This window comes from Ictidomys tridecemlineatus, chromosome 2 (genome assembly GCF_052094955.1).
Source record: "Ictidomys tridecemlineatus isolate mIctTri1 chromosome 2, mIctTri1.hap1, whole genome shotgun sequence".
In the NCBI taxonomy this organism is placed as follows: Eukaryota; Metazoa; Chordata; class Mammalia; order Rodentia; family Sciuridae; genus Ictidomys; species Ictidomys tridecemlineatus.
This window is the reverse complement of record NC_135478.1, coordinates 155,029,911-156,034,571: the sequence shown is the minus strand read 5'-3', so window position 1 is coordinate 156,034,571 and position 1,004,661 is coordinate 155,029,911. Positions and strand designations below refer to the sequence as shown.

Genomic DNA, 1,004,661 nt, shown 5'->3' with positions numbered 1-1,004,661 from the left:
TTATTGACTGAGGACCTGTTTTGAAATAACCCAGAACCACATTACCATCAAGTTGATTTTTTATATTTTCACTTCTCTGTATATATTATTTAAACTCTGATGAAACCTAGGCCCTTGTATTGCTTGTCATCTCCATGATTATTGCTCAGATAATGACTGCAGTTAAAACCAAGTCCAGGGCTTCTGTCAGCTTTGCACTTTGGTCTAGTGGCCTTGAATCTTCAGTGTCTTATCTACAAGGAAGTCACTCAGCTCCATGACCCTTCCACCATGCAATACTGTCTTTCTTCTTTTCCTTGTTTATTCCTTGATGCTAAAATAGCTAGATCCATGTTATGTAACCCTTAGCTTAATTACCAAATTATTTTTCATTCTGTTGTAAGAGACATTCTAAAGTTTACCTGTGTCAGTTCTCTCTTTGTAGAAACTTGATACATTATGTTTCTCAGCCCACCTTTTTGTTAGGTGGAAATGTCTTGTCAAGTTCCCCAGATGCAGCCCTTAAATTAAGAAGTATATGTAAATGATGTATTAAGAAAGTAGTCTCAAGGAAAATTAGAAAAGAAGTACATGTCAGCTTCCTGTTACCATTAAAAATATTTGAGATGTCCAGGCACCGTAGCACACAATTATAATCTCGAAGGCTTTTGAAGCTGAAGCAGGAGGATTGCAAGTTCAAAGCTAGCCTCAGCAACTTAGTGAGGCCCTGAATAACTTAGCAAGACCCTGTCTCAAAATAAAAAATATAAACAAGGGGCCGGTGTTGTGAGTCATTGGTTAAACACTGCTGGGTTTAGTCCCCAGTACTGAGAGAGAGAGAGAGAGAGAGAGAGAGAGAGAGAGAGAGAGAGAGATTGATTCTACTTCCAAAGGGGAAAGGTTTATTTTGGCTCACAGTTTTGGAGGTTTCATGATTTGTTGGCCTCATGGCTTTTAGGTCTGGAGTGAGACAATATATCATGACAAGAGTGTGGCAGAAGAGATCTAGTCATCTTATGGCCAGAAATGAGAGAGAGAAAAAAGAAGACAAACCCCTTCAAAGGAACATCCTCAATGACATAACACTTCCCATTAGGATGCACTTATTAAAGTTTCTACCACCTCCTAATAGCACCAAGCTGTGGGCCAAGACTTTAATTGACCTTTGGGGGATGTTCCAGATCCAAACTATAACAGAAAGTGATAGGAGCAAGAAAAGAGAATGAAATAAAGCTAAGAAAGAACATAATTTCAAGCCAAAATCCTACAGAGGCTAGGCGTTGGTGTGATTCTACAGAATTATGAAGGGTAAGCAACTTCTCAGAGTTTTCCTAACCTCAGACAAAGGAGATGAACTAATAATTATTTACAAAACAGTCATTACTAAAAGCCACTTAGGGGTAAGTCCCAGGCACTAAGGCTCTGTGCAAAGGTACTCCAGTAGCCAAAGGCAGGTCACTGAAGAGTCACAGGTGCTGGACATCAAATGTGAATCACAGGCCTTGTTTGTGTTAGGTGTCATGAATAATTATGGTCAATAATATATGGATGGAAACTACTAACATAGGAAATTTCATTTTCAGGATATACTCCTTTTGCATTTTTTCCCTAGTACCTTGGTACTCTAGATGTGTACTTACTTCAAAGAATGCATCACCACAAGATGGTGAAGTCTTGTGAGCCTGCATGGTTGATTTATTGGAGTAGAGCTTTCTTCTGACCTGTGTTGGACATATGTATGAAGTGAGAGGCAAACTTAGGCTGTCTTTGTTATTATGACACCTCTTCTCCTGACTAGTACAGATATAGATAGATAGATACAGATGTAGTTATACATTTATGCACTCTTCATGCAAAAGCATTTGTTGAATAAATATCATGTGCTATGCTTAGAGAATATAAAGACAGAGAAGAAAGCTTTCTGTTCCTCAGAGAACCCATTGTCCATCACAATGGAGTCCAGTTAGTCCTATGACAGACATACATTGTGGGATACAGAATGCTATGTGAACACTGAAGAGGATAGCAACTCTAAAGAGACAAGGCCAGGATTCTCAGAAGCTCTTAGAGGAGGATACATAGGAGTTAAATTATAAAACATGAGTAGAAATTAGCTTAAAAAAATAAGAGGGCTGGGGAAGGAAGGTCGGCTCAGGCAGTTGGAACATGATATGCAAAGTCATATTCATGAAGCACAGGATGCACTGATGACTCACTAATGTGTAACAATATACAAATTAGCATTTTGATATTTTGTTTTTCATTGCTTGGCCTATCATACAGGAAGTCAATTCAAATATGAACTAGTTCATGACGTAAGGTAAGTTATTATTTTGCTTTTCTATGTCCTGTTTACCTACTCTGAAAGATGAAAGTGCTGACTTGCTGCATAGAAAGGTTGTTCAGTTAATAAAGTTTCTCTGAAAATCTCAAGCCTTTCTCAAACATGAAGACCTAATACAACTTTCTTGGGAGATGTGCTGATGAAAGACAAAATGTTTTTAAATCTTTAGATAGAAATAAATCTAAAGAAAAACCTAATCATTGATTTCCTTTCACTAATATTTAAGGACTCTGTGGTGTGTGTGTGTGTGTGTGTGTGTGTGTGTGTGTGTGAGAGAGAGAGAGAGAGAGAGAGAGAGAGAGAGAGAGAGAGAGAGAGCAAGCGCATGCAGGTATTGAATCCAGAGGGGCTCAACCACGGAACCTCAGAAGGCAGCCAAAAGACAGTACTGGGTTTAAAGAGACAAATATTTGGGAATGGAAAGGAAAAGAAATTTTAAAAGATTTAACTTTGGGTTTGAATCATAACAGTGTCTAAAGGATAAAGAGGAACTTGAGAGGTCAATAACTGTCAGGGGACAGACAGATGTAAATAGTGAGAACATGATATTAAGAGAATAATTCTGTAAAATGGGCCCACTGTGCTGACCCCCACATGTCTTCTTTTCCATGAAGCAATTTACCTACAGTTCTCCCTTACTTACATGGACAGGCTATGTCACATTCCTCAGCAAACTAACTATTAACTTCAGGAAAAATGCAGACCTGAAAATAATGTTGATAAGAGGAACCCAAGTTACCCTGAAGAGGGAGAGTTTTGCATGACTCTTCGTAGATCAGATCTCAAAATTCGGGGAGATAAGAATAATTCCTTCTAACCATAAAATCTGTAAGAATTTGTGGTTAAGAAGCCAATTAGAACCAGTCAGCATGGGCCAGAGTGACCCAGAGTTGTCAGGCAGTGTATACTTGAAAGTCTGATGTCATCTTATTGTCAGTCAAAAGTCAAGAGGTGGACTCTGGAAACTTCTCTGGGATTCCCAATAAAACTGGAGTGCAAGGGAGGCACATTATCCCTCTCCTTTCTGAGAGAACCCATTCTCTCCCTTGAAAGTGTCCCCTTTCCCTTTTCCTTTAATAAACTCATTCCTCTTGCTCTGAGCGACATGTCTGAAATCTTCATGACTTGATTTAAAGAATCAAGGCTTGAAAGGAGTCTTCATGCTGCCTCAGTTTCCCAAAAGGCTCCAGTTCTGTAACATAACCACACATAGTCACAGAGGTGGTAGGGCCTGGATTCAAATCCCAGCCTTTCTGATCCAAATCCTTGCTGGCATTTTTCAGTTATTTGGCAGAACTGCCTGGATCCATGGGACTTTGATACTGCAGCAGCATAATGGGAGCTCAAGTCCTTCTCAACACATCATAAGTTTAGATTTCCTCATGCCTTGAAATTCATGGCTAGCATGGAAGTATTGAATGGATCAAATACTCAAATTACAGGCTGAATTTGCCATCTTTCTTGACATAGGCCAGAAGCATTGCTGTGCAGCAGGTTTCTTCAGTCATCAACTATGACCTTCCCACCAACAGGGAAAACTACATCCACAGAATTGGTTGAGGTGGGAGTTTGGGCTGTAAGGGTGTGGCTATTAACCTTGTGACAAAGAAGGCAAGAGGACTCTTGGAGACATGGAGACCTTCTACATCACCTCTATTGAAGAGATGCCCCTCAATGTTGCTGACCTCATCTGAAAGGGACTGTCTTGCTACCTAGCTCCAGCCAGGGTTCAATCCTGGGGGCTAAGGAACAGCTGGAAGGAGGAGGGAAGGGAGCCAAGGGATGGACATCTTGTCATTTTCTTTCCCTCTTTGAATAAATGTCACTTTTTGAGGCAAAAAAAAAAATTAAGAAAAGTACTGAAGCGGTATAGCCTAGTCACTGAGTCTGTGGACTCTCAAGCCTAACTTTGGGTTTCAAATTCTAGTCAATCACTCATTGACTGTGTTCCTTTGGACAAGTTACTTAAATTCTTTGTGCATAGGTTCCCTAATCTGTAGAATGGAAATAATAATGATATTTCTCTCAAGGGACATTTTTGAAAGATGAAGTAATACATTTTGCAAAGCATGTAGAGTAATGCCTTTCATACAGGTAGTGTTCAAATTGTTAGGAAGAACTTGACATAGGCAACATCATTTTGAAACATATCTTCCAGTTTAGAACAAGAGTCACCTCACTGAGTCCAGAGGAAACCTAGCTTATCTCCATTCTGGTTGATGAAAGAAGCAGTGGAAGGCAGTTGCTTCATAGGGGAAGATATAAGAGATGCAAAGACACTTGAGACCTAGAGGAGATGGAGGGAAACTATAAGAACTGGCTTAAGCACGGGTTTGCCCTCAGGGGACCTGGAGGGGTATGTTGAAAGAGAATTTTGTGAAAGAAAATGAGGATAAGATTGTTCTGGGAAAGTGTGTGGGGATAATAAGAATGCGGAAGTATTGTTGTAGGAGAAAGAAGTAGGTCATTTTGCAAGGCAGAAAAAAGTCAACAACCTATTTTCCATGTACCAAGAGTTTTAATGATAAACCAGGTACATGGTCAGCATTGAAAAAGGACAGTCAAATAACACACACAACACAGAATTTTGTAGGTGAAGCGTGTTAGAAATAGCTTACTTCCCGGGCTCAGTGTTTTACACCTGTAATCCCAGTGACTCAGGAGACTAAGGCAACAGGATTCCAAGGTTAGCTGCAGCCACTTAGCAAGACTCTCAGCAACTTAGATTCTATCTCAAAATAAAAAGGACTGTGGTTAGCTCAGTGGTAAAGCACCCCTGGGTTCAATTTCCAGGACCAAAAAGAGAAGAGAGAAGAGTAAAAGAGAGTAGGAGGGGCAGGGGGAGGGGGAGAAGGAAGGGGAGGGAGGAGGAGGAGGAGGAAGGGAGGAGGAACTCACTTCAAAATTCCCAGCTCATATACACTCTCAGCTTGACCCAGAAAAGCCAGACTCTACCTTAAAACACACACACACACACACACACACACACACACACACACACACACACACACACACAGAGCTATACCTTGGTTCATGCTACACACAAGTGGTAAGATGTACAATTCCTTTTCATACTTGTGGCTAGGTACAAATTTGGGGTGCCATAGCCATAAAATGGATTTAGAGAAGGATATGGTTTTAGAGTAATCCAGTTAAGGAAATGAAATACCAGCTTTCCAGATCTAAATGACTTATTTAAATCTGAATAGTTCGTGCAGATTTTGATAGTGATCCTAAAATGCAAAGAAGCCTCTGACCCTCAGGATGGATATAAGCAAAGCAGGAAGAGTTGGGCTGAATATATTTTGTTCCAGGAATTTATAACATAAGACATTCCAATTCGACCATTTGTTTGGGGATCATTTTCATACTTTAATATATTAAATATTTTCCCAAAGACTGTTTTTATAAACACAGTAAAAATGACATCGTAATTCTCCTAGTCTTGTGTTTTCCTTATTTATAAAAGTACCTTTTTTCTTTTAGAACTTCCAAATCCAGAGAGACATGAACACCATATAGATGAAGGACTAAATGGAATCTATAGTAAAAAGGCTTCTATATACATATTAAATATGAGACATTAAGAATCTTGGACTGATAGGCACATTTTTATATCATATATTGAACTGAATTCAATTCTCAACTCTAGGTGGCAGTTTACTCCATCACTTACTTATGTTCTTTTAACAAGCAGTAGATTCATTCACAGTTTTTTCATGAATGCATAATTTTGTGTAAAAATTAGTCCTTGGCTTTCAGTATCTGTTAAAAATAGATTTGATTTTTGGAATAAAATCTTAGCTTGAGATGCAGGTTTTCCATGTATCTTGTCATTCTTGGTTTCATTAAGTTGATAGGATAAAGCAAAAAAGAATAGATAAAGATGAACGTTTAAACCAATTTTTTTTGAAGAATATAATCCTCTTAAATCATGGCAATGATTCTATGTCAAGGCTGTTTCTTTCAAGCAGAATAGAATTTAGTATGAATAATTTTTCCATGAATATACTAGTTTTCAGAAATATCAAGTATATCCAGGACCCTGGATTTTCTGAGATTGTTTAAAGGCATTCATTTAATTGAAAAAAAAATATCCCATAAAAAGGAAAATATTTGTGTTTCTTTGCATCTCAAGGATGGAAATAACCAAAGCTAGAATTTCAGTAGATGATCAAGTCCCAAAATACTGAGGCTGCCTAATTAAAAGTATAGCTTCCCTTTTACTGCTTACCTTTAAACATGTCCAGCTGAGGTATATCATTTTTTTGTAAGGGATCCCACAATTGGATACACAGAACTTCCCAGCAATTACAGCATAAAATTGCTAAACTTCAGGTCTTTTTTCATTTCTAGCAGAAGAAAAATGTAAAAAGCTTTTAAACTTTATTCTAAAGTTAGATTTTCCTTTAAATAAAGATAATTAATGGGCTGGGGATATAGCTCCATTGCTACAGTGCTTGCCTAGCATTCACAAGGCCCTGAGTTCAATCCCTAGCACCACCACCACCACCACCACCACCAACAACAACAAAAAGATAATAATAGTACCTACTTCCCTGTAGTATTATATGAACTAAGACAATACTTGTACACAGTGACCAGTGATAGGAATTCTGCATGTTAGTCATTCTTTGTGTGTATATGTGGGTGGGTGGATATTAGGGATTGAATTCATGGTCTCTACCACTGAGTTACATGCCCAGCTATTTTTTATTTTTTATTTGGGGACAGTGCCTCACTAACTTGCTGAGGCTGACCTCAAACTTGTGATACTTCTGCCTCATCCTCCTGAGTTGCTGTGATTACAGGTATGTGCCCCTATGACCAGAACTATTAGTTATTCTAATTCTTAACTTTTATTAATAAATGGTATCAAATCTGAATCTGAAAGAGACTGGTCAGTATGACAAAGTCATGAGGAGCTTTGATTTATGGAGTTGCATGCCTTTGGCTCTCAAAGGGTCTGTCCCTGTCTCATACTCCCTTATATGCAAAAGGAACATAAGAAAATAGGAAAGAGCCACACGGTGATCAGTGTACGGGGTAAGGATATTAGTCACTGGACTGTGAAAATTAACTATTTCCAAAATGTGTCTAATTGTTTATACAAACGAATACAAAATTATATTTGGCAAACCTGGAATGATTCCTGCATTTCTTCTTGATATAAATGTGTATATAATGTGTATGTATGTGTATATATATAAATATGCATATGTAAAACATATATGCATATATATTTATAGTATGTGTAGTTAGAGAAAGAGGTATACATTTTAATATCATCACCATCTGCACTGTCATTTTATTGAATGATATTCTTCATGATTTATGTAGAAATCAAAGGTACTAACCCTAATAATAAAATATAATCTCTTATTTTATTCAAGTCCATTCCTAAATTACTAACATATGTCTAAATAGAAACATCCTCTATCTTATAATGAAATGCAGTACTTCCTAACTTGCATGCCTAGTAGGGAATAGGTAATAGGTGTGCTGCCATATTAATCCTTGCAGATTTAGGCCTTCAGCGCTTAACTGCCTCATCCATTTAATCTGGAGTGACATGCAAATATTATTCCATTAAGTGTACTCTCATGTGGAAAAGGTTGGAAAGAACTATCCTATAATTACCAAGTATTCTTATTATCTAGGGCCAAATATGTTCTGTAATTAAAGTACATCTCAATAATCTTTCCAAAGAGTATTGATTATATAAAAAAAGCTTTTGGTTACTCCAACTGTCTATTGAGAAAAGCTGAAACTTCTTATGTCACTATTCAAGTCCATACACTAATCTGGCTCCCAGCTTCCTGCTATGGTTGGATGGATGTCTCCCAGAGGTCATGTTTTATAGGCTTGGTCTCCAGAATAGTACTATTGGGAGATGGTAGAACCTTTAGGAGGTAGGGTCTAGTGGGAGATCCTTAGGTCATTGTGGGTATGAGCTTGAAGGAGACTAGGGGACCCTGGTCACTTCATCTTGCTTTTTTGCTTCCTGGCCATGAGGTGAGTAGTTCCTGCCACCTGTTCCTCACTGTTGCCATGTGAGGTGACATGTCTACCAGAGGCCCAAGGTGATGAGTCCATCCAATCTTGAAATTGTGAACCAAAATAACCTTTTCTCTTTGTAAGTTAATCATCTCAAGAATTTATTTATAGAAAGCTGACCAATACACTGTTCTTCCAGGTGTATGTCCCACAAGTATCTTTCCACATCCCACATAGGACTTTTCTCAACTCATTTCCACATGTCCAAATCCTTTGTGGTTCAACTGTAACTGTCTCTATACAGACTTTTTGGTTCTTTTAATCAGAACTAATACCTTCCTTTTCTAAGTTTCTAAGTAACTTCAACATTGCATTGTCTCTCTGTATGGCCATTGTCACATTCAATAAGCAATTTATATCATAGTGTTAGCTAGGTGTAAACTCAGCTATGTGTAACTGAAAATTACTAAATTATTCAAAATAACAATAGGTCAAACGAAAATTTTTTTTCACTTTCATATAAATGAGGTCCAGAAGACAGGTAAGAGTGTTTTCGTGCTCCGTGGATTACCAACCTAGGTTCTTCTACCTTGTTGCTTTGCCTTCCATAGTATGTGGCTCCAACTTCATGTCTAAGGTGGTTGTTCAGAATAGAGACATTTTGTCTTCAATCTAAACAGCATAGAAGAAGGGAGGGAAAAAAATCTTTGTACAGTAAGGACCCATTGTGAAATTTTATACACTACTTCCACTTATATTGGATTGGCCAGAATTGAATCACATATCCATATCTAGCAAACAAGGCAGCTAAAGAATGTAGCCTTTATTTCACATGATCATACATCTATTTTAAAAAAAGTAGGGCGTCTATAACCAGGGATAAAAAGAGCATGATATTTTGATAACTATCTCTGTTCTGTTTATCTATGAGAATTATAAATGTTTTGAATGACAGATTTATATTTGATTTATCTTTTTAATAATCCTGGATTCAGGAAAAGAGCCTTAGATGAATTAATATTGAATGAATAAATACATGAATAAGAATAAGCCATGAGAGAATATTAGTCCTCTGTCCTGTTATTGATCCTATCACTTCAAGTGACTTTGAATATATATGACGTTGATTTCATTTTGTTATGCCCATTTGACCACAGGTCCTTGAGAACCAAAGTGAAATTTAAATATAAGGATGTGAAATGAAAAAAGAATACTCTAAATATGTTGAGTAATGATAATCTGGAAATCATTCTGTATTAGACTTGTGTCAGCATCAAATTTAAATGTCATTATTGGCAAGCTTTATTGTTATTGCTCCACTCTCACTACCTTATATGGCACAGATTTGAAATTTATTAATCTGATCCTTCTGATTATTAGAAGTATTGAGATTGTCAATTATAAATTTTAAAAAGAAGAAATATGAATCATTTTTTTTCTTGTTTCCTTCTTTCTGGAGCCAGTAATGGTTTCTATCACTTTGCCATTGATAGTTACTTGGATTTGAAAGCCTTCTAAATATCTAAATATGCTGGCATTAGAGGAATTAAGGCATAATCCTTTAAAGTTCCCACATGTATGATAATTTATAACTTGATTTCTCTAGCTCTATCTCAGTTTCTGATTTGGACAGGAGACTATTGAATTTTATTTTCTAGTTCTTCTGATATGTGATATTGTTAGGCTTCTAGAACTTCTGTTATGGTTTACATGAAGATTTAAAACATTTCCTTAAAAACACACAGACACACTATTGGGAAGAGAAGGCCTTAATCTGGGCAAAAATAAAAGGAGAGGGGAGTAGGGATAAAAAAATAAGTTGTTGGGCTGGGGATGTGGCTCAAGCGGTAACGTGCTTGCCTGGCATACACGGGGCACTGGGTTCGATCCTCAGCACCACATAAAAATAAAATAAAGATGTTGTATCCACTGAAAACTGAAAAATAAATATTTAAAAAATTCTCTCTCTCTCTCTCTCTCTCTCTCTCTCTCTCTCTCTCTCTCTCTCTCTCTCTCGCTCTCTCCTATCTCTCTCTCTTTAAAAGAAATTTTAAAAATAAGTTGTGTATCTGTTACCTGCTCTCAATAATGGCTATAATCTCCTAACTTTCTTGGCTTCCTTCTATGTGCCTGTAACCACAGTACAGATTCTATCATTAAAACTTAGATTTCATTAGATTTTGATGAAGTTCAAATGCTAACTCTTCTGAACACTGATAGGAACACTGTAAAGTTTAATCCATCCATTCATTCAACAAATGTCTATTGAGGAGCAATAATATGACTAACATCAATGCCTAAAATGCATATGTACAAAGATGAATCCCCTCTCAGGTTGACTCTCAGGAAAATGACAACCTAACCACATAAAATGATTATTATACAAGAGCTATTGATTAACATGGGATTCTGATATGAGTTTCAGGGAAACTCAAAATAGAAATGGCTTAAAAAAGATACTTCTCTTTCATCATAAGAAGTTTAGAAGTGGTAAGCCATATAGTAACAGGGTTACTCTGCTATGACTAGTTGTAGCTGACTTTCACTTCAAAGCCTCCTGTATGGTCCCCTGTTGTTCTGGTGTTCCAGCCATCAGGATCAGTCAGGAAAAAAGGGGAAGAAGAAGGAAGAGGAGAACTAGAAGGAGGAGAAAGAGAAGGAGTAGCAAAAAAAGAGTATGTCTTTTATATTAGTTCCCTAGGACTGCTGTAACTGTGCCACAAACTTGGTGACTTAAAACAATAGAAATGTATTCTTTCACAGTTTTGTATGTCAGGAATCTGAATCAAGGTATAGATAATCAGTCAATGTGTGGACTGATCTATGCTCCCTCCAAAAGCTCTACTGTAGAATCTGTCAACCTTCTGTCAGCACCAGGGAATTCTTGGCTTGGGGACATATATCTCCAATCTCTGCTTTGTCTTCACACAGCCATCTCCCCTGTATGTCTTTCTGTCTCAGACATCCCTCTGCCCCTTTTATCTCATGAAGATATTTATCATTGAATTTAGAATAGTTCTCCCTAAATCTAGGATGATCCAATCTCAAGATCCTTTATTTAATTATATCTGAAACGATCCTATTCAGTTTCTAGATGGATACACCTTTCAGGGAGACAATATTCAACCCACTATACTCCTTCGCTTTAGTAATGCTTCCTCAAAGTTGTACTCCTCACTTCCACTTTTATCTCATTGGATAGAATGTATTTAATATAAATACCTAACTGCATGTGCAGCTGAGAAAATAGAATTCATTCACATTCAGTCAAAACCCAGGAATTCCACTAATGGAAAACCCTGAATTTGATCATTATTCATTGTATACATATATTGGAATTATCACACTGCATTCTATAAAGACATATAAATATTATTCTCAATAAAAAATAATAGTTAAAAATTACAAGTAAAAGTGATATTGTTTTACTAAAAAATACTTAGAAATGTCACAGATGATTATAATGTGCTGCCCATTTGAGCCAAAGCCCAATTCTAATGTTATATTTGCATGCTTTATAAAAATTAAAAATGTAATAATTTCATTTGAAGAAGAAATTGTAAAAGCTCTGCTGGAAATTCAGTACGCAACCAAATCATAATTATCACATTTTCCTAAGGAATCCTTAAGGTTTACTAAAGTTAGTTTATAAGAACCTCTTTAGTATTGCTTCCCTATGCCTCAACTCTAGTTCTTAAGAATCTCTGAGAATCTCTGATTTGTTTTTTATCATCAAGAAAGAAATCAGTTTATATATGAGAAGAAAAATAAGTTAAGCTCACAGCATAACATGTGGGAGCAATAAGATATTTCTTTCTAAAAGGAGTCAATTGACAATATGCTTTGTCTAATATCTGATGGTCTCATTGCTTTACAGTTGAGAAAAGTAATAAATATAGTCTTTGGGTTTTAACAAATTTCACTGCATGAAGAGATGTTTCTGGGACTTAGAAAACAGAAAGTCTAATATTCTGGGTAGTCCATCTTTATAAAATTGAGAAGACTAAAACCCCTAAATATATCAGTGAGGATCTAAGTTTCTACAAGAAGCTATTCTAGGAAAGACAGTGGAATGATTCTAACATAACTTTCCTATGTACATATATGAATACGTCATGGTGAATCTCCACATCATGTACAATCACAAGACCGAGCTCCTAATTAGAATAAAATGTACTCCTTGTTAGTATAAATATGTCAAAATATACTCTACTGTCATGTATAACTAAAAAGAACAAATAAAATTAAATTTTAAAAAGAAGCTATTCTAAATTGTTGACTGAAAACATCCCCTTTGTAATCTTAGAGAGTTCCCTTATTGTCAAATTTTCAGTCAAATTTAGGTCATTTCAGAAAGATCAAGTGAGGGTTGTTTTGCTTTGTGAACAAGTAATATGTTTAGGATAGGATATCAATTACAAATTATCTTAGTCAATCTGATTTTGTCTTCATATAGTTCCCTTTACTTGGCTAGAGTTTCTTTTCAACATTTTTCTCAGGATTTATTTTTAATCCAAAAACAGAATGACTTACCTTAAAGAAGAACCTTGCATTTCCTCATTCTGCATAAATAAAACTGGTTTTAATGATCAACAATCTCACATGAGGAAGTGATAGGAGAAATAAAAACTTCTTTCTCAAGGTACAAGAAACAGAATTTTAGAAAAGAAATTCTTGGCTCACAAAAAGTTACCAATACAGCTTAGATTCCTATATTCCTTTTATTGCCTTGATTCTGAACTGCCAATCAGGGCTAATTCTGGGATATGAAGGGAAATTGAACACTTTCCTTCTTGCCCAAAGTATCCAACTCAATGTTGTTAGCCATAAAACAGACAACAACTCCAAGCTATAAAACTATTACAACTTAACCATATTATGTGCTTAGTTTTGTCCAGATTTATTGCTTTATAGCAATTCCAGGTTCTGTCTATAGTTAAGTTTTGTCAGAATTTTTTTTTAATTATTATTTAGTGGTCAGTGTTCTACCTGGGAAATTCTTAATTTTTAAAAGCCTATTTAACACTCAGTATCACTAAACTCTAATACTGTGGTATTAGTCAGGCTATGGGAACTATGGGGAAAAAAAAGAAGAAATCTAGTTTTCCTTGGAAACAGGCAAATTTTGAATTTGTATGTGTGTGTGTGTGTGTGTGTGTGTGTGTGTGTGTGTGTGTGTGTGTAACAGAGAGACAGAGACAGAGACAGAGACACAGTCAGAGTGTTTCACTATGCTGGCTAGGCAAGCCTAGAATTCCTGGGCTCAGATGATCCTCCTGCTTCAGCCTCTCAAGTAGTTGGGACTATAGATGCATATCACTGCATCCAACTTAAATAATCTTTAGTGTCTTCTTAGTATCTGTTAGTATATTGATGCCCCTTTTAGTATCTTTTCTGTCTCCATTGTCATCTCCTAGTCCACTCAGACTTACAGTGTCCCAATCTTCCTCTTGCCCTAGTGCCCTCTGAGACTCCTTTGAGCCCATCCTGCTCTCTGGGCTACTCTCTGTACCCCATTGTCCTACCTTTCTTCCCCCAGTCCAGACTTGGACATCTATGAGAAAGGCAACCTGATTGCCTCCCCACAGCTTTCCCTTAGGTATTATAATGAAAGCAATCGTATCAAATTAGTTTGAATTCTGTATCAGTCACAGGTTTCCTTTTAAGATGCTGCCATTATTGTTGTTGTTGTTGTTACTGAGGATTGAAGCCAGAGGTGCTTAACCATGAAGTCACATTCCCATCTGGTTTTTATATTTTATTTTGAGACCAGGGTCTTGTTGTTTAGGGCCTGGATAATCTATGAAGTCTGGGATTGCAAGTGTATGCCACTGCACCAGCAAGATGCTAACATTATTAAAATCAAATGCTTTTTTACCTTATAACTTACAAGAAGAATTTCATTTATGACAACAAAATGAAATAAAATACATATTTCCTACTATAAAATAAATGGCTTTTATTGTTCCTATTAACCCAGATGTTCTCTAACTTTATGACTAAATAAGAGTTATATAAGGGAAAGCCATTTGGGGCTAAAGTCTGTCCAGTTTTGTGATTCAGCTTCTGTAGTCTTTCTCTTCCTCTACCTTAACTACCCCAGGCTCCACCCAACTGTAGTCCTTAGTACCAATCTGGATTTTAGGCTGGAAACATGTAAGAAATTAAACCAGCACTATCCAATAGAAATAATTACAAGTCATATATGTAATTTTAAATTTTCTAGTAGCCATATTTTAAAAAGTAAAAAAAGAAAATTCATTTAATGATATATTTTGTTTAACCCAATATATCTAAAATATTCGACATGTAATCAATATAGAAATTATTAATGAATATTTCACATCATTATTTTCACTGCTGGTCTTTGAAATTCTGTACATATCTTAAATCCACTGCATTTCTCAATTCAGAGTAGCTATGTTTTTTGTGTTTAATGGCCACACATGGCTAGTGGGTACCCTATTGGGTACGTGCATGACTCTATCTTGGCTGCATATTAGAATTATCTGGGAAGCATTTCAAAGCCGCAATTCTCCAGTCAAACCCCAGACTCATTAAATTGAACCTACTAGGGTAGAACCTGGCCTCAGAATTTTTTAAAAATCCAGGTGATTGCAATGGGCAGCTAAGTCTGAGAACACTCTAGGCTAGTTTCTCAGTGTTTCTCAACTTTTGCTTAGAATGCTTGGACTGGGGTGGGGCACATGCTGGGGTGATAAACTCAGGTGAAGACTGAGTTTAATCACAGTTTTTGTTACAAAGCACAATGCTCAGGCTCCACCCACAGAGATTCTGATCTGGTATAGATTCTGATTGGTATAGATTATGTACTAGATAAAGATATTTGTTCAAACTTCCACAAGTAATACAACATACTAACCCAGCGGAGAAACAAAGGCAGATATTTGAACTCAGTACTTCATCAACTCTGTTCTCCATGATCTTCCTCCTCAGCTGGTAACTGACTTGTATTTTGGATCTAAACCACCACTTCCCAAACTATACATTCAGCTTTATGCCTGGATCCTTCCTTTTGTGTCTCTACGTAGGAACCCACTTAAAACCCAGGTAGTATTCCATTTCCATAGATCCACAGTTCTCTACGTTGCTAGTTGCTTTCTTAGGCACAAGAATTCTCTCTCAAGATGCCACCCAATGAAAGGGGCATCCTGTGGACATACTTTACCATTAGTAGTCTGCCTGCCAAGATGATATTACTCTTCCCTGTATCCCATATCATTATGCTTGGTTGCTCTGTGGATCTTTTCCTCAGACCACAATAGGTAGTACAGTCAAACTTCACTGACTACCACCTACTTCCTATTGCTACCTACTCCAGGTACCACAGACTTCCTCAGTCTTCACCTGGGTTTATCACCCCAGCATGTGCCCCACCCCAGTATTACACCCAAGTTATATATTCTCCCACTGTGCCCCACTATGATGCAGCAAAACAGACCATATGGAACCCCATGAGAAGGAATGTTTTTACGATAGCCATGCATTTTATTGTCATTTATTGCTTAAACTTTTCCAGGTGATTGTAACATAGGAAGTAGGTGGAGTTACTCCCTTTCTGGAAGCCTACACTGGAGTAAATTTCTTTATACTATTGGCAAACCTTACAGAGTCTTCCCTTAGTTCTACTTTTGTGCCAAAATATACTTAGGATTCTATGCTCTTTCTCTTATGAGCTGCATCTCAGGTACTACAATTACTATCTACACTTTTATCCAAGCCAGGAACATCTGGGGAGTCCTTGATGTTCCTTACCTCCAGTTGGCCACCATTTTCTTTCCTTATTATATGTACTTTCTCCATGTTCTCTCTCTCTCTCTCTCTCTCTCTCTCTCTCTCTCTCTCTCTCTCTCTCTCTCACACACACACACACACACACACACACACACACTGCACTAATCTCCCAGCATTTGTCTTTCAAATATATTGATACATCACATATTTGCTTCAAACTTTTTCTCCCTATCTGCCAAAAGCAAGTACAAATTCATATACACATATCAACACATAAGTAACAATATAATTAATAATATATACTATTGCTGATAGTGTTAAGAACTTCCCATATATCATTCTGCCTTCGATCTTTGTTTTCAGTCTCATCGTATTACTCTTTTGCTGTATAACTTCTGTCTAGTCACCCTGAACATGCACTGTGCATTCATGCTGCTATTCCTTCTGTCTGGAGTACTCTTGGTCTCATTTCTGCCTGTGAAACATCAATGTGTCTTCAGAGTTCAAATGGAGTAGCCATTCTAAAAGTCTGCATCTGACATTATTCTTCTGTGGGTCCTTTGGATTTTGTGCTGACTTATATTACATTCTTACTGTATTATTAATTATTTCTATCTACCGAGTTAGAATATAAGCAGAAATTTTTTATTTATCCCTGGAACATGCTAGATGCTCAATAAATTTTGGATGCAGTTAGTGTATAAAATGATTGCAGCTGCATTTATATGGAATGGTGGGATCCTGTTATTTTCACCCACATGGGAAATAACTGTTGATATGAATTTTGAGAGCACCGAATGGGACAATTTATGAAATTTTTTTAGTACCAGGTTTCATTTCCAATGCTTTTCTTTTCTTTATATCTGTAGTATCTTTCCCCAATCAGCCAGTGCTATTTATTATATCAGAGAAGAAGATAGAAAAGAACCTGCAATAAAGAATTAATACTCATTTCTGAAAATCTATGATAAAGACTAATAACATGCCAAAGCACTTTGATTTGCAAGAACTGAGCAGTTAAAAGAAGAAAAATATTTTAGATCCCCAAAAATTGAAGCTTGGAGAACTGAGAAAAGTTTACACTGGAGTTTTTAAAACATTTTTGACAGTAACCCACAGAAATAAATATGTTGTACATCTTGAATCAGTGTAACACACACACACACACACACACACACACACACACAGAGATGAACCTCCATGAGTAAAACAGAAATTTTACAGAACAATACTTACCTTTATTTACTATATGATAAAAGAAATATTTTCTATTCTGTTTGATTCTATTTAATTTCAACAAAAATAAATTGATTGAAAAACTACTAATGTGTTACAACTTATGGTTTGAAAATCTCTGGTTTATATTTCAAATGATCAAAGGGGAAGAATTTACCATTAGATGTCAGAGTACTTTTCTCTTGTCACTAAGAAAAGAGATATAATTTCAGATAGCTGTTAAGTAGAAGAGAAGAACATGACTAAGATTTAGATCCTCTATTAGCTAGGAAACCCAAATAAGGTCCCAAAGAAGAACATGGTCCCATTAGAGAAGCTTTGCAAGAACCTTGGTGCTAATAGGACAGCTAAAAGTGAGTCTGGGATGCAGGGCCTGAAGGCATACTGACAGAGACCCACACTCTAGTTTGGGATGGGAAAACCCGGAGAGCTGCCCTTGAGTTCATATGGGGTATATAGGAGAATTGGGAAGGCTGGGGTTGAAAAAGGTCTGAACTAGAATGAGATAATCTCCAAATGCATGAGATCATGCACCATAACAGGCATCGGGGATATCAGCAGCAAATATCAACTCCTGATGCCCCAAAGCCAAGCAAAATGACACTGCAAATGCCAAGTTATGATACCTGAAGATCAGATGGGACAAGAGATATCTAACTGGAGCAAAAATTTTGGACTAGCTATTCCCTATCCTTACCCTCAATCCATACATACACCAGTGTGATAAATTCCTAGGAAACTTGGCTCACTTAGGAGAGAGAAGGGAAGGCCAACGATGAGAAGAAAGAGGAGAAGGAAAATCTTGTTTATTTTATACTGCCTACCTGAAAGATCTAACTTTAAGATAAGTTTAATATATTGGAATGTCAAGAGCATATAATTTCTATAGTCATTTCTGTGCATGTGAGTAATGCCTGCAAATTTTAAACTTACTAAATACAACTGCCAAAATGTCTTGCCATCCCATACCTGTCATCAGCAGAGGTTTTCTGATTGATACACAGAGAATGGAAATTTGGGCATTCTTTCTATCTACCTTAACCTACTAAGTCCCAAGTTTTCAATTCTGCAAATATTTCAATGAAATTGACATGAGTGCACTAAAATAGGTTGGAAATCATAATCTAGAACTTATATGTCCTTTATTATCATTAAGAACGAAAATAGATTGTCCTATAAGCTGGGAACTGGGACAATATAGTATCTTTTACATATTTAAGCTGTCCTATAAATAGGACATTGGTCAAACATGATATATGGGATGCTGGGACAAAAGGGGTTATTAAGAAAGGCCAGTCAGAGGGAGCAGATAGTGCCAGGCACTGATAGTGATCTCCTGAGGTAACTAGGTACACCACAGCAGACAGGCCAAAGCAAGGGTGTACAGGAAGACCCAGTTCAGCTCTGAGGCAAGAACTTCAGTGTCTCATACTTAAGTTGATTTATTCCTTCATTCATCCTTGTGAAGCCTTTGAACTTAAGCTAATACTTATCCTTACCTTTTCTGAAACCATAGTGGAGACTTTACCAGGAAGATGTGCTGTCTCCCAACAAGAGCAAGGACTGCAGAGAAGAAACTGCACTGCTTCCTGCCACCACTTGCTAAAGGAAGAAGCTTATTCTCATGACATCCAGAATCTGTGTTGCTGTTGGAGAGGGCCAGGGCTATAGTCAGAGAGCCAATTCCTGTCTTCTTCTGTGAGGGGTTGGGCTGCAAAGTGCAGCTTTTCAATTCAGTGTGTGAATTCTGGGCCCCCCATTCAAACTATCTGAAAAGCCCTGGTGTGAATGGTTGGTAGTTGGCCTGTGAGGTTCCCTAGTGTGTGACAACAATCCCTGGCAGCAGACAACAGCCATGTCTACTCTATGAACAGGCATGCAGAAAGCACTCAACCTTAACCTACAACACATCAGTAATAGAACACAGCGTCTTCAATTTGTACAGACTAGTTTGGGTGTTCCATTAAGGTTATGACATCTGAGAACAACAACAATAACAACAAAAGACTAGCAGGCTGGGTCAGAGGGGGATGTGAAATGAAGGGTTGGACCAGCACCTTGGGGGATAGCAATGACTAGAGCAGGATTTTCTGCAGGAAAGGACACTGCAGAAACCCTTATGGTATGGGGACCGTACAATGGAGAGAGTCAAGGATCTGATGCTGACTGGCCAAGGAAGAAGACCCCAAGCCATCCAAGGAGCCAGCTGAATAGGAGATGGGTGGCATCTCAGAGCAGGTCAATCAAGAGGATCTGGGAAGTTGACCTCGTGGTGTGTTTTACTGAAAGCATTTTGAACTCTCCCCCAACCTACCTGCTTCCAAAGGCACAGAGCCTCTAAATGGACAGGGTCCTCATAAAACTCTCACCAGTCACTACTCTTTACTGTCACAAACCACTTTCTTCAACTCTTAGATGGCTTTTTCTAGCTTCCTCTCTGCTTCCCTTCCACTTCTAGGATACTTTCTTTCTCCTAATGCCTTCACTTTAATCTAAATGCTCACTACCCTTGCTTCTTTACAATGTGCCTAACTTACAACAAATGACATATCTCTCAATAGCACCCTTAAAGCTTTTTTAACTCTTACCTGCAAATTCTCAACCTTGTATCAATTTCACCATTTCTTTCTTTCTTTCTTTTTTTAATAGCCAGACTGCAAGACACAGCTGTAAACTATTTCCTAACTGTATATAATGAAGCCACTCCAAATACAAACTACTTAATCTCAAGATGGTCCTTGATATAGTTAAAGTCCTTTTAAAAATGCCTTGTGTTGATATACATTTTCCCCAAAGCTCTAATATTCTGCCAGTCCTCTCATTGGTATTAGCAGAAACAACAGCTAATGTGTATCGAACACTCTTCATGATAGGTGTTTTATAAGGATTATCTCATTTAATCTTCACAACAACTTTATAACAAGTACTATTACAACCCCATTTTATAGGCAAAGACACTTAGAGATGTGGTTCTTTGCTCCAGGGCACAGATGGAGGGAACTCTGAAGCAAACTGATTCCTTTCTGAAGTGTATTTTAATCACTAAGTGGCTTTGCATACCCCAACAGGTTACTCTAAACTTTCATTGTTCTCTCCTAAAGCTTCCTAGGACTCCTGCCCTCCAGTCATTCCCAGGTATCCTGAACTCACTCTCTTTTTTTCCTACTGGTACTGGAGGTCAAACCCAGGGGCATTTACCACTGAGCTTCATTCCCAGCCCTTTTTATTTTTTCTTTTGAGATAGGGTCTCACTAAGTTGCTTAGGGCCTCACTAAGTTGCTAAGGCTGGCCTTAAACTCACTTTTCTCAGCCTCCAGGGTTGTTGGGATTACTAGCATGGGGCCACTATTCAGGAGGAGAAGCTAGCAGGCAGGAGAAACTATCTATCTCTTTCCCTACTTCTACCACTACGTTTCCTTATATATTTGAGAATTATCAAGTTCAGATTCTTTTTTCTTCTTCTAGGACTTTATCATTTATTACTTCCTATATTTCTAACTTCTCCCTATTGTCTCTTTCTTCACAGGCTATGAAAGTAGCTAGAACTTTCTAGTCTAAATCATTAATTAATCATTAACTTGGTCACAGTTTGTAGCTATTTCCATTTTTTCAGTTTCAGAGCCAAGTTTCCTGGAAAAAGCAGTTTTCATCTCTGGTCTCAATCCTTGAGATTATGAGACCATGAGGACAGAGACCACATCTATTTTGTTCACTGATCTACCCATCCACCCTAGGCACAGTGCCTATCCTAACAAACGTTTATTAAAGTTCTATCAAATTAATGAAAAGATTCACAGATGCAGGGAAGAAATAAATAAGATTTTCATTGCCAATAAGCTCTTGAAAAATTTTTAAGTCTTATGAACCAAAATTAAAATTTTCCTTCTTCATGGCTACTTCCATAATAGCTTTCTCTCTTACCACATATTTGCAGTGAGTAACAAAGTAAAACTACTACATCAAATAAGCATAGTTTATCTAATATTATAATAAAATATTTGTATTTGTCTTTCACTATCCTTTTAAGTATTTCCTAAGAATATTTTTCATCTTATCTCTGAATAAGAGATCCAGAATATCTCGGGCAAGATCCATGATTTTATGGCCACCTTTAGTGATTAGCTCTATCACAGTTCTGGGCTCCCTTGGACTGATCTGAAACATTCATTCAACAAAAGTGACTCTTTAGATTAGATTACTGCCACTGTGACAAAATACCTGAGATAAATTAATTTAAAGAAGGAAAGTGTTGCTGTGGCTCATGGTTTCAGAGGTTTAGTCTGTGATTTGTTGGCTTCATTGCTTTTGTTCCTATAAGAGGCAGGTGGTGGGAAGCATGTGGTAGAGCTAAGTTACTCACCTCATGGTGTCAGGGAAGCAAAAATAGAGAGGGGAGGATGGACCAAGGTCCCAATGTCCCCTTCAAAGACACACCCCTCTCCCCTGATGACCTAACTTCCCACCTATTAAAGGTTCCACTCTCTCCCATAGCATCACAGGCTGGCAATCAAGACTTCAACACATAGCCTTTGGAGGACACACAAGATCCAAACTACAGTGGGAGATTTTTAGATCAATTCTGTTTATGTGACACACACACATATAAATATATGCATATATATGATAATTAATATTAAGTGAATGTGAGTATAAATTTTGCATATATAGACACATATATTATAATTTGTAACATACATTATCCACATTGTAATATTATGGTTTCCTTATTTGCCTGGTTGCCTTAATCTGAACTTTCTTTTTCTCTCTCTCAGCCCAAACTTTTTGGATTCATGTCTTTTAATGTGAATTTTTCCAGAAGGCAGTTTTTTGTTGACTCCCTTTGCTCTATGCATTTATCAACCAGTTCCAATCTGTGGACCCAGATCATCTTTGAAGGGAAAGGTGTAATTTCTACTCACTTGGGAGTGCTTTAAGGGAAGGTCTCATATCCTCTCATTTCCCCAAAGGGATTATCCTCCTACCATCTTAATGTTGCTCCCAGCTACATGTGTTCTTTAGGACCCAGCAGAATATAGAGCGCTAAATTGTCAAGGCACATATTTTTGGTTTAAAGCATTAGACATAAGAAATATTAGGCTGAACTCAGATAATCAACCCTCAAGTTTTACACCCCATTGTCTCTGCGTGGGAATGCCACAAATTCAATATCAAAATTTGCAATAGTCAAAATCTGAGAGTTTCAATATTATAATTTTAGGCAGTTCTTCCCACCCCTTTCCATAACACCCACTGATAGGCTTTCTTGTTACTCCTTGAGCATGCACGCCTCCAACTATTTGACCCTTCTGTCACTCACTTTTTGGCATGAGTAGCTCGGCCTCTGTTTGTGCCTAAGTTCATTATGTGGCAGCTGTTTTCATTACCATCTCATTATTTCACTGAGGGGGAGATGTTTCCATGGTGATGCTGAACTGCATAAGCCGAGATTTTACTACAGTAAGCTTTTATCTACTCACTATACCAGTTAGAATTGAGCTAGAACCTTTCTAATAGGAAAAGAGTTTGTAAATCTCTCTTTGGTTTCCACTATTTTTATTTTATTTTTTATTTTTTTAAAGAGAGAGTAAAAGAGGGAGAGAGAAAGAGAATTTTTAATATTTACTTTTTTTTTTTTTTTTTTTAGTTATCGGCGGACACAACATTGTTGTTTGTATGTGGTGCTGAGGATCGAACCCAGGCCACACGCATGCCAGACGAGCACGCTACCACTTGAGCCACATCCCCAGCCCATGGTTTCCACTATCTGTGCTTTTTTCCCATGAAGGTATGTTGTAATTATGAGTTCTCAACAGATAGGAGTTGCAAAAGAAAACAGTTATTTCTTTTTACTGTAATTAAACTGCCCTTTCAATATATCCATGGAAATGTCCAGAATAGCATTACATAGCACAATTGACCCACACTATTAATTTTTTTCTTCAATTGTACTACCAGGAAAAGAGACTCTGGAGTCTCAGAAAAAAAAATGGATGGGAAATAGTCCAGTTACTAACACAATTATTGCTTAAGCTTTGATTTCTTCCAAAGTTGTCACGGCCTGGGGACACAAAGGTCACAACAGCATTAAATTATTATATAATACTTTTTGCACTTATGAATGAGTGATACTGAATTTTCATTAATTGCTTTCTGCTTAACCCTAAATTTGCAGGATGATTTCATTAATAAATTTATTTTGCAGTAAGCCTTCAATTTAATTTAAACTATCCTGATATTAAATCTTTCAACAGCAGCAAATTCTCTTTTCACCATTTGCTTTTGGAATTTTAGCCAAATCAAACCACATTTGTTTAACACTTAAGTTATTAAGCACTTAAATTTTAATTTGATGATACTGCTAACTGAGGTACAAAGGTAATTTAGAAGTTTAAAATAAATAGCATTGACAATGAGAGAGTTATTAAGGGCACCATTAAACAAATGGGTGAACAAGATAAATACCTTCATCATGATTAAGCCAATTTTGGCATCAAATTAGTTTAACATAAAATAATCTATGATATAAACCAATGGACTTCAATGATTCAAAGAATACTGTTTGCACATTTACAACTGATATCTTACTATTATTGCTATAAATATTTTCCCACCAGGGCAATTTTTCAACAAATTTCAACCATCAGGATTTTATGTAACAGAATACCTTTTGAGAAACCATTATATGTCAGACATGGTGGTAGGATTTTTCTTGTAACTCCTTGTTTACTCCTTGAGCAGCAAAATGTGAATATTGATATTTCCATTTAAAATCTTATGAAGCCAATATTTAAGGTTTTATTAACTTGTCAAATATCAAACATTAAGTCAGCATTAGTATTAGAACTAGGATTTGCAAGTCTATTATTTCTAATGTATCACTGGAAGGTCACAGTCACTGGTAGCCACTGATAATCTTTAAATAAACTAGAAAAGTTTGGCAGGGAGTGTTTTCTGAACAATTACAAAGTGATACCATGCTGGAAAAGCACAGATAGCAAAATCTAGCATAAAATTCAGCTTTTATAAAGAATTTTACATGTTAATAATCAATATTCAGTAATATCTTGAGCAAATTAATCACATATTAAAATGGAAAATGGGTTTTTAGTAGATGAGGAAAGGTTTAGTGGGAAGTTCAAGTTCTAGTATAGCTTTTCTTCTCTATGAGCCCTCATTTAAAATTAAAGTGCATTAGGATTGTTCACTACTGTTTAGTCTAAGCTCCTTTTATTTCAACCATAGTCCCACTTCTAAAGGAGATATGTCTATCTCTACACAAAATGTATCTCAACTGTTCTGTTTCATGAGTATTTAGATTTGGCCCATAATATGTCAGAATTTATACATTTGAAATAAGTGTAGATTGAAGACCTGATTTATGGGCTTGTCTTAATATACCCTTTGGCATTCAAATTTCCATTTCATTGACCCACTGAGCTAGATTAAGTAAAATGCTGTCTTTGTTTACTAGGTTGTTCTTATTTACATTCCCCACAAAACTTTGTTTTCTAATTAAATTAAGGGAAAATTGTGGATCAATGGGTAAGATGAAGAAAGTGTATTGGCATAAGATTATCAGGAAATCCTCTGGCCAGGATATTTCCAAAATACGCAAGATGAAACTAACACAACCAAAGTGTTCAGTCAAGTGTTTATGGAATTGAGTCCTTTGAAAATGGTAATTATAGACAAAGCAGAGCTCCATTTGACTGCTAGCCAAGTATCACCTGGTACTATTTTTGCACAGTCTATTATCATCGAGAAATGTCTTCACAGAGAGTGAAACTATAATGACCTTTCAGTCCTCTAAATGTGGATAAGAGCTCAATGTCAAAATACATTGCTATGCCTCACCACATAGCTAGAAAGAAAATTAATCAAAATTTTATGTGTGCAGATGGAAATGCTTAAGCCAGTTTTACAAACCAATTACTGTTCAGCTCCAAAAACCTGTAACTTGTTTGAGATTTAATACACACCAAACAGCCTCAGAACTCCTTGAAGAATAATAATTCAAACTTAATGTAGAATGGAAGTTGCCTACTATTTCTGTGTTCTTTAGTTTCTGTTATTTTTCAGTTCAGGTAAGTTATAATTCAGAGCCTCGCAGGAGATGCCTCTATAAAATACATTTTTTGCTGATTGGCCTTTTCACAAAGACTTATGCAGCACATTTTGAGTGATGTAGTGCCGTTGCTACTAGGGGGCCTCTTTCTGCACTCCTTGTTCAGGAAAAAATGCCCTGAGAATCCTGGAGAAAGCTGAATATCAATATCAACCTTACATCAATAAGTAAGATTTTATTTTAGCCTTCTTTGTGGCTAAAGCATCAGAATTACAACCACTACATCAAATTTTTCAGCATTTTTGCTGATTTTGTTTAGTAAATCTATAGATATATAAACTTTTAAAAAATTCTTTATTGGTGTATTTTAAATATTTTTTCTATAGTGTAAATAATATGTACTCAGGGAATAAAAGTTAGGAAAAATAAACTAAAGTAAGAATAAAAATCATTCATAATTCCACCACCCACAGATAACCATTAATATTTTAGATCTTAATATTTATACTGTAATTTTATTAATACATTTTAAATAATTGATATAATATGATAATATTAATGACAGTCTTAGAACTTAAAATCTTCTAGATTTTAAAATTACAATGTAACTTATTATAACTGTCATTTAATAAGCAATATAATTTTGAATGTTTTTCATGTCTTTAATAAGTAATGACTATGAAAATACTAAATACTACATATAAAGTGTTTTATTTTATGGATCTTTAATTTTTGTTTTATTACTCCCTAAAAATGGTTTGAAAAAATTTAGATACCCCATTGCTAATTTTAAGTCAACATTTAAATTTTTTATCACAGGTTTAATAGTTACAAAGTATACCATTTCCACAGTATTAAAATATTAACATTTTAAATTAAAACTGTTACAGTGCTCTTGAATATGGCTAAGGGAATCTAATATTATAGTGATTTGGTGCTCAAAACAAACATTTTAAAAATACATCAATAGGTGCTTTTTGTCAGAAAATATGTATTGTTCCTTCTCCTCCTTCTCCTCATATTTCCATTATAACTACTCCGCTGAACTTTTTAATTCTAATTTACTGTTTTTTATGCTTAGAAGTATTTATTTTTTAAAGACTTTATTGACTACACCTTTATATATACTCTTTGAAACAAAAAATATGCACATAATCTGAAGTTTCATTTAGGTGGTAGTCATAAAGCTTTACATGTTTAAAAATCATATTTTGGATTCAGTTATGATGGCATTTAATATTAAAAAAGGATCAAAGGATTCTAAATATGTGCTTTTTTTCTTTTTAAGTACTGGGAACTGAACCCAGGAGTGTTCTACCTGTAAGCAATAACTCCAACACTTTTAATTTTCATTTCTAGACAGGGGCTCACTAAATTGCTCAGGCTGGATTTACACTTGCAATTCTCTTTCCTTAACCTCCCAAATAGTAGGGATTACAGATGTGCGCCACTGTGCCTGGTTTGTGCTTTACATAAGCTATTGTTAAACAGTAAGATTTATCATTCACAAACCTGGGCACAGTGGTGCACGCCTGTAATCTCAGTGGCTAGGGAAGCTGAGGCAGGAGGATGGAGAGTTCAAAGCCAGCCTCAGCAAAAGAAAGGTGCTAAGCATTTCAGTGAGACCCTGTCTCTAAATAAAATACAAAATAGGGCTGAGGATGTGACTTAATGGGCAAGTGTCTCTGGGTTCAATCTCCAGTATTCACTCCCCCAAAAATGTATTGTTCACAGTAAAATTTCATCAGCAGTGCATCTCTTAATATGATGGGTACAGTTTTTTTAGTAGAATGTGTACTAATGAATAAATATGCCCTATTTCTAAAATGAGATAAATTTTACTGGAAATAACTAAAAGATCACTAATAAGTATACAGCTTACATGAAATTTTTTCATGATTGTTTCTAAGTATGTTATTTACAAAAGAAACAACAACACATCTGTTTTAGTCCAAAATGAATAATAATGTGGTAGGAATGAAAAAATAGAGAAGTATTTAATATGTGATGGTGAGCAGAAGAACTATCCAAAGAAAAATGTGAATTTAAAATATCAATAATATTTTAGAAAATATAGCTGGATGTGGTGTCACATGCCTATCCCAGCAGCTCAGGAGGCTGAGGCAGAAGGCTCTCAGGTTCAAAGCCAACCTCAGCAACTTAATGAAGCCCTAAGCAACTTAAGAGGCGAGACTCTGTCTCTAAATAAAATATAAATAGTGCTGGGAATGTGGTTCAGTGGTTAAGTACCCCTGGGTTCAATCCCTGGTACCAAAAAAAAAAAAACAAGCAAATATTAATGAAAATATTTTTCATTGTTGAGTTTGAGAATAAGAAAAACAACCCACTCACTTACCTCCATCATTGGTCTTTCCATTCAAATTTGATACATTCATAGGAAATATAAACAGAATTTCCAACTACCTCACTTCTCCTGGAAGCCATGGGGAAAAAAAAATAACCAATACCTAAAGAAACTTCTCAGACACCAACATTTTGAATTGCCCTTGGTTTGACATCCCATAGTCTTTATGCAATCTGGGAAAATGCAACCTTTGTTAGTTTCAGGATGGGTAAGAGGTATGCCTGTATCTGGTAAAATGGACATGGGTGTTAGGGAAAAGGGAGGTAGAAAAGGAAAAACAAACATTATACTGTAACCTTAGTTATTCAGCTGCATTGGTTTTCAGAAAAAAAGTCACTTAAAAAATGAAGGTCTGACCTAAAAAGAGCATACTACAGGGACACTGCTACATTGATGTTCATAGCAGCACAATTCACAATAGCAAGACTGTGGAAGCAACCTAGATGCCCTTCAATAGACGAATGGATTAAAAAAAAGTGGCATTTATACACAATGGAGTATTACTCTGCATTAAAAAATGACAAAATCATGGAATTTGCAGAGAAATGGATGGCATTAGAGCAGATTATGCTAAGTGAAGCTAGCCAATCCCTAAAAAACAAATGCCAAATGTCTTCTTTGATATAAGGAGAGCAACTAAGAACAGAGTAGGGAGGAAGAGCATGAGAAGAAGATTAACATTAAACAGGGACTAGAGGTGGGAGGGAAAGGGAGAGAGAAGGGAAATTGCATGGAAATGGAAGGAGACTCTCAGGGTTATACAAAATTAAATACAAGAGGAAGTGAGGGGAAAGGGAAAAAAAACAAGGGGGAGAAATGAATTACAGTAGATGGGGTAGAGAGAGAAGATGGTAGGGAAGGGGAGGGGAGAGGGGATAGTAGAGGATAGGAAAGGCAGCAGAATACAACAGACACTAGTATAGCAATATGTAAAACAGTGGATGTGTAACCGATGTGATTCTGCAATCTGTATACGGGGTAAAAATGGGAGTTCATAACCCACTTGAATCAAATGTGTGAAATATGATATGTCAAGAACTATGTAATGTTTTGAACAACCAACAATAAAAATTAAAAAAATAAAGGTCTGAGAATTGATTGTCAATATTTGTGTTCACTATAGAGCACCTCAAGTATCCCCAAAGATACTGAATCTTGGATTGGACATCATTGGTGTGCTGGGTCTCCAACAATAGAATATTAACCTAAATACATTAACTTAACCATATTTGTTTTTAAGATAGCTGGCTAATCTAACAGTCCTAGATCTGCTTATATATTTATTTATGTTTTAAAAATTCCAGTGGTAACAGTGTATGGCTGGTAGAGGTAGCTCAATCCCCCTGGGTATATGTGGAAAGCTGAAAGACACAGGGAGAGGGAAAAAATAAACAAACAAAAAAAACAACACTTTCTGTTCACATACAGACGTAGTAGTAACAGAGTCCCAAGGATTGGAATTCAAGTGTTCTCTTATGGACCACAAATTTCCTTCTATTTTTTTTTTAAGTTCAGCTTTAACATAGTTCCAAGTGTCCAGTACAGAGAACCAGTGAAGGAGCTTCTTTACAAACAAGCCTCTTGTTAGGAAATTAAATTTTACAGAACCTGAGTTCGAGTGTCATCATCTTCTATTCATTCTTTGTGGCTTTTATCTATGTATTTTCTTGGTTTCTGCCTTTATCATTTGCTCTCTTGGTAGTTATAATCTTTGGCTTCTGATCTCCTAGAAAGTGGCCTAAAATTCTTTACCATGTATATAATTATCTTGACAGTTCTCTGAGTTCCATGGGGCTACGTGGAGACTGGGTTCATGTAGGTCTTATGAATTCAAGTAAGCACTGGAGAACGTCAGCAAGTGTTGAGGAGTTTAATGCCACGTTTCAGATACTCTTGTACTTTTCCTCATTATGCCTGTCTTTCCAAAGTTTCTCTCCCATACCCTGCATCTTCACCTATCACTCTCTTTGGACTACTTCATAGCTTCTTGTTTACTAATGTTTTCTTCTTCATTACTTTCATTTTCTCCTGGCCCCTTCTCTGTCTTGTGACTTCTATTTATATATCCTTTTAGTTTTGGCTTCACTGCCCTTTTCCCTCAATATTCATAGTTGAAATTTTATTGGAACAAGATTCTGACTGATGCCCATGATTTTGATGCTTACCTATTCTGAGCCTCTGATCAGCTCATAATTTGACCATCTATAGGTCTGAAGCTCACTGTTGGTTCAGGCAGATTTGGTGAAGGCAAAGCTGTCACCATAGCCTTGAGGTTGTCCCTTTAGTAAGGGTTACAAATAGAACACAATTTTTGTAGAATGCTGTCATATCCTCAAAAATAACATTTTGCATTTGAATTTTAAAACAATAAGGCATTATGTTGTGAATATCCTTTCATGATGATAAATATTTTTCTATATCACTTTCATGTAATAGTTTCCAAATAACATAACATATTGAACTTGGTTAGCTTGAAAAATAATGCCCATACCCCATTCCCAGAAATTATTATTTAACTGATGTGAAATATGACCTGGGCTTTGGAATTTTCAAAAGATCCTCAGGGTGATTCTAAATTACAAATGTTTGGAAACACAATATTAATGGTTACAGTGTCATGGAATGAATGCACAATAACTTATTTAATAAATGAATATATTTCAAGCTGTTTGTTAAATTTTTACTGCTTTAAACACTAGAAAGAACTTCTTTTTAGCAAAAAATTTTAACATAATTATGGTTACTTACTTCGGACTAATTCCTACTTCTGTAATTATTGGATAAGAAAGTATGAATATATCCCAACTTCCCTCAAAAAGAATCCACCAATTTACATTTTATAATTTAAGAATATTTTTCCTATTCCCACCTAACATTATTTGATTGTTATCATTTTTATCTTCGATAAGCAAACAATGCTATGTTTTATTTTAATTTTATTTCTTGCATTACTTGGAAGGTAAAATTCTACCCATTCCTCAGTTTATTTTGCCCTTATATTTCTTCTTTGAATTATTTACACCTGGCTTTGTTGGTGTTGCTTTCTCTCCAATGTAATGATGTTCTGTTTGATTTATTTTTCCACCCATACTAAAATGATAGATCCTTTATCATATAGGTTGTACATATATTTGAGATGGCTGTTTGCCTTTCATTATTGCTTTTCCATGCATATTTTTTATGAAGTCAAATAATTCAGTCTTTTTTTATTGTTTTCATTTTTTGGTGACAGTTTCTCCACTTAAACAAATAAACAAACTTCCATTATTTATTTTCTAGCCCTCAAAAAATAACCCTTATCAAGACTAAAATTGTCTATTATTTTTAATGGAAAAAAGGTTAGTAAATTGAGTGTTGTAGTCTGATCTTTATCACAATTAAATGAGACCATAAGCAATATAACTGGAGTGTGTTGTTGAACTATTAGTTGCACGTAAGTCTTACCAGAAATATAAGATTAAAAAATACAAAACACCTGCAAAAGTTAAACCTAGCCTAACACGTTTTTCCTTTTTTGTAGTACTCCTTCAGTTGGAATTTTCTTAAATGTCCTGAAGTTTAGAGAAATGCTCATGGCAGAATAAAGCCAAATGATGTCCATTTGCTCATTTTATTTCATTATCAAATTCACAAGTATGAAAAGTTTTAAAAAGAGTTGGTTCCTCATACTGATCCTCTGACATTTGTATTTGTAATGTAATCTGTAGATATAGCTCTCAAGTTCTGTGGAAAGTTAGCATTAAATTACTAGCTAATGTTACTCTGGAAGAATTGTGTTCATTACAGCATGTATTTGAACCAACTCAAATATCCTTATAGTTGTCCTTCAGTTTATGATGCTGAACGTATGGCACTCTAGCACTATAAGAAAATAGCAAAGATGAGATTGCCTTGTTGTCTCATTTAGACAGTTAATTTTATCTTTGTTTTCGTAAGTCACATTTCATTGTGTTTCTCGATCGTGCAAAACTAATTGGCTCTTATCACAGTTACATTACCTTCAAAGGCAGATAGAATTAATGCAAAGTAAAAGATCACTACAATCAGAGATATCTGGTTAAAAGGGAGACAGGCTTGCATAACGTGGCTGCACAATCCACAGCAGACTCTGGCAGAATAATAAATCATGACTTTCTCCAGGTTATCATCTTGTGCTCTAGTTCATTATTTTGTATCATTTGTTTTAACCTTGGATTGTCCCTACTACATCTGCTCTGCTGTGATTAATTCTGCTGATGGAAATAAACTGTCGAAGGGCAATGCTGTACTGCATGACTAATTCGCCTACCGAATTATGTTCATAAATTAACATTTTGTTTTTATTCATTTAAATAAATCAAAGTTGTCCAAAATTATTTTGTGTAGATCACTTTAATATCAATTTATAGTTATAACCTTTCAGCTGGGTTAGTTTACTTTCTTGTTGGTTAACTAATTCTTAAATGGCTTCTACCTTAACTTTTCTACATCTCATAGCCAGGTATTGTCTGTGTTTATCCAAGTGGAAGAAAGACTTTTTTCAGTTAAGTTGTTAACTTTTAAGTTAAGCTTTGTACCAGACTCTCTGCTTTGACTCCTCCTTTTCCCCAGACTTGGCCTAAGCTCCTCATCCTCTATTGCAATTGATTATATGGAAATGGCTATTATTACAAAAGCTGAATCATCTCATGAGTTTCAGGGCCTCTACCAAAGGGAAGACTTTTTTAGGCAGGGACCAAGCTACATGTTTTTGTTTGTTTGTTTGTTTGTTTTATAATAGTAGTAGTACAGGGAATTGAACCCAGAACTTGCACTTTCTAGGAAAGCATTCTATCATCCCTAACCCCTTTTATACTATTTTGAGACAGAGTCTCCAGTTTCTCAGGGTGGCTTTGAGTTTGTGATCCTCCTGCTTCAGCCTCCTGAGTAGCTGGGATTATAGATGTGCACCACCACCCCTTGCAAAGCCTTTCAATGTTTTTAATGCTTTCATCTTTAATAGTAGTTAGGACCAAGTAGGTTCTCAGTAAATTTTAAAAATCCATTCAATAAGTCTACATGAAAGAATAATATTAATTATAAAACTGACATTATTTCAAGATCAGAAAAGAAGTGATGATGAGAAATGTTTCTACATATCCTGCAACACTGGGTTACTTGATTCCAAAGACTATTTGAAGAATAGCTCAGTCTTTCTGAGACTTTTCAAATAAGTGGCTCACTGTTTGCCCATTCACAAGTCTAAATTATATGAGAGAAGTTACAAGACCTCAAGTTAATTTCAGAAAGTTTTCCAAGTGTCTGTCCTTAACTTTAAGTAGAAGTGTACTGGAGCCAACTCCAAGTGAGTCCCAGTTCTCAGGTGTGCACAGCTTTCCCAAGTCTGTGTTCAATGAGGGCATGTTGGTAACTTGGATTGGCAATGGGAGTATTTAATTCCATGGAAATCTGCAAACTCTACAGATCAGGAATTTTGATTTCCAGAGAGATGGTTGTTAAACATTTACCAACACTTCATTTATATGCAAGGAACAGGATGCTAGGCATAGCTCTCTTCCATAACCTTCCTGATCTAAATCTTAGCTGGTTTTTAGAACAATCTTTACATTTATATTCTCTCACTTTCTACCACTTTTTATTGGAATCACCCGTCATCTTTTCTTAGTCCTCTGCCCTATTTGAAATAAGCATTCTAGAAATTAATGTTTGAAATAAATATCCTAGGAAAACTCTCCAAGCGAAACAATGAGGAGGCAGTTCCTCCCAGGCCTTTAACTTAGCTGGTCACTTACCACTGCAGACAGGTTTCCACAATAACACCTGTTTCTGCTTTACAAAGGCCATAGTTACCTTATGTTTTCCCTGATACAGCGTCTTACCTGAGTAATGCACGCATAATTGAATCATCATATCATATACAACTGAAGCACTCTTCAGTTATGTGACCAATGTGTTTTCAATGGAAATAAAAACATTTTTTAAAACCAGTTGTACTTGTTTTTTTTTTCCAGTCTGTTTCATGCTTCCTATCACTGTACTAAGCATTGTAAGAGATAAAAGTGGTCATTTCTTTAGAAATTAAAAAAATAATTAAATACTAAACTGTTAAAAACATGACCAATGTATCAAAGAAATGAAGGAATCAAGAAAGACTTTACGTTGGAATTTCTACTGGAGCTTTGTCTTGCAGAGGTTCACAGCCAGAAAACAAGGTTCAGGGCTTGGCAGGTAGAAAAAGATGCAAGATGCAGTTAGGGAAGTAGACATACTTTATTCAGAGGTGGCCACAGCCTACAGCCTCTGACTTCAGTTTCAGTCCCCAGCCAGTTTAATTTTAGTCCTTATTTTGCCCCATTTTGTTCCGATTAGCCCCTGAGTCTTTTCCATAGGCCCTTTTTATGTGTAGGCCAAACAAAGAAGGCACACTGACAACGGGTTACATAGGGGGTACATGCCCACAAGTTAATGTTTATGACCTTGAGTATATATGCTGAATCAGAGTGTTTCTGACCTTGACTGACCATAACATAGCTGATTCTCAGCTCTGGCTCCACACTAAAAACATAATGTAACCTACCAAAAGTCTGAGTGAGGGAGCCTAACTGTAGACATTTTAGGCCTGGGCCAACAATCTTGTCTTTGAACAATGGCCAGGCCTGAGACATGCAGAGAGGAGGAAGGAAGACAGTTTATGTGGAACCAACAGCATGAACTTGACCTGTGAACAAGTCATATCAGACTCTTGGGAATTACTAAGCAATTTGACTGGATAGAACCTGTGAGGTTCTTAGAAGCCATGCAGAAGAACTTAATAAAGTTTAAACAGAATAATAAAATTAAAAGAGTGTCATTGAAGATTAATCTTTCAGCATTACGTAGGAAAAATTGTGCAGAAGAATAGGTAGAAATAATGGGTCAGCCTTGTTGGAAATCTTAAGGGAATTTTAGCAGGGACATGTCAGGACCAAAACTGATTGGAAAGCTGCTTATTGTGGCAGAGATCAGGGTATAGGAAGTGGAAATGTGACCTGGTGAGGTTAGATGAGAACTTCAAAAGCAGAGTATCCAAAAGGTATAACAAACTTGTGTACGATACTGGCAAGTGCTAACATTAAAAAAAATGTATTTGATAATCAGAACAAAAATATATGAAATATAGATGATGGTGCAAAAAAGCTGACAATGGTGTGACAATGTGGCAGATGTGAGAGAAACCATTTCAGGATTCTTCTCAGGAAAAATTACCAACACCAGGACTAACAAGCTTCTAGACTTGACATCACCTGGGTGCTCAGAGCAGGGACCAGAGCACAGAATAGAATAGAATACAGAGGAAAGACAGAATCAAAGGAACAACCTGGTCTAATGGCTAAGGCAAGAGGTGGGTCAGAGTGTGCCATGCCCAGGAATGTCTAGAGACCCAAGGTTTGATTCTTATAATGCAGACCTTGGGCTGAGCCATTTGGTGGTATAGGAGAAACAGGAGCACACAGGGACTCAACCTCTGTGAATAGCTGTTGCATTGCTGTGATTAATTCTAAACCTATACCAGATTAAAGATTCAAAACTTTTGTTAGGATTGGTTAAGAAACTTGCAGATCCTTGTGAGTGTAGCTGAAGGAGAGTTAAGAGACATAAAATAGGAGTTGGCCTTTGCAAATGAGGCCATTATACAGGTAATACCAGTCTGCAACTTAACTTTTTGATATTTTGTCCTACTGGCATATTTTGAATAAGTGTACATGGCCATGGGGCAAAAGATAGATAAGATAATCTGTTAGGAAAACTTGAGATGTATTTACATTCAACTTTAGAAAAATTTTGAATTATTATCAGGTTTAGGAATTGGATTGTTTTTATTCACTTAGGCTTCTAATTATTTGAGTTATTTAAAATTTTTAGGGACATATACATTTATTTGTATTTTTAAAATTGTTAGCTTAAATTTCCTAGCTTAATGATATTATAAACTCAGTATTCCTTCAATAATTAAAATCTGAACATACCTCACAGTCATTACTTTTTACTTTTTACTGAAGAAACAACAAGCTTACTTTTAGACATTCTTTCTTAACTCCAGGACATACATATTTGTTAGAAGCCCCAATTTCAGCTTATTTTCTAACCATTTGCAGTAGAGTTCAGCACATTATACTAATGATGTTGAGATCCCACCTAACATGAAGGGACTATGATTCTAAAGTTTACTTAAAATCTAGGGCATACACCCATTACCACAAAAAGATTAACTAAGGATTTTGCTTGTCTCAATACATTAATTATTAAATTTTGAATATATAACCATTTAGACCATTTTTGTGCTATGGTACAAATTCCATTACCAAATAGAGAAACAGGAAATTTCATAAGCCAGTCCTTTACTAGAGGGAGAGTTATGTTTGTAAAGGGGAGAAAGAAACCAAGGCCTTAGTTTAATGTACATGTCATGTGGCCAAACCTGTTCTAGCTGTTTCACACATTCACATTAAATGTTCATATTATAGTAATTGTGTGAAGAATTTTGTTTCTATAATGGAGATAAAGAATCAGAGGTTCAAAGGCATGTATTAACTGGTTAGTACTATAACTGGCAAGTAGCAGGATTAAAATGAAGGTCAATATAATTATAGAGTTCATTGTTTTTGTTTCCATTGCCTCATCATAAGTATATTTGTATACATAAACTTAAAAAAAATTTTAGCTGTAAGTGGACACAATAACTTTATTTTATTTATTTGTTTTAATGTGCTGCTGAGGATTGAACCCAGTGTCTCACATGTGCTAGGCATGCACTCTACCCCTGAGCTACAACCCCAACCCCATACATATGCTTTTAAAAAAGAAATTGTTGAAATTAATTTTTTCTGGATATTGCAGTTATGAAATCTCATCAATATATATTGGTGAATCAATAAAGTACAGTTAACCCTATAGATCAACCACAGACCTAAATACATTTTACTGGGTAATAATTCAATATATGCCCAAATACAAATTGACTGAAAATTCCCCCTGATCTAGTGATAACCCTGCAAGAGAAATGGCATTTTAGTTTCATGTCCTAGGAAATGATGGTTACTGGGACTCCTGCAAGGAGAAAGAATGTGTGGTCCTGGATAGAGTCAGCAGGAAAGAGTCCTGAGATTCATTAGAGATGAAGACCATAGTTATGAAGGGCAAGTGGTTACTCACATGCCCTGTACTGGCCAGAGCTACCAAAAACATCAGTAAAGTAGTAAGTGATTTGGGGAACTATGCTCAAAATTGTCTTTTGCATTCAAAATTCTATTAATCTTGATTTTGAGGCTTAGAGTTTTCCTACACTTGCCTGATCATAAGAATTATTAAAGGTAATTTCCCAAGTCTCTCATCTAGAGATTCAGGAGGTCAATGAAGGGAGGCCAGATGTTTATAATCTTACAAATTTGAGAATATGAGAGTTGTTATTGCATTCAGAAAACCTCATTGAAGGACAAGTAGTAACTTATTGAGTAAAAATTTAAGACATAATCTTCCTAATAGAGACTTGAGCATTTACTGGTAAGGGACAAGCAAAAGATAAACAATCAATATGATGATGACTGGTGATAAGAGCATGTGGTAGTTTACCTACCTTTTCTGACTCGGTCCATCTTTTTTTGTTGTTTGTTTTGGTACTGGGGATTGAACCCATGGGCACTAATCACTGAGAGACATCTCCAGTCCTTTTTAAAAATATTTTATTTAGAGACAGGTCTTGCTGAGTTGTTCCGGGCTTCACTAAGTTGCTGAGGCTGACTTTGAATTTGCAATCCTCCTGCCTCAGCCCCCTGAGTAGCTGGGATTACAGGCATGCTCCACCATGCCCTATAACTCTGACCATCTTGTTGATTTAATTACATTTGACTTTTTTGCTTGCTTACTCTGACCACAATGGTTTTCTTTCAGTTGCTTTAACATGTGTATGATATAGCTCAAAGCCTTCACTGTTGCTATTCTTCCTGCATCTCATGCCATTTCTAAAGACCATGGGCTAGTTTCCTTATTTCTCCCTTAAGTGGTAGGGCAATTAAGTAGAAAAGCCAAATAGTAAACAAGGAGAAAGAAGAAATGCACAATTTTCAGACTGTGACATCGACTCTACTCACTGATAAGCCCACAACCAGAAATTATTTAATATTGTGAAAGGGAGGTTCCTTTCCCTTGCACCAAGGGATGGGCTATACCAGTCATTACATGGCATTTCCAATGAAGTCAGGGTTAAAAATTAGTGGGTTTCTTAGAAAAAAAGACACAGAATGACAAGCATAAAAACAAGAGAACAAAGTCACTATTTGCATAATAATTAATCGGCATAAAATGTATTATTTAAAAACCATTCAATCACTGCCTTATCTTTTCTAATTCTTGCAGGGTACTCATAAGTATAATCATCTGACTGCATCTCTGAAATAACATTAGGATTTAGGAAGCATCTTAATAAACACTAACTGAAGCCACTCTGAAGAAAACATCATTAATCATGTCATCTGATAAGAGATACCATCAGTGTTACATTTAGAAATTTATACTCATGCCAAATTCCCGTAAACAACCCTTGTGTGCCTGAGGGATTAGGAAAATGAAGGCTTCTTTGTTTGTGATACATTTTAAAACACTATCTTATTTAGGCCTAATTTCTCAAAATGGAACCCACCCAGATACATTTGGTCTCCCAATTGCAGACTCTTTCCAGTACAGTTCACTTTGCACATTGCTGCTGAAATCTCTCCAAAAAGCACTACTTTAATCACATCAGTGATCTGCTGAAAAACTACTGAGAAAGCTAGAAGGCTCCCCATTGCTTTTTTTTTTCTCCCCAGTAAATGAAACATCCTCAGGTTAGTTAGTTTGGTATTTAAGACATTTAGTTATTTCTAGGTTTATCCTTCATTAGGTAAAATTTATGCCAACTTTTAAAAAGCAATCAAAGCATAACTGATTGTTTGGAACTCTATTTAGTCTTTTTAGTCTCTATTCCTGCCTTTTGTTGAGATGGTTGATTGGCCCCAGGAGTCACACATCTAATTTCTTGAGCAATAGGTTATCCAGTCACACCTTTAGGCTTCTATGTAGAGCATGCTTTCCCAACAATGAATTTCCTAATTTTAGCATCCGTGGGATCTAGGTAGGCTGAGAACCTCTCAAATTATCAAGTGCTAGCTCCTCTTTACTGTTCCTTGGATGATTTCTTACTTCTCTCTCCAATTTTACTATAAGCAGCAAGAAGGATCCAAGCTATATCCCCAACATTAAGCTTAGAAATATCTTCACCTAAATATCGGGGTTCATCATTTGAGAGTTCTGCTTTCCAACACAACACAATTCAACCATGAATTTTGTCACTTTGTAACAGTGGCTTTCTTTCAATTTAGAATAACATGTTTCTCATTTCCTTTTGAGACCTCATAAGAACCTCATATTTGTGTTCAGGATGAAATTTGTATTCTCTAAGATGACAGAGGTATTCTCTATCATCCTCTTTCTTTTAAGTCCCTTTCACAATCTCCCTTAACAGCTATATTTCTACCAAGAGTCTCTTCAAAGCAATCTAGGCCTTTTCTATTATGTACTTCAAAATTCTTCCAGCCTGTACTCATTGCTCAATTTCAAATCCACTTCTGCACTTTTTAGTATTCATTAGGGCAGCAGCCTACCTCCTAGTCCCCAAATCTGCATTAGTTTTCTAGGTCTGCAGCAACAAATTACCACAATCGAGATGGTTTAAACAACATTTCTGGAGGCTAATTCCTTCTGGAGGTTTTGAGGCAGAATTTGCTACACACCTCTTTACTTACTTCTGTTGGCTCCTGGCAATCCTGTTTGCATATCTTGACTTGTAGACACATCACTTCAATCTCTGCCTTATCTGTGACTCTTGTCTTTTTAACCTTTGTTATATTTAAGGCCCACCATAAATCCAGCATGATCTCATCTCAAAAGCCTAAACTTAATTACATCTATAAAGATATTTATCCCAATGAGGTCATGTTCACAGGTTCTGTGAGATATTTCTTGGATATAACTTTTGGTTGACCACTATTCAACCCAATCAAATCTGCCATCTAGGCTCCCCTATTCATGTCTGCCCACATGTAGAACACATTCATCCTATTCCAGCATTTCCAAAAATCTTAGTCTACTCTAAACTCTAAGTCCAAACTCTCATCTAACTATCATCAACTCAAAAGTCCTGTATCTCATCATCTAAATCAGGCATGGGTTTGACTAGTACATAAAAGATATTCTCCATTTTGGACCTGTGAATATAGAACACAAGTTATCATCTTCCAAAATACAATGGAGGGACTAAGCTACATATCCTTGTACTTGCCTATGATAGAAAGTGTATATCCTTATGCATTCACATTCAAAAAGGAAGAAAGTGAAAGGAATAATGCTCTTTTGGATCTTAATATTCTTCCAAAGGCTCATTAGTTGAAGACTTTTTCCATAGCTGATGAGGCTATGGGAGGTGGTACAACCTTTAGGAGGTGGGGCCTATTGGAAGAAAGTTAGGTCTCTGGTGGACATGTCTATGAAGAGGTTATAAGAACCCTGGCTGTTGGCCCCTCTCTCTTTTTGCTTCCTGGTCACCATGAGGTGTGCAGTTTTCTCCACCACATGCACCCTACTATGTCTTGCCAGTGGCCCAAAGATAACAAGGTCAAGTGACCCTGGACTGAAATCTCTAAAACCATGATCCAAAATAAATATTTCTTCCTTATCAGTTGATTTTGTCATAGCAATGGAAAGCTAATATAAATGAAGAGGTTGCTGGTCTCAACTTTGAAATTTAGTAGGAAAAAATTAGGTTTCAAGATCTGAGAATAATCCTCTGTGGCTTAATGATTTCTATAGAAGGAATGCTCATATCTCCCCAAATTTCATGTATTGAAATCCTATATGTAGGATTTTTCATGTATTTCATGATTTTCATGTATTGAAAACTAATATGATGGTATTAGGAGGTAAAGCCTTTGGTAGGTGATTAGGAGCCCTCATTAATAGGACTAGTGCCCTCAAAAAAGAGATCCTGAGACCTCCCTCACCCTTCTGGCATGTGAACCTGTCCTCACATGTTATCTATGAATTGGAAATAATAAATCCCTCTCCAGATATGAAATCCACAGCAACTGGATCTCGGACTTGTCCTCCAGAATTGTAATAAAAGTTTCTGTTATTTAAAAGCTAGTCAATTAAAGTACTTTGTTATAGCAATCTGAATGGACTAGGATAATCCCCCACTTGCTCAGACTACAGCTCCAGCCTCCAGTTTTGCAGCTATGTCTCCATCAGTCTCTGTAGCCATGGAGGCAACTCAGTTTCTGGGCCACCTTTAGTGGCCTTGCTGGCCTCTGTACCAGTTCTATCTTTGGTGTCATTCTTCTTTTCTCTTAAAGGATAGCATGTATTTGCAGTTGTGTAGGTTTATAAGCCCATTTCTGCCTGTAGAATTCCAGAAGTCATGTTTAATTTTTCTGAGTTCTGAATTTTTTTATCCTCCTTAAGGCAGACTTCTCCAGTATAAAAGTGTAAAGGTTATTTCTCACTTTCTTACAGGGCTTGAAACTCTGTTTTATTGTAACCATTCCTTCTGAAATTTTCTTTTGTACATTGCTTAAAGACAAAAATTGGTTTCCCAATCAAAAGCCAGTTATTCAGTACCAGTGACCAGGGCTTCATTTACTTGTGATATACCAGTTTTGTCACATATGTACACATTTAATACCATTTTTACAACATTCTATGCCTCTGTCTCTATGTATATATACACACACACACGTACATACACACACACACACACTGGCAGTACCTTACAAAACTCTTCTAGCCTCTAAGTATCATTACACATTTTCTTATTTATATGAAGCCTGTCCAACATTATTATTTCACTAAATAGTCATTGCTAAAGAATTCCCTGCTACTCGTACCTGGGTACTGAATGTATTCATGTGTTATTTACTCAGTAATCACTACTCTTTCAATTATTTTGTGTTCTGGAGAAAACTTTGTACCAAATGACTGATTTAGTGTGTGAAAATAATAATGTTGGACAGGCTTCATATAAATAAGAAAATAGTGTTATAATGGATCTTAGAGGCTTTGAAGAGGTTTTTGTAAAGGTACATGCCAGTGTGTGTGTGTGTGTGTGTGTGTGTGTGTGTGTGTGTGAAATCAAGAAAGCAGAACATTGAGATTCATCAAGAAGCTAGTTATTGACAAGTGACAACTGACATTACAAAGTCCATCATAAATAACACCATGATCTGGATAGACTAATGGTTATGTGAAGATGGGGGGGAAAAACATGGCAAAAGCTCATTCCCCACTTCAAGAATCTGAATAGACTGTAGAAATGATTGCCAAGGCAGGATATCAGGAAAATATGTCCACAGGGACTCTGTGATAGTCATTCTCCTGCTAAGTTGATTTAGTTATGCACATTTTTCCAGTAATACTGTCAGTCCCTCCATTAGATAGGGTACATATACACTACATTCCTGTAAGTATACACAGGTCTATTTCAGGAATCAAAACTGTACTATTATGTTCTGATCTATCCACATTTCAATACTGTAGCTTTATGTTTTAATATATTGTAATGAAAATATTTTCAGGAAGGTTGCAACTATTTTTGCTCACATATTTTCCAAGATGAAAAGCTTTTCAAATTCTCTTTTAAAAAATCCTGTTAGGATTTCAGTTAGGTTTATACTGACTAGATGATTTGAGGAAACTGTCAGGATTGCGATATTATTATTCCTATCCAGGTTCCAACTGTATTTACTCAGGTCTGTCCTACATCTTTTAGTAAATGTTTTATCATGTAAGTCCTACAACTTTATGGTTGATATCTAGTCATAAATTTTATTGCTTAAGGCTGTGGAAACATTTTTTCAATTATGTTTTGCTGGTATTTAGAAAAGATGATGATTTTATTTATCTTACATATAGTCACTGTACTGATTTCTTTTATGAATTTGTCAGGTTTTGATGCTTGGACTTTTTGTTGACAGTCATGGCATCTGCAAATAATATAAAATTTGCCTCTTTCCTTTTTCTACTAATACATCAAACTCTTGCTTTTTATTTTTTTTAAATTTGCTTTGTGCCCATAGGCTTAGAAATTTAATTTTAATAAAAATATTTTCAATGTTTCATCATTAGGTATGTCTCTATAGGTATCTTCAGGTATCTATAGGTATCTAGTAGATTTTTTATCAGGATAAGTACACTTATTTTATTCCTGTCTTATTAAGAGTTTTGTTTTTCTCAATATTTTCAAGATAGTTATAGAAAATCTACTATACATAGTACAAATAAATTCCTTTTAAAAAATTTATCATGACTTTTGTGACCTTCCAATATTTTCAATATATATACTTCTTGCTTGAAATGTGAATTAATTTCTATATATTAAATTGTCATTTAAATCCTAGAATACCTTTTTATTATGAGTTTTATCAAAAATTTTAATCTATGATTGATTATATTCTGTTTTTTCTCTTTATATTTTGAAAGTTATTACATACATAAAGATTGATGATAGTTGTATCTTATTGATGTGTTTAATCAGCAACACATTCTATTTTTTCTTTGATAGTATCATTCCTTGTTTCTCTTAACACTTGTTATATTTTTCTGTATTCATTTACATCTAAATTTTTGTTTTAGATATGTCTTTTATAAACACCATATTCTGATGTACTTTTGCTAACCAATCTATCTTCTAAGACATTAACCTATTTAGTTGTAATAGCATATATTTGGTACTTTTTATTTGTGATGTTTTCTTTCTCATTTGTTTCTACATTCATCTGGATTTCAGATTTCCTTATGCCGCTTTTTCCTTCTCCTTCTCTTCTCCTTCTGTTTAGGAGTTTGGAAGTTATTCATCCCATTCTTCCCTTGACTTTTGCCCTTGAATTTTAGAAAATATAAATTCAGGTTTTTCTACAATGGCGGTAATTGGTTCCAATAACTTCCCTCCCAACTAGGTAAGATCCTTAGCATACCTAGCATACTAACCCTAACACCTTTCTAGATATCTAGAATTTTATTTACATTATTTGAAAATTTTTATTTTACATTGAAGCTCAATTTTTATGTGAATTTTATCTTATTGGCTCATACTCTTCATGAAAAAATTTTTTTTTCTCTAAGTTTCATTTCTTTGCTTACCACAGTGTCTTTAATTTCATTAATTCCTATTGGTCATATACATGTTTTGTTTCTAATAACTTTAAATAGTATTTTAAAAAAGCATTCATTAAAAATGCCTAAATATTGCCTTCAAATTTGAATGACAGTTTGGACACAGAATTTAGGTTAAAATATTCACTTAGAACTATAAAGAAATCATTGCATTTTGCTTATTTGCTCAAGAGTTCAAATGAGAATTTTATAGCAATTTGGATATATTTTTTAAAAGCTATTTTTTTTTTGTTTCACCCTTTAGAAACTCTTGGAGATTTTCTCTATTGTTTAGAGGTCAGAAATTTCACATAGTACATCCAGCTCTCCACCATATACAGATATTTTACTGTTTTCCCTTACCAGAGTCAATAGCATCATTTAAAAATATCTCAGGTTAAGAAGCCAACCAAATTACAAAGAGGGAAGAGAAAAATTAAATGTTTTAAATTAATCAAAAGGCAATACAATGTCACATAAAATCTACTACTTGGTGGTATTAGGCAAAAGAATATTTGAGTAATGTGAATGTTAAGAGATTATACAGCAGGGAGTGTATGATCCAGAAGAATATGGTATACCAACCATTGGGCCCAACTAGGAAAAGGTTAAGATGGTTGGACATAAAGTTAAATTGTAAGGAACAGGTGTAACTAGAATCCAAGATAGTCTGCAAATAGATGGTAATTAGTTTCCTCATAATGAAACCCATTATTTTGTATAATGAATATGTGCTAATAATTATAAGTATTTCTAAATTTAAAAAAAAGATGCATTTTCTACAACTGCTGCCTTCTCTTATGATACCAATGGCTGGTTAAGAATGAAAACTGTTTGCTTTTGCCTTTCAGCGAGTTCAGCAACCAGGAGAACTAGTTTGAGATTTGCCTAAGGCTCTTGCTATAATTTAGCGCAGACCTTGGAGAACCTGTGACACACTGGAGTGTGTGTGAGTGTGTGTGTGTGTGTGTGTGTGTGTGTTGGGATGAGAATGGATTGATTGGCTTGTTAATTGTTCTGAAACACCTTTATAGAGCACACTGAAAGGCTGCCTAACATCTCGCACCACCTGGGCTATATAGTTAAAGCTGTAGGGTTCACAAAATTGTGAAAAAAGCCAGAATGAGAGAAGTCAGTCAGGAAATTTCACCAGTTCTCAATATTATCTCTCCCTAAATTAAGATAAACCCTGGTATAATCGATATAGAAATGTAGACAATCACACTGGAGAGAACTAGGTCTTCTGCTGAACTTTTTATCAGATAGTAAAGCAAAACAATGGGCAGGATTTATTTTTATTATATTTAAAAATAGACTAACTTGTAAGCCATTCTGTTACAAAGGAACGTGGCTGAATAGGTAGGAAACAGATTCCCCATTGTGAGTTCTCCTGATGGCTTCTGCAAGAATCATGGAGATGTCGATCACTTGTATTTTGGAGCAATGCTTCATCTTATCCTCCTGAGGTATGGTGTTGGTGACCACTACGGCTTCAAAGCATGCACCGTTGATGCGAACAATGGCTGGGCCAGAGAAGATTCCGTGAGTCAGGATGGCATAAACTCGGGTGGCTCCGGCGGAGAGAAGTTTGTCGGCTGCATGGCAGATTGTACCACAGGTATCAGCCATGTCATCCACAAGGATAGCCACACGATCCTTCACATCTCCCACAAGCACCATGCGGTCCACCTCATTGGCCTTCTTCCGTTCTTTGTGAATCAAGGCAAAGTCCACGTTCAAATGGTCCGCGATGGAAGTCACTCTCTTGGCGCCGCCGGCGTCCGGTGAAACTATGGTGCAGTCCTTCCACTCGGAAATGTTCTCCCGGATCCATTTCAGGACCGCTGGTTCTGCATACAGATTGTCTACTGGGATATCAAAAAACCCCTGAATCTGAGAAGCATGGAGGTCCATGGTGATGATATGATCGGCGCCCGCTATCGACAGCATATTGGCGACAAGCTTAGCGGAGATGGGAGCCCGGCTCTTGTCCTTCTTATCCTGCCTGGCGTAAGGGAAGCACGGGATGACCGCAGTAACTCGATCGGCCGAAGCAATCTTGCAGGCGTTAATCATGATCAAAAGCTCCATTAGACTGTCGTTGATTTCACCACAACCGCTCTGAACGATGTACACGTCCTCTCCACGGACGCTCTCGCCGATTTCCACGCAGGTCTCCTGATTACTGAATTTCTTCGTCACCACCTTGCCCAGCTCCAGGCCCAGGCGGTCGGCGATTTTCTGGGATAAGTCCTGGTGGGAGCTGCCGCTGAAGATTTTGATATTTGGCATCTTGGCCAACTACCCTAAGGATTCCTTGTCCACAGGTCTCCGCTGGGTCGGAAATTGAAACGGAAGTTGGATCAGAGACTCTAACGGTTTCCGGTTTCCGGTGGTTACTCAGCGGTTGCGGTCTGTTGTGCGCATGGGGCTAAATGGACCTCAGGTCTTTTATTAAAGAATTCTTGACTGGCATGTGCCTCACCCTTTTATTTATTTTTTATTTATTTTTTATTTTATTTTTTTGTTAATTTTTTTTTATTGTTGGTCGTTCAAAACATTACATAGTTCTTAATACATCATATTTCACAGTTTGATTCAAGCGGGTTATGAACTCCCAACTTTACCCCGAATACAGATTGCTGTATCACATCAGTTACCCTTCCATTGATTGACATATTGCCTTTCTAGTGTCTGATGTATTCTGCTGTCTGTCCTATTCTCTACTATCCCCCCTCCCCTCCCCTCCTCTCCCTTTAAACTACAGGGTCAAGTCTGCTTAGTGCATGGAATTTACACTACTCTCATTATTAATGCTCTTATTATAATGTTTTCTTTGGCTGATTAAACAAATTTGAAACAAACAAACAAAAAAACATAAAGCTTCTACAATGCCCAAATAAATCACAAGTTTAAAAGGAACGTTTACAGAGAGAAGAAAGTATATGCACAGTTATTTTTGCACCATGTTCCTCCAATACAGTGAAAAAATTTTAAAAGTTGGAAAATGCTATAAATAGGCAATTCAGGGTAAAATATAAGTGGCCAATAAATGTGAAAAACACAACTAATCAAGAAAATGCTAATTATTTACACACAACAAGCAGACCAAAATTATAATACAGATAATGGTTTCCAATAGAATGTGTAAATGTGTGTGTTTTGCAAGGGTAATTTTGTATGAAAACTTTGGCTCATGTCTGCTTCTAGGGATCTGTCTATTTCAGAGAACTATTCACAAGCACCCTCAAAATATATCAATGATAATTATTGATGTATTAATTCATTCAATAAATAGTCTATATCTTCTTTATGTCAGGTGCTATACTATTTCTAGTGCATAAGATGGTGACAAAGATTAACCACCCTAGAACTGTTTACAAAAGCAAAATCTGTAAACCAACAAGTATTTATCAATAAGTGAATTATCATGAAATTTTTTTTGGTCATTTACTTATTTACAAAGCATTTCTTCATAAATGATTGTGATACATTATTCTAGACTTGGGTATATAGAGTATTTGAAAATACTCTGTTTTGTAGACCTTATTTAATACAGTTATTGGTCAGTAAATGCACCCATTGAGGGAATTGATTTATGTGTAATCATATGGAAATGTCTTCAGGGTGTTTTTTACAGGTATAAAGCCAGTCACAGAATGTATGAATAAGTTTATATTTATGTATTTAAGATTATGCAATATTCAAATAATCAAATAAGTATGAATGTGCCTTTGGAGAGGGGAGTTGAGAATGAAGGACTGTTGTATTTTGATGCCATTCATTAATATGGTATTGAACTTTTATTATTTTTATAATAGAAAGACAAAATTTATTTAGTAACTAAGTGCTTATTAGAAAATTTTAAATTTACAGCTTCCACAGTGTATTGCTGGTTGAAATAGTGGGACAGGAAGTAGAAAGGACCATAGATACTAAGAATTTTAACAATGAAATGGCTTTTATATAAAAATAATGGAGGCATCAATTGCAGATCATACATTCAAATCATGTTAATGGTTGCCAGACATTTAGATTCTGGAATGTTTTTATTTAGCCCAAAATCAAATTGTCATCATTCACATTTTAAAATTAGCAAATTATTGTTGAATGTATCTTTTCACCCAACTTCTGAGTTTCCCCACAGGGTTCAATTCATTGACAGGATAAGCTCAGGGATGGAGTAATGCTGGGGCAGGTAACAGAGATGAACAAGATGCAGCAATACCTGTGAAACACATTAGTTGACTATAAATAAGGTGCTTTGATATTTTGAATGAGCTATTGTTATAAAGCCATACAAACAGCTAAAAAAATGCTACTTATTAAAAATGCAACTTCAAAATGATTTGCCAGGGTTGGGGCTGTAGCTCAGCAGTAGAGCACTTGCCTAGCATGTGTGAGGCACTGGGTTCAATCCTTAGCACCACATAAAGATAAATAGAAAAAAATAAATAAGTAAAGGTATCTGTCCATCTACAATTATAAAAAATATTTTGTTTTTTAAATGACTTTTCAATGATCCAATCACATCTCTCATCACATGAAAATGCTTTTTTTTCTCCTTAATTCAGATTCTTCATGGTTGACAATGCACACAGGCTACTTTCTGTCTGCCACCCTTCATTTACATTCTTTCCTATCACAAAAATTAAAAGAACCACCTATACCATACAATTCATTCTAAGTCAGAATATATACAATGATTTATAAAGAAAATTCTGTGGCTTAATTTAGAATCACTAAAAAATACTTGTAGCTTCAATTAAATTGATTTTTCTCTTAGTGTTCTCAGTGTGTCACACGTTTTCTGTTTTTAATGAAAAACAAAACAGATTTTTAAATAGATTTAATATTACCCAAATAGGACTGAATGCTAATGTAAACATTTAAAAACCATAGTTGGTTGCATTTTTTCTTGAGGTGTTAAATAGGAGACATTTTTGTCTTACTGCTATTTTTGCTCCAAGCTCTGGCTGTTGCTATACCTCATAGTTCCAGGGATTTGTCTAGAATCATAAAATGTAAAAGATGGAAATGGCCTTAGCGACCACCCACTCATATTAATATTCGAATTCACAGAAAGGGAACTGAGACCCAGGGAAATGAAGCAACTGGCCTGTGATCTATTGGATAATTAGAGGCAGAGTATCTATTACAATATGGAATTCTTGAATTTCCAAATATGGTCTTTTTTTGCTTTTTCACTTTAGGCCTTTTTGAAAATTTATTTTTGAAGTTTATCAAATTGAAGAAAAATTTTAAAAGTGGTGCAGAAATATTTGCATAAAATATTTTCTCTTTTTTTGAGTAACCATAACAAAGAATAAACATGAAACCATAAACAACATTTTTTTTTTTGCTTAAAAACAGCAGCAACAACAAAACACAATCTACAGAAAGAAAGAAATCATTAGTAGTGTCTTGGAATATCTTTGTTATTTTGACATTTTTATTACCTGGAAAAACTGCCAGGGGATTTGGCTTCTGTTTACTTTGTTCTCTGGAGATTGAGAGAGACATCTGTCTTATCATTGACTGTCTCTGACAAAAGTTACAGGTAGGAATAATGCCTATAGAACAACATATTGAATTTGGGGCCTTGTTTCTTAATAAATTGCTCTGGAAATGAAAATTGTGATAGAGAGAAAATGCCTTATCTTCCTCCTTCCCAAGGCAAACACATTTAAATGCCATGTCTACAGATCTGTGAGAATTGTTGCATTTTGAAGGTCTTTTGAGTCAATACCCAGAATATCTATATTACTTTAGTAATAGTTTCTTGCTTTTCTGATTATTCTTTTACCCTTTACAATTCCAACATACATAATTCAAAGAGAGCCCTAATGCTTGATGGGCTAAAGAGAAAAAAAAATCAGTTAGTTCTTTCAGAAAGAAGAGAAAAATGGTTGTATTTTAAGTGAACTAAATGCTTTCGCTAAACATACTTGCAGTTGACAAAATGCTAGATGTTTAGGTGGCAATTATAGTTCTTTGATAAACTGTCAAATCTTGTCACAACACATGTTACAAACAAGGACGGATTTAGATGTCCTTTATGGCAGCTTTGTGTAGGTTGGGAATGTTTGGCAGTTAATTTCACACAAGGAACTTATTTTTCTTTCCAGCAGTTATCTGCATGTTTATTAGGAAGGGTTTCTTTGTGCCTTTAATCTTATTCATTTGACTCTTAGTTCCAGATCATTATTGTAACATTACCTTACCTCATTTATTTTGTTCATAATAATCATCTGCAATACTTTGAGAAAACAGTTTCCCACAGAGCTTCACATTGGTATAAATCCTTTAAAGTTTGTTTTGTGATTGTTTACAATTGAAGCTGACTACTCTGCATGTTTACTGGGCTTTTCCTTGGAAATCTGTCCTTTTATATAATAGATGTGTGGATAGCAACTAGGTAAACAAAGCTGAGTGAAACAAATAGGAGAAAAGGTTGTGATTCAGAAATATGACTTTAATTTTGAGTGTTATGTTAGACTCCAGAGGGTATTTTTGAAATGTACTTTGGGGAACTTAAAGAAAAATTGTGATGAGTTTTAAAATCCTAACATAAAATAATCATCTTGGAGCAACAATGAAATTACATGAACTGAATGCTACCTCATTATAATAATAGACAAAGCCATATAAAGAGATTTCATAACAAGTTGCAAATAATATTTACAGGAAATATTTGAAGGCATTTTAAAGTGCTTGTTGGTAAGTGATAGGTTCCTTCTCATGCAGACTATCAATTTCATTAAATTAGTGGAAGGTTGTTAATTAGGTCCTGACAGGATACAAGTTCTGTTTGAATTGTTCTTAATGTTTTTTAACAACTTGTTCCCCCTTCAATGGTGACCCTTTATTTAATCCTGATAAATGAGAGACCAGTTATCATTTATGTAAGCACAACTGAATGCCATGTGTCTCGGAATCGTTTTGCAGTTCTCAAACTTCAGGGCCATCAAGATCACTGGAGAATTTTTTCGAACACAGATTCTTGAGTTTCATCCCCAGAGTTTCTGATTAGTAGACCTGAGGTGGAAGCCTAGAGTTGGTGTTCCTAATAAGATCCCAGGTGATAGTGGTGTTGCTGTTCTATTAACCAAACTTTTGAAAATCTATTTTATCTCTCAAGTTAATTGTCTAGATACTTTCCACAATATACTCTTATTGTGTTTTTTATTATATATAATATCTTTAGTATGATTCTGTTTATTATTACTAGTATTAGATTTTTGTAATTGTTCTTTTTTAAAAAATAAATTTCAGCAGAAGTCTATTAATTTTTCCAATCTTTCAAAAAAAAAAAAAGAAAACTCAATGTTTGAAGTGGTTGATTGATATAGTTCACTGGCTGCTTGAACTTTGTTGAATTCAAGATTGTTTCTATTATTCACTTTCGTCCCCTCTTTGAGTTATTTTCCTATTCCTTTTCTAACTATTTGAGATGTATGCTCAGCTTGTTACTTATTACTCTGGAAGGCGATACATTTTTCTTCTACGTATGTAGTTTAAGTATCAAATCTAGGACTTCATACATGCCAGGAAAGCACTCCACCACTAATATATACTCAACCCAATTGAAGTTTTTTACATGCAGTATTTTTGTAGTATTTCTGTTATTGTTCAGATAAAACCGTTTCCCAATTTTGATAGTGATTTCTTCTTTGTTGTAGGAGTTATTTATTTAGAAGTTTATTTCTTAATTTACAAATATATGGGGAACTTCTAGTTATGTTGTTAATGTTTTTGTTTTAGTTCATAGCTTGTTCACACTATTATCAAAAAACAAGTTCTATGTGATTTCAGTCAGTCCTTTGAAGTTTGCTGGTGTGTCTCTGTGTCTTCTATTCTGTTCCACTGGTCTTCACGTCTGTTTTTGTGCCAATAGTGTGCCATTTCTGTTATTAAAGCTATGTAGTATAATTTAAGTTCTGGTATTTTGATGCCTCCTGCATCACTTTTCTCACTAAGGATTGCTTTGGCTATTATGGGCCTTTTATTTTTTCAAATGAATTTCATAATTGCTTTTTCTATTTCTATGAAGAATGTCATTGAAATTTTAATTGGAATTGCATTGAATCTGCATAGGGCTTTTGGTACTATGGCCATATTGACAATATTAATTCTGCCTCTCCAGGAACATGGATGATCTTTTCATTTTCTGAGGTCTTCATCAATTTCTTGCTTTAGTGTTCTCTAGTTTTAATTGTAGAGGTCTTTCACCTTTTCTGCTAGATTAATTCCCAAGTATTTTAATTTTTTTGAGGCTATTGTACATGGGATAGTTTTCCTGATTTCTCTTTCAACTGATTCATCATTGGTGTATAGGAATGCAACTGGTTTATGGGTATTGATTTTATAAGTAAAAATCAATATGTCACAAAATGAAACTGAACTCTTATCCCTCACCCTGCACAAAACTCAACTCAAAGTGGATCAAGGACCTAGGCATTAGATCAGAGACCCTGTGGTAACTAGAATAAAGAGTAGGCCCACCCTCCATCATATCAGCTTAAGATATGACTTAGAATATGACTTCCTCGTATAAGACTCCTAAAGCACAAGATGTAAAATCAAGAATTAATAAATGAGATATTATCAAACCAAAAAGCTTCTTTATAGCAAAGGAAACAATCAAGAATATGAACAGAGAGCCTACAGAATGGGTGAAAATCTTTACCACCAGCTCAACAGATAGATCATTAATCTCCAGGATATGTAAAAACTCAACAAAAACTTAACATCAAAATAATAAAAACAAAAACAAAACCCAACCAAATAACCCAATCAATAAATGGGCAAAGAAACTGAACAAGCACTTCACAGAAGAAATACAAATGGTCAAAAATTACATGAAAATATGTTCAACTTCTCTAGCGATCAGAGAAATACAAATTTAAACTACATTGAGATTCCATCTCACTCCAGTCAGAATGGTAATTATCAAGAATACAAGTAACAATAAATGTTGGCAAGAATGTGGGGGAAAAGGTACACTCATACACTACTGGTGGAACTGCACACTGGTGTAACCACTCTGAAAGCAGTATGGAGATTCCTCAGAAAACTTGAATGGAACCACCATTTGAGCCAGTTTTCCTACTCCTCAGTGTATATCCAAAGGATTTAAAATCAGCACACTACAGTGAAACAGCCACATAAATAATTATAGCAGCTCAATTCACAATAGCCAACTGTGGAACAAACCTAGGTGCCCTTCAGTAGATGAACAGATAAAAAACTGTGGTATATATACACAATGGAATATTATTTAGCCTTAAAGAAGAACAAAATTTTAAAGAGTGAAATGGAACTGGAGAACATCATGCTAAAGTGAAATAAGCCAAACCCCCCAAAACCAAAGGGCAAATATTCTCTCTGACATGTGGATGCTAAACCACGACAAGGGAATGTGAGGAGGAGAGGAACAGAGGTCCATCGGATTAGACAAAGGGGAATGAAGGAAAGTGGAAGAGGGGAATAGGAAAGACAGTAGAATTAATCAGACATAACTTTCATATCCTTGTATACGAATACATAACCAGAGTAACTCTACAGCATGTAGAACCACAAAAATAGGATCCTAATAAGAATAAGTTATACTCCATGTATATATAATATGCCAAAATACATTCTTCTATCATGTATATCGAAAAAGAACAAATAATAAAAATAAATAAATAAATAAAAAGAAATTTGCTGAAATTGTTTTTTATGGTCCTCAGTAGTTACACTTCATAAATATTCCTTGTGTATTGAAAAATATATATAGTCTTTACTGTTTAACTGCAATATTCACAAACATATATCATATATGGAATCTGGTTTGCTTGTGATATCACCTGCATCTTCTATAGCTTTTCTGATTTTGTTTGCTCTGTTATTTCTCATTGTCACGTCTTGAGCCACAGTTTATTCAGGGGTACCAAACTGGTGAATGAGGGGATAAAGAAAAGAGAAAAAGACACAAAAGTAGAGAAAATGCTGGGGCTTGATGGTTCAGCCTCCCTCTGGTAGAGGAAGACTGACCAGGAGAAAGTCCGGTATGTTTATTATATAGGTTTAAACATCAGAAGGATTTATTATGAGAAAGCCTCTTCAAGATAAACAGAGCTGAAGCTGAGGGTAAAAGCAGTCCAATTAGCACTTATTAGCTTGTGCCCATAACTCTACCTCAGGGCTGGCACAGAATCCCTCTTTGAACAAGGTATCACTGTATCCATTAGGTGATCTTCGTTGGCACCTTTGTATTGAAATTCCCAAGGGATGTGTCACCTCTGTCTTTAGGTAATTCAAAGATCCATATTTCATTCGCTGCTCCTGACATCTCCTATATAGGCTTCCTCCCTCCTTCCTTCCTTCCTTCCTTTCCTTCCTTCCTTCCTTCCTTCCCTTCCCTCCCTCCCTCCCTCCCTCCCTCCCTCCCTCCCTCCCTCCCTCCCTCCCTCCTTTCTTTCTTTTCTTTCTTTCTTTCTTTCTTTCTTTCTTTCTTTCTTTCTTTCTTTCTTTCTTTCTTTCTTTCTTTCTTTCTTCTTTCCTTCTTTCTCTCTCACTCCTCCCTCTCCTTCCTTCTCTCTCTCTCTCTCTCTCTCTCTCTCTCTCTCTCTCTCTCTCTCTCTCTCTCTCTCTCTCTCTCATCTCTTTATATTTTGAGGCTTAATTGTTACCTAAAATTTTAGGTTGTTATAACTTTTGATGAATTGAGATGTTATTTTAAAGTCACACATTTTTCTAGTTATGTTTTTTTGTCTTAAACTCTATTTTCTTGGTAATAATAAAGTTTTATTAGTTACCTTTTAGAATATTTGTTTTCCTGTCTCTTAGTTTTAACCCTACTATATTAGATGTTTTGTGTGTTATGTATTACTTATAAATCAGATAGAGTTAGATTTTTTTTGGTGAAATCTTGGTTGATGAGTACCCTTAGCTTCCCCTCAGGAAATGCAGACTTTCATATTATTTAACTTTGTTTTTCTCTTCCAAACGAAGGGTAGCAGCCAAAGATGATCATTTTGGCTCCTTCCTTACTTACTTCTTTTCCTCTTTTATTTCCACAACCACATAATTATTTTTGTTTTACACAATCAATGTTATATGATACATATATAATACACACATATGTATGTATATATACCTACCTATGTTTCTCTTTGCTCTTTTTTATTCTTCTATATTAAAATTTCCATTTGGGATAACTTTCCTTATGTTTAAATTATACCCTATACGTTTTTGAGGCACTAATGGTGGAAAACTCTTGTGTCCTTTGGCCTGATAATATCTCAGTTTCACCCTCATTCTTGAAGGATATTTTTGCTACATATACTATTCTAGTTTGTTAGTCATATTCTTTCAGACCAATGAAGACATCCTTTCCCCTCTTTTTGGATATCATTATTGCTGTTAGAATGCAGATTTCTTTCAAGTTGCTTCTTTGAAAAAATTACATTTCAGTCTAGCTGCTTTTCAAGATTTTTCTTTCTTCTTCTCTTTCTTTTTTAAAATGTAGATTCAATATTTGTCTAGATGTGAAATTTTTTTTCATGTAATGCTTGAAATTCATTTTTGTTTCTTGAATTTGTGGATTGGTGTTTTTCATCAGTATGGGAAAGTTCTTATGATTTATCTCTTCAAATATTGCCTTTGTTCAGTTCTTTTTCTTCCTGCAGAAACTGATGAAACATAATATACCTCTCCTTCATTTTCCATGAACCTCTCATTTATATTCTCCCCCTTCTCTTTCTAAATCTTTCTGGGCTGTATTCTGCATCCCTTTTACTTATTCTCTTTTCACCTGACTCTGTTGGTATAAATCTAGCCTGCGGGTTTTAAATTTTAGTTACTATAGTTTTCATCTGAAGGCATTTTGTTGAGTACTTCTTCAGTTGTACTGGGGTTCATTATTCTCTGCAGACATCTTCAATCTTGTTCTTATTTGAAATTATTTTAAGAACATAATGTAATAGCTGTTCATAAGATGTGTTCAATTGTCAGTCTGTATTTTCTATCTATTTTTCTTGCTCAAGATTTTTGTTTTCATTTTGTGCTTGTTTTTCTTTAACCCTATGCTGCCATACGAATAGAATTTATTTGTGGAAATTCTTTGAAGTTTAGAATGAAATTTTCTTCTTCTACCGAGAATTTGCTTCCAACTCCTTCTTAGAGTTACTACTAGTTTGGGACCACCTTAAACCAACACAGTGCTCAAGTTCCCCCAGATTGTCCTGGTGATATATCACCAGACGGCAGAACTATGTAAGTCAGGCCTAAGATCACAATTTCACAGATATCCCTGCCATCATTTTCATCGGCTGTATGTTGTGCTAACCAAGTCACCTGTCTCTGTGTGCATTGTGGAGGCATGTTTCCTTCTGGTTCATCATTCCTCTGAAGACAGAATGCATCTTAGGTCCCAATTTAATGAATAGAAGTTCTCCTTTGGGCTGCTTACCTTGGGCAGGCTCTGGGCATTAATTTCTATCTCTCTTGACCAATGAAGTTTTACAAAATGAAGCCTGAGCTTCATTACTCAGTATTTCATTACTACTCCAGCTAGTTGTAGTTCTTTTATCAAGACTTTAGGATGAGCCTATGTTGACATAGCCTCCCTGAACTGTGGGGGCAGTAGGCAGCAACTGTCATTGGCAGATAATACCTGGACCCGGAGGAGAAGCAATCTCTGAAGATTAGAGGTAGCAAAGGCTGTACCATGGTGGCTAATAAAATGGAGCGCATGAGTCTGTGGAATCTTGTATTAAGCAAAAGAAACCAGTAGTCTAAGAAAACACCAGAAATAGATCATTGTGGGACACTTGGAGATAGGGTTAGTTTTGGGAATTAGCTAGTGTAAGCATGTGCCATGAAATTTAGAAAAATATTTATAGTTCTGATTTGATTTTCTCTGTCCGATGGGACCTTGGAAATTAGGGTTACACTTGGATTTATGAAGAACTCTGGGTCAGTAATAACAGACGTTAAATGCGTATAATTCTATATACTACCTTCTACTAATTCATCTTTTAAAATGTTAACTTGTGATTGTTGTTGACTTTAGCAGTTTACTTCACCGACAGTCACTTTTTGTGTAAATACATTCTGCTTCATATCCTTATATGTTAATTTACTTCTTATCAATTCAATTCATGAGCTCTCGTTTCAAATAAGCTACAATGAAAAGCAAGAAACAGCTTATTAGTGTCAATCTGTTTTATTTCTTTTGTAGACATAAGAAAAACAGACTTTGCCAGTGGTTAAGTGAATTCATAACCATCAGTTAATATTTTATTTCTTGGAAATTGCATATTTTTAAAGCAATACTTCATTTTTGCTAATTTTAGGGGCTTCTTCTGTGTGTTTGGGGCCTAGAAAATGGTGATTAATGGTGATTAAGTTTAATCTTTCTGCAGAGCAGCAGTTTGGAGTTGAGGATATACATAAAGACTCTGGTGCTACAACAGCCTGAGCTTGAATCCTGGTTCGTAGTTTGATATCCGAGTGACTTCAGGCAAATTTCTTAACACATCTTTGCCAAAATGTTCTTATCTGTAAAGTGGATGACAGTAATATTAATAATCTGTTGGGGATGTTAGGGTGAAATAAGTAAAACAAATGTAAACCATTGGAACTTTCGGTATTACCTATATGTAGCAGGTACTTTATATGTATTAGTTATGTTTGTACCCAGGAAACAGATGTTAAAAATTTTGAAAAGTGACAGCAGAGTCCTGGTCCAAAGTCCAGACCCACTCCAGGTTCACCTTGGTTTTTCGTTTGTCTTTCTTCTGGAGGGGCCAGTAACAGTGCAGTGAATCAGACACATTATCACTGTGTCCATTCCCCTCCCTGATGCTGAAGATAGGCCTGTTCCCAAGAGCACATGGTTCACTCTGCCACTGTTCATCCAAGGATCTCTCTGTCTTTATCCAAGGATCTCTTCGGTCAGATGAGTGTGAGGAAGGCACTGTTCAATCACTATCCCAAGGACAATGTGAGGATGGAAAATTTGGACTCATCAATAGGGTGAGTGCTGTGCAAAACTGCAAGTGGGACAGTGTGACCAGAAAAATAGCAATGCAATGATCACGGACGGTGTGCTGTGAGAGCAGGAGGGGACTTTTTCTGTGATGTCCAGGGAGGGTTTTCAGGTGAGTGTAGAGCTGAGGTCTAAACGTGAGCAGGATTTTATTTCCTTACTCCATGGCCTGAGGTGTGTGTCCGTTTACTTACCATCTTAATGCATCCTTGTCATAGCAGATCTTCTTCACATGGGGCCATGTGGAAAATCACTGGTTAACCAAAAGGCAATGGTTTCTCCCCTTTCCTATGTTTATCTGACAAGGATTAAGTGTAGTTTAGACTATTGATCATAACATCTTTTTGAATATTTTGATGTTTAATTTTTGTAGCTATCTGTTATTTTTCTTCTCAGTATATTTTATAGTAGTAAATGGTGACTGGCAAACATGATCTTCCTATCTTGACATTCTGTAATAGTAGATTATTTTTCACAGCAAAATGAAAGCATTTTGAACCAGCAACTATATGCCACACTTTTGAATATCTCTGGGGAAGGAAGTTCCATGGACCCTTTTAATGATTTTCTCTTTCAAAAATATAAATCTTTTGGGAAATTCTCTTATATCTTACTTCAGTTTTTCTGGTGAAGTTTAATCTCCTTCCCAACTGTCCTTTCCTCAGTGAAGATGGAGAGCCACAGATATGGTACTCCTTGGATACTTGAGAATCATCATTGAAAAATTTCTTTGCTGAATGATCTCATTTTGTCAAGGCCTTAATTTTGGTCCTAGTTTACAATCTTTTGGTCTACTTACTGTTCTCCACGTCTCTCTTGAATGTCTGAAGCTAAACGATTGTTCTTCTGTGGCTGTGGCTGGGGAGTATCATGCTGGATCTGTTACCCCACACCCTCAGCACATTACTTACACACCCCAATGTCACACTTGCATCTTTAAGAACAGTGAAAGCATTTCAACAGAGCTGATACATTATCTCCTAACATTTATTCATTTGTGTCACAGGTAAACACCAAGGCCCTTGGAAAGTAACCCTCCCTTTACACACCCACAGGGAGAAAGGGGGTGGGAGCTGAGAGAGAAAAAGAGAGAGAGAGAGAGAGAGAGAGAGAGAGAGAGACAGAGACAGAAAGAGAGAGAGAGAGAGAGAGAGAGAGAGAGAGAGAGAGAGAGAGATCTTTATTGTGAATTATTTCTAATTAAAGTTCTCAACAGTAGTTAAAGAATAGCAATACATATAAGAGTTATTTGGGATTAATTGCCATTTATTACATATTGAAAGAAACATGGAGCAAAAAGGATGAAAAGAATGGATTTTTAATGATTAATTGAATAATCTTTCTTTTTTAAAAACAATCAATGCATCTGGAATAAATAAATAGCTCTTAAATGGAATTGTTAGATTTCACCATCGATATGCTTTTAATCTATCCACTTTCAAATGGGCTGCATGCACAGTGTTTGTGTTTAAATTCTCCATCTGTCATTAGCACAGTTAAATAAAATTGGGATAATTACGTTATAAAACTGGCACCAAAATTGAAGGTAATTCAATGAAATTTAAGAATCCCTTGATTGCTGTATTAGCCTACAAGGTTCTTTCTTGAATTTATGATTCATTCCAAAGTGCACACGGCACAGAGTTTCTTATTTTAACTCTGTGTTTACATGGCAGGTGTATGTTGATTTCACTGAACAACAGAATTGTACTTCTTTCACTTGTGTCTTTGTGTTTTTAAAGAGCTTCTACCACTCTTTAAAAACATTGCTTGGAGGATTTTCATTAATCCTTCTTTCCATATTTACCCTCTTGTTTTGTGGATGAAAACTTTGTTTACTTTTCTTTGGGATGTTTCGATTATGACCATCATTTTAATATGTTCATAATTTATTTATGAATCAAAACAAAATAAGACCCCCAATTAGTGATATTTAACATTTGAAAGGTTCCATTTATTTTAATAGACTCAGATTATTATTTGTTCCTATAACTAAGTTACAAATCACTGAGAGATAACTTGCACAAGCCCTATATGAGATTTCATGAATATTTAGTGCTTTGTTTCTATTTCTAAGTCTGTGAAGTTTCATAAATCAGCACTGTTTCTCCTTGGTGCTACATAGCTGTGATTTTTGTATTATCTCTTCTGAATTATAAGGACTGAGTTTCACACAGTTTTTATATGAAAATAATTTATGGTACATAAAAGACAAACTATCTTTGTTCAAGGCCAAGGTTATTATTTAAGTAGAACAGGAGAAAGAAAATAAATATAAAGCTTTCCTTTAACCCCAATTACTGCATGTTGTTTATAACCTAGTAAACATACCTTAAAAACCTGTTTCCAGTTTTGTGATCTAGGGCCCAAAATGTTATCATGTGTTTTTTATCTGAAATTTCTATTGGCAATGTATTTTTACATTTCATAATGGTAAGCAGGGTCTCTAAGCTATTTTATTGGGATGGTACCTGTTCTAAACCAGTAATCCCAATGTGGCCAGTAATTGATATTTCTGATTTATAGACCTAACCCCAGGAATTTTTGTTGTTGTTCAGTAGCATTAAACCAATGATTCTCTTGACTGCATATTAGAATCACTTGGGATCCTTAAAAAGATGCCTCAGCCCAATCCTAGAGATTCTGGTATTGTTAGTTCTGGGTTGCCCTAATCCTAACCCAAAGAGCTTCCCCAGGTAATGTCTAGCCATGTTTGAGAACCACTGATGTGAACAGTAAATTTCTTGATTAGAAGTATAATAGAGTTTCTTAGTGAATATTGTGATTTACAGTTTGAAAATTTCATTACCATCCTCAAATATTTATCTTTTTAATTTATAGAATTATACGGATAACCTCTGAGAGCAGCAGTGATTGACACCTATAAGCAAGTTCTAGCATAGAGAGATGTCTGAGCCTGTTTAGCTCAGCAGGAGAAACACAGGGCTTCTTTGAGAATCACTGTGAGAAGCACTTCCTTGCTTTGCTCAAGAAAACCAGGAGGTCTATTTTAGCTTGAGTTGGCTTCTCAATTGCTGGTAATACTAGCTAACATATATGGAGTTACTCAATATGTGCCACTTTAGACCAACAAATGTTCAACATCCTTAGCAATCAGGGAAATGCAAATCAAAACTACAGTGAGATTTCATCTCACTCCAGTTGGAATGGCAATTATCAAGAATACAAATATTAAATGCTGGCAAGGATGTGGGGGGAAATGTACACTCATACATTGTTTGTGGGACTGCAAATCGGTACAACCTCTCTGAAAGAGCAGTATAGAGATTTCCCTAAAAACTAGGAATGGAACCAACATATGACCCAGCTATCCCATTCCTTGTTATTTATCCAGAAGAACTAAAACCAGCATACTTTAGTGATACAATCACATCAGTGTTTATAGCAACCACAACTCACAGTAGCCAAGTTATGGAACCAGCCCAGATGCCTGTTGATAGATGAATGGATTAAGACAATGTTGTATGTATACACAATGGAGTGCTACTCGGTCATAAAGAAGAATGAAATTATGGCATTTTCCAGTAAATGGATGGAACTGGAAAATATCATGCAAGGTGAGCTAAGCCAGACTCAGAAACTATCAAGGGTCAAATGTTTCTCTTATATGCAGAAGCTAGAGCAAAGTAAGGGGCGGGAAGGGGATAGTGGCTGAATATCATAAAGATAGAAGGAAGATCAGAGGAGTAGAAGAAGGAGATTGAGGGGGATGGAGGAGGGATGGGAAAGGGGAGGAAATGCAGAATGAATTTGACAAAATTATGCTATGTGATGTATAAATACACCATAGTGAATTCCACCTCTATGTATATCTATAAGCACCAATTAAGATAAACAAATAAATGAGTGAAAGAAAGACCTGTAGAGTATCAGAAGAGGAATTGAGGGAAAGCAGGGAAGAAAAGGGAATGTATTGGGAATGGAAATGGAGTTAATTAAATTCCATGCATGTATGATTATGTAAAAATGAACTCAACTATTATGTATAACTATAATGCACTAAAAAAGAAAAAAATTGCCATTTTACATAAAAGGTAATGGGATGCACAGAAAAGTTAAGTAATTTTCCAGAGTTACACAGCTGGTCTGCAGAAAAGCTTGGATTTGAACCAGTCTAATTTCAGGGCTCTCATGACTGCTTATGCTGCCACTCTGACTAGCTAGAGTGCAAAATGGTTTAATAAATAGAAACAATAAATATCAATGAGATATGGAGGCAGGTTGAAATGACAATCAATGCAGACATATATAACTTACTTGATTTCTTCCAGTTTCCCTGATCCTATTTGTAAAACAGGAGTAACCACAGTTGCTTCCCAGGGTTATCATGAGGCTTTTAAATATATAATTGTTTTGGTTCCTGGATTATAGAAGTCCTCAAGAAATAACTTCTAATTTTGAAGTCAGCATTGCTTCTGAACCTAAGTCCATGAAAGTCTTCATCTTGAGGTCATTGCCATCCTTGTGGTGGGCTGGATACATGGCCACTTCAGGCTAGGTGAATGAGTGAGTTAAGATTTATTCTAATCCCGAAATTCTCCACCTTTCGTAAATGTATCACTCAGATATATTGTCTTTTATTGGCAAAATTCCTTGGTTCCCATCCTATGGTTAATCATTAAATTTGTTTCATAAATCTTTTCGTTGATTTACAAAAGAAAAGCAAAACTTCATTCGTATGAAAACACCACTTTAGATACTGAAGTTTTTATGAGGGAGTTTTATAGTGGTAGTTCACTTAAAATTTCCCCATACCATAGTGCCACATAAAATTACTGACATGAGTCAGAATACTTGGATTCTAATCTCTATGCCTTCCTTCTTTAAGGACTAGGTAATTTCATGCATGTCACTCACCCTCTTAGTCTTCAGTTATCTTACATGTAAAATTTAGAAACTATATTATGTGATAGCAACGGTTTCTTCTCACTCTAATATTGTGTGATTCTCAATATTACAAAATAGCAACAAGGATATATTTATATATGTAAACTGTACATATACTGGGAACTGCAATTCTCACCCACCAGTTCATCTTTTTAGTTCCAACAATTTCTTCCTTATTCTGGGCTCATCTGTCAAAATGAAGAAGTAGGAATATATGATTTCTAACTTTTTATGATTCTATTAATCTTTCTTCTGTTAAAAAGCCATTTGCCAAAAATGCAATGGCCTCTATGCCCAGCAATTTTTCATGTATTAGTTCATTTTATATTACTATGATGAAATACTTGAGGCTGAGTACTTTATAAAGAAGAAAGGATTATTTATCTCACAGTTTTAGAGGCCAAGAGGCCAAAAGTCCAAACAACATGGTACTGGTTCTAGCATGGGCACCTCTGACTGCATTGTATTCTGGTACATGGCACCATGGCAGGAGTATATCCAGAAAGGAGGGGTCATGTAGTGAGATGGGAAACCAGATAAAGGAAAAGTGTTGAGATTGGTCTTTCTATAATTATCTTCTTGTAAGAACTAATTCAGGGTCCCAGGAGAACTATCCTAATCTTTTGCAAAGGAATATGCTCTCCATGACCTAATGACCTTGGTCTTATTTCTTAAAGGTCCCACACCACCTTCCAACCATACTAAGGACCAAGTTTCCAAAATCTATAAACCTTTGGGGGACAAAGCACATCTACACCATGGCACCTCATCTGCTCTCTACCCTTGGAAATTTGTTTTATCTTTGATCACCTAGATTTTTATTACCAGAATGTTATGTCTCTCAAATATTGATTTCTGAATATGTATTTGATATATGAAATATACATTTTAATAAAATATTTTTAAAGCCTCTGACACCAAGTATCATTCATTTGTATTAGAATAAAATACTATAGCATGTTCTATTTAGCACAAATTCATTTATAAGTTTACACATAAAATATCTACCTTAGTTATCCCCTGTCCTTTAGAGAACATTTTTGGAGTTCAAGGCTAATTAGGCTAATGTTTTGTTGAAAATATGTAAACATATGGCAGCATAAGTGAAAGAAAAGGTAAATTTAGGCAAAGAAAGATGGTTAAGTACAAGGTATGGTTTATCATTCCGACTATCATTTCCAATAAGCCCAGAAATGACATGGCTGTTATTTGGTAGGTACCTCTGCTCAACCACAAAAGAAATCTTCAGATGGGCTGTGTAGGGAAAAAAAATCTACATCTTGGAACAGTATTATCAGAGGGAGAAAAGTAAGTGACTTTATGTAGTGATTCTCTGACTGGTCAAAATTTACTGTCCAGGGGTGAAGCAAGTAAGTTTCAGAAAGTGGAATTATCTCAGAAAGGGCACGGAAAAGTTCTCAGAGAATCAGTTACTATGATGCTTAAGGTGAATCATGAATCCTAGGACCCTGGATACAGAGGAGGCCCAGAGATATCAGACAGTACTTACCAGTGTCCTGCATCAAATATGACACAGTGCTCCATGGAGTGCCACAAATACTCAAGATTTCCAGATGTTGCACCTTTCCAAAATTCTGGGCATTATGGTCCATCAATTAGCATCTTCAGGATGTCAAGTTTATCAATAGATGCTACTGCTCCACTCCCAATAAACTCTGGAACAGTGCTTCTCAAACATTCAGGGGAATCATCTGGGGGAATCTTATTAAAATGCAAATTTGATTTAATTATACAAGGACATTCAAAGTGTGGTCTATGATCATCTGAATCAGCATCATTTGAGAGCTTATTAGAAATGCAGAAGTTTGGTCCTTTCCCTGAACTACTGAAATAGAATCTGTTTATAGAAGATTCCCAGATGATTTGCACACACTTAAGTTTTGATAAACAGTGCTTAGTCTAGTAGAGTACTTCTCAAATTAACTGTCGTGATGAGACAATTCTTCTAAATTTTCTAATCTTTCATAGACCAATGTTTTTGCAAAACACAATAAAAGTAAATTATGAGGAAGAATATTTTAAAACTCATGTAACAATAAAAATTCAAGGATTACTTTATGCAGTAGACATAAAATTATTTTTCTTAAAGTGCTCTACAATTCTTTCTGAATTTGTGTTCTCAGTGTCTACTTGACATAAACTGACAGCAAAGAGTTCATAGAACTGTACTGGTCTGTGAAAAAGACTTTGAGTAGCATTGATCTTGAAAAGCAAGTTGATCTTTGTATCTCTTAAGCTTGGAGCACTTCAGCAAAAGTATATTATAACATCTACAGTGAAGCAATGTTATAGTGAAAACATTCACCACTTCAACTGCAGAAAATATTTTCCTTATGAGAATAAAATGTAAACTGTAATTTTTGAGCTTGATTCCTATTACCTCCCTCTCTTTTCATCTTTCCCTCCTCTTGGAGCATTTCTTGGGTCTGGCCAGCTTCACATAGACCCTATATTCTGGATCCTTCAGGTTCTTTCCAAGTGTTAGGGGGAATGAGTTGTTTATCTTTCCCCGGGCAACAGCTGCTAGGGGGGCAGAGTGCTATAGGTGTGGAGAGCAGACACACACGGACCATTTCTGTCTGGTGGTATGACTGGTCATACAGCATGAGAGATTTACTGGTGATTTTAGTAGTACAATCATTGTCTGAGTGGAAAACAGTACAAAAAGTTGATGAAAGACATACATGTAAAACAATTGCCTTATAAAAGTACATGATGCTTCAAGTTTTTTTTAAAACATGTATTTATTCTAACAAATAATTCAAAAATTACTATTCTTAAAGTAGAATTTTTACTGGAAGTATCAAATATCAAATTAGGTATGTTATATATATATATATATATATATATATATATATATATATATAAAATTTTCTTTATGTATCAACCTATATGTAGATAGCTATATATAAATGTGAATGTTATAGGTATGTGCATATGTGTGTATGTATATGTATACATAGTATATATAATATAGATATATAAAAATATATAAATATAAATATAATTATATAAATAAATATAAATATAAATGTATCACCAACTAGCTGGACTGACAACCTGTGCTGGGTTCACAAGAGCTGGCTACATCAATAACTAAGAAAATGGCAAAGAAAGCACGCAATACATAGAAATACCTTTTGCAGGAATCAGGGACGGCTCTGAGACCTCTGGGGTCTACTGGAAAGAGAGCGTGCACCTGGATTCTCTTTATTTTTACAGGGGAACACACAAAAGGAGGTTTGATGGAATGTTCTTTCCAAATAAGGCAAGGGGTAAGGTTTCAGGGGGTTGAGTCTAGCTTCATGATGTGTTGTGGTCAGTATCTTGTCATCTTGGCAAGTCACACCCATCTCAGGTGGGAAAACAGGCTGAGTGAGAGGAAAGGGCACACATTCATCACACAGTCCAAAAGAGCACACAACGACAGACCAGTCCTCCCATACACCTAAATGTGCATGGCTCACTCACACTCAGCCCATGGATGGCTCGTGACATATATGTATTTCAGAGATAGATACGTGTGTATGCTAGGCAAGTAGATTTTCCACTCCTCTTTGAAAGATTGATTTCACAATCAGTTTAAGCCTATATTTTTAAAACTGGAAACTCTACTCATCTGGCAGAGAAAAGGATCAAAACTACTAAGAAAAAAATACAGAGCTCTTATAGAGCATCCAGATTTTACTCTTACACTTTATTCCTCATGGACTTTTCCATACACTTTTTTTTAAAAAAGTCTTATTTATATACCATGGGATTTTCTGCATTATTTAACAACCAAGTTAACTATTATAGCAAAATCTACTTTATGAGATCAAGATACAGACTTTCTTTATAAGGACCCATGAGAGACACCTCTCTCCTAAAAATGTATTAGGAAGACTTTGTGTCCACTGAGCTGTTCATTTGTTTTTAAACTTTTTCTTAGAACTGTCACTTATTAGATGTAAGATGTGAGTAATTTAGTTCACTTTTAGGGGTGCCACTTCCTCATTTTAAAGGTGGAGATAAAGATTTTAAGCCCTTTACTGAGCTATTCTGTTGATTAAGTGAGGTAATATAACTTAAGTGCTTAGAACAGGGCTTGGAAGATAGTACTTAATGATTATGAGTGTTTCTTCTTATATGGAATTGGTGATTCTTGTAATTATTCATGTTTTCCTTCTTTTTTCTCCTAGGAGCATCAGAATCACACTGGCTTCTTTTAGCAGCTGATCACTATGTTTCCCCCTCTTATTTCTAATTGTTCATCAGTTTATTCTTTATCCTAATATTTCACAGGTGTATCGCAGGCTGCTTCAAATTATTTTATGGAATAAAGTGATATATCCATCATCTATCAGTCTCTTAAAAATTGGATTGAGTCCACCTGTGGCCACATCTCAAGGAGGTTTTGAAACTCCGATTGGCTTAAATATGGTTTCCTGAGCCAACCACTTGAAAGACAGGGTTACTTTATTTCATGTGATTGAGGTCCATCCTTAATGATAATGGAGAATCAATCTAAACATCAATTACAGTAGAGTATCCTAAATAGAAAAGCATTTTACTCATCTTTGCATTGCCAATGCTTAGTATAGTTTCTGGCTTATAGCAATGCTCAACAAATGAGGGATGAGTCAGCAGACAATTTTGCCTGGGTGCCACATTTCCATTTGGCAACTTGATCTAAACAAAGGAAACTCAGTTATATCTAGACTTCTCCCAAATCAAACTTTCACTTTCTGGAAAAAAGACCTTCTCATCAAGCCAGATTCCAGAAAACTTTTTATGGTTTCTTCCCTGCCTAATTCACTTTGGGTCATCCCCCCACCCCTGTCATGCTTGCTTTGTCCTCTAACATTGTTAAATCACTGGAACGTCTCTAAAAACCTCCTGCTTTACTCCTCGTATTCATCTTTGAACATGCTGATCCCTCTATCTAGTGAAGCACTTAATCCTCTGAATCTGGACCTATATCTTCGCCTCTCTGTGGGCAGATTTCTTTGCTACTGACTCCATTAGGCAGACATGTATGACCCTAACATTCTCAGTAATCCCCTCTCCGTTGTGTGTGTGTGTGTGTGTGTGTGTGTGTGTGTGTGTGTTCCTTCTTGAACTCGATGCCCAGGCAAAGTGAGATGGAGAAAGAGCCCAGGTTTTGTAATCAGACAAAACTGGGTTAGGTCCTTGCTTGGCCACTTTTTAGCTGTGTAACTCAGCCCTGTTACTTAACTTCACTGACAGTTGGGTGACTTGTTTTGAAATGAGGACACTAAAGTCTACCACAGGGGGTTGTTGTGAAGTTCAAGTTGGGTAACCTGTAAAAGTCAAGCACATAATTGGTACTCAGTAAATAAATAATAGAGTGGGCATTAACTAAAACGTATTTAGCGTTACGGGGCAGGGGTCTTGCAATGTGAAGATGGTGTAACAGTTTTTTTAATGATAGATTAAAAATCAATATGAGTTCCTATTTAAGGGACTAGATTTTTTAGAAGTAAACATAGTTTAGGGTTATAAATATAACATTAACTTCCTTCTAGATAGCACAAAGTAATAATTTTGATGAATAAGCAACAAGCTATTTGCTTCCTTTCTTCACATTTCCTTGAGTATCTCTCATAGAATCAAATTTAAGAATGATTATTAGCATGATATTAGAGCAATGGTGCTCTAAATCCTCACCATAAGCACTGGTTTCCAGATGAGACTATTCTTGAAAGACTTAATTTAAGCTTTTCCACTTAGCATTTAATGTGACTTATTTTGTACAATGACAAAGCTGCAGGTGTTAACAAAATCTAAGAGTTTAAAAATGTGCCTGTGGTATATTTAAAGTGACCAAAATAACTTTTTTTTAAAGATTCAAAAATAAACTGTTGACATAAATCACAGAAATACCACTGCTTAAGAAATAAGATTTGTAACATTTCATCATTTTCACTCAGAAATAAATGTTCTCTCTAACCTAGCCCCAATTTACCTTCAAGACCCCTCCAATGCTCAACCTCCTCTCAGAACCTCTACATTCAAGTTTTACCACAGGATTTCTCTCCTTTGCCTTGAATTTCTCCTGCCTCTGGCATGCTTTCCGTTGGAGACATGCCTTTTTTACATCTGTGTAGTCCAACTAAATCTGAAGCTCAGGTCTCGGGAGGGGGTGATACTTAGAACCCATTCCATTAGTGGTGGGTGACTCAAAGAGAGGCCTAAGTGGGGCAGATATGGAGAAACCAGACTCATCCAGTCCGTGGGATGGACTCGGAGCCTCATGGAAAAGGCAGTGAATACAGACAGAGCTGTGGGAGTAACTGGCTGGTCTCTCCAAAACTGATAGTAAAAACTGCTCCCCAACTGCCTTCACAGTGTGTCTGATGGAGAAGGAGCACATCCTTAGTGGAGCTGGGACCAAGATTCCCAGAATTGGCTCAGAGATAGAGGCTGAAGGTCAGAAGGGAATTTTGAATGAAACAAGAGGCACTCTTCTCTCCCCAACTCCTTTCTTCCTCAAGACTTGTGGAGGAGCCTTTGGAATAGGTCTCTGAAGTGGGAAGTTAAAGGGACACACAACCAAGGCCACCAAATGGGTGGTAGGTAATTCATTGGTTTGGTCAGAAATGTTGAAAAGATGAATATTGGAGCCTGTATTTTCAGTTACAAAGCTGAATGAGAAGAATGGTACTCCTAAAAAAAAAAAAAAAAAAATCATTGGTATCTCCATCTCTCTGACTCTTCATACTTTCAAACTCCTAAGGCTAAAGAAATTTCTAGAACCTAGACTCTTTCTTAGGAAAACAAGGTAAATGCATTTAAAGTGCTTAGTAATTCCTGAGAAGAAATTATTTTTCTATAGGGTGCCCCAAATGGAAGAAAGCAAATGTGATATTTTACAATATGGGAAATGAGAAGTACCTCACCAACTGAAAAACATCATTAGTATGGATTTAGAGTCTACTCTCCTCAGATTAATTTATGTTCTTGGAAATGATAACATGATTAAATTCAACAAGTCCATTTTGTCTTAATGTGTCTGTGGTCAAGAAAATATAATCAGAAAACTTCACGACCTGGCGATTGTAGTAACTGTTCTTTTACATAGAATAGCTTATTTCCCCAGAAGGTGATATGAATGGTTGAATATTAACCTTAAAATGCTGAGTCATCAACAAGAAGATAAGAGTCTAAAATTCCAACATTTAGTATGTTAGTGTCCTTCGCCTATAGCTTGGTACCTTCTAACTCCCTGCAAGATGAGGCCTGTGATAAATATTATGTCCACTATTGAATGCAAAATAATTTCCTGGGCATAGCTGGGTGGTGAGGTGTTAATATTCAACACTGTTACACATTAATGATGATTACATGAAATAATTTCCCCATCTTAATAAAATATTGTCCAACTTAAATCCTACATATATTTACCCTCCTTATCCTCCCTAGTCCAAGTTTATTAAACTCTTACACCATAGTAGCACCACCTTTTCAGCCTCTGAATTTGAAGTACTGTCATTTATATTTTATATTTATCAATGTGCAATAACACATTATGCAATGGTTAATCTTTCCTCTAAGACTTAAGTCACTGATTTTTTCATGTTTTACTAGGTTAACCACACAGAGCCCCAGAAGCTAGAAATTTGGGTGCTCCAGATTATGCCAAAGTTTTAAAGATTCTTTTCAAAAGTGAATAAATGAACACTTGGCAGAAAGTGCCTGTCACAAACACCATATGACACACTGAATCACATGGTTGTGTAGTATGTATATCTGAACGTATTCTATTGGGATTTTTTCAATGATGAACATTAGTTTTAAGTATTTTTACAATGTACTCCATACTCTGTTTGTCTATTTCATATTTGCAATATGGAAAATGTGAAAATGCGAAAGTGAGTAGAAAATAGTTATCCAAAACCCCACTACTCATTTTGGCATGTTTTCTATTTTTTGTTTGTCTGTTTTACAAACTTAAGACTTTACATGATAATTTTATATCTTATTCTTGTGCTTAATTTCATAACATAAGGATTTCCACTAGTTCTTTAAAACACCTAACAAGCATATTTTTAAAACCAACATGAATATTCCTTTGTTTGCTCTTCTTATGAGATGAATAAATCGTGCTAGTGTAGAAATTCCAAATAGTGTGTAAGTGTACATAGCAATTATAATCCACCACACAGAAATAACTGCTGTGAAATTTAGTACATATCTTTCCAAATGTTTGCCTATGCATTTAAACACAAACTTTTATGCATATATACAGATAAAACATATATATATATATATATATATATATATATATATATATATAAACATGCAATACTGGGATCACACTTTTTATGTAGTTTGGCAACCTACATTTTTCATTTAATACATTTGGATATCTTACTCCTTATCATGTACATCCCTATTTCTTACTTACCCTTTAAAAACCTGCATAGTTCTATATTATATAAAAAGAAGAATCTTAAAAGTTAACATAAAGTTGCATTGAATGAACATGTATTTTCCTCATGGCCCACTCCCACTCCCCCATTGATGGAGATTTTGTTTCTTAATTTTCAAGACTAAGACTAATGCTAAACTAAAAATAAGGGAGTGATGAACATCTCTGCCCATAAATAGTTGTCTACATATATAATTATTTCCTTGGGATAGAGTCCTGTTGCTAGAATTATTGATGTAAAACATCAGAAAGCTTAAGCCTCTTGACACATATTATAAATTTTCTGTGATTTTATTTTAAAAATGTATTTGCTATTCCTTATTTCATGTAAAATTCTTGTATCTAATCCTCCCTGTCACTTTTTAATATACTATATCCTAAAAGCCTTTTAAAATTTAAATTTCAGTTCTATCATTAGCTTTGAAGACATTTGACATGTTTTAATAAAATGTAGTTTGATGTTAAAGACAACTGGGTAGATAGGTGGTATTTGGGTGAAATCTGCTTTTATATCAAGTCAATGGTGCTTTCTAGCTTTATCTTTTGTCCTTTGTCAGAGCCTCCAGGAAAGTTTATGACACTGCATGTAGGGTGGTGCATCCAGGAGTATGAAATTAGTCTCCAGGAACTGCATTTACTGCTTTCATTCAGCAACAATATATGATGTTAGATGAAGCTTTACTTAGAAACTTGCTCGGATCTGAAGTCACCTGCAATCTTCAGTGACATGTGCATTCAGAGTTAAAATTTCATGAGTCTTTGCTCAGGGAATTACTTTTCACCTCAGTTCAATGTTAATTTACTTCACTTGTAAGCAAACAGAATGTAGCAATACTATTTCTATCCTAAGAACATATGCATGTTGTTCCATTAGTAGTAATATTTTCATCAGAACATTGTTGAACAGTAGCAAGTGATAACATTTGTAGGCAGTAATCAGAGACTTGACAGCTTTCCTCACCACTAACATTCTTCCTTCTAGGAGGTGAGAGATGTAAACCGAATGGAACACTTCAGAAAATTATTATTAGCTGATGCTAACTCAAGTACCAAGTTGAAGCTGAATTACTGGTTTAAAAAGAGACAAGTGATCTTCTGACATTGTCATTTCCTAGTGGCTAAATTTTATAGGCAATAGTCATAATAAAGAGAATGAAATGGAGTTATGCAAAATTTCTTATCTTTCACAGAGGGGAAAAAAAAGAGTTATCGTGTGTGAGTTTCTTCTACTTCTTGGCATGTATCTAAATTTACCAGCGGCCATTCCATTTTTTGTCTTTCTTCATCAGTTGTGAAGGAAGAAGTACCTGTCTACCTATCTAACTATACCCTTCCTTCTTCTCTAGAAACTCAGTTCATCAGTCAGACCTTCAACTTCGGCTCTTGACAGTGAGCTATGGAAAGCTTTTGAAAGATGCAGTTTCTGCACTTCTTTCTATTTCTTTAACATTAACTTTTGCTTTGCTGTCCAACCAAAAGTCTTTCTCAACCCGGGTTGCATGAGAGAATTCAGCCCTACAGAAAAGGATTTGAGTGACTATTTTCTTCAAATTTCCCATGGATGGTAGAGCAAGAATATCTTTCATGAGGCAAAAGATGGAGGCTAATTCACAACGTCTGGTTAATGTTTTAAGGCATCGAGCCCCAAACCTTCACTTTCTAATGGAACATTAGTTGAGAATGACCACCCCACTATTTCTCCCCCACAGAGACAACCAGCTTTTTCCTTTTTTACTGATTCTTTTGGGATTGACCTCTATGTCACTAAAAACATGCTTGATTTTTCAGTTTTGGTATTTTATATTAGTTTTCCACAGTGGAAGAGGAGACCCTGGCAGGCAGAATTTTTAAGGCCTTCCAAAGGTATGCATGCATAATCCTTTGAATTTACAAATATTACCTTACTGAGAAAAAAGGCTTCACATACGTGATTAAGTTAAGACTCTTTAGATGAAGAGATTATTTCCCATTATTGGGATGGGCCCTAAGCCCCATCCTAAGTGTCCTGACCAGAAAGATGCAGAGGAAAATTACACACACAAAAGGAGAGATGCTGTGGCCACAGAAATGCAGACTGTAGTGATGGGGCCATGACTCAAGGGGTGTCCCCACAGCTCCCGGAGGCTGAAGAGTCAAGTCACAGGTTCTGCCCTTCAGTCTCTGGAAGGAATGGCAACACCTCAACTTCAGTCCAAACGAGGTCAGACTTCTGCTTCCACAACTGTGAGAGAATCATTTTCTATTGTTTCAAACCACCAAGCTGGTGGCAATTTGTTCAGCAGCTCTAGCTGCTAACAACCAACTCTGCTAATTCTCCATCCTCCCTGTGCCACCACCACAAGTAACTAATTGCACCATCATCTTTTTCATGGTTACTCTTTCTCATATCTCTCTGAAGATATTGAGGTTGTGTTTATGAAGTATCTTCTCCCTGCATATTTTCTCTAGTGCTTTTCATATCCCTATTTAATATCCCCCCCTTTTAATGTTAGAAAGGGTTTATGTGACAGTATGGAGATACCATAGAAAATGTGAAATGGAACCACCATTTGACCCAGCTATCCCACTCCTTGGTTTATACCCAAAGGATTTAAAAGCTCAAGTCACAATAGCTAAACTATGGAACTAACCTCGATGGCCTTCAACAGATAAATGGATAAAGAAAATATGGTATATATACACAATGGAATATTACTCAACTATCTGTCTTCTTTAATTTGATTATGTATTTCCAGTTTTTCCTAGTTTGAAATATGATTAAAAATGCAGTTAGAACATGACATTTGCAAATAAATGGATGGAGTTGGAGAGTATCATGCTAAGTGAAATAAGCCAAACCCAAAACCAAAGGCTGAATGTTTTCTCTGATAAGTGGATGCTGATCCATAATGGGGCGTGGTAGGGAAGTATGAAGGAATTTTAGATTGGGCAGAGGGGAGTGAGAGTAGGGGAGGGTAGGGGAGGGAGTGTGTGGGTGGTAAGGATGATGTAATGAGACAGGCATTATTACCCTGTATGCATATATGATTACACAACCAGTGTGACTCTGCACCATGTACTGCCAGAGAAATGAGAAGTTGTGCTCCATTTGTGTACAATGTGTCAAAATGCATTCTACTGTAATGTGTAACTAATTAGAACAAATTTAAAATTTTTTTAAAAAGAAAAGGTTTATCTCAGGTGTCTAACAATCCTAGGTTCTCTGCTCATATTTAACAGTTGGAATATGGGAAAGCAGTTGGACTCCAAGGAGATTTGTTGACTACAAGCCTCATTGTTGTGAAATTGAAATGGAAGATCCTTTATATATTTAAGTCTTTATTCTTAGGTTGGTGAAATACCTTTGGGAAAACTTTTGCAACCTCCTTTTCAAGAGTGAAGAGCTCAGACAGAAAGTGGGAGAAGAAAAGTAAAATCTCAGCCTCCAATCTATACACGTGTACTTGATTCTCCTTTTTTCAATTGTTGGGCATCCCCAATTGTGCCCATTTGTGTTTGTTTATATCTCTAAAAGGTGAGGTTTTAGGAGAGCATAGAAAGAGTGAGTGTGTTTAATCTGCCATCTTTACACACAGGTCCCTTCATCCCCCCATATCACTAAAGTTGCTTTCATCGAGGTCATCAAAAACATGCTTGTTGAATTCAGTGGACACCAGTAGCCTATATTCTCTTGGTCCTTTGAGCAATGTTTAATAGAAGAATCCTCTGCAAGGTGCCCTGTATTCTTTCCTTGACTTCAGGGAAATAGTTGACTTAACACAATATCTGGATGTCATCTTTCTCTCTTCTTTCCCCTGTCACACCTAAAATATCCAATCAAGTCCTGACACTTACATCATACAAAAATGTCATTGATCACTATCTATCTTCTTTAATTTGCTTATGTATTTTTCCAGTTTTCCTAGTTTCAAATATGATTAAAAATGCAGTTAGAACAGAATGCAATACAAACTTGATTGTGTCACTTCTGTGTTTGAAACATTTCAGGATTATCTGTTGCACTTGAGTTAATGCTAAATTCCTTAGCACATGATAAAATGCTTTTTCTTATCTGGCCTCTATTTTTGTCTGTGGCTTAATTTATTGGTTTGCAAATTATATTCTAGCTATATTGAGCTAACTGGTAGCAATATGAATATCCCAAATTTTCTTTGATCATGGTGCTAGTTTTCATTATGTGGAATCCTCTTCTCGCTTCCTTTATTTGCCCTAACCAACCTCATTAGCCAAGTACTCACTTTCAGCATTCTTTTACTTATAAAGCCTTCCCTGGACTATCTAAACCACTTTAGGTATCCTCCCACATGCTCCAGTGGCACCCTGTGCTTACTGGTTTTTGTTCAATGCTCCTAGACCAACCTGCTCTACTTTTTCTTGAGACATCAATCACATTTGTTTCATTTATATGTTACCAAGTTTCTTGTAAGTTCTATGAGGGCAGGACTGGCACATCTATACAATTCATATCATTAATGCCAAGTACAGTGTTTGACACATAGGAGGTGTGTTAATTGTTTGGCTTGTTGCCTTGCATCCAGTACTTCTTTCCTGCAGTTCATTATTTAGCTTATCTGTTTAGTTACATGCTAGGGAAGCCGACCTTTGCAGATACCTGGGGTCCCTTAACTTGTGACCTCTGATTGGGTTTTGCCAGTGGGCATGCAAGAAAATATAAAGATTAGGTCATTTATTCTCTATCTCTGACATTTTCTGCCTCACCAAAGGTAGTTATCTTCTGTTGGCTCTTCTGTTCTACTCTTCTCCATCCTCGTCTATGATTTGCAAGGATGGTCTATATATAGTACATCTATATGGGATATAGATATATCCCATATAGATGTAGTATATAGAGACCACCTTGAACTCTTTCTCTCAGTTGTGTTCAGCCAATAGTAATTTCATCAGGAGTCAGAGGACAGTAATATTGGTATGTTTATTGTTTGGGCTCATCACTCCCTGAAACATTACCTGGGTTTGCTTATATTCCTTAATCAAAGGATACAGCTCCTCTCAAGGTGACTCTTTCTTTAGGACTCTTCTTCTGGATTCTGTCCACTGCCTCCTTACCTTGGTTCTTTGGGTCTCAAGGTGGTAAGAGTGCCTCTTAAAAGTTATGTGGAACTGCAATGTTCTATCTTTGTAAATCATGTAAATTTCCTCTTTGTGGTATACATCTCTGTTGGTTTTATATATCCACCACCACAAACATGAGGGAGAACTCTTTCATCACCCCCACAAATTCTCTTAGGCAGTAACTCTACCACTCTTAATCACTGACAATCACTGTTCTGCTTTTAGTACTGAGAGTTTTACATTTTTCTAGAAATCATATAAACAGGAGCATATAGTATGTAGCCTATTTCACTTAGCAAAATGCCTCTGAGATTCATTTATGTTGCATGAATCAATAGTTCCTTCTGTTTTATTGCTGGATAGCATTCCATTGCATGAAAGGAGCAGAGCATATTTATAAATTCGTTAATTTAAGGACACGTGAGTCATGTCCAGTTTTGGGTGATTATGAATAAAGCTGGTATAAACATTTTATACAGATCTTTGTGTGAGCAAAAGTATTCATTTCTCTTCAGTGAATACGTACGCTTTGTTAAGCATAGTTTTGTAGTGTTCTCTCATTTGATATAATCTTTTGTGTCTTATGTGGGAGATGATTGCAGCCTAAACAAGTGTGTGTCTGATAATTGTCTACAAATTGACCAAGTTGAGGATGATATTGGTATACCTAGGGAATTAAAGATCAAAGATATTGGTTCATACACCAAGAATGGAGGATGAGATAGATCAAAAATACCAAGTCAATGGCCAAGCAGAAGCAAGAGAATAGTGAAAAGGAGGGATAGTGAGGTTTAGGGCAGGCAAGATTAGATTCTTAGGTATTCCAACTACTGTCTTCTACCTGCAGCTTTAGAAACAGGTCCCCAGCCAATGAAGCACACGAACAGCCCCAATGTAAAGATCAATAACCCCAGGATTAGTTACTTCCCCAACCTTGAACTCTTCACCCTTAACCTATTCCCCTTGGCCTTGTTGTTTAGGTGTTCCTTCTAACATCAGCTGCTCTGATCTTCTAGTATGTGTCTATCTCTCTGTATAAGTTTTCTGTACAGCAACTGATTTTTCTCTTTCTTCTGTTACCACTGAACTGAGTCCTTAGACAGCTTCTTCTGTGCTCAAACTGTCCCCCATGAACTTTGGTGACATTGCCAGCTTGGTTGAAGGGTAAGTATGTGACTGGGTAGTTATCTACTTGGTGGATAAGTTATCCACTCAGTAGTAGTTATACACCCAGTAGATAACTACTAGTAGTAGCTATTGAGTAAATTACACATACATATCACAGTTACAATGATAATGGTGGTAATAGCTAACACTTCTTGAGCATATATTTTCTTCCAGGCAATAAATCAAGTGCATTACAGGCAATAATCATTTAATCTTCACAACAAATTATTAAGCATGTATACCTCTTATGCTTGCATTTTATATTTGAGGAAACAAGCACAGAAGGGTTGTGACATGCCTATTGAGCTAGTAGGGGATGGAATCAGAATTTGAATCCAGGGTATCTGCCTCTAGAGCACTTAAACGTCTATACTAATGTTGCTCCTCAAAAATGATAACTGGAAGTGTTTGGAGTAAAACTTCTGACTCCAGGTACTCTGCTTTTCTTGGATAATGATCCTTAACTATACACCATGTCCAAATGTATATATTAACTGCAGATAAAAATATGCAAATTTCATGGGTCCTCATAGTAAGAAAATGTACCGGACTAGCAATAAGTAGACAAATTGTCTTTATTTTGAAAGATGAATTAAAGATGGTCGGACCAGTTTAAAGAGGGCTTTGATTATTCAGCTGAGTAGTCAATTCAAATTCAACTTTAGTGGAGTGTGAATTAAAGAGGCATTTTTGCCTTTACAATTTTCCTCATTCCAACTGTGAAAATTAAGGAGAGTAAGGAAAGCACTGTATAAATCTTTTTAAATGCAATGCAGTATCCGGTGTGAGCAGTGGACACTCTCTTAAGTATCGCTGATTGATGGGGGATGAAAGGACAGATGTGCCCCAGGAGTGTGTTTACCAACACAGATGGTCCCTTTTGGGAGATGAAATCACAGGAAATGGAAGCCCTTTCACAAAAGGAGAAAAAGAAAAACAGAAATTTGGGTTTGTAACATCATATTTTTTGATTGTTTTAGAATTTCCATTTTTAGATGAATTTCTCACTTGTGTGGATTTATGAAAGGCAAATTATGACTTCCAGTATTTTTTTCTCAAACTACCCACTTAGTTTTCCATTTTACCTTCCCAAATGATTCCATTCTGTTAGAAATGTTATATGCAACTCTTTGTTTACACAAGGAATGAACTGAAAGAGAAGGATGGGAATTTGGGGGTTTTGCATCATAAGCATCTCTTATAATGTCTCCTGCATATACTCACAGTAAATTATATCCTGCCTTCACAGAAAACCCAAGTAACTTGGATTTTAAAAATACTAGAAGGTAAAAGAACCAAATTAATCTCTCCTATTTGCAGAGGGTGGACTAGTCGACATGTTGAAATCCTCAAAATAAAGATCAACATGAAGGGATCAATATTCTCAAATACATAGAGTAAGGTTAATTCACTGAATTCATTCAATGAATCAGATTTATACTATGCCTACTGTATCCCAAGCACTGTTCTAATAACTTAGGAATATAACACTGAGTGGGATAAAAATCTCTAGCCTTGTGGAATTTGCATCTAGTGGGTTGAAGAAAGGTATATAATCCAATAAATAAGTAAAAAGTATGGTACATCAGATGAAGAGATGGAGACATGTGTCAGAGAAATAAGCAGGGAAAGGGATAAGAAGTGAAAGCATCCTGGGGACAAGGTGGAGCTGGTTTCCAATTGTAAATAATGGAGTATTTATAATTAGTATTAGAGGGGATATCTTGTGTACATATTTGGGAGAATGTTCCTGCAGTGGAAACAGTGAGTACAATGGATCAGGGCAGGGGTGTGCCTAGTATGTTCAAGGGATTGTCAGGAGACTAGTGGAAAATAAGAGAGAGCTATAAGATCAGATCAGAAAAGGCAACGAGGAGAAGGTCATTCAGCAATCTTGTAGGACTTTGCCAAGACTTTGCTATTATTCCTGTAGGCTTCTGTCTTGAAAATAAACTGTAGTGGGAATGGGTAGAAGGAGGGAGACCAGTTAAGAGGTTACTACAATAATCCAGTTGGGAAGTAATGATGGCTAAGGAATGAATGATGAAGGTGGTGAGATGTGGTTAGATTCTGACTATGTTGTGAAGATGAAGTTAACAGGACTTGCTGATTACTTGGATGTAGTTTGTGAGAGAAAGAGAGATTCAACATGCATCTAGACTTTAGGCTTGACCAGTTGGAAGTTTGGAGTTATTAACTGACATGGATAGAAACTGTTAAGTGGTGCTGAATTGCAAAGGGGAAATTGGATGCCTGGTTTTGGATGTCGCTGGATTTTTGGGGTAGCAGACCCAGAACCAGGAAAATCTAGGCTGGGAGATATCTTTGGAAGTTGTCCACATGTAGGTGGTATTTAAAGTGATGAGATTAGGTGCACTCTCCAAACCAAATTCTCATCACAGTAGTGCTGTTTTTCTCATGGTACAAATAGGTTGATTCTAGGAGCTTTGACATATTTGAAGTTTGATGATAACATTAAACACAGGTATTTTCTCTACTTTTAGCTTCCAGTTTGACTATCCTTTTCACCGTTTGTTGCCAAATGGGGCAGGTCAGCAGATGGTAGTCCAGGGCTTCCAACCTCAAGCCCACTGGAAGACTGTACTCACACTTGAATATTCTTCAAAGCAAAAAAAAAAAAAAAAAAAAAAAAAAGCAGAGTTGAAAACATCCAACTCTGTGATGTTATGGTAAATAATGAACAATTTACTGCAGATTTTGTGCTTTGACAGATAAGAGAATTGACCTTACACCCAGGTAAATATAATAAAAATCTTTTTACTGATTCTTGCCTCTCAAAGTTACCCTTCCCTCCACCTACTATACTACTTCTCCAAAGCCCTATTACTACTGGAACAATTCATTTCTGCTTTCAGGCTTGTTTACTGACATGGTTTGAATATGGTTTGTTCCCACCAAACCATATGTTCTCATGTTGAAGCTTGGTCCCCTGTGAAGCAGTTGTGATAAGTGGGCCCCGGTGGGAGGTGTTTTTGTTATGGGGTAGAGCTCTCATGAATGGATTGATGCCTTTCTCCAATGAGTGAATTCTTGCTTTCCTGGGAGTGGATTAAATGCCTCAGAGCAGGTTGTGATAAAGCAAGTCCACCCCTTGTGTTTTTGTTTCTTTTGCACTTGACCTCTGTCTTTTCATTTTCCACTATGAGTGGAAGCAGCATGAGACCCGCATCAGAGGCCAAGCAGAATCTGGCACCATGCTTTCCGTCTTCCCAGCCTCCAGAACCAGGGACCCAAGTCTCTATTCATTATGGATCAGCTAGTCTCAGGTATTCTGTCAGAGCCACAGAAAATAGAGCAAAACACTTACTGTCTATCTTCCATGAAACAGACCTTTCCCTACTTTAAACCAAATTCACTTTTCTCCTAAAGTCTTAATAACCCTCTACTACAATTTGTCTTTTAAGTGACCAGCCACCTATAGCAAAGCAATTATCCAACGATTTACCCAACAAACAGATATCTTTAAGGGTATGTGTATACGTGTGTGTGTGTGTGTGTGTGTGTGTGTGTGTGTGTGTGTGAGAGAGAGAGAGAGAGAGAGAGAGAGAGAGAGAGAGAGACAAAGAGAAAGAAAAAAGGAAGAGAGACTGGGTGTTGAAGAAGGGACTTTCCAAATCAACACACGTTTATTCTCAAGTTGGTATAAGGACTACAACGTTGGCTGAAAATGTATTATTTTTATTTGGTCATAATTTGCATAAAGAGCAATATAAAATGCCAAGAAAAATTTGATCCTATCTTCACAATCTTTATACTCATCTTTACCATATGATTACTTATTCATGTTAATATAATTATTTTCAAACTCTCTTTCCCTGCCATATAAATCTGCATCATTGGATAATTGGATATAACCAGTGTATTTTTTTTAAACATCTTTCTATATACCAGTCTTCTTCACTCTTGTGGATACTATACAGTTCCATCCAAATCCTTTGTTCAGAACTGAGGGACTCTTACCCTTGGCTGATGGGGACAGTTGTACTCTGCTGAGGACAACCTCTTTAGCCAAATCCACACCCACTTCTCTGGGCAGCCTGCATCCAAGTGTTGCAACAAAGGATAAAAATGGATCAGGCTGCTCACTCCAACTCAGGACAACTGCAAAGGGCCATCCCAGCCTCAGAGCTCCCATGGGGTCAGCTGAGGCACTGCTATGGCTGCGTTGTAGCCCAGTGGCTGACTCTGTTTAATCCTGCTGTCTTCCTTTTCCCCTGCAGGTGTTGATCCTCAGAGCTTTGCTTGATGGAGCTTCCTGAACACCAGTGTTCCTCTCAGAGTACTTGCTGGGGAAACCAACTGTAATGCACATTGGCTCCCTTTTCTATGATATTCTAGAATTTGAGATTGAAAAAACTTTTCTCACACTGATTCTTGAGATACCCAGCTCTCAGAGCTTTCCCCTGCTTATACATTCCTCTCTGTCACTCACTTTCTTGCTCAACATGTCCTGGAACCAGGGGATTCTGCTTTCTCCTAGCAGAAGCCTCTCTAGAGCATTCTGTGTGGTACAGGCACCATTCTCCACAGTTCTGTCTTTAGTCCCCATAATATCACCATTCCAGGCTACAAGTATCTATCAGAATTATTGAAGCATTGCCGACAACTGAAGCAATTATAACTAAGAATGACTGACTCAATAGCGCAAAGAAGAATAGCACAAAATGTTAAACCTCTGACTTTAGGGACCCTCATGAACAGATCCTAGGTATTTATTACATTATTTTCAAATCTCCTCTCACCCCAGAAGCATCTACTTTTCCAAACTCCCGCAGTGTACCTGTTCCTTCTCTTACCGGGAAATCCTAACCTCAACCTACAAGATTTCTAGGATAATCCCCCTCATTCTATCCCAGGGGTTGTTAATACAATTCCTAAAATCTGGGCATCAGCTGGACAGTGCCTTGGGGCTCTAGTGCTTCAAGTCAGTCCCATGTGCTCTTGTTATCAACGTAATATGCTAGTATGTCACCTCAGTTTCCCCAGTTATTCAGTGATTCACTATTAAAACATCTCATGTGAGCAAATGAGAATTCTCAGAGCCAGTATTATTTATTCAACTCTGTACTGTCTGATACCATATCTACACTGTGACTATTGAGAATTTGAAATGTGCACAACTGTTCAGGGTGGCCCTGCATTATTTCAACTCTTACCTCTTCCCAACTCCACTTTTACTGGTACTTGTTATTTCCAGTTCTTGAACTGTGTGTTGACTTATTTCAGGATTTACCTTCATCTTGTCTTCTAAGTCAGTTTTATGTATCCACCTAGTTTTCCAAACTCTAAAAACTTTATAATGACGTTATCTTCTTTTTTCCTTATTCATTTTGTTTTTATGGATTTATGCTTTAAAACAAGAAAATTCATTGCCATTTTAATAGGGTTTTAGGACATGCTTGTATATACATGTTCAATCCATTATATTTAACTCAAATTTCCAAATAAAGTCTTCTCCAAACACCTGAACTGAACTTTTTCTTTATAGACTAGAAGTTTTTAAAAATTGTAGAAAAGTCATAATTATGAAACATAGAAATTAATCTCCAAAAGTACTCTGGTATGGCATTAATATTTTGGCTACTACTGAGGTTAAATCAGGTTGAAATAGGAGTAAAGAGGATTTCCGATAATTCCATATGAAATATATTAAAATAGCATTTTTCAATACAAGGATTTTTTAATATAGCCTACCAGTTATCCTATAATTCTTTAGTTCTTTTTGGGTAAATTGCTGCTTCATATTTTAAAAACTTCTAAGTGAGAGAAACAAACAGAAAAGAGTATTTTCCCGAATAAGCTTTTTCTTAACATTAATTTATGTATTCCGTGTCCTATTTTTTACCTCAGTTTTTGTCAGGCTATAAAGTCACATTTTTAAAAAATCATGAATGCATTTCAAGTTTAAAGATGATAAAATATTCCTTTCTTACTAGTAAGCCAAGAGTTAGGGAAAGTAGCACTTCATTCTTGAGTATTAAATGGATAAGTCGGAACCGTGCACAGGGCAGTAGAGAGAAGAAGACACATTTAAGAAATATATTACAAATCTAAAGTGCTTTTTTTTAGAGTACTGAAGTATGCAACCATTATGAGATAATATCTTGCAAAATACAGTTGCTGGATTATATTTTCCTAGCATATTCAAGAGGATATTCAAGATATTTCCAAAAAAAAAACCCACAAATATCTTTTTGAAGAGTACGAAGACATTGTTGATGCTACTGGGGATTTACAATTCCCTGGATTCATTTAGAGAAAGTTTTTTTTTTTAAGTATGAAAATAAATGGACTCATAAGGGGTACAGTGTCTACATTGCCTTTAAGTTTTTGAAAAATATACCAACACTGGAGGAAAAATAAAACATTCAATCCCAAACTGACATAATTAATTTAAACTTTTCCTTACTGCATTTAAGGGACTAATCCCTATTTACGGAGTTATCTATATTTTGCTGATTATTTTTGCAGTCATTAAAGACTACTTTTATTATTTTGTACTTTAAAAAACTCAGACTACCTTTTTTCAGTTGTTTGCTAGTTTTGAAATGAACCACCAGGCTAATGAGACAACTGGGTGAAAAATGTACTACATATTTTTTTTTCTTATATTTATATATAATGGTTAGCTTCAAATTCAAAATTTATGGTTCTTCCAGTTCTCTTAATATTTCATTATGGTCTTAGATGATCTATTCCAAATTTTTGTGGTTGGGAGTTATTGAACATCTTCTCTTGAAGACTGATAAGAATATCATTTCTTCAATTGTTGGCCCCTAAGAACACATTATTGTGCTTTTCTGATGGTGCTACTTCAAAAACAGATTGCTTTTTGATCTGTAAGTTACATACTTTATCTAGAGGCTCTCCTTCCAGGTAACTTGCTACTTGTCATGCTAATACTATTATTATTGGTGTTAGATGTGACCATGGAAGACATATCTTAAATACACAAAGTTCATTTTAGTTGAAATACACACACACACACACACACACACACACACACACACACACATACACACACACCCATACACATACAGAAGCAGTGATCCTTCTCTCACCCGTGAGACTATAGAAACTAGAGTTTGGAGAAATATAAACATGACCTAGATATCTTGAATTAACCTCAGTGGAAAAATCCATTATTCTTGAGAAAACTAGGAAATCTCGGTTCTGGTATGCTCCCTGATGTACCTTAAAGCAGTTACCCAGTTTTATTCTGATAATGGTGATGGAGCCATGTGGCAGCTGCAATCTGAGCATTTTGTGGTTGACTGATTCAAAGTTTTATTTTTATTACAGGTGATGTTAGCCTCTATTACAGTCTGTTGTAGTCAACTTTTTCACTACTGTGACCAAAAGACCTGACAGGAACAATGTAGAGGAGGAAAACATTTATTTGATGCTCACAGTTTTAGGTGTCTCAGTCCATGGAAGTCCACCTTCATTGCTCTGGGTGAGGGAGAACATCATGGTGGAAGAGCATGATGGATGAAAGCAGTCAGGACATAACTGTCAGAAATCAGAGAAAGATAGTATCTCAGTAAAGGACAAAATATAAAGGCATACCCCCATTGACCCACTTCCTCCAGCCATTCCTTACCTGCTTACATTTACCACCTAGTTAATCCCTAGCAGTGGATTAAGGCTCTCATAACCCCAAAATTTTGTGTCTAAACTTTTCTTGCATAATCTTACCCAGGAGCTTTTGGAGGACACCTTATACCTAAAACATAATAATGTCCAAATAGGAAAAAAGATGGTAAAATCAAGGGGGTAAAGAGATTTGAGTTACTACTTACAGTGGCATGATCAGGATTAAAGGATTCAACAAGTAATACACAGGAATATGGGAGCAGGTACTTCTGGAATTCTTAAAGCAATCGTAGCAAGTCCTTAATATCTCTAGGTGAAAAGAGTTGAGGAGTGAGAGCACATTAGCAGAACCCTTTGAGAGCTGAAGCTGTGAGAACTTCTAGATGAGCAGGACCAGAGTCACTGCCATGCTTTTGTCCAGCAGGCAAAGCTCTGAGTGATGCTTCTAAAATATATGATGTGACCTCTCTCTCTGCCTCTCCCTCTGGTCACACCAACCAGCAGCACAAAAGCGAGGAAACCCAGGTGAGGCAGAGGCCAACCCACTGGGCACAGAGCCAGGCTGAGAAGAGAACACACCTGGAGAGGGTGGAGGAACTTTCTTTTTAAGCTGAAAATGTGACCTGATTACTATGAAACTGAAATTACATTGAAATTAAATTGAAAATGTGACCTGGTTACTGGTTATCAATTACACAAATGATGAAGGACTGAGAATTAATGAAAAGTTATGGTTAGAGTCCAAAATGAAATGACACATTTAATAATGTGTTCATTCACTACTGTGTTCATTGCTTAATTCATTCTGTCACCTATTTGTCCATTCAAGGTAAGTGGTTTACCATAAAATGCGATTTATATTTGAAGTCTACCTTAAGATTTAATATTTAAGACTAAAAATTTTAGTTTCCCCTTATTAGTGTATGAGAGGTCTAGGATGAGGAAACAATGATGTGATAAATATACAACATTTTTTTTTCTAATAAATTGATGCGGAATTAAGTTCTAGCTGCACATGCAGACATACCTGAAAACTATTTTATGTTGAAGGGCTTGAGAAAGAAGAAACTGAACCTGTTGGAGCAAGATGGGTGGGGGCACAGGGAGAGATAGGACAGGACTGAGTTAGGTTAGTAAAGAAAGAATATAATCAATTTACATATTTATCCACATTTAATCCCTAGAAACAATTCTACAGCAACAACGGCAGGCTTATCCTTATGCACACTAATGAGAATTTATTTGCACTGGAATATAATCAATATCAAATTCATTGTTCTTCTGATGGATGGGATATCATGAAAGAACTGATGTGATGAGAATGAGAGGAAGTTAAAATTGCAAATTTAGATAATAAATTTATCAATTAACCCATATGCCTTTATGCAGTCATAGAAATTTGCATTTCTATGCATTCTTGCCTACTCCTGTTTATTTCTGGAGTAATACAGGTAGGACAAAGGATGCAACTGCCTAGGCACAAATATAAAAGCTGCTCTACAGAGATGGACAGACCCAAAATTAATCCAGGTCCATAGACCCTCTCTGCCTCATGGTTGATAATGATGCATTTGTCCTAGGTTGTTATTTGTATTGATAGAGACAATGCAGGTAGAGAAAATGCATTTATTAAATGAACATTAGCTGATGTAATGATGATGATGACCACCAATGGCCATGTTAGAATGATTCTTTCTGATTATTGTCATTGCTAAAAGCAATATCTACTAAATTTCAGATTGATAAAATGCCATAATTTGAGAATAAGTAACAGCAATGTATTATAAACAAAAACTGGATAAACAAAGATTCAAGATAAAAAGTCACTATTGATACTTTTAAGCAAATAAAAAATTGGAGTAAGTTTACTTTTGACCACAAATCTCTCCTAACCAAGGAGATGTATTTCACTAGCCTGAAAAGCCAAGAATCCACATCTTTCTTAATTTCCTTGGTCCTCTTGGTCTTGATCTTTGGTTTCTTTTAATAAGTGTAATCTGTCTCATTATCCTTATTGGTCTTCTTGGATGCAGTTCCTAAGAACATCTTTTTTTATGCTATTATGGATGTGGCAAGGGATATATAGGTTGCAAGTAATCAGGTTTACTGAGTAAATAACTTAGTGCTATGAGATTCCTTTGTTTTTCTCTCATTTCTCTATATTACATTTTTTGTCTTCCACATTCATAACCATAGAATAGGACTTTGTGCTAAATCAGCACATTGGTTAGGAGCTGGGCTCTGCAGTCAGAATTAGGCTTCTTTATCTGATTATTAGCTGTGGGATTTTGACTTGGTATTAATTTCCTATTTAGTATTGATAGTTATTAGTATCTAAGTTGTAGGGTTGTTGTAAAAAATCAGTGGAATGAGCTGTATACTAGCAACTAGACTTTTGCTTGGTTTGTAGAAAATCCTTAATAAGTATTATTTTAATATTACTGATACTACTTAAGTCCCCTCCTTGTAGGTTTATACTCACCACCTCATTGAAGTGAGGTGTGGTCAAGGAACTTGCTTCAACTAATGGAATATGAGGTGACCTGATGCGTGCAACTTTCAAGTAGAAGCTTTTATACCCAGAGCACTTTTCCACCACAGCTTTGTTCCCTGTGCACAGGAAAGCACCTTCAACATAACGGTGCTCTGTATGTCTGGTCCAATAGGGACATCATGGTGGAGACTGGTAACTGACCCAGCAAGGACCAGTTTCTTGAGGATGAAATTAACCTTTCAAATTGTGGGGAGGGATGTTTGCAATTGTGTATAACTTCAAGAAAATATCTTCTTTATGCCATCAGAATTTGTTGTTGGACTGTTACTTATTCATTGTCTTTCTCTCCGCAAATATTGAATTTTGTTTACTTTTTTTTTTCAGTACTGGAGATTGAATCCAGAGCCTTTCACATGCTAGGCATTTGCTGTACCACTGAATCACATCCCTTGTCTCAATCATGTTTAATTTTTAAAGAAAGAAACACATGGCCAGTAAAAGAATTGACTCTTGAGTGGTGCCACCCTTAAGACAAGTCCATGTTACCCTCTGTTATGCTCCACCATTGTCCTCCACACCAATACTCTATTCAGAGTAAAATGGTGATTTATATGAATTTAACTAGCATTTCTTGGTGTTTCCTCTTTTACCAATTTCTACCAATGATGCAACTTAATAGATGTTTTTATTGCTAGTCTTTAGCTTAGAAGAAATAATACTTATATTTTTAAACATAAATCCACATGAATTAGTAAAAAAACAGACATAAATATTCATCTAGATTTTAAAATATTTTCTTGGATTAGATAAAGATTTGAGGTACATAGGTCATCTTAATATGAAATATGTATAAAATAGATATGAAACTATTCTCTTAATGAAACTCACCCTGAAAGTATATATGCTTATGCAAAGGTTTTGTTTTGATTGTTTCATATAATTCAAAAACTTGATTGATGGCCTGCTAGCAAACACAATATAACAGCACCTCCCATGACTAATTTTAGTTCAGAATACTTTATAAGTGAGCAATGAATTGTGATTAAACTTTATCATATCCACACATTTTTTTGCATAGGAAAGGAATTATTAAAAACAGAGGCACCATGTTCATCTAGTTTCCATTCAGAATTTAGCAAGGAATCCTTAATGGGTCACATTACAACCTCAGACCTTTTCCTTCAATGGGGAATTCCTGAACAGACGATGAGCAGTACAATATCCATTGTTGCAGACCTAGAAACTGACAAAATTAATTGAGAATACTTACCTAATCCTCAGGAGAAAGTATTATCAGCATCCATGAGAAAAATTATTTTCAAAATGAAATGACTTCTAAGGAAAAAACTCCTAGTGAAAACTGAAACCTTTATAGAGAGGATGATTAATGTGCCCAGATATTTTCCTGTATAACAACCAAGACAAGAACCACATTTCAAAAATGCTACAATTGGCTTAGAGACTTTGACCTTGCTGGGGTAGTTTCTAGGGTCAGGAGGGTCTGTTTGCCTGCTGCTCAATGAATTTTCCTTCCTCAGGGTTAATGATGCACATGCTGACTCAGTATTAGGAAACCCAAATTTCAGGGCTATCTTCAGTAGTCCTACTACTAGAAGGTTATTTGTACAGACTCTCCCAGTCTAATATATATGTATATGTAATATAAGTATTTTTAACTTCAGCAATTTTTATTTGTGCATACTAATTATAAAGAATAGTGGATTTCTTTGTGACATATTTGTACATGTATCTAACATGATTTGATCAGTTTTACTCCCCAATACCCCCACATGCTCCCCCTTCCCTTCTATCTACACTAATGGTCTCCTTTTTTATTCATAATGTTCTTTTAAAATTTCTCCCTCCCTCTCTCCTTCCCTCTTTCTTTCTTTTCCTCCCTCTCCCCTCCCTCCCTTCTTTCCTTCTTTCTTTCTTTCTTTCCCCCCTTCTATCTTCCACATAAGAAAAACATTTGTCTTTCTCAGTCTGGCTAGTTTTAGTTGATATGCCAATCTCTAGTTCCATCCATTTTCCTGTAAAATGACACAATTTCAGTCTTCTTTATGGCTGAAAACGTCCATTGTATAAATGTATCATGTTTTCTTTACCTATTCTTCTGTTGATGGACATCTAGGCTGATTTCATAACTGAGTGAATTGTGCCGCAATAAAAATAGGTATGTCTGTATCTCTAAAGTATGCTGACTTTAATGTTTTTGGATAGATACTGAGGAGTGGTATAGCTGGGTCATATAGTAGATTTATTTTTAGTTTTTTAAGGAAACTCCATAATGATTTCCATAGTTGCTGTACTAATTTATATTCCCACACAGTTCTTTCCCCCAAATCCTTGTCATCATTTATTGTTATTTCGATTTTTTGCTGATTACCACTATAACTGAAGTGAGATGGAATTTCAGTGTAGATTTTTAAAATTTTTTTTATTAGTTGCTCAAAACATTACAATGATCTTGACATATCATACATTTGATTCAAATGGGGTATGTAATCTTATTTTTCCACGTGTACAGATTGCAGGATCACATTGGTTATACAGATCTGCATTTCCCTGAAGACTAAAGATGATGAAGATTTTTCATATAATTGTTGGCCATTAATACTTCTTCATTTAAAAAGTGTCTGTTCAGTTCATTTGCCCATTTATTGAATAGATTATTTGTTTTGTTTCTTTTTGGTGTTGAGTTTTTTTGAGTTCTTTATATATTATGGATATCGATCTTCTCTTGGAAGAATAGCTGGCAAAGAGTTGTTTTTCCCCCCATTTCATAGGCTATCTCTTCATGCTGACAATCCTGTGCTATAATTTGATGTTATTACATTTAACCATTCTAGCTATATATATTTTCAATATGCAGGAGGTTGTTGCCTGTTCCTATATGTTGAAGTGTTTAAGTATTCTTTCTCTCTCTCCTTCCTTCCTTCCTTCCTTTCTTCTTTTTTTCTGCATGTGCATGCAAGTGTGTTTAGGGGGTATGGTATGAGGGTTGAACCAGGGGTGCTTTACCAGTGAGCTACATTCCCCAGCCCTTTTTAGTTTTTATTTTGAGATAAGGTCTTTCCAAGATGCTGAGACTGGCCTTGTACTTGCACTCCACCCGTCTTAGCCATCACAGTCTCTAAGGTTAAAGGTGTGTGCCAGCATGCCTGATTCCCTTATGTTTTTGTCTACCACTTGCAGATCCATCTCAAATTGACTTTTTTATGGTCTGAGAGATGAAAATATGGTATCATTTTTCTACATATGACTATCTGTATGTATAAGTTTTTCCAGCACTGTTAAAAAGAGACTGTCTTCAATACATGCCCTCGACTCCTTTGTCAAATATTAGATGAATGCACCTATGTGGATTTGTTTCTGCATCTTCTATTCTTTCCCATTACTCTCTGTGTCTTTTTCTATGCCAGTGATTATACTGCTTTTCTTATTCTGACTCTATAGTATGATTTGAAGTCAGATTTTCCAATATCCCCAGCATTGCTCTTTTTTGCTTAGGATTACTTTCACTCTTTTGAGTTTTTTTCATTCTTCCATATGAATTTTAGAATTGATTTTTCTAGTTCAGTGAAGAATGCTATTGGTATTTTAAATGGGATTTCATTTAATATTTCAATTTCTTTTGGTAAAATGACACTTTTAATGATATTAATTGTGCTTATCTATGAACATTGGAGATGTTTCTATCATCTTAAGTTTCTTTTTAAGCATTCTCTAATTTTCCCTGTAGAGGTCTTTTACTTCTTTGGTTAGGTTTATTCCTAAGTAATTTCTTTTAAAATCTATTTTGAATGAAATATTTTCCTGATGGAAAATATGGGTTCATAATTATTGTATAGAAAAGCTATTGATATAGGTATATTGCTTTATTATCCTACTACTTTGCTCACTTTGATTATCAAATCTAAAAGTCTTCTTGTAGAGTCTTTAGGATCTTCTAAATATAAAATCATATCATTTGCAAACAGGGATAGTTTGAAGTTTTACTTTTCCATTTGTACTCACTTTCCTCCCTTCTCTTTCTTAACTGCTCTGGCTAAAATTTCAAGTACTTACTATATTGAATAGGAGTGGTGGGAGTGGACATCCTTGTATTATTCCTGATTTTAGAATAAATTATTTCAACTTTTCCAATTTGGTAAGATTTGGGGTTTGAGTTTGTCATATATAGCCTTAGTTATATTAAGGTAAGTTCCTTCTAGTCCTAGTTTCTTCAGCATTTTTATCATAAAGGAGTGTTTATTTTTATCAAAGACCTTCTCTGCATCTGTGATTTTTGTCCTTAATTCTATTTATGGGGTGTATTACATTAATTGATTTGCATATGTGAACCATCCTTGCATTCCTGTAATGGAACCATCTTGATTATGATGTTTAATTTTCAGACATGTTGTTAAATTCAGTTTGCAAATATTTTATTAAGGGTTTTTATATCTGTGTTCATCAAAGATACTGGTCTGTAATATTTTTTCTTTGATATGTTTCTATCCAGTTTTGGTTTCAGAGTGACACTGGCTTTATTGAAAAAGTTTGAAAGTGCCCCTTCCCTTTTGATTTTATGGAATAATCTGAGAAGCATTGGTATTAGTTCTTCTATAAAGGTCTGGTAAAATTCAGCCCTGAACCCATCCAGTCCTGGGCTTTTCTTTGTTTGGAAACTTTTTATTATGTCTTCAATCTTATTACTTGTTATTGAATTGTTCATTTTTCTATGTTCTCTTGATTAAATTTTAGTGGTCCTATGTGTCTATAAATTCATCTATTTCCTTGAGATTTACTAATTTATTGGAATATAAGGTTTTAGAATATTCCCTAATGATCCTCTGGATTTCAGTGATGTCTCTTGTAATATCCCCATTTTCATGTCTAAATTTATTAATTTGGATCTTCTCTCTCTCTCTCTCTTTGGTTAGTTTGATCAAAATTTTATTAATCTTATTTATCTTTTCAAAGTACTAACTCTTAGTGTCATTGATCCTTTATATTTCTCTTTTATTTTCTCTTTCATTCATTTCAAGTCTCATTTTTATTATTTCTTTACTTCTACTGTTTTTTGATGTTATTTTTTAGTTGTAGTTGAAAACAATACGTTTATTTATTTATTTATTTATTTATTTATTTTTATGGTGCCGAGGATTGAACCCAGGGCCTCAACGTGCTAGGCAAGCACTCTACCACTGAGCTACAACCCTAGCCCCTCTTCTGCTGTTTTTGAGATAAGTTTGTTCCTGTTTTCTAAGAGGTTAAGATGCATAATTAGGTATTTATTTGAGTTCTCTCTGATTTTTTTCATGTAGACATTTATAGCTATAAACCACCCTCCTGGAACTGCCTCCACTATATTCCACACCTTTGGCAAGTTGTGTTTCTATTTTTGTTTGATTTAAAGAAATTTTTTAATTTCCCCCGATTTCTTCAATGACTCACTCATTAGTTAAAGTGTATTGTTTAATATCTATGTGTTTATTTAGTTTCTATAGTTTTTCTTGCACTTAATTTCTAATTTCATCTCATTATGATATAAGATGCAAGAAAATATTTTAATTTTTTGTATTTGCTGAGACTTTTTAATGGCATAATTATATATTATATATATTTTGGAGAAAGTTACATGAGCAGCTGAAAAGAAAGTGTATTCATCTGTAGGATGAAATATTCTAGATATCTGTTAGGTCTACTTCATCTGTAGTATATCTTAATTCTGTACTGTGATATTTTTGTCTGAATGACCTATCTATTAGTATATTAAGGTCACCAACTATTATTGTATTGGGATCCATCTGTCCCATTATGTTGAATAATATTTCTTTTATGAAACTGGGGTACCAACATTCAGGACATCAATATTTGCAATCATATGTTTTTGTTGGATTGTTCCCTTTATCCATATATCTTTACCTTCTTTGTCTCTTCTGACTAATTTTTGCTTGAAGCCTGCTTTATTAGCTATGAGAATATCTCTTCTTGCTTGTTTTTGGATTTAATTTGCATGGAATACTCCTTTCCATCTTTTAACTTTCAGTCTATGAATGGTTTGGCAGTGAGTTGTGTTTCTTGCAGAAAGCATAGAGTTGGGTGTTGTTTTTAAATCCAATTTGCCAATCTACATTTTTTAATTGAAGAATTAAGTCCATTTACATTTTTTTGTAGAGATGTATGTATTAATTCCTGTAACTTTTATTTCTAATGTTTGATTCATTCCTAATTTTGATTTGCTTATCACCGTTCTAATGAAATATATTCTTTCCCATGATTTCTTAGTTATTTTTGTCTTCTTATGTGTGTAAGATTTCTATAAGTATCTTCTGCAATGCTGGCCTAGCAGTCATGAATTCTTTCAGCTTATGCTTTTCTTGAGATATTTTTATTCCTTTTAAAATTCTGAAGGATAACTTTGCTGGATATAGTAATATAGGTCAGAGGTTACTTTCTTTCAGGGCTTGAAAACATATTTCCATGGCTTCCTGGCCTTTAGAATTTTTGCAGAGAAATCTGTAAACCTCATGGGTTTACCTTTTCAAGTGCTTTTGCACATCACTTATAGCTTTTAAAATCTTTTCCAAATTCTGAACTTTTGGCATTTTATCTACTATACATTGTGGAAAACTTCTTTTGTGGTCATGTCTAATTGGAGTTCTTAATAGTTAAAGTACCTGCATGTCCATTTTTTAAAAAAAATTAGTTATAGTTGGACACAATACCTTTATTTTACTTATTTATTGTTATGTAGTGTGTTAGAGTCTGTAAACAAGTCTGGATGGCGTCTGGCAAAATGCCAGAGGGAGTGGTTTGTGAAGTAACTCCACTGAGCCATTAAGTGTGGAGATTACTTATTGGTTGACTGATGTATCTAGTTTATGTTAATTAGATAAGCTGTGTGGAATGTATATATACCACTCCTGTCCTAAAATAAACGGCTTCCATTCCTGCTGTATCAAGGTACACAAGTTGTTCGTCACTCCCCGGTTATTTTGCTGTGGCCGGACTGTGGCAGATGGTGGCCTGTATGGGGAGCCCCGGGACACTCGGGGGTAAGTGACGAAAAAAAAGCTGCCCATCCATAGATAGGACGGGAGCAAATCTGCTCGTCCCTAGGCAGATAGGGCGAGAGGAAAAATGGCCATTTTGAGAAAATGGAAAAGTTTTGATACAGTATGTTTATGTCTTGTTTTGTCTAAGTGTATTGTACTGTCTTTGTGATGAAAATATGGAAGGGGTGAGAGGTAAATTGATAAGGGAAAGAGGCACCCCAGTGGAACCAAGAATAGTTAGGACATGTGTTGATAAAAGCCCAGGAACTCCAGTCAGAAAGAAAAAGAAAGTTTAAAAGAAGAAGGATTATCAGGAAAAAAGTTGCAGCAAAATAACCGGGGTGGTGACGAGCAACTTGTGTAGATTGATACAGCAAGAATGGAAGCCGTTTATGGAGTGTATGGCAGAGCATGTTGCTCTGCCATACACTCCAGGCATAATGTGCTGCTTCATTAGTGGCCCAAAGCAAAGGGGTCCATCATGGATTGGAACCTTCAAATCTATGATCCAAAATAAACCTTTTCTCTTTTTAAGTTGGCTGCCTCAGGTATTTTATAATAGTGACAGAAAGTTGACTAATACAGCTTAATTAAACATATAAAATTATTTATATATACATACATATATATATTGCATACAAAGTGATATTTTGAAACATGTATACATTTTAAGTGGCTAAATAGAGCTAATTAACATATTCATTACCTTGCATGCTTATCGATTTTTCTTTTGTGGTAAGATTTATAGTCACCTTATTGTACAATAGATCTCTTGTGTATATCTTTTGCAACTAATAGAAATTTCACATCCTGTGACAATATATCTCCACAACACCAACATCCCAACCTACCCTGCCCCATCCATGGTAACCACTATTCTACTGTCTGCTTCTATGAATTCAACTTTTTAAGATTTCATCTATAAGTGACATCATGCTATATTTATCTTGCAGTGCTTAGATTATTTACTTAACATAATCTCCTTCAGGTTCATCTATATGATTGAAAATGACAGGACATCCTTTTTCAAGGCTGAATAATATGCCATTGTGTATACATGTCAGATATTTTTTATTCATTCAGCATTGATGAGAACTTTGTTTGATTTTATATTTTAGCTATTGTGAATAATTGAGCAGTAAACAAGGAATTGGAGTTATCTCTTCAAAATCCAATTTCATTAATTTTGGATATATACCCAGTAGTGGCATTGTTGGATCATATAGTAATTCTATTTATTAGTATTTTTCAGACACCATAATGCTGTTTTTCAAAATGGATTACTAGTTTGCATTCCCACCAAGTGTACCAGCTTTACTCTGTAATTCGGTTATCTTTTGTGTTTTTGATGACAGTCATTTTAACAGGTGCAAGGTGATATCTCATTGTGGTATTTAATTCAGTTAAGGCAGTAAGGGGCCAGCGTCCTAAAACCCTTTGAAAACATAACCTCAGTGACCTAATGATTAGATTTTGAGCACTTCTCATGTATCTGATGGCCATTTGTCTTGTTTAAGAAATGTCTGTTAGGTCCTTTTCCCATTTAAATATGTTATTTATTTTCTTGCTCTTAAGTTGTTTGAGTTCCTTATGTATTTTGGATATCAACATTTTATCAATTTTTGACTTGCAAATACATTTTCCAAATCCATGGGCTGTCTCTTTACTCTATTGGTTATCTTCTTGGCTATTAAGGGACCTTTTAGTTTTATGTAATCCTGATGTCTACTTTTTCTTTGGTTACCTATGGTTTTCAGTTCTTGTCCACAAAAACCATTTTTTAGACTAATATGATGGAGTTTTTCCCCTGTTGTCTAGTAGTTCTATAGTTTCAAGTCTTATATTGAGTACTTGAAGTTGATTTTCTGTATGGTATGAGTTAAAAGCCAAATTTCATTCTTCTGCATGTAGATATCCAGTTTTCCCAACATCATTAATTATTGGAAAAACTGTTCTTAGCATTTTGTCAAATATCAATGAACTATCAATATTTGGATTTATTGCTAGATTTCCTTTCCTGTTCCATTGGTCATAGTGTCTATTTTTATGCCAGAATCATGCTATTTTGATTGTAATAGCCTTATATTTTGAAGTCAGAGAGTGTTATGACTTTGTTCTTTTTGCTTAAGTTTGCCTTTGCTATTTTAGGGTTTTTTTTGTGGTTTCATATGAATTTTAGAATTTTTATCTATTTATGTGAAAATGGCATTGTATTTGATAAGGGTCGAAGTTAATCTGTAGATTACTTTGGGTGGTATAATCATTTTAATGATATTAATTCTTCTAACAAATGAACATAGACTGTGTTTCCACTAAATTGTGTTTTTCAATTTCTCACATCAATATTTTATAGTTTTTTCGGTGTATAGGTATTTCACAATCTTCAGTTAAATTTTTTCTTATACATTCTAAAAATTTTTTATAACTGTTATAACTGAGATTGTTTTCTTAATTCTTTTTCAGAAAATTTATTGCTAATGTATAGATGCTACTGATTTTTGTACATTGATTGTATCTTCAAATTTTACAGATTTATTTATTAGTTCTAAGAGGTTTTTTTTTTTTGGTAGAGTCTTTAGAGTGTTCTACATATATGACCATGTTGTCTGCAAATAGGAGTTTCAATTCTTTCTCAATTACATGCATTTTATTTCCTTCTCTTGCTTAATTGCTCAGCCAGGACTTCTAATACTATGTTGAACAGAAGTGGTGAGAGTGGGTATCCTTATCTTGTTCCTGATTTTAGAGGAAAAAATTTCAACTTTTCTTCATTGAGTGTATTAGCTATGGGTTTGTCACATAGCCTTTATTATGTTGAGATAAATTCTGTCTATACACGAATTTTTAATACTTTTTATCATGAAAGGATATTAAATTTCATTGAATACTTTTCCTACATCTCTTCAGATTGATTGTAGGGTTTTTTTGTTCTTCATTTTATTTAGGTGTTGTCCATATTTATAAATTTGTGTATGTTGAACCTATATGTGTGGGTTAAACCCCAGTAATTAATCCCATTTGATTATGGCAAATAATCCTTTTAATGTGCTATTGAATTTGATTTGCTAGTATAAAATGTTGAGAATTTTTGCATCTATGTTTATTTGGAATATAGGTTTATAATTTTCTTTTCTTGTAGTCTGGCTTTGGTGACAGTGTAATGTTAGCTTTATGAAATGAGTCAACAATTTATTTTGGAAGCATTTGAGAAGAATTAAGATTGGTTCTTTTTAAAAATATGCTATAATTGAACAGTAAAGTCATCAGACGTGGTATATCTCTTTGATCAGAAAATTTTACTACTGATACGTTCTCCTAAATCATTAGTGGTCAATTCAGATTACCTAGTTCTTCATGACACATACAACAGTCCTGGTGTGTTGTATGTGTATAGAAATTTATTCATTTCTTCTAGGTTCTACAATTTATCAGCATATGATTTTTTAAGTTATTGTGGTATCATTTAAATGTTTCATTTGATTTATGATTTTTATTTATTTGGGTTTTCCTCTTTCTTAACCATTATAGTCAAAGGTTTGTTGCCTGTGTTTTCCTTTTCAAGAAACCAAGTCTTAATTTTCTCAATCTTTTATATTGTTATTCTTTTCTCTTTTTCCTTCCTCCATTCTTTCTTCCTTTTTTTTTTTTTTTTTGTCCTGCGAGTTGAACTCAGAGGCACCTCACCACTGAACTGCATCCTTATTTTTAAAAATCTCTATGTCATTCACTTCTGCTCTGATCATTACTATTTCCGTTCTTACAATAATTTTGGGTTAATTTGTTCTTCTTTTCTAGTCCCTTTAGTTGTAGCTGGTATTATTTGATTGAAATCTTTCTTCTCTTTTGATGTAAGTGAATCCTATAAACTTTTCCCTCAGAAGTGTTTATGCTGTGTCCCATTGGTTTTGGCCTATTATATGCCCATTTTTTTCTTAACTTTATTTTTAACTTCTTCTTTGAACTACTGTTTTTTCAGATATATGTTGTTTAATTTCTATAAGTTTTTAAATTTAAGATTCCCCCAGTTATTGGTTTCTAGTGTGATTAGAAAGACACTTGATATGATCTTTTTTTAATATATATATATATATATATATATTTTTTTTTTTTTTTTCAGTTTTCGGCCGACACAACATCTTTGTTTGTATGTGGTGCTAAGGATCAAACCTGGGCTGCACACATGCCAGGCGAGTGCGCTACCAATTGAGCCACATCCCCAGCCCCTTGATATGATCTTTTTTTTTTTAATTTTTTTTTTTTTGAGAGAGAGAGAGAGAGAGAGAGAGAGAAGAGAGAATTTTATTTTTAATATTTATTTTTTAGTTCTCGGCGGACACAACATCTTTGTTGGTATGTGGTGCTGAGAATGGAACCCGGGCCGCACGCATGCCAGGCGAGCGCGCTACCGCTTGAGCCACATCCCCAGCCCATTGATATGATCTTAAGGTTAAAATTTTAAGACTTTTTTTGTGTCCTAACACATGATCTATAGTAGAAAATATTCCAAATGGACTTGAAAAAACGAGTCCTCTGATGCTATTGGATAAAATGTTCTGTATTTATCTGTTAGACACATTTGGTCTAAAGGGTGGTTTAACTCTGATGCTTCCTTACTCATTTTCCTTCAGGATGATCTCTTCATTGCTAAAACTGAACTACACTACTATTATTGTATTACAATCTATCTCTTCCTTCAAAGATATATTTCATTTTTTTTTCTAAGACAGAGTTTTTCTACGTTGCTAAGATTTTTCCCAAACTCCTGGGTCTAAGCGATTCTCCTGCCTCAGCCTTCTAAGTAGCTGGGACTATAGGTATGTGCCACCTTGCCTAGCTGTCTCCTTTCAGATCTAGAAAATATACTTTATATATTTAGATACTATGATATGTAGTGCATTTATTTACAACTGTCATATCCTCTTGATGAATCAACCCCTTTATCATTCTGTAATGACCTTTGTTATCTACTTTATCTTATATAGGAATAACCATTCCTGGTATCTTTTAGAATATATTTTTTTCCATCCTTTCACTTTCATTTTATTAAATGAAGTGAGTCTTCCCTAGGCAGCAGATGGTTGGTCCTGTTCATTCACTTATACTAGGTCTTCTGTTTAATTCAATCCATTTACATTTGAGGTTCTTATCACCATGTATGAAATTACTATTGTCATTTTCTTATTGTGTTTTTAGATCTCTTATTCCCTTATACCTCTCTTGAAGTCTTTTTTGATTTGATGGCTTTCTTTAATTGGTAGGCTCTTATCTCTTGTTTAAATTTTTTGACCTACTTTTTTTTCTTTGTGTTTATCATGTATGTAGCTTACCTAAAATGTTTCATTCTTATAATAGGCTATTTTAAGTTGATCATGACTTAACTTTGTTCACATAGAAAAACTCAACACTTTTACTTCACCCTACCCATTTCATATTTTGATATCACAATTTACATCTTTTTTTATAATGTGTATACCTGAAAATATTACTGTAGTTATTATTATTTTTTAACAATTTTATCTTGTAACCTTCATATTAAAGATATGTGAGTTATACACCATTATTATAGTACTAGATGATTCTGAATTTGTGTGCTTACTTTCACCACTGAATCTTATACTTTCTTTTTTTTTTTCCTGATACTAGTTACAATCCTTCACTTTGAGCTTGAGGAAATCTGTTTAGCATTTTGTGTGTGTATGTGTGTGTGTGTGTGTGTGTGTGTGAGAGAGAGAGAGAGAGAGAGAGAGAGAGAGAGAGAGACAGGTGTGGTAGTGACAAAATCCCTCATCTTTTATTTGTCTAAAGAAGTGTTTGCCTCTCCTTCATTTTCAAAGGTCAGTTTTTCTAGGTAAAACTCTTCCTTGGAAGTTTTTAATCCTCTGGCACTTTGAATATAGCATCCCATTCTCTGTTGGCCTATAATATTTCTGCTGAGAAATTCACTATTAGCCATACTGAACTTCCTTATATGTGATATGCAACTTTTCTCTTGCTGCTTTCAGGATATTCCCCTTGTAGTTCATATGTTTTTTAAAAAAATATTTGTTTTTATGTGTTTGCTGGGGATCAAATCCAGGGCCTTGTGCATGCTAGGCACATGCTCTACCACTAAGCTATACCACTGCCCTCCACTCCTCTATGTTTTTCATTTTTGGCAGTTCAGGTATAGTATGTCTTGTTTGAATTGAGTCTGATGGAAAATTTTGATATTCCTGAGCTTTGATATTTATTTTTTTTTAACTTTTTTTTATTGGTTGTTCAAAACCTTACACAGTTCTTAATACATCATATTTCACAGTTTGATTCAAGCGGGTTATGAACTCCCAACTTTACCCCGTATACAGATTGCTGTATCACATCAGTTACCCTTCCATTGATTGACATATTGCCTTTCTAGTGTCTGATGTATTCTGCTGTCTGTCCTATTCTCTACTATCCCCCCTCCCCTCCCCTCCCCTCCCCTCCCATTTTCTCTCTCGACCCCTTCTACTGTAAATCATTTCTTCCATTCATATTATCTTGTCTTACCCCTCCTTTCCTCTTATATATCATTTTGTATAACCTTGAGGATCGCCTTCCATTTCCATGCGATTTCCCTTCTCACTCCCTTTCCCTCCCACCTCTCATCCCTGTTTAATGTAAATCTTCTTCTCAAGCTCTTAGTCCCTACCCTGTCCTTGTTTACTCCCCTTATATCAAAGGGGTCATTTGGTATTTGTTTTTTAAAGATTGACTAGCTTCACTTAGCATAATCTGCTCTAATGCCATCCATTTCCCTCCAAATTCTATGATTTTGTCATTTTTTAATGCAGAGTAATACTCCATTGTGTATAAATGCCACATTTTTTTTATCCATTCATCTATTGAAGGGCATCTAGGCTGATTCCATAATCTTGCTATAGTGAATTGTGCTGCTATGAACATCGATGTAGCAGTGTCCCTGTAGCATGTTCTTATTAGGTCTTTAGGGAATAAACCGAGAAGGGGAATAGCTGGGTCAAATGGTGGTTCCATTCCCAGCTTTCCAAGAAATCTCCATACTGCTTTCCAAATTGGCTGCACCAATTTGCAGTCCCACCAGCAATGAACAAGAGTGCCCTTTTCCCCGCATCCTCTCCAGCACTTATTGTTGTTTGACTTCCTAATGGCTGCCAATCTTACTGGAGTGAGATGGTATCTTAGGGTAGTTTTGATTTGCATTTCTCTGACTGCTAGCGACGGTGAGCATTTTTTCATGTACTTATTGATTGATTGTATGTCCTCCTCTGAGAAGTGTCTGTTCAGGTCCTTGGCCCATTTATTGATTGGGTTATTTGTTATCTTATTGTCTAATTTTTTGAGTTCTTTGTATATTCTGGTTATTAGGGTTCTATCTGAAGTGTGTGGATTAAAGATTTGTTCCCAGGATGTAGGCTCCCTGTTTATCTCTCTTATTGTTTCTTTTGCTGAGAAAAAACTTTTTAGTTTGAGTAAGTCCCATTTGTTGATTCTAGTTGTTAACTCTTGCGCTATGGGTGTCCTATTGAGGAATTTGGGGCCCGATCCCACAGTATGTAGATCATAACCAACTTTTTCTTCTATCAGATGCCATGTCTCTGATTTAATATCAAGCTCCTTGATCCATTTTGAGTTAACTTTTGTGCATGGCGAGAGATAGGGATTCAGATTCATTTTGATGCAAATGGATTTCCAGTTTTCCCAGCACCATTTGTTGAAGATGCTATCCTTCCTCCATTGCATGCTTTTAGCCCCTTTATCAAATATAAGATAGTTGTAGTTTTGTGGATTGGTTACTGTGTCCTCTATTCTGTACCATTGGTCCACCCGCCTGTTTTGGTACCAGTACCATGCTGTTTTTGTTACTATTGCTCTGTAGTATAGTTTGAAGTCTGGTATCGCTATACTGCCTGATTCACACTTCCTGCTTAGCATTGTTTTTGCTATTCTGGGTCTTTTATTATTCCATATGAATTTCATGATTCTTTTATCTATTTCTACAAGAAATGCCGTTGGGATTTTGATTGGCATTGCATTGAACTTATAGAGAACTTTTGGTAATATCGCCATTTTGATGATGTTAGTTCTGCCTATCCATGAGCAGGGTATATTTTTCTATCTTCTAAGGTCTTCTTCTATATCTTTCTTTAGGGTTCTGTAATTTTCATTATATAAATCTTTCACCTCTTTTGTTAGGTTGATTCCCAAGTATTTTATTTTTGGGGGGGATATTGTGAATGGAGTAGTTGTCCTCATTTCTGTTTCAGAGGATTTGTCGCTGATATACAGGAATGCCTTTGATTTATGCGTGTTGATCTTATATCCTGCCACTTTGCTGAATTCATTTATTAGCTCTAATAGCTTCTTTGTAGACCCTTTTGGGTCTGCTAGGTATAGGATCATATCATCTGCAAATAGTGATAATTTAAGTTCTTCTTTTCCTATTTTTATGCCTTTAATTTCTTTCGACTGTCTAATTGCTCTGGCCAGTGTTTCGAGGACTGTGTTGAACAGAAGTGGTGAGAGAGGGCATCCCTGTCTTGTACCAGATCTTAGAGGGAATGCCTTCAATTTTTCTCCATTCAGAATGATATTTATATCTTTTTCTGAATATGGAAAGTTTTCTGCTTTTATTTCCCTAAGTAATATTTCTGGTCCTTTGTCTTCTCCTCTCCTTGAAATCCTATAAATGAAATATTTGGATGCTTTCCCATAAATCTCATACGCTTCTTTATTTCTTTTCATTATTTTATCTTGTACAACTATAGAGTTCCCATTTTTTCTGTATTTTTGGTTTTTGTGGTTTTAGTTACTCTGGTCAACTATGGTCCAAAAACATTAAATGGAAAATTCCAGAAATAAACAATTCATAAATTTTAAGTTACACATTTTTCTAAGTAGCAATGATGACATCTCACACTATTCCAAATTGTCCTTCCATGCTGCTTATGCTACCCACCCAACAGTCACTTGTAACCATTTCAGCTATCAGATCAATTGTCATGTGCTTGTGTTCAAATAATCCTTACATAGTAGACTAACATTATATCACAATGCCTGCATCATTTGCCTCACTTAATGTCATCACAAAGATACAGTGTTATGCCACATACATTGGCTTAGAAGAATGAGTATAGTACAATAAGATAGTTTGAGAGAAACTACATTCATATAGTTTTTATTACAGAATATTGTTATAATTGTTCCATTTATTATTAGCTATTGTTAATTTATTTTACTTAATTTATAAACTTTATCATATGTATGCATGTATGTGTTTTAAAAAAACATGCCATGGGGCTGGGGATGTGACTCAAATGGTAGCATGCTTGCCTGGCATGCGCAGGGCGCTGGTTTCAATCCTCAGCACCACATAAAAATAAAATAAAGATGTTGTGTCCACCGAAAACTAAAAAATAAACATTAAAAAATTCTCTTTCTCTCTCTCTAAAAAAAACCATGCCATATATAGGGTTTGTTACTATCTGTGGTTTGGGGCATCCACTGGGGGTCATGGAAGGTAAGCCAGTGGCAAAGGAGGAGATACTGTATATATTTGCAAACTAACATATCTTCCAGTTCACACATTTTTTTCTTATGTTTGATCAATTTGCTATTGATGCTCTCTATTGCATTTTGTCATCACTTTGTATTTTTTTTTAACACTAGAACTTACTTGATTTTATAATTTCAATTTCTTGGATAAATTTCTCATTTAGTTCACTTATTATTTTCCTGATTTCGTTGAATTGTTTCTCTGTATTTTCTTGAAGTTTGATTAAAAACAATAATTTTGAATTTTGGTCAGGCAGTTCATATATCTCTGTTTCAGGTAGGTTACTGATGCTTTATTTTGTTCCTTTCAGTATATTGTGTTTTTTGATTTTTCTGCATCCTTGAGCACATGCATTTATGTCTGTAAATTTAAGAAAAGTAGACTTTTTAAAATTGTTGATACAACTTTATTTTATGTATTTGTTTTTATATGCGAGGTGCTGAGGATCGAACCCAGTGCCTCACACAGCCAGGCAAGTGTGCTACTGCTGAACCACACCCCCAGCCACGAAAAGAGTAGACTTTACAGACTGTTTTTATCTTGGAAAGTGATTCACCAGCCTCTCTAGAAATTCTGGGAAGGTCAGGTGGCATGGTTGCAAACACTTTTACTACTGGGTTCTTCAAGGAAGCTGTACTTATATCTGGATTTGCTGGAATTGGACACTGAATCACTGGGGTAGACCTGGTGATTGGTCTATGGCAGTGGGCTTGAAGCTTCCGTCCACTAAGGTGAGCCTATAATATGCATCCATGGGATACAGCCTGAAGTCTGAGTTTACTGGGGCTGACCTGGTACTGAGGTAGGCATTGAGCACACATCTACAGATGCTGCACAGTTGCTAGAATGAGTTTGACACCTGGTTTCATTGGGGTAGGTAGGTGTCTGAGTCTGTGGGGACTAACCAGTTACTGGAGTGGCCCTGAAGTATGACTCTATGGAACATGCCTGGGTCCTGAATTCATGAGTACTTGCATGGAGCCTGCGTCTTTAGAGGTTGTCCTAGATAGAGTCTTGGTCCATGTGAGCTGGCCTGGTGCCAGGGTGTAGTGGACCTTAGGTATACTGGAGCCTGGGGTCATAGGGAATGGTGTAAACCTTAAGGTCAGCCTGGTGTTGGGACAGGAGCATAGCCTGAATTCATGGGGGCCTGTCTGGAGCAAAACCCACAGGTTGTGGCTTTGTGTCTGAAGCCACAGTGGCCTGTCTGGAATATAAGAGTTTTGGGACTGACCTTGAGTCTGGGTTCATGGGAGTAGTCCTGGAGACTGGGTCTGTGGGGACAAGCCCAATGCTAGGGATTAGCGGGACAGGCCTGACACTACCTCTGCTGGAGTATATTCAGGCTCTGGGTCTACTGGAGTATGAGGCCACATTAAGTAGCCTGAGGACAGTGCTGCAAGAACTGCCCTGGCAAAAAGGAGGCCTGGGACCTGTACCCCAGGATCCTAGCCTTTTGACTGAGGTCATGAGGGCTGACCTTGTGCTGAGATGGGCCTTAAGACTGGCACTGTTTGAACTGAGCACGTTCTGAGCTGATGTGGAACCTATAATGGACCTAGATTCTGTTTCTGCAGTGGTCAGCCTGGAGGCTGGATCTGTGGGTATTGGTATGATGACCAGAGCTATGGGGGTTGGCCTACTAATAGGGCAAGTCTAAAGCTGGAGGCTATGGGGACCAGCCCAGTGCTGGGAGCAACTTGGAGTTTGGAGATATTGGGGCTTTTCTAGAGTCTGTGAGGTGGCTAGGCCAGTCTGGATCTGGAGTCTGGGACCATGGTCGCCTGCCCAGCACTGGGAGGTACATGGGAAGACTGGCGTTGAGGTCTGAAGCAAACTCTGGTGCTCACTTCCTTTTCCTTACCTCAAGTGAAGGGTATTGGTCTCCATGTTGCCTAGGGTAAGGAGAGAGGGTAATGCTGGTAATTTGAAACTGTTTTTCCCACTCTTTTCAATGTGTCTTCTATTTCTGTATTACACATAGGTGCTATAACCTCTCACTTGTCTTCCTTAGCTCTAGTGAAGGGATATTTGCGCAAATGTAGTTGATGTTTCTGCAGGGGGATCAGACCTGAAACATCCCATTGTGCCATCTTGCTTATATCAGAACCCTGTCAGCTTTCTTGGAGAAAAAAATTCTGTTAATCCTATTTTTGCATTCCACATGAATTAAAAACCAACTATGTTGAAGGCATTGTGTTGATCTCTAGAGTTAAAAAGTGAATGTCTGTAAAAATTACAAACTAATTATGTAGATACTCTACTCTAGAAGAAGGGCCCTAACTCCCCACTTATTGTGAGTGATGTGACTGCCTTTCAAAGAGTAAAGAATATAAAGGGGAGTAAAATAGTACATTTATAATAGAGAAACACTACTTCAGCCAGGTGATTCAGGTCAATATCTCAATTTATATGTCACATTCCTAGTACAGTCTCTTGAAATAATGTGATCTAAATGGTATTTTATTTTCTTTGTTCTCCAAACCTACTTCAGTCTCATTATGAGAAAAACATTAGATATATTCCAGTACAGGGATATCCAATACTATAGCTAACAAGTATTCTTCAAAACTTTCATGGTCATTAAAAATAAAGAAAATCTGAGAAACTGTCATGACCAAGAGTAGACTAAGGAAATATGATCAGTAAATACAACTTGGTATTGCAGATGAGATCCTGAAACAGAAAAAGGACATTATTTAAAAACTAAGGCAAGCTGGGCATGGTGGCATACACCTGTAATCTCAGTGACGTGGGAGGCTGAGGCAGGAAGATTACAAGTTCAAAGCCAGCCTTAGCAAGGTCCTAAGCTACTTAGTCTCTGTCTCAAAATAAAATATAAAAAGGGTTGGGGATGTTGCTCAGTGGTCAAGCACCCCTTGTACCAAAAACAAAAACAAAACAAAAACCTAGGAATAACAATAAAAAACCATAACTATGGCAATATGATAAACTATGGGCCTCAGTTAATAATGAAATATCAGCTAATTGTAAGAATTATAATGCACTAATTATAATGCACTAATAAAAGATGTTAATAATAGGGAAATAGCGTACATGTAAGAGGGTATATTGAAATTTTCTATTAAGATTTGAGTACCCCTTCTGCAAAATTCATGGGCCCAAAGTGTAGTTGATTTTGGACTTTTTTCAGATTTTGAAATATTTGCACATTTGATGAGATTTCTTGGGAAAAGGACTCAAATCTAAACATGAAATTTGTTTCATATGAACCTTATACACATAGCCTGAAGATAATTTCTTACAATATTTTTAATGTGTCTTATATTGATAGCAACCTGTCACATGAGGTCAGACGTGGAATTTTCCATTTCTGGAGTAATGTTGGAGCTCAAAAGGTTTCCCATTCTTTTCAATGTATCTTAATAATAGGAGCATTTCCGATTTCAGATTACTAGATTAGGGATGCTTAACCAGTAGTATCTTTGAAATTTTTCTGTAAATCTAAAACTTTTCTCAAAAATAAATTTATTTTAAAACACTACAAAATGTGAATGAATTATCCCTACATTCCTAGAGCTCAGTTGAAGAGAGAATAAAACCATAAAAATATAACAGTGTCATAAATGTTATAATGAAGGTTTGAATAGAGATCATGAGAGTCCCATCAAGACTTTCAGAAGAAACTATAAATATTTTCTACTAAACTCTGTCTTAAAGTATATGAATCTTGGAGCTGGGGCTATGGCTCAGCGGTAGAGCACTTGTCTGCATGTGTGAGGCACTGGGTTCGATTCTCAGCACCAGATATAAATAAATAAAATAAAGATCATGGGCAACTTAAAAAAAAAAAGTATATGAATCTCCCAGAGCAGCCAGCAAGCACCTTGCTTACAGTCAGCATTCAAATGTCTATGAAAATGATGAAGCTGACAGCTCCCTATTATGAAATAACCATGATGTGAAAAACAAAAAATTTTGAGATGTGAAGTTAACTGCTTCTTGTACAATCTTCCTAAAAGACTAAAAAAAGAAAATTTCTGTTCATATTCTGCCATACACACCTTTATTACACAAAGGCCTGTTTTAGTTCATCAGTGAAGTCGCAGGAATTTGTGCTTTTAAGTGCTTCAATTATACTTTGGTGAAAGTTTTTTTGAATGAACTGTTTCCCTTAAGAGTCAATGGCATGCAAACTGCATCATTAAAAGGAAAATTAAAAAGGCTGGACATTTGATCATTTCATAAAGGACTCAATTTTAAAAGGTGAAAGGTCACTGGATATTTATAACTGACTTCTATGCAAATGAGAAACATCTCTAAAATATTTTAGTCAACACCATCAATTTCACCACTGAGAGCCCATTATTAGGATTCATCACCCTATTGAACCGAATTCCAATGTAGACAGAAAGTTGAGCTAGCTGAAGTTCTAGCACCTAAGGCTTAGGAGTTGACCTTTTTAATTTAAAACCACTTGCCCTCTCTTGGCGTATGAATTTCTGATTAGGAAAAAGTGAGGATACCTTTAGCAATCACATGCTTTCAACTTACTATAAATGCTGAACAATTTTAAATTAAATTATGGGTAACATATGACTTTTTTTCTCGAAGTTATACTGGAGTTATGTCATTGGTAGTCTGGTTTAAATCTGAACCTTGCCACTGCGAGACCTTGGGCAAATCATGTTGCTCCTCTGGGTAGCAGTTCCCTCATCTGAAAATGAGGGCACTGGGTTAGGTCTCTCTTGTTCTTTCCTTCAGTATAATCTGTCAACTAGCTGTGCTTTAGCTGACAGAGAAAAAACATAAATGTACATGTAGAGACACTACCTTTAATTAATTTGAGGGTCAGCTCATACATACCATAAATATTATCCTCTCTGAGTGAGCAACTGTTAGCATTAGACAAGTATGTTTAGGATTGCACTATTTTAAAAAGCAATTTCAGTGTTATATGCTTTATAAAGAAATCTGTAAGTATTAGTAATAATAGTGTTTACTTTAAGTTATATTAGTAGTAAAACATCCCCAAGGTAAAGATACTAACTACTGAGGGGGATCCTTAGTCAGTTCTCCAACCCACCACTGCCTGCCTTCCGTGAGGGTTGATTTCAGAGCATTGGTGCTCTCTGTCCAGCCTTGAAATGCAGCAAACCTAAAATCCTATTTCGAACAGCAGTCACCATATTCCCTCACGTCTCCCATTTGGTCCTTAAAAAAAAAAAAAAAAAAAAAAAAAAAAAGCCAGACGTGAGAGATTTTCTTAAATCTTCTTGAATGAATGATTCTTTAGGTTCTAAAACACATATGTGGGGACCCCCCAGGTACCGCCCTACCATGCTCCCTAGGCCTCTCAAAAAGAAGTGGCGCGCACCTGAGCGGCCAAGCTCCCCGCACCTGGCGGGCATCCAGAGAAGCTAAGGCCGGGCTCCTCCCCCGCACTGTCCTAGCTGCCGGCGGTGAGCAGCCCAGGGGCCAGTCGCTGGACCATCACCTGGCGCCTCTCGTGGGCATGCTTCGCTCTGGAAATCCCAAGTCGTGTTAGGCTCCCGGTCCTTCCCGGGAATCGTTGGTCCAGCCCGGAGCTGTCCTCCTCTCCACCCCACTCGGCCCTTGCTGCCCCCGCGCGTCCTTCTTCAATCCTAGTCCGCGCATCCAGGGTCCCCTCACCCCCTCATCTCCTCCCGACCCCGCAGGTCTCCAGCGCCAGGGCCCGCGCTCTCGCCGCGGTCCAGCCTCCCTTCTCCGCCGGGCCCCGCCCAGCCTCGCCGTTCAGGGGCTCCCGGTCGGGCCTCTCTGTCTCCCTCCCACCTCCGTCCCCTTCTCCCCTCCCCAAGACGTGCTATTTTTAGCAAATCCTCCGCGCGCCGCCACCCGCTCAGCTCGCAGCTCGCAGCCGCCCGCTGCCGCCCTCCCGAGCTCCCCCCGCGCGGCGGCGGCGGCGGCGGCGGCGGCGCGTCCCGCACATCGCGCAGCGCGCACCAAGCCGGCCCCGCCGCGCCCGCCGCCCTCGCCGCGGTCTCCTCCTCTGGCGCCCGCCGCGGCCGGTAAGTCCCTGCTGGAGGAGCTGCGGTGGTCCCCGAGTCAACTTTCAATCCCCCTTTTGCTTCCTGCCTCGCCATTCTCTTCTCCTCCTGGAAAGATGGCTGTTTGGAGAAGGGGGAGAAGTTAGGGGGTCGCCAGCGCGGGGCGAAGGAGGGCGCGACAGCCTCGGCAGGAGCGGGCGGAGGTGAGTGGCTCCACAGCCCAGTTCCCGGCTGCTGCTCCGGGAAAGCCCTGGGAATTGGGGGCCACGGGTCCTCCGGATGCGCCGCTGTATTCCCTGCCGGGGTTCCCCAGGTTAACAGCATTTCAGTACGGACTCCGCCGATATCACTTGCCTTGCGTCTCGCAGGCAGAGGTTGGTGGGTTTAAGGTACCTTTGTCAGAAGTTGGGTGCTAGATGATCCTTTGATGAACAGCGTGACATTTGGCTAGTGAAACGGAGGCGCAGGGTCGGTGGCATGATTCTCCCCCGCCCCCAAACACACACCCAGTTCGTGTGGAATCGGAGCTATGAATGAAAAGTTTGTACTGCCAACATGTTGCTTGAGGGGCGCAGTACTTAGTGGGGTACCTATGATGTTTCGTGGGGGACTTCGGTTCCAAGTCTGTACATCCCAACGCTGGGTTTTAAGAAAAGTTCACGGGTCTGAGGGATGGGAGATTAAGCTGGTCCTAGGCTCGTGGGAGGAGAGTGATGAATCTTGAAAGCTTATTAAGGTAAACTGATTGATTAAACGCCACCGGGATATCGCCGTGGGGAATGAGGGAGCAGAGGACAGGGGGCGTTCCCAGATCGCCCAGCAGGCAGCGTTTGTTTGGTTTTGAGGCCATCGCCCACTTGTCCGCAGTGAGAAGTGCTGGTGTCAGAGGCCTGTGTCTCTGTGTGTGATACAGTGGGACCAAGCTGCCCTCCGGATCCCAGGCTCGGTTATCAGGAGAGGTGGCTTGCTGCGGGGAGCTGAGGATGCGGTTCAGGTGATGTGGACTTGGAAAATTCTCTGGTGAGTCTCATATGCTGTAATTTCAGGAAGATCTGTTATGTTTGTTTTTTCCCTGCCAGGAAGATGTGTACTCTTCAAAAAGGAACTTCGAGAGTAACTATAGCATTTTGAAATCTGCGGAAAGTAGGATATATAATGTTATACATACATCCCATTACACATGAATATTGTGTGTGTGTGTGTGTGTGTGTGTGTGTGTGTAAAACATGGAAGTGAGATAAGAAGGGCTTACAAAGTTTAACTTTTTTTTTTTAACCAGAAAGTGAAGAATTCCTCCCTCCCCCCAAAAGGGTATAACGATGTTATAAAACTAAATATTCTTGGTATATAGAGATGTCTCAGAAAGATTCAGGAATAAAAGTATTCAGAGCACAATCATGTTTTTGAATCTTGCAGGCATTATTGAAATCCAGAAAAAGGGAATGAGTATGTAAAAATTTATATTGAAGAAGAAAACAACTTAAAATCTTTGGAATGAAAACCTTTTGACATTTGAAAAGGTCTGGATGTTATTTTCTGATGTCCCAGAAATCTTTTTAATCCTGTAATGAGTAACAGCACAGAATAAGTTGCAGTTAATAAACGAGGACAATGTAAAAATCATATTTGGAAAAGATCTTTTTTAAAACTACTCTTTGGTTCTTTTGATATTTATTATGGAAATTATTGCAACTGAAAATTTGTTGCTATATATTTGCCTTTTACCACAGACAATTAGTATTCCTTATCCCTTTAAAATACTCTTCCCATTTGGACCAATTTAATTCCTCAAACATCAAATTATTGATGTGCCTTCTGGAAACCATTCATATGTGAAATGCTTAATAAGAATATTATATTTGTAAAATAACAAATAGTTGTAAAACTTGTTTTAAATTTATTCCCATCTATTTTGTTTGGGGCAAATTTCAAAATGAGCATTATTTCATGAGAATGTATCATTTTCTGTGTGGGGGGAAAAAGCTAATGTTTTCATATATGTTTCAGCTACAAAGCAGGTGCATGTACAGTGGGAATCCTGAGTCTGACCTTTGACAGGCTGCCAGCTAGAGGGAGAGAGATGCTTTCCCAGCTTTGCTCCTGAATTGATAGTCTTCACTACAGAATGGACACGGTTAGATGCACAGAAGGTTGTGCAGAAGGAAGTTAAGAGTTTTAAATTAAGTAGCAGTTTATAGATAGAAGACAGATTTTTTTTTTTTACCTCATTCTTCCTTTTTCTTTCCCTTTGTAGATCAGTGTGCTGGACTGGCCTTTATTGAAAAGTCAGACCAGCATTCTGGCTAGAGACTGTTTGGCATAACAAACTGCCATCTTCTGTAAAAATAATGGTAGCCCTTCTGAAAGTAGAAGTTAATTTTACATATGTTATAGTTTTTATGAGTGTTCTGTGACCAAACTGTGCCCATTATTATAGTATAAAGAGCAGTTTTATAGAGTTGTCACTGTATATTTAATGATATTTATATTTGAGCCATGGACCAACCACTATTTGAGGTTTCAAAGATTTTTAAATCTTAAGGCCGACTACTTAGATGCAAATATTCAATAGTATAAATGATAGCCATAATTTAGATTTTTATTAATGCCCTTATCTTAGTTTTTTTAGGTTTATGCAGCATTTATTTCTTTTTATTAGAATAACTTTTTTGAATTTGTTTAAATATTACAATGTGTTATGTTATAATTTACACCCGCTCAGTGGGGGAAGGTGTAGGTTATTCTTAAATAGAGATATGGAGAAATAGCTAACAAGGAGAGTCATTCGAGAAGCATATGGACATCATAAAATCCTTCTGTATGTAGCATCTGTACCTTCTCATTAGTGAAATATTGTAGTTATGGACATTTTTTGTTATTGCATCCAAATGTGGCTTTTTATTTTTACTTCAATTGATTTTTTTTGTTTGTTTTAAAATGTAGTTTACATTAATGTTTCGGTTAGTGGGGGCTTTATTGCTTGAAGCCCTTTCCTTTCAATAAAGACACCATATTTAATTTTTATTGCACACGTCACAGAAACATACAACTCTTTTAAGCTTGTTTTTATAACTTTTACATTTTTTTTTTATAATTTCTCAAAACATTTGAGAGACCAGTAGGATGACATATTATTCTCATTTTAGGAAGAAGACAGCAGGTACACTGATAGATTCCAAATTATACACAAGTGAAGAAGTGTAAAACCGAGGATAACATGTGTATTTGTTTCCTAACCACAAAAACAAGTTGCTCCCGTGGCTCTCTTATGATGATTTCGTAAATTTTCATTGTATTTGTAACATGCTCATCTCTATAGATGTGCAACTTGCATTCCATATCAGTTAACATAATCATAAGGGAAGGGTCCTTGCTTTTGCCTGCTGATGGAGGAAACCTGTTGGAAGTGCTAAGACATGTTCCTCTGAGGAGGTTTCATTCTTGCAGTCAGTCCTTAGCCCGCACACTGCCCTGCTCCCTTTGGCCTCACCTGATATGCCCCTTTATTCATCAGTGCAACCTTTGGTGTTTGTCAGCACACTTGTCAAACTTAAGATTATCAGCATCACCAATGAGAGAGATCAGAACCTGATTTTTAAGACGAAAGAGTATTGACAGAGGAATGTCCACTCCAGAGTCAACCTGTATTGGTCAGGGATCACATCGTAAGAGTCAGGAAACTCTTTTATTAGCTCTGATTCTTTGGCTAAACTTACAGTCATCAAAGTGAAAAAAAGGTTTATGGAATATTCTAGTCATTTTTGTCTATATGCTAGTGTCTTTATAAACAGACTTAAGGAAAATGAAAATGGACAGTATACCTTGTTCTTCCTTTTCTTCAGCCCACCAAATCCCTTTGCTTTCAATTTTCAAACAGAATTTTTCAGGATAATTGCCCACATGATTTGTAACAGCTAAGGTGATAGACTTTTGGTATTGTATTGTTAGAGTCAGAAGTGGAGCGTATTATCCAGGATGCAGAAGAAAGCATTGCAATTTCACAGAAAATGGTAATATGTAATCTTATGTAAGCTCACACATATTTGTTGAAAACATTTTTAGTTTTTTGAATAAGCAGACAGTACCAGGCGCTTTTTACTCTATTAAGATAATATATTTTTTACCGTCTCTTTCTCTAAGTGTATACTTTATAGGAGCTCATCTAAATCATTTTCAGTGTGAATTACAGAAAAATATGGACTATTCAGGCGTGGTTTACTGTTTACTATAATAAATTCAGTTTAGAGCTTCAAAGAGAGGAAAGCTATTTTTTTTCTACAACAGGGAAAGTGTGGTGTGATGCTGATAAGACACAGGAGAGTTGTGGCTACTGGTTATGGTACTTTCTTCCCATGATGGGAGGGAGATGGGTATGGATTGGTGCTGCTCAAGTGAAATAGCAATGAGTGGAATTTGAAAGAAGGATAAGATTTGGATAAACTGTGTGTCACTAGAGGTATTTAGTAGCAATTCATGAAAACTAACATGAGTGAATTTAAGCACCAAATACAATTTTTTAGGGGATATTGATTGTTTTCATTTTGTATTGCTGTGTAACACATCACAACAAATTTAGAAACTTAACACATATCTATTATCTCAGTTTGATTGCTGAGGAGTTCACACATGACTCAACTAGGTCTTCTGCTGAGGAGTCTCATCATGATTCAACTAGTTCTCTGCTTAGGAGTGTCATAGGGTATTGGTCAGGGCTGCAGTCTTATCAGAGACTCAACTGGTGAACATCTGCTTCCAGGCTCCATGGTATTGTTAACAGTACTTATCTCCTTGGGTCAGAGGACTGAGATTTCCATTTTCTTTCTGGCTATCAGAGAAAGGCTACTTTTCAGCTATTGGAAATTGCCTATTGTTCTTTGCCAACTAATCTTCTTACAGGCACCTTGCAATATGACAGCTTACTTTTTCAAAGTATCTTTTGTTCCACTCAGATAAGACAGTCTTGTACAATGCAATATAACATGATAATGGGAATAAATTCACCTTTGCTATATTCTGTTGGTCAGAAGCAAGTCATATGTTCTATCTGATCTTAAGGGGAAGGGACTGTACAAGGGCATCGCTCATTGGAGATCACCTTGAGATGTGTCTACCATATTGAATGGCTCATAGAATTTCTGGAACAGTGAACAGACTTGGCTAAGAATCCACTCAATCAGAAACAAGGCTCAAAATTGCTCTCTGATCCTGTGAGGTACTGTTGCTTCTGCTGCCAGCACACCATAATTATTATACATATATAAAATATTTACATAATATAAAATATTGTATATATTTATATTTATTATCAGTTCTCAGGACCAAAAAGAATGACAAGTACCCATTGCTGAGGAAAAGAAGAAGAGTAAATGTGAACAAATGATTACTTAATGAAATGTTTGGGGTTTTGAGCAGTATAGACATGACAACCATCTAAAGGTGGGATTGGATTGAAAGTGGCTTGAGTTGTACCAGTCCTTGGAAAGAAAGCTCTTCTGGGATTTAGGAGAATGATAGTAGTGAAGCCCGATTTGGAGTGGTGGTGAGCCTTTTAAAAGATGAGTCACTGGCACATAAGCTAGTCTAGGAATTGACTCAGTTTGTCTCCAATGTATTTACATATAAAAGATTTTAAGGGATCAATTCTACCAATCCTTGTAGGGAACCAGCTAGCTCTGTGATTTGGAGTCCCATAGTATGGTCTTCTCTTGTAGGGAGAGAACAGATTCAGGATAACTGCAGATTTGCTATACTATGTTTGTGGCCCAAAGTCTATGGGATGCTATGGAGGAGCATGGGGGACTATTGAACAGAGCTTGTTTTCTAAGCACTTTGCAGGGATGATCTTATCCAATCTGTATCTCAACTCAGGCAGCTTGGTTCATATTTCCCTAGTTCTGCTTCTTTTCTTCCTACCCCCCAGGTAAATGGAGACTTTGAATGCCTTGCCAAGGATCATTCCTTCAGAGTGACATAAGAATTTGAATATAGTTCTGATTCCACAGCCCACAGCCTTGTAGTACACATCCTATACTCACATGCAGTAAGTGAGGTTTCCAAGGGGAAAGCCTGTTAATTCACACATTGAAGTGGATGTCGGCTACAGTTGCTCTTGGGGTCCATCATTCACCTTGAGAGAACTGAATACTGGAAGATAAGGGTTAGAGAGAGGAGTGCGAGTGTGCTGTATCATGCCTTCTTTGATTTTCTCAGCAGGAAGCACAGATCATAGGTCTCTTTTAGATCTAAAAGTAAGAATGGGGACTGGAGGTTGTGCATTTTTATTTCAACTTATCATTTTGGTTAAAATCAAAAGCTCTGTTCCTCCTTTCTCTTCTATATGTAGATTTCCACTATTAAGATAAATCAGGAAGCATTATGAATTCTCATTGCCTCTTTGACTATAGGGTTCCTTCTATAGCTTTTCCAAATGTCACTGTTTTGATCTACTTGAAACGTCTATTGAGAAATTCTTCCTTTGTTCTTCTATTACTTGGTCCCCCTTTCTACTCTGTGGTGCCTCTGAATTCTATTCATAGATATTCTACTTTTTTCTTCTATTTTATGTACTTAAATCTCTTCTTTAAATGGATCTCATTCCATTGATCAGAATCATCCACCCAGATCCCCTTGCTGTTCTGCTGTAAAATACAAGCTCAGTGTGGGACCCATGAAGGCTCACCTATTTTTCTGTTAATTTTATTGAGTTGTACTCAGCATTTCAACACAGTATGCAGAAGCCTTTAATATTAGTTCAAATGTAAACATTTTAAACTGAACACTCCAAGGAAGCACTCAGATTCGATTGTTCATACCTCGGACCACTCCATGGTGGCCAGATAGATGGAGTTTCATGATTATCCCATCTGGATCCAAGTGTCCACCCTTCTAGAAAATTACCACGCACAGAAACCTATTCCTGAGCACACAGAAACTCAGGAAGTCTAGAAATAAAACTTAATTCCTTCATATAAGTTTTAGATTTCCTAAACTAACTTATGCCAGATTTGACTCTTTAAGTGATCAAACTCCTTAGTGTACACCAGTTCTTTCATAGTCTGGACCTAGCCTCTCTTTATTACTTTTACATTTTTAACTTTTGCTATTCTCTGTCTTGCACCCCATAAATCTCTAAGGATCTCAGTTCTAAACTTGGAGCTAGCAAGTGGCTTAGATTTTTAGATAAATGGGAAGAACAGCCTGCCTGAGAAAATAAATCAACATGTAAATAAAAGAGAGCAAGAGAAAGAATGAGAATAAACAAATAGTTATTTAGTTCCTGCATCCTTGCATTCTCCAGGCCAGTTCTACCAGTAATTTTTCTAGGATTATATTTTTCAAGCAATAAACTCTACATAAACTGGGTTTCTGCCCTTTAATTGAAAGAATACTAAAAAGCACAGGTATCTTTCAGCCCTTCATTCTCAGTGCTTTTTATGAACCTACTGAGTCCAGAACTCTCAGTGGTCATCTTGTAGCCAGGTCAGACTTTGATCCCTCTGGGGTTTTATTTGGGTGTGTACCTATTAGGAAGCTATGCTTTCTCTGCTCTGCTTTTCCTCTGGGCCCAGCATATGACCCATCTCTTTTGCGTGACCCATCTCTTTTGCGATGCTTCTCTGGTTACTGCAGCTCACCGTGTTCTAGCCCTTTTCTGAATTCCTGCAGTATTTAGGATGAGGGCTGTGGTTCTCACAGGCTTAGAAATCGAATTCTAGTATTAATTAAGAAAATCCACTATTTAAAAAAGCTACTGGATGAGTAAAGTCTTTAAAGGAATTTGCACTTTATTACCAAGCCCAGCATTTTTCTACTTCTGAAATATATTAGTTGATATACAGAATGATTTACAAGTGAATTTGTGATCTCTTTGCACTTACTCTGTTCCGCTAGAGAACCATGGTCCTTCATGCCTAGATGGAAAGGAGGGCAGAGAAGGTTTGGTTTGCTAGTAGGTACCCTGTCCACAGGAAGAATGGGCTGATTTTGGCTAAGACTCCCCGTCTGTACAGTGTGAACTTATTTTTATTGACTCCTTTACTTAAGTTTGTAGGATCATAAAATGTAAGTCCTTTTGTTTATAGATTTTATAAATTATTTAAACCCAAACCAGCAAATAGTTATTGAATGTGAACAAAAGAACTGATGAAATTAAAAGAAGCAGGATTGAATAATGTGACAAATGATGTTGTATGTTGAAATTCCATTGCCAGAATTGACTTTGAGAGCATAAAGATGTAACCTCAGATTTTGTTCTTTATCTATGTCTTATATCAATATAAATGTGGAAAATATCCTTTTAACAGATTAAAAACAAACAAACAAACAAACGATATTTACTTGAAGGCTTTGTTTTCTTGTTCATACTTGATCATAATTCTACTGGAAAATAATCCTCAAATGTCAGTTTTAATGAGATTATCAACTGAGAGCTGTATAGCATTTTTTTTTGTTCTCTTGAAAATGTGATTAGCATTGTGGAGTTATTGAATTCTAAATCAAATGCGTAAGCCATATTCAGAGATTGCTGGAATGAAGAACAGATTGTGTAGAAAATACACAGAGATGATGATGATTTTAACCAGTATAGTGCAGGAAGCCTATACTTTTGGATGCTATATTACCGTGTGTTCTGTAATGACTAATTCATCCTCACCTTTTCTGTAGCCAGTTTATTTACCAAACTCTGTATTATTTGGCCTTTATCTAATACACACACAATTGAAAACCCAGCAGCAAACAATGAAATGAAACTTTGGTTAATAGTAGTTTTAAAACTACTGTTATTTACAAATTAATTAGAATAAATTTATATTATCTTTTTAGATTATAATTCCAATGGAAATGCAGAATGAAAAACAAATTACTCATCAAACTTGTATCTCAGTTTGAAGCACAGAGTTTCAAGTCTTAATTTGTCCATCAAAACATTTTACATCAGAGTCTACATTGTATGTCATTCACTAGACTGGACATTCTTCAGGGTCAGAGAGAACATACCCACTGCTTTTATTTTTTTATTCCACACTGTAAAGTGCATGTCCTACTATTGGTGACCAACAAGTGTTTTCTGATTGACCAATTACTTATGTTTTTATTTCCTATTACCCTGTGAGCTCCTTGAGGGCAGGGATTATTTTATTTTAATTTGTAGTCTCTGAATGCCTAATACAGTAACTAACACAAGAAATGCTCAGGAAATGTTCTGAATAAAGGCATGCCTGATTTATTGGCTTTCTGTGTGTCTGTGTGTGGGAGTGTGTGTTCTTTTAGATCTCATCTGTCATACACGAGGCACTTGTAACACTTGTGGAGATCAGTGCTGTCCAGTAGAACTTTTGCAATAATGGAAAATATTCTGTGTCTGTGCTTTACAATAGGCACATGTAACTTCTGAGTACTGGAAATTTAGTCAGTGGGGCCAAGGGCCTGAGTTTAATTTTAATTATTAAATAATCTTGTGAGGCAAGTGTGCAGTATAAATTCAAATGATAATGCCTTGATTCTCATACTTATTTATGCACATAGCCAATACTAATACATTTTTTTTTTGGTGGTGAAAGAATGTTGTTGTTGGCTTTTGTTGTTATTGGATGGATTAAGTTATATTTCTTTAAAAACAGAGCAATATATTTCATTAGGTTGCTTTTATTCTTTTCCGAAATGACAAATGATACTGTGTCATTTCTTCATTCACCCCACATCTGATTTGTTTTTTTTTTTTTTTTTGAGAGAGAGAGAGAGAGAGAATTTTTTAATATTTATTTTTCAGTTTTCGGTGGACATAACATCTTTATTTTTATTTTTATGTGGTGCTGAGGATCGAACCCAGCACCCTGCGCATGCCAGACGAGCGAGTTATTGCTTGATCCACATCCCCAGCCCTCTGCTTTGTCTTTTTCATCATTTCCTTATCAGGCTAGAGGTCTGACCTCACCACTTTACCAAAATAAGTTTTACATATGCATTTTTTATGACCCCAATTCCCTTGCATTTGTTTTAAGCCTTTTCCCTGCTAATAAGCCCCTTAAACTTGGATTATTTATGTTGTTTTCATTAATAATACCATCATTATCATGACTGTGTTTTTGCTATGCTAGCCCATGTCTGAAATTATGTTCTAATGTCTGCTGGTATTTTGAGCACATTTAAAATTTATCATTTTATTTAAAATGCCTTTGATTATTCCTTGTCTCCTGTTGATTTCTATGCTTATCTTGCCCTTTTGCCTTTTCGGGTACAGGAGAAGAATGAATAGCATCAAAAGCATTTAAGCATATTAAAACTAAATCCTTACATAAGATGTAATCCCATTATAACAAGTTTCACAACTGTTGACAAAATGCATGAAATCAGTACTGCCCATTTAGAAAGGCAAGTATTACTTTTTGCCAGTGACCAAGATCTTTGAATGCAACTGGTGGGTCTGCTAAAGCAACACTTACATTAAAATCTGCCATATGTATATAATGACCCTTGATTGAGCATATTCACATATATCGTATCATTTAATTCTTATAAGAACACTGAATCTAGTAATATGCAATGGTTAAAGAAGCTAACTCTGTAATAAATTCAAATAAATTCTGCCGAGAGGCAGCAACACTTAAGAAATTTCCACTAATTTTCTATTTATTACTAGAGATTTAACAGTTGTCTTATATGGTAGAGTTTGAATGCATAGAATTCTACATGGAGACAGACCTCTTCTGTTTTGGTCTAGCTTAGTAGTTCCCAAACTCCACTGTGCATCAGTATTTCCATTCAGGGTGTGGCACACTAAACGATGTAAACTTTACTTTGTGGACATGTTAGCCCTTTTGCAAAGCAATTTTGTCTGGACCATATTTTCATCTTGGAGCCCATCTTTCCCTCTCTACCTAAAAGATACATCTGCGCTGTATTTCCATTTTCATTTCGGCACATGACTATTCACAGAGGGAACTTGGAGATGCGCTATTGAATAGGTTTCACCGAATCAGAGAAAAACTGAGTAGCTATATATAGAATTTTGTACTTGAGAATCTCCAATTGTGTTTTGATTTTATTTCTTTTACTGACTTATTTTTTTAAATATCTGATTTTCAATTTTTTAAAAAATATTTTTAGTTGTAGATGGACACAATACCTTTATTTATTTATCTTTTTATGTGGTTCTGGGATCAAACCCAGTACCTCTCCCATGCTATGAGAGTACTCTACCACTGAGCCACAACTCCAGCCTATCTTTTAACGACTTTTTAATGTTGAAAAGCTAGTCTTGCTTTGTTATCTTCTGTCCCTAACCCTCCTGGTAAACATTCTCCTAAAAAGCCCTATTGGTTGTAAACTGGGCCTTATTTTCAATTTTAGCAGATTGGGGAATTAAGGAAGGGAACTTACTTTTTTTTTTTTAAAAAAAATGTTTTCTATACACTGTAGTTATACATAATAGTGGGGTTCATTTTGACATATTCATAAATGAATATAACATAGTTTGCTCCAGGGAATATTCTTTTGTTACTTGTGCTATAAATATATTTAAAATCTCCTACTTATCTATTTGACCTAATTTCTTACAGTTACCTATACTAAAATAAATATTTGAGTTTTGGATTACAGTGAAACAATAGTTGTTTGCTCTTATTTATAAAGTTCAGGAAAGGCCCTAGCCTTGCTTGGTTACTAACAACACCACCCTTTTGAAGTTACTTACTACCTTTTTTCTATGAAAACGAATGTGATAAATTCAACTGAATTTATAGTTTCAAAAGTATAATGCTAACCTATCCAAGCCAAACTGGAAAGTGTAGGTCAAATGGAATGGGATTTTGGAATAATGTCTGTGTTTACATTTCTTCAGTATAGCAGATCTAAAATATTCTGTGTGACTTTATAATTTTCAAGTAACTGTTGAAAACATTAAATTTTATGCCCTATCCCTTATCCTGTTTCTTCTACATGTTTTAAAACCCACAAGATAACAGTAAATAATTTCTTAAGGAGATTTCCATAGTAAAATAATCTTTTTTTTTTTTTCGGGGGTGGGGTGGGGTGGGGGCTACCAGGGATTGAACTCGGATGCACTCAGTCACTGAGCCATATCCCCAGCCCTGTTTTGTATGTTATTAGAAACAGGGTCTCACTGAGTTACTTAGTGCCTTGCAGTTGCTGAGGCTAGCTTTGAACTGATGATCCTCCTGTCTCGGCCTCATTGCCACTGGGATTACAGGTATGCACCACTGTGCCTAGCAAAATAATCTTTTGTGTTTATTCTTGGAGTTTTAATTTTCTGAGCTCTTCATTCGTTGTGTAGATCCAGATTTCCATCTGGCATCACCTTTCTTCTTCCTGAAGCACTTCCTTCATCATTTCCTGTAGCACCAATCTGTTGCTGATGAATCCTTCAGCTTGTATATGTCTGGAAACATCTATTTTTTTTAAGATTTTTTTGTTTGATATAAAATTCTAGACTCTTTTTTTCTTTTAATACTTTAAAGATGTTGCCCTACTGTTTTCTCATTTTCATTAGTTTTTATTAGAAGTCTGTTGTCACCCTTATCTTGTTCTTCTTTATATCTAACATATCCCTTGGAATTTTTTTTTTAAATTTGCTTAGAACAATTTGATTTGCTATGTCTTGGTAGAACTTTCTTCATGTTTCTTTTGCTTTGGGTTCATAAATGCTTCTTGGAACTGTGGGTTTCTGGGTAATAGTAAATTTGAACAAAGGTTTTTTAGTTATCCTCCATTTTTTTTTTTTTAGGTTTCCCTCCTCTTTGTCTTCTCCCTTAGGAACTCAGGTTAAATATATATTAAGCTCACTGATGCTCTGTTTAGCTCTTAATCCTTTTCCTCTATGTGATTTATTTTGGATAATTCCTATTCCTGGGTTTTCTGGATCATTGCCAGTAATCACATGTACTTTGTTGTTCCTCAACATTGTATGTTCATCTCTTGAAGTTTGATTTGGTTGTTTTAAAACTACTCAGTGTCTGAATTAACATTTTTAAACATGTGGGCTAGATTTATAATAACTATTTTAATGACCTTATTTGCAAATTCTAATATCTTTTCCAGTTCTTGATCAATTTTGTTTGGTTGATTGTTCTCCTTGTAGAGGTTATTTTGCCTTCTTCTTTGCAAGCTTACTAATTATTGAAGCCAGACATTATGATTTCAACTCACTTTGATGTAATTTATTATGATATTTATTATAGGTTGCTGGATATTTTTCATAAATTTAGATAAATTTGCTTGGGAATTTTTTTATGGGATGAAGTTAATGACTTGAAAACAATTTGATCCTTTCAGGTCTTACTTTCAAGATTAGTTTCTGAGCACTGTACTCAGCACTCCATGAAGCATAAGGTTTCCTTTTGTGGTTGACAGGAATAGGCACAATTCTCAGCCTTGAGTGAGTGCTAGGTATACTGTCTTTTAGTCCTTTCAGATGGTTCTTTCCCTGACCTTGACTATGTCTTCACATGAACGTGCCAATCAGTACTATGCTCAATATCTAAAGAGAATAATTGCAAATTTCCAGAGATCTCTGTGTTTAGCTCTCCTTCCTCCAGGACTCTGTCTTGACCCCCTTGTTTCCCAAATCCTTCTCCTTGATTGAAGAGTGTGGGCCAGGATCTGGAAACTAGGGCAGTCAGAGGGTTCATACAATGTTTCCCATTTCTTAGAGTTCACCTCATGTGATTCTTATTTTTCATGGATTATTCCCTGATATCCAGTGTCTTCAAAACTGTTGTTTTACATATTTTGTTCCATTTTCTAATACAGGCAGGCAACTCCAGTTCTCACCTTGTTTTGGTTGGGAATATGTGTCCATCAATGGGTGTGTTTTCTTGTCTATGTAAAATCTTACTGGTCAAGATCCCTTTTAAAAGATGATTTAAGTATCTATGACTCAACTTGATGTAATTTATTATGATATTCTACTTCTTTCTTTTTAATAGTTCCCAAATTTTCTTTAAAGAATGTTTTATACTAAGAAAACATATTTCTTAAAAATCCAAATGTCACTGTCAACTTATGTCCTAATATCATGCTTGATGATTTTTGTCATTGCTCTAGCCATTCAAAACCATTCATAAGGCAAGCCAGTCCTAGAAGAAGGAAGTTAAATTTGTTGAACATAATAATTTGCATACTTTTAAGTAGATAAAAGATGCTACTATAGGAAAATACCATGTTTTAAAGAAAAGATAGAAGCCAAGTAGCTTTGAAATAATATACTCTTGAATTTAGTAAATGTGAATGAACATAAAACAGCCCATAAATTACTATATTTTAAATTGGATCACTTTTTATGGATTGTTTCTCTTTATATTTATTTAAGAGGCTTGATAGTTCATGGGTAGGCTTTTAGAATGTTCATATATCAAGCAGTAGTGAATTATTTTCACTTTGTGCTGGTGAATTATTTTATTTTTAATCCTCTCATATTTGAATGATAAAATATAGTACTGTGAACTAATATGAGAATAAAGTGTCAAAATTCAGGAGCACATCTTGCTATAGTGAATACATCTTGTTACTTCAAGAGTTTTCTGGCAGTAAGGGCACAATTGACTGTGAGAATTTAAAAGAATTCTTGAGGTGGTATAGTTCCATATGCTGTGGGAATATGTCAATGATTTTTAAATTTTATAATTCAAGTTTTTAATGTAGTCTTTTGAAAGCTAGTTGTTAAGCATGGCAAGAAGATGAGAGTTGCTTTAGAATTCTTGGGAAAATAATTTAGTAAGAAGAAATTAAAATTAACTTTAACTTTCTTCAGTGCTGAAATAAATATCAGCACCATGAAGCCAAAATTGTGACGATGTTACATGTTTCCAATATTTAAGCATAAAGGTTAGGCCAGATTTATATTCACTTGCAAAACTGAACCAAAATGTAAATAATTTATAGAATTTTAGGAACTGAATCTTAAAAAATTGAATATCATTCCGGGGTGGAGACTGCTAGTTGTCTCCCAGAATATCTTTTCTTTATTTATCTATTTTTTTTTTTTTTTTTTTTTTAGTACAGGAGATTGAACCCAGGGGCCACTTAACCATTGAGCCACATTCCCAGCCATTTAAAAAAATAATTTATTTAGAGACAGGTTCTCTCTAAGCTGTTTAGGACCTTACTAAGTTGCTGTGGCTGGCTTTGAACCTGCAATCCCCCTGCCTCAGCCTTCTGACACACTAGGAATACAGGTATGCACTACTGCACCCGGCTCCTCATTGTCTTTAGATTAAAGACTCTGGGGACAGACCCCCATTAAAAAAAAAAAAAGAGGACATTTCTTAGCCTCCCTGGCAGCTAGGAATCATAGCATGTTGGCAGAGTTTGGCCCACAGGATGTAAACTGAAGTGATTTTTGCAGCTTCCAGAGAGATTGATAAAGGGCAGAGGTATATTGTCTCCTCTCCCCTCTCATATGTGGGAATGTGGATGTGATCTTAGGCGTGCTCTAAGGATGGCAGAGCAACAAGGCTTTAAAAATAAAAAAAGATCTCGGTCAAGGATGAATGACCTCTTGAAGTAGAGTTGCCATAATAGCTTGGAGTCTTTCTAAGCCATCGTTATTTTGGGTCTCTGTCAGAGACAGCCCAAGTTACAAACATTTTTCATTTGTTTATGAAACATGTTCATAGTAACTTTTTAGAACTGTAAGCTTGAAAGGACCAAGAATGTTGTGCATCACATAGATCTAAAGTTTTTCACAGGTCATCTTTTTTTAAAAGGAGATTAGTCTGATACCTACCTATCAATTGAGAAGGCCAACAGTATTAAGCCTAGTTGATTTCTCTCTGAGAGATTTAAATGTAGATTTGAGGCACATAATCCTTTATTTGGGGGAAAAAACAAGGTTTAGAAAGAGAAGAAACTAAATTATTCAGCTTTCTATTTATCTCATATCAAATATTATTTTCCATTTTCTTGCTTCTGTATTTCTTTTTTTTCTTTCCTTCTTTCTTTCTCTCGTTCCTCCCTTCCTCTCTCCCTCTCTTCCTTCCTTTCTTTCTGTCTTTCTGGAATTGAACCTAGGGGCACTTAACCACGGAGCTACATCCCAAACCCATCTTAATTTTTTTTTTTTTTTTGAGACAGGGTTTCACTAAATTGCTTGGGGCTTTGCTAAGTTGCTAAGGCTGGCCCAGAAAGAACTTGGGGTCCTCCTGCTTCAGCCTCCCGGGCCACTGGGATTACAGGCATGCACCACCATGCCTGGCAGTCTTCCCTACTTCTTGGTTGTCAAATCTCAAAGTCCATTTTTCAGTTTGCAGAGTGAAAAGACTCCCTGAGCCATCTTACTACTTTTCCTTCAGAACTGTCATCCCTGAACCTCTGGGATAGCACGGAGGCCATGATTTTCTCCTCTGCTTCTGCTCTCTCCTTAGTGTCTTCTTGGTGGGAACAAATTCAGTCCTTCAGAGTAGGCATATTCTGATTCTTGGCTCACTTTACCCTGTGTGAGAGAGATCACAAACTGGCATCTTGTAGGCATGTTTTGACCATACTGCACATAATTTAAAGGAATATTAAATTAATCGGTAATATTTAAAAACAGAATATTCTGCATAAGCAAATCCAGATTTTATGTTAAATAAAAATCTCCTTTTCTTGAACAAGGAGAAACTGACCACACTCGGCCTACAGTCCTTGTACATTGGGTGGCTGGTGTTGTTACAACTGCCTCCTTTAGATGAGGCTTATTCCTGCTGCTCCATCGTCACCAGTCCCTTTTGCTTACATCTTGTGTGTTTTATTTATTTTCATTATTTGCCTGATACTTTAGGCAGCTTAAGTTTATCATACTCTTCTTAGGCAATTTAAGTTTATTGTTAATCTTGCCAAAAGCTATTTCCTTTTCCTTCCCTTTTCTTTTCGAATCCAATTCCTTCTTCCTATTCCTACTATTAATATCTTCATTAAACAGTTTCCTTATCTTGGCTTTTTTTGGCAGAATTCTTTTGTGCTTCTTTTCTCATCCAAATCCTATAGTCAACTTCTACATTACTTCTGCAGTGACCTTTGTACAATTAAAATTTTCATATCTTCCAATCCAGCCTCAAGACTTGGAGTAGCTCATCTGCCTTCCAGATAACTCACACTTTTCAACATTGTGTGGGTGTACAATGGCACGTTGCTTTGAAAACAGTTCTAGAGGTGCCTCAAAAAGTTAAGGGTAGAGTTACCATATTGCTCAACAATTCTATTCCTAGGTGTATATATTAGGAAACAAATTTCATAATAAAAATGTATGAGTGTTCATAGCCATCTTTAAGAGCCCAAAGTGGAAACAACCTAAATATCTACCAGATGATGAATAGATTTAAAAAAATGTGGTATCTCTAATAATAGAAGATTCCTGGGCCATTAAAAAGGAATGTATTGCTGATTTGTGCTACAAACGAAGAATTTTGGAAACATTATGCTAAGTGCAAGAAGTCAGGCTTTTAAGACCACATAATGTGTGATTCCATGTATATGAAATATCCAGAGATAAAAATAGAGCCATGGTTTCTAGGAGCTGAGGAGAGGGAAAATGGGGTGTGAGTGCCAGTGGAAATGGGTTTCTTTTGGGGTGATGAAAAGGCTCTGGAATTGAATAGAGCTAATGGTTGCACAACTCTGGGAATATAATAATAACCACTGGATTACATAGGAATTATACCTAAAAAATATTAGGGAATAAAACAAAGTGAAACAAAATCTACTTAGCACTCAAGATACTTCATGATCTGACTTTTGCTGGTCTCAGCATTGTCACATTCCTGCCTGCCCGCCCCTCCCCCCCCAAGGCCATGCACCTATCTCCTGATTGTCCCAAGAGTCCCATGCTGTTGCTCAGTGTTGCTTGTTTATACATTTCTCACTGAGAAATCCTACTTGCCCATTTCTGAATTCCCCTCCTCTCACCCATTTCTGAATTCTAGATTTTCCTTCAAGTGTAAGTTCATAGTCCACCTTCCTTGAAATCCCTTTCATATATGTTAGTGCTGCAGTATTTAAGATAAAAATTAGTTCTAGATTCCCCAGAGCCAAGTGGAAGCACCCTACAAAATGAAGAGATTAATGTTGATGACGTTATCCAAATTTTGTAATGAGAAAAACAAGAAAGAAGCTCTCTTAATTTTAGTGTGCATATCAGTATTGTGTTTTATAGATTTTTATGTTACTGAATTATTTTAGGTACTGGAGATTGAACCCAGGCCCTCTACCACTGAGCTACATCTCCAGTCCCCATTTAGTTTGTTTTTTCATCGTGAGACAAGATCTCACTGAATTGCTGAGGCTGTCTTAGAACTTGTGATTCTCCTGCTTCAGCCTCTTAAGTTGCAGCGGTTACAGGTGTGCATCACCATACCTGGCTTTTTAAAAAATTTTAATTTTAAATTAAAACAGCACCTGTTAATTTTATTTTTTTATTTATTTATTTTTATTTTTTATTTTTTTTTAATATTTATTTTTTAGTTCTTGGTGGACACAACATTTTTGTTGGTATGTGGTGCTGAGGATTGAACCCGGGCCGCATGCATGCCAGGCGAGCGCGCTACCGCTTGAGCCACATCCCCAGCCCACCTGTTAATTTTAAATAAGCTATGGTTGGCTGGTGTAGGAAACCAGCATATTTTAGAACTCACATTGTGTCAGTCTTAATGTAGTTTTGCTGCCTCTACCTCCCTTTCCCCTGTCCTACGTTGGTTAGGGTATTTGTGTCCCCTCAAACATGCTGGGCATCTTTGTCATCTTAAATGATAATCATCTGTCTGTCTTGGCTCTTTATCTAGACTGGGAACTTCTGAGAGAAGTTTTTCTGCCTGGCTGCCTTCCTTCTTTCCTTTCTTCCTCTTTTATTTCCAACTAAATCCCAATAATTATCCATTGAAAATGGTTGGTAAAATTTTAATACATTAATGGACCTCCTCCGTGATATCAAGTGTAGGTATTTGGGAGAGACTACTTATATTTGCCATATTTACAATTAGAGACCAAAGGACTCTTTAAGGGATGCTGTGTGATTAGATGACACACAGATGATCTCTCTCTTTCACACACACACATACACACCATTTAAAAAGCTATCTCAAAGAGAATAGAAGAAAAAAATGTGAGATTTTTCACTTTTGTCAATCTATGCACCTGAGAAAGGTGTTAGATTTAAGACTTAAAGTAGGTATTAAAGTTGTACTTTCCCTGACCAATTTTTAGTGTCGTTTAAATAGTCTTTTCCATGTCATAAAATTCATAAATTAAAAATTCTTATACTAAGTCATTGTACATGGCTGATTGATGTTTTCTCTTTGAAAAAAAAATGTGATTATACTTATTTTCAAAGGATTGCTTTCTTTTTTACCTGTGATTTTTAAAAATAGAAATTCTGTTCTCATCCATAGTATCTCATTTGAGGTCCAGGAATCAGACCTCGTGACAAAGGTCTGAGGCCAGGTCGTTTATTTAGAAGGCACAGTAATCGTGAGTAGGAGTGGGGAAGGCAGTCAGGTAGGCAAGGTCTTGTATTAAAGCCAGCTACCATTTTGAGCACGTGAAGCTGAGTTCCTTTGGGGGGAACTATAGAAACTAGGCCTTAGAACCGCCTCCCTGAGAAGCAAGGGAACTGGGCTACTTTACCATGGCACCAATTGCTCTTTGGTTGAGGGCTTCTTCCAGGGGGTGTTAATTCCCAGAGCTTCTACCCCGTGGTCCCAGAGAAGACCCTCAGTCAAAGACAGGAAAATGCTGGCAGTTGGAAGTCTGTGGGCAGACACTCAAGTAGTAATGGCCAGGGGGCATGGGTGGCATCAGCAGCACCTGTTATATATGGAGGTGGAGCATTAATCATGAGAGAAGAGCTGAGCGTGAAAAAGGCCAGAATTTAGGTGAGCCTTATTTAAGCATTTCCTCAGTGCGTAGATAAGTACCTGCTGTGTGTAAGTGCTGTGCTCGGTGATGGGATAGCCCTATTCGTAAGTAGAAGAGGCACTTAGCTTTTTTAACATTTTGGTTCTTCATTTGTAAAAAAAAAAACTTCTTTCAAAGTTGAGAATAAAATGAGATATATTCCTGAAAATACTTCACATGTTTAACTAAGTATTTGAAACCTATTAAGATATTTACCCCGAGAAAGCAGCAGAAACATAGTTAGACCCTGAAGTCTTACCGTAAATGTGTTAGCTACTCCTCCCTTAGGCTGTGTGAATCTGGCCTCTCTGTGCAGTGTGTATGAGATAGTAAATTTATAAGTTCCATGACAGCAATGAGGTACCCTGGGAATGGTTATTTTTAGCCAGTTGGTGTGAAGGCATCCCAGGGAAAGTAGATAAAATGAACCTTGAAGTAATGAGTAGGAACTATCGATGTGGGAATAGGGAGTTTATGAAGGAACAGTGTGTTCCAGGGGAACTTGAGGAGAGTCCTGGAGGCAGCGCGGGAGGGAACCTACTCAGTGGTTAGGTTAAGCATTTGAGCACATGGGTTGGCCAGGACCAGGTGATATTATGTCTATTGCTAACTAGTTGTGTAGTCTATGACTTGTTATTTAACCTTTCTTAATCTCTTTTCCCCTTAACTATAAATTGAAGATAATAGTTCTATCTACACTATAAAATTGTTGTAAGGATAAATAAAGTCTGTCATTGTCTTACGCTGTTTTTGTGTTGCTATAACAAAATACCAGAGACTGCATGATTTATAAAGGAAAGGAATTTACTTGGCTCATGATCTTATGGCTGGGAAGTCCAAACAGCATGGCACTAGCATCTGACGAAGGGCCCCTGGCTGCATCACAATATGATGAATGATATTACATGATGCAAACACATGCAGGAGGACATGTGGAAAGAGAGGAGCAAGTGACCAGGTAGGGATCAGGCTCCCTCTTTTGTAACAACCCACTCTTGTGGGAACTCACCCACTCCTGCGTTAATCCCTTCCCAAGGGCAGTGCCCCATCACTTAATCACCTTCCTCTAGGCCCTCCTCTGAAAGATCCACCATCACTTAATATTATGTCTTTGGAGACCACCCTTCCAGTCTGTGAATCTTTTGGGGACAGACCATATCTAACTGTAGCAGGTGTTAAAGGTAGGGAGAAGAGGGTATTCTCAGTAACCCTATCTGTAGCTTTTGGTGTCAGAGCAGGGTTCACTGACAAGTCATAGTGCTTGGAGCAGTGTGCAGCCCCAAGGGAAACAGTTTCCCAAGGTTTATAGGACATTAAACCCACAGCATCCACAACACAGGAGGATTTTGACGTCAAAAAACTTTGAAGAACCCTGTGTACAATAGATGGACTTCATGGAGAGTCATATTAAGAAATTAACAGCTCTGAGAAGTCTGGGAGTAAATAAATTCTTTTTTTACGTTAATACTCTGTGTTAAATTTCTTTAATTGCTTGTTTCTCTCACCCCCTTAAGATAAACTATTCACATTGGACACTCTTTGGGAAATGCTATTTTGAGAGTTTCATGTGGTGGATCAAGCAAATTATTTATAATTGTATGTCAACATTAATATTGTCTATTGAAGTAATAATTTTAAAGAATTATGAATGTCTTTAAAAAGTAATGACCTTTGCTCAAAATATTGTTTGACATTCTCCCTTTAGGCGTGCTTTGAGCCAGCTTATTAGCCCACCCATATCAATCATTACATGATCTTTTATATATTTCTTTCCCTGTTTCCTACCCACAATTGTGTTACTTACTCTATGATCCCTCTTAGGCCTCAGTTCTGTTCAGAATGATGTTTTTTTGGCCTCACTTGAGATAATTTAAAGAACATTCCTCCAGACAATTCAGAAAGTTGACTTCCAAAAATACTTGGAGTAATGCCACTATCATTAAAATAAGTGTATAACTTTCAAGGTGAATGGTTTTAAAAGGAACAGCAATGACTTGGACGTGTCCTTTCTCTGCAGAAAAGTTTATTATTTCTATAGTCACACTGGGAGCTGTGAGTTCCTACTATGTGCTTATACCTGTGGTAGATGCTGTCTATCTTTGGCAGAAGTTCATAGTCTAGTAGAGAATAAATAAGCGTTCAAAAGTAACCACTAGTGAATAGGAAAAATAGTGATAAAGCATCAGAGTGATATGAAAGTGAGGAGCAGAGGGATGCCTCAGGATGTTAAGAAATGCTCTAGAGGAACCACCATTTGACCCAGGTATTCCTCTTCTTGGACTATACCCAAAGGACCTAAAAACAGCATATTACAGGGACACAGCCACATCAATGTTTATAGCAGCACAATTCACAGTAGCTAGACCGTGGAACCAACCTAGATGCCCTTCAATGGATGAATGGATAAAAAAAAAAAATGTGGCATATATACACAATGGAATATTACTCAGCACTAAAAAATAATAAGATCATGGCATTTGCAGGGAAATGGATGGCATTAGAGCAGATTATGCTAAGTGAAGTTAGCCAATCCCAAAAAAACAAATTCCAATGTCTTCTCTGATATAAGGGGGGTGACTCAAAATGGGAAAGAGAGGAAGAGCATGGGAAGAAGATTACCTCTACATAGGGAAGAGGGGTGGGAAGGAAAGGGAGGGAGAAAGGGAATTTCATGGATGGTGGAAGGAGAGTCTCATTGTGTTATACAAAATACATGTATGAAGATGTGAGAAAAAAAAGAATAGCGTTACCCTAGATTAGGTAGAGAGAAGTGATGGGAGGGGAGGGAGGGGTTGGGGAGATAGGAAGGATAGTAGAATGAAACAGACATTATTATTACTATGTATGTATATATATGTGACTGCATGACCAATGTGATTCTGCAACCTGTACTCTCAGAAAAATGAGAAATTATATTCCATTTGATTCAAATGTATGATATGTCAAGGTCATTGTACTGTCATGTGTAACTAAGTAAAACAAATAAAAATAAATAAAAAATAAAAGGTGGAAAAAAATAAGAAATGCTCCAGAGTGTCAAGGATATTTAACATTAGCCTTAATTACTATTCGAACAAGAGAGAAAGGATATTTCAGGCATTATAAGCAAGTTTCTTATAATTATAGGTCAACATTCCAGGCAGATGTGCAGAGGGCCAGAACTCTGATAGATAGTAGGGAACCATAGCCGTCTGAGTTTGAGTCGACAGTTCATTCCTCATGGGAGAGTGGAAGGTGATCAAGACAGAGCTAGACGGAGTTCTCATCACAGGGGCTTTTTAAGTATAAAGGTAGAAACTTTAGAGTTCATCTACTAGGTAGGGGAGCAACCTTGATAGATTATTAAGCAGAGAGGGCCACAGTCATGATTTGTAAGTTTGTCTTGGTAGCACTCTACATTTGAGTTGGAGTAGGAGGAGAAAGGAGTCAAAGGTCTCAGGAGGCTATTGTAGGGTCCTGCCAAAAGTGACCCCTAACTAACTTAGTGTGAGATAGGAGACAGGAAATGGATATGAAAGATATTTAGGAGGTGGGGGGGTGGGCAGTCATGAGTGACTGGATGTGAGCAGTACAGGGAAAGGGGGATCAGGGATTCTCTCACAGGGAGCCTGGGTTGGATGTTGGTGTCATTCAGCATAATTAGAATTCAAGAGAAGAACACATTTCAGGGGACATTGACTGAGTCATGTTCCATACATGTTGTGCTTGAAATGCTTATTTGTTATTCATCTGTAGCTTCATTTGATTCCTAGAGTAACTACTTTGTGCTGGATAATATGCTGGAGACTCTGAGGAGACAGCAGGAAAAGAGTTGGAATGTTCCATATGCCCGTGAAACTTATATCCTAGTGGGAGAGACAGACATAAATAATTACCCAGCTAATTACTTAATTAGTAAGTAAATAAGAAGGGGAGCTAACTCATAATGAAGTGTGCAGTCCCTTCTGCAGCTTAGCAGAATAGTCTGGTCTGTTAAGTCATTGGTGAGTAGTGTCCACTGAAGCCATTAGTGAGATTGCTCAGACTGAGTTGCAAAATGACCAGGAAAAGGGTGTTGAACTTAGCATAACAGGAACATTAAGGGAGAGTGGTTGATGACCAAATGAAGCTGAAAAAGAATGGTAGAGTAATTCAGAGGCATATAGGAAGGGGTGGGAATATTACATAGAAGTCAAATAAAGTAAGTATGAAAGGTTCCATGGCTTTGGAATTGCACGTCTGTGTTGGCTCTAGCAAGAGCAGACTCAGTAGAGCAGTAGAGCTAAAAGTGGTAAATCACTCTAGTGATGTGTGGGATCTGGCTTATGTTGGTTCTGAGAGCCAGATTGGTTAAACTTTCAGGAATTGTGTAAGCTGGTTATTAAATATAGCTAATTAAAATTAAATTATGCATTCTTGCTATTAAATAATTATTTCAAAATAAGTAAAATAAACTTTAAGAACTCAAATCTCCCTAATTATTTTTTGGTCTTTTCTTATTTTCTATGCTCTTAGGTTATTTATATCTGTTAGTCAAGGTTCTGTTGCTGTGTCAAAATACCTCAGAAAAACAATTTAGGGAAGGAAAGATTTATTTTGCTCATGGTTTCAGAGGCTTAGTCCATAGTTGCTTGGCTCTTTTGTTGTGGGCCTGTGGCAAGTCAGAACATCATGGCCGGGAGGGTATGGCTAAGAAAAAAATCTTATTTCATGGTGACTGGGAAAGAGAGAGGGGGGCGGGGAAGGGACCAGGGACCAAAAACATGTCCCCAAGGACACACTCTGTTCAACTAGGTCCCACCTCCTACAGTTTCCACCAACTTCCAGTAGTCCATTCATCTGTCAATGGGGTTAATCCACTGATGAGGTTAGAGCTCTCATGAGCCAATCACCTTTCCAAAGCCCCACCTTTGAATGTTGCCACACTGGGGACCAAGGTTCAATGCATTAGTCAGTCTTTAAAGGACATTTCAAATGCTAACCTACACCATTTTATCTGAATGATGAATGTACTATACAATGCGGTGCTACTATACATTCCAAGTCTGTGCATGTTGAGTTCATATTGGTTATCTTGAAATTATTCTTAGTGGGAATATTTACACAATAGAAATTGGTAAATAAATGCTACAAATCAGAGATTTTGTTTTACTCATTATATAGACTTGAAAAAATGAATGAGAAGTTGTTAAGAAGGTGGAGTACACTTAAAATCTTTGGGATATATAGCAATTACATTGTGAATGGATAAAATATCCAGGAAATATTCTTCTAGTTTCTGTATAGTCTTATCCAGTTCAATAAAGAAGTTTTTTCTATTATTGATGAGTAAGAAAATTTTCAACAAACACAGCAGTTGTTTCGATTTGATTTTACTTAGTGCAAAGAAAATATCAACCAACATTCATATTTGAACATACCTGACTGGTATCAGTGAAAGCACTTTGTAAGAAACAGTTGCCTATATGGAATTTACATTAAAGGATATTGTTTATTTTACTATTATTTATAAATTGTGTGCTATATATTCTTTCAGTGTAACTTATAATGAATTACACCTTATATAACATACATATGTATATGAATAACATATATGCACATGTACACACATACACACACACTTTTTTTTCTGTGAAATTCAGTTGCTAAACATTAGCACACAATAACTGTGTATATGGGATATGAGGAAGCTGTTTCCATCTATTTTTTTGAAAAGTATGGGAGAGCAGGAAAATTGCTTAAGTACTTTCCAGTCAGAAGATATTTGCAGGTTTAGGGCCACTTTTCATGTTTGTGTTTTTTTTTTTTATATAGATTAATAGCCCTAAAGTAAGGAGTGAGTAGAGACGGAGAAATTCATTGTACTGTGGAAAGCAGAAAATAAGTGTTAGAAGAAGGTAACAAAGAAATAGTAGGAACTAAGATGTAGACTATTGTGGGAAAATTGACCTTGGACTTAGGGAAGACTCCTGTTCCTCTAAGGATGAAGAGTGATAAATCTAAGGTATGATAAATTCAAATGCATGTACATTTAAGTCACTAACATCAGTTAATTGTAATTTAAGAAATGCACAGGATGAGGTCAAGAAAAGTAATGCAGAAAGATATCAGTTCACTTATGAATAAATTATAGAATAAGGTGAATACTGTGATTGACCAGGGCAAATTGTCATGCTGATTTAATTTCTGAAATATTATGTTGTATTTTTAGCCTGTTTTTCTAGGCTGAAATATTTAAATAAAAATGAGAGACAATTTAAAGGCACCTCATGCATTTAAATGCCAAGTATTATTTCTTTTACTTAGTTCACAAACGTAATGCTACATTTCCATGGACACGGATTGAGTTTCTGTGAGATGATTAGAAATGGGGTATAATTTGAGGTTGACTAAACTGCATTCATTGCATGCATGGATAGTTTGAACACAAGGTAAAATGTTATCCAGACTGCTGAAGAAAACAAGTCTTATTTTGGAACATGACTTTCTTCAACATTATAATTTATGACTTTTTCACTTGAATTCTTGCTTTTAACACACTCTTTTATGTATGTATATATATATCTATATATGTGTGTATATATATAGATGTATATACATATACATATACTCACATATATACACACTCACATACACACACATTTCAATCAAAGAAAAGAAATGCATAAATTTTTGTTTAAACTTAGTTCTATTAGTTTTCACTATTAAAATGTAGTTCTTATTTTTTCTCAGTTGAAATGTAATAAGATATCATAGAACTATTTTATATTTTCATAGTGAAAACTTTAACATTTCAAATCTTTTCAGATCTGTTTTTTCAAGTATATGCTAAACAATTATCCCAAATATTTGGAGACATTGATATTGATGATGCCAAATATGGGTGTTGATACCAAATATACATATGAGGTCTTCTCTTAGGGTGCCATTGTAGCTCTTGTGTATTAGTGTAACACTGTGATTACCCCACCCTCTGCCCTTGTCCTTGTAGTCTGACAGCACCTTAAACATCTGGAGGGGGATCTCAAGACATTGGAAGAATAATCCTCCTTTCTGGATATATGTTTTTAGAATTAGAACTCTATTTTGGCCCTGTTCAGGCAGCTAGTCCTTGTGTTTGTTGATTGATTCTTGATTACAAGAAAACATTGCTGATTATGTTCAAGGTAGAAAAAGAGGAAAGGTTCAGGAAAGCATCATCCACATGTGTGTCCTATAATCACAAAAGCAAATTTCCAAAATTCTGAAATGACTTTTTTTTTTCCGCAGAGTACTGCTTACTCATTGGCTACCTTAGCCACAAGTGATTTTGGAAAAGTGAATATTAATAGCTTGCTCCTGCGTGGTGGGAGACAGAATAGGAGAAGTTGGTAGAGTTGGTAGAGAAATTAGCAGTTTGCCAAGTGGGATGACCTCAAGTCCTTTGTAGCTCCATCCTTTGCATTTCCGTTGCCAAGTTAAGGCCATCTTCCTCCGAAAGAAGACTTTTCAGTCTTCTTATCTGCAGGCCTAGAAGGAATGTTGGTGACTTTTATCTAGACTTTATTTTTAATTGCTGAATAAAGATCTGACATAGCTCCCTCTGGAGGAGAGGATTCATTCTTTCAAGTCCATCCTGATAGAACAGTCCAGGAAGTAAGATGCAACCAAGGACTTGAAAAGGAACCGGTATTAACTACCTCTCAGTACCAAGTGTGACTGCTGGGAAGGCACCTATAAAAAAAGATCAGCAAAGAGAAAAGTAAACTGAGAAAGTGCCTCATAATACTTCTTATATATGAATGATTTAAAGAATTGAGCTACATGCAGTAGTGGGTTGTTTTCTGGTTTGTGTGGGACCAAACATCAAGACTTCTTATTTGAAATACATTAATATCTTTTTTTTCAGCTAATAAATATTAGAAAAGAGTGAAATTTAAGGCAATTGTCTATTCATGCACTACCAACAAGCATTACGAAAAAAACTAAAGTGAATAGTTTCTTAAATCCATGTGTGGATCAATCTTGCACTGTTCACATTTGCAGAAATGTATTACTTCTGACCTTCTAGGCAAAGAATAATTCTTTGTTTTAGATTTATTAAGTAAATTTTAAGTGACAAAAATTGTCAGTACAAATAAATGACAAACCAGTTATTAAGTTATTTGCACAATTAAATTCTACTGTGCATATGTACCTTTATCCCTGAGATTTTAGTGAATTCCAGTATTGTACTGAGTGACTCATAAACATCATATTATTTTGTATCCTTGAGGAAGTCACTGTTGCTTTGCCATTGGAGGCATTTGATGCTCAGAGAGATTCAATTACTTGTCCAAGGTTTCAACAGTGGTAATTCATAGCACTTGCCATTTGATACTGGGTAGTTTTCCATACCTGCCAGGTGTGAATATGTGCTCTTAATAACAATTAGGCATTCTGCCAAAGATTTTATGGTTATTTAATCTATTATTCATTAAAATCTGACATTGGTACTATACAATCACCCCAGTTTTACAGCTGAGAATAGTGTTAGGGATTCAGTGGTTGTCTCTATTTCTTCACCTTCCAAGGCTAATGGCAGGCTTGAAACCCAGGCAATCTGATACCCATCTGGAAGCTAACCACTTCACTACCCTACCTGTAGATAGTTAGCTACCAGTTTGAATTCTGTCTATGTAGTTTTCTATAAAAATGTAATGTTTATTTTTAAAGAGAGAATTTTATTCACATTATGAAATTCCGGTAAAACCTTCCTTCTTTGTTTCTGAATAGTTTCATGCTGTGAGACAATTTTCTTCTCCTAGATCAAATTTGGTAGTGATTTTTCTGGTGAATGTTAATGAAAATTTGATATAGATTGCTTTGTCTCTTATACATCTGACCAGTTCATTTTTTAGGTGAATGAATTTTTCTTTTCTCAAAATTCATGAAATTTATAGTAGAAAATTTTCATCAGTAGAAAGAATTCACCAGTAATGAATGATTATGCCTGATTAGAATAGTTATGCTTATGTTACTTGCTGATGTAATGTCAATGAAAAACTCTATTCTTTACCTATCACTTTGCTTAAAGGATATTAATCAAAAGTACTGTGTACCCCTTACAATTGGAATGAAAACGTGATTTCTTTTTAGTCTCAAAAAATAATCTACCTTATTATAGAAACATTCATATGAAATTAGAGTTCATTCTAGATCAATAATATTTTGATTTTAGTTCAAATGTATTAAATAAAATAATAATATTTTGTTACATGAAAAAAAATCAACTGTAATATTTCAGACACATTTCATTGCCTGGCTCCCTTTCACTAAATTCAGTGCTATATTTTATACTGATTGACTCACAGGAGAAAGATCTGTGACTTCTGTCTTACTGTATCACCTTGGAGAAAATTGGCTTAAATGTATGAAAGGATATTTCAGGCATTGACTCAGACTAAATAAATGTGCTAAATTTGATGCAGTGAGTAGGAAATTTTTCTCACCACATGGAACCACTAATGAGCTTGGGAAGTAAACATGGAAAGTAGGCATAGTTGCCTTTTTGTTACAATAATTCTGAATTGGCCAGTTACCATGAAGAACATTTCAATGACTTTGCATTTGTAGTGTGCAACTGACCAAAACCCCCAACTGAATCACAATAAAATAAACTATTTTCAGGTGAGGGGGTGTGGTAGGTTGATTACACCCCCCCCCCAAATGATATGTCTCAAGTTTTAACCCCAGGTAACATGAATGTGACCTTATTTGAAAAAAGGACCTTTGTAGACTAATCAAGGTGAGATGAGGTCATATTGGAGTCGAGTAGGATGTTATTCCCATGCCTGGTATCCTTATAAGATGAGAAGTGATGGAGGCACACAAGGAAGAATCCATGTGACCACAGAGGTGGAGATCAGAGTTGCAGGCCCAGGAATGCTAAGTAATGCCAGTCACTACCAGGAGCTAGGAAGAGGCAAAGAAGGATTCAACCCAGAGACTCAGAGGGAACATAGCCCTGTTGTCACCTTCATTTTAGACTTCTAACTTCTAGAACTGTAAGAAAACAAACACCTGTTTTCAGCCACCCAGTCTGTGGCACTTTATTCTGGAAGTCCTAAGAAACTCAAGGCAGAGATGAGGATGAAATGATGGTAAGAGTCACATCAGCTGCATGGGTTTGCTTCTATAGTTTCACATCTTTCTTCCCCTCCCCATGTTATTATCAGAAACAGAAAACCAGGTTCTGCTTCTTCCTCCATTGCTAACCATGGCAACATCACTTCATCTCTCTGGGTCTCATTTGCCACATCTGTGAAGTGAGGCTCTCCAACACTTCAGAATAATAATAATAATAGTCTACATTTATGGGACTTCACCCTGTGCTCGGTCTAGGGCTCAGGACTTATCATGCATTGTTTCATTATTCTTCACAAGAATCCTATGAGGTCTGTATTATTATCATTCCTACCTCATAAGTGAACCAAATGCATGTTTTGGGGTTTGTTTGTTTTTGCTTTATCCCTTCAGAGACTTGAATATGGGAGTCAGAACAGGCATATTGTTAGCCTTCATGTTCCCTAGATGGGAAGGGTAACAACAGGTACCTAATTTGACTTGATCAGGGTTACACTGGGGTGGAGGCCACTGGAAAGAGATGTTACATCCACATGGTATATTCACTTTGGCCATATCACTGTTTCTTCATGTATAAAACAGTGAGTCCATATGTTCCATTTTGAAAATTCTCTCTCTTCATTATATTTTCCCCTTATTTAATTATGAAAACATATTTATATAGTTTCCTTGTTTTCTGTCTTGCTCAACAATTCACAACTGGAGCTACTTGCACTAGGATATAAGAAGAGAATTTAATGATATAGCTATTATTGACATTCACTGTGTGGTAGGTGCAGCATTATGTACAGCAAACCAATAGGGATGAAATTATTATTCAATATAGTACAGACTGAGGTTTAAGAAAATAATGTGGTCAAAATTACTAGTCTTCAAATCCTTGTCTATTTTTTCCTGGAGGGCCTATTTTTGTACATTCTCGACAGGAAAAGCCATTATTATAGTGATGTGGACCAACTCATCAGATTAATGATCAACTTGGAAGCTAGGAATCTAGGCTCTAAGAGACCAGTGGCCAAGATAGACATGATGGAAAATCAGGAAACACCGAACATTAATGTGCTGAATGGCGGTAGTGTAGGCTTGAGGATGGAGCATAGGATGACCACCGGTGTGCCAGCATGGAGATATCAAAGTTGAACTTGGCCTCTTACAGAATATTGTATCTAAAGCTCTTCTAGAATTAGACTGATTTACCCTTGGTTACCATAAAACTAGAGACAATAAAATATCAATGTTTTTTTTAACATTTTGGTTGCTTATATTCTCTTACTCAAGAAGATGGTAAACCTCTTCACACCCATCCTTAATCTACCTTTGTAACAGTGGTAGGTTACAGTTCTATAAAGATGTTTTATCTGAATTCAAAGTGCATTATAAATCCATTCCGTGCTGTTTCCTCGGGATGTATAGTCATTATGTCGCATGCCTCTAATACTAAATGTTCTTAGAAAATAAAGCAAGCAATAGTGTTTGAGTAGGTCTTAGAGACAAAATTGATCTGGGAAAGCAATGCACTTTAGTTAAGTGAAGTCTGAAAGACTGTCTGTTCTATCTCAGCCGAAGATGTTTGCCACAGAAAATGTTTGTTATGGCACAGTAGAGAGTCTGAAGCTACTGGTTTCTTGCTTCCCAAACTTGCCTTGGTTAAATTTGTCTTCTGTCTTCTAGATGCTAGAGAACTGTCAGTATTCTGAAAAACTGGGCAGTATAGTGATGGAAACAGGAAGAGAGTATGAGGAGCTCAGCCAGTTTACCAGAGGGATTTAATGGGAAAACACACTTGGACAGTGAATAGACACTGGAAAGTCTGACTGTCTAATTTGGATTTTCCCAATATACCTGTCATGATGAAGAGAAATATTTGTTGAACTGGAGTATGTGTGTCAGTATTTTGGTCACAGCTCTGCTACAAGTTAACATTATGACTGGGAAGTGGTGCTTTGTGGCCATAACTTTCTCCATGTGTCCAAACTGTGGGTTTTTACATTCTCTTTAACCTCTCCCAAATTCTTTTTCTATCTATAAGATTGTAGGTGTCATATTGAGAATGCATATCATAAAGTATTCATCAGTCTTTGGGATGTTTGCCACGACCTTGTCATGCTTGCCATCTTTATCAAAAGAATGTTTCTAGGGATAATATTTAGGAAGTTTGAAATGTGAATTTTATCACATTTTTTTTAAATTGAAAAATCAATGTCTAGTGGATAGAAAAAATGTTCACAATAAGGATAATTATAATGGTGACTACTACCTATTAAACATTTACTATTGGCCAGATAGTTCACTAGATATAACACAAGGGAAGATTTTGCCTCATTGGGACATTTTGCAACGTTTGAGATATTGTGGGTTATCACAGTAGGAGGGAGAGTACTACTGGCATCTAGTGGGTAGAGGCCACAGATGCTGCTAAACATCCTACAATGCATGGGAAAACCTCTTGCAACAAAGAATTATGTGGTCTGAAATGCCAGTAGTACTGAGGTTGAGAAGCCCTGCTTTACAGTCTCTCACTTATTTAATATATATGATGATCATAGATGTTATGCTCATCGTATCGCTGAGGTTCAAAAAGAGTAAGTGCATTTTTTCAGCTTTAGCAGTTCATTAGAGACAGAGCCAGTTTTCCATCCCAGGCTCCAAAGCCCATCCCTCTTAAATTGAGGGATGGTCCCCAACCACAAAGCTTTTCCACTAGGCTACCTTGGGAAGTCTCCTCTACCTTTTTTTTTTTTCATCTTTAAGATGAGAGGATTTTCTATCCTTTATCAGAAGTTCACAGTGGTGTATTTGGGTGGGGGTAGTTAGTGGGGAGGAAATAGGGGATTTGGAGATTTTCAAAAAGTTTGAGGTATTATGCTTAAATGTAATATTTTTGGCAAAAATCTGTAGTCATAAGCAGTGTGGGTGAAATACAAAGTGTATATTTAGACTTTAGTGTTGCTCATACATATGCATTGTTTTTAGATTAAGAATGAGAGCTTTTAGTTTTTGCTTCTCTTTGTATCTTTCAAAAGCAATTTGATTTGCTCTTCTCTTGGGCATGATGGTGATTTGTAGAGCTTGCTGGTTGTTGAGAAATTGAAGACTCTTTGTGGGTACTTAAGGATGAGAGTTTACTTCCATGCTGGCAGTAAAGTAGATTTTGGGTATTTTGAACTTAAAGCATAATAGGAGATACAGAGATGTGAGAAAGGCCAAATTGTCCTGTGGGGAGAAAAGTGTGGAGAGCCACACAAGGATACTGTGTTTTATTTACATCTCTGGTCACTGATAAATCTCACTTTTGGAATAAAGCCTAACACAGTAGGAGGGAGAGTACTACTGGCATCTAGTGGGTAGAGGCCACAGAGATTACTGGAGTGTTAAGGGATGGGAAACATTAATTTACATTATTTTATTTGAAAACTTATATTTTATGAATGGAAAGAGTGCTTTAGGGAAATTGACAAGACTCCCTCCTCTAAATTTTAAATTTTTGCTGAAACTGAGTTTTGAATAGTGTATTTTGGGACTCGCACACTGAAAAATAGAGACAGCTGCCCTGAGCAGGGCGTACTTGCCCCTGGAATCTTCTGTGTGCAGAGTCGGGTTTTCTCAGGTGGAAAATCGTGGTGGCTGCTTCAGTTTCTTTGTGCAGTGATTGGAACCTAAAGCAAAGGTACCTTTGATTTTCCTGGTGTTCCCTCTGTCTGTTGGTAGATCTAACAAAGGGAGAAGGGGCAGGACCTGTAGCTAATACAGCAAGAGTAAGGCAAGCACCACAAGAAAATGCACTGATATTATTTATAGAGGAATTCAAAACAGCTTTTAATCAACATCCAGAAATTGAATAATTTAAGGGAGCAATACACAGAGATGTGCTCAGTGTGGCAGTCAAGTTAACCAAAAGAATGATTTCTAGCTTTTCAAAGTTGATTTCAAAGCATTAAGAACACTGGGGTCTAACTAACCCCTTGCTGTCTTATACTAAAGCTGTTGCCATTATTTTTACAGACATTTACTAATCTTTGCAATTTGTATTTAAAGGAGAAAAAGTTATTGTACTATTGAGAGTAGTTTTAGGTATTCTGAAACTTATCAGTTCCCATAAAAAAGATGAGTTCTTGAGAAAAAATGAGATTTCTATATCAGATAAACCCTGATTTGAATTGCAATTGTTAATTTGTGTTTCTTTTTCACCCTTTTATGAAATGAAGCTATTCCTGTGTTTCTTCAACATGCCAATTCCCCAGAAGCCAACTTCAAGATCCATGGCTTCAGTAGAATTTAAATACAAGTTACAATAATTATAGTATTGAAAAGCCCTCATAGCATTCAATCATGGTGCTTTATTTAAGGTGGGGAGAGATGATAACTCATTTTCACAGCATTTGAAAGATTATGCCAGAATTGACTTTGTTTAGAGATCTTATGCACATTTACCAGTAGAATAAACTCTGGCTGTCAGTTAGTGTGTAGGTTGGTGAGAATTTTGATATATTGTATGAGGGCAGTATTTTGGGGCGGGGGGAAGAGGATAGAAAGTAATAGAACCAACACTGAGTATTTGCTAGTTTTCAGGCATAGCATTGGGGGAATGCTATGGTGTGTAAATATTGCAATGTCTCTGGGCCTCTACATGTTATTATTTTTATTTTGCAGTTAAGAAAAGAGAGACAAAAATCAAGAAATTGACCTTAGCTTAGTGTGGTGGTATAGGCCTGTAGTCCTGCCTACTTGGGAGGCTAAGGTGGGAGGTCCCTTGAGTTCATAAGTTTGAGACCAGCTTGGGCAGCATAGTGATCAGGTGCAAGAGATCACAACCCACTTTTATCCAGAGCCATTTTATCCAAAATGGCAAAGCAACATTTATCAATTAATGGCCAGGAATCTAAATGTGATTTTTTTTGTAGCTAATAACTCCATTTCATCTCTGTGCATTTTAATTATAAATAAATATGCAACCCCCCAATTTAAAATAGGTTGTATTCAAAAGTTCATGGGGAACAGAGTTGTTTGGAGTTTGAAACATTTTTCCATAGTAACAATGTTAGGTTTCCAGGCCAACCCACAAAAGCCTATTTAAACCATATTGTATAATTTCTGCTCTAAAATCATCATGGGGCCCACACAACATATATAATAATATTTCTATTGGAAAAATGCACTTAGAGTTTAGCTTGGTAAAGACTAGAACTTTCCTGTGGCTAGAACTGGACATTTTAGAATCCTCCTCCTATTTGGCAAAGAGAATTCATGCTTTTTCCCTAAGATGCTACCTATGGTCCCCATGACCTGGGCAGAGACTGTAGGATGATGGAGGCTAAGTCAGGGACTGGGCATCTTCCAAGGGTAGATTTATTACTCAACATGCTTTTGGCAACAAGCAAGAGACTACTTAACTTGAATAGGAGAGTTTATTCTCTCATCCAAAACATGTACAACGGGCTGCTCAGCACTGGATCATTTAACAGTTCAACAAAGTCGGTTCTAGGTTAGGTTAAGTTCTTTGAAATCTTCACAGTCTCATGGTTATAAGATGTCCACTATAGCCACAGGCACAGTCTCCATAACAACCTTCAAAAGGTGTTAGAAGAAGGAGTAGTTTCTTTTTCTTATTAAATAGGAAAGTGCTTCTCAAAATGTTCCCTGCTGCAGATTTCCCTTTTTATACCATTGGCCAGAACTCTGAGTCACAGGCCTGCCCCAAACCCATCATGGCCACTGAGATTCAGATTGTTGGAGGTGGCTGAATCCAAGTTTTAGACGAGTCATCGGTATCTTATGGGGTAGGCAGATGGCTTCCTTCTCTGAGCATGTTGCAGAGCTAATTTAGAGAACTTTTGACAAAAAAGAAGGTGGGCTGTCCGGTGAAGGTTATCTAAGTCTTTCACACTGTCACTGAGGAGTGGAGTGATGGCCTGGGGCAAGGGCAAGCTTATAAAATCTGAGTTTTTGTTTTAGCTTTCCAACCAGCAGTGTGACCTTGAAAAAAAATCGAGTGATTTAGACTTCAGTTTCTATAAAATAAGGAGGTGGGATAGATTTTATGGAGCACCTACTTTGTTATAGGCAATACTATAATTTAGGCACAGAGTTACAACAGTGAATCTTCAGCAGCCCTTTCCCACTCTCTTATTTCTGTGTAATTCCCCGGGAGAAAAGTGGTCCCGGTAAAGCTGTGGTCCTGGAGATTGGGTAGGGATGGTGTGCACAGGTAAGACCTCCTGGTAGTGTAACTCTGTAGGAGTTTTTTGGTCTTGGCCTACTCATATCACTTTCTTTCTTTGGAGAATCCAAGAGATTGATCTGGTCCATATGTCCTGCTCCTAGGTGTTGTTTCTGACAAGGTTTTTAATCTCTCTGAGATTGTCCATTCTACAACAACATACAGACTCACTGCATTTTTCTCATTCTTCTGCTTCCGAAAGGAACAGATAACCTGACTGAGGTTTTCTTTTTCTTTGTCTTTTCTTTCTTTTTTTTTTTTAATATTGTTATCAGCCAAGGAAATAGATGGTGGTAGTGTTTGGAAGCTTTTTCACTTTCTCTGAATGTTTTCCTTTGATCAGTAGAAGAAGATAAAATAATAGTGATTTCTTGAGTCCAGAATACTGAAGTAAGATCTACTGATATTTTTAAGAAATTGAGAGATTTGATGAGGTAGGAGAAAGGTGTGTTGGAGAGATCAGTGGCTGAGAGCAACTGCAGAACCACCTGGGAAGGGTTGCAGTATGTGTCTGTGGAGGAGGATCAAGGACTGGAAAAGGGAAGGGCCTATGAAGGCAGATATCACAGATTTGTGGGGGCTGTGAGGGAAGGGTGGTGGATGGGGTGGGGATGGATGGCAAAGAAATCCTCTGTTGGGAAGATAGGGGAGAGAACCTGAGTTTCTAAGATTTTCTGGAATGTCAATTTTTCAAGAAAGGGTATGTATATAGGTCAAATGCAGCAACTAGATGAGAAATATGGTTTGTTTCTTAAGCAATGATGGAATAAATTCCAAAGTACCATAGTAATTTTAATTTCTGTGGTTTGGAAACCTTTTGAGACATACACACAGGATAAGTTTGTGTCATTTATTTACCTGTCCATCTCCGGAGTCAGCCAGAGGGTATGAGATAGTAAATATTTTGGGCTTTCTGGGCCGTGTGATCTGTATTACAAGCATTCTGGTCTTGTAGCAGAAAAGCATCCATGATAATAGCTCAGCCAGTGGGCATGGCTGTGTTCCAGTAACCCTCATCTATGGACAGCTTCCTTGTGTTTCCTTCAGGTCCATATGATTTTCATGTGTCATGAAGTGTCTTTCTTTTTTTTTCCCCAAGCATTTAAAAATGTGAAAACCACTCTCATGGGCTGTGTCAAAACAGTCCCGTGGGCTATAGTTGGTTGACTCTGGGGTCTGTCAGTGATCATGTTTTCTTGTCTGTCTACCTAACTATGTCTTCTTTCTCTTTTTCATCTATGAGCAAGAGTCTGATTCTGCAAAATGTTATACAAGGAATTCTTTCTTATTCAGAACGTCAACTGCTCTAACTACTTATAGAGGGGGTAGAGTGACTGACTTATTAGACTTTTAGTATTGATTCACTTCTGATTTCAGTGGTTGAACTTGTACGAGCTTTAAATATTATCATTATTTTTCAAAACACTATGTTTAGCATTCTTGTAACCAATTTAGAGTAATTCCCTTGCAAAAGATCCTTAAGGAAGTACATTACATGTAGTAATAAATTACCTGGGATCTTGTTAAGACTTGAAAACCACTGGTGTATGATAGCGTTGGGTCAGTTTTTGCATCCTGAATAGGGTACTTGTTTTTTCTGAATCTGACAGGCAAGACTTGGATAGCTGTATATTACTGTTTATGAGCCTTATCCTTTACTGCAAATCAAGTGTTTATTCCACTCTTGAACTTAATTAGCAGCTAAGAGCTTTGTGCTTTGTATTTTAAGGAAGCATGTGATTTGTTCATTAGTTCAAAAGCAGATTAATTATTATATCTTTAGTCACCATCTGTAAACACATCTATATTGGTGAGTTCTCTCCTGCTGAGTTACCTTGAAATGCCCTGTGGTGTTTTATTAGCTTTCAATTCTGTGTTTATTACAGTTGGCTGGAGATTTTTCAATTTAGTTTATTGGCCACAGAAAGTCCAATCTTTCCGTGGAAATTACCAATTTCTGAGGGTGAGGGGTTTATTAGTGATGACTATCAATTTGCTTTTAACACTCTCTCTAAATCAACTTGTGTTTTCTCTTTGGGTGAAAGATAGTAGTGGATTGATTATAAAGTGAAGTTTTAAGCAGCCTATCTATTGCCTGGGTTCAAGGAGAAACCATTGGGATTAAAATGAGTAATCTGCATAAAAAAGTGGCTTTCTAGTCCAGGTTCACCCCAGACAAAATTACATAAGGTTACATAAGGGCAAGAGAGTTAGTAGGTATTGATGCATAGACATTTAAGTATTACCTACTTTTAATCCTGCACCAACACTTCCAGGTTCCAGGTGGCTTTCAGAGGATTTAAAGAATTTGCACAAGGTCAGTGGTGGAGTTGGTAAATGAATCAAAGTTGCATGGTGTGACTCATGAGTTTGTTCTCCTTGCCACCAGTGTTTAGTTTGCCAGATAAATTACAGGAAAATCAGTTAAATTTGAATTTTATATTATCAACAAATTGAACTCAGAGGCTGTCAACCGCTGAGCCTCATCCCCATCCCTAATTTGTATATTATTTAGAGACAGGGTCTCACTGAGTTGCTTAGTGCCTCACTGTGGCTGAGGCTGGCTTTGAACTTGCAATCCTCCTGCTTCAGCCTCCTGAGCCACTGGGATTACAGGCATGTGTCACTGTGCCCAACTTCTTAGTATTTAAGTATGTTCCAAATATTAATAGATCATACCTACACTCCAAAATTATCAAAAATAAAAACAAAGTTATCTTCCTTCCTGCCAAAGCCAATGTCTCGGCTTGGCACCAGAATCACGAGGCACTCACAGCTTTGTAGGTTCAAACAGCAATTCTTTATTCCCGCTCTCACACCACCTCCACACAGGTCCAGGGGCAAACACGTTCTGCCGTCTCCCGCACCAACAACCTACTCCACGAGGCTCTCTCCAAATCCCATTTTAATCTCACGAGAACTCAACGGGAACAAGCAGCAGGAACACCCTAATCCCAGCAATAATCTTCAACCGCCAACTTCCCTAAAACCCATTATCTTAAACTGGCAACGCCTTCAACTCAAGGAGCCGGTTACTTCCTCAAACCTGATCAGCTCTAAACCCAAATCCGCCTTGGTCCTTGAGCAAGGTCACCTTATTAAAGCATGCATGCAATGTTCCATCAAATGTCCTCTAAGCAGCATGGGGTACGCTTGGCAAGGAAATTTCGATGCGTCATTCCTACTTGGTAATGGCCCTCAGCACCTTCCTTCTTTCTTTATTTCTTGTTCTTTAATGAAATTTAAATTTAACTGGCTATTCTGTATTATTATTGTCACTTGCTGAATCTGGCAGCCCTAGTAGTGTGCTTGCCTCCTCTCTCCTCTGCCTGCTCAGGGCTTTTGGCTTTGGTTTATTAACCTCATTTGCTGCTTCTTTAGTTTGAAGTTTACCTGCTCAGGACCATTAACTGAGGACCTTATTTTCTCTGATTCTCAAAGTGTCCAGTGACTAATCTGATAAAGTGATGAGGATTAGCTTGTTTATCAGTGCTAATGGCTTCATGCATTATTTCTTCCAGGTTACATATTCATTTAGCCTGAGCTGCTGCAGTTAATGCTTTAATGCAGAGTACAGAAGCCATAATTTCAGATCCCCTGCAAAGAAAGTGAAGAGTTTTGAAACCAATCTTTCAGTTATTCTGATAGTGTGTTTGTTCTCATAGAACCGTAATTCATGACTTTCACTATATTTTTAATCTCACCTAAGTTTTGATTATTTTAATTGTTATTATTATTGCCTTGATTCTTGTGTGCTTCACAAATTATGAAGATAATTTTGGTGCACTTTTAAAAACAAGTTGTTATGAAGTGGTTTTTTTTTTTTTTTTGTATTGGGAATCGAACCCAGGGATGCTTAACCTCCGAGCCACATCCCTTTTTATTTTTTAATTTTGAGTCAGGGTCTTGCTAAGTTGCTTAGGGACTTGCTAAGTTGCTGAAAGTGGCCTTGAACTTTCTATCCTCCTGCCTCAGCCTCCAGAGTTGCTGGGGTTATGGATGTGTGCCGGCACACCTGGCTACATAGTACTTCTTAAAAATCTTGTTGAAATAATTCTTAATTTTTTTCACTTTTAGTAAGAAGTATAGTATTATCACAAATAAAAAAAAAGTGTCTTGAGCAATCAGAATTCAGTGGGTGAAGTCAGAGTTCTCAGTGTGTACCTAGCCATATATCAAGGTGGTGGCAGCCTAGAAGCCTCTCAGTGAAAGGAATTCAAATCAGCACAGTACATATTCTACCAAGACTATAGGAAACTTGTATCTTTACCAAAAATTCTCAGAGACTGGGCTGGAAAACCACTAGGTGTACGAGGAGGTTAGTTTTATTATCTAGTTACTATAAGGCATTTAATGGGGTTCCAGACTCTTTTTTGGACCACTAAGCAGAAATAGTGTGCTGTTAGCTATAATATGGATCAACTCATTTCTTCTTTCTGGACCTTGACTTCTCATTTGTGAAATAAAGTGGGGGTGGGACTGGGAGGTCTCTGAGGTCTTTATTACTTTGTTTCTGGCTCCAGCAGGTTTGAAAAGCCCCACCTATGGGAAGCTGTTTCAGAACTACTTTTCAGGAGCTTAGCATAGCTGAGTAATTACAACAACTATCTTAACTGTATGCAGATCCCTTGTGATAAGAACAGGGGATCTGGGAAGGCTGCCCTTAGGGTCTCTGCTGGCCATGGTGCACTTAGAGTTGACTACAGTAGTAGTCACAGGGTTGAATGGCATGTTTTACCTGAGTGATGGATGTTAGGTAGAAGATCTACCTAATGGGTCTTTAATTGTGCCAGGTCTCTTTATTCCTTATCATTAATGCATCTGAATATTGATTCTCTTCCCCTGCCTTGTCCCCCCCCACGCCCTTCTCTTATCCCCTTTTTTCCCTCCCCTTTCCCTCATTCCCATCTTTCCTTTTCTTCCCTCTTTGCCATTTTTTTTTTAAAAAAATTGTGTTTTAGCTGTAGTTGGGCACAACACCTTTATTTTATTTATTTATTTTTATGTGGTGCTGAGGATCGAACCCAGGGCCTTGCACATGCTAGGCAAGTGCTCTACCACTGAGCTACAACCCCCTTGCCCATTTTAATAGGATAAAATAAAGTCTTTCAGGAAATCTAAAAATGACATAGTTGTATTTCTTTATCTGAATTTCCAGAGCTTATTAACAGTAAAGAAGACTCAAACCTTGATCCTTTCAAATACATTGAAGGGACTGATGTTGTAATGGGAGAAAGAAGACTCAAATTTGAATCCCATGCCCTCTTCTTAGTTACTATTGTATATTGCAGAAGTCATAACTATATTTCTTTATATTTAAAATGTATTTTGAATACTCCTTATTGCACTCTCAGGGTTTTGTTATCACATATTTTACTGGAAAGTATTTTTTAAACTGGTATATACTGTATGATACATCGAAAGTTTATCGAAAAGTATTTTTACGTGATATATACTATACACACGACTTCACATACCTAGATAGACTTGTTTTCTTTCTTCTGTCTGTAATTCCAGAGTTCTTATAAATATGCCTGACTCTCATGCTAGACATTAATTTCATTGAGGAAATGATTTCATTTTATTCATTTTTTAACCCCAATTAATAGCTTTATTAATGAATAGGCAGCTAATTTGTATTGTATCAATGTATCTGAAGGAATGGACATGTAAATTTAGCTTTTATTTGACCTATGATTCTGTCCAGTTTTAATATTAAAACATAAGGAATACAAGATATTTTATTTTATTATAGTATTGGATTAAATGCCTTACTTTTTGTTTATTCATTTTTTGCATATTCAGTTGTTCGTAACTTGTGAAGTGTTTCAGGACATTGTTTGTGGTGTCCACTCATTCATTCTTAATGCACTCATTTATCCAACAAATACTTTCTCTATAAATTTTCCCCGAATTGTGGTAGGCACAAAACAGACATAGTTCCTGCTATCAAGAAGGGGAGGGGGGATAGTAGAGGATAGGAAAGGCATCAGAATACAACAGACACTAGTATGGCAATATGTAAATCAATGGAAGTGTAACTGATGTGATTCTGCAATCTGTATATGGGGTAAAAATGGGAGTTCATAACCCACTTGAATCAAAGTGTGAAATATGATATATCAAGAACTATGTAATGTTTTGCACAACCAACAATAAAAAAATAAATAAATTTTAAAAAAAAGCATGCAGTCAGAGCAGGAGAAGGGAATAAAAAGAGTAAACATACACAAATATGTAATTAAAGGTAAGTGTTATGAAGGAAAACATCAGGGTTCAAATGAGAAGGAATAAGTCACCTACTCTGGATTGTATATATTTTAACTCTTGAGGAAGTAGCATTTAAGCTAAGAGAGCTCTACTCTAGAGGGTAGGTAGTATTCAGCTAAGTAAAATCAAACCAAATCAAAACAAAATAAAACAACCAATGTCAAGTGGAGTAAATGTGTTACATGGTTTCTGTCAAGTTTCCCAAGTAGGAAAGAGCCATGTAGTCTCCGAGAATTGAAAGATGTGAGTGAGGGTTAGTGGCATGAGGGGAGGAGATGCTATTCCTAGTGCCCCATTCCTCACTTTTTAAATTTCCTTACTAAATTTCTCCCTTGCATTTGCTTCTCTTGGTGTTCTATTTTCCAACATATGCTTCTTTTTTTTTTTTTGGTAGCAGCTTTATTGAGATATCATTTACATACCATATAGTTCACCCATTTAAAGCATACAATTCAATGGTCTTTAGTACATTCACAGAGTTGTGCAAGCATCACCACAATCAATTTTAGAACGTTTTCATCACCTGGATCCCTCCATTCCCCCAAACCCCAGGCAACACCTAGTCTATATTTTCCCTTTATGGAGTTAACTATTCTGGCCATTTAAATACATGGAACCATATAGTAAGTTCATTTGCTTCTCACTCTTTGCTCCCAATTATGGGCTTGTTTTTGCCTTTAGTGTGCCAACTTGTTCCAGTGCTGATATTTTTCTCTTTTTTTTCCTCCATATCATCCTCACACCCAAATTTAGAACAGTTTCCATATTGCTAAATGCAGTAGTAAAACTCATACTGAGAAAAGTTGTCTTTCTTGTTACTCTTTCTTGTTTAGTGTTTAGAAATCTTCACAGAATACTCTTTGATATTCTTTTGTTGATGACTGAAATCTGATCTCTCTTACTTAAAAGAGTTAGGAATCTTGAATGAGACTCTGAACTGTAATGGACACTTAGCACACATCTTTCATGCCTCTCCAAACAAGAAGAAAAGTTGGAAGAGAATTATGGTTTGCATCTCCTATGTCCTCAAAGTCCATTTGTTGAAGAATTGATTGCCAGCTTTTGGCACTACGGGGAGGTGATGCCACTTGGAGGTGAGGGTTCCTAGTGTAAGTAAGGTCATTAGAGAAGTGCTCTTGAAGGATTTGTTGGTACCCTGGCTCCTTCCCCTTTCTCTATTTGTTTCCAATCTGCCTTAAGGTGAACAGGCCTCCTTCTCTGCCATGTATTGCCTGCCATGATCTTCTGTCTTGCCACAAGCCAAAAGCAAAGGGGCTAGGCGATGATGGACTAAAACCTCTGAAACCATGAACCAGAATGAACCTTGCCTCCTTTAAGTTGATTTATCTCAAGTGTTTTGTCATAGTGATGGAGAGCTAACACAGTGTGCATTTTGAAGTTTTAGGTGCTGTGCATAAAGAATATATACTAACCCAAATGTATTTCCATGATTTTAAAGATGGAATCACTGCTTTAAAAGTGAAACAATGAAAAGTTTGTGCTCAATACTTATTATTAGGAACTTAATAAGTACTGATTGATTGAGAGCTATTAGCACTACTTGATTGCTTGTTAGATATCAAGATTCTGCTGAAAAATCAGAATGGGTATAGTTTAGTAGCTAGTTTAATAGCACCAATCAGAATTTCTTGATTTCTGGGAAATTAGAAGATTGCTTCTTTCCTATGTATGAATAAAATTGAGGTATTAATCTTTATTTTAATAAAATTATATTGATACATTATAATTATGCATAATATATAATATTGGGGTTTATTAAGTCATATTTATCCATGCATATAATGTAATTTGATCAATCTCATTCTCAGTAACTTCCTTTACTCTCCCCACCTCCCTCCCCTGATTCACTTGCTCCACCTTTCTGATCTCTCTTCTGTTATTATTATTTCAATTAGTGACTTCATTTAATTTTTTTGGTGGGTATACTGGGGATTGAACTCAGGGGCACTCAACTACTGAGCCACATCCCAAGTCCTATTTTCTATTTTATTTAAAGACAAGGTCTCACTGAATTGCTTAGCACTTCACCGTTACTTAAAAGAGTTAGAAATCTTGAATGAGACAGGCGGGCTGTGAACTCTTGGTTCTCCTGCCTCAGCCTCCTGAGCTGCTGGGATTATGGGCATGTGTCACCGTGCCCAACTGATTTTTGACTAGACCATTTGTCTAGTGGAGTGGGGATAGACTGTATACTATTGAATCGCCTTCTGCAGTGAATGCAGAGGAGTCAGTGTTTTTCCCGGGCCAACGTGTTACTGCCCCTCTCCCCTCACCAAAGAAAGAAAGAAACTCCTACATACAAGCAAGGGAGGAGAGTAAGAGAAAACCTTGATACTATAAGGCAGTGAGGGGCTTAATCCTAGAAAGGACTTTAGACTGGTGTTAGTCAGCTTTGCATCACTATGACCAAAATACCTGACAAGAATTTGGGGCTCAGGTTTCAGAGGTTTCAGTCCCTGGTGGGTCAACTCCATTGCTCTGGACCCAAGATGAGCCAGAACATCATTACAGAAGGACTTGGTGAGGAAAGCATCCAAGCTCATGGCAACCAGGAAACAGAGAAGGAGTGAATGCAGGGATCCAGGGATAGGATATAATCCCCAAGAGCATGCCACCAGTGGCCTACTTCTTCTAGTCATATCCTCCGTGCCTAAGGTACCATCAGTCATCCATTCAAATGGTTAATCCACCAAGTGAGTTAATCTAATGATTTGGTTATAGCTCTTACCATCTCATCATTTCATCTCTGAATATTCCTGCATTGCCATTTGAGCTTTGCAGGAGACCCCTTATATCTAAGACCCGTTCCTAAAAGAAAGCAGATGAGGCAGGCTATCATGCTTGCTTATCTTTGTTCTTTGCAAAACTCTGAACATTAAAAAAATCAAAAAATTATGGTTGCAATGATGGATGATTGGAGACACAATTTAAAGATATCCCCTGCCCCAATTTGTTTTAGAGAAAAAAAAGGTTGACGTCAAGTATTTAAGAGCTATTTTAGCTAATGGTAGCAGATAGATTATGGAGAATCACTTGCTTGTTCTTTGGCCCAGGTGGTAATTACAGACTTAGAGAAATAAGAGTTGAATGTGTTCCATTCTCTAACACCTTCACACGCCTCTTTCGAAAATTCTTTATTGCGTGTTCATTTGTTTCCCTCCCTTTGCTCCCAAGTCACAGCAATTAAGGGCTTTTTCTTGCCTTTGGTGTGCCAATGTGTCCCAGTGACGTTATTTCTTTTTTCTTCAGACAATTAGTGGCTTCCAAAATCCACAACAGTCAAATTGCTAACTACTGAAATAAAAGAGAGAACTACATTCAAGGTGTTTAGAAACTCTCATAAAATTTGTAGTAATATGAGGAATAATAGGTAAAATATTTTGTCATATCTGAATATATTCCAAAGTAGTGATTGAGGTTTTTAGCCTACTCTTTTTGGGGAATCAAAAAAAATTAGTATTTCTTTTTGAATTAAGTGGAAGAAATGAATCATTTTAAAAAAAAAAGACAACATGTTTCTTTCAAGTAACATTATTCAGAAAATAGCATAGATACATTAAATGACCTTGGATGAGTTCTCTGGACCTGTGTGAGCTTAATTTTACTATCTATAAAATAAAGAGTTTGGCCTAAATTGGTCTCTAGCAAGGCGTGGGGTAGGGGGAGGAGGGGGAATGGGGGGGCAGGGTCAGACAAGGTTGACAGAGAGGAACAGCCTTTTCAGATAGAGTTGTTTACATCAGTATTCAAGTGTGCCCTGCTCCTCCTCCCTTGAGTAAGGTGACTTCGTTTTTGGTTTGATTTGATTTTTGTGTAGCACTCCAAGGTTAATAGTTTTTAAAGTAACTCTCAGAATTAAATCAGCTGTCTACGAATTTTGGGTCCTGGCCTAACTGTGGGTCCTCTGGCCTCTCATGTGATGAAACTGCTCACCATGGCAACCCTTGATGCCCGTGGTCTTGTTAAGGAAAGCAAATCTTTGTTCATCCTTCTCCTCCCCACCCGAGCCGACCATTCTTAGCTTCTGTCACAAATCGCATTAGAAATGAATAACAGAAACGCAGAACTATGAATTCTGGTTCAAAACAGAATACATTCCATCAAAATTGCCTATCACATGTCAATAGAAAACAGAATTAATCACAGAAAATAGTTATAGTTTTTGGACATATTATAACCTTGTAATATATTTAGAGCAATTCATTCCTCTTATCACCCTCGTAAGGAGGGGAAAAAAAAAATCTCCTGAGCTTTTAGTTAAGCAGTGGTGATATTCTAAATGACATGAGGAGACTTGTCAAATATCCATGACTTAAACTGGAAACAGCATGACTTCTTGTCATTTTAGAGACACTTAGGAGCTAAGTCTGGTAGCTTTGGCATCAGCTTATTTTTAGCAGCGTGATATCTGTTTTTTTTTTTCTGGTTATTATCCCTGGGCTCAATTTCACAATTAAGGGTTACATGTGTTATTCAGCAGATATGAGCATTGTTACTTAGCCAACTATACGTGAACACTTTTTAAAATGACTTCATGGGCTTGGTTTATGTTGGTTGTTTTGCATTTAAAATGGCACTTGAGACAGATAACCAAAGTATAAAATGAAAAATGATTTTTATAGAAAAAAAAGGGAAAGCAACATGTTTCTGTAAATGCTTTCATGTCACTTACTCTGAGAAAAACCATTTGACTATTGGAAGTTGCTATGGGCAGCCTACAACATTTCTGTGACATTATATTTTGCTTTCTTGTTTGCTTGCCTGAAATTGTTCTTTAAAAGATTGCTATATCTACATATTTATATGTCTGTATACACCTGTGTACATCACTATTTGTCAACCCCTGCATTTGTCTATGTGTTTTTCTTTAATGTCTGAATGCCACTTCTTAGGCAGGGCCAATACAGTGAAACTTACTTTGGATTATAATATTCACCTTCCTGGAATTGGTCCATTAAAACCATTGTGGAAGTTTCCTGGAAATTTGCTGATTCCTTGGCATCATAATGTTCTCTGTGTGTGTGTGCTGTGGGACTGCTTTAAAGTTCAAGTATCTTTAGTAAAAGGCTTGGTATTTCAGGGACTAAATTCTCTGTGGCTGAATAATACCAACTAGACCTGCTTTATTTCTAATTCTGCTGGGTAGCATATTATTTTTCATTAATGTCATGGTATATATTAATTAAAAAGTGTTACTAAAGGATTGGTAAGGAAAGAAATGAGTCTTTGGGTGATCATATAAACTCCTTTATAACACTGATGGATCAAGACCAGTGGAGCTAGTGGTTAATTTCCACCATTAGCTGTACTTATACCTGCCATAAAAAATTTCATGGATTGAATATAGCTTAGAGATTCTCATGCATGACCCTATTTGAAATTGCATATGAATCTTTAAAGGTGGAAATTAGTTACAGGGAGTACTTAAAAGGAAAAAGAAGATCAATTGTCATTTATCAACATAGTGAACATTATTGCTCATTCTTAATTAAGCTCTATGTGTGATTCTGAATCAGATTTATGCTTCTGGTTGTCACCCTCCTCTCCATGCCCAACTCTGCTCTCACCCCAATATTTTTTAACTGAAAGTAAAAATATTCTTCTCTCTTTATTTGCTACATTAGAAATTTCAGAGGGAATTTTGTTCATCCTGGGAGAAGAGAATCAGGCCAGTTTTGAGAACCTAAAAATAAAGCTATGCAAAATTGTTTTCAGAGTGGAATTCATTGGCATTTGTTTTTATGCATGACAACCCCTTAGAATATAGTATTGAATCAAACTATGATTCTGACTTTAACAATTTTTGTGTAGTCAATTTAAGAATATTGACTATAAATTTTCTTACTTTTAAACAGATTTAATTTCAATCCCTGTTGCATAATAGTGATAGTAACAATGATAATGATAGCAATAATATTTATTGAGTTCATAATATATGCCAGAGTGTGTGCTAAATTACTTATTATATATGTTTTCTCTTTAAATTCTCCTAACTGCCTTTTTAAGTGGACAGAATTTGCCTCATTTAAAATGTAACAAGGTGGAAAATGTCTCATCGGTTTGACAAAAATAAGAAAGAAAATACTCTTTACAAGAAAATTGTATTTATTTATTTTTTCTTTTCTCTTTTCTTTTTTTGCTTGTGTTGGGGACTAAACCCAGGTCCTCACTGTGCTGGGGCAAGGGCTCTACCATTGATCTACACCCTCAGCTACCAGATATACACTTTTTTTTTTTTAAACTGGGACTCAAACCCAGAAGTGCTCTACTACTGAGCTACATTACATAGTTGGCCCTTTTAAATCATTTTTATTTTTAGACAGGGTCTCACTTGGTAGCTCGGGCTGGTTTGGGTGTTGGGATCCTCTATGTTTCTAAGTTGCTGAGATTACAGGCTTGTATCACTGTGTGCCCTGTTCTTTGCAAAAGTTTCTTTCTTTCTTTTTCTTTTTAATAAATGTTTATGGTTTAAGCCACCTGGTATATGGCATTCTGTTGAACAGCCTGGATTGACCAACACAGTCTACTCTTTGTTAAAAATTTTGAGTTGTAGATGGGCATAATACCTTTATTTTATTTATTTATGTGGTGCTGAGGCTTGAACCCAGTGCCCCACACATGTGAGGCAAGTGCTGTACCACTGAGCCACAACCCCAGCCCAAAAGTTTTAATAGTGGTTTTGAGGAGACTGTGAACTCCTGATTCACTGCAAGCCTTCCTGTCTCTGTCTCCTTTTAAGGGACATGAGCACAGAAATTTGGGCTTTTGGCACAAGTAGATGCAGTACTAAAGAGAGCTCCAGAAGCAGAGAATGTGGCAGGCTACAATCTTCCAGGAACTGATAGAAAAAGAGATAATAATATTGCTTTGAACTTGCAGCAGTCACTGAATTAAGGGATCCAGTCTATTTTGTTATGAATCTTGATTGGCAGGGAAATGCTCAGGGACATCTTTCATATTATGGATTAAGAAATTGAGGGAGAAAAAAAAAGAAATTGAGGATAAGTGCTTGCTTAAAATTACTTGGCAAAGAGTCTGGTATGAAAATCCAGGCCTCTCTTAATATGTGCCTGATTTTCTTTGTTATACTTTGTTGACTCTCTAAAATAATGATTATTAGCATGAGACAGTAGAGTTCCAACAAATAAATGTTTTGATAATTTTCATGTTTACTAGCAGTTCTAATAATCTCCCATTTATAAACTTGGTAATCATTTGTCTTAAAAATTTTTAAATGCTGTATTTTAGAGAATGCAAAGTATGTTTACAAATACTAAATATTTAATTTTAAGGACTAGCATCATCATATTATTACTACCTGGAATTTTTAGAATATTTAATTTTTTATTTTATCATGTCACCAAGCTATTTTTTTTCTTTTTGAGATAAGGCCTTCCTAAGTTGCTTAGGTCCTTGCTAAATTCTAAATTGCTGAGGCTGGCTTTGAACTTGCAGTTAGCTTGCCTCAGCCTTCAGAGCTGTGGGGATTATAGGCATGCTCCACCACACCCAGCTTTCACCAAGCTATTAATGGAACATATGATGATTTACTTATAATTGATACATATTATGTTTTGTGATTACTCTTTTTCTGAGTATCAGAAAGAAGTAAATTGGCAGGTTTTATGAACTATTTTGCTCATAATTCTCATCTTTGAAACCCATGAATGTCACCTTTTATGACCAAAAAGGATTTTGCAGATATGATTAAAGTTAGGAGTTGAAATGGGGAGATTATTTTGGTTATTCTGTACTCTCCAGGTGGGGCCTAAATGCAATCACACATATCTTTATAAAGGAGGCACAAGTATATTTGACACATACAGGATTGGAGGAAAAGGCAAGGTGACCACCAAGGCAAAGATTGGAGTGATTACAGCTGCCAGAAGCTGGAAGCTTTGAGGAATAGATTCTCCCCTAGAGCTTCCACAGAGAGTGTGGCCTGCGAACACTGAAATATCAGCCCAGTGAAACAGATACACAGGACTTCCAGCCTCCAAGACTGAAAGCATTAAAATAAATGCAAAAGCTCTAAATTCTGTTGTTTTAATGCTTTGAATTTGTGGTAATTTGTTACAGTAACTATGGAAACTTTATAACGCCACACCTTCTTAGAGAAGTCTAAGATCTCTCCCAAGGTCAGTTCATGAAAAAAATCAAAGGCTGCATGTATGGCTGTTTCCCCCAAAGCCAGGACACTCATTGCCTAGACAAAATTTACACAGTGTTAAATGAACTGTCTAAATACCCAGGAGTGCTTTCACCTGGGAAAAAAAAGGTCTTTGATGGAAAACCAGAGGCAGCAGATCAGTCCCCTGCATAGGGACTCTTGGCAACATGGACATGGCCTCTATACCCTGGGCGAAGACAGAATTTGAATAAAGAAGAGATTAAAAGAGTATGGATTTCATTGTATTCTTTTAATAATTGAAATAACAATATATGGGCTATTTTTTAGAGTTGTCTTTTTGAGCCCAACAAAATCATAAAATTAATAAAATATACCCTCCTAAAAAATTTCTGCTATTTGTGCACTAGATTCAGATATTATCCCATCTCTTACTCCTTATTCTAATCTATGTAAACAAAATTAGGAAATTGCAATAACATTTTGTAGGTAGGAGAAATTGTTGGTAATTATGTTTAGATGATTGATTATTCAAGACATTCCTTTTATTTAGCTGTGCAAATAAACAGAACTTTTTATAAGTTATTGCTTGGTATATGAAACTTTGAAAAATAAAATTAATCTTTCTCTTTCCTGAACCAAGGACTTTAACCTACATGCTTATACCATTGAGTGTGTGTATGTGTGTGTGAGTACACATACACACACACATGCACATTTCTTGTTTTTTCCTTAAAATTCTTTAACAACAAAATCTCAGCGTAGAAACAAATATAGTCTGTTGACACTGTATTTAATTTGAAGGCCCCTTATACTTTGAATGGGAAACCAAAAATTTTAATTTGAGTGACTACAATAAAGTTTTATTTCCTGTCCCTTCATGAAGCTAAAGTTCTCATTGAGCAGCATTTTTCTTTAGAATAAGTCAGCCACTATGAAAACAAGCCTCTTCAGCTGGTAAGAAGTTGTGTGCCCTGATTAGCAAGGAAGCCAAACGAGGCTTCAAGCATTTTAAAATTGAACTGAGGGCCCTGCTGGAGCACAGCTTCTGTTGTTCAGTAATGAGGATTTTGCAGAGTCCTTTCAAAAGTCAACTGTATTGTTCCCTTGCTAGTTTCTGTACATCCGAGTGAGGTGATTATGGCTTCTTAAAAAGCACTTGCAGGACGGTAGAAAAGTTATTTATTTGAAAAAAGATTTTTTTTAACTGTCAGGTGATAAATTTAAAAATCTTGAACATTTTGAGAGCACCTTAGCAAAGGGTTTAAAATTATCTGGAAATCCTGCCTTTGATCCAAGGTGCACGGAGTCTAAAAACTCATCAGTGCCTATAGGCAGGGCTCTGCTTCCTAAGCTGCTGTCTGAGCAGGAAATCTTGCATAGTAAATACTTTAAAACTTTGGTATTCAGTAAGGGATATATTAAGTCTGGAGGAGTCCAAACATCTCTGAATAAATAGGGCAAATTTTCATGATGCCAAGGCACTTGTATGGACACTAAGACAGCCTCATTCATCATATAAAACCTTAAACTGCTGGAGCATTTGGAGCTCATTGGTATGCCTGATGCAATATCTACAGCACTCTCAAGAGTAGTTTAGGCTGGGGGGAGGGATTGGGTCTCATTTTTTACCATTCCCCATTTCCATATATCCCTTCTTAGTTTTTTGTACTATTTCATTATTGCCAACTATAGTTTTCATCCTGCTCTAAGATAGAATTCACTGGAACATTTATTTCATAAGCTTTCAACACTGGGTAAGCAGTGTTTAGAATAAAGGGAACAAATACTTGATGGGATCTAGAGCACACTATTAGTTCCCTGAATCGTAATTTCCCTCCACCAATCCTTGGTTCTTATTTTATTGAACTGACCCCTGTTCTTATTGTCTCAGGACATTTAAAAAAAAATAACAAAACCTCTAAATCCTAATTCAGCAAAAAAGTCCTCAATCTGAAGAATTCCAGCCTCACATTGCTCTGGGTACGTGAGTTATTCTTAGGCGTCTTAGAGAAGTTGTAGTAAGGCTACAAGGAGCCTGTGGCTCTAAGCATCTCTCCTCCTTTCTCCACTCTCTGTACACACACTTAAGAAGATACAGAAGGGATTAGATGTGTTTTAATTTGGTCCAAAAGAGTAGCTTAACTTAGCCCAGTAAAATACTATCCTTAAAATACAAGGTTCTTCAAAATTATTAGGGGGAGAGCAGTGCCCTGGGAAATTCCTCACTTACTCTTCCATACTCCCACCTGCATTCTTATTGCCTTCCTTTTATTGAATAGGTATTTGAAGATGAGATGTCCTGGTGTCTTCACTCCCGTACTTACTATACAGTTATTACTGGGATAAGGTCAGCCTCACTACATAGAACTCTGTCGTTAATTCTGCTTTGAGCAGAAGGGACAACTAGTCATTCGATTTGCCCTTTCTAGAATGAGTTCATCTCAGGCCAGTCTGATGGCCTCTCAGCTCACTCTTGCTCAGGCCCTTCATCATTGGTGACTCATGGGGCTGCAGACTTTTACTTTCACTGAGTGAAACTCATTCATCTGCCTCTAGAGGGTTTGACAGCTCAAGAGTATTCTGCTTCGTGTTCACATCTTCTGACTGTACCTCTCCTTGCTCTTGAGTGTGTAGAGTAAACCCACAGGAGCAGATATTGCACCAAGCTGGGAGTCTTCTTCCTTTACAGCTATTATAACAGCAGCATTTACAGAATCCCTCGGCTTAAAGGTAGATTAAGTTCCACCAGGGTCCTTCAGTTCCACTCTTTGCGTCACACAGGTTTTAGATCTTCTTAGATCTAAAATACCTGATGACCTGAAATACCTAATCCTACCCCCTACCACTTTTTGGCTCAAATGTAAGTGACATGAGGGTATGCACTTAGGCCTGTTGTTGAATGATTAAATTTCTGTAGCGGTATTTTTTCATTTTGTAGCAAAGATTAGTAACAATTCTTTCTAAAACCTGAAAAAAATTTTTTCAAAGAAATTAGGAAATGCTCATATTCTAGTTGTGAGTCCTTCCCATATAACTGGTTGTGTAAGACATTTCTGAGAAAGTTCTGTGTGTATAATGCTGTGGCCAGTCTGTTTATGAAGATGGCAGGTTTCACAAGAAGTTCTGATTATTGGCAAAGATGAGGACAGAATCTGTTTAAATTACCATGTCAAGATTTTTTTTTTGGTATTGAAAATTGAACCCACAGGTGCTTAGCTACTGAGCAACAATCCCCAACCCTTTTTATAAATAAAACAATATTTTTATTTAGAGAGAGGGACCCACTGAATTGCTTAGGGCCTCACTAAATTGCTGAGGCTGGCTTTGAACTCATGATCCTCTTGCCTCAGCCTTCTGAGCTGCTGGGATTACAGGTATGTGCCACTGCACCTAGCCCATGCCAAGATTTTTAAGTGTGCAAGTAAAATAAATTGATGCTATAATTAAATAGAAATTAAATGCAACTTAACTTATAGGAAGCGACTGCCCCTTTTATTTTACCGCTTAATTTAGTGCGGAGGATGATGTACATATCCTCACAGTAGGCTTTATATAAAAATTCTTTGGTACGTAGAAGCTAATCTAATTAGAAGAATTAAAAGCCCAAGTTGACATGATAACTTATTCTTATGTGCAGATTTTAGGTCGATTTTGTTAGAATAGTCATGAAGTTATGTGGACTATTTATCATATGCCAGGCATTAATCTGTGGCTTCTGTGAATTAGACATCATCTTTGCTTTCATGGAATTTGTAGTCTGGTGGTAGGAGACACACTCAACAAGAAGCAGTGAAAAACAAGATACTTTCATATAGAGATAAATAATTTCAAGTAGTAAATATGGGTGATGTGATAGTATTGGGTACACCCATATGTCATTTAAATTGACTTAATTGATAAGGTCAAAGTATTACCTAGGCAGAATGCCAGTCATACAGTAAGTTAGCTTAAATTTGTATTGACAGCTGTACATATTTGTGGGCTAAAAATATTAGGCTTAAAGCCTTATGTCAATGAGCAAAGGATATTTCTTTTTTTAATTTTAATTTTTTTTCTATAAAAATTGATATGTATTTCTTTGCAAAGGCATGAAATATAAATGAAATTTAAAATCATATACAATTTTAATGAAATTTAAATGAAGTTTAAAATCCCATACAATTTTTTATGGGAGATTTTTTTAAAAAAATTTTTTTATATTTTTTTCATTGGTTGTTCAAAACATTACAAAGCTCATGATATATCATCTTTCATACATTTGACTCAATTGGGTTATGAACTCCCATTTTTACCCCAAATACAAATTGCAGAATCACATCGGTTACACACTCACATTTTTACATAATGGCATATTAGTGACTGTTGTATTCTGATACCTTTCCTATCCCCTACTATCCCCCCTCCCCTCCCCTCCCATCATCCCTCTCTACCTCATCTGCTGTTGCTCAGTTCTCTCCCTTGTTTCCCCCCGCCTTTCCCCTCACAACCTCTTCTATGTAATTTTGTGTATCATTGAAGGTCTCCTACAATTTCCATATGCTTTCCCTTCTCTCTCCCTTTCTCTCTCCGCACTCGTCTTTGTTTAATGTTAATCTTTTCCTCATGCTCTTCCTCCCTGTTCTGTTCTTAGTTGCTCTCTTTATATCAAAGAAGACATTTGGCATTTGTTTTTTAAGGATTGGCTAGCTTCGCTTAGCATAATCTGTTCTAATGCCATCCATTTCCCTGCAAATTCTATGATTTTGTCATTTTTTAGTGCTGCGTAGTACTCCATTGTGTATAGATGCCACATTTTTTTTTTATCCATTCATCTATTGAAGGGCATCTAGGTTGGTTCCACAGTCTAGCTATTGTGAATTGTGCTGCTATGATCACTGATGTGGCAGTATCCCTATAGAACACTCTTTTAAGATCCTCAGGGAATAGTCTGAGGAGGGCGATAGCTGGGTCAAATGGTGGGTCCATTCCCAGCTTTCCCAGGTATCTCCATACTGCTTTAACAATTGGCCTTACCAATTTGCAGTCCCACCAGCAGTGTACAAGTGTACCCTTTTCCCCATATTCTCGACAACACTTATTGTTGTTTGACTTCAAAATGGCTGCCAATCTTACTGGAGTGAGATGGTATTTTAGGGTGGTTTTGATTTGCATTTCTCTGACTGCTAGAGATGGTGAGCATTTTTTCATGTACTTGTTTGATTGATTGTATGTCCTCCTCTGTGAAGTGTCTGTTCAGGTCCTTGGCCCATTTGTTGGTTGGGTTATTTGTTATCTTATTGTTTAATTTTTTGAGTTCTTTGTATATTCTGGATATTAGGGCTCTATCTGAAGTGTGAGGAGTAAAAATTTGTTCCCAGGATGTAGGCTCTCTATTTACCTCTCTTATTGTCTCTCTTGCTGAGAAAAAACTTTTTAGTTTAAGTAAGTCCCATTTATTTATTCTTGTTATTAACTCTTGGGCTATGGGCGTCCTATTAAGGAATTTGGAGCCCAACCCCACAGTATGTAGATCGAAGCCAACCTTTTCTTCTATCAGACACAGTGTCTCTGATTTGATATCTAGCTCCTTGATCCATTTTGAGTTAACTTTTGTGCATGACAAGAGAAAGGGATTCAGTTTCATTTTGTGGCATATGGATTTCCAATTTTCCTTCAACACCATTTGTTGAAGATGCAATCCTTCCTCCATTGCATGCTTTTAGCCCCTTTATCAAATATAAGAAAGTTGTAATTTTGTGGATTGGTTTCTGTGTCCTCTATTCTGTACCATTGGTCCACCTGCCTGTTTTGGTACCAGTACCATGCTGTTTTTGTTACTATTGCTTTGTAGTACAGTTTGAAATCTGGTATCACTATACCTTCTGATTCACTCTTCCTGCTTAGCATTGTTTTTGCTATTCTGGGTCTTTTGTTTTTCCATATGAATTTCATGATTGCTTTATCTATTTCTACAAGAAATGCCGTTGGGATTTTAATTGGCATCGCATAAAACCTGTAGAGAACTTTGGGTAATATCGCCATTTTGATGATGTTAGTTCTGCCTATCCATGAACAGAGTACATTTTTCCATCTTCTAAGATCTTTTTCTATCTCTCTCTTTAGGGTTCTGTAGTTTTCATTGTATAAATCTTTCACCTCTTTTGTTAGGTTGATTCCCAAGTATTTTATTTTCTTTGAGGATATTGTGAATGGAGTGGTTTTCCTCATTTCCATTTCAGAAGTTTTGTTGCTGATATACAGGAATGCCTTTGATTTATGTGTGTTGATTTTATATCCTGCCACTTTGCTGAATTCATTTATTAGCTCTAATAGTTTCTTTGTAGACCCTTTTGGGTCTGTTAAATATATTATCATGTCATCTGCAAATAGCGATAATTTAAGTTCTTCTTTTCCTATTTTTATGCCTTTAATTTCTTTTGTCTGTCTAATTGCTCTGGCTAGTATTTCAAGAACTAAATTGAATAGAAGTGGTGATAGAGGGCATCCCTGCCTTGTTCCAGATTTTAGAGGGAATGCCTTCAGTTTTTCTCCATTTAGGATGATGCTAGCCTGAGGTTTAACATATATAGCTTTTACAATTTGAGGTAAGTTCCTGTTATCCCTTGTTTTTCTAGTGTTTTGAACATAAAGGGATGCTGTACTTTGTCAAATGCTTTTTCTGCATCTATCGAGATGATCATATGGTTCTTGTCTTTAAGTCTATTGATGTGGTGAATAGTATTTATTGATTTCTGTATATTGAACCATCCTTGCATCCCAGGGATGAATCCTATTTGATCATGGTGCACAATTTTTTGATATGCTTTTGTATTCAATTCGCCAGGATTTTATTGAGAATTTTTGCATCCAAGTTCATTAGAGATATTGGTCTGTAGTTTTCTTTCTTTGAAGTATCTTTGTCTGGTTTTGGGATCAGAGTGATGTTGGCCTCATAGAATGAATTTGGAAGAGCTCCTTCTTTTTCTATTTCTTGAAATAGCTTGAAAAGTATTGGTATTAATTCTTCTTTGAAGGTTTTGTAGAACTCCGCTGTATACCCATCCAGTCCAGGGCTTTTTTTTTTTTTTTGTTTCATTCCATTATGGTCAGATATGGTGCATGGTATTATCTCCATGTCTTTATATTTACTAAGAGTTTCCCTATGGCATAATATATGGTCTGTCTTTGAGTAGGATCCATGTGCTGCTGAGAAGAACGTGTATCCACTTGATGATGGTTGATATATTCTATATATGTCGGTTAAGTCTAGGTTATTGATTGTGCTATTGAGTTCTATAGTTTCTTTATTCAGCTTTTGTCTAGAGGATCTGTCTAATGGTGAGAGTGGTGTGTTGAAGTCACCCGTAATTATTTTGTTGTAGTCTATTTGACTCTTGAACTTGAGGAGAGTTTGTTTTATGAACATTGCAGATCCATTGTTTGGTGCATACAAATTGATAATTGTTATGTCTTGTTGGTGGATGGTTCCTTTTAACAGTATATAGTGTCCTTCTTCATCCCTTTTTATTAACTTAGGTTTGAAGTTGATTTTATTTGATATGAGTATGGCCACTCCTGCTTGCTTCTGAGGGCCATGTGAGTGATATGATTTTTTCCAACCTTTTACCTTCAGCCTGTGTATGTCTTTTCCTATCATATGAGTCTCCTGAAGGCAGCATGTTGTTGGATTTGTTTTTTTGATCCAGGTTACTAGCCTATGTCTCTTGATTGGTGAGTTTAGGCCATTAACATGTAAGGTTACAATTGAAATATGATTTGTACTTCCAGTCATGTTTATTTATTTATTTATTTTAGTTTGGCTAGTTTTTCCTCTTTGGTTATTTTCCTCCCCCTTTACTGAGATACCTCCTGCTGTTAGTTTTGGGCACTATTTTTCAATTCCTCTTCTTGTAGTATTTTCCTCAAAATGCTTTGCAGTGCTGGTTTTCTGGCTGTGAATTCTTTTAGCTTTTGTTTATCGTGAAAGATTTTAATTTCATTGTCAAATCTGAAGCTTAATTTTGCTGGATACAGTATTCTTGGTTGGAATCCATTATTTTTCAGCCTTTGAAATACATTGTTCCAGTATCTTCTCGCTTTCAAAGTCTGTGATGAAAAATCAGTCGTTAACCCAATTAGTTTATCCCTGAATGTAATTTGCCTCCTTTCTCTTGTAGCTTTTAATATTCTCTCCTTGTTCTGTATGTTGGCTATCTTCATAATTATATGTCTTGGAGTTGGTCCATTACAGTTTTGAATGTTTGGGGTCCTGTAGGCTTCCAGGATTTGGCAATCCATTCCATCTTTCATCTCTGGGAAGTTTTCTAGAATTATTTCATTTAATAGGTTGTCCATTCCTTTGGTTTGATTCTCTATGCCTTCTTCTATCCCGATGACTCTCAAATTTGTTTTTTTATGACATCCCATATCTCTTGAATAGATTGCTCATGGGATTTAAGCATCTTTTCTGTGTTGACTATATTCTTTTCAAGTTGATAAACTTTTTCTTCATTATCTGATGTTCCGACTTCTACTTGATCTAGTCTATTTGTGATATTCTTGTTTGAGTTTTTAATTTGGTTTATACTTTCCTGCATTTCTAGGATTACTGTTTGATTTTTTTTTTTAAGATCTCTATCTCCTGGTAAAGCTCGTTCTTTGCCATTTGAATTTGTTTGTTTAATTCATTTTCAAAATATACTTTTATTGCTTGGACTTGCTGTCTCATGTCTTCTCTAATATTCCTTTCCATCTGAGTTAGGTATGCCTCGAGTTCTTTCCCTATCCCTGTTTCTGATGCTTCTAGGTCCTTCTGTAGATTTAAGTTGTCCTGCATTGTTTGTACTCCTTTTTCCCCTTGTTTTTTCGTGATGTTTATGCTACTTTCCAGCTCTATTTGATTGCTGTGTTTCTGCTCTCTTCTATAAATTTGTTTTGGTTTTTTATATCTCTGTTGTCTCTCCTTTGTGTTGGTAGACTATGCCTGCTAAAGTGGATTCCACTGGGAAGGAATTCCAACAGCCGAGCTTCAATGACATCACCTCTCTGCTATGGAGAGCCCCAGGTTCCTTGCCGGGGTGTCCGAATGGGGGGGTGGGACTGGACTGTCTCTGGTTGGTTTCAGCTCCTGGACACCGGCGGCCGGGCGGTCTCCAGCCGCCCAGTCGTAGTGGCAGTGGGCCGGCTGTCGCTGGTGGGCGGGCGATCTCTAGCCGCCCAGTCGTGCAGTCGGTTGCTGGTGGGGGGCGGACTCCAGCCGCCACGTCGCGCGGGCAGTGGGTGGAGTTTCGCCGGTGGGCATGCATTCTCCAGCCGCCCAGTTGCGAGGGCCTGGCCTCTAGTCCCCTGGTTTCTCCTGCTAGACCAGATTTCCCCTGAGTGATGCCTCTCGGCAGTTCAAACTGTACTCTGGGTCTGCCGTTTGTTGGGCGTGGAGGGTGGCTATTGAGAACCCCCCCCCCCGCACTCTATTGTTTTGATTTTTTCCACTTGCCCCTCCCTCTGTGATGGCAATACAGGTTTCGTTTTCCCCGCTGATGGGAGGAGGAGTTGAGGGTCGGGTGTCTCTAGTTTTCCCCACGTCTTTATGCAGCATGAAATCCCAAACTCAGCCCGGGGCTCCGTGAGTGCTCAGGTGGCAGGATTCCACAGAATCTGCAGCAAGGTTTCTCCCTGCTTGCTGGATGCTTCTCGGCGGCTCCCTGCCGTCTGTAGCCATGGGGCAGGCCACGAGGATCAGTCAGCCGGGATCTCTGGTCGCACAGTTAGCTCGTGTATGCGACTCAATTACCGGACCTTGGTGCTGGAAATCTTTCCTCTAGGTTTCGGTGCATCCCCATTTTGCTGTAAGTTCCTAACAAGATAGTTTTTTGTCATTCTAACTCGTAATTCTCACGCGCAGTGGCGCGGTACACGGGGTGTGATGCACTCTATTCGCGGCCATCTTGGGAATTCCAGCAAAGGATATTTAATTAAACTTTGAAGGAAACTTGGTATTATTCAGATATTTGAATTACTATATGACATAATGAAGAGTTTCTAGATCACCCCAGAAGACTGGTTGAATTTAATCAATAAATAGAAGTTTCAGAGAGAGATATTTTAACTTAATACAGAGAGCATTTGTTGAATGTTTATAGTTTACCCATCAATAGAATGGATGTGGTGAATCTTTGATAGGGAATGTGTTCAGGTACAAGTAATTTGTCAGAGGTGTGCTACATAAATGCAGAGTGTCAGCTGAAGTGTTAAGCTTTGAATACAGGTTAACCTCTGGCTGGGTGTTCCTAACATTACTATGTTCTAGGTGACAGTTCTTAGTCCAGTTGTACCTTGATAGCATTTATACATTAATTGCAATAGTATTCTTATCTTTCATTTTAGGCATTAGTGTGGCAAGCCTTCATGTTTAATATTCAGAGTTGCTGGTTGAAGCATCAAATTATTTGAACTCAGGATTGGCTCAGTCAGGAAAACAACAAAGGAACATGTTTTTATTCATAGCTGCTATTATTGCCTTTTACATTGTGGTTGGCATTTTGGCAGCACAGGTATTAAATTGTTTACCACCCAGAACTAAATATAATTAACTTAGTTTTCTCAGGCTTTAAAGAAAGGGACCTTGGCTTGTAAAGCAATTAAGCTTTATTTGAATAACAATGGGTTGCAATAAAATGCTTTTGAATTTATCCAAGTAATATATTTAACGTATATGTTATTCTTAGGTTCTTCTTGTGTTTATTTTTTCCTTCTAGCAAAAATAATTGAGTTTCACTATTTGAAGTTATTAAGGCTTCCTAGAGAAAGAGTTACGGTTTTCTAGTTCAAGAGAAAAGAAGTCAAAGTGGAAAACCCTTTCATTTTTAATATTTTCCTAAGAACAGCACAATCATTTCCTGATCCTTACATAATGCACTAGGGGCTTTAGACAGACATTATCATTTAAAAAAGAGAAAATGGGGAATTTTGAGATTTTTTTAAAGGTAGAAGTAATAAGGAAAAAAAACTAAGCCATAAAAATAAATTTAAATTTTTCCCTCAGTGTTTTTGTGTCTCTTAGTAGGTTTATTAATCCTTATTGATGGATGATTGACAAGGATATGTAGCATATTATTTTGCCTAATTAATAGCTTATTGAAACACTATTGTTTCTACATGAGCCATGTTACTTTTGTATCTGAAAGGTGGCAGTATATTTACTGTGGTCCAATTTATAAATATCCACTTGCAAATAAACCCCTTCATACATGGGTGTGCCTCTTAGAAGACATGCAGAAAAAGTTCTCCTGATGTGTATTTCTTGACTCTTCAGACTTAGGATGAAATTACTTAAAATAAAAGGAAAAATAAAAATCTGCTTGTTTCAGTGTACATTTGTAAGGTTACAGAAATTGGACTAAATATTGATATTTGCTTTTTGGTATTTTTGTCTTTTAATTGGCAAGTTAGTAGGGATACTTCCTTGGGTGAGATCATTTTCTGTGAACTTGGGAAGAATCAGTTTGCTTGTTTGCCAGTGGACACATTGGAAAAATACATCACTTGAGTGTGTTGTTTATTTTTTATTATGAAATATTTCAGTAATTTATAAAATATGAATAATAAAGAGTCATCTATTAATCATGTACTCTTGTCAAATCTTTACGTTTTGTTTTGTTTACCTCAGGACTGTTCTTTCTTTCTTTCCTGGAAATAAAGCGTTTATAATGCATTTGAGGCATTCTATGTACAATTCATTCATTCTCAGAGTTAGCTGCTCTCCTGAGTATGGTATTTATAATTCTCATTCACTTATTTATTATTTCAACTATAAAATACTTACCAATAAATATGTCATTTTGTATGATTTTACACAGTATATTATACAGATCTTTTAGTTTATTTTTCATTGATTTACCATAGTAAATCAATGAAAAATAATCTCTCTCTCTCTCTCTCTCTCTATATATATATATATATATATATAAAACTAAGCCCTGGTTATTATTACTATGTGTGTTCTTTTTATGTGAACACATTCTCCATACATCCCTTCCCTTTTCTTGGACATTTGCACTGATTCCAGAGTTTCTGTTCTAAAGAACCTCACTATGAACACTGTTTTTGTTTTCCCATGAATACACATGAGAAAATTTCCTCAGGAGTAGAATTTCTGGGTTGCTTATTAATTTTCTATGGCTGCTAAATCAACTTTCTACAATTGTGCTCACTTCAAACAATACAAATGTTTTCTTTTGTAGTTCTGTGGAGTAGAAACCTGGCATGGCTTTCACTGGGCTAATGTCATGGTGTTGGCAGGGCTGTTTCTTCTTGAACCTCTGTGAGAGAACTAATTTCCTTGCCTTTTCTAGCTTCTAGAGAGTGCCAACATGCCTTGGATTATGGCCTCCTCCTGCTTAATACCAACAACACTGTGTCTCTCCAACTATTATCCCATGCTCACATCTCCACCTGATTCTCTTTTCCTGCGTCCCCCTTCCACTTTTAAGAATTCTTGTGCATGGCCAACCCAAATAATCCAGGATAATATCACAATGTTAAAGTCATTTTTATCACCAACCTTAATTTCATCTGCAAACTTTGCCATTTAAGGAAACATATTTACAAATTCTGGGGATTAGGTCATGAACATCTTGAGGGACCATTATTCTTCCTACCACAGGACATAGATTATTATATACCATCTGCTTGACTAGATAGTCTTAAATTGCTATTCTAAGTGGTGCGTGCACATAATACTCTCTGAAAGTGTATTAGAATTTCAGTTGTTCCTCATTCTTGCCAACACGAGGATTATAAAACTTTAAAATGTTATCCAGTCAGATGGGTGTGATTCGATATCTCATTGAGCAGCTTTTCATATAATTATTGGCTGCAGAAGTTTTCGTTTTTGTTCATTACAATTCCTTTCCTTTTCCTATTTTTAAATTGTTTTTGCTTGCATATTTTGTTTGTTTAGTTTTCTTACTCATTTAGATGTGTTCTTTAAATAATTCCATTACTAATTCTTTGTTGGTTATTTGGATTGCAATACTTTACCCCCAGTTTGATTTAACTTTGCACTTTTAAGGTTTCTTTTCTTGTACAAAGATTTTAGTTTCAAAATTGACAAATTCTGTCACTTCCTGCTTGAAGTCATAAGATAGTCCCTCTTTATTCTTTAAATGTTTGCATAATGGAGTAGATGATACAATTTAATAATTTTCTTTGTATCTAGATACATATATGTCTCCGTCTTGGAAAATATAGTAGTAACATTAAAATCTGAACTGAGAATTGTATCATTTAAAATTTGATGGGTTTATAAAATGTTGTTGCTGAGAAGAACTTGACAGATCATATGATATGAAACTAATGTCCAGAAAGACAGGGAGCAACAATTCTGGAAGTACTTGTATTGATACAGTGAATTGCATGCCATTGTATTCTATTATCCTCATTGCCTTAGGAGCCTGCTTTACCTTAAAGAAAAGTTTTATACTACTAGCAGATCAATTAACTTTTGGATTGAGTAAAATAATGGATGTTGATTTACATTTATAAAAATAAAACATGTTAGAAATTTTCACAAGAAGATAATCAGTTTGTTCCTAAATATCCAAAATAAACAAATAAGTGAATGAAAAGGTAGTTTCAGAAGCAAGTAGTAGTTGATTACTGTGATCAAAACTGTTTTTCATTCTTCAGTGATGAGAATGGAATTATAGAAACAAAAACTAACTATCAGTTTTGTTGAGAATCACCTATTGTCCCTAAAGTGCATATTTCCTTTTGATAGGCTTCTGTTATAAACATACCTCTACTGTGGGCCAGGTCCTGAGAGGGAAACTTTAGTGAAGAGCCACAATTTTTCCATCTGCATCATGAACTGTACCACACATTGCCCCTGCTCCAACTCAATAAATAGGTTCTATTTTCCCAATATAACTCTATTATCAGACCCTTTAAGCTCAGGGATAAAGTGCATTTTTTTAATGCCCAAAATAAGTGTCTCAAGATTTTTTCCTTTTTTTTTTTTTTTTTTTTTTCCTTAAGGAAGTATTGCAAAGGAACTTAAGAGTGAGTGACAGTTGACAAAGATGTGGTTGCCCGGCAACTGGCAATTTAAATAACTAGGAGCTGATATGATTTACCAACCTGATAAACAGCAAGGACTTTAATATACTCTGAAGGACTGCTACAGATGTTGCATTGAGCTATTTATATGTGTTGATCTGTCTAGATCTATTTTAATATATGCGTATATATATGCAGATATTTTTTCTGCAGAAGTGAAATATGAAAGCAAAGACTATATCTCTTCCCCTATGTGACATTAATAGAAGTTGCCTGCAATAATAAAAATTGTTTTAGCTTTCTTGTTTGTATACAGATTCTCAGTTTGAAAGGAAGCTTTTTCACACAGAGGGAATAAATGTCCTGAAGATTCAGTGCTGATTTTGTTTGGAGTTCTAATACTGTATTTATAATCAGCAATTATTGCTACCTTATTTTTGCAGGTTTCGTAATTTGAAACTTTTCTCCATTTGTTGCTCTTGATTCTTCACAGAAATAATGAGGTTTAACAGGATTATTTCTGAGTGTGTTAGCTTAATTGACTAGCCTATTTTAATAATGGGATCACCAAGAGGCTTGATGCCCTCATGGGCCAGTTAACTTCCTGGAGTCAGTAAATCTCTTTTTGCACTCTCCTTGACCCTCAGTGGAAATCGTTCACAATCTTCCAAGAGTGACAGAAAAGCTGAGACTCATGCTATACTAAAGTAGAATAGCAATCCAAAGAGCGCCCCCTCCTGGCAGGAGGTCAGCACTATCATTTTGTACATAAATCACCTATAGTGTATTTGAGAAACAGTGTGTATAAAATTATTCCATCTTGTTGGGAATGGAATGTGTTACATTAAACAACAACCAGCAATATGCTGTTACTAGCACAGAAAATGAGATAATTTTGAGGGTAATTTCAGTATTGAAAATATTTTATGATATGGGGAATACAAAAAGATAATTTTAATAAAAATGATTGAGAGATACAGATAAATAATTTTAAAATTGTTTTTTGAAATATAGGACTTAGGGAACTTTGGGGCAACGGGCACATTTTGCCAACCATGCATTTTTGAACATAAATTTGTGTCTTAAATCTGTATGCTAGCTTTTCCATGGTACAGTCTCTTTCTTACACTAATCACAATGAAAATCCCCTTCTCAAAATCTCTATAGCACTTATGCTTTCCTATACCTTTTAGGAAATTATAGCTATCAGGGCTGAAGTATTTCACAATTCCAGGGGCAATTAGCAACACAGAGGCCCTGTCATGATATCTCACCTATTGAGCACTATGTAAGTATTTAAAATATATTGTTTCTCGTCCTTAATGACCCTGCAAGTATCTATTAGCTCCAGCAACTTACTGATGATGAAAGTGAAGGTCAGAGTGGTAAAGTCATTTGACTGTGAGCATATAGCTTGGAAATCAGAGAGGTAGAATTTGCCTTAAGGTCAGACTCCAAAGACAGTACATTTTTTACTCTGTTACTCTATGTTTTGTTATGTTGTTTCTTAATTGTTCTTATGTGTATATTGTTTCTCCAGTGGTTTTCATGCTTAAACTCAGTTTAAATCACTGTAGAAACCTGTTTAAAATGCTGTTTCTAGACCTTGATCCCCCAAATTCTGATTCAGGATGATTTCTGATTGTGCATTTTTAGACTGGTTCTGGTATCGTATTCTGAGAAGTCTGTGGTGTGAACTCTGTGAGGCAGGACCTTACCCTTTAGTTCTGTACTGAACATTCATGGCATGTACCCAGTAAATACACATTAAATTCCAACCCAGCTTAAACTGTTGCACCTGTGCTAAATACAGCCCACAAAGTTTCTTAGCATAAACTGGGATGTCTCTTAACTTGAATCTAAATAAAAAGTTTGTGCAGAATAGAAAAGTCAATACTAACTGGTAGGGTGAAGTTCAAGTAACAAGTTTTTAATAGAATAATTCATCTATTAGATGTTAGTATATTCTGGAAATTTAGATATATCCTAAGGTAGCACAAGGAAGCTCTGTAGAAGGAGGAAAAGCATAGGATAGAAAATAACTAGAGAGAGATGGAAATAATTGTGATAAATTTTAGATATAAAATAGAGTTGTTTGGGATGGGGTGAGGACATAAAGATGGTTCAGCTCATTAGTAAAGGTGGGTTTTTTGGAGGGAGGTCATGAAGGAATGGCTTATTTAATTGGGAGAAATCCTGGAGAAGCCTAAAGAAAAAGTGGGTTTCAGATGAGAGAGTAAGTATTAAACAGAATCAGTGATAGTGTGGATATCGGTTGGGGCAGAGGCTCAGGACTCATTCTGGTTTTCTTCTTCTTTTCTTCTTCTTCTTCTTTTTATTTATTTATTTATTTTTGGTACTGGGGATTGAACCCAGGAGCACTCAACCACTGATCCATATCCTCAGTCCCTTTTTTTGTGGTTTCCTTCTTTATTGTGTGTGAATTCTGCTGTTATCATCTCTTTATCTAAGGGCCATAGATGTTCATGCCTGGAGGTGTGTCTTAGGTGGCTTAAAATTGGATGGACCACTAGCAATATATAAAACGGCAAATATAAAGTGATCAGTGAAATACTGCCCATTATAGCAAGAGGGGCCATAGGGTCTATTGCAATTCCCATGTTGATCTGCTGAGACATCAGAAAAGTTCTTTTTAGAAGGACCTGTATTATACTAGGGGAATAGACCCCATATTTCTTTTCAAATTTCTACTAAATGATAGTTGTGACTAACTTGCTGAGTTAAAAAAAATTGTAATGTTTTCCTTGCAATCAACACCCAAGTGATTTTTAAAAAATGCAGATAACATCAGTAAAAGATTAAAGTAAGCATAGCATATTCACAAGCAAAGGTAGCACAGTGTATTTCCTTAGAGTACACATTTGCCTTCTAACAGAAAGACAGGAAAAAAGCTTTAGTAATTAGATCCCTTTTGTAACCCTCGTGGAGTGAGAAAGATTAATAGCTGTGCTGCAGGACTCTGTTCCAGTCAGAAGCACTGTGTGTCACATTTTTCTCTTGGGATAGAATTTGGCCTGAAGTGAAACACAATTCTATAATAATAATGATAATAATAGCCAGCATTTTTGAGTACTTTCTCCCTACCGGTTACTTCACATTATTTCCTCCAAGCCACACAATGACCTGGTAAGTTAAATAATTCATGTTTAAGCAACTGAGACTCAAAGAGGTTAATTGACTTCCAGACCACCCAGCTAGTGAGACATTTTATAGGGACACTTTGCTGCAGGTAGGTATTGTCAGATCTTCAACAGATAGGCTCCAGCATTAAAGAAATCTCAGAACTTTTTTTTTTATATAATGTACACAATATTGGAACTTGAAAAAGAGAGCCATGCCACTCTAAATTACAATGATGAATAAAGGTCTTTTGTGTTTGGCTCGAGCATGGTAACCTGTGCCTCCATGCCAGTGAGGTAGTAGGTAGACCAGGGAAGCCAGGTTCTTTTAAGCAAGCTTGATGGGGCAGTTTTCTGAAGGGAAGGTTATAGTGTGTGAGTCACAAAGCCCTCCTGCTGCACAGGTATCAGAGGTTGTCTGTTACAAGTTCCTTCACTTCCACTATTACTTCCTTTCCTCAATTCTATTTTGGACTTCTGTCATGTGTATTTACAGTTAGACAAAGGTTTTTTTTTTTTTTTTTTTTTTTTAAACAACCCCTTTGTAAGAACTGAAAAGGGGCCTTGTATATCCTGCAGTTTCTGGGCATTATGAGTCTCCTTTTAAACTCAAATTGGTGATAATGGTAACTGTGAATCTCTATTGTTCAAGGAAGTAAGTTGCAGATAGGGGCCTTCAAAGACAATTCAATAAAATCAATGGAGTAAAGCTTTTTGATGGAATGATCTTCCTTATATAGAGGCTGTTTGGGATATAAATTGGGGACTGGGCACCCCAGTGCTGAGCCTGGTGTTTTAAATGCCATGATTTACTACAAAAAGATCTTTTGATTAGTGCAGGTAGTAAGTTGGCAGGATTTTTTTTTCTTATGAAATGAAATATCCAGCAGACCATTCCTGATTATGTTATGTATTTTTAGATGTTACCATTGAGTTATATTTATAGTATAGACTACTGAATCCTAACTTAAATATGCAAAATGTATGCATAACTAACCTCCCAAGCTGCATTCTCTGCTCTATATTACACCCTACAATGTAGCCTGTGCTTAAATGGCTCTTCTAAAGTCTTAGAAAGGAGCTTAGTATTTGCTTTTAAAATATAAGCACAGCAAGAATATGTAAAATGCGGGACCCTCTCTGGTCATTCACCTTCTGCATTTAGCTGTGCTCCACGGGTGAAGTTAACAAAACTTTGGTAGTGCAGGTGGGAACTGAAATCAACAGTCTTGCCTAGGTCAGAATGAGTTGAAATGAACTGACACACCAGTCTTTGCCAGTGTGTTTGTGGCTTAGTACACCAGGTTTGGGTTGTGGCTTTAGGGAAGGTTAAATCATAGATCACAACATTGGCGTGGCTCTTGCCTGTGTCCATCAGTTTTCCCATTATCAGAGCTTCCAGGCTCCCCAGCATCCTGTTCCTTAGACAAAATAAATATAGTCAGGAACATTCTGAGGATCATGAGAACAATCCTGCTTCTGCCCCTGAAGTTAAAGGGAACAAATCTTTGTATTCCACTTTCTGTGTCTTGATAAATGTGGTTCGATTATTTTGATGCAAACTTGAGCTTGTGTAACTTGTCTAATAAGAATGTGGATTTCCTTGTAGAGAGAAAAGCAAAAATTAATAAGAAACTGAGAAGCCGAATGCTTCCAGTGATCAGAAAAATCACTTCACCTGAGCAGATTGGGAGATCACCCTGTTTTGGACAACATCATTCATGGTAATTTTTTGGCAGGTGCCTGACGTTAACACCCATCCATGAAGGTACCCACTCCATCTGGAACTGTTCTTCCTGACCTGAACTCTAGAATATTTTTCTTTCTTTATCTGATCAAATCAAAGGACTGTGTTCTAATTCTGCATAATTCTATAATAACAAATTGGATACATGAGTTTGCCCCCAAATCAGGAAACTACAGGTTTGTTGGCTTAGCTCTATCCCTTTGTTTACTCATTCATCAAGAATTCACTGTGCACCTGCCATGCACCAGGCTCTGTGCTAGGTGTGGGGGTTTCAGACATGAATATAGTGCAGTCTCTGAGCTGAAGAACACAGGGTTATTGTGGATGAGAATACTTATATAGGAGATGTTATTATTGTCTAACATAAAGGGTGTTATTATATAGATATGGTGAAATACAGTAGGAATCTAGATGAAGAATCTGTCCTTTTACTTGGAGTACCTGGTTAAGAATTCTCATTTGAACATGTCTTATAGAATTCAAGGTAGGTGGTAGTATCCTTTGCTGATGGAGGTACAAAAGCCTACAGATGTGAATGTGAATGATATTATTCAGGAATAATCAGACTAATAGCTGATGTGCTGCAGTATAGCCATACTAGTGCTCATACAAGTGTTTATTCTGATTAGCCACTGCATGTGCTTCGGTAGTAGTTAATAGTATTGCACATCATGCTAGGAGCAATGACAGATTGCTTAGAACTGTAAGAGTTATATGTGAGGAAAAGAAGCAAAGAGGAAGTGGGAGGATACTGATTATGAAGGAATTTGAATGCAGTTGAGGAGTTTTTATGTCACAAGATTTTATTTACTTGCAAATTCATTCATTCATACATTGTCTGGAAACAGTGATGCCAGATTAGAAGTCTCGATTAAGAAGTCTAATCAAGAAAAATTACTTGAACCAAGCAATATTAGTTGAAGTGGAAAGTGGTGGGGGGCTCAGATATGAAAGAGATGCTCTGGCTTTAGTCACTTTCTTTGGGAAAAGAACAAAACAGAGACATGAAATAGAATCTCAGGTTTCCGTCGAGGGTGACAGAGTGTCTTATGTTTACTCAATTAGGGTTGTTGCATTGAATAGGCCTTAAAAGCAATTTTCTAGTGCTTCTATTTCGGGTTCTGAGGTATAAGAGAGAGTCTGGGGCTGAGGGCCTGATGCTTAATGCATTAGCACAGCGGACTTATCTCACCAATCAACTATCTGCACAGTGTGTGTGATAAATTGAGTTAGCTTATGAAACTCACTTGTATAGAGGAATCACAGCTAATGACTCCATCTGTGAAGAGAGAGACTTGCTGCTGAATGAATGACTAGACTGAATTGTATATTATGACTTGCCCTAAGTCTGGGAAAGCTATATTAGTGATGCACAAATGAGGTTTTTGATAGCTGCTAGACTACAAAAGCATTCTGCTTTATTGGTAGCACTGTCCAAAATAATAGCAGTTGTTCAAAAGGGTGGTGGTGGTGGTGGTGGAAGGAAAAGATATAATATGAAACTCAGAATATAGTTAAAACCCCAAGGATTATTTGGGTTTAGGGATCATGAAGTCCAAGTCAAATTTGAAAGCTTCTCCTGGGACATGACTTGTAGATTTTTATCCCAACTTTTTGAGTCATTTATTTTCTTTTGTGAGAAAGTTCAGTCTGCTAAATGATTAGATAGTTTCATTAGTAAGGGAGACCCGTATATCCGTGAACCACTACTGGAATTGCCATGACTAGGTAGACAGGGTGTTGATATTCACACAGCTTTCCTAGAATGGCCTATAATTCCTTGGGTATCACAAAGAGAGCACTGGCAAAAAGTCATTCCTTTCATTTCCCAAATGCAGGTCCATGAACAAACCTTTTAAACTCCTCATCTATGGAATGGGAGTAATAACAACTTATTTGATATATTCCAAAGGGTTATTGTGACGATCAGAAGAGATACCCATGTGCAAATATCCTTTGTGACTTGTTAAGCTCTGCTGACATGCAGTGTTGTTACTGTTGAGCAGGTAAGAAATGGCCAAAAGACCTATCTATGGAAAGATTGCCACAATGATGTCAGTGAGTGTAATGTCGGCTGGAGTAATGCTGTCTGTTAGTGCATTCTTCCTGGTTGCATGGGTAAGTTGAGACACACTGCGAGAGGTCACCCCCTTGGATTGTTCTGTGCAATGTCCCAGGATGTTATAGCAGTAACTTACTTTCAGAGTCGATCACCTTGTCGGGAGAGATCACCCCCTTTTGTGGGTCCAAATGGTAGTCAGAGCCAAAATAACCATTCCTGGACCTCGAGAGATAAGGTTTCATAGCAGCAGTTTTGTTTTCTTTTCACTTCTCTGTTATTTTTCTTCAGTATGTAACTATATATTTTCGTAACACGGGCAACTCATATTCGAATTAATTGGAACTATTAATTGAAAACAGATATGTTTATAATGTATGCTTTGATAATTCATATTCAAAAATAATCTGCATTTTTTGTTATTGATTTTTGGATTATCTACCTGCTTGAAGGCCTTCTGCTATTACTCATTTATTATAAGAATGGCAAATGTACCAGGGGAAAACTTTTTCATTCTAAACAGTCCATAATTTTTGCAGCCCATTTGGATTAAGAAGTGTGGGAAAATTTGACAATAAGTTGCCCATTGTCACTGATACCTTTTTTATTCTAAGCAGTTAAAAGTCATCTTAATAAATGTAAGATTCTTGTGAATTAGGCTGCTAGTGTGTTGATTCTGTGGCCGGCAGGAGAGGGAAGCATTTGTAACTTGTGACACCTCCACACATCACTGTACGTGTGCGTACTGCAGATTCATCCTCTGGAACATTTAGGGAGAACTCTTTAGATGACCATATTTCCAGTTGTGCAGTGGTAGTAGTGATAACTTTGGTTCATTGTACTTGATTAGGGCTGGAAATACAATAAACAGAAACTAATACATATCAACATAGAGATGTCTATTAATTTTCTTTGTGAAGATGTTCAAATAATGACTTTCATAATGTTAGAAGAATGTGTCACAATCAAACAGTTATTTGAAAGCTCAAATGGCAAAGGGAGTTGTCTAGATTTCAGAAAGAGTGAAATTTTGAAGCCAGATTCCTTTTTCCATCTCAGATTCACTTTACAACTTCAGTTTGGAGCTATGAAATCAAAACACAGTAGTTGCATATCTAGCCACAAACCAGTATGTCACAGGCAGGTGTTATGTATGTTGTTTGTGGAGATAAGTGGCAGAAGTTACCAGAAGTTAAATTCTGGGAAATTGTTTGTTAAATCGAGCTGTATTTGTAAATATACAAGTTACTAATTGTATAAAGTGACATTATAGAATAAAAACTTTTTTTTTTTTTTACATAAACAGAATATGCTTTTGATGAAATGTACTTTTCAGGGCTGCTTTACTTCTCTATTTACATTCTCTAGAGGTTTCCTATTCCTTGTTATTTGTTGTTCTTAATTTAAAATCAGATTGTGAGAGTGAGAATCAAGAATGTATCTAGAAAAAAATGTATCTAGAGCATTTGTGGAGTATTTCAGAGTACAATCTGAAAGAATAAAAATGACAAAATTTTAAGGCCACATTTGTTAATTTTAGATAAAGTCAAATTCCAATAAATCTAATCTTTATATTTAATTATTAAGCAGAGAACAAACTGATTTTATCACCTGTCAGGTGGTGGGTGGGGCTGAGACATATTATGTTAGGGTGTTTCATGTAAAAATAGTGTCAAATATAGTGATACATGTAAAAAACCTTGTAACATAAGGAACTTAGCAAATATGTTATAATGTCATAATGTTAATGTCCTGATAAAAAAATTTAAAGAAAAGATTTTGTGCTCTTAATTTTTCATCTTTATGGAGAGGATGCTGCTTTCTTATTGATATTTCTTATTGAACTAAATTAAGATTCTTTAAACTCTAATGAAAAAATAAGCACATCAATATTTTTTAAGGGAATTTATAGAATGTACATTTTTATTGTTACTAAATCTCAATACCTATAACAAGCACTAAAGTTTGGATGAGAAGAAGCCTGTTAAAGCTGATGATTCTACTGAGTTGTTTCAATAACTAAATAGAACATTTCTATTTAGAGATAATTTAAAATATTATAGATATTCTTGGTGCTATATAGTTCCTCAAAGAAAATATGTATTTATATCTGGCTTTATACTTTTGGGCAAAAATAGTAATAACACTTTCAAAATACTGATGGGAAAACGAGTCACAATAAATATGTTGGATTCTCAAGATAAAGAGATGTACAATTCTCAGAGTTACAGCATCTGTCTATAAAAATAGTGCAATTGGGATATACTATTTTAGTAAGAAACTCATGGAGTGTAACTTTAAAAGCTCTTCTTTTTTTACAGTCTGACATTCCAGTAAACTGTTGGGGAAATGTTCTCCGTATTGCTTTTCCTCTGCTGAAGTGTCTATAAGTGGGAGTACATTCAAATTAAAAGCAGAAAGTCCCTTAAATTCCTTTCAAGAAGTCCATCCTGTTGGTGCCACTCCTAGAAGGACTACCACTGTTACTACTTTTAGCTGGAACAAGATTGCAAAAGACTTCAAGAAGTGGAAATTATAATGGGAGTTTTCTGCCACTCTTACAGTGTATGAACTGTTTGTTCCTTTTTTTAGGCCATTAAAAATTTCTTTTACTAACAGGTCCTACGTCTAGAAGTGAATATTTGGCAATGAGTTTAAAATTCTGTGTAGTGAGAGATTTATATCCAAATAGCCAAAAATAATTTTAATCTCTAAGGTTCTGATAATGGCTAGGAAACAGTAAAGTCATTTTAGTTATATGAAGTGCTTTTCCACAGATTTCTTCTTCACCCATTATTTTATTTCAGTGCTCACAATATTCCTGTGCTCTAAGCAGGAATGGGACATTTTCTCTTTGATAGCTAGAGACTGAGGAGGCTGAGATGATTGCTATAGAGATCCATCTAGTCAACTGTGGCTGAGTTGGGGTTCAAGGCCAAATCAGTTTCTTTTTTTGGTGTGATTGACATAATTTGTATCTTAACACTTTGTCTTTTTCTTACATCCTAGGTTTCTCCTCTGGCTCTTGGACTGCCTCTACCAGAGAAGGAAAGCCTGTGAATCTGCATCCTAGCCTATCAGCCCTTCTGTATCCCATGATGAGCTCACCAGTGCAGCCCGGTCAGTCTTTTTGCTTTTTCAACTGGTACAGGCTTCATGTGAGAGATATTGCTTTGTGTTGCTTCAAACCAAGCAATTTAAGTCATGAAGGAACATTTTCTTTCTGATGAAGATTAGTTCATAATAAATCTTGAACTTTGCATTGTATAGTTAATCCTCTATTAACCCAGTTTGCTTTCTGGGCAACTTTTTTTCACTTGTATTGTTCTCTGAGAACTGGGTTTTATTCTTTTGCTTCTAATGTAACATTCAGATTGAATCTCATGAAGTTATGAATATTAAATATGATACTGGAATCTAATTTGTACCCATAGTCTCTTTGACCTATTATGTGTCAGTTTGTTTTTAAAGTATGCTGTGGGGTTTGGAAGTCAGCTTGTGGGTTGACTCCACCTCTATCTCTTTGACACACAGGAAGGATATTTTTCCTCTCCACCCTTCTTTGCTGCCGCTCCTGTTTCCTATATACATATTTAATTATAATCTCAACACCTGCTTCCTCAGAGTCAAGAGTGATATGTGAGGCTCACGTAGTGCTGTGATCAGTAGAGCCAACACCCATTCCTCCAGGAGCAGGGTAACTGTGTTGGCTTTTCATAGCTGTGACCAAAATACCCAACAAGAACAACTTAGAGAAGGAAAAGTTTATTTTGGCTCATGGTTTCAGAGGTTTAGTTTATGTGGGCCAACTCCATTGTTTTGGATCTAAGGTGAGGTAGAACATCATGGCAGAAGGGAACAGTAGAGGAAAGCTGTTCAGTTCATGGCAGCCAGGAAGCAGAGATAGAAAGGGGAAGGGACACAGGCATGCCCCAGTGAGCCACCTCCTCCAGCCATGCCCCACCTGCCTACAATTTAATAACCTAACCTAGTTAGGTTATTAAAACTTGGATGGACTGATTTAGGTCACAGCTCTCATAATCCAATCATTTTACTTTGGAAAATTTGTTTCCTTTTTTTTTAGTCTTCAGAAATTTATTTTCTTTAAAACTTATTTGTTCTTTTTAGTTATACATGACAGTAGAATGTATTTTGACATATCATACATACATGGAGTATAACTTCCTGTGGTTGTGGTTGCACATGATCTGGAGTTACACTACTTGTGTATTCATATATGAACACCGCAATGTTATGTCCAATTCATTCTACTGTTTTTCTCATTTCCATCCCCCCACCCTTCCCTCCACTTCCCCTGTCCAATCTGGTGAACCTCCACTCCTCCCCCTACTTCCCCATCCCTACTTGTTGCGAGTCAGCATCCACAAATCAGAGACAACATTTGGCCTTTGGTTTTTGGGGATTGGCTTATTTCATTTAGTATGATAGTCTCCAGTTACATCCATTTACAAGCAAATGCCATAATTTCATTCTTCTTTATGTGTAACATTCCATTGTGTATAGATGCCACATTTTTTTTTTTATCTATTCATCTGTTGAAAGGCATCTAGGTGGGTTCCATAGCTTAGCTATTGTGAATGGAGCTGCTATAAACATAGATGAGGTCGTATCACTATAGTATGCAGATTTTGAGTCCTTTGGGAATATAGTGAGGAGTGAGAAACTGGGTCAAATGGTGGTTTCGTTTCAAGTTTTCTGAGGAATCTCAATATTGTTTTCCAGAGTGGTTGCACCAATTTGTAGTTTCATACCTAGGAATATTTCTGTATTAACTTGGGAGTTTTGGGGGAACACCTCATATCCAAACTAAAATGTGACTTTTTGAACAAATGCAACCCAAGTTTTGAGAATGATGGAGTAGGGTCAAACACCACAGTCACAGACAAATTGTTAAAAGAGTTTTTTGCTTGGTTCATTATAGGAGGATTCTTCAGCATGTTGTCCTTCACTTATCCAACTCTCTAGGTCAAAGCTTATATAACATTGTATTCAGGGCTCAAAAACGGAAACCTCTGGCCAAAATTTTCACTCTCTGGAGAGCTGCACCTAGATTAGCTATTTTGGAATTCCACTGACTCATCAGCTTTTCTTCACATTTCCAACAGACCTCCAACTTGTATGTTGAATTTGGAACTGGAAGTTATAGGGAAGTATAACTGTGCTTGTTGATTCTAAAGGATATAGTGAATATATCCCAGAGTCATTAGTCACACCATGATTTATAATTGGCATTATGTCATCTGGTTAAGAAGATGAAGAGTTACCAAGGCTTCTTGTATTTGAGTCCTTATATAGCCCTGTGGTTCTCAAACTTTAGCATGTATTAGCATCACTTGGAGAGCTTGTGAAGATAAGCCCCGCATCAGTGGTTTTTGAGTTAATAGTTCTGGATGGGGACAAAAATCATGATTTTTACAAATTCCCCAAGGTGATGATGCTCTTGCTGCCCAGAGACCACACTCTGGGGATCATGGGTCTAACCTTCCCTACTTCCTTCCTCCCTCCCTCTCTGTCCCTTGCAGAGCTTTGTTGAAGTGTGTCGTGTGAACTGTGTTGCTTGCTATAATTATAGTTGTATTACTATTTTTTCTATTGAGATGAACTTAAAATAATGTCTGAGGGGCTGGGGCTGTGGCCAGCAGTAATGCATTTGCCTGGCATGTGTGAGGTACTGGGTTCGATTCTCAGCACCACATATAAATAAATAAAATAAAGTTCTATCAACAACTAAAAAATATTTAAAAAATAATGTCTGAAATATATATACATACATATATGTATATATAGAGAACACTCAAATATATGTGTATTTATTTTTATGTAAATTTATTGTTTCAAAATTTCATAAACTAGGCATTTCATTTAGACCACCATGGCCAAATATTATTTTCTTGGGGTATTATTTGGCAATTGGAGTTGGCATACCCTGCCCCCAGAAAACTGATTTAAAGTATGCAAATTAAATTTGAGGCTGCTATTTTAAAGAGAATGTTTTTGCCAGCCATAGTTAATTGCTCAGTTAGGAGAAGGGAAAATGTGGAAGATAAATGATACAACAATTGAATGAAGATCATTAGATTTTAGGGTCACTGACATTTCTTTGACTCTTTTTCTTATATATTATCCTGCTTGGTTCAGAACAATATTGTTTAGAAGTTTCAGTCAATTCCAAGAAGGTTTCATGAATGAAGTGTGAAATTGAGAAATGTCATAGCAAATGGCCAGATGAGTGGAAATCTTCTATTTATTGCAGGTAATAAACTGTGATCGGGGCCTGAAATACACTTTGTGTGTATTAAGGAAAATATTCTTCACTCATCCATAAAAATATTTTGCTGTTATCAGCCTGTATCTTGTAGAGTCATATATATTCCACTAGTGAAATATAACTTGATTGTTTGACTTTAAAAAGTGTTTTTCTTACGTATCTCCTTTTTTTCAAAAAACTATCTAAAAAGATAATGAAATTGGTCTTATGCAATCACTATCCATTTATTTTGCTGTTGTTTCCCAAATGGCTCCCAGGAGTTATCATGCACCAGAAAGAAAAATAGACTCACTCCAGTAGTTCCAGAAATTCTTTAATAGCTAGTAATTCATCCTGTTTATGTTTTCTTCGAAAACTGGCTCTGGGATAGTGTGAATTCTTATATTCTATATGTATTGACACTATTCTCAGAAATGTTTTCTCTGTCCATATTCAAATACAATTGATATTAAGTACATGCTGTTACTGTCTTGATCACATTTTCAGTCAAATAATAAGTGCTGATTTTTGTATATAGAATTTATTGGTTTTTGTTTTAATCTCGCTGCTTCAATAATGTTCTAAGTTAGTGTTGGGTATTCTTTTTGGCATTGAAAAGCCTGAATGGAGGGAAGACTGGATATGATTGACAGCTAACTGTTGCAGTTGAGCTGTTCATTCATTCAGAACTTACCAAATGTCTGTTTTATGCCAGGCAGTGTATTACCCAAGAGGAACACAAAGAATACTAATATTTGGTCAACCTTATGGACAAAACCATTTAAAAGGAGATACAGAAATGTTAATATTTTGGTCCATTTAGTGTCATGAATTATTTTAATCAATCTAGGCCTAAGACCTCATTTACTTGATATGGATAGTAACTCTAGTAATTTACTTTTATCAGAATTTCCAGATCTCAGAAGGGAAGATTTTGGGGCTCCTTTAATTTAGTTTTTCCCAAATATGTCAGATAATAAAAATCACCTGGGACTGATTCCCAGCCTCTTTCCCTAAAAAGTCTTGTGCTATAGTCCTGGAGGGAAGGGGGAGTTAGGTACTAGGTAATTATTTAATCCATTTTAGTGCTCTTCCCTACCCTTGGCAAAGTGCACATAAACTTAATCTGACTAGTAGCACTAGAGTTTCTCATTTTGAGACTCTATGAAAACAAAACATACGTCATTAAATCCTGTTTCCTATTCGAGATAGAAGTTTCTGTCCTGTGAGTTAAGACTTCATAATTACGTTATTTTTTTTTCTTATGATAAATAAATACAATACCTAAAATGCTGTTGAAACCTAGAGGAAGCAATAATTTGTGGGGAAAATCCAGGGGGTTTACAGGTATTCTCTGCTATGTAAGCCATTCTGGTTTGATGGGGAGATAGACAAAAAAGATGTTTAGAGTGCATTATTTTTTCTTCAAAAGAAGTTTAAACCTCTTTTAACCTAAGGCAGCTTTTTAGTATGATTCCATGATTTTAGAAAGCATGATTGGAGCCTGAACCCTTTTAAAAGTAAGTAATTAGACTGCATTGACCTTAAAATTATTTCAGTATGATCTTAATTTTAATGAGTCTAATTTCCATGTTGTAATTTGGTTAAAAATGCATCCAGAGGAATTTTCCAAGTCTAACTCTCAATGTGCATGATGCCCTTTAGAGCTGTGCAGTGCTTTGGCCTTGTAGCATTTTAGGTAAGTTTGGAAGGTAGAGTGGTTGTAGCTGTGTTGCAAGATTCTTTTGTATTCGTTTTTTAAAGCTTACTGTATAAAACTTTTCTTTCTCTTCACAGTTGTGGGATCACTTATAAGAATGATTGTACTCATATGAATTGAGAGAATCAGGCTGTTTATAAAAGCCTTAAGTTTGTAGCAAGATCTGTTCATTTTTTCATTGGCAAATGGTGGGCAAAAAATTAGTTAAGGGATTTCCCTTCATGCCTCTGTTTTGCTAAACAGCTGAATTCTCTTATATAAATGTAGAATAGGTTTAACTAATGATCAAAAAGTTCTTTGAAATATAAATTGTCATGGAAATGCTAAGTAGTATAAACAATTTGAGGCCAAACATTAATAAAAGCTCCACTGCAAGCATTTTTAAAGAGAACTAATAAAAGCTTCACGGTTCAATTAATACAGCACAACATCGGGTTTTCTGGAAGCATATGGGACCCAGAAGGCCTGCCCCTGTTTTTAAAATTTACGAACTCTTTAATGATTCACCACTTTTACTCCAGTGCATTACCCACTGTGGTGCCATTTAGTCATTAAGTAGGAAACTAAAACCAGGACAAAGCTACAAACAAATATCATAACGTTCAATTGGGTATTTTTTTCTTCAGTTTGCTCACAACATTTTACCATAAAAAAATGGGTGTTAAATGAAACAGAGTCATAGAACAAATCATGTAGGTTATGGTTTCCCTATGGATGAATATGATCACTTGGTTTTGTAGTGAAATACAAGTCAAATCGCAACACAAGAAGCTTTATAGAACTAAATCATGTCAGGCTTCTGGCCAGTTATCTCTTTCAGATAGTACTGAAGAAAAATATTCCAGAATAATAAATTAGGCCTGTGAAGTTTATTATGACTGAATTTGAACACGGGGTATAGTAATAATGGGAATCACTGTGAAATAAATTTATTAACTATTGCTTTGGATTTTCTTTTCTACTTTTAACTTCACAGTTATTTGGTTTTTTTTTGCTATTTCTAAGACTGAACTTCTCTGTTTGATATTTACGTTCAAAATATTAACCATAGAACTAATTTTATTCATTCTTGTATTCATTCTTCAATTCCTAAGGGGCAAACCTTTTCCCAAAATGTTCAGTATATATTTTGCACATTTTATGTATTCTCAGATTTGCTTTTCACAATTAAATTAATTTTTGTGGGTAATTCAATTTGTAGATTTCTCATTGTTTCCATTATTATAACACTACAAACAAACCCCATAATATAGTTCAAACAGAAAGCAAGGTCCTTTCTCTCAAATAAAGGGTTATCCTGAGTGATGGGCTGTTCTTTTTCTCTGGCTTTCCAGGACCTCGTGTAGCTTCCAGCTTGTGGCTCTTATTTCTTCAATTCATGAATTCCAAAGTGAATGTGCATCTGTTTTCATCGAACTGTTGGAAGGGAAATGGAAGAAATGGGTTGTCTGTGGGAAGTTTCCATAGGGATATCACTTCCCTTCACATTTTGTGGGGTAGAATTTTGTCACATGGCCACACCTGAAAACAAAGGAGGCTGGGAAATGTAGTCCAGCAGTAGTCCAGGAAGAGGTGGAAATGGATTTGGTGAAGAACTGGCCAGTCTCTAGCAGTACATGTGTCTTGAATATTTTATACCATATTTGTATATGGTGTGGCTTATTATTGAATATTTTACATTATATTCTTTTTTTTCAGTTTCAGGATTGACATTTTATTGGCAGTTTAAAAAATTTTGTATTGTGTATGTGTGTGTGAGATACTATATTCTTGATTAAACTAATTATTTAAAAGTTAACTAAAGGTTTCTTTGAAGAGAACAGGTCAAATCAGTTTGCTACATTTTCGAAAAGTTGCCTAAGTAAGTTTTCTTTATGAATAATGCTAACTATTTAATGGCTAAAATAGCCATTAAAAAACTTGAGTTCTTATTCCAGACACTGTGAATAAAATATCTAATATAGATTATTATGTGTTCTTAATTCACATAAAAGTCATATTGGCTTATTTGAAATTACAATGGCATATAGGCTAAAGAAATATTTTAAATTTTATATTCCCAGCCACATATTTGCTGCTTATTGCATATTAGGGTCATGTTTTTAAATAATTTTATAGTTTTAAATATTATGATAAAAATCTAGTCCAAACATACAATGGTTGATAAATGCCTGGTTTTCACTGATATTTTCATAAACATAATCATAAAACAATACTAGGATATGTGTTTTCAAAAGTTTAAAATAAGCAAGATTTTGGTATCTCTGCAAAAGACACATGGACAGCCTTTTGTTTATAGCATTATGTGGGACAAGTATAGAATTTTTTTCTTTTGTAGGGTTTAAGGTTAGTTCTTGAATTCCAAATCTCTCTCTCTCTCTCTCTCTCTCTCTCTCTCTCTCTCTCTCTCTCTCTGTGTGTGTGTGTGTGTGTGTGTGTTGTGATTTATTAGCTTAGAACAATGTTAAATTAGTGGTAAGATAGTAAGTTCTAAGTAAGCACATAGATCTCTTTTATGAGCAAAATACTTGTGTTCTTTTTAATTTCTTGCATTTCTTCCACTTGTCTTTCCTCCCTCCTTTGTTCTCTTGGTTCTTTGTCTTTGATATTTAGATTTGCAACATTCTGAGTTTCCAGAACTGAGGCATTTTTGTGGTTTTGATTTTTACCATGCCTGTCCTTGCAAATTGTGATTAATTCGTTTTATATCAATTGCTTATGTGTTGATTTGTGTTGATTTGGAGATACTGTGGTATCCAAAATGTAAAGGCTCATGACTAAACTGTTAGTGGGTTTTCTTTTAAAATCTTATATCAATTTATAGGAAATGAGGAAACTCTGAGCCTATGAAATTATTTGAAATCTTTTCTCATGACAAGTTTCTGGCATTTAGTAATATAAGGCTCTTTCCTCTTAAGATAGATGGCTGCTCTTCAGATATAATTGGGTAATTAACCTTTTCTCCTAAGTCTGAGAGTCCGGTTAGAGGTAATCATAATGGTACCTATGTGGGCACTCACCATTGTCTTTTGCTCTTTGAAGAATGTGTTCTTCAGAAATCAAGGTCAAATGTTGAAATGACAAATTATTAAGAAAAATTAGCCATGAATTTTTGATTCTGGAGAAATGTAAGGTGGCAACACCTGCAGGTCTACTGTTGATGGAAAGGCTACTTCACCTCACCTGTGTTTATCTGATCTTAAGATTTACAGTACTTTCTAGAGATTCATGATTGCTGTTGTTACAGGAAAAGCTGGAACTTTATCCTGAATACTTCTTTTAAATTTCTATATGATATGAAAAAATTATTTCAAATTATTATGGTTACCTGTTTGGTTTGTCACTGGGAGTCTAGGTATTTGCCTAAAGTGTTCATGGACGTGGATATTTTGGGTCATGTTATATCCATCCAGGGTGTATAGCCTGTTGAAATAAATGATAAATCTGGTGATTTTGAGATCTTCAAAAATCCTACTCCTCTCATTATATGTTACATTGAAATACAATTAGAGTTATTTTCAAAACTATTTTAAGAGAATGAAAGTTTCTAAATATGAAGATTCTTTTGAGTAATTTTTTGTTATGTTTGAATGTATCAATATCTTTGTGCTTAATGCCTATATTATCATGCTTTATTTTTAAATGAAAGGAGGATTGAATGTATCATTTTGGTTTTACAATCACAGTGAAAAAATAAATTGAAAAGAAGACTTTTAAAGGGTCATGGTATGTTGGTGAAAAGACCTAGAAATTAGTATAAAAATTTGGAAGGCCAATTGTAGAAAGAGGAAAAATATATAAAGTATACTTTATATACAGAGTTACGAAAAATTGTGCTGTATATGTGTAATAAGGATTGTAATGCATTCCACTGTTGTTGTATATTTAAAAAATAAATAAATAAGGTAAAAAGAGGAAAAATAATGCATACCAAGACTTATGTTAGATAACGTGTACTATTGAATCTCTAAATTTCAATAATGTATGTCAAAGTGGAGTTCATTTCCCCTTCTGTTGGGAGAACTGATAATCTGCTTACCCATCTGCCTTCTTACCTTTCTTAGTTTTCTTTATTTTTCTTTTATGTCGCCTAACTCTACATAGGACTTGAGTTTCATCTCCTAAATTTTAAAAAATGAAATATATGAGGACAAAGGGAGAAAAGAAAGGGATATTGGCTGAGTACTCTTAGTACTTAGTACTTAGTTACCAGAAAAGGACTGGCTCTGTCTCTGGGTTTTATGGTATTTTTGAATTCTGTTTTTGACTATGAGATGAATCCTCCTTTTGCCTAAGTCTGATCCTGTCACTTTCCTTTCTTTTTATTTATTTATTTATTTTCATTACAATTCTTAATACACCATTATACAATACTTTATCATATCTCTGATTATATATAAGGTATGTTAACACCAAATTCACATCTTCATACATGTATTTTGTATAAGGATGAAGTCTCCTTTTTCCTTTCTAACGAAATGTCAGTGACTGTTACTTCTAAGGCACATGAGGATTCTGTGCCCTCTTGAGTTTGTCTTCCTTTTTCTCCTCAGTGGATCCTGTTCTGTTCAGCACACCGAGCTCTGTGCCATCCCTAGGTCCAGATTTTCTACCTGCAGATCTCTACCTGCACCTTCCTCACTTGTGGAAGTGTTCCTACAAGACCCTGCCCTGACTCCATTCTTCTGTGAGGTGTTCCTGGGTGACCCCGACATTTATTACTTCTATCAGTTCATCTCTCAGTGTTGGGGTTTGTCTTCCTCAGATACCCTGAGATTTCAGAGGACAAAGCATGTCTTCTTAAGCTCCCTTTTTTTTTGGGGAAATATAAAGGACTCACTTGACCATTTTATTTATGGTTTCTCGCTTAGGTGAGTAACAAATTGCCTAGCACATTAAAGGAGCCAAATAAATGAAGAATGAAAAGACACCCTGGGAAGGGGCTGATGATAGTGATGATGGTGCTTGGAGAAGGAAGTTGAAGATACCTGAGCAAAACCAAGTTACTTCCTCTCTGTTGTGAATCATGGCCCTTCCTCTGATTTTCTATTATTTACTCATTTGTTGACTCTCTGTTCTTTATTCACATCTTCTGAGTGACAAATCTCATTGTTTTGTCTCCATTTAGTACTACCCATTGAAATGTTTTCCCCCTTTGTGAGGTTTCTTGTCTATGCCTTGAACGTTACAATAGAGTGGTCATTGATTGCAAAACCTGTGGGCTTCTATTGAGTTTCTTCAGTGTGGAAAATTTGCCAAGTTGGGAGCTGTTTTATCTAACACAGTAATAGAAGCAGACCCTTCTATTTTTATAAACCTGGACTTTTCCCTGTTCCAATTCTTCTAAGCCATTACCCTCTCACAACAGATATACACCATAGCTAAGAATAGGGGAAAAAGTAAAAGGATTTTGAGTAGTGGGTAAGCAGGAAGTTATTTTATGTTAGTTTAGAATCCATAGGTCTGGCATTCTTTAAACTTTTAAAAATTAATGCAACTTTTTGCTTACTGTGTTAATGGTAACTTTTTTATATGTTAGATTTCTGAGGACCTTTAGTAAAAATATGTAAAAAAGGGAAGATGGCTTAAAATTGATAACTTTCTAATGTCTCTATATTTTTAATTCCTCTTAATTCAAATGACTAATTTATAAACACTTTAATGTAATAATTGAAGTCTTCATAAAGATCAAGTTAGGATCTTACACTTTCTTGTGCATTTCCTTTGAAAAATATATATTTTGGGCTTTATTTATTGCTTGACAATGTTGTAGTATGGCATTTGATGTGATCCCTTATATTGGATTAAATCTAGTTAGATGAGGTTATTTTTGCATCTGCCCAAGAAATTCATGTTTCTAAGGTTAATGGGAAGAACAGATGAGGAAGAGACAAGCAATCTGTGTCGTTCACCCAGAGCTCTGGGGAGCCTCTTTGGGTAGACTTTGTTTGTCACACACTAACAAATCTGTCTTACCCTGAATGATGCAATGGTCCAGCCTCCTGTGGGGTAACATCCTTTGACAATAACGCCACAACCCATTAGTTGATCACAAACTCCCTGAATCTGTAGGGACTTGTCCCAATCTAAATGAGTGACTAATTCTTAAACTACAAGGGGAAGCCAAGGTCCTTAGGGAGTAGCGACATGTTAAGGCTGGATTGTTTATTTTGCTTGTTATAACTGCAGGATCATTAAGGAAATGCTTACATCCTGTGGGGTCATATGTTCTTAACCAATATATAGGGTAAAGAGGTTTTGATCATTTTTTGCTTCTGATGCTGTCAACTTCCTGACCATTCTCTACTCTCTACCCCATGGAAAAAAAATTCATACTCATTGGGTCTAAAGAATCCCATATCTCTTTGCTTGGGATATTTTTGTTACTTTATCTATTTATCTATTAAGCAAAGTTAGACAAATTAGTATAAACGCAAGGACTTAAGCACAGGCTCTGTAAACACCTATCTTTCATGTGCCATTCACTAACTCTCCCTTTGTCCTAGTTTCCTCATTTGGAAAATATGTCATGAATTTGCTATAGTGGTATGTAAAGGTATAATTGTAAGAAAGAGCCACACATCAAGCATTGATTTAGTATGATCACATATGATCACATATTTAGTATGATCACATATGAAGTTACATATGTGTAACATATGTAACTTCATATGTGATCATATCGATACAGTGAATGTCACTGGAGAATCTGGTGTCTGTAAATGTTTCTCCACTGATAAGACTGATGCCTAAAGCCATCACTTCCCAGTCTAATCAGATGTTCAGTTTTGATTCCTTCTCAAGGAGAAATGGCAAATAAATCTATTTGCTCACTTTTGAGCAAATAGAATTATGCCATGCTTCTTTTTTATTATATGTCAGCTTTCTACTTTAGCCCACCCCTAATAGTAAATGACTTAGTTGCCTTGCTTCACCTTTTTGGTGTGTTAGTATAGTTTTGACATACCAGCATTTCTTATGAGTTCCATCCCCTGCCCCACACACTTATCCTGTGGACATTTGCTGATATACATTGATGCCTATAGAGTAATAAAATATTTTCTCTGAGCATCTTTGTACTACACACTTCATTTGTCATTTTTTGTCAAATGATTTTTTGATATATCAGATATGTCACTGATACAATTGGGATTTATCATTTTACTATTTTTCATAGTTTTGATCTTGTAAGGTTATATATCTTGTACCCAGATTTAGATTCAAGAGTTATAGGTCTCTGTGGGCTCCATAATATGTGGTAGGCAACATAGCAAGATGGAAAGAGTAAGAGTACCAGAGGATCCAAGGAGTCCCTATTAAAAACTTGCTCTGCCATAATTGATTTTGGGGCTCTGGACAAGTTATTTTACCTCTCTGGGTATCATTTTTCTGTCTTGTATTAGTTTCCTGTAATGATTTACCACAAATTTGATGGTTTAAAACAATACAGATTTATTCTCTCACAGATTGGGAGCTAGCAGTTCAAAACCAGTTTCACTGGGTTGAAATCAAGGCGTTAGCAGGGTCATGTCCCCTTCAGAGGCTCTGGGGAGAGCACACCCCTTTTCTCTTGTGGCTTCTGGTGGCTGCTGGCATTCCTGTTTATGGCTGTGCTGCTTTGGTCTTTGCCTCTCTGGCCACATTGCCTTTTGCTCATGTCTTTATGTCAAATGTCCCTTCTGCCTTCCTCTTATAAGGATAGGTGTGATTGTATCTTGGGCCCAGCTGGATAATTCAGGATAATCTTTCCATATCAATATCTTTAATTATATCTATGAAGTATTTTTTTCCTATATGAAGCAATCAATATTCACAGCTTCTAGGACTAAGATGTGGTCATTTTCAGCTACCAAATGCCTAAAATAATTTCTGAAGTCATGCTAGCTTATAATTTCTGTTCACATATTTTCTAGTCATTCATGTACTCATCAAACTTTGATTTCATCTGCTCTTTGTGCCAGATACTATGCTAGGTATTGGGAATAATCTACTGTCCATGCCTTTAATAAATTTACTATGTTATCAGTAAGATTACCATACAGAATAATAACGTAGACAACCTAATCCATACTGTTGCATTAGTTCTCGGTAAGTCTCCTTTTATATGGTTCTATAGAAAAAACTATCATTATGCCTCAGTGCTCATAAATAATTTCTGTGTCTGTAGGAGTGATGTGTGGCCTGTAGACCAGAGAGTATTTTACAAAGGGAGGGGAAGAAAGCACATATCAATATAAACTGAACTCAAAGTATTGAATACAAATGTAAATTCTACACCTCACTTCCCCAGGGAGTTTTGAATTGTATACAATTCTTATTAATGATGGCTGCATATTTGCATCAATATCAGAGCTTTAAAAACTCATATATCAGACCCCCAATCCCACCTGTATGTGGTTCTGGGTGGGGATACATATTATAAAGCTCATCAGGAGATTCTTAACATGCTGGTAGCATCAAGCATGGAGAACCACTGATCTAGTAGAACAGGAAAACAAATACAAAGGTACTGATAAATATTCGAGGTGGAATGCCATACGTTCCATTAAGATATATAGAAATAAAGTAATTTGGATACTTGAAGTAGAATGAGATCATACCTGGCTCAAGGAAAATTTGCAGAAGGAAATGTTTGAAATGTCCTTGACGGACATGTAAGATTTGCACAGGCATCATTTAGGAGAGGGCAATTGGAAGAAAATTCAGAGGTTCTGAGTTGGGGAAGGAGGTGGGTCATGGCTGGCAGTATGGTTCTAGGGCCAGAATCTAGGCACCAATTTTCCTTTTACTGTGACTTTCTGGCATATAGCCCTGTGGAGTTTTAGAGTTCTAAATTTAAACTTGACTTTCTTGGTCATTAGGAAGGTATATTTTTAAAGGTAGGAGGGTAGAACATATTTTATTTAACGGCTGATAGTTTGCTTTATACTTTTTAAAAATTTAGAAAGAAGATAGCTGGGCTTCCATTTGTATTCTTGGTTCCATAAGCATTGGGAACAGGCTACAGTGAGAGAAACAGAAATGGAGAGGAAGGTTTAATTTAAAGTGTTTCAAAAGCAGACTAGCCGGGATACAACAACTGATTAGAAGCTGGAAAGACAGTGGGAAGTAACAAAGGTGAATAAGAAGTTCAGAAATGATGGTAGAATCAGCATGGAGGAGTGATATTGACAGAAAAGATAGTGTTCACTTAATTCTATTCACAAGCCAGGAGCTTTTCCACTGCATTTTCTTTAGGTCATTGAACTCAATACATAACCCTCAGGTAGATACTATTCTTGTCCTCATTTTACAGATGGGGAAATCGAGACCTTGAGAGTCGAATTATCTTGCTCTGTCAGAGTCTCACAGTAAATTGAGTGGAACATTCAGCACTTAGATCCAGGTGCCTAATTCTAGAGTTTGTACCGTTAGCCACAGTGTGCTAGTTGTCTGGGGGCTAGACTAAGAAGAAAATAGAAGGAAAGAAGTTGTACCCAAAGATAGGAGTTTAAGAACCATCTGAAGACAGACTGCAGATGAAAATGTGGGTAGCATCAAATCAGCAAGCATCCCCTTATCAATTAATAGCTGCAAGAAAGAGAAGCAGGATAAAGACCAAGCCTAACTAAAATGTGCTGGAGGGTCATCCCTCTTTATGGCTGCCAGTCAATGAACGTATGAGGCATTGAAAAAAAGATTCTTAAATATTTAAATGAGCACACAAACTGATCTCTCAATCCTGAATTTTTCTGCCTGTGCTTACGATTCTACCTACTTAATAATTACAATGACTTGAAGGAGACAGATGTCAACAATTTTCTCAACCTCTGTTCTTGTTTTTGTGAACCTTATTAGTTTAAAATCCTTGGGGCTTTTCTTGGATTCTTTTTTTCTACCTTATTTCATCTTTCCCCAGCAGAAGAGGTTGCTCATGGGGAGGTTATGCTCGTATAAGAAAACTGGCAGAATAGTCCTCTATTTTTGTCACTTGAAACAGTCTGTGAACTGAAATATTATTGACAAATAACATAAATTGTGAGGTATCCTGGCTGTCAAGTGGCTTTCTTCACCACGTCCTCTGAGAGTGCCTTGAAACTTATTTTATTTTACCATTCTCATAATGAGTATGCATAAAGAGGCACTATTCAATAACCCAGGGAAATAAAAATATTGCCTTCAAAATATAAAAATTATATTCTTTGTTGTTATCTGTCATTATAACCAGATAAGTTTTGTGTGCTTGTCTTGTTCTCTTAACCCTCATTGTTCCACAGTCACAATCTAGCATATTCATTTGCAATTTTTCAGGGTAGTGAATAAAAAAGGACTTCAGAGTAGCTATATGATTGTGTAAATATTTTAATGTTATAATGCTGTGCTTCTTGTGGTGCTTTTCTCAGAATTAACTTTTTTTCTCATTGAGATTTGTAATTTTAGCTATTACAAAAGTAATATCATGCCTAAATTCTTAAAAAAATACTGCAGTGCCTACTTTCCTCTGCATCTTGCCTGTTCTATTTTCATTAGTACTCCAATCGAGTTTCTGTGTACAGTGTGGTCTTCCTACATATTTCATCCTATCTGACTTTATTAGGAATATTAATGAATGGGAATCTAATGAAAGTGTTTGATTAGAATCCAGGGAAATCAAAGTCCTGTGCTAGAAAGGTCAAAACTGGCTTTCACAGCCAATGATTTTATGACTAGAGTAAAACAACTTTATTTATAGATAGCAATCAACAAGGCAAAAGATATCATTTGTTATTGGAAAGATTTTGGAGAAGCTAGTGATTTTCAATTTGGAATATGTATTCAAATCACCTGGAGAACTGGAAAAAAAAAGAAAGTAAAATCTGAACCAGATCCATCAATCATCTCAATGAGGCCAATGTAGTTTGAGCTATATGAAGTATAGGCATGGGCATCCCTTGAATCTCCAAGGTGATCATAGAGTACACCCAATGCTGAGAACCCCTGTTAAAGGAAGCATGACAAAAGCACAGAGGAGCAGCACAAAGTAAATAAATAAGAATTGTTCCCATTTAGGAAATGACATATTCTTTCTAAAAGAGGAAATATTGTTTAATTAGTTATGGAAAGTCACTTCTATTTTGAAAGGAAGCAAATTAATCTTACTTAGATATTAATTGTTATAATGATATGTGAGAGAACAAATTTACATTTTTTAAAAAGCCTTTTTTTTGAGTTTATAAACTCACTTATTTTATTTTCAGGATTATTGCATCTCCACTGTGGCCATAGATTTTCAGCTCTAAATTATTCCATTTTGTGAATTGGAGCTGTACATTAATTTACAAATGAATAATTGAAAATCAGTATAATGAATGTGGCACTTGAAGTCAATGAAAAATTCAATGATTATCTTGGGCATTTTTTTTTCTCCATAAGGAAAGCACAGTTACCCTAACAAATGATATTTTGCAGCATACCTTGGCCATTGTGGGCTAGGGTTGCTTTCTCTGTGAAATTGGGACATTACACATTGCTGAACAGTAGTTACCAAATGTTGAGTGTTCATTGTATTTCAGGTTTCAAGTGTATGTACTAAGTGCCTTATATGGGATATCTCATTTAATCATAGTAAAAACTCTAAAATTCTCTTTTAAAGATGAGAAACCAAGTCTCATAGACTTGTCTTAGGTTAGCATTTCTACTTAAGGATTGGGCCACAATGTGAATCTCAGCAGTCCAATACCAGGGCCACTGGTAGCAACCTAAAAGTGATCCATTATGAAGGCAATTCTTTCTTTTTGACTAAAACTAGAAATTAAAGCTTGTTCCTTTTTAGAGGGAAGCTCTCCAAAATGGTAGTCTCAGTACTTCCCAATTGAATACAGATTTGTTGTTGTTGTTGAAGCTAATGAGAAACAGGTGAACTGCTGGCAGTAGTCAGCTCCCGGCGCTGACTTGGTGAAGGACAACTGCTCTCTGGTACTGGTTGGGTTTTGAGGAAAGAGCATTACTCTCAAAACTTTCTGAACCCCTCAAGATTGACCTTCTGCTCACTTCAGTGTCTTAGGGAAAATCTGGGCTGGGAGCAAGATGGAAAAGAGTTCATCTAGATGAAAATGAATTGGTTTAGTGGGAGGCGGTAGTGGAAAGCCCAGCAAACTTGTGGTCAAAAAGACCTTAATTATATTCTTGGCTCTGCCATTTATATCCTAAAAGTCACTCAACTTTTCTGAATCTCCATTTTCTCATGTTTATAATGGAAATACCTGAAGGGGCCAAAGATCTGTACAAGACAATATAGTGTAAATACTATCAGTGTAAGAATTTCTGGAAATTGCTAATAAAGAAGATTTTCTAGGTGATGGACTTTATCTCTTTAACATGCAGAACAAAAAAACACAACTAAATTTTACTCCTGAATTCTACTTAAATTAGAAAGTTTCCCTGCAAACACTTACTGACTTTTACTTCAATGTTTAAAACTCCTAGGCATTTAAGCAGTCTCCAAGAGCATCAATTACTTACTACCTAATGGTCAAATCCCATCATCTTAGTTTTAGATAGAAAGTAATATAATATGTAATATAATATTATATCAGTAAAATAATAATTCATTCATTCAACAGTGGCATGTTGAGTCACTGGAAATAAAAATCAGTGAAAAAAGGCAGCTCAGTGGTAGAGCTCTTGCCTGGCACACTTGAGGTTCTGGGTTTGATCACCAGCACTCACACATTCACATGCACACACACACACACACACACACACACACACACAATCAGTGAAAGTAAGAAACAAAATGATCTCTTAAGCACACAATATGTGTCAAGTGTGACTTATAATCTTCTTTGATCTTTACAATGATCCTGTGCTACATATTTTGCTAGCATTACTCAGGATTGAGGATACCAAGGTTCTGAGAGTTAAGAGACATATCCAGCCTCTCCTGGCAAAGTTTTGGTAGATCTGGGATTAAGTCCCAATTGCCTCTTTTAGCAAATGTTTTTCTTTTAACCATTCATTAACTAATACTTCACTTAATCTAATCTTCCTTGATGTTCTTTCTGTGAGCATCACAGATATTTTCTTAGCCATCTGTGCTTGAAACAATAGCACCATTTGAAACTCATATTTTCTTCCCCTTGGTATTGTTTGGTTGAGGCTTGATCAACTTTTTCTTCCAGTTTTGTTGCTAGCCTTTAGTACTCATGACGTCTTGTTCCTACCATTGTAGTAACACCCTGTTCAGTTTTTCTACTTTTACAGTCTCCTCCATTCAGCTTGACAAATCTTACTAAAACATAAATCTAATTATGTCCACTTCCCCAAGTCTGCATGACTTTCCAGGATCTATCATAATTGTCAATACTCACTATTATTGTTTATATATAAAGTGTCCCCCAAAATTTCATGTAGGAGACAATGCAAGAAAATTTAGAGGTGAAATGATTGGGTTAGGAGAGCCTTAACCTAATCAGTGCATTAATCCCCTGATAGAGATTAATTGGGTGGTAACTGTAGGCAGGTGAGATATGGTTGGAGGAGGTGGGTCCTTGGCAAGTGGAGTCTTTCCCTCTTTGCTCCCTAGTGCCAAGCTCTCAGCTGCATTCTTCCATCACATTCTTCCATCATGATGTTCTGCCTCATTTTAGGCTCTGAGGAATGGAGTTGGCCAGTATGGACTGAGAACTCTGTAACTGTGAGCCCCCAAATAAACTTTTCCTCCTCTAATTGTTCTTACCAGGTCTTCTGTTCACAGCAGTAAACAAGCTGACTAAAACACTCACCATGCATTTCTAGTGTCCAGGGAATAGGGCAAACCACATTTGAATTTTCTTCCTCAATATGCTGCTTCCTGTACACAAATTCAAACCTTTCCAGGCTTGTCTGATAAGAATTCTAGGGGGCTTTTTGTAGCCACATTCCTAGGCCTCTCTTGAACCTACTGAGCCAGAATCACCAGAGCTTTGTAGAGCCTGGCAGTCTTCTGAAAGGCTCATGGTGCAGGTGCAGAGCCAGGACCATCCTGGTTCTTTAGCTCCTACTGTGTGTTGAGAAACTATTAGCCAATGCCACCTGAGGTGATGACAATCATACCTGAGCCCTCTTGTCTGCTCTTTTTCACACATCACTGGGGTACAAATCAAGTGCCTAAACCTCCCAGGAGACATTAATTCAAGTGAATCTTCCAAAGAGATGGTTTTCTCATACTTGTGTGAGCATGAGGTATTTTTGTTGAGCACATAGCAAGACACTTGAAGGAGTTAAACCTGTCAACAAATATTTATGAAAGTATATACATGTGTAGAGTTATATATAATTAAATATGCCTATGTGTGTACATAATTTTGGGCATATGTATAAATGTGTATGAATCTATGTGTGAATGGATGGTTTGCCTTCCCTGAAACTTACATAAACTGGTTTATAAAAGGATCAGCAAAATTGCAAGATAAAATACATTAATGACCATATACAACAAGAGGAAAACACTAGCCAGATAGTAAGATGGAATGGTAAAACTTTTCTACATTGTCATTAAAATGTACATTGAAATATATATCACTGCTTTTCTCTTTTTTTTAATACAGCACAATTTGCACTATTAACAAGTAAAATTAGTTTTTAAAGTCACTCATACTACCATACAACATGTTCATAGATGTTTTTCTTAAGAGTTTCTATTTTCCCAAAATTCCTTTTAAGTATATTTTTTTCTTAACTGAAAGTTTAAAAAATTCTAATTAAAAATGGTAGCATATAATTGTTTTGTTTCTAAAATGTTATTTGGCTTTTATACTAATTATGCTTAAAAGTTATGTATAGATAGATGTTTAACTGGAAAGTGAGAAAATAATTTTTTAGAGCTCCAAAGAAAAATGGAGTTTTAAAGTACATTCTGAATGTGGCCAAGTGGCATGTTAATTCATTCTTTCTTTTTTTCTATTTCCACCCATCCATCCGTCCATCCACAGTGTATTTATTAAATGCCTCCTGTGTATATTGCAACAGATATACACTCTTAAAAGTTTACTTTAGCCTTGATATTCCCTCAGTAATACTGACTCCTTCAAAGCTGAAGAAAGATAAATGAGATCTGCCTCATCACTCTAGATTGATTTGCTTCAATAAAATACTTGTTATTTTCACATATATTTAATATTTTAAATATTGAATCAAGTAACTCAATATTGTGAAACTTTTTTTTTTTCCTGACTACTGGAGTCCTCCTATGTCTGACCAGTGGTTCCAAGGTCTCACTGGGTAGAATGTTCTTTTTCCAAATATGATCATTGGTCTAGGATATGTGCTTTTATATAGTTCCCTGATCTGCTGCATTGTGTCAGCAGCATGCAGGCCTCAGTAGCCTCTTACACAAAGAGGATTTGTGTGTGCTGCGTGCACCACACATGCCGAAGGGGAGATAGTGAGACAGGCTGTGGTTGAACCTGTTATAGCTCTCCTATTCTGGTGGAAAGAGGATGGGCTTTGAAGCTAACTAGACTCAGACTACTTCAATCCAGTCTTTTCCTCTTATCAGATTTTGGGAAAATTATCATTTTTTACATTTAAAAAATGTGGAGAATATTATCTATCTCTTGGATTTCATCCACTGTCAAAGTTTACTTATGTGACTGCCTGACCAATATGGTTCTATAACATGTATACTCAGAAAAATGAGAAATTATATCCCATCTATGTATGACATATCAAAGTACATAAATGCATTCTACTGTCATGTATAACTAATTAGAACAAACAGAAAAAGAAGTGGGAGAAGGGGATAAAATAAATCATTAAAAGCAAATAAATAAAATTCAGAAATCATTAAAAAAAAGTTTACTTCTCTTGTTCTCTTGCACTACCAATAAATAGTTCTCCAGTGCAATTAAGTAGTAACCTTTTTAGAATTATAGGTATCCAACTAATTGTGCTTCTTTCTTTACTTGTTGAGTTCTTGTATTAAACTTGTCAATAATACCTTAGCACAAGGACTATAATTTTGCATCTTTGTTTAGGTTCTGTAGTCTTTAGTGTATCTGCTGGCTTCAATAAATAACTGTTGAACTAAAGATACAGAATAATTAGTCTTTATGATCTTATTAGTACAGTCTCCTTTTATCACTGTCCCCACTACCCATACACAGAAACTGGTGGCAACTAGGGACGGGAGTACAGCTCAGTGGTAGATTGTTTGCCTACCATGCCATACACAAGGCCTTGGACTCAATTCCAATACCACCCAAACGAAACAGCCCTTTGGCAACTTAAACAAATTGATTAAAATAAAAACCTCTAGTTTGATCAGAAGGCTTGTAGGCAAAATGGCATGAGATAGTTTTTACCATGAGGTTGGGTATGAAATAGAGCAGGACTTAAATTCTGGCTCTGTTATTTATTAGCCATGTAGGTCGAGAAAAATTACTTAACTTGGCCAAGTTTAATTCATTCCTCAAGTAATCTTTGAAGACCTCATAAGCATTAGATGAAATCATGTAATAAAACAAAAATGTGAAGGTCTTCTGAAGTGTTTTGTTACCCTGCACTATCATTTAAAGATGTTTACATTGCTTCTGAGTTCCTGAAAAAATGATTTTGGACTAACCCATAGAACTCCCTTTGAATATCATTCTTTGTTTCAAACGTTATTTCCTTGTGGCAGGAAGCGATAAAAACACATGGCACAGACAGCTAGTGACTGAAGAGGAAGTTAATGGTGTTTGCTTTTCCTCCAGAATTAGTAGTTCAAAAATTAAAAATAAAAATGTGTCTTGCCAAGTTTGTCAGATACACAGAATGCTTTGATTACAGGATTACAATGGTCCTAACTTCTTGATATTTGTATTTCTTCAATATTTATGCATTCAAACTTTTTAACATTTAAAACTTTCAGGCTCTAAATTTTATTTTATAAACTACAAAGATTAAAATATCCAAATGCCATAAAATACACGTAGGACTTATTTCTTCTTTACCCTCTAAGGCTTAGAAACCAAGAGAAGTTTTAGAGTAAAATATTTTGAAATATTGACAAGCACAACATTCACCATGAGGATTCCATGTCAAGGTTGCATTGCCTTTGAGGAGACGAAGGTTTAACTGGTTTTAAATCTGTGATGAGAAGAGGTAAACAAGGCCTTTCCCCAGATACATAATTGAAAAAATACACCTGAGTTGTGATTGGAAAGTATTGCTTGACTCCCAAAACAGCTCATTTTGTACCAGAGATTTCCTGCAAATCTGAGGAGATGAGGCGGACGGTGCTTCCGTGGAAGGTGGCAGATTAAGCAAATCTGCAACAGTGACCATAGATGCTATTTTAGAAAGTTAGAATATTTTTTATTTCAGGGAACAAATTCTTGGAAGGGAGAATAAACTTGTTTAAAATGTCTTTCACTTAATTAAAATTCAGATTTATGTCATTTGTTGCTGCTGTATAATATCATTCTGACTTTTGCTTGGCTAATGCCTGATGGTTTATAAAGATTCAAGTGCACTTTGCTATGGGTAAATGGAGTTCTTTGGGTAAATGTTTAACTTTTTATTGCAAAATCCCTTGTGCACACTTCCATTGTCAAGTTTAGCAGTAGCACACACCCTGGGAAAAATCACTTTTAAAGCCTTTGAAAAGAAAGCATTATGGGTATTTACTGTGAAGAGGAAGGGAAGGCAAATATGTAGGGTTGTGTCATTTTACTGAGGAATCAGCTTTGGAAAGGTCATTGAGGAAGTAGTATTTGGGAGTGGTGGATATTTTTAGATTGCTTTTAAGTAAAATTATGTTTTTTTTTAATGAACTGGAAAGAAATCATCTGGTTTTCCAAACTGCATGTCATGTACTATTAATGGGTTATGAAATCAATTTAGTAGGTTCCAATTAAACAACAGAACGGAATAGACTACAATACAGTATACCAAAGTGCACTGACATTTAAAGATTAAGTATTAATTTATGAAGCTGATGTTTGAATTTTATATAGATAAGTATGTCTCTATGTGTGGTGTGTAAACTGTTTTTATTATGAAACATATTTACTGGTGTGAATTGTAGTTAAAAAAGCTGGAAGCCACTGACTGGGTCCATTTCCTAATTTACAAGTGAGGAAACTGAAGAAGGCTGGCAATTTAGTGTTTCTCTTTGAGGTGGCTTATCTGGCATCAGGCTCTCTCTTTTTAGAATCTCTTTGATCAGCTATTAATATTCTACAGTATTCCCCCTCCCTGCACCATGCTTTAGCATTCTTGCATTTTTGTGACCAAGAACTAGATGAAAGATGCTGATTATGGGGGGAGATAAATTATCACCAAGTCTCTGAACACCATGTTGGGCAGGTGTTTGATAACTGTACTGCCATTGGAAAGCAACACCATATTTATAGCTCTTTCTATAGAAGAGGTCAGTTATTTTACAGAGGTAAAAACAAATGGAAATTTGGGACAATATAATCAGCAAATTTCATCAATAGATACAGATAATCTTTACCAGCTTCTACCGTTTGTTTCAGTTCACTTCAACAAATATTTATTGAACTTCTACTTTGTGCCAGGTGTTTTACCAGCTACTTACTTCCTCCTTTTTTGAGGACTGAATTATTCCTATAACTACATTGATCCCTCTATTTGTTTGCAGTATTTGCCAGGAGATTTATTGAAGAATGAGGTGTTTTGTTCATCAAAGATAAAAGAAATGTAGCTCCATGATTCATAACACAGTATAACTCTTTGGAACTCTTTTGTGCTTTGTCCAATGTGTTAGGTTTTTATCTCTAACAAAATAGGCTTAGAAGAGGAAAGGTTTATTTTGCCTCCTAGTTTCAGTCCGTGGTCAGCTGGCTCCATTGCTTTTAGGCCTGTGGGCAAGGCAGAAACATGGCGGAAGGGCATGGTGGAGGAAAGCTGCTTACCTCGGGGAAGCTAGGAAGCAGAAGGAGAAAGGGGCTGGGGACATAGCCTTCTATGGATGCCTCTAATAACCTACTTTTCCCAACTAGGCTCATCTTCTAAAGTTTCTAGTACTCCTAATAATGTCATCAAATTATGAATCCATCAATGAATTAATCCACTGTTGAGATCGGAGCCTTCACAATCAAGATCACTTCCATAGAGCTCCACCTCTGAACGTTTCTGCACTGGGGTCCAAGCCTTCAATGAGTGAACCTTTGTGCAGCATTCCGAATCCAAACCCTAACATCTGGAAATGTTCTTGGTATCTTGCACTTGACCTTTTATTCATTATGAAGTCCTGCAAAGATCACCCGTAGAATTCACCCGTAGAATTCATTCTTTGCTTTCATAACATATTGATTTTTATTGAACTTTTCCCCTGTAGCTGTTTGCTCAGTGTCAGTTCTGTACTGTGAACTGATGATTTTTTTTTTTTTTTCCCCTAACAACCTCAAAATCAAGGCAGCAGGACTGGGAGAGCCACTGTCTGGATGCCATGTGGAGCTTTGTCATTTGCACATTGATAGCACTTTTTTTTTTGTTTGTTTTTGTTTTTGTGTGTGGCAGTTCCTGAAGGTGGCAGTCTGTTTTCTGACTCTTCTTTTAGTTTTTAAAGTGTTCAATGCAAAGGATATCATTCTACTTTTTGCTTGCTTATTAGCTGAGAGTTAGCGCATGACTCACTGTCTGAGGCAGTAATAGAAGCAGAAAACAGTCCCCAGATGGCACCAAGAGCCTCTTCTTGATAGCTGTCAGTGCAAAGAGGGATGCCTATTAGGTCCAAGTCCAAGGAGGGAGATGTATAAAGAGTTTGCTGTGTCAGTGGGTTTAGAGAAGCTGCTTTTGAAAAAAATTTGTCAATCATTTTTATCTTTACTACTTGGAAAGATTAAATGTAATATTTTGTAGACAGTTTTACTTGTATTCTTGATTACGAGTGATTTTGAACTTTTTTTCCCGTATCTTTATGGTATTTTCTCCCTCCAATTTTGAATTTGTGTTCTCTGCTCATTTTTCTTTTCTGCTGTCCTATTTTGACTTATAAGACTTTTGTAAATTGTGGTTGATTTTACCATTGTAACCTTGAGTGTATACTTTAGTGTTGTTGAGTACATTCACATTATTGTGTAACCATGGCCACTCTCCATCTCCAAGAGTTTTCCATTATCCCAACCTGAAATAAACAGATGTCACAAAATGGGCAGCAAAGCCTTAACTGTGTATGTGTGTGTAGATCTCAGGGCCTCTTCAATCTCTATCCAGGGGAATGCTAATTCTCCTCCATTTATAACAATTATAGAAGTACTTCTTGAATGATATAATTCCTTAATCAGTTATCTGGCTCTAAAACTGACGAAATTATAGATACTTCACTTAAAAAGAAGTTTTCATACATTAAATTAACAGTTGAACAGCTGTTCTCTTATAACCATCTTAACTGAACAAGGTTCTGTTTTGTGGACTCTTTATAGTTCCTCCACTTTTTATTTAAGCTACTGGTGTTTGATGTTTTTCTTGCTTGCCACTGTGGTATTTCCAGCTGTGCATGGAAATTAATTTTCTATTTGAATAGACAATTCCAGGAAACTATCTATTAAGGTTATAGGAGGCAAAGAGAATGTTGCTTTTCCTTTTTTTTTTTGTGATGTTCCTGGCATTATGAGGGGGTGGGAAGGTTGACTTAAGAGTTCACGATTGGCAGTTTATTTTGTTTTTAAATTATATTACTTAAATAAAATAAACTTTGCCACAGTTCATAAAAGTGAACAATAATAGAAAATATGTGGCACTGAGGACTTATCCCCCATGCAGCAAAACAATTCCAAATGGACCTTCTGTAGGCTCTGAAAACAGTTTGGACAACATAACTCTGTGTATCTGACTGATTTTGTGGGAGTTCAAAATCCGAGTTTCAGAGAGTCTTATCTAAAACCCTAAGGGGAAGTTGTGTATTGGAATTGAGACTTTATCAGATTTTAAAAAGGTACTATGATTTTTGAAATATACTAGGTTTTGAAAAAGATCCTTTACCCTGTATTTCCTGTCACCTTCAGTGGGATCTGAAATGACTCCCCATAATAAAAAAGGTTCATATTTCTGCAGTGAAATTCAAAGATATTAATACTAAATGAGATAAATTGAAATAATAAATAACTTTATATTTGCTTAGGCCAGTTTTGTTGCCTAATGAGTTTAGATTTGTCACCAAATGAGTTCTAAAAGTCCTTTGTTCTTTATGATCATGGGCAAAGAGGGATAAGCAAAATCTCACCTCTGTGTTAGGGACTTCCAGCTTCCTTGGTTAGAAGCAGCTTAGCTGCATACTCTAGCCATGCCTCTCACATTGTGGATTTGGCAGTCTCAGTGTTACAGACAGTTTTGCCTCTGGGGTTCTATACCTGCTACTCCATGATTCCTCTGCTGAATTTAATCTCTTGTTTTTCAGTCGTTTTGTAACTTTTTTTATACTCAACAATTTTGCTATTATATGTAAATGTTTCATCATACCTTAAACACACATATTATCTATTCTCTTTTCTCTATTTTTTTGCACTGGTTATTTCAATACTTGAAATATCTTTTACTTCCTTTTTCCTATTAAGTTTATCCCTTGACTCCTTATTCTACTAGTAAAATGTAGATTTTTCTTTGTTACATTCTTTATATTTTCTTAGAGCTTTGAATCTACCTATATTATAGCATGCGGTGCATTGCTCCATAATTGTTTGCATATTTATCCATTATAACATAAATTCCTTGAGGATCATACCTGCACGGTGCTGGCACATCACAGATTCAGAGATTTTTAGCCCAACATAAATAAAAGGTGTATATTTGGAGGCTGTGGGATAACTCGGAGAGCAGGGAAAGAGGGATACACAATAGAAATAAATAAGTTAGGAACAAGGCAGACTAGTGTAGGGTAACAGTTTTGTTTAGTTCATACAGTTGTATGAATTAAAAAATTAAAAGACCTGAATGATTTGAATTATTAAGAAAATTTCATAAAGGATTTAAATCTCGAGATAAACGTTGGCAGGTGTTTAAAACTGGGGTAGAAAAAAGAGCATATAGTGTTGTTCAGAGAAGGGGTGTGCTTTGAGTGTGCGTTGATAGGTGCAGATGTGTGAAGAAGATATTTAAACCAATGGCCTGTTATAATGGAAGTTGTGAATTAAGAGAGTGAGAGAAGAGAAAGGTCAGTTCACAAATTGGGGCTGGATTATGTAGAATAATATATAAGAAAACGAATTAGAGTTTTTCAGAGTAAGGCCATTGTGGGTTCAAGAACAATGGAGGAATTATACGGTAAGAACAACATTTCTGAAAATAAATGTGCCATGGATTATGTGGTAATGCCTGAACCAGTGATGTAGACAGTGTGAGGACAGGGCTGGTTCACATCCATTTCCTGAAAACAAGTAGGAGATTATAAGAACTTTAGAAGTTATAAATTCTAAAGAAGGAGATTCAGTGAAATGATTCTAAAGAAGAATTAATAACTTCTAAAGTTATTATTGAGAAGATGGTGATGAGCAGGGCAAAAAGGTGGCCAACTTTTAAAAAGTAAAACCATAATGGTTAATTTGTAGTGTCAACTTGACTGGGCCACAAGTTGCCCAGATATTTGGTTAAATATTACTTTGGGTGTTTCTGTGAGGGTGTTTTTGGAAAAGATTCCATTTAAATTACAATTAGACTGAGTAAAGCAAATTGCCTTCCATAACATGGGTGACCTTATCTAATTAGTTGAAAATCTGAAGAGGATGAAAGACTGACCTCTTTCTTCACTGTCTTGTTAAGAGAGAATTCTTCTGTCTGTTGACTTTTGAAGTGGGATATTGATTCTCATTCTATAGATGCCTGTTGGCCGTCAGACTCCACCATATGAGTCAGTTCCTTAGAATCTTCCCAACCTGTCAGAATCAATACGTATCTCCTATTGGTTGTGATTCTATGGAGACTGAAAACACATAGGATGGGGGGTCTGATAGATAATGGGAGTCACAGGAGGTGAGGAAGGAATTAAATATTTTTAAAAATTTGAGACTGAGAGTTTTAGAGGAAAATAACTGTAATAACAGGAATGGGGAAGCTGAAAAATGGCAGTTAATTTTAAGGGAGATTGTGTTTGGTTTTGATTTTTTGGACTTGGAAATGTTATTGAAGATTCAGTGAAATGATTTGAAACTACCATAGTGAGATAGGTAGCTTGTTTGGGGGAGATTGGGTGTGGTGTCTTGGAATCTCTAAAAGTAGGTGAACAGAAGTCACAGGACAGAGCAAAGTCCCCAGTGGAGTGAGAGAGACAAGCATGAGGCATAGATTTGTGCGAAGATTTCTAGATGAGAATTATGGGGCCAGAGAAGAAAGGTGAGCTGCTGGTATAGGAAGGGATTTGATGGCAGAGGTCTTGCTTGACTTTGGTTTGTCAGCCTCCTCCATCTCAGCTTCAGATGTTGTACTTCAAGTGTTCAAGATCCCTAAACGTTATTCGTCTCTTTATTTTTCACTAGAAAAACATTTTAAATGAAAACTGGAGCAGGGATTAGGATTTCTTTGCTTCATGCTTTACATTTAAGTAGGTTTGTAGATTGAGATTTGATATTTTAATTCCTAAGACTTTGGTTTTCCCTTCCAAAAAAGGAGGTTAGATTAAAAATATTTACTATTCCCTATAGCTCAAAAATTCTGGAGAAAAATTTCTGTATGCCAGGAATAGTTCAAAGCCTCAAAAATGTCCTCAAGTATATTCAGAAAATAAAATTTTATAGCGAATCATTTCTTCACCTCTATTTTTGAAGTTTTTATTATTTAAGTATCAATCAGTCAAAGTATTTCAGTCAATGAAATTGAAGTCTCACATAATCTTATCAAGTTGCAACTTTGGGCTAAAATTTTTGTCCTCAAATATTATATTTGTGGTTTAAAAATAATTCTTTACAGAGGGCCAAACCCTGCTTTATATAATGTTTAATTAATATGACTGTGAAAAAGAAAAATAAATACAAGCAGAATTTCTCTTTAAATTTCTAAGCTATAAGGAAATTTTGAGTCTTGTGAAAATTTTTTTTCTATTACAACTTTCAACTCTTAAAATGTTTTCAGAGAATCAGTGTGTGATAAATACTAAAGGAGGAATCTCTGGTTCAAATAATCCTGTGTGTTTAACATACTCTATCCAAAATTCTGTTGCACCTCCTGTTCTGTTTGTAGATCTGTGTTAACATCATGCTGTCCCACAATATCCATTTTAAATTTATGTAAAGATACTTTCTCTTCTGAATGGCACATTCTTCAAGGCTATATTCATTATTGTTTTGGGTATTTGATGAATGCATGATGTTTAAGTTATATTCTATTCCATATTCTTTAAGAATATTTTTCCTAATTGTACAATTTGAAATTTGATGAATTTCCAAAAACAATTTGGAAAAGAAAGACCTCCTTTTTTTTTTACATATACAACATTCACGTATGTTGACATAAAGTATTCAACACAAAAAACTATTGAGCAGTTGAAGAATATATGCCATAAATTTTATTTCAAATGAATTAAACTACTAACATTCAAAATTAACATTTTTGTATCAGACAGAACTCTTTGGGCCCCTAGGATATGCACTGTGAGTTATATATTGGTTTCCATAACAATTTTTCTTCCTTCTTGGTAAGCAAGGGCACTTTCAATGTCTGTTCTTGCTCAGTGACCATCTATAATATAGGACTTCCACCGGGAAATAATCTGCCTTGTACCACCAAGGTGCTGCTGTTGCTTTTAGTTATTTAATATCTCTTTTATTTGCTTTTCTGCTTCTTAATTGAGGATAGTTAACAACTAAGAATTCTCTCAGGAAATAGTGTCACAAAAGTAATCAGATATGGGCTTTTATGATAACAATTAGTCTATCTTCAAAGCAATATCTAGAAATATTTACTTCCAATAGAGATACTCTAAAATTGTTTATTTTTATTTTCCACATTTTCCGAATTTCTGGATTTCTTGTGAAATACCATAATTTATTCTTGGATTTATTTTATCTGTATTTTTGAATACAAGACATTTAGCATTCACTTTGGCCAACTGCCCTCTTAATCTGTTGGTATTATATATAGTTGTATAGATAATAAGGATCTGTTAGACATAAGGATCTGCTTTTACTGTTTTATTTGTAATAAGACATATAAGAAAGTAAGATAATAATAATGGGATCTACATACTCAGAAACATAAAAAATTGGTAAAACTTTTGTGATAACTTTACTCCATTTATAAGTCACTCTAATGACTGCTTTGCTTCTCAGTAATTTTCCATTTGTAACATTTTATACCTGGTTACACAAATGTAATGCAATTGAACAAGAAAACAATTATCTGTCTGGTGGAAATAATGTACTTATCTCATTGAAACAATTGACTTGTTTAAAAATACACAGAAGTTTTAGTTCTGCTCAGAGTGCGGTTGCCTGTAATTTGTAACAAATTTCCAGGAAGAATTAAAATGCTCTGATGTAATCGGATCAGCAATTGAATCCACTAGTTGTGAGTGATAAATTTGGGGGCTTAATTCCCCTCTCATATAAACTTCCATGTGGAGCCGTTTTGGATTTGAGAAGGTTTTTTTCAATAATATATGAAATATATTGGCTGGATGTCTGGAAAACTTCACTCAAAGGTTTTGTCTTCCAGAGAAAGCTTTGCATTGACTTGTGGGTTCTGTCAGTGGAACATTTCAGCACTTTTTGGACAGTTTCAAATGTTTCTTGGAATTTTGTGTGATGTTTGGCCCAGACTATCTATAGGATCACATTGTATTCCAGATAAGCCCTAAAAGCCATAATTTTTTCTATGACAATGTGGGACTTTGTTGGGTTTTGTTAAGAGGGCTAACACCATTGGGCAGTCAAAGGACATAACTGCTTAAAAAATAATACAGAAAGGCACAATTCCTTTAGCCCAGTATTGTTTTTCTTGTATCTGACCTTTTTCACAGAAGTCAATGTCTGTTTCAATTCCTTATTATATTTGTTTGTATATATACCCAAGCTAGTTAATTTTAGTTATAACATCATAGAATCTTGATGGTGCCCTAGGAAAGGTCTGAGACAGCTCCCTTGTTTTACACACAAGCAGAACCAGGCCCACCCAGTTCCTTAGTTTTCCCAGGAAGCCATGGCACTGCTGGCTGCATGTCTTTGGAGGCCTCTCTGGCTTGCTTAAAGATCTGCCCTCCATTCCCCATCTCAAATTTATATCTCTATGAAATTTTCCTTAATGCATTGTCACTCCCTATATATACTTCACATTAATTTGGGAAACCAGCAGAAACATTTGTTTCATATCTTGTTGGGATTTCCGAGTGCTATCTACTATTCCATTCTCTTGGGTTCTGAGTCACTAAGAGATCAATATAGGAAAAAGAAGGGCATCCCTGGTAACAGCTCTGTCACGTCATGTTGGGTTGTAAGACGCAGTAGACCAAAGGCTGAAGCTGACTTTCTGTGCCTCCCCCAACTTCCTGTTGAATTTTCACCCCTTCCTAGAGAAGTGTGGAACTGTGGGTGTAGGGTCCAAACCCCTGTAGGGCCGCTCTAAGGGAGGACAGAGAAACCAGCACCTCAGAGAGAGCCAGGAGCCAAGGGCCTCTCCCAGAGCCTTTTATCCACTCTGGGCAAATAAAGCAGGCCTGGTTCTATAAATAGGAAGCAGTCTCTTTCAGTAGCTCACTGTTTGGCAATGATCTTCATCTTTTCTTTCTTCTTGGTTTATCATTTCTGTTTCCACTAGCATTTCCACTAGCATTCTGAAACCAGTGTCATTTACATTTCTTCTCCCTGCATCATGAGTTATTTTCCTATTATCCTCTTCAATAGAGTTGAAAAAAGCAAAGGCAGTGAAAGCAGCCTAGGCAACTGCTTATTTACAATTGAGGAAAATAAATGAGAATGAGGGAGCTGGTTGATGAGAGATGGCATTTTGAAAATGTGCTCAGAATACTTCACAGGAATGGAACACGAAGAAGAAGCCATTCTTCTTCCGATATTTTTAAGAGGAGAAAACTGGAGAAGACTTTTACTTCTTTTTTTACAGTCTTTGTTTGAGCTCTAGACTGCTGTCAGGGCTCACTATTATATATCAATAGATATATTTCCAGCTATGTATAGGCAGATTCCAACAAGCTGACTTTGCTTTCATTTCCCTGTGGACTTAAAATCAAGTAAAATGTGAGATGACAGATGTCTTGGATTTTTAGTTGACCTATGTATGTAGATTTCTACCAAGTTTCATTTGTTTTTCTTCCAGTTATTTTTTAATATATTTTTTCTTTACCTTCTTTATTAGCTTTCTTGAAAATATTTGCCTACAGCAACCCAAAGACTCTTTAACAGTTTCCTTCATACTAGGGAATTTTCTCTACTTAGGATTTCCTGTCTTGTGGAGCACGTTGCACCTGTGTGCAGACACTTCTACTTATTTTGGAGGTAAATTAAAAGTGATTTAAAATTCTAATGTTCTAGATACACTTCTCCTTTCCTGCTGTTCTACTAGGCTTTGCTTCCTCTCGGTAGGCTGAAGTCTGTTTAGATACAGAGAGCTAATTACAGACTAATAGAATTAAGGTTTAAGATGTTCCAATACCATTCTTGGAATTGAAATCATTTTTCAGATGATTTGTTTTCAAAGAAGTGATGTAACGGACATTTCTGGAATCACCACTATGCTTTTGTTTAGTTGGCATGTCAAGTATCTGTTGCAGTGGAAACTGAGAAATGACAGACAGAAAATAGCACAAAAGTAGCCCCAGCACATGACATGTGATGCCCAAGCTGCACTTAGTGCTGGTGGAGACCATGGGCTCTGGAGCCATGTGCCTTGTGTTGAAACTCAGAGAAAAAAAAATTGTGTTTGCTTATCTGCACAATGGACATACTCATTAAAATATCTACCCCCAAAGGAAGATCATGTGAGGGATGAATGGATTAATCCATGTAAAGCACTTTAGAGCAGTGTCTGGAACATTGTATGCTTTATAAATGTTAGCTGTTAGTCCTCATAGTTCTAATTGGATATGTGGATCCAGGTTTCCTCTCTGTATTTTCAAGCGTTTTTCTGAGAAACAGTATTATTTAGGAAAACTGGACTATAAAGATCTTTTCTGAGGTGTTCTGGCCTGCATTTTTGTTTACTTAGTTTTTATTTGCTTTTTTTGTTTTGTTTTCAGTTTGCAGTGCTAGGGATCAAACCTGGAGTAGGCTGGTGTAGCTCATGTATCCACACCTCCCTGACTTCAGGCTTATTTTTAAATGTGAGGATGCATCAAAAGACTTTTGAGTCTCATCTTTGTATAATTTAATATTAGTAAATAACTTGGGCTTCCTGGTAATCTGTGTGAAATAATTTGGGGATTTCAGGCAAAATTATATATATTATTTTCGTTTTGGGCATTCATTTTGGCACTAACTTAATTTTGTTCAGTATCATAGTTGCTCAGATTAGAAGGGAAATATTGAGAGAATAGTCTTCAAGTTGCTGACTGATCTAAAAAGGCATAAAATGGTTGTGTATTTTGGAGAAATGTAGCATAATCTAATACCCAGAAGCAAAATATCCCAAGGTGAAAATTCCATAATATTGTATGTGTTGGTAGAAGAGGAGTATTGAAGGAAAAATTTTAAGGGAACCTAAAAGTTTTACTTTAGTTTGTATAATAATTAACTTGGCTACATAAATACCAGGAAAATAATTAGAATAAACAGATTATGTTGAATGCTTAAAGAAATATGTTTGACAACTTTTAATTTTCTTTCCGCCCACACACCACTTCCTAGTTTGTTTCTGGCACAACAGATGTGCCTCAACACAGTGACTGATCCAGTAGAGTTTTGTGAACACCTGTGATGTGACATAACAATTTTTTTTTTTAAATTTTGGTTACATTTAATGAAAGTCACAGAAAGTAAGAGAAAGAGCACTATAATTTCAGATAATGTTATGCAGATATAAATGGTAGCCAGCTTTGACTACAAAACTACCTATCAATGTTCTTTTTTAAAGGTAATATTAAAGCTTGTGTCTGAATGGTGAATGTAAACACATAAAAGCTGATTGTAACTTTCTTTATGTTTCCCAGTTAGACACCAATGAGCTACTATTGGGCAGAAGAATGAAGAGGTATAATTGGTAGAGAAAAGTGAAAAAAAAAAGCAGTGATAGAGAATTTTTTAATACTCTTTTTATAATATTCCAACTTCTTTGAATAGATCAATTAATTTATTTGGTAGTTTTTTCCCCTTTATGATTCCATGAATCAAACTTGGGCCTCATGTATGGGAAACAAGCACTCTGCCATTGAGCTACATAGTCAGCCTTGATTTGCTGGTTTTAGCTTAAAACTAACTTTAATTCTTGATTTCCATGGAGAAAATACATTTTATTTTTGCTTTGTCCAATATAGATTTACTACATTAATTTTTTATTTTAGTTTTAGTCATTTATTTTTCTATTTAAATGTCAGAGCAAGAACCACAGCCCAGAAATGTAATTTTTCTGGAAAAGAATTAGTTTTATTTTTAGCTTTGGCCTTACTATGATACTTTCATATATCCCTAATTTTGACATCTACTACTAATTTAACAACAGCTAACAAATTTTTTCTAAATTTTAAATTATAGAACAAATAATGTTATAATTAAGAACTATGTCAATATACCAACTTGTGTAATTTGTTCCCCCCTTTTTTTTTCAGGGCATGTTATTTTTCAATTTATATTGTCCTTACACATATTAGACACTTTAATGACTTTGTAATATTGTATCCTTTCTCGAGTGATTGTTTGATAATCCTTAATTATTTAATTATTGCTATGAGGATATAGGTGTTTATTTTTAATGTTTTGCTGTTATAAATTACATCAATACAAATGTTTATTTAAATTCTCTCTCTTTGGGATTATTTACTTAGTTTATAGTTTCTTGCCTCAGATAGCAATAATATATGGATTTAACATTCTCAATTTTTCAATAAAATATAGTTAGTTGGACATATTCAGAAGTTTTTGTATTTATCCAATAAATGTAAAATGATACCTAGGTGTTGTTTTAATTTGCCTTGCTTTAATAAATAACATTTATTAAATGTAATTTTATTCTTTTATCCATGCTTAATAATTTAGTTTTCTCTTGTGTAATTCCATGTTATTGAGTCATTTTTCTTCTGAATTTTATGTTTTTCTGTCAGATTGTTTATCTTCTCTATGTAACACAGAAATCAACTTTTTATCTCTTTTAATAAAAATTTATGTAGTATGTCATTTTTCTTATTAAAGATTAGACTCTTTTATAACATATCTCTTTTTTTTAATTGACTCAAGGCTTAAAAAGTTGTCATCCTGTTAAAAACCCTCAATTTATGCTAATTTTTAATGAGCTTTTATATATGCAACTAAATTTCATATAGTTTGTATGTATGCACACATACATACATACATACATATATGGATATAGAAAGTGATAGATTAGTATTATAATGATAATACTGTAAATTTTGACTCATTTTCCCCAAATTATCAACCATTTATATTATTTATTAAATAGCTTTACTTCTACCTCTCAATTATTTTCTATTTCCTTTATATCACATTATTGCATGCTTAAATATAATTAAATGTTTTAGTGCACTCCATTATTATTCACTGATCTATTTCAAATTACATATCAAAACTTACTTAAATTATTAATTCCTTATAGTTTGTTTTAATAATTTTTTTTTCTTTTTCAAATATGAGTTTCTGCATGACAGAAAAAGTATACATATAGAAATTTTTTTGTCAAAAGGGGAGAATTTTTTTTTTTAGAGAGAAAGAGAATTTTTTTTTTTTTTTTTTTTTTTTTAGTTTTCGGTGAATAGAACATCTTTATTTTATTTTTATGTGGTTCTGAGGATCGAACCCAGCACCCCACGCATGCCAGGCGAGCACGCTACCGCTTGAGCCACAATCCAGCTCTACATATAGAAATTAAAATAATCCAGTTCCCCCCTTCTGGTAATAAAAGTCTTACTGGAAAAATGGGTATGCAAAAATGTAATTATGCTATAACATGGTAAAAAAATCAAGGAGAGGTAAACAAATAATTGTGATTGAACAGAAAAAATGAATTTATTTTCATCTGTTTATTTTTCTCTAACATTTTTTCTAGTTCTGACAAAAATTCTATTGTAAGGTTAATGGCTATTTTATTATGTCTACAAAATAACTGGAAAACATTTGATTTCTTTTTATTGTGTGATCTTCTTACACAGAATTAGGATCTGTCACTTTTTTGTTTCTCAATTAGGTTCTGTAGTTTTCTTTAATGTGAAACACTTGAGAGAAATTTCAAGTTAAACATGTCCAGGGCATGAATATTATTCACGATAGTATGCAAATAATAATTATGTATTTGATTAATTATTTTTAGAAAGTCTTTATTTTCGGTCAAACATTCAGAGAAATTTGGAAGACATACTCCTTTATTTATTTATTAATTCAGTGTGAGAGCTCACTGTTCATTGGTAACACTTTTGGGACCTGATAAGATGTAACATACACATGATGATAAATGTAGAAGTGTCTTTGAGGTTTTCTTGAATGATAATTTTTTAGCAGTTCAAATTTTGAATAGTTAACTTTTGAAATCAGTGATAGCCCAATGAGAAATTCTTATACCAAGGAAATCATAGTCTTATGACCACTTGGTTGGAATTATAGAACTATATATGTTTCATAGTCATGGAAACCTGTGACTCATTATTTTTGGCATGTGATATATTTTCTATCATTGCAGCTGCTAATTGCCAACGAGGAGGGACAAAAGGTGTTAAGAGTTTTGGAAAATAAAACTTAAATACACATCAAATATTAATGATTTTTGGAATTCTGTTTGTATTAGTTATATAAATCCTGCTTTTTAAGATGCAGAAGTTTATTCCATCGTTTTAATTTTCTAAAGTGTGCTTTATTTTAAAAATACTTTTTATTTGCAAATTAGGTCAGGAATAAGCGAGATCTTAGTGACGTAAATAAACAAATCCCTGTGGAAGATTGTCTTTGGACTTTCTCTTTTGTGTAATTCTTTTTATACACAAGAACACGTCTGTTGGCCAGAATCCCATTATAAAAAAGAAAGGGTAGGAGTGTATGTGTGTGGGGGGGTGAGTGTTCCCAAAGAGACTCCTTGAATTTCAGCCTTTCAATTACTTGATTATTCTTGTGGTTACAGGGGATAAAAGAATAATGAGGAGTTTGTTTCCTATGTGAATCATAAAAGATAATATGGGTATACATAGGGCCATTGACTTGAATAAATGGATAGCCTTTTAAAAATTCTTTGGAGGGGTGCATAATGTTTTTTTGGAACACATGGAAATTGTTTTAGTGATCCAAGTTCCATGTTTTCAATGGAAGTTCAAGTGCAGGAAGGGGAGTGGCAGCAATTTGATAATAAATCTGGCTTAAGTGTTTGTCTTATTTAATTTATGCACTGCCTCATTCACAAAATGATTGAGCATTCCCCATAAGAACATATTCAACCTAATGATGAGCAAATATATTTATAAGAAGTATAGTAACAAGGAAAAATACAAGTAAGAAATCCTAACTGAAAAAAAAGAAAATAAATATTTTAAGACCAGAGTAGTTGTTTTGTTTTGATTCATCATTTATTGTGACCCTGAGTTTTCTAGCAGCTATGGCATAGATAGATGGAAACAGATGCCATGTCTCTTTGCTGTATACACACAGGGGCTCACATGCGCACACTCATACATTTATTATAAATATTAAAATGGCTTGTTTTACTTATTATTAGATCTTTATATTTATGTTATTTTGAAAGAGCAAATTGCATTGATGTTCATTAGGGGCAGCACAGCAATGTGAATCTAATTTCGAAAAGATATTTCTCATACGGACCTTTACAGATCATGTACCAGGTGATGTGCTTACAAGTACTGTTAAGTGATTCCCTTTAAACAAGCTGGCTTAGTTGTGGGTGATTTCAGAATAACCTCTTCAGTTCCAAATTCAAGAGTGTAAGGATAGGAAATGTTGGGGAGGAAGGAGAAGATATGATGTAGAAAAATTAGCAAGTCCTTTATTTGAGAGACAAGTTCAAGTGCTTCTTGTTAGTTACTCAGATCAACACCTTTTACATTTTTCATCTCAACATCGACCTCTCTTTCTTACCCTAATGTCACCTGCAGTAAACAATAGAAAAAAATAACTCCCCTAATCTGAAGTCAGTTTTAGGTTATTTCCTTTAATTTATAAATGAAGTCTACGTGGGTATAGAGTGTAGGAAGACAATTTAAAGAAAAATTTGATATTTTTATCAAAGAGAAAGGAAAGCAAGCTGAATAATAAAAGTGCAGTTAGCATGAGAAACATGAAAAACAATTAGAAAATGTACAGGTGTATAAATAATTAGATAATTTTTAAATTATGTGGCTTGTAGGTCATAAGAGAAAAAAGTCTTAGCATAATACTGAGTCAGAAATGGCCCCTGCCTTGCTCAGGCATGCGTTTTCTTTTCATTATATGTAACTTAATTCTTTTTTTAAAAAAATATTTTTTGTAGTTGTCAATGTACCTTTATTTTATTTATATGTGGGGCTGAGAATCAAACCCAGTGCCTCACACCTGCTAGGCAAGTGCTCTACCACTGAGCCACAACTCCAACCCTTAATTGTTTCCTGATGAAGTCTGAATCCATTGAGTCCATGTAAGTTCCCATTATTTCAAATTTAGCAGATGTTTTTGTTTTTAAATCTTATTTTGTCTATTAGGTCATTCCTATATTTCTTTAGTCCTTTTGGTCTGTGGGCGTAGATATTTTAATGGAAAAAGCTAATGACTTTTCTGATTTTGTGACCTTTTACTTTATGCTTCAACAAAACTTTTAATCACCTGCTTACGTAACTGGCACTCTGCTAAGAGCTTTTACACATCTTATCACATATCATTTCCCATAATAAACTCATGAGGTAAGTCCTTTATGGCCCCCATTGAATATGAGGGAATGCTGAGCCTCAGGGAGAAAGTAGCTGGGGGTCACATTGCTTGATGGTGCTGAATTTTGACTCAAGTCCAAGTCGTTTGTCCTTGAAGCCAGTTCTTTTATGGTCCTGTCTCTTGCAAAGAGCTTCTGACTTTTACTTAAGATACACTCTACTCTTTGTTTATTAATTAATCTTGTGTGAAATGTAATCTATTAAATCTAAGAATGCTATTGTTATCTGGGCCAAATTGCAGAATTGAAGTACTGAAATGCAGATCTGAATGTTGTTGACTGTACAATACCTTTGAGAAGAGCCAGATCAAGTTTCCCTGGGTTGCAATCAGGGTGATTAGAGCCTAATAAGAAAGGAAAAACAAATCTTTAAGAGAAAAAGAGTGTGTAATATTTTTGACATTGACCTTATAGCTCTTTTTGACTACTATGGACAAAACTACAGACAGATATAATGAGGAAGGTGAGGCAATTCTTTAAAATTTAGTTGTGGTCATCAGACATTTACTGAGCACCGACTAAAATTGAGATATTCTGCTACATTCTGTGATACAATCTTAAGACATAGTTCTGACGCTCAAGATAATTATACTCTCATGGAGAAACTTTTAATCTAATGAGATGCTCAGTTTTCAAAATTTCAAATTCAGTAAATTGCCTACTATAATTATTGTCTTTGGACATTTAAAACTTTTCTAATGAAAAAATACAAGTTCTAGTTAAGAGGGTTTCCTGTTTTAGACAATGCTTATACCATAAGTTTAAAACTTTTTCAAATATAACCCACATGTTACCTTTAGAACTAAAGGATGTAGAGAAGAGTTCATTATAACGTAATTGAGTCACTCACCAGGTCTATTTTAAAACCAGTCACTTCCTTTTCTTTCTTTGTACCCTGTGACACATAGACTTCTAGAATCAGGAAAGTATTGTTTTTGTAGAACAAAACTAAGTTAATATGGTTAGTATTTTTCAGCTCAAGGTAGTAAATTACATTGAAATTCTCTCCCTACTCCTTCTAAATTCAGGCATGAAATAGCTTCTCATGTTGTAAAATGACAATTTTTATTTACTTATAATGAAATAATCCCTTTTATTTATAGCTAAGTTCATCATTTTAACATTTAATTCTCCATAACAGTCCGAAGGAGAGAACTTGGCAACCCTTCATTATTATCTGTTTTTATCATCAGAAGGCATTTATTTGCATGGGGAGTGTGGCAGTGACGTCAGGGATAAGAATGAGCTACTCCCTGACATTTTGATACAGGGCGGCCTTTCCTTTGGAGTCTTGATGGTAAATATGAGCATAATTACCTAAAATGAATTCAAGTAGTTTACCAGTCAAGATGTGCAGAGTTCCCTGGAAACTTGAAAGCACGTAATTATAGCTGCGGAAGGAGAATGTCTAATAATAAAAAGAGAAAATGGCAGTCTTGAATTAGTGATTCGGGAATCCCGTCAGTGACCGTCTATGCAACAGCATCTCATCTGATTTTAAGCAGCTTTACAAAGTTCTTGCTGGATGGTGCTTTTGCATCTTTGTAATTGTGGGAAGATTCACTCATCAGAGAAGCCCACTAACTCATCATTTCAACATGACACAGAAGAAGACTGTCAGGCCTTGATGCTGTATCTTGAATATAAATACAGCCTTTGTGGGTGAGTTTTGGTATTTTCTGTCTTGTGCAAGATAGTGCTGTATATTGAGAAAAGTTCAATGTCAAGGACATCCAAAGTGATTTTGTTTCATTTTATTTTTTGTTCTAGCATGTGAAATTATTAGCTTCTATGGAACTGTTGATATCCTCATGATTTACTTCTGAATTGGTCACAGTATTCCATGGATGCTATTTGACTTCGTTCTAATGGAAAGGCATTTCCTGTGTCTACTTCATTGATGACAAACAGGAAAGAAAATAATGGAAAGAATTGGAGAACTGGGTATTCTATTTTATTGCTGATTTTTTTTTGCAGTACTGAAGATTAATTCAAGCGTGCTTTATCCCCAAGCTACACCGTGAGCCCTTTTTATTTTCTTTGAGACAGGGTCTTGCTAAGTTGCCCAGGCTAGCTGTGAACTTGTGATTCTCTTTCTTCCACCTCTCCAGTCACTGGGATTCCAGGTGTATGTTACCACACCTGGCCAGAGAACTGGGTATTCAAAATCTGTGCCCCAATAAGATGATTATGGTCATGCTCTCAGCAAGCACTTCTGAATACTGGTCATTGTGCTAAGGCCTGGAGATGCAAAAATATCTTGTAAAGACTGTGTCTATAAGGATGGAGATCACAGTCTAACTGGAAAGATAGGAATAACATTTATGCCAAGAACAGATTAATTAATATAAAAGATGGCTATTGGGATTATTTATATTATGTTGAATTCAGATTGTTGGGAGAATTAATAATTTGTCTAATTTTTAACTTTCTTGTACTCAGATTTCCTTGCTGTAAATTCTGATGATTGTGGGGGAGTGAAAATAGCCTACAGGAGAGGAGTGGGCATTTAGCTGAGAAAGAAGAGGGAAGAGGAAACAGGCAAGACTGTGAAGAATTATGGCTCGAAGAGGGAGAGTGGCAGATTGAGGAACAAAAGTCCACTGCAGTGTAGTGAGCAGAAGGGAAAATGGCAGAGATAAGGGAAAAGGTCCAAAGATTCTTTTGGAAGAGAATTATTTAGTTACACGAAGATTGAGCTGTTCACTGAGCTTAGTGATTCATTTGACTGTGTGTTTTGGGCAGAGGCCTACAAACACTAGAATGCCATGTCTTTGTAGTAATCTCAGTGTTTTCTGCATGTTTCCTTCCAGGCAGCATACCAATTTGTCTTTATGCAATGTGATGATTGGGATTATGATAGGATGATGAGTCATACCACAATGGAGAGTTAAATTAGGAGAAAAAAGTTTATTATTCATCATCTTTATTATTATAAAATTTAGTTCTGGAATATTCTGAAATGCTTCTTTTATCAAAATTTATGATTATCTTTGGTAGTATGGTTGCATTTTCTTATGATTATTGACCCTGCCATTGGTAATACAGCATAATCTTCAGGCCCTGGGCCTGATAATTGTTCCTACATCCTAGGAGAGGTAAGATACTGCATCGGGTCGCTTGTTATATCTTTCCTTGACTATTTTATAAGGCAGAGGAAACATCTTCTCTACGTTCCTTCCTTGGAACCCTGAAATAGAGAGGAGGAAGGTTCTAAAAATTAGGCTTCAGACTATTGAATTCAACTTGCAATCCCTCCTGTACAGCTGGAGTCCAAACCAGAGTGTCACATAAACCTTTTCCTAATTGATGGTGGTTGTTCATTTATTAATGTAGACGCCCTGTGCCTTGGATGTGTGAGCCCTAAAAATATACTTCCAGGGATAAAAATAGATCTCTGGGAGTTCTGAGATGCTGCTTAATCAGAACCAGCTGCAAGCTGTCTAGAAAATGCAAGTTATATGAGCCAGATGGCTTTTGCCCTTTTTGCTTTAGACAGCATGTAATTTGGATAACTACAGCTACAGTAATACATTTTGCCAGTCACACTGTTTGATAAACATATTTGTTGAGAACAGCCACTTCCAATTAGAGACACAGTAAAATGTTAATTTATTTTAATAATTTTTCCCTCTTGAGTAGGACAAAAATACTTTTACCAGGTTACAGAAATATCTGTTCATGGGACAAAATACTATTAGAGAGTTATTGTATGCTGGTGGTTAATTTTTAGAATTGGCATTTAAATAAGGATGAGGACTATTCTTGACCTACCCCTTCATTTTTCTCCTTTAAAAAAATGTCCTCTTCAGGACAGGATTTTTCATACTTATGTTTGCTTTACATGTAGAAACATGGTTTGTATAATTTTTAACTTTCTTGTACACTGATTTCATTGCTGTAAATTCTGATGATTGTTATTATATTATTGTTTGTCCACACACCTTTATTAATGGGGTGGTTATGGTCATTTTACTTTTTTGGCCCTCCTCTTAGAGAATGAATATTCTCTATTAGCCCATTGCAGCTGTGACTGATTTTCATTGCTGAGGACTGAAAACATGGACACTGACATTGACTGAATTCTAATTTCTTCTAATTATTACTTTACTCAGATAAAGCATGAAAGCTAACACTGTTTAAACCTTTTACACCCTAAGACCTATACTCAGATTCAGGCTGATTTTGAAATGTGAAACTAGCAATTCTGCCATTTCCACTGGTAGTACTACTTCTGGATAAAGCATTTTAAGCTCTGGTCCCCAATCACACGCATTGAAGTATTCTGTACTTTATGTCTTGAGACGTCTACCAGCCAGCATGCTGCAGACTGCTAAGTACCTCTGAAGGATCTCTCATGTCATAATTTTTTCATAGTTCCAAGGCTTCCAACATTGTAAGTTTAATAATCTCCCAGCAGTTTTTTTTTTCTTACTCAGTTTAAAGAGGAAAGGGTATTTCATGTACAGGATTAGTGATGTTGGAACATAAACACTGTTATAATAATAGCTACAGGTTTATTTACTCTTAACTGTGGTTCCAGGAACTATGATAATCACTTTATATATTCTTGCATCAATTCTCATAACAACATAACAGTATTACAAGGCATGTATTTTTATCCTGTTTTTCTGAGGATGCCGTGGCTTTGGAGTGTAATTATTCAACCTAACACAGAAAGTGTCAGAGCCAGAATTTGAAGCCATTGTTGTATTAATGGTCTGTCTGATTCATAATCTTTTAACTCCATCCATGAAGCTATGAAAACTGGCATTTGGCTTATCCAGAGCTGTATTTTCAGAAGCAAGTGTGTGCCTCTGTCCATCTTCATATGCTTAACAGAATTCACAGCGTTGCTTCTTAGAATTTAAGTTCATATTTATATATGAAAGGATCCGATTTCTCTTATTCAGCCTTCTTAGATATATTATAACTGATGTGCCTTAGAAATGATTCATATCACTGGGGAAAAAATCTTATTTTGGTGCCAATAGGTAGTTGAGAATTACCCCGTTGGGTAAATCTTGGAAAAATTGGTAGGCACTTGGGTGATATGAAACAGTACAGGAGACTAGCATGCACAAAATTTACCAAAGTTATGTTTAGCACTTTATGTAACATACAGGTAATAAGATAAAGAAATTCATTGATGAATGCGTGCACACTGTGTTAGTGTCAACAGGGAATAAGACGAAGCATTTTTTATGAAGACCTCTTAGTTATGATTCTGTTCATCAAAAGCAAACTGGAGGTCATGGAAAAAATGTTGTTCCTGACAAGTTTGGTAGAGAATACTATTGGTATTATTTTCATATGGAGTCATAATATACTATTTCTTGAAAGATAATGTAAAATAATAGAAAATTTTATACCTATGTATTATGATTTAACAGTGAACTTAATGCTATCTTTAAATGAAGAGTCAATATTATTTGCTGTTTCTGGAAATGAAAGAGAAATGCAGATAAAATATTCTTTCTAATAAATGGATCATTCTATTGAACTCTATTATACTCTACAGTATTAAATTCACATTTCACAAAATTATACTCAATTAGATACAGATTTTAATATGCAATCTGATACTTGCTTGAGCTGATTGGAAAAAGAATATTATCATTGGATGAGAGAAATTATAGAAGGCCTAGAGATAGCCTGTCTTTTCTTTATGTGGAGAGATTTATGTTACAATGAGCCAAAAGGGCTTATGCAGTCAGTAAATACATCAATTTTCTGCTAATGTGTGAAGTCCTGTAGTTGGTGCTCTTGGTAAGGAAAATGATACATTAAAATTGATCTCTGTTCATGTGTATTCAAATATAAGCAAACTGTTCCTTTCCTTCCCTATGAAGATTTTAGTGGCTTAATAATTTATTATGATCAAGTGATATAATAAGGAAGTGTTAAGCATCTAAGAGGTGGCTGTGTCCTTGTTCTGAAGGATTTTTAACACTTGTCACCAAAAAAGGACTTTGTTCATGGGTGGCTTAAAATGTGGTCCCAGAAAAGTGTGGCGTTTGGGAAGATAGTGATTCCAAGGAAACATGGAATAGGTGAAGGGAAATTTTATTCTTTATTCCATGGAAGGTTTTCTTGCCTTAGTATTCCTGAAGAGAAGAAAAGTATTGGGCTGAAAATATTTGTTATATACCCTTGGGCTCTACTGGCATATTCCAAGCTGTTATTGTCAATCATATAAATACATATTTAGACACTTTCTGAAACACTTCCCATTCCTTGAAAAGAGAGAAGTCACTCATCTGGGTGTGCCACATTAATATGTACGATGGCTTTCTAGAACTGTCTGATTTATCCACTGTGGCCTCTCTTGTCCTGTACTTCTTCAGAAGACTGCCACCTATTTCTTTTATTCACTAAATACCATAATTTTATTTCAAGTTCGTAGCATTATCAGATGTATCTGGAGAGGGAGAGGAAGAGAGAACAGATTGATGGTTGTTTAGTTGATTAATTGTGATTGGGTCTCTGTTAGGAAAGTTTTCCCACTGTTTTTGTTGACATATTGGAAAGTTAACCAAAATCTCATTATTTTTTTCATAGATTTCACATAAACACTAGTTTTTTTTCAAGATAAGCAACAATATTATATACACATATAATCTGTATTCCATTGTTTATGAATTTGAGTTCTTTTCCTACTGTATTGGTAAGAATGTCCCAATTTCTGGTGGCAACCACTATGGAAAGCAGTATGGAGATTCCTCAGAACACTTAGAATGGAACCACCCTTTGATCCAGCTATCCTACTCCTTGGTTTATACCCAAAAGGACTTAAAATCAGCGTACTACAGAGACACAGCTGCATCAGTATTTATAGCAGCTGAAGCACAGTAGGTAAACTATGGAACCAACCTAGATGCCTTTCATCAGATGAATGGATAAGGAAAATGTGGTATATATATATACAATGGACTATTACTTAGTCTTAAAGAAGAATGGAATTTGGTATAGGCAGATAAATTAATGAAGCTGGAGAATATCATGCCAAGTGAAATAAGCCAAACTCCCCAAACCAAAGACCAAATACTTTCTTTGATAAGCAGTTGCTGATCCATAATGGAGATGGATAAGGAAGAATGAAGGAACTTTGGATTGGGCAGAGGGGAATGAAGGGAGGGGAGGAGGTGTGGGGGTGGAAGGACATGGAATGAGATAGACATTATTACCATATATACATGTATGATTACAATACCAGAGTGACTCTGCACCATGTAATGCCAGAGGAATGAGCAGTTTATGCTCCGTTTGTGTACAATGTGTCAAAATGCATTCTACTGTGATGTATAACTGGTTAGAGCAAATTTTTAAGAAAGGGAAAAATAATGTCCCAAAATTTCATCCTAATATTAGTGATGGATATCTGTACATATGACTTTATTGGAAATGACTCTACTAAATGTTTATAAGATATGGATTCAAAGTTGAAGATAGGGAGTCTTTATTATATTCTTGAACTGTCCTGGTTTACCAGCCTATGGATATGGATCAATATGACTGTTTTTTAGGGGGAAAGGAGAGATCTGTTTGAGTTGATTTGGGTCTGTTATTTACAAAACTTCATTAGTAGATTGACTAATATTAAATATTGCTGATATTCCTAAAACAAACTCAATTGGACATATATTATTATTATTTTACTATTGTGCTAAGTTTGGTATGTTTTTAATCCAGCAGTTTTGCCTCTCTATTCATAACAGATACCAACCTGAATTTTTCTGTTTTATGAGCTGTTTTTAGGTTTAATGCAAAAGTTACTAGAATCCTCACTTATGATTGTATATGTTGCACATTACCACTTTAATATTATAATTTGTATAGTTATTATGATAATTTTGCAAAGGAGGGCAATAACATATTTTGAGGAAGGGACTTAAATATCAGCTAAAGAATGTTCTAACCTTCTAAGATGCATAATTAAATACTCCATATTTTTATATTCCTTAATTATTTAAAGAATCCACATGTAAAACAGTTATTTAACAGTAACTTTACTTAAATTTCTTCTAGAACTGTTGGTCTGTTTAGGTACCTATTCTACTCATCTGGGATGATTTTATAGTTCTTTTGAATTTTTAAAAATCTTTAGCAACTATGTTAGTTTTCTGTTTCTATAACAAAATGTGAGGCAGGTAAACTTTCAAAGAAAAGAAATCCATTTAGCTCACAGTCCTAAAGGTTCAAAGGTATGGTGTCAACATCAGCTTGGCTTTGGTAAAGACCTTATAGCAGATGGAAACACAGTGGCAGAAGTACATGTGAGAGGAAAAGGTCACCTGGTAAGATGAGAGAAGAGAGACTGGTAACAGCCTCCCACTAACCTCGCATCTTAAAAGTTTCACCACCTCTTAACATGTCCACACTGGGGACCATGCTTCCAACACATTGGGGGACACATTTAAACCATATCTACAGCAGTGACAAACGGTATATGAATACTACTTTTAATTCTTTTAGTCTATTCTGCATTAATTATTTATCCTGCCTTTGTTACTCATTTAATTTTTTTTTAAGGGGGAGGGTTGTTTTCTTGAGCATTGAGGTTTGCCTTTTGTTTCTTATTTGTTCCTTGTCCTAATTTCTTTTACTTTCTCTACTAGAATATGTTTTACTATTTTTTTGGATCAATAGTTTTCTTTATTAATTAGTATTTATTAGTCTTTAGTATTTATTTCCTTTTGTTTTCCTTAGATATAGCTTCTTTTTTTCAAATAAAACCAAACCAAACCAAAACCCAACTATTTGTGCTGAACAACTAGCTAGCTTATTTTTTTTAATTTTTTATTTTTTATGGGGCTGAGGGTGGAGCTCAGGACCTTGTGAATGCTAGGCAAGCACTTTACCACTGAGCTACATATACCCTCAGTTCTTAGCTAAATTATTTTTATTCTTTATTTACAAAGGAACTTTCTAAATACTTTTTGAGTTTATTAATTTCCTGCAGTCAGAGGATTAAATTTATACCTGACGTAGGACCTCTTTGCAAATGGGTTTTTACCTGTACCCTACCTGTCCAAGAATTTTTTGAAAACATTTAGCTTGAAGAATTGACATGCTGAGGTTAATCTTAAAAATTTATATTAGGATTATGCTGTCAAACAATATCTGATGTTTTAAAATGGTATTTCTTTAATTCTAAAAGCAGTAATGCATGGATATGGACTAGTTATATAATGATTACTCTAAAATTTAACAAGTTAAGATGACAATTATTTTCCACCACAGTTTCTGAGAATCGGGAATCTGAGAGTGGCTTAGCTGGGATGTTTTGGCTCCAGAACTCTCATAAAGTAGTGGTCAAGCTGTGGGACAGAGCTGTGCTCATCTGAAGTCTTCAATGGGTTTGCAGACCCATCTGCAAAGATGGTTCACTCACACGGCTATTGGCTGGAGGCCTCAGTTCCTCACTGGCTTTTTGTAGAAGGTCTCAGTTGCTCTCCACAGATGCTTACTTCCTCCAGAGCGAGTGATCCAAAAGAGTGGGGTCGAAGTTACAACGTCTTTTATGCACGACCATCAGAAGTGATCCCATGCCTTTTGCCTTATTCCTTTGACTTTCTTTCTCTCCTTGATACAGTGTGGAGATGATGGCAAAAAAGAGTGAATGCCAAAGGTGGGAATGATTGGCCTATCCTGTAAGGTAGTCACTACACATACAGAAGGATATAAAAATTACTCTTAGGTCTGCCATCCAATCATAATGGGTCTTGCCAGTTCTTTTTCCTCCTTCTGTAACAACAGAGCACAAATATTTTTTCATGTTATGAAGTAGCATTTTTGAAATATGATGTTTCTGTATTTGTTTAGTGTGCAATGGAATGTGTGGGCATGCCAGTCTATTCACATTATTTTTAATTACCTTGATTTGAGTATTTGACTATTATAAATCATTTATCATATTTGCTTGCCCATAATCTTTGAGTGCTCTCACTATTTACCTAAAATAAATTCCTAGAAACGTTATTCCTATGTTAAGGCATATAAACCTTTGAAGGCTTTATAGACATACTGCCAAAATATTCTCCAGAAAATGTGTACCAAATTGATGCTTTCATTGGCTTAACAAAAGAGTACTTGACTTCTTAAGTGCTTACCCAAACTAGGTCCACTATTTTTTTTTTAAAGTCCCTGATAGGGAACATACTATCTCATTGTAATTTCAATTATTCTTTTGATTATTAATAAATTAGGGGAATTATCTTGAAAGTTGTTTTCCTTAATCTAAATAGTATCCCTTTACTTGATGTTTAAAGGTATAAATTTGTCCTACTTACTTTCAAAGGTATATGTAGTTTTCTTAAGAAAGCTCTGTTTTCTTTGAAAATTTTGTTCTTCTATTAAGGGTACACAATGAAACTGTTCTGTAGTGAACTCGGAATATTGAAAACTAATTGAATAACTTGAGCACTTTTGAAATACCATGCCAATTAGTTTGATGGTTACTAAACAGAGTTTCCATAGCTTACATTTTATTGAGGGAACATTTGCTAGGATAATAGGTTAAAGTGTGAGAGGATGCTTTTTTCACTTTTGTTGCCAGCCATCTGCCAAAATTTGGTGAGTGTTGAGGAACATTTGTCAAGGCTAAAAGCATAATTGAGAGTTGTCTGGTATGAAAAAATAATAAAGGCACTCTCAATGTTCCCATGTGATAGAATGACTTACTACTGGAAAAGTTTTCCTATTCATCGTTTTCATCGTTTTAGTGTGGTACCAAAAAAATGAACTTGCAGAACAGTTTTCTAGTTCTCAAAAATTTCACTTGATTGTTTTGTGTTGTTCTCATAATCAATTTTAAAGTCAAAATGTCATTATGAAGTCATTATGAAGCTACAGCACTGAGCATGGGTAGGATATAAGATGCACACCTCCAAGTGGTTGGGCAGGAGCAGAATATAGCAAAAAAGACCTTGGAATCTGAACATCTTTATTTGACAGCCAGCCAGCTCTGTTAACTTTCTTTGTGACCTGGGCCCTTTTTGTGTTAGTTTTCTCACCTGTAGGAAAATAATTAAAAATGCCTACTTTGCCAGTTGGTTTTCAAATTAAAGTATATAATGTGCACATAACACCCGGCACACACAAATGTGCCATGATATGTGTATGAAGCAACGTAAATACTGTGGAAATGTTTACTATTCTTAACTTAAGTGGTCGGAAAGTTGTATCTTCATAAGGTTTTAGCAAAATGAAAATTTAGTGATTTGTAGATGGACTTTAGTTTGTGCTATAGGTCTCTCCAAGAGTATATGTGGTAGGGGAGAGGACAGCAAATAACTGTGCAACAGTGAGGTATTTTGCTGTTATTGTATTTATACAAAAAAATTGCTAAATGATTCAAGATAAAGTAACACTAGTTTTAACTCTCTTCTGTTCAGAAATGCAGGCCATGCCAGGCAAAGTAAGCTGTGAACTAATCCTATGAGCATGAAAATGAAACTGATCAATGTGATTCATTCTGTGACACTGTGACTAAGAGGGAGGAATGAGCTGAGCTAGGGTTGATATGAAAACCTGTGCAGATGTCTACTTGCTGCTTTGTCCTGAGCCAAATTGACTTAACTTGCCATCAAGGATCTGTGTTTGGTGTTCAGTGTGGATGGGGAAGGTATGATTATACCACAGGGGACCTTGATTATCAAGAAAAAGATTATGCACATGGTAGACCATCACTTGAAGCTTCTGGAGCAGGAGAGAATTTATGATTCAAGTGTTTGAGAGAATTTAATGTAGAAGATGTGATGTAGGGCCTCTGTCATAATTCAAATACAAGGGTGCACCCTGAAAGAAGGAAAAGAGCAGGACAGAGGCTGCCAGACTCCTAACACTTAGAACCATCACTTTTAAATTCTCTGCTCTTCCAAGTGCTTCTAGTGATCTGGTTTTTTTCTTTTGTGAATATATTGCAAAAATAAGTAATTAAAATGGAGATGATGGTTGTTTGCCTTTGGTTGACTTCACTTTTTCTTTTAACACTTTATTTTTCAAGTAGACCAAGAAAATGCATACTTTGAAAATCATATGAATATAATTATATAACTATAATTTTCGTTTTAATTCACAATTTTCTTCCTCTCTTGGTGTGGTCACTGTGAATGATCCTGGCTGCAGACAAACCTGAGAGAAAGTAGCATTTATGGAGTCCCTTTGCTGTTTTATGAATATCAGTACAGGACCCCTTTATTATCTATAACATCCTTATAAAGTAGCTGATGTTATTCCTATTTTATAGGTAAATATTCTGAGATTATGTAAAATTAGATTCTGGTGAGTGTTGTGCAGAATGCTCTGCTTGTAGCAGGAGAAATTAAGGACTCAACCAAGAACAGTAATGTTGATTTTTTTCCCCCTTGTTTCCAAAATAGAGAAGTGAGTCTGTCTTGGAGGATACAACTTGATCCTTTCTCAGAGATATAATAGCTAGTCATAGAGCTGTTCCTCTGCTTCCTGAGGAAGTGAGATTCTTCATGAAGTGGAGTGGTGGTCTTCCATGTCTAAAGATAATTAGAGTATGCTCTAGTCAAACTGCTAAAAACTATGGCAAATAACTTCAAGAGAAATCTAATATTCTACATTGATAAAGCAAATATCTTGTTTTGTTGTTCCTGAATGAATGTTCATGAATGATCATGAATGTTCTACATAATGGTAGTTTTTGAGAAAGATGAATTAATATGTCATTAATAAGAGGTGGCTTTTTCTCCTTTTAAAAATTATGATGAAAGATATAGGATTTTGGGGGTATGGGGAGCTGCTTGGTTTCTAGTATGAAAAGAGTTTGAAAGTTGAATTAAATTGGACCCTTTCCTGTTATTAAGATATCTTTAAACACTCTGCCTGATCTGGCTTATAATTCTTGGTTTCAAGTACTAATGGAGATGTTACTTGCAAGTTAAAGCCTGAACTGAAAAACATGCTTGTGAATTCCTTTATAAGTGGCTCTTTTAATTGTAGTTCTTTTAAAAAGGAAGTTAACACTTAAGTATCTATTAATTCTTGACAAGGACCTTATTAGACTGAAGCAAAAAAAGTGTTTTAAAAAGGCAGGTAGCTGTTAGTATTATATGAGAATCTGAAACTAGGAAAGTAATTATTATGAGTTTCTTAATCTTTTACTTTTTTTTCAAAAGGGAAATGTCTCTGTATTTTCTTATTAGAAAAGCAATTGTTAAATGTTAAAACATATTCAAACAATGCTGAACATTGTATATTAAAAAGTGAAAGTTTCCCATAATTTTACCCCACCTAGATGACTACTGATAACAGTTTAATATGCTGGTATATTCTTACAGGATTTTTTTTTTTTTGCAAACACTGTATTGCTATCTACATATGTTTTAAATGGAGAATTGCTTAAAATGCATGGACTATTCCTTAACTTCTCTTTTCTTATTGAAAAGTGTTGTTGATCTATTTCCCTTCAGTAGTATCAGATCTACCTGTTAGATGTTGGTTGTTTTGCCATTTTAAAAACAGTGTGAACAAATATAATTTTTGTATGTTTTTGCATGCTTTTCTCTTTCCTTAGGCTAAATTCATACAAATAGATCTGGTAAGGAAAGGTAATGCCTATTTCAAATTTCCATATACCTTTTAAAAATGCAACATAAAATATTTTACCAATTTATTTTTTATTTTTATTTTAATTTTTTTGGTACCAGGGTTGAAAGCAGGGTTCCTGAGCAACATCTCTAGTCCTTTTTTTCTTTTTCATTTTCTATTTTTTGAGACAAGGTCTTTCTAAGTTGCTTAGGACCTTGCTAGTTGCTGAGGCTGGCTTTGGGCCTGCAATCCTCCTGCCTCAGGCTCCCAAGCTGCTGGGATTACAGACATGAGCCATTGCACCCGGCCCAATTCATTTTTCTCTCAGTGTTGTATGAAAATTTTTTTTGCCTTACTCTTTTAGAACAGTGTGAATAATAGTTTTTACTAGACAGGAAAGAAGAAAATGTATTTCTTTGATTATTAGTGAGTTTGGAAATAGTGTCATATGTTTGTGAGTTCTTACTTTTTCCTTAGGAACAGCTTGTTCATGACATTTGGCATATTTTTTCTTACAGTGCTTGTTTTTCATATTAATTTTAAAAACTTTTAATATATCCTTTGATATATACGTTGTAAATATTTACCTACTTTTTTCTTTTACCTTTTATGATGTACAAATATTTGTCGTACAAATGGCTGAAGTTTATATATTCACATAACTCATTTGTTTTGCTTATGGCTTCTGCTGTTATTTACATGATGAGTAAAAACCCCAGTTAACGTTTCTTGAGACCTAGGCATTTTATGTGCATGATCTTGTTGAAGTTTGATACAACAGCCCTGTGAATAGAATACTGTTAACTTCGCTTTCATAGATGGTGGGTAAGTAATTGACCCAAGATTGCACAGTTTTAACTGACAGTGCCATCTTTCAAATATAGGCTGTTAGATAGCTCTCTCTCTCTCTAACCCCAAGATTATTAATACCTAAAACAAAGACCTCCTGTATTACTTGTACATTTCATGTTTAAAAAAATATTTGTATACTTAATTGCCATGGGATCCATCTATTTATTTTCATTTTCACCTTATACTAAATTTATATATACACATGTCTCTATAAGTTCATTATAGTCTCTCTTTATTATAATAATTGTGTTATTTCTTTCCCAGTGTCACATTGTTTAAATTATTCTGGCTTTAGGATAATTTTCTTCTTCTTCTTTTTTTAATCTAAGGGAAAATCTCCCTGGTTACTTTTCTCTTTAAAATTCTTCCTGACTATTCTCATATACATGTTTCTTCCAGAATCAATATGTTAAATTCAATGTGCAAATTCTCCCTTCAAAACACTTTGTAATTATACTAATTATAACAGCACAAGTAGCATCACTGCAATATTGATCTTTCTATACAGGAAAATGGTACATCTTTCTATTAACAGTTTAAGTAAAGTTGTGCCATTGATTTTATTCAGGTTTTGAACAATTTGTTTTAAGTATATTCTTGAGTTAAATTTCCATCATGCTGATTTTTTGCTCAAATTTATGACTGCATGCTATTTTGATAGTGGATATATGTTAGCTGTCATTGATATTTATGAAGTCCAAGTTCCATGTCATGAATACTATGCTAGTTCATATCCTCTTTTTGTATACTCAGTGTCAGAAAGGGAGGAATGGCTTTAACGTCCTGATGGCCAAAGGCTTCTTAACCAGCTGTTTGTATATGATCGTTCAGTTTTTTTTTTTAATTTTAATTATATGATTTCTAATTACTGGTTCATTTGAATTCTGGATATCCATTCAAAATGGTAATTTGAAGCCATAGTGGTTGTTAGAGGACCAGAATCCTTTGAAAGTGCCTTGGAGGGCCATGGTGATGTCACACACGTCACAACAGTGGAGGCCCTGCTGTTCCTTCCATATTGCCATGTTCTTGAATGAACAGGAAAGAGCAGACCTTCCTTAACAAAACATGACCAATGACTGGAGAATTAGAAGTGAGTAGAGAGTGTAATAGAAATTGAATTTCTAAAAGAAATACAAGGCTGGAAATCAATTGCCATGATGAAAAAAGGCCACGGGAAGCCCGAAGAAGGAGGCAGGATAATAATGAAGAGATAAATAGGAAAAGATAAAGGACATTTAAACAAACAAACAAACAAAAAATCAATAGAGAAATTTGGAAGATAATCAGAGCTGAAGGAGCAAACAGTATGAAAAAAATGTAACAATGTAAGATGATGGAAATTTAGTAAAACTGACTGATACAGATATAGTTGGCTTAAAAAAAAATCTCCCTGATCTTTTCCTTTAAACTACTCAGTGTCTAAATAAAGAAGTTGCTGATTTTTCTGTAGCAGGCTATTTCAGTAGTGCATTTTGAAGGTTTCTTCATGGAACATGATATTTTACTACCTGACTGAAAGTGAATAAACAGAACTGGAGAATTTCTGCTTTGCACATTTCTGAAGCTTTATTATATCCTTATATAGGTAAAGAGAGAAGTATACACCGACTATGCCAAAATGACCACATGCTTCACACTTGCACTACCTCTTTTTATGAAGCTAAATTTGGACTTTTCAAAACCTCCTGTTTAAAAATACATCCCAAAGACTTCTGCTTATTGCACATTTTGTTCCTGTCCTGTACAACTTAGATCTTCATTTACAATTCTTTTTTTGAATATTTTTCCTTTCTTAGGAATATAAAAGGAAGTTATTGACATATAATCCTTCACTATGTTATATGTGAAAGTTAATATAAGAATTTGAAGTATATATGTTTATGTAAATAAGATTTGCATATAGACAAATCTTATGAAAAAAAAATTCCCTGACAGATTTTTTTATTATATGATTTATATTTTCCTGTCAAGTTCCCATTTTATTCGTTCTGTCAAAATGAAAACTTGCATTCTGATTTTATTTTATTTTAGGTATTAGAGATGGAACCCAGGGGCAGTTAACCACTGAGCTACACCCCTACCCCTTTTCATTTGTTGAGACCGGATCTCCCTAAGTTGCTTAGGGCCTTGCTAAATTGCAGAGGCTGGCTTTGAACTTGTGATCTGATCCTTTAGCCTTAGCTTCCCAAGCCACTAGGATTACAGGTGTGCAACACTGAACCCAGCCTGATTTTAAATAAGAAGTCATATTTAGGAAAGCATCAGTCCTTTAAAAATAACACTTAAATACAAAATAGTAATGTTATAATATTTATTGACACATATATCTAGAATATTAACATGTTTTCTGTTAAGCTTCACAGAATTTTTAAAATTAAAGATGAAAGTACCAGAAATTCTCAAAATACAACAATTAATCTTTCTTTTCTAACTCATTCATTATGTAATTCACTAACCCAATATTCCAATTTTCAAAATGCTAACTTACCTCCTTCTAGCATGTTTAACTATATTTAACTGTAACATGTCTACATGTCCTGAACAGTATAAATTTTGAGTATGTAAAGTATAGCCTGAAATATTTGTGAAATTGTTCTTTGAACTATTTTCTAAATGTGTGATTTTCCTGCGGTGAAATAGTGGATCAACGTAATCTACAAATTAGTGAATTCTAAATGTGTTAAATCATTTGTTTCCAATTTGGAATTTGCTTAAATAATTTATAGTGTCACTAATAGGGATTTTTAAAAATGTCAAATTGATGTCAAGAATCTAATATTTATTAAAATAGAAGGTGTTGAATGGGGTAGTCTATTAAGTAACAGCAATTCATGTTAAAAGTAGTGACAAAATAGTGGATAAAATGGAAGTATGGGATCTAATTACTTATTTAATAAGCAACAGTTTGAAGTTCCTACTATTAGTGAGGCACCTGCTGCATTATGAGGACTACGATAGTCAAGATAGTCAATCAGACTTATATATGTTTTTCTGCCTTTCAGAGCTTACAGACAATCACCAAAGATGGTACATAATTATAATCCAAGAGATTTGATGGTTTCCAATAAAAATTACTTGTTATGTCTGCCTGATTTCTAAAACCTGAGAAATAAGAAAAAAATAGTATGGTGAATGGGAAACAAAAATATCACCTTTAGACAGATTCGGCTGATATTGGGGCATCTGTCCTATATTAGGGAACAAGTGGGCTTTCTTTCTTTCTTTTTTCTTTTTTTAATGTGGTGTTGAGGATCAAACCCAGGGCCTGGAACATGCTAGGCGAGTCCTCTACCTCTGAGCCACAACCCCAGCCCAAGTGGGCTTTCTAATACAATTGGCCATTCATATCCATGGGCTCCACATTTGTGAATTCAAACCACACTGGACCAGAAACTAAATTAGGCCTGTGGTGGCTGAATCTCTACTAATCATGTACAGACTTCATTTTTCTTGTCATTAGTTCCTAAACAATACAATATGACAACAATTTACATAGCACATATATTGTATGGGGTATTATAAGTCATGATTTAAAGTATATAGGAGGATATGTGAGGGCTCTATGCAAATACCACACCATTTTATATAAAGCACTTAAGCATTTGTGGATTTTGGTATTTGTGGGGTATCTTGGAATCCATCCGTGGAATCCACCACAGATTCAGGGATGACTATCCTAAACCCCAGGATTAGAGAGATTTATCTATCTAGTTCTGGGAATGGTAGACAACTGTGGGCTTCCCTACAGGAAGAAGGCCTGTGTGACATACAGCATTCAGAGGTAATGCACAAACGTAAGCTGCCTCCTAGGAAGAAGATAAGAATGAGATTGTGCATCTCCCTTTAAAAAACTCATCAGGTCAGTCTCTGTTCCTTTGTGGAAGAATAAAATGTTCATACAAGTAGTGATCCTTCCACATGCAAGAAACTTTAGGAAGAGGGAAGGAGTAACCCCAGCCTTCCCCTTAACAACAATGATGGGTGGTACAATTTAGGGCTTATGAGAAAGAACATGGAATACTATGGAAATACAATCTGATCTAAAGTTTCAGTGGAAGTGATGTTGAAGGTAAAGTAGGTGGTAAGACTGGGGAAGGGGATTTCAGACAAGAAGAGAGACATTCTGACACGTGTATGGAATTCCATGCAATTCAGCACAACTGGTTATAGCTTAGACTATGAGATAGAAGAGAGAGTGATATAGTAGGGTATGTGGGCAGTGACTGAATCTTGAGTGGATTATGAGTCAAATTCAGGTAAATGAAGGGTGATCAGAAACATTAGAAGACTAATAACAGAATCAGGTTAACTATATAAAGATCATCTTAACTATAGCTTAGAGGAAAGCCAAGCCAGAGAGCAGAAGGCCTGTTTGGGGTATGCAAGGGAAGAATGGGAGGGCCATATGGGAGATGATGCTTTTGTAAATCTTGCTTGAAGGGCAAGGCATTCAAGTAAAGGTGTTTAGAAGGCTAGTTTGGTGCATACACATAAAAGTTTAATGAATGCCTATAAGTATTTGAAATACTGATCTGTGAATTTATACTAAACTGAAGTAGTTAGAAATTTTACTTATTTTCCAATAGAGATTTTATAGTACTTCTGAGTTTTTTCTCATAAATCCAATTATTTAAATAAAATTATTTAACTAAAAACTTTTTGGAAGAACATTAAAACTCAGCTTACTGCCACTGTTTACTAGAAGATGCTGTTGATTTCTTGTAAGCATTCTGGTTTGTGGGACAACAAAGGAAAATTTATGTCCATTTTGGGAGAAGACACATTTTCATTGAAACTGAACTTGCTAAAATTTCATAATCACGTCCAAAAGTACACTGTGCAGCCAAGTTTTCTTAGCTGATACTAATATACAGTGATTTAAAGGCTACACAATTTCAAAATATAATCATTTGTTATCAACATTCATCAGTACAAAGAAAGAACCTGGAACCATTTCTGATAAAACTTCCAAATTTACATGAGAAAGTCTTTTGCAAAAGTAAACCCCTGCTACTCAGCTGAAGGTCCTGCAGTATCAACCGCCAATGTACTTGCTGTGTGCTGTCATTTTCCCTTTATTAGAACTATTATCATATTATTATTTTAATGCCTTTTGTGTAATGTTATAATAACTTCTAAAGGATTTCTCCTAATATTTTGATAACTTTTGTTTGTACTCCCCGTTTGAAATAGTGTGACCTGTTAGTACTTACAAGGTGAATTATATGCTTTGAATATCTCTTTTTCTAAGCTGTCGTGCTAATACATTTTTATTTATTTTTCTCTTAAGCCTCATGGCAATCTTCTTTAGTCTATATGTGCTCAAAAGATGTATTTGCATTTCTATTCAGAAGAAATCTAAATAAATTTTGCTGGAAATGGCATCATGTGAATTAAGTTTCTTTAGCTTGAAACTCCTAACCACTGTGCTTTATCTGGTGGAAATGTTAATATTTGGTGATAAAATAATTGCAAACACCACTAAACAGACCTTTCTTCACAGGCACTTCATAGAATAAAATTGTAGATGGCCTACAACTGCAACAATTCACTATCCGTGTTCTGGTTTTGTCATTTTTATTATTGCCAGGTTATTTTTTTAAATTATTTTAGAAGTAGACAACTTCATTGTCAAAGATAGCAGATGAACTTACAGAAAATGAAGCTTAAAACTCAGTTTTTGTGGTGGGTGCATACTCCTTTGATTCAAATAATCTGAAACATGTTATCCTCTAACACGTAATTTCACCTGTACAACAATTCTGATGTTTGTTTTCTGTCACTGTTCTAAAGGAAATCTGTGACATTAGAGGATAATCTTTCTAGAGAAAAATAGGCAAATTACATTTCCTTCCTCCCAGGGAGGTTGTGTAGAAAGTTCGTGCAGCCTGTGAGGCTGGCCTAGAAGTGAGAAGTTCTAGTTCTAGAAACGGATGGGCTTATTCCTTCTTAGCACACTTTTTCTTTTTTCTTTCTTTTTTTTTTTTTTTTTTTTTGACCCTTTCTGTATGCTGGGATCAATGCCGGAACAAATGTGCTCACCTGCTCTTGTCTTTATGTGTCAGTTGGAAGAAGACTGGAATTGGCACATGACTCTGAGCTCAGGCAGAGAGCTGAGCTTGAGAAAATTAGGCTGAATCAGATAAAGTTTGTAGCCTTCGAAGCTGGTCCAATTATCTTTGTAAGTCCCAAAGGTAGAAATTGGACCTTTTAGCAGAATACAGCTGTGCCAGCCTGTCATTCTAAAATGGACTATGTGTGGAGAGGCCAAACATTTGTATAGGGACTGGAGAAGGAAAGAATTCAGGTTTTGTTGGGTATGAATTATATACAGTGTTTGTGTGTGTGTGTGGGGGTGTTAAGAAAAGGAGCACAAAATTACAAAAAAAAAAAAAAATCATGAAAAGTTCTTGGAAGGGGGCTGATTCAAGTAAAAGGGACCTGTGCTTAAGTTTCAGAACTTACAGTAAATCCAGCTCTAGCCTCCTATGTAAACTTGAATCTGTGAAGTTTTAAATGTAAGTTTATGATAAAACTGAATATATTAAAATAAGGGTGAATGCCATATTCCTGAGGAGAACTTCTCTGCTTCCTTCCTTTGTAATTCCCCATGCCTCATACATGGCGTGGTAAGACCCAGCTTCTCTGCCAGTTGCCATTGGATTCTAAACTGCACATCAGCTGGGATGTCCTGCCCAGTGCTGTATCTCTCATGCCTTGCCCTGTGCTTGGAAAATTGTAGTTGCTAGAAGTTGAATAGGGGGAAGCTGGGGTCATGACACCATCTAGCACATTCCAACAGCAGCCGAGGTGCTGTACTTGATGTACTAATAGAAGTCTCCAGTGCTATTATGTGCAGAGACAGTTTCATCAATCATATGGACAACAGCTGCCAGGTTTTATTTGGTGAGTAAGTTATGGAAAAGATGCCTTCCAACTGTGCACAATAATTGGTAATGAACAGGCTGGAAGTCCATCCTTCTGGTAGGAAAGAGTAATTATAACAGGTCTGAAGGCAGAGAATCTCAGAATGCCCTCTGAGGATATTTTGCTCATCTGTCAATACATTTGAAGATTTATTTCCTTAGATAATAAGATTCAGGGGGAAAAAATCAGAGATCAAATTGCTCAATTTGATCAAGCTAGACTGAGTAACTGATTTTAAACCAGAAGTCTGTTTACGGATTTTATAACTGAGACATCTAACCATATCTAAAAACCATCACAATAAATGTTATTTCTTGAATTTAAACAGAAAAATGATGTTTTCTCTTTCCTCAAAATAATTCTCTTATTGCTTAAGTTTAGTGTTTATAAGATTTCAGGCTATTGAGTGTGTTTATATAACTGGTGGTGGATTATTTTTAATTCTTAGGACAACATAGGATAAATACTGCAAATATTATACTTTGTATTGTCAAAAGAGAAACATCTTAGAACAAGAAATGTATGGGCTTATCTAAGACCTATCTGTAGGAAAGATTTCAAGACCTGCTACATAATCTGTGATATCCAGTGTGAAATGAAAATGAAAATCTTTGGTTAAAAATTATTAATTTCAAGATAGTCATAGCAATAATTTAACCAAACATGGAGCTTTTATAAGTTTGGGGGACTGTGCAGTTGAACAGGGCATGTACCCAGCTGGTCCTCAATGATACCTTTGCATGGTTATAGAAGCCCTTAATACTGTGTTACTTGGAAAATGGTGAAGAAAGACTCACCTGGGAAATTCTTCTTTGATCTCAGCACCAGAAGAAGGTTGATCTTCCTAAATGATCCACTACATTCACTTAATTGAGCAACACTAATAACCAGATTTTAGCTTGTAATCCCAGCTACTCAGGAGGCTGAGGCAGGAGAATTGAAAGTACAAGGTCAGCCCCTAAGCAATTTAGTGAGACCATATGTGTGTGTGTGTGTGTGTGTGTGTGTGTGTGTATGGAGAGAGAGAGAGAGAGAGAGAGAGAGAGAGAGAGAGAGAGAGAGAGAGAGAGAGAGAGATAGGGTACCGGGCTACAGATGTAGCTCAATGACAGAGCACCTATGGGTTCAATCCCCAGTACAGAAGCATGTGCTGAAATGAGATCCTCTTCTTCAGTTTGTATTTTCTGATTTTTCTCTTTGTTATTTGACTTTGATTTTATGTGCAATGTTAATGGATTTTGCTCATTGTATGCCACCCAAATACTTTTGAAAGAAGGTAAAGAACATAAATAAAACTCTCAAAAATAGTTTTAAAAGTTGACTTAAAAAGTCTATCCTCATCAACATTATTTACCAGATGCAGTAATAGTACTATTACTGAAATTAATGCATTCCAACAACATAATTTGTTAGAGACTTCCTAACTACAGATAGAAATAATCTAGAAAGCAGAAGGATGCATTTTAGATAAGCGACAGCACGCAACAGATTTTCAATAGGAAGAAAAATGTCTTAATCTTAAAAGCTTAAGAAATTAAAGTTAAAGGAGATGGAAGTTGGGGCTTGGTTTATACTTGGAAAAGGAGAATCTTTGCGGAGCAAGCATAGAGGGGGAGAAATCCGGGGGAAGACAGTCCTTTGCCAGGCTCATCTCAGAAAATATGACATCTGCTTTTCTGTTCCTTAAAATGTCCAGCAGCCTTAGCCAGCACTCCAGAAGAAGAAAGAGTCAGTGTGGCTCATGGAGACTCGAGTTTTATGCCTTCCTCTCCAAGTCATCTCAAGAGAGTCAAATTGGATTGTCTTCAACAGGGCTGCCGGGTTCAGCTGTGCCAGGGTTTTCACAGATTCATTGGGTGACAGTTGAGTGACATCTGAGTTCCTCCTCACTTTATGAAGACCAAGCTGCATCTCCTCTCCAGGGGCATGTTATCCCACTCTCCCAGGAAGGGGAACCATGTAAAATAGTGTTTGGACCCTCAAGAGCCAGCTAAGTAAGCTTAGTAGACAGCCTGGATATTCAGGAAATCTTTAAAGTGAGAAAATGCCTTTCTTTATTAGGAATAAAAAAATATTTTCAATTAGTGAGCTCAAAAAATGAAAATATTTTAATCTTCAGAATGGATTAAGTACTGATTGAAGTAGAATAAGAATAGTCATCCTCTACTTTCTGACAGGATTATGGGAGGTGGGAATCAGAGCCTCAGTATGGGAGTTCTCCTTTTGCACACATGCACACACGTGAGATAGAACACAGACACACAGACAAGATTGAACCCAGAGGTGCTTTCCAGTTTTTTTTTTTTTTTTGAGACAAGTTCTTGCTAAGTTGCTCAGACTGGCCTCCACCTTGCAAACCTCCTGCCTCAGCCTCTTGAGTTACTGGGATTACCAGCATGTGCTTATATGGGAGTTGAGGGCTTGGGAACAGGAGAAATAAATAAATACAGAAGGAAACAGATACAGTGTTTTCCCCCTACACTCATTTTGGTTTAGGTACCTTCTTCTCAGGGGATTTGCTCATTTAACTATTGTTTGTGTTAATTAAAGTACTATTTGATTTGAGTGTAATATTCTCCTAAGTTTTTCTAATCTTCTGTTATAAAATAAATCATAGTCATTCCCTTGTTAAAACTAATGGAAACATGTGAAATCACACATAAACACATGGGAAGATAAATACTGATAAATTAGATAATATTTTTGTAAAAGCAAAGTGAGAAAAGTTAATTTCCATTGAAGGTAAAATAATGAGCACATTTGTGATCGGTGCCTCTTGTACAAATTATGAGAAATGATATTTAAGCACATATAAAATGAAACTTAGCCTGTACTTTCACATTTGAAACACTAGTTATCTAGGAAGATCACACTTAAATGGCTGTCCTAGCTAGGGGAGTTTTCCTCCTTGATGCTTGCTGGTGGACTTGACTCTCTTCTCCCTATGCATGTTGAGTGCCCATTTTGTGCCAAGTGTGTTGCCAGAGGATCCAAAACCAAAATCTCCCAAGTTGCTATGTAATTGGTATGTGGTATAATTATACCTGTCTTCATAGTTTGCTTCTCCCCTTTTTACTGTAGTCCCCAACACTTCCTAAGAAGTACCTTTTAACCATTATCCCAGGCTTGCACATCTTATCAAAATTATAGGCTTCCCTTTATCACTATCTGCTCTGTAAAATCTTCATGCATTTCCCTAGTTGGAGCTAATCACTTCCTCCCTAGTGTTTCCTAGAGCACTTCAAATTTTATGTTTCTATCATAGTTATTTCTGTTCGTGTCTTTATTCCCCACTAGACTTCAAGGTCCCTGGAGATGTGGATTCTAATTAATCATTGTTATCGCTCTTCCTTATGATATTAGTGAGATGCTTTTCTCATAGTTGGTGCTCAAAAAAGTTAATTATAATAAGTGAGTTTGGATTAAATTAGTGGTTTATTTGCTAACATTTCAGGGACATAGATTATTGCCTTACTTGGTATCGAGCCAGTTTGGGTGATTGTTAATATTCTTTGTTATATTTAATGCACAATGGAAAACTTAATGCCTGCTGTCCAATTCCTGAAAAAAAATCCTCTGTAGTTCTTCCCAGTCTGCTGTGCATGCAAACATTATTTCTATGAAGCCAGGAGCATAGACTCATAATAAACCATTTTATATTCTAGGCTCTTCTGTCAGATATGTAGGAGACTCAATTAAACTAAAAGAAAAAGCAATTTTTTTTTCTGTAAGTACAAAACTTTTGAAAAAGATTGCTGTCCCCAAACAGCTTTTTAATTCTGAGAGAAGCGTGTCTGGAGGTTTCTTATCAAGCTTCCGAAAGTTCGTGCTTTCAAACATCTCTAATGGCTCTGTCACAAATGCTGCCCACAGACATCAGGGCATCACCCAGAGCGAACGTTTTCTCCCATGAAACAGCAGCATCTAATAATTTGTGATGAACTTCTAATTATTTTAATGGGATTATTCTGCTTCTTGGCATATCAAGCAATTTGTTTTACACCTTTACTCATTATTTTTCATTTTTGAAGACTTAAATAGAAGAGACATGACAGAATAGAAGCCCTGTTTCATCTCTTGGACCATTAATTATGCCACGGCGGTTTCAGTACTGATGAGACCCCAAGAGAAATGAATCCTGTCGGGTCGGACTTGGTTTAACGGATTTCATTCTTTATACTTCAAACAAGTTTTCCTAGAAAATCATTAATCACTAAACTATGGATTAAATAGTGACAATAATGGAAATATAACCAACAACAAATTGTTCATGGTTGGCTTCCCCAAGGGTTTGACAGCTAATTTATAAAACAAGTTATTTTTATACAGCAGGACTTTTGTGACTAAAGCAAAATTGCCTCAGCAAAATGCTCAGCCTTATTCTGTAGACTGTGGGAATGATTCATATATGGACCTTCATCTTTCACTCTAAACCCCCTTTTCTTACCTTCTTTTTTTTTTTTTTTGGTGAGATTTCAATTTGTATTCCCGCTCTGGCTCATTGTCAGCCTGTGCCCTTGAAACAATTACTAAGTTTGTGGATGTAAAAGCCTACGAAATCAATTTTATCTTTGTCAACTCAGGGTCTGCATTGCAAAGCTCTCAAATCATATTGTAGGAAACTTGGCCAATAGGTAACACAAATCTTTTTTTGGATTTGATTTTTATTGTATAAGTGTTATATATCAATTACATTCATAGTTCATAACACAACATTGACATATAGTAGATAAGAATTTCTTTCTTAATCTGGAAGCTTTTACTTTTGCTGGCTCTTTGTTTTGTCTGAGTGGGTGTTCTGTGTCACATTTTATTGTTGTCAGGAAATTCAAAGCAAGAGCTTTATCCCTTCCAGACACCTGTTATGTCCACAGAACAGTGTATAGGTATTAGGGAGTGCTACTAATAAAGCCTAGGCTGGGGAAAATAGGACCAAAACCAAGAAGACAACTTATATTTCCTTAAATGTTTTCTTTACTCACTCTTTTATTTATTCATTCATGCCTTTAACATCTTTATTAATTAAAAAAAAAAGCAGCTAACATTTAGCTGTTCGGTCACTGATCGTTACATGTATCCACACAATAGTAAGTCGTTTTGCAGATTAGGAAAACTGAGCCACAAGATTTGAGTAATTTGTCTAAGACCAACTCAATACTAAGTGGGAGAGCCAGGTGAGATAGGCAGTCTTTCTGGCTCCACAGGCTGCCAGACCTGTGGAGCATGTCTTACTGGTTTTGACCTAACCATCTGTTGACTTCTTGTCAAGTGGTAGGTCTTCAGAGAGGGACAGGACATTGTAGGAGAACTAAGTCCCTGCCTTTTAGAAATTGGGGCCATTTGAGAAACCACAGAAGCCAGGTTGAATACCAGGGTCTCTAACTTCAGGTGTACTGCAGGGAACAGATGGAGATGGGGAGAAGGAAGGTTGTGACGAGGTAGAGTTTGAAGTCATAGTGTGAAGTCTGTGTTTCATTCACAGCTGAACATGTCATTAGGATCACCTATTTGAGATTCCTCCAGAGCTGGTGGAAACTGCCCCTCTGGATTCTCTATGGGAAATTTCCTTCAGATTCTTAAGAGTAGGACCTGAAACTCACATATTATACAAGTGTCCCAGATGATTCTTACCCAACTTTAGGTAGAAAACCACTGGCATAGGTAAAGGAACATGTGGTAAAACACCATATTTATTTACATTTTTATGTTTGGCTTAAATGATAACATTTTTTGTGTAATATAGCTGAGAAAAGACAAAAAAAATTATCACTTTATCAAAAACTAACACTGGAAATATACTTCTAAGAGGGCCAGTAGGTGCTAAAAGCAGTAGAATGTTGTTAAATGTTTCAACAAGCAGCTCTGTGGGAAAAAAAAGCAGCAGCAGCAGCAGCAGCTTTGATTGGTAGCACTTGTGTTGATTTCCAGAAAGCAACTTAAGGTTGGGAACATGTAGTTGAAAAGTACATTATTGGTTCCAGTTCCCCACTACCTGATTATGAGTTTCAACAATGAGTTACTGACAACATTGGAAGTCTTAGGGAACAATTAAAAGAAATAAAAAAACATATATGTGTGTGTGTATATATATATCCAAGTTTATTAAACCTTCAGCAACTTAAACTGATGGGAAGATCTACTACCTTTGAGTCTTGAAGATATTGTGTGGAATGTCATGCCAGCAAAGGTAATCTCAGTCTTCTTTTTTTCCACATTTTTTTATTGGTGCATTATAGTTGTATATAATGATGGGATTTGTTGTTACATATTTGTGCATGCACGCAACATAATAGTCTAATTTGGCCAATATCATTCCTCAGTATTTCTACTTTCCTTCCCCTCCTCCAAAATCCTCTGGTCCCTTTCTTCTACTCTGGTGATCTCACTTTTATTTTCATAAGATCACACCCCTTTTCCTTTTTTTTCTCTAGCTGCCACATATGAAAGAAAACATATAACCCTTAACTTTTTGAGTTTGACTTATTTTGCTTAACATAATGTTCTCAAGTTGTACCTATTTTCCTGCAAATGACATAGTTTTCATTTTTGTTTATGGCTAAATGAAATTCCATTATATATATTCATTCCACATTTTCTTTATCCATTCATTCATTGGTAGATACCTAGGCTGGTTCTGTAGTTGTGCTATATTATAAATTGTGCTGTAAACATGGGTATGCATATATCACTGTAGTATGATGACTTTAATTCTTTAGGATAAATACTGAGGAGTAGAATAGCTGGTCATATTGTGGTTCCATGCCTACTCTTTTGAGAGTAGGCAAAAGCATACTGATTTTATAGTAGTTGTACTGATTTACAATCCCACCTACAGTGTAAAAGTGTTCCTTTTTTCTCCACATCCTCACCAGCATTTATTATTGTTTATATTCTTGATGACTGCCATTCCATCTTATTTTATAGTGAAGAAAGCTGAGAGCTACTGCATTTAAAGAATTACCTAAGGTAACATGACAATTTAAGAGATAACATAATGCCTGACTTGCCTCTAGACTATTTATTGGTCAAGTCATTTTTCTTCATTCTGCACTGGAGCTTTAGTATTTAACAAGCTACAGGATGCAACCAAGAGGAACCGTGTGTGCAATGCTAAATGGCTGACACTGTGGAGGTGGCAAAATGATACAGTAATTCTGATATATTAGAATTACTTTACTGATATATTAGAATTATATTTACTGTATGTGTGTAGATTATATGATCTATCCCCAAGTTAAGACATAGAAGACATTCATTCTGCCTTCACTGGGAGTTGTTTTCTTGCCACATGGAGAAATGACAAGCTTGAAGGAGACAATTCAGAGGTTGAAAGAAGACTAATGAGGAGCTGAGGTCATTTAGGAGATACCTACACATAGGCTAGTGGCCCTCAATGGATAGTCCCCAAAATGGGCAGCATCAGTATCACATAGGAACTTGTTAGAAAAGCAAATTCTTGGGCCCACATCCAGACCTGCTGTAGAAGAACCTGTGGGGCTGGCCTCAGTGATCTGAAATTAATAAGCCCTCCTGGTGATTCTGACGCTTGCAGAAGTTTGAGAAGAACCCTAGATTTTCCTGAGGCCTCAAACCCAGAAGGCCTAATAAATTATATGGGATCTTAAAGAAGAGAAGACCTGGGTGTCTCATTCCAAGCTGACAGATTTTAAATCAGAAATAACTTGAGTAATCACTAATTTGATTGCAGAGACTTGAAGAGACTCTATTAAGTTACATGCTATTAGGTGGCATTGGGGGTTTAAGGTATAGATTAAGTTCAGTTGAAGGAAATTAAGATAGTCACCTTTCTTATATACATGGCTTTATGGCTTATAAAATAGGGTTTTCTTTGTACACTTTGGATGTCCTTAGAATTCGTACTGTGCCAAACAAATGAAGTGAACAGTAGATTTTGGTACATCATATACAGTTAAGTGGTAGTTCATACTCTTGACTGAATTAAGACTCATTATGTACAGCTGTGGGGCTGGGGAGGCAAAACTTTTGAAATAGCAAGCTATTTCAAAATATGGTCCATGTGAATTTTTCTTGGTCTTTGGCACCATGGATTCTGGCTCGCTACTTCATGGCTTTGACTTCGCAGACCTGATTATGCATCTGCAGCTTGGCATAGCACACTGGTAGTCTTAACTAGTGTGACCAACTCATTCTAGTTTCTTGAGACTGTTCCTGTTTTTCAATTGCAAATCCCAAGTCCCTCAAATATAAGTCACTCTCTTCTTAGCTCTCTTTACTTAAGACCCCCACTGGGTACTTACTTTGCTTCTTCCACTTTGTGAGCTGGTGGCACGTTCCTGGCAGGCTGGCAAGCCTAGCTTGCCCTGTTCCTGGGAACTCCAGAGCAACTGGAGAGTTGCTGTGAAATAGTCACTTTTACTTCTTGTACATATAAGTCATATTTGTAGAAAGTATGATTAGAAGTTATTTTTAGCCTGTGTTAAGTATTTCTTACTGATTTAAAAATATCTAGTCACATATTACTGACACAGTCAGATTACTAACAGCAATTTATTAAAGCTTGGAAACATCTTGCTGTGGAAAGACTTCAATTCAGGGAAATCACTCAGGGTAGAATTTAAAAGCTTAGCATGGCACTGGAGTATTGATTATTTGGTAGAAATGAATGATACCTGAAAATGGGATTTTTAGAAAATTCATCTTGCCTGTATGTGGAGTAGAATAGAGGGATTCTGAGGTGTGGAGGCTTAAGAGGAAACACATGTCAATCAAGGATTAAGATGATAAAGGCACATCAGGATGTTAATTGTCAGAGGAAAAAGAAATAATCATTTTAAGATATTTTGAAGAAAGAATGGATAAAGTAATAACCTGGGTAATTAGGAGAATGATAGCACTGGTAACAAGTAGGCAAGTCTAAATCTAGACAATTGAAATGAACTCAGTTTTAGGTAAATGTCAGGAGCTGAGATACTTCAAGCAATTTGAGATTTGGGTGAAGGCCCAGGAGAGAGGTATGGGCTTCATTTACCCATTTGTATTCTCTTATTAAAGGTGATGGTTGAAACCTTGGAGGTGGCTTACAACCCAGCCCCTTAATTAATGTTTTATTTATTTTTTATTAGTTGCTCATGACAATACAGTGATCTTGACATATCATACATTTGAATCAAATGGGGTATAATTTCTCATTTTTCCAAGATGCAGAATCACATTGGTTATACAGTCACATTTATACATACAGCAATACTAGTGTCTATTTTATTCTGCTGCCCTCCCTATCCCCCATCCCCTCCCCTCCCCTCCCCTCCTATCACCTCTCTCTACCCAATCTAATGTGACACATTTATTTTTTTCCCCTCACATCATCATACATGTATTTTGTATAATGATGAGTTTTAATAATAAAAAACCCAAATTCTCAAAAGCTAGTTTGTTATTCCATTTCTATCAATTCATTTTCTGTTGCTATAATGATATACCTGAGGCTGGGTACTTATAAAGAAAAGAGGCTTGCATAGCTCAATTTTGGAGACTGAAAGTCCAAGATTATGTGGCCTCATCTGTTGTTTCTGCTGAGGATGCCCTTGGCTGGGTCACATTGAGGAAAAGAAAGGGAGTCAAGTGGCCTTGCTTTGCAACTGGCTGATTGGAGAGAGATAACTTACTCCAAGAGACCAGTATTAATCCCTTCTAAGGGCAATGTCTCCATGACCTAGTTACCTTACAGTAGGCCTAGTTTCCTAAAGGTTCTACTTCCTCGACACCACCATACCGGGGACCAAGCTCCTTTGGTGGACAAACTATATTATAACCATAGCAACAATGATATGGAAATTAGTGTTATAAGATACCAATCCCTTAATTTCTACAGTATTTATTATTTGCAAAGCACTTTATCATTTATTTATTATTTCACTTATCTCTGACGGAAACCCTTTGAGGTAGGTGGTTTAATCCCTAATTCATAGATGAGCAAACTGAGGCTCAGAGTGATGGCACTGGTTGCAAAGACTTATGGTAAAATAAACCACAACCAAGTCAGGTTCTTCCACAGCTGCAGGCATGCCGCACTCCACAACTTCACACCAGTGTAGTGAGTTGTTGTTCCAGTATTTCCCCAGCACAGTGCTGACTTCAGAAGCTCATGGTGATCCGCCTTCATTAATCACACAAAGATAGACCCTCTTTTTATAGGTGTTTTAGATGGGTAAATATACCTGACAATGCTCTAAGACTTGGGTACCTGAATTTTCAGATTCAGTCATCTTCACTGAGAACCCAAGAATAAAAATCAGGCTGATTGAGGGCAGAAGAAGGCTGAGCCAATTAAAGAAAAACCCTGGGAAGCCAGGATTAAGTAGCACAAAGATGCAGATGAGTGAGCTGATGAAATTGCACCCTTTGCTGAAAAGCAGCACACTTGAAGTAGAGCCATAGAATGTTCCACTAACTTTTAGCAGTGGGAGTTACATAATCTAATAATTAATTGTCTGTAGCTTCCAGGCCTATTAGGAAGGTGGGGAACAGACTCCAGAGGCAAATCACTGGCTTCTGTGGAACATTGCCCTAGGCACTCAGCCTCAAATTGATAATGCTTACAAGTTGTTTTTCCCGTAATTTTTAAACCCTAGATACAATCCTTCTCCGGCTAATGGATATTTTAAGTGTATTTTAAAGATTTTTTTGCTGGAGTTCCACTTATGGTTGGAAATTGCCTAGTTGATCACAATACTTCCAAGTATTAGATTTGATACTTTTTTTTTTCTTTTTCCTTTTTCCTCCCTGAAAGATAATAATGTTCAAAAATACAAGGTGACTGAAAATTTCTTGTACTCTGGAAAACAAAACAAAACAAAACAAGAAACCTGGGAGCATGTGCAAACAGAAGCATGCATTCTTTTGAAACAGTTAAGCTGCCATTAGAAATAGAAGGAAACCCATTTTATCTGGGTTACAATGATGAACAGGCTTTACTCTCACAAAAGGAGGAATCTGAACAACTGGCAGCTTCTCGGTCTCACATCCCGACTTGAAAAGGAAGAGCCTTGCCACCACATAGTGGGCGCAGAGGCTGCAAGTGGGTGAAGGCCCTCAGTCATCGGGGCCATAGGTTTCCTTCTGATGTACATAAAAGCTGACCAAGGACTTTGTGAAAACTTTGAGCTGCCTTCCTGACCACCTTGGTTTTTGTCCTTCACCCATAGATCAGCGTCATTGACAATCCTGTTCTTTTCAAGTGGTAAAAAGAAGTTAAAAATAAAGTTCTATTTTTGATGTACCTTTGATTTTCTTCAAAAACATTTCAGATGATAGGAAAGAGAAATACAGTGATAAATTTCAGCAAAGACCTGGCAGAGTCTTCCTATAGTTTAATCAAACATGGGCTCAGCTTCAAATATATTAAGTTGCCACAGGAGAGGAGGAATGCCTTTTGGAAACAGTTAGCACTTCCCGGAATCTTAACCTCCTTTTATCACAATACACAGTAGAAGTTCCAAGGCAAATAAAGACAAATAACACTTAGGGGAATATTGCATGAATGTAGGGTTAAGAAGCAACATGTAAAAAGGAATGATCCTGCACAGGTTGCCTATTCCTATAATATATGCTCTTTTCTTTTCTTTTTTTTTGGTCCTTTTCTTTTTTTCTTGGATAATTTGGACTTTATCCAAGATGACAAATTCCAATGTTTCTAAAGTCCATGTGGTCAGTCTGATCTCCTTAAAGGTCAGAAGGGATCCCTTAGCTTGCAACTTGTTGAAGATAATAGAACCTACTAAAGATCTAAATGCAAGTACTTTGGAACAAATTCTTTAAAACATGCCTGTTTCCTAGATTTGTAACTGGAGATACAGTGATTTCTAACTGGAGATACTCGTCCCAAAGCAGGAGACCCTAGCATAAACATGGGTAACTTCAAAGTACAAATACTTTGTGCTCCAGCTATATGGTTGATCAGCTGTGTATTTTTAGCTATCAAGTTTGTTAATTACCACTTTGCAAAACCAAACCCATACTGAACATTTCAGATAGTACATCTCCTGTCCAATGAAAACGCAAACTACTAATGTTCTCCTTGTGGTTCCTGGGCAGCCTGCTATTGCCACAGGTGGGTTTATATTCTTCCCTGGTGTTAACAGAGAAAAGGTATTTTCTCCTTGCGTTACTCAGAGCTCTTTTCTCTATGTTCTTTCTGTTCCTTTTGGTCCTCCGCTGTTCAGGGGTCGTTTGCTTCTGTTTCTGTGAACTAAACCTTGGCCTCACGGCATTGCAGCCATTTGTTTCTCTTTGTGTTTTCAGCTGTTTGTTGTTTTCATTGTATGTAGATCTGTGTCAAAAAGAGACAGAAGAAAAATTACTTTCTACCTTATGAATGAATTAAAAGGGCAGTTAATATCATTCAGTTAAAAGCCCAAGTCGATAACATTTTAGTATAGTTTATCTAAATGTTTTCTGGTCACTTGGTTCAACAATGGCTGCATACCAAGTTTCCGAGTTCCCTGATACTGATTTACCTGATGTCTATTCATTGGTTGAAATATATCAACATGCTTTAACTAAAAGCATGGTTAGTGACTTGCTTCTTGGGCCAAAGAATGCATTTGCTTTTAAACATAGGCTGTAAGCCCGTGCTGTACTGTGGAAGATAAGGCAGAGAATGGTCTGTCTAGAGATTGGGCTGCTTCTGTTGTATTACTAGAGCAACTCACTTCTGGGATTTTTAGGGAACCTTTTGGAATGGCAAAGATTTGAGTTTTAGATTGTGGCCTTTGAACGGCTGACTTCCAGATGTAGGGATAATCCATCTTCATCAGGCCCTTCTGGATTTTTGTTTTTCTCCAGTCCCTGGTAAAGGAGTCATAGAGTATCTATTGGTTCTTCCTTAATATACAGTTATCTCCCAAATTCTAAGTGACTTAGAATTTCTGTATCCCCCTATCAGCTTTGGCTCTTTGAGTAGTTTTCTGAACATATAGCTCAGCTTCTGATATAGGTAGACATTTGCTACTCCATGATGAAGAATTTAAGTTGTATGATAGACAGGTAATATTTTTTTTTATCATCAATTCTTCTATTATTTTTGCATGAGAAGAACTTTTTGAGGTGTTATAAGCCCTTAATTACTGGAAGGAGCAGAAGTCCAAATGATTTGCTCTGAGAAAAGTGCCTGGGTAGGAAAGCTAGGAATATCAAATTGAATTTCATTTCTTTAGATGATTTTATCTGATCATGTATCATCATTCAGAATCTATCTATATTTTCTCAGTCAATATTTTTCAGATAGTCTTCATTTTCTTCTTTAGAAAGGAATTTATATGTATGTCATTGTCTATTCTTAAGGATTAGGGTCAGTATTATTTTCTCTTTGTGATACCAGAATAAAATTCTACTTAATTTATTTGGTAATCATAGCCTTTCATGTTTTTATTTTTCTGCTTTGTACTTTTTTTTTAATTAAATTCCCTACTTTAGATGCTTCCCTGACATTTTCCTTGGTGTAATCACAAATAAATTCTGTTGGTTTCTATTAGTTCCCTACTCTCTATAATTCAGTTACTATGAATCTCTTGGCTTATCATGTGCATTTAGAATGGAAGAATCTCATTAGAAAAATATTTTTATTTGCATCATGTTTATTGACAGAGAAACAAAGACCTTCATGCTCTATTGTTAAATGCATAAAATAGCACCAAAGAATAGATACTGGGAGATTAACTTTCTTGAAAAACAAATACTTTGTTACAGCTATTTGCATATTAAAAGATGTTGATTCTTAGTCACCAAAGTATTAACTGATTACTGATATTGTTTAAAATATTGGTAATTATAGCTTTCATTTTTTCCCACTATTTCCTTTTTCATTCACTCATTTATTCTTTTTTTGTATATTTTTATTTTCTAATTTCCTGTCTTATTGGTGTTAAAAAGAAATATTAAGTGGAAAAATAGATATACATGAAAAAAGAAAAGTCTCACAAATGTAAAGAAATAATTGTGAACTGTTACATGATTTTATTTCACTGACAGTGTTATGAACTTCTTTCTCTTCTTTTATTAGACTGAAGTCTAATGCTACTTCCATTGAGCCTTGGAAGGCATAGAACATGTCTTCCCATTAGTGTTAAATGCCCCATGTTTTGTCAACGTGATCAAGAAAGGACTTCACTTTGGATATCTCCTACAACTTACTTGGGCATGAAGAAGGCCCATTTCAACAATGATGACCCCTGACCTCTGGATAAAAATGGTAGAAGGGCACTGCCCCTTTTAAACTCTGCTCAGGGTAGGGACAATCTGTTTCTGAGCAGAAACAGAACTCAACGCCTGGGAAAGTCATGTTGAATTCATATTATCTTAAATAATATGGCAAATTACAGAAAGATAAGATTGGAGAAGAAAGCATGGCTCTAGGCTAAGATGCATCCCTCTTTGCCACCATACATTTGTTTTATTTTCTGGAATGAAAGATGGAGGTATTTCAAATTCCTGTATAACAACAGTATCAATAAGATGCAGCTTAGTTAAAAAATATATTTTATTTTTCCATTTGTGATTACACTAAGCCTCTGTGAAAATGGTACACACCAACTTCACAGCAGGAGAGGATGGATATAGCAAGATTAGAGAGGCAAGATGTTCAGGATTAGAAGGATCTGTATGGCTGAGAGTGAGGTAATGATAATGATTATGTGATAATAGTACTGTTGTGCTGTTTTATGAGGCAGTAATCCAGCTCCCAAAGCAGATAAACTATGGGGGTGAAGGCTGAGTTTATCCCATGGAGGGGAATAGATTGTTGCTGAATAGCCCAGCATGACAGTAAGTCTTTTTATTTTTTGAGGCAGGAGCTTAAAGTAAGTTTTTAAAATAAAATGAGTAACTTCCTGAATATGAGCAAAGGAACAGCTGAGCAAGGGTAATAGAAAAGCAAACCATGCAGGAGGATGAGGGGTTGCTGGTGGATTTTTTTTTTTTTTTTTTTTTGTAGTACAATAGAAACTGTAGTTCTCCTAATAGCAGAAAAAATTTCAGGACCCCAAACAAAAGCAAAAACCCTACTCCTAGGCAATTTTGCCACTGAAACGTAGTGATATTTTTTTTTTCTGGAAAAGTATTAAACTACTACAAAATGCAAACACATTTCCATTCATCTCATTTTAAATCATTCTTCATTCATTTCTTGAAAAGTTGCTTGGTGGAAGGGACTGCATTAGTTATAACAGGAGTTGAAGACAAATAACACATTATTTTTTTATTTCTATGAGCTTACAGATCCATATAGCTTAATAAGATGCTTAAAGAGCTAAATCTTTGTCTTTTATAAACAAGATTGACTAGAAAGCATATACCACTGGATCTTAGGGATTCATCTTTCCTCCTCCAGTGTACACACACACACACACCACACCATACATACGTAATCCTCTCAAGGCTTTCTCAGTTCTAGTGGAGGTGGTTTCTCAGTATGTACTGGTTTATACTGGTGGCTTCTCCTGGGTGTGTGGGGCTAATTCAATTGGGATTGCTTCACTGGCAGCAAGTCTCATTCTGGGACAGCTGGGAACATTTCGCTTCATCTCCTAAAGAATTAGTGCTTAGTACGAATTCTTTCTCTCTCACAGTCTGCCAGCAGGCATCCCTGTGTGGTATTGTCACCTCAGAGGCTGCACTAGCAAATGGGCTCTTATGTCTTACACCCTGTAGAATTGCAAACCATGACTTTTCTGTTTCTGGAAAGTATTAGGACACCCCTCTCCAAGGCATGATGTCACTTCTTCCTCTGCTTCTTCATTCTCAAACAAGAAAATAGTTCAGTACCTCATGCGCTTGGACCTTGCAATGCAAAAAGGCCCATTAAGTTTTGTCTTTGGGGGACAAAACTTAGCTTGAACTTCTTTTCAGCCTAATCACTCAAGAGACTAACTTTATGGACATTGAGTTTATCCCAAGATTACCTTCCGGGGAACAGGAGGATGAAAGAAAAAAAAAATTTATTCATCCTTTGTGAAGCTCAATTCAAGAAAAGCAAGTCTAACTTAAATTCTCAGAAAGTTACTCTGCCATAACAAATCTCCATAAGGTATTTGGTAATCATTCAGATCCTAACACCTAGCAAATTACTTGGCTCATAGTAGGTCAAATATATACACTTTTAAATAAATAGTGAATGTATCAGGCTCTTAAAAAGATACCAGAAGGTAGTTTCCATCATTGCCTATGTCTGGGAGTACCTAAGAAAATTTATTCACAGAGGTTTATAATGTGCTTATATACATCAGACACCTACCTGTTCACTTGGAATTTATTACTGAACACAACCGACAAAAGCACTGCCCTCATTTTAGCAAAGGAGACAATAAACAATAACCACATTAAATAAATAAGTTATCAGTATTATAGAAGACAAGTGACATAGAAAAAAAAAATAAAAGGATTGATCAGGGTAGAAAGATTCAGGGTAAGGAGGAGGTTTTATTATTAAATAGAGTGGCCAAGATTGACTTCACTGAGAACATATTGAATGAAGACTTAGAGATGGAAGAAAGTAGTCAATGGATTTTTGGGGCAAGAGTATTCTGGGGGCAGAGGAAACAACTATAATAAAGTTTGTAAATGTGTTTGGTACAGTTTTTAATGGATAAAATTGACTTAAAATTCCCCATTTTAACCATTTTGAACTGTACAGGTTATTGGTATTAGTGCATTCACCCTGCGTAACAAACACTGCTATCTAGTTTCAGAATATTTTCAACATTCCTAAAGGAATACCCACTGAGTCACTCACCCTCAACGTCTCCCCTACCCCTACCACCTGGCAACCTCCAGTCTCCTCTCTTCTATGGAAGTGTTGTCATTTTGAGGTAGACTAAGAGGTAAGTGTGGGCTGAAGCATAGCAAGTGAAAGGGAGTTAATAGTGGAGAAAGCCAGTGCATTAATGGAGAACTGAGTTGATAATAACCCATGTAAAACCTGTTGTAAGGGGTATGGGTTTTACTCTGAACAAAATGAAGAACATTCTGGAATTTTAAAGTTATAGATTAAATGTTCTATAGAAGAGTAGATTTTGTGTGTGTGTGTGTGTGTGTGTGTTGTGTGTGTGTGTGGGGGGGGGGGAAGAGGTCTATGGTGGGGTAGGGGAGAAGAGAGTAAGAAAGATTGACTAGGAGGTTATCAGTATAATCCAGGTAAGAGAGATGATGTCTCAGAACATGGTAATAGTAGTGAAATTACTTAGAAGGGGTAGAATGCTGGAAATATTTTGAAGCTAGACCCAACAGGACTTGCTAATGGATTCCATTTCAGGTGATATAGAAAGAAGCCAAGGATTGCTCAATGATTCTGACTTGAGCAACTGGAAGGATTAAGTTGTCATCAACTAAAATGGGAAAGCTATCACTAAAACAGTTTTGAGGAGGAATATCAGGAATACAGTTTGGGGCAGGTTGAGTCTGAGATGTGTTTACCCAAATGAAGATGTCAGTTAAGTAGTTGGATGCATGTGTCTGGAGTTCTGAAAGAGATCTGGATTAGAATTTGGGAGTCATTAGCATAGAAATGGACTTTAAAGCCATGCGTGTAGAGAAGGTCACCAAGGGACTGCAGCTGACCAGGTAAAGAGACCAAGTCCTGAAGACTGACCATAGAGCCTCCTTCAATGTTGAGGAGCACAGAAGAAATAAAAAATGGAGGGATTGCGGTAGGACAATGTGTGTGTGTGTGTGTGTGTGTGTGTGTGTGTGTCTGCAGTGTTTTTTGAAGTCGAGTGAAGAAAGAAAGCCAGGAGGACAGAGTGGTTAACTGAATGAAATTCTACTCTTTTATTTGTTTTTGTTTTTATTTTGGTACCAGGGGTTGAACTCAGGGTCACTAAACCAGTGAGCCACATCCCCAGCCCTTTTCTTCCTTCTTTGTTTTTTCCCCATTTCTTTATTTTTGAGACAGGTCCTTGCTAAGTTACTTAGGGTCTTGCTAGGTTACTGAGGTTGGCCTAAACCTTGCGATCTTCCTGCCTCAGCCTTCCCAGCTGCTGGGATTATAGGAGTGCTCCACCATGCCCAGCTATTCTGATCTTTTGACTAATGATTGTGGGGAAAAATTAAACTGAAGTGAAAGTCAGATTGGAATAGGTTTAAGGAATAAGTAGAAAAAGAGGAATAAGGGACAGTGAGTACACATGAGTGTTTCAAAAATTTTCTTGCAAAAGGGCTGAAAGAAATGGCAGCCATACCCCTTTCTTCAGCTTCTTACCTTCACTAGGAATCTCACTTTTTAAAAAATTTTTATAACAGATAATTATATTGTTAATTCTTGCAAGTGATATTTTTCTTTGCAAAATGTTACATTTTCTTTCCGCACATTCTCAGGACAATCTTGCCATTTCAAAAGAAAGATGAACCCATGGGCAAGACAGTGAAGGAAACATCGAAGTGAACATTCTCTTTCAGACTCACTAATAAGAAGCCCAGTGTTTTACAAAATAAAGAAAACCTTTAAAAACTGTAAAGATTTTGTTCATATACTTCTTATAGGTTATTTTATAACTGTGTCTACAAAAGCTAAGGAAATTTGGAAAAATTTAAATTTTGGAAAATTTTGAAGTCATGTGGAGAATATCTGAATAACTTTTCCTTCTAGTTCTTTGGAGAAAACAGAAAATTATATGCAATGCTTATTTTAAGGCTTTTACAATGTTTAATTTATTTAGGAACATAAAAAATGTATTATGTATAACTTAGCTAATAAAGTTGTATCTGGGATAATTAAATTTTAAAAATATGGTAGATTAACAAAGCCATTGCAGATTTACTAATTGAGTTAGCTATTTGATGTTTTTAATTTTTTTTTAAATCACAAGTGGGATTCTAAAGTGGCTGAGGTGAAATGAATTTAACATTTCTCATGCATTCAGTACTTGAGAAGAAGGCAAACAACAACCATCAACACTAGTATTAGAAATAAACTATTTAACTATTTGTGCACTCTTATGACATTAAAAAGTTTGAGAGACACATTTTATTAAAAAATAACTCCATAATAAAAGAGAGAACCCGTGCATTCACTGGACATGGTATTTTTGACATGAAATTTGGTGCAGTCCTTTGCAGGTTTTGAGCCATTACCTTCTGCAGTATTTTCTGGCACACTGTCATGCCTAGTTCCTTCTAGCACGCTGCTCTATAATTATTGTTTAATCTCAGTGTTTCAAAATGAAGGTCACCCCCCACCATGCGCTGCATGAGGCAGAAGAGGCTGAAATACAAGATGCAGACTTTTCTGAGGGTTGGCTCTCCAGTATTCTCCTCACCAGGCTGTGGGAAGGGAGCATTTCATGCAGCATTTGTTGAGTACCTGCTATGTGTTGAGCATTGTATCAGATGGTGCGAGGCAAAGATGAGAGCTAGACTCATTCACCCACCAATTATTTATTTTATCAACATTTATGTAAAAATCTTTTAGATTATTTAAACAAATATCTAAAGGTAGTCATTATTCTGCAGCAGCCAGAAAGGAAGGTAAAGTTTGCCATTCATTGCTTTGTAATTTAATCCATTTATAATATACCTGCTATAACTTTATTTCTAGCCAAGTCTTAAATTTAGACTACTTTCAGCTAGAAAATCTTGGGGATATAGTTGAGGAAAGAGTTCTTGTTATAAAAAAGTCCCAAAGCTTATAAGAAAATTCTTATTTTTTATATTTATTATTCTTTACATTTTCCAACTTCAGGATACTTTTAAAACAGGAAAATACTAATTTTTTGTTTTTTAGAATGAAAGATAGAATATTCCCATGGTCTAATGTATCTATTTTTTTAGTGGGTAGTGTTATAGGTGTAAAGTTATCTCTTAAGTTTCCTTCAAGTGAGCAAATGTGTCAGTGCTTCCTGCTGTCTATAGACACCTACGTCCCCCAAGTTAACTTTTCCTTATCAATGAATGATCTTTCTGTTTCTCTCAGGGGCAGGAATCCATTAAGTAATTAGGTACCTAAGGTCTTTAACATTTTTTACTAATATCTGCTAAATTGCCTTTCCCCCCTCCTCCTCCTTATACTTCCCCTGTAATTAGAAAACTAAGATGAGAAGTTGGTAAATCTTTTTAAAATAAAGATTTGATTAATTATGAATATGACTGCTAATTTTAGGCAAGATTCTGTCTTAGCAACTGGAGGAATCCAATGAAAATGAATATATTTTTCTACCTCTGAAGTAAATGATAATCCAGTGGGAATCAAAGAGGGAACCCTGCATCGTTCAGGTGGAATTGCATTTAAAAGCTCTGATAGTAAGATAAAATAAAAAGGGGGAGCAAAGGTGGATTCTTGCATTAACCAGGAAAATCATGCCATAGTGAGATGTGTTACTTTTGTAAAGATTGTGAAATGCTTTTCACTGAAATACTACATTATTCAAGGTGGGAAGGGCCTGCGTGAGATAAATCAGAGGGTACAGAAGGAAAAAAACAGGATTGAGTTTAGAAGTAACATCTCAAAGGAAGTGATTATTTTGCACTCCTCTGCCCCTGTAGAAACTAATGTCTTAGTAAAAGAGAATGTATTTCCTAGGCCATCAAATTCTTCCTTCAAGGGTCCTTCCCTTACAGAAGGAATCCTATGAAAAGGAGAGAATGGTCCCCACTGAGTATCCTCCAGGCTTTTATGTCCCTGGACTTTGAGTCACCACTGTTGATTGTTAATGTGCCTATTGTTCTATCATCCCATTTTTTCTCATAGCAAAGGGCTTTCTGTGAGTATCCCTTGATACTCTATCACCAAAACAAGGGCAAATATAGGAGATCATCTTGCATCCTTAACATTTAGCTGAGGGCCTAATGCACAGTCTGGGCTCAATAAATATTTGTTAACAATTGGGTTACTATGCACATATCCAAGTCTTTACTGAATTAAACTGTAGGGTGAGCTTTGGGGCAGGTGAAGAGCAGGGAGTTCCCATGAGTAAATAGTTGTGGTATTATAAAAAAAAATCAAAACAACATCACCAGTTGACCCTTTAGCCTTTTTAGGCAGGACCTTAACTCTAAGTAAAATGGACGGCTTTTCATGTTGTATCAAGTCAGTGCTGTCACCTCCATTCAAGAAAGGCTCATTGAAGTATGTTCCTTAAGTATCTGAGTGATAACAGGTCAGTGAAGTTTGTATATGTATACATGTGTGGCTTCCAATTCCTCAAACTTCTGTGAAGTTAGCATTGCAAAGTGACTTTGTGATGGTTGGACATGAGTTAAAGGAAAGGAATCAGGTGCACAATACATGTTGATGTTCCTCCAGTGTACACTTTCCAAAAAGGAAGGGTTACCTCACTGTATTTCCCTCTATTTCCACTTCTATCACTGTCCTACAAATAACTACAAATAGTTTTTACATGGAAGTAAGCTAGTCTTGAGAGAACTCAGCACATACTAGCACAGAGCAATATACAGTAAGGAACAGATGAAATCATCTTCTCTTGGGACATTAACATTTCAGCAGAGAGGCCAGGACACAAAAAAATGTTGAAATAGCTGAGGCACTGACAAGAGAAATATGGAACTACAGCCAGTGACAGTGATCCTCAAATCCTGAGAGGTGGCTGAAATCGTGTGGTCACTGCTTCCCGGAATGGTATGGATCATCTTATGCTAACTTTCCAAAAAAATATTTGATGTCATCAAATTCATCATTCAAATATGAACATTATGCATATAGACTTAGGCTTTTAATATTTTTACCACTACAAAAAGAGCTTAATAATATGTCCTATATACTGAACTTATTCTATCCCATATGTAAGTTATATATCCTGTATATAATAAGGTACGTGAAACATGGGAACTACTTTAGAAAAATCAAAATTAAGAATATTGTTGCCATGTTTTGAAGGAAAGAATTTGGAGCTGTGCATAAGCAACTAAACACTTTTAATGTAGTCCTATATTTGTCTCAATTCTATATAACACCAAAGCACAGAAGCAGTATTGGTTTGAAAGTAGGTAATATCTGGGGAACCTGTACCTGAATTTACAGTTTTTTTTTATAAAATATTTATTAAAAGAGAAATTAAATTCATTCATGTTTCTATTACAGAGGAGAATATACTTAATGAGACCAGATCTTGATTGGTTAATACAGTAAAGGATTGTTTCTCATCTTCTAATTATCCTATTTGAGTTAGAGTTGGTGGTAATGGGGAAGGTGTTGGGATCTTTGGTTCTATCCAGACATCTAGAAATTCTGGCTTATTTCACTGACAGTGGCTTCACTCTCAAGGAAGGCCTTTGAGTCCCCAGTGGGTACCCTGCATCCAGCCAAGAAACAGTGAAGGAGAAAATGTGGAGGATGGTATTGGAAGGTGTGTTTTAAGTTCATACCTGGTGGTTCTAGCTGTCATTTCTGACCACCTTTCTTTTGGCCCTAATTTGATCACATGGTACCACTTAATGTAAGGTAGCCTGGGAAATGCTTTTGATCTGGAGGAAAAAGGAAGCAGGGTTTGAAAATACAGAACACTATATTTGCAATAGTATTTAAACATTGCACATTAATTTGAAAAATTTGGGACTTTCAATATATTTCAGAAGTTTCTATTTTAACACAATTCCCATGGGTCAAATGAAAAGGGAATGACCCAAAACATGATATGTCAACTTGCTTCTCTCTTTAGGGGTGACAAACAGTATTTGATGTCATACAATTTGTCATTGAAATATGAACATTATACACATAGACTTTTAATATTTTTACAACTACGAAGAGTAGCTTAATAATATGTCCTGTATAACGATAAGAAGGAAGACATCAAATTAATCGACAAATTTGGGATTGCCTGTATTTAAGGAAATAACTGACCAAAGACAGTTCAAATGGAAGTGAAAGATGATTAACTCAGTGCCTCAAATCTTAAACTGTAAAGAGACCGGTGGTTATCGCCATTAATCAGCTGTGTATCATTAAGCCATTCACTTATCTTCTCTGAGACTTGACTGCTTCCTATGAAAAGTGGAGGTAATATTGATATTTGTTTTCATCCTTGCTGTGAAGCAAACAAAATCATGTATGTGGGAGGGTTAAAAATATTAATTGCTCAAAACATTTTATTTCAGGCTAGTTGCATTAAAGAGAAAATTATTTCCAAGACTACTTCTGTCACTCACCTATGACTCATGAATTTTCAGTTGGCATAGAGTAGCATAGAAACTCTTTCAAATATTGTAAAATCAAGGTTTATCTGAGGTAACCTTTGCTTGTCTTTGCAAGTATGTGGCTGAGTAATAGTTCAAAAATAGCAAGTTATTTTGAGGAAGAACATATGTTCTTTAACAAATAAAATAAGTACTCTGATGAGAAATTTTATAGCATTTTTAATCACACATTTAAAATAATTTGAATCCTGCAATTTAAATCACTCGTACTTTCATAGGAATTTAGTGCTTTATTAAGTACAATAGTACTATTATGTGGAGTTGCATGTTATGAGTAGCTCTTACCAATCTCTGTGAAGGAAAACCATGCTGTGAGTAATCAAGACTGAAAACACAACTAAGCATTTTATATATTCATTGTGTGTCTTGCAAAATTATGAATAGACATTCTATACATACACATGAATGGTAGGTGTGATTAAAAGTGACTTTTTTTTGGTAAGTCAAACAGCTCTCTGCTTTATGATGAATTTTGTTAGTGCCTTTCTACCAGGAGTTCATGATATGTTCATTCAACAAATATTTGAAGACCGAGCTGTTATAGGAAGTAGGGGATCTAGTAGGTGTTTTCAGGATATTAACAAAAAGTAGGTGTAACTTCCTTCAGGGAGAATTTATCAGCTATTAGATCTCTGATATGTAAGATAAATAAAATATAGTCAAACCAGTTTTTTTCCTCTCAGATTGAAGAACAGGGAAAGACGGCGTCATGTAGGAGGAGCATCTTTCTTGATTCTTGGAGGATGGGTTGAATTTAGTAGTGTGACAGTCATGAATAGTACTTAAGATAGCAAGCATGGCATGGACAAGAAAAGGTGATGACAGAGAAGCCATTAGCTGTGCCTAGAGAATTAGATGTATAAAAGAATAAAGGGAAAGTTAAGTTTGAAAACAGGTTGTGATCAAACCCTGGATAACCTTAAATCCAGACAACTCTATGATCAGTTTTGATGAGACACTGATGAGTTTGCAGAAGGAAATGACATCACTCACTAAGAGAGCTTTGAAAGCACATTTTAAAAGTCATAATTTCTGAAATGACTTCATGATCACTGTCGACTCTTCAGAAACCTTGCCATCTTAGCATATCCAGAACTTTATCTTCTTCAGTAACTCGAGTAGCTAATTTTGTTTGCCCCAGATTTTTAAGTCATTTCTTAGATCCATGGTGAATGTCCGAAATTATCATGCAGTGCCACCTGTTGTAGGAATCCTATATAAAGACAGTAATGCTGTTATTTAATAAGGAGAAAGAATTACTGACTGGCCACATGGAAAGTGGGGGTGTTAGGTGAAGTGAGGGAAAAATATAAAACGTGATGTTATTATTATAACACTGTGTAACATTTGGAAGATATCAAATAAATAGAAATTAGTTTGGAGGGATTTAGAGTTGTGATTGGATTTCAGAGGAGCTGGGGGAAGAAGGCAAAGGGCCCACAGTAAGTAATGAGACTGATGGTGGATCCTCAGGAAGCTTCTGGTAGATCACACAGCCAGTGAGGAGCTGGTCCCGTCATTCTGCTGGTGTTTCTTGAATTATTTTAAGAAGCCCATTGACATCGTAATTAGTCAGCTGTTTTGTAATTTTTTTATGAAACAGTGGCCACATGATTAAAAACTGATGAATTTACTTTTGCTTCTTACAAGTTGAACAAATCCATCCATTTTCCTCTTTTTCCAATTTTATTGCTCTCTTATTTGAACAATATTTTAAGTATTTTTGAAATATATAAAGGTAACAATACAAAAGCCAAAATGCAGGGGAAAAAGAGCCAGTAATAAGGACAAGTAAGGGAAGAAAACGTTGGGTGAATTAAAGATTCATGAAATCCAGATGCTAAAGTGATATAATTTTGTATAAATAAATGACTCGTATATCTGTATCTGAGTTTTCCAGAAGCCACAGAAGAGAGGTAAAGATGACAGGTTTATGAGATTGACAGTGTCTGTGATCTAAAACAAGGCAGCTGCTCAGGAGAAGTACAACTATTCCTAATAGCAGATCTTGGAAACATCTTTTCTGTGGGCCTTCTGAGAAGTTCCATAGGATGTAATGCATAATGAATGTTTTCAAAAACATCCTTATGGTAAATCAGGCAAACTTGTCTTATAACTTCTTAAAGCACATTTTTATAATGCTTTTGGCTAATTACATAATGCTTAAGAAGCACCCAGGGATAAACAAGGACCAAAAAATGTATGCCAAGCACCAACTGTAAGGGAGGGAATTAGAACTGGGCCAGTCAACAGCTGGGCAGAGGCTTCAGCATCACCTGGGGGCTTGTTACGAATGCAGATTCTCAAACTCCTTCTCAGAGCTACTGAGTCATAATCTTTAGGGCATGAGAAGCACATATTTGAAGTATCTAAGATGACATAAAGGACATTTAGATAGTCATTAATATTATGCCTCTTAACTGAGGTTTAGATAAACATTAGGTTGCAATGAATTTGGAGGTTGTCCCCATGGCAAAGTATGTGAAAGAAATATACATTCTTTTACTGGTTAAGGGTAGATCTGATGCTTTTTCTCTTATTAAAACCTGGGAAACATTAGGCATTTAGTTACTGCCTGATATGTGCAAAGCCCTGTGTAAATTATTTTAGAAATGTAAAGATGAGTAAGACATGGTTACTATTTGTAACAAGTAATCTATCAGGGGAGACTCAGTTGCAAAAAAGTTGGCACAATGAAATAAGAAACACAAGGTACAAGCAAAATCCTGTGATGATCGTTTATTTCTATTGTATAGTATTTTTTTTTAATAGATGAGGAGATTGGCTCAGAGAAACAGTTGCCTCAACTATTAGGTTTTGAAGTTAGGAATTGAATTTAAGGTCTTTGTGTTTCTAGATATGGTATACACTTTAAAAATATAACTTCTTAAGAAAACAAAAACAAAAAGGTGGGTACGGTGGGGCATCCCTGTAATCTCAGCCACTCTGGAGGCTGAGACCAAAGTATCGTAGGTTCAAGGCCAGCCTCAGCAACTTAGCAAGGCCCTCAGCAAGGTAGTAAGACTGTGTTTCAAAATAAAAAATAAAAAGGGCTGGAGATGTAGCTTGGTGGTAAAGCATTCCCGAGTTTAATTCCCACTACCAAAAATTGATTAATTAATTAATTAAAAGCGGAAGAAAAAGAAGAAAGTCATTACAAAGGTGAGAAAAATCATCTTATAAATCAGTAGGCTTCTGCATCCAACTTCAGTATTCCAGAAAGTGTAATAATTTTGAATTACATCTCCTGTTTTTAGTTGCTATAAACTTAGATGAATCCTGCAGTTTTTCTCAGGAGGCAATTAAGTAGGGATCAAAATTTTGCCAAAATAAAGAGAGTCATGATTAATTTTTTTCCTTTGAACAAAAACAAGATTTTATTGTTATATGAAGAAAACTCGTTTTTACCCTTGAGGGCTGGTGTGAGATTTAGTGAATTAAATATTTAGCACATAGTTGGTCCTCAATTAATGCTGGTTGGGTAAAAGAATTTAATATTTACCCTTGATCACTTTGGCATCCAAAGTGGATAATGAAAGAGCAGAGTCAAAAGAATATATTGAGAATAAATAAATCTTGTCTCCTTTAGAAACATTTTATGCTATATTAATCCTTGTTTCCAGATTGGAGCTCCCCATCACTAAGGGGAGCTTAGTGATGCTTCAGTTATACTTGGCCACACTTAACCCCCATGCCATACTCATGTATGTAATTGTCTTATATTCCTGTGGCAATGGAAGCCTTCTGAAGACATATTCATATTTTTCATTCCTGCATCAAATTGATTAGGGGTGTGTATGTAGGAGGTGCTCAGTAAGTATGATAATGAAGAATGAATGATGATCAGTAATTATAAGTCAAATAATTATAAGTCAAATCTAGTCTAGAATGATGTGCCTTTAATCAGTTTCCAATGGTTGCCTTTCAAACCTGATTGAAGTCTTGCTAATTGAAGGTGTTCTTTGACAGTGCTTCTGAGTGTTTAGAGTACTACTATAGGGAAGGCTGGCATTTACTGTGTGCTTGTTCTGTGCCAGTTTTCAGTGTTTCATTAGTCAGCACAAGTCTTAGGGACTCTTATTGTTTCTACTTTGGAGATAAAGAAACAGGTTTATAAGGAATTCATAATCTATGCAAACGTGTGGAGATAGTAAGTGGTTGAGCTAGGATTTAGATTTGCTTTTAAAGTGCTGCTTACTGCTCAAGGATGAGAGTAAATGAAAGTAAAAGAGTAACCCGGAGGTAATAATTGACCAGGCCATTTATTCCCAAAGAGTATGAATACACAAAATGACCTGATTTGGAAAATTATACCACTCTCATCCCAGAAGTTGGATTTGGTGGGATGGTCAGACTCAGACTTGCAAAGTCATAAGAAGTTAGATCATAGCTGTGTGCAGAGAAGGGAAGACCTGAACCAGCCTTAGCATAGGGAGTTGATGACTCTACAATGTAAGTGAATATGTTGTACAACTTTATACTTATTTCTAACTCAAGAAAATGTATTTTGATAGGACCCCTGCTCAGCTTCTCAGATGCCAGCACTGCAACCTTTTCCCCAATTTGTTCAGGAATCTGTGGTTAAGGAAGGGACCCCAAAGCACACATCCCAGTCCAGGGCACTGAGTCTGTGTATTGTAAGGTAATCATGGGAGTCCAGAAACCGTGAGGCTATCATTCCATGGGAATAATGGGAAGAAGTCTCGTCTTTATTCACACTCCAAAATAAGGTTTACTTTCTGCATCTAAGATGCATTGGAGAGCACCAACCCCAAAGGGTTATGGCTTCTGAAGAAAACAAGTGTGGACTGGGATACCAAGTGTTTATGAGGCACATGCTTTCCATAAATACGAAGAAAAACATTCTCTTATCTTTTTCTGTTCAGGTTTCAAAGTTTTGTAGAGTTTCTGGTTGTTTCATTCTTGTTGTTGAAATAATAGAATGAGATTTTAAGTGTGCATGGTGACTATTTGTCCTAAAATTTGAATAACAACTAAATGTAAATTCTCTTTCAATTCATTTTAACACAATGATTTACTGTCTATTAATACAGTCTACCCCCCAAAAATTATAGCTTTAGCCAAGCAGATTTGTCCTAGCAAAATATCAACACATCTTTGATGTGTTTCTCTTACTAAGGCATTATTTTTAAACCAACAGGGACCATTTAAATAAGAATAATAATAAATAATGTCAATGACTTTCTTTTTCTTTTAAAAAGTAAAACCAACACAAAGTAATTAGCTGCAAAGGACTATGTAATACCAACTCAAAGTTTGCATATTTAAATATAGGGGTATCTGGGAGTAAGAAAGTACAAAAGTTAAGTTTTTTTTTTCTTTCAGTATTGGTATTGAACCCAGGGACATTTTACCACTAACCTACATCCCCAACCCTTTTTAATTTAAAATTTTGAGACAAGGTCTCACTCAGTTGCTTAAGGCATCAATAAATTGCTGAAACTCACCTCAGACTTGAGATCCTCTTGCCTCAGCCTTCCCAGTTACTGGAATAACTGTGCCATTTCAATCACATAGAAATTCAGTTCTTATAGAAACAAACATTAACTCCACTGCATTTTTCTTGTTGTACATTAAAATATATATTTAATAGCCTAACTAAATACATATTAAGTTTAATATAATTTGATTTTTTTATTAGGTTAATGACCTTAATTTTGCCTTTCTTGGCTCTTTTGTCCTTAAATTTTTAATTTTATGGATTTCCTATTTATGATACTCTATTTTTTCAAAGAGTTAAAAATACAGTAGTATTATTATGGACCTTTTACCAGAACTATGGATCATTTGATAGGTCAATTTATTTAAAAATTAAGCCAGTTGCCAAGTTTAATAAAATATTTTAAAAAGATTTATTGTATCCAATGGTGATGACAAGTCAGCTAATTTTAAGTAAGATCTCATTTATTAACTAAAAGCTTCTACAGCAAAGTACCAACACATTAATTTTCATCAGTATGACATGAGATTCAATAACTCACTTTAAAAGCAGATTCTCATATTTTAGGCAATTTAGTTGGACAGAACTTTTAAAATATGTGAACTTATTTTGACATACAAAGTTTCAAGCATTTAATTTATACTTGTTAAAGCCCATCTTACCTAGCTATATTTGAGAGAAAAAAATGGAAAGATGTCTGATTGATCTCAGAAATGTCCTAGTATCAAGTCTCTGATGATGTTTAGTGAAAGGCTTGGATGTGTTTGGTATAATGCTGTGCTCTTTCTCATCTTTGTAGATAGCACCCACAGAAAGAGCCACAGGAAATATATAATTATCATTTCACAGCAAGACCTTGAACAAGCCTATGGTTGTTCAAAGCCATTGGTTGGGTAAGGCCTCTCTAAATGAACTGTGTGTGTTGAGATTGTGTGAAAACCACATTGGGATCAGTGCGGGAGAAATCCTGATGTTGGAAGATTTTCATACAACTGCTTGGGATTTTAATTTGAATAAAGAAGCACTTTGACAGTTTTTACAGTATCTTTAATAAATAGTTTTATTTGAAATAGGTAAGCATGTCATATTTTGACTTTTAATGCTTGGATTAAATGTTATATTTTAAGTCATTTATAAATTTTGCAGAGAGAAATTTGTTCAGATGAGCATCAAATCATAATTCATTTGGAGCCAGAGAGATACTAGATAATAAACAATTCAAAAGAAATAATAACATATTGGTACTAGTACATTATTATATTTATATATCTTTATATACATATTATATGACATAATATAAGTTTGTGCCATTTAATTAGAATTCATTTTGATGAAATTTCAGTGTGTTGCTTCATAATAAAATATAATTTTTGTAATGGACCCATCTTAGAGGGGGATGTGTAGATCTGTGTACCTGCCTAGTAAATATCTGAGAGGGTCCTAATCTTTCACCTCTGGATGTCCTTGATGGACTAAAGTGATGGCTAAAGCAGAGTTGTAAATTGCCTGCCTATATGTCGAATCCATACCCCAACATCAGTAGATTCCCTTGGCAAAGGCTGGGAAACATACTGGTTCAGGCACTTAAGGAAATTTTTTTCTAATTATTAGTTAATCATGACTCTAACTTGGTAGTAACCAGTGACTACACAAGGCAAAGAAATAGACTTTTGAGAATTATATCAGAAAAGTCACCAAAGAGCAACAGCAATAATAACAAAAAGAAGAACAATGAATAGCTAAAACAACAAACCCTGGTAATGTTTTGTTTCTATAGTTATATCTTTGTATTATTATTTCACATTGTATAGTTTTCAACAAGAAAGCAAAGTTAAAAACAAAACAGGAAAGAATGGCTCAGATATGGGGGGAAAAGCAGCCAATAAAAACCATCCTTGAGTAAGCTCAGACATTGGATTTACTAGAAAAATAAATTGAGATATTATAAATATATTAAAAATATAAGTTTTTGCTTGAAATCTCTAATTTTGTCATTGAATAAATACTCTTGGTAGTTTTCTTTACAGTGACAAGTATAGTTGGTTTACTTTTGCCAAATATTCTGGTTTGAATAGCATTTAGTTTAATATTTTAAATAAAAATTATTTTCTGTTTTTGAAAAGGCAACTAGTTTGGCTCACAGTTCAAACAGTTAAATAAGTACTTTTCTTTAAGACAGCCACCATACATCCATATGTAGTAGACAAGTTTTACGTGTATATTCCATGTAATCACACAGAATATTTAAAAAATACATACCCAAGAGTTGGGTTTCAACAAAATTAATTTATTCTGCTTCATCAAGGTCATTCACAAATGAAATATATATTAAAAGATTTTTCCCTAATGGCAATGGTATGGTCTTAGAGGAATGCCATTATTATTAATATAGTTTAGTGCCACTGCTTTGTTTCTTGCTGAGGCATCAGCCACTTTATACACCTTTGCTTCTACATCATCAGTGCCAATACCAATATGGTTAAAATAATATTTTAATGTTATTATATAAAAAGAATATCAAACCTCAAGGGTCCATGTGTCACACTTTTTGAGAACTGGAGCTTTAGAGACAAAAGCCATAACCTATATAGGTATTAAGAATTTTCTAACTGAAAATAAAAGTATCAAAATTATATATCTAAATTTCAATTTGAGCTCTGTGCTTTGAACTATGAACAGAAAACAGTCAGCTCTGAGAATATCAGTCTACAGCACATATATTCCCTAGCACATTTTGCTTGATCAGGTTCATATTTAGAAGACCTGACTTTACAATGCTAATGCAGTTTAGAAAGATTAAACAAATATTTTGATTTATTTTAGTTGACAAATATTGAACACACTCATCATGTACAACGTGTTGTTTTGAGATATGTATACATTGCAGAGTAAGATGAAGTAATTAACATATGCATGACCTAACATCCTTATTTTTTGTTGTGAGAAAACAAAGTGTACTCTGTTGGCAGTTTTCAAGAATACAGTGCATTATTATTAACTGTAGGCACTGTATTTTACAATAGATCTTTTGAACTTATTCTTCCTATCTAATTGAGATTTTTGTATCCTTTGACCAACCTCTCCTCAATTCCTCTTTTGGTATCCACCATTTTTAATCTCTATTTTTATGAGTTCAACTTTTTTAGATTTCAGATAAAAATGAGATCTGTAGTGTTTCTATTTCTGTGCCTGCCTTGTTACACTTACCATAGTGATCTCCAGGTACATCTACATTGTAGCAAATGATAGGATGTCCTCCATGATGAGGCTGAATAGCATTGTATTGTGTGTATATACCACAGTTCCTTTACCAATGCAAATTATCCATTGATGGACACTTACATTGATTCCATATTTTGGATACTCTTGACTATGCTGCAGCAAACATGGAAGTTTAGATATTTCTCCAACATATTGATTTAATTTCCTTTTGATATATAGTTTGTAGTGGAATTGCTGGATTTAAACTAGAAATATTTTGTGCTAGACAAATTTTAGATGGATACACATACTATTAAAATATCAATAAACCTGAGGAGCTATTCTCATATAGTATATTTCTTATTTTACTCTTTCTTTGCTCAGAACTTGATAGAATGCTAAGCAATCATGAATGAACACTATTGATCTTAATTGATGGTGCTGCTCAGTTATTGGAGTCATTTAAAATGTGCATTTCTTGATCAATTAATATTTTATAAAAAATAAGTTATTTAACAGAGCTAATTCTCTTATAATATTCAAAATCCTTCATAAAATCAATTATATTCCATATTTCAATTACTTTCAAAAATTTGTTACCTATGTCCATGTTTCATTGATACACATACAATAGGTATATACATTGTTTGAGCTGGTAGTTTGTTTGATGACTGTGTCTTATCTGTCATGTACCCATAGTATTTGGCACACAGAATTTGCGGGACAAAGTATTGTTGAATAGCTTCGATTTTATATCTTATTTTACTTATATTTATGTTTGTGAATTGTGTTTCCAGCTGAGCTGAAGAATGTTTGGATATGAGAGAAGGTGCCAGAAACAAAGTTGAAAAAATATTGTTGTTGAAAATTCTTTCTTAGGGTTAAACTCCTCAATTTTCAAATGTAGTTGATTTTAATTAAAGTTTAAAGAGAAAAAGAAACCATTGGAAAGATATGGGAACTAAATAACTTGCTTCTTGTGAACAGGGAGTTTGTGGTTTGAGTTAATGGTATTCATTACACTGATTAAAAGCAGTGATGCATTTGCCCTGTTTATTTTCCAAACCAGTGTTTTCAGTAATGGGGGGTCGTTTGTACTCGATGCTTCATGTGATGAGGTATTTACTGATGGGCTACTTTGACTTCTCTATGTAAATTGATAACCACTTGGAAGGAACTGATCAAACAAAAGAGCAAATTCTTTTCTAGAGCTGGACCATTTATTCCAAATTCAGACAGTAAGAAAACAATTGAATAGCTTTTATTGCCACCAGCTGTGCTATGGTTATTTGAACAAATGGAAGACTCAAGTAATTGTACAATCTCATTATATACAGCATTACACAAAATCAGGATTCTTTTGCCTAATAAATATTGCATTTATAGTTAAGGAATGTATTATTGTTTAAGTTTCTATGACTATGGTGAGTGTTCAGCCCTTTGAGAGTTTTTATGCAATTCTATCGAAATTGATTTTTCTAGAATTTCAGACAATATGCTCTTGTAGAGTTTGAAGCAAACTCATGATTATTTCTCTTGTAGTCAGATATATACAGTGCATACACATGGAATACATATATGTTTGTGTGTGTGTGTGTGTGTGTGTGTGTGTGTGTGTGTGTGCATGTATCAAACTGTCTAAACTGAAAGATTGTATTTCCCCATCAAGGAATTCCAGAGATTTATATCACTTGGCTACTCTTGGGCTTTGGAAAAAAATGAGAACTGGTGTTTAAATGTTTTAAGAAGTCATTTTCCAAGCAATTGAGCAGGTAGTTAAAAATACCTTGTTTTCATTTCCTTGCCTGAGAAAGTCCTAACATCTAAAGGTTTAAAAGAAGAGTAGAAGAAATGACACTGTATACCCCAGAAAGAAAATCCCCACACTTGTGTCTATAGAGTTCATTAGTCAGTGTGTGGCCTCCTCATGTTTGAAGTATGAGTATGGGAACTGGGATTGCCTCTTGGTTGGACAATTCTGTGGACCTAACTGTTGGTGTACCTGTTGATTCTTGTGACTCTTTAAATGTTATCATTAAAAAGTGTGAGAAGATCTTGACTTTGTAGAAGGGGAAAGTCCACACAGAGCAATTCAATCAGGTTTTCTCAACCTTAGCATTAATAATATTTTGGTCTGTATAATTTTTTACAGGGTCTTTCATGTGCATGTAGGATATTCAGCAACCTCCCTGGCCTTCATCCACTAGAGGCCAGTAACACCTTCATTGCACAGAGTGACAGTCAGAAGCATCTTTATGCATTGCCAGATGTTCCCTGTAGGAGAGAGGGCAAAATCATCCCTATTGTGAACCACTGTGATAGACAGTGAAATCCTAGCAAGTGATGTTGGTTCTCATTTGTCTATCTTCATTGCTTATTGAAGTGCCTTGCATAGAGTCTGATCTCAATAAATGTTCTCAGTAAATGAAAAAAATAATGAGACTTATTTTATTTTTATTTTTCTCACTTTATTTGCCATTGATTTCTCACATTATTGATAGAACAGAAATGGAATAAAAAATTCAATGTTGGGGGCTGGGGCTGTGGCTTAGCGGTAGCACACTTGTGGGGCATGTGTGAGGCACTGGGTTCAAGTCTCAGCACTGCATATAAATAAAATAAAAGTCTATCAACAACTAAAAAATTATTAAAAAATAAACTCAGTATTGCATTGTTCAATTAAAAAAAGCCAAATCTCAGAAAAGGATCTTAATGCTAAATAATATAGAAATGGCCACGTTAATATGGTGCATTTCCTCTGTGGAACATTACATATTAAAAATGTATTATCTATTAAATCTTTAATATTGTTTTGTAAAATGTGCCTGTAAAGTTGTGTAATGATCTATCTTTGAGGACACTTTTATGTATGTACCTGTATATGTACATGCACATACATTATTTTTTGATAAAAAAAATGAGTAGGTAGGAAATACCAAAGTTATTGTTGCTTTTAGCAATAGATTAGATTTTATGTGTTCCTTCTGAATACTTTTTGAGAAGATGCTGTCCTTTTCTTTGGTCATTTGAAAAGCTTGATAAAATTAATAGAAAACCAGGTTAGTGAATTTTATATCATTATTTGAAATGGCATTTTGTTAATTTTTAATGAAAAGTCTAAAATATGTTACCAAAAATTTTCTGTAATTATATTATTTGCTTCTGTTGTAACATTGTTAATTGACATGAACAAATGAAGCATTAAAATTGGATTAGCATACCAAGCATATCTGCAAGGAATACTCTGTATTCACTAGCTACTATATGGAAATTCCTTAAAATGTATGGGAAATAATTTCTACAGTTTATATATATTTCAAGGTGGTCATGGGAAATTGTTAACATCTTTTGTCATCATTCTTTATCATTATCTCATTGTAGTTTTTCTTAAAGAAAATGTAATTGAGCAGTGGAACAGATATTTCAAGTATAGAGTGATTTTTAAAGGATGACATATTTTCAATAATTGGAGAGATTCATTTGTAGCTACAGATCTGCTTGCTTATTCTGTGTATTACATTGTATGTTGAAATTAAATTGCACAGGAGGTATTTGTGAATTACATCCAATTCTCTTGCCTAAACTTAGGCTCATAGAAAATTTCTTAGAGAGATCCACTATAGCTTAGAACAATAGGAGCTCACAGTTTGACTCCATGCCTTAATGTTGGACTTGGCGGTCCATGTATTAATATGTATTCAGGTTGCCATATGTTTAAATAAGACAAAGAGAAAACATTTGGTATTAGTTTTCCCCTTGCTGTATAGACTAACTTTGGATCTTAAAAATGCTGTAATTTTGTATTTCATGCATTCCAGGTCTTTGTCTCAACCTGAAGCTTACTGTCTCTCTTTTTTCACCCTAATTCTTAAATTTCCATTGTTTGAACAATACTTCCTTAACCTGGGCATTCCGTGATGCTTTCTTCTCTGGGGTATCAAGGAACTCTCCTAATATTGTGCTTTGCTTGTCACAGCATTGCAGTACAGGTTGGAGAGCCCTGCTTTAATTTCAGTCTTGTCCAGGTATCTGGAAGCTTCTGTGAGGTCAGTCACTGGGCACGTTGCATTCACTACAGTATCTCCAGTTCCTAACACATGGATAGCATTTAATAAATGTTTACTGAATGAGCACATGCCTGAAGGATGGGAAGGATTACAGTTCCAACCAGTTTTGGAAGAAAACATAAGAAGCATAGAAACAATTCTTAAATAATGGAGTAGTACAATATTTATTGAACAATAACATGAGATCAAAGATTTAGTTTTTCTTTTATCACCAATGTACTGACTTGGTAATGTGGAATTATGGATATGTGCATTTTAATGGCATAATAAATTATTATAGGATAGCAATATTCCAAATGTTTATTATTTTGTAAAATGTATACTAATTATTCCAACAATTGTAGTATTCACATCTGCATCAAACATTTTCCAGTTAAAAGAAACATTAGTTTTTTATCTTAACAGATTGGGATGACTACATTTTTCATCTGCAAAGTGGCCAACCATTCAGTCTCAACATATTTTAACCTTGTAAATATAATAAACTTTTTTGACAGAGGAATATTTATATATATATATATATAAATGTTGTCATATATATCTATGACATGGTATATATGTACATAAATATATACATATATAATGCATATATATTCTTGCAATAAAACCCTTTCTAGAGTTGATGGAATTATAGGTAATTTTTTCTATAATTATATATGTATATTTCTATATTATGAGTCTGATTTTTAAAAAATATGTTTTTAAAAGTTTCTTTTGTGGGCTTAGTTTCTTATTTTCACTGTTGCTTGAAAGACTGCCTTCTGCAAAATTTTCTTCCACTTCTTTAGAAAGTTTCTTTAGAAAGTTTCTTTCGAAATGAGTCTCTAAAATTGTGGGTAATCTTGTCTGCATTTTTCTCATATATATTAATCTTAGCTCAATTCAAATTAAAACAAAATAATAGCCAATAGTATGTTTATACTTCACCATCATTATGGGATTTTATTTTTCATTTAAATGTCACAACATTTTGTAGAGAAGGGGATTAGCCATTTTGTCATTCATTTATTCATAATCAATATGCATATAAGGAGCACTAAATGTAAAATGTATGAAATGAGTATACAAAGATAAAGATGTATTTCCATAGTTAGAATACACCATTGAAGAAATTACTAACAGTAGCCCCAAATCAAAAGAATCCTAGAAATAAATCTCATAAAAGGCACAAAATATTTTGATGAACAAAAATGAGCTTTAATGAAAGTCATTTGAGAAGATTTAAATAAATGGATACAGGTACCATGTTCATGGATTGGAGTAGTTGATACCATATGAGTTTTAGTTTTCTTCAAATTGCATTGGATTCAGTAAAATTCTAATTAATACTGTGATAGAATATTTTTATGAGGTTTGACAGACTAATTTATGTAGGAAAGTAAAGGTTGAAGGAAAGAAAAGACAGGTTTTTTTAATAAAAATATAAAGTGGGAAGAGTGGAATCATAAAGTGCCTAAACTTTCTTTTAGAGCCATAGTGTTGTTTTGTAGCAAAACAGAACAGACTGCAGGCCCACAAAGGATAAATTTATATGTGGAAACCAGACATAAGACAGAAGCAACATTGTTGATCAGTGGGAAAGGAATGAGTTATTTAATAAAATGGAGCCAGGGCAAAAGTTTTAAATTGTACTATTTATAAAAACACAAAACAATTTAGATGAATTAAGTGTTTAAATTGGAAATGCAATTGAGAGAATATCTTCATGACAGTGATGCAGAAGATTTTTCTAAATGAAATGTTAAAAAGTTCTGGTCTCAAAGGAGGGGATTAATTATTATGAATAAAAATGATTAGCACATTTAGAATATCCAAAAGAAATATAACTAACCCAATGGAAAACAGAACATATAATAATGGTCAGTTTTGATTAAATGAAATTCATATGGCTATAAACAACTACAATATTGATCAGGGAAATGCAAATTAACACTACAATGTTATACAATTTCACACATCCATTATATGAACAAAAGCATAAATTCAACAATACCAAGTGCTGGTGAAGTTATGGGGCACCAGGACATTTCACAACACTGAGAGGTGTAAATTGAGACAGCAGGGAGAGGAATTTTATACATGTACAAAGGCAAGGTGTTTTGTCTTCTCAGGGCCCAGCAACTTCACTGGGACATAAACATGTTGAAGAATGTTTATTCAGTATGGTTCACGGTATTGAAAAAGTTGGAACCAAACTAAAAATTCACTAATAGGAGAGTGGATGAATAATTTGAGATATTTTCATGCTATGTAATATTATGCATCTTTGATAATGAATAAACTAGGGATGCACATATTTTCATGAATAAATCTCAAAATATGTTTATAAAAATAGGTTGCAGAAAATTATGTATACTTTATCATTTATGTAAAGCTGTAAATGTGCACAATGCTGCTATAGATAAAGTTATAAACATATGAAATAAAATATAAAGATGGGCTTAAGAATGAAAATCCTAAGTTCTAGAGCTGATTATTTGGGAGGAAATGTGTAAACAATCTTCAAGAGTACTGTAATGTATTTCTTAAGGGGGTGGCTTTCAATGTCATTTGTATAACAACCCCAAATTTGTGTGTCTAGCACAGAAAGCTTACCTGAATGTCAGGTATGAAGACCCCGATGTTCTGACAACCTTGAATGACCATTGAACTCCAGATGTTCCACTAAAGTGACTCAACACACAGTCTTCCTAATCCTAGTTGATGAGCAATTCTTTAAATTGTTCAGGTCAGAAACTTTGAAATAATCATGTAATATCATCTTTCCCTGATACCCCAACTCCAGTCAGAAATTCCATACCTGTACCCTTAAAACACTCAGTTTTCTACTACCCTGTTCATATATATATATATATATATATATATATATACACTGAAATCTTTTGTTTAGATTTCAAAATAGTCTCCTATTTCATTTCTCAGCTTTCCCTCAACCCTATCACCTGTTCTCAAGGCAACTGCTCAAATGGCCCTATTAACTATAAGTCATATCATTCTTGTGCTCGAAGCCCACCAATATTTCCCTCTCTCTCCCCCAGAAAAATCCAAAGCCTTGCAGTGGTCCCTAAGGTATTGTATGGTGTGGTCCCTATCGTCTCTCTCACCCTCTCCTGGTAACTCTTCCCTTCATTGGAGTTGCTCAAGTTTCACTAGCCTACCTCATGTTCATGTTCTGCCCCAAGTGCCTCTGGCAGATACTTGTACTTGAGCTTTCTTTCCCCTTCAGCAGTCTGCCCAACCAGTTCCCTGTGTGTGTGTGTGTGTGTGTGTGTGTGTGTGTGTGTGTTTGTAAGCCCTTTCTCTTCCTCAAGTGTTTTCTCAAAGGTCAGTTTTTCACTGAACCCTACTATGGCCGCACTATTTAAGACTGCATGCAGTTCTCCCATTCCATGTTGTATGTGGCACCCACCTGTCATTTGCCTTGGCTTTGTGTACACTTTGTCTGCCTTCCATGCTAGAATGTAAGTCCTGAAAGAGTCAGGATCTTTGTGTCTCATTTGGGAGTGTTATCCCAGTCACCTTGAATAGTACAGGTGTGGTAAATGCTCGAAAATTATATACTGAAAAATAAATGGATGAATATACAGTTGTTCATTATGTTATTCTTTCTATAATGTAACATTTAATTTTTTCTTGGAGTTGTAGATGGACAGCATGACTTTATTTTTTTTACTTATTTTTGTATGTGGTGCTGAGAATCGAACCCAGTGCTTCACACGTGCCAGGCAAGCACTCTGCCAATGAGCCACGGCTGTAGCCCTATAATGTAACATTTTAAAGAAAGGAATTCAGTTGAGAAATAAATCACAGTCCACAGGTTGACACTAGAAATAATAAATTATATAGTTATACAAACATATAAGTTTTCATATATTTTGGGGATATCTGGGATTGAATTCAAGTGGGGGACATTTGACCACTGAACCACATCCTCAGTCCTGTTTTTTTTTTTTTTCTTGTTAGTTGTAGATGGACAGCATGCCTTTATTTTATTTGTTTCCTTTTTATGTGGTGCTAAGAATCAAACCCAGTGCCTCATGCTAGCTAGGCAAGTGCTCTGCCACTGAGCTACAGCCCCAGCCCCCAGCTCATATATTTTTATGTTAAAGTTTGACTCCATTTTTTACCTTTAGGAAGCTAGACATGGAAATAATGGTAAGGCAGGTGTGCATATTTAATGGATAACTCACACAAGGAAGGATGGGCAAGGAAGAACTCATCAAAGTGCAGGTGTGGACATTGACCCCCTGTTCCTTTACATTACCTTTTAAACTCTTGTATGGGACTTTTGCAAACCTCAAAATCCTCTCACTTTCTATTGAAATTCTTTTAAATTTCTCAGCTAATGCATTCACCTTGTGTCAGCTTCTTGATATTATTATTTTTTTCCATTTTTTTTATTGATTGTTCAAAACATTACAGAGCTCATGATATATCATCTTTCATACATTTGACTCAATTGGGTTTTGAACTCCCCAAATACATAATGCAGACTCACTTCTGTTACATACTCACATTTTTACATAATGGCATATTAGTGACTAACACATCTTTCTATAATTGTTATTTAAGTGTGGCACTTGAGTTTTCTGGAATGTTGTGAGCTGTGATGGATCATTGTACATGCATTTCAAGTAGGGACATCTGTCTCTGGAGCATATTATGTCTCTTGATATGCCATTTCTCAGCTTGACAGAACACCTCTAGAGGGCATAGGTTTTAATAAGAGAGTATGTGATTTTTTTTCTCTTCCATAGAAAGTGAGCAGCATTATATTTTATAATGAAATAACAAATAGTTGGAATGACAGCTTATCCAATTTGCTTTTCTTCATGAGCCAAATATAAAAACAGAAAAAAAATGCTTATTCATTTTAGGCCTTCTAATATTTACTTCAAAAACATTTTAGGTGGAGAAATATTTACTAAATTTTGCATGTATTCATAGTTGACGGTGACCAAAGTAGCTTCATGTATTTTTGTCCTAATTTTTTCTTTTTATATCCTTATTTTTATACCCTAATTTTCTTTTCCATGCTATTATCTAAGCAATTTTTCCTCCAATTTCAAAACATGCTGTTTTTATGCTAACTGTACATTTATTTTGATATTATTGTTGCCAGTCATCCAGTAATCATAGCTTAATTCTTAAATAATAATAATAATAATAAAAGAATAGCTTGGTTTGGACTCTACCCTGGAGAAGGTCACAGTTTGGTGTCAGAAGCAAACAAAATGCCTTCATAATGATATGAGGTGTGCACTCAGTAGGGGGTGCCAGCATGTGGCATGGGGGAAACAGTGACACCTCTCCTTGGATGGTGGACACCAGCAAGTGGGTAAGTTATCAGTGAAGATAACTGATCCAAGTCTAAAGGAAATGCCAGTTTGAGTGCAGGAATGGGGGAGGGGGGAAAGAACAAGTAGGGAGCAGCAAGTGCAGGTAAGTAAGAGTGAAAGGTTGGGTCTGTTGAAAGAGAAATTATTGCACCTGTGGCAGGTATGAGGGGAGCTGATGGAGGAGGCTGGAGAAGTAGAACTTCCTTGAGAGAGTTCATACTCCTTTTTTCTGTTGTGATTCTTTCTCCCTGGCCCTTATTTTTGTTTTGCACCTGACTGCCGTGCAGTAGTTAGCAGGAATCCTTTCCATGTCTGTATTATTCTGCTTTCTTCTGTGCATGGCATTTGTACCTTTACTTCATCAGCCCCCTCCTACAAACAGGCAGGAATGCCATTTTGAACTTTTGTAGAAACCTCCGGTCCTCTGAACTCTTTTCATTATTACTTAACCAGCTGTTTCCCATTTCTGGGTATTTTGGTAAATTTTCAGAGCATTTCAGAATTATATATCACTCCTGCTTTCAGTTGCAGGAAATTGGCCTCTCATTTTAGAATCCCGTGATCTGTGAAATGGGCATTTGGTTACTTAACAACATTTTAGGAGATGAGCTTCAGGTCTAGAATCTTTGCCTAAACACTTCAAAGGTAAGTTTTATTTTTTTTCACATTTAGCAGTGACTAAAAAAATAAATAAATAGAGAGAAACAACCTTTGAATGAGCTGCTTTATTAAAATAATGGAGCAACTTGGTAGAGGAAGAACTCCCTGGGAAGAGGTTAAATAATATAAATAGCTCTGCTGAGAGTGCAACAAAGTTCTTTATTGTGCTGTTGCCACAGCAGCACCAATAATTCAAAACAAGGAAATGGAGTCTCATGTTTAATATAATACAGACTTTTCCCTAGAACTTCTGTGGTCTAGCATTTTTCAGGGATCGGCATGTTTATCTACATATGTCTAAATTTAGACATGCCTTTTATGTAACATGGTAAAAGAGAAGCACTTAAAATTCTATAAGATGCAGTTATTTCTTCAACATTTTTTTTTGTTCTAAATTGACTTTAAAACATCAGGAATTTTCCATGCTGAAATAAATGCCCCAGGACATTGTGAATATGTGCATATGAAGAGACATAATCTTTTATGCATTTCACATTTGATTTAGAAAGGTCACTTTGAAAGGTATGAAGAGATGTTTAGTAATTCAAGAAAGAAAAATGTGTTTTTTTTTCCCCTATTGAACATGTAACCCCATAACAAAAGCTGTCTCTTCTGTGAAACTAGGATCTCTATTCTGAAAGTCAGAATCTGAAAACTCAAAAACATGATGTATAAGTTTAGGTGGCTTTAAAGTCAACTTCAGTCACTTCAGAGATAAATTTGAATGATATTGAAAGCCAATCTCAGGTATGCATAAAAATTCAATTCATTATTCAACAAAGCACAACTACACTCCCCCCCCCCAAAAAAAATCAAAATACAATAAATGCTTATTTACAAATAAATGTTTCAATGTAGCAAATTACTTTTTATTAAATACATTTGATACAACACAGTATTCATTTAGGCTTAGATTTTTTTTGCCCCTTTGTTAGTTTACTTCATCTCATAGCCAGCCTAATTTTTACACCACTAGTTTTATTAGGGTAAAACTTAGCGTAAATGCGTTGGCAATTCTGATGTTTATAAAGTAAGAGTAAATGAAATGATTAGGGAAATTTTCATATTCTGATCTGTTCCCCAGTTACTTCATGATAAAGATGATGTATAGTACTGGTCAAAATATTTACCCAGTGGATATGTGGGTTTACATTTGCCTATTTAATAGGGATAATTATTTCCTGGAAGTTAGTTTTGCAAAGCTTTAATTATGTACTCTGTATAAACTGGTTAAATATTATTTTTTTCGTGAAAATTTTATTAAGGAATTGTAGCTCAATTGTTCACTTATTCCCTCTGTCTGGTATTGAAAGGGGAATTCTGAGTGTTGAAAGGGGAATTCTTAGAGATTTAAGAAAATAACTGTGAATTAGCCTTAAAAATGATTGAAAAGTTAAAAAGCAAATAAAAGGAAGTGAAAATGAATTTACCTATTCAGCAAATATTTGTTAGGGACCTATTTCTGTCAGTTATGTTTCTTGGCTCTGGGAATAAAGTATTCAAGAAGACAAGATAAGCTCATGGAATGTATGTATAATACATATTTAAAGTAGGAATTTGGATAATAAAACAAGTGACATCTTCTAATATTATTATAACTTCTTTTTCTACTTGATCATTTGTTCAGGCACTATTTACTGAAGAACAAATAAAAAATTTTATTATGCACCCTTATCACTCTTCCTTCACCAGTTATCTTCTAATTTCTCCAAAGGAGTAATTTTTTGTGTGTGTGTGCCAGGGATTGAACCGTGTGTGTGTGTGTGTGTGTGTGTGTGTGTGTGTGTGTGTGTGTGTAGGGGGCTTAACCACTGAGGAACATTCCCAGCCCTTTTAAAAATATTTATTTAGAGACAGGGTCTCACTGAGTTGCTTAGTGCCTCAAAGTTGCTGAGGCTGGCTTTGAACTCTTGATCCTCTTGCCTTGGCTTCAGGAGCCACTGGAATTACAGTTGTGTGCCACCATGCCTGGCTAAAAGGATACATTTTGAAAAATTAAATGGACCACACATAGCGTTAGGAAATAGTTAGGGTTATCCATCCAGACCAATGTTTTACTCAGCTATTCCAATCTGTACCTTCCTGACACTGTGGTTTGTGAAGGTGTATCCGAGGAAGACCAAGTGTGAGGATAATAAGCTTTCTGAATGATGGCCATATTTTATTTGGTATTACTGAGCATCAAAACAGTTATTTGACTCCTATTCATAGATTTTCTCAAGGGGAGGAAAATATTGCATGAGATTTGTAGCCAGTCTTCCTGGTCAGACCTACTGTGCTTCATAGATACTGCTTTTATAGGTCCTCTTTTTAAGAGAGAGAAGTGGACAAAGAATTATATGACTTGTACTCTTCAAATAATCAAAATTAAGGACCTGGTGAAGAATTTCAGGAAACCACTTCCTTTATTGATTCTCTTTTCAAATAATATGTATTTCAGAGTATAATAGCCTAAAATTTGACTCCAAAGCTTCAGTGTAGATGAGGAATTCTTCTGGCTGAAATTTATAGCAAATGCTCAATTACCTTAGCTTCTATTGAACCATATTCTAAACACCTTCCTTTGTAACCATCACCTTGTGCAGAAGTCTATATTTTTAGCCTTTAAGCAGAGCTCAAGCACTGTATTTAGACATCTGACTTGAAGACTAAAATTTGCTCAGTGAGCAGAACAAATGTTCAGAAAATAACATTTCAAGGTTAGAGTTAGTGTCCTGAATAAAATCCCTTTTCTTCTTGTTCTCCCTATTGAATATAGCATAAATAGTGTATCCTGACTGGCTTTCAAGATTAAAAATCAGAGAATAACAGTGAACTTGGAGAGGGAAGAGGGAGTAATTAAAATGTGAAGGGGCTTCTGTTGAACAATTGTTTGCTTGAAACTAAGTACATGTTTTATTCCTGATTCAATAGGATTATGGATCTTAAAAGGATTTTTAGAAACTGTATAGTAAAGCTTTTAGAAAAAAAGGCCAAAATGAACTCATAGCTACTAAAATATATTGGAACACATACACAGACACACACACACAATCATCCTATGTCCTTCTTAGTATAAAGAGAACACTATTTAAATACTGTTTGTTACTAGTTTTAATGGTTGTATTTCTCAATGTTTGACCATTTACAATATACTAGCAACTGTGCAAAAGCTTTTTTATATAATTAAACTTTATTTAATGTTCACAGTAAGTCTATGGAATAAGTATTATAAGCTTCATTTTATAAGTGAGAAAATAGAAGCCAGAAAATTTAATAACATTTCTGAAACTATATAGTTAGTAAGTGGTGGTCTACTATAGATATTTCTCTGAAAAATCCCCAAATGGTGCCCAAGACACCTTGGTGTTGTGAAATTAAAATAATTTTTTCACCCCTTTCTCTCAGCAAAATGAGGAGGTAGAAAGTACATCACTGTGGAAGTTTGAATTCAAAAGTCCTGCCCCATGTCACTAGCTGTACAAACGGAGCAATTTATACCACCTTAATTTATTTAAGTGCTACTGTGATATTTTTATGTGTGAATAGAAAAAAAGTCTGGGAGGTGCCAAATTTTTAACAGTGACTTTTTTTGCAGTATAGGATTATGAGGCAGTTTTTACTTTTGTTCTTATATAGTTTTTTGTATTATTTGATTTTATAATCATATTATTTGTATAATAATTAAGACTTTCCCTTTGAAGTCAAAAGCAATAATTATGTATTATTATTTACAAGTAGTTTGTAAGAAGCCAGTTTAGACACATCCATACATACACATATATAACTTTAATTTTTCATTAAATGCTGGCATATGGTGGCTGCATGAAACTCTGGGACTAGTTTAGTTTTATATGCTCAGACCTGATGTCCTGACTTGTGGTTCAGAAAGCTTAGGCATTGGCTAAGTTACCTACTTATTGTGTACCTTTTTCCAGTTCTGTATTAGCTCCTATTTTCTTTTCTACCATAGTAACTAAAGGAAAGAAAAGACTATTTTATTCTAATTATTAACCTCCTTTACTTGATGAACCTCTAGGATTTTGTTGTTTAGGTTGTCTGTATTAAGACTACTGCACATGAGCTATCTGGATTTCAAAATAAGCATCTTTGCATAGTATTAGACATTGGCTGTGTAATCAGTTCTATTCCTCTATTTGTCAAATATGAGGCCTTGGTCAATGTACCTAATCTTTGGGCAAAGAAGTGTTTTAGTCAGCTTTTTTGTTGCTGTAAACCAAAGACCTGGCAAGACCAATGTAGATGAGGCAAAGTTTATTTTGGCTCACAGTTTCAAAGGTTAAGTCCTTGGTTGGCTGACTTCTTTGCTCTGGGCTGGAGGTGAGGCAGAATATCATGGCACAAGGGCAAGGAGGAGGGAAGCCACTTAGAACATGGCACCCAGGCAGCAAAGAGAGCTCTGCTCATGAGGGACTGAATATAAACCCCACAGTCGCATCCCTGGTGACCTACTTCTTTCAGCCACATCATACCAACTACAGTTACTGCCCAGTTAATCCATACCACTGAATTAATCCACCTTAATTTTAAGGCTCTGATAACCTGATCATCTCACCCTTGAATATTCTTGCATTGTCTCACACATGAGCTTTTGGAGGCACCTCATATTGAAACTATAACAAGTAGTCTTTTCATCTATCAAATAGGTGTATGAAAACTTAACCCTGTTTAAGAATTGTTCTGATATTTAAGCAAGTTAAAGTTTGTCAAGTTTGGGGTATTATGGGGAATGACCATAAATTTCTTTCTCCTTCATTTCATTTAAATCCAATATTCACTTACACTGGTTACTGTTATCTTAAGTAAAGTTTTTCTTATTTACTTACAGTAAATGGGATGTGACTTTTAGTACTCTGTTTTTAAAAGTTATTTAAAAAAATGTGGAAGTATCTAAAAAGATGACCAGTTGACAATAGATTTCACATTAACATGAAGTTGATTTCACTCTACATCTTCTGGGTTCCCAGGCAGGCATCTTTTTATCAAGGAGAAAAATAGTAGTCCACAAGTAAAAATAAAAATAAAATCTCTAAAGCCAAAGGACACACCCTTAACATTCTGGGCTTTAAAAAATCTGTTTTGTATTAAATGTGTGGGAAAATATTATGTGTGAAATACAAGGGTGTGGATGACATGTATGTTTGTATTTCAAGATTTGTATCATTATACATACATATTTTTGTATCTGTTCCTTTACTTACCATTGTATTATGGACATATTTAGTGCCACTGAGTATTTTCCATGTCATCGTGTGTAGAAGTTTATTATAATCCATCATATGATTATATCATAATTTTTATTATTCCTCTTATTAGGCATATAGACTATTGGTAATTGTTCAATGACATTTTGAATTAACATTGTGATGGACTTTCACTTACATAAATTATCATTCACATCTTTGATTTCTTTCTTTAGAAATGATTTCTAGAAATAGAATCACTCTTAAAGAGTGTGAACTGCTTCAGAAATTCTTGATAAACTGACAGTTTTCCCCCCCAGAAAAGGTGTACCAATTTACACTCCTATCAACAGTGCTTTTCACATCATGTGCTTGCCATCAGCATCTTCAGCATCAGTTGATGGGTAAAAATGTAAATAATTTGCATTTATTTGATTACCAGTGAAGTTGTATATTTTGTGTTTACTGGGGAATACATACTCATACACATACACATACACACATGTAGGCATTGAAATGTTCTTTCTTTTCAGCAAGTAATTAAAGACATTGTATTCCATTCACAGTGTTTTTAAAATTTGAATGTATGTCAACAAGCAAACTCTTGGCTAAAAATAATCACCTTTGCAGTAAGTTCAGTCAAATGCATAAAGCATTTTAAAGAGTCTAATTTTGGGATGCTTTCTTAAGAAAAATGCACTACATGATGCTAATGCTTATGAGATTTTCATATCTCCTTTTATGCAGGGCAATTGGTAATTTTGTTGTTTACCCTGAGTTCCCCAACAGTGTTGAACTAGCAACTCTCAAACCTGCCAACATCTGCTTTTGTAATCAAAATTGAAAGATACAACCAAAAGGAAAGGTTTAATTTACAAACTGCATAATCTTCTGATTCTGCAGAATTGAAATGAATAAACTTAAAAACATATTTAAGACTCAAGCTGTAGTCAGCATATAACTTAAGACAGGAAAAAGGGGTGAATTTCCTTTCAAAATAAGCACCATGCATAGCTGTACTCCATGAGAGAAAAAGAAAAGGCAGTATCTGCAAAACTTACATAATCATTTCTACACCAATCACCATGGTTCAAAAACTCTCTCTGTATGATCTGGTGGTACATATTTACAAATTGCAAAAAAAAAATCAATCATAATTATAGAATTTGAGGTATATGTAGCTGTGTATATTAAATAGCCTTATTATATGTGATTTTTAAAGATGTAAGCTTATGTTTCAAGATGTCAGATTTGGTACCTAGGATGCTCATCTTTGAGACATTTCTAATCAAATATTTATAATTTGGTGGAAAATAAGTTTTCATAGGAATAAAATGTGGTCCAGGATTCAGCAGAATGAAGGATAAGATTGGCAAATAAGGAAGTTTTATAAAGTTTTTTCAAAGTGTTAGAGGACCTTAATAAAATAATTTTATTGAGTTAAACATGACTCAGCTTCTAATATTAATTTTGTAAATAGGAAAAACGTAGTTAAATTACCAAAGCACCTTCATTTTAAAGGTTAATTTTATTATTATTGAGCTCATGGGGAAATTTATTTTTTACCCTTTTAAAAATGTTAGCTCTTTTTAAACCAATGTACAATTATTAGCTGCTTTCTATGATATGCATTCAGATCTGCCTGTCTGTGCTCTGGCTACCTAATATAGGAGACAAAAGAATTCTTTATGTATTTGTAACATAAGGTAATGAATCTTATTATTTGGGCAACTCTTTCTTCTGATTTGGAGACAGTTTAACTCTTACATCTAGTCTTTAACTAGTGCTTGAGATGAGTGTGACTAAATATTTGAGAGGAATTTCATTTGTTCATTTTAACTGTGGCCCTATCGGAATGTCTTCAGAGCATATCATAGCTAACTTCTCTTCATTTTTAAATTAAAATATACTTTCTGTCATTTATTTATTAATGTAAAACCTTATGTTAATTTCATAAAAATTGGAATATACTAAAAAGTACAAAGAAAAATGAAAAAATGATATATTAGAGCTTACCTATAAATACATGGATTGTAACTTTGCAATGCATCTTATTTAATTTATGTGTAATTGTTTTTTAGAAATGAGATCAAAAAGCCTAGTTATCTGTTTGTTACACTGAATATAACATTTTGACATTGCATATTTTATAACTGTCAATAAACATATTTTTGATTGAATTGCCAATATCTAGGTCAGAGATCATTTCAGCCTGAAGATAAATTATGTAGTCTGAAGAGTGTTTGTAATCTTTTAAATTAGATTTCACGTAAAAATCCAGAGGTCCATGTTCTCTTGAAAGATGGGAAGTTTAGCAATGCTGAGCCTCATATTCCTGGTTGGCTGCAGTTGTGGGAGCTGCCTGCTTTAGCAGGGGCATGTGTCCTAAATTTATTGCAGTCCTTCCCTAATCTGTGCTCTTGATGTTCCTGCCCAACTCTCAAAGCCAGAAGAATTTGCAAAGGCAGGGATTTGTCTAGTGTGGTGGTTTTTAACTAGCCTTTCTGGTTCTTTGGAAATTTTTGGAAATTCTTCATGCCACCGTCCTTAGAGGGTGCTACTGGCATTTAGTGGGCTGGGGTCAGGGATATAGGGGTCCTGTAACATGAGGAGCAGTTCTGTACCTGGAAGAAGTTTTCATGTTTCCTGAATTTTCAAATATCTTTTGGGACACTCATATAGGTGAAACACCTGTTTATAATTATTTGAGTCTAGAAACAAAATCTATTGCACTTACCAAAACTTTTATTTCAAAGTTAGCATGCATTGAATTTCTTGAACCACAACTACTGTAGAATTTCAGTTAAGATTGTTCTTTGTTCATTATTTGAAGGTTTGCTATGAATTGTCCACTACTTAGACAACCATACCACTGACACCAATGTGGGCTGTGGTGCTTGAGTGACACACAACTGGGTTCTGTCTGTGCATTTCCAGCTCCCTTGCTCAGTAGAAGAGAAGGAAGGTTGAGAACTCCTTTAAAGTCTTCTATGAATAAGGAATAATCCTCAGGTCCTATAAGAGACTACTAACTATGCTTCATGTTTTCTTTACCTTTATAGTTTGTAATTTGCCTTGGCATGTTATCTGGATTTCAGTTAATCTTATTTTCCTTTTATTTTATCGTGTGCTTGCAAGTCTACTTTATTATATTTATTCTAATACTAGATTTTATCCTAATGTCCACTCAACTATTAACCTTCCAGTCTTTTCCTTTCTATTCCTTCTTCCAAGGACCATCTTCTTATTTATTTCTCATGAGTTCCAATTTACTCATTGGTAGTAGGGAGAGCACCAGAGGACTTCTTAAATGGGTATATACCCCTGCCTGGAAGTACTTTGTTGACTTTCAAAAACATACTTTATAGCAGTTGGTTGTATAGTCTGTGAATTTCCTTTTTAAAGGGTCTGTGGAAGAGGGCAGACAAAACACTTGTTTCAAAAGTGGGGCTTAGTGCTTGAGAAGCTTGATACTCTACGTGAGTATCCAAGACAGTATAAGTGCTAAGAAGCTTTCAGTCTTCTGGGAAGACATCACATAGAATAACCCCTGACTGGATTGGGAGGATGCTAAAGGGCACTTAGGATTTCTGATGGGGCCAGCAGACCTGTGTGATTCTGGGAGGAAGACTTCCAGGAGATGCTGAAGAGGTGCGTAAGCCCAATGGCATGTGGGGGTGGGGTGGAGATCTGAGAGGGGGCTTGTGATCACAGTTCTTTTCTTCAAACCTTTTTCATTTTTCCTTCCCTTCTTTCTTCTTTAGAGCTTTATCTTTTCCTCTTCCTTCCCTGAAGGTGCAAAGCCGCCCATAAAAGCGAGAAGAACTAAAGCCATAGGTTATGATTGTACCGTGTTGGTTTGGGGACTTTGTTTTCACCCTGAACACAGACAAATATAAAGACCTTGGGGGTTGGAATGATGCCCTTGTTCCCCTTTGGTGGGATCTCAGAAGGAAGCATTGCTTATATTTCACTTTGTTATACCACATTTCCTTAGGTCTGATTAGAAAACATTTATTTATAGAGGTAGAAAATAAATGCAATAATTCTGCTCAAAGTTATTCTTGTTTCATTAGGTGAGTAACACTGTGTTGGGAAATACTAAGAAGGGAGGGCGACAGTCGAGGACTGCTGGTTTCCTTAGCCAGTCCCAGCTTACTAAATTTAACTCTTTTTTTGTGAAACCATCACCACATGTGAATATAATATAAACTGTCAGAAATTCTCTGAAGGGACATTTTCTCAGCCAATCAAAAGCAAGGGTTAATGAGCCTTCGGGATGATTTGGTTTTCATACATTCTTTTTTTTTTCTAATTCCATAATCCTTAGATATGGTGGGAAATATACTTCAAAGTGAGTACTCCAGATTTAATTCAAATGCCACCCATTTAAGTAGCTCAGAAAACTGCCTGATCTAGGGTTCTGGGGTGACAGTGTTTTATATATGTTGCAATCTTTCAGAGTTGGATCAAAACATCAAAAGCTTTTTATTTCATTAAAATATGTCTCGGGCTCTGTATTTCTTCTCTTGTTGCAGGCTTTACATCTAGGACACAGTTCACAGCTTCTTCTTCAGGGAATGTTTAATTTTCCCTCACCCAAAGGCTTGTATTTGCTACTTTGTCCTGTATTTTAATTACCAAGCTCCAGAGGAAGAGAGTGGTCTGAGCCAGGGCCCCGAGTTGTGGAAGTTTCTATATCCAGTAAACTGGCTCCATTCCAGGGCAGAATAATTTATCAACAAATGAAACACCAGACACTTCCTACACGTCCTCTGATTGCATTAAAAAAAAAAAAATCACTCCCTTTCCCACCCAAATTGAGTTTGCTTAGAGTAGAGCCAACAGGCGTTCTCTCTCTTCCTCCTCCTCATTTTGTTTCATGGCTGGTTTCTGTAGTCTATTAGACTTCTTATTAATAGTAAGATGTTCATTCATTAACTCTCTCATGCCTACAAGCCAGATACAGTTGCTCTCTCTGCCCCTCGTTATGCTGTCTTCATAAAGTCATGCCGTAGCAAGGAAATGAGCTGGAAAACTGATTTTGCTTCTGTAGCATCAGGTACTATTTAACCAGTGGGAGGGACTGATAAAATTAGCAAGTTGACTAACCACTTCCCTTCCTTGTGGCTCTTTAATATTATAACGGATACAGAAAAGTTCAGAAGGACTGGGCTAGTTTTCGAAACCACAGCACACTTTGGTAAAGAGGGAATGCACAACAGAACGGGTGAGTTTCTTTCTTTTAAGTTTTTAAGAGAACTATGAAAAGGAAATTGGGGTGGATGGTTTTAAGTTTGACTTTGCAAATAGTATTTAGTAATTTGTGGGCTGTGGAAAGATAGACCTGCTAGGAGAAGGGAGACAAAAGCTTTTCCAACCACCACCACCACCACCAGCAGCAGCAGCAGCAGCAGCAGCAGCAGCAGCAGCAGCAGCAACAACAACAAAAATTAGAGTAAGCAAAGAATTCAACTCTGTTAATATCTTTACTATTCCTGATAGGAAAGATGAAGATATTTTGAGAATATTTTTACTAGAATTAGTAAATTCTGTTTTTGATCAATGAGTTCCTATACTCATAATTCTTGAAATTTAGTGTTGTCAACAGAGGCACTGTCTATGGAACTTCAATGTCCCTGGATCCTGACCAGCTAAAAGTCTTCAGTTTTCTTCTTCTTTATGGTTGAAATTTTTATTACTTTTAAATTTTTGATAAAACAGAATTTCAAGCAAATGAAAATAGAATGAGTAGCTCCCCATGCACCCCTCGCACAGCTCCCACAGTTAGGAGCTCAGGCCCACACTGTTCTTCCACACCTCTGTGCTGTGTACCCCCTTCACTCTTATTGAATTGCAATATTTTGAAATGTGCCCATAGTGAACAGTAAATGAAAGCAGCCTAAAATCCCCTAAAGGATCACACCAGCTTGGTAATTTAAGTTTTAGAGAAATATTATTACAGAAAATTGAATTATGAATCACAGAAAGCAAGACTAAGTTTCTAAGGGTTGGTTTTTCCAGTGAGAGCAGGAGTAGATGATAGGATTTAAGATCATGAAATCTGAAGCCAGACTGATTGAGGTCACATTCTCAGTCTGTTGTGATACAATGTCCTTGAGGAAGTTTCTTAACCTTTTTATGCCTTGTTTTTCTCACTTGAAATTGAAGATAATAATGCTGACCTCCTGAGGTGAAGTGCAGGTAAAGACTTATAAAAATACCTAGGAACAGATGCTTTTGGCCTCCCAATCAAGTTGGTGTTAGTGTTGAGATCTGTGCAAATAGCCAAACATTGTGCCTGAGAACACTTGGTTGTCTCCTCACCATTGCTTTTCTCCTAACTATTGGATAATGGAAAGCTGGAAAAAGTCTCCATAGAGAGTGATTTTTGTCCTGGACCTGGGAAAACTCACCACTCTTGCCCTTAACCCCAGCTCTGAATTAATTCTGAAAATGAACAGTGTCACAGCTTGCCTTGTCCACCTTCTCCCTTTGAGAGGAGTAGAGGAAGTAGACACTTGGCTCAACTCAGAACAAGGAACAGCATATCTGCAGGAAGAGCTCAGTCATGGGCCTCTATAATCCTGTGAGGAGGTGTGTTGTGGCTGGTGTGGGTGGTTTTGATGGGAAGCTGCACCCCATCCCAGCACTTATCCTTTTCTCTCGGAAGTGGAGATCTCCAGGCTGCCTGGGCTTTCTTATAGGGCTGCAAGCTGCTCAGATAACATTTTTTTTCATTAGTAATGAGAATGGGGGAAATTCTGAGGCTGGCCATAAATGCAAAGGTGAGGGTCTTCTCTAGTTCATTCCATCTCTGCATCATAAATCAAATGGTACTGGCTTCCACATGCCTGTTAGTGCACTGTGTGGTGTTCTTGTTTAATCATCCCGATTTCCTTGTGTGATACTTATTGTTAATATCTTCAATTTCTAGATAGGGAAATCAAGGCACAGAGAGTTTGAGCAATGTGCCTTTAGTTACCTAGCTAATAAGAGAGAGCCAGGGTTTTCTTCCAAGTCTGTCTGACTTAACAGCTTCTTAGAGTGTTTGTCTAAAAGAAATAGGTTTATTTAAATGAGTACAATCAAAATGCATCCATGATTCTTCTCTCAGTCTTTCAGAAGGTGAAAGTTACTCCTATTCCTTAAGCAAATTGTATGGGAAAGCTTTTGTCTGGCAACAGTTTTCCCACAGTGAATTTTCATAATGCCTAATTACAAGCTAGAAATTTGTCATAAATCTTGACAAATACAGAGAGTGGTGGGGGTGGAGTTACCACTGTAATGAAGTAAATATTGAGCTGAGGGGGGGGGGGAAGAAATGCTCTTTCAGTAAATTAACCATGCCTCAGTGGTAGATTTTGTTTTTCAGGCCATTTGTCTTTCTTGAGTTTTTGTAGAGGATGGGTGAAATTCATCTAAGTCAATTTTCAAGAACACATAGTGCTGTTGTAAAACAAATGATAAACACTGATGCACTGCAGAAATAAAAATTGGCTGAATCTTCCGGGAGGTGCTGAAGAGAACTGGGACATGCACAGTCAGACATTTTAGAAACCTGGAATTGACTTTCGGTGCTTTTTCTTTTCTATTACTGATATAACTGCAAAAATAGAACTGAACGTGTGAATGAAGGAAGAGGTTAATTTCACAACTTTGGAGAATTGTTTCCCCCTCCAACAGAGCAAGGGTGTTTTTAATATGCTTTCCTTTACTAAAGGGAACACTGTCTGGAATCTGGATCTGAAAATGTAAAACAGATATAAAATGATTGACCTGTCTTTTATCAGGCAATCTGATATGATCTACAGTCTTTCATTTTTACCTTGTTTTCCCTTCATTGTCTACAGTACTTATGTCATTTTGATAGACTCAGCCAAGCTTTCTGTACCTATAAAAACACTGAACAAGATTTGAAAATATATTTTATTTTTTGCAGAGGAGGAAAGGGATAAAGGGAGTTGGAGCTGCTGGTAGAAGAGGGAATGAAGTGGGAAGAGTCATTGTTCTTGGCTCTTTAGACATTAGACAAGGCAGAGGCTTTTTAATACTGGCAACTATAAACTGTTTTTCTTTTTTCCCCTCTTTCTCTCTCTAATGTTCATCTCATAAGACTGTATCATTCATAGCTCATAAAGTAAGGGTCAGGGTTGGAAATTTCTGATCTGTCTGTGGTTAGAGACAGGTTCAGAAGTGCTATTTAGCTTGCTACTGCCCACTTCTCTGTGCAGCAGTGTAGTTTTTGATGGGCTTTGTCATCTACTGGGTTACTGAATATCAGTATCCTCACATTTTCAAGTCCTCCTTTTCTAACTTGATCTTTAATATTTTTAAATTTTTTTTGGTCACTGTGGCTTGGATATTCAATGTTTTAGTAAAGCATTTTAAAAAATTTAAAATGCAATGGTCTCTTTGAGGAAGAGTACCTGCCAGTATGGTTGAAACATGTAAAAAGGGGAAACATGTAAAAAGGCTTACCTGAAGGTATTGGGCAGAGTCCAGATTGTTCAGGGCCTAGTAGGTCATGCTAGAGAGCTGAAAATGGTTTAAGTGCAATAAAAAGTGATTTCAAGGTTTTTGAAGGAAGTTGCAAGATCTGAATAACATTTTAAAATTAGTTGCAGATGGGAGATAGATTCAAGAGGTACAAGAATAGAAACATGGAAACAGGTCAGAAAACTATTGCCTAGTCTAGAAATGATGGTAATCTCACCTGCAGAGTGGCCTTAGGGATAAAGACAGTGGACAGAGTGAGAAATTCTGCATAATTACTAGGACTTTATAAAGAAGTGTATGAGAAAGTGAGAGTGCAGAAAGTGTCAGTTATGATCTTGTAGTGTGAACAGCAGGGTCTCAGGAGATGGTACCTATGAAGACTGGCACAGTGAAAGGAGAGCAGGCTTGGACACCTCAGATGAAATGCTTTTGAAACTTTTGAGGAAATATATCAACTTGGCAGCTGATGGCACGGAACTGGTATGTGAAGCCATGGATGTGATTGTGTAGGGAGATGTATGACGTGAAGAAAACTCACCAAGGGGAATTCCATACTCAACCATGGGGAATTCCAAAATTTAGAAGCTGGGTAGAGGTAAAGGATTTAGTATAGGAGGTAGATAAGTGAGAAAAGAGGAAACCAGAAATGTTGTGATTTTTAGGATGGCATAAGATGGTAGCATAACCAGGAGGAAGGATTGATTACCTATATTGAATGCTGAAGAGCTAAGAAATTATTAAAAAACACCAGAGAATTTGAATTGGTCATATGGAGTTCATAGATATAAAATAAGTAGGCAAAATGCTATTTCTTTAGAATTGTATCACATGTTGACATCTTGACCAATAAGTTTTACTACTGACTAAATGAAGGCAAGAAGACGAGGACAAGCCATGTTATTTTCACAAGTGACAATATATTTATAACTTATTTCTATTTTCATGAAACTGTATTGTGTTCAGGAAAACAATAATATACTATTTGTGCTGGTTTAAATTTATTTCCCTTCCTGTGTAAAATTCTTGATCCATTCAGATTCTTCATATGTGAGTTTCCAGTGTCAAGGACAGCAGGTGCAATTGTTCTCAACTGGAGGTAGCTTTGTCCCTAGGACACATTTGGCAATGTCTGTGGATATTTATGATAGTCACAACTGAGGTATAAGTATGCCACTGAGTAGGGAAAGACCTGGGATGCTGCTATACATCTTACAATGTACAGGACAACTTCACACAACAATCACTCGGCCCAAAATGTCCACAGTGCCAAGACTGAGAAATTCTGACACATCTGCTCAGTGCTCAACATAGGGCCCTGTTGTGGTAGATTGTCAGCATAACTCTTCTGTTAAAATCTCTAGAATGGATTTTCTGTAGAATGGATTGCCAAGAGGAAATGGGGACAAATAAACTCAATGCCTTCATGGGCTGTGGCACCAAAAGAAAAGAGTGGACTTCCTATAACTGAGACTGAAGGAGCCTACGATGAAGATGATGCTGGTTTAAGCACCATGGTAGAATGGAGGGTTTATTGACAGAAAATACACATCTACTCAATGCTTAACATCAGGCCTCATCAGTGGTAGATCATCACTAGAGCTTTTCTGTCGAAGGATGGGGATCTCCTACTTTATTTTTCATGGTCTACCTATAGGTTCGATCTTTGGTTTTGGTTTTCAGGTGGAGTTTGTTTGTTTAATATAATGAAATAAGAAATAAAAGTAACTTGCATTTGTATGAACTTCTGTGAATTAAGCTCTTTTGAAGCTTATGTCCAAGTCTTATAAAAATTCCAAAACATATATTTATTGTCACATTAAATATATGTTTGTTTTGAAGGTCAGCAGAAGAAGCATATGAATACAAATAACATGATAGAGAATTTTAAAATAAAAATAAGCAAAAGGCAATAGGAAATACTCATAATGTGTTTTTAATCCATTACCTGTGGATATTGCCTAAATATTCTTTTTTCCTTCTTATTTCTTCCTTTAACGTGGCTTCAAGTTTTTTTACCCCTGCAGAACTAATTTTCAACAGAATCCATCTATATGTTTATAAATAGAAGACAGTGTTCCATCCAATGTTAGACTTGTTTTATCAGAACTGAAACCTTTGTGTGTAGTTGGTTCCTAAGCTAAAGTATCTATTAGGGAAGTCTCAATATTAAAAAATAATTTTAAAATTTATTAGATTGGTTTTCTTAAAACCTGTATTGACCTCCCTCTTCTTTAAAAAAATAAAAAATTTTACTTTATTATAAAATTATATTTTTACTGTTAAGTGTGCATGTCTGTATAACTGTAGTAAACTCCTTGATGCTTACAAACAAGGTAGGGTATTAAATTTAACTATTATCAGTAAAGTCTCCTGTGAATTTCCTCCCTTATTAGGGTTTTTATTGTTTCTTTCATTTGCATTAAAATCCTACTACATATATATGTATTCCCCAAACAAGGTTTGAAATTAGAGTTTTTAAAATACCTGTGCCTGTAGAATGGATTGCAAAGAGGAAATGGGGACAAAAATCCTTAATGCCTCTTTAAGAATGCAGGTAGGTACATGCTGTGAGATCAGGCATCAAGGATGGGGGCAGTGGCACCTAAAGAAGGGAGTAGACTTCCCCTGTGACTCTCTGCAACTAAGGATAAAGGAGGAGCCTAAGATGAAGACAACACTGCTTTAAGAGCAGGATTTATTGACAGAATCTCAGAAGGGAGCAGGGGACAAGGTGCACACATTGGTTTGGTAAGCTGTGCTTTCTTGAAGGGAGACTGACACCACGTTCTCTATCTAACTTGGGCTTGCTTCGGCAGTAGGACATCTCAAATTGGCCCTCTCTGAGCAATTCAAGATGTGGATATAGTGATTTTTTGAGAGAGCAGAACTGGAAATGAAGAGATTGGAAAGACTTTTTTTTGAGAGAAAAGTTGAAGCCACATGAAAAGAAGAAAGGAGAAGGAAGAAAGAATATTTAGGCACTATCCATAGGTCATGGAAGGATTAAAACACATCATGAGTGTTTCCTATTGCCTTTGGCTTCTTTTTGTTTTAAAATTCTCCATCACATTATTTGCATTCATATGCTTCTTCTGCTGATCTTTAAAACATACATCATAGGTTAGGTTTTTGTGACAATAAATATATGTTTTAGATTTTTTATAAGACTTGGACATAAGCTTCAAAAGAGCTTAATTAGCAGAAGAACCCCAGCTGGCTTCAGTGCTTGGTAAAAACATGTCATGAGCAGACACCATTTCTAGAGCTATCGTTCTTTCTATTACTTTCTATGATCCCAAATTTTCTCATATTTAAAATAAGGAGTTAGTCTAGATAAGTGTAAGAGCATTCAAAGAACTTTTCCTTTTGTGCATTTCTTCCTCCAACCTTCATGAATCTCCTTCCTGCCTGTTAGCCGAGGATGGTTTTCACTCTGTTCTTTCTTCTCTCAAGCCCATTTAAAAGTTATGGGGCACATTCTCTTTCTTCCTAGTTCTGCTGGTTACTGATGAGAGTGTGTCAATTCCGTGCTATAAGCAGGAACTCAGAGTGCACTGTTATTGGCATGCTATATTCATTTCCAGATGGTGTCTGTACTGGTGCTGCATTGCTTAGACCTGAGGCAGTGCCTGGACATGGACCGTGCAGGTACCAGGGCAGATATATGCTAGCAGGTAATATTATTATTACTTTCATAAATTCTATTTAATCCAATTTATCAAAAATTCATAAACATAAATGAGAAATGTAAGACTGAAATTTTTACATTTGTTAATCAGATAATTTTCTCAAAACAAATTTTTATTTTCAAAGCAATTAATTTTCTTTAATTTGTACTTGAATTGATTATGTCCTTCAGTCAATGTTCATGTGATTTTGTTGCTGCCTAAACACTCTTGGGCATATACTATGACTGCTAGTTGTTTTAAATATCCCATATGAAAAGTTATAAAAACAAATACTAAACCTGTAATTATAGATTTGCCTATAAGAAAACTGAAATTTTATTAAAAACATTATATAAGAATTTTACAATAACACAAACAAATGAAAACTCAGTAAGTGAAAAGCATTTTATAATTTACAGTTAAGAGTGTGGCTCAAAATAATGAGTTAGATTTCAGACTCCTTTTTGGTGCCCAACTTTTCTAGGGTTTCCCAATGAATAAAGATATTTGTATAATTAAAATTCAGTTAATTACTGAAACTGAATTAAGATGACAGTGAATGAGCAGCCTCAGGTGTGTGGCTCTGCATTTTAAAGTGGTGCATTTAATGTTTATGCAAGAGTAAGATTTTTAAAAAGTGATTAGCACCTTGACTGTACAGCTCCTAATTTTTTTTTTTTTTTTTTTTGGTAACACTGCATAAGATTTGAAGCCCTCTTTGCTTCAAAATTTGACCTATTTAGAAAAGTTCTGATAGTTTCTACGTAATATATTCTCTCAGTTTTGTAAGTGCCTTTGGGTAATATATTGAAGAGGCAAGCAGTCTCATCAAGCAACATAATGGACCTTATCACATTTCAAGATACATTTTTTTCCCCTACTGCTGCTGCTTCAAGTTTTGTTCTGTGTTTAATGATACCACACTCTACTGACAAGGGGAGTTTTCCAGAATTTAATTCTCTTTGCATACAGTGCGGTTTTTAGTCTGGCTGCCATTTTCAGATCTTTTCCTTGAAATGCGGTGACATAATTTGATTTTTTACAATAAGGAAAAAAAAGAGTTTTGTTCATCCTGAAAGGATAGAGAAAGAAAGTCTGTGACTTGATAGAATGAGAAAAATGGATTGGTACCAGCTCAAGAAGGCAGAAGACAACTCCTGCTTGGATGAAAAGTATAATTGGTCTCTTAGTAAAGGAAAATCCTGGGGATACATTATTCCAGTGTTCAGCCAGGGAGAGCCCAGCTGCTAGAGGAAAAGGGTCCAATAAACCCCCACCATAGTGAACACTTTTTCCTTCTTGGTAACTGTGAATGGCATATTTTAGTAGCAGATGTTAAATTTTGATGACTTGTCAAGAGACACCTGACAGGTAAGATACTCTTTACTATCTCTACTCTTTGCAACCCTTGAAATCTCAAGAGACACTAAGTAACTTTACCAGGAACTCAGATATCTCCACCCTAAAATTCAGGTCTTCTTCGTGGTAGAGCTACCTCTTTCGAGATATGCTGACTTTTCTGAGCAATGTTTAGGGTAAGATCTGATCTTAATTGGTTTCACACACTGTGGAAGGCTTCCTTTAGTAAACATCAGTTCTCTTGCTTTAACAATACCTTAATGAAGAAACAATGAACTGAAGGACATTTTAAAAGTAGGTTGTGTAAGACACTTAAAAAATGTTGAATAACACATTCAATATTCTCTGTAAAATACTACATGAACTAAGCAGATTATAAAGCAATATGTTAATATAGAGGAGTTATTTTATCAAAATTAATTAACTCACACTATAAGAAAATTTTTATTTATTTTTTGCAAGGCTGGGGAATCTACCCAAGGTCTTGTGCATGGCAGGCACAAGCTTTACTACTGATCTATACTGCCACCCTTAGCAATTAACTTAGTTTTTCACCTTTGACATATCTTCCTAAGTAAATATAAGTAAATGTAAATATAAACAAATGTCTTTATTTATTTTTTGGGTACTGGGGATTGAATCCAGGGTTGCTTATCTACTGAGCCACATCCCCAGCCTCTTTTTTACATTTTATTTAGAGACAGGGTCTTGCTGAGTTGCTTAGGGCCTCACTAATTGCTGAGGCTGTTTCTCAACTCGAAGTTCTACTGCCTCAGTCTCAGAGAGCCACTGGGATTACAGGTGTGTGCCACCACACCCAACTAAACAAATATCTTACTAAATATAAAGTTATTGAGCTCTGTGCAATGCAAAGTATTTCACATAAACAGTTTATGTTAAAACTAGACAGATCTTTGTCTTGGTTTAGAAAAGAAATATTCTGTATATATTTAAGGAAGACAAAGTGATTTTATATATGTAATTGATAAAAAAAACTTCATTTTTTAAAATAATGATTATGAAACAGCATTTGAAAATCCTGAAATCATCAATTATAGTTAATAGCTTATACCCATTCTTATATCATGGATTATAGTTATGGCTTATACCATTCTTTAAGACCCATGCTGAGAAAGTTACTGTCAAATTAAGGAGAGTTAAATTAACATTTCTCTTTAAAACTGAAGTTGAGAAATATCAATATTTTAATTCTGTAAGTGAAAATACTTTTTTTCCTGCAATGTAGTTTTCTAAATAAAATATTCATTGCATAGGTAATATGACCATATCCTACACATTTTGTGTGAAATTACTAAAAAGAATATTCCCTCAAGTTGATTCATTCAATTGGAACTTTCCTGCTTTTCAATATAAGCATCAGAATTACATTTTAAACATCATAAGCTGTTGTTTAAGTGATTTGAAGATAACAATGTATATTTTTTTATATAAAGCGAATTAATTTAAATATTATAGCCAGAGTTGCATTTTATGATGAAACATGAAGTATTCTTGGTTTTTAAGCTTATGTTGAAAGTAATTATAGCAGAAAGCAATCTAGACATAGTACATATATGTCTATTCTTGCATAAAGTGATTTAATCCTCAGTTTTATTCCAGAGACTTATTTAGGTTTCATTTAGTATCCCACTGGGATAGTAAATAGCTTAATACTTTCTTTTATATTACTATATAGGTATTTAAATGCAGAAATGGAGACAACACATTGACTCCTACTGTATTTGAATGTATGAATTTACATATATAAAAACATACAACAAGTTTGTTTATAGAACAAAATAATATCTTATCTGTTTTTGTGACTTACTCACTTACTCTGTAGAGACTGTGAAATCAGAATAAGTCTGTCCTCAAACGAGAAGTGCCACCTTCTTCTCCCTTTTCCCCACCAGACACTAATGGTGTGAATGAATGACACAATGGAAAGTTCTTGTTAATTAGGTGTTCCTGATGATAAAGACTTAACACGTCTTAGTTTTCCTATTCCCTCTCAACCATCACCAAATTCAATATGTAAGAAAATGGATCTCATAAAAATCTTTGAGCTTAGTCATTTTTTTGTACATATGCATTTGACAAAGTAATTAATTCATTTAAATGTTCAGAGACTATTGCTGTTGAAATCATATGTGCAGTTTTCTAAAATATAAAATATTAGGTGTTAAGAGCAGAGGTCTCATCATCAGTCTGATTTTCATGAATGGAAATTTAAGAGTTTAAATTTAAGAGCCAAAATGGTACAGCAATTAAGTAGAAAATGTACAGGATTAATAATACTCCCAGTCTGCTTGTTGGCCTGCACTCTTGGGTTAGGGCTACTGATTTTATGCATGTAATTGCCACTTGTGATTTGTGCCCATATGCGTAGTTCTCTAATCATGCATGGTTCCAATGGGGACTGACTTGGCATATGTAGTTTTTATGTATAGTTTTAGCTAGAAAATGTGAAAGAATTCAGATGATGATATTGGTTGTATGATATATTGCTTTTTGATTAAGGCATTGTTAATGTGCAAGGTATGGTTGGATCTGGGGCTTGAAGTATCATAGAAAAGACATCGATTTCAGAGTCAGGAGGACCTAAGTTTTCACATAATCATTAACTATTTGAGTGACATTTGCAAACTGACTTTACTTTCCAGAGTTGGTTTTCTCATATAATATCTACTTTGTTAGGTGAAGTAAAATTATTTTTTTGTGTGTGGTATTGGGAATTGAATCCAGGGCCTGAAGCATGCAAGGCAAGTGCTGTGTCACTGAGCTACACTCCCAGCACATGGAAAACTTAAGTCTGAACCTAGCCTTTTAGAAGACAAAGAAGAATTGATTTTGCCTTTATGAGTCCCAGTTTCTTCACCTATAATGTCTACTCTGTAAGGTGATATCAAAGGTAAAATTAAATTATTATGTAAAGCTAGAAACTAACTTTTTAGAAGGCATAGGCAGTGTTTGGTGTCTAGTACAGTATTTGAGGTTTAACAACTGCCAGTTATTATTTGCATGAATAAATTAATGCACTTGGAATGCTGGAAGGTAGTCAGCAAATATTCATTTTATGCTCTTCTTTTTTAGAGTTCTACATCTGGTTAAGTTACTAGTTAACAATAGTTAAAACTTCAGTTAAGTAACTTTTTCTTCTTGGTTTCATTTTCCTACATATATAATATTGTGCAGTTTTATCAGTTGTTCTTTCATAAATGATTTTTTTTTCTAAAAGCATAGATTTTCACTGGATGCAGTAGCATAAAGTTGCCATTAGAAGACTGATAGTTTTTCACAGAAAGGCTAGAACACTGGTTAATGCAACTATTGAGTGTGTACTAACTAACTTGATTTCCATTGTAATATGGCAATATAACCTAGAATAAGGAGCTAAGTTTTTAGAGATGGCAAAAGGGTAGCAATAGAATGAGACCTTAAACTTTTTACATTGAGAAACATAGGTGTTGACATCCATGACATGTTCGATGTCTACCAACATTCACTCCTCATTGCTCCATGGAAACAGAGTTGTCTCTGAGCACATGGTCCACCAGCTAGGCACTACCACCTCCAGATAGGCGTGACTCGGTTCTTAAGAAATAGAATGTGAGCCAATGTGCCTCTATTGGGCTTTGAGATGTCAGTGGCTGTCTGTGTTCCTTCTCTCTCCTACTTGCTGGAACCTCAGATGGTTTGGATCCACTTTTAACCATGTGTTAACAATGATGATCTAGAAACTGTCAGGGAAGCAAGGTGAAAAGAACCTTGGTGGCTGAAGGCCCCACCAACTTGAAACGTTGTACAAGAAAGAAATAAACATCTCTGTTTAAACTACTGTATATTTATCATCTGACTTCATTGTTTTAACTGCTTAATCTAGATCCTGACTGATACCGAATCCCATGGAATTTGGTTGATCCAGGTTCTTCCCATCATTAACAATTAGGGGATCAGATTTGAATCTCCATGCCTAGGTGCCCTCATGTTATGTGGTACTATTATGGGATTGTGTAAGAGCTTTAACAGTTTGCATTTACGATACCAGGTACAGTGCTAATATACTCTGTCAATTAATGTTCTTGATCAAGTTCTAAGTTAGAAATTATCATCTGAATTTTATGGGTGGGAATACAGAGAAATAATGTTTGTGTATTACTTCCCAAAAGGTCCAGAGCTAGTCATTACAGAGGCAGGTTTTAAGTTAGACATCTCATTACAGAGGCAGGTTTTAAGTTTAGACTACTTGATCCCCGAACTCACAATCTTAAGCAATATTAGCAGCTCTTAACACAATGCCTAGAAATATTAATTTATATTAATTTATTCCATAGGTGCTAATAGTGTTGTTCTTTATCAAACCTTAAATGGGCATCTGATGTGGGTAAGATATTGCGGGCTATGTTGTGAGGAGCTTGAGGTAGGGGACCCAGGAGCATAAATAAGGCATTGCCGTGCAAACACTGCATAAAAGCTGAACAGAAGTAGCTTCTGTGTGACTATGAAGGAAATATTAGAAATCCATGAATCCTAGAAATTAGATTGTCTACCATGAGAGCATAGAATATGACACATTCCATACCGTCTGTATCAAATCAAGATTTCAAGGTGCATACTTCAGTTTCAATGAGGATAGGATGGGGAAGCTATTTTTATGTATCTAAGAATAAGTCTTGTGTTTCTCTAAGATAATTCTCAAGTGGGATGGAAGGACAGGGACCCTGAATGGAAGAGGCATCAGCATCAAGCATGTCCTAGACATTCGTATGTGCCTCACCCCTTCTTGCTTACTTGCCCACTAGAGAATCCTTCTTAACAGGGTAGTTGGTGGAGTTCTCATTTTATTGAACAGAGTCAAGTGTCAGCTGGGATTTCTAAGTGATATTTTCTGATGGGCTGTGAAGTTGGCTTCTGCTCACATTCTCATCCCTCCAGGCAGGAGACCTTTGGCAGCCAGCTTCATCTGGAGTCCCCTTTCTCTCCTGGTTATTCTCTTCTCCTGGATTCTTTTCCCTTTGAATCCCCCTTTTTATAATTCTAATGTTGTCTGTGCATTTGTTTTTACTTGTATATTGTCCATGCTCTTCCATCTTCACCCTTGACTGTTAATGCCACAGTAGCAAAAATCTCCATCCAACCCCACCCAATGTGTACAGATCTTCTTGGCTAGTGCCTCACACGTAGCAGGTGCTCAATAGATAGCTGTTGAATAAGAAAATGGATGGATGGTTTCAGAGTTGAGTAAGAGAAAATTAAAATGTTTTAGTTTCTTGTACCTTCTCAACTAATCCTGAGAAATAACAAAAATAAAAACACGTTTTGGATAAATTGGCTTTTACCAAAGCCAGAAAACCGTATTCCAATTTGCTAGTCTTTTCACCTTTTCTCTTTCTCCCAATTCATATACATCCAAAGAAATGTATCCAAACACCAAACTAAATAAACTACAACTCCCCTTTTATCGGCAGGTTTCTCTTCCTAGTCAACTGAGAGCTGTAGTAATTGATAACCATTTAAACCACTCAAAGATCTGTCCTGCCATCATGGTGGGTACAAAGAAACAAACTTTCTGATCTCTAGGTAGGGGCCTGGTAATATTGAGATATTAAAAATACTTTAAGCTTTCAAAAGGCAGAAGAAAAAAAATATTTCTGAGACCTACAAATATAAATATTTAAATATTTATATATTTCACATATTTATATTGTTATGCATATTATGACAATTTAGATTGCCATATATCATGAAAATATTACAAATATAAAACACAAGCTCTTTAACTTAGGTATAATTTTAAGCACTTTAGTTTTATGTTTAGATGCCCAACTACACATTTTATCAGTGTCATTAATATTAATTATTAAAGACCTATTCATCCAATGAATTGCCTTCTAGCAATCTTTCTGAACTAGATTAATTAGAGTGTGAAGTTTAGAAAATCAAGAATATTTTTAAATATTAAAGAGGAAAAAAGAGTCATGATTTTAACCTTGTTTCTGTCATAGTTGTGTGGTTTGCTTAATCAGGAGCAAGCAGAGAACTTTTCCCATGAGATAAGTTAAACTTGAACTCAGATCTGTTATTATTTAAGCTTTGGAGAGTTTATAGCTTAATCATTACTTGTTCTACATATACCATACTCCCTCCTAAAGTGATATTTAACCTGAATTTATCATGTGCTACTGGATTTTAAGTATCTTAAAGATAATAGAAAATATTCACATCTTTTCTAGATTATTGGTAGAGAAAAACAAATGTTAGATATGACTGCCCTGGAGAAAATGTTCTGCTAATCCTTTTCATATGCCAGACATAACAAACAGAATTATAGAATGTATAAAGACAAGATTTTAGTTACAAATATTGTAGGTATGAAGGTTGCTAGCCATTATTTCCCTTCTTATTTATGCTGTCTTAAACTAAAATTCTGGAGATTACCATGAGTTTTCATGGATTAATACAGAGGCAAGAAATAAGATCCATTGAATACCTTTGTAATGTCCTATCTTCAGGTCCCCTGTCTAAGGCAGGCAGCACCTGTGTGTATAGACAGAAACTGAGGTCCAGAAACTCCAGGAAACTGTCCAAGTCCCATGCCTGATGAGAAGAGAATGAGTGTCAACTCCAAATCCCAGGCTCTTGCATGTACTTGTCCAGATTCCGACATCAAATCTATACCACTCACATTTCATTGCATAATTATAAGTTTACTGAGACTTTGACCAGAATTATTGTAAAGCCGGGCTTGCTTTATGGCTTTGGGAAGAACTGAAATATGTCATGTCAAGGACAATGAAATGTTAAGCCTTTTATGTGGTATTTAGTTTCCTTTGCCCCATGCACACTTATCCTTGACTTAACACCCATTTCCTTTAAGGTCTCTGTAATGAGACCTTGCACATTTTCCAAAAAATACACTTTGTCAGTGACGGTTTATTCACCTTACTTACATAGTTCGAGGAACTGCTTGTTTAAATTTAGATACTGTCTCTGATGAAATGTTTTGACAAAGTAATACCAGCTTGATACTATTTAAAATATTTTGACAGATGGGAAAATTGTTTCAGTCTGAGTTGAGCAATACTTTATTGCAGTATTTTGCGACTTAGGGGAAAAAAATGGTAAAGGTAGCCTCACTGTTCCCCAAAATAGCATCCTGCCATCCTCCCTGAGAAGAGAAAGGCCTCCATTCACTCATAGATTACAATATGTGTGCCGCGTATGTTAAGAAATTCTTGCAGTTTAAACAAGAGGGAACATTTGGGGACTATTTCCAAACAGGGAACATTTATTGTTCTGTAAGCAAACAGAACCTAAAGAACTTTTAGAAACATTTGCTGTGATGGCATTTTATCAGAGCCTTTTCATGCCCTTGGTGAGATTGCCTTGAGTTAATGAAACGAAATCATCAGAATTTAAAACTTGCTTGGTTGAAAAGAAAAAAAAAAATACCCTCAAATGTAATGACTTCAAAGTCTAGATATTTTAGGATGTTATTGTAATAAATTTATCTTTCAAATTAGTTACAAAGGAATAAAATGTAGATTGTTCTTGTTTGTGATGTCAAACACATACGAGGAGAGATGATAGGGCAGAGGACCAGCGGGAGCAGCATCACCTGGGAACCTGTAGAAAGGCGCATTCTTGGCCTTCTGAATCAGACCCAGGTGGAATCCAGCTCTGTGGGCTTTAACCAGTGTTCCTGATCTTTCTGATGCACCATATTGTTGGCTAAGTACCCAGAGAGAGTAGAGATTTTCAGAGTATCCCATTGACTTCCTTCAATTTCTGCCATGTGGAGGGAGGAGGGTTTCCGAGGGGAATGATCAGAAATGGTTTCCAGGTTCCTCCACACCTGTTTCAACTCTGAGAGCCTCTTTTTACATAGGATTAAGTTTTATATTGGGCTCTGAAAGGATCTGAAAACAACTGTGATGGATCTTTCTTTCGAGGAGGACACAGGATGGCCCAGAAACTCTTCATGGATTGACAGCATCTCTTACTGTGTTTCCATTGTTCTAGGCATGTATGTGACCTGAAAGTGAGTTTGGTGGGTGAAGTCACAGTGGATCTGTTTGTCGGTGACAGCCTGCTGCTCAGGACTCTTAAGGAACCTATCTATGCTCAGATCAGGAAGTCGGCTTGACTTTCTTAGTTACAATGGAGGCATGGCCATAACCATTGTGCACATGGATTTGTGTTTAAGTCTTGATCTTCTCACTGTGCACAATTCAATATGTAGAAATGGGAATATCCCTACCATGTGTGTGTCCAGTAATAAATTGTATTGCCCATGACCAATTCAGGCCTCTACTTCCACATGTTACTGCAGGTTGGATCTAGATCTCATACAGGGCTGTTACTTCCTGAATGTGGAATCAAAGAAAAGGAAAGCTGGTATTTTCTTCAGGTTTGTATGAGCTTGTATAACTCCCCTTTGTGTGCACAGCCTCATTCACACACACAGAGTCCATCATTTACCACGTTGCTGAGGGCTCCTAAATTCAGTCTCTCTCTTGATAAACCACATCATATAAATTACTCTATCATTTCTTTCCAAATTATGTTTTTAAGAAAGTTTCCAAGTAAATTGAGGACAATTATTTCTATAGATATTTTTATATTATTAATTAAACTTTAAGAAGATTTGTATTATTTTAATATAACTTATTACTTATGTTAATAATATATTTTGTTTACCCCTCAGTTCTGGAGAGAGATGATAAAGGTGATGACAATCAGTGTTATTACAACAAGAATTATGCAGTTAATACTGAGAAGACTTACTGAAAGTAAGGAAGGCAATGTTTTAAGTACAAAGTATTTTTTTGTTGAATTAATATATTTTATCCTCACAGTTAAAATATAACAGGCTTTTAATCTTTTGTACATGACCCTTAGTGAAAAATTGAGACAGTATACATATGCTTTCTCCATATACATATTATTTATACATTTATATGCATTTATATATTTATACATATATACATTATATAATGTATGAATGGGAAAAATTGCAGATTAACTTTCATCATGGTTAAGAGCTCATATTTTCTTTTCTATTCCTTTCCATTCCATTATATTTCAGCCCATTTTAAAAAAATACCAGTTGAGACTCAACAAATTGATTTCATCACTCACCCTAAAGTATCGCAACATATAGACTGAATAATTGTGCCACCAGATAGCTAATATTATTATCTGTATTTTGCAGATAAGGAAATAGGTACAGAGAGGGTAGGTAAATTGCTGTCTTTAAACCCTGGATTCAGGCAGTCTGTTTCAAAATCTTCCCTGCTAAAGTTATATTCTGTTTTTAAGATTGTAATACTAACAAGAAAGATACATTAAGTTGGGATTTGTTTTCTCCTAAATATGGGGGCAATATAGTGGCTACCTCAGAATTTTTGAGTAGAGGAATTTAGAGATGAAGGATGGGGATATGTTGGAGCCTGGCTTTGGAGCTGCCTTTCCATCACAAGCATCTCTCCCCTCCACCCCCTCTTTATCCTCCCTCCAGAGTGTTTGGGGAAGTTTTTGTAAAGAGGCAGATGGAGATTAAGATGGAGGGGAAATGGCTTTTGCCACTAAAACACCTCTTGGACCACCATGGGAAGTTGACTTTAATCCCAGTAGTTAGAGAAGACGCTCCTCCAAACCTTTGTTATATGTAGAGCCTCTGTGTGAGTTTTCTGCACCCATACATTTTAAGCATGCTTTAGCTCATTTCAGAAAGAAAGTATTCACTGTTTTCAGGGAGAGAAAGAAATGATGTGATAGGCCTTGTTGCTCGGATTCCTCCCTGGACGTACCATTAGATCTGAAGGACTTTTAACACAGCTTGATATTTTGAAACACAAGGATTATTCTTTTCCTGGCATGATTAGATATGTCTTTAAAATATGCCTCTTCAGTGTACAGATACAAAATTCAAAAATAGGAGGGCCAAGAAGTGAAAAGTCTCTCTTTCTCCCTTTTTTTCTGTTTTTTTTTTCCTCTCCTTTCCTCAGAAATAATCACTATTTCTTCTCTCTTGTGCAGCCTTCCAGAATGTTGTGCTATGTGTGTCTGTGTGGGTATGTGCAGTAAATATAAACATGGTATAGCTTAAGTTACTTGCTTTTTTTCCTCTTGATGTACTACTCAGAGTTTGTTCTGTATACATAAGTACTTTTTGCCTTCATCTTTTTCACAGCTATATAATGTTTCATTGTGTGAATTTTCTGAAATTAACAGAACAGACCTTCTTTGGCAGACATTGTAGATAATTTCTAATCTTTTGCAAGCCTGAATGTTTTAAATGTAAATTTCCTGTAGGGTTATGAGTCCTCTGTGTGGTCTCTGATTCTTAGCTGAAGCTTTGCCACACTGAGTCTTCAGCAAGAACTGATAGAAATCAGATTTTTGAATTAGGTCAGATGTGTGTCAGGAAGCTGCTTGATCTCAATTTTCTCGGATGGCTATTTTTAGCTTCTGAACTGTAATCATAATAAAAAATCTTCGTATCTTGTCCTAGACAATCTTCTCTTAGAAGATTAAAGTGATCCCCTTTACAAGTTCAAGAAATGCAATTTTCTAACAATTTAATGGGTTGATTAGGGACTTTGAGTGTTTATTTCTAGATGGAGAAAAAAACCTGCACTCTAAAAGTTTTATCTGCTTTATTCTAAAAACTCCGAAAAAATTATTTTTCCCCTATAATTCATGAGATTTGGATTATTAACTATAAGGCACATGTTTCCTTAAATGCATAGATAGCTATTTCTTTGTCCTATTCTTTGAAAAAGGTGTGGGGACTGTTAATTTAGTTAAAAAAAAATTTCCTGACCACGTGAGTTTTCTGTAAGCCATGCATTTCAAGCGTGTTTTAGCTTATTTCAGAAAGAAAGTATTCAATATTAGTGAGTGATAATTATATGGAAAACAGACCAGCAAGGCAATCAAGTGGAAAGTTGGTAGAAATGTGTGGCTAAGTGATGTGGACCATTCTGTGTTTTCTGACTCAATTATATTCACACTGCCTTAGAGATAACAACATTGGTGCTATGTAGCAAATAATCTGAAGAAAATAATGCTGCAAATTCTTTGAGAAGTAGTTTTAGAATTTAATATTTTCCTGTCAGGAGATTTATGACCTGACACTGAGCATTATTAAGGCTCAGATCCAAATACTTAGTTCATTTCCTCTTGCTCAGCATTTAGCAAAAATGTGAAGCACACTAGCCAGATACCAGTTCGTCAAGCTCAGGCTTCAAGATTTGATATCCTTGTCACCACGAGTGAACTTTGGAATGTTTGGATTTTAATATATGCAAATGGTTTCATAATGTATGATGTGTTAGGTGAAAAATTATTACACATGCCAACAATTCAATTTAAAATGTGACTCTTGAATATTTTATAAACCACTGGAATAATAACAAACCCTTAATGAAAATGAGAATGATTTTGCTTTGTTTGCTAAATCATGTAGCCTGCATTTTATTTAACACATTGCCTCAATTTATCCTTTTGTCCGAGAGATTTCATGTTAGAATAGAAAATAAACAGCAAATCAAGTTGGACTGCAATCGCATTCACTTGGGAAATTTTACTTAGAGCCATTTGATACATTTTTTTTGGAGGAGTTTCAGGGACCCACATTGGTTAATTTGAATCTGCAACTTGATTACACATGAAATTAAAGTTAATCTAAGTGGACAGAATCAATACTTTTCTGAATTTAATTAGATGGCCAGCATCCAAACAAGAGATTATTCTTTTTTACTATCTTCCTGTCCTCTTTCCTTGCAGGGTGAAATCATTCCTTTGCCAAAATATGTTGGACAGTTCCCTGGTGACAGGTTCTATAGAAACTCATACCTGTGCTGTTAGCAAGGGGAGCCCAAGGGGAGGGAAATGGGGGTGTGGAGTCCATTGTCTTCTGGAGATGGCAATGAGACCGCCGCCCTATCTCCACATCGCAGCCCTGCTGTGGGGACAGTATCCCATTTGCAGTAGATCAGCAGCGACTCTCTCAACCAAAATGATAAACCAGGATGGTATTTCTTTTAGCTGGGGAATTCCAGGACAGAAAGGCAGGCAAAGTGGGGTGATAAATTATGAAGTAGACTAGACTTGCATTTTGAGGATCTTGCTATTTATAGTTATGTTTGATATGGAATGCCTGGAAATATGGCAATAAACCGAAGCTAAGGTTTTATTTCAGGTAATAACTTTCTTTTTATCTCTGTTGCAGCGTTACTGGACAACCTAAAGGGGTTTGGGAAGGACTGCATGGTATAACCTTCATTGCCCTTTGTGTTCAGTGCTATAAACATGTTTTTAGTAATTGTGGGGGTAGGTTGTCAGTAGAGTTTTAAGGCAATTTGACTCTAGCTTCGTGAGACAGTTGAATTGCTGCGGTTGATACAGAAATGGCTTGATGGGTAGATACATTGCAGTCATAAAGTAAGTTTAGTAAGGTTTAAGCCACATGGATATATTTCCAATTTTGTGATTGTTTTTTTTTTGAATGAATGAATGAAGTCTGAAATTTATGTTTTCTAATTCAGATTTTTATTTTTTGTATTGTACCATGACAGATAAATATGTGCCAAGCGTCTAGTGTGAAGCAGCAGCAGTGGGGGATAAAAGCAAATATCAGAAAGGTCCTGTCCTCATGATTCTCAGCAATCTGCTTGAAAAAAAATAATAAAAAAAACCTGGCAAAAGTACATGGAATGATTAAGTAACAATAGCCACATAGAGATTGTGATCTTATTTTAGGTGTCATGGAGAGTATCAAAACAGAAGGCATTTGTGTAAACCTCATATTCAAGGAAATGGATTTTTTTTTTAAGGCTGATGAAATCTGAAAAAAACATCATTTGTCCCTTGTTTCATATGCTGTCTTTTAAAATTAATATTTATTGAACACTTACTAAGTGTTAGGCACTATTCTGTGTGTTCTGCATGTCTGAATTCCTTTGATATTTGACTTCATGTGAGATAGGTCCTGCTATGATCATCCCCTTGGAATAGATAAAGGACATGAGGCAAGCATGGTTCATTAGTTGCTCAAGGTCACAGAGCATGTAACTGCAAAGGAAGCCCAGGTGGGAAAATAGGCAGCAGTGTTTTGGAGTGAGTCAACCCTTTTGTGTGTGTGTGTATGTGTGTGTACTGGGTATTGAATCCAGAAGCTCTCCACCACTGAGCTAAATTCCCAGCCACTTTTATTTTAAGACAGATCTTGTTAAGTTGCAGAGGCTAACCTTGTACTTATGATCCTTCTTCCTCAGCCTCCCGAATAGCTGGGATCACAGGCCTGGGCCAGGATACCCAGCTAGAGTCAACACTCTTGACCTCTGTTCCTCGAACTTTTCCTCATTTTGCTTATTGTTAGTTAACAATATTCTACTTGAACCCTAAGGAGATGTCCAACTTGCCCTGTGATCAGAGACTTGGAATTTATTTCTCTAAAAAAAGTGACGATAAGTTATTTTGGTTCAAGAATTCACAGCCCTACATAATGTAAATGACGAAATTAATCCCCTTTGAGGAGGTGGGTAGAGTTAGGAAAACACCTTAACTTTTGAAAGTTGAGAACTGCATATTTATGTAAATGTGCATTTCCTCTGTCTCAGTCCAAACTGACTTTCTTCCTGGGCAGATAGATCTTTATTTATCATGACATCTGTCCCAGATCACGAGAGCATCTATCACAGCCTTGAGTATTTGCACTGAAAAGGGAACTACTTTCCAGAGATGATCCTTCACCTAAAGCTTTGCTTCATTTATAACAGAGGATCCCAAACTTCAGTGTGCATCTGAATCAGCTGGAGGACTTGTAAAATAACATGGATTGCTGGTCTTACCTGCAGAATTTTAGTTGGATAGATTTGGGGAGGGGCCTGAGAGTTGAGTTTTCTAACAAGTCCTCAGTGAAGCTGATGTTACTGTCTGGGATCCATACTTTAAGAACCATAAATTTACTCTAAAAATGCAAATTGAAAAAGACTAGGTGCCATTTGCCCCCTTTTTTTCCTTTGCATTTGGGCCAGCACCTCATTCTTAAAATGCCTATGCTTTTATTTAGAAGACCACACAATTATTGAATAGCTTTCTTGGACCCTGGGAAAATTTACACAAATCTCCAAATATAATAATCACTGGGAAATTGCAGTTTAGAAATGCACATGACTTTCTCAAGGCTATTATGTACACAGTAAGAGGTTTCCCTAAAAATTCAAACCCAGGATTTGTTTGAATTCCATTAGAAGGCATGCTCTTAACTACCACATTTTAAAATCTGTAGTGATGAGCTGAATTTCACTTAGGTCTAAAGTTTTAGTGTGGAGTCCTTTATTTATAATACTGCTTTTATTTATACTTTTAAGCATCCTAAAACCAGCAGGAAATAAAAAGTGCATGACCACAGATTTTTAAAAGAAAATATATAAATGTAAATTGCTCTTTAGAATGTGACATTTTTTTTTTAATTTGTAGTTATCCTCTTCACATTTTGGGAGTTAAAGTATCAATGTTAAGATTTTTTTGTGTGTGGATTGTGTTCTCTCTTTGCTTTTCAATTGTTTGCACCTATATGTATCTATGACAAGAATTTCAAGCAATGATTGTTATACTTTGAGGGGATGTACATTTCTTTGAAAGTTGGTTAAAAACTATGAAGTTTTTCATAAGAAAGTGCACTAACTTTGCACAGTGCCCAACACCTGTCTGTGGACACTGGATGAAAACGCTGTGGATTCAAACAGCAGAGAGAAACAAACTGGACTTCTGTATCTGAAAGACCTACGTTTGGGCTGGGGATGTGGCTCAAGCAGTATCGCACTCTCCTGGCATGTGTGCGGCCCGGGTTCGATCCTCAGCAACACATACAAACAAAGATGTTGTGTCCACCGAAAACTAAAAACATTAAAATTCTCTCTCTTTCTCTAAAAAAAAAAAAAAAAAAAAAAAAAGCACAGTGAAAGACCTATGTTTGTGTCTGTTCCTTTCTGTTAATGTGAACTTTGGGGAAGTTATTACCAAGTCTTGTTTCTTCATCTATAAAATGGTAGTGATGAAAGTGATAATATCTAACCATATCTAATATGAGAATTAGATTTAAAAAATTCAATGAGAATTCAATTTAAAAAACGTATATAAAATATCTGCTCCATTAGTGGAACACCAGTGTTTCTCAAACTTTAAAGTGCCTGTGAGTCATATGGGGATCTTGTTAAAACTCAGACTCTTGATTCAGGAGTGAGACCTGAGATTTTGTATTACTAACAAGTTCCCAGGTGCTGCTGCTCCTTCTAGTCCAAGGACGGGACCATATTTGAACATCAAGGTAGTACACGATAGACATAGAGGAAGTGTTTCTATAAACAAGAGCTCTTAAATGTTACATTAACAGAGCATCTCTGTGGCTAATTTAGCACTCGTTTGGGATCATCTGCTAAAATATGCTAATACAATATTTAAGAAATGAGAAACATGGTCTCTAGAATGTTTTCATTGGGAAGTGGTGCATTGTACTCTGGTTTTGTGCTGCATAATGTCCCCCCCCCCAATACATTGGGAGTCCTCGTTGAATAAAACTCCATTAAAAAACTATCCACATGAAAAAGTCTCCTCTCGGTGTGTCACAGTGAATGAGAAATGTAATTGAATAACTTGGTGTCATATGTTCAGTTCTTGCAGCGGGATTTTCTTGGCTAAAGTGATAATACGCCATGGCTTCCTGATTGTTCTAAAAAGTAAATTGATGAGGGCTGGGGTTGCGGCTCAGTGGTAGAGCACTTGCCTAGCCTGTGCGAGGTCCTGGGTTCCATCCTCAGCACCACATGAAAATAAATAAATAAATAGATAGATAGATAAATAAATGAATAAATAGTATTGTGTTCAACTACAACTAAAAAAAATAAGTGTTTTTTTTAAACAAAAAGTAAATTGATGATGCTGAGAGCATTGCTCTTTATATATTTTGAATAAAGAATTGCTAAAATTAAGTATGTTGTATTTCTGTCTGGTAAAGATTGTTCTCAGAGTAGACTTTGGAAGAAAAACTATATAGAGATAGCCAGTCACTTCTAATGTTGACAGAAAGGGTAGTGGTAAGACATACATGGTTTTCCTACCATGGTTTGAGTAACTGGTTCCAGTTTGTCACTGGGGGCACACTGTTCTAGTGCTGATCCATTTTCTCTGATAACTATCAAATCAACTGGAGCAGATAGGCAAAGAGCCTCCGGGCACATGTGGAGCTGTGGTTCAGACGGATAGAACTTTCTCCTTAGGAATAGAATCCGTGGTGTAAGGCCCCACTCTGTGTCTCGTGTCTTTCTGTTAGATGTTTTTTTGTGTGTTCCCCAGAGTTTCCCATAAATGTTATTGCTCCATCTTGCACAAATGGCCTAGTATAAAATGATGGGTTCTTCTTAAAAATCTGCTTGTAAGAGTGGAAATGGGAGTCAAGGCTGCCCTGCTTGAACTCTGAAAATGTGATGATGATGGTCTTCGGGAGGAGCTCTGGCTAATCATATCCTTTCGGATGGCATGTATTTGCCTTTAAAACAGCATTAAAAGAGAGAGAAAGGAATCATGCCAGACCTGCTTCACCCCAGAGTGCTGGCCTCCCCGGGAGAGTCTAGAATTGATGGTTTTCTACTTGAAGCTGCAGGGGATGCCAACATCCCTTGGGTCGGAGCCTTTCCTTAAATAAGGGAGATTTACAAAAAGACTGTAGCCCAGGACAAAGGATTCATCAAAAGATTACAGTTTGAGTCCTTTAATCCAATAGAAAAATGCTAAATAAACATCCAACTTTTTGAAAAGATGAAGTCTTTTCCCTCAAGCCCACTTGCTTGATCAGCCACACCTCATACTTGCCGTTTTCAATAACAAATGGAATGCAGATGATATTTATTGCAGCAGGTTTTCTATTCAGAAGGCATAACCCATGAATAACTTTGGTGACTCCCAGAGTCACCTGTGGAGATGGTGAAAATATTTAGAATTCTCAATTCCCACCACATTCATGCAAAAAGAAACTATGTTGGAGTGGGGTTGAAGCACCTGGATTTTTAAACTGTTCTATTGTTGATTTGAATTAATTCATCATGGATTAGCAGGTTGCCAGTAAAGAGCACTAACTACTGATAATGATAGATTCTTTTTTTTTTTTCTTGAGAGACGAAGGCAGTGAATTATTACAAGGCTTGGGATCAGGCTTCATATGTTGGTTGTGTTACTTAAATACTTTTATTAAATCTCTCTTTTCCTCTGTTTCTTATTTGATAGGCGGGGAAAATTCACTTTCTATCTCAGAATGGTGAAGACAGTTATGCCCAGTATTGAGTTGACTAGTACATTATAGGTTCTGCTACTTAAAATCTGGCCCTTGGATTATAGTAGCAATATCACCAAGAAGCTGCTAGAAGTGCATCATATCAGGCCCACCCCAGATCTCCTCCATCAGAATCTGTTACCGATTGCTAGTGTAGTAGTGTTTGCCATGTTTGGGGGTGTTTTTCAGTTATAAACTGATAATCTTAAAAACACTTGATCGTTGAAACAAAAACATTTTGTTTGTGTTTTCTTTTTGTTCTTTGTTACTAATGAGTAGTTTCTGGTAAAAATGAGTTTGTGCTTCAGTAAAACTTCCAGAATTGCATCTCAGATCTTAAGTAGCTTTTAGTTATTTTCTTTTTCTTTTTGTGCTTATGCATTTAAATGTAAACTACAAAGCCAAAAAAGCAGTTTAAGAGTAGACATAATGTATCCACAGATAAAAACTCATCTAGCAACCAATAAAATGGAAACTTGTGAATGTTTTCAGCAAATTCCCAGCCAGATTAAAAAAAATAAGATCAAATAAAATATTTGGAAACTATGCTATTTGTTGATGCCTATAAGTTTAAAAATAAACCAAACAAATCTGCTTATTCTTGCAAAGCCTAAAATTTATGAGTTCCCTTCATTATTGGAGTGAAAAATCACCATTGTAAATGCTGTCTATGCTAAATTTAATTTCTTTATTTGAGTTTTAAAATTCATCTATATGTGTGTGTATATGTGTGTGTGTGTGTGTGTGTGTGTGTGTGTGTGTGTGTGTGTAAAATTCAACTCTGGCCAAAGTATAGAAAAAGCTAAATTTGAAATCACCTCTATTCTGTTCCTTGAAGAAGTTTCTAGCCATACAATTTTGAAAAGAAGGTAAAGATGTATTTGTCATCAAGAGGCAAGTCTGAATATTATTGACATGATTGTTGAAGGCTTTTAGAAGATTTTTATGCAGTTATTGAAACTAAATGCATTGCCATTCATGGTAGACAATCTCAACATTCACCCAATATTTTGATTTCCCCTCCTTGGAGTACAAACTGAGTGAGAAAAGCAATTTTCGTTTTTTCATGTAGAGTCTATTTTAGTTAATGTAGCAGGTTTTTCGTCAGTGTTGACCAATTTTCAGTTTCAAATTTTAACCTAAACTACTCAAGATAGTGGGAACAAAAGATTTTCTCTCAGTCTTTAGCCCGTTATTTCAGCACCTGCTGCTCACCCCATAGGCAGCCTGGCTTTTAACAGGCTCATCAGCAAATCAGTGGGAGGAAAGTCTTAAGAACATTCAAACACATTCAGGTGTCCAGTGATGATCAAGGATGCTTAAAGTAACAGCCAATTATTTTTATCTGTTTATGAGATTAATTGTGTTGGTCAGATAACTGGACTATACTCTTTGTCTTCCCCCTTCCATGGGATCCATGGTTGATCTTATTAAATCCACTAGAAGCACCTCCGTGGACTTCAAAATCTCTCTGTAACTTTCAGCGAATGGGGGAGCTTTACTGTGAATGGTATGAGCTCCTATTTTTCAGAACAGTAATAATACTGAGTATCAAATCCTTTATACTGGCTTCCCTATCCAATCCTGAAAATGTGGAGCTACAGGACCAGTGACTCTTTTAAGTATCCCTTATTGTCAATCACACTTACTAATCACTAGCAGAGGACTCTTGAATTTGGCAAACTTGGGATTTATTCTAAAAAGTGCCACTAACTTATGGCAACTGTCATTCTTCCTGCTGACTCATTTTTATTCCTTCATTGATCTCTGGGACATGAGGAGGAAGGGAGTTAGTTCTATTTTGGTAGATAAAATTTTGTCCCTTCGTGAAATTGTGAGTGTGCAGATTAAGCCTGACATTTGACATGACTTCCTTACACTTCGTTTTTCTCTTTGGACATCCTCCTGACCACATATTGGCACAAGGGTGTTGTGGAAGGGCTCCAGTCTTGGGGGACCCTGATGGCTGGTTCCTGCTAAACCATGGCTAGCTGTGTGAACTCAAGTCATGCTCTAACTTCTTTGGGAAAACTTTCCTGTTGCCCAATTCCAAGCATATTTATTTAAATTGTGGTTGGGAGGAAGAGAAAGGAGAGATAATTAAGGAGATAACTAGCATTGCTATAAAAATATTTATCTTAGGTTGAGCCATATACAGTTCCCATTTTTATAAGATAGGCAATCTCACATGATTTGACCTACTAATTTTCTCTTGCCACATTTCAAGGCCTAAGGACTCTGATATAAATAAGGCAAGTTCTATAGATGTCTCCAAGATTTTCCCACTCAAGTCAAATCTGGCTTGAGTCCAAATAGTGAAATGGAAATTGTTCCTAGTGTTTGCAACTACACTTTTTTTTTCCTGTCTTTTCCCTTTCATACTCTTCTCTTTCCTCCCTGGTTCACTCCAGACCTTCAAGATCTTCATGTGCTTCCCATCCTACCCTCTCATGATCAGTCCACTTACCTCTCTTTTCTGCCTCCTGATTCACTGCCTTTTTAATGATTACCAGAATCTTTGCACTATGCAAGAGAGAGGAAAAGAAGACACATGAAGATGAGCTAGACAACGATGATTAGCTCAAGGACAGGCCATTCTAAATGAGTGATATGCCTTTATATTGCTAAACATATTCCATTTGAACCGCAGGATCATTTTGTAAGCTTTTGAAAACAATTCGTATGATTATGGAATTACAGGAATAAGATTAAATGGGAAATGGTTTGATTGAGTTCAGAAATGGCACATACTGGTGAGCTGTGGAGGGTTATTCCTTCACGTATTGTGCCTTTTTTGAAGACTCAGGTTCCTGTCTGACTTGGGCAGTGAGTGCATGAATAATTGCCTTATTAACTTTTCTTTCCTGAACAAGCCAAGTTCCAATCAAATTTTATAGTGAGCCACAGATGAGATGCACCCTGGTGCACAATAGAACCATATAAATGTTCGTATCCATTTCTTTTAAATTGCAGAGTGGTAACTTTTTTATTGCTTTGAATATTTCATTTAGAATTTATATAAAAAAGTAGGGCAGAAATTGAAATATTTCTGTTTTCCATTATGTATTAGCCTCATTTTCAAAGGTATTTAACTTTTCAAGCTACTTAAATTTATTTTACTCTTCTTTGAGGTAGGAATTCCTTTGAGATTTCTAGTGGAAGAAATGTATAGCTCTCAGATCACTCAGCTTCCCAAGGGCCTTTCTCTTTTATTTGAACCATCTTCTGACAATAACAAGTAGAACAATATCACTCAAAGGTAAAGCTGATATTAAAATCATTCCTCCTTCTCTGTGGATTTAGCTGCATTAAACACTGTTCATCTGTAAAGTGTGGCACAACCTGAAAATTGCATTTTTGGTCTAGGACTTTAGGATTTAAATGTGAGCAACACAATTTGGATTACTCAGTTTATTTCTTTTTCATAATCACAGACTTTGGGCATAAGAGAAAAGTGATTTTCGATATGAAGGAAGAGGTATTGAATGTAATTTCCATGATCATAAACTACCACAGAGTGACTAATTTTTGTGGATTACTAAATCAGATACCACAGAGTCCAATTTCCCTTTAGGATTCCAGTTAGATACATGATTGTTTTGTCTGTGAAAATAATTTTCAGGGTTTACTTAATGGGAACATATTATTTTTGATACACTATAACTCACATTTCCTACTTAGCAAGAGATTTTGTTTTCATATTGAAAAAGTTGAGTCTGAATAGTTCAATTTTATAGAAAGTGGTAGAGTTAGCTTTTTGTTTATTCTCTCCTTAATTGAAAGTTGGCATGGCTTATGCTGATTGGTGATGGGCAACAAAGGTGTTGTAGTGCAGGAGAGGAAAGCAGGCAAATCTGGCTCATAGTAAGTAGGGATTTGATAAAAAAAAAAATCAAGGGCAACATATTGGGTAGGTGAAAGAGAGAGGAAAATGGCAGCTAGTTTCAGGATGAAGGTACAACAATAGCACCCCCCGCCCCTGAGATAAAAAGATCCAGGAAACACAGGGAAAATTTGAGAAAGGATCTTTGAGGGTAAGGGGGGACTGTGGGAAAAGCTGGGAAATTGACTTGGAGAAGAGAGGTTTAGGAGGAACAGAGTAGGACGGGACTAGAACCCCACTCCTAAAGTGCAGGCTCCATTTTGAATGACATTGACCTTGGAGAACAGTGTCAACCATTGACATGTTTCTTACTCCCTCTGAAGGCTTCCTGATCTTAGCCCATAGAAAGCTTGCTCTTATAGTTGCTCAAGCTGAAAACCTCAGTTATCCTTAATCCACCTCTATCTCCCAGCCCCATATCTGATTGTCTTTAATTCTTATTGGATCTTTTGTGGAAAATGTACCTAGGCCCATGACCATTTCTCTTTTACTCCCCTGGCATGATTCTGGCCCAGGCTACTGTTATCTCTTAGCCATTTTATTACAGTGGCCTCTGACTCTTGGCTTGACATTGTTCCCCTATAGACAATTCTGAACTCATCAGCTAGAGGGATCTTGTGAGAATGAAAATTCAAGTCCTTAACTGCATTCTGTGAGGCTCAACATGAGGGATTTTTACCAGGAAGCACCTTGGAATCCTCTGGGGGAGTTTTACAAACCAGTTCATACCTAGGCTCTAACCCATAACAGATTTGAAGGGAATGGTGTCTGGGCATTGTATCTTTTAGAAGCTCCCATGTTTAGGCACTGGATATCAACAATAGATAACATGATGTTCCAAGTCTCAAGCTTCTGACCCCTGGCAAAGAAGATCAGAGGATCCTCCACCCAGACAACTGTGACATTCTGCAAGTGTTAACACTAGCTGGATGGAAGAATTACTGGGGAAACTGAAGGGGAACTAGGTGCTAGCAGATTCTGTGTCTGGTGAGGGCCTGTTTATTGGCACATAGATGACTGTCCTTCTCACTGTGTGCTCACATAAGGGAAGGGGTGAAGGAGCTCTGTGGGGTCTATTTTATAGGGACACAAATCCCATTTATGAGGACTTTGCCCTCATGACTGACTCACAATTCAAAGGCCTAGCCTTCGAAATCCACCACGTGAGGATGAGATTCCACCATAGGAAACTTGGAGGGAGTACAGAAACATTCATCTATAGGAAATTATACAAAGTGGGGGAAGTGAAAAAAAAAAGTAAGAAAGAAAAAAATGTGGCATCCTTCTGGGCCTCAATGGATGAGGAAGTTTTCCCCTAAGAGAGAAGGAAAGTGCATCCAAGATGACTCCTTTACCATGTTGATGAGATACCAAGAGGAAACATGATATGCTTATGAGCAGAGCCTTTGAAATCAGGCAAACCTGGGTTAAATGACTTCACCTATTAGAGTCCTAATGTTCCTATCTGTGAAATGGAGATAATAATAGTATCTTCTTTATAAGGATGGAAATTTTTCACTGTATTTGACACAGTGTAGGTTTTCAGTAGTATTGACTTTCTACAGAAGCTAACTAGGCATTTCTCACAATGGAAATTGAAATATCTTTTAAGTGGTTTATGACTTCAGTCGGGTGCTCTGTTCCCTTGCTACTCACAGAGTGGTTCTCAGACCAGCAATGTCAGTGTAACTTTTCAGTAAGTCAGAATTGCCATGTTTGGGGCCCCTTCTCAGAACTATCAAACAGAATTTTACTTTCTAACAAGATCCCTTGGTGATTTAAGTACACATTAAATTTGAAGAGTATTGGTGTTAAGCATGTGAAAGATGAATAAGAAAATAGATCCTGCCTCTGTGCAGCTTTTAGAGGTCTCTGAAACAACTTTAGTATTTACAGAAATAATTATAATGCAGGGTATAATGTGATAAATGACATGAGACATCCTCACCAAATTCGAAAATAAAACAGATTGTTTTAAGCTCAAACTGAAAATAGTATGAAGTTCTTTTTCTGAAGATCAAGTTGAAAGTTCTTAAAGTTACAATGAATTTTTTTTCTTTTCTGCATCCTCAAATGCTATAAACCATAGAGCATATTATATATGTGTAGAACTTGATTTGTTCATGTATATTGTGAACAAATGACCCACAAATACAAGTTGAATCCATTGTCTGAAAGAAAAGGAACAAGAAGTACCAGAAGGTAATAAAAATTATGCGATAATTTTAAGTCTATGGGATAAACTAGGCTATGGAGAGAGAGGTCAAGAGGACAAACATGTTAGTGAAAATATTGCAATTGCTTCAATTTTTGAAGCTCAGAACTTTGGGAAGGAAAATTCCATTTTTAAAATACAAAAGTAATGAACAAAACAAAAAAATCTTAATTTTCTTTGTTAACATTATGAACAAAACACTGATGTATTAATTACTCTGCTTTTAATAGTAATAATTTCATCTTTTCAAGCTGACCATTGCAAATTACTAGAACAGCCTTAAATAAAGCAATTTAGAGAAAGAAGATTATAAAGTTGCATATAATCACTGTGAGGTACTGATTACTTTTGAAATTCATTTTGCTTTTTAAAATTAGCATATAAACTTTTCAAGTATAGTATAATTTCTCTTTATTTTTTTTTGTTAAAAAAACCACATAGCCTAGTGAAATATAAGCAAAAACAATAATTTAAGATAAGTGGTGTTTTTTGTCATTGGCTACATTAACAATGGTTAATGAAAGTGAATAAATTCTGCTGGAGTTTTGTTCTTGATAACATAAGTATAAATAGTGAACCGCCTTTTCAATGGCAAATTGAACCAAATTATTCATAGTTAGTTATATTTTGTGTATAGTATTAGGTAATGTAAATATATATTATTGTCTTACTTCAAGTTGCATTTTTGCTGGCAGGAATTTTAGTTTTTACTTTCAGAACTTAATTCAACTGAAAGTTCCTATTTTTTCAAATACTGTTTATTTTAATAAAATTACTTAAAAGAATCTATCTTCAAAATTATAACATTCTTAGGAGTTTTACAAATTGTTTGGGACAGGGGAACTTGGGTAAAAGATATTGAGAAGCATTTATATTATTTTCTTGGCTATCTAATTAAATTGATGTTTCATTTTTCTCTTTAGGAATTATCAGTTCTGAATTCCTCCTCTTCTCTTACACATTTCTGATTTTGTCCCAAAACAACAATGCACACTGGCATGTTCTCAGTGCCTAGAATGAAGAGTAAGAGGAGTATGTTGATAATGTAGCATTTCATCTATAACCAAGATGGATGTAATCATTGGATTCGCCATCACTTAAATTTTTTTAACACTTATTTTATTTATTTATTTTTACATGGTGCTGAGGAATGAACCCAGTGTCTGACACATGGTAAGCAGGCAGCCTATCACTGAGCCAAACCCCCAGCTCTCACTTTTAAATTATTCAGAGTTTTAACAACTCTAAGAAGGGCAGGTTAAGAGTTGTGTAACTCTGTGGGCTGTTTTCTTTGGATGCAAGTCCATCTTTGCAAACTACTTCTTTGTGGGTATATTCCCTTTTGTATAAGATAAACATTTTGAAGAAATCTGATGTTTTCATAGTTAGAATCCATAGAAGAGCTTCTGTTAGGTAGTGTTTTGAATGATCGACTGTTCCATGGATTGATTATTCAGATAAGCAAGAATCTTCACCCCAAATATATTATTTTCCATCATCTCTTCATTTTCCTAGGATTTTGGATATCTCATGGTATTTATAAAAGCAATTAAGACTTGAAGGATTTTTTTATCGTTCCTGTCTGCTAATAATTCATTAAAATCCATATAGCTATGTGACAAGATATCCATAAATGAATTCTTACCCTGATTTTTTATTTCTGTTTATTCATTCTTTTTTTTTGTATGTGTGGTTCTAGAGATTGATACATTCTAGGAAAGATCTTGATTACTAAGCTACCCACCCTAGCTCTAACATTTATATTTATATGAAATGACTTGACATTTGATTTATTGGTTATTAGACTTATTTAAGTAAGGAAACATTTTTTTCATTTTTAATTAGTATATGGAATGCTTATATGATTACAAATACTTTTTTCAGGAAATATACTTATTTCTTATAATAGGCTGAGTTATTTACTATAAATTAAATTTAATCTGGCAATTAAGATGTTGTTATTCTTAATTTACAAATCAGAATCCAGATACTATTGGGCAGAAAAGATAACATCAGAAGATAGCTAATTTGTAGTAAAAACTACATTTTCCAGCAAGCATTAATTTGAGCCATATGTAATTGCGGGTATTTGACCATTTCTGACCTACAGATATGGCAGTTGCATATGATTCAAACTAATAGTCAAAGACAAAATTTGGAATGTTACACCAATTAAAACAATTACAAACAAAACACAGAATGGGTGACACCTCATCTTGGGGTGCAAATTTTTATGCTTAAAAAAACAAGAAAAACATTTTGGAGGAACTTGCTTTTATATCATCACATAAATGTGAAAAAGCTAATTAAAACTATTATTAACCAGAAAATTGAAGACCAAGTTGAAGAGCCTACCAACTCAAGTTGGATAAACAGCAAAAAATAAAAATAAAATATGCGAATCTTTTGAAATACTTTTCTGTTTCCTAACATCACATCAAACTTCCTGATTTTAATTAGTGGAGAATCAGTTATTGGTTATTTTAATCTTCTTTTGGTACTTGTTTCCTTTTTTATTGTTGTAGGATTAGATGAAATAATAACATTAATTTGCTCCTTTGTAAAAAGGGAGGTTGTGTTAGAAGTATTCTAAGGTGCCTTTCAGCAATTGACTGCCAACAAATAGGAAAAATATAACATGGTTTGAAGAATATTTATTTAAGCAGTAATTATGACTGGAAAACATCAGAGTGGAAATGAGGTATAGTTTAGAAACCTCTGCTTTAGCTCCACTCCTTTTTTTATTGAGTTCATTAAAATAAAATGAAATTGTAAAAACTTAAACCATGACTATTTTTCTCTTTGAATTTTAGTTCCTGTTGAAATTGGAGAGAAAACCACACAGCAACTAAAGCACGCTAATAGGAGAAGTGGCTACCCTCCAGGGGTTTCACAAGGTGGCATTGCTTTTACTGATTCATTAATTAAAAAGTGCTTGTTAGGTGCTGGGGCTAGACTCACATTTTCCAGACTCACAGTGGAACTTAGCAGTGGCCATTCTGACACTTCCTGGGTTAGCATATTGGGACAGCACTGTCATACAGGGCAAGGTTTGCATTAACCAAACTCCCAAGGTATGAACATAGGAACTGAAATGCAAATGTGTTGGTTTATACAAATTGGTTTATACAAATTATTTAATTAAAATCATCTAGGATACACACCAACGCAGTGTTTATTTACTGGAATTTTCTCTATAGGGAATCAGAGTGTAGTTAGAAGGTCACTTCATGAGGCTGAGCTTGAGCGAGAATTGTATGATTCCATGTATGACATGTTCGATGATACTGTTCTCTGACAGTCTGGTGCCTCCATTTCTACAAAAGTGATGCACCTGCCTGAGGGACCAGCTTGCTCAAGACTGGACCAGAATATGTGTCCTGTTGACAGTGCTTGGATATAGATTATAGCTTTTGTTCCCTTTTCTTCTTCACAATGTACTCTCCTTGCTGGCCAGTATTTTATATAAGCTTACTAACCCAACTTTTTAGCTAAGTGCCTATCCCCAAAAAGTGCTCGAGGTATATGTAATCAATTTATATCACCATCTAGTTAGCCTCAACATTCTTATAATTTTTGCATTGGAAATATTATATATGTTACTTCTAAGATACTTTGGGTATATTGTATGCTTAAGATTCTGTGGGTGTGCATGCATGTTTTCTTGTGTGGGAGGAAAATAGGAAGGCATGATACCTACCTTTTGCCTTTCTGCTTTAGGAAAATAAAAAAAATCTGATTATATTATTTTGCAGAAGTTTTGTATGTTTCTCAAGTCTTTTGTGCTTGCCAAATAAAGATGGAAAGTGTGAAGATTATTTCCAGAGATAAACTTCAACCATCAATGAAACTCAGAGAATCCCTAATTCTTGTCTGTTTAGTGAAGATCTGTGTGTTGTTGGTGGGAATGCATGCAGCAAGAGAGGGACCCTTGAAGGTCGTTCTCAGATGCTTTCATGTTGGTCAAGAATCTGAAACCTGTTGGTTCTAGTCTAATCTTCATTAACTGGATAATCTTTTTCTCCTGATACTGCTATTCCACTATTAAAATTAATGCATATACAAGATGTATTGTCTCTGACTAGAAGAGATAATTTTAATATTTTGCCACAATACCTCAAGGCATTGGTCTGCAATGTAGACTAATGGGTTGAAAAAGATATTAACTTCAGAAAAATTGAAGAGAGTTAATCACTCAGAATACTTCTATAACCACTGACTTCTGAATTTTACATTTCTACCTCAAGGAAGTGGGGGGGAACCCAAGAACTATTTCCCCTCCACTGCCTCCCCTTTTTTTTTCTAAAAATAATTCACTTCTGGTTTTGTTACCCTATAACACATGCCAAAATTCAACCCAGAGTGAATTTTTGTAGCTAACTTAGAGCCCCAAAATAGAAACTGCTGACAGTTCCTTAAATACAGTAACACTGGCAGGTGCCTTGGTAATAAATTCATAAGCTTAGAATCCACAAAACAATAAAGTTATGCAAATTGGAGCATGTAGGAAGAGTAATCTGAAACAAATGGCAGAGAAGCAAGTTTTGTACTGTGGCATCCTGGTTTTGCTAACATAAGGCAAACAACCCTGAGGAGAATCAGGGAAATTAAAGGCCAAGAGGGGTTTCACAGACATGATCCAGGAGGGCAGTCTGAGCGGACCAGCTACACACTGATTTCTTTGTTTCTACAACCATAAATAGATATGAGAAATTGTAGGTTTTGCATTTCAGGTATACACCTCAGAAGGTAAAGTGAGAATTAAAAGACCTAACATGATTGAAGTTATCAGATTTGCTCTGTTTTAATTGTTCCTTTAGCAACATTCCCATCAGTCATATTCAGATTAGTTGTTTAATTTTAGTCAAACAATCAAGCATGTCAGACATTTTTGAATTCCATTTATTTAAAATATCCATTCTTAATTATCCCTTGGCTTTGATTATTAATCTCTGCTATTATTGGCATACCAGAATATTGTCTTTTTTTTTAATGCTCAGGGTTTTTTTTTGTAAATATATTTTCAATTAAAACTTCAGATACCTCTAATCATCTCAGACAAAAATGGAGCTGATAAATATAGCACTATCATTTATTAGGTGTGTGATGAAGTGTAATTTTGATCCTTGTATTATTGCTTGAAGAATGTAGCAGAAATGTTTAATGTTTTTGCTTTTTGTTTTTTATCAACTTTAACTCCCTAATAAGTACAAAATATACACACAAATATTAGAATGATGATATTTAAAAAAAAATTCTCATTAACCATCTTATTTGAAGTGCAGAGTAGTGGACTGCTACAAGATATTTTTTAGGGCTAGAGATCATAACTACCCTTTTAAATGGTATAACCCATTACCCAGCATTGTTGTCTGGCATTTACTCTATTCTCAATAGATACTACCTGAAATAAAACCAAAATAAAACAAACAAAAAACAGCCTTCATCTGAAAACTCTAGTCCACAAAAAGCAAGCTCAGGGGGATGGGAGTCATCACCCATGCAGAGCTACTCAGGTCTGGGAGATCTAGGGAAGCATGTAGTATGAGATGCTCAGGTCACAGGGTCAGGACTGAAACACTGATACTAGACTTATGTCAGCTCAACATGCTTCCCATCAGCATATTTAATCCAAACATTAAAACTTTTTTAAAATTAGTGCAGTTTATTTCTTTGAAGTTATAATTAAAAATTTTTTTCTAGGAGTGAGAAATTTATACAGATACTTAATATTTTTCCTGGTTATTTTCAAACTCAGAACCAAAATATTCTGGTGGAAATAAGATTGACCAGTAAATATTATGAAGTGACCAGGATAGCCATAGTGTCTCTGACAGACTTCTTTCTCACACCTTTAAGACAACTTTTCATTTCTCAAAGTGTCTGCTTAAATCTCTCATTCTCTCTGATTTTTCTAAACAAACAAATGACAGATGAAAACTTCATCATTTAAACTTGGCTCTTGCTTCTCTTCTTACATGGTTTTTCTAATACAGTTAATGAAAAAGTCATTAAAATTAGTGAGTATATTAAATATTTGGACCAATAAAAGGAGAGGGCCCTTTAAAAAGGAACTATAGCACCAGGATCCAAAAAATTATTGTGCCCCCTGACCACTCTATACTAGATGTGAGATTATAGGCCCATCATTGAACCTTTGTGGATGTCAATTAATATATTGATAAGACACATGCAAGAATTAAAGATAGGGGTTATTTTAAATGATTGAAAAATCCACATCTCAATTTGGTTGTTATTCTTTTACATACTCAACTGTGTGTGTGTGTGTGTGTGTGTGTGTGTGTGTGTGTGTATTTTACTGGAGACCAAATGGAGGGCCTTGTACATCCTAGACAAGTGCTCTACAACTGAGCTTTATCCTAGCCCTTTTAAAAATTGTATTCTCAGACAGGGACTCACTAATTTGCCCAAGATCACCTTCAACCTGTGATCCCTGCCTGAGCCTGTCAAGTAGTTGGAATTACAGGTGTAAACCACCATGCTCATTCGTTTTCACATTGAGTAGACTATGAGAAAGTAATTTTGTTAAAGGCAGATAAATCTATATATCTTATAAGATTAGGAAAGTGGAGACCTGACTTAATTTTGGATGTGAGAGACCCTTTGACAAACACCCAATTGTGAGGACATAATCTTACTCCAGGATCCCTTCTCAAAGTATTGGAAGTATAAATTTATTTTATGCTCAAATTTATGGTCATGCCATATTTGGTTAATGATATTATCAGGCATTACTTTATATGCCTAGATACTTTGTATAGCATATGGTAGATCACAATATATAACTAGAAATTAATAACAAAGAATGATAACACAAACAAATACTTGGAAGAAATAAACCATTAAAACCTACAGGATCTGAGGAAATTGAAACTGTAATTGTGTTTTGTTTTTTTTTTTAAAGAATAATATCACTATTCAGGAAAAACTCAAAATATCTCATGAGATTCAGCCAAAGCTCTACTTATTTCAAATATATAGCATTAAATGTTGTTAATACAAGACTATTCCCCACACAAAATAGGAACATTTAAAAATTATATAAAACTTAAACATATTGTAATATTGAGGAATGAGATGTGATAAACAATAAAATTTAAAGAAACAATAAAAAGTAGCGTTCATATATGCAAAACTGTTTCTTAAAAGTAATTATTAGAAATTTATGGATATAGCCTCCAGAAAAATTATGAAGCATAATTATTTAAAAAATGGGTAACAAAGTTGAAATGAACTTCTAAATTTAATAAAAATCAAAAATTATGTGCTGATATACCATGAAACTTAATGGCAGGAAAAATATCAATGCCTACCTACTCTTAGTTTCAGAGTATAAAGTGGAAAAAAAAGATAAATCATCATTTAAAAATTATTCCTCAAAATATTTTTACCAGTAAACTTTTCAATTTTTAAGAGGTTAATTCTTGTTTTTATGAATAGGAATTCATAAAAAAGCATTCCAATTAATGGTTAACTTAATGTAATTAATTTGAAAGTCAAAAACCTGATTCTAAAATCTGACAAAGTTTCACATTGCCAAAAATATATCCGTAATCCAATCCATTTTTAAATATATAGACAAAAAGTCTAAGTGTGAAATAGCAAATGAAATTTAGCAATATCTTAATGAAATAATTCACTTAAACCAGTGATGGCTGAGTTATGAATTCATTAACAGTTAATCAGAGAAATAGATCAAAATCTCTCTAGAGATGGAATAAAATATGAAAAAAGCTTACTATTTATTCCCGGGAAAAATATTAATAAACCAGAAAGAATATAACTCATCACTATATAGGATAATGTATTTCAAAGAGTAATTTAGTATGATATGCCCAAGGCATGCTTGCTGTATGTCTTATAATCCATGATAAACTAATGATATCAAATCCAAAACATCAAATAATAAACATATTTATCTTCATTACTTTCAGAAATGCCATTAAAGTAGCAATAAAGATTGAAAGTATGAATACACAGGACAAGGGGAATAGGAGAGAAGGAAATTGCAGAGAAGGAATATCAACACATTTTTGGAAGATGTAGAGGTGTTAGTACCATGGAGGAAATTCACATTCAATGTCTAGAAAGAGTGTGATATTGAGAAGCAAGATATTTTGTTCCCTGAACTCTAAAGACTCCAAGATTAATGAGTGGGTTGAGTTAAGGGCTGAATGTAATGGTTGATTGGAAATAGGTTTAAATATCAGTTAGATTACTAATCATACTTCTCTCCTACCCTCACCACCTTATATGCTAGGGGAATACCCTAGCACAGTCTCCTTCTTATCCATCAGGGTTTGAGAAGCTGACCATTTGAACAAATCAATGCATAGGATTTTGAGAATATGGGACACCAGGTATGTTAGTCAGCTTTGTGTGGCTGTCACCAGAAGACCTGATAAGAACAGCTTAGAGGAGGAAAAGTATGTTCCAAGATCTCAGTCCACAGATGACAGACTCCATTGCTCTGCGCCCAAGATGAGTCAGCACATCAGCCGGAAGGGCATGTAGGAGGGAAGCTGCTCCCTTCATGGAAGCCAAGAAGCTAGAAAATGGGTAGAGGACCCACAGAGAAGATGCAGCCTTCTAGGAGATACCCCCAGTGGCCCACCTCCTCCAGCCATGCCCCACTTGCCTATAGTTACCACCCAGTCATTTAAACTAGGATGGCCTGATTAGGTTACAGGTTTCATAATCCAGTCCCTTTACTTCTGAATATTCCTGCATTAACATATGAGATTTGGGGGGACACCTCATGTCCAAATCATATGCCAGTGATATGGGAAACTGGGAGTAAGGAATGTGGTTGGTAAGAAGGAGATTAAGTGAAAGTCTACATTCTGGATGTGAGAATTGCCAGTCTGTACCCTCCATGCTGACCATCTTTCAGGAGAATGCCCAATTCTAATGAACTAAATAAAACCTTGAAAATGGGAAGAAAACAAAGAGGAACCTAAAAGAAATGCAATTAATGAAGGGAATGAAAAAAAAAAAAGCAAAAGCATCAGAGAAATAATAAATACATTATGTCAATTAAATAAGGGGACAGTGTTTTTGTTCTCCTGTGGGTCCTTTTTTTCTGGATTGTACTCAGATATAGCAATCTTCTCACATCTTTCTTTGACTCTGTTGTTCTCTCCATTTCTTTGTCTTGAACAGTCTCTATGCCGCCAACAAACCTAGGTTCCAGTCTTGTGGCTTCCTGAAAAAATAAGCCTGTAACTGGAAGATCCCACGTCCTAGCTTCTCTTAGATTGCACATTGCCATGTTCCAAGTTCGACCAGGCCCATTCTAGTCTTAATATAGGTAGATTTGCTGTGAACTCATTCAACCCTGGGAAGACTCAAGACCTGTTTTTCATTGTGTTAGCTTCCAGGATTCTACTGAAGCTTTTTTTATTTGCTTTTTCTACTAACTATTGAGTAACTATTGAATGAGAATGACATTTGTATTTCCAAATATGTAGGAAGATCAACACAAGAGAAAGTAGACTCATTTTCAGGAAAGGAAAATGATAAGATATTGTTTATCTTTCTAAGAATGCTTAGAATGTTTTACTTAAAGCAGGAAGTAAAGAAGAAATGAGCGAGACTATAAACCATGCTCCACATGGGTTGATTCCAAATCACCACTTCTTTCTATCATCACACATGGTGAATGAGGAAGGGATCATGGCCGGTACAATGGTGGGGAAGAGACTAATCCATATGTAAGGGGCAAACAGAAGTAAGATATGAATTAATATCATTCAAAAACATTTCAGCTACACAAAATTTTGTATTTTTCAACTTCTTCATGTGTTTATGTTACTTTTCCTGTTGCTATACTGATAATATAAATTATATAATGATAAAAGTATTTAGTTCTTAACAATTTAAAATTTTTTAAGAAAATTAAGAGTTTACCTTCTCTAGTTATAATTCCTAGAATGAACTCAACTCTTTGCTAGATACAGGGCTTTGAACAAGTATTATAATCTCTAGTGCTTCAGTTTACCTATCTGTAAAATGGAAAGAATAATAACATATATAGTATATTTTCTGTCAGGTCAGATAACTATTCTTATTATTGTTATTGGCATTTGGTTTAGCATCATTTTAACTTGTACATAAATATTGTCTAGCTTTGTTTTTCCACTTTTATATTTTAATCTCTTTTTCCCCCTCACATTTTTACATTCAAACACTGATTTAGATGCATTCTACATAGTCAAGTTTTTAACTACAGATAAGCAAACAGGACCCTCTGGATTCTGTAAGCAGAGTCTCTTTTTATTGTAAATAACACTGTCTTCACTTTAACATAGGTACTTTTCACTCTGAATGTATATAAAAAGTCCTTTCTATATTTTAAAGAATAAAACTGATAGAAACTTGGTTGCATTTTTAACCATTTAGGAGAGATTTGATGATTATTGCTCATGTAGTCTTGTGTTAAATATTTCTAAAAAGTTATGCTCCAATTTGAAGATATTATACTCATTTCATATTTTACAGATGACAAAGTATTGCCACTATTTATTCCTTATCTATTGTCTTTTGAGGAAGCCACTAAACATAAGTTCTTATGGAGGCATTTCTTTTAACAGTAGTGGTGTCATATCACTTACAGTAATTATTTTAAAACTGACATTCTGACAGTGTGTTGAAAAAAGAAATGGTGGCTATGTGAAATTTACTTACTTAAATTTTAACTGAAATTCATTTTGTCAGAATATCTTATAATCACCAAATTAAAACACTATATAATCAAAATAAAATGACCTCTGCTTGTGCCTTGAAACTCATCTCCTAGTGCTTTTGTTAGTTTTTCTCCAGTGACATTATTTTATTATAATGACTATTTTGGAAATAATGACAGAGTAAATTATTTTCCAAAAATTTGCAGTTGTTCAGAGAAATCCTTGAACAATATACTGTATGAATTATTTTCACATTAATTTAGTGACTTTTAAAAGAGGAACAGCAAATCAACCAACTTTCAAATTCCCCCCGTCTCATACTTCTGTATTTTATTTATAGCAGAGGAAAACCTTCCTTCGTTTCTTCCTGTCAGCTGTGCAGAGGCAGTTCCACTAAACTTGGGTGAAGAGATCTCCAGAATATATTTTGAGTTCTTTGAATTAGTCTCTGTTAAGTACTTTGAGTAAGATAATTATTTCTCTAGCTAAATTGACTGCGTGGTTTCATGATGTAGATCTAAAAAGTGACTTATGTATTTTTTTTAGCATTTCTATATAACACTTTGAAAAGCTCCTTCATTAAGGAGAATTTATTGTTATGGAGTAACTTTGTAGAAGTATGAAGAACATGTTTTATATTTTGGAATCGAATGTTATAATAAAATGAGTTCTTGGTTCCTTGATCTAATTTTCTTCACAAGGTCACTTGCTCATTCTTTGACTGGTTTGATCCTCTTATAACAGAGTAAGATTGTTCAACTATGTATAATCAACTTCATTACTGACAGTTTAGAAGTATGTTAGAAAGCTTTCATATTGAAAGTATTTGAAGGGGCCTATGAGGAAATAATTGAGCGTGTGCCACTACATTCAAGAAAGATAATGCATGTATATGAAACTCTCTTTCTTAAATAGCTGTGAATGATGGGTAACTCACTTAACCTCTCTGGACCTCAATTTCCTCAACTATAAAATAAAGATAATGCTACCATTTCTGGTGAACCCACAGAGTTTGAAAAATGAGATAATGAGAAAATTGATATAAAAATGCTTTGAAAAGTATAAAGTACTATATAAAAATTAGCTGTTATTATTTTTCACTCTTGTTTTGCAATCTAGAACTTCAACAGAATTAAGTGCCTTTATTCTGGTAATAAGAAGGGAAATAAATAAGTATTGTATTTAAGATAATTTATATCTAAGAAAGAGAGAATATGCATAGGCCTACAATGACAAGATGATAAAGTTACATAATCTGTTGAATGTATGGAAACAATACACTGTGTTGGAAAAGTTGAAGTCTAGTATAAAGCCATTATTATTCAAAGAAGATCTAACCAGATGAAGAAAAAGATATTGTAATGATGATAACCATTTTTCTTAATGATTTTGTAGATCTAAGAATTAGGCTCAGGTGCATAGTAGGTACTTAATAAATATATTACTTTCTTACTGAATGAATAGCACTTATTATAAGAAATATCCAAAATTTGTACCCATTTCTATATAGTTCATAAAAAGTTTAGTATTTTTTTTCTGCTTCTGTTGAGATTTCATGTCACTTACTCTGTTAATGTGGTGTCTTTTATTAATGGATTTTGTGTGATAACCCACTCTTGCATTTGATAAAGATATATGAAAATAAGATAATTTTTATATTGTTCTGGATTCTACTTGAATAATGTTGCTTTTTTTTAAATCTTGCTCTCTTTTTCTTAAAGTGGAAACCAATGTAACTGACTTCAGACCTTTCTTATTTTCAAATATAGCTATTTAGTGCTATAAAATTTCCTCTAGCTGGTACATTAGTTGCAATACACAGATTTTTTTATATGCTGTGTTGTCATTATTTTTAAATACTTTCAAATAATAAAAAGGAAAATTGTGTCAATGATAGATGTGAATTTGGTTGGCTATGATAATCACTTAATCATTGATATACATGTGTATCAAAATTTCATATTGTATACCTTAAATTTACACAACAAAAATACTTTCAGATTTTCCTTTTGAGTTGTTCTTTGATCCACAGATTACTTAGAAGTATTTTATTTATTTTCTAAGTATTTGAAGATTTTTACATTTATCTTTTTTATATGTGATTTCAATTTATTCTGTTGGTGTCAATAAACATGACTTCTGTGACTTGAATTCTTTTATATTTATTTAAACTGGTTTTATAGTGTTTAATCTAGTGTATAAAACCACATTTGTAGGTAAATATTGCATACGCATTTGAAAAGGATGTGTATTCTAGTAGGAGTTTTATATAAATGTTAATGAAGTCAAGTTTATTGATTGTGCTATTCAACTCTTGTCTATCCTTAATGATTTTTTATTCACATTTTCTACTAACTATTGAGTAAAGAATGTTGAAATCTACTGTATAATCATGGATTTGTGTTTTTCTTTTTTTAATTTTTTTTTATGGATTTGTGTTTTTCTTCTTGCAGTTCTATCAGTTTTTTGTCGAGGCTCATTTATAAAAGTTCATAAACGTGGGCTGGGGATGTGGCTCAAGCAGTAGCGCGCTCGCCTGGCATGCGTGCAGCCTGGGTTGGATCCTCAGCACCACATACAAACAAAGATGTTGTGTCTGCCGATAACTAAATAAATTAAAAAAAAAAGTTCATAAACGTTTAGAATTGCTATATCCTCTTGGTAAAATGACTGCATTACAATTTTGAAATGGCTGTCATTAGTGATATTCTTTGCTTTGGAATCTATTTCGTGTCAAACTTTCTTTTTATTGTTAGTATGGTATACCTTTCCCAGTTCTTTCACTTAACTTGACTTTTTTCGGGGGGTACTGAGGGTTGAATTCAGGGGCACTCAACCACTGGGCCACATCCCCATCCCTATTTTATATTTTAAAGACAGAGTCCCACTGAGTTGCTTAGTGCCTCAGTTTTTGCTAAGGCTAGCTTTGAACTTGTTTTTTTCTCTTCTTTGTTTCTTTCTTTTCTTTTTTTTTTTTTTTTTTGGTGTTAAGTGTACAATCAGAGAAATGAAAAGTTGTGTTGCAATTGTGTACAAGGAATCAAAATGCATTCTGCTGTCATATATACCCAATTAAAATAAATAAATAAATCTTTAAAAATCAGTATATAGTTGAGTACATTTTTAAAATTCAATCTAGCAATCTCTCCGCCATTTTAAATGGACTATTTAGGCCATTTGCATTTAGACATTGATAAGATTAGGTTTAAATCTGGTTTTGGTATTTATTTCCTACTTGTCTAAACTGTCCTTTCCCTTTTCCTTTTGTAACTTATTTTTTGATTCATGTTTTAGAAATTTTTATTTGTTTTAATTAGTTATACATGACAGTGGAATACATTTATGTACTTTGATATATCGTGCATAGATGGCATATAATTTCTCATTTTTCTGAGTGTATATGTTGCAGAGTCATACTAATCATACAGTCACATATATACATACAGTAATAATGTCTGTTTCATTCTACTATCTTTCCTATCTCCACATCCCCTCCCCTTCCCTCCCATCACTTCCCTCTACCTAATCTAAGGTAACACTTCCCTAGTGCCCCCCACCTTATTGTGAATTAGCATCCACATATTAGAGAAAACATTTGACCTTTGGTTTTGTGGAATTAGCTTATTTCACTTAGCATGATATTCTCCAACTCCAACCATTTACTAGCAACTGCCATGATTTTGCTCTTCTTTAAAGCTGAGTAATATTCTATTGAGTGTATATTCCACATTTTCTTTATCCATTCATCTATTGAGGGACACCTAGGTTGGTTCCATAGTCTAGCTATTGTGAATTGAACTACTATAAACATTGATGGGTCTGCTTCACTATAGTATGTTGATTTTAAGTCTTTAGGCATAAATCAAGGAGTGGGATAGCTGGGTCAAATAGTGGTTCCATTCCCAATTTTCTGAGGAATCTCCATACTGCTTTCTAGTGGTTGCACCAGTTTGCAGTCCCACCACCAATGTATGAGTATACCTTTTTCACCACAACCTTGCCAACACTTATTGTTGCCTGTATTCTTGATGATTGCCATTCTGACAGGAATGAGATGAAATCTTGGAGTACTTTTGATTTGCATTTCTCTAAATGGTAGAGATATTGAACATTTTTTTATATATTTGTTGAACAATTGTATTTCTTCTTCTGTGAAGTGTCTGTTCAGTCCCTTAGCCCCATTTATTAATTGGGTTATTTCCTTTTTTGTGTTAAGTTTTTTGAGTTCTTTATGTATCCTACAGGTTAACGCTTTATCGGAGGTGCATGGGGTAAAGATTTTCTCCCAATCTTTTGGCTTTCTCTTCATGTTATTAATTGTTTCCTTAGCTGAGAAGAAGCTTTTTCATTTGAGCCCATCAATTTATTGATTCTTGATTTTACTTCTTGTGCTTTAGAAGTCTTGTTAAGAAAGTCAGATCCTAGGCCCGTGTGGTGAAGATTTGGGCCCATTTTTTCTATTAGGCACAGGGTCTCTGTTCTAGTGCATAAGTCTTTGATCCACTTTGAGTTGATTTTCGTGTGGGGTGAGAGACAGTGGTTGAATTTCATTTTGCTACATATGGATTTCAAGTTTTGCTAGCACCATTTGTTGAATAGGCTATCTTTTCTCCATTGAATATTTTTGGCACCTTTGTCTAGTTTAAGATAACCATACTTATGTGGGTTTATTTCTGTGTCTTCTATTCTGTACCACTGGTCTATAAGTCTATTTTGGTGCCGATACCATGCTGTTTTTGTTACTATAGCTCTGTAGTATAGTTTCAGGTCTAGTATTGTGATGCCTCCTGCTTCACTTACCAAGGATTGCTTTAGCTATTCTGGGTCTCTTATTTTTCCAAATAAATTTCATGATTGCCTTTTCTATTTCTATGAAGAATGTTATTGGGATTTTAATAGGAATTCTATTTAACTGGTATAACACTTTTGCTAGTATGACCATTTTGACAATATTAATTCTGCCTATCCAGGAGCATGGAAGATTTCCATCTTCTGAGGTTTTCTTCAATTTCTTTCTTTAGTGTTCTGTAGTTTTCATTCATTCTAGAGGTTTTTCACCTCTTTTGTTAGATTGATTCCCAGGTTTTTTTTTTTTTGTTAAGGCTATTGTGAATGGAGTAGTTTTCCTAATTTCTCTTTCAGTGTGTTCATCGCTGATGTATAGGAATGTGTTTGATCTGTGGGTGTTGATTTTATATCCTGCTACTTTGCTGAATTCATTTATTAGTTCTAGAAGTTTTCTGGTGGAATAATTTGGATCTTCTAGATATAGAATTATGTCACCAGCAAATAGTGATAGTTTGAGTTCTTCTTTACCTATTAGTATCCCTTTAATTTCTTTCTTTTGTCTAATTGCTCTGGCTAGAGTTTCAAGGATGATATTGAATAGAAGTGGTGAAAGAGGACATCCTTATCTTGTTCCAGTTTTTAGCGGGAATATGATTCATTTTTTTAAAAGAAGTTATTTCATATTATCTCTTTTTGTTGGCTTATTACTTACAGCTCTTTGGGATATTTTAGCTGTTATTTTAGAATTCATATCATTCATCTTTAATTTATCATATTCAGTCTATAAATGATATTATGATACTTCATGTGTAGTACTAGAATTTTATGGAAACTATACTTCCATTTTACCCTCCTAATGTACCATTATTGTCATAGATTTTATTATTATTTTAATTATAAGCCCTAGATTATAATTAATGTGTTAATGTTTTTTGTTTAAATGTTTAATTATCTTTAAAGAAATTTAAATAACATAAAACTTGTGTTTTCCCACATAGTTACCTTCTCTGGTGGTGTTTTTTCATTCCTTTGTATAAATCCATTTCTTCCGTCTGGTATCATTTTCCCTCTGCCTGTAAGACTTTTTTTTTTTCAGAATTTCTTGTAGTACATACCTTCTGGTGATGAGTGATTTCGGGCTCTTTCCATTTTTGAAGGATGTTTTGGCTGTATGTGGAATCCAAGTTGACATTTCTCTTTTGGTACTTAAAAGATGTTCCACTACTGTCTTCTTGGTCTCAGTGTTTCTGACAGGAATATGCTGCCATTCTTATCCTCGTCCCTCTACACTTAAAAAAGTGTGTGTGTGTTTCCTCCGATAGCTGTGAATATATTCTCTTCCTTTATGATTCTTTTGGAGCAATCTGATTATAACCAGGTTTGCTGTATTTTTGTTTTTTTGTGCTTGGTGTTTGTTGACATTGTTGGATCTGTCTTTATTGTTTCCATCAAATTTGGAAAAGTTTTTGTACATTATTTCTCCAAATATTTCTCACCTTTTGGGAGCTTTACATAGGTGTTTTTAAAACCACTTGAAATGGTCTCAGACATTGACACTCCTCCTTTCTTATTTAAAAATGGAAAATTCTCTTATCCATTTCATTTTGGCAGTTTCTGCTGCTATGTCATCAAGTTCTAATCTTTTTTACCCCCTTCAATGTCTAATCACCTGGTAGCTTCATCCAAAGTTGTTTTTCATGTGACATATGATAGTTTCCATTTCTAGAATTTTCATTTGGTTCATTCTAATACCAGCACTCACTACTTAACATTGAACACACAGGACATAGTTACATAACCACTTTAGTGTGTTTTATTTTTTCAGTTAATTCTAGCATCTCTCAGTTTTGTGCCTTGTTTGATCGATTTTTCCCCCCTTACTTGGGGCCATATTTTCCTGCTTCTTGCATGCTTGGTAATGTTTATTATAGGCCAAGTAATAAAAAATTTACCTGCTTAGGTGTAAACTTTTTGTATTCCTAAAAATATTCTTCAGCTTTATTCAGGGACACAGTGATTTAACATTTTTTATCCTTTGTGTTCCTTTTAGGCATGCTTAGTACAGTGCTATCTAGACTTTATTATTTCTGTGAGGGGAGTCTCTTTAGTTTTTCGGTATCCACTGTGCCATGATTCATGAGGTTTTCTCTCTACTTGGTGTGAATAGGTGTTATTTGTATTCCTTAGTGACTGTCAGGCACTATTGCTGCCAGTCCTTTATGGTGACTTTTCCCTGGGTTAGTTTCCTTACACGAATGTACTGATGAGAGATTGAGGATATAGTTATATTTAACCTGATTTAAACGTTTTTCAGTATGTACATGTATGAAAGTATCACATTACTCAAGGGGCTTTATGTATAGCTCTAGAATTTGTCTCTTGGTGCTGTTCTCTTCTTTCTGGTTCTGACCTGTGAACACTTTGGTGTTCAGACTTGGGACTCTGCCCCTTCAACTCTGGGTGTCTTCTGAGTTCCCCCTGGGTTTCTGCTCACGGTACCTTAACTGGAAAATCTTTCAAGGAATTAAGCTGGAACAATCTTTGGGTTCATCTTGTATATTTTACAACTCTCAGGAATCACCATTCATTATTGTCTGAGGTCTAGTGTTTTAAAGCTTATTTCAGATAAGTTGTTCATTTTATGATTGCTTCAGATGGGAGAGTAAGTCTGGTCCATTACATATACCATCGTGACAACAAGTAGAAGTTTCTTACTCAAAATAATACTTATATGATGAGAATAATGTTTTAATGCTTATTTTTCTCTATTTTATCAAAAAGGCTAAGTATTTTACCTCTGTAATTCAAGTCTCTCATCTATAAATTATAGTTGTGTCTTCTTTTAGGATTGTTGAGAGATTTAAACGAAACAGCACTCTAAAGCACTGAACAGATACTTATCAGCTCCCTGAATAGTTTATATTTTATTGTTATCATTTTTAAGTTAAAAATCACTTGCAACACTCTTTTACTTATAATGCCTGTCCACTTTTATTAAATTAAATTTCTATTTCTGTTAAAAAAGCTAAATGTTTATGTTTTATTCAAGCTAAAGTTTAAGTGAATCTACTGAATGAGAGAGAAGAATCATATATCTTGAAAGACATACAGATGGTAACTGTTAATATAGGAAGTTGGGTAAAGGTTTTGGGGACAAATTTTGTTAAGGAAACTTAACACATAGCACTCAAAATATTCTTCTTTTTGTGCTTTTTTTTTTTTTCTCTTGGTACTGGGAGTTGAACCCAAAGGCATTCAACCACTGAGCTACATTCCTAGACCTTTTTGTATTTTATTTAGAGACAGGGTCTCACTGAGTTGCCTAAGGCCTTGCTAAGTTGCTGAGGCTGGCTTTGAACTTGTGATCCTCTGCCTTAGCCTCCCAAGCTCAAAATGTTCTTTTGACAATGATAGTCTCTATCCTAAAAAATTTCCGGTACCAATTCACTGAGTCCTGTATTCATGATTTGTATTCCCTTGCATAAAATCACCTGGAAAGGAAGATTCTCTTTTACTTTCATCTTTCTCAGTAAATCTATTCTGTTTAACCAAACAAACTCAGCAGCATAGGATTTTAACTTGTCTCTATGGTATCTTAGTCATCAGTTTTTTAATGCATGGGTCACTGAAATTACCCATTGGGAATCATTTCAGTATTCCCTAAAGTGAAAGAAGGAGCTACTTAATAGTAAATACTTCATGTCTTATGAACTTTTGGCAAGGGAGGTAATTAGTAACTTGCTATTTAAAACTTCCAAAGCAGTTTGTGGTATATAAATTATTTACATGCAGTTACAATACATTAAACATAATTTAATGGAAAAAAATGGGCACATTTCAAATCATCATAGAATTCATGTTATCTACAGAAAAATTGCCTAGGTGTCTGGCACGTTCTGTGCTGTGTCATGTTGCAGAATATGGCAATGCAGAAAGGAACTATTCCTCACATCACAATTAAAACTAGAATCCAAATTCACCTTTAAAAGCATATGAGGTCTGTAAGGTACTAAGTTATAGTAGTAAGAAATTCTGGTATATCACATAGTAGGATGATTGTATATAATGATAATTCATTATATATTTAAAAATACAGGAATTTGGGTGTTTTTTTTCATAAGGAAATGACAAATGTTTGAGGATATAGTTATATTTAACCTGATTTAAACATTTTTCAGTATATACATGTATGAAAGTATCACATGGTACTCCATGAATATGTTCAATTTTATGTTTTTATGTATCAGTATTTTTATTTAAAAAGTAAGTTCAGTTCAAATAAAATAGACTACAATAATAATGTCAAATTTATTATTTTTAAAAGACAGCAAAATATAAAACAGGAATAAATTTCTAACTTGATTCTCACTAGAGGGCTTTGCCTTCTTAACCCCTCCAGGTTGTCCCCCACATTCAGTGAAAGAAGAACCATTTCAGTATAAATTTTTTCTACATTAATCTAAATTTCCTTTAGAAAACATTATTTTCTCAGCAAATTCCCCCTTTATGTATGTATTTATTTCTTCCAAAAAGAATCATAGTAAAAATATAAGAAGGTATTTATTTTAAGGTGCTCACTAAAGTAAAAAAAAAAAATCCAGTATATTCTAGGAATGCTTTGAAGGAACCTTAATTTTTTCAGTTAACCATTTGTACTGGGTCATGATCAAGTCTTTTGTACCTTCTCTAGAATTTCTTCTGCAATGAGCAGTTCAATAGGAATATCCTTCCATAAGGTCTTAATTAGTATTGGGGAGAGGGGCAGAGGGATTGGTATATTTGAAAGAAAATATTTAGTATCTTAGCAGGGTTCTCATTATCTAAAATATGCAAAATCAGAGCATTTCAGATTATAAGTGAAAATTGTAAATGCCTTTTTTAAACTTTGCAAATGTTATGGTTGTGTCTTGAACCAAGTAGGTGCAATTGTCTAACAGGTTATGATAGTGGTAGGATCATTTATTGACACTATTTGGTAGAAACTAGTTAAGAACTTTTCAGGTATTATTTCATTGCACCAAGCTTCTGAGACATTGTTATCTCCATCCAAAAGGTAAGGAAACTGAGGTAGAGTGGTTAAGGATATGGTCCAAGACACAAAAACCAAATTCTAATAAAGTTGTCTAATTCAAAGACAGATCATGATAGTGTCTTTATCAGGGTACTTGTGTTTATATGTGGTCTCCAGAAATAGTTTAGGTGGTATTAGTACTAAAATAGGAAGACAAACTAATCTCCCATTCTGTTGGTTTTAAAAGCATTTTTATTTGCATCCAAAATTACTATTGTAAAATTTTCAGAGAAGATAGAATCCACATATTTTAAGCCTTTGTTTTGGCAGAAAAAAATAGGATTTAAGAATTTGAAATTTGCTCAAAGTGCAAATATGCTGTGGCATTTTGGCGTTGTTCCAAGGGCACAGATTTAACTTGGAATTTTGGTGACTGTTGCTGGAAATGTACTGTTTATCAAATTCAGTGTTAACTGCACAGTTGAAGATTTTCTAGCAAAACTCTCTTTTTAACTCTTAAGAAATTCTTCACCAACTTCTAAGGGTTGAAAAGTAAAATTCATAAGAAGATATGCCTTTGATGAACAAATCTATTAAAGGGTCAGTGAGGTTGATTCCTAGAGTTGGCATAATTGGGAGTTGGCTGGTCTGGCCAACTAAACCCTCTACTAAACCCTCATGGCCTTGCATCTTAATGGAATAAGAGTGAGTGAAGTGTATAGCCCTTCACTCACTTAGTGAGTAAAATAATCAGACTGAAAACACCTGTTCAGTGGTGGTAGTTGCTTCTGAGAGATTTATAGGTGGTACATTAATCATATGCATTAGTAATTCTATGTATGGAGAGGGAGTATTTTCAAAGACTAAAATTTTCCATTCTTCTAGAGGTAATGCTGTGACCCTATGTAGGAATGTATTAAACACTAGGAAAAGGGAGTGTATTTTAACCTAGGTTGATTATTTTTTTCCTAGCCTACTGTTCATTGCTTTCAGAAAGTTTACCCTCTCCTTTGCCTCTACATTGCTAAATCATTCAGCTCATGTTGGATGTCATTTTCTCTCACGTACTAGAACAAATGTCTGATGAAAAAGTCATTGACAATAAGAATCACAGTTCTTCTAGCCATTCATGTAGCAGAACTCAAAAATGTGTTAATCTAATACACTCTTGTTTAATGATAGTTCCTGGTTTTCTTTTAGTAGGGTGATTCATTCTCTTTGCTAGTTAACAGAAGATGAAAAAAGACATCTTTTCAGGTAGTAGAGGACTGATGAAGAAATGCCCTATAAGCTAATTGTGTTCCATAGAATATATGTAGAAAGAGATGAATTTGTTTTTCATGGGATGGAGGAGGTATAATTCCAGTGCATATTATATCCTTGGGACAAGACCCTAAAGAATATGATTACTATCCCTTATTTGATTGAGTGGCGGATTCTCCTTATTTCTGTGTTGGTGCTGTCTGCACCTCCATTCAGCATTTTCCTTCCCTTTTAACCTATATTTTCAGGGTTTTACTCCCCCTGCTGGCTCTTGGCGTGCATTAGAGTTGAATATTTTCCAGGCCTCTGAATTGTGTTTCTCTTAAAGAACTCTCCTGTAGTAATTAATATTTGTGTTCCAAACACAGCGGCGGCTTTCTGAGTTTGAAGGTATGCATTTTATATTTTCATGAGCTCATTTCTTCTCGAAATTTCCCTAGAGAGGCTAGAGCAGACCAATGCTAATTTAGAACATACAGAAAAGACATTTTGAATTTTTGAATGCTGCATATAATTGGTTTAATTACAAATCATTTGCTAAAAGAAAGTTATATTCTGGTCCATAATGAAGAAAGTTTCTTTCTTCCTCTTAAGATAGCAGTAATTGTGCTATAAAAAGAGAAAACAAAATGTGTGCATTTTAAAAGAATTCATAAAACCTTTGAAATGGATAACTTAATGTTGCAAATATATCGAAATGGATGATTTCAAGCATCTTTAACTTGATATTGCTTTGGAACAATGATCACCCATTTCCATTACATCTTTATGTTTATTTCTTTTTTAATATTATTTTTTTATTTGTAGTTGGACACAATACTTTTATTTTATTTATTTATTTTTATGTGGTGCTGAGGATTGAACCCAGGGCCTCACACATGCTAGGCGAGCACTCTACTGCTGAGCCACAACCCCAGCCCTTTATGGCAATTTCTTTATGAGAGAATTTGGGTCACTTAAACCCCCAAATTGTCATGTGCCTTTGTAGTTTTGCATTTATTGGACATAGTTTTCTTTTTAAAAACTTTGGGTTGAATTAAAATATGAAAGTGAATGTTTCCTGAGAACCAATTGCTTTAATCTGAAGAAAAGAACTGCAGTTTTTGTTGTCACTAAAATAAAATTTAAAAAAGTCCTCTGACTTGGAAATAGTATTTTCAGAAAATATGCACTCAAAATGTTCCTCTCATCTGAAAACCTTTGTAATGTTATTGCTTGTTTGTAATACTGGGTGGAACTGAGGACGCTGTTTTTCTACATTTCCAACAGACAGTGTCATGTTTTGTCAGCGATTCTCATCAGTTAATATTCACTGACATTTCACAGCAAGGAAAAGTAGAAGTTTCTCATTGTTTTCTTGGGAGCCAGAAGATAAAAAGTTTATAGTCATTTTTCTTGGTCTTAAAAGAGAAGAATAGCTTGTCTGTCACCTTGATATGTTTTCCTAGTCTTTACTCATTTATGGACTACTATACTTTGGATGAGTATCCTTCAAAAGTCCATATGTTAAATATTTGGTCACCAGTGACACTGTTGGGAGGGTGTGGAGACCTGTAAGCTGTGGGGCTTATGGGAGGCCATTAGGTTACCAGTTCACCAGAGGTATACCGTTGAAGGAGAGAGGTGGACCCAAGTCTCTCTGTTTCTCTGTTTCCTGGTTTGGATATGCATGGATTACTCTAACATGTATTTCCCGCCATTGCCATCCAATACCCTCGCCAAAGACTTAAAACAATGGGACTGCCCAATCTTGAACAGGATGTCCAGAACTGTAAGTTTTCTCTGTATAAGTTAATTGCCTCAGATCTTTTGTCACACTAATGCAAAGCACACAAATCATGGACAATCATAGGAGCGTGTGGTGGCACAAAGATAATAGGATGCTATTGGACAGATCCATTTTTTTTAACATCATATCATAGAATGGGAGTTTTTAAAAATTGCTCTTATTCTCTGCACTATACTGAGTGCATATTTTAGAGAATTTCTCTTTAGAACATAAAACTTTATGAAAAATATAATAATTCACCATATTAATGTAACAGCATCCAATCCAATCCTAGTTAGCAGCAGTGTGAAGTTTTCATACCACCCAACAACTGCCAGAATATACAGCATGTGTATTTTTAAAGCATATTAAGAAGTTTCCAAATGAAGACTGTTTTCCCACTCCTACCAGAAAGTAAAGGAAAATGAGCATTTCATCAGCAACACTCTTAGTGCTTTTACCAAAAAATAAAATATGAAGTGAAATTTCATGATACTGTGAAAATTTGGTTGTGAGCCTCTGGGGGTGGTCAGGAAGGGTATTTTTTATAACTAGTTCATGAAGGAACTTCCAATCTTAGACCATTTTTCCTTAGATATCTGCTTGGATTCCTAGTAGTGGAAAATCAAAAGTACAACCAATAGCTCCCATGTAAATTGTGTTTACTCCCATTCAGATGAAATAACCACAGGGATCTTAAGGCAAAGTAAAAACACTGCAATTGCAATATATATATATATATATATATATATATATATATTAAATCTGTGTATCTCTCTTTGCACATAAGTTCAATAAGTATGCAGTTTTAAAGTAGGTAGAGGGTTTAAAGGACCAGGTATTCTTACTTTCTTTTTTTAAAAGAGAATGAAGTAGCAACTACAAGTTGAAAAGGGTGTTATACTGTAACTATCCAGTGTTTCTCAGAATCATCTTATCGTATGAATCTCTTGAATTCCCTGTTAAAAATATCAATTTCTAGGCTGCTCCAAGAAAGATTCTAGGTCTTGCAGTGGGACACAAAGAAGTACAAACACCTCAGGTACTTTTTATGATTAGAATTTAGGAAGCAGCCACTGATTTAATGAACTGTAGAAGCAGTATCAGCCATTAAGAGGTGAGATTCAGAGTAAAGATTCATATGTTCATTTAGGAAGCACTTATGTATTAACATTTACAGAGCACTTACTTTGGGCCAGATATGGCCACACTTACCAGGTGTGTGACCTTAGCCACGTCTTTTACATTCTCTGAATCTGTTTCTCTTTCAAAAATGAATTTACTGTCATACTAATAGGTTTGGGGAGTATTCAATTAGATATGTACTAAGAAATATAGAAGTTCTATCAAGCTGTATGTCTATTTTAATTCATGGAGTATAGTGGAGGAGTCATAATTTAATTATCCTAATTAGGCATTTGTATTGTATACCAAGTTCTCTTATGAAATTAAACGTTTGTTAGGCTGGGGTTATAGCTCAGCGGTAGAGTGCTTGCTTAGCACATGTAAGGCCCTGGGTTTGATCTTCAGCACCACGTATAAATAAAATAAAATAAAATAAAGTTTAAAAATGTTTGTTATTCTGATATATGGTTCTTATTGGCATCTTTTTGGAGATTTATTTAGAGCTCAAGAGTCACTTAATATCTTTCAGGATTCAAAAGCTAAATATTAACTTTTTCCCCTTCTCTTCAGCCCTTTGAAAAGTTGTGGTTTTTTTCTGCCTGAAGTCACATTTTGCAACATCATACAATGCTATTAAAGCAACAGCTACTCTTCATAAGCGCTTACTGTAATCGAGGCTCTCAGGCACTATTTGTATTATTTAGTCTTCTCAATAATACTACATTGCAGGAATGATGGCCATTGAAAGGAAGGTTGAGAAATTCATTAGTTGGGACAGGGTCTTATAGATACGATAGAGTATAATAGAAATTATTTTAACCCATGTCTTGGTTCAAGTTCCAAGTTTTGACCATTTTTTCATATAAATTCTTCCTATAACTTAAGTACAGTCATATTTCCCCAAGATTAGGAAATGCATTTCTCGCATTGGCTTTCCAATGACTTCCTCTCTCAGGGAAAAATCTAGACCTTACTGTGACCCACAAAGCACTGCATGATATGCCTTACCTAGTCAAGAACGTTTCCACTTTCTGTTGCCTCAGCCCAGAACTGTTTTCTCCTACATAAGGGACCAGTTTTTTCATCTTAACAGTGACATCTTACCAGGCAACCTCATGTGCAGGAGTGTCAGCACGGGCACACAAAGTACTGCCTCTCCTCCTTGCTGGACTTCTTTACCTGTAGCACTAATTAAAAAATTATATGGTATTCTTATATGGTATTCTTAATTTATTTTTAATTTCTCCCTAGCTTAAATGTAAGTTCTTAAAACAGCAACTTTATATTTACTCTTGTATTTGTATGTTGAATCTTGAATTAGGGACATACTCACTATTCATTGTATTAGTAATTTTGTGCTTTTCATAATATTAAGTATTTTTATTTAATTTCTTGATAAGTACCCTAACATTGTCTGTATTAGCTATATTTTTCATAACAAAGTTCTTGAACCAAAAATGTGTTGTTGGGTTTCACTTTTTGTACCAATAGAAATTATCCCTATGCAAAAGATAAAATATATCTTTCTAGGTAGAATATTTAGGGTTTCATGGATGTATAAAATGCCAGAATACATTCTACTATCATGTATATCTAAAAGAACAAATAACATTAAAAATTTTTTTTAATTATATGCCATGTTTTAATATCATTCTTATAGATTTGCCTTGTACATATTTTAAAAAAAAGCATTATTTAATATTTTAAAAAAGAATATTTAGGGTTTCTATGGAAGAGTGTTTTTAAAAGATCCCTTATTTAAGCAACTAAGTAGCTATTTTGTATTAATAGCCAGTGTCCCTTGCTTAGTCTTTCCCTTGGAAGCCACAGCGTGGGACTCCATGTGAGGGTTAGGTACTACCTCAGTCTTAAACAATATTCTCATTGGGTATGCTTCCTGGCCACTAGCTCTGATCTTTATGATATTAGTATTACATAAATGTGGTAATGTTAATTCAATAGGTTTCCAGAGGGCCTTCTTTTCTTTTCCTTTCTAATATCTTTTACAGTACATTTTTCCTTTATAGAAAATTGAATGTGTGAATGTCAGAATTATTTTACATATGTTTAATTCAATGTCTTAAGGGTAATTATCCACCTTGTCTTTTTTCTTAAAAAAAATTCAAGTTCTGCCAACTTTATTTTACTGAATTTTATGTAATGTTAATGCTAAGTTTTGAAAAGCAATGTTTTTGGGGAAGCGGCCATTTTAAGTATTTAGATTCTATGCAAAAGATAAATTCAGAAGCTCACTGTACACCAGGTTTACTGACATTTGTGCAAAGCAACATGTAGCAACTGTTTGTGGCAATGTCCATCTGATTTCCCTTTATCACCAGCTGGTAGATCATGTATCTTTGTCAAGGCTAGCATTTTAATATCCTCTTTTAGCCATCTTTCTTTCTTAACTTCCTTCCTTCTCATCCTTCCTTTCCTCATTTTAAGCTACTTTAAAACTTAATAGTATGTTAGTGATGTTTAAAATGCAAATCACTTTGGAAATGAGGAGGTAGACATTTATACGTGTGTTCTGTTTGGGAGTTTCTAAGTCTGTTTCTCTGGGATGGTTAGTACATTCTGTAGCAATAAGGGGAAAATCCAAGTTTCACAAAGTAAAGGTCAAGAGACATGGAACAACTATTTTATTATTTGCTTTCAAAACAGAGGGGATATGATTTATGTCAGATATAAGCTTATGTCATAGCTATGCAGGTGCTGCCGTGAAGCTGTGACCCCCGTCTAATCCCCATAACGACACTGAGCATTGACCACATTAGCTTTGTAGTTACCGACAGCTTTCCCAGGGGCCTTCTAGTTTCTGAACCCAGCCGCCAGCTAACTGGCTGGCCTGGGCTTGGTGCAAGAATATTGTTTTCTGAGTGCAACCTGAAATACATTTTGTAATCCCTTTTTTTAGTTAATTGACCAGTCTGTTTGAGTTTGAATCTCAACCCTGTCACATCCCAGCTGTACAATTTGAGTTAACCTCTGTGTTTCATCTGTAGAAGGGGTGGATAAAAATAACACATATACCATAGATGTTATGATAATGAAATGTGTTCATATTTGCAAAACCCTACGTAAATATTTGTTAAAGTTTAACTTTACCATGTAAATTCTTTTCAGTTTTGTGTTTTCCTTCATTCATATAGGCGCACAGGTTATCACAATTTTATCAAGAAGTTATTAGCTTTGTCTTAAGTCTCAAAAATTTTGAACTGATATAGTAAATAAATAGAAAGCGAGAATCCAAAAAACACCTCCTATTTAGAGTAATATGTAGGATGGGACAGAGGATTTTACACAGCCGTGGAAAACAAAAGCTCCAGAAGAAAAAAGTTCAAAATAAATTTGTACTTTTTCTCACAATAGCTGTGGGCAGCCTTCAAGTTTCAGTGAGGTGATGACAACATAATTAAGCAGTAAAATATTCAATTTCTTATCTGTTCCTTCGTGTGCCTGTAAGTCATCTCCGAGGATCCTCAGCTTTGTTAAGGCGTCCTTAGGCTATCGGTTTAGTCTGATTTCTCTGAAAAATGCACATAAGTAAGTACACCCTCCAACCAAAATAATTAATATTTAACAACGAGCAAATGCAGTAGCAAATATTACTTATGAGTAGGACAAAAAAGAGTGAGGTAAGACAGAAGAGCTGAAACAGTTGAATACTCTAGAGGGAAACAGTAGGTCACCACTGATTTGTAGGTGTATATTTTAAAACGTATTTGAGGTGGAAGGAATAAATTGCAATGAGGATTCTGTAACATACAGCTGCTTAGTTCCCATTTCATTAATTGAGGGAACGTATTTGCCAAGAAGTCCCCTCTGGAGGGCAGTGCAGTCCTACTTTTGTTGTAGGAGAGTCTGGTTGGTACCTTTAAAGTTTCAGGAAATTTCACTTCAAAGATTCCTACTTTCTAAGATGTGAATCACTCCCTCTTTTAAATACTCAAAAGGGACACAAAAGTGAAAGTCAAGTCTCTTTTTGTTAAGATGGTTGGCATGCTAGACTGGGGGGAAATGGCCCGAAACAGGACTTTGAAATACCATATGGAGAGTGATTCAGCATTGCTGTCCCAGGGTTGGTGAAGCTGGGTGGTGCAGATTAGGAACTCCTGATCTTTGTGTCTTTTCCCCTTTGTTTTAGATACTTGTGCACTTCAACTTTATGATCCCTGTTTTTGTCTCTTTACTCAAAAATACAAATCTGTACCTTTTAAGAAACTCTGCTGTCAGTCTTACTATATAGGGTCTTACAGGTCAGCCCTGAAGCCAGCGAATGCCTCCCTATACCTTAACAAATCAGCAAAATATTTTGAGAAATGCTCTGCTTTTATGAACAAATACCCTGATAGTTATTGGATTTGTCATAGCATCTAAGGTTTCTTTCATAACCATACTGACCTTCACGTGCTATTATATTACAAAACCAACTCTTTATGTAATCAAACCAAAGGAAGAATGCTTCATTAGCTATACATGACCCTACATGACGATAGAGGCATACAAAAGTTATTTTCTTCAGCAGTATCTAAGTATTGTACAAAGAAATTTCTTTATACAAGAATAAGACCTGGGATATTTGATGTCTCAGGAGTAAAGTAATGTTGGGATTTTTTTTTTTTCCTTTTTCTTTTTCTGTTTGACTCTGAAGGCTGAGAGCTTTTAGCAGGGGGATACCATGTAAAAGGCAGCTTCAGATCTTATAACTCCAAGCGTCACAAAAATGTGTAAGCTATGAAAGACTTTTCTTGTGAGCAAAACAACTGTGCTTTTCAGCTCTAAATCATGACATAGTCTTGTTATACCACAAAGAATTAAAGAATGTTAAGTAAATGGCTTTCTTCCCTCCCTCTGTGCCTCTGAGGATAGTTATTAATGCCGATTCTTGCTGCTGAGTGATCCTAAAGCTACTGTCGCAACCTTTTTATTCCCCGAGTGCAAATGAATCCTTTATGAGGTAATTGAAGGAAATTGATGACATTATTTGCTGTACCTTGGGTATCAACAGCATATAAATGAAAAACACAGCAGAAGGACTGGGCCGTATCACCATGTGACCAACACATTTGGATCAGAAAGATCTCAAGTTTTCTGCCTGAGCAAGCTTGTGCCTTTGTTTCATAGAAAGTAGCAGGTACACAGCTTTTTAAAATTATGAACTCCTAGTGTTAGATTACTACCACCCCACGTACATGTAAGGGATGTGGATTTTAGCAGCACAAAGAGCCTGGACTTATCCTTTTTGTTCTTCTTTGTTTATTTTAGTGTTGTCTTCACAATCTAAATAGTACTTGTTTTGCGTTCTTTTATTTGAATGTTAGTGTCTGCACATTCTAAGCCAAGGATGGCTTTGCCTTTGTGTTCAGTCTCACCATTTGGGACAGAGCAAATTCTAGCATGTGTGTTTTAGGAGGAGAAAATAAACACTAAAAAGAAATTTTAAAAATTTTTACCATGGAGTGTAGATGAACGATTTAAGTAGAGATGCTATTTTAAGTTGGCCCTACTCAATGAGCTATACTAAAAGAACATTTATTTACCTAGTAGAAAAAGTCATTTTAAATATGTTCTCTAGTTACTTTCCTTCTCATTTATTACATTTGCCACTTCATTGTGACCTTAGTGTGACCTTGAGGTTTATGGGCTAAAGGTAACCATTATGCAATAATGAAAATATGTAGACCCAGCTTTACCACCTAGAAAAAAAATGGTTTCTTATATTTTGTTTAAATTAACACACTTTGGTGTTTATAAAACTGCTCCATGGTGCTTGAAAGAGGAGAGAAGCATTAATCGCAATTAATGTGCGGATTTGGCTTTTAGAGACTGTGTTTAGTGGAGGTGAGTCAGCAGGCCTGGCTGTATTAATTATAGTGGTTTAACTCTCCACTGGTTTTGATTCACAAAGATATACACTGTTCCTAAATTAATAATGCTTTAAAGCCTAAATTGCTTAGAAAATAATGAGGCCTAATCAAAACTATGAATACCCATCTTTGCTTTCTTGTCTCGTTTGATTTGTTTGATTTGACCTATCTAGACGCAAATATATTCCACTTCCACCTTGCTGTGATCCCATAATCTGACCTCAGTGAGATGAGCAGTTCCTCATTTGGATGGTGAGGGAAATACTCTTCAGAAGGACCCAAAGCAGGCAATGCAGAGCTTTAGAGAGTCAGCACATTTGTGACACAAAAGCTCTGATGTGACTTATTTCTTTGAGACCAGCTTTTGAATTCTGCCTGGTTTGGTCCTTACCCTTATAAGTGAACTGGACCACAGACATCCTTGACGATCCACAAAGCGTGTGATACAAATAATTGTAAATTGATGATTAAAAATCTCCAGTCTGCTTATTTTCAGCTGTTTTTCTATGATCAATCACAAACCCATTCTTTATTTTCAAGTAGAAATGATGATAATTATCCATGGTAAAATAACTTTCAGATCCTATTGATTGCAGTCAGTCACTGTGGGCTACGTTCCAAGCATACTTTTCACCACTTGCACATGAAATAAAAACTTTTATTATCTCCATTCTTTCATGAGGAAACTGAGGTACAGAAAAACTAGGTTCCTTTCTCCAGTAACAGTAAGTTTCAGAGCCAGTTTCCCATTCCAAAAGACTTGAGTCCCTGCTCTAACCTCCTGAGAATCTCTGTTCTGGAGGGGATCTTTGTTTTTAGCAAAGGGTGTATGTCACATCATCTCGACTAAAATGTTTTGACAAATTTAAAATGGAATTTTTTTAAAAGCTCCTTAGTAAAGAAGTAAATATAACTTAGATTTTTTTTGAACATGCAGTTAAAATGGGTTTCTCATCAGCAATGAAGGCAAATTGTTAAAATCCTGAATCATTTATAAACCTTGGGACATGAAACCTTATTTTGAAATGGACCGTTGATCTGTACACTAAAAATATAGACATGGCTAATTTTCATGGACACATTAGATACAGACCTAACATCAACCTCAAATCCTTAAAAGGTTAAGTATATACTGTATGAGATGTTGCGAATTAGCCATTTACATGTTCTTTCCCCAAAAGTTTGGGTCAGTAAGTAGCTTAACTTCCATTTTACGACATTGATTAAAGCTGGGTATTTTAAAGGAGAAAGCAGCATTACAAAATGCAGGAGTTGTCTTAAATGTTGTGTTATAGAGTGTTTAATTCTATACTTCTGTTTTTTAAAAGTGAAATAACGCTCATATATGAAAGTAGGTATTTTTCAGGGGTTAGTATGGGAATGGATATTAGCTATAAATTGGCTGGATTATGGTGATAGCTGCACAATCTTGTTTAAAAGTACTTTAATAGGCATTGAATTTGTATCATTAAAATGACTAAATTTATAGTACATAAGCATACCTAAATAGAGTTGTTTAAAAATGCACATAAAAACTAGAAAAGAAAAAATAATGACACGGAATTGTTTTTCAGACAATCGTTATTGGAGTAAAATTAATTTTCCCCCTGTGAGATTTATTTACTTTAAAAATCTAAAGCCTTTCGATTTCCAGCATCACATAAAAATAAATAAATAAAGATATTGGGTTCAACCACAACTAAAAAATAAATATTAAAAAAAAATCTAAAGCCTGACACCAAATGTGATATTTAGGCCAGCCAAACAGTGAGGATCAGCAGGTCCTGCTTTCTTTTTCCTTTTTGATGTTATCCGGTTGAGTCGATATTCCTTGTAGCCTCTAGAGGGCAGCACATATGTTTTTATTTGAGAGACATGTCATCCCAGAAATTTTACCTTTTCAGAACAAAGTGTAGTAACTCACAAACATCAGGAAAGCCAGAATGCGTCAGATTAACTGTCCCATTCCAGGGGTTTGTCCTGAGGACCTGCACATCTGAGGACCTTCCTTTAGGAACTCCTAAAAATGAATCAAAGAATAAAACCTGCATTTGCATAGGAAAGGGCTGTCGCTCAGGAGATTGTGACAAGAATCCCTGAATCTCTTTAAGTTTATAAGATTACATTGGAAGAACTGGGCTATGCCAAAGACAAATATAATTCCAGAGTTCTTAAGGTATTCATAATTAGGAACACAGGACTTAAAAATTTGTAAGATTTTAAGGGGAGTTAACTCAGGGACACTCAACCACTGGGCCACATCCCCATCTCTATTTTGTATTTTATTTAGAGACGGGTCCTACTGAGTTGCTTAAAACCTTGCAGTTGCTGAGGCTGGCTTTAACTGGCCATTCTCCTGCCATCCTCCTGTCTCAGTCTCCTGAGCTGCTGGCTTTTAACAGTTTTTAAGACTTAAACATCTTGGTTTTGTTTTTGGTTATTCTTTAATTATTATTATTTTACAGTAGAAACCAATAAATAGTGGTTGAAGAGGAAAACTAATTAGTATTAAATGATCATTTTATGAAATAACTGGTCTTCTCTCATCCCCATAATCAGTGGCGTTTTCTCTATTCTTACTTAATTTTAAAAAATCTTTAAAATTATATAATTTTGAGATCTTATAGATGATATAGAATTTATAGGAGTTGATTTCAATGTAGACATCTGAAACAGATTTGGACTCTCCCTATATCTTTGCTTTGGTTCTGAAATTCTTTCTATATGTCCATATATATATATGAGATAATGTATATATCTTTGAATAAATGTTTATCTCTCAAATGCATATATATATATATATATGACAAAGTATCATAAGTTTAAAAATGCAAATAGTAAGAAATAATGAGAAATGTGTAAACACACAATCCAGTGATTAAAAAAAATTGAATTTAGGTGAACTTAATGGTTATTTTTTTTCTCCCTTTATTTTCCTCCTTCCCATCTCTCCCTTCCCCCTTCTTTCTTTTTCTCACTAAACTATGACTGCAGGCTAATTGTGTGCTGGACATGGTTTCTTTCCACTGATACAACAGTGAGAGCACAGCACAGTTTATGTCTTTGTGAAATTATAATCAGTGCAGGAGGTAGAAAAATCAACATATAAACAAAAAGTAATATGTAATTATGGATTGAAATCAGTTAAAAGAAGAAAAAGGACAGGACATGGAACTCCTAGCTGACTTGAGGCTGGAGAATCAGGAAAATTCTTGGGGGCGGGGGGTGTGCTACTTTTGGTAACCCCACCACAAAAAGAATTGGGCAAGGAGTTCTTTAGAAAGTGGAACACAGTAGGAGAGTTCCTGAGGCAGAGAAGACCTGGAGTTGTGAGAACAGAACAGATGTCAAGGTCTCTCACTGTGAATGAGGACCAATTCATCCTTGTGAAGAGCTTGGATCTGTTTCTAGGTGTCATAATGGCTTTAATGGGCAAAAGAAAAACAGTGACATCCTCTGATTGAGCTTTTGAAAAGATAATTCTGGTTGCTCTGTGGAGAATGGATTGAAGAGGGGCTGAAGTAAATGTGGAAGAAATTAGGTGGCAGTCCTAATCTCAACAAATATGTTTGCAACTGAATTTCACCTGCACTTGACGAATAGGAAATAATGTATTGAGTCCACTGAGTAGGCAGTAGAAGAAAAAGCTCCATTTTTTTTTCTTTAAATGTATACATAGTTTTTAGCTTGTTAAGTGTGGCTACACTGAGGTAGTGGTTAATGATTGTAGGATACTTAAAAGTACTTTCGAAAGCCTTAATATTTTGTGTTTCTTGTTTTATGTAAACTGACATTGGTTGTAAAACACTGAGATAATCTATATATCTTTGAATAAATGTTTATCTCTCGAATGCATATATATATATATTTACATTCATGAATTCCAAAATATTTCAGTAACACATTAAAATAACATGGACTTAACACATTTGTGAAAACTGCTAAATTGTCTTTATATCCTAGATTACTAGCTTTCTGACCCTGAGCAAATTATTTAACCTTTCTGTGCTTCAGTTTTCTTTCATATAAATGTGAATAATAAATGCACCCATTTCTTATAGATCTTAGGATGATTAAGAGTTATATGCAAAGCACTGGCATGTATATGCAAAGCACTGGCATGTAGAATATTAGCTGGCATGTATGAAGCACTATACTGGTGTTGATTATATTTCCAGTAACATCAATTAATCACTGGAGGCTATTGAGCTGACCTCAACACAGAATGTGTCTTCATCAGGTCATGCAAGGTACTTCTTAAGGCTTACTATTTCAGACACAGACATTTTCCATCAACCAGAAATTATGAGAAATGAAAATAGCATTATTCTCTTAGCTACCAGTGTTGTAAAAGTGAACTTTGGGCACTCATGTAGGGGTTTTGACCCTGCTGAAAGGACTTGTGTATTTTGCTTACCCTATATAGTCATCTTAGAACACTTTGGAATATTTATCAGAATATACATCTTTGTATTAATCCACTTTTGAAAAATTGAAGATCTGTGAACATAGATTTGCTTTACACATGGCAACCATTGACTGCTACTAAGTGGTGAGTATTCCTTGAGCCCCATCTCAGAGTTAGGTGACTCTTCAGCCCCCTAAATTCATGTGTTACCTAATTGGCTCTTGGAGGCATTTGAGTTTAGCTCTGAAATAGCTGTGGTTTGGATATATGCTAAATAAGAGGTGTAGAAGCAAAGATCCAGGAGGTACTCAAGTCTCTGTGCTCAGGAAGCTGGCTGAAGGCGTGGTATAGTAAGTTATACTGTCGGGTATACCCTCTGGAGTTCATTTAGTAGTTAAGAATATGGGTTAGGTTATCAACCAACCTGCGTTGGGCTTCTGGGTTTACATTTACCAGCTATCTCTTGGATACTGGTATTATCGCTAATCCTCCTGAAACTGGAAAACTGAGATAAAATAACCATGTTGTAATAATGTCATGAAAATTAAATGAAATAACGTATGTAAAGGTAGCCATCACATAATCTGGGATTTCTTAAATACTGACTAAGTGATTTGCCCAAGGACAATATCAAATATATTTCAGGGTTGATATTTGAGCCCACAAGAGTTTGCGCCCAAACCTGCCCTGTTAATTTTGGCATTGTTAATGGCTGCAAAGAGAGAAAGAAGGAAGGATATTTGCTGTTATCCTAAACTACCATTCTACTTCTCTTCTTCCTTTCACTTGCATTTCCTCAACTTTCATTTCATGCCTTGAACTTGCAATTCATTTTTTTTTCCTAAAACTTAAGGAAATTTCCAAAATCGCACTAAAGTCGACTCAACAGTGCAATGGCCCTCCATGTAGCCATACTTCCCAGAACTTGCTTTCTGTCTCCAGTGGATCTCCTCCTTCCCACACCTGAAAATACTTCCCTAAACTCATTTTTCTCTCCTGTTGAGGCACCTGCTGACAGCACTTCCTCCTCCTGTCTTGTCCCCCTCTCGGTCCACAGTCCTCTCTCGACTCTTTACTTCTTGGTCATCTGCTCTTCCTTTTCTAGATTGTTTTAAGAAAATCCTTATAAATTTTTGGATTTGACTATGGTTCCAGTTTAGGGACTAGTCTTCAGTCCTAACCTCCTGACCTATCTATAGTCCTACATTTTTAATTTCTTTTCAACATTTCTGGAAAACAAAAAACAAAAACAAAAACACCCAAAAAACCAAAAAGCAAAAGAAAACCAAAAACTCATCATCTCTCTCACCAAGAAGACTTGCTGTACACCATCATTTTACTCATTTACACAAGTGGCCTCTGGAAGTTCTTCCTCTGTCCTTTCATATTCCAGCATTCAATCCCCACCACCACTGGTGATATTTTTTAGCATCTTTGTCTTACTTTATTTTCTGCGTTCTAGACATGTATCAACCTCACAACTTGTTATCCTTGCTTTAATCTTCCTTCCTACACTTCCTAAAACATCTCTTTCATGAAAAATTTCCAGAGGCTCCTCATTTGCTGTGAAAAGAAGGAAAACTGAAGAGTCACCATTTCCCCCACCGTCCTTCTCTATCCAATGCCTGTTCTTTCACTATCACTTTAACCTAATACACTCTTTATATCTTCTAAAGGCTACTTCAGTTTCATCTCCTTTTTGAAGATTTCCATTTCTACCTTCAAAGAATAATTTCTATTTTCTTTAGGCCCTATAGTACTTTTGATGGCATTCATTTCAAAGTTATTACTGTTTATTGCTGACAGTTTTTATTCATTTGTCTTGTATACTAGTAGATGTTTACTTTTCATGGGCTGCAACAATTTCTTCATGCTTATTTACTCTCACAATACATCATTTCTTTGTCCAGTTTTTGGGGAGCAAGTACTAAGGATTGAACCCAGGGTGCTCTATCACTGAGCTACATCCCTAGTCTTTTTATTTTTATTATTTTTTTTATTTTGAAGCAGGGTCTCAGTAAATTGCTAAGGGTCTCCCTAATTGCTCAGGCTGTCCTTGAACTTGCAATCCTCCTTCCTCAGTCTCCCCAGTCGCTGGGATTCCAGGCATGCTTCACCATGCCTGGCTGTCCATTATTCTTGACGAACAGTTTGACCCTCACACTGGAAATGTGGCAGAAGAATTATCCTCCTCTGGTATCATTTTGTAACATGCCACAGTTACAGGCGAATTTTCAGTTCATTAGGCTTATTCCAAAATAGCCTGTTTCCTAGAGTAGAATGGTGTTTCTCATCTTCCGAGAATTATAAGGAAGTGTTTTAGTTAGCAAATTTTGGTCCTACCTGCCCAGCTGTATTTTTGTTTTGTTTTTTTTTTTGTCTCCGTACATTCTAGCCTTGAACAATAGTGTATTTTATAAAATATACTAAAGTTTCTAAAAGATGGAGAGGTTTATTCCTTTCTCTGGTACAGCCTAGCAAGGAGAGAAATGGTATCTCAAGCAATGCACACGTAAGTGACAGTGGATGCCACCTGCTCCCTCACCCACTTCCTCTCTCCTGAGGTTACCCACGCCAGAGCTTTCTGTCTCTTTAACATCTCCAGCATTGAATGCTTGCTTCTCCTTTGGGTAGCATTTCTGCCCCCGACCCAGGAAGAACTTAAACTTTAAAATTAAATTTTTAATTTAAACATTCTCATTTCATATATTTGGTAAACAGTGACATTTAGTTATATTATACCAGGGAAACCAAACGAAACATTCATTTCTCTTATTTTAGAAACACTGACTGACTCAATAGGTATAAAATTTTACTGAGGATTAGATTTCTGTTGACTGTATGTTTAATACTACTTCTGTTTAAGGAAAAGACTTTAGCTTTAATTCATACAGCAATACTGTTGCAAATGTGTAATTTTCCAAATTGTCCATAGTCCACAAAACACTTTAATGTACTGTTTCCTTTATTGCAGGGGGAGAGAGAGAAACATTTTGGCGGAAAGCCAATTTATTACTGATGCACTCAGGAGACCTACCGTCAGTACATGATATGCTATTTTCCTCTTAGTCCTCTGTATTTCTTCCCTTCTCTCCTTGCCAGCTCCCCACCCTTCTGGAATTTCTTGGTTCAAGGACAAGTGCTGACTCAGCGTGGGCCACCATCTCAGGGCTGACTTAGAGCTTTCTCTGCTCCTAAGGAGGTGCCTTGGGGGAGCAAGTGGAGCACCAGCGAATTCTGCATTTCTCCTGGGAGTCGTAGCTCTCCTCACTGATTATGAATTGTTTCTGGGAGAACAGAATGAGCTGTTAGGCTGCAAATGATCTAACATTTCATACTCGACCATGTGGACTCTCAGCATTTATCATGTTTCAGTCCTCATTTCCAAATTTCACTATATGACTGCAGACACCGAAGGATTCTATTGTCACGGGATAGAAATCTGTGATGCTTATGTGTTGCAAACCTAGTTTATTATACCTCTGTGATGGAGGGGAATGATATATGTACATTATGTATGTAGAAGAACCTTAACTTTTTATAAAAATATCAATCTCGATAACTTAGAAACACAAGTTTCCTGGGAACTTGGATGACCCAGTCATCAAAATCATGATAACAATTTTAAACACTGGGGAATGTGGAGATTTAAGATTCATAAAGGTATGAAAAACAATAAATTAAATAGGCATAGGTTATACAGACATAAATAGTTTGGCATTATTATGAGTGCAAATGTTAAGCATACAAGTAGTGATTTCAAAAGGTGAGCAAAGGTCTTTTTTCTTATAACCTTTATTCACATTATAACCCTTATTCACATTACACATCAACTAATCATGCTGGAGATTTTTTTTTTCTATTTCTTTCCTTCCTCCCTGCCCCTCCTTTTGAGGTGCTGGGGATGGAACCCAGGAACTCCCTCATGCTAGGCAAGCCCTCTAACACTGAGTAACACCCACAGCTCTGCTTAAATTTCATATCCTGGCTTTTATACTGTCTACTTCTTAGCAAGAATTATTTATGAATTGTATTTGAAGGTAGAGCAATCCTGAATAGTAAAAGTTCTGGCTCATTTTTTAAAGGTCAGAAAATATGCTTTGTTATATTTAGTTTGTATCTCCCTTCTAGTAAGCATTTATGCCTGACAATTACCAAAATATAAATTGAATTTATGAGGAAAAAAAATATTTCAGATTGATTCAAGTACCTAGAGGTGCCAGTTTTAGACATGTGTTGATAAAATGTATTAAAGTGGTAAACTCACTAATAAGCAATTTTGCATTTTGGATTGATTAAAGAATGTTTATGACAAGAAAAGCACATTACGAAAGTAATTACAACCATTAATTATAATTAATTCTATTTATCTCTTTTAAGGAAGGATAGGATTTAATTAGGTGGTTTTTCTTAGAATCTTTAATCCATGGCTCTTATTTTAGCCACAGTGGATTTTCATATAATTTCCTTCTTTACTTTATTCTTCATGTCAAATGAGGTACATATCTTTTGTAACTTCTTAGTCTCTGATCTCAGATACTTCTAAAGATGATTGTGAGGATTAATGGGCAATCTTTTTTTTAAATAATTTTGTGTTCTCAAAGAAATTTATTAATTATTGATCCTAGAAGAAGAACTGGCACATTTTAGCACATTTTGTAGAATTCCATCTAAATTAGAAAAGAAGAAGGAGAAGGAGAAGGAGAAGGAAGAAAGAAAGGAGAAAAATAAAGAAATTTTTTGAAGAGTTTCTCATTGTATGTTTTCTTAAGACAGAAGTCATCATTTGTTGTGCTATGTTTTGGGGTTTGCATTTGGTACTGTGCTGTGTAGATAAATCAGTAGGGTCTGAGTTAAGCTTGATTTTGAAGTTCTGTTATTGATTCACTAAGTGCCACTAAGTCACTGCATCTGCTTCCTATTTACAAAATGGAAACGTTTTCTGCTTCTAATTTGCCCCTCAGAAGTGCAGTGTTATGAGGGTTAATTAAAGAAGACCAATGGACTGAGCATTGAGGAAGGAATAAATATAGGCAAAGGTAACATTACCAGGTGTCTGCTGTGTGGCTGATCTCAGTTCTGAGAATATGACTTTTTTTTTTTTTTTTGCATTTGTATTCAAAGGGCAGCACACTGGATCAATCCATTGAGAGATTTCCTTGGTGTTCCAGTTCAGATAGGAAATATCCCCAAAGGTCATGTGTGAGACAATGCAAAAAGTGTCAGAGGTGAAATGATTAAATAGTGATAGCTTTAACCTAATCGGTGGACCTATGGATTAACTGGGTGGTAACTGCAGTCAGGTAGGATGTGGCTGGAGGAGACAGGTAACTGGGCTTGTGTCTTTGGATTTATAATTTGTTCTTGGTGAGCGAAGCTCTCTTCTTGGCTTCCTGGTTGCCATGTCCTGAGCTGTTTTCTTCCACTACTTCCTTCCGTCATGATGTTCTGCCTCACTCTGGGCCCAGAGCTATGGAGTGGGCTAACCTTGGACTGAACCTCTGAAACGATAAGCCAAAATAAGCATTTCTTCCTCTATGTACTTCTCGTTAGGTCTTTTGGTCACAGAGATGAAAAAGTTGGCTAAAACACCTGGCAAAATGCCTCATCACGTCTCAGTCCAGCTTTTCCTAAACTTTTCAACTTTTACTCAGCCTCAGAAATTTTATTCTGAATGGTTGGACTTTATCAGATTATTTTGCAATAGCAATCCACTCGTTCTTCTACCTCGTCTATCTCATTTCCTGCAATGGTTCATAAGCCCTCTTTCTGGAGCCTTTCCCCCATTTTTACCACACCTTCTGTCCACTTACCTTAGAGCGCAAGGTGGGCATAGCTGACTTACTCATGATTTCTGGAATAAAACTATTGTGAAGCAGGATTGCCAAGGTTGAAATCTTAGTCTTTCTAGTTAAATTCCTTGGGGCTGAATTTCTATTCTAAACTAGTTGTGCATTGTTTTTTAATGGTACTGAAACTTCTCATGGGTTTTTGTAAGGACTAAGATAATAGAAGCTCTATGGCACAGTGACCGGCACATGAATGCTAAAATAATACTATTGTTTGTGTTCATATCAGAAATTTTAAAAGGTTAGGCATAAAGGGGAAGAAAATAAATCAATAAGGGGGCACAAAATGGACAATAAAAATGTTGAAAGAATCAGGTTTTTTTTTTTCCTTCACTTTTTGGAAGTAAAAAGAAGAGATGGTGATTCAAACAATGGAGAGTTGTATTTAGCAATGTTACTCAGAGGGTCGTCCATGGATCAGCAGTGTGGGCATCACCTGGAAGCTTTCTAGAAATTGAGCACCTCAGTAAGCCCCAAGGCAGTTAATCTGCATTTTAACAACATCCCCAAGGATTCACATTAAAATATGATAAGTCCTGGTCTATATCTTCAGCTGCAGCAGAGAAGACAAATGAGATTATGATTAAACTTGCCTTTGAATTTGCCTACTAGCCCTTAAGAGGAAAACAGGAAGGAAAGAATAGGTGACAAAGAGAGGAAATAGGTATTGCTAATTCTTTAAAGAAACTAACAAAAATAAGCAGGTCTGGAATGATATTAGATGATTCTTTTAAAATGCAATGGGACTGAGATGAAATTTATTTATCTTCATGAACTAGAAAAAATAGAATATGCTATACCATGGCAGTAAAGTGTCACACAGTGGTGAGAGATTATAAAATAATGTGTAAGTGAAATCATAGAGATGGGACAGAGAGTTAAAAGAGGAAAAAAAAAAGCATTGGAAAAAAATTGTGTTGAGAAGGATTCTGAGGCCCACATAGTATCAGCAGGCAAAAAGCTATGCTTGTGAGCAGTTCCTGACATTGGTGATCAAGTGGTGTGTGCCTTACCCATTCATCGTCTCTGGGATGAAGGATCACCTGGCATTGTGTGAAGTTAGTCAACAGAAATACAGAAGTAACTATCCCATGGATTTGTGCTGAATCCCTGCAAGATTATTTGATCTTTCTCCAGGAATGCTTAATCTAGGAAGAGGAAATGCAATCAAACGAATGAATAGCAATGAAATGCCCTACTCTGAGGTCTGATTTTCATACAGAAGCAAATAAACCTAACCTTTTCCTAGGACAAAATACTCCACTTCCTAATCTTTAGCATGTGAATGATAATAGTCACTTCCAAATAGAGTTACAGATGAAATGAATATAACATACTGGCTTATATATTAGTTGTTCCCCCACTTTTGTACTGTTTTCAATTTTTTTCTGTCAATTTTTCCTGTTAAAAAAAAGTGGGTTTTTTTTTGTTTTGTTTTGTTGTTGTTTTGTTTTCAGCACTCAAAGCAACCAGGAAACAGAGTAGGGTTGAAAAACAGAATGGCAGATTAGTATTCCCACTCTCCTTTCCCACTACTGTAATTTAGTTCTTTAATTCTTCCTTGAATCTCGTTAATTTTTGTTGCTTTGCATGTTATGTAGAAATGAGGTGGACAAAAACTGATCATAGGGTGATGTTGCTTTGCAGAATTAATTGTAAGCAAAGCATATTCAGAAACTGACAAATCCTCAACCAAGTGGCTCAGGAGGCAGTGGTTCCATTACAGTCAGTTATTAGCTGGCAGAGTCCTGCACGTTCAAAATGAAAATAATGGGATAACATAGTCTAGGACCTTGGGAATTGAGGTTTTTGAATCACACAGCAAATGTTCTAGGATGTAAGACTTAGAGTTTACACCATAAGAAGATTTCTGTGCCCCCCCCCCAAAAAAAACCCACAAAAAACCACATAGACTTGTGCCTACTTTTCCACGTGTCTGGCCTTTCAGCTACTTTTGGCCAGAAACCTTCTTGGCTGATTTGGGAGCCTTGTAAACATGGCATGATAAGGTGCTTTTTTCACTGAATATTTTGTTTCTAAATTCATTCACAGGGCATTATGTATGGCTGGAATTGATTCACCTTTTACTGCACTTTAGCATTCCATTAATTGAATCAGTCACATTTGCTTATCTAGTTTTTTCCTCAACAGGTGTTTACATTGTGTTTTAGATTTTTGCTATTAGGCCAACAATACTCTTTTGAATATGCTTCTGTGTATTTCTGGTACAGATGGAGTTTTCCCTTGAGGCATATTGGAAGTGGAATTACTGAGTCATAGGGTAGATACATATTTAGTTTAATAATTCCAAATTATTTTTTAAATGGGAAAGCCAATTTATACCCCCCATTAGCATTGTGTGAGAGTTCCTGTTGCTCCATCTTTACCAACTCTTAAATATTCAGATTTTTTGGGGGGAAGGATACTGGGGATTAAATTCAGCGGTACTTGACTACTGAGCCATGTTGTTAGCCCTATTTTATATTTTTATATTTAGAGACAGGGTCTCTCACTGGGTTGCTTAGTACCTTGCTTTTGCTGAGACTGACTTTGAACTCACGATCCTCCTGCCTCAGCTTCCAGAGCTGCTGGGAATAGAGGCCTACGCCATACCGCAACCAGCTCAGATTTCTTAATTTTTGTCATCCAGACAATGTTTATGTGATCTTAATTTTCACTTCCCTAGTTATACTCATGAGCTTGAGTATATTTTTATGTTTTTATTCCCCCAGAATAATGTTTCTTTTTATGAGAAATACCTCTTTTGTCTATTTTTCTTTGGGATTGCTTCTATCTCTTGTTGACTTCATAGAAGTTGTTAAAATATTCTAATACTAATCCTGTGTAAATTTTCCCAGATCATAGATCCTTTTTTTTTTTTTTAACTTTCTTTTACTGTCCTTTGATAATGGGAGTTTTAAAGTTTGATGGATTTAAATTTATTGTTATTTTTGTTTAACAGTTAACACTCTTTTATGTATTGTTTAAAAAGTTCTTTCCTATGAAACACCATAAAGATATCCCCCTGCATTTCTTTCTAAAATTCAAGCTACCAATTACATTTTACCTGTTAATTCACCTGGAATTTTTTTGTGTGAAGCACGAGGTAGGGATCCAGTTTGATTTTTGTTTTCCATTGGGTTAACCAAGGATCCCTGACTACCCAGTGATCTGCAGTGTCACTAATGCCACAGATCAAATGGTCAAACACAGGGTTCTATTTCTGGACTGCAGTTCCATCGATGAGAGCTTTGCCTTTCCTATATACTCAGTGTTTGTAAAACAAAACATGTTCTTTTGTTAAACTGTGCTTTATTTCCTAAGAGGAAAAAAAAAAGAGTTTAAATTAATTTTATGGGAAGAGGTCACCAGTTCAATTCCATTCCTTTCCTATGCCGTCTGTGCTGGTTGAAACACTCACCTCTCCACTATCTGGATTTCATAAGGATCCACTGGGTTATGCTGGAGACGTAGAATAAACATGTCCAGCTTTCACATACACACTCAGTGCAGCAAAACTGGGTACAGAAATTCTTCCACAACCACTGGCCAAGTTAAGAAGGAAAATGCCATCCACAGCAGCCGTGGGCAGGAGTAAGGGGTATAATGGCCACAGCCTTGTCCTTAAATACATTGCTGACAAAAATACCGGTAAGGACCGGTATTTAGACACAGTGATTATAAATTATTTTTTATTCCATCTGCTAATGTTTAAAAATCTACTAAGTCCATTTTTTCAGCACTTGAAACTCTACCACCTGGCTAAGTGCTTTCACACTATTTAAATACCATGCAATGAGGGCTTTTCTTAATTTTCTTCCCTTTGTTCTACTTCAGTATCATTTCTGTGTTTAAAATGAAAGGTACTCCTAAACTTTTTGTACCTGTAACCATAAAGAAATTGAAGAATCATGTTATAGTTCTGTTTTTCTAAATTCGAAATGAAATTAAATCCCGAGTTGTTGCTGATGAATAATTTTGAGTCTGTTCTGTCTCAGTGTCACAGTACAAGAGTAAAATGCTGCTTGTGTAAACAAGTTTTTATGCTTTGAAATTTTTTAAAGTGTAAAAGCCTCTAGTGAATTCAAAGAAAAAAGTAATTAACAACCTATGTCTTTGTTTTTTATAATAGTACTTAAATATTGTCATAATATGCTTCTGTGTTTCTGAAAATGAACCTTTCGGTTCACTTTTAGATCTAGTCAATTTTTTTCATCTCTCTTCCTTTCTCTTTCTGTTTTTCATACTTTTTTTTTCTCACTTAAATGTTTGTAAATTTGTGTCCTTATGTAGAAATCTTGAGAAAACTTTATCTTGAGCTTTTGGTCTTTATTGACTTACTGACTCTCTCAGTGGCATTTCTCATTATGTGTCAAATAAGTTTTCCCCAATTTCTACTCTGTGGATTTTGCAGAAAAGGAGGCTGTACCTGAAGCCAAGGGACTCAAGACAGCTAGCATTGTTATTCTAAACATCATTTCAGAATGATGCAGAACAACTTCTGAAAAGTGTTTCATGGTCCATCAAGGAGAGACTGTGGAAGTATGCCATTCAGTGCGCCTGTTTCTGTCACCGCCCCCAAGTGGGATTGTTTGCATCAGTGTAACTGCTGCTCAGGAGGGAAAAAAGGGTTTATAGGGAATCTCTAAATCACTCTCAGGTAGGAAGGGATTATAAGGTCAACTTTTCCACCACCTGCCAATGCAATAATTTTTTTTTGGTAGGTTCAAAGAATATTCAAGAAGAGGTGTTTTGATTTTTTTTTAAAGGATTTTTAAGACTTGCTTTTTTTTCAGTCTCTCTCTCTCTTTTTTTTTCCATAGCTACAAACATAATTGGTCAATGGAAATAATGATAATCCAAGGGGGTGGGGAGGCTGAATTTTAACAGATTGGTGGTGCACAAGTTATTAAGAAAGTAAATTTATTCCTGCAAATCATTGTGCATGTGTTCCTATAGGTTCTTCCATCCCCCAAGTGGGTTACCTTCTTCCTGTACTCACTAGCAAGCCCGTCAGTGTGGTTCTAGTTAGAATCCCATAAATCTGTGATATAATTAATTGCATATCCTTTCAGGCTAGCAGTGAAAGGAGTAACATTGGCCAGGATTTTGATGTTTCGCCATATTCTAAAATCAACATGATGGTATACGACACTGCTGAAAACATTAATTTAGGGGGTGGCTGGAAATTGCTGAAAACACTGAACTCCAGCTAGTGAACCCAAACATTCTCCTTTTTTTCTACTCCTAGATCAGAGAAGTCTGTGTAGTTAAAACTTCATTCCTAATCTCTTTCTCTATTTCAACTATATATGCATAAAGATATATATATGTATATATATATGTATATATACATATATATATACATGCTGAACACTGCTTCTTATAATGTAAGTCTGCAAATTGTAGGTGTGAGGCACTTGGATCATTGTGCTCTCTATGAGGGGCATATTCTACAACAAGGTTATTTTATTAGACTTTTATCTAGCCCTTGCTGGCAATATACTGGATTTAGTTTGATGCATTTTTGCATAAGAGTTCTCTTTGGTCCACAATGGTTGGTGTAATGAACTATTTGTCCTCTTTTGATGACATCCAGTTGCTTAAAACCTATAATGAGATGTCAGGTGAATCGCACTGATTGGCACTGATGTATGGACTTGTTGAAAGATTGCAGAGTTTCCTGAAGGAGCATAGAGGAAAAATAGCTGTTTAGAGGTTTGGGTCTCTTAAGCATTGAAATTATAATCACATAAACAGAACCACTTCTGCAGGTCTGAGGTGTCATCGTGAATTTTCTGGCTAATCCATCCATTCATCTCAATGGTCCAGAACTTGCGCTTCATGTCACTCTTTGCCTTTGTTCTGTACTTTGATCTTTCAAAATGTCTGTCAGAAGAAAAGTGTTTATATTGAATTATGTGTGGACAAGGGTAGAGTGCATACTTCAGAAGCTTGGCATGAAATTTGCTAAACAAACGTTGCCAGTTGTTCTGCAGCAATAATCAAGGTATGGATTTCAGTTTAACAATATGTACATGTACATTTTTCCCCTGCAAAAATAACTTTAATGTGGATATTTAAGTACAGGAGATTCTGTTTTTGTTTCTTTTCTGTATCAGGCATCTATCAACCGATTGTTTGCTTTTAAAAATTAATGTTCATAGGAAGTTAAATAACTTTTTAAAATAAATTTTCCTCCTAAAATTCTAATTTAGTGAGTTAACTAAATAAGTGCTTGTGATGAAGAATCTTTTTGTGTATATATTTATCTCATTGATTCTAGTATTGTTATGATAGTAAGTCTATTTTGGTATCTATAAATTATGTCTATTATAATACATGTATTGGAACATATTAGGAATTGTGCAACAAAACCCCAAACAAACAATGGTAACTAATTTCCCTGAAAGCACTATAGCTGACACAATAGAGGGAAAAAATGGCTCTGTTATTAATTGCTTGCAATCTGTCACGGCTACTCATATTCTCATGTCTCATATCTTTTTAAATAATTATGAAATCAATTAGGGATTTGTGTCTGTAAAGTATCTGAAATGATTTAAGAACAATAAATCAGTTTCTCTAATGTGATATTATGGGTGTGTGTGTGTGTGTGTGTAAGTGTGTGTGTGTGTGTGTATGTACACCCTATATATATTGTGTATGTGTGTGTATATATATATATATAAATGTTCTAAACTAGTTTACTTGTAATGGGCAAGAACAGAATTCTTTGACATTGGTCATTTTCTTCCTTTAATGTGGAGACTGAAGTAATAGTGCTCTCTATTGCTGTTCCCCGAGAATCTTGTGGAAAAGGCAGATCTTAAGCCAACTTTGGGACTTTTCCAATTGAAATTGAATTGTAACCTGCAGTGACAGTGGTGATCTTCTTTAATCTGTTGTTTTCTCACTATAAATGAGGTATTCTTGGACTCTGAATGAGCCTCACCAGTCCTATAAGGCAACATACACTCAACCAATTGTGATTCTGTATTTGATGAGGCCCAGGCATGAGTATTTCTTAATGTTTCCCAGATGATTGATTCCAAGGTGCAGGCGAGGTGAAAGCTACTGAGCTAAGGAGATTGAGCACAGTGATTGGGAGCTGTGAGAATTCCATACTTTCCAGGCAGAATGAATTACATGGATACCAATGAACCATCCCAAGCAGGAGCTTGCCCTGCTATTCTTCAGAGGGCTTCTCAGTCCTGAGAACCAAGATAGGCAGAGCAATGATTGAACCACAGCAGAGAGCTGGTAAGGCAAGAGCAGACTGTTTTCCAGGTGTGGGTTTCCTATTGTCTCAAGATCATTTCAGCTGCTAAATAAAAGTTTTAAGAGGTTTTGATTTGCTTAATATGGGTACCTCTTCCCATTCCTAGGGCCAGTATCGAATGGTTGCAAATGTTTTGATGGAAGTTTAAAAAGACATTGCTGGTATAATTATTTTCTGAAAAATTTAAAACACCAACCTGGGCCCAAAGTAGTTCTAGTTCCTTTGGAGGTCTATGATCTACCAAAGCCAGAGAAAAAGCTTTTCTGACCAGCTGGGAAGCTTCTGGCAGACTTCCCTGTGTCAGTGGTGTGGGTGGTCATAATGGTGATGTTATGATAGTAGCTAGCTGTTGGAGGTTATAAGGAGAACAAGACATTTAGAACAAGCAATCAATAGAGAAACCATATAACTGATTTCTCTGTCCTTAGTAGTGTATTTGAACAAACTATAAATTGCATATTTGCAAAGGCATTTGTCTTGAGACAGATTCAAAACTTGAATGAGTTGGAGTAAATAGACTTGATTTTTTTTTTATTTGCAGTTGTAGTGCTCTCTAGCTGAGCACCAATGAGCATGTTACTTTTTGTATGAAAAAGTATGTTTGCTCATGTATTAAATTCCAAGTTATGATTTATGTGAAGTCCTATAATTTCAAAAACTTTTTTAGTGAGGACCTATGGTATATGTTATATAAAAGGGATATCTTAAGTATGTTTCTCTGTGCCTCAGTTCACTCATTCATCTGTAAAATGGACAATAGTTACAGTGTCACTCTTCTAGGGTAATTATTATAGAAAAATATGTGTATTTAGAAGATCTTAACAATGATAGTAAGAGCTATGCTGTTTATCTTTGTGTCCATGTACCTCAAAGATCCTGATGAGCTTTGTTTTGTTTGAATATTGAAGACATTTTTCTACTTTAATAGTATTTCATAGTAGATTAGAGATTCCATTGCAGGAAATGAGGTGTAAATGCCACATTTGCAGTGCTGCTTCCCTTGATACCAGGTGAAATCCAAGGAGCCTTGAAAGGAACACACCAAAACCTGAACTCTTGAGGGAACCTTTCTTTGCTAATCACTGACATTTTTCAGTTTACCTTGAAATTTCATTTGTTTTGGAAAAATAAAAAAGAGGATAATCTGTGTGTGTGTGTGTGTGTGTGTGTGTGTGTGTGTGTGTGTGTATGTTTGTTTCTGGCATTTAAGATATTCTAAATTTTAAGGAGAAATAGTGAACTTATACTTGTGACTCAATTTCTTTTCTGTTGATCTCATATATATTTAGAAATGTGAAAAGAACTCTATAATTAGATAGTTAACCTGACTACTTCCAAAGTAAAGTGGGAGGCATTAATTTATTCATGTTATTCATGTTGTAAGGTAATTTGGAATATAGCAAATGTACAAATAATCATTAATTCTAGAATGGATTGGACATAACTTTCCTATGTTCATATATGAATGCACCACTAGTGAAACTCCACATCATGTACAACCATAAGAATGGGATTTTAATTAGAATAAGTTATTGTCCATGTGTGTGTAATATGTCAAAATACACTCTCCTGTCATGTATACCAAAAACAACAGATTAAAAAATTCATAACACAAAGCTAAAAAAATTAATTATTAAAATCAAAGAATGGAATTAAAATGTAACTAATTCCCTCTTAGATGTATTTCTTTTACTTTGAATGAACATTCTTTGTTATTTATTAAACCATACATATGTATGTTTTAATCATATCAATATGCTATATATGATCATATATAAACACAGATATTTTATGGTTTATTGGTAGTATGGGTATGTGTAAGTGTGTGAGTGTGGGTGCATGTGCATTCATATGTTTCTCCTCTACTCAGTCTGTAGCATGTCTAGTAGAAGCAGAAGTATTCCAGAAAAAGAAGATAAGCATCCAGTTCAGACAGACTTACATGTTTTTGACTATTATTTTACCCTATTTATTAGCTGGGTAGCCTTGAACAAGATCACTTAACCTCTTAAGAGATGTATTTTCCTAATCTGCAAAAGTAACATGATAAAACCTACTTCATAAGGTTGTTTGGGAGAATAATGAGATAATTTATGTAAGGTACTTGGCATAAAACAAGCACTTAATAAGTTATCCTTTGCCTTTCCCCTTGGATGGACCACCACTATTGTCTCAGATAATATTCTGCCCTTGAGCCCTGGCTGAGGAGTAAGTGGGTCTTACAATTTAGCCATCTCTCTTAATCAGCTCAAGCCCTGATGTGGAACTATTTTCACACTAGCCTGAGCTACAACTTAGAGCCCCGAGGTGAGAATCTGAAGTCCTGGCCTGAATTGTCGCTGCCCTACAGCTATGTGGCCCTATCATATCCATTTCCTCAGCTATAGAGCAGGCATCAATATCTGTCCTCTAATGCTAATCCTCATGGCATTTTTTGAAGATGAAATGAAATAATGTTTATGGAAATAATAATTATACAACTAATATGGTATGCCAGTTGTTATGTAATAGTTTTCAAAATTTTTTGTTTTTTAGATATTTATAACAGTAAGGTGTATTTTGACACATACTTACATGGAGTGTAACCCATTACAATTTAAATCCCATTGGTTGGCTGAACATGATGTGGAGTTACATTGGTCATATATTCATATATGAGCATAGGAAAGTATGTTTGATTCATTCTAGTGTTTTTTCTATACCCATCTTCCTCCCTTCCCTTCATTCCCCTTTGTCTAATCCAGTGAACTGCCATACTTCCCCTTCCCTATCCTCCTTTGTTATGGATTAGCATCCGCATATCAGAGAGGACATTAGGCCTTTGGTTTTGGGGACTGGCTTATTTCACTTAGCATGATATTCTCCAGTTCCATCCATTTACCAGCAAGTGTCATAATTTTGTTCTTTTTTATGGCTGAGTAATATTCCATTGTGTATATATATCACATTTTCTTCATCCATTTATCTGTTGAGGGGAACCTAGGTTGGTTCCCAGAATAGCTAAATCAATCCTTAATGAGAAAAGTAATGCAGGAAGCATCACAATACTAGAACTCAGATTACATACACTACAGAGCTACAGTAACAAAAATGGCATGGTATTGGCACAAAAATAGGATTGAAGAACAATGGACAGAATAGAAGACACAGAGACAAACCATCATATAGTTATCTCATACTAGACAAAGGCGCCATAAACAAATATTGGAGAAAAGATAGCCTCTTCAACAGATGTTGCTGGAAAACTGGAAATCCATATGTAGTAGATTGAAATTGAACTCCTATATCTCACCCTGCACAAAACTCAATTCAAAGTGGATCAAGGACCCTGGCATTAGATTAGAGACCCTGTACCTACTAGAAGAAAAAGTAGGCCTAACTCTCCATCATGTAGGCTCAAGAATGGGCTTCCTAAATAAAACTCCTAACGCACAAGAAATAAAGTCAAAAATCAGTAAATGGGATGGCATCAAACTAAAATGCTTCTTCATAGCAAAGGAAACAATCAAGATCATAAACAGAGAGCCTACAGAATGGGAGAAAATCTTTACCACCTGCTCTTTGGATAGAGCATTAATATCTCCAGGACACACAAAGAACTCCAAAAATTCAACCTCCATAAAACAAGTAATAGTTTTTTTGTGAAACAGAGTAGGCAAGAAGATGAATGACTTTAGGACATTTGCTGGTAAATGGATGGATTTGGAGTCTATCCTGCTAAGTGAAATGAGCCAATCCCCCCAAACCAAAGTTTGCATTGTCTCTCTGATATGTGGATGCTACCACATAACAAGAGGTGGTGGAGAATAGAAGTTCATTGGATTAAACAAAGGGGAATGAAGGGAAGGGAGGTGAGGTGAGAAAGACATTAGAATGAATCTGGCATAACTTTCCTTTGTACCTATATGAATACATCACAGCGAATCTCCACATTGTGTATTTCCACAACACTGGGATCCTAATTAGAATAAGTCATACTCTTTATTTGTAGAATATATATCAAAATAGATTCTATTGTCATGAATAGCTAAAAAGAATAAATTAATAAAACAGAATAGGCAACATGAAAACAATGTTTTGATTATTGATATTGAGTGTTATAGTTCAGTTAGGTGGGTGTTTTCCAAGAAGGGGCCGAGAGAGCTCTCTAACTCTCCTGGACCAGAGTTGTGGTATTGGAAGAGCAAGGGAGGATTGGGAATGAGCCTAAGGAAAAGGTGGCCTAATAAGTAAGACCCTGGGGAGTAGGTGTGGGAGGGGTGGCAGGCCTCTGTGTGCGTGTGATTAGAACATGCTATCCATGTTGCCTGGGCCAGCAAACAGCAGGAAACAGAGAGGCAGATACTGTGCTTGCTTACAAACTTTATCAAAATAAGTTCAGTGTAGAAGTAGAAATAGTCTTTCTTCCTAAATAAGATATGAAATGTATACATTTATAATAGTTCTGTATCCAAGATATAAATAATATTTAAAAATTACTAATTTTTCCCCAATGCCATAATTTTGATTCCATAGAATGAATGTATACTTTTTCATGATTCATAAGTAGAAAGCTTTGATTCAAATCTTTGGTATATTGGGATTGCTGGCACACTGAATCGATGCACATTTCATTTTCTGTCTAATTATTGAATTGATTAGTATATATTTCTATTGCTTTAGGAGGCTGGCATTCATGAACTAATTCTTGCACCATATTGTTGCTGGCTTCCTTCTATTAACTGTAACACTACTATGATGCTCCCTTTCCTTTTCTTGAATTAAGAAAAAGCATGCAGAGATGACTGGGTGAACATCAAATTAATTATAACCTGTGGGTCAACCCTTTGTTCATCTCTAATCTCTTACTTCTACTTTTAGAGTTACTTTATTTCATCAATAATCATAGGCTTTTCCCCTTAAAAACATTGATGTCCTAGTCAGATTAGGCTGCTATAAAAATAAAATACCATTAACTGGATGGCTTATAAACAAGAGAAATTTATTTCCCACAGTTCTGGAGGCTGGAAACCCAAGATCCAGGTGCCAGCATGGTTAAATTTTGGCAAGGGCCTGCTTCCTTGTTCATAGATGGCAGCCTTTCATAGATGCCTCCTAATGCCTTCACACTGGGGGCTAGGATTTCAACATCGGGATTTGGAGGCACACACACTTTAGTCTGTAGCAACTAAAAATTGGTTTTCTTTAAAAATAAGCTCAACTTTTACTCACAAAATGCTGCAGGTATTTTACCACTTAATAGTATTTATTAAGCCTATAGATTACTCATTTATTCTGGAAGATCTGTTTATTTTCTTTCCCATTAAGAATGGACAGTGTACTCATTTTTCACATTTACAACACTTGATTTGAGGAAGCGTAGGTATAACAAAGATTTTTTTTGTAAGTCTTAAAGTCATCTTAACAGGGTGAATGTGGTGAATGTTTTTAGTATAATTTGAAATTTAAATATCAGTCTCTAGAGCTCAGGCATACTCTGTTCTTTCTGTAAATTAGACAGACTATGTGTATGTCTTTGTGGTGTGTGTGTGTGTGTGTGTGTGTGTGTGTGTGTGTGTGTGTGTGTGTAGAGAGGGACAGAGGATGAGCAGCTATCCTGATTTATCTCTTGTGTTTTGTACTCCAGAGATAATAATGGTGTAATGATAGTTCACTGAGATGCAATTACATTTCAGCATTTAAAATTAACAGTTACTCATATAAAGAGAATAATTTTGTTTTTTATATTTTTCCTTTAAGATTTTAAGTAGATCCTGGTCCTTTAAATAGGCAAGGGAACATGGAAGTGGTTCAATTTTACACCTTGAGAAATACTTAACTTGCATTCCAGAAAACCTGAGGAGGTCTCAGATTCCTCAGAAGGTGGATCAAAACTAGTGAATCTGGAGACTTGAAAATAGATGATGCTTTAAATGGTTAGTCAGCAAAATGAAGTGCTTCTAGGGTTTTGAAGCAGCAAAAAAGAAAGCCCTAATAGACAAAGAAGCTCAATCAGCTACCACTCTATCAAGGGAACACCATGCTGACAGTACCCAGGGACTAACAAATGTGACTGAATGATTTCATGCAGATTTAGGAAAATGTAAGAGATTAAAGTAACTGGCAGGTGACAAATCAGAGGGGTTTCATCTGTAAAAATGTCAACACACATAAAAATTTTCTTTCAGTGTAAGCAAATGCCACAGCTCAATCTCTGAAAGAGTAAATTACTTAGTGCATATTGTATACATATTTATGTATTTGTGTATTTATATTATATTTAATAAACCATGTATTTATTTTGTTTGTGTATATTTAAAAAAATAAATTTACTTTGTTTCACTTAATTGCTGATCATATTACACTATCTTTAATAATGTCAAAATAAAAATATCTGAGAATAGGTTAGTTTCACATAGGAAATAATTAGTCAAAAAAGTCAAATTTATGTTTTTGGATAGGATAAAAGGACATTACACACACACACACACACACACACATCCCTACCATAGATATGTATTTATTTATTCATGTGTGTTTATATGCATATAAATATGTTTATGTGTATGCATAGTGTCTATTTTGGCATAAACATGAATTTTATGAAAACATAGCCCATACCAAAACAAAACAAAATGCCTTCCCTTCAATATGTCTGAGAAATTGAAGCAATAAAGCAGACAGCAAAGGAAGCTTGTTTTTATTAAATGATATCTGTGTTGTTTTTAGTAGAACTAAATGTGAAAAGCCTTCTCTTAACTCAATTTTATCTAAAGCTCTAATTGGTTACTTGATTTATGGGCTCATCAATTTTTTTTAAATACCTACTGAAATAAAACCAAAAGTTATTTTTTAAAATATTTCTATCTGGACTTCATTATTTTTATAACACATAGGGATCTGTTTTTTTTTCTTTTTGTCAAGGAGCAGCTTTTGAAATGTATGACTTATAAATTATAAATGGCTTCTCTCTTTAGTAATACTGCTAGTAATGCTTTGCAAGTCCACCACTCAAAAATTTGATGGTATGAATAATAGAAAATGTTCTTAAGAAAGTAATAGAGAGCTACATTGTTTTTAGTATATCATTAGTTTATATGGTTTATATTGTCAGTTTAGATAAGTATAAATTAAAACTGTGGAAGCAGTATCTCCTGTTGCGGTCACTGTTTGGTTTCTATTTTTGTTAGTTAAAGCAAACAATTACATTTGCCTGGTGTAGCAAATAGGTCTCATAGTCATGTATACAGGGAAACAACTTTTTTTGTCTTCCAATGAAAAACGTGTTTATTTTTTGAGCATCTTCTTAGGGAAATCAATACTAATCACCCACAGACCTTTGAATGCATTTCACTATTTTGCTTTTGAATAGCCTCCTGTCCTGTATCAGAAATCTGAGGTAAAGAATCAGGGAGTCTACCAGTTATGTTTTATTGACTCACACACACAAAACCTAGCTTCACACGCAGAACTTTAAGTTCAAGGAGAGTAACCTTGAGTCCATTTCTGTCTTGCTTTCAGACATACTTCAAGGGGACTAATTTTTTTCCTCAATTGCTGTCTTCCTTCATGAGACAGTTATTTTTCTGGGGTTTATAGCACTTCGTGGCAAATAATGATAAGTTCTCTGTTTTTTTGATTTTCACATATGGTTTTGAAAGTAGATGTAAGAGATCTGAAGAATTCCTGATGGATCAATCTGAATTTCCTGGAACACCCCTGGATTTGGGTCTTGCAGCTGACTCTTATCCAAGAAAACCACCAGTGGGAGCAAAATCCTTCTTTCTTCTCCCTCCTGGTGTAAATGAATGAAGTAACTCATTTTAGTCTTGCTATAGTCTGCTAGTCCCTAAGTAAAATGAGACATTTACTTACATGAATAAGTACAAATGTGTCACATTTCTTCTTTGAAAGCTAGAGTCTCTCAGATTAAGTTTTTTTTTTAAATGACCCAGCAAGGTTAAAATCCAATAATGGGTTAAAATATATTCTAACTCGTATATAGTCAAAAGGGAATATGGGATATAACAACTCATGGTATGTAAGACAAAAAGCATTAAGTAAGGAAGAGATGAATATATTTTAAATAATTTACAGAAATACCTACAGTTAAAACTCAGTTGGGGTACTTCATTTGCCAAAACCAACACAAAAAAAATAACATTAAATGGAATAACATTTATTAAATTGTATCTTTGTTGTTAGGTGATTTAAATTAGCAAAATGGAGACCAAGACATTATTTGCTTTAGATTTGCCATAATTTTGTGCAGGGTATAATATTAAACAAAAGACAACAGGCTGTACAGAGATGGAGGACGCATTGATTTCTGGGTGCAGGGTGGCCTGGGCTGGCTTTTCCTTTGCCTTTAATGCAGTTGTCCTTGACTCTTCTGACCCAGGTGCGGTCCAGGTACTGACCTCACAAAGGAGAAGGGGCAGCAGCATACTTGGTATATTGGAATCTGTCCATATGTAGGCGTTTACCACCATTCTGGGAAACTCTGTATGATCTGTATGCTCTCAGAGGGCTTTTTCTTTTCATTCTTTAAACAAGCTCATCATTTGTAAAACTGCGTCATGATCTGGAAGGAAAGAGCAATTAGTGTTGGGGCTTCCAAAGTGTCTTTACTTCTAATACTCTGGAGTTCTGGAAAGCTGTCTCTTCATATTTATGAAGCAAAACTTCTGCAAACGAAGACTAATTGTATTAGGTATACAGTTATTCTAAGCCTTTGACAAATGGTTTGGGAAAAAATGTTGAGGATATCATTAATATGGTTAAATAAATATCTCAAACTAGAAAGAGAACAGTTTACATTATCTGACCACAAAGCAATACAGTATAAATTAATAACAAAGCTTTTAAATAAGGAAATTACTGGAGACATAAAAGGAAAACCACTTTTCTAAATTTTTGGATCAAAAGGAAATCAAAACTGTAATTACTGACAATTAAGAAAATAGTGCCAGTGATAGGAAAAATATTATAATGTGTGACATATGACAAAATTACAATTAATAGGCAGATTTCAGACCTATTCTTCTTTTGTTAAAAAAGAGAGAAAAGAAACTATGTACTCAATACTCAAATTTAAATAATACTTCTGAAACAATATGAAGAAATTAATTTTTAAAATTAAATACTAATGAGAGACAAATTTAATAGAGTAGACAAATGAGTTGAAGAGTATGTCTTAGGAAAATGTATGTCAGGACTTGGCAGTACACATTACCTTAGAAAATATTTTAATATTTTACATACTTTTTTGTTGCTTGTTTCATATTTTTTTTGCCTCAGGTATGTGGACTCTTGGTTAGTTCATGAAAAGAGTTAATGCCAGTGGATATCTAAGTGGATACTTGTGTGTAACATTTTTCTGGATAGTGTCAATTGTAGCATCTTAAGGTATTTTGGACTACCACCTTCAAAGGTCAAACATCTCCACTCATAATAGCAACAAATAACATAACGTGTATTTGGAACAAACTTTACAAAAACGTGTTAAGCATATAACAAAAACATACATGAGTGTGTATGTATATGTATGAATACAAATACACACATTTTTTGAATTGAGAGAATATGTGACTTAATCGAACTACTTATGTTTCTATTTAGAAGGACTCATTATTGTAAAGATGGCATTTCTTTTAATATTTTAAAAGTAAATTTATGATTATAAAGTAATCCTACCAAAATTCTTGAAGAGACTTATAAAGTGAATATGATACTCATCAGGAGTAATAAACATTAGGAAATGGCCATGAATAATTTGATTAAGAAGAAAAATAAAAGAGTACTCTACCTGCAAGATTTTACATATATATCACAAAGCCACAGTAGACTTGAGCTAGAAAATGTAAAAACCAACTAGAGCAGGGATGGGACATTTGTGGCATCTTGTTGCTATGGCAAATATTCACTGGTGAAGGATGTTGGCACACTTTCCTACCGGGCCTGCACAGGACCGTGGAATGCTCCATATAGGCAGTATTTGGCTATCGAAGTTGGCAAAACGTCTTGGCATCCATTCTGGTATATGATAAAAGTGGCATTTAAATTAGTAAAGAAAGGAAGGATTATTTCAGAAATGATTCTGGAAATGCTGGCAAACTCTCTGGAAAAGAAAAAGAGTCCTTTACTTCACATTATATACAAAAATAAATTGCAGATGGATCAAAGGAAAAAAGAAAGAAAGCAGGAAAGAGCTTGAAGATAAGATAGATATTTAACTAACATCAAAGTAAAGAATGTCTTTTAGCATGAATGCAAAGGATGCAAAATGGTAAATGAAAAAACTACAACATTTTAAGTTTTTTTTTTTAATCTTAAAATGTACTAGTCACAAAAAATACTTGGTTTATTTTATATCATTTTGGAAAAATTTCAAAATATACATATACCAAAAAGATATAAAAATACATTTAGCCATTCATTAAAGATTGGGAGATTATGGGTCATATTTTTCTTGTATTGTTTTTGCAATAAACATTTTATTATAAAAAGGAGTATGTATCAGGATTTTGAAGGGAAACATAGGCATTGAATATATTTTTAGTATCTAGTATTTTTACATGCATTATTTTTAATTTCCTCAACAATCTCTGAAAATATGTAATAGCATTCTGTTTTTAAATGTCAGGAAAAATAAATAAATTTTTAAAAAAATGTCAGGAAGTTAAGGTTCAGTGAGATTCAGTTAGGAAGCAACAGAATTGGGATTGGAAGCTCATGGTTGTACAATCCCATCCGTCATTAGCCAGCATCAGCTTGGGTCTCTGTGCTATTAGATATCAAATTAGAGACAAAGAAGGGAAAATAAGGTGAAGTTTAAACCCTGTCCTGATCTTTCATCAGCAGAAGGGGGTTATTTTATCCTACTTTCTATGCCTGTCCCCAGATCATTCCATGTCCCTCCCATTCAGTCCTTCAAGGAAGTGATAAAATCTATATATTTCTCCTATAAATGATAGGCTTTTGGAGACACAACAACATTGGATAAAAAGAAAGCTCTCTCTGTCCCTGTTCACCTTTTGCAGATGTGATTCTGTGCTGGGAGATAATTCTTCTATCTTTCTTTTTCTCACTGACTTGTAAAGCTTGCATTCAAATTCTTATGGTGGCCAAGACTGCTGATGTTATTTCCTTATCATAGGGATTCTGGAGTTCCTAATTTTATGTGTTATAGGAGCCTTGCTGCAAAAAGAGGCAAAGTGGTGGAATCAAATATATGCATTATGGCTCCAGGTAAGAAATAAGCACTTCTCAAGTGCAGAAGTATTTTGAGACTGTTAATTATACCAGACCGGTGTATGTTCAATATATCTTTCTTCTCTCAGCCTGTATGCTGCTCAAGTCCCATCATTTCCCTTTTGGATAATAGCACCATAAGAAATGAATAAATTTGTGTTAGGATGCTGGTGACTGCAGCCAGTATTCAGTTTGGGTCTGGGATATACTAAAATAAGTTTGTGTGTAGTTTGGAAAGGTATTTTGCTATTGATATGGTATTGTTCTCTGGCCTGTGTTTGGGGTCTTCCCTGCTTCTGTTCACAGAAGAGTGTTACTTGAAACATCTCACTAAATATAACAAATTTCAAAATGACTAAAACAAGGGCCATAGTTATATTTAGGACTTTGTTCCTCTGGAGCTGTTTGCTGACAGTTTTCTTTTAAGTTGGCTTTAAAAAATACCTCTAAACAGCATGATAGTGAGCACTTTGTTGCACAAACAAACCCAATTCACTGAAGCCTCTGATCCTTTATTTTTAGGGACAGGAGGCGGTATGTAACATTGCAGCCATTATAGGCATTTGTTAAGAGCTGGAGGAAAACTTCTCTAGCACAGGGCCTGCTGGGCAGCCAGTAGTGCAGACAATGTTACTCTCCTTGGCTTTTTTTTCTCCTTCTAAATCTTTAGTAGTTTCCTCATTGCTTATCAAAAACAGTCACACTCCATATAGCCCAAGCCACTTTTATTATTTAACATATCCTTTGTTTCAGTAAAATTATGGCATTTAATATTCAGATGATGATGCTTATTCATTTTCTGTTTCCTTTGATCATCGTGTTTTCAGTTTCCTGGTCTTTCTGTCTTACATGTCTCTCTCTCTCTCTCTGCCTGAATGGCCCAGCATAGCTTATCCAGGAAGCCTGTACACATTTCCAAATCTGAACATCATAGCTTAATCACTTCTATCTCTGATACCATGTACCTTGTGCAATCTATTTTGGAAGTTTTCTTGCTGGTGCAGCTAAGCCTATGGCAGCCCCATAATATGCATGCAGGGTATCTATGTTATATATGCAATTTCCCCCCAGGATAATTCTTCACGCCTCACATTACTTGGTTTCTAATTCCTATTGACTCCAGTTTTACAGCTTAAAATGGGGTTTTATTTTCATTGAATTTGCATTGAAAACCTCATTTTGTATGTATGAATTCATTCATTTATTTATTTATTTTGCGATGACCTCTCCGGGATAAGATTTTTTGCCTTTATATAAGTCACTTCGTACCTTTTGCTCTTATAAAGACCTGAGACTAAACCCTAACTTGATACTCACTCTCACCTTGAACTTGCCTATCTGCCAGAGGAGGAGAATTAGTCTCTTAAGCATTTATCACATTTAACATTGCTTTATACAAGGTGGTTCCAGAGTCCCTTTGGTGCAGCCTAGTAGGATGGTAATAAAAATGACCTATTATGATAAAGTCACAACTAGAAAGGAGAGTGTTCAGTTTCTTCAGCTTCCAGCAAATCTATTCTCACTCCTGTGCATTCCCAGAGTGAAGATTCTTCACTGCCACCTTTAGTGTCTTTAGCTTTGACTGAGATCCATTCATGGAAGTTTGACTTAGTGTCTTGGGATACACTTCATGGCCAAATGCATGTTCTGCTTTCAGCCTCCTCACCATTTTCTTTCCCTTCCCAAGTCCAGCAGCTCATAAGTCCTTTCAAGTCTGTGCTGCACTCCTCTTGTGCCTGGTCTCTCATGGACATTGTTGGTCTTAGGTCTGTCTAATTCTGCTGCTAGGTAAGGAGTGGTAAGCTGAGTTTTTGAGGATAAAAGAAGACTGAAAGGAAAATAGTATCTCCAGCTCCAAAGAGTGACTGTCTCTATCTTTGCCTTAGACAGCTCCTTTTTAAAATAACTTTAACCTTTTCTCTGTTTCAGCATGGGCTGAATCAAAGGGGGAATCCTGCTTTGTCAATTTTTTTTTTTTTTGGTTCACAAGGATTCTGGTTCTATTTATGATTTTATGGGTGCCCCATCGGGAGTTTTGTGTATAGAAGGTGCTCAGTGAAATGTTGGTTTTATAATCCTGCCCATTTTTCTTAATTCCTGCATCTCATTTTCTTCTCCTATTATAGAATCTGAGTACAATTAAAGCTTTCTCCGAATCGCCTGTGTTTTATTTCTCAGTCAGAAGCTTGCAAAGAATATTTTAAACAGTTGTCGTGTGGGCTTTTCCTGAAATGCCATGTCACTCCAAAAGTGATACTCTGCTATTTTGACTACTCATAGAAAATGAGGAAGGAGGTAGGCTGAACAGAGAGAAATTCCAACTGAAATAGTACTCTTGCCAAGCCAGTGGTAGAGGAACGTTGCTAATCTTTAGAATTTTAGAAATAATTAAGGCATGGCGAACTTTTAAAATCTTTCTTTTCAGTGGCAAAAATAAATGATTAAACAATAATAATTGTTGGCATAAAGAGAAACTATTGAATAAAACATATTCTAGTAATTCTAATGATATGATGTGGTTATATGATTTATTGAGATCTACGAGTATGGAAGTGCAATAATAAGTTATATCATCTCATTATTTTAAAACTATAACTGTTTTTTGTATGTCATAATAGGTTATAGGGGACAAAATAATCCATGAGAGGAACAAAGCTTTCCACTGACATTAGATTTAAGTAACCCAATGTTTTTCTTATTTTAAAGGGTTTCTAAAATTTGAGTTTTCAATTATAGTAGCAATATTTTAAATTATACATGGGATACATGTGTATTCATCTTGTCTAAGAGAAAAGAATCTATTTGACTTAACCATGTGGGCTTTTTTTTTTCAAAAAACAATACTTTGCTGTATTTGTGTCTGTGGCTAAGATAATCAAATGAGGTAAAATTGTCCCAGGAACAGTATTTTGTCCCCAATTTATTCCATAATTGCCCCTACAACATTTTTTTTTAATGTTCTCTGTAGACCCTGTCATGATCTTCTAAGAAATTCTCCCTTCACCATGATCTTTCCTGAGTACATCTGAAGTGGGTAGTGATGTAGGTAACCAATGTTAGACACCTTCCTAGTGGTGAAGGTTTGAACCCCAATGTTATTTTGTTTAACCTATAAGGATACAACGGGAATGAAGGAAGAAGTGGGTTTTGTTTCTTTGTTTGCTTTGTTTTTTGAGGACCTGCTTCAAATGCCTATTGGGACTGTGATCGGATCATTTGTCCCTTTTATTGGAGACTGTAGTTTCTGTAGTGATTCAGTTCCCTCAGAAACTTAGTAGGTTATGACATATTACTTCCAGTTAGTTTGACAGTCAGTAAAAACATCCCCAATTTTTCAAAACATAGTTAGTTCCTAACTCTGCTTTACTTCTTCCCTTTCTTCTTGTGGATTCTTTCTTATTTTCCTGTGGCCACTCTGAGTTCATCTGAAAGAATGGATTGGGGGAAGTGGTAGAGGTGGCACCATCTACACTATAGTATTTTTTTGGTCACAGACCTCACTTGGGAATTTTTAATGGACTTTTACTGTTCAGAGCCTTTTTTTAAAACATTTTTTTTAAATTTTTTTATTCTATTCTGTTTGAAGCCTTTTAGTGTTGTGTTTAGTTTTGCTGTTTGAGAATGAGACACAGTCTGATTTTTTAGTTCTATGAAGTCCCACATTTTTGTGATATTTCTGTCTACAAACTAGTTCAATTTTATCCAGATTAATCTTTTATTTTTTTCTTGTCACACCAAAAAAAGTAGTAAGGAACAAGGAATGCACAAGAACATCATGGCCTTTCGATATCTCTTCCTCCAGAACTGCAGTTTCTTAGATAGTTGGATTGCCTTTTGAATAATTGCAGGCCTCAGATATATTAAATGGCTGTTCTCTGGCATGGGCTGCCAGCTTTTCAGCTTGCTACATCTGTCTCCTTGCTACCATATTATGACACAGAACCAATATTAAAGTTTTGGGCCTTTGTTGCAATCTCATTCTATCTCAAATTGTCAATTCTGTTTCTCTGTTAAGCTAGACAAGGTATGGCAATTTAGCACAAAATAATGAGTGAATTAAAACAGTGACATGTTATTCCTCGTTTGTATGAGTCCTGAGGTTACAGGCCTTTAGGTCAGCACAACCACTCTTCTTCTCTGACATTCATGGGCCTATCTTGAAGTAGTCTCAGAATCTTCAGCACATGGTTTCCAGTGCTGTCCAGAACATCAGCATCCCAGGGACTGGAAGGGAGACGGCATCTGGAGATATGCTAGTCATTATTCTGCAAACCCTGGATCAAGAATGGTGGCTGGGGTGTGGCTCAGCAGTAGAGCACTTGACTCCCACGTGTGAGGCACTGGGTTCAATCCTCAGCACCACGTAAAAGTAAATAAACAAAATAAAGATACTGGGACCATATATAACTAAAAAAATTAAAAAAAAAAAAAAGAATGGCATATGTTACTTTGCTCAGTTCCACTGGGTGGAGTGAGGTCAGTTCACCTAACTATAGAGGAAAAGGGCCTGTGTATGACAGAGGAGAAATGCTTTTAGTGACTAACTACCAGTGGCATTCACCATAGGTTGATGGGAAGGAATTTCTCCCCATCAAAGATTTGCATAAGAAAAAAGAAAATGAGCACCATAAAGACAATTGGACTTAATGACTAGATAAGAAGGCACCAAAAGATGAAAATGAAACTGTTACCTAATTATTAATACTATGTGATAATATGAAAGATACAACTATTTTGAAGGCTTTTTTGTTGTTGTTTGTTTTGTATAGCAAAGGAAAAGAGGGGGTTAATCAGAGTTTCCTTTATACTTTAAAGAGTCATATACTTTAAAGAGTGTGTGACTTTCTGAGGATGGATTTTTTTTAAAATTTATTTTGGCATTTTGTGAACATGAGTAACGTGTTCTCTATACACATCAATTAGTGTAGTTGTTTTGCAAAAAATAAGGTATTTTTAGATCTCAGTTGTGCTTGCCCCTAAATGATAGACCACACACAGTTGCACACACGCATGCATATGAGTTCAAAAAAGAGGCAGTCAGGGATGAGATGAGGGATGAAAACTGAAAATTTATGCAAAGGTTTGCCAGTGATTTTCCTGGGATTTTTTGGGAAGAAATTGAAGTTAGCTGCATTTATAAGTAACGTTCATATGATGACTAGATTTAATTTTATAGAAACTATGTGGTTATTGTCCCCTAGGATAAGTTTGTAGAGCTGGAGAGGGGGTATAATGCCCAATCTTAGGTTTTTTTCAGAATTATAGCTAAAATACCAGTAGGGCAGCAAGTTCTGTCTCTCAAAACTACCGGCTCCTAGCAGTAGACAAGGCTTTCTTTTGATTTTGGATGGTTGATTCTATTCTTGCTTCTGACCCCATCCCAGATCAGGCTGCTTTGCATGTCACTCCTGAATTTCTGCAGTGGTTTTGTAAAGGTTGCTAATATCTCACCACTTCAGTACATTATATGCCATACTTTTTCCTGCTCATGAAAATCTTAAATTGTTATGCATTGTCCATAGGATACATTTTGAGATCCCTCACTATCTGTGCCAGGCAGCACCTGACTCAGAAGCCAGAGATCTTTAGTTCTGGCTCTGAGTCTACCTCTAACTAGCTGTATTATCATCGAGAAATCACTTAGGGGACTGTTAAGTGTCAACAGCTGTTCTGTGAAGCAATAGTTATTTCTTGGTCAAAGAAGATTAGAAAACCTTGTGCTCTATGTCCTTATCTTAGTAATATAAAATTGGTGATATATTTTAGTTTCTGAGAAGTCCTGCTGCAAAGTGGACCTGTTTACCTGGATTTAACCTTCCTACCATTCTCTAGTTGACCCTGAGATCCTTTTACTTATATAGAACATCAACACTCCAACCAGTGTTCCCCAGAAGCTGCAACTCGAAATAGTGAACTACTTTTGATGACACTAGGGATCTCCTCAAAATATTCTACTTCTTCCTCATCCTCATTTAATAAAAATGGCAGCTCTGGAGTAAAACACTTGGATATAATGACAAGAACTGTAACTTGCTACATGGGCAGGCTTGGGCACATTACTTAGCCTTTTTGTTCCCTAGTTTCTTCTGTAAAATGAGGGTGAGAGAAGTTTTCCCTCATGGGTTTATTTTTAAGAAAACATGAATGACATGCATGTTTACTGCTCAGAGGAGGGCCTGGCATGATGTAAGTCTTTAGTAAAATTTGTTTTTATCATTATTCAAAATAAAAGGTACCTGGAAGAGAGTAGATTAATAAAGATAATTAAGTAGATTAATAAAGATTAATAATTTACCCAAAATTCTGCCAAGATTTATAAAAAAAAAATTAAGTGTGGAAATACACATAAATTTTACTTTCCTATTTTTTCCACTTATATCTTTTTCCTAACATGAAATGAGATTATCATCCTCATCACTTATATCTTTTTTGAATGAAGTGAGCAAAACACAGGGAGAAGAGAGGTTTGTAGAGTTATAAAGATTTGTATTTATATCCCAGAACCACAATATAAATTTTGTCACTTGAGCAAGTTACTTAGTTGACCTGAACTGTAGATTTCCTATCAACTAGCACTATTATGACCAGCCAGTTTTCTCGTAACTATTCAGTTAGTTATTCTCATTATCTCTCTCCCTCTCAAACACACCACACATACACACACGCACATATATATATATATATATATATATATATATATGTGCGTGTGTGTTGTGTATGTGTACCACCCATACAGAATACATACACGTGTATGTATGTATGTATTCTGTATGAATGGTACTAATCTCAGTTACTGGCAGGCATAAATATTTGGTAAAGGGAAACTATTGCTGTTATTGTAATTGTAATATTATTCGCTTAAATCCCATTCCAACAGTGTCACGTTCTCCAACACCTGCAGTCTAAGTAACATAAAATTTCCCAGAACTGTAAGATTTTCCCCTCTGTGTATTAGGCATCCACATCATTTTATTGTTGACATATTTTACATATTGACTTTTTTTGCAACAAAATCTTTCAAGTCATGATTTTTGTTTTTTAGAGGATATGGTATTTCACTTTCCATTAGAGAAGTGTTCAGTTGGATATTATTTAGCTTAGAAACAGCCAGAGGAGGGATGAGGAAAGCAATTGAACAATATTTCTGTTGTCCCTGTTTATTTGCTGGACTTGACACTCAGAGTTCACTAAAATGCTCAAAAAGATGATAAGTGCTGAACTTTTTGGATATGATTGACAAAAAGTAACTGAAAAGATTAATAAATACCCTAAATTCTGCCAAGGTTTGTAAAAAAAAAATTCAGTGTGGAGGTAAATTTTATTGGAAATGGAAATGAAAACAACACTGATTTAATAGAGATGTTAAAATAAAAAGAAATATAAAACTATGTACTGATAACTTTTAAAAATTAGATAAAATGGAATTTTTTAAAAGGAAAACATTGTCACAAGATGAAATAGAAAACCTAAGAGTCATTAAACATTATACAATTTAATCAAGCCTAAGGGGCAGAGTGAACTAGTCAAATTTATAAGAATGATTCTGGACAAGAAATAAAACATAAAATTAATTAAAATTAGAATTAGACAAAAAAAAGAGAGAGAGAGAGAGTTTTGCAGAAGAGATCGTTTTGGCCCAGTAGGACCAGAGAGGTTATCATAAGATGCATAAGCTGTGCTTGGTAAAGGAGAAGAGAGAACAAAAGAGATTCGAAGCAAATATAGCAAATATTAACCAGTTTCAAACCAGGCATGCTTCTCATATTATTTTTGTTACTTTTCTAGTTATTTGAAATATTTCTAAATTTTGAATTAAGGTTTTAATCGAGGGTGAATTGAGATAAGGCGGGAGAAGTATTTAGGACTGGGAGGAATACTTCATGTGGAGTCCATTCTTGTTTAGAGCACAGGAGAGGGTGAGCTAAACTAAAGCCACAGAATTTTGGACTATTTTGTGAGTCCCCTATTTCCCATTCCTTCCCTGACAGAGATACTTTAATACCCCAGATGCTAAAAGGTCAGGAAGTTTATGTTGCTCTCGCTCTTTCTCTCTCTTCCTTTCTCTCTCTCTCCTCTCTTTCTTGTGAAATCATTTTAGCCTTCCTTTCCTTGGTTGTAGGAAATTGTTTCAGTGAAAGTTTCCTAAAGGCTGCTAAAAAGCAATGCGTGAAACAGTGGTCCTTGTGGCAAGTGAAATGCGTGTGGGGTCGCTTTAAGAGTTCAATGTGAGTTATTTTTATTTCCGTTCATAGGCATGTCTCCATGAAGTTCAAATTATCCCTTGGACAGTAGAAAGCAGTCTGTTAATTTAAAGCTAGACTTTTTTTTGGTTCCATAAAGCCAAATTTAGGATGGATTTCAAAAGCTAAATAAACAAAAGTCTACCTCCCCATTAAAAATGAGTGTGTCAGGTTTCTGTGTACTTAAGTCTTTAAATAATCTCCACTTAGCATTTCTAAAAGGACCTTAAATATTTAGGAAGAGGCTGGCCTCTACAGTGATACCTTGTTTATTAAAGGGACCATCAGAGGTGGGGAACCTCTTAATCTCCTCACTAAAATCTTGTAGGTATCTTGTTGATTTTAACAAATTAAAATGGAGACTGAGGAAGCTGGGCTTATTGGTGGTGGTATGGGGCTGAAATATCAAGAGGGGGCAAAGGCCATAGTTCAGTATCATTTTTGTATATAATCCCATAAAATATTATTTTAAAAATTAGTTCATTGTTATAAACAAATTTATTCTTTATAGCAGTAACCTGTATTTTGACTTTTAATCAGAGTTCCCTGTAGAATTCTTGAGTACACATATTTGGATCCTGCTTTGGAAATTTCAATGTGGTAGTTCAAGTAGTGTGTATGCTCTGGATGGACATGTGTGTGCATGTGTGTGGAAGTTCCACAGTTATTCTAAAGCAGATCCCAAGATCAAGGGCTATTATAATATGCCAAATTTCCTCTTTGTAGAACTTTATCATTTAAGAACTACACTCTGCAGATTGCCTGCCTGCCAAGATGTAGCAAGGCTAGTGCTTATAAGGTTGCAAGGCCAAGCTTTATTAGAGCTGTTTTATGTGTGAATGTTTCATTTCTTGTATCAAAGGACACTTTACAAATCAATCAACAACACAGATACCTATGCATTTATTAATTAATAGATAGTTTTAAAATTTTCATTTAAGATAATTTAACAAAGTAAAACAGAACTTCTACTGAGTAAAACAATAAACTTATGACATTTAGCATTGATCTGGTTATGATAGTTGATATGATTTACAGGAAAAAAATTTGGCCAAAATGATAATATAGCAATTTTACAATGTAGATTTAATTTGATCATTGTGCTACATTTGGCATTCTGCTGAAGAAAGTATTTTTAACTGTTATGGTATGTGGACACAGTTATGATGAAATGGACAGACCTTGAAAGTTCAAGTAAGTTCAGGCCTTGAATCTTGGTTTCCCACTAGCTATGTGATCTGGAAAGCAATTTGAAATAGGGCTTATCAATCTCATGAGATTATTTTGAGGTGAAAAGGAGATACTGTGTGAAAATGCTACATAAAAATAAAGCAGTCTCATTACTTGTTGGGATTGGGTTTTGCACTTTCTGTTGGAAATGTGCATATGGGCATGTCATGTTGTAATTTTGCATTTGTAGATTGCAGAAGAAATGAATTATGTCAGATATCTTTCATGTTTATATTTTCAGCAATGTAACACTTCAAGTAATATCTATGTACTCTTTTGTACATAGGAAGGATGGCATTCTTTGTTAGGGTGTTCTCAGGTATGATTATTCTCTCAAAATTGGATTTCTTTGATATTACTTAGGATTATAAAAGATATAGTCCATGTGCTAGAAACTTGACATTGTCAACACATATTAGAATGTTTTTATATTTATTTTTTAGTTATAGGTGGACACAATACCTTTATTTTATTTTTATGTGGTGCTGAGGATCGAACACAGTGCCTCACGCATGCTCACTACCAAGTACTCTACCTCAGATCCACAACCCCAACCAACCCTTAGAATTTTTTATTTAACACTTTAAACCTCAACCACTGCTCTCCTGAAGCCAATACCTCATTTCCAAGAAAAAGCCTAAAACTTTATTTTTATAAACAAATTTATACTTTATAGCAATAACCTGCATTTTGATGTTTAATCAGAGTTCCCTGTAGAATTCTTGAGTGCACGTATTTGGACCCTGCTTTGGAATTCCGATGTGGTAGTCAAGTAGTGTGTGTGCACGCTCTTTGGACATGTGTACTTCAATCTAGAGCTGTATAATTTCATATTGAAATTTCTATATGAAAAAACTTGGGAGGTGCACTTTTTCAAAAACTACATATTAGTCAGTAACTGATTCTACTTTAGACTTGTTTCTCACAATGATAAATTATTATATTTTGAAATATTAATTTTATTAAGAAGAATGGACAAGGCATTCTTTATGTACAATTATTAGTTGAGTTTTCTAAGTAGCACCCAAATTGCTTGTCATTTCTGTCTCCACTCCCTATTTGCCCTTCCTCCTCTTTCCTTTTTTCCCTTCCCCCATTTTTCCTTCCACTCTTCCTTCCCTTCCTGCTACATGTGTTTAGTGAGGGGTACTATGTCCCAGGCACAGGCACTGGGAGTAATATGAAGAAGTAACACGGAGTCATTCCTGCTCATAGAGAATTTATATTCCAGGGGCAGATGCACATTAAGTAGAGTTTTTAAAAATTATGCACACACACACACACACACACACACACACACACACTCATTACAGAAATGATAAGGACTATGGAGATATTTACAGGGAGCAGTTATAAAGGGAACAGACGGTGATGTGAATGGACTCACTTTGTTTCACAAAGAATGTGAAGTTAGGTCATCAGTATCCTCAACAGCTTGGAAACAGAGGAGCTGACATTCACCCCTCCTCCCACCTTGGCTTCCCCATATATTCTCCTCTCTAATTTTATTTAACCTTTGAGGCTGCTCTTGTATTTTTATTTGAACCCCATTTTAACCCTGTAAATTGTTTTAAAGGATAGAGGTCAAGGTGCTAATTTTTACCCTTGACTGCCACTCTTAAGAGGTGGTGCCCCGGAGTTTCACACTCCTTTATGGAGACCAACCTTAAAATTCCCGGTGTCTGATTACTGGTGATAATCATGTTCAGTCAATATATTAAAGACTGCAAACTCTTTTACTTGAGATAAGTACTTCAGTTAGTATGTTCATACAAGCTCTTCTGATTCATTTTTTGGGCTGAAGGGTGTCATCTTGTAAAACAAATTTCTTTGTTATTTATTTTTTACTTATGAAATATCTCTTCCCTCCCAGTTCCACTCCTAAATAAAGCCTAAGTCAAAAAAAAAAAAATCAATCCTGTGTTGGAAAAGATCATTTTTGTTTCCTAGTTTTAGGCACACCAAGAAGGGGGAGGAGAAAATACAGTTAAAATGTGTAAAAGTAAATGATTAAGAAAAATATGTTTATGAATAAAATAGAAGACATGCAGGTTTTAAGTGGATAAAGACGCAAGGAAGAGAATGGGGGTAAGTGGTCATTGTATGTTCATGTCCAGATCTTTTTTATCAAAGAAAGGAAAACGATAGAGCCACATTAGCACTAAGCTAATGAAGCTGTTTATTGTTAGATATGGTGTTATCAACTTAGAATGGAGTAAAAGGCAAGCAATGCTTGTTACAGAAAGAAAAACGTCATGGAATCTGAAAATAGCAGTTTGAAGTCAATAATGCTCTTGCATCATGTAGGCTCAGCCTAGCGATTACTCCCTAGGTGAATTCTTTGGGCAATTTATTTACTGTTTTTGCAAAATGTAAACATCACCACCACCTCTTGAGAAAATATCTAGGTTCCTCTCCTCCCAGTGGATGTTAATGAGTGTCTTTGAGAATGCAAAATTCTAAGACAGCATTCAGAAATGAATCCTCTTTTAAAAATTCTTGTGATACATGGACAGATTAAAATACAAGGGGTCTTTAAACATCCTGCCATATGGATATGCATTATCTATGACATCCTCCCCTGGTTATCTGATAACAAAAGCCAGTTGTAGTGAGATTCACATCAGAGTTCAAAGACAAAAATTCCATATTCCCAATTATTATCCATTTATAATTGTAGGACTAAAACAGTCAAGAAGGCCAGAGAGGGAATTATCCTGTGGCCTTTAATAATGTCACACAGTAGCAATACCCCAAACCAGGTATTGTCTATATATTTCATCCTAGGAAAGGGGAATTGGAAGGGACATTGGTAATCATAAATCCAAGCCTATCATCTTACATTTGAGGAATCTGAAACCTGCTGAGGTAAAGTGATTTTTTCCCAAGGATAAAATACTCAATCTTAAATTCCAAAGTAAATTCGTATTCCAGGGTGGCATAATTTATTTCTCAACCTAATCTTAGAAGGTATCCCTGGTAGCTTCAAATTATGAATGTTTTTGACAGCTGCTTCAAAGTACTGTCCTTCTTCAACATACAATGTTTCAAAATAAACAAAAAACTATTCAAGACAGTTCTCAAAAGAAAAAAAAATCACAGATTAGCACCATTTCATAATGAACCCTATCGGTTTTGTGATTTTTTTTTTCACATTTTAGATGATGTCTTCTTATTTCCAGGAAGAAAAGAAAGTATTTTCATTGTGAATATTGGTGAATCAAGGTTTTGTTGTTGGAAAACTTTTATTTAGATCTCAGAAAATATAGTACTGCTTTAGAGTTCGTTTGCTTTTGCTTTTCCTTTTGTTATATCTTTTTAGACATTAATGCATTTGCCAGGTTTTTGCTCCAGACATTGGTGGACTTTGTAGATCTTTAAATTGGACAAGTGGAAAGATACAGGGGTATAAGTGTGAGCCTGGACTTAGTCAGTGTTTGAGCCACGTTAGCACACTGGATTCTTTAAGATGTATTCGGTCATAATTTTATCATTTAAATGTGACTGAACTGTGTTTAGCCAATTCTGATACATTTTTTAAAAGAATGTGCTGCTGAGCTAAGACTCTATATGCCATATTTCAGCCCCAAGCAGATTTTTATGACAAAGTCATAAACCCCTGGAAACAGGTTTATAATGGAAAATGCAACTTGACCTTAACTAAAGGAGCCCAATGCACCTTACAAAAAGGCTCATTTTTGAAACAAACGAAATCTCTTTCTCCCAGGGGTGGTGTCATAGGAGAAAGGTGTATAATAATAGTTGTATTTACCATAAATACCTGACATATTTTATGATGATTTGATTGTATTAAAAAATTTCACCTTATAGATTTTAATAAAGCTACCTATGTGCAAAGTTATTGCAGTTGGATTTCTTTTCTTTCGCCCACTGGTCTCAGTGGAAAGAAGCAAGCAACTCTTATAAAAGGCTTTAGTTTTTAGTACCTGGTTAATAAAAAATAATTTCCTCTTCTTTGGACTTGTTCATGAAGCTGAAAAATGACTCCACAGGTCAGTGGTGTGTGGCAAAGCTAATTTCTATAAGCTTTTTATCAGGTGGTACTGAGTAAAACAATATGGGGAAACTGAAAAACCCACACTACTATACCAAATTTACCAGGGTGAGAGTTATCCCCGGTGTCACAAAAAGGAAAAAAAAAAGTGACTTTTTTTTCTTCTTCTAGATTTTTAGTACAGCAACGAAAAAAAAAATCTGTGATAAAAAAGGAACAAAAGGAAAAACTAAAGCATATGGAAATTTTCAGCTACCTTTAGCTTTTAAAAATTGATGTAAATGGCCCTTATTATTTAAAACACAGTACAATTCAAGTTTTGTTTGTTGTTTTGTTGACAAGGGAACTCACAGTAATAAGGGTGAGTGAGGTGATCCATATCATAGCAACCTGGAAAGTGATTGTCATTCAAATAGGTATGCTCCTCTGCAAGGTACCTTTTCCCCAAGCATCACATTTTCTCAGAGGAGCTTTAGGAGGACACTCTAATCAAGAAGAATGAGGCATCTTCCCTGGAGGTTCAGTAGAATGTTTGCTCTGTGTCTTGCAGAGCAGAGTAGAGGATCATCACTCCTCTCCAGCATATTCACAGGCCAGCTTCCAAGAAAGAAGCTGGGAGCTGGGCTGCATGAAGAGCTGGAGCTCCTGTGTAGCTGGCAGCCCTCTCCCGGTAAGCTCAAAATCACATTTCTTTCTCTAGCTCTTTAGGCTTGGGAATTGCAAGGACATGTTGAAGCAATCTATGCGTAGGAGGTCAAAGGCTTCCCTTCTTATAATCCTTGAGCCCAAAAGAACCAAACCCCAGGAACTTGGAGAGTTGATGAGTCCTTCATTATTTTTATTTTAATGGCTAGCTTGGAGAGTTGGAGATAACATTAGGTGGAAGAAGGAACATACTGCTTGGGGTCACGTCTCAGAGGAAGGTGAAAAGAGCAAAATAGCTATAATGACTTTGGAAAAAGTGGCCAAAGAATTTGTTTCCCTTTTTTTTTTTTATTCACTTGGCAAAACAATAAGTCATGTGTTGTATAGATGTGAAAGAGAGAAGTTTAGATTGTCAGGTTACAATATATAAAATCTCCCACATAGCTGCTGTTCAGCAGTTGTGTACTTGGTTAAGATAGTGATGGTCAGGAAGAAGGGCATATTCTACTCCTGACGTGGGAGACAGGTGTTAAGGATGATGTGGACTCAGACAAGTGGTTGTTAAAGGAGCAGGGTGTGAGAGCATTCCCTCCCATCAGATGACTTCTTAATTTCACAAAAGTTGAAAGAATGGTCATTTACTGAGAGGGGGTTGAAGAGGTATGAATGAGAATTTGAAAAGAATGGATATGGAGGAAGCAGGGTTTATAGTATAAGAGAGGATAGTGACAAGTGACACAGAAAATTAAAAGCCCAGCTTCAATTTATTTGAATCAGTAGAGAAGGATGAAGATGAATTAGATGGGTGAGGTGAAGGAACAGCAAGTGTGATGAAAGCAATTAACCAAAGACCTCTGGAAAAGGAAGGGTGGCCTTCAGTGACAATCCACTTCCAGAACTGGTGATCTTGTCATACAGGTCTCCCTTTTGCAATTTGCAAAACTAATTTTATCTTAGGTTCTCTTTTTCTATCATAGGAGGGTGTGAGTGTTTAGGTTGGGCCATCAGCTAACGTAGAGGGATATGAGTGTTAAGGATGAGTTACCAGATACCAAATAAGCACAGTACAAATTGAACATCTCTAGACATCTGAAACCTAAAATGTTCCCAAATCCCAAACTTCAACATGATGCCTCAAGTGGAAAATTTCACAACTGACCTCATGTAACAAGTTGCAGTTAGAATGCAGATACACTAAAAATCATACATGAAATTACCTTCAGGCTTACATGTAAGGAATATATGAAACACGAATATATTGTATGTTTACACTTGGGTCCCATGTATATATTCCAGAATCTGAAAAAATACTGAAATCAAAATACTCCAGTGATAATTATTTTGAATGAGGGATACTCAGCCCGTGGTATAATTTGTGTAAGATTTGCTCGGATGCCTTAAATGTTGTATGAAAACGGTAGGAAACTCTTCAATCTAAACTTAATCATTTTAGGCTATTTATGACTCTTCTGGAGTCTTAGCGTCTTCTTGCCTTTTGTCCAGCTTTTAATACTTTTTAGTCCTTTTAGTTTGGGCATGTCAAAGATTTGCTCTATAAAAACTACCAGAAGTTGGTATTTTTATGAAGTGTTATACATTTATATTGTGACACAGTTTTGAAATTATAGGCTGATAGGAAATAAAATCACTTGATAATCTCCTCCTGTGCTCTGAGAAAACCATTTATACTAGAGGCAAGGACAGTTCTCTTATCTTTATATTCTCTCCTTTCTAATCTGTACATGTCTACTGAGCATCTCATCTTCCCTCAGCTGCTTGACAGGATTTTATAACTGTTTATCTCAGTTGGAGATGGAGTAGAGGAGAAGAGGAGGGAGCAGCTTTGCTGAGGTTTCAGAGCTTTGTTCTGGTGCAAAACACCCAGCCCTTCTGGACCTTCTGTAAACTGGGGACTTTCATATCTTCTAATTTAGAGTTATTTATTATTTACTTTTGATGCTGGATATTGACCCCACCATGCCTACCACACCCTCTGCCCCTCAGCCCCTCAGCTGTATTTAAAGCCGTAAGACCTGATTATACGGGGGTGGTAGTGAGAGGGGTGGAGAATAACCCTAATAGTAAAGTGGCATTTAGTGATTTTAGTGATTAGTGATTTTGTCTCTTGTCAAAACTGTACACAAGCCTGATGCAGTGGCACTTGCCTGTAATCCCTGCAGCTGGGAGGTTGAGGCAGGGGGATCACGAGTTCAAAGCCAGCCTCAGCAAAAGCAAGATGCTAAGCAACTCAGTGAGACCCTGTCTCTAAATAAAATACAAAATAGGGCTGGGAATGGGGCTCAATGGTCAAGTGCCCTGAGTTTAATTCCTGGCACCAAAATACCAAGCCAAAACAAAAACAAAGACAAAAAATAAAAACAACAAAGACACAAAAACAACTGAAACCCTGAAGTGGATTTTGCCTTACTTGCATCTGATATGGTTTAAACTCCTTAAATCCATGAGCCTTCAAAGTGCTCCATCATACTCTATTCCTATCCTCCTTTTCTTTTTGCTCCATGTTATCCTGCTATATATACACCTCTCTTGCCCAGTTACTATGCATAGTTCACAAGCTGTTTTTATGGCCTCTGGCAGTTTCTCTGGGTTTCTATTTTCTTTTATCAAAATTTTACCCACTCAAAAAGACCCAATTCAGTTAGAACTTTTGTTCATGTTTTCAATCCTCTGTTTCCTCTTTCCTCTTTCATTGGCTTTTATTTGTTCTGTCCTTTGTGGCACTTGTCATATTCACTTCTTGATTTATGGCTGTTTATATACTTGTTTCGTCTCTCTCTCTCTCACCAATCTACTTGGCAAATGCCTTAAGTACCTTTTTGAGAAAGAATTATTTATTAAGCACCAATCTTGCATTAAGCAACGTGGCTGGTTTGGGAGTGGATACCAAAGAAAAATAAGACTTGCTTCCCCATTCTTCAGTTCTCAAGGATCTTTCAATCTAAGCAGAGGTAAAACAAGGAAGCAAATTATATCAAAATAATATAATCAGTGTAGCCATCCAGGGATCTCAAATTATTCTGGAAACAGAGAAGTCACGTGGCCCAGGATGAAGAGTTCAGAGAGGGTTTCTTAGAGGAAAAACTCTTGAAGTAAAATCTAAAAAGTTGAATAGGAGTTCATGGGTTCATGGAGGGTTTTGAATACCAGCCCAGGGTGGGGAGAGTTCTAGGCTGAGGAGAGAACATAAGCAAAGTCAGGAAGGCATGGCACAGCTCGGTGAGTAAAGGAACCACAACCTTCTCAATAGGAACGAAGTATAGATGGTAAGATTGGATGAGGTAGGAGATGAACCTTGAGTAGAAAACAGTTCATAAAGAGTTCTCAAATGCCAAGCCAAGGGGCTTGGCTTTTATCCAGGATATATTGGAGCGCCCTCAGAAGGTTTCAGATGTGTGAGAGGCATATGATTGTTGGTTTACAGAATGCAGTCTGGTGACAATATGGGTCATTACTCTGGAAGGAGGGGGCTGGTTAATATTTGGGATTGCTTGTGCTTAGAGTGAATCTTGTATTCAACACAGTTGAATGAAAGGTTGCTTTCATGCTCTTCTTTGATGAGGCATTGCTTTCAAGAACAAGCTCAATCAAAAGCAATGTACATTATTGTTAACCTTCAGAGAGAAAATTTGGGGTAACATAGCAAGTCTAAAAAAAAAATCCACAGGAAATCTGATGTTCTAAACAGAGTGATTATATAAAATGCTGGCTGTGGCTGAGGCAGATGCAATCAGAGAATTGCATAGTTGTGAGTCAGAGTTGGGTTGGTCCTTAAAGTCCTCTGCTTGATAGTAAATCAGTGGCTTGGGGAAATATGTTTACGTTTCACTTCTTACTATATATCTGATTACATGTTTTGAGAACTGGATAGAAAATATCTTTATTTACAAATTTGGAGCATGAATTATATTGACTATATGTACATACAGGCATAGATTTCCTGTTCAGTGTATAAATATAGTGAGATATATATTTACATGATAAGATACTGCTAATTTGCCATTTTATTTCAGTCAGAAACATATCCAAGATGTAATGAAATTCAATGACTCTAATGGTAAAATTATCATTACTATGGAATACTATATTATATTTTATGATTTGATCAATAAAAATTTGTTGGTGAAAAGAGGAACAGACTTAGCTGGATTTTTTTTTGTTTTGTTATTGTTGTTGTTTTGCTCTTTCTTCCCATGTGCTCCCATATATTTTTTTTCTGTCATACAACTTAAACACCCTGTTGCACTCATTATTTTGCTTTCTTTTAGATTGAATACTTAGATGTGTGTACTTTAGAGGCTTCAAGCTGTTCTCACATGCCAATTCTGACCCTGTTATAGATTGGTATAGTTCTAGTTTGTAGGTATTCATTCCTTTACAATATTTAATTACTGTCACTGATTTCCCCTTCTTGATTATTTTTTCAGTGTCTCTCCTCGGATTTTTCCCCCCATAGCCCTCCCTCTACTTATCTTCCTTTCCCCAGGTGGAAATATAGCAGGGTCAGTGTAGAAGCATGCACAAGCCACAGAGCAGCAGGAATAGCCTTGGTCCCTTCTCAAATGGAACAACTCTTGCTCATCATATTGAAAATACAATACCCAGCTTATGTTGGCATCTTTCTGGAAAGATACAGAGGGCTGGAGCATGAAAAGGAAAGAAAAATAACTTTGGAAAGTACAGAACAGTTTTGCCAGTGAGAGAAAAGAAAAGAAGAAGAAGCTGGAGAAAGAAGTAGTAGACATTATTAATAATGTTACCATATTCGAATATTCATCCTTGAATGAAAAAAATTCTTTTGTAGTTGTAGATGAACAGAATGCCTTTATTTTATTTATTTATTTTTATGTGGTGCTGAGGATCAAACCCAGGGCCTCACATGTGCTCAGCAAGTGCTCTGCCACTGAGCTACAACCTCAGCCTCAATTTTTTTTCTTTTAAAATACAATTTTGATAATAATTTCCACTTACCTTCAATTTTAGTGCTTGAACAAAAGCACTGCTTTAGCACTTTAACTTGTAGCATTCAAAAGATGAAAAACCAGAAAAATGAAACAACCAGTCTGAAACTCAAGACTGCTCAGTTTTCTGGGGATGCCTTCCCTACCCTTGGTTTCTTGTTGAGTCAACTGTGGTTACCTAGCAGGTTTTTTCTTTTCTCTGACCAAGTTTCTGGGTAACAGGCCTCCCCTCACCTCCAGGCTTTGTGAGTACTGTCTACCTGAAGTTGTCACACAATAGACAACTTTTGGACCATTGCTGGTTATAAATGTATGTTTTAAATATAAAAGCAGTACAATTATGATACTTAGCATAAATAGCATAGGTTTTTAGTCACCAAGATTTTTAGCATACAGAAAACATTCTACAAAAATACTGATAACCTAGAATCTAATTTTAGTCTACATATCATTTAATTGTTTCAAAATTATAGGAATTTTTCATAATTATGCCTATACTGTACACAAAATATTGTCCTACTTTTTCATCTGAACATTTTTAAACTGTGTTCGCACTTTTGCTAAAACACTTTTGCATTCAACTTTTTTGGTTCCTAATTTTGATGTAGCAGCTAATCATACTGCATATAACATTTTTCTTATATCTTAAGTATTAGGTTCTTTGTTTTGGTTTCTTTCTTTCTCTTCCTGGTTATTAAAAATAATATTACCTATAGCAATGGGTTGGTATAAATAAAATGTATTACTTAAAATGATTCATCTGAGACAGGTTCTCAGAAATAATCACATATATCTTCTTTGAGGAAATAAACTGTCTGGTTACATGCATTGAAATTAGTCATAGGACTATAGAAACTATGTATCTATGAGTAGTTAAAAGTATACGAGGAAATATAGGACCATCTTGGGTAAGTGGTCTTTCATACAAAGATCTGCTGCTCTCATTTTGTATAGTTTTCCCTGAGTCCAAAGTCTTTTTTTTCCCTTTTATTCTAGATTTCAATTCTTTCTCAGCCTATTCAAGATTAATCAACTCCCTTAATCTTTAGATTTTATAGACCTACTTATTGAGTGCTTTGCTCTGTTTCTAGAAAAAGCCTGAGTTCTGTTTGATCATCTTTTCTTCATAACCAAGAATCATTTCTTTTCTGCCCAAAGAAAGTGTTCCTTTGAACATCTGTGTTCTAGCTATCAGTTGTTCACCAGGGACAAAAATGTTGCACATTAAAATCTTGTCTATCCATCATATTCTGAGGCTTCATACTAGAAACAAATCTCACCGTGGGACCACATCTGTTTAGGCAAGGAATCCAAAAATGTCTGAATGATCAACAGGAATAGAAGATTCAGAGTCAGTGCCCAGCCATCTGTGATTGGTCAGTTCATAAGCAAGATCTCTGACAGAAAACAGCCCCACTGCACACACAGTCTTCAGCCCAGTATGTCTAGGCACTTAATCAGTTGCATTGTTTGGATTCTTGAACCTTTGCAGAGCATTTATGAGTTAAATGTTAGAGGACCGGGATGCATCAATTCCATAGAACAATAGTAAACCTTCAAAACTGTTTTTCAGATATCAGTAGGCATTGTGCTCTAGAGACCATTAAGGAAAGGGATGCTGCTCTTCCCAGTTTTTAAAGAAAATCTGATTGTGTTTCCTTCTGTTAGAATATATAAATTCCACTGAAAATTTCTTTGAGTTGAGATCCTTTAAGATTGGATCGTAAATGATTTTTCAGATAGAAATGATAAAGTCATAAGAGGTGTTGTCAATTCTAACAGAGTGGATTTTGAGATTTGGCCATTTTTGTGGGTGGATGGCAACTCAAACTTCCGTAGTGTTTGTGTCATGGCATTTTTGGAAAAATTACATGAGATGATGTACATGGAGTACTTAGAATTATACTTAGCAAAAAGTTAGCTCACAATGAATATAGTTACTATTCATTTTACAAATGTGAGAAAGCAGTGAAGAACCAGCCTTGGGTTTCCTGAGTACATTTTCAGATACATGAAAGCAAGGTTTTTTTTTTTTTTTTTTTTTTTTAATTATTCTATCTATAGGGTAAAGTTCCTGAGTTGTAGAGGCACTCAGTGAAATGGGAATGAACGAATGAATGACTTCCTTACTTGTATCTGTCTGTTTGCCTTTGAGTATGTATATATGCATATATTCTCTCAACTACAGCAAAATCGGACACCATAATAATACTTCTGCTAACTTTTCAGCATAAATCTTTTAATTTCCCTCTTAGGAGGCTAGTTCACATAAACAAAGCTCTAGAAAATAAAATAGCTCTGCCTGGTACTGTAAGTTCAGAAAAATAGCCAATTTCTTAATATGGTAGTAATTCCTAGTATGACTAGCTGGGCTGGGACTGAGACCAAGGACCTTGACACTAATGGGCCGTTTGTGAAACTTACACAGCCTGCAGTCATCCTTTCGGAATGTCCTTAGAAGCCATTGCCATTGTAACAGAAAAGAATTGGGAGCCTTTTTCTTTCTTGGAGGTTTCTTTAGATTTCTGTATTTTGTGAGTTCTGCCTTTGTGAGCAGGGTTTGTGGTTTGGATACTTACCTAAGAGCAAATTGTCCTAATAAACATGTAATATTCTCTAAGGCAGCCTCTTGCTGAAATGAATGAAATGGCATATATCCATATCACAGCACTTAAAAAGGCACAAATGAATTTGACATAAGAGCAACCTATTCAAATAAAATTCTTCAAGCAGCAAGTTTTTAGAGATAATCAAATCCATTTTTAAACTTCCACAATTTCACTAACTTCATGTACTCCCTACAGACATGATTATCTTATATAAAAAAATAAAATAAAAAGAGCTGGAGATATAGGGATGTAGTTCTTTGGTAAGCTGTTTGTGTGCCTTTCCCTTTTGGTGATGTTGGTAAAGAAACAGTCCTGGAATATAGCTGCCTTGCAAAAAATTCAAGGAAATGTTTTCTAGGTTTTGCTGACTTGTCTTGGAAGCAAACGAATTATGGTGCAGGGCTGGAGCTTTACCTACTTGTTAATTGGCAGGTTAAACTTTTATGAGTTTCTGGTACCCTGGCGATACATGACTATTAAAATTTGCAGGTGGTTCAAGGGGAGAGAGATGTAAGTTCCTGTGCTAGTAATATATCATAAAAGTGTATATTTCATGTGCCTGTTGTGAAAATGGAGACTTTAATACTCTTACACAATATAAGCTGATTAAGGAATCTTTATGGATCTCATTAACTATGGGTCTTTTTTTCATAGAAATGTGAAAAGTGTAATGCTTATAGACAGAAGCATAGAAGAACATAATTAGCCTAGAGGTACCTCTTTGAAACTGAGTTTAGTTGTACCCTCTGCATTCACCTTCCTACTCTTGGAAATTGCCCTCTGCATAAGACGTTGCTTCTACCATACGAAATGGTATAAATCTGACATTTTAATTTTCCCTTCAGAAGACAGTGTTTGCTTAATTATACTTAAATGTTAGCACATTTCCTCTTTTGAGCATGCCTTTTCATCAGGAAATGTAAAGACACAGACTGTGGCTAGTGATGTGATACCACATAATTAACAAAATTTTGGAAAAAGTGATATGATTGTAGTTCTTTAGAAGCTATGTTTTTCCTATGTTTTACATGTGGTTTTAAGAGGGAAACCACCCTCAAATATTGGCTAAATTAACCATTTCCCCTCAAATCTTAGAAGTAACACTGTAATTGGGACTATCGCTGGTTTTAACTGAGTGAAATCATGAAATGAATTAGTTTGAATTAAGAAACAGGTAGAAAAATCATAATAGAAAGTATTTATTTTAAGTTCTAATTCAATCTTTTTTAATCCACTTTTTGGGAGGAATTTTTTTTTTCCTAGTTCTAAATCAAATCTAAAATTGTTCTTTTGGAATGCTAGGTTATGTTGTAGTTTCTTCACTGTCTTGGTAAAAATGTAATGTTTTTGTTTGAAGGAACTGAATCCATTTGTACTTTCTGCTAAGAAAGAAAAAATCTCTCTTCAAATTTATTCTTTAAAGAAATGATTATTTTCTAACTTGGTTTGCCTGTGGTCAGGATGAGGAAGCATCAAGGAAGGTGGGACTCATGGGGCAGTAACAAACAGACTGAAGACAAGATAGGAGTATGATGGAGAGGTTGAGGACCCAGACTGCAGGAAGGCTTTGGTCAGAATTAGCATGAAGAAAGAAGTGGTGCTGAGCTGGGGAGGCAGAGCTGATGCAGGAGGATTACAGGTTCAATGTCAGCCTTGGCAACTTAGTCAGACCCTTTCCTCTTACATAAAAATAAAATAAAGATATAAAAAAATAAAATAAAAAGAGCTGGAGATTTAGGAATATAAATGCCTCTGGGTTCAATCCCCAGTACCACAAAGAGAAAGAAAGAAAGAGAGAATGCTAGATAGACAACATCATTAGGGATTTTAGTTTTGACATCAATCATAAGAACTTTGCAAAATTCTGCCTGCCAAGAAGCCACAGAACTTTATTTTGACAAAGAATGTTTTCTGAGCATGGCAATTATATATAAATATACATTGGTGTATTACACACACTATACATACATGTTATATACATAATACACTAAGATACTATATTTTTGTAAGGACTCACAAGTCAATTTAATGGTGTTTTAAAAATGGCATTTTTAGTTGGGTGTGATACTATACACCTGTATTTCCAGCAGCTTGGGAGGATAAGGCAGAAGTATAATCATAATTTCAAAGCCAGCCTCAGCAACTTAGTGAATCTCTGTCTTAAAATAGAAAATAAAAAGGGCTGTGAATGTGGCTCACTGGTTAAGTGCCCCTGTTGTATCAAACAATCAGTCTATATTTCTTAAAAAGTCATTTTAATTGTGTGACAGATCATACAATAAGTTTAAATATTTGTTCCCTTTACTTTACTTTCTTCTTTAGAAATATATTGTTTCAGACCTGGACATGGTGGTGCACACTTATAATCTCAGGACTTGGGAGGTTGAGGCAGGACAATTACAAATTCAAGGCTAACATGGGCAACTTGGAGAGATTATGTCTCAAATTAAAAATCAAAATGGCTAACTCAGTGGTGGAGCACCCCGGAGTTTAATCCCCAGTACTTAAATAAATAAAGAAAAAAAGGCGGGTGGTGGTGGTGGTGGTGGTGGATATATTGCTTCAGGAAAGAAAAATGATAGATTCTTTTGACCTGATAAAATATATAAAGTTGTGAAAAGAGGCATTTATTAAGGTATCTGTCTTAACTTTTTTTTTTAATTTCAAAAGTATTCCAAATGATTTTCTTACCAAATTGTCTTAGAAAAAAATGTGGTAAATATAAGGTTGACAAAGATTCCCTGTTTTGTTGAGCTTGTAAGGTACAAACTTGATTTTATAGGAAAGATGTAAAGAGAAAAGGAGTGCAGAGAATTATAATCTAGTCAAGGAAATATTTGGAAATCATTTCTTGCAAAGTGAAAAGCTGCTAAGCTGCTTAGCACAGTAGCTGAGGCATGTCTGCCATATTTGGGGGGTGCTCAACAGCTAATAAGCCAGGACCACCAGCTGAATTATTTGGTCAATGCGTGGCATACTGATGGGGACCTCACCTTACAGAAAGATTCAAGTCAGTTTACAGGATTTACTAGGGACCTGTTTTCTATATATGTCTTTCACTAGATGCCTGCCTAGGAGAAAAAAATTACTTAAAAATAGGCAGTGGGGTTATGTCTCATATAATTCTTTATTTCCTAGACCAAATGAACAACAAACAAACAAACCAAAGAGTTTACTGAGAAAACATTAATAAACATAAAAGTCTAAAATATAGATATTAACAGTCAGAGGAGGAGGCAGAGGCAAGGGTTTCAGAAAAGGAGGGCTTCCCTGTTGCGGTAGAGAGTAGTCCTGATTGCTTGCAACTGTGTTGTCTGGCTTTGTGCATGTGCCTAGTGATGATCACTTGCTTTCATCAGTTAGTCTTCTAGGCCTCCTCTGATGGAGACATGACTACCCCCTGATAGAAGAGGACCCTGAAAATGGGTGGAATAAATTGTTGGCCATTAGATTCCTGCAAGACTCACATTCACATCTGACTTGCTCCAAAGCCTGCTCTCTTCATCACATTGACAGAAAACAAAGCAAGTGTTCCCGAAACTTGAAAGTGTATGTCACATTCAACAGGACACATATCTCCAGTTTTCATAATTTAACTGCAAAATGAAAATTGACAAAGTAGAAGAAAAGACATTTTCCACAAATGGAAACTTTTCATCTAGTAAAAACTCGAAAAAGAAATTACCCATTTCATTACACTATTGCTTTAACTTTTTCAAGTTCTCAGTAGATGAAGAGTATTGATTAAAAATACTTTCATGGGCTGGGGTTGTGGCTCAGTGGTAGAGAGCTTGTCTAGCATGTGGTAGGCAGTGGATTTGATTCTCAGCACCACATATAAATAAAATGAAGATGCATTGACAACTAAATATATATATATATATGCATATACATACATATACATGCATATATGTATATATGCATATACATACATATATATGTATGTATATTATATATATAATTCTTTCATAATGTAAAGTTTCATAAGAAAGAGTGTTCATATGAGAACTTTAAGAAACTAGTACAATATGAAACAACTTAAACCACATCAATAACAAATGTTACACACCTCAAGGTTTTAAAATATGTTAATTTTCAGAATAATTAAAACATAATTTAGCTTTAGAAACAAATTGTAAAACTTCCTAGTCAGGAATGTATATTGACTAAAGTTCCTCTTAAAGGCATTCTTTAGCTTTAACCAACTAAATAAGGAAGGTTTCATTATAATTTGAGAGAAATGAAATATAATAGTATTTAATTTATTATAAATACTTCAGTTGTGAATTGCATTTGATACAAGGATATCACAAAAGGAAGGTGAGACAAGAGGAAGTGGAGAACTGTCAAACTCTGAAGAAATTGTGTGATAAATACAGTATACTACCAATTCTATAGTTTCATTTAAAAAACTGTAAGAAAAAAAGAGCAGAATTTTTGGTTCCAGATAAATGAGTCCATCTCTGAATTCCTAAGGATTCACCAAGTTAAAAATCTGTGTTCTTCTTGATAATTCAAAAGTTCTAATGCTAATAGCTTTCCTCCATATAGGGCTAATAGGAAGTATACTTGAATTTTTCAGTCTTTATAACTCCATTAATAGCTTGAAAATATTGTCTTTTCCATTTATGAGATGTGTCTTTGTTTATAAAGCATATGTAGCCATATTCTTTACAAAATGTGCTTGCTGGGCAAAATCTTTGAAATAAACATGCACTTAGAGGAAGAAATAGTGAAGAGTCTGGGTAATCACTAGCCTGAATACTTACACAATTAGGTGAGTAAAATGGCACCTCATACATCAGTGCTGAACTAAGGTTGATTTTTATGCTGCATAAACTGAAGGTATTTATCATTTGTGTTATTAGTTAATAGTGATTAACTCTGTGGTAGGTGCTATTCATGTGTGTGTCAAGCTAAACGTACTTTAATATTTGATACTTCTTTAATATCATCTAAGCTTATTATAAAAAGAAATCTAAGTGAAAGTCTCATAAACTCACTTCAGACCAAGACCACACATGAGAACCTTCAGCTTAAAAGGAAATTGGAAGGCCAGAGGGAAGAAATTACAAGGAAATGAATGATGTTTTAAAACTGAGGTACTATAACTAGAGTGCAGCTACTAAGATATTAAAATACTTAGACATTTAAAAGACACGGTTAATTGACATTTACTCTACAAATGCATTTACATGAAAATTTGAAAAGTATTTGATCAAAGCAGAGCTTTCGGATTTCTTTGGTTACCAAACCATTTTACTTCAAGTATTTAGCAATGTAGTGAAGAATTTGACCCTTATATTACATAATGTCCATTAAAGGACAAAAGTAAGAAAGAAGCACATTTATGTTTTTAATAGGAGATATGTCTTCTTCCTTCCTTGCTTCTAGTTTTTTTTTTTTTTTTTTTGCCATGGCCAAGAGAAAACTAAATTTCATGTTCAGCGGAGGGAAACAAGTTATTTCAGTTTAATTACAAGGACATACCTTTCACTCTATATTTTATTCATATTTTAAATTATTAAGTAGTGTGTCTTTAATTATATATGTTACATAAAATTCCTTTTAGCTATTTATGACAAATAAATTACAGGTAAAGGAATGACCCTGAGATACATAGGTTTTTGCATTTGCTATTTTCATTAGTTGTCTGTTCTTTAGTGAATAAGCACATTATGTAGGCAGACTATTAGGATATCAACAGTCACTCCTACATAAAGAAGAACATTGTAAGAAACTTGGAAGAGATTGAGAAAAAAATATAACTTCAATCAAGAGGAAAGGCTATGTGTTATTTTTGGAGACTATCCTGGCTGAGTTCATATTTATTGGAGAAGCAGAGGGTCGTTGAATTGGATAGTTTCTTTTATCTCAACTTATTTCTCTCCCCATCCTTAATGTAGAGAATACCTTCATGCAAAATGCCTTAAATTTTGTCCTAATTCTGTATTTTCCCTAGAATCACCTTGCATCTTTATTCTGTGATCTGCTTCTTCCTTTCCTCCTTACCTTGCTGGTCCTCATCCTTCTTCCCTGTGGTTCCCCTATTTTTTCCCTCCTTTTACATATAAGAAAAGTGATACTCAGAGGCTTGAAGCAGCTTGACAGAGTTTACACAGCTGCTAATTGGTCAAAAACTTAATCTCCTGACTCTTGCTACATTGCTCTTCCCGAGTTTCTAAAGGAGTTCTTTCTTAGAACATGATACTGCCAGACTGAGGTATAGTTTTCATTTGCTTGAAGTGTATATGTTTTCTGTTTAAACTACAATGTCCATGGGTCAATATTTAGGGAATTCATATCTAATTGTGTCAGTTTAAAAAAAATATTTTAAAATATTGAAATATTTCCACATTGGTCAATGAGTAACCACTGCCTATGCACTGTTCCCCTTTTATTTCAGCAGCCCCCAAGAATCTCGGGCCCCACACACCCAGTTAGCAGTGCCCTTACAACTCTGCTTGGTAACAAATGAGGCACCTAGCTCCCAACAGTTGGATGAAGGATTAGTAAAGTACTTCAGGTTTTCATACTGAGCTACACTCTACCATATTTGTCTTTAGGGATTTATTTCATTTTCATAATAGTGATGAGAGAGAGAATTTACTTGATTCCAGGCTTTGCTCATCTTCTCTTTCTAAACATTGTGTGTGTGTGTGTGTGTGACTGTGTGTGTCTGTGACTGTGTGTGTGTGTGTGTGTGTGTGTGTGTGTGTTGAGAAATGTCTGGAAACAAGAAAGAAAGTTATTATGTAGTATCAAACTTTTCTAGGACCTAAGTTCACTTTAAGTTTTGCAAACATATCCCTTATAAAGATCATATAAAGTTTCAATTCTGGAGTAACTCAAAGAATCTACATATGTTTTATGGATTTCAAATGTGGAAAATTATTGTTATATCTTTAATAAGTTCTTGACTTTTTTGTTTAGTTTGTTAATATGGAGAATCACATTGATTGCTTTTCAAATTTTCAAACCACTTAAGAATTCTGGGGATAAACCCCACTTAGACATGATGTATTAGCTTTTTACTTACTTTTGCATTTGATTTGCTTAATTTTTATTTAGACTGTTCATATCCATGTTACGAGAGATATTACTCTGTAGTTTTCTTGTTGCATCCTAGATAGGATGTAGTATCAGAATAATGCCATATAAGATAATATTATGTATTCTTTGTTTTTCTAGAAGAGCTATGTGGAACTGATATTTGGTTTTTAAAATGTTTGATAGAATAATCAAGTGAAGCATTCTAGTTTTCTTTTGTGGGAAGATTTTAAAACAAATATTCAATGTCTATTATAGATACAGGGATATTCGGGTTATTTATTTTTTTCTCCAGTGAAATTGATAGTGTTTTTCAAGGAACTTGTTCATTTCCTTTAGGTTCTTCAAGTAATTTGAAAAGGCTGATCATATTGTGTTTATTATCCTTGTAATAGTTACATAATCTGTAATGATGCTACTTGTGTGGGTTTTTAATTTTAAATAACTTTCCAACACTTTAAATAAGTTTATTCTCTATCTTTTTGCCCATATTGTTTCTTATGGTATATTTGCTGTCACTCTTAGTTGTTATTCTGTATATTATTTGTATATTTTACTCCAAATTTAAGTATTTTCTATTTATTATATGTTTTGAACAGTTTGATTATGATATATTTTGATATAGTTTTATGTTTTCTGTGCTTGAGTTCCACTTCCCAGTGAACCTTGGACTTGTGGATTTATATATATCATGGAATTAATTTCCTTTAAATATTTTTCTTCTCTCCTCCCATTATCCCACAGTTCATTAATACTGTTTCCCTCTGTATTATCTTTTGAGTAATTTCTTTCTCTCTTCAAGTTTACTAGTATTTCTTTGGCATTGCCTTCTCTGTTATTTTAGCCCGTCCTATGCATGTTTCATCTTACACAATGTAGTTTTCACTTCTAGAGCCCAATTTCTATTGTTTTTGTATCTTTGATATTTCTACTTACGTTTTGAACAAATGATTACATTTTTAATGACTGTCTTAATGTTCTTGCCTGCTCATTTTAGCATCTGTTTCAGTGCTAGTTCATTTTAGGCTGACTGCTTTTTCTCCTCACTTTGGTCATATTTTTTGAATGCCAGATAATTTTTTTAATTGAAAATTAGTCATTGTGAATTTTAACTTATTGGTTGCTAAATACTTATGTACTACTGTAAGTCCTGCTGTTTTCTCAGTGCAATTAAGTTATTGGTGAAAGTATTTGTCTTCTTGGGTGTTGCTTTTAATATTTGTTATTATTAGGACTAGAGAAATATTTAACTTTAGACTACTTACTTCCCAGTACTGAGACAACACCCTTCTGGATACCCTAATGAATGCACTTACTTTTATAAACTTTTGTAGTCAGGCTGGTAGGAACAGGTGTTCTTCTGGTGACTGCTCATCACTGTTACTACCAGGTCTGTTGGGTATTTCTTTCCTGGCCTTCGTTCCCTTACTTGTACATGTTAATTTCTCTGCTGCCAAATGGTTAATGGAAACCCCCTGCAGGTTTTCAAAGTCTGCCCTCTGCCCTCTTCTCTCTGGTAGTCTGTGAAGAACTCTCTGTTTCATTCTCCTTGGCATTCCTAGCTCTCTCTTCTCCAGTGTGGGAGTCCATCAGGCTCCTCCTGGGCTCCACCTCCCTATGCTACCCCAGAAGTGCAACAACTTTGCTCTCCATTTCTCAGGATTATTAGCCTTTATTTTCCTCAAGTCCGGAATCTTGAAAACCATTATTTTGGCCTTGCTTTGTTTGTTTCAGAGTTCCAGTTGTTTCAGTCAGAAAGGCAAACTCAGTTCTTGTTACTTCAAATATGTCGAAAGCTGGAGTTCCTTGATATTTGGTACAGAGTGGAAGTGGGAAGACTTTGAGACTGCATCCTGAAGTGCTGTCCTCAGAGAGTAAAATTCAGAATAGACGGTAGTACTTTCACTATTGAATACATCTTAATACTTTTCTTTTCAGAAAATAAAAACTTACTCATTTTTAAAAATAGGAAAAGCATACAAACAACAACAGCAACAAAAACTGTGGACACACATGCATTTAAGTTTTTCTTTAATGAGTTAGTAAAAATATGAAATATTCATAGGCAATGCAATAGATTATAATTAGGTGGTTCCTAAAGTTGTGTCTCTGTATGAGTAATTATCTTTAAGGAATGTACACAAAATGAATTCATACCGTTTGTAAGACTTTCTTTATTTTATGCCTTTGTCCTTCATACATTATGATGATTATGATGGAGTTTCATGCTTTATTAAATTTATTATGATGGTTGAAGGATGGTAAGGTTTCGATTTTGTTTTAAAAATCATTACCTGATAAGCCTGTGGCTCAGTGGTAGAACATTTGCCTAGCACCTGAGAGGCACTGGGTTCTATCCTCAGTACCACATAAAAACAAATAAGCAAAATAAAGGTATTGTGTCCATCTACAACTAAACAGTTTCTTTTTAAAAAGTCATTACCTGACAAAAGTACAGGAGGATGGTTCATGTTGTATTGATTTCCTCTAAATATTTTTGTTTTAGTGTTCTGTGCTTCAGTAGTTTGGAGACAATTGGCTAATCACAGGTACTTTTAGCCTTACATATGTTTTTTTTTTTTAAATATGGAATGCTTCATGAATTTACATGTCATCCTTGCATAGAGTCCATGCTAATCTTCTCTATATCATTCTAATTTTAGAATATGTGCTGCTGAACTGAGCACATCCTTACTTACTTTTTATTCAGAGATTGATTAACAATAGATTTTATTTAGGAAAACAAAAATGTTTCTCTTTCTTAGTATCTTTATTTAGGGGATAGTGTATTCTGACCTATACAACTCATACATCATGGACAATGGACACATCTGAATGGCCAGTTTCTTCCTTTTCTCCATAATAGATATGCAACTGAACCCTTGCTCCAATACTTCAAAGCAGTATTAGGAGGTGGATTTTTTAAAAAAATTCGATAAGTTCCTAATATTGTTTCTGTATGACAAGAAAACAGGAATTAACTTGGTCCTTGCCCTCTTTATACGGCCAAGGAGAAAATTGCCTTATGATGATAATGAATGGGTTAATAATTAATGTACAAAGAATTATATCTTTTATTTTTTACAACAGTGTTCAAGGTGCCCATTATTATTCTTATTTTTTAAATGAAGAAATTGAGTCTTAAAGAGTTCAATAACTGGGGCTGGGGATGTGGCTCAAGCGGTAGCACCCTCGCCTGGCATGCGTGCGGCCCGGGTTCGATCCTCAACACCACATACAAACAAAGATGTTGTGTCCACCGAAAACTAAAAAATAAATATTAAAAATTCTCCCTCTCTCTCTTGCTCTCTCTTTAAAAAAAATATTTAAAAAAAGAGTTCAATAACTGCTCAAGGTGTCACAGTGAAGGTGAAGCTCTAGATGAGACCCCAGGGTGTCATAAACCACTCATAAACCACTGAGATTAGATAAATTCGCTGCCTCCAAGTGAGAGGATGAGATTTTAATTTTTTTTTCTAATAGTGGCACTGTTCCTCTGCAGACACACTCAGAATCTCCAAAGCAGAGAAACGACTCTATTCTGTGCACTATTTATCGCTCCTGTTATTATTCAGAGCTTTTATTTAAAAAGGAGAATGATAAATTACACTCTTGTTGAAATAGGCCTTTTAGACCTTTGAAGAGTTGGAAACCAAAGGAAACAGACATTCCACAAGAAATGTGACCTATTTTTTTAAAATAAATCTTTTCTTTCACTAAATCTCCTAAAAATATTACCATTTTTATAAAACTGTTCTGGTTTCTTTGTGCAAATAGCTGCAAGGATATGTCAGTGGGTAGGTTCATTAAAAATTACAAGCATACACCATGACTGTGAAAAGTTCTCACAGCCTATTTCCTGCACATTGGGAAGGGCGCAGCTTTCCAGCGATGGCTGCCCATGAATCTTGGAGGCCAGCACCTGCAGATTACAGCCTCGGGCACAGACACTGTGAGAACAGTCCCATTTTGTAAAACCAAAAAGCTCTGCTGTTCTACAGAAATGTTTGAGACTGAGGAATGGACCTAGATGAGATAAACAAAACTCATAAACCACTGAGATTAGATAAATTGCTGGAGTTGTTTGGAAGGCTGGGCAGGAACAAACATTCTCTTCCTAAATGTAGTTTTCCTGCACTTGGGACAAGCACACTATCTGATTACCCAGGATGATTTATTTATCTTTCTAGACTGTTGACATGAAGTCTGAATTTCAAGCCCAAGAATAGGTGTACTTCCTGCTGTTATTTTCTTTGCAGAAATCGCTGACTTCTCTTGTTACCTTTTGTGATTGGTGGTGCCAACAATATCAAAGTTTAGTGTGCTCACCTCATCTGTAACAGTAAAACTTAGTAAGTCACACTGGGTTTGAAGTGTAGGTTCTGGTGTAATACTCTAACAATAAATAAGGTACCTGTTCTCTTTATAGTTTCTGTTACAGCCTTGTATTGGTGACATTTCAGTGTCTGTTTGATAAAGATTGTTCATACCAATAGCTCATAAAATTCATGCTGCAGGGTAAGTAAGTTCTGCTGAAAGCATTCATTTATTTATTTGCTTTTTTCACTGATTCTACAAATTGATATTATAACCAATCTCTTCCAGACAGTCATGTGGATCCGGGGTGATCATGGGGACTCAGGTGAAAAGAAAAAAAAAGAAGATTCTTGCTCTTTTAGAGCTTGTGTTTTAATTGGGGGGCTTTTGTGTAAAAGGTGAATAAAATGGACAAGAACATACCAGGTAGTGATACAGCTCAGAAGAAAGTAAAACAGGGAAACAATGAAGTGTGCCGGAAGCTGGCTGTACATGGTCTGGTCAAGAGTGGCCCCACCAGTGAGTTGACATAGAAGCTCATTGCCACATGAGAAGCAGGCCTCCAGGGGAAGATCTTATGCATGGATATTCAGACAGAGGTAACAGCTAGTGCAAAGACATAGCTATGATGAAGACCTGGAGTTGCTTACATCCTCTGCTCTGGACTTGCCCCTTGATTTGCTTGCACTTTTACTATTCAGACCCTCCCTTACCCTTCACATCCTTAATGAGAATTACACTGTTCAGCAACTATGCAAATATTGTCTTTAGCTAACGGATTCTGTAATGTCTTCAAGAAATTTCATATTTAGAATAATTTTACAAAATGATTTCATTTAAAAGTAGTTACTGAACAAACAGGTAAATTGCAAAACAATTTCCTAAATATCTTTCATCTCAAAACTTACTTTTTAAAAAAAATGTGCAAATATATTGTCTCTAAAAAACAAAAGAGGGAGGGAGGGTGGAAGAAAGGAAGGAAGGAAAGAAGGAAGGAAGGAAGGAAGGAAGGAAGGAAGGAAGGAAAGAAAGAAGGAAGGAAGGAAGGAAGGAAGGAAGGAAGACATGCAATTCTTTTTATGTCTGGAAAGATAGAGAACTGTTTCCCAAATGTGGTTACTTTGAAGCTGGGAGACAGATTCCCATGTTCATAAGGGGAAACTTCCAGGACATAATTTCCTAAATTATTTCTTTCACTGCCCTCTTGGTAGCTCAGTGTCACGGATGAGTGAGTTTACCTCACAAGTAAGCATTTAGCTCCCCAAGAACAGACTCTTAACCTTAGCTCGCCACGTGATTCGACTCAGGGTGAATGCACAAGATTAATGAGGACCTTGAGTGAAAACAGTCTCTTGTAAGGACAGCACTAAATCTTGAAAGGCTGCTTGTTATTGTTCATGGTGGTTGAACCCCAGACCAACCCCAACAAGGATTGGTGGTGGTGACTCTTGATCTGGGTGTATCTTTAATCCCCTTATCCTATTTCTCTGTTATTGACATTATGTCATTCTCTGTTGGAATCTATTTTTAGGAGATACTGCAGATCCTTGCATTTTCTCACTATATCTAAAGGTGAATCTTATCGTTTTTATACCACTTATTTTCTCAGATGATCGGAACAGGACACATGTTACATCTGGCAGTTAATGCCTTAGTTCTAGTTTATTCTTTCTCCAAGTACTCTAAAGACTTTCTTTTGTAGCATTGATCTTCTAGTGGACAATAAAATGGTGAGGAAAAATGCTATCAACACCTCCCATTCTTCTCAATTTCCCACTGTCTCGTGGCTTTTTTTCCATACCTGTACCATTTTAGTAAGGAAAACACAGAGCAGTAATCATTAGGCAGAAAGGACTTGAAAGGAGAATCATTGGCAACTCATAATCAGCCAAGCAATAGCAACCAGAGATTTTATATTGTCAGGCGAGACAGGCTGGGTAGAGAATGCAGAGGCAAATTATAAATAGAGTATAAACATATACACAGGAGGAAAATCTGAATCTACTGCACGGCTCACTTTCCTTCAGTAGGCTGCTAGCGGTGGTCTCAGAAGAGCACTCTGATAGGCGAGCAGGAGGCACTGGTTTTATAAAACAGAATCTTCAAAGGACGAGGAAGGCAGGCCTGTGGGGAAAGAAAGCAGAAGTCTGGCAATAGGTCATGGGAAAGGAAGGAATCACTGTGGGGTTTGGGCTTGAAGAGAGAAAAAAGTAGCAGCAGGCCACAGCCAAACCTGTCATTAGCTTGCGCGCGCTTGCACATACACACACACACACACACACACACACACACACACACACACACACACACACACATCACTGATCTTAGAATTGGTTGGACTGAATATTATTTTTTCCCCGTCTAGACTCATTTTCTATCTTATGTTAATAATTTTGCTGCTTCTCTACACTTAAGTCTTAAAACTTTAAAAAATCTTATAGTCCTGCATATGCCCCCAAAGTATGATGCAAAAAGAGTTCTATGGAGCAAATATCTACAAATACATCAGTTTTCTATCAAAAGTCACTTTATGGCAGACTGCTATTGGGTAATTGAGATGCACTTTACTAAACATATAACTGGTTTAAACTAGCAGATTTTATTAATACTTGTTTTTGTTTTTACAATCCAATTACCTGGAACAGTGCCGTTTATTCAGAACAGGTTTTTTTTTTTTTTTGGCTTTAATTTCAAAAAATACATTGATGATTTTGATGGATGTTTAAAACTTAACTGCTTTCAAAAAAATATTTCAAAAAATGATTCTTGATTTTTTTCACTTTTTGTGTGTATTGGTGGTGCTTTATTTGTACCACAGAAGTATTCATTTATACATTTACAAAATGAGTAATCCTTGTTCATTTCTTCTTTGACAGTAATATGAGAGTATAGCTTTTAGGTACTAGATAACCCATCAAGAGAGGTTTTCATTCAGAAAATGTTAGAGGGTTCTAGCAATGAAAAGAGCTAATTTACCACTTTCATTTCCTAAGAGTGGGTATGGAGTGACTTAAATTATTTGCTCATGGTTTTGCATTTTGGAGAGCACTTGGCAGAATGGTTTGTGTCTGCTCTTAGCTGAGAATGAAGATTGTAAGTCCAAGGTGGCTTTTAGTTCCTCAGGGCCATTCTCCACATGGCCTTCTGTCATTCATAATCACAAGCTTCATACAAGGAGAATTACTCTTGAGGTAGTGAAAGCAGAAGGCTAGATCTGTTTAAAAAGTTTCACTTGGAGTGAACAGTACAACTTACACGACATTGTGTGGTGCAAAACAAGTCACATGGTCAGCCCAGATTCAGAGGGAAGGAGAAGGGTCTCCAAATTTTGTTGGGAGGAATTGTGTTCATTTACATGGAGGGAAGGAATTGTTGGGTGCTATATTTGGAGACCAGAGCACTCCTCTTACAAATATAACATTGAATATAATAAAAAAGCTCAGTTTCTTAATTGTAAAGATCCTTTTTAGATGTATAGCCTATAAATATTGTGCATAATTTTGAATTCATTCTTTCTCAATATGAGCTCATGTTTCCTTGATTTGGAGTTGTGATACTCCATGTTTTTTATTGTTATTCTTCTTATTATTTTTCATTCTGGGAATTGAATCCAGGGGCACTGAGATACATCCCCAGCCCTTTTAAAGTTTTTTTTTTTTTTTTTTTTTTTTTTTTTTAAGACAAGATCTCACTAAATTGCTGAGGCTGACCATGAACTTGTGATCCTCCTGTCTCAGCCTCCCCAGTTGCTGGAATTACAGACATGTGTCACCATACCAGCTCCATGTTATTGATTTTTGATTTTTGATCTAATAATAAAGAACTTCCCTTGTTCTACAAGTCAGACAGTTTTTACATGTTCACCTTTAATTGATTCACACTCAACTGATTTATTTTGAAAGTATTCTCTATACCATGCTTTGTTGAAAAGAATCTGAAGACAGATGGGTTTGAGTTCGAATACAAATCTATCCTCTTATTGAATGTGGACATTTGGGTAAGTTACTGAAATTATTCAGGCTTCATTCTCCTCATTTATATAATGAGAATAATTATATTTTATTCATCAGATAAGTATGAAGTTGAGTAAAATTCTTATATATATCACATAATATAATTTCTGGTGTATTTTATTGGAACGTAGTTGGTTTTTCTTCCCCTACATTCCTTCAACATAATAATTAAGTTTCTTATGTAAAATTGTTTTAAAATAGTTCAGGGAGATATAGCCTTCTTCAATTTTGGATTTAATTATTGTAATGAGATCTTATATTAGCAAGAGCAATAATAATATTATTTTCTTATCTAAATACTTGGAGAACAAAATCAAAGTTTGATATAAATTCTAGAGGTTTTATGTTTTATGTTCACTGGTGCCTAGTGTTCGCATGAAGTTTTCACTTTTCAGAATTCTTTTTTTTTTCCTACTTCTTTATAATGACAGCATTTCTTATAAGCTAAGAAATTTTTCCTTTATGGATATGACATTACTGTGTGACTTTTATAATATGATCATCAAAAAATCTCATGAGATATTTCCCCCTCCATTAGCATTTAATTTTAAATGAAACAATAGCAATATAATTATATTTCATGATTATCTTGTTTAGACTGTTCTATTATTATGTATTTAATTTACCCTGTTAGAACGTGTATTTTTAGCAAAGATATTTGTGGTTTACCTAAGAGACGTTTATGGAAATACTTGATTTTTGAATTCAATCTCCAGGTATAGTAGACCACTTCTTTTCTCATTATGAAATAGCCTTCATAATGTTGAACCCTGGCTTTTACCAAAATCAATTGGACAGAAACTTGTAGATAGCTTACATGTTTATATCCAAGTAAGTTAAGTTAAAAGTTTTTGAAAAAATGCCAAATTATTACTAGCAATTTTGTTGCAGATAATTTTGTTCAAACAGATATAAAAATAGTTGGAAAATGCTAGTTTGCATCTGAGATGTATTATAGTGACTCTATTTTGAAAGTCAGATAAGAGCTAAGATTAACCAGCAAGTACTCATGTTACCATGAAATAGAAAAATGCAGCACCAAGGGTGGCATGACATGTTCCCCCATTCATAACTGAGTAGGCAGGTGACACGTGTTAGGGAGAGAGCTACTTTCTGATTTTCCTCTGATGAGGCTTGTCAACTAATTTGAATTTTGGGCTTTCAAAATATTACAGTGTATGAAGTCACTGGCATATTTTAGCATTTAACAGAGTCTTAGACGTAGCTCCAGAGGAGGATCTTCCTTCTCCAGTTAACACTAAATTATCAGTGCTTTGGCAGGAAGCAGAGAGTGCCATGTGGGTTGTGTTTCTGGGGAGTTAACATTGAAAAACTCATTGTACATTACATTTTTAGAATATATTGAGGGGAAATTTCTCCCTGTTAGCTCCACCAAGGTTTAGGCTCTTTTTCAAATTAATTTTGAGTCCCTTTAACACCATCTTTGGGAATCTGTGCAGGTAGATGAGATCATCATGTCTTTTAAGAGATCTGTCTTATATTTCAGTTATTATAGCCCTTGTGATAAATTCAAGCCCAACTTAACTTCTATCAAGCCTGCATATATTCTCAACATTGGGAGAATACAACAGAAGAAAGATTTGTTTTCATTTGGACATGACTGAGTAGTTGCTGACACTCAATGGGGAATCGACTCCATCCATATATTAGCACAACAGTATGTGGATACACAACTGCAGAAAAGCAGACTAATAATGATTTGCATCTGATTTTTGGTTCAGTGTGTCTTCGGAATAAATCAGGCATAATTATAAGGCACATACTACAACAAATAAGGTGGAGTAATTCCAGGGAATGGATGGATTTACAACATATATCAAGAGCTTTAGAAGAAAAATCTCAGTGGTTTATATTTATTATCTTTTGTTCATGGGAACTTCTGAAGGCGAATTTTGTATGAAAGTAATTTTTCATTTTTTTCTCCCTTTAAGAACCAATTTGCCAAGTGAGTTTCCATAAATTGGCAGTATTTCCACAAAAACTAATACATTTTTTTAATCTTAGTAAGAAATACTTAATGTAGTAAAGTACAATGACAAGGGCAGCTAATATTAAGTAGCAGATTTTATCCAGGAGTATCTATATGATTTGCGATTGAATTGGCTCATATTATTTGCAAATATTAATGATGTTGGGTATCCATATTAAACCATAATTTTTCTGAAATATTAATACGCTGAGAGGAAATGTGAAATTTTCAATCAGCATCTTCAAAGAGAATGACTACCTCAGGCATATAATTGTCAACAGTTTAGTCAGACTCACATACACAATCTCAAAATCACTTTTATTTACCACTCTCATCCTTATTTCAAGTCTAGTTGTGTACTTTATGAATCCACAAATGATTGCCTTTATTGAAAGGTTTGTGTTATTCAAGATGACTTGTAAAGTTTACTCAGTCTTCCCTAGCAAGGGAAACAGGAAATTCCAGAGAACACTAGACTCAGCAAACCTATAAAATCTGAGAAAGCAGACCATTATTTCTGGAGACATTTCACATAACACTTTGAGAAGCAATGACTAATTAGTTTTTGGTCTTAACAATAGCACTTTCAGCGGCTGTTTTTCTCCCCTTTTATAGCTTTCATATTAGGAAAAGAAGGAAAGTACCTCCGAATGATGAAATATTGGCAAAGCATGCACTTGCTTCTCGGTAGGAGCTCAACTCTTTGATCCTTGGATAAATTACCTTCATTGCCTGGCTGGTATTAACTGGCTGGAGAGTAACAACCAATTGTTGGCAGTACAACAACATCCTAATATGCTTTGCCTCTAATGACTGAATGATTATTTCAAATTGAAGGTTCTGTTTTTCCTATTCCAGAATTCATGTAAAATGAGCCCTTAAAGAAGTCTGGCTGCTTATTCATACCTGTATCCTCGTCTTATTCGTGGAGCACCTTGCCTCGCCACCCACTCCTCAACTGGCAGCCAGTTGTTAGTCATTAGCAGAAGAAGATCTATTCTGAGTCCTCTAAATGCAAACATTTGTACATTATGGCTCCTTGCTTGCTTATCTTATTTATTTACTTACCAACTTATTTACTCATTTATCTGTTTTAGAATCTCACCTTTTATCTATATCGAGTCAAGAAGCTTTCCTTGACTCCTCTTACTTCTACCTTCCCACAATGAATCTGTCCTCAAGTCCTGTCTGCTCCTGTCTATTATTCCGCTGATCCTGGTCTCCAATGTGTAATAAATTTAGTTGATCTCTTTGTTTTTCTTTAAATTCCCCCCTCTGATCCAACCAAGACTGGCTACATTTCCTTCCTTCTTTTTTCTTTTTCTTTCTTCCAATATTTTGTTTTATTTTGGTAAAAACACTTCACACGAAGCCTACCCTTATAACAGATATTTTTAAGTGTCCAATATAGTATTATTATTCTGGGTTCAAGGTTGTACAGAAAATCTCTAGAAATTATTCTTCTTGCATAACTGTGGAATCGTAGAGATTTGTCTTTCTGTGACTGAGATATTTCACTCAGCATACTGTTTTTGTGTTTCATCCATGTTGTTGCATGTGGTAGGATTTTCTCATTTTTAAAAGCAGAATAATACTCCATTGCATGTAGGTACCTTTTTTTTTTTTTTTTTTTTGTAATCCATTCACTGTTGATGGACACTTAGATTCTCAATTCTTTTAGATAAATACCCAGAAGTGGGATTGCTGGACCATATGGTGTTTTTATTTTCAATGTTTTGAGGAAATTCTAGATTCCTTTCCATAGCAGTTGCTTCACTTTGTGTTTCTACCAACAGAGTACAACAAACTGAAAAACTTCTCCTCAGCAAAGGAAACTATCAACAGAGTAAGAAGGCAACTTACAGAATGGAAGACAATATTTGCATGCTATATATCTGATAAGGGGTTTATTACTAGAATATATAAGGTACTCTTACACCTCAATAGTAATAAAATGAATAACCCAATTAAAAAATGGGCTAAAGACTAGCATAGACATTTCTCTAAAGAAGACATGCAAGTGAACGAAAGGTATATGAAAAAGTGTCCACCGTCATCAATCACCAGGAAATTACAATGAGATAGTACTTTACAACTGTTAGAATAGCTATTTTTAAAAAGACACACATGGGGAGAATGTGGAGAAATTGGAGCCCTGGTATATTCCAAAGCCAGCAGGCTGCCTGAGATTTTAGAAGTCATATCTTGGTGTTTCCTCTGCACAGAACCTTCTAGTAGTCTCTCATCTTCCTCAGAGTAAAAGCGAAATGCTTTTCATGGCTCACAAGAAACTGTGGCGCCCCTCACTGCAATTCCTGTCTGCCACCCAGTCCTTTGGACTGGACTTGGGCATGCTGAGTGCAACTGGGTACTGCCTTAAGCACTCAGAGCTCTCACACTTTGGCAGTTCAGCTCCAGATCCCTGTGTGGCTCTTTATCTTCCATCTTCAGATTTGTGCTCAACTGTCACTTTCTCAGAAAGGTTGTCCTGGACTACCCAGTATAAACAGCATTTATGCCCCCCCTCCACATTACTTTTCTCTGCATCCTGTTTCCTCCAAAGCACTGTTACGAACCGACAAGGTGTTTGATGAGTTGCTTATAGTGTGTCTCCCCTCATTAGGACACAGACTTCATGGAGGCAGAGACTTTATTTTGGAACTGCCATAGCCCTCGTGCAAGAACAATAATGCCTACCACGAAATAGGGATTTAATAAATACTTTGTATTTCTTGAATGAAAAAAAATGAATAAAAAATTAATCTTTTTTTTTTTTTCTTGCTCTTTCCTTTGTCTTGTGTTTCCCACCACCACTTTCTGTCATTCAGTTTTATATCTTGAGAATTTGTTTTTTTTCCTTTGGCATCAATTATAGAAGTGTTACCCATCCAACCAGTTTTGTAGTAAAGTTACTTCCAAGTGGATGCTGGACTTATTTAATGTCCTCAATTCCAGATGGCCTGCAAAAGTCTGGCTCTGTGTGTGAGAGTGTGTGTGTGCGCGTGTGCAAACATACGTGCACGTGTGTGTTTTAAACTTGTCTTTACCCTGCCTGTAATGTTTGCAATAAAAACAAGAAGGAATATAAATTTCATATAATGTTTTTGATACAACTTCCTCATGTTGTTGCAAGTCATTCAAGAATGAACACATAGCATAAAGTTTAAATTTGGAGAGGCAGAAATTCATAATTTCTTTGACCCGAATCATGGAATTCCTTTGCAATTTAGATACACTTCCAATTAAATCAGATAGCTGGCATAGAATTGAAACTGTTCTCAATGGACTGGATTCTTCTGTATTCTTTTTCCCAATATTTAATTGAAATGCTAAAATAATTCATTTGTTATATTCCACTAACATTTCCTGAGGGACTACAATGTAAAGTAATATTAATTTTTATACACACTTAAGTTTAGGAACTCCAATAGGTATTTCATACATTAATTAATTTAAAAATTGATAATTTACGACAGTTTTATAAAGGTAGAGAATATCATCCTTATTTCACATCAGCAATCTGAGGGTTCTGAGAGATACTGAAGTACACAAAGCCAGGAATAACATAGCTTGGAAACTGACCCAGTCTGAATTAAGAACTTGAACTTGTTTCCTAGACTAGAGTTTCTCCAACTGTGAACTGCGACCTATAGTAATGAAACAATTATAAATTATGATTATTTCCACATACATATTTTTGAAACAAAAGTTTCTTTGTATAATACCAACATCATATATACCCGTATTATAGATGCATTCTAATATTTTCTACTCAATTCCAGCCTAGCCTATCCCAGCCCATCCCATCCAGTCTCACCACCTGCCAGATTGGCTTTCTGATGTACCCACTGTTTTAGAAACTGCTTCTAGTGGCTCTTTTGGGAGGTTGAGGAGGATCACAAGTTCAAGGCCAGCCTCAGCAAGTTAGCAAGGCCCTAAACAACTCAGCAAGACCCTGTATCAAAATTAAAAAAAAAAAAAAGGACTGAGGATGTGGTTCACTGGTTAGGCAGTCCTGGGTTCAATCCCTGGTACATTAAAAAAAAAAAAAATCCAAGACAAGGAAAGAAACTGCTCCTATATATTTGAAGTACTGTGAACAAAATTAGATGATCTGGAACTTACAGATGGACAGGGAAAAAATAATGCTTAGATACAGTAATCATCAAAGATGATATATTAAATGTAGATAACTTTTTTATTTCCATGAGGGCACAAAAGTGGATGATATTCTTTAGATCCCTTCTCATGGTATTTTCAAGTGTCCCAGCCTGACAAATTCATGAGAATTGGGGAAACAACTCCCTTAATATGGTAAAAACATGCATTTGCCATTTTTCAATTTCTTTCTTTCCTATCTGTGATAGTGATTTTGATACCTAACCAAAAGGTGTTATGCTTTAATTTTGGGGGGATTTTTAAAGTGAGCATTATATCCCTAATCACCCTGTGAATGCTAAAGGAAAAACACAAGAGAGAGAGAGCTGCAGATGGGCTTTGAAAAACAGAGGGCTAAAGACATGCACTACAATGTTGCTGATGTACATATCATTGTCACATTATCATAATACCATTACACCTGCATGTTGCCTTAAAAATAAACAGTAAATAAGTGTTTACTGTGTTGATGAACCAGTGCATTATATACTGATGTCAATATCTTGCGATACCTGCAATTGTGATTAGGACTGTGAATTACATATCAATATCTTGCTGCTGTATTATCTGTTGTGAGAAAAATCAAGTTATTCTACAAAATTTATTGAAAACTTGGTATGTGTGGAAAGAACTGTGTGCAGAATACCATCTCCATTGCCTGCACCACAAACACAGGATTCATCTCCTGCACATTCCTCCTCACATTCTCCATGGACAAGTACTTTTTGAAGAGTCCTGAAAAAAAACAAGTGTTCATGCCTTTAGCACTATTTGTCTAAATAATCTAATCATGCCTTTCAAAATCTCTACCAATTTTCCTTTCTCTAGTGGAGAATTAAACGTTCATCTATCTACCTATCAAAAAATGCTTACTTCCATTCTGTAGGCTGTCTTTTTATGCTCTTGATTGTTTCCTTGGCTGGGAAAAAGCTTTTTTTTAAATGCCATCCCATTTATTGATTTTTAATTTTACTTCTTATGCTTTAGGAGTCTTGTTAAGGAAGTCCGTAACTGAGCTAATAGGTTGGAGTGGTGGGCCTGCATTTTCTTCTAGCAGGTACAGGGCTTCTGTTCTGATTCCTAAGTCTTTGATCCACTTTGAGTTGAGTTTTGTGCAGAGTGAGAGATAGGGTATAAATTTCATTCTGCCACATACGGATTTCCAGTTTTCCTAGCACCATTTGTTAAAAAGGCTGTCTTTTCTCCAATGTATGTTTTTGGCACCTTTGTCTAGTATAAGATAACTGTATTTATGTGGGTTTGTCTCTGTGTCTTCTATTTCATTCAGTTAGTATTCCTGCCTGTTTTGGTGTCAGTACCATGCTGTTTTTGTTACGATAGTTCTGTAGTATAATTTGAGGACTGTTATTGTGATGCCTTCTGCTTTGCTTTTCTCACTAAGGATTTCTTTGGGTATTCTGGATCTCTTATTTTTCTAAGTGAATTACATGACTGCTTTTCTATTCCTTTGAAGAATGTCATTGGAATTTTGATGTGAATTGCATTAAATCTATAGAGTACTTTTGGTAGTATGGTCATTTTGACAATATTAATTCTGCCCATCCAAAAACATGGGGGATCTTTCCAGATTCTAAGGTCTTCTTTGATTTCTTTCTTTTGTGTTCTATAGTTTTCATTCTAGAAATCCATCACATCTTTTTTAGATTGACTTTTTTTTTGAGGCTATTGTGAATGGGAGAGTTTTCCTAATTTCTTTTTCAGCAGATTCATCATTAGAGTATAGGAATGCAGTTGATTTATGGGTATTGATTTTGTATCTTGCTACTTTGCTGAATTCATTTATTAGTTCTAGAAGTCTAATTTAAAATGAGTTACTATACATAAATAGCAGAAAGATCAGTAGAGCAGAGGAAAGGGAACAGGGATGGGGATGCGAGGAGGAAAAAGGGAAGTATTGGGGACTGAATTAGAACAAATTATATTCCATGATTTTATAATCATGTCAAAATTAATTCTGTTGTCATATATAACTAAAAAGAACCAATAAAAAATAAAAATTAAAAATAATGCTTACTGAGCAACTACCAGGACTCTAGCTCTGTGTTGGACAGTTTTTTTAGTTCATTAAGTTTGGTAAATTCTCTGGGAGGCATCTCCTTCTAGCTCTGTATAGACACTGTCAGCCTCCTCATCCATTCCTTGGTTGTAGCAGAGTGCTGTGGCAATGTCTGTTTTTCCTTTACTTCTCTGTTTTATTCTGATAGACTTTGAACTCTCTTTTTGTGTGTGTATGGTGCTGGGGATTGAACTCAGGGCCTTTTGCATGTGAGGCAAGCACTCTACCAACTGAGCTATATCTCTAGTCCAACTTTGAACTCTTTTGATGACATATATTTTAACTTATTTATCTGGATTTTCAGAGGCTAATATGAGGGCTTTGCATACAGCAGACACACAACAAATACTGAATTAATCAATGGAGAAAAATTCAGTAAAATTTGATATCAATTTCTCATTACAAGCCTGGTGATTCAGGCTATCCCTAGTCCCTCAGATTCTGGACCTTTTTGAAGCATTCCTATGCACTCATATCCACATGTTCACCTGGAATCAGTAATAATGCTACTGTCGACCTCCTGAATGCTAACTGAATATTTGAATGTTCAGTTTGCATGCTTGAAACATTGATAAAGGACTCTTGGCAGGAGCAAAGTCTATTGTTATATAGATTACAACAACCAGAGTCAAATAAATATTATTTGTACTATACTAATAGCAATATTTGTACGATACTTACACTGATGGTTCCTATGAGTTTTCTTTGGAGCTATTGAAGTGATGTATGAGATAAAGTAGTAGCATAAAATTTATTACTGCTGCAGTCTTAAAAGGTTGTTCAATCAGAATTTGATTAAAAATAGGAGATTTCTAGTTTAAATAAGATTATGTAAAAATTATTGCTCAGTCCTCCACTCAAAGATTTATATGGTAATCTGAAAGGAACAAAAATGTGTAACTTTCAGTTGAAAGTTTGTTTAATTCTATTAGGAACTCTTGTGCGTGATAAGAAATGTGGGAAAGATTCCTTGATTTCATTCATTTTTCATTTAAAAAATTTACATGTGGTTGTTTGTTTTCACACTAGTCTCTGATAGACTTATATTTATGAACCCATCTGTCTGGATTTTTGAACTGATTTTAAATTATGGAAATATTATGAGGGGCTATTTGGTGCTTCACATTTATGACAAGCATTTAATTTAACTCCTTTGCAAAGGAAAAGGATGTAAAACATTTAGTATCTGCTATGAATGGTTGTACCTGGTAATTGTAATTCAGTAGATTGTTTTAATGAAAAATTAACATTGTTAAATGGGGCTTTATTTAGTACACAATTTGTAGTTAAATCATTCATGTCTTAGTAGTAGCTAAAATGAAACGTACATGGTGGTTTAGCATTGTTTATTTTTTGAAGGAAAATGTAGATGGATAAAGGTAGATAAAATGTGGTGGAAATAATTGGCTTGCTGGTCCTGAAATTCAAGCCCTGTTACATATCATTTACTGATGGAAAAATCTAACTGTACTGATATAACTAACATATATTATTAACTTATTCCCTTTAGGATAAAGCTAATTGTGAAGTGAGGAATTTTGAGGGCTCTCTTCCAATGGGACTGGAGGTTTTATATACTAGTTAAAACTCTGTAAATCTCCTCATAGTACATAGTATCAAGTTTTCTGAGCTGATTTTAATTAAAGTTGATTTTAGGCTCAATTTCACTTCATTTGAAGCTAAAATGGTCTGTAGAAAGTAATCTTTTATGTAGAAGGGTAAAAGGAGAAATTTTAAAGAGTGTATATGTATCTGTGTGTGGTATGTATATGTGTTTATATACATATAATATATTCAAGAACAGCAAGGAAAGTTTGCCAAAAATATCATATGACCTCTTTGTTTACTGTAAATTTTTTGAGCTGTATCCAGAGGAACTTTAGCCTACTGAAGTCAGACTTTTGAATCACCAGTGTATATGTGTGTGACCATGGACAGCTCATTGAGAACCTCTTGAGTCTCTATGTGCTATCTTTAATATGTTTTTAAAAATTTGCCGTCATCAAAATATGCACTTCAGAAGCCATAAAAAAGATTGCAAATTTGACATGTTGTACATATATATGATGCTGAATAAATATATAAATATGTATTTTAAATATATTATGATTATTTGAAGGGTTCCTGCAAATCACGAAAGTACTACAAACATGGATGAAGGCTAAGCAAATATAATTCATAGAAGAAATTCAGATGGCTAATAAACATGGCGTATGTTTATGTGAATAAGTGATCAAATAAAATGATACATTTTTATTTACCCTGAGGATCTTTCTAAAAGATTGGTATGACCCAGTGTCAGTGATGGTGTGGGAACCTGGGCAATATGATTTGCTATTAGAAACCCTTAAGGGCTAATTTTTCATTTTAAAAGTTTAAATTTTATGCTTTGTCAGGTGTTTGACATTTTAGAATCAACATATAATAAATAACTATACATTTGTATGAATTCATGCATGTAGACTTTCTATTTTTAATCATAAAATAATTATAGAAGGGTTACACTGTGATGTGTCTATAGTTAGAATGAAATATGTATAACTGGACATGAAGGATGTCCAGGACATATTGTTAAGTGAAAGGACTAGTTGTATGCTATGTAATATATGTGCTATATATTATAATATATGCTATATGACATGTTATATAATATATCAATGTGCCTGTGTGTGGTGTGTGAGTGTGTGTGTGTGTGTGTGTGTGTGTGTGTAGATACTCAGTAAAAGGTCTGCAATAATACATAACAAATTCTTAGCAGTTGTCAATCCTGTGGAAGGAAATGTTCCCTTTTCATTCTATACACAAGTGAATTGTTTCAATTTTATGAGGCTAAAATTTTAATATTTAATAATTTTAAGTTATTTCTGCTTGCATCATCCTAATAATAGTAGACACTTAGTGAATCAGTGAAGTGAAAATTACTTTCAAATGCATTGCACAGTACAAAATAAAGTGCGTGCATGTCGTGTCCTGGTACAGCTTTGTCCTTAGTATCTGTACTTGTGTTGCCGTGCATCATATGTAACTTTGGATGAGTTTGAATAGCTTCCACTTAACAGGCAGTTAATTTGATGTGCATAATTCATTGTTTATTGAATCTAGTGGTTTTGAATGATGCTAAATATTTTTCCTCTGGTAATTTCAGAGATTCAAAATGGGAAGACTGCCATATTTGGGAGTTTTCAAATCAATATCAATGTCTTTCATATTCATATTCTCTCTCAAGCTCTCTTTCTGTGATTCTGTGCAGTCTGTTTTCCCCACTTTGCCTCTTTGTTCATCTCTTCTCTCATTCTCATAAAATCTAAGAATACTTTGAATGAATACTGTAAGTGAATTGTCATTTGACTTTCTAGAGGTAATATGAGGCTTTGTAATGCTTAAAATTCGTTAAATCAAGGCAACAAATTAAATCTGTCTGACTGTCAGTCTTATTATAGTCTGTCAAGATCTTTAGCCATCTCATTTCAACTTCTTCAGGTTCCCCATCATCTCTGCACAGATGATGCTCACAAGCACTGCTGCCTCTTCCCCTCATGTCTCTATAGAATCCTGGAAGCTCCAGAGATCTTAGCCTTCATTACTACTGTTTTCTCACTGACAGAAAGACCAATTAGCAGTTGGAGAAATCAGTTTAGTGGATTAAAATGAATATTTTCAACAGGATTGAAAATGTCAGAATGCACAAAATGTAGCTAGCTAAGTTTCATCTCATAAAACTCCTCCTAGTATGTACTATCATATGTATATCTATGGGATATGTACACACACATACACAATGTAAATGTTAATTCTTATTGTGAGTTGCAGTCAAGAAGTTCAAAAGCCCTTATCTTCTGAACTGGCTTCACTTAATGATACTTTGGAGTAAGCGTTAGTTTATATTGAAGTTCCATTTAAAAAATATATTTTCTGAAGTTTATCATTGCACTGACACTTGAGATGTTATCAAGGAAGTTACTCATTCCATCGCATCATTATAGAGACTCCTGGGAGAAATTTCTGCATGGTATTAATATAAGAATAATTGTACCTATCTTGTTTTATTTTTATCATTGGAACACTGTGAAATAGGTTCCCATCTATGTTTACTTCTTTATATTGCAGTTAAATAGAGTAAAACTATTCATCCTTAAATGAACACACACACACACACATTCATAAAAGGATCTCATTTAGTCTTATTTTTGGCTTCATCATATCCCTATTCTTATTTCTTCTTCTTATATCTGGCATTATTTTATGGACCTATTCTTGCTTTCTCTCTTTGTATTTCATTACCCTTACAGATACATTAAATCTTTTTTTTTACAACAAATACTTTCTTTTCTTCTCAAATAAAGTAAAAGAAGCATACAGATTCTAATGATTCTAAAAAATGGCATAGCTACTATGTTTGTCAGAATAAACAAATACAACAAAATGTAAAGCTCTGGGATTCTCCTTCTCATTAAAGCCTTTATATTTGTCAATTTTCTATTTAAATGCTAACTTTTCTTCCAAGCTAGAAGTCAAATTGCTTGACTTCCACGTTTTCATGTTAATGTTCTGAAAGCCAATCCACAATAAGAGTCAATGACTGGGGTGCAGTGGCACATACCTGTAATCCCAGAGACTGGAGAGCTGAGGCAGGAGGATCCAGAGTTCAAAGCCAGCTTTAGCAAAAGCAAGGCACTAAGCAACTCGGTGAGACCCTGTCTCTAAATAAAATACAAAATAGGACTGGGGATGTGGCTCAGTGGGCGAGTGACCCTGAGTTCAATCCCTGGTACCCGCCCTACCCAAAAGAGTTAATGAGATCTACCACATTAATTAAGTGCATTAGGGGAAGAGATCTGGCTTCTAGTTTCAACTTTACCACTCTGCTCTTAGAGACTTTGGCAAGTTGACAGCAACTTCATAAGGTCTTTCAGTGTTATGTAGACATCTGGCCTTTATTTTGTAACTATATTCCATTACTTTACCCATATCATTTCTCAACTCTTATTGTAACCTTTTACTTGATCATTTGTCTTTCCCTCTATTTTTGGATTATCTTTTCTTTTAATGAATTTTTAACATTTTAGTACTGTGTGGCAACTCAAACTGTTACATTTTTAAATAAATATATTTATAAGTACATCTATGTATATAAAAGTCACATGTTTGTATATTTAAAATATATAGTTTTTCAATATAGAAATGGTATAACACTTGCTTGGAAATAATGTATTATGATTTATCTCAGCTTTTATTTTCATTCATGCATAACAAAGATTACATATTATGATACATTATGATGACCTCTTTCAATATTCACCTGTTTAGGGGTGAAACTCAGATGACTTTTATTTTGGAAACAAGAAAACAAATTATAAAAGATTCCCGTTGTTTTCCCCTCCATCTTCTACCCAGAGAAGAATTTATACAGTTAGAAGGGCTATCTAAGCACAGAGGGAAATTAATTTTCACACAGATTTTCAAATCCCAATGTAAGGACTCTTTCAAAGTCTGAGCAACCTAAAGAGAAGAACAGCAATCACAACATTAATGACTAACATTATACACAAGATGCCTCTCCTATCAACACTGTTTTCTACTGCTATGTTAGTTGTGGATGGGAAGATTTGAAACTTTTTCTCTGTTCTACTCATTACTCTTACAATACACACCACTCCTGTAGATTTAAGATTCACCAAAATTATTGGAAATTAGTAATTTTCAACAATCTATATGATCAAATACTATTATTCCCAAATTGATGTTCTCACTTTTCTGAAAAGTTGAGATCTGCACTCCATGTGGTCTTGGTGCATCTTATTCACTCTCCCCCCACCTTTGCTTACTATATCCATGCATTGATTTCATCAGCATTAAAGGGGCCCACCATTGTTTGAACTCCTGGGATTCCAATGGAAACATTATCTGAAATACTACAGTTGTTCTCAGAGTAATCTGAACTGAACCATGTCTGCAATAGGTTTTGTACTTTAGAGTGAAAGAGTTTACACCATCCTACTACTTTGCAATATCTATTTATAATTCTTTATGTTGCAGTGTCATGGAAAAGCAGCATTTTTCCCCCTTCTCTCTGGGGTTTTCAGTGGTTTGATAGTCAAGACAGTGCCTGGCTAATTAGCTTCTAGTTTGTCTACATCTCCAGAGGCCCATTCAGCCCCACCTCAGCCATAAATTAGGGAAAGTGACTTAGATTCAGACCTTAGATTCACAAGGGGCTGTATTTGGGAATTCAGCTATAGTAGATGGCCAAGGTACCCACACTGACAGCTGATTGGTTCCTAATATCTGAATTATTTTCCTGAGCTAATGCTAATCAGTGGCAGTCTCTGATTTACTAAGGTATCACAGACAGAAACAGCTTTTATTGCAGTCCCTGTCCTGATACAAACCCTCTTCCACAGAAGTGAGACAGAATCTCAGTGTGCACAGATGATCCAGGGATGGCAAGGTCCTACATTTGCCTCAAGTGGCTTATGGGTTCCTTTCTGAAGAAAATTCCATTCCATGCTTTTGTTTGTGCATTCTACAGTGATAAGTTAAGATATATTTTAGTACTAATTTTGAGCACTGTGATAAAATGATCAGTGAAAATTATTTAGTGATTTAATGTAAGTGTATTTTCTGTGACAGAAAATTAAACCAAAAAAGACCAATTGGCAGATAGATTCACCTCTCTCACAAATACCTGGTTGGAAAATGGTTAGTTTGAAGGAACAAACACATATATCTCATAGAAGGAAACAAAGTTAAATAAACAGAAAGTAAGTACAATTAGACAATTGAGCATGGATAATCTTTTAAGACTTGGATATTCACGTGTTAGCTATGGTCCATTCTTAAAAAAAAAAAAAAAGGTCTTACTCTTGTAATAACAGCCTTGGAAACGAATATTAGTTAAGTTTCCAATGCAGTATATATATATTTTAATATATATATATATGTATATAAAAATATATAATGTAAAATATATACTGGCTTAAAGACAAGTGTTTTATTAACTAGAAAGCCCAGCATGTCATTTACAAAATAGAATTCATGAGGTTAAATATGTTTTGAATGACACTAGAATTCAGCTTGAATTTGTACACACATATACAGAAACATACTCCCTGTGCATATAGTATCTACCTACCTACCTATATGGAGAAGAAAAGCTTCATTCTGGCCACTAATAATAAAGATAGTAATTACTATTAAGAGCAATATTGAAGTAAATCTCTGAATAGACATCTTCATACATATTTTTTGCATATATTAGCTTATCTTATAAATAAAAGGGGAAAGCTAGATTACTATACTTTATCCTCCAAACACTATATGTTCAATATTCATCTTAGTATTTGAATTGTTATTTCCAAATGCATTCATTTTTTTAAGTGTATGGGATGAGATGATGGTATCCTCGTGATTGATGAAGGTATCTGGTTATTTGACTTTGCGAGGATTCCTTTTTTTTTCTCTTGCAAATTCATAGTTTTTTATACTGTTCCATGACCAAAGGAGGCATTAATCACAAATAAAATAGTAAACCATAATGTTTTAATAAATGTTTGGAATGAGAACTTAAATTGAGTGACTGATAACACTGTTACATTGTCATTTTTCTCTAAGTAGGGTTTTGCTAACCCTCTTATTTCTCATTAATATAAAGTACTATTCATAATTTTTGTCATAAAATGACCTCTATCATTTCATTTTGTATGGAGTAAGAATATAAAACATTTTCTTCCTCATTTATTTCATTTAATGACTAAATTTCCCTAGAATATACAACTGATCAGGGCTGGATGTCTTAGCTACGTTTGAGTTTCTTAAATTATGCAAGGCCTTAATCATTCTATGACCTGAGAAGGCTCTGTCCTCTTACCAATGTATGTATTATAGAAAGGCAGGAGGTTATATTCACCATATCAATGATGCAAGAATTCACAGCTGCAGAAAAATGAATTATGCATTTTTAAGACAATAATCTTATCATGGCAACAGACTGCATTCTTAATCAACTGTAATCAGCTTTCACTAATCATGAAGGTAAAATTAGTTCTATTAGATCAAGTCACAACTTTAATAATATAAATCCAATTACATTGAGTTATTCTAACTTTTTGATGAATACTTAGCTTTTCACTATAGACTATTCTTGAATGAGTTGTATAATTTGTTTATATATTTACATTATTTTCTATATGACAGTACTAATCAACTTTATGTGTTGAGAAGTTGGTAACTTTCTGTTCACTAAATAATTTTCCTAAGTTCTCATAGTACAAATAATTAATGGTGAAATATGGCAGGACTGAGTGGACCCTATAATTGTGTTTCAGATTGCATCTGTCATTATTGAGAGAAAGAAGTAGCTAGGATAATATGAGTCAATGTTCATAGAACTTTCTGAGCCATTTTTAATGAAAATTTAAATCAAACATTGTTCGTCAGTGTCTGTAATTGTTCTCCTGTATGTTATAACCAGGCCTGTCTGTTCCTGAATGCCCAGAAGCAGAGCTGTTTACAGATAGCAATGAAAACATTGTTTTGAAACTAGCTTGCTGGAATCAAATACCTCTTTTTACGCATGGCTAAGTTGGATAGTTGACAGCCATATTTGGAATTATCCTGAAGTTGGTTTGACCTTTTCATTAGGTGCTAGAAATGAAAGCAGAGAATAAAAAGAAGACTTTAATTTAACCTTTTTAACAAAAAAAACTGCTTATAAGTCAAACACTTCTTGATATATGCATGAGCTGCTGACGCCATAGAGGCTCATTTGCTTCTTAAAGAACAAAATTTAAGTCCAAGGGAAGAGAACCTTTCTCTGGAACAAGAAAGCTCTATTTAAAAAGTGTAGGTCTCTATTTAAAGAGAGCAGGGCTGGCAAAGGCCTCTGTCATCTGGCCAACCAAGAGGATAATGTGCGGAGACATTTAAATTCAGTGGGACAAACACTACCCTTTGTTGGCTCCCACACTCTCAGACACACACAGAGAGCTCCCACTAAAGTTAGAGAACTGTGTCTAATTTGGAATTCAGAAGATGGCCAAAAATAAATAGTTTATTGTGATATTCGGATTATATTCACAGTTTTCTAGGTTTATGTGGATGACATCACTGCTTTCAACTGAGCCATTCATCAACACTGGTCACTATTCTTTCATATGCTTTGTGGTGGGTGGGCTTAAAAAAGAAAAAAGAGAAGGACTGAATTTAGAATAGATTTGACAAATCTTAAAAGAAGGAGAAGGCTTACGGATATGTTTTTGACTCATATCTTATCCTTTATTCTAAACATGCTCCCTGTGTGTGTTAATTATGTAAATATTTCAGGTATTTTAATGACAAAAATAGCATGTTAGTTGAAGATATCTTATCAAAAATTTTTAAAAAACTAAAGCTTCCTTTCTCCCTCTGTTTCTGTTTCCTTGGGGAAAGACTGTTAATATGGTTCTTTCAGGTTTTTTATTTTTTCCTCTAATTTTAGATAATACAAAGGTGTTTCTCTCTCTCTCCCCCCCCTACATACATATATACACACACACATATATATGTGTGTATGTATACACATACATATACATATTGTTATGTATACACATATTCAGAATATGTATATGTGTGTATGATAATATGTATATATGTGTGTGCTGGTACAAGATGCTTTTTAAGAAAAACAGTGACATATCAAGGATGGCCTTCTATATTAAATGCTATAAATGCTCTCAATATATTTTAACAGCTGCACATTATTCAGTGTAGGCACAATATGATCAAACTTTTTCCTAACTATTGGGTATTTAGTTAGTCTGTTCTTTTTTTCCCTCTACTTCAAAAAACCAAAACAAAACAAAACAACAAAAGAAAAAACCCCAAAACAAAAACCAGTGAATATCTGTGTGCATTTTTATCGATGAATACTTATGACCATGTGAGCTTTCATTTTTAAAAACAGTTGTGGAAATTTGAGTAAATGTCATCAAATTGCCATGTTGACAGATTCTTTCTTTCATTCCTAAGAAATAATATAGGATTACTGATGTATTTAAAATAATGGAAATGTTTATTGACTCTCATATGTCTATGACATCAATGACCTTTTAAAAAATACAAATTTAGATGTCAGTGTATGAAAATAAAAATAAGGGTTTCGAATGATTTATGATGCAATACATTGAATCTAAAATAAACTGTGTGAAGAAAAATACCTCATAGTGTTTATTTTAATGATTACTGTATTTTTGTGAAATATTTCTACACCGCTTGTGAAAATGATGGTCTCCAATATTAACTGTGTTTTACTGTTTCTTTTCCAGAGATAAAAATAAATACTGATAATTTTATGCTACTTATAAAGCAGAAGAGATTAAGATTTGCCTAACTTAACCATTATTGTGGAACTACTTGGTCTAGTAGTCCATGAGAAAATGGAAATGTTGCCTTGTCTATCACCATTTTTTTCATGTGTAGCCTAGAATTTGAAATGCATAAAAGTAAACTCAAGAGTGATGACTTTTGTTGTTCAAATTGAAATTATAAAAACTGAGATTTTCATGTCTCTCAAAAATATGTGCATTTGTAGCTCTTATACCCTATGCTTTCTTATCCAGACTGGATATTGTGGCAGTAACTTTATAAATAAACATCATGTACACCTAAAATCATCACCATATACTTTATAAAATCAAAATTTTGATTGTTTGAAACTCCATTGGCTCCTATTGTGTGTGTATTCCTATTAGGATATATATTTGGAACAACACAGGTAATGTGTGTGAAGGGAATAGATAAATTGTAGATTGATATGAATCCCTGTGCACATGTCAGAAAGAACTGTAGGAGGATCTGTAGGTATTTATCTTGTGGAGAAGAGACAACCATAACTATTATAAAGTATATCAAGAACTCTCATATTGTAAACAATATGAAACTAAGACCATTGAGTAGATATTAACAGGGAAACAGTTCAACTGTGGTTTAATCCTTATGTATATTTTCTGTACTAACACTGCTTATTTATTGTACAAAATGAAAAGTATTGAAACAAAACAATAACACCTTTGACTCCACTACCAAGAAGTACACTAGTTTGTTATATGTTCTTAATCGTATTTAAATTAATTGAATATTCATTAGAGTTCTGGGACTAATTAGGGTCACAGAAGGAAGAATGGGTTATTATAACTATTTCATGGGAATTTGAATGTAACAATTTTTTTCCACTCAAATATTTCACCTGTTTAATACTACTATTCATGGTCTGTCTCTTGTTGATTTCTTGATACAACTTGAAAGGGAGTCTTCAAAAATATGTTGCAAACATAATGCAAAGAGATTTGCAAAGTCAAGTTACATTTTTTTTTGGAAGATTTGGAATTTTATTAATTTTGCTGAAAACATCAGTTGACAAAACATTAGAGAGCAAAACTGAAATTCTGGTAGAATTTGACCTATTGATACTTCAATAAGGCAGACCCTACAAGATTTGTTGTCTGCTAGATTGCCTAAAGGAAATTGAGGTTTGGGTTGCAAAGAGAATAATTTGCATGTCAAAAAAGTAAGAAAAACTCTTGGAAAAATTGATAAGTTCTAGAATATTTCAGCAGAGCTGAAGACTGTATTAGGAATTATTACTTGTTTTGCTGGTAAAATTAAATCCAAAAAAATTTATATTAAATCTGAACATACATATGCCCTAAGACCTAGCATAGGCCTTTAGATACATTCTCTATAGAAATTACAAATATATGAATAAAAATGTATTTACCAATGCTTATAGAAGTCTATTCATAATAGTAAAAGTGTGGAAACAACTTCAAATTTAAAAGGATAAACTTTTAAAATTCATATAGGGGAATATCATATAGTAATGAAAATGAGCGAAATTTTCCGTTACATGAAATAACCATCAATGAACTTCACAAATACAATGTTGAAAGGAAAAAAACAGACACAAGAGTGCCTTGAGTATGATTTAATTTTTAGAGTTAAAAATTAGGCAAAACTAATCAATAATTTTAGAAGTCTGGCTAGTTCTGGGAGTTTGTGTCTAAGAGGGAATGAGGAGCTCTTCTGTGGTTCTCAGAACCTTCTCAGAAATATCAAAATTCTGCTGGTATTTTGGCTCTGTTTGTGTTATCACTAAGATCTACTACTGTGGTTTTCTTATTTTTCTGAATGTATGCAACATTCAAATAAAAGTTCATATTAAAAAAGTTTCCCTGCCCTATCTCCCCGCCCAACACACACAAAAACAAAACAATTCATTCTGTATTCATTCTAAGAAGGAGCTCAGAGTTATAAAAATAACCTAAATCTGATCTGGGGATGTTGCAAATGGTAGAGTGCTTGCTTAGCATGTGCAGGGCCCTAGGTTCAGTCCATAGATTGAAAACCAATGAACAAAACAAAACACCTTAAATTTTATTAAGTACATATTTACATTTCTTTATTTGTATGTTTTATATATTTTTATATATTTATTTTTGAGAAAATATTTCCCCTTCTGGCCATGCCCCCATGGTTTAATATGAGATTTAAGTACACTAATGGTCTCAATATCTCAGATAATGAAAAATCTCCAGTTTATACCTCCAGTATATATCTGCCTTTTTAATTTAGGAAATTGAGAACTATCATACATTTTGTTTCACTTATCATTCTGTTGATGCCATTTTCCATGACATTCAATATTTTCAATTAAAAATATTTCATTGACTGAAAGTACTAACATATATTTGCAATCTCCCTATTTTGGAGAATATAAGTTATTTCCAATTGAGGAATTACTTTCTAATAAAGACATTAACAAATAAAACAGATTTCTCAAAAAAATTCCTGTTTTTTTTTTCTTTCTAAACATTCAAGCTGAGGCTGAGGGGCCACTTATTAGAAGAGTAAAGGGAATTAGACCAAGATAGTGCTTGGAAAATACTAGGCTCTTCAATATGTTTGTGAATAAATTAGGTTTTGGAAGTCCATATAATTCTGATTGCCTAAAATATGTAAGCAACTAGAGTCAATAAGAGTATCAGGGAATATTTGCTAAGGCTGAAGCACCTGATTCTGATTTTTACATCCACAGCTGTGATAACTGATTCAACTCCAGTGCTTCAATATTTACTCATCAATTTTGCCATTATTTTAAAAATAGAAGATTGGCAGAATTAATGCTAATGGGAGCCTTTGCTTAAGCAAATGAAAGGTTAGATGTCTCCAGTAATAGCTTTATTTTAGCGGCAGAAGAATTTCTAACAGAGCTTATATACTTCATTTTTATTTATCATCACCCCTTCCCAAGGCTGGCTAAAGTCACTTGCATAACAGAAAGTTGATTTGGGGAAGGACTGTATGGCCCTGAGGACAGAGACCTGGGATCAGAGTGACCTGGGTACTGGGAGAATTGTGGATTTGGGAACAGCCTGGTAGTTTTACCAGAATCTGCCCCAGTTCAGCCATCCTTATGGTAGATGCTTATCCCTGGATGTTAAGAATTGCCTAGGATCCAAAAGAGAGACTGGGCAAAAGTATATGTCTCAGGTAACTTTGCTGTGGAATCCAGCATCTGAACCTCACTCAGTGGTGTGAGTGGTTGTGGATCAATTCATCAAATTAGAGTCCAGAGGCCAGCTACCCAGGGAGGGCAGTGTATCAGCTAGTGACCTTAGTCCTGGGCTGAGTGTGATAGATGCACAGATATTAAGTAGAGTAAAAAAAAAATTTGCCAGAGCAGGAATAGGCCCAAATTAGCAAAGGAATGAGGGCGAATATAAAATAGAAGTAACTGTAGGAACACTAGGCGGCATAGGCCTTTAAGAACATATATGACATCCTTAGAAACAACCAGAGTATCAGAAATGAATCTTTGATTTTGAGGCCCATGCTGTACAGTTGTGGCTAAAAAGTTGGACCATGAGCTGATTTGTCCAGAGAAATTTTCGAGAAACCACAGGAGGAAGGTCTGTTGCTTACACAGGTAGAGACAAAGAGCAGGTGAGTTGTTAGAAGACATAGTTGCATCAATAGGTAAGACACAAGTGGGCACCCTACCAGGAAGTGTTGTTGTTGCTTCCCAATGCAAGTTTGTTATGCTTTCACTTTTCTCCTGTTATTCTGATGCTTTTCACAAAATAAGTTAGAAAGTACTCAATGAATGAATTTAGATCTTCTGATCAGAATTTTTCTTAGGAACTTCTTTAATCATGTGGTTAGGGCGAAACCTGCTTTTTGTCTGTCTGTGGTCTCAAAAGACTGGAATTTACAGTGTATCTTTTTACATACCCAAGGTAGTTATCTGCTTCTTATGAATTTCTCAGATTGGATTATTTCTAATAATATTAAATCACATCTAGATGTAATGGTGATTCACAAGGTCAGCATGGGAACAAAAAGGAAATTTGTGTCAATTCTACATTTGTGAGTAAGATCTAATTGAAATAATACATTTGCCTGAATAATATAGATGAAAACTAAACTCCCATTCAGACTTGCCTGTAAACAAAAGTGGAGGGACTCATAAGTCTTGAGTAAATGGGGGAAATTGTCCCTTTCTGGTTTAGTTGCAGAAATATTTATTTAGCAACTACCAAGATATTCTGGGAATTATATTATGCGCTGAGAGTCTCATAAATTAATATGAAAACAGACATATTATTCAGAAAGCATAATTGACTACATTAATAATTATAGATTGCTAAAATTTCTAAAGTGTTAATTATGAAATCAAAAGTTGGTTTAGTTAGAGCAAAAAAGATCTAGGGTTTGTATGATATAGTTATTAATCTTATAAAAATATTAGAGATTTACACAGAAATTTTTAAATTTTTAAGCTCAAAAATGTTTTATTTAACAATTTGATGAATTGTAGTTCTTAGGAGATGTAATTAACCTTCTAATTTTAGGTAGGTCACTCCACTTTTAGATTAAAGCTTAGGAAAATTTTATAATAGAAGTATTTTATATTTTAATAACACTTTACAGTTTGCAAAGAGATGTTTTGAGATAATTTACTTGTTAATATAAATAGGTCAAGTACTTCTTCCATTTTCTACATAAAGTATCCATAGTTGAGTTAATCAAGTTTACAAAGCTGGTGGAGTTGGAAGTCAAACTCAAGTATTGTTTTTTTCCCCTAAATTCTTTCCTTATATTACATTAAGTCCAACATATGTTGAAAGGTTTAAAATCTAAATCATTATAAAGCAAAATAAAATTTAATTCATTTATTTAATTGCTCGCTAAATTAAGAATCTGTAGGTAACAGGAAATTTGTTTTATTAGTTTTCTAATTAATAAAACTGTCTTCTATGTTATTAGACAGCTGTTATTTTCAGCAATTATCCTAAGAAAAGTGGCATATGATAATTAACTAATTAAACAAGTTTTATTTAACAATTCTGTTTTCTCATTACTAGGTTAAATATAATCATTTTTCTATAACTGTGTAAAGTAGAATATCATAAGTTAATCTTCATTGCAGAGCTTGGTTCTTGCTAAGAACAAATGTTCAAAACAAAAGGTTTCTTTTACCTAAAAATGGAGGAGGATAGCATCAGAATTTCCTTTTTCTCAGCTGGTTAGTTAGTTGTCCCTGAGCATGAAGATCATACATAATTCACAGCTGTCTGTTGTCTGAATTTTTCCTTTCCTTTTTTTTTTTAACTGAATGTTTATTTGCTTCAAAGTCCAACATTTGGATTAAAAAAATAGAATCAGGGATATGTATGTTAAGCATTAAAAAAAGGGTAAGTCTTTTTTTGTTTCTTCTAAGAAAATTAATATTCAGTAGCTTAGGTATACTTATGTAAATAAAAGATAAAATAAGTTTGTTTTCCTTGACATTCAAGATGATATTTAAAATGGGTTTTTAAAACTGTTAAGTCTAACTCAAAAGAGTCCTGTAAAACTTGAACTGGAAATACTTATGATTGTAATATCATTGGCCCCTTTTACCATTTTGAGTGAAATTTTGAACAGATCATAGATTTAATTACACAATCAAAAATTCCTGTGTGATTAAAGGATTTAAATGAAATGGGAAAAATTATGTATTGGTATTTATCTCTTCCAAACACAGAGGGAAAAATTCTTACAATGAGAATCTGTTAGACAAGTCTATGTTTATGTAATCATCAGAATTTTAAAAAAATATTAGAAATAATTGTTTTTATTTTACCACTTTCCCAAAGATCTAAGTACAAAATCTGTTGTACACCCAGAAGAGAGTGCAAGAAGAATAAGCTGAGTTGGGGATGTAGCCAACCATCTAATTACACAAATAGATTCACAGCACAGTTGGGTCACAAATTATGTTTCTAAACTTAGGAGACGAATCTCCACCATAAATTATTGAAAAGCACTCTGTGGTGCTCCTCTCTCCATTTCTCACAAATTAGATTACTGAGAGCTATCAAGCAGCTTTAGAAAGTGTTTTCCTGGCTGTTTTAAAATTTTCCTTTATCATCAATTAGTGTCAACCTTGAAAACATCATTTATAACAAGAAAACATTGAAACCAAAGGATAAAGAAGTAAGGAAAATATTTCTAAAAGAAACAAAAGAATTTTTTAACCTGCTAGTAGGTAAATTTAATTAAGTTATGGAATATTTGTAAGTTTCTACATCCCAAATTTCCACGGGATAGAAATGTAATTGCACATTAAATAAATAAGTCCCCCATTTCTTTTCCCTGTTGTTGATTAAATAATCATAGAAGTAGAACAAATTTTATGAAGATAATTTCCTTCCACTATGCATTGATCCACTTGCATTATTGAGCCACATTTAGTCTTAAGTTTACTTATATTCACTACTTTCATTCATAAAATTCATGAGCCTGATATCCAGTGGATATAAAATAGGAAATAAAGTTATGAATGACACTACAATAAATTTAAGATGTAGTTGTTCTACTTAGGTTTTGATTTTTTCTATCCTTCTTTCTTCCTGGGCTTATCAGATGGGTCAACAATCCCTTTGTCAGCTTAAGAAAGGGAATGATTAACAAACTTTTGTTGGCAAACAATATTTCAAATCTGTTTTTCCAATACTAAATTGAATATGAAGCAGTGTGTGATTTAAATGAAGGTTCATGAGGTCAAACCAAGTTCAGGAATAACAAAATGATTTTGTTCATCATCCTTTGCTCTCTCCTGCATTGGCTTCAAACTCCAGTTTTGTTATAGGAAGTGAGTAGTGCAGCCCAAGTGCTTACATTTTTTTGAGATCTTAACCTAGTAGGAAATACAAGATTACTTTTCCCAGGATTCCCTCCAGATAAGTTCATTGAATCTCAGAGGTTATGACTGGTTCACATGTCCATTCCTCAGCTTAATCCTTTCTTAAGAAACAAGAAGAAAATATGTTGTTTTCAGATCCCAGAAGATATGCATGTGGTTCTGTTTACATTTTTCCTATAGCATTTTGAGTTTACTACTTGGTGTCCATCTCATTAATTTGTATTGCCTTACTTTCTTAATTTAGAATAAAATAAATACTTGTTAGTAACTGAAAGGGAAAATTCTTTGCAGGGGTTTATTAACTAAGGAATAAAATTTATGAGACACTAGGAATGTATTTGCTTTTGAAATTTTAATTTAATGTTAACTAATTACAAAATATTATTTTACAAAGAATAATTATATCATTCTTAGACTTTTCATTAAGGGTTTCTTTCTGATTAGTTATTGCCTGTCTCTGTGTGGATGACCCTTCATATATACAGATTGGTTGGTTTCTGCGTATGAACCTTAATAGTCTTATAATTATATGTTATAAAAATCTGCTCTAATTAATTTTCCTTTATGTCAACTGAATTTGGCATCCTTGTTGAGGCATTAATGAGTTTCAAAAATAGTAAATTTATAGAGAGTTCCATTTTCTGGATTAGTCAAAAGTAGTGTTAAACTGGCTTCTCTGTGTTTGATATCAGAGTTTTTCGGGTGATAACCATTTTAAAATGGATTTTTCTTACCATTAGATAGGTCTTATTTCTTACAATTGATAGATCTCTGCCATTGGAAGATATACTGCCTGTATTGCTTAACGGACAGACACCTGCATATGCAAATGCACATACGAATACTATGGAATATGGAACCCATATTCTTCCTATTTCTCACTTTGAAGTTGTTTATGGGTTTGCATGCTTCAAGTGGGCTTGATTTTTGTAAAATTGTTGAGCTGAATCATATTTGTTTTGTTGTGACATGTACTGCCTTGCCATCAAATAGTAAGTGCCATTGTGCTGACAATTCCTTGGCATTTTGCCCCAGAGGAGTATTGTGTCATCAAAAGAAGCATTCACCCTGTCAGTATCCACATGCTGATAATTATAATGTGGACATTTGACCACAATTTGCGGGAGGAAACCATCAAAAAGAATATATTAAAATAAGAACCTTAACTAGGCCGAGTTATCTCTTAATAAGAGAAGAGCTCTTTTTAGGCTTGGTAACTTACATGAGCATATGTGAAATACGGCTAATATTTCTGAAAGAAAATGGTTACTAGGAAACTGTGAAAAGCACCCTAATTATCTGACCTCCAAGCTATCTCAATAAATATAGAATTCAGATCACTTTGTGTTACAACCAGTACTAACCAATCCACTAATATTCTTCATATCCTAGTGGTTTATTTCCAAGGGAATTAAGATGTACTGTCCTTTAAAAGATTGGATACCACCTCAAAAAAAAAATGGATTTACTTCAGAGTTCATAGCCCATGGGTTTTAACTACTGCATATTTAGTGTTTTAACTACTGCATATTTAGTTTCATATTGCAGTCTTCTATATCGTAGGTAAAGTCCACAAAAGAATATCTCTATATGAAAATATCTTTTGTTGTTGTTGTGTGTCTGGCTGTGACCTTAAATTCATAAATGTTAAGTTCTTGAACTCTACCCAGAAGAGTTCAGAAGAGGGAACTACAGGTGGTGGCTTTAGTTTGCTGCTCGTGCTCCTACGGAGGGCCCTTCTTTCCTAAACCTGACTGTCCTACCCCACCAGTCCTCACGTGGACCCTCACACTGTGTGTGCAGCTCTGTGTCCACTATAGTTTCTTCCTTGGTAAATCCAGACCTCACCCAGCTTCTTGGATTTCTTAGAGGTAAGCTGAACATGAGTGGGTGACTTCCTTTCCCATGCTATGGGTCAAAACTGTGGTCAGTGTCAACTTTGGCCAAGACATGTTTGACCCAATTCCACTATGGGCAACTGACCAAGAGGTTGTTGTTGGTAGCAGGCATGAGTTGGACAAGCAGGTTTACCAGCTGGGCAAAACTTGCAGGTTGATTGTGTATATCTTTGGGTTTTTCACCTTTTCTATTTTATTTATTGATTGATTTTTTTTTTTTTTGCCTCTTACCTCAGCTCCATAGATCACTTTCTCTTAGCTGCCTGTACCTGAAGTCTTTACTTCCTATTAAGTTTTAATAGCTAAGTCATAGGTGAAAATGCTAAGAATCAATTCTTCTCCTTCCAGACAAGTTTGATTTTTAAAAAGATACTGTAGAGAAGCAAGTGTTGGATAGGAAAAAGCATAAAATTATATTAAAATTGTAGAAGTGGAATGAAAGAAATTTTCTATGAGAACGATGAGTAAATAAATGAAATACCATATTAATAATATTCAAGCTCGTGTTCAAAAGGCTAATTTTTCATTTTTTTCCCCTCTGAGTGGTCTGTTTTGTGGCGAGGCAATTTTTTTTTTAAACAGGTAAGACAAGCTTCATTTCACTGACTATAATTGACTAATGGCAACCGTAGAAAATAGCCCTTAGCCTCCAATTTTTGCTCCCTTGACAGTGACTCAGCCTGCCTAGGGTGATGATTTAATTTTCATGGTATTCAAATTACAAATTAACATTTGTGAGTGTAGTTGGGGAGATGGTGCTAAAGCCTAGAGTTCTCTAAGGATGGGGTGCCCCCCTGGGCTACATCATCTAACTTCCTTATTAAAGGGAAAGGAAATTGGCTTTTGGTTTTCTTACAGCATACCTTCTAGTTCTCATGTTTAAGAAAAGGGTTCATCTACCTACAGAATCTGAAAACCTCATAGCTTTTCTTATTTTAGAATATTTCAGATCTTCAGTTTGTATACTGCTATGGATGAAGTTAAAATGATTGAGAAAGGCAACGGTATATTTGTTCTTAGTTATTGCAGTTTTATATGAGCACAATGTATACCTAGCCCATCCCCATATTGATGATAAATATAGGATTACAAGTACTTGTGTTTAACCTTTATGGAATTATAAGGAGAAAACAAAGCGTTTTTGACAGCAACTAAGCTTGATATCAGGGCACGTTAAATAGTTGTTTATTCAACTACATAAAATTTTGTGGAATGGTGGTATAGAACAGCTGTATTTGGTGGCCAAAAGTCACACAGTTTCTATATTTTATGAATTTCAAATTCATTATTTGGTAGCAAGAGTGAACTCAGATAGAAAATATTTGGAGGGAAAGAATACTGTGTTTTCCTGTAAGGTAGATGGAACAGGAAAAACTATAAAAACAAATGTTCTGCTGTGACTAACATTTGCAACTCAACCTGTTTAATAGACTCTGGAAAATAAACAGTGGTTCCTAAGGAAGATTAGAAGAGCCAGAAAGAGAAAATTAAATTAGTAGCAGTCTTTCTGTGGCGAAGCCTATTAAATGGAGAAAGGAATAACAGCATCATATCTAGCAAAAAGTCTATTGTGTGTGTGTGTGTTTGTGTGTGTATGTGTGTGTGTGTATACCATGTGTATAATACGTATACACACATATTTCTATCAGACATACATGGATTTAACAGTCAAAAAAAATTTTGGAACCCTAAATATTTGGTTAAGTGCTGGAAACTGATACCAGATTGATATTTAGAATGTAAAGTTAGTTCTTTTTGACAGATTGATCCTATGATAAAATTATAAAAGTCATGAAATTTAAAAATAAAAATCTGTTATGCAATGTTGAAGCAGATTTGGAAATTTTAGATTAGGTTTAAGCTAAAGTGATAAAAATGGGAATTTTAATGAAAGTATTTCTTACAAAATTAAAGGTTTCTAAAATATTTTGTTTTCAACTTTAAAAAAGATTAATCTCAAAAGATTTTATTTAAATCCAATATTTCTCAAAAAATGTCTACAAAATTGTAACCTGGTGGCATAGCATCTGCACCTGCTTTTATTAGTGGAAATATTATGTTATTTTCCTTCTGATAATAGGACTCCTGTTTTTTAATCATGAAATAACACTATATTGGCAGTGTGCAAAGTACCTGCTTTCTAAAAATCACCTTAAATTTTCCTGACAAATTTAAACTGAAATAATCACTTTGTTATGAGTTAATCTGCCTACTTGTAGATCCAGGGAGCATTTGAATAGAATAGAAATCTCCAATTTTAAGACCAGTTTCACAGCTTTCCTAATAGGTTTAGTTCCTGTAAAGTTTTACAAGAAATAGATTTTCTTCTTTATGTTCACCATTACATATGATTTATTGCTGCTTGTATGTATATGCTTAAGTGACATTCTTTCATGATAATTTTATCCTTTTATTTGATTTTATCCCATTATTTGATTAATGATAGGATTCTAAAATTGTGTTTCAACTAATAATGATGTTAGTCACTTTTATATGATTCGACGAGGATAGTGATTCTAACTTATGTGTAAGGGTGCTTATTCTGTGCCAAGCATTCTGTTGAACATTACATAGATTATCTCAGTGACATCTTCCAGGTGTTAAATTAGGATGAGAAAATTGAGACCCAAGAAGTTCAGTACCATGCTCATGCTCAATAAATTTGTAAATGGTTGTGTTTGACTAAGTACATCTTCTTATGGTTTAGTATTGTCTGTATCCATTAATTAATTGTAAACCCAACTTTGAAGCTGCTGGTCTTGACATTTAAAACAGAATGGGCTGGAAATTAAAAGTCTGTTATATAAAAATGTTTCTGTTAACCTTTCAAGTAATGATGTTATAATAATTCCATTTCAATAGTTAGCTCCCAGTACTTAATCTCTGATAAATGAATTATTGTTTGTTATAGTCTCTCATCTTCTTTCTTGCCTCTAGGCTTCCTGTTCTCATCCAGAGCTTTATATAACTACGTATATTATTACTCAAATAACAGACTCACATTATTTTTCTGTTATTAAAAAGTACTGTTTAAGGCCAGGCCTTTTTTCTTTTTTAATGTGATAAAACCCACACAGTGAAAATAATGAAAGACTGCCTCCCAGATGAAGAAACAGAATTCAACCAGCACTTCATAGCAACGAGGTCCCTTCCAATCTCTGGTACAACTTCTTTCCCCCAGGTAACCTCCATCTTGATTTCTATTAATTTCATTTCATTTTCTCTGTTTTTATAGTACACATAATTATCATTATAATGAACATATTCTTCTGTGACTGGCCTTTTGATGAAAACTTAAGTTTGTGGCATTTACCCACAGTGATGTTTGTGACTATAGTTTGCTGCTTTTCACAGCTGTGTAGTATCTGCTCCCTAACTATATCACAATTTTGACCAATTATGAATATGTTGTTGTTCATGCCTTTTTCCCTTTCCATTCTGTAACCTATGGATACGATGAAATTTAATATTCAGTATCAAACAGTTGTCCCGAGTAGTTGTGTTACTTTACAGTGTTACTAGCACTCTGTTGAATGTACTAGTTGCCCTACTTCCTTGTCAATATTCAGTGTCCCTACCCTTTGTCTTTTGAACCAGGCCAGTGGCTAATAGTTTTGGTTTTGTTATGGTTTGAGTTTGTGGTGTCTCTCAAAGGCTCACATTCTTGAAGGCTTGGTCCCCAATGCAGCAATGTCCAGAAATAAGGTTTATAGGAAGTGATGAAATCAACAGTGGATTGATCCATTTGATGGATTCATAATTTGAACAGACTAATGGGAGGAGGTGGGAAACTATAAGGCAGGTAGGGAATGTTAGAAGAAATAGGTCAATGGGGGCTTGCCCTTGGGAGCTCTGTCTTGTACCCAACCCTCCCTACCTGTCTTTTCCTTGCTTTCTGGCTGCCATCAGCTGAGCAGCTTTCCTCTGCCATGGCCTTCTGTCATGATGTTTCTGCCTTGGAGCTGGCAGACCATGGAACTGTGATTGAGGTACTGTGTTCATGCTGTCAGCTGAGGACCACGCCAAACTTCCTGAGGCCACCTACTTTCCTATCTCATGACCCTCCTCCTCCATCTTGAAATCTAGCAGCAGTGAGTAGAGTTCCTGTTATACCTCAAATTGTGTCTTTTTCATCATTGTGTCTCTCTGACCAACTCTTATGCACTAATGCACTAATGTTCGTCCTTCCTTCCTTCCTTCCTTCCTTCCTTCCTTCCTTCCTTCCTTCCTTCCTTCCTTCCTTCCTTCCTTCCTTCCTTTCCTGAGGATTCAATGCAAGGTCACTTAACCACTGAGCCACATCCTCAGCCCTTTTAAAAACTATTTTTATTTTGAGACAGGTTCTCACTAAGTTGCTTAGGGCCTCACTGTGTTGCTGACGCTGGCTTCAAACTTGTCAATCCTGAGCTTCTGGGATTAGAGGCATGGGCCACCACGCCTGGTTCCTTTTCTATTTTTGAGAACACATATGACTATCTGGGTCCACTGAGATATCCAGGATTATCTCCCTATTTTAAAGTTAGGTGATTGCAAACTTTATTCCACCTGCATCTTTAATGCCTCTTTTCCATGTATCATATTCATAGGAGTAAAACCAAGGCCAGCAATCATGGAGACCAAAATTTTGTCTGTCACAGTTTGTGTTCAGTCCACCATTGTGTACCAAGTGCTCCCATTTCCTTTTTCGGAGATTTTCTATTGTTTCAGAGTAACTTCATTTTTATAAATTTCCTTTGTTTTTCCTATTTATGGTCTCTCTCTTTTTCCTTTACTCTCATGACCAGATTATTTATTTCTCTGTCTTTCCTGGGTACTTTTATTATTTCAGGTGGCTTCAATGACCATCTGTATACCAGTGATCTTCAAATCTCTTTTGAATGCCAGACCAAAGGTAAAACTACCTACTTGACACTTCTACTTGGATATGTGACAGTCAAACAATTTTAATGAATACAAAATAATTTACTGTCTTTCAGTCCAACTTAACTATTCCAGACCTACAGTTCCTCCACTTATTTCTTTGTCAGTAATGACCCTACAATCCCAATAAGATAAGCAGATCAGAAACTTAGTGATCATTTGTTGTATCTCCCTCTCCTTTCTACCCCACCTCCATTGGTCATTGATATTTTTCTTTTTTATAACTCTCTCTGGGATATTTCTGCTAAGTCTAACTAACATGTGAGGCCTTCATTATACTCCAGGCCTCTGATGTTTTCTCTGTCTGGAACAACTGTCTTTGTTGCTCTTCTTGTTGTTTGCTGGGTATATTATGTTTATCCCTTAGAGCTCAGATAAATACCACTTTCTCAGGAAAACTCTATGAATCCCAGAGCTTTCATAGCATCTTACCCTTGTGACTCATAATAATGGTAAGTGATTGATAAATTATATAACTTTATAAAGTAAACCCTGTACTGTAGGACATCTTAGATTTACAGAAAAAATTGTCCAAATACATCTAAGTCCCTGTATATCCCTCACTAATTTTGTCTTCTGTATTATTCACATCTCACATTACTATACTGCATCCATTAAAATCAAGGAACCCACAATGGTACATTAATATTAGCTACATGCCATAGTTTCTTTGGATTTCATGAGACTTTTTGTACTTTCCTCTCCTAGTGGTCCATCTAGGCATCTAGGATAATTGTTTTATATTTCAGCATTATGTCTCCCTAGCTTCCACTGGTCCATAACATTTTCTTGGACCTTCCTTATTTTTGATAACCTTGACTATTTTGAGAAGTAGTGGATGAATATTTTATAGAATCCCACCAATTTGGTTTTGTCTGATATTTTTCTCATGGTTAGATTCAGGTTATGGGTTTTTAGGGGAAGACTATAGAGGTGAAGTGCCTTTTTATCACAGGAACATATCCCTATGACTCATACCAGATGATTACCTGGCTGAGGTACTGTTGGCTAGACTTCTCCAGTGTAGAGTTATTTTTTTTATTCTTCTGTCCATACCCCAATCTTTGGGAGCAAGTCACTAAGTGCAGCTCATAAACAAGGGGTTGGAAAGAACTCCTCCTACTTGAGAAGAAAATATCTACATAAATAATTTAGAATTTTTCTGCATGAGAAAAATTGAATTCTTGCATTGATTTATTTAACCACTTATTTATATCCAGTGCTATTCTATCAATATGGGTATGTGAACATTTATTTTATTCTTTGTGTTATAATTCAATACTATTTGATTTTGTTGCTGAAATTTTTATAGCTTTAACCCTTGGGTGGTATAATATTTTAAATTGTACTTTCTTGGTTAGAATATAAGCTCAAGAAAAATAGATGTCATCTTTATTTTAAAATTTTTGTGAAAGGCCTGGCTTCTAGTAGAAATCAGTATTTATTTCATGCTCAAATCAGTGCATGCATGAATGAATTAATAGGACCTATAAAGATAAGAAAATAGCATTCTGTTTATTTAGTGTTGAATAATTCCTGAGTTGTCTTTGATTTCTAGTCACTTAGTTATTTTTCATGTTTTTGAATCTCCAAACGACTATACAGGTATAAACTAAATGACACAAAAAATAAATTTAAAAGAAAAATAAATTTTCTGTAATGTTAGACTTGTGTTTACAAGGATGATATCATTGTTACCTTAGGCCTGTCTCATTCCAGATGTTTATTTATGCTTTTTTGTCATCCTGCTATTCCTTTATGTCTTATAATCACCTACTCTATAATGATTCTGACTCATGCACTATTCATTGCCTTTGTGATTCCCCATAGTTAACTGTTGGGTTTTTTAAACTTCTAGTTTTACTTAGTTGTCCAATGTGATTAAGTCAAAACCTATGAAGAGGATCTGAGAAGATTTTTGTTTTGGGAACTACATGTGTATATTTCAATTGTGTGTGTGTGTGTGTGTGTGTGTGTGTGTGTGTGAGAGAGAGAGAGAGAGAGAGAGAGAGAGAGAGAGAGAGAGAGAGAGAGAGAGAGATATGAGGGCAAGTGGGTATGAGGGCAAGTGGGTGCACTTGGTAATTTATTTATGATATTCTATCACTTTCTCTTTGGGGAAGAGCAGCACATTTTTTTGTTTAAATTCGGGAACTTCTCTCTGTTATTCATCATCAAATACAGATATCGTAAATCAAAGAGCAGCATTAAATGTCGTATTTATATATGCTATTTCTGGGAAACACCAGACCTAGAGTTATTTTGGGAAACTGTGGGTTGACCTTGCAAAACTCACATACAGAAGAAGAAGAAGAAAAAAAAGAGCACATTTTAAATGGTGACACATCTAACAGGGAACTTAAAAGAGCAAGTGAAAGTGTGTAGGTGTTCAATAGTAACAACCTAATGGTACCACATTGTATTTCATGAATGGAAGCAATTCACAAAATCCGCATATATAGGACTTCATGCAAGAACATACCTAATAGCTTTCTCTATCATTCATTCTATGAACATTTAGAGTCCCTACTAAGTAGCAAGCAGTATTTGGGGAGCTATGATAAAAAAAAAAATGAATGAATTACAATCCCTTCCTGCATCTAGATCAGTTTAGTGGTGGGAATTTGAGACTTACAGTTAAGCCACTTATTCACAATAGAACTAATGAACTGTAGGTAAGGTCAACTTTGAGAGTAAAATCATGTCACTCACAATGACTTTTTGCATTTGATAACCAATTACGTATAACAAGGACTATAAGGAAATACATCAGAGACTAAATGGAGGTGATCTCTGTGTTCCATGGCTTCTAAAACAAGGATATATTTGTTTGATTTTAAGAAATAAAAAACAAACCAAAGCAGAAAAGCCACTTATCTTAAGCTACTAAAATTTATAAGGATAATCTCAATGTACTTCATATTTACTTTCATGTGTTCAGATATATGCAGGGATTTGTATTATAAGTAAATAGAATCTGAAAGCAAAAACCGACTCAAAATCAGTTCTCCCAGCTAATGGCAGCTAAGGCTATGGAATTTTCTTTTTTCAGTATTAAAATAAAATTATTGTTTTAAAATCATTAAAATGCAGTGTTCAAAAGAAACTTTCACTACAGACATTAGGCGGCCTACTTGGGAATCAATTAAGGCAGAAGTGGCAAACTTTTTTCATTAAAAAGGAAGAATAAATATTTTTGGTTTTGAGGGCCTTATGATCTTTGTCACAATGAATCAACTCTGCTTTAGCAGAAAACAATGATATGCAAATGAATGGGTGTGACTATATTCCGACAATACTTAGAAAATCAGACAGAAGTTTAAATTTTCTGTAGTTTGCCCAACCTCAGACTTATGGCATTCATAAAAATGCAAAGAATAAGTCCTTATACCAACCTGAATTGGATATTTAACTAATTGTCTATATTATTATTCTTACTTACCTTTAGGTTTGAGAACGTCTATATCATTTACTTACCCTGATAACTGAGGTAGGAATTTATCTCTACAATATCCCTAAGGCATTTCCATTTAGCTTGAAGAATTACTCTGAAGTGTGTGGAGGAAACACTTATCAGATGGAACTCTTATTTCAAATAATTGACAGAGAAAATATGATAGGAAAATTTTCTGCTGGGTTTAAGTCCAAATATGAAAATATAAGAAAGCAAGAACCTTTTCTTCTGTGTTTAGTGCTATATTTCTATTACCTGAAACCCTGCCTGGCACTGTATAGCTATGATGAGAAATGATTTGTGTAAAGAACAAATGAACTTTTGTACATTACTTCCCTTGCAGCATACTGTGAAGTCTTAAATCCAAATGGTTTGGTTGTCTCCCTGATTGATATCCAGCAACCAAGCCCTAGGCACAGCTTTCCTGGTTTTTACATCTTATCTTTTAATTTTTATTCAATGTTTCACCTCTTTTGAGTAATTTTGGGGTTATGAATCGTTCCAATGAGGGTGTCATTCCAATATTTATGGCTCCAAAGCAACATTTATAAACGTTGATTATTATATTAGCTAAGGATGTTTTGGCTGTATTCAACAGAAATTGGTATGGCCATCCTAAGAGTGTCTGTTAGAACAATGGGTTAGCAATGATGGTAGAATGTAGTGGACATCATTATCCAAAGTACATGTATGAAGACACAAAAGGGTGTGAGTATACTTTATATATACAACTAGAGATATGAAAAATTGTGCTGTAAATGTGCAATATGAATTGTAATGCATTCCGGTGTCATTTATTTTAAAAAATCAATAAAAGAATAATAATTTTAAAAAAGAACAATGGGTTACGTGAGACCTCTGTGTCCCTGGCTTTGGACATTCTTCTTGTCTGCCACCCTGCATAATGCAACTCTTTACCTTTTGGTACCTGCAGGCCTTTGCACGCATCTTGTTCTGTGCTAGTTTTTAATTCCTGCAATGAAAACCGGGATTAACCCAGATGAAGCCAAGTGCTTTAATTACTTGGCTAGTAGTTCTGTGGTCCCATAATGTTACCATCCTTATGGAGAAAAAAAGTCAAGACTATAACCAGAAAAATGTGGAAGAAACATATGCTAGGAAGATTCAAATAGTTTAGGTATGTTGATTTTATGCCCCCCTCCTTTAAACTTGTAAATGGCTATTTATACTCTGGTTTTCCAAAGCTGTTCCCAGCTTTTAAATTCTACTATTAATAGAAACCAGTCTAGGCAATCCATGCCAGTACCTTCCTCTCTGTCTCCTTCTCCACTGTGAATGGTCCTCTTCTGTAATTGTTGTAGACTTCCTCTAAACATGATGATTTGATTTGGTGTTCTGCTTAGCTGCCTTTAGCTGGGAGATTTGATTTTGAGTATGGTTTTTGCTATCAGATTGTATTTACTTGTAATACATATTCATGCCTATGTCTAAGAAAAGATCATTACTGACAAGTTTTCAATTCAATCTCATGGTGTACAACACATTGGTAATATTCAGACCATTGCCTCTATGAACTCACTGCTGGTACTGTCCTTGATTAGTTATAACCCAGACATGTGCTGCCCTAGTGTGGTCCTGCTCCATAGGATAAGGTCCCTTAGAGAGAATGAAGTTATTTCCAAATTAAAGGTCCCATTACCCACATAACTCCTTTACACTCTCTCATTCTTTATTATAGTCTGCAGGACCTAGCAGCTTCTGAACGCTACCCCTTCTGAGAGCATCTTGTATACCTCTTTCCATTGCTTTATGTGATGCAGAAAATTGCAGATGTTGCAGATGTTCCTTTGTCTGGAATGGGCCTTCCTTGGGTATTTATAAGGCTGACTCATGTGTTTTAGATCTTAGCTCAAGTGCTACCAATTTAGCTAGAGATACCTTCTCTGCCATCATTTCCATACATGCCTCTTAAATTGCTCTACATCCCATGACCTTGCTTTATTTCAGTGTTTCAGTGATCACTATCTACAATCTCACTTCTTGATGTACTCATTCATCATTTGCTTCTTCTACTAGAATTCAAGCCTAGGGAGAAAAGGGATCTTGCTTTATACCAGGTATGGGAACAGTACTCGGTATACTAGGTGCTCTGCTGTAGAAGTGAATGGACTAAAACCTATTGGCAATTTCCAAATCATCTATGATAGACAACATTCTATATGTCCAGCAGTCTAAATTAGCTCACCTATCTGAATGATATCAAAACCAGGAAAAACAGAGATCAGCAATCAGTACCTTTCAGACTCTGGGAAGCTGTGATTATTGGATTTGCTGAATCTCTGTTCCCAGAAACAAATGCAGATACAGGGATCTTCAGCAAGACTTAACACCCATTCAAAGAAAGGTGTTGGGGATTTGCAGCAACTTTTATACCCATGCTCTTGTGTTGCCCTTCTGAGTATCTGTGCCAACATGTTTGTAGAGCTCAGCAAAAAAATTTGCCAGGCTGGGAGAAATAACATGTGGTAGGTATGATGGAACCTTAACACAAGAAATTAACTCTAACATTAAACTCAGGGGACTTATTTTTAGTTTTTCCTTTGAGAAGACCCAGCATTTCTATTTTCTGCTGAAGCAACAGTACTATGTATACACTAGCGTCACAAATCTCTAAGAAACAATATTTCTTTTCCATTTATATGTGCACCCATAGCCCAGATGCATATTTTCATGTACACATAGTGTACTGTGTCTCTAAGAAGTGTTGGCATAAACCAAACCATTACCATAAGGCATTAAAACAACCTCTGAGTATATAAGGAGGGATTGTTTTTGGAAAATTTTAAGTTAAATGAAAGAAACAAAAGGTACTTTTTTTCTCCTATAACTCTTTTTGGAACATGCCTAATTATTCATGCTATAGATATGCAATTGGTTCACTTCTCACTGGCTACAGCTTTGTTATAATGTTTTCCTCAGAGGTTCATGCTGGTGTATCAGCCTTTCAGTTTTAATGGTCTTAAAGTACTTCAAAAATCAGGACTTCTGGGGCTGGGGTTGTGGCTCAGCGGTAGAACGCTTGCCTCACATGTATGAAACACTGGGTTCAAGCCTCAGCATCACATAAAAATAAATAAACAAAACAATGTTAAAACGTTTTTTTTTTTTTTAAAAAAAAAAAAGGTATTTAAAAAAAAGCCAGGACCTCTTATCTCTTTAGGTAGAATCTAAGAAGAATCTTACATTATATTAGCTGTATAATAAATAATCCTGTAAGGAGGCTCCTGTATGAGTTTAAAGGGTTCCATATGAATCACTTAAAATGTAAAAATAAAATAAGTAGTTATTAGTTTGCTCTGTTCTTGAACATCTCCCCTTCTTACATTTGTGATTGGAGACCATCTAAGAAGTTATGGAGGAAGGAGACAGCGCCATGATGTTTCTCTTAGAAATGTTCTCTGTGTCTTTCTGCCCAAGCTGATATCTGTTGAGCCTCAGTTATGGCTCACATCTTTTTCTGTGTATGCACACATTTTTTTTTGCATTTTATGGAAGTGCCATTAAATTAAATTTAGAACTAGAAATGTTATATGGCAGAATGTTAAAAATGGGTAAATCTAGGTAAAGGATTTGTGGAGTTTTTCACAGTATTCTCTCACGTCTTCTCTAAATTTTAAATTATCTAAGAAATGTTTAATGAACTATGAGCAACATTCAGGGGAGTTGGACTTGTGATTTGCCATTGTAGACATGCTCTGTAGCTAACCCCACCACATCAGTTTTCCCCTAAATGACTCTGGGCATAGTAACCTCCATGGTAGGCTTTGCCAAGCTGACCAAATCAGAGACATTGGAAAATGAAATTTGAAGAAACAAATTTTGTGTCTAAGTTTTATAATGCACCAAAACTGTCCTAAGGAAGCAGCATTTTATAACAACTGATGTTAAAATATTCTTTTATTCGTATTTTATTGTCTTTGAGCTATAGTGCCCCTCGCCTTTTGAGGAGTAAGACAGATTCTTTACCAAATTTTAATAAACCTTTACATTCTAAGATAATTTGAAAGCATGCTTGAGATATATGATGATTATTTTATGTGTTTATTTTGAGCTGAAACTCATATTCTCTGTTTTCAGGATATTAGAGAACTACTTCTTAATAAATACAGCAGTAGAAACCTGAAAGTCAGGGCTGAGATTGTGGCTCAGCGGTAGAGTGCTTGCTTAGCCCGGGCAAGACCCGGGTTCGATCCTCAGCACCACATAAAAATACAGGCATTGTGTTGTGTCCATCTACACACACACACACACACACACACACACATATATATATATATTAAAAAAAACCCTGAAAGTCAGAGACACAAAAATACCAAGATGTAAAACCATCCATAACTCCAATGTGGACTACATAGAGGAAGAAAAGTGAGAAGAAAGGAAGAAGTGAGGGATTAAGGGGAGGAAAAAAAGACAAGAGCAGAAGAGAATGGAGGGAGACAGGGACAGAGGAGGGGAAGAGGTAGATATAAAGACACATTGTGTGGATGTTGCTGTCTTCACTGACTAGGAAGTATATAAGTAATTGAAAGACAATATAAACCTGTTAATAGAATTTCAAGCTAACGTTTATTGTGTGGCATGAATTGACTCTGTGGGTTTTGTGGATACTCAGGCTGTAAGCCCGGCCTGGTAGAGTGTCATAGTCAGATGTAGCGCTTTACCCAACAAAGCTTGGAAGGATCTTGAGGTGGTTAATAGCCGGTGCTGATCTTCTCATCCGAGGAGGCTGCTTCCTGAGAAACAAATCTCTGAAAATGGAATATGAGCCATTTAATCTTCTGGCCATTTCCTTGAATCCACACAAATTCCCATGTTACCAAATATTCTGTTTCTTGAACCAATGTGGAATTATTCTGTCTGTAAGAATGAGTGAATTAAATTCTCCAAGTCATATTTTTATGGAGATAGGAGTTAATTTTACAGAGGGTGCCATTCTTCTTAGAAGCATGCATCTATATACACGTGTTTTAGTTGCAATCCCTCTGTCTCTAAAGATCTGCTGCTCTCATTATCAGAAATTTATTTATGGTAGAAAGAGATTCATTCTGTAGCCTCAAAGAAGGCATAGGTGGCAATTGGACAATAAGTCAGTGCTTTAACTGTCAGCATGAAAATTCTTTTTTTTTCTAAATTTACTAACACTCTAGCCAGTCACCAATTCTCCCCAGTCCATGCAGCTGCATAATTATACATCAGATCTCCAAAATGAATTAGTTTATTTTTAAAACAGCTAATTGCCTTAGTGGAGTCATGTTTTACCAGAAGCACAAAAGGGCTTTGTTCATTGCAGGGAAATTTTCTTCTGGAATGACTGTGTTAGGCTTTAGCTTCTGCGAATGTCAGTCATAAACAGCAAAATATTAGCAAAATCTGTTAAGAACACTAGTATTCCAGAGAATTCAGATGTGACTTCAGTATTATTTGCTCTCCACATAACTGTGTAAGATCTTAAAATCAAAATGGCATACCTAGTTATGATCTGTGGTACAACTGATAAGTAATAAGACTCCTTTTATGTGTGTTTTCTATCACTCAGTGTGGATTACTTCTCTTGGGGCCATCTAAATATTTATAAGGCACAAGTCCTATTTCATGTTTGATTTCCTTTGCCAATGATATACCAATTCTTTGGACTCAAGACTTCTATTACATTCTTAAACTGGAGTTTTTGGAATTTTGTTTTCAGATGCTATTTTCTGTTGCTCAAATTCAATAACACAGACTAGATAATTTACAAACAACAGTAGTTTATTTGACTCAACAGTTCTGGAGGCTGGGAAGTCCAAGGCCATGGAGCTGGTATCTGGTGAGGGCCCATATGCTCCCTCATTACATGGAAAAAAGGAGAGTAAGTAGAGAAAATCAGGTTGGACTCATCCTTTAATCAGGAACCCCTCCTGTGATAACTACCCAATCCCTCCATAAGAGCCTCAATCCATCATGAGGGTTCTGTCCTCTTGACGTAATCACCTCTCAAAGTTTCTAACTCGTAACAGCTCCTTAAGTTTAGTGACAAATTTCAATGTGAGTTTTGGAGATGACACAAAACAGCACGATTGTACTTAAATAGAAGTAGCAGGTGTGATATTTATATATCACTCTGCGGGGAGTGGGGGTAAAGGTCTCAGAAAACACTGATTAAAGGATGATTGTAATAAGTCCCTACAGGGTGGCATTACCTCAACAAATTCACCTTGGTGATGCTCACAAAGACTAACACAATCAAACCTGATATAAAATGAATACTCATAAAGAAAAGTATCCAAGAGACGATATCCTCATGAACTCTGAACAGCAAGTTCTGGAAAAACAAATTATAATTAGAAGGATCATGGCAGAATTTCGACTCAAATCCATTTTTGTTAGTTATGTGACTTGAATGTTTAGTAGCATGGGGTTAAGATGGCTGGATGAATTGGCCTCTAAGGGACCCAGATGTTGGCCTGCTCACCATAGAGAGCCTCAGATCTGACCCTGACAGAATGTGAAATAAATTTCTGTATTTTGTTGCATTTTTCAAAGGTAACTTTAATTGCTTAAACTTTAAGACTTAAGGCATTGGTAGGTATTTTAGACTATTGTAGAGAGTGAGAGAAAAGGGAGATGATTATCACATAATGATACCCGTCTTTTAAATTTTTCATTAGATATCTTGGTTCTTCCCCTCTAATATTCCACCGTAGCAGCCAGTAAACTTATTTCCATTTCTCTGCTTTAATTTTTTTATTCTTTCTCTACACAGCCACTCAAAAAAATATTTTTTGAACAATTAAGTTCTGACTCCAGTTTTTTATTCCCACCCAGAAAAGCAAAGCCTAAAATTAGCTAAACTTTTTAGTTGTTTGCATTTGTTTTCTTTTCCTTTTTTGATACTGGGGATTGAACCCAGGGACACTTAACCACAGAGTCACATTCCCAGCCCTTTTTATGTCTTGAGACAGGATCTCACTAAGATGCTTAGAGCCTCACTAAATTGCTGAGGCTGGCCTTAAACTTGCAATCCTCCTGCCCCAGCCTTTCAAGTTACAGGACAGAGTTCTGTTTGTTAAGTTTACTTGCTGGAGACCTCACCTTCCATGTTAAATAGGTTTTCAAAATATTCACCTAATAGTTCTAGGAAAACATTCTACTCTTAAGAAAAATAACACTTCCTATTTGTAATTATGGGACACTCTCTCCCCAGAGAACTTGGGTGGGCATTGACAATGTGCACTTTTGTGTGTTGTTGGCTCCTAAGCTAACTAAAACTCCTTTGGATGGATATTTAATTCAATAGATACTTAGTTACATTACAGTTAACTCTGACTAGTCTGAAATCTCTTATATGTCTTCTGATTCAAGTTAGATCCCTAATAACTTGAATATAAGGAAGATACTAATAACCTCTGAAAGCTAACTTGGACCCCATGTATTGACAGTTTAATAATTGACAATAAATAGCTAAAACCCATCCAAGGGAAGCCTAGTATCCAGTGTGTGAAAATTCCTTAATCAAATCTGACAGAGAAGTTAATTATTTTTATATGTATATGTATATATATATATATATATATATATATGTCTATATATGTACATGTGTTTATTTAAGAAACCAGAAAACTGTTTACAAAATATATTTGAGATGGATATAATCAAGATGAGATATTTAGAAAATTGAGGCCAAATTGTGTCTATATGGAGAAAATGCTTCTTTAATAGTAAAATATATTTTTATAATTTAAGAGCTTTGAGATAGTCTTAGAATTCATTTCTCATCATATTTCCTACCTTTTAAGAGTTTTTGAAACTTAGGACTGATGAGGAGCTTATTATTTGGCAATGACACAGTGATATTACTAGAACTTAATTTATATTCTGTTGATTCTTATTCTGTTGATTGCAAATTACATTTATCACATATATTCACAAAAAATGGAGAGAACTTTAGAACAACCATAAATTGTCTTTGATCTAATACTAAAATTTAATAGGCTATAACTACCTTCTGATCTTTCTGCCAGTGGTGTATTTATTAAGGTATCTTAACAATAGTTCCAGAAGTTTCCATTTTAGGTTAAAATGCATTTGCCCATCATGACTGTGTCTGCATTTTACAATTCTTGCTTTTGACACTAGAAAACAAAGATCAGTCAATACTTTAATTGCCTGAGGGCTATAAACAGACATGAAGCCTTTCTTAAAGCAGTAATCATCTTTAGAAAAGAAATTGTGCTTTTAAGTGCAATTTATGCATTTACTAATTTTGTACTGCACTATCAAGATGATGGGCTGCTCATTAGCTCTTTCCTTTTATGTTACATTACTTAATTTTAAAATCAACTTTTATTTCAAGTGCTATAGTGATTTCTCATTGTTGATAGCAGAATTACAATAAGAATATCTTCAAAAGAATACATTTAGTTTAAATTAAGCAAAAAAGAAAAGAGGAAGGTAAACTTAGCCAAGATTCAATTTAGGATTCTACCCAGAATACTTAGTTGTTTTAGAAAATACAAAATGTTGCCACTTCAAATGGAAATTTCTTGAGTAATCCTAGCGTTTGTTAAATGAAATGTCTATAACAAAATAAACTTTTGTTATCAATGTATAAAAGTCCTATTACTCAACATTATTACTGATATTTGACTTGCCATTATTAGATTCAATTTTTGCCTGTCCACTAGATTTTAAATGGTATCTCATTGTGGTTTTACTGTTTTGTCTCTTGACTATAGTATGCCTGAACATTTTCACGAATAGATTGCACATTAGAATTTCTTTTTCAGAGAATTCCCTGTTTGTATATTTTGGATTGAGTCTTTTCTAACTTATTTGTAAACGTTGCAGACATATATTCTGGACACTAATTATTCATTGATTAGATGCACTGTAAACTTTTTAAAAATCTGTCATAAATTCTTTTTCTTTCTAAAGGTGACTTTGCATAAAACTACATTCTTAAATCATGTTTCTCAATTTTTCCTTTATGATTTGTATTGTTCTCACTGAAATCTATCCCTAATATGAAGACTTCAATATGTTCTTCTATATTTTTTTCTTCCAAAGCTTGTGAAATGTGACCTTTGTAAACAGATATTTAATATACTTGGATTTTGTGAGTGAGTGTGAGTGTGTGTGTGTGTGTGTGTGTGTGTGTGTGTGTGTGTGTAGTTTTAATACATGGATCTAATGGTTTAACAGAGAAAATCACTTCTCTTAACGCCAGTTAACAAAAATCTACACTTATTACAATCACTAGTACTGACATCTCTAAAGATTCCACCTGTATTTGGGCCTAATATTTTGTTGATTTTATTCTGTTATCTTAGCTATTTGTTTATATTTGAATGAATAACATTATTGTAACAATAAATACCTTCTGAAATCTGATGTAGTGTATACTCTCATTAGGACCTCTTTCAAATTTTTGTGACTTTTCTTGGAGCTGTGATATTCCATGTAAATTTTGTAATTAGTTTATAGGTGATGATATTAATATTATTGACTTATTTTCTGTCCATAATCTAGTATTTTCTTCCATCTAATACTTATCAGATGGAGGCACTTTTTTACTACCACTCAGGCTATCTTTATTAATATTAGTTTAACATTATGTAACATGTTAATAGTTTATTATATCATATAATATTTAGGTGCAAAAGTCAGCCTATAACTGGGTGCAGTGGCACACGCCTGTAATCCCAGTGGCTCAGGAGGCTGAGGCAGGAGTATCGTGAGTTTAAAGCCAGCCTCAGAAAAACCGAGGCACTAAGCAACTCAGTGAGACCCTGTCTCTAAATAAAATATAAAGTAGGGCTGGGGATGTGGCTCTGTGATTAAGTGCCCCTGAGTTCAATCCCTGGTACCCTCTTCTCCAAAAAAGTCAGCCCATGTGTGCCAACATTCAATTATTCTAGGTTTTATGATTTAGAAAGGTCTGAAATCTGCTAATTTTAGCTTTTCTTGCTCTTCCTTTATTTTACAAGTTCATTTCTGACTTTTTTTTCTTCCTGGAAGATTGCCTGTTTCTAACAGCACCCTTTCCTCCTTTCTATTTCTTCCCCCTAAACTGTTGCCAGCTAACTTTTTAAAATTTTTTTTTCTAAAATAAAAATAAATAGATTTTGAGTATATGTTTAAGACATACTAATTAATTAGTTACTATAGATGTCCTCAACTTATGACAGTTTGACTTGTGATTTTTTTGACTTTCTGATGGTGTGAAAATGATATGCATTCAGCAGAAGACATTCTTAGGTTTGTGTTAGACATGTTATGTCATCACAGCGACTCTGGCATTAGTTATGTATGGTACTAGCCATGAGTAGATAGAACTGAGGAAAATTTGCCCCAGGTCGGGATGTTGGAAAGCCCTGTAGTCAGAGCTGTACACACACATTTATTTCTCTCCCAGCACCATCCTGCCTCTAGTACCAAGAAAGATCTTAAATTGACGTTTAATCAGAGGTGATATGTGTATTCGGTAGCTCTTGGATAGAATATTCGGTAGATGTCTCTTAAGTCCATTTGATCTATATTGTAATTTGACTCTTATGTTTCTTTATTGATTTCTGTTTAGTTGACCTAACCATCGGTGAGAATGGGGTGTTAAAGTCACCCACCAGTGTTGTATTGGGAGCTATCTCTCCCTTTATTTCTAATAGTATTTGTCCTATAAAATCAAATGCTTCAACAATATATATATATATGTATACATATACATATATATATATATGTATACATATACATATATATATATATATATAATTCGTATATCTTCTGAATGAATTGTTCCCTTCATCAGTATGTAGTGACATTTTTCTCTTCTGATTTGGTTTATATTTGTCAGATTAAAAAGGTTACAGCTGCTTTGCTGTAAGATTCCATTTTCTCATAATATCATATTCCATCATTGCATTTTCAGACTGTGTGTGCCTTTTCAGGTGTGGTGAGTTTCCTGCATGTACCATATTATTGGATCTTGCTTTCTTTTTTAATCCAGTCAGGCAGTCTGTGTCTTCTATTTGGAGAAATAAGACCATTTATATTCAGGATTATTACATAAAGGTATGTAGTTGTTTCCATCATTTTATTTAGGTTATTTTGAACAGTCTGTGTTCATTTCTCCCTGTCTTACTCATCTTGGAGATTTGATGGTTTACTATATTCATGAGTGTCTACTCTTCTAGTGAAATTTACTCTTTCCCATGCTCTTATGGTTGGGTTAATCTTTTGAACTCTTCTAGGTACTGGGTTCTCTTAAGTATTTTTTTTGTAATTCTAGTCTAGTGGTAAAGAATTCCCTTAGTTTATACTTATTGTGGAAGGTCTGTATTACTTCTTCAATTCTGAAGGATAATCTTTCCAGGTATAGTAATCTTGGTTGGCAGTTTTTTTTTTCTTCAGGACTTGAAATACATCATCTGATGTCCTCCAGGCATTTAGAGTTTTCTTAGAAATCTGTTATTCTGTTGAGTTTGACTTTAAATGTGACTTGGTGCTTCTCTGTTACAGTTTTTAATATTCTTTCTTTGTCCTGTATTATGGCAATGTAACTATAATATGTCCTGAGGAGGTTATTTTATGTTCGCATCTATTTAGGATTCTGAATGCCTCCTATATGTGGATATCCATGCCATCCCCAGGAGTTGGGAAATCTTCTACAATTATTACACTGGGTAGGTTTTCTATGCCTTCAGCATGTAGCTCTCCTCCTTCCAGTATTTTGATTATACGGCTGTTTGATCTTTAAATGTTGTCCTAGAGATCCTGTATGTTCTCTTCATTCTAATTTTTTTCTTTCTTTATTGCTGTCTGAATGTGGTACTTTGAAAGAGTTTTCCTCAAGCTCAAATATTCTTTCTTCTGCTTGATCTGGTCTATTGTTTAGGCTTTCAGCAGAATTTTTCATCTGACTTATTGAGCTTTTCATTTAAAAGATTTCTATTTGGTTCTTTTTCAAAATCTCTATCTCTTTATTGAAGTACTCATTCACTTCCTCCATTGTCTGCCTTTGTATTCTCTTTGATTTCAGTGAGCTTTAGAAAAATCATTCTTTTGAATTTTTTGCCTAGACTGTCATCTACTCCCATATTTATGAAATTCCTTACTAGAGAATTAGGAGTTTTTGGAGGTGTCATATTGCCTTGTTTTTTTCCCCATATTTCTTGTGTTTCTATGTTAAAATTTGCACATCTATTAGGATGAATCTCTTCCACTTTTATGTGAATACCTTCTAAGTAAGTAGCCTTTTCTTGATGGTGTCCTTAGGTATCAATCTGTTTAGTGTTGAATTTTAATGCCAACTTGACTTCATAGTGTAGTTTCCTTTTGGTTTATTTGGCTGTGATTAGTGGATTTTGATACAAGATGTACTTTGTCAGAGCCTGAGGGACCCACTATATCTATAGGTCTCACAAGAGTGGGAAATCCACAGTGTATGGTGACGCACACCTGTAATCCCACCAGCTGGGTAGGCTGAGGCAGGAGGATCGAGAGATTAAAAGCCAGCCTCAGCAATTTAGCAAGGTCCTAAGCAACTTACCAAGACCTGGCCTCTAAATAAAATATAAAAATGGTCTGGGGATGTGGTTCAGTGGTACAGTGGAGTCAATTCCTTGTGCTAAATAAGAAAAGCAGGGAGAAGGATGAGGGAGGGAGGGCAGGAAGAAGGAAAGAAAGATGGAAACCCTCTGATAATTCAGGCAGGTGTAGTGTAGACAGTAGCAAATGTGAGGTGCATCCCATGTGGTTACTCCTGCAATGGGAATGGAAGCCATTAATGGATATTGGGGTTTCCTTGGGCTCTGATGATATTAGCTGTGTTACTTGAAAGCAGTTTTTCTAGTGACCTTTTCAATCATGGTGATGGGATTGGAGCTTTTATTCTCTGTTTAGACATAGGTGCAGCTCCATTTATTGCACAAGAAGAGGGAGGGGCTGGTGTCAAACCTTCCATTGTGGTGCTCACCTCTGTTCTTTTCAGCAATGTGTCATCTGATAGGGTGTGGGTGTGATCAATGTGAGGTCACTTGTAGGTGCAGTGCATGCAACAATTCTGTCATTTCTTTCTGCTGTTGCTAAAGAGACAAACAATAACCTTTGTTTATTTATTTTTATGTGGTGCTGAGGATCAAACTCAGTGCCTCACATGTGTGAGGCAAGCGCTCTGCCACTGAGCCACAATCCAGCCCCTATTCTTCATTCTTTAATTTGAAGTTTCTACCAAGGTTCAAGGGACTAGGCTGTAGCTGGAGCAACGTATAGATCCTTCAAACCAGGCTAGAGCTGTAACCTATTGTCAGATCAACTCATCCAAATTTCCCCAGCACTGGGAAGGAGGAGGAAAAAATAATATAGACTAAAATGCTAAAAATTAATAAAAATAAATTAATAAACTTTTTTTTATACCTTTTTTTTAAGATAGAGTGAGGGGGGGGAGAGAGAGAGAGAGAGAGAGAGAGAGAGAGAGAGAGAGAGAGAGAGAGAGAGAGAATTTTTTTTTAATATTTATTTGGCAGACACAACATCTTTGTATGTGGTGCTAGGGATCGAACCCGGGCCGCACGCATGCCAGGTGAGCGTGCTACCGCTTGAGCCACATCCCCAGCCCCATTAATAAACTTTTAAAAAGAAAAAAAAACCCCAAGATTTCAGGAGAAAAGTTAAAAAAGGGAAAAAGAAGAAAAAACTTTCAAGGAATAAAAGAGAAAAATGAAAGGGAAATCAGGAATAAAATGAAAAGGGGAAAAAGAAAAGTCAAGTATTAAAAGGAAGAAATAGGAAAGAGAAACAAACACAAAACAGCAACAATAAAAGTGTATTAATAAAAAATAAAAATTTCATCCCCTCCAAGGTGCTTCAGTGAGTGGGTAAGGGTGGTAGATGTTTGTAATCTCTGTGAATTGAAGCTTCTCTCCTTGTCTATGGCCCTTGGACAGAGTAGGGGTTGGGGGTTATTTATCCCTCTTCTTCCTTTTTGGTTTTTGTCAGGTGACTACCAGAGTGATTGCTAGCTAGAGTCAGTATTCACCTCTCAATTGCTTTCCATGCTGGCAAGAGCTGGGGCTCCCCAGATGAAGATTCTCTCTGGAGTTATTGGAAAGCCCTGAAGATTCTCTTCAGAGTTTAATGTGATGAAGACTATTACCTTTGTAGGGCAGGGATAACATTGGCTATGTGGCAGGACCTCACTGGCTTCCAAAAGTGGGGAGAGACTATGGAGTCCCAAAGATCTATGCAGTGGGGGGATCAAGCAGGTTCCTAGTGCTCCCGTGCACAGGATTCTGGTATTTCCAACCCTGACTCCCAGTGAAGTCACCCATAACTACTCATTCTTCCGGACTTCAAAGACTAGCCTACAGAAAAGCCAGTTCCAAAGGGAAGTGTTTTCATTTCCCCAAGCCCCACAGTCTGTTGTAATGCCCCATAGAACTCTGAAAGTTGTGTTAGTCTCTTCCCTGGGCTGGTTTGACTCTCAAGGCTGCTGCCTGAGCCAGCCAGTGCAGGTATATTGCCATGGGGTCCAAGAGACAGGAAAGTGCAGGGGCCTTTGAATCCCACAGAAGTAAGCTTAGACAATAAGGTCCTTCTGAAAATGGCTCCTACTTAGAGCACTGTGAGAAAATATTGGAAAGTGCTGATAACTTCTTCAGACCCAGTTAACTATGCAAATCCAAGGTCTTTTACCTGTTAAGACTGTTATTTCTAGAGAGTGCTGAATCCTGTGCCAGTGGCATTTACTGGTTTTCTCTTTCACTTCTACTCCTACAGGGGAGTGGGGCACCCCCCATGCTCCCTAGTGTATACCCATGTGATTGGTGCTGGGGCACCCTTTTTACCTCTATTCCACAGTCAGTCTCTTGCTTCCTCTAAGTCTTTGTCCATTGTTGACCTCCAGTGTTCTCCCCTGGTTGCCCCCACTCAATCAGCAGCTATACTCCATTTGTTTTGCTTCTATCTCAGGGAGAAGTAGACAAGTGCTGGGTGCCTCTAATTCATCACCTTGAATATCCTTAAAGGGAGTTTACAGTGATCAGTCTGATTTACTGGGACATATATTCATCTTTAAAAAATCAAATAAAAATGATAAGTAAGTAGGGAATAGTAAAGTATAAGGTGTTGTTGGTTCATAAGTGAATTTTTGCTAGACATGAGAAACCCATAAGAGTAAAAATACAATAATAACCTTCAGTAAGAAATGAAAAGGACCAATGGGCACCAATGGGTTGCTATATTCCAGCAGTAGCAGTTAGAAATATGTATGAGAAATTAAAACTCACAGTACTCAATGAGTCTCTCATGCACATTCCCAGCCTGGCCAAGCTGTTGGCCCATGGCAGGAGATACTTCTGATGTCCATGTGAGGTGCAGCCTCCTGCCACAGAGCTCCACTGCCCTCAGCATTGTCTCACCCCCCCGCCCAGTGTTCCTCCTTATCTGTGTTATTTACTGTTTTGTGCATTTATCCTTCCACCGTGGGACCTCTAGCCAAGCTGAGCTGTTGGACTTTTTGGGGTGTGCAGTGGGCTGGGGAAATCCAACTCATTCCCTGGTTAATAATTATGAATATTTACAATAATATTATTATAGGCTAATTATGATAATGACGAATATAGTAGTATGGTTACAACACAGCAGATTTCGAACAGTTTTCCAATAGCCCTATCATCTATCATCCCATAAAGTTGTTCCTCAGAATACATGTGTACCAGAATATGAGTTTTAGCCGGAACATGATTGTTGTGTCATAGCTACATGCATGAATGGCTATTGTTCTCCAGTTTTCTTCATAGAGTTCAAAAACCATAAATAATGGACTTGACTTACTTAGATATTACTTTTGGGTTTATGAAATAGGTATACTTAACCAACATGCTGCTACTGTAAATGCTGGATACTTTGGGACAGTTTTACTCTTTATTGAGTATCAGAGTCTTTGTCTCCAGTAGCCAAATAGTGTTGCCACAGCATACATCAAAATACCTAGAAATTTCCTTTTAATTCAGCTGTTTGAAACAAAGAAAATAAAACAGTTTAATGTCAATTTAATAAACTGCTTATTTTCCTGCATAGTTAGAGAAAACACAATCATATATGCAAATGATAAATTCTGATATGAATCTTCAGTTCTTACCTCCCTGGAGTTAAATCCATCTAGATTTGTTTTGCATAGTATGCTATAGTTGCTCTTCTGAGTTAGCCACATCATTGACCTTTAACTGTTACCCCATCACATCAAGAGCCTTGTTATTATTTGAAGAAAAATTATTCTGTATTCTGTAATTGCCTGTGGATCACTTTAAGTGCCAAGTCTTTGTCACTTGCCTTTCTAAGAGGGCTTGTTTTCCTTCTAATATTTCAGCAAATGCCTGTTGTAAGTTGTGTATTCCTGAGGCATGAGATGAGCATTCACCCAGGATCCTCTGTACCTCTGACTGCGCTGCATTTTCTCTGCAAAGTTGATTCTGTTCTTTCTGGCAAGGTAGAGGGGCTCTGAGCCAAAACCAAGGACAGGATCATGGTTCCCCACCATGCACTGTCACACTGTCAAAGGGTCTCCTTGGCTGCTTCACCATAGGGATTTTTTTGTAATGATTTCCCTCATCTGTGAATACTGTTTGTATTTTTGTCTTGGTATCAACTACTTTCCAGCAATAATGTTTATAATATTATTATACTAAAAAAATCTTGGAAATGAATATGACACAAGGCTAAAAAATCATATTGAAGAATTAAGAACATGAATCCTGAAGGAAACACAATCAAACAATGCCCTTATTCATGTATTTATTTTTTTATTTTTTTCTGGAGTCACATGGCATACTTTTAAGAGTACAGTTTTAGGAATCCAAGGACATTATTTTTCTTCATAGGCCATAGATTAAAGTAGTATGGAAGGAGTAGTGACATTTAGATACACCTGAAATTCCTGTCTAGTCACATAAAGACCTCTCTGATCATTCTAACTCTGCTTGAATACTGAATTTACTTCTACCCATGAGCCTTTAGAAGAACCACCATTTGTCAGAGCTGATAATACTTGTTGTTTAAATACTGTAATTGCCTGTAGGTTGCATTAAGTGGTAAGTCTTAAAGTATGTTGCTTTATAACAGGAACATCATTAGAAATGTGCCATAAGGTGATTTTGTCATTATCCAAACATCACAGTGTGTTTGCACGAACCTAGATGGTAGAGCGTTCTATACACTTAGGCTGTATGGTATAGCCTGTTGCTTCTAGGCTATGAACTTGCACAGCTTGTTACTGTACTGAATACCATAGGCAATGATCACATGATGACATATGTGTATCTAAACAGAAAACTGCAATAAAAAATACATAGTAAAAGATAAAAAAAATGGTGTACGTGTATAGGACTCTGATCATGAATGGAGCTTGTGGGACAGGACAGGAAGCTGTCCTGGGTGAGGCAAGTAGGTAGTGAATGTTAAGGCCCAGAGCATGAAGGACAACACTATAGACTTCATTTATGAACAGTGAACATTTAGGACTCACTAAATTCACAAAAACCTGTACTTCACTATCAAGTATTATGTACTGTACGTGATTGCGAGTGCTATAAGAATTACTACAATCATGTGAGTAATGTGTTGTACTGTGATATCACTAAAGTGATAGGAATTTTTCCTCCATTATTATGTTATGGGACCACCATCAAAAATATGGGCTGGCCGGGTGCGGTGTAATCTCAGCAGCTCGGGAGGCTGAGACAGGAGGATCACAAATTCAAAGACAGCCTCAGCAAAAACGAGGCACTAAGCAACTCTTTGAGACCCTGTCTCTAAATAAAATACAGAATAAGGGTGGGAAGTGGCTCAGGGATCAAGTGCCACTGAGTTCAGTCCTTAGTACCCTGCCCCCCACAAAAAAAAATATATATGGTCTGTTATTGACTGATATGTCCCTATATGACATGTGACAGTATCATGTAACTTTTTTTGGGGGGGGAGGGTGGCTACAATGGATTGAACTTAGGGGTGTTTAACCACTAAGCCACAGCCCTGGCCCTTAAATTTTTTAAAATTTTATTTATTTTTTAGTTATGGCTGGACCTTTATTTTTTAACTTATTTTTATGTGGTGCAAAGGAAGGAACCCCAGTGCCTCACCTATGCTAGGGGCATGCTTTATCACTGTGCTACAACCCAGCCCATCCCCTGCCCTTTTTAAGTTTTATTTTGAGACAGGGTCTCACTATGTTGCTTAGGGCTTGCTAAGTTTCTGAGGCTGGCCTTGAACTTGCAATCCTCCTGCCTTAGTCTCCTGAGTTACTGGGATTATAGATACATGCTATCATGCCCAACTGTATGAGGAAACTCTTAAAATTAAAAAAAAAAGCAAATGCTAATGTGTTGCTTCACAGGCAATTTTTTTTTTTTGAAGTAATGGTCACAAGTGTTACTTTTGCCTCTGCTGCAGTTTTCCCAGTAAGAAAATTAGCCAGACACTGAATTATGCATTTGATATATACTACAAAGAAAGATGAAAGAAGGAGAAAATTTTATGGAAACTAATGGGTAAGAAATATATTCTTAGCTTTAGGGCAAGAAGAAATTTGACTTCTGATTTCTATGTGAGAAAAGTAAAGCATCAAACAGTCGTATTTGAATGAACGTCTCAAAGAATAGGCAATGATTGTTAAAATGAAGATGATACTTAAAATAAATGGAAAGGATATTTGAGAGAAAGCATTGATAGATAGTCTGGATACAGTAGTTTTGAAGAACCAAAAGAAAAATGAGGGCAAGTTTAGGAAAAATAAATAAAGAAAAAAATCAACACATAAAGGCAAAGTGGAGATAATTTTGACCAACAATCTGTTTGATAATGGATTTGTAAAATGTGTCAGCCAACATTATTGTTCTCATGATCACAGGAAAATCCTAGAAAAGAATGTGCATGCAATGAAGAGTGTCTTCATCATTCTATTGTGGTTTGTTATTCAGTTCACCCCATGTGAAGAAGCCTAACTCTGGAATATTTAAAATTCCCTCTGGATACATGTAGCAATTTCTGGGAGACTTTTTTTCCCTTGGACATATGCAGTCATTAAAATTTATACAAATCAAGTTAATTCAGTCTTTAAGTTTCAATTTTTCTAAAATCGATGCTACATAGATAATTTATGAGAATTCAAAGTTACCAGATTTTATTATCAGAGAAGCAGATATCATAACTTTGTATACGTTGTTTTAATGACACAGATTCAGAATTTTGAGCATCACTTTAATCTTGCTCTTTCCTATCAAAGGATTTGAATCATATATATTTGAATGTCTGAAAGCCAATAGATTCTATTTAATGATTCTCAGTTTCTCAAGGTGTTTTAAAGAATAATTTATGATCCATTTGCAAATAATCTTTAAAATATGGTTATTGTTGTTACACTTTAAATAAATTACAGTAATAGGTTCCTTATAATAGATCTTGAAGGTGATTCTGGGTTCTTTTTTCTCACCTCCTATATGAATTTAAGCTTTCATCTTTTTCAGGCAACGTTACATGTACAGCTGCCCCTATTTAGAGTGAATGTATATTTTAAGTGAAGTTCAATCACACAGGTTGTTGAATGTCATTTTCTACCAATGTTTCCCCTTTTTATAAAAGGGATACCATTAACTCATTTTTTAAATTCCTCATCTTTTAGCCCTCAGAGTATTAATTGTCTCTAGATGTTAGCTTTCCTTGGTAGGACTGGCTTTTGTGAAATCAATATGTAATTTTTCAAATAGTTAAAAAAGTAGTAAATTTTAGTCCAATTAAGGTTTGAAATTTAAAATAACTGAAATTGGCCTCCATCAGGTTCCTTCTGCTTATAGTCATGGATATTAAGAATTCCCTCCAGATATGACCAAAATAAGAAGACAACAGTCCCCAATTCATTACAGGACCAGGAACTTCAGGTGAAATAACTAATGTTAGTATATTGATTTTTAAATAGACCATCCCTGCCATCTGTAAAGAAAACAGATTCTTGTTTTCTTAGTTGGGGAATGGACTGGAAACTGAGGATATTCTAACGTTAGGAGTAAAGGCCAAACATAGATGTCATTCAGTGTTGACTGTGAAGGTTCTGGTTCTTGTGAGTGTTGTTATCCTGTTCTGTTCCTCATGTTACATTGCTGGATTTGGCCTCACAAAGAGAACATAGCAAATAACCTAGCATATACCATCATTTTCTTATTTATCATTTTGCAGTTAGGAATCTGTGAGTTGTTGAACGCTCATGGCTTATTTAGCAGCAGGAAAGTAATATTAATGTGATGAGAATTTCCATCCTAATCTTTCTTATCTAATTTCTATTTTACCTTGAATAGAGGAATCTATTGATTTTCACATAATGTTAAATGATGTTTGTAGATGATCTTGATAAACAGGAATTATCTTAGTTCAGAACTCAGAAACCTAAGTAGGTCCTCAATTATTCAGTTCTTAATTTACATACAAATACTAGGTTACAATAATAATAATAATAATAATAATAATAATAATAATAACAACAACAACTACTGTATATTGAGTACTATTATATTCTTATCATAAAGCTAGAAACTTTAAAATTACTGTTTTTAAATATTAAAGGTATACTGTAAGGCAGATGTTAAAACCCCATTTATAAGATGAGAGGGTTGTGACTCAGAAAGGTTAAGCATTTTATCCAATGTGTCGTTCAAAACTGCCTAATAAATGGCAGACACAGAAATTAGATACTTTTTTTTCCTGAATCCAGAGACACTTCTCCATACAACATGACACATTATTTGGAAGGTTTTGTGATTGTCTTTCATGTAAAAGATGCATTAATTCTCAGGAATCATATCTAAATTAGTATCTGAAGCCAAAGTGTCCATATTTTCCAAGAATATCTCTCTTTGATCTAGAAAATTTAAGAACTAAGTGCTATATTTCAAAAGGCTTAGGCCAAGTACTGTATCTGAAAAGCTGAAAAGAGACTCTTCAAGTCAATGGGAATATAAGGTGGAACTCCTTTTAACTGGAGCTTCGATAATGTTAGAAGAGCCATATCCATGTGTCCTGTGGAGGAACTGTAATAGGAGCCAGCATGCCCATTAGACAGAGCCACAGAGAATCCTAAGAGCATAGGAACAATAGTCAGGATTTCAAAAAATCCTTTTCAGTAAAAAAAATATATATATATATATATATATTTCAGTGTAGAAATGGAGATATTTTAAATAAGTTCTCTGGAATATTGAATTTCTAATTGTTGTATTAAATTCTAGAGAAAGTAAAGCATTATAAAGAATCTGTATTCCCTGTGTTTTATATTGATGACATAAAACTTATCATGCTTATGAAATAGTCCTGAAAAGTATTGTGTATAATACAATCATCATTCTGTGACCAGGTGATGGTGACGGCTATGGAAGGTCAGCTCTTCTAAGGAGGAAACCAAGTCCAGAGATGAGATTAGAAGAAGAGTGGTAGATGGAATGGGGAGAGATGGTGCATAAGATGATAGAAATTATGTGCCTGAACTTTGGTTTTGAAAATAACTATGCATGGAGGTGTACTGATATTGACTGCATCATGTGTATGTATGTAGATTTGTGTGTATCCGTTCAATCAACACAAGTTTGGTACTTATTGTTTTCTAGGCAGTGTGGAATAAGCACATAAATAAAAGACCTTTTCCTGTTCGTGACTCGCTGAGGTCTTTTGTGGGGAATAGACCTGTAAACAAATTATTTAAATATTCTGTGATTTATGTCACGACTGGAAAGCAGAGTTAGGTTTTCTCATTCACTGTTACTGAGGTTAGGGAATGCTTTCCGAAAGAGATAACCTTTTGGACAGAGATTTGAAGAATGAATAGATTTTATTCCTATTAGCTCCCAAGCAAGAGCTGCTGTCTCCATTCTGTGAACTTACCAAGTGCAAAGAGATTTTTATATTAGATGAAGGAGGAAGAAATCCTGGAATATGCTGCCTATAAGAGAGAGCCATGCCTAAAATGAAGATATGGAAAGGATGAAAAAAAGAAGGGATAGGAAGGTTTCTACCAGGCAAAATGAACAAAAAGAAAATGTGTTGTACTAATTTTATAGGCAAAAAGAATTTGAATAGGCAAAAAGGGCATTATATACTAATAAAATGAAAAAGAGTTGACTAGATAGAAAAGGAGGGATAAAAACTCTGGATTGCAAGAATAGCAGATGTTAAAGCTTAGAATAATGAAGAATTTGTGTTGAGGGGTCACCAGTGCATCATATCTATTGTGTAACTTTTGAAAAGGAGAAAGGTTGAGCTGCTAAGTCAGACTGTGGTCAGAACTTGAATGGCCTTGGAGCCCTTCCCCTCTGCTCTTGAAATGACAGTCGTGAAATAGGACCAATTCTGTACCCATGACTCCATATCACTGTGGGATATGGACAATTGCAAATGTGTATAATTTAGTTATATGCCTCTGCTATATATATATTTTTAATTTCTCACAAAAGCAAATAAACTGTGTTTTAGGTACATTCTATTTCTTAGATTTGGTATTTGTCACCTGACTAGATTGGATTATGAAGTCAGAATTGAATAGCAACATTAAAAAATATGCTAATTTCAGAGGCAAGCATTCCAGAATTCTTCCAGTTTAACTTGGTGACAGGTCATGGCATGGTCTGGTGAATATCACACTGTCCTTTATAGAAACAAATACATGAAAAGATTTGGGTTGGTTTTATGATATCTGCTATATTTATATCAGCTCATACAAAAGTAGTCTTATCACAGGTCTAAAAGGTAGTATTTATCCATATTCTACACATGACTGAATTAATTTTTGGTGTTCAGAATCCCATTTACTTCTAAATGTTAAAAGACTTATTTTGTAGAATAACATGAACTTACACATTTGATTCTTATCAAGTGGTAGAGATCACGATGCTAATAGTATTTAACTGGACTTGCAGAATTTTTATTTTCATAGCACTGCAGCCAAAAATAGGGTACTGTGTTGAAGTTGAAATTTCCTTTAAGAGCTTCTGATCCCATAGAGAGCTTGTGCATACAAGCCTTAGTCAACATAGATAGATTAGTCAAGGTTGATTCGTATTTCAAAGTACATATTCACTAAAGAAAGGTGATGTCTCATTATCAGTATGAACCATTACATGCCATTTAAGCAAAAGCAAGGATTTCTAGTTCCTGCGTACTGATACCTACATTTAGGAATATATACCACATTCATTAATGTAAAATGATGTTAACTTGCTTAGTTTTCTTATGTGAAATGTTAGTTTCACAGTCACAGAAATATTGTATGTACAAAATGTTGAAAATCGTGTTAAAAGTTTCTCAAGTGAATTTTGAAAGAGGGGGAAATTGGATTTGAAGTTCAGAATATTGAGAGGAAATAATAAACTCAAAGGAATTCACCAGTTGAAAGCAGAGCATGTGGACACTAGCCAGTGCAACTGACAACTAGACTTTTCTAGAAGCTCCGCCATTGTTGCCCATTACTAGATACAATATTGTAAAGTGGGGGTATGAACGCATTTTTATATTAGTTTCTTAGTGTCAATGTCTTAAATATCTCATGAGAAAGCTATTTTAATTCTTGGTTCACTCAAGTTGTACAAGATGACAATCATAGTTCAGGAGACCATGCAAGATCATTTATCTTATAATCTTTCCACTGGATATTCTATGTGCAGGGTCAATGATAAGGCAAGAGAAAGGCAATAAATTAAAGAGTAATTAAACATTACATGATTTCATCAAAGGATTGTTTTTCAGATATGAAATTTTTAATTATTATTGAATTGGTGTTTTAATAAGAAACTATGATAAAATGCATAGTAACAAGGAAATATTAGCTGTCAAATAGCACATTAGGGACTTACTCCAGATCAGTAGATACTTAATAGCATCCCCTGGAGAAGAAATCATTTGTCATTACAGAAGTATTTATTTTGTGACATACTATGTGCCAGATACAACAGGAAGCAAAGAGACTAGCTTTTCAAGTTGATGAATGAAGCTTTTATGGCTATGAATAAGGAACTCAATATTTAATCAATTGCATAACTTATTTTTTAAAAATTATACAGTCCCTTAGAAAAAGAGATGAGTAACAGCTTCTCAAATATTTTAATCACTGCAGTTAAAGGTTCAAAGAAGGGCATTTTCATTGTTACTAGTTATAGTATTAATAGCTACCATTTATTGAATGCCTGTTTGTTTGCCAGGTATGATATCATTCTTTGTAATCCTCCTAACAACGCTACAAGGTTTATTATTTTGAATCCATGGTTATAAATTCAAATTTAAGGAAGATTGAAATAAAATCTGTTACAGCGTTTCTTATCCCACTGTATGGTCATTATCCTCTAAATCTGAAAATCTTCAGTATTTCTTCTAAATCTGACGATTCCATGAAATTAGAGGCGTGACATCCCTCTATGCATCTATATCTTCAGAGCTCACTCTGTAGTTATGAAATAAATGTTCAATATAGATTAACTGACTTTCATACAAAAAAAAAAACAGCTTCCCTTGGTTCTCTCAAAGGACCATTAAGTTTTACTTGTCCCTCTAATTACAGGACCATGCATTACTATATTGATTTCTCCCCCTGCATTGGTTGCTTTGAGCTGTTAAGTTGCCCAAGGGCTGATGGATTGGCAAACACTCAGAAAAATAGAATCTAGAACAGAGTGGCTCAGCTGGGAAGAGCAGTGGACACATGCCATCATCTGAGTGTAAAATGCTGGTCTCATTTTGCAATAGGCAAAGATCACTTTCTGGTGTTGCTCAGTCTCTTTATATTTTGAATGTTATTGGCATTGTTTTTAGTCTCTTACCTAGTTTAATTATTTTCATTTTTAAAAATCGTTCTCTAATAATACTTGCTAATTTGAAATTGCACCATAAAAGATATTTTATCCATCTATATTTTTAGTCATCTAATTATTGCTTTGGAAAAGATGATCTAATCTTGTAGTTCTCAAACATTATTTGTGCATCAGAATCACTTGGAGGGCTTGTTAAAATACAGATTCCTTCCAGAGATTCTGATTTAGTAGTTCTGGGGTAGAGCCCAATAAATTTCATTTATAACAAGTTCCCAGGTGACCCTGATCCCGTGTAATCTCCTAAAAATAGAATAAGTCATGGATCAACATTTGAAGGAAAGAAAGAAAAAATTTCATTTCAAGCAAAGCAAGGCCTGTGACTCTAAAATTTTTGTTATTGTTGATTTGTTTTGTTTCCACGTAAAACAGGCTCCCTGAAATTTCATTGCAGATATATTTTCTCAAACTACCTGCTGATGGGACCAGACATTCTTTTCTCAGCTGAAAGCCATTTGATGACCAATTGGGGTTCTTCAGTGGGGAATAATTACTTATGAATGCAGTATCTTCTATTTAGTAAGAATGGGTGCTGTTCCTTTAAGAAAGAGAAAATTCAGATAAATAAGCTAATTACCAAGCAAAAGTTACTTTATCATTCCCTTTCCATCCTGTTTCTTGGGAGTCTGAGAGAATTAACCCTGTTGATTGTAAACAAATGTGTATAACTTTATTGCTGTTAACAGTCGTTGGAGAAATGTGAGGACCAGCAAAGAGAGAGTGTTGGTGAATGAGTGAATGGAGGATACTAGTTATTGATGAGTAATTTGTAGTTTTCTTGTAAAGCACATTCAGTATTTCAAGGAGACAAATTTTAAAACTTTATATAGAGTCCATAATCACAGGATTTGGCACTGCATGAAAAGTCTGTTTTCTTGCACACAAACAGAATATATATTGTGTGGTAATATAAATCACATTACACTATTTGCCTTGCTTCTTTATAGTGGGGTCTTCAGGTATTACTAAGCCTGATCTGAGAAACAGATATGAAGATATTTCTGTAATAAGAATTTTAATACATTTTGAGGGTTTTTTTGGCCTACATACTTGCATAAAAAGAATTGTAATTATCATAATTTTTAAGTAATATTTCATATTAGGATTTGATTCCCATTCCTACTTTCTAGTAAATAGAGAATGTAGATTTTTGTTTTTGCTTATTGGCCTTTTTTAACCTGTATAAATATAAAGTATGATATTTAGATCAATTTCAAAATGCTTATTAAACTGAATTAGAATTTATTATATTGAAATTTTTTTTAAAGCCACCTGTTTTAGTTAGCTTTCTCACTGCTGTTATCAAAAGACCGGGATAGAACAATTGGAGGAGGAAAAGTTTATTTGAGGGCCCACAGTTTCAGAACTCTCAATCCATAGATGGCTAGCTGCATTCCTTAGGGCCCAAGGCAAGGGAGAACATCATGGTGGAGGAGTGGGGTGGAGGAAAATAGCTCAGGACATAGAATCAGTAAGAAAAGAGAAAGGTAAGGGGGTAGAGCAGTGTCAAGGATGACAGGACAGCTCCGCTCTCCAGGGACAAAATATTCACCCCAAAGGCACAACCCCAATGACCCACCTCCTCCAGTAACACTCTATCTGCCTACAGTTACCACACAGTTAACTCCTGTCCACAAATTAATGCACTGATTACGTTAAAGCTCTCATAACCCAATTATTTCATCTTTAAACTTTCTTGCATTGTCTCACACATGAGCTTTTGGAGGACACTTCATATATAAACCATAATACTACCCTCCTATTTTAGCTTGACATTTATATCAGCTTATTAGGATTCATACAAAAGAAAATGTATGTCTTTTTCCCGAAATCAGTAAAATTGGTTTAATAATCAAATCAATCACATATCTTTACCGATATTGTGATGGTATAAGAAAAAAAATTAACCTTCTTAATATTTAAGCTTTGGATAATAGAACTGTGGCAATCAGCATCATGGGTGGTTGTTTTGAAGATGTTTATATTTCTTCCCAGAGACAAGTGGATCTATTTCACAATGTGTCCAATATCTTTTCACACTGAGTAATTTTTCATTATCAAGAGTTAAATGAAAGACAAGACTGCTAATGAAAAAAAATGCTGAAGGCATGTAGGGATGAAATGTTAATTTTTTAACTTGTTAGTTTTTAACTTGAAGAATACACATTGGAATGCCCTTTCCCAGAATTTCTGAGAAATTGGAGATGCTCTTCTGGAACTTTCTTCAATTTTCTTTTTCTTTCTTTTTTTTTAATGACTATAAAAACTTGGAGATACTTTTTTATCAATTGCAGTTTTATGGTGCAATTGAACAAAATGGCAAAGACATATAGGTATATATCATGATTTTGTTATCCTGTATATATTTATCATGATTTTTGTATATTCTGTTAAATACTTTGACACATTTAAACAGTGATTCTATTTTTCATCCATAGATCCTATTAAATTTTATTCTGAATATCTCAGGTAATTATTTGCATCATTTTAGTAAGGGGAAAGATGGCTGACTGGAGAGCATGAATGCTAGACCTGCATGGTTAATTACCTGGGTTACCTTCAGCAAGCCTCTTTAGGCCTGACTCCATTAGAGAGAAAGATTGAAAGGGAGGGAAGAAGGAAGAAAGGAAGGAAGAAAGGAAGGAAGGAAGGAAGGTAGGAAGGAAGGATAGTAACTAGCAAAGGAGATGGATAAAAGCTTGATTGTGGTGATTTTTTTCAGTGTATGCTTGTCTCAAATCATCTGATTGTATATTTCAAATATATACAATCTTAATTTATCAAATATACCTTAATAAAAATGTTTATTTATTTATTTATAATTTTTAAAAAATATTTTTTAGTTGTAGATGGATATAATGCCTTTATTTTTTTTATTTTTACATGATGCCAGGGATTGAACCCAGTGCCTCATGCATGCTAGGCAAGCACCATACCACTGAGCCATAACTCCAGCCCCTAAAAATGTTTTTTTAAGTAAAATGAAAAAACAGAATTTTGCACTCCCAAATGTAAACCGATATAAGTGGAGCTTCCCTGGTTGAGGGGAGAGCCTCATCTGGGCAAAATGAGGCAGCTTCCAGGTACCTTTACATCCTGCAGTGGTTTCCTGAGGCAGAATTTGAAGATTATTGTGGCCAACCTCCCCACCCCAACCCCAGGTTTAGAATGCTATATGTGATCACTATATAAATACATCATCACAAGGAAAATTATCAGATCCACATTATTTCTATCCCTTGAATTTCATACACACACTTCTTAATGGAAAGCTTATTTGTAATATCAGATGGAATCAAATACTTTTTCCACTGATAGGAACATAAGATTTTGTTGTTTAGCTTAAGTCAAATGCTATTTGAAATAACTATTTTTTAAAAAATCTTATAACTCACTTGTCTAAATGTGCTTTTTCAAGAAGTGGTATACTGAACAGAAGTTATCTATGAAAGAAGAGGAATTCAGCAGTGGGTTCGCTATTAAATAATTTAACTTTTTTTTTTTTTTTTTTTTTTTTAGCCAAAACTCTGTGAACACTTCTTTGCTTTTCCATGTCCCATACCTTAGGGTTGACCAAGTTTTTCTTCTGTCAGATTGCTCTGAGGACCTTGCAGCAATCTGCTTTTCCTCTTTCTTTCTCTGTTGCTACTAATGCCTTAGGAATTGTATTTTTCTTGCTGATTTAGTTTAGAAAAGCTTCCATGAAGAGTGAAGAGCTTCTATGACCAGTGGATTATACTTTTGTGTTTGCCCTTGGGAGCAGTTAGATGCTGGCATTCCATTTTGGGATGCAGAATTTATTTCTCACAGACACTGATATAAATGTACACCAGAGACTGTAGAACTTTTATTCTACCTATTGTAGTGCATTTACTTTACAGGTGAATGTCACAATGTGTGCTGGTCTGGAAATCTATCAACTATCATAAATGCTATTCCAAAGAAAAGTGGCATCCATATTTCAGACAACCAATGTATAGATAAACCCAGAATATTCATATTTAAGTACTAAATATACTTACTTATTTATCGACAGGTGCACAAACATGGTAGTTCTGCATCCATAGGAAAGTATCAAAATTTTCCTTTTCCTTTTTCAAGTCAATTGGATTTAGCTTAAGAGAGCGAAAGACGGAGAAATTTCAGATCTTAGCCATCCATGCTTTTATGTTTTTGTTTTTTAGATAGAGTAGGAACTGGATGCAATAAAATTGACAGGTGGTACTAAGACCACATTAGGATTCGTGAAATGGACAATTGCCTTACATAAATAGCAAGTAAAAAAATCAAACCAGTCCTTCATAAAAATTTTATTCTGGAGTGTGCTTGTTTTCCGAAACTACCTCTACTAAATCTCCTGTCAGTGCTGAAACTAGAAGGCAGAAAAGCTTCTAGTGCTACAGCCAACTGCAGTGTAGCCAGAGAAACAGGCAACAAAAATAGAACACCAGGATTGCTGTGCGTGGGTGAGGCAGAAACCACATTATGAGCAAAAGCTTCCAGTATTATTTTAGAACCAATACAGAGCTCTGCACTTCTCTCTCTCTTTCTCTCTCTCTCTCTCTCTTCCAAAAACACATACTACAAAAATAAAATGAAATTAAATGTATGTGCATTTGCCCTCTTTGAATTATGATTCTTAATTTTTTTTTTCCTTGCCTTCCTTTGGACTCAAATCGCCAGTATGAAAACAGTGTGTAAAACGAGCTTGGAGGCAGGAAAGAGTTAATTGCTTTTAAGGCCCTGCAACAGAGAATTATGGTTTGAAAGATAGAGGCTGGACAGCTGGGTTTGCTGGGGTATTTTTAAATGCATTAATGCAGGCTCCAATCACTCGGCCATGCTTGACCTATTTTTGGCTCAGGCCGACCATTGTTCTATTTCTGTGCCTGTGGGCCATGCTGTTGTTGATTCATATGCAAATGGATTATCACTAGCTTTAGCCAACTTGAGCTGAGAGAGACTGAGAAAGGGAAGAGAGACACACACAAACAGATACAAGGGCACCGGCTGGAGCCACTTGCAGGACTGAAGGTTCTTGCAACGAAACCCCTAGCAGCCTGAAGAACTATAAGCCAGGTTTAATTGGTTTCTTTTTCTCGTGGGTAGAGTTAATATTTTGCTACTTATTCTGACAAAGAAATAACCCCGAAGCACATTCCTATTTCCCACCTGCTTCTAGTTTCCTGGATAACCTAAAACTCCAGAGAGCTATAGCATCCACTCTATCCTTTCTGCTTTGCACACAGGTTGGTAGCGGGGGAAAGTGTCCAGGTCTTTTTAAAAGTGTATGTCCGTCTGAGCAGAAATGAAATCATTGTCGAAGTTGATCCTCTGCCGCTTCTCCTCAGGGAGGAGGGAGGACCAGCCAGGGTAGCTCCTGGGGCCAGTGCACTGAGCAGTGATGAATCTTTCATGTAGCTGAAGTAAGAGTGATTGGAATATGCTGCAGACAATTTACGAGAGTGACTCTTGTTTTTCCTCAGATGGGGTGGCTGGACGGGAGCAGCTCTTGGCTCAGCAGAGAATGCACAGTATGATCAGCTCAGGTAAGATCCTCTTTCATAACTGAGACCTTTTATGTTTGAAAGAGGGCTGGCTTGGGAAATGCAGCTAAGAAAAGCACCTCTCTTCAGAAATGACTGCTTTTTCGGTTTGATGTTGATGTTTTCTTGGTGCCGCTGTAGGGTTTAACTTAGATCCCTTCCATTACTGTTTCTGTGCATATTCCGGAGTCTGTTTAAGGAGGCTGCTTCTGAATGAAATTGCAAAGTATTGCTTTGGAAGAAAGATGAGAGTGAGATAAGTAAAATGTAGTGGAAGGTGTTTTGCCTTACTATGCAACTAGAAAAAGGAGATTCGAACTGATTCTAAGCATATGCTAATAGGACTTGAAAATCAGGTAAGTTCATATTGGGGCTTCAGTTTAAATTGCAGACTCGGCCAGCCTGACAATTTTGTATTTACAGTGTGCATACAGAGCACATCTATTTATAGACCTACCTTCTGAAATGTGTTTGTCACAGAGTTTTAAAGGTAGTTTTTTTTTCCCCCCTCAATGTGGCTTTTTCTCCTCAGCCCAAAATGAAACTGTTTAGGATGAAATAAAATTATTATTAGTAGATGCTTATTTTAATTGTTGTCAAAAACATTTGGGAAGTCTAGCATCGTCAGGCAGATGCAGTGGCATACACACATATAAATGTGTTAGAAGCAGGTGCAACATTTTAAAGGATAACAGGAACAGATTCCAGTTTCTTGTTTCTCTCTGTGTGTGCTTGTGCTCTCAAAGATGTGCTGATGGGAGATGAATCTTGTCAGCTTTATCAGTTTATATTTTTCAAAAGAGCATATTCTCCAGGAAATGTTATTTACTTGTAATTATTGCTTTTTGCATTTATTTCTTATTACTAATTCAGCTTTTAGGACTCTTTGTTTCTGTTTTCTTCTGAATGCTTCTACCTAAATTGGCTTAAAGTTCTTCCTCAGATCCCCTAAGTTCCCACGTTGATTTAATTGTAATTACAGATCACTGTCTAGCTTTCCATGATAAGAACGTAACATAAAGCAGCCTGTACATTGTGGGGCTAGGCGTAAAAACAATCAATATTCCACAGGTTGGTAGGGCAACTGCTTTGGCGCTGACACACCTTCTCATCTATTCGCATCCTGTTTGAAGCAAATTTTCTTTAAAACTCTGGTAGTCATATTGATTTTTAAGATCCTTCTGTTGGTCCAGTCTTTTCATGAAATCAGAATAAAGCATCAATTTTATACAGTTTTGGTGTTTATACACTTAAGTGACAGGAACTATACTAACAAGTTGTGTCTGCTTAACCAAAGTAAACCTACCAGAATTACATTAATTTATTATCAGAGTGAAAACTGATGTCAGCTTCTGGACAGGTCAGCAAGTGTATCTCAGATGGGAGTTGTCACTTAAATATTAAAATATATATTAATATATTAATATCTACTTTAATTATATTTTTTAAATATCGAGGGACTCATTGAAATTAACTCTTTTTGCTGTTTTTTCAGTACTATGCTATATCCTTCTAGTCTTTGCCTCTGAGTACAAGTTTGATATTTCTTTCATATGGCAGAAACACAGCCCTGCCTTCTACACAGGTTGGCCACAGGTGTTACGAGCTTTGCCAGTTCTCCATGTCTTTGATCATCACATACACCTGTACTTCCATTTCAGCTGAAATTGTCATTTCCCTGACTCTTAGTGATTTGTACGCAAAGCGTTGAGATTTTTAACAGGGAAGTGCTTGAGATTGTCCATGCTGTTACCTTTTATACCAGAAGCAACACTGAAGTACTAGCTATTTTTTTATATATATTATATTTTTAGTTGTTGATGGACCTTTATTTTATTCATTTATTTATATGAGGTGCTGAGAATTGAACCCAGTGCCTCACACATATGAGGCAAGTGCTCTACCACTGAGCCGCAATCCCTAGCTATTAAATGGAAAACGATGTAGGTTAATATCAACTCTCTAACCTGTTTGTAAATAAGGAAACTCTGTGTTCTACTTACTTTTGAAATTTGAAACATAACTTCATCCTCCTGATGATGATGTATGGTATTTGATTTTATTTCATATTGTATGTCCTTGAATGTAATTTACTGAATCTATATTGTGGATTTTCTGGGAGGCACTGGTTCTCAGAGTGCCCAAAAGTGTTCTACAAAATGTGATGCCTAGAATCTATCCCTAAAGTATCAGTTTTCATTAGTGAGAGCCACAGTATGGACTTTGGGGTTTTTAAGTCTCCCCAGCTCTTGCAACCTTCAGCAAACTGGCCTGGGGTAGAGAATGGGTGATGATGATGGTGAACCAGCATCAGTAGGGTCTGCCCTTTGAATTCATTGATGAATTAGGAGCTTGCTTGTCTTAATTTACCCACTGATCTTGTTCAGCTTCCTCTTGGACCAATGGCCTGGTTGTGATTTGTAGGCTAAGAAGTGGATGGAGTCTTTGAATCTGAAAGAGAGAAAAGATACTTGGGTGCAGTTCAGAGTTTTGGAGAGAGCCCTGTCCTAGGAGCTTATTCGCACATGAACTCCATTACTAGCCAGTTGTATAATGGGTTTGTTCATCTTCAAAATGAAGAATAATTGTGTCCACCTCCTGATCTCTTAGCATTCTTATTAAGGTTCAGATTTATCAGCATGTATTTAAAATGTGGTACAATTATTAGTATTTTTACTGATTGAAACTAGGATCCTCACTCTTCCGTGCCATGTTCTACCAGATGAGTTAGATTATAGGTCACATGGGGAAATTAATTTTTATTCCCGTAACCAGGTTTCTTTAGCTATCATATAAATCTATTATTTCTTTGGCTATCTTGGTCTGATAAGACTAGTCCTTTTCTTATGTAAATTGTGTCTATACTTTTGGATGGCTTGTGTGTGTGTGTGTGTGTGTATGTCTCATGTAATAATAAAAGACAAAGAAGTTGAAGGGGATGTAATCAAACAATGAAATCCCTATGGAAGTTTTCTTGAGATTAATTACTTAAAGATTTTAGTTTTCTTGTATAATTGTCATTAGCAGTTACTTCAGAGTTCCCACTTAATATTTTAATTCTGTTGGCTATTATGCATTCTCTCTCTCTCTCTCTTACACACACGCATCACACACTCACACACACACACACACGTGTGTGTGTGTGTGTGATGCTAGATATCTTGGGTAAGGTTCAGATGTTGTATAGAGAGTTCTATAACATAGTCTGTGAATACCTTTCTGTTAAAAATTTTTATAATAGTGAATCTTGGAATTCACTATGATTGACACATTTTTTTCCAAGTACATCTCCCCTTTTGTGGCCAGCGTGGGCCAATGTAAGTGATAACTGTGGCAGAAACTGAAGCATATACAAATATTGATTCAGGTCTCTCAGCAGGCGCTGGCAAAAGCAGGGGTATTTTCCTGTTCCCAGGCATGCTGCCTAACATGTTGGACTGCAGAGCTGTCCACACGGTACTGGAACAGTTATTATAAAGGAATTTCCTAGAGTTTGTACAGAACTAATGTCAGTTATAATAAGGGACAATTCAATTTTTTACCATGTATTCTCATTTTAATGTATGAAACTAAAACATTTAACTCTAAATCCTAAAATTTTTATTAAAACGTGCCTTTACTTTTCCTTAATCCTTTTGTTCCTTGGTGTGTGGTATTGAGAAGAAGGGAACATATTGGATTCAATCATTTATGTCTACTTGAAAAGCACACTCTAATTATGAAAATATAAGTCTAAGAAATGCCACTGTCATGTCGAGAATCACGTCTAATATTCCCTATAATTACTGTTTTGCTGTTCTCTAAGACAGATTCTTCACTTATAAATCTGTTACCAATTGGGATAATTGATAGATATCAATCAAAAACTAATTATAAACAGGCCCATTGAGAATGGGGGCAAGAATGAGTGTTTCATATTTCTGAGGATGACAGAGGTGAAGACTTTTATGTTCATTAAGTAAGAAAATTCAATAAAACCCTGCAGGATTGATTCCAAAAGAATCCCACATTCGGATATTAAATACTAAAAACATACTATAGGTAACTTCGATTTTAGAGTTGAAAAATTTGAAAATACACCATGTAATTTCTCAGCATCAATAGATACTTAAGTGACCCCCCCAAATACCTGCTCTACCTGCTCCAATATTCAATAATAAGAGGAAATAAATCTATATAACCCAGTAGAACATACATCATGGTACAAATAGCCAAGGGAAAAAAATGGAAGCAGGAGTTTTTGATCAGAACATAGAGACTTGTCTCCTGGGCCTTCTTCAGATTTTACTGGCAAGTTGACAACTTCCTGAGAATTATAACATTTCCAAATCTGGAGAGAAGCAAACAGGGTGGATACCCTCAGCATGTTTGGTTGTTCTCGTTTTCTGTTTTGACGGAGGAATATGAGAAATGATTTGGGAGAGAAACTGGTGAAATGGAGGAAGGTGAACAAACGTGCTCTCTTTGGAGAAGGGGAGGCTTGAAAACAACTTTTTAACTGAGGAGATGAGCCTTAGCACCTTGAGATGCCCCTTCCTCCACTAATCTTAGAGATCCCAATAAGAAGAAAACTCATTGAACCTCAGGTTGTCTAATAATCGCTTTCCAGAGCTACACCCTTTAGCAAGAACATAAATTCCACAAAGCAAGATCTCGAAGGTGAGAATTATAAAACAATAAAATGAGATGAAAAGGGAGATTTAGATCTAAATAAATGACTTGAGAATATAAAAAAACATGATAATTATAGAACGAAAATTGTTCTTAGAAATAGCAGAAAACTGAATAAACTTTAATGGAAAATCTTGAATGACAAGGAGGAAAAGCTTGAAACCTTCAGGAAACAAGGAAAATGAGGTAATACAATTAGAGAAAAGTCAATACATTTGAAAGACAAAGGTCAAATGTCAGAAAGATTATTCTCGTCCCAGAAGTTGATATCCTAAAACAATGAAACAGAAGGAATCTTTATAAAAAGGGAAAAAATGATTTCATTAAAAAAGAAAAGGGAAATGAGCGTATTAAAAGAGCTCCCCATATTTTAGAGAAATTTGATGTAAGTGTTCAGTACTGGTTCATATTCTGATTGGCTAATGACAAATCATTCTTCAGGTGTTCAGGCAGGGAAAGCAGAGCCTGCGGACAGGGAGGTTGGGAGGAAGTGCCTTCCTAAGAGTTAGGAAGACTTGTCAACCTTATCACTCCATGATGGAGGACAGTGAAGAAAATTTCTGAAGTTCTAAAAGAAAGACAATCCAGTGTTACCCTCAGCTAAGATGTTATTAAAATGCAAAGAAAATAGGTGGACAAAGTAGGACTCCTTAAATCTAAAAGAGAGTATTTGACAATAAAACCCACCCAATGAAGAGAGTAGCCTAAAACATAAGGTAAATTCAGAAGAAGAGAAAACTTTGTGAAAGTCATAGGGGTGATGATGATGAATTCATTTAAACAATATGTGACTGTGGTTATAGGAAAGAAAGTAAATGTTATAAAGTAGGGCAATGTTGACATATTAATAAAACAAACCAATGTAAGGTGTTGGGGAGAGGTGAGATGGAAAGATGTGAGAGGTGCTGATATCTTTTTCCTGAGCAGGAACAGATTCTCTGTTGCTTAAAATAGAAACACACTTAAAAAAAAAAAAGATTCCAAACATTGATTAAAAAAATTTTTTTTTTTAGTTTATTTAACCTTAGATATTTTTGGAAATAGTATCTCTTTATGATGAGGAAGCATGTTTATAGTTCCTTCAAATACAGTTTTAAATCTGCTAAATTTAAATTCAGTTTTTTAAAAAAAATAATATCAATAAGATCTTGATGAAGTTATTATTTTTATCTATCTATTCACGTCCCCAACAAATTCATGTACAGATAGAAAGAAATCAGGAGAGATTTCTTTGTTTGTGCTTTGGTGAAGGGGAGGGAAATTTGTTTTTATGAGATTTTTTTCCTGCCTTTTTTGAACTTTTTATAATAAATAGGCATACATCTTCTAAAAAATGGCCCTTTCATCTTCACACACAAAGCTATTACACCAGAATACTAACAATGATTAATTGTAGAACTAGGTATATTAGGTGTTTTCCACTGCAAGTAAAAGAAAACTTTGGTCAAAATGACAAATAAGGACTTTTATCATTTAATAAAGCTGGGTGGTCAGGCACTACCAGGAACACAGTGATGTCAGGGACATTCAACTCCCTCATATAGTGCCACTATACTAGTTCTAGCATTGGGTTCTGTGATCATAAGATCCGTTCTCCAATGGTTACAACCCCTCCGTAGCAGGTCCAGGCCTCCTGGTAATCATTACAGGACAACTTCCAGAGACAAACAAGGGAAACTTTGCTTCTTTGAGGTGTCCTTTTAAGAAAAGAATCTTAATGGAACGGAACGTCCTAAGCAAATTATGCTTCATAACTCATTGGCCCAAATAACATCCATCTCCACTGACCCATTTTCAACAAGTTTTGAGAAGAATAGTTGCTCTGGATGATGTGGGAATGGTGGCTATATGAACCTATTGGGAAGAAGAAAGAAGGATCAAGAATAGAAGTTAGCTAGGTACCAGCAGTGTTTTCCACTGTGTGAACATTGGTGATCAAACTTGTTTCTGAAAACCTAAATAAGTAAAGCAAATGGGCTCTGATTTTAATTAAATCGTGGATGCTAATTCATTTTCATGACATTTTACTAGTACTGAGTAGATTGTGTTTCTTAGAACTATTTTGTTAGATAGGATCTCCTAATAAAAGACAGCAGTACATAATTGTGGAAGAAAAACTGGGTTTTCTAGGTAAAAGTAATCATCTTTTAGAAAGGAAGAAAGTCAAAATTGCTGTCTGATACGTTACAAGTATTTATTGTGAACTTAAATGCAGTATTCTTTTAAGGTTGGCTCTTAGGGATAAAGAAAATTTTTAGAGAAATTTGATAATATATGTATTGTTTTCAATACATGAAAGAAAAAGGATCTTTAAAATATCCAGGATGCAATGTCTTTGCCAGTAGGTTGTCATAATTACATTTTAAGAATAATGAACAATTTTTACATCATGGAATGATAACTACATTTTAACTCTTTTTTGTCTGAATTGGACTACATTGAAAACAACTTAACTAAAATGAAAGTTTATGAAATGATTTTTAAAAAGTTTAAAAATGAAATTCAAAGATACACTGGAATGTACTTCCAGTCAGTGTGGCCGTGCTGTGGGTTATCCTGTTCTGACAAGGAAGTTGAAGTGCCAGTGGTTAGCTTGGGATGCTGTTAGGTGCCTTTGCTGTTAGCAGTTCTCTTCTTGCTCCTTCTCCTCCCTTTCCCTCCTCACTTCCCTTCCCTTCTTCTCCCTTCCCTTCCCTTACCCTTCCTTCTTTCTTCCTTTGTTCCTTTGTGGTACTAGGGATTGAGCCTGGGACACTTTTCCACTGAACTAAATCCCTAGCCCTTTTCATTTTAAAATTTGAGAGAGGGTCTCACTAAGTTGCTAAGATTAACATCACACTTATAATCCTTTTTGCTTCAGCCTTCCAAGTAGTTGGGTTTACAGACATGCACAACTGTGTCTGGTTAGTTTTCCTGTTTGCTAACCCCAGAAGACTGGCAATAGGAAGGCAGAAGAACTAGAAAATACCTTGTATTTCTAGTTCAGTTCTTTTTCAATTAAGTCAATTACACAAAACAAACTTAACTTAAACAACATTTTTTTTTTACAACACTAAATGATCTATCCTCTTAAGTGTTAGGAGCACATTATGTTTAGGGTTACTCTAAGCTGATATGGTTCATGAATACAAAACAAAGCTATTCTTATAAGAAGTTATTTTTATAAGAATATGTTATAAAGTTATTTTTATAAGAATATCTTTTCCATTCATTATCATAATGTTAACTTTTCCACAGTGAAGTAAGCGATGGGTCTTTTATACATAGTGTTTTTTAAATACCCAATAATTAAATACAATGGAAACCACTTTTAAGGAAGAAAGAAATTTACCAGACCACAGAATGTAACTAGTCATTTACTTATGATTGAGCTTTTGCATGCTGATAAGGTTGGAAATACCCACAACTTTACTTTTCTGCTTCTCCTCATATTCTACCACTTGTGTCATAAATTTTTAAATTCATAGTTTTTGTTCATTGTTGACCCACTTGCAGTGATGTGAATGCTATCTGCCATTTGTTTTAGGTAAATTTTGATGAGTGTCTAAGGCACGACATTTCCAAACTGGCTTCAAATATGATAATGTCATGAAGTTGTTTCAAAAATGTGAAACTTGAAGTTAAAATCAAAATTGAAATAAACCAAATTAAGACAAAAAGCCAACCCACAAACAGCAAGAATATTTCACTGAATTCTTCAAGTGACATTGTAGTTTGAGAGTTCTTGCTTTAGTAAAAATATTTACCGCAAAAGTTTTCAGGGAATTCCATGCAGGGTGAACTAGAAAAAGCTCTTGATGAGTTGAACATCATTATAATTTATTTTTAATCATCCTTTAAAAATCTGAATGCAATTAAATTTCAGGTATGTATTTTGAATCCAAAGGTAACACTACCAGATGCCCTTTTCATGTTTTTCTCTGCTATACTCCCATCTGATTTTCTAGTTGTTTAGTGAAAATGTAGGAAGTGAGGGATCAAACTGTTTTTTTTTCTTTTTTCTTTTTTTGTCAGTCTTCTTATTATTGATATAATAGCTAATGGTTCAAGATTTTCTCTGTTCCATGCATTGCCTTATCACTGATTTATGCTTTAATTGCTGCAGTGTTCATATTTTACAGCTGAGGAAACAGGTTCAGAAAGGTAAGGCACTTGATGATTTTTATGGTCTAGAGATGAGGTGTACCCCAAAAGCACGTATGAGAGAGTGTAAGAAAGTTTAGAGGTAAAAGGATCCAGTTATGAGAGCCTTAATCTAATCAGTGAATCAATACCCTGGTAGGGATTAACTGGTAACTGTAGGCAGGTAGGGTATGGCTAGAGGAGGTGGGTCATTGGGGGTCTGCCTTGGGAATATATTTTGTCTGTGGTGACGGCCATGTCCTGAGTCAGTTTCCTCTATCATGTTATTCTGCTATGATGTTCTGCCTCAACTCAGTCCCCAAAGAAAGGAGTTGACCATCTGTGGACTAAAACTTCTGAAACTGTGAGCTCCCAAATAAATGTTTTCTCCTATAATTGTTCTTGTCAGGTCTTTTGATGACAGCAGCAAAAATGCTGACTGAAACACTGATGATTACCATGGGTAGGAAATGGCAGGCTCTGGTTTCAACTCCTGTCATTTTTTCTCAAAGAGAATAACATTCAGCGTAGGATAATTTTATTCATATCTGTTGAGTACTAAAAATGTGGAATCAGCTATATTTATAAACAAACATCTATGCAGACTTCTTAATCCTGAGAGAATCAAGGTACAAGTAGGAAACCATATTGAAAGTATAGTTGGAAGAGTCTCACTTCACATTCTCAGTGCTTGACAAACAGATTCCAGATTGCGGTGAGCTCAGGGAAACTCCAAAGTTCTATGAGAGTGATCTCTGTCCTGGGGCAGATGCTCTGGACAGAAGCAGTGTTCCTAATGCATATGGCATCTGTTTGCCAAGGTTTTACAATACACAGATCAAAGGTTAGTCCAGCTTTTAAACAGCACATTATTACTAATGTTTTAGTAGGAGAGCATTTTTTTGAAATATTAATATTATGGATTTATTTCTTTTTGCCAAAATGTTTGAATTATGCCCACCTTGGTCTTTATCTAGAAACATGGGATTAATAAAGTCTGTGTACCCATTCAAATCCTGATTTCAATGTGCAATGTGAAATTCTTGAGCTGAAATAAAGGTTTAATCTAGCTAATTCAATTCAATTTATGTTTAATTTGTCTAATTCAGGTCCAGTTGGAACTTTCTTGGTGAAAATTGAGTGGTAATATTTATATACACTCATGATGTTATATTTTACTTTTTCTTGAGTTAAATTTTACTTTTTTGTATGGAAAGTGCATATTCTGTGGGTCACAAGCATGAAGTTTACTAATTAGATAGGGATGAAGTTTAGGAAAGAGCCAATTCTTTGGTTTCCATCAACCAATTTTTATACACTTATTTCCTATAAGAAGAATATTGAGCCATTTCTATAAATCAATATGTTATAAAGCATTATTGATTATAATATTAATGACCAACATAATTTATTGCCATCCTGGACAAAAGAGGCTTTTAGATCATTATATGCATTAGAACCTGCAGGTGCCCACATGTCTGTGCCTCTCTTTAGCAGGCTGACTCCTTTGGGTCAGTTATTCTTAGCCTCTGTATTTCTATCTTATGGCATTGCAGGTCTAAGATTAGCTTGTTAGGCGTTATCATGCCATCTGAGTTACCTCCTAATATAACTCTACACTGGAATGATTATTTATAGAAAGAGCATTCTGTCATTTTTGGGTTATTTCTAGTAGTTTAAATAAAGAAGAATAACATTCAAGTGAAACCACAGATTCCTTCCTGCTGCCAAAACAACATGATAACTGTCTGCTCAAGGGGCAATAATGTTGTTTAATGAATGCTTAGGGCGATTGCAGAATTCTTTTCATCCTGGCCACCTTGAGAGAAAGGGGAGGTCTTGGGTAGCAATGCTTGTGGAAAGGCAAAGAGGAGGCCTGGATGCTATGCCACAAAGCACACGAGACTCTGCTTGATGATGACAACAAGAGACACACAGGGTTATTTTTAGAAACAGACTTTGCTAAGCTTTCTGTTTGGTGTTAATATCACTCATAAACAGGGCTCCTTGGGGATATTGACCCTTCCACTCACTGTGGCATTTCATGAGGGCAGGAGCACACACACGAATTATTCCATTATTTTTAAAAATTGTTAAATCTTAAAGAAATCTAACTTATATTCAATTTCTCTAATAGATTTAGAGGATTTCTTTAAATCCATAAAGAGATTGTTCTTGAAAAACAATTGTTACATTATTAAACACAATAATATACATGTTGACGATAAGATATAGGAAAATAGGTGTATATGTATTTGTATTATTTAATTATGTTATAATTATATCCATATTATTTGTTATGATTAATTATGTTAAAATGCATCTAGTAATATATAATAGTTGTAAAAGATATTATAATTAAGGTATATTAGTTTAATATGATCATTTAAATAATGATGCTATATTCAGCATATGAAAAATGTTAGGAATGAGCCTCTATTCTAGTATAACAAACTCTTGCTGAACTATTTCTTTTCAAATACAATAAAATGTGCAGTTTTATATATAAAAAATTTGTCTTGGGCTGGGGATGTGGCTCAAGTGGTAGCACGCTCGCCTGGCATGCATGCGGCCCGGGTTTGATCCTCAGCACCGCATACAAAAAAGATGTTGTGTCCGCCGAAAACTAAAAAAAATATATATTAAAATTCTCTCTCTCTCTCTCTCTCTCTCTCTCTCTCTCTCTCTCTCTCTCTCTCTCTCTCTCCCCCTCTCTCCTGCTCTCCTTCTCCCTCTCTCTCCCTCTCCCTCTCCCTCTCTCTCTTAAAAAAAATATTTGTCTTAGTTTACTTCATGTGTGCTTTATTCTGATCTTAGTAATTGGTTCTTTGCTCTCGAAGTAGAATTTTGATTTTAATATGTCAATATTTTCATTCTATATAGCTTGATTGTTAAGTCAAAGCTAGATAAAAATGTTAAAATGGTATGTTAATACATTTCATGAGTTATAATGGTTTAGAATGGATAACTAATAAGGTTCTTTAGGAATACTCATCATTTTATCATTTCTTGTAAATAGAACAATAACATTTACTAAAATGCCATATTGTCTTCTTAAAAGATAATTTTTTTTGTACCAATAAAAGGAATCCACTGACCATTAGGCATTTTCAAAATGAAAGACAAAAACAGGAACTATACAGCAATTAAAGTGTATAGTAAAAGAAACCAAGATGTAAATAGGTGCAGATAATGGACATAGACGTAGTTGAAGGAACAGCATAAAGTGTGCGTTTGACCATTTTTGTAATTTCAGGTTGAGATTTCAGAGGTGATGAAATTGTTTGGAGTTTTGGGAGCTGAGGTGAAATAATCATTCATCTGTTCATTTTTTCACTCCAGAATATTTGAAAACCAACCACATTCCAGGTTTTATTTTAGACACAGAGAACATGACTGTGAAACCAGACAAAGAAACACCTGATTGATTGTTCAATTGAATGATGGATGGATAAGTCTACTGTAAATCGTAATAAGTGCTAAGGTAAAATAGGGCAGTAGGATAGAAAGTGATTGATGGTAGCAGGGGCACTGTTAACTAGTGTAGTTAAGTGAAGCCTTTGGGGAAGGCTAAACCATGAAGGACATCTTTCCAAAAAAAGTAAACTTTCCCTCAGCATGCCATTTGGTCTAAGTCCCATAGAGTGAAAGCAGTGTTAGAGCAGAAAGTATTCTGGAGTTATTTTAATCTCTAGTTACCTCTGCCTTATGGAAGGAATGGGGAAGCTTTAGCAGTAGTTCAGTAATGAAGCCAGAGAAATTCTGTTATCCAAGGTTTTCTGTTTTCCAGAGAGAGAGAAAGAGAGAGAGAGAGAGAGACAGACAGACAGACAGTAGAGTCCAGTGGATTAGTGTTATTGACTGTAAGTGAAAGCCCTTTCTGAATCCTTTAGCTTTCCTTACTTCTAAATGTTCATCTTTGTCCTTCATTCCAGCTCTGACCTCAGCTGTGCTAAAACTTCTTCCCCAAGCAATGTGAGCTTGCTAGTAGCTCAGCAAAACCAACAGTTTCTTTTCCCTGGGGTCCACCAAAGAAGGGGAGGAGTAGATAGATTGCCATTAGCTGAAGTTGGAAGTCAGAACATCTTGTCGTAAGTGCAATATTACACACTTTTTAGAGATAAGAAATATGGTATTCATTTCACATGTACCTAACTTGGGCCAGGTATTTGATTCATATAAATAATGGGTCAAGTCGCACCTTTGTTAGTTGAGTGGAGAACTGTAACTTCCAAACAAATGTTTAGAATACATAGTCTTCATTGTGTTGGCAAGTGGCTAGATTTGTGACAAATTATTACAATAGTTGAGAAGGAAGTATTTCATGGAGGTGACACATCTATTTTTAAAAAAGAAGAAACAGCAGTGTATGCTAAGAGCTATTTCCCCTACATGTTGTGCTTTCTCATGGATGGTGAACTATGATGGATATGCACAATAGGTTGGACAAACAGTTTTGAGGGACTGACACATTATCTCACATGCTCAGTGCCTCATGGGGTTTTCCCTTGGCATTCCAATTGGTCTAAGTCAAATAAAATGAAAGCATAGCTAGGACAGAGCAGGAAGTATTCTGAAGCTATTTTAATCTCCGCATACTTCTGCCTTGGAAGGGATGGAGAGGCCTGTATCAGCTCTTAGGAGAGGTAACTAAGGGAAGCTATCAGCTATGATTTACCCTTAAGAAGGCCAGGAGTGAGCCAAAGTCCTGGCTAACATGCTCTGTGGATTTGTAGTGTAGCTTGATGAAGAGTTAACAGCAATTACACTTTCTCCCCCACCCCCAAAGGGTCTCATTCAGTTAGTACTCTTCACTTCTTGACAGCTGTATTTTTAATCGAGGTTTGTTGTTTATCTATTGTTGTTATTATTGATACAACACTTGGGTACATACCCACACATAACAATATCCGGGAGTTTCCTTTCTCTGAGGTACCTTTCTGCAGTGTTCTAACTATTCACCAGGGGACATCCTAACTCTCACAAGTCTTGATCCAGGTTCCCCAATGCCCAACAGTCATTGATTCCTTCTTACCCAGTCATGTTTATTTTCCTCTTCCCCTTCTCCTTTTCTTTCTCCATTCCAATGAGCCTTTACTACTCTCTTAGAACATTTCCATTTTCTGTTTTACATTGTGGTTATTTATGTACATGTGTCCCCATCCCCCTAATTAGTTATATTATAAGCTCTGAGAGGAAAAGGATCATGTTTTACTTCTATTTTTATTTCCTACAGTGCCTCACACATAATTGATCCCTGAGACTATTTTTAGCTGGATGAATGAGTGATTAAAGAGTACAGTGTTATTGTGCAAAATGTGTTTCGTCTTTTGTGTGTGTGTGTGTGTGTGTGGTGCTGGGGATTGAACCCAGGGCCTTGTGCATGCGAGGCAAGCATTCTATCAAATGAGCTATAGTATGTTTCTATTAATTTTACATATTTTTAAAGAAAGGATTCTTATGTAGGAAATAACTCCTCAGTGTCTTTGTAAACTTGAAAAATATAGGTATTTTAGGGTGTTAGAGCCCTTCACTCAAAAATTAAAACCATTCAATATAGAATTTAAGCCAAGAATGACCTTCAGTGCTTTAACTATATATATTTAAATGTTTCAGTTATTCTGAACAAATGGAATTTTGAAATATTCTTATTTAATTTTATTTTTCAATGAGTAATGCCAACAGAAATTTCATGAGATATGTTTCCGCATTCAAAATGTGAAGTGTGAAATAGCTAATTTAAGACTGCCTGAATATAAATGCATACTTTTTATCCAAGGAGAAGAATAAATTTAGTTGTGAAAATGATTACAGGTGTACTTTTACATTATTTAAATACAACTTCATATTTAATACTATTTTTCCCCTCTGTGATACTTTATGCAGATAATTTTCTTAGATAAAGAACAAAAAATGGATGAATTTTTCTTTTAACAATAGTATCAATTTGAAATAATTCTCCTCAGTTTGCTATTTAGAGCCCATCTACATTTATTCAGGCATTATTTAATTGGCCATGTTCTTTGACAAGGAGGCAGGAAAATAAGATTTTTTGATAAACAATTTAATAAGCAAATTTTGAATGCCAAGGGTATCTGTAATTTTTAAAATTATCTAAAGTAAAATGTCAGAATAGGGAAATCACATAGTGAGATATTAAGCAAAGACAGATGGAAGGGGTGAATCAATCTCTGTGCACAGCAATTCAAAGAGAAGAATGAAATAAATATATTTATGTCTGAGTAAGAGAGGAATGGTGAAGGGAATAAGAAGTAGTATCCATAGAAAAAGACGAAATGTTTTTCTGGGTAGTCTTGTTGCTCTGTTTTAGCCTTAAATCTGAGCACAAGTTAGGTTAAAGGCATTAAGACTCAGGAAATTGAGTTAATTCATGATAGAAGTGTAGGCCAAGAAAGGAGATGTATAATTAAACCAAAGTTACGAGATAGGTGTTGAACCCAGAAGATGAGTATATCTTTGTAACTCAGCATATGTTGCCAATTGTGTTTTCTCATCATTATTGGTTCAAACTAAGTTTCTGACTGGTGTAATAATAAGATTGAGACAGAACAAATCAAGATTGGTCTGACCTTGGATTTAGAATTTTCCCATTCCTATATTAAACATTAGCAAAAAATAAGAATTAATTCAAGCAGCTCTTCAGGGACTTTTTATGTTTAGAGCTATAAACTCAGTTCATTGGGATTGCTCTTTTTTTCTGGAAAGATACTAAAACATTAGAAAAAATTATCTGTGTATCAGCTTAACCTAATATGTTGCAAGAAGGAAAAGAAACCTCAAATAACTGGTGATAAATAAAACATAATAAAAACCATGCTCTTGTCTCATTCTATTCCTTATTCCAATAGTAAATGAAAATTTTTCCATATTGTTGACCTGTAAAGATCAGTGATCCTGTTTCTTAACATTTTTTCTACCACACAGTCTCAAATATGAATATGGATATAACATTAGAAACCCTTATAGGAGTTCATTTTTAGATGGCTAGAAAATATATGAAGTTGCTTTGTAGACATGGGAGACATCTTTCTATCTGATTATCCATTGTACAGTCAACTTCCTCAGACACCAAAAGACATTATCTTTATGCTTCACTAGTCAGGACTGTGAGATCCATTTTCCCCATATCCCTGCCAACACTAGATATTATCAGACTGTAGACATTTGCCAAACTCAGAGATGAAAAATGATACAGTATTACTACTTTTTTTTTATATGAGTTTCCCTGACTAGTGATGGACTTGAACAGTTTTAATATGTTATTAAAGTAGAGGTAATTCCAGGAATGTAAGAATGGTTAAGGGGAAAAAGTCTACTAGTGAATGTCATCCTGTTAAGAGATTCAATGAAAAAAAAATAGGATTATCTCACTGGATTAAGAAAAATATTCAAGCAAAATTTAGTACCCTTCCAGGATAGAAACTTTTATTAAATTAAAAATAGAAGAAGAAAGTTAAAACATATTTTCTATAATGTCAGGAACTTTGTCTTTGGAGGGCTTTTTCACTGTTCCAAGACATGAACATTCCATAAGATTGAAGAGAATTCAAGGGTGAAGAAAGTAATTGAACTGATGAGGAGCTCAACCAGATTGCTAGTTCAGGGTCAGTGCTGCACAACATAAAAAATGGCAAGATAAAAAATGAGAAGAGTTGCTGTATCAGAAACAACGAAACACAAAATGTAATAAAAACAATAGCAAATATAGTAGCAATGGACACTTTTACTAATAAAGTTATTGAAGGTCATTCAAGAAACCATAATCAGACTTGAGAGATCATGTATTCATGAATAAGAAGACTATATCTTTAAAAAGCTATTTTTTCAGAATTTATCTATAAATTTCTGTCTTTAAAATAGCTTTCCTTAAAAAATATATGTGTGATATATAATAATAGTCAATTATAATAAATAACAGTATATAGCAAAATGTAAATCTCTCATCCATGCCAACTCTACCAGCCATTCAATTCTCTCCCTCAAAATATCAGTGTATCAGTTTCTTCTGGACTTTACATATGTTTTGGAAGCCAGTGCAATTTCAGATGAAATCCTAACAAGGATCTATTAGGAAGTGTGACGTACTGATTGTAAAACTCAAAAGTACCAGCTAGTGTGCACAAATGGCAATATTTAGAGCAACAAAAGGGGAGAATAATGCTAGATTTCAAGTCACATCAAGGTGTGTTAATAATGGTTGTTGGGCCAAAGCAGAAATAGAATACATTTATTTTTAATAAATGTGTGATGATTCATTCAAAGAAGATGGATAGATAACTCCATCTTAAAGCTTCACCAAAAGGTAATTGCTGAATAGGATCTGTAAAGATGAATGTGGAAGTGAGTGTTAGCAGAGGCTTTAGGGACTGGAAGAGGCCATCCATGTAAAAGTGGAAGAGAGCCATTCCTGACAGAGGTGATGGTCAGTGCAGAGGCCCTATGACCTAAAATATTTGACTGTTCTTAGAATGAAGACCAGCGGGGCTGTTGCATTTTTAACAAAAAGAGGATTTGGGGGAGTCGAGGGGTTTAGACCACAATTGGCCATCGTCTATGTGATGGCAGAAAATGTAGTTGTCTTCTCTTGGCACCTGTAAGCCATAATACAGTTCATGGATTATTTTTGGTATTTCTGATGTATTTTAAAATGTTAGTAATTTGGCTTGTTAATGACCTATAACAGATCAGGTTGCAAGACCATGTCTTGTGCAGTGAAAGTAGTTTTGGTTAAAGGGGCAAATAATCCCAGTGATAATGGATGTGCTTGATACTATCAATTTATAATAATACAAATTTTAGGTTTAAACTTTCATTGAGCCCTAGTTTATTTGATCTTTATTGTTTATACTGAAGCTTATGCTGTATATGACTTTGGCTTTGAACATATTACCTTTTCACAAACATGTTATGATCTGACTTGTTTACAAAGAACTGTTTAGTCATTTCTATGACTTGTCTACCTTAGTTTGATACTTTACAGCAATCAAAATCAATCTCTCTCTATATGTAAGTAGTTGTGTGTTAATAATAGGCAAATATTTTAAGGAATGTGTCATTAGGCAATTTCAGTGCTGCATAAATGTACTTACATAAATCTGGATGATATAGTCTACTGTATACCTGTGGTATGTAGTGTAGTCTGTTGTTCCTAGGCTAAAGCTCATATAGCATTTTGATGTATTGACTACTGTAGGCAATGGTATGACAGCTGTTAGAATTTGTGTATTTAAACAGATCTAAATATGAAAGGGTACAATGAAAATACTAGGTGAACAGAATTTTTCAGGTTCATCACAGTCACATATGTGGTCTACCATTATGCAAAATATGACTGTTTGTATGGCTATGTGTGTATATGCATGGACATACATAATGCATGCATTATAATTGAATAATTTTTCTATCTCTGTAGAAAGAATCATGTCAGTCTCCTTATGGAAATAGGAGGAAATAGGAGTATGTATTAAATTCTTATACTTTGAAACTAGATATTTGATTCTCATTTTAGTAATAAAGGTTATCATTTGATTATCAGAAACTTAAGATTTTGTTCAGCTTATAAATTGAGCAGAAATTTCAGTTTAAGTAGCACTATAACAGCAGTGATTATAAAAAAGCAAACACTTCAGTCAAATACTGTAATGAATGTTACTGTTGAATATAATGAATTGTTACAGGTCAGCTACTTAATAGATCAGGAATTATTTTCACTTATCTTTTTTGTCTCCCAATTTATTTTAATTGGGACAATTTTCTGTGTAACAACAGTATTTTGGAATAAGTATGACAGTTCTTGGGAGTTTTTTTATTCATAACTTTTTCTGAATTCCAGTTTATATGTTTAAAATTTTGAAAAGAGAGAGAGATTATATTGGTTATTGGTTCTAAAGTCATATTATATTGGGTTTTACACCTACTATGGGTGATATTTAGATGATGCCAAAGCTACATGTTGCAATCAAGATAACAAGAGTATTTTTCTTCTTTTTCATTCCAATCTTTTGAAATGTAATGCATGGAAATTTTTCTTTCATATGTTAAGTGTATCTCATTGCTGAATATAGTGTGCCTCACTGAAGTATTCACTTCTTTGCCAAAAACACATCAGTCATTCACAAATATTCCGTATTCTGAGAATGAAATTTTATTTTAGCTACTTGGATAGTTGGTGAAAGCCAGTTTGCAAAGATTTATAACTCCTAGACATATTATGTGCAATCTAGGGCTAACTATTAGACTCTAGCACATGAGAGAGAGTTCTAGATAGATTTGACTCCGTAAACCATGGTGTCCTACACTAATTTTGCAACCAGTTAACAGAATGATGTTAATCAGTCTTCTGTTTTGTCAATGAGATAATTTTGGAGAACAAAGTGGGTTCCATCTCTGAACAAATTTATTAACATTTAAGGAAAAACATATAAAAGTAAAATTCTTGAATTACTTAAAACATGGAAATTGAAATAAGCAAATCTAAACCTGTAAGAATGCCTGACACTTAATAATTGCTGAATAAATGTTTTTAGAGTGAGTAAATGAATGAGTGACTTGAATATTATCCATTTACAGCAGCAGATATTTCAATTGCATGTAATTTTGTACTTATTTATACATAAATAATAGATTTTAAAATCCAATTTTTAATTGAAAAATGTGAAGGAAGAATTTCTTGTTCTTCACTGTTTTTCATTAAGTGCTCATAATTTATGAATATTAACTATGTCATATTTCAACTATGGAGATCCTTCAGTGACATTTAAGTTTTGGGGGCTGTTTCCTTCAGACAAAAATGGCTTTGCAGATGTGATTTTAAACTCTACTTCCTAGTTGCAGGCCTGTTTCCAGTGAACACATTTTATCATTCTAGTTTATTGTGTGCAGTGTAGTTAAGGAATGAAATAAGAGATGGACGGACTTATAACTTTGGCTTCTAAAGCAGGAGTTACAAGACCTTTAAGAAGGATTTTTTGGGGGGTAAACTTTATTTGGTTAAGTTAATATCCATGCAAAATGTAGTTTGGATGATAAGTTGTCAAATGCTTAGGTCCTTAGTAGATTCTGGATATCTCGGATTATTAGTGACCTCCAGAGGAAAAAAAATGACCTTTGAGTCCTACTCCAGGTCCTGTTCACCACGAAACACTAACAGGAGATGTCCAGGTCAGCATCCTTCCTATCTTTTCAGAAGAGAGCCCTAGAGAATGTTCTAATGTGTGTCACATTCAAATTCTGAGAAGATAGTCCACCAAGCATCTGATCTGCCAAAATCAAACATCTGGCATTGTCATAAAAAAATTACATAAAATGATTATTTTAAAAGACCAACTTCTGATTTTAGTCTTCTTTAAGGGAAAGAACAAAATAAAAACCAATTCTTCCAGAATTCTCTATATTTCTGATTTCCCTCTAAATAAACACAGATTATTTATTCCAAAGCTTAGTTTTTTGGCTCAAAATTGGTGACCTCACAACAGAAAAGCTTACTTCCCAGTGTTTAAATACAAACACAATCCATAACATTCTGATGTGGAGGGCAGCTGATGTAGAGGGCAGCAGTCCAGCACATTATGATGTGGAGGACACTGGTCTTTTAATAGGGTCCAGCTTCACAACTCAACTCCCTCATGGCCCTGCCTCTGTTTGACTCTGTTTTTACAAATGGTAAAAGTTCATAGAATGCATCATGAAAATGAGTTCAGAAGATGCTTTCTTTGCTCCTCTCCACTTGTAGCTCACATAAACAGTTATCCTTGCACACAAACTTGATATGTTGCTTGGGAATGAAAGGACTGAAGGGTAAGCTTGTGAGAGGCAGGACTGGCTTGGAGTTGCTTCTTTCTCTCTCACATGCTCAGAGTGTAGCACAGCTGCTATTTTTCCATACACTTACTCTAAAGAGTGAGTTGTGGTGTGTTTCACATCCTATACCAGCTTTGTTGTTCTCTTACTTTCAGCCAGCCTCTTTTCTCAATGATCTGTAATGTGCCCACCTTTGGGACAAGACCTTGAAGGGAGAAGCATAAAAATTAAGCCAGGTTCCCTTAGCTAAGGAAGAGGACTTCTTGCCTTTATTTTTTTCTTTCTCTCCATTTTTACCCCTCAGCTTCTGCCAGGATTGTGACACCAGGGTGGAAAGTGGACTTTTAAAGGAGAGTTGACAAGAAACAGGGTATTAAGAAAAGCAGCTTCTCTAATGCCCTGAGGAACTCTTGACTAGTAAAGTAGTAATTGGAATGACACCTGTTCTGGCTGAAGTACAGTTTTATGTTTTAAAAAAAATACAAAAACTCCCTTTCCTTTTCTTTTTCTAGTTCTCACACTCACATGCTCATACATTGTTATATAGCAGTCAATTATACATTTTTCATTGTCTTCCTATTTGAAATAACTTGTTATAATAAGACATTTCCACCATAGACAAATACATATTTTGCATGTTTTACCTGAGCATTTAAAGAGAATTATTTAGTTTGATTTTTACATAGTCTAGTCTATTAATGAATTTATGAGTTAGGATTACACTGACTTAGATCTTTCCTAGAATGAGTTGTAATAACCTATCTAGAGAAAAGTATAAAAGAATGACAGTTGATTTGGCATTCTAGGTCAGAAATTAAATGTCAAATTAAGCCTCTATTTTCCACTATGTTAATGGCAAGAAAAAGTTAACATTTATTGAATGCTCACGAGGTTAATATCTGTAGGACACAAATATGGACTACAAATCATTAAGAAATTCTAATAACTCAGTTGGAGCAATGGTCAAAGATGGGGAATGAAGACATTCATAGAGGAAGAACCATAAATGGCCAATGAATGTATGAGTAAGTGATCGATCTTGGTGTGATCAAAATCTCAATGAGGTACCATTTTTGTATCCATTATATTAGTAAAAATAAAATGATGTAAAACTAAGTGTTGATTGGGGTTTGGAGAAAAGGCCACTTTCACACATTAATGGAAGAACATGCTGATGATATTTTAGAGGAGCATAAATTGTCAGTACTAAAAAATTAAATATCTACATACCTTGCAATCCAGTAATTTCACTTAATTGTTATACAGACGTACTTGCATGAATGCATAAGAATTTGTGTACTGGGATATTTATTTATAGTATGATTTTATAGTAACAAAAAGTTGAAGGCAGTTTACACACTGGTCAATTCAGAAACAAATGGCCATATTTCATCTACTCAAATGCTATATAATTATTAAAAGTAAAAGTAATGTCTGGAAATATTAGCATAAAAGAACAGGCGCAATATACTGTTGAGTGAAAAACATGTAGAACTAGATAGATTAGACAGACAAATGCATAGATAACATGGTAGACTCAGCAAATAGAGCCATAATATTGTTTTTTAATTGTTGTAATAGCAATAGAAAAGTTATACACACACACACACATATATAATTTTTTGTAAATATGTTACTTTAATTTTTAGAAAAGTTATATTTTAACCAAATGAAAAAAATCACAGAGCAATTTGTTAAAGACATGATACATGAATTTAAAACGAGGTATTTTTATGGCAATATATTAGCTTAAACATATTAATAAGTTTACTTCGTGAAAAAAATTACATATATTTCTGTGTGTGTAGCATATAAGCCTTTTTGATATACTAGTGTCAAAATACTAGTGATGCTATGTTTTTCTCTTCATTCTAAAAAGCACCTTCTGCAGATATGGCTCACAGTTACAGAAGTGGTGGATTACCTGTTACTTTAAGAAATGGCATTCACTATTAATATTACTTTGCAACATGGAAAAAAATTTTCAGCATAATTAGAGGCAACCAGTCTGTTTGAATGGCTGGTTAATTAAGTTATAAAATTCTGAGGGAGCATGATGAACTAAGCAGACATATGTAGTTAGAGCTTTCTGTTCTGCTTTTTTACGAAGTGGTTCTGGCACCTGGGTTTTCTCAACTGTCCTTCTGTTGAATATGGTTTTCAAGTAGAAGTTAGGAAGAGTAATGTTCTATGGACAAACGAGCTCTTCATTTGTAGAGTAATGATATGTCAACACACATTTTCCAAAATAACAGTCCTACTACCCTCAATGTCCTGGAAGGAGTTACCGGATATCCAGAGTGAAGTTCAGCTAGCCTAGAGCTGGGTCTGACATTAGGCAAAAGGGTTTATAAAAGAAGAGAGCCCAAAAGCTGGAGCCCTGCTCTGCTGTGTCGACATGTCTAGAGCTCAGAATAAAATTGAGTTTCCTGCTTTAGCCATAGCTGGGTCTTAAAATAACCTGAAGAAATTATAGTTCTGATTACATAGAAAGTGAAGGACTTAGAACATTCTCCTAATAAAGCCATGAGAATGACACAAAGCTTAGTCATCGGCAGTCCTTCTCTAACAGGGATTTTAGAGAGAAAAATAGAGCTTTGAAATTGGATAATTTGATTTGAAATCTTGCCTAATTATTTTAAGAATGCAGAAAACCTTTCTTTTTGGCCAAAAAAATAATGATCTGGAATCCAATTATGAAAGAACAGGCTTTTAAAATGTTTGCTATCTCCAGTAATGGGGGAAAAAATCATGTCTTTAAAATTACATTCTGCTGGAAATCTCATTCTTGGATGTCTTGCTTTTGCATTTTGAATGGACAAGTTTAATGTAATTTCCTTTGGAAACATGGCATTGGAAAAGTTAGATGAAATGTTTAATTCTTTGTTGGATCCTATCTGCCAGAGTACAGATTTTAAGGACAAAAACACTTCTTGTTTCATTTTAATTCCCCAAGGGAGATATCTGACCTAACCAGATGCCTTGAGATTTGTCACAACATAGATCATTTACACGGAATCGGTGCCCAGTCACCCATCTATTTGATTAGCACATCATGAATAAAATAAGCAAAGTGGATAAAGCCTCTAATAATCCCAATTAAAAATTATTACTCTCTATTACTTTTCACTGTTAATATGCTATCCCAAATGGCATTTATCACTGAACACTCTAACTATGTTTATTTGTATGCTATTTCTTTCTCAAGATACTTTATATTCACATAATATTTGCAGTCCTGTAAATAACATGACTGACCAGAAATAATTGTCCAGGATCTCCAGCTTTTAGAAAAGGGATAGGAAAGCAAGTCATAGCCATTCACTTAACAAAATCTTTTGATTAATATTCTGAGATAGCTCCAGTTATTTTTCGTGTAAAGCTAACTGGACCTTTACAGAACTTTTCCATTTTACATGAGTGTAAGATTTAACTAAGCCTCAGCACAGTGCCTTGAAACAGGAGATTGAATGAACATTTGTTGAAAGGAAAATCAGTTATTGAAATATTGTGTCTTCTGTTATCATTCTTGAGAAATGGTGGTGAGACAACTTAGTAGAAGTGACTAACAACTACATATACAGAAGACAGGATGTAAGTCTCCAAGGTAATCAAGACCATCAGGAGGATGTTAAGCCAAAATTAACACCGTGAGAAATGTGTTATGCATATATTACAGCCCACGTGTGGAAATCTGTTCATTTATAGAGAGATTGCCTCTCTGTGAATGGCTAGGTTGGCTCTGCCAAGTACAAAAAAACCCACTTGGGGCCATTCAGAAGTACAAGCCACACACTCTGAAGGATTTTAAAATCAAAAGATACCTGATTAGGAAATACATCTTTAGTATAGGGATGGAAGTTTTAACAGAGTAAAGGATAAGGATGTGGAGGACTGCAGGAAAAAGCTACAAGTTGAGAAACTCAGAACAATAGTCTTCTAACAAGGTACTAGGAGCTCACACCCAGGTGGCTGGCCTCCTTTGCTTCTCTTCATCCTGAGGATTGATCATCAATTCCTGGTCCTATTTCTTCCCAGGGCATGGTATCTTACTTATCAGAGGCATCATAAAGTTCATTTACTAATACTGAAGGAGAACCAAGTTAGAAAACATCAACCAACAAACGAGAAAACCATGCATTTCATTTCTCGCTTTATCTAATTTTATTTAGACCCTCTGAGGCAATTAAAATAGGGCTATAGGGCTATCTTCAGGAGGAATAATAACATTCAGTGAGCATGTACTAAATGCTGTGAACTTTTGACACGTGGCATTTTATCGTGTCTCCCAAGAGATCATGTTGTAGGTGGTAACACTTAAGTGAGGAAACTGAGCTCAAACAGGCTGAATCACTTTATTAAGAAGCCTTCATGGATGGGCACCATGTTTAGACCAAAGTGAGCAATGTATTAACTTGCTTCCAAAAGTGCAATCTCTAGATTGGAGGAAAAAGGCAAAGTAGACTTAATTCAACAAGAGGCAAAACCAGCGTAGGCAAGATTGGGAAGGTCTGGCAGGCTTTTCAAAGGAGATAAGGAAGGGAATTTCAGGGTGCTTTAGGGTAGTGGGAGGACACAGTCTATGATCTTGCTATGAGATGAAGCTGTTAACCAGGCAGGAGACAGATGACTAAGCATCTCTAATTCCATGAAAAGATGGTAACTGTGAACCTCTGAAAAATCAGGACAAGGATTTCTGCATTATCAGAAAAACTTCTTGGAATTGTAACTTTGGCAGCACTGGAAAGGATGGAAGCCTCCTTAAAAGAGGTTATGCAATTATCACATTTCATTAACTGTTAACTGTAAGTGCCCAGGCAGAAATAGTGAGAGGATAATGAGGGAACTAGAAGGACCAGAAATGGAAAAATCAGTCATTAATTCAAAAGGTAGAAGAATAGATACAGATTAACTCTGAGGTTTCCAGCATGAATGACTAGTTAGATGAGATACCAGTCTTCATTCATTCAACAAGTGTTTTTGAATGTCTCTTATATGCTGGACATTGTCAAGGTATCTAAATAGATGAGGGAATAAAACTTACAACCTTATGTACTTTTCCTTGTGGACCTTGAAATGTATAGTATTTGCCTTTCTGTCTGTCTGTCTGTCTGTCTCAGTGTTAGGAACATACAATAATGAGTATAAAGAACTAAATTATGTAGTTGGGTAGTAATAAGTGCTATTCTATCACATGTGGAAAAATAGGGCAGAGAAAGGTAGATCACAAGTGGGAGAGAGAGTTGCTTCATTACATAGACTGATCATAGTGGGTGTTTTTGTGAAGGTAGAATTTTTAACAGACTTGAAGGACAATCAGTGAGATGAAGAATTGCAGCAAAAGTAACACAGGGGAGATTACTCATTTAGTGCTTTCAAGAGTCAATCTTCTTATTCTTCCTCTTGCTTATCTTGCAACTCTTCTGGACTTACAGAGGTGGGGGTTGGGCTTGGAGGGAATATAGACCAATTTTCACAAAATGAGGGGTAGAGGAAGAACGAAAATTTTAAAAAAGTAAGTAATGAAAGCATATAGGGGAAGGTTCAAGTGTGAGGGAGGAGAAGATTAAGAGGGAGAGGATGTGTATTTTCTCTTACTCTTTCTTCTAGAGATTGAGAGAGACAAAAAGATTGAGAAAGTGAGTCAGAGTGAGTGGACATAACTACAGCATTGCCCAGTAGATTATTACCACCCCAACCCTTGGGCTGAAGTATAAATGGAGAATTTTTGTATGAGATTTTGGGTAAAAGGGGAGTGTGCTAAAACATAATGATTTAAGTTTATATGTAATAAATACATGTATACATATGGAAAAGAATGTATACAGAAGAAAAGTGGCTTCTTAATGTAATGTAATGATTTTAAGACACAACTCAGTATACATAATGCTATAATTTAAAAAAAAGATATGACTCAAGAAGTTTTAGGCAACTCTGAAATCATTTTAAGAAATAATGCATTTAATTTTTAGTATGTCATTCATTACTAACTAGAAAAATCCTAATAAATCAGTTGAAATCAGTAAAGCCTCATAGATTTGCACATGATAGTGTGCTTCCTCAGCCATTCTTACAGGAGGAAAAAAAATGTTAATTATTCAGTAAATTTAATTTCAGAGCAAATGTGTTGACAGCTGAGAAAACACATAATGACTTGGACAGAGACCAGATGTAACACCAGAACAAATAATATTAATGATTTTTTTAAAAAATTATAACTTATGATAAAAAATCTTATTGGGATAAATATTTAAAGTGACTAAAAATACAAAAGGTTTGTTTCTTTGGTCTCTTTCCCATTTGAAATTCCTTCCTTCCTTCCTTCCTTCTTTCCTTCCTTCCTTCCTTCTTTTTTTATCTCTTTTTTTTTCTTTCATGGTACTGGAGGATTGAAACGAGGGTGCTTTACCACTTAGCTATGCTCCCACCTTTTACAAAATTTTTGAGACAGAGTCTCCCTAGGTTGCTGCAGTTGGCCTTGGACTTGCAAGATTCCTGGTTCAGCCTCTGGAATCATTGGTATCACAGGTGTGCACCATCATTCCTATCCCCATTTGACATTCTTAATCACTTTGCTGATCATAAAAGATAATTCTTTAAAATTACTGAGTTTGATTATTTCAAAAATCAGTTGAATTTTCCCCCTGGAACTATACTCTTCTAATTCATGTGCAATCCTTACTAAAGTAATTATATAGATATTTGATATTCATTCTATACAATTTTGCCCAAGACATATTTTTATAAAATGACTTACTCTTCTTTATTTCTTTAAGCTACTGTTTTTATATACTCCTACCTTCTAGTTTTTCATGTATAATATAAAAAATATCATTTAAAATGTTACTGAAACAGAATATATTAATGACCTGCTAAAAAATAGGACCACTCTTTTAGTCTAGATCTTTCTCTGTAAACTAAGTCTGGTCTCAAAGAGCAGAGCAGGATACCCACTACCTGTTGTCTGAATTGCAGATCCTTTGGCCTTGGTTCTTTCTCACTTTGAGAAATTACTACTCCTGTTTTTATTTTTTAAAATTTCTGTATCTCTTTTACTTTCTGCATATGACTTCTGACTAATCTGAACTTGAACCTTTGCTGCTGCTGCTGGTCCTACTTCTATATGCAGTCCATACTTTCTCCTCCTAAGAGATAGTGCACCATTTTGCCTCTTTGCTTGTCACTCATCTGTACCACATGAAACTTGTTGAGATATTGTTTGGTGGGCACATAAAGAATGACTTTCCTCAAGAAGTCTGCAATCTGCATGGGAAATTTTTACAAAGCAGTTTTAAAGTAATTGGACCAGATTGCAAAATAGATTATCACATGATCTTCTTGATATATAATGTTTTGTTTGGATAATACAGCATTATTTTTAAGTGGTTACTATGTAAGTAGCTCTTGTTTCCAGAATCACTTTTTGATGTGTAAATCCTCCCACTCACCATCCCTGACACCATAAAGGAGCATACTGTACACACAGCAATGTCAACTATTAGAACTTAATGGCTACTACAATAAAGGCTTTAAAATATTAAAGTGATGCCAAGTGATGAGCAGTGGAAATTTTCATGCCGATTTTGAACTAATACTATCTTTATTACTGCTCTGAGTCCACATCTGAAGCTGCACACTTTGGTAGTTGTCATATAATAGATGTGAAAGGTGGGAGAATCCAATTCTTGTCAATGTGTCAGCAAACATACTATCAGAGTTAATCTCATAAAGGTGTCAAAGGAAATTAAAGTTGCCTTTGGCTCCACATTAGAAGAATTGACTGGAATTTCAAACTACCTCAGTAGCCGACTATATACAGCAGCAGGAAGCCTTCAATTAACTGTACCACTTCTATTTGTAGTACAAAGGATCTATAGCTTAGGATAGCCCCCATAAAAGGAAAAAATTCAACTAGATCTTCACAGAATCCTGAAGTACAACCTGAGAAAAAAGGATACACAGGGTCAGTCAGGAACATGGAGAATAGTAACTAATTCAAAGGCAAAGGGGTCTTAGGTCGAACTTTTAAAAATGTTCTGTCTAGTCAATATGAAATTCAGTGAAAAGTGTCTTTGAAAGAAAGGTAAGCCAGAATGTAGAAGTAATATTCTAAATTCTAAAGACTTTTAACAATAAAAGTCAGCAATATGAAGTGATTTAGTAAAGAAAAAGATGCACTTTTAGAAGAATAAGAGGTAGAAAAAGGTTCTTGAAGCTAACTAAAAATTCACATGGATTTAATAGTGAACAATCATTTCCATATGATCCTTAGTCTGGCCCTGTTTCTTGGACTATAATTGAGGGGAAAAAAATAAAATATTGCAAGGACATTAAGAGAAAGTATCCAGGAGTGGTAGTGATTCCAATAATATACCTTTATACTGTGAAACTATACCTTACCCTAACTTTTGGGAAAAACTTGTTGGAAGAGTAAAACTTACAAGCCTTTTGCATAACTTTAGTTAAAGCCAAGTGATCAAAATTTTGCTGTCTTTGTTCTTTCCAATTGCTTCCCTCTGTCGTATGAAGCATGTCTAATTAAGTAAATTAATTTTGAAAATTTTTCTTAAGCATTGAGAAAATTTTGGGGAAATCTCTGGGTCATACCACAAAATTAAAGTCAATGAAAGAAATATTGTGGCTCAATGAGGAAGTTGTTAGATTTGCAATAATTCTGAAAAAAGCCCCTGTTTTGATTTTCTCTAAATTAACTATCATAATTCAAAAGACATTCTAAGAATTATAATTAGGCTAATAAGTCTGATATTTTGCCCAGAATTTAGCATTTTTGGTAATTAGGTTTTACAGAAAATGTTTGATCAAATTACAATTAAAATCTTTGGGCACCAACCTGTGAATTTCCGGTATTAATATACTTATGTGGGATTTACATGATGAAATTTTTTTAGCCTATTATTTTCTTAAGTTATAAACTTACTGGAATGTTTGTACTATATCTGTGTCTATGTACATTCTAATAATAAATAATTTTGAATTAAAATTTATTCTTAAGACAACTACATGGAAACTTTCTACTCAGAATATAGTTTCAACTGAGTGATTTCTTCCTCCTCCTTCTCCTAGTCTATATCTATCTAAATATTTATATCTATCTATCTATCTATCTATCTATCTATCTATCTATCTATTTTAGTGGCACTGGATACTGAACTCAGGGCTGCTTTACCACTGAGCTACATCCCTAACCATTTTTATTTATTTTTTTCAAATTTTGATGTGGAATTTTGCCAAGTTGACCAGTCTGGCCTCAAACTTGCGATTCTCCTGCCTCAGCTTCCTGAGTAACTGGAATTAAAAAAAAGCATTTGCCACCTTGCCTGGCCATGAGGTATTTTTCAAAAAGTGTTTAAGTCAAAATTAATTTACTTATTTTGAGAAGGTAGAAGTTAGAGCTGGTAACTGGAAATAAATAGTACTAATATAGTATAATGGAAACAAAAATTATTAAAGTAAACCAATACATTTGTAAGCTCAGTGAAGGACATGGAATAAAGTTTTTGTAGGTCTTCAGATCAATTGGATTTTTGGATCCTTTATTTAAAATTCTGAATATAACCTTTAAGATTAAAGTTCATTTTCCTTTGCCTCTTGTTTTTCACAAATTTTTAATGGAGTAATTAATTAACAAGCTCATATATTAGGAGCATTCCTTTTAGTAAAAAATTTAATCTAGGAACTCATTTCTGAAAGTTTTACAGTTTTACCAATTTACAAATCTTCTGGCATTAATAATAACTTTTATGAGAGTAAAAGATATAAGAAAATAGAAATCAATATGAGTGGGACTATTATGGAAACATGGTAGTTTGTTGTTTTACAGTATGTGAAATATTATTAAAGGGTAGTACTCCTCCATCTCTACTGTTCTTCCTTTCAATTTCAACAGTTTCCTGCCCCATCTAGTGAATGTATATTTGAAATCGTATCCGTTTACAAAGGAACCACAAAAGTTAAATACCTGAGGTAAAGCTATCGTTTTAGTCATTGGAGTTCTTCTGGGGTATTAGTGTTACATTCTTGTAGGGTGTCTTTGTCCTTCCATCATGGGACTCTCTGGATTCTACAACATTTGTCTAAGTATAAAACCCTTTCCTTATATGACTCAATATAAGAGGGCCTCAAGAACTAAACAAAATAACAATGAGTAGAAAATCCCTGTAGCCAAGAAGAAAATTAAGAATAGGAGACAGGAAATAGCCAGAGAGGATAAAAATACCTTTCAAGAGTATGATGAAAACATTTGGCCTTTGGTTTTGGGGTTCAGCTTATTTCACTTAGCAGGATATTCTTCAGTTCCATCTATTTACATGCAAATGCCATAATTTTATTCTTCTTCCATTGGGTATATATACAACAATTTCATTATCCATTCATCTGTTGAAGGGCATCTAGGTTGGTTTTATAGTTGGCTATTGTGAATCGAACTGCTGTAACACTCATGTGGCTGCATCAGTGTAGTATGCTTGTGTTAAGTCCTTTGGGTATGAACCAAGGAGTGGGATACCTGAATCAAATGATGGTTCCATTTCAAGTTTTCTGAGGAATCTCCATACTGCTTTCCATAGTGATTGTACCAATTTGCAGTTCCACCAGCAATGTATGAGTGTACCTTTTCCCCTACATCCTCACTAGCACTTATTATTGCTTGTATTTTTGATGATTGCTATGCTGACTGGAGTGAGATGAAATCTTAGAGTAATTCTTATTTGCTCTTCTCTAATTGCTAGAGTTAATAAACATTTTTTCATATATTTGTGGATTGATCATATATCTTCTTCTGTGAAATATCTTTTTAGTTCCTTAGCCCGCTTATTGATTAGGTTATTGTGTGTGTGTGTGTGTGTGTGTGTGTGTGTGTGTGTGTGTGTGTGTGTCTAGCTTTTTGAGTTCTTTATGTATCCAGTGAGGTGGAGGGATAGGGAAGAATGAAGGAACTTTGGATTGTGTAAAGGGGAATGAGGGGTGGGATGGGGCTGTGGGGATGGGAAGGACAATAGAATGAGACAGACATTATTACCCAATATACATGTATGATTACACTACTGATGTGATTCTGCACCATGTACAGCCAATGAGAAGTTGTGCTTCATTTGTGTCCAACGTGTCAAAATGCATTCTATTGTCATGTGTAACTAATTCGAACAAATTAAAGAAAGGTAAACAGACCAACAACATTTTTGCCAGTAGCATAGGGATGCACATTTGTCTTATGAAGCCCAGTAGTTGCAGCCTAAAATTCTTAGCCTGTGCGCAAATTTAGTACAATTCTGAAAGCCTATTTGCCTGGTTTGTTCAGAGCACTGGGACACATCTTGTATCTGTGGCACAGCATGGTGCATCAGATTATGAAACCAAGGAGAGCAGTGCAGAATTTTGACACAGAAGATTAAATCTTAATAAGTCCATACTTTGCAACACTATTGTAAATTTTCTTAAGTGTAGTATTTTGCCTATAATGCACAAATCAGTAGCAGCTAATGTGCTAATTTTTTTCAGATGGGAATGTTTGCTAAACTGCCACAAAGAAATGATGTATCTTGGCTTAGATTATTCAATTTTAATGTATATTCATGAGTATTATGTGCATCCTAATCTTGCACCAAAGACAGCTTAGTAATAAATAATTTTTAAGTAAAAACAAAACAAAAAGAGTATGATAAAATGCCTTCGAGTACCCTTCCCAGGAAAGATAGCTCTCATTTCTTTCTCCTTTCTTCCTTTATTTTCATTCCCCATCCCCCTAAGGTCTTCACTTTTCATAGGAGGATGATAGGAAATCAGCCCATGAAAAACGGGATGAGGTATAGTCCAGACCCGAATGAGTATAAAGATATTATTTTACTCATCCAAGAAAATTTTCCATCAAACACTTGGTTTGGTAGAATTGGTGGTTAATGGGTAAATAAATACCCTTAAGATTTTCAAAGTACAGGCAAGCTAGGTTGAGGAAGTCAGCAGGGGGTTTGTTCCATCAAGAAATTTGAGAAATGTCCTATGAGGACTTTAATGTGGTGGAAAAGAAAACTGACAACTATTTGCATTTTGTGTATTTCTGCTTATACCCATTATGTGGATTATTTCATATATAGGCTTTTTTTCTCATTTATTTAGGGTTAAAATATATGCACATATTGTTAAGGAAAAAGGCTTGAACTAGCCTTTTTACCATTTTTTAAAAATCCTCATTGCTTTCCACTGATCTGGTGAGGTTCATAATTTGTCATGACATCTATTCTTTGAATATGAATCATAAAAAACAACTTTTTTACATTTGTTATATTAGATATCTACAACATTATTTTGATTTCTACTCAAATTATTTTTTAAAATATATCTTTATTACTCTAAGAATGGCATTATTATAAAATGATGTTTATTCTACCTGAAAACAACATTGTTTATACCCTATGGAAGTTGCTTTCAGAATTAGGGTGGACTTGCTGATGTTGTCAGCCAATGTCATAACTCCTTCAGAATATATCCAGTGTTTGATATTAATGGATAGAACATGATGCACTTGCTGAAGCTACTTCTAGTTCTGTGGGGCTCCAGCAGAATATTTATTCTGTCTTTCCATTTAGTGGGATGACAGGATGATTTTTAGCTAATAAGAAATCTTCTGGAAAAAATAAAAGGAAACTTGTTGAAGTCTATAAAAAGGCATGAAGTTTCTTGTTTTACATTAGCTAACCTTTTATTTTATTCAAAATTCAAAAATGGGTTATTGTTCATGCATCATGAATTCACAATCAGGCTCTCCCCAACTTCTTCAAGGGTTTCCCCTAATGTCAAATCTTCTGATGTTATATTTCATCTTTGTAAAAGTATTACATGCTTAATTTGAAATATAAAATATTCATTTATATACATGTATGTGTATATAAAGATTTATATGTAACATTTGTGAAAGTAGTGAGGATTAAATTTGGATTCATGATTTTAAAAAAATCCATCAGTATAGAAAGGCTTATACTGAAAAGAAATTGTCCTCTCACTTCAACTTGCTCCTCAGTCTTGCTTCCTGTACTTGCAAATTTTAACATTTATTTTGTACTTACATTCTAGTGATATCCTCTATATCTTTAAATACTAATTTTGATTTACTCACTTTAAAAATTATCTACAGACTTGTTGCATAGTAATAAGAAAAACTTTTCCTCCCACTTCATAATTATAGTTACAGTACTATTCATAGGTCTTCCATTTATCATTATCATTTAAAAAAAAATTTATTAGTGTTCAGTAAACCCAGGAATAATAAGGGTCTTTACTGGTGTTCAGATTGTTGACGTATGTGTAGATTTGAGTGATTTGGAATTTAAGTAAGTAGAAAAACTATAAATATCATATAAATGTGCTTTATTAAGACTGTGGTTATACTTAAATTACTATTTTCGTTAAGAAAATAAGAATTTAAACCATGACGTAAGCTGTAGGAACTTGTTGGATGATTTATCTTAATTTCTTTAAACTTTTTTTCTGATGTGCTAATATGTAGAAGCCAAATAAGAAATGGACTCTTTAAAACAACTTTAAATTTAAAAAAAAATTCTAAAAACTTAGGAGGTCACCTTTTGGTCTGATTGAAAAAACAAAACACCCAAGTTAATGTAAGATCTGCATACTGCTTTTTGACAGCCTTTAGTAGACAAAGTGATGAATTTCTTATGAACAAGAAAATAGGACGAAAAAAAAGAAAATCCTCTTTTCCCTTCATACTAGTCTTCCTGATTCATGAACTATACGAATGCAATTCTGCCTTTACGTGCTTATGTAAGTACAACAGGATTCCTTTAACCTCCCAGAACCACACTTCTGTTATCTGAGATATACTGAGATATACTGAACTCAATTTCAGTACAAACAAGTAAATGTTTAAAAGTTATTGTGTGATGAAAAATTAACTCTTATGTTTTATCAAAATGTTGGCGAATCTGAAAAACAAACAAGAAAATAGATTATATTTTATTTATAGCTTTTAAAATATTTAATGAATTAAAACACTTTCATATCAAAGCATTGCATTTCAGCTGTCCAGGGACACTGTTCTCTATAGTGAAAACACAAGCTATCCTAAATAGTTATTTCCAAAGCTAGATTAAAATATTTGATTGTTTCACAGTACAGGAATGAGAAGAGAAGTGGTCTAATTATTTATTTAAAATATACCAGTTCTGGAAATTAATTTTTAATTTCTCATTAAGTGGTACAGTTTTTATAGGAAATCATAAACATCCTTTTTATTTTTTTGCATCTCAATATTGACTATAGTTAGAGCTACTCAAGGCATTTGGCGTGATTTGAAATTCAAGTTCTATTACAAATTAATAAGTAAAATTATCAAAAATGTTGTGTGTTCTATAGTCTTTCTTTTCAATAGAAGTAAGGCATGCATTTAATTTAAAAAGTAAAAAATTCTTTTGATGATAATAGCAGTTCTTTGCTTATCCCTAGTCCTCCTTTTCATTCCATGGAGGCAATTACATTCAACATTGCTTGCTTTCTTCTATTTTTCAACCTTATTATTTTTAAATAATACTTAGAAAATTCTTAGTTTAGAAATTTTAATCATTATGCATTGTTTTCTTGCCCTGGGCATTGAAAAAATTCCTCCCTATACCCATATGTGCAAAAATGCCTATTTGTGTATATGCACACACAGACACATAAATATGTACACTCTCCCCTGGGTGTATCAAACCCATGGTTAGTGTTTATGACAATCAAATGCTGATCACTGCTGGGCCAAGCCATGTGCTGGGATCATGCCATTTTCCTCGTTCAAGTCAGCCTATTCCTTGGAGTTTATTGCTGATTCACCCCTCTTCTGACTGTCTGGTTTTCTGTGCTTAAATCTCTCTGCCACATGCTTATAGAAAATATTTCCCATGCCTGTAACACTTCTGGTCTGTTTTCAGTGGCATTGCCCTTTTGTCTCTGCAGAAGCTGTTCTGGGCTGTTCTTGCAGCCTGGATCTTTTTCTTTGCTCTTCTCTTGTGTGATCTTCCCTTTCTCAGAACTTTATGGCTTCTCTTTTGTTTATATCCTTGTGTTTATCTTCTGAAGGACATTGTACAATAGCTTGTACTTAGTGAGCTCTGGCATGTCTGAAAATGTCATTTTTAGGTCCTTATCATTAAAAGGCTTGTGTGATTGGGCATAGAACATTAGGTGAACATCATTGTGGATTCTAATCCCAGCTCAATTCTCTTTCCTTTGAAAGTTTCTAGGCTGTTCTCTTTATCTCAGTTGTTTTAAAATGATAGTCTCAGCCTTGTACATTTTTCTGAGAGCTTTGTGGTCCCCTTTAATTCAGAGGCTCATCTTCTTCAAGACTTGGGTATTTACTTGCAGTATTTTTCTTCTTCGTGTTCTTTGCTCTCATTTTTTTTTCTGGAATTCCTCATAATTGAACATGAGATCTGCTGATTTGATTCTGCTTTTTTTTTTATATCTTTCAGGTAGATTTACCTCATTTTATCACCAAGGACATTTAATGATTTAGTGAACATTTAACTTAAGTTACTGTTTTTAATTTCAAGGAGCTTGAAAGTTTCTTTTTTAATTTTGCCTTTATTGAAGTGCACTGTTCTTATTTTAATGTAGTAGGGAACATCCTCTATTAATTAGAATCAGATTTTTATTTTTCTACCTGCACTTCAGACTTTTTCTCTGCTCTGTCCCTTTCCACATTTATTTTGATCTCCTGTGCATGTAGGAGACTTCTATTTCAGTGTTTACAGATTGGAAGCTCATTATTATATAGGAGTAGTAGACTTGAGGACTTCCAGTCTTGAGTACTTAGCAGTCATTTGAGTGTGTGTGTTATGTGGGAAGAGGTTGTGGATGTTTAGAAGGAATTTTTACCTACTATCTTTAGTTCTCTTCTTGGGAGTTATTGGATGTCTCCAGAGAAGAATCTTTCTAGATTCTTCTGCTGAAGAATCCAGGATTCTTCTGCTGAAACTCAGGGAGTTCTATGCAGACTGGCAATTAATTTGTCACTTTGCAGCCCTATGTGTGCACCAAGCTTTCTGCTAGGACTGGACCCACTTCACCAATGTTTTAGTGGAAAAGAGAACAGCATATAGGTGATTGTGAGATTTTGTTTTTTCCATTGCTGGGGATTAAAGGGAACAGCATATAGGAAAGATGAAAAGGGAAAATGTCCTTGACCATGGGGCAAAGGACATGATGGTTTATTACTCTGTAATCAGATCTTTAGATTTTGAACCTCCCTAGCTTGAGTCTGCTGGTTGCTCACTCACTGCAGAAACATCAAGTTGTGCTGTCTTTTTTTCAGTGAGGCTGTTATCACTATTCAATGCATGGTCTTCTTTAGAGATTCAGTGAATTCTCTTGCTTATTCTCTCATTTCTTTTTTTCATTGTAGGTTTTTCATTCTTTACTGCCATGTTATGGCCTTACATGTAAAGTTTACATATAAAGTTTGAAATCACACAAAGTTAGTATTATCAATGTTATTGTTGGTGTTCTTTTTGTTATTATTTGAAACAAAAGATATTTTAAGATAATAATACAAGAGCTTTTCTAAGAAATTTCCTAAAATAGAATTATGAAGAAACCCATTATTATCATGGGCCTGACATGTTTATATCTATAATTTTAATGAGGGGATGTGATAAGCCTAAAATTTTAGATAGACATTTGTGGTCTCTGTCAATGATGTATTTATATCCACATATGTTCATTTCTTACTAATAATAGCTCATAAATACACAGTTCTCAGCTCTCCACCCTATTTTATTAGTGACAAATGCCAGAACAAAGAATGTATCCAAAAGAGGTAGGAAAATCATGTTTTATTGATAAATATTTACAAATATTTTTTCTGAGGTTATCCTGTAAGGGAATTAAGCAAAGAAACCGTCAACTTTCTGTTTCATAACTAGGTTCAACATCTTTTGAAGTCTACATTCTGAATGTATAGAAGTTAGCAAACAAAACAGAAGAAGATTAAAAGAGAAGACTATCAGCCAGCAAGAAATAGTCAACTATAAACAATAAGCAAAGAAATCCAGATTTCCTAGTGGGAACGTGTGGTGGAATATGTAGGTGCCCCACCTAAACCTCCCAGGGTTCCATCGTTTTTATGCTTCCTGGCCAGCCACTTGGTATCATAGGTCTCTCTTTTCCTGAAGGCTTTCTCTAGTAGTTCAAGCCTGCACCTCACAGCCCTAGCCCTGGTGTATGACAGATTGGAGGAGTCAGAGAATTGCTACCAGGAAGTAGCCTGCAAACAGTAACTGACAGGAGTTTATGATCACTCAACTTCATTGCCCCTTGGTTAAGTCTGAAGTATGTGTTGGGTGCTGGTGAGCAGAGATCTCCGGTGGGATGAAGCTCTGGTTGTCCATCTTGGTAAAACACTTGCTTCTTGGCGGCCTTCTTTTACTCTCTCATTTCCCAACTGTAATACTGATGTTTTCTAGAATCATCTCCTAAGTAAACCACATGGACTTTAGAACCCAAATTAAGAAAGGACTTTTTTTTTAATTGTTTGGAAAACAATTATATATTCCTCATTAAGATATTATTATATGTGCAAAAAGTAAAATATCTAATTCTTTGGATGACCCACAGTCAATGAAATATTCAGTTATATTCAATGCATTCCTTTTCAGAACATAAGGATTATGGGTATATTTAAGAAAGACTTCCACTTAAAATAGCTAATATATTGCAATTACAATGTTTGACCTTTACTTATATGGAAATTTAAACCCTCTTGAATAATTCATCTGATTAAAATGCTGGATATCCAAGATGCTGTTGTGCTAATGAAAACACATGTGTGGATGTTAAAGTATGTTAAGGCAATAAAAGATCACTGAACTTAATAGTGTTCAACAAAAATCCTCCCTAAGCCTCTGTAAATTTATGGGTGTATGCTTGTGAAAGTATTAATGAAGTTAGCCATAGTTACCACCCTCATGGAATATGGAGTCTTTAAAAACTAAAAAAAAAAAAAAAAAACTTACACATTTGTGAAATAAATCCTTGCACAAAATGTTCTGTACATATTTATGTGTGTTTTTCTCATTTTCTTCTCAAAATGAGCTTAACTAGAATGTCCTTATTGCTAACATATTTTACATTCCCCTATTCTCCTGGTATCATGGGAAACATGGGACAAACTTACTTTCCCTCTATCTCAGCAATTTACGAGGCCTAATTTCATAGCAAATATTTTAAGCATAACCTGAATAAAATTTTGTCTTCATGCTTCTCTTTTGTGGTTTCACATCTTCTAACTGAAAGGGGGTGAAAGAGACTCTAAGGACTAAATTTTGAGATAGGCATAGATAGGCAGACTTGAATTTCTTTGCCAGGAGAATGGAAGAAATTTATTTGTTACTGGGTTGTCCTGAGAAGAATGGAGTTAAGTGAAGAAGGGGAAAGGTTTGGAAAGTCATAAGAGGGAGGAACTAGTTGGCTTAGTAGACTTTTTCTTATTTGTGTTTTACACTGTTTGAGCTGCATTCCTGTTCCCCAGTTTTATAAATACAAATACCCACACAAAGGCCACAATGGGTAGATTTATTTTTTATGGGCTCAAAACTTACTATCTTTCTTTTTTTTTAAAATTCATGTTAATAACAGGATCAATAATATGGCATGGAAAAGATGAAAAATACAGAGCAGAAAAAAAAAAACAATGTTGTGGAGTTGAGAAGTTAAAGCGTATAGTAGCCATCAGTTTTATAAATACAAATACCCACACAAAGGCCACAATGGGTAGATTTATTTTTTATGGGCTCAAAACTTACTATCTTTCTTTTTTTTTTAAAATTCATGTTAATAACAGGATCAATAATATGGCATGGAAAAGATGAAAAATACGGAGCAGAAAAAAAAAAAACAATGTTGTGGAGTTGAGAAGTTAAAGCGTATAGTAGCCATCAGGCCCTGGGAATTCTTTTAGGTGTGGGAAAAGATTTGCAGATGGAGACACTATCAGTGCAACCCAGTTTGACCTTAGCATTATGTGGGGAGAAAGTTAAGGGTCAGGGCATGCAGCTAATATCTGAGTATTCAGTGTTCATAGACATTGCAATGCTTGAAAATGGCCAGGCCCTGAACTTGAGCACCTCAGTTTCGGCTGTAGAGCACAAAAGTGGACCAGCATCTTTCCTGAGGCCTCAATAGAAGGGCCACATCTGCCATTCCTCCATCGCCCTTCAGCAGAGCTGTTCTTTGTGCCTGATACAACCTCTCTTCTGTGCTTCACAAGTTATCATGAACTTACTTTCCAGTAGGCTACTCATTCCCCATTAGTGATTGTATGGAGAGAAGGAAGTACTGTGGTTACAATACTTTTGTTTTTCTCTAAGCTGTCTATATACTATGTTCTGTAAACTTTTCTAGCATTCAACTTCTGAATTTCTTTTCTAGCCATGCATTCACTTTTATCCTCCCATGGGATCTCACTTTCCCTTTAGTCCTCCTCTTCCCAGACATGGTACTATTAATCTGTGTCATCTGGTACCCTCAGTAATGACAGATCCTGTCTATCACTTTGCTAATTATCACATAGCTCATCAACATCCTTGTGAAATAAACACTCTAGTTCAAGTATGTTGGTATGTTCAGGAGGAAAGGTAAAATATGTGACTTGCATACTTATAAACAGTGACAGGAATTTATTGCTTCACTTCTGTTGACATTTATTTTGACGTAGATGAAAGGGCAGTCTAGTGAGAAGAGAATGTGTTGGGTACTCAGATATTTGTGAGCTTCAATTTTACATCTGCCTCTTTCTAACTAAAAACTATTTAACTCCCAAGAGTCTCAATTCCCTTGTAAGATCAGTATGATACAACATCTCTCCTGTGTGCACTGACAAGAAAATGGAAAACACCTTTCACATGATGACTTTTACTTGGTAGGGATATGGACAAAATATTCTTGCAGTAGTTAGTCATAGTAGCACTTTTGAATTGGTATTCCAGTAAATTGGGTATAGACAAGGCGGGGGGTGGGGAGGAGAAGTTTGTAATATTAAAGTGGAGCAACCTGGCAGAATCTCTTCAACCAAATGATCAAGATGGGCATCACCAGTGCCAAGAGCTCTGGATCTATTGCACTTGTGAGGATGTGATGAGGCAAGAAGGGTACTTCCCCTCCCCAAAATTCATATTCTCAGTGCAGTCATGGAAAAATCTCAGACTGCTCGAATTCAGAAGTGTTCTACAGAATAGTTAGCAGTAATCTTTAAATGTCTAAAGGGCATGAAAAACAAGGAAACACTGAAAACTGTCACAGATCAGAAGAGATAGAAGGGGACATGGCAAGTGGATACAACCAGGGACCCTGGATTGAATCTTGGAATATTGAAAGGGAAACTTGCAAAAGCTGGTGAAATCCAAATAAAATCTATAAATTAGTAAGGAATATTGTATTGATATCAACATCTTAGTTTTGACAAATGTCTCATGATTGTGTAAGATGTTAACCATAGGGGAAACTAGTTGAAAGGCATATAGGTACTGGAAATACTTTGTTGGAAGTTTCCTGAAATAGGAAATTAATCCAAAACAAAAAGTTGAAAAATTCACAGTGGCATAGAACATAGCAGTTGATGCCAGGGTTGGAGAGTTGTTATGGTTTAGATGGGAGGTATCCCCCAAAAGCTCATGTGTGAGATAATTCAAGGAAGTTTAAAGGTGAAATGATTGGGTTAGGACAGCCTTAACCCAGTCAGTGAATTAATCCCCTGTTAGGGATTAACTAAGTGATAACTGAAGACAGGGAGTGCATAGCTGGAGAAGGTGGGTCATTGGGGCATGCCTTTGGGACATATATTTTGTTCATGGTGAGTGGAGCATGCTGTGCCGATTGTCATGTCCTGAGTCGTTTCCTTCTATCACACCCTTCTGCCATGACGTGCTGCTACACCTCAGGCCCAGAGTAATGGAGGCAGAGGTCTAAGAACTGAGACCTCTGAAATCCCCAGCCCCAAATAGACTTTTCCTCCTTTAAGTGTTGTTGCCAGGTCTTTTGATCGTAGTGGTGAAAGAACTGACTAAAACAGGTGAAGGGGGCCATTAGAGAACTTTTGGGGATGGGACTGTTCAGCATCTCGATTGTAACTATGGTTTTGTGAATCTATACATGTATTAAAATGTATAGACCTATATACCAAAAATGTCAGTTTTTTAGCATGTCAGTTTTAAAAGTAAGGCAACAAGAGGAAAAAAGTGAATGGGTACAGTAAGGTAACTTAAATAAATGAGACATAAGCAAAAAAATCACAGGTAGAATAAAATTGGAACCTTCTGTTTTTACATATAGTATTGTCATCAAATCAATAACACCTTATTAAATATGTTTATTCTTTTATTAATTAATATTTATTGGATCCCATTGATGTGTCAAGCACTGTGCTGAGACTTAGAAGTAGAGGAGAGCCTGATGTGTCCTAGATGCTGAGAAGAACACCTGTTCCACTGCAGGACAGCAGACACCATAAAATGTACCTATGAAAAGTCAGGGCACAGGGAGTTAAGCAGCAGTGAAACATTTACATAGTATTTCAAGATAATGTCAGTGCTGTATTAAATGCAGTGAATTATGATGCTGAAACTTCCGAGGAGGCAAAAGACATCCTTGGGTAAATGATGAGTTTCCATAAAGGAGACACAAAAAAATTGGAAAGAGCTTCCTTGTTTGAGATGTTAGACTATTACATTTAGGAAATGAGCATTGGTATTTAACTATGACAGTGTTTTTGTTTCAAAGGTAAATTAAAATATTCAATATTAGTGAACGTGTAGAATAGGTAAAGCACTATTTTAAAGATATACAAACCTACAATATTCTCATAAGAACTGTAGAATGTAGACACTATCATATCCCCCATTTTACAAATAAAGAAAACTGAGTCACCAAGCATAAAAAGGGCCTGAGACCACACAACTAGTAAGTGGGAGCGTGAGGATTTGAATCCAGATTTCTGATTCCAGAGCACACACTTTTACCCACTAACCACATGTCATCAATGGTGATGGTTGATAAAGTGTCCTAACTAGAAATAACATAAAATGTTTCAAATGTCCAAGAAACCCTTATTTTTTTCTGAAAAAAAAAATCCTTTAAAATACAACTGGTTACAGCATTTTCTATTTTCTGGAAGCAAGTAGCCTTGCTGTGCCCTCCAGTTGGCACTCTGCCCCTTGCTAATGTGCATGGACGGGTGCCTTTGACTGTGTCGCCTGCCAGCAGAACGTGACCTTGGCAGGCTGGTGTGTCAGCCGGGATTCCACAATGGCAGAAGTACCACTTAAATTCCTGATGAATATCTTTGAACCAGCAAGGATGTCCTGCCACATTGAGGCATGTGGCAATAATGCTTTCACAAGGTGGCTCATAAACTGATTCTAAGTGGAGCTTACTCATTTCTCAGTGTGCTTATAATGCTATTGTAATTCTAATATATTTTCTCCTAAATTTTGTGTTTTTCTATTGTTGGAATTGCCTAGCTTGTCTAAAATATTATGTTCTGTATTACTCAGCAATGACACCGATAGCTTGCAAATATTTTGATACAAACAGAATAATTAATTATATGGGATTTTCTTTTAAAATATTTTTGTTGGAACAAAAAGAGGAATTCATAATTCTATATACAATCCCTGAAAAACAAGATCCTCTAAAACTGAATTAATATGTATCTAAATGTTCACATATTGTAGTCTGATTAATTCTAAAAAGCGTAATAATAAATTTGATACCAAGTCTCTAGTGAGTGGTTTTATTTATTTATTTATTTTTAATTTTTATGGTTGGTTGTTCAAAACATTACATAGTTCTTAACATATCATATTTCACACTTTGATTCAAGTGGGTTATGAACTCCCATTTTTACCCCGTATATAGGTTGCAGCATTCCATCGATTACACATCCACTATTTTACATATTGCTATACTAGTGTCTGTTGGGGGATAGTAGAAGATAGTGAGTGGTTTTAGAGAACAGAATATGTTCACAGTGACTCTGTATTGTTTATACCACATCTTTCTCTCTGACCTAGACAGATTTTCTGAGTTCCAATATAAAGATAGTGTATGTCCATTTAAATCAGGAGTTTCCAGCCCCAATCCTATTAACATTTTGGGACTGGCCAATTCATCATGGTGGGTACCGTTTTCTGCCTCGTAGGATGTTCAGCAGCATCCCTAGCCCCTCCCCAGCTGGTTCTAGTAGCACCAGCTCCCATTCATGTTGTAATGATAAAAAGTATCTCAAAAGTAGCTAAACACTCCAGGCAACAAAACCATCTCCAGTTGAGGACCACTGACTTACATGTTCTATAGACTTATGAAAAACAACACCTACAAAATTAAACTAATTTCCCCCTCAAACCTTCTCATTCCAGAGAAGCTAACAGCTGTCTGAGACAGACTTTACCTCCCTCTGATGATAGATGAAAAACTTCTCTTTACCTCAGTTTCCTCATGTGTAAGATAAACTTATTAATAAAGCCTCCTTTGTATGAATGTTGTGATGATTAAATGAACCAAAATACATAAAACACTTTATGTAATTTACATTCTTGAGTTAACAAATTTTTGTAATAATAAACATAATACTTTTAAATGTTAGCAATAGTCATACAATATAAATATATTGTATAAATAATATCATTGCATACTTGAGTTAATAAATTTTTGTAATAATAAACTAATACTTTCAAATGTTAGCAATAGTCATGCAATACAGGAAAATTAGTTTTTCTTTCCAAAGGATTCGTTTTAAAAGGGAAATTGACAAGTTACATGTAATACATGAAACAAAGTTCAGTATCACTAATAAATGAAATATCAAAACAATGATACATGACTTAAGTATTAAATTTAAAAATATTTTTAAAATATATTTTTAAAAATAGTGATAAGAGTATGGTAAAGGCAGTAATATGTTACTGAAGGAAGACTACTATATGGCTATGTTCTTTGTAGGCCATGTTTTATAGAAGATCTTTAAGCAGTATATCTCAATAAATCTAGCTCTAAAACTCTATCATAAGGAATAATTTGCTTAAAAATTAATAAAGAAATATGTTGATTACCCTGATATTTATATTTAAAATGACAATTATAATTAGAAGCAATCTAATATATCATTTATACAAGAATGATAAAATAGCTCATGGTATATGTATATAATGCACCATGTACCTATCATATTTTCAAATACTATTTAATAAATTTGGGGAAATGCTCTTGCCATGTTCAAAATACCCCTGTCCACTTTTGAGAGTGTGCAAGTGTGTATACCCACAGAAACATACCTCTTTTAAATTTTTTTTTGGCAGATCCTGCCTATTTATCTAACTATTTATTGTCTCTGGGTGTTTTAGTCAGTTTTTGCCCCACTGTGACCAACAGAAGAGAACAGTTTTAGAGGAGGAAAAGTTTATTTGGTGCTCATTGTTTCAGAGATCTCAGTTCATAAATGGCCGACTCCTTTATATGGGAGGCAGAATATCATGGTGGAAAGGTGTGGTAGAGGAAAGCAGCTGGGAGCATGGGACCAGGAAAAAAAAAGCACCTCCGCTCAAAGAGGACAAAATATAGTACTCCAAAGGCACGCACACCTAGGGACCTACTTCCTCCAGCCATAGCTTACCTGCCTACAATTACCACCCACTTAATTGCTCTCAGTGGATTAAAACACTGATTAGGTTAAGGCTGTCATAACCCAATCATTTCACCTTTAAACTTCCTTGCATTGTCTCACATCTGAGCTTTTGGGAGACACCTCATATCTAAACCATAACACTAGGTTCCTTTCCAAGTTCTCCAATCCCCACACCTTAAGATATTCTGATATACCATAAGTAGAAGGACATGAATCTTTATTTGAGAAGCACTAGCAAGATCTTCCAACAGGTGAGTTGTAAATCTGTGTGATGTGAATACCAAATGGCCAAGTACTGCTGCCCAGTTCCCCAACTCTGCAGACTTCTTTAGAGATTCCTCAATAAGTCTTACTGCTTTGCCCCTTTGAACTTTGACCCACTAACCTGTTTTCTTCACTTCAAGTTGTTCTTTCATTCTGTTCTTAACCAAGATAAAACAATTCCTGCTCCAGGACACTTTCCCCTGCCATATGTTCATATGCCCTGCTCCTCTGTACTTTTATGGCACTACATGCAGACCTCTTCACTCATTCATATATTCTGATTACCATTTATCTTATCAAACAAATATGAATTGAGGTATAACTGTGCCAGATGCCATAGTAAGTGTTGAATATGCTTACTGAACAAAAAGTCTAAATTTTTTGCTTTCATGGGGCCTCTACACTTGTGGTGAGAGGAGATCTTGAAAAAGTAAATTTATCTTAAGAAGGGATTTTGTTTAACATCATGAAGAAGCAAGTGAGTTGACAATACTAATATTAGATATGACATATTAATATTAGATATGACAATAGTAATATCTATGAGAAAAGCATTGTAGTATAGGGAACAGAATATGTAAAAGTCCTGGGCTCACTTAAGGTATTCTAGGAATAAAACACAGGCTCAGGTGACTGAGGCCAAGAAAAGACAAGAGAACAGCAAGAAACGACTTTGGAAGGACATGCAGATGTCAGGTCATATGGAGTTCTGAAGACCATTGTAAATATCTTGGATCTCACTCTATGTATGGTTTTAAACATGTGAATAACATAATCTTATTTTAAATAAGCATCCTTCTGTCTGTTGTGGGAAGAAGATTTTAGGGACAAATGTCAGAGCACGTTGATGAATCAGAGCTGTCAGAGTGGTTTAGCTAAGGTATGATGGTATCTTGGATTTAGGTGACAACACTGGAGGTGAGAAGCTATCAGATTTGAAGATATTTTGAGGTAGAACAGACAAGATTTGTTATTTGGTATAGGATTGGGAGAAAGAGAAGCATCAAGGATAGCTCTTGAGATGTGGGGCTTAAGTAGAATAGATATTGGTGGTATTTAAGATGTGGCAAATAATAGGTGGCGGGTATAGTTAGGAATGAAAATACCTTACTGACTGTGTTGGTTGTGAGATGCCCACTAGATATCATTGTGAAGATATTTGGAGGATAGTTTTTAGGAGAAGGGTTGGAATATAATTATAAAATTGAACATTATCAGCATTTAGATATTACTTAAATTTATAGCGCTTATATGCTCACCAGGGCTATCACTAGTCTGTGATCTGAATTCTGGGCCACTGCATCATGTAGAGATTAATAAATAAATAAATACTGAGGAAAACATGCGTAGAGGTGGTTAATGAGATGAGGGAACACGCGGATCATAGAAGCCAATAAAAGTGTTTCAAGAGAGGGGCATTAATCACCTGGGTCAAATGCATTAAAAATTTACTACTACCTTTGCCTTGCAGAGGTCATTACCAGATGGCTATCTCTGTAATGGCGATGATGTTGTTCCTTGGCAAATTTCAATTTACTTGTCTATTTCTTCCATTAAACCTGTGAACCTCAAATGCAAGCAGTTATGTACTTTAGGCAATGTCCGGAGAAATTTTGGTGGTTAAACTGGGAAATGGGAGTTGGTACTATTGGTATGTAGGGGACAGAGGCAGAAAATGATGCAAAACATCCTGCAGTGTATAGGACAGCAACAAAGGTCTGTTGTGGCTCCAAAAGGTCACAATGTCAGAGTTAAGAAATCTGGCACTAAACCTGCAATTTTAAAACTCTGTGCTTAGTCACCCCAGGGTGGACCCACAGGAGGCTGTGGTATATTCCAAAGCTTCAATAGACATACAGAAACATTTATCCAACACCATGTGAATGACTAGCTCAAGGTAGTTCACAGTTTCATCGTTAGCTCTCTTCATGTCTTTTAATATCATATCTCTGCACAACTGGGATTTTGGAAATTGCTGTGATAAAAATCAAGTGTCTTGTGAAAAACACCATGGAATAGGAAGCAAAGGTGACAATTCCCAATCTGATTCTAAAGTTTGAGAAATTGGGTAGTGCCCGGAGGTGCTAAGCTGGTAGTGTGTAAATAGTTAAGTTGTTTGTTTTTAACTTGATCCATTGATAGGAATTTCTTTTGGCCTAAGGGCTGTAGTAAAAAAATTACCAAGATGCTTAAGGTACCATGAAGGAGAAATTTTGGAAACACTGTGCTATACTTTAAGTTCCCTAGGATTAGATATTGTGTATCAATACTTCATATTCACAGCAACCAGCACAGCACCACATCCAGATGTGAGATGTAAGAAGCCAAACAAAAACCCACTTGGAGATGGAAGAAAATTGAACAAATATAATAAATGAAATGATGGGTATGGAATAAATGTATGAAGTGGGCACATGTGCACTGTTATATCAAGGTGATGAAGTGGTAAATAGTGAAATTCTATCCATGGATTCACTATACACTATGACATCCCTGAACATTTATGTATAGTGAAATCAGAGCAGGGAGAAACAAAGTTTGACTTTTTTTATTTTACAGAGAGAGAGAGAGAGAAGAGAGAGAGAGAATTTTTTAATATTTATTTTTTTAGTTTTCAGCGGACACAACATCTTTGTATGTGGTGCTGAGGATCGAACCCAGGCTGCATGCATGCCAGGCGAGCGTGCTACCGCTTGAGCCACATCCCCAGTCCTGGCTTTCTTATTCTTTGGCCTATGAATCGCTGGAGTAAAATTTCCTGAGTGTAGTACTTGCAAGTTTACTTCTTTCAGTTAGATTGCTTAAAAAAAAAATCAATTCAAGTTCTTTTCTCACTTCTGTTTTCACATTGACAAATCTCTGGTCTTATTCTGAGGGATTATGAGAGGGCACAGTTTGCCTAGGTCTCATTTTTTGGCTTCTTTTTTCCCTGTCACTTTGACCAAGTTCTCCATGCCCTTGCCCAGTTTTTACACAGACATTTAAAAGAGTTGTTCTCCTCAGAGTCTGTCATTCTATTTTATATTAAGTAAAAGAGAATCCTTTCAATATAAGAATATGATTCAGTGTATAAACTTAGAGAAGCATTCCTGGTAGAGTGGCAAAAATCACATTGTAGAAAGAGATGAATAGCTCTCCTGCATCCGCCGTCACCCTGAGACACCTGGAACAAGGTGTTCAGCCTGTTTGCCTCTTTCTTTTGTCACCTATAAACTTTGAATAAAAACTCTTAAAGTTGTCATGAGGATCAGACTAGTTAGCTGATGGTGTCTTTCACATTATGGGACACCAGATTAGGGGGGTGGTCAATAAACTGTAATTTCGCTTCCCATTCATTCCAACCTGACTCATCCTGGCACTGTCGTCCGTTTTCTAAGTCTCCTGTTTGACTTTTAGCACCTACAATGAAGCTTATATACCATTATCATTTAAAAATAGATAGGTTTTGTTGATATTTTAGCCTGTATAGTATTTCCCTTCCTAAAGTGAAGGACAATAATACATCAAAAGATATAAACATATCTTTAGAAATTTCCCCAGCAGGGACAGAGTTGGGGAATACTGAGTCACCCAGAGGTCCATTTCAGTCTTTCCCAACAGGGAGTGTTCACAATGCAGCTTCTGCTCATTGTGTATTCTCTGTCCTTGCTCAAGTGTTACAGTCCATCCTTAAGGATTCAAGGTCATAGACCTTATAAATAATCATACCTCAAGATTGTATGTAAAGCTAAATTTCTATAGTTGTTTGAACGTCTACTCTTTTTCATTAGAGCTGCCCAGATGCATTCTGCTGTGAAATCTGGCTGTCTTTCTCAGATCAGTTTATTATACATTAGCCCTGGTCACAATTGTACTGGTCATTCTCTGAACATCTACTTTGCAAGGGGCTGATGCTGGCAAATGTCATCTTCCAGGCCCTTTTACCAACTGTTTCTTTCTTAGGTTCAGCCTGTGGGAAGCATTAGGTGGAGATTTAATGACAGATGGGGAAACTCTGGTTCTGGCCCAGCCACACTCTGTGCTCCTAAGACTCTAGGATCCCCCTCCCACCATGGTCACCACATCTGCAAGGTTCCATTTTCCCCCAAATGACTGCATTTTCTCCATGGTCCAAGATCCATTCTTCTGGCCGTGGCCTTGTAACTCTCACCAATGTGGCACCCTGGGTGGCCTTATAAGGTTTTTGATCCCTCCTGCTAGATCTAGCTTCTAGGCTTTAATGTTGGGTCCTTTATTCCTCTGATCCTAGATGTGGGAGAACTTGTAAAAATCTCTGGTTACTTCATCTTCCTCTGTTTTCTTCCAGGAGCTCTCCAACCAATTCTGCTGTATTAATTTTGTTCTATTGAACTAGCTTGTATAAGCTGTATTTCTCTGATTGGACACAAAACAAGATAATGATGATGGTATGATATTTCTGCAACTGCTGATCATCACAGTGTGATATACCAAAAGATGTAATATTCAAAGGAAAATCAGGAGAATCAGAGGGGTATAAACCCCACTCATAAACATGAGATTAACTTACTAAACAGCTAGGTTTTCATTTTGTGAAAAAATAATTATTGTGAATAAAAATAAAGTCCTTATCAAAATGTATTTGTGCCAGGTGCATTGGTGCACACCTGTAATGCCAGAGGCTTGGGAGGCTGAGGCAGGAGGATCACAAGTTCAAAGCCAACTTCAGTAGCTCTAAGCAACTGAGTAAGAACCTGTCTTAAAATAAAATATTTAAAGCTGGGGATGTAGCTCAGTGGTAAAGTGCCTCTGGGTTTAATCCCCAATAACACTCTTTCTAGCCTCCACAAAAATCAAAGGGATTTGTGAGGTATATATCAAATACAGTAAGAAAATAAGTTTGATTTTCAGTACAATATAAACTGTTCTTGAAACCTGAGTGTACATTAAAAGGAAACCCATTCATCTATGTTCTATCAAGTGTCAAAAAGAGTAAGTTTGAAACAGACTTTTGTTCCATTGATAGAAAAATCTGAAAAAGGGGTGTGAACTGTGTGTGTGTGTGAAGAGGAGTGGTAATAGATTTATAATAATATGTACCATCGATTTACAGAAATATACAAATGAATGTAGAATATATATTTATAAATATTGAATTTTTAATTTAATTTTTTTCTGAAGAAGCAGAGAAAGGTCAGAGATAATATGAGTGAACACTGGCAAACTAAGAAAGAAACAACCAAAAAGAATTTTTATCAGTCATTGAAGTGTAGTTACATTTTTTTGTATAATAGGCTCTTGGGTTTACTGCTTTAGTAAATGTCTTTGATATGAATCTGTAGGTGTAACCTTGAATATACAAAAAGCAAAACTCTTACATTTCTGACAGAAAGCTCCTACTAGAAGGTTTAAATAACTCAAAAGTCAACAGTAAAATAACCAAACAGGGCAATTAGAAAATGGACAAAAACATTAAGAGATGTATAACTGAGAAGAGCCTACAAATATCAAATGAGCATGTGAAAAGATGTTAAACATCACTAACATTAGATAAACGATGTTTAGACCTCTCTGAATTGTTAATATACACCTATTAGTATATTTTAGTTAATATACAACTAAAATTTTTTTTAAAAGTGTCAATACCAAATCCTGACTAGGATTCAGAGAAATTAAATTGCTCCTACATTGCGGGTGGAAATGTAAAATGAAATTGACATTCTGAAAAATAGTTTTGCTGTGTTTTAAAACAAAATGTAAAAATATACTTACCACATGAAACAGTGGTTGCTTTTTTGGGAATTTGTCCTACAGAAATGAAAACTCACATACACATATAGACACATCACCTATACACAGTTGTTCATTTTATCTTTATTGCATATGTAAGCATGTACAGTAGGTGTACTACTGTACATAATACAGTAGTACATAAGCTGGGGTACACCTATACCGTGGAATACTGCACACAGCAATGTAAATGAACAAAGTGTTGATATGGGCAACAGCTTGGATGATTTCAAGGACATTGTGGAATTTAATATGGCTTTTGGGAGAATGGAAGGGTTAAAAATGGACTCCAAGGTTCTGGACCTGAGCACCCTGAAGGATATAGTTACTTACCAGTGGCCAGTATGGAAATGGAGCAAGTTTGAGGGGGAATTCAGGAGTACTTTAGACTTATCTTTTAGATATAAAAGTGTTATCTTCTTTGCCTTATCTTTTAAGCATACAAGTAGACATTGCTTATAGGAAGTAAATATGTGGATTTGGAATTCAGGAGAGAGGTCTAGACTGGGAATTGGTGGCTGACACTCAGTGATATTTATTATGAGATTACATGAGATCACCAAGGCAGTGACTATAGACAGAGAAGAGGACCAAGGACTAGACCCAGGGAAACCCCAGAGTTAAAAGGTCATGAAGAAGAGAAAGAATCATAAAACATGAGCAAGAGGCAGCAGCTACCAGTGTCGGATGAATCCTGAGTGTCCTGTCCTCTAAGCCAAGTGAAGAATAATATCACAGAGGATCCAGTTCCTAAAATATATCTATTACCATCAGTGTAAGTGAGTGTGATGTGATTTAACATTTTGCTATACACCTAGGTTTATTTTTATCCTATTTTTATACTGGGAAACAAGGTAATTTTTTTGTTTGGAATTTTGCCTGCTAAGAACAAGTCATCTTGTTTTGGTTGTTTAGGTTTCAAAGAATCGTTTTTGTTTTAAATAGTTTAAGAACTAGAATTTGTGGTAATAATGTTTTTGTGGTGATTTTGTTTCTATTTGGTCCACTATTTACAGAAGATGAAAATGTGATATATTAATAAGATGTCCATTATACTTATTCTATGAGGCTACATTTAAATGTATTTTTTAAGAGAGAGAGAGAGAGAGAGAGAGAGAGAGAGAGAGAGAATTTTTAATATTTATTTTTTAGTTTTTGGTGGACACAACATCTTTGTTTGTATGTGGTGCTGAGGATCGAACCTGGGCCGCACACATGCCAGGCGAGCACGCCACCACTTGAGCCACATCCCCAGCCCTTAAATGTATTTTCTGTGTAATTATTTCAAGAAAAATAAACTCCTTTAATGGGATCAGTTTGGTTATGATTAGTATCCTTTGTAACTAACACTTTTTTGGCTTCCTGTTCTTGTGCATCTGTGCATTTGAAAAGATGATGGACATTTGACTTGAAATTATTAAATAATCCTTTATAATAACTTTGATTTAATATATGCAGAAATTTATATCAAGAATTGACTAATATATGGAAGTTTATTCTCTTCTTATTGAGTATTTCCATATTTTTTTCAAGCACATCAAGTAGTTAGTTATATACCAAGTACATATAAATGAAATTATAGAATTATTAAGAATGCACTTTTATGATCTTAGTAAAGTGACTAGATTTTGATATTAATTTGCTTGTATTTCATGTGCTTTATATTGTCTCCTGCTTGTATCTGAATTCTTGGCTTCTGAGTTGCCACCTACTGAATAGGCTTTACAGTATCCACAGATTAATGCAACAAAGTTAAGAAAATGAAAAGCAAACTGAGAAAAAAAGATATACTACAAACCTGATGAACCACATTGCTGAGGAGAACAGAGCTGAATAAACACAAGCTTCCCTTTTTGCAGTAACTGTTCCAAACCAAGCAAGAGCTGCTGCTTTCTTTCAGGGAAGGGAAAATAGTGACCGGGTTTTCTTTTATTTTTCTAGTGAGCAATTTAGCTGCTACCTCCATTTGGCATATTCTCTCACTTCTTTTATTGGAATGTGGTTATAAATATAGATATGGCCTTCTTTACCACAATGCATATTTCTTTACCGCAATGTATATTCAGAGCCATATTTACTAATGCAGATATTTAAGTTTTCTCTGAGATGTTGTTTAGAAAGAAATGGTGCAGGGAAAAATGCAGCACCAACATGGGGTACACCCTGTTCCAGGCATATAAGTGTGTGTCTGGTCTGTGGAGTTATCACCAAGGAGAGAAGACTGCTCTCCCAGATGGCATTACCTTAATAGAAACTGCTAATATGCACATGCTTGAAAACCATGTTCTAATCCAAGTTGTCCTGGCAGCGTGTTATTTTTAAGAATAGTTGAATTAACTCTTGAACCTTTCCTTTAAATATTTCTGATTTTTGAACTGGACCTTTTGAAAGAGAATAGCTCTCCCAAGTAGGTTGTCTTTGGAGTATGGTGTGTGTGCACCTTTGTGCGTGTTTGTGCTGTGTGTAAACCGTTGTGTGTTTTGGCATGACCTGAGTCAGCAGGAAGGCTCCAGGGTTCGGGCTGCTTTCATCCTCTGTTACACCCTTACAACCTTCCTGTTTTACGATAATTCTGAAATCTGATGCTTCTGCTCCTTTTAACTCAGAACTGTGTTTATTTGCCTGTGGCCTATTTTATTGTAAAATAAAAATCTTAAGAATCCTATGTTTTGGGGGTGTTTTTTTCCCTCAAGAACAGTATGGTTGTCTTAAAGACTAAATGACTGTGCTTTTAATAGTGTGTAAAGATTCAGTAAAAAATAAATCCTGGCAATTTTGTTTTAAGAAGAAACTTTTAAAGGCAATACATGCTGCGGACTTCAAAAGTCCAATCAAACAATTAAGAACAAACTGTACTGTGTGAACTTATGGTTTTCTTCTGGACTTGCCATAGTGAGCTAAGTCTTAAGCCTCAGAATTCCAACTGTCCATTGGTTAGGAATTTGGATCACAATTATTTAAAAATAAGTTTTCACAGATCTTGAATGTCTCCAGGGATGTTCCCCCCTGTGCCAGATGATGGGATTGAGGCTGATTTGCTTTCCCTCTGCCAGGGTAAACATTTGATAGATGGTTGTCATTTATTTTACCTAATAGCCTCATTGTTTCTTAGTAAGACTACTCATTGGTGATGCATGGTAGGTAGTGGAGTAATTCATAACAGTTGGTGATATACTTGGATATACTTACTTATTTTTGAAATTTTTCTAATTTTTGTATTAATCTATCATGCAATATTTACTCTGTTTATTATATATCCAGCACCTATGTGTTTTAGGTGCAGTAAAGGTAACAGATGTGTAAAATGTCATCTTTGTCCTCAAGGATGTTGCAATGTGTCTAGTGTTCCTTAAGAATGGAGAGTGGGACATTTTAAGTAGACAGTTCTTTTCTTATGTGGGAATATTTGACACATTGCAGTAAGCTTCCCTGGTCCCTGCCTAGTAAATGTAGCACTATCAGTTATTCTGGTAGCAAGTTACATCTAAAAAAGTGTTAGCTATACTCCATCTCCTAAGAAGACCTGGGAGATGTAGATGATATGCTACATGGATAGGAAGTGATTATAGTACTGTGTTGTTGAAACTCTGTTGAAGGAATTATATGTGCCATAAAAGCTGAGAAAATACAAAATACAATAACAATAACTATATAAAACAATGGCAGGTTATTGCTCCCATGCATGCCACATTGTATTCTGAATCACTCTCCTCACAGCTCATTCTGATCTTTTTGCTAGACTGTCCTGTCTTCAATCATCTTTCTTGGATAACTCCTATTTAATCATCAAGAGAAACTACATTGTTAGAATTTCCAAGAAGACTTCAAGAACTTTCTCTCTTCTGATTGAATTGGATGACTCCAACTTTGCTCTTATAAATCCTTGGATATGTAACATTGTGTTCCAGCATTCTACTGACATCATGTACTACAGATATATTATAGCTGCTCAATAGAGTAGACACTTATTGCAGGCAGGAACTGTACCATACCTCTGTTCTAACTAGTAAATTCTATGTGTGTAGTACATGTTCAGTTCACTGACCTGTACTTAACTGGTAAATGATGGAGGCATCTATATTGTGTAGTTCATTATTCTTGACATCATATTAAAACTGTTCAAAAGTTTCCTGTAATATTTAACATTACTCATCCTAAAAGCATTTTCATGCTCTACTGTTGGAAATGTAATTTGGTACAATGCCTTGGGAAAGTCATTTGGCAGTAGGTATCAAGAGATTTACAAGTTCATGGCATTTGATTCATTAATTCCATTTCTGGGAACCTCTCCTAAGGAAACAATTCTAATTATAGGAAAAAACCATATACACAAAAGTCTCCATTTCAGCACTGTTACTAATAGCAAAAAGTTGGAAAGTCTTCAACAACTCTGGGTAGTAAAAACAGACTTTGCTAATTATTGATAAACCATTCTAATGAATAATTTTGGGATAATTATGGGGAATTATGTGAGAATATGATCTGGCTTTTAGATGAGATGAAATTATCCTGAAGTTAAAAGGTAGAGATTATTGGCCCAGAAAAATAATACAAAATACAAAATAATTTGAACGTACAAAATAATATGGATGTGTAACCTTATTTTAGTATTATGCAAAGATGGATACACAGATATGTATAGGTTAAAAAAATCCAACATGACATATAAGGTATTAACAATGGTGACCTCTGGATATTGGAAATTGAGATTTATAATTTCTGATTTTTATTGTGTATTTCTTAATTTTCTATAAGATTCACTACACAAGGCATCATAGTAAAGGATTAAAAAAACAAATTATTGAAAACAATTTTAGTGTCCATTAGTAATGTGGTTAAATTAATTATTATGGGTATACATGCTAAATTATTTTATTACACTTAAAGACAGCACATATGAGAAATTTTGATAATGTGGTACAATGTCACTATTGCAATATTCAGTGAAAAACACAAGATGAGAAACTTTTTACATAGGTTAGTCTCATTATTATATACTTCCAAAGCAGATCTCAGTGATTGTTTAGTCTAAGGGTGAAATCCTGGGCTTTTATCCTTTTCTTTGGTGGTTGTTGTATGTTTTTTGTAATGAATGTATAATAACTTTTTAGACGAAGAAAATACATATAATCAAAAATCCTATTAAAAGAGCTTAGATATATGTTTCAAAAGTTCTAGGTTATTGTACAGGTGGTTCCAAAAGGTTATTGCTGCAAATCATGGCTATGTTTAAGTAAAAGTAACACTTGGTACTAGAATATAATGAGAGGATTATGTAATGTATTCTATAAGGATAAAGTAAGAATCTGCAAACTTCTTAGAGATGAAAATGGCAACAAAATTTTGTATAAATTCAGCATAAAAGTCCTGGGGCTGTGATTTGGCTTGGATTTGTTCTTTAGAAGTTAAAATGGTGTAATGGTATTGAGAGGTGTCAGACCTTTAAAAAGTGGGCCCCAGTGGGAAGTAGTAGATCATGGGAGCACTACTCTCAGAAGGGATTAGAACTCTTCTCCTCTTTCCAGGAGTGTAGGTTGTTATAAGGTGATTCCATCCTACCTGGTCCTCCTCCTCTGCCAGCATTGCTTGCCACCATCATGCACTCTCCCACCATGAAATGCCACCTGCCATCTTGTGGCATGATATCACCTCCTTGTCATATCTGGACTTCTAAGCTTGGACTTTTGGTTTCCTGAACTGTGAGCCAAAATAAATCTCTTTTCTTTGCAAATTACCAAGGTTTGGATATTTTGTTATAGCAATACGAAATAGATTGAGACAGGTGTATTCCTTAATATTACTTTTCACAAAATTATTTGTTCAATCTTTCATTCAACAATTATCCATTGAGATGTGCTCGGATGCTAGGGATCCAGGAATAAGAAATACAGAAGGAGTCGATAGCTAAAAATGACTCCCCTCTTACCTTTTGGGCAAAAGTTGGAAGAAAGTTAAATTCCATTGTGCCAGCAATATCTTATCTGATCAAAAGTCTAAAGCATCTTTATTTTATAAGTAAGATTTACTGGAATTTCCAGATGTTCTTTCAGATCTTTAATTAGGTTCCCTGATTTCTGTCTCATTTCAGTGTTGAAGTCAGCAGCCAAATACCACATATGGAAAACGATTCCTCTGGAAGTAAATTGAATATGTAAAAATTTACTGTCACTTATCTTAATATTTAATTCAATAAAACTTCTGTTTCTCAGTGTTTTACCACACATTTTCATGTGTCTGCTAAATTTTTGGGAATGCTACATAATTCCACAGAAAACTAAATGGATTCTACATCATTTAAAATTGCTTTAAGGGTAATGTGATAAAATGTTCTTTGGAGTAATTAAATATATCAAGTACTGTTTGATTTCTTATTTGTTTAACCAATCTTTTAATTTGCTTTCTATATGGCAATTTCAGAAAGCTATTAATATCGCTGTTTATTTAGAGGGCTTCTGCACAGATTTCCATGGGAAAATTTACCTGATGATAGACTCAAGAAGAATTTTTAAGGATCTTATTAGCAACAGAAAAGATTCTTTACACAAATTACCAGCTACTTCAGATGATTATGATTATTTTCAAAGCTAGAACAAGTTATTTTGGAATCCTTTTAGTTCAACATTCTAGATCTATTCTCCATGTGATATTGACTTAAAATTTAAAAAGCAGATGTAGGTCAAAGGAGATTCTGCAAACACTTTCGGTGTTTCATCCTGGGGCTTTGATAACTTGAAAGCAAAGAAGAGTTCTTCTTTATATCTAATCTGTAACTTCCTGATATATGTTAAAGTCATCTCCTCCTAGATTTTCTTCATTACAAATGCAAATAAAAATAGAACTCTTATGCTATCTGATGGTATCTGTTTTGTCCAGGGAGATAGAAGCATAACATTTCACAAAAGACAGATGTCATGAAGAATTCTCAGAAACTTAATAGAAGTTTGTTCTAGGAGTTGTAGTGGGAGGTAGTGAGTGAGAAAGTGGGCTTTCGATCTTCCATTTATTTCTTATACTGCTGGAATGTTTTACTGTGAACATACTAGTACTTTAATGGTTTAAAACAAAGAGATAAATTTTTATTTATTTACATACTAATTGTAGGTTTACCTTAAGCTTTTGGTATTTTAGGGGCCCAATAAATAGTTAATTGACTCTCAGCATTTACTTACAATTATTTTTTTATTTTTATAAGGGAGCTTACCAGCTGCTGATCTTAAAAGAATGTAGCATTTAAAGTTTTTAACAATATACAAGACTTAGAATAAACTAGCGCAAGCACTTTTAACATTTTAAAAAGCTATTTAAAGAATGGCCTTATATTTGTTATATTTGGTCCCCAAATACAGAAAGTATTTTTTTTCACTAAAAAAAAAAAAAGGTCCCTAGAGAACGCCCTTTAACCTGTCATCTTTTCTAACCAATCATTATTAATAGTTATTCTTCTCATGTTTTACATATTTTAAGAATCCCCAGAAAACATATTAATTTTCTTCTACTGCTAAAAATAAATAAGTGTAACAAAATTTTTCTAAATATAGTGTATTTCCATTTATTGTCATTTCTTTCACAGGCCATGGTAAGTGACTAACTATGGAGAAATAAGTAGTGGAGGAGGACAAGAATGTTGTTCCAGGGCCTTTGTGATGCCACTGTCATCTAAAAACCATGTAGTGGGTTTGTTTCAAGATTGCATTTGAGGACCACCCTATTCAAGCCACATGCCACTCTGTGCAGATGTGGACAGTGTGCTTGTGTTTCGCCTGACACACTAATGCTTAGTTCTTAGGTGCCAACATGGTAAATAGACTTAGTCCCTCTTTGGGCTAATTTGTTTCTCACAACTTTTGTAACTTATATTAAATATATGGGTGCCAAGAGAAAGCCAGCTTTCTACTCTCTCCTCTGCCCACTCAAACCAGGACTGAAGGAGTACTAAATTGTGGGCTCCCTGTCTTCTCTGGTCACATTCAGATAATTAAAAGTCTTCAAGACTCCTTAGCTTGAAGTGACTTCAGTTTAGTAATTCTCAATGTAACAGTCAAGTTTCATTCAAGATAAAACTTCCTCCATTCCCTTGGCTCAGACCAGCTGCATGGACAGCCCTGAAATAAAGAAAGGCAGAGCCCACATAGCTGTTTCCCCCAGCTTTTGGCCCTGCACTCCAGCTTGATGGAGGTGGTGAAATTGGGAAGCATGAAGAAAAAGCAGGAGGCAGGAAATATGTTGCTGCTGGGGAGCTGACATCCCTGTTTGAACAAATGGTTAAAGCTGGTGCTTTGTCTGGTGGGTGTTTGTCAGGGTCCATTCACCTACAGTTCCTTGGACTAAGTGAAATGCTCCCTGACTGGCCAATTACTTCCTCATCCTCAGCATTCATCTTTTTGATTCCTCAGGCTCCTGTGGGATACCAGTCCACAACCCCAAAACTTCAGGAAACCTATCGATTTAAGTGTACTCTTTTTCAGTCCTTCTCATTAATCTGAAGGTAGGGTCAAGTATACCTTCCATTATCACTAAGGAGGGTGAGGAAGAGGGCATGGAACATTGACAACTCTCTCAAGAAATTTTCCATCTCTTTTCTCCAAGGCTTTGGCCAGTTTTACCACAGCCCTTTTATACTTTTTGAGTTTTGCAGAGGTCAGGGTACCCAGACTGGTTTTCAGTTATTCCTTTTCCTTTGTGCATTGGTGGTCTGGAAGGTGGAAGCAGTTGATACCTACTTTCTTGGGGCTTCAGCCAAAATGGAAACAACTATTTTAATAATAGGTTGGAAATATAACTTTTCCAAACATAAAGTAAATTATTAGATACTTTTTACACTCAAATATTTCTTTGTAAAGTCTTTTTATACAAGTGTGTGTGTGTGTGTGTGTGTGTGTGTGTGTGTTAGAAGCAGTAGTGCTGACTCTACTACATAAAATATAAATTTAGGTATCAAAGCTAAGTTAAGCTGACACACATCTCAAAGTCATGTTTTATTTATTTAGATTTAGGTACCAAAGATAAGCTAAGCTGATACACATCTCAAAGTCATCCTTTATTTATTTAGATTGATTATTCATTCATTTGAATAGATAATAAATAACATATTATGAAATCTAAAATATACGAAAGAATATATGATGACAAGTACATCTTTCTTCTGCTCTGGTATCTCAGTCACTATTCCTAATATTTTATTAACTATTCTTAAGGTTATTTTCTATATATTTCTGGAAACCTCAAGATCCACGTGAATAATTGATAATAAATAGTTTTCTAATTGGGCTCAAACTGACCTGATTCAGTGTTACATATATGTTATCTGTTATCTGTTAGAGTTATTAGGCATGGAACATAACTAATCTTGGTAAACCTTAGTACTTCATCTGTAAAATAGAAATCATAATAATAAACACCATAGAGTTGTGAAAACTGAGAAAAATAGATTTCAAAGGATTGGTACAGTTTCTGTTACTCAGTAAATGTCAGTTTTTTGAAGTCCCACACTTTGTTGCATAACATGAGCCTGTTTTTTCCCCCACCTTCAACATTAGCTGCTCTAATACCAACATCCTATGTTGCCTCCCTACATAGACCCAGGTCCAAAACCTTGCTGTGCTGTGGGGTGCACATGGTGCCCTGTACATATATGTCTCTGACATAGCACTTCCTAATTGTAATGTCGTTAACATTTATTTTTGTCTGCAACTTAATATGTTCTTCTATGTTTTGTCACTCAATTCAATGATTGGCACATGGTAAACAGTAGTTAATTTTTGAATCAAAGAATTTGCAAATTAAGCTTCTTCACTGAAGGCCTGTTTTGTTTTGACAGAAGGGAAATAAACAGAGGTGAAATATTTTGATGCTGTGGGACTTGTGGGGACTATGGGACCAGTTCACCTAGAGTCAAGAAGGAACATTAGCTGAGTGGAGAGAGGGGTTTCTAAGGAGAAGGCAATAGGTGAATGTGGAAGGCCACAGAAATCAAGTTACACATTTAGATGTTTTACATAGACCATATGTTGAAGTCACCCTTGCTCCAGGTATTAGAAAGTGGCCACTTGGAAGCTCTTAAGGGAGACCATCTATGTTACTACACACTATATCAGTTAGTTGCAGAAAGCCCAAAGTGTCAGGAGATTTTTAATAAAGGGATCAAGAAAATGAGCCATTTTTCTCTTTCCCTTCAAAGATCTATTGCTTAGATTAAAAGCATAGAGTTTGTATTTGTGGTAGTATTTTAAGTCTGTGCCTTTTTTAAAAAAAAAATTTTAATTGTTGATGAAACTGTCTTTTATTTATTTATTTATATGTGGTACTGAGAATCAAACTCAGTGCCTCACATATGCTAGGCAAGCGCTCTATCACTGAGCTACAACCCCAGCCCAGTCTGTATCTTATCATATGCTTCTCCATAAAGTTTTTGACAGCTAGAATGAAATACTAGTAAGTTACTGACAACTGTCACTATGCATACTTTGAATTTTCTAAAGGAAATAGTATGTAACGGTCCCAACTGAGTATCTCTTGTATTTTTGAAATGAAGAAATATATTGTTCTACATACTATCCTGTTATTCTCAGGTCTCAGTATAAACAACTTAGATTTTATTAACTGCTTTACTGAAAAAAAATCCATTTAAAGTATACAATTCAGTATTGTTTAGTATATTCACTAAATAATAGTGATGGTTGTGCAACCATCACTACAATCTAATATTGAATACCTTTGTCCCTCCAAAAGAAACTCCATATCCATTAGTAATAAATTCCTATTTTTCCTTTCCTTCCTCTCAGCTATAACAATCACTAATTTACTTTTTTGTCACTGTAAATTTGCCAATTTTGGATATTCAATCTAAATGGAGTCATACAATATATTTATTTTGTGATTGGATTCAGTCACTCAGCACAGTGTTTTCAAGTTTCAACTATATTGTAACCTGTTTCAGGACTCAATTTATATGTACTACTGCTGAGTATTATTCCATTGTATGCATATAATACATTTTATTTGCCCATTCACCAGTTGGTAGATATTTGAGTTCTACTTTTTGGTTATTGTGAATAACAATGCTATGAATATTCATGCACAAGCTTTTCTGTAGAAGATATCTTTTAATTTTTCTTGTGTATACCTAGGAATGAAATTGCTGGGTCATTAGTGTTTGCCAACTCTTATCACCCCTGGGCGCTGGAGCCAATATACTTGGGAACTTTTACTTTATTTTTCCATATTTTTCCATATTTTTTTGATGATTTATAATTGAACATAATGGTAGAATTTGTTACATATTCTTACATACTCACAATATTACAGTATATTTTGGCCAATGTCATTCCCCAGCATTTTCCATTTTCCTTGCTTTCTCTATTGATCTGCCTTTGATTTTCTGGCATTTATATTTTTTATTATGGCTATTCTAGTGGTATATCATTGTAGTTTTCATTTGCATCATCCTGAAGACTAGTGATGTTGAGAACCTTTTCAAGTTCTTATTAGTCATTTGTAATATCTTTGTGGAGAAATATCTTTTCAAGTTCCTTTTCTATTTGTTAAGTTGGGTTATTTGTGTTTTGTTGTTGAGTTGTAAAAACTTACACACTCTAGATGTTAGGTATATATCTATGATTTGTAATTATATTATTCCATTATGTAGACTGATGGTATCATATTCAACAAAATATTTTAATTTTGATGTAGTCCAGTTTAGCTGCTTTTCTTTGATCAATTGTGCTTTGGGGGGCTGGGGATGTGGCTCAAGCGGCAGCGCGCTCGTCTGGCATGCGTGCAGCCTGGGTTCGATCCTCAGCACCACATACCAACAAAGATGTTGTGTCCGCCAAATACTAAAAAATAAATATTAAAAATTCTCTCTCTCTCTCTCTCCTCTCTCACTCTTCCTCTCTCACTCTCTCTTTAAAAAAAAATGTGCTTTGGTTTTGTTACTGAAGAAACCTTTGCCTAATCCAAGGTCATAAAGTTTCACTCCTGTGTTTTGTTTTGTTTTTTCTATCAGTTTTAACATTTTGGTCTGTGGTCCATTTTGAGTGCATATGATTCTCTAGTTGTTCCAGCATCATTTAGTATAATAACTTTCCTTTCTGCATTAAATTGTTAATACTCTTGTCTAAAATCAATTGACCTTGAATGGGAAAGGTTTGTTTCTGGACTCTATTCCATTGACCTATCCATCTGTTCTTATGCTACTTGTCTTCATTATTATAACTTTGTAGTAGTGTATTTGAAAATCAGGAATTTTAAATCTGCCATATTATTCTTCTTTTGGCTATTCTGAATTTTGTTGTATTTGTTAAGTGCTAGGGATAGAACACTGGGTTTCCTATATTCTGGGCAAAAGTCTTACCACTAGGCATGAGTTCCACCACTGGGCTACACCCCTTTCCTAATTTCCATTTGAATTGTAACATTGGCTTGTCAATTTCTGGGGAAAAATGATAAAATTATGATGGGGATTGCAATGAATTTGTAGATCAAATTGGAGACAATTGCTATCTTTATATTAAATATCCCATCTGTGAACATGGGATGTATTTCCAGTTACTTAGATCAACTTTAATTTCTGTTCACAGTATTTTACAATTTAAATGCAGAAGTGTTTCATTTCTTTCATTAAATTTTTTCTTAGGAATTTGATGTGGATCATGTTTTATTGACCTTTTATTTAGTTTTATTGTGTAAACTGATCAAAAGTTTCTGAGAATTTCTAAATATAATATAATTTTTTACAGTTAGAAAACTGTAAAAGAAAATAGTTTCTTGTCACTTCTGTTCCTGCATATTGCTCTCAAATAATTTTGCCTCTTTAAGGAAAAAAAAAATGTTCTTTTGGTTTCTGATTTTAATGTGATAAAAGTTCAGTATGCCATGGCAGTGCTACCATAATATAGATATATTAGTGAATTTTAAAAGTTTATCCTCTTTTTTCATCCAGTTGGACTTCAAACTTTGCTGAATATACATTGGAAATGTTTCTCAAATTCATCCTTTTCTTATATTTTGTTAGGTAGGCCTACTCATTCAATGGCTATCTTTTATTGGTGAGGTATCTTTTTTGTTGTTGTTGTTGCTGTTAGCTAATTTTCATTATTTCCCTGTCCTTTAGCCTCTTCTTAGAAGCCTTTCTTTTGACTCATTTTCTTTTAATAGACAATTAATTTTCCCTATTTCTGTGATCCTACAATGTACTTATGATGCCAGAACAATATCTTTCAATGGCATAGGTCACCATCTCTATATATCTATTTTTTTAAAAAATATGTTTTAGTTGTAGATGGACAGAATAACTTTATTTTTATCTATTTATTTTTATATGGTGCTGAGGATAGAACACAGTGACTCACATGTGCTAGGTGAGTGCTCTATCAATGAGCTACAACTCCAGCCCAATTTGTTTGAATCACTAGTGTATCATTTAGCTTATTCTATGTTTTTTATGTTTTCCCTCCAAGTTTCTACTCCCTGATTAAATTTCAAATTTATTGACAGTAATGACTACTGAATTCTCCTTACCTTTGTATTTTTAGCACCTATATTTTCGAACTAAGAAAACAGTAAAGTTGCAATCCTACAATTGAAAAAGAAAGTTCATATTTATAAATTAATGTTCTTCTTTTATGTCTGTCAAATTAGGGATATTGCTAATTGCTAACTTGGTGAGACCTTTATTGATAAATAAATGAGCAATTACAGTTTTTTCAAGGTAGAAGTCCTACTTTTTTTTTTAACTTGATTGTTCCTATTAAGCATCCAAAAAATTTTTTAAAAAATTTTTTAAAAAATCTTTTCTGGCATTATTTTATAATTTGGTTTTATCTGTTTGTTCTATTTGCATGCTGAAGGGGAGCTAGTATATAGTAATCTGAGCTAAGTGGAAAACAAGTGTTCAATTCCAATGAGCAAAAGAAGAAGATTACAGTTTTTAAAAACAATTTTTCCATTCTGAAGAATTGTTACAAACACTACAGTATTTATATTCTTTTAAATTATTTAATGTCATATGCTTATAATAGTCATTGGGTCTCTATTTCTAGATTTTTGGTTAAGATGCTACATCTATACTAATAATTTATCAAAATAGTATTCAAAATATTCATGATTTTAACTTTATACCTTTTCTTTATTCTATGTCTTAGCAATACCCTTCTTCAAACATTATTTTAAGTTCTTCTTTGAGCTTCCACTTTTATTCTACTTTCTCCTATCATTTTAGACTGTAAATCCATGAATCCATGATCATAAGGACCATGTCTTAGCTTCCTTTGTATCTCAAATGCCTAGGCTAGCATTGAATAAATATATTTTTAAAAGTGTCCCATGGTTTGTTTACCATATAATTTAAAATAGAATAAATATTTCTCAAAGGGAGGAGAATTTCTGAGAGTAATTTTTTTTTTTAGCATCTTAATATCCAAACTCTGCTTGCTTACAGGATGACTTAATCAGCACCATATCAGAGACAGCTTGCTGTGTTTACCATTGTTAGTTGGGCCAGCATATGTCCAAAACAGTTGGAACGAGGAAAACAGCATTGACTTGCAGCCAAAGTAGAGGGGGAGGGAGAAAGAGTTCTTTAGCTATTGAACAGGACTAAATGCTTTGGACAATGTAGGATACTTCTGTAGAAAGGGGGATCATTTAAGTCACAAAAGGAAAAAATAGATGCATTTTGCAAAATCTAAATACACTGAAATAATAAAAGCAAATTGGTGGTATTGTTTTAGCTTTTTTAAAAATATAAGCCTTTGGAAGTACTATAATCTTTTGTTGTTGTTGTTTTTGTCAACCAAACAAGGGAATTCTAAGATATTTATAATGTAGATTTTCTTTTTTTCATTTTTAGCCTTGTGACTTAAGTGGGTTTTGTTGTTTATGATTCCTGGAAATTTTCTGTTTCTTTATTAAGCAGTGTGGGAGTCCTTGAATATCCATTCCATTTCATAGGATCAGAATAATATCTCTGGTTTTCCCCCCAAACTGGGAATTATATTGCTGTATAGTAAAACTTTTTAAATGAGAAATATGTCTATTCTAATTTTCTTAAGTAATGAATTACAAAAATAGATATTTTATGCATTATACCCTCTTGAGAATCAACTCTTAGAGAAAATAAATATTTTTATTGAAACAGAAAAGGAAATGGAATGGAAGGCTTGAAGAGAAGTTTCCAAATACCACAATCAGGAATAAACAGTTGTGACTATAATTCAGCTTTCTTTCTTAAGCAAAGCCTGACCTAGGGTAATTTTTAGTTAGATAAAGTTTTCCAACATTCAGTTCTCTGTCATTTCTTATTTTATGAGGGTACATCCTTTTCTCTTTGTTCAGAACTTGTTCTCCTGGTTATTGCTTTACCCACAGAGGTCACTGAAGACCAAGAGTAATTATCTCTCTCTTAAGACATACTTTCTGATAGAGATTAAAAAATAAAATAATGCAAACATGTTATGTATAATTTTGGGGTGAGGAGGGAATAGTCTTGCCACAAGAGAGGGCATAAGCTACATCAGTTTTTTGTTTTGCTGTAAACAGGAGGAACCAAAGACTGATAGAAGTGGAGTGATCAGGATAAGAACTGTGGAGTTCTTTCTGCCATATTCCACTTCTGTCCATTGACAAGATATAGGACATTAGCCAGCAATTGAGAGAAGATCAATAGATAGGTTGGTTTATTCATTGCTTTATTTTATATAACATCTGTATCCTGTGCTTGAAAGAATCACATTAGGAAAGACTTGGTATTAACAGTGATGTTAGTGAAAAGTTTGGTGAAAGCATTTAAGCATAGCATATAAGGTGGAAGCTAGGCTCATATCCAAAGTCCTGGAGGTGAGCATGCACAGAAGCGAAGGCTGTTGGGTACTAGGCATCAAGCCATCAGATGTTGAGTCTTGGTTATCAGGTCAAGTGTGTCAGGTCTGGCTTTCCTTTTTTTTTTTTTTTTTTTTTGCTGAAGATGAGTTTTTCTTAGGAAGTGACTTAGACATTTATGCAAATGGACATCTGCTGTGCCAGCCCCACCTGCTCTCCAGACATGCCCAGAAATTTCTGAACCTTGGCTATGACTGTATAATGCACCATGCCAAATTTACCTTGGTAGGAATAAACCCAACTGGACTGACTCCCTAAGTGTAATGGAGACATGCCTAAAGTGCCAGGTTGAATTTCCTTACTGAACTCAGGAACCACACGAAATTCAGCCTTCATGCTTCTCCTTCTACCCTGCAAGGTGAGGAAACCTGAACCACCCCCATAAAAACCAATTTCTCTTAAGATAGAGAAAAATCACATCTACTCTTGTTTTCTCTCTTTTGATTGTGGCAATATTTTTTTTTATTTTCAAGGATTACAAAATATAAACCACTAATTCAAAGCATTTTTTTTTAAAAAATGAGACTTAAAATTGTGTATAACAAAGGAATTTTAAACTGCTGATTGTTCTACTGGTCTCTTCTAAATTATATTATTAATTCTGTGGAAAATAAATAGAAGCTATTGGATTCAGAGTGACTTTGCTAAGCTCTATGATTAGGAATGTATTTCCTATGAATTTGGAACATTTTTTGGAACTATTTTTTTCCATAAGTTTTTTTTTTTTTAATAGTGCTTAATTACCAGGACAATTTTGAGGTACCAGATCTTTTTAGCGGTTTGGCTACAAATCTATCAATAGGATATAATTGCCAATCTTGTAGTATTATTATTGCAGCTTTGAGGTACATAGGATGGTATTTTAAAACCCCAAGGTTTAAAAGTATTTTGTTTAAAGAAAGATCAATGTACACATTATTAACAAAAATTTAAATGCCAAATAAACACAATAATTTTTAATTTCCAAACATTCCTTTGCAAAACTCATTCAAATACTGATTTCTAGAAGATACACTGACCTTTCAAAGATAAATTTATGAAAGTATGTAGCAACTGCTACACAGATTAGAGCCACCTTTCATTTTATTTTATTAAAAGAAATTTTAATTGAACCAGTATTTGTTCTATACTTAAATTTTTGTAAGGAATATTATCTCTGCCTCCTAGAAAAAGAAATCAGGAAGAGGACCCACCTAAGTCTTTTAGTATGGCATATTATACAGTGTTTTCCATTTATCACTATTCTGAGTATTTATCATGTTTTTAAATAAGCCAAATAGAAAAGTACCACTTAAAAAGCAATGTTGTATGAGTGACATTGGCAAAGTCACTCTAACTTGTCTGTTGCTTATTATCCTCACGTAAAATAGAAATAAGGCTGCTGCATTCAATGAGAGAAACCATACAAAAATCATAGCAAATGCTTAGCATATAATCATTTTAAAATGCCAACATTCTTCTTTAGATTCTTGTTTTCTAGTTAACTGTTTAATATGAAGTGCAAACAGTAAAGTCTAGGGTACATTAACCTAATGAAAATTCTTGGAGCTTGTTATACATAGTATTTTCCTTGTCAGCACATTCTATTCCCTAATCATGCCCTATTTTAGATGAAATGAACTGTGATAATTTTTAACCTTCTACATTGGCCAAATGTGAGAGGGGTATCTTGGGTTAAGGTTTTACTTCTGTTGTGTGAGAATAAAAATTGACCAAAGATTCTCTACAGCAATTGGTCAGTAAGCTTTCTCTGCCAGGGGCTTGTGGGAAATATTTTAGACTCTGTAGACAACTAACTGTGTGGCACTCCATTCTGACTTTGTAGTGTAAAAGCAGCTGTAGATAATGCATGAATGAATAAGAGTAGTTATGTTCTCTTTAATGTATAAACACTGAAAATTGAATTTTGTATAATTTTATATTTTTTTCAGAATTTTTTCCAACCATTTAAAAAAATGTAAAAATCATTCTTAGAACAGAGGCTATAAAGTAACAGAGAGACTGGCTTCGTCCCATGAGCAGTAGCTTGCTGATCCCTGCTCTCAGAGTTCAGTTTAATTTTAATATGATTTAGAATTTCCTATGCTTTTGCTTATAGAGAGGTTATACTTTAAATTGTATACAGATATCTCAAGACTGACTGAAATATAGAGATGCATTCTGCAATGCTGACAGTTCCACCATTCAGTTTAGTTCTAGGAACAGATACTATGAGTTCCACCAAAAATAGAAATTTTAATGACAGTCTAATTAAATAGAAGCCACATGAAAAATTATTACATTTTCTTATGTCAAGTTATGGATGTCTTTAATTAATGCACAGATATATATTTATGTATTTGAAACTTGGCTTTTCTGACAGCTTCAGGACTTTTTTTTAAGGTAGACTCTCTGTTTATCTATCAAGTTATCTTTTCATGGCTAGTAATTCTTTCTCAAAATGCAAAGGATTCATGAACCAAAAAAACCCTGGAGTAAGAAAGAAACTGTACTACTACGGTCTATCCTGTCAAATCTTTTCTCACACTGTCAAAAAACAGCTGCCTTTTATTTTATTATTTTTTTTGTACTACATTCTTCAATTACAAAAGTAGTCTAAAAATTTATGAACAATACACTGAGACCTCATTAACACTGTTTACAGTTAATTATGATTCAGTATCTCTACCTCTGAAAAAAATCCAATGGGATTTAGTTAATCAAGTACCAAAGATGACTTCATTATTAGGCAGTCTTCATCTGAGTCTGTAGATCCACAGATTGGAGAGTAAGGCCATGGTGAATTTAACGGGGGTGGGGAGGAATAAAAGGAAATTGTCTAGACACAACAGAATTTTATGTAACTAAAAGAAAGGGTGAAATCCTAAATTTGGAATTAAATACAGAACTGTTTCTTAAAAAGAGCCTTGAAACACATGTGTTAAGAAAACTGCTTTAGGCTCACCTGAAAATATACAAATGTGTCAAAATATGCAGAAATGTATTAAGTTATACATCTCTCTATGGAATATATTGGCAATTACAAGTAAGTGCTTTTCTTTACCTCTAAAAATAAAAAATATGTAATATTATTTTAACAAAAACATTTTGGTCTCATTTATACCAAGGCATAGTCTGAAGTGCATAAATAAAATAGACTGCCTATTTTGTATTACTGAAGAAGAATTAGAATGGAGTGGTTGAGATCTTGGATTCTGGGTCTGGGTAATGTGTGTTCTATTTCTGTTGCTCTACCTTATATCTGTGACCTTGCCAAGGTCCTCTGTGGCTCCTTATCTGTAAATGAGAAGCATACTAGTGTATACTCAACAGGTTACCCAATAGTACCTCCTCAAAATGCTATAAAAAAGAACAAATGAATTAACTCTGTTCTGAACAGTGTTTGATACATTACAAGTATATTAGTGTTGGCTTCATAATTTAAATAATAAAAACAGAACAATCAACATTTTGTTGATAAACTTTGTTCTAACCCATGTTTGGAAAGACTCATGTGGAACCATTATAGGAAAGTCACATTTTATTAGAATGCTTGAGTCCTGAAAACTCACATATTTTAAAATTCACATATTTGAAGTGCTTGCTGACAAACGATAGTAGGTACTTCTATTTACAAGCAAAAGTGGTGCCACCATGTGGCAATAACATAAATATAGCTGCCAGTCCATTTGGTTTGGTGAGTTTTGAAATTATGCAATATTAGAAATTTTTTTGTTTTAATCCTTACTTTTTTTCTAAATTGCATGTACATTTATTATTTTCAATTCAAAATTTTCAGATATCTACAATTCTAATTCTTCTAAAATAAGAGTACATTGTTCTATGAAAGAGCAGTATGTGATTTTTCCCCTGTAAAAAATATATATTTTATTTTTTGACAGATTTATTTATTTATTATGTGGTGCTGAGGATCAAACCCAGTGCCTCACACATACCAGGCAAGTGCTCTACCACTGAGCCACAACCCCAGCCCGGAATAGTGATTTTCAAACTGAGTTCAGGGGAACTTGAATTCCCAGAGGGAAGGCACAGGGAAGGCCGTGAGTGGATGGGACACTGGTTCCTTCTCCTGTTCTCCAAAACAGTTGCATTCATGCTTTATATGTTGGTACTACTCACAAGATTTTTTTGAAGATAGTATCCAGCTATTTAAAGAAATACTTTTGCTTTTTGAAAGCCAATGCTATCCTATATTCGAAAGCTTCAGTAGGTCTCAATGACTTTTTAATTTGTTTCTGTAATAAAGATTTCCTAAACATTAGGAAGCCACAGAGTTTGGGAGTAAAAATAGAATGGTTTAATCAAAGTCCTATTCCCATTCGGAAGGATTGAAAGAGTAAAGGGGAGAAAAGGAAAAGACATTCTGGATCAAAGAGGAAAAGAAGGGAATTCTCATGCACAGCATTTCTACTCTTTTTCTTCTATTTCTCCTCCACATTTAATGAATATTGGTATCTTAAATATATTAAGCATTAAAGCTTTCAAAAATATTAATAATTTTGTACTGGTTCAAGTAATAGTTTCTTGTTAACAGCACACAAGCACCAATAAAACTCTTTTTTTCCCTCCTTTTGTCAAAATTGCACATGGTTACATGCTTCTACAAATATGGGTTTCTGATATAAGAGTACAAATACACTCTGAAAAAAACTTTGCTGAATAAGTGCTATTAGAGTATGTGCTGTGATCATGTATTCAACCAATATTTATTAAAATTATATTATATGCCACATAACATACTAGGTTCAGGAGTTACAAGGAAATCCTCTGCTTCTGATATGTTTTCATAGGAGGAAGTTTTGTTAACCATTTGCAAATAGTACTTGTCAACAATCTGTTTGAAAATATATGTTGTAGAAAAAATAGGGAAGAGGACAGTTTGTGTATCTTCATTGTAGTTCTTTAGTAATGAATTTACTCTAGATCTTGGATGAAGAGTTATACATGAATGAACAAATGAGTCTTATAGATTAATACCAGCATTTTCTGTTTTAAAATGTTAAAATTTCTCATCTATTCAAGATATCTTTTTCAGGTACCTTAATATCAGATTACATTTTTATCTCAAATTACAAAATAATATGGATTAGGTTCTTAGCTCCTTTTACTCTAAAAGTTACATAAATTGGCTTGATTTTGTTGCCATAGTGCAAGGAGCTCAATGAAGCCTTCACCCAGTTCTCAAATAGTAAAGAACTAGCAAACATTGCAATACTTCAGAACTAAGTATGTATTACAAATTAGTTGGCAATTCATGTTTGTGTTATGGTTTGTTATGACTGCTTAATTCAAAAGCATATTTGCTGAGAGGGAGTTTGAATTAAGTAAATCAAAATAATATAGGCTTTGATTAAAAAGTTAGTTTGCTTTAACTTAAGTTGATATTTCAAGGCCTACTGATATTTTAGTCATTTGTGGTTATTTTGTTTCCTGTTCATACTCCTGGGAAATAAGGGAATAGTAAATCAAAGCCCAGATTGCTTTTTGCATTTATTTTCTTTTCATTTATAACATGTATTAGTACACTTTAAGTAACTGAAGACATTTATGATTTGAACAAAATCACTTTGAGGGAGAATTGTGTTTCTGTACTAACCAATTTAAATTCTTATAAAAATTATCCTTTTAATGTTTGATAATTTAGCAATTTTTCTTTTTCCATGATGATGCTATCATAAATATTAATAGCAGAAAACCAACTTGGGAATATCTGCATTACTAAAGTGAAATTTGTGCAGCATTATTATCAAACAAGGCTGTATTACTTTTTTCCTATTTCCCATTTTTGTTACATAGATTCAAGTTTATAATTTAATTTTCTAGAAAAATATATATGCCTTCCAAGACTACACATTTCTAACAAAGAACTTTCAGTAAAAAATTATTTAGCATGTTTCAAAAAATCACTGGTAGTTATTTTAAGTAAAATGTCAAAGAATTTTGGTTAAATAAATTTGAGAGACTTTACCTTTTATATGCATTTATTTAATTCACCTTTCAAAGTGGAGATTTGAAAAATAAAATTCTCACTTTACATTTTTGCCAATTTTGATTTAATTTTCTAATAAGATTACATGGGTATTCATTCATGACTGAGGCATTATCATTTATATAATTCAGAAGATGGCCTATACCTGGCAACCCTACTGAGGCAATCAGCATGAATGGGTAGGCATTATTTTCCTCTGTGTGGAATTGGCATTTAGATCAGAGATGGAATAGTTACCATAAAAGAAGAAAACAAAGCCCTGGAGTGAAAGAGATTCCCATAGAGAGGCCTAGAGAGAAAGTAAAGAGGGCCCAAAGGGCTTCCAGAGGACAGTACCAGCCTGATTGTCCCTACTGCATCAGTTTCTACATGGCTTATGGGTCGATCTCCAGCATCAGAGTGTAAGTTTCTTGAAGGCAGAGGTGATGTTTCCTTGTCTTGACTAAAAAAACTGTTTTGGCATGTCATAGGGCTTTACAAATGTTTGCTGGATCAGGGACTGAGTGTCGACCTCATGATGCAATAAAAACAATGACTTCAGTGTTATTTTAGATACAGCCCTAACAGTCTCCTGTATTTTCTTTACATAGCGTAATATTGAAGAACTGATGCTGCAGTGGAGCTATTAAGGCAAAGAATCATACAAACAAAATGCAAAAGGGCATCCATAAGCTCTGTCCTCAGTCAGCTTATTCTATGATAAAACCAACAGAATCTAAAGGATAAAAATATAAATAAAATTTCAGAATTGTATTTGTTTAAACCAAATCAGTGTTAGAAGGCAAGGGGTAGGTTGTGGTAGCAGACAAGGGAAATATCAAGGTGTGGTTTAAAGCAATTTTCAAGGACTCAAGAAAAGACATAGGCTATTCAACTTAGCAAAGCCTATGAATTCTGCCTGAAAACCTCTCTCCTGTTTATCTCCCTTTCTGTTTCCCTACTTCCACTGTTTTAATTCATTAATCTGGCAGAGAAAGGAGAAAGGGTGAGAAGAGACTCTTTTCCTCTAGCCTCTCTCATTCCATGTGTTCCACTCCCACTGCATAAGCCATTTTTTCACACTTGCTTCTCTTTAAAAACAGCTGATGTCAATTAGTGCTGACAAAACTAGGTAGGTCAGATTGTGGAAGGGAATAAACTCGAGGCCACTGCAGGTTGAATGCCTTGTCTTTACAGTGATGCTGATGCTGGTGGCTCTGGCATTGGCCACACTGCCTGCTTTGTGAAATAACTGTCTCCTGCCTCTTTCTGACCTTTTAAGCCACCTGTGCTTAATGGGGTCCAGTCACCAAGCCATGTGCAGTTGCCCATTTCTTTTTCTTCGTGCATACTGCTGTGTGCCCTGAGTTTCATTCTTCTCTTTTGAATGGCATAGGAGGAGTCAGGCAAGCATAATTTTCCTGTGAAGTTTTTTCTCACACCACCTGGAATAAGCAGTGACTTTTATTTTTAAAAAAACGTCCTATAATGAACAAGATAGTATATTATTTGTGCCTCTGATTATAGTGTGCCTCTCATGACTTTCTTCTACCCACAGAACTGAATCAGCCTATCCCATTCTGCCCATTACAATATTTATGTACTTTATTGTGACCTTTGACAAGAAGGGAGTACCTCAAACTCTTCATTTTTATTTCTATTATATTTAAGAGAGTAATAGCATACAGTTAAAAAAAAAAAAGCGTTAAATGAATAAGGGAGGATGTCATGGGCACCGAACAGTGCTACAGGGCCTGAAGGAATACTGTGTGTTAGAGACCAAGGTTTAGCTTCTGAAAGTGGTAGAGAGGGGTAAACTAGAGAGGTGGTGACGAATTTGTTGATCAAGCAGTGTTTTAGGAAACCCAAACTAAAACACATAGCACAGATTAGGAGAAAGAAATTGAAAAACAGACTTGTTTATAAATAAAAGCTTTGCAGGCACAAGCCATTCCACCCTGCTTGCAGACATAAGGCAACTAGAGTCCCTAAGGTTCCTTTGCCAGAGCTCTCTGCACAGGGGAGGAGTAGCTTCTGGGGAAGGGGTATTTTGTGATGCTAACCTAGAAGAGGAAGATGGTGACATCCAGTGTGAGTGAAGTGACAGGGGTTTTTCTGGGTGGTAGCTCACAGGCCTCCTTTCAGGTGAGTGACATTGAATGAGTATCTTAGCCTGAAATTGACTATGACCTTTTCACAACTGGCAGCCTGCTAGAAAGTAGTAGTATTGAGTACCAGTGATAGGCTTCCTTTGGTGGATTCTGAGCCCTCTGTCATCAAGAAAGAGCCTGTTTTTCTTTTTTTTTTTTTTTTGCTCTGGATAAAAGTTCATAGGTCCCGAACTTGCTCTCGGAGGTAGCTCAGTCTCTTTATCGTATCTCAGGATGGCCAAATTAATGATCTGAAGGAAATATAAACTAGTGTGAATCCTTTGGGGACATTTATCAGGTGGTTAACATAATGGCTAGAATGTTAGAATCCTAGTTTCTCAGGAACATGGAAACTACACCACACAGCACTATTGAAGCTTCTTCCAGGTGAAGTTGACATTTCACACATGAAGTGGTATGGTTAGGAAATAGAAATAAAATGTGCTACTGATGGATCTTCTTCCACCCAGGCCTCAAGGACTTCAATATCTGTTCAAGAAGGCTCATACTGAAAACTGTACTTGAGTTAGCTGATGAATGACCAGTACAATTGCACATGTGTCTTTAAGCCAAATAACCTCCTAATTGATATTGGGTGTCTCTATAATAAATTAGTCCTTACTAATTTGGGATTGGCCAAAAAGTACAGAAGCAAGAGGAAAAGTCTCCACACCATAGAGAGAAGATTATCTCTCTGATAAACTAGTATCATTACACATCTCATTATCTTAGATCTGAGTTTCTAAGATTACACAGTATCACAGGATTCATGCTGATGTGTTAGAATAGGACTAGCCCACCATGGCCAAGTTTAAAATCATCAACAAAATAGAAATATGAAAAAGTTAATGATAGAATTCAGCTATTCCTACTGAGGTTTTAGGTAAGGAATTTCCTGTAGAATTTGGCAGGTACATCACCATACTGAGAGGAAGCCCTGACTGCATGTATTCTGAGGCAGCTATTCTACAATCTTTTCCAGACCCCAAACTAGTGATATTAACTCTATGTGAACAACGTTAAAGCAGAACACACGACAACAGGTTGCCTCTCCCAGTGAACAAAGCCATCGGGCCCCAATTTTCCCAGCTTTCTATGCATGAAAGGAAGAAGAGAGAAAGCAGAATACATGATCAGAGCAGCCTCTCTTTCTCCCCAGATCTAGAAGTTTTAGTGCCTGTGTCCATTTGTCAGTGGTTGTGGACAACCATTTTTTGGTGTAAAGAACATAAGTGTGAATTAGCTCAGCAGGGATACTGTATCCTGAGTTGCTGCCTCTGCAATTATGAATATTAACTGAGATGGTTTCTCAATTCCAGGGCTGTTAAAAAGTTAATTCAGAGTGCTAAGGGTAATCAAGTAGCCATGAGATTGTTGAACATGGTTCCATTTTTTTTTTTTTTTGTGGCAGTTCTGAGTGGAAAAATTAACTAATTGATGCACAAATTGGTGGTGTGACTGAGACAATTTTTTGTGTGAAAACCTGTATTTTGAACACCGCTGCTTTGATGGCACCACGATCTGCCTTCAGCCTTAGTGTGGTTGTACATGGACAAAAGAGTGTATTCTTAAAATGGTCCCATCCCTGGGACCTAAAACATTCTCAAAATGGGGGCTCCTTGTTTTCAAAGCAGCCGATGAAATAGCAACCCAAGTCTTGTTTTTGAACATGTGAAAATTCTCTCTGCTTACCTTTGTTAAGAATAAGAGCATCTAAAGTGAAGCCTACTGTATTATTCTTAGCACTCCGAATTAACTTTATAACAGCTCTGGAATTGAAAAAATAACTCATATTTCTCACAGTAATTTAAACAACATATATGTATGTTGCTTAAATAAACATAATTATTCTAAACATCTGTATGATCTCAGATTTTCTTTTGTTTTTCAAGTGGGAACTTTTTCATTTATAGGTTCATGAAAAACTGTTTCTAGATAATTACATCAGTAGGTAAATATTCCACAGATAAAGGAGTCATAGCCAAAGAAGTAAGCTGTGAAGAAAGAATGAACAGGATTTTATAAAATGGTAATTCAGACTAGAGAATATACATGTGGAAATGTTCTGACTGGGCATTTGGTATATAAGAAGTAGAATAATATAAAATCACATATGTTTGCATATATTTGTAATCTCAAACAGGGGGTGTCCATGTAAAGCTCCGTCATGGTTCTTTCTCAAATGTGTCATGAGGTACTGAGATCTGTTTAAAAGAATCTGAGTCATTTATAGCCAATATTAGTATTACTATTTTTTCCCTATCACCTTCCTTCTAAAGTATGTATCCTTGACCACCTGTTCTGAGTAATTTCTGAGGAATTTTAATATTTCCAAACAAGGTACATTGTGAACAGAGACAATTCCATTTACTCACTGTCAAAACTGGTGGTTAATTTTTCCTTGTAATTGATTATTCCTATTTATGATAACAGAGCAGCTCTAGACAATGCCCACTTTTTCACATTCTCTGATAAGAAATGGACTACAACTTGTTGAAATTCAGCTTTAGCGTTGTTACTATTATTGCTCCTGGGGAGGCTCACTAGCCTGTCACAAAAGATGTAAGAAAAATATAACGTCCCTTTTGGAATCTGATGAGCCTTTGTCACCCACAATGCAATTAATGCTAAAAATAGAAAGAATGACTATGATATGATTATGATTAGGCAGAGATGAGCTATTGTCCAAGTAACAGGAACTAATCCAGCAGGCCAAAGATGACCTACCCAGAACCATCAGTTTGCTGATTGCCATTTCTCTCTGGGTTTGATGAAATATTCATGCCTTTGCTCTCCTCTCTGCAGGCACTATTGATTTCTTGTATAAACGTTGCTATATTTAGTCTAGACAAATGGAATGTGGATTGCTGCTGAATAAATTGGATGAAAGACTGGGATCTTGCCTGCCGCTTTCTCTCAGTCTTGGGCAATTATTTATAATCAAGAGCAGTTTTTGTAAGTTGAGGGTGATTTTTCACAATTTAGTGATTAGTCTCTGAACAAAGGCAAGCAGTTAGACACAATCATTTGTGTTGGGATAGCAGGTTAAGAAGTCAAATTACCCTTTGAGGTTTACAATAACTGTTTCAGAGAGTTGTGGGATTTTTTTTTCTTATCTTTTTTTTTTTTGCCGAAAAATAAATTTAAGGGGTTGATCTTTGTACTTTATGGATAATAGGAATGCCAGTAAGGAGAGACTACAGGGTCTTTTGGATTTTTACATTTTGTCTTTATTGAGTTAAAATCTGACCTTTGTTTACTGGGATTTTCATGTAAAAACTGAAGGCCATAGTTTGGCTTTTTTAATGTAAAATCAAATATATAATTAACAGTCATTGCTTTGGGTTGAAATTAAGCCAGCTTTTTAAGTTAATGCTCAAAATCTCATGTTACCATAGAACTGACTGAAAGTTCGACATTGGGCATTACAACTAAGAGATCTCATAGGCCATCATCCTCATTTGCTTTCAGACTTGTCACAATTAATTTCTTTCCTTTCATAAATATCATGTTTTAGAAGACATTGTCTATCAAACTAGGGTTTATTAATGAATCATTTTCTCATTTTTATTAAAGTGTCACAAAAAGTACCATCAGTGAAAACCTCTGATCAGTACATGCGATTCTGAAAAATAGCCAATATTAACACCCAAGATTGGTACTCATTTACATGCACATGCACATACAATTCAAACGACATGCAAGGACATTTACAGCTTTAGTATTTGAAACCATAACATCTACAGACAGGATTTCTGTTAGGCTTTCTTAACTCATTGAAAATAGCTCTTAAATCCATATGGAATATTAACTTTGCAGTTCCCAGTGCGGAATCTGAAAATCAAATTTAGATACTTATAAGAATACTCAGAATATTAGTTGCAATTTTGAAAAATAGAGAAAAGAAGAAAAAGGAGAAGAATCACTCATATTTCCATTCAAATTACAACCATACCCTATTCCCTGTATCACCAGTCTTTGCTATTAGAATTCACAGACCAATATGATTAAGAACCTAAATAAAATATATAATTAGTGAGGGCTGGAATTTTTGTCTTTTAAAAACTACTGAACCCCATCATATAGAATAAAATCCAGGGACTTTAAGGGGATAAGTAATACATATTTAGTATATTGGCTAATTTAATTTTATTTACTTGTAGTATAAATGTATGTTCATTATTCTTTTTTTACTTCATGATATAACAGCATTTTTAATGTTCTTATAAACATTATATTTTTAGTGATTGTGTCTATATATATATATATATTTAACCAAATGGATATAACATATTTTACTTTTACATTTTCTTGTAGTTGGGGATTTCAATATTTGATAAAAATAATATTGCAGTAAACAATAGGTCATTGAACTTGTCTTTTTTTCTCGGTTAGTATTATTTCTGTAAGATATATTTCAAGAGGTGGGAAATCTGAATCAAATGGCAGAAATATTTGATAACTCTTGACACATATCATCAAATTGATTTTGCAGAACTTTTATATCAATTGGCAGCACCATTTGCAATAAATGATTTGGTCACAGGCTTGCACTGTACAATGGTGTGTTATATGCACACAGATGTATACATATACATGAATCGTATATGATAATTGAATATTTATGCAATATTTTTATTTATAATTCTAATTTCTTTACTAGTGAAGGTAATTTTTCACTTGCTACACTGTGTGCTTTTCTTTTTCTAGAAGTGTTAGTATATTCATTTTCTAATATTTAATAGAAATAATACCATTTTTTCCTATTTTTTCTTATATTGATTTATTATAATATGTAAGATATTGCCATTTTAATATAATTTTAAAAAGCAAAACCAAAATTTTTATTGAGAAATGTCCTATAAGCTATAAGTTTTATGAATGAGTGATCTAACTTGATCCTTTTAACAACCTGATTGTTACTATTATTGTAGATATCTCATTTTAAGGTACTGATACCTAGAGAAGTCAATAACATCTTCAGGGTTGCACATGGAAAAATGAGAATAGATATTTAGAGTTTAGAGCAGAAATTGAAAACTAGCAGCCTTCATATTAGAGTTGGATTATAGAAGGATTTTGTTAAGCTCCCAGAATGCTTACTTTTTTGAAAAAAACTTTCAATTAAAAATTTGGTTATCTTAATGTGTATATTGGGTTTGAATATTTTCCCTGTGAATAATTGGTTGGATCCGAATAGTAGTTCACTTCTTTCAAAAGAGACATAACATCCAGTTTCCATTCCAAAATCCCTACTGTCTTTAATTTGTCTCATTTAATTATAAATCTCTCCTGATTCCTGTGGGATAGAATCATACTCAAAATATTTCATGACCAATCAGAATGGACACTAGGCATAAACAGCTAATGCCTCTGGACATCACCCAGTGAGTGAGCGTTCTTGCTTTACTGTTAGGAAGCAACATTCTTATCTATTAGAAGTTGTACTGAGCACTTTACATGCATTATCTCATTTGATTTTCGTCAATTTAAATATTATCTTTTATAGTTATCCTTAGATCAGCAGATCTTTCTTCCTTTGGTGGGTGGTTTAATTAATTATAACTTTCAGTTTCCTTATACTTCTGCTTTGTTTATTTCAGAAATGAGGTTATGGAGATACAGATGATTACTGCTTAAAGACTGGCACTTAGAAACCTGACCACTTTCACTCTGTGGTGTTTGGCTTTGGCCACCCATTTGCATCATTTTTATGGTTAATTGACATTTCCCACATTTGTCTTTTTTTTTTTTTTTCCCGAAGAGGACAACCTTCCCCGATAGAGGAGGACTGGTCTTCGGTCAAGGGTATACGAGTAGCTGCGCTCCCCTGCTAGAACCTCCAAACAAGCTCTCCCACATTTGTCTTATAGATCTGTATTCTTTTTTTTTTTTTTTTTTTGCTAGGCCCGATATCCCTGTAAATATATTACAAGTTTTACTTTTTTATGGTCGAATGTCTTTCTGACTCTAATTTTAGAAAAGTTCATAAATGCCCATATTGATTTGTTGTAGAATTTCTTTCTTGATATATGACATCTTTCTCTTAATGTTGTCTTATTTTTTGGTCCCAAGTTGACTTAATATTTTTTAAGTGGTCTAGTTGAGAAATTTTATGAACGACTTTGATACCAGTGAACTCATCTTGTTGAACAACAAGAGAAGTACAGAAGATTCAGGGCAGAGTACAAAATACTGAATGAAAGTTAGCACATGGTCCATTTATAAAAACTGACATACAAAAGCCTTTCTATTGTGATTATAAAGAAATGACTAGAATCATTGACCTAAGACTTGTTATACGGGATATAGTATAGTATCTTATTTTTTGCTTGTTTCCAAATTATTGTATTAATCCCCCCTTCCCTTTTTTTCCCCTCGTTTTCTAGTGGATGTGAAGTCAGAGGTTCCAGTGGGTCTGGAGCCCATTTCGCCTTTAGACTTAAGGACAGACCTCAGGATGATGATGCCTGTGGTGGACCCTGTTGTCCGTGAAAAGCAACTGCAGCAGGAGTTACTTCTTATCCAGCAGCAGCAACAAATCCAGAAGCAACTCCTGATAGCAGAGTTTCAGAAACAGCATGAGAACTTGACCCGGCAACATCAGGCCCAGCTTCAGGAACACATCAAGGTAGCAAATGTTTCTTTTGTCTCTGATCTTAGTCCGGGCATCTGCACCATGACATACATGGGCATGAGAAGTACCCATGGGAGAAAGGAGGGGGAAGTTTCCCTGTGATTAAGACATGGATATATGGCTTGAAGGTAATTTGTGTTGTATTAGTAAAAACCTTGGGTAAGTACCTGCTGAAAACCTGCTTTGCTTAATAGAGAGATTTCTACCACTCTTATCCTTTGGCTTAAGAGGATCACTCCTAAGGAGTAGTAATTTCCCAACTTGCCCCTCTCATTTAGATTCTCTCCAATATGTTCATTTGTCCCATCTTACCATCAAGAACCATGAACCTGGAAAGACCCATTTTATATTTATATAGAATCTGCATAAACAGTTTACCAGAAAGGATAAATTAGTCACCTTATATGAACCGAGAGGACTTTTTTTTTTAGTACTGGGGCTTGAAATGAGAGCTTTTCATGTGACATGCTAGGCAGTCTCTCTGCCACCATGCCATTATATCCAAGCCCCTCAAGGGTGTTTTATATGGACAAACTGGTGAAAATATTTTAATGTTTATGTAGGATTGTAGATAAAAACTTATTGAATTTTGAGGAGAGTTGACATTTTATGATTTGGGTTGTTTAGATTATCCCAAAAGAAATATATCCATATCCTATCCCAGAATTATTTTCACAATGGCCTATTATCAGATTATTATTGCTATAATATAACCATGTATTCATTTTTTTTGTATCTTCAGATAGAAATACTTTATTCATATTTTTCAACTATTTGACAAAGACTTTTAAAAGCAAGGATCTTTAAATTTGATGAAGTAAATATTTGACTTGAACTTACTATGACAATAATATAAAATAGCATATATTTATGATAAAATTTTATTTTTATATCTAAGTCCTTCAAAGATGACTTCAACATATATTAATTTATTAATATAATGAATTCTGTGTTATATTTTGTCAGTCTGTATTCTAGGAACTTAATCTTTTGCTTGCATATCAGGTACCACCGATGTGAGGTTGGTATAGGTAACTAATCTTTGCAAATATAATTTTACCAAGTTAATATTCCAGTGGCTGGGAAGATCGAATACTATCTCCTTCCCTGTGTTTCCTTAGGGTATACCTTCCTTAGCCTGGAGGTCTATATTATCTATCTTCATTTTAAGAAAGACTCAAATATCTGATACAAAATATAACTTTTTCTTTTACTAATGAACATTCCCAAAAGAACTCTTTCATATTATTGATATAGAAGATACTTTAAAAGTAAGAGTAAGAATTTACTTTTGGGTCCCTTATGGAATCTGTAGTTCAGGGCTGCATTTTAAAATATGAGTAAACTTTATTCTGTTTATGAACTTATTTTTGAATGAATGCCAAAGTATTGTTTTGATTTGACTTTGAAATAATAATGGGAACATTGACGCCTTGATCTCTTTCCTTAGTCCTCCCAGATGTGTTAGGTTAGAAGTGATGCATGAGGAAGATTTGTACTCTCCACCTAGTTGGTGAAGGAACTGTGTAGTTCATTTACTTCTCTATGAGTCATGTTTCCCTGAATACAGGGTAATGCCAATAAGTCATTAGCATATTAGTTGCTTGTCTTTAAGTTTCTACTTTTCATTTTTATTTGGTGCCTTTTGTAGTCAGAAGATTAGTATAATTTTTTGAAAATAGCTTATTATTTAACTTTACTCAAAAACTAATAGTAGAAAGTAGATAATTGATTCTGTGGCATAAACAAAATGATACAGTATAGGTTTATTGACATCTGGAAAATGTTGGAAAAGAGCTCTTAAGAGAATAAGGATTATGAGAAAGCCAAAAGGAAAATTTGGCTTTTAAAGTGATTTCCAAATTAATGCATTATTTTTCTCAGAAGCTAAAGACATATTTAAAATTTCCTTTTAAGATTAGGAAGTTATTTACTTTTTAACTTTTTATTTCATTTTGTTTCTTTTTATGGGTAAGGCTAAAAGTTAATAGTTTTAATTCTCATTAAGATTTTACTTACACGAGGAAGGTACAGTCCATGAGCTTTAAATATGCACCTTTTTAACTCTCTTGCTTCTTTAATAATCAACATCTGTTGAGTTTGGTTTCTCTTATCCCATTTTTCCACCTAGTAAGCTGAGGTAGAGGTAAATCATGTAATTTTCCAAAGCTACACAGCCAGAAATTAGTTGTTCCAAGAACTATAGTCTTGCCTTGTCTACCCCCACAGCTCCTAAATCACCCTGCCTTGCTCAGGGGTCAGAACATCTGGAAATAGATGGGTGAAGTCTTTATTTCTTTCTATTTTTTAAACCTCTTTCATGCAATCTTTGTAGTGAATAGTAGCTATGGTAATGAGACTGTGTGCTTTTCTAGACTCCTAAGAAAGATTGAAGTTTAGATGCACTGAGGCTTTGGATGAAGCACTGAATCAATGTGACCAATCCTAATATCTATGTAGAAGTAACATTGAAACAGTGTAATCAGAGTGAATTTTTTAAAGCCACAATGAAACATTTTAATATGAAGAGTAACCAGAACTGCTTCTAACCTTGTTCTTTGCTAGTGACAAGGGTATGATGGTTGACCTGCACACTTGCTTTCCTGTTATTCCTGAGTGACCCTGATGCCATTTCATAGAGGTTTTTTGTTTTTGTTCTATAACTTTTCAGTATAAAATTCAGAGGTTTAGGTACTAATCTAATATAAAAATATACTTTCATTAGTGTCAAAAGTTACAAAAAGTAATAATGAAAACTAATATGGTTCAAACCAAAAAACTAAATTTGTATGCATTATGAATATGAAATATGAGGAAGACTGTTCTCTATCTCACTTATGAGGAACTGAGGCTCTGAGTAGTTTAGTAACTTGTCAGGTCTCATACTAGTAATGTTGGAGGCTAAGTAGAATTCAGAGAGTCTAGTAATTCCTCAGTGGGCACATTTACTATTCTTCGTAGATATAAATTTCTCAGCCTGAAAGGAAGCTGATATCTTGAGATAACTATTAGGAATATTTCATATTCATGTTATTCATTATTTAGAAGTGAATTCATGGAACTCAGAAAGCCAAACAATAGTGCATTAGACTATAGTTTCATGGAAGTGATTTCATCTTAACCAGTGTCTCTCATCTAAACGTTTTTAAGTGCTATATGAAAGTCTAGAGACTTCTGCTATTTTGGAAGATGAACCTATTATGGACACGCAGATTGCCTTAGTCTATTGAGAATATTTTCTGTAAGGTTTTGACATTTTCAACCTTCATTCTATTTCAGGTATATTTCCCCCAATTGACTCATATCTCACCATTTTATTCAGCTTGATTATTTTCACATCATTTCTTAGGTTAAGAACTGAAGATTTAGGTTACTTATTAATAATGTGAGAGACTTTGTGAAATAGACTTCTAGGCAGTCCCTGCACTTGCCTGTTTGTATATTTCGTATGTACAAAGGGAGTTTGTCAGGGAACTAAATATTTAATCAACATAAACTAAAATATATGAGTGGATTTGGTAATTATCTTTGATAAGGAGACACAGGGAATGGAGTTAGCTAAAAACCGTATCTGTCAGTGATAATAAGACCATCTTGACATTTAGTTGCTTGCCTTCAGATTTTGATGCTTTTCAAAAAGAGTGGGTAAAACTATGAACTAATGACACACAAGTTCCAAAAGCTCATAACATTTCACTTTTGACCAGTCAACGTTGACTACCAAGCTTAAAGAAATTGCACACTCTCATGTCTTTCTCTTCTCGCAAGTTGCAACAGGAACTTCTAGCCATAAAACAGCAACAAGAACTCCTAGAAAAGGAGCAGAAACTGGAGCAGCAGAGGCAAGAACAGGAAGTAGAGAGGCATCGCAGAGAACAGCAGCTTCCTCCTCTCAGAGGCAAAGATAGAGGACGAGAAAGTAAGAGGCACCAGGGTAAAAGACGGACTCTCTTCCCTCACCTTGAACTGATCATCATTTGTAAAGAAGCCTGATAAACAGTGGAATTAAAATTATCAAAACTTCCAGTGTTTAATTAAGATAATAAATTATAGACTCAAGTATAAAGCTTGACATTCATATATCAGCTCTCTATTCAGTCTGCTGGGTATCATAGAAGTAAACGTAACAGTGGAAAGATGATATTTTTGTTCTTTGGGACCTTAAACATAATGTCATACTAAAGCAGTCTTGTATAAACCATTCTGTTTAATAACAAAGTTGCTTCCACATAGCCTCATTATTTCTTTCCTCCTGGCCAAGTAATTAAGCATTGCTCCGCAAGCCACATCTAGCCTCCATTTAATTTCTGAATACTCAGACTTTGGAAAGATTTAAGGCAGCATATTTGAAAACGTTCCGTCCACAAGAGGGAGACAAATCCAAATAATTCCCCATATTAGGTCAGTTCAAACTCAGGTCGTAGCGAGGTTTAAATTTGATGACTTGAACTGAATTGTCAGCAATATTTATTTGTTTAATGCTCAAAGGGGTTTTTAAAAATGTTAAGTTTTTCAAACTATAAACCCAGAAAAGATCATTTTAATGTATTTAAGGGATCTGATATGGTCCCCCAAGAATCTTGATTTTTAAAACACAGTGTTTTGTTCCTCAGCAGTGTTTTTTAAACTTAAAAAGACATTAATATTAATTCCAGGAATCCCCTTTCTGCAAAAGCAATTAAAGAACTCATTGAAGGTCTTTTGGAAATTGGCACTTTAACTAATAAGTTGCAAAGTATCGCCGTGCCATTTTCTAAAGCCTATTTAGATCCTGGTTTCTTATTTTAATAGGAAAACTTTATATCCTATGACCAATGATGTTACTTCTTAATCATTGTTAAATATTCTAGACGCATGAGAGGACAAGATTCACAATCAACATCTGTTTCTCTCTCTCTCTCTCTCTCTCTCTCTCTCTCTCTCTCTCTCTCTCTCTCTCTCTCTCTCTCTCTCGTGTGTGTGTGTGTGTGTGTGTGTGTGTGTGTGTTTCAGGGGCAGTGGCAAGTACAGAAGTAAAGCAGAAGCTTCAAGAATTCCTGTTGAGTAAATCAGCAACGAAAGACACTCCAACTAATGGAAAAAATCATTCCGTGAGCCGCCATCCCAAGCTCTGGTACACGTATGTTCAGTGTTTGGCTATTTTCATTCTCAGGGGTAAAGAGCACAGGTTCTGTATTTAGCTGAGCAGGGAGCAAATCCTGGGCCTGCCATTTCTCAGCTGTGTGGCTCTGGGCAAGTTCCTTGAATTCTCTAAGGATCAGTTTCCTTCTCCATAAAAAGAGGATAATAATAGTACCTGCCTTCTAGGGTTGCTGGGAAGGTCCTATGAAATAAGGTGATAAAGTTACTCATAACCAAGAGCAGTGCTTAACAAATATTAGCGTTTGTCATCTTGAGGACAAAAAAAATATATTTTTTTCTTTGTTGAACAAATAACTGACAAATGCAGTTTGACAAATGGGACCTAGAAATGAATTTGTATTTTTAATCTTTCTGTTCTAAAGTGGTACATCCGATATCTACATGTCTAAAGATTTGTCAGATTGTGATTTTTATTTTATTTTGCTTAGCTTGATATGAAATGGAAGTGATGGCTATATTTAGAAGTCCAGATGATTTTTGACTCAATAAAAAAAATAATAAGGAAGGAAGAGAAAGAAGGAAAAGGAAAGGAAGAGAAGGGAGGTAGTTAAATAAATAAATCTTAAGTCTTCAGTAAGTGAGTATTTTACCCCTGCCCACTACACCTCATTTCTTTCCAGTGTATGGCTTCTGACACATACACGGACAACATGGTGCCCTGTGGTATTTGAGTTTTTATGGAATTGTATTTTCCCAAGTCCAGTAAAGAGATATTATGTAATATATAATTCTTTTTCTATAAAATATGAAGGATGTGGTAATCAGAGCAAAGATTGAAAGGCAAATCGCATTTGGATTAATTAATAGACAATGGTTTCACTTCTCTCATAAATGTGTTTACTGAATGACCATAGGATTTTAAATGAACATATTTTTTAATTGCTCACATCATCAAGGATAGGAAGTAAATACTCAATTACTCTATTATATGGAAATTGCAAGCATCCTAGGAGATGTTTTATACAATTATTATAAGTCTATTTTATAGGTATCTACCCTTTTTTGCATCCTGAATAAAAAGTAACAGGCAGATTCCAGAATGTTTTACGCATTTTAATGGTTTTTATAATCACATGCATGTCAGTTAACTTGAGAAACTGACTACTGAAGTTTTCAGATATTTAATCAACATCCCAAAGCATTTTAAAAGAAATACAATTGTTAGCCAAAATTGCATTCATAATTTATAACTAATTTATATGTCCCTTAAAATTAAAGCCTGTTTTAAGAAAAGATAATGCTATTTTTTACTTAGAAACAACCTCATGCAAATAATTCTTAACTGCAAATTCTTTGGCTGTTCTCTTGAATATATTAAATGTGGCTCTCACATGTTATTTAGCAATTCTGTCTTATTTAATTGAACTTCAGTAGGGTCCACCTCCAGATAACCACAAGTCATTAATCTGTGAATATGAATTTAATACCATTTTTCCAGTTATAGGTAGATGAAATATCCTTAAAACAACCAATTCTTAAGAATATTCAAATAAATAGTACTGATAGAACAACCATTGTGATAATGGTGCTATGCCCTGTTCATTGTTTTCATTGTATATAACAATTATAAAGGTAAATAGCAGCGAGGTGGTTTGTTTCAGTCCTATGAAGCACTCTCCAGTAGCACAATTGCATATTTTTCAGTGTAGTCACCCAGGAAAGAAAAATATTTTTAAAATTTAGTTTCATATTGAGGAAGAATGTGGTCTCCATGCCACACCTCTGGAACTCAAGAGACCTGAGACTCTTGACAGTGTATTGTCTTGTCACTAAAGAAGTCATGTTCAAGTACTTGAATGTGCTATCTATTTTTAAAGAACTCCTTGTATACGTCTATACCTTGGTTGTTCTACATTTATAAATAAAAAGGGATCCAGACAATGATGTTTTTTTCCCACTAGTATGACACTTAAGAAAACATGCACAGTAATCTCAAATTATCAAAACCTCTGGCATTTGGTAAATTCTTCTTTTTAGTGAGGTGAACTTTTCTATGTGACTGTATGACCAAACACACAGTGGACATTCTTAGGCATCCTGGGTTACTCTATAACATAGTGCTATAGTGAACGTGGTTACATGAAGCTGTGGTTTGTATACACTAGGAAAAAGGAACATAAACACAGCTGAGGCGCGTGTACAGCATGTGCAACTGATTATTGCTGACCAACATGCAGTAAAAACTCCAGCGTCAATGGTGAACCTTCTTTGTCTTTTGCAGGGCTGCCCACCACACATCATTGGATCAAAGCTCTCCGCCCCTAAGTGGAACATCTCCATCCTACAAATACACATTACCAGGAGCACAAGATACCAAGGACGATTTTCCCCTTCGAAAAACTGGTAAGTTGACTTAACACAAACCCACTTGCTCTTCCATAACTTACCGGTTGTTTTATTTGGTCACTTATAGAGGAAAATCAAAGGGTTTGAATTATAGGTATTAAATACCTCCCTTCTCCTGCACCCAGTACACACAAACATGCTAACATGGTTGGGTGCACATGCAAACACAAACAGTCCCCCACACAGAATCACATACTTCCCTACCTATTCACTATCTCATCAGGGCAACTTTTTTTAAATTTAAAAGACAATCATTTTTGATTGTTAGCCAAATATTTTTGTATTTACAATGAAGACTAGAGTAATAGAAAATAGAAATTTGATCCCTCAGAAAATTTAACTATTTTCCATTAGTGAAGCCCTTTAATTGCCTCCACTATTTTTCTCCTGAGCCTCAATGATTTTCTACAAAAATGGGTATAAACATTTTATTTTGCCTGAAAAAGTATGTTTTTAACTTTAACTGCTTATATGGTGAAAACAGGTAAGGCCAAGGATACCTTCCTGAGTAAGTGACTTGCCTAATGTCTCACAGATTGAAGAATTGAGAACAAGAATTTGGACCTAGTTATCTCCATATAGTTATACTAAAATTTATATAGGGGGTCTGGCATAATAAAGCTTGTATTTAGAATTTAGTAAAATTCTATGTAGCTCTAAGGGCTATGTTTGTTTTCCCATCTTCTTCTCCTTTGTGAGCTTTCTGAGATGTGTATACTTAATGTGTCATGTGCTCTTATCACTATAAAAAGTATATTTAAACATTATTTAGATATACACTATAAAAGTATATTTAAACATTATTTAGATATACAGAAAAATAGCATTTGTATACATTCTGTTCTAAATCTTATGATGTTTGCCAAATACAGTTTTTAGATAGGGCAGTTGTCATTTTAAAAAATTTATATCCATAATTTATCTGAAAAGTTTTCATAAAGGATAGTTTAGTCTGTTGTATTTTATTCAGGACTACTTTAAAAAGTATAGATTTCTGTATATAAAATCTATAGAGTAATAATGATTTCAAATATTTATATTCATTCTCCAAGAAGTTTTGAGTAATTAAAGAGGATGTGGATTGTAAAAACATATATTGAAGCAATTTTCTGTCATATAATTTAGCTATAGCATAATGAAGATCTAAAAAATAAATCAATCATGAATAAAATGTATTACCCACAATGTAGCTCATATTATTCCAGATACTGGGAAAGAATGGTTACATGTCATACATGTCACAAAGCAATCTGTGCCTTTTTTTTTTTTTGTAGCCTAAAGGATTTAGTGTTTCTGAGTTGAGAGGTGTAGTAAAATACTTTTATGGAAGCCTACACAGACTCATGAATGACTGCGTTTTACATATTGTATCAGTATTTCTCACTATTATCAACAAATCATATTGCCTTTCTCATAAATAAACTTCTCTGGGATAAAAGGAAAAAAGTGAAGAGTAGCCTCTATATATTTCAAAAACATGGAATATAGTTTATGAAAATTGATTCCTAAAGGACATGTGACTTAGAATGTGGGGACTTTGATCTACAACCTTTACATTTAGTTGCACGAGTATCTTGTGGAGGAGCTAGGGACAAAGATTTTGTGAATATTGCCCCAGGTCTCAGGGAGTCACTGGCATTCAAGAGCCCAGAGAATCACTAAAAGGAAAGAAAATACTGAGTCCCCTTATGGCAGGTTACTGATGAGTGATATAGTTACATTCACAGAGAAAGACTTCTGTCCTGCTGAGCACACAGCCTTTGAATATATTCTTACCACTGGGAGATTGAAAACTGACTGCAGAGCTGACACTGTCTTTGAAAAGAAGTGGCATTTGGGACCAGTAAGCATCCAGAAAGAAAATCTGATCTTTTTCAAAACTTAGGGATAAGTACTAAAAACACATACTTTGTCTCTGTTTCCATGAGAACAGGTTATAGTTTTTCCTCTCTGAAGAATGAATAGCAAGCTGTTAATTTATTCTCATTGAAATTCTCAGTTCACAGCAAAATTCAAGAGAAATTCTCATCAGGATATATGTTACACACTCTTATTGAAATCTTTGCAAATGTGCAAGACCTTTTCTGTGCCTGTTTATTTGATATATAGTAATAGTGAAAATCCTTGGCTCTTTTGAATAATATATTTTCTGTATTTGTCCGGTATTTCAAGTTTCTTCCTGTTATATTGAAAATCTGATATTTATGAAGTGTGAGGCTGTTGATCTGTAAAACTAAACATTTTCAAGCATTGTAGCAATAAAGTTCTTGAACGCCGTTAATACTTTAATATCTCTATAGGGGTTTCAAAATATTCCTAATTCAATTCCCATTGTCTTATTTAAGAAAAGCATGAAATAATTAAATACAGATGTTTTCCTCACGCTATCTATCTAAAATACTTAGAGATACCCTTCATTAATTACAAATGGGCAGAACTCTTCCAAGTCTTAGAAATTTAATACATTTGGGTTATTGCCAATTCTGTTGTGAGAAAATTTAGATATGTATTTGTGCTCAATAGAAGAGCATTGGAATATTGTCAAACAGTACTTTTACTAAATCATTTGTAGTATTTCAGGGATTCATAAGTCATTATTAAAAGGTAAACTATTAAATTTTACCATGATGAGGCAGGTGGTAATTGGGGAAACTGTTGAAGGTAATAACATTTGTGAGATGCTGTCTTATATTACATTGCATCTATGGGGCTGAAGATGTAGTTCAGTGATAGAGTACTTGCCTAGTATGTGTGAGGCTCTGGGTTCCATCACCGGTACGACAAAAAATAAAAAATAAATAAGTCAACTCCATAGGAGTATCATAGATCACGTAGCAAAATACCAGAACAGTTATTATATAATCATTCTTTGCTGTTGGAACTAGATTACCACTTCTGTTTTCTACTTGGATTTCATTGAATTCAGTCTTAGAATACACCCAACAACCTCTTTTAAGTCTATCTTTTGATCAGCATATAATACTAAATACATTTAATTTCTTTTAAATCAACATCAGTACTGATTTACCTATGCATATTAATAAGATTTAAGAGAGGAAAACTGGAACCAGAGAAAGAAAATTTCTAATGACCTTAAATTGATTAAGGTGGCCCCAGGGGTGTCCCTTAAGCTGTGAGCACAATTTGGAACCTCTCTTGACCTTTTAGTCCCTCCACCCCCAGTGACAACTCAGGAACAGTCAACTATAGAAGTCTCATTTGCCTGCAGAAATCTGACCTTTGTCTTGTAAAGTGGACCTTTACTTCCTTCCCCTTAGGAGAACCATAGTTGCCCTTAGAATCCCATTTTAGAAACATCAGAATAGTACTAATAGTTGGCTCTAATCATACTGATTCTTAGTTTAGTTTACTTTTAAATGTGGGAATTAAGTGTCTTTTATTCCTTTACAACAGTGAACATCAAAGCTTTATATAATTGATTTTGAAGTAGAGAATAACATAACTATTTTAATTTTTATATTTTTTGCCCACACTTAAAGTAGCAACTTCCTTCTAGAATTACACTCTGTGATTCCTTTTGTTCATAATACAAGGATGTGTTGATAGGGAAATTTGGAATATTTTACTGAACTTTAGACTTTGGCTGAAAATAGTACTATTGTTACAGTAGGTGACTTTTTCCTTCTTATATAACACACTGATGGACAGATAATAAACTTCAAAGTAGGGAATGGAAGCTTCTGGATCCAGGCACTTTTTAAATAGTGCCTGTTTCTCACAGAGATACTGAATATGTGGTGACTTTGAGCTGACCTTCAAAACCATTTAATGTGGATTCTGTTCCAATGAGTGTGTGCATATGTTTCATAAAATATTATGGTAAAAATTTCTGGAGGTTTTATGCTCCATTATACTATTGAGGGCTTACCCAGTGAACTTTGCCTTTCTTTGAATGTTACAGTCTTTCCATTTAATACTTCTGAACAAAGCAAGCTGGCTGGGTAGATTAACCTCTTAAAGTGCACAAGTCATATAAAGCTTGGCTTGGACTAATAAGACTGTTCCAGCCCTACTGAAATATTCATTTTAATAGTCAGCAACACTAGAATAAGACTCTAAGATGGAAGGGGTCCAAACATAAGTTAAGGTTTTGGAAGGCCAATGGCATTTTCCACACTGAGTAAATTGGAAAGGAGGCAGAGATGAGATATATAGCTTTATAAATCTCCCCTTGGTATAGAGTCAGCAGTTATGTTGTGGTACCTTGGTGACCTATTCAAGTTATTATAATCCAAAGTGAACACAAGGAAATTTTTTAAAAGCCTTATGATCTCTCTTTTTCTCTTCCTTTCTCCCTCCCCCCCTTCCTCCTCTCTTTCTCCTCTCTTTGCCTTTCTCATAGTATACAAACACATGGTCAAGTGACACACGTACATGCACACAGTTCTTCCAAGATTGCAGTAACTTAGCACTTAGGCTTACAAAAATACTTGCTCAGAATCTTATCTCAGATTGACAAATACTGGAGCATTTTCATGTGTTTTAGTATTAGCCACATTGTTGCAATGAATCTAGCTTAACAGTACTGAAATATCCTCCTCATGTAACTTTTATACCGGTTTTCCCAGAACTGAGAAGAAGTGTGGCACCATAACAAAGACTTTGAATCCACATGTGCCAGTTTGAAATTCGGGTCCTCAAGCCTGGATGATGTAGCATCTCTGGACTTTGCTTCCCTGGTCATAAATTAGGGAGAATGGTTGCACTTGATTGATACAGTTAACTTGAGGACTCAGCTGCATGTATTCAGGTAGAGCACTGAGCACCATGCCTAGGATTTAGGAACTGCTTATTCTTTATTTTATTTTATTATTATTATTTTTAGATATACATGACAGCAGAGTGTATTTCAACAAATTATACATTAAAGGAGTCTTTTATCCTAATTAGGATCCCATTCTTGTGGTTGTACATGATGTGGAGTTTCATTTATGGTGTATTCATTTATGAACATAGGAAAGTTATATCTGATTCATTCTACCCTCTTTCCTATTCCCATCTCCCTTCCCTTCCCTTCATTCTCCTTTGTCTCATCCACTGAACTTCTATTCTTCTCTCCCCCACTCCTAGAGTGCTTAGTCTTGATTTTAGGTTGTAGTTACTAAGGGATTTCAGTTTCATTTATTTTCATTATGTCAAAACTAAATCCCTTTTTGTTGTGGAAGGTCATTTTAAGATCTTCTGTTTCTTCACCTTTTATGATAAAACAAGAAACCTGAGGACAAAGTGATAAACATTTTCTTTTTTAAGCTATGTGCAACTTGCAAGGCTAATGTCAAAATAGGAATAAAGGTTTTTGATTTTGCATATTCCTTGGCATTTCAGATCCTAGTGTGGTGTCCAAAAGTAGCAGCAGCTTGTTGCATTTCTTTACCATATGAGGAGCTCTAATTGATGCTCTGTGCTTACAAGGGCCAAACTGAATTTTAATTTCTTCTTCACTTCTTTTTGAAACTAATTGACTTTTTACAACAGTTTTAGATTTATAGAAAGATAGAGCAGATAGTACAAAGTTCCTTTGTTTGACCACCCCCTTCTATTCTCAATATATTGGAGGTATGAACCACTATTAACAGATTATTATTAATGCAGTCCACAGTTTACATTAAGGTTTACTCTGTTGTAAAGTTCAGTGGTTAATAATGCAAAATATCACCTTATGGTTTGGATGTTAGGTATCCCTTCTGAAGCTCAGGTGTGAAACATGTAAGAAAGTTTAGAGGTGAAATGATTGGGTTATGAGAGCCTTAACATTATCAATGCATTAATACCCTGATAGGGATTAAGTAGGTAGTAACTGTAGGCAGGCAGGGTGTGGCTGGGGAGATGGATCATTGGGGGCATGCTTTTGGAGTTTATGTTTTCTCTGTGGTGAAAGGAGCAATCTCTTTCTCTCTGCTTTCTGACTGCCATGTTCTGAGCTGCTTCCCTCCACCATACTCTTTTGCCATGACGGTCTACCTCACTGAGGGCCTAGAGCTATGGAGCCAGCTGTGCATGGACTGAGACCTCTGAAACTGAGTGCCAAATACTCTTTCCTCCTTTAAAATTGTTCTCATCAAGTCTTTTGGTCATAGCATTAAAAAATCTGACTGAAACACCACCATTAGAGTATAATGCAAAATAGTTTCACCATCTTAAAAATTCCCTATGCTTTGTGCATTACCTGTTTATCCCTCCCCACACCCAACCCCTGGTAACTAGTAATCTTTTAATTGTCTCTATCATTTTGCAGAATATTATGTAGTCAGAATCATATCATAAAGTTAGAATCATACCATACGTGGACTTTTCAGACTGACTATTTTTTACTTAGCAATATGCATTTAAGATTCTTCCTTGTATTTTTCTGGCTTGAAGCTTATTTATCTCTGAATAATATTCCATGTGTGGCTGAAACACAATTCATTTACACGGTTGCCTATTGAAGGACATTTTGGTTGCTTCCAAATTGTGGTAACTCTGAATAAAGCTTATATAAATATGCAGCATTTTTTGTGAACATGTTTTTAACTCAATTGGGTAAATATGTAGGAGCATGTTAGCTGGATCTTATGGTAAGACTATGTTTAGTTTTTTGTATAAAACTACTAGTCAGATTCAGCATTTTACAAATTTCTCTAATCTGTGATTGTCTTAACTCAGTTATTGGTGCCTTTCACAGCAAAAAAGATTCTAATTTTAACAAAGTTAAATGTATCAGCATTATCATGTGTAGATTATGCTTTTAACTTTACATTCAAGAACTTACTGTCAAACCCATGGTCACCTAGATTTTCTCTTATGCTGTCTTATTAAGCTATGTGCAACTTGCACATAATAAAAATTTTGCAGTTTTGTACTTTACATTTAGATCCATGTTGAGTTAATTTTAGTGAAATACATAAGGTCTTTGTTTAGATCAATTACTTTGCATATGAAGACCTAACATCACCTGCAATTATTGTCAAAAGGGCTTCCATTTATTTTCCAGTGAATTGCTTAGCTACTTTGTCAAAGGATATTTGGCTGCATTTGTGTGGGATTATTTCTGGACTCTATTTTGTTCTATTGGTTGTTTGTCCTTTTTTTGCCAATAACACACTGTCTTGATCACTGAAGCTTTAGGGTAGTTTTTTTTTTTTAATATTTTGTCTTTTAGTTGTAGTTGGACTTGGACACAATACCTTTATTTTATTTTTATGTGGTGTTGAGAGTTGAACCCAGCACTCCGCACGTGCCAGGTGAGCGCTTTACCACTGAGCCACAACCCCAGCCCCTAGGGTAGTTCTTTTTATTTTTATTTATTTATATTTTTGGTACTGAGGATTGAACTCAGGGCCACTTGACCACTGAGCCACATCCCCAGCTCTATTTTGTATTTTTATTTAGAGACAGGGTCTCACTGAATTGCTTAACACTTTGCTTTTGCTGAGGCTGGCTTTGAAATCTCAATCCTCCTGTCCCAGCCTCCAGAGCTGCTGGAATTATAGGCATTTGCTACTGAGCCCAGCTAAGGTAGTTTTTATAGTCAGTTACTATTGTCTTGGGGCTCTTCTTTGCTAGTGAGTTGGCTCATCTGTATTTTGCCTTTCCATATTAGAATCTTTTTGTTTATAGCTACCAAATAACTTACTGGGATTTTTACTGGGGTTACATTGAATTTATATGTCAAGTAGGGAAGATTTTCATCTGAACTTATTGAGTTCTATCCCATGAATGCAAATAATCTTTTTTATTTAGAATTCCTTGGGTTTCTTCAAAGTTTTATTTTTTTCTTCATTTTAATTCTATATATTTATTAGATTTGTTCTTAACTATTTTGTTTTGGGGTATTATTATTATTAATGTTATTGTGTTTTAATTTCAAATTTATTGCTGGTATATAGGAAGGCAATTAACTTTTTAATATTAACTTTATATTTTGCTAGGAGTATAGTTCTGTGTGTTAGCTTATGTGAGACTCTAGATTTCAACCCCTGGCACGAAAAACAAAAACATTGTATCATGCAAACTGGTCATAAATAGTTCATTGGTTTTAGCAGTGTTGTTGCTGTTGGTGTGTTGAGATGTTTCTACACTAATGATCATGTGATTTGTGAACAAACATGGTTTTATTTCTTTATTTTCACTCTGTATACATTCTGTTTATTTTTCATGTTTCATTGCATTAACTTGGACATTCAGAATAATGTCAAATACAAGAGGTAAGAAGGAGATAGCCCTGCCTTGTTACCAGTCTTAGCCAGCAGCATCTTTTTTTTTTTTTTCACCAAATAAGTTTGAGGTTAGCTGTAGATTTTGTATGCATGTTCTTTATCAAAATGGGGAGTTTTCTTCATTTCTAGTTTCCCAGAGTATCATGAATTGGATTTTCTTAAGTAGTTTTTTTAATATCAATATGACCTTGTGGGCTGGGGAAGTAGCTCAGTTGGTAGATTGCTTGCTTGCCTTGCATGCACAAGGCCCTGGGTTCAGTCTCCAGCATTACACCCTGCCCCACCTCCCACACACAAATATAACCATATGATTTTTTTTCAATTGGTTGATGCAATAGATTACATGAACCCATTTGCAGACATTGAACCAGCCTCATATGCCTGGAATAAATTGCATTTGCTTTTGTTCCATAATATTTTTTGCATATTGTTATATTTGAGTTGATAATACTTTATTGAAGTTTTTATCTATATTCATGAGAAATATGCAGATAGAAAGATATCTATTCCTATAATGTCTATCTGATTTTGGTAGTATAATAATGCCAACCTCATAGAATGAGCTAAAATATTCCCCCCAAAATTGTTCTGGGATAGTTTTGTTTACTATCTTTCTTGAAAGTTATTAGTTATTGATTCAGTTTATTTCATTAGATATAAACCTACTCATATTATTTACCTCTACTGAGTATGTTTTAGTAGTTTACATTTTCAAAAGAATGATTAATTTTATCTGATTTTAAAGAACAAAAGGTTATTCATAATATTGCTTTATTACCCACTTAACCTCCATGTTCTCTATTACATCAGTTAATAATGTGAAACATAAAATATTTTGCCTTCATACATTTCTTTTTAAATATAGATCAAAGTTTTTGACCTATATCCATTTCTTTCTTCTTGAAAAACTTAACATTTTTGCAAGGCAAGTCTACCCTCAGTTTTCCTTTGTTTGAAAAAGTCTTTTTTTTAATTTGATGTTTGAAAGATAATTTTACAGAATACAGATTTCTAGATGTGTTTTTTTCTTACAATGGTTTCAACACTTGACTGCACTCTCTTTTTAATTGCTTGATTTCTGACACAAAATCTGATGTAATTCTTATTTCTGCACCTCTTATTTTGTAATTCTTATTTTGCTACTAGATAAAAGATCCTTACTCCTCTTTGGCTTCTTTGGTTTTTCTGTAGTTTGAAAACAATATGCCTACATGTTCAGTTTATTATATTTATCCTGCTTCATGTTCTCTGAGACTCCTGTATTGGTATCTGTCATTAATTTTGGATAATTCCCAGCTACTGTTGCCAAATTAATCTCCTTTCTTCTCTTCCTTTCTTGATATTCTGATATTCCCATTATTTGTTAGTTATACTTTTTGTAATTGTACTGAGATTTGGGGTCATTATGTTTTATGTAAACATTTTTTAAGCCTTTTAGTTTGGGAAGTTTCTATTGACACGTCTCAGGTCATTGATTCTTTTCTCAGTAATTTCCAGTCCATGATGATATTCTTCATATTGGTTACTGTGCTTTTCATTTCTAGTATCCCATTTTATTCTTTCTTAGAGTGTCCATCTCCATTTCTCTGTTTCATTACACATCTGTTGTGGTATACCATCAAATTTTTACTTTGGAGCCTTTAACATATTACTCATAGTAACTTTAAGTTATTTATCCAGTAATTCCAAAGTCTGTGTCATATCTGAGTTGAGGCTGTGTTTGTTTTGGCTGTTCAAACTGTGTTTCCCTTGACTTTTAGCATGCTTTGTAATTTTGTTGAAAGCTGGAATGATATATTAGAATTTAGAAAGTGCATAATTATGCTTTTGGTGTGAGGTTTTATGTTAATCTGGCTGGAACTGTGTTCTATTTAATATTTGTTGTAGCTGCAGATGTCAGAGGCTTCAATTTTCTTACTTCTTTTTTCTTTCCCCTTTTGTCTTGGAGTTTCCTAACAATTTTTTTCTTAAATAGAGTCTGTATCCTTCAACTCTCTCAATTCTAATCCACCATTCTTATACTGATAATGTTGTGGTAAGGTGCTGTCCAGAAGTGTTCTGTAAACTTGTGTTCACATCTCATATTTTAATGGGCCTAATTTCATGTCCTGTGATTCCCAGAAAGATTTCTTACCATTTTTTTTTTCCCTGCCTTGCAGTGATAAAGGAAGGCTACAGAAGGCTGAGATTGGCTAGTTGCCAATCCCAGGTCAGAGAGTTTCTGTAAAATATTTTCCCTTGGAAAGAAGGCTATTGTTATGTTTCTTTCTTTCTTTTATTCCTTTTTCGTTTTGCATACTGGAGATTGAAACCAGTGTTCCTACATGTTAGGTGGTTGCTAGACTACTGACCCATATCTCTATCCCAAAGCTTTTGTTATAAAAAATGCTCTGTATATGTATCAAAATTTTTACTTTTACCATGGGCATATTTCAGAATACCTTCTTTTCTTGCTGCTATTGCCCCTGTATCCTACCCTTATTTTAAAAATTGGGTTTTTTCCTCTAATCTTCACTCAGAGAACCTAGTTGGGTCCCTGGGGTGGGGGGGAACGATGAAACTGTAGGATCTCCCTGAGATGGACCCTTAAATTTTTAACTCACACACTGCTCTACTGTCAGCTTCCAAAAGTTTGTACCCCCAACGACTCATCAAATGTGCTGTTTAAGTATTCCTATTAGTTACTAACTCCAGTGCCTTCTGCTCCCAGGATGATGAGACAGGCTGTGAATTTACATATTGTGCATTATCTCTAGATTTTTATGGTATCATTTCATCCTGAAGCCTTCATTCTCTGATAGTTATAAGAAAATGATTTTCATTTTACTTTGTTCACCTTTGTATTTGTTGTTAGGATGAGATTAAGACTTTCAAGATCTTTACATGTTGGGCATGAAAGCAGAAATTTGCCATTGAATTTAAAATCTATAGTAAATTAAAAATAAATTTTCAAACACTCAATTTTCAATTTTTTGAAGTGATAAATTAATATTTACACAGTATTATTCTCACAAATAAATGATTATAGATTTTTTTAAAAAGATTTATATCAGTGATTGACTCTTGGTCATGATTAACAAGACCATAGGCTAAAAATTGAGGGAGAGAACAGACTAAGATGATTTTGTCATGTTTTGGAAGGAATGTTAAACTTTATGCTAAAGTTTTTTGTTTAATTACGTGATTTTTAAAAATTCTAAATTTTCTTTTATGTGTCACTTCTTAATAGAAGTCAACAGTCCATTGAGTTTTGTTACTTTGACAGTAAGTTTGATAAAATATTTTGTTGGAACAGAATAATATTATAGAATATATAAGGACTTTTTATCTTTATATGTCTGGATTTTTCTCATAATACCTACCCCACAAATTTTAGAAGGTAATAAAATCAAAACAATATTTGATCCTCCAAATATTAGAAATTTCATCTCCTTTTAAAAATAAGGTCTAATTTTTTACCAGATAATTTACTTTTCGAATGATGGTGTTTGATAGATTTAATAATTTCAGTTTTAAAAATTAATTTAAAATATATTTTATCAGTTTTAAGATGCTTATTTCTTTAAAATGTGTCTAAAATCTGAATGGATCTAGTGGATGATGTTTATAAGTGAACTAGTAATATTTTTTAAAAGTGGTACTATAGGTAATCATACATTTTATAACTGATTAAATACTATAAAATTTCCTGAAGATTTAAGTGGTTTAGGATAGAATATTTTCTTTTGATAAAGAAAACAAATATATATTATATACTTTTTCATTTTACAATCAAACATAACAGAAATTAATGTTTCTAAGAATTTTTTTTTTTATTCAAAATTTATGGTTAATGGGCTGGGGTTGTGGCTCGGTAGTAGAGTACTTGCCTCGAATGTGTAGGGCACTGGGTTTGATCCTCAGCACCACATAAATAAATAAAATGAAGGTATCGCATCCATCTATAATTAAATTTTTTAAAAAAATTTATGGTTAGATTAGAATCGATGAACAAAATTATTTGATCTTTACAGTTCAATAAGTGAGATGTTGATTGTATATGCGATTATCGTGATAAGTAATTACAGTCTAGTTTAAGTATCAATTGTGAAAAGAATCTCATAATTTAGCATTAGATAGACATGGCTGAGAATTCTAGCTTGGCTTAGAGCTATAAGTTATAATACTAACTTGAGTTTAATTTAGTTTTCAAATATCAAGTGTGGAAAATGATTACCTTGTAGGGCAATAAACTTACTACTTGAAAGTGTCTTGCCAAGTGCCTGACATGCAGCAGTTTCAGTATATATGTTGCCAGTATGAGTTGCTGAGAAAAATGGTGCAGCATTAGTGATAAAAATCATTAACATTAGCCATATAGTGCAATGTAAAATAATTGACAGGAAAGAGGAGACTTGGGTTCTGTTCTTAACCCTGGCATCTAACCTGACCATATCACTTCATGATTGTAGATCTCAGATTTCTTATTTAAATGAAAATCACCAAATGGTACCTAAGATTATGTATAAGAAGAAAATATATCATTTGTCTTCATGACCAGTGTATAAGAAAATATTGATGATTTGAGGAATATTTAAGTAAGAAATAAAAAATTGTACATATGTGTGATTATATCTCAAATTCATCATAATAGTTAACTGTAGCAAAGTCCAATGACACGTTTTTCTTTCCCCATAAAATGCTCAATTAGAAACAGGCAGGACATTTTAGATAAGACTGGAATGATAAATTGGCAAAAAATAATAATTAAGACTTTTAAAAGCATTTAGCCATCTGTTATACAATCATGAAGATGATTGAAAAATGACTCCTCATTTGAAATATTCACAACTGTAGAACTTGAAACACTGGGGAAATATTCCTGCAAATATACGCACTTACGTGTCCCTAGACATAGCTAATGAGAAAAATTAAAGCGTGACACAAATAAATAATAAAGTTTGTGAGATTATATTCTCCTTAAATTTTTATTCACCCAGTTCCTTTGAAATTAAAATGTCCTTTGTGACAAAGATACCTGAGGGTGAGGAGGTGGACTGCTATCTGCTGGTTCAAGAACCTTAGTATTTAAACCAGTACATAATAACAGTTTATCAAGGCATGCAAAATTTTTCATCAAAGGCCTTATCTTTCTTTATGTCCACCAACTTCCTCTTTTATAGATTATTTGCTTTATAGCCTCTTCTCTTTATTTTTATTCAGCTATTTATACTGATTCCTTTTTTATCCTACCTTTCCACATGCAAAATAAATTCAAGTGTTGTTTTTCATAAATCCTTTATTCTGACTCTCCTCTTAATGTTAGTCAGCTTTCTCTCACTCTGACTAAAATTCCCAATGAGAACAACTTAGAATATGGAAAATTGATGTGGGTCTCATAGTTCTCAGTTTTAGAGGTCTCAGATATGGTCGGCTGACTTCATTGCTGCAGGTCCAAGATGAGTCAGAACTTCAAGGTAGAAGGGCATGGTGAAAGAAAATTGTTGAGCTTGTAGCAAGTAGGAAGCAGAGAGAGAGGAAATCAAGGATCCAGCGACAAAATATGATCTCCAAGGCCATGCCTTCAGTGAGCTACTTCTCCAGCTGTGGTCCACCTGCCAACATTTACCACTCGTCATTCATCCAAATTATTAATCCATCAAATTAATGAATCCAATGATGAGGTTATAGTTCTTATAATCATTTTACCTCTGACATTCCTGTGTTATTTTAGCCCATCAGCTTTTCAAGAGATGTTTAATAACCAAACCATAATACCCCTTATTTTCATTCTCATGTCATTATAACTATTCCTATCAAACACTAGCAATTATATGTCAATTGTTAGGTATCAAATTTCATGTTGTTTTTATCCTTTTTTTTTATTCATCAATAGGTGGTAAAAAGTGTCCTTGAAGAGGGTATTTGTTACCTCTTCATTCCTTATTTGATAAAACACACTTTGCAATGGGCCTTAGTACCGAGTAAGAAAGAAATCAGTAGATAACAAAAGAATTTTGACATTAAGGAGCTCACAGTCTTCACAATGAAGCATATGGAGTCAGTTTCTAATAGGTTGATCGGACATTAATGTATTAGCATTTGAACCACCTTCCTTCTTGGGAAAGTACTTCAGATGTACAGATCATCAGCATTCTTGAGTAAAAGCAAAGATCCATCTGAAGAATTTAGAAAAGAAGACATTTAGGTACTGATTTTTTTTTCCTGTTCTAAACTTTCAGTGTCTTTATTCTGCAACTTCTATTTTAATATTTTTGGGTATTTTGCTTAAGAAAATTCTCAAAGAGATTTCATTGACTGGTGTAATTATACATATGCTTTTCCTTGAAAATACCATAGACTAGTTCTTCCTAGTAGAATTTTCTGTGGTGATGGTGAAGTTCTCTATTGGTTCTGCCCAATTTAGTAACCATTAGCTACATGTTGCCATTAGACACTGAGCAACTGAATTGTGGCTAGTACGATTTAGAAGTTTAATTTTTGTTGACTACTTTGAGTTAATTTAAATCTAAATTTAAATAGCCACACATGGCTAGTGACTGTCAAATAGGACAACACAGATATAGACCAAGGCAGGAACCCCTGTAGCAGAGATCACTGAGAAGAGTTTACTCATCAGTCATAGAAAACTCTTCCCTTTGGATTTGGGCATGACCTTCCTTAGAAGCATTCTAAATCACATTACGCCAAGAAGAAATCATGTCTGAGAAGAATTCTATTTTTCAGGCTCTTTTATTTTTAAGGAGCAAGAACCAAATACAAACCAGTTTCCTTTGAAAGGTGGAGGGTATTGGGAGGTTTTCATTGAACTAAATTCTTCTAAGTGCCTAGATGCTTAGATAATGCGAGTTCATTGTGTTCAAATGTTCATATTAGAAATATGAGTTCTGGTCTGGGTTCTGCTAGTCTTTGTACACAATGATGAATGCATTCTTCAAATTAAGGAGAACATAATGCAGAACAGCCCAGACTTACTCTTCACAGCTTTACAAGAACACCAAAAACAAGTATTCTTTTCTCCACTTCTCGGGACTCTTTCACTTGGAGGCCTTGGGGGTGGAGGGGAAGAAAGAATCTGCTTTACCTGTCCGTTCTGGAAGTTTGGATAGAGTTGATTATGACTCTCATTGTAGAATGAGTGAAACTCTGACCAGCATTCATCCTTCCAAAGGGCAGTTCTGACTCTGGTAACTCTCTTACTGAAAAGTTTGTGTGATTTTTCACACATGCTTTGGTTTTTTCCTCAGTGAACTCTTCAGATCCAAATTGCCTGCTTATTCTTCAAACACCATTTTAAGTACTACAACTTACAGGAAACATTCCCCAATTCTCTACCTTCCTTGACTGAAGCTGTGATGTTGGAATCTTTTACAATTGAGTTCCCTTAATTTGCCCTTGCCTCCTCTGTAATAATGACATTTACTCAGTTTTAGTTTTGTAGCCTCCATGATAGGAATCAAACTATTTTCATGTGAATATATCTTTGTCTTTCAAAAAATGTTTTTGGCTATGGCCAATTGATGCACAACATAAATATACACATATATCCGAAAACAAAACAAAGCAAAATTTATAATACTTTTTTTTTCCTGTAAAGTCTTTTCAATTTATTTTATTTAAAATGTTGATAAGAACACAATAAATTTCTGTCAAATCCACTCTTCTGTGAAATATTACAGAAAGTGATAATGTAAGGTTATAAAACAAATACTATATTTGCCATAGAAATGCACTGAGACATTTGTTATTATAGACCATGTTTTAGGAATGGTGAATATAATGTTAAGAGGAACATAATAACTAATTAGATGTTGATAGTGGTTTACCTGCTCAGATACTGCATCTTTCCACCTGTAAAACACTGATAAAAATGCAGCAAACTACTTTCATGTGATATTCAGTGGGGAGTAAATAGATAATCACTGAGTTTTGAGATCACAACTAGCGGGGATAATGCATACATTTTAAATATATTTGTTAAGTAATATTTTTGAAGAGCATTAACAACCAGCTATGTTTACATATTATAAACAGATAACATTGGACACTATGTGCCAGTCGTTGTTCTGAGTGTTCTACCTGCATATGTTATGCCATACAGTAATCTCCAAAATATATTTCATTAATTTTTGTAGTTTTATAGATAAGAGAACAATCACAGAGAGGTTTAATAATTTTGCTCAGTTTTCATTTTATTTACCAAAGCAGCATGTACAGTGCCATGTCTGAAGACAGGAATTTTATTTCAGAATCTGGTCCCTTAACCTTTATGCTTTGTTCAGAAATAACCCATATCTAGTATCATTGAAAAAGGCAATTTTACTAAAATCAGAGTACTGCATTGCATCCATCCCAGTAAAAGTAGAAATTTATAACAATTAGGTTGTACTATTTGCAAGTTAACTTCAGTCCAATAATGAATAATGTTCAAAATGTTTTAGAAATAGCATGCTAGTTTGGGCTATTCATTTCATTGTAAGGCCAATTGTGACAAACATTTTTCCATTGAAAGGAAATTATTCAAAAACCACAAATTGATATGTTCTTTCTGCATCTAAATATTTAACTTTTTTCCAAATAAACTATTCCAAAAGTACAATATCATCATTGAAAGTTGGGATTTCCAAATGTTTGTCACAAATAAGTATAAGAACTAATTTGTTGATCAGTGACAGAATTCTGAGAACTGGAAATGTGAAATTAGTGCCAAAATATGTCAGTTTGCAGTTTCTATACACAAATAAATTATTTTCCAAATCTGGTACATTTGTATAGGGGAATAGAAGACTGTGGCAACTCATTATGTTATTCACTTACAGTTGTAAGAAAAACATGAAGAATATTTCTCCAGCTTTTATTAATGTTGGTATAGACAGATCCATTATGTTTTCCATTATTATTGCATAGGCATACATGTCAAGTAACTTCCCTTTGGATTCATTATTAGAATAATATTTATCTCTCTCCAAGAATTAGTGTGCTTATATATTGCAAATATAATGATTTTATGAGCTGTACAGAAAAGAAAGAGGAGAGGGATGGAGGAGGAGAGAGGGGAGAGAGAGAGAGGAGAGAGAGAGAGAGGGACGGAAGGAGAGAGGGGGGAGAGAAAAGGTGGAGTGGGGAGAGAGAAAAAGAGAGAGAGAGGAGCTTGTGGTGGTGGAGAGATGGGGAGGTGAAGAGGACATAAGGTATAAGCACAGCAATGTTAGAGTCTTGAAAAGATTTCCAGAGAAATTCAGGGTAGGAAAAGAAGACGAGATGTAGAATTCAGTGGTGAACTCTGCAACAGGAGGCAGGAAGAGAAATAAAGTGTTGGATATTTCAAGGACAGCATTAGTAACATTATAATACCTTTCACTTGCTTAAAAATAAGTACAGAAGCTGTACTGGGAAAATCGCAGAGATGCAAGACATAAGGCCACAGGAAAATACAGAGGCAGGAATGGAGATGCTGCTACATAAGGGAACCTCATGACTCTTGGCCTCACCTCTTAAGGTCCAGATTCTAAAAGGAGAATGTAAAAGGCAAAAATCAGGAAGTTTATGTTTACAGTCGCTCTTTGAGTTTTTAAAAATTGTCAAATGTTAAAAGGTGAAACTTTAGACTGACTAGAAAAGTATTTTTGAACCGTATTGGTAGAAATTATATTCAAGGGCATAGTCTAAGAAATTGTATATTTTTAACTTAGAAGTAGAAGGAAAATAAAGGTAAGAACTGAATAGCAGCTCAGGGATTTAGGTGGTGATCAATGAGACTTCTTCCTCTGACATTGAGTATATTTTGCCTTTGGGCTGCTTCAAAGAATGAAGATTGGAAGGGGCTGAAAATATTATGATCGGTCATTTATTTTTGTCATTCTTCCCAGAGTTTCATTACTAATCTTCTAATTCAAGCTATTGCAAAGAAAGAAATAGTTTTCACAGTGGCCCCATTCAGTCTTGCTAAATGAGACAGGAGAAAAAGGAAATGGGAACAAACTTTTATTCGGCACTTACTCTGGGCCAGAAGTTGTGGTCACTCTGAGCGCACAGAGCTGATTAAGAGACAGTCTTTGATTTCAAGTTACTCAGAGTCTGTTTCCAATAGACTTTGTGCAATTATCCCCTTAATACAGTGTCTTCTGGGTTTACCAATTAACAGGCTCCTTTAATATTGCTTCCAAACCCTCAAAATCCAGCCCTCTCCTGAAAAGTGAATTTTAAAAAATAAAAAAAAATTATTTAGATGGACCACCCTGTGATGTTGCTATAATTGTTCTCTTTTTTCTTTAGTTATCAGACTCTGAGCCTATTTTTATCATCACCTATAATATGATTGGGTTCCAAATAATGATTATTCAGCATCTATTCCAAAATAATTCTGTGCTAGGTTATGATGTTTTAGAAATCTATATTATCCAATGCAGTTCTTTTGTCTCTTCTAAGTCAATATTTTCAAAGGACACCAGGGATTCCCAAATCATTTTCAGTGGAATTTTTCTCAGGCTTTTCCTTCTTTCCTCTTTTCTCCCTTCTTCCCTCCCTCCCTCCTTCTCTTTCTACATTCCTTCCCTCCGTGGCTTTTAACCAGTTGATCACCCCATGCTCCTTGGAGTTTTAGTTTTGTATGCTGTGCTTCCATTCATCTGTTTTTCCCCCTCTGTTTTCTACTAAGGCATGCATCACATCTGTAGGCCATGAAACATGGGATCTTCAAGTTTAATCATGCCTTCTTCTGTTGTTTTCATTTTTCTGTTTTAATTATCATCACTATCTAATGATGTTAGTTCTTATCCATTCTGATAGGTCAATATTTCTAATGTTAAGGCCTAACTCAGGTTTCTCACCTGTTATATGAACCCTGATCAGGACAATGTTCATCTTTTTCCCTTAAGTTATTTTTGTGAGGTCTAAATCCACATCTCTACCTGTCAGCCCTTTTGTAGAATGCACAGAGTGTTTCTAAGATGTCCTAAATAGACATAGAAGTCGACACCCATCTTCCACCTCAGGAATTTCTTTTCTTCCTTATTTCCCCATTCTGCTAATGCCAATCTTGCAGCCTCCACCTTAAGACTCAAGTCTGACCCTCTCACCTTCTTTCTCTCTCCTCTTGTCCAGTCTATCATCAGGCCAACATATTTCTCCACTTGCTTTTTTTCCCTTAAGAAGGAATCGTCTTGATTTTTTTTTCCCCTTCCATAACGCCTAGTATAAATACACAGAGCAAGTACTCAGGAAATATTTCTTGAAAGGAGTGTCCCATTTTCCTTCTCTTGTTGGATGCTTAGTACTCCTTAAGAAATGGTGAATCATAATTAAAGCCAACAAAATAAGAATCAGAATAACATTCTCATTTTTTTCCACCACTTGCTCAAGTACATTTAAACCACCTGAAATAGAATAAACTGGTTAGAAAAACAAAGTTGTTCTTTGAGCCCCTACAGAACATAAATTCAGTGAAAATCTGTTCAAACCACAACTCTAATTAAAGGTTTTAGCTGCCAAATAATATGTTCTGGTTAAAGCCAACTTAGCATTATGGAGTGTTTCATGAATAACAGCACAAGCTTTATACTTTGCTGTTGATTTTCTCATGGGAAACTCATGTGAAGGAGAGTGATACCTCCCTGTTGACTTTAACTTTTAGAAAGGCAAAGCATGCTGAAATTGTACATAATTCTCTTCTAAAGAAAAGGAAATAGCATTTCAATGGTTTTCCTCAGTGTCTTATTGAGTTATGGTGGGGCACAATTATGTCTGTTAAATTGATTTACCAGATGGAAGGTTACATTTTATATTTAGCTGATTAAGTTGTAGGAGCCTGGGATTGTATCTCATGCCATAAAGATCTTATATAAAAGCAAAAATATTTTAATTAACTACAATTTGAAACTAATTAGAGGTTTAAATTGGTTCTCCTCCTCTTTTATTTACATTGAACTAAAAAGGGAAATTGTTCTGAAAAATAGTCTTTATCATAGAGTTTTTGGCTTAATAATTTAATACCTCAATTGGAATCTAAAGAAAAAGAAAAGGAAAATGTTCCCACTCAAGACTTGGAAATTGTTTGCTTATCATGGTTATTTAATTAGGTACAAAGTACTCTCAGTTTTTTAAGGTTACAATAAATAACTCTTAAGCTTTCACACAAAGATTTAAGAGGAAAAATTATCCTTTTTGCCTTTCTTTTTAAACTGTTAATTTTTTGCAAATAAGTATATTAAAGTCTTTAACTTTGTAGAAACTTAAGTGTGATAAAGCAATAAAATTAATTTTAAATTATTATCCCAACACTTTTGGTTATAGGCATATATTATTAATAGTTCTCTTTGATATCCTTCTTTATCACCTTAAAAATAAGATACAAAACAGCACAATAAACCAAATTTATTTAAAACCAGTATTTCAGAATCTTCAGACTTCCAAAACAGTGCCAATTTGGGAATTCATTAGTTGTCTCTATTGGTTCCCTTTGGGTGCTTTAATAAATTACCACAAACATGGTGAAAGCAATGCATATTCATTACCTTCCATTTTAGAAGTTTGAAGTCCAAAATGGGTCTCACTGTGCTAATGTCAGGGTGTCAGCTATGCTGTACACCTCTCTGGAGTCTCAGGGGCAAATCCATTTTCCCACCTTTCCCAGCTTCTGGGAACTGCTGCATTCTCTGGCTGTGGATGCTTTCCATTTTCAGTGCCAATAATAATCAGTCTAGGTTTTCTCAAGCAGTATCACTGCTTCTCTCTTTTATATTTTAAAAGGACCCTTGTGATTGCCATTGGGCCCACTTGTTTAATCTCCTTATCTTTAAGCCAATATCTTTTAGCAATCTTAGATCCATCTTCAATTCCCCTTGGAGCAGGTAAAGTGACATATAATCAGCCCTCTGTATCCTCAGGTTCCACATCTGCAGATTCAACTAACTGGGGATCAAAAATATTTTTTAAAAATGCCTGTACTGAATGAACATTACTCTTTTTTCTTTGTCATTATTCCCTAAACAGTATACAAGTATTTACATAGCATTTACATTATTTATTACAATACATATTATTTATTATATTGCATAACATTTGTATCATTATTTACAAAGCATTTACATTATTCCCTAAACAGTATATGGTATAATAAGTATTTATATAGCATTTGCATTGTATCTGTTATAAGTACTCTAGAGATGATTTAAAGTCTATGGAAGGATATGCACAGGTTACATTCCAATGTAATGCCATTTTATATGAGGGACTTGAGCATCCAAGACTTCAGTGTCCATGATGTAAAGGGGGGGGGGTATCCTGGAACCAGTCAGTTCACAAGTTATGAGGAGTAGAACATAGACATCTTTGGATTGGAATATTATTCTTCCTAATCCAACTGCTTAGAGATTTTATTATGAAATTTTCTATAGTATACTTGGTCATACTACCAGTTGACCATTTTATTTGAAATACTTTTGAAGTTTCTTCATCTCCCAAATCATCTAGAGAATGTAGACTACATAGAAGGTGTTTAACAAAAAGTCTCTGGAAAAGGGTTCTGTGGGACTTGAATAAATCCAGAGATGAAATTTTGCCTTTTATATAGTTTTAAAGAGATAATAGTGTTTCCTTATAAATACACACTAAAAGGAAAAGTCATGATTTATGGTGGAATAAAGCTGCAGATTCCATTGAGGCAAAACTGAATTACCGAGAATATTCCAAAACCACAAAGCTTATAAAGTCAAAATTTACAAAGGAAAATAAATAATAATAACCTCCTTAAGGACTTAGAAGGGTTTTGAAAGGGGAAAAGAGCAAGAGATGAGGTGGTATCTGGGCAGAGGACAGATACCTGTTGGTAGAATGGTAGTGCTCGTCCTTTGTTGTGGGCACTGCTATGGAGGACACCTAATGTCAGAGGGCTTTCCAAGAGCCAAGCAGACTAGTGATTGCACCTGAAGACTTAAAATTAAGAGACGGAGCATTCTAAGTAGCAAAATGGATTGTTAAAAATATGTGTATATGACAAGATTGACCAGAAAGTCACCTGAACTAAGCAGAATGATGTGATTCCCTTCATGGTGACCTAATCCAGAAACATGGGAGCTACACCAAGCTCCTAGTTCTCCTTTATCTTATCAGATAAAGTTTGTTCTGAAACCTCCTCTTTTTTTAAAAAAAAAAAAAAAATCAGGCCTACTGTTTTAATTCATTCCCATTTATTTCAATCCCTTCATTTCAATCCCCAGTTACTGACCTTTCTTTGGTTTCATATACATTTGTCCATTAAGCCCTTTATCTTTTAAAATTTAATTCTAGTCTTCCTATCCTCTTATTTAAAAAACATTTGCTTTTACATTCTCTTCTGTAACATACAAGACAAGTTCTCCCATTGCAAGCACAACCTCTTCCGTCTCCCTAGCCTTCTCTCTTGCCTCCACCACCTTATAGAGGTCTTAGAGCTACTGAACTGGAAGTTCATGGACAAATGTTTCTGTTTTGCACTCACACAAGTTATTTAACACCTGGTTTTCCAAATGCTCCTTGAATTTAGAAAAAAAAGTAAATGTTTTTTTTCTTTGGGTCATCTCTAAATGCTCAGCTGACACATGCTCCCCCTCTGTTAAGCTTTACTTGATCCCTTCGTCACCAATATTCATTGTGTTCTTTATGACAAGTATATATGCCCAAATATACCTGGACACACTTCTGTGCATGAATTTCTATATTAAAAGTAAAATTCTCTACTCAGTTGAGCAAACCTTGAGGAAAAAATAGCTTATTTGGTATTGTATCCCTAGCATCTTCAAAGAGCTCATAATAGGCACTTAATAACTTTCTCATGTAGTTATAAATATATGGACTACAATAGGAGTTTACATCCACAAATAGGATTATTTTTAACATTTTATTTAAAATAGTATGTATGTTATGTGGGAAAATTTTTAAAAAACTTTGTATTTGAAAAATTAAAGCAGAAAAGAATTAGCATATGAAGGCGTTTTAAGCTGTGTGGGATATGGATTCCCTTGACTCCAAAGCATGGTATTCGTGATGCTTGCCAGAAAAATGAAATTCCTTCTGCATTCCACATCTGATCTATAAGACCTCTTGCCATAACATTCAGCATCACAAAATTCTTAGGCATTTAAAAAAAAGAAGTTCAGCTACTTCTCAATATTTTAAATCCAGACTTTTAATGTAAGTTTCCTTTCATGTTTGGATACATTTATAAACATGCATTTATTCCTTTAAAATAATTTTATTGACAGCTATCATGAACCTATGTAGTTGTTAGGTACTGAGAGCAGACAAAAAAAAATCTATTACAGTGTTCACTGTTCTGAGCACTCTCTGCAATATAGTAGTTTCAGTGATTCAGTGAGTACTTGAACCACATTGTAGTGTCTTGAGGTTCAGGAAATGATGGTGGCAAGTACTTAAAAGATAAAGCTTGACTTGAATTAAAATTCAAATGCAGGAAATAGAATGTAAGATCTGTGTCTATTTGAATGTGAAAGATTTAAGCATGTAATATATATTGAGAGAAAGAGACAAAAAGAGAGGGGATTTAAAGACATATATTAAGTGTATATATTTTTATTTGATATTCCTTTTCCCAGCACCATGTCTAGTCTTCATTTCTCAAAATTGTGGGCATCCTCCCTAGGGTGTGGGAGATGGTTGTTCCCTTTGCTTAGCACTGTACTCCCCTCCCACTCTTATCTGTCAGCATCTCACTCAGCCCTGGGGCATCATCCTTTAAAGCAAATGAAGTTCTTCTTTATAGCCACAACATTCTGCTTATACTTATCACAGGGCATTGATCATAGCCAGGCTGATGTTCACTCTTGCTAGTCATTAGCAGTAAAGCTGTCCACCTTATCTCTGAGGCAGATGCCTGAGCATTTCACACACCTTTTTCCCCATCCTTCAACTCCTCTTTTCTTGAAATAACTAGTGGGTTTATGCCGTATAATAGGCATTGCTTTGATGCTTAAAAAGAACAATGGAATATAACTAAATATGCTTCCATTCTTCATGAAATTTGAAGCCTTGGTTCTCATAATTATTTCATAGCTGTTTATTGAATTTAATTAAACAATAAAATCAGGTCAACAGAAGGTTTTAGTTTTAACTATAAAAATAACTAAATATTTTACAACTTATAATTTGTTTCTGTCCAGAATCATATTGCTTGATTAAACTATATTTACCTGTTAAAAATGGTAGATTGTATGCAAAATGTCCAAAAATTTTGAATAAAACCATAATTCACTCCTTGTCCCAGTTTTTTTTTTTTTTTTAAAGGGCAGTGTTGACTAGCACTTTTTGCATTCATTCAGTCACTCACTAAATGTGTTTTACCAAGAGCCACCTAAGCCAGCTGATCACTAAGAAACTGCTTGGCAGATAATACCACTGTTAGGTTGAGGCATCTGAGTGTTCTGTCATGGGCTTTGAGCTCCAGGGGCCCCTGTTCTGGCATCCTGGGTGGTGCAGGGAAATGCCATCCCAGAGCTGTTAGTCCTCTTGGGGTCATGCTTCCTTACCCAGGTCCCCACTCTAGCTCTAGCTTCTCATGCTATTCTGAGCTGTTTTCGGTAACTTAGGAATATTCTTTCCCATGTATGCCTGTTAGTATATTTTTTTTCTAGTCATTAGGAGGATGTCATTGGTCAGTATTGTTGTTCTGATACGTGAAAGTAACCCAGGAAATTAAATTCATCTTCACGCTGATGGAAGGAAATACGAATAGCCATAGAGATTCACAATGATATGTATCGCTGTGCTGTCTTTCAAAGTAAAACACTACAGACCAACTACATACTCACCATTATCATACACTTAAATAAAATATATTTGTATGTAAATGTTCATAAATATGTGAACTATATCCATGTATTTTTTTAAATATATAATTGTGTGAAAGAGACACATAACCACACATACAATTTGGTTCTCATTTTCAATTTCTTTTACAATAAAACACAAAGGAAATGTTCTGGAAAGGTGTCCTCAGTTGTCCTAGTCTTAAGTATCTCAATCATGTATGGCATAGATAATCAGAAGAAAATAATAAATGTGATTACAAAATGAACACTTTTTAGAAGATTTCACTGTAAATTGTGTAATATAAGTAATGTTTACCAAAATCATTTTTATAAAAGGATAACTTTTTTTTTACCAAATAAACTTTTGTATGTTTGCAGTAAGAGAATGGAAAGATGTTTGCAGTAGTATTTTTCAATTGAAGGATTCTTCAGGAAATTACATTCATATATTTCTATAAATATGACTAGTTATTAGAAGCCAAAATTTCCCCAAAGTGATTTTAAAAGACTTTTATATATGAATTTCATATTGTTAAATGGTTATAATTAAAAATAGATTAGAAATTTTGCTCCTTAATATTAAAGTGTATAAAATCTTGACTCACAACATTAAAGATTCATATTACCCAAGCCAAAAAAGGCATAAGTTGTGATACATTTATTGCATTATTATTACCAAACTCTACTTTTGAAAATACATAGCTTTTGTCTAATTATGGAACTCATAATTAGCATAGCCTATCTCTTTTGATGAACTAGATTAAAGGTTCCTACTCTGTCCCCAAAGTTTCTTTCATAATTGTAATGTGTATTCAGTTGAACAGTTCACATGGAACATGGATTTCTGCATGGCTAGCTTAGATGAGGGGAGAGACAGGGGCAGGTCCTATTCCAGGAGGCCCAATCATCATCAGGGACAGAGAGTAAGCAAGTGATAGATTTCACGTTTGGTTCCAAGTTTCAGAATGTTTGAAATGCCAACTTTTAAGGCAGCCCTTTGAGTGGGAGATAGCAGGAGAAACTCTTGAGAAAAACAGCCCATGTGGATGAGGTAACAGCTGTCCAGTATACTCAGAAAGAGTAGACATTGCCACTAAAGGAATCAGAGGCTGACAGTGGAGGCTGAACCTCCATTTAGAGGCTTTTAGAGCTAAATGTTCATGGCAGGTGGAATTGTTGAATATTGTTAACATTCTTTAGTGTAAAGAAACATTAGTGCTTAATCTTGATGAATAATTACCTTTCTTAGTATTAGGAAATAGTATGTTTTAAATAGTATTAACATAAATAATAATATTTTATCACAGTGAGAAGTAGTTCTATTTTCCTTTTGATCATTTCCAATGGGAACAGAGATTTTCCACATACTATGATATGTATTATTGACATTTTTGTCTAAATTATTGATGTAAAGAATAGTCATAACCTAGGATTAAAAATGAACAGAAATAATATCCATATAGTACATTAATGTGTTGCAGTATATTTAAGAAAACAAATTAATAGAGTAGAATTTATAAATAAGTCAATTCAAAAAGTAAGGAAAATATGAAAAGTCAATTATTAATAAAAAGGCTTTTAAATACACTAAGTAAAAGTTCAGAAAAGCATTACTGCTATTTCATTGTTTTTATAGATCACATTCACTAGGCTCAGGAGTCTTCCAGTCAGAGCCATCTATCCCTCTAGTTATTTTTTATCTTGTTAATTGTGTTTTAACCTAGGTTTCTTAGCCTTATACGTGGACTGTATGAAGCATGCATTTATTCAACATCAATGTGACAGCCAGTTGGCTAAACTTGTTCTACCTCTTTAATCCTTCACTAAGATGTTTGATAAGGAATGTCATTCCTTTTTTATAGATGATGAAATGATCCACAGATTGATCAGCTTATCTGGCATATGGTTAGTCCATGAAAGAATTACCATTGAAATCAAGACTGTGGTCTCATTATGTCAGAGGCCTGCATACTTCTACAAAAGGTTGTTTGTGTGTTTGTATGTGTGTTTACATGAACAGATCATGACACTGCACTCTCATGTACACTATCACACATACACATCCTAGTGAAAAGACAAGTCTAGGACACCATTTTCTGTGCCTTGGAATCCTGGTTTTGTAACCTGTGTGTCTATTACCTAACTTCACTATCTATTTCCTAATTTTTGTTCTCATACCCTAAGTTTGTTCTGAACTATACAGATCAGTATGAGAACAAAGATTTGAAATACCTTTAGTTCGCGCAACATTCTTTCCATGTTTTGTTGACTTTAGTTCAATGTTTTTTTCCTTCAAGTGAGAAGATAAAAAAGTTTTAGGTTTTCTTATTTATTTTAGTGTTGTTTTCACTAGATCAATTTTTTACAAACCCAGGGTCTCATGCATAATAATTTTTTTGCAAGTATCATATTAGCAGAAAAATGCATTTAATTGAATATGCAAGTAAAAAGTGTTCTCTCTGTTTCTATGATTAATTGAGATATAGATGGTTATGGGTGTGGGGTAAAAATAGAAAGATAATTAGTGCAAGTAGCCATAAAATGCATTCACATATAAGCAGAACTTCTCCCCATCTAGTGATCTCTTTCTGGGCTCTGAGGATTAGCATCCCATTAGTAAGTTTCTAGCATAGAAGTCTTCAGCCTCTGGGGAGAGCAGAGCATTAAAAATGGAACTAACTCTAATTGCAAACTGAGTCAGCACACTGGGTCATTAATTCTAGGGCTTAGGTACATATCATGCTGAGCTTTGGTGTATGGGCTTCTGAAACTGTTAGTAGTAAGTTTATAGAGCATTGCAAGGACTATATGATGGCTAGTTATCATCCTATTCTTCACTTTCCCCCCTGAGATAGCTCTGGTGACTCAAAACCAGTATTGAAATCTAGGCAGAATCTTTTCCTTAAACCATTGGATAAGGGCCCCTTCTTTACAGAAATTATGTATTATATATTTTGCAAAAACAGGTTAATGTTGCACTTACATATAAGTAGTTCCTAGTTTTTAGAAAGTTATGACTTCAGTTTATGAAGATGAATAAAATCAGAATGTCTCAAATATTATGGTGACTAGATTGACTTTCTTTAGAAATATTAATAGTATTCACATGATTGCACTTACATGTGGAGTCTGAAATATCTGAACCCATAGAAGTAAACAGCAGCGTAGTGGTTTTCAGAGAATGAGGGTTACACAAAGTCTCAGCCAGGTCGGAGGAATATGTGTTGGTGTTATATTACACAGAGGGTAATTGTAGCTAACAATATCATATTATAATCCACAAGAGTTAGCAGAAAGGATTTTGAATGTTCTCCTCAAAAAGAAATCATGACTTTTTTAGATGAGGGATTATTTAAGTATCCCGAGTTGATCAATTCACAGTGTATAAAGGTAGCAAAACATCACACTCTGCTCCATAAAGATGCACACTTATTATTCGTTAATAAAAGTTTTAAAATAGAAATAACAGAAAAATTAAAAAACATGTTCAAATTCCTTTCTGAGAGTAAAATTTATGGAAATATTTAATATTTTCAAGGTATATATAGCATTCTCCAATTTCTAATCATCTTTGCTTACCCTTTTTGGGGATACTTTTTGAGGATCTCTGACAGTTGTTATTATCTCCTTTAATCATCCCAGAGTAACAGACTTATTAATAACTGCCATTCACTGATTGCTCACCCCAGGGTTTCTTAGACTTGGCACTACTGACATTTGGATCCAGATAATTCTTTGTTGCAGAGGCAATCCTGTACATTTTAAGCCATTTGGCAGCTCCCCAATACTCATGACCAAAATCATCTCCAAACATTGCCAGATATCCTTTGGGGGCAAGCTCTTCCCTAGTTGAGACCCAGTGACTTACCCTTTCAGGACATTTTGATTCTACCATGATTTCTACCTCCATTTTACTGTATTAATCAGGGCCCTGGCAGAAACAGGCCTCTGTGGCATGGGTCATAGACTTTTATGAAGGACTGCTTACAATGAAGTGAGCAGAGTTAAAGGAACTGTGGAGGGATGTGGAAGAACTAGAAAATAGCTGCAGAAGGAAGCCACTCCTATTCCCAGGACTAAAGGAATAAGAGGAGTAAATTGTTCTTGAGTGCCAGAGAATTGAAGCCATGAATCAGGGGCCTCCAGAGGGAGGTGCAGTTGGAAGGGTGCAAAGCTATGGCCAATGATGAACACCATACCTGAGAGAGTACAGGATACACTCTTCCCTCCCTGATCTTTGATCATTTTGCAACCAGCCTATCCTGCCAGTAGATTGAGTCCAGAAGAAATCTAACCACTCCAGCAAAGGAGTAGAATGGTGTACTTCTAGGAACCAGTTGCCATGCATGCTGAGAAGGAAGAAAAATGGAATCTGTTGGGCAGATGAAGAAAATCCAGATACAGCAATCCCCATTATAACATGAGAAATGGGGATTTAAAGATGTCGAGTAATCCATTCAAAGCTAGATAGCTAATGTGTGGAGTCAGTGTTTACTTGCACACCTCTTTAACTCCAGGACTGCATTACGTGGGTATCAGATGTTCAATGAGTCTATGAATTTTTCAAGGTCAGTGTTTTTTTTTTATTAGCTGGTTGATGCAAGACTAGAATGCAGTCCTTATTCCTATTCTGGAGTTTGCTTCCTGAAGAGCTAATATGTTCAGCTCTTCCTCAAATAGATATGGGAGTAAAATCTATCTACCAAAACTTGAAAATCATTTCTTTTTGAAGGATCTGTGAAATTCTAGGCTTCTTGTTGAATGTTTAAGTGATATTTGCTGTTTTTCCAAGCTGTTATCAGTTTTGTGTCTTGACTGCGGACACCGAGTCCCAGCTGGTGCAGTGTGTTAGGAAAAGGAAGACAAGACTGAGAATCAGGAGATTTGGCATTCAGTCCTGGCTCAGCCATTCCTAGCTGGGTAACCATCACCAGTACTGCGAATAAAATAAATCCCATACGCTTTTTCTTTCCTTTCGCATTCAGCTAGATCTTAGTTCTTCTCAGGTTCTGACTGGGTGACTATATCTTGGTGAAAGTGGGGAGAGTATTAGTTTTTATTTCACAAATGAATCATCAGGCTCAGGAAGTACTGGAGTCTCACTGAGAATCCCCTAGCTGGGAAGGGATGAGGTGCAGACTCAACCCCACATCTGCTCCCTGAAGATGCACTGTCTTTGCTATTCCACCCACTGCAACTGACTCTCTCTGGACAGCGAGTTTGTAGCATTTAATCTATTAGGTTTCATCATAAATTTCTGTCTATATCTAAGTCTAAGAGTCTGTGATTTGGGTCCCAGGGTTACAGGCAGAGCTGCAGAGAGGATGTCAATGTAGTTAGGACCGAGAGACTCCTAGTACCTCATTTTTCTTCTAAGAAAAATTTTCTGCAGCTTTTTTAGAGTTAAGATTGATATTTTAAATGAATTTTAAAATAATTGTGTACATGGAAACAAAACTAAGTAAATTAATACAGTCCTATTTTCTTACTTTACGCCTGGGTAAGTTAGTAGTTGAGATTCAGTCTTATGCCCATTGGTAAAATGGGCGTTTAGCCCCAGAAGTTATGAAAGGAACTATGACACATTTCAGTTCCGTATCACACTGATCTACTTGTTCTCAGCCTCTGATCTCTTCCCCACTTCTTTATTTGCTACTTTTACAATATTTTTTAGGACTCCACTTTTTTTTATCTTTTCAATATTTTCAGGCATAAAATCAGGTACCCAACACATACATACTAAAAACAAAAACAAAACATAAAAAAACTTGCTGTCCTTTTTTGTATTTGATCTTAGTCTTTACTTCAAGTTCTTATTTCACTTAGCCAGTTCCAAGAAAGCAAATAGAAGAATTTTCAGTACAAGTATAAAACTGCAGATAATGGAAAAAAGAAAAACAGAGAAAAATAATTATAAATGTTTGAAGCCTGAAAGTGAAAGAAGGGGAAAGATTGTAAGGTCCCCTTTTGATATCATTTGTCTGGCAAAAGTACAAATTCCTTAAAAAAAAAAAAAAAAGTTCTTTCACTAATTAAGAAGTCCAGCTCAGATAGTGGTGCTTTGGAAAATTATCTTACAATTTTTATACTGTTCATTCTTAAGGAAAGGTAGAGGAGCATTATCTTCAATATTTAGAAAAGACCAGTCTCCTTGGGTACAGATCTCTTTTACCCCTGTTACCTTGGGCAAGTTACTTATCCTCTGTAGTTTGGTTGGGGTTTTTGGTTTATTTTACCAGTATTATCATATTATAAACAATATCTATGCCATGTGGATGTTCTTAGGGTCAAACAAGTTAAGATTGATAATAACAGTACTGGAACATAGAAAGCATGATATTAATATTAGTTGTCATGAGAAATACCCTTTCTGTCACCACCATCATCATTAAAAATACCCTTTCTATCATTATCATCAACTTCTATTACAGAGACCCAATCCAATGTTTCCATTCTTCTAAAATTTGATTTTAAAAACCTAATAAATGAAAACTGTAGCTTCACTATTTAGAATCACGCAACCAAAGAAATAGTAGCATAAGTATGAATAATATTTGTATGTATTTTGGGTAACCTCATTTCAGACTTTCACTTCTGATACTTGGTCAGTCTCCCTTTCTAGATGATGGTATAATGCGTACATAGAAAGTTTTATTCACAGTCACTCTGGCTGGTGTGGCGTTATTTCACTGAGTATATTTTCCCAGGGTTTTAGGTTAGAAACTACTGACAAAGAAATATTCCAGGAGTCAGAATTAGACATAAATTATATGCTACAGAGGTGTCTTCTTATTACCAGAAGTCAGGTCAAAGTCTCAAAAATCACATTAAGTTACTGCTTTTGTGGTTATTGAGTTTCACCCTTGAGAGAATTAAGAGGCCTGACAATGAAGTATAATAAATCTTACTCTGACCCAAACATGATTAGTGATTAAACTTCCCATGAACGATCCCAATCCTACTAGATAAACTGAGTAGAAAACTGATATTTTCCTCTCTTTGCACATTAATGTTTAGATAAGTAGAAAAACATTTCACGTGTTTTATAAAAATTGATCACTATATGTGTCTGTTTAATTATTTTAGAATCAATGCCTTATGTACATGCTTGGGTTTTTAAATTTGAGAATGAGAAGGGAGCAAGGAAAGGGTTACACTTTTTCTTTAAACACAGGAGCAAATGGCTCTTTATTTTTTAATTTTTATCTATTTTCTTTGTCTCAATCCCCAGCCTCTGAGCCCAACTTGAAGGTGCGGTCCAGGTTAAAACAGAAAGTGGCAGAGAGGAGAAGCAGCCCCTTACTCAGGCGGAAGGATGGAAATGTTGTCACTTCATTCAAGAAGCGAATGTTTGAGGTGACAGGTAATTGAGGATTGGTCAGTCATACACTAACAAATGCTGGTAGCAGGAATTTTTAAAAACTAGTTTAGAATAAATATGCATGGTGCATATTAAAAGTTAATGTGAGGAGCAATATTTCTGGAAAGGAAATTTTATTGAAAACTCACAAATAGTTCAGTAAACCTTGCTATGCATTCGCCAACTGTGTTAAACAGGAAATGAATGAAAAAACAGAGCTATGTGTCAATCAAGGCATGCCCAGGGAATACCAAAGCCACCTTATTCTTCTCAGAAACAGGCAGTCCATTTTGGGAATGCCAACCAGGAGACTATAACTTTTAATGAAATCTGATCAGAAATAAGCAGAGGGAGGTCCAAGAAGAACACTTCCCCCATGCTCAGACACTAATGTACAAAATGCATCTGGGAAAATTAAACTATGTGGAACAGCAAGACCTTGACTTTTCAACAAATTTACAGAACTCATAAATGACTTTATGTGTTTACTAGTGAATTGGGACTTATGGCAGGAGGGGGATATATTGCTTTTTATGAAGGGGAAGAAACTGTCATTTTCACTAGTCTCAAATGGAAGAGTTCATATTTTTTTAGCTGCCTGGTTAGTAGTGGGGTGAACAGGTTAGGAAATTCAACCTGATGTCTTACAAACCCCCTTATTCCCAGTTGGACCTGGTATGAAATGAGAGAAGACCTAAGGATTCGAGAACCAAAAAGGCTAGCCAAAGTATTACTGACTACTGTTTATCAATTACTTTCTTAGAGCCATGCATTATACCTGGTCTTTTCCTCTGGTTGCCTCAAGAAAGAAGTGGTGATCTGCAACCATTTTTCTCCACCCTCAAAGTAAATTGTGCTTTTGCCAGTATAGTCAGTCAGTAGTAGTTCTCCAAGACCAGTTTTTTTGTTTGTTTTGTTTTTCAATACTGAGAATTAAACCCAGGGCCTCATGCACCCTAGCCAAGTGCTCTACCACTGAGCTACATTCCCAGTCCCTTTCATTTTATTTTGAGACATGGTCTCCCTATGTTGCCCAGACTGGCCTGGAATTTGTGATCCTCTTGCCTCAGCCTCTTGAGTAGCAAGAATTACTGGTATGTGTCACTATAACTACCTGGAATATTATCCTTAGTTTGTTTTGAAAACAAACTTATTTTCTTTCTCTCTTTTGGCCATGTCAGTGTCTAGTATAGGGAGGTAATGGAAAGAATGTGGAAGTGGAGATGGAAAAGTATATTTAGGTACAGAATACAAATGCAACTTAACAGTATGATAGGCTGTTTGAGAAAAAAATAATTATCTCCTATTAATTCTGATAGGTTGGCATTCTGATGGGCAGAAGAGTATTGGTGATCACAGTGGGAAAAATTTTCCTTGAGGGATTAAGAATATTAAATAAATAAATAAACATTATGAACAATAAATAAAACTTTTATGAAAAGTTTGTTTGTTTATCATTATCAGTGTAATCACTAATTAGTACTAATTTAATCCTAAGTTTGAAATCACAGGTTTTTTTCAAGAAATATTATAATGTGTTAAGTAAAAAAGAATCTGAAGACATTTTTCATAATAGAGGTCCTTTGTGGGATTGGGAGGTTGGGGAATGAATCTTTTTTAATGAATGTAAAAGAACAATAAACATCTCAATTGCCTGATGTAAATGAAGATAGGTGGTTTTTCTAATTGGAGAGTGTAGATTTCCACTAACAGAAAAACCCAAAAAGAGAAAAGTGTGCATGTTGCTATCTTTTTCTACATTATAATCTTAATATCTATCCTCATATTTATACCCATATTCTTTTCTATTTTCCTATTAGTCTCTTCTTGGTTACAACTTTTGTCCACATTTTTCCCTCTTTAAAATTTATCTTTAAGCCTGTCTGAATCATGGCTAGTTCTCATTTATAAGGACTCTGACTTGGTCATTTTTTTTTTCATTTGAGTTTCATTATATTTAAAATATGATGGGTTTTCTTAATTTTGTGAGGCAGTAACTCCTCTTTTCATACATTATTTCAGGAAATCATGTGTATTTGAAGAGGAATTAGTGCATTTGCGAGCACACATCTCTGGCCTGTGAGCCAGCACTTGTGATGCTTTGCTAGATATTTTTAAGTGGTATGCTGCACTTACTCTAAATGCCTTTGGCAGCTCTGAACTATCAAGACACAGCTGTCTTCACCTGTCCTCTTTCCCATTTCTCTGCCAGTTTTCATCACATTTGGATGAGCTGTATTTGGATCTTAATAGTAAATACTTTCAGTCATCTATCAGAAGCCACCATGGTGCAATGGCAGTTAAATTGCCATTGCTGTCATTCTGTTTCCTCTGTGTCTTCACTCTCTTCCGCATTTCATGGGTTTAAGTGTATACTCTTCTTAAACCCATGCCGCCTTTCAAATCACTACAGTTGATGTGTGGAAACCACTTGCTATTTTCCTTTTTCAGATTCAAGTGCCTTCTGTTCCTCTGATTCCCCAAAGCTATGTTTTTAAAAAAATTTCAGCATGGACACCTGTGCCTGCAGGGCCTTTTCTACCCTTCTTCTCTTCTCCCTTGCCCCATTTCATGAACTGCACTTTTTCAATATCATACCTTCTCTAAGATTTTTCTCAGTGTTACTGGGAAAGTAAATGCTGTCTCTTCCCAGTTCCTGTCCAGTGTGATGCTGTATACTCCTGTTACAGCAGTTGCTGCCTTAACTTTTAATGCTTAGTACAGTGATTTCTACATAAAGAAATACTTTTGTTTGAATATCAAATAAAATAATATAATAACAGAATTTCAAATAGAAATAGAATTTCAAATTTCACAATAGAATTTCAAATCAGTAAGTCAGAAAGTTTTAAGGAAATAGTTTTTTAAGAAAGTGGGGAAAAAATTGAAAATATGGAAACATAAATGAGATGATAATCAGACTTTCATGGGAAACCATACTTATAACTGGAAAGATAAGGGAAGTTGAGAATTTTTGATTTAATTTTCACTTGCTTTGTTAAAAGAAGAGCCATCAAGATAAACGACATTGATGAAAAAGACCAAATTAATCAAAATGTAAGCAAAAAAATATGAACAGAAAGGCAGTGAGCACGATGTGTTCAAGCATTTTATAATACTAATAACTTGTTCAAATGCTACAATATGTAACTGGCAGGATCAGAATTCTGTCACCAATGGCAGTGCAAATCTGAGTAGAGAAATATTTATAATAGAAGGTTGAAAGTAATTGGTTGATTTGAGGGAAAGCAAGAAAATACTGTCTGGACCTTGGGAGCGCCTGTTTTCTGGGCCACAGATGGTACATGACAAACTTTTAAGTTTACAAGTGGGATTGGCCTGCAATGAAGTGAGTGGGAGAAAGGAGGATAAAAAGACATGAAATGGGAGAAGGTTAATTATGGAGAGTATGTGATTCCATGTGACTGTGTAGAATGGGCAATGGTAGGAGATGATAGTGGGCTCCCCTTTGGAGCAGATGGACCTGGTGAAAGTGGTCTCAGTAAGATCCTTCTGGCAAGAGTTTGAAAGAATGTTTTGGGAGACTTCTGTAGTGACTCAGGAATAATTTTGCCACAATTCAAGAGAGAATAATGAATACTTCCTGTAAAATGATTATAGTGAGACATAGAGGAGAGATAATATAAAGGACAAACCCTACTAACTCTTTAGGGTAAAGAAGAGAGTGAGGTTGACGTCAAGGGGAATAATAAAATACAGAGACAAGCAGGAAACATTGAATATTAGGATGCATTGTCATGGGAGATTGAAAGTATCCAGCATTCCATAGGAATTCAGGCTGAAATTTATGAAGCATTCAAGGCAAGAAATAAAATTTTCATGAGAACGTTCAGCCTAAAAGTGACATTTAAAGTCACCATATTGAGTCACTTTGATAAAGGAAAGAGAAAAGGGATAAGGCCACAAACTTAGGTGAATGTCCATTTGGGGGAATAGGAGGAGGAGGAGGAAATGTGAGATGGAATAATGAACATGACAGTGGAAACTGTTACTATATAAATGATTAGGAGGATGAGGACAGATTTGTCAAAAGCCTTTATATTTGGTGGCATTTGTGAGAGAGCGGTTAATAACAAGACACATTGCTAGGACTTAAAAGGTAGGCACAGTAGGAGAAACAGTTTACCTACAAAATGCATAAGAAGACTGTAGGAGAGAGAAAAGATGCTAGTGGGAACCAGATCAGACGCCCTCAATCTCTGAAAAGTATGAGGCTAGTTGTTTTGTGCAGAGTTGGGTTTACACAATGTAAGGATGAGGCAAATGAAAATTGTTGAACTAAACAAATTTTAAGATGATGAGGAATTAATTAGAGCTCACTTAGTAATTTTCCAAGGCCTGATAAGATGATTTCTCCGGCTGGATTTCTAGGAATTGGAAATTTCTATTTATTAATTAAATGTTTAGTAAATATATTAGTTTCTTCATAAATTGAGATGTATATGAATTTTATGTCTAAAAAAGAAATAGATTAGTTAAATAAATAGTCTATGTTGTTGTTATCTAAGTTTTGTTCAAAGGAATCGCTTCTTTTGTTGGTATAAAAGTTTAACATATTAAATTTAGGCAATGTTTCATCTTCTGGACAATAAGTTGTACAAAGTGAAGAATTATGTTGTATAAGGTCATTGATGCAGCGTTGAGATTTTACATACTACTGTATTTTCTTTATTCAACTCCGACTTGCATGCGCTATATGATAAGGTACAGTATTAGCATATACAATGATGAGTAGTTTATAGCTTAGCATTTAAGCAGGTTTTTTTTTCAAACATAGCATGAACTGCACTGAGTTCCATATGTTGATGACTTGCTTTTCTGATGTGTGCAAGTTCATCATCTCTATCACTGTTTATTTTTTTAAGATAACACAAAAGCAAGTAAGAGAAGATTTCTTTCTTTCTTTTCCTCATTATGATTATTTCTGTATCTTTTTACTTCTCTAGAAATTGTTGAATACTATGTTGTAGTTTTTGCAGTGAATACAGAAGGAAGAGGGAGTAATAGAAATTTTAGAAACATTCCATAAACTTCCCTAGTTCTTTTGTTTAGTGAAACAGTACTTGTCATTCACTTAGGAGTAAAATAAAATCATGCCTAGTGCTGTATGTCACAGTATCTAAAGTTCATCTTGGTATGTTGTTCATAAATATTTTACAATGTTTTTCAGAATCCTCAGTCAGTAGCAGTTCTCCAGGGTCTGGTCCCAGTTCACCCAACAATGGGCCAACTGGAAGTGTTACTGAAAATGAGACTTCGGTTTTGCCCCCTACTCCTCATGCAGAGGTAAGACCCTTTTTCTTTGGTTCTTTTACAAACTGGTTCCCTGATTAGCTTCTTCATACAAAGTGATTTTTTGTAATTTCATATGTTTTAAACCTATAAGAAAAATAAGAGTTGTTTATAAGAGAAATAACAGTTGTTTATTAACTGATATAAATAAATATCATTTATGTTTTATATGGGATGGAGTGAACTTCATCTTATTTATGGAGGAGACACTTTGGGATGTTTGGATAACAAGCAGGGTTTGGGAAGTGCTGAAATACAATCCTCAAATTAAACATTCTTAGTGATCCTGAGTATGTACACAAAAGTGTACATTTTGCTATTTCTGTTTGATTATTGGTTGTTCTGATGGGATTAAACCCATCAGTAAGTAAAAAGAAGTTCACACAATCCTCTCAGAAGTACAACTAGCAACTAGGTGAGTTTTTAAAAGAGTAGTGAACAATAATTGAAGTACTTATTGTAGTCAAGGGGCACTGAGCTCTACTGAGCCAACACTTATTAAGTACTTATTACATGCCAGTCATTTTACCTGGTGATGGACATATAGAGATAAATCAGTACTCTATGCTTAATGATGACATGTTAAAAGAAATTACTTTAAAGTTACATTATTTATTTATCGTAATTAATGATACAAGACAAGAGGAAAGTAAATGTGAGCTGACAAGAATTTTTGTATTTAAGTATTAAAGCCAGGAGTCTGAAAGTAGCCTTTCTCATGGAACTCACTGTTTTGAGGTCACCGTCCATTAACTGAAAGTCTTAATTTTTCTGTCATTATAATGCCTCCTTCACTGTGCATTCCTCTGGGCAAGGAAAGGTGGTGTGATCACTCCCTATACATAACACTGTGACATATTTCTTGTGTCATATAGAGTCATCGTACTTTGGGTCTGATAGCAACTGTTGAAATCTCACATTCTTAGATTGCACCTATTGCTTTCTTGCCATGTGATTATCCAGCCTCAACCAGAACATGTCTGCCTTTAAAGGAACTTACTCCACTGTCTCCTGACACACGCCAGTTGATTTTAAACAGTTATCTTGACCATCAGAAATATCTTTCAGACATTATGCCAAGAATCAGTTGTTCTGTAACTTCACATATATCACACATGCATAAATACACACATATGGCTTTGTAATAAACTATTGTACATTATGAAATTATTAGGCTAAAATATAAGTTCAGGCAGAAACCCAGATGTTGTCCCTGATACGAAGAGGATGGAAGCCAGTGAAATTGCGTTTACTTTAAGGACATTTGTGTGCTTGAGTTTGAGCTTTGGTTTCCTGAGCCTCACAAAGTCAAGAGATAGAAAGCAAAACCTAGTGTTGCCAAGGAGGATAATTTAAGAGGTGATCCCTGTCCCCGTCCTCCTCCAAGCCTGGACCCAGAAGGCCCTTATCTCTGCTACATTGGTGAGTGGCTCACCCCACAGCAGGCTTGGCTCAGGGCAGAGGAGGAGGCACATACTGAGGGGTTGTAACCACAAGTTTGTCCATGCATGGTATTATGTCCCCCAAATCACACAACCTCTAGTTGTTATTTGGTTTACAGTGGCCACATATTTCTAGTTTCCCAGGTGCTTATGAAAGGCAAATGTGAATCCCCCTAGAGGTACAGTCCTTCATTCCAGATCTCAAAAATTTCCCTCAATTTTTCAAGGGCCTTAAGTAGGAAAGGGAGGTGTTCTTTCTTGTGGTGATCTTTCAGTTACTTGAAGAATAATATTCAGACATTTGCATTATCTCTAGTTCCTTCATCTATTTCTTGTTTCTTGTCATCTTGTCACCCCTCTTTGTATCTTTTCAAAAACATACTAGGTGGAATAAATATTCCACAAATTTTGTGACCCAGAGACATAAGTGAGATTATTGAACTATTGGGTTGCTTCATGTGTTTTATTATCAATATTAGGTGGTTTTCTGCAATCCTTTAATTAATTCCTAAGAAAATAAAAAAAATCAATTACAAATAGTTTTTTAAAAGTATGGATGCAATTTTAATAATATGATTCTCAGTAACTACATAAATACCAAAGGATATAAGTTCTCATGGGTCCCTGTATGGATTTTATGCCCTTGGAAACTGAAAGAGACTCACTCCCACTATATTCAGTAGCATATATTATTCTTATATATAATTCTTGTCAATCTAGTAAGTTTCAGAAGACCACTTAGACTATGATTATATTTTATTAGGATTTAATTCATTAGCAATATAATATTATTTGGGAATATGTAGTAAAAAGTTTATTTTAAAGTGGCAAGAGGGTGATGAGCACAAAATTTAGTGTGATGATTACCTTTCAGAAGGAGGAGAGGAGAGATACAGTTTAATAGTCACTAAAGAAGTTGATATATATATTTCATCATCATAAATGCATATATATGAGAATATAGTACTTAACAGGACATAAAGAATAGCCAAGAGATACACAGTGATAAGATTGGAAATAGATTTTTATCTTTGCTTCAAACTTTTTATGATCTATTAAATTAAATCTCCAAGAGTGTATGAACTTCATACACACACACATATATACACCCACACACAACACACACACATATACAAATAAAAGAGAATATAAATTCATGGAGTTTGCCTATATGGTTTGGTTCTGTTTTATATTCCTAAACTCTTTGTTCTCCCAAATTATCTGTTTAGATGCCTTAGCTTTTCAGTTAATTGTTCAATATATTCTGTCACTGCAAACTTTTCCTTCTCCCCCACCATTAAAAAAAAAAAAAGAAAAACAAAACAAAACAGAAGGAAATGTGATTTAATGGAGTTTAAAAGGGTAGAGGTATTTCTTCAGGTCATTGACAGGACATTCACCTCCAAAGCTGGAAAGACTAGTTCAAAAGCAAGCAGTGACTTACCTCATAATGAATTAATTGTGTGCCTGAACTATGATCCAAAAGGCCAGGTGGGCAGACCTTTATGCACTGATGGGTAGCCTCTCTGTGGCCCAGAACAAAAAATGCAACCCTGATGGCTAACATGTGGTTTTCTGCTGCATTGCATTTTCAGAGATCTGTAGTGTAATTCATTCTGGATAGACGAGGAGGCAGCAGAATTCAGACCCAGACTGTCAGCAAATTAATATCCTAGCTTTGTAACACTAAATGTTTCCACCTAAACCAGAGAAAGAAAAATATTTTTAGCTATACTTGATTAACCATTATTTAGAATTGCTTATGATTTTTACAGATGTCTTTTAAGATTAATAGAAGAATGATTTCATAGCAACAGAAAATTTGGGGGGTACAAATTATTTGCATCATTTTATGCTCATGAATTTAGTTGCATACTTCATCATTTACAGATAGCAAATTTCTTCTGCTATCTTTGCTAAAGCAACAAAGGCAAGTTTTATTTTATGGCAGTATTATAGTGTGCATTTGAATGAATTGCCTAGTCCATGACCTGTAAATAGAAAAGCATGCCAACCCATTCATTCAGAGCCCTTGTAAATGAGTGGGATTCTACCCCCTTTTGCTGAGTCGGAAATAGAAATGTAAGGTTATATCTAATATTCTTGAGCCCCAGTTGAAAACAAATTTTTCCATCTTAGAATTCAGAGGTCCTGCCTAATTTAGATAAAAAGATAGAGCAGACAGCAGGGAAATTCAGAGGCTGGGTATGAACCTGACTGCAAAACCAACCACTCATGATGAGTGATCAAGTCACCAACTTTCCACTGACTCTCAGATTCCTGATCTAGTAAAAGGTAGTAATGCCTGCACCAACAACTTGGTTGAAAGGCATCTGTGTTCAGAAGGCAGGTGGTAAATTGTAAAGTTAGGAATAAGTTCATTTTTGTTGTTATTATCAGTGCTGACTCCCGGTAGGGAAAACTCATTAGCTTGTTTGTCTTCAAGCCAGCAGCCCTCATGTGAAAGTGAGTCTCCATCTGCTCTGACCGCTTCTGTTCCATTTCTACTATTTCTTACATATGTCAGTCCCAGAACTAAGACTGCTGGAGCTACTTGTTTCACTCATTTGTAAACTTGGTTGGGAAGCTTAAACTTCAGGGGTTTCTATTTCTAACTGCAGTCAGAGATGTCTTTACCTATCTAGTTACTTTATTGTTATTATTGTGGGCCTGCGGGTTCAAATGTGTTTCCATGGATATCAGCTTCATTACTTTAGATTTGGTAGATTTATTTGATAGCTATTTTAACAGTACTCAAGCTGCTGATTTATTTGTAGTTGAACATTAGTGGCTATCTTTGCTCTGCTATTTTTTTAATTTTTTTTCCCAGAAGATGAGTAGATGCAAATGATTTTGTAAAAGGATTCTAATAATAAGGTTAAATGTTCTAAAATCATATGAAATGTCACTTGTTTTGCCCCAATCTCACATGACTCATCTGCCTATTGTTTCATAATAGCTGTTGTGACATTTGCTGTAAATGTTATGCTCTCATCTGAGTGGGTGTAGAGCTATGGTTTTTAGATGGCAGCAAATAAAACACTCCCCCCTTGGAAAAGAGGTTGCTATGACAAAATAATCATTTACTAGGAATAAGATGAGCCAATATTGTAAAGCAAGATTTTTAACAAAACATAAATGCAAAGCTTAAAACAACTTTGAACTGCAAAGCAAATCCTATAAATGATTTTTTTCTTTTTTTTTTAATCTCACATACATTCTATAATAGTAATACATTCTTCAGAATCCAGTAAACATGAAGACTTGGAGATTTTTACTACCTGAATAATTTTCCTTTTATTATAGGAAACTCTTAATTTTCTATCAGTTATCTAAAAGAAGAGTTGAAATAAATACATTCTTGAAAAATAATAGTAAATGCATGGACAAACATTAGATGATTAAGGGAATTTTCATCTAAGCATGGCTTTCTTCTTTTTAGTTGGGCATGATTCAGGAATTTGACACTTTTCAAAGTTAAAGTTGATTGACACTTACGAGCATGTCTTACCTTGTGCCATTCTGATAGACACAGCAGGTACCTGATAGAGCTATTCAGTGCTTCAGTCTTAGGCTGAAGAATCTGACATCCAGGGAAGGTAGGTGACTGACTAGACAGACTCACAGCCAGTGAGTGGTAGAGTTTAAGTATAAGGCAATAAACCAACTTTTTACTAGTCCAAACTTCTCCCCAAACTCTGGTTTTTTCCCCCCAATTTTCATGAGTATTGTAGATAAGTTTGGACAAACAAGAAACAGAAAATTCTACATTGACTTTCCCTATCTCTTTAAAAATATGTAATTATATAATTATGTAGTTTTCCATGAAGAGTCATTGGCTGACTTCTTTTCCCCTTAAGAATAAGAAAGTTGCTCATTTACCTTCCTCACCAAAACTCTTTCCCTCCCCCATTCCTTCCTTCTTTTTTCCCCCATTTCCATTTTCCTTGTGTATTCTCCTGCATTTCCATTTACATGAATCCTTACATGCTATGTATTTTTTTGCTTTATACCCATGTGTTTTACTAGATTAAATGGCACAGTGTTATCTATCTCATATCCTTTCTTTATCATTAACCATGTGTTTGTAAACTCGGTTGTATGTGTATGGATGCTTTCAATCACTAAAGAAATCTAGTGGGTGCTGCTCCATTTCATCCATTTCATTCCTCAGGTAACTATGCCAGCAGCCTCCAATGCCCACCCATCACCAAAAAACAAAGCTTCAATATATACCCACGGACATCCGATAGCTTAAAGAGAGAATTTCCTGTAGTTATGATTCCCAGAAGACGAATCACTGGGTCATAGTGCATAGTATAATTGTTTTGGTTTATAATGTAGAATTGTTCACCAGAAATACTGGACTCTTCTACAGTCCCACTAGCACTGTATAAGGGATTTAGCTTTTCTATGTCCCCATGTTTGATATTGCTCATTTTTCTAATTTTTGTCAGATGCTGAGTCTTTCAATTGAAACTGATAGCTTCTTAATTCCAATTACTAAATAAATAGCTTTATTGGGCTTTTTTCAGTCATTTGTCTACATGTATTTTATTCATCCAAACTGAAATATTATCTTTAAGATATTTTCTCAGCCAGGCACAGTGTGCATGCCTATAATCCCAGTGGCTAGGGAAGCTGAAGCAGAGGATCACAAGTTCAAAGCCACCCTCAGCAAAAATGGAGGGGCTAAGCAACTCAGTGAGAGCCTGTATCTAAATAAAATACAAAATAGGGCTGGGGCTAAGGCTCAGTGGCTGAGTGCCCTGAGCTCAATCCCTGGTATCCCCCCAGACAAAGAGAGAGAGAGAGAGATTCTTCCAATTGATATGATAGTGAGAAAAGAGACTGAGTAAAATTTTGAAGGATCTTATTAAAATGTGAGTAGACCCTTTCCCCCAACTCGAACACCAGGCACAGTTCATATCCATCTCAACATCCTGCTCCATCTGGTAAAGGCTAATTATCTACTAAAACCTGGTTTTAGATTGACACCCTTCTCTGTGCCATCAAAATTTTTAACATACTGTGTGGAGCTATAGTGGTTATCATGAGTCTTGTGAGTTATTCCTCTGCTTTGCTGTCAACCTGACTAGCATGTGAGTCTGTGAGGCCTAGGTCCTCTCTATATGCCTAGTACCCAGCACCATCAATGTAATACAAAGGAGTTACTCATTAACTACTTCATGGGGCTTATGTGATAGCCAATCACACATTTAATATTTCTATTTTATTTAACTACAATAAAAGTTTCTAGTTCTGAAAACTGTTCACATTGAAACCATCTTTTCCACATTCTAAGCTGTGAAATGTTGGCATCTTAGCAGAATAGCACTAATTAAGGGTTGAATCAGTTTCAGAATTGGTTCCTGGAAAAATCTTGACTTTGCCTGAAAATCCTTGTTAGCTTACTTCCATGCTAAGGTCGGGTGGCCTTTTCATCTTGAAGGAATCCTGGTCAGGATCCTTCATTGTCTCAGTGGAATGGTTTCCCCATAATTTGTGTGCATTCAGGTAGCAGTGTAGAATACCATTCTAGGTTTTATTAAGACTTGTTAAACTGGAACAGATAGATGACTCCCACAAGAAAACTTAGCTGAGGATAGCTGTATTTAAAGAATCCAATTTGAGGAAAATGGTTGTTCAGTTCTATTAAGTATAATTCTGGACACTGAAAGTCTATATAAACTCTTTGCCTGTTTCCTTATCTATTATCAAAGGAGAGAGGCTAAGCAATGTCCAAGTCCCTGAAGTCTGTAGGATACAATGTCATGCCTGTTAGTCTCTTTGGGAAAAGACTCTACCCACAGACCTGGGAACACAGGACTTTCTTTGCATCCTCATGAATTTTCTACATGACTTGAAGATCCTCACATCTGAAAAGCCATAGAGCTTTTATCTTAAGTTCAAGTGGCTACCAGTTGTACTCCATACACCCCTTCATAAGTCATAGGACCTACATTTGTTTTCTCTCCTTTTCTTAAGCAACCATTATTATTAATGTTTTCAGAGTAGTTTGCACTTTCTGCAGCAGCATCTAAGTTTCATTGCCCATCCCATTGGGAAGCACCATTACCTCGCTCATTTTCTTCAGTGTCGTCATCTACAACAGGAGCATCATGGTAACTCGAGAGTATATATGAAGAATAGGTTAACCTCCAAAATATCCCATGGCAGAGGGTTTAGCACATGGTGGGCGCTGAAAATCAGTGCACCATCACAGGACATGGAACCATTCAATTTGAATCTGAAACTGCAGGAGACTGCAATCCTAGTAGGAATGTCCCAAATCCTTTTACTTTAGTCAAAGCAGTGTGGACATGCAGCATACTCTGCCATCAATATATCTGAGAAGAAATCTCTTTTTCATTTCAGTATGTCTGCTTTTTGTGATGAAAGACATCTCAGAATATCACAAGAATTCTCTCTAGGAAACAAAGATCAGCTCTTTGAGAAAGCTGTGGGAAGGACACTGGGAGGCAAGAAGAAAAAAACAACAGTGTCCTTCCCACAGTCTATTTTAAATCTCAGTGCTGTGAACTTTTTAACAATCTTGAATGAAAATTATATATGAAAGTGCTTATTTTTTCATATTTGTTTTCTGTGGCTACAGATCAGTGAATGGATTATCCTTTTATTTTAAATTACTATTTACTGCCAGTAAGCTAGTTAAAATATTTTTACTTCCTTGAACATTCTTTTGGTTCTTATTTAGGTGTAAGTTTATAGTAAAATTTATTTTAAAATTTCTATTTGTATAAGCAAAATCATACCTGGCCCTTTTGTTTAGAGCAAATTCGGAAGAATTGTTGATAGTCACTAAAATAAAATTGTTATCTCACACAATATAATGTAAAAATACTTTCCAATAATCTTCATCCTTTGGCATTTTAGACATTTATAATTTTGTGATATAATAATATCAGTATAATGTTAATAAATTCAGAATACCTCTTGCTTTTCAAGCACAAATATCTGACATGTTCTTTTGAGAAGAAACAAAATCTGAGTTAGCTGGGAGTTCCAAGTTGCAATGAGAAAACTCCTTTAGCCTTCTGCTCTTATTATGTTAAGGCTAGGACTCATCTCCAAACAGACATATGATTGAGACAATGTTTTGGAATAACATCCTGTGTTTTGGTGGTGCATCACTCTTCAGTGACATTCTGAGCTTGCATTGTATTAGCACGTGATATTTTTCCCCAGTTAATTGATATCCCAGGTTTGTCCAGAGGAAAATCTACAGCTCCCCCAAACATGCTTGACAAGTTATTATATTTACTTTAGTCAAAGCCCGTGTGTGCAGTATCCCTCTTGGAGGTGGTCTATTATTGGAGTCCCATATGCTTTTTGTTTGGGAAGAAAGCAGTCACTGTGTCATACCGTTACATGGAGTATTCTTTTTCAGGGATGTTGTTCCCTTGGGGACCATATCAGGCCAGAGTTCCTTAGTCTAATAAGACCTTTGTAACTCTTATTGTATAAAAGTTCTGGGAGGGAAGCAAGAGTTAAACAGAAAATGTAATTCAAGCAGCCATATTAGGCCACATGTGGGAAAACATGACTAGTATTGGATTAAAAAAGGTATTTGTTGTAAAAAAGCACTGTGATGCCAAAACTGTGTAATGAAAGCTACTGTGGCATGGGGAACACCTAACAATTTCACATTTACTTCTGTTTCTGACTGTGAATAATCTAAAGAAAATCACCACTCAGAATTGTCTATTTGTAGATTTTTATATCAAAAAGATGTGATTATTATAGAAGCCCTATGTGATGGTGTGGACTTTCTTGTGTGTTTCTGATAGTGTAATGACATTTAATTCTGATGAAGATAATGACTGTGATGGTGTTGTATATGTATATTTTCACTCACTAATACAAAACAATTGCATATGTAAACTCATCGAAATTACCTAATTTGATTGCTGTACTTTACCAAGAGACGGCAAACATGTTTATTATATTCCATAAAACCAGAATTTTTTAAATGAATTTTTCAAAATTAATATATTAATATTATAATATTAATTACAAATTAATATTATAATATTCAATAATATCAGTATAATATTAATAATCTCAAGATACTTCTTGCTTTTCAAGCACAAATATCTGACATGTTCTTTTAAGAAGAAATAAAACCTAAGAGTTTGTTTGTTAACCCCTTTCTTATGATTTTCTATCTGGGATGAAGAAATTCTTTACTTAATTTTTCCATTGTAACCCTCGGATACAGAAATCAAAAAATAAGAACGTAAATATTTTTCTGCATTATGATAATATAAAACCTCTTATGAAGTGTGTCTATTTTGCTATAAAATTCATGATATTGTGATATTGTGAGACTTTCCTTTACTTATTTTTTTTTAACAGCAGCTGGTTTCACAGCAACGCATTCTAATTCATGACGATTCCATGAACCTGCTAAGTCTTTATACCTCTCCTTCTTTGCCCAATATCACCCTGGGACTTCCAGCAGGGCCATCCCAGCTCAACGTAAGTCATTACACAGTCTTGCCTAAAACAGCCCAAGTCCTATGTTCATATGGGAACTCCCTTTCATTTCTTGTATATTTAGACATGAGAAAACTTTTTAGGGTGAACCTATCCTGTGCTATTTTTTGTTTGCTACACTGTTCAAAGGTGCTCAGTTAGTTTGAAATCAGAGAATTATATTTGTTTGCATAATCATATAATAAAACAGCTAACATTTGTATAATGGCTTAGAGCTTTTTTAAGAAAGCATCTCTCCAGATATATGATTTTATAGCTCCAGATGACCATCCCATGAAACAGGATAGTCCACATTTTTTATAGAAGAGGTAGCTAAGACAAGGAGAGTCTAAAAGTTTGAGATCACAGATCCACTGAGTGCCAGGCCTGGAACAACACTGGCCAGAGCTGAGAGCTACAGCTTCCAAACACAGCAGCATATGTTTATGGAATTTATTTTGTGAATGACTTTATTTTGGGAATTTAAGTTACTGACGCTGTGGTCCTGAAAAATACATATCTGGAAAAACTTTCTAAGAATAACATTAAACTATTCCCAGGAGATCCAAAGGGAATTAGTTAGTTTAAAAGTTCTGACAACTGAAATAGAATCTTTTAGAGGTAATTGTCCTACTAGCAGAAGATAGCAATAATTATTTTATGTGCATTCCCTAAAATAATATAAATTTAGTTTTTCTCAAAGATTTGTAGGCTTTACCCAGAATAATTCATCTCTGAAAGGTTAGTAAATTAAATTGTACATACACAGATGTCCTGTGATATATTAGCTTTAAAGAAAAATTTGTTTCAACCCTTGTCACCAATTTTGCCAGTCTTTAGCAGCAAGTCCAGCATGTCAGATTCACATGTATCATCAATGCATATTATAAAATCAGTCTGAGACATTTAATTTTGTCTGGAATTTTGTTATATCTGGATTTTTAACAGAATATGTTATCTCCCATGATACTAGGATCTTATACCAATTTAGAAAAAGCAAATTTTGGCTGTTGTTTTATTTCTATGGATGAAAGAACAAGGCTTGAAAATCCTGAATTCAGCTATACCCTTGAAATTCCATGTGCAGCATTTGTAAATAATTGGGTCTAGTGAAAAGAAAAATGGAATTAGAAGGAAGTAAATGTTCATGGATAATATTTTCAAATCCTTGCATATTAAAATTTATTTTTCTTCTATTCCTACTTTTCCCATCTCTTCTAATGATAAGTAAACACTAACCCCCAAATTTCTTGTGTCTGACACATGCAGAGGTATTTTGCCGCCATTGCTGTTTGAATGTTCTAAGCTGCTCCTCCTTGATAATTCACACATGTACCACTTTTAATGTGGTCAGGGGAGATTTTTTTCCCAAAGGACCAAGTACTAAAGCCAGACCATTTAATGTTTCAATGGTAATGCAATTTGGTACCATTGAATGAATAAACCAATGTGGTTTGGATTAAAGTTTCATGTTTTTTTCTTGCATTTTGGTGTGGATGAGGTGATCACAATTAATTTCTCAAGCTTAACATTGCTCTGGCAAAGGGATCTCTCTAATATTCAATTTCCCCACTGAATTGTGGGAAATTTTAAGGAAAGGAAGCCAGGACCAGGCATCACTTCTAGATTAAACATTGCATTGACTAGCTCTGTGACTCAGACAAACCATTTACCTCTTTGTCCTTTAATTTCTCCCTCACTGAAAATTGCTTTGCTTCCCTGGTGCACAGCAATTTTGAAAGATGAAACATGAGTTTTGAAAAGAAACATGCCACATAATTTTGAGGTATTAGACTTCTGCTTTTGTAATACCAAAATGACCACCATTCATTAAATTCTTTGAATAGGATAATTCATTATTGCTATTGATGATATGATTATTATTGCTTTATTACCGTGTTATCATACATTTCAAATTCTTAATGGCATTTTTATTTGATATCTGATTTCACTTGTAGTTTGCTTTATTATACAAGAGTATATGGAGTGTCATTTTTAATATTTATAGATTTGGGATCTGTTATGAATTAATAGAAAATACATGTTTAAATCAAATTCCTGCATATTTTGTACCTCCTTTCATTGAGTTATTTTAAGAATTTCATTTTAAAAATTGAATATTGGAAACTTACAGTTCTGTGAAATTATTAGAGGACATGCAGAGAAAGAGTCAATTGGTATTTTTGCTTGAAACTGCTTTCTCTTTGGACTGCTTTCTTTTTTCCCTATGATATAGTCTTTAACTAGTTGAATAAATTTTATATTTTCAGCATAGCTCTTAATTAAGCAGCAGATTTTAAAATCTTTCAGAAGTAAACTGTGTACTTATTAAGTGTGAAATTAGTACTATTTTGTTTGTTTCTTGACAGAAACATTATATCTGCATATGGGTTACATAAAATTATATATATTCATGATTTACATGATGGGCTTTTTTGGGGAGGGAGTACCAGGGATTGAACTCAAGGGCACTCAAACCACTGAGCCTTATCCCCATCCCTATTTTGTATTTTATTTAGAGAGAGGGTCTCACTGAGTTGCTTAGTGCCTCACTGTTGCTGGGGCTGGCTTTGAACTCCCAATCCTCTTGACTCAGCCTCCCTGGGATCACAAGCATATGCCACTGTGCCTGGCTTACATGGTGTTTTCATGTGTATGTATAATCAAATTTGCTTAATCAAGCTACTTAAGATATATATTACCTTACTTTTTTGTGTTAAAAACACTTATCATCCACACTGCACAATTTTCAAGTATATTTTTATTTATATAACCATAATTACCACGGTGTACAGTAGACCTCTTGAACCTGTTTTTTTCCCATCTAAAAAATTCTGTAACTTGCTTTGTTATTAATATTTTAAAAAACTTTTGAAGATTCTGTACAGATGCCCAGTTACTCAATACTTTACAGTGCTTCAAACCTATTTTTATTTGTTATTTGTTAATTTGGTTAGTTTAAAGTCATACTGTTACCCATGTCCCTGACTCAGCCATTGGATATGGTCTTCATTTTTATAGCATAAGAAACTCATCTACTGATGGAGAGACCTGGTGACCCACATGGATGAAAGAGGATTAATATCTTTGTTATTTCTTCACACAGGCTTCGAATTCGCTCAAAGAAAAGCAGAAGTGTGAGACACAGACGCTCAGGCAAGGTGTTCCTCTGCCTGGGCAGTATGGGGGCAGCGTCCCGGCATCTTCAAGCCATCCTCACGTGGCTTTAGAGGGGAAGCCCAACAGCAGCCACCAGGCTCTCCTGCAGCATTTATTATTGAAAGAACAAATGCGGCAACAAAAGCTTCTTGTGACTGGTAATTTAATAATGGCACCATTCACAGGTCATGTCAGGACTTTTATTTTATCGGTGATCCAGTATAATGTCTCAAGGCCCTAATAAAGATTTACTGTGCCATACAAGGATCTCCCTGGCACCTGGTACCACGGGAAAGGCTATGATCCTTTATTTATTCCTCTAGATCTGTCAGGTGGGGGTGGGGAGAGAACTCCCCTCATTTAATCTTGATACATACCAGGCTAGCCTACTTGAGTCACCTGGTCAGACACATTCCTGTTCCACCACCTGGCCTAGCCTTCTTCAGAGGCTTGCCTGGCACATGGCTTCTTACCTTTTCCTAAAATTATGGGTGAATACATCTATATATAGGCATACATAAACGCACATACACTCACTCACACATATAAATAATTGTTTTTCAGGTGGAGTTCCCTTACATCCTCAGTCTCCCTTGGCAACGAAAGAGAGAATTTCACCTGGTATTAGAGGTACCCACAAACTACCCCGTCACAGACCCCTGAATCGAACCCAGTCGGCACCTTTGCCTCAGAGCACATTGGCTCAGCTGGTCATTCAGCAGCAACACCAGCAATTCCTGGAGAAGCAGAAACAATACCAGCAGCAGATCCACATGAACAAAGTAAGCCTGCAAATCAAGTCAGAATATTGTAACCAATATTGTAATATTGGTTTGGAAATTGGGGTTCTATTACTGATACGGGTATCTAAGAGGAGAATTTTGGAATCAGTTACAGGAGAAAGGAAACTACTGTCTTAGCCCAGTTATATGGGCTCACAAATGTCGTCACAATACCAGTGTTGTCACCATTGTTACATTCTTGGGAGATAGGTAGAAAAATCAAGATAATAGATTAGCAAGATATTTTATGATTGAATGCGTGTTGTAATATACAAGCACATCCAGGCACATGTGCATGAAGCCCTTGTTTTTGCAAAAAGGACTTGAAGCACAGTTGCATACATGGATTGACAAGTCAAAAAGTTTGCACAGGTGATGGCAGATAGGCAAGATTGGCCACTAAGGTATTGCTTAGCAAGTTGTATGCATGTAGTTTATGTTTATATTTTAGTATGTCCCACTTCATTCCAAATAGCATTTGAATCAGTTTCTCAGAAACTTATAATAATTTCTTTCTGGTGGCCCTACTGTGGCTGAAATGGACAGTGGATGTCTATGTCCTTCCAAATGCTTGGGAGCTCTCCTGCTGAAGCAACTACAAAAAACAAACAAACAACAACAACAACAAAAAACAGTGATTACAGTATGATACCTGCCAGAGCAGTAAAGCATGTTCTACAAATTTGTATGCAAAATGATCTTTCCCTCTCTTCTGTGCCATGTCATCTACAAGTATGTTTTAGAGGGATTATGTTGAAAAGTGAGACCCTGTTTACTGGTAGACAATAACTACAACCTGGCTTAGCAAATGCATTGTTGTATTGTGATATAAAAAACAAGCAAAGTAAAACAAAGTAAACCTTCATGGGAAAAGGTCTCATTATCTTTCTAATGACAATAGGAAAAGAGATTGTGCTGACTCTATTGATAATATTGCTGATGTTTTCTCTTCTTTTGGGCCTCCATCTTACCAAGGGAGCCATGGTGTGGGAACATGGGCTACAGAGTGTAGAACTGAAAATAACATTCTTCCAGCCAAGCACTTTGCTGCTTTCAAAGATGGTGTGTGCAACATGTGGGATTAGAGTGTTGGGAGTGGGGATGGCTAGCAAGGCCAACTATCTTTCCACCTTCTTTCACTGTGCTTTGCAGACTCTGTGTCATCAGTTGAATGCTTTTTAAAATTGTGACTGTCTAAATTTGTCAAATAATTTTGTATAAAATCAATCTCCTCCAGAGAGAGCCAGCTTCTTTTCCTGCTTAATGGCATAATGCCCATCAACTTGAATACATGTTTGCTCTATTATGGTAGTTAGGTTTGTTATTTGTTTTGTGGTTTCTCAGCACAATGCAAAATTACTAGGTATTGCTGAAAATTGTTGAGTGTCTACTGCAAGAAACTTATGTGGGAGGGAATGTTAGGAATTCTGCTTTTTGCCTTAAAATCCTTTGACCTGGGATTAGGTTTATTTATAAAAATTAGTATTGAAGTGTATGTGTATGTGTATGTGTGTTTGAGTGATTCTCTTTCCTTCAAATATGTGGATATATATATTCTGCTATAGATAAATTAGGTAAATTGATCCATTTGAAATCATAGTCTACATTGAATACTTTTAAGAATATACATATATATTGTGTGTGTGTATATATATATATATATATATATATATATATATATATATATTTTAACCTAGAATTACAACAGTTTCAGACTCAGATGGAATGCTCAGATGGTATCTTTCTTTCTTGGTGTCATACTTGAGATTTTGACAGGCGGATGCTAACCCCAGTCACAGGATAAAACTAAGATGAAAAGCAGGCATTTGCATTGTAGCAATGACAAAAGAAAGCCTTATCAGAAAACTTTTCCCATGTGGAGCTGATTCCTTGGAATCTGTTAAGAATTCTTCCTAAAATTAGAAACAAACCTATACTTTAAGGTACTTATTTGTACAGTGGTTTGATTATTAAATCTTGTCTTAATTAGGCAAAATGAAGACCAGAAAACTTCAAAGTACAAAGCTGATCTTTATATGTTAACCCCTCTCAGCTTGGGTGTTTAGATTACTCACACAGGTCTCCAGTTGGCTTTCCTCCAAGTATGTATTCCATATGTTTAATCAAGTGGCATGTGCACATCAGGTACTCTCCAGATTTTGAAAATATTTTACCTGCCCTCGATTGTCTAAGAAAACAAAGAAGAATCTATTAAAGAAAATATTGGACCTGTGTCCTATTTTTAAATATTATCAATAGAACTTTCAAAAAGGGAATTTCGACTCTTCATCTTCCTCCCTGGGATGATGAAGACATTTACTCCACACTGGGTCAGGACTATAACGTAAATGCCAAAAGCTAAGTTTCCATACAGAAATATATTCATGGGTACTCTAACCATTTAGAATACTGATTAGTAAGCAATTACCACAGAATCTTATACACATCATTTCCTCCATTATCATGCTTGAATCTTTATTAAATCCATTAGAACTGGAGTTTAGATAGTTGGCATCATGAAAGTATGGCCATCATTCATGAGATCCTTACCATAGCAAGAAATATAGGCACACATGAACCTGTAGGTATGCACATGACATATTCAAAATGTCTTTTCCTTTTATTCTTTTAACTTCTCTTTGGTTCTTATTTTGAGTACTTAGGTAAGCAAGAAATGAAGTTTGAACAAAGAAAAAAAATAAGTAGATTTTTATGTAAGCCAACATCAGATGAATACAGTTGGCCTTTCTGTGTGAAATTTGTAGTGATGTGATTGAGTTGCTAATCAACTTCAGAAGAATTAGAAGCAAACCTAGTTTTAGGAGCATCATTGATAAAATGATGAACATTAAATTTTGAAGAATCTATCATATGTATCTATATAACGAAAATGTTAGTAATTCTAACAGATGGTTTAGCTGCCTGTGGTCTTATACTTTCATGATAATTACATGGGATATTTGTGTATTTAAAGATTATTTGACTCATAATTATGGTCTAAGAGTTCAAAAATTTAGCAGAAATATCCCTACAGTTGGTTTATATGGTATTTTTAAAGTTATATTTGCCAGTAAACAATGCAGGATGTTAGAAAGGAGAGTGCTGACTGCAGAGGAAATCATGTCAGAATGATTTATCTCTGTTCATGAGTGTGAATACCTCATTTTCACTCAAAGTGTTTTGAAAAGTTTAATCAGGAAGAAAATTGTGGCTTAAAACATTTCTTCTTTTGTTTTTTTTTTGAGACATTTTTAAAAATTTACAAATGCATTAAACAATTTCTGTTGCCAATATGTGGTATGTTTATACTGTGATGACTTACATTTTGGTAAGCTTTTTCAAAAAATGAAGTTTCTTTATACTAGTACCAAAAGAAGACTGTTGCTTTTTTTGCCAGAATATTTTGTCTTTCCTGTTGGAAGAAAAAGCATTTATAAAATAGAATTTTCACCCCAAAATACAAAAGAGCAAACAAACAACAAAAAATAGGATATTAGTAATTTTCTCCTGAGCCCACTTGAAGTTTCAGTATTACCAATTTAACTTTCTGGTAAAATAATAAATACTATGATTGATTAAAACAAAACACACCAAAGTTACTTGGACATATTCATGATTTTAAAAGAGTTTTCTAATCACTGCTTGCAAAACAAAAGGACCATCTCTAGCTACATCAATATCTGGGTATTATGTGCAACTTTTCCAAACTCTTCAGACATTTTTGTAGACTGTATTGTAAATTCATTTCTGGCAAACACTACCCACCCCCACCCCCATTTATGACAACATTATTCTTTTAATTTTATTTCTTTATCATGGTATTAATAGAATAGCATTAATTTGTATCTCTTGTATCTAGAATTTTCTAATATTTGTTTTTCATATTCCATCAGATCACATCTATGTGAGCAGAAATTTTAAGTCTTTGTTTCGTACTTATTTGACTGAAATACTCATTTGTGTATGCAGTCACTCAGCAAAATCTTATTGAATTCTGACTTTGTGCAGACACTGTTTCAGGCACTAAGTAAACAACATTCTGGGCCCTCGAGGAGAGAGCAGAGTGCAGGGTGGCCCACTCAAGTAAACAGCATGGCTTGCTTCGTATTGAGATAGACATTGTGAGGAAGAAATTGACTTCTTTTACAAAATAACATTAGAAATTTATTTAATTACCTTTCTGGATTATATTGTCCGTATTATATTTTTTTTCTTCTTTCCATTTTTACTTTCTTTTTCCTCCTTTATTTCTAGCTCTGTGATAAATTTCTTACGCATTCCTATGACTGGATATCAGCCAACACTTTTTTAAAAACACGCATAAATCATGAGATGATATCTTATATATGTCAAGGTTCAGTCTAGATATAAGTATTTATTATATATTTATTACTATGATACTTAGGCATTTTGACATGAGTACTATTTTATCATAATAAAAATATATCTAAGACAAGACCGGTAAATGGGAGGCCAAGCAGATGTCCTGGGTTGCCTCTATTAAAACAGGTAGATGTTGTTTTCTGACAAGCCAAGGCAGAATATGATTATGCTCAATACTGGATCTGAGTAAATGGGGGAGCTTTCATTACTTTTGTTGTTTTGGGAGAGATTTTAACCCTTTATTCAAGTAGTATATGTTTTATTCCTTTCTTTTAGAATAATTTTAAAGCATCAATGGTAGATTTTCTCCATAACCCCTCATGATTCAAACCCATTCCCCATCTACCACCATTTATCCATGACAGCCCAGGAGAATACATTCTTTCATGCCTGAGGTCACATATAAGCATAGCTTGCTTGTGTATGTTTCCTTGTTAAAATCTCCCCAAAGTCCATTGTAATATAGAATTATTTTGGGCATTATTGGAAAAAGTACATATATTGCCAAGGAAACAAATTCTATCGGTGTATAAAGCCCCAAACATTTACATTTTTTTCAGTAATACGTTATATTCTAAAACAAGAAGTATATATTTTATATTATTAGCTTTATTCTAATAAATATGATTTTATCCAGGGCTTACCTATGCATGGATTAAAATTTTAAACATAATTATATAAAGAACATGTACCAATCTTTGTTTTCTTGCTACCCTCTTTCTCTTAGTGTCCTTGTGAATTTCATTAGCACCTTCTCCATAGATACCTTAAGACAACGAGTTGAACTTAAATAACACCATATCCCTTTCTATGCAGGATGTAGCTGACTTCTCTATAACAGCATCTGTATCTGTAGTATCCTCAACCTCAACCTTAGCAATTCACTTTTTTTTTTTTAATTTCCGGAATGTGAATTTTACAGGGCTTAAACTAAGCAAACTAATCTGGTTGATAAAACTACCAGTTCACAGAGATGGAATCCCAACATAGATTGTATGGCACAAAAGTCTGTGTTCTTAACCGCCTGTTCCTGTAATTTCAGTCTTGTTTTTGTCACCAAGCAGGAGATAAGCTTTTCCTAATTTTAATTCTGTTCAAAGTACAGATCTCATGATTAAAAACAAGGCAAGAAAACATGTATAAAAAAGGAAAGACCATCTTATCACGATCATTGTGAATTCTTTGAATTTGCCAGGATGAAGAAATCACTTTTCTCTACCCTGTTTCCCAGCTTCCCATGCTTTGCCCTCCATCCAGTTACTCACTTGGCGGTTTGCACTTGGGCTTGGCGGTAGGACATTCAGATATCCTGATCCACTGCAGGGCTTTCCAAATGGTGCAGTGTGCATGCAGTGCAGAGCCACAGGGCCAGCTACAACCAGCTACAACCACATCACATTTTGTTCCTTTCTTGTATGTTGCCACATAATCTTATTTTTTTTTTTTTGATTGGACAAACATCTACTCACAAGAGTGAGTGCTCAGCAAGCCTGAAGCTGAAGTTTACTGATTTCATCAGGTTCAACTGAAATGCAAATGTTGGCATCTCATCTATGGGTGGTTGGAGCATGCTTTGTTTTAAGTCTTGAAAAATGGATGAGTAGAAATTTGAACAGGGCTTTCATTTAGGAAAGTAGGCATTACTGTTGTCAGGATTAATTTCTCTCCATTCATTTGACAGCTTGTTTCCATGCAGAGTCTTTAATCACCAATTTAGGATTACGTTTTGCCCATTAGATGGATAGCATGTTCAGAAACTTCAGCAAGCATTGAAAGGCAGTTTTAGTTTTATAACAGTAAAAAGCCTCCTAGATTATTTATCTATCTGTGAAGGTTTATAAAAGAATCTTTGACTTTACCCTCACATACATAGATGCTATTTTGACCTGATTAGCCCAATGTAAATAGATCCTCATAGGTATGTGTATGCTTTAAAAAAAAAAATCCACTTATGCTATGGTCCCAGCTTACATCACCACAGAGAATTTATATAGAATCATTTTGCTATATAATTACAAGCTGATGGTTTATAATATACAGAAAATGACTTGTTGTTTTATATTGGATGTGATGAAATCCCCTGTTTGGAAAAGAAACTAAAGGACCATTTCAGTGGATTAATGTGTAGCATTCATAAACATTCCCAGTGCTGCTCTTACAACTTGAAGACCAAGGGGAGGGACCTTGACCTTTCCTTTTCACTCTTCACTGTTAATCTAGTCAGAGACGCTTTCATTGAATGAGAAAAACAATAGTTGGACAGGACTATGAGGTAAGAAAATAGGGGAAAGAAAAAATATCTGGGGAATAAAACCATATGAATACTTTGACTAATGTTGATTCCAAGGAGTTCAAAGGAAGAGGGAAGCTAAATAATTTGATTGTTTCCCAACCTTGACAAATAGTTTTATTTGACAGAATGAAATAATTAAGTCTCACTGAGGAATTTTTAATATAGCTAAGTGATCTGTGGACATGAAAACCACCAGTGTGTAGCACTGTCTTTGTTAAGGCTTTTGGTAGTTTGTAAGTTCCTGATTTTAGTTCTTCTTCCTGCGTCTTTCAGCTCTTTCTCTAAATACTTAGGAAATCTGAAGGATTATAATGACCTTAATGTCATCTGGTCTAGAGTATTCCCATTTCTTCAGGAAGAATTACATCCAGAGCTGTGATCCCAGACCCTAAGCTTACAGTTATTGTCTTCTTTTAACTTAATTCTGTCAACCAGCAATAAAAACTTCCTTCAACAAAATAATATCCTAGCATAGAGAAATGGATGATGTTCCATGAAGATCTATTTGTTAACAACCATTATGCTGCATACTGTAAATGAAAATGACGAAGGCAGATTCTTTCTCTGTCTCTCAGACCTGCAAACAGGTAGTTATTATCAAAGATGGCTGTGTCTAAAACATAGCTAGTGTGAACTGCAAAATCTGGATTGCTTGGTAATCTTTTCCAAAAGAAGTTGCTGAGATCTGGAACAACTACTTATTACTTTTGCAACTTGCATCAAGGTATTCAACGTTTGTCCAATAATTCTCAAATCAGCAAAGTGAGAATTACAGGAGAGGATTATGTGAAGGTACTTTATGAACTTGGTAAGCACTAACAAAATCACAGTATTCATGTTCTTCTGTAGCTTTGTGGTTCTGTTTTTCTTATTCTGTCAATTAAAAAAATGTTGTCTGGAAGTGCTAGAAAATTTTCAAGACACACATTTCCCACTTGCCTCAGTATTGCATCAGGTTGCTTTGTTGTAAACTAAATCACTGAAGCTTGTTCCAACTCTCTCTTGTGTTTCTGTATTCACCATGAAACAGAGCTCATTTTCTTTTTGGAACAGTAATATATTTAGTGATTGGATTTTTTTATCAAGTATAATTTCCACACAGTAAACTTTATTCTTCTGGATGTACAGTTCAGTGAGTTTTGACAAAAGTATATCATCATACAATCATCTCACTCAAGATATGGAACAGTTGCTTCAACTTCTAAAATGTCCTTGTGCTGCTCCTTTGTAGTCGATTTCCACCCTACCCCCAACTCCTGGCAAAGTGGTTGAATTTCTGACATAAAACAAATCACAAGTATGGAGGAAGTTGTATTTTAAGAGCACACAGATATCATCCCTAACTGATCTAAATCATAGAATGTTCAAGCAAGAAGTGACCTTAGGGATTATTTTCAGAGTTTATAAGCTGCAGTCTATGGACTGGGCCCATCCACGGGTCTTTTGTCTTTGACCTTTCTGGTGGCTTAAAAAGCTTTCAAATGATTGGTTAATTCTTAAAAATAGAAAGAGTTCAAATTTTTAAAAAATGGATTTCTGTCATTCTCTGAGAAACTGAGTGGTCCAGCCACACTGAGCCCCTGTTTCCCTGTGTAATTATCATCTAGAGCTTTAAATTACTCTGCAGTTTACCAAAGCCAAGAATGGGTCCTCAGGGAGAAAGGCTGAGGTCTTCCAGTTGAGTGACCCAAGGACCACTGGCTTTGACCACATCTGTTTGAGTGTTCTGTCACTCAGAAAACACCAAGCAAAGAAAATGAAAATACCTTTTCTCACCAAGCCTTTAATTTTTACCCTCAAGGAGCACAGGAGGAAAACTTTTAAGAAAAACAAGGTACTCTCAACCGAAGATCGGAAAGATTTCAAGGGGGAAAAAAAATCCCATTATGTAAGACGTACAAAAAGGAAGTCAGCTTATTTGTGTTCTAAAGAATACCGCCTAAGAACTCTGGCTACACTCTCTTGCTGAAGAGTGTATGTTCTGAAAGTCGAGCCTTCCTGTTTGCACTTTGCCTACCTAAGTTCAATCTTTCATAGCAGCCATGGTGATTATTTAAAATGCAGATCAGAGTATGTCATGGTATTGCTTAATGCTCCCCAGTTGTGGCTTACTGAATGTGGGATAGAATCTGAAAACACTAATGTGGGCTTCTAAGCTGTCATGACCCGGCTCCTGCCCCTTCTTCTCACTGCCCTCATCTCCTCTTCCCTCCTTTACTTAGCTCCAGCCACAGTTCCGTGTGGAGTGCTCAGCCTCCAAGTCTTCTCAGGATTTGAGCTTGTTATTGGGGGTCTGTCTGTCTTAGCGCTAACCTCCTCTCTTTAGAGGGGCCTTCATTGCCCATCTAAACTAAAACGGACATGCATACTTATCCCTCCCCTGCATCGTTTGTGACACATTGGACTCCTCTGTTGCTTTCCCTTTCTGTGTCTCTCAGTGCTGGGATCTTGGTTCATTAACCGTTCTCTCCTCAGGACCTTGCATGTAGTAAGAGTTCAATAAAAGTAATTGTTGACATAATGAAAGAGTGGGTGGACACCTTTCTCAAACTAACTGAGAGAAGAGAGATTTGAATTTCCTTTCAGGAAGAAAACAGTTAAATTATTGAAATATCAGGAAGTTTTGGGAAATATTTTCATTATAGGCATTGTTTTGGACAAATATTTAGAGTTAAAAAGATGTTTATTAAAATTCACTTGGTCCTTAGATTAATTTTATACCTCTTCAGTATTGGTAAGAAAAAGGATGTTTGCCAGTTAAGACTTTTAATTATGTAAATAATGAACCAATATTTAGAAAATCTTTCCTCTCTTGTTATTTAATTTTGGTTCCCCTGATTATTTTCCTAAAATGCACAGAAGTTTTAAATGACATGTTTTGGCTTGAGGCGGGAGTCCTCTAAGTAGACCTCTCAATTTGAAAGCTCTCCAAGTTCTGCCTGTTGTTTTTGAGAACAGTTGGTACATACCTAATCTATTTGTGAATTTGAGACAGAATTTTATCATTATTTTTAAATCTAGTTTCCTTGGAGCTTAAGAAAAAGGTTTTATTTTCCCAAAGAAGAATATTACATTTATTTCACAAAAAAAAAAGAAAAGAAAAATGATGAACTTGTGCAGTTGCCATTGCCTGAATCAAAATCTTGTCTTAAAACCTGAGGCCAAATAAGGAAGGGGTGAGTTGTGTTAAAGGTCATTTTGCGTCATTTAATAATCACATTCTAACATGTGTGCTTAGTGATTTCTTGACAATGTCAGAAAATTAGATGTCTGTCCTAAGCAGATTTTCTCTTTACCTATTCCTATACTTACTTGGTATTTCATATCTGAAGCTATTTGTGGGGACTATGAAGGATTTCTGTGGAAAAAAAATAAATCCTAGAATTTAAGGATATTGTATTTAAAGGCACTTACGCTTATATTGACTTGTAGACTTGTGTTAAACCATGTAAGTTTCATAGAGATGAGCTTAAAGTTCTAATAAGCAAAGATTAATGACATGGCCTTTAAACATTATTTAATGAATTTTGCATCATTTGCTGATAAAATCTGATGCCTACTGGGAAGGTAAAATACTGAAGTTGTGATTTGCTCTAACCCTATCAGGCATTGATAAAATCTGAAGAGTTTAGTTGTAATACTTGAAGGTGTTAGACGTTTGGTCATTTGCCATGCTATCTGGCATACAGAATATCTGTGTCAATGTGTATTAGTATATGGGTGTTCCCAACCCGGGATGGTTGTGGATTGCCTGCAGTATTCTTAGTGTCCAGCACAATGGCTGTACAGTTGCATGGAGAATACAGAGACACTGACAGATGAGTAAGAGCACAGATAAAAGGAAAAGAAGAAGCTGTGCAGCCACTGTCTTCATCTCAGCTGGGGTCTCCCCCATAGTAACTCACCTGGTGTCAGAGGAGTGGCTCACAGTGTTTTACAGATGGGGCCTCAGCAGAGATTCACGCAGGCTTGTACATTTTATCTGTCACACAGATGTTTCGTCTTCTGTTTTCTAGCCAGCAAGGCAAGAGCTCAACTTTGCTGGAGGATCACCTCCAGATGTTCAACCAAAGACAGACCCTGGTACCCCACTGAGAGTAAGCAGACATTTTGCTGCATCTGGGGCCACTCAGCAGCAGTACAAATTAGAAAAGGGTTAGCCATACCATCCTTGTAATGGTGATATTTGTAGTTCAAAAACACATAGAACACAACATTGTCTAAATGCTTACAAATAGCACCAAGTAACTTTTCATTTTAAAAATCTGAAATAAGTCAAACCTGGCAGGCAATATTTTTCTGTGACTTTTGTTTGTGGATTTTCCTTGCTGATGTTAATTGCTAATTTTTCCATTCTGGCAAATTTGAGTGTTTAAATGAAAACAGCTTTAGTTAAATACCTCAAGTAAAATCAGAAGTGCAGGTTAACTCTCTCTGTGCATTTATACATTTGTATAACACTGTCCCTAGGATGTCCCATTTATCTTTCTCTCTCTCTCTCTCTCTCTCTCTCTCTCTCTCTCTCTCTCTCTCTCTCTCTCTCTCTCTCTCTCTCGTGGCTCTATACAATAAGAAACTTTATTCCAGAAAAGACGAAAAAGTGGTTGTTACTAGTCATGTAGACATTGGCATTGCTTCATAACCTAGGAGAAAATTGTGAAAGCATTGTTGCTCAGCATTAAGTGTTCATATATTTATGAAGCTCCATCTAGGTGTTATGTGATTGATTATTAGGTACTAGGATAGAATATATTGAGAAACATCAAGCTCATGACTTCATGAAGTTTAAATTCTACTGAGGGACATGAACACCTACAACTGTAAACAAAAATAGTTACATGATGCTAGACAGTTAGAAGGGCTATAAGGAAATATCATTGAGACAACAATAGAGGTAAAATCTGATAAGAAGGAACTTGTTAGGCATGTAAATGAGGAAGCGAAGAGAGGACAGCCTCTCCTCTGACCCTGTGGGAGAATCATGTTGGCATGTTCATGTTCTTAGGACAGGCAAAAATACTGTAACTAGAGTTCAAGAATGAGACTGGAGGAGATATTATGAGAAGTCAGGTGGGGCCAGGTCCTAGAAAGTCTGTGCACCATGTTATGAGATTTGTATTTTATTATAAGCCTAAGGAGAAGCCATTGGAGGACTGCCATAGAGAACTGATATCACCTAAACTATATTTTGAAAAGAATTACTAGAGCTACAGTAAGAGAAGGAACCACTGAAGTCCAAGAGGGCAAGACGCAAGCCCCAATAGTTGATTATTTGGGAAGTTCTTAGAGAAAACAATGATACTTAAGACTGCAGTGGTGGCAGAGGAAGTGGAAAACTGTGTCCAGATACAGGCTGCATTTGGAAGACTGGATTGCTGAGGACTTGATAATAGAAGGAGTAGAAAAGATGGGAGAAAAACAAGCATAACACCTAGATTATTGACTCCTGCAGTTGGGTGATGCTGTTTACTCAGATGAGAAAGATTGGATGATCAGTACATTTGGGTGGAATGAGACTAAAGATCATTTTTGAACTATTTAAAGTTTATGTCGATACTTTTTAGATATTTTAGATCTAAGCATTTAGTAAGCAACTAAATATGCAAGGTTAGAGCTCAGGGGAGAGATTAAAATTGTTTATATTAATTCAGTTGTCATCATAATATAGTTTTCAGAAGAGAATACAAAGAAGAGAATAGAATGTTCTAGGTTTCTGCTATTTTTTTTAACAATCAAATTCATATTTTGCAATCTCGGAGATGAGTTGGCTTCTTTGGGGCATTAGATTCCTTTTTTATAAAATTAAGGGTCTTAAGAATGTTATTAGACATTTTCAACCCCAGAATTTTATATCTATATGATTTCTACTCATAAATTGCTTTTTTATGTCAAAAAAATTCTTTTATAAACTGTTAAGGAATTCTACTTGTGGAAAAAAAGAACATTTTGCCATTTGGTTTTTTAATACCAAGTGATCCCAATGTTATTCATTCTGGCTTCCCCCCCCCCCCTTTCTGTTTCTCTTAGTACATCAGGAGTGTAGATGAAGTCAGAGGAATTACTGGAACAAATGCCATTGTTTCCATATTGTGTACTAAAAATTATTATATATGGTGTCATAGATGTCTCTGTGTTTGTGAGGTTGTGAACACTGATGAGATTTGATTGATGAACTGATAGAGGTGATTTCTGGGTACTTCACTGGCCTCAGACATACATTAATATGTCAGATTTCAGAAAGGATTCTGTTAAACTGGACCTTGAACACTTAAGATTTTATCTGTATTAGAGTCTTCTTTGACTTGGTGTCGATGGAAAATTATATTCTAGCATATTAATGCTCAGATTGTCTGACCTTTGGCTGCACCAAGTGACATCAGTCTTGTTTTTCAAGATGCTCTGATTTTTGTCTTGTTCCTCTACCTAAATTGGTTCACCTTCACTGACGCCTCTTAACATCTCATTTACGTGGCTGATGGATTTTGCATCTGTGCCATCCTGAATGACCTCAATGAGAGAGATTTTGGTCAAATGATGTGGATAAAAACCTAGCTGACATAGATTCTAAAGAGAATGAAAAAAAAAAGAGAGAAATGACAATGAAAAGATAACTGAAGGGGTTTCGTGGTGGAGGGAGAGATACAGCAGCGGAGAGAGGGTCAAGGGAAGTTTCTTCCTTAAGATGGACCATATTACTAAATCATGTATAAATGAGAAAATATCCCAGTAGGAAGGGCCACTTAGGACAGAGGGCAGAGTGCTTCACTGCAGGAGTAGATGGGATCCAGGGCATAAGATGAGATAGGAGTGACATTTTGTTCACTGTAACAGCAGGAAAGTTGGAAGGAACCACTTGGTAACTGCAGTGATAGAAGGATGCTGAGTTTCTCTTCTGCTGCTTCTATATTCTCAGTGAAATAAGTACAAAGGGATCAGCAGGGAGTGAGGAAAAGGCAGGGATGTCCAGATTTGAGAAGAAAGAAGGCAGTACGAAGCAATCGTTGGAAAAGTAAGAGTGAATTAACTAGAGAAAGGGAGGAGGATTTGCAGGCAGCATGGAGGGCCATCAGAGGCGCAGGGTTATGAATTTAAAGAGAAACACTCAGCATGATTTTAATTAGTTTGTTTATTTCCTGGCTCATTCAGCTGCTTGAGTTTGGCAGAGATTTAGTGTGAACCAAGGTTAGGAGTCTTCTTTGTCCAGTAAAATTCATATTAAGGAGGGTTAAGCAGGATCTAGTCCAGCAAGAAAGGAAGTTAGCAAGTGAGGGGAGCAGTGGGCAGTGAGATTTGGCTCGGAGGACCCACTGGAGGTGAGGAATGGTTGGAGTCCGTAGTATTCAGAGAGTGATCCAAAACAAAAGAATGGTGCTTGAAATAGAGATCTAGGAGACTGCTGTGCAGTCACTGCTGAAGACGTGGAAGGTAAGATCATGGTATTTTGAGCTGAATTAGAACAGAAGACCCCAACTTTGGAGATTAGGAGATCAAGTGACTGAGAGGCCATGTTGGCACCAGGAAAAAAATAAATAAAAAGAAAAACAGCAAAAGAAAAGTCTTTTTGCTTAATGAGAGGTGACCATAACCTCCTCTGGATTATTGAATACTCCCCATAATATCAACAAACATCCAGAATCTGGCTGAGGTTCAGAGCCACCCTCTAGTAAGGAGGGTCTTCTGACATGACATTACATAGCGCTGCGGCCCGTGCTTTCTGGCCTTTCATGTCGTTGGAATCATTTCCACCACCCTCTTGGGGGTGTCTGCTTGCTTCTTGTGTGTTGTTGTTCTACCAGCTCTAAGGAGCCACCTCCCATTAACCTTTCCAGCTAAGCTGTGGTAGCAAGAGGGAGCATTTCTACAGCTCAGTGAGCATCCATCCAGGTGAATTGTCAGCATTCTTACTGCAAATACTTTCTCTGAAAGGCTCTTTAGCTTCCTTCAACTTTTTTCAGATAAATCCCTTCTTCCCACAAGAACCTCTAACCTTCTCTCTGTAGGAAGTAAGGGCTGGGGCCTGACTGACTTCCTTTCCGTCTTCAAAGCAGTATTCTTTCTTATCCCTCTTTCAGCACAAATTAGGACTTTTCCTTTAAAATCTGACTTGCTTTTTATGATCTTATAGGTTCTCTTTCTAAAAGCAAATTCATGGGACCCTACAGTTGTGTAGTCAGAATTCAAGACTATTACATTTCTCTTTTCTTCAGCTTCACAGAGGTACGCAAACTATTACGAATTTAAGACAGAGATTGCTGGTTAATGTTTAGCATTGGATCACAAGTACAGAATATAGTTGCTTCAAATTACTTTAAGACATTCATAACAAGATAACAGGAATATTCTCCTTGTGCTGACTGCCCAGGAAAAATAGCAATTAGATTGTCGGCACCAAGGACATTAATATTGAAACTGGCTTTCTTCAGTTTGATATGGGTCTTAATTATCACGTGCTCTATTAGCTTGATCCTGTCTGACTTAGGTCTCCAGATACTTAGTTCTCATATATGGTTTATTCTAAATTATACTTTATTTCTAGAGATTCTCTACCCAAACAGCATAAACTCCAGCATCATCTTTCCAGCATTTTCTTCCAGTCTTCAAATCCCACCAGCCTTTCCTCAGGAAAACTCCCTTTTCCCCATTCCCACTCCTATATCAAGGAGGATAGGCCCTCATAGCATCCATGTTCCTTTCTTTAAAGCATTTGTCCTACATAAAAATAAAATCTTCCTTCTTAAAAAATAGTAAGTTTATTTATCTGTTTCATGACTTTCTCACACACTGAAATCCAGGCCTTGAGGGCAGCACCGTGGTTTTTTTTCGTGCTGAGCATGCTGTCTTAAAGACGGAGATAATTATTGAACAAATGAATGAAAACTCCCAAGACATCTACCTATAGTCAAAATGAGGGGATCTGCTGGTGTGTTCAGAAATATTTGAGATTGTGTGGACCAGAGGATGTCTATAAGCCTAAAGAGCTTGCCCTTCAAAGTTTGAGTAATTATGTATTCAAACTTTAAAACATGTTTAGTTTTAAAACCTAATTATGTCTGAGTGGGAGGTTAACTTAAATTTTATGTAGAAAAATCTGTATTCATGGTTTTTTAGTGGTGGTATTCTAAGTGTGCTGCTAGTTATAATAATTGGCATCTTGCTTGCATAGGCATTGACTTAGCAAAAAAAAAAAAAATTCTTACCACCCTTGAAAACTCAGTTTGAGGTCTACAGATGACCAGTTAATAGGACTATTATGAAATAAAACAAAAGGCCCATGTAAGATGAAATCATCTTTAAACTATTTCGCCATTTATTGAGTCTTTGTTATGATATTTTGTTATTGTTTAAATTAGGAATATCATCAGTTGTCTTTCTTAATCACCAAGCAGCTAACCTAAATGTTTTTGAAGATTACATGTAATTTAATCTATAAAATAACCAAAATGTCTAAATAATAATTTTTAGATTGAAAGTTAATTCCTTGTTTCTTTCCCATTACTCAGTTTCATTTGGATTTATAAAAACATTTGAGTGTATCAAATTTTTTAAAAGTCCTGTGCCTTTTTAAAGTTCAGAATTTCAAAATAATTGTCTCTGTGTTTTGTAAGTATATCTGTGAAGGTGCTTTATCACTTGACTATGATTTGACTGTGTAGGTATTGAAAAATTAGATAGACATGAAAGGCTACTTGCATTTGTATTGGGGGCTTCTATAAAGGTTAAAATTTGTTGAAAAATTAGACCTGGGAAGTTTTTTATTACTTCCTTTCCTCTTTTGAGAAAAGTATTATTTCCAAGCTTATTTGTATTAAATGGCCTACATCAAACCTGTCCTTGTGAAAGTTTCATGGTTTCCAAGGACACAGTTTATTTACCTTTTCCCCCACCTTTTCCACCATTTTCTAAGTGCATTAGGGAGTAATCTTTTTTTTTTTTTTTTAAAGGCCAATACAGATGGCAGGACTGCTCCAGATTTTGTGTTACTGAGGAAGCTGTTGCGTACAAATTTATTTTGAAACTATGAGCAATGATTAAAAATCAGAGGGTGTTGCAGTAGAATTATTAGAGGTCAAAGTATGATTTGCTGTTACCATCAAGAACTATTGACTTTTGAACCCCTGAACACTCTCTTCTAGCTGCTTTCGAAATCTATTGAACAACTGAAGCAACCAGGCAGTCACCTGGAGGAAGCTGAGGAAGAGCTTCAGGGGGACCAGGCCATGCAGGAAGACAGAGCGCCCTCTAGTGACAACAGCAGTAGGAGCGACAGCAGTGCTTGTGTGGATGACACACTGGGACAAGTTGGGGCTGTGAAGGTCAAGGAAGAGCCAGTGGACAGTGATGAAGATGCTCAGATCCAGGAAATGGAATCTGGGGAGCAGGCTGCTTTTATGCAACAGGTAATAGGCAAAGATTTAGCTCCAGGATTTGTAATTAAAGTTATTATCTGAACATGAAATTCATTGCAGGTTTTGGTAAATGGATATCATTTCCTATTAGTTTATAACTCTGAAGGATCTGATTTTAGTGTTTGAGGATTCTAATACAGGTGAATGTATATATCTATGTAGAGATCTGTCTATGTTGATCTCTAAGTAGATATTCAAGGTTTAATTGAAACTCCACTGGTAAGAAAATACCTGTTACACTAAAATTATGCTACAGAATATCCAAGTAATTAATAGGCTTTAAATTCATTCCAAAGCCTGCTGCACCATTTACTTCTAAGGAAAATGAACTCACTGTTATTTTTAGTTTATCTGTTGAGATCAGTGACTGCTGGATGTACTCATCCAGTCTGATCAGTGAAACATCCTATTAGTTTTTGGTCTTTTTGAACATATAGAATCCGATTTTCACATCACTGTACATAATGTATCATACTACTGTCTTGAGCACTGTTAAAGGTAGTCTGCCCCTCCTTCCTCTCTCTTTTTTGTTAAGTAGAAATATTCTGGTTACCATACCAGTAGTCCTAGGCTATTGTGTAGACTGCAATTGAAAATATTAGAAATGCAGGCGGTTTTAAATATGTAAATGCAAATTGGAGTACTTTAAATATAACATTATGTCTCACCTAGCACTGCACATTTTACTTTTATCTTGTGTAATTTGATGACATTGTGCATTTAAAAAAAGATCAAATGAAGCAGATGCAAATGTTGGTGAGAAGTAATGTGCAACATTATGGTCCAATCAGATACTTATCGTATCTACAACTGCAGAAAATACAGTGATTGTCACCTGATAGCAAGTCAAAACCAGTTTTTTAAAAAGGTGTATTGTATTTTATAATCATTATGACTAGATGCTCTTAGATATAATTCCATAATGACATGGCACATGCCATATCATTTTGGCAAATGAAAAATTATGAAAGTTGGGTTTAACAAAATAATTTACTTGTATATAATGCACCTTCAGAAGGACTATGTCCTTTGATGCTATAAAATACAAACAACTTTGAAGGCAAAGAAGACCATGTTTATTTAAGTCAGTTCTTTGTCAGGTTCCTGCTGTTCTCCTACAGAAAAGTGATTCTGTGAGGCTGAACAGGAAATGCCTTGTGGAAACAGGAAGTCCAAGTGATTCATGTACTGAGGAATGTAGGAAAAAAAAGTCTGAGGATAGTGTTTTACTCTTTCTGTTTTTAAAGGGCACTCTATGAATTGATTTATTGTCTAAGAAAATAACACCACAAGTAGGGAAATTGTTACGGAAGCTTTTCACTGGAACATTTCCTTCATATTCCCTTTTGATATGTTTACCTTGTTTTATAGGTTTACTTTTGTTAAGCTAGTTAAAGGTTCATTGTATTAAGATCCCTTTAATATGGATAATCCAAATTGACCTAGAATCTTTGTGAGGTTTTTTTCTATTAAAATATTTATATTTCTAAATTCAAGGTATTTTAAGGTATAGTATCCTGTTTCAAAGGAGATATAGCAGTTTTGCCAAATGTAGACATTGTTCAACTGTGTTACTGGCACGTGTTGTTTACATTTTGCTGTGACATTTAAAAATATTTCTTTAAAAATGTTACTGCTAAAGATACATTATCCTTTTTTAAAAAGGCTCCATTCAAATTAAATTAACATAACTAGAAGTTAGAAAGTTTAAAACTTTTCCATATAATGAAAGTCCTTCTGATAATTTGACAAATAGCTATAATAGGCAACACTCCCTATCACCAACATATTGGCTAGTATATTCCTTCATATTAAAATGACTTTTTTGTCAGTTGTTTTGCATTAAAAATATGGCATGCCTAAGATAAAATTGTATATTTTTTCCATCTCATAAATATTCATTTTCTTCAAAGTCTTTTTTCAACCTCATAAAAAAAGGGATAGTGCATCTTTTAAAATACATTTTATTTGGGGAGGAACATGTGGCTGAGCAGACTTTTGTATAATATTACTTCAAAGATATGTAATCACAAACAAAAAAACTATTTTTTATAATGTCATTTGAGAGAGCTTCATCAGTACAGTTGGTGGACGTTAATTGTTTGAATTTGATAGTCTTTGAATTTAATCAAGAAACTACCTGGAACCAGTGAAAAGGAAAGCTGGACTTAAATAATCTTAGAACTAATTGGTAAATGTCTCTTTTAAAATATACTGTATTTATTATAATTTACACCCTTGAAGGTGATCTCTTGTTTTGTGTTGTAAATATATTGTTTGTATGTTTCCCTTCTTGCCTTCTGTTATAAGTCTCTTCCTTTCTCAAATAAAGTTTTTTTAAAAGATCCCCTTTCATACATTTGGCTTTGTGTAAACTTTATATATTTAATTGAATTTGAAACTTGTATGCCAGGTCTCATATGCCAAAATATATTGCCATTTTTTTTTGTTGAATTAAGAAAATAAAGATATTTTGAGAAGTTACTTCTAATACCATTAAAAAATAATCATTCAACAATAACGACTCTAAACTATTTACACCAGCCATTATCAAATAGTAAACATATGTAAAATTTGTTGCATTCTCCTTTTTCCAGTGTGAATTTTCCCATGATATGCTATCATCTTTGGTACTTAAATTAAAATGTCAACTCATAAATATAAAACTTCAAATAAATAGATGTCAGTTCCTAACTTTGCTCAACTTAAAAATTATTTTTAAAAAGCTTATTATAATCCCTTGATGATAACAAGCATTCAGTAAATATTAAAAAGAATAATTTTCCAACTATTATAATAATTACGCTTATCACAATGAGATCTTGAACTACACATATATAATGACAGGGAATAAATTCAAAGAGAAAATAGTAATTAAATGAGCTCCCCTTGTGTGGTAACAATTGCTGTAATACTAGTGTGAAGAACAAAGAGCCTAATCAGGTAAAGGGAACTGTACCATACTCGTCCCACGGGCCAGGCGGTATCTACTTACTCCTCTTCTAAGGTGTTGCCAGCAAAACTCGAGTCAATGCTTCATAATGTGTTACTGTGTATTTGGTTCAATAGGTTAAAAGTAATTTTTTATGTTCTTTGATCCACTTAATCTAATCTTCAGTAGTGTCATATTCTAAGTTACAACAGTATTGCATTAGAGTGTTAAGAAATATGGAGCTATAATTATTGAATATTACATAATGCATTATCATTCTATGAGACCATAACTTGGATAACTCGGTAAGAATTCTGGAAATACCATTAATGCTAGTTATAATTTTCTGAAATTTGGCTTTGGACTATTATTCAAAAGATTAATTCAGAAGAGATCCTAAAATAAGAGAGGAATCCATGAAATAATGGTTTTATAATGTATATCTGATTTCTGAAATATTATATAAAGTAACCATTTTAATAAAAAGCATCAATATTTTTTTCTCCATAAAAAATATTCCTTGCCAAGGCTTGGTATAAAAAAAAATCATTAGAGTTTTTCTTCTGCAGTAAGCCTCCTCCCTGGTGAAGGTGATTGCTGAAGGGTAGAGTACTACTTTTCATAGATTGCCTTTAAGAAGTTTTTATTTGTTTCATACTTTTCCTTCCAAAGGATGTTATAAAAGAGTTTTTAAATCTATAACAGATTTTTTTTAAATCTGGCATTTCTTGGTGATTTTTTTTCAATAATTGGAACATGAGATTATAAGTAACTGTAGAAGGTATAAATGGTGGGTGTACATTTGAGGATTTACAGTGATAAATAGTTGAGGGCTTTAATTGTAACCAGTTGTAGTGAGAAGCTTTGAGATGCAAGAGAAAGCTTTTGGAACTCTCTCTCCCTTTATTATTGATAATTTTTCCATCTAATATAGGAGAGTGATCAAAGAATTTAGACAAAGGGAAAATGGGTTTGTGATTTTCCACCAAGCTCAGAATATATTGGGACTTAAAAAGGTTTCTACTCATTCGGTTTCATATCTTTTTGTAATAACTTCTTTGAGGCTTATGAACTATTTAGACAATGTTTCATATTTGGATCATCTTGATTTGCCAAAAGATTTTTACTTTCAATGATTGTAGCCCTACAGTGCAACCAGGCATCCTTGCAAGCACTTTGTATCTATCAATCTTCTCAATCTACTCACATCTATCAACTTGTTCAGGCCTCACTTATTAAGTAAATAACACTATCATTCCATCCTAGAGCTAAGAGCACTGGGCACTAAGTAGTAAAAGTCAAGGTCACCAGTTAGTGGCAGTCTAATTTTAATGTGGCACCAGAGTCCTTGCTCTCAAGCTTTAGCACTGCTCAAAAACTTGTGCAGCAGTTCTCTTGACATGTCCCATATGCTTGCTTCTGACCAGTATATTCAATTGATCCTACTTCTCCGTCCACTCCATCCACCATCCGCCTCCCCATTAGCATTTACCAAACTGTTTTGAATCACTTACCTCTCTCTCTTCTTTTAATTACTGCTACAAATTACAAGATTAGGATTCTTTTATTTTCCCTAACAGCTGAGGGTTCTAATTCCTGCAATGATGTGGTCAGTCGTTTTTAATCATGAAAACATGGGGGGTTTTCTTTTGTTTTGTCCCTTACCCCCAGTTCCAGTACTGAGTTGGATTAAAACAGAGTGACCGTACCTGGGGAGAAAGGACTTCAACCAGCCAAGTTGACCTTCACCACTGCTCACCTAATTCCCCAGCCAAGGCACAGAATCCAGTTTTTAAGTAGGACCCTGTCTGTTAAAACATTTTTAACCTGTCAGGCATGCACTTGATAATCATTTTGACCTACATGTTCTGTATAAAACGTTGAGGATGGAAAAACAGAATCATCCATTGAGTTGTAGACCTCTGAGGCTTTTTTTTTCTAATTAGAATGTGCAGGAGAGTCCTTTTGAGAGAAACAGATTCTGATCACACTCCCACAGGTTCTGATCCTATAGTCCCGACATGGAGCTCAGGAACATACATTTTTCAAGCCATTTGGGAGAATGGTTCAGAAATGACTTTGGAGATGGCTAACGACCTTAACCTGTGGCCTGATTCTTAATGGCTTTTACCTGAGATTCTCAATTCTTTGGTTCATAGTTTCAGAATATACTTCTCATATTTCTTGTATGATTATCCTTGTTTTCTTATTTATTTTGACTCAACTGTGGTTTATCATCACTACATTCACTGCTATTCCTTCCATTGGTAGTATTTGTTCTTTCTTCTAATTTAAATAATTTCTAAGCTTATTTCTAGAGCTGTAGTTGACCAAGATTTGGCTAATTATTTTTCTTCAAAGTTTCTGTGCTATTTGTTGTGCTTTTAAAAATTGGGATAAAAATTTAAAATATAAAGTTCACTATTTTAAGCCTTTTAACGTGTACAATTCATTAGTTTCTAGCACATTTGCAATGTTCTGCAGCTAATGCTACTAATTCCAGAACATTTTCATTATCTCTGCTTCTTAAGCAGTCACTCCCTGTTCCTGTATGCTCCCGACCCCTGGAACCATTCACCCACTTCATATCTGTATGGATATGCCTATTGAGGACATATTGTATGCATTAAATCATGCATTATGTGGTCTTTTGTCTCTGGAAGGTTCATCTGTGTGGTAGTAGGTACCAGTCCATTTCTTCTTGTAGCTGTATACTATGCCCTTGTATGGATACACTGCATTTTGTTTATGAGTTCATCTGTTGACAGATGCTGGATTAGTTTTAGTTTTTGTCTCTCATGGGTTATGTTGTTATGAACATTCATATACAAATTTTTGTGTTTATGCATGTTTTTTATTTCTTGGCAGAATATATCTAGGAATAAAATTGCTGGATCATAAAATAATACTAACTTTCTGAGGAGCCACCAAACTGTTTTTCCCATAGTTCAATTATTTTCACTTCCCACTAGTAATACGTGAGGGTTCCAATTTCTCCATATCTTTTCTACACATCATTTTCCTGCTTTTTTGATGGTACCATACTAATGGGAGTGAAGTGCTGCCATTTTTGCTCTGGTTTCCATGTCAAAAAGAAGTAATGATTGTGATCATCTTTTCACTTGCTTATTGCCAGATGCATGATGGAGAAATGTCTACTCAGAGTCTTTACCTACTTTTAAAACTGGCTTATTAAGTTGTAAGAGTGTATTAAAATACATTTTGCTTATTATTCCCCTATCAGACATATGAGTCCCTTGATGAGCGGACATTTTAAGTTTTACTAAATCCTTTTTGTCTCTTTTTCCTTCGGTGCATGTGCTTTTGGTATTGTAATTAAGAAACCATTGCTTAATCTAAAATTGCAAAGATTGATCCCTGTTCTTCCTTCTCAGCGTTCTGTGGTACTCACTTTTAAGCCTTTGACCCCTTTTGAGTTACATACACTATTTTTTATAAAATTTTCTTCCATGCATTTGAGTTATTCTTAAAGAGATACTATCTTAATGACTGGCTCCATTTTTTTCATGCATCGTCTGTTTTCCTTATTTCTCTTTGACTTTGGTCCTGTGTTTCTGCCCTTCCTGCTGCTAATTCTTGTTGCTTTCTAGCATTTGATACATTTTATTCCCCCTTTTCTTCCCAAAGAACCATTTAAATGCCACAGTCTTGATGTTGATTATGTTTGATACAAACTGAGTGAAAAATTAAGTTTATTTTCCTTTAAGGGATGCTTTATTCCTTGTACTTTTAAAAAACTAAATTGGTTATTTCTCTTCATAGATATGGTTTTTAAATCCTACCCTTCACTCGTTTTCACTTATGTCTTCTTTGTACTTAAATTTCACATTGCATTTAAAGTTCATGTTGTTTGTGTCTTTCCTTTGATTTTTATGCCTCTGTTGATAGAAAATCTGGAAAGACCCTCAGATTTACTGGGTTAAAAGTGGTAGCTGCTTATAGCTATAGAGCACTGAAAATGTGGTTGGTGAGAATTGAAATCTGCCTCAAGTACAAAATGCACACCAGATTTCAGAGATATAGTATAAAATTTTATTAATATCTTACTAAGCATGGTGTTGATTACATATTGAAATAACAATATTTTAAATATCCTATTATTAAAATTAACCTTGTTTTTTTTAAATGCAACTACTAGGAAATTTTAGATTATATATGTGAATTAAATTTCTGGCTTACATTGTATATTTTTATTTCTGCTTTAGATCATCTCAGATCTCATCACATCATATTGGAAACCAGTGGGCTATAAAACCTGAACCAATAAATATTTGTTCTTGCCAGTATCTTTTCATTGCTCTTAGTCTGACACAGAGGCACAAAATCTAAGTATTAGAAGAAATATGTGACATCTTACTGGTTTAAGGGTTCAAAGATTTTTTTCTCCTCTTAAAAAATAATGATTAAATATAAGTTTTATCATTAATATTAGTTAGAAGGAAAATTCATTGACTGCACTTACCCTCATCTTAAAGTTAGTAAATTCATCTCTAAAGTGTGCTGTTTTTTTTTTTCTGCTCCTTTATTTTGTCAGTGAAAACATCTAGACGCAGGTATGGATTAGTATGAAGCTATCTTTGTTAATCTTCTCTCCTTTATTTCATATGTGTAGTTAGTCTTTCTGTTTCTAATTTCAAACTCACTCTCACTTTCCCTCTGGCTCTGCTTCTTCTGGGGAACTACCTTCATTAATACTAAAATAAATTTGTGGTCTTATCATTGTAATAGCCTCCTTGGAAACACTGGGATGTTTCTACAAATTTGATTAATATACTGTGACTTACCAGGGCCGTATTCCCATTGTCTGTGGCATGACCTACCTGGTGATTTCATCCTAATTGTTTTCTTTGAGTGGTATCAAGAAGTGATGTTCTAATAATATATTGCATATTAGAATATAATATATTGCATTGTATTGTAATCCAATGTTACACTTGCTCCATCCAATATATTCTAATTACTTAGGCACCTTAGTGTGTTTCCCACTTGGAATCAGGTCCACAGGACTTTCGTCGGCTTTTGAGCCTATTGAGGAAGCCTTAGACTTCCTTTGTCCAAACCCTGTTCTGCTTTCTCCCTGTGGCGTCCCTGATTTCTCTTACCCGCCTGAACTCTCCAGTCCAGTTTGGAATCAGTTCGATATAAATCACCATTTAATTCTTCTGTAACCATAATCTTTGTATCCTTGTCTTTTGTCTTTTGAGTTTAGGGAAATATATTGTGTTTCTCTTCATTCCTACCACCATCCACAGGTTCCTTGAATGAATGATGTTTGTTTTTCTTTTCCCTTATTCAGATGAAAATGGAAAACAGCCATTTTCTTTCTTGTTCTTCTACATGCTCACTTTTGTTTTCTGTGTGAATGTATAGGATTATTTTTAACTTGATGGACTAGTTCTTGTGCCGAGTCCTCATTAGGAATATTTTCTTTAAGCCAGCTCTAGTAAAAATAGCTGCTATTCAGTTTTCACTTTTGGCCACCGGTAAGGGATGGAAATTGTTTTCTTGATGAATTTCTTATTTGATATTACAAATATATTCACATATGAATCACTGTTGCTCCTGTTATATTATCTGGCATATATTTTTAGATTACAATACAGAATGATTCATATACATTCATATTTCTCAAAAAGCAAATCAACCTACCTCATCCTTATACACATTTAAATAAAGAAAATTATTACTGAAAGAAAATTACTATGAAAATCGATGTGTTGTCTTGACAATGTATGCATCAGACCCCGAACAATGGTATTTTTCATTGTCTTTGAGATCCTTGCATGGACTGCCTCACAGAAGTAACCACTTAGTAATTGTGACACTGAATCTATGGTCAGACTGCAGGAGCTTCATCTGCAACACCATCACCTACTGGCAATTCCATGTGGAGCAAATTGCTTAATTCTACCAAGTCTCAGTTTACTAACTTGTTAAATGTGATTGGCAGTTATGTTTTTTATAAATTTATTCCCACCCTAGTATCAATCAATCGGAAAACAAAACCCAGAAAATTGGCATTGCTTATAGCTTTCAAGGTATTCTCTTGTTTGTCATATTTGTATTGGACCTGCCTTTCTTTAGAATCAGCATGAAATAAACAATATTCCATGGCCACGTCTTTGCTTTCTAACAGATACTCTAAGAATCTTGTTTGTCTTCTACTGTCTTCACTTTGGAGGATGCTAACAGGACTTAGAAGGAGATATCCTGAAATGATTTTTTGAACCTAAGTAATTTGCTTCCTGATTTTAAATAGCGAGGAGCCTTCTATTACCTTTATTTAACAGATAAAGAATTAGATAACAATTTTTCTACAGTCTTAAATGTGTTGGTCATGTAAATGATGTGAGTAAACCCCTATTTTCTTTATATTTTGTGAACTTTCTTATTCAGTTTTCTGGTACATATTTTAAGTGGCTTGATTTTTTAAAAAATATCTTAAATTGTATGATAAACTCATATACAATTTGATTTATATACTCGTTACTTTCTTGACCCACATACAAAGATCCGCATCTCCATGTGTTTTTACCTTTATGCACACATAGTGGGTATTTGTACCTCAGTATGATATTCTACCTCAGTAGGATATTTCTGGATATAAAAAGTCCAAAAAGAGGCTCTCCCAGGAATTCAAAACACTCCAAGCTCTAGTATCCTGGATTGTGTTCCATGATAAGTTGAATTAATCTTTTAAAATGAGATTTATACTTTGGTCACTTAAACTTCCTAAATCTCATTGCATTTTTAATCTACTTTTCAAAAGTATTACTTACAGAATTCATTCATTGTATATGTTTAGTTCAATGAATTTTGACAAATGTATATACATATCCCAATCTAGATATATATTTACATCACTCCAAAGAATTCATTTCTTCCTTGTTAATCAAGCATCCCAACTACCATTCTTCAATCAGCCCCAAGCAACTATTGATCTGTTTTATGTCACTGTTCATTGGTTTTGATTTTTTTCTAGAATTTCATATCATTAAATAGTGTAAAAATGTATTTTCAGTCTGGATTTTTTTTCAGCCAAAAAAATGCACCTGAGATTCATCATAGTGTGTTGGTAATATGGTTGTCTGTATTGCTAAATATTGTTCTCTACTATGTCTATATCATAGATGTTTATAATTCATCTACTGGTGGAAATCCAGTTATTTCTAGACATGGACAGTTATCAATGAAGCTGCTATGAATATTTTTTTATTTCTTTGGGGCAGTTACCTATGAATGAAATTGTTGAGTTGTATGATAAGTATATTTTAAATTTCATAAGAAAGTGCCCAATCATTTTAGAAATACGGTTTATTATTTTACATTTATATCAACAATGTATGAGATTTTCTATCACTCTACATCTTTATCAGCACTTGTTATTGTCAGACTTTTTGTTTTAATTTTATGCATTCTGTGAATGTTAGTGGAATTTTGCTGTGGTTTTAGTTTGTGTTTCCGAGATGTCTAATAATGTTGAGTATATTTTTGTGTGTGTGGTGGTCATTTGTATACTTTCGTTAATAAGCTGGTAATTCAGTTTATATTGCTTTTGTTTGGCTATAGGAGTAACACACATTTTGAATTAAATTCTTTGACATCCACACACACAAAAATACATGTGTACATAGTGTCATATATTTTGAAGAGCAGAATAGTTTAAATCTTGTGGGTTTAATTCTATCAATTATTTTTTCTATGGCTAGTTCTTTAGAGCCCTAAAAAAAGAAAATTTTGCTTCTGTTTTCTTTTAGTTTAATTTTTTACATTTAAGTCAAACATCTACTTTGAGTTAATTTTGTATATGGTATGGATAAATTGAAGCTCATTATCTTACATGGATCTCTAAATTTTTCAGTACCATTTTTTTTAAAGATTATCTTTATTCCTTTTAATTATTCTGGTGCCTTTGTTAGAATTTTTTTGATAAATTTGTGAGCAAATTTCCAAACTATTTTATTCCATTGATCTCTATGTTTAACTTTACACTAATACCACAGAATCTTATGGTATTATGTGGTTACTGTTTGCTATATAGTAAGTCTTAAAATCAGATAGTATATTTTTTCTATGCTTGTTTTTAAGATTTTCTTGGTTTTCAGCAGTTTGTTTCTGATATGCCTAAATGCAGATTTCTTTGTGTGGAACCCTGCTTTGTTTTACTGAGATTCTATTATCTGTGAATTTTCACTTTTTTAAATTTTAGAAAATGTCAGGCATTATTTCTTCTAATATTTTTTATCCTGTTATTTCTTTTTATCTTTGGGGACTACATGTACATGTGGGGTAGATTTCTTGATATTGTTCCTAGTTCTCTAATTGTATACATTTTCCCTTGTTCTTTATTTCTATTTCAGTTTCTATATCTTCTATTGCTATACACATCTTTTCTTCCTAATAGATAAATTTTATTCATCACGTACAGTAAATTTTCATTTAAGTGATTGCATTTTTCAGATCTAGACGTTTCCTTCAATTCTTTTATGCATTTTACATTTATTTATTCTTTATATTCACATTTTTCTTCAACTCCCTTGAGCATATTCATATTTGTTTTAAAGTCCATTTTTGTTAATTCTGTCATTTCTTAATTTTTTAAATATGTTTCATCTTTTCTTGCTGCTTTTTAATGTCTAGGAAGCTTTCATCAAATGCTAGACACTGTAAATTTGTTTTCTTTTCTTAAAGAATATTCACCTCTTGAGACTTTCTAGGTTTTTAGCACCAGGTTTTTGGTAGCCTTTACTCTCATTGTAGCTTCTCTCTTGCTCACTACTTTGTGAGTTCTCAGGGCCACTACCAAATTTCCTGAATGTTGTCAGGAATGGATGTCCCCAGGGAAGAATCAATGCTACCCTAGTGCCCTAGAGAAACAGTGAAGATGAAAAGAAGGACAAGATTTAATAAAGGTATAAAGACAAAAATGCAGCTGTTTGGGAGGAAAAGCACTGCTTTGACTCAGTTTTAGGTCTTTCTTTACCTAAGAAACTGGTTGGTCTCTTACTGGCACCTACCAAGATAATTCTTTATGGCTTGGCGGTTTTCTCTGAGGCAGTGGATATTTTTGATTTTGATCATCTTTATATTCAAATGCTAATTTCAAACATAGATATGGGGTAACGAGCATGAATAGTTGCTCATAAGTACACAGTCGCAAAATGAACGGGCATTATTAACTCATGTGTTTCGAATTAACTTTATCCTACAATTATACAGAATAAAACAAGTGAAAGTAATAATGCCACCTACTTTCAAAAACCCTCTCAAATCGCACTTTAACAGGTTAGACTGACTGGCTTTTTTTTTTTAAGCAACATTGAATCCCTGTGATTTAGGTTTGTCTTTGTAGTCAAAGATCATACTGCTTTTTTTGGATCACGGTGCATGAATTTAATCAACTTTTTCATATAGTAAGAAAATAGTAAATCTAATGAAAAATGTTAAGATCAGTGTTAAAATGCATAGATAATGAATACTTAGGACCCCTGAATACTGAGTACCATAAATGCCACTTTTATGTTAAAAAGGGAGTGCCATTTATAATTTGTATATTACATTACATGTTTAATGGTTGTATGTGCAGTTCTATTAAGATATAATTTCCATAGCCTTTAGTTGAGCTATATGAAATGTTAAAATGTTCAATCCAGTAGTTTTAGTTTGATAACAGAGTTGTGACCACCACAGTCAATTTCTGAACACTGTCATCACATAAAAAAGAAACTCCATAGCGATTAGTATTCACTCACCTTTTCTCTCCCTCATCACAAACCTGTCCTCTCTCCCCAACTCTCCTGACTCTGGCAATAATTTGTCTACTTTCTGTACATCTCTACTTATTCTGGACACGTTTTAAAAATATATCTCTCCTGTTTTTCTGTAATTATACATTCTTTGACCATATTGCCCCACCTTCCCCTCACCTTCTAACTACCCAAACCTCTAGTAATTAGCAATCTGTTTTTTACTTATATGAAATCAGCTTTTTAAGATTCCATATTTGAAAGCTATAGTGATCAAAACATCATGGCTCTGGCATAAAAAGACATATAGGCGAAGGGAACAGAGGAGAGAACCCACAAATACACTCACACAACAAACAGCCAACTGATTTTTTTAAAAAGAACACACATTGTAGAAAGGTTTTCGAATAGTCCTGGGAAAACCAGATAGCCACATGCAAAAGAATGAAATAAGACATATCTCTCTCATCATATACCCCATATACAAAAATCAGCTCAAGTGGTTTACTTAAATATAATTTTTAAAACTGAAATTTCTAGAAGGAAACATGGAGGAAACACTTTAAGACATGGTTTGGGTGACAATTTTTTGAATGTGACTTTAAAAGCAGAAGCAACAAAAACGAAAATAGACAAATAAGATTTCAAGGATCAGGCTGTCACCATACGTATGCCTGAGTTCCACACAAAGTCTCACTAGGTTGCTGAGGCTGGCTTTGAACTTGCAATCCCAATACCTCAGCCTCCCAAATTGCTGGGATTACAGGCATATGCCACTGTGCCCAGATTATTAATACATTTTCTAAAATGAGTTCTATTAAGCCAAATTAATACCCTGATTAGTTTCCTAACATGTCCAGTAAATTCATTTCAGATACTTTTTATATTTTTGTTAATATCATATTCAAACTTTTAATTCTTCTTTTTATAAATACACAGGAATAATTGAATATATCAAACTGTATCCATTAAATAAATTTTAATTTATCCAAAAAAACCCCAAAAAACCCAAAGATTTCAAGGATCTAGAAAGTTTCTGAACAGCAAAGTAAATATTCTACCAAGAGAAGAGATAGTCTTCAGAAAATATTTTCTAATTATATTTTTCAACTATACATTTTTATTGTTAATATTTTTAATGTGTGTGTACATAATGGGCTTCCTAAAAAAGAAGTAAAGAACCAGTGAAGATTAGTCCCAGAGACTAATACACAGTTTTAACAAAGATTGAGTATATATTTAGTAAGGGGTGAATATTCAAAATTTTAAGAAATTCAAGCAACTCAAATGTAAGAAAACAACTGGATTTTAAAAATTGGCCTAGCTATGTCTCAAGCAAGATACATGAATGGCCAACAGGTATATTAAATGATCAAAATGACTTATTATCAGGGGAATGCAAACCAAAATCACAACATCACCTCACACATTTGAAAATGGCTCTTATCTAAAAGGCAGAGATAAGTATCAGAGAAAGGGAATCTTTACTTTGGGTGGAATTGTAAGTCAGTACAGCAAATGTGGAAACAGTATGGAGGTTCTTCAAAATATAACTACTGTAATGATCCATCATTCCCACTAATGGGCATATATCTAGAAGAAATGGCATCAGTATATAGGTAATATCTCTCCTCCCAAGTTTATTGTGATACTGTTCTCAATATCTCAAATAGGGAATCAGCGTTAGTGTCTACTATCAGATGAATGTATAAAGAAAATGCAGTACATAAGCACAATGGAGTACTATTCAGTCATAAAGAAGAATGAAACCCTACCATTTGTAACAACAGAGATGATCCTGGAGAACATTAAATGAAGTGAAATAAGCCCGGCACAAAAAGACAGATATGCCATAATCTCACTCATATGGAATATGAAAAAATATTAGTCTTACATATTTAATGTTTACATTTAAACAGATTAGTTACGCTGTGATTCCACATTTTCTGTGTCAGTCAGTTAAAACTACTCTACGGACTTCTAATTCAGGATCCTTATTCAATAAGTTCCTGGCCTTTATTTTTCTACAACAATACCTAGTCCTGGCCCTCTTCAGGATGACAATTGCCGTTTCATAGTACTTGCTTTTTGTATTAGAAATAAATGGCAATGAAAATCATGATTGATTAAAATGAGTGGTATCTACCAAGCCATGGAAATCCTAGAACTATGAATGCATGAATGTGTTTAAAATGGAGTTTTGAATAAAATGCTACAGCTGTAATGACAAACTCAAAAATTTATTCTGTTGGGTGAAAAACTGTGGAGCACCTAGGAGGAGAGTTTCTCAAATGTTCCAAAAACTTCTATGCCTTTTTTTTTCTTTTCCCCAATTTGTGTCTTAATCTTCAGTTGGGTAATGGGGAAGGCATATGCAAAAAATGGTGGAAAACGTGCAATAAAATTCATTTTAACATTAACAGAAGTATTAAGATTTATATTATATTTTGTATAGAACTGTGTCTTAAAGGATCAGAATATTGGCTTAAGTTAAAGTGTTGGTGAGACTTTGCTGGGGGGGTGGGATTCTTTTTCATCCTCTGCAGTTACTATAGACTTTTAGATGACTCTGAAATTAATTAGGAAGTTCTTAGATGTTTAGCATTAAAGTCAAGGCCCAGGGAGGTTATGTGGATATGTGACTTTTGATTCTTGGCTGGTGTGTTGATACTGTATATTTTTTAATGGTTCCACTTTTCCTCTACTAGTATAAAAGATTTAATGTTACAGTTTGTGTGTGGCCAGGCAGTGGCATATGGAAAAGCTGTTTCCTGCTATTTAATTTAATTAGTCCAATCACGTGCCAGCCTTCGGGCATGTCACTCTGGACCTCTGAGGTTCTTTGTCTGTCAAAGAGATGGACAATATCTTAGCTTTGTTTGGTTGCTGGGGATGCTTCCAGATAAAACCACTGAAATTCTCACTGTTTGTTTAACCAAATCTTTGCATTTTTACCATTTGGCTTTGATTTTGTTTTGTACAAAAAAAATTGACATTTTGGCCTTAGGGTAGTGAAAAAGAAATACTGAGGATATGAAGAAGAGCTATTGCTCTCTGAGGTTTAATAAAGGGTTGAGAACATCAATCATTTTCTAATCAGAAATTTTGAATTGGCTTGTTACTGCTTTGTTAGTAGAAACGAACGGCAATTACATTGTATCCTTTTAGCCCTAGCTTGGTTGACAAACTGTTATTTTAATTCAAGCCTCTTTTGGGGGGTTCATGTATATGTATGTGATTTTCTTCATCTTTTCAAATATCTAAATTTTGAAGTCAATTCATAAAATATTTTGTTTGATTTCTTTGTCGCGGGATAAGAAGATTCAACTTTGTTTTCATAAAAAATAACGGTGATTAACTCAGTCATCTCCAGAATTGTTCCCAGTATTTTACCCTTTCTTTTTAGGTTGAAAGTATTTAAATGTTTCCCTCTTATAATCAATATATTCAAATTTATAAAGTTATCTTGAATTATATTTGTTAATATATTCCTAAAATTTTTAGAACTTCAAAATCTGTGAAGAACATATGAAAAGAAATAGAAATTTAAAGATATATACTGAAACTTAGGAACTTAATTTGCAGTGAGGACAGTTGCCTAAATTTTTTGGCAAAATTAATAGCAACTTCCAGGAGTCATGGTGGCTTGTCCAAGGTGATGAACTTATTGGAGCATGTAAATTGCAAAAATAAGTGTCTTAATAAAAAATACACAAGGCTAGAACTTCAGGAAGGACTGCACTAAGTTAAATGACATCACACTGCACATCTAGTCGGCATGTGCCACCACCCCAGTGCCCACATGCTGCTCTTGCCCTCTGACATCTCTTGGCCTTTGGAGCAACCCACAGGTCCCAGGCTGAAAAAATGGCAATTCCCATCAAAGGAAGCATCCTTTGTCTAAAGTTAATAGAATCATTGTTTTCTTTTTTAAAAAAACCGAAGAAACTATACTTTTTTTTGTTTTGGTGAATTTTTGCAGATTTCACTTTGATAGTGAGAAGTAAAGTTCTTACCTCTGATTAATTTTCAATTTAGAGACAAAAAATTTAAATAGTAAAAGAAATGACATTAAGACCTAAAAATGTAAAATATACTGTTTTTTAAAAGTAATTTATATTCATAATACAGACATTTACAACAATCTTATGATATAGTTGCCACAAGTGAATAAACCTTGTTAAGAGACCCATGACCTGCATAGATTTTGCATTTTATTTAAGGACAAGTAAACAATCAACAATGAAATGAATATTGTGCTTTTGATCTTCTAGTGCTTTTCAGTATCAGTTCTCTTGTGTAATTGTACTTAAATCTGCAATCTTCATATCTATTTTCAGACCTAATATTATATTCTACAGTTCTGTATACATGATTAACTTTTCATTTTTTTTCCTTTTACATGTATGTTTAGAGTGTCATTTTTTTTTCTGAGAGCACACACACTTACATACACACATACCACTACCACCACCACACATGGATTTTAAAGTGAAGTAGTATCCATTTAAGAAAATTCATTTTGTTGGTAACTCTTAAAGAATTAATATGTTTTAAATATTAAGAAATACCCATATACTATGGGTATATGGTATATACCCATATTATAAAAATATATATACTTATGGCAGAAATAAGTCATTTTTCATAAAAGTCTGATTTTAGAAGTAATATTTTGTTGAAAGTATTATAAATTATAATATCACTGAAGTTTGAAATGCAATTGATCATTTGGTGACAATTCAGGAATAGAGATCTCCTTAAGATTTCCTTCTTTCTTTCTTTCTTTCTTTCTTTCTTTCTTTCTTTCTTTCTTTCTTTCTTTCTTTCTTTCTTTCTTTCTTTCTTCTTCTTTTTTTTTGTTCTGTTTAGTTATACATGACAGTAGAATCCATTTTGAAGTGATTATATAAGAATGGAATATATCTTATTGTAATTAGGACCTGATTCTTGTGGATGTACAGGATGGTGAGATTCATATATGATGGTGTATTCATATATGCACATAGGAAAAATATGTCGGATTCATTCCACTGTCTTTCCTTTTCCTATCCTTCTCCCTGTCCTTCATTCCCCTTGTCTAAACTTTTATTAGTTAACAAAAAGGAAGATTCTGAATCAGGATATTAAAATGGTACCTTTCTTTCTGTTAGAAAATATAATCTTTCTGAAATACTAGTTTTATACCAAAAAAATAAATAAATGATGTTGCAGTAATTGTGCAATTTCAAGTAAATATTTAGAAATGGCAAACTGTGTCAGAGTCCTCGTAATTATAATAATAAATTAAGGTAGTTTGCAGCAAACATTGATCCAAATTTTCTTTACACATCATCCTAAAATTTTATTAAACATACATTTATGAATGTATGACCATGCGTATACATTGGCCAATGGCCCTCAATCTATTTTTTGATTGTAGTTTAACCTAATAAACAGTGATTGCTCATACCAATTCAATAAATGTGCACCGAACAACTTTGCTGTACTAGGAACAGCTAGATATATAATATATAGATAGATATAGATACAGATATATACTGAAACATAGGAACTTAATTTGCAATGAGAAATTAGGTAGCTCTAGGGCCTTCAAACTTATAGTCTCTCAAAGAAATGTACAGATAAATAAGGTCGAAAATACTGTGACCTTTGTACTGCCATGGTAAAAAATATATGAAGCACAAATCTGTATGAGACCAATGCTTCTAAGAGGCTAAATTGTGATCAGAAAACACAGACAGAGTCTCTGTTCTGTCCAGTAACATTGCCTCTGGTGAGTAGAACCCAGAGGTCAATGAAGGACTTACCATTTTGTTGCTGAATGCTGAGAGTAGAAAAGATCCTTGGACTCCTGCAGTAGTACACAGCTTCTGCTGGCCACTAAGAGACTTTGAGAAATGACTTTCACTGATAATTATAATAGTTTTTGTATGTTTATGATCGTAGAAAAATGCCTGTTTTTTAGAAGACTGATATGACTTCTGTAAGTTTTTTTTTAATAAAAATAGGATACTATAAGCAGAAACCAAATCTTTAATTATTTTATTTCAACTATGCTTGTAAATAAGCTGGAATCATCAAACTTTGAGATATCCAAGGTTTTTTTAATGTAATTTATGTTAATATACTTCCATTCACAGAAACTTTTACATTTTCAAGTGTATTTATACCAGCACAACATAATATCTAAGCCATGAGCATCAGAAGACATTTTTTTTGTCCATCTTATTGGCAATTAAACTCTTTATCAAAACTGTCATGTTACTGAAAGAGTTTTGATTTATACCCTAAATGATACCTTTTAGATGACTTAAAGATATCTTTTGTGCCATTATTTCAAGCAAGGCATCTATTTTTTAAATTATACATTTCCTAATTTTTAAACATAAGATCCAGGTCCTTAAAAATTAAGATATGAATTTATTATCCTTCAGTGGTTTGGAAACCTTGTTTCGTTTTGTCAAAGACAATTATCTTCTAAAGTAACCTCACACATACCACACTCACATAAATACACATACACAATGTGTATGCACATATGTCTAAGTACGTATGTATACCCATGAGGGATCTTTTCCCTTTGCACACATTTTCTGATGGTATCATGAAAATTTTCCCCCATCAAAGTTGTTTCCTAAAGTCAATCTTCTGGCTGTTTAATCATCTCTTTTGATTTTAAACATTTGAAATCTGAATGAAAATAGTTTCTTCTGCAACATGCTTGTCTCTATTCAGTTTAATGTGGTTTTCTTTTTCCATGTTTCTCTTCCTCTTTAGGGTCCTACCACTTTTTGTTGTTGTTGAATCAAATATGACTGAATTGCTCTTTGAAGTTAATTTATGGAGCAGAAACTGTCCTCCACCCTCGCTGTGGCTTACCACAACTCTAGAAAGGTTAACTGGAGTACATGGAAATAAATAGATACTGGCAAACAGCAGTTCTCCAGCTACAAAATCTACTGGTATATTGCTTGAACTTGCTAGAAAGCTCATAAAATTAAGTGTCATTATGTACTACGCTGTACTTTCAATCACATATTACCGTATACCTCATCTACTTACCTGAGGGAAGCAGCCTCCCTGGCCAGGCTGGGCCCTGACCTGGAGAAGTAAGGATCAGAAGAGCCAGGCTTTCTTTGTTCTTGGTCACTTATAGGATTTCTACAGGTGATGTATCTCAATTTCCTCATGATTTTAATTGAAAATTAGTCCTCTCCCACCATGGCATGGAAGGATGGTATTGATCCACAGCTCTATTGACAGCTCCCAGGCAGGCAGACCAACGTGGAATGACCATCTTAGTTTTAAAATTTCTCTCTTTTTTTCTTTTATATTCATATGATTTCCTTCAAATTTCCAACTGGTTAAAATTAAAAAGCCCTGTTGAATGTTTAAAAAAAAAGGTCAAGTGAATGCTAATTTACTATTTTTGAACTTGAATTGGCAAATAAAGAGAGGGAGAAATGGGAGAAACACATTCTATGCTGACAGAGTTTTTGATGTTTCTCAGGGGTGAAAATAACACAGCTAAATTAGTCAAAATATCTGCAAAAATAGTCAGCTTGTACCAGTATTTAAAGTTTTACAGAAAGCACTATTAAAAATAGTATAGAATGACAAAATTTTTTAATGGCAGGCATTTCAATAATGACAAGAATAGCAACAATAAAAGGTAGTATATATTGAAGACAAATTAATTGCCAAATGCTGTATGTGGTTTAATCATTATCCCTTATTTACAAGTGAAGAAATAGAAGCTTTGCCGTGAGTGGTGAAGCCGTTGCATAAATTCATCTATCAGAAAAATGATGGAAGCCAGATTTCATGCCCAGTACAAACCCAGAGAGGTTAAGAGACCACACTGAAGTCTCACAGCCAATTTATGACAAAATTGTTATGGAGACTCAGCTCTGATTCATGGACTACTGAATATAAATTCCAGGTGTGGAAAAATAGTCTGCAAAATGTCTTTTATGGAATTCCCAACTCTTCAATTGCTTACTAGTTGTGTTTGATGTAGAATTTACGTTGGGTATTAAAATTTTTATTTAAATATATATGTCCATTCCCTTTGTTTCTTAGTATATATATTTTAAAAATCACAAATTTAAGCACATAACTTGACATAAACTCCCCACAGTTGACTTAAGCCTCCTTAGCCTGCCCAGAGTATTCTGCAGTTTTAACTCTGTCAACATTTTACAAAAACTTTTGTAATCTCACATCTGCAATGTGCAGAACATTGTCTTAAATGTTGGGCAAGATCTTATCTGGCTTAAGCATCTCGTAATCTAGTAAGTAGAGGACAAGGCATTTAATAGTTATTAAATAAACAATGAATTGTACTCCAGGATAGGCCCAGATATGTTAGTACTTTGAGACTTTATATTTTTATAATTATTAAAGGTTGAATTTTCCAAATACCTTGTAGTATAGTATATACACAAATAGTTAATATATGCATTATATTTGCTTTTTGATTCTTCGAAAAATTTTAATGTGACTTTGTTAAAGTGATTTCTGTGTATGTACGTTTCCTAGCTTATACATTTTGCAACACAACAATAAACTATTCAGTATGCAAGCTAGTATACAGTACAACTGATTTAAGTAGATGCCACTTAAATAAACTTTTTACCCAATTCACTGGTCATGCTGGTTTCCCTTTATGTATATTTACTTGCAAAACCACAAAATAGTGTAAGGTTCTTGCAACAGCAGATATTCAATAATACATACAATACTATTATAAATTATAATCAATACTATCATAGAACACCCATTGACTGGAAAATAGTCTATCTTAAGGAACACCTTTACTATCCAAAATTATTTTAGTGCATTTTTATTCTTTCATTTTCCAGGCATTTTAGTAAATATAATACATATATTATTTCTGCACTATAGTCAATATTCAGGTAAGTTTGATACTAGGGGATAACTCTTTTTTGTTATATAGAGAACAGATCCAAGGAGGTGACCTCAAAGACCTGAAGGTTAATTAATGGCCTAGGATGAATACTCCAAATGAATAGGAACACAGGAAGGAGGGTGAAGCTGTGCATCTCTCCAGGGTTTAACCACTAGTTAGATGGATGGATTGTATTTTATTTGCTCACAGGGAGATGTTTTCCTTCATTGTCTGCTGAGGTGTGTTCTTTTGTAATAAATATTGCTTTAGTCTTTACCCAATAAATGATCCACACTGTCTAGTAAAGCCTTAGCTAGATACCCTCCCCCTTTTTTTGCTTTTTACTTTTCCATTATGTAATGTGTGAAGAAGTGAAATGACTATCAAATTTCCCTGCATAAGCTCACTGAAAACTTGGAGACCCACAAACAACCTGAATAACTTCAAAATTGAAGAACAATGGCAATACTTAATGAGTTCTTATAGATGTGTGTGTGTGTGTGAATGTGTATGCTATTTAGAATATTTTTCTAGTCATCATTTTGAAATTACTCCATTATACTTCTCTTAGTTTGTCATCATCAAAAGGAATTTAAAAATAGGATTTCAAAGCAGCACAATAAAGGATCATATGGTTGCAAAATGGGGAGGGAAAGTGCTGTTGTATAAAGACAGAAGTCTGTTTAGTCTCGTCTCAGTTTGACCAGTGATACTGAGATGCTTCTGTAAACTTCTACACAATGAATGTCCCACTTCTAGTGCATTTCTACACGAAATCAATGAATAATGTGCAAATATTTTTAAAAAATGATGTGCTAACTCCAATTCCAGTCATATTTTTAAATCAAGTGTTTTGGAAATATTCTCACCTATGCCCACATATTGCTGTAAAAACTGATTCATAAAATATTTATTGTTTGTTATCTTTAGTTTTTTTCTTATTTTGATACATAATTCTGGGTTTGCTTACAGTTGGCACATCTATATTCCTGTTTACTTCTTTCTAAACCTGCATCTTCCAATATTCAATTATCTAACATATATATCCTTTTGAATAGTGAGTAATTGGCTAGAGAACTACATCCTACTGCTTCTACTGAAAAACTAGCAGAAGCACACATTCAAGGGAAATGTCTTTTAGTTTATCTTTAAATTGGAGCAGGGCAGAGGTCACTAGCTGCAAGGAAGTCAAAATGACAAGAACTCAAACGGTTGCAAAGAAAGGTTAAGACAAGTAAATATCTTTCCATGAGACACTTGGACCATTGTTAACTACCTGGCACAAATGATTTTCCAGCGAAATAAATTCAAACATCACTGATTTAGAAGAAGTAAGGGAAAAATAGTTTAACTGAAGGGAAATTTCAATTATAATCTACCTTAAAAGTGAATTAATTTTATTGCTTCTAAACCTGCACTCTCTCACATAAATTAATAATTAGGAACAACTAAATTAAAAGACATATATTGAAAAATAACTTGTAAACACTATTGAAACCTAAACATTGTTTGCTAGAAGCCAGGCAAACCTTGAAGAAGAACTCCATAATTTGGATTTTTGGAAATTTATCCTTCTAAAATGTATAGATCCCAAATGAATACATCTTTAATCTCCTATTATGCAACAAATAATGAATTTAAGTCATGAGAGGTAGAGGTTTCAGGTACTATGGACTTCCTTACAAATTTCAAAATTCAGAAATGTCATTGGGTTTTCTAGTAATATATGGCTGGGAAGCAGTGTCATAAGGGTAAATGGCAATTACTACAGAGGATCTAAGTGACCCAAGAGGAATGATTCAAATGGTAAAAAGGATGAAAACATAATTATAACCAATGGGACTCCTCAGGAATGTGTTAGAAATGTACTGAAATTTATCTTGACCACTGCCTGAGAGTCCTGGAGATTTTCACACTAAGGGCAAAGCTTTTGTCAGTTTATGGCTTTATGGCAATGCTGTTTCTAGTCAGCTTTGTGCAACCATCTTAGCAACAGGACTAGTGCTTAGCATGACGGATTTATGGTTCATGTTGTGCTTACGGCCATTAAGATCATGAGCAGCCTTGTTTTCTTTTGATTTAAACAGGATATTGTTGGTTTGGTTGGTGGTATTTTTTTCCCCCCTGTGGCTATCCGTTGGCTCAAACTAAGCATTTTTGATGTCCTTGTCAAGTGCAACTCTCCAGGGAGAAAGAGTAATCCAAATTTCCCGAATGACGTTAAGAAAAGGAACCATGTGCTTACATATAGCAAATCAGGGAAGACACTGATTCATGGTGAATGTATAAGACGTTCTTCCATGGGTGATTTTATACCTTGAATCAAAATTTAATGACATCAAATGGTGATGTTTCAGCAAACCCAGGGTGAGGATCCTTGAAAATGCGTGGAGATAGCCATAGCAGAATGAGACTCCATGTTTGATGAGTTGATTCAATTCCAGACTGGATGTGGCTGTCATTTTCTCAACTCTTTCTGCAAAATCCTCCTTATCAGTAATTCAGGAGCCTACTTTTCATGCTTCATATTCCTGGATACTAGATGTGAGCTGAAGTGTATTAAAATGCCTTGGAGTAGACATCATGAAGAGAAGTTACTGGCAGGATGCGTGGGCAGCAATTTGCATTTATGAAAACCAATATTTGTAAGTCATATCCCACAATTGTTCATAGATTTTATGACAGGAGGATTAGACATTTTATTTTTGTTTTGGCCAAAATTGGTGTCTTTAAACTTTGACTTTGCTTTGCAGATTGATGCTGAAAAGGCGATCATAATGTTTTAGTGAATACATCTCTGGTGGGACAATTTCCATCACACATATCTGATGTGTTGTATCCCTGACCTAGAGTTGTTTTTGCTTTCTTGCTGGGGTTCTAAAAATGAGAAGGATCCCCCTTTCTTTTTTCACCAAGATTGGATTGCTAAAGTATCAGTATTTTTTAAAAGTGGCTCATAAATATTGTGTATTGATTTCCTCATAGAGAAAATTATAATTGTTTAAGGAGAAACTACTCTCTAAAATGGAAAGATAACATAAAGTAATTTTTCAAACAAGACAGAGTGCCTATAACTAGCATGCTTCAGACTTGTGCTTTTTTTTTCTATTATAAGATATGTAAGTTTTGATAATAGAATTGTTTAATGTCTTTAGGGACTTTCCCTTCCCTCACTCAGACCAAGGCATATTTCTCTATGATTTTATATCATGCAATTTTAATTTTCCACTGAGGAATTATGAGGAAGAACAAAACATCCCAATATTCTCAAGTATTTGCTTAATGCGTATTTATTTATGAATGACTCCTATGAAATTCTCATATCCCAGAAAGAATTCTGGGAAAATGCTAACTTCATTTAGTTTGCAATATTTACACATGCATTAAAGTATTTTTTTAAAAATCTTAGTTAATGATGGAGAAGAAGTGTTCAAAACAGTACATTCAGGACATGGCAAACCATTAAATGTGTATACTCAAACTTACTTTTTGCATGAGAGTGTTGCTTAACTTTTGCTTCTTGATATTAAAAAAAAAGTTCTTTGCGATTTAAGTGTTTAACATGTCCCAATAAATGCTAACAGGTCATTCAGAAGTTTGTATGTTTCACCAACATTTTTCTAATGATTTGTGGATCAGTCTTGCTCTTTTCCATCTTATATTCATTTTAGTGCCAGTGAGTAGAGAGACTTTAATGAAAAGTGTAAAACTGAATTTTATGTTGCTTTTTTTCATGGGTTATTAATGTCTTGTTACTGTGAGATAGAAAGGATTGCATCATGGTTTGGGACTTTGTAGTATTTTGCTTGTCAGTAAAAAAAGGAAGAAAATATAGAACACCAATAACATGATTGTTGATCTCCAACTGCTCTTTAATATACATTCCTTTGGGTTATTTCCAGATTTATCTTTGGTTAACAGTGGAACATTTATGTATTCTCCTAATGTGTGTGTTATACATAAGAGTCCTTTAGGGTGGATAGTGTTCTGAATGAAATTAGCATCATATGTGAACTTTTTTCACACAAAATAGAATTCAAGTTTTCATAGTCTGCCGTGGTCAAAGATCAAACCATCAGGATTGCCTGTGTGTGATATTCCATCTTGATCCTGAGTAGGTAACATGCCCTAGACATATCAGAGGCATCACTAAAGAGTCTCACCAAAAGAGAATGGTTCTTGCAAAGGGGAAAGGAGGTTGGCCCTGTGGTGAGCACTTCTTGTGTTTGAGTCCTGGCTTGGCCACTTCACTTGTCCTGAGACCTCTTGAGTTCTGAGGCTGAAGTTCCACATCAATGAGATGGGGTTAATAATCCCTGCCTTTGGGGGTTTGGGAGAAATGGTGAGTGAGCTTCAGAAAGAAGAGCATATTTCATGTCTATCACAGAGCAAGTGATCAATCTGGTAACTGCTGACTGGAAAATAATGAAATATCACTTTCCCTAAAAGCTCTGGAAAGAGAGAGTCAGGGTGATTTTAAGAGAGAATTTTCAAAAACTGTGTATTTGAAACATCATTCCAGAGAGATATTCTGTAGTTTGCTGAGTTCTGGAAAAGTTGCATTCTATATAAACCTTGTGGAGACATCAATGTTTCTTAGCAAATATTGGCTCTGAGAAATCCTGTAACAAAGCAACTTATGTACATAGTTTAACTTGAATTTTATTTAAAAATTGCTATGACTTTTTTAAAAAAATTATTGTCCTGTGGAACAAACTTTTTAAAACACTGTCCTAGAACATTCATAATAAGTTCTTAACTCCTCACTTCTTAGTCTTTACATGACAAAACAGAAGGGAAGCATAAACTATAACAAATTGTCTCTCCTAACTATTTTGTGGCACCTGGGAAAGATGATTTGGGTGTGAGTCCATTTATCTTGGACTAAATTTTGTTCTCCTTGACAATCTCTCTTTAAAGATACTTTGTAAGTCATAAAGAATGAATGGAGATCTGGTTAGTATATCCTACTTTGTCAGCCTGGTGTGGCTGAGTTTGGTTGTTTGCTGATCTTGTATATAAATAAGGCTTTAAAGCATATGGAGCTGACAATCTGGTGTCTTCTGCCATCGATTATAAAAACGCGTATCTTAAAAATGAAAATGCGTTGTTTGGGTACTGGTAAATAATGATTTTACTTGTTGTTGTTCTGCCATTGTTGGGGAAAAAATCTTGTAGTCAGATGTTTGCAGTAAAAGACAATAATCACATTGAGTAGCTGGTGACAAATGCATTGCCATGTGATGTTAAGTATGCTATAGGGTCTGGTATATTAAGCATTTTTTGATGTTTAATAATGTCGTTATGATAAATTCATTTATTTTTAAATACTACAGTAGTTAAGAATGCTAACTAGATCAACTCAGATATCATTAAAGCCCTCATACAAAGCAATAAAGTAAGATAATGTTACATCTAACATAGTTATCGCAAATATAGGTAAACAGCCAAACAGAAATGTTTTCCCCTATTTTTCTATATATTGAATTACTTTTATAATAGTTATTAGAATTCTGAGCTACATTTGTTAAAACTAAAGATATTCTTTGATTGTTATATATAGAAGATGTTCTCGAATTGAGAAAAAATGGATAAATTTAAAATTTTGAATTAATAGACATAATATTCTTTTTAAAAATACCTTTATTTATTTATTTTTTTATGTAAAGCTAGGATCAAACCCAGGCCTCACACATGCTAGGCAAGCACTCTACCACTGAGCCACAGATCATATTTTAACAAGGTCTATATATTTTTATAGGATGTATGTAGTATATCTGTTTCCACTAAATATTCAATATATAGGAGGAAAGTGATAATTTACTTTCAAAAAGATAAATGAAAAATCCTGCCCACAATAGGGAGTGAGAATAGATGTTTCTACTCCAACAGCAGCAAAATTGATCCATTGTCCAGTAGGGGCTGCTCACAGAGCAGGAAGGCTGGTTGTAGCCACATGTTCCAGGACTTCAATGAGTGTGGGGTTTCAAGGCCACTCAAGTGTCTTTGGTTGAAACTCTTCAAGTACTCCAGAAGTGACCTAGCCTCTGATATCTACTCTAATAAACTAATATGTGTACAATTTAAGAAGCACTGAATGAGTCATTTGTATCTTGTCATCTGCCTTCATGGGACTTTTTTTTTTTTAACCCCATTGCATATGTAGCTCTGCATTAGTGAAGGCGAATCTCAGAACTGCTTTTCCAAACAGAATCAAAGTGTAGTTAAATTGTTTTTAAACACAGATTTAGAGAATGAAATTGAGGGTAGTAAACTAGTAGCCAACTAAAGCAAAACAGGCTGGAATGTTGGTGACCAATTGCACAGAGAGGATCCAAGCAAAACATCTTGAATTGCTAGTACTGTAATAAATTATAGATCTCACATTTTTATTTTGCAAGTGAAAACAGCACTAAGTCAAGCTTGTGAAATAAGGACCAAATGATGACATTTTTTAATTTGCCTACACCTATGATGACCAGTAGACCTACTGCAACACTCGAGAAATTGGATAACAGGCTGAATGTAAATGGGAGAAAACTCTGAGGTAGACAAAGGGTTAATTGTCACAGAGGATCTAATGAACGTGATGAATCCTCTTGCTTTCTTTTTCTTTCTCTCCTCACAAGAAGACCTGTACTACATTCAGCTAACACCCATGGGGCTATCTAATTTTCTTCAGGGTTAATTTTCTCTCTTAAACATAATAAGATAAATGACTGAATAGGGCTAGTGTCCCAGGAGTGTTCAGAGGGCAAGAAATGGTCAGGAACTGGTTTATCTCTAAACTTCATTAGCCTATTAGATAACTGATGCAGGGCACCCCAATTACCTAAAAGAATGAGCAACTTCTAAAGGATGAGAGTCAGTGCTAGCATCATGGAACTTGGCCTCCTGTTTCAGAAAGGAGATTCACAAATCCTCTTCATGGAGCAGGACTCTCCTGGGTTAGAGGATGGGCTGATTTATTTCTCCATGGTGTCCTGGAGTCTATCTGCCAGGGTTGACTCCCTTGATCTTGACATCAGTCACTTTGGAGTCAAGATAATGAAAACTGCATTAAAGAGGCCCTTTTAGGTTATGCAAATGGAACTTTATCTTCAAAGGGTCAACATCCTTAAGAGAGTTTCTTTGCTATTTAGAATTATTAATGAAAGAACATGTGTTTGATACTTCCTTCCTTCTACTTCTTGTTCCAATTTACATAGACATACAAGTGACTTTTCAAAAAAGTTTTATTCCGACCCTAACTTTTCTTAATGCTTTATCTAAGGAAGTCAAATTATATTTAGTCTGGAGTTTGCTGCAAGGAATTTGCTTGAACATAAATGATGCTTAACATTTTAAGCATTACTCTAAATTAATGAAGTTCTAAATACTTTAGGACTTCTTGAGACTATATGTCTGGAACCAAGCTCACTGGAGGAAACAGTCTTGCAATCAAGCAGGTTTCCTTTAGAGTAATAGGACAAAAAAGATGACACCATTAGCAATTTTGTTTGTAGATAGACCACTGGCTACCAAACTAGACAAAAAATCATGTCTTTATGTATATTCTTTGGATAAGGAACCTCTAATAATGCACACAGGGAAAGTTTTGGAATCATCTGGGCCTCTTGTGTTTCTCTTTTTGGCTATGCTATTTGACTAATAATATCAACATAAATTTGTGACAAAAAAATGAACATTATATTTGCATGGTATGGTTCGTGTCTGCTGTATGTTTTAGTAGACTGACTTGAAACAGTAAAAGAAATAAGTTGATACCATATTGTTGACACTTTCAACCAGCAACCTGACTGGGACTTAGAAGTCATGAAAGAATGAACAGACACTTACTTGATAATCTCTGATGTTTTCAGAATGTTGCCAGGGTTATAGATGGGGATTTGTTTTGACTTTGGTGTCAGGTTTGTGTCTTTGGTGTTCTAAATTTAGACTGAATAGGTGGATTATGACTGTCCAACAGGAATTTATCCTCACCTGAACCTTAAGAACAACCATCAAAAAAATTTAATTTAAATTAAATTAAATTTAAATTAAACATAATAACTTTATTTGTTTTTTTCTCTCACATTTTAATTTTTTCTTTTGCTAACATTTTGAGTATAATGAACCTAGATGTTAAATATTTTCTATAATATTTTGCATATGAGTGCTTTGTAGAATATGCTTAAATCCTTACCTTATTTGTTGCAAAGTAAAAATTTTAATATCTTTATTGTAGCACTATACTGCATTCAGGAAACATGGTTAAAATGTGGTAGGATGCTTTTGCTCTGAATGGCATTTTCGGCTTAGTCTTTTCCTTAGTATTTTCAATCAGGTAGTTACTACCAACTAAATATATTAATTTGGTATTCTAAAATGGTGACTTCTTTAAGCCAAGCAGACTTTTACTTCCAAATAATCACTGAAATAGATTAGCTGTGAAATCATAATTAAATTTTCTGTTTGGGGGGCAGTGAATTGAAATCAGGGATGCTTTTTCACTGAGCTGTATTACCAGACGTTTTATTTTTTTATTTTGAGTCACAGTCTCACTTTTGCCTCAAACTTGTGATCCTCCTGCTTCAGCATCCTGAGATTACAGATGTGTACCACCATGTCTGGCTTATAACTAAATCATCTTAAATGGCATCATAGACTATTACACTATATCATAGTTGCATGTTACATAAATCTATTGCAACTATATACTTACATGTATTGGTTATATAGTTATAAAGTTACATATGTTTTGATTATTATGATAGAACATATTATACATTACATAGTAATAGTTATGTAATCTCTATACTGATTAAGCTGAGGTCATTCTTATGACTTTATGGCTATACAGTTTGCAGGTGATAGTCATATAGTGAACAATCATTTTACCTGGGCAGTAACCAACTAGAATAGAACAGAGAGCTGCAAAGCAATCATTATATCCTCAGCAATCTTGAGTGGGTAAGAAAGATGATTACAGAGATATCTGTTAGGTTATCATTCTTTCCATAAACAAGGAAAAACAGCTTTACGAAGAGAAATGAATAAAAATAACAAGGAAACTACCTTTGCTAGAGAAGACACAAATAATAGATCCTGGAGTTGGCTAAATGTAAAAGATACCTGAGGAATGCTCTTAAAGCCCTAAACACTTCACTCAGAAGGCTCTCCTTCTAAAAATGGCCGTACAGTTTCCCTTTAGCAACCAGTAAATTCTACAATAACTTCCCTAGGATTCTGCCCAGGCCATGTTCATCAGGGCTAGACTGAGCCTAAGGGAGATGGCTTGGGGTCTTTACATGTTTTTGAAAAGGGCTATGTGTTTTCCTATTATTATTTTTTTCAATATATATTTTTTAATTGTAGGTAGACATAGTACCTTTATTTTATTTTTAATGTGGTGCTGAGTATAGAACCCAGTGCCTCATGTGTGCAAGGCAAGTACTCTACCACTGAGCACCAGCCCCAGCCCCAGCCCTAGCCCTCTCTTTTAATTTTTTTGATCCTAAGAAATACATATCTGGGCATCTTGCTGAGAAAACTCAGCAAAAAAGATAAATATAAAAATCACCCATGATCCCATCACCCAGAGGCAAGCACTGTTAGAATTTTGTTTTCTTCTAGTTGTGTTTCCCTTCCCTTCCTGAAAATTGCCTTGCTGCTTTGCAAAGATAATTAATATGTCTTTCTTTGGGGAACTTCCGACACTTTGAAGTAGAAGTATTATACCACTTCATTACCTTTCAATCATAAAATCACCTGTAATGACGTTTTTCAATGATTAATCTTTTAGACACTGATATTGCTAATGTGTTGGAATGACTTCTCTTTGTCCCTTGAGTCACCAAGGTTTGCTCAGCCTTCATAGGATCTGTAAGGAGATTTCCTTCATCGATGTTAGCATGAGCCAAGGGTTCAGAGTTCTAGCATTCCTTTCTCTGGTTCAAAATAGAAGTAAACAGACTTTTTGTTATGCTCCTTCCTGCCAAGATTTTCATTTTAAGTTTGCATATCACATGGCTAGTGTGGTCAACATTTAAAGCCTTGATTTTTTAAAGAAAATTTAGATGGTAGTTGTGGAAATGTGTAATGAACCTTTTTTAAGTACCTCATGAACCAATGATATATCATGAGTACTATTAAAATTAGAGCCTCTAGAATAGATGCATGAACAAAAATTACGTGATTATTAGGCATGGGAAACAAAAGGGAAACTTTTCTCACAAATGCAGATGATAACTCTGGGAATATTTCACTAAATACATTAAAATAGTTTTTGATCGGAATTTAATAAAAGCTCAATGAGTTGATTATGTAAGCCCTATGCTACTTCTCTCCCCCTCCACTGGATGCCTAAATAAACTTTAGTTTTTGAGTTGAAAGAACCATTCTAAAATTCCTCATTCTTAATGCTCTAAAACGCCTGGGTTCAAGAAAATTAAATTACTCCATTTTTATCTGTTTGAGATCAGCTCTGTTTCCTCCTTTGCTTTGTGTTTACTTTCCTGCAGTAGCTGACATCAAAATGTTTTCTGGAATGTTAGCCCTAAATAAGTTATGCTTAACTCAATATCTAATACAAATAGCCCTGGGGAGCTTCAGCAACACAATCATAAAAGCTATAGTTTCTTTTAATAGCTTGCCACACTTTGCTGATATAGTATTTCTCTAATCACCAATCTTTATGTGCCTTCCTGACCTTGGAGCTCTCAGACCAAATGGCTTTGTGGTATCAAAGGACTATGTCATTGGAAGAGTGAATGGCTTTCATTTTTCCCCTTGAGACTTCCGGTTCCTGGCATCTGTAAAGAATTACTCTGAGTGGTGTTTTGCTGCCTTGCGGCCACTGCCCTGTCCAATGGAAGTGACTTTTCCCAGAAAGGTCACAGTGGTCAGTAATAGGTGGATATTTCATTCAAGGAGGAGGCAACTGTGATTTCTCTATTTTATTTTTTCTGTTACAACATTAATTACACTTGTATCACATTCGCTGTTAAAATTCCAAGTCACATTTTGTTTGCAAAATATTTCAGCAAACAAGGGTACACTGTCAAGTACTAAGACTGAAAGGTCAGCAGTGAGCTTCATAAAGTCATCCTATTTGCTGGGGAGAAGTAAACTTCCTATTTACACCTTATGGAGGAGATTACTTTTTGGCAGTGTGTACGAATTCATCTGCATAATCTATTACTCCACAGCACCTCAAAAACACATACAAAATCATGTCACAGCACTAACTGGAGTCTCAAATCTACAGTGTCTATGACTATGAGCTACCTGGGAAACCATTAAGACATGGACTTCTGATTCACACCTTATTTTAAAACTGCATCTCTCAATGTATTTATATTTTAAGTTTTCTGCATAGACAATAGGGGATTATGTGACTATATTTCCAGTTTATTGGCTTGGCATGGAAGTTTGAATAATAGGTAATGTATCTAAATATTGCGATGATTCAGTGGATTCTTTTAAATAATAACTAATGTCTGTTTTTTAGAATCTTGAAAGAGAGAGAGTGAGAGCGAGAGAGAAAGGGGGAGAGGTCAGGGGTGTATGTATGTATGGGAATAAGATAGATAGAATACTGGCAAGACCTGTGAGGTAATTCCCTATGCTTCCAATGAGAGATTCTTCATGCAAGTAAGAAGTACATACTTATGGAAAAAAATGAGGAACATGATTACAAGGTTTAGCAGTACTTTTCATGTCATGCAGTTTCATCTATCTACTTATTTGCTCAAAATTGGAATGTGCTTTTACTATTGTAGTGAAAACCCACTTATGCTTGGAAAGTCTCATTGCCTATAATTTGATCCAAATTTCTTGATTTTTTTCCTGATTCTTGGAATAGTACTGTATATATTAAGCTGCTCCCCAATGATTATATTTATACTAATTTATTTTGAAATTAAAATATTAGTAATACTGAGGATTAATACTAGAAAATAAAACTCTCAGAATTTGTTAAAATCTTCTATTTTGATACATTATTTTAGTGTTTATTCTTATATTTATAAAATCATTGAATGCTTACACAAGTAAATTCATATTATATGTACAATCTTATAATTTTTCTATTTACATTTCAGCATTGTTCCAATTTACTGAGTATTCTTCAACATCTTATTTTTGTGGGATATTTGGAATATTTTAAAGGAATATATTTTTAAGAAAATAAGATGTTATAGATTATGAAATAACAGACAAGCTTGTTCTCCCACTGAAAGGTTCAGGATTATGTTTTTAAGTGTCTTCTTTTTGGAGAAGTAACTTTTCTCAAAGTTTTGAAGTCCTGGAGCAATTAGAGGATTTGGGTGTTTCCTTATACAATGTGTGTGTGTGTGTGTGTGTGTGTGTGTGTGTGGCAGGGGGTAGCAGAGAGAAAGTTCTTTAGAAGTCTTTGAATTCATCTTATGAATAAGCTGTCTTGCCTTCACTCGACACCCCTGACATCCCTCACTGTCTTTTACTTGAAGACTGGTGACACTCAGATTGCCATCTGAGAGTTTGGTTTCCTGAAAATAACTGAAGAAACTATTTGTTCATCATGATGAGATCAAAAGTGAGGGCTGTCTATCTCTGCGCCTTAGGACAGTTTTCAATCATTGTATGCTTTAGCTGGATTTGTAGTTATACTTTTGGAGGAACAGTATTTAGTTGGCTAATTTTTGTTCTGTAACACACCAGCCTATCACATGCTATTTCTCCTGTGTTTGCTGATCAGCTGATGGCTCTGATCTTATATAGCTCTGGATGCCACTCCTTTTCCCACTGCATGTCTGGCAAAGTTGACCTGGCTGGTAGTTCTGGGCCTCTGTCCACCTAGTTCTTGATCCCCAGATGTCTAATCCCGGTAGGCTCACATGGCATGCCACTAGGGTTCCCAGTCAACAAAGGAGTTTGCCTCAGCTGGCAAGCATTTTTCTAGTATTTGCTGCTGTCACTCCTGTGCTTGTCTCATTGATGGAAGCATATCCAATAACCAAGCTCAGAATCACCACAAAAGGGGACTACTCAAGTATATAGGAAGGAATGATCCACAGGAGGCCCTTCCTGCTACCTTCTCCCTAATTTTTGAAATCAATTTGATGAATCAGATAAAGGGCCAAATTAAAAATATATATATATATAAGGATGGTTAAATTATGTTTCTGAAAAACTCATGTTAGGGTCAATAAGCCTGAATATATTGAAACTTGTTTATGAAATGTACTTTTCCATAGTGGTTCACCCCTCTTTCAATCAGAACAAAGAAAAAATAAAACAAATAAGAAAACAATGCTCAGAGATAGACTTTCTCCCAGTATGGGTGTATCACTCTAATCATCTGAGATATTTAGGAGAATAACGAATGCATGTGTTTTACACAACTAAGATATGGCAAGCCAAAAAAGCATTTTTAAATTATTTATCACAGAAATTTATCTTGCTATGCCATCTGTTCAAAATTAAAAAAAAAAAAACAGAAATTCATAGGTTAGTACTATGAGCTTTTTTCTCCCTCCTGCAGTACTGGAGACTGAACTCAAGGGCTCATTGGTACATGCTAGGCAAGTGCTCTACCACTGAACTATATCCCAGCCTTGGTACTATGAAACTCAATTGGTTAATGTTGACATGGATTTTCAGATGAAGGCAGTTTCTTAAGGATGAGTTATTTTTATGAGCATCTCCTAGACATGTAACACTAAACATCCTACATGCTTTCCCTAAAAGTAAATGCAAAGTGATTTGAAGATTGTGTTTTAAAATCAGGACCAATTACCAATAATCTCATCATGGGAAGACAAAGCTCTGAGTAATTTGTGGATACAGGCATGTGTTAATCTCACAGCTATTCATGTATGAAATAGATTGGGAACACCCAATACATGTCCAAAGAGGTCCTCAATTCTGATGTATTAATGGTGTCCTATACATAAGATTTCCCATAAATCAATCTAGAGAGACTTTAGAAGAAGGATCGTGCACATTGTAGACAGACATGGCTTAAAATTGGTAGTCATTGTGTAACCTTGAACACAATCCTCCAATTTTCTGTATCTCTGTAAGAATGATGTGGAATTATGGTAGCAATACCAAAGGCATAGTCTCAGGGAGTGTTGGTTGCTTTCCATCCCATTTTATTTTTTTCTTACTGTTTAACTACCTCAACCCCAAAAAGGGGTTGCGACCTTTCTGATAAGTTACATGTCAGGCACTGTTTGCGAGCAAGAAGGGAGACAGCACTTTTGTTTGAATGTTGCTGGTCCACATAGAGCTGGTCCACATATTACTTTAAGAAAGATCTCTGTGGCTATAGTGAAAACGTGAAGGACAAAAGTCAAGACCTTGAGAGAGTTTACAGATACATGGCTGCTTGCAGCACCTCCAGAAAATGACATTGAGGAAGAAGGGATTCTTCTACTGTCTAGTCTGCAGGATTCTGGGGATGCCACCTGTGAGGCTTTTCATCTCTAGGCCTTAAGTTTGAGTTTTCTGCTAAATTAGATGGCTTAATTTGTCAGTGGATCAGAATAAAAAATGCATTAGGACAACAGTAATGCTGTCCTGAGAGAATCCAGGGACAAGGTAATTAGGACTAAAGAGGTGAGATGGACAAGAGGGTGTGTCTGGGTAACTTCACAGGGTGAAGTCCTTGTATGGGAGGTGGCAGCTGGGAAATCTGCTTAGTAACAAACCTGTCACGAATCAAGGACAACTTCACAGAACAATTAGAATTAACATTTCACTCTGACATTTATCAAAAATCTCGGCCCACATTTTCCTCTTTCCAACCAGACTGTGGTTTTGTCTTAACATTTAGTAAGCTTTTGTCCATCTTCAAACATCCCCCTGTCAGGCATGCAATTCCTGCTACAAGAGTAAGGGAGTTACATCTTTTGTCTCTTCCCATCCCATAGGAATCCTAGAGTTTTCCACTTGAATGACAATGCATATTTTGAAATCCACACATACTGCCTGAATCCAAAATTTATTCCACTTGTAGGACAAATACTATAAGGACTCAAGAAAATATTGTGGTAAATAACATCTGTTTCAATGACCTCGTCTTCAAAATCTCTTACATTTTATTCTTTTCTAAAACTCCACAAATCTAATCAAAGAAAAAAAATACTATATTTTATATTATATGTGAGTGTAGTAGTTGTTCTAATACTATATTTTATAGTATATATACTATAAAAATATATTTTTCCTTAAAAAAATAAACAATTCTGATTTTCTGATGTTTTTCTGTAGAAAACAATAATTTAAATGTGTTTCATTTTTTTTAACAGGCTCAGAGGAAATAAAAATATACAAAGTATTAGGGTATTTTTTTAGGCTATAATATAGTTATATTTTGACTTCCTATTTCCATCAAATTGTTAGGGTATTTACATATCAGAAAGCACAAGTTCCACCAAATTATTCATTTTTGTAATTAAATATAATACATCAAAAGTAGCAGTAGCAGCAAAAGCTTATTGCTGGATTTTTTGATTGTGCAATTTAATAACTTATTTTTAAGAAGACAAAATATGTTTGAGCAAATGTGGTTTGAATTACTCATTTTACTTAGACATAGTGAAATAATGAGTGAAACATTATTGAATATTTACAAAGGATACTGAATTGGAAGAGTTGGAGACAAAACAGTGGAGAGAGATCAGCAAAAAGGTCTGAAAACAAAAGGGAAGAATATGCTGACAGGCTCCCCTCTCCTTCCAGTGCCCTGGGCCGCCACATTCCTGTTGCTTGCAGAAGAACAATGCCAGTGGGATCTGGGGTTGCTCCTCATTTTATTCCTTTGCTCCACAACACAGGCACACATTCAATCCATTACTAATTTTAGGCACTTCCTTTTGTGAGTTCCCACAACCAAATCCTAGGCCAAACTCTGACCTTGTCCTGACTTAACAAATGTGGCATTTCTGCAACTCCTGGGCTGGAGGAGGAGGGTGGCTTGGAGAAAAAAATGTCAAAAACAGCTCTTCAAAACAGACCATCCCTGCTTCCACCCTGCAAGTGTCCCCTATTAGGGCCCAGGGGTGTCTTGGCTGTCATGAAGGCCCAATGATGTGTAGGCATTCTGCCTGGCCTGCCTGAAAACATGACCTTGGAAAGGTTTTATTTGGCTTACACAAATTAAGAAAGATTCTTAACATCTTTACAAGCTCATATACCACTCCTACTTTTGCTTCCATGCATCTTCCTCTGTGACTTGCTAACTTTGGAGAATAGGAAACTTTGTTTAGAAATACTAGAAATACTGTGGGCTCTTCCTTACCTGTTGTGACTTCAAGTCTCAACATTGTTCATGTACTATGGAAAGCCCTTACTGCATTCCATTTTTCCTCTAAGAGTTTAAGTGTTTATAATTACTTAATTAAATTTGTGTGTATGGAGTCTCCTCAAATGACTGACACATTCTCATTGGTAGCCATGTGGACATACTTAAATAGACTCTCATCTGCTTTCACCTTGATATTCTTTTCCTTTTAGTGTTTCAGAAATGGGACAAATATAGGATTTGAAGCAAGGATAAAGTCAAAAAATTGAAATTTTAACATATTAGTGATTTTAATGCCTGATGAAAAACTAATGTGACTTTAGACATCTGAAGAGCATGAGAGGTATTACCTTACATATAATAATTAATTTTTTTAAGTATAAAAAGACAGTTTTTTTTAAAAAAAAAGAGGTGACATAGACTAGTTGTCACCAGCAGTTAAATATTAAATTAAAATATAATAATAATAAGAAGAAAGATAAGTAACATAGCAATTGATGCTGGTTAAAATAGGATTTCAACATTTTATAGAAAATGGAATATTTTGTTTTATTAGTGTAAAAAAATTGTGTAGTTCAGCTCTGTCCAACATAAATATAATGTGAGACAAATATGTGATTTTAAATTCTTTAGTAATCACATTAAATAATAAAAAGAGATAAGTAAAATTATTTTTACAACATATATTTACTTCATTAAATATGTTTTATCCAAGATTTTTAATATATTACCATGGTTCATGATAAAATAATCTGGTGAGATCTGGTGTTTAAAGACATTAAATGGAGATTGACTGAACTGTAAGACTGCTGGATCCTTTAACATACTAGTTTGTATTCTGGATCTGTAAGCATAGGTTAGAGCAGAGTTTCCCAAACTCAGCTCTGTTGGAATTCCAAAATGTCAGCCCATTAATACTTTGTTGTGGGGGCTTTCCTGTGTAATAGTATTTTAGCAGCATTTCCACCCTCTACATCATAGATGTCAGTAGCACACCTTCTCTATCCCCCTACCAGTCTGTATAAAAAATGCCTCTAAATATTGTCCTGTGTCCCATGTGGTACCAAATTCTGCCCACACTCCACCCCACTGAGATAAAGTATACAGCCTGATTCCACACATGGGCTCACTTCTAAGTGGGTTCCCATCTTCTATCCAATGATTGATTGAACACTTCTATCTATGCCTATGAGCTGAATTGAATTAATTCAGATGTCCTAGACCTCTAGACATTAGGATATATTTCACTGGAGCAAACCAAGAACATATATGGGTTACTAAATTAATGCTATATTTGAAAGGAATATTCTCCTTGATGTCTGGGTAGACTTGTGTCCTTGAAGACTCAGAGACTGAGGCATATATTTGAAACCTTTCCCTAGTATTTCCCATAAGTCTGGAAATTACCCTATTCTTACCTTTATACCAATCATATCTTTTGTTCACATGTGGTAAAATGTCTTTTCTGAAAATTTTCCTTTTTTGTTGCCTCTCTGAGCAGCAAGGAAATTTCCAAATTGCCATAAACTTTAACATTTCATTTGTGTAATTAAGTTTCCATGTGCATGCTGATTGCTTGTTTGATTCAGTTTACCCCTAAAACATTGAACCTCCCTGAACTTAAGGACTTCATTGATTTTTTAAATTTTATTTATTTATTTTAATTAGGTATATATGACAGCAGAATGCATTTTGAATCATTGTACACAATTGCAGCACAACTTTACATTTCTATGCTTGTATACAATTTAGTGTTACACCATATGTGCAGTCATACATGTACCTAGGGTGATGATGTCCATTTCATTCCACCATCTTTCCTGCCCCCATGTGATTTTTAATACCTACCATGAGTCAAAGAAATTTATTAGTAATATAATATTTGCTTAATTGACAATAAAAATTGAATCCCTTTATAAAAATAAACCTGTTCCCACAATTTTTCTCTCAATTTTGCCTTATATTTGTCCCATCTCTTTATTAGATATAATTTATATGCAAGACACCAATCTGGATACTGGGGAAGAAGTGATGAATACACAAGTCCCAGCCTTGCAAAACTCACAGTGTAATACAGTATTTCTCAACTGGGAAGATTTTGTCTCCAGGGAACATGTAATAATGTTTAGAGACATTTTTTATTATAATTTTTGGGGTAGATTTCTACTGGTATCTAGTGGGTAACAGTAAAGGAAGCTACTAAACATCCTATATAACACAGGACAGAGCCACACTAAAAATAATTATGTAGCCTAGAATCTCAATAGTGTAGAGAAGCCTGGAAAGAGAAGGGCAAGTCCACCAACTTACTGGGAAGTTAGGTCTGTCATGATAGAGTCACATGAAGAATGCCATAATGGCTTGCAAATGGAAAAACAATTCAGAGTACAAAACTGAGAGGCAGAGACAGATCCTCAAGGGAGCTAACGTGGGCTGGGTATGCATCTTAGGTGCCAGCAGCGCGGAGTGTTAGGCATTGGTTCCTCCCAGGGGACATATGAAAATGGAGCCAAGAGCCTTTAGAAGTCAATGGTCAAATGTAAGCCCAGAAAGAAAAGCCTGCAGAGGAGATAAGAAGGACTTAGAAGGGCAGAAAGCAGGGAATTGGCATGAAGATGGCTTCAAGGAAAGAACCAGTAACCATGTCAAATTCCTCAGAGAAGCTGAGTAAGTAAATTCAACTTCTCTTTAATATTGGAAAGAGGTCATGAGTAACTGAAATGAGAGAAATCTCAAGTGATGGAGGTCTTAGAAGTGATAGAAGGTAGATTGTCCGAGGCAGAGAAGTGGATGGGAGGTGAGGAAAAATATGGATTTGTTTTCAGAAAGTGTGTTTATGATTATTTATAGAAGATAGGAATGGAAGATAGTCTAACTGTTTAATAAAGAAGGCATTTAAATTGTTACAGAGGGAAATCATTAACAACTCAGAGATGTTTTTGAAGGAAACTGAAGGCTATAGAAAAAAAAGGTGGCAGTATGGGAAAAGATGAGGATACAAACTGTTGTGCAGGATGATACCAGTATTTACTATAGGCAGGAAAAAGAAAACAGAAAAAATCCTAAATATTAAATATTCATAGTTGGCATCCCTATATGATAGATACCATTTGCAATTATCCTTTTCTTTTTTGAAAATTAATATCCAAATAATGTCCAAAAATAAGCATGTGTTACTCTTGAAACCAGAAGAAAAAAAGAAAAAAGAAAAAAAAAAAGCTTGTCTGATAAAGAACAGGGGAAGTTTTGGCAGTAACTTGAAGGGAACACAGGGAGGGAAAAGGAATGACTGTGTGTGTGTGTGTGTGTGTGTGTGTGTGTACGCACAAGCCTGCATGCACTTGTATGTCTGTATTTGAGTTGGAAGCAATAAGAACATTTTTGTGTGTTGAGGGAGGGATCCCTCGCACCTCAAGAGGCTGAAGATACAGGAGCTTGGGTGATTGATGGAGCACCTCCCTGAGGGAGCCGGAGGGATGGAATCCAGATCACAGGTGGTGGGATTAGCCTTGGCCAAGAAGAGAGACATCGCTTCAACTGAAAAATGAGGAAAAGACGTCAGGATGGATGTGGGTGCTGATAAGAGTGTAGAGGAGGGGGCAGGAAGTTGAGGGAGTTGCTGTTCGGTTGGCCTCTATTTCCTTTGTGCAGTAGAAGGTGAGGTCATTTGCTGAGTGGGGTCAAGGGTTTACTGAGAATGATTGGGATTCAGGAGGGCTGCTAAGGAGGAGGGAGGAAAGGGACTTGGGACACACAGATTTCCCAGCTGCCTTAAGGAGGCCAGCTGAGGCTAAAGATGGAATTTTTAATGAAAGGTATCTATTTGTGTAGTCCCATGGCTTTCTTCAGTGCAGGCTGCAACTGTAGTTTTAAAATAGACAAAGCAAATAGTAAGACTGGCTTAAAAAAAAAAAAAAAAAAAAAAAAAAAAAAAAAAAAAAAAGGATGCAGATTGTGCAGAAACAACAAGACTAATCATATGGGCCCTCTATGTAAGACCCTGAAAAACATTATTGTTTTGAGTGCCTGAAGTGAGAAGCAATGGAGTTTATGCTAGAAGGAAACAGAAATAAAGCCCAAGGAGGATTGAAAGGAATGGAAATCACATGAGGTCTACAATTTCAAGTAATGAGAGGCACGGAGTGAGAAAACTTTAATGATGAGAGGTTTGGGTGTGAATGGATATTAGAAGGTAATATTCTAGGATGAGTAGTTTGGAGGTGTAGAGCAGTTGGTGTCTCCTCAGACTTTCTCAGTTAATGAAGCCCCTGGACAGTGAAAGCACAGCTTCCAGTCTTATGTGGTTTGAAGAAACTTCTGCAAAAGCAAACCAAAACAACTGCGGAGGTTAAATTTCCTCTCTTTCCTTTCTTTTCACACTCCCTCACTCACACGCATGTATGCAAATGTACACCTTCTGAATATACACTTGGCCCTCTACATCCATGACTTTCACATCGGTGGATGTGTCATGGCCCAATCAAAAAATATTCAGGAAAAAGTTATATTGGTACTAAGTATGTATACACTTATTTTCTTATGGTTGAGTAAAACAATACAGTGTAGCAACTGTGTATAAAACATTTGCATTGTATTAGGAATTCTAAGTAATGTAGAGATGATTTTAAATATACAGGAGAATGTATGAGGGTATAAGCAAATACTGCTCCTTTTCATATGAGAGACTTTTTCCATCATTGGATGTTGGATCTACAGGGGTTTCTGGAACCAATCTCCCTTGGATACCAAGGGAAAACTGGATGTGATTTGAAATATTATTCTGAGAATAACATGACTATTAAAACAGACTCCCCACAAGTATAAAGAATAGTGGACTTTGTTTTGCTTCAGATGTTTAATTGCTCTATATCTTAACAAGTCACATTCACCTCAGTAAACTTGATTTTCTCATTGGTAAATGGGAAATTTGGGCCCTCTATGTAAGACCCTGAAAAACATTGAATGAGATTAAAAATTTAAGAATATATCTCAGAGTTTTTGAAAGATCAAATATTAAAATTTAGTTAATCTATTCAATAAATGTTGATTGAACAATACAATATGTCTGTGTCTGTTATTGGGGAATATTATTGTGAAAAAAGCAGACATATTTTTCTCCCTCATAGGTTTTAGAATTGAATGATGGAACTTAAGGGATCATAGTCCAAGTAGCTGGGTACATTTTTTATCTGTAATTCTATTTCTCACTCTACCCCCAGACTTCAGAATTTCCCAGGTGTGTCCCAACTAGACAGAATACTATCTCTTCAGATATGTTGGGGAAGAAAGACTTTGAATATTTGTGATCACAATTTGTTAATGATTCTTCTTCTATTGCTATTATATCTGTTTAATTATTTGATATCTTGAATTCAAGTTTGTAATTTTACTTAAAAATAATTATTTGTATTCCTTATACACACATGCACACATACACATATATGCATATAAATACACAAGCCTATATACATAATATATACACATGCACATAACCTGGCAGTTAATTATGCATAATCAAAGTCCAAAGGAGATTAAATATTCCAAATATTAGCTCATCAAAATTCAGCATATTGGACATAATGTCTATGTTAATACATCTGTTCATCTAACAGATGGCTGGCATTCATATCTCAGAGTTGAAAGTACATCAAATGCTCTTTGATAAGCTAAGCAAAGTGAAATTTTCTGTGCTATGCCCTTAGTAAAGAAAGTACTTGAATTTATATAACAGTGAAGAGCGTGTAAAATAGAGAAAAAAAATCAATGTGGGACATTTAATTGCTTAATCTTTGGATTATAAAGCTTAGCCAATTGTACATATGTGCATATTTATACAGGTAAATAAATATAAATTTTAAACTAGCAATCATAAATGAGATAATATATTTCAAATTTGCAGATGGTACAAATAACTTTCTAAAATTAAAATTTGCTTCTTATACTTTAAATATTCTCTGCAGGTGGGGTAGTAATTGTTAGCATGTCTGAGTGCCTAGAACTTGCCTCACACTGTTTCTTTTGTCATTTCATTTAATTTTGACAAAAATTTCTATATAATAGATACTGTTATTCAAAATTCACAAATTCAAACATATGGGACAACTGAGGCTTCAAGAATTTAAGTAACTTTTCTATCATTGCTGTTCATTGCCCTCAGTTAGAGAGAACATCTTTCTAAAAATTCAACAAGTCATGTTCATTCTGTCTTCTAACCATTCCATGGACCCATCTTTCTCTTTTCAATCCACAACAACAACTCTGAACTGACTTTAGTCAACTGGATTATGTAGTGTCTCCTGCCTGTTTCTAGGAATCTGACTTCTGGGTTTATTTGTAAGTCTAGTGGTTCGTTGGTGATTTCAAAGAAGTACATATCACTATGAATTTCCAACCTCTTGGTATCAGAACAGTCCCTTACAGCATAACTCTGAAGGAGCCTGGTCAGTGCCCCTCAGGTACTTCTGAGTGTTCCTTACAGTCTTGCAAGTGTTCTAGAGTGAATCTGCACTTCCTTGAGAGCCACCAACACATGATGTGATCTGCTACACCCGCTGCTGCTGCCCACACTAGAGCTGCTGCCTCCACTATGTTCAGAATTTACCATCTTCAGAGTGCCAACTTGATTTGTCTTCCCTTGAGTCCCTGAATGATATTTTCTATTAGAAATGAAAAGACATTCACACTCTGTTGCATTTTGCCACCCAAGGCTGTAAGAATAGTGCTTGAGCTCTAAATCTCATATAAAAACAGATCTTTCACCTTTTACCTGCAGGAATAATATTTATTCCCTATCTTTTCCTATCTCTTCTCTTACACTTATTTCTCATCAGAATTCCTCTCTTTTCCTTCAGGAAAAACAATCAAATAAGCAAACACAAGTGCAACTCATATCAACTAGTGCAAGGGTACAAATGTTCATAGAGGGCACACAAACAGGATGAAGGACATGTGACTCATGCACTCACTCAATAGTCATGGTTCATCAATTTCAAATCTCAATTCAACTAAATGGAGGCACCCTAAATACCCCTTAATTGCTAATATAATAGTGTTCTTTCATTCCTTCAAACATGTCAGTGACTTCTCATTGTCTTTAGGTTGAAGACAATTCAGGTTCTAAATATGGTTGGCAAGGTTTTTTATTCACCAGACATTTTGAATTTTTTTCCTCCTATGTCTATTGCAACAATCTCTTCCACAAACCTTATTTCAAACCTCATGTTCTAGAGAAAAAATATGCTCTAGCATGCAGAGAATTATTGTAAAACAAATAGTTTCCCACTGAGCTGTTGTGGAATGCCATATTAACTGTCCTGCACATTTATAATTATGTTTATTTTTGTTAATTTAGAAATAGTCACTATTTATTAAATGCATGGTTTAAAGTCTCCCAAAGATAACCAATAAAAAAATTTCTTACCATCCAAGAATGCTCATGACAACTGTTTTAATTTAAGTGGTGTAAAAATAACTGAAGAACCAACTAGAGGGGAAAAATAATATGGTACATACTATAGGTATTGTAGATTCATGGATAGGTTATAAACCAAATAAAATTGAGTTTGGTGATAATTAAATATAACTGCTTTTAGTAGCTTTTTCGTATTTAGTATACATTTCAGGTCTTATATTTTAAATATAACTTTAACAGCATTTTGTTGTACTTTATAAATCATAATATATGCATAACAATATTTTGTGTTCTTTAGGGAAATGAACTGACTTTTATTTCATGATATTTATTCTTCCCTATTTCATATTTCTCTTGATAGAACATTTGTACTATCTTCAAAATAAACAGTGCAAACTTTGCACATTCTGGATGTATGATTTTTATCCACATAGCTTTGATATCACTCTACTAAAATTATAAATATAATTTTTTATTTTTTATTTGCTCTTTTTAGTTATACTTGACAATAGAATCTATTTTGATATATTTATACAAACATGGAATTTATCTTATTCTAATTAATATCCCAGTCTTGTGGATATATATGATGTTGAGATTCACTGTGGTGTATTCATACATGTACATAAGAAAGTTATATCAGATTTATATTTATATTTCCTATTCCTATTCCCACTCCCTTCCCTTTATTCAAATCAATTGACTTTTAAATTGAAAAGTTTATTCATGTAAGTGAGAAAAGTATTTTAGAGATATACTTTGTTTTCTATTGATTCTATTTAGAACTGTGTCTGACATACTAAAATAATACCAGACAAGATAAGTTGTTAAGCATTATCTAACATTTTATAATTTCCATTTATTCTCCATTCCATTTAATGAGCATAACTAAAATTAAGTAGGTGAATTTAACCTAACTTGACTCTGAAGTGATACAAGGTGTATGGCAAGACTAGAGAGTACCAAGTGCCCATTCAGTGGGAAGTAACTGCTATAAACAATTGTAAGATGTAAGTGGAATAAAAGGATAAATGTGAGCAATTGATAGATGTGAACAATTCATGTAAACTAGTGAGACCATTTAGCTCAATCTGGTTGCTGTGGGACATGATTTATTTAAACTGTGCTGTTAGGATAATAGTTTGATGGTAAGTATTATAGGTTAGTTGATAGAAAAATTATTGACCCATGAGACTAAATATAGGGACCATTTCTGAAATCAATCATTAGAATATACATGAAGAATAGAAACACAGACCAAGAAGTACGTGAAGATATATCTATTAATTAGTTTGATTTAATCATACCATAATGTATGTATTTATCAACACATCATATCATATATCATCAATGTCCAACTTACTTGTCAAAACTAATTTTTAAAAAATATAAAGACAATATAATAGACTTAGGGAGTTTTGTTTTGTCATCCTGATAACTATGCAGGACATTAATACAAGAAATTTTATCAATATAATAATCTTAGTATAGCATAATAAAATGTATATAAAAAACTAAGTATGTATCTAGGTTCTGGAGATGTTCCTAAATAACTTTGGCAACTCAGAGACACTGTGTTAGCTGCTAACTGACCTGGGCAACACTATGAAACAACACCTAGAACTGACACATCAATCTTGGAGACCAAGGAGAAGGTACAAAATTGGACAAACCATGGCCTATTATAATTCATTGTGCTATTATAGTCAATCTGAGTTTGGATTTTAAAAAAAGCTTTGATATATAAAATGAATGAGCTAATAAATTAATTCCACTAAAGTCAAATAATTACATAATTGTTTTCAAATCCAAACACTTTATTTTTGATCATTATTTTTAAGTTTGAGGAAATAACTTAAAAGCTTACTTTCAAATATTAAATGAATATTTAAGTTGTATGTTACATTCATCTTAGCAAATTCACTGATAATGATATTTTATTAACAATGAATTTTCTTGTCTTATACAGAGGAATACATACTACTACTCAGTAAGTTTAAATAGTAATCCTTGTTAGGTTAATCCTTTTAGGATTATTAAGGTTAATCCTTATTAGGTTTTTCAGAGAACCCACTTATTCCTAAAGATACTGTCTGATACAAATTGTCACTTCATTTTACATTCTTTGAGTGCCTAAGTATATTTTCTCTAGTTTATACATTAGTAAGATGGTAGGGCTGGGTATAAACTCAGGAGGTTTTTGTTGTTGGTGTTTTGTTTTGTTTTCTGAATCCCATGCTTTTAAAAAATAACTTCAAATTATTTAAGAAAGCACATTAGGATTAAGTTACCTACTCTCTATAAAATATGGGTTATTTTTCTGCTGGTCTGATCATTTCAAAATATAAATCTGTTCTTATCAACTCTGTTTACTACCTAATTGCTGGGCCCAAACTCCTGAACTAAAACTGTTCATTGATTTGCCATAGCTCCTAGGATTAAGATTCGGTTTGTTTGTTTGTTTGTTTGTTTTAATAATTTTTTAGTTGTAGTTGGACACAGTGCCTTTATTTTATTTATTTTTATATGGTGTTGAGGATTGAAAACCCAGCGCCCCACACATGCTAGGTGAGTGCTCTACTGCTGAGGCACAGCCCCAGGCCCAAGAGTCAGCCTTTTAAAGACGATACAAATACTGCATCTTCTCATTCTGTGACTTCTTCAGGCTTAGCTGGAGTCACAGCCACCTCTCAGTATGATGGCCTTGCTGAGCTGCATGTGTCCACAGTAAGTGTCCTACCTCCAGAGTGGCTTTGCACATGCTGTTCGCTCTACACGGACATTCTTCCCTTCTCTTGGCCAACCCAAATCCTTCTTATCATCCTTTACTTTTTGGCTCAAATACACTTCCTCAGAGTTTTTCTTGAGTGCTCTTAAATTAGAACAGTTTGTCTCCCATTCCTAGTTCTTCCCTTAGTTACTCCTTCATATTTGTTCATGTGGAAATTTGATGAATATTTGCCTTCCTCAGGAGATTTTAAACTCCCTGAAGAGGAATGACTATATCTGTTTTGTTCATTTTTGTATCTTCTAGTTTCTAACACAAAGCGTTGATATATAAAATGAATGAACTAATAAATTAATTTCACTAAAGTCAAATAATTACATAACTGTTTTCAAATCCAAATACTTTATTTGTGATTATTATTTTTAAGTTTGAGGAAATAACTTAAGAAAAGCTGCCTTTCAAATAAATGTTAAATGAACATTTGTATGTTACATTCATCTTAGCAAATGTACCATAGCATTATTTTTAAATATCCAATTTTCAACTTAATAACAATAAGCATTTATTCTAGGATATTCTAGATTATATTTATTTATTTTGCATGCTATGAGTTGAGCTGTGTCATTCTGAGATGAAAATAAATGTTCATCTATTTTGGTATTTGACCAAAAATTTAAGAGATTGTTTGTGGTCAAATACCAAAATACTTGCAGATTAAAGATTAAACAATATCCACCCCACTTTTCATTAGCCTAATATTTTAGCAAGGTACTATCAGAAATTAGCTTTCAGTTCAGTAACAAAAGAAATTTGGAATATCTATATCTTACATTTGATTATCTCAAAGTTCAAGAGAAAGAATAAAATAAGAATAAATTCATATTTTTAATTTTGACATGTTTGGTAATTTGAACACAAGCAATTGGATTTAGAGGCTGGTGGTGAAATACAGGAGGTTCTCTTATGTTAAGGTTAGTAAAATGCTCTCTCAGGCTGAAAGGGTATAAAAGCTTCATGCCTGAAACTGCAAGAGTTCTTATTTTACTTACATGACCCAACTAATGATATGTCTGAACCCATGGGTTTATGAAGAAAAATCTGTCATGGTTAAAACTGTTATGTTTAGAAAGCAACACAAAAGTTGTAATTAGTGGGCATTTATTATGTCTAATAATTTGTTCTTAGAGCTGTGCTTCATAATATTATTTTTAAAAACTAAAGACCCCTTTGATGAAAGCTATGGACTTAAGAAAAATTTATAATTCAGATTCTTATACAATTTTGGGTATAATTTCAGGAGTTTTATATTCACCAAAATTCTTCTGCAGATCTTAGACTTGGGTCATCTATTCAAGACAAATCTATCCAATTCATGTGTCTTAAATAGCAATGATATATTGCTTGTCAACTCTCTAATTCTGAATTATTTTATATCTGGATTCTAATTATCTAACAGGAGGAATAAAGAAAATGCTCAAGAGATTCATCATATTCAAACGAACCATCTTTTTCCTCCTTTATCTTCAGGCTATTATTTCTAGACCAGAGCCCTATTGTTCATCCTGTTCTGTCCATTGGCTACGGACCAGACAGAAGATATTAGTCTAGGCCATTGTAAAATTTCATCTTCCTCTGGGCTGTTACCTAATTAAAATAATTTCAAACTGCTCTCTTGAACATTTTTTTTCTACAGGCAATTGTAAAATTGTAGGAGCTGAAAAGCAATTGAAGGGACAAAAATATAACTTTTTTAAAAAACTTTTCTATTGTGAAAGAAATTGCTCATTGTAGACTAGTTATTTAATTTCAAATATTGAATGTGGTTTCTTTTGTATTCAGTAACAGAGTACAGTTTCCATTGATTTATAGGGGTCATTTTCTAAAAGTGCTCCAAAGTGGGTGGATCTTAAACATTTCTAAAGCAACTATCCTTGCACAGATGTAAGAACATAGTGCAACAAAATTGTTAATGTATTTTCCCATTTAATTGGAAATAAAGATATAAGGAACCCTTATATCTGGGAATATTTACAAGTGTACTGGAAGCTATCTATAAACTTTGTGCAAAAAAGTAGTAACTTTTATTAACATTCTGCTCATTTTAAGAACAATGTTGTTAAGTAGGTTCATCTTCACAGCTGCAGAGTTAGCAAAAAAACCCTAAGCCTCCAGTCAGAATCATGGTTTAACTGAATACTGCAACATTGATTACTTGTTAACACTGGCTGCTCTTGAATACTTTTCCCTTGGATTTTGCTTTTGAGGCTATGGCTAAAAAGCTCCACAGTGTTCAGTGTATCACAGTTCTGCTTTGTGAATTTTGACATTGTTGATGGATTCCTCATAATTTGAATATGAGGCTAAAACCTGATATGCAAAATTTTACTTCCCTTAAGCACTTTACTTTGTGTGCATGTTTGTGTATTTTCTTTGCTGGCATGAAAAATGTGCTGGATAAAGACTCACGTGTGGAATAAGAACCTGAGAAGAAGGAAGGGACTTGCTCTCACTAGACGTGATCAGTGAGTGTATAGGGGGCAGTATTTCATCTACCTTCTTCCTGACTTCTGCTGCAAGCAATCAGTACTTGGCCCTGGAAGGAAGGTTGGAAGAAAGCAGTGAGTGCATTCTGTTGCTGGTCAGCCCAAACCTGCTGATTCAGCTCCTCTTGTACTGTGTACCACTCATGCATACCTAAATCCAGAAATGCTACATTGCTATGGGGAGGAGGAATAATAAATACCTTCACAGTTGTCAAACATGTCCTCTACCTTCCAAAATTTTTACTTAACAAAAAGGTCCACTTCACCTTCCAACTTATATGCATTGGTCTATAATTTTTTTTATCACAAACAAAAACAGTTCAGCATATATACATATATACACACATTTATAATTTCACAGGTACATAAATGTAAAAATATGTTATAAATTACATAATAGTACTACATCAGTAATAAATTTTACTTTGAATTAACAGGACTTGTTATTTCTCTTGGAAGGTCTTTATTTCCCCTTCTTTATGAAGGAAGGGCTTGATAAAAGTACAGTATTCTTGGTTAGCCATTCCTTTCTTTCAGAACTTCAAGCACATCATTTCATGACCATCTTTCCTACAGGGAGGAATCACAGCATCACCTCTGTGGTCTTCACATCCAATTTTGTCAGCAGTGTGAGGTCAGACAAGATATTGAATGATCAGTGTTAGGGGCACTTGTATATTTGTTGTCAGCAAGAATTGTGGTGCTCCTCTCTGTTGTTACTGTGGACATGCATGTCCAGTTACTGCACCTGGGACAGGGCAGTAACTGGGCTTTTTTCCTCCCTGATTCAGCTGTAGGGTTGAATCCAGTGATGGATCAGGAGTGGATTTCAATCAGAATCAGGCAAAATTCTACCCACCTAAAGTGTTTGAAGTAGAGAGGCAAGAACAGAACACAGCAGGCACTGAGTAAAGTCTCTCTCTGGACCTTGTTAGTCTGGACATTGCTCAAGACAGTGTACCTGTGGGCAGGAAGCAGTGGAACCACAGACCTCTCCCCTGCTTTGTTAGTAAAAGATGCCACCAGTGGAGTTGGGAGGAAGAGTGGTACAAACAGAATGGGTGGCTGCCTTCAGTCCTGGCACCAACATGAAATCACACATGCCTGGCCACCCTCCAGGTCTCAGAGGGCAGCGCCCGTTTCTTGGGTTTGTTAAGGTGGCACCATTCCTTCCCCTCTGTGTGGAAACACGCATCCCCCATGAAGCAGGGTTCTCAGCAGATTTGGTCAGAGTCACTCTACTGACCTACACTGTGTTTGTGAGTAAACTACCCATTGAGTCAGTGCAGAGGAATGTCTCTGGGGTCCCAGAGATGAGAACATGAAGCTGTTTACAATTCCTAGTGCAGCAAAAAAATAAAAATAAAAAAATCAGACAGTAAATCCCTTCTCAAGATGACTCCTGGCTGTAGCACTCTGGGCATACACTAAGAGGTGATGTGAACTTCTTTGCCAAAGCCAGGCTATTAGGCAGAATTCAGATTACTTATCTAGTTTACTATAATCCTGTGAGTCTTGCGAAAGTTTCCAGTAGCTAGGATTGCCCATAACTGCATTGATAGAGTTTTCTGGGACTCTCCTTCAAGTCTAACCTTGGAGATAGAAGGCTCCGCCTCCTTGACTATGCATTCAGGGTGGCAGGTGCCAGGTTATTTTGTTTCTCTTGCTATTATCCCAGATCTCTGGATCTTACAAGGTTTCCATTTTTCTCCTGTTGATTTCTAGTGTTCTCCCATGATCACTCACCTCAATATGCAGCTATACACCTGTTGCTTTGGTTCTTTGTGGAGGAGCAGGTGAGTGCTGTATGCATCTATTCAGCCATCTTGCCATTGCCCCTTAAACACATATTAAACATTTAAAGTTTGTTAAAAATATATTCATATATGAAGAAAAAATACTGCGGTAATGAAGACTCTTAAATGAAGACTCCGAAATAAAACATTATAAATATAATTGAGATTTCCTGTGTATCTCTCTCCTGTTGCAAGTCCCTTCTATTCCTTCTCTTCTTAATTTGCTGGGTGAGGTTCCCTTGCATTTTAAGATATTTTCATTATTTTTATTCATGTTTATTTATTACATTTACACATGCATTTCCTTAATATAAAGTATTAATTTTTTGTTTGTCTTTTTGTGGTGTCGGCAATTGAGCCCAGGGCTTTGTGCATGTGAGGCAAGCACTCTACCAACTGAGCTATATCCCCAGCCCCAATATATGGTTTTAATTTGTATGATTTAAAACTTCAATAATTGTCCTATGTATTAATGTGGTTTTTTTTTTTTTTGCTTTTTTTCACTCACCATTTTTTCCTGTAGTTTGCTGTCTATCCTTATTTTTGTTAAATATTAGTGAATTATTCTTTATATTGGTTCAAGTAGGTTGCTCTTTCTTATAAGCACTCTATAAATTTCTCTTGATCTATTTTCTTTCAATAATGCTTGGTATTGCCAGACTTGATCTACTGATTAGTATGATAAGTATAAAATGGTATTTCATGACAGTATTAATTTGCATTTTCTGATTATCAGTAAATTGTTTCTATTAACATATTTGTTGGCTTATTGAAATATTTCATTATTTAAAATATTCACAATATTTGTCCATCTTTCTGCTCCTGTTTCTCTTTCCTAAAAATATATATCTCATACACATACATACACACACACACACACACACACATATAAAATCTCCTAAATGTTTTCAAGAAAATTCTGGAACTTTCTTCCCTTGTAAAGTTGAAAAAAAAGTCCATTGAAGATATTAATTCTCTTAAGTTTGTTAACCATTGCATTGTTGCAGTGGTGAATTTTGTAATAACTCATGTGCTTGAAATAATGTGCTTAAGGCTGAAAATTCAATATATTTCAATCTAGTGAACTGTGTTATTCAAATCTTTTATAAATAGTTTCATGATAAATTTTTCACAAAACTCCTCTGTAATGTGGATTTCTCAGCTTTTCCCAGTAGTTCTGCCCATTAGTATTTTACATTTTGAGTTCAAGTTATTAGGCACAGATAAATTTAGAAGTTTTCTGTTGTTAATTGAATATATGTATTATTTACAAAGAAACCCTTCAATTATCCCTAAAATTTTTCCTTAATGTCTATCTTGTCTCTTTTTAATGTGACTATATGGGAATTTTACTTCTTTATCATATTAGTGTTTGCCTGGTATTTCTTCATAGAACTTTTCAATTTAATATTTCTCAGTCAAATCAATTTGGCTGACACCATCATTTAGCTGGTAAATTGCATTCAAATCAACTGTGTTTACTGATATATGGGGATTTGTTTCTAGCATCTCACTTTTGTGATTTATTTTTGTACAGCTTTTTCAATGCTTCAGGGTTTTTTTTTTTTCTCCATTTATTTTTAGGTTTGTTTCTTGGTTTTGCTTCTTTAAATTTTTTGTCTACTTTAGAATTAGACACATTATTTCTATTTATTTAATAGCTACTCTTAAATTATTAACAGGGATGTTTAGCTTTAGGAGGTTTGAAATTAGCCAAGATTTCTACACTCCTCCTGAATAATACAAAGACTTTAAATATGCAAATGCCCCTGGCATCTGACAAGATAACCTCTAGGGATAATCAAGATTCTAAATTTTTTGTAAAAGCAATAATTCTGAAATTAAAAACACTGTGAACCAAAACAAAAATTCAATTTACTCAACACCAAAAAACAAACAGTGTCACATTATTTAAAGACCACTTTATTTAAGGAAAAGTTGACCTTTATATCCCAGTAAAGTAAAATGACACTCTGGCAAAATAACCAGTCAAAATCAGGCCCTATTTTTGGCTGGGGCTATGGCTCAGCGGTAGAGGGCTAGCCTAGCACGTTCAAGGTCCTGGGTTCAATCCTTAGTACCACACAAAAATAAACAAATAAAATAAAGATATTGTGTCCAACTACAACTAAAAAATCAATATTAAAAAAAATCAGACCCTAAGTTATATCACCTGAAAAAAAAAAGACTAACACTTACAAAAGAAATAGATTCAACGTGTGTATTTAAATGTTTTTAATCAAAAGTTCTGTGTGGTGGACGTGCTTCCTCTTCACATGAAGGACATGACACATTTCTAATTGTGCGCCGTAAGTGAAATGTGAATTTGAGTATACATTCGATTTTTAATAACAGTAGGTTCTCATGTATTTGACATTTAATTTTCTGACAATGCAAGAAAAAACTTGTACTTTCATACTTAAAAGTACCCAAAATTACCTAGATAAAATTCTCTTCTATTAGGTAGAGGGAAAAAAAAAAAAAGTTTAGTGAAACTTCCAGTTCAGCTAGAACAGAAAAATGTAATCTCAAGTTTTCATCCTCAAGAAGGATACCTTTTTATTGATGAGGAAGGAGACAATTGAATTTAAAGTGGCCAAGCATTTTCTGATAAAGTAGTGACTCATGTGCACTGTATTAATGTGTGGCTTCCTGGATTGTTCTAACTCTCCCTGCACATTAAAAGTCATACATCATTTGTAAAAATACATGACTCTAGTCAACTAATTTTGAAAACTAACAACCTTTTCTTTCTTAAATATTCCTATTTTGGAAGCAGGTTTGAACATTTTGACCCTGTCTGCTTGTATGTATAATGATTATGAATCTGTCCTAATGAAGTGTTTGAAAGGTTGGACCATTTAGTTTAAATAACATTTACCATTTTTCTTAATTAATGTTTTAACATATATGATAGGCAGAAAACTTGGAAACCACATGAAAGTACAAAGAAAAATAATCGTCAAATCACCGGAACTTTTCCTTCATTATCTCTTGGCACCAGTGCTAATTTCAGGGTATTGTCCTTTGACAATTGTTTTGTCTGGACTCTATTTCTCATATTTTTTCTCAGCCATTCCTTAACTCTTCATTGTTATGACTGCTTTTAATATGCTTGTTTGATTAATCTTATAATAAAATTTTAAGGATGACTATCTTTGTTTTATTAATTTATTCATTCAACATTCAAATATTTATTAACATCTACTATGTGTAAAGTATTGCATGGGAATATATAACAAACAAAGCTCATTTCCTCATGGAACTTACTAATTAGGGAAAAGCCTAAGCAATTTAATGAGGCATTAAGTAATTCAGTGAGAGCCCCACTAAATTGCTTAGGCTGGCTTTGAAGTTGTAATCCTCTTGCATCAGCCTTCTGAGCTGCTGGGATTACAGGGATGTGCCATTGCACCTGGTTTAAAATTTGGTTATGCTGCCCGAGTGGTGGTGCATTTCTGTAATCCCAACGACTTGGGAGGCTGAGGCAAGACAATTGCAAGTGCATAGCCAGCCCGAGCAATTTAGCAAGGCACTTAGCAACTCAGCAAGACCCTGTCTCTAAAGAAAATATAGAAAAGGGCTGAGGATGTGGCTCAATGGTAAGCAACCCTGGGTTCAATCCCTGGTACCAAAAATAAAGTAATAAATAAATAAATAAATATATAAATAAATAAATTTTGGTGATATTATTTTTAAAACATGGCTTTTAACTTACAAGTATCTGTTCCATAGTCTTAATGCACAAATAATTATTTAGAAAGCATGAGAAAAGATAAAATATAGCAGAGCAAGTCAACAGATGAGTTATGTCTAGTTCCTGCTTCTAAAAGCTTTCAATATTACATAAAGAAAGATGACTTCACACACGTGAGCACCTACCCACACATGAGTAAAATGTCTATAGAGCTTCTTCCCACTCTGTCTCTGGCTCATTCTAATTAATCCTTCACATTTCAAATTGAATATATTTTCTTAGATGAAAGTTACTTAACCCTCTTTATCAGCTTTTTTAAAAACAGTTATTAAAGCATCCTGAATTTTTCCTATATAGCATTCATTATATTTATAACTATAAATATTTAGTATCTCTCTCCTCACTAGACAATAAGCATAAAAAGCTCAACATACTAGCAAAGTGTCTGGCACAAACTATGAGCTTAAGAAATAATGATTACATGAAACATCTCAAATCTATAAAAGACTATGGCAGGGAAAAGCAAAGAGAAAAAAGGAAGTGTGATGGGAATGTAATGGAAAGAGAAAGAAGGCTTAGATGGGTGCTCAAAAAAGGCTCTATTTGAAGTATGAAGTGAACCTTAGTGAATATGTATCAGAGATGAATATGGAGCTTTCTTGGCACCTGCATAGGGGTGTTACTGAAAGGACGGGCTGGTAGAGGCAGGAATGATTAAGATCGATAGACCCTTAGACATAACAAACCAGGACTGTGGTACCTTTAGGGGCCCAGGAAACATTGTCATTTATTAAGCTGAAGGAAAGAATGAATGTAATACTAATCAATATATAATAACGAACCAATGTGGGTATAAAAATTATAGTATTGTTTTTTGGGGCAGAAAAGGACTCAGTAAGGTAAAAGGATGCAGGGCCATTGAACATGATAAGGCAGTATTTTTGCTAGAAACCTAGAAATATGAAAGATGACCTGAGGCTGAAAATGTAGGTTGGCCTCAGGTTAAGTAGAGCTGAAAAGACAGGTGGAGAAGGTTCTTTAAACTTCAACTGGCCTTCAGAGTGTCTTTGTGCCAACTTTTGGTTTTCAACAGGGCTTTAGGAAGAGAATGCTTACAGGAAGAAATAAGGCTGGTTAAGTAAAGTGCTCAATTCGAAGTCTTTTGTGTTGGTTTAGATGAGAGTTAAAGAGATTACAGGAAGGTGAATGAGAATATTTGAATATTCCATATTTGAATATTTACCTGTGCAGTTTAGATCATATGCAGAAAAGCTTCCTTTTCCTGATTAGAAAGCCCTGAAGTGATATGTATATATTTATTCTTTGTAATGAAAACTTCTATATTCTCAGGGCTTTGAACATAGAGATATACAAGAAAACAAAAAAAGTTCAGCTCTTGGGAATGCATTAAATTTTCTTCTAAACCTCGTTGACTGAGCTATTCTGATCAACAAAGCAAATGACCAAAGCATGAGCATATGACAGTGAGTGCCTTCCAATTGATTGATGGTTTGAATATCCTGCTCAGCAAAACTGAAGCAACCACATACATGTTGATTATAATCCATTTTAAAGTTAACTTTCAATGATTCATATTTTTTTCTGAATTGAGAAATCTCTGTCTATATTCTGTAACTATTTTAAAAGTTATATTTTTTCATCATCAAACATGCATTGATGTATAGCATTAATTCATGTCATGTACAGAAAAAGCTATAATGACATAAAACCACATACTATGCATGAAACACAGTTGTGTTATATGTAGATTTGTGAGCTTCCTCCCTTAGTGAGTGATTTTATGTACCTAAGATTTGTCAATCCTTGTGTGGGAAATACAGGAAGAGTATGACATGTTGGGTGCAGTGGAGTATCTAACCTAAAGGGAAAGAAAAGTGAAGTTTGCATCAAGTCCTGAAATGCTAGTCTGGCAGGTCAAAGCAAAGCAACATACACATTTTTCAAATTATAGGGATTAGACTTGCATTTTTTTAAATTTTGTTAAACTTTTGGAACTTTACCATCCTTATTGATGGCAAGCGATAATCAGGTTTTGTTTGTAGCACTGCTCAGCCATTTTCCATATTCTTTAGGAAAAATATTTTAAAAACAGCATGAAACTTATGAATTCCTGTTGGTAAGAGATTAAATAATTACTGCATAGTTTTGATGGTTAAATTAGCTGCCAACTGTGTTTCACACAGTGTTTCTTTGAAGACAAAGAAATAGACTAAGTGAATTTTCTGGAAGCTCCTAAACTCTGGTCCTTTGATCAACTTTAGAAGTATGAAAAACAATACACCTAATATATCTAATACTCTCTCAAAGAAACAAATTACAGTGTTGAGATTATACCCTGTAAACCATGAAAAACTCATTGTTCTACACCATTATATGAAAATTGAAAGATGTCAAAACAAAACCATCTAATTGGTCATTTTTAGAGGCGCCCATCAATTTCATTAACAATATTACTGAAATAAATTCAGGATAGAATTTTCATAATTGAGACTTATGTGGAAAGCAGTTGAATGATTCTCCCACTTTTGTATTGCAACCCTTCTGGGGCTGTATTCAAAACGTTGGTATCAAGGTAGGAAACGGAGTAAGTCAACGTTTCTCTTGGGGTTAAAGGTCTGTTCCTTTCAATCAGTTGAAGCTGACAGGCGTCCTGCCATCACCTTCTCCAGAGCCAGGCAGACAGGCCCTGGCCTCCAGTGTGAAAACATCTGTTGAATGGATTTATTGACTGGATCTTGTTTTTTCTCTCCCTTTCTCTCTATTTTTTTCCCTTTTCCCTTCACACCGTTTATTATGTCTCTGACCTGATGAACTTAATTTGTTGACATGTCGCTCTCAGTGTCTCCCTGGATGCTGGTCTCACGTTTCTGTCTACTGTGTTCTTTGCTCCGCAGCAGCCCTTCCCGGAGCCCCCGCACACACGTGCGCTCTCGGCGCGCCAGGCTCAGCTGGCTGTGGTTGGCATGGATGGATTAGAGAAACATCGCCTCCTCTCCAGGACTCATTCTTCCCCTGCTGCCTCCATTTTACCACACCCTGCAACGGACCGCCCCCTCCAGCCTGGCTCTGCAACTGGTAGGAATCCCCAAAGACTCTCCCTAATAGGCAAGCCAAATGCACCCTTCTTGTAGGATTAGCCGATTTAAATGCTCAGAATAACTCCAACAGCAGAACGCTCCATTTTAACCCAATGCAACCCAAATTTTATGAGGTTACAGTGGCCACAAGACAAACAACACATCTGATAAATCTTGGGCTTAGTATTAATAGCCTCATAAATTGCTATCATTCAAGGGCCTGGAAAATACATCAACAGGTGCATGGGTCCCTTTTGGAAACAAAAATCCCTACAACATTCTTTAGGAGTTTCTTCAGTATCTTTCCTTCTAGGATTTGGCCACTGGGAAATTTATGATAGTTGGCTTCCTCATTGGACTCTAAAGAGTGTCCTTTCCTCAGTTTGTCTTCTGGTTGTTTTGTTTTGATATTTTTGTCTGACTTCCCACTCAAGTGACTCATGGGAGTCTATAGTACCAAGACAATCGGTGCCTGATATGTTAGTATCACTTCCATTTATTATGGTACCTCTGGGTGGGCTTTTTGACCACAATCTCTTCCTTTGTTCCCAGTCCATTTCCTGAGAGGATTCCCAAACATAGCATGACATATAGCCAATACCTGATGGCCCACAGAGAACTGTCATTGTCTGGAGAGAGACTGTTTTTAAGAAACCCCAAAAGAACATGGGGTCCTGTAGCTGCAGTAGTGAAAATGAAGAATACGTGTATTATAGCTAGGTTACCGTGATCCTATATGGATTTTATATTCTATTTTATTATGGATAATAATAGTCAATTTTAGAGGTACTTTTAAAAATTCTAATTAAAGATTATGCATGGTGTTTATTAGAGGTTCTGAAAACTAAGGAAAGGGCACTGTGTTCATTTTCTCTGCTAAATTAATCTCTTCTACTCAATTATTCCTTATAAAGATGAGGTTTGGCCATGGTTTACAAGAGAGGTTCTGAAAGATGATTGCTCCTTTATACCAAATGGTATCCATCAGAACAATAAATTAATGTTAATAACGTGATGAGGTTTATCTTACACATCAGCAGATAATCTAAAGTCTTCTTTCTTTCAAATACCAGGATACTCTACATAATCCATATAAATAAATTCTTTCCTTATAGCATTGTCTTTTTAGCCAGAGTCTAATATGAAATAGAATCACAATGCTGAAATGGTTTTAAATCAACACATGTGAAGGTCATTGCAATAATCTAATCAAATTATTATCATTATAAATAATCTAATTAAACAATTAATTTAAAAATATATTTAAAAATTGATATTTAGTCAGTGGCACACATGATGGATAGTTAAATATACTTGAATATTTTTCAGGGTGAGTCAAGGCTAATTCCATCTGATTCTTCAGGTTTTTCATGTTTCACTTTATATGTTACTTCCTTCAGGAAGCTTTATAACAGACTGTATTTTTCCATCAAAAGTTATAATTATTTATCTATTTGGGAGATTAAGTTACAATGGATAGTCTATGAGAAAGAACTATTTTTCACTTCTCTCTAACATTAGAACTTGGTTACATTAGAACTTAGATACATACTAACACATGAAAGGTGCTAATATATATATACATATATATATATTTGTGTGTGTATGTGTATATATATATATGTGTGTGTGTGTGGATATATATACATTTATTGTATAATAAACAAAAGAATCAGCAAAGAAATAAATAATTGAATGAAATGAGAGTAAGTAGATGTGAATTGTATGATATTATACATAAAAATTGTTAAAATATTAAGTGATATTTTGTGTAATATTTACATTTTTGTTAATTATAAAAATTGATACATGTTCATAGAAGGCAAATTGGTAAATCTAGAATAATGTACAAGAGAATCATTCATTATTTTATTACTTTTAAGTAAAAAAATTTAAATGTTTGTTCATATTATCAGTGGTTTTACCTCTTCCTTATGCTTCTCTTTAAAAAAAGATATTTGCATATTTTTATACATATCTGTATGCATGTGTGTATGTGTAAATTTGTATTGTCTTATATATATATTCATTTGTATGCATGTGTTTGTTGTGTTTGTAAGTATGCATATGTTTAAGATTTTTCAAAGTAATTTCTATTACTACCTATATTAGAATAGAGAGGTTAATTTCTTTTTGTAGGTAATTTATTTTCTTAAATTGCTGTCCTCTAATATCTGTTTGAAATTTCTCAGATTAATTCCAAAATTTGCTCATCTCATTCTCTCTAAAGATGATAAAAATAGCTATCTTGTTTATTTAGGACATTAACTCAACTCGATGACATGTATCATATCAAAACATATTCACATACATAGTGTATTTATAAATATATCATTATGCATTCATCTTCCTTCTGTGCTATATATACATATTTGGGGACATGTCTTTATACCTGAAAATGTCATCCTTTTGTCTTCACACATGTCTGAATATAGACTTACTGGACACATATTTTTGCTTGAAAAGTTTGGAAATGTCCTATGCTCAAGGGTGCTGGCACTGAAGGGAGGAGTCTGAGGCCAATCTGATAGGTGTTTCTTTGTGGGCAGCCTGATTTTTCTTTTCTGGAATTGGTGTATTTTCTTTATCCTGTTAACTTAAAAATTACCTTTCTGATGAGTGTTCACTTACAGATGCACATGACTCTCTTACTTATGGGAAGCTTCTTTAGTTATTCCCATTGTTCAGTAAGTCTGATTTTCTCCTAGAGGGCAATCACAGCTTTCTCTTCAGCTATTTTCTCCTCTGATTTCCCATTTTCATCTCACTGGGTCCATCTCTTAGAAATTTTTCTTCATGTTCCAAGGGCTTTTTAAGTTTGTGTTCAAGAGCATCAGTCTGATTCTCTGAAATGTATAAATTACTGTCTTTGAATCCTGTATAGATTTTAATTTTTTCTTCAAAATTTCTATTTATCATATTTCTCTTTCTTTTTACTCTTTCCATTGTCTTTTTAATTGAGTTAGATCTCTCCCTTTAGCTTTTGGTTCCTAGTTGATTGAGCCAATGTCTTTTGACATTTGAAGATGCCAAAACATTTCCTTTAAAATCTTATATTGGTTCCTCCCATAGCTCATGTTTACTGAGCTATGAATGACATTTTCCTTTACAGTTTCTGTAACATATTATCATAGGTCCTTTTTTTTCCTGATCACTTATTCTTGAATGTAGAAAAATCTTTCCAGATATTTTGCCTCCAGCAAATGTGTAGTGAATTGTGTTTGGCTTCACTTTTTGCCAACTTACATGCTGGCTGAGGCTCCTTCCTGGCTCTCTAGCTGAGTGGCAACCCTCAATCCAGTTCATAGACTCTTAAGGACCTTTCCTACAGTGTTGATTGGAAGGCCTATAGCAGAACTTTCTTCTAGCCATTCCCTTTTCTCCTGATACTCTAATAATGTGAGTTACATGAGAAAACATAAAACAAACAAAATTGTCTTAGGAAATTTCTTACCTAGTAAAAGACACAAGTTACCAATATTTTAAATAACCATTTTTTGATATTACATTATTTGCTTGCTTGACACACCAAGTTAATGAAATTATTTATTAAATATAATTAAAAATTGTACAGTTTGATGCTTTTATTTATGTATTCCAAATCAAAGGTCTTATAGCAAATATTAAATGTAGTAGAATGTAGAGAGTGCGGTAGAAATAGAAAAAATAAGGCAAGCTTTATGGATAGATGGGAACTATATATAAGAAAAGTAAAGTGGCTACTGTGAGTATTTGAAGATTGTTAGAAATAATCTTTGTTTCAAAATGCATTCATTCCTTGATATTTGTGGAGGATTGTTTTCAGGAACCTCCAAGAATACCAAAATTCCTAGATGCTCAAGACACTTATATGAAATGGCCTAGTTTTTGCATATAACCTTTACACATTCTCCTGTATACTTTCAATCATCTCTGGATTATTTTTGACACTTGGTACAATGTGGTACAATGTAATTGCTATGTAAATTGTTATTTTACTGGGTTTTTTTTTAGAAAAAATACTATAAGAAAAAAAGTTTGTACATGTCTAGTACAGATGTAATTTTTTCCAATAATATTTTTTAATCGCTGGGTGGATGTGAAATTCATAGATAGAGAACACTGACTGTAGTTCCTTTTGTCTATTCTATTAATGGCCTCACCTTCCATCATTTGCAAGTCATTTTGTCATTTAAATATTTTTGTTTTTAAGAATGCTCCTCTTACTCATCCCACATTTTTTCCTTCCTTAGCATACGGAAGTTTTACAAATACATGTCATATGTTTGTCCGTGTCTCACTTTCACTACTAGATTGTAAGTTTAATGGTAATAAATTGAAATTGCCGATACCTTGAACATAGTGAACCATTGTAACCATATGTGTTACAATGCCATGTCATATAACTTTGTTTTGTGCTAGTCCTCCCTCTTCTCCCTTAGCTCCAGTAGTGTGTAGTAAATGTCTTTAGAAGGTGTGAAACTTTAGGCAGTTTCCAGAAATGCAAATTAGCTGAATGTTAGTAGCTAGGAACCAGAAGAAGGCATCTAAAGATGCTAGACCCCTCCTTATAAACCAGCTCTACTCAACCAGATGTCACTAGACTGAACATAAACCCTATTATAGACATGAATAGATTCCACGAGCTAAAAAATGACTTACCTACATGTAATGATTTATGAAGGGAAAGACACTGTATTCAATGTTTCAAATACGTTATCTCATTTAATAAAATAACCTAGAGAAAGCCCAAAGTCCAAGCTTATCTAAAAATATTCAAAATTTTGAGGAGGGTTTGTTTTGTTTTGTTTGTTTGTTTGTTTGGTATGAAACTTACTATTAGGTTTAAAATACAGGTAAAGATTTTTAAGACTTGTTATGGTTTGGATGTGAGGTGTCCCACCAAGCTCACATGTAAGACAATGTGAGAGGGTTCAGAGGGGAAATGATTAGGTTGTGAGAGCCTTAACTTAATCAGTGAATCGATCCCTGATGGAGTTAACTGAGTGGTAACTGGAGGCAGGAGAAATGTGGCTGGAAGAGGGGGATCATTGGGGGTATGGCTTAGGGTATATATTTGTATTTGGAAAGTGGAGTTTCTCTCTCTCTCTCTGCTGCCTAATCATCAGGTGAGCTGCTTCTTTTCACCACACTCTTCCTTCATCATGTTTGGCCTCACTTTGAGGCCCAAGGAATAGAGTCAGCTGCCTAAAACCTCTGAAACTGTGAGCTCACAAATAAACTTTTCCTCCTCTTCAGTTGTTCTGGTCCGATCTTTTAGTTGCAGCAGGGGAAAACGCTGACTAAAAAAAAAAAGACTCCTTCATATACTTTTCCAATGATTAATTTTTAACTTTTGTCCTATTAATCAAGAGAAAGAGTGATCCATTGGCTTATGTTGCCAGTGACAACCAGTGGGGCAGAAAGAGTCAAAGAAAAATAGAATTCCATATGAATCCTGAAGAAAAGAGTAGGCTTATTTTTCACCCTATAAGTCCCTGGTTTTGAGAGGGAATAAAAAAAAAGAGGAAAGGAGTAGAGATGAAGGATGAGGTTAAAGTCTCACCTTCCAGTCTACCTGTTAACACCTCATTGATACATCATTAAGATGAGGTAGTGAAGGTTGGGGAATCCAGGTTTTATTTATTTCCCCTTAAATTCGAATGTCTTTCCAAAAGCTCCTGGACTTTCTATTATAATCTCCAGATCCCTGGCAATAATTTCTAACTACCACAACTTGTTTTGTAATTTTCTTTTTCTTGGCAGTGAGGTAAGAGGAAAATGATGTTAAAAGTGGAAAAATTATGATGGAAGTGATCTTGGATATGTTAAGAGATGAAGTAGAAATAGTTAAGCAACATAGTGATCAAAATTCCTACTCTTGAAGAATATATTTTCAAAACAAAACAATACTCTACTTTTGGTTTATGTATTATTAGGATATCATTTATTTTTTTGTAGTACAAAACTGTAGTTGAAAATACGTTAAACAGCTCCTGTTCTGAAATAACAACTCATAAATGCTTGAGAAATTTGAATTGTGAAGACATGTCTCATGAATTTTGTGTTCTGAATGTCATTCTTCTACCTGCTTTCTTTTCTGCCTATCTTAAAGTATTCCATTTGACCTTATTGAAAAATATTTTTTTTTATGTTGGGTTATATACAAAGGAAAAATGGACTTTGTGAAAAATACTTTGTAGACATACAGAGCTGAGTAAAAAAGATCCCTGTAGTAGAGGCACTTGCTGGTTGGAAGATAAGGCATGTAAAATAAAAAAGTAGAATATTAAAGAAATAAGCCTGCGTGAACTTCAGGATGCCAAGGAGACCCACTGATTAGATTTACCAAGGAAGGCTGAATCATGGAAATACTTGGCCTAGTTCTTGAATCCATCCACTTATTTGTCTTTCATGCATTCATTACAATGTACTTTTGAGGGCCTACTGTGACAGACACTGGAAGTTCAAAGATAAACAGTACTATAGCCTGTCCTTTCCTATATCTTAACATTTAGTGAAGAAAATGTACAGTTAACAAAATTACATGCAGCAATTACATAAATGTGAGCAATGCTCCGAAGGAGATGGAGCATGCTATGAGACCAGATAGAGGAGGAGGAGATCCCACTTAGAGTTCTCAGGGAATGCTTTTTTGAGGACATGGCGTTAAAATTTTACACCATGAAGGATGAAGAGGAAGTTAGCCAGTTGGGAGCTATAGTTATGAAGATCAGGAAGGAAGAATTTCTGGCCCCGATGGAATAGTATGTACAAAGGCTGATGGGACTTTGACCTTTTTAAAGAGAGGAAGGGAGCCCTTTGTAGGAGAAACTGAGATCAAAGGAGGGAGGGGTAATGTGATGAAGCTGGAGAGATGGAGAGGAGCCTATGGATGCTGACCTTGAGGAATTTCTGTCTCAGTGAAGTCATTGAAATATTTAAGCAAAAAATTGCTACTGTCTTGTGGTGAATGGCATAGAGTGAAAGTCAGGTAGCCAGTTATGAGGCTGTCTCAGGAGTTCAAATCAGTGATAATAGTTGCATGGATTGTGTATGGTTTTGGCAGTGGAGATAAGAAGTCAGTGATTCAAGATCTGTCTGGAAGGGAAAACAGACACTCCTTTGGTTCATAGAAGAGGGAATGTCAAGAGGACACAAAGGTTTCTGGCATACTCACTGATGGATCTTAGTGTCCTTTGTTAAAATAAGGAACACTGTGTGTGGTTTAAGATCAGGAATTCAAAATTGAAGACATTCTTACTTTATGAAATCCATGAGACATCCAAATGGAAGCTTTGGGTGGGCAATTGAATAGGTAAGTTTATAGTATATTACTCAGAAGAGAGGTCAGGGCTAAGGATGAAAACATACAAGTCAGGAGCAGGCATAAAGATGGGTTCTGAAGCCATTGACTCTTAAGAATGGAAATTATTTGAACCAGCAAAATGATATTTTTTCTTATACATAATTTTTACCACATGGTTTCAAAATGCATATGTTATATTTTTCTGTAGGATTTTGGTATACTCAGGGGCAAATACTTTTCCCCTCTGAGAAACATTCCTTTAACACAGTAATGTAAGTAAGTCAAATTTTGGTACTTATCTGTTCCTGAATAGATATATTTTTTTTTTGGCTCTTTAATTTCTTATCATGGATACTTCAGTCCCTGTACCCCATAATGTAGTTTGATGGTCAAATATTAGAACAGATTTGTTAAATAATCTTATGTTAGTCAATTTTATAAGTAACATGTTCTCCCCTCCCTCAAGGGAAGTGGTTATGGGTGGAAATCCTAAAATGAACCAGAGTTGTAATTATCATCTAATCTGTTCCTTTAAAAAGTCCTTTTTATATACTCTTGATAATTGATTTCACCACATTTTTCAAACATGAAATATACTACCTTCTCATAGATTTTATTCATTAAGTAACTGAACTCTGTACTAAAGGAATTACAACAATCATTTATTTTTTAAAAGAACTACTTCAAATGTCTCACAATATATGGGACTTATATATCTCATAGATTTACAATAGTCATATATTTTATAAAATGCTACAAATTTTGAGGAAAACATAAGTAAAGAAGAAACTGAGTACCCATCTTTGATGACATTTCTAAACAAAATGGAAAAGAGTTAGAAAATTGTTCAGTTTATTACAAAGATGTACCCTGATCCAAAGGAAAAGTGGAATTTACTCATTAAATAAATTCAGGATGTAGAAACCAGCTCATTTTGTGGCTTGAATGATAAAATGAAAACTTCTACAAAATTGAATTATCTGCCCCCAGTTAACAATGATTTTACATACTGGTAAAACTTTGGCATTCTTTTTTTTAATCTGAAGTTTCCTAAAATGTCACCATCTTTATCACTTTACAGATTTACTAAACTAAGGTCTGAGTACTAGTTAATCTACTGATGGAGATATTTGCAGACATATGCAGATACACAGATTAAATCCTCCTATGGGGTCTTAAGGATATAGATGTTCTTTCTTTGTAAATTTCATTTTAAAAAGAATAACTTTTTGGAGTGATCACGTATCGTCCCGTGTGTATCCACTACCTGTTCCATTACATGTTTGTTTTCTTTGTCTTGAAGGAATTGCCTATGACTCTCTGATGCTGAAACACCAATGCGTTTGTGGCAGTTCCACCACCCACCCTGAGCATGCTGGACGAATACAGAGCATCTGGTCACGGCTGCAAGAAACTGGGCTGCTAAATAAATGTGAGGTAATCCTGAATTGGCCACACTTTTTTACTTACTTAAATAAATCATGTAAAGAGGCCAGCATTCATTTGGGTAGTAGTAAAAAAATGTTAACCATGTAGAGCAAACATTGTGATTGATGATCAGTCATAAACAAATAGCATAGAACTCACCATCTGACTCTGGGCTGGGCACACAGTAGGTAATCAAGGTTGATGGATTAAGCAGCTGCCTGATATGTGTATTCTGTTGCAGCATACATACACATGATAGCATTCTTGTTTGTAAATGGACATCATTTATTGAGTTAGTCTTCTGAGAAACTGCTTGCAGAGTGTTAAATGTTAAGTAATTGGATTTTTTGTTAGAAACTGCCTTTGAACTCAAATATATGCCAATTTTGCCTCATGGAAATGAATAAAATTCAAAGAATAACAAACAGTTTTAGCACCAAGAAAAGATACTCCTTTTTAATGAAGTAGCTAATATGTTTGTAATTTTATGGTGGGGCTATTAATATTTTTATTTTACCAATTTTTTAGACTCATTTTTGTAAATTTCTGATGAGAGTTTCATTTTCATTTAGAAAAAAATTATTTCTTTAGGCTTTTAAAGATTAAACAAAAGTGAAAGCAATTCATAATGGCTCCCATTGTCAAATTTGCAAAATATGTAATAAGCATGAACTATTTGATTAATTGATAAAAATTTCCATTGTTCCCTAAAATTCAGTAACTTTTTGCATATGAACAATTCTTTAAAAAATACATTCCATGTATTTTCTCACTTTATTTTAGCATTGATTGATTTTTAAAAAATTTATTGAATATGTATTATATTATAGATGTGTTTCAGCCACTGAAATTGCAAATTTCACAAGACAGATAATATTCCTGATCTCACAGACTTCCATTTTATATTTCTATTTGGTTCTGTTGACCTATCAATGAAAGAAATTCAACATAGTTTTTACTTGCCTAGGGGAAAAAATAAATGGATAATATTTTGATTATAATTATGGCATGAGAAAACTGATATGAGACCAAATGAAATTCATTATACTTCAATAAAATTAAAATTGATTTTTGTGAGTACTTTTCAGATTATATGCAAACTACTTGTGACTGTTTGCATAGTCTATCAATTTTAAGGTCAGACATTTAAAAGTGCGATTATATAATTGTTCCTATAGTTGATATTAACCCATAGACCATCTTTGAAAATTTTCTGTAGTGTATTATTTTGGGCAACTGAAAATGCAGTCAACATAATTCCTTTGCAAATGTAACTTAAAAAGAACCTGGAAAATGTTTTGGTTGAAATATAAATGCCAAAGAAGAGAAAATGATCCTAAAGGTCAAGTTCATTTGCCTATACTTGCTAATGTGAATCACATCTGTCTGGTCCTCCCCTGCAAACTAGTGAAAATATTGACTTTTGAAGATGCAAAGCATTTATGCAATTTGCTCATTACTAAGGGAAATTTTCCTTATAGACTTTGTCTTTTAAAGATGATATAGGAGAATAATATAATTCATTTTACAAGGATATTAATTATCTTTGCATCAAATTATTGATAATGTCCTATAGGTCAGTCAGGAGTTAAGATTGTGAATAAATACAACAGAACACTGGTCTCACAAATTTTATTATATGTTTATAATGGAAATGTCAAACATTTTTTGTATTTAAAGCTCTGTGTCTGATTAAATGTATCCTTTACCTAAAAATCCCAAAGTGAAAGAAAATGAGCTACATTTATTTCTCTGGTTCTTTCCTGAGTAAAGTCCTATTCATCCTGTGCCAGTGGCATCCATATTATATGGCAGAAAGCTTTCATGCTCTTTGGATAATTTTAGAGTTAACTTTAAGAATTTCATATTTTTGAGAGTGCAGCTTGGAGGCCAAACCATTCTCTTTTCCACAAACCCCATATGGAATACACAAAATGGGCAGCCAAGGAGACTTGTTTGTCTGATCTTAATGGAGAAATTACAGACTGATCTTAACACACAAAACTCATTTATTCTTGTGACCTTTCTTGTCTCACCTTTGAGACTGCTATGGATGTTTTCCTGCTTGGCAAAATTTTTTTCTGCTTTTGCCAGCTGAGACATTGCCACTTGCATTTTTCCACATTCAATTCTTTGTTATATATGGCAGCATTTGGCCTTTTCCCAACCTCTCCAAATTGGCAGTGGCTCTAGTGGAATTTTGAAAAGCTATAACCTAAAGTACTGTTTATGAATGGAGCAGAGTGCAGAATTATGTGGAATGTAGTATAGTTCACACTGATCTGAAAATCTAAAAATGTTTGTTATCATCCCTTTCTAGTCAGCCATTTTCATGAATTCCTCCTACATCACTTTACTTTATTCCTATATTATTTCAAACCATGCAATTCTATTATATCTCACTGGCTTATGTGTTATCAACCACAAGGTGAAATGTCGGAAGGACTAGAGTTGTTAAGAATGGGTTAGGTAAGCCCCAACCCAGTCAGAAAACACTTCCTGGTAACAATCACAAAATTAAAAATAATTCACTTGGGAACCCAGATGAGCGGAGTAGCTCTTAAAGAAGACCATGAACAAATGTCTTATCAAAAACTTTACAAGCATGCAAACAGAAACCATTTTCAGACATAGTTTGATGGCAGCTTCCCAAGTGTTTAGTTTCTTAAGTGAAGAAATTGTTTCCCACATTTTATGTTACCAAATTCCTGTGCAATTGCAGGAATTGTTGCACATATGAATTTATTTGCTCTTTGACTTTATGATATGGTAACCAAAGTAAAAAATAAACAAATAAAAACATGTAATGGAATTTCTAAAAGCCCTAACAATTCACTTTAAGACACCTAGGTCTTTAATGTCCCTCTGTCTGTGAATGATTTTAGGAGGATTCAAAATGGAACATTAGAAATAATTAACTAAATAGATATTCTCCTTTTCTGGAGACTTTTAGTTCCATGTAAGATAAAACATAGAACCAAAAGGGAAAAAAGTTTTCCATGACTTGATTTCTTTTTCTTCCTGTTTTTACCAGAAGAGAAGAGAAGAAAATGAAAAGGAACACAGATTATTTCAAAGCAGTTTAGTCCACTCAGAAAGAGTAGAATCTACACCATCATTCAGGACTGCCCAGCCCAGGCCTTTACTAAACACATTTGGAATAATTGATACACATTTTTATGGTTTTCTCTTAAAATATGTTATTTAATAAATCAATTCTACGTACAAATTTATTAATATGTTATTAAATCCTCTTCTAAGAATGTTAAACTTTTTATCTCATGCTGAATTATTTGGAGAATTTTAATATTTTGAAAAAAAACTGAGAAAGTTACTAACAAGTATTTTAGCAATTTATCACACTTCATAAGAATCAGAATTGTTGAAGAATCAGGGGGAAAACCCACCGTCAAAGGCAAGTGATCTTATGGAGTGAGTCTTCTCTGTGTGGGACTTAAGCTAGTTGAAAGGGGGAAAAGGCTCCCCTGAAAGCCTTCCTGGTTAGTGTTTCTGAACCTCCCAAAGGAAACCAAGCCAATGACAGTATCTGCTCCCTGCAGTTAATGTATTTACTCCAAGAGAGGAAGTGGGGTTGCAGCTCTGGTGAGAGTCCTATGTAGCAAGCACCCCCAAAGACACAAATAAAGATGGAATGGAGACCATTCCTTCTAAACTGCCTGGGAGGAGCTATGAGGATGTTGAACGCTAGTTCACTTGCCCGGTTTTGTCTAACTAGTATGAACAAGAGAAGGTGCAATCTTGCTGGCTGGTTCTCCAGGGATTAGAGTACCAAGACTAGGGTATCGCTCTCCTAAGTGGTCTGGACAATGTTCTCTCTTGATGGTGGGAAATAAGAACTTAACTCAATAGTTTCATAATAGAGAGAACTTATTAGATTCCACAAAAAGGATATAATCAAATAGGAATGCATCCAAGCTGGATCAGCACATTGTTTCCCGATATCCAGATAGTTATCTGCCGTTTTTGGACATGATTTGCCCTTCACATCTATGTGACCACCCATGGTTAGAAATCAACTTGTACTTTCAGAGAAGAAAATCTCAAATAGTATCTATTAGAATCCTCTCTGGGGATGTTGAGACACAGATGGCTGAGCTCTAGCCCTAGAGCTTCTGATTCAGTAGGTCTGAATGGAGGTCTAAGTATTTGTTTCTCCAACATGGTTGGTGGATCCTGATATTGCTGATGTAGTTACTACACCTTGACAACAGCAGAATATTTGTTCAATGATATTAATATGAATTTGAGGTTTCCTGGCACCTCTGTAAGGAGCAAGAGATATAATATAGTGGAAGAAAGATATATTCACTGTCTTCAAGGAGGTTAACATTTTAATGAACTCACCTGACTTTGGTCAAATGATCACACAAAGAAATATATAATTACAAATTTGCAAAGGGTTTGAGTCAATAAGTTTATGTTGCTGTGATTCTGAAGATTCTTATTGATCGGGCTTAGAAAAGAAATAAAAACAGAAAGACCGTGGTCAGCTGCCTTCTTTGTCTTGAAAGCTTCAGAGGGGTTCTGTGAACAAGAGAGAGGAGGGGATGTTTTAGATCAGTGTGAAGGAGAAAGTGTCTCTTATGTCAAATAACTTGCCTTGCCGTGCTTCTGTCATTATGTGGTTTCCTTCATTTACTAGGGTTACTATTGCCTATTTCTCTGGGAAAAAGATAAGAAGTCCCAATTCTGCTGACACATAGAGAAAAGTCAACTTTCCTCATCCAATGGCGTGGTCAATTGTCCACTAATGAAATGACAATAAAATGATAGAAAAGAGGGCAAATTGAAAACATTAAAAAGGGCTCCTTCATTTCAAAAGGCTAGACTGACCCCCAAATCAAACTTTTGTATTCTATCAACTCATTTAGCAATGTGGTAAATTAATCAAAATGGATTCCTTCCAAGGTAATTATTCAACAATAGATTTAACTTTAGCCTGACCATTAATTATCTGTGTACTTTAGTCAAATCATTTAACCTTGTTGAGCTTCGATTTTCTCATGCTATAGATGGGCATGTTATGCAGAACATCCTCTAGGATTTCTTCCAGATATAATATTGTATGAAATTAGAATGGCTAAGGAGCTCACTTTAGACATAACACTCTCTCTTCTTAACAGCAGACTAAATTTTTAACATGTTTTGGTAAACACTTTGCTCTTAGTTTGTAAGCTATAGTGTAAATTGGCTTTGCTGACTAGTGCTGATTAGGAGCCAGAGAAAACTTTAGTCCTTATTATATTAGATTACAGTGGTTACATGGGTTAACTTCTTTTGGCATGACGTGGCACTGTTTTAAAAAAGTTGAGCGGTTAGTAGTCCTTCATGCCAATACCATTTAATTTTTTCCCCTATTGAATCATTCATACTTAGTTTAGAGATTCTGTTAGGAACACAAAGCAAAACCAGCAGCTTTCTGGTCACCATGAGAAATGGATCTGGGGCAGGGGGCAGGGGGTAATTTGGTATCCTGTTGAGAAAACAAGCTCTTCGATTAGGTAGCTGGGTTTCTAAAGTGCCTGTGCTCCTGGAGAAAGGAATGTGCTCCTATGAGCTAAAAAAAAAAAAAAAAAAAAAAAATAGAGATTGACCCATCATCTGTTAGAAATGCACTTGCAGTTGTTTTTCCAGAAGTGCTCATGTCTCCCAGCCCCACCAAGCCACCCACAGACATTTGCTTGCTCTCACATTTGTTTTGAGAATAATAACATTTTATAATGCTTTTGTTGGATTACACATTATGTGGAATTTGCATTGCCTCTTTGTGACTAATATTGAATAACTTTGTTTCGCTTAATTCATAAGTAAAAGCCATAAGCAACATACTGTGCTGAAATGTTTAACTCTTTTATTCAAGTGCCAACACAAAGTAATTACAAAACAATTCTGGGACATGAAACCAAGCTACTGTTGCCCCTTCTGGGATTTCTCAGCAGTTCCAATGAGCAAAGTGGAGAGAAACTTTAGTATAAAATCTTAAGAAGTCCAGCAGCTCGAGGATAAGGTCTTCAGCACACTTGCCAGCACACACAAGTGACTTAAAATACCCTTTTTAAATCCAAATAAGGAGATGTGTTACTTTTGGAATGTACAGGTTTTCTGACATCAAGATTGTGAAGCTCTGCATACTAGAAGTTAATGGAAATTCAATTAAACATTTGTTTTATAGAGTAGTCTAACTAGATGGCAGCACATAACAGCTTACTGTTCTGTTTAGTTTGTAAAAAAAAAAATTTAAATATGTTTGTGTCTTAGAATCTAACCACAAAGCAGTAAGAAAGTCAAACAGGGAGTCCTGTGAATTGTCTCTAAAGGTTAGGGCAGTTGTGGGGTGGGGAGGTGGAAATAGTGCAAAAGATCTAGATATGATGAGTAAACCAGGGAGCATTATGTCATTTTCTGAGAGATATTTATATATCACAGTAAGGTGGGCCCAGGCAGATACATACATCAAAAGCCAATGCACAGTTTATAATCAAAATTGAGACAACATGGAAGTTTTAAAAATTCTGCTTGTAGAATATAATCAATAAAAGGAACAATGAGAGATTTTCTTTCTGAATCCATTTGGAAAATAATACAGGGATTTTTAGATAGCAGCTTAAGGCTTATTAATAAAAATGAATGTTAGATATTTTTAAGTCATTTGAACATTGCAGTATTCAAGTATAAATATTTATTAAGAAATTTTGTTGCATACATGAGTGATATTTGAAAAAGCAATGCTTCAGACTAAATCATTAAAATATTTGTAATTAAAAATTACAAGGTATAAGATTTGGTTTTATTAAAAATTATGAAAATGGAGCAATGAAACTAAGGCATAATTTCTTTTTGTTGGATGAACATAATGATTTGAAATAGATGAAAATAAATTTAAAAAACATATATAACACATATGCTCATGACCATCCCAGAACTTTATTTTTGAATAAGATTTGCTGGCTTTCAAGTGCTTTAGAAATTGCTATGTGCTCTGAAATATTTGAAAATAAATAGTAATGACTGAATCAATAAAATTAAGACAAGTAAAGATACTTGCTAATTTTGGAGACAAGAATTTTTTTTTTTTTACTCCTTGATGTTAAAAACAAAAAATATTTCAAAGTCCCAAATATTGGTCCATAGTGACAGTATCTTGAATTAATTTATGAGTAGGAAACACAGTCTGCTCCTTCCAACATGTGGTTCTTGACCCAGGATTCTACCCATTAGAATCCACTCAGTGGCTTTAAGTATCCAGTGCCCAGGCTGTGTCCACACAAAGTGAATCTAAAGCTCCAATCGTACCTCTTAAACATCTGCAGCTGGTTTCAAGAACCTCTGCAACACAAACTCAACTTCTTGCATAAACTTAACAGTTAGAGACAAATAGGCAGATGGATCAAATATTTGGAGATGAGAGAGTTCAAGCATTTACTTGAAACACACAGGTAGCTTTAAGTCAGAAGTACAGGCTAGGAGTGTAGTTCACTGTGAGAGCACTTGCCTAGTGTGTGCAAGGCCCTGGGTTCAATGCCCAGCATCAGGAAACAAAACATACAAACAAAGCCAGACATTCTGTACCCTAAAGAATTTAGAAATTGGGGAAAGTGTTTATTATTTTGAGGTTGTCAAATAGTAGTATAAGCTTTGAAAAATCCTCTCATTTTTCAACAGTGATTAAACTTTTAAGAAATGGGCTTCAAGGAAGAGTTGGACTGCTTTTGAAAATCTTCATGGGCCTACTTTCTGGCCTCCACCACAGTAATAGATCACTGTAATTGTATTTGCTTGCCTCAGGCAAATTCATCAATCAAAGTGAAGCATATTTTCTTGAATTTTTATCGCGTATAAAGTTATTTTGCCACATAGAATCTTATCAGTTAGGGCTAAAATGAAGCTTTGAAAAAACTTAGGCAAGCTTCCTTATGCTTATAGATGAAGAAACCAAGGCCTGTAGAGATGTTTCACAGCTGGCTGTAGGCACAGGGAAAACATTCAAGAAGCAGGATAAGAATTCTGGCTCTCAGCTTGCAGTCTAGTTTTCTTCCATGTGCCCTACAGAAGGGAGAAGTCTGGTAGGCTGCCTGCCTGTTCTATTACTGCCTGCTCCCTTTTACTCCACTTTATGAGAAAAAATTCTAAAAACAGGTTACTATATGATGAGGGCTATGAGGAAAGATTGTACAGCTCTGTGTTGGGGGGTGGCTATTAGAAAAAAAAAACAACAACTTATAAAATATTCAAAGAAACAATTGATTGTTATCATTTGAAAATTCCAGGAGATATGCTTGGACATGAACAATGCGACCACATTTTTGTGTTTGTTTTAAGAGTAAAAAAATATATCAAGAATAATTAATGGGCCACGAATTGACTCCTTAAGTATTAAATATGGTATTCAAAAACTGAATCTAACTTTGACATAACTCATTTATGTTTTTTTAATTGAATATTGGCAGCACTGTAGATTTTTGGAGGAAAAAATAAAAATATTCCTTTACTTAGAGACATTGGACGAAATACTTTCGGAAAATGAGGTATTTCAGTAGACATTCTTGCCTAATATGTCACTACTTTGAAAATGATTAAAGAAAATGGAGTCTCCTCCAGTGGAGGCAGGTACTTTGACTTGTCAAATTTAAGTTGGACATTTTCTCTTAGTTTGGAACTGCCACAAAATGAGCCCTTTCATGTCCTCAATAATACCCAACCAATGCAATCCATCTGTTCTGCTAAATTATTTCTAGTTCCCTAACCAAAGGCACTGCTTTTTCATGCATTTTATCATGATTTTATGCCCTTTATTATATTTTACAAAAGGTTCTGATTCCTCCAGGGCCAATGAGAACTGATTAGGACACTGGCCTCACTCCAGGCTTTGAACACAAGCAGGGAAGGAATAGAACTGTTTCCTTTTTTCTCTGCTCCTTGGCAGAAAAAAATATGAATCTATACCGTGTGTGTGCTCTGTGTGTGGGTGGGTGTGGGTAGGCTGCATTTTATCCTGTCACAGTATGACTTTGTAGATCATGTTCAGAACATTCCTTCTATAATCAGTTTGCATTAACAGGCTTTATTTCAGAAAGACTATTTCTTCAGGAAAGAACCAGAGTGCATTGTGAGACTCAATGATATGCTAATTTTAAATGACTTCTTTAGTCAAACTTCCAACCTGAATAGAGGCTGTCTGGGGGTCTGCATTGAATATGATCATTTTCCTAAGCACAGAGTAGGCTGAGTCCTGGCTACTTTTCTACTCTCAGGAAAGACCCGGATTGAGTGTAAGTCGCAGAATAATAATGTCAGAATGAAAGCAGTCCTAAATCACAGCATTTCTTTAAGCTGAAAGAATTGCTGGAAGCTTCTGTTCCTAGGCCTATTAAAGTATTCAAGACCTATCTTTGGATTTCATGTGAGAACTCTCCAGATAACTCCATCCCTTATATGCATCGAGTGTTCCAATATGCTCAAAAGCCTTTTTAGTCAGAGCATCATAGATGACTTCACATAGACATCCTGCAGACTGATTTTTCTCTGAGAACGGAAACCAGCATCTCCCTAAATTAAGATTATCAGAGCACTTTATCCTATTTTGTTAGTCATATGCTATTGACCTTTGACTCTAGAGAGCATCTTAAGAGAGAAATGGAGGGATACAGGGTACACAGGAAGTAGAACATTCGGGAAGAGACAAAATGAGAATATCTATATTAAGCCTGAGCAAATGAAATTCTAAATTAAAAAATGGGACTGTTGGAGATCTTGATAGGAGAAGAGAGCTGAATGTGACAAATTTAAGGCATCTGATAAAAGGGAGGCAAAATGGAACTACTCCAGGAGATCCTGTGTGTTAAGAACTAAAGCAAGTGGTTGCTATTTCAGGATTCTTGGCTTAGTCATCCAAGTTCCCATAGTAGTGTTTCTGCAAGATACAAATCTAGAATGTGCTTTCTCCAAATCCTTTCTATAGGTAAAGATTGTTTTCAGACTGAATTGGTTTTCCTTGCTTTGGGGGGGAAACAGGCACTGTGTTTATGGGGCTTGTTCCCTAGCAGCTAGAGAAGCAGAAGGTGATTGTCAAGAATGATTCCATCCTTATTTTGATTGCAGTAATTTCTAAGAACTATTTATTATAATAACACAATCTGCCAGTGTAACGTACTTTCAGAGAGTTAAAGGAAATGGAAGGAGAAGGTGGAAAAAGAATCAAAGGGATAATGTATGAGCAGTTTTACATTTTAATAGTGAGGTAAGGACTAGAGTATAAATCAGAAGCAAAACTCTTGAATAAGTAAATGCTAGGTAACTTGTCCAGATGCTGTGTCCATACTGCCAGTTGATTGCTACTACACTGGGAGATGAAAGATTCGGCAGGCATCCTCATGATTTGCTAGCACTTGAGCTATCGTCATCTATGGTGAATCTTATTAACAGATTATTGTTCAAATGTGTGCTTGAACATTTAGTTGGAATGCTACTGGGATTGTAGGAGAATAAGAAATGAACTTGGGACAGGCATTGAGTGTACAGTGTATAATATATATGACTAGTATATGAAACATAATAATAGTGATATTTAATGTTAGAGCCAAAAAATTCAACTGGGAACTGAAAAAAAAATCTTAATAGAAAAGGAGAGAGGGAAAAAAATTGATGAAGTTTTATGATATTCCAGTAGTCAAACATGGCTCCAATTCTTAAGTTTTAGAATTGACATTATTTAGGACTTTTGATGTCTCACAGTATCAGCTTTTATGATATCTGTGGCTATGGATTTCATAGACCCATAGAAGTGAAATCTTGGAAGCTCTGTTATTTCATGGTATTCATTATTATGCCAGACTAGGACTGATTGTCACAGTCTGTTTTTCAGCACTCTGTTCATTCCAATTTTAGATGACTCAAACCGTGGAGTTACTACCATTTATCTTGGGGGATTTTCCGTCTGCTGAAATCTTGAAGTTAAAATGTTTCCCTTTAATATTGATTCTCGCTTTTCTCTTGCTCATTTTATCTCTTTACCTGTCATTCTACTTCTTTGGTTTTTGCTTGTCTTCCATAAACCTTTGCATATTTCATGTTTACCAGCAAATTACCCTGTTCAATACAATTGTTTATTGATCAGAACAAGGCGGACCTGAATGCCATCATTGAATTTGCCTTCGGTCTTCAGTATTGGGATTCTTTTCTTAACTACCTGGAAATGACTTCTCAAAAGCATATTTCATTTTTCTAGAAATGTAAATTGGGTAACACAATGCTGAATGATAGTGAATGGTAGTGTCGGGAACAGGGAACTTCAGTGTAATGGCAAAGAAAATTCCACAGGTATTTGTTGGTTTGGCACATAAAGGCAATCTTGAGATTCTGCTTTAAATCATGCTCCTCTGTTACCCCTGTTGTTCCCACCATTCCTCCCTCACTGTGACCTGATCATTTATTTTCAGTGACAAACAAACTCTGTCTCCTGTCCAATACACCCAGCCTGACCCCTAGTAACCCACACATAAACACTGAAGAGTCTGCCAGCAGCCCCATCACCTTATACAAGGGAGACTGATCACGGAGTTGTCCTGGTCTCAAGAGAGGTGTGGTTGTCACCGGATGTTTCCAAGTCAACTGGTGGTTCCACAGTCAGGAACATGGGAGGTCAGCACTTCCTGAACAGACTCTCTTTGAATTTCTCTTGAGTTCTGTACTGAAGTATTACCTGACCTGTCTTGTGACGGTGTGTGTTTTAAGAAAAACTTCATATTGTTTATGTAGTTTTAGGAAGCATAGGCATTTCCGAAAGTGAAGGTTAATTAATTTCATACACCAGCATGATGTTTATCAGGCTCACAGATGTGGTAAGAAATGAGACCACGAAGATCACTTTGTATGTTGGCTAATAAGGTTTAACTTAAGGTACAATTGTATTTGTGTCAAAGGACCTTTCTTTGTTAGATGGGGCAAAAAGTCTCTGCCTAGCCTGAGTGTAAAGAATTGATTCTAGAATGTCTCAAATTATCTCTGGTTAAACAGCAGTTTTTGTTTCTGTTTAATTTCCAATCTGTCATATACTAAAACTTTAATAAAACACACTAAAAGTGAAATGGTGCAAAAGTGAAATAAAAATTGAAGTCATATGAGATTTTATTAAATTCAAAAGAAATAAATTTGCCATACAAGTTTCTAAATATTTACTCTGAATTTCTGTACTGATCTCATCATGGGCCATTGACAGGCAGATCCTCAACTGTTGCGGGTCCCATGGGACAAGCTTTGAGTAACATTGTAACAGCATTACACAGAGTAATGCTGTGGTAAGGTGCACTCACATGAAGTAATGAGCATAAAATACATTACACTATCATGGTATTTACCCATGTCCTTTAAGAAAAATTCATCTCAACAACAACTTCAGGTAAGTATAAAATAAGATGGTAATAAATTTGTTTTTCAGATAAACATTAGCCCTTGGCTGTTTTTAAGCTCATATTTTTTACAAAAGAGACAACCATTAATTTCTTTGTTATAGATTTATTTTTTATGCCAAAGAAGAATAAGCTTTATATCAATTTCCTACATGGGCATAAGCAATCTATCGCATCTCAACCTTGCATATGCTCATTTTTCAAGTAGTATTAGAGTATTTTACCAAGAAGATCAGTCTCACATTCCTGCCTGATGAAACTCAGCCCATTATTAATCATCTTAAATGTGACTTGGGGGTCTCATTTTCTTCTAAATGTTGTCAGAGGGGTACTGTAGGTTTCTGCTATTTTCTTTCAGCGGATTCAAGGTCGAAAAGCCAGCTTGGAGGAAATACAGCTTGTTCATTCTGAACATCACTCACTGTTGTATGGCACCGGCCCCCTGGATGGACAGAAGCTGGACCCCAGGATACTCCTAGGTCTGTATGGGCTCCATTTGACTGAGAACAGCACATTCCAGAACTATCATTAGTCAGTACAAGTGTCAGTCCAAAATACTTGGCAAGCAGTGTGACAAAAAGTCAGTTTTTCCAACAGCACTGCTCTGTGGAACGAGTCGTGTACAAGAGAATTCAAAGTAGATTAAGAAAATCCTGCACTACAAAAGACAATGTGTGTTCTATAATGTTGACTTTAAAATTAACCTTTCTTTGGATAGCAGATGTGTAGTGTAGTTTTGCATATAGGGATATATACATTGCCAAATTTGTTTACTTGGGTTTTTGAGCTAAAAGACAAAAAGATCTTTTCACCCTTTTGTGCAAATTCATCTTTACCTTTCCCATTTGTTTTGTGTCTTTCAGGCTTTTTTCCCATGACTTTAACACACAAAATGATATCAGAGAAAGGTCCTATTACTGTGCCTAAGATACCACATTTTATAGTAAGATGGAATTTAAAATAGCAGCGTAAGCTTTTTAGTGCACACCTTCCCTGTGGGTATTAAATAACACAGTAAATGACAAATAGAAAACGAATAAACATAATTTTTGTCAATGTACGATTTTTCAAAATTTCATTATCAGATTTTAAAATAAAATTGAGGTTGCAGAGTTTTATGTAATCTTTATATGAATGCTATAAACAACAGATTTTTGGAAAAATACTGACAAAACATTATTTTAGTAAAAATAATTATATTTTATTAATTATCTTTATAATTGAATAACAACAATACATAATGTGGCTAATATTTTAAGTATTTTAATTAAAATCCACTTTAGAACCTTTTCTTGTCCCTTTCAAACAAACTTGTTGAGTCAGTTCCAAATTATTGAACTCTTTCAATAACTTTTTTCAATAATAATTTTAAATAATTTATGTTAATTGGCCCTAAATGATTGGGAACTAATATATGACAAGTAATAGGTAAGTATTTTGGAAAGCATTTATAAGGGGAAATTAACAATTACCCTTTAAACACATGCAAACTGCTTTTAAAGATGAACAGCAAGCATCCCTAAAGATGTGTGGTGAGATACATGGGGAGTGTCTGCACATGTGTGTGTGTGTGTGTGTGTGTGTGTGTGTGTGTGTGTGAGGATAGGCAACAGAAATACCTGGAAGAGAAATGGACACAAAGGGGTATACACAGACCACTCAGTGTTGTTTAGAGATAATGTTGCCAAACTTTGATGAAAAACAATTTATATGGTAATATTAAAGTTATGCTTTAATACAAATACAAATAAATTGATGTAAACATCTATGCTCCAAACATTTTTCCCTTGGTTCCTTCAAAGGAACCAGTTCTCTACATGTAGATATGTTACTTAAAGTATTTCTTTTTGTTCCGGCTGCTGTATGATAAATGTTCTTATTTTAACATGAATTAATAATCCTACCCAACTAAGCACAAAGATGCAGTGAGTTTCATGGTTTTATTTGGTCAAAATACTCAAGCATTTAAAATAGGAAAGTGTCTATGTGATTACTTTTTAATTTAGTTAAGAGAAAATAGAAAACGTTTTTCTTTCTTTCTTTTCATTTCTTTCTTTCTTTCTTTCCTTTTTTTTTTAACTATTGTCCCAAAGTATCCACCAACTCAGTCATAAGACTAGGTACTCCTGGACTTTACTGGACTTGAATATGATTGGTCAAATTGTTAATATCAAAATGCCAAAATTTAAGAAGGAAGACATATTTGTTAAAAGAAATGAAGTTTACACTTTGACAACATCAAACTTTTATTTATAAAATACGACAGTACCACTGCTTTTAGAAAAGGAATTTGTCAATTTTGAACAAATCTAACTTTTTCAAAATATTCAAACTTTCAATACTTTAAATTTGGTTGATTCAAAAATGAATTCCAACTTGGAACTTGGACAATGATTCTTTTCATTGTATGTATGTGATGCAAGTTTTGATGATTCAGTCTTTAAAATTTTAGGACAGATTAATTAGCCTTTTATCTCATTGGGTTTGAATATTTAATGGGAAATAGCATTCATACAATTGGAGATTGGGGCTAATATTCTGTATACCTGTGGAGTTTGAGAGACACCAATCAGTGATCAGGGCAGCACTTTCAACGTAGACTACCTGAATCCACATACACAGGGATGGTGCCTTCTGTGAGGCCTGAGGTCAAGTGTGAAGTTCAACTTGGACATATCCAAACTATTTCATTTATTATGGTGAATTCAAAAATTTATCTGATATTCTTCTGTTATTATTCAAAGTGAATTATTTATTTCTCTTAAAAGATTACTTTTTTGTTCTTTGTGACATTTGGATTTTTATAGTTTTTACATTTATAACTAAAAGACCAGTTGAAGCTGTCATATACCAATGTATAAAAATTAATAATCAAGTAATTTGCTCTCTTTATCTATTTCTTGCACTACTATACAACTATCTTGCCCAGTCCCTCCAACAAGATGGGAGGTGGCATTTCTGTGTTAAATTGATAATACTGCTCTTGAAAGTTATGTTCTAGGTTAGGAGGAAGGATTTAACTGAAAGTTCACTAGGATCAGAACTATTAGTCTTTGTATCTTGAAAGACATCTATAGATTATAAAATAATTAGATTTGAAAATAGGCACAATTTATCTCTTTAAATACTTAAGATTCTGTAAGGTGACACTTTGAAAACATTCTCTCTAATCATTTCTGGTCCAAGGTTTTCCTTAACATTAATATTCCTGTCATTGTTATTACCAGTTTCTGCCTTGTAGCTAGCCAGACTTTAGTCCATTAACGAGGTACTATAATGTCATTAAAAAAATAAATTCAGTCAATGCAGTGAATTAAAGTTTTTACACACTGCTAAATTTACATTATCAAGTATTTGCCTTTTATGTTATATAAATATTACTACATAATATTCTCCATAAGAGGCATAGCATTTATTTTCTCTATTCTCTTAGGGTTTAGTAATTTTTTAAAATTTATTTTATTATGTTTTAATATTATCTTTATCCCTTTTAACTGTAAATGAAGAGTTCAGATATCTATCTATATGTGTATATATATATGTGTGTATATATATGTGTGTGTGTGTGTGTGTGTGTGTGTGTGTGTGTGTGTATTTAATTTACTGGTGATATATGGATTCAGTCTTGCAAAATATTCAAAGATATAGAAATACCTTTGTTAAGAGCAATGACATAAAAAACTTCACCTTTCATGTCATCCAGAATTTTTTTGAAGTGTCTTTTACTTGTGCCAGCATTCTAATTTTAACATTTTGCCTTAGGGTGTGTGTGTGTGTGTGTGTGTGTGTGTGTGTGTATGTGTGTGTGTGTGTGTGTGTGTGTGTGTGTGTGTTTGCCGTTTTTTGTTTGTTTTGTTTTCTTTTGTTTTTGCAGTACTGAGGATTGAGCCCAGCACACAGGAAAGCACTCCACCACTGAACTGTATCCTCATCTTTTTTTTTTTTTTTTTAGAAAAAGATGTCTTTACATAACTACATGTCCTCATCTGTGCATACATTTTTCTTTATTGTTTTCCATCTGTTAGTAATTGCATTTGAAAAATAAACTTATGCAACTCATTGTTTTTAAAATAAACTTTCTTTTATGACAGTACAATCTACTATTAGAATTTTACTAACATGGCATGTAAATTATACCTCAAACCTGTTTTCCATTTTAATTATTTATGTAATTGATCATTATCAGAACAAATAAAGGGGTAAGTGAATTAAAGAGTTTGTCACCTGCTTCTACCACTGGTCTTCTGAGTGACCCATCTAAGTCACTTTAGAACAATTTGACTAAGATCTTAGATAGAAATGTTTTATCTTTCTTTTTAGTTAATGAATAGACAGATTTTAGTGCCAGAAATTTGGGAACACTTACTGTTTGCCTGTCTATTCATGAAGTAGATAAGTACAGAAAATTAAAGTGTAGATAAATGAAATACTTGCTTAAAGTCCCATGAAATGCCAGTTCCAAAAAAAGAATCATAATTAAAGATTTTGGCATATATTTTTAAAAGAAGACTTTTTATAATGATACTGATATTATAATTTCCCAAATGGAATTATTCTTTATAGTGTTTTGTTTAAAAATCTGTTCATGTTAGAAAGGCTTATGGGTATACTTGACTTTAGCTACATCTTAAGTAGATCCTGTATACTTAACTGTTTCTGAAATAGAAATGATGAATAAGTGTGTACTTGAGAAGATATCTTAGTGTCTCAAATATTTTTAAAATGACAGTAATAGTTTCATAAAACTTGTGGGTCAAGTATCATCTTGGAGGAATGCACTTAGTCAATAGCTGTGTGAGTTTTCATAAATTATAATTTTAAAATTATAATATACAATATGGATAAGTAAACCAATTAAAAAATCTTTTATCCCAAATTTCATGGGCTTGTGTTTGTTCCTGTGGGGTAATAGATCTTTATATATAATAGTATTAATATTCATTTGCTTTGAGTTTTTACCTATGTATTTATATAAACAGAACAATGCATTCTTAAAATGAACTTCTTTGAATAATTGGTCCAAAATTTCATTGATTTTTCTTATGAGTACAATAATAAATACCATGTGATACAATTTATATGTTAATCCACATAAACAATAATACTCACAATGTATATTTCTTTATGTTTTCTTACCATATAGGTGATGACTCTCAAAAGTTTTTTTCCTCCTTACCTTGTGGTGGACTTGGGGTAAGTATGAGTTTAACCACTGCTTTTAAATAACAGAAACTTAAAAAATATCTACTTTGGTTTATCTATCCAATTACCTTTAAGACTCTTTTTTAAAGTGAAGCTTATATTGTACTTCAGAATTAGTGGTATAATTTTCACAGATAATTGCCAAATGCAAAGCCACTTGTTAAAAACTTATTAAGCACTTCAAGATGGTGGCAACAGAACTAAACGGAATTTGAGGGCCTTCAAACTTCAAGTTTCTGTGTGACGGCCACACACTCGTGTGAAGCCAGTGTTTCTGGACTTTCACATAGCTGGAGAAAAGTTAATGCAAGAAGTTTTAACACAGTTTTGCAGTGGAATTCAGTTTTCAATAGAGTCACACTAACTATGCACATACATTATATTCCTGGTGAAAATGGCATAAACTTCACAAAGTGCTTTGCATTATGGGGCATTTGTTTGTGAACCCCTTGAGGCCATTTTTTTTGTCTTCAATAATTAACAAAGCCTTTTGACCCAGGATATTTATACCACATTTCAAGGACAAATTTGTTTGAATCCAGCAACATAGGAAGAAAAATGTCTACATTTTTGTAGATGATTAGAACAAACTCTGTAACCTGCAATCTATTTAAAGTTAACCCTTACCAGTTACATAGAACTAAGTGTTCAGTTATGTTAGAACCACACAATTCTAGGTCAGACATCTATGGACTAAAGTATTTAAATCAATGAGATTACTTGGATACTGAAAAGAGAGAACAAACCTATTTGTTTATGGATCATATTTTGGACAGTCAGTAGTTATAACTAAATTTTATATAGGAAAATCCCACATAGTTTTTATTCATTCTATTCTTTTTTAAAACATTTTTTAGTTGTTGATGGACCATTATTTTTAGGTGGTGCTGAGGATTGAACCCAGTGCCTCACACAGGCTAGGCAAGCACTCTACCACTATACTATAATCCCAACCCTCATTCTATCATTTTAATGATGCCAGACTTAATAAGGAATATCTCTCTGTTCCTTTGCCTGTGATTCTTCCCCCCTCAAAAAATAAGGATTTTATACTTTATCAATGCACAACTAAATTTCAGAAATCCAGTAAAACAAATGATCGTTATTATTAATACCATTTTGCAGATGAGAGAATAAATGCTCAGAGAAGTTATTCTCCTGAAATCCCACAGAAAAGGGTGAAAAGCTGAAAGTATGGAAATGCTGTGTATGTTCATGTGAAAGCATTCTGAAAGATCTTATTTTAAGTCTTTAACAGTGGGCCTCAGCCCCAACCCCACCTTCAACCTAGCAGCATTTTGGTGTGGCTAAGGTAGCATGGCTCCTTGTGGCAGCTCACCAGTGACTTTTGCTTTTTGACCCTTGACACAGAACTATCACCACTCCACATTAATACTTGCTCATTTTAGCAAATCTCCTGTGGGACCTTGCAAACTCATTCTTAAATTCAAAGGAAAAACTGATTTTTCAAAGGAGTTCATTGATTTTTGAGCTTATTTTCTCATACCCCAAGTGGCTATTTTAAGAGAAGAGCTTTTTAACCTGCAAATAGGGCAAAGAATTAAACAAAGTAAATGATGACTTCATGGGAACAGTGATGGGGAGGACATCAAAGTCGTTAAAAGAATGGTGAGTGTCAAACCCCAATCCTTTACAAGTTCATTGAATTCATGACCCAGAGTGGAACTGAGGACAACTCCCTAGGACTTCTCCCCCAAATCCGACCTGGGATGTGCCACTGACTCACCATCCCTTGAACACAAAGTACCTCTACTCACCTGCTCTAAACATATACCATGGTAACTTCTGGGGCAGGAGGGAGGCCTGGATGAGGTTGGCTGTCTCAGGGCTGGAGAAGGCTGAAGAAGGGCATTTTGTTTATTGAATTAGTCTCTATGTCTTCTGGGGAATTGATGCATGACTGGAAGGGTGGGGGAAGCCCAAGTGTGCATATAAACTGCCACTTGCTGATGCTCTAGCAAACCAATTGGATTCGTTCTTTTTGTGTTTTTGTTTTCAGAAACTAAGTCATAATCTTATCTATTCAGATCTTGTTTTCTCAGATCTTTGATTTTTGACACAAGTGCTAGGAGAAACTCTGGGTCCTTTGCATTTGAACCAGTCTAAATTTTCACCTCAAGAACAATCCTAGACACATTAACCATGCAAAATACCAAGTATGAACTTGGAGTGATCTGATTTAGCATCATGGGGGTAACCTGGAAAGCTTGGAAACTACTGAAATTGCCTTTTGTTTAAGACACTTTCCTGATTTAAACAATCTAAAATAGATCCATTGGTTTAACTCCAAAATGCTCAGTGATTTCCAACAATTAAAGTGAAGTCACATTATTTAGGATATATAACTTCATTATAGAGTGGTTTAACATATAGCTACTGAATGCTGATGGGTTCATTGGTTTTGGAGATGACTTAGAACATTATAAAATCAAAATCCTCTACTTATTAAATTCCCTCCCCCCAATTGCTTGTGGTATTGGAGTGTTGGTCAAAGAACTCAGTGGGAAAATGATATTTAAGGTGCCTTAAATTATGCTGTCCAGAATCGCATTTTATGAATAATCTCAAGATCTTTGAATTCCTTTTTGCATCTCATTTTATTTAGTTACTATGGTATGACTCATTTCTAATGATGTGATTGATCCATAAGAATATATGCCAGTTGAAAAGAGCATTTTACCAAAACCCAGGACTTGGTCATTGTATAAGGAAATAGATAACTAAGGAACTTTGGAAACAAAACCAGTTCAGGACCAAGCTAGTGCGTACTCCTCAGGGTATATCACTAAAAATAGTGATCATTTTCCTGGCCATGTGACCTGCTGCTGTGTGAAGAAATCTTGAAGTCATTTCTCAGCCTTATTCTCCCTTTTTCACTTGATAGGCCACAAAAAAACCCACAAAAGCAAGGACGAGCAGGCTTTTATGATAATGTCGTCATCAGCTCCCAGCTTCAAACGCTTCTGCGGCTTTTGAGTTGTCATTTATAACTTGGAACTGAATCGACCCATAATTCCCCTGATACACTTAGAGAAATTGATAACAGACTCTGCGCTTCTTTTATGGCTCGGAGGAGGCAACTCCAATCACATCACTATTGGCAGGCAATATTATTTTTTGACATGGTTGTAAAAGTATAAAGGGGCTTATGGCATTTGTTTAGATGAGGAATGGGCTCTCAAGCTGTGCTGGGGTTTACAGGACCAGATTAGTGCGAAGCAAAGGGAATATGATGTTTGCAAACAGGATATGATTTTATATAAGTTTGGGTTTCATGCTCTGTTCCCTGGGGAAAGCCCTGCAGACAGCAGAGAATTCCACTTTTATCCTGCAACAGACAAACTCCCAGTGCCAAAAGGCAGAAAAATAAATGTGGACAATGGGCAGTGTCAGACCCTTGATTGGAAGAGGAGGAGCTGTGAAGAGGTGAAACAATTCTTTAGGAGGGTTGAGGAGTTGCAGAGCCTGGGCAGAATCTGGGCCTGCCTGACGGGTCAAAGTTGGGCCAAAAACCAAAGCACCGTTTATAGCAGCAGCTTAATGAGTCTATGAACACAAAATCAGCTTCATGTTACAAATTTGTACTTTGCCCATATTCTATTTGATTACACCTACATCTCACACTCTTGCATGGATTAAGGGTGTCTTTTTTGTGTTTGGGGGAGGGGGACATGGGGCAAAGTATCAAGTGATTATTGGGGGGTATAGGATTCAAGGCTCTTTGCAGTTGCTCAGAGGTTTTCTGAAGATCTCTCGGGTACATGCTCACCATTACCTACTGTCGAGGAGGCACATTCAGATGAAATATCTTACATTTTCTTTCACCCTGTCAGAATTAGTATGTAAGCTTTTCCTTCTGATATATAAATTTACCTATGTGTATATATATGCTCAAAAATATTTTAAATACATATGTATCCAGAAGAAAATTCTGTTATTTTATACCATGTTTATCCATTTATATTGTTTGTTTTTTACTATATATTATACAACATTTATTCTCCCCAAGAGTTACTTAGAACTATTACTCAAAATAGTTATTTAGAGCCAGGAGTGATGGCACACACTGTAATCCCAGTGGCTTGGGAGGGTGAGGCAGGAGGATTGTAAGTTCAAACCTGGCACTAATCAATTCAGTGAGAACCTGTCTCCCAATAAAATATTTTTAAAAAGGGCTGGAGATGTGGCTCATGGTTAAGCAGCCCTGGGTTCAGCCCATGGTATCAAACAAAAAAAAAGTTATTTAGAAATAGGAAACAGTTCCATGGAAAACCATTTAAAGAACTGCTCTGATTTTTTTTTAATTCTAATACTATAGAGTGACTTAAGACAAAATCTATGGACATATAGTTAAATTCAATGTAATAGAAAGATTTTGTTGAAATATATTTTACTACTGTAATTTAGGATAGTATTACAGTTTGGATCTGGAAGGTCCCCTAAAGGTTTCATGTATTGAAGGCCTGGTCCCCAATGCAGCAATGTTCAGAGGCAGGGATTTGGGAAGTGAGTGCATCATGAGGGCTCTGACCTCATCAGTGGTCAATCCATTGTTGAATTAATAATTTAATGACATTGCTGAGAAGTGGCAGAAATTTTAGGAGGTGGTGCCTTTTTGGAGGAAGTGAGTCACAGGAAACATGTTCTGGAAGGGCATTTCTTGTCTCTGGTCCCTTTCTCTCTGCCCACCCCCTCTCTGTATCCTGGCTGCCATGCCCTTCAACATGCCCTTCTGCCATGATGATCTGCCTCATGTCAGGCCCAAAGTAATAGAGCTGGCCAACCATGGCCTGAAACCTCTAAGACTGTGTGTGGCCCAAAATAAATATTTTCTCATTTATATTAGTTTTGTCCATATTTTGGTCATAGCAATGGAAAGTTGACAAACATGGAAGATCTTCTTTAAAATAATACCAATGTTTTAGAAAGTATGATTTATGCCATCCGATGAGGAGTGAAGGGCTGGGAAAAGTAAGGCCAGACTTATTGCCAATAATTAGGCAAGGTGCAGGGATGCAAAGACGAATGAGTCAAGGCTGCTGTTCTTAGATGCTCAGGGCCTACCCATTGGGCTGATTTGGATAAATGTCATGTTATTGGAGCACAAAGGAAAGGCCTTCCAAATAGAAAAGGATGAAGAGGGGTTTGGGGGCACTCAAGCAGTCATAAACTAAATCTTCAAGAATACTTCGAATCAAGAACACTTAATAATGACTGAGTCTATGTGTGTAACACATGGAAGGCTGGTTATGAATGTGCATTAAAGTAAGGCAGCCAAGCATTAACTGCTGAGGCCAGAATGATACACTATATTATTTATAGTTGTACCACACTATAAATTGTTGCCAATTGGTAGAGAAATTGCCTATTCCCCCACTCCCTGTAAAGTACACCACTTAAGGTTTTTGCCCAGACTTTGGATGTTCCTAAGGTCTTCGTATTGACTCAGGACCCTTTTTCTTTTATCATAACTAGATTTCATCGTGTGTTATTCCCACCCAATTACCCTGAGTAGACACAATGCCTTTTGTTACATCAGCAGAAAGGGGAGGGGGGTGGCATCTGTTTCTCCCATGAAGTAATCAGGATGATGTTGATTTCCTTCATATTAATGTTCCGCTCAAACCTGGCTTGCAATCAGTGCTTCATTTCCTCTGCTGCCACTATCAAAGAGGCATCACAGTCCTCTTCCTTCCAGCACAAGGAGAGGATCCACCCTGATTTGGAATCTCTCTTTTCCCCATCTCCCCTCCTAATTGTATTTGGATTTTCATTAGCTTTAAACTTGATGTAAATGATACTAACAGGAACACCCCACGGCACCTGGAAAAAGTAAAACTGATAAGCTGCCTTAATGAAATTGTTTTGAGAGTTTTGTTTCATTCTGTGGATTCCACAAAAAGATTATGTTGCTCTAGACTTGGAAAATATAGCACCAAGAATTATTGGAGCTAAGGAATTCCTTCTAGGAAACAAAAGAAGTTTCCAGTATTGCACAGATTATGCTAATTATATATACTGAATAATAGTGGTAGGGATGTAGACAACACTCTGAGCAGAGATAAACATGTATACATTACTCTGTGTTTACTACAAAATGTGATATTTTGTAGAACCATTAAGCATCTGATGTCCATTGCAGGAAGAGGAAAATTAGAAATGAAAACCTTAACTTCCTCCTTAATTCACTTAGCTGTAGCATCCCATCTGTGATTAAATTCTTTCAGTTGCTTTGACATTGAAGCTAAGTGCAAGAGGATGCATTCTGAAATAAGAATACTTCATTTTCTTTTTAAAAATAAACATGAATATCAAAAAGCTATGAAAGTTCTTCGGTTGTCAACAAAATAGGATGGCTGGAAAATACCATCATCAAAGCTTTACATATGTGGTTTTTGTGTTTTTGGTACCACGTCACCTGTAGACACACACACACACACACACACACACACACACACACACACACACACAGACTATGTAAACCAAAGTAATGTCAGTAACAGGATATCAGGGAGGAAGAAAACAGATCCATTTCTAGAGTTTCTTTTTCTATAATTTTTGTCCCATGAGAATTATCCCCAGTTTCATATATGCCTTGATTGTAAACATTGAGACCAAGAGAAATTGAGCCTTAGACTCTGTGGTAGCTGAAGGTAAGTAGATTTGATGAATTGTAAGATTCTGTCTAACTTAGAAGTTTGATGGTTCTTTGCAATAAAAATTCAGAGAAATTAAAAGATACTTAGCTAAATTTAAATGTGCAGTCATCTACTGATTGCTACTTCTGACTGTCAAGAAAATGTAAGACATTAGGTCAAATAAAAATTTGGAGAAGACAAAGAATATGGCACTACCTAGAAAAAAGGAATCTGTGACAGCCTGAAATGCAGGTAAACTGAGGCCCAGCTCAGCTTTTCATTTTGACATGAAAAAACTGTACTTGTATTTTCCCCTTGTCATTTTTCTACCCTGAAAATTTGCAGATTCAGATACCCCTGTGACAAGCTAATACCCAACACATAGTACTGACATATCACTGTTGGATTTGTGTTTGTGAAGTATTTGGACCCAAACATTGTTAATATAAAACAATATTTTGTGTTTCTTTTAAAATACAAAACTAAAATAGTAAATATCCTGGTGAAGTTTATACTCTATTGAGGGAGAAAGATTAAAAAAATATGCGTGAGTTTAACCTGTATGTGTGTTTGTGTGTTGGTGAATGTTATGGAGAAAAGAAAGCAAAGAGTGCATGTGGAGTCTTGCAGGGCTGGGGATGGAACTGAGGTCAGTGGGAAGTACTGCATTTTTGAGATTAAAATCAATGGGTGTGAGTGACTTGGGAGTCCTAGATTTTTGTGGTGACTGACTAAAGAGGAGTACAGAGAATAATGAGATTTGTACTGAGAGTGGTGAGGAACCAGGAAAATTCAGGGGGTGGGGGCAGGGCTGCCAAGTCAGCTCAGAGTTCTGGTGCCCCGTTCCCATTCTCTACCATGAAGGCATGGACAACTGGAGGTAGAGCTGTTCTTTCCAGAAGAGAGAACCTGGACTTTCTTTTGACCTCTGGATTGAGGTGTGGCAGGAGTGGTAAAGGGGCAAATTGTATGTACAGGCTCATTCTGAGATCCTGAGATCTCTCTTAAAATCTGGCCTTGGATGTCTGTCTGGAGGAGGGGGGATGGTAAGGGCACACTTATCTTTATACTCAAAGATCTGGGATTCAGTGGCAGTTTCTGGGCTCGGAGATACTTGTCTGAGTGGATCTCCATCTTAGCAGCACTGTACACTTTTGGGTTCCCAGTCCTTCAGGATGGTATTTGGACCTACTTTCCTGTTTAAATGGTGCAGCATCTAAAATTAGACTACTCTAATAACTGCCCATTTTCAAGTTGATGAAAATGTCCTGACATGTATATGACATTTCCCAGTGACTTTGTACCTGCATTTTAGTGTCTCTTTGAATGACATGCCTATGTTTTGGCCTCAGTTGTCTCAGATATAGATATAGATAAAGAATTCTTTATATCTGAGCTGCAAGATCCAGGATAACTGACTGTTTGATGCCATTAGGTTTAGTGCATTAACCAAAGGATAATGAGTTCTCAATCTTCATACATCCCATTTTGTGTTTCTTGTATATAGTGAAAGGAATGCAAATTTGGTGTCTAAATTTGAGAAATATATTTTATTATCAACTATTGATATCTAATCCTTAGTATCCTAAATAATAAGTGAGACCATATCAACAAACATTTTGACTCAGTTGTTTAGGTTTGTATTCTAACTAAATAAAATAATAACCCTTAATTTTGACCCTAGAGGTATCCAGAATATTGGTTTTAATGATGACATTGTCCTAATGGGAAAGGTAAGATTCTCTGGAGTAAGCAGGACCTAGAGAATCCTTTGAAATATATTCTATTAGTTTCAGAAAAAAAAGAACTGTACTGATTCAAAGTCTTACAGAACATAGTAGCCATTCTCGATTTCCAGTGAAAACCTACCTCAGACTCTTTTAATCTTCATAATAATCCCAAGGTTCTTATTACTAAAGAAATAACTAAGGCTAACTTTTCTACAGAAAGGGCAACTGAAGCTCAGAAAGACAACTTGTTCAAGTCACACAATTTGTAGGTGCTGGGGGGTAGAGATGGTTGATTTCCAAGCTCTTAACCACAAGACTGTGCACTCAAAGCTCAAATAATTCCAACCTCACATGAGTGTCAACGACTCCCTTCCTAAATGAGAACAGCCCTAGCCAGAAGAAAGTACACTTAATTCTTTTGCCAAGAGTATTCTCCTTTTTTATTGAAATTCCTATGAAGTGTTAAATCTAAGCACTCAAACATCATCAATTTGGGGTAAAAAAAAAAAATTACACATCTGTGCCTAGCATCTCTGCTTTGGACCAAACCACTGTGAGATGAGTTAAAATCTCATTTCATACACCTACTGAGTCAGACTAAATTTTATTAAGCTTCTCCCTATAAAAACAGGGCTCTAGTATGCCCTGCCTAGTGAATAATAATATGAAGTACCCTTTATGCGGAATGTACATCAGGTTAAATGAAGAAGCAACAGGAAAATACTAAAATGGAATTACTTGGCTCTATTTCTAACTGAGTCTTGGTAGGACTGAATTCACTGAAACTGAATAAGAATAGGGACTCAAATTCATTGACTGGCCATGTAGCCCACAGGAATCTGTATATGACTTGTCATTTCTGTGAGTGCACTAGTATCTTATGTCAATGCCCTAAGAGTCTCATGATGTAGCATTTTTTTTTGCCAAAATAAACATATTTCACTACTTCTTCTTGTTACTGGCAAGTAAATAGCAAAGTGACATTTTTCTGAAGATGAAGAGTGAGTAGAAATTGCACATACAAGGTCAATGGAGCTTCCAGAAAGCAGTCGATCATACTGGGAATGGCTTGTGGCAGAGTATTAACACACCCCATGTGCCCCTTGTCTCCTCCAGCTGCCGTGTGAATAGTTCACGCCTTCTTTCCATATGGAATATCAGTCACAGTCTTCATTCATCATATCCATGGTTTTATTTGGAATCTGAAGGTCTTCCCTGTAGCTACTCTGTTTCTTTTTCATCTTACCATGACTAAAGAAGCTAAGGTGTGGGCATTATAACCTATAAGTGATCCCAAGGGAATGAGCTGTCATTCATGTCTTCCTCCCAGTGTTGAACAAAAGAGAGAAAGCATGTGGGTTTACCCACCTATTGTCATCATAAATCCATCCCAGCTTTATTTCAAGGGTCTCAGGTTTTCAGCAGAACAACTAACATGAAATGAATATACACATTTAAGGAGATGGCATGTTGTGTCTCATGAGAAGAGAGGGTACCCATTATTATAGGCTGAAGAGATGATTGAAGAAGATTGCAATAAAGAACATGAGAGGTCCTCAGCCCAGAAGTTTGACTCTCAGCATTATTCTACAAAAGAGAAAATGATAATCACCCAAAACTTTAGAGAGCTCTCAGGAGGTTTTAAAGTGTTGACACCTAAGTGTCTGGAGAAATGCTCTGAGTGATTTTATGATTTTAGGGTATGTGTCCCTCTTCCCAGCTGGAATCTAAGAAACCAATAATACAAAGGCTCTGATGATTTTTATTTCACTTATTTGAGCTCCAGTTTCTTCATCTAAGAAGTAGAACTAAACAAAACTAAACTCCCTTATTAAATGATGGTGAGGATCAAATGGGATGATATAGGTTATCAACGGCAGCTGCATGTGGAAAAGGGCACTGATTTACTCCAGGCAGTGGGACAGGGGAGCCCTGATTAGGTCCAGTTCTGCAGAAAGTAAATGGGCTGCTCTGCAACCCTGAGGTCTCACCTGGCCTACCTACCCAACAGCTTGTTTATCATTCAAATCTTGGCACCATGGGGAGTGCTATACACTGGGGATTACAGTGCTTTCAGAAAACCCAGTAATGGTGCACAGGGCAAAGAAACTTGATTTAGTTGTGAAAAAAATCTGGATTCAAATCTTCACACTGTTACTGCTTCAAAAGTGGTTTTCCAGCTCTAATGTGCAGAGACCAGTTCAAAAGGCCTGAATGGGGCCTGAGAGTGTGCATTCCTCATAAGCACTCAGGTGATGTCAGTGCAGCTCACTGTGGACCACACTGAGGGGCCAGATCCTGTAAGACAATGAGGTCTATGAGCCTCAGTTTCTTTGTCTGTGAAATAAGGTGACAAATGAAAGGTGATTTAGTGTCCTCTCTGAGAATCAGATTTTACATAATCTAATTTTAAAACAGATTTTTTAAAATTAATTTTTCTTGGAAGATCAGTTAGCAGGCTCCCATTAGTTTGTCATAGAGAATTTAACTGATATAAGTCTTAAGTCATCTGTTTTCTTTGAGTAAATAGTTATTGGGTAGGGGAGTTTCTATAAGAGGTGGAGATGCTCTATGGTGATAGGGGTCCAGGTTATTGGGGCACACTGCAGGTGTTGGTGGATGATTTAGTTAAGAGCCATGTTGCAAGATGACGCATCAAAGGAGGCATCAAATATGGGCAATGAGAGCAGGGAGTCTAGGGATGGGGCTGCCTGAAGAGGAGAGAAGACTCTTCATAGTCCTATATGTATTGCAGGACCTGAGTAGGAGAGGGATTTTATATTGCATTTTAAATTTTAGCAACATTTATAAACACTGTCTGGAAAAGTATACTATAGGATTAATGTGTTCTTTGTCTCTAATTCATTCTCTTAACAGAATTTATTAAACTTCCATTGCTATTATGTTTCAAACCCTGAAGGTACAGTGTAAAAATAGATACCATATCCCTATACCTATGGCACTTACACTAGCTCTCATGGCTTATCATCAAGAAGACTACTATAGGGTCTGGGGTTGTGGCTCAGTGGTGGAATGCTTGCCTAGCACATGTGAGGCTCTGGTTTCGATCCTCAGCACCACATAAAGATAAATAAATAAAATAGAAGTATTGTATCTATCTACAACTACAAAGAACAAAAATAAAATAAAAATTAAGAGTACTATAGAACAAACAATATAAAACAATTTTTGAAGGATTTTAAAACCTTCTTAAAGATCACCATATTTGTGGTGTATCTTGGACTGCCATAACAAAATAACATGGTCAGCAGGGTGGCTTAAAAGGAAACTTATTTTTTTCACAGTTCTGGAGACTAAATGTCCAAGATCTTGGTGTTGGCAGATTTGGTTTCTCCTAAGGCTCCTGCCCTTGGTTTGCAGATGGCTGTCTTGTTGTGTCCTCAGAGAGCCTCTTCATAATAAATCTGCATTCCTAGTTTCTTTTTTTCTTCTTATAAGGACATCAGTCATTTAGTATTAAAGCTCTACCCTTAAGGTTTCCTTTAAACTTAATGACTTCTTTAAAGGCACTATCTCCAAATAGAACTACATTGGTGTTTAGGGCTTCACAACTATAACAACATCAATGTACAGGGGTAAATTTGGTTGAAATTTCAGCTTTCTGGTTTATCAACTATTTAACTTTGGTCAAGTTCCTTAACCTCTTGAAAACTCAGTTTCTTCTTTTGTGAAAGCAACTAATAATACATTTATTCAACTATGATAAGAGGAAGCTTTAGGTAATGTCTTTTAAAATGCTTAAAGGTGCCCAGTTGCTAGGCAGGGCCTCAATCTCAGTGCCTACATCTTTCTTTAAATGCTGACTGAAGTTATTTGCTTTTTGCTATCTTTGGACAATGCATGACTCTTTATTACCTTTTCCATGGAATCTACTAATAAGTTTGATATTTTTTTTCCCTCTGAACTTCATTCTTCCCATGTTCTCTATCTCTATGTTCAGAAACAACATATCTATTAGAAACTTCACTTCTAGCCTTAAAAATAGAGAATTAAGGATAGAAAAATACTGAGATGCTCAAGAACCTCTGAAGTGGGATAAGGTAATAATACCAGTTCCCAAAACCAACAAATAAGAAATTTGGTTTGCAGTTGCCCCTTTACACAATGTATGGGGCTTAATACAGAGTAAGCTAGTCAGAAAAAAAGAACAAAAATAAAATTATAGTCATTGAGGCAAGTAAGAATGATTTCAGTGATTTTTTTAAAGATATGAACTACTTTCTATGTTACCAAATTAAGATGCTGTATACAGAAGTATTTGACCCACAATAAATAATTCTTTAAAAAGTGCACTTTACCTAATGCAATGCAAAACTTAAAAATAGAATTTCTTTTACAGTGAATTTTTATACAACATGCCTACAATGGCACTGAATCAATACTGTGATGAAAAACCTCTGTTTCTTTGTTGAGTCTGGTGTCTGTCAGTAGGTTTCTAGGGGCATCTGATCATTATTTAAGCTTAAACTCAATTATTCAAAAATGCCCTGTGGCCCTAGCAGCAGAGCATAGCAGCAAGAACTTACTAAACTGCTTAGTATTGGGTGAGGAGTTTTATTTTCCAACTTTCAGGGTGAAATGTTCAAGGCATCTGAGCAAAAATCATGTACCGCGTTAACCATGTACAGTGCATATGAAATCTGTTTTGTTAATGGGCACAATGGTATTATATTTAACTCTGGGAATATTTCCGAAAGAAATCAACAAGCAGCATTTAGATTATACAAAGGAGACTGTGCCTAAATTCCTTTGCTTCTCAGTCATTCCCTTTCCATTTTAAATACCTTCACATCCACTTTGAGGACAGGTAGCTTAATCTCTATCATGTGCGGCTTTTCAGAGCATTAGCTTTGTTTCAAGTGCCAGTGATTGAGCTTTGCTGCATGTGCTTGGCAGAGTCTGCAAAGGCCCACGTTCATTCAGGAAACTCCAGTTGAACTAGATCCATATGTTGCTTAAAAAAAATGTAGCTGTCTGATTGGAGGTAGTTTCTGGCTTCCAGCATTATCACAGATGATTTTTGTTCTTTGATGTGCTGCTAAATAGAAAGTAATGTTAGAACCAGAACTCTGGGATTTTTTTTTTCTCCTTGTTTAACGTTTATTGCGAGCTTACTATTTCAGCATTGAGTTGTACTATGTGAAGCACTCCACATGCATTGACTAATTGAATGCTAACAATAATCCTATGAGGAAGATCTTCATGGAGGGGGCAGAATTTGAATCCATTAATAAACTTAATCAAGTCTGAATCGTTTGCAAGTGGATGTCCTGGTTTTCAAGGTCTCAAACTCTCAAATCAACACAATTGATAAGTGCTGTTGTACCTAATGGGGATGATCCCCTTGCCAGTGCCACCACCTAGAAGCAGAGGAAGCTTTGCCCAAAGATTGGTTCCTTGTCACATCTGGTAAGAATAAAAGTGAAACTGACAAATTCTCCAAATCCAGGGAGAGTGGGAATCTCCAGATAGAAATTACTACTAGGTAAATTATTGGAAGCCATTCTTTCTTAGAACAACTTCTCCTGGTAAGGCTAACTTAGAAATCAAAATGCCTAAAACACCTTTCCAGTCTTACTGTGGCTTCACCTTTCTTGGTAACCCTTTTTCCCCAGATTGAGTTCTTTCTTTGTACCATTTGCAAGTAAAATCCTTTCTCAGTGAAATTAATGCTTCTCAAATTATGTGCGAAGGAAAAGGTTTTGTTTACTCATGTTTTATTTCCCATCTGTCACATTATAAAGCAATACTTTTGTAAGATGCAATAAATACAAATGACTAAAAAAATGAGATACAAAAGAGACATAGTAAAAAATAACCCTAGTCATTTTTCATTAGATTCAGTAGAGCATTCTCTATTCTTATCCTCAGGCAGAAGCTGGAATCCTTCATGAATGCTCGTTCTTAAGAGTTAGACTGGTTAGACTCCCCAAGTGCCCAACTGGAAGAAGTCTCCTTGGGTTAAGTTTTGATGGTGACCACACAAAGCGTCAGCTCAGATAGTTCCTCTGAGACATGGTTTTGCCTTCCCTGCTCTAGAATTTTTAAACTGTGTGTAAGAATAAATCATTCCAGGGTCTGGGGCTGTAGTTTAATGACAGAGCACTTGCCTAGTTTGCACAAGACCCTTGGTTTGATCCTCAGCACCACAGAAACATTTTATTATTATTATTATTTTAAAACCCCTCGGATAGCAGAAGTTACACACTGGCAGGCCAGGAACAGCCTTCAGCACAGATAGGTTTATTTTAGCCTAGTCTAAGATTTTTTTAAAATGTGAATTCTTTATCAATATTAAATATTGAAATGTTGCACCTTAGAACACTATATTTAGGACTACTAATGAAATATCATTCCATCATTTCCTTATGACAAAAAGTGATTGAAACTGTGTAGACCCTGCCCTTTTAGACAGGGCAAAGACATTCTATTCAACCACAGTTCCAACCAGAGGACCCCCATCCCCACCCTATGCCTCTGCCATTTACCTTACATTATGTCACAGTATGTTACCAGGCTGGCCTTGGGAGTCATCCAAACACCTTTAGCACTAATCTACACCCCTCTCTATGCAAGTCTCTCCAATTTTTTTTAATACCTTGTCCCTGTCCAGGAACTCTGCTTGGTCCAAATATGTCTAATTTGTCAACCCATCTCTTCAACAGCAAGAAAATTTGTCATACAATGTTGACACTTAAATTATTTCAGCTCCAGATCTGAGGAAATATCTTAGGGGAGAAAGTTGCAGTTGTTATTATTATTTTTTGAATTATAAATTAACATAATGAATATTGTCCAGTGACACATTTATGGGCAATTAACTTACTGGAAACTCTGATCATTTTGTAAACTTCTAGTCACACTTTTATTTTCTTGTCCATTTTTTTATGTGGTCAAATTCAGAGTAAACAATTAAAAAGACAAAAAACAAAGAACCACTGAAGGCCACCAAGGGCTTGCCCTAAAGGTTTCCAAAAGCACAGAGGCCTCTGGATAATAGAGCATGCAGGAAATATCTGTGTTCTTGCAAAATCCTGAGTTGGTCCTGGATTTTTTACCATTTTAAAAATTCTAATTCACAGTGGAATGAGCAAACTGTGAAAATGATGCTTTTGAAATGTTATACCCATCTCTCAGCTGCTCAGAATCTGTTTCAAAGGAAGTGAGCAATTGGGAGGGTGAGTATATGCAAAAATGGTGCTCACATATTTATCCAGCACAATGAGTCAGCTCTCCCTGCTGCCCCTGTCTGCCAATGGGCAGTGCCAAACCAAGGTTTTCAGGAACTGTTACTCAAGGACCCTGCTTTTAGTACATGGAAGTTGTCTATGTTCTTGTTCTTGTTTGTTTTGTAGAGATGCCCATATTTATATGATGTCCTTTGATCTTTTATTTTGCCACTGATGATATATAATTATTTCTTTTTTTAAATCATTAACATGAGTTGCAGACTTTCTTTTGATGTGTTAAGGATATATATATATATATATATATATATATATATATATATATATATATAGTGAGGTGAAGCAAAAAATGGGAAAAACCACAAAAAGTTTTTCCTGGCTCTGTCACTAACATTTGTGAAACTGAGGGAAGAACCATGCTTAAGAATAGGTTGATAGCAAAGTCAGGCATGGTGGTGCATGCCCTTAATCCCAACATCTCAGAAAGCTGAGGCAGGAGGATTGCAAGTTCAAAGCCAGCCTAAGCAACTAAGCGAAGCCCTAAGCAACTTAGGAAGATCCTGTCTCAAAATGAAAAATAAAAAGGGCTTGGGATGTGACTTAGTCCTTAAGTGCCCCTGGGTTAAGTCCCTCACATCTAAATAAATAAATAATAGATTAGGTTAATAGCAGCATTGACTATTCAGCTGTCAGAGTTATTTAGATAAATTCGGGAGAAAGGCAGTGTTGCTAAAAATGATGTTTGGTCATATTCCAAATAAAAAGCAAGACAAGTAGCACAATTTCTATAAGACTTAAAATCACCACACTACAGTGATGCAGCCACATCAATGTTTATGGCAGCTAATTAATTTTCAATAGCTAAAGTATGGAACCAACCTAAATACCCTTCAACAGATGAATGGATAAAGAAAATGTGGTATATATGCACAATGGAATATTACTTGGCCATAAAGAAAAGTGACTTTATGACATTTGCCAGTAAATGGAAGAATCTGGAGACTATTATGCTAAATAAAATAAACCAGTTCCCCAAACCACAAGTTGAAAATTCTCTCTGATATGTGGATGCTAACACATAACAAGGGGTGGGGGGATAGAAGTTCACTGGATTAAACAAAGGGGAATGAAGGGGAGTAAGGGGCGACAGGAATAGGAAAGACAGTGGAATATCTAACACAACTTCCTATGTACATATATGAATCCACCACAATGAATCTCCACATCATGCACACTATAAGACTGAGATCCCAAATAGATAAGAATTACTCCATGTTTGTATAAATATGTCAGAATATACTCTACTGTCATGTTTATCTGAAAAGAACAATTTTTTAAGTAATAATAAAAATAGAAAGTACTTTTCTCCCACTTCTACTCTCTGTGCTCCGTCACTAACGGTTGACACAGGTTTACACATTATCCCTTACCCTCTTTCATTATCCGTAAGGGAGATTGCAACATGTTCTGCTTTCAGATGTGAATGGTGTTATGTGGAGGGAAAGTTTCTTAAAATAGATATTTAACAACTATGTATTGGCCTTTACTTTTCTATTAGAGTTTCTCCTTTGCTCTGCAGAGAGAGTATCTCCCTAAGTATTTTAGAAGCCTTGGGTAATGACGTTCCCACTCTCTCCTCTCCTCCACACCTTCTGGGCATCCTCTTGGATTTCCATTTTTGCTTTTTCTTCCATCTTGCTCTATACAGTCATGCATGGCTTAACAATGAGGGTATGTTATGAACAATGCATCTGCCTTGTTATGTGATTTTCTCTCTGTGCAAACATCATAGTAGTGTGTATTTACACAAATCTACATAGCATAGGTAGATCACTCAGGATGGCCTTGGGGTACAGTGAAGAGATGTGATAAACAAGGTAAATGAGGTCCCTGCCTGCATAACACAGCAGACTTTTTTTTTTACAGTAAAATTATTTTAATATAAATGTGAGGACTCTAAAATAACAAAAAGTGTAGTTTAGTAAGTTCATAAATCAGCAACATAATCATTTATTTTCATTATCAAGTGTTAGGTACTGTAGCGCATTTGATGTGCTATGCTTTTGCATGATTGACAGCACAGTAGGTTTGTGTAACTGCATTGTCATGAACACATTCGTCACATATTTGCTATGACATGATGATGATTACAGTGTTACTAAGTGATAGGAATTTTTCTGCTCCATTATAATCCTATTGGACCACTGACATAGATGCTGTCATTGACCAAAACACCATTGTGTTTTTCCTTTAATTCCTATGGTAAAAGAATTTAAATAAAAAATAAGGGACTCCAAAACAAATAAGCATAGCTATTTACAATTTAAATAAAGAGTAGTAATTATCTGAAGATAAAAATACAGTGATCCAGAAATGAAGATCGTACATAGAGTACATGTAGTTACCATTTTACCATTTTTGGCTTTGGTATTTCCAGCAGCCAATATAGGGAAGGCAGCACTCTTATTTATATGTTTCTCAGTGTTTCTAGGACAGGATTCCTCAACTTGGGCATTACTGACATTTTGAATCAGACAATTCTTTGTCCTGGGGGTTGTCTTGTTGCAGGTCATATTTTAGCACTATTCCTGGCTTTCACCCAGAAACCAGTAGCACACCTCCCGGCTCAGTCATAACAACAAAAAATGTATCCAGAAATTGCCAAATGACCCCTGAGAGGTGAAACCACCTTCACTGAGAACCACTGCTGTAGAATGATGGCAAACAAATTACAACACTCAGGAAAAGCATAATTATATCAGGTACAACTTGAAACATTTGACTTTTTAATTACTTTAACAATTGTAAGAGGATGAAATTTAATAATTCTGAAGATAAGGCATTTATGTAGGCCTTAGGAAATAATTAGGAAACTCTGTAGAGGCTGCAAATATGATTATAATGTGATTTTAGTAAGTCATTTTAGGGGCTGGGGTTGTGGCTTAGAAGAAGAGCTCTCCCCTAGCATGCATGAGGCACTGGATGCACAATCCTCAGCACACATAAAAGTAAAATAAAGGTATTGTGTCCATCTACAACTAAAAAAATAATATTTTTAAAGGAGTCATTTTTATTCATTTTAATTTTTAAATTTTGATTTTACTAGCATGAAAATCAATATGGGTTAAGAGCTCATACTCTTCTAGATTCTCATTCCAGTTTCTTTAATTACAAGCTGAATCTTCTCTGTGAATTGTGTATGTGAAACTGCTCATTGAGAAAACTTCTGTCAATGGCAGTGGTAAAAATGGTATGAGTTAATATAGGTAAAGAGGATTGCACAGTGCTGGTAGTATAATAAGTTCTCCATGACTGTTAGATAACTATCATTACTGTTATTGGCTTTGTTATTCCTAAACAGTAGAAAATTGAACAGAACTTTATAGTAGGGGATGTACAATGAAACATACTATCCATCTTAGTTTTCTAACTTTCTCTGCTGAATTTGAGTGGGTGAAGTCCCATTTCTACTCTCTGTGCTTCACCACTAATGGTTGACACAGGTTACACGTTATCCCTTACTCTCTTTCACTATCCATGAGGGAGATTGCAACATGTTCTGCTTTCAGATGTGAATGGTGTTATGTAGAGGGAACGTTTCTTAAAATAGTTATTTAACAACTATGTATTGGCCTTTACTTTTCTCCTATTAGAGTTCCTCCTTTGCTCCATAGAGTGAGTATCTCCCTAAGTATTTTAGAAGCCTTGGGTAATGAATAATAGGAATAATACCATATGTTTCTCTCTTCCTCCCTTCCTTCTTTTGTTCCTTCTTTCCCTTCCTTCCCTTTTCATATCAATGAGTCCTGCTGTCCACTGTTGATGTATGGTATCAATATTCATGCATCTTGGCAATGCCAGTTGCTCTGGATTCTCTAAAGTTAAGACAAGTGGAGAATCTGCCTCTCTCCCTCCTTTAAGCTTATAGTATTTTAAAAATAGGTTCCAAAGCTTTCTACTTTATTCTCATTTGTAGAGAAAAATAATTTGCCTGTTTCAGTTTACTTGCTATCAAACATTTTTTTCAATCCCTGTTTTTTTGTTTGTTTGTTTGTTCTAATTAGTTATATAGGACAGCAGAATGCATTCCAACTTATTGTATACAAATGGAGCACAACTGCTCATTTCTCTGACTGCACATGATGCAGAGTCACACCGTTCATGCAGTCACACATGTATAATGTTCATCTCATTCCACCATCCTTCCCACCCCTACATTCCCTCCCCGCCCCTCACTCCCCCCCTGCCCAATCCAAAGTTCCTCCATTCTTCCCTACTCTCTCTGATTATGGATCATTATCTGCATATCAGAGAAAACATTTGGCCTTTGATTTGGGGGGAATGGCTTATTTAACTTAACATGACTATCAAACATTTCTGACAATGTAACTAATGTACAAAACACAAAGCCAGTTTTATTGGTCTGCTGAGTATTGGTTTTACTTATAACCATATTTCTCTCCACTCATCCTTTTCTACCCTACTAAGTAGACTTGTGTTACTGAGGGCATGGGCTGGGGGGACCTCAGTGACAGACTGCTGCCTTTGGAATTGTGCCTTTCCCACTGATGTCTAAATCTTCCTGGAAGGTTAAGCTCATACAACTCTTACAAAAATGTAGTTCCACCCTATCTCACTAAGTTTGTTGGATTCCTCTCTCAAAAAGCCTTTTTGTGGGCTGTCTCCCTTATCACATCTGAACTGTAAATTTGGAACCATGTTAGATTCAGGCCCTCCTACATATTGATAAAGTGAGTTGAACTTAGGGGGACTATTTTGAGATTAATAGTTTTTCATTCCAGCAATAAAATAAGGTTTCTGTAGACAGATTACTGGGCAGACTACTTTATGTTTTGAACATTTAATTACATTGTCAGAAATATTTCATAATTGAAAATACTTTCTTTTCCCTTATTTTTGAATGACATATAAACACAAAGTTGGTAAAGATGCCTGAGGAATTTCAAAGGGGCAGTAATTGGGATATTGCCATATTAATTCTAACATACACTTATACCCTGCTCGCCCACGTAAGCGTGGGAACTTCTTAGGAACTTCTGTTTAGAATCCTGGCTAGATTTCTCCTCTGCTATCCAACAGACTACACTCCTGACCTTGAAAATGAGACAACCTTATCCACACTTCCTCAGGGGTAAGATGAATACATCTTGTCTTTCTCCTCCCAACTACACTGCTCTTCTCTCCAGTTAAAATATGTCAGTCCCTTCCAGTTTAAACAACCTCCTTTCGGTTTAAAAATTCTGTCTGTTATAGATCAACTTTTATTGCCAGGATGACTCTCTTTAAGTAGTTGCTCAGTCGCTCAGATTTTCCTCTCATGGTGGCATTTCGATACCTAAAGAAGGGATGGAGACCTGATGGGGTCCTTGGATCCTCTAGCTATTCTTTGCATATTCAGGTTTCATGTCAGTCTCCCAATGTTGCCTTGCTCTCTCTCTCTCTTTGAAGCTGAGTTTGCCAGGGGATTAACTCCTGATTTTAGCTTTTTCCACAAACTGAAGCTTGTCAGGGCCCCTGGGCTCCAGCATCCTCTCCTTGACTCATGTTGGTGCTGACGGCCCCCTCTGCCTCCCCCATGGGCTGTGCTTGGCCCCAACCATAGTTAGTCCATTCCATAGGCTCTCCCAGGGCATGCCCCTTGAGGATTGTGGGAAATTGAGGCTTCCATTTGTGCGACACAAGAACCAAAAACACCTTAGTAATGCTTCAGTCTGAACTTCTATTCTTTTTTCCACACTGCTCTACAGTCTATTAGATGATTCCCAATTTAGTGCAGACAATACTCCAAAGGTCCCTAATGTGAATCAGAGCAAAGACTCACCATTTTGTCAGCTTCCTGAAACATTTGCCTCTTTTGCTCACATACCACTCTCTGCTTCTGTTGCTTTTGGATCTGCATTTCTCAAGTTTCTCAGGACTGGAAGGATGGCTTTTATATTTTCTTTTTTGTCATCGTATCTTAGATGCAGCATAATCAGCAAGCCCAGTACTTGGTGGTCATAGGTAGAAAGAATCTACTCCCTGAACTATCATTATGGAGGCAGTTTCTCATTGCTGTCATTAACATAGGACTGTGATCCTGGGACAACCAGTACTTTTCATTTCTTCTATGTCAATCCTAATCTTCTTTTCAGCTCATGTTGTCCCTTAATTCACACAACACACACACACACACACACACACACACACACACACACACACTCACCCACCAAGAAGATGTTGGAGAACAGATGAAGTGGTGCATGGAAAGAAAAATGATAAAACACTTTTTTTTTCCAAAAAGGAAATCATTCTATTGTTAAAGAGTTTGCTTTGCATATCTTAGTATTATTTCAGAAAGATCTTAGTAACGAGCTAGCTTGGTCAGCATGCCAATCCCCTGCTCCACCTCCATTTTTTCCTCTTTTATTATTCTCACCGACTACATCTTACGTTATTTTTCATATTCACAGCCAAATCTGTACCACTACCCTTCAACTTCCAAAAACTAGAATGCCTGCCAATTTTCTTATTTTAATCTTTCTAGTCTTCGCTTCCACCATCATGGGATTGCTAATTCAGCCCTTTGATTCTGCTTATTTGTAGCCATCTCTTTTAAATAATCCTTGGTCTTGCCCTTCCTTTCCAATCCCCAAATATTATTCCATGGAAAGAACTACTACCAGTGGATAAACTCAACCATTATCCCTTCACAGAGTTTTCCTACTGTTAAGAAATCCTACAGTAATTGCAATCAGAACTCTCAGATGTAGGTGACTCTTTTGATGCTATCACTGATGTAGGAAAAGTGTTTTTGGCAAACTCTTTCACTAATAAGAGGAACATAGAAGAGATATTTATTTTCTACCATTGTGAAGGGAAGAGCAGGAGTAGACAAGGGTGTTTCTTTTAGTCACAAGGATTATAACTTCTGTTTTATCATTGGAGCTCTTCTAACACATGGCAGTGCATGAAGGATAGTTTTTGGTAGTTAATTTGATCCTGCAGCACCATTTGGAATATGATGACTTGAAAAGTATGCTTGCGAACAAGTTTTGGGGGTATGACCTTGCTATAGAGTTAATCATATCCCCTTTAAATTCATATGTTGAAGCTCATAACCTTAATATTATTGTATTTGATAGGATTTTAGGAAGTAGGTTAAATAAGGGCATAAAGATCCCAGTGCAAGAGGAACCCAAACACAAGGCCATGTGAGGACATAATAGAAAGACAGCCATCTTCAAGCCAAGAAGAGACTCTCCCCAGAAACCAGCTCAGGCAGCATTGCTCTTGAACGTCGAGCCTCCAAAATTGTGAAGAGTAGATCGCTGTTGTAGAAGCTGCCTAGTCAATGATATTTTATTATAGCAACCTGAACTAAGACAAACCTGTTCATAAATCCAAAATTCAATATAATGACCCATTTTGATCAGATTATGTCCACCAAACTTGACAGTTATTGACATTTATTTATAAACTAAATGTATATAAAATATAGGTTGATGTAGAATTTAGATAAATATTCTTTATGTGTAAGTAAATGAATGAATGATAAATTCTGTAGGTTCCTAAAGAGAATCCAGTTAGAGATTAACCTACTAAACTTTGGCTAAAGACCAAAACCTCAAGTATGCATTGATTTCCTATGTGCCCAACACTTCTTGAGAACAATAACTATATCTTTATTTAAAAAAAAAAACTTCACTCATAGTAGTAGTATGGAGGCTAGCTGAATTGAAACAAAAACTTTCTTGACTGGTGATTTATACACCAAAATTAATGACAATCATATGGAGTGTTAGCTCTACAAGAATACTTTCAGGAAGACAAGTATGGACAGGCAGGATATCACATAAATTTTTTGTAGCTACTATTGTTCTTAGCTGCTGGAACATTTTTCTAATAAAATATAGTATTAATATTTTTTTGGAAGGAAATTGTGTTAGTTAGGTTTCTGTTACCGTGTCCAAAATACCTGGAGAGAACAACTTAGAGGAGAAAACGTGTATTTTGGCTCATGGTTGCAGAGGGTTAGTTCATGATGGGCTGACTCTGTTGTTCTGGCCCCATGGTGAGATAGAAATCATGGTGGAAGGGTGTGGTGGTAGAGTTCTGCTCAACTCAAGGGGCAGGGAAGCACAGAGAAAAAGGGGAAGAGATTATAGGGAAAATGAATTCTTCCAGGACACAGTCCCAGTGACCCTTCTCTTCCAGCCACACCCACCTGACTACCCAAACAGTCCCTTCAAATTAGGATGGACTTATTAGGTTACAGCTCTCACAATCTATTCATTTTTACCTTTAGAGGACATCCCATATTTAAAGCCTAACAGAAATTCTTCTCTACTGTTTTTAGAAATAGAGGAAGAAAGAAAATTTATATTATAAATGTAATATAAATATATTATATTCAAAAGTGGAAAGGGGTTTAGAATTATATTTGGCTTGGGGGTTACCCAATAAGTCTTTTGGAATTTAGTGATTTGTTTTGTCTTCCCAGTAATTTAACATCTGGTGAGTCCAGGCATTTGTGTGGCAGTGTAGGTCTGTAATGATATGCAAAACCATCCATATAATGTACATTTGGGTTTTGACTTTTTCAATTGACACAGCCATCTTCCTCCAAGATTTATCCACATGAATCCCAAATAAGTATGTACTTACATTGGTTCAGTAAAACTTTTGATTTGAAGGAAAATGGTTAGCATCTAGTGTCCACTTGAGTGATTCCTTCACTCCTGAGTGAGCAGTGAAGACTATGACACAAGCCGAATGTTTTTAGAAAGCCCAGGTTTCTTCAGGGGTGTGGTAAAGGGCTTGTGCTGACAGGGCCTCAGGTTGTGTGAGGGTTTAGAACCAGCAGAGTATGGTGCAGACTGTTATGCTCAGTAGATGGTTTCTAGAACTCCACTGAGTGCCAAGCATTTCAAAATGGGGACAAAAGTAGACAAAATAGAAGTAGCTAACCTTTGCTTATCGCTTACTCATTTTAATCCTGACCGACGTCATATGCACATGGTACTTTTTTAAAAGTTGTCATTTTCACAGGTAAGGGAACCAGGGCACAGAGATATTAATTAACTTCTCTGTGTCATTTAGGTGTAATGATCAAGCCACTATTTTGTCTCTTACAGATCGATTCCAGAGACTTCTCTTTTGACTACTTTTTAGAAATCTTAATTATCTACTTACTTATATAGTCAAGGCTCTTTGTTATTATTTATTTACTTATGGTTCTCATTTACTATTTATTTATTCATTGTTCTTAACAACATTTAAGATGAGAAGAACTGCATGAGAAAAAGAGACAGAGTGAACATACTCAGAAAACTGCTTAGTAATTTGTAAATATATGTTACTTTTATTTATTGTATTTGTTCCATGTGATTAGGCCTCTTGAATCTAATTCTCATTTTTTGATATAAAACTTTTGTTTTTTGCCTCATTTGGGGAGGCTTAACATTCACAAACATTGTATTTCATTTTCTAGTGCTTCACGTGATACATGCATCCTAAAATTGGTGCTGTCTTCCATCTGATACTGCTATTTATTACATTAGAAATACCTTATACAGGGATGGGGATGTGGCTTAAGCGGTAGCGCGCTCGCCTGGCATGCGTGTGACCCGGGTTCGATCCTCAGCATCACATACCAACAAAGATGTTGTGTCCGCCGAGAACTAAAAAATAAATATTAAAAAAAAAATACCTTATACATAAAATATGCAATATATAATAATTATAAACCCCCACCTTTGCACTTTTCATTATATATATATATATAAAATTTCATATATATATAAAATTTCATATATAAAAAAAATTTCATATCACATGCATGAGAAAGATTCCCAATTTATAAAGGGGAATCCAGAATATTGGGGTAGTCTTTTTTTTTAACCTGTATTTCACTTATTTGTTTTATGTGGTACTGAGGATCGAACCCAGAGTTTTGCATATGCGAGGTGAGCACTCTACAGCTGAGCCACAACCCCAGCCCCTGGGGTAGTCTTTTTTGACAATGGTACTCTCTACTATAGGAGGAACTATGCTTTTTACTGACCTATCTACTTTTAATGAAACCAGTGTACAGTGAATCCAGCCAACTGTACTAAATGTTAGAAATCTTAGGCTTCTCCTTTGAAAATCACATTGTGCCTTGCACTACTGTGAGGGTTTTAAGGGTGAAGACCACAGGTTCCTTCCATTGATTCAGAACCTGAGCTGCGGTTGCTACTTCCTACTCACCGACTGCTACTGCTACCTGCCTAAAAATTGTCTTTGGCTCCCTGTAAACCTGCAGTCAGAAAGGTATTTGAATTTTCCCCCTCCAGCACTTGCAAATCCGATTTTTATGTATAACTAAGTGCTCTTAGTTTTTACTCTATCTACTACTGGGGCCTGGTTTCTACCAGGCCTGTAACTAAGCCAGATCCGGCCTATGTAATGCTGTTTGTAATGAGAAATCTAAACAGGGAATGGCAGTGAGGCATGGCAGGAATGTGTTTCCATTGGAGAAGTCAGTGTAGAGAAAAAGTATAAGCAAAGCCATGTCCAGAAGGCCCTCTCAGCTGGGCAAGACGGAAGACTAATGTTATTGTACATAGGCAGTTACCCTGCCAGCCAGCCCTTCCTCACAGATTTGCTTTCTCTCTGTTGCCCTCCTGCCCCCTCCCTCCTTCATCTCTCCCTTCTCTTTCATTTTCTTCTCTCTTTCTACGGACTCCTTGCTGGCTGTTTGCTCAGGTGGACAGTGACACCATTTGGAACGAGCTGCACTCGTCCGGTGCTGCACGCATGGCTGTTGGCTGTGTCATCGAGCTGGCTTCCAGAGTGGCCTCAGGAGAGCTGAAGGTGAGGTCTGGGTTGCATTAAGTGTGGGAAATCCAGAAAAGAAGCTGAAACTGAGATGTTGTTGTTTGGGAATTGTGGGGACTGTGGTGTGGTAATAAAAGGAAGGAGGTGGAGGGAGGAGGGTGGGGAGATGGCCACTAAGGTGTGATAATAAACTCCTCTGTAGGTAGACAGCAGCTGATCCTGCTCTTAGGGCCTTCCTCTCCTGGAGTATATTCTGTGGTCAGGGCACACTGGTATGTTTTTAAGAGCATAGAAATGGTGAGTAAAGTCATGGTCTAGGTTAAAAATACCCTTAGTGTATACATATCTGTCATGCCATCCTGGGATTCTTTTTTGAAACAATTTTAAAAATATGATTACTGAGTAGTATGTATAAGCTCAGAATACCACCCAGAGAGAGGAGGGGGGAGAAAGGTAAATACCAGACGGGAAGGATTGGGAGGAAGAAGGAAATTGTTGATTAGGAGGGTAATGATCCAGAGTATGTTTTTCCATGAAAGAACTTCAAAAATGAGCTATGCTTTATTGTTCTTTTCTTTTTATGGTCTCTTCTTTTCTACATCATATGAAACGAACAATGTCTAAACCCCAACGTTTCCCAGTCTAAACAATTTATAAAAGCCAGAGACCTGACAGACGTTGACATTTTATTTGGTATTTTAACAGTGCTATTTAAAGGTATGCCATGTGTGCCTTGAATGCAGTTACCCCAATAAACTTTGTTGGTGCTAACACAGCTTTATAATGCACTAGTTCACACACTTCATAACCCAATCTGGATGGTGATTGATCCGGTATTTTTAGCAATTGTGGGGCTTAAGGGAAATATATTATGACCAAGAACACATGCGTTGTGAGTTTTGTTAATCTAAGGTAAAAATCTAATTAGGATATTTTTCTTTATGTGTAATGAATTTTTATTCAATTACACCTGATTCTTCCTTCTACTTAGGTTTTAAAATGTAGGACTGGAATGCACACTTTACAATGCATCATCTGTCCCAGCAGTCACAATTTGCAGAAATAAAATTTTGATGAGATGGGCTGTATTAACAACAACAATAACAAAAAAAAAGAGCTGCCTCTGTAAATTCAACATGATCAGTGTGAGGACGCTAACTGCTCATCTTGGGGGTTTTTGGAGCCATTAACCTGGTAGTTAGTATTCAGGCTTTACCTTTAGTAATGAGAAGTTAAAAAGTGGAAGGGAATCAGCTCCATGCGCAGGTTTTGACTATCTCCCAGTAGCACTTTAAGAATAATTCTTCCTGTGAGTAATGTTATATACTATAATAAGTTGGCATTTTAAAAGAAGAACATTTGAGGGCCTTATTTTCAGGAGAATTCAAATGACAGACAATAACCAGAACACAAAATTATAATGTTTTATATTAAGTTGGCATAATCTCACATGATTATATTAGCATTCAAAATTCTAATTGTTTTAAGTTTATGGAAGTTTAAGCAATAATTCAGAAACCTTTTCAAGTAGAATACCCACATAATATTTACATTAATCAAAATCATCATTAGCCTCATTGTGTGGAATGGACAGATTTATATACCAAAAACAAAACTGAATTCCACCTTTTTAGCAGGTAAGTATTTAAAATGGCCATTTACAAACTAAGTATCAACAAAATATAATATGGACATGCTGATCACCAGCTGTACCAATGCTGGCTCTTTATGTTAAGAAGAAGGATTTGTAGAAATGGTTTATCACTCTCTAGTTAAGGAATCAGCAAATGTGGTTAAAAGAGAAAGGAAAGAACTAGTTTCAGAGTCAAGAAATTTTGGTCCACAATACCTCTTAAATACTGTGCCATATTTGACAAATCATGTAACTTCTTTGGCTTCAGTTTCCTGTTCTGCAAATTCATCAAGTGAAATTGATAATGTTGAAAGTTGTCTGTGTCATGAACTCTAGCTATTTGTGAATGAAAAGTGATCAGAGAGTCTCAATTATGCACACTGAGACATATCAAATAGTTGGTATTCCAAAATGAAGTCCAGCATGTTTTGATGAAATCCAAGATTTTTGAGTTGAATTACCTTTCTGGTTGTCGAGATCAGAGTAAAAATCTAATACAGCAGGACCATACCAGAGGCACTGGTACCTATCCTGATGGGCCAAGACAAAACACCTACTTTGTGGAGAGTTTGTGTAGGTCACTGTGGGAAGGGTAGAAATCACAGATGATTTGGAGCCAGTGAAGAACCCAAATAACTTAAGTAGAGGGCCATGTTTGGGGACCCCTATTCAACCCTGTCTACCTGTCAATGTCTACCTGTCTCAGATGCCAGTGCACAGGTGGAGTACCTGTTGGCCAGGTACACTATTACTCATCACTTCATTCAGATTTCAGAAGGACATAGGGATGCTTATTTGAGGATGCTGATAAGTAACCCTCTGCTAAGTATATAAAAAAAAAGCATTTTGTTTTTCATATTTTGCATCTACATCCAATTCTCAAATGCTCTACCCCGTTCTTCCTGTAAATCAATACTGTAATGAAATGGCATTGTCATATTATAATAGTGCTTCTTTGGAGATTGTTCTAATTTTTTTTAATTAAAAATAATTAAGATCCATATTTCAAATAAGGTGAGCTTGGGTGGGGTGCTGTCTTGAGAGATGAAGGATAGCTAGGGAGAGGTCACTGAACTCATGAAGGATGCAAACCTAGAAGATTAGAAACAGAAATATGGAGCAGAAATAATATGTAAAAGGCGAATAGTCTTTCAACTTATAAATAAAAGTTGGTTCAATATTTATTTATTTATTTATTTTTATTTACAAAGAAAGGAAAATGACAAATACAATTACTTAGAACTTTTGCTTGATGCTGTACTGACCATGACCATCCTCCACATGTCTGACAGACTCTTTTCTTTCTTCACCTGGAAATACTAAAGAATTAGAAGAATGAGATAAGCAATGAGGCGGGTTTCATGTTGACATTTAAATATAACATAATGCAGCAAACTAGAGCAGTAAATCAGCATACTTTAGGCACAGAATGGAAATTCTCAGTGAAGTTCAGTAGAAAAAATGGGAACTTTCAAGGTTTCTAGGTTTTTACAATTTATTAATACACACACACACACACACACACACACACACACAAGCACATGAATGCAGATGGAATAATTCCTTAAATCTACAGATGCCTCATTTAGCTGTTTATCAAATTTTGGTATCCAGAAGCACAAATATTCTGAAAATGCTGAATTTTTCCATATATGGGAAAATAGATATCTTAAAATACTTGCTTTGTGTGTTTTATGACATTTTAGAAAGTACATATGGAACAGAAATAATCTCTAAAAGGTGAACACTCTTTCAACTTATAAATAAAAATTGGTTCAATATTTATGAAGATTTATTGTAAAACTTCAATTTGGTGCTATTTTTAAGATGTTACAGTCTGTAAAAAGAAGTTAAAATTGCTTTAGCTCTCTGTACATTTTGCCAAACAAAACAAAACAACTTTCCCCTAAAACATACAAAAACCACAAGATACCTAGCTATCTGAATGATGGATAGATTTCTTTAATGTTCAAATGGAAATTGTGATGTCATGTTGCTAATAACACCTGCTCCTCATTGGATACCTGCTGTGGGTTGGGCAGTGAATATGTAACTTGTAACATTCTTACAATGTTCTCTTCAAGTAAAGGCCACGAACAGAATACTGGCTGAAGACATGAAATGACCTTTTCAGATCCTGCATATAGGATGATAAATCAGAAGTCTATAAATCTCATAATTCTCTGTTTACTTACAGCCACTACATCAGGATTTTTGTGTTCAGGTAGCTCAAATATAATAAGAATAAATAGGATTAAAATCATCTGTTTTAAATGGTCTATAACCTTTCTTTTTAGTGTTATAAAATGTTCAATCAGTACAAAAAGACAAGTTACTTCTTAAATCACAAAACATTATAATAAATAAATATCTATGAAATCTTCATCCAACTTAAGAAATAGAATTTTGCTCACACTCTTAATGTTATCTCAGTATTTATGCCTATCTTTCTGAACCACAGATAGCTATTAATCTATTGAATTTTAAAAATTATTCCTTTTCTTTTTTTACCACTTTTGAACTTGTTTTCTGTTTTTATAAAAATGGAATATTTGTATTATTTTTCAGCTTTCTTTTCCCCTTTAAAATTGTTATGAGGATTTGTCCTCATGGATATACGTTTATGATTCATTTGTTTTCATTGCTATAAAATATTCCCCTTGTCAATCAGAATTTGTTTATTCAGTCTTTTGTTGGACATTTTAATTGCTTCTAGCATTTTTGTCTTTGAACAGTGCTCCATGAACACTCTAACATGCCTGCTCTTTTACTCTGCTATAACTAAAATAATTGGCTACTAGGCTAGCCATATAACATATTTCAGTAAGTAATGCCACGTGGAATTCCAAAATAATTTTCCCACAATGACATCTTTATAAATGGTAGCCTAACCCTCTGATAATTCTCTCCTCCATAAAAGCAATGACAAAACTGGCAAAAGTTGTCAGGATGATTTTTTTCTTCAAAAATCTGGAAATTAATGAAAGGCCCACAACAACTCAGTAAGTGCATTGCAGAAAACAAACTGACGAATGTTAACATGAACAATGAGCTTTGTGGTGGTTTAAATCACCCTGTTCCCATCTTTCCCTTTACAGTACCACAGTAAACTTAATAAATAACAGTCTGCATTCTCAGTGAAAACCAGTAATTTGGTAGTCTCTGAGGGGATATAATGAGATTGGAGAATCTTCAAAGTCTCATTTCTAAAGAATTGTCATTATTTGTCCTGTCTGGTGCTCCTTGCAAGACCCACTTGCAAACTGTCTTTATTTGATGGTGGGGTTCATGCAGAAGCACTTGTTGAAAAAAATAAATGTAATTGATAAACTTTGCCTGAGGTGGTGGATAACAGTGGGGTAAATAGTGGACAACCAAAAGCTTCAGTGGAAAAACTTAAGAATGAGAAGTACAAAAGAACTATGAAAAGTTCCATCCAATACCTAAGAATCTAGACTGGACTGTCATTTGCATGATAAAGCTATGTGCACACTCAGGATAAGTAAAAGACTTGAGAAAGCCCTGACCTCTTACCTCAAGCTGAAAGGGAGGTTCTGCTTGAACAGAGAGTGAAGGCCAAGGTGGAGGCCAAGGACTGATTAAATATTGAAGGATATATAAGCTAATACACACACACACACACACACACACACACACACACACACTTTGCAAAGACTGGAGGACTATTTGTTACTAGTTCAGGGCATTTAAAGAAATCTCTGTCCAGTCATTAAATGACAGACTCCATTCTCCATTGCCACATAAAACATAAAACACAAACTTGGTACAATTAGTTCAGAAAAGTCACCCAGCAAAATAATAACAAATAATAATAAAAAATCCCTGGGGAGAGATGAGATTCCATACTATTTGTTTACAATATCCATTTTTCAACAAGAAAGCATGATTTACACAAAGAAACAAGAAAGTAGGACCATACACAAGAATAAACAGAGCTAATAACTGTCCCTGAGGTAGCTCGGGTATCAGACTTGTTAGACAAAGGTGGTCAGGGATTTTTAATATTTTCAAAGAAATAATTCAAAACATTTTTAAAAGATGGTATGAGAATATATGTCTCTAAAATATAATATTAACAAAAAGAAACTGGAAAAAAGAACTAAATAGGAATTATGATATTGATAAGTACAGTGGACACACATGAAACATTTACTTGAGGAACTCATGAGACATGAGCTGGCAGCAAGAAATTCAGCAAACTTGAAGATGGCAAAATGAGAGAGTTCAGTCTCAAAAACAGAAAGAGGATGAAGAAATACTAACAGAGTTAAAGACCCATGAAACATGTTCAAGTATACCAATATATGCAAAATAGGAGTACTAAGAAGAGAAAGAAAAGGGACAAAAGAATATTAAGACACAATGGTTTTCATTGTTTTTCTTCCTAAATCTCATTTATAAAAAGTTAGTCTATATATCCAAGAAACTCGATGAACTCAAAGCAGGATAAACTCAGAGATCCACATCTAGACACATTGTTCTTAAACTGTTGAAAGCCAAAGGTAATTCGGAAATCTTGAAAACCAAAAGAGGGGAGCAGCTCATTCTCCAGTCCTCTGTAAGATTAACACTGACATTTCATCAGAAACCATGAAAGCCAGAGGGCAGTGTGGTGACATACTCAAAGGGCTAAAAAAGAAAAAGACCATCAACCAAAGAATTCTACATCCAGTAAAACTATCCTTCAAAAATGAAGTTGAAGTTGGGCTTGGATGTGTTTCAGTGGTAGAGCATTTTCCTCATATGTAGAAGTTCCTGGGTTTAATCACTAGCACTGAAAAACAAACAAACAAACAAACAATGTTCCCAAGAATGCAAAATAAAGAATTCATTGCTAGTTAACTAGTGTTATGGAAATGATGAAGGAAGTCATTGGGACTGAAATGAAAGGACTTTACACTACACGGTAATTTGAATCCCCAAGAAGAGATAAAGAGTACCAATAAAAGTATAAACACAGGTAAATACAAATTATGGTGTAAATGTGTTTTTTGTTTGTAATTCTTTTTCTCTTCTCAGAAATAATTATAAGCCTGTGTTTATGTGCATGTTGTATATAAAGATATAATTTGTATGACAATAAGAGCACAAAAGAAGGCATGGGAGATGGAGCTACATAACAACAAAGCAGAATTTTTGGCTACATAACCACAAAGCAAATTTAGGATGGTGCCTAAGCTTGATTGTTAAAAGTTAAATGTTAATTGTAATCCACATGGTAACCACTAAGAAAATAATAAGCAAGCAAGCAAGAAATAAAGAAGAAAGGATGAACAAGAAAGCTAAAAGAGAACATTGAAGAATGTCTATTTAACTCAAAAAAATGCAGACATGGAAAAATAGCCGAATAACAATAATGAGAAGACAGTGTGGAGAATAAATTCCAAAGTCTTTTCTGCCAATTTTCACCCCTACCACCAACACAAAGGACTTCCCAATACTCTTCATTCTTGTCTATATTTGGAATTTTAAAATTTTTAAGTGTTTGCCAATCTTGTGGGTGTAAAAACTATCTTAAAATGTTTTAAATTTGTATCTCCTAAGCATTATTTTCCATTTAGGTTGCATATAATATTAAATGCTTTATGTGTCTTTTACTTAGTTTTACATTTCTAATTAATCTTTAAAAAAAATTTAAAGGTGTTCTGAATACTGGTACCCTATCACATTTCAGTTTGGTGGCTATATTTAATTTTTTTAAATTATGTATTCCTAGAAGACATTTTCTATTTTTTTCATTGTTATTCTGGTTTAAGTCTGGCTTTAGATTTTCTTTCCAATCTTGAGGTCATAAAAATATTCTATATTTTCTGTTTGATTTATTTATTTTAGTTAATTAATTAATTTATTTTTTCTAATTTGTTATACACGACAGTAGAATGCACTTTGATTCATTGTACACAATTGCAAGCACAACTTTTCATTTCTCTGGCTGTACACAAAGTAGAGTCACACCATTTATGTCTTTATACATGTGCCTAGGGTAATGATGTCCATCCCATTCCACCGCCTTTCCTACCCTATACCCCTTCCTTTCCCTCCCCTTTGCCCTATCCAAAGTTTCTCCGTTCCCCCCATTCTCCCCACCCCCATTATGGATTAGCATTCATTTATCAGAGAAAACAGTCAGCTTTTGGCTTTTGGGGATTAGCTTACTTCACTTAGCATGATATTCTTCACCTCCATCCATTTACCTGCAAAGGCCATGATTTCATTACTTTTAATGCTGAGTAATATTCCAGTGCGTGCGTGTGTGTGTGTGTGTGTGTGTGTGTGTGTGTGTGTGTGTATCACAGTCTCTTTATCCATTCATCTATTGAAGAGCATCTAGGTTGGTTCCACAATTTAGCTATTGTGAATTGAGCTGCTTTAAACATTGATGTGGCTGCGTCACTGTAGTATGCTCTTTTTAATTTCTTTGGGTATAAACCAAGGAGTGCGATAGCTGGTCAAATGGTGATTCCATTACAAGTTTTCTAAGGAATCTCCATACTACTTTCTCGATTGATTGCACCAATTTGCAGTCCCATTAGCAATGTAAGAGTGTGCCTCTTCCCTACATCCTCACCAACACTTTTTGTTGCTTGTATTCTTAATAACTGCCTTTCTGACTGGAGTGAGATGAAATTTTAGAGTAGTTTTGATTTGCATTTCTGTAATTGCTAGAGATTGAACATATTTTCATATATTTTTTGATCAATTGTATATCTTCTTCTTACAAGTGTCTATAGCCCATTTATTGATTGAGTTTCTTGTTTTTTGGTGTTTAGTTTTTTGAGTTCTTTATATATCCTGGAGATTAGTGATCTATCTGATGTGCATGTGGTGCTATTGAACTCATGGCCTTGTGTATTCGAGGCAAGTACTCTACCAACTGAGCTACACCCAGCCCCTGTATTTTCTGTTTTGAAGTCACAGTTTTTACAATTAAGTCTTGAATTTATTAATTTGTCATTCCATTTTTGCATTTGCTGATATATGGATGCAATTTTCTTCTTTATCTTTTTTCTAAGAGTATAATTTTTTTTATATACACTTATTTTATTTATTTTTATGTGGTGCTGAGGATTGAACCCAGTGCCTTACACGTAAAAGGCGAGTGCTCTACCACTGAGCTAAAACTCCAGCCCTGATTAACTTTTTAACATTAAAAATTATATATTCTTGAGATAAACCTGCCTTGGTTATAATTTAATATTCTTTTCATACATGACTTGAAGGATTTTGGTTAAGATTTTTACATATATGTTCAGTACTGAAATTGGTCTGTAATTCTTCCTGACATCATAAAACAATTTTGAGATTATCTCTATTTTACTCTACTTCAGAATAATAATTAGGGTAAAATTGGGCAGCTCATTCCTTCAATATTTGATAGAACTTGACTCTAAAACTATAAACCCTTGTTTGGAAAGATTTTTAACCACTGATTCAATTAGTTTCATAATTAAAAAACTGTTTAGAATTTTTCTTTCATATCAATTTAGTTAGGTTTTTCTAGATATTTGCACATTGGAGCTAAATTTTCTAAATTGCTGACATGAAGCTGGGTATGGTGACACATGCCTGTAATCCCAGTAGCTCAGAAGACTGAGGCAGGAGGATCCTAAGTTCAAAGCTAGCCTCCCCAAATGTGAAGAACTAAGCAACTCAGTGAAAACCTGTCTCTAAATGAAAATACAAAATAGGGCTTGGGATATTGCTTAGTGGTCGAGTGCCCCCAGTTCTATCCCCAGTACCTTCCCCCAAAATAAACTTAACATGAATTTGCTTGCAATATCCTCTTTCAATAATTCAGTGTTTGAAGGAGCTTTAGTGATAAATCTTTTATTATTCTGGTGTTCACTTCTCTTTACCTTTATCACTTCTTTCAGAGGTTTATAATTTGCATAGAATAAACTTTTGTCCTTTTTAGATATAGTTTATATTTTATGAATTTCTTTTTTTTACTATTTACTTTTTATTTAAAAGAGGGACATCTTGAATATTTATTTTAATAATGTTCTAAGTAATTGCTTCAACTCATTATATTTAAAATTTTAGTCTTTTTCAATATATAAGTTATAGCTACATTGTTCAATAGAGTTTTACTTAAAAATAATGTCACTTTTCTTTTTCTGTACCATTAGTGCATTAAAAGTCTGTTTAAGTTATGGTTATTGTTATTGACTTAAGACATTTATAGAATTTGGTGTGTGTCATTCTAGTTCATACGAGATTATGAGATCAATTTTCTTGCCTGAAATTCTTGCTATTTGTAAAATATATTTTGTGTACTTAAGCAAATTTCTATCAATATGTTCTTGTGTATAAAGACCTTTATATGAAAATTAATAAGAGCTTATTAATTATTTTGTTCAATATTCTGTATTTTGTCACATGATCTTTGCAGGTCTCTAAAATGGATGCTTTATTTTATTTTTTATTTTTTAAGAGAGAGAGAGAGAGAGAGAGAGAATTTTTAATATTTATTTTTTAGTTATTGGCAGACACAACATCTTTGTTTGTATGTGGTGCTGAGGATCGAACCCCAGCCACATGCATGCATGCATGCATGCATGCCAGGCGAGCGCGCTACAGCTTGAGCCACATCCCCAGCCCTACAATGGATGCTTTCAACTATTATTTTAGAGTTTCTAAATATCATGACAGACTTAATTATCTTTATATAATGTTTAATTTTGTATTATATATTTTGATACTGTTATTAGATCTGGAAAAATTATTATTTTCTTTTAAAACCTTTTATTAATATTTAAAAATTATCCTGAATAAATTTTGTTCTCATAAGTCACATAATATTAATATAGCAGAACCAAATTATTTTTCATTTTCTAGTATTTGCCTGGCTTAACATTTACTATTCCTTTATTTTCAAATGTTCTTTTTCCCATATATATATATTAGTTGTTGACCTTTATTTTATTTTTTTACATGCAGTTCTGAGAATTGAATTCAGTGCTTCACACTTGCTAGGCAAACACTCTGCCACTGAGCCACAACCCCATCCCAAATTTTCTCTTTCTTTGTATAGTACATCTAGCTCTTAAAAATAGCACAAAGCTGTATTTGTTTTCTAATATGGTTTTGCATATTAGAAACTCATTAATATTTCTTATGGTTTGTAATATGCTCATATGTACTTTGATCATCGTGGTTTTTGCTTCCTCTTTGTCCCACTATTTGTCCCTTCTCCTTCACCCATTCCTTGCTTTATTTTCAGCTGAATTTATTTTTAGTTTGTTTTCCTTATTCTAATTTGGGGGAATATATACACACTGTTTTTATTATTTTAATAATTACTTCTTAAAATTTATCCTTTACTAAAGGCTGAATCTTTACCACTGTCTTTTGCTCCCCATTAACAAAGAATTTTAGAATGTTTCAAAGACAATAGTTATATCTTAAATTACATGTTATTATATGTTTATTCTTTAGTTTTATTTTTTTAAAAAATAGCATCGTAATGAGACATTCTTTTCCGTCATCAATGTCTCTTTACATTTGCCTGTGTATTTCCATTTTCCTTACTCATCACATATCTTTGTATCTGAAACCTCCATTCTGGGATTCTATTTCTCTTCTAGCACATTTTTTAAAAGTTTCTTTAGTAATGGTTTCTCATATTTTTATTTATCTATGCTGTCTTTTTGCCCTTGTTCTTGAAAGATAATTTAGTAAGTACACAGTTAAAGAATGATACTTTCTCTCATAAATTTTAAGGCTCCCTGCCCCTGCTCCTTTGGCTTCTGATTTTAATAAGGAAAAATCAACCTATAGTTAATGATCTTTTATTTTTAGATTTTTTATCTTTTCTAATAGATTTCCATGTCATATTTTGACTTTGATATTCTGTATTTTACTTACTATGTATGCAATTAATTATGTTGTTTATAATACATATTAGCAAACCAAATTTAAAGTATATTTAATGCAACATACATTGTGACATTTCACCTGCTTCAGACTGAAAGTAACCTTTTCGTCAATTTTTTATTTATTTTTTGGTACCAAGGTTTGAACACAGGGGCACTCAATCACTGAGCCACATCCCCAGCCCTTTTATTGTATTTTATGTAGAGACAGGGTTTCACTGAGTTGCTTAGCACCTTGCTTTTGCTGAGACTGGCATTGAACTCATGATCCTCCTGCCTTAGCCTCCCAAGCTGCTGGGATTACAGACATGTGCCACTGCACCCAGCTGAATGTAACCTTCTTGATTTCAATCACTTTTTCATTTATAAAACAAATGTATATTGAGCATCTATTTTGTTCGAGGATCTACTATAAATACTAAAAATAGTATGGTGACCAAGGGAGGGAAATTAGATGCCCTTAAGGAGAGCAATGATAAAGAGATAAAATAGACATTGGAAACGAATTCATGTGAAAATATGTGGTATGGACGAAACATGAAGCATGAAAGGCAGCTAGAGGAGTACTGAGGGAGTGGTATCTCAGGAAGGCCTTACTGACAGGGAGACATTTGACCTGAAGAAAGGAAAGAATAATGCAGAGATTATGGGGGAAGAGTATTCCATATACAGGAGAAAAGAAAATATAGAATCTCTCTTGTAGAGTGGGGAAAAGTTTTGCATGTTCAATGAGGGGAATGATTCTTTAAGGGGACAGCAGCACAGCATTACTGAAGGGCCAGGTAAGGATGCATGCACATTACAGACACTGAAATACAGCGTACCCTTCATTATACACATGTAAAGACCATTACAACCTAAGAGTCTGTTTCTGATAGCTTGGATAATAAGGATAATACTACACTGAGTACTGATTACACATGAGAAAGCAATATTATCACTTCACCACCTGTTTGTCTTTTTTTTTTTTTTTTTAAAAAATGCCATATTGTCATCAGGCCTAAATGGTTTCACAAAGTGTGGAATATTTGTGTTTACTTCAGTTTTGACTAAATTCCTAAGCGGAAGGCAATGGATGTTAACTGTGTATGCTAGACAGCTCTTCGACTAATTCATTCAAACAAAGTCAAATAGACCTGCAGTTATCTTACCTAGTCCAGTTCATGTAACAAAAGACAAAAGAACAAAAGCTGTGATTGATGGAAGATTCTTTAAGGGGAATTTAAGTATTTTGGCTATTCCGCTCAGTTCCCTTCCTGTGTTTTCCTCCTCCCTAAGCCAAATGTGCAGGGGATGGGGAGAGGGGGCTATGGAAATCACTCCTGTTTGTAAATGCAAGGAGTGGCCTTTCAGTCATTAGTTTGATTATGCTGAGCTACAGAAATGCACTATCAAGGCAGGGCATGAAGGAGTTCACTAGGGGGCCTCCATGTGTTAGGAGTTCTGGAGCTGGTGTAAAGAGCAAGAATGGCTGCCTTTGTCACCTGAGAAGTGCATTTGGAGAGCTGGCTAGCAGATCCAGGAGAAAGGGGAGAATAGCTGCATTGACACTGACACTGTGGGTAGGCAAGGATATTCTCCCCCCCCCACCCCCTTGTGGGCCAGTGGACTCTGGAAGGTAGCAACATTTGACTCCTTTTGAAAAGATCTCACCATAGAAGTCTGTCTTCCAGTGTAAAAGTCCCTGGTAAATGAGAATGGAGGAATATAAAAGAGTTGATGAGAGCTCACAAGTTTAACCCACTACTGCATGGTCCACATGAGTATTCATTGCAGACTGGAAGCCATTGGCAGTGAATCCATAAAGGGACAGTGTTTGGATCTCTGCTGCAGCAGAAGGCACTTGAAGAACACAAAGAGATCTCCAAATTGCACTGCGAATCCAAAGTCTTTTTCTTCTTGGCACCTTCTAGAGCCATGGGATTCAGAAGTTAGGCATGAAGGAAGTGAAACAAGAAAGAAAAAAAGTAGAAATGACTAATTAGATAGTCTCCAATACAGATAGATACATCACATTTGTTCAGTGCTGGTTCCTGATTTTGTGGGCTCCACAATGGGGACAAGCTTTAGATGTGATACCCAAATTTTCAATTTGACTGAAGTGAATTTTTAATACCTAAGATGAGACTATTCTGATAACTGGTAGTTTTCTGAAAAGCTGTAGAATATGCCAGGTAAAAATCCAGAGAAATGTTAGTGCTTGGATAAATATAATGCTGTTTGATTTCTATACCCTTCCAATTCAGCCCATTTGACATAATTGTACACTATTTATCTATTGCTACTATCACACATTACCACAAACTTAGTGGTAATCTGAAAACAGTGTAAACTTCTTACAGGTTGAGCATCTCTGATCCCAAAATACTAAATGTAAAGTGTTCCAAAATCTGAATTTTATGGGGTACTAACATGATGCAATCACATGTTCCAGATTTGGGGGCAATTTGCATTTGGGGATTTTTAATCATTGATGCTCATGAAGTAAAATCTGTGCAAATATTAAAAAAAAACTTTAATTTTGGAAAGACCTCTAAACCCAAGCTTTTTGGATAAGGGATATTCAGCCTTTATTTTCAATTTCTTAGAGTTCAGAAGAACTGTATATGCCCCACTGCACAAACCCAGAGTCAGCAGGGCTGTGTTTCTTTCTGGAGGCTATGAATTTGTTTCAGATGTCTATTTTTTTTATTTTTCCATGTGTTTAAAGGACTGAAGTATTCCCCCCACCCTTTTTTTTCTAGATATCAACTGGGACTACCTTTAGCAGCTAGAGGCTTCTCATTATTTGGGGAATAATCCCTTGAATCTAAGAGCCAACAAGAGGGCATCAAACTGTCATCATATTTCAGATATTTTCATCATTGCATCTATTTCTGACCATAGTTAGGAGAGGTTCTGTAATTTTTCTTTTTTTGGGGGGTGGGGCACAGTGCTGGGGATTGAACCAAGGGCCTTGTGCATGCTAGGCAACCACTCTACCAACTGAGCTATATCCCCACCCCCGAGAGGTTCTCTGACTTTAAAAATGGATGTCAGTATGATGTTAGCTGTGGGATTGTCTTTTACTTCTATAACTAAGTAGAACTTAGTTATAGAACATTTCTTTTATAACTAAACAATTGAAAAGATGTTCAATTGTTTCAAATAACTTTTAGAATATATTGAGATGCTCATATGAATTTTTCTTTATTCCATTAATATGGTATATCATGTATATTGATTTGCATATATCAAACCATCCTTGCATCCCAGGGATAAATCCCATTTGATTATGGTATCTAATCATATTAATGTGTTGTTCAAATTGATTTGGTAATATTTTACATCTACATATATCAGGGATAGTGGCATATAATTTTCTTTACTTGAAATGTCCTTGTCTGGGTTTTGGAATCAGGGTAACCTTGACCTTGCAAAATGAATTTGGAAGTGAATTTGAATTAACTTCTCTTCAATTTTGGGAGGAATTTGAGAAGAATTGGCATTCATTATTTAAATGTTTGGTGCAATCTAACAATGAAACTGTTTAGCCCTGGACTTTTACTTGTTGGGAGTTTAACTACTGACTCTATCTTCTTACTTGCTGTTGTTCTGTTTTCTATATCTTCATGATTCAGTCTTGGTAGCTTGTATATTTTTAACAATTTACTCATTTCCTCTATGTTATATAATTTGTGGAATATGCTTATTTATAGCAGTATCTTGTGACATTTGTTTGTCTGTGGTATCACTTGTAAATCTCATCTTTTATTTATTTGAGCCTTGTCTCACTCATTCTTTATAAATTTGTCTAGCTAAAAGTTTGTCATTTTGTTTATCATTTCAAAAGTCAACTCTTAGTTTTGTTAACCCTTCCACTTCTAGTTTGTATTTTATTTCTTTCTATTTCAATCTTTACTATCTTCTTCCTTTTGCTAACTATTGACTTAGTGTGTTTTTTTCTGGTTTCTTGAGGTACAAAATTATGTGGTTTTATATCTTTCTTTATTCATAATATAGGTTTTTATAACTATAAAATTACCTTAGAATAACTTTCGCTACATCCCATAAATTTTTTTTTTCATTTTTGGTAACAGGGATAAAACCTAGGAGTGCTTACACTGAGCCACATATCTAATCATATTCTTATATGTTATTTAGAGACAGGACCTTACTGAATTACTTAGGGCTTGCTAAATTGCTAAGGCTGACCTTGAACTCATGATCCTCCTGCATTAGACTCCTGAGCTGAGCTGCTGGGATTACAGGCATGCATCACCACACTCAGCTTATCCCACAAGTTTTTTAGTTGTGTTTTTGTTTTAACTTATTTTAAGATTTTTCCCTTTTGATTTCTTCTTTTACCCACTGTTATTATTCAGAATGTGTTGCTTAAGTTCCACCTATTGGTGAATTTTATAATTTTTGTCCTGTTGCTGATTTCTACTTTGTTATTAGAAATGATATTTTATAAAATTTCAATATTTTTAAATTTGTTAGGATCAGTTTTGTGGTCTAACATAATACATCCTAGATAATTTACTCTGGGTCCCTTTGAAGAATATATATTCTATTTTTGTTGGATGGTATATTCTATCTATGCCTGCAAGTCTCATTTTATCTATAGTATTTTTAGTCAATTCCACTGTTTTCTTACTGATTTTTTCTGTTTGGATAATGTGTAGTTTATAACCAGGAGCAAAACAATGATATCCACTCTTGTCACTTATTTACACCATAGCACTGGAAGTCCTAGACAGAGCAATTAGGATAAAAAAAAATACAAAATGTATAGAAGTCCAAAGAATTTTTTTAAATGTCATAACTAATTAAAATAATTTAGTAAATCTTCAGCAGAGAAAATCAACATACAAAAATTAGTTACTTTTATGGATACAATAATGAACTATCTGCAAAAGAAATTAAGAAAATAAATTCAAATTGTAATAGAAGCAAAGAGAATAAACCACTTAGGAATAAATATAACTAAAAGTTGAAATATCTATAGATTTAAAACTATAAAACACTGATGAAAAAAACTGAAGGATCCACAAATAAGTGGAAAGATAGTCTATGTTCATGGATTGGAAAAAATAATACTATGGAACCATTAATGCAATCCCAAACAATATATAGATTTAATGTAATCTCTATTAAAGTTCCAATGGCATTTACAGAAACAGGGAAAAAATTCCTAAAATTTATATAGAGCCATAAGTGATCCTAAATAGTCAAAACAATCTTGGAGCAACAGGAAGAAGGGTAGAGACACGACAGTTCCTGACTTCAAATTATATGATAAAACTACAGTAATCAAAAGTGTATGGTTCTGGCATAAAAACAGACACATAGAAAAATGGAAAAGAATGTAGAGCCCAGCAATAAACCATTGCCTATATGGTTAACTAATTTTCAATAAGGATGCCAAGAACATAAAATTGGGGAAGGTGAGTTTCTTAAAAAATGGTGCTGACAAAACTAGCTATCCACATATAAGAAAATGAAAATGAACCCTTTTCTTATATCATAAAAGAAAATGAACTCAATGGATTAAAGCCCTACATGTAAGACCTGAAGTCATAAAATTATTTGAAGAAAACAAGGAAAAAGCTTCTCGACATGGGTATTGGCATTGGCAGTGATTTTTTTTTTTTGGATATGACACCAAAAGCAAGGCAACAAAAGCAAAAATTGGCATGTGGGATATATCAAAACAAAAAGTTTCTGCACAACAAAAGATAAAATTATCAAAATAAAGGAGAAATCTGTGAGATGTGAAAATATTTACAAGCCATAATTTTGGAAAGGAGTTAATTTTCAAAAATATATGAACTCACACAACTAAATAGTAAAACAATTATGGTAATAATAATAACATGATGAAAAATGGAAAAAGGACCCAAATAAATATCTTAAACCCTTCTCAAAAGAAGACATACTGATCATCAACAGGTATATGCAGAGGCACTCAATGTCACTAATTGTTAGAGATCTGCAAGTCTAAACTAAAATGAGATCTGTTAGGATGGCTATTATTTACAAGAAAAATATAAATTTGGGTGAGGAAGAAGAGAAAAGGAGAAGGGAACTTCGATACGTTATTGGTAGAAATGTAAATTGTTATAGCCATTATGGAAAACAAAAAGAATGTTCATCAAAAACTTAAAAATAGGACAGCCATATGATCCAGCAATCTTACCTCTAGGTATTTATTCAAAGGAGTTGATGTCAGGATCTCAAACAGTTACATGTACTCTCATACTCACAATAGCCAAGATACAGAAACAACCTAAATGCCCATAGACAGGTGAATGGATAAAGAATTTGTGGTAATACAAAAACATACATTGGAGAAAAGATATCCTTTTTAACAAACGGTGCTGGGAAAGCTGGTGGTCCATATTTGGAAGGACGAGACGAGATCCTTTCTCTCACCCTACACAAAAGTCAACTGAAAATGGATCAAAGACCTAGCTAGAAATTAGACCAGAAATTATTCAACTTGTAGAAGAAAACATAGGGTCAACATTCTAACCCATAGGCAAAAGCAATGACTTTCTCAGTAGGAGCCCTAAAACTCATGAAATAATACCAAAAGTTAATAAATGGAATAGAATTAAATTAAAAGCCTCTGCACAGCAAAGGAAACCATTAAGAATGTGAAGAGAGAACGTGCAAAGTGGGAGAAAATCTTTACTATCCACTCTTCTGATGGAGAATTAGTATCTAGAATATTAATAAACAATTAAAAAACTTAACACGAAAAACACAACCTAGTTAATAAATGGGCAAATAAACTTAACAGACCCTTCCCAAAGAAGAAATACAAAAGGCCAACAAATATATGAAAAATATTCAACATTATTAGCAATTAAGGAAGTCCAAATCAAAACTATACTGAGATTTAATCTTACTCTAGTTATAACAGCATTCATTTAGAATACAAATAATAATAAATACTGGAGAGGATGTGAAGAAAAAGGAACATTTTTACACTTTCACACTGTTGTTCCATAGTACAACCATTAGGGAAATCAGTGATGGAGGTTCCTCAAAAGACTAGGAATGGAACTACCATCTGATCCAGCTATACTACTCCTTGATATTTATCCTAAAACATTAATGTCAGCATAAACTATACTGATACATGCATTTACACAATTCACAGTAGTCAAACTAGGAAACCAGCCATGTATTTCATCAATGTGTTCATCAATGAATGAATAGATAAAGAAAATGTGGCATATATGTACATTGGAGTTTTATTCAATATAAAGAAGAAGGAAACTATGTCATTTGCAGGAGAATGGATGGAATGTGAGATCATTGTGTTAAATAAAATAAGCTTAACTCATACAGTCAAAGATTATGTGTTTTCTTTCATAGGTGAAAGCTATCGAGGAAAAAAGAAAAGGTGGAGCAGGGTAGGGGTTGCAATCTCATAAAAATTGAAGGGGGATTAGGAGAGTAGAAGAAATAAACTATAGAGAAGGAGGATGGGAGGGCAAGGGGAAATACTGGAGACTGATAATAGCCAAACTATATTGTTATATTCTATGCAGGTATGAACATGTAACAATGAATCTCACAGTATGTACAATTATAGTGCACCAATAAAAATATGGGAAAAAAGAATTAGTGGTAACACACATGAATGTAGACAGACAGACAGACAGACAGACACACACACACACACACACACAGACACACACAGGAATATCATTTTGCTTTACAAAAATAGAAGGCAATCCTACCATGTGTGACAACATAGATGGACCTAGAGGAAATTATCTCAAGTGAAGTAATACAGATGCAGAAAGAAAAACTACTATATAATATATGGGGTATAAAATAGCCAAACTTGTACAAATAGTAAGTAGAATGATGATTGCCAGGGGCCAGAAGAGGGAAAAATGGAGAGGTGATGGCACAAAAAGGAATGGCAAACAAGCATGTGATTTTATTAAACCTACTTGGATAATGCAAGATAATCCTCCCATCTCCTCTTTAATCTTAATCACATCTGCAAAGATTCTTCTGTTCTTTAAAGTAACATTTTTATAGATTCCAGGGATTAGGATATGGGCATCTCTGGGAGACCACACTTTTACCACAACCAGTTTGCTCAAAATTCAATTCTTCAACATTATTATTGTCCAGGTGGAAAGCGGTTTAGTAATCCAGTAAGATTTTTGAGAATTAGGTAATTAAATTTATTTTTAATCAAGGTATAGGTTATATTGATTGGAATGTCCTTTTCAATGATATGATGTCATTTGACAAATGTCTATGCTTGGGTACTATAAATGTTGGTATATTGTGTTTTAGTTTTCATTACGTTCAAAATACTTTCTAACTTCCCCTTTGACTTCTTTGACATCTGGGTAAGTTAGAAGTGTGTTGTTTAGTGTCTGACTATTTGGGTATTTGTTTTTCATCTAGCTTTCTGTAATTCATGTATAATTTAAATCTTCTAGGGTCATAAAACACTTTGCATGATTTAACTGTTTTTAACATTTACAGAAGTTTATAATAGTATATAATTCTGTATATCTCCTTCTGCTCTTTTTGTTATTTTCTCATATATTACACTTTTTATATAATAAATCTGAATATTAAATTACCAGTAATTTCTCTTAAATTAGCTGAAAAATTTTAAACAAGTTTAAAAGTATGTGCATATGTATGTGTGTTTGCGTGTGTGTGTGTGTGAGAGAGAGAGAGAGAGAGAGAGAGAGAGAGAGAGAGAGAGAGAGAGGGAGAGAGAGATAAAGCAGGGAAGAAAGAGATATATACATACAAAATAAAAATTCTAAATGTTATTCATATTAGACCACATATTTAATCTTCTTGGTGCTTGGTATCCATTTAGGCAGATCCAGGCTTCCATCTGGTATCATTTCCTTTCAGTCTGAAGAATTTCCTTCCACATTCCTTGCATTACAGTTCTGTTGACAACAAATTCTCTCATCTTTTGTTTATAAGAAAATGTTTTTCTCAGAATGATATTATCATTTGGCTTAGAATTCTATAATTGACAGTTACTTAACACTTGGTCTTTCCAATGTTATCTACATCTTTCTTTTTTAAAACTTTTTTGATGATGAGCAATCAGCTGTCATTCATATCATTGATGTCATTAATTTTTTTTCTTGCTATCTTTAAAATATTTTACCTATTCTTTTTAGAAGTTTTTGAATTAGATACAATTTCTCGGTATTTATTCTGTAGAAGTTTATTGAGCTTTCTGTGCCAGTGGCTTACTATTTTTTACAAAAATTGGAGAACTTTTAACTAATATTCAAACACTTTTTTTTTCCTGCCTCATTCTCTATATGCTGTGTTCCTGAGGGTCCTGTTGTGTGTGTATTTGATGACTTCATGCTGTCCCACTGGACATTGATTCTCTGTTCATTATCTTCAGTCTTGCTTTCTTTTCTCTACCCCTGTTTGGATAATTTCTCTTGACTTATCTTTATGTTCATTGTTTCTGTCTTCTTTCCAATCTGCTATAAATTCTATCCGAATAATTTTCACTTCACACATTATACTATCAATATCTAAGATTCCTAATTAGGTCTTTTTTACAGCTTCCATCTCTCTTTTAAAATTTTTGTTCTCTTCATTACACTTATTCTTTCCCATAATAATGGTAAAGTATCTGATAATTCTGAGTCACTTGTGATCTGTTTGTATTACCTTATTTTCCACTTACACATTATTATTATGATTTTTGCTTTTTCCTATGTCTTGTAACATTTGATTATATGCTTGGCATTGTGTTTAAAAAATAATAAAGGCTAGAAAGGGGCTGTTTCTTTGGAATTTGAGTTTTTAAAAAAATTGTGTTCAAAATTCTTTAATGATTTTAAAAAGTCATTCTTGACTATTTTTTGTTTGTCAGGATTAAAGATTTTGCACACCCTTCTTCTGATCAGGAGTGTATTTTCAAAACAAATTCATAGTTGAAAGGATGCTGAAGTTCTTTCCTGTTGCAAATTTTATGTCTCTCACCAATAAAGGACAAATATAACTGATTAGAATGGCATATTAAATTGTTTCTCTATTTGATTCTTCAACTTAAATGAAGGAAAGAACAAATATGTTGCCAATATACTGGCTGCGTAGGTACTGTTGAATGGCTACTTTAACATCACAGGAAGGGAGAAACCTTGGAAGTTACATGTCAGTCTTGTGGGGAACTGCTTGCTGTCTCTCAGCCTCCTACTTCCTCTTGTATTAGGTACCTGAATGCTTTCTAAAAACCTGAAAGTCAACTTCTGTGCTGATTTACACCACTGAAAAGTAACAAACAAGGAAACATTTAACAGATCTTAGGTGAAGTAAAAAGCGAGTCTGCCTATTACTTTGATTTTTTTTTTCATTTTTCTTTTTTTTTTTAATTTCTTTTTTTTTTTTTTTTTTTTTTTTTATTGGTTGTTCAAAACATACCTGTTACCTATTTGGCCTGCCTGGTATGTTCCCACTGCAACATCCATTTCCCGCTAGGTTTTTATCCTACCCATCTGCTTTTCTGATGGCTAATATTTCAATTTCTAGTTTGTAGTTTTAACTGCCTGCTCCATGGTAATTGGATATGCCTATATCCAGCCTCTTCATCTGATTCTTGGTTTTGAACTGTCCAGATTTCATTACTCGTCTGTGGTTTAGCTCATACTGACTAAAGTTTGCTGTATCTTACTTAAGACTCTGTGTCTGCCTCCACTCTAAATCTTGCTGACCTCTTCTGACACACACTTTACACTTTTAGTCAAAGTCTTAATGATATTTTTTTTAAAAAAAATAAATAACTGACATCAGCAAAAATGCTTCCTGAAATAAATTCTAGTCTCAAATTTGGCACATGCTTACAAGGTTTTCTAGTGCTTTGTTTTTGTCCTCACTATTTAAAATATACAACAAACAGATAATATCAAATGGAAAATGTGTTCCAATAATTTATGTTTGTTTTGGGTCTTTTGATAGTGTTAAATTTGATACCTGCTGTTTTATGTGTATGGCAGATGGTTTTGCTTTTTTGTTTCAACTTCTGCAAAAGACATTGTTTTGCTTTTTTTGATACCAGTGTCCAAATTGCACATATCATACATACTCAGAAAACATAAGTATTTTACACTTTTGTAATTTTATATAGCAGTAAATTCAGTGTGTGTGCACACACACACACACATTTGCTGTAAAATGAAGTCTGGTCAATTCACTTTGTGGTTTATTTTTTTATAATGCTATTATTACGTATATTAATTATTCATAGTTTCTTTGGTTGAAAATTTTATTGAACTGCCTAGTTGTAACTGAATTGATCAACCTGCTTGTTAGCTATTCTCCTTCTAGATCATGGTCATGGACAATTAGAATTTAAACGAAAAAAAGAAATTCTATAATCAGAATAATGACAATATGGCCAAAGTTAAAATTATTTACCCAAATAACCTAATAGTTACTTTAAAAATTTTTGAAATATTACGAATACAATTGAAAATGTTTGTATGCATAATATGGTATCAAAAATATTACTACCACTATATTGGTTGAAAACAAATATACTATAGTAAGATATGAGTATAATGACAAAAGAGATCTTACTATTCATTGGTATAAATCCTTCTCCCCCAGCATGATCTATGCTCAGGTCTTGATCATTACTATTATTTTGTAATACTGCCTTTAAAAAACGTCTATGATTATTTTTCTTTAAAAAAATGATTTCTGGATCTTAAAAAAAAAAAGTGAAAGCAAGAACACTTTTGCCTTCATTCCTGTTTTTCTGAAGTTTTTCATACTGAGGCTCTGTTTACATGATAAAAAAAAAATACCTGATTTTTTTTCTTTTTTGGTCATTGTGGTCCAAAAAACAGTCATATTTCAAAAAACTCAGCCAATTGAATTGTTGGGCCTTGTGTCAAATGAAACCACTGATTGATAAACTAAACAAATTGCTTTCAGGGGGTTATTATTTGCCTTACCAAGATCCACATCCTGATGACTTCCTCCCTCACAACAAAACCTTCTTCATAGTGGATCCGTTGTTATTATTTTCATAAAAGGCTCAACTTAAATTACATGTAATATAAGCAGCATCGGATGCCTCATCTCCTTCCTACCAGGAGCCTGGTTTTTCACGGATCCATTTAGACCCATCTATAGCCGCAGCTTTGCCAGGCTCAAGGCTCTGGGCATTGTGGACCACAGATGCCAGGCTTCCTAAAAACTTTTCCAGGACTGTCATCAACCGCCTTCTTTCTGGAGTCTTCAGGGAGCGGGGCTGGCAGCTGTGCATAAGCTTTGGAGTCCACCATTCAGTTAAACTGCTAATGTTAGGCTCCTGTTTTCCTGGCTCCCTTGAGCTTCCTCAAAGAAACAAAATGGTATTCCCATATGTCCCTTATTGTTTTCTTGGCAACTCTCCCTACCTCCCTTAACCTCCCAGATTCTAGTTTGATTGAGACAATCTTTCTTTGTGAAACTTTTTTCCCTTAGCGGCTGTAGATTAATAGCATTGATTCTAAGGCAACCTTGTCTTTTTAGAAGTTCTTTTTTTAAGGCTAAAATTAATGAGTTTTAGAAGCAAAACTTGTATATTCCAAAATATTACGCATAGTAGTGAACTACAGTTAAAGAGAACCCAAAAGACTCACCTTAATTTATTAATTTAAATATAAAATTTTAGAAATAGTTCAGATATTGTTAGGAAACGTCTACTGACCAGTGATCCTTTCTTTCTCATAAAGATTCACAACTATCTACAACCCTTAATAGACAATATACATTTCTTTTTACTTCTAAGAAAGGTTTGATTTCAAAGACATTAAATCTTGGAAAAGATATATTCAACTTTCACCATATTATTTCCACAATATAAATCATGTGAAACCATTTTTATCATAGAAATTAGTGTAGCTGAAGGGAAAGCATTTGGAATAAGCCAAGAATTTACAGTTATTATCAATAAGGACCTTGAAGGAAGCCGATATAAGACATGATGAATAAAATGATAATCTGTCACATTCATAATGGTCAAATTGATATTGTTGCTTATTTAGTAGCTTATCAACAGCATAGCTCTTCCTGAGCTATTCCTGAAGTGTGGAATCTGAACCAATTGTCACCCAAACTCTTACAAGGTAAACAGAATTGGGGGAGGGTAAGACAGAAGAAGAGAATATATTTGTCCTTCGCTGCTCCTGAGTTGTGTTCTGATAATCCAAATTCTCCAATCTGTTATCAGAGGCTACTAGGAGGGGAAGGTAGTGTCCATCCAACTTTCTTGTACAATTTTACCCCAAAACTTAAACATCTAGTGATATCAACAAGGACACTGTATTTAGTTTCCCTTGAAAATGTTCAGGTTAAGAATTGAATTTCATACCATTATGATCAGTGTAACTTGCACTGTTTCAGTTGGGGAAGCATAGTCAAATCAAGTTCAAGTGAACTGTCATAGGTGTTCCACCAGGCCCTACAGAATTTTGATGGACTTTTTCAATGTTACTTGAATAGAGGTGGGGAATTCTTATAACTGAAAGGCTACTATAGGAAATGAGCAATATTATGTATATTTAAATTCTGTGAACAGATGGGATTGCCCACTCCCTTCTACACCAAAAACAGCTAAAGAATTCTAATAAGACCAACAGATGACACAATCCCTTCAAGTACTGATTTTTAAAAACAAATTTTTAGTATAATGGGAGAACTTTAGGATTTTTATTCAATTAAATCTTTTAAAACCATTATGTCTTTACCATGTTTCTCACTTCTTGACCTCTGTGCTACCTAACATAGAGAATAAGAAGTTTACTCCAATGAATAATTTTTAAAAACCTGTTAATTGAGAAAAATGCATCCTTTATTTCATTATTGTCTTACAGGTAAAGGACTTGTATACATGGAAAATAAATCTATTGAGATGTTGGAAAAGACAACCAAATTGGGGGAACAAAAGTTGTGCCATGCTAGCATAATCATATAAATTTTAGGTTCTGGCTGCTTCCAGCACTTTTTTTTTTAACCAAAATAAAAGGGTACATGCACATATTTGATAACTACATTTAACATTTAATATCAAAGTAGATTAAAATATTCCCAACTATTTTCCTTAAAAAAATCCTTCAACCTATATATAGGTAAGGACTGTTTCTTAAAGTCATCTTCGCTATTGATGATGCATCAATATGAATCTTTTTGGCATAGCTAGGATTTTGGCTTCCAGTGAAATATTTCAACCACATAAAACATTGCATATGAATTTCCAGTTCAGCAAATGCATTGGAAGTAATAATTCAACCATCACATCTTTACTTGGAAATGCATGCTGTAGAATTTTTCCATGCTGTGCTTGGTTTTGTTACATTTGTTTCACTACCCATTTATACTTTGGTACATTTAGAAATACTTTACTAGTGATACTAACAATTGGGAGGAAATTAATGAGCTCTAAATTAGCAGTGCACTAAAAGAGAAAATTTTAAAACAAACTCCCAATCAGTTTCTCTGATATGCTCAATTAATCTTTGGATAGTAGGCAGTTGTGTTATGAAGAAAACATTTTACTCCAGAGTATGGGTTTATCTAATGTTCTTATAGCTTTCCAAAAGAGAGAGACATGTTTTAAAAAATTTAAGTAAGAATATAATATTTGATCATCGTAATTTATATATATATATTACATATAAATATTTCTAAAAAAGAGAGATATTTTTAAAAAATTTAAGTAAGAATATAATATTTAATCATCATAATTTATATATATATATATATATTACATATAAATAAATATTTCTAAAAAAGAAAAACAATCATTTCATCTCTTGTTGTCAGTTCATAAAGGTCAAATAGGCTTTCTCTTCTCTGTACTGTTATCCTTTTATCCAGAGTAATTAAATAAAAATTAGTAAGTAACTAATGGGATGGCTGGATATTTTAGGTAGTGTCAGTTTAAGCTCTAGTTCCCTTGTTTTTCTTAAAGTTTGTACAAGTCATCTTTGCTTTTCTGTTTTAGATTCTGTGTTTACAGTTTATTCTGGTACATAATGTGCTCTTACTATATCACTCTCAGTGTGATTAGACCCTTGTTTTCTTTGATTTTGAAACCTAGCTTGTACTGTTCAGGTTGGAATTAGTAATGGAACCATGGAAATTCATCCATGGTTCATAATGGCCATGGAAGTGGGATGTGCATCTCTTCTGCCCAACCTTATGAACACAAGTGAAATGGTTAGATAATTTTCACATTCTGAATTTTCTGTACCCATAATGACCATGGATAAACTCAGCTTATGTGGAGTCAAAAACTGAATGTTTAAAGTGGTTTCAGTACTTTGTTTACTGTCTTCCTTTTATTTGCCTAGGGAAATTTTCACTGTGTATATAAGGAATGAAAGAACAAATTTGACATTTTGATAAATTTTCCCAGAAAAAATGTAAATTTTATCAGTTATAAAAATAGGCTAATCTAAAATGATTAGATTCCTTTTCCTCAAATCCTTATATGTGGGCAGTATTATAGATTTTTTTTTTCTGGATGTCACATAGATTATATAGGGTAATCTGATATTCTACTGTATTTCCCCACATGGTGACACCAAAGAGCACACCATTTCTTCCCTTTAAACCAGAGAAACGTCCATATGCTAATCTAAACAATAAAGTGGGGATGCGAGTACATTCAGTACTTGAAACATTGTTAATGTTACTTACTAATTGTTATCATCTCCTGTAAGGAGATGATAAAGGTTACTTAAATTTAGTTTTATCATTCTTTACTGGACAACTGCTGTATGCTGGGTACTGTTTAAATGTAGAAAATAAATGATTTTAAAATACTTTTGAAACTCTATGATTGGTCATGCTTATGACTAGAACAAATATAAAACTGAACAGGAATAAATCAGATTATTGAAACAAAAAATATATTGCCATAAATTTCATATAAGTCCAGAAAAAGTAATTTAATATGCATTTACTTATATTAATTACTTGGTCATCATAAACTTGAATAAAATATAAATCAAAGAGATATACAATGGGTAAAGTAGAAAAGAAATCAAAATTGTATTGAATAGTATGGTATTTCTAGGTTTTATACTATAATCTGCAATGTTCACAAATTAAAAAAGTATAAGTATACTGTATGCTCTCCAAAGTTTGTGAGAACAGACTTTGTACACAAAATGAAAATCATCATCTATTATCATTAGTATTTATAACAAAAAATAAACCAAGTCACTAAATCTTTTATTGTACATTATGCACATTTTTCTTATAATTATATTTTTTAAAGGGTAGTACATTATTGTTACTTTAAAATGAGCAAAATTAAGTATTACAAAGATTCATTGAAAGATATCAATTGATGCAACTTGGGAGGATGAGGCAGGAGGATGGTAAGTTCAAAGCCAGCCTGGCAACTTACTGAGACCCAGCTCAAAATAAAAATAGAAAGGCTAGGGATGTAGCTCAGTGGTAGGCTGGCCCTAGGTTCCAACCCCAGCACCAAAAAAGAAAGAAAAATAGTAATTGAAGAAATATATGTGCTTCAGCCAAGGAAAAACCTGGTTGATGTGGTATGAATACAACAAATCTTTGTACCAGACATTAAGGGGTACAGAAAAATACTAAACACATTCCCTGTCAAAAGCTCAGAATCCAATCTGAGAGATATTTCTACAAGAATAATATCTTTATTTCAAAGGATGTCAGGCCTCTTTCTGCTACCCTAATGCTCTATTTGTAAAGTGCAAAGTATTTTATGTATTTCTGAGAAAGAAGGTACTCTCAAGTCTAATAAGTGATTTCCTACAAATAACTGGGGAGCAAAAATTTGAACCTTTGCAAGACTAAAGAACCAGTCTGGCCAAGGCCAGACTGGACAAATGGACAGCAAGAAAAGAAAAACAATTCAGCATAGAATATATTCACAAATTTAGTTTTATCATTCTTTACTGAACAACTGCTATCTGCTGGGTACTATGTAAATGTAGAAAATAAAATAGTAAGGAAAAAAGAAATACTTTGGTGAATGAGGTTGTGATCATACTCACCACAATAATGAAAGCAGATGAATCAAACAATTAATCTGATAGGTACATCATCACAAATGTAGATGAGTTCTCAGAAGAAGTATTTGGCAGGTCTCTGAGTACCTTCATTCATTCATGCTCCTAAAACAAAATACGACAGACTGTGTAATTTGTGTTTTTTTTTTTAAATGTGTTCTCTCATAATTCTGGAGACTTGGAAGCCCACAATCAAGATGATGGCAATTTGGATTGTCTAGTGAGGTCTGTCCTTTGCTTCCAATATGGTACTAGAGGAGTGTGTTGGAGGGAGAAAGGGACAAACTGAAAGTATGTTGAGGAATTAATGTGCCTCACTCAAATCCAGACATTGAACACTTAGTTCCCAGTATGGCTGTTTGGAATAGGACCTGTAAGGAGATGATAAAGGTTACTTAAGATCAGAAGGACCTTAATAAGGACCAGTGCCCTTATATGAGGTGGAGGAGACAGCAGAGTGTTCTTTCTCTGAGTGCTCTGAGGAAAGGCCATGTGAAGACTGCAGTGAGAAGGTGGTTATCTTCAACTAGGTAAGGAGCCTTCACCAGTCAAACCTTGCTAGGCAGGGACCCAGAACTTTCAGCCTCTAGAAAGGGAGAAATGAACTTGTGTGGTTTGAGCCACCCAGATTGTGGTATTTTGTTATGGCAGCCTGAGTGGGCTAATATACCAGGGGGATATTAGGGAGAAAAGGACAAAGTAACAGAGTACAGAAGGTAAGTGAATATAATCATGGAACTGAAGTCCAAACCAGATAAGGAAGAAGTTGCACACGGTGGTGGGATGAATGGTGTACAGCAAAAATTAAATAAGGTCAATGGGTTGGAAGTCCCAGTACCTCTGAGGTTTTCATTGGAAAGACATGATAGTGATCGATTAGGATGTTTGGCACTGAAATTATGAAGGTGAAGTTTTTATTGGTAATGACAGTGTCTAGGAGTATGACTACAAACAGAAAACCAATTTAGAAAAGATAAGGAGAAAATCTGCTTGAGTGGATTTTCTGTGTGGATATTGAAATCAATAGTAATAATTACTGTAGGAATGATGGAAAGAAAGGTAGAAATTTAAAAGTTAGAATATTCAAGGAATAGGCACATATATGAGTACGTCAACTTAAGTAATAAAATCTATAGGGATTGGTTATGAGAGAAAATGAGATGAAGAATGGTTATGGAGAAGGAACCACTAAAGACAATTAACTTCATTGGTCTCTAACTGATCCAATGACAAATCATGATATCTTTGCTAAATTAAATAAGGCTGGGAAGATCTAGGTTTGATTTTGAATATATTGAATTTGAAATGACCTTGAGATATCCAAATGTAGATATTAAGTATGTGGGCTAATATGATGGTCTGTGCTCAGAGGAAAATTCATTCTGGAAACATAAATCCATGGAATATCTTATAATGGGTAGCCACTGAATTCATCCATTTATCTATTCTAAAATTGTAGAAGCCTAAGATGCGGCCTTGAATAGCATCAATAACTGATAAACAGAAGACTTATTAGGAAGTAAAAAGAGAGGTAAGAAAACTAGGAGAGAGTGAAATCAAGAAGCCACAGGAATAATCTTTAATAAATGAAAAAGTAGCCAGTAGGGTTGAAATTTAATGAGGGGCTAGTAGGCTGAAAGAGTAAAATTATTGGATTCATCGACACCCTTGTAAGAGCTTCTTTAGTGATGTAGCTGGTTGATTGAGACAGAGATTAGGAGAAGGAGAGAGGAAACAGGATAAATTATCTGTACCAGAATTGTGGCTATTAAAAGAAGAAAAGAAGTGTGGAAACTGGTGGAATTGATGAGATTTAGGATGCATGTGTGTATCTATCTGTCTACTCCAAAATGGTAGGAGCCTGAGCCTATTTGAATCGCAGTGAAGGACATTTAATAGGGAGGGAAATTTTAATATAAATTTAACATGTGGATGAAAGAAGGTGGATAAATGAGAGTAGGAGAGGATGGGATCCAAACTGCAGGTGGTGAGACTAACATCTCCTCTAGAGCAACAGGGACCTGCAGTGCCTTAGCCAGCACTCTCTCGGTCGGTCGTCTTATTGTGTTCTATCTTCTCTTTCCCTGAGTACTTAATCTTTTGTTGTTGTTTTACAAGAATGTGTTCTGGGAGTGGATGAAGTGGGTTTTCTGATCTCAAAGCAACAGTGAGAAACAGAAGAACTCCATCTCTGCCTTTTACTGCAAGCTGGTCTGGGAGGTTTTGGAGAAAAGCGCTACAGTGAGCAGACTGCAGGAGAGGCAGCCCTAGCAGGTTTCCGCTAGGAAAAGTAGTGCATGCAGAGAATACCGGGAGGTGTAGGGGACTGGATGTTCCTAGGGGCACAATAGAAGATTTGAGTAGATGCTGATGACTAAGAAAAGGTTTATTGAGATTGGGAAGGAGATCATTTTTAACATAAAATTAAACAGTTTAGAAGTAGTTTAGCACAATGGTGGCAGTCACAGCAGAAGACTGTAAGTGGAAGGTGGACTTCTGTTCAAGGAATATAACTGAAAGGGAAAGTGGGGGGTGTGGTTCAAATTCCCTCTCGTTTTTTCTTCTTTAACTCAGCTAATGACCTATGTAATTTCATTTTTATTTATTTTTTCTCAACATGAGCTTTACTTGGATTGACTTCCTGTATATAATGCTTTCTTAAGCTTCTTTCTTCTTTGAATTCTGGCATTTACCCTGTCCAGAATGTCCTTTAAAAATCCATTTCTATCTATGGAATACAACTCTTGTGGTATGACCCATTAATATCTACCTCGCGGGTTTCTCTTTGTTTTTTAGTTTTCTCTTTGAAATAACTCATAATTTTTGTGAAACCATTTGGAAAATATGTAAAATCATCACGAAAAATGAAATCACATCTATTATCTTAGCTTCAGAGATAACATTGTATATATCACTGACACTAATACTTTTTGAATTAACGTTATAAAGTCCTTTCTGTTTCACTGAATATTTATAACAAACTTTTTTTTGAGGAGAGGTACCAGGGATTGAACCCAGGGGGAGTTACCATTGAGCTACATCCCTAGCCCTTTTATTATTTTTTTTAATTTTGAGACACGGTTTCACTAAGTTGCCTAAGGCCTCACTAAGTTGCTGAGGCTAGGTTTGAACTTTCAGTCCTCCTGCTTTAGCCTCCTGAGCTACTGGGATTAGAGGCGTGTGCCAGTATGTTTAGCTAACAAAGTTTTAATGACTATCTAATATTCCTTGGTATAAATGTGTCATAATTTACTAACCATTCTCTTAATATTAGCTAATTTAGATAATTCCCAATATTTAATTATACATTATACATGAAATTTTATGTAAACACTTGTATACATAGTTACCATTAAGGCAAAAATCCTATAAACATCAAATCAAGAGATAGGATTGTTTTTCTAAAGGCTCCAGATATATCAGGTAGATTATTTTCCAGCAATGTGAGTTATCCTTCTACAAGCAGCATATGAGTGGACAAGCTATAACTCTTGTCAGCAGAGAGAATTTTCTAATATTCAATTAGAATATTGAATATTCTGGGTAGAAAAAAATGGGCTTTTCATTCAGGTTTTCATCTGTATTTATTTGGTTATTTGTTAAGTTGAATACTTTTTCTTATAATCATTGACAACTGGGTGTTTTCTTCTTTGCCCTTTACCCATAAAAATGTAATATTTTAAATTTATTTATAAGAGATTTTTCATATTGTTAATTTAAGATTTTTACATGCACATTATATTTCTCATGCCTTATATTTGTTGTTGTTTTCATCCTATTGTTTTTCCAGTGATTTAAATCACATCTATCATAATCTTTATAGAATTCTCCATTCTCTATAATAGCACTGCATAGTCTCACCCTAGAATCTTAAAATTTTAATTTAACCACTATATGACCCAGCTATGCAAATCCTCTGTATTTACCTTAAGAAAGTTATCATAGTATGGTGATACATGCCTACCCATGTTTACAGCCGCACAATTCATGATAGCCAAACTATGGAACCAGCCTAGGTATCCATTAATGGATAAGTGGATAAAGAAGTATGGTATAGGTCAGATGCAGTGGCATATGCCTGTAATCCCAGTGGCTAGGGAGGCTGAGGCAGAAGTACCACAAGTTCAAAGCCAGTCTCAGCAACTTAGAGAGGCCCTAAACAACTTAGTGAGACCTTGTCTCAAAATAAAACATAAAAAGAGCTAGAGTAAAAAAAAAAAGTGTGGTATATATACACAATGGATATTTATTATTCATATTTATTCAGCCACAAAGATAAATGAAACTATATCATTTGCAGGAAAATGGATAAAACTTGAGGTCATTATGTTAAGTGAAATTAGCCAAAATTAAAAGGTCAAGGGTTGTATGTTTTCTCTCATATGTGGTGCTAGAGAAGAAGAACAAAAAGAAAAGTAGGGGGTGATCACATGAAAAGCAAAGGAAGATCAGAGAAAAGCTAGGAAGTGGGGAGGAGGGTGGAAACACTGCAGAGAGATATGGGCCAAATGATATTGTTATATCATGCACATGTACTTAAGAGAAGCCACACATGTCAGATACAGGAAATATGTCACAACAAATCCCACCATTATACAAAACTGTGATGCACCAGTAAAGATAAAAAAATTAAAAGATCAAGAAGAAAATAGGGAATTGTTTTTTAAAAAATTCAGTCTTGATTGTCTTGTATAGTTCTTTAACTATCATATTTCTTCCATATTAATGTATTATTGCCAGAGAAAGAGTTCTTAAGAAAAAGAAAGGACTGTTTTGTTACCATTCCGGGAATCATGTATTCATACATCCTTCCCTTCTTCCCTCCCTTCCTTTCTTCTCTCTCTCTCTCTCTCTCTCTCTCTCTCTCTCTCTCTCTCTCTCTCTCTCTCTCTCTCCTCTCTCTCTCATATTCTGTACCTCTTAACTACATACATCCTAGTCCTTTTTATTTTGAAACAGGTCTTGCTAGTTGCTGAGGCTGGCCTCAACCTTGTAATCTTACCTCACAAGATTTCCAATCAGCTTGTTATCTTATGTCTTAGTCCATTATCTGCTACTATAACAAAATAACACAGATAGGGTAATTGATAAACAATAGAAGTTTATTTGACTTACTCTTCTGGAGGATAGGAAGCCTCAGAGCCTAGCATCAGCATCTGGCGATGTCTTTTCATACTTAGTCATAACATGGCAAAAGAGAAGCAACACACATAAGATACAGGAAATTCTAGCCAAATTCATTCTTTTCATCAAGAACCCAATACTTCACTAACTAACCCACTCCCACATGAGGACAGAGCCCTCAAGGCCAATTTACCTCTTAATACAGTTACACTAGGGATCAGTTTCCAGTGCATAACTTTTAGGACACAGATTCAAGCATAGCAATTCCTAATTTGCTTCTGAGATTGTCATTATATACACACACCAAAATAGATAGCAAATCAACTTATTGTTAATCACTGTAACAAAAAATTGTATGTATATTTAAAGACCTAGGGCATAGAGGGTTTTCTCAATACTTTCATGCTTACAGTTAAAAATTGGGGGAAAAAATCCCTTGGGTATATTAAAATTATTTCAAAAGTTTAAAGATTATGTATTAAAGAAATATTCTCTTTTGAGCATTTTACTTAAGTCATAGTTAAGTGAAAGGTGGTGTGAACCATGTGATGAATGATTATTTTTCACAACAGACAACCAAGTTTTCTGAGCACACTGGCTTTGCAAGGATTTATAGTTCCCTGCCTTCATGCTGGAGTTACTTCAGCTTCCCGTGATGCATTCCAACTAATCTGTAGGTTAAGGCATTCCTTGATCATGGATAGATCCGATTGCTACTCAGCCCTGGAATTCTTTATAAAATTCCAGAACTTGGGCTAGAAATTGACTTAGGGAATCCAATAAAGTTGCAAGTCTTGGCAGTCATCCAAGCTAAATTTATAGACTGGAAGAAATATGGGCTTTCCATTGTTCTCTTTTTCACCTTTGTGAGGTTTCTTTTATGTCTATGTGAGTGTGTGAGTGTAAATTTATCATTTTGCTGACATCGAAGTGGAAATAATCATTGAAGGAATCCAATCCAGCTAAAAATTTTTCACTTTGGATCTTCTCAGGTCTTTCCAAACGTTGACCTAAAGTTGCACCAAGAGTGAATTTCTTCTCCCTTTGTAGGATGTTGATGTCATGAAAGAAGTTGTTCTTGAAAATGAATCATGCAAATATAATAGCTGACATGCACGTCTGCCAGCTAGGTATAACTCCCAAATTTCTGTAGTTCCCGTGGCTCTGTGGGAGCCTTCTTTTTGAGACATGATCTGAGAAAGTGTGATCATATGTATTGTTTCTATCAATTCTGCAATATGGTAATAGGGGCAAGAAAACAAGATCAGGAGCATCTAAGAGACAGTATTTTAAGTGTGTATATAATGTTCTGTAGGGTGTAGAGATCCAAGCAAGCCCCTCATATCTGGCCACTGAAAACCTGTCTTATTCTTACAGAATGGGTTTGCTGTTGTGAGGCCCCCAGGCCATCACGCTGAAGAATCCGCAGCCATGTAAGTACCAGGAACTGTTGCCCATCTCCAAGCGCCACGGTTCCTGGCGGTCACCTGCCCCATGCATGTTTCTGAAGCCTCTAATTGTTAGCAGATGGACTGAAAAATCTTGCGAGGTACTCCCAGAAGCAGATTTATGGCTTCAGAGATCATATAGCATTTTAAAAAATGCTCTGAACATTATTTATAATGGTTTTCCTGGATGATTTGCTTTCTTATTTCTCTGTTCTTCTCTATTCCACAGGGGGTTCTGCTTTTTTAATTCAGTTGCAATTACCGCCAAATACTTGAGAGACCAACTAAATATAAGCAAGATATTGATTGTAGATCTGGTATGTATTCCTGGCCAGTGCTGCGTTTCCAGTGACTCTAGATAAAAGGAAGTGGATTTGTATTTCTCTGTTAGGTTGTCTTGCTTTTAGCACTTGCAAACAACTGAAGGGTGTGTTTCCTTTGAATGTGGAAACTCATTAAATTCAGGATTGCAGTTCTGAAACCATAAACATTCACGTTTCACTTTCATGGTGTTAACTGCAATTTAATGAGAAGAAGGCGCAGATCAGGGCAACTTTTATGATCCTTAAATGAATTGATACTTCCACAGTTAAAATAACCCAACAGAACCTGAATTTACTTTTCCCTACAGAATATAGACTTTAAATAGTCAGATGTGCTGGAAAGAATGCTGTTGCTTTGGTAACCAATTGGCCACTTCCCCTGGTTAGTAATCATTGTCGCTTGTTGTGCAACAGTGGTATTATTAAAACAAGTCAGCATGTCATTTTTTTCTGAAAAGATCTCAGATCTCAGATGCCAGTTTGGGATGACTCCCTGCAGGAACTCTGAATGATTAAAAGTCAGAGGCAGTAACTTAGTCTTGCATTTTAACCTGATGCATTCTTACACAATAGTTATAATTTGTTTAACAAATGGTTTGTTTAAATGCAGATGACACTTGGCATGTTGTCTAAAGTATATTCATGAATAATGAGCTGGAGATCTGCCCCATACAAAAAAGGACCAATCCAGGAAAGGGCGAAAGAGGGCTGAATGGTGATTTATGAGCCCCGTTTTCGGTTTGCCTCCAGTTCACGAGGAGGTGTAATAGGTTGTCTGACAAGGCATAGACAGGAAATGAACCCTGGCATCCAAACCGAACCTGCTACATCTGCACTTAATTAATTTTTGCAGGTGATAAAAGATTTAAAGGCAAAATATGTTAAAGGTTTTTTTGAAGTGCAAGGCTTAATAGTCTAAATCTTGTTCATATCTGCACTCATAATTAAATCTTATTGGAAGTCGTGGCCTCACCCTCCAGCCCTCTGATTTAGTTAAACAGGCACACCAAAGGGTTGAGAGAGCACAAACAAAGCCATGTGAAGAAATACTTAGTTAAGTTAAAATGAAGATAAAAGGAATGGAAGATAGATAACCATTTCTAGTGGTTGGTTGGAATGGATGTTTTTCACACTCGATATTGTATCCCTCCTGTGTACAGTTTTGTGCAAAGGATATAGAAGCCTAGCTTTCCATGCATTTTCCAAACATGCATACGTTTTAGTGTAGGTCACAGTTCCCCGTTAAAAAATGTGTTGAAGACCTAGATATACTGCAGCAGCAAGGTCTTAAAATTTTTGCAAAAATAAGGACATACCATATTCATACAAAAAGGACATTTTAAGTAATTTATGACTAATTTTGTATGAATTATAGGATATTACATTTGAAGAAATTAGTATGCTCTTGGTACTGTAAATTCTATGCTAGACAGATAGACCAGAAATGGAAAAAGAGGATAGTAGATGAAGACCAAAGATTGTGAAAAAAGAAAAATAAATAAAATTGCTAAGCTTTCTAAATTTGTCCACATTATGTGGCAAGATGATTGATCAGCTATTCATCCTATTCTTAAGAGTCTTTCAGTGATTACTTTCTGAAAAATTTCTGTTATCATTTTATGGTTCTATGAAGATAATAAATGTTTAGGGTCCCTTTTGAAAGCACATTTGTGATATCCAACTCAAAAACAATGAATTGTAACCTAAATGCCTATCTTATGATACACGGATACTTTGTACTTCAGAGGATTTACACGTAAAGTTTTGTTTTTGTGCATTAACACAGGAATAAAAGACTGCTGGAGATAATCTGATACAATTCATAAAATAATTTATTTGGTAGCTCCAAGTAGTTTCCTGTGAGCTTGCTGGCCTTTGATTATAAATTTGCTCCATTATCCAATCATAAAGGATGCTGATTTCCCAATAGGCTGTATCAGACGAGAAGTTTTTGTTTCAAATTCTCTAAATGTAAGAAGTTCTGTCCAAAGGGTTGCCTCTGAGCTCACCACCAGCCCCCATATTCTTACTTTCAAGTCTTCCAAATTCTGCAGCTGCAGGGCTACTTTGAGGAAATTCCTGTTTCTTCCAGCTGTGGAGAAGGAAGTTTTAAAGTGCCACGTGGCTCTGAGACATCCGTTCTCTCTGGCTGACAGGTCTATTCTGTGAGTTTGCAAAGGAGACAGGGTGAAGGTTCTCCAGTGGTGGAAAAGCCTCACTCCTGCACATCCAGAGTCATTAACGTTGGCTGGTGGGTGTAAACTAGCTCCACACATTCTAGGGCCAACAAAAAGTAGGGCTACTCCATTATACAACAGCTAGTCTGGGGCTTTTCATGTGCCTAGTAAATACAGAACCAGAGTTCTTAATTCACTTCCTATCTTGGGTCACAGCAAAATTCAAATGCATTGAGCATTGTGGGCAGATATGATTCTAGTTGGTGTGTGAAGGGCATTCATTCCATTTCTCCTTGTGGGAAAGAATCTAAAAACATTCACTCTATGGAGAGGGAGCAGGTGTAACAGTTTTTTTTTAACACACTCGAGACTGGCCATTGTGTTCAGGCTATATCCTAGAAGTAGATTTGTCTACAAGACTCATGTAGCTTTTGGGTAATGTTACTATTAATTAGAAAATAATACTTATTAGATTTTCTTTTTTTTTTTTTTTGAAAGAGTAGCTACTACAAGTGTCCTTAGATTTGGGGAAATTCCATTTTTGTTCAAGTACATTTAGACCTTTGTTACAAATCCTTGCACTAAATAATTTTGAGTGATAACATTAGCTGGTAGAATATGTGATGTATTCAAAGCTATTTTGACATAAAATTGAAAACATATTGGTTCTAACTTCTTGTGCAGAATCCATTTTTACAGTATACTTTTTTAACCAGAGATAAGTTTTCGCATTTCCCAGCAGATCTGAGAGGCATGGTTTATTTTAAGGTTTTTAATGATTCAATTTATTTCATTTATATAATAATTTTTCATAAGCACCAATAATTTTCCTACCTTAGTCTATATATAGTATATACTTATTGTTATGAAGAAACAGGTCTCAGATTATTTTGAGTATATGTATGCATGTGGTTTGTATGAATACTTTATAGCAATAAAAACTGAAAAAATAAAGACATCTTAAAAGTTATACTGTAAGTTGTTACACAAAACAAAAAACATACTTGGATTTAACTTTATTCTCTAAATACTTAATGACTATGATACAGGATCATGGATTTCTCAAACAGTAGAATGGGTCTGTGTATTTTAATGAAGAATGTTAGTTCAAACCTTTATTACACTGTGAACAAGATTGTATTTCTTTAGAAGAGTATGGACTAATAAGTACCCAAATATTTTTCAAGAAAAAATAATTTTATATCTGAAATTATCATTTTATTTGACCTTTTAAAAATAAATTTGTTCAATGTTCCTAGAGAAACAAGAGCAATCAAAGCAATATTTTACTGATTTGCCAATTGCATATACATTTACAACCCTAAATATTATTGTTGTATTAAGGAAATGAAAACATCTTTTCACTTATTTTTTAAGGTTTTTTTGGTCCATTCTCTAGATATTTAGTAGCAAACACAAAAGTCGTTGTGGGTTAAATTGTTTCATTTTTGTTCCCATGAAGGAAATAATTTTGCTATCTCTTCCTTTTCTTTGAATATTTAGAAATCCAGGAATTAATATATTTTCAGTAAGTTAATTTTTCCCCCTGATGTATATGTCTTTAGCTGGAATAAGTTTCTGAGATGATCCATATCTTCCCTAATGTTATGATTTTTAGTTAATTTGGGGTAGGCATGCTATACAAAAGGTGGAAAGAATCATTGTATGTCTACTGCATGAATGACAGGCTCAGTGTAGGTTTTCAGAAAATACCAAAAGGAGGCTTTGGTAGTGTCTAGTGAAGCAGTTCCAGGCTAGAGGATGGAGTGGAGACAAGTTAAATAAATCTCAATAATGAGAAATAATGTCCAGTGACTTCACCTTTCAAATTTGCTAAGAGGGCCAAAGAGATAATGGGTCTGAATTTAACTGTGATAATTAAGAATTTTTCATTTAGAGTATGAAATGAATTCAAGACCTAGTCTTGCAGCTTACTCTCTATATCCTCTTAGTAAATTACTGAAACTCTCTGTCATTTTTCTTATTCTTTAAATTAGGGCTAATATCACATACACCATAATAATCAATAAATAGTTCATGCAACGTATTTAGTATAGTGCCTCACTTCAAAATTATTTGAATTATTTTTAAAAAATAGTGTGATTCTTACTAATGTAAAACATGTAGTTGCAAATTATCAAAACTTTTTATAACAGAACCAGAAATTATATACTTTATAGGTTAATGACATAGCAATAATATTTGCCTGAACCCTAATGCATAGATTATCATCATTTCAGAGTGTTCCATTTTATTTTTGTTCCAAAGATAGTAAGCATTTAACTGTAGTTCTTAATACCTGTAAAGACATTTTTTTAAAAATGCTGTAAGTTTTATTTTGCATTCTTGTATTAATTCTCACCTGTTTATATTAAAACAACAACAACAAAAAAGAACTATCAAGTTTGTAGCCATTATCATCTGCAAATATCTGAAAAATGTTTCATTCATTTTAATGAAACAGGCTTTTATTTTTATTTTTTTAGTTGGAAGGGGGAGTATGGAAACAGAAAAGGAAAAAAAAAAAGATCAGGAGGAAAGCTGGGAAGAGAGCCATGATATAATATTAAAATTAAGCAGATTAGACAAGATTGCACAAAGCCCCATCCCATCTTTCTGCTTGGGCCCAAATGATTTAAGAGCTAATGAGCTCATACTCCCTGTGTCTTCGACTCTTGCCGTCACAATTTTACCAAAATGAAGTATGAAGTCCTTTTTGCATCTGGCACCTCTTTTGAAGTGACTCTAACTGCTGAGGGATTGCTAACCGAACTGAATGCTTCAAGAAAGCCAATTTATTCAGCTGGTTGCAAAGCCTTTGACCTTAATGGTGGGACTTGGCAAATCAATGCATACACGTATGTTTAGTGTTCTGTCAAGAATTGCGAAAATGCTCTGTAAGCCATAGATCCTTCTGCAAAATACTAGTTTGTAGTTTAAACATTAGTCTTTTTTTCAGGGGCCAATGAGGCCAGTTAATTAAGCCTGAGGGGTTATGAACTGTTGGCAGTTAATAAGTCATAAAATTCCTCCATAAAACAGGATGCGAGATTCCATCACTGAAGCAAAGAGTACAAAGGGCCGGTGTATAAATATCTAATTGTACCAAAGGACTGGGCTTTTTCAATGACTGCTCATCTGGAGTCTCCAGGGCATGCTCGCTGTGGTTTCCTGATTTTTAGAAGCCAGTTTAAAAAATGAGTGCATTAAAGGGTAATTTGCCTGAAAGTTCAGGAAGTAAAGGGGGTGGTGTGGAAGCAGGCTGAATGGAAGAAAGAAAGAGAGGGACACAGTGAGAAGACAGAAAATGAGAAGGAGGGTGGGCTAGGAAGACAGGGAACTAGAAATCAGAAAGGTTGTCTCCATGCAGAGTTAGACATGACTGTATGTGTCATCTGTTTTCTTTTCCCTGTAGGATGTTCACCATGGAAACGGTACACAGCAGGCCTTTTATGCTGACCCCAGCATCCTGTACATTTCACTCCATCGCTATGATGAAGGGAACTTTTTCCCTGGCAGTGGAGCCCCAAATGAGGTTCGGTTTATTTCTTTAGAGCCCCACTTTTATTTGTATCTTTCAGGTAATTACATTGCATGATTACCCCTAATTTTCTTGTCCTTTGCTGGTGTTTTAAATTACATGAGATTACTGAATTGTCCCACAGGACTGAGATCCAGTGCAGAACAAGTGCAGAACCCAGAGCACTGGTTGTCAAGCCAGGCTGGGCTGATTTGACACGTTGTTTGATGTTTATTTCAAGAGGTCCCATGTGCTTGTTTTTCCTCTCGGTTTGCTTTCTTCCCTTTGCCCTCTTCTCTACCTACTCTGGTGTTTTTCTCTTCCCAGGTTGGGACAGGCCTTGGAGAAGGCTACAATATAAATATTGCCTGGACAGGTGGCCTTGATCCCCCCATGGGAGATGTGGAGTACCTTGAGGCATTCAGGTTGGTGCTTCTTTCTTTCTGAAAATGCCCAATTAGAAAACAAATGTCCATTGGAACAACACCAAATATGAAAGAGAAACATAAATTTCTAAGCAAGGTGAAGTATCACTAAAAGCTATGTAGGACTATGTGTAAGAAAAGAAAAAAAATAATATATCAAGACCTAATTGTATTTATGCAGGTATATTGGCCAATGGCCCAGACATATACTCTCCATTTCCCTCAAAGAAAGGGCGCAAAGACTTTATTTTTAAATAGTTCTGTCTGGAAAATTCGGCCTGTTATAACACATGACGTGATTTACAATAGACATTAGCATATTAAATATTCTGAAAAGTCCTTCACTACCTATTTAACTGTGCTGAACAGGTATTTCCCAAACTCCACTGGACTCAGATCCCTGTTTTACACAGCTAGGTTGGCATTCCTCGTTCTGAGGACCCAGCTTACCTCAGGAACAGAGGCCCTGGCTATCTCATTTTATGGCAGAGTTAATGACTTCTGTATGTTTTCCCTCTCACATTAAGACATTAACCAATTAATTGGCTGTTTTCAGTTTCTATGGAGTAAATGAAATGTATCCATAATGCATTCTGCTACTTTTTTCCCCTCTCTTTGAAAGCAAAGAATTTAAAAAATTAATTTAAACATGCTTATTTTATTTTATTTTATTAAGAAATATAACTTAAGAAAGGGCAGTTAAAAATTTTAAAAAGTTCAGTCTTTGGAAAGGTGTCTGTTTTAAGAAGAAATGTCAGAATGTGTCAATATGAGCCTCGCTTGCAAGATTTTAGAAGGAGATTTTAGCATGTCGGTAATACCTAATTGCTTAGATGTTTAGTTAAAAGTAAAAGCAAACAACTGCATGAAAAGAAATATGAGAACTTCAGAGTTTTGAAATTTACCATTTATAAATTCCCAAGAATTAAAATCCTATTAATATTGTATTTGAGACTTTGGGAAATAATGGGAAAATTTTCCAATATATATAATTTTAATGGATTTCTGCCATCTTATGTGTCATACATACTTCATTTTATCACTTAAAGATGACTTCTCATTAGAAAAGTCATCCAGGAAAAGTGACAGTAACTATTTAGTTACTCTAAAGATGCATTTAAATTAAATATATTTGGCTTGGTATTGAAGATAGAAAGGAAAATTCTACCTACATTATAGATATTTGGTAAACAAATATACACAGCAATGTCTACAATATTTATTTTAAAAGAGCTGAAATAATGTAAACTTGGGTTGTGTAGGAAGATATTTTGCTTTAATTAGCAGTAAAATATCTGAATATTATATTAAGAAATAATAGGGGTCTAAGTGTTATAAATTTTCTTTTCCTATATTTGGAACTTCACAAACAATATTATTTTGTGTAAGGTAGCTTTTCTTCACAGTGACCAAAATACCCAACAAGAACAACCTAGAGGAGGAAAAGTTTATTTTGGCTCACAGTTTTAGAGATTTAATCCATAGTGTACTGACTCCATTGCTCTGGGCTCAAGGAGAGGCAGAACATCATGACAGAGGGCATGACAGAGGACCATGACTCATCCATGTAGGTCAGGAGACAAAGAGGACAGGGGAAGTGTCAGTAGCAAAGATGAACCGTTCTGGGCAATTCTCCCAGTGACCCACCTCCTCTAGTCATGCCCACCTGCCCAGAGGTACCACCCAGTCAGTCTATTCCAATGAGGATGGACTGATTAGGTTACTGTTCTCATAACCTAATCAGAAACCTTTGGCTATTGCATTATTAACACAGGAGCTTTCTGGGGACACCTCATATCCAAACCATCACGATGTCTCAAAGGAATCAGAGAATAGACTTGAATACATATGATATATGAATTTCTCTGCTTCCCAAGTTAGCCTGGTAACTTGAATGATATGAATTAATTCTCAGTCTCACTGTAGCATAACATCATATCCATTGATCTATAATACAGATCAGATTTCCTGGTATTGTAATATTACTTGTGACATAGCTTTTATACAAAAATGTATTGTGTATGCACAACAGTGAAGGACAGTTTATATTTTGTGCCTGTTACTTCTCATATTAGAAAGTGAATGGTGAATGAACACAATAATTTTTACTAAATAATATGAAAACAGATATAAGTGTACAATACTGTTTTTTAATTGAAATGGTAAGTAAATTACATTTTCCTGAAAAGTGGCTATCCTCAAGAACAGCACATCTCTGGGCCTGAAATGTAGACCGTTTATATTTGCAAAATTTTCTGAACTCCCCAGTAAGTAGTACTTGAATTTAAGTGGAAAAGTGTCATTATTTACTCTAAACTGTAAAAGCTTAGAATTGCTGTGTTTTGTGTATGTGTTTCATAGTTATTCCAGATTTAAACTATAATAATCCTATTAATTTTAAAGTATATCATATCTGCTATTCAATGTTCATGCTCAGAAATACCTGTGAATTTTTTTATGGAAGAATCAAGAAAATAAGGCATTCATTCAAAAAATATTCATTGAACATATCTGCCAAGCATGGTGGTGAGCACTTGGAATTCAGAACTGTCTTTGCTCCCAGGGATCATTATAGAAATGGTATTTATTGTTCTAAGGAATAGCAGTGCTTAGACAGAATAGCAGTGCATAGACAGAATAAAATACATAACTATTTCTGAAAAATTTCAGGTAAGGCTTCATCAAATATTGTTCAACCTATGTTTTAAGTATGAGTGGGAGTTTATGGGGGGGAATTAGAGTAGGGAGAAATTCACACTAGGCAGAGAGGATACACTGAAAAATATGGAGTCACAAGAGTTATGAAGTATTCTTTCTTTGTTGCCTCAAGGGCATGAGGGTGAGATTGATGGAAGGAAAATGGATCATATGTCGTAAAGTCTTTTACCCATCTTTGTCTATGATCATCGTCTGTCTGTCTGTAAGATAGATTTCCCATAATTTTTGATGTAGTATTATTGTATAAGCCTACTGCTGTCTTTTGAAAATGTCCCCCAAGGGTTCATGTGTTAATGGCGTGGTCCTCAGCTGATGGTAATATTGGGAGATGGTGAAACCTGTAGAAGGTGGAGTCTAGTGGAAGGAAGTTAAGTCAGTTGAGGGTATGTGCCTTGCTGGGGATATTAGGACCCCAGCCCCTTTCTATCTTTTTCCTTCTGGAATCCATAACATTGGGAGTTTCTTCTACCAAGTGAATTCTGCCATGATGCTCTGCCTCATCATAGGCCAAAAGCAACAGGGCTGAGGAATCATGGACTGAAAACTCTGAAATCATGAGCCAAAATAAACCTTTATGCTTTTTAAGTTGATTATCCCAGGTACTTTGTCACAGTGATGAAGAACTAACACATTCATCCTTCTTAATACAATCATTATTTCTCAGTATGAAAATGGAAGATCATTCTGGCATGTGTGTGTGTGTGTATGTGTGTGGGTGCAGGAAATGGAGGTAGGAAGTAAACAATGAATTTTCTACTTTCTTATTTTTTAATAATTTTTAGAATATGATAAGTATCTTCGGAAGGGAAGCTTCATTGTCTGTAAAGCTACATTTATAGTGGGATATAAGATGGTTACTTCTTTTACTAGCCAAAAATTGACATATATATCATATATATGGTTTCTGTTACATGCGTTTTCTACGATAAAAGTAAAATTGTTGGCAAGCCAACATTTTCATGTTTGCTATGAACTTTAAAGATGATTTTTATGTTATTTCAGATAACTTCTTATTTTTTTCCAAGCAGTTGTCATTCATCCCTGAAATAATTGAAGGGTATACTTAAATTTTTCATGAGAGTTTTAAAAATATTCTACAATATCAAATATGTTTCCAAGGTTACCATATTTTAAAGTAATAATGGTTATATTTATTGAGGTCTCACATGCCAGGTCCTAGATTGGAAACTTCTTAGGCATTGTGGGTAACTCCAAAATGCTTTCTATCTATACATCACAGAACCATGAATTGGAACAGCCATGATGTGAACTCAGTTTATGGATCTAAAAACTGTGCTCCTTTTGCCATGCCACATTGCTGCTTTCCTACTGTCGGACTTAAAATACTCAGGAGTGCCAAAGCACAGTGAATTTTATCAAAATGTAAGACCTTTGTGCCCCACTGCCTCCTGCCCTAACCCATGGATACCTCATGCACAGCATGGCCAAAAAACAAGAAAAAAGAGGTATTCAATAATATTGGTTCAATTAGTCAGAGATGAGAGATGATGCTAACTACAAGAGGAGTATTGAAAGCTCTAGTATTAAGTAAACCTAGAAAAGCCTGAAGAAGCTACATAATATCTTAGGACCTATCATGACATCTTTTGACCTCTCAAGGAGTCAGCTTTACAGACAACTTTGAATGTCCCTTCATTTGACTGTAAAAGTGTCAGATGTCAGATGCCCTCTCTTTACTCAACAGGTGTTTTACTGGATGCCTGCTCAGCAGTCTCTGTCCCCATCATTTCAAAAGATTGTTCCAATGGTTTTAAATTCTTTATGATCCATTGATGAGCATCACAATGTTATTTTTTCCCCTACAGACTAAGTCTGTAAGGGTCTTTCAAATGTTAAAGTGATCATTTATATATGACAATTCACATGGTTCATTTATAGTGGGTAAGAGACAGCAGTATATGTCATACTTCTAATTAAATTTAATAAGGAAAACATCTTGAAGGGTTGCTTTTCTTTTTTAAAGTATGGTTGGGTATTTCTTTATTTTGTTTATTTATTTTTATGTGGTGCTGAGGATCTAACCCAGTGCCTCACATGTGTGAGACAAGTGCTTTGCCACAACCCCAACCCTTGTGGTTTTTTAAAAAAACTTTTTAATTTTGTTTTGTTTTGGTAAACAGTGATTTTTAGTTCAGAAGTCAGGTGATAGTACTCCTTGAAATTATGCCTATTTTATTGAATGAATAAATGATTGAGTAAATGAATGAATGACAGTCCCCATGTAGCCTTTCAATTTCCAAAAAGAAGTTCATTTACATGCCCCTTATATCCACAGGTGGGTTCCATATCTATGGATTCACACAACTATAGATAGAAAATACTTGAAAAAATTACATCTATTCGGTATATGTACATATTTTTCTTGTAATTATTCCCTAAATGGTATAATATAAGAATTATTGGCATAGCATTTGCCTTGTTTTAGGTGTTACAGGTAATCTAGAATAATTTAAAGTGAATAGGAGGATATGCATAGTTTATATTCAAACACCACACAGTTTTTTTATAAGGATCTTGAACATTCCCACATTTTATTATCTAAGATGGTCAGTCTTGTATCCTGAGGAAGGACTGTACAAGGTACTTAAATTCAGGTTTTGATGAGATAATAAATGATAATTGGCAAACATTGAAGACTAGCTAAGAAAACCTCACAAAGTATTGATCTTCATTGCTTAGATACAAGCAAGTTTTGATTTTAAAAGATCTCCCCAAGTCAGTATGTTATAATCTGTAGCTACTTTAGTTAGTATTTTTTTCATTGATAAAGCTTTTCAAAAGGCAACGGATCTATATTAGCTCTTCAGAGAAATTTATCTCAGGGCAAAACTGAACCAGAATGATTCAATTTCACTGAGGTTTCCAGGGTGCCAATTGAAAAATTGAACTTAAGAAAGTTGTCTAATCTAGGAAATAAAAATTTAATTAAAAAGTTGATGCTTTCATTGTAAACCACCTGTTTTTCCTTTAATCAGCTTATGAAGTATCTCTATTTTGTCAATTGTGATGAGTTCAAGCTTTGCTAAATTACTTTGGCCATATAACCAACTAGAATTTTTATAAGGGTAGTGTTATTGCTACAGAACTAAACCATTGAACACTTTGAGCACATGTAAATAACTCAACCAGCCTGTAACTCTTTATCTTGTCTTTGGCTTATACTTTTTTGCTATAGTACACACACTAAAAAATTCTACTCTATTAAAGCAATGGTTGGAAAACAGACCAGATATCATGTCTGTTTTTAGTTCACCAATTTTGTTCCTGAGACAGTCTTTAAAATAGAAATCATGGCTTTCCATAATTCCTCCCCTGCTTCTGGTAAAAATAAAAAAAAAATGTGCATTTTTAACTCAAACAGAGGAGAATAGAGTTTTTTGTCATATTCACAGAGCAAATGCTCCTCAGACAGCTAGTTCGTAATGGTCAACCTACAGTGTACCAAGGGTGGTTGGTTTCTTCCATACAATGATGGTAGATAATTTGGGGGCTAGGCAAATAAAGTAGTACAATATTTTATTGTTTTATCATTATTATTATATCAAACATCATCATTATTATAATTAATTTTAAAAGACTAACTTCCAAATGTTGTTGCTATATACATAGACTGAAAAAGAAGAGTCTCTCATCTACCAAAGAAATAAAATGGGATCATAAGTAAATATTTAAATTTTCTCTTTTGGTAAGGGCCACTTAATAAATATTTTTATGATTATTTTTTCTTATTTTACTTTAGTTTAATTTCATGTTAAATGAATAGAAAACAATACCATTGTTAAAAATTATAATGTAAATAATGACCTCATAATATAGGACATTCATTGAGAATTTAATTTTTGCTAGCTGCTTATTTTTAAAAATCTTGAGAGGTTCTTAAGTGTTCTTATTTTACAGATAAAAATTCTAAACCTTTTGAGTGCCAGTAGATCTGTGTCACATAGCTGGTAAATGGTGACTGGTTTGTGGTAGCAAGTGTCAGTCCTCTTTGGCCCCAAATTGTGGTTCCTCTATAAAGGGTATCGGGTGACAAAATAATATGGTGAGAAATCCTTTGCAAATGCCTGTTAGCCTGTCCATCATTTGGCTTAGACATCTAAATCATATCTAAATTGGTGATGTTATTTTAAAATTGAAAAATCCTTCCTAGATTTTTTATCATTCTTATCTCATATAATATCTTCAAGCCACTCTTGTGCCTTTTCCTCATCTGACAGAAGAAGAGAGCCTATCCCATTAAATCCCTAAAACATTTTTTTTCTTCTGATCACCACTCTATTTACAATTTGAAATATATTTTTTTCCTTCTTTATTAAAATAAATATTTCCTGCTTAAGTATGCATTTAGATTTTTTGTAAGGGTATGTGATTAAACTTCAGAAACACCAAATTAAAATTTTAAATACAATACAAAGTGATAAATGAACTTTTAGATCCAATTTTGAAATGAAGAATGATTTGTTGTCATCTAAGAATCATACTCAATACTGTCAAATGATTTGGGGTCTTGTTTTGTCTACGAGAACTGCGGTTGATGCTTCCCAGTCTTGGAAAGGACTCTCAATTGTTAGTGACAAGCAAATATATTATACTCATGATAGTGTACGCTTTCCCAAAGATGGCCAAGACATTTGGAGAAAGAGGGTAGAATTTCTTGAAACAATTTGCCAATATGAAATACTGTACATATCAAATTGGCCTGACTACCATCTTTCCCAGACCATTTATCATAGCTCACAAATCAAGCCCACATTTTCTCTTTCTGAAAGACTTGGCTAATAAATAAGATGTGGGTCTCAAATCTGAACCCGTCAATCAATCTTGGGAACAAAGTAATAATGACTTTCATCTATTAATATTCTATTTCGATAAGAAGGAATACATATGAATTTATGGCTGTGTGAGCTACAATTCTATTCATTATCCATATTCTATTCTCTATATGCATCATGTTGCAATATTTCAATATATTTGATCAAAACATCACAAGGAAAAAAATCCAAAGGAATAAATATTAGAAGACTGTCAGCTCTATCTGTTCTTTAGCTTCAGGAATAAACATAATTTAAGAACATTTTTTTTCTTCTCTCATCTGTGTAACATATTGTACCAATTTTCATCAAAAAAATTACAATTTCTATAGGTGTATGTCTCTAGATACCCTTAGAATTTCTGCTCTTTGACCCTTAGAGTAAATTGATCTCATGCACACCTGTCTTCCTTGGGAAACTTGCAAACTTGATTTTTGAGCTGAGCATCAAAGAGATATGATATTAGACAGTATAGAGGTCAGGTAAAAAGTCCAGGAAGTATCTTGAAGTGCCCGAAGTTTTGAAAAGCAAATGATATGTGCAGTGAATAAGTAGTTCAAATGCTACTATTTATTTTTATTAGTATTTTTAAAAGTTTAGATCAACCATAAAACAATTTTTTTCTGCCTTAGAGTAGTTCTAAAGCCAATATTTTTCAGAAATTTTGATATCAAATATTAAGGACTAAATAAAAGAGTTGTTATGCTTAATTAACTATTTTCCCTAATGTTTCTTTATAAGCAGGTCCTTTATGTGCCCAGGAATGATTTGTTTTTATTTTTAAGATGAAACACTGAATTATAAAGCCCTTGCCTTGCACAAAATCCTCCCAACATATGTGCAGTATTCTGAGATAGCAGGAAATGAAATCTTTTCATGACATACTGTGAAGATTTCTAGGCTAGAAATAGCAGATCTTTTGGACTGTCAAACAGCTCAGATCAATTCATCAACTTAAATTATCTCATCTAGTAATAATGGAATTGTGTAGTTATTTATGATATGATATACTCAGAATGGAAGATAAATATAATGAAGGAATTATGAAGTCACACTTTTTTTTTCAGTGTTCCAATAAGTATTTGCAGATTTTGCTTCATTTATTGGTCAGATAAAGCTCTGGTCCAAATAAGAGTCACTTATCCTCATTGAACATTTAACCAAATTTCAGTGACTTGGGGTTTTAAGTTGTGTTCTCAAAATTGAATGATTTTTTTCTTTTTTCATGATTTTATATCTAAAGTTTACTATAATTAGATTTTTTGAGGTGATGAATAATGTGAAAAAGAGATTGTTTTGATATACGACACATACAGAATTTTAGTCCCTTTTGGGAAAACTAGATATATATTGTGGTTTAATAGTGGGAGTTTACTTGGCTTTCCCAGGTGCAGGAATCATCCTCATGAAAATTCTATTGAAAACCTCTTCAGATGTTACTTTTGAGGTTCAGGGTTGAAGTTCGCACCATTTTCTGGTGGGCAAGACCATCAGGGAGAGGTTCGAGTCCTTGCATGACATCAAGCATCTGGATGATAGACTCAGTTTTCCATATTTCATCCCAATGATTTGATGTTATGGAGATGAAACTACAAATGAACATCTGTTCTCATTTATGCAGGCATTCAGACTGCTCTGGCACTCTTCTACAAGGGCAATGGCTTATTCTTGTATCTGTTATGAATCTGCCCATCTTTCTTGTGGGCACCACAGTACTGGGTATTGGTTGTCTAAACATCTTCTATTTTGAAGCACAGCATTGATGCTGTAAAGCCATACAGAGGGCCATGAGCTTATGAACTGTGTAACTTTTAATGGAAAAGACAGCAAAATAACATTCTTGCCATTAGAGTTCACATTTCACAATTTTTAAAGTGGATGGGAGGAGAAAGGAGATGGATGATTTAATCGACTTTTAAGCTCAGCAGAATTTTAGGTCTATCCACATCTCAATGTGAGGATATCTTGCATTTTAAAACAAACACCTATAGGGAAAAAAAATCAAGGAATAACATTTAGAGCAGGGAGTGGTGGTGCATACTTATAATCCCAGCAGCTCAGAAGGCTGAGGCAGGAGAATTGTGAGTTCAAAGCCAAGCTCAGAAATTTAGCAAGACCTGATCTTTAAACAAAAGGCTGGGGATGTGACTTAGTAGGTAAGACCTCCTGGGTTCAATCCCTGATATCAAAAAAAAAAAAAAAAAGAAAGAAAGAAAGAAAGAAAGACCATTTAAATATTATTATGTAAAGAAATGTATCATTTCATTTGAAAACAAAGTGTTGGTTTACTTGCTGTATATTTTTAGTTGGTACATAACTTCTTGAATTTAAGGCAATAATGGAGTTACTGAAATGGACTGAATTTCAAAAACAAACAGTTTTACTGGAATAGTAGCCAAGGGCAAAGAAACAAAGGGGAGTTTATTTAAAACCAAGAGCAAGAAAAAAACAGGAATAGGTTTCTCATTTAAAAGTTTTGTAACCCAAAGAGTTTGATGCCTCATTTTGTACTTCCAGTTTCTGAAAAAGTCTCCTAGATATTAGAGTTGCCCTACTGGGTCTCTGATTTAGTTCATACACTCAAGTCCTTCCCTTTCTCCAAGTTTCTGTACTAGTTCTCTTTTATGTCCAGGGTCTTTATGATGAAAATATCATTGCAGAAATTATTTAGTGATGTCTTAATTCCAATAACTATAATGACATTAGAGGCAAAAATGATAATGTCTGGTGGGTGTTGTGTTTTATGACTCAGTTTAAATTAAGAGATTAAGTTCTAAATTATTCAGAGAACCAAAGTCTGCCACAAGTTTGCAAACATGTTCCATTTAGCTTAACTTTTGGAGGATGTGACAATAAATGATAATCAAATGATTACATCTAGAATCCAAAAGAAAAATATTTAATTAATATGAAAGAAGCATCACTTGCCTGTATTTGTCAGTGTCAACTTTTTTTTAAAGAAACTTTTAACAAATTATTATTTTGTCTTCCTTTTAAAATCACAGTGATATGTAAGATTTGGTACAGTTAATATGCTTTAGGAGAAATTAGAAGCTAATGAAATCATCCCATTGCCAGGGCTGACCATAAAATCCTATACCAAGTTAGAAGGGCTTATGTGGCCCAATTTAAAATTTTGTTGTTTTATAATATCTTTGGAGAAGTGTATTGTTCCTTGTAAAATACCCACATGCTCTCCTTTGGAATGGCTCCAGACTGTAACTGAACCACGAGGTTGCCCCCTGGTGCTTTATGTATTGTTTAATTGTTTGCCTTTGGTGGATGTTTTTATTAAAAGCCTATTATTTAGGATAAGACCAAAGTGTCATTTTAAAAACAACAGAAGCAGAGCTGTTCCATCTCATAGGTCTTTTTCATAGGTGTATTAGTGCATACTGGATGTTGCTAATGAGCCCGAAGAAAATTCTTCTTGTAATACTTCAAAAAGAGCAACAACAACAACAAACAAAACTCTGGGTTTTTTATTTTCCTCTAATAAAATGTGAGTGGATTGGCTAGAGAAGCTGCGATTCTGTGCAGTCTGTGCGACTGTGCCCAGGGCATGAGGGAGGAGAGGCTGTGCTCAGCCGCTCAGTCTTGTTTTGTTCCAGAGGTTTGGAGTCACATGCTCGTTGGGACACGTGGCCATTTGGAGCACAGGAATCTGGGAGGCAGGGAAGTCCTTGTAGCTTCCTGGGGTGTTTACCAAGCCCACGCATGCTTCACTGTTTGTGACTGGATTCTGCAGTCCCTAATGCCTTCCCTTTCCCCACAGTCCAACTATAAGAGACCATCTTAGTGCAGAACATTCCCCATATAAACTAGGTCTGGGGAATATTTTTAACCAACAATTCTGATTCTAAAAATTCTTTTTCTCCCCGAATGTTTTCTTTTCTGAAATGGCATCACCATATCAGTCACTGAGTTGAGTTCTTAGACTCTGATGCTGGAAAAAAAAAAAAAAATTCAGTGGTTCTCTAGCAGGTCCCTGTCACAGAGAACACACAAGAGTTTGACAGTCATCTTCCAAGGCAGAGTGGGACTATGACCCAGCCTCAGGCAAAAAAAACAAAAAGGCAATATACCTTGACCAAATTTCCAGGACTTAAAAGATCTCATTAAATTCCTGACTCTAGATATCATGTAGACATTTGAGGAAATATGATTATTGACAAAATGTAAGCCTGTTACACACTATATCACTTCAAAAGGAGAAAGGCCATTAGGACGTAATTACATCAGAAACAGTATACACATTTGGCTGGTTTATAAACTGTCACTTTCAGAAGTAGGAAGACATATAAAAGTTTCCAAAGGTTCCATTATGACCCTATTTCCAACAGTATTCTCTGACAAACTAAATAAATTACTGCATGTATTGGACCTTTGAGGCTTGGGGCAAAGAATGGAAAAATTATTTACAAAAGCTTGAAAATATTTAATCACTGGAGGCAGGGGGCAACGGTGTTTTAATTAGCAGGTCCTCGGGCCATGGCTGACTGGAGGCTTTCTCCAACAACCACACAAATGCACTGAATAGCTGTTTGCCAGCCTCAGGGTCAGGCCTGAGATGAAACAGATAAGATAATTGGCTCTAATGAAATCCAGAAGGCCTTGGCTTTCTTGTTTGAGCTTGGATTTGAAAAGTGCGTGTGGAAGTGAGGCTTAATTCAAACCAGAACTGAGCTAGGCCCGTTTTCTCAGTGACTTTGATATTGTTTGAAGTTCTAAAAGTGTTCGCCACACCACTAGCCTGCTGGGCTGGGCCTCCCTGGTACCCTTAATTACTAAGCTTTATGGCTGACTTTACTACACAGGAAAGGGGCCATTATATGTTCCATCAACATCAGCTCTTCTCAGATTGGAGGAAAGGGCAGGGTTAAAGGCCACTGTAGGAAGGCAAAAACTTCACTTTGAGGTAGTCAGATCATTTACCAGTGTTGAATTTCACCATTACGCACATACATTCCTCACAACACAGAAGCCCAATTTCCATTTTTTAAACAAGTGATTACTTTTCAAAACATTTTTGTTTGTGCCTCCTTTTTTTTTTTAGAAGAGAGAACATTTATATTTAGGGATTGAAATGATTACACATGATATATGGAAACAAAAAAGAAAAGAAAAAAAAACAAAGAAAAACACCTCCCAATTAATCATCACACCAGAAGGTCTGGTTGGATTCTGTAATAAAGAGGATTATTATTAATGCCCCTTTGAAGTGGAAATAAGTGAGGACCCCTCCTGTGGTGTGAGAGTTGTCCTGACACCCTGAGGAATAAAGACCCTTCAGGAGACTCTACAAAATTAAATCCCAGCTTCCAGCGTCTCTGACAAAGAAGTTGCTCAAAAGTGCTCCCAATACACCTCCACACCCATAAGCAAAGTCGAGGAAGTTCCCTTCTCAGAGGCTGGCTGTGGTGTCACTGAGCATTCCATCTTTCCCATTCTTGCTGCTGCTCTTTGTGGCCCAATTGGCAAAGATGGATTATGAATCTGAATTAATTACCAATTATCCAACCCCTAGCCCTCTCAGATGAGGAGATCAGGTCATGCCATGAAAGCCAAGGGACATGCAGTCTGGGCCTATTTCCTGCCCTATTCATCACCTCTGGGTAAGAGAGTCACAAGTGATGTCATCAGATTCAGTTCTTTGTAAAACAAAAAGTTAAGCATTTGCTTTTGCATTATTTAAGTGAACTTGACATTAATGTGTTCCAATTTCATGTATGATCCTACTGACCATTCATCTGATACTTCTCTCTCAGTATTCTTGAGCACAGGCTGGACTGGACACTAGCTCTCCACTAGGATAATGTATATGTGAGCCTAAGAACCATACTGAGAACCTAGGGAGATCAGTAATGGGAAGACAAAGCTAAGACACTACTCGCCAGCCTCTCCTAAAAGAAATTAAGGAGGTCCTTGACAGAGTTGTTGTTCATGACAGAGTTGTTGTCCATGACAGATGAACTGATTATTATGTCACACCAGAAGAAGGAAGAATCTTACTCAGCTCATTTGAAATATTAGTTCATTTTTCATTGGATACTCTTATAGACTAAATGACTATGTACTTTTGCCCCTACATTCATATATTGATGCCCTAACCCCCAATATGATAGTATTTGGAGATGGAGCCTTTTGGGTGCTCATCAAGGTTAGGTGTGGTTCTGAGGATGGGGCCCTACACTGATGGGATTGGTGCCCTTATCTTAGGCTGCAGTAGAGAGCTTGTTTTCTCCCTCTGTTTTCTTGCACACACACCAAAGGAAATGCCTTGGGAGGACACTGTAAGATGAAGACTGCTTGCTAGTCAGGAAGCAGGCCCTCACCAGACCCAACCATGCTGACATGCTGATTCTAGACTTGGAGCCTCCAGAACTGTGAGAAAATAAATTTCTGTTGTTTAAACTATCTGCTTCATTATATTTTGCTATAGCAGCCTCAACAGAGTGAGATCAGCAGAACAAAGATATTTGCAAGACCAAAGGATGCAGTAATGACTCCAAATTTGAGATACCAAAGAACATGTCCTCTAAACTATATTCTGCTAAACACTAGTTATAAGGGATATTAATAAATGCTTCTCAGTAATAAAGTATTCTGTATCCTCTTAAAATTACATATTATATACAAGCATAGTTAAAACTAAGAACTACAGCAGCAATTTTATGTTATTTCATATAGTATCTCCTCCAGTTATTTGAACAAAGGACTCTCAGCTCCCCCAGCTTCCATATATATATATATATATATACACACACACACACACACACACATACATATATACATATTATGTATATATATATACTCATATATATGTATACATACAATTATACAAGTAATTATGTATTATACATATATATGTATGTGAGTGTGTGTGTATATATACACACACACATTATATATATATATATATATATATATATATATATATATATAAAATCTCATTGAAACTAGTATTCCATGGAATACAGTTTTAAAATCCTGATATTTAGGGGAGAAAAAATTAGTAGACATTTTGATTAGTTCATAGCCAATTCAATAAACACAATAATATAAAAGTAAGTAAAATAAACCAGCCCCTAAGAATCTCAAAATCTAATAAAAATAGTTGCAAGACGTTACACATTATTATATTATATTATCACATACACTGAGCCCTGAGTAACCCATATTCTACAGGTGGTCTCTCCATTCCCCACTGGTTGCATCGTAGTGGTTCTTAGATAACATACCATCATGAAGACAAAGAAAGAAAGGAGGAAAAACAAAATCAACAAAGTAAGTAAAAGGGAAAAGAAGGTCAGTTTCCTTTGATATCACTATTAAATCACCCAGTGAATTTTCTTTGGGTAAAGTTACTGCCATTCACAATTATAGCAAATTGGTGATATTTTACAGTCACTCTGTATATTTTGTTTCAGTTTAAATATAGACACATTATCTCCCAAATGTATTTTATTATCAGATATGACACATTAAAAATGTGGATTTGAGTTTTTTTTAACTCTTGCAATTAGAAACTAATTGCAATGTGAATATGTAATTGGTTTTGTGAATAAATCCATTTGTGGAATTACAAAGGTTGAAGACTTCATTCATTATTTGTGACCATGTTTTGTTGAGGAAAAGAAACGGACAATAGTTTGTCTCTGTAATTGAAGGGAGAGGATCCATTACATGAGCATAGTCCACGATGAAAACACACCCTGAAATAAGACAGTTAAGTCAAAATGTATAACTTTCCCTGGTTAAAGAGCAATACAGCTTTGAGTATAGACCCTGTGGCTATCATGGAGTGGTAATTCCATTTTGTTTCCAAATATAACATTTATAGATATGCGGATATTCTGAACTTTATTAAACCATATATATATATATATATATATATATCATATATTTGTTCAAAGATATTACAGCTATCAAAGCAGTTAGTCCTTAAAGTCCTTCATCCTTAAAACCCTCTTTTGCTTTACTGCATGAGGAAGCACTCTACCAATGCCGTTAGGAATTCCATCTGGGTTGAATTGTATAGTGAATAAAGCAAGCAAAGAGCTCCATGTATATGAAAGCATTCAGTTGTCATGAAACATATTATGACAACCGGACCTTTGTCACATTTTCCTGGTTAAAATAGGAAAAGAAGAAAATGCTTTTCTTGAATGACATGGCAGGATGCAGCCTTCCTTGGCTACAGCGGCTCTCATTTGTACAGTGATACAAAGTGCCTGGGAAATCACCAGGCAGCTGGAAGGCACAATGTGTAGATGATAGACTCTTGTACTTTTTGCTCTTGGAGAGCCAGAGGTGTGACAATTCTCTTCCAAAAATGGTAGTTCAGGGAAGAATTCTTCCCTGGAATGAAACCTACAGATTGCTTCCTTCTGTGAACCACTAACAAGTTTTTCCTGGGCCTAAAATACTGAAAAAGGATCTGTCTTCTGAAAGCTCAAAAGCTCTGATCTATTCTAGTATTTCATTTATCCCCAAACATGCTTATGAATTGGAAAAGGTGTTTAGATCACACAGGAAATCAATGCCATGGACTATGTCCTCATATCCATTCAAAATGAAAATGGAGTGCATTCCTGACTTAGTCTATTAGGGCTGCTATAACAAAATATCATACGTTGTGGGGCAGGGGGGATTCTAAATAACCAAATTTCTTTCTCAGAGTTCCAAAGGCTGGGAAGTCTAACAACAAGGTGCTAGACGATTTAATGCTGTCTGGTGAAGGCCTACTTGCTGATTCATAGATGGTGTCTTCATATGGTGGAAGGGGCAGGGCAGATCTCTGGGGCCTATTTTGTTGACAAGAAAACTAATTCCATTCTTAAGAGCCCTGCCCTCTTGATCTAATCACCTTCCACAACCTGGACTTTTAATACCATCCCCCTTGGGAGTTAGGATGTCAACGTATAAATTTGCATGGATGTAAACTTTCAGATAATGGCAATTCCCACAACCATCATGAATGGACTTAGACTATATTGAGAACTAACTGGTTCTCATGATTGCACTAGTAGTGGTTCCCAGGGTTCAAAAGCAGTGGCTCCCTGTGCTTTCACCAGATTGCCACCAGGAGCGTCTAGGCTGCACCTCCTGCCCCTCTACATTTACTGTTGCTTGCTTTGATTTAGTATTATCTCTTAGTAATCGTCATCCTTTATTTGCCTTCTATTGAAGCTTCATTTTTAATTGTCACAGGATGTACATAAAAGGTTAAGGATTAGATTTATATGATGTAATTTTTCTGAAATGTTGGTTGGTTTTTGTGCTTTATGTTACGTCATCCAATCAGCTTTTAAAAATTGTATTAGCATCCAAATGCCTGGAATTAGTTTTCTCTTTTAAAATACGTTTATCAAAGTAAACCATTTTCCATTGATATTTTTCTTTTATGGAATCAGCAGCTTGAAGTTGGTCTCCTGGACACTTAGATTCATTAGACTTTTCTTTTCCAAAATATAAAACCAACCACTCTGGGGCTGTAGTTGTAGCTCAGTGGTAGAGCACTTGCCTAGTATGTGTGAGGCACTGGGTGCAATCCTCAGCACCACATAAAAAGAAATTAATAAAAATATCAGGATGTAAAAAAAAATCTTTAGAAAAAAAAAAAACACTCAGCAATGAAGTTGTCCCTTCTCACAGAAGGTACAGTCCTGTGGGGGAAATGCTATGGAAATTGAGTCTATTGGAAGAGAGGTCTTCTGACATGGCTGCTTAGGGACACAGAAACGGCATAGCACTGTCCTAGCTTCTTGATCAGCTAAGCCCTGGTGCTTTGAGGAGGTAACTTTCGTGAGTATGAAGGTGCATAAAGCTCTCCTAAAAGAAAGTGACCTACTATGTGGTAAACTACAAGGTAATTGTATGGAAGATACAGAAATATTCAAGAGTCCAGGTTCGAAGAGAAAATCACTGTGATACAATTATAGAGTGAACAGAACATGGGATACTGACATGTAGTGGAGATCACAACTGAAAGAATGGGCTGCTGATATAAATGCTATAAGCATCCCAGCCTTCGGTGGGCATGGATAGGAGCCTGGGGACAATTCTAGTCAAGCAAGAATGATTTCAAACCACACCGGCTTCAGTTTGTGGGTCTCAATCCTGTATAACTATAGAAATACAAAAACAATTAAAAATAGGTACAGGGACTTCGAAAGGGTTCGTGTGAGTGAACTTTTTTTGGCTTCATTAGCTTTATAATAAATATGCTTTGGTTCATAAACCCTAAGAGTTGTATTGTCATTAATTGGAATGAATCAACATACAACACTACATAATGAGCCTTAGATAAAATTAATGACTATGCTAGGTAGTAATGGGAAGAAGGAAAATGCTACAAGGCTGAGAGATTAGAGAAACTGAAATGACAGAAATTGTCTTAACTTAAAAATTCAACTGGGATACATTTTTCATCCGAAGGCACATGCTAAGGAGATCAAAGTAAAGAAATTTTTTTCTATTGTGTGTGTGTGTATATATACATGCAATCAACCCAAATAACATAAAACAAAGCAAAATAGGGGTTGGGAGAGTTACCAATGATTATGTGGAAGCACACAGGTTTCTGTTGATTTTGGTGTGAAAATTCTGCACCTGTTTGTGAACAGTTCAAAATCTGGACTGAGGCTACTCCCTGAGCTGGCCTGGCTAACTTTCCTCCTAAGGGGTAGGGTTGCTTTAATGCAGTTCACATGTACGGTGTTTCATCTTAACCAGAGTGATTTATGTTAATGAAATGAAACAGAGAAAATACCCTTGACATCCTAGTCTCCTTTAAAAAATATTAAATAAGTATGTCCAGGACTTTTGCATGATTATTTTTATTAAAACAAATGGAAGACTTCAATACATACCAGAATAAATTTGCAGGTGACCCTGGGTAGGGTTAAATCCATTAGGGAAAAATGAGTTTGGGGGTTTCTTATGAATTCTGAATGTTCTAAAAAGAGCCATTAAAATGAGCAATAGAAACTTCAGACACTGAGCATCAATTCTAAGGTAATTTATTCTATGATTTAGAATATTCTTTTGTCTGGATTTTGAAAATTTGATCTGCACATCATGATTCACAAAATGTCTTCAGAACATCTTTATAAATCTAATACTAGGCCTCCTTACTATATTAGGAATTAAATATGTGCCATATTTACCTTTAAAATATATCTTCAAAAGTGTTAAAACTCAATAGTTTAAGTTACAGTGGTTACATGTCATTACCATTTTATTAACTCGGAACTAACAATTTAAAGAGAAATTATAAATATCAGAAAACTTTTTTATTCTTAGATTTCATTAGTATGCATTGGTTAACCCAATGCACATGATTATATGATTCAGTTCCACAGAAATTAATAAAAATGAACAGATTTTTAAATAGTTGATTGGCATTTTTCTCAGAAGCTACCTATCTGATGAAAAGTATTGGGTAAAAGATTCATTTGTCTTTTTCTCTTAATTTTATTGAATTATAATTTATGAAGCAGACTAGGACATTCACTAAAACCAGAATTAAGCAAGGAACATATTGACATGGTCTTAATTCCTCTGGTGGAAGTAAACACTGACCTATTTTTTGAAGATTTTTTTAAAGTGAAGATTAAGAAATCGAAAAAAAAAAACAAACCCAAAACTTGTATTTTTAAAGTCTTTCTGTTCACCAGTGCACCAGAAATTTGCCTAATGTGATGTAGTCATAGGTATTTGACAAGCACCTCAGTGAGTAGCTATCTGCTAATATGCAGGATAAGAAAATAAAATGAAAAGAAACTTTTAAAACACATTCCTGAGAAAGGCTGAGTTCTTTCTGCTGGGTGATAAATCATCCATTGTCATACGTTAGGAGCTGAGAGATTGAGTGCTATTTCTGCTATCTCAGATGTAGTATTAATTAAACAATATTTTTATGGGGCTCATGGTAGAGATGGGATTGTGTTGATGTATAGATTGGTCATTGAATGAGTTCCAAGGCTGCCACTGTATCTTTTAACACAGAAAATAAGTGTGATACCAGAGCAAGAAAAAAATAGCAAATGCTGTTATTTTAAATTACTGCTACAATTTATGAAAATGATATTTCATCACTATCACTGAAATTGTACCTATTATGATTTAAGTATTTTGACAGTTCACTTAAACCCCAAAGGAAAGCAACAAGGTCAGTGCCTGCACAAATTGCTCAAGTCTATGGCATTGTTGTTAAGTATTTTTAATATCTCCAAGGTTTAAAATAATGCCTTTATAACATAATGGGAACACGAAGATAATTGATTGCTAAGTAATCAGCATTAGACTTGAGAATGGAAGGAATTAGCTAGAAGTATTCCCTTAATCTCCATCCTTTACTCTCCAAAAGCAGTCAGAAGCCAGAGAAATAACAGGACATGTCTCGTCATAGAGCCAGTGAATGGCAGAGCCTGGTTTTAAACAGATTTTGTGATGTATGGCCCAGGATTGTCTGTAAGTTAGATTTTATATGGCAAATTTTGGAAGTTGGTGGCAGGTACCAGGGATTGTTCTCAGGGGCACTCAGCCACTGAGCCACATCCTCAGCCCTAGTTTGTATTTTATATGGAGGCAGGATCTTACTGAGTTGCTTAGAGCCTCACCGTTCCTGAGGCTGGCTTTAAACTCATGATCCTCCTGCCCCAACCTCCTGAGCTGATAGTGTTATAGGCATGCTCCAACATGCCCTGCCTGTATGGCAAATTTTTTTATGGCAAATTTTTTGAAATATATTTTCCCAAAAGGTTCATCATCTTGCCCCAGCATTGTGTTATTATAGAGAAGGAAATTTGAAACTAATTTATTGTTGGCTTTTCTCTGTATACCTGATATAAATGTACATTTTCTCTTTAGAGAAAATAATTTCAGTTATTATTTTTTAAACCTGCTCATTCCTGTCTTCATGAGAAGTTTCAGCTCTTCAACATGAGCATGACTTTCCTGATCCCAGCTTGTGGCATCCACTGTGCTTAGAAACAGTGGCCATGGTGAACTTGCACACTCCTCTGCTGCTTGTGGTTTTACCACTTCTTAGTATGTTAAATTTAATCAGGCTGTGGTTGCTAGCCTCTTGGTTCTTTTCTTGCCATTCTGTCAGTTAATGTTTCCCTTGCCATAGGTCAGAGGCAGAGAAGGGAAGAGAAGAGACAGGAGGAGATCCTTAGCCAAATCCAGATCAAGCTGTCTAACCAAAAACTGTAGCTGATTCTACTGCCCACTTGGACTATGTTTCCCAGCCTCTAAGGTAGCTAGAGACCTTTGCAATCATGAAAACATTCCTTCTTTTACTTCTGTACACCTTTGTCTTCCCTGAATTCATGCAAAGAGACATAAGGGGCAAAATAACTGTGAGCATTAAAGCCTTTCACTCTAATGACCTTGACTCTGCACTGGGATAAATGTCTAAGTATGAAGAATTCAGCACAGACCACATTAGCAGGACTGATGTTTGCTTTGCACACAGACCCAACATCTGTTGTATCTTTGGAGCAGGCTTTAGTAATGGGAGCTGAATCCTGCTGTTCTCTTAAAATGAGTACTTTGAAAGAAGGTGCTCTTATAACATTTGGTCCTAAGAGATATTGCATCATAGGTTCCAGTAGATGCTCATAGCCCCAAAGAAACTATGAGTTACTGGCTAGATTTTTAATTGCAGATTCAATACCTGGATTGATCCTACAAATCAGAATCTATTTTGCTGTTTTGTTCATTATGAATAGCAGAGGGGCTTTAGCACGTGATCGTTTCCCACCTCTCAGGGCTACTTACATAGAAATGGTCCCCAGAGGGCAGGGATGTGATCGATTTTAGAAACTACACATACATAACCTCTATTTTTCTTTTATTGAACTTGGAGTGGGCTACAAGAAGACTATTTTCTACAAATGCATTAGCATCTTCCCTTAATTCAGTTTATTAGTTTGTGTATAAATGAAAAGATTTTGTATATATTTATCTTTGGATATAACACAGTGACTTAAATGAATTGTTTCTCTATGCTTTTCTGGACAATAGAACAATATAATCAAATGTAATGTCAATTCAAGTGTAAACTATTTTTATTTGGGAAATTGATTTTCTGATTTTTTTTTTTAGTATTTATTTTTTTTTTTTAGTTTTCAGTGGACACAACATCTTTGTTTGTATGTGGTGCTGTGGATCCAACCCGGGCCGCACACATGCCAGGCGAGCGTGCTACTGTTTGAGCCACATCCCCAGCCCAATTTTCTGATTCTTGGCAGTATTAAAAGACAGGTTGCCTAATTACCTAAGTTGTTAAGTATCTAAGTCAGGAAACAGAATGTCTGGTTTAAACCTGAGCTTCTCTTGCCTGTGGGACCTTGGAAAAGTCACTTAACCTAAGCGTCTCAATTTTTCATATCTGCAAGATGGGAAAAATTAACAGAAATGCTTTCTGAGGTTCTTTGCAAAATAGATTAGTTTATTTACATACAGCCTGATGCATGGTAATATATTATAATTATTAATATTTTGACATGGGCTCTCTAGAGTGATAAAGTTGTTTTAGTTATAATAAGTACCTAGAGAAAAAATTATGCTAAGTTTTCCTAGTATACACTCTGCTGTTGTAGTTTTTCTGAGTTTAACAGTTAATATCAATGTATGTTTAATGATCTAATCAAATAAATACTTTACTTCCATGTAAGTATTTTAATTCCTTCTTATCACAACACTAGCCAATGCAGATCATATGTTCTCTTCCAAGCTTTGGGAATGTTTTGCTTCTAGAGTAGGCTTAAAACAAACTTGTTTTTAAAGAAAGAATATGCTGACTAAGGACTTGGTCTCACACTTTTGATAGAAAGCACCCCAAACACTGTTAGGAAAATTATGTTTTCATATTACTTAGTATAATATATCATATATATTTATTAATATCATATGTATATGCATATATATAAATTAAAAAAAAAATTTTTGGTACTAGGGATTGAACCCTGGAGCACCTAACCACTGAATCACATCCCCAGCACCCTCTCCCCCACTTTTTCTGAGACAAGGTCAAGGTATCACTAAGTTGCTTGAGGCCTCCACTAAGTTGCTGAGGCTGGCTTTGAACTTTTGATCTTCCTGTGTCAGCCTCCCAAGTCACTGGGATTATAGCAGTGTGCCACCACACCCAACCCTTAGTATAATGTGTTCTAAGTGTTACATTTCACATTATAGCACCACAATTTTCTATTGCATAAAATGCATATCTTTTTAGGAAAAAGGTGGCATAGAACCATGTGAGTATCTGAGGTCCAAAGAGACTGCCTAAAACGAGGTACATCTATAGATTTCTCCAGGGCACCTCTGTCCTTCTTCCCATGTTCCTGTTTCTCACTGGCTAGAGAAGGGCTTCTGGGCTTCTTAAAATGTTGTGGGATGCAGACAGGTGGGTGCGATAATATTAATGTGTTGTTGGGAAGACATGAATGTTGTAGAGATGTTTTAGGTCAAGATGTGGTTTGTATTGAAAAGAGCTCACCATATCTGTTTATTCAGATATCATTATCATCCACATAAACTGCTTTCATTTCTTGATTGAAACTATTTTGGGGGCTATTCACAAAATCCAAAGTGACAATAGTTTTGTTGTTGTTGTTTTGCTGTTGTTAAGCCTGTTATCTTTCTCACTCTCTCTGATACTTGGTATTTATCCCTCCCCTTGAAATGTGTACGCTTCCTGCATTTTATAGCATCATGGTCTATTGAATCTCTTTCTGCAATTTTAAGTGCTCCTTCTCTTTCATTTTTTTCTTATTTGACTTTGCTCCCTGGAAGGTAGAGTGTTCATGGTACTGTCTCAACTCCGTTTATGTCTTGGAACTTGATCTAAGTAGTAGAAAGGTTTACATTCACAATTCAGGCTGGTAAAAAGAATATAATTATGCTAGAGAAAAGTGGGAAAATGGAAATGTGATAAAAACCAGCACCAGTAAGACTTCTCACGAAAGATAGCATAATGATTTTAGGATGAATACAATGATTAGAAAAAAAAAAGTTTGTATTTGGCTAATAGTGTAATTTTAATTTTTAGTAGATACTAAGCCTTAATTTATTTTCCACTTAGGAAGATTAAATTGAGATCCCTATAAGATTGTTCGTATTTTGACTCTGGATTCAGCTACAAATGCTAATTAGATAACTTTTTGTTCTCCAGAAGCCATTTTAACTTTATTAATTCACTGTCTTTGCTAGAAGATAACTTTCCTATGTTCATGTATGAATACAGGATCAATGTAACTGCAGATCACATACAACCACAAGAATGGGAATTTTTACTCCATGTATGTATAATATGTCAAGATACATTCTACTTTCATGTGTAACTAAAAATAACAAGTAACAATTTTTAAAATAAATAAATGTCAACAAAGTATTAGTAGGAAAAATGTGTATTTTAATAGACACTTACACTTTTAAAATACCATTTCCTCTCGTGTAATCTGATCTTTGTTCAATGAAAAAGAAAACAAAATTTTAAAAAACCTCTATACATATTAATTAATGTATAAGTGATTGTAATTATTATCTACAACTATACTGACAAGTTTTATATAATTACAAAATCAGTGTTTTCTGAAAACACTGTCATGTTTTATAGAAAACATGACATAAAAGAGTAAAGAATAAAATAAAATATACTACCTATAATCCACCAATCTTGAAATAATCTTCAATGGTTTTCATGTTGTATCTTTCACATCTATTTTGACTCATTTATTTTAAAATTGACACTAGAATTTTCTTGTATCATTAATTATTTTTTAAAATATAATTTAAGTCAAATTATTAATATGAACTGTTCTATTTTTTTAGGTCAAATTAAAACAATTTCTAAAAAATCTTTTGTCAATTGATAAGTAAAGATGGCATATTCTCTGCTTAATTTACCCTTTTCTGATTGCTAATATGGTGGATTCCTTTTTCAAGTATTTCATGACCATCCATAGAAAACCATTAATGTTTATTTGTAATGATAATTTTAAAAAACTATTTGATTTGCTAAAAATATTCAGTTGAATACATGAATCTCTATGACTAGTTTAAGTTTAGGAGACAGAAACATTTTATTTATACTGTTTTCATCTTCATCCTTTCTGTTCCTGCTCTGTGTGCTATAATGCCAGCTAGCTAACTTGAATCCCTTCTTAGGAATAACGTTTGAAACTGCCCACCACTATCCATGCCCAAGGCCACTCCCTTAGCTGAGGTCTTCATGACGTTTTCCTGTCGCGTGTATGGTGCATTCCTGTCTTTTCTCTACATCAAGACTTTTCCTAAGGCAAGGGTGAGGCTCCGTGTCCCACCTTCATGTTCTCTGCAGGACCATTGCTGTCACACTAAAATATTCCTTTGAAGGAAATAAGTGTCTAAGTTTTTGAAATCTGATCCTACATTTTTTTCTCCCATCTCTTAGCCTTATGGTTTCCTTTCTCCCCTTAATTCCTCTGATCTAGTTTCCAACTCTTCACTCATATGCATGTTATGATTCAGCTCCATTTAAATTTCTGCCATTTTCTCTGTTAAGGATTCACAGAACTCTCTTGACTGGAACATGTTATTCCCTTTGTAAAGAATTATTTTCTTTCAGTGAGAAATTGCTCCTTTTTAAAAAAAAAATGTAGTAATTTTTGTAGAACTTCCAAACAATCTAGCCATACTCCTTGGTATATACTAGAAAACATCAGTTACCATACTATAGAGACACCTGCATCACCACATTTATTGCAGAAAAGTTATAGAATCAGGCCATGTGCCCATCAGTGTATGATTGGGGTAAAGAAAATGTAGCATCTATACATAAGACTATGACTCAGTCATAAAGAAGAATAAACTCATATCATTTGAGGGAAACTGGATGGAACTGAAGAACAAAGGGAATTATAAAGCAAACTCAGAAAGACAACTATCATCACATATTTTCTTGTATATGTGAAGTCTAAGAAAAGAAATAGAAGATGGACTATTGGAGAAAAGAACAGGGACCCTGGGAAGGGCGGGAAGAGAGAAGTAGAGAAGATGGATATGATCCCAGTACATAAGTATACATGTATGAAATTGTCACAAAGATTCCCATTATTTTATACAATTAATATATACAAATGAATATTATAAAAAATAACATAGTATTTTAACTATGAGTTGCAACTCACTAAAAGGCTTTAAAAATGATTTACTGTGTCAATCAATATTGACATTTGTAATGTAATGGAATGGGATATAATAAAATTTACAGGAGTGCAAGTATTGTTTCACAAAACATGCTTTAGTCATGTGTGTGTGTGTGTGTGTGTGTGTATGGTGTGTATACATGTATCACAGTTCATTGTAGTTTGAGAATTTTTGCAGTTCATTGTAGTTTGATAATTTTGAAACCCACTAAGACATTATTTAAGCAGCCAATTCGAATAGCATTTCATAGTGCTTCTCTATTCCATAGGAATAATTCATAACTGTCTTTTCTTCATCTATATGCACAGCAATGCTTTTTTAGAGTAGTTATTATTCTGAACTGGAAGAAAAAAGTCTATATCTGTATTAGAGAACATATTACTTTTCACTGTGGAAAATTTATTTGCACATCTATTTACATGTGCCACGTGAGCTTCTTAAATGTAGGGACCTGTCCTCAGAGTATGAAATCAGCATTTGGCACTTTGGCATTGTGATTCAGTGCAGATGCTCAATGAATGTTTGGGACATACATTTTGAATGAACAAATGGAAAAAAATCCATGAGTAAGACAAAGTTGTCATATTCAGCTCCAGCTACTTTGTTCTCAAATGGGAATATGACATATAGAAACCAATTTGGATATACTTATGGAATATCTGCTATTTGGAAAGATTTATAATAGTAACAGTTGAGATCTGTTAATGTGAGGGTGTCACATTGCTGTACTGATGACTGTAAAGCATTATTTGGTTCTAAGACAAATATGCTTTCATGGAAGATTAACTGTCAAGCTTCTCACCCTTTGGAACCTTGGGGTCTGCCAATTGTTCAGCGGCTCATATAGCTTGTCACTATATCACTTCCGCAGTACCCATGTGCCACCATAACATCCAATTTTTAAAATGTGAAAATGGTCAGATAACTATAGCTATTTGTGTATTTGCAGCAAGGCATCTGGATATTTGGAAAAATGAATGATTAACTTATTTTTTCATTATTATCTGGAATGTTTGTACTTAGATATTGTTTTCATGTTAATTCAACTGACAAGCCATAGTCTAATTGTGGTGTATATTCTCATAGTTAATAAAATAGTGAATATGAATGACTTTATCATACCATTATGGGAAGTCCATGCTTTTGAGTGGAATGTATATGGGGGTTAGATTTGTGCCAATAATATGTTGCTGTTGCCTAAATATTGACAGCAGTTCTAATTCACAGAAACATTGAAGTGATTAAAAAAATTAGATGCACATGAAATTCCTTAACAGCCTCATAGAATCATATCATTTAGAAAAATTAATTTTTCATGCAATAATGTAGTTAAAAAGTAGTGAAACTATCAAGTTTCACAGCTCATGGTCTTTGGATTCAGAAAGGTCTGGATCCTCAGAGCAATTCCAATTCAGCCAGTCATTTGCTTAATCAACTTAGCAAAATCTTGTAATACATAAAGTGTCAGTTTCATTATCTATAAAAGTAGAGGTCAAAATATGTATTTTCAGTTCTGTTGTGGGCATTACAGCATTAAGAGCATATAGATTGCATAATTCCCTGCCTGGCACAGAGTATACTGCTAAAATGATAATTTTATTATTGTTGCTAGAAGGAAAGAGTTAACTTTCCCTCAACATAAATGAACTATTTCCTTAGCTTTTGGATGAATCCTGTTCACCTGTCATCTTAGATATAGATTAAAGGAGCTTGGCCTGCTCTTCTGGTTGAGAGGTAGCCTGTCTTTAAGCTTCAGAACTCCATTCAGGCCTCCATTTCTTCTTTTTTCTTGGTCTTTTTCTGGTTAGGCCTCAGGGAAGGAGAAGGATTTAAGTTACTAAATGAGCTTGCCTTTTGTTTTGTTCATCTCACATTGTTATTCAATTAAAAAAAAAATCTTGATGATGCTGTCTCCCTCAGAAAGGCCACATCAAAAGGTAGAGTTCACCAAAAATAATACACACTTTTTCCGAAGACACAAACAGTTCCTTGAAAAGGATGTCATGCTGTAATTTGTTTTGTGAATTCTATAAACCACAAAACATTGACTTACAGCAAAGTCTGACCTTTTTTTTTCTTTCTTTTTATGTCTCCAAAGTTCCCTCTTCTCTTTTTGGAGAATATAAAGACCAGCATTTGTGTGTGAGTGTGTATGTATGATTTTATTGGAATACTGAATTTAATTTTTAGCCAGGGTTCTCTGGCTTTGTGTAATAATGTTTTATGGAATGCAATCACTTGTGCAAAGACCAAAGAGAGGCCCATTTGAAACTCTACAAAAAGAATATTTTGTGCTGCTCCTAGGGTGATGGGAAATGCAATATGTGTACTAAGCTCCGTGTTGCACCCCACCGAAAGCAGAAAAATCCTTATGACTGATTCGATGGTAGTAAAATCTCTTCAGGGATTTTTTTGGATAAAGAAAGTAATAACAAGAAATGGGCACATAATTAAGTTTCCAGAGTTCACGTGTCGCAAACATCTTATTGTCCCTCTGGAAGGACAACTTACTATTGACTCAGGCTGACATTTTTCCTGCCACCAGCCCATTTTAAAAAAGAAAATCAGAATCTCATTCTCTGAACGATTCTCTGCAATTTCAGTCATAATAACTTTTCTGTCATTTGTGTTCTCTTTTCTATTCATTATGGCAATGTTTTACAACCACCAGGTTGCTATAGAAATGAAAATAAACAAAGAATTGGAAAGAAGCATGTTGCTGGAGCCTGTTCTGCCTCTCTTGCCCATAACATGTGGATTACGTTCTTTGAATGTACTTTCTTCCTTGGTTATCCAGTTGATCTTAAGGAAACAAAGTTGAAAAATTTGTGTTCTCATTCGTGTGAATTCCGCACCCCCCATCTTAGATTCTTTTCAAGTCCTTTAAGAATAAATTGGATTTAAACTGATTTAAGTGACGGAAAAAAATAAAAGAATGAAAAGAAGGAAGGAAGGAGGGGTAATAAAGATAGACAGGAGAGACATGCAGCTGCCTACAGAGATGTTCAGCTAACATCTCTAGGGGCACCCACTGTGGGCACCATGAGGAAAAATCACTTCTACTCTGGTAGTTGCTGGTGATTTTGATACTGAGGAGACCCTTTTCTCTCCCACCTCTCAGTGTGGCTCAGCATTGACCACTTACGACTCAGCCTTCTATAACTGGATAGCAGCAGAACAAGAGATAGACCTTATTCCCTTTTAGCCCTCACCTTTACAAATATGCAGATTTTTCTCAGTAATGCTTTTAAACATATACACATGAAACCATCTGTGAGTTACTGGACCTATGTTTGGAATTATAACAAAACATTTCTTAAGAACTGCTGTTACAAAATATTTGCCACATTTTTGGAATATGGCAAAATATACATGGCATTTATATACTTTTATACAATAATGACTGGGATGGAGAATACATAAATATATTTATAAATGCAGATGTTTGTAAATTTATTGCTTTCTATATTTCTCAGCAAAAGAATTTTTGTTTCAACAACATTTTAATATTAACTCTAAATCACTTCTAGAAACTCTAAGCATGCCTCACAACTATTTTTTTTTGCATATCTAATTCTGGTGTTTTGATTTTTCTAGACCAGACTTCAGTAGAATCTGAGCATTTTATTATATCATTTAGCTTTTAGATGCTAATACGACAAGAATCTCTATCTATTTTGATAGACAGCAACCTCAAAATTTCATGCTGCTTAGTATGCTTAAATGTAGAATTTTACCTTCAGAGACAGCATCATTTTGCATTAAGAGGAGCACCAAATATGTTACTATAAAGAAAATAATACTGTACTCCCTGGCAATATCACAAAACCTAGAAGAGAAACGGTTGAAAAAGTATCTCCCAGCTCTCAATTCAGGGCAGTATTAGGCAGTATTTCTGAATTAGTAAAAATGTTGATGCTATCTGATACTCCTAAGGTAAGGAAAGTCCCTTAATCACTTCAAATATATGTTCTTTATAAAAAGCATCATTATAAAATTAGCATTGGCATTTTAACATACCAAAACAATATACACTTACTAAATATCATATTGTAAACTCACAAAAAGAATGAACTTCTAGACTATATCATATTGATATATAAGAAAACTCACATATGCATATTCCTAGTTAGAATGTATGGTTTTATTACAATACATATGTGCTTTTTGTACATAGGTTCGTTATTTTTATCAAGGTTCAATTTCTTCAAAAACACAAAGTACTATAATCAACATTGGCATGTTAGCATAATGAAAAAAAAAAACCTCAGTAAATGTCATGATTAGGACTCCAAGCTCTGAAGGAGTAATAGTTCTTCTCCAGGACTATAGTGTATGTAAACTTTGTTCTTAGAGTAAAAGTGGTTTGCTCTGTACCTGAGCGTGTAGACTCGTGAGAGGGATGTAACAAAGATTTTGATCAGAAGGAATGCCGAGCTTCAAGCAATGGTTCTTCTTATCAAATGCAAGAGAAAGAAAATGAGAAAATATGCTCCTTTGACATACGAGCTCTGGGACGTAAATCAGTCACAGTATGTGACAGCTGCATCTGCCTCTGAACATCAGTTAGGTAACTCCCCAGCCTATGGTATAGTTGAGGAAACTAAGACACACAAAGAAAAAACTTATATACAATGAAGTAACAAGAGAAATGTGAGCAGCCTTTCACTAAAAGAAGCATTTTAGATATATCTGTGAAAAGTGCAGAGTTTGAGGAAGAGTGAGAAGCCCAGAAAACAACTATTTTTTTTTCTTTTTGCATATCTACCATGACATGAATAGGCCTCCTTCTGGGATCCTGGGATGCATCTGGAAACAAAGGGGCAAATATTCTCTTTCACTGGGGAGCTTGCATGTAGTGGGAAAATCAGAAAAACAGTGAACATAGTAAATTGTGTGTGTCCTTTTGGAAGGTGTTACAAGGGAAAGGCAAAAGAGAGTCTTGGAGGTAGTGATAGGTATAAGAGAAAAGTCTTGAGAAAAATAATAGATAAATAAGGATTTGAAAGAAGTGAGAGAGTCACCTAGGAAGAAGCTTTCTAGGGAGAAAGAAGAGTCAGGGTAAACTCCCTACCACTACTGTGAACAATGCTGCCATGCACAGAGGAGACCAAGTATTTATTAGAGATCCCAGTTACAAATCTTTTGAATAAATCTTCAAGAGTGGGATGGCTAAATCACATGACGTTCATGGTATATGTATATATATATTTTTTTTTTTTTAAATTTTTTTGAGGACATTTCACACTGCTTTCCACCTTTTTACATTCCCAGAAACCGTGTACAAGTTTCCAGTTCTCCAAATCCAACAGCCTGTCAATAGTTGGATGAAGAAAATGTAGTGTTTACATGCAGTGGAATATGATTTAGCCTTAAAAAAGAAAATTCGCCATATGTGACAACATAGATGAACCTTGAGGACACTATACTAGGTGCAATCAACTAGTCACAAAAGGCCAAATACTGCATTATTTCCACTTATATGAGATATCTAAAATAGTCCACTTCATAGAAGCAGAGAGTCCAATAGTAATTACCAGGGGCTGAGGAGAGTGGGTAATGGAAAGTCATTTGAAGGGTGTAAAATTTCAGTTATGCAACATGAATATGTTCTAGAGATCTGCCGGGCAGCATTGTAAATAACGATACCATATTGTACACCCAAAGTTCTGTTAAGAAGGTGGACCTCATGTTAAGTGTTCTTACAATAACAGAAAGAAAGAAACGGAAGAGGGAAGGGAAGAGGAGGAAAGAAGAAGTGAAGAGAAGGGAAGGAAGGGCGGGGAAAAAAAGAAAAACTTCAAGATGATTGAAATTAATCAATAATTTATCACCCTTAAAAAAATTTGCAGTCACAGAAAACAAGGTGGAATGGTGGTTTCCAGGGCCTTAAGGGAGGGGAGAAATGTGAGTTTTTGAATAATTGTTTAATGTACACAGAGTTTCAGTTTGAGAAGTTGAAAACCCTTCTGGAGTTGAAGGATGGGTTGCATAACAATGAATGTACCTTATGCCACTGAACTGTATTGCAAAAATAGTTAAATGGTACGTTTGATGTGAGGCACATGTTACTACAAAAACATATTTTGTTGTTGTTGTTAAAAAATCCCTTTTTGCAACTGGTTATGGTGAGGAATGCCTGTAATCCCATTGGCTCCGGAGGCTGAAGCAGGAGGATCACGAGTTCAGAGTCAGCCTCAGGAAAAGCTAGATGCTAAGCAACTCAGTGAGATCCTGTCTCTAAACAGAATACAAAATAGAGCTGGGGATGTGGCTCAGTGGTTGAGTGCCCCTGAGTTCAATCCCTGGTTCCCCTCCATACATGCCTGATGCACTTTTTCCAGAGTGCATCAGGCATGTATGTAAATAGAATCCTGGCAGAGAGTGGCAAGAGACAGAGACTTGTAGGCCATAATAAAAATAATAAAATAAAATAAAAGGCTTTGCTTTATGCTGAGAGACATCATGCAGGTCTGATTAAACCTGTGGACCTGATGGCTGTCATGCTGAGATGTTGTGAGCAGGGGGAGGGGGATAAAAGGCAGTAAGGGAGCCTCTGTCTTGGCTGTGGTCTTCATCAGGAAGTGAGGATGCTAACACAGGTGATGGGATGGGATGAGGACTTGGGAGATGTGTGACATTCCTGGACATGTTTTAAAAGTGTAGACAGTAGTATTTGATAGTTTGGCTATGGTGTGGGGGGAAGTGGAGGAAGCTGCCAAAGATGGGGAATTGAGGCAATAAGAAAAGGGAGGGTGGTAAAAGCGAGAAGTAGCAATGAAATTGTGTGTGTGTGTGTGTGTGTGTGTGTGTGTGTGTGTTGGGGTGTGAGGAGATGTAAAGTTGAGCTAAGGAAATAGAACAGGACCTACTCAGGTTAGGGCTGAGATGAGCACCAGCTGTGCCTGATGTCCTCACAGCTCCCAGACCTGACCCTCTTCCAGAGATGCCCATGATAATATCCTTTCATTTGGTGCTTTCCCCACCGCCGTCCAGTGGTCAGTGAGGTGCTGGCAGATGTCCTGAAGCCCCGGCAGCCCTAGCAGCTGCCTGGAATCTGTTCAGCTGATGTTCTTTGATGTGCTGCCTTGGCCACTTGTCCAGGTGCAGACGGTCAGGAAGAGTTTTCCTTGCAAGCACCTTTCCTTTGTCCTTCATGCACCCACATGTATGAATGGACGGGGAAATGTGCATGATATAATGTACACATTTTAAAGAAAAATCTTTTTTAAAAAATCAACAGAAGTACTTACACCATTTTAAAATGTCTGATTTTATAATCTGATGCTTTTAAGCCATGACCTACAACTAGACTATAAAAAATGCAGACTTTGGATTTTCACCTATAATTCACATATGCACCATTATATATATGCCATGATAAATGACTCAGAGGGACAAGTCTGCTATCTCGGAGGTGGCATGAATCAGATCAGGGCACTCCCTACACAGAACTTCCAGGCTCTCCTTCTTATTCAGAATGAAACCCAGGGTCCTATGGTGGCCTCCAGAGCCCTACAGGAACTGGCTTTATTGCCACATTTCTGACCTCTCTTCAACCATTTTTCCTGTCATGCACTTGGTGTCACCTGCAGTGACATACTTGTGATGCTCTGAATACCTGGAAGACGCTACAGGGTCAGGGTGGTTCCTGGAGCTCTCCTCTCTGGCCACTGCTCTTTGCTCATAATTGCAGTGACCTGCCTCCTGTGTCATACAGTACCACTCTCTCCTCTGTTGTTACCACCTCCACTGACCTTCTCTGTGTACACATATCTAAACTTGTGCCAACCTGTGACTTTGTGTATAACTTACTTTTTTTCTTAGTATTTTCTTATTTGTTATAATTAGTTATATGTGACAGTAAAATGCATTTTGACCCATCATACTTAAATGGAGTCTAACTTCTCATTCTTCTGGTTGTATATGACGTAGAGTTACACGGGTCATATAATCATATATGTGCATAGAGTAATAATGTCTGATTCATTCTATTATCCTTCTCCCCCCTCTACCTCTTCCTGTCCCTTTACTCTCCACTGTCTAATCCAAAGTACCTCTAGTCTTCCCTAGCATCCCCCACATTGTGAATTAGCATCTGCATATCAGAGAAAACATTAAGCCTTGGATTCTTTTGGATTGGCTTATTTACTGAGCATGTCATTCTCCAGTTCCATCCATTTATTGGCAAATAATTTCATTCTTCTTTTAGGCTGAGTAATATTCCACTGTGTGTGTGTGTGTGTGTGTGTGTACTACATTTTCTTTATCCTTTCATCTGTTAGGCAACTAGGTTGATTCCATAGTTTAGCTACTGCGAACTGTGTTGCTATAAACACTGATGTGGCTGTGTCACTTGTAGTATGCTGATTTTAAATCCTTTGGGTATAGACTGAGGAGTGGGATAATTGGATCAAATGGTGGTTCCATTCCAAATTTTCTGAGCAATCTCCGTACTGCTTTCCAGAGTGGTTGCACCAATTTGCAGTCCCATCTTTCTCCTCAGATCCTCACCAACCTTTATTGTTGCTTGTATTCTTGATAATTGCCATTCTGACTAGAGTGAGATGAAATCTTGGTGTAGTTTTGATTTGCACTTCTCTAATTGCTAGAGATGTTGAGCAGTTTTCCATATATTCTCATGACTTACTTTTCTCCTTAGTCTTTACTACATGCTTGCTTGTTTATATACTTTCTCCCCTATTGAAAAGTAAACTATATCAAGGCAAGAGACCAATCAGGACGTTTTGTGCTGTGAACCCTGTCCTATGACAGTGCCTGGCACAACATAGGTAATTGGTAAAGATTTACTGAGCCAAAAAAAAAAAAATGTGAATGTGTTGAACTTTGTAACTGTGTGAAGCACTGTGCAGTTGTCTACTTTCCAGTTCTTGGAACACTCGCCACTGCCCACAGTCCTTCCTCCCCAGTTGGCTCAACAGCAGGCTCCCCTGGTTCCATTTCAGGCATGTGGCTTTAGATCACCTGGTCCTGTAGCCTCCTCTTCCATTGCATCCCCATGTACACCATATGCCCATGCACAGCAAACGATTCATCCACACCCTTTCAGTTTTCCATGCCTTCTCCCTTGCCCTCCATCAGCTGAATCATCTTCTCTACTTTTGTTCCTGGCAACCTCCTACACTAACATCTCTCACCTTTCATGTCCCCACTGGTGAGCTTTCCTTGTATGGTTTCATCCCTGCAGGTCGCCCACACTCCTGTTTCTTGGAACATTGTGTGCATTGAGCTTTTCCTACACCTAACTCAAAGATAAGTTTTCCTTCGAATTCACAGTCTCCTTGAGGGCACGGTTATAATTTATTTGTATCCTTGTATCCCGGCTCCATCTCAGCACTTTCCATAGAGGGGTTCAGTAAGCGGCCACTGAATGAATACAGGCATAGTTTGGGGGAAGTCTGTAGACTGAGGTGTTTTGAATGCCTTACAATTTGAGCTTCAGGCAGGAAGCCAGAGCCGCTCTTCTATGATGCTCCTGTCTTGTAGCTGAGCAGGAGATGAGTGGGTAGCATCTCACTCTTTCACTCCCCATTTGCCGGAGTGAGTCATTGGGAAATGACTAGTGCAGTTCAGCTTAAGGACAGGCCTGCACGGGACTCAATGTCAGTGTGGCCAATGGTTTGGCCAGTGACTAGAGATGAAGTCGTTCCAGGGATCCAATTCCAACTGAGGAAGTTCAGAATCTGAATCAATGATTCCAAATCGACTGGAAAGATATCGCAGATGGGATTCTTTTTCCCTGAGTATGTTCAGTCTCTAGTTATATGATCTATGTCTTCCTTCGTAGTAGCCTTTACCTTTATTTTTATAAGTTCAGTGTCCTCTCAGCTGGGATGGAGATATGCAAGGAAGAAGGAGGAAGGTTGTTCAAGAAGACTGTGCCAGAATCAACGGAGGTCAGTGAATACAAAAACACAAAACCAAACAAAAACCATGTATGCTACGAGTTTTGCTTCAATCACTTGTTTTCTAGCAAATAAATGAACATGAAAACCAAGAGTAGGCCTTCTTTATTCTTCTATGGCATAGCAACTATTTTGCTCAATGCCTGCTTCTTTGATTTACTTTCTTTCCTTGCAAAAGTACATTCTTGAGTTTTTTAGAAAAGGTGCTTTGGAAGTCCTTCCCTGTCAAAGTATTTTTTATGTAAGGACATACTGAAATACTAGCCTGTAATGGATGGGAGTAGAAATAAAGTTTAAAAATGATTTTCCTTCAGAATGAAAACACATTGACTATACTCCTCATGAGACATGTCTGTTGCTATCTTTTTCTTTGGAGGATATCCTTTTGCTTTCTTCAAGATCTTTGGGTTGTCTGAAGATCACGAGCCTATGTCAAAGGCTGCATTTTTAAAACAGCTTCAAATTCATTAGACTTATTAAGTCATAGACTTGGTATTTTTAGTCCCTAAAAATCATTAACAATTATTGTGAGTTGATAGTTTTCTCTCCTCTCTTTTCTTGACTTTCTCAGGGACTTCTATTATTCAAATACAAGGCTTCTGCAATGATCATTTGTCTCATATTTTCTCACCTACTGTATAGTTTACATATTTGCTTCCTCTTGAGGTATTACCATTTCTTTGATTTACTTCCTTTCTTTGTAAAAGTATATTCTTGGAACTTCTGAGAATTTTACTTTGCAGAACGTCTATTATTTTGTTAATAGATGTGATTGTCATTTGTCTTTATTTCCATAGTTCTTTGATTGATCAACATGTCTTTGTTTTGAAACTAAAAGATTTTCTTGTGTTTCTCTGAGAATAGTATTTCTATTTCTTTACTTATCTCTGTTTTACCTAGTCATTTAAATGTTCATTTTAATCCGCCCTCCCATACCACTGGATCTCCTTCTTTGTCAAGAAATCCCTGATTTTCCATTGGTGTTTAAGGAATTAGTAGCTGGTGTCTTCTTTCCCAGGGATCACATAAATGATCCAGTGGATTTACAGTGTATTAGAGCTGAAGTCCCTTTGCTTCTGCTAAACCCCAAGTTAGGATTAGCACTGTAAAAAGTATTTAATGGCCTCTGAATTCCCTTAAATGACCAAATAAGAAGGACTATATTTGGGGCACTGATAACTACAGGAGAAGCCTTAGCTTTGATTACCAAGTCCTTTTCCACAAGAAAGAGAATCTGAATGTCCTCCCTGGTTGCTGGCATAGAAAAAGGTAATCAAGATAGTCTTTTCTTTTCTTTCTTTCTTTCTTTTTTCTTTTTTCTTTTTTTTTTTTTTGAGGGGGGGGATACCAGGGATTGAACTCAGAGACACCTGACCACTGAGTCACATCCCCAGCCCTGTTTTGTATTTTATTTAGAGACAGGGTTTCACAGATTTGCTTAGTGCCTAGCTAAGTTGCTAAGGCTGGCTTTGAACTCGAAATCCTCCTGCCTCAGCCTCCAGAGTCACTGGGATTATAGGCTTGGGCCATGGCACCCGGCCTGGTATTGTTAACTGTCATTTCTTTAAATTGTTTTCAGCCCTGTCTCTCTTTCCCTTCACCAGGCCTATTCCCTCAGTGGGGCTCCACTAGGTAGAGTGTATCTCACCTGTTCTGTGGGCCCTGATAGCAGATCATGTGTAGGATGATCATTTTCATTTTTTTTTTTTAATATGCTCCCATCAACTTCCCTCTTCTGGATATTTATTAAAAATCTGTTTGTTGACATCTCCCTCATTCTCTCTTATTCTTAAATATTTTCAGAAATCTGATGTTTGTCAACATTTTATTTGTAAATAATATTGGAATTATAGGAAAGTTTTCAAAATGGTAGTGTTTTCTTTGTCTTAATAACCTATAGAAATCATAAGTTGATCAAAATTAAGAAACTGATATTTGTATAATGTTGTTAGTTAAAACTACAAATTATATGTAGGACTGTAAATTTTCCACTAATGTCTTTCTGGGGTTTGAATCAAATTCAATCCTCACATAAAGTTAGATGTCAGACTTCCTTGGTCTTACAACCTTTGGTAGTAGTCTAAATATTCCTTAGTTTTGTTTTTTTTTTGTTGTTGTTGTTGTTTTTTTTTGCTTTTTGTTTTTTTTGTTTTGTTTTGTGGCCATGATTCTTGAAGAATACTATTAGTGTTTTGTTAAATGACCTTGTTTTTTCTGATGTTTCACCATCATTAGAATTGAGGTTATATATTTGTAGCAGGAATACCACAGAATCAATCTGCCTTTCTTCACACATTTTATCATGGAATATGGACCCAAAGGGCCATATCTCTGGAAATGTTAACCTTGCTCACTTAATTAAGGTAATGCCTGCAAGTCTTCTTTATTGTAAAGTATCTAATTTTTTTCCAGTGTGATATCTTTGGATAGATATTTTGGTAGTATAGAAATATAATGTTTTCTATTTTATATATCCATCCATAAGTCTTGCCTCCATCAAATATTTCTGTCTTGTTCAAATAGTGATGTCTCTATTTTCCCCATTATTCCAGAGTTGTTTGTTGATATTTTTCTGTAAGGAAAAGTTATTTTCTTACTGTTTCTATCTCTTTTCACTCCGTGATTTATTTATCATACTATGGACACATGAATACTTACTTGATTTTATGAATATGATCCATAGTATAATTTTTAACTTTTTTCTTAACATTTTTCTAGCTTTGGCCATTGTGAGCTCTTTTGCATTGGTTCATAAATTCTGTTGACATCCTCTCTTTCCTTTTTGAGCATTTCCTTAACCATGTCATGACAAGATGCCTTAGAGTCTCCTTCTGTTTTCTATGAGTGCAGTCCTGGAATCAACCACTTCAAGGATCCCTGGATACTTTTATTGGAGATTAAAATTAGAAAACAAAATCTGAAAAGTATGTATGTTTCTTGTTACAGGTGTGTCATTGTTATTAGAAAATCTATACATATGCATACATTTAAAGTTATTTCTATGTCTATTTAATTGATATATAGTGAAAGCCATGAGTTCATAAGTGTATCATTATATTCCTTTTTAGTAGGATATTGGGAAAGATAAGTAGCAAACATATGTTTTGTTAGCCATCTTCAGCCAGAAGATGCAGTCCTTCAGAGTAAACGTTAAATAAATGAATTTGAGGGTTTGTTCTAAGAAAAGTTTTCTATTCTTCCCACTATATGCTCGAGTGCAAGTGTTTTAGTCCTTCCGACATCCTCTTCGTTCATTTTGTGTTGCTGTAACAGAGTATCTGAAACTAGGTCACTGATATTAAACAGAAAATTATTTGACTGATGCTCCTGGAGGTTAGGAAGTTCAAGACTTTGGTGCCAGTGTCTGGCCAGGGCCTCCATGCTGTCCTAACATGGTGAAAAGGCAAGTGGGAAAAGACGGAAAAAACAAAACAGAACAGGAGAACATCTTTTTGTCAGAGTCCAGGCCCATAATGCGGCATGAATTCATTAATTCCTAATAATTAATTTCTTAGAGCCCCTGCCAATACTCTTACGATAGTCACCAAATTTCAACATGAATTTTGGAAAAGATATTCAAACCATTAACAGATAAATACCCTAGATTATTTGAATAAACATCAATCCAGAGTGTCATAAATAGAAGAATGCAAACAGGTCCATGTACATTTGTAAAATCATTGCAAAAATGAAGAGATCTGAGGTGTCTTCATTTTATCAGTTTATCGGGGGAGGGGGCTGCCAAGAAAGAGTTTAATGTCAGCAATAGGAAAATATAATAAGATTCAGTTCAAAATTGAGCACATCGTTAAGCCAAAACAGTGTTTGGAACATAATAGGTACTTAATATGTGTTTGTTAAAATGAACGAATAAACTTTCACCAACATCACCATCTATGAACATCTGTTGCCATATAGGTTAGTACATAATTAACAGCATGGTTTAGAGTATAATATCACACTGCCCTGATCTAATCATGCACAACTAATTCATTCAACATACTACTACTCAACAAACTATAATAGTAGGCATGTATTATTTTAGGTGAAAGGAGTCTATAAGATAATGTGTTTTTTTTTTCCAAAAATTTCTGTCATTTTTTTTTCAAAAATTTCTGTCATTTTCTTGAGTTATTTCAGATGTATAGGATTAGTCCTGTGAGATGGAACATTTTGAAAACCTGTGTGAAATTGTAAAACCCTTATGTGTGTGAATGCAGGAATGATCCAACAAAGGTGTTATTTACTTAAGACAAAAATCAAATTATTTGTTCTCCAAGAAAGTACCTAGGGTTAATAAAACTAAGTAGAGTTTTGATAAAACATTCTTGCTTCATTGAAAAAACTTGCTCCAGTATCTCAACAACTCATGGCTATTTTGTTCATATGACAAATAGTGAATTAGTTATATGTGACACTTTTTACAATATAAGAGCTGATGTTATTGGCGAGGGAAAGGATCCAATATATCTCTTCAAACAATAGAGCTATAGTAGAAATTCTTAATTTTATTGAAAAAAATAATGAATTTAATTGTACATAGTAAATAACATTAAGGTTTTACAAGTTTCACTGATGGGCTATTCAGTTTTATGTGGTCTTCCAATTATTGGAAGGAATACCATGGAAATCATCTAACATGTACATTTATAAGCTTGAAGGATAAAATTTGCACGATCGCAGTAAAGTTATTGAAATATTTAATTAATTTACATCTCTGGATAAAGTTTATTGACATCATTTTTTATTTTCTAAGTTTAACAACTTCTCACTTATGACATGAAATTTATTTTTAAATGTAAAATTAATATATGATCATTGTAGAAAATCTGGGAAATTTACAAACACAAAAATTAAAAGAATTATTCCACTGCTCAAGAAAAACCACTTTAATATTTGTCTTAGATATTTTTCAGAAACACACCGTAGAGATCATATTCCTTTTAAAACCATGATAGTGTACATTTGCTCCCATTTTATTAAAGTCTTTGAATTTGTACGTTGGCACGATGGTCTCAGGCCTGGGTGACTTTTTTTTTTTTTTAAATTTATCAAGTCCTGTGGCATCCACTCATCATTCTCCCTCAAAACTGATGATGATGAGAGAGGGTTGGGGGCTCTGAGAAGGTTGGAGAGGTAAGTGCTGACGTGTCTGAGTGGGGCCAGCAGGGGCTGCTGTCATGGATGAGCTGCCACATTCCTGGTGTGTCTGACCTTGGACTCACTTAACATTATAGTCTGGATTCTATTAAGGAATTTTGTGTTTTTCCTTTGTAAGAGTCACCCCCTACCATGACAAATATTTTAAAATATTTCTTAAAAAAAAAAAGTCAGGAAAGCAAACTTTTTCCCAAAAGAAATTTATAGTTCAAATTTACACCAAGTTCCCACTAACTAGAGCAAGCTAGGTTTTTGCTAAAGCTTCGATTTTCCTCTGTAAAACATTAGTCACTCCCTTGGAAGAAGAAGGCTTTTTTTTTTTTTTAATAGGCAGTAGGATAAAACAGCTACAGATGTGCATGTAATATGATGGGTTTTAGAATGTACCTGCAGAATGCGGGTGTGTGTCTATGTGTGTATATTCAATTCTGAGAAAAAAAGATAAAAGAGAAAAGGCTGAATTGGAATGCAAAAATAATAGTGATGCAATATTAAGGAAATGATGTGTTTTTGATCCATTCAAATGGTGTTTTCTTTACCCATTTTCTTTATTCCTGGGAAGTTCTGAAAGTTGTGCCAAGTTGTTTTCACTGAAACAATTTTAAAAATATGTGCATTTCCCATGTGTGACTATTGCCTTTTTACTGTGCAGGACTGTCCTGATGCCTGTGGCCAAAGAGTTTGATCCAGACATGGTCCTGGTTTCTGCTGGATTTGATGCATTAGAAGGCCACACCCCTCCTCTGGGGGGGTACAAGGTGACAGCAAAGTGTAAGTCTCTCATTCAGGACTTTATGAAATGCTATGCTATCATAACATCTTTTAGGATTTTGGAAAGACAATATGTTTCACACAAGTCCAGTAAATTTTGGTGATTTACTGGACCAAAATGATTCAAATGGTGTTTATTTCTCTGTCAGATTCATGTCTCAGTGAAAATTGGCCTTTAAGGAAAACAAAGTTAAATGGTTTCTTTAGTGAACTTGGTGGGACATGTTAGGACCTTTATACCTTTCAGGAGTCCCATTTTTCATTTAAAGACAGAAGTGATAGGGCTTCTGTTTAAAATATGCTGGAAAAGCTACTGGTTTTTTTTCTGCAAGAATGGAAGTCTTTGTCTTTGTTTCCTTGTACATGGTGTGGAGATAGCTATTTTTCAATAGTGTTATGCCCTTCCAGGTTCAAAGGCAAAAGTGTAGTCTCCTTGCTCACAGGCTCTGTGAGGTCTATGAAAACTTCTCGGAGTCTCTATTAGTGTTCTCTTGTGTTGCAAAGCTGAACTTTTTGTCTGTGTTCTGTAGTAACCAGACACCAAACCAAGAAATGAATTTTGGTGTTATATTAAATTTAAATAACACAATTCAATGGAATTTGGCTAGAAATGAGGCTTTCTTTAAGAAAGAAATTTCCTTGCTCTGGGTGTGAAAGTAAGGCATATGTATAGTTCATGCATATAAATGTATGCTGGCAGGATGGGTATCTATAAAAGAAAAAATGTAAAATTGCACAAAGAATAGGAACCACTATTGTATATTTTAGGGAGAGCTGAAAATCAACAAAACAAAAACAACCCAAATAATTTTAAGTGAGAGAGATGAGTTTGGAACAAGTGTGCTGTATTAATTTGAAAAGAACCAAAGAAACAGCATCATGCCAACCTTTGTTTTTAGTTGGCTGCTCATGTGAGAGAGTTTTCTGTACTCTAATTATTCCAGTAACATTGTTAGGTAGTAGCTATTTTTAACATCTATTATTTACTCAGAGTTCTTGGTGCCTTGTTGTCTATTGAAAACATATTAAAACAGGCAACTCCACAAAGACAAAAAAACATAATAATGCATAATTTTGCTAAAATTGAATAAAGAGGTGTTTGCTTATGTCAAATCTATCTTTATGATCCTTTTTTGTTGTTGTTCATGGAATTCAACTCAAGTAGATGTCAGTTTTGAATTGAAGATAAAACTCACTTGGGTTAAAACTGGTGAATAATTTAGTTTAAATTTTAAAAAATAAAAATAAATAAAGTACCCCAAATTAAGAAAAACCCAAACAATACAAAACACATGGACAGCAAAGAAAGAAATCTATAAAAGGTGCCCTTTGCCATTGGATCCAAAAATATCTCTCAGGGGAGAGGAATGGTAATCTTTCAGTACTTTTTCCCTGCCAAGGGGGAAGTTGTAACATGTCCATTTCTGAAAACTAGCTGGAAGGGATTAATCTTTTTGTTTGCTCATTTTTTTTTTTTTTTTTGCCAAATCTAGTTCAAATCTCAAATGTCATCTTGAAAGGTAGAATAGAAAGTAGTAGTAGCATGTTTTTTTTTTTTGGTTATGAATGTAAGAAATATGAGTTCTACCACTCTACCACTTTTAGTTTCAGTATCAGTTAATCCATTACTGTAACAAAATACCTGAGATAATCAACTTACAGAAGAAAGGTTTATTTTGGCTGACAGTATGGGAGGTTACAGTTCATGGTTGGTTAACCTGTTGCTTTTGGGTCTTTGCTGAGGCAGTACATCATGATGAGGAGTGTGTGACAAAGCAAAACTGTTCACCTCATGGCCAGATAGCAAAAGAGAGAAGACAGAAACAGGGTGCTACAGTTCCTTTCAAGGGCATGCTTCCATTGAGCTAAGGATCTCCTACTAGTCCCCAGCTCGTAAGGTTTCCACCACTTCTCAATAGCACCAAGCTAAGGACTAAGTCTTTATTTACCACATGTGAATCTTGGAAGACACTTAAAGGCCAAATAATAACAAGAAGAATGCAATAAAACCTTTTTTTTCAATCCATTTGCATTGTTATACATTTGGGGAGAGCTCTTCATTGCTTTCTGTCCCAGAGTAAATCTGAATATAATCTTTACCCTCTCCCCCCACATCTAACCCCTTCATATCTATTTCTTCCCTTGAATATCTTTTCTACTCCAGAAACCATACACTTTTTTGTTGGGTGACTGTTTCTTAAGAAAAGCAAATAGACAGGCTAGGGTTGTGGCTCAGTGGCAGAGCACTTGCCTAGCATGTGTGAGGCACTGGGTTTGATCCTCAGCACCACATTAAAAGTTAAATAAATAAATAAACAAATAAAAAGTTAAAAAAAGAAAAGAAAAGCAAACAGATGCACGTTTTAGATGATGTAACAATTGCCCATTTGTTGAATATTTGCCTATTGATAAGGCATAGATACTCAACAAGGAGAGAGGATCTTAGACTCCAAAGAGATTATAGGAGAGGCAGTCCAAACCAATTCACATGTTTCATAGATAAGGAAACTAATTTTTTTTAATCATCTGAAATAGCCAGGGTTAAAACCAAAATGCTTTTCCTGAATTTGTAGTTAGATGAAATTGCTTGATGCATTTACTAGATTTTTCCATTAAAGACAAACTCATTTTATCAAATGCATGTTAGAGAATTTGCATGCACACTCTACAGTGGCCAAATTCATGCTCACGACCCTTATCTATACTATTAGGGCCTGTGATAGACACTAACAACAGAGCCTCACTACTGGGCCGCTGTCTATAACATCTCCTGTAGGCTTTAGTTTGCTGGCGCTATTTTCTAGTGAGGCTGCCACACTAACAGGGTAGAAGCCAGGGTTTATGGGCAGCTCTGCAGTTATCCCCCAGTGGTTCACCATTGGCTTTCTTTGTTTGTTTCCTAACCACCAGGCTCTTACTTTAGTCTGAAAGTTCAGGACAGGCAATTAAAACTGGGCTCCTGTTGTTCCAAGCCAGAAATCACCTCCATTTGCAGGGAGTCCCAAAATGAAGTTAGAAATGAGCTTAAAAAAAAAAAAAAAAAAAAAAAAAACTCACATAAAAAAGTAGGTATAAGATACAAAAGCAAATTCCTCTCCTAAACTTTTTGGATTCTGGCTACATTCATCTGTGTTCCTAGTAGAACACTGAATAATGTTAGAGAGTTATTTTGAGGTTATTATGTCAGACATATTTAAGTCTTATTTTTTTAGCACCTTGAATCAATCTTTTAAAATAATTTTTTAATATCTCCAAAAGAAAAAGAGAGGGCAAGTAAAACAACAGAACTTTTGGTTTACTTTATACATCTAGTTAGCAATCTAAAAAATAAATAAAAAGAAAACCAAAACAGAAAGGTAGGTCTATGTCAAAAGTCCCAGCCTGAATATAGACGTGGTTAAAATTCAACGGATTTGTGACTAGTGCATTTTTCATCCTTCCTCTCTTGTGTTTAAGAACCAGGCTTAAGTTCCAACCTTCAAGGAATAAGTAGCTTTATTTCTTGCCCTAAGCCCAGTGTCAGACTTATCTTGCAGGTATCAGTTTATCATTTTAAATATGCTGGTTCAGATAGAATTGTCTTCAGGTTACAGTTTGAGGAGATTCCAAGCTGGGGTTGTGGCTCAACCATAGAGCATTCACCTAGCATGTTTGAGGAACTGGCTTTGATCCTCAGCACCACATAAAAATAAATAAATAAATAAATAAAAAGTACTGTGTCCAACTACAACTAAAAAATAAATTAAAAAAAAAAAACAAGATTCCACGACAACTCAGTACCAGGTTCAAACAATAACATTGATTCACCATATTGCAGTCCCAACTGGCTTTCTAGTGTTGTCAATTTAAACAAACAAGAACAGACTAGGTTCATTAATTCAAAATCATTTTTAAAAAAATATTTATTCTCACATTTTTATTGGCATGTTATAGTTGTACATACTGATGGGATTTATTATTACATGCACACAGTACAAAATGTGACAACATAATTAGGTCAATATCACTTCCTAGCACTTCCTTTTTTTTTTTTTTTTTTTGAGACAGGGTCTTGATAATTGCTGGGGCTGAATTTGAATTTACCATCCTCCTCCCTTGGTCTCACTGGGATTAAAGGAGTACAACACCACACCCAGCAATTTTTATTTTTATTTTATCCCCCTCCCCAGTATTGCAGATTGAACCCAAGGACACTTTACCATTGTAGTTCAAATTCATTTTATAACAAGATATCCTTTTTTCTTCTGTTTAACACATGAATGCATTCTACTTTCTTTGGTATATGAAGTCAATTCCTGTGTACAAATTGCTTTTATCATGTGGATAGAACTTTTTCTGTCTTTGGGATAATGCAAAAGTCCTTATGTTATGATAGTGTCTCATAAAAAATAGGTTCCTTTTATATAAAATATGTTCCTTTAGTAAATAGCTTATAGTCTGAAATATAAATCATTTCCCTTGGAGAATACATAGGTTTTTTTTGAGAAATACTAGTTGGAGGAAAAAAATCAAATAGCATATCTTAGAGTCTTGAATTACTGTCTTCTACTTGACAGAGAGTTACTCCTTTTGGTAATCCTCCTATTCTTTTATTCCTAAGAAGGTCTGTAAAAACAGGTAGAGAACATTCTTTGAGGAATAATTGCTAAATGAATTCAGGCTTTGCTATGAGTTATCCTGGGGTAAACACAGAAATTCTCTGATTAACCTGTTCTAAACACAAGTTTATAAAAAGTTAGGTGCTAATTCATTCTACAAATGAATGCCAAGACACAAGTTTTATCAAAATATAAGGCTATGTTGGTCTATGCCAACTGTTAATAATGATGTATAGGCTTCATCCTGTGTGTATATACAGTATGCAACTCAACTGCCTTCTATCTACATGTATAATTTGTCCAAGCAGTTGAATATTGATTGAGCTATGTCCATTTACACAAAGTGCATTTTTGTGACGTTGACTTATTTTTTCTCTCTTTTTCTCACCAGTGAATCTATATCTACTTTAAATTGCCAGTGGCTGTCCTACATCTCTAATTTTCTCATTATTAAAATCTATAAAGAACCTGATTACATTTACTTTTGTATTTTATTTATTGTATGATTATACTTTTTTAAAGCAAATGTATTTCAGTTAATGTGATATGTCTCTTTGGCAGTTGTATTTTTTACTATTGATCTGTAACTAAGGAATTGATGTCTTATCTTCTCATAATAGAATGCCAGTATCAAACCACAGCAAATGAGTGTGGAGAAAAGAGTGTCTAGAAGACACCTAACAGATAACTCTTCATGAAGAGTCAGCCTGAAGCCTTGTCAGTTTCTGTGCTTTTAGGTTGGGTTGAAAACTGGGGAATGTCATGCAGCATTGATAATTCCAAGCATTCTACCATCATATTAAACCCTCTTTGTACATCTGCACTGTATTTTTGGAAATTAGCCCAAGGCCTGGTACACAGCATATTTTAAAGGAAGAATGCTAACATATAGATGCTCCTGTTATGTTTAATGTTATATGAATTAGGATTTCTTTATTTTTTTATCTTTGCTACTCCCCCATCTCTTCCTCCTCCTTTTCTTCCTCCTTTTCCTCCTCTTCTATTTTTTTTTGTTTATTTGTTTTGGATCACATATTCATCTCTCTTAATAGAAATTATATGGAAAAGACTATAAGGATTAAATGGGGATGTAATGATTTACCCTTTATAACAGTGGCCTTAGATAAGAGTGTCTAGTCCAGCTGTTAACACCTGCTACATTCTAATTGGTGAGATAAACTCATTTCATTCTTGCTCAGAGAAGCATGGTAGTGGGATATTATTGAATCCTTAAAATATTAAACTTGAAGTAGGCATGAAGAATTAGAGTATAGAAGAGCTTATTTGGTTGTCAGAGATCTATGTTCAAGTCTCAACTTTGTCCCTCACTAACTTTGTAATCAAATTAGTTTCTTAATCAGAAAGAAATGGGATAAAGAGTAGAGAGATGACAATTATTCCTATTACACAAGGAATAAATGATTAAATATTATGAATTAATAGCTTTAATTTTATTTTCAATATCATTTTGGCAGTTCTAGAATTCAATAAAAGTCTGGGCATTTATATAGTGTATTTGAATACAAAATATGTGTCACAAATATTGTTGGAAGATACTTTAGATTCTTAATTGAACAAAACTTGGAGGATGGCCAGAAATCCCAGGAAGCAACAAAGAATTCTAGGTAAATATAATTGTATTGTCCATTCAATTAAAAGTCAATTTAGTTATAGAAGTGCCTTCATTTCATATTTCTATACCTGTAAGTGTGCCTACTTTGTATAATTCCAGGGGCCATTGGAATAAATGTTAGTTTTTTTAAAAGAAAATAAAGGATTTATTATTTTACAATGAGGATACCTCATTCATTGCTTCCTAAACACTCTGTATCTTGTTTTGGCATAAGGAGGTGTGCTTTATGCTTAACATTTTTAATATTCTGATATAGAATAAATTATCCAGTCATATTTTTAACAAGTGAGCTACATAAAATAAACATGCTTAAGAATGATAGATAAACACAGTTAAATCAGAAAAAAAATCCTTAACAAAAACACTACCAAACCTAATTCAATATCACATTAAAAAGATCATTCACTATGTAATCAAGTGAAATTTATTCATGGAATGCAAGGATAATTCAATATAGGGAATTGACAAGTGTAATAAATATACCATTTTAACAGAATAAAGGGAAAAATCATATAATCACTTCAATAGATGCAGAAAAGTCATTCAACAAAATTCAGCATCTTTTCATGATTAAAACTTCTAAGGAACTAGGTATAGAAGGAATGTACCTCAATGCAATTAAGACCATCCATGAAAAACATATATCTAATATCATACTCAATGGTGAAAAGTGGGAAGTTTTTCCTCTAAGATCAGGAGCATGACAAGGATGCCAACTCTTCTGGGAGTTATAACCAGAGAAATAAGATAAGAAAAATAAATAAAAAGCATCTAAATCAGAAAGAAAGAAGTCAAATTATCTCTATTAGCAGATGACATGATGTCATATATAGAAAATGCCAAAGAATTCAATAAAAACTGTTAGAACCAATAAATGAATATAGTAAAGTTGGAGTATACAGTACTAAATACAAAAGTCAATAGTGTGCTATGTACTTGCTAATAATAAACTATCCAAAAAAACAAATCAAGAGGACAATTCCAATGTCATAATTTGGACCTAGGCCCTCAGAATGACTGCAACCTCTTGAAAACTATTTTCTTGGTTGATCAGAAAACATTAATTTCACCCCATTAGTGTTGTTATTGATGATAGAATAATAAAAACTAATAGAAATATTTGAGGTTTTACTTTATGTTAGGCACTTTGCACAGTATTTTCTCTATTATCTAATTTCAGTTTTATGATTAAACAAGGTAATACTAAGAATGTATTATTATTATTATTATTATTATTATTATTTTACTATATTACCCAGAAAATATTAAAGAGGTTTTAATAGTTATTAAATTTATAATTTTTTAAAAAATTAAGTACCTTGCTCAAGTTACAGAGCTTGAAGAAGAACAGAATCACAGTTTGACCTCCTGTTCTTGATCTTCACCTTCATATCTTTTCCACCAGGTTTAGAGTTACTAAAAATATCCCAAATAAGTGAGTAGAGTTTTTAATTACTATAGAAGTTTATTCTAAATTGTGAAAATATAGAAAATTTCATGGTAATGATTTTCTTATTTGAATTAAGTTCTCCAAATCAAAATACAAGCAGAGCTTTTCTAGCATATTACCAGTTTGGAGAGGCTGTATTTCTTATTTTTCGTGGAGTATTCTGTGTGACAGTCAGGATCTGATTCTGGCTCAAAATTCCCATGCATCAGTATGTCATTAGTTATATTCTCCAGCAAGTACATAGCTCATGCTAAAAAAGCAGGGAGTGGATCTGCAAAACATTTATGAATTTATGCAACATAGTTCACTTATATGTATTTAACTACTAACATAATGAGAAACAGCTAATTAAGAAAGAAAAATGTCAGCATATAAAACATAACCTATCTTAGGTTTTAAAATAATTTCATTTGTAAGTGACAACCCAAAGATCTATTCATGTGGCTGAGTGCTCCATATTTTACTGTTATCTTTCCTCCATTTTCTCTCTCCATTACCTGCTTTCTTACACCATATGACAACTCAGAAACCAAATTGTAGAAGAATATTTCCATCTGCAGTATTTAGTTACTGATAAAACAATACTTAGACTAGGCTTGTGCTGCTTATCTTTGAAGAGCAAAATTACCCTGTGTCATAACAGAGACCTGGTAAACATTGCTTATGGAAAGAAAATACACAAGCAAAATTAGCCCTGGAGGATGATGGCAACTGCAGCTGCACATTGAATTGTGGAATGTATTTTATTAATTCTAAGATGTAGTTTTTCATATTTTAACATGTCTAAAAATTTGGATGCCACTTATGCTTGATGGTACTTCATTGTTAGATTGGCCATGTTTTCCTAACTCACGAGCAGTATATAAAATAATGCTCACACAATTAATTAGTGCTCCAATTGATGGAATCTTAAGATTCAATGAAATACAGTATTTTATTCCTTGAGTTGTTTTTAAAAATCCTTGTCAAAGGCCATAATAAATCTATAGTTCTGATTTCCATTTTATATTTTTTATATTTACTTTTTAGTTATAGGTAGACACAATATCTTTATATTTTTTAATGTGATGCTGAGGATTGAACCCAGTGCCTCATGCATGCTAGGTGAGTGCTCTACCTGAGTCCCAACCCCAGCCCTCTATTTTATATTTTCTTTATAGAGTTCTTTTAGTTGAAAAAAAAAAACTTAAGAAAGCATAAATTAGTTAAAACACAAACAACAAAAATATTATTAGTTTGATTTTAGCACAAAGATTGTTTTCCCTTGGCCTTAAACTATGATGACCATATAGGCTCTGAATATTATGATTTTATAAAAGAAAATGGTTTCTGACTCATCTCATAAATCAAACCAATAACAAAAAAAGAAGAAAGAATCAAACAATTTGTGGAGTAATATTATAGTGCCAATAGTGTAAGCCAAAGGGCCACAGCTGTGTGACCATGAATTGTCTACCAACATGTGCATGACTGATAAAGTAATCAAGGAAATTTTGAGAAATAAATGTGTTCCTTGCTCCCAAAGGAAATTCTCCTTACACTACTCTTGTGGGTTGCAGAGTCACTGTGGACTAGAATAGTGGTTTCAAACTAGCAGGGACCAGCGTAGCCTGGAGGACTAATTAGGTGTGCTGGGCCCACTCCCAGAACTTCTAATTTCTTAGGTCTGGACTGGAGCCTGCAATTTGCATTTCCAAGTTCCCAGGTGTTGCTGAGACTCTTGATTAGGGCCACACTTTGAAAACCACTGGGCTAGTTTGAGGAAGGAGGGACACAGGATTTTGATTTGATTGTTTTGGGTCTAATTGGTACACAACTAACTCACCCTTCTGTGCCTTAATGTTCCCTATTAAATAGAAATAATACCAATTTACATCTAAACATAGGGCCTTTATGAGTATCAAATGAGGTAATGGACTTCCGAAAATGCTTTGCAAAATGTGACATTCTACAAAGGATAAGCTATCAATGGTAAGATGCACATGCCATTTAGGGATTCTGTTGTTTTCATACATATTAGCTAGGGTCAGAATTCATATGCCAAAATACTTTTATAATTATGAATGAAAATTAATAGTAAAATATCAACGTGATTAATATATTTGTATATTTTTAAACATTTTAAATATTTAATTGGTTTTCATAGGAAGACGGCTGAATTTACACGTAACTCTTCCTCTCCCTAACTCTTTTCCAACAGACCCTCCAGGTTTATCTCATGTGACACTGGGACTCAGTGCCACAGGCAAGTCACCAGGAAGTGCAGCCATTCTCATAGATCAGTTCTTATGATTCTCTAGAGTGCTAGGTATTCAGCCTCCTCTGCCCAATATTTCCCACAGGTAGTTTCAGACCAAGACTCACCTCCATAAGTTTTCCAGTTTCTCGTGGCCCTAGTCAATTCTTATTGGTTATGAGTATCATAAACTTCGCTTGATCCCTTGGTAGACAGAACTCTGTAGAAATGAACTTTCTGTTGATCTCAAAATTGGACGCATTTTCAATATACAACATGAAATGTGACATGATAGAAATGTATAATTTTCTTCCAAGTTATTCTAAAAATACAAGACTTTGTTCTTTCCCATCTTGCAAGATAGTGGAAAAGAAAAAGCAAATACTGAAAAGACTGATGAAGCCAACGAGACCATTGCCAGGGACAAAGTTAGAAAGAAGAATATCAAGGCAAGTGAGGCCAAGAAAGGGACACCTCCCTGCAGTGGAAAGCCTGTCTTCCTCGGAGGAATTGGCAGATACTCTTGATCAGCACCATATCTCAGAAAGGTCATGTACAGTAGAAGTACTCAGATACTAAATCCAAAATTGAAAAAAGAAAAGATTCTTGCTACTGTCACAAAATTGTTTGATAGTGACTAGAATGGCAGTCCCTGGGTCAAAAAAAAAAAATGCCTAGATATTGTCTTACTGAAAATGTATCTCAAAAGCAGTTGAGTCATAACAAAAAAATCTGTCTGTCTGCAGCATCTGGGGAGACTGGGAGCTAGCATGGCCCCTGGCACCTTCCTGGTCAGCCACTCTGCGTGCCACAGAGGCAAGAGAGTAGTTTTCCTGGCGTAGCTAAGCAGTAGCTTACTACTGTGCCTGGATCTCTTTTCCTCAACTGAGTACTTCCAGGTAGAACACACCAGAAATTTGTCATCACAATGACATCAAAATTGATATCATCAATATGAAAAAAAAAAAACAACACCTCACTGATGTTTATTCAATTCAAGAAGAAGCTGCTTCAGGAAACTAGACAACAGGAAGATGAGCTCTTCAACACAGAAGAAAGAGAACTACAAGGTTACAGAGCAGCACAAGGTTGATCAGAATGCTATGGACTCACAAATTTTACCGAAAAATCAAAGCTATGTGTTCATAGCTTTGTGATTGATCCTCACAAATTTTTGTTCTAAATTCTTACCCATAAACGAACTGAATAACGAATATGCTTAAAAATTAAATGAAATGCACAAAACCATTGGGAAGTGACTAGAATGGTGACACCCCAGTCACAAAATGACTAGATATTATCTTACTGAAGATGTGGCTCAAAAGCTGAGCCACAGCAAAACAACTCCTAGTCATCCTGAAAATATCTTAAACAATCATCCACAAAATTTTCAAGTAAAAGAAAAAAAAATACATTAACTTTATAGAACATAAATACATCTTAAATTAGGTCATTTGATTTTTTAAGGATAATAATTATTCAGTAAATGAATTCTGTAAATTTGGAGTCTGGACAATGGGTGAGATCATGGTTTGGCCCCTGGGGATACATGGTAGTCAAAGGCACACTGTAGCTGTAAGTAGCATAGTTTTAGCAAACAGATTAAGGAAGGGAATGGAGAATGACTAGGGAGTGGGCCCACTCATCAGGAAAGGTGACTTAAGAAGGCAAAATCTGAGCTGAGAAGATAGTCAAGTAACACTGAAGGAGAGAGGGGTGCTTTTAAAGAAGCATCCTCATCCAATCTCCCACATTCACCCCAATCCCAGATCTTAGTAGCATCTCATCCTGTGAGATGGATTTGAGTTGGATTACAAGCTTTTATTTCTCTTCTATTATCTCTCAAGATTTGTGTTTTATTTTTCTGATTTAGGGATATGGTCTTATAAGTTGCCCAGGCTGCCTTCAAATTTGTGATCCTTTTCCAAGTAGCTGGGATTACAGGTGTGCACCACCATGCCTGGCTTATTCAGATTTTTAAAGCATGGAATTTTTGTTTTAATCTAAGGGAGTCACCTGGTAAAATAGGTGTTTATTTAATAAAGGAAGAGAAACAGAAATACCTAGAGTTATGAACTTAGAAATCTCTGCTTTGATTAGTACATGTTTTGTGATATTTAACCTTTTTTCAGGAATGACTTGTGTTTTTTCATATATACTAATACAATCTATAAATAAGGCCTTTATTCTCTGTTGTTCTCCTCTTTTCTCTACCATGATAAAAATGTCTGTCTAGTGGAGAAAATATTTATTGCAGAAATTGTTTTACTGTACCATTGTTTTACTGGCCATCTGTGACGGATGACCCTCTTTGCCTTTCTTCTAGCTACAGTCCAGTATGCTTCTAGCTACAGTTAAGTATGCATACCTTAACACACATGTCTTTTCTTCAGTCTCCTCATCATGCTATTCTTCTCTGCCCTTCCTTTGTTCACTGTGCTTCAGCTTTGCAAGTCTTTCCATTTCTCCAAACAGACCAGGATCATTTCAGAGTCTTTGCACAGGAAGATCCTCTGTCTTCTCTCTGGAACCCTCCCTCCTTCAGTGTTACCTGACTATCTTCTCAGCTCAGAAGTCACTTTCCTGACCAGTGCACCCACCTTGTTATCCTCCACCCCCTTCCCTAATCTGTTTGCTAAAACTATGCTACTTAAAGCTATAGTATGCCTTTGACTACCATGTATTCCCAGGAGCCAAACCATCATCTCACCCATTGTCCAGACACCAAATTTATTGAATTCATTTTTTGAATGATTGCTATTCTAAAAAAATAAAAAAATCAAATAATCAAATAAGTCCTATAAAGTTAAGTTTTCATTCTTCTTTTACTTGAAAATTTTGTGCATGGGTATATATTCAAGTTATTTTCATAATAAGCATGCTTGTCGTACCATGTGTATTGTTATGAAAAGAGAAAAATAAATCATAACAAGCCTGCCATGTGGTTTAAGCAGTGATTCTAAAAAGCAAACTCTGTGACATTCTACAAAGGATAAGATACCTAGAATGACTTCTTCGTAGGACTTGGTTATGAAAGTTTTCTAATAGTGTAATCTTGGGAAACTTACTTTACCTTTTAAGGAAACTTAATATCCTCATATGAAAATAAAACTATCTAGTGCATAGATTTCTAGCAATTAAACAACATGGCCCATTTAAAAAGAGCAAACACTTAACAAATGTTAGGCAGCATTAGATAATCTTAACATGTTCATGAGCTTCAACATCTCTGGATTACAACAAGTCAGATGCATGCACAGCCTAAGTCTCTTACACATGGAAGCTAAACAGATCTAGGTCTGCATTGTGATATCAGCATGCAGCCCTCTGAGTTTTAAATGCTTCAAGTTGACTTACAGATGACAACTGAAGTAATAACGGACAGTTAACCAAAGCTGCAATATCTGAGTCAAGAGTTTGGGAGATCTTGTCTGCCAATGGAGTAAACCTCTCAGACCTCTTTATAACAGGGAGTCAGTCTAGCCAGCCAAGCATAGTGGCTGATATACACAGACTAATGATATCTACTACATATTAAAGTTCGTTTAGGAAGCACTTCTGTAGACATCTCAAAGGTTTCCATAGAGAAAAAGCAAGAGTCTTCACCTTGCTCAAGATAAAAACAATAAATCTGAGGAAACATTCCTATGTGTGACTGGGATTTTACCATATCTGTTGTGTTAGATTACCTTTTTTAAAAAGAAAATATGTAAAACATACAGTGAGATAATGTACTATGTTAAGTCATAAAAAGTTATTTTTGAACCATAGTATAGAAATTTATCTTATAGTACCATAATATAAACTAAATGAAGATAAAAAAAACAAAAAGAAGATCGAGTGGAGGAGGTCATGAAAAGACAAAGGTAATCCCAGAGAGGCTGACAATTAGGCCCAGGTAATGTTCTCACGATTTATTTGGCCACCCATATGTAACTCAAATCACGTAGGCTATTTTGGCGAATCTCTCTGATCAGGATTTCATAGCACATATTTGTGGACTATATAAAATCCAACAGTCTCATTTAGACTCTTATCTCAGATTCAAATGGTTGCCTGTTCTCTTCATTTATTTGCAGTTTTCTAGATCTACCATAAACAGTTTTCTCAAATGTTGCTATTTTTAGTCAAAAATTTCTCCCCATAGCACTGTCCTTAGGCAAAATATTTCCTTCCTGTTTTAGGGTAATTATCTAAATAAGGCACACATAAGAGTCCCTAAAACCATTTTATTGCTCAAGTAGCCAGTGGAGGGAATCATTTATTAAATGGAGCTAATTTCAGTAACTGACAGGCACACGAAGTGCCTAAAGAAAATAGGAGTGTTGGGCTTCTTGGGATGGTTCCAGGAAGGTCGTCTACTTTAAAAGCTGCATTTTATTAAGGATCTGTGATGGTTATTGGAACTTTTCCTGTTGTTTTACTCAGTAGTCTCTAGGGGACCATTTGGCACTAGGGTGCAAAATGAGATCAGCAATTAGGAAAGGACACTACTGCAGGCACTTGAAGAGTAAATCATTGAGTACCAAACTTAATAGCTAGCAAGTACCAGGCCAAAGTCACAGTCTAAGGATGTTGGTAGTCTGGCTGCTTATTCTTTCCAGTGTGCCTGGGGTCTTAGCTCCTAGTGTGACTGGCTCCAGAGGGTTCAGGTATTTAGCAAGAGGAAAGGCAATTGCAATCAACTCTCAATCCAGGTAGAGTGCATCACCAAATATTTAAAAGTTTTATTACCTGGAAGTTAAAACTCCTTCACTAGCCTCTCTATTTATCCAAGGTCAGCTACAGTCATCCTTCTCCTAGGACAGAGATACCCTTGCCCTGAGTCTGAAAGATCTGTGGGTGAATGGATCAGGCCCTCTGAGGGTGGGTAGAGAGTTTCCAGCTGATCTATTTGATGCCTCCCCATGCAGATGAAGAAAAAACTTGAAAAGCAGAATAAGTAAATTCTTATTTGCAACTAAAACTACTATTTCCACCTCTAATTCTCCTAGGTCTACTTACTCCTTTTACTCCCATGTGACCATCAAGAAAAGTGGAAAGGGGCTGGGGATGTGGCTCAAGCGGTAGCACGCTCGCCTGGCATGTGTGCGGCCCGGGTTCGATCCTCAGCACCACATACAAACAAAGATGTTGTGTCCACTGAAAACTAAAAAATAAATATTAAAAAATTCTCTCTCTCTCTCTCTCTCTCTCTCTCTCTCTCTCTTAAAAAAAAGTGGAAAGAAATAAGGGGAAATGATGAGCATGAGAGTGTTTTATTAGAAAAAAAAAAAAACACCAGCTAAAAAATGTAGACTAGTCCTCAATCAAACATTCTTTATTTTAAAAATTGGTATCTCCAGTCTTCATCTAGAAAATGTAATATTTAGACCCACTAATGCAAATGACTTAAAATTCTCTATCTACGGCAGAGAGAGCTACTTTTAATAAATGATTTTAATCTACAGTAAGCACGTTACATTTACCATCTAATCTCTATAATAGCACTGTAAAATAAGCAATATTAGTAGAACCTCCATTTTAAATATGAGAAAAGTAAAGCATAAAAATGATAAGAAACAGTCAAGTTATGGAAGAGCTAGACCTGGATTCACAAGACATCTGACTTTAGACCTGGTGAAATGCATTTTTCTATTTATGTTTACATTAGAAACCAACCTTGAAAACAAGGAGAAGCAATCTCTCTTCCTCTCTTCTATTTCCACAATTTTTCCTTCTGTCCTTGAAAAACATTTTGTATATGGACAGCATCAATCTACCCTGAAGAACTTGAACTCAGTCCTACAAAGATGGAAAGAGGTAAACCTGGGTCCCTGTTTGCCTGTTCTCTCATGATGTTTCATGAAAGGACGACAAGGGGCAGAACAAAGTGGGAAAGGGAGATTGATTACACACAAATAAATTCACAATTATCAGGAAGGTGTATCTGATTTTGTGTCTTTCAGATTGTTGTTAAATGTGCCCCATGTAAGATTGATGAAATTTATTTCTTGGTAGAGAGATGAGATTTCTTTTCTAAGGATCATTACTGTTGAGTTTAAAGAGCTTAAGTTTATCTTAGATAAATGTAATTTTTTTCTCCCTCCCAAGCTATTACTTGCTGCTTCTCATATCTGGCCTTTGTTTCTGAAGCTAAGTCTAGAGAGTCTATGCAGGGTTTCAAGTGGGGAAAGGATTAAAACAAACAAAAATCATGGACCCCTAAGTACCTTTATTGTTAAGGCAGTGACAGTAGAGAGATAGAAAAACATGTCCACGTCTGAGCCTCTCTCTCCATATCCTTGCCTGTCTTTTTATGTTACTGGTGACAGTGTGGTAGAGAGTAGAGAGAAACCTGTAGATTCTAACAACTAGGTGATTATCTGCAAAATAAAGTTACCTACTCAGGGTCAATGTAGTTTCTGCCTTGCACAATGGACTAAGGAGTGATAGGAGCTGAAATGTAACCTTTGTTTCTTTCACAAACCAAATACCATGGGCCAGGCAAAGTTCAACCAGGGAAATGAAACCAGAAAGAAAAGAAAGTGATTCATTTCATTCACAGATATACTTTGGACACCTGCTGTGTGCTTGATATTGCAGGTGCTGGAGTGACATCAGTCCAAAACCACTCTTGTCCCGCAGCTTGTATTTAAACTATGCTCTCTAACAGGATACCTCCCCACTGGCTGCATGTGGATATTTAGGTTTCAAGTTAAACTAATTAAACTATATATTTCAAATGCTCAATATCCACTCATAGCTGGTAACTACCACATTGGACAATATAGATATTGAACATTTTCATCATCACAGGAAGTTATTTTGGAGAGCATTGCTAGTGGTCAAAGCCTAAATTAATAAACAGGCCAGGCATGGTAGCGCATGCCTGTAATACTAGCAGCTTGGGAGGCTGAATCAGGAGGATCATGAGTTCAAAGTCAACCTTGGCAACTTAACGAGGCCTTAAGCCACTTAGTGAGACCCTGTCTCAAAATTTAAATTAAAAAAGGGTGAGAGATATGGCTCAGTGGTTAAGTGCCCCTGAGTTCAATACCCAATACCAATAAATAAATAAACAGTATACTTGGAATTGGTCTTTTATCAATAAAATTAAGGCAAGGATAGGATTAGGTTTACTGAAAGAAGTGAGATTTGCAGTTTTAACAAGGGTCATCAGTGATGGCTTCACTCATAAATGATGGTTGCATCAAGACTTGAGGTGATGAAGGGAGAGAGGTGGAAATGTTAGAGCCTTGTGGGCACAGGGAAAGGCCAGGGCCAAGACCCTGAGGCAGGACCAAACGTGGGTGCTCAAGGACGAAGCTGGGAAACAAGTATGAGGTGGAGTGATGAAGACAAAGGTGAGAGGAGTGGTGAGAAGTAGTTATATTCTGGTTTATTTTAAAGGTGGCTGAGCTGGACTGGTTAATGGATGGGATCTGTGTAGTAGGAGAGGCTGGAGACAGGAATGGAAGAAAAGACAACTGTAGGAAGAAATAGCTGCTAACTAAAATGGGGAAAGGTGTGGAAATAGGTTTAAACTGACAATTTGTGTTCAGCTTTGCACACATTAGGTTAGAATAGTTCCCCAGACATCCAAGTGGAGCTGTTGAGAAGGCAACTGGATATATGTGCTTTGTGTTCAGGATAAAAGTCAGAGTTAAAAATATAAATGTAGTTGTTCTCAACACTGTATTTAAAACCATAAGCCCAGATGAGATGACCTAGGGGACAAGCGTAGGTCAAGAAGAAATGTAAAGATTGAGGCTTTCGACATCCCAACATTAGGACATTGGAGCCATATGGAGGACGGAACAGATGTAGGGTGGCTGATTTCCACTAGCAGAGGGTGCTGTGCTGCAACCCAACTAAAGTGAGCAGTTCAAAGGGGAGCTCCATCAGATGTCCTTGATGGACAAATAAGGTAAGAATTGACCATTCCATGTAGTAACATGGAGGTCACTGCTGACCTGGACAATAATGGGTTTGGTAAGTGAAAAGCCTGACGAGAAGATGGAATTGTAGGAAAGGGACTGTAAACTGCACAAATGGATTGCTCATTGAGGAATTTTGCTCTAAAGGGAACAGTGGGTGGGGAATGACAAGGGGTTGAATGCATAGTTAAAAATAATATTGATAAAACAGCAGCATATTTACGTAATGCTGGTAGTGACCTAGTATAAAAGAAAAATTGATACTGGTACAGAAAGAAAAGAGGACTGCTGTAGAAATGCTCTTGAATTTGAGAAGGGAATGAAGCCTAGTGCACAGATAGAAGATCTGGCCTTAGGTATGTGATTATGCATCCACAGTGACCACGGGAAAGGCAGAGCAGGTGGTATAGATGCTGCGAACGGGTGGATACAGTGATGGGGGGTACCTGAAGTGTCCTTCTGATGGACTGTCTCGTCTGTGAAATAAGAATCAGATTTTGAGAACTAGAATGGGAAAGAGAGTTTGAGGTTTGAACATTGAAGATATAACGTAATTATCTAGGAGAGTGGGAAAGGAAACCCACTAGAAGAAAATGGCTTGGAAGAACTTTAAGGGTCAAGGCGAGTTTCATGAACACCACTTTAAAGTGAGACCAGGAGCATAACAATGTAATTTTCACCCACCACATACAGCAAAAGTCCGGGTGCCCACAAGGCAGAATGGATGTAGCCCAGGTTGAATTAGAGTGAAAGAGGCAAAGACATGGTTACCTGAGGCTGGATGAATTTTAAAAAGGGAGAAGAGAATAATGAAGGGGACACAAGAAAGGAAAAGTTGGTAAGGTCACTGGATTGCAGAGCCCAGAATCACTGAAGTTGTGACAGGAGGTAATGATGAGAAGGGAGGGTACTACAACTGGTATTATGGAAAGGTTCTAATTACTGCTGAGGAAAAAGACCAGGGTAATAGAGAAAGCACGAGTCTGTAATTCTCACCCTTCAGGACCAATTTTTTTTTTCACTTTTCTTCAGTGGTAGCCGCATTTCTCTGTATGTCAGCTACATAAAACTTAAAATCTCACGTTTCTCTATCACACTCTTGTTATAAAAAAAAAACACTAAGCCCATATCTGAAAAATTCAGTCAGACCAGATTTTGTTCAGTCAGCGTTTTTCTCCAATTTGACTTTAAAAAATATAAAATGTTAGTAAAAAAAAAAGAGTTTTGGGGAGTTCAAGAAAGTTATAGGCCATGATTTTAAAATAGAAAAAAATTAGCAGGAAGGGAGACATTTTAAGTTTTTATTTGGTCCTTGTAGATCTTGTCTCAGTAAGTTTTTTTTTTATATTTATTTTTTAGTTGTAGTTGGACACAATACCTTTTTTAAATTTATTTGTATGTGATGCTGAGAATTGAAACCAGGGCCTCAAACATGCTAGGCAAGCGCTCTACCACTGAGCCACAACCCCAGACCCCTCAGTAAAAGTTTATGTCTTTGTGAAAGAAGACATTTTTGATGAGGTACAACTGGTTGATGCTTAAATTTTGAAATAAAAAAGAAAACAATGCAGCACATTCCCCTTTGCATCAGATAGGTCTTTCTTTCTTTTTTGGGGGGTGGGGGTGGGGGTAACTGAGAATTGAACTCAGGGGCACTCAACCACTGAGCCACACCCCCAGCCTTATTTTGTATTTTAGAGGCAGAGTCTCACTGAGTTGCTTAGTGCCTGCTAAGTTGCTGAGGCTGGCTTTGAACTCTCGATTCTCCTGTCTCAGCTGGGATTAACAACAAATGTGCTCCACTGCGCCCAGCAGATAGACCTTTCTGACTTTTGTAAGACTTGATAGTTGTAGTTTACTTTTGATCTGGGGCTGAAGCTTCTTGTTCTACCCAATTTCCCAGAGGTTTCTGTTTAGGGACATCAAATACAATACAAGCCTTCAAATACAATAGTAAGACATTATTTAATTATGTTTAGCCACTCTTTACATGAATATATTTCCAAACAGGAGGAATGACAGTGTTTTTAGGTCTAGCTTCTGTACTCTTTGACTGTCCCACCATATAGAAACCAACCATTAATTTTTATAATCATGAGACCTCAAAAAGGAGCAGGTCAAGGTTTCACTAATACAAAAGGCAAAAAGCAAGATTCCCTAATGTGCAGGGAATTCTAAGTGTTATTTATAATAAAAGAAAAATTCAATGACATATAATTAGTTGATGCTTAAATTTAAATTTTATTTGCCATTAGAATCTTATTTCCAAAATAAATGGACAAACCAATGTTTACAATACCTTGTGAGACACAAATGTGGAAATGTTTCTGCCTGTTGATTTGATGATTTATTGGCATTCAATGATTAAAAAATAGAAAAGAGACAAATTACTTTAAGACTCAAGAAAAACATGCATTATTTTCCACAATTTTACGGTCACTTTGTTAAAGCACTCAATTTGGTCAGACAGGATTCATTCACGATTACCTATAAAAGCACAGGGTAGAAACTTATCTTCCTGAAGTAAGTGCCACTGAATGTCTGGCACCACATAACTAACCAGAGAATTCAGTAGCTTAGGTCCATGGGATGCCTCAAGTTCAAAGGGAATGGAGACATCCTGTTTGGTGTTGTATTTCACTCATGCTGTTAAAACTGCCCAGACCCACTTAAGTGTTTTCTTTTTCATTCTTGAGCATGATCTTCTTTGTCCCTCATGAATAACGCAAAGCATAATAAAACCCAATGTCAGATCTGATAATTTTCACAATGTGTCTTACGATTCTATTTTTAGGTATAAAAATCTTTCTTTCAGAACAAAAGTCATTTTGTTAATGAGGTAAGCACGGGTCACATGCCACTCCTGAGGACCTGTGTCTTATTAGAGAAGCAGGGATATTGCATCAGCCCCAGCTCACAGAGTGCAAGATCTGTTATTGAAACTTTTAGTACAAAGGATATCCATAGAGAAATGGTAAGAGTAGATAAAATAAGCTCTAATTTGTCCAATGAGGAAAAGTCATTCTAAATTCCTGAAACCAACCATGAACAAAGAAAAAGAAAATGTTTTGAACTTCCTCCGCATATGACATTCTAAGATTTAACGGGCCTGCGTCCATTCAATCCAGGAAATACTGATGCTAGGATTTTTTTCAACTAATTTAAAATCGTGACCTATTACTTTTTTGACCTCTCTCATTTTTTTTCTTCACTAATGTTTTCTATTTTTAAAAGTCAAATTGGAGAAAAATGCTGATTGAACAAAATCCGGTCTGACTGAATTTTTCAGAGATGGGTTTGGTGATATTTTTTATAACAGAGTGTGATAGAGAAACGTGAGAATTTAAGTTTTGTACATCTGATGTACAGAGAAGCGTGGCTGACGTTGAAGAAAAGTAAAAACACCTCCCCAAATGATCATTTCTTGAATAATTCCTAGAAATCTAAACAATCCTCAAAGACCTGGAGGAAACTGTGGTTTGCTGTAAGTCTAGGACTTCACACCTTTGTTTGCTTAGAATATAGCTGGCAGAGAACACATAAACACCACATGACTCAGAAAATCCGTGTTTCAGTTTAAATTGTTTAAAGGATGCTGTTTAGGGCCTTCTGAAACTGTGTGCTCTGCTAACTTTATTTGAAGAATATCAAATATTCAAACTTAACAGCAACCTTCATTTTGCCTGTGCTGGGCAAAAGAACATCTGGTTAAACTGCTTGATTTGGCCACTTGGAAGGTGTGAATGATGGACTATGGTTCTATTTTTAGAATTAGTCTCATTCAAAATTTTTATTTCATGTGTGCTAAATGGATTTAATTAAAATTTAGAACTGGTTATAAAACACATGTATATTTCCCACATCCAAGCATCCTTTTTTTTTTTTTTTTTTTTTTTTTTAACATTGCCTGCCCCCTTCCAACGATGGTTCTGTCCACCAGGGAACTATGCACAGATCTAACACTTTTAAAAGCCCATGTCCCTGTGTGGTCTTTCTAGACACTGTTTTTTATTGTCTTTCTCAAAATGTTATGGTCAAATCAATCTCTTCAGAAACAAAGAGGGATAATAACATACATTTTTGTATGTACAGAAGTTCATAAAGCATATTTCATACATTCCTTTCAAGGAATTGTTTCCTCTGGAGCATTTATTTATACATGGCTATTGTCCTTATAAAGCACCATTTTATTGTATTTGCTTTTTTTTTTTTTTTGGTACTGGGGGATTGATCCAGAGTTGCTCTACCACTGAGCTACATCCCAGCCCTATTTTGTATTTTATTTAGAGACAGGGTCTCACGGAGTTGCTTAGCACCTCATGTTTGCTGAGGCTGGCTTTGAACTTGCGATCCTCCTGCCTCAGCCTCCCAAGCCACTGGGATTACGGGCATGCACCACAGCGCCTGGTTTAAAGCACCATTTTAGAAGTTTCTCCATGAAATTATTAAGATCTAATGAGTTGTGGTTCATTTGTTTCATTTGAAAACATTTATTGTGTCTTTAACACATGATGAGCAAATAGTCTGCTAAGAAAGGTATGCATACAAGTATGACAACATAGACATAAAATACCTTCAATAGCCCTTGGAAACACTAATGAAGAAGAAGCTATTTACCTGGTTGAGGAAAGCATCACGGACAAGGTAACATGAGTATAGCAAAACAAGAGAGATATTTGGCTAAATGGAACAGACAGCTAAAGAAATTCTAAAAGAACATTGTATTTTCAGGGGTTTGGAGGGAAATCAAGTGGACTCGTTTTATAATGACTGGGTATGTGAAGGAGAGTGACTAAGAGAATGTATTCTTTCTGAGGGAGCTTCCTATGATTGGAAAGCAAAGTGAGTGTTAATCTTTTTAATCTAGAGCTTCCTATGATTGGAAAGCAAAGTGAGTGTTAATCTTTTTAATCTATCTGTCCACTTATCCATTATCAATGTACTTAAGTTAGGATCCACATTCAGATCATATGAATGGAAAAAGTAAATAAGGCATTTCCTAGCCCCCCCCCAAAAGAAGTCAGTCTGATTCAGTTTCTTGGTATGACAAATAGAAATAGTATTGTCAATTTGATTGTATGGTAAACATTTTCAATAAATTGAATAAGCAAAATTCAGAGCTCTAACATTAAAATATCTTAAAATCTGTTAAAAATGTTTAAAAAGTACATATTTTAAAATACTAACTCAAACCCACTTAAAATATGAAAGAAGGCTTGTAGTTTTTCAAATTCTCTTTAGATTGATAGGTAAGGTAAATGTGGTTTATAAAATGATGGAATACTATTCAGCAGTGAAAAGAAATGAAATCTTGTCATTTGCAACATCATAAGTGGAATTAGAGATTATTATGTTAGATGAAATAAGCCAGGCATAGAGAGATAAGTAATGCATGATCTCACTTATATGTGGATCTAAAAACTTTACCTTGTACAAGTTGAGAGAAGCATAGTGGTTACCAGTGACTGGAAGAGTATGTGTGTGTATGGCAGGTGGGTGATAAATGGATACTAAGTTACAGTTACACAGGAGAAAAGAAGTTCTGCTGTACTGTTGCATAATAGGGTGACTAAAGATGACCGTTATGTACTGTATATTTCAAAAAGCTAGATGAAAGAATTTTGAAAGTTTTCACCATAAAGAAATGATAAATGATTGAGGAGGTAGATATGTTTAACCTAATATAAACATTGTACAGTATGTGCATTATCAAAATGTTGCATTATACCCAATTAATATGTACAACTTTTATGTTTTTGCATATCAGTTAAAATAAGTTTAATTTAAAAGAAATAAGATTATGCTACCAAAAAAGTATGAAGATTGCTGAGTTAGGAAATTATTGCCTAGGGAAAGTTTCCAAAGTATGGCTTAGGTTTTGGAATCTCTACTAAGCACACTGTTATTAATGATAAAACATGTTTTAATCTTAGGATATATTTGCCATGGTTTCACTGATTGAAAACATAACTTTTGGATGAGATATAGACTTACCGCCCTCCAAATCAAAATGCTAATTGGATGTCACATCAATAGAGGGTATTTTCTGTTGCAGAGCTTAGATTAAACTGAGCCCTTCCTTGGTAAACAGCTATTCATATGTTCCTGTGTTAGCATAGTATCACTTTTTCTGAAGGTTACCTATTCTTCCTATACCTGGACATGAACTTGACTTCTTCTTTTTCATGATCTCTACTAAGAAGAATGAAGACTCTAAAAGCCTAGGCTGAAGTACATTAAAGATAATGACCTAATGAAAGATGGTCAACCACCAGTGGCAAATTTCAAATTATTTTTTATCTATCAAATATGTTTTACTTTAAAAACTTTATAGGCTCCAAAAGATACAAATTTTGATCATTTGATTTATTCCAGTTAAAATTAATGGTATTGTAATTATTCCTTTAGAAGTCATGGTAGCTACCTTATATTACAAAATAATTAATATAAGTACAATGGGGTAATGACACTTAAATCACTATATAAACCTTGAATTATTCTGTGTTATTTGTCATTGGAAAATAGTGTGAATAAGGGCACATATCCACATTCATTATATTTGACTTTTAATAAGTTGCATAGTCTCTGTGATCTAGCATATAAAAGCCAATTTTGTCTTTGGTATGAAAATATTAACAGAAAAGAGGAATGAAGCTGAGATGGGATAGAGAAGGACAGTGGAATGACTCTGATTTAACTTTCATGTATGAATATACACAGTGAATCTCACCAACATGTACAGTCGTCACAAGACACTAGTCACAAAAAAACCCAAAAAACTATAAGCAGAAAGATCAATAGTAGATCAGAGGGAAGGGAACAGGGGGAGGAAAGAGGGCAAGGGGGAGTACTGAGGACTGAATTAGAACAATTTACATTCCGTGCTTTTATGTCTAAATGAATCCTTTTGTCACTTATCACTAAAAAGAATGAATAAAAAAAGTTGACAGAAAAAATTCAAGTTTATATTGCATATTTCCAGGTTTCAAAAATTGAGAATGTTGTGTTTTTTTTAAATGAAGCTTTCATTGAAGGAATTGATAGCACACACATACCACTATTGGAAGATGACAGAAAGATTCCTCTGTATTTGAATCTCAAACAGAGAGCTTCTCTAATTTTTATTAGTAGTCAAACAATGCACTAAAAAAAAAAAAAAAGATTCTATCAACACAATATTCCAGAGATTTTTTTCCTCTGATATAACTGTTTGAATTTTGCTCTGTGTCATGTGACTTTAGAGTGTGCAGAAACAACTAGAAGCTCCCAACATGCACACTCATATGCGTGCAGGCACACACAGATAGACAAGCACCTACTCATACATCATTATTTAGAGATCAAAGGTAAGTGAGCTTAAAATATGTATCGTTCGGATTAGGAGAGCTGCAGAGGGGCTGACACCAGTGAGCATGAAATGTACTTGATCCTGGGATGGCGTGAAAACTATGAGTTAGTCGGCCGAAGAACAGATGGCCCCTAATCACCCCATGTGGCTAAATACACAAATGCCAACCTCAGAGACGCCTTACCTTTGCCCTGTCTGTCCCTGCTAGGCTGGCTCTGTTATACTAAGGGTTATTGCCTTTTTGGCCCTCCCTGCAATCAGCTTTTGAAGTCCATGGCCAAGAAGGCAGTGTGAGAATACCATTATGAGAGAGGTGTTTGCTTAAAGACATAGTCCGGACAAGATTCCATGGAGCCCTTGATAGTCTAGCAGGGAACCACAAACTCCGGCCAATATCTTCTAATCCCCTGAGGATTCAGAACTGCCCACCATAAAAACATAATGGGCTGTTTATCTGAGCAGCCAAGAGATAACATCTTAAAGTTACAATCTGGGTTGCAGACTGGTGACATGAAGCCATAAGAAATACGAGTACCACCCCTGTCCTGGGAAAACACATGTGAACAGGCCAGTGTGCAGATACCTCCACATGCTCTCTTCTCATGCTAATGAGATCACAACTTTCCCAGCATTTTTTCTGTTGAATAAATTAAATATAGTTGGGAAGAAATGGATGGACCCCGCCCCTTACTCCATTTGCATGCTGTATACTGTTTTTGAAGTTTGGGACTTTGTTAGGAAATATTCCCACTGGCACAATCAAATGAATTTTTGTGGCACATTTTGACTTCTTTTCAAAGATTGCTCAAGTTCTGTGACATTAATCATGATCGTTCTAATAAAAAACTACAGAGATTCTCAGCAAGATGTTTTATTCCCAGGGCTCCAATCCTGCAACAGATCTGATGCTTAATATAATATATATATGTAAAGCATGTGTGTGTGTGCCTGTGTGTGCGCACGCGCTCGTGTGTGAGAATAATGTATTTTCCCCTGTGATTCTTCAGCTCTCTGTGGGGACGGAATTAAAATATTCCAAAGTTAAAAAAAAAAAAGTCCTCCTTTTCAAAAGGCCTGTTATTTGTCTGCATTATTGACTTTAAGAAAAAGAAAAGCAAGGCTTGATATTCAAACTGTGTCTATTGAACACATAATATAGTGGAGATTTTACAACTATTTGCTCCTTGGGAGCCTGTTTGTTATTATCAGCCAACTGGGAGATTTTGATGACTGTAGGGGATACTCCCTCCTCCAAACAAATGAATCTCCATGATTATGGACAGTGAGCAAATTAACCACATAACTGCCAGATATCTCTTCATTGGATCTTATGGGTATTTTAGCATATATAAATATGGCTGTGAGCCAAATATGTTTCAACTTGGTCCATTTTAACCATTTCTAAAACATTCAATAGGACTATTTTCAATCCTATTTCATCATAAAGTGGGTTCTGTATATTGGCCGAAACTTTTCTTTAAAGTTCTCATCTGCATACACACATTTCTAACCCATGTATTTCACAAATAGTTTTGTCCCTCATTTCCCCTGGGGGGCGGGGATGTCATATTGTTTTATCCAGATTCAATTTCATCACAAGCTTTGCCGGGTCTTACCTACTTTGTTTTCTTCTACTCTTTCAATAACCCTGTAAAGTGACAGAGGAAAAGTTGCACATAAAATTGCCCTGAAATGTACGGAAACACTTCAGTCACAACTGCAGCCAATGCAATGCAATAAAGTCACTCTTGGGGTGATTGCCCCAGAGGCTGAAGCATCTGAACTAATCCCAGGGAGAGTGTGCTGCATTCCCAACGCCTAATCACCAAATGTGATTGAAAAGTGCAATGTCTGTCTTGTTGGGGGACGTGTGCTAATGCTGTTTTCTTGTACCACTTGGAAACACTTTATTGGTTTTAAGAATTTGTTTAATCAAATCTTAGTGAAGGTCCTTCTCACTCCTGGAGCTGTTTAGTAAAATATGGATTAGGGCAAAACCCTCTAATGTATCCTTGGGAGAGTCATCTCCGTGTGTGCTCCATTGAGGGAAGGGGGATATAAAGTCTGCAGAAGACGGCCTTTAGCCAAAAAGAGGGAGAAAAATGAGGCTTTGGCAGGAAAGCCTCCCTGTGTTTGAAACAAAACTATGAAAGAAAAGTATGTCAGTAAAAAGATTTCCCTAAAGATTCGTTGGGAACAGAATTTTCCATATAATGAAGATAAAGCACTTTTTGAGAACCCCTCTAACAGTATTTCATTTCTAATAGGATTGCCTGTGAGCAACTGAATTAATTGACAAGGGTCGGGGAAATGATTGAGTGAACCCCATCACTGAAATAAATAAAAATATGCTTACCTGGGCTCAACATCTTGTTGGATTTCCTGGAATATAATTATTTTGCTCAGTAACAGAATTAGTACATCAGTGAAAGAGAAACACTTTTGATTTTAGTATCTGAGGACTAGAAGTGTGGGGAAAAGGAAAGTTCATACTATTTCTAAGTAAAACATGTTTCTAACTGGAGTACATAACTCTCACCATGTCATTGCTTTGAGTTTTTAAACAAGTATAATCGTCAGCAGTAAACAGGCCTGATTTACCGAGTAGGGAGGTAAGAGTTGAGCAACAGCAATCGGGCAGAGAACTCCTGGCTTTATAGGAAAGGTCAATCTGATATAATAGAACATGATACAAAGTTATTCGGGGCAATGTTAACAGATGTATTCAGCAATCTTTTTATTTTTGTGTAAGCTATTTGCAAACAATTTACAGGTTGAGGCCAGGGAATATGTGTGTTGATCAAGAGCAGTATGGTTGGAATTTCAGCCTTATGGTTAATGACAGCAAGGGTGGTAGGATTAGATAAACTTGCATTTGGGTGCTGACTAAATGAGGCTTTGGCAACACACTTTAGGCAAATTGCTCATTTCCAAAACCCATTTCCTAACTTGTGAAAAAGAGAAAACTGCACTTTTCTCACAGTTCAGGTAAAATACTGGCATGGTGTCTTAGCAGTGGTATTAGGTCAGAATTAATCGGTGATAATCCTTTCATGTTCCAATCCTTTTTCATCTCCTTGGGTTTCCTTATTTCATATTCTTCTTGCCAATCTTTCAAAAAGACCTCCATTGGAATTTCCTCTCTTCCACTTTCTGAGAACAACCATGGAGTGCCTGTTTTTAGCTTCCTTGTTCTTTTTTTTTTTTCTTTTCCCAGTCAATATCTCACTGGCTGCAAGTACTTGGACCACAGAAGAGGTCAGTTTTCACGTCCTCAAAGGAAATATTAATAGTTTTCTCCACCCTTTTGCCCAGTTTTTATTCTGATGTCTTCTGTTATCTTTCTGCCACACATTCTCCTTACATCTTAAACTAAGCCCTGCTAAGTAGGCCTTCTCTACCATCCCTCAGCTCCCTTCCCTCTTTCAGTGTCTGTCACCATTAGTGGAGAGTGCACCATTTGGCTGGCTCTGGCTAGAGATCTTTGTAGTCAAGTGTGCTGTTCCCTCTGTCTATTTTATCAATCTGGAGTCACTTTAATGTTCCAACTGGAATTGGAGCCAGATACCTCATACTCTGTTCACCTCCACATGACCTTTACACAACTGGCAAAGGATCTGGGATCAGAATAACGCTGGCTCCGGTGGGGAACAGAGATTCTGCTGAATGTCTATAGTTTCAAACGTCATAATTACAATAGGCACAATTCTTATCTTTCCAAAAAATCCGACAATTGGAACAAGTACAAGCTTTAAAATACCTTAGATTAAAAAAAAAAAGTGTATATTCCCAATTTCTTGCAAAGTTGATAAATTTTACTTTCTACTTTAGTAAAAGGTAGTAGAAAATTACTCACATTCTGAGGTTTAATGTCTACTTTGAATATCTATACAATAAAAGTAGAAAATAATTATGAAACATACACACTTTTTCACATACCTATTTTTTAAAAAGAGGAGAAGGAGCCAGTGCAGCTTACAAGTGAAAGAGGTGACAGGGTAGCTGTGGTGGCCAGGGTGCTGTGTTGCCACCAGATGACAAACTGTAATTAACATAAGATGTGATCTTTGCTCTCATGGAGGTAAATATCTACCAGGAAGAAGATGAAATATGTACTGGAAAGTGTAAGCTCTGAAATCCTTGGGCTCTTCAGGTATTTCACTGATTTATCATCTTTCCTTCCCACTTTCTAGATAATCAACATAAGTTAACAGGAGCCCTCTAATCATCCCATCTCTTGTTAACCACTCACGACCCTGTTGGAATCTCTCCGGTTGCTAATCCCTCTGTCTTTGCACTGCTATATGCCGTGGCCATGATTCTGCCTTATGTCCTTTACCAACCTGCAGCCACTTGAAGATTTAGCATGGCAATTTTACACAGTGTAGGTGGATGAACATTAAGGCTACACTGTTCCTTCAAAATCAGATAAGCTTTATTCAAACCTCCTTTCCATAGACTTTGAAAAGTCCGTGCTTCTCCTAAAGATTCTGCAAGTATCTAGGGATGAATTGGTGAAGGCAGTGGGGGTACTTACGGTTTTTCTAAGTGCTGTGGCTCTGTGCCCAGCTTCCTGCCAATAAACTCATCTTAGAGACTATTGCCGTTCCCATCTTGTGCCATGTTGATTCTAACATGATCCTTTTAAAATTTTTCACAATGAAACAAACCTACAAGTTTCTGTGTGTGAAAGTCTTATTGTTTTAGGGAAATTGAAGAGATTTCCATCACAGATGAGAATGAAATGTATCGCCCCAGTTCCTAAAAGTATTTTAGCCATCTCTACATTTTAAGTTCCAACCCTGGACATATTACTTAGTCCTCATAGTTTCTCTTCTCCGTCCTCAAATTATGTGTATTTTTTAATGTGGAATAACTAAGTTCTGTGTTTGTTGATTTTTTTTCTCATTAACTAAAACATCTAAGTCTGATTTTTTTTTATCCCCAAATAGTCTGCAATCAGTAATACTGTTTTAATCTTAATTCAAATGCATGAACTGGTGAAGTAGAGTTTGTAGAGGATGTTCAGGAAGAATTGAGAGCAGATAAGAGAGCCCACAAGAGAGGTAAAGGAAGGCAAGTCCATCTGCTCCTTCATGGCTCCTAGAGAAAGAGTGGGCCTCCTTCTGAAATCATGTGGTTGGACTTGACCAACCCCAACAGACTTGTTTAACATGGAGATCCCTCATTGTGACAACCAGAGATGGGAATCTGATAGCTCTTTATTCAATATATACAATAAACGTTAGGGCCACGGACCTAGCAATGGTATATAACAGCGGATATGACCATGACTATGTTGTACTTTTCCTAAAGTTTCTAAGGCCAGGAAAGGCATAATTCAACTAGAAACTCTCCAGGAATCTGCATCAATGATAAGAGAGTTTGAGTGTAAACCCGGGGATAAAGAATAGGTAGACTGGAAGGAAAATCCTCTATTATCCTCACATTTGGAACACCTGCATGAGAAAGGAAGAAACCTTTTTGTGTTCAAAGGTGGGAACCACGAGGAGGTATTAGGGGTACAAGATCTCAAGGCGGGGATCTGGCTTATAGTACAGTGTTACGTTCACAACATGAAAAGATTTTTGTTTCTTTATAATATTTTAAATGAAAAAAAAATCGTTTCCAGGTACAGAAGGAGGTAGATTTTCACCTAACTCATGAGAATTCTGTGATGTGAAAAATGTTTGCCAAGAAAAACAGAATGTTGTCCAGAATAATTATTAAATGTTTGTTACTAAGTGAGCTATAATGGAGATTCAAAGTACTTAATCCATAAGTGAAGGTTTATTTTAAAAGACTTTTAAATGGGGCAAGTAATAAGCCACTATGCCATGATTACTTTACCCTTAGCTGTCCATTGATAGATGAATAAAGAAAATATGTTATAACTATAGAATGGAATATCATTCATCCATTAAAAGGAATGAAATTCTGTTATTTGCAGCAATATGTATGGTACTGGAATGCATAAAGCAGGCACAGAAAGACAAATACTAAATTTTCTCACTTTTATGTGAAAGCTAAACAGTTGATCTCAAAGAAATAAAAACTAGAATGGTGGTTACCAGAATCTGGCAAAAATGTGGGGAGAGGGGGTAGTTAATGAAAGTGGTGCGGTTCGATAGCAAGAGTAACTTCTAATGTTCTGTAGCACAGAGGGATAACTATTGATGATAATTAGATGAGTATAGCTAGAAGAGAGGATTCTGAATGTTTTTAATAACACAAAGAATGATTTATGTCTGATGGGATGTGTATGTCGTTTACTCGGATCTAGTCATTTTACATCTTACACAGGTATTGAAGTGTCACACTGTACCCCATAGATATGTATAATTACTATGTATCAATTAGAAATAAAAATATATTAAAATATTGTATGACCTAGCTTTATTCTCACTTGGTTCTAATTGCTAGTGTAAGAAGTCTCCACACATTTTGTGATGCCATGTTATTAGACAGGAAAAATTTGAGAAAAGATAGATTATACCACAACCTGAACAAGCAAAGTAGAATCAGTGATGATATCACAGTGGCCCTTACCTTTGACAAGAGCCACTGACCTTTGGAGTCATAGGTGATTCCTAGGACAAGAGTTGACCCATTGTCTTCCACAGCAGGCAACCCAGTGATGTGCAGTCATATTATTGCAGAGCAAAAGCAAAATCTACCAAAGGGGAACATGCAAAGTATATGACGCATTTTTATAGTTTACCTTATTTTTGGTAGGGTAGTGACATGTTGGTGGAATAGTGACATCTTGAGGGTAGGTATTAGAATGTCCAATCTTTTTAGTATCATCCACATGGAGAATAATCTTGAAAGTGAAGACTGAAGGAAACTTCCTAAGAATGGTTCTGATCAAATTTATACCTCTAAAAATACATCATGGTATATTTTACTGTGAATATATAGTAGGTATACATTTATGTCCTGTTCATTCTTACAATACTTTCCCCATGATATTATATCTTTTATTCTAAAGGAAAAGAATTCATTGAACTGCCTCTTAACATATGCTTTAAAAAAGAGAACTTTATATGGATATCATTTAAAAACATTGCACACTTGGTGCTTCATAAATGAGATATATTCTTAGACAAGATTATGGTCTAGAAGTAGAAACAATACGAAGGCTAAGAACCACACATTACAATGCAGTGCCTTTACATAGTCAGAGCTTAACAAACTTTCATTGAATTAAATAAGTTGGATATGAATGTCAGAACTAAATATATTTAAATCCTGCATAGTAGCCTGGGAACCTTCAAGAGGTTATTTTTCCTTTTTTACGTTCAGTTTTCTTATCTGTGAAAATGGACAAAAATCCTTATATTTCTAGGTTTTATGACAATTAGTTAAGATAATGTTTTAAAACTTTTTAGGAACTGAAATATTATTCACTAAGTGATAGAAAGTAGAATTACTATAGATTTTTGTTCTTTATCAGCAGATAAGAAACACAAAAATGCAATATTTGTCAAAGTAACCTTTTTTTTTTCCTAAAAATTGGTTTAATTCAGTGGTTCTCAGCTGGGAGTAGTTTTGCTCTCCAGGAGGTATTTGGCAATGTCTGGAGACACTGTGATTGTTGCAAGTTAAGGGTGCTTCCAGCATCTAGCCAGGAGCACCCAGAGAATGTTGCTAAACATTCTATGATGCACTGAACAGCTGCCCAGAGCAAAGCATTATCTGTTTCAAAATGTCAGTAGTGTGGAGTCTGAGACATATTGTTCCTATTTTAATTAAAGAGAGAGAAGCAATTGTATATTGCATGACTTATAAGGATTTTAATAAAAATTAATGTTATCCTCTATTGCCTAGAATTTACACTAAGACAGATTTGTGTTAAACCTGGGCATGCTTAAGATGTAGCAATTATAATTCATGAAGAGCAAGTTCCTGCTTCCATCCTGAAAATTATGTTAAACCAGAGTTTACATAATATGTTTAGTAATTTTCTTACCCATGCACTACGAATAATACCAATCTTAAATATTATAAAACTATCCAAATAGTGGAAAGATTACTATTCAGCTGTACCACGTATAAATGCTTATTTTTCCTGCTTAAATATTTTTCTCTTTCTCTTTTGGATGTAAAGAGAATCCAGCATTCTTGAGAACTAGACCAAAGGCTGTGCAAATGTATATAAATAATGCAATCTTTTCAACACAAGGCTAATTTTCATGGTCATACTTTCTCCAGTTCTTAGCCAAATCTTTTCCACATCCCTTCTGGAGAAAGAGATCTTAATTTCCTATATCTAAAATCTGTTTGTATTCAAGACCGTCACTCATATCAGAATAATAGAATGTAAACCACTTGACGTAGAAATGTTTTTCATTTGTAGATGGAGGCTGTTGTTGTCAGAGTAGAATGGGAGGAAGTTTGGCAAACCATCTGATGATTATTTAATACTTAAGGGATTAGGCTACTTGACATACTTGGTACCTCCCTTCCAGACTCTTACAGTCCAAAATTCTAAGGTAATGACATAGCAATCCACACTTTACTCCTCCCTCCTTTAAAAAAGATAATATGTATAATTTTCTTCCTGTTTCATTTGGACCACATGTACCTGAACCTGTGCCAGAAAATAAGAGGAACTTCTATCAACTTTCCTAATGACTATTGACATCACAGAGAATGTAAGTTTTCATTAAAGTTATGAGAGGTGATTCTGGAGTTGCAAAAATAAAGTTTATTCTAGGTTAAAAAAATGTTAAAATGCTAGAAGATGAGAATGTAAAAATGAAAATCAATACACTGACTAGCAGTGCAGGGATCAGACAGTTATATGCAGTCAAGGAATTATGAGCAGTTTCAGGCCATGGACAAACAGAAAGCATTCTGTATGTTCTAATTCTTCCATTCACTACCCCAAGTAGGAAGACAGGATCAAATTAATTCCACCTTCCAGGTCTTTCTTGAAATATCCAAGATAAAACGTAAAAAGGAAAAGACTGTAAATTATGAATTAGCTTTTCTGAATAGTTTGGGTACAGAGGACAGTAAATTCAGATACCTCTGTAGGTACACATTTAAAAAGTAGCTCCCCAAATAACAATAAATGCAAAACAGACAAACTATTCTCACTGCTGTGATCGGAATGTTTGTTATCTCCCTAAAATAACATCTTGAAATCTAATCCCCAGTGTTAGAGGATGGGGTCTTTGGAAGATGAATAAGGATAAGGGTGGTAGAGCCCTCATGAATGGGAGTAGTTCCATGGAAAGGAGGCTCCAAGGAGCTGCCTTTCCCTCTTTCACTATATGAGGACATGGTGACAAAGTGCTATGTATAAACTGGAAGGTAGACCCTCACCAGACACTAAATGCTAACATCTTCATCTAGGACTTCCCAACCTCCAAATTTATGAGAAATGAATTTCCAGTCTTTATAAGCTACCAAGTTTATAGCATTTTGTTATAGCAGCCCAGACTGACTGAGACACTCAGTTGATCAATTTCCAGTACTACCATGGAAGTTACTAAAATGACTTGATAAGAGAGATGCAATAACAAATCATCATTGAGTATCCCCTGCCCCTTTGTTACCAGGGGACTTAATCCAGGGGCACCTAACCACTGAGCCACATCCTCAGTTCCATTTTTTTTTTTTTTTAGGTTTTATTTTGAGACAGGGTCTCACCAAGTACTGAGGCTGGTTTTGAGCTCACAATCCTCCTGCCTCAGCTTTCCAAGCCCCTGGGATTACGGGCGTATGCCACCTCATTGAGTGTTCTTACCATATGAATACAATAGATATAAAGAACCCTAAAATATAAAGGATAGCAAATGTCATAAAGTAATGAGGACATGAAGAATTTGTAGTATCTATTAATATTGAACATATAATTTATAAATTATAAGCCCACATAATTTGATATTTACTACTAGCTACACTTACACTAGCCTCACAAAATTCCTAAAATCTTATAAGTCAGTATGAGCCAGCCTCAATACACTACTGATAGGAATAGTTATTTCAACTTCCCATTTCACTTTGACATATAGATTTGGAACTTGATATCAAAGATGACATATATTCCGTAGATGAAGGTTAATACATTGGATGAAAAAAAAACATAATTTAAAAAATTTTGACTATTAAGGATATACAGAAGGGGAGAAATACCCTAGGATAGTTCACTGTAAAAATTTAAAGAGGTTGAAAAAAGTACAGCAGTTATTTGAGAAGAGTATAAATATTAGAATAATATATATGATGAATCCTAGAAGGAATTATAGATAAAATTCCGAATGAGAAAGATGATTGTGGGTACTAAGAATTTTTTAGCCTGTTTATGTGTGCATTTACATTTAAAAGGGGTTGTTGAATCACAAGATTTCTGTGTATCTCATTCAAATTAATGTGTGTAACCAGTGACTGACAACATTAACTCAATTTGTTCCTATTTGTACATGTGTATGCTTTGGTGGGAGCTGGCGGAGGGGGCGGTATATGTATTGTCAAATGTGACATCTGTTGGGCCAAATTTGAAATGAACAGTTTTTATTAAGTATCCTTGAAATCTTTTGTAAGAATCTTTGGTAATTACAGCATGAAAACCAGATAGGCATTTTCTTGGGACAGCCTGAAAATTTAAGGCACGTTTTGTCTTTATGCCAAAAAATTGGGTACTTTAAGAGTTAAACCCTGTATTTCCACAGCTTTTATCAAAAAGATTCCATTTACTAAAAATTGCTCTGGGTTTTCCTGTTTCTTTCTTTACTTCAGAAAACCACAATCAACTATTTTTTAGTTGAATAAAATAAAAGTAGAATGCCTCACTTTTGAGGGGAAAAGAATAGATGAAGACTAAGCCTAAAGAGAAAAAAATTATAAAAGGTTATGCGCCACATAAGGCTTTGAAAATGAAGCCTTGGGGGGAAAAAATGAAAGAATGACAATTTGTAAATCAGGAGTCCAGAAGTTCTGTTTTATGATTATGTTGCCGTTTAATTTCTTTATATCTTGCTGCCATTGTTAAAAAAAAAAAAAAAAAAAAAAAAAAAAGCAGCCAGAACTTCAAAGGGACCCTGCATGTGTTCCGAATCAGGGCTTCAGAGCTGATGTCTGACAGCCCAGAAATTAAAACGAAATAAATGTGCTGTTTAAACTTCCATTTTTTTCCAATAACAACAACAACAACAAAATCACTTTTTCTGGATTTAGGGTCTTCCCCTTGTCCTTTGCTAATTTTCACATTTTGTTGCCTTGGATATTTCCTCATTTAGCAATTATGGGCCTGGACCGACAGAGTGCGGGATTCCCATGGACTTCAGAGGGAATTTCAGACAACGAGAGTGGATGTCAAGGCTTCAGGATCAGGCTTTGTGACTTTTTTTTTTTTTCCTGTACATTAAAACAGATCCCCTCTTAAAAAAGAAAAAAAAAAAAGAAAGACAAAGAACCTTAGTCGTTAGGCCATGCCCAAACACCTGCGTTTGACTGTTCTTGCATTTTCTTAGGATGACGGAAACAGACATTTCAAAAGAACAAAGGAAGGCTTGGGGATGGTTTGTGTTTGAAAGTGTACTAGCGTCAATATGAAATGTCAGTCACTAGCCAGAAATTTGGCAGCCATTTCTTGGAGCCCTAAAGAGAGTAATTAGAGTTTGACCTGTAGAGCTCTGTTTTGTGGGGGTAAAGATGAATCCTTGAGTGATGCAGAATCATCGTGCAAAGGGACTTTGATATCATCTCCAACGATTAGTTTTATAAATAAGGAAATGAAGTACCCTGGGTCTCATAGTGGCAGTATGGTTTGTTAAAGATGTTACAGCTAGCAATGGATGGAATTTTAATGAATTCTGTGATTTGGCTAAGAGGATGATAGAAGCCTTAGAAGCCACTAGGCTTCAGAGAGAAACATGCTTATGAACACTTTGGATTGGGGTTCAATGTTCTACCTGCCTATCAGGACCACTACTCTGAAACTTACCCCTGACTGCTTCTTTAATCGATTTTACCAAATGATCAGAAAGCAGATAGCAATCCAGGAGTAAAGGATTTCCCGCCACGTCTTTGCAGAGCACAGCAAGCTGCTCTGGGAATATTCCAAGTTTAATAGGCTTGGGTTCATTCTGTCTTCTCCCACAATGCCATCTCACAGTCTGCACATCTGGCCTGCAGAGCATCCCCGAATGTTTATTTCCGGACCCTGAGAGGTTTTCCTGAGTATGGGGCAGAGTCCATGTTTTGTTCATGTTAAGCTAGATTTTGAGACTAGATGTGCCCAAATGGAGAAGAAGTTCTTTCTGTGTGCGTGTGTGATGGAGAGATAATAGCAAAAGTGAGCTGAAATGTTTCCAAAGTTTGTAAGTATGAAATTTTCATACATTCCTTGAGAAAGAACAAAGGATGCCAGAGTACTGATATCTATCACAATGCTTGCTGACAGTCACGGGGAAGAACTGAGATTCAGGAGGAGCACTGTGTCATCCAAATGACTCTCTGGACATGAGTGTGTTGGAAAGTGACATTGTTTTTCCGTATAAAGGACTGTGCTGGTTTAATGGCTGACATGCCAAGAATTGGGATGCCGAGCTACTCTTTTCAGAATCATATGATTAAATTGGAAATGAAAAAGACATACATGGTAGAAAAGGCAGCTTTCGATTAAGTTACTTTCCTGCAGAATGTAGTGCAATCAGAGAATTTCTGAGAATGTAGTTGTTGGGGGGCAGCAGAGCTGGGTTTTGGAGATGAGTCACACAGAGATGAGAGAAAGCGCAAAGCCGACAGAAAGCACAATACAAGCAACTGTACCACATTCGTTCTCCAGTGACATTTGCTGGCCTTTACTAAGTAAACTGCAGAGTTCTAAGTAAATATGTGCAGTGTTCCATTTATTCGCTGTAACCTCAAGTGTTTTTATCCCCAATTTATAGAGAAAAGAATGGAGACTCAGGGGAAGTAAGGGACTTGTTTGGGATGATACCATTGATAGAGATGACACATTGAACTCCAAAATCTGTGCTCTTACCTAATGTACTCTCAAGAGGAAAACCTTATCAGGAAAGTCAGCAGACAATAATAGCATATAATAGCCTTTATTACCAACCTCTAAAGTTTAAGCTTACTTGTCATTGAGTATTTTGAGCTAGTTTGTTATTATCATGGACAGATATTAAAGTCTCACAAACTAGATGTTCTATTGGCCAAAGTAGGGACATCAGAAGGAAAAACTGAGGAAGACAGATAATGGATAATATTTAGAAGTGTTTAATTAAAGGCTAGTTGATGTGCCAAGAAATGCAGTTACTCTTGGCAGTTTGTGATTGGATATAAGAGGAAAGGAGGGCAGGAGGAGGTAGCGATTTCAGTTCCTGACTTAGTGATGGATTTAACTATGGCAGTGAGACATTCATGTACAGTGGAATGCTTGGGATAGCGCAGTTTGAGGGGAGAGAGGAGTGCTGAGGACAGAATCTTGGGGACTCTCACACCATTTCTCAGGTGGAGGAAGATAGAAGAGCTGACCACTAGATCAAGCAGAGAAGGCACAGGAGGGGGAAAGTCTGAGAACATGACAGCATGAAGCCAGCTGAGAAGAGCATTGCAGAAGGAAGGGAGATATAATGTTAATAACAGAGCACCACTCAAGAGATCGTCCAGACTATTTTATAGTCTAATGTATTTAAATTAGATATTATGTGATTATTAATGTTTTTTCCTATTTACATTAAGAATAAACATAAAATTTTCAGGGTTTTTTCAAGTCATTGAAAGTTGCCCCTAATTTAAGCCACCAACCAACCAGGTTCTTTATGTTTTCATATTTATTATCTGCCTCTCTTCTGCTAAGAGATTAATGTATTCTTGGGAAATGTCTTCACCCACAGCCAGTTGGACATACATCCCTACAAATGCTGCCACCTCTGTTGTTTCAACCAGAAAGTTGATTTCAGTAGATTTGATAATTTTTTTGTATGATCAAATGAAATAATGAGATATCCTAGGAACCTGTATTTCTTTATATATTAAACTATGGCACTTAGAAAGAACCAGAATTCTCCTGTTAACCAGCTTTATTTTAACCTCAGGAACCTGAAAGTTCTTTCCTTTTAAGAATACCATCATCTTAAATAGTGGTTCAATGTGGCCCAAGTCCTTTTTGTTTAATCTGTCAGAGATCCTCTACTAGAATCAAACCTATTACTTTGTAAGTAATAGGTAATAAAAAATACAGCATAGAAAATGTTCCTCAATAAATAACTTGATTTTAAAAATAAGTTATGATTAATTTAAAGGCCTACTCATGAAGATAATTCAGTATGCTTAGAGTACAATTAAAATCTTTAGCTAGTTAGGATGAAGGCACAAGGACACTTATGTGACACTGTTTCCAAGGAGGTGCCCATAATCATGATGCACTAAACCATTTCTTTACCCTCAGCGGAGGATTTTCTTCGTGTTGGCATTTTACCTTTTGTAATCTATCATAAGACTAACTGAAATGTTAGTAACCAGGTTTGGTCTTAAATGTGAATAAACAGTTTTCTTTAAGACGGTACTTAGTGAGAACTAGGACACAGTTTTAATTGAGAAAAAATTCTTAATAGAAAGTCTTTTGTCATTCCAGAATTAGCATGCTGTTGTAGATATCTTAAAATGGGCCACTCTTCTATGAGCTTTTCTACTTTTAATATTTAAATATTGAATTGAAGCCCTCAAATTTAAAGCTACCTGATGACGACAGCCTATTGATATAAATTCATTGTGTCAAGCCCTTCATGAAAGCAGATTAATGGGCATGAGAGGGCACAGGGAGGCAGCACTTGAAAGGAAGTCCAGATGCAACCAGAATAGGAAGGTCAGTTTGAAATGCTACTACCTCTCATATAGTCATACGGAAGCCCTCACCTGCAGTAACACAACCTCTTGATTTTTATTTTAAAACTTGTTGATTAAACACAACATTTATCTTGTTGATAAACTAAAACAAAAACAAAAGTCTCTTTATGTGTTGCTTATTGTTTCTTGGTAGGCTTTTAAATTGTTGGCTACTACAGATATCAGAGGATCAACCAAATGATAGATCTGGGAGGGATCTTTAAGATTTTGTCTGAGATGGCTCTGGAAGCTCAATGCAGGTAGAAGACTAGATCTCAGCAGGAGGACTTTAAATGTGGTCTGGGTCTCACCCAGAGATTTGGATTCAAACTTGGTCTGGGATAAGGCTTAGAAATCTGCATTTTAACAAACAACTGTGTGATTCTGATTAGCCAGAAGTTAACCACTTTTTAAGAAATACTAAACCTGTTCCACCCCTGTTTTTGACCCATAGAGAAGTGAAAACCTTGAGATGGGGATTGGCAGGTCCAACTATTCAGCAGGTCATAGAACCTGAACTAGAATTCAGTTGGTAATACCTTCTGTATTTGTTGATTAATGTTATCCAAATTCAGAACCTGTGCTACCCTGGTTCTGTTCCTGATGCTTCCCAAGGCAGACCAGATCATCTTTTCAAGCAGCTAACAATTTTTAGGAAATGATAATTGGCAAATGCCTTGGGAGGATTTAAGCAGCTGGCGGAGAACATCTGGGTGTCTCTTAAGAGAAGTAATTTCTCTTTAATGAATTTGTCTGAGGTTGAAAATTATGATGATGAGTTACACAACTCTTTTGAGATGTAACGGTTATGATAAAAGCCATATTCCTTTAATAGTCGCTTGGAATTTCCTTTGTCATCCTTGATTAATCAGGCAATTTTAAATGCACACTTGCTATTTTTTTTTCTGAAGCTATTACCCTTACAATTCGGATAGAAAAAATGTTGATAGTCTCACCTTAACAAAATTCTTAGTTTTTTTTTTCATTTTATGGGTTTGTCAATTATCCAGGTTATAAAATTTTAACTATTTTTGGAATATCTGAACAGACACGCTAAGGGAGAAGCAATGGGTCCAACAGCTGCACATCCCATGTGTATTCCAGCTTGACTTCCAGCCTAGTGCATCTGTGAGCATCTTTGGTTTGAAATTCGGTTTCCTAATCTCATTACAGACTCTTGTTGAAAGATGTCTATGACCTCCCAGTCCTAATGATTCTAGAATGGCCAGCAGATTACACTTCTTCATGTATTTTGGTACATACCCAGCAAGTCCCAAATGTTGTACCTTTGATCTGCCCATCCTGACTCTGGACCTTGTTTACTTCACTCTCTCAACATTCAATTCCACAATCTCATCATCTTTCAGATCCCTTAAGTGTCTTGGAGTGTTTGACCAAAAATGCCACCATTTCTCCCAAAATGCTTGTTTCTCTTTATTAAGATTTTTGAAGTATATTTTATAAGTTGAATATTGGGCTTCGTTTACCAAGAAACTGTGCCTTAAGTTACAGACCTTTAGCACGATTCTTTTTCATTCCCCGCTTCTCCAACATGGGAAAGCAGGAAGAAAATGCAAGATAGGAGCTGTGAAGCAAGGTACTCTGGAATATTTAACATTTTTCCTCAAATAATTATATTGAAATGTCTGTTATATACATGATGAAATTCACATTTTCATCCAGTGATTTTTTTCTTAAATGACAAATGGGAATAACCTAAAGCAGAACAAAACCACTTTGATAATATTCAAAATGAAGTCTTTATTTTGATGATATTGGCAGGTTGGATCATAGCATTTATAAAGATCATACAGGATTCTGGCTGCATTTACATGGCAGATTTTTTTCTGCAATGATGTTGGGAACTAAGCTGATTTTTTTTTTTTCCAGAACTACCCTATTGGGCTTATTAGATTCTCGTGAGGTTTGCTAAGTGCTATACTTTCCTTTGCAAATGTTCTTTAAGTATTTCAGTTAAATGGTGATTTATTTTAAAAATCAGCAATAACAAAAGTGTAATAGAAGCCTTTGTATTATGGAATTCTTAATCTTTAACAAATACATCTAGAGCCATTTTATATTTATTTAACATACAATTGCTGTCTAATTTAATCTAAATTAAATGGTTGCTTGAAACCTTTAATTTGAAGGGTTCCTGAATCTCCTTTTATGGAAGGAAAAATAAGAAATCATCAGTTTTGCCTAGAGGGTAGATACTTATCTTTTAAAATCAGGTATTTGGGCCTTGAAATTATAAACCTAGTTCACTTGGGAAATGCAATTCCAAGGAATGTTTTGGCAATGAGAAGTTTGTCCCCCTTTTCCTTTAAGGGAACCACTTGTTTTTCTACCATTCAATGAACATTAATAATTTAGCTGATATTTATCCAGTATTTTGAAGAGGAATTTTCACCTGTTTATGAGTAATGTTCATACTGTGATTCAATAGTGGGATTTTGTTGTTCATCTGTTTTAAAAGGGAAAACAGATAGCTTTTGGTAGAATGTGTCAGATACTGTGCTGGATGAGGATATCAATTTTTTTCTTTCTTTTTTTAAGAGCAATTAATTATGAAGTGGCTAGGAGGATAATAAGGAATCCTGGTGGATAAGCTTTTTGACAATAGCATTCAATTACAAATGTAGCCCAAAATAGTCAATTACATCATTGTCTGAACTGAATTTGGGGAATGCCACCATGAATTAATGCTGAGGCTGCAATGCCAGCCTAAAGCTAGCACGGTGGTCCCCATCTGTAATTCCAGTTCCTTGGAAGGCTGATGCAGGGGGATCAGAAGTTCAGGACCAGACTAGGCAACCAAGCAAGATGCTGTCTTGAGGAAAGGAAATGAACATTAGATTCACTGGTTAGTTTGAAAAAGAATTAGTTTGTTTGGTGGGGATAATCGAGGGGTAAGGGAAGTTATATTTTCTTTTCAAACTGCAGCATATCCAAAGAATAAAAGTGAATTTTCCCCCTGAAAATCAATTTTCATTAATATAAGTTAAAGCTTGAGTAAGAGGAACGGGGTAATTATTAAGGCTTGAGATTTATTATTCAGATAAGAGTGGCATTATGAGTATAGTACTGACATATTAAACTTGTGCTTCGGTATCATTTGGATTTAGTCACAGTCCAGCAGTTTGGAGGACAGGTCCCTGGGTCAAGTGACCAGTCTGTCAGCACCGCTTTGCCATTTACTGATCTAGATGCTTGGGCAAGTTCATTTTCTTATTACTCATCTTCCTGTTGGGCAGCTGTGTGATAACTAAATGAGATAATGCATTTCAGATACTTGGTGTGGTGCCTGGTTCTGCTAGCTCTCACTAAGGAGAGAAGGTAGGGACCACCTTTGTTCAACTCATGTCCTCATGATCCAGCCCAGTCCTTAGGTCACATAGTAGGCTCCCAACAGATACCTCCTCTGTGAATGGGTCTCCCATAGCTATTTTATTCAGTCCTCTCAAAGGTGTGGTGCTTTAGTTCCACTCTGTGAAGCTAAATGAATGACTTTTCTACTAAGTTTAAGAGACTTATGTAAGAAACAATCTGAGACAAGGAGGATTTGGTTTTTATTTTTGGTATGTTGTATTTCTTTGGGTTGAGCTTCTTTAGACAATCCTTTTTCCTCACCTCCCCCATCCTTAATCCTTGAAAAAGATTTTCTGCTTATGTTCCCACTATTTTTAAAATATTCTGAAATAAAAACTTTTTGTAGGAGGTATATCATAAGGACATATCACTTTTCACACATTTCTTCACTTGTTTTTTTTTCTGTTTTACTTTTTTCCAAAAAAAAAAAAAAACAACTCTAATATAACCATGAACCCTAAATCCTGAATTAAAATTTGTATATTATAGTCACAAAACTGGATTCCATAGTTTCTTATGCTTAAAATCTCTTCTTGTAGTCAGAAACTTTAAATCCTATCTTTGCCACTTTACCTTGGGCAATATACTTAACTTCTCTGTTTAATCATCTCTAATATAAGAATAATGTCAATTCTTCTTGTATAATTTTTGGAGAGTTCTACAAGTTCTAAAGTGCTTAGCATCAATCTTAGCGTGGGGTAAATGCCATATAAACTTTATCATCACAGTCAACCAGCTTCATGAGTTCTGCTTCAACTCTATCAACTATTTATTCACCAGTAACTTTTTAAAGATATATTGTAATTGCCCAGCACTGTACTAGACACTAGATGTGCAAAGTCAGGTGGAAGTGGTTCCTGTTCTCTAGCAGTTTGTGGCCTAATAGAATAGCCTAATAAATTAACAAATATAGAGAAAAAAATGAGTCTGAAGCAGCACATAGGACTATATCTACATTTCCCATGGTGGGGGATCAGGACATGATCACACTGAGGTCAACAAATGAGTGACTTAGCTAGGGGTGGATAGGGTACTCCATCAGTAGAGACTCAGAATTATGGGCCACCATTTGACTGCAGTGTTCATCAAACTGGACAATAGTTGCTTCCAGGTTGAGAGAGGAGTGAGTATGGGGTTGTGGCACAAGATGGGAAGGGGGAGCAAGAGACCATGACAACAACGAAAGACTTGAATTTAATCATGAAAAGTGTGAGAAGCCTGTGACAGGTGGCTGGGTGGCTGGCATCTTGAGCTCTGTACTAGAGAACCTAAAGTTTCCTCTAATGTGCTTGTCCATCTCCAGAGTCAGGCTCTTCTCCTACTTTGCACATTCTCTTAGTCACCTATAACCTCCTTGAGAGCAAAGTATACCAGTCAGAAAAACTCTGTTGTGTCACATCTGCTGTGACCAATAACAGGTACATGGCAAATGCTTGATTTCTTCGAAGGGTTTGCAGTTCCATCAGTCACTCTGCTTGAGATATATTACCAAGTCTGTGTGAGCCCAGACTCATCCAGGAGTGATGTTTATGGGTTCTTTTTTCACAAAATGATCCATAGATTTTGATTTTGTTCAGTTTCATGGAGAAGTAAGAAGCACTAAGACTCATCTGCAATAGCTCATCATAACTGAAAACCCATCACAACTCTATTTTTCTTCTAGCAACCCACCTCCATCATATACCACAGAAAATTTACTTATGTATTGCCAAGGTTCCTGTCTTGTACCTTACCATATGGGTGCTTGGCATTTGGTGGAGAATAATGAGAGCAGATGAACCCTTTGGGCATGTAGCAGCATGCAGTGGTTACTTGAATGCGTTCCAAGTACACGTGCCTGTGTATAGAATTAAAAAAAAAAAAATGTTTTGGGCTCTTCTCACTTATTGTTAAGAGGCAGTGTTCTCAGTGGTCTGTGCTTCACAATCGAAAGTCAGAAAACCTGAAATGACTCCTGACTCCATACTTTCTAGTGGTGGGACCCCGTGGGAAAGTTATTCTCCTTCTCTCTGCTCCTCAGTGGAAGGTTGGATCCAGTAGTTTTTGTCTCATGAGTGAGCATGAGGATTGGATGAAAGAAACACCTGTATAAAGCTCAGTATTTGCTGGAGGATAAACATTTTTAGAATCACTAATCATTGTGTTATTCTAACCTCCCTGATAGTCTCAAATTTGTCTCCTGGAATGATGAAACTGATTTCCTTAGGCCCCTAGAACATCCAGAGATGTGGGGAAATTAGCGCTTTTTAACACTGCCCATTCATTGTCCCGAAGTTCTGTAGGTCACAAGTCTACACAGACTCAGTTGGGTCTTGGCTTCTGGTCTCACAGGACTGATGTCCAATGGTTGGCCAGGCTGGATCTTTAATCTGAAGGTTCTGGGGATGAATCCCCCCAAATTTGACAAAATTTAATTCCTCACAGTTCGAGAGATGAAGTCCCCATGTCCTTGCTGGCTTGAAGCCACCAACATTCCTTTGCTGTTCTCAATTTTAGAACCATCAGTGACACGTAAAGTAATTCTTATGCTTCAAATTTCTCTAACTTCTTCTGTGACCAAAAGGACAAACTGCTTTTAAAGGGTTTATGTGATTAGATTATCTTTCTCCCTCACTTTCACCAGTGCCCCAAATCTCCCTTTCAATTTACTCAGTCAACTAAAAGATAGTTTTGCTATTCACAGGAGCAATATATATATACATGTATATTAATAAACCACAGTGGATCTCACCATCATGTACATAGATAAGAGTGGGATGCTACTTAGAGTAAGATATTTCATGCCAGGTGTGGCGGTGCATGCCTGTAATCCCAGTGGCTTGGGAGGCTGAGGCAAGAGGATCACGAGTTCAAAGCCAGCCTCAGCAAAAGCTAGGAACTAAGCAACTCAGTGAGACTCTGTCTCTACATAAAATACAAAATAGGGCTGGGGTTGTGGCTCAGTGGCTGAGAGCACCTGAGTTCAATCCCTGATATCCCTCAGAAAACGATATGTTTCAAGTTTTTATAAATATATAAAAATAGATTCTACTGTTATGTATAACTAAAAAGAACCAATAAGAAGATTATAAAAAATAAATCAAATTTTAAAAAACAATAGAATCGTCTGAAAGTATAGGCTCCTATTCACTAAGCCTTATCTTTTCATTCTCCAGTTGGCTCTTTTGGGAACTGTGGTATATCTGGTTCTATATTGATGAAATTGAGCGATTTTATAGCAAGAGAAAAAAGTAAATAGATGAAAATGATGATAGCATGTAGAAGATATACAAATTTATCTAATTGTGCTTTGAAACCACGAATAGGGTCAATGGACTGGAAATGAGGCAGTAATAGTTGTTGACCCTGCCTGTGTGCCATGAGCCAGTGAATGCATTTTACATATATTATTTCAGGTAAACTAATCCAAATTACTATTCCTATGTCAGCAATGGGAAGCTAAGGCCAAGTTTTATAAATGTAGAACACTACAGATATTTAAGTGTATATCTTCTGTTATCTTCTGAGTCTCTTCTAAGCAGACTTATATCCTCCCTCTGTTAACCTTAATGACACTTTATTTTAAAGCCATTAACTTTCTCTGTGTTACATGATACTTATCTGCATACGAGTCCCTTATATTTGAGTCCCTTGGAAGCCAGAACGATATAGTCTATTCGTCCTTGTATTTCCCTTGCTATTATTAGAGATGTGCTGAGGAAATGCTGGTTGGATTTGAGCTGTACAAACTACCATAATGGGATCATCATTGCTTAGCACAAAAGTCTGATCTGCTCTTATTCCATCCCACTTGGCCAATTATGCATGAGCATCGATGAGAGAATGGATCCCATGTGTTTGATGCATTATTGAAAACAGCAGTAAAAACTAGTGATTGGCAAATCAAGCTGCAGTTGGGGTTTGGCACAAATCAATTTTGTTGAGGGGTGGCAAGGAATAGCCCTATGATATCCAAAAGCATTTTCTAGGGATTTTTTCCCCTCACTGGTTTTATACTTGCATATTTTAAAGGAAATTTAATTCATATGCTTCTGGTTTGTTTACACTTAACACACCAAAGCAACGATTTGTAAAAACCATTTGGTGTCTAGGAACTCCTTCTAAAGTAGCTCCTTTTAAACTGAAAATAATATCTGAAAATATGGCCTGTATTAATATCTGTTCAATTGGCAGCAAGGAACAGTGGGAAAGGCACGGCTGAGGGACTGGGGTTCTAACTCCTGCTTTGTTGTTAACTGATTGCCCTGAAAATTCAATTTTCTGTGTCTTTGTTTTTTTTTTTTTTTTTTCATCCTTAAAATGAAAGAATTGGAATATATAAATTTGAAATTCATTTCTAGATCTAAATTATTAGGATTAAAATCTCTCATTAAAATAGAAATATCAAGCACCTACTGTGTACCAAGATCTGTTCCATATTCTGTGTTTATCATTTTAGGTGGCTTTTTATGATCAGACGTTCATTTCAAATCTGTAAGGTAGAAAAAAATAGTAGTTATATTGATGGGTGAGAAAGCTGAAGTTCAAATAGAGTTTGTATTTTTACATACCACTTGAAGTATCAGATTTATACACAAAATGATGGCACATAGTAGGTATTTAGTAAATAATGGTTGATTTGTACTTGGACCATAGTTGGATGGACTGATATATAGCCAAAATGCCAGTCAGCCTTTCTTGCCCTTTTAATTCTTGGGAATTCCTGAGGATAAGTTTTATTTTTAAAAAATAGTGGCAGTGAAGGATTCCATTGTTTTAGACTTCAGTTAGGACACAAAGCAAATGTTTATTTGCTTTTAAAGGTGCTGAGACTATAAACTGACCTCAAGGAGCATCACTGACTAGAAAAGTAAAAGGATTTTTACTGTGGTTAAAAGTGCCTTCTTTAAAATGTATGCAGTATTTATAGGGCTGCTTGGAGTAAGCCAACTGAGAGATTTAATGATAATAATCTCCATATTTCTTCTAGAATTGATTTCCGGTTTCAATGAACTTGGAAAGAGTTCTGGGACATCAAATAAGTAGAGATCTTAACATGAAATGAATCTTTAGACTATGTTCATAAATTTACATTTAAACCTGACCAGAAATATATATATCTTTGCCCATTATTAAGGTGATACTTTAATGAAAAATTTTCATTTGCATGAAATAAACCTTTTTTGGCTACAGATGAAAGGATTTTATGGTAGCGACAATGGTTTTGTGAGTTAAATGATCCCAACATCATCAGGAACGAATCACAAGTGCCTACCATATGAATTACAGCACCATGAGTCTTAAAAAGGTATTTTTGTGGAAAGCATTCTTCCCATCTGCAACAATCAGATCCTGCTTTGAAGTGCTGCTGGAGAGCTTCACAATACATGAGACTGCCACATGCTACCCAAACTTCTCTCTCAACTTGAGTTTGACTATGTTTTCCTAAAGAACACCACAGTCACTTAATGACCAAGGGGTTTAGAGAGGGAAATGGTTATAGTTTTCGTAATTGGACTTCTCTGTACATGCATTCTTCAGTAATCCTTTCTGCATATTGCTATAAAAGTATGCAAGTGCATGTGCAAAATTAAATTTCAAGTTAAAATGGGGGCAAAAATGTGTGTGACTCCTACTGCATTGGCTCTGCAAGGAAATCTTCACGAACATTTCAGGCCCAAATGAAACTAATGTGTTCATAAATGAACATATTGGTATTGAGGCTTTTTTTAGCCATAGCAGTTACAAAAATGATCTAATCATCTCTTCCAAAGAGACCTTCACACTGCTGACCTCCCTACCTCTGCTGAATGGCAGCGTGGGGAAGGAGGTTGCCAATATCACTTTTGGGTTTTCCCTAGAAGATTTTCTTAAGCAGAAAATAATAGTGGAGGATGCCTTGTAGGAAAACAGGAGACTGACATCAGCAAGTTAGGACGTTCATTAATGGAAGTAAAGTGACTTGCCTAAGCAATCACTCTGTCATGACTTTTTATAATCAAGAGAAGCATAACCCAGGTACCTTTCATGGGGAGTTGGTGGCTGATTGTAGACTCCAGTGTGTTTTATTATAGGATGGCAGGATCACAACAGTAGCTAAATATTAATTTGTAGAGAATTCCCTCTTGAACTTGTGGCAGAATTCCCTCCGTTTCAGCCTCCACAGAGATTTCTAGTTCTATTTGCAATTTCGTATTAAAAACAGTCTTTCTGGGAGTACTGTTTATTTTCTGAGCTTCTAGAAGAATGTTAGAGTCATCTACAACAGGCACTGCCAAGCACGTAGGATATAAAATAATGACGTTTATAAAGTGTTTGACTTCACTTAGTTTCCATTTTGCCTTCACATGCCTTACCATTGATGTTCTATCCAATACTCTGGTTAAAAAGAAGTTAGCAATAAAAAGAGCAAGTCTCTTTCAATACTTTCCTTGAATAATACATAATAACACTGTAATCAAATTCTAGTATATAGTGTTGATTTTTATCATAAATGGGACTATTTTTTTGCACTATTAAATTTGTTTCTATTAAATAAACAGAAACAGCATTTCCAATTGAAAATGACCTTCCAACATGTTTCTGAAATGGTGTCCCATTATGGTGTCTCAATTGTGTTGTATTTACTTATGAAGGTAAATATTTGATACACAGAGCTTCCTTCTTGTGCTTAAATGTTCGCGCTGATGAGACTATTTTTAAAACAAGTAGATTACGTGTAGTATTCTTTGGTAATGGTGTAGGTAATGGTAGTAATTTATTAATTAATTTATTAATCTGCAAGATTATCTCAAGGGCTTTAGGTGGCAAATTTATCTTTGGAAAAAAACACATTTCTTGCAAAATTCAGTTGCAATCAAATGCAAGTGGTAGGAATATTACCGAGGCTAATCAGTCATTGTGTGCCAATACCAGTCACTAACCTAAGCCTGGCCACATAGGTGCATAGGTGTCCAGGTTTCTCCTGCAGTTGTGCACTCCTGACTCCAAAATTTCAAAACTAAAGCTATGCCTGGTTTCTGCAAACTGATTTCCATCTCCACATCCAGTGATTGCTTGAGCCTTTCATGTTCCATGAAATATGGAAATATTTTTCTCCCTTGATTATTTGGTCCACCAGTCTTCACACTCAGAACACTCTAGCTCCCCTGAAGAAGATCTCTGTGATGTTTTCTACTCTGAGTGTTATGCAAACATTTATTGTGACAAGTATAGGAAGACCTTTGGGGGTTTTGTGATGATGAAAGTAAATGTGATTATAAAAAATGTGACTGTGCTTATAAACCATATTACACAAACTCAAGCGCGTGCACACACACACACACACACACACACACATTTCACTGAAGCATTTTTCTCCCATATCTTTAAAAATATGAATACTTTGATATTGGTCATCACAACCAGCTGGCATTTTTGAAGTTTCTAATATATACAACAGCAATGGACAATGTAGAACTCAGGATAATAAAACCTAAGGATTATTCTTAAATTGCTTATTTCATCTCTTTGCTTCACCTGAATGTTTGGTGCATGCATACCTCAGAGTGCAGCTGCCTTCATCTCTAACTCCAGAGATCACATGGGCAACATGTGAATGGAAATAAACCCTGTAGGTAAAAGAAAGAGGAATTTGGATAGAGATCAAAGATTAGCTTCATTCCACTCTTTCCTTCCACTTTTTACTATCCCATCTAAATTTGGTATTTTATGGTACTTTTTTTTTTATTCCCAGGGGAAAGAGTGAACTTAAATCAGATTTGGGGCTTTCTCTGTCTCTTTTGGAAACACATATAATTTAATTTGTTCAGTAGTGAGTTTAGATGGTTGAACTGTCAATTTCTAGGAATCTTTAATATGAAAGATAGAGTGGACTGGCCTGATTTGTTATTGCTATTATTATTATTGTTATGTATTTTTCAATCTTTACCGTGGCCCTGGTTAAATTTTGGAAAAACTGTCTGGAATATTTAACCACATGATTAGCAGAGGGGTGGAGTTTACTGTGCTCAGCCTTGTTCCTCAGTGGTCTATGAAAAAGATTCTTATTGGCATCGTCCTGAGGTCCACAGGAAGTGAGAAATACTGAAATGCTATAAAACAGTTTTTCTCTGATTTTAAAATGCTTTTTAGAATACTTTTCCAAGTGTATAAAAATATGGGATAATTATAAATGGCTCTTGATTTTCATCCAAATAGTAGCTAAGTGGTTAAAATCAACACCAAAGTGCTTGCATTAGTCAGCTCTCCGTTGCAGTGATGAAATACCTGAGGAAATCAACTTTAAAAAGGAAAGGTTTATTTTGGCTCATGGCTTCAGAGGTGTTAGTCCATGATCCAAAACCTCTGTCCTTTGGTAAAGCAGAATATCATGGTGGGGAGCATATGACAGAATAGAGATGCTCATCTCATGGTGATCAGGAAGCTCAGAGAGAGAGAAGCAGGGTCAAAGGACATGATATACCCTTCAAGGCCATGTCCTCCATACCAATATCCTACAGCAAGGCCCCACCTCCCTGTTTCCACCACCTCTCAATAGCGCCACCAGCTGGGGATCAAACCTTCAACACAGGAGCCCTTGGGGGACCTTCCAGATTTAAACTATTAAGAGTGCTTTAGGAAAGTAGAGGGAAATTGCTTTATCCCATTCGTAGCTAACCTCAAGTATTAGACCAGAACTGAAAATCTGGGCAGTTGTTTATTTGGTAGAAATCTTAATTCTTTCCCCCAAATTAAGATGATAGTATTTTATTGTTCCAAAATAAAAGGAACGTGGTTTAGGTTTGGGATCTTACTGACTGACAATTTTATATGTTTTCATTTAGTTCTAGCAACTATATTCTGAGGAGTATTTTCAAACATAAGACAAACACTACTTAAGAGAAAAACTAAGGTTGGCTTTGAGAGTAACCCAGTTATATTTGAAGAGTATAAACTTGCATATTCAAGTTTATTCTCTTAGTCTACCAAGGTTGTGATATATATATATGTTTTAAATGATATAAGTGTTATAAATAAGGGACAATGAAATCATGGCTCTTCTAATTTAGAAAGGATAATACAAGAAGCTAAAATTCTGAATTGTTGTAAGCATTAAAAAAAATAAGTGACAAAGCTATAGAGACAAAAAAGATCATTGATTGCAAGTAGTTGAGGAGCAGAGAGAAGTGATGAATTAATGCATCTTACAGGATATTTTAGAGCAGGGAAATTCTTCTGTGTGACACTGTAATGGAGGATACATATTATGCCTTTTTCAAAATCTGTATAACTGTGTAACACAAGGTATAATCACCAACTATAGACTTTGGTTAACAATTATATATAAATATTGGTGTTTAAATTATAACACATGCACCATGCTAATGAAAGATGTTAATAGCAAGAAAATAAGGGAATGAATAGAAGAGCTCTTTGCATTTTCTTCTCAATTTTTCTGTAAACTTCAATCTGCTCTAAAAAAATTATTCTATTGATTATAAAAATGCATTTGATTTAAAAAATAAATGTTTTTTTCCTATAAGTTCACAAAGCATACAAAAGCAAAATGTCATACTAAAACATGCTTTTGTTTATTTTTTTGTTTATCCTATTTGTAATAATCAATAATCCTTGGAATTGAATAGTTTAGATGCAATGCTAAATTTTTTAAAAGATTGGATAAGAAATGTCCAACTTTGGCAAGATGAGATACTCTCCCATGAAATATCCCTACATTAACATATCTCAAAATACTAAGTTAAACCTGAAAACCAGCCATTTTAATGTATGGATGACTTTCAAAAGATGAGGCAAGGTGAGCGCATATTAAGTTGTTGGCCATCCTGGGGGCATATGTAACAATAATCTCTTTCTGGTTAGAACTTGAACAGTTTTAGTCTACTGCATAGTTTTGGAAAAGAAATTCAATACCTTGAACCTAAAATGGGAAGGAAATTTGAAGGTCTAAATAAAGAATGGCAAAAGGTGATCTCAAAAGAAAGGGGAGAGTAGGAGAATATACTGATGTGTGCAATTACAAATCTCAGCTGTCACTATCAATAGAAGGGATCTTGAAAGAAGGGAAAATTAAGGAAGAAAAAAAGAGGAAGAGAAGGGGAAGGGAAAAATAGGAACAAAGATGAATTCCTCCTTCTTAAGAAATTATAATCAAGTTTTGGAGTTAGAACATATGTGCCAAAACAAACAAAACTACTCCACAAGTTCTGATAATTTAAAATTGATTTGAGATGGTAGTATCCCAAATATCCCAGCAGAAGCAAACAAAATCACACTTTCCCAGGCTTCAAAGATAGATATCACACTCACTCCCACCAGTGCCTTAGTGAAGGCTGCTATAACAAAGTGTTATAGAATGATGGTTCACAGACAGCAGAAGTGTGTTTCCACAGTTCTGAAGGGTATTATCCCAAGATCAGTGTGCCCATGTGGTCAGTTTCTGTTGAGGGCCTTCTGGATTGTAGACTTCTGGCTTCTCCCTATATTTTCATATGGAAGAAAGAGGCCAGAGAAGGCCTTTTTCAAAGGCATTCATCTCATTTACCTAATGGCCTAAAAGTCCACTTCCTGATACCATCACTATGGGAGTCACTATTTTAATACATGAATTTGAAGTGGGAGTAGGGGTTGGGATGGCACACACATTCTGTCCATTATACTGGAATTCCAAGATTCTTTTAGATATAAAGTTGCAGAAAAGATAAACCAAAAATATAAACAACAAAAAGGCAACAAATGAACCCTCTAAAACAAACAAACAAACAAAAAAACCCCCAAACTATAACCAGATAAACAGAGGAGAATTAAGGGAACCATGAAGATGAATCAGAAGACACAACAATTAGCAAACTAAACTGGAAGAATTCAGAATTTGGATACAGAACACAAAACAATTACGCTGAAAAAAAAAATAAAAGCAAGAACAAGGAAGAAGAATCATTTTTTAAAAAATGATTAGGAAGTTGTGCGCTACAATAAATAGAAACTGTGGAATTAAATAATACATTCACTGAAGTGAAGGTATGCATAGAGGAATTAAACAGGAGAGTGGAGCCATCTGAAGAGAAAAAGTCTGGAAGATAGATTTAAATAAAAAACATACACATTGCAGGACAGAAAGAGATGGAAATATGAAAGAAAACTCAAGAGACACCGAGGATACATTGGATAATTATGTCCTCATACATATAATTGAATTCCAAAATAAACAAAAAGAAAATAATTTTATTTCAGTAAATTTAAACTCCTAAAGGAAACAAATTTCTAGAAAATATAATCCAGGAAAATATAGAATGCATGAATTGTCCTATAATCTCTTACAATTCAATCAATATTTAAAAATTTTCTCAAAGAATTCAGGACACATATGGTTCTGCCAGAGCTGTCTACCTAATCTTCTTTTCAGATAATGAAAGAGATATAGCAAGTGAAGAACTACATCAAATTTTACATGATCAATCCAAGAATGGAAAATTATATATTAATGCCATTCATTAATATAGGTGAAAAATTCTAAACAGCATTAGTAAAACAAACCCAGATGTATATTAAAAAGATATTAATCATGAACAAGTTTATTTTATTCCATAAATGTAATATTAGAAATATTAATAGATGTAACTCACAACACTACAAATTGTAGGAAAAAATACCATCCATGTAGAGAAAGAATTAAATTCTATAACCATTTGAATAAAAACTCTAATTCAAGCTAGAAATAGAAAGTTACCTCCTTCTACTGAATGAAACCACAATAAGCTGACATTATTTATTCATCCACTTTGCAAATCATACCAAATGTTGGCAAGGATGTGACTGGACTGGAATTCTTATACACACAGCTTCTAAGACTGGGGGTTGGTAATAGCCCTTTGGAAATAATCTGGCATTGTTTAGCAGATTTTCACTCAACAGTTTCATTCCATTCTTACATATGTGCACCAGAAGACTTGCATAAGAATATTCATAGCAACATTGTTTGTAATAACAAAAAAGGAGAATTGTTTTTGAAACAACAAAAACAAAATCTGTTAATAGTAGAATGGGTAAATAAATTCTATAGACATAAATTGACCTACTGACAGCAGCAAAGGATCCTGATTTCATACAGGGAAGGCTGATTATATCTGAAAGGGGGATATGGGGGGCTTCAAAGGCATTGCTAATGTTATTTGCCCTAAAGTAGAAGATGAATAAACAGATGTTCATCATATTATACTTTATAACATTTATAGATATAATTTATGTTTTACTTATCAAATATTTCATAATAAAATAATATCTATAAAGACCTAATGTGATAGCCAAGTAATGTGAGGTGAGGTATAAAACACTTCCTTTTATAATAAAGTAAAGGCACATGATGGAGGTGGGAGGCACATGGGAAGCAAATAGGAAGTTTGCCTTGTTAACATCAGCTGAGTAATATTCAAGTTTTTCATCCAGATACATGTAGCATGTGTCATGAGAGACCGTACTGGGCACTGGTAAAGAGCCAGATGGGTGCAAGTCTTGATTGTGGTACTTTTTATCTGTGGAATCTTGGGCTTTGATTCCCTCCTCTGTAAAGGAGATAATAACAGGACCAAACCAAAAAGTTTTTATGAGCACTACATGTGTTCTCACTGAAAAGGCTGAGAAAGAACTTACACAGAATAAATGCTCACTGTTAGATTCTAGTGGTCACTTTCTTTGATTTAATGCTTTTGAAATGTTCTGTTTGTGTCACGGTAGGCTTTGGTCATTTGACGGAGCAACTGATGACATTGGCTGATGGACGTGTGGTGTTGGCTCTGGAAGGAGGACACGATCTCACGGCCATCTGTGATGCGTCGGAAGCCTGTGTAAATGCCCTTCTAGGAAATGAGGTAAAATTTACAAGTGCAAAAGAGTCGAATAAAAGGCTTAGACATGTATGAATGCATATTTAATGTCTTTTTAAAATTCCACCTACTTATAAAACTCAATTTTGTTCTTGTCTTTAAGGAAGTAAGCAAGCTATGAATAAGTGCAATTTAACAGCTCTCATGTTATATATGCTACAACTTTTTTTTCCAGCCACAAAATCCACATAGTACTCCCTTCACACAACTCAAAAATGAGTAAAGATAAACTCTGGGAATAAGACCCAATCAAATGAACATTAAAACATTCAATAAGAAATGAAATTTTAACATTGTTTCTTTTTCAAGATTTCTTGTAGGATTGTCAGTTCAGAAAAATAAAACTTTTAAAAATATTGATAATCTACTTTTATCATCATTTAAGAATTCTCCATAATAAAAAGGAAATATTATTTCTAAAAAATGTTGAGAAATCCATTGATCTAATGCATGCAGCCAGAATGCATTAGATCCAAGATTTGAGCTTGAATGTAAATAGCTATAGGTCTTTCTTTTTTATTTAATACTACATAATTAAATTGAAGTACATTTTACTGACCACTCTGCAGAATTAGGACTGAATTTCTGTGAGTTTTATGTCCAAATCCTGACAAACTTTTGGACCAATTAATTGCAACTCAAAAAAGTATTTCAGAGATGGATGCAGTGGCACATGCCTGTAATCCCAGCGACTTGGGAGGCTGAGGCAGGAGGACTGCAAGTTCCAAACCAGTCTCAGCAATTTAGCAAGGCCTAAGCAAATTAGTGAGAACTTGTTTCAAAATAAAAACATTTGAAAAAAAGTATGGGGATATAGCTCAAGTATGGTTAAGCACCCCTGCGTTAAATCTCCAGTACCCCGCAAAAGTCCAATTCTGTATGCATTAATATTATAATTGACATATTCGTTATAGTGAATCATCTTTTGATAGTGTATGAAATTGTATATATTTTGCCTTTCTTTTGTGAACTTGAAATATAATTTTACTAATGAAATAAATAAATATATTTTAAAATTATCATTCATATTGTTTTAACAGTATCACATGGGTTTGCCTATAGTATTTATGGAAAAAAGGTACCTTTTTCCTTGCATTGAACATTTATCTTTTATTGTCACATTATCTTATAAACCTATACTCTTTTGACATTATTATTTTGACATATTTATTGAATTAAGTATATATATTTTAAATTCAAAATAAAAACATTAGAGAGAAAATCTGATAACTTCTCAAGTGCTTTACATATTGGCCTGCATAATTTTAGACAGCAAAGTAACCCACAGGATGTAATTACATAATGATTAGTGTCAACAATGGACTTCTGCTGTTTCAGATCACATACAAGTCAAGGTTTCTAGGATTCCCTTAAAAGTTAGAATCTTTTTCATTTTCTTGTGATCCATCAACATCAAAAAGAATGTTGGATTTTTTTGGTGTGGCAATAAAGATGCAAAAAATAAATGATTACCTATTTTATCAGCTAATATGTTCTACTCTCCCTGAACACCTGATAACATCTTTTGCACGTCCTGTGTATATTCAAATCCCCTATTTGATTTTAAATACTATAGAAATATTTTAGAGAAGCAGACTGGTTTTAATATTTGCATTATAAAGGCTTACACCAGATGTGCAGAAAATCAGAATAGGTTGTGGATTATGGCTACTGATGATTGACCTGCTCAGAAAGAAATGTTACCTGGCTCCAAGAGCAAACTACTTTTCTGACTAAGTGGAAGGAAATTACGGATTTCAGTGGCTCTCTTTGAACACCCCATTCAAATGAAATTCTCCTTTTGCTATTGTAATCTCTGCACTTGGTCCAACTCTGTTCTTTCAAGAGAGTATTTCCAGTGAGGATGGAATAATCTCTTTTATGATCCCTCTCTTTAAGAAATGATTAGGTTTCAAAACAGATTCAGCTGAGTGCAGTTACATGGTTTTTAAAATGTATTGGGCTAAAGTTTGAGATCTGTGCCTTTTCTCTACAGTTTTAGAAAGACCAGGCAGGTACAAAAATATCAATGGTCATTCTTAATTCTGCCCACAGGGGTGTAGAGATTGCTCAAAAAAGTTCCAGGAAATGAAAACCGAAATGATTATTTTTGGCTCTATTGACTATTAAATTGACTTTAATTTTCTGGATGTCTGACATTACATTTAATGGTGTTATTATAATACCCTAAATATGATCCTGTCTCTTGATTGGCCATCTTCAATTGAGTGAGCACAACCAAAAATTTGTTCATTGTGAAATAAAGGAAGTTTGAATAATCTAATCTTTCTGTATTTTTTTCCATTAAAGTTTCTTAGAGACATACACAAGAATATAGATTTCTCACCAGATACTGTGAGGACGACAGATGGAGTTGTTACATTGAATATTGAAAGGGAAATTTTTTTTATAACAGGTCTATCAGTGCACAGAGGAACAAAGCTAAGAGAAAGAGGATTTTTTTAAAAAATGAAAAATGGAAGAAAAATACAAGTGTGTTGTACGTTATAATTCATTTGGAAAAAGGAAATGAAAATGTAATACTTGAAACAACTCAAGAAACAAAGAGTTCTTCTCACTTTCATTGACAATATAATTTATAATCCAAGGCCTGGTTTTTGGTATTTTTTCCAGGTCAAAGATCATCATGACTGCATTGAAGTTTTAAATTTCATTCCTTTAGAAAAAATAATATAAAAGGCAGATTGCATGTACCTCACCATTTAAAAGGAGCATACATGCAGTTTTTACAGCAATTTTATGTGGTGAGCTTTAGGTAAGAAAATAAAAGAGACGTCTTTCAGATACCAATTATTGCAATTTCAAATCCCAATTTCCCTCCAAACCTCCTTTTCAAGTGATTAATAGAGCAATTATAACTTATTATCTGAGATTTCGCTTTTACAAATAACAAAAAATGTACTAAACCTTGAGCTTAAAATACTGGCAGAACCCACTCTGGCTCTCAACACTGAACATGCAATTGAACTCAAATTAGAAAGGTCAAGAAGGGCCTTTTTGAGGGACTCTGCACTTTGTCAGATGTATTTATTCATGTGCAGAGGATTAGAATTCATAAACATTTTGCCAGTTTTTTTTGAATGCTATTTCTTTTCCTTGTTGTTCTTGGCCAGGCCATGTCAATATAGCAAAATACTGCTTCTTATGGCTTATTATCAGCAAAATAATATGTAGTACATAACCCAAAGGAATTGTAAAATCGGCAGGATCTGTTGGCTCTGCATCTTGGTATAGACCCATAGATGGGTACCAAAACTCTTGATATTTAAGAAATCAAGTTATCTGAGTGTTGTACCCCAAATCAGTATTTTCTTCTTTTTAAATATTTTTATCACGACATGATCTACTTAGCAAAACATCTCTTAACTATTCTTTTAAGAAATATGCACAAGGTCAGTCAAAATAATATACTGTTGGATTAAAAATAATTTGAGCATGGTACAGGAAATTCCTAGAGGCAACTGATTTGGAAGACATACCAGAGTCTTTTTTTTTTTTTTTCCTTTTCCCTGGCAAAGTTTAGAACTTAGATTTATCGGTCCAATCAGTGTTTGATGAATATTTTTGAACTTCTTCATTGAAGCACTTAGGAACACTAGCTTGGGATTTGCAAGAAATTGAAGTGAATAACTACATGAAAAGAATCATGAGTTTACTTGGAAAAGCATCAAGGATACTTAAATGAATAACCACATAGTTTTTAGAACTGGTAATAGAATTCCCCGGGGAATCTGATTTTGGTAATCTGTATTGGAGGTGGTTGGCAAACAGTGTCACAGTTGCTTTAAGACCAAATTTACCTACTGTTATGCAAAGCCAATTAGTGGCACCCTGAGTTGATTCCTCTGAAAGAAATTTTCCCAAGAGGTGAGAAAAACTTTAAGCAGTTGCCATTCCTATGGAATCCGAAAGGAAAACATTGAAAACTTTGGAGAAGTAAAGGAAAAGATGGGAGATAGGTAATAGGAGCGTTGATAGTGAGCTGAGAACATAGAGGTTAGAAGACCACCTGTCAAAACACAATAAATGATGGCTTGAGAGGGAGTGAGCCAGAGAGAGAGAAACCCACATCATCTTAGACGTCAAAGCTGTTGAGATGGCTTGTGACCTCTAGTACTGAAAGTTTAGTGCTTTTGCTCAGGAGTATACAATATATTTTTTTTTCTAGATCTTCCTCACTCGTTTTGAAGTTTGAATTCTGATTTCTGTTTCCTTTCTCTCTTCTTCTTCTTCTTTCTTTCCTTTTCTTTTCTTTTTCTTTTTTTTTTTAGTACCATAAGTACCATCTCCTGTTGAGTATGCTTAGCTGCTTTCATTTGACTTGGATTTCTCAAACAGTGGCTAAACAGTGATCGTGTTTGTTGATAATCTTTTTAAGATGACTTTTTGCTCTAAAGCTGCTGGAAAAGACTCTTGAATTGACGCTAGTGAGTGTTGACAACCACCCCTGAGGTGAACTCTTGAGATGCTGTTGTCCAAGTTGCTCATCAGGGGTCTGTTTGCACTGGATTTTGAATAGGGAAGTTGTTTTGCCCTCTTTTTCATCCTTTAGATTATGTATGGCTGAAGTGTAGTCCATTGGGGAATTGGTGTGAATCTGGGAAAGCTTACAAGGTCCTAAATGGTTCCAATTCATGAATAAAAGAAAGAGCCGAATACCAGGGAAATGTGTGCTATGCCAGAGCAGTGTGTTTGGTCTTCTTTCCGACACTGAAGTGTCTCCATACTTTGAAAGAGAATTTATGTATGATCTGAAAAGAGGAAAACTGTTTTGGAAAATATGATTTAAAGATTCTTTCCAGTATAGATATAGCCTATGAAGTTATGTTCCGTATATTTCAGCATTGTTTATGAGAAAGCAAGCTGTCTGTTTCAGCAAATGTCAAATGAACTATTGATATTTTGATAATTCAAAACTCCATTAGGCAGGTCTCCTGTATTATCTGTTGAGATTTTTCAGGAGATATTAAAAGAATTGTGGGTTGTGAAACTGGACACCTCATAGTTTATGGTTACCTGTAAAAGAAAAATAAAGCATTTCTTTTTTTTTTAAACATTATTGGGGTTAGTCACGAGGTTTTTTTAATACTTGAATTTTTTTAATTTGATCTTTTTTAGTTATACAAGACAGTCGAGTGTACTTTGATATATTATACATACATGGAGTATAACTTTCCATTCTTGTGGTTGTACATGGTGCAGAGTTACACTGATGGGGAATTCATGTATGAACACAAGAAAGTATGTCTGATTCATTCCACTGTCTTTCCTATTCCCATCTCCCCTCAATACCCTTCCTTTCCTTTTGTTTAATCTAATTAACTTCTATTCTCTGCTGGCCTATATTATGTGTTAGCATCTGCATATCAGAAAGGACATTCAGCTTTTGGATTTTGGGGATTGGCTTATTTCACTTAGCATGATAGTCTCTAGTTTCATCCATTTACTGATAAATTCAATAATTTCATTCTTCTTTATGGCTGAGTAATATTCCATTGTATGTATATGTGTGTACATATATGCATATATACATATATAATCACATTATTTTTACCCATTTATCTTTTTGTAGTGAAGCAAACATGTTATAACATTCATTTATCTGTCCATTCAACAAATAGCCTTTTAGTGGGCATTTATTTTGTTGGCAAAAGTTGTAATACAAGTAAAAGTCAAAGGAATATAATCAAAGTGTTTTGGGAATATATTGTAAGATTATTTGCTTTTAGCTATAAAGGTTGAGGAATATTCTAGAAGAAGTAGCATTTAACCTAGATCTTAAAAGGTGATTTGACAAACTAATGTCTAAGGAAAAGATTTATTGTATAGTATAAAAACATAGATAAAGACTTAAGGACTTTCTGGGATTGTGGATGGCTCTTCTTAAGTTAGTTTGTTTTGGTTTTGGTAGAGAGGAGGCCATTTGAGTGGAATAAAGTAAACAGTAAGGCTAGGTCAGTGGAATAGAATATCACAGGATTAGAATTTGTGTGAAAAATATGGAAGCTTTGGTCAAATGAATCCGTGCTTTGGGACAAACTAACAACCAACATTACAGCAGCAACAAACACCACACAGTGATATTTTTTTGTTATAGAGATGGCAGAAGCTCATTCAAGAAAATAATAGTTTATTGGGGAGAGAATCATTAGGAGCAACTTGACCTAGTTTATCAATGAATGAAATTTACTCCGTTTACATCAGTTTTATGCCACAGTTGACTCCTGTGGGCTTGTGAAAGCCAAGTGTGTCATCTCTACTCAAGTGTGAGTTCCCTGTCCTCCCAATGGTAGATTAAAACAGGCCCTGGTGGGAGTGTCGACACCATAGACATTAGCAAGTACCAAATGAGGGCTATTTTTTTGGACAGTTAGTGGTTAAATGTTTATCAGAACACCACTGTTACATGAAATGAAACAGATCTTCTTAAGCAGAAAAATCAGCCTTTGGAAAAGGTTTATTAAAACAAAAGATGGAAAAAAAATTCAAACCATGAAAATTAGCAGATTAAAGGAAGAGGAAATAGAAAACAAATGAGTGGAAGGATATCCAGGATCAAAGAAAATAGAGCACTGAGGACTCATGAAATATAACTGTCCAGTTTCCACTTATTTGTGGAAAGAGGGGCAAGTAAACACAAGATTTGGTACATATACTATGAAATAAACCACCTTCCTAACAACTGATGTCCAAACTGTGGCAGTGTGTTGGAAAACCACATAGAAAGCACTGAACCAACTTCCCTTTGATGTTATTGAAACATTAGTTTTCAGTATGAATATTGAAAACCTGGGCTTTTCAATGTATGTGGTATTTCCCTAACTTCACTTTGGTTCAAAATGCTTTCTCCTTATGCTGTAGACTTACAATCTTACCTAATAACAAGAATATCGCTAGTCAGAATTACCCAGAGAACTGGATTCATTACCAATTGAATTTTTTAACTCTCCAATAGACCACTATGCCACTATTCAATAACCACAGCAGTGATATTAGAGCCCAGCCCATTGGTTCCTCTTCTCTTGTTTAAAAATGTTCCTGGGTATCTCACGCGCACTGAATGACCAACACTGTTTTGTTGTTGTTGTTGCATCGTGGTCCTCCCATTACTCTTATAAGACTTCTTGGGCTTGTAGAAGTGCTATTGAGTAGAGATGTTTCTTTGTTGCTGTGTTGATGTCATCCTTTTTATCATCCACACGAAGGTAGGGTGCAGGCAGACCTAATCTGAATAGTCTCACAGTCTGTCATTATAGACGGATTGTCAATAGAATCTACCCTGATTTCAGTGCCCCCTGCAATCTATTTGGTCAAGGATATTAGTGACTTCAAACAAATAAAAAGGGTTATTTTGAGAATGACTGACTCATTCATCACAGTATGGATAAAATTATAACCAGATTGACTTATGCAATCAAATTAAACATATACAACTAATTGCAGGCATTTCTAAGCCAATTATTTAAATGAGAGTTGAGTTTAAATCACCAATACCTCTTCACTAGGGAATTGATAATAGTTCATCAGCACAAAAGTTCAAGTCTATATCACAATCTGCTTCTCTTGTCCTCTTGGTCTTAATCATCATATTCTTTGAAAGTTCCCCCAACATCTTGGATCCTGACGATTAAACACATTTTTCATTTTGTCTGAGTCAGTTTGAATGTTGCAGAGAACTTTCAGCTCCCTTTGTAAGTGAATCATGGCTTGTATCTAAGAATGTAATTTGTTGCTCTTGCTGCAAAACATATAATCTCACTGTTTTTTTGGAAGCACCATAATGTAGTAGAAAGAACATGTTCTGAAGATCCAGGTTTTGTGTCCCTGTTCTCTTATGTCATTTGGGAGACTTTTACTTTTTCTTCAGTAGTTTATAATTAGAAAATATAATACCTGTACAGAAAACAGAATGTACATGAATGTACAAATCAATGGTGTGTTGCAAAAGATTAACTATGTAACCTATCAATCAGGTCAAGAGATATAATAATACCAGCACCTCAAAAGACCCCATCTTTCTTCTTCAAATCAGTACCCCATCTCATACTATAAGGGGTCTATTTTCTGATTTCTAACACTGTGTTTCATTTGCTTGTTTTTGAACTTTGTGTAATAAAACCATATATCATGTATTTCTTTGAATCTAACACCTTTTGCTCCAACATTTTGTTTGAAATATTGATTTCTTTTGTTGCAGCTAGCTACACTTTGTTTGTTTTTCATTGTATAATGTTTCATAAAAATAATTTGTATATAGTTTTGTAAAAATAATTTTTAGTAAAATGCTATAGATTATTTATATATTCTAACTTTGATGGATGTGGAAATATTTTGAAGTTTTGGAGTTTTATGTACAATGCTGTGATGGCAAAATATGAAAACTTTTATAAGAAATAAACAATACATGTACTCTTACTGTTTCATTTCAGCATTTCAACGTGAATCCTAGGTAGTACAATAGGGTAAGTAAAAGAAAAACTATTCAAATAAGATTGAAGAGGAATAAATAAATCTCATTCACAGATTATGTATGATTAGGTATGTAGAAAATCTATAAAACTTATTTCTATTTAAATTACAAATTAATATGTAAGTTTACAAGGTTATTAGTCAACTGAAGTCAATGAAAATTCAAAAATCATTCAGAATATCACATAAAAATAAGTTATGTATATTGTATACCATCCATAACAGTAGAAAATAAAGTTAAGAATGTATCGACTTTCTGTAACCTATTACCATTAGGGGAAACTGGATGAAGTTTCCTGTTTCTCCTTTTATGGGTATTTGGCACTATCTTGGTAAACCTTTACAAGTCTAAGATTATCTTCAGAAAGTTTTCCTAAATAAAATTACATACACACACATAATTTGCAAAAGCATCAAAACATAACATGTAGATAACATAAATCTATCAAAAATGTGACCCTATGCATGACACACTTTTAAGTTATTTTCAGAGAAATTACCGAACATCTGACTAAATGTAAAGAATATACCATGTGTGGGGGTTGAAAGTCTAGGTACTGTGGAGACCCTAATTACCCCCAAACTGGACTAATCTCAATGCCTTTTAAAGTCTCATTTAATTTTGCCTCCATGTTATGGCTTTCTATTCCTTTCCAGTTTGGAGTGATTATTTTCCTCTGTTATCCACTGGCATTTCCATTCTGCATCTCCTTGCTCTGGGTCTTGGTTTCTTTTCCATTTTCTTGCATATCTTCTGGAGAAGTACCTGTCTCCACATCAGGCAACCCTGCCAACACACACAGGGGAGAGGAACTGTCTCAAACTTGGGCACGGTTTTCTAAGAGAACAAAATGATTGTCACTGTTGTTTTTCTGGTCTGTCACCTTAAAACCATCCCTTGGTCACAGCTGGCATCCAAGAAGAAAAACATATTTCACTCAGGTTTGTCAGTTACAGAGAGTGAATGAAGACCACATCTTCATGTTTGTTTTCAATTAATCCCTCCTTCATTTGTTCCACCTTTTTTTTCTTTAATGCCTACCATATATCAAGCTCTATTTTAGTCTTTAAATGGCTCACAACAGAGTAGAGAATGGTAAATGTGGCTGTGATATAATGTGCATAGGAAACAAGAGTATTGGTCAGGAGAGATGCCACAGAGGTGGAAATAATTTATTCTATCAGAGAATTTGAGAAGCAGACAATATTTGTGCTGGTCCTTGAATGATTAGCAGTTTTGTTGATTCAGTGAAGAGTAGAGAAAAAGAAGTCAGAAGGAACAGAATCGATAAAAGCATAGAAGTATGAAAACATTTGGAATATTAGGGAAATATCAGAATGTAACATAAAAGCTTACAAGAATATTTAATAGATCCTTTACTTGCTTAATGAATGCATTCATCCTTATGTACCTGTTACATTCGCAAGGGCTCTGTTTAGCTTCTCTTGTTCTGTTTTGAATCATGAAAATAACAGTGAGCTGATTTTTATGTCTCACGAGCACAGAGTGTTTTAAAACTCTTAATCAAGAGCTTCTCCAAGGATAAGCTTTGCTTCTTTCCGCAGATGGATCCTGACCAATGGAAAATACTTTTCATGATTTAGATGATCTTATTCTAAAGAACCTGAAAATGATAATGACCACAATTTTTATGGTGTTTTAAAATAGCTAGAGTACTTAGAGTCACACGGTATGCACAACTGAACAAACATCTGAGTCCTGTCCATAGAATATCTCATCTTTCTATAAAGATGAAGAAAAATAAATTTCCTATCATTGAGCTGAGATTCTCAACTCTATATGAAGAATGGCTGTAAGTAACAGTTGTGATTAAGCTTTACATATAGCAAAGCTGAATGAGAGATTTGTGTGTCTAGAGGTTGTATCTAGTGTATCTTAATTCCATGATAATTACTATTACTTATTGGAATTGCTCCACAGAGATAGCATAATGGTTGCATAATATTTCTTACATTGCATCTGTTTTATCTTACTGTAACTTTTTGCATGCAAAAGTTTTTTGGTTTGCATAAATTTCTTCCTTATTTATCTTTTAATAATTCTGATTAGCCTCAGTTGCCAATATTTTTGCTGTTTATTGCCCCAACTAAATACATCACATAGCTTTAGTGTATATTCTCATTTTTTGCTCCAAAATTATAAAAAATAACCATTTATTTAATATTATTTTATTTTATACTTATTAGATTACTACTAATAACCAAATTCATAAATATTTATCAAATAGGTGCTTCAATTCATGGTTTTAATACTTATGAGTAACTAAGTCAACAAGCTTTCTAAAAAACAACTTGATTCTGTGGTCCTTCCATACAAAGTTTTAATTTTTATGAAAACAGACTCTAAATGCTGTTTCCTTTCTTGCCAAAGGACAGAATATTACCAATTGCCTCCTTTGCAGAGCTACCAGAGGAAAAATAAAGAACCTACACTGAGAACTTTCTGAATTCAGCTCTGTCTGTGCATATACACCACAAATGAAACAAATTGGGGCAATTTACTGAAGGTTTAATCCTCTAAGTGACATTCACTTAAAACATACAGGGAAATGGTTTGGGAAGCTTAAATGATCAATTTAATTGTCATAATTCTCTGGTATGCTTTTGTAAGTTGACACAACTTTATCACATCTCACTGAAAATTCCAAATTGTGGGTTTAGGGGTATATGTATTTTTACTCTGAACACTTGAACCACATATACTTTCTATAGAAGCAGGTTATATAGACCTCAGTGTGGGACAATTCCAGAAATCAGTTTTTGCATTGGTGATCTGCCTGTAACACTCTTTCCACTGGCCAGCACCTTTCAATTTATTGTCATTTTTTAAAAAATCTGAAGTCACAGAGATACTTATGAAGAACTAAATATGCTGACATCACCTTGAGCTTGTATTCTTAAAAATCTGAATAGGGATGCTTCAAAATATTTTATTAGCAAAACCCATTCAATTTCTATTAAAAGTCATTTTCGCTGAGTGCTGAGAAATAAGTGAAAGAGAAGCTTATTTATGGGCAAGGTGGCTCCGTCAACCCTGTTTAATTTTTAAATGAGTTTTCCGAGGTACCCTTGATTGATGATTCAGTAGTTCCTCTGAATTGCAAGGGTGGTATAAGGGTAGCATATTCTTGAAGATATGATCTGAAATACCATATTTTGAAAAAAAAATGATTTTAACAAAATTAAAGAGTCTAAGATTTCAGAACTTTTCACTGACACTGAGCGGTGGTAGCGTATTTTCCTCTCACCAAACCATTGAACATAAGCCTTTTGATGTTTTAAAGGTTTTTCTTTGGCAGCTAAGAAAAACATTCTGGAAAGTTATATTTAGTGAATTTACCCATGTATAAATATCCCTGAGCTAGTCTGTTTTCCTGCGGCATCTGGAAGAAAGGTGCTATTGTTTGAGATTCCATGATTGAAGTATAGAATAATCAATTCAGAGAGACCCTGCGGGGAAGATTCACTCACATGTGCTGTGGAAACTTGTAATCCCTCAGTTTTTTCAGTTTTTCCTGCAGATGAAGAGGCATTGATGAGTCTGTGCTTTGGTACGTCTAGTGACAGCAATTCCATTCATGCCACATCATAGTTGAACCACCCAGTTTTTATTTGAGACTATTAACTTTTTCTAGGAAAACTGCACTTTTGCTAACCCTTTTATTGCTATTTTCTCCTTGCTTTGGGGGGTCATAATAGCTGGATGGCTCTTTTGTTTGTGAGGATCCTGCAATGCACCAAGCTCATCACCAAGGCATTTTCAGTGCTGCATCATCAGACTTGGTTCTGACAAATAAGCTCCATAAATTATTTACAGCTCCTTTTCATTTCTTGTAAAGCAATGTTTGCTGAGCTCCTCCATGAAAAATCGATGTAATTCCAGAGATCATGATAGATTTTCAGGAAAGGAATTTATCCTGGACGTAAAGGCAGACATCAGCAGAGTTATGAATTATGGGTAGAAATTAAGGGAAACTGTACAGTTATTTTACCTTTGCTTTTATTTGAACATTTTATCTTCTACTTTATTCAACGGCAGGTAAATAAGAGCAGCTGTCTCATGGCTTTCCACCGTTAAGTGTTCAAATGTGTGAGGTGGTTAGATATGAAAACACGGCAAAAGTATGGATAATAGACTCCTCGCTCTGTCTACTGCGACTTCCCTGAGATTTTGTTTGCAGGGCCCAGCTGCGTATACAGACATGATGGAATTTGGTTTGTGAAGAACCTACAAAAATTACACAAATAACTCATATCTTAAATGACTAATACACAGACATGCACCTGCTTCAGGGACTTCGTAGATTAATCTTGTAACCAATAGAAAAGCCCCTTGGAATTTAATTACATGGATGCAAAACAGAAAATAAAACAGGCTACACTTTTAGTACTGATATCAGCAAAATGTTAATCAGTTCTTGGAGCAAGCTTTTCCTGAGGATTAGGTTCTTCGGTTTGCTTTACTTCTGTTGATACTTGCTGTAAAATCAGAATATTCTGCTCACAGTCTTATCTCATATTCTTGCAGCTGGAGCCACTTGCTGAAGATATTCTCCATCAAACCCCGAACATGAATGCTGTTACTTCTTTACAGAAGATCATTGAGATTCAAAGTATGTCTTTAAAGTTTTTATTTTAAAAAATTCTCTAATCAGGTAAAGCTAATTGAAATGACATTGAGAATTAGAGCACAAAGAAACATATTTAGAGTTATTTTAATTTGCATATAATGAATGTTCTTACCTAAATGTTTTACTGTATTATTCTTAATGTGACAATCTTATCTTACACTGATGACATAACTGAGACGATAAGATTTAGAATCTTGTTTTTCTAATGTTTTCTATGTACTTAGACTTTTTTCTCTATTTCTATCATTAAGCATTCACCTGAAAAATGAAATAAATATGGAAATTGTGATTGTGTAGTGAAATCTTAACTAGAAATAAGTTTTTTTTCTAATGATGTTAAAAATTCAGTTTTAAGCTTGGAAGGGGAGGGAAAAATAATGAGAAAGACTTCATTATGAGGAAGGCCAACTTAGTAAAACAAGACAAGGCAGAGACTTTTTATTTTTTAGTTCCCCTTACATACATCTACAGCCCTCTGCTACAAATTAGCATGAAATTTGTCAGGAAGAGGAAAGCCACACAGCCACACAGCAGAACTACAGATTAAGAGGATCGCAAACATCTGAGCTTTACTAGTGTCCTGTAGAAGCACTTTTAAAACACTTGGGAAGCCACTTTCCAGACATCTCTTAGAGTCAGTGCTGCACTTGCTCACCAGACTTGTGAGATAGGGGTGTAACTGACCTTCTAGTATTTTTGACATTGCATTTTTGAATCATGTCTCACATAAACTCAGAGTAGTTCTCCACCTTCCTTAATCTCACTCAGGCATGAAGTGTGGCCATTTTTACTCAAGAAGCATTATTGTCTCCTAAGTGGAATAAACTATGAAATTCAAAGATTATCAGAGAACAGAAAAATAAAAATAAAAATTCAAATCCTGGGAGCAAAGTCTCTGAGACAAGATAAAGGAACTGACAGACCCAGAGGGAAGGCTGGAGACCATTTATACATTTGAATCCCAACTGTCTCTCTTCTACAAAGGGTGGATTAGGAAGTTCCATTACATGTCATTCCAGATATCGAGGCAAGGAATCTTCAAGTGATCTTTGACAACATCCTCCTCCTGTTCACCCACATCCAATCCAATGTCACCAATAATATAACAATATCTCAGTCTGTACACACTATTGTATTTTATTCTGAGCATTCTTTTGCCATTGCACACAGAGTGTTACTAGATATTGTTCCTAGGTGTCTTCTGAGCATGTCACTTCAGTAGGCATCTTGAGTACTTCATCTTTACATGCTCATCAGTTATCAAGGCACTGAGATTATGAAGAAGGAAGCAGAGTTTCTAGCATCAAAGACTTTACAGTCCAGTGAGTGAGAGAGAGCAAGGTTGATAGTTCACAGAATGTGTTCACAGGATGCACTGAGGTTATGGAGAAGGGACAGTTCTTTTCCTCAGTCCCTGTCAGCTGGGGAGAGAGGTGCTGGAAAATCGGTAAGGTTCAAGACAGTCTTCTTTGCAACTAAAGACTCTGAACTTGATCGTAAGGGCTGAGTGGGACTTGGATAGCTGCAGAAAAAGAAAGAAGATGCTTTGAAAGGAGTAACAGAAGCAACGTAGGGGTGACAAGTCACAGTTTGTACACACTATCAGAAACTGTACTATTGCCTTTTGTATTGGATCTAATTTCTTAGTAATGACATCTGCTTCAGAGCATTTTTTCCTCTCCTTACACTGATATTTTGAAGTTGCTTGCACAGCCTGTTCTCTTCATGAAGACTTTTTGACTCCTAGAAAGGATTCACTGTGCTACATCAAAACTTGCTTTATCTGATTGAGAATCCTGCTCTATACTGCATTTCGTACCACCCAACACTGACCACTTTTCCCACTTAAAAAAATCGGTTTTCTTCTAAACTCTTCCTGAGTGTCCCATACAAATTGTTAACCAATAATTTAATGACTTCACAACACTGATCTATGGGTTTTGCTCAGTGGTAACTTTATTTTCAATTTTTGTTTTGTTTTTTAGGTTTTATGTATTTTAATGACTGTTAGTCCTGAATTCTTAATTTCATGATGAGCAATAGGAGACAACAACAATATTTTGAATATCCCTACAGAGAAGGCTGGCAGCAGGGATGAGGCTTGAGGTGTAGGAGAACCTGGGAATTAATTTGAGTAGATGGGATTGGAATAGCTCTTCAAAGCCAGAAGAGCCAAAGTGTGCATCAAGGGAAGCTTCTAATGAAGAGCTCCACTTCAAAGTCAAGGGCTTGATGGAGCAGGCACTGTTGTTGGTCTCCCCAGCAGTCATATGCTCCCCATACCTACTCAGAAGGAGTCTGATTTTACTTATGAATCCTTGCCACCAGACAACATGCAACTCGGGGAAATGAAATATCTCCAGATCCAGGGGAGATAGATGTTCTTCTTCTAAAGCTGAATCAGCCAACTTACTTAACAGTGATTGATCAAGGAATGGGTACATTTCCCAATTCTGGCCAAGGAAAATTGAGAGGATTTCTGGGCCGTCAATCTGTGAAGTCACGTAGGCCCCATGGCTTCCAAGGGCCCATGCTTGGTTTAACACTGTTGCTGTTGCCACCTTAAAATTCTTGGTAGGTTTTGAACAAGGAGTCTCCTACATTTTCATTTTGCTCTGGACCCTACAAGTTATGTGCCTGGTCTGGTTGAAAATCAAAGTGCTAATGATGAAAAAAAAATACATACATATTTACTAAGAAAAATTGATAGAAATATCACCAAAAGGAGAATTCAAATTGTGGTTAAGAAGGAATTGAGTGGTGATTTGAAGTTGTAACAGGAAAGACAAGCACAACACAGCAAAGTGATCTCTCACCCTTTGGGACATGGGTGAAAATCAGAACAGACAAAGTGGTTCAACACTGCGATTTTGACACTATGTACTGCATTTTTATGTGGTTCTATATGTATATATGTTTTGGGAGCTGTTCTTTCAGATTAAAGGAACTGAAAAAGGGTATGTAATGTCCATGAAGTAATAAAGTAGAGTGAGCATTTTAGAGTCTCAAACTTCATAATGGCTTAGAAAATTAAAATCATGGGCTCTTGGCTTAGCACACAATGCTTGATTTCTTTACAACATGTAAAAGTCTATTCTTAGTTTTACTTTTCCCTGTTTTATATCCTACTCTCCCATTTCAAGTGCTCCCATAGGATTCCAGGTCCTTGATTGGGGTCTCCATTTCCCCTTTCGTAGGGAAAGTAGTCAGTAATGGCGACTTTAGTGCCCAGTGCAAAATGAAAATGTGTGAATCCTTCCTTGCTAAAATGCTATTAAGAATTTTAAGAAGCCACAGCAGAGAACTGATTCAAGCTTGGGTCCCTTATGAGCCTGAGACCCTCGCCTGTTAGAAAGCAGGCCCTGAAGGTACTCTTTGTTTAAACAAAGTACTTCCTCATCACATATGTATCTGAGCGTCACACAGGTGTCTCCTTTCAACTCTGGGAGGTGTTCCTGTTTCAGCCCACCTCCTAGCCCAGGTTCTGAAGGATTCTTTTGTGCTGTGGTTTGGACTACAGTATCTGAATACTCTGTAAATGTTAAGAAGTGAGCTTTGTAGCATGTGGGAATTCAGTCCAGTTCCTAGATAGCCTTGTCCCAAGGCACACGGCAAGGTGCTGACAGGCCTTCTATGACTTTCTCTTGACAACTGAGCCCCCAGCTGAGGGTGTGCAGGTGCTGGAGGCCGTGATTAACATTGGCTCGCTGCCTGGCTACATGTATGCAAGTACTTTGCAGCAGTATCATCATTGCTGTCCTATCCTTACTTAAGTTACTCGTTTGACTGAGGAGAAAAGGCTTTATAAAGCCACAGCAAGGCCACCGTTTCTCCTGACAGGTAGAGACTCCCTCTGAGGGTCAGGAACTGATTGCATCTTGTGGTAAGTGAGATATAAGGGTCAACCTTCTTTGCAAAGACAAAAGGGAAGTATAGTTGTTTTTTTTTTTAATGCTGCATATTTTTCCTCCAAAATTTAAAAATAGAACTACCATATGATTCAGTCATCTCACTTCTGAATATTTATGCAAAAAAATCTAAAAGCAGGATCTTGAGAAGATATTCTGTTGCCACATTATTCACAATAGTGAAGAGATAGGAACAACCTAAATGTCCATCAGTGGATGAATGGGTAAATAAATGTGGTATATATACACAGTGGCATATTATTCAGCCTTAAAGAAAGGAAGGTCTGTAACAGGTCCCAATTTGGCATAATGTTCTTTTATATCAGATTGTTCTTGCTGATGTTCTCCTTTGTTCGTTTGTCTTTAATTGCTGTACCTTTTGCACAGTAACTAGCATAAAATAGGTGCTCTGCAAATGTTTGTTGATTGAAGAATCACTCAAATTGTCAATGTTTGTCCCACTTTTTTTTTAATTAAGCCAAGATTGATTTTTAAACTAATTTAAGATATTTATACTCCTTGGCCAAGACAATGCAGAAAAAGAGATTAAGAAGAGCAGAAAAACTATATGAGAGCCCATTTCTTCTCCCTACTTTACAACCCACAAGGATGAATCATTTCTAAGTTAGGAAGAGCACAGACTATTTTAGTGAGCTGCCATGGCAAAGCTTGGATCTGATAATTTTTGGAGCGGAATCTAGTTATTGGCTGCATGGTAGTCATCTCCAGCAAGTGATGCCAGAGTCAGCCCAGAGTAGGATAAGGGACCCTCAAATGTATGTTTCCTTTCCTGAGACCCATGCTAACAACTTGTAGAGTCTGTGCAACATTGGACTCTTCCACTGTGCTGTATGGCGCAGTGAGAAGCAGAGTTCTCAAACACCATTCTTCATGCCAGTGCCAGCTCATGATAAAATTTTCACTGATGGTGGAGGGGAAGAACCATAAAATGAGTATTTTATAAAACTAAATGTATTTCATTCAAAAGACTATAATTTTAAGTTCTAAAAACATATCATGAAGGATATTGATATTGATCTGTGAAACCCCAAAATATGAGAACCACAAATATAGACCAATGGTTTCCTTTGATTTATTTAAATTTTTCTAGTAAGAAGAGTACTCCTTTTAAGTGTCAACCAACTTCATAGACCTCCTGCATGATAATAGTGATAATCACAGCATCTTTTGATTTGCGGATTGAGGAAATAAATATGTGCACAAGGATCTGAGGAGTTTTTTAAAAATTTTGCTGTAACCCTTCAGTGGCTTACAGCTGATAAGTTGAAAAACACTAGTGTAGAGAATTTTAAACTGACATGAATTTGAGTGTAATCCTCCCCTCCACTCATCAGCCATGGGATGATTGAGCAAGCCTCTTTTCTGAGGGATTTATAGAGGAATGAGATGGCATGTCACCGTGCTGCTTTTCTAAGTTGGGGTTCCTTTGGCAACAAAGTGGCACATAGGAAGGGAATCACAAAAGAATAGTAGGAATACTTCCTCCGAAACCCCACTTTTATCTTTTACTCATATTCGGGATACTTTCTTTTAGAGAGGATTGGGGTCTTTCTGAATTCCTTATTATAGCAACCAAGGCAAAATGGTGACACACGCCAGAGTGAGGAAGGAACAATATTTGCAATTTCACCATCTGTTCTTGTCAACTGTGTGCTACATAAATGGAAGATTAGCTTCCAGCTCTCTCGTATACAAAATTTGTCACTATAGCTAATCCGCTATTTTTTTTTTTTTTACCCACACACATACACACAGAGAGAGTATTATTTAGGGCAATGAGAAGTGAATTATTAGTCCTCTGAATTTACCCAACTTTTGAGGACAATTTCAAGAGAGCTATGATTTCCTTTGTTGCAGATGAATATTACAAATAATTGGGTAACTGACTATAGGGTAGCCAGTTGTCCACATATACATTTTCACACATTCTATAGAAATAAGAATGAAATCAGATTTTTTCCCCTGGGAGTTGAGAGGAAAGTATATTTGGCATCTCCTCCAAAAGTATGCTTAATTTTATGACTTGTATATGTACTGTTTAGTGAATGTTTTTCTCCTCCTCTTCCTCTTGCTTTTTTTTACTCTGATTCTTTTCTTTTTCTTATTTTTATTCTAGTTAAAGTTCTGAAAACTACCCGTAGATATAACCACTGATGTGAAAAAGAACAAATGAATGTTTACTTTACTGACCTTATTTTTACTCTATTTCCAAAGGGAGATAACTAGTTGGTAAAATATTATGATAAACACTGATGATTTTTCATTAAAATAGGTAATCAGAATATATGTTGCTTCACAGGGTGTGGTGGCACACCTTGTAATCCCAGCATCTCAGAAGGTTAAGGCAGGAGGATAGCAATTTCAAAGCTAGCCTTAGCAACTTAGTGAGACCCTAAGCAATTTAAAGAGACCCTGTCTCTAAATAAAAGGTCTGGGGATGTGACTCAATGGTTAAGCATCCCTGGCTTCAATCCCTTGTACCAAAAATAAATAGATAGATAGATAGATAGATAGATAGATAGATAGATAGATAGATAGATAGATAGATAGATAAAAATTTAAAAAAGAAAAGAATATGTTATATTGGTCCTAAGAGATCTGGACCAAATGAAAAAGAGCTAGTTAGAGTAAGAGAATATTTGCTATAAAGGTAAGAACTATTTTCTTACCTCCTGATTTGTGCCAATGCCGAAGTCTGGCTTGGCACAAATCAGGAGCCACTTGTCAAAAAGAAACTAACTTTATTTTTAGAACTACAAACGCCAAACAAAACAGCTCCAGGGAAAAACCCTCAGAGCCCAACTGCCACCACCGGCTTCCACAAGCCTCTCTCCCCCACACCAGCCTTTTCCTCCCACAATCCTCCTCCTCTTGAGGCCGATTGGCTGGGTTGCGTGGGCAGAGCCAAAGAAGTCACCCAATGAGCAGCTCCGTGGAGGAGCCAATCAGCTAGATGTTGCTGGGGCAGCTGTGAGCCAATCATCAGCTGGCAGTCTGAAGGGCAGGGAAACAGCCCAATGAACATCACCGCAGAGGAGCCAATTAGCTAGATGTTGCTGGGGCAGTCTGAAGCTTGCTGGCAGCTGGAAGTTTGCTGGGGCCCCTTTGGCTGTGGCTCTCAACATCTCCCCCTCTCTGTTTAAACAACAAGCATGTGGCTTATGGACCGTGCCTGCCTTAGGTTGTCCAATACATATGGTCCTTACCCGTCTTCGGATGAGCTGACCTCAGGGCGTCAGCCTCCTGTCTTAGGTTGGTACCATTGTAATTGGATCTTACCCGTCATTGACTACCGGTCCAGTACAGCCACACCTGTGGAGAGGTCTCAGCGGGGGGGGGGGGGGGGTGAGGTTCTTTGCCTCACCTCTGTTGACCCTCAAATTTTAGCTGAATGATCATGACAAGCAGAAGGGAGGAAGATATACCAAGTCAATTGACGGCTCCTTTTGGGAAAATTGTACCACCGATGATATCATCAGCAAAAATACCCCAACACTACCACAAGTCGCTGCACCAACAGATAGTTCACAATGCATATAAGTGACACATAGTTCTGTAAGCAGTTCAGTGCAAGTCCTGTAAGCAGTTCAGTGATGGCTATTGCAGAAACTGTAGATTAGTTTTTTCTTTGTCTTCACCGGCACAGGGATGAAGATAGGAATTCTGGCAATAATGACTAAAGAAAAAATTAGGTAACATTCCAGAAGACACTAAAAGAAAACAATTTTCTTAACAATTTATATTATCTTCATCGGCACTGGGATGAAGATAGAAATTCTGGCAATAATGGCTAAAGAAAAAATTAGGTAACATTTCAGAAGGCACTAAAAGAAAACAATTTTCTTAACAATTTACATTATAGTGAAGAGAATTATTAAATATAATGAAAACGAAAGGTGAGAGTAAACAAACAGATCTGTTAACCTCCTTTTTTGTTTACATATTAAAACAATTCTTAACAGTTATTTACCCAATTTAAATTAAACCATTTAAATCACGTGAATAAAAAAAAAATATTTGGATCCATCTTTTCATGAGCGCTCATCATATATGATATATGGAAATACGTACATTGGACATACATAAATTCAAACATATAACACAAAACACAAGTGTGCACACATAATATAATACATACAACACATAACATAATAGTAAAGGCCTTATAACTTTTTACAGGTAAAATCTCTATTGCAATGTTTAAAAACTCTATAGTCAAAAAAAAAAAATAGAACTGATCAGCAAAACATTAACCTAGGTCTGTATGAGCTCAAAAAAATAAAATAGAACTTCATGATATGGGAAAGGGCAATAATAAAATAGATATTGAAAAAAGCATCCTGGTTCTGTCGCAGATGTAAGGATAGCCAAATTGGAGTTTTGGATATCAGCTATTATGGATTTGAGCTAAATCATCTTCTTTTTGGTCTGTAGAAATCGCTTTAGTTAATCTCTCTGGAATCCAAATCGGCTGCTGTTCTCTCTGTGGAAACACAAAAACAGACCCCCGACTCCAGACAATCACTGGGTCAGGATTTTAGTTAATCTCTCCGGAATCCAAATCAGCTGCTGTTCTCCCTGTGGAAACACACAAACAGGCCCCCGACTCCAGACAATCACTGGGTCAGAACCTTGGTTAATCTCTCTGGAATCCAAATCGGCTGCTGTTCTGGGTCAGAACCTTGGTTAATCTCTCTGGAATCCAAATCGGCTGCTGTTCTTCCTGTGGAAACACACAAACAGACCCCCGATTCCAGACAATTACTGGGTCAGGACCTTTCCATTGTCCTGTTAGAATATCTTTCCAAAGTACCTTGGGCTTATGTACATTTTTTGGACACATATGCCTTTCTGCAGCACTAAGTCCTGATGAATCCAAATTTAAAAAGTTTAGAGTAAAAAGCGTTATTTTAAGTTTATCTTTGGGGAATATATACCCCTTCCCAATTCCATCTTTTTGCTTTAATAAGTACATTTTAATAGTTTGATGAGCTCTTTCAACTATGCCTTGACCCTGTGGATTGTATGGGATTCCTGTTATATGAGTAATGCCAAATGATGAGCAAAATTGTTTAAAAGAAGTAGACGTATAACCAGGGGCATTATCTGTTTTTAACTGTTTTGGAATGCCCACAGTGGCAAAATTTTGTAAGCAATGAGCTATAACATCTTTAGTTTTTTCACCGGCATGAAGGGAGCCCATCAAAAATCCAGAAGAAGTATCAACTGTAACATGCAAATATTTTAATTTTCCAAATTCTGGCAAGTGTGTGACGTCCATCTGCCAAATATGGTTAGGCATCAATCCTCTAGGATTGACTCCAAGATTAACTTGTGGTAAAAAGGTCACACAATTTTGACATTGTTTTATTATTTGTCTAGCTTGTTCCTTAGTTATTTTAAAACGCTTTTGTAAAGTATTAGCATTGACATGGAATCTTTCATGAAAATTTATAGCTTCTTCTAGTACAGAGAAAATATGTATGTCACGTGTAGTTTTATCTGCTAAATCATTGCCTAAACTAAGGGCTCCAGGCAATCCTGTATGTGCCCTGATATGTCCTATAAAGAATGGATCTTTTCTGTCCCAGATTAAACTTTGTATAGTGGAAAACAAAGAGAAAACAGTAGAAGAAGGGGAAATTCTACCAGCATCTTCAAGGGATACTATAGCATTAACTATATACTGGCTATCAGAAAATAAATTAAATACAGAATCTTTAAACATCACAAAAGTTTGTAATACTGCATTAAGCTCTACCTTTTGAGCCGATTGTTTGGGTACTAAAAATGTAAAAGTTTGATCAGGTGTAACTATTGCTGCTGTACCATTATTTGACCCATCAGTGAATATATTTGGAGCATTCATGATAGGTGTTTTTCTTGTCATTTTTGGAAAAATTACAGGATGCAATGACCAAAAAGACAATAAAGGATTAGATGGTAAGTGGTTATCAAATGAAACATTAGATTTGCACATTATTATTGCCCAAGTATTTAACTCATTAGCTAATTCATCAATTTGATTCATAGTATATGGAGTAATAATTTTATGGGGAGAAATTCCAAACACTGCCTTTGCTGTTTTTATTCCTTTGAGTATTAATTGTCCTACAGCCTCAGGATACCTAGTAAGAATAGTGTTAGGAGAATAAGATAAATGTATCCATAATAATGGACCTTCTTGCCAAAATACTCCTGTAGGAATATATTTTGTTGGTAGTACAATAAATAATAAAGGCAAACTTATATCAATTCTATCCAAATGCATATTTTCCATATATGTTTCAATGATTTTTAATGCCTTTCTTGCTTCAGGCGTTAACATTCGGGGTGAATTTGGATCTGATGGACCTTTTAGGATATCAAATAAAGGTCCCAATTCTCCTGTTGGAATACCTAGATAAGGCCTTATCCAATTTATGTCTCCTAATAACTTTTGAAAGTCATTAAGTGATTTGAGTTGATCAACTCGTATTTGAATTTTTGGTGGACGGACCATGGTTGAGGATAATAGAACTCCTAAATAATTAATTGGAAAATTTAATTGTACTTTATCTATTGCTATCTCTAGATTATAATTTTTTAATAAGTTTGTAAGTGTGGCATAACATTCTAGCAATGTGTTTTTAGCTTTGTGTGCCAATAACACATCATCCATATAGTGAAATATTTGTAGTTCAGGATTTTGATTTCTAAGTGGCTGGATTACTTTGTTAACATAAATTTGACACATAGTTGGGCTGTTAGCCATCCCTTGAGGGAGTACTTTCCATTCATATCTCTGATCAGGACCTTCATGATTTAGTGCAGGGATAGTAAATGCAAAACGTGGACTATCCTCAGGATGAATTGGAATTGAAAAAAAAACAATCTTTAATATCTATAACTAAAACATACCAAGTTTTTGGCAAAGCAGACAATTGAGGAATCCCCGATTGAGCAGGTCCCATAATGACCATTTCATTGTTAATGGCTCTTAAATCTTGCAGTAATCTCCATTTACCAGATTTCTTTTTGATGACAAAAATGGGAGTATTATGGGGAGATACAGAAGGTTGTATATGTCCTTCCGCTAATTGTTGTTTGACCAGATCATGGGCTACTTGTGTCTTTTCTTTAGTCAAGGGCCACTGAGGAACCCATACTGGTCTTTCTGATTTCCATGTAATTTTTATTGTCTCAGTGGCCCTTTGTGAAAATCCAACCCATGTCTGTCTGTTCCTTGATCTATTTGTATTGGTGCTGCTATACATTGTTCTTGTCTTTCTAATCTTTTTCCTTTCCTAAAACCTTGTCTAGCCATAATAGTGGGTGCATTTTGATTGATATTATTTGTTAATGTCAAACCTAATTGATCTAAGACATCTCGTCCCCATAAATTTACGGGAAGATAATCCAATACATATGGCTGTATAGTTCCTTCACATCCTTCAGGATCCTTCCAATCTAATAGCATTGCACTTCTATCGGGATTAGTCGCCACTCCTAGGCCTCGAAGCGATTGAGTGGCTTGTTGTAATGGCCAATGTTTTGGCCATTCTTGACGAGAGATGATGCTAAGATCTGCACCTGTATCCAGTAGCCCATTAAATTCATGTCCTTGAATATTTAGTTTTAGCATGGGTCGAGAATCTAAATTTAAAGAAAGCATAGCCCAATCTACACCTGTGGAGCCTAATCCCTTGGAACCTCTTTCTACAACATGACTGGAAAATTTATCATGTAGGCTTGGTATTATTAGTAACTGTGCTATTCTATCTCCTGGTGAAATTACTGATATACCCTTTGGAGAACTGGCTATAATTTTTATTTCACCTTCATAATTGGAATCAATTACCCCAGGACTTATCAAAAGTCCTTTTAGAGTAGAAGAGCTGCGTCCCAATAATAAGCCTACTGTTCCTTTGGGAAGAGGTCCTTTTACCCCTGTGGGAATGATTTGAACTCCCATCTCTGGAGTTAGTACTGATTTGGTGGAGGCGCAGATGTCCAACCCTGCGCTCCCTCTGGTTTGTCTGATGAGGGATCTGATGTGCTGGGCACTACCTTGATGGGGTTGCTGGGTTCCTCCAGTGCTCCGTATATTTGTGGTTTGGGGCCCCGGAGCATTGGGGCCCCCTGTCCATTTTTTGGCAACGGAGCCCGATGCCTTTGTCCACGATATTGTGGATAAACACCTTGTCCTTGTTCGTTTTTTGATAATGGAGTACCCTCTATGGTGGTTTGAGGACGGTATTCATTAGCCCAATATAATGGAGTACCCTCTATGGTGGTTTGAGAACGGCATTCATTAGCCCAATGTCTCCCTCTACGGCATCGTGGGCAAATACCCGGTATTCTACTTGTTTGATACCTAGTTTTGTTAAACCCTCCTCCTATGGGGCAATTCCTTTTAAAATGTCCTGTTTGTTGACAATTGTAGCATGTTCTTGGCCTGGCATCTAAAGCCTGTTTTACTGCAGCTGCCACAATTTGCCCTTGTTCATTAATGTCTCTGGCATCTAAAACCTGTTTTACTGCAGCTGCCACAATTTGCCCTTGTTCATTAATGTCTCTGGCATCTAAAGCCTGTTTTACTGCAGCTGCCACAATTTGCCCTTGTTCATTAATGTCTCTACATAATTTAATATATGTGTTTAAATCTTCATGTTTCCATGGTCTAATGATATCTCTACACCAACGATTCGCTTGGTCATAAGCCAGTTGTTTTATAAATGGCATTGCTTGTTCTGTATTCCCAAAAACTCTGGTAGCTGTTTGAATAAGCCTATCTACAAATTCAGCGTAAGGTTCATTAGCTCCTTGTATTATCTTAGATAATTGACCTTGTAAACCTCCAGGTTCTTGTAAAGACTTCCATGCCCTAACTGCATCTACAGCAATTTGTAAATATACACCAGGATCATATGCAAGTTGTTGCTGCCGATCCTCATAAGGTCCCTTTCCTAACAACATATCTAGATTTCTCTGAGGATAACCAGCTGCTGCATTTCGACTAGCCGTCTCCTTGCAAAATTCCTCATTGGCAACCTTCCATAACAGGTATTGTCCTCCATTTAGCACAGCTTTACACAAACTAGCCCAATCTGCTGGCGTCATGCTTAAGTTGGTAATGGATTCGACCAAGCTTACAGTGAAGGGTGCTTGAGGACCATAGGTTGTTACAGCCTCTTTTAGCTCCTTCACTGATTTGAAATTTAAACCCTGGTAAGTTCGCTGCCCTCCTACCTCAAATACAGGGCATACTTGAGATCCTGTCTCAGGATCCAAACTATCAACTGCGGGGGTTGGGAGTCTCTTAGCATATGGAGGTGGTGCTGTTGATTGGACACTTATGCCCTCTGGTGATAGAGTGCTGTTAGTAGCAGTCTCCTGTAGAGGTGGCGCTGTTGGTTGAACACTTACGCCCTCTGGTGATAGAATGCTGTTAGTAGCAGTCTCCTGTAGAGGCGGTGCTGTTGGTTGGACACTTACGCTCTCTAACAAAAGGGTCTTATTAGCAGTCACCTGTTTTAACTTTTCCCCTGATAGATTTTTCTGCTCTAAACTTCCTTCCTCTGTCTCACTATCTCGAAAGACCTTCTCTTTTACTTGAATCTTTTCCTCTTTCTGACTAGCTCGAGCTTTTACTTGAATCTTTTCCTCTGTCTGACTAACTTGAGAGACTTCCTCTTCTACTTGAATCAATATGTCTTCTTCTTCCTCTACCTCTGTCTGAACTGAAGGCTTTGGACTAAGCAAACTAGATACCAATGTCCACAATGACAATGTGCCAACTGGCAGAGTCCCTGGGTTGTTCTTTTCTATTCTTTTTAAATCTTCACCGTGATGGTTCCATTGTGATATATCTAACAGCTCCTCCTTAAAAAGCCATGGGCTATATTCTTGTATTACATCAACGTATGCCCTGACTGCTCTTGGTTTTACTGGGAAGCTTCCTTCCTCTAACAATTTACTTAACACTCTTTCGGTTTGTTTTTTACTAATTGCTGATCCCGTATTTCTACTATAATACAACCCAACAAGATGACGCCAAACAAAACCGAGACAGAATCCAATAAAAAGGGAACCACACAAAATCATTATAACAGCCTTTCTATCCTCCTGACATATGCATCCGTCCTTTCTCCCTATCTGTTCCTCAAACGCAAATAGTTTTTCCTCAGATGTGAGTGGTTTTTCTTCCCTCTTACTCATCTCCAGGGACAGGAAAGTTAAAACAAAAACGAAGCAAAACAAAAGAGGAGACTTAGAATGGCTCCCCATCCTCTCGCCCTGCCCTCAGGGGCGAGCAGTTTACTTACCCTCAGTTGCTCCCCGTGCGAGCCACCAAATGCCGAAGTCTGGCTTGGCACAAATCAGGAGCCACTTGTCAAAAAGAAACTAACTTTATTTTTAGAACTACAAACGCCAAACAAAACAGCTCCAGGGAAAAACCCTCAGAGCCCAACTGCCACCACCGGCTTCCACAAGCCTCTCTCCCCCACACCAGCCTTTTCCTCCCACAATCCTCCTCCTCTTGAGGCCGATTGGCTGGGTTGCGTGGGCAGAGCCAAAGAAGTCACCCAATGAGCAGCTCCGTGGAGGAGCCAATCAGCTAGATGTTGCTGGGGCAGCTGTGAGCCAATCATCAGCTGGCAGTCTGAAGGGCAGGGAAACAGCCCAATGAACATCACCGCAGAGGAGCCAATTAGCTAGATGTTGCTGGGGCAGTCTGAAGCTTGCTGGCAGCTGGAAGTTTGCTGGGGCCCCTTTGGCTGTGGCTCTCAACAGAATATGTTATATTGGTCCTAAGAGATCTGGACCAAATGAAAAAGAGCTAGTTAGAGTAAGAGAATATTTGCTATAAAGGTAAGAACTATTTTCTGCCTTTACCTGAAATGCTATTGCTGGCCCTGCCTCCGTCACTGCAGGACACTACCTACCCCTCCCATGGAGAAGGTGATTTTCATCAGACAACCCAGAAGAAAATCCAGATTGTTTCTAAGCTGATAGGAATGTATATACATCTCTTGCTATGGGGAAATTGTCCAATATTTTAACCTCAGGGGTCCATGCACATAGTTAAAGGGGTTGTTTCCCCAGATTGCAACATGTACCGCATAAATCATCTCACAAGCTTGACTAACGTCTGGATTCCACACCCAAGTGCAATTTTTCCTCTCTCTATTTTTGTCCCTTCCTATTTCATTTTGGTTTGCTGCTTTTTTTTTTTTTTTTCGATATCCCACTTTTCCTCTTTCCTCCATTTCTATCTTACTGAAATCCAGGGGAGAAAGACAAGAAGATAACCACAGTGTTAGAAAGGGGCTTTTTACTTACAGGGAAATGAGATTTTATTTCAGGCTGGAAAGAAGCATCATCAAACCTACATTTCAAAAGACCACTAAGCCTGCACCAAAGACAGGAGAGGAGCAGGGTTTATGGTCAGAGGTGAATGGTTTAATCCAGAAGTTGAATTGGCACGAGTTGGTAATCAATTGGCACAGAGAGATGATTGCTTTCTACATTTTCTGGTTGGAAAACTGAGAAGATGGAAGCAATCACCTTTTGAAATGGGAAACCAGTGGAGGAAGAAAAGGTTTCCAGTGAAAGAAGAAACTTAGAAAAAAGAAACCTTGCTGGTTGAGAGTCTTGAAGACTGGAGTGATTGCAGCCACATCTTAAAAAAACATTTTTTCTCTATACCAAAGTTATAGAGGGATGCTGGACATTATGTATATAAAATACAAGCCCTATAAGCTTGTAGTAAATAATAAAATAATAATCATTGAATGCTGACAGTGTGTCAGGTACTATTCTAAACACTCTTGTTAATATAAATTCACTCAATCTTTCTAACAACCCTATGAGATAAGTGCCATTTTTACTCCCATTTTATAGCCAAGTAAAGTGAGGAACATCAAGGTTAATTAACTTGCTAAAGGTCACAAAGATAATGAGTGGACAGAAGGAGGAACTTTAACCTAGCAGTCTAGCTCTAGAATCTTCCCCCCTACTATATTATATGCTATCTCACAAGTAAATTAATTCCTCATGCAACTTTTGTAGACACTTTTTCCCTCACTTCTTCCAAAATTCATATAGTTAGAAAAAAAGTCATTTTAACTTAAAATGTGGAATTTTGGAAGTTTGGGCTAATTGTAGTTGAGGCATAGTCCATTCTAAAAGCCCAGTGCCAAATTACAAGGAGCCACAGAGCTCTGAGTCCACTTTTGAGCCCCTTGTAAACTTGTAAAATACTTCTAATCAGAAAAAAATGCAAGGATTGGCAGAATTTCAAATCCCTGCCCTGTCGAGTTTAAACCCTGACTGTTGTCAGGTGTGAGCTGCTATTTGTCATATATTCTTTGGCTTCAGACAGAGGCCTTGATGTTGGAGCCCTGGGCCAGGCAGACCTTCATTGAAGAAAAGCAGTGCTAGGCATTTTCCCACTATTAACCCCATGAACCCTCACTTGTATCAGAGCCAGGTCAAACTCGTACACATGGCTTTTTCAAAGTTGATTCTGAATTTTTAGTTAACCATTCTCTTGAAATGTTGAAACTGATTATTGTGTATTGGAGCCCTACTACTAGAATGTACCAGAATAAAAAGGAAAATCTGCCATCTGCTTAGAGACTTAACTTTCCTTCGTAATTTATTTTTATTCCAACTGCATCTGCAATTATGAATTTTTTTCACTCACATTTCTTCCAAGGCAAAATGAATCAAACCAAAAGAATAAATAAAACTATGCATGCTTCTGAGAATGAAAACTCTTCAGGGGCACTTTGTGATTTTTTTTTTATATCTTCAGTCCTTAGCAGGTGATTTTCACATGCACATGTGATACCTCCAACTGAGATAGGGTGAACTGGAAGAATGTGAGAGATGTTTGCACAGTATTTGCATAAATTATGTCTAGTCTTCATGCAACTCTGAAATGCATAATTATTTTCCTCATTTTGTTCATGAATGAATTGAGGCTCAATAAATGTTTAGTTGAAGGTCTTTTTACTAGGAAGCAATAAAATCAAGATTACACACCTAATTGGACTGTGATGTCAAAGCCCACTTTCTTTCTATTAAAGCATCTATGTAACTTTCTTGTTCCCACCCCATTTTGCAAGTAAAAACAGAGTTCCACCAGACTTCCTGTTCCCAAGCGCAGCTAGAGAGATTCTATAGCTGGACTCTCCTAAAAACACAAGAGGGTCTGCAAATGGTAAAATAAATTATTTTATTTTTTAAAGAGAGAGAGAGAGAGAGAATTTTAATATTTATTTTTTAGTTATTGGCGGACACAACATCTTTGTTTGTATGTGGTGCTAAGGATCAAACCTGGGCTGCACGCATGCCAGGCGAGCGCGCTACCACTTGAGTGGAGTAATGTATTAAAATAAACTATTTTAATACATTACTCCACTTGCTAGAATGTAAGAAAATGGGAGAGAGAAACAAAATAGAATTTGAAATTTAATAAGGTGCAATAAGCACTGAGTAACACAAAAGGGAGTATCCTTGGAGCCAATGATGATATTTGTGCTATAATGCACCAAAAATAAGATCTGTGTCAAAGTTATATCATGAATTTGAAAGGTAATGAAGAGGTTTCAGCTTTATCCACTCCTGGGTTCTGGAGGAAATTCATGAAATTCCTTTCTGTAGTAAAGTATCTGTAATTTAAACCATTGGTAGATACAAAGACCAGATCCAACAAACTATGATTTAAAAAAAATAAATAACAGACTCAATGGAAGAAATGAATAAAATTCAACACGCAAGGACATAAGACACTAGGAAGAGTCAGCAGAAGCAAGACAAGAGACACAAGAACAACTCTTATTTGTGGATTAAAATGGAGGAAGGAGACTACTTTCAATTGATAATACACAGAGTATTCATTTGATTTCACTCCTCCATGGAATCCTACCAAAATAATAATAGAGGTTTTTTTTTTTTTATCCTTGGTGAGTGTATGATTTAAAAATGAAAAAAAGATTTTTTCATTTTTAAATCGTACACTCATAAGGATAAAGAATGAAAAAGGAAATAAGAGGAACCTGGACAGCAGATGACCATCTGTTATTGTCTTAGCAGATTTGAAAAAAAACAACAAAAAAAAACTGAATCATAAACCAGCACTGGCAGGCACATCCCTGCCAAAGACGGATATGTTAGACCATCAGACCCATATGTGATGGAATTGTTGACCTGCATACCTCAGAATCTATTTTATTTCCTATTTAATTCCTCATTTCTCCTCATTCATTATCCATTTCCTTTCTTTGCTTGTTTCTATGTACAGTTTACAAATAATAACACTTAGATTTATTTGCCCTTCTAACTTTCAGTCTACTTTACCTCCAGTCTTACTTTTCTACTTTACCTATCTGAGAAAAATCTCAACTCTGGGTATATCCTACAAACTTTCTTCAAATGTGGTTCTGAATAAGTAGGCCTAAGAGATATTGTCATGAAACACAGCAGTTTCACCTCCTGTAAGTTTATGATCACCCAACTCAAGTGGCCCTTATAATCCTCTCATCTTAAAAGTGAATTAAGCTGAGCACAGTGATGCACACCTGTAATCTCAGCAGCTCAGGAGGCTGAGATGGGAGGATCGAAAGTTCAAGACCAGTCTCAGCTATTTAGTGAGTCCCTATGCAACTAAGACCCTGTCTCAAAATTAAAAAAAATAAATAAATAAAAATTTGAAAAGGGTGTGGGTGTGGCCCAGTGGGTAAGCACTCCTGGATTCAATTCCTGGTAAAAAGAAAATCAACCCCATCACACTCACTCTTTCACCAATTTACCAATCTAGAGCTTGGCAAACCCTTCAGAAACATGTTTTTGAAAAATGTTTCTACCTAGTTAACATTTTAATATATTACACCACTTGGATCATTCTGGTCTGACTGCCATCTTGCTCTGATTCCCAGCAGCATCCCCACTGCCAGATTTAAAAAAATGATTTTATTAAATTTTTCTTCTGAAACATTTTTAGATTTAGAGAAAAGTTTCAAGTACAATACAGAGCTCTCCTCTCTAATGTCCACCTGCTTCCTGTAATGTAAATATATTGTATACCCCAAAGCACAATCATCAAAATGAAGAAATTAATATTGGTATGACACTATTAGCTCTAATATGACATCTTTTGGATTCCAGCTGAGTTTTTTACTAATTTCCTTAGTGCATTCCAGTATTTCATTCATTATCCTGTATTGCATTTAACTGTCATCTCTTTTTGTCTTCTCCCAGCTGTGACTGTTCCTTTTTGTGCCTTCTATGATCATAACACGTTCAAAGAATGTTAGTCATTTATTTTACAGAATGTCTCTCAGCTTGGGTTTTTCCAGTGTTTCCTCATGATCACATTAAATAGATAAATTTCTGGCAACATCACAGCAGTGATGCATGGTACCAGTGCATGGCATCAGGGGTATGTGATGTCAGTGTATCTTACTCCTGGGGACGTTAATGGATCATTTGACTAAGCAGATTTCCATTATAATATTACGATATCTCCCTTCAGAATTAAAGATGTAGTAGGAAGATGTAGTAGGAAAAGATGTAGTAGGAAGATACTTCTTTACCTTTTGCCCCCTAATTTTAGCATCCTTTAGTGGATCTTGCCTACAACGATTGTTACACAAGTGTTCCAGTGCTGATTTTCTGTTTTCCTTATTTCTTCTGCATTTGCTACTTGGAAACAATCTTTAATATGAAGCTGTATTCTCTGTTCTATTTTTTTTCATTATACATTTATATCACTCTGGTTCATGGATATTTATTTTATTCTATGAATCATAATCCAACATGATCATTTTTTTGTATTGCTTTTTAATTGTTTCAGCTCTAGCCATTAGAACTCCTTTAGGCTGGTTCCCATGTCCTTCTGAGATGACTGTCTTTCTATGAGCATTTACTTTCTGGCCTCACAATATATTCCATGCTTACCTTGGAAAATATTAGTTTAGTTTTCCTGCCTGTATTAGTCTGGATTCTCCAGAGAAAGAAAACCAATAGGAGATATACATAAAAAGAGATTATTTATGAAGATTTGGCTCACATGGTTGTGAAAGTTGAAAAGTCCCAAGATCTGCAGTTGACAAGTGGAAGACCCTGGAGAGCTGACCATGCAAGTTTCAGTCTGAGTCTGAAGGCCAGAGAACCCGGAGAGCCAATGGTACAGAGTTCTAGTTCAAGTCCAAAGACAATGGTGGGAGAAGATGGGTGTCCCAGCTTAATGGTTTCCCCGTCAGTAGATTGGACAAGGGAAAGCAATTTGTTTTACTCAGACCACTGATTCAAATGTTAATCTCATTTAGAAGTAACTCCTCTCAGAGACACACTCAGAATAATGTTTAACAAAATATCTGGGTATGCTGTGACCAATTTCAAGTAAACACAGAAGAGTTATCATCACACTGCCCTGGACCTGGAATTCACTCATCTCCAAGGAGCTTTGGATTCTTTCTATGGAAAAATCTGTTTTGAAACGATGATCTGTGCTCATTGCTACTGGAGTGCCATTGCTTCCAGGCCTCTCTGTGAATGCAGCCAGGAAACATACGTGACTATGCTAAGCCATGTATACACACATCTATATTTATTTTCATATCTAATTATAACTACATATATTTTTAAAACATATTTCCTACTGATATATCTGACTCAATTCCAATACCACAGGGTTTATTCTAGCTTTCCCTTTTTCCTTATTTATAATTTCTTTCTCCAAAAGTGAGAAATCTGGCTCTCATTATCAACAGTATACTACTTATTTTTTAACTCTTACATGCACATAAAGCAGTTTCAGAATCGCTGATTCACATCCCTGTAAGAATCCATGTTCTAACTAGAGCTCGACATTTGTGTTCACTTCTTTTTTTTTTTTTTTAAAGAAAGAGTGAGAGAGGGAGGGAGAGAGAGAGAGAGAGAATTTCTAATATTTATTTTTTAGTTATCGGTGGACACAACATCTTTGTTTGTATGTGGTGCTGAGGATCGAACCCAGGCCGCATGCATGCCAGGCGAGCGCGCTACCACTTGAGCCACATCCCCAGCCCTGTGTTCACTTCTTTTTGTCCTTAGTCTTATAGTATCTAGTCAAAACACTGCTGTTTTATCAGCGTTTTTGCTTCTGTGAACAAAAGACCTGAAAAGAACAAGTTTAGGGGAGAGAAAATTCATTTGGCACTCACAGTTTCAGAGGTCTCAGTCCATGGTCAGCTGACTCCATAGCCCTGGGCCCAAGGTGAAGCAGAACATCAGGGTAGAAGGAGGAAAGCAGTTCAGGACATGGCATTAGGAATCAGAGAGTGAACTCTGTTCACCAGGGACAAAATATAAACCACAAAGGCATGCCCCAATGACCTACCTACTCCAGTCACGCCCTACCTGCGTACAGTTACCACCCAGTGAATCCATTCAAGTGGATGAATGTTCTGTTTAGGTTAAGGCTCTCTTAACCGAATTATTTCACCTCTAAACATTCTTGCATTGTCTCATATATGAGCTTTTGCAGGACACCTCATATTTAAACCATAATAATTGCTTTCTCACCTTATCTACCTTAGTTTTTTAATTTCCCTCCTTTCATTGTATTAATGTTATTCATTTGTAACATAATTAATTTCATTTATTATGGTGTCTTCCATTTTGGGTTCCCACATGTCTTAGTTGTCTTTACAAATTTACAAACAGTAAAAAAAAAAAAAATCACTCTTTCTGTTGACTAGTAACATGGGTATTGAAAAATGCATGCATTCATGTCCCTGCCTGCCATACAGTTTTAACACAGATCATCACCCCAAAAATTCCTCCATGCTTTCCTTTTGTACTTATCTGCTCTCCTCACTCCCAACCCATGGTAATCACTAATCTATTCTCTATTCAAATTTTTTTTTACCTTTTCCAAAATTTTATATAAAAGGAATCATAAAATATGTATTTTGAGCCTGGATGCTTTGTCTTAGAAAATACACTAAAATTCATCTATGTTTCTGACTATATCAAGAGTTCAGTACTTTGAATTGTTGTATAGTATATATTATAGGGATAAACCACAACTTTTTTGTCCATTTACCTACTGAATAACCTGAATCATTTCCAGTTTGGGGTGACAGTGAATGAAGCTGCTCTCCACATTCACATACAAATTTTTATGTAGTTGTAAGTTTTCATTTCTCTTGGGTAAGTACCTTGGAGTTGGACTGCCTAGTCCTATAGAAACTTCATTATAAACTTGATGAGAAAATGCTGATCTGTTCTTCCATAGCATCTATATCATTTTTGCATTCCCACTAGTAAAAGCTGTTGTTCTGTATCCTCACTTGGTATTGCTTGTACTGTTTCTTTGTTTTATAGACATTCTAATAGGTATATAGTGATATCTCTTTTTAATTTTAATTTCCATATATCTAATGATTTTGAGAATGTTTTTATGCATGTTTGGATTCTGTATATCTGCTTTGGTGAATTTGCTCATTTTTTAAGTAGGGATTTTAATTTTCTTATTGTTGAATTTAGAAAATACTGTGTACATTCTAGATACATAGTATTTGTCCAATATATGAATTTAACTCCTCATTTCAGTTAATCCCTCAAAAACATTTGATACTATTGAACATGCCTTCTTTCTTAAAATACTTTCCCCTTCCCTCTTCCTATTTCTGGATTTCTTTCAAAAACCGTTTTCTCTTCTATCCATATGTTCCCTTACTGGCTTCATCATTCTCTGAATGAGTCCTTTTTATTTTATTATATTCTTTTCTGAATGAGGAAGTTTCCTATTGTGGAAGATTTTAGGTTGCTGCACAGAAGAAAGAAACTAAAAAAGGTCCAGTTGTTTTACTGAGCTGAGAATAGAGTGAAGTTTGAGGAGACTGAAGTGACTAGAATTCAAGAGGCAGAACCTTGGAGATGAAGTTCACATGCACACAGGGGAGCTACATGTATCTGAATACTTGTTTACAGGTATGAGTTCAAACTCCACAAAGCTGAGGATATAACCAATAGAAAACAGCAGGTTAAGCAATTCAAAGAGTTCCTACAAAACTGGGAATAGTTTTCAATCCCGTTAACCTAAGTAGAGAGACCTCCTGGAGATTCACAAGGTAACACATAGAGACATCATAATGGAAGACATCATAATGGTGCTTGGAAGCCACCCTAAAAAGAGTGCATGGAAGCCTCCAGAGAATTATACTTATTGCAAGTAGATTAATGATATGTCAAAAGAATGCCCAACTCTATTTCAAAACAAAATAATCTAATAATGCTAAGCATCCAGATGAAAATCCCTAGGCATGCAAAGAAGTTAAGGATGAAACACACAATATTCGAAATTAAGAAACACACTGAGATGGATTAATGGCAGATTATACACTTTAAAAGAAAATAAAACAGTGAAGTTGAAGACATGGTATCACAGTCTGTCCAAAGTAAAGAACAGAAAGAAAAAAAAACTGATAAAAAGAGTGTATCAGTGATATGGGGACATCATCAGTCAGTCTAACAAATCTGAAATTGGAGCTTAAAAGTTCATATGTGTATGTATTTGAAGAAATAATGGAAAAAGTTTTCCAAACTTGTTAAAATCTATGAATCCACAGATCAGAGAAACCCAAGTGGATCTCAGGCGGAATAAAAATGAATTGAAATCACTCAATTAGGGTTCTTTAGAGGAACAGAACCAACAGGAGGCATGATTATAAAAAGGGGATTTATTAAATTGGCTTAAATAACCAGAAGCTGGATAGTCCATAGTGGCCTTCTGCAGGCTGCAGAGATGGAGGAACTAGTAGCTGAGCATCCCAAAATGGTGACATTACAGAACAAGAAGGACAATTATGCTACCCCAGTTCAAGATTGAAGGCTTCTGGAAACTCCCTGGAGAATTACTGGCAAAGTCTGCTTTGGAAGAGCAAAGGAGGGAGAATCTGAAATCCTCAGGCAGTCACAGCAGCAATCAAGAACTTGTTCAAAAAGAATGGAGCTTGCATCTGCTGCTGCTTCCTTTTTGATCCAACTTTTATTCCTTCCAAGCCTCCCACCTATAGGACGGTGCTGCCCATGCTTAGGGAGGATCTCCACTTCAGCTTGCTATCCCACATGCCTAGACACACCTTCACTGACAAGCCCAGAAGTCTCTTAATCTTCAGCATCTCTTAATCCAATCAATCTGACAATTCAAATCGACCATTACGATCACCTTGAAGAACATCATAATCAATTCTTAAAAGATGAGCAAACCCATGCCTGAACTCAGGCCCAAGTCAGGCACAGCACCAAACCCTGAGCCCACCTTGTAGCCAGGCCTATCCCACCTCCATCTTGGAACACTGCAGCCATTGCCATAGACCTCCATACACAGTAGCCTCCACCTTGCAAAAACAGACAGGGATTAGAAACAGCTACATCTCATAACTGGCAGTCCAAAGCCATTGTAAGGCCCACCCATTCAGCCCCATCTCTGAAAGTATTTGCGTCCATCTTGGGACAACCCAACATCTATCTTGAGTCACTCTGCTATTGTTTATACCAACTTTAGTTGTAGTAGCATCCATCCTGGGACACCAGCAGGGTCTGGAAGCCCAACACCAAGGTGAGATACTGATAATCAGTAGGGACACTATAAGATTGTAGGATAGAAACTATAATACCTCAGATCTGCACTGCAAGAAAGGAAGACACATAGACAACATGAAGAAAAAAAAACAAGAGGAAAAATTGCTCCAAACAAACCAGAAACCAGGACAGTACAATAACAGAATCCGTGTACAGTGCAGTTGATGAAATGACAGAGAAGGAGTTCAGAATATACAATAATTAAAATGATATGTGAATTAAAGAAAGACCTAAATGAGCAAATACAGGCAAAAATTGATCACTTCAATAAAGAGATAAGATAGCAAATACAGGTAGCAAAAAATAACTTCAAGAAAGAGAGATTCTGAAAAAAGAATCAGAAATCCTTGAAATGAAGGAAACAATAAATCAAATTTAAAAACTCAATAGAAAACATCATCAACAGAATAGATCATTTGGAAGAAATAATATCTCAGATAATGAGGGAAAAGTATATACAATCTTGAAAATAAAGATGACCACACAGTGAAGATGGTAAGAAACCATGAGCAGAGCATCCAAGAATTATGAGATAGCATCAAAAGAAGAAATCTAAGAATTATTGGGATAGAGGAAGGCACAAAGATTCAAACCAAAGGGATGCACAATTTCTTCAATGAAATAATATCAGAAAATTTCCCAAACATGAAGAATGAATTGGAAAATTAACTACAAGAGTCTTATAGGACACCAAATGTACAAAATTAAAACAGATCTACACTAAAGCACATTATAATGAAAATGCCTAGCATACAGAAAAAGGATAGAATCTTAAAGGCTGCAAGAAAAAGGAATCAGATCACATGTAGGGGCAGACCAATTCATATCTCAGATTTTCAACCCAGATCCTCAAAGGAGGAGATCCTGGAACAACATATACCAAGCACTGAAAGACAATGGATGCCTACCAAGAATCGTATATCCAGCCAAATTATGCTTCTAATTTGACAATGAAATAAAAACTTTTCATGATAAACAAAAGTTAAAAGAATTTACAGGAAGAAAGCTTGCACTAGAAAACATCCTCAGCAGAATATTCCAGGAGAAGGAAATGGAAAACAACAATGCAAATCAGAAAAGGGCAGAACTACATGAAAGAAAAAGCCAATCAAAGGAGAAACCAAGTCATATTAAAAACCAAAAATAACCAAAGTATGCGGGAATACAAATCATATTTCAGTAGTAACCCTGAATGTGAATGGCCTAAACTCATCAATTAAAAGACATAAACTGACAGATTGGATTTAAAAAAAAAAAAAGACCCAACAATATGTTGCCTTCAAGAGACTCATCTCACAGGGAAAGACATCCACATACTGAAGGTAAAAGGGTGGGAATAAAACATACCACTCACATGGAACACCTAAATAAGCAGCAGTTTCCATCTTCATAGCAGATAAAGGGGACTTCAAACCAAAGCTAGTGAAAAGGAATAAAGAAGGACATTTTATACTGCTTAAGTAATTCATACATCAACAAGACATTAAAAATCATAAATATTTATGCCCCAAACAATGGGGCATCTATGTATGTCAAACAAATTCTTCTCAAATACAAGGACCAAATAGACCACAACACAATAGTACTAGTTGACTTTAATACACCATTCTCACCACTGGATAGTTGTTCTAAGCAAAAATTAAGAAAAAGAAACTATAGAACTCAATAATACAACCAATAATTTGGACTTAACAGACATCTATAGAATATTCCATCTATCAGTGAGCAAATATGGATCCTTCTCCAAAATAGATCATATGTATGCCACAAAGAAAGTCTTGGCAAATACAAAAAGAGAGAGAGAGAGATACTATTAGACCATAATGGAATGAAATTATAAATCAATGATAAAAGTTAAAAGACAAGCTACTCCAACACTTGGAGACTAAACAGTAGGTTATTGAATGACACATGGATAACAAAAGACATCAGGAGGGAGATAAAAATAATTCTTAGAGGTAAATGAGAACTCAGATATAACTTATCAAAATCTGTGGGACACTATGAAGGCAGGGCTAAGAGGAAAGTTCATTGCATCAAATTTATTTATTAAAAAAGAAGAAAAAGTCAACAAATAAACAATATGACATTAAATTTCAAAGCCCTAGAAAAAGAATAAAACAACACCAAAAGTATAGAAGAAAGGAAATAATTTAAATCAGGGTGGAAATCAATGAAATTGAAATGAAAGAAACAATTCAAAAAATTGACAAAACAAAAACCTGGTTCTTTGAAAATATAAATAAAATTGACAAACCCTTAGCCACCCTAACAAAAGGAGGAGGGAGAAAAGTCAAATTACTAAAATTTGAGATGAAAAAGGAAATATCATGACAGAAACTATTGAAATACAGAAGACGATTAGAAGCTATTTTAAAAATTTATACTTCCGTAAAACAGAAAACTTCAAAGACACTGAAAAATTCCTAGAGGCATGTGATCAACCCAAACTAAGTCAAGAGGACATACACAATTTAACCAGATCACTTTCAAGCAAGAAAAGAGAAGACATCATCAAAAGCCTATTAACCAAGAAAAGTCCAGGACCAGATGGATTCACAGCTGAATTCTACAAGATCTACAAAGAAGAATGAATACCAATACTCTTCAAATTATTCCATGAGATAGAAAAGGAAGGAACCCTTCCAAACTCATTCTATGAAGCTAGTATCATCCTGCTACCAAAACCCAGGCAGAGATACATCAAGGAAAGAAAATTCCAGACCAATATCCCTGATGAACATTGATGCAAAAACTCTCAACAAAATTCTGGCAAATTGCATACAAAAACATACTGAGAAAACAGTGCACCATGATTCAAGTGTGGTTTATCCAGTGATTCAAGGTTGGTTCAACATACAGAAATCAATGAATATAATTCATCACATCAATAGATTTAAAGATAAGAATCACATGATTATATCAATTGATGCAGAGAACGCATTTTACAAAATATAGCACTTTTTCATGCAAAACACTAAAAAAACTAGGGATAGTAGAAATATACCTCAACATTGTAAAAGCTATCAATGCTAAACACAAGGCCAACATCATTCTAAATGGAGAAAACTTGGAAGCATTCCCTCTAAAAACTGGAACAAGAGAAGGATGTCCTCTTTTATCACTTCTATTCAACATAGTCCTTGAAACTCTTGTCAGAGCAATTAGATGAAAAAAATTAAAAGGATGCAAATAGGAAAAGAAGAACTCAAACTATCATTATTTGCTGATGACATGATTCTATACTTAGAAGATCCAGAAAACTTCTAGAACTAGTAAATGTATTCATCAAAGTAGCAGGACATAAAATCAAAACCCATAAATCAAATGCATTTCTGTACATCAATGATGAATCCTCTGAAAAAAATTAGGAAAACTACTCCATTCACAATAGCCTCAAAAGAAAAAAAAAAACACTTGAGAATCAACTTAATAAAAGAGGTGAAAGGCCTCTCCAATAAGAACTACAGAATACTAAAGAAAGAAATTGAAGAAGACCTTAAAGGATAGAAAGCTCTCCCATGCTCTTGGATAGGCAAAATTAATATTATCAAAATGGCCATACTACCCAAAGCTCTATACAGATTCAATGTGATTCCAATTCAAATCCCAACATAATTTCTTATAGAAATATAAAAAGCAATCATGAAGTTCATTTGGTAAAATAAAAGATACAGAATAGCCAAAGCAATCCTTAGCAAGAAGAGTGAAGCAAGAGGCATACCAGATCTTAAACTATACTACAAAGCAAACTAGCAAAACAGTATGGTATTGGAAACAAAATAGACATGTAGACCAAAGGTACAGAATAAAAGATGCAGAGACAAAACCACATAAATACAGTTATCTCATACTAGACAAAGGCACCAAAAACATACATTGGAGAAAAGATAGCCTCTTCAATGAATGGTGCTGGAAGAACTGAAAATTCATATGCACCAAAGTGAAAATAAACCCTTATCTCTCACCATGTACAGAACTCAACTCAAAGTGGATCAAGGACCTATGAATTAGGCCAGAGATCCTACACCTAACAGAGGAAAAAGTAGGTCCAAATCTTCAACACATTGGATTAGGCCCTGACTTCCTTAACAAGACTCCTAAAGAATAAGAAATAAAATCAAGAATTAATAAATGGGATAGATCAGATCAAACTAAAAATCTTCTTCTCAGCAAAAGAAACAATCAACGAGCAGAAGAGAGAGCCTACATTTTGGGAGAAAATTTTTTCCACATGCACATCAGATAGAGCACTAATCTCCAGGATTAAAGAACTCAAAAATCTTAACACCAATAAAACAAACAACCCAATCAATAAATGGGGTAAGGAGCTGAACAGACACTTCTCAGAAGAAGATGTACATTCAATCAACAAATATATGAAAAAATGTTCAATATCTTTAGTAATTAAAGAAATGCAAGTCAAAATTACTCTAAGATTTCAGCTCATGCCAGTCAGAATGGCAGTTATCAAGAACACAAACAACAACAAATGTTGTCAAGGATGTACATTGCTGGTGGGAGTGAAAATTGGTGCAACCAATCTGGAAAGCAGTATGGAGATTCCTTAGAAAACTTGGAATCAAACCACCAGTTGACCCAGCTATCCCACTCTTCGGTCTATACCGAAAGAACTTAATGCATTACTATAGCATACTATAGTAATGCAGCCACATCAGTGTTTATAGCAGCACAATTAACAATAGCTAAACTGTGGAAGCAACCTAGATGCCCTTCAATAGATGAATGGATAAAGAAACTATTGTATATATACACAATGGAATATTACTCAGCTTTAAACAAGAATAAAATAATGGCATTTGGAGGTAAATGGATGGAGTTGGAGAATATCACACTAAGCAAAGTAAGCCAATCCCAAAAAACCAAAGGCCGAATGTTTTCTCTGATAAGTGGATGCTGATCTATATTGTGGGTGGGGGGTATGAGGAAAAATGGAGGAAATTTGATGGGGCAAAGGGGAGGGAGTAAAGAGGAGGGGGGTTGTGGGCAGGAAAGATGGTGGAATGAGATAGACATCATTACCCTAGGTACATGTATGACTGCACGTATAGTGCGATGCTACATTGTGTACAACCAGAGAAATTGAAGTTGTGCTACAATTGTGTACAATTAATCAAAATGTATTCTGCTCTCATGTATACCTAATTAAATGAATGAATGAATTAATTAAAATTATATTACATATAAAGAAACAAAGGTATAGATGATAGAAAAAAAATTAGTTCCAAAAGTATTATGTCAAGTGAAAGAAGTCAAAACTGTACTATCTGGTCCCATTTATATCAAATTCAAGAAAAAATAAAAATATGGTGCAGAATTTCAGTGGTTGACAAAGGTCAAGAAGGAAGGAGAGTATGGAATAGATTCCAAAGGGTCAAGGGGAACTTTACAGGGTGATGAAAATATTCTGCATTTTAATTATTATACCTATTATATGACTGCATACATTTGTCAACAAGCATCATCTTAATTGAATCCTAATATTAGCAAATTTTATTCAGTGTTACTATAGCTCAATGAAGCTGGTAATAAACAGTTACCAAATGGAGCAAAAATATGTTTTCGAAGATTTTGGAGAACTTCAATGACAGTAAATAGTGCTTGCAAGAAGAAACACATTTAAATTGATCCTTATTAAAGCAAGGAAATAATTGAGAAAGGATAAATGCTCAAATCATGCACAAAATTTTATTTATTTAAGAACTCTATGTGTAGATAGAATCTTTGATCAAACTCCTACAGTTATATAAATTCATATTTGATGATCTGGAATGGAATGAAGTAAAAAATGTCAGAAAGTTTTTCTCCATCTGATTTGTAAAATTTTGTAGATTCATAAATAGGAAACTTTTTATTGTTTTGCCTTATAAAATATTTGACAAAGATGATTTCTATTTTGAAAGGAGAAAAAAAAAGATGGTAGTCCTGAAAACTTTTGGAATACAGTACTTATTTCAATATCTTAAAAACTGGATATGAAAACAATCCCATTTAGTAGAAGTTGCTCTGAGTTTTCCAGGTTTGTAGAGATAGTATTTCTCAACCAAAATTATTACTGTCTCTTGAAAAGAAAAATTAAAGACACCAAAAGTTTCAAGTTAACTGTAAAATTTTAACTTTAAAAAAAATTGTAAGCAGTTTTTTGAAAAAAAAAATCTAAAATATTTGGATTCCTTTGAAACAAAAAGCTTATTCTTTATAAAAATATTAGTGATATTGTAGGTGAACAATATAGCCACAAAAGAACTATCATACATGAATATCTACCAAGGATAATTATGTTTATTTTATTTTCTAACATTTGTATAATCACTATAAATATACTGGTTTCTGTGCCTTGAGATACATGAATTAAGCAGATTTTATTTATGCATCTTAAAGCTGAATATTCGTGTGAAAGTAAGCTTTGAATAGGACTATTCCATGGGTCTAAATTAAAAATAATTTTTTGATGAATAAACAAATATTTTCATAATGTAAATTTTATCCTTGGCTCCACTTAACCTCAAAATTATCTCAATATGGTTGAAAAATTTAATTACTGGGTTACTCAATTTTTACACCAATTTTCAATGCATTTTTTATCTTTACATTTATACAATGTTTTAGATCCTGATAAAGTTCTTCATTTAGCTAAAAAAATCTTAACCATTAAGTCCCATGTTTTGGATTCTATAGTATTTCAAGGAAATTGACATAGGTGCATTAAAATAGGTTGGAAATGATAATGCAGAGCTTGTATAAATTATTATATTAATTAATATCACTACAGTATAATTATTGTCATTATATAATTATATATTATATACTATATTTAAATTTTTCTAGGTGTTCCACATTTGGGGCATTGGGACAAAATGGGTTCAATTAAGTATTAAGAATCTCTAGAGAATCTACAAGCCTGGGTCTCTCATAAACCCTAGGCGTTGATAAACTCTAAGGTTGAGGAGGACAGGAAGAGGTTTAATTTAGTATTTTTTCTTTTTCTATGAGAACATGGTGTGTAAAGATGATAGGCAGTATCATTCTAATGGCGAGAAGTTTTTTAAAAAAAAATAATCAGAAGGCATGACTCTGAGGCTCCCAAATGATGATGGAACGGGACACTTGAGGGTCAAGTGATTTTTTAATTGTCCGGAGGCTTTGATTGGGAAAACATTTGGTGAACACTTTATTTCTAAGACAGACTTGCATAAGTTGACAACTATTATTTTACCAAATTGTTCATTACCAGAAGTGTTATGGTTTTTCCCTAAGTCTGATTACACAGTACCCACCCATAAGATGCCCTCTCTTGACTCCTATCTGACCCAGTGAAATTCCATCTGTGGTTCCCACCCCAGATCTCGACTGTCCTCATTCCACTATCTACCTCGTACCTTTATTGTGCATTCATTCTTTGCTTTACCTTTGCCAGATAAAACAAAAATGCAGAATAATGAGGGCTGAGTAGTTCTTTTAAAAAGTGCTGAAAAGTGGGAAGATTTACATAGTGGGAAAAGCGAATAAGGATAAAGGATATGACTGAAGAGGGAGTGTGCACTCCAGTTTGAATGGAAAACTCCTCTCTTTTGCCAGTTTTATTGCCATAGGAGAGCAACTCAGTGGTGCCGGTTGCTAATATTTTACGTTATGAATAGCAACTCCTGAGAACTCTACTCATAACGTTTGGTTCATTTCTCTTATGTGCTAATGGCATTATTATTCCCATGCCAATAGATATGAGTTTCTTGAACATCTGTTTCTGAAAGAAAAAAACCCCACACAACACATGAAAATATAACCCATAAATTATGGGGTCTGAGTTGTCCACATATTGCATAGTCTGTGTTATACCTACTTGCATTTTAATTTTTCTCTTTTGTGAACATAGATAGTGGTCTATAAGTACATTATTGATGTAGAACATTTTTCTTGTTTTTTTTTACATCTTGCTAAAGGCCAAATTGAATTTAAAATCTTTAAATTCTAAGTCAGGAACCTCACATATTTGGATTAGAGCCAAACTTCTATTATTTGATCCTAACAGCAGAATATTTTATACACATTAAATTTTATCCAAAAACATCTCAACTATTTAAAATCCTTCCTACTACTCACATACTTATAGGTCAAAATTTGAAGGATCATTGTCAGTCATTCTTCCTAAAGATTAATCTTAAGAATGCATGCCTTTTCATTGTCTTTTGGGAGCAAAATTGTTTGTTATTTATGGCCAGGAGTTTTCTTGAGGAAAAATTTACACTGCTTGAAAATGAAAGTCCTTGGTCATTGTAGATATGTCATTATCTGAAAGTTGCCGCAGTCTGGCTGGGCACAAAATCACAAGCCACTCACAGCCTTGCAGATTCAAACAGCAATTCTTTATTCCCGAACTCACACCGGCACTCTACACACGTTCTGGGGAAATCCACATTCTGGGCAAAATTCACGTACTCCACCAGGCTCTGAATCCCAAATACTTTCTGAATCCCGCAAGAACTCAACGGGAACTCAAGGAGCAGGCGGGCGCTTGAGGCACCAGGATACACCCTATTCCCAGCAGGGTACACCTTAAACCTGGAACCTCCCTAAAACCAAGGAGCAGGATACTCCCTAATCCCAGCAGGATACACCCTAAACCTGGATCCGCCCTGGTTCTTGAGCAAGGTCACCTTACTCAAGCATACATGCAATGTCATTGAAAATGACCTGGATCCAAAAGCAAGCCCATTTCCACAATGGAGAGTCCTTCCTCTAAGCAACATGGAGTAGGCTGACAAAGAAATTGCCATGCATCATTCCTACTTGGCAATGGCTCTCAGCAGAAAGTCAATACTTAATAACCTCTTTGCGGGTTCATAGGCTCATAGAAACTTAATGCTTTTTTGACATAACAAATGTATGATAATATCCAAGAGTGATTTGTTAACTAGATTAGAAGAATCACCATTACTGAGAATTAGAGCAGAATTAAATCTTTCATAATCATTAAATTCAGTGCCATTATTTTGTAAATATGGAGACTGTTCTTCATAGTGATTCCATGACTTTCCTAAAATTAGCATAAGATTCGCAATCTGAAAAATTTGTATTTTAATTCAGAGCTCCACCTTTATGTACTTTTTATTTATACTTTTCAATGAGCATTGATCTCCAGTTGTATCATAGATTCATTGGTGACTTACCTGGTAACTTAGTACTTGCAATAGTACAAGGTTATGAGAAATGAAGTGCTTTAGTTGCTTTTTTGTCACTGTGACCAAAATGATGGGTCAAGAACAATTAGAGGAGGAATTTTATATTGGCTCATGGCTTCATATGTCTCAGTCTACAGCTGGCCAACTTCAAAGCTCTGGTTTTCAGTGTGGCAGAACATCATGGTAGAAGGGCATGGTGGAGGAAAGCATCTCAGAACTTGGCCACCAGGAAGCAGAGAGAGAGCTCTGTTCACCAGGACAAAATATAATCCCCAACACATGCCCCTAGTGACACACCTCCTCCAACCACACCTACCTGCTTTTAGTTACCACCTAGTTAATCCATACCAGTGAATTAACTCACTGGTTAGGCTATAACTCTCACAACCTAATCATTTGACCACTGAACGTTCTTTGTCTCACACATGTAATTTTGGGGAAACACTACATATCCAAACTAAAATAAAGTGTAGAAAAAAACAAGTTTGAACATGGTGGTCTTTCTTTGTGCAAAAAACAAAACAAAAAAAAACACCAGAAATTCCAAAAAAAAAGTGTGTGGAGTCACATATCTTAGGAACAAAGATAGCATGATATTTCTTTTCTGGTAAAGTGAAGAATCTGTAATGTGTACGATACTTTTAAGTCAAGATTTTCATATATTGAGAATATTTTTGTGTGTACTGGGTGGAAGATGGAGGAGGACAGCAAAGTATAAAGGAAGAGATTTGTGAATTAATCCATCCTGGGAAAGAATTAAAGCTCATCTGATCCTGAGCAATGTGACCTTTGAAAAAATTATCCAACATTACATAGTTGTCATGAAGATTAAATAAAAACAAATTAGAAATGTTAAAAATCCCTATAACACAGTCTTTGACATATATTAGGTGTTCAGTAGTGCTAGTGTCTGCTCCCTGTAGTTTTTATAACATAATTTGACCATCAATCATCAGTTATTTGTGGTGTGTTTGTCAGAGTCCCCGCACTTGTCACTCCAGAGAACAAGCAAAGAATGCCATCCCACATCACCAGCTTTGTGAATATAATGTGCTAAAGTAGTGCTTAGTGACATTTTGTGAAACTCATTGCAACTCTATTTACTAAACTAATTGATGGTTACAGCATTTCCAAGTTGGGTAGGATAATAATGTCATTGTATTCTAGAGTAATTAGGCACTTACAATGAAATTATCAATTCAAGGACAAAGTTTCAGGTTTGAGAGATGTGAGGAATACTGAAGAAAAAGCCAAGATATATTTCCATTGCTTACCTCCTAAAGGTCCCTAATTCATCTTCTCATTTCTATTCCATCTTGATTTACTACCTGGACTTTTGCCAGGATGTAAAATTGGTCTTTTCTGCCACTATCCTCATCACTTTTTGATCCATCATCCATGATCTTTCCAGAGAAATCTTCTTAAAACATTAATCTGATTATGTACCTCTTCTACTTATAAGTACAAGGTTGAAGTCCAAGATCATGGGCATGTTGATCAAGATTGTGTTAGTTTGCCTTTGCCTACAATAGCAGTCATTAATTACATGCCAGACTCTTCATTGTGTTTATTCCCTCCCAAGGATAATATGGAATTTTTACACACAGATATGCCATTGTTAACTAGTTGGGTTAACTCAACCAGAATAGATTTCTTAGGATTAGGAGCCTCTTTGTGATACCAACATCTAGCATAGTCTCAGCTTCCAAAAAATATTTGTTTGTGGATTCATTGACATAACTAATGTTTGATTCAAATTAAAACATTTGTGACTTTCAGACTTTGGACATAGTAGATGATCACCGTAAGTAGTGTGGACACTTATGTCAGAGAGTGTTTTTGGCATGCAGAATGCACAGGGAGACTGAGTCTCTTTCCCTAATGTGACATTCATTCCTTTGTGAAACAGTAAAGAGTATTTGAGCTGGAAAATATTTGAAGCAATCCTCATCTTGGAAGAAGCAGATATAAAGTCCTAGCAGGCCCATAAGCATGATAGGGATATCCAGAGGCAGAGCTGGGTCCAGAGCCCAGTTAGCTTACTTTGTAGTCCAGTATTCATCTATCTTCCTTTTGCACTCAAGCAAGACTTTATTTTTTTTTTATTTGAAATAAGCAAATCCTCAGCATGCCAAGTTTCCATCTAATTGGTCAAGTTGTAAAGATAGTTCTAACCTGATGAGTCATGTCAGCATCTAGGGAGATTTTCCGGCTTTAATTTGAGACTCAACATTTCACACACACACACCAAAAAAAAAAAAAAAAAAAGCTTAGGGGCTGCAAGAAGGGCTTTGCCTCTGCTCTTTTATATTTAGCCCACTAGCATGTTCTCATGAAATGACTATTTTCCTCTTATTCTCCTTTTCTGCCTTGTCTCACAAAAAGAAATATCAATATGACACATGGATGGATTCCAACATCAGCCAGTGCATATATTAAAGTTTTCAGTCAATTATTGTTCTAGTACACACCCTGAGGTTGAAAAAGAGAACATCCAGGACTAACAAGCCCAATTGTTCTGGCAAAGCTGCCATTTGATTCATGCTGGCATTGCTGGGCTTTGCTTTTTTTCTTTAATACTCCAACTTCATTTTTAAAAAGTTAGTGGTTCAAGTAGTAATTTTTAACATTACTATTTCATTCATTTTTTCCAGGAAACTTCTACCTCCAGGTCTCTCAAGGGCTTCCCCGGGGGGGGGGGGGGGGAAATGGTGCCTAGAGTTTGCTTACTTAGTTGTACAGACAGCTGTCAGTCTTATAGTGAGTTCATTAGATCATGGATTATCCCTCACTGTATTACTTTTAGAGCAAGAGAGATTTAAACTTGGGAATATGAATTCATCACAACTTAACATTCTTATATAAAAAAAAACCCACTTAATCATAAGAGTTAAGGAACCAAATTACAACTGTGTATAACAGGGGGAATTTTAACAACTGTTCTGAGTTGGATCTATTTGAGTGTTCTTATTACTACTGCTCTAACCAAAATTCCTATAAAGTATGATGGATGTTTTTTCTAGGCAAGTACTGGAAGTCAGTAAGGATGATGGCTGTGCCAAGGGGTTGTGCTCTGCCTGGCGCTCAGTTGCAAGAAGAGACAGAGACCGTTTCTGCTCTGGCCTCCCTGACGGTGGATGTGGAACAGCCCTTTGCTCAGGAAGACAGCAGGTATGAATCCAGTGTGGGGAATCATGTGGGTCAGTAACATCCAGGCTCATCTCTGATGTTCATGAACCTTGCTCCTGGTTTTCCTTCACCTGTCTCCTCCACTTCCTCCACCTGTTTTCTCCAAAACCACAGATGCCAGAGCACATGCTTTGGGTTATAGAAAATTCAATTGTTTTGTTCTTCATGGGAAACACAGACCTGGAGCATGTGGTTGCAGTTCACAGAGAACTAGAGAGAATGAGATAGTCGGTGAGAAAAATCACTCCTGGTTGGGTAATTTAGTGCAGATCATTATGGAAAGAGCTGCTTGTGGCCTTAATTCTTTCCCTAGTTATTTCTGTTTTTCCAGATGTTCTTTTTCTTCCTCTCATCATTTTGAAATTCCTCATATAACAAAGGAAAGAGGAGAGCAGAAGCTGGAGGTAATGTGAGGCAGTGACTAGCCAAAAATGCATTCGCACTTTGTCCATTGTGATTGTTCTTGAGGTCCAGCAACTGGATGAATGTGGAAGTTGTCTGCAAAGGAGACAGAGCATGTGTGGACTGAGTGTGGACTTGAGTCTTACTTTACTTCACATTATAGGAAGGAATTGGTCTCTGTTCAACTTCATAGGAACATAGCTTTCTGGGGAAAAAAAACTAAAGGTCAATCTAAGATTGGGCTCCCTTGTTGTCTTATTAAGGAATCTTTGTCAGTTTGTGCCTTTTTGGGTCCATCATTGTATTCTATGGACAGTGCTACATTCAGGATTTCTTTAAAGTCTACCATGACCAAAGTCACCACAAATGTACATTGACATTGGTACTTTCTATGGCTGACTTCAAGGTCTTATTTCCTCAATGAGAAAGTGAATCAGGAAAGGGTTTGCTAAAGTTCTGCCAGTTTATACTCTTAAATTGCTTCTGAGAAGAAAATCAGATTCCCTCCATCAATAACATCACCATTAATTACACAGATCCTGCTACTAGTGCATAAGTTGGCAATTTTCCCGAGAATGCACAAATTTGAACAATTCTAGCTTTCTTGCTTTTACTGGATACTCAGAGTTTAATGGATTTAACATCTTGTTTTGGCCAAGAGCACAAGATAAACTGAATAAGAGATTTCAATTTTACGCAGGTATTTTCTCTTATTCTGAGCACTAAGGAGCAGATTATCAGTAGAGAAAAAAAATGTATATTGCTTGAATTAGAAGTCATTTTCTTATGATTTTTTAAGCACAGGGAAATTTTTTTTTCTTTTATGTCTTTGATAATATGAACGAACCCCCTGCTGTTTCCAGCTAAGAAGTGAACCAAGTTCATAATCCAAAGGTGTTGCAATTATTCCCAAGGCCAAAAACAGTTAGTTGTCTGTCATCTGAGGGCTATAAAACTGAGGAAACTAACATCTGTTACTGTTGAATATAAAAGGAGCATAGCTATTCTCTAGAATTCATTTAATATAGAAAAACGAGGCTAAATTCCAACCTCAGTGAAATGAATTGTCCGTAATTTTGTCCATTAAATTGCAGAGCTTAGAATAATTAGCAATAATAATTGATTTTATGAGCCCCAAGTAATACAAAAAAAAAATCTCAGCACATTGGCAAGAATTGGCTTCATAAGCACACTTGTTGATCCTCAGGTGAATAGTGTGTTGACTCCTGATGATCTACAGGACTTAACCTCAGTTTCAATCCAGAGTGATTTTTAAGCTTCATCTGATGGCAGAGAGCAAATGGAAATGTTAATGTCCTGCTGTGCAGGAAAGCAGAGTTGAAGTTTGTTGTCTGCTTTCATACTCATTTATCAGTTTTGAACAGATTATATCTAAAGTGATTGATTTTTCTTGTGGGAAGAAAAATGATTTTGCTTGAAATATTTTCTGTGGCTTTGAACTCCTTTTCTCAGAAGAGGAAAAGAAAAAATTCTTCTAGAACTGGCTCTTGCATTTCAGATGAACCATGAATGCATGAGAGAGAGAGGGGGGGGGAAGTCCTTGAAAGTCACAGAGCTGTTAGTTTTTTCAGAGGAATGCTATCAAAATTGTTCCCCTATTCAATAGGCAAAGATGATTTTCAAAATAAGATAAAGAGGTGGAAATGTTCCTGGCTTTTGTTATAAATGCAATATTATGAACATGCAGGAAATTGAAAAATTAGAAAAATCAGAGACCTAAATGGATGGAAAAGAGTGAAGGCAAGGTTCTTTTTATAGGAAATTCTTGCCAGTTATTTTGGAGGATATATTGGTGTTTGGAGTGAGATGACTCATTTCATACTAAGATTTTGGGTAAAGCAGCTCTTTTCCTGGCCAACTCATATCTGACTCATTTACCACTAGTGAATAAGGGATAAAATGCTCCTGGCTAAGAACCATTGTAAGTATTTTCTGTTCATTTTTCTTGGATGGGGGAGGGTGACAACACGGTGCAAAAAGTCATTTCAGTTTTATACCTACACTGATGGACCTTGAAGAACAAATTATTAGCAAAAGGCTGGTATGTGGGAATTTGTCTTGTGGATGTTTAACTGATACAGTTTTCAAACACAATTTTAGGGTGGCAAAGAATTTGAATGGGGAAAAGTCATTGATGGTTCAGGAAGAAAAAAAAAAAAAGCAAGACCATCCCTGAGCAGGTCCCAGATATATTTTTAAAGATTTAAATAGATAGGCCTGTTTATATGTAGCATATTGTTTCGAAGCAAAAACTGTAATATTAGAGTTTTTTTCTTGTTTACTAAGAAAGTGTACTTTTGAAAGATTTGTAGTCTACATTTGTTAGATAGCTGTTTCAAAACACTTCTATTGGACGGGTTAGTAATATACTCAGATTTATTCTTGGATACCAGTTCAGGCTGTGATGAAAATCAAGAAAAGTTCTCTCTGGCAATCAAAACTTGAGGGTGATCGACTCTCAAGTTTTTAGGAGCACATTTACGCTCTGAAATTCCTAACTGTCTCTCTTTTTTTTTTTAAATGCAAAGCAAAAACTGAAAGTTAGATTTTCAAATGTCAGTATGACCTGTTGATTATAGTGTAAATCATCTTAAAGTTTTTAAATGGAGTCTGGAATGATTGTTTATTTAATCATTTAACGTTCCATTTTTGGCAACTTTTCTCATGAAAGAGATGGTTTCAAGTCATTATATAATACAGAACCATGAGAAAATGTATGAGTCCAAGTCTTGGTATTTTGTTTCTTGTTTTTTTCAGTAACTAACTTGTTCATACTTTTAAAAGTATAACAATAAACTGAAAAATCATATGCATCATTTGCCTGAGCTTTGAATGGCTTGTCAGTGCCTCTGAGGATATTAATGACTCCATTTTCCTCAATCCAGTGATTTACATAGAAATACAAACCATTAGTAAGTACAAATTCATGTCTAATATACTTAGAAACATGAATTTGTCCAAATATCCCATTCATTGGGATTATGTCTCTAAGGCTTCCAGAAGGTAATATTGCACAAATTATGCAGGTTTCTGATTTTTTCTCTATGCCATTATTTTGAGCACATGTGTACCTAAGTAGGCAAACATTCTAAAATAAATTTCATTTTTAATTTTCTCTTAGTGTCAATAAAGCCTTAGTTGAAAAGTTGAGATTTAGAATCTCCTGGTGAAAGAAAAGAGCAATCCATGCTCTCTTTGTCTTTCCTCCTCTGCCCAGAGCCATGATTTTATCTGCTTTCAGTGTCTAATATAGTCCTTAGGTATGTATGAAATTGGACTTGGTATATCAGGGAATAAATTCAATGCCCTATTGTGTATTTTAGCCATTCCATTCTAAATTCCTTGTAAAACAGCATTTATTTTGAAAAAAACCAAATAGAGCCATAAGTAAAATGAGATGTCTGATAAGTTTAGCTTCCCATCTCGTCTTTGCTCTGTCCCTGTATTCCCATCCTCTTGCCACTGTAGAAGAAGACTGGAGCTCAACTCTAGAGTCAGCTTGCCTAGGCCTTCTGCATTTAATAATTGTGTACTCAAGGGCAAGTTACTTAATGTCTCTAAATTGTATTTTCTGTTTTTAAAACTAGAGGAAATTTTCACAGGGCTATGAAGATAAAATGAGAGCACATTATAAGAACTTAACACTTGACACAAGGAATTCCTCAGTAAAGGCTGATTTTTATTATTATTCTTATCATTTTCCTTTTTCCTCAATTTGCTGTTTTTTTTCTTTCCCCGATACACTATTCATGATATAGAGATCTATAATATAAGAACACAGGTAGCATCTTTAGGTTTAACTTGGTTAAATCAGCAATGTAGTCACTAAAAATAAGAGTCCAATAAATAAGGACTAAGTAATAAAAATGATTAAATTAACTACTCTATGGTGAGCTGATCTAACTCAAAGACTTTTATAGTGTGTAATACATTGTAGATAATAAACATATTTACTGAATGAGTAAAAGCATCCATTAGAAGAAAAAGCATTGTTAAAATTGTAACAGCATTTCGTAATGCTACATGAGCTCTACTTATCTCAATGTTTACTATCTTTACAGGAAAACATGTTTTTATATTTTTGTGGGATTTTTCAAAATGTGTGATTTACTTTTTTTGTGTAGTACAAATTGACAATGTCCATTTTCAGAATATGTTAGCTAACTAGAATCCATAGTATTCTAATGTCATATAGGTGGTTTGCCTGAGAAAACATACTAAGAGGGGTAGGTATTGCACAAAATATCTGTTTGAGTGGAAAAGGGATTGCATTCAAGGGCAGAGAAAGGAATGGAAGTGATACTCATTGATTACAGGACCATCCTCCAACATGCAGCATGAGGAGAACATGTGAGAACACTGAGTTCATTCACTTTCAGACATACTCTGATTCTTTCTGTGTCAAAGTGCTAAGAGCAAGTTCACAAAGCTACTTCGCAGTCTTCAAAACATTCATCTACTTGGAGATTGTAATAATTCTCTACTGCTGCTGCTGCAAAAAAAAAAATACTCAAAATGTAATAACTTAACACAAAGTTCTGTAGGTTGGAAGTCTGACACAGGTCTCACTGGCTAAGTGGGGTAGTGGTGGACTGCAGTCCTTGCTGAAGGTTCTAGGGGAGATTTTGTTCCTTCACCTTTTCCAGCTTAAGGGGCTGCCTGCATCACTTGGCTCCTGACCTCCTTCCTCTATCCTCAAAGCTAGTAATTTCCATCTCTCTGACATTTCTTCTGTCATCATATCTATCTCTGACTATGGTGAGAAAAGGTTTCTGATTTTAAGGGCTTCTGTGATTAGACTGGACTCATCAGGGAAAAATAGGATCATTTCCTGACCTCAAGGTCCATAACCGCGACCACATCTACCAAGTCAGTTTTGCCTTGCAAGATAGCATATTCACAGGTTCCAAAGATTAAGACATGGATATGAGAGTTTTATTCCTACAATAGAATCGAGTATGAAAAACAGGAAGAACGTATGTTACTTGACAATCAGGTATAAGTTATTTGATCAGATACAGTATACATTACTTGATAAGATTGAGATAATATCTTTCACGATGAAAGAAGACTAAGGACCAAGGAACAAATCACCGAATCAGTGACAATTGAGACAAGGTGGAAGGATATGTAGGATTTTACCTAGAAAATAAAATGACAGGCATCCAAAGAGATGATAACTTGAGCATATAATCAATTTTGTTTGTATCTCTCAGTCCAAACTATATCACTCAGTCCTTGATCTTTCATCTAAACACTTAATTTACTTTCCTTACTTGTTCACATATCCATATGTGTCCTTTCTATTCTAGTTTCTATAATCAGGAAGCTCTTTAAAAGAGAGAGAGAGAGAGAGAGAGAGAGAGAGAGAAGGGATTAAGCAAATGTGGTTGTGCTTCTGTTTAAAACTCTCCCACGCCCTTCCATTTCTATAAGCATAAAGATTGTCATCTTAACAGGATTCATAAGCTCTGTGTGCTTACCCTCATGTGTATTTCAGGTCTCATCCATAACATTTCTCCTCTCTATTTTGTGGTCTATGTTCCAACCACAATAACTTTTTTTATAAACTGAGGCACATAGAATAATATGCACAGACCCTAAGACTGTTATCTACACCACATGTAAACACCTCCCAAAGCAAGAAGGAGAACATTTTCACCACCTCAGAAAGTTCACTTGTACCTCTTCCCTGTTCCCAGCAGTAACTACCTTTTAACACCATCCAGTTTTGCCTGTTCTTTAATTTCATTTAAATGAAATTATGCACTTCATACTGATTTTAATCTGGCTTCCTTTACTCCACTAAGCATAATATTTTTGACATCCATTCATTTCACCAACAGTTAGTAGTTTATTCATTTGCAGTGCTATTCATTATGCCAGTGCATTAACATATCCTAATTTGTTTATCCACTTATCTGCAAGTGGGTGTTTGGCTTGTTTCCAATTTGGGGCTATTATGGATGAATCTACTATGGATTATTTTTCATCATTGTGGTATAAAACACATAAATCTTACCACTTAAAAAGAGTTATTTGTAAGTGTGCAGTTTGGTGGTGTTAATGAGAGGCACACTGTCTTGCAAGAGCTCTCTGGAATTTCATCTTGCAAAACTGAAATTCTGTGGCCATTGAACAACTACTGTCCCTTTTCATTCACCTCAGCCCCTGAAAACTGCCTTGGGGCTTCTAAATACCTCATGAAAACCAAAACATGGGTATTGGTCTTTTTGTGATTGGCTTCCTTCTTTTAGCCAAGCTTCTTCAAGGTTCATTTATGTTGTGGCATATGACAAGATTTCCTTCTTTTTAAATCTAAATAATATTCTTGTGTAAGTGTATGACACATTTTGTTTTTACATTCAACTGTCAATTAACATATTGTGAATACCCTGCAATAAGCACAAGTATACAAATATATCTTCAAAACTCTATTTTTAGCTCTTTTGGATATATACTCAAAAGATGGAATTTTGACTCATATGGTAACTTTGTTTTTAATTTTTGAGAATCCTAAATCTCTATAAAATTTTTTTATACAAACCATGTGTGTGTGTGCGCACGCGCACATATGTGTGTGTGTGTGTGTGTGTGTGTGTGTGTGTGTACATATGTAAACAGCACTCTGTTTTCTTGGACGTATAGGTAAGAGTGAATTACTACGTTATAAGGAAGTCATATGTTTTACCTCATAAGAAACTTTCAAACTGCTTTGCAAAATGGATATACTGTTTTTTTTGTTCTCACTAGCAATGAATGACAGTTCATGTAAATGTGGTATAATCAGTCTTTACTACTTCAGCCTTTCCTCTGGGGTGAAGAAATGAGATCTCACTTCAGTTTTCTCCTAAAAACCATACTCTTTTCCATATCGAGGTTTTCTTGGCACACACCTTCTGCTGTGTTTGGAATACATATCTTGTCCTTTTCCTCATATCACCAACTCTATAATGAGCTCTTCATTCTTTTAACTTAGCTGTTAGATCTCAAACCAAACAGCACTGATGCTGATCAGGGAACATTCACTGAACACTAACTAACTGCAAGATTAAATTGGTCACCCTTTTTCATGCCTCCTCTATATCTTTGCATTATTCCATATGATATAAATAAAAATTATCTAATAAATATTTGATTGATATGTTTTCTTCGATAAGTTTCTTATAAATAAAAGCCCCTTTTGCTTACCATTATATCTCCAAAAACAGTATAAAACCCATTATGTATACTTAAAAATTGTTTTTAGTAATAATAGAGCAGAAATCCAGAGACATTTGAGAGAGTATGTAAGTACAGTCCTTAGGAAAGGGAATATTGTTCTTTTCTAAGTTGGCAGTCTGGGAAGAAAAAGATGGGTACAGAAGGCTTGGAAGGATATTTAGTTATTACCAAAGGAATATGGATTGCATCCTCTTTTTAGTAGTAAGATACCAAAACAGGAGACAGACAGCATAGGACTATGTATCTAAAAGACAACAGTATAGAATAGGGGCTAGCATAATACTAAAGAGGTGGTCAAGAAATTCTTATGACAATTGTGATAAGAAAGCTAAATAATGATGGGAGAAGAAATGTAGAGAAAGGAAGCATATTGTAGGTAAATTTCTGAAGAATCATGCACAAATGTCAATTCGTGAAGGGAGAGAAAGAAAGCCAAAGTAGTATTCTTGGGCTGGGGTTATAGTTCAGTGGTAGAACACTTGCCTAGCACATGTAAGGCCCTTGGATTGATCCCTAGCACCACCCAGACAAAAAGAAGTAGCATATAGATGGTGATGCCATTAGATGAGAGAGAAAAAGGAAGGCTTGTTAAGGTGAACGTACATTGTAGAATTAAAGAAGTGGACAAATAAAGAAAATGAACTAATAAGGCAAGTTAGGACTGGATAGTGGGAACTATTAGAAAATTTATGACTACTCACCACAAAAACTTGCAGCCAACCATATGGTAGTACTGTTGTGTATGTGCGTGCATGTGTGTGTGTGTGTGTGTTGGCTCTTATTTTGTTTTTGATTCCTGCATGCCTTTGTGATATGATCCTATATACATTTCCAGATCACACATTCAGGTGTGGAATTGTAGTTTAAACTAAGAATAATTTGGGAAATTCTATCCTTTGCTAAAATTCTTGTTCTATTCTTGATTTATATTACTTCTAAAGAGCTATAAAATCATCCCAACATATGTTTATGAACATTTCATAAAGTTTTTATGGAATGTCTACTAGGTATATAAAATAGTTAGAGCAGGGATACAAAAAAGAAAAGTGAAATGAGAGAAATGAGAGAAAGAACATAAAATATAATTCATAAAGCACATAAGGACAAAACAGTACAGTATAAAATGAGTTCATGAACACTAGAAAGAGCAAATTAAAGAAACCTGCAGGACAGACACATATCATCGCACTTACTTATGAAAGTCCTTTGATTCTCTTTTTATTCTGCATTGTGTGGTTTGCTGGAAGACAAATCCTTTAAAGGGATGCCCAAACTCATTAGTAATCAAAGAAATGCAAATTTGAACAAGTATTATTTTATATACATTAGATGGTAAACAGAAGATAAGGTCAGTGTAGAGTCACTGGAGCTCATGTACTAGGAAGTTCACTACAGCTCTGTTCATGATAGGTACAATGTTAGTCAAGCCCTGTGTCCATTTTGGGGAAAATGAATAGTTAAAATGTGTGAGCAGGGATTCAATAAGAATAGAGATTTTTGTCTGTTTTGTTCACTGCTGTCTTCCCAGTTCCTGAAAGAGGTCCAAGGCACAGAGTGAACACTCTATGTCTATTTCAAGAGTCCATGGAAAGAGCTGGGGACAATGGCACACACCTGTGATCCCAGCTATTCAGGGGGCTGAGGCAGGAAGACAAGTTTGAGGCTAGCCTGGGTAGTTTAGCAAGAACCCTGTCTCAAAACAGAATTAAAAGTGTTAGGGATGTAGACCAGAGGCAGAGTACTCCTGGGTTCAATCTGCAGTACTTCAGATAAGCAAGAGAAAGAGAGAAATCAGTAGACCAGTAGTCTGGGTAGTGCTAGCATTGCAGTTGTGAGGCTGTGAAGCCTTCCCAGATATAGGAAAATGAACTATGGCAGTATGCTAGATAACAGTTTAGCACCATTTAGTGTACAATAAGACATTTGACCCAGTAATATTGCTCTTGGAAATGAATACCAAGATATTCTCATCTGGAGTCACTAGAGTTCATGTACTAGGAGGCTGACCACAGCTTTATTCATGATGGCTATAGTGTTAGAGTCAAGCCCTATGTCTATTACTGTGAGAATGAATAGTTAAAATATGGATGCAAACCACTGGGATGCCATGTAGTAGTTAGTGGCTATAGATTAAATAAATATGAATGATGCATCTAACAAATACAGTATTAAGTAAATTAAGAAACACAAATGATGAATGTGTGTATAGAAATGAAATTTACATAAAGTAAAAAGATATGCCATTAAACAATAATAGCTTTAAAGAACACAAATAATGTATGCAACAAGCATCAGATTGCTTGTCTTTGAGGGGGAAAAATAAAATGCACAGATTAAATTAAATAAACATAATAAGAGAAAATATGTCCTACCAAATAACAATCTTAGTATGGATTAACAAATATTTTTTTAAATCATAGAAAATAAAATATCAATTTAAGGGAAAATATAGGGGTTTAATTTTATGCTTTATCTTTCTATCCTTATCTTTCCTTGATGCTTTTACCTTTGTAAACTAATCTATGATTGCTGGACTGAATGGATCTTTCCCTTTATTGTATAATAATAATCTTTTGCTCTTCATTGATAGAGAACTGTCTGTGTTCCCTGCGAGGCAGGCTTGTAGTAGTAGAAGTTTTTGTCTTTCAATTAGTTAAACTGTTGTACTAAAATTTATCTTTGGTGGGTTTACTTTACAGCTATCTCTGAGCTTACTGTCTCTACCTCCCTGCTTGTAAGGGAACTTAAGTTCAAAGATGTAGAAATTGCAATGTCTTCCCTTCCTCCATCCTTTCCACGACTGTATTTTTATTAATCAAGGTAAACTGAGCATAGCTCTATGAATGAGTAAAGTGGGAATCCCCCCCCAACATTTCCAGAGCATTGTTTCTCACTTTTTCCCCTCAAAATAGCCATTAAAGAGACAGAGCTCCTTCACTAACTCACTTTCCACGTGTTTCTTTAAAAACATGAAAACATAGGAAATATTTATGTAGAGACAAGTAGTAAGAAAAGATAGTGCCCCTTGCACTGAGAGCTATGAATAAAAGACAGGAGATTCTACAAATTTTTGCAATGGGAGATATGTGTAATGCAATTATTCTGTAATTGTTTAACATTGTATGATCCATTAGCACACTCTCTTTCATTAGTTTATTGGATTCCCACCCCCTTAAGGGCAAGTCAGGGGTTATTATTTCCATTTTGAAGAGAAAATAGATAATCTAGAGACACTGACTCTTGCTCAAAGTTAAATTGTAGAAAGTGACAGAGCTGGAACTTGAAGATAGATCATCTACCCTTATATATGAGCTATTTTCCAATGTGCTATGTATAAATGCATCTAGCTGCAAGACATGAAAGAGTTGGTCAGTTGTGTGGATGTGGATGTGATTCGGTAAAAGGTGTGCAACAGTAAATGGATTACCTTCAAGACAGAAGTTAGTAGGAAATCATTTTAAAGGGAGGTTAGGGACAAAGAAATATCTGATAGAAGGGTTTCCTACTTGCAAGTCTCTGTGATCCAACAGAAGAGGCTCAGTTTTCACCAGTGAGTGACAAAAATTGTAGACACCCTGCCCACACCCTCAAAAACAAGGTTGGACCTGTGAGGAATGCACAGATTCTGCACCAGAAAGAGATCCTTTATGTGGGTGACCCTTGGGATATTTTCTGCATCCCATTCTCTGTGCAATTCCAAATCCTGTATGTGGGGAAAAAAATTGTCTCACTGTGGCTTTGGTTAGATTTAGGACAATTCAGTTTGCATTAGAGTATTCAGTTTGAGTATTCTGTAAGTTCTTTGTCCACATATTCTCAGATGTAAATAAATTTGTATATTTACACATAAATTTGTTTCAAAATTTAAATGTTTTCCTAAATGTTAAATTTTTCTTCTTGGAGTGCTGATCAGTTTAGATAGAAAGGATTTTAATTAAGTATGACTCATTTAGCTAGCTTTAATCTTGGTTTAAGTGTTTATACCAAGTCTAAACACTTTCTCACAGCCTCTGTATCCTGAACATTCTTGGACAGGGTATAACTTCCTCAGAAATGACTTTTTTCTTTTTCTTTTTTAGTACTCTTTCACAGACTATTTTAGAACTTTTTTTCTATTTGCTAACATTAAATAATGAATATCTTTTGCTTCTCATTCTTTAAAGGATGTGTTAAAATCTTTTTTATTACCACTCCATGGATAATATCTTACTTTCATTGTTTTAAATATATAATAAAAAAAATGCTCAGCTAAAATAGCAACTGCTTTATTTAAAGATGCATTGAAATCTTGGCACTTTTCTTTATAAATCTGTAAAATAACATGGCTAAGTAGTTCATTTGTCTTCATAAACAGCTGTGTTTCAAACATAGCATTTTTTCCTAATATGAAAGTGATTCATTATACAACATTGGCAAGAAGATAAACACTATGAAAAGAAAATGAAAACCGCGTACCTATTCTCCCACCAGCTAGAAAGAACCAACGTACAAATAGTGAGTTCCCCTCTGGTAGCACAGGCATGACACTGTGTGTCATGTATCTGTATGTCACTCTACTCGATTTATTGCAAATTGTAGATGATGAAGAGATGAATAACTAATGTCTCATAATGTTTGTTATTTACATCCTTCTTTATTTATTATTATTATTTTTTTAGCCTTCACTAATACTGTAAGGAACATCTTTTCCCTCTGATTTATGCCTGAAACCATACCTTCACAGAAGGGAAGTTACAACATTAGTAATTTCAACATTTGCAAATTACAGAGCTCAGACTCACTTCTCCCCGAATCTCAAATCCCAGTAATCCAACTTCCCCTGACAATCCAACTACCTCATGTATTTGGATTCCTGCTACAATTTGTTCTTTTGACTAAATTAAAAATCATTCTAAAAGTTTGTCTTCAAACACCCTCAAAGTGTTACTAAATTAAGGCTAAATCTGAAGTATAAATTTTCAAGCAATTAGTTTTGGTTTTGCCCGAGCAGAACACCCCACAGATGATGCCGAATAAAAACTATTTACACACTACCATAGTGCATTTCTTATAAAATGTTGGTTCTGTAGCAGTGATTTGCTAATCAAATTCAGAATTTGATTTGAAATGCCTCCGGCAGGCAGCCAACCCAGTTATGAAAGAACAGAAGCAAAAACCAGAGCCCTGGTGAGACTCCTTCGGAAGCTAGCTAGGTCCTTAGCTCTCATTAGCAAACTGGTTCCATAGGAAATCACTGCAATTGCTCCTAAAATAAAATATTGTAGTTAATTTTTGCAATAAATTATTGGACCGTACTAGACACAAAACATGTACATTTTGGAATCTAGAGTTATAAAATATTCTGACATGTTTTAATATAAACAGGAACATTTCCAATGATTGCTTGGATCCAAAATGTTTTTCCACTTGACATTTGTTTATACTTCCTAGGAAAGAAACTCTATTTATGGATAACTGAATAACACAAATAAACATCAGAGAGAGCTGAAAAATCAGCTTTGATTATGCATGAAAATCTACAATGTCATTGTGTACTCTTATGCCGTATTCTGATTGCCTGTTTATTTTTACAGAACTGCTGGTGAGCCCATGGAAGAGGAGCCAGCCTTGTGAAGTGCCAAGTCTCCCCCAATATTTCCTGTGTGTGACATCATTGTGTATGCCCCCACCCCAGCACCCTCAGACATGTCTTGTCTGCTGCCTGGGTGGCACAGATTCGATAGAACATAAACACTGGGCACAAAATTCTGAACAGCAGCTTCACTTGTTCTTTGGATGGACTTGAAAGGGCATTAAAGATTCCTGAAACGTAACTGCTGTGATTCTAAAGTTACAGTAAACCACGATTGGAAGAAACTGCTTCCAGCGCGCTTTTATTACGCTGGGTGACCCACTCCCAGACAAAAGTATGAACTAGAAACATCCATTACCATATTAGATATTGTTAATTTCAGAAGCTGTAACAGCCAGTGAAATTTAGGGCAAAAACCTGAAACATACTCATTCCTAACATTCTGATCAGTTTTTTTATTGGGTAAATTTTGTCAGTCTTAAATTGTTTCCAGGATTTGCTTTCAGCCTTGAACGGGTAGCAATTCCAGACAGATCGCCGTGATTCTTTTTTTTTTTTTTTTTTAGTTTTGTTTTTGTGTTTTGCCTTCATTTTAACACATGGTTCAACTCTTCCTAGCAAGAGTTCAAGATGGAGGACCTGCGGGTGAGGCTTTTCTCAGTGGAATCAACCACGCTGTATCTCAAAGTCCACATGCCAAAGGAAACCCACATATGTATGTAATGGTGCAATATTTTATGTCTTTTTTTTTTTTTTTTTTTTTTTTTTTTGAGGAAAATTACCCTACTTCCCTAGCATCCTCTCCTGGTTCTCAGGCAGGGACAATTTGCAATTTTGTAGAGGATGAGGTCTCCCTCCCCGCATACCTTCCTTGTCTTGATGACAGTGATTCTAAAGGTATGTTCCCTTGAAGATTTGCAGTCTTTGAAAAAAAGCACATGACTTTTCAAAGATGGTCTTAATTTGTTCCAAAGCTATCAAGAATTTATTCTCTCACCTTTCCTTTTCTGCCCTCCATTGCTTCATCTTCTTTTTTTCCCCCCTAACCTTTTATCCTTCCTTCTTTTGGAAATACTGGCAATTACTCATAATCTCCCCTATTCCTCAGGGGCTTTGAGTTTTTCAATTTATTTTGTTTACTTTTCAGATTAACACCATTGCATTATCTGATTGTGTTCTTTTAGCTTTGAGACTATTGAAGCAAGATGGCTTAAACAATGTCACTGAATGTTCTAGATTTGGAAATGTGTTAATGAAGGCACTGTTAATGAAGGAACTGAGTTAACCTAGAAACTGTGCCTTCGTGTGAAAACAAACACAAAATTTAACCTTTGCACATGTTGCCTTAGTTGCAAAGGTTTAAAACAAAGGACATTTATTTCTGAGATTCAAAGAAATTTACTAAATATAAATAAGCAGGTTATCCCTACCTCTGAAAATTCTATTTCAATGTGTAACTCAAACACCTAAGGACACCAAGGTAGAATACCTTGCATATTTAATACCTGACAATACTTTCAAAAGAGTTGATGTTTCTTTTTACATATTTTCCTAACTCAACGGATATATTAAAGCCATAAGTGAAGATTGTCATGCTTTTATTCAGAAATCTGAAAGAAACCTTAATTAAAACAAGGTTTTAGGAAAGGCCATGATATGAAAGATATGGAACAATATGGTTTTAGTTAGAGAGGACTCTAACCTGTAAATCAAAGATGAAAGATTTCACTCAAGTAGAATTATATAACTCTCTTTTGTTATACAGTCAGACCATATTTTCATGCATTTGGTTTTTTTAGGATTACCATTTTAATTTAAAAGACTTTTATTACATATACAAAAATGGCTCAATACTTGGTTTAACATCTTAGAAATTTGAGCTACCCTTTGAAATAGGAAATCTGAAATGGAATGTAACTTAGTATTAGGTAGAAATGACTTTCATTGCATAAGGGTTAGGTCAATCAACTCATAAGAGCAATGAATTTCTTGTAAATTTCATTTTCTTGATATTTTCAGAGAAATTTATCCCAATTATATTTGCTAGTTCTTATTAATGTGTAGTAATTTCTTGAAGAAATTTACTTAAAGAAAACCAAACAGGGAAGCCAAAGGCTTAAAAAAAGAAACCTTTTCCCTTAAAAAAAGAAAACAAACAAACAAAACCACCATTTATATCACATTTTAATTAGAAACATAATTGTGAAGTTTTAAAAGCAACTTTGTAATTATAAATCCCCAGTTATTACCTTTCAGTCCTCCCCAATTTTTTTTCTTTTTAGATGTTGGAATAGAAATTCAAACAGTGTAGCACATTCATACTAATTTACTGATGTTTCTTTCCTCCAACAAGATAGCCACGTACTTCTGTTGAGCCACCAATTTGATAAAGACAACTCACTAGGACATGGCCATGGTCATTGAGATTTTAAATATGACACATTGAGTTAATCACACATCCTTCCAGGTGACACTGTGCCCAGTTGGTTGCAGTTAGAATCATTAGGATACCGGGATAAACTGTGGAGAAGATTAATCACAGCTGAATGCAGTTGTAAGAACAGAGCGCCAGTGCTTTTTGATTATACTATTACAAGATGGACCGTAGCCCTGAGGGACAGAATGGAGCCTTTTGAGAATATCAACCTTTTTGTTTGAAATAAACCAGCAGTTTTTGAACAGGCACTTCACTTGCTCTAGTTTTCTTCACTTACCCATTTAATTTTTATAGTTTTCTTCACTTACACATTTAATTTTTATCATTCACAATGGCTCCCAATGACAGGGTGGTAGAAGAGTGGCACCCTGAGCATTACCAATTATCCTGGTCCATATTTTGAATGATAAATCACATTCTTTCAAGTCTTATGATATCTCATACATAGTAAATAAAAATAATAATTTAGGGAAAATTTACTAGTAAGTAATTCCATGAGTTTAATGAGATTTCATAATAGATACAGAAAGAAAACAAGAAAATTAATTTTCTCAATCATATAGCATAATTTGGAGTGGTATGTTAAACTGATAAATACTTTTATCAAGTAGTGGGCAAACTGAATCTCTATTGAAAACAGGAGTTATCATTTAGTAAATGAGAATATTTAAAATGAAATATTTTTAAATATTTTAACAGATTTACATATCGATAATGGAGACAGAAGTCAGCTTTTGGAGAAAACATATTTATTTTAAAAACAAACTTCTACAATTCGCATTTCCTATTTCCTAGGAACATAATTTTGCCTTTGGTTTGGAATATAACCCTATGTGATACGCTCACGCATCACTGACAACATGGTAGCCTTGGAAAACAGTGCTTCTTCTCCCACAAAGGCTTCAGAAAACACAGGACTAGTGTCTCCTGATAGTTCAGTCCTGTTTTATTTCTGGAGATCAATCAAAAAGCCTTATGGATTTTCTGGGTTTCTTTATAGACTCCATATGAAAGTAAAATAGAAGGATCATGTAGAAAGTCTCTTGGGCGAAAATTCCTCTTTAATAAGCAAATATATGTTTATACACCCAGCATTTATGTTTAGGACAATTTATTTAAATATTTTTTACTATTTATCTTCTGAAAATTTACTCTCAATTTTTTCTCACTGGATATAAGTATTACAATCTAACAGCCCCAGAAGAAACAAAGCAGATTTTCTGTGTTAAAAGAAATTTATTCTGAGCTTGACATAACCATTCTGTCAGAGTCTGACATTGTCATTCCTAGTGGTATCTATCTTTATATACTTTTCCCGCTTTAGGAATGAATTCACTTGCCTGCTGAGAAAATAAGAATTGGGTGGGGAGAAGTAGGGAACAACACATCTGTTAGAACACTTCCATAAAGGGAACATTTTCACCTCCAAAAGAAATGAAAACCAGAAGACCTATCCTAAGAGGCGAAGGCATTTTATTGTTGTCTTCAAAACTGATCTTCTTCATGGTCATGATCACCATCAAATTTCTTGTGTTCCCAAAGGACACAATTATATTTGGTCTTCAGTATTTTGTACTACTTACTCCCTTTTAATAGAAGTATTATTAATTATTTTATCACCTTAACACCATCACTAAAATATATAAGTGCCTATTTACAGTTTCTATTTTGGAGCATATTTATATTGAAAATCATAGACCTGGCCTCCTAACCAGAACAGCTTGCTTTGATCCATCACATGTTGCATGAAGCAGAGCATGATTTTCACATGGCCAGAGGACAACCACTTCAATGAACACAGTAGACACACACAACACCGTAGAACTCAGTTTCCCCATACCAACTGCAGTTCATTTTACCTATGATATTGGTGGCTGGTTTTATATAATGCACTAAGCAACAACTAAGTCAGTTATCAATATGTTGGAAATAGTTAGGTTAAACAAACATTAGACTATTGATCTGGGGCTGCTTGGAGTTGATCCCTGTGACAAAGTATTAGAGTTATAACAATTTTTCAAAGCATCTTAATTCTCAAACTGGAACAGTTAACAAACACACAGTGAATTCACTCTACAGTGCCAATCTTTTTAACCAATACTTTCCTTTCTTCTTTTCTCTGTTCTCCTGCTTTCCTGCCAGAACCAAATTGCCGTGTCTAAACAATCAGAATAATTTCTGAAATCTCTACTTTGTGTTTTCTAAGCAGAAACATTCTTGACAGCTTCTTTTCCAAGACTCCACAGGACATGCTTTCCTTCATGCCATTATATGTAAAAACTAAAGCTAGTCATCTTTATCATTCTTTTTTATCTCTTCCTTTTCCAGAACCACTTAACATTTTTTTTTCAAAATAAGATAAATAAAATTACTGTGTTTGGGTCTGTAGTTTGGGACTTGGCACTTTATTTTATTAATTCAGAATTTGCTTTTTGCTTCAAAGATAGTTTTCTACCATTCTTACTACTATCCAACTATGTTGTGCTGTTATTACATCCAAGTTGTACATACAATTTCCTTGCCCTTTGGAAGATGTCTTTGTGAGACAAACCCACATGCATAAACTTCCACCTGAAGAAAAACATGGCAAAAGAAGCAGTTTTAAATCAGTATATCTTGGAAGTAAAAGAATGCCAGATTCTTCAATGAAGATTGGAGTTCTTTTATTTTCTTGTTTGGGCCTTAGGCAAGTTACAACATCCAATAGAATAAGGAGAGGAAAATGTTTTCTGGGACATTGTGGTCATATCATTTAGCCTTCATTGTGGTGCCCTTTCTTGAAGATGGCATTTTGTAATAATTGATAGAATGATTGCAGCAATATCTGCCTATTGGTCTTATTAACTTAAAATTGAATAGAAATGGAATTTTAAAAAACTCTATAAAGAATTCTTATTCTATAATCTGAGGAGTTGACTGCAGATAAAAATCTCCATCAGCTTTTCCTAAATTGTGAGATTTTCAAACTCTTTCTGGATCGTTGATGTCAGAATCTATCTACAGGACAGCTAGGTTATAGGAAATTGCCTTTTCAGTAGTTGCTGGGGAAAACCAGCATACAGTAAAACATGAGTAGCCATTTTGTAGGTTAGAGATTTGACAGTTTATATCATTAGAAAGCAAATATCCTGATATTTTGAAATCAGGTGGGCAGGTCAGGCAGGAAACCAATATTTATTACTTTTGTGATTAAACACTCTAGACCAGGCTTACTGATCTGTGTGCCAATAATCTGGAGTTTCTGGCTTAGTGTAAAATTAAAGTGTTTTTTCTATTGTGGTCTGATATCTGTCTTTGTAATAAGATCAGTTTGTTGTCCTCTGTATGCCAGTGGTTTTGCCCTTAATTTTTTTTTGGCTAGCATTCACCAAGATCTGACATTCAGAGCTGCTGAGAAAAAATATATGTTGCCAAACTTCTTTTCTTAAAATTGTGTTGCCAGTGGTGTTTTCCCAGATGTGCAAAATAATTATCTAATTAAGGATCAATACCTAATAACAATACTATTGTTGAACATGCTCATGGAATGTTCACCTTCTTTCTGATTCCTTTTTTTTTGTATTTGAAAACACAGTTGTGTGTTCCAAATTATTGATGTTGTTAGTGTCACGATTCTTCTTCTTCAAAAAAAAAATGAAATATGCCCTATTGTCTTGTGTTTTCTACTGAATTAGATTTTCCTCTAGTCCTATGTGAATAAAAGTTATTTGAAATAAAACTGTTCTTATTTTTCTACATCCTATATGACTACCATTAGATTCTGCATACCAGATATTTGAAAAATATATGTTGAATAAATAAAATATTAATTATGACTTATCTTGACATATACTGTTCCACTTTCTAAAAATGAAAAGATTGACTTTGCAAATAAATCTTCCTTATAATGAAATGAGAGCTCACAAAAAAAGAAAAGAAAGAAAATTAAAAGAGTTGTTGGTTTGAATGTAGTTTTGCTGGCCAAGATAAAGAATAATAAGATTTAACATAGATTAAGCACCAACCATGTGCCTGTTACTCTATTAAACACTGACCAGAATTCTACTTCACCACACTTGAACTCTATACCATGTGTGTTAATACTTGCAAATTCCAGTGAGGATACCGTGCATCAAATAGGTTAACTTCCTCATCTATTGCAGACTGTAAGAGACAGGATTTGATCTTCATCTATGTCTGTCTAGCTTTAAAGTCTGTCCTCTTTCCAAATGGCATAAATTATATGTCAAAGATGGCATACTAAAGATATTTTAACCCAAAACTACAATTAACCTTTAGAATAGACTGTATGCTCAATCTCTGCTAACCTTAACATTTTATTGAATTACCATCTTAAATGGGTCTAGTAATTGTGGCTAGGTTTGTACAGTAAGTACAAGTTACAAAACAATTCTTTCTTTCCTGATTTCAACATCTTTTTAAAAATCTAGCCAATAACTCTAAGATGTCTTTGAAGCACATACTCCAAAAACTCCTGAAATCTATTCCAAAACCAATACATAGTTTTGTATTTTAGAACCCCCTGCAATGTTTAACATTCTAAAGCATAATTGTTTCCAATGGACAATGGTTTGGGTTCATTTTAGGAAAAGATAGTAATATTTTGTCTAACAGAAAGTAAACCTGAGATGGAGTGAGTGAGTAGAGTCTGTTTCAATGGTAAACACCTTTGGTTTAATCAGATTTGTCAAATGGCAAATGTTACTTCATGGTTCTTTGTTTATTTTAAGTTTCCATGGTGAAAAGAAAGCAACTTCAACAGCAGAGTATAAGTAGAAAAATAAGAATGAATGTCAAACTGTTCCTTTTAAAAGAGTAGATTATAGTTGAAAATAGAAGTCTAATGAATTTCTATCATTAACTTAACACTTTCATGGTGCTTTAGAAAATTATTGAACTCACAGTCCTTGCAAATATGGAATTACTCCTGGGCTTTCCAATATCAATGGTCTGAGCTCATTCTTACAGTCCTCCAGGTTGACCGTCAATGGATCATTCCTAACACATCTTAATAAGTACTTTGGAAAAGATTTATCTAGTCTTTTAAATGTTATAACAATTGGGAAGCAAGATTCAAGATAAGAGGTGAATAAATTTCCTTTTAATATTTAAAAATTGAAGAAATTAAGAGAATTGCATTCACCTCAGATCAAGTTAAATTTGAAGTTCTTAGTGGATCTAGAAAAGACACTATGAATTCCATGTCAAAAGTTTACATAGTACATTTAAAATATGATATAATTCCCTGTGCATTTTTTCCAGTGTTGATTTGTTTCCAAAACAATAAGATTTAAAAATTAGTATATAATAAATAAAATCAACTTAATGATACAATAAAGTGATTATTTTAATAACAATTTAATTATATACTTATGAAGATTTATTCCTAATTGAATGTAGACTTTAAATCCACATAAAATGAGGTAATTTCCTTTAAGAATGTATTTTAGTGCATTATTTTACTTTTTTTCTCCTTTGCTAAATATATTTTGTTTCAGTTGTTCTACTTATTCTAAAAATAAAAATATTAATAATTATTTAACACTTATCTTTTGCTCTAATTTATATCTCAGCATAATCCTCTGAGAGGAGTAATATAATACATGAAAAAATTGAAACTTTATGTCAGAACAAGGCTCATCTTCTTTTTAAATTCTTTTAAAAATCTTTTAGATGACATAAAAATTATATATATTTATGGGAAATAATGTGATGATTCAATGCATGAATACATTGTATAATATTCAAATCAGAGTAAAGCATATCTACCTTATCATAAATTTATTATTTCTTTATGATGAAAACATTTAAAATCCTTCCCTTTAGCTTCTATGTATTTTGAAATATACAGTACATTATTGTTACCAGTAGTTGCCCTACTATGCAAAAGAACATAAAATATTATTTTTTTCCAACTATAACTTACTATCCATTGACCACCTTTTTACCAAATCTCCCTTTCCCTGCTCTCCTACTATTCTACTTTCAACTTTTGTGGTGTCAACTTTATTCGGTTCTACATACAAATAAGATCATGTGGTATTTATGTTTCTGTGTTTGGTTTATTTCATTTAACATAATGTTTTCCATTTCAGTCCATGTTGTTGCAAATGATAGGGTTTTATCTTTTTTTTTAAAAAAAAAAAAAAAGCTTAACAGCATCCCATTGTGTATAAGTACCACATTTTTTTTATCCATTCATCAGTTCATGGAAACCTAGTTTGTTTACATTTCTTAGTTATTTGTTTTATTTCATTTTATTTTTGGTACTAGGGATTGAACTCAGGGGCACCTGATCACTGAGTCACATCCCCAGCCCTTTTTTGTATTTTATTTAGAGACAGGGTCTCACTGAGTTGCTTATGAGGCTGGCTTTGAATTCTCAATCTTCCTGCCTCAGGCTTTTGAGCCATTGGAATTACAGGTGTGTGCCACCACTGCTGGTTCTTGGTTATTTTGACTAGTGTTGCATTAAACATAAGCATGCAGATGCTTTTTTTTTTTTTTTTTTTTTTTTTTTTTTTTGGTGAGGGAGGGCTGGTACTAGAGATTGAACCCAGATGGGCTTAGACGTCAAGCCACATCCCCAGTCATTGTTAAATTTTATTTTGAGACAGGGTCTCACCAAGTTGCTTAGGGCCTTGCTAATTTGCGAAGGCTCTCTTTGAATTTAGGATTCTCCTGCCTCAGCCTCCTGAGTTGCTGCGATTACTGGCATGCACTACCATGCCAGGCCAGATGTCTCTTTGAGAGATACTGATCTGAGATACTGATTTCATTTCCTTTAGATATAAACCCAGTATTATAATTGCTGGATCATGTGGAAGTTCTAATTTTAATGTTTTGAGAAACTACCATTACTATTTTCCATGATGACTTACATAAGAGTCCATTTTCTTTACTGGTGTCCAAACTAGTATATTCAATGAAAGCAGATAGTGTTGAAACTTAGAAATGCAGAATATTAATTTTGTAGAAATCCCTAAAAATCTCCCTAGAAATTTCTCCCTAAATTCTAGTCACTTGCTTTTCTTTCATTATTTTTAAAATAACAACTAATAACGATTTCTTTCAAGTCCCAATAGTCAAGTTCTGCGATAACCATTTCTAATTCTCTCCATTTGCCCTTTTATACAACATAATTTCTGACCTCTTACTTTTTACAACACTGATCTTAAATAAAGCAGTACTTTCAATTCTTTCATCAGATTCCAAAGCCTGAGAGAATGTAGTACCCTCATCAGACATGAAGTTAGAGGTTTTTTCTGTGCCACTAAAACAATGCTGCCATTTTGAAATTTTAAATTCTCCATTTTAAAATTCTGCTCTTAACCAGATGCATTCTAATAATCACCTACCCTTTTTCTTTCTTTTTTTTTTTGTTTTTTAGTTACATACATGTCCATCTCTTCCACTAAACTAAATTCAACCGAAAAGCCACAGAAGTCAAAATCTCTGCTTTACAATTATTTCCGATTTATAAAGGACTGACAAATGCTATGAAATACTTCCTTCTTGTAACTACACCTTTTAAATTCAATGGGAAGTGAATGGAAAAATATATGGAGCCCCATGTAAGAATCTAACAGAGTTTTACAAGTGTGTGTGTATGTGTGTGTGTGTGTGTGTGTGTGTGTGTGTATAAGATCAACCAAGTCAGGCATTTACTTCTTTAAGAAATAGTGCTTTAAGAATTAGAATTAAAAGCAGCTAAGAAGCCAGTAAGGTGGCACATGCCTGTAATCCCAGTGATTTAGGAGGCTGAGGCAGGAGGATTGTGAGTTCAAAGCCAACCTTAGCAACAGTGAGGTGCTAAGCAACTCAGTGAGACCCTGTCTCTAAATAAAATACAAAACAGGGCTGAGGATGTGACTCAGTGGTCAAGTATCTCTGAATTCAATCCCCAGTACCCAAAAAAGAACAAAAAATGCAACTAAGAACACAACTCTTGCTTACTTACACCATAAAATATTTAAGTTTGGTAAATACATGGTCAGAGTATTTCCAGAGAAGAAAATTCTAGCCTCAGAATCCAGACTTTGGTTTCCAGCCTTATTTCTATAATGCCCTAGTTTGTGACATTTGATAAGTCTTTTATCTTCTTTAGTTTTCCCATTTAATGATAATTATACATTAAATTTCTACTACTTTAGTGATAACTTATATTATTAAAATGCTGCCTACACTTGAAAGTCCAACGTGTTATCATGTCTCTTCCACTCTCCTCTTGCAGATTATGAGAACCTTCAATTTTGTACTGTTGCCCACACATCATTATTGTTTAGTATTCATTTCCCTTGTTTTGTAAGCCTTGATTTTGTTTATGACAGTTATTGTTGTGTACAAATGACTATTAATATATTTTATTTATAATAACAAAAAATAATAAGTCAGTAACTATCAAGATTTTGTCATATTAGGTAATTTATTTGCTTGATAACTTTGCTCACCCCAGTTTTTTTTTACTTTCAGGCTGAGAATAATTAACTTACTCCTATTTTGCCTGTTTGGAATATATTTATTTGTTATACTCATTCTTTAATGATATTATGGATGGTATAGAATTCTGGACTACCAATGATTTTTTTCAACACTATGATAACCTTATCTTATTATCGAATTTATGCCTTGACTTTCATCACCAAGATGTCTTCAAATGCCTAATTGTTGCTCCTTTGAATGTTATCTATGTTTTATTCTTCCTCTCTGAAATATCTATTCAGATATTCTTCATAAGCAGCTGAGATTTTATATTCAACCTGCAAGAGATGTTTCCTAAATCTGAAGATTTAATCATTTCTTCTGGTCTGGAAAATTCTAGTTACTTATGTTTGACAATAGCTCTTACAATCTCCTATTCCTTTCTTTACTAATAATTATTAGACATAACTTTTATTAGACACATAAAAGTCTTCACTGTACCTCTGTTGGTAAATTTGTATTTCATATTTTCCATTGCATTGCCATTTCATGCTGCCATTTCAGCAATTTTCTTTCATTGTCCAGGTCTAATTTCATGCATTTTTATCCTATAAATTTTAACTTTCAAGAATTGCTTCATTCATTTTTAACAGCATACTCATTTTTTCAGTATTCCATTATTCTAGTGTCTTATTATCTTACTTTATCATTTTTATAAATTTTCTACACATTCTTATTTTAATTCTCTTTGATCTAAATACTCAAGTACTTACTTTTATTAATTTACCCTAATTGCTTTTAAATTCTGAACTCATTTTTGGTAATATTTTTATCAATTGAATTCCCTGTTATCTAGATTAAGGGCATATTCCTCTCAGGCAATTTTGCTTTTCCATTGGACAGACATTCCCGCAGTTTTACCACCTACAACCATTTTAATGCTTGTCTTTCTGTTTATGGATTCTCTGACCACATGACTAATGTGAATTAACATCACAAAACTTGGTCTAGACTTAACAGTTCTCAGGAGAAATATTTTTCCCCACCCAGTTTCCAGGAAGAAACAGCCACCTATTTGTTGTGATTCCATTGTTTGCTGGCAGATTTTTCTTGAATCTATCCCAACACTTAGGGGACAGCCTTTCAAGGATCCTGGGTTAATTATGAACATGTGTGACAGGCTTGGTTTCTCAGTTCCAATTCTCTATTTTAAGAAGTTTCAAGTATTCATCTCCTTTTCTGCACTAAAACAAAGATCCTTGGGTTACACAGACTGCCATTCCTCCCAACCTCTTTAAACCAACAATAGCATCAGTGCTCCATCTGCCACTCTCTTTTCCATTGCCTTCTTCCTTTTTGGTGCATGGATATTTTTCTAATTTAAATAAATATAGCTGCACATTTAAAAGAAAATTCTGTCCAGCTGCTCTTGAACTTAATGTCAAGAGTGTTGCAGTTTATAAGATCCTTGACATAGACATTGTTGGAAGTGGTTTTTGGTTCCTTCTATGAAATGAGAGGATTGAATACCTGAACTCTATAGTCCCTTTAGTTCTGATAGTCTGAATTTTTCATATGCATGAAATTGATACTTCAGCTTCTGAAACTACTCAGAATTCCATTACTGAAGAGCACTCCTCCGTCCGGATAATGAGCAGCCTGTGCCATAATAGTTTTTAATAAAACAAATGTGAATGAAGTGTTTTTAGGCTGCTTCAAGACAGAAATCAAAAGGTAAAAACAGATAGACCATGTACAGAGATCTAATTACTCTTCATTATTTGATGTTTACTTCGACCTCTGAAAATTACCTCTAATAATGGAGTGCTGGTAGTCCTTTCTTTCAGTGTATGTGCTTAATCTTACTGTTGGCAGCAAATGAAAAGAGGAAGGAATACTAGTGAGTGCCACTTGTCTGAAACTCAGAAATGAGGATAGGATTACAGGGGCATCATTTTCTTCTCTCTCAAAACATGACAGGAAAACAGATACCAATTACATGTTGGAGGGTGAAAGACATGGGCTAATGCTTGGCAGGACGTACAAAGCTGAGGTTTCATTTCTTTGCTCTCTAGTATATACTGTGGCCGTGTTCAAGTTTAGGCTTCACTTTCTTTTCTAGTGAAAAAGAGATTTAATAAATAGGTTGCATGTACTTATAGCTGCTCAATGACATGTGTCCTCTGTTTTGAGATATCCCTTTTTTGAATCATTTCAATATATTGTGTGTGGATATCTTTCTGACTAAAAAGTACTCATTGAAAGAAAGAGGAACCACTGCTGTGGGACAAAAACATTTTCCCTCAAAAAAGAATGTACAAGCACACAAAAAAGATGTGGGATTTTTATGAATCATATCCTGTAATTTTTCACTTTTTTTTCCAGCTACCTCCTTCTCAGAACAGAATCCAAGAAAACCAAAGAAAACTATTTGTGCTGTGTGCAAAAATTTTGCCAAATTGAATTACATAATTCATCTAACAGATTTGATGAGTTCCTGGATGTAATTTACAAATTTTCATTTGGGGCACTAGGAAATAATGCATTTGTTATATATGAAAAACACAGTGTTTGTTACAAGACCATGATTTGTAATTTCTCAAGAATGTCTCTGTATACATGTAGAGTATATATACATGGGCATAAAACTTGGCTATTCACCATGTACATTTCAGGATATTTGCCTATGAAAAGAATAGCCTGTGGAGTCAAATTCATGAATTGGTAAAAATGAAGCATTTCTATTAATTTATATTAAAATATTAGTTAAATATTTGACCAACTTGGAAAACTCCCAGGTAATTATAATTATACTCCCACTAATGTATCATGTTCAAACTCATTATATCTTATTTCCTACTTCTGAAAATAAACACTCTGAATTATGGAGAGATCACATTGGCATGGTGGTAGAAGACGATGCTCTAAGAATTTGTTCCTAACAGAAATATTAGATAAACAACTATGGACTTAACAAAATAACTTCATAGGAGCTCTATAAACAAGTCAATGACCTATGGGAATCAAACAAATTCCCAATAAAGAAAAAGCCACAATCAAATCGTAGAAAATTCTCTTGTGTTTTTATTCATCCACACTTATTCCACTCCATGTACTGAGGTCAGAAGAAAATGATCTGAGTATGCTCAGTTACTATAACAAAATACCATAAGCTAGATGACTTAAACAACCTTTACTTATCACAAGAGTGGAGCCAGGAAGTTTCAGATTAAGTTGCTAGCGCGGTTTAGTTATGGTGAGTGCCCTCTTCTGGCTTGCAACTGATTACCCTCTTGCTGCACATTTACATGAGGGGAAAGGAAACTCTGATGTTTCTTCCTCTCCTCATAGGGCATTAATTGCACCGTAGGGTCTCCATTCTAATGACCTCATCTAAAAGTAGTTAACTCCCAAATGTCTCATTTTGATAACATCAGATTGGGAATTATATATTAATTTGAAGGTAAACAGACCTTCAAATTAATATGGATTTAGTCCACAATATAGTCCAATTCCTTGATCCCTCACTCAGGTCAGAAAGAGGGAGGAAACTTGTTTCTAAAGTTTTGATCTATCTGTGAGCTGCACAAAGGAATGTTATCACTTTATCTAACTCAGAACCCGGGAAATAAATAGTGGCATAGTTTAAAGGTTGGAAATCATAAAAAGTAGTGGTGGGCATCATGGCATGTGAAAACTATAAGAATACTGTGGACTTGAAAGTACCTGGGAGCAAGAAATTGACTATAGATGGAGAAATCAATAAAATATGTAGACCCCAAGAAACTTGAGTAAGACTCTTTGGAAAATTAAAATATTCAAAGGCAACTAGGACAAAAGAAAAGCATATCCATAAGCTCAAACAGAATCCATGCCCAGAAAAAGACTTGAGAATATTGCTCCCCAAGCTAAACTTACGGTTTCCCAAGCTAAACTCAAGTCTCAGGGTCCTACTAATCAGTAAAGGACATTCATGCTAGTCTTCAAGGACTGGGAGAGGTGGCTATTTTTTCAAACGTCCAATAATCAACGAGAGATCACATAACATACAAAGAAATAGGGAAACATATGAAGAATCAAAATAAATCTCCAGAAACAGCCTGAAGAAACATGTATCATGATTCTTAGACAAAGATTTTAAAACAACTGTCTTAAATATGCTTAAGGCTACTAATGGGAGACACAGATAAAGCACTAAAGGAAATCAATGATGCAATCTTTGAACAAAATGACAATATCCACAAAAGGACAATTTTTAAAAGTAAAAAAAAAATGCTAGCACTGAAAAATATAATAATCAAATTGATAATTTCACTAGAGGGTTGAACAAAAGGCAGAAGAATGGATTAACAAATGTAAAGATAGGTCATTCAAATTATTCAATCAGAAGAACAAAAAGAAAAAAGAATGAAGAAAAGTGAACAGAGCCCAAATGACTTAAGAGACACTGTCAAATGAATTAATATTTGCATTATGTAAATCAGTAGTAAAAGAGGGTGAGAAATACATAGAAAGGCTGTTTAAATGAATAATGGCTGAAATTTTCCAAGTCTGAGGGAAAGGCACAGATACAAATATGAGTTCAAAACCAGCCTCAGCAATGGTGAGGTGCTAAGCAATTCAGTGAGATTCTATCTCTAAATAAAATACAAAATAGGTCTGGGGATGTGGCTCAGTGATTGAGTGCCCCTGAGTTCAATTCCCAGGACCTCCACAAAGTCAACATGCTATACTGACATGGTCACATCAATGTTCATAGCAGCTCAGTTCACAATAACTAAGCTATAGAACCAACCTAGGTGCCCTTCAGTAGATGAATGGATAAAGAAAAAGTGGTACATATACACAATGGAATATTACTCAGCCATACAAATAGAATGAAATTATGGCATTTTCTGGTAAATGGATGGAACTGGAAGCTATCATGCCCTCAGATATGTGAATGCTGACTCTCAATAGGCAGTTGACAGGCAGGGATTGGAGGTTCACTGGATTGGAGAGGAGGGAATTGGGGGGAGGGAAGGGGATGGGAATAGAAAAGATGGTAGAATGAATTGGACATAACTTTCCTATGTTCATATATGAATACATGAGCAGTGTAACTCCACATCATAAGCAACCACAAGAATGGGGAGTTATATTCCATGTATGTATGATAGGTCAAAATACATTCTACTGTCATGTATAACCAAAAAGAAAAAAAATTTTTAAATATTTTAAAAAATCGGCTCCAGGTTTGCGCTATCTATAAGAGACCTATTTTAAATCTAAGAACATAGGGTAAATTGATAAAGAAAGAAAAAGATATTCCATGCAAAAAATTCATACAAATAGAGTTATGTGTCTATACTTAACATCAATCAAAATAGAATTTAAGTAAAAAATTGTGACAAGAGACAAATATGGAAATGACATAATGATAAAATGGTAAATTCAACAGGGAGATATAGTTATCAATATCCAGGTACCCAATACCAGCACTCCTAAATATATAAAAACTTTGAGAGAACTAAGGGAGAAATAGACAGAAAAACAATAATAGTAGGAGACTTTCATATCCCCTCTTAATAATGAGTAGAACAACTAGATGGAAAAGCAACAAAAAACTTGAACTTGAATAATACCATAGACCGATAAGACATATATAGAACACAAACATTTTAAGTGGTATTTTTTTTTCATTCAGAGTCTCTCCCCATACCTCTTCCCCAAAATTCCTTTGTCTTAAATTTTCTAGTCATGTTCCCTCCAATTGCCTGGTCATCCAGCCAAACCAGTGGCCATAGCTAATGAGTCGGTATATAATCCCCTTTAGTAATTTCTCTTTCCGAGAAAAGTGAAAAAACAGGTGCATTGCTTGAAGTTTTGCCCACTGGAAGGATTTTACTTTATCACTGTTTTTCAGGTATGCCCCAAATAGCACTGAAGCTGTTGAGTGGCAACTATATAACATGGCTAAGTCTTCTCTTCTTCTGTTAACCAATTGTATATATGTATCACTATAGCATGATGACTTTAGTTCTTCAACTACTGAGGAGTAATATAGTTGGGTCAGCTGGTGGTTCCAGGTCTAGTCTTTTGAGGAAATTCAATTTTTGTTGTTGTTGTTGTTTTTGGTACTGGGAATTGAACCCAGTGGTGCTTAACCACTGAACCACATCCTCAGACCTTTTTTGAATATGTATTTTATTTAGAGACAGGGTTCTCACTGAGTTGCTTAGGGCCTTGCTAAGTTGCTGAGGCTGGCCTTGAACTCACGATCCTCTGCTTCAGCCTTCTGAGCCGCTGGGATGATAGGTATGTGCCACTGCAGCTGGCTTATTGTTTGTATCCTTGATAACTGCCATTCCGGCTGGTATGAGATGAAATTTCAGTTTAGTTTTGATTTACATTTCCCTAATTCCTAACAATGTTGACCATTTTTTTCATATATATGTTGGCAATTTGCATTTGTTCTTTTGAGAAGTATCTGATTTATTTGCTCATTTATTAATTTTTGGTGTTACGTTTTTTGAGTTCCTTTTATATTCTAAATACCAATCCTCTGTCAGAAGGGTAATTAGTAAAGATTTTCTCCCATTCTGTAGATTCTCTCTTCACATTCCTAATTGTATCCTTTGCTGTTCAGAAGCCTTTTAATTTAATGCCATCCCACTTATTATCTCTTGGCATTATTTCCTGAGCTTTAGGGGTCCCATTGAGAAAGTCATTGCCCGTACCTATATGCTGGCGTGTTGACCTATGTTTTTTTTTTTTCCTAGCAGTTGCATAGTTTCTGTTCTAATTCCTGAATAATTCCTGTTCTAATTCTTTGATCCATTTGGAGTTGATTTTTGTGTAGTGTGATAGATAGGGTCTACTTTCATTCTACATATTCCTGTGTTCCCAGCACCGTTTGTTAAAAAGGCTATCTTTTCTCTGCTGTACATTTTTGGCACCTTTATCAAGGATCTGCTGACCATAGAAGTGTGGGTTTGTCTCTGTACCTTCTATTCTATACTATTGGTCTATATGTCTATTTTTATGCCACTGCCATGTAGCTTTTGTTACTATCATTTGAAGTCAGGTATTGTGATGCTTCCAGCATTGTTCTTTTGGCTTAGGATTGCTTAGGCTATTTTGGGTCTTTTATTCTTCCAAATGATTTTTAGGACTATTGTTTTCTAGTTCTGTGAAGAATGTCAATGGCATTTTGATAGCAATTACAGTGAATCTGTATATTGCTTTTGGTAGTATGGTCATTGTAACAATATTAATTCTGCCTATTCATGAACATGAGATGTCTTTCCATCTTCTGAAGTCTTATTCAATGTTGGGACCTCTGCTGACCACGGAAGTGCAATTGCTGGGGAAAAAGAAATCCCCAGTCTTGTGATTCTGGTTTTGTGATTCTCCACGTACCTGACAGTTAGAGCTTGAGAAATGGCTTCCATATACTTGCCTGAATGGCCCCAAGATATGGCTTCCGCAAACACAAAGAATAACTCCCCAGCAACGGGGCACACATACCTAATGGGGTATTGTTTCTGTAACTAGGGTAACAGGGCTCTGTTTCTGCAACTAGGCTACCCCAATCTGGGGGACTCTCCGATCTCTGATTGGCCCCTGCCTTTGCCCCCACCTCCCTTCTCCTCTCTCTATATAAATCCTCTCCCTCCACAATAAACTGAGTTGCTGCACCATCTCGGCTGACTCAACTCCCGACTCTGTGATTTTTGCCAGGCAGGGTGGCGGGCGGGTGGCGACACTCACCCTCTCACTCAGTCCGGAGACACTCACTAGCTGGTCTAGTGATTCTCCTCAACCTCTGTCAGAAGGGCGGTTCCGACAATTCAATTTCTTTTATTCAGTGTTCTATAGTTTGAATTTTAGAGGTCTTTCACCTCCTTGGTTAGATTTGGCTGTTCTAAATAAATTTTTTTTTCCTGTTGGCTTTCTCAGCAGATCATTGTTGTTATATAAGAAAGCTATTAATTTTTGTATGCTAATTTTGTGACCTGCTATTTTTCCAGATTTGTTTATTAGCTCCAGCTATCTTTGGGCACAGTTTGTTTGGATCTTCTAAATATAGGATCATATTACATTCAAACAGTGATAATTTGACTCCTTCTTTTTAAATTTTTATCCCTTTTGCTTCCTTCTCTTGCCTAATTTCTCCAGCTAGAATGTCTAGTACTGTATTAAACAGGAGTGGTGAGAATGGACATTCTTGTATTTTAAAGGAAATGCTTTAATTTTTTTTCCATTTACTATGAGGTTTGCTTTGGGTTTTTCATATATAGCCTTTATGATGATGAGGTAGGTTCCTTCTATTCCTAGTTTCTTCAGTGTTTTTTTTTTTTCATGAATGGGTACTAAATTTTGCAGAAGGCTCTCTCTGCATCTATTAAGATGACTAAGTAATTTTGTCTTTAATTCTAGTTACGTGGTAAATTACATTTATTGGTTTGCCTATGTTAAATCATCCTTGCATCCCTGGGAAAAATCAACCTGGGTGTGTTATACAATATTCTTTCTATGTTGTTGAACACAATTTGCTAATATTTTATTAAGAATTTTTGCAACTAAGTTCATCAGGAATATTTGTAGCTTTCTTTCCTTGATGTGTTCTTATTTGGTTTTGGTATGAGTGTGACACTGGCTTTATATAATGAATTTGGAAGTATTCCATCCCTTTCTATTTCACGGAATAATTTGAGGAATATTGGCATTAATTCTTCTTTAAAGGTCTGTTAGAATTCAACTGAGATTCCATCTGGTCCTGGGTTTTTCTTTGTTGGGAGGTGTTTTATTACTTCTTCTATCTCATTACAAGATATTGGTCTGTTTATATCTTCTATGACTTTCTGACTCAATTTTGGCAAATCAAATATGTCTAAATATGTATATGTGTCTTCTAGGTTGTTCAGTTTGTTGAAATATACACTTTTGAAATAATCCAGAATGATCTGCTGGATTTCTACGATGTCTGTGGTGATTTCTCCTTTTCATCTCTGATTTTATTAACTTGGGTCTTCTTGCTTTTTCTTTTGATTAGTGTGGATAAGGATGTATCAATTTGGTTATCCTTTCCAAGAATCTATCCTTTGTTTCACTGATTCTTTATGTTGTTTTTTATCCTTGATTTCATTGATATTGACTCTGATTTTACTTCCTTCCTTCTATTGGTTTTGGAATTTGTTTTTTCAAGGGCTTTGACTTGCATTATTAGGTTGTTTATTTGGGATCTGATTTTCTTATATAGGCACTCATAGCTATAAACTTTACTCTTAGAATTGCCTTTATAGTGTCCCAGAGGTTGTAATATGTTGTATCACTATTGTTGTTAGAGTCTAAGAATTTGTTAATTTTTCCATTGATTTCTTCTATCACCCATTCATCATTCAAAAGTGTATCATTAAATCTCATTTGTATATGTAGTTTCTGTAGATTTTTTTTCAGGTTGATTTTTTATTTTATTCTATCATAATCTGATAAAATTCAAGGGATTATATTTTTTTTGTATTTGCTAAGAGTCAATTTATGGTCTATTCATTTAAGTGTTGGCTTCACTCTTCTAATGTAAATTTAATGTCATAATGTAAAATGCTGGCCTAAGAGTTCAGATAGTGATAATGCACATATTTTATTTAAAATATTCATAAAATACTCTGAATGTAATTGCTTATTACTCCTTCATTTTACATAAAATATGTACAAATATTATAAGGACTTTCATCAATGAACTTGAACACAAATAAAGCAAAAATCTTTAATGAAGTGGTTGATAGAGCAGGTAGGAAGAGATCAGGATTAAAAAGATCTGAATTCTTTTTTCAGTGTAAATATCACCATAGTTTACATAATTTTCTTCTACCCCACTATTTCTCTGGATGCAATTTCCCAATGATGAGCAACTCTGAGAATCTACTGAGCAAGTAAATAAACTCTTACTTAAGACTTTGCCAAATCAGTTCCTAAACCAGACCATCAAGACAGACATATATTTAACACAAGGAAAGTTGTTAACATTATAATGAACAACACAAAACCCTTAGAAAAGACCATGCATTATGCCGTAGTCCGGCTGCAGCAAAATAACCAGGGGGTGACGAGCAACTTGTGTAGATTGATACAGCAGGAGTAGGAGCCCTTTATTGTAGGACAACAGAGGTATTTATACATTCCACACAGCTTATCCTAATTAACATAAAGTAGATACAGCAGTCAACCAATAAGAAATCTCCACACTTAGTGGCTCACTGGCACCACCTCACAAACCACTCCCTCTGGCATTTTGCCAGGCGCCATCCTGACTTGTTTACAGACTCTAACAGCATTAGATGAAAATTTATCTACCCACAGTGTAGTATGAACAAGCAGAATTTACAAACTAGCCATATTTGTGAACACTTGAAGGAAAACCACCAAGAGAGAGAAAATGCTTCAGAAAAGACAGCTGAAAGAGCAAAGAACAAACTTCTACTTTATATTCAAACTGTGGAAACTTCAAAAGGGTTAGCTATGTATGACTCTTTGCTACAATTAATTTTTCTTCTAGTAGAAAATGGATCTCTGTCTTTGCAATTAATCTGTACCAAGTCAAGAATTTTTAGTAGAAAAATAAGTTCTTACAGCCATCTATTAACACAGAAATGAAAAAATCTATGGATTATTGACTGATTTATTCAAAGCTAATTACAGTCAAAAGTAGCAATCTAGTTTTCCAAGAGTCTAAGTTGTGAAGCCTGTGCAGATTAATATATGACAGAAAAAACACTACTCTGCATTAGTTGGGCTTTGTCTGCAAAGAACTTCTGTTTGCAGTTGCCACAGTGGGGTTTTCCTGCCATTAGAAGGAAGTACTGTCTGGAATGTTAACTTGATAACTTTGATTGTGGTGAGCCAAGTCATACCGAGGTGGGTAGTCTAGCTGGGCTTCTGCACTGGAAGACAACTATAGAAGCTACTGAAATATCACTGGAAAATGGTCCCAGAAAACTCAAGTTTCCACAGGGGACTTCTTATATAACTGGCAAAAGGTCAATTGGCCCTGATTTCCCTGAAACAGCACCCTAGAGAAGAAATCAAGCACACTCATCATTTACTCTTGCCTGACTTTATTGAAAATTTTCTCACAGACATTTGTAGGTTATATGGTACAACTTTCAGTCTCAGGCAGCATGGGGCATATTATCAGATCAGGTGATTTATCTTTCTATCTAAAAATGACAACCTTTTATCTGGTCTCCAGGAACTTATTTCATTAAGATAATCAAAAAAGAAAATTAAAAACAAATATCAGGAAATTCTTTGCCTATATGAAAATCAGTGGTTAGGAAGAGGAAGATGGTGGGAAAGAAAATTTAAACATTATGTTTACCTTTAACTGAGTAAGAGTGGCTGATGCTAAGTAATAATGAACAATGGAAAATTTGTGAAACAAAAGCAATGTCAATAATTTGAAATGTTACGTTGTATCCTATTCAAGTAGTATAGTCCTAATTATAATACAAGAAAACTGGTTTATTTTAGTGCCCTTAAAATGTGTTCAAATATTAACTAAAACAAAAGAATGTTAAATTAAGTAAATTAAATCAAATCTTTAAAAACATCTTTATAAAACATCTTTACTAGATATATACAGTATTAATGCAATACTAATATTAGTATACTATCTGGAACTAATTCAAACTTTACCAGGAAACAGATAAATAATGAAATCCCTCTTAAATAATCGACTTTCCTATTTTCTTAGGAATTTTGGAGGTGGGATCTCAAATTTTGGCCACCAGCCAATCACATATCCTTCTGCCATTTCAAAACTGGTTTCCAAAGCATCTAATACATGGCTAATTTATACTTAAGTTACGGCAGATAAATAAGAAGAAAAAAATTATAAAACTGCATGTGTGGAAAATAAGAAAAAAATAAGTTATACATTATGAATATTTCAATAAGAATTTAATAAATGAAATACTACTCAGTAGGGATTGTTTATAAGCTCTTGTTGGAAGCAAATGGTGGAAAGAGATGGTCTCCATAGGATCACCATAAATATCTTTGTGTTACTTAAAGAGAAAGACCACATGCCCATATAAGAAGCGTTCCCAGCTTGCTCCCATTGGGCTCTCAAATTAATCAGGTGTTAGCATAAGAGATAGATATTCAAGGCATTGGTTATTAGCACTTATCAGAAAAAAAAATGTCAGTGTTCCAACACAATGGTGGAATGTGGAGGAGAGATAACATTTCACTGAGAAGGCTTTGAGTGTAGATGTTGGTTGGTGACTTGGGGTTCTATGTGGGGAAAGCAATGACTGCTGGACATGAAAGGAATTAAAAGATCAACCATTGACTATATTTATCCCAAATATCAACACTTTTTATCCCAAAAGGATATGCAAACTGTAGGTTTAGAGGGGCCAAGTTTGCAAAGGGATGATGTCACGGAAGGTGAAAGTGGTAATAACTTATCTTGACATGGTATGTGCTAATAAAACTATACCAAAGAACCACATTCTGAACTGTGATGGTTCATTCGGAGTGAAAGAAACAAACTGCAACATTTTTAGATTAGAAATACAGAAATTACATAAGAATTGTTGAAACCAAGAAGAAGAACATATTTTATATAAAGATATCTTTTTGGTTCAGTAATGAGCACAGGAGAGCCCTGTCATACTAGTTTTATGTCTTTTCTCACGTGTAATAATTAGATTTTTCAAGTTTTGAAGAAAGTTCCAGCAAGCTGTTATATACCCTTGGAATGCTCTGGAATTTCAGATGTTCTCTTTCTTTCTTTCTTTCTTTCTTTCTTTCTTTCTTTCTTTCTTTTTTTTTGGTACCAAGGATTGAACTTAGGAGCACTTAACCATTGAGCCATATCCTCAGCCCTTTTTTATATTTTATTTGGAGACAGGGTCTCATTGAGTTGCTTAGGGCCTTACTAAATTGCTGAGTCTGTCTTTGAACTCATGATCCTTCTGCCTCAGTCTCCCAAACTGCTGGGATTTCAGGTGTGAGCCACTGCTCCAGGCTGTTTTCCTTTTTAGTCCCTTGGAAAATATATAGAAAAATGAAAAGATTTTACATGTTACCTTCAAAGAGAGAAGTCAATTAACTTAGCACTTTACAGTACTAGCTTTAAAAAACAAAATGGCCAAAAATAAACTTACTCTCCACAAACTTTGCACAGTATCTTAAATGTAATGAGTTCTCAATAAAGTTTGTTGCATAATAATAACCTCTTGGTGTGTTAAGCTCCCCTATTAATGATCCTTAGATGACATTTAGTAAAATCCCTACAGCAAGGAACATTCAGTTGGAAGGGTTATTTTATCACATTTGACAAACTTTTTGTTTTTTTTGTTTTGTTTTTTTTTTTTTTGCAGTGCTGGGAATTAAACCCAGGGCCTCATGTATGCTAGGCAAGTGCTCACCTCTGAGTTACATCCCCAGCCCTGTTATACTTTGAAAAAGAGACTAAGAAAAACATAGTGTTATAAGAATTGTTATATCATCCCAAGTCACTCTGTTCAAATAACTATAAGACTCTGAATCCATATGCTTCAAATGCAATGCCTTTTGCTCTTTGAACAATTTTCTTTTTATCTTACATCTGTGAAAAGTTTACATGACTTGCTTTTCTGATTGGATGAAAGGTACTACTTTGTCCATATATGAATACACAAAGAGTAAAACTCTTCATCGTGTTCAACCGCAAGAATGGAATACTAAGTAGAATAAGTTATACTTCATGTACATATAATATGTCAAAAAACACTCTACTGTCATGTATATTTTTAAAAAACAAATAAAAAAAGAAATGAAGCCTAGTTGGACTTGTTTTAATGGGTCAAGTTAAATCTACTCAATGTTTAATATGGCTGCTTTAAAACTATCATTTAAAAATGGACGTTGTCTTTATAGACAGAATCTGATTGACATAGATTGATTTATTTTTAGGAGCTTGCTTTTACATTGAACTTTAAAATGTAGTTACTATGCAGTTGACTTGTTAAGGTATCCAAGAAGAAATCACTTCCCTCTAGTCTTCCAAAAATTCCCAAAATTGTACTAATTCCCATGAAGTCCCCAATTTGTTGAGAAGTATTCCCTGGAACTTAAGTTAGCAATTTCATGAAAGGTGAGCAGTATATATCATATATATAATTTTATATATAATATATTAAAATTGTATATATAATATTATACATAATTATTTATATATAATTTTTTAAATTTAAGTACTTCCTTAACTGAGACCACAATTTCTGAAGAGGACATAGTATACTTTCTCCTCATTTCTCTCACCTTACAAACTGCTTATTGAGTGAGCTGAGATGATTTGATTCATCCAATCAGCCTTGAACATAGGAATAGTAATAACAATCAACAATCCCAATAGCAAACATTTATGGGGCATTTAGAAGATGCCAGCTTCTGTGCTAAGCTCCTAAAGCTTTTAATCTTTACAATCACACTATGGCATATGTCCCTAAAATAAATTATAATGTTCCTTTTTTTAAAAATGAGAACACTGAGCCTTAGTTAACATGCCTCAAAGAGTCCCATAGCTAGCATATGCCAGAACTGAGAATCGAAGCCAACATCCTGAATATTATACTTCATTTATATTGTGGGACTAAAGTTTCCTTACAAATCAAGTTATTAATAAATCTGGATATCATTTATAACCCTCATACCTAAAAGTTAGGCAGCAAAGGAAGGTGGAGATCAAAGTATGTTCTTCGCCAACCATGGCTATAATTTATACTTTGGCTTTATGGACTGTTTTTTAACATTATTTAATTTGAAGAGAAATGAGGTAGAATTATGGGTGTGGAAGCATCTGTCCATTACCTCCAAACACCCAATGACCTTTCCCTACTGATTGAGATTGTTCATGAGTTGCCTGCCATCCCTTGATCTCAGAGTCCTTTTTGGTTCTTGCCCTAGGCCAATGGAGGTAAATCTCCATTGGTCTGAACCATTGTAATTATCTTATTCTTTTCGGTCAGTTATTGGTTTAGAACTGGTCATGTGGCTTAAGCTATAAGAAGATAAGATAAAGGAAGTTGGCTGTACTGGGCTTCTAGAAAGGCTTTTCCTTTTCCCATAAAAAAAAATAAATATAGCATCATAGATCTTTGGTACTTTTCCTTTCTTCTTGTTGGGAATATGGACTTAATTGCTTCCTGTTATGTCAGTCATGATGGAACCAAGAAATGACCAGCATAAGAATGGAAGTCAACATGTTAAGCATGGCAACGCACAAGGGATGCAGAAGGAGCCTGGATCCCTAACACTATTGAGCATCGGCATCAGCTCCAGGCAACTTACCTTGGCATTCATGTTTATAAGGGTGAGGGATGGTGCTTAGTTGTTTTAGCTATGGTGTGTATGTTATCACTTCTCTTCAGCAGAACATACTGCTAATTGATAAAAGTCTCAAAACATGACCCACAATGAGTACAATCACTACACAAGCTTTCGTTAAAATATTTATCACACCAAAAATTATGAATACCAAACCACCTTTACTAAGCCCACCACTGGATCCCACCGAGATCTTTGTCATTTACTCTGAGGCTTGAGCTAAACCCAATGCCTTTGTAGTCAGAGGAGAGGAAGTAAAAAGCAGTGACTTCTAACTACACAAAAGTATCTGTTGAAATCATGAAATATCTTGTGGACTTGGAGACAGCAGATGGATTTAAGATCTTATGATACAATTTAGAGAAATAAATAACTAGAATTTTGAAATGAAAATGAAATGAAGCCATGCTAATATTGGCAGAAAAGACTGTGAGTAATCAGAAAAAGAATTTGGAGTGGTTGAATTATGTAAGCATGAGACTTACTGAAGTGAGGTCCCGTACTGATTACACATTGTTATTGCTAGATTTATGAGAAAATTCCCCAATTCATCACAAACTATTTTCTAATTATTTATAATGTATGATATGATTTGTATTGATCCCACCATACTCCAGGATTGACTTTATTAATCTAATATTTCCCCACTGTGGTGGTAGTAAACCAAGGAAATAGCAAATGGGGTGGGGTTGGGGTTCTCTATGTTTGAAAAAGTTAAGAAAGTTAAACAATTTTGAAATATATTAAAGATGACTAAAAGGCCTCTGACATTTCATCTAATTCCATAGTTCCTGGAAATAAGAATATTTGTGCATGTGTGAAGATTTGTCTTTTCTATGTTTTTTTTTGGTTTTGCTTTTTTGTTGTTGTTGTTGTTGTTTATTTTTTTAGTACCAGGGATTGAACCCAGTGGTGCTTAACCACAGAGTCAAATCCCTAGCCCTTTTTAATTCTTTTTTTTTTTTTTTTGAGACAGAATCTTACTAAGTTTCTGAAAATGGCTTTGAATTTGCAATCCTCTTGCCTCAGCCTCCCAGGCTGCTGGGATTTATAGGTGTGTAACACTGTGTCTTGCCAAGATCTGTCTTTTTAAAAGAGATTAATTTCATTTCATTTGAAATATTTTTGTGTAAAACTTTTGGCTTATATAAATACATCCCACAATAAAAATGTTAATACAATGCTTAAATGTACAAAATGTTGCTGATTTTCTGATCTTGAATAAGACACTAGTTTATGAACACAAGCAAGATGAGAGCATCAAAAGTGATTTCTTTGTCATCTGTAGCTAGAGAAATATAACTATTTGAGTATAACTAATGTACCCTAAAACCTCATATTATATATGAAAAAGACTTTATGCTTTCATTAATAAGTATATAAGGAATCAATAGGAAATATTTAAAAGCACACAGCAAAAACACATCACTTCTATGACTATATAAGCTATTTCAATGACATCTGATCAAGAAACTATTATATAAATATATTTTTTCTTTCGTGTTTTATAAAATATGTGTGCATTTTGCCATCTCTACATTTTTTTGTATTTTCTTTTCCATCCTTGTTACTTTATTTTTTTATTAGTTGTTCATGACAAAACAATTATCTTGACATATCATACATTTGATTCAAATGGGGTATGAATTCTCATTTTTCCACAAGTACGAGTTGCAGGATCACATTGGTTATATGGCCACATATATACATACAGCAATACTAATGTCTATTTTATTCTGCTGCCCTTCCTATCCCCCCTCCCCTCCCCTCCCATCACCTCTCTCTACCCAATCTACTGTGACACATTTCTCTCTCTTTTTTTCCATCTCTACATTTTTAGATATTTTTTAATCAAGTTAACATACCAGAGTCATTTAAAAGCCAAATTACCTGTTGAGAATGCTGAGTGTCCAAAGTCTATTAAATAGAAGTGGTACTATATAGGCAAACTGAAAGTGAGTACATTGGGCAGTAATTAGACACGTAATTTTAGAGAATGAATTGTTGAAATGGAACATGTGATTTTTATATTTGAGTATATACACATACACATGGGCATGCACATTTTCCTTTTCATATCTACTAAGTGAAATTGTCTTCAGTTAACATTACATCCAGTCCCATCATTGCTTCTGGAGACTTCCACAATGAAGAAATGTAAATATATACCTATGAGAAGTAACTGACTTTATTTCAACTCTAATATTCTTTATAATTTTAGAATAGTCAAAGTCATGATAGTTTTCTGCTTTCCAACAGTTGGAAATAAATACTCTTAAAGGAAAAGCATATATATACATATATATATGTAAAATATAGTTGCTTAAAGATTAACTTCTCTGTGCATTACCGCTTTATTTACTAGGTATGTTATCCTATTTGCAGAATAACTATTTAAGATAAATTTTAATTACATAGACTGTCTAGAATTTTGGCAAAAATGGAAAATATCTAAATCAATTTTTATTAATGATATCTCCTTTATGAAGCCATCTCAAATACTTCTCAGGTGTTTTAATATTCCTTTAATTAATGAACATTGCTTACAAAAAAAGTTTTGTCATTCAGAGAAAATAATTTCAAATTTGAAGTCACTAACCACATTTTGCCATTTATTCTAGTATTAGTTGATTAAAACAAGTAGAAGTTATGGATGAAATAATACCTAGAGTTACTTCTGCCTCTCAGTAAGATAAAACACCTATCTTTTCTTTAATTCATTTGATCAACACACATTTATTAAATTCCTACTACATGCCTGATACTGTGTCTTCAGTGAAATAAACTAAAACTCTTGCCATAGTAAAACTTATACCCTAGCCTGCAGAAATAGGTAATCAGTAATGAAAGCCATAAACACGTTAAACAATAAGTTATATGATGGTGTTTCTGTAAGAAGAAGAAAAAGTAGAATCGGACTAGGGGAATCTGGAGACAGAGTATGAACATCACCATTTTAAATGAACGATCAGGTGGACATTACTTCTTGCGGCATAGATACTCCCACTGTGGTCAATTTCAAGCTACCAAAGGTTTGAAAAATGGTTTGTGAAGTTCCTGAATATTTAGTAACTGTCTGTCATTAGTAAAAGCATGCTCCAGCACAAACCTTGGGCAAAGACTTAAAGAAAGTCTGAGGAAAGAGCTGTCCAGAGGGAGCTGTGAGAGCAAAGGTAGTCCCAGGGAGGGTGCTGAGGAACCTCTGGACCCTCAACCTGTTGGAGCACAGGGAAAGATGTGAGGAAGAAAAAGGCAAGTGACCTGATGCTGGAGGCCTTGGAGATCTTTGCAAGAGTGAAAAGGGGATCCATTGCATGGTGCTGATCAGAAGAGTGATACAATGTGACTTATATCTTCAAAGGATCAGTTAGGCTGCTTTGCTAGGAACAGATTTTAGAAGAACTAACAGTAAAGGCAGAGAGATCTGTTTGGAAGCTAAGCCACTGATGCAGATCATTTTGGCTCAGATCAGGAAGGCAGTAGGTAAGGAACAAGTTACATGAAGATCTTTGAAGGCAGAACCAAGCAACTTTACTGAGGGATTGGGTGCATTGTAAGAGGGAAAGAATCAAGGATGGTGCTGAAGTGTGGGTGTTATAAAGACAGAGTTAGATGCTTTTGAATTAAATGGAGAAGACTGTGGGTGGGTCAGTCTTCAGAAGAGCAAGAAATTCAGATTTTAACATCTAGTATTTGTGATGTCTAGCAGACATATAAGCAGAGATATCAGGAGACAGCTTGAAACATAAATTTCTACTTTGGGAGGGCGATCTGAATTAAGTACCTACAACTTGGAGCCACAAAATCTGGATGCTATTTAAAGCTAGACCATTGGAGGAAAACACCAAGGGGAGACAGTAAAGACAGGAGAGAACCAAGAACTGACTTATGGAGTATTTCAACATCAACAGGCTGAAGAGAAGAACAGGGATCAAAAAGGGAAATTGGAAAAGAGTGAGAAAGTGGGAGAAAAGCCAAGAGATTATGGAGTTTTAGAAGCCATGTGAAGAAAGTATATCAAATATGGATTTGATACCTCTTCTAATTGAAGTGCATTTTCTTTTCCAGAATGATTGCTTCTTATCCTAAATAGGTGGCATCTGGGATGGATATATATATATATTTATCATTCTAGTGAACTGATGTTTTCTACGTTTTGGTAATAATGTCCCTTATATAACAATGATTAAATGAACTACACTTACTTTGATTATTTTAATTCAGTTGGAACTCAGCTGAAAGGGAATCTGATAACTTTTATTAGTGATTCCACTATCAAATCATATTTCAATTGTAAGTTTTTAGATACACAAAATTGTATCTACATCATACACTCAGCATTGCATGATCTGCTTTCATTTACATAGCTATTTAGATATTTATGTTTAATAGCCATAGTCTTCCCATCTTAAACTCATCACCCCAAACAAAAGTTAGGAAATTAAAAATTTCTTAATCTAACCATATTATTTGCTTTCTATCCCATTCTTCTGACTTTCTATACATAAAACAACCTTTCTCCCTCCTGAGTTTTATGTTTATCATCTCTCCCTTGTTTTACTTTTAAAAATAAATAAATTTAGTGCATCCATATGTACTCCTTAAGAAGTATGTTTTACTTTATTTTAGCTTTTCAAAATTTTATTAGACAAAATGTTTATTATTCTGTAACTTTCATACATTACTAACATCATACAGATTATATTATGTGTGAAAAGTTTATTCATTTTGACTGTTGTATAATACTTCATTCTGTGAATATATTACACTCATCTATTTTCCAGTTGATAGAACTTTGACTTCTCTCTCTCTCTCTCTCTCTCTCTCTCTCTCTCTCTCTCTCTCTCTCTCTCTCTCCCTCGCTCTCCCTCTTTATCCCTCTTTCTCTCTCTCTCATTCATTGTAATGAATTGGCCTATGCAATTATGAAAATTGACAAGTCCAAATTATGAAAAGTTCTTAATCATTCTCTCTTCAAATATTGCTTTTTTCTTTTTTTCATTCATTTTCTTCTGGGACTATGTTTAGGATTTTTCACATTTTCCTCCATGTCTCTAATATTTTCTTTCATATTTCCCATTTAGATATTTTTGTACTACACTGATCTTTCAGTTTACTGCCTTTCTACTCTGCCCTGGATTATAGATTTCTAAGCCCATCTTGAGGTTTGACTTTCAATTATCCTATTATTTTTGAATTTTAAATGTCCTATTTAAAATATCTAAGTTGTTTTTTTAGTATTTTCTTTTCCTTTTGTTAAATTTATATATGTATATACAAATATATAAATAGATGTAAACATATTCTTGTCTTGCTTTGTATTTTCATGTGAGCTTCTACTCCTGAGAATTTTATCTGTCTAAATACTTCAAGACATGGATACAGGTTCTTCCTGAAAGGACATTGTTATGGTTAGGATCTGTAATGTCCCCAAAACTCATGTGTTGGAAGCATGAACTCTAAAACAGCAAGGTTCAAAGGTGGGGCTTTTAGACAGTGGTTAGGGCTCTGGCTTCTTCATCAATGGGTTAATCTACTGATAGTTGAAGAGACCACTGGGAGGTAGGACCTTGTTGGTGGAATTTGGTCCCTGGGAGCCCTGGAAAGGTTTATCACCCCTAGCTCCTCAGTGTTTCTTTTTCTACTTCCTGGTGATCATGAGTTGAGCAGCTTTCTTAACCATGACTTTCTACCATGATGTTTTGCCTCACCTCAGGCCCAGAGCATAGGAGTTGGCTGATCATGAAATGAAACTCTGACACTACGATCCCCAAACAAACTGTTCCTCCTCTATGTTGTTCTTATAAAGTATTTTGGTCATAGTGATAAAAAGCTGACTAATACGGGCATATGTTTGATTTTGACAGGCAAATGGGGCAGTATAACGCAGAAAGAATTAAAACCAACTAAACAGATTTTGTCTATTTACAGATTTTTAAATCATTGAAGTATAAATTCAATTTGCACACTTACGTAAGACGTATTTATTTTTTTAGCTCTCAGAGGAAAAAAAATTGCCTTTTATCATGCAGTAGAAATAACCCACTTTCATTATAACCCTTTAGGCATTGGGATTAGATTTAATTACAAATCAACCTGACATATAGTAAGGTGCAGCTCTTTGGGATTCTAGCCTTATTTATATGTTCTTGTTTTAGAATCTGTCCAAACATGGGCTCTAGACCATTATCAAGTTCGTCAGAATTAGGTAAATGCCTGTAAGGTAAAGCCAGATGTAGGATTGTACTTATTGTTTGAGTTCCTATTTTATGAGTTTTTTTACTTTTCATTGTTCATTATGGTCTTATCAGCTCATTGATACCCTAAATTTTTTTTAAATTTCATTTTCAGCCAGCATTTTCTACTGTATCCAGCAAGAGGGAAAACTTGGCTATCTAAACCACTAGACCACTAGAAAGAAGTGTCACCAATTGTTAATCATCTGGGACATATACAAAAATTAATGGGAGTCACCCTTTGTAAGTGACATTCAGGAGGGTTGATTTTATAAAACAAGCAATGTCCCTTCAATTCCTTTCTCCAGTGTATAGAAGTTTTTCCTTATAAAAGTCTTTTGCCTCTTTGGTTAGTTTTATTCTCAAGCTTTTTTTTCTACGTTATTGTGAATGGGAGAGTTTTCCTGACATCTTTCTCAGAAGATGCAATATTATAGGAAAGTCATTGATTTATTTATATTGATCTTGCTGAGTGTATTTACCAGCTCTATAAGTCTTCTGGTGGAGGTTTTGGGGTTTCTAGATCTAAGGTAATGTCATCAATAGAGATAATTTTACTTCTACCTTTTCTATTTGTATCCCTTTAATTTCCTTTTCTTGACTAATTGCCCTGACTAGAGTTTCAAGAACTACGTTGACTAAGACTTACATGTGGTGAGAGTAGATTTCCTTGTCTTGAGCCTCATTTTCAAGGACATGCTTTCAGTTTTTCTCTATTCAATGTAATGGTGGCCTTGGGTTTACCATATATAGCCTTTGCAATGTTAAAGTAGGTTTCTTCTATCCCTAGTTTCTCCAGCATTTTTATATGAATGGATGCCAGATTTATTTCAATGTTTTTAGACTGTTTTAAATATATTTGGAGGAATAAAAGACCCATAATAGTAAAATAATTCTTGAGCAAGAAGGTTGAAGCTGGAGGCATCAATATACCACATTCCAAATTATACCACAGAGCTATAGTAACAAAAACAGCATGATATTGGCATCAAAACTGACATGAAGATAAATGAAATAGGGTAGAGACAAACATACATAGATATAGTTATCTAATACCTAACAAAGGTACCAAAAGCAGACATTAGGGAAAAGATAGCCTTTTAAACAAATGGTGCTGATAAAACTGGATATTCAGACATAGAAAAATGGAACTAGATCCTGTCTCTCACCTGCACAAAACTCAACTCAAAAGTAAATCTGAGACTTAGGAATTAGACCAGAAACTTTGTAACTACTAGTCGAAAACATAAGCTCAACACTCCAACATATTGATGTAGATGCTGACTTCCTTAACAAGACCCTAAAAGCAGAAATACAACCAAGAATCAATAAGTTGGATGGCATCAAATTAAAAAGCTCCTGCACAGCAAAGGAAACAATTAAATGTGAGAAGACAGAGCCTACAGAATGGGAGATCTTTGCCACCTATTCCTCAGACAGGGGATTAATATCTGGAATATATAAAGAACTTTAAAAACCGAACATAAAAAAACAACATAATTATTAAATGGGGAAAAGTACTAAACAGATACTTTTCAAAAGAAGAAATGTAAATGTCTGGCAAATATGTGAAAAAATGTTCAACATCTCTATCAATCAGAGAAATGTAAATTAAAACTATATTGAGATTTCCTCTCACTCTAGTTAGAATGGCAATCATTAAAATACACATAATTGTAAATGCTGCTGAGAATGTGCATGAAAAGGTACACTCATGCATTGTTAGTGGCACTGCAAGTTAGTACAGCCACGCTGGAAAGAAGTATGGAGATTCATCAAAATATTAGGAACAGAACCACCATGTAACCCAGCTATCCCATTGCTTTCTCTTTATCCCAAAGAACTAAAATCAGCAAACTATAGTGATGTAGGCTTATCAATGTTTTTAGCAGCACAATTGACAATAGCCAAGTTATTGAACCAGCCCAGGTGCTGTCAACAAATGAATGGATAAAATTTGATGTATATATGTGTATATATTATGTAAAAAAAAAAAATATATATATATATATATACACACACACACATATATATAAAACTCCATTTATATATAAATGGAGTTTTATTCAGTCATAAAGAAGAAAGAAATTATGACATTTGGTGGTAGATGATAGAAATGGAGAACAGCATGCTAAGTGAAATGAGCCATATTCAGAAAGTCAAAGATTAAGTGTTTTTCTCACATATGCAGAAGACAAACCAAAATAAGGACAAAAATACAGGGATGAGTCCTACAAAAATGAAAGGTAGGTAAGTGGAGCAGAGGAAAGGGATGGAGGGGGTAGGAGAAAGGAGAGGAAAAACAAGGAACTTTGGAATAAATTTGACCAACTTGTGCTTTGTACATATGTGAATTTACTACAGTGAATTTCACTTTTATTTATATCTATAAAGCTCTAACTTTAAAAATATAAAAATAAATAGAAGGAAGACCAGTCAAGTAGAGGAAGGGAAACATGGGAAGGGAGGAGGAGAGGGAAAGAGGAAGTACTAGGGGCTGAAGTGGTGCAAATTATATTTCATTTATGCATTATTATGTCAAAAGGAACCCAATAGTATGTATAGCTGTTATACACTAATAAAAAAAATGTTCAAAATAGATGTTAGGAATATAATTATTATGAAAAAATACATAATAGGCAAAATTAAAGAACACTGAGCTATTTTTTAGGGTTCTCATTTAGATTTTCTTTCTACATTGTCTTTCAGAATGGCACAGGTGAATATTGATGGATCAGTTATGTCAAAGCATCAAAAATTGTAATAAAGTTTGTCATAGAAGCCAGGACCAAATGCAAGTAGCTTAATTCCATAACTTCCTAAAATAATAAACACAATGCTATTTTACCCTTTAAACACAATTAAATGCTTCTCTTTAACAAAATAAGTAACTTTATGGGTTATATTGTCATAAGTGCAACTAAGTACAGATCCTACAAAGTGCAAGTTTCATAATAATATCATATAACCAAAAATTGTCTGCCCTTAGAACACAAGATTTGCCACATGATTCAAGGAGAAAGACTAATATCTTTGGACACTTAAGATGATATCTTGCAAAAGCCATTAGACACAAAACAAATACCATCAAAGTAAAGGAGCAAATAGAGATAATGGAAGCTGAGACAATCAAAAATTTGTAATATGCTTATTGTAAACTAAGGTCTCTAGAAGCAGAGTTTTTAGGGACTAGCACAGGTGCAATGGAAAGGGAGATGGCAGAAAGAGCCATAGAGGAAATCTAGATGTAGGCCCCAAGAAACTGTGGTCAACCTCATTGTGAGATCTGAAGTTAGAATAGCCCTCAGAATTATGTAACTTGAATCTGAACTGGACATTTTCTAATCTCACCATGACCAGATGTTGAATGTGAGCTGCTCTGGGAAATTGTGAACCAGTCCAGATGGTCCTCTGTAGCTGAGGTGAATCCTGAAGGGCTGGATAGGGGAAGACTGTCTATTGACAGACAAGAACATCCTCCCATGAGGTGGGTTCTGAGCAGTAAGCACATCTCTCTCACTAGCACGGTGCTTCTCCATTCCTGACACCATATTAGGCTCTATGAATGGTTCCATTGAGCATGATGTTGAGAATATGACTCTAAGTCAGAGGTTGGGGACTTAGGTTTGGGTTCCATTTTTCACTTCCCTGAAGCTTTCAATTAAGCCACCCACTACAGTGCTCCAACTCAGGTGTCAAGATTCATCTGAACTAGAGATTAGAATCTCCCATTCCACAGGATACTGATCCTGCTTATTCAACAGACCTTGCAATACTATTCTCTGTTTACATCCTGCTCATCAAGCATATGTATGTGCATATTTTGACAAAGAAACCATATGCCAATAAAGAATCTTCATTGCCTAGTGAATTAGAAAAGCTTAAATTTACCCAGGGAAAAGACAAAGATTTTTTAACAGGTTTTAACTTGGAAAAATGGCATATTTTCTTTTTAGAAAAGAAAATTATGGATATTATAAAAATATTATCACAAGCGTATTAAGGGTGCTTACAAATGAATCCACAGGACTCATTATTGAGTTCCTAAGAGGCACATAAGAAAAACATTAAGAATTTTAATGTCATAAATAATGTTAGCACATTTCTTTAATAACATAAAACCTAATTTTATGAATCCATTATAAATGAATGGCTATTTTTAAATTTTTTATTATATCTACTCCTGACTATGAACTGATATTTAAACAATGCAATTATCTTATGATTTTTCTTGGAGTATGTGGCAAGATTTCATTAACAATGTTCTAACTTCTTCCTTTATATTTTCTTATTCTATGTGTGCCCCGAAGAAACACAATTGTTTCTGGGATTTAAAAAAATACAAATATTTCTCTTTTAAAGTCTTTCTCACTAGTACTTGATTCTGACAATGTTCAATCCTTTCAGCCAAAGAATTTGAGGCTGTATGTATCATAAGTCAGGAAGACCAAGATTTGTTTGCCTTCTGTGACTTTTTCTCAGCCCATGAATAGTATAAGTTAGCATATTGAGGTAGTAAAATCAGGTAAAACCCTGGCTCTTGCATACATCCAATATTTTTGGCTGAGACATTTGTAATCTATAAATTTTGTGGATGTAACCCCAGGTTTCCAGTAACTGCAGACTTAGTGGCAGAAGTAGCAGTCAGGGAGTATTCAAAGTCTCCTCCACAGCCAAAAAGATTTTCCAGTGTCTTGATGTTTATTGTCATCCTGCAAAATGTTTTGTACTTTAGATAATGTGACTATTTTAAGCTCACCATTCTTTTGTGAAGTGTTTTTTTTTTGCCTCTAGAATTTATCATCTCAATCTTCTTTTTTCTCTATCTTGTCTGAAGATTTAAAATTTAAAAATATATATTTTATGAATTGTAGCCAGCCTTATAATATGGTGACTTATTGTAAGAACTGCTAGATTTTGAGCTCTTTTTAAATAGTATTGTGGCTCTCTGTGAATTATTTTGCCTCAACGTATACCTTACACTGTAACACAGAATGTAATGTCTCAATTGATTTACAGCCCCACCGACAACAAAGAAGTCATGGCAAACTTTCCCAGTTCAGCTTAATGGACTGTTCACTGAGAAGTATAATTTTGACCTTTTAATGATTGGGCCCTCAGTATTTTTTCCAAATAGTATTTTTCAAGGGGGAGGAAGTGATTCCTATTAACCTATAGGACACACTTAATTGAGAGAACTGTCTACTTGAGACATCTTCCAGATACTCCATTTAAAATAATGATGCATAATGGCAGTAACTGCCACTTAATTAGAAGAGTAATTCTGCAACATCAGAAAGTCACCAAACCAAAAAAGGGCATTTCGTTCCTATTAATGGAACAAATTCCTGTGACAACTCCTGCTCAAATCCTGTGACAATTGGGTATATTTCCCAGTATTTTAGCCCCATTGCTATCCTGAAATTCCAATTATTAATGGTTGACACTGATTAATAGTCTCAACTTAATTGGGAGTATTATTTTACCTGACATATTATTGGAAAATACAAGGGAAAATAGTAATATTTACCAAATGTTTTTCTATTCAAGGAGTCTATATTGTGTACTGAAACAAATATTTCTTCTGGTCTTCACAATGTATTTCTGTTCCTATCTTACAAACTCAAAAAGTTTGAATAACTTGTCTGAAAGTGTATAGCAAAAAAAGGGCCACAACTTGTTAATTAGCTTGACTAGCTATTCTACAATACATTCATAAACCACAATATCTCTTTGTATCTCATAAATACAGCTATAATCTGTCAATTTACAATAAAATAAATTAAATTCAGTAAAAATAAAAGTTAAAAAATTTTTTAAAATGCAAGTGTGTTTCAAACCTTAATATATTTAATTCTTTACAGCTATGGGTTTCATGATTTTAACAAGTGTTAATATAATGTTAAGATTGAGCCACATTTTTAAAACATTCATGAGATGTAAAGGAAAATAAGAAGTTTGAGTGCTGTTCTTACATTCTTTACATTTATCAATATCCAGTTCATCTCATGATTCACTTATCAGCAAAATTCTAGTTTCCAATAGCTCAATTCTAGGAGGTGAAGATGAAATCAGAATATGATGAATGGGTTGAGAACTCTCCTGATGCTGTCACTAAGAGTGTATTCTCTAAGAAAGATGAACTACATAGAGTTTGAAAATATCATTTACCTAAGACCTAAAAAACACATTCCTAACCTAGCACATGATGTTTAAATTTTATTGAAGTGAGAAATCTTTCTCCCAGCCTAACTTTCTAGACAAATGAAATTCTAGATTGTATTTACAAATATTTCAGACCAGTGTTGCCTTATATAATCTTTGAGAGAAACTGCACACACACACACACACACACACACACACACACACACACACACACACCAGCATCAACATTATTCTTACTCTGTACTCTTTTAGCCCAAAATAATAATAGCTATAAGACATTTATGCTTTGTCTCTAATACTAGAATGAACAATGAATTAAAAAGAAAGGAGTTAACTTTCTAAATTAAGTATCCAAAATGTTTTAACATGAAAAAAAAAAATCAGTATGCTTGTCTGTATTGATCAAATTCTTCAGTTGTCTTAGTTCTGCATTTTACTCTACTGACATCTACAGAAACACCCAGGGGGAAAAAAATCACACTCAGCATAATATCTACATGCTTTTGGAATTAAATCACCAGATTTTTCTGTAAACTTAAACTGAAGAACAGACACAAATTGACCCAGATGATTATATGTATCAATTATCCTCACTCATGAGTTACAGCGTCTCATTGTTAAAGTGATCACTTCTTTTTTCTGATTAAAAATTGAAATAAATGTACAGATTTTTCAAGAGTTGTGAGAATTAAACATTAGGAAGCAACTTTTCTGTAACGTTCAACTTAAATATGTCAGGGTTATGTGTGCTTGAGGCTTTTACAGAACGTAAATAGAGATTCTTACAGGAAAAACACTTTTCTGAGCAATTTTCCTCCTTTTAGTAAATGTTGCTACATATGTGATAAATATCAGTGTTAATATAGCTAGATATATTGTATATAGGTGTTTGTGTATGTCAGTCTATGTATATTAAAATAGAGAATGACTTTGAATTGGACACTTCAGCACTAGGCAGTGAGATAACTGACACAATCAGGATAGGTGAGATCTATCTATTCAGTATATATTCAAAATATAGCATGTATCTATGCCAATCTCTATGTAACATACTGTATATAAAAAACAATTTTTCTTGTTTATAAGTGCATGTGGCAAGAGTAGACACAGGAGGAATAGGTTGATGTCATCTTTTATTGGAAAGAACGACTACTAGGCAATCTATGGTCATTCAGATATGGATATTTGGCAGACATTTTTTTTGAAAATTATCCAAAGGGGCCTGTTGCTTTAAAACAAATAAAAATATCTTCTGCTGATGATATAATATAATCTCTTTAACAAAATTAGAAAATTTTGAAAAACTTACATCAGGCAGTCTGAGCTTCTTTGCCAATACTTCATGCTTCTTGGATGGCAGTATTAATGAATGTCAGTTTTTAATAATGGTATTATAAAGCATTTGGAAGTTCTGTATAACTCCAGTATTGATAAGCATTTTTCAAATGATAAATACCTAATGTTACAGCATCATACAGTTGAAAAGATTTATTCATAGTACCAGATAGA

The 1,004,661-nt window shown here is 35.2% G+C and overlaps 2 protein-coding genes and 2 non-coding genes across 32 annotated transcripts; 1 reads left to right on the top strand and 3 right to left on the bottom strand.

Moving 5' to 3' along the window:
* Positions 1-45,216: 45,216 nt before the first annotated feature.
* Positions 45,217-46,274, bottom strand: Prps1l1 (phosphoribosyl pyrophosphate synthetase 1 like 1). Its single transcript, XM_005328784.4, has one exon. The coding sequence runs from the start codon at positions 46,225-46,227 to the stop codon at positions 45,271-45,273; it is 957 nt and encodes a 318-aa protein (XP_005328841.1). The 5' UTR covers positions 46,228-46,274; the 3' UTR covers positions 45,217-45,270.
* Positions 46,275-110,176: 63,902 nt separating this feature from the next.
* On the top strand, positions 110,177-970,688 carry Hdac9 (histone deacetylase 9). 29 transcript variants are annotated; one of them, XM_078040000.1, is made up of 28 exons: positions 110,177-110,297; positions 184,872-184,982; positions 491,686-491,748; positions 573,439-573,680; positions 577,455-577,620; positions 578,679-578,805; positions 581,050-581,171; positions 613,427-613,558; positions 618,747-618,862; positions 628,690-628,812; positions 631,916-632,126; positions 632,533-632,750; positions 643,443-643,523; positions 649,560-649,823; positions 708,806-708,986; positions 717,580-717,713; positions 730,488-730,608; positions 735,273-735,322; positions 761,678-761,785; positions 796,840-796,895; positions 797,140-797,227; positions 802,826-802,945; positions 803,258-803,355; positions 844,848-844,966; positions 901,084-901,217; positions 914,272-914,356; positions 951,149-951,296; positions 964,535-970,688. In XM_078040000.1, the coding sequence occupies exons 2-28, from the start codon at positions 184,958-184,960 to the stop codon at positions 964,572-964,574; spliced, it is 3,372 nt and encodes a 1,123-aa protein (XP_077896126.1). In that variant the 5' UTR covers positions 110,177-110,297; positions 184,872-184,957; the 3' UTR covers positions 964,575-970,688. The 29 variants fall into 29 exon arrangements, with proteins under 29 accessions (XP_077896126.1, XP_077896141.1, XP_077896131.1 ...); XM_078040005.1 differs by having other exon boundaries at positions 110,199-110,479; positions 577,464-577,620; XM_078040002.1 differs by having other exon boundaries at positions 110,199-110,479; positions 578,679-578,799.
* LOC120892131 (U6atac minor spliceosomal RNA) lies at positions 209,922-210,044 on the bottom strand. Its single transcript, XR_005736787.1, has one exon. It is a non-coding gene; the product is annotated as a U6atac minor spliceosomal RNA (small nuclear RNA).
* On the bottom strand, positions 419,845-419,951 carry LOC120892176 (U6 spliceosomal RNA). The gene has a single exon (XR_005736829.1). It is a non-coding gene; the product is annotated as a U6 spliceosomal RNA (small nuclear RNA).
* Positions 970,689-1,004,661: the final 33,973 nt, after the last annotated feature.

Bases quoted from the DNA above. Each gene is read 5' to 3' on its own strand.
- Prps1l1 (XM_005328784.4), bottom strand. From the start codon at position 46,227: ATGCCAAATATCAAAATCTTCAGCGGCAGCTCCCACCAGGACTTATCC.
- Hdac9 (XM_078040000.1), top strand. From the start codon at position 184,958: ATGATGAGCTCACCAGTGCAGCCCG. The intron at 613,559-618,746 runs GTAATTGAGGAT...AATGTTTTTCAG, and splicing joins GCGAATGTTTGAGGTGACAG to AATCCTCAGTCAGTAGCAGT. The intron at 618,863-628,689 runs GTAAGACCCTTT...TTTTTTTAACAG, and splicing joins CCCCTACTCCTCATGCAGAG to CAGCTGGTTTCACAGCAACG.